Raw genomic sequence first — 1,153,433 nt, forward strand, 5'->3', positions numbered from 1 at the left:
CACCCAAAGTACACTCTGGGGCCCCTCTACTTGCAGCATATCTTTCGTCTGACATTCAACATGGGGGGCTGGGGGGAGGAGGGCTGCGTGAGGGGTAGATTGTATGGGTGCTGAGTGTAATCAACAGGAGGTCTCCTTGTCAAACCTCATCTAACGTCGTGAGATTTCACGGGGTCCTAAATATATTTTGATAACTCGTAGAGCCACACTGTCTTGGCCCCATAGCACGGTGCCATCACTTCTGATGGTCCGGTTCAATGAGTTTTACTACAACAGTTAGTTGCTCGGCTAGACTGTGGGATAGCTCTCTCAATGTTTCGACCTATATACGTATGTGCGATTGCATACAGTATCCATGTCTATACAATGGAGACAACAAGTATTGTGCCCCGCTGGAAGTACAAAAATAGCTTGCTTCTATTTTTAGCTGTCAGTACGGATTAATTCATCAACACTGACGAAACGTGACTGTCTCTTTAAGAGAAGCTGACGTCAGGTTGGGTCCGGATATCCTGGTTTTGCAGATAGTAATTTAATCCTGGAGTGAGATGAGAAGGAGCTGCAAGGGAGGCGATAATAAACCTATTTCCAAGTAGGCGGCTATCCAGGACCGCTTACTCTGAACAGGAACCATGTCTGTGGCAGGACTGAAGAAGCAATTCCACAAAGCCACTCAGGTAGGGGACAGCGGCTGCAGCTCTGACTCGCTGCACCAAAGCGGCTGCGGGGGTCTGACATCAGGAATGCAAAGCTTCATTCCTGTCGTGCCTCTTTATTCCCAACACCTTTCCCTTCCTCCAAGAGGCAATGCATTGGCTGCGAATTCCCGCCTCACTTCATCCCTCAAACCCTCCGGCGCTACAGAACGCTGATGAATGCAACAATGTCATTGTTGAGGGTTGAGCAGGTTGAATCGGATTCCTTCGAGGAAATCTGGGAACTCTGAGGTTTTAGAGAGTGTGGGGCTCGATTCGACAATGAGATGCTTTTATTTTAAGCTGGTGGGGGGTGGGAGAGAAGGGGTTCGAGTTTCCGCTCCCCCCCCGGGATGTTTGCGGAAATCATTTATTATTTAGTCCCGGAGTGATCCGCGTCGCAGCTTCTTGTCTGGGTCCGGTTTGAGAGTGGCTTCCTAATGCCTTCAGTCGGCTTGGGGGTCGCTGTTGCTGAAGTCCAGTCGTTGCCGCTAGAGATTTGACCCCAATGTCCCTGATCCCGGCTCCCAGGATCGAGGAGGAGAAAGCTGATGTGAACAGGAGCAATTTGCTGCTGCTGCTGGTGGTGAAATCGGTTCGCACCTCGGAAAATGTTAATTATAAAATCTCGACACGTAAAATGCCGTGAAAATAATTAATTTGATCTTGCTCGTGTCAGTCATTTAGTGGGACCGCCGTCAACAATTCAGTTTGGGTTCTACCTGCAATATTCTTTATGTGTGTGTCTCTCTCTCTCTCTCTCTTGAACTAACACACTCCCTCTCTCAGCACACAACCTTCGCCTTATCTACTTTGGTAGCAGTGTTCATTCCATATCAGCTGGGCTGACCATTTCAAGATTTAGCTCTTGACCCCCGCCTGTCCTGGATGTGTACAGCAAGCTCTCTCGCCTATTAGTGTCACTGACCTGCAGGGTCCCAGCGTTAGAGGAAGAGGGGAGGGGGAGGGGGAGGGGGAGGGGGGTGCGATGACTGAGAAGTCTCGCCGAAGTCCAGGACTGGCGGATAGTTGGAAGGAAGTGGCTGAGGATTGGGCAGTGAATCAAGGGAGATTTGAGGGGAGACGCTGCAGGCATTTCAGCAGGTCACGAGAAATATTAAGGATGGGACGGACCTGGGCTCATCAGAGATGCATCACTGATTCTCGATTTGAATTATTTCTACCCACTCTTCTGATCTTTCCGAAGCTCACTTACCACCCCCCTCCCTTACCCCCAACACGATTTCCACTTTCTCTCTCGGAGTTCGGCAGTGGGTTAACGTTTTGCAATCGCCCTGACGATCTTGGAACCACCTCTGAAGCATTTCCGTCGTAGACTGGAATTCTTTTCCAACATTTCTCGCTTCACTCTGGGCCCCGGTTCCAGGCAGGAAACGGGCAGCTTTTCTCTGCACTGAATGTGTACAGTTAACTAGAACTGTATGCAAGATGCAGCGTGACTAGAGCACACTGCAGCTGTGTTGAGACTCTGGGACCATGTATTTTAATGCCTTTTGTGGATTGCCCTGCTTTGGTTGCACGTATCGTGTCCTTGAGAGATGTTTTTTTTAAATTCTGTTTCATCTTGTACTGTCCCCGCAACATGCATGGAGAGTGCGTTGCTCCCTCCTTGCTTGCACAAGTTTCAATTGTCGGTGTTAAATCTCATCTCCCATCTTGTCCAACTTTTCTACAATTTCTAAATTGTCTCTTACGATTCCACCTCTTCTCCCTAGCGTGTACTCGTACGTGAACTTGACTTCTTTCTCAGACCAGCATCACTAATGTCAATTCGAAACAGTACTGAACCCCCACTGAGCATTCCGTCTGACCCATATTCCATTTTGATCCCTACCTCATGCATTGTCTACTTACCTGGACAACCCCCCCCCCCAGAGTTTTGATTTTTTTTGTGGAGAACTGGAGGTACTCCACACTTGGGGACTGCTTATTGTGCAATACTTGACTTTTACTCAAAAGCTATTGGGGGAGTTGATCAGAAAAGAGTTCCACATTGTGGCTGACAGCTGTTAAGTCGGCTATTGTGTCACAGAAGACCCATTGATTAACACACATGGAATTGAACGACATCTGTAGATACCTGTGGTTATATAGAATCCTTTTTTTTTGAATATGTGTCCCACATTAGCCTGCAGATAATGTCTTGATACCCACATCCCCACCTCCTTCCTCTTCACCCTCCTTCCCCCCGCCCCACCCCACCATCAATAACCATTGGGATAGCACAGTGGCTCAGTGATTAGCACTGCTGCCTCACAGCATGAGGGACCCAGGTGATTCCAAGCTCAGGTGACTGTCTGTGAGGAGTTTGCACATTCTCCTTGTGTCAGTGTGGGTTTCATCCGGGTGCCCTGGTTTCCTCCTACAATCCAAAGATGTGCAGGTTAAGTGGATTGGCCATGCTAAATTGCCCGTAGTGTCCAGACATGTGCAGGGTTATGTGGCGGGTCGGTGTGGACTTGTTTCCACACTGTAATGTAATCTAATCTATAGTGGAGGTTTGGTTTTGAATTTAGTCAAGGCTGAATTGGATAGATTTGATTGAGGGAGTTTAGGGTTTTGGGGGAACAGGGAGGAAAGTAGATTGAAGTCTGCATTGGTTCACCCATGAGTTGATAGGCTGAATGGCCTACTCTTATTCATCCTTCAGATCTTTTTGAAACAAATTAATAAGGTGTAGCTTTTTAAACAAATGATTTTGGATGTACTGACATTGCCAAGGATTTATTGCTCATTCATTGGTGGCCTTGAGAAGGATGGTAGTGAAACACCTTCTTGAATCACTGCAAAATATGTCCTATATGGTGCTACAGTCCTTTTCTGGAATTTTGACCCAGATGATTGATTGAACAGTGAAAGGTTTCCAAGAGTAGATGACATGCCCCTTGCAGGGGATTTGATGCAATAGTGTTAAGGTTACCTGTTGGGGTTAGGACTATCTGCTGCTCCATTCCCTTGGATGTTGCTCTTTTGGAAGATGTTGTTGAAGGAGGCTTGGTGAGTTGCTGCAGTGCACCTTGTTGACAGAACTCACTGCTACCACTATGCTGTGGAGGCAGTGAATATTTACGACGAAAGATCATCGATTTCATATTAATGTAAGATCAACGATAGGTTTTGTGATGTTTCTTTAATAGTTTAATAAAATAATTTAGTTTCTATTTGCCATTTTAACAATAATAAAACACTAAACTTAAACTAGCTGCTTTTAGAGGTGATGCTTAATTGCCATTTAAGTAATAGGTATTAAGTGCCTCTTATCATAAATCAACAAAACATCACAGTATTTCTGTACATGTCTGTCTGGTATGCGGGTAATTTTGTGTATGTATCTGTGTGGCGCAGTTTATGAGCTATGCTTGAAGGCTTTATGTGCCATTTTTGAAACAAACTGAGTTTTATTTACACATTCAGCATCTTATGACAATTATATTCACAGTGGGTCTGCACAGGTATTTATCATCAGATGTGACCAATTTTAATCTCTTGTGGTAGTGCTCTGTGAGATTTGACCAACAGAGAGAAATGTCAATTTTATATTGTGTGCATGCACTATATGCTTGTCTTCATGTGTGTGTTTCTGTATAGTCTGGACCCCAGACCATTTAAAAATAGCAAGCAGATTAATAAATGTCTGGTGTTTGTTGGTCAGCATAGAAGCAGTGGGCCGAAGGGCTGTATATTTCCATGACTTACATTTCAAGAGCTTGCCACATGAAAGAATGTTCAAATCCAGACTTGTTTCACCTTCTCCTTTCTCGGGCACTTAGGTAACTCAGCATAGTAAGGACCATTTGACCAGTTCCTGGACAGGTGGCTACAGACTGGTTTGAACAATAAAACAGAAACGTCCAGTCTGCAAGGAGAGAGAATCTTTCTCATTTCTCTTCTCTTTTTCTTTTCTGCTCTCCTTTTTTCTCTTTCACTCTGCCTGTGTCTCTCTTGCTCTATCTGCCCATATGTGTTTCTCTCTCTATCTCTACTTTCATTCAAGGGACAAATCCTCAACTACAGAATGAAAGTATTCACAGCCTCATTTCATTATTGAAGTAATTGAAATTTGTCTCACTAACGGTATTTGAGACTTGTCTCTTTGAGTACGTGTTTGCGTGTGCATGGGAATGTTAAGAAAATCACAGTTTTAAAGATACATGAAGCTTGCCAATGTCACGAAAATTTGAACGTTAGGAGATGGTCATCCTATAGAGAGCTCTGCCAGGTCAGGAATGCAGGGTATTGGCTCACGACCCTTGCTCTTACATTGAATTTATAGATGTGCACTTTGACTTGTGGTCTTGCCATTGGTTAAATGAAGCTTGATTACAATAAAGTTGTTTTCTTGTTTATAATAAAACAAGGTGTGCATTTTTTAAAAACTGAATTAGAAAATTAGGAAGAATTGGGTAATTTGGTAGTTTAATTGGATTTTCACATTTGTAACAGGTTTGGGAACTGTGCCTGATTTCCATTGTACTACGCTAGTGAATTCTAACTCTGACTCTGTGCCCTCCAGCCCCTCCATTTCCATTGACCCAGTTTGCACTATGTGCAGAACCAATGAGCCATATAATAACAATGCCAAGTTTTGAAATACTGAGGGGGAAAGAAGAACATCAAATCAGAAATCTTCTTCCGTAAAAGCTTTTTTTCGTTCTTTTACAACGTTAAAGGGTCAGTCAGAGCAGGCAATTGTAGTACCAGTAACAGAAGCTTTAACCACCTCACATCTCTTAGTGAAAGCCTTCTTACCTCTCCACTTCAGCACTCCACATCCACGTGCCCCCCTCCCTAATCACTGTCAGCATCTGCTTCAGGGATTGGCAGGCCCACCTCTGTCCAGCTCCTCCCTCCCTAGACTGAAGGTTGGGACTGCCAGGGCCCTTTAAACCGATCTGCCAGGTAAGGAAATTTTCCCAAATCAAGATGCCCACTTCAGGAATGCAAATCTGGCTCTCTGATTAATGGAGATGAGTGAGCAATCATTTATGTCAGAACTTGCAATGCAAAATTGCAGTATATTTAAGCATTAGAGAATAGATTGCTCACCTGCAGTGTGATGGTAGCTAGGTATTGTCATGTCCTGTACTGGAGCTTTGCATTGTAATCTCTTTGGACATGGATAGCATCAGTTCTTTCAGCAAGAAAAATGCACCGAAAACATAATATTGGATTTCTGTGCATGTCTGTTTGGCTGACTGAAAACCAAAAGGTGACTTTATTTTTGTATTGAGTTTATCTTTGTGATGTTTGTTGTTGTTGTTTATGAAATGTTGCAGCAGAAGCCATTTCTGTTTTGAGTTTCAAAGCTATTTTCTGTGTCAGCCCTTGCTCTGTGCTGTTCCATAGTCTGGCTGAAACCAGACAGGCTTTTAAAATATTGATAGCTTGGAGATAGGCTGCTGTACAGAACAACGGACGATATTTCAGGAACTCTGTTCATAGATGTGAATTTTTTTTTTATGAAGACAAAGATTCACACCCAACAGCCCAAGTAACACAATAGTTCAGTATCACTTCTTGTCACTAATGTAAATCTGTTATCTTCTTGACTAATTTTAGATCTTTGCCAAATATTGATTTGAATGCTGAAAGCCATTCTTGACAATGAGCCATGTTTCTCTCACCAACTGATCTTTTGCTGTATTTACTGGATGTAATCTTCAGTGCAAGGTGATAATTAATTTTAAAGTAGCATCATAATTATGCAATTATAAATAACACCAGTAATGGTGGCATTGCGGTAATGTCAGTAGTCTGTATTCCAGAGGTCCAGGCTAATGTTTTGGGGACATGAGTTAAAGTTCTGCCATTGCAGTTGGTGGAAGATAAATTCAGTTGAGCTAATCTCCATTATAGTTAACAGGAAACTATATTCAGTTGGCATTAACATCCCTTTGGTTAACTACATTCCTTCAGAGAAGGAAATCAGCCATTGTTACCTAGACTCCAAGCAATGTAGTTTCATTCTCCACTGAAATGGCTTGGTCATCCATTCAGTTGGAAGGCAAACATGCATGGATAACAAATAGATGTCTTGCCAAATGTGCTTGCATCCTATAAAAGTATTTTCAAAATTTAAAACCAAACTGTGCAAGGAATATCAGTTAAAAGGGCATCAGATGTATCTGTAATCCCTTCAGTTGGGTTGAAGAATTACCATTCCTTTCCAACGTTGGTAAGACTAACAATTAATTCTGTTTTCAATTTGAACAATCTTAAAATCCAAAGTGTGGTAACAGATGAAACATAGTGCAAGTGAAATAACCTTCTAACTGAGAACTTAATCAAAAATGAAGTTTGATTTAGAGGTGCATCAATCAGTATGACCTTATTAACATAGCTGTAATTGCAGTTAGTGATGCCACATGGCTGTCATCCATGCACATAGCAACGCAGGCAGTACAAACTGGATGTGTTTTGTTTTGGCCTGAGGAAATTCCAGCAGCTGATCAAAAGACAGACTGGCAGTTCTTCTCACACATAGGAACAGGAGGTCATTTAATGACTGACTTTTGATCTAACTCTATATACTTGCCTTTCCTCATTCCATTGAATCTATTTGGCTAAATAAGTTGGTCTCAAATTTAAGTCTAAAATCTAGCGTCACTTTCCATTGATAAAGAGAGTTTCAAACTTATATGACCAGTTTTGCTATAGATTTGTTTGCTCTTTTTATTCCTAAAAGATGCGTTTCTAATTTTTACAGTCTATGTCTACAGTCTGAGGCCCATTGACCAATGGAAATCATTTATCTTTATCCTGTTATGCTCTCAGAAGAGACAAGTGGCATTTTTCATTTTTTTTAATGGTTATCTGAATTATTTTTTAAAAATGCACAAATTTCACAGTTTAAAACAAAATAATTTTATTATACTAAAGAACGAGATTGCTAATATGGACACTATGTTAAATAGTTTATTACATTAAGGCAATTAGTGCTGGAACAGAATAGACCATTTTGCACATAGGGGGCTGTACCATTCAGTGAGATCATGGTTTACCTAATAATCCTGAATTCTGTTTTACTACCATATCCCCAAAATCCTTGATTCTCTTACTGGTTAAACATCTGCCTATCTCAGCTTTGAATATACTTAACAAATCAGCCTTGTCTGGGTAAAGAATTTGCAGATTTACTAACCATGGAGAAGAAATTCCTGCTTGTCTCAGTCTTAAGTGGGGAACCGCTTATTCTGAGATGATGTCCTCTGGTCTTTGGACAAAATGGGAAACAACCTCTTCACATCTACGATATCAAGCCCCCTAAGAATCTTGCATGTTTCAATAAGGTATCCACTCATTTTTCTAAACTTCAAGTACAAGCACAAACTACTCAACTTCTCCTCATAAGAAAATCCATCCATAATTGAAATCACTCTAGCAAAACTTCTCTGGACCACTTACAATGCCAATATTGCTTTGCTTTGAGAAAGAGACCAACAATATACAGTTCCAGGAGGTTCTCCTGAATAGTGTCTGAATTTTGCCCCGTGGCTATCTTTGACAATTTGGGTTTTCCCCAATCTGTGTGTTGCTAATACAAGTTGAAAGATGGTGATGGTTTCATGATTAATATACTACCTTTTTCACACACCTTCAGTATCTCCTGATTACCTCCACCAAAATGAATTCTACATCATTTTATGCTGTCATGCTTAGTACAAAATGGAATAACAAAACTATTCCATCACCTCTCCCTTTCTGTTTTATCCTTTTGAAAAAGTCACATTTCACTGAATATTCAGTTCCCAACTTCGATCTCCTTGTCACCATATCTCTATAAGATTATGCACATTAACCTCTATTTGTGCCATTAATATAATTGTTTTCTCAAAACATTACATGCATTTAAGTAAAGAGCCATTAATTGTGCTTAAAGAGGTTTAAAAGTACAATGATCATTAAATATTTAAACTTTAAGCCAAGCTTCTTTACTCAACTTATCTTCTACACCAATATTACTTCAACACTCAGTGACCAATGTTAGTTATTTATGAGAAATTGGATGGTGATCCATTTGATCTGATCAGTAGGCTAATCAATTCCAACTGCACGCTCATTTGTTTGAGTTGTGATGGAAGATGTGAGGGACCATGGGAATGGAGACAGGTGGGGTATGGTTGAAGGTTCAAGGGCCTAACAGCTTCTCAACCAACTGGGATGAAGCCACTTCAGTGTTCTCCTGCACCTGTGGCTGCCAATGCTTTGCTTCCAGGGTCTTTTCCCTCTGGAGTGAAACAAACTCTGTAACAAAGATGGTCTGATTTGAAATTCTTCTCACATACTGATAACAGGACATTTTGTGACTTGCACTACCCACCTCTGTACTAAACAAAACTGGCCTCCAGTGTTTTGACAGTATCTGCATCTGTTCAAGTCCTCCTTGTGCATCATCCAAAAGCATAGCATTAGTTTTTGCGTGTACGCTAACACCCAGCTATATGGTTTTACTGCTTGTTTTCACTCCATTGTTGCTACATTTTGAGAAAGCTTACTTAATATCCAGTACTATATAGGCAAATGGCATTCATAAGCACATAAGAATTTAGATAGGAGTAGGCAGTTCAACCTCTCGGGCCTGCTCTGTCATTTAATTCAATCGTGAATGATTTCATCTTGGCCTCAAATCCACTTCCCTGCGCTCTTCTCTCACCCTTTAACCCATTGTTAAATAAAAATCTGTCTATCTCCTCAAATTTATTCAGTGTCAGGTCCAGTGCATTCTGGAGTAATTTATTCCACAGATTCATGACCCTTGGAGATAAGTAATTCCTCCTCATATGTTCCAATCTGCTATGCCTTAGCCTAAAACTATGACTTCTCATTGTAGATTGGCCCACAAGGGGAGACATCTGCTCTACATCTACTTTGTCAATCCCCTTTCACATTTTATATACCTCAATCAGATTTTTCTTATCCTTCTAAACTCTAGTAGAGAAAAGCATTCAATGTTTGCTCATAAGGCATGTCTTTCATCTCTGGAATTCATCTGGCAAATTTATCTGAACTGCTTCCAATGCAATTACATCTTCAAGGGAAACAAATCTCTATGCAGTACTCTCAAAGTTGTCTAACCAAATGTCTTGTATAATTGCAAACAACTTTTTGCTACTTTTATGCACCATTCCTTTAGCAATAAATGCCAAAATTCCATTTACCCTCCTTATTAACTGTTGTATCTGCATACTAGTTTTTTTGTCATTTTATGCAAAGGACTAAAGCATTGGAAGTTTCTCTCCATTTCAGATGACAAGTTTCCTTTTTCATTCTTCTAACCAAAAAAGATAACCTTGCATTTCCCCTTTTGAACTTCATTTGCTGTACACATGGCGTTGCAACGACCATTTCCATCAAGAGAAAATCTAACAATCTACTCCTTGATAATCACTGGCATTTCTGTTGCTAAATCGCCTACTATCAAGAAACCAAACTACAGCAACCACATAAGTACAAAGAAAACAGGAGAAGGTCAGATTCTAGGAATCCTGCAGCGAGTAACTTGCCTCCTGCCCCCTGCCTCTCCAAAATCTATTCGCCATCTACAAAGGACAAAAGAGATAGAATACTCTGCACTTGTGGGGATGAATGCAGCTCTATCAGCGCACTAGAAGATCAATACACTAGAAGGACAAAGCAGACCTCTTGATTAATAGCATATCTGCCACCTTCAACATTCACTCCCTTTGACACTGATGGACAATGACATGCATGTACATTATTTGTAAAATGCACTGCAGTAACTTGCTATGTTTACTTCAACAGCACTTTCTGAATCTGAGATCTCTACTGTCTAGAAGGACACGGCCTGCAAATACTTGGGAATGTCACAAACTTGCAAGTACACTCCAAGCCACACACCGTACTGATTTGGAATTATATTGCCTTCTTCCCAACTGAGTTTTAATCTAGAACTCCCTTCTGAACAACACTGAGTGTGGACTACAGTGGTTTAAAAGGTCAGCTCAGCACCACTTTTTCCAAGGCAATTAGAGATGCAAACTGAAGGTAGCAAATCTCACTGAGATTAATTTTAGTCTGTATACACCCTTGGTGTCACACTTGATCCTGGAATGAGCTGCTGACCTCTCATTTATGTCATCACCTAAGCTCACCTATTTCCAGCTCTGTAACATTTCATGACTTCCTATCTCCATCTTAGCTCATATGCGAAAACCGTTCATTCATTCTGTTATCTCTAAGGTAGACCAGCAGGTGCCTGGAAGAACACAGCAAGCCTGGCAGCATCAGAAGGTGGAGAAGGCAATTTTCAGGTGTAATCCTTTTAATCCTTCTTCAGGACTGGGGTGGGTGTAAGGGGAACTGCAGATAAAGGGGGTGGAAGAGTGAGGAAGATGGGCGGAGTGGTGAGTTAGTGATAGATGAGCACAGGTAGATGGTCCGACCTAGTTGGTTGATGGGAGGAATGGATCAGGTTAGTAGCTGGAAGGAAAGGTCAGTTGGAGGAATGGAAGGGAGAGGAAAGGAATGGAAGGGAGGGGGGTGGGGCTGGAAAGGGAATCGGGTGATGGAAAGGGAGGCTATTTGTAATTGAAGAACTCAGTGTTGAGTCCTCTGGGCTGTAGGCTGCCCATGCGGAAGATGAGGTGTTGCTCCTCCAAGTTATGGTCTGATTCGCAGTGGCAATGGAGGAGGCCAAGGATGGTCATGTTGGAAAGGGAGTGGGAGGGGGTTTTAAAATGGGCGATGACTGGGAGGTCAGCTTAGCCCCTGCAGGCCTGGCTGGGATGCTCTGTGAAACATGCCCAAAGTCTGCACAGGCCCTCTGAAAAGCATCTCAGCCACACCAAGCCCTCCACCCTATCCCCGAAACCCAACATTTACCATTGCTAATCTACCCAGCCTGCATATCTCTGGATATGACAGGGCAATTTAGCATGGCCAATCCAGCTAACCTGCACATCTTTGGACTGAGAGGAAACCAGAGCACTTAGTAGAACCCCAAGCAAACTCAGGGCCTTGGCTAGTCTCCATATTGGCGACACACCATTAACTTGAAGGTATCCAAAACTCTGCCCATGTCTTATCTGACATCAATTCTTGCTCCACTGTCATTTTTCTATGCTCACTGACCCATATTGACACCCCTTGCTTTGAAACTTCTTAGCCTTGTTTTTAGTTCCTCCATTGCCTTGTCCCTTCCTTGTTCTGTAACCATCCTCGAGCCCTCCAATTCGTCAAGAAATCTATACTCCTCTGACTGTGGCCTCTTGTGGGGCATTCGAACACAGGGGAGGAAATAATACTCCACTGTTGGCTGTATTGTCTATCTATTAGCCTCCAGACTCTGAAATTCTCTCCTTACACCCCTCCACCTTACTCTCCTTCACTGAAGCATTCCCTAAAATCTCTTCTTTTAACTGGGCATTTAGATTAGATTAGATTCCCAACAGTGTGAAAACAAGCCCTTCGGCCCAACCAGTCCACACCAACCCTCCGAAGAGTAACCCACCCAGACCCATTTCCCTCTGACTAATGCACCTAACACTATGGGCAATTTAGCATGGCCAATTCACCTAACCTGCACATCTTTGGTGCTGTGGGAGGAAACCGGAGCACCCAGAGGAAACCCACGCAGACACTGGGAGAATGTGCAAACTCCACACAGACAGTTGCCCAAGGCTGGAATCGAACCTAGGACCCTTGGAGCTGTGAGGCAGCAGTGCTAACCACTGAGCCATCGTGCCACCCCAAATCATCTAACATGAAATAACTGCAGAGAGACTGGGTCCCGTCACCAAGTCACCCTTTATGTGCTAGCGCACAGGACAGCTTGGAGTCTGTCCTCAGCTGAGGAGATTCTAATTTCCTGGTTTTACTGGTCAGCCAAGGCTTTCTTGATTGGGCTTGTTAACCAAGAACCTTGTAGTCAATAAGGTCCACATGGTCCCAATCACTACATAAAATAATATGAGTGTCTTCTGCTTTCCCTAATGGTGAGCTTAGATTTGGGAAAAGCGTTAAATCAGGCAAGATAGTGGTGTACCTAAACTCCACAACCTTCCTGATGCCACCTGCATTATTTTGAGTTTAAAGGCCCATGACTTTCCTACTTAACAACCAGTTGAGGCCCTTGGTTAACCAACTAATGATCACTTCCGCTGTCTATCCCACTGCTCCTTAGATTAATCTTGTGGCAGGCGTTGTCACCATGGCATCTGAAATCTGTGGCTTGTTATCTCTGGTAGTAGTGGGGTGGTTTACAATCATCAGAGGCATTCGGTGACTGAAATAGGAGCCTGGGCATTTGGGGAATAGAATGGTTAGCTGATACCTCAGTTCACATTTCCTGTGAATCCACCATCTTCCCATCTTACTTATTTGCATCCTGAGTGGCTTCATGATCCAGAGTATCCCTTCAGTGTTCTTCTTGCAGCAGCCATCACCTCTACAGTCCACTAGCCTCTGATTGCCCAGCAGCTCTTTCTAGGCGTGGTATCCACACCCTGGGTCTTAATTGCAGGAGTGCTGCCTGACTGGCTTGGGATTTCATTAACCTTCCAGTACAGAGGCAACATGGTTCTCTAAACAGGCCAGCAGGTGAGACCCCGATGCCTCAAAGATTGTGCCCAATATCTCCATATGTTTAACAGCATCATACTTTGTTTTCAAATGCTCCTGTGAAACACTTTGCTCTGTTTCATTACCTTTAAAATGTTGTACAAATATTGGTTATTGGTAATTGCTTTTTGTTACTTTGAGTAACAAAGAATCTATGTTTGTCCTGTAATTCTACAATGTAAAAGGTTACACTGAAATGATCGTCTGAAATGAATTAGCTGAGATGAAATTTCTGCTGCTTTCACCCCAATGTGTGTGTGTAGAGTTGGTAAAGAGTGGAGCTGGAAAAAGCACAACAGGTCAAGCAGCATCAGAGGAGGCGGGGAGTTTGTTGCATTCGGTTCCTTCATCCAAGTCATTTCTACACATTGTGACGAAATGGGCCCCAAGCACTAATCCTTGCAGTATCCCACGAGATGGCAGCATATAGAAACTAAAGTAATTTCAACCATGGCTTACAAAATAAATTTAGGGATAGTATTAGATCCAACGAAGAGGCACACAAAATTTCCAGAAAAAGGAGCAATCCTGAGGATTGGGAGCATGAAGAATTCAGCAAACAATGAGCAAAAATTTTGATCAAAAAGGGGAATTGGTCATCATCTTTAGGATTCCGTTGACTCTGGAGCAATTCGTACAGATTGGAGGGTGGCAAATGTAACCTCACTATTGTAATAAGGGAGGGGAAGAAACAATGAATAATTATAGACCAGTCAGTCGAATGTCAAGTGCTGGAGTCTGTTACACAAAAAAAGTGATAACAGAACATTTGAAAAGCATTAATAGGATTGGACAAAACCTGTGTTTGTAAAAGACAAAACATGCTTAACAAATCTGCTAGAGTTTTTCTGAGAATTCAACCAGTGTAATAAATAAGGGAGAGCTAGTGGAAAGTTTTTGATAAGGTTCCTCTTAAGTGGTTAGTTGGCAATGTTGCAGCACGTGAGACAGGGTGTAATATATTTATATGGATCAAGAATTGGTTGATAGACAGGAAACAGAGAGTGAAGAAAATTGGGTCTTCTTCTGAGTGGCAGGAAGTGACTATTGGGGTACTGCAAAGATTAGTACTTGAGGACCAGCCCTTCGCAAATTAACATTAATGATCTGGATGAAGGTCCACACACAATATTTCCAAGTTTGTTGATGGCACAAAACTGGGCAGGATTTTGAGTTGTGAGGAGAAGCCAACGAGGCTTCAAGATGTTATGGACAAGTTGAGTGAGCGGGCAAACTCATGGCAGATGTAATACAACATAGTTTAAAGTGAAGTTATACACCTCAGTTTGAAAAACTGAAAGGGGAGTACTATTTAAATGGTGATATATTGAGAGATGTGGATGTACAAAGGGATCGAGTTTCTTTGTACGCTAGTTAATGAAAATAAGGAGGCAGGTGCAGCATGCATTTATGACGGCTAATAGTGTATTGGCCTTCATTGCACATGGATTTGAATTCTGAAGTAGGGATGTATCACAGAAGTTATGCAGGGCTTTGGTAAGACCTGGAGTATAGCATGCAGTTTTGGTTTCTCTGCCTAAAAAAGGTTAAGCTTGCCATGGAGGGAGTGCAAAGGAGGTTCACAGAGCTGATATTGGGAATGGCAAGACCATCCTAAGAGGAGAGATTGGCTTGACTGAGTCTGTATTCACTAGAGTTTAGAAGGATGAGAGAGCTTCTGGTTGTAAAGCATAAAATTCTAACAGGGCTGGGCAGATTAGATACAGTGAGGATATTTTCTCTGGATGTGAAGTCCAGAATCAGGATTCGGAGACTTAGGATATCAGGTAGACCATTTAGGTCTAAGATGAGGAAAACAGTCTTTATTCAGAGCGTAGTGAACTTGTGTCATTTTCTGCCTCAAAGCTGATGAAGCCAAGACACTGATAATGTTCAAGAACAAGAGTTTCTTTTTAGATTTTAAAGGCATCAGGGCTATAGGGAGAAAGTCAGAAAATGCCATTGAGGTAAAGGATCAGTCATGATCCTATTGAATGGTGGAGCAGGCTCATAGGAGTTAATAGCCTAATCATGTTCCCCATTTGTTTCTATAGAAGTGAATGCTTAGGAATCATATCATCTTATTTATCTGCAGCTTTGCCTTTTGGTGATCAGTCCACTGGATAAAGGCAGTGTGTAGGATCAGTCAGACAGAACCATGCTGTCTTCATTTCTCTATGTCCTACAAGGTCATTCAGTGCGTCCCATCAATCTACAAATTTTGAAGGTGACACAAAAAATAAGGGGAAGGCAAGCAGTGGGAAATGACAGGAGTCTGTAGAAGGATATAGAGCTGAAAATGTGTTGCTGGAAAAGCGCAGGAGGTCAGGCAGCATCCAAGGAGCAGGAGAATCGACGTTTCGGGCATAAGCCCTTCTTCAGGAATCAATAAGAAGGGCTCATGCCCGAAACATCGATTCTCCTGCTCCTTGGATGCTGCCTGACCTGCTGCGCTTTTCCAGTAACATATTTTCAGCTCTGATCTCCAGCATCTGCAGTCCTCACTTTCTCCTGGAAGATTTTTGTAGAAGGATATGGGTAGGTTAAGCAAGTGGACTAAAACATGGCATTTTGAACATAACATGGGAATATATCAGGTTATGCACTTTGGCAGGAAAAACAGAGAAGCTGAATACTAATTAAATGGAAGAAGACTGAAGAAAGCTACAGCGCAGAGGAATTTGGGTGTTCCTGTCCATGACACTCAAAAAGCTAGCATTCAAGTTCCTTGGGCAACAGGACAGGCAAATAGAACGTTGGCCTTAATTCAAAAGGAAATGGAGTATAAAAGCAAGGTAGTTTTGCTAAAACTGTACAAGACACTAATCATCACATAGTTGGAACACTGTAAAGAGTTTTGGCTCAATATCTAAAGAAAGATATGCTAGCATTTAGAGGTAGTAGAGAGACGGTGCACTAGGTTTGTTTTGGATATGGAGAGATTGTCTTCTGAGGAATGGTTGAACAGGTTGGGTTTATACTCCATTGGAGTTTAGAGGAATGAGAGGCGATCATAATGAAACATAAAACTTTTAGGGGGCTTTTCAGCGTTGATTTGGAAGATTGTTGCCCTTTGTAGAGGAGTCTAGGTTCAGAAGGTACAAAATCAGAATAAGGGGTCACAAATTTAAGACAGAAATGAGGAGTAATTTCTTCTGAGGGTTATGAATCTATGGAATTCTGCATTACAGAGGGTTATTGAGGCTAGGTCATTTAAGTAAATTCAAGGCTGGGATAGGCAATTTTTTAAATCCATAAAGATAGTCATGATTAGTGGAAAAGACAGGAAAGTAAATTTGAGGATTATCAGATCAGTCATGATCTCACTAAATGGTGGAGCACATTTGGTGGGCTGAAGGGCCTTCTAATGCTTCTGTATCTTATGGTCTTATCAATATCAAGGCATTCTGTCAGGCCTAGCCAGTTTGGTAATTTTTTATTCAGATGAGACACCATTTTGAACAATCAGGACAGGGAGTTAGATTACTTAGTGTGGAAACAGGCCCTACGGCCCAACAAGTCCACTGAAGAGCAACCCACCCAGACCCATTCCCCTATATTTACCTCTTCACCTAACACTACAGGCACTTTAGCATGGCCAATTCACCTAATCTGCACATCTTTGTGACTGTGGGAGGGAGCCAGAGCACCCAGAGGAAATCCACACAGACACTGGGAGAATGTGCAAACTCCACACACAGTGGCCCGAGGCGGGAATTGAACCCGGGTCTCTGGTGCTGTGAGGTAGCAGTGCTAACCACCCTGCCGCCCTGCAGAAAATGGCTCTCAAATTATTCAGTTCAGAGATTTCTGGATACAGCGCCAGAGACCCGGGTTCAATTCCCGACTCAGGCGACTGACTGTGTGGAGTTTGCACATTCTCCCCTTGTCTGCGTGGGTTTCCTCCGGGTGCTCCGGTTTCCTCCCACAGTCGAAAGATGTGCAGCTCAGGTGAATTGGCCATGCTAAATTGCCCATAGTGTTAGGTAAAAGGGGTAAATGTAGGGCAATGGGTGGGTTGCGCTTCGGCGGGTCGGTGTGGACTTGTTGGGCTGAAGGGTCTGTTTCCACACTATAAGTAATCTAATCTAATATTTAAGATGGGAAAAGATAGATTTTTGGTATGTTAGGAATCAAGGAATTTTGAGAACAGGTGGAAACTTGGAATTGTAGTCCAAGATGAGCTGTGGTCCTATTGAATGGCAGAACAGACTCGACAGACCATTTGCTCCTATGTCTTATTCATTTATAACCAATCTTTTCTACACCTTATATTGCTGGAAAAACCAAAGTATTCATGTTACATTCTGAATTTTCCTGCACTGTTAAAGTGTGAAAGAATTAGATTCTGCATTTCTGAGAATTCCTGCATTGTCAGATCAGAGTTAAGGTCACAAAATCACGCATGGGTATTTTGGAATGCTTTGTAAGCATAATTTATGAATATTTTGGCACTCTTTATCTTGACAACCTGACACTTAATTCAACATGTGGTGCTGTTCACCCTTTGTGCCAATTCTTACTGGTAGATGTTTGAAATGAAACCTAGCTATTTTTCATCATACAAGCCTCTTGCCTTATTGTTGATTTTTGCTGCTGAAACAGCCATTATGTTCGTGTATTGCTTCATAGTCCCAAAGTCATTCTGTATTGATTTTTAATCACCTGCAGCACTGTTTGGTTACAGTGAGTCTGAACCCTGTAAAGGAGACCATGAGTGTGTGAAGGGCCTAGGCTTGTATCTATTAGCTGTTAATTGCTTACATGTGCTAGGTTTGCTTCAATAATAGAGAGAAAGTGAGGACTGCAGATGCTGGAGATCAGAGTTTAAAAAGTGTGGTGCTGGAAAAGCACAACCAGCATCACCATCCAAGGATCTTTCGACATCCGACAGACATTTTCTTGCACCTCCACACACGTCATCTACTGTGTCTGTTGCTCTCGATATGGTCTCCTCTACATTTCAGAGACAGGACGCCCACTTGTGGAATGTTTCAGAGAACATCGCACTAAACAACCCCACTGCGTGCCCTCTGGCCAAACGCTTTAACTCCCCCTCTCACTCCGTCAAGGACATGCAAGTACTGGGCCTCCTCCACCGCCAAAGTCTAGCCACTAGACGCCTGGAGGAAGAACTAGGATTTCACTAGTTTCCTCATCTCCTCTCCCCCCACCTTATCCCAGATCTGACCCTCCAACTCGACAATGCCCTCTTGAACTGTTCTACTTGTCCATAAACCCACCTCCGCTCTGATCTATCACCATAATCCCCCACCTTCAGCTCCCTATCGCACTCCCAAGCCCCAGCCCCACCCCCTTCCCATTTGTGTCACAGCTTTCTTGCCCACACCACCCAGCATTCCTGATGAAGAGGTTATGCTTGAAATGTCGACTCTCCTTGCTCCTTGGATGCTGCCTGACTGGCTGTGCTTTTCCAGCACTGCACTTTTTTTGACTCTTGCTTCAATAATTACCAAACCATTGACAGTGGGCAAACATTTTACAGCTATAGAAATTCTTGCTCCTGGACAATTTCAGTGTCTCTGTTTCAGGTATTCTCTTGAGGATTGTCCTGGAAGTGGCTGTTAGAACACTTGGTGCTTGCTAATACATTTATAGTCTAATATTTAAATCACATGGTCTATTAGTTGATTTCTATGTTATTGAAGTAAGTGGCCTGATTGTTCAGCTTCATTTTTCACTTTACCCTTTATTTGATTGCTGAATAAAATAGCATCCTTATAGTGTGGGAGCAGGCATTTGGCCCATCAAGTTCATACTGACCCTCTGCACAGCATCCCATCCAGACCCATTCCTACCCTGTCCCTGCAACCCTGCATTTCCCATGGCTATTCACACTGGCTTGCACATTTTTGGACTGTGGAAGGAAACTGCCATACCCAGAGGAATCTCACACAGACACTGAGAACATGCAAATTCCACACAGACTGTCGCCCAAGGCTGGAATTAAACCAGGATCTCTGCTGTGAGGAAGCAGTGCTAATCACTGAGTCACCGTGCCACTCCAATGGATATTTTATTTAGCTTTTTTATTCATGGGATGTGGCGGACAACTGGCATTTATTGCCTATTCTAAATGCAAGAGGGCAGTTCGGAGTTAACCACATAGTCTGGAGTCACATGTCTGATAGACAAGCACAATGGACATTGGCGACACAGTTGCCATCAGTCTTGCTTTTTCTTCCTGATTTTTGCTGAATTCAAATTGTCACTACCTGCCATGTATATGTTCTGTCCCCAGAACCTAAATCTGCGTTTCTGGATTGCAAGTGTTTTGCACTCAAATGGTGTTCAAAGCTGCCACTATAGGGAAGGTTGTGAAATCATCAAAATCCTGTATTAGAATTCTACTGCAAAACCCATAATGTCGCGCTGTTGCAGATTCTTGAAGTACATTTCTCATCCTGATGTAAAACATGAGCTACTGTCTTCCTCGTGGGTAAAGTTTCCAAAATATGCTGATAATTGGACTTGTCACATACACAGTGACATTGAAAATGCAGTTTGAAAATTCCCAATACACTAAAGAGCATTTTTTTCTCTAAAAGCTACGATTTGCTTCTATCTGCTCTTTCAATACAATGTCAGCACTGTTGCTAATTTCTACCATTTCCTTTGTGAATTATAAATAACAAAGAAAATTATCTCCCTGATAATGTTCCCTTGATTACATATGATATAAAACTTCTAATTTAACAGTTAATCTTTGTTATAGCTCTTGGTGCAGCTACGTAGGAAGAAAAGGAGACTAACTCCTAATAACTTTAACTTCTCTCTGATCCTCTCTCGTTCCATGTTTGTTGAGGTGTCTGAAATAGTCCAACCCTCGGATTATGTAATGACAATTTCTCTTCGCTCCATGTCCTAATGCAATGCAATATTCAGGCTGTGTTTGGATCTACATTGTGAACTGTTGCCAAATATAGATGATTGCTAACGTACCATCTTGACCTTTTAAGTAATTTTTGCATGGAAATAGTGCTGGCCTCGCACAACACTAACCCAAACTCAGCAAAAACAAAACCCACTGTGGTGTTGTTCCATCCCAAATTAGATTTTTGGGAACACTGGCCAGAGTGGCATTTGCCAATACTTGGCTGGGCACTAGGTTCAGGTGAATGTGCCAACAAATTTGAAAAATTGTTCTGCTGTGTGGGAAGAACTAATCTTTCCTATTTTGTAGGTTCATTCAAATTGTCAAAATTCACATGGAGCTGAATGTTCCTGAGTCCTGGTACCATCGGCCAGTACAACAATCCCTTGTTTTGCTACAAATTATTTGGCTATTAAACACTTAAAGATACATTTCAATTTATAAATACCAAGAAGTCTGTGACATTGACCTGTTTTAAAAAAAAAAGTATCTGGACTTTTTTAAAGATGAAATTTGAGATGTAGGCTGCTGGCAAGGCTGGTATTTGTTGCTCATCCACAATTACTCTTGAGAAGGTAGTGTGTGACTTGAAGGGGAATGTACAGGCAGTGATGCTCACATGCATCTGCTGCTCTTGTTCTTCTAGCTCATAGTGGTTTAAGGTTTGGAAGGTATCAGAGCAGCTTGTCAAGTAGCTGCAGTGCACCTTGTGTATATGATATATGCTGGTGCTACTGTATGTCAGTGATGGAGGGGAATGAGTGTTTGTGTGTAGGGTGCCAATAGATGAACATCTTTGTTCTGAATGATGTCGAGCTTCCTGAATGCTGCTGAACTGCAGTCTTCATCTAGGCATACAGGAATTACTCTCCCACATTTCTGACTTATGCCTTGTGGATGGTGTACAGGCTTTGGGGAGTCGGGAGTTGAGCTACCCAGCACTAACACTCAGTCTCTGACTTGCGCTTGTAGCAGAGTATTTATATGACAGGCTTAGTTCAGTATCGAGTCAATGGTAACTTCCCCAGGATGTTGATAGTGGAGAATTCAGTGCTAATGCAATTGAATGTCAAGCGAAGGTCTCTTTTACTGGAGCTGGTCAATCCATGCCACTTAGGTCAAGTTACAGTTGTGCATGTGGATCAGCTTAAAAAAAAAAATGAGAATTTGCTTCTGACTTCTCAACTGAGAGCTGGACATTTTACCAAGAGCTTTGCACAATTTTCTTGTCATGACCAGATAATTAAGTTCCACCGTGGGACAAGACTCAATTATTGGAAAGTGACCCCAGTGTTGAGATTGGAGACATTTAATCAGAACAGCTTTATTCATTGTTGTGATTTTTCCTGTAGTCAGCAGTGAAATTAAAGACTGTCGTTTTTGTCCTTGACATATTGTGATGAAGCTGCTCGCACAGACTGTACACACTGAGCCCTCTTTTTTCAGTACAAATCCTTCTGCTTGATTTCAAATTGCACCTGCAGCCTCTGCAATGCAGTGTCACTGTTCTAGATTCAGCATTACTTTATGTAAGCTATTTTATATCATGCTTTGTTGACATTCTTACCTGAGTGACATGAAAAATTACTGTCCTGAAGGTGCAGTTTTATCGCTTCCCTCTCTTTTTTTTGTTCTGATTCAGATATGGCTTGTTTGGGAACTGTAGCAGTTCAATAGAATGTCTCCCATTCCCATGTCTTTCAGAGTGGCAGTTTTCAGAATAATTTGAAACCACTGTTGCTCAAAGGAAAGCAGATGGCATAGGTGAGGCCAAGAGACTTACACCTGTTTGACTGGAGAACCAGGACCTTTTACCCGGTTCATTGAATTGGCAAAGGAAGATGGGTACCAACTTAGGTTGGTGGATCTTATCATACTGGAATACAATAGCCCAGCACAGAAGGAATCCAGTCGTCCTTGCTACTTGATCATACAGTAACTCAAAAGAGTTACTCTGATTGTGAAATGAAAAAAGGTGAGAGTTCCAGCTCCTAAACTGCTAGTGACTTCTTCGGTTTACAACTGTAGAGGCTTTGACCGACTGAGCTTACACCTTAAAGACGTGATTATGAATTTGCTTTTCATGGATGTCGCTGTCCAACTGTAGTTGCTCTTGAAGGGGCTGGCTGCTTTGCAAAGTCACATCTGCAATCCTATCAGTCAGAACACACAAGGAATACATGTTTACTTCCCTTTTAAAGTTGTTAGTGAGCCTGATAGGTTTATACAACATTCCATGATGAGTCATGGTTTCCATCACAGAGGCTAGTTGTATATTCTAGATTTATTCATTCAAATTGCATTCGACAGCTGCTGTGGTGGGATTTTAACCCATGCCACCAGAGCATGCACCTCAGCCTCTTAGTGAGACTTGCCTGCCAAGTCACCCACTCCCAAGATGGCCATGGTAGGGTGGGAAGACAGAAGTAGAAAATGTGATATAGCAAGTATGAGGGCTGGCTGATGAGATGGTGTCATCTCCACATTTGTGCTGTTCCAACTCTGTTTGGCTGAAGCCCTGAATGTTGACACAATCATGTTGTGTAGTTGCTGTATATGATTAGTGCAGTTTGAGCCTTTCTTTATCATCCCCTGTGACACAAGAAAACAGTCATAGAATTGTTTTTCTTGTAAACAGAGATGATTTTGATTCTGACCTCCCAAGTTTGTTGCCTGTCCATACCTCCTCTTTCTAAGTGATGACCTGCAGGTCCACACAGGTCCACTGTGTATGGTTGAGTTAATTTAAGTGGATGCATGAAAAGCACGAGGAAGAAAGAAACAGGTGGTTATGTTGTTATGGGTGAGGATGGGTTGGACAGGACTCAGATGAAGCATGAATAGCAGCTTGGGTTGGTTGAGCCAATGGCCTTTTTCTGTTTCATCTTTATGTATAATGTAATCCCATGTAGCCACAAAACTGATCCGAGTTACCTGGCAGTAGGTATTCAGGTGGATCAGGAGCAAAGTCAATAACGTGTCAGGGTTTCCACTCTGCTGCAGTTAGGGTGGCCAAGTGGAATTGAGGAATTTCACTTTTTTGTTCTTGGCTTTATGAATTATGTTTGTGAACAGATTGGTGAACTGTACCCTTTTGAGAAACTTCTAACTTTGAGAGCTCTTGTTCAGGTGTAGCATTTTTTTGGTGGGGGGGCCACAACATCAATTCTGGGTGTTGCTGTCTCTAGCGAAGCAACTGATGCATTGTCCTGAGAGGAGCATTCAAGGATCTGCTGCATCTCCTTGAATTACAATTCTGCGTTCTTGACTATTTAACACCTTGTTCTACAGACAACCTGCACATACAGGTAAATCTCTTATTTGCAGGAAGAGTCCATGTTAAGCACAGCAATGCACCAAAAAGATCCAAATTCAAAGCCAACTCTTTTCACTTCAGCCAAGCTAAGCATTGCAACACCTTGAGTTATGTTTAAAGGACAAAGTTGTCCTCATAAATTGAGCAGGTAATTCTTCCCAAATTTAAAACATTTAGAATTCTCTTTCTTTTATAAAGAGATAATAGGCTGACTCTTAAAGAGTCTAAGTGATGTGGACATGGTGAAATTTCTGGTCAGTATGCTATATGAAGAATGTGAACACTGAAAGAGTGTAAAGCAGATTTACTAGGATGTTGCCTAAATGGAGCATTTCAGCTGTGAAAAGGGGCTGGATAAGCTCAGTTTGTTTTCTCTGGAGCAGGCAAGGTTGAGAGGGGACCTGCTAGAGGTGTGCAAGATTATGAGGGGCACAGACAGGGAGAATAAAGAGCAGCTATTCCCCTCAGTTGAAATGTCAACAACAAGGAGGCATCATTTAGAAGTGAAAGGCAGGAAGGTTAGAGTGGATTTGAGGAAAAACATTTTCACCAAGAGGATGGTGGGAGTCTGGGATGCACAGCTGGGAGGGATGTTGAGGCGGGAGACCTCACAAACTTTAAAAAGTGCACGGATGAGTATTTGAAATGTTGTAACTTCCAAGAGGATAGACGTGGTGTGGGAAAATGGGACTAATATAAAAAGTAGTATAAGTTTTTTTTTGGTACAAACTTGATGGGCCCAAGTGCCTCATCTGTACTGTATGTTTCTCTGATTCTTTCCAGATAGGAGGTGAGAAGGCTAGTATCAAGGACCTTTCCATCTGTATGGCTCTCATTGACCTATTTTGGTCTACCTTTCTCAATAATGAGAAAGAATGACTAATTGAGTGAGATGAAATTTGTGGAATAATTATTGGTGCTCGTACAGGTGGGTAAAAGGTGCTAAGATGGTGTGGGTGAGTGAATAGGCAGTGCAGAGAGCATGAAGGGATAGTGGCATGAGAAGTTGTGGGGAGAGGAATGCATGATAGGTGAAGGAAGACCGTGCAAGCAATAGTGAGAATGACAGAGCTTGAACCTTGATGGGAGCAGAGATAGTGAGTGTGAGGTAACAAAAAGAATAGCAATGGGGCACAGGTCTCTGGCACAGAGTCTGTCCTTGTTGCTCAGAAGGGAAGGGGGAAGAGGAGCAGAGCATTTGTCATTGGGGACTCCATAGTTAGGGGTTCAGGCAGGAGGTTCTGTGGGAATGAGCGAGATTCAGTTGGTGTGTTGCCTCCCAAGTGCCAGGGTTTGTGATGTCTCTGATTGTGTTTTCGGGATCCTTGCGGGAGAGGGGGAGCAGCCCCAAGTCGTGGTCCACATAGGCACCAATGACATAGATAGGAAGACAGTTGGGGATTTAAGGCAGAAATTCATGGAGCTAGGGTGGAAGCTTAGAGCTCGGACAAACAGAGTTGTTATCTCTGGTTTGTTGCATGTGCCACGTGCTAGCGAGGCAAGGAATAGGGAGAGGAGTTGAACACGTGAACACATGGCTACAGGGATCGTGTAGGAGGAAGGGTTTTGGATGCCTAGATAATTGAGGCTGTTTCTGGGGTAGGTGGGGCATCTACAAACAGGGTACAGAGGAGTACCAATATCCTTGGCCAGGGGGTAAATTTGCTAATGCTGTTCAGGTGTGTTTAAACTAATTCAGCAGGGGGATAGGAACCCAAATTGTTGTTCAAGTATAGAGGAGGTTGAGAGTAGGGTGGTCCGAATGAAAGTTTCAGGGTCGCAAGAGGCCACTAGCAAACAAGAAGTTGGTTTGAAGTGTATCTATTTCAATACCAGAGGTATCCGGAATAAGGTGGGTAAATTTGCAATATGGTTCGGTACCTGGGATTTCGATGTTGTGGCCACTTCAGAGACATGGGTAGAGCAGGGGCAGGAATGGTTGTTACATGGTCCGGGATTTACGTGTTTCATTAAGAACAGATAAGATGGTAAATGATGTGGGGTGTGGCATTGCTAGCTAAGGACAGTATTATGGCTGCAGAAAGGACATTTGAGGACTTGTCAACTGAGGTAGAGTGGACTGGGATTAGAAACAGGAAAGGTCACCTGTTGGGAGTTTTTTTTCCTCTATCAGCCTCCAAATCGTTCCAGCGATATAGAGGAAAGAATAGCAAAGATGATTCTCGAGAGGAACGCGAATGACAGGGTAGTTGTTATGGGGGACTTCAACTTCCAAATACTGACTGGGAATTCTATAGTTTAAGTACTTCAGATGGGTCAGTTTTTGTCCATTGTGTGCAGGAAGGTTTTCTGACACAGTATGTAACCAGGCCAACAAGGGGCGAGGCCACATTAGATTTGGTACTGGGTAATGAACCCAGCCAGGTGTTAGATTAAGAGGTAGGTGAGCACTTTGATAGTGACCACAATTCGGTTTTGTTTACTTTAGTGATGGAAAGGGATAGGTATTCACCGGAGGGCAAGAGCTCCAGCTGGGGGAAAGGCAATTATGATGCAATTCGTTAAGATTAAGGATGCATAGGATGGGGAAGGGAACTGCAGGGGATGGCCACAATTGAAATGTGGAGCTTATTCAAGGAACAGCTGCTATGTGACCTTGATAAGTATGTACCTGTAAGACAGGGAGGATGTTGTTGAGCGCTGGAGCCATGTTTTATGAAGGAAGTTGAATCTCTTGTCAAGAGGAAGAAGCTTGATGTTAGGATGAGATGTGAAGGCTCAGTTAGGGCACTTGAGAGTTGCAAGGTAGCCAGAAAAGACCTAAAGAGAGAATTAAGAAGAGCCAGGAGAGGACATAAGAGGTTGTTGGCAGATAGGATCAGGGAAAATCTAAAGCTTTTTATCGGTATATAAGGCATAAAAGAATGATTGGCCCTAATCTTACTCCAATCAAGGACAGTAATGGGAAGTTGTGCATGGAGTCAGAGGAGATAGGGAAGCGCTAAATTTAATATTTTTTGTCTGTATTCACACTGGGAAAAAGACAATGATGTTGAGGAGAATACTGAGAAACAGGCTACTAGACTAGATGGGATTGATGTTCACAAGGAATGAGAAATTCTGAAAAGTGTGAAAATAAATAAGTCCCCTGGGCTGGATATGATTTATCCTAGGATTCGCTGGGAAACCAGGGAGGAGATTGCTGAGCCTTTGGCTTTGATCTTTATGTCATCATTGTCTACAGGGATAGTACCAGAAGACTGGAGGATAGCAAATGTTGTTTCCTTGTTCAAGAAGAGGATTAGAGACAATGCTGGTAATTACAGACCAATTTGCCTTCGGTTGTGTGTAAAGTGTTGGAAAAGAGTTAGGATTTCTAATCATCTTGATCGAAATAAGTTGATTAGGGATAGTCAGCACATTTTTGTGAAGGGTAGGTTGTGCCTCACAAACCTTATTGAGTTCTTTTGAGAAGGTGACCAGACAGGTGGATGAGGATAAAGCTGTTGGTGTGGTGTACAGAGGAACCTTGATTATCTGAACGAGATGGACGGACACTATTCCGTTCGGATAATTGATTTTCTCTGGGACTCGGAGTTTTCTGTGAAGTCTGCTGTCTATTGAGACAAGTCAAAAGCACTCTGCGCGTAAGACCCCGCCCCCCCAACTAGTGGTGTACTGCAAGGATCTGTTCTGGGTCCATTGTTTATCATTTTTACAAGTGACCTGAATGAGGGCGTAGAACGATGGGTTAGTAAATGTGCATGTGACACTAAGGTTGTGGATAGTGCGGAAGGATGTTGCATGTTACAGAGGGACATAGATAAGCTGCAGAGCTGGGCTGAGATGTGGAAAATGCAGTTTAATGCATAAAACTGTAAGCTGATTCACTTTGGAAGGAGTAACGGGAATTCAGAGTACTGGACAAATTATAAGATTCTTGGTCATGTAGATGGGCAGAGAGATCTCAGTGTCCATGTACATCAATCCCTCAAAGTTGCCAGCCAGGTTGATAAAGCTGTTAAGAAGGCAATGTATTGGTTTTATTAGTAGAGGGATAGAGTTTTGGAACCATGAGGTCATTCTGCAGCCATACAAAATTCTGGTACAGCTGCACTTGGATTATTACATACAGTTCTGCAAGCTTTGGAAAGGGTTTCGCGGAGATTTACTAGGATGTTGCCTGGTATGGAGGGAAAGTCTTACGAGGAAAGGTTGAGCGAACTGAGGCTGTTTTCATTAGAGAGAAGAAGGTTGAGAGTGATTTAAAGGTGATTTAATTGAGACATACAAGATCATTGGAGGGTTAGATTGGGTGGACAGTGAGAGCCTTTTTTCCTAGGATGGTGATGGCTAGCATGAGAGGGCATAGCTTCAAATTGAGGTGCGATCGATATAGGACAGATGTCAGAGATAGTTTCATCACTCAGTAGTAGGGGCGTGGAATGCATTGCTTGCAGTAGTTGTAGACTTGCCAACTTTATGGACATTTAAATGCCCATAGGATAGGCATATGGATGAAAATGGAATAATGTAGATTAGATGGGCTTCAGATTGGTTTCACAGGGTGGTGCAACATCGAGGGCCGAATGTTCTATGTTCTAAGAGTGTTGCACTTATCCTGGTGGAGTGTAGAAAGACATTGACCTTCTCATGACAGTGCCAGCCATTCTTCTGGACCATCAAGATGGCATTAACCAGGGTGGCAACCTCCAATCTGTCTGCTACGGCCTGGTGGCATAACCTCCAATGCTGGTGCTCCAGGAAGAGGATTCTCCTTTTCAGTACCTCTCGCACTCGCCATAATCCTCCTCCAACATCATCTGCAAACTTCCTCGACTGAGCAGGGCAGTTTCTGAATGCCAGTGCTTATCTTGGTGCACAGAAGCATTTTAAAGATAATGTGGGTGCCAGAGACGCCGGGCTTTTGCTTAGCGGTACTTGTTCTGGGAATGACGTGTGGTAAGATAGGACTAGAATCGAACATGATAGATGCAGTGCGATGGGGTCAGTAGGTAACGAGGTGAGTTTGTTAAGATATGTGAGAAAATACTGAGCCTCGTGGCAAAAAACAACACTCAAAAAGCTCAACTCTGCTCGCACATGGCCAAAAACTCGAAGATTCATATTCAATAATGTTCAATATTTCTGCAAAGGTGGATGTTGCCTCCAATTTTTTTGGGAACCTTTATTTACATTCATAGCTTTAAAATGTTGCAAGTTGGTTTGCATGCAGCCAATGTACACTAGTGCCAGAATATCAATGAAGTGTTGAAATATATAGCCAAATACTTGATGAATAAAACATTCAAGCTTGGGATTAATTTGCTTCATTAGACTGTTTAGAATTTTTTGTTTGAATGTTTGCTTGTTAACAATACATAGTTGAGTTGGAGAATCCAGAATTTTAAAAAACTTTTATTCGTTCCCAGAAATAGCTGTTTTCTTTTAAAATTGGCTTGAGGGAAAAGGAACATGTTCCTTTTTATTTGTTATAAATTAAGCATATTTGTGAGGTTTGTACATGCTGCAATGCCCATCATGACCAGTTTGTGGTTGTAGTAATTTGTTGCCTCCATTCCTTTGCCCTGACTCAATCTGAGGGCTTCCTTAATTTACAGTAGCTGAGCAAGACCACTGTGGAGTCTCTCTTGTTTTCGTTATCTGATCCATCCTGTTTATTGTGAAAATAAACTTCAAGTCACACCAGTAGCTTGGGTGTTTTCACAAAGATTGAGACCCAGATAGCCTTCAAGGTCCTGAGGTGTTTTGCTTTTCCCCAGTGCTGGCTTAGCTCTGTCACTGGTACAGCAAATATTCCTCATGAACTTACCTTTTTATATCATCCAACATCAACTTTGACCCACTAAAACACTTTGCTCATTGCGCTGAATTAGCGCTTGAACAATTTCAGTTAAAGATTGAATAGTGAGCCATTTCTGTGATGTAAGGTTGTTAAATTATTTTTCTCTTGAGATTCTTACACACTTGATGCAACTCACACACACCAACATCTGCAAACAGTACTAGTTTATTAAAGCTTGTATAAGCTAGATGACCCCTTTTGAACCTCTTCACAGGCAAGCAAAATCGGGTCAAAATGAGGCCTTGAACAAAGAAAACACATTCCCTTTATACAGGTCAGTTGACAATGATTACAGATGCTCTGGCTATCCCTCCACAATCACATGCCACTCAAAACAACCCCCAGTCACTCACAGTCACATGTTACCCCAGGTACAATGGCAGGATGAGATCATCCTCAGAGATAATGCAAATGCTAATGCCCTAATCCTGGGGAATCGTTACACAGATGATTTTCTGACTCAGTTATTTCTCAAGACAATGCAGGTGTGACATACTTCTGGCCAGAAAGCATTCCTGGATGGAAGGGATTGAATTATAGTTTAATTTGACAATAGCAGGGGAATAATAACAAATGACTGTCTAAAGGAAGAGTAAATTACGATGGATAGTCATCCTCATTCTTTCATGATTGTCTTCCCCACCCAAAGACTGTGTAGTTTAACCCTTTCATATTACATTAATGTCCAGGGAGATATTCCCATTTAATCTATTAACATTACAAGGTGTTCTATTTACATATATATATTTCAGTGCCATTTATTTTTGAATTTGGGTTTTTAATGTTTGGACTAGTTTTCTTTATGCCCGAAAGAAATTAATGATTAACTTCCACATATCTCTGTAGCCATGGTGATTTCATTTTAACAGTTTGAGAAATAATCTCCAAGAAATAATGTTGTGCTTGTTTACCTTGGGGGCATTTGAGTGAACAAAGTACACAGTGTACTTCACTAGGTTTCTGATGGTGCAAGGTTCTGGTCATTTGTTTAAAGCCCTTTCTTATAAGAAAGAGACAATGTAGTTTTATTTTTTTTAGAAAAAGGGTACCTTTGTGTAAGGAGTTTAGCATTTTGAGTTAAAACCCAAGTACGTTATCTGTGTTTGAGAAAGTTTAAACTCGGGTGTATGAAGACTCCAAGAAGAGGCTATCAGATTCTCAAGACTGAAAGTTAAAATCACTGTTAAATTAAACCTATCGAGGTGACAGTGAATGTGAATCCCACTGGTGCAAATGTTATGAAGGAATATTTTTTGGATCTGTAAGATATGTTTAATGAGATTGCATCTTCTGGTGTATTTATAAATAATTAAATTTGTGTGACATTTAAATCATTTACTTTATTTATCTTTTATTTGCATAATAAACTTGTTTTTGTTATTTGTTAAATCCAAAATTCCAAATTGCAGTTTTGTTAATGAGAGAGATCACCTTGTGAAAACTGAAAAATTCAAAGTATGATTTATCAGGCCAGATTTCAGTCTTGGATCTGACATGGCCAATAATAACATCAGCTCAGACCAAAACAGTACTGCTCATTCTTCTGCTTCTCATCTGCATTCTGGTGCAAACCTTTCTGGTTTCTGTCATCTAAATCTTTCAATGGTAATAGGACTATTATCCAGTCCTGGGGGTAATCCTGTGTAATCACAAATTTTACAAGACATGAGATCTTCAATCTCTCTTGATCTCTCTCCAGCACCCACTAGCGACTGAGCCCTGGCTATATATCTGACAATTACCACATGTTCCTACTGTGTCTTTCCTGCAGGGAAATTGAAATAACCAGTCTTCTATGACAGACCAATACATTGTGTATGATCGTAAAATGCTGTCGGTGATCAAAGTACATGTTATTGGCCAACTCAGATCTTTCGTCTGATCATCCTTCTCTACAATACTCTCAAATGTCTTTTGTTCTCATTGAATTTGTTTTAGTCTGTATTGGCTTACTAGCTATTGATTATTTTCAGCCCTGTGTCAAACAGTTATATGCCATTGTGGCTAACCTCAATAGATTAGAGACAGGAAAAAAAATTGCTGGAATCCAAATAGACAGGCAGGAGGCTGGAAGAGCACAGCAAGCCAGGCAGCATCAGGAGGTGGAGAAGTCGACGTTTTGGATGTAACCCTTCTTCAGGAACAGAGGTGGGTGAAAGGGGAGCTGCAGGTAAAGGGGGTGGCGGGGCAAGTTGGTGAAGTGGGGATAGGTGAAGTCCGGTAGAGGGTATGCCCAATGGGTGGAATGAATCTGGGAGGTGGCTGGGAAGAGTGGAAGGGAGGGGAAGGGGCTGGGAAGGGATTCGGAAGGGAAGTGAGGTTATTTCAAATTGGAGAATACAATATTGAGCCCTCCAGGCTCCAAGCTACCCAGGCATAAGATGAGGTGTTGTTTGTCCAATTAATGGTTTGGTTCATTGTGGCAGTGGAGGAAGCCAGGGATGGTCATGTCGGATAGGGAGTGGGAAGGGGAATCAAAATGGACGATGACTGGGAGGTCTGCTCAGCTCCTGTGGATCTGGCTGAGATGCTTGACGAACCATTCCCTTAGTTTATGTTTGGTCTCCTAATGTTAGAGAAGATCACATCGGGAGCTCCTGATGCAGTAAACTAGTTTGGAAGAGAGGCAGGTGAACCTTTGTCTCACCTGGAAGAACTGTTTGGGACCCTGGATGGAGATGAGGGGGTTGGTGTACCGGCAGGTTTTGCATCTTTTCCAGTTGCAGGGGAAGGTACCTGGGGGTTCGGTGGAATTACATAGAACATAGAACAATACAGTGCAGAACAGGCCCTTCGGCCCTCGATGTTGCACCGACTTGTGAACTATTCTCAGCTCATCCCCCTACACTATACCAAAATCATCCATGTGCTTATCTAAGGATTGTTTAAATCTCCCTAATGTGGCTGAGTTGACTACATAAGCAGGTAGGGCATTCCATGCCCTTACCACACTCTGCATAAAGAGCCTGCCTCTGACATCTGTCTTAAATCTAGCATCCCTCAATTTGTAGCTATGCCCCCTCATACATGCTGATGTCATCACCCTAGGAAAAGGACTTTCCCTGTCTACCCTATCTAATCCTCTGATCATCTTGTATGCCTCTAGCAAATACCCTCTTTGCCGCCTTCTTTCCAATGAGAACAGACCCAAGTCTCTCAGCAATTCGTCATAAGACCTTCCCTCCAGACCAGGCAACATCCTAGTAAATCTCCTCTGCACGTTTTTCCAATGCTTCCACGTCCTTCCTGAAATATGGGGGACCAGAACTGTACACAATGTTCCAAGTGTGGTCACAGCAGAGTTTTGTATAGTTGCAGCATGATATTGCGGCTCCTGAACTCAATCCCTCTACGAATGAAACCTAACACACAATGCCGCCTTAACAGCACTATCCACCTGATTGGCAACTTTTGAGGGATCTATGTACATGGCCACACTACCAAGAATCTTTCCATCAACCCAGTACTCTGCCTTCCTGTTATTCCTCCCAAAGTGAATTACCTCACATTTAACTGCATTGAACTCCATTTGCCGCCTATCAGCCCAATTCTGCAGTTTATCCAAGTCCCCTTTGCAACCTTTCACATTCTTCCACACTGTCCACTACTAAACCAACTTTAGTGTCATCTGCAAGTTTACTAATCCATCCACCTATGTCTGCGTCTAAGTCATTTATAAAAATGACAAACAGCAGTGGTACCAAAACAGATCCTTGTGGCACACCACTAGTAACTGGACTCCAGGCTGAATATTTTCCATCAACCACCACTCGCTGCCTTCTTTCAGAAAGTCAGTTTCTAATCCAAACTGCTAAATCACCATCAATTCCTTGCCTCTGCATTTTCTCCAACAGCATACCATGTGGAACCTTATCAAAGGCTTTACTGAAGTCCATGTATACCATGTCAACTGCCCTACCTTCATCTACATGCTTCGTCACCTTCTCAAAAAACTTAATGAGGTTTGTGAGACCCCACCTGCCCTTATTGAAATCAAATTGTTGCTTGCTAGATGATTATAAATGTTATCTCTTATAATCCTTTCCACAACTTTCTTACAACGGAAGTAAGGCTCACTGGTCTATATTTACCTGGATCATTTCTACTGCCCTTCTTGAACAAGGGCACAACATTTGCAATCCTCCAGTCGTCTGGTTTCGAACCTGTAGACAATGATGACTCAAATATCAAAGCCAAAGACTCTGCTATCTCCTTCCCAGAGAATCCTCAGATAAATCCCATCTGGCCCAGGGGACTTGTCTACTTTCACTCCTTCTAGAATTGATAACACCTGTGCGTAACTAACCCCAATCCTTTCTAGTCTAATATCTCGTACCTCATTCTTCTCCTCAACAATATTCTCCTTTTCCTGAGTGAAAACCAATGAGAAGTGTTCATTTAGCACATCTCCAATCTCCACAGGGTCCACAGTCAACTTCCCACTTCTGTCTTTGACCCTATTCCTACCCTAATCATCCTTTTATTCCTCACATACCTATAGAAATCTTTAGGGTTTTCCTTTATTCTATTTGCTAAAGACTACTCGTGTCCTCTCTTTGCTCTTATTAACTCTCTCTTTAAATCCTTCCTAGCTGATCTATAACTCTCCATCTCCTCATCTGAACCATCTTGCCTCATCAACACATAAGCCTCCTTCTTCGTAACAAGAGATGCAATTTCTGTTGTAAACCATGGTTCCCTTACTTTATCACTTCCTCCCTGTCTGACAGGGACATACCTATCAAGGACATGCAATATCTGTTCCTTCAACCAGTTCCACATTTCCATTGTCTGCATCCCCTGCATTTTGCTACCCTATTCTATGCATCCTAATTCTTGCCTAATTGCAAATAATTGCCCTTGCCCCATTGATAACCCTTGACCTGTGGCATGTAACTATCCCTTTCCATCGCTAAACTAAACATAACTGAATTATGGTCACTGTCTCCAAAGTGCTCACCTACTACTAAATCAAACACCTGGCCTGGTTCATTACCAAGCACCAGATCCCGTGTGGCCTCCCCTCTTGTCGGCCCTTCGGGTTGGTGGGGAGACTGACGCAAGCCAAGGACCTTACAAATGAACAGTCCTTGTGGAAGGCAGAGAAGGGTAGGGAGGGGAAGATGTTCTTGGTGGTGAGGTCGAGTTGGAGTTGGTGGAAGTGTTTAAAGATGGCGCGTTGGATGCGGAGACTGGTGGGGTGGTAGTTGAGGACAAGGGGTCTCTGCCTTTTATTGCATTTGGAGGAAGGGGGGGTTTAGAGCAGTGGAACGGGGAATGGAGGCGGTCGGTGGAGAGCTGTCTGGATGACAGGATGTCTGGAGAAGCGCGTTGTTCGCAATAGGTCGCTATCTGGGATACTTGGGAGTGAAATGAATCCTCTTCCGAGCAGATGCAATGGAGGCAGAGGAATTGGGAGAAGGGGGTGGAGTGCTTGCATGGTACTGGATGGGAGGAGGTACAGTCCAGGTAGTTATGGGAGTCCATGGGTTTGTAGTAAACATCCATCTGGAGACTGTTGCCGGAGATGGAATGGAGAGGTCAAGAAAGGGGAGAGAGGTATCTGAGATGAACCAAATAAATTGAGGGGGTGGGTTGGATATTGTGGGCAAAGTCGATGAATTGATAAAGTCCAGCCTGGGTACAGGATGCTGCACCAGTGCAATCATCGATGTAATGGTGGAAGAGTTGTGCAGGTACTAAAGAGTAACTGTGCGACATAGCAGACAAAATGGGAGGTGCAGCAGGGGCCCATCAGAGTGCCTTTGGCCACCCCCTGGATTTGGATGAAATGGATGGAGTTAAAAAATAAGTCAGTAAGGGTGAGGTGGAAGAGGGTATTGGTGGAGCGGGACTGGATGGGTCTGTTGGAGAGGAAGAAACAGAGGGCCTGAAGGCCATCCTTGTGGGATATGGGTATGTATAAGGACTGCACTTCCTTCGTGAAGAGGAAGTGCTGGGGGCTGGGGAAACTGGAAGTTACTGAAGAGATAGGGGGCGTGGTTGGTGTCGCAGTTGTTAGTGGGAAGTGCCTGAACCAAGGGGAAAAGGATGGAGTCGAGGTGGGATGAGATGCATTTGGTGGGGCAAATAGATTGTTTCTTCCTTGTGTTCTGCCTTGAGTCTAGAAAACCCAACTAAATGTTTCCATTCCCCATGACCTTGTTTGCCAATTGTTTGTTCCTGGCACAGTTGTTTTCTGACTGGCTTGTCTTTGGGTTGACTCAACATGAATTGGTCTTACTTGACCTTTTCACTGTTCAATTAGTTGAAGTCCTTTAGATAATCCAAGGAGGTTGATGTGACATGAGTGCAAGCTCAGGAGTGAGATTGCTTAATTTATAAATTACATACGCATTCCCTACTGTTCTTCAATCTTTGTGTTGTATGTAGCATAAACCCGATAGCTGCACCACCTAGACTATGTTGTCTTATCTCAGTAGGCTGTAACTCTGTTCTTTCCACACTGCTAAAGATTTGATGAGACAGTGATTGTCCTGAATTTAACTTAAATAAGCTGACCATGGACCTAAACAGGCTCTGTCAAACCTGAGTTTGATGGATCACCAGTTTCTTCCAGGAATACATTAGATATGTTTTGAAATGCTGGTGACAGTAACAACATTTGTATGAGTAACTATTTGACATATGTTGCTCTGTAACCGTGTCCTACATCTGCATATTCATTCGAATGATTTATAGTTTTACAGCTAGACCATTTTGTTTTAAATAACTGGGCACTGTTTGTGCCCTTGAGGCTTCTTCATTCCAAAGTGCTGCTGCTGCCAGGTAGTATTTGCTGCCTAACCCAGTCTTTATGTTGGTTTGCCATGTGTGTTTTCTTTTAACAAATGGAATAGATTCTTCCTGCTTTCTTGTGATAAGGTTAATCCTCTCTCAGGATTTATTTCGATTCTTCCTAGTTTCTTATGCTCTTCCAGCACAATCTGAATAGCTTTCTTTAGACTACAACAGATCTGACAAAGACTCATCGTAACTCCAACAACAATTCTGTGTTTAATAAATTCTAATTTTAAAGTTTCACAGTCATAGTTTTCCACAAATCTGGAGAGATTATTACTTTAGCATCCAGAGGAACCAGTAGAATATTAAACTGTTAAATCTAGCTCTTTTGAGTATTTTGTTTTTCAGTTTAAACTACATATTAAAGCTTGCAAAACATTACCAAAAGTATCTGTCCTGCCCTTTCTGCCTTGACAGGCTATAATATCAAAACTCCATCTTCATTAATGACGACTGACTTGACACTGACATTTTTTACAAACCCACCGACTCCCACAGCTACCTGGAAACCTACCTCTTGCAAAAATGCCATCCCGTATTCCCAATTCCTCCGCCTCCGCCGGATCTGCTCCCAGGAGGACCAGTTCCACCACAGAACAACCAGATGGCCTCCTTCTTTAGAGACCGCAAATTCCCTTCCCACGTGGTTAAAGATGCCCTCCAACGCATCTCGTCCACATCCCGTACATCCGCCCTCAGACCCCACCCCTCCAACCATAACCAGGACAGAACGCCCCTGGTGCTCACCTTCCACCCTACCAACCTTCGCATAAACCAAATCATCCGCCAACATTTCCGCCACCTCCAAACAGACCCCACCACCAGGGATATATTTCCCTCCCCACCCCTTTCCGCCTTCCGCAAAGACCGTTCCCTCCGCGGCTACCTGGTCAGGTCAACGGCCCCAAACAACCCACCCTCCAATCCTGGCACTTTCCCCTGCCACCGCAGGAACTGTAAAACCTGCGCCCACACCTCCTCCCTCACCTCTGTCCAAGGCCCTAAAGGAGCCTTCCACATCCATCAAAGCTTTACTTGCACATCCACTAAAATCATTTATTGTATCCGTTGCTCCCGATGCGGTCTCCTCTACATTGGGGAGACTGGGCGCCTACTAGCAGAGCGCTTTAGGGAACATCTCCTGGACACCCGCACCAATCAACCAAACCGCCCCGTGGCCCAACATTTCAACTCCCCCTCCCACTCTGCCGAGGACATGGAGGTCCTGGGCCTCCTTCACCGCCGCTCCCTCACCACCAGACGCTGGAGGAAGAACGCCTCATCTTCCGCCTCGGAACACTTCAACCCCAGGGCATCAATGTGGACTTCAACAGTTTCCTCATTTCCCCTTCCCCCATTTCACCCTAGTTCTAAACGTCCAGCTCAGTAACTGTCCCCTTGACTTGCCCGGACTTGTCCTACCTGCCTGTCTTCTTTTCCACCTATCCACTCCACCCTCTCCTCCTTGACCTATCACCTTCATCCCCTCCCCCACTCACCCATTGTACTCTATGCTACTTTCTCCCCACCCCCACCCTCCTCTAGCTTATCTCTCCACGCTTCAGGTTCACTGCCTTTATACCTGATGAAGGGCTTTTGCCCGAAACGTCGATTTCGCTGCTCGTTGGATGCTGCCTGAACTGCTGTGCTCTTCCAGCACCACTAATCCAGTATTTGCTTTCCAGCATCTGCAGTTATTGTTTTTACCTCGTTGATTTTAACCCTACTGCGAATCCTCTTGCAAGGATGCCTGCCTTGAAGAAGTTTTACTCCTCTCTCTACAAGAATCTCAGGGAATCCCTCTCCCACTGCAACTCCCAGGTCATTTCCTCTGCCCTGAAGCTCTTCTACCATGTCGTGAAACAAACTCGCTACTACAGCCACATTCGCTTCCTCAGTGCCTGCCTCCGTAACCAACTCATCCCACACGGACTCCAGACCACCTTTAAACCAGCAGAGTTCGGACTCGAACAGAACAAACAGTACAGACTACAGATTCAAAAACACCAGCAACAGTTCTCCTATAATATCAACAGCTGAGGGTCCCTATTGAATACAGTAGTGATTACCTGTTTAGCTTGTTGTTTATTGTCTCGCTTGGTGGAAATTCTATGTTAAGAAACTGTTTCTTTTTCAAAGATATCCAATGCTGTATTTTATTTGGCTCATTACCAGGCAGTATTTCTGTGAACAAAATTGAGGCTTCCTGTCTTCAGTGGCCAAAATGGAGCTTTCCTGCCATCAAAGGCTAAAATGCATGGTTTCTTACCTTTCAAAGCTAACAAACAATATTATTCTTTTCAATGACTTTCACAAATAAACCCTGCAGCCTTACAATCTTCCTGCCTGAACTGTAATTTAAATTCTCATCTCCTGCGCTCATTAAGATCTCAATCTCTACAGTCATCTTCTGTTAGTCATTTAAGTTGCTCCTTTGTTGCCTTAATTCTGCCTTTGCGATTCTGACTAGTGCTGCAACCATCATTTGAAGTACTCTGCAGCCTTTAACTTTTCCTTCGGTAACTGTGCCTCACTGTGCCAATGTTGCCACGTTGGCAATTTTCGTTGGGAGTGTAAAGGCTCCTTTTAAACTCCTATCCTTCTTGGCCCATGTTTAGTTGTTATTTAGAGTTTTCTCTTTCGCCAACATTTTATTGTCCATACCCAAATTGCTCTGATTGATTAATTGAAATGTTGTTTTGTGGTAATTCTCAACTGTGGTGAAATGGTAGGGTTCTGACCTGAGCAGAGCTATCATGACCGTGTTTCAAGAGTTGTGCTCTGAATTGAAGAGGCAGCTGATATATCCATTCAAGTTTCCACTGTTTCTGGATCAAGACATTGTCAACCTCTTGGGTCTGCTGTAGTGCAGTGGCAATTGTTATAGTTTATTTTGTCAGTCAAAAGTTGGGAGTCCGCCTAACCTCAATCCATAATCTTTTGATCTATAATCAGTGAGTCGAGATTTGTGAGGTAGCCAGGAAAGTGGTGTTGAGGCCATATTATGGCGTGATCTTATTGAACAGCAGAGCAGGCTCAATGGGCCAAATAGGCGAAATGAATACTGCAGATGCTGGAGATTCCTGATGAAGGGCTTTTGCACGAAACATCAATTCTCTTGCTCCTCAGATACTGCCTGACCTGCTGTCCTTTTCCAGTACCACTCTAATCTTGACTCACTCACTGGACCAAATGGCTTATTCCTGCTTTGATTTCATGCATTCACACTTCTCAATCTGATGCCATTTGCACGTTATAGTGAGTTACAGAACTGCAACCTTGAGAAATAGATCATATATTTTCCAGTCTTCACAGCTGATCATGTGTTTTTCACCCTTACTTTGTAGTCATTTACCAGGACCACCCCCACCCCCAGCCAAGTTAATCTCCTTCAAAAATATGTGAACTAAAGTGTCATGTGAAATACTTGTCTCAAAAGGTCACAAACTTTTTGAGATTACTAATTTTATCATTGAATCTGCAGTAACTAAAATAAGAGGTGGGTTTTAATGTAAACCACACCATTTTATTGTGTTATGATCCCAACTGATGATAATATTGGATAAGTCCAATCCTGTGCAAAACTTGGTTTCATAGATCATAAATTTAATTTTGCAATTTGGTTACCATTGGTTAGTCGGTTGCCTGAAGGTATTCATAAGAGGTTGTCAAAGTACTTTTAACAATGATTTGGAGATGCCGGTATTGGACGGGCGTGTGCAAAGTTAAAAATCACACAACACCAGGTTATAGTCCAACAGGTTTATTTGGAAGTACTAGCTTTTGGAGCGCTGCTACTTCATCAGGTGGTTTTTCAAAGATGTACAATGCTGTATTTTATTTGGCCCATTATCAGGTAGTATTTCTGTGAACAAAATTGAGGTTTCCTGCCTTCAGTGGCCAAATTGGAGCTTTTGTGCCTTCAGAGGCTAAAATGCATGGTTTCCTGTCTTTCACAGCTAACAAACCATATTATTCTTTTCAATGACTTTCACAAATAAAACCTGCAGCCTGAAGATCTTCCTGCCTGAACTGTAACTTAAATTATAATCTCCTGCCTCATTGAGGTCTCAATCTTTACAATCACCTTGTGTACCACCTGATGAAGGAGCAGTGCTCTGAAAGCTAGTGCTTCCAAATAAACCTGTTGGACTATAACCTGGTGTTGTGTGATTTTTAACTTTGTACTTTTATCAAATGAACATCACAGTTCATTGCACACAAAAAAGCTATAAAGAAAATTTAGAAATATCTTCTTATAGACAGTAAAAACCCTTGTTTTAATTCCCAGCAATATTCTTTATAGACACAACGCCAGCAATGTATCACTCCTATCTTCTCTTTAAGACTTCTTACTCACCTAACAAAGTTGTAAGTGGTTTCTTTTCGCAACATTCTGCACATTCACCAGATGTGATTCTCTCCATTACCGTCTTTTCCTCTGTGGGCTGCTGAAATCTATTAGCTCACTGACTTTTTTCACTGAACTTTAAGTAAAAACCTAAGGGATGCTAGCACAGCTCAAGGCTTCTTTTCAGCGCTTGCATAAAGACTGCTGAAACTGCCTTGCCCTATTGCTAGTAGGGTTCTTTTTCTCTTTCTACAACCTACTTCTGTCCCCAGCCTCTCGTGTGGGGTCATAAAATGCTCAATTTAGGAAATATCCTGAGCTATTATCTCAGCATGTCATTTAACCAGTCATTTTGATTATCTCACACCTTCTTCAATGCTGTTTAGAACTCACTATTCCAAATTACTCTGTGACCTTTTAAAAGTAAGATACCTTCATAGAACTAAAACCAAATATCCATTTACTTCTCCCTTAGAATGCAAGTTCCCAAATAAAAATACATGAGAAGTCCTCATCACAAATTGGTTGTAAATACTTGCAACATTCTGAGAAGACTTTCCTTTTGATGTATGTCCTTTTATATTATTCAGTATTGATCAGAAACTAAAGTGAACCAGCTGTAGAAATACTGTGGCTATAAGAGCAGGATAGAATCGGGGAATTCTACAACCAGTAATTCGCCTTCCGTCTCCTTAATACCTGACCAAAATCTTCAAGGTGCAAAGCAAGTGGATAACTCCCCACTCATCTGAATGAGTGCAGCTCTAACAACACGTGAAGCTCAAGATTATCCTTGTCAAGGCAGCTCACTTAATTGATATCCCATCTACTGCCTTATGCTTTCACTTCCTTTAGCACTGACATACAGCCCCTGCCATGTGTAAGAGATGAAAATTGCAAAGCAAGGTCATTACTTGGAGTACTTAACACAATGACCAGACTAGACTAATTGTAACAAAATTCCAACTGTTTAAATGACATATTGGAATAAAGGATCAAGGAGCAAATCATTCACACTAAAGAAGTCATCAACAGCCTTTCTTTGAAACATTATTAGATTATATAAAAAATAACTTTGTGTACCTTTTTATACTAGCATGTTTCTGCGTGAACAGAATAAAAGTGAAACTAATGCGATGCAATTTGCTATGATAGAACTAATTCAACAAGGTTGGGAGTAGGGTTAAACTATATTATCTGGCTGTACTGCTTAATTGTACTGTTAGTGATAGAAGTTTGCATAATATGCAGCTAAATAGATTGTTAACTTAAAAAAAGGAGTTTTTTCTGCTTTTTCTTGCATTCTTTTCTTCTGTTATATTGAACTGACCCTCTACTACATTGACCCCTCTGGTTTACTTCTTTGGGAAAGAAGGCAGGAAACCTTGGAAAATCTTTTTATGGCCAGTCAACATTTAGGAGAGAGGATGAGCTACTGTTTCTGGAGAGAAGCCAGTCTTCCGTAAGTTTCTGACACAGATTTCCTGTCAGTAGTTTATTCACTCTTGATGGAAGCTACTGTTATCATGTCTGATATCAAAGAAGTTTTTTTTTCCTTGTCTCTCCAGTTCTGTAAGTACATGCCATTTTATGGCATTTACTCTCTCTCTCTCTCTCTCTCTCTCTCTCTCTCTCTCTCTCTCTCTCTCTCTCTCTCTCTCTCTCTCACTCTCACAAGGTCATTCTTTGGTTTGGGTATTACGTTTAAATAATTAGTAGTAGTTTATAAGTTGAAGGAGTATGATAACTGAACCAGATCCTTGACCTCTTTTCTCCATTCTACAATTCCTATATGCCCTGGAGTTAAGTTTGGGAACCTTACTTCAACCAGCTAATAGACTTAAATAACTAAAAATCCCAGATCTCTACAATTCCTGTCTTATTCAACCATAATATTTATCCATTTTAAGAATCCCTCATGGATATTCCCTCTCACTTTGCTGCCATTTGAATCATAGGATAGCATAGTAAGAGACAATTTGGCTCATCTTACCTGTATTTGCTCTTTTGAAAAAGCTATTCAATTAAGGTTGCTTCTTTTGCTCATTCCCTATAGCCTTGATATGTTTCCTTTAAAAGAGAATGTGATATTGAATCTCCATCAAATTTCAGATCACAAATGTTTTCTCATTTCCCATTTTGAAGCTTTTGCCAATTGCTTCCAATCTTGTCCTCTGGTTCCTGAATGTTTTGCCACTGAAAATAGAATAAATATGGGAAATCTATCAAGATCATTCATAATTTTAACAATCTTGATTCACTATTATGTTCTTTTCTGCTCTAAGGAGAACAACTTGTGCTGCTTCAGCAGTTATTCTACTTGTAAACCTAGTAGAATGCTAGAACTCCAGTAATTCTAATTATTAGAATGATAATTCTGGTAAATCTCTTCTGTGCCCTCTTGAAGGGCTTGCCATCCTCCCCATAGTATGGTGTCTGAACACAATACCGTAGCTCTTGTCTAAGAAGTGTTTTGTGAAGATTTTAAGATCATTTGTTTGCTTTAACCTCTACCTCCTATTCCTCTTTTAACGATCCCATATGTCTTTTAATAATTTTCCTGTTCACACACCTTCAAGGATTTGTGTAAATACATCTGAATTTTAGGGGCATCTTAAATTGACTAAGAAACAAATGCGTGTTTAGAAAATACAATTATGGAAGGATGGGAAAGAATTGACATTTTTTCTCTTGTGAATTTTGCCCAGATTTGCAGTTCCACTCAAGACAGAAGATTTTTGAGTGAGAGGGATAGAAACTTTAAATCGTAAAAGGATAAGAGAAAGCTGGAATATGCTGTAGAAGCAGGCATGATGCATACTCTAGTTACTATGGCAACTGGGCTGGTCCACATTAATTGATAGCAATATAACTGATTTGTTTATTCTTGGTATTTCTGTGACAAGATGTAATATCGACTAATATGGAGTTGATCTCTGAAAACGGGAATTATTATCGATTGTCTTATGGTTGAAGGATTATGTCAAGTTATTGTGTGTTCATCATCGTTTAAATGGAAAACAAGGAATTGTAATTTTTTTTTGAGGAGAGATTTGGTTGATTGCCATGTGCTGGAAATGATCCAATTTTATACAGCTTGTTTTTTTCTGCATGATATTTTTTGTAAAAAGGACGGACAGTTCATTTGAACCAGTGTCTCTCATGTCAGTCCTGCTGACTGACTTGTTGTTTGAACAAGAGGTGACAGCCGATCTTCCATTGAGCATTGAAATTAGTATTGTTATTTAATCACTGCATAAAATGCCATTTTACAGTTCGCTTTGCTTTGCTTTGAAAATGAAATAGAGTCCACTGTCACTCGCAGGTTGTGGTGACATATCTGCAACAGTCTCATCAGTTTAACCACTGGCTGGAGAGGCTTTTATATTTTGCAATAAACATGCACTGGAATGGGAAGTTTTTGGTCTTTATTTACTTCACAACCACTGATGAGATTGCAAACGAAAATCTCTCCTGGTTCATTACAAATCTCTGCTATGGTATTAGAAACCTATATTAATTGGGGTAGGATGGGAACATCATAAAGCTCCATCTAGAACTGGTGCAGAACAAACACATTGAAAATAAGTGATTAGACAGACCTCACAATTACATAGATTCATAGAATTTTTAAACAGGCAGAGATTGTTTTTGTTCATGGAGAACCATTACGTTTTATTCACTCTTGATACATGCTGAGGTTCAGATCATCCCCATGACCCTGTTATTCAAAGCCAGTCAGTCTAACGTCAGTAATGGTTAAGATTTTGGAAACAATAGTCAGGGTCAGTATCAATAGTACCTTGAAGAGATTTAAGCTAATTAATGATAGTCAGTATGGAGTTGTAAACTGCCTATTCTCTTCAGTAATCCAATGACTATTTTGATGGAGTAACAGAAGATTGATGAGAGTGCAGTGGTGTGAAAACAATCATCAAATTTGTGTAGAAATTAAAGTACTTAATATAAAATTACTTTTTGAGTATTTTTTTTCAAAATCTGACTCCTCATCAAGGTAGTATTCTCAAACTGGTAAACACATTCTTTGAGAGCAGGTGGAGCACCTGCAAAACATTCAAGGTAAGACACCTAAAAACAAACAGACACTGACATAATTTGATCCTTCTCTTTCACAAAGCAGAATTCTTAACATTGAGCATTGGAACAGCTTTACAGCCACAGATGTGACGGATTTTGCTTAAAGCTCACTTGAGGTAAAGGCAGAATTAGCCTTCTTTGCCACAAGCAGTGTTGAATTTTCTTGAAAGGAGGATTCTTCTTTGGCTGAGATAAGACAAAAGAAACCTCCACATTTATGCTGTGATTGTATGTACAATGTTCATAAAATATTAGTTTGTATATTTGAATTTATTTTTCGGTGGATTTTAAGTAAAATTGTCACATTACATTTCCTTCTCAGAAGATGAATGTAACCAACATTTTCTCCAGGTGGATACTTGGCTGCAACGGTTATTTTTGGATTAATTGACTACATTAATTATCTCATTCTGTATAATGTCATGATTACTATAATGTAATCCAGGATTGATAATAAAATGTTATTAAGTAATCATTTTAAAAAGTTGTAGACTCTCATTTGGATGTTTCAAAGACCCAGCTGTCTGAAAAAAAAGTACATCATCGAATTTTTAAATCCGTATTCTACAAACTGATGTGGATTAACTCAAAAGAATTCTATCTCCTACAATATGTGTATGCTTATATCTTATAGGAGATAAATTTGCTAGTCTGAAGACTCCTAAAGAAGCAGGCATTTCAGTTTAGAACCATACGTATTATCAGGAATGCTAAGTTCCTGTCATGATTTGAAATTTCTTTTAGTTGAGGCTTTAGCCTAACAATACGTTCAACTGAGTAATTTTACCTGGCCGGGGGTAAGGATTGTGAAACTGTTGATAGTGGATCATTGACTGTCTGGATTTTAATACATCACTTGACAAAGTACAATATAAAAGCTGATTAACAAATCTGAAGCTCATGGAATAGGAAGATCTCTGCCAAACGAAGTTTTTTAAAAAAAGGACATAAAATAGTTGGCTTTGCTGTTTACAATTTAATACAAAACAAAACCATGTTAAATAACTTCTTGAGACTGAAGAATGATTAACAGTAGTCTTTGCCAAGGGTCAGTAATAGGAACACTGCTTTGTTTGATATAAATATATGTATATATAATTTGGGTGCTGGAGTGCAGAATAAACTTATGACATTTTTTGATGATGCCAAGCTTGGTGCAGTGGCAAACAGTGAAGGTGATATCTGCACACATTACCATTGGCTTTGACTTGTCTAGTTGTCCTTGGCCATGCTCCCCAAATATCTGGGTCTGGACTTGCTGCTGCTAAAGCTCTTCCTCCCCTGCAATGCGTACCTGGTTGAGTCAGAAACTTGGCAGTTTCCCCAGTTTGATTGTGGGTTTAAAGATGAGGAACTACTTCTGTTTAGAATTGCTGAACTACTTCTGCTGCAATAACACTGTAAACTGAACGATGAACAGTCACTCTTGCAAGAACAGCATTTCATTTAATGAGAGTTTGTGAATATTATTTATATGTTTCCAATCTCATACCTGTGCATCTATATCCTGACCCTTGATTGTTAACATTTTTAAAGTCAATGCAAAAAAAAATTTTGTACTTGAAAATACGCATGTGTGTTACATACTGTTTCAGAAAAATCAATGTCAGTAGCAGTGTAGAAAATACAGATGCCTTGTCCTGTTTGATAAAGATTCCACTCTGGATGTTTGGAAGATGAAAACAGAAGAATTTCTTGTAACATATGAAAGTTGAATTCCAAAGAGTCAATTTATACTCTCTGGTAGATTTAAACCCTGCCTATCTGCCCACTTGCCATGTTTGTTAATGCAATCTTCTTTCAGAACTGAATTCCATTCTTCTTAACTTAATGTGTTGCTGGAAAAGCGCAGCAGGTCAGGCAGCATCAAAGGAGCAGGAGAATCGACGTTTCGGGCAAAAGCCCTTCTTCATGCCCGAAACATCGCTTCTCCTGTTCCTTTGATGCTGCCTGACCTGCTGCGCTTTTCCAGCAACACATTTTTAAGCTCTGATCTCCAGCATCTGCAGTCCTCACTTTCTCTATTCTTCTTAAACCTATTTGCACTAAATGTTTTAATGACTTCCTGTTGTAAATTACTTGACAAATATTTGATCCCTCTGCAGAAAACATTCCACTTGACTTCCTCCTTGCCAGTTGTTTTTAATTTGCATCCTTCATATTTGGACTCCTCACCAGAGCAACCAACTGAGCAATTGATGTTGAGTAAATTAAGTGAATGCATTTGCTGTTTTGCAATGATGCCGTGGATTGACATAAATGAAAAATTTACCATCACTCATCTTGTGCAGAACTTGCAGACCTCCTCCATCAGTGAGTGTTAGTACGTGTGAATACGACAAATAAATAATGAAAACATACCCATGTTCAAACCCTAAACATATCACTGCAGGTTGGATCAAAGAGGAGCAGAGCATGATCCATTCAGTTCAGAATTTTCTTCCTTTTGTTTGTTGACATCAGTATACTACATTAAGTCTGCAATTTAGGACACATTTTCCAGATTTCCTTGAAATAATATACTATGTAAATTGTTGATCCTTTCACCTTAGACACAAGGATGGATACACAGAGCAGGCTGAACAAAAAACATAATGTAACTTTCCACTTGAGTGGAAAGTGACAATTTGCTTGCAAATGAAGTGGAAGTTGCATCTAATTTTACATTTGACATCTATTTCCATGTCTGCATTTACCTGTCTTATGCAAACATTTTGAATATTTCATTTTCAACACTTCTGATGTTGTGAAAATACCCAACTACTCTTACTGCTTGAAATTCAACAGGTTTACATGGTTTGATATCAGTATCCCTCCAACCCAAATGCTATTTCTGCATATTAAAGGACAATGTGTTCAAGCAAGGCAAGACAAACCCCTATTCTCTGCTTTCCAGCAATTGCGTTGAGTTTAATCCCCCAGCATGAAAACTTTCTTTTTAGGGTTGGAGGAAAGTCAGAAATAATACTTACCAAAACTAATGTGTTTGGATGGATTGTTTAAGTTTAATTGAATGTAAGGTTGAGGGAAAACCATTTTTCATGCACATGGTTTCATTCAGTGTTTTATGGTTGCAGAATTGTTAACCCATTATTTGGATTCCAATTCTCAAACTACAAGAATGATTTGAATTCTGAATTCTTAGATAGGGTAAGTGTTCTTGCAGCATACCCCTGCACCTAATGAAAATAACTGGCGAGATGTAGTGCTGGAAAAGCACAGCAGGTCAGGCAGCATCCAAACAGCAGGAGAATCGACAATTCGGGCATAAGCCCTTCATCAGGGCTGATATTATTCCTGATGAAGGGTTTATGCCCAAAACATCAATTCTCCTGCCCTTCGGATGCTGTCTGACTTGCTGTGCTTTTCCAGCACCACACTCTTGACTCTGATCCCCAGCAACTGCAGTCCTCACTTTCACCTAATGAAAATAAAACTGGCAAAGCTTACTTTTTAGTTGGTGACTTAAAACACCAAAATTTACTGACAGTAAAACATGACTGGTAATCAGTTGCGAAATTCCTAGGATCTAGTCTTTCACGGGCCACTTGGTCTCCTTCTGTGCCATAATGACTCTGACTCCACTGGCATAATTTTGCTGGAAGTGTAACAGGAAGTCTTTTTGCAATGAGAGATGGATGCAGATATTGAGGAATTTGCCAAACTCAACTTTGAGCATGCTGAAATGTAGCGATAATCAACATTAAGAGGAAGTTTAAAAGAACCTTTTAATTTATCGGTTTTCACCATTTCCTTTTTCCTCAAATTGGTTGGTATTCACAGGTTAAAGTTTTTTTTTCTGTATCTTTGCTCTTAGAATGATATAAAACAGAAGGAACTAGCTCATTGTGCCAGGATAGGTTTTTTGAAAGAGCTAACTAACATCCACTCGCTTGTTCTTTTTCCCCATGGTCCTGCAAATTTTTCCCCTATTCCAGTATTTATCTAATTCTTTTTTGCAAGTTATTGTTGAATCTGATTACACTGCCCTTATCAGGCTATGGGTTCCAGATCACAATAACTGCTTTAAAAAGAATTCATCCTGCATCATTTCCTCTTGTCCTTCACCGTTGCTTCACTTTTCTATTCACTTTTTAGAATATAGGCAATAGTGTGTGATGAAACAATTGCTTTGAACTTGTCGCTTCCTCCATTTCCCAACTCTAATTGCTTTTTCTCTCCAATTTCATTAGCTTTCTAGTCTTGTGTAATCAGTTATGAGTCTTTCCCTTTCCCATCACTCTAAAGATTTTCTGTATTTTCACTTCCATTAAACTAAACTGATTTAATTGGGATATCAAACAAAAAGAAAATCTACCCCATCACTCACTGTCACTTGCACACTTTCACACAAACAGACAGATAATTTTCTGTTGTGTTATTGTTTAAAATTTTGGAAATATTATCGAGTGAAATGTCAATCACCTGAACAATGGGTCCCTCTCTCTCCCTTAGTATTTCAAATGATTTCAGATTTCCAACATTTGTAGTACTTTGTGCACATATTTCATTTAACCATTCAAAAGCAAAACTCCAAATAGGAATTGTTTCTGTAAAGAAGTTTTGAATAAAGATGAACTGATCTAGAAAAGATGTAATACAGGAATATATATGTCCTCTAGGTAGGTTTAGCTGAAGCAATATAGCAGCAGAGAGTAAATACCTTCTCAATGTCTAAAATGCTACATCTATACCAAACATGTTGCATCTATACCCTCACCACAAAAATCTTACTCGTGACGCTCAGGATTAAAAGGGAATCAGGAATCTAAGGAAGATTCTGCAGTCCACCCAAAATAAAATGACAACTGTTTCAGAGGGCTGGCCTTGCCTCAGTGGGGAGCACTTGAACTTCTCAGTCAGAATTCACACGATGGAATCTTCACCACAATCTCCAGTCTTACACTCACAGTGCAGGACGGAGGAGTGCTGGCCCGGCTGGAGGGCCGAAACTGAGTACTGACTCCTGGTTAAACATTGCCTCAATTTTTATCATTTTCATGGTCAGATCCTTCCATGACCTTGCTGCTTCTTATCCCTGTGATCTCTTCCAATCCCACAACATTCCAAGATATCTGTCTCCTCTAACTGTGATCTCTTGAGCATCATAAATGTAAATGCTCCACCTTCAACAACTGAGCCAGGAACTGGCTGAAATCTTGACCCAAAATCCATTCTCTACTTCATATTTCTCCTCTTCGAATATATTTTTGGCTGTTGGCTCGAATATCCTCTTACATGGCTTATTGTCAAATTTGTAACATGCCTGTTATTCTTGTTTGGTCATTTTCTTGCTTCAGATGGACTGTGTAGGTATAAGTAGATATCGTGGTTCCTCCTGATCAAACAGTCCTGCATGAGGCTCTTTGAAAAGAATGTTCATGGAATTTTTTTCATTGTGTACAGTATTATTAGTAATAGTTTTGACTATTATAGTTTCTTTCCTTTGTATTAGGTGTCACATGTTCATGATGCCATAACTCTCTTAGCATATGACCTGAGGATATAAAGGTCTCATACCCTATCACTCAGAGTAGGAGGGGCATGGAATGGCCTCCCTGCAACAGTAGTAAACTTGCTGACATTAAGGACATTTAAATGAGCATTGGACATACATATGGGTAATAATGGAATGGTGTAGGTCAGATGGGCATCAGATTATTTTCAGATCGAGGGCCGAAGGGCCTGTACTGCGCTGTAACGTTCTATGTTAATTCAGACCACTTGAAGTATGGCACACTGATGGTAGCGTGCTTCTCTTTGTAACCAAGTAGCTTAATGTAGTCTAGACACTGACATACATTTGAACATAATAATTGTACATATATTAGTGAGTTGTTTGGATCTTCCAAAACCTATTTTGTTTCTTTCTTATGTTACGAGGGATAACCTAAGCATTGTCACAGCAGGAGGCAAAATATATTAGAGTTAAAGAGATGTACAGCACAGAAACAGACCCTTTGCCTAACTTGTCTGTGCCGACCAAATATCCTATATAAATCTTGTCCCATTTGCCAGCATTTGGCCCATATCCCTCTAAATCCTTCTGATAATTTTACCCATCCAGATGCCTTTTAAATGTTGTAATTGTACCAACCTCTACTACTTCCTCTGGCAGTTCACTCCATACATGCACCACCCTCCACGTGAAAGAGTTGCCCCTTAGGTCTCTTTTATATCTTTCCCCTCTCACCCTAAACCTATGCCCTCTAGTTCTGGATAAAAGCAAATTACTGCGGATGCTTGAATTTGAAACCAAAAGAGAAAATGCTGGAAAATCTCAGCAGGTCTGTAAGCAGAGAAAAGAGTTGACGTTTTGAGTCTAACTGACCCTTTGTCAAAGCCCTCTAGTTCTGGACTCCCCCATCCCAGGGAAGAGACTTTGTCTATTTATCCTATCCATGCCCCTCATGATTTTATAAACCTTTTATAAGGTCACCCCTCCGCCTCTGACGCTCCAGGGAAAACAGCCTTAGCCTATTCAACCTCTCCCTATAGCTCAGATCCTCCAACCCTGGCAAAATCCTTGTAAATCTTTTCTGGTATTTGGCCCATATCCCTCTAAGCCCATCTGATAATTTTACCCATCCAGATGCCTTTTAAATGTTGTAATTGTACCAGCCTCTACCACTTCCTCTGGCAGCTCATTCCATATACTCACCACCCTCTGCGTGAAAGAGTTGCCCCTTCGGTTCCTTTGTTAGATTGAACTTTGCAGATTGTTTGCTGTCTGTGTTTAGAATTCGAGGCTCTGCTAAAGTAAGAGAACACTGGTTGTTCTTTGGGCACTTGTTTGTGCCACATACAGGAGTGATTGATTGTGTTAGACGGTTTGAGATCCATCCTTCAATTGATAACAATTCATTGACACCATTGCTTAGATCTTTTGTGGTTAATGTTACAGTCTGTCAGTGAATGAAATGTTATTGTATTCTAAGGTTGTACAGATGGAATTTCAGTCTGACTAGTTTTGCTGCTGGGTTATTGTTAAGGTGGATGATCAGTGTCCAACAGTAAATTTGGAGACTGCAGCATCACTCTACAAGCAATCGGAATATTCCCCTTGCTGTGAAGGGTTGGGGGGAGGAGGAGAAAAAATTCCTGTCATTTCATTGCTTCTGTCATTGAAATAGACATTATGCAATAGTGGCATCAGAACAACAGTCATTTTCCAGTACAGTCTCTGTCATACTGGGAGAAAGTGCACTGGCACAAAAAGCATATTTAGTTTTCACAGTCAATGGAGCTACATTTTTCTTCAAATGTCGAGCAGTTCATTGAACAAAATTTATGTCGAGAGTGTGGTGTTGGAAAAGCACAACAGGTCAGTCAACATCCAAGGAGCAGCAGAATCGATGTTTTGGACATAAGCCCTTCATCATTCCTAATGAAGGGCTTATGTGTGAAACGTTGATTCTCCTGCTCCTTAGATGCTGCCTGACCTGCTGTGTTTTTCCAAGACCACACTCTCAACTCTGATCTCCAGCATCTGCAGTCCTCACTTCTTCCACTTAATTTATATGTGTGTGAATGCACACTGATCCTTTTTAAATCAAAGAAATAAACATGATTCGGAGTATGTACTGCAGCCACATCATCCTTTATTCAAAGTACCAGCGCAAGTTAATCCATTTCAATGCATGTAGACATACAATGGGATATATTGGACATCACCAACAGCACCTATTTCTGACTCTATAACATTGCCCTAACTTTCAAATCTTCCACTGCTGAAATTCTCATCAATGCTGCCATCGCCTCGAGTATGTCTCCTCTTCTGCTGTTCCCAGGTTTCTGAACTTCCAACCCGAACAGATCTCCAAATTCCAACTGTCTGTATCCCATCCCATCGACTTGCACGCTCATTGCTTTCTTCTATTGCCTCTCTCCTGTCCAACAAATTAAAATTCTCATTGACCTCAGTTTGCCATTGTCACCTCAACTGCATGAAGTAGGAACAACTTAGTGACCTTGTCCATGACTGAAAAACTGAGGCCTAACCCAGAATGGTCATTTTCAGAAGCCTCAATGAAATTTAATCATGATCAGACGGGTAATGGCTACTGTTGGTGTTGTTGGAAGATGGAGGCCACTTCTCTAAGAACTGCCATTCACTCCTTCTAATCAACATTGTAGGTGTACCCACACCACACAGACTGGAGTGGTTCAAGAAGGTGGTTCACCATGACCCACTGAAGAGTAATTATGGATGGACAATAAATGTTGGTCTAACTAGCGATGTCCACATAATAATCAAAGTTTCTATAAGTGATACTTGGAGTGGCAGAAGGCCTGAACCAGCCACTACAGATCAGGTCATAGAGTCATAGAGATGTACAGCACGGAAACAGACCCTTCGGTCCAATTTGTCCATGCCGACCTGATATCCCAACCTGATCTAGTCCCATTTGGCAACACTTGGCCCAGTGTTGGGCCAAGTGTTGGCATCCTAATCCTTCCTATTCATACACCCATCCAGATGCCTTTTTTGAATGTTGTAACTGTACCAGCCTACACCACTTCCTCTGGCAGCTCATTCCATCCCCCCACCACCCTGCATGTGAAAATGTTGTCCCTTCGGTCCCTTTTATATCTTTACCCTTTCTTCCTAAACCTATGCCCTCTACTTCTGGACTCCCCCACCCCAGGGACAAGACTTTGTCTATTTATCCTATCCATGCCCCTCATGATTTTAGAAACCTCTAAGATCACCCCTCAGCCTCTGACGCTTCAGGGAAAACAACCCCAGCCTATTCAGCCTCTCCCATTAGCTCAAATCATCCAACCCTGGCACCATCCTTGTAAATCTTTTCTGAACCCTTTCAAGTTTCACAGATTTGCACACAATATTCCTAAAGTGGCCTAACCAATGTCCTGTACAGCGCAACATGACCTCCCAACTCCTATACTCAATGCTCTGATCAATAAAGGAAAGCATACCAAATGCCTTCTTCACTATCCTATCTACCTGTGAGTCAACTTTCAAGCAGTTATGAACCTGCACTCCAAGGTCTCTTTGTTCAGGAACACTCCCTAAGACCTTACCATAAAGTGTATAGTCCTGCTCTAATTTGCTTTCCCAAAATGCAGCACCTCACATTTATCAAAATTATCTCCATCTGCCACTCCTCAGCCCATTGGCCCATCTGGTTGAGATCCCGTTGTAATTTGAGGTAACTTTCTTCGCTGTCCATTACACTTCCAATTTTGATGTCATCTGCAAACCTACTAACTATACCTCCTATGTTTATATGGAAATCATTTACATAAATGATGAAAAGCATAGGACCCAGCACTGATCCTTGGGGCATTCTATTGGTCACAGGCCTCCAGTCTGAAAAACAAGCCTCCATCACCACATTCTGGCTTCTACCTTTGAGCCAGTTCTGTATCCTAATAACTAGTTCTCCCTGTACTCCATGAGATCTAATCTTGCCAACCAGTCTCCCACGGGGAACCTTGTCGAACACCTTACTGAAGTCCATATAGATCACACCTACTGCTCTGCCCTCATCAATCCTCTTTGTTACATTTTCAAAAAATTCAATTAAGTTTGTGTGACGTGATTTCCCATGCACAAAGCCATGTTGACTATCCCTAATCAGTCCTTGCCTTTCCTGAACTGCAGGTAAGTTTGTGGGCTTGCTGTTGTTGGTCGGGCAGGGTCTAGTGAAAGGGGCAGGGAAGGAACTGATTGGTTTTTTTGTGGTGTAGTGACTGGAACCGGGTGAACCTCGTTGACTGAGGTCCTTGATTGGGAATGTTAACCTTGGCCAATCAGGAAGCATTGGCTGACTGATGTTAACTTGGGTTTCCCCCTTTTTCCGCAGAGGATTTTAAAAAAATTATTACTGTCCTCTGTGTGTATTTGTTTTTCCTTTTTAATTTGAACTGTGTTCAGCTGCACAAGTAGCTACCACTACTACTGCTAAAAGGAAAAAAAAAAGAAAAAAATATTAACTTGGGAATTTAGAATCTCCTCAGTTCAGAGGACAGACTCTGCGCTGGCTGACCATAGCCAGTGTACATAGTACAAGTAAATAGAGGATGGCTTGGTGATGGTATGCTGACCTCTGTTATTTCAGCAGGGGAAGTGTCTGTATGGGTGGCACTTGCATCTGCAGGGATCCTCTCAAATAAGGCTCCATCAGACTCCTAGGGAGGCCACCAACTTTCACTGGGTGGTCTCTCCATGTGTTGTACAACACTACTTCCCCTCCCACCAAAACACCCTGACTTTTTAATTGTTTGAACGCAGGCAGTGGTAGTTCAAAGCACTGCAAAGGCAATTAATTAATCTCCTCCTGAAGTGACGTAATAGGCCTTCAGGTAGGACAACTGATCTCACTAATGTTGGTGAATTAGGAAGGGGATGGGTACACTACATCTGCTAACTCCTCTTTGTCTCCACCCCAAGTACTCCCCTGAATCGCTCTGTCAATGCTACAACAACCACTTCTATTATTTTTGAGCTTGCTTCGGAATATTTTTGTAATGTTATATAGGATCAAGAAAGTTGGTAAATCTTTAAAACATTTTGATTCTGCCATTACATGTGATGTTCCAGTAAAACCATTCTTCACCTCACATCAGTAGTACTGTGTAGTCAATCAGCCATACATAGTTTTGCAGTCACATAACGTAATCATTTAAGATTAGTCAGTACAGAATCAAGACCACCTAGAAGTCTGAGATTTTAAGGGCACCAATTAGACCTGTGCTAATAAATTTCAAGAGCCTTATCTCAACAAGAACCCAGTTTTCTTGGTCCTTTTTTTTAACCAGGGCTTGCACATGGGAAAGCATTGAACCATTATCATGCAGGCAGTGGTGTTTCACCTTAGAAGCCACATCAAGGGAAGAAATAACACACCCCTTCTTCTCCACTGTCCCACCTTTAACACAATCACAGAAATGTTACAATGCAGAGAGAGGCCATTTGGCCATTGTGTCTGCTACTGCTCTCTGAGCATCTAAATCTCATGTCAATCTCCTGCCTTCTTATGTAACTCTGCATGTTGGATGATCACTTAACTATTCTGTCTCTATGTTCTTTGTTCCAAAGTTGCATCACTCATATTCCTCTGCAATAAACTTCATTTGCCACTTAGATACTCACTCCATCAACGTGTCAATGCCCCATTTGAAGTTCAACACTGTCTTTACCATACTTACAATGCTCCCAGGTTTTGCATCATCTGCGAACTTCAAAATTGCTCTTTGTACACCACGATCCAGATTGTGAAAATATATCAGGAAAAGCAAAAGGTGCCAATACCAACCTTTGGGAAACTCCACTGCAAACACGTTCCAGCCTGAAAATTTCCTGTGAACTATTACACTCTCTGTTCCCTGTCAGCCAGTTTTGTATTCAAATTGCCACCATCTCTTTTATTCCATGAACTATAGCATTCCTCACAACAAGTCTATCGTGTAATTATGTGTCAAATGCCTTTTGAATCTGCTATTTTGAAACTCACCATTTTATGCACTCCACTTCTATCCCTACTTTTAAAATCAGTGTTAAAATTCTCAATCATGCCTCTTTATCCTGACCAAACTTTGGCTCCCATGCCCAGTAGACAGTAATGCATTGAACACATGAAGCAGCAGCAGAATATTTCCCAGTGTGTTCCAATACTGAGGCAGCAGGAAGCAATGTCGGTGTAATGTATCATATCACACTTTCGACAATGTAACAGTCCCTCAATACTACACTGAAGCAATAATCAGAATTTTGTGCTCACATTTGCAGAGTGGGATTTGAGCCTTCGTAGGCAATTGTGCTAACTACGGTTGTACTTTTGACAATCAAAGTGAGCACTGAGATGCTTTTTCATGCATTTACAGTCATGCTTAGGAACTGAATTTTTAATCTCAACTTTTGATTCATATTTTCCTCTTCTTGCAATTTTTTTTTTGTCTAAAAAGATTGAACTGGTAAATTCGAACTCTCTTTATATTGTCATCCACCAGGATTACTGATCTGGGTAACCCGATGAACTCAGAACACGTTTGAAGGGCTGAATGACGTCGTCTTGTTCTTATGTTAAGGTGCAAAGTATAGGTATATGTTTTGTATCCCATGTATGTTGCTGAGGTCATCCAGCAATCTTATGAAGTGACTCATTCTTTTCGGTCAGCTTTAAGATTAGTTTCTCTACAGTGTGGAAACAGGCCCTTCGGCCCAACCAGTCCACACCAACCCTCTGAAACCACCCAGACCCATTTCCCTCTGACTAACACACATAACACTACGGGCAATTTAGTATGGCCAATTCACCTAACTAGCATATTTTTGGACTGTGGGAGGAAACCGGAGCACCCGGAGGAAACCCACGCAGACACTGGGAGAATGTGCAAACTCCACACAGACAGTTACCCAAGGCTGGAATCGAACTTGGGACCGTGGTAAGTCTTAACTCGTATTGGAAATGGAATCGAAGTTATTTTGAGCAGGATGCAAAATAGAATGATTGAAATATTCTTCAAACTTTATGCTGATAGTTGTTATGGACTAGGCCAGACCACTCAAAACACCCTTAAGCAAGCAGCCCAGACCATAACTTTTCAATTTGTTTCGGTAAGTGTACAGTGAAAATTACCCGGAGTAAGTTAGTGAGGTTGATTACCAGGTTTCAAAACAGACAAAAATTTACTCATAAAATTATACAATGAAACATAAAGAACCCCTACAGAGCTCAGTCTATCTAAGCTAGACTTAATTATGCTGTTTCGAATATATACAACAGTTGCAATAAGCAAACCCTCTTGAAAACAATATAAAAATGGAACAGGTGCTTACAGGTTTAAGTTAGAGCAGAAAGAGAGAGAGAGAGAGAGTTTCCACACAGCTCACTGTTGAACTCCCAACTAGTTCTGGACTGAACTGAACTTCTCAGCTAGAGAGCTGACCACTCCACTTTGATTATACAGGTCACTTCTAAAACATGACCACTTTGGCCTGAAGTCTCGTCTGTTTACATATAAACAAAAAGGCCTCTCAATATGCTTTAATTTCTGTACCAAACCAGTCTAATTGGCACAAAGAGAGGTTTAAGGCCCCTCTGAAAAAGCTAAGGACATAGCATCTTTGAGAAAAGGAACAGCTTTTAGAAAAAAGAAACCAGCTTTGTGACATAGTGAAGTCACAGCCCTGAATATGTGCATAGGAACAGCATGTTTTGGAGATTTCAGGAATATTTTATTGTGTAATTAACATCAATGACAGAAACATGGCGCAGGGATGGACAAGACTGGCAGCTTAATGTTCCAGGATACAAACGCCATAAGAAGGATAGAAAGGGGGGCAAGAGAAGAGGGGGAGTGCTGTTTTGATATGGGATTACTGCTGTTTTAGGGAGGATATTCTTGGGAATACACCCCGGGAGGTTATTTGGACGGAACTGAGAATTAAAAAGGGATGATCATCTTACTGGGATTGTATTATAGACCCCCTAATCGTCAGCAGGAAATTCAGAAACAAATTTGTAAGGAGATTTCACTTATCTGTAAGAATAATAGCGTGGTTATGGTAGGGGATTTTAACTTGCCAAACATAGACTGGGACTGCCACAGTGTCAATGGTTTAGATGGAGAGGAATTTGTTAAGTGTGTACAAGAAACTTTTCTGATTCAGTGTGTGGATGTACCTACTAGAGAAGGTGCAAGGCTTGACCTATCCTTGGGAAATATGGCAGGGCAGGTGACTGAGGTGTCAGTGGGGGAACACTTTGGGGCCAGCGACCATAATTCTATTTGATTTAAAGTAGTGATGGGAAGCCTTCAAAAGTGAGATAACAAGAGTCCAGAGACAAGTATGTTCCTGTTAGGGTGAAAGGAAAGGCTGGTCGGTATAGGGAATGCTGGATGACTAGAGAAATTGAGGTTTTGGTTAAGAAAAAGAAGGAAGCGTGTCAGGTATAGACAGGAGACAATGAATAAATCCTTAGAGTATAAAGGCAGTAGAAGTATACTTTAAGAGTGAAATCAGGAGGGCAAAAAGAGGGCATGAGATAACTTTGGCAATTAGAGTTAAAGAGAATCCAGAAGGATTTTATAAATACATTAAGGACAAAAGGGTAACTAGGAAGAGAATAGTGCCCCTCAAAGATCAGCAAGGCGGCCTTTGTGTGGAGCCACAGGAAATGGGGGAGATTAATTAAATGAGTATTTTGCGTCAAGTGTTTACTGTGGAGACGGACATGGAATAAATAGAATGTAGAGAAATAGGTGGTGACGTCTTGAAAAATGTCCATATTGCAGAGGAGGAGGTATTGGATGCCTTGAAATCCATAAATGTGGATAAATCCCCAGGACCCAATCAGGTGTACACTTGGACTCTGTGGGAAGCTAGGGAAAAGACCGCTGGGCTCCTTACTGAGATATTTGTATCATCGATAGTCATAGGTGAGGTGTCAGAAGACTGGAGGTTGGTAAAAGTGGTGCCACTATTTAAGAAAGGTGGTAAAGAAAAGCCAGGGAACTATAGACCAGTAAGCCTGACGTCGGTGGTGGGCAAGTTGTTGGAGGGAATCCTGAGGAACAGGATGTACATGTATTTGGAAAGGCAAGGACTGACTAGGGATAGTCAGTATGGATTTGTGCATGGCACATCATGTGTCACTAATTTGAATGAGTTTTTTAAAGAAGTAACAAAGAGGATTGAAGAGGGCGGATTGGTAAATGTGATCTATATGGACTTCAGTAAGGCATTCGACAAGGTTCGCAAGGCTAGATCTCATGGAATAAAAGGAGAATGAGCTATTTGGATACAGAAATGGCTCGATGGGAGATGACAGAGGGTGATGGTGGAGGGTTATTTTTCAGACTGATGGCCTGTGACCAGTGTGTGCCACAAGTATCTGTGCAGTGTCCACTGCTTTTCGTCATTATAGAAATGATTGAGATGTGAACGGAGGGGGTATAGTTAGTAAGTTTCAGATAACACCAAAACTGGAGGTGGAATGGTCAGCAAAGAAGGTTACTTCAGATTACAATGGAATCTTGATCAGATGGCCAAGTGGGGTGAGGAATGGCAGGTGGAATTTAGTTTAGATAAATGTGAGGTGCTGCAATTTGGAAAAGCAAATCAGAGCAAAGCTTATACACTTAGTGGTAAGATCCAGGGGATTGTTGCTGAACAAAGAGACCTTGGAGTACAGGTTCATATTTCCTTGAAGGTAAAGTCACAGGTAGATAGGATAGTGAAGAAGGTGTTTGGTATGCTTTCCTTTATTGTCAGTGCATTGAGTATATGAGTTGGGAGTTCATGTTGCCGCTGTACAGGACATTGATTAGGCCACTTTTGGAATATTGGAAGAATGTCGTGAAATGTATAGAGGCATAGAGTTGTACAGCACAGAAATAGACCCTTCAGTCCAACTCTTCCATGCCAGATCTCCCAATCCAATCTAGTCCCATTTGCCAGCACTTGGCCCATATCCCTCTAAACTCTTCCTATTTATATACCCATCCAGGTACATTTTGACTGTTACAAATATACCAGCCTCCACCAATCCTCTGGCATCTCATTCCATACATGCACCACGCTCTGCATGAAAACGTTACCCCTTGGTCCCGTTTATATCTTTCCCCTCTCACCCTAAACCTATGCCCTCTACTTCTGGACTCCCCCACCCCAAGGAAAAAAAACTTTGTCTATTTATCCAATCCATGCCCCTCATGATTTTTTTATAAACCTCTATAACGTCACCCCTCATCCCCTGATTCTCCAGGGAAAACAGCTCCAGCCTATTCAGCCTCTCCCTATAGCTCAAATCCTCCAACCCTGGCAAAATCTTTGTGAATCTTTTCTGAATCCTTTCAAGTTTCACAACATCCTTTTGATAGGAAGGAGACCAAAATTGCACACAATATTCCAAAAGTGGCCTAACCAATGTCCTGTACAGCCACAACATGACCTCCCAACTCCTATAATCAATGCTCTGATCAATAAAGGAAAGCATACCAAATGCCGCCTTCACTATCCTATGAACCTGTACTCTAAGGTCTCTTTGTTCAGCAACACTCCCGAGGATCTTACCATTAAGTGTGTAATGATACTGCTAAGATTTGTTTTCCCAAAATGCAGCACCTTGCATTTATCTAAATTAAACTCCATCTGCCACTTCTCAGCCCATTGGCCATCTGATCAAGATCCTATTGTAATCTGTGGTAACCTTCTTCGCTGTCCATTACACCTTCAATTTTGGTGTCATCTGTAAACATACTAACTATATCTCCTGTGTTCATACTCCAAATCATGTATGAAAGATGACTTGAAAGTGTTCAGAAAAGATTTCCAAAGATGTTGCCAGGGTTGGAGGATTTGAGTTATAGGGAGAAAATGAATAGACTGGGGCAGTTTTCCCTGGATCATCAGAAACTGAGGAGTGACCTTATAGAGGTTTATAAAATCATGAGGGGCATGGATAGGATAAATAGACAAGGTCTTTTCCCTGGATGGGTGAGTTCAGAACTAGAAGGCATAGGTTTAGAGTGAGGGGGAAAAATATAAAAGGGACCTAAGGGGCATCATTTTCACACAGAGAGTGGTGCATTTATGGAATGTGTTGCCAGAGGAAGTGGTGGAGGCTGGTGCAATTACAACATTTAAAAGGCATCTGGATGGGTATATGAATAGGAAGGATTTAGAGCTATATGGGCCAAGTGCTGGCAAATGAGACTAGATTAGGTTGGGATACCTGGTCGGCATGGACGAGTTAGACTTTTGGGTCTGTTTCCGCACTGTACCTCTCTATGACTCTGTGACTCTATTTTGCATATATTTGATTAATGGCATTTTGTTCTGGTGAATTCCTGAATTGTCTGTTGTTTCATGTTGGCTTTTAGCAGTCTGTTAAATTAATGACTAACAGTTTGTTAATGTCATTAGTTCTAATCTCTGGGGAACATTTGTATATGGTCTTGAACACATGAGGATTATCTCCCATATTGTCTCACTCAAATGTTTTTTCCATTGGGGCACTTAATTAACTGATGACAATACAAAAAGAAGCTATTACTCATCAATGTAGTATCATGTTCCTTCAACCGAGCATGATTGAAGCACACTATTGCACCGTACTATAGATAATTCACTGTAGATATTTAAGAATACTGTAATCCCCTTTTGAAAGCCATTTTTTCAGTCATTCTGTGATGTACACAGAGGAATAATCTTTTTTGTGTGCCTGCTGTTTGAGAGCAGGGATTGGTTTGGTCCTTTCTGCATCACTCATCATTCCAATATTGATGGCTGTGCCTTTATTTACTCAACCCTAAAATCTCTGGAAAGCCACTTAAAACTCTGTGTAGTTATAACACTGTATTCTTCATTCTGTTCTATTATTCTGATGTGCTTACATATGATTTGCCTGTGTAGCTTGCAAAACCGTACCTTTCACTGTATCTGACAATAATAAATCAAATCAAACCGTACTACCTCACTTGCCTCTTTTTGGGATGCATCTTAAAATCTAACCAATCTCATACCCTAATATCTCCTATATTGCTCTGTATCAAATTTTGTTTCATAATAATGCAGTAATATTTAGCTAACTCACATTGCAATGACCATAATTATTTCATTAATGAAGTTCTGCATGCAAATTCTAACTATTCAGTATTTCCTTGAGCGCTGTGTCATAATTATATTGTTGAAAGGAGATTAGAAGTGGAAGCTTTTCATCTTGCAGTATTGAACCAAGAATTCAAGAAGTAGACTTGCAATAAGCGTTGGAGCATGCAGGGCTGAGATGATGCTTATCAAAATTATTCTGCATGCTAATGATACCCTGGTCAAACCGTCACTCAGGATTTCATTAAAAAACTCAAAGGACAAACATCCAGACTGTTGCCCTGGTCTACATCAGATTTACCTGCAAGGAGAAGATGTCTCAAAAAGTGAACAGGTGAAGCTAACTCTCTCGCACTGCTGCTATGAAGTAAAGTGGTTTTCTCTGGCTGCCATCCAGCCAAAAAGATGTATTTTCCACCATACAAATGAGTAATATGATATGAATTTTAGTATTGATATGTTGGCAGGTATGTAGGCTATCTGTTTCAGCAACTGGCACACCCCGTAAAGCTCCATGTCCCATTGACCATTCTAAGCTGTCTCTGGATTAGTGGTGCTGGAAGAGCACAGCAGTTCAGGCAGCATCCAAGTAGCCTGAACTGCTGTGCTCTTCCAGCACCACTAATTCAGTTTGTTCATCAGATAGTGTGATGCACTTGTGTGCTAGATACATGCATAATCTCCTGTGTAGATATTCAGGTCACTGTTTGATGGAAGCTAAAGGAATTTGTACATAGATTGAACTTTTTTTCAAAAAGAGGGGTTATGAAGACCGCCAAATTCTGCTGCATCCCCATGGGAATAGCCTGACCAATAAGGAATCTACTTGCCTGGTAGGAGAATTAAGATTTACAGTAAACTGCTCTTGCTGTGTCACTATGCCAATTATGGTTGAGTTGAAAAGTGTGGTGCTGGAAAAGCACAGCAGGTCTGGCAGCATCTGAGGAGCAGGGGAGTTGATGTTTTGGGCATTGGTCCTTCATCAGGAATGTGGGGTGGAAGGGGGCTGAGAGATAAATAGGAAGGTGCGGGTGGGACTGGGGCTGGGTGGGGGTGGTTGGTGAACATAGCTGGAAAAGCAATAGGTGGATGCTGGTGACGGGGTAATTGTGATAGGTTGGTGTGGAGCATGGAGAGCATAGGCGAGATGGAACATGCACAGGTAGGTCAGATGAAGAGGGCAGTGCTGAGTTGGGGGGCGGGTGAGGTCGGGGGAAGAGAGATTTGGACTTCACTAGATTCCAAATCTCTTAGTCTAAGCTTGAATGCAAAGTTTAAGTCCCACCTGCTCCAGAGATGTGTAACAACATTTCTGAACGAGTTGATTTAGAAAATATCAATAACCAATGTTGCGAGATTGTAAATAGTATGGGAGATGTCATATAGCCTGACTTAACGGTAGTCCAGATGTTAGATTAGATTAGATTAGATTACTTACAGTGTGGAAACAGGCCCTTCGGCCCAACAAGTCCACACCGTCCCGCCGAAGTGCAACCCACCCATACCACTACGGGCAATTTAGCATGGCCAATTCACCTGACCTGCACATCTTTGGACTGTGGGAGGAAACCGGAGCACCCGGAGGAAACCCACGCAGACACTGGGAGAACGTGCAAACTCCACACAGTCAGTTGCCTGAGTCGGGAATTGAACCCGGGTCTCTGGTGCTGTGAGGCAGCAGTGCTAACCACTGTGCCAGCGTGCCACCAGTGTTGACAGCACTGGTTTCGGATCTCACATTCAAGGTGGAAAAATCGGTTCAAGAATGACACCTGAAACTTTTAATTGGTTTGGATCTATCAATGAATGCATATGATTCAATTGTTTTTTTTCGCCAGAGATCTTACTGTCAACAAACATCTCTGCAATACTGCAATGGATGAATGATATGATTCGGAGATAGCACCTCTGACAATGGGGCAGTCCCTCATTTCTGCACTGCAGTGTCCGACTTGATTTTTAAAATAAAACAAAAGAACTGTGGATGCTGGTTATCAAAAATAAAACAGAAATTGCTGGAAAGTCTGCAGGTCTGGCAGCATCTGAGGAGAGGAATCACAGTTAACTTTTCGGATTCAGTGACCCTTTTCCACAAATTTTGAGGTTTTTTTTTGCATGCCCTGAAAAACTCCAAGGCAAGAGTGCTTCTACCTAAGCCATGGCTATGTGAAATATCTGTTTTGACTTGGATCATTTACTTTCCTAACGTTTAAAGTTTTCATTGCTTTCTGTTTAGCTATATTACTGACCATTTGAGAAGTAAGTATCATATCTATTTGTGTTGATAAATCAAACTGATGTTAAACTCACTTAACATTATCTAATTTAATTGTTTCACATCTACCACTTCTTAAGGATATTGTCACCATTAAGACTGCAGTCCCTTAAACCTTTAATGCTTTACAAAGGCCTGACTTCTGAAGAGTGAGAAGTCACAAACCAATCTGTTCACTGTATTTAACTTAGTAAACTCATAAGTCACAGGTAACAAACTGTAGGATAAATGATAACGACAGAACATGGAATCAGAATAGATACTACTGGTTTAAAACAAGTAGCAGCATAACTACAATGGGGTCAAGTGGCTTTCTTGTCTACTGATGTTTGTGTAATTTCTGATTTGGAGATGCCGGTGTACAAAGTTAAAAATCACACTACACCAGGTTATAGTCCAACAGGATTAATTAGAAGCACTAGCTTTCGGAGCACCGCTCCTTCACCTGATATAACTATAACTTGGTGTTGTGTGATTTTTAACTGTGTAATTTCTGTGCTTTGCTGCTATTGAATTAGTGCAAATTCTGAGCTTCCTTGCATAGAAAGTCTGAATTGATGCTGGCTGCAATGCTGCTTATGAACATGGGTACATTGAAAGTGAACACTAAAGACTAGACATTGAACACTACAGCTGCCTAGCTGTGGCATATTGAGAGGCAAAGAGAGATAAATGCCCTCTCTTCCACACCCACACATATCCATTTTGAATCTCCAGTTTTTATTTTGTAACCTAGGCAACAATTACTGACTATTCCATTTCTAATTTTTGTTTTGCATCAATGGAAACAGAATTCCAGCTGAACTTCATTAATATTTATATGGAATGCCTTATGATGCATTCTACTTTCTGAGGTGGGGGTGGACGATGCTGTGCATTTCTTCAAACTGTGGTCTACCAGAGCAATTTCCATCAAATTTGTGTTTTGATCTAATCTGCCTACGAGGTTGACACCAGTAAGTGTTTCCTACAAATAATGACACTTCATTTTGTGAGGTAATTGAAGTTGTGAGTACGCCAATATTTGAAAATGGTGCCCACATTAAATGTTTAAATGTAGGGGCATATACACTTTTTACTGTCAGAGAACTGAATTGATTTAGGAACAGGATGGAAATTATTTATGACTTTGAAAATAGTTTCACACTGTAGATTTTAAGAGATCTGCAGTCTTGGCTTTTTTTTGCTTTTTATTTGATCGAGTCTTTTTTTTTTCTTTTTTTTGTTCCTTTCTAAAACTCCAAAGATACTTTACTACCTCCTGTTGCTCCAGTAGGTATAATAACAATAAAATGTGACCAGGAAAGTGTAATGTAGAATGTGTTGCACGCATTCTGTGTAATACTTACAGGAAGTGACACTTAAAGAACACTTTAATGTAGATATTCGCCCATTGGAGATGCACATTCAGGCAACACACTTGGTAAGGCCACCAAAAAGACTAACAGTTGCTTTTGGCATGTATTAGTTTGATTGCAGTTGAGAGTGTGGTGCTGGAAAAACACAGATGGCCAGGCAGCATCCAGGGAGCAGGAGAATCGATGTTTCAGGCTTAAGCCCTTCATCAGGAATGAAGCTTGTGGGCCAAGGGGGTGGAGAAATAAATGTGAGGGGTGGGTCTGGGGGGGAAGGTAGCTGAGAGTGCGATAGATCGATTGAAGGTGGGGGAGAAGGTGATAGGTCGGAGAGGAGGGTGGAGCAGATAAGTGGGCCGAACCATTGATTCTCCTGCTTCTCGGATGCTGCCTGACCTGCTGTGCTTTTCCAGCACCACATTCTCGACTCTGATCTCCAGCATTTGCAGTCCTTACTTTCTCCTTAGTTTGATTACAGATAGATTTGGGTGCCTCAACTTTCAGAATCCAGAACTGGTTAAAACATTTAAAGAGGTGCCAGTGTGTTAAGAATTTTAATGCTCTGCTTCGAATGTTGACATGAAAATTGGATAATTTAGACAAGGGTAATTACATGGGAATGAGGGCAAGGTTCATAGAGTCATAGAGTTGTACAGCATAGAACCTTCAGTCCAACTCATCCATGTTAACCAGATATCCTAAATTAATGTAGTCCCATTTGTCAGCATTTGGCCCATACCCCTCTAAATCCTTCCTCTTCACATATCCATCCAGATGCTTGTTAAATGTTATAAATATACCAGCCTTCACCACTTCCTCTGGCAGCTCGTTCCATTCGCACACCATCCTCTGCATGAAAATGTTGCCCCTTCTGTCCCTTTTCATATCTGACTGAAGTGAGAACAGATTATCAGAAATAATGGTTGATAAACTATGTCAGATGTTCACAACAATGTTCAAGAAAGTGGTTCATGACTGACAACAAAGATATGCCACAGGGAGGAAGGTTGATCCTCAGAGGGATATTAATCCGCCATAATTAACCAGGGAATTGAAGAATCGAATCAAATTGAAACAAAAAAAAAGACAATGTGACAAAGATGTGTGGTAAAACAGAGGACTTGGAAAGTATTTAAAGCCATCAAAATATGGCCAAAGAACAAAATAGAGAGAAAAATGAATTAAGGGTAATTGTGTTGAATGATGGAAGTGAATGGACTATTATTAAGTGGGGAGAATGGCACAAGTTTACAGAGAGACGTAGACAGGTTAACAAGTTGGTAAAAACTTGGGCACATGGAATATAATGTGGAAAAATGCTAGGTTATGTTCTATGGAAGGAAGCATAGAGGAGCTGAATATTATTGAAGTAGGGAAAAACTGCAGAAAGGTGCAACAGAGAGTGATTTGTTGTTTCTAGTGTGTGAATCAAAAAATGCGAGCATCCACGCTCGGTAGGTAATTGGGAAGAATTCAAAGTGTGGCACTGGAAAAGCACAGCAGGTTAGACAGCATCCAACGAGCAGTAGAGTCGATGTTATGGGCATAAGCCCTTCATCAAGAATGTCGAGGGGGTGAGGGTGAGTAGAGAAGCGGGCTAAGAGATAAATAGGAGGGTGGGGATGGGAGTGGGGAGAAGGTAACTGGGAGGTGATAGGTAGATAAGTCAGAGTGTATAAGTCAGGAGGATGGACAGGTAGCACAGTTCAAGAGGGCTGTGCTGGGTATGATCTGGGATGAGGTTGGGGGAAGGAAGATTGGGAACTTTCTCCAAGATAATAGGGAAGGCAAATGTTACATTGGCTTTTATTTCAAAGGGAATGGAGTATGAAGATAGGGAAGTTTTGCTGAAACTATGCAAAGTACTCATCATACCACACCAAAAACAGAATTTGCTAGAAAACTCTACAGCTCTGCCAGCATGTGTAGAGAGAAAGACTGTTAATACTTTGGGTCCAGAGACCTTTCTTCAGAACTAATAATACCATATCTCGACTACTGCAAACAATTTATTTTATTCATGGCAGATGGGCATTGCTGACTGATCCAGCATTTGTTGGCTGTCCTTAGTTACCCTCGAAGATGTGGTGAGTTGCTGCCTTGAATCATTGCCATCCATTTGGTGTAGGTAGACCTACATTGCTGTTAGATAAGGGAACAGAAAATCCCTCCCTAAGGAAGGATATGCTGGCATAGGAGGCAGTCCAGAGAAGGTTCCCTAGGTTGATCCTGGGTAGGGAGCGATTGTCTTCTGATGAGTGGTGCGCAAGTTGAGTCTGTACTCATTGGAGCTTAGAAGGTGATGAGATCACATTGAAACACGAAACTTCTAGGGGGCTTGCCAACGTAGATGTGAAAAGATTGTTTCCTCTTGGGGGAGAGTCTAGGACCAGTGGGCATAATCTCAAAGTAAGGGGTTGCAAATATAAGTCAAGGTGTGGCACTGGAAAAGCATAGCAGGTCAGGCAGTATCCGAGGATAAGGACCGTTTCGGGCACAAGCCCTTTGCCTGGAAGGTATTTCTTCTGAGGTTTGTGAAATTGTGCGATTCTTCTCTGCAGAGGATTGTAAAGGTGAGGTTATTGGATAGAGTTAAGTCCTAAGGATTTTAAATCCAGAGAATTAAGGGTTATGGGAGCAACGCAGGAAATAATGTTGGCCATAATGACCTGGCGTTTGGTTGTGGTTAAAGAGTTTATGGAATCCTAGTGTTCTTATTGAACTGAAGGAATCTGTTCAGATTGCTGTGTCCATAACACCTCTTTGCAAGAGTAACTCATCTCACTATTTTCATATCCCCTGGTACTTTCCAAACAGTCCTGCAAATGTTGCATGAGTAACTTGTCCAATTTTCTTTTGACTCAATGAAATCTGCTTCCACCACACGCTCAGTCAGTGCATTGCTTTTGTATATTATTTATAAATCAGAGATTCCGTATCTTTTATTGATTGTTTTCTCCATTGGCTCAGCTTTCTTTAATCATTTGTGCCGTAGAATGCTATGTTCCTTTTTCTTTCTGCACTCCCCTTAGAATTGCATCCTTTGTTATACTGCCTGTCTGTATTCTTCCTATATCATATAAATCACCTTCATACTGCTCTAGATTAAATTTCATCTGGGAGTAGACTGCCCATTACATCAGCTTGTCCATCCTGGAAGTTTTCACTATTCACACAGTTCGAAGTACTTCTCAGTTTTGTGACAATATCTGCAAATTTTGATATCTTGCCCTATATACCCAATTATACGCCGTTAATATACATCTATCAACAGAAGCATGTGTACTGACAATGAGCCCAATCAATTCCCATTGCCTGTAAGATGTTCACTGCTGCTCTATTCTATTATGATCCTTGTAAAGACCAACAATGTACTGAAAAATAAATTTGAACTTTGTTAATAGCTGAAAGTATGACACAAGAATTGAAGAATCGAATCAAATTGAAACAAAAAAAAACAGACAATGTGACAAAGATGTGTGGTAAAACAGAGGACTTGGAAAGTATTTAAAGCCATCAAAATATGGCCAAAGAACAAAATAGGGCGGCATGGTGGCACAGTGGTTAGCACTGCTGCCTCACAGCCCGCCTCAGGCGACTGACTGTGTGGAGTTTGCACATTCTCCCAGTGTCTGCGTGTGTTTCCTCTGGGTACTCTGGTTTCCTCCCACAGTCCAAAGATGTGCAGGTCAGGTGAATTGGCCATGCTAAATTGTCCTTAGTGTTCGGTGTAGGGGAATGGGTCTGAGTGGGTTGCTCTTTGGAGGGTCGGTGTGGACTTGTTGGGCCGAAGGGCCTGTTTCCACACTGTAAGTAATCTAATCTAAGATTCCTTGTTTTAAGACTGTTACTGTCGCACGCAAACCATAAGCATTGACTAAACTGAATTTGTGTGGGTAAGTACTTTTAAAATTACTGATCAAAATTTCCCCCTTTTTTACTTTTCACATGACTGAGAATCCCATTTAACAATTGTGCAGAGACAGTGGAGCAGTGATAGTGTCACTGGATGAGTAATACAGTATGTCAGGCTAATTCACTGTTGTGAACAAATAAAACTACATTATAGCAGTTGGTGAAATTTAAATTTCAATAATAAACCTGAAATTGAAAGTTAATCTCAGCAATGATGAACATGAATCTACAACTGAATGTTATAAAATCCTAAAGCCAAAGGGCCTGAAGAGAAATCCCAAAGAAAACTGTATTCTGTATATTTTCACAGTTAAATTGTGATTCTTTTAAATACAGCACCCTCATTGGACTCCTGAAATGGCTGAGGCTGATCACACGCGCATATTTCCAGAAGCTTCTGAATTTCCTGCATTGTATAGGCATTCCAGCTAAAGCTGAGACCCAAAAACCATGGAGTGAGTCATCTATCTACAGTTATTAATTTAAAACAGGCGCTAATGCTTTTGAAAAAAACATTCACTCATGGTATGTGGACATTATTGGCTAGATCAGCACTTTCTGCCTATCACTACCTTGAAGGTGCTGGAGTTGCCACCTTAAGCCACTGCAGTCCACGTGCTGTAGGTACACTCACAATGTAGGGAGTGAGTGCCGGGATCTTGACTCAGCACTGAAGCGACATTTTCAAGTCAGGATAGTATGTGGCTAAGAGGAGACCTTGTGTTCCCATGTACCTGCATCTGTTGTAGTTTTGGATGGAAATGCTCAGGTGTTTGAAGTTCTGCCTAAATTACGTTTGCAAGCCATGCAGTAAATCTGTTACACAACGCTAGTATCTTTCTATAAAGCAGCTGACTCAACATTGATTGAAAAATGTCTAAGTTATGTTTGTATCAACCTGGTCAGAGATGTTATTGCACACCTCTGGAGCAGGTGGGATTTGAACCCACGCAGGGATACTATCACTGTGCCATAAGAGTCTCTTAACTTAGACATTTCATCTTGTGTAATCTAATTCTGGGCACATTACTTCACACACATCTAATTTAGAAATTCAAGTTAGCAGAACTGCTTGATCTCTGTAAATGCCCCTTGTCACCCATGTGTCTCTGAGCTCAGTAAATAGGACATGAGGCTAATATCCATGATGTGAATTTTACTGTATGAAAGCTGGGAACTAAAACAGTGATGAATTTTCTTATTGCCATCTACTTTATTTTACTTATTTAAAAACATGCTGATTTGTTCAGATTAGTAACAGTGATGTTATATCTTGCTGATGGAGGAATTAAATCAATGCCTACTGTGTTAACCTGATTGTAAAACTCCAGGTGATGGATAAAGAAGTTCAGGAATGATACAATTTTCTTTGGCACATGCAAACATGGAGGGTAACATGTCCAGTATTTGCACAATCGCAGGCTTTGGAGATATAACTTGAAAAAGTTCCAAAAAGATGTTGAAAGTTTATTTGATTTTTTTGTGTGAAATGGTTATCATGAAGAATTAATTCTTGCTTAAAATGTATACAAATCTCTTCCTATTCCCTTTAAACTCAACATTGACTGCTTACTTCAATACGATTCTCCTCAATTCTTTACAGTGGCATTATGATAAAAGAATGAGGAGAGTTGAGGTTGTCTGTCTGTTACATTGAATAAAAATGTTATAGGCTTTACTGGTTTAGACAGTGAATATTGAGGTCATGGATTCTTTTCCCAGTCTGTGTTGCATTGTGTTGTATAAAGGGACTTGGGTTTCATAGAGTCATAGAGATGTACAACATGGAAACAGACCCTTTGGTCCAACCCGTCCATGTCGACCAGATATCCCAACTCAATCTAATCCCCCTGGCAGCACCTGGCCCATATCCCTCCAAACTCTTCCTATTCATATACCCATCCAAATGCCTCTTAAATGTTGCAATTGTTCCAGCCTCCACTACATTCTCTGGCAGCTCATTCCATACACGTACCACCCTCTGCATGAAAAGGTTACCCCTTAGGTCTCTTTTATATCTTTCCCCTCTCACCCTAAACTTATGCCCTCTCGTTCTAGACTCCCCGCCCCCAGGGAAAAGACTTTGCCTATTTATCCTATCCATGCCCCTCATAATTTTGTAAACCTCTATAAGGTCACCCCTCAGCCTCTGACGCTCCAGGGAAAACAGCCCCAGCCTGTTCAGCCTCTCCCTGTAGCTCAAATCCTCCAACCCTGGAAACATCCTTGTGAAACTTGAAAGGGTTCAGAAAAGATTTGCAACATCTTTCCAATAGGAAGGAGACCAGAATTGCATACAATATTCCAACAGTGGCCTAACCAATGTCCTGTACAGCCGCAACATGATCTCCCAACTCCTGTACTCAATACTCTGACCAATAAAGGAAAGCATACCAAAGGTCGCCTTCACTATCCTATCTACCTGTGACTCCACTTTCAAGGAGCTATGAACCTGCACTCCGAGGTCTCCTTGTTCAGCAACACTCCCTAGGGCCTTACCATTCAGTATATAAGTCCTGCTAACATTTGCTTTCCCAAAATGTAGCACCTCACATTTATCTGAATTAAATTCCATCTGCCACTTCTCAGCCCATTGGCCCATCTGGTCCAGGTTCTATTGTAATCTGAGGTAACCCTCTTCGCTGTCCACTGCACCTTCAATTTTGGTGTCATCTGCAAACGTACTAACTGTACCTCTTATGCTCACATCCAAATCATTTATGTAAATGACGAAAAGTAGAGGACCCAGCACTGATCCTTGTGGCAATCCACTGGTCACATGCCTCCAGTCTGAAAAACAACCCTCTACCACCACCCTCTGTCTTCTACCTTTGAGCCAGTTCTGTATCCAAATAGCTAGTTCTCCATGTATTCCATGAGATTGAATCTTGCTAATCAGCCTCCCATGGGGAACTTTGTCAAATGCCTTACTGAAGTCCATATAGAACACATCTACTGCTCTGCCCTCATCAATCTTCTTTGTTACTTCATCAAAAAAACTCAATCAAGTTTGTGAGACATGATTTCCCACGCACACAGCCATGTTGACCATCCCTAATCAGTTCTTGCCTTTCCAAATACATGTAAATCCTGTCCCTCAGGATTCCCTCCAACAACTTGCCCACCACCGAGGTCAGGCTCACTGGTCTATAGTTCCCTGGCTTGTCTTTACCACCCTCCTTAAACAGTGGCACCACGTTTGCCAACCTCCAGTTTTCTGGCACCTCACCTGTGACTATCAATGATACAAATATCTCAGCAAGAGGCCCAGCAATCACTTCTCTAGCTTCCCACAGAGTCTCGGGTACGCCTGATCAGGTCCTGGGGATTTATCCACCTTTTAGCCATTTCAAGACATCCAACACTTCCTCTTCTGTAATCTGGACATTTAGCAAGATGTCACCATCTATTTCCCTACAGTCTATATCTTCCATATCCTTTTCCACAGTAAATACTGATGCAAAATATTCATTTAGTATCTCCCCCATTTTCTGTGACTCCACACAAAGGCCACCTTGCTGAACTTTGAGGGGCCCTATTCTCTCCCTAGTTACCGTTTTGTCCTTAGTATATTTGTAAAACCCCTTTGGATTCTCCTTAATTCTATCTGCCAAAGCTATCTCATGTCCCCATTTTGCCCTCCTGATTTCCCTCTTAAGTATGCTCCTACTTTCTTTATACTCTTCTAAGGATTCACTCGATCTATCCTGACTGTACCTGACATATGCTTCCTTTTTATTTCTTAACCAAACCCTCAATTTCTTTAGTCATCCAGCATTCCCTATAGTTACCAGCCTTCCTTTTCACCCTGACAAGAATATACTTTCTCTGGATTCTTGTTATCTCATTTCTGAAGGCTTCCCATTTTCTAGCCATCCCTTTACCTGCGAACCTCTGCCTCCAATCAACTTTTGAAGGTTCTTGCCTAATACCGTCAAAATTGGCCTTTCTCCAATTTTGAACTTCAACTTTTAGATCTGGTCTATCCTTTTCCATCACTATTTTAAAACAAATAGAATTATGGTCGCTGGCCCCAAAGTGCTCCCCCACTGACACCTCCGTCACCTGCCCTGCCTTATTTCCCAAGAGTAGATCAAGTTTTGCACCTTCTCTAGTAGGTACATCCACATACTGAATCAGAAAATTGTCTTGAACACACTTAAGAAATTCCTCTCCATCTAAACCTTTAACACTATGGCAGTCCCAGTTGATGTTTGGAAAGTTAAAATCCCCTACCATAACTACCCTATTATTGTTACAGATAGCTGAGATCCCTCTGACTATTGGGGGGTCTATAATACAATCCCAATAAGGTGATCATCCCTTTCTTATTTCTCAGTTCCACCCAAATAACTTCCCTGGATGTATTTCCGGGAATATCCTCCCTCAGCACAGCTGTAATGCTATCCCTTATCAAAAATGCCACTCCCCTCCTCTTTTGCCTCCCTTTCTATCCTTCCTGTAGCATTTGTATCCTGGAACATTAAGCTGCCAGTCCTGCCCATCCCTGAGCCATGTTTCTGTAATTGCTATGATATCCCATTCCCATGTTCCTAACCATGCCCTGAGTTCATCTGCCTTCCCTGTTAGGCCCCTTGCATTGAAATAAATGCAATTTAATTTATTAGTCCTACCTTGTCCCTGTCTGCCCTGACTGTTTGATTCACTTCTGTTCTCAGCTGTACCTGTCTCAGATCGATCTCTTTCCTCACTATCTCCCTGGGTCCCACCACCGCCCCCCCCATCTTACTAGTTTAAATCCTCCCAACCAGTTTTAGCAAATTTTCCTGCCAGTATATTAGTCCCATTCCAACTTAGCTGCAATCCGTCCTTCTTGTACAGGTCACTTCCACCCCAAAAGAGATTCCAATGATCCAAAAATGTGAATCCTTGTCCCGTACACCAGCTCCTCAGCCATGCATTCATCTGCTCTATCCTCCTATTCCTGCCCTCACTAGCTTGTAGCGCTGGGAGTAATCCAGATATTACTACCCTTGAGGACCTCCTTTTTAAAATTCTACCTAACTCTCTGTAATCTCCCTTCAGAGTCTCAACCTTTTCCCTTCCAATATTGTTGGTTCCAATGTGGACAATGACCTCCTGCTGGCCCATCTCCCCCATGAGAACATTCTGCACCCTCTCTGAGACATCCTTGATCCTGGCACCAGGGAAACAATACACCATTCTACTTTTTCTCTGCTGGCCACAGAAACGTCTGTCTGTACCTCTGAGTACAGAATCCCCTAACACAATTGATCTCTTGCAAGCCGACGTACCCCTCGTTGCATTACAGCTCGTCTCAATACCAGAAACTTGGCTGTTTTTGCTACGTTCCCCTGAGAATCCATCACCCCCGACATTTTCCAAAACAGCGTACCTGTTTGAAATGGGTATATCTACAAAAGACTCCTGCTCTAGCTACCTACCTCTCTTACTCTTCCTGGAGTTAACCCATCTATGTGACTGTATCTGAGACTTTGCCCCCTTTCTATAACTGCCATCCATCACATACTGTAGCTGTTGCAAATTCCTCATCGCTTCTATTTGTCTCTCCAACTGATCCACTCGATCTGATAAGATTTGCATCCAACAGCATTTATGGCAGATATAATCCGCAGTAACCCTTGAACTCTCTGTAAACTCCCACCTCTGACAAGAAGTGCATATCACTGCAAAGGCCATTTTTGCTCCTTCACAATCTACAGACCCAGAAAATAACTCCGTCTTATTACTGAATTAAAAACAAGCATGCAGGTGCAGTAAGCAGTTAGGAAGGCAAATATGTGTTAGCCTTCATTGCAAAAACGTTTGAGTACAGGAGCAAGGAGGTTTTACTGCAGCTGTACAGAGCTTTCGTGAGATCATACCTGAAATATTATATGCAATTTTGGTCTCCTTACTTCTGGATACCAATATTCGCTTTGGAGGGAATGCAGCAAAGTTTCACCAGACTGATTCCTGGAATAGAGATTGAAATATTTTATGAGGAGTAAGTGGGTTGACTGGGCCTGCATTCGTTGGAGTATAGAAGAATGTGAGCTGATCTTGTTGAAACATATACAAATTCTGGAATTCAGGGATAACGTTTCCCATGCCTAGGGAGTGGGGTGTTCCACAACAAGGTGTCCCATTCTCAGGATATACAGGCGACTATTTTAGAATGAGGTAAGGAGGAAGTTCTTTACTCAGAGTGTGGTGAATCTGAGGAATTCTCTACCACTTAAGGCTATGGAGTCAAAGTCACTGAATGTATTTAAAAAAGAGACACTTATAGAAGCTAAAGGTGTCAAGAAGTATATGGGGAGACAGTAGAAGTATGGCATTAAGATAGAGGACCAGGAAGATAATGTTAAATGGCCCACTTCTGCTTCCTGTTTCTGAGTTAGCTGGTAACTGTAAAGATGGTTTTGTGACATGGATTTAGTGACTTTGGCTTATCACCCATGATTCCTGTTCCAGATGACTAACCTGACATCCTTTTTACATATGAACATTAGATGACAACTAATTCCTCAAAGGCTTGGGAATCAAATATTTCTAAACAGATTTAAACCATTAACTGGATCAATCCACCTTACCTTTTTGAGGGATCAGGGAAAGCCCATCTCCAATATTGAATGATAAATATTTGTTGCCATTTGTGTTCTCCTGAGCAGTGGAGAGCAGAGTAAGTGGAGCATGCTACTATGTTTCTGACAGGTTTGAAGGCTCAGCAGGTTATGTTGCATGTCAAGTCCCACAGTGGAGCAAATTATTATGTTAAGTTCAGGTGGAGTTTTCCTTCCCATGCATTGTGATGTCTTACTCCCCAAATTGACATAATTGTATTGCATCAGTTTAAAGTAGATGCGGCTTTCTGCCTTCTCGAGCATGGGTGCTGTAAGCCTGATAACCTGTACACAAGTGACAGCAAAGTGTTTTTGTTTGGGAAAATTGATCTAATCACTTTTGTTGGTCCTCCTTTGTAACTCTTTGTTGTCCAGTTTTCAGGTTTCTTTTCCTTTGCTATTTTACCCCCTCCTTCTGCTTCTGTCTTGCCATCACAAACTAATGTCTGTCTTCCTCTGTGCCAGTGTCAGTGCCCTCCCCTTCCACTGTGTGGAGACTTCCCTTTGCCTTGAGGTGGGTGCTGGATAAGGAGAGATACAAGAGATAGGATCTGAGGCAGTAAGTTTAGGGGCGGCACGGTAGCACAGTGGTTAGCACTGCTGCCTCACAGCACCAGAGACCCGGGTTCAATTCCCGCCTCGGGCGACTGTCTGTGTGGAATTTGCACGTTCTCCCCGTGTCTGCGTGGGTTTCCTTCGGGTTCTCCGGTTTCCTCCCACAGTCCAAAGATGTGCAGGTCAGGTGAATTGGCCATGCTAAATTGCCCGTAGTGTTAGGTAAGGGGTAAATGTAGGGGTATGGGTGGGTTGCGCTTCGGCGGGGCGGTGTGGACTTGTTGGGCCGAAGGGCCTGTTTCCACACTGTAAGTAATCTAATCTAATCTAATCTAATTTAAAGTCTGCATCAGAGGAGAGCTCCCAGACATTTCCCAACATGTAGGAGGAAGGGGTCCACTGATTATCTTAGGTCCTTGGTGGTTAACTATCATCTTCACTTGTGCTTTCAGCAAAAGCCACTCTCTCTTACGATGAGTTTATGTTCTATTGACGTGTCTGTGATCAATTCTTCATTATTGGTAACTGTATTTTTGCCTATTTAGCCACACAGTAGATATACATGTATATTTATTTATATTTAATTGCATTAATTTAAATGTATGCGGTTGGTATTAGATGAAATTCACTGGTACGGCCCCTTTCCGGTGTTTAAGCTACACCCAGATCACACTTTTCTCAATAATGCTGCTTACGTTCAGGCAGACCAATATTATGAACTGTGCCTGAAACATGTGAGTTGCTTTTGTGCATATACTGGCCTCAAATACCTCTTTCCCTGTTTTACTAATATGCCAGGTGATGTATGGGAGTGATGGTCCACCATTTTGGTCAATTAGGCTCAACCATTTTATGGCTGTTGAATAGTTGTGACACCAACAAATTCTCCAGGGCAATATCTCTTGTTGAAAGGGCCTGCCCATGAATCATCTCATTACACCATCTCTTCTCAGATGCCTCAAAGCAATGTTCTGCATCACAGTGATAACACTGTTTCAGATAGTTAAGATAATTAGCTGTCATCTTATTACAATATACTTTAAATTGTTTAATAGATTATTGTTGATGTCTGACTTCCTTTGCTAAATGGAGATAAATTTTCTTTATATTAGGCTGTCATGCAACAGATTCACTTTCTGGTTATATTCCTGCAGTGACTAATAAATCAGGGCACACAGTGAGCATTGTATAAAAAGGTAGCTGGAGGAGGAGGCGGCTGTCTGTTGTTGTTTGTTGACTGCAAGGACATTTCGAGCAACAATAATCATAGCCTTTTTGATAGACTGTAAATGCTCATAAAAAGCTGGAGGTTTCCAGGAGCACAATGCACATGTGTAGTTTGGACGATGCTGTCTAAGGAATCTTAGGGCATTGCATTCCAAGCTCCTCATCTATTCCTTCTTGCTGGAATTGTTTTCCATATCGTCAGTGTTCCATCAGAGCAATGCAAATTTATGATGTCAAAGGTGCAGTATTTTATAGTGGGGTGTGTCAGAATCTGGCTTTTTGGAGAGACTTAAAGAATGTGTGGAGATTATTTCTGTGATCCTACCTTTATCCTAGTTTTCCTTCTCTGAATTTGACTTGTCCAATGGGGAAAAGGCCATTTGCACTTGTCCCCATTGTTGTTCATTTGGACCTTATAATCCAGAATACCATTTATTTGAAAAGAAGTTTTGGATTTATTTAACACTTGAAATCTTAGGGTTACCCAAAACACTTTAGAGCTAGCAGAATTATTTAATTGTTTAAAAGGTAGACGTATTACAACTTGGAAATGCGGCAGTCAATTTGCACATAGATTAGATTAGATTACTTACAGTGTGGAAACAGGCCCTTCGGCCCAACAAGTCCACACCGACCCACCGAAGCACAACCAACCCATTCCCCTACATTTACCCCTTTTTTTACCTAACACTACGGGCAGGAGCCCATGAACAAAATGGCATGGTGGCTCAGTGGTTCACACTGCTGTCTCACAGTGCCAGGGACCCAGGATTGATTCTAGCCTCCGGTGATTTTGTGGAGTTTGCCCCATTCTCCCATGTCTGTGTGAATTTCCTCTGCGGGCTCTGGTCTCCTGCCGCAGTCCAAAGATGTCCAGGTTAGGCAGATTGGTCATAGTAAATTGCCCATGGTATCCAGGAGAACATAAGGACTGCAGACGCTGGAGATCAGAGTCAAACCGTTTGGTGCTGGAAAAACCCAGCTGGTCAGGCAGCATCCGAGGAGTAGGAGAGTCAATGTTTTGAGCATAAGCTCTTCATCAGAAATGGTTGGGGGGGTGTGCAGGGTGACAAGGGGGCTGAGAGATAAATGGGATGGAGGATGGGGCTAGGAGAAAGGTAGTGGGGAATGTGATAGGGAGATGAAGGTGGGGGGTAATGGGGATGGGCCAGAGAGGTGCCTCCTCCATCACCAAATTCTAGCCTCCTGATGCCTGGGGTAAGAACACTTCATCTTCCACTTTGGGACCCTCTAACTATGATTGTATGAACCAGGTAATCTGAGATCCTGTTTTAAGAATAAACATTTAACCAGAACACAAGAGGGGCCTCCCATGCTCCTCTTCAAATATTGCTCATGGGACCTTTTACATCTGAGTTGAGAGGACAGTTGGGTTCTCTGTTCAGCTTCTTGTCAGAGCTGCTGCCTCTTGGAATATGAGGCACTCCCTTAGGTATTGACCTTTTGACGGAGTGCAGGGTTTCCTTCGTACTGACCCTCGACATTGCATCACTTTCTCACTACAGTTCTCTAAGTACGCAACACATGCTTGTACACTCCTCCGAAAGTGTAGCAGCCTTCCTACAGCGAGTCCATTTCTTTGGTGCAGACCTCTTCAGTAGTGACCCTCCAACAGTGCAGCACTCCCTCTATACCACAGTGTAGTCCAAGGATTTTGCAGCTGAGCATCCGGTGTGGAACTTGAACCTGCAACTTTCCTCCTTGGGAGAAGGAATGTTACCCACTGAGCTACAGCTAATTGTAATTTTGTTTTAATACACTAGTCTTAGATTTGAAAACAGTAGAGGCAGCTTCATCAATAATGCAGCACCATCTTCGTAATGTCTCCACTTCTCCATACAGCTGAATCTTTCGATTTGTCCTGTCATAAACACTCTGTCACAGGCACCATGTATTTACTGGACTTGCTAAATTAAAATTTGTCAGTGGCATTCAAAAACAAATACGGTTTTACATAGAACATAATATTCCACTCATCCATTGCTTGAACTATTATTCATGTTTTCATTCACTTGAATATCAAATTTTTAAATCTTCTCAGAATGCTGTAAACTATGATCCTAAAACATTATTCTCCGTTCTGAGAGCATTCAGTTTCATCAGATTTGAGAGCACCAGTTATTTTCAAATTGCAAGGTTGCCCCTGGACTGCAGCTTATTGTTTGTGCTTGATGACTGTAGTTTGAACTGCTGGGAGATTTTATGAAGTAGATGCTTTATCACTAGATACATAGGACTGCAATTCTGATTCGATTAAATGAGGATAATTGTATTTTGTCAGCTTTGTATTCAGTTGATTGTCAAATTGAGAGGATCAGAAAAGCAGGACTTCAGTAAGTGGCTTTCATTTTAACATCAAGCTCCTTCTGAAGTCTGGCAAACTTCAGTACCTTATGCTTTAACCTTTGTTGTTTCAAAAAAAATTGAATACATTTTGACTTCACACTTGCTATCTGAAATCTTTCAACTAAGTAAGTGTGTACTGTCTTGGGAAATTCTAATGCCATATGGTTGATGAATGACTCATCTTACCCCTCTGTAAATTGGCAATGGTAATCTGAGTTCTGGATTAGGTACGATATTTTTCGGAGTATGATAATTATTCATGGAGTGAATAAAACATTGAAATACTTCATGTATTTCTTGCATAAATGTTAACACCTCCAATTTAATTCACAAACTAACCTTAGTGTATGGACTGAGGAGTGAGATTTAACCAACGACTCTAATTTGCAGAGCAAATTGCAAATCGTGTGGCATTTGTGGTTGGCATGGTTACAATGAATACTCTATGCCCTCTAAATTGACAATAATTGGAGAAAATCATTAGACACATCCTTATTGTCCAATGTACATTGTTTCAGCTCTCTCCAATCTAATTAAAACTGTAAATGACTTAATCCTAAAGTGTTGATATTTGTAAAATGTAAGGGGTTGATTGTGAGAATAAATAATAATATGGCTGTGTGCTCCACGTTTCTCATCTGGTTAATGAGAAGGTGGCATTGTGTGCATATTGGTGGGGGTGGCAGAGAGGAAAGATTTATGGAATTCTGGTTAATGGTAACGATTTCTGACAGCACACGTGTCTGTCAGAGACAGCAGCACATTGTTATCCATGTGAGAGTTCTCACTGAAGCAGAGGAAAAGCATCTTGAAATGACCTTGCAATGATTTTTAATCCCTGATCTTTCATTCATTGATAACAGCAATCACTGGTTGACAGAAGTATGCTTGTATATCACGTATTGAACTCCTGAGGGAATACAGAAGAATATCTTGTATGTTGAAACCTATTTTGCATGTTATATGTATTTTGTTTTAAGTCTCATTTTGGTATTCTGCTCCTGTCCTGGAGCTGTTTCTGTTGCTGGCAATTCTGGGAAATGTATTGAGCAATCACTCCAGGTAATTTTAAGGATGCGAAAAGAGATATGTATGTTTAGTCCCGAGGCATTTTGCAACATTGCTTGCACATGATTAACTGTAATGCATAGAACTTGATAAATAAATAATGCACTACAAGATGCCAATGACAGTAAAATGATTATAACTGGATAATTTTCCTTTCTGATTTTTGATTGAGGGATCAGTATTGGCCTAGTCATAACTCCCATGCACTAGATATGCAGTGTTTCATTTACTTTCATCTAAGGTTGCAGACCGGACTTTGGTTTATCCAAAAGATGGCTGCTTCAGCAGTAAAACATTCATTGCATTGGTCTGGTGTGTTAACCTATATTTTGTGCTCAAAACCTAGAATAGGGCTTAAATTCAAACCTTTTTCCTTCTTTGGTAATAGTGCCACTGACTGGACTGTTTTCCATAGAGATATGGGGAGGGGGAGCAATTAAATATTCTAATTGACATGACGTAAATGTAAGGATGAGATTTTAACTTGTTCAAAATTCATTCACTGACAGAGTTAAAATTATGCGTACAGTTTGTTGGAATTTCTAAACACAAATATAATTGCCTGGAACTTCAAATCTTAGAGTGAGAAAACAATGAGCAAGGATGTGCAATCCAAGACATGTACAGGACTGCTCTTATCATTGATTATTGGGATAGATCAAGTTAGAATGTGTTTTCTTAAAAAGGCACCATTTTCAACAAACACACGAAAGATGGAGGGACAAGTAGGCTGGAAAGCTGAGGACGAACTTGCACAGACTAGGAGAGTGGGCAAAGGAGTGGCAGATGGAATCAGTGTTGGAAAAGTGTGAGGTTATGCACTTTGGGAGGAAGAGTAGAGGCACAGACTGTTTTCTCAATTGGGAAACGCTTTGGAAATCTGAAGCACAAAAGGACTTATTTAATCCTGAAGTAGAACTCCTAAAATTAACATGCAGGTTAATTTGGCAGTGAGGAAGGCAAATGCAATGTTAGCATTCATTTCAAGAGGGCTAGAATACAAGATTGATGAATGTGCTGATATTGAAGGGCTCCAGAGAACATTAACAAGAACGATCCCAGGCATGAAGGGTTTGACATATTCAATTAGATTCCCTACAGTGTGGAAACAGGCCCTTCAGCCCAACCAGTCCACACCGACCCTCAGAAGAGTAAACCACCCAGACCCATTTCCCTCTGACTAACACACCTAACACAATGGGTAAGTTAGCATGGCCAATTCACCTGACCTGCACATCTTTGGATCGTGGGAGGAAACCAGAGCACCCAGCAGAAACCCACACAGTTGCTCCAGGCTGGAATTGAACGTGGGTCCCTGGCGCTGTGAGGCAGCAGTGCTAACCACTGTGCCACCGTGCTGCCCCTATGAGGAGCTGTTGAAGATTCCACGTCTGTATTCAATGGATTTTAGAAGGATAAGGGGGGAATCTGATGAGAGGCCTGAATAGAGTGGACCTCCCCTTGTAGGAGAGACCAGGACCTGAGGGCACAGCCTCAGAGTGAAGGGCCGGCCCTTTAGAACTGAGCTAAGGAGAAATTTCTTCAGCCAGAGGGTGTTTAATCTGTGGAACTCATTGCCACACAAGGCTGTGGAAGCCAACTCATTGAGTATATTTAAGACAGAGATAGATAAGAGGATCAAGGCTTATGGGGAGAAGACAGGAGAATTGAGTTGAGAAACATATCAGATATGATCGAATAGTGGAGCAAGCTCAATGGGCTGCATGAGCTAATTCTGCTCCTATACCTTATGTCTCACTTTGGGTAGAATCTTATAAAGAACTGAACAGCTCGGGCTGTGGTGAGATGAATGATACAATCGAGTGAGATGGTTGACTTGACATGGAGATTATCTCATTGCACCTTCCTTCCCCATTTGCTGAAGTGGTAGTGATGAAATTCTCACCAGGGAGTGGTCAGTTCCTATTTGATGCTGTTTGTTCCTTAAAATGCTTATTAACAATCCAACATGTTTTCTTGAATGTCAGTGAGCAACATCAGGATACCATCAGTACCATGTGGCAACAGTGTTCATGCCAAATCCAGTGTAGCCACTGTGGGACATGTCTGAAATTCTTTGGGGTCATGTCAGTTCAGGGACCCAGCTCAGTTAGTCAAAGGCAGCCTCTCCATCTCCGTTCCCAATGGTCAGGCATTCTGTTTGGGTGGCAGTGCACATGGGGACCATGCCTCTGTCCTTCACGGAGTTGATCCTTTGTGTCATTAGGAGGGGGTCAGGCCAAGGGATAGATCTGTCACAGGTGAGGACATGTCAAGGGGGAGGTCTGTAAAGGTATCGGCTAAGCCTGACTGGATCCAGTCACCCAAGGGGTGTGCCACGGTTACCCACTGTTCACAGAAGGGCAAAAGGGGAGGGTTTGGGGGCAATCACAGTTAAGTGAAGACACATGTATCCAGCTTGGGTGATGACCTTGGGAAGTGTAAAGCCTGTGGTGCTGACAGGATGGGCACCTGGCATGGATGGGGATGGAGGGGGGGGATGGGTGGTGGTGTTGGTGGGAATAGGGGTGATGTGTGAGGCAGGAAAGTGAAGGTGACATTGGAGGCATGAGAGGGATGCAGGAGGGGAGAGAGTGAGGATGATGTTCACCATATAATGGCTGAGCCTGAAGCGGGGGAGGACCACTTGCAGTCAAGGAAATTGAGCATGAGAGGGATCAGTGAGCCGAGGTGTGAGCAGGGAGCTTCAACTACAATTGGTCACTGGGTGCTCCCACAGGGGAAGGGTATTGATGTTGCACCCATGAGATGTTGACAACATACGTATGCAGGTTATGTACTCCCTTGTGTGACAATAGTCTGGCTTTAAGAGAATAAAGGTTGAGACAGGGGTGCCAATTGGTCTGCTTCAAAGCACATAAAATAAGCAGCTGGTGAGGCCTTGGGAGTTCTTTTCTAAATAAGGAACAATAGAAGCAGCCTGAATGGGTGTGATCAAACTCCCACAGTACCAGGATTTTTAGTTTTAAGTTTTCAGTAACAGTTGCAAAGTCATTAAAATAAGAAAAAGTTAGGGACTAGGCTATCTTAATGGGTTTTGTCTGGTCCATAACATGACCATCATGCAGCATTAACCTTCTCACTGTATGCTGAACCTTTAAGGCACTGTCACAGCTGGGGATCTATGTGAGATAGATACTTCCGTACATAAAGCCAGCTGAACAGTGGTCAGTGTTGAAAAGGCAAGGGTGGAGGCTAAAGCATTGTAGTGAGCTAATGTTGTGTACACTCATTGCTACACCCCTGCTCTCCTGTGATATCACAGTATCCATTGTATAACCTGTAACATCTCACATCCTTGAGAACCAAGGAATGATGCTAAAACAGTGTAACAAACAATCTAGGCCCTATACGGAGACACTGACAACCATAGGAATGGTGGCAAAAAAGGCTTTATCACAAACTTAAACTATGGACGCAAGTGTTATTCATGGGTCTCACATGCTCTCCACAAGAACGTTTTACCCTTCTCCGTCCTACTGTGCTTCACTAACCACCCCTTTTGTGGAGATAGGTGGAGGGGAATCTGCTCTGGGATGTTGGCCTTGGAGATTTGGTGGGGCAACCCCAGGGGTGTGTGTTTGTCCAGTTAGTTCACACATACGGAGAGGCTCTTGCCTGATGCAAGGCAGCCCCTCCTAGCTATTTCCTGAGTGTATGCTATCAAGATGGTTCCTTCTCCAGCTGGTACTACCCTGTCTCCATGTGAGGAAGGGACACTGGTGCCATTCCCCAAGGCTCTGTGTCCCTCCCTGGCCTTGGTCCTCAGGTGTGTCTGGTGTCTATGACTCTCCAGCAAATCCCTATGGATGCTGCACCAGTCTCTTGCTTCACAGCAGCCAACCTGACCCTGGAGACAGCCAGACAATTGCTAGACAGGCTGCATTGCTCTAGCCTGGCATTGAAGAGAGCCATAGCATCCCAAACGTCTGTTTTCTAACCTTGTTCATCTCTGAATGTGCCCAAGGAGTCCCTCATTGCTGGGTCTATTGTGACATTCTCCACCAGCTGAGCAAGTGTCCGGTCACTGGTACTCCTTCAAGTGCAAATTGCCAAATGTGTTTCTTCTTTTCCGATCTGTGCAATGGTGGGTGTGAGCTCCTCAGAAACATCCCATCCCAAGATAATTGCCTCTTGGCCCAGGAGGAGGACTTCTGATCTTTCTGCACCCATCAATATTGAGTGAAGTCTCTTTTGATTGATCAAAGAAATAAATAAACAATTTGACTATTTGACTGAAAGAACCAGCCCTTAAATAGATACCAGAACATTCCAAACAGTTATCAAAGAAACTTAAATTTTGAGTGAAGATTGTATTTTGGAGGGATGTGATACATTCCAGCCCCTGCACTGCCCAGTGGTCATGGAGTGCCACAAGTTCACCAGTGGATACAGCATGCTCCTCCTCCAGCAAAACCATGGAACAGCTAAAATCGCAAAATGGATCACAAACAGTCAGGTCAAAATATACCTCCGTGGTCTATTGACCGGGCCTGTTAATGACGATCTTGACAGGCTGAGACGCACAGCCATGAGGGTTTTCTGATCTTCCTGCTATCATTCACATTGAGTGATGTCTTTTTGAATGCCCTTTGAAAATGTCTCCTTATATGTGCTCAAAGTATTTAATCAGTCAATGGCTTTCACTTGTGTATCATTAACCTCAGTGTTACAAATAAAATTTCTTTAATTAACAATCCATTCCTGAGTTGTGCTGGTTTGGTGCATTTCCAGAGAAGTATATTATCACATGAATGGCAATTAGTGTGACAAAACTGTCCTATTCAGGGCACCTCCCACAACTCTTTCTCTGGTGCATCATTGGTGCTGTATCCCTCTCTCGTTCAGAACTGGGCAAATGGATCAATTTCCCTTTCAATTTCCACCCTGCTCTCATCTTCACCTGATCCATCACCAACTCCTCCCTTCTCATTCTCTGCATTTCTAGTTCCATTTTTGGGGATTGGCTAGCCACTGATATGCACAACAACTCCCAGCGAGTTTTGAGAAGATTTGTAGCTCAGGTTGACATTCTGGATGTAGGTTTGCTCACTGAGCTGGAAGGTTCATTTCCAGACGTTTCGTCACCCTACTAGGTAGCATCTTCAGTGAGCAAACCCACATCCATAACAAATCCCACTGACTCCCACAGTTTTTTAGAGTCCTCATCCTCAAACTCTGCTTCCTGTCAGGACTCCATCATTTTCTCTCAATTTCCCTGTCTCTGTTGCATCTATTCTGATGAGGTTTCCTTCCTCAGAGGATCTTTAAATGTCCACCTTATTCCTCAACTGAGGATTCCTCCTGGTCAACAGGGCTCTAAACTGTGTTCAACCCATCTCCTGCACTAATGCTCTCACCCCTACTCTTCCGTCCAATAATGACATTAGGATCCCCTGGTTCTCATCACCTCACTAGGCTCCACATCCAAAGGATTATTAAGCCACCATTTCTGTAATCTCCAGTGAAATTGTACAACCAGACCCCCATTCCTGGCCCACACTCTCAAAAACCGAAATTGCTGGAAAAGTTCAGCTGGTCTGGCATCATCTGTGAAGAGAAATCAGAGTGAATGTTTTGGGTCCGTTGACCCTTCCTCAGAACCTGGACCTGAAATATTAATTCGGGTTTCACAGATGCTGCCAGGCCTGCTGAGATTTTCCAGCAATTTCTATTTTGGTTTCCGATTTACAGCATCTGCAGTTCTTCTGATTTTTGTATATTCCCCTCCCTTTTCCAGTATTCTGCAAGGACCATTCCTTCCAGGACCATTGGTCCACTCCTCCTTCACTCCCAACTCTCCTCACGATACCTTCCCATGTAATTACAGAAGGTGTAACACCTGCCTGTCTACCTCTGCCCTCCTCACCACCTAAGTCCCCTGACATACCTTCCAAAGTGAAGCAGTACTTCACTCAATCTGGTCTACTGCATTCGTTGCTCTACACTGGAGAGATAAAATGCAGACTGGGTGACCACTTTGCCGAAAAAAATGACCCTGAGTTTCTGGTTTCCTGCCACTTCAACACCACTGTGTTCCCATACCAACATTTCTGTGGCAGGCCTACTGCAGTGTTCCAGTGAGCCTCAGTGCAAGCTCAATGTCTCAATTCTGGCTTGGGGGCCTTGCATCCTCTAGGACTCAACATAGAGTTCAATAACTTTATTCCTGATTCCATTCCTCCTGCATCTCAAAATCCACAAACCAGACTGCCCTGGTAGGCCCATTTTATCAGCCTGTTCCTCCCCACTGAGCTCATTTTCTCCTACCTTGACTCCATCCTCTTTCCACTTGTCCAGACCGTGCCCACCTACATCCACGATTGCTGTGATGCCCTCCACTATATTGACAATTTCCAGTTCCCTGGCCCTAACTGCCTCCTGCTCACCAAGGATGCCCAATCCCTCTATACCTGTATCCCCCATCAGGATGGTCTAAGAGCCCTGAGTTGCTTGCTCGAACAGCAGTCTGAACAACCCCCATCCATCAGCACGCTCCTCTGCCTGGCTGAACTTATTCTCTCACTGAACAATTTCTTCTTTAATTCATTTCACTTCTGCTAAGTGAAAGGAGTGGCTATGGGCACCCGCCTGGGTCCCAGTTGTTCCTGCCCCTTTATGGGGTACGCAGAACAATCCTTGCTCCAGTTTTACACTGGCCCCCTCCCACAGCTCTTTTCTCAGTGCATTGAAGACTGCTTTGGTGCCACTTCATGTTCCTGCCACGTCATTGACAACTTTGTTAATTTTGTCTCCAATTTCCACCCCTCTCTAACTTTCACATTGTCCATTTCCGATACTTCCCTTCGTTTGCTTGACCTCTCCGTCTCTTTCGGGGAATAAACTGTCCATTGCCATCCACAACAAAGCCACTGACTCCTTTAGCTACCTTCACTACATCTTGTCATCCTGCAAGGACTCTATTCCATTCTCCCAGTTCCTTTGCCTATGTTACATCTGTTCGGATGATGCCACCTTCCAAAACAATGTGGCTGACGTGGCTTGCTGCTTCCATGACTGTGGTTTCCCACCCACTGTGGTTGACAGGGCCCTCAACCTCATCCGACTCATCACCCGTGTTTCCACCTTTGTCCCTTTCCATTACTCACAACAGTGTGATCGGGTCCCCCTTGTCCTCACTTTTCATCACGCCAGCCTCTGCATTCACTGCCATTACAGACAACTCCAGCAGAACACCGCCACCAAACACATCATCCCCTCACTCCCCTGACTGCATTTCACAGGGATTGTTACCTCCTGAACACCTTGGCCAATCCACAACCACCAACACAACCACTACCTGTTTATTTTCCAGAAAAGGGGTGACACAGTGGCTCAGTGGTTAGCACTGCTGCCTTACAGCTCCAGGGACCCGAGTTCGATTCCAGACTCGGGCGACTGTCTATGTGGAGTTTGCACATTCTCCCTGTGTCTGCATGGATTTCCTCTGGGTGCGAGTTAGGTGGATTGGCCATGCTAAATTTCCATAGTATCCAGGGCTGTGTCCGTGAGCTGCCATAGCCACGGGTCCTGCAGAGTTACATGAATTGGGTAGAGGGTTGGGGCTGAGTGGGATGCTTTTTGGTGGGGCAGTATGGACTCGTTGGGACGAATGACCTCTTTGCACATGGTGAGGATTCTATGATTCTAAGAGCACCACCGCTCATTTCCTCGGGCACCTTCCCATGTAACGTAGAAGGTGCATTGTCTGCCACTGCTCCTCTTCCCTGCTCAACATCTGAGGGCCTAAACAGTCTTACAGGTGAAACAGCATTTCACCTGTACCTCCTTCAATCATGGGTATTGGATTATGCTGCACCCAATGTGGCCTCCTCTACATTGGACAAACCAAATGCAGACTGGGTGACAGCTTTGCGGACCACCTCCAGTCTGTAAATGACCACGACCTTCTTGTAGCTGGTCGTTTTAACACAGCACCCTGCTCGCATGCCCCCATGTCTGTCCTCGGCATTCTGCAGTGTTCCAGTGAATCACAATGCAAACTGGAGAAACAACAACTCCGCTTCAGACTAGGCACCTTGCAACCTTCTGGATTTAAGATGGAGTTCAACACCTTCAAATTGTGAACCATTTCTTCCTTTCTTTTACCTTGTTACATTCTGTCCTATTGATCCCACCGCCCACTCCCCCAGTGGGACTGTCCACCATTTCAAGTCTGGCAGGAGACACACCAGTGTTCTGCCGTTTTCTCATTCCGATCACTTAATCTGCACCAGCAACATCTTTTCTCCACCATCACTCTACAGCCACTAGCCCCCACCTCCCCCCCCCCCCAACCTAAACTCTTGCATAAATGCTCCCCCTTCTATCATTCCCCTTCAGCTCTGATAAAGAGTCAGTAAGACTCGATGTTAGCTTTCTCTCTCTCTCTCTCTTTCCATGGAAGCTGTCTGACCCGTTGTGATCTCCAGCATTTGTTGTTTTCAAGTTGTTTGCTCCTACGTATTATCACATGACACAGGTTGCTTTCAATACAGATCACCTATTCTATACTATTCTCAGCTCCTCTTCTGTCCTGGCCTAATGTTAATAATCCCCTTGTTTGCATACTTCTTTCATATCTCTCTGTCTCTCTCTGGACTCCGTCTCTACCTATCTACTTGCCTCTTTCTCCACTCACCACCAGCTCATTTTCTACATAAATAACCACATTGTTCCCGCTACTATCAGTTCTGATGACGAGTCACTGGACTTGAAACATTAACTTTACTTTCTTCCTACAGATGCTGCCAGATCTGCTGAGTTTCATCAGCAAATCCAGTTTTATTTTATGAATAAAATTAATGCTGGTTTCTCCTGGCTCGTCTCCCACTCCAAATAGTTACTTTTGGAATAGTCCTTCACAAAGCTGGTTTTTCTCTCTCTCTTAAACTGCTGGTAAGGTGAAACTGCATCAGCTGTCACTCACAGGAGTGTGTGATCAACAATGCAAAGTAAAGCAGAGGCTGCAGAGATAAAGATTAGTCCATTTATTCCTCTTGGAGTAATTCACTGAGGTGTCAACATTCGGACATGATGTACAGCTTCTGAAAAGAATAATCCATAACCTTAAAACCAAATTTAAAAACTGATTTCTTGTGTTTTTACCCTGATTGGTGTGCCAGAGCTAAAAATGTTAGCAATCAAACCTTGCTAGAGAACAAGACTCTTTCCTCACAGGAATGGAACTGAGGTTAAAACTTAGTCAGGAGAGTCCACTCTTTCTGTTTATTGCAACTTTAAATACTTCCTTGGTGGGTGTTCCATGTCCTCATTAATTTCTGTTTGAGGATAATGATATTGTGTTCAGTGGCAGGTAGACAGTGTGAGCATCAGGAGCCTCCCCACCTTCATGGCAATAAGAGTTATATAAGACAGAATAGGCCCTGAGGTTTATCAGTCTACACTGACCTATTTACATTAATCCCACTTTTCAGCATTCAGCCCATTTTTGTTACTGTTATGACATTTCAAGTGCTCATCCAAATATGTTTATGCAAGGTTTATTTGCACATCCATGATCTTTGTGTAAAAGCTGCAGATATATGAGAGAAAGCAGCGAGTGTGAACCAGGGCCAGTCTGGTAATGTGAAGTGTTCTGGCTGGTTTCCCGATGAGATTCGACCTGGTCTTCACTGACAACAAATGGTCAGTTAAGGCCAGAGCTGAATTCAGATTAAAGCAGAATGGGTCTGAAGCACTGACAGATCAGGTAACATTATTGCGTTTATGATACACTATACCAGGGACACTGTAATTCAGTGATGCAACTTAATATGTCTCTCCATAAAAGAGACTGCTGCAGGGATTGCACCAGTTTTCAGAAGATAGCGTCTGGCAGTGTGAAGGTATCATGATTCGCAGAGGAGCACAAGCCATTTCCCCTATAGATGGCAGTGTACTGAAAACTGATGCTGACTTTGTCTCAATCGGAAAAGGAGGATCTTCATCGGTTTCATGGATACATTTACCCACCCAGAGCAGAGCAGCAGTCATTTAAAGGAACAATGGGCCACTGGGTAGCTCTGACTCAGTGACCTTATCCATTCTCTCAGCCTGGCGCCTACCCCCACCTCCAGCATCACCTGTAGTCTATGGCCATTAAGATCAGTGGTCCAAATTGGATTGCGCCTGAGAGTGATGCGGCTCAAAGCACAGAGTCATAGAGATGTACAGCATGGAACAGACCTTTCGATCCAACTTGTCCATGCTGAACAGCTAACCCAACCTAGTCCCACCTGTCAGCACCTGGCCCATATCCCTCCAAACCCTTCCTATTCATATATTCATCCGAATGCCTTTTAAGTATTGCAATTGCACCAGCCTCCACCACTTCCTCTGGCAGCTCATTCCATACATGTACCACCCTCTGCATGAAAACGTTGACCCTTGGGTCTCTTCTAAATCTTTCCCCTCTCACCCTAAACTTATGCCCTCTAGTTCGGGACTCACCAACCCCAGGGAAAAGACTTTGTCTGTTTATCCCATCCATGCCCCTCATGATTTTATAAAACTCTAAACAGGCACCCCTCAGCCTCTGATGCTCCAGGGAAAACAGTCCCAGCCTGTTCAGCGTCTCCCTATAGCTCAAATCCTCCAACCCTGGCAACATCCTTGGAAATCTTTTCTGAACCCTTTCAAGTGTCACAACATCCTTCTGATAGGAAGGAGACCAGAATTGCACTCTTTCAACAATGGCCGAACCAATGTCCTGTACAGCCACAACATGACCTCCCAATTCCTGTACTCAATACTCTGACCAATAAAGGAAAGCATGACAAACACTTTCTTCACTATCCTATTTATCTGTGACTCCACTTTCAAGGAGCTATGAACCTGCACTCCAAGGTCTCTTTGTTCAGCAACACTCCCTAGGACCTTAACATTAAGTGTGTAAGTTCCGCTAAGATATGCTTTCCCAAAATGCAGCACCTTGCATTTACCTGAATTAAACTCCATCTGCCACTTCTCAGCCCATTGGCCCATCTGATCAAAATCCTGTTGTAATCTGAGGTAATCTTTTTTGCTGTCCACTACACCTCCAATTTTGGTGTCATCTGCAAACTTACTAACTATAGCTCTATTGCTTGCATCCAAATCATTTATATATAATGACGAAAAGTAACGGACCCCAGCACCGATCCTTGTGGCACTCCACTGGTCATAGGCATTCAGTCTGTAAAACAACCACCCACCACCACCACTTCTACCTTTGAGCCAGTTCTGTGTCCAAATGGCTAGTTCTCCCAGTATTCCATGAGACCTAACCTTGCTAACCAGTCTCTCATGGGAAACCTTGTCAAACACCTTACTGAAGTCCATATGGATCACATCTACCACTCTGACCTCATCAATCCTCTTTGTTACTTCTTCAAAAAACTTAATCAAGTTTGTGAGACATTATTTCCCACACACAAAGCTATGATGACTATTGCTAATCAGTCCTTGCCTTTCCAAGTACATGTACATCCTGTCCCTCAGGATTCCCTCCAATAACTTGCCCAACACTGACGTCAGGCTCACTGGTTTATAGTTCCCTGGCTTGTCCTTACCACCTTTCTTAAACAGTGGCACCACGTTAGCCAACCTCCAGTCAGTCGGCATCTCACCTGTGACTATCGATGATCCAAATATCTCAGCAAGAGGCCTAGCAATCCCTTTTCTAGCTTCCCACAGAGTTCTAGGGTATACCTGATCAGGTCCTGGGGATTTATCCATGTTTATGTGTTTCCAGACATGCAGCATTTCCTCCTTTTTAATATGGACATTTTTAAAGTTGTCACCATCTATTTTCCTACATTCTAAATCTTCCATGTCCTTTTCCATAGTAGATACTAATGCAAAATACCCGTTATTGTCTTCCCAATTTCCTGCGGCTCCACACATAGTCTACCTTGCTGATCTTTGAGGGGTCCTATGCTCTCCCTAATTACCCTTTTGTCCTTAATGTATTTTGTAAAAAACTCTTTAGATTCTCCTTAACTTTATTTTCCAAAGCTATCTCATGTCCTCCTTTTGCCCTCCTGATTTCCCTCTTAAGTATACTCCTACTACCTTTATACTCTTCTAAGGATACACTCAATCTATCCTGTCTATACCTGATATATGCTTCCTTCTTTTTCTTAACCAAACCCTCAATTTCTTCTGGACAATCACCTGATGAAGGAGCGGCGCTCCCAAAGCTAGTGTGCTTCCAAGTAAACCTTTTGGACCATAACCTGGTGTTGTGTGATTTTTATCTTTGTACACCCCAGTCCAACACCAAATTGGCATCTCCAAATCACTCAATTTCTTCAGTCATCTAGCATTGCCTGCACCTACCAGCCTTTCCTTTCACCCTAACAGGAATATATCATCAAAATTGGCCTTTCTCCAATTTAGAACTTCAAATTTAGATCCGGCCGATCCTTTACTATTTTTTGAATCTAATGGAATTATGGTCGCTGGCCCCAAAGTGCTCCCCCACCAACAACTCAGTCACATGCCCTGCCTTATTTCCCAAGAGTAGGTCAATTTTTGCATCTTCTGTAATAGGTACATCCACATACTGAATCAGAAAATTTTCTTGTACACACTTAACAAACCTGTCTCCATCTAAGCACTTAACACTATGGCAGTGGGCATAGGTCCACTATGGCAGTCCCAGTCTACATTTGGAAAGTTAAAATCCCCTGCCATAACCATCCTATTATTCTTACAGATAACTGAGATCACCTTACAAATTTCTTTCTCAATTTCCCGCTGACTATAAGGGGGTCTATAATACAATCCCAATGAAGTGATCCTCGCTTTCTTATTTCTCAGTTCCTTCCAAATAACTTCCCTGGATATATTTCCAGGAATATCCTCCCTTAGTACAGCTGTAATACTATCCCTTATCAAAAATGCCACTCTATGTCCTCCCTTGCCGCCCTTTCTATCTTTCCTGCAGCATTTGTATCCTGGAACATTAAGCTGCCAGTCCTATCCATCCCTGAGCCATGTTTCTGTTGTGGTGATATCCCAGTCCCATGTTCTTAACCGTGCCCCGAGTTCATCTGCCTTCCCTGTTAGACCCCTTGCATTGAAATAAATGCAGCTTAATTTATCAGCCCTACCTTGTTCTCTGCCTGCCCTGACTGTTTGACTCGCTTCTGTTCTCAGCTGTACCAGTCTCAGATTGATCTCTTACCTCACTATCACCCTGGGTCCAATTCCCCCACCTTACTAGTTGAAATCGTCCCGAGCAGCTCTAGCAAATTTCCCTGCCAGTATATTGATCCCCTTCTAATTTAGGTGCAATACATCTTTCTTGTACAGGTCATTTCTACCTCAAAACCACTTCCACTGATCCAAAAATGTGAATCCTTCTCCCATACACCAGCTCCTCAATCTGCTCTATCCTTCTATTCCTGCCCTCACTAGCTTATAGCACCGGGAGTAATCCAGATATACTACGCTCGAGGATCTCCTTTTTAAATTCCTGCCTAACTCTCTGTAATCTCCCTTCAGAATCTTAACCTTTTCCCTTCCAATGTCCTTGGTTCCAGTGTGTACAATGACTCAAGCTGGCACCTCTCCCACTTGAGAGCATCTGAGATATCCTTGATCCTGGCACCAGGGAAGCAACACACCATTCTGATTAGATTAGATTCCCTACAGTGTGGAAACAGGTCCTTTGGCCCAACCAGTCCACACTGACCCTCCGAAGAGTAACCCACCCAGACCTAACATTATGGGCAATTTAGCATGGCCAATTCACCTGACCTGTACATCTTTGGACTGTGGGAGGAAACTGGAGCACCCAGAGGAAACCCACACAGACACAGGAAGAATGTGCAAACTCACACAGACAGTTGCCCGAGGTTTGAATCGAGCCTGGGTCCCTGGCACTGTGAGGCAGCAGTGCTAACCGCTGTGCCACCGTGATTTTTCGCTGCTGGCCACAGAAACGTCTGTCTGTACCTCGGACTAGAGAGTCATAACTGACTTATTCCATCATTATAATCTCACCCAAGGGACTTGCCTTCTGACTATTTGGATTATGAATTCAATTGAGGATCCATTTGCGCTTGAGTAGAAATGAAGGAGGATCATAGTAACCTATTCAAATTACAGCAGCAGACATTCCTCTAAGGTCCTGATCAACCTTTAATCTGACAATTTATCACATTGTTGTTTGTGGGGTCTTGTGTGCAAATTTATTACCACGTTTCCTGTATTATGACTAGGGACAGTCCTTTAAAAGTGCTGCATTGCCTGTAAAGTCTTTTGGGTATGTCCTGAGGTTATGAAAGATGCTATTTCAATGTAAGGCTTTTTAATCATCCAGAATCTTTGATCAATGCTGGTACTTGCTGCCACCCTCAAAGAGAGATGCACATAAAGATCCAGTGATCCCTGTGACATGGGTTTTCCCTTTCCTGGTGGTGGTTTCAATCAGGTGTGAATTCAAGGGGATCTCCAGGTTGACAGCAACAGTGATGTTAGGTTAAGCAGCCACTTATGTTGATGTTTTCATACAGACAACATCGCAGGAAGTTCAAAGCACCAAATATTTCCGTGAAATAAATAATTTGTAAATGGAATATGAAAGAGATTAAAACAAATTAGAAATCAAGCTTAATGTTGTTTCATTGTAATTTTAACTTCTACAAAGTTTAAGGCAGCAGGTTAGCACTGCCCCCTCATAGCACTTGGGACCAAGGTTCAATTCCACCCTCAGGTGGCTGTCTATGTGTTGTTTCTCCCTCTGGGTGCTCTTGTTTCCTCCTACAGTCCAGATTAGATGGATTGGCCATGCTAAATTGCCCCATAGTGTGCAGACTAGTTGGATTAGCCACGGGAAATACAAGGATATAGGGTGGGTCTGGGTATGATGCTTTTGATGTGGACTTGATGGGCTGAATGACCTGCTTCCACAATATAGGGATTCTAAATGCAAAGTTAGCTTTTGTTTCGGAATAATGAAGATGCGCAGTAGTAATTATAAACTTATAGCACTATTGAAAATGCAGCTATTCTTAATTTAACAAAATGTAACTTTTCCAGACTTTTTCTCCACAACAGCACTAAGACTATAAGTTGGTGTGTTCTTCTCAGACCAAAGATTTACAATGGATTGAGGTCTGATGTGCCTCCATTGTATAACCACTGTGAAGCATACAACCTGTGGCAGAAACCTCTGAGTTGTACTGCGTGTGTAGATTTCAGTAATTTCTGTCAGTTTCAGTGGTGTCATGGCTGTGAAGACTGACCATCTTATTATTGTCGCTCCAAAATCCCTTTTTTTAATGAAATGCTGGACTACATTGTTATTTAAACAAGTTGAATGGTATTCCCTCTAAAGTTATGTTACTGTAATAGTTGCAAGAGTATGTTTGGGTTCCGTGGGAACCGAGGTAACAGCCTCAGTGTGAGGGATGACCCTTCAGAACTGAGATGAGGAGGAATTTGTTCAGTTTGAGGATGGTAAACCTGTGGAACTCACTGCCACAGTTTTGGGGGCCAAGACATTGCATGTATTTAGGAGACATTAGGTTCTTGATTAGCAAGGGAAACACCAGCCACGATTGAATGACAGTGCAGACTCAATGGGCAGAATAGCCTCATTTTGCTCCGATATAGTTTTATAGGATACTGCTTATATCAACTGATAATCCAGATTCCTAGTCTGATGTGTGAATTTAAGTTCCATCATGGAAATTTTTAATGTTTTAAATGGTCTAGTAATAAAAAGTGTATATCACTGACGATGAATTACCAGATTTTAAAAAATAACTCTACTGGATCATTCATGATGTTTTACTGAGTCTGATCTCCTAGCCAGGTCTGGTTCATACATCATTCCAGTCTACCTCGTTGTGGATTGTTGTTACTTTGACAAACTGACATTAAAAAGCAGCATACTTGACACCAGTACCACTTCCTGAGAATGGAAAAAAGGCAAATGGTGCAACTGAATGTCTAAATGGTTACTACTTACTGCTTCAGATTGTTGCACATTTCAAATTCTGATAATATCATTGTGCGATTTCCCTGCATCATAATCTTGCAACTCGTTTTGAAAGTGTGCAGTAAACTAACATTGTGCCAACTTCCTGCACACACCACACAAGTGAAGGATAATTTTGTGCCAGGGCAGACTGCCCAATAAAAAAAGAAGTGGGAGAGAGTATGAGAGAGTTCTACAATATTGCAATATGATTTATTTATATTTATTAGGTTGTAATGTGTTGAATTCAGATGCAACTTCACAGCACATTGTAGGCAAGTCCTCTGCTGCAACTAGGAATACTTCTGCAAACATCTATTAGAACTACTGCTTTCTCCTATCTTTCCTCAAATCCTTACCATGCTATGTAATCACAGAGTAAAATGAATTGCATTGGTTCCATACATTGTATTTTCAGTATTACTCAGTCCCAAAATTCCTTCCGCTACACTTCTTAGATTGCTGATTTTTTTAAAAAAAGAATTTGCTTGTGTTTAAAAGAATTTTCATCCAATTAGAGGCCAACTATTCTGCTTGCGTTCTCCTTATGTGAATGTAATTTGACCTTGTAACGTTGACAAGGATCTAATGCTTGACTCGAATGCAGAGTTCCTGCAGCAAAATCTCTGCAGCTGATCTCATTCACTCCTCAATGCTGTTCTATTTGATATTGCAGTGTGTGATCTTTTAAATGCAATCATGAAAACCACAATCAAATAAATAACATAAATCTTAATTTTTTAATATATTTTGATAAAGATTGTTTCGGCTATCTTGGATAATATTCTGTAACCTAATAGCCAGGGAGATAGAAAATAAGATAGTTTCATCATAATAGGCCTATTGCCTGATATGCCTAATAACATGTATAATCAATATTAATAAGAATGTTAGACCAGCACTCTTGGGCACATGTATAAACCAGCGTATGTCATAGAATCTCGACAATGTGAAAGCAGGTCATCTGGCCCATCAAGTTCATACCAACACACTGAAAAGCATCCCACCTAGACGCCCCACCTGCATTGATAGTCTGTGTGGAGTTTACACATTCTCCATGTGTCTGGGTGGGTTTTCACCACACCACTGCCCTCCTTGTTAATCCCCATCCCTGCTGTGCTATTGAGGATAATTGCAATTCTGAGACCTGTATTTGTAACAATTTAGAGAGGCAATGTATGTGACTTCAGTAAAAGTTGCTATATATGAATACCAAGAAACCTTTCTAAACCTTATTAAGTATTACCGAATCCGTTGGTTAGCATTTATTTTACATTTCTGTTTAAGCAATTGTCTATTAGTCATTGAAAATCACATTGGTAAAACTGCAAATTGTAGAAATTGCAGATGAGAATCAAGATCATTTGTACTGCTTTTTGATGCTACAATTATACTTTGAGTTCCATAATGACACCATAGTGTGTGCACTATTTTGGGACAAGTTGTGTTGGACACCACACTCCAGGCATGTTAGTGTATGGACAGTAAATATTTGTTGGAATTATACAGTCCAAGCATCTCATGATATCAGTCAGGGTATCAATGCTTTGTAGATGAGGGCAGAGCCATTTACGACCTCAATACTTCAGGCGTTTGCCAATCCTATTCATAAACACTGAGGGCAAATTGATCAGCTGGAAAGAAACCACCAGCACTATCCAAATGGAGCGTCAATGACTGTAGGTTCATTACTATTTGATTTGCTTCGAGCTGTGCACAGCAAACAGCTAGAAATGGAGGAGGGAAGAGCTATCAACCACACTTTGTCCAGAGTATTCAACGATTCTTCCTGAACCCCAGTTAACAAAATGTATGATGTCTGTGCTTCAAAGTGGATGGCCTCACTGAAAAAGGGCATGTTTTACAGCCAATCATCGAGTCATTAAAGCAAAAAATAGAATCCATTCAGCCCATTTAGCTAGCCTCAACTTTCTGTGGAACAATCTAGTCAAATTCCTCTGCTTTTTTCCTGTCCTGCTAGTTAACCTTCTGAGGCAGGGTCACTCAACCTGAAATGTTAATTCTGATTTCTTTCCACAGATGCTGCCAGACCTACTGAGCTTTTCCAGAAATTTCTGTTCTTGTTTCTGCAAAAAATTTCCCATTGACTCCTATATCAGGAGGAGAAATTCAGACATGTCTGTTCCCCCTTTGGCTAGCTTCTGCTGAGTCTAGTAGTTTTCTCTGCTACAGAGAGGAACGTGCATTAATAGATGTCGTTGATGTGGCTGTGATGGCTGAATAACTGGCAAGGTATGTACACTGAGAATTGAGGCCAGTGCCAAGTACATGAGAGTGAGGCGAGGTTCATCATTATTATTATGAGAGAAATTGAGAATTCTAATGTAGAGGAAAATTAGGTTTTAGCTTTAAGTTCTAAGAGGATTTGATATCTTTTCTAAAAAAGAAAATGTCATTTTGAACGCTTGACTAAAACAGTATTTACAAAAGAATTTATTTCCGGTAAATGACTAGCGAACTGTCTTAGAAATAGCAGCTACTCTGTTTGCTGACTTGAGTTTTATACTATCCAGGGAAAGATACAGAGAGAGAGGCCCACATATAGGTATACTGAGAGAAAGGTTGTGCACAACAGCAGAGGTGCTGTTATCTGCAGTTCGAAGCAGTCAAGGCTGGAGTCATGCACTTGGAAGAAATCTCCAAAAGCAGACAGCTATAAAATTGTCAGAGGCGAATATACCTTATAAAGCTGTTGAAGTCATGAGTTTAGGGAACCCATGTTAAGTAAAAATGTGAGCTGAGTTCACAGCTTGTTTTAAGAATCCATATGTGAGACATCCTATTAAAAAAATAGCATCAAGTGAATCCTCAGAAAGTTGCTGAATGAAAACTAATTATATCAATGCAAGCTAAATATGAAGTTTGAACATGGAGATAGGGGATGACTCTTCACTGAGGTTTAAAGGTTAGTATGGAGATTGTTAAGATAAAAGGGATTAATTTTTCATTATAATATATTGTAATTAGATTGCTCCAAAAGTTCATGTATAATGTTAGATAGTTTGAGTTTTTTGTTTGTGTAGTAACATTTATGTTCTTTGTTAAATGTACATTGGCAGACTCTTATGAATATTTTTGGTGACTGTGGTCTTTGGTTAACAAAAGGAAACAACAGGTTAACAACAGTTTATCAAACCAGTTTTCACTGTGTGATCTGACTTGCCCTGGTATCAGCATCAGATGGAATCATGGCATTATACATGTTAAGTATGAGCCCTGATTATGGAGATTGTTAAACAGTGGCTGAGGGTGGTGGTGCATCTCGTGGGCTATGGCACTTTAACTGCGCTCACAGACCTTGAATACTTTGGTAAGGCTATTGAATTTCTTGTGGTAGCCATTTTATGTCCTTGGGACTAAATTCCTGGGACTGACCTTCATAAATATCCTTGCATCTCCTTCTGAGCCTGTGTCTGGAGGTCCTCTTATGCCCCCTGCAGACACATGGAATCATTCCTTTCCAAGAACGTCCAGTGCAGCTTTCGAAAGTCTTGGAACTTTTCCCGTGTTGTGCAACTCTTCACTGTTTAATACTTCCCTGTGTGACTTTCCAATCTGCCCCAGCTAGAGCACACCTCCCCTTTTTAAAGGGGGAAAGTTTAGATTTGAGTGATGCTAGCCACACACAATATTGTCCTCCTGCTGATGCAGGCAGCCAATCAACATCGCCATTAGTAGCAGTAGGTAACTGTCATCATTGAAATGAGCAGACAACATTAAGTTAAATTGTTGCCTATATCATAATTAAGTGAGGTAATTGTACATTGTGAACCTGTTTTTCAACTGGTGTTGAATTTATATCCTTAGATGACATGAAAGCCAGATTATCACTTTGGCTAATCAGTCAGTAGGAGTCTTAATATATTTTTAACAGTTAAATACTGAGGAGAAATCTGATCAATTTTATAACAATTTCTCCCCAATCCATTATACTGCCATTTTTATGAAATTTTCCCACCTGCCAACTTTTGTTCAAATCTCTATTGTCCTCTGTGGATATAAAGCAATTCCTGATAAAGAACTAAGTTAATGCACAGATTTTAAAAGACTAGTTTGAGAATACATCTGTGATTGCAGATTATATTAATGATGATCCCTGCACTGTCTGACTGAAAAGCTGCTCCAAGCCCATAAATCCAATTACCTGGCAAGATTCTTCTTTGGTTGCTACTGCTAGAAGCATCTCAGATATGCTTGTGAAGATCTCACTATTTGTGACTAAATTATATTCCTGAAGATGGGGGTGGCACCGTGTTTCAGTGGTTAGCACTGCTGCTTCACAGTGCCATGGACCCGGGTTCAATTCCCACCTCAGGCAACTGTTTGTGTGGAGTTTGCACCTTCTCCCCGTGTCTGCATGGGTTTCCTCCGGGTGCTCTGGTTTCCTCCCACAGTCCAAAGATATGCAAGTTTGGTGAATTGGTTATGCTACATTGCCCATAGTGTTAGGTGCAGGGATAAATTTGGGGAATGGATCTGGGTGGGTTGCTCTTCAGAGGGTTGGTGTGGACTCGTTGGGCCGAACGGCCTGTTTCCGCACTGTAGGGAATCTGATCTAAGGGCTTATGCCCGAATCGAAGATTTTCCTGCTCCTCGGATGCTGCCTAACATGCCCATACTCTGACTAAATTGTAGATGTGCTGGAAGGGTATAATTTTGATTTTGCTGCAAATGCTAAATGGCTGACCTCTCTGCAAACACAGTACTCAGTAAGTGTCATACTTGACTGTTACACACAGGTTAGGGCTCATAGGACAGGGTAATATATTAGGACAGTTTGAGCATTCATCAATAGCTTAGAGGGTAGGAATAAATGGGCCACTTTGTCATTGGCAAATTTAAGGGTGGCATGGTGGCTCAGTAGTAAGCACTGCTGCCTTACAGCACCAGGGACCTGGGTTCATTTCCAGCTTCAAGCAACTGTCAGTGTGGAGTTTGTATATTCTCCGCATGTCGGTGTGGGTTTCCTCCAGGTGCTCTGGTTTCCTCCCACAGTCCTGTGCAGGTTAGGTGAATTGGCCATGCTAAATTGCCCATAGTGTTCAGAGATGTGAAGGTTAGGTGCATCAGTAGGGGAAATGTAAAAATAATAAGGTTGGGGAATGGATCTGGGGAGGATGCTCTTCGGCGGGTCACTATGGACTTGTTGGGCCAAATGCCCTGTTTCCACACTGTAGGGATCCTATGAAAACCAAACATTTTCACAGGGTTTGACATGGGGACCTCAACTATTTAGACTTCATATTAATGATTGAGAGTAATGTATCCAAATTTTCTGATGACACACAGGTGGCAAGTACGATGTAATGAGCTTAGAAAGAGGCTGCAGGGACGTTGAGACAAGTTGGGTGAGTGGACAATAATATGGAAGGTTAAATACATAACTGGGGAATTGTGAAATAATTCACTTTGGGTGGAAAAATTAACAAATTGCAGACTTTTTTTGCATGGTGAGAGACTGGGAGTTATTTACAGTTCAAGGAGCTGAATGTTGACTAGATTATTTCCTGGATGAGATGAGAGGATTGACCTGTGGTGAGTAGACTATAGGCCCACTGCTGTGATTGGAACCAGGGATAGGTGGATCTCAATGACTGTGAGATCCTTAATTGAGGTTGTTAACCTTGCGCAATCAGGGAGCTCTGGCTGACAGATATAAACAGGAGATTTAAAATAAGCACTACCGCAGTTAGGCGATAGTGTGGGGCTTTAAAAAAAACAAAAACAAAAAAATAAACAGGAGATTTGGCCAAACTGGCCATAAACAGGTCTAGGCAGCGGGCAGTGGAGGGGGTCGTTAGGGCTGACTGCCTGCCCCTCTTCCGCAGTTACGTTAGGGCCCGGGTGTCCTTGGAGAAGGAGCACGCGGTGTCCACCAACACCCTGGAGTTGTTCAGGGAGAGGTGGGCGCCGCAGGGAGTGGAGTGCATTATTTCCCCCTCCACTCTATTTTGATTTAGTCCCTCCCCTCCCCTTCACTGTTTTGATCACTTAGCATTGCCCTTTGATGTGAAGGGCAGTGCTTGTCACTGGCCACTTGGGTGTTTTTCATATCTTCCTGGTGGTGGAAATTGAATAAAGATTCGTGCACTTTGTGTCTTTCACTGTGTCTCACACCTGCACACACACACACCATGGGTGCTGGGGAAAAATATAAGCACTACCGCAGTTAGGCGGTAGTGGGGGTTTAAAAAAAACAAAAGAAGAAAAAAATAAACAGGAGATTTAAAATAAGCACTACCGCAGTTAGGCAGTAGTGTGGGAGGGAGGGTTAAGAAAAAAAAAATTAACAGAAGAGTTAGCCAAAAAAACCCAGGAAATTAAAAGGGGAGCGTAAAAGGAAAATAAATAAATAAATAAACAGGAGTGTCAGAGGTGTTGCTCACTCTGAAAAAAACTTTTAAAAATACATAAAAAATAAACAGGAGATTAAAAGAGGGGAGTGTAAAAGGAAAAGAAAGAGAAAAAAGAAAAAAATAAACAGGAGATTCAAAAGGTCTCCTCTGTTTAGGGACTAGCTTTGAGCTGGTTGGTCAGAGTCCATGCGCTATGCACCTGTAAATAAAAGATGATGTGTTGACAGGATACCAGCCTCTGTTCAGTTATGTCACCTACTCCCCTGAAGGTGAGAAGAAAGGAGGCTGATCTCATTGAAACAAAAGGTTTTCAAGTATCTTGACAAGGTGGATGCTGAGACTATGTCTCCCTGCCTGGAAGTCTCAGAACAGGGGGCCAGCCATTTAAGACCAAGATTGAGTATACTCAAAATGGAAGTTAATAGACTTTTTAATGCAATGGGAGTTAAAGAGAGGAGAGTTGAGGTAGGAGATCAGCCATGATTATATTGAATAGAGAAACATGATTGAAGGGCTGAATGGCTGGCTTGCTCCTGTTCTCTTTTTGTTGTTATGTTTCTGACATTGTTACATACTAAGACCAGAAGAGTTTTGTCTCTTATGTTGTTAGCAAATCTGAGCAGAAACAATATTTTGTTTTTCGAAAAGATGGGAAAGCTCAGATGGATGTCAAATTTATTTTCATTCTTTGCTTCATTTCTAAAGGTATTCATAGCCAAATCACGGTCACTTTGAAAATTTTGTAATTGGCAAAAGAACCAGAGGTGAGAAGAGGCGAAAACATTTCACACAGCAAATTCTGATCTTAAATCTGAGAGTGCTGGAAGAATTTTAAATAGTTTTTGGAAGGAATTGGATAGATACATTAAAAGAGAAAAAATACTGGTCAATGGGGAAAGAAGATGGAACGGGTGGAATAATTGAGTAGATTGTTATGAATCAACATTGGTATAATAGGTTGAATAACTTGCTTTTGCACTGTAAAATCTAATGGTTTGCTGAAGATTAAATTGAGAAGACTTCTCCAAATTGTGAGTATATGCATGGGACTTAAAGATATCAAAGTTGCCTTTGGAATATTATATGAAACACTGGCAGCTACATGAATATATTTTACGTCAGTGTTTAGCCACTGGAAGGAACAAGGGTGTAAATTATGATAGACGGGACTTCTGCTCTCAGGAAATACAAAACTCTGCCAACTGTGAATGGATCGAGGTTGGAGCATGTGCTAAAACATCTTCCTCAGTCATAACGGATGGCTCCTTCAATGCTGCCCTTCCACCCTCTGCTTGATCCCCCTGAGGCAGGTTATATGATTATACTCACATTATAGCACAGTTACCATGCTGTGATTAGGTGTGACAATTGTTTACTTTCAAGCTCAGTGAAGCTCCAACAATTTCATTTAACTTCAAAGGAGTTGTGCCAATACCACGAGGATTCACAGCTTAGTTCTAATCATTGATCAGGGAGCAACGGAAAGAATGGTTGTTTCGGATTTCATGTACAAATATACTTAAACATTAATTTGTTAGGAAGAATGAGAGATGATTTCACTGAAATATATAAAATTCTGAGGGAGCTTTCTGAGGGGATGTTTGTCCATGTTGGACTCTTGAATTAGGATTCACAATCGCAAGGCCATGATGAGAAGAAATTTATTCACTTAAAGTCTTTTTTGAATTTTGTAACTCTAAGAACTGTGAATGACCAACTCAGAATTACTTAGAATACCTACAGTGTGGAAACAGGCCACTTGGCCCAAGAAATCCACACCAACCTTCTGAAGAGTAACCCACCCAGACCCATTTTCTTACTCGATTACTCTACATTTACCCCTAACTAATGCACCTAACGTAGACATCCCTGAGCACAATGGGCATCTTAGCATGGCCCGTTTCATCAAACCTGTACATCTTTGGATTGTGGGAGGAAACCTGTGCACCCCGGAGAAAACTTACGCAGGCACTGGGAGAATGTGCAAGCTCCACACTGACAGTTGCCCAAGGCTTGAATTGAGCCCAGGTACCTGGCGCTGTGAGGCAGCAGTGCTAACAACTGGAGTACGGTGCTCAGTTATTGGTATTTCTGTTTCTCCAGTAACATTATCTTAATTCTCTCTTCATATATAAATGTTCATAAATACTCTTACTGCAAATCATCACTGTATTCCTTTTCAATACATATATTGCAATTACATTCTTGTTAACCTATATTTGGGAATAAAGAAGAGAAAATTTAAAAATCAAGTAGAATACTTTTAAGAATTAATATGCTGAGATATTTGCCTTTTGGGCATTTTAGATTAAATGAGGCTGTTATTTAAGCTGAAAATCCAACCATCAAAAGTATCTGTAAAGTAATTTATTTTAAGCATTTCTTTTCTTCAGCAGATTACATTGAGCAACTCATTTATTCTTCCATGCAGCTAACTTAATTAACAATTTTAATCTGACAAATACAGCTAAATGTTCAGTTACAATACTTAAAATTATTTGACAGTACATTTCTTTTCACAATGCTTTCATTTGCTTTACTTGTCTTGACTCTGGTTTAATTAGATTCAAAATTTTTGCCATGTGATTTGAACTAATTACTTTCTGGATCTTCAGCATCGCTTCCAAAGCCTCAGGATCAGAATTTACATTTACACTAATTTCCTCAATAATTGTTAATACTCTGAATATTTCATCATCAGTGTCATTTGCAGTATCTGTCTACATTTTTCAGTGCTATTTCATTGTGAACATTCAACATTTCATGATCGACCACTTTAAAAGTCTTCCTTCTTGAGTTAAAGTGAAGACATTTACTGGCATTCATATTCAACTGTTATATTTTCTGATGTTTCAAGAAATGTTTTAATTTTATTATGGCTCCCATAAGAGCACTCATTGTGTCAAGTGGCTCAAACTTAAAGGTGACAATTGTACTTTGTATGCATAACAAACATTTACACACTGATTTATTCACATAAAAGCAAAATAATTTATTTAAATGTCTCTGTTTGACTGTAGATATCTATTCTGAATCCAATTCAGTTGTAATGAGGACCAAAGATAAAAGCTTCTCTCAAGAGCATTGGTCTCTATTTGCCGCACTTGTGGTACTTGCATTCTGTTGCTCTCTGTCAACATTTTGGCTCTAGCCTCTGTAAACTTCCTGCTACTTTCCCTTACCAAGTAATGTGTAGTGCCTCAGAACTTGACTGATAGGAAGCAAATAAAATGACATAATAAAACAATTGAAGTATAAAAAAAGTAGGGTTTTTGACAGAGGTTCATCACATTCTTTTTTGGAGTTAAGGATATAGTTAAGGTCATAGAGTCCCTACAGTGCAAATAGAGGTAAAAACAATGACTGCAGATGCTGGAAACCAGATTCTGGATTAGTGGTGCTGGAAGAGCACAGCAGTTCAGGCAGCATCCAAGTAGCTTCGAAATCGACGTTTCGGGCAAAAGCCCTTCATCAGGCAAATAGAGGCCATTCGGCCCGTTGAGTCTGCACCAACCCTCCAAAGAGCACCCCATCTAGACCTGCTCCCCGAGCCTATCCCGCTAATCCACAATAACCATTGCTAATCAACCTAACTTGCACATCCCTGCACACTATGGGACAATTGTAGCATAGCCAATCCACCTAATCTGCACATTTTTGAACTATGGGAGGACACCAGAACAGCTGGCAGAAACCCATGCGGACACAGGGAGAATGTGTAAACTGTACATGGACAATCACTCAAGACTGGACTTGAACTTGCTTCCTTGGCATTAAAACACATTTATGTTGTACTATCAATGGGGTCAGTGAGTAGGCAGGGCTGTGGGATCACATGGTAGACAGCCAAAGCTCTCTTTGTGTGGCAAGATGCCAATTTCCCTGCAACATACTTGTTTGTCTAATGTATCATTACACTAGGTTTAGTCAAGATTAGCCCAAGGTCGTCTGAGGAGCTTGCTAATCAACCATTTGACAAGTAGACATTGTGTGTATGCGTAATTAAATGCAGTACACCATCCTCAACTAAACATGGCATTGAAAAAAATACTTTTTTTGCTTTTGATTGCTGTATGCAATATAAAGTCTGAAGTAGTCTATATGCAGCAATACTTGGGCAATAACCAGCTATGAGCAGATAACTTGCAATGCACATCTCCAACATCTAATAATGTAACAATCTCCTTTTTGGTATTTAAAGGTTTGACTATAACTGAACATCATGCCATCCACATCCAAGTATTGCTATTCATCAGGAAATAAAGTGAATCAGCATTTAAATGCCAAAAGTACAAACGCAAGTCAAAAGCTATGAGCTATGGCCCCTTCTGCCTCCCAAAGCCTGTCAATATCCTACAAGGCACAAGTCAAGAGTATGATCGAGTTCTCATAATTTCCCTGAAGAAACATGACTTCAACAACGTTCAAGAAGATCACTGCTATCCAAGATAAAGCAGCCCATTTGATTGGCACTCCATCCACAACCTTCAACATACACTTCCTCCACCACTGGTGCATGGTGATAGCAATGTGTACCATAGACCAGATGAACTGCGACAATGCATAAATTCACCCTCTCTGCTGGCACTTTCTAAAGCCATTGACATCTACCTCCCAGAAGGACAAGGACCTCAGACCCATGGGAGTTCCACTACTTCAAAGTTCCCCTCTAAGTAACACAGCATCCTAACTTAGAACTGAGGCTGTTCCTTCCTTGTGATTGAGTCAAAATCTTGAAGCTACAGTCCTATAGCACTGTGGTTATAACGGAACCTTGTGGTTTGCAGGCATCAAGAAGTTGACTCACTGCCACCTTCTGAAGGACAATTAGGGATGAACACCAATGCTGAACTTGCCGGCAATGCGCTCATCTCAAAAGAACATAAACAAAAATGGCTGATGATTCCATGATCTCTGCCACTGAGCAGTGGTTGAAAGCATCAAACTGTGATGAATTTTATGAATTTTGGATTAACTAGTTTGTTGTAAACCAACTTTGGGGAATATTACTTTGCTGTAGTCTCATTGTCAGCTCAACTCAAATGTTAATATTTTACTGAACAGAGACCATTCAGTTCATCTTTGAAAGAACTATCCAGTAAGCCAGCAGCAAGTACAACTCTTATTTGTAGAACCACAAACCACAGAAGCATTGTGAATCAAAATTGATACTGAAGCACAAATCGTGATATTAAGACTGATGACCAAAACCTGATTTAAAGAGATTGGTTTTGCTAAGTGTCTGAAATAGTGAGAGTGAGGAGGAGATATTAGGAAGGGAATTCCAGAGCTTAGGGCAGTTATGAACTGTAAATCAATGAATGATGTTTCAAATAATAAAGTAAATTTCACTTCAAACTGTTGATACATCAAAACTATGTCTTACACTACCTGGTATTATTCTCTTCAGCCATGTGCAGTTCCAAATTTCTCCAACTCAGCCTTGGGCATGTAGAATCTCTCCCTTTCCTAACTGATCAATTTGAGCCTTGAATTGAGTTCATCAGTAGCTGTATTTCATTCAATATCCCATGAGCTGGTTATCACCTGAGAAATCTAAGCAGACAAAAACAAAATTAGCTGGAATACTGCTGACAGCAACATAATTTCTGTGTGTTAGCTCCCTTCCTGTTAGCATTGCTTACTGATCAAGAGTTATTCACTCACGTAGACCAATCATTATGCAAAACAATCCATTTGATCACTTTTAAGAGTTTGTCTCTATTGTCAAGCCCGTTTCAGGCAGTTTTAAGTACAGTTATTGATGCCAATGATCTTTTGTGTGCTACTTCTCGATCCAGGTTTGTCACAGACCTAGGCAACTGAAGGCATACTTACCAATGGTGATATGATTAAAATAAGAAGCTCTTGATGTATTCTCTAGTGTTAATTTATGGTGGTTACTTGGGCAGATCTAGTGTATTAGTAGCATTGACTGTGATCTTGTTGTATCATAATTGTGAAGTATTCTTTTGCATCAAATTCTTCATAAGGCTGATGGTTTCATTTGAACCTCAAATATAAATAGATTCAAGGAGAGATCACAAGATTGTGAGACAGCAACCTTCAGGAAGACTATTCTCCTTCCTGACAGTAAAAAGCTTAAATCAATATGTTAATGTGCTGATTATGGAGAAAGTTCTCTGCTAATGCAAAATAACTGGCTTCCACAGCTTCATAAACTTGGTGACAAATATGCAGGACCATCTGTGACCAATTCCTCAAGACTGCATCTCTTGCATCCATTTCTAACCTCGCGTTGTCCTGCAACCATTCTTTGCATAAACTTCTTTTTAGATTACTTACAGTGTGGAAACAGGCCCTTCGGCCCAACAAGTCCACACCGACCCGTCGAAGCGCAACCCACCCATTCCCCTACATTTACCCCTTTACCTAACACTACGGGCAATTTAGCATGGCCAATTCACCTAACCTGCACATCTTTGGACTGTGGGAGGAAACCGGAGCACCCGGAGGAAACCCACGCAGACACGGGGAGAATGTGCAAACTCCACACAGTCAGTCGCCTGAGGTGGGAATTGAACCCGGGTCTCTGGCGCTGTGAGGCAGCAGTGCTAACCACTGTGCCACCGTACCGCCCAAACTTCTTTACCCAAACACCCAACTCTCTATCATCTGGACTTCCAGTCACCACAATATTTTCACCACTGATTCTTTTCAACCATTCCCTCTCCTTTACAGTTTTAAAATTCAGTCGTAGGACGCAAGGCTTCTTTCCACTAAACATTCTTCTTACCTTTTTTCACATTGTGTAACATTTCCTGTGCAATCTCCAAACCCAAGGAGTGCAGAGTTGAACATATCTGAATATCCATGATTTAGCCATCCATCAAGAACTCTACAGGTACTTGGACTAGATCAACGATATTGTGCATGCAATGTGGAGCTTCATAATTGTTGCACATTGTCACAAATTGCTGGCCCAAGTTTGTTCCAAATCCCAATATCAAAGCAGGTTGCAATGACTAAAGATTTTTCTGATGATCCAAAAGCGAAAAATGGGGAATGCGCTCAATTTTAAATTTGATCAATTTAATTGCTTAAATTCTGATTAATGTGGAGATTTTCTGACCTTTTACCCTGTTTTTTTGAGGTATAATAGAAAAGGTTTGTATTGGAAAAAGCAGTTTTGTTTTTTGATAGGTCTAATGGTGTTTTTTTTTGTGCTGCTGCAAGGTGTTAGGTTTTGCAAGTGAATTCACTGTATTTTCTGACTATCAATATTTTTATTCAATTGTTTATAATGGCCAGTTAGTTCAGTGACTATGTGTTGTTGTTCAGGCTTTTTTCTGAATGTTCAAACTTTTTTTAGATTAGATTAGATTACTTACAGTGTGGAAACAGGCCCTTTGGCCCAACAAGTCCACACCGCCCTGCTGAAGCGCAACCCACCCATACCCCTACATCTACCCCTTACCTAACACTACGGGCAATTTAGCATGGCCAATTCACCTGACCTGCACATCTTTGGACTGTGGGAGGAAACCGGAGCACCCGGAGGAAACCCATGCAGACACGGGGAGAATGTGCAAACTCCACACAGTCAGTCGCCTAATTGAACCCGGGTCTCTGGTGCTGTGAGGCAGCAGTGCTAACCACTGTGCCACCGTGCCACCCATTTTTGACCAATGGAACCCACTGAGAGAGTGTTGGCAATATTTTTCCAGTGATTCAATTGGTGACTGAAAACATTCATCCTTCAAGTCAAATATTTTCACAAAAGAATATTGGAATTAATTCCTGTATATAAATCAAGTGTTCAAGGTGGAGTATTGTAAAGCGGAAAAGAAAGATCAAAAATTGGAAAAGGGAAAGAGTTTCAGCTCAGTTCATTCATTTGTTAGCCTGTACAGAGAACCTTCAATCAGTGAAGATTGATTTGACCAAAGATTGAGATGAAAATGTAAATTGTGAAGCTTGTTCTAATTAGAAGGAATGAAGGCAGCCTTCCATCACATAACATGATGGCTTGTGCTGTAACAGTTTACCCAGTGTGAGACATTGTCAGTTGCCAGTTGTGATGCTGTTGATCTAATGTGCTGGGTACTCCTGGAGTATACATTGAAATCCAGCCAATAAATAATAAGGTTGTGGGTAACAGATGGCTTGCATCCCCATTGCCCTTCCTTACCACCAATCCATTTCCTGACTGAGAGTCTAGGGTTGGCCAGGTATTCAATTGGGGAGCAAGGACTTATCAAGAACTTAGCATTTCAGATTTGAATTCGCATCAAGTTGCATTTCTAAACACATTAATCCCAATATATTTACTCATAGCAAATATTTTACTTTTGCTATTATTTGGCATCCGCTGAATTTATTTAGTATCAGTGAGAAAGTAATCTCCTTTACTTAATAAAGAGAACTTGTCCAATGCAACATTCTGTTACTTAGAGAAACATTTATCCCTGGATTACCTTAGTCTTTTGGCAGGAAGAGAGCAAAGGCCTGAGTTGAAGATGATGTCTTTTTGGTGAAAGATTATATTGACTGGGGCCAAAAATCTAAAGGTCTAATTGAAAATCTCCTGTTAATCAGAACGTGATTGGATCACTTCCATTAAATTCAAAATGTTTCCAAAAATAGATAAAAGAGTTTAAAATATTATAAAGTTAGATTATAATTCTGTTCTCTACAGACCTTACTAAAGGGCTTAACAGTTTGTGAACTTCATAAGCTCCAATTATGGCTGGGTAAAGAAACAGCAACTTCAGGATTTTGTTGACAGATGTGAAAGAACTAATAACCTGAGACACTATAGTGGACAGAGAGTGAATGCATCTGATATTCTGATTTCCGAAACTGAACTTGAATTCTGCTGTTTATGTCACTGCTGCAATTTCTAAATGAAATCTGTTTCTGTAATTTCCCAGTGATTATGTAATTACTAGTCACTGGACAGACTAGAAGTCAAGACACTAGAAAGTAGGATTCTAGCTGAAATTACCTCCGTAGGGAAAAAGATGTCTTCCATCAATCGTCAGAAATAAATTCACTAGGGAAATCAGAACAGGTCCTTTATGGCCCTCTGCAGCTTATTGGGATGACAGATTGGCAATGTGAAAGCTTCTGTCAAAAGGTGAGAATTTCCCTAGTTTCAAACTGTCGATTGTTAGTCTCATGTTTCCTTTTAATTCTAACTGGCTGCAGAGCAGAGATGAAAACTAGTTTGCAAAATGGAAAAACTCAAGTAAGTTTAGAACATCCTGTCCATTGTTTGCTCTTTTGTTGGTTTTCCTTTTGTTCGCCAGTGGGCTCCTGTGTCATAGGAACATAAGAAATAGAAAGAAGTGTGTTGTCTCCGGCCTGCTCTGTCATTCCTTAAGATCATGTCTGAACCTTTACAATAACGACATTTCCCTGACCTTTTGTTCCTTTAGTGCCCAAACTTGACTGATCTTGGATTTGAATGTACCCAGTGACAGAGCACCCAGAGTTTTCAAGGGTGAGAAAACACATTTGAAGATTTGACAAACCAGTAAAGTCCTAACTGAGGGCGACTAATTCACCTTGGCAGATTTACTATGAGCTGTAGTAGACTCACCGATGTTAAGGCAATTAAATGGGCATTAGACATACATATGGATAATAATGGAAAGGTGTAGAAGAGATGGGCATCAGATTAATTTCGCAAGTCGGCGCAACATCGAGGGCCGAAGGTCCTATACTGTGCTGTAACGTTCTATGTTCTATGTGTACTATTGTAAACTGTGTAGATGGAAGGGTAGAATCACTGAGTTGTTGATAGGATAAGTGAATTGACAAAATTGTAGCATGTGAATCTTATTGTAGATAAGTTATGTACTTTGGACCTAAAATGGGTAGAATGTTGTCTCTAACTGCTGGAAGCTAAAAGCAATTGTAATTGAAAATGACTTGAAAGTTCAGGTGCACAGATTATCAAAATCTCATTATTAGGTACAGAAAATAATTTCAAAAAGCCAAGAGGATTAGAATACAAGGTGGTAGAGGTTGTGCTTTATCCATATAAAATCCTAATTGGGCTACGCTGACAACTGTGAGCAGTTCCAAGCCACATCTTAGAAAGGATATATTAGCCTTCAAGGAAATGCAGCATAAGTTTACCAGAGCACCTTCTCGGCTTGAAGGTTTTTATTCTGTCAAGGGATGTGGGTGTCACTGGCTAGGTCAACATATATTGCTCATCACTTGAGAAGTTGGTGGTAAGCTTTCTTCTGAAATACTCGCAATAGTATTAGGAAGGGAGTTTCAAGACTGTGACACAGCAATTGTGAAGCCGCAAAGATATTATTCCAAGTCAGATTCATATATGGCTTGCAGGTGGACTTGCAGATGGTAGTGTTCCCAAGCATCTGCTGTTTTGTCTTTCTAAGTGTTTGAGTCATGGGTTATAAGCTGCAAGGAGCCTTGGCAAGTTACTGCAGTGCATCTTGTAGATGATCCACACTGCTGCTGCTGCTCTAGGTCAGCGGTGGAGGGAGTGAATGTTGAAAATGATGGATGGCAATACCAATCATGTGAGCTGCTTAGTTTTAGATACTGTCAAGCTTCTTAATAATTTGTAACAGGATTATCAGGAAGTACCTGATGGGTGGTTCCAGCTCATTGGTTGCTCTTGCAGGCTTCTGTTCGGATAGAAGTCTCCAAAATTTCAGCGCACACTCCACCGGCAATGACCAACTGCATCAATGCTGTCCATAGCAGTTGGCACGTGCCAATCTCACCACATTTTATGTTACAACTCCAACCTACTGAGATAGCAGTTCTCCAGTACCATTATTTGCAGTGCACAGACACCTTGGATTGTAGTACAGTCACAAAGCCATTTTGCATGCAGGAATAGGCACCATCTGATGCATTGAGCAGGATGTATGTCAGGGCTGATTTCTTGATTTCTTTGCACTCAATCCCTTTGCGCCTACTTTGGATGCTCACATCATCTATGCCTTGCCTTTTAGTGCTTTGTCAGCTCATTTAGAAGTTAAAGGCGCATGGTATTTTGTCTTGCCCAGCTATTTGGCATTGACATAAAGCCAAACAAGAACAGCATTCGATCTCAGCCGAGGAGGTTTGATGGGAGGCAGCACAATGTATAATGGTAGGAGACAATCTGTACTGGAGGACATGGGTTGCTGCTAGGGAGGGTGTTGGTCATTGACAGTCACAATCACCTTAGCTTTGATAGGACAACAGAACAGCATGATAGTTGATACAACTAAGCTGTAGGACCAGAGCTATTTAGTGATGAAGACATTAATGAAAGAGCTAGGTGGGGAAATGTGGAAGTTCAGTTCTGATGGTGTCAGCAGGGAGTTCAAGGGAGGAAGGAATATAGAGGTTCATGGGTGAAGGGGACTGGGGCTTTGATAACCAGGTTGACCCTGCAACTCACGCTGTCAATTGTAACCTCTGATGCCTTCCTTCCTCATCCACTTCACATAAAAGCAATGGAAATGGAAATTGGCTGCAAACACATCTGTAAAGTCTGCAGCCTTTACCTCTGAGCGAAGTGATATCCTTCAAGAGGAAATAACATTAATCAAGCAATTACGCAGTACAGGTTGAAGACATCTGTAGTCATTGCACCCTACATGTGAAATGTATATAGTATCCATATAAATCTTAGTTACAAGCAGCCTTGACACTGTCATTGATCATTGCCAATTATTGAGCAGCAAACTTGTAAGGAGATCTCAGCTATCTGTAAGAATAATAGGGTGGTCATGGTAAGGGATTTTAACTTTCCAAACATAGACTGGGACTGCCATAGTGTTAAGGTTTAGGTGGAGAGGAATTTATTGAGTGTGTACAAGACAATTTTCTGATTCAGTATGTGGACATAGCTACTAGAGAAGGTGCAAAACTTGATCTGTTCTTGGGAAATAAGGCAGGGCAGGTGACTGAGGTGTCAGTGTGGGAACACTTTGGGGCCAGCGACCATAATTCTATTAGATTTCAAATAGTGGTGGAAGAGGATAGACCAAATCTAAAAGTTGAAGTTCTAGATTGGGGAAAGGCCAATTTTGACAGTATTAAGCAAGAACTTTCAAAAGCTGATTGGGGGCAGATATTCGCAGGTAAAGGGACGGCTGGAAAATGGGAAGCCTTCAGAAATGAGATAACGAGAATCCAGAGAAAGAGTATTCCTGTTAGTGTGAAAGGAAAGGCTGGGTGGTATAGGGAATGCTTTATGACTAAAGAAATTGAGGATTTGGTTAAGTAAAAGAAGGAAGCAGATGTAAGATATAGACAGGATAGATCGAGTGAATCCTTAGAAGTGTATAAAGGAAGAGGGAAATCAGGAGGGCAAAAAGGGGACATGAGATTGCTTTGGCAAATAGAATTAAGGAGAATCCAAAGGGTTTTTACAAATACATTAAGAACAAAAGGGTAACTAGGGAGAGAATAATGCCCCTCAAATATCAGCAAGACGGCCTTTGTGTGGAGCCACAGAAACTGGGGGAGATACTAAACGAGTATTTTGCATCAATATTTACCATGGAAAAGGATATGGAAGATATAGAATGTAGGGAAATAGATGGTGACATATTGCAAAATGTCCATATTACTGAGGAGGAAGTGCTGGATGTCTTGAATAGCATAAAGATGGATAAATCCCCAGGACCTGATCAGGTGTACCCTAGAACTCTGTGGGAAGCTAGGGAAGTGATTTCTGGGCCTCTTGCTGAGTTATTTGTATCATTGATAGTCACAGGTGAGGTGCCGGAAGACTGGAGGTTGGCTAATGTGGTGCCACTGTTAAGAAGGGTGGTAAGGACAAGCCAGGGAACTATAGACCAGTGAGCCTGACGTCGGTGGTGGGCAAGTTATTGGAGGGAATCCTGAGGGACAGGATGTACGTGTATTTGGAAAGGCAAGGACTGATTAGGGATAGTCAGCATGGCTTTGTGCATGGGAAATAATGTCTCACAAACTTGATTGAGGTTTTTGAAGAAGTAACAAAGAGGATTGATGAGGGTAGAGTGGTAGATGTGATCTATGTGGACTTTAGTAAGGCGTTCGACAAGGTTCCCCATGGGAGACTGATCAGCAAGGTTAGATCTTACGGAATACAGGGAGAACGAGCCATTTGGATACAGAACTGGCTCAAAGGTAGAAGACAGAGGGTGGTGGTGGAGGGTTGTTTTTCAGACTGGAGGCCTGTGATCAGTGGAGTGCCACAAGGATCAGTGCTGGGTCCTTTACTTTTCATCATTTACATAAATGATTTGGATGCAAGCATAAGAGGTACAGTTAGTACGTTTGCAGATGACACCAAAATTGGAGGTGTAGTGGACAGCGAAGACAGTTACCTCAGATTACAACAGAATCTTGATCAGATGGGTCAATGGGCTGAGAAGTGGCAGATGGAGCTTAATTCAGATAAATGCGAGATGCTGCATTTTGGGAAATCAAATCTTAGCAGAACTTAGACATTGAATGGTAAGGTCCTAGGGAGTGTTGCTGAACAAAGAGACCTTGGAGTGCAGGTTCATAGCTCCTTGAAAGTGGAGTCGCAGGCAGGGGTAGGATAGTGAAGCAGGCATTTGGTATGCTTTCTTTTATTGGTCAGAGCATTGAGTACAGAATTGGGAGGTCATGTTGTGGCTGCTCAGGACATTGGTTAGGCCACTGTTGGAAAATTGCTTGCAATTCTGGTCTCATTCCTATCGGTAAGATGTTGTGAAACTTGAAAGGGTTCAGAAAAGATTTACAAGGATGTTGCCAGGGTTGAAGGATTTGAGCTATAGGGAGAGGCTGAACAGGCTGGGCCTGTTTTCCCTGGAACGTCGGAGGCTGAGGGGTGACCTTATAGAGGTTTACAAAATTATGAGGGGCATGGATAGGGTAAGTAGACAAAGTCTTTTCTCTGGGGTCGGGGAGTCCAGAACTAGAGGGCATAGGTTTAGGGTGAGAGGGGAAAGATATAAAAGAGACCAAAGGGGCAACATTTTCACACAGAAGGTGGTACAAGTATGGAATGAGCTGCCAGAAGAAGTGGTGGAGGCTGGTGCAATTGCAACATTTAAGAGGCATTTGGATGGGTATATGAATATGAAGGGTTTGGAGGGATATGGGCCGGGTGCTGGCTGGTGGGACGATATTGGTTTGGGATATCTGGTCAGTATGGACGGGTTGGACCAAAGGGTCTGTTTCCATGCTGTACATCTCTATGACTCTATGATTGATTATTGTTATCTGTATGAAGCAGGGGTAATCACATGTAACTTTAAAAGTCTCATCTGAAAGCCGCAATTCACAGAGACATTCCAAGATCCCACAGGCAAACAAAAGCATAGCACTGATCTTACCTCACCTTGAACTTACGTATCTCCAGCATACTGTTATAAGAAATGCAATTTCTTGGGTGATGTAGGAGATTCAGGGGGAGAAGATTTCAGTAATCCTACCACACCTACAATCTTCTATTTTATTTGTGCAATATGCCTTGTGCTGCATTCACCAGAATAAGGTCCCTATGTCAAAGGTTCATCTAGAAGCTTTCCATGGCCTTCCTTGTTGGAGTCTTCCATGTTCCTCTGCATTGAGGAGTATGCTCAACCCTCATTGTGTGTGATGTGAATGTTGACTGCTCCTATTACTGAAGACGTGTTCTGTTTCTGATATTCCCCACACAGACTTATTGGAACTCTGACCAATTGATCCAGCCACAGCAAGGGTCACCATCACTGCAGCTAAATGCCCCAAAACGTGAGGAGATCTTGAGGTGGAACGGATGTTTCAGCAAGCCTAGGACCAACAGCAATCTCCAGCGGTTACCAAACATCCTTCATTTGAAGAAGTTGCTGCTGAAGGTCCCCTCAGGATAATGAAGAGGTATAGGAGGCTGAGAGACTATTGTGCTCAATATCATTTCCTCCACTTGAATGAGGTGTATTGCTGTCAAGGACTTCAGATGTCTCAAATATTGTCACAAAACTTTGCCAGCTAATAAAACATGGACATGTGGCCTAAAGGAGTAGGTGGCCATCCTATTCTGGTGGCTGTCAAGGCGACAATTGCAGTAAATATTTATGTATCTCACAGCATCCAAGGATCCACTGCAGACCTTTGTGGGATCTCACAATCTTCAACCCACAAATATATCAAGGCTTTTACCATTGCAATTTGTGCCAGATCTCCCTGCTACATCTCATTCCCCAGAGTTCTATGCTGCAGCCCAGGCAGCAGACTTTGCCAAAATAGCTGGCTTCCCTCAACTACTATATGCTGGAAACACATTGCACTAAGAGAAACATATTGTAATGTAGCAGAAGAGGCTTCCATTCCATCAATGTACAAGTTATCTGTGATGATTGGTACCACATCCTCCAGACACCCTGGGAGCTGCCATGTAACTTATATCCTTGTGAACTCTAATGTTCCTGCTTTGTTTCAAGGGTCAGAAGCTTTACCAGGGTGGTTACTGTGAGTCAAGGGCTATGCTCTGCAAACGCAGCTATTGATATCATTCTGCAACTCCCTGACTGAGGCTGAATTAATGCAACCTTATTCTTCCACTTAGATCACGAGTGGAGCAGATAATAAGTTGCCGAACAAAGTGGTTTTGATACTTGGATTGGTCTCGGTTGGGTCGAGGAAGAATGTGCTGCAAAATCCTCACACAACTGGAGCAGATATACAGAGGATGTGATGGAAACTGAAGAGCTGTGAGCTTGCCGGCAGTCTTCTGCAGAGGAAAATGAGGACATTGTGCAGGAGGGATATCGCATTTGGGTTGCGAGATTACTGCAGCATCAAGCACACTGAGCTAGACAGGACTTAATTGACACCCAATCCCAATAGATCTGAGCTAGGTTCATTGATCACTCACTGACTGTGAATTTGTTGTTGCCCGAAAGGCAAGCAATGCCTATTTCATACAAGACGCAAATGCAGTTTTTTGTGGTTTTTTTTTTCCTTTGTCTTCCCATTGTTCTGTAAAAAAATAAACATTTTAAATCTTTTGAAGGCGTCCCAGAAAGTTATGCTCCCAATAACAGGATTTTGTGCTACACTGGCCATCTGGGAAGGAGGGGCATCATTTAGACAGGGCTATATTGTGCAATGAATGGATGAGCTGTATAGCTTGATTCTGGTTGCAAGTGTGCAAGTGCATTTGCATGAAATGACACTTATTCCACTTATATGCCCTCTTTCTTGTTTTCCTCCTACTTGTACATATTGTGAAGGATTATTCATGGCTGGCAGTGTTGCAGCAGCTAGCCTTTAAATATGGGGCCAGCATTGGAATTTCCTTTTGGTCCTGACAGTGGTGGGTACCTCCACCACCAGTGAGTACGAGAGAGAGAATAGTTGGCACACTGTAGAGATGTGGTGCATATGAGATAAGGTGAGCAGTTTAAAATTGAATGAGAAAACTTACTAAGTTCATGGAGAAGAAACCTTCCATGCAACTCCCCAAAATTGACACTTAGCTGATGTTTGGTAAAATTCAGCCCTATATAACTGGTCTGCCATGATCTGATTGAATGGAGATATAACCTCAATTAGCTCAATGTCCTTTCCTGTTCCTATGTATGTTCCTTGCCCTAATCAGAGGCAAGTACAACGAATGGAATAATCATGACAAAAATGCAAGATGGATATTGTTCGACAAAGATTGTGAAGAGTATCTTTTACAAAGTGAAATGGAATCAAAACTGATTTGTCCTTTATAAAATAAAGCACTCAGAACATGCAAATTAACAATTCAGTGGGGCAATAGTTTAAATATTTATGATTTGCTGTTCCTTCTTCCACGTGCAGCCATTGTTAAGTTTGAGAACAGCAATAAAATATTGTAAATTTTTCTTCCCATTGGGTGCTGTCAATCCATTTAAAACATCCATTAATCTCCTGTATAAGGAGGCAGCTTAATGAAATATTTCAAACTTATTTCTAGCCGCTTACAAGAGAAAAAGTAATATTTATTTCTCAGAAATAAAGAGTAATAATTTCATGGGTATGTTGTCTCATTAAATGTGCTATCATCTAGGAATTCCTAGAGGCATGGCACTCATCCACAGATTCAATCAATAAGCACATCGGCTTGGACCCAATATACCGGCCACTGCAGCGGACAGCTGGAACTGACAATTGGAAGCGGCAGATTCAAACCACTACAAATGCCGGAGGAAAGATCACAGAAGCGCTTCACAGGAGGCTCCCAAGCACCGAGGATGTCACCTAGACAAGGGATGAAATGTCTGTAACACAAATTCCCAGCTCGGTGAACAGAACCACAACAACGTGCTATCATCTCCCTCAGTCTCTGCAGCCAGTAATCAATCTGTACCAATGTGGTTGAGGACGTGATTCGGTAATGGACAGCCCAACAAGGCGAGTCTCCCACACCCACTGCAGACAACAGAACATCCAGTCTTTCAGTAGGAGACTATAAGACATGCCACTCTGCAATTTCCTTACTCAGATTTATATCTTAACATTGCATGATCCATCCATCAGCTCTGTGCCCAAAGCATTCTTTGCAGGAACTGAAAACAGAAGAACATAAGAAAAATGAACAGGAGTAAATCATTGGGCTTCTCAAGCATGCTTTATTGTTCAACATCATGATCAAACTTCTCCATCATCTATACTTTCATACTATATCTATATGTTCTGTGATTCCGTCAGTGCCCAAAAATCTATCAGTTTCTGCCCTGAATGTCCTCAGAAATGCATGACCTTAAAGTGAAGAAACATCTCTTCATCTTAGTCCTAAATGGCAGTCCCTTTTATCTGAGACAACAAAAACATAAAAATGAAGAGAAGGAGTAAGCAATTCAGCTCCTTGTGTCTGCTCTGCTGTTTAATATGATCAGGGTTGAGATCAGCTCAGCCTCGACTTTAGTTTTCTTCTTGCTCTCCGTAACCCTTCAACACATTACTAGATAAAAATCTGTCTATCTCCTCCTTAGGTAGGTTATGCCCCAGCATCCACTGCATTCTGGGGTATGAATTCCAGATTCATGACTCTTTGTTTGAAGTAATTCCTCCTCATCTCTGTTTAATTCTGCTACCCCTTATCCTCAAACTATGATCTCTCGTTCTAGATTGCCATACATGAGGAAACATCCTCACTACTTCAACTTCTTCAATCCCTATTAGCATCTTAAATACCTCAATTTGATCTCCTCTCATCCTTCTAAACCTCAGAGAGTGTAAGCCTAAACTGCTCAATTTCTCTTCATAAGATAACCCCTCATCTTTGGAATCAATCTAGTGTATTGCCTCCAAAACAACTACATCCTTCCTTATGTAATGGGACCAAATTGTATGCAATATTTCAGATGCAGTCTCACTAATGCCTTATACAGTTGCAGCAACACTTCCCTACATTAATACGCCATTCCTTTAGCAATAAATGCCAATGTTCTATTTACCTTCTTTATTATCTACTGTATCTGCACACCAGTTTTCTGAGATTCATGGACATGGACATCCAGATCTTTCTGTGCCAAAGCATTTTGAAGTTTCTCTCTATTTAGATAATAAATTGCCTTTCTATTCCTCCAACCAAAATGGATAACCTCACACTTATCAACGTTAAACATCATCTGTCAAATTTTGGTCAATTCACCTATTGTAACCATATCCATTTATACAATTTTTATTTCTTCATTGCAACTTACTTTCCCATCTATCTTAGTGTCATCTGCAAATTTGACTGTAGTATCTATAATCTCTGCATCCAAGTCATTAATATAAATTGTAAGCATTTGGGCCCTAAGAATTGAACCTTGTGGCATTCGACTAGTTACATCTTTCCAAACAGAAAAAGCCCTATTTTTGTTTATATCTTGTCAGCCAGGGAACAAATACACCAATATCAAACCTATCAATTCACTAAACTGTTTTACGCAGTTCTGAATCTTGAGAAAATACTCTGACAGTTTTACTGCCTCCATGCCTGGGCCAACTTTTTGTCTGAGCCTGTTTCGGCCACACTTCACTTGTTTGTTTTGGGGAAAATGCAATTTTCCTCAATATGCATGACTGTGCCATCTTCTGTAATGTTTTGTGAATTAGGAATGCCTCCAAAGTAGAGCGAGCAATGTTAAAAGTTGTAGCTGTAACCTCTCAGCATATCTGTGAACAATGCGTCTCACTCAATAAGGCAAGAAAGCAGCTATGAGGTTCCAGCACAGCTTAGCATGGCATCAATCTCCTTCATTGTTACTTTGCTCAGCTTTCACAAGTGAATTCTGGGAAGTCCATAGTTAGCCTCAAACCCATATTAAATTCATTAGTGGCTGATGTATTGAAATGATCAACCTGCCTATCCTGATCAACCTGCCTATCCTTACCAACCTGCAAATTAACATTCTGCAGTGAAATACCAAACCCAACAGGCTGGAATCATTCTCCTGGTGCATTGGCTATTCTTGCATGATTGCCCATTGATTTGGAAGGTGCTCTCTTCTGACTTATCCCCTGGTGAATTTCTGCAGTACATCTTGTGGATGGTGCACACTATTTCTATTGAACATTGATGGCAGACAGAGTGAGAGTTTATGAATGTGGTGTCTATTAGGTGGGTTGCTCTGTCCTTGATGTTGTCAAAGATTGAAATGCAATACATCATTTTGTTGGTTGGAGAGACTTTACATCTTTCACTTCAGAAAACATATTGCCCCATTGAGACAATAAAATTGCAACATATAACAATACGAGTGAAAATGTATAAACACAAATGCATATCGTAGAAAATGATTGAACAGTTGTGCCTCTGATACACCCTTAGAAGATCTTATTTTCTTCTCTCTCCCACTGCATCTAGTTGCGGGCCTTACATGATTAGCTGGTGTGGAGGGAACCTGAGAACTGTCAACATCCTGGTGTTTTTGAAAACTTTTTTGGGTGTCTTCTGGGGGCTCAGGACCTAGAGAGTCCAGGCCAGCTCTGAGTGTCTTCCACGGGCACACTGCCTCAGCTGCTAGAACAATGGAATCAATAACGAAGGATATATGAGTTGGCAGGGTGCTTCTGGAGTGCCCTGAGAAGAAGCTTCCAGGGTATTTGGCTGTGGCATTTCCTCCCTGTGGGCTGCTCCTTGTGCTATATTGACTCTTTTGTGAAGAAATGACATTGAGGTGCATGCTACATTCTAGCCTTGACACTGCTGCCTTGTACACACGGGTATAGCATAGCAGATCAATGCCGGTTTTGAGTCTGGCTGCCATTCTGCTATTGAGTGTTCTGCTAGAACTGTTTTAATTGAGTAAAATAGATCCAAACTCTTTCTATTGTCTTTCTCTGAATTTTCCCAACTATTTAACTTACCCTAGGTAATGTGAATCAGATTACAGTGCCCCTGTAAAATTCTCTTGATTTTGATGTGTTTTCCAAAGTACCAACATATAATGCTGCCAATTTTGGAAAAGTAAATGCTTCACATTAATAATTTCTAACATTGTGGCTTACTATGTAGGTACTTAAGCACATCAACATCAGAAACATGCTCGCTAATTACTAGAATAATGCTTTAACTGGAAAGGTATATCTGTTGTTCCATTGGCACCCTCATTACTACTGAAGAAACCATAATCGCACAGTGACCAGATGGATTTTGAAAGTGTTCATCGGTTTGGATGTTGATCTACAGTGGTCTGATGTGACACCTTATATAGATTCACTGGTGATGTTGATCTCATCAAATCATTCACTTCAGTAGCTAGATAGACTGTAATTTAAATGGAGACAGATGTTCTATTAAAATTATCTGTGTTTGTCATCAGTTTATATCGTCTGATGTTGCTGTCTGTGATTTTCAGGACAGCTCTGAATTCTGCTAATTGTCACTTGGTAGTGCAGACTTTTATTGAAAATGGAGTCATTTTTGCTAATACCTAATGCCATGTGAGGCAACAATCTCTTTCACAGCAGTTCTACCTAAATTCTAATTATTACATTTTTAATTTAGTTGTTGACGTTTTTGTTTTTAAGAAAGGATGCACAATTAGTGTGAGGGAGCGCTGCCTGAGGGAAGCAGAGGCTGAGTGAGTATATCTGGGCATTTGATTCAAATGGGCATTCAATGCAGGGGGGTAAATTCATGTTTAAGTCATATTTACTTCAAGCAAAGTGTGCTGAGTGTGGATTTTGGTAAAGAGCAAGGAGGATGTGCTTTATTGCTTCTACTCCTTTTTAGTAATGTCATTGTCAGTTCCAAACTGTTATTCAGGACTTTCTTTAGATTGCTGTAAAAAAAAAAGCAAATTATTATGCAAATAGCATACTTGGATTTAACTCAACACCAAGAAGGAGGAAATGTCAGAATTAATATAATAAAGTAATGTAAGTAATCAAAAGCAAAATAAAGTTAACATAAGAGAAGTAAACATATTACAGGCTACACAATCCACCTATTTAACAGTGCAGTTTAATTAAGTGGAATGTGTAGCCTGTAATATGTGGAAAGTAATAGACCCTATTGGTATCTTAGATGACCACATGTGAAGGAATTTGAACTCTAGGATTGGCTCAAGATACTGTGGTTCTTCTGTGAGACTGAGAGTTATGTGGATAGCACATTCAGAGAGGGGAGTTACACTGCAGCTTAAGAGTTAGAAAGGTGATTGCCTTGAATCTAAGACAAACAAGCAAGCAGTCTAGGAGCCTCCTGGTGAGTGGAACCCACTTACAAATCAGTTTTCTGTTTTGAAAGTTGATGAGAGCACTGGTTCCTTGAGAGAGTACAGTCAGAATTACATTTGAGGCATTATGAGTGGCATTATGATTGTACAGGAGGATATGAAAAAGAAAGGAAGAGCTATTGTGATGCACTTCACTAAAGTTTGGAGAGACGGATAGTACCACCATATAAAGAATAAGTTAAAATTGTATTAAGGAAGAAAGCAATAAAGGTTAAATCAGGGTTACTGTACATGCTAAAAGTGTTGTAACATTGGGGAGTTACAGGTATAGATTGCAATGTGGAAATGCGATGTTGTAGCAATGACAGAGACCTGGCTCAAGGAAGGCAGCACTGTGTGTTAAATAAACCTGGGGACAAGGTGTTCAGAAAAGATAGAAGAGGAAGGAAAGAGGAGGTGAGGCATTATTGATTAAGGAGATCATTGCAGTGTGGGAGATAGATGACTGTCCCAGAGGGTTTAAGGATGGAATCAATTTGATTAGAGTGAAAGAACAAAAAGGGTAAAATTATTTTTCTTAGTGTAGTCTATAGCACACAGATTATTAGAATAAATGTAAAGGAATAAATCTGCAGGGAAATTACAGAGAAATACCAACATGATAAGTAATTATTACCCAATGAACAATTGGGATATTGGTAGTGTAGGTGTCAGTGAGGCACAAGCATTGAATATACACAGCATAAGAACGTAAGAGCTAAGAGTAAAAGCTGGTGATTTTGAGCTTGCTCTGCCATTTAAGTGATCAAGACTGATCTCATCTCAGCCTCAAATCTACTTACCTGTTCAACGCCCCCCCCCCCCCCCACTTCAACCTTCAACCCACTATTAATTAAAAACCTATCTCCTCTTTGCTCAGGGACCCAGTGTCCATTCTGGGATAGTGAGTTACACAGATTCATAACTTTTTTAAGAGAAGTAATTCCTCCTCATCTCTGCTTTAAGTCAGTCACCCATTATTTTGAAACTATAACCTCTCATTCTGGATAGCCCCACAAGTAGAAACATGCATCCTATGGTAAAAACAATGACTGCAGATGCTGAAAACCAAATACTGGATTAGTGGTGCTGGAAGAGCACAGCAGTTCAGGCAGCATCCAACGAGCGGCGAAATCGACGTTTTGGGCAAAAGCCCTTCATCAGGCTTTTGCCCGAAACGTCGATTTCGCCGCTCGTTGGATGCTGCCTGAACTGCTGTGCTCTTCCAGCACCACTAATCCAGTACATGCATCCTATGTCAACTTTGTCAGTCGTCTGTAGCATCTTAAGTACCTCAACTGGATCTTCTCTCATTTTTCTAAACTGTAGAAAATATAGCCCTAAACGGGTTAGTCTCTCCTCATAAGTCAAGCATTTTATCTCTGGGATTAAATTGCCTCCAATGCAATTATATATCCTTTCTCAAGTAAGGGGACCAAAACTGGATGCATTATTCCAGAAATGATCTCGCCAATGCTTTGAGCAGTTGCAACAACACTTCACTACTTTTACAGTACATTTCTTCAGCAATGAATGCCAAAATTTCATTTGCCTTCCTTAGTACCTGCTATGCATGCATAGTAGTTTTCTGTGATTCATGCATGAGGACAGCCAGATCCCTCTGCCCTGAAGTATTTTGATGTTTCTTTCCAGTAACTGAGCCAACTGGCTTTCTAAGTTCAATCTGAAGTGTAAATGCTATGTAAGCACGTCCTTACTCCTCAAACAATGACCAAGTGCTGAAGTTCACACAAATATACGGTTTTAAAATGTTTTATTTTACATAGTTAAAAATCACACTACACTAGGTTATAGTCCACCAGGCTTATTTGGAAGCACTAGCATTCGGAGTGCCACTCCTTCTTCAGGTGGTTGTGGAGTAGGACCATAGACATGGAATTTATTGCAAACGATTACAGTGTCATGCAAGTAAAATGATATATTTAACAAACCTCGATTGTTATTTTATATAGCCAAACATTTCTGCCCATAGTGCTTCGTTTTTTGCACTGTTGCAAAAGACAATTGATTAATTTGAATTACAGTTACTTTTGCTACCTGGGCAAGTTTGGAAGTCAGTTGCACGTTGTGAGATCCCATAATGATGTACATGACCATTTAATCTGTTTTGGTTGTTGGTGAAATGTTTGGCTAAGAAACCAGGAAAATGGCTTGGGCAGCTTCAACTTCTGGCATATGATCTTTCATGTTAATTTTGATCATGCAAGCATATTACATTCAATGGTAATCTGTGTTGTGTGTTCACATGCTAGATCGGGGTAAATGGGCATTGCACCTATAACCTTCTTAGCTATAAGATTATTACTAACTAACGAAACTGAGAAGATACTGGTTTGAAAAGCAGCCTGGAAATATTTAGAAGCAACTCAGTGAATGAAGTTTCTTCAATTCTCCTCCTCAGCAGGTGCCAATTGGAGATTCACTTGTTTCCCATTTAATTTCTTTTTGATTAAGATTTTATAGGTGAAGGGAGGAGAGCAGTTTAAAATTCACTAGTCCAATTTGTTGGTCCAGTATTGCATTACAACAGTTTTATCTCTTTGTAATTTGTTAATTTCTAAAGAATAGATTCAGCCATGTCAATGTTGTCAGTTTATGCTGGAATCATGTATTAATGCAGTCTTACCTTTGGATATGTTATGTTTTCACAGCGTGTCAGTGAAAAGGTTGGTGGTGCGGAAGGGACCAAACTAGATGATGACTTCAAAGAAATGGAAAAAGTAAGTGATGCATCTATTCTTCTGAATGAATTTATCTTTTCATATTCCTGGCTATGTCTTTCAATTATATCATAAAATGATGAATTGGACAGTGTCCTATGTGAAATCTCTGTACACTATTGTTGGTCATGTGCTGATGTTTTGTTAGAAAGGTACATTCAGGATATCACTCATAATTAACTAGCAAAAGATCACAGAAATTAAACATACAAAACTCTTTGGATTAGATTTAAAACAAATACAATATCCATCATTAATTGCAGAGGGTTTTCATTGCAGTTAAGAAGGTGAACTTCTTTGGAGTTTCTCCCTTTTCTCTGTCGTGACTTTATCAGAAACCTAGTTAATTGGTGTCAGCGCTTTTTCCATCAAAATTATAACAGAAACCTGGAGAGGTGGTAAAGCAACTCACACCTGATATTTTCTATTTTCTAACAACACGATATTTATAGGAAGCAGTGATGTGTTGCAATGTAAATCAGGTCAAATCATGAAATTAAAATCAAATTTGCCATCACATTTTCAAGGCTTTATCTTTAAACAGAAGTGCACAGACCAAGTGTACTAATCATGATATACTGAAGACAGTCACTGAACCATAGCTGCAACTAATTTTATTATTATGTTTTTGAAATATTAAGATGAGTGCTTTGCTGAATCAGGTTTAAAATATGACTTAATCCAAACTGCTGTGAATTTCATTATTTTGCATTACAGATTTCCTCTGCAGTTTTTTAAAAATGTGTACAAGAGGGATGGCCAATAAATCAAGGAGAAAATAAAGGGAAATGTTAGCTTTGGGTTGTAAAATATGAAGGAGGGAGAAAGGATTGGCAGAGGTCAGGTATTACATTGTTTTCTAACTTTAAGAGAGAATCAGTTGGAATGGAATGGAGGACTGTGGAACAATGTATGGAGCCAATGTAAGAACAAGGAAGAAGTCTAATTACAGTCAAGTTACTTAATGTAATTTACAAGCAAAATGTATTTTTTTCTAAAGTGATTTCACTATAACTACTAATGGAATCAGGCGGTCTTGGACCATAGTCAGAATGTTCTGCTGATTCTGGTGTGTCACTGATACAACCTGTAAATATTATGCTAGTTTTTCTCAGTCGCAGTTCAGTAGAACTGTTCAATTAATTTTGTAATGTTGCACCAACATTTGATTGAAATGCTAAGTTTGACAGAGGCCATCTTGATTTTGATGATTTGATAGAATGTTGTTACTGATTGTATTTCATTTGGCTATTCAGTGAGTGAGTTTGAGGATGCAAGGGAAGGTATAACACAGAGGAGATTAGAAGAGCTTCTTTCTGATTCTGCTTATCTCCCCATTCCTGACTGCAGCTGTGTTTTGCATTCTACATTGGCCTGAGGGTTCTTGCTGGTATTTTGATGTTGTTCGATCACCAGCAATCTGTCTGCTACAGTCCAGACATCACTGAATTAATCCACATCAGGTACAACATCACATTCACTGTGGGTTTCACCATTAAGGTGCATGACTTGCTTCACTTCTGAACTTCTAACCCAGTGCTTAGTGCAGATTGGCAAACAGGAAATGAAGTGAAAACATGAATGGTAAGTGCTGATAGCATTCAACTAAAGATTTAGAGAGAAAAGGGCATTTTGTAGAGCATGGAAAAAAAATCAAAATATGATTTAATTGTTGCTCTGAAAGAAATTTGGAGGTGGTTCCTACTGAGTAAGTGTGATCTGGAAGAATGGAGTTTCAAGTAATGGAATAGATGGCTGTGAAGTTATTAACATACAGTTAAAGATCAGGTCAAACACTGGGAATCTCTGAATTAAAGGGAGGTGATCAATCAAAGGGGATATTTTAGATTGCATTAAGGGTTGTTGTGCCCAAGGTTTTTAAAGATATAAATCACTTTAAAATACTGAACATTCTGAATGTAATTACTCATTAATGTTAATGTTTCTCCACTTCTTCACACATTTACTGTTCATGTGGCTGAAAAAGTGATATTTTTCCTTTCTAATTACACTCCTGTTTATTGTTAACAAAGTGAAGGTCTGTGATGGGAAAATTTAAGTAAAACTATTTCTTTTTATCAATTTGAAATAATGTAAAGCTTAGTAAATCATTGATTGAACCAATCACTCAAACTATTTCTAAATATTATCATCAAACATGTGTTGGTTGTTATGTGTTGTGCAGACTTTCAATGGGCTAGATCATACATAGAGACATATTCCTCACATCCTGACAGAAATAGTCTAGCTCCCACTGACTCAAAAGCTGACTGCCGGCCGCAAGCAACCTTAATTGCTTCCAAATGGAGTGTAACTTGTTCTATTCAAAATTGTATTGTTAATGTGTTGATTCCAATTGTTAATTGTATATCATCACAGTAAGTGGTGCAACTTCACATGACTTGGTCTATGCAGTCTCATAAAAGATGTAAAACAGAGCAGCGAGATGTGTTCCAATAAAGCTCCAATTTCATATACCTCTAGCGACTTATTAAGCATTTTGTATTAGTTCTATAACACCAATAGTGTTGTACAGTGTGGTACTCCTGCCTCCATCTGGGAGGAAGCCCCATCCAAGAAACATGCTGGCCAATCTGATCGGATGAAGAAGAATAATGGATCCTGGTCTTAGATGTAAGACTGGTATCTTGGACAAACCTTCCCAGCAGATTCAGGAGAGGTAACTGAGGAGGGTTTGGCACCAAGGTAACAGAAGCTGGAGGCACAAAAGTTAATGGAGGATCTCTTAATTTGGATCCACAACAGAAGCTCAGACACCATTCTTTGTGTATAGAATTTGTTAGCTGTTCAGCTTTACAGCTCCTTCCAATTCCTATTCCTGCGTATTCCCTCCTTCTATCACACCAGCAAATAAGTTATCAATGAACCTCAATCACTGCTTAACTAATGTTACATTAAGTGTTATCTTGGGACAAAGCCTCTGATGGGTACAGCAGGGCACTTGGAGAGGGCATACAGCCCTTTCCTGATAGCATTAAAGTGAATGCTGCTAGGGTAACTGCTTTGCCTATCTCTGCTTTTACTGCATATTGAATAGTGGCAATGGCAAAATGACCCCCTTAGGTGGCCATTAATTGTCCCTGGCACCTTCCCCAAATAGCGTAATATGGGAGACAGGTCAGGTTTGGATGGAAAGGTGGATGGAAGACCAAATGCCTCATTTTATGAGCTCCTGTCTTCAATTACGCTAGCTTGACACTAAAATCCAACCCAATATGTAGATTCATGCAGCAATATGAAGGAATAAAATACAGTCGAACATAATACAGTGCTAACCATTAGAGTTATACATCACTGAGCAATAAATCTGTCAAAAATTTCTATTATTCTGTAAATCAGCTGAAATTTCTGCCAGTATTATGAGTTTTTTAAAAATATTCTGACATATAAATTGACTTGGCTCTCTGCACAAAGAAATTTAAAACATAATTTATTACAACATTTCTGAAAGACATCCAAAATCTTGAAGATGGGCAGAAACCCTGGATTGGTGTAGTCTACAATACAGTGAAAACACTCAAATTAACTCTGACATTGTCCATGTATTATTACATGTGGTGTGAATTAATATATTTTCTATGTTTGAGTAATGTATTTGTGGGCAGATTACATTAGCTTCTGGCCTGGTTTCTGGACAACTGTTATTATGCTTTTTTATTCATAAATGAAATATAATTAATTGGTGTTCTGGCTGTTGAGGTCATTAAAATACTAAAACTGGAGCTATGCATGGATGAATGAAAGAATGCATGCCACCGACATTTGGGTTTCACCATATTCTGAGGTCTAACATTTCAGGTGTATGCTTGAATCTAAATCTTGAGATTCAATCTCTACAGTTAACTCAAAGCCCTGTAGATCAGCAAAGAACACATGACAGGAGATTCTTCTCTGCAACAAACTGGAGAAATTAACTAATTTACCAACAACAATAAATAAAACATATTCAAACCAAACTATCAACAGCTGTTATATCTACCTTGAAATCAGCTAATGTAAGGCAAGTCAAGCTTCAACTTGCTTCCTTACTGGTCTGTGTGATATAGTTGCACATAGAAGAATCTTGTTGCACTGCTGGGGCAGCCGGATAACAGAACAGATTATATCTCAGTCTCCACGTAATGTAAATTCTTGTGTCATGACCACACCAGGGTTGTCTGTAGAAATGGTCCATTAACTACAAATTTGTATAGTCCATTTTTTTAGTTTTCCAAATATTCCAATTTTAAAAATAACCAGCAGCAAAGCATTCATCTTAACACCAAGATAAATGCAAGTTTATTGCACAACATTGCATGAAAATTACTTAATAAAATGTGATATAATTATTCACTAAAATGCAGATATAAAGCTTACAGGCATGGTCAAAATGTACTTGTCGGATCAGTCCATTATCATTGCAGGCCTGTTACTTCTTGAAGATTCTTTTTCCAAATGAGACGGTTGAATACATGAATTCCGCAGTTCTGAAGGCTTCTGTCGTTGAATGGTTGGAGGTTGCTTGTGTTGGTGGGCATGGTAGGTACAGTAAAGTTTGGGTTAGAAAGGTTCTTGTTCCTCACTGGTAGTGTTGCTGCATTCAGAATTTCCTGTTGAGTTCTGACAAAACACGTGTAAAACAAGTTAAAGAATTAGGCCACTCAGCCCTCCAAGCCAGCAACATTCAACAGGATCATAGCTGATCTGTTTGTGTTCTGATTTCACATTCCCATCTACCTTCAATAACCATTGGGTCCCTTACCTAACCCCTGCCTTACAAAAATATTTAATGACCCCGCTTCCACCACCTTCTAGGAGTGAGAGTTCCAAAGTCGCAGAAACCTTTCAAGAAGAAATTTTCTCTCATCTCTGTCCTAAAAAGGCAGGCCATAATTTTAAGACAGTGTCCCCTAGATCTGGACATGCCCATAAGAAGAAATATCTGTTCCTCATCCCCCTTGTCAAGACCAGTCACAATCTTATTAACCTTCAATTAAATCGTTCCTCACTCTTCTAATCTCTCCGGAAAATAAGCCCAGTTTTTCCGGTCTTTCCTCATAAGGCAACCTGCTCATTCCAGATATCAATCTAGTAAACCTCTGTTGGACTGCTTCTACTGCATTTGCGTCACTTAACAAAGGAGCCCAGAATTGCCTGTAGTATTTGACATTATCTCTCTAATGCCCTGTATAAATGAAGCATTACTGCCTTATTTTTTATGCTTAATTCTTATAATAAAGTATAGTATTATAGTTGCCTTTTTAATCACTTACAGAACCTACATACTAACCTATTATAATGTGTGCAGTACAGTACCTGGATCCCTCTAGACATTCTTGATTTAGATTGTTTTATTTTTCCCACTGGAGTGAACAACTTCACATTTTCTCAAATTATACAAAATCTGCTAGATTTTGCCCACTCACTTAACTTACGTACGTATATCACAGTCTACAACTTGGTCATCTTCAAAAGATACTTTCATACCCATCCTGATGTCACATGCAAATTTAGTCACTGTGCCCTATGTTCCTTATCTGTTACAAATTGAAGCATTTGATGGCCCAGCACAGTCACCTTTCAGAGCCTGTTTCTCACATCTTGCCAACTTGAGAAAAGATCCATTTATGCATGCTCCCTGTTTTCTGACAGTCATCCAATCTTCCATCCATGCTATTATACAAAATTAAAAAAATGAAAGATGTGTGGATTCTAGAAATCAGAAACAAAACAAAAATTGCTGGAAAGCTCAACAGGTCTGGCAGCATCTATGGAGAGAAGTCAGAGTTAACATTTTGGGACCGGTGATCCTTCCTCAAAACTGGCAGCATCTGTGGGTGATGCCAGATCTGCTGAGCACTACCAGCAATTTCTGTTTTGTTCCCTGTGCACCATGTGTTTCTACTTTGTGCAGTAACCTTTTATGTGGCACCTTGTCAAATGCTGTCTGGATATCCAAGTAAAGAACATCAACTAGCTCCCCTATATTTACAGCGCATGTTCCTCCTGTAATGCCTCTTTCATAATCACTACCGAAGCAAAATGGCAGCTCTATTAATTTTGATGCATCATTGTTCCACAAAACAAAATCCTTTATGGTGCAATTTCCTGTGGTGTCCTTCCAATCTCCTGTTTTCTCAGAAGATTTGGATTCTTGCATCTTCACAAGAGCCCATTATTTTCTTCAAAGGTTAATCAAATTCTAAGTGTTCCCATTATAATTAATGGTGAGGTAATACATCGATCTGTTTACTTTGTGTAACTGTAGGTGTTGCCAGTCTCAATTTCCATTCCTGCTTCAACTCTGCAGAGGTGGGGGTCCTCGTGGACCACAGAGAAGGGAGGGGTGGTGGGGGGGGGGAGGGGAGAGAGAGAGTGTGAGTGTGAGTGTGTGTGTGTGTGTGTGTGTGTGTGTGTGTGTCTGTATCTGTGTCTGTGAATTGGCCTTTATAGTCTCCTGTACACTGTAGGCCTGTGCAGCCATCCCATAGGCATCAGACATCACCACTGTGTATGGGCGGTGGAGGTGGAAAGACAAGTAGAGGTAACACGATCTGGGGCCATATCCACAGGAGTAGCCCAGCTCTCCAAAGGGATACGATGGCAACCCAGATCAAATGCACTGAGACCAGACCTCGTCTTACCTGATTTAATCTTCACACTGCATGTTTCAAATGGCAGGTACTCCGAAATGCATCTCTTCGTCCACAGCGTGGCTTCAGTTCCCACACTGGCTGAGGTTAACGTGAAAAGCTGTCCTTCTCAACCTTTCCTCTTGCCTGAGGTTAGGTGACTGTCAGGTTAAACCACCATCAGTTGTATCTCCCTCTACAGACTACAAAATGCACCTAGTTCCAACCCTGTGAAAAGGCAAAATGCTAGGCTTAGGAAGTGGGCAATGAATTCTAATGCCTTTTGCCATTCTCACCACAACAGAGAGGATCTTCATTGTGGGAAAAATCTGTTTTTCTGTATCCTTTTTAAAAAAATCAGATTAACCATTTTTACAAAATGTATGATAGTGTAATTATGCAATTGTGACAGTTTACATTATATTTTAACCTCTTTTTCAGATATGAAAAAACATTAGAAACCACTTACTTGCAATGACAGCCTTTACAGTCTGATCCAGAATTATCACAGTTGGAAGTTTGAGAAAGCTTCTGATGAAAAGACTCGAAAACAATCTTATTTATTTTGATAGTTGATTCTTATATTTTGCAACAAAATGACTTGTGTTTTCAAAGTATTATTATTTTTCACAGAATGCTCCAATTAATCTAATGCTTGCAACTATGAAGCTGTGTTGAGAAGGAGTGTTTGTTAAGAATAAGGCAACATCTGGCTCGATTTCATAACATATTCTCCCACAGTTCAAAGCTGTGCAGGTTAGGTGGCTTAGCTGTGGTAAATGCAGGATTATGGGGATAGAGTTGGGGGGATGCTGTTCAGAGGGTCGATGCAGACTTGATGGGCTGAATGGCCTTTATCTGCACTGTAGTGATTCAATGATTTCCAAATACATGATTTCGTTTTGGGAGTATGGCCTTATAGTTTTGCAAGGTGTATAATTCACTTGTATAATATTGAAAAGCCAAAGATTCATTTTACTGCATTTGAGATTTGATGGGTATGGTTTCATTGCACTCCAAGTCACGTATGCTCATTAGATCTGATGGAATTATTTTATCTGATGTTCCTGTGAATATGACATTCTCCAAACAATCCAAAATCAGCCAGTTTTTGTAATTAATTGCTACCCTTTGACCTCTGCTGGGAACAGCATTTGTGGAGACATGGAGGAAGACAGAAAGAACTCAGTTACAATCCACTGCCAAAGAATGTGATTAGAATCTTTGCTTACTCCTAAACCATGGTAAGCAATAGAAGGACTAGAGAATATTCAACAGACCCAAAAGTGAATCAGTCGCTTTGAGAAAGGAGGCAAGGAAGATGAAAGAAAAACAAAATGCCACTAGGCATGCAAAGATAGGTGCAGCAAATCAAAACTTGCTGTTTAAATGCAATAATTATGTTTCAACTATTGCGGATTTACATCATTATCTCCCTGTAAAATTTCAAATAGTTATAATTTTGTTTCAAAATGTCTTGCTGGAAAAGCGCAGCAGGTCAGGCAGCATCAAAGGAACAGGAGAATCGACGTTTCGGGCATAAGTCCTTCTTCAGGAATGAGGAGGGTGTGCCAAGCAGGCTAAGGTAAAAGGTAGGGAAGAGGGACTTGGGGGAGGGGCATTGGGAATACGATAGGTGGAAGGAGGTTAAGGTGAGGGTGATAGGCCGGAGAGGGGGGGTGGGGGCAGAGAGGCCGGGAAGAAGATTGCGGGTCAAGAAGGCGATGCTGAGTCAGAGGGTTGGGACTGAGAAAAGGTGGGGGGGGAGGGGAAATGAGGAAGCTGGAGAAATCTGCATTCATCCCTTGTGGTTGGAGGGTTCCTAGGTGGAAGATGAGGCACTCTTCCTCCAGGCGTCGTGTTGCCATGGTCTGGCGATGGAGGAGGCCAAGGACCTGCATGTCCTTGGTGGAGCGGGAGGGGAGTTAAAGTGTTCAGCCACGGGGCGGTTGGGTTGGTTGGTCCGGGTGTACCAGAGATGTTCTCTGAAATGTTCCGCAAGTAGGCGGCCTGTCTCCCCAACGTTTAGGAGGCCACATCGGGTGCAGTGGATGCAATAAATGATGTGTGTGGAGGTGCAGGTGAATTTCTGACAGATATGGAAGGATCCCTTGGGGCCTCGGAGGGAAGTGAGGGCCTCCTTCTTCAAAGACCGTAATTTCCCCTCAGACGTGGTTGACAATGCTCTCCACCACATCTCCTCCACTTCCTGCTCCTCCGCCCTTGAGCCCCGCCCCTCCAATCGCCACCAGGACGGAACCCCACTGGTCCTCACCTACCATCTCACCAACCTCCAGATACATCGTATCATCCTTCGTCATTTCCGCCACCTCCAAACAGACCCCACCACTAAGGATATATTTCCCTCCCCACCCCTATCAGCGTTCTGGAAAGACTACTCCCTCCGCGACTCCCACGTCAGATCCACACCCCCCATCAACCCCACCTCTATTACTGGCACCTTCCCCTGCAACCGCAAGAAATGCAAAACTTGCGCCCACACCTCCCCTCTCACTTCCCTCCAAGGCTCCAAGGGATCCTTCCATATCTGTCAGAAATTCACCTGCACCTCCACACACATCATTTACTGCATCCGCTGCACCCGATGTGGCCTCCTAAACGTTGGGGAGACAGGCCGCCTACTTGCGGAACATTTCAGAGAACATCTCTGGTACACCCGGACCAACCAACCCAACCGCCCCGTGGCTGAACACTTTAACTCCCCCTCCCACTCTGCCAAGGACATGCAGGTCCTTGGCCTCCTCCATCGCCAGACCATGGCAACACGACGCCTGGAGGAAGAGTGCCTCATCTTCCACCTAGGAACCCTCGAACCACAAGGGATGAATGCAGATTTCTCCAGCTTTCTCATTTCCCCCCTCCCCACTTTTTCTCAGTCCCAACCCTCAGACTCAGCATCGCCTTCTTGACCTGGAATCCTCTTCCCGGCCTCTCTGCCCCCACCCCCCCTCTCCGGCCTATCACCCTCACCTTAACCTCCTTCCACCTATCGTATTCCCAACGCCCCTCCCCCAAGTCCCTTCTCCCTGCCTTTTATCTTAGCCTGCTTGGCACACTCTCCTCATTCCTGAAGAAGGGCTTATGCCCGAAACGTTGAATCTCCTGCTCCTTGGATGCTGCCTGACCTGCTGCGCTTTTCCAGTAACACATTTTTAAGCTCTGATCTCCAGCATCTGCAGTCCTCACTTTCTCATAATTTTGTTTCAGCCAACCAGTGTAACTTGACTGATTGAATAGCTTCATGTTGTACTACCTAAATTTGTTGAGATAACAGAAAACATTGTGCCTATCCATCTCACCATACAGGTTGTCTTTTTCTCTTGTTGCTGTATTGTAGATTCTACACATACTAAGAATGCAGGGGGTTATTACATAGCCTCAGAGTTTATTTTCCTTTGATTTCTTCCTGTTTTCAGAAAGTGGATGTTACTAGTCGAGCAGTGATGGACATAATGACCAAAACAACAGAATATCTACAGCCCAATCCAGGTAAACTATCACTAAATGTCTTCGCGGTGTGGACATTATAGGGCAATCCTACTGTATTAGTCTGGTTTCACTATGAGAAAATAAATTCACAAATATTCAAGCTGTTTTCAGGATGACTTTTCTTTTCCTGTACCCTGCTTCATAAAATGCTTCCAAATATATTACAGAACAATTTAAAATGACAGTGACAGCAAAAATCCTCTTAATCTTAGTGCTTTTTTACTGCGACTTGCTAATTCGAATAGCAAGACTGAACCGTCCACTCTGATGTGATTCTGCACATTGCATACTTTGATCTGCTTAGTGCAGATTGTATAGAACACACAATGGAACAAATAATCAAGGCACAACCCATTGAATGATGCTGATCCCTGGCATAATAAAACATTTAACATGTAAACCTCTCCAACCAACTTGTGCATCCCACAGATACTGCCTGATCTGTAATCCTGACATAAAATTACTTTTAGTTGTGTTTTATATCTACTTCTATCTTATTGTGTAGACTGAGAAATAAAGCAGAATGCAGTGTTTATGATGAATGTGCTAAATTAGATAAAGCCTTGGCTAAAATCAAGACCAGTGTATTTCTATCTGAGAGCTAAATATGAAGATGGAGATTGAAACATAAACAAGCGAGTCAGTGTGGTTGCATTATCCAATCAATTATAACCAATTAGTGTTGGAGATTTGGTGTATTTATATATGTATACCTGATAGAAATGACAAAGAAAGACAGGGAGGGAGATATGTCAGTAAGGAATAATTTAGGGAAAGGAAAATGAACATCGATACATACTGAGCAAGCAGATTTGAGTGTTGATGGGCCTTAGCTGAAGCTCCTTAGCAAGAGAGACACGGAAAGTTGTGCTGCAAGTTTCAGAAGAGGTTTTGCTCTTTTGAAGTCATGGGTAGGGAGCGGGGAAAGAATGAATATACTTGGGGAGAATTCCCATCCAGGGCTCATTGATCAACTGCACTAACTTTGATGGCAAAACAACAAGACCCCATGGAACTGGCACAGTGCCTACCTACACCCTTCCTTGGGAGTTTCTCTGGCCCTGCTGCCAACGTTAAGCCTTTGTAAAAATGCATCTCACTACATATGTGCTCGTAACTCCTGTGATCAATATTGGTGATAAGTCACTCCTTGAATATGCATCACCTCCTTCTAACAGAGGCCAGTTGTATTAAATAGATCTCAGAAAGACATTATACATTAAAGAAAACAAGATGATATCATGACATGACAAGTGTACAAAAATGCTGTTTTTATACATTCAGTCAGCATTCAGGCTGTTACTGAGCAGCTCATTTGTTGAGAAGCAGGCAACTAGTCAATCAGTAGTCAGTCAGATAACTACATAATATGATAGTAACCTAAGCAAATATCTCTGGAGAGAGAAAAACACAGAGTTGGCACTTCAAGTCAAATATGCCTTGTCGGAACTTTTGGAAACAGTTCTCCAGCAGGATTGACAGCACCTGTGGAGAAGGAAACAGATTAACATTTTAATTCAAGGAACAATTCCAAATGAGATTTATATTTGAATTGAAATGAATCTGTTTCATTCTCCACAGATGTATCTGACCTGTTAGGTTTTTCCCAAGCATTCTGTTTTTAATGGCTTATGTTTAGTGAACTTATCCTATTGCTCCCATAAGATGGTACTCCAGTTTTTAAAAGCAGTTGAACGCTATGTTTCTCCTTCTTGAAGTGTAAATTATTGAGCCAATTTATTTACAAATGTTGGTCAAGCAGCAATGTAATAGCTGTACAATATACTTCAATATTTTGTTAGACATTCTGCCACCTACCCCCTCAATTAGACAAGAAAGTTTTTAAAAATGTGGCTTAAAGAGGCTTGAGACTTTGTAAATAATTTTTAAATAATGCTGTATTTAAATTGTAGCCTAGGACTTTACAACAGAATGTACGCATCAAAACCTGTACTCCCACCAGATGAAACGAGACCCAAACTTATGACACCTACTTTTTTCTGGGTGGTCATCAATTGGAAACTCAACACCAGCAACTCTTGAAAACCATGTGCAATGTTTTAAAGGAGGAGGCTGCCCTGAAACTGTACTTCTTGATGTGATGTGATAACAGAGGGGGTGATCTTCTCTGTTTTCTATTTCCATGATGTACTTCAATGTCTGGGTCTGAGGAAATGCTGTTATTTCACTTTTTATGCCTGTAACAAAATATCAGAGTTTAAGACAGTGAAATGATTGGTGTACCTCTTTTTTTTTCTATATCTAGCCTCCAGAGCAAAACTGACAATGATCAACACAATGTCAAAGATTCGAGGTCAGGAGAAAGGACCAGGTTATCCTCAGGCTGAGGGGCTTCTGGGGGAGAGTATGATCAAGTTTGGAAAGGAACTTGGTGATGAATCCAATTTTGGTGAGTTATAGCTAATCAATAGATCAGGCTAGCATGCATATACACAGACTCAGATACACACGTACATACACATGTACACACACACACATGTGCAGACACACATGCGCACACACACGCTAATGCACATGCAGTGATAGTGTCACTGCCTCTGGGCTAGAAGAGGAAAGCACCTCAGGATATGGTGACCACAAAGTTGTAGAATAAAACATTCAACATGCTGATTAAAATCATTCAAGTTTGGCTGGAGCTAGAGAAAGCACACTAAGTGTACACTTTGAAATTCCTCAGTGCTATATTACTGTTTGAGGCTGTTCATTATAATAGTCTTCATATTACCAACAAAGAAATCTTTGAAAATGTACTTAAATTTTATGTATTGTGTGAAGTACCGACAATGTATCATACAACAGAGAGCTTGAAAGTTTTTGCCTGCATCCAAAGTCTTTCCAATTTTCTTTCAGTCCTTTGGAATGAACAGCAGGCTGAGAAAAAATGGTAATAGCTGAGTGATCAAAGCTTGAAAACTGCTTCTGAATGAAGTGTGTGGAATTTAACCCCAAGTGTTGGCAGTTAATCACAGCTCATTATTTATATGTCATTTGCAGTTAGAAAGAAACCTCTCTGGAAAGCTTTAACTTATTTGCAAGAGCTAGGTTGTAACTATGACAAACTTATGGTTTGAACTATAAATACAAGAATGGAATGAGAGTGGAAAAAAATCAGAAATCTAAAATGCTCAGTCAGAAAAAAAACATTTATATGTTGGGGTAACTTTAGAGAAGAGTTTCAGTTGATTAGTTTTGATGTTTAAAACTTCCTTTGCACAGATGTGACCATCTATGTGGTGTGAAGATTCATTGTTCTGAACAGAGAATCAATTGCACATCACAGGGTTGAGTTGACAGAAGGTGATTAATTTATCCAGCCAGGGATGGGTGTTTTAGGTAGATATCACAGTTACAATTGGAGAGATGTGTCAATGAGACCTAGGAAAAGAAGTGATTTTCATTCAGCTGCCAAAAGTTCATTGCAAAACCTTCCACTAACCCTCCTAATGTCATGCCTTTAAAGATGGGAGGTTGTTATTATGTGAGGTTGGTGATCTGCTGACAGGTCCCATACTGTGGAGTGCAGCATGTTCTCCAATGAGAATGCTATCTCAGCCCAGTGGCAGTGGTGCAAAATCACTGTGATCAAATAGTTTTCAAGGCTACAGGTTGCTTTCATATTGTAAATGCTGTCTTGAGAAAGTGATATGACAAAGCATGTCAACAATTTTGTTGCGTGAGCCTTCAAGGCAACTCTAGAGGCGTTAAGGTCAATGACCAGATCCAAACATTGCTAATAAAGTAGGAAGTGCTTAATGTTTGGTGCAGAGTGAACTTTCTACCATAGAGATACATATCTCATAATCAACAGCATAAGTGCTTCATATTCTCCAGTATATTATTATATTTAGTTTCTGACAATGGATGTGACACATTAGCATTTCCTTCACTGTACTGTAAGAACAGTTTCAATTGCATTTCCTGACACCTGTGTGACACTTTTTCATAGGATGAGGTTGTCACTAGCAAGGCCAGCATTTGTCACCCACCCCTAACTGCCCTTGAATTGGGTGGCTCCTTTCGTTATTTCAGAGACCAACTGCCACATTTCCTTCCCTAAAGAACATTAGTGAATTAGCTGGGCTTTTAACAACAATTCATGACAGATTCAAGGTCACGATGACGGGGATTAGGTTCAAAACCACATTTATAAATTGCATTTAAATCTCTTGTTGGGATTGTTTTCATTCCCTTGGACCTTTCCCCTGAGCCTCTGAATTGCTAGGTGAGTGGCATTCCACTGTCACACCATCTCCCCGTCTACATGTGGATTGAAATAAGTGGAGTCTGGTTGAGATGCTATCTTTGCTTTTAACTCATTGATGGCTGTTTGCTGTGCAATGATCTACTCCTATTATATATCTTTATGTAATAGCTTCATCTGAAGAGGGACTGCAATCTTTCATGCTAAGGTACAAATTTGTGACGTGATTTGGTTATACTGAGGAATGATGACTGACTTTAGGGGTCATAGTTTGAAAAGAAGCAGGTTGATTATTTAAAACAGAGGTGAGGATTTTTTTTCTCTCTCCAAGAGGGTTGCCATCTTTGGAATTCCCTTCCTCAAAATGCAGTGAGTGATTGCAGAATATTTAAATATTTTAAATCCAGAGGTAGATCGGTTTTTGATTACCAAGGAAATGAAAGATTTTTGGGGATAAGCAGGAATGTAAAGTTGAAGCTAAAATCAGGTCAGCCATGATCTTATTGTATGGCAGAGGAGGCTTGAAGGGCCAAGTGATCTTGTTTGTGTGTTTGTATGTTACACAGGGTCAGAAGCACATGAATGGCTTTGCTGTTGGCATGTATGGATTTTTCTCCAGCTGCTGTCACTCTTACAAAGTCAATCTTAGATGCCACAAATGTGCATTTGTCTTTGATGAGTGTCAAATTATGTTTTCACGTTGAGTGAGGATGATTGATAATGGTTGGCTATATTCTGCTTTGAACCTTCATGGGCAATGGTGTCATCGAGCAGGTTGAACACTCAACATCTGACAAGACTGAAGAAACAATCTTCAGAGATCGCTATATGCTCAACTTAGTACACAACGCATTCTGCAGTACTCAAAGATACCGTACTGAGTAACAATAGCTTATGATATCAGCTGTGTTTGACTAGTTCCATCTGTGGGTAGCCCATTCATAAACTGGGCTTCATGTTGATTGTGGGATCATTAAATTATGCCAATAGTTCTTGGATCACCGGAAGTGGGTACTTGTCTGGAATGATGGTTTTTGTTGAGTGTCTTAAGGTTGATACATAATTTTCATGAATTTTAAATTGTGCAATGATTAGGTTTGATATCTATGGGAATACTGTAGTCCCCCCGTACCCACGAGGGATACATTCCCTGACCTACAGTGGAAACCCAAAACTGCAAATAGGAACGACCCCATTCATTTCAATGGGAAATTTACCTTCCCGGCAGTCTCATGGTCCCCAGTTCCAGAAGGTTCCTTGTAGTACATTCAGCCCACAGGATACCGCTGGAAACTGAAACGATTCCGCAGATATGGGAGCCGCCCTGTACTGAGTTTGCACAGTGACACCATCTGCTCCTAACTGGTTCAGCTTCAGCCACAGAATGCAAAAGGCAACCAATTTAAACTTTGTGAAAGTGGTAAAATCAACACACTTATGTGAAAAGCATGACAATTTCATTTACTCTCCTGTAACAGGGAATGATACAGTTCTGTATAGTTAGTGCCAATTGTATAGTTAGTGCACTCTGTTGGGGACTTCATGTTTGAAGCTATGTTGATCAAGTGGACTTTACCCCTCATTAGACTGCAAAGAAATTGAACTTGTCCAGATTGACAAAATCATTGTCTGAGACCAGAATATTCAAGTCGTCTTCAGATTGAAGAGGACCTTTTGCAACAATTGACAGTTGTTATGCAGTTTGTACACCAGCATTGATGAGGGTCAACAGTGTAGTGCTTGTGGCCTATGCTGAGGAATCCTCAAAATGACCTGTAAGGAAGAAGATGAGGGATAGAAGGATTTATTTTTCTTCTTGTTTTTTAAAGTAGTGAATTAATTAATTAACACATTTGCTAGTCAGATTTCTTTTAATTCTTGTGGGTGACGTTTATCGATGTGACTGTTAGTGGCTGGTCAGCATTTTTTACCCATTCCCAGTTTCCCTTGAGAAAGTGGTAATGAGCTGCCTTCTTGAATTGCTACAGTTCACGTACTCTAAATGCTGTTAGGGAGGGAGTTTCAGGATATAGACCCAGCAAAACTGAAGAGTGGCAATATATTGCCAACTCAGGCTTGGAGGGGAACTTGCAGATGGGTGGTGTTCACGTCTACCTGCTGCCTTTGTCCTTCTAGATTGAAGTGACTGTCAGTTTGGAAAGTGCTGCTGAACAATCTTTCGTAAATTTCCTCAGTGCATCTTGCAGGTTAAAGTAGCAGTGTGTACTGAATGTCAGTGGTGAACAGAGTGGTTGTTTATGGATTTGGTGTCAATCGATCCAACTGTTTTCTCCTGGATGCTGTCAGGTATCTTGAGTGATTTGGAGCAGCTGTTGTCCAGGCAAGCAGGCAGTGTTCTGTCACACTCCTTACTTGTGCCTTGTAGTTGATGGGCAGGCTTTGGGGAGTCAGGAGTGAGGCACTCACTGTAATAGTCCTAGCCTCTGACCTGCTCTTCTAACCACTGTATTTATATGGCAAGCCCAGTGTGTTTCTGGTTAACGGTAATCCCCAGGATGTTGATTGTGGAAGATTCAATGTTGCCAGGTATTGCTCCAACCAGCAGACAGTTTATCCCACTGATTCCCACTGATGTCAGCTTTGCTCGGGTTCCCTTATGCCACATTCACCACTGGAATTCATCTCTTTTGTCTATATTTGAAGAAAAGCTATAATGAGGTCAGGAACTAAGTGGGCCTGGCAGAACCCAAACTTGGCATCAGTGAACAGGTAAAAGTGAATACTGCAGATGTTGGAAAACAGTGTCTAGATTAGAGTGGTGCTGGAAAAGCGCAGCAGATCTGGCAGCATCCGTGGAGCAGAAAAATTGACACTTTGGGCACCACTCTAATCTAGACATCAGTGAACAGGTTATTATTATGCAAGTGCTGCTTGATAACACTATTGATAAAATTTGCCATTACTTTACTAATGATTGAGAGTAGACTGACAGGGCTCCAATTGGCCGAGTTGGACTGTTCCTGCGTTTTGTGTATAGGATATATTTGGGCAATTTTTCACATTGTCAGGTAAATGCCAGTGTGGTTGTTGTGGAGTGAATTGCATTGGCTGAAGATAGGACAACTGGAGGAGGCCAAGGTAAATGACCCACTTGACACGTCTGCCTGAAGATTGTTGCAAATACTTCAACATTATCTTTTGCACAGGAGCTGGGCTCTTCCATCATTGAGCATGAGAATGTTTGTGGACTTTTCTCCTCCAGTGAGTTGCTTAATTGTCCACCACTTTTCCCGAGTGGATACGGTAGAACTGCAGGGCTTAGTTCTGACCTGTTAGTCATGGGATTATTTCACTCTGTCTATCTGTAGTCCCATTTTGTAGCTTTACCAGGTTGACACCTCTTTATTGAGTATGCCTGGAGCTGCTTTTGGCATGCTGTCCTGCACTCATTATTGAAGCAGGGTTGATTACCTGACTGATGGTGATGATTGAGCGGGGCAATGTGGGTGGTAATGAGGTTACAGATTAGGTTGGAGTATGATTCTGCAGCTGATGGTCCACAGCGCCTCATGGACACCCGGTCTTGAATTGCTCGATCTGTTCGAAGTCATGTCCCGTAAGAGCAGCACGGTTGTTCAGTGGTTAGTACTTTTGCCTCAGAGCGCCACGGACTTGGATTCGATTCCAGCCTTGGATGACTGTGCAATCTCCACACAGACATTGTCCCCATGTCCGCATTGATTTCTTACTGGTGCTCCAATTTCCTCCCTCAGTCCAAAGATGTGCAGGTTAGGCGGATGGGCAATAGTGTCCAGGTGGACTGACCATGGGAAATGCAGAGTTACAGGGATAGGCTAGGATAAGGACGTGGGCCTCGGTGAAATGCTGTTTGGAGGGTTGATGTGGACTTGATGGGCTGAATGGCCTGCTTCCACACTGTCAAGATTCTATGATATAGTATGGTGATACTGCAACACAACACAGTGAAGGGTATTCTCAATGTAGGGGTGGGACTTTGTTTTAGGACTGTGTGGTGGTTACCTTATGGGAATCACATGTTGAAGAGTTATGATTAACTTGTAAGTATTTCTGTAGCCCTGGTAAACTCTTCTGAAACATCTTGAGGGAGTAACTTTCCCAATGAATGAATTTTTATTTATGTTTGGAGAGTTTACGATTGAGCAAAATAAATAATTGTGCATCGAGGTTTCTGTTAGAAAGTTAGAGATTTTTTTATTCCCATAGCTTGGGAGGAAAAGAAATATTGGTTTTTGGTTTGGGAGAGATTTGCAAAAGCCTTGAGATGAAGATGAATGTATAAACTAGTACTCCTGAGAAAAGAAGAAGGTAGTAAAACTAGATTACCTAGAGTAAGAAGTTTAGTAATAATCCCAGACCAAAAGTATTTGGGAATAAAAAAAGCCTTCAAAAGGTAATGAAGTGCTGAAAACACTTAAACTTGGGTGAATGAAATCTCCAGGAAAAGGCTATCAGATTTTCTACACTGTTGACGTCACAGTCAAGTTAAACATGCTCTGGAGACTGACAAAGGAGTTCTGTGCTGTGCAAGTACTGTACAAGGAATGCTTTTGGGTACTGCAAAGTGTGTTTTTGAAAACTGTAAAGGAGTGCTTTTGGAATTATTGAGATAATATTTTACAGTGTATTTCAAATTTTTAAGCCTGCATTAAGAGCAAGTAGTTTGTATTTATTCTATTTATCTTCCTGTGTTTGTAAAATAAACTTGTGTTTTGTTGATAAAACCAAATCTGCAACATTGAGTGCTTCTGTTTCAATGAAAAACCATCTCAATAAAACCAAAATAAAACAAACTATACTCCATCAAACCAAATTTGAGTTTGGATCTGACTTGTCCAGTAATAACATCAACTGGCATCTGAACACAGTAAACGTTGTTTGTCACTTGGCTTTTCACAATATTTAGTAAGCTGCTGGATCTATTACAAGCCAGGTATAAGGAAGGAAGTAGAGACAGGAAGCAACCAAATCCTGTTAGAAATTACTAACAGTTAATTCATAACTTTGTGTTCAACCATGAAATTACCAAGCATTTGAATAACATTTTGCTATGGATAAATCATCTGTACATATTTACGTGAGTAAAACAGAAACATTATGATTAACAGTTGTAACACTAAATGCAATGTGCTCTACATGCATATAAACGCTGATTATGCTAATATTTTGAGCTGGAATGTTTAGTTGTTCTGTTAGTAATCTTCATCCTGTGTGATAAGAATTCTCTGCACTAATAACTTATATGATGTGAAATGTTTTGATTAATCATTACAACAGCTAAATAACAATATAGGATAATTGTTTTGATAACTTCCAATTTCCTCAATTTATTTATGCTGCATTAAAGTCATATTGAATGTAATTTTTTTCTCTATGCTGTACAATTTCCAAACTTCAAATTCTTCTGATAAGTTCTTTGACCAGTCTGCACTCCTGCAGATCTCCCTGAGCAACGTGCTGTTTTCTGGCCTAGAAGCAGTTAACAGATGACTTCCTGCCTGACCCCAGTGAAGTGCTTGCTGCTCATAGTGAATAAGAGCAGAACAGAGTGACTGGCTCATGGGGTCCCTCTCCTCTCTCTGGGGAAGCACTTGGTCACTGCTCATTCCAAACTCAGCAGCACACTGAGATTGGAAAATCATTGTAGAGAATTATAAACTCAATTCTTTGTCTTAAAGTTCTGTAGTTTACACAAGCCAGTTAATAATCGAGTGGTTTGTTACTTAAATGCTCATATTGCGCAGAAAGGATGGCCTATCGTACCTTCTATTTTGACCCGATTCTCAGTGCTAACCTCGAGCTTGTCTTCCTGACTGCCATGTTAGCTGATTTTATTCATAGTTTCTGCCTCACCTTCACATTTCTCATCATCCACATTTGTCAAAAAAAACATCCTCACCAGCTATTATCACTGCAGCTAGTCTGCCTTTTATCTCAAGTCCTTAAATATGTCGTCCCTCAGATCTGAGCACAGCATTCTGAAATTCCACCAATCAGATGCCTGTGCCTGCCACTGAAATTACCTACACGCGACTCCAGTTCCACAGCAATATGTTCAACTCTTAAGTGCTCTCTGAAATGGTCTCATATTTACTCAGTTCAAGGGCAGAATGGACAATGAATATTGAGCTTGTCAGTGTCCCATGAAGAATATGAGAAAAGTTCACAAAGTTGGAAGGTATTGGCAGATTCTAGTAGTTGATGATACAATGTCACATGGCATGAGTCAATTCCAACTTATATGCGTGCTTGCTTTGCAAATGCTCAGAATTACCTGCATTTGAATTGATTAACTTTTGATCAATTTGCTGTTGTCTATAAATTTTCATCTATCACCTAGTAATTTGTCTCTGTTTAGAAGAATACATTTCATTAACGTATAATTTATGACATGATTAATTCTGGGATGATTTAACTAGGAAGACTAGAAATGTATTTGGTATTTGCGTTGTGGAATATTAGATTAGAAAGTTAAAAAAATGTCTGGGAACTCTGTAGAAATAAAAATGCAAAACTTCAAAGCTTACTTTTGTAAAATATATCCCTGAACTCTCTTCAAGGTCAGGCACTGATGGATGCTGGTGAAGCCATGAAGCAGCTTGCTGAGGTGAAAGACGCCCTTGATATGGAAGTAAAACAAAACTTCATTGATCCTCTACAGAACCTACATGATAAAGATCTGAAAGAAATACAGGTATACTTGTGGGGCATTTTCATGTGCCATTAGAAGGGCTTTACACTAACTCGGTAGGAGTTTGGGAACCAAGGAAGAATATTGAGCAGAATACCAGGGCTTGTAAAATACTTAGGAGCACAGCAGGCAGTAGCACAGAGAATAATATGTTAGACAAAGTTAGAGTAAGGGAAAAGGAAAAGAAGTCCAAAACAAAGTTAATGTGCATGTATGTAAATGTATAGAGTACAGAAAAAAGATTGGGAGTTACACAGATTGCAATGTAGAATTAAGAGACCTGTAGCGATATAGAGACCTGGCTCAAGGAAGGATGGGAAAAGGTAGGACAAACAGATTCAGAAATCCCTGAATGGCAAAGGAGGTAGAAAATAACTTTGGAAATGACAGGTGTAAGGCAGAAATACAACAGAGGATCAATTACTGAAGGTTTACAGAGTTGAAAACGCAAGCAGGAGAAACAACAAGAAACTTTGCAGATAACATAAGGGAACTCGCAAAGTTCTCTATCAGCATGTAAATTGTAAGAGAGAAATTAAAAGGGAGTAGGGCCAATTAGAGACCACAAAGGGGGGTTTAATATGGAGGCAAGGGACACTGCTGAGCTATTAAGTGAACACTTAACATCTGTCTTCATAAAAGAGGAGAATGCTGCCAAATCCCTGGTAGCAGAGAAAGGAACTCTAACTAGAAGGATTCAAAATTATAAAGGAAGAAATCTTGGATAGATTGTTGGACCTTAATGTTGACAAGACACTGGGACTAGTTGAAATGTATCTAATGATTTTGAAGGAATTGAGGGTAGAAATTGCAGGAACACTGGAAATAATCTTCCTTGTTCAAGGGAATTCCCAAACGAATAGGACAATTTCAAACATTACAGCCTTGTTCAAGAAAGGTAAGGATAAACCCAACAATTACAGACCTGTTAGTTTAACTTCATTGGTGGGAAAACTTCTAGAAACAATTATACAGGTTATAATTACTAAAGATGGGTTTATTAGGAAGAGACATCACAGACTTCTGAAGGGAAAATTGTGTTTGACTAACTTGCAAGAGTTTTTTGATGAGATAACAGAAAGAGTCAACTAGGCCAGTACTTTTGATGTGGTATACGTGGATTTCCAGAAGGCATTTGCTATAGTCCCACATAACAGACTTGTAAGAAAAATGAAAGAGCATGGTATAAAAGGAACAGTTGCATATGGAAACAAAATCCTATGGGTGATAGGAATCAGAGGGTAATGGTCAATGGATATCTTTCAAGTTGGAGGAAGGTTTGCAGTGGAGTTTCCCAGTGGTCGGTATTGGGACCCTTGCTTTTCGGATTGATATTAATGATCTGAATCTTGGTTTGCAGAGAACAATGTCAAAATTTGCACATGACACCAAACTGGGAACAATTGTAAGCTGTGAGAAAGACAATAAGAAACCCAAAAAGAGCATTGATAAGTCACTGGAGTGGGCGATAGTGGCACATGATTTTCAATGCAGAGAAATGTGAGGTGAAGCATTTTGATTGGGAGAACATTGAAAGACATTATAAATAATTCTGCAGTGGGTACAGGAGCAGAAGACCTGGGTGTATACATACACAGATCATTGCAAGTGGCTGGAAAGTTGGAAAGAGCAGTTAATAAAGAATACTGTATTTTTGACTTTATTAATAGAGGCATAGAGTACAAGAGCAGGAAGGCAATGTTGGACTTGTCGGACACACTTGTAAAAGCTATTTTATCGGAAAGACGTGAATGCATTGGAGAGAGTGCAGAAGCAATTTACAAGAATTCATCCAGAAATGAGAAACATTCAAATATGAAGATGGATTGAACAAATTGGGACTGTTCTTCCTGGAAAGAAGATGGCTGAATGGAGATTTGTTACAGATCTTCAAACTCATAAGTGGGCTGGATAGAATAGTTAGGGACAAGCTTGTCCTCACTTGTAAAATAAAAAAAAAACTGAGCAGGTACATATTTAAAGTCATATACAAAAGAAGCAAGGGTGATGTAAAAAAAAAGCTTCACACAGTGAATAGGACTGCCTGAAAATGTGGTGGAGGTGGGTTTAGTTGAGGCATTCAAGAAGGCATTGGATGATTATTTGGATATAAATGGTGGGCACGGATATGGGGAAAAGCCAGAGGATTGGCTTTAAGTAATAGAACCAGTGCAGGCTTAATGGGCTGAGTAGCCTCTTTCTGCACCATGAAAATTCTCTCATTCTGGCAATATCATTGGTGTTCTTAAAAGCTGTGTTTTTGCATCATTCTGGGATGTCCTTCAACAAAGGATGTTTCTAAAATGGCTAAATATTGCATATCTCCCCCCACCCTGATTGTCTGCTCACTGCATCTGTTTATTCACTATTTCTCCACTCCCCATCTCTCTTCTCTCTGCAATACCCTCTCTGCCCTTTCCCTTCCTGATTCCCTGCTTCATTTCATTTCCTCCATCCACTCACTAGCCCCCAGTGAGAGGAAGTATTTCCCTTCGGATTCCCCACTAGACAGCTGAGTTCTTCATCGCCTACACTAAATCTGGCCCATTTTGGATATGTACCCACCAGTTGACTTTAAACCCAGGCAACTTCAACTTTCCCAAATGGAGTCATGGTTAGTACTTCCACTGGCATCAACTGGCATTAAAAACCAGAATAACTAACAGACTAGACCTTAATCTTTTTTTCTTTAACAGATCAAAACAGAATTGTTAAGTCAGCCCATTCTGTTCCATCGTCAAGTAATTAAACAGTCCCATTTAAAAATGTGCAATGACCCTTAACTCTAATGAGATCCAGATTTCATTGAGACAGGTTCCTATTTTACAACTACAGGTGAAACTGTCCCCCAGTGGTGTCCCAGGAATTGAAATGCTGAAAAAATGTAACAGGTACCATTTATGTTGTCTGAAAGGCTGAAGATATTCACGAATCCCCAGTTTGTGCTATGGGGAGTGTCATGTATATTATGGTGCCTGCCATAAAGGAAATCCAAAAATCCCAGCATATGTTTTAATTTCTCTTACAATCAGAAGAAATCTCATGGTCATATTCACCGGACAGCCTGTTATAGCTTGTGTAACTAATTTTGAAAAGGTTCTAAATCACAAAACTATGGGTTAAGTGGAGGAGTAAAGATCACAAAGATTTTAGAATTAAAATGGGATGCTAATAGCAACAGCTTTTGTTATACAATTAAGATTAAGAAGCTAAAAATTCTAATTGATGAAGCCTATTAACAAAACAGAGCACACAAATTGGATTCTGTTCTGTCTATTTTTACTTGGGTATTAATCCATTTAAAATAAACAGTTTAATGTCTGCTTACAAAAAGGGGCAAATGGTCACCCATTCATTTCACTGATTGGAATTCCTGTCTGGAAATCTTAATTAATACTGATTTTATTGCACTTCCGTTGCTCCAACATAACTAAACAGTTCATTTTTTGCTAACATATGTCATTAGGCAGAAACAAAGAAGTTAACACATAAATTTACTGAAGTTCCAATAAAAAAATGATAACTAAAATAAAATTGACTGTTCATTACCTTAAAATCTTTTAGGGTTAAGGAATTAAGATAAAATTCGATAAAATTCATGTCTCCTCCCCATTTTGTAATTTGCACTATGTCCCCTAGAGGTAGACAGATTTCAGAAACAAAAATTGATGGAGGAACTGGCAGCATCTGTGGAGAGAAAATGGCTAATGTTTTGAGTCCAGTGACCCTTCTTCACAACAGATAGCATCTAGGATAGAATCCCTATTGTATAGGAAGAGATCATCTGGCCTGCCAAATCTGCACCAACCCTCTGAAAACTATACCACCCAGCCTTGTAACCCAGCATTTACCACGGTTAATCCTCCTAGCCTGTACATCCTGGACACTACTGAGAAATTTACTTGGCTAATCCAGCTAACCTGCACATCTTTGGACTGTGCAAGGAAAGCAGAAGCAAGGAGAGAATGTGCAAACTCCACACAGGCAGTCATCCAAGGCTGGACTCGAACCCAGGAACCCTAGTGCTGTGAGTCAGCAATGCTAGCCACCATGCCACCCCTGAGGAAAATATGGTATTTATGCTGATGTTAGGGGTTAGGGTAAGGGAATGAGTGGGTGGTGAAGACAGAGCCCAGAGAGAGAGAGGAAAATAGTTAGGTACAAAAAGGGATTGTGGATAGTAAGCCAGGTAAGAAGAAGAGCTAGATAGGAGACAATGGGGACTCTGAGTGGGTACAAATGGATAGGCTGTGGTAAAAGCATTCAGCGTCATGACAGGATCTGGGGTGTGGGTGTGCGTAAAAGACAAAGAAGGACGTGTTCAGACTCTTAAAATTAGTGAAGTCGGTATTCAGTCCTGAAGGTGGCAAGGTCCCCAAGTGGAAAATGAAATGTTTCTCCAGCTTATGTTGAGCCTCACTGGAACAGTGCATTAGGGCTGAGACAGAAATGTTGGCATGAGAGCATGGTGGTGTATCGAAGTGACAGGCAATTGGAAACTCGGATTTATTTTTATGGAGGGCATATAGGTGTTCTGTAAAGCAGTCACCCAGTCTGTGTTTGTTCTTCCCAGTGTAAAAGAGCCTGCATTGTGAGCAGCGAATACAGTAGACTAGATTAAGTGCAGTGCAAGTAAATCTCTGCAATCTTGAATAGCGAGGAGGGACGAGGTAAACAGGCAAGTATTGCATTTTCTGCAGTTATGTGGGAAGGTGCTATGGAGGTGTGAAAGGTGTTAGGAGTGGAGGAAGAGAGGACCAGGATGTCCCAAAAGGAACAGTACCTGTGGAATGCTGACAAGGGAGCCGAGGGGAACATTTGGACAGGTAACCCTGTTTACTGATGTTTAGTAATTATTTTAAAAATTGAAATCTTGCTTTTATGTAGCACCTTCAATGTAGTTACCATTTCTAGGTACTTTATAGGAATGTCACCAAACAAAATTTGACACAGCCACATGATGAGGTAAGAGGACAGGGTGACTCAGGGTGAAAGATGTAGAAGCATCTTAAAGGAGAGGGAGAGAAGCAAAGGATTTTGGGAGGGAATTCCAGAGGCTTTATGGCCTCGGTTAGCTGAAGACACATCTGTCAGTGGTAGAACAATTGAAAATGCAAAAAGGTCAGTAATAAATGAATGCAGAAATCTCAAAGAGTTGAGGGTTTGGAAGAGATTAGCCCAATTTGAAAATGATGTTGAGAACTTTAAAATTGACGTGTTGCTTAAATGGGAGGCAGCGAACATGCTTGAGAACTGAGTGAGACTTGATGTGAGTTAAAACACAATTTTGGATATCGTGAATTTTATTTAAGATGTTGGGCTGATCAGGAGAGCAAAAGAGTAGCCAAATCTAAAGATAACAAGGTCTTTTCCCTGGGGTGGGGAAGGGCATAGGTTTAGGGTGAGGGGGGAAATATTTAAAAGGGACCTAAAGGGTAATATTTGCAAGCAGAGGGTGGTGCGTGTATGGAATGAGCTGCCAGAGGAAGTGGTGGAGGCTGGTACAATTACAACATGTAAAAGCATCTGGATGGATATATGAATAGGAAGGATTTAGAGGGATATGGGCCAAGTGCTGGAAAATGGGACAAGGTTAATTTGGGATATCTGGTAGGCATGGATGAGTTGGACTGAAGAGTCTCTTTCCATACTGTACATCTCTATGAATCTTTGACTGATATGTGTACACGGGTTTTAGCATCAAAGAGATGTATCTTATTTATCAAATTGTAGGTGTAGCAAGAAAGTCCATTTGTTAGTTTTCGTAGCCTTTTCTAATTATGAGTTGGAAATTCTTATTGGCCCAAAATTTATGTTTATTTAATGTGACATACAAACAGAACCTAAGAATGAAGCTTAAGAAGCTGTTTTTTCTTCAAAAACTGAGTACTTATAAATTAATTTGCCTTTGATGGGGCAGTAATTGGAATAAATTGGTCTTTCAATCATTAGCGATTAAATTACCATTTTAAAAATACTATTTGTTGAACTAATGCCTTCACCTTTATATTAAATGTCATCAGCATTGATAAAGCCAGTTGTCCCTGATTCAGGGAGAAGTCTCAGTTCCAGCATTCCTTCCTTACTCAGATTACCATTCATTTATTGATAGCATCATCTGAAGAAAATGGAGGGGCGGAGATTAGATTTTGACTACAAGAAGAAGAGGCAAGGGAAGATTCCAGAAGAGGAGATTCGACAGGCACTGGAGAAATTTGATGAATCAAAGGAAATTGCAGAATCAAGCATGTTTAACCTGCTGGAGAGTGATGTAAGGATGCTAATTCTGAGCTGCAACATTTGATTTACTCTTTTATAGAAATGGCGAAAAGTTCTTAATCTGAAGATTTTATTCTTAATATGTCACACGTAATTTTTTTTATCCCGAAAGTGTTCAGTATTTGATTCTTCTGCCCTATTTATTTCGCATCTGCTGTCACTCCATGTACCATTGCACCCTTGGGAGAGGCACAGATGTACTCTCCCTCCATGACTGCAATTACCAATGGTGCCTTTTGAGCTGCCAATAAGACCATGCTTACTGTGTGTTGCAATTAGATAATCTTACTGAGATGTGACTGAACTCGTTAGGTAGGAATTTTTTCCCTTTGTTCTCAGTGGTCAACAGGTTTAGGACGATTTTCCCAAAACGACAGTAATACTATCTTGGGCTGATATAACATCCCAATGATTAAAGGAATGCTCATTGACTGGTTCTTGCATCTGCACAATTTTTGTTTCACTATTTAGTCAAACTGGTTGTACGTGATGCTTTTGTTTCAACACCTCTTCAGGAGCTGAAGTAACACAGCCCTGGTGATACAGATCACTTAATTGCTAAATTGGGCTGCCTATCTTTTTGCAAGAATGCACTGCATTAATAACTTTTGATTTTGCATACCTCAGTAAGGTTTTCAGTGCCAGTCAGTTTGTTCCTGTAATGTATTGAACCACCAGATGTAGCAAATAAATCTTGACCGGAAACATATGTTTAAAGCAGTGATGTGATACTGTGCCTTTCTATTGTAATGAGATGAAATTCTGTGCTTTGAACGTGAAACACCAGCCTCACATAAAAGTATTTGTTCTTGCTGCTGAATGGTTTTGAAAGGCATTGACAAATAATTTGAATCTCTAATTGAGGAATACAGCCATATTAGGTGCAATACAGTTCCCCCTTTTGAATGAATAAACCTTCTTCAGTGCTCAAACAAAACACCCTAACTTGTGCAGCAAATGTAACTAGAGGTTTTGTGCCATCTGGTGGTTGACATGACATTGACCACTTCCACCACTGAAGGCAAGGCTCACTGTATTTAGTTGCAACTGGGAGTAACTTTAGTCAAATTTGCAGAATGACATCTAATGGGGCCAGCTGGGCTACTTTACGTCATCTAATATGATTTTAATTTCCATTGTCAGCTATCCCTCAATTTGAGGATGGTATCTACTCAGTGTCATGATTTTATACTGTGGGTCTTCATGCAACAGAATAGGTCAATTATTGACCCACAGACCTTTAGGTGCACAGAGCAAGGTCTCCCACAAGGTACTGTGATCTGGGTTACAGGATTTGCTTTCTTTCCCACCATACTGTCTTATCATTAAGGTGTTGGGATTCAAAGCATGATGCATTTTGATGGACAAACTCTTGCTATTTTGAACAAATGTTCTTCCCAGTCATTATTGCCAATACTGCCATGTTTCATGGAGAGCTTCAGAGTGACTTTGCAATGTTTCCTTCACCCCCGCTGAGATCCAGTGAATGCAAGATTAGTTAGAATATATAACAGGTGGCTGCTCCCAATTCAGTCCCATCAGTTTCCCCCAAGGCTGGTCAGGCTGAACTTGCCTTCTCCCCCATGGATGTGATGACGGCACGTAGTGCTGAGAAAGAAGTCCCCAAACACATTTGAATGTAATAGGTTTATATTTGTTTTCTTCTGTTGATATTTGTAGATTGAGCAAGTGAGCCAGCTTACAGCACTTGTGCAAGCTCAGCTAGAATATCACAGACAAGCTGCACAGATTTATCAAGAACTCTCAGTACAGTTGGAGCAGCGGTAAGTCTGAAACAAAGGTACATCAGCATTCTTTTCATAAAACAATAAAGAAAATGAACTCACATCAAATCATACTCCTGAATCATTTAATCAAAGATCCAACCCATTAAATTACAATTCTCTCTCAGTAATTCCAGAAAAGAAGAACCATTTGGAAATTGATTTGTTTGGTTGTTATTTAAAAATATAGTTGATGTATAATTTATAGTGTCAAAGCACCAAAATAGCTGCAACAATTTACTTTATGTTGTAGTAAGTGTTTGTGAAACTTGAAATGTTGTCCAGTTTAATTGCTTTTAACAGTTAAACGTTGGCATCTACATTGCACTATTGAAGAGCTGAAGAGTCTCGTATCAATAAAGTTCTATTCTTTTTGATTGATGGGAAAGCCTGATTTTCATTGTTATCTGAGCTGAAAAATTTAGATGTTTCACAGAAGCAGAATACAAGTCATGGGACTAATAACCACATCCTGCTGAGGGGATAGTGTTTGATCAATGTTTTTGTAAGGACTCCTTAAATGTACATGTCACAACATGAGTCAAAATGGCAAATATTATCAACTCACACTCATATTGATACCATGCTTAAGGAATTGAATTTAAAAAGGCAACATAACTTTAATATGTCTAGTGAGAGAACATGGTGAATGAAAGGACATTCCACATGTTGCAGTTCATCCTTTACAACTTGTGATAAGAGTGTGCCTGATTTAAACTACAGTTGTTATATGGTTTTCAGACAGGTAAAACTGACAGTGATTAGTATGAAGCAGGGTTTGGGTTGGTAAATGAAGTGAAATCTCAAATTAACAGCAACAGTGGCAATATCCACTAAATGATAAACAAATGAGGATAGGATACTTTTTAACATTTCAAATAATATTCATTACTATATGAGCTCAATGCCAAAACAGATGTGAAACTGTTTCATTGAGTCATTTGCAAAATATGTGGAAATGACAGTTTCTCCGAGTTACCTACATACAATAATACTTCTGAATCATTTTCAATGCTCTCTTGAGCTTAATTTTCCACCGTTGAAGATCTGTAATTGGACATGTCAAGGGTTCACTGCAATCAGATTTCATTCCTTAAGAGTCTATTTCTGAGAGGATTTTGGTACATTTGTAAAACAAATTAATATTTATATAGCTTATTTTATTGCATACTGCCTTTTCATTTCCACAATGATTTAGTCAGAAGGCCAACATGAAATATACTACATCTACATTGTTGTTTCTGCATCCAGCTCGAATTTCAGTCCAGGAGTCTGCTATTTGAACAATTGAACAATACTTAAGTTGAGCTCCAGTACTTCCTAGTATGTTAGATTCTGATGGGTAAAGAGTTTAATGTCTTACTGCAATCGATGCATGAAATTGTCCACTAAATTTCACTCCTTTCACTCAAAACTGAGAGCATGTTTCTTTGCAGAATGAAGGAGGCGACTGCCTGCCCTCGAAGGGAATATAAACCAAAGCCCCGTTTGACTTACGAGTTTGCAGATGACACTCAACAGAATGGTGGAGTGACTCACAGTGGGCAAAAGACACCAGGTAAAATATTGCATACAGTTGACATGAATATGTCTCTGAACAACAATTTGCTTTGATATCAGTGGTCAGCGGACTGTGAAGATGCTGGTGTTGGACTGGGGTGGACAAAGTCAGGAATCGCACAATGTCAGATTATAGATATACTTATAACAGGTGTATTTAAGATCACAACATTTTGGAGCATTTCTGCTTCAGCAGGTGAAGTAGAAAGAGCACACAAACACAGAATATATGAAGTCAGAAGTCACATGACACCAGGTTATAATCCAACAGGTTTATTTGGAATCACATGCTTTCGGAGCGCTGATCCTGACAACGGTCAGAAACACTTATTGAACTATAACTTGTTGACACATGACTTCTGGCTATGTACACCGCAGTCCGAATATCGGCACCTCCACATCACCAAATATATAGGCGGCGAGATATTGGCAAGATAATTCCAGGTAATTGTGAGCATCAACAGGTAAGTACAAATAGTGTGAGTAGGGTGTCATCAGGCTGAATAACAAGTCTTTGCACGTGATCGAATGGTGTGAATAACAAGTGAGGGGATGACCTATGAACCTATTAATTAAGGCAGAAGGATAATTACAAATAATCCAAAATAAGATGGTGCTGGAAACAAACCAAATAGTTGGAATAACACGAGTAGGTATCAGATTTGCATGACGAGGGACTAACTAAAGTAATCAAAAACTGTACAAATTAATTAAGGTAGAAAGATAATCACAAGTAATCAAGGTAATGGTGTCAAAACAGAACAGTAAAGAAGATTTTACAAACACAGAACAGTATGGTGGGGTTACATGTAGCATGACACGATATGTAGAATCAGCTGAAGGATAGATAAACGGACCCCACCACCAGGGATATATTTCCCTCCCCACCCCTTTCTGCCTTCGGCAAAGACCGTTCCCTCTGTGACTACCTGGTCAGGTCCACGACCCCCCTACAACCCACCCTCCCGTCCTGGCAGCTTCCCCTGCCACCGCAGGATTTGCAAAACCTGCGCCCACAGCTCCTCCCTCACCTCAATCCAAGGCCCTAAAGGAGCCTTCCACATCCATCAAAGGTTTACCTGCACGTCCACCAATATCATTTATTTTATTCGTTGCTCCCGATACGGTCTCCTCTACATTAGGGAGACTGGATGCCTCCTAGCAGAGTGCTTTAGAGAATATCTCTGGAACACCCGCACCAATCAACCACACCGCCCTGTGGCCCAACATTTCAACTCCCCCTCCCACTCTGCCGAGGACATGGAGATCCTGGGCCTCCTTCACCACCGCTCCCTCACCAGCCAACGCCTGGAGGAAGAATGCATCATCTTCCGCCTCGGAAACTTCAACTCCAGGGCATCACTGTGGACTTCACCAGTTTCCTCATTTCCCCTTCCCCCGCCTCACCCCAGTTCCAACCTTCCAGCTCAGCACTGTCCCCATGACTTGTCCTACCGGCCTATCTCCTTTTCCACCTATCCACTCCACCCTCCTCTCTGACCTATCACCTTCATCCCACCCTCATCCACCCATTGTACTCTTTGCTACCTTCCCCCACCCTCCTCTCTGACCTATCACCTTCATCCCCACCCTCACTGACCTATTTTACTCTATGCTACTTTCTCCCCACCCCCCTCTCATTTATCTCTCCACCCTTCAGGCACTCTGCCTCTATTCCTGATGAAGGGCTTTTGCCCGAAACGTCAATTTTACTGCTCCTTGGATGCTGCCTGAACTGCTGTGCTTTTCCAGCACCACTAATCCAGAATCTGGTTTCCAGCATCTGCAGTCATTGTTTTTACCTGAAGGATAGATAAGTCCATCTTCTCATCAATTTCACTCAGCTCCAAAACGTGCGCATTATTTTAGATGCTCCTATTTGGGGCTTTGTTTTCAGATCTGCTTGATAAATATAATATATATATATTTGAATACTGGAGGCTTGAAGACTTTAAAGTAAGCAACAAGTTTTGCAACTTCGCTCATGATTGTGGAATTTTCAGATCATGGTGTTTCTGCTAACAGTTTTAACCCAGCTTTTTTCGAACTGCAGCAAAAGTTGTAACATTTATTTTCCTTGCGTTCAAGCGCCATATCTTAAGATAATTGCAAGTTTTATTTTCTAGGTGACTAATTTATGTAAAAGTTTCAGGTTTTAATAGTCATTTGTAAAATGCAGGCACACCGCTGGATCAGCCATGCTGCAGGGCTGCATATGATTTTGAACCGGAGAATGAGGGAGAACTGGGATTTAAGGAGGGAGATGTCATCACGCTCACCAATCAAATTGATGACAACTGGTATGAAGGGATGCTCCATGGACAGTCAGGATTTTTTCCCATCAATTATGTTCAAGTTTTAGTTCCATTACCACACTAGAGTGACTGCTGTAACTCAACTTGTCATTATATTTGTGCCACAGGTGAAGGTGGTTCAGTTTGTGAGATTGTCTGATGCAGTGACACTGTTTATCAACAATTCCATTGATGTAAAGTCTTCAGTTTACATGTATTATAATCCCTAACAGCCACACTCATTTGCATCTGTAGTAAATGTAGGCAGAAATGTTGCTGATTCCATCATCAGTGCAAACTCGAAGATGTCATCATGCTAAGCAACACACAATCAAGTTGTGGGTATAATCTGTGAAAGCTTTTCTCCTGTTTTTTGGTCTATTATGTCAAAGTGGATAGTGCTGCACCTAGCTTTCCTTATTTTTGTAACAGTCGTAAAGCTGTACAGCTTGGCTCTGGAGAATATATTTATCTAAATTTAAAAAAGAGAGAGTACATGTGTTATATGAATTGTTTTTCCTCCTATCTGTGCTGGATCCAAGAATACCACAGAGTAAAATGTTGGATTGCTTAATGTGGTGAATCCGAGTATATTAAAACTGTTCAATAAAGTCAATTTGTAAGTGTGGACTTTCTTTTAAAGGGGACAATTGTTTCATATTCCATAACTGATATTCTGACTGCCTATCTAATGGAAATGTGATAGAAACTGTTTTTACTCTCTAGCTCAACAGGTTATGCTACACAGGAGCAAAGGACCAGAAGACTTAAGAGCACAAGTAGGCTTTTCTGGCATCTCAGCCTCTGCTACCGTGCAATTAGACAATGATTGATCTGGTTGTGTCCTAAAATGCCACTTTCCTGTTGCCTTGATGACCTTTGACTCCCCTATTTATCAAAAAAAAATTAACACTGCTTTCTGTGGAAGGATAATTCATATGCTAATGACTTGCTAAGGGAAAATAGTTCTACTCATCTCTGACTAAAAGGGAGATATCTTCTGAAACTTTGTCCATTAGTTTTAATCTCTCCCAAAAGAGAAAACTAAAAATCACACAACACCAGGTTATAGTCCAACAGGTTTAATTGGAAGAACACTAGCTTTCGGAGCGACGCTCCTTCATCAGGTGATTGTGGAGGGCTCGATTGTAACACAGAATTTATAGCAAAAATTTGCAGTGTGATGTAACTGAAATTATACATTGAAAAATTGATTGTCTGTTAAGCCTTTCATTTGTTAGAATACAGTGATAGTTTCACTTCTTTCATGTGTAAATCACAAAACCTTTTTTCTAAAGTAGCATTCTCGGGTTAGCTGTTAACAATGGTGATAGCCAGACAATATGTTGAAGGTGTTAGCCCCCATGTTCTCTGTCTATGACCTGATGTTTAGATTGATTCTAATCTAAAAAGTGAGATAACAGAGTTTTACATAAATTCATGCAGTTTTTGAGCTCAGATTTCTACATGAATGTATGCAGTTTTTGAGCAAAGTGCAATGTAACTCTGCAAGTACAAATTCACCCCACAAAGTATATGTGTGCATGTGGGTCTTTGTCTGTCTGTGTGTGTGTCTGTCTGGGGTGGGGGTTGTGAGTGTGAGAAAGTGTGTGTGTGTAGTAAGTGCAGAGTGTCTTAAGTCTGTGAGGGGGTGCATGTGTGAGTGTGGGAGTGTGTGTGTCTATAAGGGTATGTGTGGGTGTCTGTGTGCGCGTCTGTTTATCCCTCACGATTGAAATTAATTATGGAAGCCAAGCTTTGATTTATGGACCAATTCACAATCATTAGCTAATTCAGATGCTAATTTAACCCCCTGCTCATCCACATGAATTCTCCCTACTTCAGAAAGTGAAATTTTGAACTCCTGTCTAAGTGCCAATTTCTAAAGTTCAAACTCCCTGTCTTTATCCTTTTCCCTCTCTTTTGCTTTTAATCGCAATTCAAACTGTGTCATTTTTGTTGCCCTGTCCTTGTCTTTTGCCTCCAACGCAAGCTGCTTTCCTTCCCTGTCAAAATATCTTTTCAGCATTTTCACGTGACACACTCTGGGATTTCTTTCTGTCTGGAGTCCTTATCAAATTGTTCACCTCACTCAATTTCCTTTCAACTTGATAAGCTCCATTAAACCTTGCCTTTAAAGTTTCACCTATTACTACAAGTAACTCTAACACCTTATCTCCGATAGCAAAATTGCAAGTGTTTGATTTCTTGTCTGCTTCCTGTTTCATTGTATGCTGTGATCCTTTTAAATGCTGTCTAGCCAATTCCCCTGCTCTATTTAATTGTTCCCAAAAATTCAACATATAGTCCAAATATGTAGTCTCTGAATTCTGACTTACCAACTTCTCCTTAATCAATTTTAGTGGTCCTATCACTGCATGCCCATAAACTAATTCAAACAGACTGAATTTGGTCGATTCAATTGGTGCATCTCTGATCGCAAAATGTACAAACAAAATTCCCTTATCCCAATCATCTGGATAGTCTTGACCATAAGCCCTCAACATGGTTTTTCTAGCACACCCTGCGACTCTAGATGGTATATTTAAATTGCTTTAGCCCTAAGCTGTCCATAACTTGTTCAAATAATTTTGATGTGAAGTTTGACCCATGATCTGATTGTATCTCTGTGGGTTGTCTGTTTTTAGTGAAAATTTTCAGTAATTCCTTTATGATCCTTTTAGCTGTGATATTGAGTAATAGAACGACCTCTGGAAATCAAGTGCACACATCCATTATTGTTAACAAATACTGATTCACACTTTTTGTTTGAAATAGGGGTCCTTCATAATTAAGACTCTTGTAAAAGGTTCCTCAAATGCAGGAATAGGTATTAAAGGTGTGGGTTTTATTACTGCCTACGGTTTTCCAATTACCTGACATGTATGACGTGTCTGGAAAAATTCACCTCAATCGTGTACAGACCAGGCCAATAAAAATGTTTTTGTATTTTAACTTGAGTTTTCCTCACTCCTAAATGACCCCCTAATGGTAGCTCATGTGCCACCTGTAACACCTCCTTTCTGTAACCCACTGGCAATACAACTTGATGAACGTCTGCCCATTTCTCATCTGCCTGAATATTTGATGGTGTCCATTTCTTCATTAAGGCATCACTTTTAAGATAATAACATTCAGGGATACATTCAGATTATTTTTCTGTGTATGCCTTTTGATACAATTGCTTTAAATTTTCACCTTTTACTGTAACTCAGTTAATTTATCTGAGCTAAAGATGTCTGATTTGTCAGCTATCTTCTCCTGGTTTGTCTCCACCAGCTGATTAAACAGGGTCTCTGCTAATTCCACTTCAGCTTTCTTATCTGTACACTTTGATTTTTCCTGTTTCAACTGGTGACTTTGTGACCTCGTTACCGCACAGTCCAGAAAACTCCCAGGATATGTGTCGTGCAATAGTTCAGTTCCCTGAGTTTCCACTAGCTTTTTAACCACAGTAGGCAGCACTCCTATCTGTGAATCAGCTGTATCATTGACAAGGACAAATTGCATTCCTGGAGCTGAGAGTTTGTCCAGTACTCCTACCATGATTTCTCCACTCTTCACTGGACACTTTACATAATTCAGTGCTTCTTGTCTCAACGTGAATTCCAGTTTCTAGTAGCTTGTCTGGCAATAGTCCTTCAGAAGTACAATTATCCTTATCTTTCAACATCACAGACTGAGAGGAACCTGTACCTCTTAATACTGTAACTTCTTTACCTGCTGATCCTGGTCTCTGTAAGAAAACTTTACCTTTGCAGATATATGGTTTAAGAAGATCTGGCACTTCCTCCTCAACCAACCTTTGACCAGCTTGTACATTCCAGTACAGCGTTCCAGCCTCCACTGTGCTTTCCATTACCACTCCAACAAAATTCACTGGCTTATCCTGTTTCCGACATCTGGCTTCCCAGTGTTTTTCCTAATCCACCAACACTGTGATTTCATGTGGCTGACTTTATTACAGTGAAAACACTGGAGCCTTTTAACTTCTTTTTCCCCTTCAGTGATTTCCTTTTTATCCTGTGGTAAGTTATCCTTATGATATTCACTGAGATCTACCTTTCTCTTTCCACACGAGGATTTCTCTTTTCCCCAGTTTCTATCCCTCATGATTGAAATTGATTTTGGAAGCCAAACTTTTATTTATGGACCACCTCATAATCATCAGCTAATTCAGATGCTAATTTAACCCCTTGGTCATCTACATGAGTTCTCCGTACTTCAGAAAGTGAAATTTTGAACTCCTGTCTAAATGCCAATTTCTGAAGTTCAAACTCCCTCTCTTTCTCCTTTTCTCTCTCTTCTGCTTTTAATCGTAGTTCAAACTGTGTCACTTCTGTTGCCCTTTCCTTGTCTTTTGCCTCAAACTTAAGTTGTTTCATTTTCAATTGAATTTTAGCCATCTCCAAAGATTCTGATGGCGTTTCCAGCAAATTTAAATGCTGAGCTATTGCTGTAATTATCTCTTCTTTCCTCATAGGAGGTAGCTCCAACTCCAGTTTATCTGCTAATTCCAGCAGCTGGGCCATAATCACTTTTTGCAAAACCCCAAAGTCACGTCTTCCACCCCCAGAAAACTTGTGATGACTGAAAGAGCCATTGCTATCCCAAACACTGTTTAAACCAGCCAACTTCAACACCCAGAACAAAAGACTCTAACACCTACCACTCGCTGCCTTCAAGTCCAACAATCCTAATCCCAATTTGGAACTATGGGACAAATCCCGCAAAGAGGCTCCAGTCTGTTGTGGACCAGGACAGACCTCCTCAAAACATTTCAAGAAAGTGGTCCAGAACCTAATTTTGCTAGTTGTTTTAAGCAGGTGTGAAGTGGATATTCCAGGAGAGATGTGGATGGTCAAACCACTTAGTTTTAAACAAAACAGAATTTATTTACAAGCTTACTGAATGAAACACAAACAAAAAAGAGCAGAATACTGAAAAACCTAACCTATTTGAAAACCCAACAGATCATCCCAACTTAATGATGCTGTTCCAAATACTTGCAACAATCCCTATAAACACAAAAGGTAAAATCTAACACAGGATCTTACAGGGGAGAGAGAGTTGGCAGCATGGAACACTCTCTTCCATGAAGCTGTTTCTTGGAACTGCAATCTCAAAAACTGCATGACTGTTTTCAGTGAATAGCCAGACTACCAAAACCAAATCAAACCAGAGAAAAGCTGAGCCAGGAGAACTGGCCACCCCCTCCCCCCTTGCATTGCACAATTTAAAAAAAATGTAAAAGCATTTCGCCTGAGGCAGTATCTGTTAGCTATAATCAAACTAGCCCTAAAAACCATCCAAGCCAGCCTTTTCAGAATCACTGCTTTTTTAGACGTCTCTGAAAAAAAATACCAAGGACAGCATAACTTTGTTAAAGGAGCAGCAACATCACACACATCAAACTTATCTGTATTCATTTTGAAATCTCTCAAAATCCTCTAGACAACTGACATTCGCAGCTATTTTGATGTCATTGGGAAATTTAGCAATAATACTTTTGGTCCCTTCATCCAAGTTATTGATGAAGGAACATAGGAATTAGGAGCGAAAGTAGATAGTTAAGCCCTTCAAACCCACTCCCAGCTCAGCTTTTCCTGGTTTAGTTTGGTTTTGGCAGTCTGGTATTCACTAAAAACAGTCACGCAGTTTTTGAGGCCCCTCAAGAAATAGCTGCATGGAAGAGAGTGTTCCATGCTGCTATCTCTCTCTCTCTGTCTCTGTCCTATAAGACCCTGTGTTTGATTTTACCTTTTTTGCCAAAGGGTGTTTATAAGGATTGTTGCAAGTATTTGGAACAACATCATTAAGTTGGGATGATCTGTTGGGTTTTCAGATAGGTTAGGTTTTTCAGTATTCTGTTCTATTTTGTTTGTGCTTCATTCAGTAAGCTTGTGCATAAATTCTGTCTTGTTTAAAATGAAGTGGTTTGACCAGCTGCATCTCTGCTGGAATATCCACTTTACACCTGCTTAAAATTCATGTAACATGATCATGATTTGTTCATCATGTTTATAAAATTATGAGGGGAATAGCTAAGGTACATGACAGGGTGGTAAGTTCAAAACCAGCTGGCATATTTTAAAGATGAGAAAAGAATAATTTAAAATGGACTTGGGAAATGTTTTTACGCAGAGTGGTTCATATGTGGAATGAACTGCGAGAGAAAATGGTGGATGCAGGTACCGTTACAATGTTTAAAAGACATTTGGATAAGATCATAGAAAGGAAAGGTTTGGAGAGATATGGGCCAAGCACAGGCAGGTGGGATGAGTTTAGCTTTGGACCATGGTCAGCGTGGAATGGTTGGGTGGAAGGGGCTGTTTCCATGCTGCCATACAATATGGCTGATCTTATTCTGGTCTGAACTCCAGTTTCCTGCTTGCTCCCCATACCCTTTTTCCTGCTTTTTCATTAGAAACATACCTATTGCTGTCTCAAATTTGTTAATTGATTCTGCCTGCACTGAGTTCCACAGATTCACAATCCTCTGAGAGAAATCGTTTCTCCTCATCTCAGTTTTGAACCTACATCCTCTCTCTCTATATCTATGCCCTCTTTTTTTGAGGAAAAAGAGGGAACATTTTTTCAACATCCACCTTTTGAATCCCCTTTAGGATTTTATACATCTCAATCAGATCCTTCCTCATTCTTCTGAACTCCAGTAAGTACAAGCCTAAGCTATTCAACCGCTGCTCATATGATAGCCCTTTCATCTCAAGAATCAATCTGGTGAACCTCCTCTGAACTGCTTCCAGTGCCACACATTCTTCCTCAAGTATGGAGACCAAAACGGGACACAGTATTCCAGATGCGGTCTCACAAATGCCCAATATAGTTATACCGACTCTACCTTTATTATCTAGTCCTTTTGCAATAAATGCCAGGATTCTATTTGCCTTTCTTATTACGTGCTGCGCCTGCATATTCACTTTTTGCAATTCATATACAGACACCTAGATCCCTCTGCACTGATGCACTTTGAATATGCTTCCCATTTTAATAATTTGCCCTTTTACACTTATTCACATTAAACTCTGTCTGCCATGTTCTGCCCCATGCTCCAAACCTATTAATAACCATCTGTAAACTCTTTACCTCCTCATCACTGCCTGCTTTCCCACTTATTTTAGAATCATAGTATCAAGAATTGCACAATGGGCCACCCAGAAATTTCTAAAATGAAAATGCTTGCAAGGAGCTATAGACACAGATATTGAAAACCTGCCAGGAAAATAAGAAGGCCACACCAGCAGCCTCATTGCACTCATGGGAATGGCCAGGGAATATATACAGCTTTCACAGGGCTTTACTCTCTTACTCCTTATCAACACCCATTCAAAATGGATTGCTTTGCACTGAGTGACCTCTACTACCTCTTACAAAACCATAGAAAACTTCCCCTATCTTTTTGTATACATGGTATACCAGAGGTCATTATAATAGACAACACAATCCCATTTATCATCAGGGAATTTCAGACCTTTATGAAGACAGATGGGTAAGGCAAATCCTCATGGCACCCCACCACCAATCCTTAAATGGTCTGGCTGAGCCAGCAATCCAGATATTCAAAAGTAGCTCAAGAAAGCAAACTACAGGGTCTTTGGAAACGAAGTTTGTACATTTCCTCTTTAATAATGGGGCAATGCTGCACATGATGACGGGGTAGGCCCTGCACAACTATTGATTGGCATTGCCTTCGTTCTAGGTAGAGCCTGGCTTTCCCAAACTTGGTTGGCAAGATTGAATTAAAACAGGAAGCTCAAAAAAGGGGGCACCATGGGCATTGGCCAGACAGATTTTAAACTGGGGGATATAGTTCATGGAAGGAGCTTCAGTGATGGTTGTCCATGGATTCCAGGAGTTATCCTTAAAAAAAAAGGGAGCAGTATCGTGCATGAATAAAACTGGGGAGAGGACTGCAAAAAGGCACGATGACCACCTCTGGTTGGTCAGAACCCTCCAGAGAAGCGATTGCTTTGAAAGATGGGTCACTACTGGCATTCAGTGGACCGGAAACTCAGCTCACAAAAACCTCGAGAGCCAGTCCTGAGAACAACAAGGACTCGAACTTGGAGATGGAGATAGTGATGGTGGGAGCTCAAGCAGAGGATGAATTCCCTGCAGGGGCTCCTCAACAGTTTTCATGGAAGAGATTATATAGCACCAACTATGGCCAGAAGTTAACAGGAATAAGGGCAAAGTGACACAAGAGATCCAATCATTACATGAGTGAAAGGGAGCACTAGGACTCAGAGTGGACAGGATGAAATAATCCCTATAATGTCCATTTGGAATCTCTAATAAATCTCTTCTTGGAGTTCATTGAGAATGAGTTTCCTTGGTGACAAGAATAAATTACCTGAGCCCTTTATGAAGCAGACTCACTGCTTCCCTTCTGCAGTTACGGTCAGACCTGAATGTCATTCGAGAAGGAGCATATGGTATTTACCAGTGTTTTTGATGATTTTAAAGAGAGATGGGCACTGCAGGGCATAGAGTGATTTATTTCCCGCTCCAACTCCATTTTGATTCTCTCCCTACCATAACCATTCCCCCCCCCCCTCACTTTTTTGATGACAGCATTGCCTTTAGCAGGCTTTGTTTGTTAATATACAATTAACCCCAAGTGTTTTCCTAGTGGTGAAAACAAAAAAACATAAAGTCGAGTCACAGTGGTGCCTTTTTTTCTGTCTCACCATATGTACATTTAAAAATGTTATAAAACAAACAATGAAGCAGACCTAAAGGGTCCTCTTGTGGCACAGTGATAGTGTCCCTGTTCCTAGACTGAAAAGCCTCGGTTCAAGTCTCACCTGTTCCAGAGGTGTGTAATAACATCTTTGAACAGTATGATTAGGAGAAATAGGTTAAATAAAAGAAAAATGAGGCAGACCCAAGAATGATCTGCAGACTGTCTACCTTGGATTCGGACTAGCTTATGTATATCTTGGGTAGTGGCTCGCTTTTTGTATTTGACAATAAACCATGTTCCTTCCCAGTCAGGCTACCTGAGTAATTACATAATGTAGATCCAAGATCAACATTGGGAAAGCACGGACATAGAGAAGATGCAACAACTAAGGTCACTTCTCATTTAGGACAGAGATGAGGAGAAACTTCTTCACCCAGAGAGTGGTGGCTGTGTGGAATGCTCTGCCCCAGAGGGCAGTGGAGGCCCAGTCTCTGGATTCATTTAAGAAAGAGTTGGATAGAGCTCTCAAGGATAGTGGAATCAAGGGTTATAGAGATAAGGCAGGAACAGGATACTGATTAAGGATGATCAGCCATGATCATATTGAATGGTGGTGCAGGCTCAAAGGGCAGAATGGCCTACTCCTGCACCTATTGTCTATTGAAACAGATAATAACACTGTTAGATGAAGTAGAAGTGTATTAATAACATTAAGATGAAAATCATCAATAGGATGGACTCATTGCCTAGATGTCCATGGAGGGAATGTGACCAAAGAGCTAACATTCTCTGATGACTTAATCAATGACTATCAGAGTGAACTTGGACTTCCAGAAGGCAGTCGACAAAATAACTCATAAAGGGTAAGTCATAAGAGCCACAGTGTTGGAGATAGTATGTTGACATGAGAACTGGCTAATGGGCAGGAAAACGAATGGGGATAAGGGGTTCGTTTTCAGGTTGGTTACCTATGACCAGCAGGATTCCACAGGGATCAGTGTTGTGTCTGCAACAGTTTACAACATACTTTAATGACCTGGAGGAAAGAAGCGAATATGCTATAGCCAAATTTGCAGACGACTCTAAATTAGGTGGAAAGACAGGTTGCGAAAGTTTACAAACAGTTTACAAGGAGATATTGAGAGGTTAGGTCAGTGGCCAAAATGTTGACAAGTGGAATATGATGTGGAAAAAGTGTGAAGTTGTCACTTTAGCAGGAAGAACAGAAGAATGGAATATTATTTAAATAAATAAGAACTGCAGAAAGCTGCAACACAAAGGGACTTGGGGGTACTTGTGCATGAAACACAGCTAACAGATAGGTGCGGCAGGAAGGCTAATGGAATGTTGGCCTAGGGCTTTTCTGATGCAGTGTAGTATCCTTACCTTTGATTCAGAAGGCCCAGGCTCAAGTCATACATACTCAAGAAGTCAGTTATAATATATCTGTATGGGTTGATTTTAGGAAAATGTTATCTTTTATTTCAAAGGAATTGTAGTATAAGAGCAAGGAACAACAATTGTACAAAATGCTGGAGAGACCACATCTGGAGTACTAAAATTTGTTTAGGTCCCTTTATTTAAGAAAATATATTATTTAATTGAAGGCAGTTCTGAGATTGTTCCTCAGTATGGAGGAGTTGTCTTATTAGCGATGGTTAACCAAACTGGGACTCCATTCACTGGAACGTAGATGAATAGAAAGTGAACCATATTGGATTCTTAAGGGGCTTGACAGGGTTAATGCTGAGAGGATGTTTCCCCTCATGGGACAATCTAGGATCAGAGGACATAATCTCTTATTAAACGAGTGTCAACTTATGACTTGGATGAGAAGGAATTTCTTCTCACAGAAGGTAAGGTTGTGAGTTTTCAGAGCTCCTTGCCCCAGACATGACATCAAGATCATGTAGCCAGGCTTTTAAAATGTATGTACTACATCACATTTGGACTGCCCAAAGATCATAAAGCAAGGAATATTTATTTCCCTAGCGTTATATCATTACAAACATCAAGGGAAATTAATGATTAACCAGAACCATATACTCTTGATACATTGCATGATCTTTTGGGCTGCAGTGGGCTGAGGAATTACTTTACCTTTTTCCTCTTCCTTCCCCAGTAAGGACACCCTTTCTTTCCAGTGAGAGTTATTTTTAATGCTGAGTTGCCCTCACTTATTGTTGCCACCTGCTTGTGGAGGTTTTGGAGAACTACTCACCTCTCTTACTCAGCACATTCCCTTACCATCACTATTGGCTGGTAGAAGTCCCATTGCATGTCTACTAGCCAATCATTTAGCAGCATAAGTTGCTGTTGATCAACCAAATGAGGGTTGGATGGAATTCTAGATTTGAACTTCCTGTGGAGGAGTTGCAGAAAGTGACAAAATGAGAGTGCTTTGCCTGGAGTCAATATTATTTTGTTTTGCAAGTCCCAGCTCGGTAACCAAAGCACCACTTTTGTAGAAATCAGCCATGGTGGACTGAGATAAATTTTTAACTTTGCCCACCCATGTCCAACACTGCCACCTCAACGTCATGAAGTAAACATGGGAGAAGGTTTTATCAACACTTCTTTGTCTCCAACTGCATGTTAAGCTGAAAGCAGTAATTTCAATGGTTACTCATCTGAGCAGCCGCCCTGCCTATGTTAATTTCAAATGCTTTAATTCATGGAGTAGAACCATCTTGGAATTAAATTCACTCTTTTTTTATTGCTCCTTAGTGTGTATGTTTCTCTTTCCCATTCTTAATTTCTGCCCTAATTTCTCTCTTCTTGGGCATGTTTAATCTGCTGTGAGATGTGTTGGCTGCAGTAAAGCACTTTCAGGTCAATTTCAAACATTGCTGAGGGTGAGAGTCTGAGCAAGTCATGGTTCTGAGAGGTGCCTTGGAGCTGAGGAAAGACTACAAGGAGAGAGAGACAGAGGAAGAATCTCTTGGCACTTTCTGGTGCCAAGAGAGATGAGCACATGAATTATTGAAGACAGATGGGGGGCATGGAGAGAGAGAGAGTTAAACAGCCAGGTTTCAAAGTTAAGGTCATTCTCAGGTAAGTCCCAGGGTGATGATTGAATGTACAGCTTCTAGCCCAGAAGCAGGGACAGTTTGCCAAATGAGGACAGCATTAGATGTCCATTACCAAGGCAAGTTGAGAAGAGTAAAAGTGAAATAATTTCCTCAAATGATCTGTACCCCTTGGTTGTTAGAGAACACAAGGAAATTTGTGAATCATGAATGAAGAAGGTGGGTTTGGGGAAACACTGCAGCCATGTTATAGTCTATGGCATAGAACTACATGGTATGGGAATGAAATTATGTTCTGCTGGCCATCTTAAGACTCTGCCAGCCAACAGACACCAGAACAAAGCCAGGCAGCTCTTGTGCTATATCTGCTTATCTTGCCTCATTGGTTCCTTTCTCCTCAAGAGGTTCTTAGTAGCTTCAAACTGGAAGAAGTAAATTACTACCTTTGCACAGTTTTCCCTTCAATACACACTCGCAAATTCATCAAGACTTTTCTTAATCAGACATGGACCCTGCTCCAAAACATGACTCACACAGATAGAGATTCTGTCTCGTACCAGGCTTTAACTACCCATTTCAGTGTTCAACTCTCTGCACTTGTGAATCACACAGCTGGCAATGGACAGTGGATATCAAAGATCAGAATGGTCAGCAGCATGGTGCATCACCAAGGCAACCAAAACCGGGTACCAAAGAATTAATTCTGACAGACGTTATTTTTTTTTAAAAGCTTCTATTTACTGCTTCAACCTTCAGTGCAATATAAAATCCACACAGTGTAGAAAGAGGCCATTCAGCCCATTGGGTCTGCACCGACCCTCCAAAGAGCATCCCACTCAGCCACCACCCCCCACTCTATCCCTGTAATCCTGCATTTCCCATGTCTAATCCACCTCGCCTACACATTCCTGAACACACGAGGGCAGTTTAGCACAGCCAAAGCACCTCACCTCCATATCTTTGGACAGTGGGAGGAAATCCACACAGACACTGGGGAGAATTTGCAAACTCCACACAGATTGTCATCTAAGGCTGGTATTGAATCTGGCACTCTGAGTCAGCGGTGCCAACTATTGACCCACTATGCCACCCACCAGGGCCAGAAGTTTGTTCAGATGATCTCGCAACATAGGAGTCCGTGGCAAACTTACAAATCCAACACCACTTGACAAAGGTCACATTTTTAACATTATCATTGTCTCCCCAGCTATTGGTTATCTTTGAACTTATTGACCATTGTTAAGCATACCTCTAGATGGCGCATCACTCCATGATAAATTTGAATGAACATTTATAATCTGATGAAAATATCACATCAATAAAAGACATGCTGATTAAATCACAGGAATATAGTGTTTCAGAAACATCTTTCTAATGCTTTTGACCATCTACCATTTGGGTGCAATTTTATCAGATTGTATGGAAACAAAAGCAGATTACTCATTCAGGGAGAACAACGTTATGCAATTAGAGGAAAGTCTGGTGTTAGTTGGAAGTTACAAGGATAAATTCCATCAATGAAAGCGATGGTGGAAAGTATCAAGTGCAACTGCTTGTGTACATGTAGAAAGCACTTGTACTTTAAAAATGTAAATGTATGATAAAATATGAGAACAGTATTTTTGATAATCCAAAAGATTGCACCAGCTCTGCTACTTCTCTCATTAACTTCATCAGGCATGTAGACACCCAACTTAATAGCATTATAAGTAAGTTAAATTCACAAGTACTAAGTTTTAAATTTCTGTACTTCACTGTTTTACAGAGAGGGAAATAAATGGTTGAGAGTTCCCCATGGGATTAAAGAAGAAACTAAACGTAATAGTACAGAGCATGAGTATTGCTGAAAAATCTTTGTCTGTATGAATCATGTTTCAGAGCTGGCTCCATGTTTGGATAAGGAAAGTCTTAGATTACATTACAGTGTGGAAACAGGCCCTTCGGCCCAACAAGTCCACACCGACCCGCCAAAGCACAACCCACCCATACCTCTACATTTAGCCCTTACCTAACACTAGGGGCAATTTAGCATGGCCAATTCACCTGACCTGCACATCTTTGTGATTGTGGAAGGAAACCAGAGCACCCAGAGGAAACCCAGGCAGACTCCACACAGTCAGTTGCCTGAGGCAGGAATTGAACCTGGGTCTCTGATGCTGTGAGGCAGCAGTGCTAACCACTGTGCCATTGTGCCACCCAATGATTTGAGAGTGTATCCTGAGGAAGAAACAGTGCTACGCTAGTAACTCATTTCCTCCAGACTGAACCCACCCAGAACCGTTTTCGGGAAAGGGAGAAATTTTTGTTGAAGCTTTTCATCTTCCACCGTCTGGACACTATGCCAGAATGCCAACTCCAAGGGTAGACCAACATATGTACTACATGGAAGGAGAGTGCTGGTTAGGTTGTAAGTTTGCTCCCTGAGCTGGTAGATTTGTTTTGTCACCATGCTAGGTAACATCATCAGTGGGCCTCCGGTGAATCTTTGGTGTTCTGTCCCGTTTGCTATTTATCTGTCTTGGTTTGTTTTGGTAGGTGATAGCACTACAAGGTCTGTTTCTGAGAGGTTGGTAAATGGGGTTCAAATCTATATGTTTGTTAAGGGAATTCCAGTTTGAATACCAGGCCTCTAAGAATTCCTGTGTGTCTTTGTTTAGCCTGTCCCAGGATGGATATATTGTCTCAGTCAAACTCATGTCCCTTTTCATCTGTGCATATGGATACCAATGAAAATTGGTCAAATTTTTTTTGGTGGCAAGTTGGTGCTCATGTATCCTGGTGGCTAGCTTCCTGCCCATTTGTCCAATATAATGTTTGTTGCAGCCCTTGTAGGATATTTTGTATATCACGTTCATTCTGCTGGTTGTTGGTTTGAGGTTCTTTAAATTCACCAGGAACTGTTTCAGTGTGGTGTTAAGTTTGTGGGCTACCATGATGCCTAGGGGCTGGAGTAGCCTAGTTGTCATCTCTGAGCTTCCTGTGATGTACGGTAGTGTGGCTAGAATCACTGGGTGTGTTGTGTCTTCCTGTTTAGGTCTGTTGTGCAGGAATTGGACTGCGCTTATCAGGAACCCATTGTTTCTGAATACATTATATAGGTGCTTCTCCTTGGCTTCTCATAGTTCCTGGATGCTGCAGTATATTGTGCCTCATTTAAATAATGTCTTAATGCAACTCCATTTGTGGTCATTGGGTTGATTGCTCCTATAGTTGCATATCTGGTCAGTGTGTTTGGCTTTCCTGTAAATGCTGGTCTGCAGCTCTCCAGTGGCTTTTTGTTCTACTATGATGTCCAGGAAGGGAGGTTTGTTATCGCTCTTTGGTGAACTTGACACCAGTAAGGATGTTGTTTCTGTGTTTGTGGGTTTTTTCTAATTTATAGAGTCATAGAGTCATAGAATTGTACAGCACAGAAACAGACCCTTCAGTCCAACAAGTCCATGCCGACCAAATATCCCAACCCAATCTAGTCCCACCTGCCAACACCCAGCCCATATCCCTCCAAACCCTTCCTATTCATATAACCATCCAAATGCCTTTTAAATGTTGCAATTGTATCAGCCTCCATCACTCCCTCTGGCAGCTCATTCGATACACGTACCATCCTCTGCGTGAATAGGTTGCCCCTTAGGTCTCTTTTATATCTTTTCCCTCTCACCCTAAACCTATGCCCTCGAGTTCTGGACTCCCCCACTCCACGGAAAAGTCTTTGTCTATTTATCCTATCCATGCCCCTCATAATTTTGTAAACCTCTATAAGGTCACCCCTCAGCCTTTGACGCTCCAGGGAAAACAGCCCCAGCCTGTTCAGCCTCTCCCAAAGCTCAAATCCTCCAACCCTGGCAACATCCTTTAAATCTTTTCTGAACCCTTTCAAGTTTCACAACATCCTTCCGTGAGGAAGGAGACCAGAATTGCACACAATATTCCAACAGTGGCCTAACCAATGTCCTGTACAGCCACAACATGACCTCCCAACTCCTGTACTCAATACTCTGACCAATAAAGGAAAACATACCAAACGCCTTCTTCACTATCCTATCTACCTGTGACTCCACTTTCAAGGAGCTATGAACCTGCACTCCAAGGTTCTCTTTGTTCAGCAACACTCCCTAGGACCTTATCATTAAGTGTATAAATCCTGCTAAGACTTGCTTTCCCAAAATGCAGCTCCTCAGATTTATCTGAATTAAACTCCATTTGCCACATCTCAGCCCATTGGCCCATCTGATCAAGATCCTGTTGTAATCTGAGGTAACCTTCTTCACTGTCCATTACACCTCCAATTTTGGTGTCATCTGCAAACTTACTAACTGTACCTTTTCTGCTCACATCCAAATCATTTATGTAAATGACGAAAAGTAGTGAACCCAGCGCTGATCTTTGTGGCACTCCACTGGTCACAGGCCTCCAGTCTGAAAACAACCTTCCACCACCACCCTCTGTCTTCTACCTTTGAGCCAGTTCTGTATCCAAATAGCTAGTTCTCCCTGTATTCCATAAGATCTGAACTTGCGAACCAGTCTCCCATGGGGAACCTTGTCGAACGCCTTACTCAAGTCCATATAGATCACATCTACTGCTCTGTCCTCATCAATCCTCTTTCGTACTTCTTCAAAAAAACTCAATCAAGTTTGTGCGACATGATTTCCCATGCACAAAGCCATGTTTACTATCCCTAATCAGTCCTTGCCTTTCCAAATACAGGTACATCCTGTCCCTCAGGATTCCCTCCAACAACTTGCCCAATACTGATGTCAGGCTCACTGGTCTATAGTTCCCTGGCTTGCCTTTACCACCATTCTTAAACAGTGGCACCACGTTAGCCAACCTCCAGTCTTCCGGCACCTCACCTGTGACTATCGATGATACAAATATCTCAGCAAGAGGCCCAGCAATCACTTCCCTATCTTCCCACAGAGTTCTAGGGTACACCTGATCAGGGCCTGGGGATTTATCCACCTTTATGCATTTCCAGACATCCTGCACTTCCCCCTCTGTAATATGGACATTTCTCAAGATGTCACCATTTATTTCCCTACATTCTATATCTTTCATGTCCTTTTCCATGGTAAATGCAAAATACTCACTTTGTATCTCCCCCATTTTCTGTGGCTCCACACAAAAGCTGCCTTGCTGATCTTTGAGGGGCCCTATTCTCTCCCTTGTTACCCTTTTGTCCTTAATGTATTTGTAAAAACCGTTTGGATTCTCCTTAATTCTATTTGCCAAAGCTATCTCATGTCTCTTTTTTGCCCTCCTGATTTCCTTCTTAAGTATACTCCTACTTTCTTCATACTCTTCTAAGGATTCACTCAATCTATCTTGTCTATACCTGACATATGCTTCCTTCTTTTTCTTAACCAAACCCTCAATTTCTTTAGTCATACAGCATTCCCCATACCTACTATCCTTTCCTTTCACACTAACAGGAAAACACGTTTTCAGAATTCTCGTTATCTCATTTCTGAAGGCTTCCCATTTTCCAGCCGTCCCTTTACCTGCAAACATCTGCCCCCAATCAGCTTTTGAAAGTTCTTGCCTAATACCATCAAAACTGACCTTTCTCTAATTTAGAACTTCAACTTTTATATCTGGTCTATCCTTTGCATCACAATTTTAAATCTAATAGAATTATGGTCGCTGGCCCCAAAGCGCTCCCCCACTGTCACCTCAATCACCTGTCCTGCCTTATTTTGTTGTTTTTCATGATGACAAAGGTGTCATCCACAAACTTAGGCTGGATTATTAGAAGGGACATTTGTTCTAACCTCTGCATAACTGCTTCTGCTAAAAGTCCTGATATTGGTGATCCCATATGTATCCTGTTGATTTGTTTGTAGATCTTGTCGTTGAAGGTGAAGTGGGTTGTGAGGCACTGGTCTACTAGTTTGAGGATGTTGTCAAGTATTTGTGTCCTCTGTTCATCTAGCAGTGAGGCTAGTGTTACTTTGGCCAGGGTGATGTTTATTGATGTGAATAAGGCTGTCACATCAAAGGAAACCATGACCTTGTTGTCTTCTACCTTGGTGTCTTTGGTGTTAAGGAATTCCTGGATTGAGGGGATGGAGTAGGTTGCGTCTTCTCCCAGGTGTTTCAGTTTATGTTGGAGTTCCTTTGCTAGTCTGTATGTCGGTGTGCCAGAAAGTGAGACTGTCAGTCTGTGGGGAGCCCATTGTTTATTACCTTTGGTAATCTGCAGAAACGGGGTGTGTTGGATCCTTCAGATTTCATTCTTTGGAGGTCTGTCTTGCTAATGTTATTTGTTTTGTGTATTATCCTCTGGTTTGCTAGAATGCAGTTTTCTACTTGTGGAGTTGGGTTCATCACCTCTTGTTGGTATCGGCGAGTAGTGTGGTGATTTTTCAACGTACTATGTTCTGTTCAGGATAATGGTTCATGCACCCTTTGTCTGCCTGTAGGATTACGGTATTTCTGTTTTTTCTGAGTCCTTCCATGGCTTTCCTTTCCGTGTGTTGAGGGTGTTCCCTTCTTTCATTCTGCTTCGTGTTAACGCTAATGTCTGTCGGATGACTTGGTGGGTTTCTTCTAGAAGTCCATTGTCTTTCAGGGTGGATTCCAGTGCTGCTAGGAAGTCCTTTTTATCCGCATCCCTGTGGTTGATATTCACCCCTTGTACTAAGCTGGATTTTTCCAAGTCTGTGAGTGCTGATTAGTTGGACATTGGAGTTGAAATGGTAGTGGCATTGCCATGGAGAATGCACCCATTAATGTAAATTGACAGTTAACAGCTAGACTTTATTTTAAGCAGCTTTATCAAACCTATCCCTTTGGCTATTGATAGCAAACAAGGTAATGATCATACCTAACCAATCCCTGGTTGCAAAATTCACAACAAAGTATCCAACATAGATATGATTCTAAACTTGGACATTTTCTGGATAAATGAACAAAGAACTATGCCTGGGTTCGATGTCAGCTTTGGATGACTGCCTATGTGGAGACTGCACATTCTCCTCATGTCTGCATGGGTTTCCTCTGGTTTCCTGAGTAATAGGACAGGGAAAATGGTCTGGGTAGTTTACTCTTCAGAGGGTCAGTGTGGACTTTTTGGGCCTAATGGCCTGTTTCCACACTGCAGGGATTTTTTGATTTCTATGATTTCCTCCCATAGTTCAAAGATATGCTGGTTAGGTGGACTAACTGTGTGAAGTTGCCCTGTGGCATCTAGGGATCAAATAAAAAATCACACAACACCAAGTTTAGTCCAACAGGTTTAGCTTTTGGAGTGCTTTGTCAGGTAGCTTGTGAGGCAAGAGTATAAGACACAGAATTTATAGCACAAGATCATGGTGTCAGGCAACTGATATGATATATTGAGCAAACCTAGATTGCTGATAAGTCTTTCGTCTTTTAGAATGGGGTTTCAGGTTTCGATTAATTAATATGTAAATCCCAGAATTTCTTTCAAGTCATATTCCTGAGATAACTTAAGGTTTTATGAAAAAAAAATGACAGCTCAGCTCAGACAATGCATTAAAGGTGTGAGGTTTAAGTCTGTCTGTATTTCAATCTTGAGTCAGACTGGTTCTATTTCCAAAGTAGGAATTTATAAAATGTTACATGGATTGCCTTCCTGCATTAACTGCCTGCAGATTGTGTGCTTTTTGAGCAAAATAGAATGTATCTACAAATACAATTCTGCAAATGCAAATTCACCCTGTAGATGTGTGTGTGTGTCTGTGTGTGTATGTGTGTGTGAGAGAGAGAGAGAGTATGATGGAGTATAAGCCTGTGAGAGGGTATGAGTGTGAGTGTGGGGGTGTATGTGTGTGTGTATGAGACTGTCTGTGTGTGTGTGTGTGTGTGTGTGTGTGTGTGTGTGTGTGTGTAGTATAGTGCGGTCACCTGTAATGTCACATGAACCCCAGGACGCTGTTGAGGCCATCCTCATGGATGCTGAACTTGGCTATCAGCCTCTGCTCAGCTACTTTACATTGTTGCGTATCCTGAAGTCTGCCTTGGAGGATGGTCACCCGAAGATCGGAGGCTGAATGTCCCTGACTGCTGAAGTGTTCCCCGACTGGGAGGGACCATCCCTGTCTGGTGATTGTTGTGCGGTGTCCATTCATCTAATGTCGTAGCATCTGTTTGGTCTCGCCAATGTACCATGCCTCAGGGCATCCTTACCTGCAGTGTATTAGATAGACAACATTGGCTGAGTCACATGAGAACCTGCCGCATACATGGTAGTTGGTGTCCCCACCTGTATTGGTGGTATCCATGCTGACACTCTGACATATCTTGCAGTGATTGCCATGACCGGGTTGTATTGTGTTGTGGTCGATGTTGTCCTGAAGGCCGGGCAATTTGCTGCAAACAACGGTCTGTTTAAGGTTTGACGGTTGTTTAAAAGTGAGAACTGGAGGTGTAGGGAAGGTCTTGCTGAGGTGGTCATCCACCTCAATAATGTATTTCAGGCTGTGAAGAACATGGCACACTTTCTCCACTCCCGGGAAGTACGGCACAATGAAGGGTATCCTGTTGGTCGCATCCTGTGACTGTCTCCTGAGGAGGTCATTATGGTTTCTCGCTGTGGCACATTGGAACTGGTGATCGATGAGTTGAGCATCGTATCCTATTCTTATGAGGGCGTCTTCAGCACCTTCAGGTATCTGTCATGTTCCTCCTCATTTGAACAAATCCTGTACATGCGTACGGCTTGTCTGTAGGGGATAGCTGTATTAATATATTCAAGGTGGAAGCTAGAGAAGTGGAGCATTGTGAGGTTATCAGTAGGTTTACGATAGTGTGAGGTACTGAGTTGTCCATCCTTGATGGAGCTGTGTGTTCAAGAATGAGACAGATATTAAGGAGTAGTTCATGCTAAGTCTGATGGCATGGTGAACCTTGTTGATATCATTGTCTAGTTGTTTCAGTGACTCCTCGCCATGGGTTCAGATGAAGAAAATGTCGTCAATGTATCTGGTGCATAGTGCTGGTTAGAGATCCTGTGCAGCAAAGAAGTCTTGTCTGAACTTGTCTGAACATGAAAATGTTAGCATATTGGGGTGCAAATTTGGTCCCCATGGCTGTTCTGTGTGTCTCGATGAAGAACTGGTTATCAATCACGAAGCAGATGAGTTGCAGGATGTTGCTCAGAAATTGGTAGTTATTGGTGTTGAGTACCGCGATGCCATCATTGTGGGGATGTTGGTGTAGTGTGTCAAAATGTCCATTGAAACAAGGAATGTTCCCGGTTTGACTGGTCCATGGGTGCTGAGTTTCTGTAAGAAATCTGCAGTGTCGTGACAGAAGCTGGGGGCCTGTTGTACAATGGGTTTCAAGATGCCTTTGACATAGCCAGAGAGGTTCTCACACAGGGTCCCAATGACTGATGTAATGGCACGTCCTGGTGTGTTGGCTTTGTGTATTTTTGGAAGGCAGTAGAAATTCCCTATTCAAGAAGTATGTGGGATGAGAGTGCATAGGGAACGCCGCAGGACGAGATCAAAATTCTTGATCAATCTGTTTAGTTCACAGATATGTTCTTTGGTTGGATCGGCCAGTAGTTGCCTGTAGGGTTCCTGGTTGTTCAGCTTTCAGTACACTTCCTTGCAGTAATCTGTTCTATGCTGAATGACATTGGCTCCTCCTTTATCTGCTGGTTTGATGACAATGTTGCAATTGGTTTTGAGAGCAAGGAAAGCTTTGCATTGTGATCAGATGATCTTTTACTCTACCTTGTGGGTGTGGCTGATGCAGGTGAGGTGAGTTAGCTATTGTAAATACAAAGTTGTGGGGATGGGGGGTGGTGGTGGTCAGTGCAAACATGATGGGCCAAATGACATCTCCCTGTCACTGTAGGGATTCTATTATTCTATGCTGACAACCAGTTTAGCATTGTCAACTGAGCTTGCAGAATGGAATATTTGCATGGACAGGAAGTTACAAACATTAATGTACAGGGCCCTGCTCGTTGCAGACAGAGCATCTTCACACACTGCAACTGTTTCAGTTTGACAAAATAGGTGACAGCCATTCACACGTTAATTTCTCAGGGAAACACCCTGACTAATCAGAGTCAACTTGCCTGGTTTAAAATGTAAACACAGTCTAGCTGGTAACTCCTAGTCAGCATTCCTCATGACCTTGTCACTACCAATCAGAGCCTACCTGCCAATCAATCTGCTATCCCATGCAGTGCAAACATGCTTCCTTGAATTGGTATTCTTGCACAATGTCCTGTGAAGAGTAAGATAAAAAGTTTCAAAATGTCTTGTTTTTTGGTACATAAAATGTCACAAACTTTTTTTAAATTTTAAATTTGTGTAACTTACTTTCTTTCTTATATTGGAAAAATTTGTTATTGGGCCTTAAAGAGTAATTCATTGTTTGTTCAATCTGGCTGTTTGGTGGTAATTGGAAACTTAGGACATTGTTAAAGTGCAGTCACATCTCATTTAACAAGATGCAATAGTTTTGAGGGTTTTTAACATTGAGACTAATATTGTACCAATAGAAGGTCTTGACATCACAATTTCTATTGATTGTAGCTCAGAATCCTTGACAACCCATCCCACAGAGAAGTGTAACTACTTACTGTCAGTAAAAGGAGCAATAGTTCCATGAAAGTTGGACCATTGTATGTTAAAAAGCAACTTAAACAAAGTCAGTTCTTAGGTTGTCCTGAACATTACAATAACCCATTCACAGTCTTAAATCATCCAACACAAAGGAGCATTGGATCAGGAGCAGGCCACTAAACCAATTGAACCTGTTCCACCATTCACTAACAATCATGCCTGATCAACCATTTCAATGCCTTTTCTCACACTATTCCCATATCTCTTTATGTCAGTAGTACTTAGAAATCTGTTAATCTCTACATACTTGATGACTGAGATTCCATTGCTGTCTGCCATAAAGAATTCCAAATATTCACAACCTTCTGAGTTGAAAACCATTCTCCTCATCTCAGTTCTATTTGGATTTCCCCTTATTTTGAAACTGAATTTGCTGGTTAGAGGATTGGCTAACTAATAGGATTTAGGATGAATAGAGAGTTGGGATAAAACTGACATTTTCAGAATGGTAACCTGCAATTATTGGAGTGTCACAAGGATTAGTGGTGGGCCTCAGTTGAACACTATATTAATGACTTGAATGACAGAAATGAATGTGGTATCACCAAGCTTATGGATCATACTAATATTATGTTGGAAGACAAGGTAAATGACATAAGGGGTCTGCAAGTGGGATACAAGTAATTTAAGTCAGTGGGCAAATTCTTGGCAAATAGAATACAATATGTGAGCATGTGAGTTAATGAACTTTGGCGGAAAGAATAGAAGCGATGAATATAATTTAAATTGGGAAAGACTGTAGAAAGCTGCAGCAGAGAGGGATGTGGGGTTTCTCGTGTATGAGTCAAGAAAAGCTAGCGTTCAAGTTCAGCAGGTAACAGGAAAAGCAAATGGAATTTGGCCACTATTTCAAAGAGAATGGTGTATAAAAAAATAGGGAAGTCTTGTGGAAACTATACAAGGTACTAATGAGACCACAGCTAGAATACTGTGCATAGTTTAGATCCTTTTAATCAAGGGAAAGGTATATTGGTTTTGGAGACAGTCCCAGAGAAGGTTCATTAGCTTGATCTTGTGTATGGAGTAATTTTCTTTTGAGGAGAGGTCTTGTACTCATTGGGGTTTGGGGGAACTACTTGAAAATATAAAATTCTTAGGAACTTGGCAGGATGGATGTGGAGAGGGTTTTTTTTTTCTCCTTGTGGGAGAATCTAGGAACACAGGGCATAGCCTGATAGTAATAGTTCACCTATTTAATACGGAGATTAGGAGGACTTTTATATCTCAGCGAGTGGTAAATCTGTGGAATTCTTTACCATAGAGGGCTCTCGCGGCTGGGCTGTTAAGAATATTTAAGGCTGATAAAGACACATTTCTAACCACTAAGGGAATCAAGGGTTAGGAGTTAGTATAGGAAAATGGAGTTGAGAATTATCAGATCAGCCATGATCTTGTTTAATGGTGCAGTGGACTCAAATGGCCTACTCTTTGTTCCAATCTCTTATGGTCTAATGGTGTTATGGTTGTACACCCTCCAACCAAGGGAAACCATCTGAACTGCCTGTTTATCCATTTAAGTAATTTTGTAAATTTGAATGAGGTCATTTCTCATTCTTCTAACTGCTAAAGAACACAAGTCCAGTATCTCCAAAATATTTTCATAGGATGGTCACATCATCCTAGGAATACATCTGGTGAACCTCTGTGGCAATGATATCCTTGCTAAGGTAAGGGGACCAAAACTCCAGATGTAACGCAATCAATGTTTTACACAACTGAAGCAAGACTTTGCTACTCCTGTACTCAAATCATCTTGGCATGAAACCAACATACTATTAGCCTTCCTAATTGCTTGTTGCATTACATGTTAGCCTTCAATAACTTATTGGCAAGAATTCCTAGATCCCTTTCTACATCTACATTTTGCAACCTCATACCTTTTGAGAAATTCTCTGTACGCTTATGCTTACTACCAATATAGATGACCTTTCATTTATTCACATTGTATTCCAACTGCCACATCCTTGTTCACTCACTAATTCTGTCCAAATTCTCTTTCTATCTTCCAAACAGCACATATTCCCACCTAGCTTCCATGAAGGCTGATCTGTAGATGCAGCAAGCAATTAGGAAGGTTAATAGCATGTTAGATTTATCACAAGATCATTTGATACAGGAGTAGCAAAGTCTCAATTGTGTAGAATGTTGGTTGGACTACGTATGGAGTTTTGGTTCCCTTCGCTTCAGATCAGTATAATTGCCACAAAGGTTCACCAGACTTTTCCTGGGCTGGTATGATTGTGCTATGAAGAGATTTTAGAGAAATCTCGGACCTGTGCCCAATCACTAATTCTGCTCAAATCCTCTTAAAACCACTTTGTATCTTCCTCACAGCACACATTCCCACATGGCTTTCAGTCATCTGTAAGCTTGGAAATATTAACTTTTGTCCCATGTCCAAATCATCAACTTATACTGTGCATAGCTCAATTCTGATCTGGGTGGTAACCACTAATCACTGACTGCCGACATGAGAATGATCCATGTATTCCTACTGTCTGTTTTCTGCCTGCTAACCAGTCCTTAATCCATGCCAATATATTACCTCCTATCCCACAGGCTTAAATTTTATGAACCAACCTCCTGTGGAAGTCTTTATCAAAAGTGTTCCGCACTTCCAATTATCGCACATCTACCCATTGCTTTTCCCCATTATTTTAGTAACATTCTCAAAAGAAACTCCAACAGGTTCATTAAACATGGTTTTCCGCATACAAATTCATTCTGGTTGTAACCATTCAGATCATTACTTAATGATCATCACGTTTATTCATCACATCCTTTAAATTAGGTAACTGCATTTTCTGGAAGACTAACTGGTCTGTAATTCATGTTTGCTCTCTCCCTTCCTTCCGAGATGCTGGACTGACATTCGCTATCTTTGAATCTGTGGGAATCATTCCAGAATCAATCAAGTTTTGGAAGGTGATTGCCAATGCATCCTTTATCTCCACAGCTACCTCTTTCAACAGTATAGAATGTGGAATATCTGACTTTGGGGATTCATCATACTCACACAAAATGAATGATGATAGAATACAATAGGGGATGATTGTGGCAAGAAAACACATTTGATGAATAACATAATGTAATATGCAGCTTTCATTACACTGCCTTCACATAAGCAGAGTCAAAACATAACCTGATAAATCAATGTTACGGGCAAGATGTCAATGTTTGAGGGGGTAATTGGATGAATCTACACAGGGGCTGCAAAGGTGACAAATCAATCAGCTGGATGAGATGTCTCAAAGTACATTACATTGTTGGCAGGATGATGATACATCCATGTTTTTTCTGGGAAATGAGAATATATATTAAGTGAGAAATGGACACTGTAGTGATGCTAACAACTGCTGCATGGGAGTACGTGTTTTTAAAAAAAGCTGTTTATGTATGTCAATAATAAATCTCATTATCATTTTCAGAAAAGGAGGGCCAAATGGAGGAAAATCAGAACAAATCTCTTCCAGGCTGATAACTCCTTAAGCAGCATTCTGTAAGCTTTGCTTTTTGCTTTTTATGTTGCAATCTTTCAGCTGATGGCGACTTTGATAATTACTGAGTGAGTCACGTTAATAACGAGTTAACAATACTTTTTAAAAAACATTGTTAAATGTGAAGATCAGGTATGTGTGCTTAAATTACATCAGATGATCCCTCAAAATACTGAAGATTATTGGGAACTGGACTGCTCTTTCACAAGTAAATACTTCAACAGCAAATTAATGCATGCCATTTAATTAATAACTATTTTAGTTTCTTTGCAGAAATTGCAAAGGCTTAGATTATGAATTCTTTTAATTATTTTCTTTGTGTTATGGTGTGATAGATTTTTCTTGTTATTCAAAGCATTTAAACTACATTCAGCACCGAGTTGATCAATGTAGGCAATTATTTTTCTATTTAAAATATTTGCTAATGTCTTTTCAAATGTGCCTTCTGGCATTGTGTTCTCTGTCAGAAGCTGTTTATATTCCCTTACTAAAACAAAAACAAAAATAGTTGGAGAAACTCAGTAGGCCTGACAGCATCTATGGACAAAATCAGAATCAACATTTCGGATCCAGAGAAGCCTTCTCTCCACGGAGTTTCACCAGCTATTACTGATTTTGTTTTAAACTTGCAGCATCCACAGCTCTTTACTTTTTGTTTTCCTTTAACTAAGTAGCTATCTGTCATAAATGCTTGCTTTTTGAATTCATATTATCGTCTGCGTGAAGGCTTGTGAGTTAGCGACAGTCACAAATATTTCAAAACAAAATGCAGTTGTGTGAGAGATTAGTAAATACCAAGGATGGCAGCATGGTGGTTTACACTGCTAACTCATACCAACTGGGATCTGAGTTTGATTCCAATCTGGAACTGCATGGAGTTTGCACGTTGTCCCTGTATCTGTGTGGGCTTTTTGCTGGGTGCTCTGGTTTCCTCCCACGGTCCAAAAATGTGCAGGTTACGTGGATTAGTCATGCTAAATATGGGGTCGTGGGATTTGGTCGGGATGTCCTTTGGAGGGCTGGTGCAGACCTGGTGAGCCAAATGGCCTGTAGCTGCACTGTAGGAATTCTATGATTCTATCCAACATAAAGCAGTAATCTTCTGAAGCGATTCAGAGGACATAATGAACTTGGAGAATGAATTTTAAGAAGTTAGTGACCACTATTTGAACCCAAGATTTGACAATTACTCTGAAATCAATCTGTTGTAGCTTAGAGTCATAGAATCATACAGCATGGAAACAGACCCTTCAGTCCAACCAGTTCATGCCAAACACAATCCTAAATTAAACTAGTCCCACCAGCTTGCTCCTGGCTCGTATCCCTCCAAATCTTTCCTATTCTCATACTTATCTAAGTGTCTTTTAAATGCTTTAACTGTTCCCACATCCACTACGTCCTCAGAAAGTTCACTCCATACATGAACTGAGTAAAAAAAAGTCCCTCATGTCTTTTTTCAATCTCTCTCCTCTCACCTTAAAGATATGCCCCCCGGTCTTGAAATCCTCCATTCTAGGGAAACAACACCTTCCATTAACCTTATCTATAACCGTCATGATTTTATAAAATCCTATAAGGTCACCTCTCAACCTCCTACGCTCCAGTAAAAATAAGCCTCAGCCTATCCAGCCTTTCCTTATAATGCAAACCTTCCATATCTGGCTATATTTTGGCAAATCTCTTCTGAACATTTTCTGTAATTTAATAATATCCTTCCTGTAACTGGTGACCAGAACTGGACACAGTCCTCCAGAAATGGCCTCACCAATGTAATGTACAACTCAACATAAATCCTAACTCCTATACTCAAAGGACTGAGCTATGAAGATAAACATGCTAAATGCCTTTTTACCCACCTTATTTGTATGTGATGCAAACTTCAAAAGAATTATGTCCCTGAACCCCTAGGTCCCTCTGTTCTGCAACACTACCCAAGGCCCTACCATTCATTGTGTAAGTCCTGTGCCTGTTTGTACCAAAATGCAATACCTCGCATTTATCCAGATTGAACCCCATCTGTTTTTCCAGCCTATTGATCCATTTGATCAAGATCCCTTTGTAATCTTAGAAAACATTCTTCACTTTCTACTATGTCACCAATTATGGTATCATCCACAAACGTACTAACCATGCCTTCTGTATTCTCATCGAAAACATTCATATAAATGACAAACAAAAGGGAACCCTGAACTAATCCCAGTGGAACACCGCTGGTGACAGGCCTCCAGTCTGAAAAGCAACCCTCCACCATCACTGCCTCCTGCCGTTAAGCCAATTATGCATCCAAATAGCAACTCACTCTGAATCCCATGTGACCTAACTTTACTAATTAGTCCACTATGCTGAACCTTGTTGAAGGCTTTACTAAAGTCCAAGTAAATGTCTACAGCTTTGCCCTCATCAATCTTTTTGGTGACTTTCTCAAAAAACTCAACCAACTTTGTGCGACACAATTATCCTCACACACAACCATGCTGACTATCCCTAAGCAATTTTTACCTCTTGAAATGTCTATAACTCATGTCCTTTAGAATCTCCTCCAATAATTTACCCACAACTGGAATCAGACTCATAGGTCTATCTTGTTATCTTTGTAATGCCTGTCTTATCGATGAGTAATTTGAAATCTGGAGAACAATTTCTGATATTTATGGCAATTATGTTTTATTTGTAGCAGAGATGCCCAATCTAATCCATCCAATTTATACAAATCCTATAATGAAAATTGTCCATCCTTGAGCTCTGTGGAACTGAAACTCAAAGAGGATTTCTACATATCGGGGAACACCAAGTTTTCCAGTGTCTGCTGGCTAGATATCTGTTTAAAGAAGATACTGATCAAGGAAAAGTTGTACTAGTCTTACAGATTATCAAGAAGGAATAACTTAATTAGGTTGCTCAACTTTACCAATCCACTAAAAAATTGTTAACAGGAGGAACTCTTGCATTTTTTTTCTTTTCATTTCTGATGAATAATCAGGGACAGAAATGTTAACTGTTCTTCCCAACAGATGCTGTCTGACCTGATTTTTTCCAGCTTTTTTTTTGTTTTTATTTCAGATTTCTAGCAATTATAGCCTTTGCTTTTGTATTAGGAGACAATAATAATGTCACAAGCACTTATTAGAGTTCTTGACACGACTTTGTAAAAGTGAATTGTGTTGGCATGGATGTTAGTTTTTCACGAATGAATTCTTATTTCTGACTTCAGCTTTGATGATGCTGACAAATGAGTTAATTACATTTTGAGATATTGTACTCCATCCAGCTCTAATAGGGTTAACTTGCACAAATATTAATCTACTCTGATGCATATAAGTAAGAATGTCCAATACAGAGGGCATTCAAAAATGTAAAACTATAGACATAAAAGGCAGATTTTAATCCATTTTTCCTGAATGTGCTATGTTATGGCCTCTGTGGAGAAATAGTACGTCGGAATAACCAAAATTTATTAAATGACATCTGATGTATTCCTTGCTCATCTTACGTCTGGACAAGTCAGATTCCAGACTGAAATCTGGCTTGGTAGACCATAGTTTTTTTAAATTTTGCAGTTAATGAGATGGGTTTTTTTTCACTGAAACGCAAGCCACAATGCTGCAGATTCAGGTTTAACAGTAAAACAAAGTCTATTATGCATAATAAATGAAGATAAAATAGAATAACCCCAACTTATTTACATATAACACAAATTTAAAGTTTTGAAACACAGTAAACAAAACCCATAAATTCTAATGATATGCCTTTATTGTCTCATGGGAGAGAAAGAGAATTCCTTCTTATTAACATCGAAAAGACTTAATTTAAATGTGTCGCCAATTCCCCATCTTGAGAATCTGATAGCATCTTCCTGGAGACTTCACACAATTGAGTTTTGAGTTTCTCAGCTTCAAATGACTTCTCTAGGGCTTTAACTAAGCACTTCTGTTCTGGAATGTTTAGACTAAACTCTCTTTTACTGACAACCACTCTCTTAACAGTCATACAACTACTTCCTTTTCTTAGGAGTGACTGGTTTACACATTTAGCTTCAGCCAAGACTTCTGTAAAACTGCTCCAGATGAAACTAAAAATGTTTTTACCCAAGCTGTGTATATTTCTCCAAAGTCTGAAAACAAATCTTCTATCTGAAAGTGTTGTGCATTACACTGTTACCTTTGTTCAGTTGTAAACTCTCCCAGAGTATACAAATCCCCATTACTCTCCTGGTAGTCTCTCTGATACTATTTTGAAGAGAAATCACCATAGAAAACCCAGGTGCCACTTCGTCAAAATTCAAAAACAAATGCCATTTGAAAATATATTTATCACAGACTTTACATCACACCCCCAAACAAATAAATTAACAAGATTATAATTTTTGTAGCTTTTACTTTCACATGAGTCATAACCAAGACAAGTGAAACAATCAGCAAATGACAGGAAAATAATACTTAAAATAAAACAAAGGTAACTATTGCTTTCAAATAGAAAAGAGACTGAAACTATCACAAAAGGGTGAGAGCAAGGAACATGGAAGTGATTTGATAAGGGCGAGATGTATGACCTTGAAACCAGCATGAGAGGGAGCTTTCAAAATAGCTCAAAATAAATTGTTCAAGAACTTCAAAATAGTGCAACAGAGGAGATGCCAAGACACTTCAAAACAACATTGCTAGATAGAGGTCTGAAAGTTTCAGAACAGGCTGAAAGGTGAGAACAGCAGAAAAAGGGGAAGGCCAAAGAGGAGCTAAGTAGCATGAGTGGGAAGAGTCTGAAAGGTTTAAAAGGCCAGGAGTCCCTGGTTCAAGCCCCTCATGCTCAGGGATGTATAGTAACATCTCTGAATAGGTTAATTCAAAAATATTTGAAGGTTTTTTTTAACCTTCAGATCTTGTGGTGCAATGGTAGTCTCCCTTCCTCTGGGTCACAAGGCCCAGGTTCAAGTTTCACCTACCCTGGAGGTGTAGCATAACATGTCCAAAGGGGTCACATAAAAATACATCTAATGATCAATCACTCATCAGGGATTGTTAACTGTGTAGCTCAGTATATTTAAAACACATTACAAGTTGTGCAGGAGAAATTACAGCTAACCTGCATGGACAGCTCCTAGATTGTATTGTTGGTTTATATTCACACAACTCATGGATTCCTTAAAGAAGAACACACGTAAAGACAAAGTACATATAAAACAGTTGCCCTCCTTTTCAAAACCACATTAAACTATTTACAATAATAAGTAGGCCGATGGAATCTCTACAATGTATTGGTAATTTGTTGATGTGTCCAGATCTCAGGTGGTGACTTTATCTCGAGTGTTGTTGATTTCCAAAATCAGCAATGTTGTTTGTCATTCCTGTTTGTGTTGTCAAGATTTTCTTATCCTGGTGCACTACAGTGAAATTTTGTTCCAAATTAGCGACTAACTGATCGTGTTCCTCAAGCTGTTTTTAGCAGTTCAGATCTTGGCATTTATTATTTATTCCTTAAGATCTTCCAGCTCATTTTTAAGCTTTTAGTTTTACAGCATGGATTCTTCTAATTCTATTCAGGTTTTAGTTTTCAAGAACATAAAACATAGAACATGGAACAATACAGCACAGGACAAGCCCTTCGGCCCTTGATGTTGTGCCGACCTTTTACCCTATTCTAAGATCAAACTAACCTACATACCCTTCATTTTACTAACATCCATGTGCCTATCCAAGAGTTGTTTAAATGTCCCTAATTTTTCTGACTTTACTACCACCTCTGGCAGTGCATTCCATACACCCACCACTCTCTGTGTAAACAGCCTACCTCTGACATCTCCCCAAAACCTTCACCCAATCATCTTAAAATTATGCCATCTCCTAATTGCCATTTCTGCCCTGGGAAAAGGTCTCTGACTATTCTGTTGCTGTTTTCTTTTTCATTACCTACTCCAATAACCGGTTGCCTCTCCGACTTTGTTATTTTTATTTTCTTTTAAACCTGGACCTTTTTGAGTTGTTACTTTAATGATTGGTTGAGTTCCTCCCATGCCTTGCTCATGTTCTTTAACTCTCGTGTCATTGTGGCTTTTGTATCTGAAAGTAATGTCTTGAGAGTGAATTGCATCTCTGGTTATTTTTGCAGGTCTCTCATTTTCGCCAGCATTTGCTTTGTGCTCAAGCCAAAGTTTCTGTAGATGTATCTGTTAAGTCTGATTTGTTTTATGCTCCATATCTTCCTATAATCCAATAATATTTTCATTGGATTGATGATGCAGGGTTTGTGGTTCATGCTGTGTCCTTTAGTTTACTTCCAGCTCTTCATTCCTCTTTGTGAACAGAGTGGAGATAGCCTCCCAAAACGTCATTTTTGTGATGCTGTCCTGAAATTTGGGTTTATCTCGAGATAATAAGTTCAGCCTTTTCTTCTTGGACTTTCATTTATTCCTCTACAGCAATCAAATGAAATTTTGGCTACAAAAGTTCAAAGGAGAGAGTGATGTGTGCTGCTTTTCTTCCTTGTTCAACTCTGAAAATGTTTCTAGAATAGTCTGTTATAGTTTCTGTCATATCCCTGATGTTTGCCTGATCCCATGGATGTATCCTGGTATATCTGCAATTGCTGGTGCAGCAATGGGTATCGTGTGGATATCCAGGCAGGCCAATTGTACTTACACTCCAGCATGACAAAGCGTGAACTTAGAATAGGTGAACTATTGCACACGGAAACGTTTACGAACATGGGTTTTGTCATGGCTTCCCATTTCTCTGGGTACATGTTTTTGTCAAAATACTATCTTTGCAAATTCTAAAAACCCTGTGCCAATCTTGGCAAAAATGAAGAGTCACCAGTTTTCTGAGGACAACATTTGCATGTTTGGAAACACTTCAAATGGTTGGATGACATTGATGTTTCCGTGAAATTGACAATGTGAAAAGTAACCACTCTTTGTCTCATCATGTGCATCGGGCTTTGGTTTGTGGCTCAATTCATGTATTCTCATCTAGTGGGTATAAGTTGGTCTTTATTGTGGCTTGAAGATACACCTTGTGCATGGTCTATTCCATGGCTCACTGTAGCTGCATCAGCCTTTGCTCCGGTGCATTACCCTTGCCAATGGCCCTTTCTACCACAGGCCTTGCAAAATTGACTGCAAGAGGAAAATAGTAAGTAAGTATTATCATTTTAGAGAGGATGTCTGGGGAATTAATGATGGACAGTCAGGAAAAACAGATGAATTGAACAAATATTTTGCACTTATCTTCACTGTTAAGGATACAAATAACATCCCAAGTCATTGTGAAATAAAAGATGAAAGGCAGGGACTAATTTAAAACAATTACAATCACTAGCAAAACAGTACTGAAAAAATTAGTACAACTGGAAACTGACAAGTTCCTAGTCTTGGCAGACTTCATCCTAGAATCTTGCAACATATTATTTATATGCAGGGAAAATACAGAACTTTAATATACTGTGTGTTCTGGTACAGAATCACAAAACATTAGTGTGGAGATACAGCAAGTGATTATGAAGGATAATATGTCAATCAAACCAAGGGAATGAAGTATTAAAGTAGGGCTATGTGGTTGCAGTTAGATAGAGCTTAGTTAAGGTTAGTTCTGGAGTATTGAATCCAATATTTGGTATATAAAAAGGGACATAAATTTGGTAGAAGTGGTCCAGAGAAGATGCGTTTGATTGATGTTGGAAATAAAGTTGCAGTTTATCTTTTGTGAAAAGATTACACAGTCAGGGTCTGTATTGAGAGTTTGCAAGAATCAAATGAGTCTAAAGGATTATACAAGATCCTGGGCTGACTTGAAAGCATGGATACCAAAAGGATGATTCACCTGGCAAGAGAGATGAATGTTTGGAGACACAAATTAAAACCTGGGTTCTCTATAAACAGAAGAGAGAGGACTTTTCTTTCTTTCAGAAGATTGTGAATTTATGGAACTCTATCTCTCAGACACGAATGGAGATAAGACATTGAAAACTTTTAAGACAGAGATAGATAAATTCTTGACTAACAAAGGAGTTATTGATATTAATAATAGGGAGAAAAGTGGAGTGAAGGTCATAGGCAGATCAGCATAATGTTATTGAATGGTGCAACAAGCTTAAAGGAGTCGAATGGCCTACTCCTACTCCTAATTAAAATGTTCGTAGGGATAAAACCACAGACATTTGCATAATTTCCCCCACAAATGTGGCTGCATTGTTTCATTATTCAAGGTAGTTAGGAATCCTAATTGACAATGGCTTTCACCTTTTCAGTTTCATAAGTAGAATCATCAACAGGAAAACACACTTCTATGAATACTAACTTTATGAATGAACTCAGTGTAACTCCTTCTCTGAGTCTGCCCTGATGTGGAACAACAGCTACTGCTAAAATTTGAGAGCTAAGAATTCAGGCAGTGGTCACATCCTTCTCAGTATAGCTACTAGGAACCATATCAACATCCTGAAGAGTTGCACACATCAACCCGAACTAATGCACATGCAGGCTATCATAGCACATTCTAAAGAACTTTACCTTGAAATTGAATATTCCACTGGGCAATTTCTCTACACCTGGAATCTTCCAAAATAATCCATTATAAATCAGGGAATTTGGAAACATAGAACATAGAACATAGAACAATACAGCACAGAACAGGCCCTTCGGCCCACGATGTTGTGCCGAACTTCTATCCTAGATTAAGCACCCATCCATGTACCTATCCAAATGCCGCTTAAAGGTCGCCAATGAATCTGACTCTACCACTCCCTCGGGCAGCGCATTCCATGCCCCCACCACTCTCTGGGTAAAGAACCCACCCCTGACATCTCCCCTATACCTTCCACCCTTCACCTTAAATTTATGTCCCCTTGTAACACTCTGTTGTACCCGGGGAAGAAGTTTCTGACTGTCTACTCTATCTATTCCTCTGATCATCTTATAAACCTCTATCAAGTCACCCCTCATCCTTCGCCGTTCCAATGAGAAAAGGCCGAGAACTCTCAACCTATCCTCGTACGACCTACTCTCCATTCCAGGCAACATCCTGGTAAATCTTCTCTGCACCCTCTCCAAAGCTTCCACATCTTTCCTAAAGTGAGGCGACCAGAACTGCACATAGTACTCCAAATGTGGCCTAACCAAAGTCCTGTACAGCTGCAACATCACCTCACGACTCTTGAATTCAATCCCTCTGCTAATGAACGATAATACTCCATAGGCCTTCTTACAAACTCTATCCACCTGAGTGGCAACCTTCAAAGATCTATGTACATAGACCCCAAGATCCCTCTGTTCCTCCACCTGACCAAGAACCCTACCATTAACCCTGTATTCCGCATTCTTATTTGTTCTTCCAAAATGGACAACCTCACACTTGGCAGGGTTGAACTCCATCTGCCACTCCTCAGCCCAGCTCTGCATCATATCTAAGTCCCTCTGCAGCCGACAACAGCCCTCCTCACTGTCCACAACTCCACCTATCTTTGTATCATCTGCAAATTTACTGACCCACCCTTCGACTCCCTCATCTAAGTCATTAATAAAAATTACAAACAGCAGAGGACCCAGAACTGATCCCTGCGGAACTCCACTTGTAACTGGACTCCATGCTGAATATTTACCATCTACCACCACTCTCTGACTTCGACCGGTTAGCCAGTTTTCTATCCAATTGGCCAAATTTCCCTCTATCCCATGCCTCCTGACTTTCCGCATAAGCCTACCATGGGGAACCTTATCAAATGCCTTACTAAAATCCATGTACACTACATCCTCTGCTCTACCCTCATCCACATGCTTGGTCACCTCCTCGAAGAATTCAATAAGACTTGTAAGGCAAGACCTACCCTTCACAAATCCGTGCTGGCTGTCCCTAATCAAGCAGTGTCTTTCCAGATACTCGTAAATCCTATCCCTCAGTACCCTTTCCATTACTTTGCCTACCACAGAAGTAAGACTAACTAGCCTGTAATTCCCGGGGTCATCCCTATTCCCTTTTTTGAACAGGGGCACAACATTCGCTACTCTCCAGTCCCCTGGTACCACCCCAGTTGCCAGTGAAGACGAGAAGATCATTGCCAACGGTACTGCAATTTCCTCTCTTGCTTCCCACATAATCCTAGGATATATCCCGTCAGGCCCGGGGGACTTGTCTATCCTCAAGTTGTTCAAAATGTCCAACACATCTTCCTTCCTAACAGGTATCTCTTCTAGCTTATCAGTCCGTTTCACACTCTCCTCTTCAACAATACGGTCCCTCTCGTTTGTAAATACTGAAGAGAAGTACTTGTTCAAGACCTCTCCTATCTCTTCCGACTCAATACACAGTCTCCCACCGCTGTCCTTGATCGGACCTACCCTCGTTCTGGTGCAGTTAAATAAATAGCTGTCAGGAATAGTTCGACTATTAAAAACCCAGTCTAACTCTTGAGTAACTAGCCAACAGACTTTGAACAGACCACACCCTATCCATGCCCCATGACCCCACATACATCCTGGACCACAGAACCCCTGGGATCTGAAGTTTCTCCTCTACTGCTGGACCTAATGCACCTGCCCTGCCACTGGAAAGGACACAACACACACACACACACACACACACATACACACATCCTTTGCTGCTGCTGACACAAGCCCCATCTCCCATTCTGGACCTAACCATGTCCAACCTCTACAATCAGGCTTAACCACATTATTTCCTATACTCCCAACAACACCCAACTCCCTGTCATACCTGACATCTCCAACACACCCTCATCTATGCTAAACACTCCATCTCTTACTTGGTTTTATTGTCACCTTGCACCCTGGCACTCTTACCCTTACCTAGGTGGCACCTTGCCCATCCCTTACTTACTTGGTACCCTACTGTCTCATACCTAGCCTTACATAGTTAACGAAAAGCATCAGTATGTCATGCTGGGCCTTTTAGTTACAGAATGCAACAACTGATTGCTGTAACAAAGCAATCCTATTTGTCATCTCCTATTTGCTCTATATTATGGGGGATCCTGACAGTATGGAAACACTATTACATATTTCTGAAGGAGCCCTGATCAAAATCTCCCATGGGAAATGCAGTGCTCTTTCATTTCACAGAAAAGGAATGATGTGGCAATCTGTGTGAGATCACTATTTGGGCAAATCTAGCCCATAAGAAAGCGATAGTGAGACAGGTCAGGGCAAACGTGCAGAAAAGTGATTCTGGAAGCACTTGCACTGGCCACTTATTGAAAAATAGTTTTTAAAAATATTACAACAAATACAAAACAATACAATTCAAAACAATAGAAAGAAAGAACACCAAAAAAATGTAAAAATCTAAATCACCCTCATGTACAAATATATAAATATGTATAGAAAATTATATGTAAAAAAGACTCAAACTAACTACTTAACTAAATAAATAATAACTAAGAACAAACTAATAAATAATAATAACATAGATCAGCCAAACAAAACACACTCTCGAATATCGAGAGCATTAGTTTTTACATATTCATATGTTCGCAGTTCCCCCTCTCTGGATATTGGACTCGTGAAGCACAATCGTTATGGCCATATAAAAGCCCTTATTAATGTGGCAGATAAATCTGTGCCCAGGTATTCCAAAAAGGGCCATCATGTCTTATAGAAATTCTCAGTTTTGTGGTATATCATACTTGTGAGAAAATCCAAGGGGCTATGTTCGATAATAATCTTCCACCAACTCAACAGGCCTGGGGGATTTTTGGATACCCAACCTAACAAGATATTGTTTCTTGTGCAGAAAGTGAGGATGTTGAAAAGCTTTTTCTAATGCGCATCTGCATCGATACTGGATTAGTGGTGCTGGAAGAGCACAGCAGTTCAGGCAGCATCCAACGAGCAGCGAAATCAACGTTTCAGGCAAAAGCCCTTCATCAGGAATAAAGGCAGTGAGCCTGAAGTGTGGAGAGATAAGCTAAAGGAGGGTGGGGGTGGGGAGAGAGTAGCATAGAGTACAATGGGTGAGTGGGGGAGGAGATGAAGGTGATAGGTCAAGGAGGAGAGGGTGGAGTGGATAGGTGGAAAAGAAGATAGGCAGGTCGGACAAGTCCGGACAAGTCAAGGAGACTGTTCCTGAGCTGGAAGTTTGAAACTAGGATGAGGTGGGGGAAGGGGAAATGAGGAAGCTGTTGAAGTCCACATTGATGCCCTGGGGTTGAAGTGTTCCGAGGCGGAAGATGAGGCGTTCTTCCTCCAGGCGTCTGGTGGTGAGGGAGCGGCGGTGAAGGAGGCCCAGGACCTCCATGTCCTCGGCAGAGTGGGAGGGGGAGTTGAAATGTTGGGCCACGGGGCAGTTTGGTTGATTGGTGCGGGTGTCTCGGAGATGTTCCCTAAAGCGCTCTGCTAGGAGGCGCCCAGTCTCCCCAATGTAGAGGAGACCACATCGGGAGCAACGGATACAATAAATGATATTAGTGGATGTGCAGGTGAAGCTTTGATGGATGTGGAAGGCTCCTTTAGGACCTTGGGTAGAGGTGAGGGAGGAGGTGTGGGCACAGGTTTTACAGTTCCTGCGGTGGCAGGGGAAAGTGCCAGAATGGGAGGGTGGGTCGTAGGGGGGTGTGGACCTGACCAGGTAGTCACGGAGGGAACAGTCTTTGCGGAAGGCGGAAAGGGGTGGGGAGGGAAATATATCCCTGGTGGTGGGGTCTTTTTGGAGGTGGATACTGGGCAGGCCAAGAAGAGGAGAGATCATGTCCTTCTCCAACCTTACACCCAAAATCTCCTCCATTGCACCTGCCACAGTGCTCCACTATGTTGAAGCTTATGACAGGACCAGAGACGATGGGTATGAGTGCCCGTACAAACCTTGCATTTGGGACATGTTGAAGATACTCTTGGTTTAAGTTTTGACAAATGACCTGGAGCCAAGTGGATCCTGTGGAGAATCTTTAACTGTAAAGCATGGGTCCTACTGCAAATTGATACCTTTCTTGTGTTTTCCTAAATATCTTCCCATGCCTCTGAGGAGACTTCAATGCCTACCTCTCTCTCCCACACCCTGCAGAGTTGATTGAACTCATCTGAGGGGGCACCCCCAATTGATGATATAAAGTGCGAACAGAAAGTGTACTCTTAGCACTGAGCACCCTCCTCTCTGTGTCGGATTTGTAGGGATCAGTCAAAAGTGTAGTCTTTTTTTGAATAAAATCCCTAACTTGAAAAAAAACGAAAGAGGTCCCTGTTAGATAGCTCATATTTCCTTGCTAACTTATCAAGGAACATCATTTTACCTCTGTCAAATAAATTGCCCATGCAAAAAACACCCCTAGCTGCCCAATATTTGAATCTTGAATCCATCATCCCTGGTTGAAAATCTGGTATACCCACTATGAATGATGTTTTGCCAATATTGCTTTCCCTCTGCCGAATTGCCCTCCAAGCTTAAACAATATTAATAACTATTGGGTTATGGCAATATTCCCTAACTGTCCTCATTTCGTCCAAAAACAACAAGCTAGTAAGGGGGCATTTTGCCTGAGAGGTTTTCGTATCTAACCATATTGAAAAAGGTCCTCACAGGCCCAATCATTCACGTAAGATAAAAGTGAGCTTAGTTGATAGTTTTTAATGTCCGGGAGATCCACTTGCCCAAATCTGTGAGGTAATTGCAGTTTAGCTAATTTAATAAAGGGCTGCTTCTGATGCCATATAAAAGAGCAGAACCAGCCGTTCAGTCTCCTAAACGTTTGCTTGTCAAAAATCAGGGGAGCATCCGTATAGGGTACAACAAACGGGGGAGAATATTCATCTTTATAAGCGCTATCCGAACGAACCATGAGATCGGATGTGCCTCCCATCTTTAAAAGTCTTGTTTGATTTGGTCAATTAATTGAACAAAATTAGCTTTAAACAACCAATCAAGAACTAGAGTGATGACTATGCCCAAACACACAAACCCCTCTGTGATCACTTAAATGGGAATCAAGATTTACCCTCAAGAGCTAGCACCTTCTGAAGACCAGCCAAAGGCATTGCTTCTGATTTTGCAAAAGTAATCTTGTACCCCAAAAAGGTACCAAACATGCTGATGCATTGTATCAGGCAAGGCACTGAAACTGCTGGATTTGACAAAAAAATGAGGACACCGTCCATGTACAACAAAATCTTATGCAATTTTGACCCCACTTTTGGAGCTGGTATTTTAGGATCCCGATGAATGGCATTCGCCAATGGTTCAGTCACAATGTAAAACACATTGATAAAAGGGACAGCCCTGCCGGTTGCCCCTATAAATGTTAGAATTGATTAATCGTACCCCATTGGTGATGACTGCAATGAGAATCTCACTGTAGAGAACCTTTACCCATCTTATAAAGGCTTCGCCCAAGCCAAACCATTCCAGAGTATAAAAAATGGTACGGCCACTCAACTCAATCAACTGCCTTCTCTGCATCTAGAGAAATCACCAATTCCTGTATTGACTGTTGTTGACATGCTTGAATTACATTAAGCAGCTTCTTCACATTATTGGAGGATCTGTGGCCCTTTATGAAGCCTGTCTGGTCCTCTTTAACAATAGAAAGTAACACAGTCTACAGCCTTAACGCAGAGTCTTAGAGAGGATTTAGAAGTCCACATTTAAGAGTGAAATGGGCCTGTATGAAGCGCAGTCCTCCGGGACCTTCCATTTATTAAGCATAAGTGAAATATTGGCCTCTCTTAGACATGGCAGGAGACAATCATGACTGTGCAAGTCATTGAACATGTTGAGCATCAGGTCTGACAATGTGTTCATACATTCCTTGTAGAATTTGCTGGGAAGTCCATCAGGACCAGGCACCTTTCCATTCTGAAGTTGCTTCACTGCCTCCTGCAACTCTTGCTCTGCTTAGGGGGCATTGAGAAAAGACTCTAGTTCGTGGCTCACGCCCAGGTGCTCCAGATCCTTGAAAAAGGACTCCATCTTGGCCCAATCATCCTTACAACCTTCAGATTGGTATAACCTAGACTAAAATCTCTGGAATGCCACATTAATATTTTTGGAATCATGTTAGGTTCCCAGACCCTTCCCTAATCAACATAATGGTTTGAGGGGCACTCCTTGTCCTGGTGAGCTATGCTAGGTACTTGCCCGGCTTGTCGTCATGCTCATATAACCTTTGCTTTGTGAAAGTAACCTCCTTCTTTGCTGTCTACATGAGCAAGGAATTCAATGCAGACCACAGCGCTGTAATACTCTGTAGCTTGGCCAACGAAGGCCTGTCAAAGTAAGCCTTCTTGGCTGCCTTCAACCGTGTTTCAAGGAGATGTTGCTGTTCACCCTTCTGCTGCTTCCTACTGGCAGAGTAGGAAATAACTTACCCCCTGGCCTAGGCTTTGGCAGTTTCCCAAAGGATGAACGGGCTTCTAACTGAGTCTGAGCTAATGTCTAGGAATGCCTGAAAATCTCTGGAGACGTACTCCACAAATTTATTATCGTTAAGGATAAAGGGATCCATTTGCCAGTGCATCAGGCACCCTGTAACATCCTTAATCATACCAATAGGTACACTGGAGTGTAATCAGAGAAGGTAATATTACCAATCGTACAAGATGCCACCAAGTCCAGAGTTGCCATGGGGGTCAGAAAAACATCAATCCTGGTGTGACATCTATGCGGATTGGTAAAAGTCATAAAATCCCTGCCTGTAGGGTGGTGATGCCTCCAGACGTCCACCAACCCTAATTTCACACACACATCCACTAATTGTTTAGTTTGTACAGAGGGTATCAGGGGTCTTTGGGCAATCTGTCTACTGAGGGATCCATAAGACAATTAAAATCTCCCCCTATAATAGTATGCTGGGACTTGAGACTGATCAATTTAGAGAACACATCTACCAGAAAATTGAGGTGATGGGCCAGAGGGCAATAAACATTTAAAACACCATATCTTTCCTCATTTATCAGGGCTTTGAGAATGACAAACCTCCTGTTTGTGTCTTTAACATACTCTGATAATTTAAATGAGAAATTCATCCTAACCAATATAGCCACTCCCTTACTTCTGGTATAAAAAGATGAAAAGTAAACCCAATCAAAGCCATTCTGCTGTAGTTTCAAATGCTCCCTATCATCCATGTGTGTCCCCTCAACAAAGCAATATCCACCCTTTACTTTCTAAGATTCAAAAGTACCTTCTTCCTTTTAATTGGTGAGTGACTGCCCTTGATGTTCCAGGTACACCTTTTAATCAATTCATTAGCCATAACCTTCTACAGTAACATATAAATTCCAGAGAGGATGAACTCAAAATACAAACCACCAAGCCTTTGTGTTGCAAGATCCATCAAAAATAAAAACTACACAATCTAAAACCACTACAGTTAACAAACCTACAAAGCTATCAAAGATTACATACAACAAAATCCAAAAAAAAACCCAACAAATAAAGCGCCAATGGTGCTGAATAGGAGAACTCACCTCTTGCCCAAAGGGGGCAATGACACATCTCATAATCCAACTTCCTATCCTGCTGCCAATACTGCAGCCCGTGAATTTAAATACCTGAACCGAGCATAAACTGCCCGTAAGTAGGCATCCAGCCATCCCAACTATTTTCCCTCCTCCTAGCTAGAGCCACACCACAAACACAAGCAGAAAAGAAAGAAAATACACCATGAGATAACACTGTGGATAAAGGAATTATGAAAAAAAGGGGAAGTACCCCACCTAAGCTTTGGTATAAACTTAACTTAGAAGTACACATCTCAACCATCACCAATAGTTTAGACCAGATTATTGCCAATAAAAAAGATAGGAAAAGAAAGCTCCAACCGGACTTCCTCTTTTTTTTTGAAAGAGAAACAGAGACATACCCAATTAACACTACTATTTTTACATACTAAATTGTTCAGATGAAGTTAATTTGTCCACAAAGTCTCTTGCCTTCTCTGACATGTCAAAGAGATGTACAGATCCATCTGAGGTGCACCGAAGTTCCGCCGAATACCTCAGAGATACTGGATCCCAAACTCCCTCAGTCTTCTCTTGACGCTGTCATAGGATTTTCTTTTCTGGATCACCACCGCTGAGAAGTCCTGGAAGAACATGATCTTAGAGCCTTCGTAAACGAGGGACTTCGGGTCCTTCCCCTGGATTCTGGAAGCTTCCACAATTCTCTCCTTATCTCTATAGTGATGAAACCGCACCAAGATAGGACGAGGACATTCGTCCAGACCTGACCTCTGCACCGTGACCCAGTGAGCCCTCTTGATCTTCAAGCCTCTCATTCCAGCCTCCAAGTTAAGGAATTTCGGCAACCAATCCTCGATAAATTCCACTAGTCGTTCATCTTCCTTACCCTCCAGCAGACCGAGGATCCGAATATTTCTTCTTCTTCCCCTGTTCTCGAGGTCATCAACTTGGTCAAGCAACTTACAGACCTGCGTCTCCAGGACTTGGATCCTATCTTTGGAGGAACCAGTATCAGCTTCCACCACTGCGACTCTGTGTTCTACCTCATCTGCCTTTTTCTCCAGGTTTCCCAGCTGCTGTTCACACTTCTACAGCATGATAATGATCGGGGCCTGCTACTCCTCTATCTGCTCATCCAACATCTTACAAGATTTCACGAGCTGCTTCACCAGGGCCTGGTAAGAAGTTGAGTCTGAGGATCCTGCAGGCTGGGCCATGGGCCCAGTCTCGGACACGCCTCCTCCCTTCTTCGGCATCCCTGGATGGCGAGAACCAAGGTTAGTTGATTTTTAACAGTTTCCTGGGACTCCATGACCTTCCCAGAGTGGTCCAGGTAGGGCAAGTAAAAAGTTCGTCCCGCATGCACTATGGTGCGGAGCTCTGCTACGTGATCTTCGGGATCGCCACCATCTTGGATTCCCCCGACCACTTTATAAAAAAAAACAGAGTTCACATGTGTCCCTCCCTCAACCCAGTGCCCCCTCCTCCCAGTTGGCATAGCTGTATTCCCAGCAATAACTGGTGATCCCTACAGTTAATATTCAATCAGAGCAAAAGCTGAAAATATGAGGCCTAAAAATCCATATGAACATTTCATACATATTTTATAGGTGGTTGTCTTTATCTATCCTCCTTGTGGATGTATAACACAGTTCACCTGTTGCTGACAGCACATAGCTCGTGTAATTAGAAATACTAAATATTTTGTAGATACTCAAAGAGAAAACCAGACTCAAAAAAGGTACATATCTATTTAACTACCGTTTACCAAAACTTGCTTAATATCAAATAGTATCTTTAATCTTCTCACTTCTTAAACATCAAATACTTGTTTTGAGATTTACTCCCACAATGAATTTCCTCTGTTTATTTATGGTACAAGTTCTTTAATCAAATGCTTTTTGTTGTCTTTTCTTCTGCCCTTTATCAAGTTAGGTATATAATTATAAAATATATTTTTCTTCTCCCCAGATGGATTTGTAAATCTTGATGCTTAACATTGTCCAGAGGTTTCTCAGGCCTCCTGTCACTACCAGTGATAAGAGCTTTAAAAGTAAAACATACCAGGACTAAAAATCAATTCCTGCAGATTTTCAAAGGATTTTATATAAAAACGCATAAACCTGTACCTGGAATAAGGCAACTTTACTGGAGCAATGTAGAAATACAATGTTAATCACAGAACAGCTTGTACCAGCTACTCAATCAAAAAGGGAGGAAATTTGACTTATGGAAAGTTTGTTGATAAAGACTAGAGAAGTCAAAATCCTGATCAATCAGAACTCACACCAACAGACTCTGCAAGGTAAAAAGAGTCCGAAGGAAAATACCCTGTCTCTGCACAAAATTGCACAGTTCTCACTTATTGTATAACCTTGGGAACTGCGACTATCCCTTCAATTCTGCATCAACAATAGCCACTCCTAAAACTCAGACCTAATGGTAATGTATAGGCAATTGCAAAATAAGCAGCAACAATAAAGATAGTCAGGGTAAAACTAGAAGATGTTTCTCCAAAACAAAATTAATGAAAGCACAAAAGTCCTGGTTACATGTTACCCCTGAAGCAGAAGCTATGACATAATTTCAAGCCTATTGTCCTGAAAAGTGACAGAAAAAAGGGTTAAAAGGTAATGCTCATGTAGATGGTTCAAGATTTAGATTTGGAGGGTTAAATATTGATTTTATCAAAGTTTTGTATTGTAGTGAGTTGTTAAGTTAACTATAGGAATCATTTTGGTGGTTGAGGAGTGTTATGGACCAGGCCAGACACCCTCAAAATATTTCAAGAAGGTAGCCTAAACTCTAACCTTTTCTTATTTTAAATAAGACGTGAAGTGGGTGTTCCAGGTGTGATGCAAATGGTCAAACAACTAGACTCTAAGCAAAACAGAATTTATTTAAACATTATAGTTGAAACTCAAACAAAAGAAAGCAGAATTTAGAAAACTATTGGAAAACTTAACTAACATGATACAGCAACTTATCTAAGTAACTGTTCCAATGTGGCAACATCCCGTAAACACATCCCTTAGCAAAAAGGTAAATTCAAACATTGGTTCTTACAGGTAGCGGGGAATAGCATCCAGAGAGATTTCAGAGAAAGTCAGTCAGGAATCCTTTACCGAAGATGATGCAACCCTTCTGGTACTAAAAACATCTTGTCACTACTACAGCTAAAAAAAAACTAGAAACCCAAGTGGAAGAACTGGCCACTTCCCTTCCACTGTTAAACTGTTTTAAAAAACCACTGATTCAAGCTAGTACCTTAGCCACTTCGGCACCTCTGCCTTTACAATCTCTCTTCAAAAAAATCCCAGGACAAACTAATCTTTCTAAAGTGACAGCATCGTCACAAAGGGTCTAAGACTAATTAGAACGGAACTAAACATTAGAGCCAAATCTTTCAGGAGTGAAATGATAGAAGCCTTCTCTACACAAAGCCTGGTAGAAATCTGGAAGTCTCTTTTGCAGATATGAATTGATGATAAACCAGTTATTTATCATAAGAATTTGGTTTTTTTTTGCTAATGGAAGCTACTGAGGAATATGTGTAGATTTCTGGACTCGGATAACCCTTAATCTATATCACATCGGAGATCAGGCTTAAAGGGATAAATATCATCCTGCTTCTGTGGGTGGAATTTTCCCAGCCTTGAGCAGCATCAGCAATGGCAGGAAATGTGGGAGAATATGGTGAAAATTTAAAAAAAATCTGAATTCTCAATGTGGAGAAAGGTCTGATTAACCCTTTATTTTAAGGCTAGATGAGAATCTTGCTCATAAGTCAAGAGCATCTTATGCCCATGCTTGCATCTAATTATTCAGGTCATTTGCCTTAGTTATATGCAGTTCACAATTGCCCTCGGTGCTGGTTAGAAACGCAATGGTGACAATTCCCGACTTGAAAGTTGGAGAGGTCACTTGGTGGATGCAGCTCCTGACTTTCACAGTCAGGTCCATTCACCAACATATCATGACGTACTCCATCCTTTATCCAAGCATATCACCATCAGCAAAATGCCCACCCCACCATATCATCACGGCTAGCCTTGTGCTAACTCATAATGCACTGCAGCATTGCATTACTGCACTTTGGAGCTCAAGGACATCTTATATTGCAATGCTCTTGTCAGGTTGTTCTGCATGAAGGAATTCACATCTGTCTCATACTTCTACATAGGGTGCATCTTAAAAGCTCTTAGCTTGCTTTAAGGACCACTCATTGTATTTACTTGGATGCTCACTGCATCTCTGCCTTGCTTCGCTTTTGACGTGGACAGAAAGGCAGGCAGCTTGTCATTAGTTGTCAGCCCTTAACAGACAGGGACAGCTACACAAAAGGGTACATTAAGGGTAGAGGAGGGCAAGTCTTGACTTTCAGGCAGATCCTGGAACTCACTCACAGGACCATGACATGGATGGTGTGCCTTTGATCCAGTTTATGGAATGTTTTTGATAAATCTGTTACCGTGACTGGCTAAGCACACGCACAAATTTGTTAATGGCTGACATAAATTCTGCTTGGGTCTGAACTGGTGACTTGCAGTGTTTGAATGCAAGAGATCTGGTGGGTTTCTTCCATGACCAGCTGCACAGACGTGCCACCAATGTGCTCACCAACATGTACTCCTAAATTGAATCTTCACTGAGAATCCCAATGTGGTGAAAGTTTCTAAGTTGGTGGACACTGGTAGAGAAAGCCTTGTTGAGAGATCCTCCTTGGAGTTGGAGGAGGAGCTGAAGGCTTGTGGGGGTTGTCCTCTTTGGGATAGAGATTATGTGGGTGTTGCTGGTGCCTGCAGGGTGGAACAGAGGCTATTATTTGTGCACTGGAGATTTTAGTACTTTCAGTGATGGTAGAATAGGCTGCACAGCACAATGAAGTATAGTGGCACACGTCAATGTGGAAATCTCAGCATCTGCAGACAAGCAGTCACATTCTTTCCAGACATTTGCAGATTCTTAACATTACAGGGAGCAAAGACCTGACAGTAACCCACTGGGCCCTCTCTGCAAGATTGGGTGGCATTTTTTCTTGCAGTGAGGAGGGATTGAATGAGATAAAAATGGCTGAATGGGCTGTTAGTGGTGATGGGGGATCAGGGAAGGTGGTGAAGTGTCCTGAGTGAGTGAATAGGAAACACAGAGCACAAGGAGGGTTAGATGTTTGGAAAGGTTTGGTGGGGGAGAGCCATTGATTGGAGATGCTATTTGGAATAGTTAGTGTTTCAACCAGTAGGCTTAGTTGGTTGGAAGCTTATAAGATTAGTATCCCAATAGATGGCCTCTGAGAGCAATTAAGCAGAGTTCCCTTTTAATGATATGGGTTTCCAGGAAATATCATACACATAGCTAAACACATAGGTTTTACAATTCTGACAAAAAGATTATTCAACTGCTTGCACTGTAATCAGATGTTAAGATGAGCTAAAAGGTCTTTCTCAACTATAAATATCTTGTGACAATGTAATAATTCCTTTTAACCTAGTTAGTTTGGAAAATCTGGATTGTATATGAATGTGTAAACTGCAAATTCCTCCTCTGCCCACCCTTGTAAACAGGCCTGTTCCACAGCCAATGTTTGACTAAAAGTATCAGGCATTTCCTCAGCTAAGTCTGTAAACAGTCATGTGCTTTCAGACCTAATGGTGACAGTCAGTTCTGGAAGAGGTAAAACAATAATAGCATCACATCAGTTTGTACATAAGGCCATATTTATCGGCTAGCTGAGTTTATTGAGGTGCGACTGGGACCCTGAGTCTATTTGTCTTGTGATAAGTTGACCAGAGGCGAGCAAGTCATCTCTCATTGTTTATGCTGTGTTGGCAGTCAAATCCAACATCATCAATTCCATTTCTCTGTGATACATGATTCATCTCCTCCCCTTCCCCATACCCAGTGATGTGGAATATCAGCTATTGTTGAATTTAGAGAGCTAACGCTCCCAGAAGTGCTCATATCCCAGCCCAGCCACTGGAAACAACATCAAGATCCTGATGAAGAGTGGCACACAGGTACACCCACCCTAATCTAATGTTGCTGATCAGTTTGGCAGCAGACAATTAGAGAAGTGTTACAATATTATCAGGAGAAAACAATGGAGAAATAGTTTTGTTGAAGATGCTCAGCAGGGCTTCTGTCCAAGAATTGTTAGAGCTATGTGAATATCTATCTAAATTAAAATATGTTGACTCAAGTTTGTTCATGATATCTTTGAGTCCTATGTCAGTAAATGGCTGTATTTCAGAAGTACATGAATAACCAATAATGGTATATTCTTAAATAAAATTAACAGTCTTCAATCCTTAGGGGTTCTGAGGGTGGCAAAGGTGGAGAATGTACTCTGGGTGGGGGACTTCAATGCTCACCACCAAGGGTGACTTGGTAGCACCACTACTGACAGAGCTGGTTAACTCCTGAAGGATACAGTTGCTTGACTGGATCTGTAGAAGATGGTGACGGAATTGAAAAAAAGGGAAAAACATATTTAACCTCAGCCCCATGAATCTGCCTGTTGCAGAAGCAGCATTGCCAGAAACAGTGACCGTTCCTTGTGGAAATGAAGTCTTATTTTCATATTGAGAATACCCTACATTGTGTTGTGTATAAATGTGATGCTAAATGGGATAGACTTTGAACTGAGTCAAAAAATGTGGTGCAGGAAAAGCACAGCCAGTCAGGCAGCATCCAAGGAGCAGAAGAATCAATGTTTCAAGCATAAGCTCTTCATCAGGACTGAGGGAAAGGCCAAAGGGGGCTGAAAAATAAATGGGAAGGGGGTTGGGGCTGACGGGAAGGTAGCTAGGATTGCGATAGGTAGATGAAGGTGGGGATGGAGGTGATAGGTCGGAAAGGAGGGTGGAACAGACAGGTGGAAGGAAGTTGGACAGGTAGGACAGTTCAAGAGGTGGTGCCGAGTTGGGCGGTTGGATCTGGGATAAGGTAGGGGAGGGGAGATGAGGAAACTGGTGAATTGATTTTGGCATAATGTGGGGGAGGGGAAATGAAGAAACTGGTGAAATCCACATTCTTGATTAAGAGCTTTTTCTCGAAATGTCGACTCTCCTGCTCCTCGGATGCTGTCTGACCAGCTATGCTTTTCCAGCACGATACTCTTCGACTTTGATCTCCAGCGTCTGCAGTCCTCACATTCTCCTAGACTTTGAACAGACCTAGCAACTCAAAACTGGACACCCATGAGGTACTGAGAGTAATTAGTAGCATCAAAATTGTTCTCCCTGAGTGGGCACATCGGTCACTGTACCATTATCAACAAACCGTGAGGTTCAATTCTAGCTCCAAGCAGAGTACAGAAGGGCATGCCATGAGCAGCACCAGAGATACCTAAAAATGAGGTATCAACCTGGTGAAGCTGCAAAACACAGCTACTTGCATGACAAACAGCATAAGCAGCAAATGATAGATTGAGCTAAATGGTTCCACAACCAATAGAGCAGATATATGGTCTGCAGTGCTGTAACATCCAGTCATGAAAGCTTAGTAGCAGCAGTGTGTATCATCTACAAGATGCAGTGAAGAAATTCATCCGAGGCTCCTTGGACAGCACCTTCCAAATTCATAACCACTAGCATTCAAACTGACAAGGGCAGCTGTATATAGGAACACCACCATTGGCAAGTTCCCCTCCAAGTGACTCACAATTCTGACTTGGAAATATGATTCCTATTTCTCCAGTGTTGCTGGATCAAAATGCTGGAATTCCATCTCTATCCATTCTATGGCTGTATGTACATCAAACGGAATATAGGTTCAACAGGGCAGCTCATCGTCCTCTTAAGGGCAACCAGGAAAATGCAATAAATGCTGGCCTAGCTAGTGGTGCCCACATCCATGAATGAGTTAAAAAAAACACATCAATGGCTTTCAGGGTTCTTATCATAAGCCTAAATTTATTCACAAATGTACATAATTTGCATTGAATAAAATAAAGATCAGGTAAATGTCTGACAGGTTTTTAATGAGGTAAGCATTTGAAAGTAGTTTGCCTCAAAGATTTTGCCTGATAAGTTTATTCTGTGCAGCAGTGCACCTGAATTCCTGACATACTTTTCAGTTATAAGCCTTTATGTCCCTTGTGTAGCTACTGCAGTGAGACGTGCTTTCCCATGTATAGTGATCCAGCCCTTGCATGTTTGCCATTAAATATCACTTTATATGATAGCAACCACAAGATCCCCTGCACAATGAACAAGGAATGCAAAATAGAAATTAGTGGAGCCTCAAAGAGGAATTACCAACAAAGAAAATTCTCAGTGACTCTTACCCGCAAAGTAGCTATTGTCTACAATGCTCTGTGTGGATTTTCCACAGGCTCAGAGCCAAGGGTTTATAACAATGAAATAGATACCTGTACATGTTGTGGTTCGTTGCATTGGGAACAGTTAACAGTTTCATTAACATTGCAATGTTTTCATCACACTGTTAGGAAAGGCAAAGGCCACCCAATATTCTGATTTGTTTTAATATTTCTTTGAATGCGTAATTTAAAAATTCTCACCCTCGTTTTCAAATCCCTCCATGCATTTGTACTTCTAGAACTTTTAACCTCTTCAAGCCCTCTGAGTTATCCAACAAGTTTAACCTTTCATCCATCCCTGAATTGAATCACGCCACAATTGGGGCTGTACCATTAGCTGCTTAGGCCCTCTGCTCTCGAATTCCCTCTCAAATGATGCTTGCCCAGGACATTGTTAAACTCAGAATTATTGGCCTTCAGGCTTTACTTTTGCATTGCTTGCTTTAATTCAAGAATATAATTATTATTATGAAATTAAAGGAACAAAGATTTTGTTCAGAAAAGCTATTTTTCCCCAACTCCAGAAGATAGCCCCAGGAAAAAAAGGGTTGTTAAATTGTGACGTGTCAGCATCTAACACTCCAAAAACCAACAGCCTCAAGCATTTAACCCCATACGAGGCACAGTTTTGAAACAGTCTGACCCTTGCAATGTGGTTCTGTACCCGCCCTTTGGAATACAGACTGATAATCCTATCTCTAACCTATTACATCTGAACCCTAGCAAATTTTATTTTGCTGAGTACTGGCTAAACTGGAAACTAAAAGCAAATAAAGCACAAAAAAAATTGGAAATTTGCAGATGATATAAATCTTGGAATTGTGTAAATAGTGAGAAGGATTTCAGAAAGACTTGGACAGATTGGCGGGATGGGCAGACACATGACAGATGCAATTAATATACAGAGCTTTTATCCATATAAAATAATGAAACAATGTTAAAAATTATTACACAATATGTTTTTGAGTTTTTAAAAACAGTACTTCACTAGCCTCAGCTGCACATACAATCAGCCAGTCAGCTGCAGCCTAGAGTCATAGAGAAGTAACAGTACGGAAACAGACCCATCAGTCCAACTCGTCCATGCAGACCAAATAGCCGAACCCAATCTCGGCCCACCTGCCAGCACCTGGCCCATATCCCTCCAAACCCTCCCTTTTCATATACCCATCCAGATGTTTTTTAAATGTCTAAATTGTACTAGCCTCCACCACTTCCTCTGGCAGCTCATTCCATAAACGTACCACCCTCTGCATGAAAAAGTTGCCCCTGAGGATTCTTTTATATCTTTCCCCTCTCACCTTAAACCTATGCCCTCTAGTTCTGGACTCCCCCACCGCAGAGAAGAGACTTTGTCTATTTATCCTATCCATGCCCTCATGATAATATAAACCTCTATAAGGTCACCCCTCAGCCTCCGATACTCCAGGGAAAACAGCCCCAACCCATTCAACTCTCCCTATAGCTCAAATCCTCCAACCCTGGCAACATCCTTGTAAACCTTTTCTGAAGCATTTCAGGTTTCACAATATCCTTCTGATAGGAAGGAGACCAGAATTGCATGCAATATTCCAAAAGTGACCAAACCAATGTCCTGTACAGCTGCAACATGACCTCCCGACTCCTGTACTCATTACTCTGACCAATAAAGGAAAGTATACCAAATGTCTTCTTCACTGTCCTATCTACCTGCGACTCCACTTTCAAGGAGCTATGAACCTGCACTCCAAGGTCTCTTTGTTCAGCGACACTCCCTAGGACCTTGTCATTAAGTGTATAAGTCCTGCTAAGATTTGCTTTCCCAAAATGCAGCACCTCGCATTTATCTAAATTAAACTCCATCTACCACATCTCAACCCATTGGCCCATCTGATCAAGATCCCATTGTAATCTGAAGTAACCTTCTACACTGTCCACTACACCTCCAATTTTGGTGTCATCTGCAAACTTACTAATGCTCACATCCAAATCATTTATATAAATGACAAAAAGTAGTGGACCCAGCACCAATCCTTGTGGCACTCCACTGGTCACAGGCCTCCAGTCTGAAAAACAACCCTCCACCACCACCCTCTGACTTCTTCTACCTTTGAGCCAATTCTGTATCCAAATGGCTAGTTCTCCCTGTATTCCATGAGACCCATGAGACCAGTCTCCCATGAGGAACCTTGCCGAATGCCTTACTCAGGTCCATATAGATCACATCTACTGCTCTTCCATCATCAATCCTCTTTCTTATTTCTTCAAAACACTCAAGCAAGTTTGTGAGACATGATTTCCCCCACACAAAGTCATGTTGATGATCCCTAATCAGTCCTTGCCTTTCCAAATATATGGACGTCCTGTCCCTTAGGATTCCTTCAAACAACTTTCCCACCACCGATGTCAGGCTCACTGATCTATAGTTCCCTGGCTTGTCCTTACCACCCTTCTTAAACAGTGGCACCATGTGAGTCAACCTCCAGTCTTCCAGCACCTCACCTGTGACTATCAATGATACAAATATCTCAGCAAGGTGCCCAGCAATCACTTCCCTCACTTCTCACAGAGTTCTGGGGTACACCTGATCAGGTCCTGGGGATTTATCCACTTTTATGTGTTTCAAGACATCTAGCACCTTCTCCTCTGTAATATGGACATTTTTCAAGATGTCACCATCTATTTCCCTACATTCTATATCTTCCATGTCCTTTCCCACAGTAAATACTGATGCGAAATACTCATTTAGTATCTCCCCTATCTCCTGTGACTCCACACAAAGGCCGCCTTGCTGATCTTGGAGGGGCCCTACTCTCTCCCAAGTTGCCCTTTGTCCTTAATGTATTTGTAAAAACCTTTTGGATTCTCCTTAACTGTAGTTTCATAACCAAACACTCGATTTCTTTCATTATCCAGCATTCCCCACACCTACCAGCCTTTCCTTTCACCCTAACAGGAATATACCGTCTTTGGATTCTTGTTGTCTTATTTTATTTTTAGATTTTAGATTACTTACAGTGTGGAAACAGGCCCTTCGGCCCAACAAGTCCACACCGCCCCGCCGAAGCGCAACCCACCCATACCCCTACATTTACCCCTTACCTAACACTACGGGCAATTTAGCATGGCCAATTCACCTGACCTGCACATCTTTGGACTGTGGGAGGAAACCGGAGCACCCGGAGGAAACCTACGCAGACACGGGGAGAACGTGCAAACTCCACGCAGTCAGTCGCCTGAGGCGGGAATTGAACCCGGATCTCTGGCGCTGTGAGACAGCAGTGCTAACCACTGTGCCACCATGCCATTTTCCGTGCCGTGCTTCCCATTTTCCAGCCGTCCCTTCACCTGTGAACATCTGCCTCAATCAGCTTTTGAAAGTTCTTGCCTACTACTGTCAAAATTAGCCTTCCTCCAATTTAGAACTTCAACTTTTACATCTGGTCTATCCTATCCATCACTATTCTTTCCCTTCCTATGTCATTGGTGCCAATGTGTACAATGACCTCCTGCTGGTCCCTCTCCCCTTTGAGAACATTCTGCACCCTCTCTGCCATCCATCACATCCCCTTGCACTTGTAAATTCCTCATTGCCTCTGTCCCTCCAACTGATCCATTTGATCTGATAGGATTCGCAACCCAGGCATTTATTGCAGATAAAATCCTCAGTAAAATCCTCCCACATCCGACAAGAAGAGCATGTCATTCTACTCTAGGCTATTTTTGCTTCTTCCAATCTACAGACCCAGAAAATAACACTGTCTTATTCCTCTATAAAAACATTGCTCCAGACTAAGTTAATACTTATGGTTTATATTTTTAAGTTTAATCAAGAGACATATCTTGATAAAACATATAATCAAGAAAGAACTCATTCTACTCACTACAGCAGACTCACTGTAAGGCCACACTTAAAAATATTCACCTAGCTGTTTTTGTGCTGTGACCTCTCCCAAACAGGTTCCACCAAGATTAGTTGTGAATTTCACTGTTTGTTAATTTTCCCAGGTGCGGGAGTCCAGTGATACATGAATTCAAACAGCAAAGGCAGTAACTGCACAGGTTCACTGCTGTGTCAGTTAGCAATGTGGGTTTCTCTCTCTCTCCAGCACTGAACTCACCATGTGCTACCTTTTTCTGTTCCTCTCCCTTTTAAAAGTGCTGTTGATTTGACTTTTTTTTCTCCAAAGTTCCAAAACAATGCAACAGCATATAAAACAATAATTGCGGCTCCTGGACTTTGAGGAAGTCACCTCCAACACCGAAAATACCTCAAAAAAAGGAGCCTGTTACAGACAGAAAATTTTCCCGGCCTCCATCTCGGAGCATTGGTTCAGAAATCATTTAAGACTTTGGAAACTACTACATATATTACCAGTATGACAGACTCCTTTCTTGCATTTTATTGGAGATTTTCAGAAACCAACAGTCTAGAAATAATCTATACTGCACACACAGAAATCAATCATTTTCGACAAAGAAGAATATTTAATTACATCATGCAGATTTTATTTGTCCTGACTGTGTTGATTGGTTTAGGAACATCCTTTATTCAGGTTGATTCTACCAAATGAATCAAAATTGTTTCATTCATGACACTTGGTACCTTATTGTTAAAATGTAATAAGGTCTGAAAAGTTGCAACCTTTGGTGGGTCATATTTGCTGATTTTTCTCTACCATTTTCGATTGGATAAAGGCTAATGGTGAAAATGAAATTTATTTAGTTGGATACATTGGGTAACAAATCTATAAAAACGTTGCTTCAGGAAAGTGATTTGCTTTAAAAAAAAACAGAATTCCATCCATTTTATTAAGGTAAACTTTTAATCATGTACATCATAGAATCCCTACAGTATGGAAACAAGTCATTTGGCCCAACAAGTCCACACCCAACCCTCAAAAGAGTAACCCACCAAGACCCATTCCCCTACCCTATTACTCTCGATTTACCCCTGACCAATGGACCTAACCTACACATCCCTGAACACTGTGGGCAATTTAGCATGGTCAATCCACCTAACCTGCGCATCTGTGGATTGTGGGAATAAACTGGAGCACCCAGAGGAAAGCCACACAGACAAAGGGAGAATGTGCAAACTCCATACATACAGTCTCCTGAGGCTGGAATCGAACCCATGTCTTTGGCACTGTAAGGCAGCAGTGTTAACCACGAAGCCACCATGCTGCCATGTTGTTTATACAGGGTACTCTTAATGATTGGTTCCATGTCCTATCCCATGATCTGCTTCACAAACACTCCTTTTGTACTTCTAACATAGAAGGACTGGGGAAGCGAAGGACATAATTTTCTTATAAGGACATGAGCCTCATAAAGTTATGAAGAACTTAACCTTTGGAAAGTATATTTGTAAACACAAACCCTAAAATATCATCTTGGAAATGTGAGAATGAGAGTGCCTTCCATGGAGGAGGTGGGAAGAGTGGAGGAAACAAAAAAGCATGGAATATAAGGCAATGCCAGCAACAAAGTCAGCCTCATTAGAGGGATTGCTGGTGGTGAGAAATAATGGGATGGCTGTGGAGGAGATTGGTTGTTTGGGGTGAGGAAGTGGTGGCTATAGTAAGGTGAGAATTGAATTGGGAATGCAATTCCATAGGAGGAGGGATTACAATGGAATATGTTGAATGGGAGATGGAATTGGAAGATGACGTTAGATGTAAAATAAAATGAGGATGATGTGAGAGAAATAAAAGGAAGGGGATGGGTATGATGTGAGGAGGATGAGGATTTAAGAGCACTATTGCAAAATTGAGATTAATTGCACTGCCAATGTTTGTGGGTCTGTGCTAGTATTAACCTATTACTCCACGTGACTGAGGCCAAATGAGCTTCTGTGCTCAAGCATTTGGTGGTTAGTTTTGCCAGAAGTCACCGAGTAGTGTTATGCAACTGGTTTTTACTACAGTTTATCGTAGCATCTCACAACTTCGAATTAATGTACTTCCATAATGAAAAATTAGTGATTGTCAGCATGAGTGGACAACAGGTTGGAAAGAGAAAGCCAGTGCTGAGAGGTACATGCTACCAAGAAGAGTGATGACAAGAGGTACTGTTTGAGAAATAATGTGATGACAAGACATCGGTTAGTGGTGGCACAAATAAAAAAACATTGTTTTCATCCCACATATAAGTGGTAATAAGGCATGTGTGGTTTCTAAGGTTTCGGAAAAATTCATCCTCTCTTTTTATTTCACTATTGTGATCCAACATATAACTAAAGTGAAGTCAGAGATAACATTTCTACTCCATCAAAAATCTAGTTACCCTATCATCATCTTGGATCAGCAAAAACAGTTAATTGTATTTCATATTACCATGGTAAACTGCTTTATTTTGAAAGCTTCTACAGTGACAGTGCAAATAAAACCTTTTCTCACCCCCAAGTGCCCTCAAACTCAATACTGATTGCTTGTCAGTCCTGTTTGTATAAGCTATAGTAAATTTCCAAAAGTTCAGATTCTCTTACAAGCAACTGTCAGCATTTGATGGAAATTGGTGATAATGTGTCTCGTGATTCTTACTGTTTTTTTATCAAGATTGAAATGTACACCTAAACCACATTCTTTACTGTGTTGTTAAGCTTTTCAGTACAAGACAAGGAAAAGAAATCAAAGGTATGCAGACTTTGTTTCTAAGCTGAAGAATTCCTTTTTCAAGAATCTGCCTATGATTACAGCTCAGTTTGATAAGTGAGCTCTCTGTACTCAAGCAGAGTTAGGCACAGATTCAATTGTAGACTAGAAAAGGACATCAGATCTCAATTGGACAAGAGTTTGACATATTCTTCAACAATTTATTCATTGCCATCCAGTGAATGCTAGCTGACTCCCCAACTGCACAATATCCTCCTGACTGACCTCTCCAATTCCAATTTGCACTTTCATGATTCACAAGTGGTCTTCCTTTGTTTCACAGTTGTCTGACTAATCCACTCGCAAGGACAGAAAAACATTCTAATTGTCACAGCAGATAATTCTGCATACCAATGTACATAATCTGTGAAGTCGACTGTTGTGTTAGCAAGCGTTCAGGTTCTGAATGTTCATAAATCTTTGACCCAATTTTACTCTTTGATCGCTCCCATTACTGCTTGGGTTTGTGTCCTAGGTACTCGTATGAAATAGTAAGGAATGCAGAACATTTTGAAACTCTTGAAAAGCTAGTAGCACTGATTTTAACCATTAGTTGGAAAGGAATGGTATTCACTGTTCACATGCTTCTGGGTGCCCATAAGTTTTGAGTTTTTGAACAGGACATGATGTCATTGAGAGTTTGATATAATGCAGGGGATTTTTGACATCATCAGGGCAGGGCAGGGCAGGAAACAATGAATATGTCCCATCAAACAATCAGATGGAAAAATTCTCACTGATATAGAGTAAACCAGACTAAATAAATGAGATAACATTTATTTACAAGTCATGTTTAAAATGAAAAGTACAGATTTGAAATGCAGATGCAATTAAGAAAAGAGACATTGAAAAAAAATTACTTTGGATTTTTTTTTCTACCTGCTTCACTAATTTCCTTCTGAGGAAGCAAGACTCAAGAATTGTCAAATCATTTCTTTTCAGGGCCAGAGAGATTATTTATCAGTATTATCGTTTATCATTCCATTAAGATCTCTCACTCATTCAATTCCTAATGCACCAACCCTATATTTTTTCAATAAATTTTAGACTAGAAATCAGGGACTGAGGTCTTAAAGCTGACAACATTGTCTGTCTTCAATTGGTGATTCTCTTAGCAAGTGTTGCAGAACAAATGTAGAATTTAAGTTAAAATCAGGTCAGCATTGATCTTATTGAATGGCAGAGCATGTTCAAAGGGCCAAGAGGCCTATTCTTTTTCCTTTGTTCACCTGTTCATATGCACCTTGTGGAAGATAAGTGATCTCCAAAAGCACCTTTCAGATTTTTGCACATAACTGGATATGCACATACTCCAAAATGTGCTGTCAGATTATATATACTAAAACAGTGATACCTGATCACAAATTATGGGCCATCAACTGAGATAAAGTATGGCAATTAAACAAATTCACACGGACATATTTTTGGATATTTTGATATAGCTTGAGCAATTGTATATCTCACCATCAAATAAGAAACTAAAATAGACTGGGAGTAATATTAATTTCACTCAGCAAGCAGAAATTTAATGAGATTCTGTAACATGTCAAATATCCATCCTATTCAGTCAAATAATCTGCTGCCATCAATAGAGATTAAATCAGAATGGGTGTAAAATCAACATCCACATAATTTCCCATCCAGCAAGACAGGGTCAAAATTTTCCCAACAAATTTATGTAAAACAGAATGCTATGACAAGACAAAAGAAAAACTTGCATTTATATAGCACCTCTCACAATCACAAAATATCCAAAATACTTTACAGTCAAAGAGTTGCTTTGAAAGTGTAGTTGCTATTGTAATGTCAGAAGGACCACAGTTATTGTGCAAAGCGAATTCCAACAAAAGTCATGATTACTGACTAATCATTTTATTTTTGTGAACTTGATTGAGTATTGATCAACATAGGAGAGACAACACCACTACTACCATGAGATCTTCAGCATCCTTCAGTTTAGCACCTCATCTGAAATACATCCCCCTTTGACAGTGCCACGTTCCCTAATACAGGCTATTAAGCAGCAGTCTTAACTTTATCTACACATTCCAAAGTAGGGTTTAAATTCTCAAACCTTCTGACTCAAGGGAGGACTACCTACTGAGTCATGATTGACAGGTACCTTGGATGAAAATGGAGGAGGATGGAAAACAATCAATAACTGAAAAGAAAGATTAATATTTTGACAATAATTCTTTATTGGCTTTATCTGATGAAAAATCACACTCACAATTCTAATTATCTTCCTTCCAGAGGCTGACTGAAGTGCTCTGTATTTTGTCAACACTTTGTTTTTATTTTTGATGGTGCATTATTAAATTGAGAATAAAGTGGGATTCTATTTCAGACTTTCTGACCCAGAAGTGTGTTTATGTTTGCGCATGAAGTAAGTAGATCTTAACTCGTACTTCAATGTAAGACCTTGTATAGTTCAGGAAATAAGAGTTGCTGATGACAAAATCTGAACTATGGAAATTTATTCATTTCTGAATTTCTGCAAATAATTTCTGAAGGAAATGCACTAAACACTTGTTTAATTTCACCACTATTAAGAAAAAATCTAATTAAAGTATTAACATGTCGAGCAATTCAGATTACTCGTTATGTTCATTCTATAAAAATTGTTCAGCTGTAATGTAGTAAAAAAGTTAAAGATGTCTGAAGCAAAATAACTGGCATTATTAAGTAGTGACAGGTTTTTTTAAAAACTCAGTTTTTAAGAGCTGAAGTTTGCTAAACTAAATACCATTAAAATATCACAGTGTAATCTGCAATATCATGTCATTCAACATGTTGATGTCATGACATTTAAATAGGCTTTTTTTCATTACAGCTTTCCTTTCCACTCTCTCAGCAGCAACAGATTATTGCTGAAACTTTTCATCTGTTAGTAAGTTCACAAGTCATAGAGTCTGGCCACACCAGTCATCAAACATCTATCTTCTCTAATCCCATTTCCTAATATTTGCCCTATATCCTTGTACTTCAAGTGCAAAGGAGGTTTACGAGAATGATCCTGGGGATGAAAGGCTTGTTACATAAGGAGTGGTTGAGGACTCTACGTCTGTACTCAGTGGAGTTTACAAGGATATGGGGGGATCTGATTGAAACTTAGAGAATATGAGATGCCCGGATAGAGTGGACATGGAGAAGATGTTTCCATGAGTAGGAGAGACTTGTATCCAAGGGCACAGCCTCAGAGTGAAGGGATGACCTGTTAGAGTTGAATGAGGCTGAACTTCTTCAACTAGATAATGATCAATCTGTGGAACTCATTGCCGCAGAATGCTGTGGAGGCCAAGTCATTGAATATATCTAAGACAGAGATAGATAGGTTCTTGATTAGTAAGGGGATCAAGGATTAGGGGGAAAAGACATGAGAATGGAATTCAAAAGTGTATCAGCTATGATTAAATGGTGGAGCAGACTCAACGGGCTGAATGGCCTAGTTCAGCTCCTATATCTTATGGTCTTCCTGGTCATCTAAAATACAACTGAGAGAATTTGAAGTAAAGGGTTCCTGCCTTTACCACCTTTTAAAGCTAGAGTTTCAGTTAGCTACCACTCTCTGGATCATTTGGGATTGGAATTTCAAATGCTGCTGCTGCTATGATTTGTAATCTATGTTCCTGGAGAGAACTGTTGGATTCTGTGCCTTGTGAGGATGTTATAAAAAATGATGTAAACAGATGGGAGGAAAGGTAGAAAAGCACATGTCTACATGTTGAGCTAATAAATAAGCATCTGAGAAAAATGTAAAATTTTCAATTGGAAGGCATGGGATGCACATTATCTGCGATATATCAGGGTGTAGCTGCTGTCACTATAGCAAGGAGCTATGAAGATTGATAGATTTCCTCGTCAATGAGATTAAGAAGTGGAACTGAACCGGTGATAATGGTTGCCAATGCTAGTGCTGAACAGTGTGTGTTTGTTGACATTGAGTGCTGGGAATCCTGAAGGATTTCAGGCCACTAGCATCAATTGGACAGTAGAGACTGGTGGAGGAAACCCTGGTGAATGAATGGTTGACAGCTGAGGGAGTAGAAATGGGAGCAGACTTCTCTGATGTGGGACAAAGTGGCAAGGAAGAGCCTCAGCAGAGGCATCCTCGTGATTATGCGACCAGACAGGCACAGAAGGAAGAAAGTTCTGCCTAAGATTTTGGATGTACCACCCCAGAGTCAGCTACCTAAAAATGAAAGCATCTCAGTTTTGGGCAGGAGGCTACTCATACCCAGGCAGACTGTCTAAGACACTTGTACTTTGGTCCACAGTGAACTGATGCCTTTTGGCCCCATGCCAGTTCTCTGCCTGCAGCCAATGAGGTCACAACAGACTTGAATTTTAATACTCTGGATCATTCCAGGGGTCTACAGCAAACATAGTGGCACTGTGGAGTTGGCAGCTCATCGGGCCATCTGGCAGATCATGGCTACCATATTCTGAAGAGCAGAGGATACATTTATTTTGAGACAAGGGACTGCAGACACAAAGCATTTGACTTTGATGCCAGACAATAGATTATCTTAATATCTCTATAAATGTTAAAATGCTGCTCCTCCTCCCACCCAGAACAGGGTAACGTCTGAATTTCCAACAATATGGTCACACTGCCAGTGGAGTACATGTGCAGCATAGACATCTCTGTTCTCTGCAATGGTTCAACAATGCCTGAGTATCTCATCAGCCTTGATACTCCAGCAAGACCATCTTCATTTGTGCTGCCTTAAGCCCAGAATCTCCACTGAATGGTACATCTCACTATCTGTCCACTGAGTGAGACTGGCGACCGCTGATTCTGTTTCATTTGCCACCTCCTGCTCATAGGCAAGTTGCCTCACCTTTCTACTCCTGTTGCTGCTTGTGAGTGAGAAGCATGACATGATACTACAGGGCTTATGGCATGCTCCCTGCAACATGGAGCTGATAAGTGCAGAACCATTCAGCTCTACCTCTGCTGCACTCTCATGGGAAGCATAGGATGGTGATTTGAACTTGGCTAGTAAGGAGGTGCCTCAACACATCCAACACCATACACTACAGCAATTAAAGGGCCACAATGCATACGCTTTAACTAAAGATAGAGTTATAAAATGGCCCTGATCTTCACAACCTTAAATCTCATATCTCACCATCACCGATGGCCTACCATGATGCCCACTCTTGCCTGTCCCACAATATAGAGTCCAGTTAATGAAGGTTCAACTTATCACCTCCAGTATGAGTCATGACATGATGTGCGCATCCTTTTTTTCCTACAGGATGAGGAGAAAATGATCTATGACTAGTCAGGTCAATGTTACATATTCTAGCAACACATTAATATGAAATGTTGTGCTCCTCAATGATGCCTCCTGTGAATTGCTTCTCTAATGTAATTGGCCACTTGCACGAACAATGAAAGGGGTAATAACAGGCAGTGTGCTGACCTCACCATGTCAAAAGTTTTGGATCTTATCAGATCATTGATTCTTGTTTACTACACTGGACTTCTTTTATTGCTCACTCATCCACCACTGACCTCTGTCACTACCTACATCCAGACTTCTTAACTCTGTGGGGAGGAGGACAAATTTCTTCTACCTGATGCTGGGCACAAAATATTTTGCCTGGCAGTGACTCTCTTAGTCAAAATAGGCTTCAAAGGATTCTTATCAGTCCTGTGAACCTTTGCCATCTCTGAACCTGCCGATGCCATCTCCACAGTGACTGGCAAGACAAGTCACAGCCTTTTCAAAAAGCCCTGCATTCCTGCATCCTGACTCCAAGCTGTTTCCACTGCTGCTAAGTGGATACTGAACATGCCCCAGTGCAATTGGGCTCTTTCTATTGAAGAGCAGTTGCAAGTTGAATTGTCGGGTGAGAATAAAAGAAGAAGTATCAGAATCATGAGCATGAAAGGTTGCATCATTGGAAATGGAAGTACAGAGTCATTGCAGAAAATGGGGCTTGAGGAAGTATTGTGGTGATAGCTGCAGAGAGACTGGGTATCGAATCAATATTGGTTAATGTCTCTTGAAATGGAAAAATTGAGAAAGGAAAGAGTCAGAATTGACTGTGTGAAGGGTGGAAGTTGGAAGCAAATTTGATGACGTTTTCCATTTCAAAGTAAAGGCATGAATTATCATCATAGAATTCCTACAGTGTGGAAGTAGGCCATTCGACCCATCAAGTCCATATCAAACGTCTGAAGAGTATCCCACTCAGGCCCACTTTAACCCTGCATTTCCTATGGCTAATTCACCTAAACTGCACATCCCCGGACACTATGGGGCAATTTAGCATGGCCAATCCACCTAACTTGCATACCTTCAGACTTTTGGAGGAAACCGGAGTACTGGGTAGATACCCATTCAGACATGGGGAGAATAAGCAAACTCCACACAGTCATCCAAGGGTGGAATTGAACTCTGGTCCCTGGTACCGTGAGGCAGCAGTGCTAACCACTGAGCCATCCTGACATCTCTATTAGCACTTATACAGTCATCCATGTACCTGAAGTGAGAGTACACCCTATGAATAACTGGAACAAGTAAAGTCCCATGCACCCCACAAAAAGGCTGGCATAACTGAGACCCATGCGTGGTAATCTTAGCAACACCTTTCATTGGAGAACGTGAATGATGTTAATGATATTGTTGAATCTGAGAACAAATCTCAGCCGGTGCTGGTGAATGATGATTGGTTGGTCCATTCAAAGATGAAACCAAGAACACTCAACCTGTTTTGTTGGAGGCTTCAGATTAGATATACATGGTGAAGAGGAGACAGTGAGGATCAGAAAACTGAAAACTGTTAAATGGGTGAAGGGACTTGGTAGAGTTGTAGATACAGGTGGAGAAGAGAAAGACAAAAAGGAAAAAATTAAAATTGGGACATGCAGAAACCACTTCGGTGAGGGAAGGTGCTGGTTGAAACAATGGATCGACAATGTCAATCTTATTTGCAGGGTGTTGGGGAGGAGGTAGAAGTTCAGGTTTGGGGGATTTATGGGTTGGGAAGCTGCAGAAGGAAAATCTCCAGAGGAGATGAGTTCAGTGACAATCCAGGATGCAATGGTTTGGTGTTTGTTGCAGGGCCTTGACCCAGGGCAATGAAAGAGAAAGTGGGTATTTGGCCTCTGCTAGGTCGCGGTCAGTACAATAACACTTTCTTTTTGACAGGTTCAACAACAATGTTGTGATTAGACCTGAGAGAATAAAGTGCAGCAGGTTCAGAGGAAGGCAGGTTAGACTGGTGGGGAGACTAGAGAAATTGAACCACAAGGCCAGTTTCTCAGTGAAAAGGTCAAGAGGGTGGTAACAGCTTAGATGGAGAGAGAACACCAGGATTTGAGTGGGTAATTTGGTTGCCCGGTGTTAGAAAACAACAACTGAAAATGTGTTGCTGGAAAAGCGCAGCAGGTCAGGCAGCATTCAAGGAGCAGGAGAATCGACGTTTCGGGCATGAGCCCTTCTTCAGGAATCATACCCGAAACGTCGATTCTCCTGCTCCTTGGATGCTGCCTGACCTGCTGCGCTTTTCCAGCAACACATTTTCAGCTCTGATCTCCAGCATCTGCAGTCCTCACTTTCCCCTTAGAAAACAACAAGTCAAGTATTGAGACCTGTGGTCTTTAAATACCTGAACTATATTTTATTCTTAGTAAAAATATCTACCAGATGGTAAATATGCAATTTAAATTCATCTGTGATATTGCACCAATTCTGCAGTTAAGTAGGAAATGATAGTCTATGTGGATTAAAGGAATGAAGGTTATCTGTCACTATTTTGCTGGTAACAATACCTTCACCCTGGTCTCTCCCAGGCCACTGCAAATTGTACCCTTTAATCAGTCTGTTAGCTTACAAACGATGTGTATCTTACATCAATAAACGTCGTCAGCAAAGTTTTGAAGCGAAGATGCAAACTTAGCTAAAGTAACCTATTTTTAAAAAAACTAAACTAAACTGGGTCGCAAGTTGGAAAGCGGCCGAAAGCTAAACCAGTTCCTCACAATTAGGTACGTCAGCAGCAAGTGGACTTGAGCAAACGGGACGGGGAGGGGGGGGGTGTGGGGGGAGAGAGAGGGAGAAAATATATAGAATAAAAAATCTTCAATCAGAATAGCAGCGGGAACGGTCTTGGACCTTCGTTCAGCTTGCAGTGCAGCGCTTTGCAAACAGAACACTGAACTTGAACGCCGGTGTCGGGTATTTGGGGGGAACTGTTTAGAGAAGGGTTAGGGTTAAAGTTCGAAGAGACGGGCTGTGAGTTTGGAAGGGAATCCTGAGTGAGTTTAAACCTTGAGATTACAACTTCCTCAACTCGCAGCATAGAATATCGGGGTCAGAAAAGAAGCGCAGTTTTACATTCTTGTACCTGTCCCAGTAATCCTAGACTGCGCCGACAGCGGAATCTCAAAGCGAGCCAATTGCACACAGATCCTCCATGCCTGACATACCTCTCTTTATCATTGCGACCTCTACCTCAAAAGCGATATCTTTGGCGTCAAAACCTCCTCGTACCATTAACATCAAATGTGTTGTCAGTGTTATAAACTGAGTTTAACAAAAAAAACTTGGAGAACAATAGAACACTGTACTTTGATTCTGTCTCTGAAACTAGGAGTAGATTGTTTTTCTTAAAGCATTCCAATGGCCACAGGCGCTAAAACATCTGGGGAAAAAAAACATCAGGAGATGGGAGTGGCGTGTGTGTGGAAGAGATGCTAAATATAAACTATCCTTCAAGATTTCCTACTAATATTTGGGACCCTTTCCACCTGTCCGTTAACCCCGCCTGCAGAAATTAAGGGGATATGGCGTGAGACTTATTATTACTGGAGTATTTTACTGTGTTTTTTATTGAAAGACAAAGTCAGGCAGGAGAGCGGTGAAGTTCGTGAAATCCCAGATCAATATTTGTGTTGCTCTGTCCATTGGCTACAATTCTGTCTCTCCCGGGGATTGGTGTGTAATGAAGATCCTGGGGGGAGGGAGGGTGGGTGTACCAGGGGCCTCGCCCACTAAAGCACCACGTTGATGTGTTTTGTGTGTAGTGATAGAAGCTGAGAGAGCACGGCCGCTCCGTCACAAGCCTTCCCACACGCACACACACCCCCGACAGCAACAGAAACCGATAACTCCAGCCATCTGATCACTCGGAGTGTCCCGGCAGGACCCCGAGAGCAGCTCATCTGTCCGCTCTGTTTCGGACAGACATCCGAGGAGGTGCGATTCTTCTGGAAATGATGCCAGTCACGGAGAGACACATGTGGGAGTGACCTGGGGGGGCAGTCCCCCTGGAGTGAACTGCAAGCACTTTCCAGTTGACATTCTCGACGGTGACTTGAGAGAATAAAACACACACACACACATAAACACTGGAGAAGAAAATACGTTTGTGGACAAAAATACACCCCAGAATATATACGATCTGCAATCGCGAGATGCCTGGGTCCCCCTTTGAGACCACCGCGTGGACTTTGTTCAGATTTCTGCTCGTTTGTCCAGCAATTAAGGTGAGCGATTTTTAAAGTCCCCTCAATTCCCGAAGGTGCAGAGAGTGAGTGAATGTCTGCGGGGGTCTGGTTTTTTTAACTGCCGGGCGGAATCGGTCCCATCACGGTTCACCCACCACTCCTTGAACAGGAATCTCATCTTCTTAGGAATCGGAAAGTGAAGAGTAAACTTCTTTTTTAACAGATGTACACTGAGCGGACAGGTGTTTGATCGCAGCAGACGGGGAACTTTACTCTTGTTTAGTTTAGTTTTTAACACATGGTTTCATTAAAAGCTGCCTGAACTCAAAATTGTAAAATCTTTATGTTCAGAGGTGGTTAAAAAAAATCTTAGTCTTGAGGGCAATGGAGGAGCTCTTGGAGAGAAAAAAAAATCCTTGGGCTTGTCAGGGGAATAAATGTGGAGACACAGAACCTCTGTATTACACCAAGATTGACATTGTCTCTAATGGAGAGGATTCCTGGCTCATCACAGAAATGTATTTGTTATTCAATATAGCAGAATTATGTTCCTTACCCCGCATATGTCCTTTGAAATGACCCCCTACCTCAAAAAGATTTGTTTTAAAAAAGGACCTTCGTTCTCGGAAGCATCTCTTTGATTGGGACAGGCGACTGGTCTGATGATGGATGAAGGGCGTAGGTTTAGTTTTGAAGCGAGTGGACTTTGAAGTGTCAGGACTGAGCTGGCTTGTGCGTGAATTGCTGAGGTCCAAGCCTTGTCAAGTTGGGGCCTTATTGGTGCGGTGAGCCGCATCCCGTGGTCTTACCGCAACTACTTATGTATGTATCCGTCCCACTGGTGAAACTGTCTGGAAACGCCTGAAGTTTCTTCCACTGGTGAAGGGTGTAGGACAGGTGATGCACCTCAACAGGAGGTGTCCTTAAACAAGAATCCAATAGGATTACTAGGAAGGAGTTCTACGCTACCACTGTCCTGTAAGTGTTTCTCGACTGAAGGGCTTGGCTCTTATGACTCCTTGTTCTGTATGTGAGAAAGTCCCTTTTTAATCCATCCTGTCAATTCTTTTCACAGTCCTAAATCAATATTCAGTTTGCTCTCTCTTTTTAACTTTCTGTGTTTCCAAGAAATGCAAATAGTGGATGCAATCGACTTTTGCTGCCCTGACGACATTTTGCTGATCCTATCCTGCATTGACCATTCCAGAGGTGGTGGTGGGTGGGTGGGGGTTGGTGGTGGGTGGGTGGGTGGGGGGAGTGGCGGGGAGGGAAACTCCTTAAAGTTTTGAAGCACTGATAGGATTAAATTTAGAGCAAAAGAGCAAATGTAACAGTATGCCTTAACAAGGCAAATCTCTTAAAGATTCTTCTAGGGTATATTTTTATACAAATCATATTGAAACATAGAAGAATGAATGATACCCTTGAAAATTTATTAAACTGCCTTTCAGGCAATTTTGAAATGCATGTGATTAGTAAAATGCTCGAACTTAATTCTTGCCAATTGTATGTATGAATATCAGGAACACCTGTGGTGTAAGGTGCATTCAGTACCATGCTGACATGTTACAGGTGCACCAGTTAACATGACTTGAGTGCTTTCTGTGATATGTCATCACACTACAGACGTTATTAGTCCTACTAGAGTTGATGCAGTACATTCTGAGATTGTGACTTTCTGCTTCAGGTTGTACTGTTGAAAATCAGTAAACACAGGTGAACTAATATCATCAAAAAATGTTTGAAAGTTGAACAACCTGCAAATATTTTTCCTCTTTAAGTTTGTAGTATCCCATTCTTGGTAAATACGAGCTGCTGTGAGTAACCTTCATGGTTTAAAGTGACCTTGCACCTCTTTTTGTTCTATAGTCGAGCTCATTAATCACATACAAATCGTCTGTAGTCCTCTAACAAAAGCCTTGGAATGTGTTAATAGTCAATTCAGAATAGGTGAGAATAAGATGATTTGCCAATGTTCCCGCTTCAACAGGCGACTTGTGGTTACAGGACTCCTTGATGTGGTAACTGTCAGCTACTTAAAAATTAGTCTGTTTTGGGAATATACATTCAGAGCCATAGCTAAGGTGAATGTTACTTTAGAAAGGCAAAGTTGAATTAGTTAGATTAGCTTGAAAATTGCAGTTCCTTTTATTAAAAAAATGACAATCCTATGTGTTCTAGGATAAATTAAACATTTTGCTCACAGAAAAAGGGGACTGCAGGTACAGCACGCAGGTACAGCAGGTAGTGAAGAAGGCTAATAGCATGCTGGCCTTCATAACAAGAGGTTCTTCTGCAGCTGTACAGGGCCCTGGTGAAACCACACCTGGAGTACTGTGTGCAGTTCTGGTCTCCAAATTTGAGGAAAGACATTCTGGCTATTGAGGGAGTGCAGCGTAGGTTCACGAGGTCAATTCCTGGAATGACGGGATTACCTTACACTGAAAGATGGGAGTGACTGGGCTTGAATACCCTTGAGTTTAGAAGACTGAGAGGGGATCTGATTGAGACATATAAGATTATTAAAGGATTGGACACTCTGGAGGCAGGAAACATGTTTCCGCTGATTGGCGAGTGCCGAACCAGAGGACACAGCTTAAAAATACGGGGTAGACCATTTAGGACAGAGATGAGGAGAAACTTCTTCACCCAGAGAGTGGTGGCTGTGTGGAATGCTCTGTCCCAGAGAGCAGTGGAGGCCCAGTCTCTGGATTCATTTAAGAAAGAGTTGGATATAGCTCTCAAGGATAGTGGAATTAAGGGTTATGGAGATAAGGCAGGAACAGGGTACTGATTAAGGATGATCAGCCATGATCATATTGAATGGTGGTGCAGGCTCGAAGGGCAGAATGGCCTACTCCTGCACCTATTGTCTATTGTCTATTGACTAACAGCTTTCTTGTACCATTAGCATTATTATAATATATTGTTTGTATTAAAGTTACAACAAAATACTTTGTGCTTTTTCATATGTTCTGGTCTTTGGAACATCCACTATTTTAATTGCTCCATCATTTGTGGCTGTGTCATGGATATAAACTCAAGAACTCCCTCCCTAAACTTTTCCCCAATCCCAACCTCTCTTTTTTAACTAAATCTTTAGTCATCTATCTTGGTAGAACCTTCTGAGGGGACCACAACAGTGTGGGTGCTAAGGGGATGCTGCCACTTGTGATAGAAACTACAAACGAGGGAGCAGCTTTTAAAAGGGGACATCCTTTTTAACAAGAAGGTGAGAAGAAATTTGTTCTGTGAGGGTTGTTGGCTTGTGATGTTTTCTCCACTAGTGAGGCTGAATTATTGAATATTTTTAAGGCTGAGTTCAACAGAATTCTTGATTGACAAGGCAGTTAAAGCGTGGAGGGGTTTGACACAAAAGTAGAGTTAAGGTTGCAATCAGAGCGATCACGTGATGGGGGAGGTATGTGGGGCTGAATGTCCTATTCCTGCTTCTAAATTATGTTTTTGCTTGTACATTCATATAGCTTATTACCTAGAGAGCTCAGCAGGTTTCTGAAGAAGAGCCACATTTAACACAATGTTCATTTGATTTCTCACTCTGCAGAAGCTGCCACACTCAGAGCTTTTCCAGCATTTTGTTTTTATTTCAAATTTCCAGCATCTGTAGTATTTTTCCTTCATCTTACTGTTATCTTGTGTGTTACATTTTGTTTAGTAATGCTCCTGTGAAATGTTTTACTCTGTTAAGGGCACTGTATAAGTATGAACTGTGATTGTTAGTTATGATTGGTAATAGGAATAGAATTTAATATGTTTCTGCAGAGAGCGGATATTTTGACAAGCATGACATGCCCATTTTCTTAGCTGTTGAAAAGAATGTCCAAACAAATCACAAAAGCACATTAAAATGTATCTGAAAAATAACTTCCTAATTTCACATAACAGTAATGAAGAGCTGTCATTGTCCTGACTTGGTTTAGTCTCTTCACGATCTAGGTCTAAGATTCCCTCATAATCAAACGACATTGGTATGGTTTTATATACAAGCACTGTGCTTCCAGATGCTCTGTAATTTATTTATTTTCTCTAGTGACATTGATGATTAATACAGGAATGGAAAACTTCAAGCACAATTAGGTTCTTTTATAGATGAGGCAAACAAATCGTTTCTCATGAGGGGTCACCAAGTTGAGATAATCTAGCCCTTGCAGCTGAGGCAGCTCCTTCCTATTTCTGTTTATGCATCTCATTCATTGGTTTGTCTTGAACATTTTGGTCCTTCTGTGGGTTTGAGAGGAATTTCTCTAACCATTGTTATCTCATTGGTCATGACATACTGAATGAGATTACTGTACCAAAGTGACAGGTGCTGTCCCAGAGTATAGGGATTCCATGTAGGGGAAGGGGATCACACTAAAATTCAAACCAGTTTCTGTCTCACTCACCAATCATAGATTTCAATAGCCTTGATTAAACACAGGAAATCTTGCTAGTTTCCTTCCTTCTATCCCAGCCCAGCTGATGGCATAAGACCAAGGAATGTACCTGGACTCTTCCGTCTTGATGAAATATTGCTCTGGAAATATTTAGACAGCAGGACCTGCTTTTGGTGATAAAGTTTTGAGTATCATTTTAGAGTATTATTATATATTGTGGTCTTTTACATCATACATTCTCTTGCACACAGTAACTTGATGAATGTAATACAGTCAGTTGATTTAAGTTTCTTGTTTGTCTGGTATGGATAATTGGTGGTTAAATCGGCCTGAGCTCTGCTTACAATTGACCTATGCTGGATGGACATGTTGCTTTAGGTTTAGGTATTTTGATTAGATTAGATTACTTTTTAGATTAGATTACTTACAGTGTGGAAACAGGCCCTTCGGCCCAACAAGTCCACACCGCCCCGCCGAAGCGCAACCCACCCATACCCCTACATCTACCCCTTACCTAACACTACGGGCAATTTAGCATGGCCAATTCACCTGACCTGCACATCTTTGGAGTGTGGGAGGAAACCGGAGCACCCGGAGGAAACCCACGCAGACACGGGGAGAATGTGCAAACTCCACACAGAGAGTCGCCTGAGGCGGGAATTGAACCCGGGTCTCTGGCGCTGTGAGGCAGATGAATAGTAAACTCATCTTTGGCATGAAGCTCATACTGTCCAATTCTGGAACAATGTAACATAAATTCACTTCACTCCTTGGTATCTGTTCTATGTTTGTTTTAACCTTCGTGGAACTGATGGTCAACATAACCACTGTTAGTACCTACTCAGAACACAGGTGTCCTTAGTGGGCAATCTTCTTGTTCTTAATTAAAATGATTGGAAAATTATGCACAATGTCATCTGAATTTCAATACACAACACATCAGAGTAAAGATGTAAACTTTTCTCAATATTTGACACAGATTTGTATGAAACATTTGATGTGTACACACCTTGCTGTAAATAATTTCGGCTGAGATGACATATGATTGTGAATCTGCCATGTAAACAGAAACGCAAGCAAAATACGGTGGCTGTGGAAATCTGAAATAGAAGCAGAATTTGCTAGAGAAACTCAGCAGGCCTGACAGCATCTCTGGAGAAAGAAACTGAATTAATGTTTAGAATCCATTTTGTACTTCTTCAGACAGAGTGTTTGGAAAATGACAGCTTTATGTTGTCAACAGAGGGGGAGGAGGACTGAATGGGATACTTTCTAGGTTTCCAGAGCACAAGGCCATGTGATTTTTAATGTCAGTGAAAGAAAGATAGATATAAAATGGGTGTAAATTAACATGTGGATTAGATTCCCTACAGTGTGGAAACAGGCCCTTCGGCCCAACAAGTCCACACCGACCCTCTGAAGAGTAATCCACCCAGACCCATTTCCCTCTGACTAATGCACCTAACACCATGGGCAAATTAATGTGGCCAATTCACCTGACCTGCACATCTTTGGACTGTGGGAGGAAATCGGAGCACCCGGACGAAACCCACGCAGACACGAGGAGAATGTGCAAACTCCACACAGACAGTCGCCTGAGGCTGGAATCGAACCTGGGACCCTGGTGCTGTGAGGCAGCAGTGCTAACCACTGTGCTGCCCCCTGTCAGAAAAATATGAAACAGAGGTCATATTCTGAAATTTTGGAATTCAATATTGAATCCTTTTAAGGTGTTTTAAGGCAAGCAACTGAAAGGTGGGTGTCATTCCTACAAACAATCACCAAGTCTGTGTTTGCTCTCAACAATATACAGAAGTACAAGTAAATTGCTGCTTTGCCTGGAAGATGTGTTTGATGCCTTGGACTGTGAGGTGGGAGGTGGTGAATGGGCAAGTGTTATACCTTCAGTGATTGCATGGCAAGGTATTGTTGAAGGAATCTTGGTGAGTTGATGCAGTGTTCTGGTTGGTGTCAGACACTGCAGCCACAGAGAGTAGGTGGTGAAGGAGCGGGTGAATGAAGTGTCAATCAGGCTTTTTTTTGCCTTGAATGGGATTGGGATTCTTGAGTATTGTTGAAACTGAACTCATCCAAGCACGTGGAGAGTATTCCATTGAACTCCTGACATGTGTTTTCCGGATGGTGGATAGACTGTGAAGACTCAGAAACTGAGTTAATAACGTAAAATTCTCAGTGTATGATCTGCCTTTGGCTGGTTTAGTTCAGTTTCTGGTCAGTGATGACCATAGGATGTTGCTGCCTATTCAATTTACCTTAATAACATAAGCCTTTCATTCCAGGAATTCATTGAGTGATCCTTCTCAGAACTGATTCCAATGTGTTACTGTGTATCCTTTTTCAAATAAGGAGACCAAAGCTGTTCAGAGTGATTTGACCCCTCCAAGGTCCAGTATAAAACTTCCCTTTTATATTTCATTCCCCTTGCAATAAATGCCATTAGTCCATGAGCCTTCCTACTTATTTGCTATATTACATTTTAACGTTTTGTGATTCATGCATATGGTTACCCAGATTCCTTACCACACTATTATAAAATCTCTTCCCAGTTGTGGCATCTACCACATATCTGCTCACTAACATGTAAATATAGAACCATAGAAAGGTGACAGCATAGAAGGACACCTCCTAGCCCATCATATCTGTATCAGCTAAATAAACTATTCATCCATTCTAATCCCTCTGTGAGTCCCTCATTAGGTCCGCGCCCCCACCAACACCCCCCCCGCCCCCCGCACTCCCAACACCTTCCCTTGTCGCCGCAAGAGGTGTAAAACCTGCACCAAGGCTCCTTCATCTCCATCCAAAGCCCCAAAGGTTCCTTCCACATTCGGCAGAGATTTTCCTGCTCTTCCACACACGTCGTCTACTGTGCCCATTGCTCTTGATGTGGTCTCCTCTACATTGGGAAGGTTTCAGGGAACTTCTGTGGGACACATGCACCAAACAATCCCACCACCCTGTGGCTGACCACTTCAACTCCCCCTCCCACTCCCCCGAGGACATGCAAGTTCTTGGCCTCCTCCACTGCCAAATCTAATCCACCTGACGATTGGAGGAAGAATACCTCATCTTCCACTTTGGGACCCTTCAACCACATAGCATCAATGTCAGTTTCACCAATTTCTTCATCTCCCTTACCCCCACCTTATCCCAGATCCAACCCTCCAACTCGGGACCGCCCCCTTGAACTGTCCTACCTATCCATCTTCCTTCCCACCCATCCGCTCCAACATCCCCACCTGCACCTACCTAACCCTGCCCAGCTACTTCACCCCCACCCCACCCTCCTATTTATCCCTCAGTGTCCTTCCCCTCCTCCCCCCCACACATTCCTGATGAAGGACTTATGCCCGAAACATTGATTCTCCTGCTCCTCGGAAGCTGCCCGACCTACTGTGCTTATCCAGTTCCACACTTTTCAAATCCATTCTAATCCCACTTACCAAATCTGGTCTGTAGACTTACAAGTTACACTACTTTGGGTGTAGATTCACATTTCCTTTAAGTTAGTCTCTTGACAGATGCTTTATGTCCTCTTGAGAACATACTGTTCTACATATCTTGTATTGTTGGAAACTGTAGATACCATATATTCAATCCCTTCATATAAGTCACTGAAATAGATTCTAAATAATTGAGGCACTACTGCTGATTCCTGTGATGCTCCACTAGTTATGGATTGTCAACCCAAAATGAAGACTTATTTATATGTATTGTCTGATTTTTGTTAGCTAACCAATCCTTTATCCATGCTGATAAGTTATCTCTTTTTTTTCTCTTATTTTGTATAGTAAGCTTTGATATGACACTTAAGCAAATTTCTATTGGAAATCCAAGCACACCATTTCTACAGGTTCTCTTTTATCCATCTTGGATACTTTGTTACTTTCTCAAATAACATGGATTTTGCCTTTTGCAAAACCATGTTGACTTCCTAAAGGCAGAGAGTTCCAAAGTCACAAAACCAACTGAAAAAAAGAATTGTCCAGAAAGGATGCCCCCAATTTATGACAGTGCCTCCTAGTTCTAGACTGACATACAAAAGGGAACATCCTTACCATGTCATAGAGTCATAGTCATAGAGGTGTACAGCACAGAAACATGCTGATCAGATATCCTAACCTAACCTAGTCTCATTTGCCAGCACTTAGCTCATATCCCTCTAAACCCGACAAAGAAAATTATTTTTAATCAGGGGATTATGGTAGCTACATTTTCATTGGTCTAATCAATGTAAGAACTCATGATGATCTATTTGGGCCACCGTAGTCCTTTTGGAAAGCACTAGTAAAGCCAGGTACCCCTGCACCAAAATAGTTTTTGCCTTCCCCTTATTCGGACGATTCTGATAGCTGAATTTGGATTGAACCTAATCAACTCAGGAGGTGATGATGATCATTTTGGTGTACCACACTCTACATCAGAGAGCTCCAAGAGTACTCCACAAAAATATACACTCCTCCCCCACTCTCATCACACAAGCACAACTCTTCCTGCCAAAGTGAACACTTTTACATTTTCCCACATTACTATCCTCCATCTGCCAGATGTTTTGTCCATTCCCTCAACTTTATCCAGATCTGCCTAAAATGTCATTCTGCCTTCTTTACAGCATACCTTCCTAGTTGTCATGGTATTGTTTTTTCATTTAGCGACCATGCCTTTATTTAAATCACTGATGTAAGTTGTAAAACTTGAAGCCTCAGCATAGACTTCTATGGACTCCACTCATCACATCCAGCAATTCAACCAAAGACTTCTTTATGCTCTGTTTTCTGCCAGCCAGCCAATCTTCTAACAGTACAACTGACAAGGCTGACATACCAGTACAATGGAATGGGGGTGCTATATGTCTGCCTGTTGGATGAGCAGTTGAAGGGGTACTTTGCATCAGTCTGTGCAGTAGAGTGCATCAACAGTGTTTCAAAATTCTAAATAAACAAGAAGTGTAAAGTGGGCCGAAAATAAATATGATATCCACCACTGGAGAAAAGTGCAAGGGAAATAAATAGCCCTGAAACCCGATAAGTTCCTTGGGCCTGATGAACACGATTCTAGGATTTTTAAGAAATGGCTTCAGAGATGGTAGTTTTAGAGAGATTTAGGAATCCTCAAGCAGAAGTTACAAAAATGCTCGCATCCAAGTTCAGGTAATAAGGAAGGAAGTGGAATGTTGGCCCTTATTTCAAAGGGAATAAAGTATAAAAATTTGCTAAAATTATGGAAAGGCACTAATCAGACCACACTTGGAATACTGTTATGATCCCCTTATCTTAGGAAAGATGTACTGGCTTCAGAGCCAGTCCTGAGAAGGCCCGCTAGATTCACTGCAGGAATAAAAGGATTTCCTTATGAGGAGAGGTTGAGTCAGTTGGAAGTGTCTCATTGGTGTTTAGAAGAATGAAAGGTGACCTTATCAAAATGAATAAGATTCTTAGGCAACTTGACAAGAGAGGTGTGGAGAGGCTGTTTCCCTTTGTGGGATGTCCAGGACCAAAGGGCATAACCTCAGAGAGTTGGGTAGCCTATTCAACACAGGGAAGAGGAGGATTTTTTTTCCCCCTGATGGTAGTCAATCTGAGAAATTCTTTACTGCAGAGGGCTATCTAGGTATTTTCATTTGTAATCAGTGAGAGAATCCAAGGTTAGGGGAAGAAGGGGGGGAGTGGAGCTGAGGGTTGTCAGATCAGCCTGATAACCCTCTGATTGTATCTGCTGTCATTCAGTGAGCCTTCTGATTCTGCTTCTTGTAGTCTTATGGAGATGTTAAATCCAGCCCTTGCTTGGATGAATGGGATATTGTATTTGATTTGATTTATAATTGTCACATACACCCAAGTACAATGAAGAGTTTTTGTTTTTCATGCAGTATAAGCAGATCATAACATGCAAGGATCATCAGATGATTTAATAGAGTGGAATTCAAAGTTATGGCTGTAAAGAAGGTGCACAAAAACAAGATCAACATTAGATTTGAAATTTGAGAGGCCCATTCAGAAGTCTAATAACAGCAGGGAAGAAGCTGTTCTTGAACCTGTTGGTACATAATTTTAAGCTTTTGCATCTTCTGCCTGATGGAAGAGATAGAAACCAGGGTGGGAGGGTGGCTTTGATTATGTTGGCTGCCTTCCTAAGGCATCAAAAAGTGTAGTCAGTTTTGTTTTGAAGGCAAGCAGGAGTGTTATCTCTGATATCCTGGACAATATGTAGCTGTCAATCAAAAACAATGGCCATTATCATGTTTGTGGGAGTTTTCCATGTGTGAATTGCCTGCTCTGGTTACTACGCTACAACCAGAATTACATATCGAAAGTGCTGTATTTAATATAAATCTTTTAGAATGTCTGTGCTTAAGAAAAGTATTATACGGACTGATAAGCTAGAAGAGATACCTGTTAGGAAGGAAGATGTGTTGGACATTTTGAACAACTTGAGGATAGACAAGTCCCCCGGGCCTGACGGGATATATCCTAGGATTATGTGGGAAGCAAGAGAGGAAATTGCAGTACCGTTGGCAATGATCTTCTCGTCTTCACTGGCAACTGGGGTGGTACCAGGGGACTGGAGAGTAGCGAATGTTGTGCCCCTGTTCAAAAAAGGGAATAGGGATAACCCCGGGAATTACAGGCCAGTTAGTCTTACTTCTGTGGTAGGCAAAGTAATGGAAAGGGTACTGAGGGATAGGATTTACGAGTATCTGGAAAGACACTGCTTGATTAGGGACAGCCAGCACGGATTTGTGAAGTGTAGGTCTTGCCTTACAAGTCTTATTGAATTCTTCGAGGAGGTGACCAAGCATGTGGATGAGGGTAGAGCAGTGGATGTAGTGTACATGGATTTTAGTAAGGCATTTGATAAGGTTCCCCATGGTAGGCTTATGCGGAAAGTCAGGAGGCATGGGATAGAGGGAAATTTGGCCAATTGGATAGAAAACTGGCTAACCGGTTGAAGTCAGAGAGTGGTGGTAGATGGTAAATATTCAGCATGGAGTCCAGTTACAAGTGGAGTTCCGCAGGGATCAGTTCTGGGTCCTCTGCTGTTTGTAATTTTTATTAATGACTTAGATGAGGGAGTCGAAGGGTGGGTCAGTAAATTTGCAGATGATACAAAGATAGGTGGAGTTGTGGACAGTGAGGAGGGCTGTTGTTGGCTGCAGAGGGACTTAGATATGATGCAGAGCTGGGCTGAGGAGTGGCAGATGGAGTTCAACCCTGCCAAGTGTGAGGTTGTCCATTTTGGAAGAACAAATAAGAATGCGGAATACAGGGTTAATGGTAGGGTTCTTGGTCAGGTGGAGGAACAGAGGGATCTTGGGGTCTATGTACATAGATCTTTGAAGGTTGCCACTCAGGTGGATAGAGTTTGTAAGAAGGCCTATGGAGTATTATCGTTCATTAGCAGAGGGATTGAATTCAAGAGTCGTGAGGTGATGTTGCAGCTGTACAGGACTTTGGTTAGGCCACATTTGGAGTACTGTGTGCAGTTCTGGTCGCCTCACTTTAGGAAAGATGTGGAAGCTTTGGAGAGGGTGCAGAGAAGATTTACCAGGATGTTGCCTGGAATGGAGAGTAGGTCGTACGAGGATAGGTTGAGAGTTCTCGGCCTTTTCTCGTTGGAACGGCGAAGGATGAGGGGTGACTTGATCGAGGTTTATAAGATGATCAGAGGAATAGATAGAGTAGACAGTCAGAAACTTTTTCCCCGGGTACAACAGAGTGTTACAAGGGGACATAAATTTAAGGTGAAGGGTGGAAGGTATAGGGGAGATGTCAGGGGTGGGTTCTTTACCCAGAGAGTGGTGGGGGCATGGAATGCGCTGCCCGAGGGAGTGGTAGAGTCAGATTCATTGGCGACCTTTAAGCGGCATTTGAATAGGTACATGGATGGGTGCTTAATCTAGGATAGAAGTTCGGCACAACATCGTGGGCCGAAGGGCCTGTTCTGTGCTGTATTGTTCTATGTTCTATGTTCTATGTTCTATAAATGCAATTTTTAAGAAGCATGAAATTTTTAAAATCAAAAGTAAAGTCTTTTTCAGATTGTGTATATATATCAGTTAAGTCAGTTGTATAACTTATCTAAGAGCAAGAGGGAAAAGATCACCTGATATAGCCAATTCAAAATAACTGTTTAAATTCAATTTTATTATTGTTCTGTATTTTGCAAGAATATATATTCTTTGCATATTTCAGAAAAGAGAGTAATGTGTCATTAATATTGAATTGTGTAATCATTCAATCTCAGGCAATTTACTAATAAAGTAGCATACCTCAATGGCAGATTTATATAAACTGTCAATAGTTTGATATATACGCAATGATTCTTATTGTACTCAATTAATACAGTTGCCTATGCAGTTAAAAGTAAGTTGAAGTGAGAGAAAGGTATCCATGTGCACTAATGTCAAATGGCCTGAGACTTTAGTTAAAGGATGATTCTACCACTTTGAATATAAAGTTGCTGTGATGAAACTCCAAATTACTGTAAAGGTACTAACTTTATCGATACTTGTACAACATATAAAAACATCTTTTCAAGAGTGAAAAAATGCTAATAATCCTAATGGACTTTGCTGAGTTAAAAATATTTTGACTCAAGCGGAGCTCTGCAGGTGATGAAATATTCACATATAGAACTATAATGTCATTAATCTTGATGCTAATCTCAAAGCCATTCTGTGTTAAAAAGAAAGCTCCATGTGATAGATATTATTTTCATCCAGACTCCTAATTTAAATACATTGCATTGTGAAATTAGAGGAGAACATTACAAGGTCTAAAACAATTCAAATAGAAATATAGGAACATAGAAACATAGAATATAGGAGCAGGATAGGCCATTCATCCCTTCTATCCTGCTCCATTATTCAATGTGATCATTGCCAATCATCCAACTTAGTAGCTTGTTCCCGCTTTCCCACCACACCTTTTGATCTCTCTTGCCCTAAGAACTATATGTAACTCCCTTGAGGACATTCCATATTTTGGCCTCAACTGCTTTCTGTGGCAGAAATTCCATAGGCTCCCCACTCTCTCGATGAAGCAATTTCTCCTTATCGTAATTGCAAATGGCCGAACTTATCTTAAATTGTGACCTTTAGTTCTGGAATTCTGGTTGTTGGGAACATCTTTCCTGTATTGACTGTGTCTAGACCTGTTAGAACTTTATAGCGTGCTATGAGATTCTCCCTCATTCTTCTAAAACTCCAGTGAATATTTAAAAATTCATTCATGATATGAGGGCGTTGCTGGTTATGCCAACATTTATTACATTTCCTAATTGCCCAGAGGGCAGATAAGAGTCAACCACATTTCTGTGGGTCTGGAGTCAAATACAGGCCACATCTGGTAAGGTTAGCAGATGTTTTATATTAATTCATGAGGGCATCGCTAGTTAGGCCAGCATTTATTGTCCGATCCTGTCATTGTTTTCCAAGTGGTCGGCTATTGTTTATTTCAGAATGGACTCCAGCATTTATTCGCAATAGTTATATCAGACTAAATAGTCTGTCAATTCCATATAGTCATAGAGGTGTACAGCACAGAAACAGACTCTTCGTCCAACTTGTCCATGCTGACTAGATATTCTAAATTAGTCTAGCCACATTTGCAAGCACTTGGTGCATATCCCTCTAAACCCTTCCTAATTATATACCCATCCAAATGCCTTTTAAATGTTTCAATTGTACCAGCCTCCACTACTTCCTCTGGCAGCTCATTCCATACAGGTACCATCCTTTATGTGCAAATGTTGCTCCTTGACTCCCTTTTAAATCTTTTCCCCTCTCACTCTAAACCTATGCCCTCTAGTTCTGGACACCCCCTTTCCATGGAAAAGACCTTGCCTATTTATCCTATCGACACCACTCAGGATTTTATAAATCTCTATAAGGTCACCCCTCAGCCTCCGACACTCCATGGAAACAGCCCTAGCCTATTCAAACTCTCTCTATAACTCAATCCTCCAACCCTGGCCACATCCTTGTAAATCTTTCCTGAACCCTTTCAAGTTTCACAACATCCTTCCTATAGGAGGGAGACCAGAATTGCACACTCTATTCCAAAAGTGGCCTAACCAATGTCCTGTACAGCCACAGTCATATACAGGCCACATCTGGTAAGGTTAGCAGATGTTTTATATTACTCCCTACTCCTATAGTCAATGCTCTGACCAATAAAGGAAAGCATGCCAAAAACACCTTCTTCACTATCCTATCTAACTGCAACTCCACTTTCATGGAACTGTGAACCTGCACTCCAAGGTCTCTTTTTTCAACAACATTCCCCAGGACCTTACCATTAAGTATATGAGTCCTGCCCTCTGTTCCCTCTACCTACTTTTTAAAAAAAGTGTGGTTGTATTAGCTACCCTCCAATCCATTGGAACTGTTTCAAAGTGGATTGTATCTTGAAATACGGTAATTATCAACACTGCTGTCCAAAAGCCAAGTAAGAAAATAAAACTAAAAAGAAAATGTTCAAAAAAAAGGGAAATAAAACGGGAGCAGAGATTACAGTCCGCAATTGTTTGGAAGGCTGTAGAGCTGCTAACTTTGCCCATGCTTATAATGGACTTAAATGGGACATGAAGAAGGCCAAGAACAGTGTGAGAGCAAATAGAGAATTACAATGTGAGGTGACTGGCAGTTCACAATCACACTTGTGGACTGAATAGAAGTGAGCAAAGTGGTCACCCATTTCTTGTTTAGTCTCCACACTGAGGAGCAGATTAAGCTGTGAATAAAGTATTATTAGAAAATAATATCGAACTGAAAAATGTACATGTGAATTGCTGCCTCATCTAGAAAGTGCCTTGGATACTGAGGAGAGAGGAGGGGAAAGGGCAGTTGTTGCATCTTGTGCAAATTGCAGTTTCTTGTGCTTGGATATCCGAAGAAGTTTCACAATCATTGATTTACTTTTGGAGTGGAGGCACTATTGATTTATAGACAGTATGTGCACAAGATCAAAAAGCAACAAGACCAGTTGATTACATTAGTTTGGGGAGCTATATTGTCTAAGGCATCAAACATATTCTCTGCTCCTCTTTGTAAAAGGTGAAGATCTGAACAGACATTTTGGACCACACTTTAGCATTTAATTTGAAGGATAACACTTCCACTAACTTAAATGAGATTGAGATATTGCTCAAGGTTGTGTTTAAGTCCTAAAGTGGGACTGGAACCCGTTTGACTCAGGCGAAAGTGCCAACACCAAGCTAACTGATAATTTAAAAGCAAATACTTTGAAGGTCTATAAATTAAGAATTTTCTTCACTGAAACAGAAATGATTACTGAGTTTATTTTACTGAACTCCACTAGTGATAGGAGAAACTGTTAAACTATTGGAGCAAATATAATCAAACTGTTAAATATAGAGCAGAGTGCACACACACCCACGTACACATGCAACATGTCGTACAGTAGTTTTTATGCAGTTCATTTTATAACTGTTTTAGTGACTTACCATTGTTATGTAAGCTATGCTGCAGTAATGCGGGAGCAATTGTGTTGCATGGTGTTATAGACTTGTCTCTTTAAAACAGTTAGTGTACATTGTGACAGGTGATGTTCTGGTGTAGAGACACCTGTCTCACTGTCAGTCATTCTGCCTGTAGACTGGAGTCATTCTAGTCAGTCGGTTTTGTGTGTGTGTGTGTGTAATGTGTAGTAAGAATAGAAACTAAACTGTAGGAGATTTTCTAAGGAATGGAAATCTCTCACAGATTGCCACTCTGGCCATTTTTTTAAACAAAAGATGGGAATTGCACATTTCTACCCAGGATTTCTTCTGAATTGTGGAACTGTACTTCCATTCTGACAGTCTTTATAGGATAGAACAGTCAGATGAAGGCAAAACATGCCCCATTTGAAGCAGTCAGTTGCCTATTTTGAACTTTGAAGGTCCTGATAGCTACTTTGACAGCTGCTATTGAAGGTTGAGTATGTAAGGTAAAGGTGATACTAGCATACCAGGAGGGTAGGTGCTTGAGGGGCTTAGGGTATCAGCTGTATAGAGTGCCAGTTGGTAGGATACCAGGTGGATAGGGGGTAGGTCTCAGCTATGTGAGATGCCATGGGAACGGGTCAGGCTGCCAAGGTCCAAGGTGGATGGAAGGGGTGCAGGGAAGGGGTTGGGCCCAGATGTAGGGTTCAGGATAGGTCGGGTGGGTGGAAGAAAGCAGATCCGGAGAGGGAGAGCTTCAGGTAGGGAGGGTTTATGTCTAGCAGAAAAAGTAAGAGTGAGCTCGGGTCAGATTCTGGGACAGAAAGGGATGATCAGTTTTGAGAAGGTGGAGAATAGAGCTGTCATGGTTGTGGGGACAATTGGATTGTGTCCGCTGGGGTGGTGGTGTTGGCGTGGAGGAGGAGGTTGTGGAAAGAGAGTCAGGTTCCAGGGAATAGGTTGGAATTGGAGGAGCTGGAAATAAGTGGACTAGTGGTAGTCTAATTGGGTGTGTATGAAGTAAGTATAGAATTAGTTTCATAGTTACTCAGGTATTGGACTAACTTTTCCTGTGTAATTTCATCAGAACCATTCAATGTCTCCAATTTAAATAGAACTTTCAGTTGATTCCAGGTGGAGAGGAAATGCCCAGCGGAAAATTCAATTTCCTGGTCTATTCCTGCACAACTCCGATCTATTCTGGAATAACAACCATCTGGCCAGTGGTAAATCTGCCCATATGTGTCTAAAGACTGTGATATCATAAACTTGTAAGTAGTTAGCTTAATAAATAAACTTATAGACTTCTAACCCATGAGGACCTGACTGTGTGTATGTTATATGGGATAACAAATGTGAATACACAAATGGCCATCAGAAAGCGTGATCTTTGGACATATGCTGGTTGTCAAGACATTCTTCATGTTGCGAGACTTTTCCTGTTGCAGACTTCTGAAGAAGAGTATAGTACAATATTGAAGTGGCAGCTTAGATGATCTGATCAACTGAGCCTTGAATCCACAACTGTGCTCACTCAAATGCAAAGGTATCATTGACTGAACCAAACTGATTGGAGTTGTGCATGTTGAGTATCTGCAGTGAAGCTGTGCAAGGCAAAGTGCAGTGGAGCATGACTACAGCGCATGATTGTGCACCAGTGTCAGTTCTGACATTTCTCAGCGTGACTGCTCCCTTGTATTCCTTGAATGAATGAATGTTGTAAATATCAAGTAGGATATTCTAATAAGTTACGTAAAAGTAGCTTTTTAATTTTGTAACTCTCTAAAGTATATTTACATGTCTCCTTTGTTTGCTAGAACTAACTTAGTGTATTCTATTAATATTTGACTTTTCCGAATAATACCAGACGCAGAGAATTTCTGGGAACTATTTGGTTCAGGTCTAATATTTTTGAATTTACTTCCTATTTATTTGAAGAAAGCATCATGACTAAAGAAACAAGGGGATTAAATTTCACTTTCAGGTTTGGCTGGACAACAGTGGAGACAGCCACCCACTGTAGTAATATATGAAATGGCTGACTGAGCCAATTTACAATAACTGCATGATTGAGGAGGAAAACTGACACATTGGCTGGTTTGGTGATGGAAAGTTCAAAAGAACAGAAAAAAAGTCTTCCAACGATATAACACCATAGAACATCCCAGTGTGCCTTTTAAGTCAGTGAAGTACTTTGAAGGGCCCTCGTTGTTGTAACATGGGAAATGCAGCAGTGATTTATGCTCCTACAAATTACTTGGAGCTGCATCTCTGCATCCAGCACCTCGCCTCATTGCCTGCTCCAGTTATGTAGGGCGCATAATGCCAGGATGATGCAGCACGCTCCGTCCAGGATGAACTGGAGGGCACCTCTCAGACCAGTCCAAATAATGGAATTGCATCTTCAGCAGCCCCATTTTCTGCTCCATCACAGCTCTGGTCGATGCATGGGCAGCATTGTGTCTGTGCTCTCTATCAGTCAGGGAGTTGTGCAAAGGTGTTATAAGCTAAACTTCTTTGTTCCCCATTAACCTATAACTTGTAAGGCATCCGGATGCTCAAACACTAGAGTGCTGTTGGAGGTAGGAGTTAGGTAGTTATGAGGGTAGCAGGCACACACCTCCATGAAATGGTAATGGTGATTGCAAATCGACTGAATATTAGCTGAATGAAGCAGCTTCCTATTGATGAATTCCATGTGTTGTGATATGGCCCACTCAGTGCCACTTGTATGTACAGTCGATGGCATCCTGCAACCTGGGGTGAAGCCAGCTATGTTGCTGAAACCTCCTGCCCATTACAGACCTCATCATTTGGAAATGATGTAAACGTGTGTGACCTTGTATAGGTGCCACCTGTCACTTATGCATTTATGAGTGCACGCCTGAGAGGTCCCACACAGGTCAGCAATTGTTCCCTGGAATGAACCATTCATATTGAGGTTCATATTGGCTGTCACCTGCACAGCCACTGGGAGAGGATGGCTTTCTATTCTTAGGTCCCACTCCAGCATCTGGCACAATTCCATCACAGTGTTCGAGGACAAATAGTTCCTGCACTGGCACTGCACTTCACTTATCACCAGGAAATAGAGTTGGGACCAAAGATCTCTGGTCCTTCTGTGGAGCCCAGTCTTCTTGAGGGACCCTGCGGCAGTGTCTCTCCTTCATCTGGGTGCTGATTGTCTTTCTTGGTAGTTTGCTGCTACTCCTGGACCTTCCACCTGCACATTCCTCCTGTATCTGCCTTCACCTTCTTAGGAAGGCAGTAACAGTGGCCAATATGTCACCAGTGAGAAGGTACAAGAGTGTCAATGGAAATGACCGACCTTGGGAAGAAGGGGAGTGAAAGAGGTTCTTGGGTCTCAGAATAGTGTCACTGGTAAGCCTGCAGACGAGGGCTGAGCACGCCACTCCTCAGATGAGACATGCTGGAAGGAATCTGATCACAAGGACCATGTCTCTATAATTCATTCAGCTTCAGCCTCTGTATGTGCCGCATTGGCTGAGTGAACAGCACATTGAACGAAGAAGGAATCCCTGCAGTGTTCTGAAACAATCTCAGAGCCAGATAAATCGTTCATCGTATTCAGTGCAAACCTTCCTTAAACTTACATGACAGACAATGAAGTGATGGTGGGAGGCTCCCACAGTGCCCAGCCTTTAGCCAGCATTGGCTTGTTTATAAATTATTGCTGTTAACTTCATGATTATTGAAATGCCCAATTGTTGAATTTGCAAGGACCAATGTCATGGTGCAAATTGGCTTCGACCAGCAGCTTAACTCTGCATGCATAACAAATGGGCGGAGGAATGATTGCAAATGGAATGTTGCTGGAGTTTGCAAATAACTTCTTCATGTAATTGCACCTTTAAAGTTCTAGCACCCAGCAAATGTGGATCCTGTGCTTTTGTACATCAAACTGACTGACTCTTTCTCCTCTGGGTGTTGTCTCAGCCATTTTCTAGTGGCAGTTTACATCTGGAGAAGGTCATATGATGGCAGGAAACAAAGTGAGCACTGGGGTCAGTCAGGTCACCAGGTTCCCCCTTGGAGTCTCCATTTCCCCTTTTACCTCACCACCCCATCGACCTATTTCCACCCATTTCCTCCCTCAATGTGAAGACCAACTACATTGAACTTTCAGTTGACCTTCCTGCCCCTCAGAGATCATAGAATCCCTACAGTGTGGAAACAGGTCCTTTGGCCTAACAAGTCCACACCAACCCTCTGAAGGGTATCCCACCCAAACCCATTCCCCTTACTTATTACTCTAACATATATGGGCAATTTAGCATTGCCAATTCACCTAACCTGCACATCTTCGGATTGTAGGACGAAACCGGAGCACCCAGAGGAAACCCATGCAGACATGGAGAGAATGTGCAAACTCCATGCAGACAGTTGCCTGAAGCTGAAATCAAACCTGGGTTCCTGGGCGCTGTGAGGCAGCAGTGCTAACCACTTAGCCACTGTGCCACCCCAATCTTGCATTACACCTTAATGATGCAAAATCTGCTCCTGTCCCCTTTAGAAGCCACAGTGGTTGCACTTAATACCCATCCTGTAGCCCATCATGCAGCTGATGCTGTTCTCCTGACCTTCCCGCATCACTGTCCTTGTCCCCACCTCTGGAAATGCCTGTGGCTAAAGTGCCAACACACTAAAAGCCTGCAAGTCACGAATGTTGCAAGCATGCAGGTAGGTGCTTAATCAGGCTGAGCACTTAGAAAGTTGAGATGCAGCCTGGTCCAATTGGTGAGCTGTGTGCCAGTCTATGTATGTAGAGTGGCCTTGCTGAAGCCTTTCATTGGTGGTGCCGTCTGCAATATAAATCTGTGCTTTCTGAATGGCCTGCGATTCTCTTAGAGAAATGCTCCAGTTGGTAAACACTAGATGCCAGTGTCTATGATTGAGAGATATGTGTGTAATTGGTGTCCATGAATCATAACCTGAGGCATTAATTGATGCTTAGCAACACAGAGGTCCTTCAGAATGAGCACTCTGATTTCCATGGCAATTTTTGTTGACATCCAACTTGTTTGACATGCTTGTTCGATAGTTATTAATGAGGTAAGATGGGCAATAATCCTTCATTTTTGCCCAGTGAGAAACTCAATACACTGTTTGACAAAGGCACAAAAGATGGAGCAAGATGCTCTCAACATTGGAATAGGTTTCGCTTGACAACTTGTTCAATTTTAAGACAGATTTCACCATAGCCCACATCACCTAAATTCTAGAGTGGGACTTGACCCGGTAACTTTCCGACTCGGGGATGAGTGTACTGTCTGCTGAGCCACTGCTGATAATCCTTGTCACCTCTAATATGGAAAGCCTGTGATTAATAAATTGAAATCTAGCAAATAATTGAAATTTAACTTATTGTATGATCCATCATTGTAGATACTACAAGTGGAGTAATCTAATTTCATGCACTTTTGTATTTTGTGTTGCTGTGTATTTGAAATGTGCAGAATTTTCCACTGGATACTACCAGTCCTTGTAAATGTAGTCAGATATTGATGTAAGTAATAAAGAAAAAGTTGACACAAAACAGTAACACTAAGCTGTTAGGTACAAACAATTTAACTTCGATGCATGAAGGTATACATAAGCATGCCATTTATCAAAAGTAACATCCTTGAGCAGCACCCAGCAGATTACTATATGAATAAAACCAAGGGGATCTTTGGTTTTATAAAAAGGACACAGTGCTAACAGACCCAATAGTGTTAGATACATTAGTCAGGGGTAAATATAGGGGAATGAGTCTGGGTGGGTTACTCTTCAGAGGGTTGGTGTGGACTTGTTGGGCCGAAGGGCCTGTTTGCATATGTAGGGAATCTAATCTAATCTAAAAAAATTAAACCCATTGTCTACATCACAATTACAATGATAGAGGAAATTTTAGTCTCTTGCTAAAAACAGACGCAGCACATGGAAACGTGGATATCTTATGCACAATTTGGGGCAATTTATTTTTAGCGAGGATTAAAGAGAGACAAGAATAATTTGTGCAAATACAAATTTTAGCTGTCAAAAATGGCAAATGTATGTGGGAAGCATGAAATGAATAAGTAGTAGGATACGAGTATCTACCTTTGGGATCTGGACTGAAATTGATTTCAGGCTAATAGCATGAAAGCCTTGCCCTAATGGATATAATGGTTCTAAGAATTCAGAGCAAACTCATCTCAGTTCTTAGTGAAAATGAGTTAATCGTTCAACATGAGATTAGTAGTCTCTTCAGGGCAGCTGATTAAGTGCATGAAGTGGGTAAATGTAGATAGGGGTCTAGTCTGTGCTGTTACCTAATATCAGTGATTAATGCTGACAATGCATGTACAACAATTGTAATGTTTTATTCTGCAGTACCAACCTCCCTCTGATCAATCATCAAAGTTACTGGTCAATGTTATGATCTGAACCCACTTTAATTGTATATTTCAAATCCTGAACTTCAATAAGAAGTCACCATTTCTCTAAGAGGTTCCCCCAACATATCTTCAGCAGAACATTCCCTGACTGAGTTGAAGCACGCTACAGAAATTCAGGATCAAGAATGTTAAGATAGTTTAACATAACTGTATTGTAGAAGTTACAAATTTAGAAGAGGTGCAAAGAAATGACATATTGGAAATACATCCTTTTTGGAAAGGCAGTTTTATTGTATAATATGCAATAGAAACATAAAAATTCATACAAATAATAACTGTAAACTCTATAACTATGGACAAACTTTGTTTTCTAACTATGGTTGGTTCTGCTATAATGGACGTTTCTTCAGCCCAAATTGCTTTCATGCTATTGAAGAATTTAGACCATTATTTGTAGAATGTAAACTTTCCTTACCTGTATTGGCTATAACGCGATTCCGGCCCCTTTAGTTAAAATGGCGCAGCTATTGCGCGATTTTCTTATAACGCGAGAACGGAACTATCGCATTATAATAGAACCGAATGTATTGGCTCAATTTGGTAACTCTCAGAGGTTAAACTAGTGGGTTTGCAAACTTGGGGCAATTTATAGGGAATGAAATATGTTGACCCACCCTTCCCAGAAGAAATGTCAGCAGTGAAATGGATTAAAAGCCTGCACCATGCCTATAATTGTTTGCAGGCAGCTAAATTATTGCATGTGTGACCTTTGCTCTTGACAGGAAAAGCTCCATCCTCTGGAGCTGTTGACCAATCTGCCAGGAGCTCCAATAGACCCGACAGTGCCAAAGTTCCCTATCAGGCATTGCCAGGACTGCATGCAGGCACAGGAAGGAGGCCCCATGGATCCCAGATCAATGTAAATTGAGGTAATGGGCAAGACTGGTTTTACCTATTAAGGAAGGGGTACGGGAGTGTTGGAAAGGTGGAGTTTAACAGTCGTGCAAGCAAGAAAGAATGGACAGTGGTGAAGGTTGGGTTACTATTTGCTGGTTGTTGCTTAATAATGGGTAAACAACTCCCTCCAAAAATAGGACCCCTCTTCCTGACATTTTAAAAGGTTTAAAAAAAATTCTCACACCAAACATAATATGGCCACAATAACATTGGGGTCAATTGAATTTCTAACAAGCTCAATTAACCCCTTTTTATTTGCAGACGGTAAGTTGACGGCCATTTTCAGTGAACATGCACCTCTTGTATTAAGGAGTGAGCACAGGGATGTGTGGGAAGGTGGTATTCTATCCATCTGACCTATTTTATATGCCCTCACATGTAGTGGGGACATAAATATTCAACCTTAGGTGTCACATTTGATGCTTAGATGTGCTTCTAAGCACGTATCCTCACCGTCACCAAGATAGCATATCTCCATCTCTGCGACATTGTTCAGTTCTAGATCTGCCTCACCTTATCTACTGCTGTAATTCTTGTCCATGCCTTCATCTCTCGACTCGAGTATTTCACTGCACTGTTGACTGGTTTCCCATATTCTACTCACAGTAAACTTGAGATTATCTAAAACTTTTGTGCCCGTGTCTTAATCATTTATCGTTCAGTCATCACCGATATATGTTTATTAACGTAAGTTGATTCTCAGTTAAGTAATAATATTTTAAAATTCTCATTACGTTTTGGATCCCTCTACGACCTCACACCTGCGTATCCCTGTGACATTCTTAAGCACCGTAAATACTCCATCCCATTACAAAATAAGAAAAATGATCATTTATGAGAAAAGAAAACATGTGAAAGATTCTATATTGTCTAAATTCCCAACATTTACTTTGTCTGGGAGGATTTTATTTAATTTTCGAGCCAAGTTAAAATCTGAAATTGATCCAACTGGAGTTTCTCAACTTTCTGCCAGTCAGAAGTAAATTGTGAGGACACAAACATTTCAGCTTCAGTGCTGAAGTGTAGAGTAAGCCAGCAGTCGAAATGGTGATAAATGTGAACCCTGAGATATTTGACTTGACATTTCCATTTTTATTTAACTATTCTGACTTGGAAACCAATCCATTGATCAATCTTTCACAAATATGCCTTTGATTGGACATTTCTGAGCAACTCTGACATAAAGCAGAAAAAGTGCATGAATGAGCCCTGAATAAACTCCACTGCATTCAACAGTTGTTGCAGAGTAATCAGTCGCTACTGACAACCAACTGTTCACAAATTAGTCAACCTGTCAATTTCCAAACTTTTAATGTAAGAATATTAAAAGCAGCTGCTTAAATAAGTGGGTCTACTGGCAGGAAAGCTAAAAGGCAAGTCATGCTGTGTAAGAGCTTCACGTATCTTCTAGTTAATCAAAGAAGTGTGACAACTTATAAAACATTTACGGTGGTAGCTGTTGATTATTTTTACTATTTTCACATGAACAGTAATTTTAAATAATTGCAGATGTAATTTTCTATCAGTTTGTGAGAACGTAAATAGTGTAAAGATTAATTTTCTCAATGACTCCCTCATGTTCTGTTATGTCCTTAATTCCACCTAGTCTCCCATCCTGGTATATATCACTTTCTCAAACCTGAGGAATTGGAGTCCTGTAATGGCACTTACCTTCGCAGAATGTACACCACTATCCTTTAATGACCAGAGGGTATAGGTTTCAGCTAATGGGCAGGACTTTTAGAGGGGATGTGAGGAAAAACACCTTCATCTAGAGGTTGGTGAGAATCTGGAACTCACTGCCTATAGTAGTGGTGGAGGTAGAAACCTTCATAACATTTAAGAAGTAGTTAGATGTGCACTTGAGATATCAAGGCATACAGAGCTGTGATGGGCCAAATGCTGGAAAATGGGATTAGAATAGTTAGTTTTTTTTGACCAGCACAGACTCGATAGGCCAAAGAGCCTTTTTTGTGCTGTAGTCCTTGGGTTTCTTGTTCAGCAAAAACAGCCTTCAGCTCTGGACCTTTGTTCTGAGGAAATGTGGGTCCAATTCCCACAGGCTTACCAATTGTGTTTCATGCCTACATTGGCCTTGCCTACAGCTGCAATAGAGTTAAACCTTTTCTTCTGGATATTTTCTAGCCCCACAGCATTATTGATAACTGCAGTCCATTTGGGATTTAAAAGTTGCTTTGTTGTCTAGTATTCTGTCTACGTCTCTCATTCCAGATTGTATGGAGACATTGTGAACATTTAACTTGTACCAAAATATACTTATTTGATTGACTGTCAGCCTGAACCACCCAAAGCCTTTTCCAAATCATCTTCTGTGGTCATATTTAGCCTTGCCCACTATCTCATGCCAGCTCCCCATTGTAAGAGTGCAATTTGAGACTTATATGCATGTGCAAACCATCTGTCAATTGATATCTTGCATGCATTATGTACTGGCAAGAAATTGACATTACGCACTAGATTTTTAACTTTATTTCATATGCAAAATAGTTTTTGTTTCAAAATGAACCTCTGTTGGCTTTGACTTGGAGCCTACAGTTTATAAGTAATTTACTAACTTAGTCTGTACAAGCTACAATTACCTCAAATCCCACAAGGCATGACTGAACAGTGGCCATTCTTTTATACTCTGTGTTTTAAACATCACACAACTCACAAGCAATGCCACAGAAATCTTTTTTTAAAAGACAATTCAATTGGTTTAGTATTATGTTTACTGAGAGTGGCGAAAGCTACATTCTTCTTGCTCATTTGTAGTCTTTCACAGACCCTTAACATGGTCAATTATATGTTTTCCCAACATTTTAACAGCTGTTTTGATTGGTAAGAATGCGTAGCACACAGTTTAATAATCCATTGCCACTATTTCTTGTTATTCTGCCTATATTTTTTAGTAAGGACTTTTGAAATTATTAGTAATTCCCTGTTGTATTTCCTTTGCAGACGGTACATATTGGTAAATTTTGATCTTGATTGAAATCTGTTCAAGGCTGGATTCAGATTCTGGTCTTGGGTCAAAGGACTGTATGCCAACTCAATATGATATTATTACCACTAAACGTAACGAGAAAGAATCTACTGCCAGTATGAGTATACACTCATTCATCAACCACTGCAATCAGTATTGCACTCAACTGCAATTAAGAAGTAAAGTGATGCTGCTGTGAACTTAAAGGATAATGACCATATTTCCTCTTCAGGCCTTCATATGAGCGGCTTTATAGTCTTGAGAGACTCTCTGGAATTGCCAAAATTGTCCTTTCAATTTTGAGAGATCTTTACCGTTACACATACTAGGTGGCGAATCTGGGTGCAAATGTTCAATTCTCTAAACCCTGAATATCACATTTGTATAGATTCAGGATGAGATCATTTGCTTTTGATTCCTGTTTCAATGGCAGTATAAGTGTTAAACTAATTCCATCATTTTTACAATTACCCTTTGAATATGATACATATTTAAAAGCCAAAAAAACATGAAATGAACTTACTATTCTTGGTAATAAATGATGCATTTATTTTTTGTTACTAATTAGATCAATGGAAATTTCATGCTAATTCTTATAGTTGTTGCTGCATTTTCCTAATAGTACATATATTTATCCAATATAATTTATATTGCAGAAAGTCAGCTATGTACAGATGACAAATATTCACTCAGAAGTTGGAGTGGTCACAGATCAAAGAGTAGAATTATTACTCATGACGCAGACATTATCACATGCTATCCGCTCCGTTCTGTATCTTTTTTACCTTTTAGCCTATTGCTCCAGGTTCCAACAAAGGTCATCACTTTCCTGTGGTAGGGAAAGGGGGTTGTATTCCCCCTTGTTTCTGTCAGTGTTTCTTTCTCAGGTAGTGGTCTGAGCCGGCACCAGTCAGTTTGCCTCCTTGGTGTTAAGTGCTGGACTACAATACTTGCAATCACTTAGTCTTCCTAATTCTAATTCCTAACCTAACCTGGCTCTTGCAGCAGTTTACCTACTACTGAAACTCTCAGTCATGTCTATTGCCTTTAAACGTGATTACTCTCAAAGTATATTTTTGCAAAATAAACCTGACATTGCTGCCCAATCCTAAGTCATGACCAATTTTTAATTTCCCATCCTCATTTTCACATCCTTCTATAGACTTGTCCCTTCTCTATCTCTATCTCTATCTCTATCTCTGTAATATCCCTTGGTCACACAAATTTCCAAGATATCTGTGCTTCTCTTATTCTGACCTTAAGCAACCCTTAATTTAATTCATTCACCATTGTGTCAGTCAAAATCCTGGTACACTTTTCATAACAGCAATGTGTTAGTCCCTACACAAATGGACTGTGCTGGTTTAAGAAGATGGCTCACCATCACTTTCTCAAGGACAATGAGGCAATCAGAACATTCCCAAACTACTTGGGTCGTATTAGGAGGAGAAGGACATGAGGAATTTTAAAATAAGTTGACATATAACAAACATGTAGATGGTCTTGTGGTGCTATGGTAGTATTTCTGCCTCTGAGTCAGAAGCTCCAGGCTCAAGGCTTACTGTTGGGTTTTGACGGCCAAGAAAGTTATGGTCATGATGCAGCTAATAAATCTTTCTAACATATGTCAATGGTGGGTGGTGAGAATTGGAGAGATTCTTGGTTAGCCATGAGATGGGAGAGTCTTCAAATTTTTTTCCATCATTAGTCAGAGCTCGGAGGAAGTGATTGAAATGGTTTTGGGGGGTATGGAGAGTGGTGTTGTCAGTTGGCTGGATAGCTGGTGTGGGTCACATAGGGATCAAAAACCAGCTGACGGGAACTTTGGGGTCTGTCTCCTTGCTGGGCATGTGGTAGTGGTTCTGAGCCTGACCTGCATTTAGGCAGTGAACTGAAGAAGATGTATTATGATTTGGGTCTTTTGGCACAGTGCTCCAGAAGTTCTGATTTCAATTCTTACCTGCCCCAGGAGTGTGATATAACATGCCTGAGCAAGTTGGTTGGAATGCCTATACGTGTAATGATTTAAAGACAAATTGCTATTGCCAGAGTTGATGTAAATAAACCTTATTTGATGATGCTCCATTGTAACTCTGCTCATTATTTTCTTTCAGCCCAAAATGTTGCATGTATACATGGTTGTATAAGGTAGGGAAATGTGAAGTGTCTAATTCTCACCATCATCATATTTTAATAATCTTTTTATATAATCGTGAAATAGAGGTGGAACACATATGGGGAACAATTAATAAAAACAATTAAGGGGATGCTCTATAGGACTGACTATTGTGATTTCTTGAAATTCTCTACTACATAGGGTTAAGGAAGCTCAGTCTGAGAGTTAGGGGAATAGTGTGGATAATTCACATCAGCTAATGACACTTTGATCTTCTACTTAAAAATTCTGTGTCCGATGTATTCTCTCTGACTAGCTACCTGAAGAAGGAGTGGGTTTCTAAAAGCTTGTGGTTTCAAATAAAACTGTTGGCTATAACTTGGTGTCATGTGATATTTGACAGTGTGGATAAAGGCTTTGAAATATTTGATCAGCTTTGATTGTATTAAATATTGGAGCAGGTTGAACTCCAATCCTGTTCCAATGTTTGGTTATCAAGGGAGGCTATTAGGAGATGTTATTTATTTTGCCAGAACAAATCTGTCAAAGGCAGCTTTTGAAATAAAGAATTATTTTTGTGGTTTTGTGGGATACAACTTCCAAAAGGATTTAGCTGATGATCCTAAAATTACTGCCTACATTAAACTTTGTTCTATTTATTGTCATTTTTAATAATTTTTGCATGAGTGCAAAAGACTTGCCTGAATTGTAAATGTGGTCATCTCTGTGGGTAATGTGGCATTGAAATGTCAATTGTTGACTGACATTACATGATCATGGTGAAAACTATTCCTGCTAATTGAGGGAAATCAAGCCACAGGGTTACCATTCTTAATGGGTAAATGTTAAGTATGTTGAACGTGCAACTTCTCCTCCTAATATGACCCAAGCAGTTTGGGAATGTTCTGATTTCCTTCAGATGAGGCTGAGATGTGGGAGGTAGGTAGTTTTGGGTGGGAGAGGAGTTGCCAGTTCCCAGTCTATTATCTTGAAATTCAAGAGATGTGCTTTGGCAAATGTTGAGGCTTATACTGATCACACTATTTCTTGTTTCGCAGCACCATTGAAACTCAAATCACAGAGTATTTCTCTCCTGTACTTGCTGCCGATTGACTCAGTTGTGAGTCTATTAGCAGTAAACATGGAAGGGAACTGGACTGTGATGGGAGGAATAGCTTCTTCCAGATATATCACAACTACTTACCAGTATTTTGAACATATAGCTGTTGGAGTTGAGAGGTAGGCTGGATTCTTGCCCATGGGCCGTATGTTGGACAATTCAGATTTAACATTCTGTAAGCACAGTGTGCCAGCAATTTGTTTTTAATGAAACTTGAGGTTGCGTTCTATTTTGAAAAGATTATTTTCACTAAATTATTGTTTAATTAAATCCAATCGTGGTTTAACAGAACAGAGACGAAAACTTGAAAGCACAAGTTGATTGGTAGTGTTGAGATAATTTTATTGGGAATCCTCAAAGTGGGGATAATGCTTTTGAGATATAAGTTCAATTCCTAACACAGCAACTTATGAGAATGCAAATTAAATGAATAAATTTAGAACAAAAAGTAAGTATTATCCATTATTAACATGAACTGACAAAAATCCATTTTTACTTTAATGTCCTAATCTTACCTAATCTGGCTGATGCATGACTCCTGATCCACAGAAATTTAGGTGATTCTTAACTCACCTCTGAAATGGCCTAATATTCCATTCAATTTGAGAGCAGTTAGGATGGACTTTACATCCTGGTCTTGCCAGTGACACTCATACTCCAAAGATTAGTACAAAAATAAAGTTCATCGAAGAAAGCCTGATGTATTTAGAGCAAACTACAGATGACTTTCTCTCATTTAGTGTTGAGTGTCATTTAGAGACCACATAGTTTTATCCAATTGGTTCAGTAGTGATGGAACACTGGAAGATTGGAAGATGGTGAACATGAAGCAAACTTATTTCAACTGAAATATGAGACAAAATAGAACATAAAATTAAGGAATTCTGTAAGATAGAGAGCTCTTTGTACAATAATGCATGTCCATTATGCTCATCCCTTAATAATTCTCACCATAATTCTCATTATATTAATGCACCCTCACTATTCCCAGTCAATTTCAAATTAACTTGTGAATTTTGCAAGAGAAAACATTCTCTCAGCATCCACCCTGTCAATTAAGTCCCCTTAGGATCTCATTAGTCTCAGTAAAATTGCCTTTTCTTCTTGTAAATTAAAAGCGGAAGCAGGCCCAACCTGTCCAACTTTCCCTCATAAAACTCAGTATTCCAGGAATCAGTTGATTGAACCATTTTAAAAGCAATTATGTCCTTTTCTTAAATAAGGAAACAAAAACTGTATGAAGTATTCCAGATGTACTCTCACCAATGCATTGTATAACCATTACAAACTATCCCTATTCTTATAATCCACTCCTTTGCAGAAACCATCAGCATTCCATTTGCTTACAGCATAGAAGGGGACCATTAATCCATTTGTATCCTTGTGGTGCTCTGCAAGCCCCAACCACCCAACCTTGCCATTTCCCTGTATTTATTTCATCTTCTATGCTAATCCCTTTTAAGAACTACTATTGACTCTGCCTCCACCACAAATGTGACTAAATATCATAGTTAAAGATAACTCTAAACTAAAAGAAACACTGTACAAATCTCCTCCGCCCTAGGGAAAAGACCCTTGCTGTTCACCTTATCTATGTCCCTCATAGAGGTTTATAAAATCATGAGGTGAATAACGTGAGTAGAAAGGGTCTTTTTCCCTCGGGTGGGAGTTCAAACAAGGGGACATACTTTTAAAGTGAGAGAGAAAGATTTCAAAAGGACATAAGGGGCAATTGTTTTACACAGAGTGGATGGTTTGTGGATTGAACTGCCAGAGGAAGTGATGGATTTAGATACAGTTGCAACATTTAAAAACATCTGGATAAGTACATAAGTAGGAAAGGTTTGGAAGGATATGGGCCAAAAGCAGGCAGCTGGGACCAGTTTGGTTTGGGAACATGGTTGGTGTAAACGAGTTGGACCAAAGGGTCTGTTTCCATGTTGTATAACTCTATGACTCTAAATTAGCAAAGTTCATCAGTAGGTCAGAGGATTGGACAGGTTTAAGAGCTAGCAAAAAATGATTAAAAAGTTAAAGAAGCGCAATGCAGATTTTGAGAGCAAGGTAAGCTAAGAATATTGTTACAACATGGAGGCAGATAGCCGAACCAAATCAGTCTTTTTTACCTTGGTATTCACAACACATTGAAATTAAATTAAAGACCCTAAAATAGTCACTCCAAATATCCCTAACTATACTTTAAATGCCTAAAGCCAGACTTCATGAATAATTAATGTCCAGAAACTGGGTTTGTATCTTAAACAAAGGACTTAACTATTTGTTAAATGCCAAAACTTTACCAAAGAGAAAATTAATCAGCATGTTAAATTGATTAATATCCTTTAAGCCTCCATTCAACCTCCATTCACACAAAATGACCAACTAACACAGTTAAGGGTTAAGCAAAATATCAAAACTGGCCATGTTACTTCAATGGCTTTTATGATGCCTTGCTTCACAAGTATAAACGTGGAGTCCTTGGCTGTTTTTTTCAGTAACATTGACCAGAATCACTTCAGTTCATCCAAGCAAAGGCAGCAATACTTCTAATTCAGCTTTCAAATCTTCACGCTGTATCAGCATCAGCCATCAACCAGAAAACATAGTTCAAAAACTGGTTCTACCCTGATTGCCTGTTCCTGAGGCCTCAATTGTTACTGAACACTGCCATCTGCTTGAACATAAATTCTCTTCCAGACTTGTCAGAACCAACTCCCAGGTACTGATCTCATTAATAGCCAACAACAAAAATAGAAGATGCTGGAAAAGCTCAACAGGTCTGGCAGCATCTCTAGAGAGAAATCAGATTTTGGATCCATTGACCCTTCTGACTGTTTACCCAATGCTCCCTACCCATCAATTTTAAACCAGTCTAGTGGTAAGGTTTCTCCTCTGTTACCTGCGTCTTTGGTAAAAAAACAGATACACAATATGTGTTCAACATCTCAGCCATATCCACTACCTCCATGAGTAAATCTTCCCATTTTTGTCCCTAATTGTCCCTACATCTCTTCTTGTGACTGTCTTAATATTTATGTTCCTAAGGAAGATTTTGATTATGATTTTATGATTCCCCTTTGTACTAGCTGTCAGTCTTTTCTCATAATTCCTCATTGCTTCTCTATTTTGCTTTCCACCTCCCTCTGAACCTTTGAAATTCAGGTTGGGTTTGATTTGTATTTTCTACTTGACACTTGTTATAAACACACATTTTATTCTCTATCTTTAAATTCTTTTCCTTTTTAATCAAGAGAGCTCTAGATTTACCTCCCCTACCTTTGCTGAGTGGTTCCAGTCTATCTGGTCCAGATTGATTCTTGTCCCATTGAAGTCAACTCTCCTGCGTTTAATTATTCTTACTCTGGATTTCCCACTGTTCCTTTCCATCTTCAGTCTAAACCTTATGATACAATGGTCTCTGTCCTCTAAAGATTCTTCCACTGACGCTTAACATACTTGGGCCAACCTTATTTCCAAAAAAGCAGTGCAAGCTTTCTTTGGTGCTGGACATGAAGTACCCTAGAAATTTCTTCTAAAAACAATTCCTAAATTGTTTTTAGAAGAAATTTCTAGGGTACTTCATGTCAGCATGAAGCCCTTGATTTCTGACTGGCTTTTCTTTGGATTGACTTGACATAACTTGGATTCTCTTGATGTTATCACTGTGTCTTGGAACTACAGCAGGCTTTTGTTAACTGGCATCAATGGGACCAGGAGTGTGCCAGTTGATCAAATATTCCAGATAATTAAGGGGTATGCATAACTGTAGTAAACCCTGACCAAATGAAGCTTCTGCACAATAACATCCCTCAAAAAAACTTATAAAAACATCAACACACCTCCTAAAATCACAATAAATAATAGAAATGCAATGCAAGGGGTATATACATCGTTGTTTTACTTAATTTATACCATAAGCACTCTGATATTACATTAGATTGCAGTATTTGAGGTATTTAATTTTCACCAGTTTATCTAGTGTACAGGTTGATAAGGTGTCAGTTAAAACAAAGTTTGCTGTAGTTGGAAACCTCCTCCTACCTAAAAGGTTGTTGACGTCAAGATATGCGTGCAGGCTCAAAAGTGTGTATCATCTTCTCAACTCCCTTGTGCACTTTGTAATTAACAGTTGATACCTTTAATCATGAAAGTACTGCCACCTGGACCATATAGTTTCATCTCTGTGGATTGGAACTTCTGTTTCTTTAGCTATGGTAGTTGATAAGATAAACCAGTTACAAACCTCTATGTTATGGTTAAAATAACAGTTCATTGAAATAAACAGGTTCTGTCAAACTTGAGTTGGTTGGATCATCAATTTCCCTAAGGAATGCTTTCTTTGGCTTTTCTAATGCCATTGACATCTATAAATGAGTAGGCATTGGACTGCTTGCTCCTCTGAAACTGTGTGCTCATTCTGCACATCCTCTGAACGTGACCTATTGTTTTGTAGATATGGTATTCTTTTTTATAGGTGGGCGCTGCCAGTGTCTGTGAAGCTAGTTAGTTCTGCAGCTGATTCTTAGCATCTGCTATTTGGCAGAATTTGTGTGTTGAATTATCATGGATCCTTTTTTTACTATCTTAGGAAGTGGATGGATTCATATGCTGTCCAATAATAAGATTGCCCTTGCAATTCTTTTCTATGATTCATCTGAGCCTTTAATTGCAATGCAATCTGAATATTTTTTATGTTGCAAAAATATCCTTTATTCATTAAAAAAAGCTTAATGTACCTAAGGTACTAAAACAGTTGTGTACAATCTTTGCAGAGGCAAAAAGCAAGCATTCCGCAGGGTTTCTCTGCAGTTGCAAATAAAGGCTTTTTTTTAACACATGCAGAGTACTATTTACATACATTTTGAGCAAACAAGACAGTCTGACAACTGAATGGACTCTTGTTGTACTTTGGCAGAAAGACCTTTCTTCAAAGTCAGGTTTTCTTTGGACCGTAATCAGAGTAGGCAGAGTAGGAATAGAACTGGATCAACTGAAGGCGTCAATCGGGGGCCGAGTGCAAAAGAAAGAGTGACAGCACAAGTTCAATGGTTGGATTTGACAGGTTGCTTTCAGATTGAAAAATATTTACAGGTTACAAATTAAATGAGCAGACTAAAATACTTTTGAAACTAATTAAGAACCTAAGCAAACAAAATAAAGATGCCTGGCTAGATAATTTTGTTGTACCTGAATGATGTGGGAGCCACATTGTGGTTCAGAGTGACCACTTCTGTAGCAGGTATTGGTTTCTTGAGCAATTCTGGCTCAGAGCTGGAGACTGAGCATCAAACACTGCAACAGTGGGAGGAGGTAAGAATTACCTGGCCACATTTCAGGAGTCAGTCACACCCCTTAGATTAACCACCTCAAATTTGGTCAGGATTGGAGATTTCAAGACTGGGGGCGCAATTTTAAGGTGAGAGGAGAGAGATTTAAGAAAAACATGAAGGGTAGACTTTTACACAGAGGCTGATTCGTGAGTAGAATGAAATTCCTGAGGCAGTGGTGGATGTGGGTACAATTACAACATTTGAAAGACATTTGGATAAGTACATTAAAAGGAAAGTTTTGGAGGGATAAGAGTCAAATAGTGTGGTGCTGGAAAAGCACAGCCAGTCAGACAGCATCTGAGGAACAGAAGAGTTGATGTTTCGATCATAAGCTTTTCATCAGGAATGTGGCGGTGTCCAAGGAGACTGAGAGAAAAATGGGAGGTGGGGGAGAGTTGAAGCTGGGGGTAAGGTAGCTGGCAATGCGATAGAATAGGATGTGGGCCAGAGCAGGCAGGTGGCCCTAGTTTATTGTGGGATCATGTTTGGCAAGGACTGGTTGGACTGATGGGTCTGTTTCCATGCTGTATGATTCTATGAATAGGTGGATGTGACTATAAGCAAGGCAGGTAGAGGGATTCAAGAGTTACTGCTGATGGAGATTCAGCATTTGAGCTTGTCTAACAATTTTGAGATTCTTGCTCCCTGCATGGACGAGAGCAGGGGCTGTAGGGAAGATGAGCAAACTGACCACAGCATCATGGTGTAGGGAAGCATTCAACAGGTGGGAGAGAAGAGAAATGTATTTGTACTCAAGGATCGTATAGTCCGTGGAATAGGCATTGTTCTCTTGTTGTCTGCCTGTTGCCGGGTTCAGGATATCTCATCTGGGCTGCAGAGGAACTTGGATTGGGAGTGGAAAGTTGTTATGATTCATGTAGGTGCCCAAGACATTGATAGAAAGAGAAGAGAGATTCTACTGGGGAAATACAAACAGCTCAATTAAGAAACCAGAATCAAAATGGTAATTATCTTTGGATTACTACCTCAAACACAAATTTATTGGCACCTAGTGTCAACAAGATTGAAGAGATAAACACTTGGATCAAAGAATGCTGTAGGCCAAAGGCAGCTGTCTGTGTGGAGTTTGCACATTCCCCCTGTGTCTGCGTGGGTTTCCTCCGGGTGATCCGGTTTCCTCCCACAGTCCAAAAATGTGCAGGTTAGGTGAATTGGCCATGCTAAATTGCCCGTAGTGTTAGGTGAAGGGGTAAATGAAGGGGAATGGGTCTGGGTGGGTTGCTCTTTGGAGGGTCGGTGTGGACTTGTTGGGGCTGAAGGGCCTGTTTCTACACTGTAAGTAATCTAATCAAATAAGTTCAAATTCATGGGACTTTGGCACCATTACTGAGGAAGGAGTGGGTAGATGGCAAATTGCATAACTAGAGCAGTGGATAGGGCTTTAAACTATATAGTGGGTAGATGCATTCATTTGCGTGGAAAATTATGGAAAAATTTAAAGAGATGGGGGAAAGCTCAGCAGAGGTTATTAAAATTCCAGAACAAATAATGGGGCAGAGAGTATGGGAAGGGTCAGCAATCTAACTTCAGGCATAGCAGATAAGGGTACAGCAATGTGATGGGGCCAGTCAGCATAGGGTGTTGTACTTAAATGCGCACAGTATATGAAATACGGAAAATGAGCTTGTAGTGCAGATTGAAATTAGAAGGTATGATGTTGTGCGTATCACAGATATGTGGCTGTAAGTGGATCAGGGCTGGAAACAAAATATCCAAGGATATGTGTCCTGTCGAAAAGTCAGGCAGATTGACAAAGGTGTTGGTGTTGCCTTATTGGTAAGTGACTAAGTTACATGCATCAAAGAAATGAGTTAGAGTCAGGAGGTGTAGAATCTGTGTGAATAGAGTTGAGGAACCACAAAGGGAAAAAGACCCTGATGAGATTTAGGGTCCCACATCCCAAGCAGTAGTCAGGATGTGGGGCAGAAAATAAAGCAGGAGACAGAAAAGGCATACAAGACAGGTACTATTACAATAATTATGGAGGACTTCTATGTGCAGGTGGACTGGGAGAGTCAGGTTGGTAGTGGATCCCAAGAAAAGGAGTTTGTGGAATATCTACCAGATGGGTTTTTGGAGCAACTTGTGGTAGACCCAAGGGGGAACAGGCGATCTGGATTTGGTAATGTAAAATGGGGCAGACTTGATTAGGGAGCTCAAGGTAAAGGAACCTCTAACAACAAAGTCGCTGATCCACAGGTGCCATCTTTTGCCATTGGGTCTACCTTACCGATGTCCCCTCTGCCGATGTAGCAGCTGCCAATTTCAGGTTCTGTGGTTGCTCGAAAAAAGGAAGTAGGGGCTTATTCTCCTCCTGCTTGAGATCTGTGCCCTGTGGCCCATCAAGGTCCGCGGTGGGCCCACTGAGATCTGTGCCTTGGGCCCCTCAAGACTGCTCGAGATCTGTACCCTAGGCCTGCTTGAGAACCACGTGCTGCGCTTTTGCCACCAACAATGCCGTCCAAGCTCAGGATAAGGTGAATAAGTAAAGTAAAAAGAAATGAGACAGGAGAAAAAAAAGGGTGAGAAACATATCAACCATAATTGAATGGTAGAGCAGCTTTGGTGGGCTGAATGGCCTCATTCTATTCCTATATCTTATATCTTATTCTATTCCTATATCCTATATCAGTAATGGGAAGAACAAATCTGTCCTTAGTGAATATTGATTTCAATGTTTCATAGTCACAGTTTTCCAATAATTTGTTGAGGTGATGAATGAAACTATCTACAGATTTTCCTTGATTCATAAATGTTTTAAATTTGGCTGTTCAAGAATTGTATTTGTTCTCAGATTAAAGTAGTTGCCAAAAGCTTATGGAACTTCCTCAGAAGTAACAGCATTGTCTTTTGTTTTGGATATTTACAACATCATGAACTAGCAGCAGGAGTAGGCAATTCAGCCCCTCAAACCTTTTCTGCCGTTTAATACAATCATGGCTGATCTTTTCTCAACATCAACTTCGCTTTCCTCTCCATAATCTTTCATCCCTTTACTAATGAACAAAGCTGTTGATCTCCTCCTCAAACTTCTTCAGTATTCCAAAGTCCACTGCATTTTGGGGTAGTGAATTCCACAGATTGATGACACTTTGAGAGAAATAATTCCTTCTCATCTGTCTTAAATCTGCAACTAATCTGCCTTTCTAAATTGCTCCATAGTGGTAACCATCTGTTGTACATCTACTTTGTCAGTCCCGTCTAGCAACTTATATACTTCAATCAGATCTCCTCCCATTTTTCTAAACTCCAGAACGTATCAGCCTAAAGTGCTAAATCTCTACTCATAAGATAAGCTTTCATATCTGGAATTAATCTCGTAAACTTTCTCTAAATTGTCTCTAATACAATAACATCCTTTCTCAAGTATGGATACCAAAACTGTACGCATTACTCCAGATGCAGTGTCACCAATGCCTTGCACAGTTGCTACAAATCTTCTCTACTTTTGCACTCTATTCCTTTGGCAATAAATGCCAAAATTCTCTTTGCCTGCCTTTATTATCTGCTGTATCTGCATACTAGCATTCAGCAATTCACACAAAATGACAGCCAGATCCCTCGGCACCAAAATATGTTGAGAAGAATTAAAAGCTATCATAAGAAATTGCTTTTTCATTGTCCCAACCAAAATGGATAATACCACAATTTCCACATTAAATGCCATCTGCCAAATTTTGTCCCATTTACCTAACCTATCCATACCATTTATAAACTGAAAAATGTGTTGCTGGAAAAGCGCAGCAGGTCAGGCAGCATCCAAGGAACAGGAGAATCGACATTTTGGGCATAAGCCCTTCTTTCAGGCTTATGCCCAAAACGTTGATTCTCCTGCTCCTTGGATGCTGCCTGACCTGCTGTGCTTTTCCAGCAACACATTTTTTCAGCTCTGATCTCCAGCATCAGCAGTCCTCACTTTCTCCTATACCATTTTTCAATACCATTTATAAATTTCTTATTTGTTCATTGCAACTCACTTTCCTGCCTATTTTAGTGTTATCTGAATTTGATTATAATACCTTCTATCCCTGCATCCAAGTCATTAATATAGATTGTAAATAGTTGGAGCCTAAGGACTGAACCATGTGGCACTGCACTTGTTCCATTTTATGTATCGCAAAAAAATTGATTTTGACTGTCTTCTTTCTCTTGGTTAGCCAATCTTCTATCCAAGCTAATATGTTACCCCAATCCTATGTGATCTTACCTTGTGTATTAACATTTTGTTTGAGTTAATCAAAATGTCTTCTGGAAGTCTTGTTACATCTTCAAAGAACTTTAGTAAATTAATCAAATGTGATTTACCCTTCATTAAACCATACAGACTCTGATGGATTTCAACTTTCTGAATGTCCTGTCACTACTTCTATAATTGTGGATTCCAATAATCTCCCAATGACAGATTTTAAACTAAATGATGTACAGCTTCCTACTTTCTGTTTCCCTTTCTTTTTGATTAAGGACATTACATTAGCATCTTTCTAATCCAGTGGAATCTTTCTTGCATCCAGGGAATTTTGGAAAATTATAATCAATGCATTGAGTATCTCTATTACCACTTTCCTGAAGACCTTAGGATGTAAACCATTAGGCCTTAGCCACTTGTTCAGCACTAGATCTTCAGCAATGATGATTGCTCCAAGTTCCTCCATTTCTATAACCTCTCTATCACCTGTTACTACTGGGATGATTTCAGTTCCTCTATCGTGAAAATGGGGGTAGAAGTATTGATTTAGTGTCTCTGCCATTCCTGTGTTTCCCATTATTAACTCTCCAGTTCCATTCTCTAAAGGATCAACATTCACTTTAGCTACTCTTTTTCTTCTTTATACTTAGAGGTTTTTGCTGTTTTATATTTTCCAGTGGTCAGCTTTAGATTCTATTGAATATGATAGTGTATGTGCTTAGTTTGTAATTTAGTTTATAGGTTTGAAGCAACTTTATAGTTTTAAATCTATTTTGTCCAATCTTGTGTTCTATTTAGCCCATCTCTGATATAAAATCTTTTGGATAGTATTATTTTTCTCTTATATCCTGATGAGATTATCTATTCTTGCTTTAATGCTTTGCAATTCTGTAGTGTCTCAATTCTATTCTAACCTCTTTCCCTTGAAGACCTTTAATTTTGTAAATAGTGATTTACTGTTTTATTTTCTTTGTCTTAAAGCTTTTAAGCTATGTAGTGTAGTGATGCTTATTATGTAGCATCACTATGCAGTGTAGTGAATCCGTGAAATCTGTTAAATAGTAATGCTGTTGGATTTGATGCTGACTGCGTGGTTTCCCATGTTTTATAGACAATAGATGCAGGAGTAGGCCATTCTGCCCTTCGAGTTTTGGTTGTCAAATGTAAGTTTCCCACCTCTCTCTCAAAATAACAATTTTCCATTCTTCACAATCTACACCGAGCTTATACAATTGCATGATTTCTCCAATAAATCCTTGTGTATGTGGCCTTAATAAATTCTTCCTGCCAGAACTGTGGTTTAAATAATGGATTTTTCAACCTCATCATGGCTTCAAAAATCTTCTACCTAACCTTATCTATTGGATACTGTCTGATTTAACACTTAAATTGTCCTTTTTGTCATGTCTAATCTGCTTCATGCTGCAACCTGTATAAAGGATTTGTATAGCTGATAATTTCTGTGTAAAATGGCTTGCATACTTCCTTAAGTACTCTGGGATACAGAGCATCAGACCCTGGGGACCTATCAAGTTTTAATCCCATAAATTTCCTCAATAATGTCCCCAATACTGTTTCCTGACTAATAAGGATTTCCTTCAGTTCCACCTTCATGCTTGACCCTCTGTCCCCTCGCATTTCCAGAAGGTTATTTATGTCATCCTTAGGGAAGATAGATCAAAAGTATTTGTTCAACTGGTCTGCCATCTTTTCTATTATGAATTCACCTGATTGTAGCTGCAAGGGAACCATATTTGCCTTCAACAGTTTTTTTTATCTGTTCATGTATATATAGATTTTTTTTTGCAGTCAGTTTTTATGTTTTCAGCAAGGTTACTTTCATGTTCTATTTTCCTCTTCTCAATCCTTTGTCCTCCTCTGCTGAATTTTAAATTTCTCCCAGCGTTCAGGTTTGTTGTATTTTCTAGCCAATTTATATGCCTCCTCTTTGGTTTTAACACTTTCCCAGATTTCTCTTGTTAGCCATAGTTCAGCCACCTTTCTCTTTTACTATTACACCAGATAAGGATGTACAATTGTTGAAATTCATCCATGTGTACAGTATAATATCTGCCATTGCCTATCCATCATCAATCCCTTAAGTTTTCTTGGCAGCTTATACTAGCCAATGCATGCTTCATACCATCAAAGTTAGAACATACATAAGAACTAGGAGCAGGAGTCGGCCATCTGCCCCTTTGAGCCCGCTCCGCCAATTAATAAGATCATGGCTGATTTTTTCACGGCCTCACCTCCACTTACTCACCTTCTGACCATAACCCTTAATTCCTTTACTGTTCAAAAAGTACCGATCTTAGCTTTAAAAACATTCAATAAGGAAGCCTCAACTACTTCACAGGACAGGGAAGTCCATTGATTCATAACCCTCTTGGTGAAGATGTTCCTTCTCTATTCAGTCCAAAACCTGCTCCCCCAACATTTGCTGCTATACCCTTTTGTTCTAGTTTCACCTAACAGTGGAAATATTCTCTCCAAGTCTATCTTATCTATTACCTTTATAATTTAATATTTCTATAAGTTCCCCCTTCATTCTTCTGAATTCAAATGAATATAATCCCAGTCTACTCAGTCTCTCCTCAAAAGCTGACCCGTTCAACTCCAGAATCAATCTCGTGACCCTCCTCTGCACCCTTTCAGTGTCAGCACATCCTTTCTCAAATAAGGAGACCTAAACTGCATGCAGTACTCTAGCTGTGGCCTCACCAGCATCCTATACAGCTGCAATATAACCTCCCTCCTTTTAAATTCAATACCTTTAGCAGTGAAGAACAAAATTCCATCTGCCTTCCTAATTTCCTGCTGCATTTTGCAAACCAGCTTTCTGTGATTCATGCACAAGGACAGCCAGGTCCCTCTGCAGAGCAGTATACTGCAATTTTTTTACCATTCAAATAATCGTCCTTTTTACTGTTATTCCTACCAAAATGGATGACTTCACATTTATTAAGTTCAGGATCTTAGTCTCAGATTAACCATGTGACTCTCTATCTTAATGAAGAATTCTGATCACTTTATGATCACTTTTCCCCACATTGTTGCTAATTAATTATCTCATTACACAATATCCATCTTAGGATGGCTTGCTCTCTAGTTGGTTCCTCAACATATTGGTCAAGTACTGGATTAGTGGTGCTGGAAGAGCACAGCAGTTCAGGCAGCATCCAACGAGCAGCGAAATCAACGTTTCGGGCAAAAGCCCTTCATCAGGAATAAAGGCAATGAGCCTGAAGCATGGAGAGATAAGCTAGAGGAGGGTGGGGGTGGGGAGAGAGTAGCATAGAGTACAATGGGTGAGTGGGGGAGGAGATGAAGGTGATAGGTCAAGGAGGAGAGGGTGGAGTGGATAGGTGGAAAAGAAGATAGGCAGGTCGGACAAGTCAAGGAGGCAGTAACTGAGCTGGAAGTTTGAAACTAGGATGAGGTGGGGGAAGGGGAAATGAGGAAGCTGTTGAAGTCCACATTGATGCCCTGGGGTTGAAGTATTCCGAGGTGGAAGATGAGGCGTTCTTCCTCCAGGCGTCTGGTGGTGAGGGAGTGGCGGTGAAGGAGGCCCAGGACCTCCATGTCCTCGGCAGAGTGGGAGGGGGAGTTGAAATGTTGGGCCACGGGGCGGTTTGGTTGATTGGTGCGGGTGTCTCGGAGATGTTCCCTAAAGCGCTCTGCTAGGAGGCGCCCAGTCTTCCCAATGTAGAGGAGACCGCATCGGGAGCAACGGATACAATAAATGATATTGGTGGATGTGCAGGTGAAACTTTGATGGATGTGGAAGGCTCCTTTAGGGCCTTGGATAGAGTTGAGGGAGGAGGTGTGGGCACAGGTTTTACAGTTCCTGCGGTGGCAGGGGAAAGTGCTAGAATGGGAGGGTGGGTCGTAGGGGGTTGTGGACATGACCAGGTAGTCACGGAGGGAACGGTCTTTGCGGAAGGCGGAAAGGGGTGGGGAGGGAAATATATCCCTGGTGGTGGGGTCTTTTTGGAGGTGGTGGAAATGTCGGTGGATGATTTGGTTGATGCGAAGGTTTGTAGGGTGGAAGGTGAGCACCAGGGGCGTTCTGTCCTTGTTACGGTTGGAGGGGTGGGGTCTGAGGGCGGAGGTGCGGGATGTGGACGAGATGCGTTGGAGGGCATCTTTAACCACGTGGGAAGGGAAATTGCGGTAAGTCTAGGGGAGTGTCAGAGAGAGTCAGCGAGTGTAACAGTGTGTCTTGGTGAGTGTCAGAGAGAGTCAGCGGGTGTAACAGTGTGTCTAGGTGAGTGTCAGAGACAGTCAGAGAGTGTAACAGTGTGTCTAGGTGAGTGTCAGAGAGAGTCAGCGAGTGTAACAGTGTGTCTAGGTGAGTGTCAGAGACAGTCAGCAAGTGTAACAGTGTGTCTAGGTGAGTGTCAGAGAGAGTCAGCGAGTGTAACAGTATGTCTAGGTGAGTGTGAGGGAGAGTCAGCGAGTGTCACAGTGTGTCTTGGTGAGTGTCAGAGAGAGTCAGCGAGTGTCACAGTGTGTCTAGGTGAGTGTCAGAGAGAGTCGGCGAGTGTCACAGTGTGTCTAGGTGAGTGTCAGAGAGAGTCAGCGAGTGTAACAGTGTCTGGATTAGTGGTGCTGGAAGAGCACAGCAGTTCAGGCAGCATCCAACGAGCAGCGAAATCAACGTTTCGGGCAAAAGCCCTTCATCAGGAATAAAGGCAATGAGCCTGAAGCATGGAGAGATAAGCTAGAGGAGGGTGGGGGTGGGGAGAGAGTAGCATAGAGTACAATGGGTGAGTGGGGGAGGAGATGAAGGTGATAGGTCAAGGAGGAGAGGGTGGAGTGGATAGGTGGAAAAGAAGATAGGCAGGTCGGACAAGTCAAGGAGGCAGTAACTGAGCTGGAAGTTTGAAACTAGGATGAGGTGGGGGAAGGGGAAATGAGGAAGCTGTTGAAGTCCACATTGATGCCCTGGGGTTGAAGTGTTCCGAGGCGGAAGATGAGGCGTTCTTCCTCCAGGCGTCTGGTGGTGAGGGAGCGGCGGTGAAGGAGGCCCAGGACCTCCATGTCCTCGGCAGAGTGGGAGGGGGAGTTGAAATGTTGGGCCACGGGGCGGTTTGGTTGATTGGTGCGGGTGTCTCGGAGATGTTCCCTAAAGCGCTCTGCTAGGAGGCGCGCAGTCTCCCCAATGTAGAGGAGACCGCATCGGGAGCAACGGATACAATAAATGATATTGGTGGATGTGCAGGTGAAACTTTGATGGATGTGGAAGGCTCCTTTAGGGCCTTGGATAGAGGTGAGGGAGGAGGTGTGGGCACAGGTTTTACAGTTCTGATTCACCTGCACATCCACCAATATCATTTAGTGTATCCATTGCTCCCGATGCGGTCTCCTCTACATTGGGGAGACTGGGCGCCTCCTAGCAGAGCGCTTTAGGGAACATCCCCGAGACACCCGCACCAATCAACCAAACCGTCCCGTGGCCCAACATTTCAACTCCCCCTCCCACTCTGCCGAGGACATGGAGGTCCTGGGCCTCCTTCACCGCCGCTCCCTCACCACCAGACGCCTGGAGGAAGAACGCCTTATCTTCCGCCTCGGAACACTTCAACCCCAGGGCATCAATGTGGACTTCAACAGCTTCCTCATTTCCCCTTCCCCCACCTCATCCTAGTTTCAAACTTCCAGCTCAGTTACTGCCTCCTTGACTTGTCCGACCTGCCTATCTTCTTTTCCATATCCACTCCACCCTCTCCTCCTTGACCTATCACCTTCATCTCCTCCCCCACTCACCCATTGTACTCTATGCTACTCTCTCCCCACCCCCACCCTCCTCTAGCTTATCTCTCCATGCTTCAGGCTCATTGCCTTTATTCCTGATGAAGGGCTTTTGCCCGAAACGTTGATTTCGCTGCTCGTTGGATGCTGCCTGAACTGCTATGCTCTTTCAGCACCACTAATCCAGTACTTGATTTTCAGCATCTGCAGTCATTGTTTTTACCATATTGGTCAAGTAAACTATCCCTCACATATTTGTTACGGATTAGGCCAGACCCCCTTAAACCTTTAAGAAAGTAGCCCAGACCCTAATTTTGCTAGTTGTTTTAAGCAGGTGTAAAGTAGAGAGACATTCCAGGAGAGATGCAGCTGGTCAAACCATGTAGTTTTAAACAAAACAGAATTTATTTACAAGATTACAGAATGAAACACCAATAAAACAGAACAGAATGCCAAATAATGTACCCTATCTGAAAACCCAGCAGATTATCCCAAATTAATGATGCTGTTCCCAATACTTGCAACAATCCCCATAAACACCCCTTGGCACAAAATCAACCATAGGTCTTACAGGAGAGATGTCAGAGAGAGGAGGATCAGCCTGGATCTGCTTCTATGGCTCTAGCAGCAACTGCCTGACTGCTTTCAGTGAATAGCAAGACCAAACCAGAGAAGTGCTGAATTGGGAGAACTGGCCACTCCCCTTTCATTGTGCAAGTGTTTTTGTTAAACTTGAAAGCCATTTACCCGAGCAGTATCTGCTAGCTATCATCACATTGGCCCTAAGACCCATCAAAACCCAGACTTTTTGGAGTCTGTGGCTTTTACAATCTCTGAACAAAAAACCAAGAACAACATAACCTTGTTAAAGGAGCAGCATCATCACACATTCCAGGAAATCTTCCTCCATCATATTGTTATCAGTTTGGTCAGTCCAATCAATATGTAGATTGAGGTCACCCAAAATAACTCCTGTACCCTTACTGAATGCATTTCTAATTTCCATTTGATCCGCAACCTCTCAACAGCTGTTTGGTGTACATAACACCCACTATTGTCTTTTTCCCTTTGGTATGCTGTAGCTCCACCCTACAGATTCCACATTGTCCAGGCTTACGTCATCCTGTACTATTGTGTTAAACTCTTCCTTAACCAGCAATGCTAGCTTTCCTTTCCAACTACCTTTTCTGAAAATGGAATACCCTTGGATGTTGAGTTCCCATCCTTGTTCACCCATGTCTTTGTGATCCCAATTACATCATATCTATTAAAAACTGTCTGCGCAGTGAATTCATCCACTTAATGTCAAATTCTCCCTGCATTGAGGGCCTTCAGGCAAATTTTTTGACATTTATTGTCCTTTTAGAATCATGGTGTAACGTGGCCCTTTCTGATCTTTTCCTTTGGTTTCTCTGTCTTCCACTTTCACTTTTACCCTTTACTGTCTTTTGTTTCCATTCCCACTTTACTTCCCTCTGACATCCTGCACTGGTTCCCAGTCCCCTGGTATATTAATTTAAACCCTCCCCAAAACACTCTGCTGAGGACATTGGTTCCAGTCCTACCCAGGTACAGACCCCCTGGATTGTACTGATTCCACCTCCCCCAGAACCAGTTCCAATGTCCCAGGAATTTGAATCCCTCCCTTTTACACTATCTTTCAAGCCACATATTAATCTTAGCTACCCTGCCATTCCTACTCTGACTAGCATGTGGCACAAGTAGCAATCCCAAGATTATTACCTTTGAGGTCCTTTCTTTTAGTTTAACTCCTAATTCCTTAAATTCAGCTTGTCAGACCTCATCCCATTTTTTTACCTGAATCATTGGTGCCTACATGTACCACAGCAGCTGGTTGTTCACCTCCCCTCCAGAATGTCCTGCAGTAGCTCCAAGACATCCTTGACCATTGCACCAGGGAGGCAACATACCATCCTGCCCTCTCATTTGCAACCACAGAAACACTTATCTATTTCCCTTACAATTGAATCCCCTATCACTATAGTGCTGCCTCTGTTTGTCCTGTCCTCCTGTGCTGCAGAGCCAGCCACGGTGTCATGAACCTGGCCACTGCTGCCTTCCTATAGTGAGCCACCTCCCCGAACAGTATCTAAAATGCTTTTATTCCTGATGAAGGGCTTTTGCCCGAAACGTCGATTTCGCTGCTCGTTGGATGCTGCCTGAACTGCTGTGCTCTTCCAGCACCACTAATCCAGTATTTGGTTTTCAGCATCTGCAGTCATTGTTTTTACCTCTAAAATGGTATACCTGTTTTGGAGGGAGATGATCGCAGGGGACCCATGCACTGTTTTCCAACTCTTCCTCTGCCTGTCGGTCACCCATTTTCTTTCTTTGTCAGTAATTTTTATCTGCAGTGTGACCAATGTAGTTAACACGCTACCCACGATTCCCTCCCTCTCAAGGATGCTGAAGGGTCTATGAGTTCCCATATCACACAGGAGGAGCATGTCATGGGTCTGGCATCTCCTGCCATGACTTAGCCCTTAGGTTAACTTAATAACAACAGTATCAAAGTCATGAGAAAATAAGAGAGAAGAAAAACTACTCACCAGTCACACTCTCACCTGCTGCCTGTGACTTCACGTTTCAACTTTACCTTTAACCTTATGTCTCCAGAAACAGCAGCAGTTTGCTCCTCCGCTGACTACCTTACCTCAGTGCTGATCACCCTCCTCACCGAAGTCTGGTATTTGCTTAAGCCTACACTTAAATCTCCAGCAGCATATCCACCACAAAGCAGTCATTCTCAAAATGGCCATTCTGCCATAGTTTGCCTTCCTCTTATTCACTCTTGGGCAGTGACTGAGATGACTCCTCTCAGGATCCTCCTCGGGTTTGGCATGGCCAGCCCACCTAACCTGTACATCTTTGGACTGTGGGAGGAAACTGGAGCACCCACAGGAAGCCAATACAGACATGGGAAGAATGTGCAAACTCCAAACAGACAGTCTCCCGAGGGTGGAATTGAACCTGGGTCCCTGGTGCTCTGAAACAACAGTGCTAACCACTGAACCATCATGCTGCCTAGCAATGGTATCAATGATAGCAATCAGGTACTAGTTGCATTAGGCATAGAGTCATACAGCACAGAAACAGACTCTTCGACCCAACTCATCTCTGTCGACAAAGTTATCCAAACTGAACTAGTCCTGTATGCCTGTGTTTGGCCCTGATCCCTCTGAACAGGTCCATGCACCTGTTCAAATGTCATTTTAAATATTTTAACTGTATCTGCATCTACCACTTCCTCTGACAATTCACTCCACATACAAACCACTCTCTGCGTGAGAAAGTTGGCCTTGTGGTCCCTTTTAAATCTACATTGTTACTCAGAATTTTTGGAGCATGTTGAGACACAGTTTCCCTGCCTCTGGGTGAAAAGGTTCAAGTCTCACCTGCCCCACGCGAGTCATAACTTCTTTGAATATTTTGATTAAACATTTCTACATTAGTTAGTACGAACTTGTTACTAAGAATATTGGGAGACATAAATGACACATCTGTCCCCTTCAATGTCCAGAGATTTCCCCACCCAACAAGTAATGGCATCATCAGATTGAGTGGCATTTAATACAGTCTTGAACACTTAACCCATCAGAACCATTACTTCATACAATAGGATAGGCAACAAATGCTGCTCTCAACAGTAAAATCCGCACTCCAAAAATGAGTTTAAAAAATGGTCACCCAAAAATGCTTGTTCCAGTTTTCACAGAAACCTACTCTTAATTATCATTGAGACTCAATTAGAACATGGGGCAATAATCTACTTTGGTTTTGGTTACATGCAGGAAGTTATGAAAGATCATGAATATGTTGCAAACTACTTCTAGTTGAAGCATGAGACAAAGTAGTGCATAATGGAAAGGAATTCTACAAGTTTGAGTTCTTAGTATAGCAATAGAAGTTCATTATCTCCTTCCCAAGATTATTCTCCCAGTTAAGGAACTCTCAGTACATTAATGTACTCTTTACACCAATCAATTTCAAGTTAGCTTGTGAACATCACAGTCAAAATTCTGCATTGTGGATTATTGCCAGTTAATCACTTAGGCTCCACAATTTTTAGAAAAAAAATAGAATCAAAAAGCATAAAAGTCACATTGATTCCAGCACTGTTAATCTGAGCTGTCTGTCTTGTTCAGTGTTACTTCTTAAAAACAAAACTGCCAATGTTTGTGTTTCCATCAAGCTATAAAGTACCATGCAATATCAGAATACACAAATATAGTGATGGAAATGCTTATGGCTGAGGGCATGTCTGCTCTTGCCATCTTAGTAAAAAAACAGCGTGATGGTGGGAGGAGAATGGGCAAGAAGAATAAGTATCTTGTTTTTAGTCATGCTGCTAATCATCTTAATGCTATTTAATGGCTTTGTAAAATAAATAAAATCTCATTTTGTTCTAAGAGTGACCCTGAATTAAATTCATAGCAAACATCAAGGACTCATTGTCTAAATGTTCATGTACTAGTTCTCCTTTTGCAATTAACCTTTCCACTTTCACACCATATATTTCACATCTCCATCAATTACTGGATTTTTTTTCCTCCCTCCTCTCTGAGTCTCAGTCCCAAGCCTGCAAGTGAGATTGTTGCCAACTGAACTCTTCAGCAAAGAGTTGCACGTTTTGTTTTATTTTCTGGGAGTAGCTGTTTTCTTGTCAGTTAAGATTTAGATGAATTGCAGGGGTGCAAGTGATTCATTTGTGTGGGAATCGGAAATGAATAGTGTGCTGTGTGAGAAAATCAACCTTAAAAAGTAGGCAGGATCTGATTGGCAAATAATGTTTCACCACCCATTGACTCTGTCTCTTTTCACTGAGTTATGGATTGCAGTAAGCTGATGAGGGCAGTGAGCTTCAGCCATAGATAGCTTTGAGAGCCATGAAATAGGACCAACACACATGTCCATGTTACATAGCGAATTGATGAATGTTTCTGCCTTGGCATTGTTGGGACTTTGAGAATCATCCATTCTATCAGGCTTTGGCTACTTTGTGAGTTGTAGGTGGTTCAGCATAGTGTTGTGGGCTTCATCTGCTCTTCAACTGCATTATCAATGAATAACGAAATTTGGGCAGTATATTAAGCATTCAAGAAAAGGACACATTTCTTTTAATATAATAAGTCATGTTTGTAAATGCATATCCATTAGCACAGTCTGGAGTTTTAATCAAATGTTCTAATATTAGAACTCTTAAAATTGACTCTTGGTGCAACTGATATCAATTTTGGGAATTCTATACATGCTCCAGACTCAAGTTCCAAAAAAAGCAATTAATTTACAAAAACTTTTAAAAGTGCTTCTGTTTACTTTAAGGTCAACTGATAATGACCTTGGGTAGAATTTAATGTTTTAAAAGAATGAAAATTACTGAAAGATTTTAACCTAATCTCATGATTAGAAGGAGATTTAAACTTTGCAATTTTTTCCTGGTTATCATTGATGCTCATTATAAGAACTTAAGGAATAAATGCAGGAGCAGGTCATTCAGCCCCTTGAACTTGTGGAGCTTATGTACCATCTCAGCTCTACTTTCCCACCTGATCCTATGGTCCTCCTCGTTACTCAGTGTCATAATCTCTTAATCTCAGCCTTAAATTTGCTCAGTGACTGAACATCTGAATTCTTCAGGGATATAGAGTTCCAAAGAGTGCAGTCTTGAAGATCACTTCACAGTTAGAAATTCATGATTCTTTGTTTAAATATTGGAGGAATTGTAGAAATCTCTTTCGTTGAGTGCACTGATTGACCACAAATTCCATGTTTAGTTTTTTTTTGCATCTATATGCATATTAGCTGGCCAACTAATAAATGTAAAGTTCAGGTAATGAGGTTTTTGACATAATAAAACTCTACACAGTAGTTGGATGGTGGATCAACCAATATCATATTTAAATTCTCCTTCCTTTATGAACAACATTCTTTTCAACTATAGCTATCATTACTTTTAGTTTTCCTCATCTTCTCATCAGCCTCTGACTTGACCGTCCATTTTACCTTTCAACCATTGTGCCTCATTGTCCAGTTCTTTAAAAAAAGATGTGGGCATCCACAGCTAGGTCATCATGTGTTGCCCATCCATAATGGCTGTTGAGAAGGTAGTAATGAGCTGCTGCTCATTTGGCATAGATACACCAATAGTGCTGTAAGAAATGAACTTCCAAGATAGAGTCATAGAGATGTACAGCATGGAAACAGACCCTTCGATCCAACCCGTCCATGCCGACCAGGTATCCCAACCCAATCTAGTCTCACCTGCCAGCCCCCGGCCCATATCCTTCCAAACCCTTCCTATTCATATACCCATCCAAATGCCTCTTAAATGTTGCAATTGTACCAGTCTCCACCACTTCCTCTGGCAGCTCATTCCATATAAGTACCACCCTCTGCATGAAAAAGTTGCCCCTTAGGTCTCTTTTATATCTTTCCCCTCTCACCTTAAATCTATGCCCTCTAGTTCTGGACTCCCTGACCCAGGGAAAAGACTTTGCCTATTTATCCTGTTGCTCCAATGACAGTGAAGGAAGTGAGATATAATTCCAAATCAGAATTGTGTGCATCTTGGAAGAGAACCTGAGTCAGTCATTACCTGGCAAATGTAACACATTAGATGCACTTCACCTTCTAGCAATTGAAGGGAACTTGCAAGTGTTGGTGTTCCCATTTATGTGTTGTCCTTACCCTTCTAGGTGGTGATGATCCCGAGGACTCAAAGGTACTGTTGATGGAACCTTGGTGATTTACTGCAGTGTGTCTTGCAGATGGTGCTATTGTTGCTACTTTGTGTCAGTGCTGAAGGGAGTGAATGTTGAAGGTAGTGGTTGAGGCACTAGTCTAGAAGATTGCTAGGCAGTGGATGGCTTTGAGTTTCTTGAGTGTTAGATTAGATTCTCTACAGTGTGGAAATAGGCCCTTCAGCCCAACAAGTCCACACTGCTTCTCTGAAGAGAAACCCACCCAAACACATTCCCCTACCCTGTATTTACCCTTGACTAATGCACCTAACACTGTGGGCAATTTGTGGGTAGCTGTTGTCTGAACTATCCTTATCTCAGCAAAAGGGGAATATTTCTATCACTTTTGGCTCTGGATGGTTGAGGTACTGTGCTACCACTAATCCTCCTTTCCAAATATCTTTAATCAACCTATTCAGATATATTATATGGAGCTGGTCGGACTTGAACCAAGGTATTCTCCCAGAGGCACGGAATTACCACTGGATCACAACGGTTCTCTATCCTTTCTTGTACTCTCTTAAAATATCAAACTTTAACCTATTAAACAGTCTCTGCTGGTGCACTGTGACAGAAACAAAATGAAATAGTTAATGGAAACTTTTAGAACAGGAACAGATTACATCAAAATATCATTATCTATGGTGACGAAGCATCCCAGCCCCTGTCTTGCCGATTGGTCTCTAAAGCCCTCTGGACACCGTATGCTCCCTGTCCCCAGATATCTGAACATGGATGTAACTGCAGAAGAGGGGAAGGCAGTCAGGACTAATGACCTTCTCTATGGCCCATTGCCTCCACCAATTAACGGCATTTTGGCCAAGCCCAAGAGCAGGCCGATGAGAAGATCTTCCCCCTTCCTGCATGGGGTACTCTGAGATTAGGAATATGGGCTGAAGTGCAACCAGAAATTTTAAGAACAGTCCTTTCAAAAAACTAAAGAGGGACTGCAAAACAAAGCAATCAATATAAATATGAAAAAGAGTTTTGTCTAGGCCCCAAATATCTATATGTTGTTGAAGGACAAAGTCTCAGAATAAAGAGATGCCGATTTAAGACTGAGATGAGAAGGAATTTCTTCTCTCGGGATATTGTGAGTCTTTGAATGCCTTGCCACAGAGAGCTGTAGGGCAGAGTCCTTTGCAAATAACCTTTTTTTAAAAAAAATGATAACTATGGAGTTAAACTGACAGTATTCTTCTGACTGCTGATGTTAATTTTAACTCTTAGCGACGCTTATGGCTTCTAGTTTTTCTTTCAAATGTTTTAAAATCTCTTTCACTGCTGTACCTTAACTTTTGGATCAGGAAACAGGCTGAAATATCTTCTTTTTCATTTTGCAAGAGAGATTAAAGAGCTACTAGCTTAATGGGTCCTAAAGCTTTAAGTAGAAACCTCTTGGTTTCAGATGGAGATCTGTACTCAACTAAAGTTATTGTGATTGGACCACTGAATGCCTTGTGATCCAAGATCGTTTAATCTTCAGGGGAAATTCTTTTACAAGCAGCAACTGGTACTTATGACCATGCTACCACCATGTAGTAAGATATGATAGCTGACAATTTTTAACTTTTGCTGATTTTTAACTTTGCTGACACACAAAGGTGAAGTGATTATTTAATGAAATTTTATTACAGCTGCTTGAATTTAATATATGTACTGTACTACAATCATAGATGCTGGGCTTCAACTAAGCAATTTGGATGTACTGCAGCACTTTTATCTGTCTGTAATGCTGCAAAGGGACTCACTAAGATGGAGACATGAGCATGTTTTTTCCATTTGGCCATATGTTACAACATTGATGGCATCATGAGCATGTCCCTTAAAGGTATATTGCACATCCGCTGCAAGACAGAGCACAACAGTCAGAGTCCATCACCCTTGCAGTATCCAGCACTATTTAGCTGATTTTTCATATCATGTGGAGTGAAACAAATTGATTGAGGACTTTAATCTATGAGGTTGGGGACTTCAGGAGGAGGAGGAGATTGAAGATGGATGCAAACAAAATTCCTTTAAATTATTTACTCCTGTAATCCAACAGTGCACTCTGGTAATTTTTTGATTTGGCTTGCAATTATGCCAAATGGCTCGTCAAATAATTATGATCTAAAATATTAATGATAGTTTTTTGTGGCTTGATGGTAGAGTCCCTCTGTTTGCACAGTTTCCCTAGGGCTTCACAAGCTCCCACGGATGACTCCATGCAGGAATTCACCTTCCTATTGTTTATAATTGATAGAAAATGAACATCATGATAATTGGTGTCCCTTATAAAACTGGAAGCTGCTATTCAGTTATTTGGGTGTTATTTGGAACATTGGAATATAGACGGGCAGATCCTCTGGAAAATCTGAATCTAAAGATTAATTGACTGTAAACAGTACCTTTCCTGAACGTAATGCCAGCACTAGCAGTTTACAGCAGGGGAAATACTTTGTCGGTATTGATTTAACTCAGTGTCCACACCTAAGTTGCCTGTGGTTGTAAAGTCCAGGTTCTTTTATGGAATTGTACTAGCTTGACCTTAGTTTTTAGAAATGTTATTGAGTGAGGTGTGGTTGTAAGTCGTCTCTCTTTCCAAGATGAGTTGCTTATTTATATTGCGCTCTGATGTTTCTAAGTTTTTACCCTTGTTGATGGGTTCCAAAGTTGATGGTGGTACTGTTTTATGTCAGCAGATGTATTGGCAGTACTGAGGAGACCCACCTCTTGGCCAGTTTGTCTGAGAAGTCTATTCTCAGTGTCTCACTGCAGTAAACACTCACGTTGACATAAAACAGCATCTTGATTTGCCTTTGAAAAAAGATCTATAGCCTAGATTTATGTTTTAAAAGAAACTTGCAGAAGTATTAGTAGCAAATGACAGAAAAAAATGTTATTTATTACAAATACATAGCAAAAGTAATGCTAATAAATGTGATACAACATGCTGAAATGTGTTATAACAGCACATCTGTTTTCACTGTTATTAGCGAAGGGTGTCCAGTTTTTACTTAGTAAAATATTAAACATGTAGCTATAGGCATGAGGCTATTTACCTTCTGCCTCAGGCAACTTCTGTCACCTGATTTGTGCATAAGTGTCATATGTACTGGAGATTTTTATATAGTTGCTGAAATGCTGGTCGTTTGACATTTTCAAATAATATTTATAAGTTTGCAGATGGAAAGCAGTGGAGTATGACACAATTATAGTCAGGCAGGAGCCAAATGCTTGGCAAGTTGAAGCTATGGTGCTTACATAATTTTATTTGTGACTGAGCAGAAATCCTTTGGTGGACCCTGCTTGCTTTCTCATTAACCATTCCTTTGTGCTAATGGAATTCAGGCAACCTGTCCTTTTTAGATTCTATTGGGTTTGACTATCTCAAAACCCATGACTTGCCCTTGCTTTAGAACTCAAAGTGAGTTTGTGTGGGCCTTTAGTGGGGTTCTTAGCTGACCTAAAGGGGGATGCAGATGGAATATGGTGGACGATGGCCAAAGATAAATTTAAGCTAATCTTAAAAAATAAACACTTGCTTCTCATCATTCTCGCTGAGTGGCGTGACAGGATGGGGGATTTAAAATGGAAAGCATAAAGTTTGAAATCAGTGTTGAAACTAATCACTAAAATTGGAACAGGTAGCTTTAGAGGAGCTCTTTAAAATCTATTTTGGGAAGGACTAGAAGTAGTCAATTGTTGACCTTAGAAACAGCAATAAAATGCATAATCAGTTAATTTGTTTCCAACTGTATGGTTAAAAGTAGAAATTATGTGATTTATGTTAGTAAGTTTGTTATCAACAATTTCAATAGTAATCATATTGCACATAGCATTCCATCAGTTCTCCCTGTATTTCTCATTATAGCACAGACATAGAAAATAGGAGTTGGAGCAGGCCGGTGACCTGGTCCAAGCTACTGTAACTGCAGATAGACTATTGCTACTGACAACTCAAGGTGAGGTAGCTCTGTTTTATAATTCAGTGTCACATGTTGGGATATCGCCTGACTGCCTTAAAGGTACACTGCCTGTCTGCTATGGGATGTGATAGAAACAGAAACTTATAAGTAGGGCTAGATCATTTGGCCATCGAGCATCTTGTGCCATTCAGTATGATCCTCTACCTCGATGCCATACTCTTGTTCTCTCCCCTAGCCCCTGACACCTTTCAATGTCTAGAAATCTATTTATTTCTTAATGTATTCAGTGACTTGAGCACTACTATCTTATGTGGTACAGAATTCCATAAGTTTGCCATCTACTGAGCAAAGGAATTACTCCTAATCTCAACTCAAAATGGCTACCTCATGCCAAGAGGCTGTGATCCTTTGTTTGAGAGATCTGGACAGGGGAAATATTATCCCTACGAATACAGAAATCCATCTAGTGAGCCTTCACTGTACTCCCTCTATGGCAAGAATATCTTCATTTAGGTAAGGTGACTAAAACTAGATCGTGAGACATAGTTGCACCTGTACTCATATACTCTTGCAAGCAAGGTCAACTTCTTGCTGCACCTGCATGATTGCTTTCAGTGACTAGTATACAAGACACCCAGATCCCTTGAAAAATCAACATTTCCCAATTTATTACCACTTAAGTAACACTTTTTAATTATTTTCATAGCGAAGTGGATGACTTTACACTTATCCATCACATACAGCATCTGCAGTGTACTTGCCTACTCACTCAACTTCTCTAAGTTGCCTTGGAGCCTCTTGACATCTTACCACGCATAATCTTATCTAGTATTTTGTCGTTAGCAAAATTGGGAATATTACACATTATTTCCTTGTCCAAATGTTTGATATGAAAAATGTATCATAAATAGCAGGACCCAGACACCTGCAGATACCTGCAGTACTTCACTAGTACTGGAACTCTAAAAAAGATCCACTTATTCCTGCCCTCTATTTCATCCCTGCTAACAAATTCTTAATCCATATCAGTATCATATACCCTTTCCCATATGTTTTAATTTTACACACTAATGTTTTTTGTAGGACTTTGTCAAAAACTTTCTGAAAATCCAAATGTACCACATCCACCTGTTCTGCCGTATCTATTTTACTGGTTATGTCCTAGAACTCTAATAAGTTTTCAAATATGATTTCTCTTTCATAAATCTGTGTCGACTTGTTGAGTTCTGTTTATATTTTTAAAGTCCCCTATTATTACCTCCTTTATAATAGACTCCAAACGTTTGCCTGATTACTGATATTCGGCTAACTGGTCTGTAATTCCCTGTTTTCTGCCTTTCTTTTTAAATGGTGGGATTTCTATGGCCTCTGTTCTGCTGAGATATGTCCAAAGTCCACAGAATTTTTGAAGATGGCAACCAGCTTATCTACTATTTTCATTGCCACCACTTTTAGTACCCTGGGATATAGATTTTTAAGCTCTGGAGACTTAGCAGCATTTGCTCCTATTATTTTCTCCAATTTATTTTTACATTAATACTAATTTTACTGTATTCTTCCTCCTCACTGAACCCTTTGTTCTTGGACACTTCTGGAAAGCTATCTTCCATGAAGATCGAACTAAAGTAGTTGTTTCATTCTTTCCTTGCTCCCCATCATCAATTCTCTAATTTTGGACTGTAGGTGGCCAATATTTGTCTTCGCTAATTGTTTTTCTTTTGATTACTTATAGAACTTTTGCAGTATGTTTTTATGTGTCTTGCAAGTTTATTGCATACTTTTTTTTTGTTTCCTCTCATAATGATCTTTAGTCTAATGCTTCCCATATGTTTCCCCACTGTGATCCCATTTCATAGTTTATAATTGTCAGAACCCTACTGTGGAAGCTAAAGGTCTTGTAGGGGAGGAGGGGGTTTGGGTTAGTGGTAAGACCCGTGAATCAGTGGTAGTACATAACTGGCCATTGCCACCTCTGAACTCTAACCCCAAAGTATCAGCTCAAGGCCCCACTTGGGGTCCTGCCCTCCACTTTGGGAACCGCCTGTAACTCCTCCTTTACTGAATTAGAAGCTGCTTCCAGTCCTCAGGTTTCCTTCATTTTTGAGCAAGTTTTTATGTCTCCTCCATGGATTTAATTTTATCCTACTTTATTTTGCTAATTATAATTGGTCCTGAAAGCTGTTGCTTTCTCACTCCACAAAGGAATGTATAACTGTTGTAATGCATGCATCTGTTCTTTAAATAATAGCTGTTGCCTGTCCATTCTGCTGCCTATTCATGATTCTACCCAATCAATCAAAGTTAGCTCCCTGCTTATACCTTTGTTTATATTTGGGATCCTAGTCTCAGATTGTACGACTTCACTTTCCATTCCCATAAGAATCCTCTCATGTTATGATCAGTCTGAACGAAAGGTTTTTGCCTTACAGGCAAGTTCCAAGTTAACCCCTTCTCATTGTACAATTTCAAGTGTAGAACAGCCTGATCTCTGCAGGTCGTTCTGCAATGACACACGTTTCTTCAGGGCGAATTGGCTATAACACAACTGAGGAATTGTGGACGTTGTGTGGATAATGTGATCTTTCTCCTGAACAGATATAGCAATTTTCTATTAGCAATCTTCAACAGTGCGGTTATCCGTAGCGTGATTTTCTATAGCACGAGGTTGCAGAGGAACACAACTGTCACGTTATAGAAGAATGATCTTAATGTAATGATCTAAAATAAACATCTTGTACGCACGCGAGGAATTTGTTTGCCGCCATATTATAACCAATACCACACTGTTCGGAGGTGTATAGACAACTCCCAGTAATGCTTACTGCTTTTTAGCTTGATTCTGTATCTAGACTTTTTGAACCAATTTTTTTTTCCTCAATATTTCTCTGAAGCTTAGGGCCATTACAGCTAACTTCACCTCAGTTATGAGAAATGGTGGAGTCAATATGTATAATGAAATTGATGAGAAATGAATAGAATGTAAAAAAGAAGAGGACGTTTTTAAGTCCTGTCACCTGGGATAAACATGCTTGTTTATCCATCATGAATATGGGTGATTAAGCGGATTTGTAGCATTGAAAGAGGCCATTCAGCCCAATTACTCCATGCTGCTGTTTATGTTTCCATTCAAGGTGTCTCCCATCTTTCCTTATCTACCTATTATTGTAACTAAGTATTCCCTTCTCCCTCCTATATGCAACTAGCTTCTCTTTAAATGCATCATCTATGTTAGTCACTTTTGTCAGTACCTGTGGGGATGAATTACACAGTCTTATAACCCTTTGGGCGAAAATGTTCTTCTGAATTCGCTATTGAATTTCTTGGCGATTAACCTACATTAATAATCTCCAGTTATGTTGCTATCCACAAGAGGGAATACTGTCTCTCTGTATCCACTCTGCCAAACCCTTCCGCAATTTTAATGACCTTCACCTTTTGTTTTGAAGAGAAAACAAATCTAACCTATCAATGTTTTCTTGATATGTTTATCAACACATTTTTGGTGTCATTCTGGTAAATCATTTGTGCACTCTCTCTGAGTGCATTTATATTGTTTTTATAGTATGGTGATCGGCACTGCATGGTCTAATAAGTTTGTGGTCAACCAAGAATAAATACAGGATCAATATGCCATCACAGCTTTTCAGACCCACTCAATGCTTTCCAGAATATCCCTATGCCTTTTCAATTTTGCTGCATTTAGCACAATGACCATTCTTAGTTCCAGGTATTTACTTAGTCCTTCTAACTGATACCTTTTAAAAAAAACTATGGGTGGAGGGAGGAGACAATGATTTAAGGAGATGCTTTGTAGTTGAGAAGAGAATTTAGGATTTATCTCTGATTAGGCAGTTAACCCTGGAATAGATGCTGCTTTTGGCAGAGAGGAGTGAGACCTGAAACTTAATGTGGTTCAGTCAGACCTAATGAATCCAGACGTCCATCAGATATGCACATTTGTAACTCTTTAATGAAGATGTTGATCAAACAAGGGGAGCAACGAGGAAATGGGAGACTAAAGGATTTGCTCAGGCCAAGGCACAGGAGTAATTGCATAACTTGGCAGCAGTAAACATATCTTATTGAGTGAAGAACCAGGGTTTGAGTATTTCAAACTTTGAAAGTGTAGCTGCAATTGAACTTGGTGACAATAATTTTCCAGGTGCTATACAAGGGAAAGGACTTGTCACTGTGGAACACAGATGCAGGAGTAATAATAAAAGGAAAGAGTATGAGATGACCTTGGCAGTGATCAAAATTATTCACAAGTAATGGCTGTGAATACATAGGAAAGATTCTATGCTGAGAGAGGTTTGGGGTTGTCACAGAGTGGTAAATTCAAGGAGATGGAGGTTGAAATCACTGAGGATGAGATGTAGAGTGTCATATTCCTAACTCAAGAAATGGACTCTACCCTAAATGGACTTTTTGCAAGTGAGTTTTCTTTTTGTTTTAAAAGTGGGCACTCTGCCTTCCAAATGTGGTTGCCGGAAATGCTGAAAGCCTCGCTAAACAAATGAAACATTTACCCCCTCCGGACAGGTGTGAATTGCTTGCCCTAGAACATATAAACTGAACAAGAAGCATTTGTGAAGGCACCAACCGAATGAGTGCACAGAGTCCTGAGCTTTCCACCCACTCACTGCATCAAGCACCACGGCCCCCCCTAAGTTGGCAGCTCCACAATCGGACTATTCATTCACTGCAGAACTGCCCACCCACCCCCGAGTGGAAGCAAGTTATCCTTAACCCTGACAGATTGCCAAAAAATGAAAAGTTGGTATAGTAATGCTTTTGAACTTCTAATTACTTATGTGCACGTAGATGTATTGTGACAACATGATCAAATAGCAACTCTTATTATTCCAAGAACCATGCAGAAACCAGTATGTTGCAGGGCTATTGCATTAACATGGTTGAGGATTGGCTAGCTAATAGAAGACATAGGGTTGTGATAAGGAGTTTATTTTCAGCATGGCAACCTGCAACTAATGGAATGCCATAGGGATCAGTGCTGAGGCCACAGTTATTTGTAATACATATGAATGAACTAGATGAGGAAAGTGAATGTATTATAGCCAAGTTTGTTGACGGCACAAAATAAGTGAAAAGGGATGTGGTGAGGATGACATATAAAGTCTTCAGAGGGATATAGATAGATTGAGTGAGTGGGCACGAACTTGTTAGATGTAATATAATGTAGAAAAATGTGAGGTTATGCTTTTTGGCAGGAAGAATGGAGGAGCTGAATGTTATTTAAATGCAGAAAAGATGTAGAAAGCTACAAAACGGAGGGAGTTAGCATCTTCATAAATAAATCACAAAAGGCCAGCAACCAAGTTCATTGGGAAATATGGGAGGCAAATGGAATGTCAGCCTTTATTTCTAAGGAAACAGATTTTAAACAATAGGGAGGTTTTGCTAAAGGTATACAAGGCACAGGTCAGGCCATAGCTGGACAGTTTTTATCTTGGGAGGCAGTTGCTTGGGAGGCAGTTGAGAGAAAGTACACTAAGTTGATCCTGGGAATGGAGGGAATTTCTTCAGAGAAGAAGTTTAGGGAGTTGGACCTGTACTTATTGGAGTTCATAAGAATGAGAAGTGACCTTGTTGAAACATACAAGATTCTAAGGACGCTTGACGGTGCAGATGTGGTGAAGCTCTTTCCCTTTGCATGAGAGTCCAGGACAAGAGAGCAAAATCTCAGAGTTGGGTATGACCCATTTAAGACATGGATGAGGAGGAATTTTGTCTCTAAGGTTAAGGAATCTATGAATTTTTTTATTACAGAGGGCTGTAGAGGTTGGATCACTAAGTATATTCAATGATAAAATAGTCTTCTTTTCAGTAAAAGAATCAAGGGTTATGCGTTATCAAGGAAAATGGAATTAAGGGTTATTGGATCAGCCATGATCTCACTGAATAGTAGGCCAGACTCAATAGGCCAATTAGTCTCTTCTCACTCTTATGTCTTATGGATTTGTGGTATTTCAGACTGGGATTTGAATTGTTCAGTAATAACATCAACTGCCATAGTAACACAAGGAATAACCTTTTCAGACTCCTTCAGACCTATATTAAATAAATCACACCTTAATAATGATGTTAGAGAGTGGGGGGGAGGCGGTGATGTGAGAGAGTGGGGGGGTGGTGTGAGAGTGGGGGTGGTGGTGAGAGAGTGGGGGGTGGTGAGAGAGTGGGGGGGTGTGTGAGAGTGGGGCGTGGTGTGAAAGAGTGGGGGATGTTGTGAGAGAGTGGGGTGGTGTGAGAGAGTGGGGTGGTGTGAGAGTGGGGGTTGGTGAGAGAGTGGAGGGTGTCTGAGAGAGTGGGGTGTGTGAGTGGGGCGCGTGTGAGAGAGTGTGAGGTGTGTGAGAGTGGGGGGTGGTGTGAGAGAGTGGGGGATGTTGTGAGAGAGTGGGGGGTGGTGGGAGGTGGTGTGAGAGTGGGGGTTGGTGAGAGAGTGGGGGGTGTGTGAGAGATTGGGGGGTGTAAGTGGGGCGTGTGTGAGAGAGTGGTGTGTGTGTGTGAGAGTGGGGGATGTTGTGAGAGAGTTGGGGGTGGTGTGAGATGGGGGGGGTGTGTGAGAGTGACGATTTTCGACATCTTGATTTTTGCAAATTGGGATTCAGGGTTGATTTGGAAGTGTGATCAAAATACATGATTACATTCTTAGGCAGAAAACAATCAATAAACACAACATGGCAGCAATCAGTCATAGATTTTGCGTTATTTGTGGTTTTAAGGCTGCTGTGATTACTTTTTATTAACTGGATCCAAGGACCTGTTTTGCTCACAGTAGGAAAGGAACAACTGTGACTGAGACTTAAGAAGAGGTTCTTGTCTTATCAAGAAGTAGTTCATAACATGATAGTAGTTATGTTACAGTTACATTAACTATTTAAACATTATTACTGACTAAGAGTTTTGGGAGACATTAATGACGTGCTTGTCCCTTTTAAGATCTGAAGATATTGTCTTGATTTCCCTAACCATGACTGTATAACGTCACCAGATTGGATGAAGCTCAATGCTGTCTCCAACATTAATGCTTTCAATGCCATTATTGACATTGCTGATTTATTGGCAAATGTTAATCATAATCTACTTATTAATTAGATTCCAATCACAAGTCTTGACCTTTTTTTAATCCATTGATGGGGTGTGGGCACTTCTGGGTGGGTCACATTTCTTGCTTGTCCCTAATTGCCTGCTTGAATTGCTGCACTGTATGGCCGACCTGATCCAACGACTGATGTCACTTACTGAAGTTATGGGTAAGGAGCCCACCGCTCGTGATGAGGTAATTGATAAGAAAGTACAGAATTGATGCTTAAATAAGAAATAAATAAAAATTGCAAGATTGAGTTGAATTATTCTTTGGTAGATCTTGAGCTAAAGGGTTTTTCAGTTGAACACACGGATTGTAATTTGGGTTATGCTTAGATTCTAGCTGTGAGTGACAGTTGGGTAGGTGTCAAGCTGCTCAGGATTGATGGGTTAAGTCGGGTTAATAAGGGGATCTATCTACAGTTGCTCAAGCACAGAGCTGCTGCTAGTGCTCTGCTTAAACTTTGCCTTCTACCCTCCCTTTGTAAAACTAAGTTCAACATCTAAATCGCAGCAATGAAGTCAATCTGCATATTTTTCATCACTTGAGCAAAGCTGCAAGAGTTAATTTTAGTATTTGTGGATTTCAGAATCCTTGATGAACACTTCCTTCAGTAGGTGCTAATGTTCATTGACAGTTGTGATGGGAACAAACTAGCAAGCAGCAGTAAATATAGAAGGAAATTCTACAATTGCAGTTTCTTTTTGCTGCGCTCACCTATTTATCTACATTTAATGTTTGTGAGATTTTACCAGAGTGGAATACACATCCATGTGAGTTTTCACCTTTGTTTCCCATACTTTTATCAGTCATTTCGAAAGAAAAATGCTTAAAATTATGAGCAATATTTACAATATGGCATCATGATAGCCTGCACGACATTAGAATAATTTTAGTCTACGCCATTGTCATGGAAACTGTAATTTTATGTAAGTTGTAACAAAATGCAGTGGGCAATAAATCATAAACTTAGATTAACAATATTACATAAGTACGCTAAAATATGTTAAGAAACTTGATCGAGCATTACAAAGCAAAAAAAACCACCTCCAAGTCACAACAAAATGAGATAGGGAAGAAGATGACCAAAAGCTTGGTCCAAGAGTTAGCGTTCATAGAATGTCTTCAAGAAGGAATGTGAGTTTGAGCAGTTTAGGCCTATATTCATTAGCATTTTGAAGAATTAGATTAGATTACTTACAGTGTGGAAACAGGTCCTTCAGCCTAACAAGTCCACACCGACCTGCCGAAGCACAACCCACCCAGACCCATTCCCCTACATCTAACACTGCGGGCAATTTACCATGGCCAATTCACCTAACCTGTACGTTTTTGGACTGTGGGAGGAAACCGGAGCAAACCCACGCAGACACGGGGAAAATGTGCAAACTCCACACAGTCATCTGAGGTGGGAATTGAACCCAGATCTCTAGCACTGTGAGGCAGCAGTGCTAATCACTGTGCCACCATGCCGCCCCACAGCCTATTGGAACATGAAAGATTCTAAGGTGGCTTGACAGTGTAAATGTTTAAATGTGGTTTCCCTCTACAGATAGTTCTCGAATAACACATGCTCCGGCCATGTAATTTGCTTATAATGACAGTGAAGAATCAGGAAACGATATTTTTGAGAATGCTTACTTCTGTTTGCAATAGCAAGATTTCAGCGATGATCGTTTTGCATGCTTCATTCTGCACTTGTGCTGATGTCAGTGCCAGTCTTTGTGCTGATCTGTGGATGTGCTGGCGTCAGCTGCCGACAGAGCAGCTTTCTGTGAGAGCTACTGTCCAGAGAGCAGCTTTCTGAGAGAGATACATTGATCAGCTTCCTGTGAAAGGTACAAAACTCTTATATTATCCCCTTTTTTTGAAAAAATGGAGGGGCATAGTGATAAGAATGTTAGCAAGAAATGTCCTGGTGATAAAATTGCAGGTGGTGAGTGCGAAAGAAAGGTTATAATACTAGAAGAGAAGTTAGATATTATGAAGTATTTGAGCATAAGGAAAGAATATGTGATATAGCTCACTTAACAGGAACGAGGGAGTCGACCTTACTTTGTCCCTGCATTAACAATGTTTTTTAAATGTACTGTGTTAAATTTACTTTTGTTTCATTGATAAATATGAACTTATACCTTTATTCAGGCTGTTCTATACTTTGTGTTAGACTTATGGGTGATTTCTGAACAATTGTGAGTGATATTTTTACTGATCTGCCTATAACCCCACTTCCATAGGCCCCATTATTTCTATTAAGCCATTTTCTATTAGTGAGGTTTCTCTGGATTGCGACAACAGCATTATAGAACTAGGGACACAGTTTTGAAATGTGGGGTCTCCCAATTAAGACAGGGAATTTATCTTTGGAGAATTGTTATTGGTTGGAATTCTCTTTAGCAAGCAGTGCAGGAGACTGGTAATTGGATATATTTAAGACTGTGTTGGACAGTGTTTGATGGACACAAAAGTCAAAAATTATATAGAGAGGAAGGACAGTGGAGTTAATATTGTCTTACATCAGCCATGATCATATTGATGCATATTGAGATACCTAATGTCCTACTCTTTTTTTTCATTTTTTTATGAGAGCTGAAGAGGTATTGGAAAGGAATTTCAGAGCTTAGCATTATAGAAGGCATGGTCACCAATGGCAGAGTGACAAACATTGGCGATATTCAAGAGAGGCATTGACAAATCTAAGGACTGTGGTGTGGTGGAGATTATAGGGACAAGGATGTGAGATCATGGAGGTATTTGGAAACAAAGATGAGAGTTTTAAAATAATGCAACACATTGACTCAGAGCCACTGTAGGTTAGTGAGCTAAGGGATGATGGGTGAATAGAACTTCGTGCAAGTTAAGACTTAAAGGGTGCCGTGAGTTCATGGAGAGTAGAATATAAGAAGCTGGCCAGCATTTTGCTGGAATCATCTAGTAAGGAGGTAACAATTGTATCACTGGAGAGTTTAAGTAGCACATAGACTGAGGTAGGGCTGAAACCAAGCTGTACTAAAGGGGAAGAAATAGGTGGCTTAAACGATGGTGTGATTATATGGTTGGAAGTACATCTTGGACTCATGAGATCATGCACATGAAGGAATAATACATTAAAGAGCAAGAAGTGAATTGTCTATTGGTATATGTGATTCATTTCTAGAATTCATTTCAAAATCAATGTTTTGGCCACATTGAGGCAAGGCAAGCAGATCAAATGTAGTATGAGATGTAAAGGCAGCCAGTGAAAAGTGTTGTCCTGCAGCGTTCAGTGTTGGGGCCGCAGCTGTTCACTTTATATATTAATGATCTGGATGATGAGACTAGGGGCATTCTTGTGAAGTCTGCCAATGATATCAAATTAAATGGGCAGGCAGGTAATACTGAGAAGATGGGGAGGTTGCAGAAAGATTTAGATAGTTTAGGAGAGTGGTCCAGGAAATGGCTGATGAAATTCAATGTGAGCAAATGCGAGGTCTTGCACTTTTGACAAAAGAATACAGACATGGACTATTTTCTAAATGGTGAGAAAATTCATAAAGCCAAAGTACAAAGGGATCTGGGAGTGCTAGTCCAGGATTCCCTAAAGGTTAACTTGTATGTTGAATCCATGATTAAGAAAGCGAATGTAATATTGTAATTTATCTCAAGAGGGTTGGAATATAAAAGCAGTGATGTGCTTCTGAGACTTTATAAAGCTCTAGTTAGGCCCCATTTAGAATACTGTGTCCAATTTTGGGCTCCACACCTCAGGAAGGACATACTGGCACTGGAGCGTGTCCAGCGGAGATTCACACGGATGATCCCTGGAATGGTAGGCCTAACATGCAATGAATGGCTGAGAATCCTGGGATTGTATTCATTAGAGTTTAGAAGGTTGAGGGGAGATCTAATAGAAACTTACAAGATAATGTATGGCTTAGAAAGGGTGGACGCTGGGAATTTGTTCTGTTAGGTGGGGAGACTAGGATCTGTGGGCACAGCCTTAGAATTAGAGGCGGTCAATTTAGAATGGAAATGAGGAGACATTTCTTCAGCCAGACAGTGGTGGGCCTGTGGAATTCATTGCCACAGAGCGCAGTGGAGGCTGGGACGTTAAATGTCTTCAAGGTAGAAATTGATAAATTCTTGATCTCGCAAGGAATTAAGGGCTATGGGGAGAGTGCGAGTAAGTGGAGTTGAAATGCCCATCAGCCATGATTAAATGATGGAGTGGGCTCGATGGGCTGAATGGCTTAACTTCCTATCTTTTAGGCCTAATGATCTTATGGAAAGAGAGTCAAGATGAAAATGTATCAGTTTTAGCCCAGAAGGAGGAATTGAATCTTTATTGTGTGTAAGGCACTTCACCTTACTCTGTCATAAGTAATGAAATGCCTTTTAGAAGACAATATACACAACATCTACTGGACAAACATCATCAATCATCACCATATTAGCAATATATGATTTGTCTTTAAACAATCCATACTGGTTGTGCCTTATTAACATATGTTTCTTCAAGTGATGAATATATTGATAATGGTCTCTGGCATTTTGCAGGTCTGTCAATTTTATTTTCTGTTTATCAGTATGAATGCAAATGTGATTGTGTGTAGAACATAGAACATAGAACATAGAACAATACAGCACAGAACAGGCCCTTCGGCCCATGATGTTGTGCCGAACTTCTATCCTAGATTAAGCACCCATCCATGTACCTATCCAAATGCCGCTTAAAGGTCGCCAATGAATCTGACTCTACCACTCCCACGGGCAGCGCATTCCATGCCCCCACCACTCTCTGGGTGAAGAACCCACCCCTGATATCTCCCCTATACCTTCCACCCTTCACCTTAAATTTATGTCCCCTTGTAACACTCTGTTGTACCCGGGGAAAAAGTTTCTGACTGTCTACTCTATCTATTCCTCTGATCATCTTATAAACCTCGATCAAGTCACCCCTCATCCTTCGCCGTTCCAACGAGAAAAGGCCGAGAACTCTCAACCTATCCTCGTACGACCTACTCTCCATTCCAGGCAACATCCTGGTAAATCTTCTCTGCACCCTCTCCAAAGCTTCCACATCTTTCCTAAAGTGAGGCGACCAGAACTGCACACAGTACTCCAAATGTGGCCTAACCAAAGTCCTGTACAGCTGCAACATCACCTCATGACTCTTGAATTCAATCCCTCTGCTAATGAACGATAATACTCCATAGGCCTTCTTACAAACTCTATCCACCTGAGTGGCAACTTTCAAAGATCTATGTACATAGACCCCAAGATCCCTCTGTTCCTCCACCTGACCAAGAACCCTACCATTAACCCTGTATTCCGCATTCTTATTTGTTCTTCCAAAATGGACAACTTCACACTTGGCAGGGTTGAACTCCATCTGCCACTCCTCAGCCCAGCTCTGCATCATATCTAAGTCCCTCTGCAGCCGACAACAGCCCTCCTCACTGTCCACAACTCCACCTATCTTTGTATCATCTGCAAATTTACTGACCCACCCTTCGACTCCCTCATCTAAGTCATTAATAAAAATTACAAACAGCAGAGGACCCAGAACTGATCCCTGCGGAACTCCACTTGTAACTGGACTCCATGCTGAATATTTACCATCTACTACCACTCTCTGACTTCGACCGGTTAGCCAGTTTTCTATCCAATTGGCCAAATTTCCCTCTATCCCATGCCTCCTGACTTTCCGCATAAGCCTACCATGGGGAACCTTATCAAATGCCTTACTAAAATCCATGTACACTACATCCACTGCTCTACCCTCATCCACATGCTTGGTCACCTCCTCGAAGAATTCAATAAGACTTGTAAGGCAAGACCTACCCTTCACAAATCCGTGCTGGCTGTCCCTAATCAAGCAGTGCCGTTCCAGATACTCGTAAATCCTATCCCTCAGTACCCTTTCCATTACTTTGCCTACCACAGAAGTAAGACTAACTGGCCTGTAATTCCCGGGGTTATCCCTATTCCCTTTTTTGAACAGGGGCACAACATTCGCTACTCTCCAGTCCCCTGGTACCACCCCCGTTGCCAGTGAAGACGAGAAGATCATTGCCAACGGTACTGCAATTTCCTCTCTTGCTTCCCACATAATCCTAGGATATATCCCGTCAGGCCCGGGGGACTTGTCTATCCTCAAGTTGTTCAAAATGTCCAACACATCTTCCTTCCTAACAGATATCTCTTCTAGCTTATCAGTCCGTTTCACACTCTCCTCTTCAACAATACAGTCCCTCTCGTTCGTAAATACTGAAGAGAAGTACTTGTTCAAGACCTCTCCTATCTCTTCCGACTCAATACACAGTCTCCCACCACTGTCCTTGATCGGACCTACCCTCGTTCTCGTCATTCTCAGGTTTCTCACATACGCATAGAATGCCTTGGGGTTATCCTTGATCCTATCCGCCAGGGATTTTTCATGCCCTCTCTTAGCTCTCCTAATCCCTTTCTTCAGGTCCCTTCTGGCTATCCTGTATCCCTCCACTGCTCTGTCTGAACCTTGTTTCCTCAACCTTATGTAAGCCTCCTTCTTCCTCTTTACTAGACATTCAACCTCCCTCGTCAACCAAGGCTCCCTCACACGACCATTTCTTTCCTGCCTGATCGGTACATACATATCAAGGACACGTCGTATCTGCTCCTTGAAAAAGTCCCACATTTCCACCACATCCTTCCCTGACAGCCTATGCTCCCAACGTATGCTCCTCAAATCCTGTCTTACAGCATCGTAATTTCCCTTCCCCCAATTGTAAAAACTTCCTTGTTGTGTGCACCTATCTCTCTCCATAACCAAGGTGAAAGTCACAGAATTGTGGTCGCCATCACCAAAATGTTCACCCACTAACAAGCCCACCACTTGTCCCGGTTCGTTACCGAGTACCAAATCCAATATGGCCTCCCCTCTGGTTGGACAATCTACATACTGCGTTAGAAAAGCTTCCTGGACACACTGCACAAACACCGCCCCATCCAATCTACTTGATCTAAAGAGCTTCCAATCAATATTTGGGAAGTTGAAGTCGCCCATGACTACGACCCTGTGGCTTCTGCACCTTTCCAAAATCTGTTTCCCAATCTGTTTCTCCACATCTCTGCTGCTATTGGGGGGCCTATAATAAACACCCAACAAGGTGACTGCACCTTTCCTATTTCTGACTTCAGCCCATACTACCTCCAGAGGCAGATCTCCCTCAAACTTCCTTTCTGCAGCCGTTATACCATTTCTAATTAGCAATGCCACCCCCCCTCCTTTTTTACCACCCTCCCTAATCTTACTGAAACATCTGTACCCAGGAACCTCCAACAGCCATTCCTGTCCCTCATCTATCCATGTTTCCGTGATGGCTACAACATCGTAGTCCCAGGTACCGATCCATGCCTTAAGTTCACCCACCTTATTTCTGATACTCCTTGCATTGAAGTATACGCACTTGAGCCCATCTCTGTGTCTGTAAGTAGTCCCTGTCAGTGCTACCTTCTCCACAGCCTCCCTACAGTCTTGGACATCCTGACACACAGCTAGCTTACTTGCTGGACTACAAGTCCGGATCCCATCCCCCTGCCAAATTAGTTTAAACCCCCCCGAAGAGTGCTAGCAAACCTACCCCCCAGGATATTGGTGCCCTTCTGGTTCAGGTGTCTATTATATTAACCCCACCAAGCCTTCCCTTGTTCTATCCCTTTTTAAAGTGCTGTTTATTGGTAACATTACCTGACAAAGAGTCTGCAATTTGGGAGGAACAAGATAAAATCAGAGGTAGCAGTATCACAGCTGAATAAAGGCAACTACAGAGGCATGAGAGAGGAGCTGGGTAGAATTGACTGGGAGAGGAGTCTAGCAGGAAAGACAGTGGAATAGCAATGGCAGGAGTTTTTGGGAGTGATTCAGGAGATACAGCAAAAATTCATCCCCACGAGAAAGAAGCATGGTACAGGGAGAATAAGGCAACTGTGGCTGACTAGGGAAATCAGGGATAGCATAACAGCAAACGAGAAAGCGTATAATATGGCGAAGGACAGTGGGAAACCAGAAGATTGGGAAGCTTACAAAGGTCAACAGAGGGTAACAAAAAAAGAAATAAGGAGGAGAAGATTAAATAGGAGGGTAAACTAGCCAGTAATATGAAGGAATACTGTAACAGTTTCTGTAGTTATGTGAAGGGCAAAAGAGAGGCAGAAGTGGGCATTGGACTGCTGGAAAATGATGCTGGAGATAGTAGTGGGGAAGAAGGAAATGGCTGAGTAACTGAATAATGACTTTGTGTCTGTCTTCATGGTGCAAGACAAGAGTAATATCCCAAAAATTGAAGAGTATGAGGGGGGAGAGCTGAGTATGGTGACCATCACCAAGGAGAGGGTACAAGAAAAACTGAAAGGCTTGTAGGTGGACAAATTATCTGGACCAGATGGACTACACCCCACAGATCTAAGGGCGATAGCTGAAGAAATAGCAGAGACATTAGTGATGATCTTGCAGGAATTGATAGAATGAGGCAGGGTTCCAGAGGACTGGAAAATTGCTAAAATTGGATGGAAAATTACAGACTGATTAGCCTAACCTCGGCCATGGGTAGGATCCTGGAGTCCATTGTGAAGGATGAGATTTCTGAATACTTGGAAGTGTATGGTAACTAGGGCAAAGTCAGCATGGTTTCATCAAGGGGAGGTCATGCCTGACAAATCTGCTAGAATTCTTTGAGGAAGTAACAAGCAGGTTAGACCAAGGAGAGCCAATGCATATTATCTACCTGGACTTCAAGAGGACCATTGACAAGGTGCCGCACAGGAGGCTAGAGGTGTTAGTTACTAGCATTAATAAAAGCTTGGCTGTCTGGCAGAAAGCAGAGAGTGGGGATAAAAGGGTTCTTCTCAGGACGGCAGCCAGTGACAAATTATGTTCCACTAGGCTCAGTGTTGGGACCACAACTTTTCACTTTATACATTAATGATCTAAATGAAGGAACTGAGGGCATTCTGGCTAAGTTTGCAGTTGATACAAAAATGGATAGAGGGACAGGTAACATTGAGGAGGCGGGGAGGCTGCAGAACGATTTGGTCAGGTGAGGTGAGTGGGCAAAGAAGTGGCAGATGGAGCATAATGTGGAGAAGTGTGAGGTCATGCACTTTGTAGAAAGAATAGAGGCATGGGCTATTTTCTAAATGAGGAGAAAATTCAGAAGTCTGAAGTACAAAGAGACATGAGAGTTCTAGACTAGGATTCTCTCAAGGTAAACTTGCAGTTGAGTCAGTAGTTAGGAAGGCAAATGTAATGATGGCATTTGTTTTGAAAGGAATTGAATATAAAAGGAAGGATGTGCTTCTAGTGCTCTATAAAGCTTTGGTCAGGCCACATTTAGAGTATTGTGCACAGTTTTGGGGCCCATATCGCAGGAAGGATGTACACGCCCTAGCGCGTGTTCAGGGGAAGTTCATGAAAATTTTCCCGGGAATGAAAAGCTTAACATATGAGGAACATTTGAGGACTCTGGGTCTATACACAATGTAGTTTAGAAGAATGAGGAGGAATTAACTGAAACTTATAGAATACTGAATGACCTGGACAGAGTGGATGTTGGGAAAATGTTTTTATTGGTAGGAGAGACTAAGACCTGAAGCCATAGCCTTAGAGTAAATGGAAGACCTTTTAGAATGGAGAAATGGAGAAACGTCTTCAGCCAGAGAGTGGTGAATCTGTGGAATTCATTATCACAGAAGGCTGTGAAGGCCAGGCCATTGAGTACATTTAAGATTGAGGTCGCTAGGATCTTGAGTATCGAGGAGATCAAGGGTTACGGGGAGAAAGTGGATGAATGGGGTTGAGAAACTTATCAGGCATGATTGAATGGCGGAGCAGACTCAATTGGCTGAATGGTCTAATTTCTGCTCCTGTGTCTTATGGTGTTATGGTATCTTATGGGTCAGCACAACTAAGATGTGAATTGTCTGCCCCTGCCACTGATGCTGTCTGACCTGCTGAATGTTTCCAGTATTTTCCATTTCAGGTTTGCAACATTTGCACTGTTTTCCATTTTTTTGTGTGCATTTCTAAGTCTGCAGTTTACCACACTATTTCTTGAGCTGTGGAGGTCAGCACATATAATGGTGTCAATGTTGGTAAATATTATCATGGCACACTCTGCTCCTATTTGATAGTTTTGTTGGATGGCAAAATCATGATATCAGCACTGATGAAATTTGATATGAAAGGTCTCTCCCATTATAGTGTTGGCTTCCAGTGGTTAAGTCTTCGGTTTCTTTACTTGGTTGCTTACCCAGAACAATGGTGGTGTTCCCCTTCTTTGAGCAAATAGATAAAAGATAAAAGAACTTTGCCTGATTGCAAGTCGACTCTTTAATGCATCAGTAACTTGGAAGTAACACTTCTGGCTTCTGGATCAGAAGGTTGTAGGTGCATATTCCACTCAATGAGTATAAAACGAAAGCTGTTACACCAGTGAAGTAGAGAGGGAGTGCTGCATATTTAGATAAAAATCACACAACACCAGGTTATAGTCCAACAGGTTTAATTGGAAGCACACTAGCTTTCGGAGCGACGCTCCTTCATCAGGTGATAGTGGAGGGCTCGATCGTAACACAGAATTTATAGCAAAAATTTACAGCGTGATACAGTGCTATAAATTCTGTGTTACGATTGAGCCCTCCACTATCACCTGATGAAGGACCATATCTCTGAAAGCTAGTGTGCTTCCAATTAAACCTGTTGGACTATAACCTGGTGTTGTGTGATTTTTAACTTTGTACACACCAATCCAACACCAGCATCTCCAAATCATGCATATTTAGAGGTATTGTCTTTTGGATGCGATAAACTGAGCTCCTGACTGCCCTCTCAGATGGCTGTAAAAGAGCTCATGACATTAATTATATTTAACGATGAGCAAAGGAGTTCTCAGTGTCTTGTCTAATGTGCTTCTTCAGTTGACATCACAAAAAATGATCATCACTCTTGCCTTGTTCATTATTACATTGTTTGTGAGAGCTTGCTGTGTGTGTGAATTAGCTGCTGAGTTTCCCAGTTACAACAGTTTGACTGTACTTCAGAAGTAAATAATTAGCAGTCAAGTGCATTAGATTGTCTTGAGGTCATGAAACCTTACCTAAACTGAGGTATTTCTCTTTCTGCTGAAGTCATTATTTTGAATGTCTGTCCTATTGTCATCCAATATTTAATTCGATATTTGATTGCAAATTTTAATGATTTCTTGGTTTGCTTTGCCAGATAATTGTTCCGATTGCTTGAGTATTTTAATGCAAGTGAACTGATTTAGAATGACCTGAAACATGTTACTTTAATTCCTGTCATTTTTAAGTCCGGCCTCTGCACGCTTTGGTATCATAGTAGTTTCTGAAGGTCAAAGAAACAGCTCCACCCTTTAGTTACACTGTATGCTTCATTATCGACAATGCAACTTCATTTATTCCCCACTGAGATACATCACACATCTGGCAATATAGTTTTTGGCGATCCAGGCAATAAAAATTTATTTCATTATCCACTAATGGCCAAAAAGCGATTGTACTTATGTGTGCACCCCATGGTATAAACTGTAAATGAAGCTTTAGGAAGAAATGCTATAAAAATGATTTAAATTTTATCACAGATATCTATTTACTGGCAATCCAGTTCTCAGTAGGATGTGATAGGCTGGTTTATTTCAAGTGTCAAAATTTTACCTGACATTCTTGAGCACGACAAATTATTTGAACAAGAAATATAACACTTTGGGAACTGCAAAACAGCTGAACACACATTTATAAATAAACTCATTTTAAAAGTGGGTGAAGTTCGTGATGGGAAGTATAGTGGGCTAGTCAAATGAGGATGCAGATGATTTAATTTCTGACATACTTTATTGTTTTATTGTAGCCCAGGGAGTTTATAAAAAAGGTGGTGACCTGTTAAATGTTAAACTTCCTTCTCACTTTATTTTTTATATTTTCCATGATATCACGTTCCTGGTTTTCCCCCTTGGCGAGTACAGGAAGTCATTTAGAAGCTAAGGTAGCTGATTTGTGTCTGCACACAAATCTCACGTTTTTCTATTGAAGGCTGCATGTGTAAAAGTGATTGTTGTAGCAGTGCAGTGATTCCTGAGAGGCACTCATGCATCTTAGTACTCAGTGCATAGGAGGAAGGAATGTAGGAGTTGAGCTAACGGCAGCTATCATACCTCCCAACATTTTCTATGGCTTCCCAACTCTCCTGTTTTAATTGTAAGAGTATTTGGTAATCCCTCCACCTTTGCTATAGAGTCAGAGAGATGTACAGCACGGAAACAGACCCTTCAGTCCAACTCGTCCATTCTGACCAGTATCCCAACCCAATCTAGTCCCAACTGCCAGCACCTGGTCCATACCCATCCAAATCTTTCCTATTCATATACCCATCCAGATGCCTTTTAAATGTTGCAATTGTTCTAGCCTCCACCACTTCCTCTGGCAGTGCATTCCATACACTCCCCAACCCCAGAGAAGAGACTTTGTCTATTTATCCTATCCAAGCCCCTCATAATTTTGTAAACCTCTATAAGGTTACCCCTCAGCCTCCGACGCTCCAGGGAAAACAGCCCCAGCCAGTTCAGCGTCTCCCTATAGGTCAAATTCTCCAACCCTGGCAACATCCTTGTAAATCTTTTCTGAACCCTTTCAAGTTTCACAACATCTTTCCGATAGGAAGGAGACCAGAATTGCACGCAATATTCCAACAGTGGCCTAACCAATGTCCTGTACAGCCGCAACATGACCTCCCAACCCCTGTACTCAATATTCTGACCAATAAAGGAAAGCATACCAAACGCCTTCTTCACTATCCTATCTACCTGCAAATCCACTTTCAAGGAGCTATGAACCTGCACTCCAAGGTCTCTTTGTTCAGCAACACTCCTGAGGACCTTACCATTAAGTATATAAGTCCTGCTAAGATTTGCTTTCCCAAAATGCAGCACCTTGCATTTATCTGAGTTAAACTCCATCTGCCACTTCTCAGCCCATTGGCACATCTGATCAAGATCCTGTTGTAATCTGAGGTAACCTTCTTCACTGTCCATGACAATTTTGGTGTCATCTGCAAATTTACTAACTATATCCCTTATGCTCACATCCAAATCATTTATATAAATGATCAAAAGTAGAGGACCCAGCACCGATCCTTGTGGCACTCCACTGGCCACAGGCCTCTAGTCTGAAAAACAACCCTCCACCACCACCCTCTGTCTTCTGCCTTTGAGCCAGTCCTGTATCCAAATGGCTAGTTCTCCCTGTATTCCATGAGATCTCACCTTGCTAACCAGTCTCCCATGTTGAATGCCTTACTGAAGTCCATATAGATGACATCCAACACTCTGCCTTCATCAATCCTTTTTTTGTTAATTCTTCAAAAAACTCAAGTTGGTGAGACATGATTTCCCACGCACAAAGCCATGTTGACTATCCCTAATCAATCCTTGCTTTTCCAAATACATGTGCATCCTGTCCTTCAAGATTCCCTCCAACAACTTGCCTACCACTACGTCAGGCTCACCGGTCTATAGTTCCCTGGCTTGTCTTTGCCATCTTTCTTAAACAGTTGTACCACATTAGCCAACCTCCAGTCTTCTGGCACCTTACCTGTGACTATCGATGATACTAATATCTCAGTAAGAGGCCCAGCAATCACTTCCCTAGCTTCCCACAGAGTTCGAGGGTACACCTGATCAGGTCCTGGGGGTTTATCCACTTTTATGCGTTTCAAGACATCCAGCATTTCCTCCTCTGTAATATGGACATTTTTCAACATGTCACCATAACTATTTCCCTACATTCTATATCTTCCATGTCTTTTTCCACAGTAAATACTGATGCAAAATATTCATTTAGCTCCATTTTGCCAGAGCGGCGAGGAGAGAAGGAGGAGTGAAGCGAGGGCTGCCGGGAAGGGTAAGTTTTCCCACAAAAAATAGGACTTACCTCAGGAGTCGGGCCTCCATTTTTCCAGAGCGGCGAGGAGAGAAGGAGGAGTGAAGCGTGGGCTGCCGGGAAGGTAAGAGCTTAATTTATATTTGGGCAGTGGCAAAACCCGAGATAGTACACGTGTATTATCTCCCTCCTGCTCCTCTCCTCTAACCGGAAGAAAAAGACCCTGTAAGGTAAGGCTTTTATTTCTTATCCTTCTTTTTCATTTATTTAAGTGCATTGTTTGGTTTTAGTTAGTTCATATAAAGCTAAGCTTACAATGGCAGGGGACCCCAGACCCATGGCATGTGACTCTTGCTTGATGTGGGAGCTTAGGAACATGTCTGACGTTCCTCACTCTGACACTTGCAAAAAGGTGTGTCCAGCTGCAGCTGTTGTTTGACCACATGACAGCTCTGGGGCTGTGGATGGACTCACTGTGGAGCATCCGCGATGCTGAGGAGGTCGTGGATAGCATGTTTAGTGAACTGGTCACACTGCAGGTTAGAGTTGCTGAGGGAGACAGTGAGGGGGTGACCAAAAGACAGAAAAAAAGTAAGATGGCAGTGCAGGTGTCCCCTGCAGTCATCTCCCTCCAAAACAAGTGTACCATTTTGGATATTGCTGGGGGAGATGGCTCACCAGGGGAGGGCAGCAGTTGTTAATATCATCTCACCATGGTGGGCACTGCTGTTCAGAAGGTCGGGAAAAAGACTCGTACGGCCATAGGGGATTCTATTGTGAGGGGAGTCGATAAGTGGTTCTGTGGCTGAAAATGGGACTTCGGGATGGTATGTTGCCTCCCAGGTGCTTGGGTCAGGGGTGTCACCGATCGGCTGCAGAGCATTCTAAAAGGGGAGGGTGAACAGCCAGTTGTCTTGGTGCATATAGGCGCCAATGATATAAGTAGAAAGCGAGATGAGGTCCTGAAAGAAGAATTCAGCGAGCTAGGAGAGAAGTTAAAGGGAAGGACCTCAAAGGTAGTGATCTCGGGATTACTACCAGTGCCAAGTGCAAGCCAGTGTAGAAATGACAAAATAGGCAGGATGAACACGTGGCTTGAGAGATGGTGTAGGAGGGAGGGGATCAGATTTGTTGAACACTGGGACCAGTTCTGGGGAAGGTGGGACTATTACAAAAGGGATAATCTACATCTGAACCAGACCAAAACCAATGTCCTTGGGGGAGTTTTTGCTACTGCTGTTGGGGAGGTTTTAAACTAATGTGGTAGGGGGCTGGGAACCAGAAGAGAAAACAAGTAGGGTGAGGTGGAGACTGGAGACTGTAAGAATTATGAAAATAGCATTAATAAAGGGAAGAATAGGCAGAGAGCAAATGAGCGCAAAAGAACTGGTGGCCTGAAATGCATCTACTTTAATGCAAGGAGAATAGTGTGTAAGGCAGATGAACTTAGGACTTGGATTGGTGCCTGGGCATATGACATTATTGCCATCACAGAGACTTGGTTGAAGGAAGGGCATGATGATTGGCAACTATAAGTTCCAGGATATAGACGCTTCAGACAGGACAAGGATGGAAGTAAAAGAGAGGGTGGAGTTGCATTGCTGGTCAGAGATGATACCACTATGGCGGTCTTGGGTAGTGAGGGCATTATGGGTGGAGCTGAGAAATAGGAAGGGTGCAGTTACATTGTTGGGGCTGTATAACAGACCTCCCAACAGTGAGCGTGAGGTAAAAGAACAAATAGGTAAACAGATTATGAATAGATATAGAGGCAATAGAGTAGTGGTGATGGGATATTTTAATTTTCCCAACATTGACTGGGATACACTTAGAGTCAGAGGTCTAGATGGAGTAGAATTTGTATGAAGGGTCCAGGAGAGTTTTCTAGACCAGTATGTCAATAGTCCGACGAGGGAAGGGGCCACATTGGACCGGGTACTGGGGAGCGAGCCAGGGCAAGTGGTAAAAGTTGCGTTGGGGGATTTCTTCGGGAACAATGACCACAATTCTGTAAGTTTTATAATACTCGAAGGTAAAGAAGAGAGTGGTCCTAAAGGAAAAGTGCTAAACTGGGCCAAGGCCAATTATATCAAAATTAGGCAGGAGCTGGGAAATGTGGATTGGATACAGTTATTTGAAGGGAAGTCCACATTTGAGATGTGGGAGGCTTTCAAAGATAGTGCAGGAAAGGCATGTCCAGTCGAAGGCAAAGGATAGAAAGGGCAAGATTTGTGAACCATGGATGACAGGAGAAATTGTAGGACTAGCCGAGAGGAAAAGGGAAGTGTACATAAGGGCTAGGCAGCTAAGAACAGAACGGGCCCTGGAGGAATATTGGGAGAATAGGACGAGTCTTAAACAAGGAATCAAGCGGGCTAAAAGGGCTCATGAAATAGCTTTAGCGAGCAGAATTAAGGAAAATCCCAAAGCATTTTATTCTTATATAAGAAGCAAGAGGGTAACTAGAGAAAGGATTAGCCCACTGAAGGATAACAAAGGAAGGCTGTGTGCCAAACCTGAGAGAATGGGTGAGATTCTGAATGATTACTTTGCATCAGTGTTCACTGAGGAGAGGAACATGATAAATGTTGAGGTTAGAGATAGAAGTTTGATTAGACTGGATCATGTTGGCATAAGTAGGGAAGATGTGTTGGGTATGTTGGAGGTTATTAAGGTAGACAAATCCCCAGGACTGGATGGGATCTATTCCAGGTTGCTGAGGGAGGAGAGAAAGGAAATAGCTGGGGCCCTGACGGATATCTTTGTGGCATCCTTAAATACAGGTGAGGTGCCGGAGGACTGGAAGGTTGCTCATGTTGTCGCCCTGTACAAGAAGGGTAGTAGGAATATTCTGGATAACGACAAGCCAGTGAGCCTGACGTTAGTGGTGGGGAAGTTGCTGGAGAGGGTACTGAGAGATAGGATCTATTTATATTTGGAAAGGAATGAGCTTATCGGGGATTGGCAACATGGTTTTGTGCAGGGGAGATCGTGCCTTACCAACTTAATAGAGTTCTTCGAGGAAGTGACCAAGTTGATAGATGAAGGAAGGGCTGTTGATGTCATATACATGGACTTTAGTAAGGCGTTTGATAAGGTTCCCCATTGTAGATTAATGGAGAAAGTGAAGTCACATGGTGTGCAGGGTGTTCTAGCGAGGTGGATAAAGAATTGGTTGAGCAACAGAAGACAGAGAGTAGTAGTTGAAGGGAGTTTCTCGAAATGGAGAAAGGTGACCAATGGTGTTCCACAGGGGTCAGTGTTGGGGCCACTGTTGTTTGTAATATACATAAATGATCTGGAAGAGGACACTGTTGGTATGATCAGCAAGTTTGCAGATGACACGAAGATTGGTGGAGTAGCAGAAAGCATAAGGGACTGTCAGAGAATACAGGAGGATATGGATAGACTGGAGAGTTGTGTGGAAAAGTGGCAGATGGCTTTCAATCCAAACAAATGTGAGGTGATGCATTTAGGCAAGACTAATTCTGGAGTGAACTATACAATGAGTGGATGAGCCTTGGACAATGTTGATGGGCAGAGAGATCTGGGAGTGCAGGTCCATTGTACCCTGAAGGTGGAGAGAGTGGTCAAGAAGGCATATAGTATGCTTGCCTTCATTGGACAGGGTATTGAGTATAAGAGCTGGCAAGTCATGTTAAAATTGTACAAGACATTGGTTCAGCCGCATTTAGAGTATTGTGTACAGTTCTGGTTGCCACATTACCAAAAGGATGTGGATGCTTTGGAGAGGGTGCAGAGAAGGTTTACGAGGATGTTGCCTGGTATGGAAGGTGCTAGCTATGAGGAGAGATTGAGTAGGTTAGGTTTGTTTTCATTAAAAAAAAAGGAGATTGAGGGGGGACCTGATTGAGGATTACAAAATCATGAAGGGTATAGACAGGGCGGATAGAGACAAGCTTTTTCCCAGGGTGAAGGATTCAATAACGAGAGGTCATGCTTTCAAAGTGAGAGGTGGAAAGTTTAAGGGGGATACATGCGGCAAGTACTTCACACAGAGGGTGGTGGGCGTTTGGAACGCATTGCCAGCAGAGTGGTAGAGGCAGGCATGGTAGATTCATTTAAGATGCGTCTGGATAGATGCATGAGTAGGTGGGGAGCAGAGGGATACAAATGCTTAGGAATTGACCGACAGGTTTAGACAGTACATTTGGATGGGCTCAGGCTTGGAGGGCCGAAGGGCCTGTTCCTGGGCTGTAACTTTTCTTTGTTCTTAGTATCTTCCCCCCTCTCCTGTGGCTCCACACAAAGGCCACCTTGTGAATCTTTGAGGGGCCCTATTTTCTCCCTAGTTACCCTTTTGTCCTTAATGTATTTGTAAAAACCCTTTGGATTCTCCTTAACTCTATATGCCAAAGCTATCTCATGTCCCTTTTTTGCCCTCCTGATTTCTTTCTTAGCTACACTCCTACTACCTTTATACTCTTCTAAGGATTCACTTGATCTATCCTGTCTATACCTGACATATGCTTCCTTGTTTTTCTTAACCAAACCCTCAATTTCTTTTAGTCATCCAGCATTCCCTATACCTACCAGCCTTTCCTTTCACCCTGACAGGAATATACTTTCTCTGGACTCTCGTTATCTCATTTCTGAAGGCTTCCCATTTTCCAGCGGTCCCTTTACCTGCGAACATCTGCACCCAATCAGCTTTTGAAAATTCTTGCTTAACACCGTCAAAATTGGCCTTCCTCCAATTTAGAACTTCAACTTTTAGATCTCTTTACACTGAATCACAGAAGATAAGAAAGCAAAACCAGGGCATTTTGTCTATCTAGTCCATGCTCTTGTTGCTACCATGTAAATCACCTATCTAATCTCACTTTCTCAACTCACTCCATGACCTGTTACAGTTCATTTTTTTGTGAGTAGAGTCTAATTTTTTTTTGAGTAATTTGTTTTCTTTCATCTTGAGGGTAGAGGAGCAGCGGAATCCAGAGGTGCCAGTCACAGAAGTGAACTTATTAAGCCCAGTAAAATAGCGAACAAAGCACTGAATTTCATTTCTAACGGAGTAGAGATGCAAAGCAACAAAGTTACGTTAACCTTGTGGGAAACGTCTGGTCTGAATTATAAAAAGAATGCAGAGACACTAGAGAAGGTGTTAAAAAATGTTTCACTAGAATAATAACAGAACCGAGAATTCATACCCATCAGGAAAGAATTATTAGACTAGGTTTTTTTTTGGGTACAAGACTGACTTGTCATTTGAGATTGTTAAGGTTATTACAAAGTTTGATAAGGTAGCTGAAGAGGTATATGTTCCAATTGGGAAATCCAAAACTAAAAACCATAAATGTAAGATATTCAATCATAAATATCACAGGGTATTTGGGGGGAAAATGCCTTCATTCAGAAAGCAGTAAGATTGTTGAACTTGCTTCCATATGAAATATTGGAGCCAAAGAGCATTTGTGTGCTTGAGGAAAGCCAGCTCGGGACAAAAGATGATAACAATTTGTTAACAGTGTTAAATGACTAGGGGCTTATTTAGAGTATAAATCTGACAGAAACCAATGAACTTGAATGACCTGTGTCTGTGCTTTAAGTACTAACTTGGGGGAGGAATGAGGTTAATCCCGGTGAGCACATGAAATTGGATGCGATTAGGAGTTAAATCTGGAACAATTCTGAATGCATCAGGAAGCTGACTCCAGTTTAATGATGTCCGCTTTTCTAAGTTCGGTTGGAAGGTCACTGGACACGGAAACATTAACTTTGCTTTCTCTCCACAGATGCTGTCAGACATGCTGGGTTTTTTGCAACAATTTCTGTTTTTGTTTCGTTACAGTATGTTAGACTTTATATACATAACTCCTTTAACTGTGGAGGATATGGGTTGCCCAGGCTTCTTGGAATGTGGCTGTGAATGCAAGTTGAGAATGCAGTGGCAATACAGGAAGGGTAATTGCTGCATTTTTACCTGATGGTGAAAAAATGCTTGTTTACTGTCTTGTGCTAAAGTTACATTACACAATTCAGACGTATCTTGCACAGTTAGGATATTTGTAGATCAGAACTACATTTTGGTGCTACTAATGCTGTTTTGTATTAGACACACATATGCACATAGAAAGTAAGAGCAGGAATAGACTACTCAGCTCTTCTATCCTGCTTTACCATTTGATAAGGGATACCAAATGAGGACCAAGATGGCTAACAGCAGCAGGAGACTTCTGCTGACTGATCATTTATCATATTGCACATAAACAGGCCCTTTGGCCTAACGTTTCCATGTTAATCAGCTTTCCTAAACTGAACTAGTCCCATTTACTTGCATTTGTCCTATATCCCTCTAAAGCTTTCCTATCCGTGTACCTGTCCAAACATCTTTTAAAATGTTGTAATTGTACTTGCCTCTACCACTTCTGGGAACTCATTCCATATACACACCATCCTTTGTATGAAAACATTGTCCCTCAAGTCCCTTTTAAATCTTGCTCCCCCAGCCTTAAATCTACTCATTCTAGTTTTGGACTCTCCTACCCTGGGGAGAAAAGAACTTGTTGATTTACTTTTTGTATGCCTCTCATGATATTGCAAATCTCTATAAGGTCAACCCTGAGCCACATACACTCCAGGGAAAAAAGTCCCAGCTGATCCAACCTTTCCTTATAACTTAGTCTCAGTAACATCCTTGTAGATCTCTTTTGCACCCTTTCCAGTTTACTAACACCCTTCCTATAGCAAGGCAACCAGAAGGCAGAACACAATGATTTGGACTGAAGAAGTTGGAAGGTCCCACTGAGTGGTGAGTATCTGAACTAGTTCCTGATCTGCATTATTCTTCTGGTGACGCATTTGTGGAGTGAATGACCTTTTGAGGAATTGCTATTTAGCAACTGGCCAATCCCCTGCCAGACTTGTGAAGGTCTGTGAAAGTCACAAGTAACACAGATACTGTCAAGGTAAAAAAGGTTTTAGTTTGATTTATACTTGAACACATGATCACCCTTCACATTGACTTAATGTGAGTGAGTGTTCTGTGCATAGCTTTCTGATATTTTAATCTGTCACCTTGTAGCCATCTAAACACTCACCTGATCTCTAGCACCCTCTTCTTCGGCTCTGAATGTAAAGAAAACTAGAGAGCCACCTCTGGTTCTCTGCCTCTCCCTGGTGTTGGGACTTCTCTTCAACCAGGAAGAGAATATGTTGAGTGGATGGATGGAAAGAGCCTTGGTTAAGGCCGAATCTGAGGAAGAGGTGTGACATTGCTTGAAGATAAGGGACATTTTCAGTGAGGGGATGGTCAGAAGTGAGAAAGTGCATAAACAAAGAGGTTGGGGGGACAGAAAAGTAAGTTGGTGTGAAGATTGATTTGCTGGTGTGGGCTGGGAAAGGGGTTAAGATGAACAGGACATAGTGTATAGGGCTCTGTGCTTGCCCTTCCTGCCTTGGTGAGGCCATTAAACTGCTTTCTGCATTGAATCTACAAGATTATTTCTAAACGTCTGTCACTGATTTCCTGTGGAACCTCACTTCCTGGGTGTGCCCAGCAGGTTTCCTTTTCCCATCACTAAGGAAAGGTCTGTCCTGCCACATCCTCACATTCTCCAATGGCTTGTTTAGTGGCAAGATTTATTTGAATTGTGTCAAATGTTTTCCCTTCATAAATCTATATCAATGGGTCTGAACTCTTCATCTCATCTTTGAATTATTTCAACTTCACTACAGGCATTAAGATTACATAGGCATGTTGTCATCGCATCCACTGATTTTGATTAGCTATGAAATTCGGAGGTTGTACGGCAATGTGGCGGCTCTATTAAAATGCCAGTTACACACATGTTGCACATTCCTGTGGGTAGCCATGAATTATCCCCACCCTTGAACTCACCTTATGTTCCTGTGCAGCATTGGAAGTTAGGAAAGAGAAATTTATTTCATTAACATTTAATTATGACCACCTCTTCCTTACCTCTGTCATCACCTTCAGACTCCGAACACTCCAAGATGACTGCCCACCTCAAATTTTGATGTGGAGGTGCCAGTGTTGGACTGGGGTGGACAAGGTCAGAAGTCACATGTCACCAGGTTACACTCCAACAGGTTTATTTGAAGCAACAAGCTTTCGGAGCACTGCTCATTCCATCTGATGACAGTGCAGTGCTGCAAAAGCTTGTGATTCCAAATAGACCTATTGGGCTATAACCTGGTGTTGTGTGACTTCTGACCTTACCTCAAATTCTCACCACTTCAGCATCTCTCATTTTAATCACTCCACCATTGGTAGCTGCATCTTCAGCTGCCTAGGCCTAAAGTTCAGGAATCCCTTCCCAGAACCTCTCCAACTCTCTGGCTTTCTGTCCACCTTTAAGAATCTCCTTAAAATGTACAACAGCAAAGACGTTATATAAATACAAATTCAATGACATCAGTTATTTTATTCACTCATAGGACGTGGGCATCACTGGCTGACCAGCATTCATTGCCAGTCTCTAGTTATCCTTGAGAAGGTGGTAGTGAGCTTCCTCCTGGAACCACTGCAGTCCATGTGCTGCAGGTAGTCACACAATACCATTTGGAAGGGAATTCCAGGATTTTGACCCAGTGACAGTGAAGGAAAGTTGATTACATTTCCAAGTCACAGTAGCATGCTCTTAACTAATGATCGTCAGACAGGCCCAAGATAACATAAATATAAGGGCACCTAGGGACGGGCAATAAATGCTGGCCAAGCTAGCAAGGCCAACATCCCGTTAATTAGTTTAAAAAGAGGATTGGCGGCAGTGAACTACCTCAAGCAACACTTGCCACGTACCACTTACTAATAGCAGTGATCATCAGGTCACACCGAGGTCTTTGGGTCAATTTGGCTTCTTTGTTTCAAAACTACTTAATTGTCTGCATTTGTGGAAGCGAATATGTAAATGAATTTTTTTTTGATAACTTTTTTTAAAAAATGGTGCTTTTTTTTTGCTTGTGCAATGAGGGTAACTTTACAATTGGTAGCCATTCCTGCCGAGATCACAGCATTTATGAGTATTACCTATTCCAATATGAGAGCTAAATACTAAGCATCAAGAAAGTACATTGCAAGGACTTTTCATTTATCAATTTCACTCATTTTGATGTGCAGTGAACAGTATGTTATGTAATACATTGTGACTATCCCACTGTTCTGACTAGTTCTTCAATGAGATGTTTAATTACAGACTTGAGTTCCTGTTATCATCTCTGTTTTATAACAATAAGTTGTCACACTGGATTCTAGAAAAAAAATCAAAATTTAAGCATAATTTAAGCAATAGGGTCTCATTATTTTATTGTGTGCACATGTTATCGCAAGAGCTTTGTTTGCTAATTTTCCCCAATTAATCACTGTCACTTCTCGATGCCTATAGTTTCGGGGGAGTTCACGTGGTTTCCCATCGGGACAGTCTAGTCAGGATATCTAGGGCCACATGCAGCATGGTTAATTGCCAAAGTAAATGTTTTTCACCAAGAATTTGTGCTCAAACCTTTCAAAAGACCACTCCAAATCACTTTTGAATTGTTCAATATTTTCTGAGAAAGTAGAGTGAACAATATTTTATGAGTGAACAATATTTTATGATCTGTTGACAACTGTGAATGTTCCACTGCAATGAAAACAAGTTCCTCTTGCTATCAGTATTCAGCTACAAAAGTAAAGTAGACTGATAGCAACATCTGGAGAGGGATAGAGCACTTGTGGTCCAACGGATGAGTATAAATTCTGTTCAAAAAGCATTTGCATTTAAATAGTTTGTGGGTTCACCATTGAGACAGTTTGGTCTCATTTAATCATAAATAAATTAATAAAGACGTCATCGATTTTGTTTTCTTACTAAACTGTGAAGGTATGAAGTATTCAACAAAACTGCTGTGGTGTCATTTCGCATACTTGTATAGATGCATAATAATTAATGTTAATCAATCAGGTTGATACTAATAATAGAAGTACATATCTGAACATACTAATTAACAGCGAGACTTGGCCATTTTCCATTCATTTTACTGTGCCATTCAGAGTATGGCACAGTAAAATGCCATATTGTGGCTGGCCTGACTGTGGCCTCAACTTCACACTCTGACTTATCTCTTTGAGTCCCTTACTTTTAAAGAATACAGAGGAACCTCGATTATCCAAGTGACACAGGCGAGGAGTATTTTGTCGGATAATTGAATGTTCAGATTAACCGAATGCTGGATAACACAGTTTAGCCAAGCATCAGGACATTGTGATTTTGCCGGATAATACGAAATTTGGATTATCAAATGCTGGATAATCGAATGCCAGATAATCGAGGTTCCTCTGTATATCTCCACTTGCCTTAAAAATATCAGTGACAAGTCTAGGTGTATATCCCATTGAGTTTGGAAGAGTAAGAGGTCACCTTATTGAAACATATAAAATTCTGACAGGTTAGAAGTGGAGAGGATGTTTCCTTTTGTGAGAATCTAGAACTTAGGGTGCCTATTTCAAAATCAGTGATTGCCCATTTAAAACAGAGACCTGACTTTTTTTTAAGTGCCGAGAGTCTCGAGTCTTATTCCGAAAAGGTGGTGGAAGCAGAGTCTGTGAATATGTTTAAGGCAGTGGTAGATACATTTGTGTCAAGCAAGAAGGTGAATGATTGTCAGACATAGGCAGCAATGTGAATCTGATGTTATAATCGCATCAGTTATAATCTTCAAATGCAAAAGAACTGCAGATACTGCAAATCAGAAACAAAAACAGAAGTTGCTGGAAAAGCTCACCAGGTCTGGCAGCATCTGTGAAGAGAAATCGCAGTTAATGTTTTGGATCCCAGTGACCCTCAGAACTGATGGTCATTAGAAAATGCGGTTTATATACAGAAGATAGGGTGGGGACGGGACGTAAGAAGTAAATGATGGATGGGGATGGGCTCTATAGAGAGAATGAGGTAAAAACAATAACTGCAGATGCTGGAAACCAAATACTGGATTAGTGGTGCTGGAAGAGCACAGCAGTTCAGGCAGCATCCAACGAGCAGCAAAATCGATGTTTCGGGCAAAAGCCCTTCATCAGAAATGTGATAACAAGGTCAGGTATGTGTGGTAGGGGTCTAGGACATGATCTTGTTGGTTGGTGAAGCAGGCACGAGGGGTGAAACGGCCTACTCCTGTTCTTGATTCACATGTAAATCTTATGTATTTACCAGAAGAGAAAACAGGCGTTCTCATATTACCCTAACTTGTGTTCCCCTCTTGATAGTATCAGGATAAACAGGATTAAAAGAATTCCTCTCAATGTAGATCTCTCATAAATATGCAGTTCTACTGTATTCCAAAATACAAATTGAGATGAAATATTTTGGTACATTACAACAGTAAGATGATGTATTATATAATTACACGGTTTCTTTCACATTAACAAGTTTAATTGTTATACTCTTGAATCAATGACAGTGAGGGTATGCCTTGTGGTTTATCTATAACAGGTGTGAAGATCAAAACTTGACATTGAGCCAAGTAAGGAGATATTAGGGCAAATTACTAAGAGCTTGATCAAAGAGAGACGTTTTAAGGTTTTTTTAAAGGAAGAGAAGCAGAGTGATTTCGTAAAGGAAACTGTTAAAATTAGGGACAGTAGATGAGTGCCATTGTCTCTGAGTATTGTATGGCTGGACAAAAATGTAGAGGTGAGGTCCTGGAATGATTTGAAATTGTGGATAAGAATTTTAAAACTGAAGTATTGTTTGAATGGATGTCATTGTAGTGACCACAGGGGTGGTGGGTGAATGGGATTTACTGAGAGTTAGCAACAAATATCTGTAGGCAATATTTTTTTTTTCAATGCACTGGCATTCCTTTCAATATTTATCATTGCTGGAGTGCATCATAAAAAGCTTGGAAGGAGGACTGGGCTCTAACTGGAAAGCACAAGATGACCCATATTTTCAACAAGCCGTTCAGGACCATTCAGCAACCAAGTGATTTTTTTTTCCAAAGCTTATCCCTTCTGAAAGCAATTTGCATTGTTGGAATAAGATTCCAATTGAGCATTTGGCATTGTATTATACCCAGATCCAGAAAAAGATCACAAATTTGTTACAATTCCAGACGAGATACCCCAGATCATTAAGCTCCCAGATGAAGAGTGATAAACTAACTCCCCTTCTTTATTCACTCACCCCCTTGGTAGGCTGCGATAAAGTTATTTTAAAAATGGATCCCTTCCCTAGCAGATGCCTTTCTCCCAGATTCAAATGTGGTTATGTTTTAAAAGGAGCTAATTTAATCAGGCTTTCTTGAATTAACAGAAAAAGGTGGGTTTGTTGATTACTAAATGGTGAGAAGAATTAATAAAGCGACATATATAAGAGGTGAGAGAAAAAGACAAATGTTTTTAAAAAATTCAGATCAGTCTTTGAATTGTTTATGAGGAGCAGATTGTTGAACACTGTGACTGTTGGACTGGAGATTATCCGTAGCATTGACATTGGCAGTTGCACAGTTGATTTTAAGATTCCTAGTTTTGCAAGTTGTTTGAGATTCTGATGTTCTAATTCCTCTCGACTGTGACTGAATTCCAGCATTCCAGCATGAGAGAGAGAGAGTCCTTTTGTTTCCTTCAGTCTGGCTTGCTCACTGGCTGACTTCAAGCACCCAGAGCGAGATAGTCATAGAGTCATATAGCACGGAAAAAGACCCTTCGGTTCAAGTTGTCCATGCAGATGAGGTTTCCCAAACTAAACTAGTCCCATTTGGCCCATGTCCCTCTCAACCTTTCCTATTCATGTACCTGTCCAAATGTCTTTTAAATGTTGTAACTGTACCTGCATCTACCACTTCCTCTGGCAGTTCTCCCATCACCTGAAACAGGTGCTGACTACAGAATAATTCTTTCACTGTGACCCTCATAGCATGCTAATGTTCAAAACCATACACGCACCTGAGTTCCTCTGTCCCACAAGTACACTTGAGTACAGTTGAAACTGACTTTTCGACCTGCCTGTTTGTGAATGCCTCAAAAGGAAAAACAAAATATGTGACATAATTGACAGTGGGTGGTTTGCTATCGAGGAGGGTGTTGTTAGCCATGTGTTAACGTTGTAGTCAGAAGAAATCACAGCCCAATCTGTTTTGACTTGCCTCTTGAGGAACAAAGTGTAGGCCATTCAGCCCATCAAGCCTGCTTTGCCAAATAATCCAAACATGGCTGGTCAAACCTTTTATGAATGCCGTTTACCACCCTCTTCCCATACTCTTTACTCCATTTAGAATAAAATGATCGGCATCTATATTGAATATTCTCCAAAGACTGGGCTTTCACAACTTTCTGGGATTGAGAATTTCAAAGATTCATAACCTCTGAGTAAAAAAAAAAAAAATCTCCTCCACTTGGTCCTAAATAGTTTCCCAATTTTATTTTTAGAATGTGTTTTCTGATTCAAGACTTCTCAAGCAAGGAAAATATCTAAGCTCTATATACCCTGTCTGTCCCTTTAAACGTTTTGTAAGTTTGAAGGACACTGCCTGTTATTCTTTGAAAATCTAGAGAATACAGACCCAGTTTTTCCAAGCTTTCTTCCTAGTACTGTTCCACTATGCTGAAAATGCATCAACTGAATCTTTGTTGAACTGTCTCTATGGTAATAATAACTTTCTTAAGATAGGAGAGCAAAACAGCACAAATTACTCCAGGTGGCTGTGAATAAAGGAGGTATGGTTAGTAAGTTTACAGATGACACCAAAATTGGTGGTGTAGTGGACAGCAAAGAAGGTTAGCTCCGAGTACAATGGGACCTTGATGAGATAGGCAAATGGCTGAGGAGTGGGAAGTGAAGTTTAGTTTAGATAAGTGTGAGGTGCTGCATTTTGGTGAGGCAAATCAGGGCAGGACTTATTCACTTAATGGTAAGGACCTGGGGACTGTTGCTGAACAAAGACACTTTGGGTTGCACATTCATAGTTCTTTGAAGGTAGAGTCTCAGGTAGATAGAATAATGAAGAAGGCATTGGTATGCTTGCCTATATTGGTCAGTGCATTGAATATAGGAGTTGGGAGATCATGTTGCAGCTAGACAGCACGTTGCTTAAGCCCCTTTTGGAATACTGCATTCAATATTGTTCTCCCTGCTTTCGGAAGGATGTTGTGAAACTTGAAAGGGTTTAGAAAAGATTTACAAGCATTTTGCCCAGAGTTAGAGGGTTTGAGCTATAGGGAGAGACTGAATAGGCTTCGGCTGTTTTCCTTGGAGCATCGGAGGCTGAGGGTGGACCTTATAGAGGTTTATAAAGTCATAAGGAGCATGTATAAGATGAATAGTCAAGGTCTTTTCCCCATGGTGTGAAAGTCCAAAACTGTAGAGGGTGTAGGCTTATGGTGAGAGGGGAAAGATATAAAAGGGACCTAAGGGCTTTTTTCACGCAGAGGGTGGTATGTGTATGGAATGGGCTACCAGAGGAGGTGGTGGATACTAGTAGAATTACAACATTAAAAGGCATCAGGATGGGTATATGAATAGGAAGCATTTACAGAGATATAGGCCAAATGCTGGTAAATGAGACTATCCCCCAAAATAGGGATATCTGGTCAGCATAGGTGAGTTGCACCAAAGGATATGTTTCCATAGTGTACATTTATATAACTGTAGGTGTGATCTAACCAAATTTCCATATGTTTGAAGAAAGATTTCACTACTCCTTTTCTCATATCACCTAGTGAGAGAGATTCACATTCCATTAACCTTCCTAATATCTTGCTGCACCTGCATCTTAGCCTTCAGGATATATATCCAAGTCCCTTTGCACATCTACACTTTCCAATCCCTCACCATTTTTGAAATACTCTGTACATCTTCTTCAGAACCTTTTGAAGAAGTGTCACTAGACCAGAAACATTAATTCTGATTTCTCTCCACAGATGCTGTCAGACCTGCTGAGATTTCACAGCAATTTCTCTTTTTGTTACCTCCTATACCATTTTGCTAACAAATCTCCAGTGGGGGACCTTATCAAAACCATTCTACAAATCAAAATAAATCACTTCTATTAACTCCCCTTCAATTGTGTTAGCAACAACTTAAATTACATTCTCAGCTACTTTGAGTAACAACTGCTCCCTTTTCAAATGTGGAATTGTTTGTTAAAAATTCAGGGTTCTGACCTGTAGTTATGATAATGATAAATATCAGAGGACTGAAATTGAAATGATTTTCACTGTGACAACCAACTGAGTTTTGTTAACCTCTGCAACACAACAGCACCGAGTAATATAGCCATATCACATCCTGTACTGGGAAAATTGTTTTCTTATCTAATTTCAGAGTTATTTTACCAGTAAGTATGCACCACACACAGGGTTCATGTTTACTGCATTTTGGTAACGCTAGTGACATAGAGTTTCACCAGCTTTCTAACTGGTATCAACATAGGCGTGTCTTGTCACGGCACATAACATTAATCAGGAGCAGGAATCCTTATTAATTCCACTCTTTTCCCTTCTTCCAGCATGGATAAGCATGCAGGAGACATACAACCTGGGTAGACTTTAATAACAGACAGGATGAGATTTTATTCTGCACCACTGGAGGCAGACTGAGAGGAGGGGCAGCAGCCCATTGGGTGTAAGCCTGATTGACTTCCCAAAAATGTTGTGACTGACAAAACATTTTGAACCTTTTTACTTCTTTATCCCTATTAATAAACTATGTTAAATAAAACTTTAGAACAAATGCATTTTTCAGGTTACTAATTATAAAATGAAAGAGCAATTTTATATTGACAACAAAATAACTTTTAACTCCTTATTTTGGCAGTCTGTGTGGCTCTATTTATCATCTCGAGATTCCTGATTTTCTAATGTCCTGTGTTATGCATAGCTTTTCTCACAGTGCTCACTGTGGACTTAATAGCAGCTTTGCAATATTCCCTTGATCCCAGAGTATTTTACATATCCATGTGCTGAGAGGACATTTGAGAACATGTGCAGAGGTAGCTGAAAAGATAACAGGGCAGTGGATTGTCTGATGATCTGTGCTGCCTTGTTGGTGTAATTATCCAATGCGCTGAGCAAGTCTTTGGGTTGTACACTTTGCAACTGAAGCTTTACAGCTGTTAACTGTAACATGAGGATTAATAGCTTGAGGCTGTGCATTACTCAAAGAGGCAGTCGCCTAATCATAGAACTCAAGCCATAAAACAAGCTAGGGTGGAATCAACTTTTCATTAAGCTACTGCATACCTTTTTGCCATTTAATATTTACAGGCGAGAGTCCACAAGTTTAACTTTCGCCATGGCAAATTATGGAATTGTATTTGTTAGATCTGGTCATTTATGCCTGACGCCAGGAAAAAGTGTCAAAGTAGGAGAAACGTAAGCTTTGAGGTGGAAGTTACAGATTAAGTCCACAGTAACAGGGAAGTAGGAATTTATTGATTTGTTTTAAAGTGAATAAGGAATGAATTATTTCCTCATGGTTATGGACTCTGAGGGATGGACCATCATTTTCTAGAAAAGAGTGAGATGAATGATTCAGAGCACTGAATTTCTTTATCGAAATTGGTTACAGTGTGAAAAGTGTTGCCACAAGAAGTAGAGGAGGCAGGGATGATTGCAGCTTCAAAGGGGAAATTGGATAAATAGATGCTGAGAGGCTGTTTGACCTGGTTGAACTGTCCAGAATTAGGGTTCAGAGGTAGGACACTTAGGATTGAGATGAAGAGAAATTTCTTTACTCAGGATGTTGTAAGTCTTCAGAATTCAATGCACTGTGTTGTGAATACCATATTGATTTTTTATATGCAAGACAGGTCAATAGATTTTGGCCACTGACAGAGTTGAGGCAAATGAGAATAAGACAGTGAGATATGTATGTAAGTTAGCTCGAGACCTTAAAGGTTTGTTTTCAGATGTTTCATCACCAAACTAGGTAACATCATCAGCGAGAGTTTCCAGCGAAGTGCTGGTGCTATGTCCCGCCTCTCTATTTATAGGTCTTGGTTTCTTAAGATGGGTGATGTCATTTCTGATTTTTTTTTCAAGGAAAGGTAGATGGGATCTAAATCAATGTGTTTGTTGATGGAGTTTTGGTTAGAATACCATGCCTCTAAGAATTCTCATGCATGTCTTTGTTTCACCTGTCCTAGGACATGTGTGTTGTCCCAGTCAAAGTGGTGTCCTTCCTTGTCTGTATGTATGGCAACTAGTGATAGTGGATCATGTCTTTTGGTGGCCAGCTGGTGTTCATGTATCCTGGTGGCTAGTTTCCTGCTTGTTTGTCCGAAACTTGCCATCAGGACACATGAACACCAACTGGCCACCAAAAGACATGACCCACTATCACTAGTTTCTACACATACTGACGAAGAAGAACACCACTTTGACAGGAGCAACACACACATCCCAAGACAGGTGAAACAAAGATGTGCATGAGAATTCTTTGAGGCATGGCATTCCAACCAGAACTCCATGCATAAATACATCAATTTTGATCCCATCTACCTTCTCTTGGAAAAAAAGAACGGAAATGACATCACCTATCTTAAGAAACCAAGACCTACAAATGGAGAGGTGGGACATACCGCCAGCACTTCACCAGAGACTCTCATTGATGATGTTAGGTAATATGGTGACGAAACATCTGAAAACAAACCTTCAAGCTCAGCGAGCTAACTTGCATAGTTGTCATCAACCTGAACTACAAATCTTCTCAAAAATTGCTAAAAGTAAGATATGTTTACGTCGATCAATATAATTTTACTGAATGGTTGAGTGGCCACCTCTTGTTTTCATTCCTTAATCTCTTTACAAAGAACTATAAAAAGGGTAATGGGAGGGTGGTGGCTTAATTAAATTAGTTTTAGATTGATACAGCAGATCTAGAGCATGGTGAATTGAATCATCAAATTCTGTGCTTTCATACTTATGTTCTGCTGTGTCAGAATCCAAAAGGAAGACCAACACAGAATTTTCTGGACGAGAGCCATTTAAGTAGGTGTATGACTCCTTACAACAGCATTTAATTATTTACAGGAGCATACTTTGAATTGGGTTCATTTCTGGTGCAGGTATTGTGTGGAGATGAGACCAGAGTTAATTGGTTTCCACAAAGGCTGGGTTTGGGGATGGTAGGGGAAGTGGTCACGGTGGATAACCTATGTTCGTCAAAAGGCCTTCAATTGTAGTGGTGCAAAGATAAAGCTGAAGTTATATGGAATGGATTCATCAAAACCAAAGAAAGAAGCCATAGTACAAAGAGATGGACTGGACATACAGACAAGTTATATCTTCTTCTGAGTTATGTTTTATACAAATTTGCTTTCCAGCAGTTTTCAAAAGTGCCTTGTGCTATCTTTGCAGTATTGAATTTTCAGGAAAGTGATAGTTTTTGGAGAAAGGGACAGTGGCAACTTGGTGCAGAATTGACTGAATGATGGGGAAAAAGAGACTAGAGGTGAATGGTTGTTTCTTAAAGTGATTTAAGAAAAGCCTACAGTGGTGTTTCCCAGAAATCAGTGTGTACTATGAGGATAACATTGAAATTCAAATGGATATAGACAAGTTGGTGAAAAGAACTGGCAAATATCAAATTGAAACTTAACACAGAGCAAAGCGCAAAGTGGTTGATTTTGTCAGCAGGATTATGATATCCCTGGCTATATCAACAGGAGTATAGAGTACAAAAACAAGGAAGCCACAATAAAACTGTATAAAATTTGGTTTGGCATAACTGGTGTATAGCATCCAGTTTTGGCTACCACTTTAAGGATGGATGTAAAGGTAATAGAGAGAGTGTAGAAAAGACTTGTGAGAATGTTTCCTGGGACAGATTGGGAAAACAAGCATTGTTCTCCCTCAAAATGAGAATGTTTAGATGATGTTTGGTTGAGGGATTAAAAATTGTGAGAACTCTGGACAAATTACATAGGTAGAAATTGTTCCTATTGATGGGAATGTTGAGACCAGAGGGCACAGAATTAAGGTAACTGGCAAAAATAGTTATAGCGACATGAGTAAAACATTTTCATGCATTAAATATTTAAGGTCTGGAATGTGTTATGATGTGATTTTTTTCCCCAGCCAGGTTGCTTACTTGATATGGCAATGCTTATAATATCTCTTGTAACATAAGACCAAGCATGATGTCATGTTATTGAAGAGTTCAACAGCATGCCAGCCATTACATTTAAGCATTACATTTGTGGGCGCATCAGTGTTGGACTAGTATTAAGTTAATAGTTTACATAGAGCAGCATTAAGCAAAATGCCACTAGTTGCATGTCATGCTTCAAGTGCTTCTCTGTAAGAAAGCATGTGAGACGTTTATACTGACAGATTACATGTCATAATAAAGTGATGATACCATGAACGTATGTATTGAATATTCACTGGGGTATAACATTACATACTGTATAAGAGTGATGCGGAGCCAGGTTCAGTTGACATTTTCAAGAGAATTAGATCACTAGCTAAAGAGGAAACATTTTGCAGTACTTCGATGACAATGCAAGAGAGAGGCACAAAGGGAATTTTTCCTTTGGAGGACCAGCAGATACTCAATAGGCTGAATGGCTTCTTTCTGAACTGTAACCATTCTGTGAATCTGTGAACTTCAGGAAAAAGACTGATTTCTATGCTAATAACAACGGAAATGATCCCTTGCTTGCAGCTGAAGTTATATAAATACATGTTAGTAGGAGTAATCCCGCTTGCACATGCTTGGGTAATGGTTCCTTTCCTTCCTCTCTTATCTTTTCCCATGTTACATGGAGTCATCACAATGCTCCTTGATTATTCTTCATATCGACTGTTATTTTTGGATTTGGTGAGTGGTTTTATAGCTGGAAGTCCTGTCTGCCACCCACCATCCCCAATTATGCAGACTATATCAAGTATGCTGGCATGTCTGCTCCAGTGGCTGGGTTCTTCTGTGGCCATCATTTTCTGGAATGGGGCTTAAACTTCTGCTTCAGAGTGGGGACAGCTCTCAAGCACACCACCCAGACTCCTGTAATGGATTGAAGCTATGTGGGTGTTTATTTTATCTGTCTTGCTGAGGTATAGTAGTTATGCAAAGAAGGCACCTGAGTGTGGCACAGTGTGAAAGGAATCATGGCAGCACGAGAAACAGCTAGACAATAGTGAATTGACAGCTATTTTCACCCCACAAGCCTTGTTTTGATCTTCATTGATTTTGGTGGAGGTTTATCATAGTTTATTCACAGGTTTTATGTAACCCCACAGTTTGTGCATCTGAATATTAAATTCTATATTTGTGTATAGAATGTGGAATGTAAGGAAGTTATTCTACTGCATAGGGGAACCCATTCATAATGGCCGTATGGGTCAGAAGTGGAGAAATACGCACAAATAACATGAAATAAGGTTACGCAACTCATTCGGAATTGAAGTGGCTATATAATGATAAAGATTCAAGCGCTGAACACTATCCAAGCATTCTACATTGGGGAAGCTGAAGAGAAATTTCTGTTTCTAATTTAGATTTCCAGAATTTGCTCATTTTTCTTGTCATCTACTGTTGACAAAACTTCCTTTCAATATTATTCAGTTGGACGTAGTTGAAAAAAAAACTGCAACACATTCAGAGTGCAAAGGTGACATGATGAAGTGCAAGAAACAGCTTCAGTAATGCTATTCAATCATTACAATTCCCAGAGGAGTTGGATTACACTTCCCTTTTTCTGCCCTTAGAGTATTGGGTCATTGCCTGTAAGTTTAAATCTATTCCAATTTCCTGGGTCAAGAGTTATTTTTTCCTGCTGCCCTTGGCTCCTAGAAAACCTACTGTGACACAGCAGTGGCTTCAACACTGCACCTTTTAAAGGGATTTGAAAGATACCCAAAGAAGCAATCAGCCCAAAGCAATTCAAAATGATGGCTCATCATGTTTGGGGACAAACCAAAAGTAGGTGAGATCTCTTTCTCAGGCCCTCTGTATCCACTTCTGAGCTTTTCTAGGGATTACTCATCATCCTGCAGAATGATGTTAAAAGCAATGGCCAAGAGGAAAATGGAATTTAACCCTAATATGATGATCACAATTGAATCTCCATAATTGAATCCCAATAGTTTACTTTCCAATATTAAATCCTGATAATGTAATTCAATTATTTAAACATAATTATTTAATCATAATAGCTGAATCCCAATGAGTCAACTGATTTGCCAGTGGAAATTATGTAATCAGATAAATTGCAAAAACTATTTGCAGATGGAGCCACAGAGGAACATAGGAGCAGGAGTAGGCCTTTAAGCCTGTTTCACCATTCAATGAGGTCATAGCTGATCTGTGGCCTAACTCCATATACCTTCTTTTGGCCCATTTCCCTTGATACCTTTGCTTAACATACATTTTTAAACATGAAATAGATAAGTAACAACTGATCCACCATCCACTGATGTTTGTGGAAGGGAGTTCCAAATTTTTACCACCCTTTGTGAGTAGAAGTGCTTCCTAACATCTCACCTGAATGGTCTGGCCCTAATTCTTGGGCTGTGCCCCCGGTTCGAGGATCTCCAACCAGTGGAAATAGTTTATTTTTATCTACCCTGTGGGCGGCATGGTGGCACAGTGGTTAGCACTGTTGCCTCACAGCACCAGAGACCTGGGTTCATTTCCCGCCTCAGGCGACTGACTGTGGAGTTTGCACGTTCTCCCCGTGTCTGCGTGGGTTTCCTCCGGGTGCTCCGGTTTCCTCCCACAGTCCAAAGATGTGCAGGTCAGGTGAATTGGCCATGCTAAATTGCCCGTAGTGTTAGGTAAGGGGTAGATGTAGATGTAGGGGTATGGGTGGGTTACGCTTCGGCGGGGCGGTGTGGACTTGTTGGGCCTAAGGGCCTGTTTCCACACTGTAAGTAATCTACCCTATCTTTTCCTGTTAATATCCTGAAGGCTTATCAGATCATACCTGAAATTTCCAAACTGTAGAGAAAACAGGCTTAATACTTGACTAGAAAGATATTTGACCAAAAATTACTTCTGTTATATTAAATTGAAATATTACTTTCATTTTCCAGTTTATACAGTGTCATAATTTCCATATAGACGAATGAATAGGTGTTAATAGAGATTACGTCACTTCATGCACCTACAATAAACAATGTGGGTGACAAAGAGAAAGTTGGGAATATTGGCGAAGAGCAGAGGGAATTAAATTTTTGATGTCGAGAGTAAAAGGTCCCATTTTCTGACCAAGTATTGAATGGCAAGAACTAATTTCATTCATGAGTGATAAGTAGCCTGTTTGCATGTATTTTTACTCATTAATATCTCAGGATTAGTTATGCTCACCTTATTGAAATAGAGTTTCCCCATTCCCACCCTCCAAGTAGAAAGTAGACAGTGATAATTCCAGATGTGATGGTCAGAGTGGTTATCTAGTGACACCAGCTTGATGCTTGCTCCTCCAGTCCTCCATCTTGGACAGCAGTCACCATCATCTCAGAGCATGGTCCATGGGTGGTGACTGCCCACACCCCCTGGCCACAGATATTTGCATGGCTCACGCACCAGTCTTTGCATGGCTCCTGTGCATCTGATCCAATGATTCTGAACTTCTTGCTGCTTTTGGAACACAATAGGTATCCTGTCATGGAGTTTACCAGGCTACATCTTCAGACTCTGGGTTTGCTTTCTTCACACTGATTTACTTTGTGCCTACTTTGATGCTCATGCCATCTTTGCCTTAACCTACCATGTCTTGTCTTTTTGCAATTACCTCTCCATCAAACTTTTAAAGGTTCACATAAATTTTGTCTTGACTTGCATTTTAGCACAGTCCGAAAACTAGGTAACTTAGGATGTTTGTCAGCAATGATCAGTCATAGAGGTGGACATTGTCATTTTGCCAGATCAGTCTCACATTTACACCATTTGCCAGTGACATACATAGGCTGCTCACATCATATTTTGGTGTAGTGCTCAGGATGGCTAGGCTCTGTACCCTCACTTTTGTAGCTTTGGCTAGAATGACATTTGTTGACACAGCTGATCATGAAAAATAAACATATAGTTGCAAATATGAGAACATATTTACAACAAAGTGTCACCCATTCTACCAATGTTCTCTCAGAGGGTCATCTTATTTCTATCATTCCATTTCTGAGTACAGTCCCTGGATCTGCAGCTGTCATTGAGGTATCCTGCCTGACAATGGAGCACATTAGCTTTGGAGTCCTGGTCAAGCGATCCGGAGCTTTTGTCAATAGTGGGCCCAGACTTGCTGCACATACCGTGCTCAGATGCAAATGTATCCTCCTCAGCTTGAACTCCTACAGGGCTGAGAATGGCACACTGGTTGGAGGTGGAAGGCCTGGCTACCTCTGGAGTGCCCTGAGAAGAGAACTCTGTCGGCTCATTATGTGTTTCCTCCTCTGGCTGAGTCCCTACTGGCACTATCCTTGTGAGGAAAGGGCACCTGGAGTGTGATCCATGTCCCCCATCCCCTTGTCTTCTTTCTGTACATGCTGAATACCAATGTTTAGAGATCTATGAACATATCTAGCAGATACAGAATGGGCAGAACTTGGGCTGTCCATGGCAGCTGTCAATCTGTCCATAGATGCAGTCAGGCGATCACATGTCAGAAGCAGCATGGTCTAAATTGTGTTGGTAGAGTCTTCCAAACTTCAAGTCAGTATGCCAAGTGCCTTTAACCAACTTACCTGCTGCTCCTAGACAAATACATTTGTATGAAGTTACGAATTGCCACCATCATGGTGTCTATCACCATCTAGTTAATGCACCCATCAAGGTTCAGTATCTGAATGGGTGGAGAGTGCAGAAGGCAACCTTGCCAGTGCATCTTCTGAGGCATTTGTCGCTTCTTCCTCAGTGGTAGACGAGGCAATGTCTTGTGGGACTCTCCCTTTCACCCAGACACTGTGCAATTCCAATGAAACCTACTGCCAATAAAAGGAGAATGTTCAAGAAGCACTGCAGCTTGAGATTGTCTCAGTTTAATTAAGGCTTAGTATTTGATACTTTGATACATACAGTGTCACACTATTGAAGCATTTCACAACATTTTAAATTTGTACCCTCCCTTTGGCAGCATAAATGTAAATCTGGAGTAATGTTTGTGCAGTGAGATCTTTAGCAGGAACTAATTGATTCACAATGATCTTGGTTTAAAATATTTTAAAGTTAAATTGCTGTGAATTACAAACTGTGACAGCTTGGTCACCCTGTTTAGGATCAGATCTATGGCCGTTACTACTTAAAATAAGTGGCAGATTGAGAAAGTATTCCACAGCACTTTGCAAATTTGCACTTTTTAGGAAATGAAGAACTTGTCAAATTGAGGAATGTCAAATATCATTCCTTGGTCAGTATAGTACAGCTTAAGGATTTCCATTGTGTCTCAGTAATAGATCTTAACCAATGCAACATTCCCATTTAAAAACAGTGTGACATCAGGAAGTTGAACTGACAATTTTGTACTCTTCACCAGAATCCATGAGGAATTTAATTCACATTTCCTGAGAGACCCTTTACAACTAATAAAGATATAACTTCATTCCCATGTCTATGAGCTGATCTAGGTCCCAGAAATTTATTAACTGTTTCAGACCTCTACTATGAGTAATGGTTTTCAACCCTGATGTTCCTCTTTGTTGGACATGTGTTAGGTAGAAGTGTATTAGGATGATAGTAATTTAGGAATATAGGTACAGGAGTAAGTCATTTAGTCCCTTGAGCCCATTCTCTAATATGTGATCTAAAACTCCATGAACTTCAATTTGCAACAGTCTATGAGCATGGAGTACAGCAAAGTGAGATGGGGAACTATAATTCATCTATATAATTCTACTGTTTTCTTTTGATGTTGAAGTGGTGAAAACTGATCTTATGATGAAAGAGATCACCATGTTAGCGGGTCTGAATTGTGAGGCAGCTTGGAACAGAGGAACAGGCATAGGCCCTGAGCCTGCTCCACCATTCAATAAGATCATGGCTGATCTGTGGCCTAACACCATGTGTCTGCCTTGGGCCCATATCCTTTGATACCCTTGCTTGATATAAAAATTGTCCACCTCAGATTTAAAGTTGACAATTGAATTAACATCACAAAAAAAAGCAAAAAGAAAATTGGGATTGTTTTGATTATAGTTTTGATTGTTTTCTATTTAAATAAGCTTGAAATATTTCTATATTGCTTTAAGCTCTTATCTTCCTGTTGTTAGTACAGAAAAAAACTTTATCACAAGATTGCTGAAGCAATCTGATTTACATACAGATAACATGTCTTTTGCCTTGTTGAGAATTTCACACTGCACCTTTCCTTATTCCCTAATTAGGTGATAGCAATCTAGCCAAAAAAGCTTGTTAATTATGAACAAGCTGTTTTTTATTTATAAACTTGGTAATAATTTTAAAAGAACTATTTCTGAAATGTGAATTATCTGATTTACCTCCATTGAATCATTTCCCTTCTTTGACTAAAGGTGCAATAACTGTGTTTGGATGATAGTAACAATCTTAACAAGTAACTTCCTTGAAGATGCTTTATGACAGTTACCCCAAATAAAAGTTATGATTACTCCCTCACTCACTCTCTCTCTGTCTTTCTCTCTCTCTCACACACACATACATATACACACATGTAAACACTCCCTTTTTCTCTTGAAATGGGTGCAGAGATGTCTCTGAACTAATCAGCCATAAATTTCAAATGCACAATGGTGTCATGCAAACACAGAGGAGGTGGGTCCTCACAGCCATTGTCCATATTATGTAGAATAAACTGAGAATGAAATTTTTGATCCATTCATTTAGCTGGAAATGAATACTTTGAAGTTTTTGTTCATCCTGACATCTTTCTGATTAATTCCAGACATCTGATATCCACAGCTGTTTTCAGTCTTATACATACACATTGTCACCAAGCACTTGTGTATCTGTATTGATCACAACAGGGAGGGTCTTAAATGCTCTAAGTTGTCATCATAGTTATCAATTGAGCTGTGGTTGTCTTTTGGTCAAAGGTTGTGTGTGAAATTTGGGTGGGCCTATTCTCCTGTGCCCTCATAATAGATACAAGCTTAAAAGAACAGTAGCTCTGTCAAAACACTGACTGTTATAATCTTGTTTGACTGGGGGAAATGATGAGGTTAAACAGCTGTTGTCATGAATATCCTAATGCAATGGATTATCCCATTTTTAAGAGCAAGATGTGCCAGAGTTTCAGCTGACACAATATCATACTAAAAGCTTTTTGAATCTCTTTGGGAGTTGCAAAGTTTCAGGAAGGAAATCGATAGGAGTTGAGGAGGATTCTATCTGAGGTTACACTACAACAACAATAGTTTCCCTGCCAGGGAGCAGAGGAAAAGGATCAAAGCACTGGGGACAATGGGAAAGCAGCATGTTAGCCTTTGTTTGTATAACAGACATTATGGGATAGAATGAGAATCAGATGCCACAATATATAGCCAATGGTACATAATTTAAACTGTGAAACAAGCATTTGAAGCAATGATACTTTGGTCAAAATAAGTGCTTAAGTTCTTAACACAATAGTGCATTGAATGTGGTGCAATAAATTTACTGCAATAGCACCAGAAATTAGAAGATACTTATGATAAAATACTTGCATATTTAAAAAATACCACTTTGTTGACAAAGAGTTGATTAAGAATAATGAGATTTGAATAGAATAAGTCAATTTTTAAAAAATCAAGCCTGCTGAAATGCATAAAGGTTAAACTTGTATTTGCCTCTCTATCTTGAAAAGGGATAAGAAGATGCCAGAGTTTATTCCTTGTGGTTTTTGTTCCTCCATTTATCCTGGCACTGGCTCTGAACCAGAGGCAAACTATAACACCTGTACACAGCCCATTTCTACAGTTAATGCTGGAAGGAGAGTAATTGTAAGTTGTAGGACAAATGCTGCTTAGACTTGTGGGGAAACCACACCCAGAATGTGTTATGAGGAGCTGCATTAACTGGTTGGTGTGAAGCTGTGGCCAGATCATGGAAAGACTGAAAGGATTTGTTCCCAATCTCCTTGGAGGATAATACTATGGATTGATGTTGGTAACTTACATATTAATAATCATCTGTTAGGAAAAGCCACTCATTGAAGTACAATCCTTGAATGGAATGATTTGCATGAAAATGGTTAATAAACTTTCATATTACACACTTCTGACTTTTTCCAATCAGTTTTACAAAAGGATGCTCAGTGATTTTGAAAGTTTTGCTCAAAACATTCCCCTTTTCTTGAAAAGAAAATTGCAGTGGTAAGTTACCTGTAGACATGATTTATGAACAGAGTCATTGCATGTGAACACTATTCATTCTAATATGCCTCATGCTCATTCGTCTTTACACATGCATTACATGCAGAGTCATTGGGTCTTCAAATGGTGTGTGTATGATTTGATCCTGGTCGTTTCATAGAATCCCTACAGTGTGGACCCAGGCCATTTGGCCCAACAAGCCCACACTGATACTCCAAAGAGTATTCCATCCAGACCCATTCCCCTACATTTTCTATGACTAATGCACCTAACTTACACATCTCTGAACACAATGGGCAATTTAGCATGGCTAATTCATCTAACCTGCACATCTTTGGACTGTGGTAGGAAACCGGAGCACCTGGAGAAAACCCTCGCAGATACGGGGAGAATGTGCAAACTGCACTCAGCCAGTTGCCCGAGGCTGGAATTGAACCCAGTTCCCTGGTGCTGTAAGGCAGCAGTGCTAATAACTAAGCCACTGTTGATTTGATGTCTGCTGATTCATGGGGTGACAATTGGTTTTTCAGAGAATATCATTGGCTTCATGAGTGTTATTGTGGAGCAATTGGCCTCTGGATCTGATAGTCATTCCACTGGTTTTTTGTTCAGTTGGAAATCAAGTTATCTTAGCTGCCTAATGCGAATGAATGGGTTCTGTAGTTGTGCATCCATGTAGGAGGTTATGACATTACATCTGGTCATTCATTTTTACTGTCTACAATTAACTTTACAATTTGCCAAGTGAACGTAGGATTGTTGAGTGTATGGAATATTTGCACTGTGACCAGCTCCCTAACTGTACAACTTTGGCACTGATCTGGCAGCTTTCTCTGTGCAAAAGTTTGCTTTTTGATTTTATCACACATTCATGTTATATCACTTCTTGCTTCAGCAACTTTTTTTTAAAGCTACTTGAACAGTAGTTTGTGTGAGACATGACATTGATTGCTGGACTGAAATAGTTCCCTGTCTTTAGTAGGTATATTTCACCACTCTAAGGTTGTCTTGCATATATCTTTGCCACAGCTCGTTGATTTATTGATAATCTCTGTGGTAATTTTCGATACTGCCTGAGTTATTCATATTTGACTAGGGATAGCTCAGAGATGGTATGTAGTGCTGAATTTCCCAATCATTCAGGAAGTGACTGTATTCTTCACTCCAGAACTGTGGGACGTTGTCACTCATCACAATGTTGAAATAAAGTTTACTTTTCGGCATCCTACAATCTCACTGGTGGGTGATGCCAACAGCCTGGTCAACTGAATAGTAGTTGCCTGTGACCCTCAGTACCAAAGTTAATTGTAGACAGTAAAAATGAATGACCAGATGTAAAGTCATAACCTCAGAGATCTACTCCAGGCTGCATTCATGATCTTTCTACAGTGTCATAAGCGGCTCTTTAGCTTGCTTAGCTGGATGTTTATTTAAAATACTGTCCCGGTTGATGTGATCCTTGATCTCAATGTTTATATTTGTCCAGTGGAGCACTTGGTTTGCATTCCTCAGACAAGACTGGATTTCTTAATGACTTGCATGTACCTGTATATATTTCAGCTGTTTTTTCATATTCTCAGGAATACTGTCTCTACTCCTTAGTTCAAATTGCCATCTTGAGAAGTCACTTTGTATCTCTGTGCCCAATAGTCTCTTACAAAGTATCCTTGATGGTTTCCAGACATCTTTTCATCACTACTTCCTGTACCACTTGCACATCATTGTGTGGGTTGTTTGATATGAGCATGATGCTTGTCTGTCAGTTTCAGTTTTGATGATTTACAGAATATGTTGAATTTCTTGGTGAATGTGAAAGATTTCACACTCTGCTAGTATTATCTTCTAACCTTGGTCCTACTGGATTCAAAACATATTTTTGCAGATTTCTGCATATTTTTTGCAGATACTTCAGAGAGATTAATGTGGTTTGAAAACCATACCTTGAAGTATGTTGATACCTTGAATGGCAAGTTCCTGGAGAGTGTTGCTAAACAAAAAGACCTTGGAGTGCAGGTTCATAATTCCTTGAAAGTGGAGGCATGGGTAGATAGGATAGTGAAGAAGGTGTACGGTATGCTTTTCTTTATTGGTCAGAACATTGAGTATAGGAGTTGGGAGATCATGTTGCGGCTGTACAGGACATTGGCTAGGCCACTTTTGGAATATTGTGTGCAATTCTGGTCTTTATCTTATCGGAAGGATGTTGTGAAACTTAAAGGGGTTCAGAAAAGATTTACAAGGATATTGCCAGAGTTGGAGGGATTGAGCTTTGGGAGAGGCTGAATCCTTCAGTTGACCTGAGGCAAGATGGAGCATGAAGCCTTTATACCCTCAGGTCACATGCTATGAGACAGTGATCGTATCATGAGCATGCCTCTTCAAAACATGTGACCACGAGTCACAATGGATTCAAATGTACCACAGCAGGAATTAAAAGCTGAGGGTGGAATCTTCCTGCTCTGGAGGTGAAGAATCTGTGGACATGAAGGCAACTTAATTAGGTGGGGTGTTGGCTTACCAGAATGTGGCCATCCTCATGTATCTATCTGAATGAAGTTCTGGGTGGGAATAAGTCTCAAGCTCCACATTCCCAATCTGCTTCCATTTGAGTTCCTTAATGAGTCCCTAACCCCTGGGCAGCAATTTTCTCAGATCCAAGTAGGATTATCATGAAGTGGTCAAAAGTGCGGTCCATTCCTATACATCAGCAATGTGTAAAGTTAAACAACAGAAATATATTTTTACTTATTTAGTGTGCTTCGTATCTTCAGGCCCTGAAAGTGATTTATTACCTATAAATTACCTTTGAGTGAAGTCTCTGCTGTAAAATAAGCAAAAATGAGACACAATTTGCACAGAGCAAAAAAAGAACATATTCTGTAAAGTATCTATATATGCACACAATTCTCACTATGCTTTGCTGCAGCAATGGGAGGATTCATCACTGTCAGAAATAATTACAACCAATAGAGGCAGTTCAAAAACAAAATAATGTTAATAATCTATATGCTTCCCATGTCAGGGATCAGTGAAACTTGAATACTTTGTATTATTACTAAATGCAGATGTACATGCTGTTTGCCAAACTGTCATCTGGGGAGCCCCACCCAGTCCTGGCTAAAGCCTATTCCTCAGAGAAGGGATCCTATGATCGAGGTGAATTGAACTAACTAGGCGTTTCACTCAGTGTTAAGAAATGCTGCAGGGCCAACAGCACATTGATACTCCCATCACAAAACCTTTCAAATATGTGTTTTGCTTTAATCCTAGTTTTGTTCCTGAATGCAGTGATTCACGCTGGTGTGTTATTTCATGGATCTTGATGCTTTCCAATGCCATAGCCAAATGTTTATTCATGTGTAATATTAGACAGTGTTCATGGAATGTCAAATACATCATTGCGGAGACCAATTACTGTTCCTTCATCCTTCCCTCCCATTGCCCCAAGGTTTGATAAGTTAACTCAATCAAGCATCTTGTCGATCGTTAGAACTCGCATAGTGCCTTAAGACATTAAGCCACAGGGTTTAGATATGTGTTTTTAATTAAGGAAATATGATGTAATGAAAAATTACCCTAGCATACATTTATATTTTGACAACTACAGTTCAGCATGTGCAAGTGTAGTATAATGTTGCAACTCACATTGAACATTTGGAATAGAGGCTTTTCCTTGCGATTATTAGTTGTATATGGTGTGCTGTGTACTCTGTAATGGATTATACATTCTGAAGTCAGCTGAGTAATGTATGGAAAAGAGATGTTTTAAAAAAATGATCATGAGAACACAAATCCAGAATATCAGCCTGGGGTTCTGGATCGTTAGTCTGTGACATTACCACTAAGCCCCCACCTTCCTCTTAAACAACATAGGTTTGAATATTTTGAAGGCAAGCAATCTTCTTGTCAAGGTTGTTTTGAGGAGGGCAGAGAGGGGGAAGAAGGAGAGGGGGTGTGGGGTGGGGTGGGAGCAGCATATTTAGGGATAGAAACTTGAGAGCAACCCTACCTTTGCAAGCCAATGGCAGCACTGTTTGAATTCTTCGTAAAAATTGAGCTGAAGGTTTACCAAACATTGTGCCAATTTTGATATCTTCTGCTAAGCACCAATTTTTATACATTTCATGGAAGGTTTCTCTGAGACCAAGCAGGATATCTCATGTTATCCTCTGAAACCCCATCTCATTACCTGTGCTGCACTTATCTTACCTTCTCTCTTGCCAGAGGTGAAATTATTCCCCAATCCTGAGACCTCACAGGATTTCCAATGTGGCACCGTTTTTGAAAATTCAGCCTTACACCAGGGCAAGTGCTGCCAGCTAGGAGTTGCATTTCATGCTTTTGGTGGCACAGATGTGGCACAGCTGACATTTTACTAGAAGTGGAAGTGTGCATTCAGAAATATCTCCTTACTTTAGAACCGAGCTACACAGGTTATTCATCCTTAGCATAATTCCACCTTAAAACCCTGCCTAATGGATGGCTGTTCTTTCCTCAATGCCTAGTGTAGCCTAAAGCTTAGTCATGCCACCATTGTAGTGCACTGTAGACTCTGTCAAAGCCAGGGTGGTTGTGACTGTTGATGATGCCCTCATCTGCTGTAACCCACCCCTTCCAATGCACCATTGTCTCCCCATTATATGTTGCGATTCCCTCCTTCACAATTATTGTCCCCTTAGCATTCCATTATGCTATCTCTAATCACCAGAATTTATTCTTTGAACTTCCCTATCACAATAGTAGCTCCCTGATAAACCCCCTTGACTTGCATTGAACCATCCTCAGGACTGATTGGCAACTGCTCCTGAACAACTTGGATGGCCAGCCCCAACCATTGACTGATCAAAACACTGAATGATCTTTGTGGGCTCTCTGACTGATTTACCAAAATTGAACTGAACCTTCAGGACTGACTGTGACTCAGGACTGTGAAAGTATGGACTCTCTGACACTGACTTCCCCAGGCAGCTGAATGACTATGTCCTGGGCTGAAAGCAGATGTTACCCATTGCTTATTGGGCCATAACCCCCTGACTGAAGGCCAGCTTCAGTGGCTTCACTAGGAAATATTCACTATAGACTTTGAGGTGTGAGCATAATGCTATGTAGCAACATATTCACAGATTGTTGCTGACAGCCATGACAAGCCGCCTGGATTTGTGTCTGCACTAAACAGCAAGGCAAGACAGAAATACTGTGAGAGTTTAAACGCTGGCTGAGGGAGAAAGCGAAAAATCAAGGCAAGACAGAGGTGGTGTGAGCTTCCAAGATGAGTGAGTGCTAAGAGAGCAAGTGAAGAGTCCTGAGATGTACATTGATCCAATCCATGAGTTGCACATCTGCTTGCAAAGTGTCCTAGCAACAGCAGCATTTAATGAGATGTGCTGGTGCACTCCAATGTGCAGCATAGAATTGCAAAAGCTGTATTGTAAGTTGGTCACAGTTATGCAGTGAGCTTGCAATGAGGTTGGTATGTGTCTGATGCCAACATCCATACATGGGGTAAGTTGGATGGTCACGGAGTGTGCCTTGATGTTGGTGATTATTGTCCAAGATGAAGATCTGGAGAAGCAATAGCAAGCTGGGGTCACTAGGAGAACGGGGAAGTGAATATCAATGAGGTGAGATTAGGTAATAATGCCGTTCTCACGCATGCAAATAGACCTTTCACAGCTCATGAGCAAAATTCTTATGTTCATCTGTTCAAAATGTAGTTGGTAAATTAGACTTTTTTGTCTTGATGTCAAATATCTCATGTTTGGAAAGATACGAGAAAACTCAGAAGAACTGAGGGATCTTGGGGTATTTGTGCACAAGTCTCTGTAGATGTCAGGACAGGTTAATAGATCAGTTAAAAAGGTAAACAGGGCACTTGCCTTTATTAGTCAAGGCATAGATTGTAAGAGCAAGGAGGTTATATTGGAGCTGTGGAACTTTGTTTATGCCACACTTGGAGTGCAGTGTGTAGTTCTGGTCTCCGCACGATAGGAAGGCTTTGATTGCACTGGAGGGGTGCAGAGGAGACTCACCAGGGTGTCACCTGAGATGGAGTATTTTAGCTATTGAGAAGTTGGATAAGCTCTGTTTTTTTTAGAGTAGAGAGGGTTGAGGTGGGACCTGATCGAGGTGTATAAGAGTATGAGGGGCATGCAGAGTGTGAATAGAAAGCAGTTGCTAACCTTAGTTGAAAGGTCAACAACAAGGGGCCATAGTTTTAAGGTCAAAGCCAGGAGGTTTGGAGAGGATTTGAGGAAAAATATCCAGAGGGTGATGTGGTTTTGGAATGCATTGGCCAACGAGGATTGTTGAGGTGGGTATCCACACAACTTTTAAAAGTACACGGATGAACACTTGGAATATCGTTAACATTCAGAGCCTAGAATTGCAAAGTGGGACTGATGTAGCTTTGGAGTACAGACTTGATGGGCCACAGGTCCTCTTCTGTATTGTATGATTCTGTGATTCAATCTCAATTTTGCTAATCTCGCCAGATTTTCCAATGTCCTCAACATTCAGGGGATTGAGAAGATTTCACTCATTATTTTTAACCAACATGTTCAGAAATGTTATGATGTATCTTTGGAGTAGATGGAACACTTTGTGCCTCAAGACCCCTCCTGGCTGAATTTTATGTTAACAGGCAGGAGGCTGGAAGAACACAGCATGTCAGGCAGCATCAGAAGGTGGAGAAGTTGACATTTCGGTATTAAACAGACAATTTAATAACTTGCAGATAAGACAAGCATCCTTAAGAGATGCTGGCCAGTTTCACAAATGGGAGTTCTTGTATCCCAAAGGTATCATCAGGAGAATGATACTGACAGCATTTGTATGTGTTCAGTTGAAATGGAATATTAGGCCTCAGTGCTGATTATTGGAGGTTGCTCACAGATAATAGATGAGGGAGTAATTTTTTTGAGTAGTAGAAAAGGCTAGTATGGTGCTAAATAAGAGATGTCTTGAGAAGATACATTCACTCATCTTGACAATTTGTGTGAGCTCATTTAATTTTTTTTTCAGCGCTGTATCCAGGTCCTTGGTAATTGACTTTCCCTTTGCAGAGCATACGTTGAGGATCTCCTTGGCCCTGATAGGAACATAATCTGTTTTGACCTACATCACTAATATTTCCCGCATTAGATCAGGCAACTGGGAATCCATTCTACGCTTGTTGCTGCACTTCCTCTTCTATCCTTTCAGCTAAGCCTTCCACAGGCACATGATGTCTTTAGGAACCCAGAATAGCTGTTCATCATTGTATCCACAAATGTTGCTGGAAGTCTTCCTGAGTAAGCAGCCAGTCAACAACAGGTTCTGAGGTTGACTGCGCACTGAATAATTTAGACGAGAAGTGAGCAAAAGTCTGCTTGATACCTGCCTCAACAGGACCAGATGTCACCATCAATCTTGACACCTCTCCCACTCCATATCTCTATCGCATGTATTTTGGTTAAAGTTTCAAATGCTTGCAAGCATATCGAAAGCTATAAGTAGGGAATGCATAATGCATAACACACAGCTACTCAAAGTGATACACTTGGGATTTCATTTCTATTTTTTATTCATTGAAATTTGACACCACTGGCAAGTCAGCAATGTGTTGCCTATCCCTAATTGTCATTCAACTGAATGGCTTGCCATGTCATTTTGGAGGGCAGTTAAGAGTTGATCTCACTGGTATTGTTCTGGAATCATATGTAGACTAGATTATATAAGGATGGCAAGTTTATTTCTCGAAAGGACATTTATGAGCCAAATCGCTTTTTCTGACAATGTAAGGATAGATTCACAGTCATTGTTTCTGAGACTATGAATTCCACATTTGTTTTTAAATTATATTTAGATTCCACAAGTTATTGGGGTGGGTTTTCTGTCCCTGTCTGCAGAGAATTAGTGTGGGTTTCTGGACCACTTTTGATATTCCTGTAATTGCCACAATTTCCCTTTATGTTCCCTGAAACCATTAATTTGGAATTGTCACTTTTAATTCCTACTTTAAATGAATACATTAGCACCTAAAACAAGAGAATATCTGTAATTAGTTATATTTATGCTGCATTATGCTTGATTGAAATATAAATTAACTGAACCTAATATTGTGATCTGTTGTTGAATGATCTCTCCTAATCAGGGAACACTTCAATGATCAAGGACGTTGAGCCTCTGGTCTTTGGGTAACCATTGTCCAAGGTGGCCTTTGAGTTCCACAATAACACAGAATCACTGAGCAGAAAATGACAGCCATGTTCTGTACCCATGAAGACAGCCTCAATCATGATGTCTCACTACATGTGACCCTACCGTACTGTTCTGTGAAATCTACCTTCCTGTCTGTTTTGACACCATCACCTTGATAACTTATGATCTGTCTACCTTAGTTAGTTTGTACAGTTTTGGATTACTTATTACTTTGATTAGACCCTCAGCATGCGACTCTTATACCTAACATGTTATTCCAGTCATTTAGTTTGTCTCCAGCACTAGCTTTTTTTTTCGTAATTATTTCTCTGTCTCAGTTAATCAGTTTATAAATCAACCCTTCACTTGGTACTCAGGTGTTGACACTTTACTCACACTGTTTGACACTCTTGATCAGCTGTAGAGACCTATTATTTGACCTGTCAGTATTCCACCCACACTATTTGTATGATCTTTTGATCTCTGATTATATAGCCTGTGCACGGATGCTATCTTCACTTCACCTGATGAAGGGGCAATGCTCCAAAAGCTTGTGCTTTCAAATAAACCTGTTTGACTATAACCTGATGTCATGTGATTTTTGACCTTGTTCACCCCAGACCAACACCAGCACCTCCATATCATGGCTGAATGTTTCAAAAGACCTGATGTGCTGGCATATAAAGTAACTTATGCAACCTGGAGACACAATGGCTAGTGGTATTAACGCTAGCTTGTTAATCCAGAGATTCAGGTAATGTTCTGGGGTTCAAATCCCACCATGGCAAATGGTGGAATTTGAATTCAGTGAAAGAAATGTGGAATTAAGAGTCTAATGTAGACCATGAATTGATTGTTTGAAAAAAAATCCATCCGGTTCTCTAATGTCCTTTATTCACTCCTTTAGGGAAGAAAGTCTGCCGTCCTTGTCTTGTCTAGCCTAGATGTGACTCCAAACCCAAAGCAATATGGTTGAATCTTAACTCCCTCTGGGCACTTAGGGACAGGCAATAAATTCTGGCTAGTCAGCGATGCCCACATACTATGAATGCATTTAAATAATGTTAATTTAAATCAGTTAATTATACCACCAAATGACAAATAATCTTTCTTTCTTTCAGTTATAACTAATGTTCATTCCTGTACTGTTCTCTAACCCATTTTACTAAATGTACTGTACTTATTTGAAAACCTGCACATAAACTGGATTTCATTTGGCTCATTTAAAACATCATCTGTTGCACATGCTAACAATCCTCATTAAACACATTGCCAGACAACATTGCTTCTTTAAGGATTCTACAATGATATGCTGAACTTGATTATATAAAATGGGTGCAGTCTGATTTTATTCATAAACTAATTATCTACTGGCAAGCAGGAAAAATCCCTGCCCCATAAACGAAACATTCGCCAAACTCCTATAGCTGCTCTGGGTGGGACCACTTCCTGCATTTGGCTGAAACGAAGTGACTTCAGGAAGATAATCAGAGTTAATTAAATATAAGGGAACATTGAGTTCACTGATTATTGAAATAATCAACATTATTTTGGCCAGTGGAGTATGAGGGGTACATTTAACCAAAAAAGGTACAGAATGAAATATTTGGGAAAGGAACATCAACATATTTTGCTGACTTTTGCAATTACAGTTCAAACATTTGAATTTCAAAATGATCAGACTAACCCATGAAGGTGTAAAATGCGAATATATTACCATCCCTGACATGCACTGACCATCCTTCAACTCAAACTGACCACTGGCTCACTCTGATACTGATTCTTACCGCTGGCCATTTCTGACTACTGGCTTGGGCTCACCATCGTCTCATTCTGATCACTGACTGACTCTGAGCACTGTTCCATTCCATCTAGTGGCACATTCTAACTACTGTCTCACCCTGACCATTGTCTTGATTTGACCACTGAATTCCCATGGTTCACACTGACCATTTGCTCACCCTATCCATCATCAGGATGTTTGCATAAAGGATTTGAAGAGAATCACCAATAACTTTCTTTCCCCTGCTCTAACTGCCCATCTGAATCTGAATACTCACCATATGAGTGTCCATGGGCTGAACAGCAGTGTAGACATGATGTGGTGGGTGGGGGTGGAGGCGGTGTTTGTGTGCATGTGATTATATTATCAGAACAATACCAATAAATGCAAATTGTTGGGCACATATATCTAAGAACGGGACCTGACTGATTTCACAAATGAAGAAGTGACAATTATGTAGTGATTTGGAGAACCAGCTTAGACACAGTGGGTTGACTGACCTCCCTCTATGCTATAACCATTTATCCAAGGAATGAATTTTTGTGTCTGCAACTTAATAAGGTGAATGGATTTCGAGTGCTGATATTCAACATCTCAGCCACTGCCCACCTTCGATCTCAGCGAATGGAGTAACATTCCTGAGCAAGATCTACCAGCAGATATCCTTTGAATCAATTGCAGGAAGTCACTAACAAGTTTCATATGACAAACCCGATCTGTTGTGTGACCGACTTTGAATGATCAGCAATTCAGGGCAAACTAGTGCCACTGCGCAACCAATTTCCACTTCTGGGACCTCAGTACAAATTCCTTCTATGCTTATAGTTTAACTTACCAAGGCATGTCCACTTTGCAGAGTAAGTGATAGACTATTCATCTTAAACTCAAAACAAAATTGGGAGACTGTGGCTTGGCTTTAAGGATTTGCATATCTGGAGCAATGACTGTCATCTCAATGACAGACGATGCAATGTCCAATCAATTATTTGTTTCCCTGACTACCTGCATTCTACTATACCCTTTCAGCACCATGTGCTTCAGCATCTGTCTTTGAAATAACTTTGGCCCACTGCAATCACTTTCACTAGCACCTTCAAATTCTTGTCTGTCAATCCATTCACAAGAGGTGAGACCATACTGGATTTGGTTCTGGGTAACGAACCAGGCCAGGTGTTAGAATTGGAGGTAGGTGAGCACTTTAGGGACAATTCGGTGACTTTTACTCGAGTGATGGAGAGGGATAAGTGTGCACTGCAGGGCAAGAGTTATAGCTGGGGGCAGGGAAATTATGATGCGGTGAGGCACGACTTAGGATACGTGGCTTAGAAAAGTAGGCTTCAAGGCAAGGGCGCAATTGATATGTGGAGCTTGTTCAAGGAGCAACTATTGAGTGTCCTTGATAAATATGTACCTGTCAGGCAGGGAGGAAATGGTTGTGTGAGGGAACCATGGTTTAATAAGGAATTGGAATCCCTTGTTAAAGGGAAGAGGGCGCCCTATGTAAAGATGAGGCGTGAAGGTTCAATTGGGGCGATTGAGAGTTATAAGGTAGCCAGGAAGGATCTGAAGAGAGAGCTAAGAGCAGCAAGGAGGGGACATGAAAAGTCCTTAGTTGGTAGGATTAGGGAAAACCCAAAGGCTTTCTATAGGTATGTCAGGAATAAAAGAATGACTAGGGTAGGAATAGGTCCAGTCAAGGATAGTAGTGGGAAGTTGCGTGTGGAGGCTGAAGAGATTGGGGAGACACTGAATGAATACTTTTCGTCAGTATTCACTCAGGAACAGGACATTGTTGCCGATGTGAATACTGAGTCACAATTAATTAGAATGGGCGGCTTTGAGGTATGTAGGGAAGAGGTGTTGGAAATTCTGGAAAGGGTGAAAATAGATAAGTCCCCTGGGCCTGATGGCATTTATCCTAGGATTCTCTGAGAAGCAAGGGAGGAGATTGCAGAGCCATTGGCCTTGATTTTTATGTCCTCGTTGTCTACACGAATAGTGCCAGAAGACTGGAGGATAGCAAATGTGGTTCCCTTGTTCAAGAAGGGAAGTAGGGATAACCCAAGTAACTATAGGCCGGTGAGTCTCACTTCTGTTGTGGGCAAAGTCTTAGAGAGAATTGTAAGGGATAGGATTTATGAACATCTGGATAGGAATAATGTGATCAAGGATAGTCAGCATGGTTTTGTGAAGGGCAGGTCGTGCCTCACAAACCTTATTGAATTCTTTGAGAAGGTGACTAAGGAGGTGGATGAGGGTAAAGCGGTAGATGTGGTGTATATGGATTTTAGTAAGGTGTTTGATAAGGTTCCCCATAGTAGGCTACTGCAAAAAATATGGAGGTATGGCATTGAGGGTGAGTTGGAGGTTTGGATTAGGAATTGGCTGGCTGGAAGAAGACAGAGGGTAGTAGTTGATGGTAAAGGTTCATCTTGGAGTGCAGTTACTAGTGGTGTTCTGCAAGGATCTGTTTTGGGACCATTGCTGTTTGTCATTTTTATAAATGACCAGGAGGAGGGGCTAGAAGGTTGGGTGAGCAAGTTTGCGGATGATACGAAAGTCAGTGGAGTTGTTGACAGTGAGGAAGGATGTGTCAGGTTACAGCGGGATATAGATAAGCTGCAGAGCTGGGCAGAAAGGTGGTAAATGGAGTTCAATGTGGGTAAGTGTGAAGTGATTCACTTTGTATGAGTAACAAAAAGATGGGGTACTGGGCTAATGGTCGGATACTTGGTAGTGTCGATGAGCAGAGGGATCTTGGTGTCCATGTACACAGATCTCTGAAAGTTGCCACCCAGGTAAATAGTGCGGTGAAGAAGGCATATGGCGTACTGGCTTTTATTGGTAGAGGAATTGAGTTCTGGAGTCCAGAGGTCATGTTGCAGTTGTATAAGACTCTGGTGCTGCCGCATCTGGAGTATTGTGTGCAGTTTTGGTCGCCATACTATAGGAAGGATGTGGAGGCACTGGAATGGGTGCAGAGGAGGTTTACCAGGATGTTGCCTGGTATGGCAGGAAGATCGTATGAGGAAAAGCTGTGGCACTTGGGGCTGTTTTCATTGGAGAAAAGAATGACTTGATAGAGGTGTACAAGATGATTAGGGGTTTAGATAGGGTTGACCATGAGAACCTTTTTCCACGTATGGAGTCAGCTATTACAAGGGGCATAGCTTTAAATTAAGGGGTGGTAGGTATAGGACAGATGTTAGGGGTAGATTCTTTACTCAGTGAGTCGTGAGTTCATGGAATGCCCTGCCAGTAGCAGTGGTGGACTCTCCCTCTTTATGGGCATTTAAACGGGCATCGGATAGGCATATGGAGGATAGTGGGCTGGTGTGGGTTAGGTGGGCTTGGATCGGCGCAACATCGAGGGCCAAAGGGCCTGTACTGCGCTGTATTTTTCTATGTTCTATGTTCTAAGTTCTATATGTCTACAGGTATTAACCTTCCTCAGTGATTTCCTTTCTCCTTTCAATCATGGTTGTCTCCTTACAGGCAAAGACTGTGGTATTTCTGGTAAACAATTAATTTTGTATTAATCAATTATTTTGTCTGATTTAGATTAGTGGTCATGATTGACTTCTGTTAGAATCCTCACTCGTCCAGAATATTGAACTGCAAAAAGAAATTCCCTCCTCTTCACTACCTAATGTCTCTTTAAACCCTTCGCCCTGCTTCCTTTGCCCTCTTCTGCTACAATGTTGGTGAAAAGTTCATGGATTCCTTTGCTGCAATAGTTGTAGTTACCTCAATTTGCAAACACATGCTGGCTTTGCTTAATGAGCCCATAATAACCCGTAATCCAGGAGTATTAATTTGATCCTGTGTGATAGTGTTGAGAAGATTACTTACTCATCCTGTCAGTTTGGCTGACCTGTCATCATTTAAATTACTTTTTTTATCTCCTTGTGAATGGAAAAATAGTGTTCATAATTATCCATTCTTCTTGTCCAACTTCCATATTTAAGAATGTGTGGCAGATTATGGCCAGCTCCTCTTGCTAACTGTACACCCATCTCTGTCAGCCTTCCAGCATGGTTGGCAACAGGGCTCACTGCCTTTTTTATTTTGTATTCCATCCATTTTTCAGTAATATTCACTCAACTACAATTATCTGATCCTCTCATTTTGTATTTTTCAGGAACAAGAGATGGAATATTCAGTTTGCATCTCTACATTCTTCCGTCAGGTTTCAGTTTGCTGTTTGAATTGACTTTACATCTTTTAAACTATTCTTTTATTTTAATGTATTTATAAAATTCTTTGCAATTTTATTCTACCAATTTCCTTCATCTTCTCTAGTCTTTTATAGATCTTGCATTCCCTCTGTATTATATTTAATTTTAGTTTGTATTATAGAGTAATGATTTATCACAAGCTTCTTTTGTTTTTTAAAACTTTATTTTCAGTTATCTACTGAGCCTCTTCTCCTTTTTCTATAACCCCAACTTTTATTAACATGTTCACTTTAGACTGTATTCATCTCATGCTTTGAATGTTTGCATTGTTTTATATGCTGGAGAACTTTCCTTCTTTGTTTTACTGTAGCGATTCTTTTCCAGTCATTTGTCTTTCTCGCTCCCAGTCTTTTTCAATGATATGTTGAACCTCATTGTGTTACAGTTGATATGTGCATGATGTGCATAAGATTACCCACTTGCCCAGAAGTTGAATTAAATGCAGTACTGTTTAATCCTAGTTCAATTTAAAGTGAATTTACTCAAATACAACTTCCCTCTTTGTGATCTTCATTACTCCAAGTCAAGCTTGTCTTTGGTAAGGTTATTGGCAATTATGGACGTGTTTCTATTAATTTGGCTACATATGTTTTCCTATGTCTGGTAGATGTTTTGGTAGCTTAGAACATACTCTCATCAATTAACAGTTCTCTTTCTATTCCTTAACTCAAATGAAACAGGCACAGCTTTCTCTCCGTCCTGTACATTATACTGCTTATTGTATATAGCCTTTGACCAAAATTGTCACCTTCTGCCATTTATCCACTTCTATTCCTCCAGCACAATTTCAAATCTACAGTTTTACCCCAAAGTCTTGTCCCAGCTTAAGGCATAGCTTTGTTTGTATTACTGAATGCTGAACTATGCCAGTTCAGCTGATCAACATCAATCATACAGACATGCTGATATTTGTCAGAATTTAGCTTCAATGGAAAGGAATGCTGTTCTTGAAGTGGGGAGGGTGGTGCTCTTTATGATGGAATTATTGGCTTCTTGTCCATTGTCAGCACCATGCTTTCCTGAGGCTAGGTATCATTGGGCAGCTTCCATCTTGTTCTTGATTCACAGCCCCATTATATTCAATGGAGCAGTTCCAAGAGATCTTCCTTATCCAGAATATAATTGGAACAGATTTGAGGTGAGCAAACTTTGCATTATGGATCTGTTTGTGAAGGTTTCTTTTTAAGTCTTTAAAGAACAGGCAATTAATATTTTCAAGCCCTTTCTTGTTCAATAAGCAAAGAACAAAAATATTTCTCCCTATATAAAGATTTCACATACACTACATCCATGAAGATATTGTGACAAAATTCAAGGTTAAGATTCTGCAATGGCTTTATCATAGAATTATTGTAGAATTGTGGAAATGGGCCATTTGGCCCATCAAGCCCACACTGACTTTCTGAAGAGTAACCCACCCAGATCCCCATCCTATCTCTGTGGCCAACATTTACCATTGCTAACCCATCTAGTCTGCACATCCTGGACACTATGGACAATTTACCATGGCCAATCCAACTAACTGGCACATCTTTGGACTGTGGAGAAACAAATCCTGAGATGTAGGTTTGTAGTATGTTGGGTTTAATTGAAAAATTGGATTCAAAAATGGCAGAAGGTGGGTTTTAATTTTTCTCGTGGACTTTCCATTTCAACCAAAGCAATTTTGAGCAGTGAATTTAAGATAGCTTTTCCAAGGAAACATGTAATTTAAATTTTATAACTCAGTCAATGATCTGGATATTAACTGCTGAATATTCATGAAGTTGGCCGTTTATGGGAATCAAACAGATGGTCAGGAGCCACCAGTAGGCTGAGTTCAGAAAAGGAGAAGCCACCCTTGTCGATAATTTTTATTTAAGTCTCAAATTTGAATAGAAATGTCATCAGAGCTGAAAGGAGGTTTTCAGGCCAGCAGATGTGAAAAAGAAAGTCTTAAACTATTTCTGCAATCCAAGGAGCAGAGTTGGCTTGAGCCATTTACGTAAGTAATTAAAATGTTGGGATAGGAGTGAAACTTTGCTGGGATTGATACATTGCTGTTAAAAGCGATGAATCTTTCCTTTTGTTATTTGTTAAGATCTTTTATGGTTTTGTTTATTTTTCTTTTGTGTAATCAAATTTAAAGTTAAACGAATATTGGCAGCATCATTTGTATATGTTCAGTAACTGATCACCATCATAACCAAACTGTATGATCTATCAAATCAGGTTTCACTCTGAGATCTGACTTGTCTCATATTATCTTCAGCTGGAATCATACGAATTGGTTAAGATCAATTTTTAAAAAGTAAGTTAAACTTAAAAAAATGCACCTAGCTGGTCTCCTTTGCCTATATTTGTAACAATTGTTTTGAAAAAGATAAGCATAACACATTGTGACTCCATTTTATGTAGCAGCACCTGCTCCCCACTCCACTGGAAGCAATGAATCTCAAACCTGGGACAGAAAGGTGCAGAGATGCTGAACAATATCAGGTTTTTATGACTTGTCCCAGAAATTGAGCAAAATTGATAACTGTCATGAAGAGTGCAACTACCACAGAAGATTTGTTTCTAAATGCCATAAGCTGACAGGAACATCGGAAGTGACAATGTATTTTTCAGACAAATATTCCAGAATACAGGCATTACAGAGGATGAGTGGGTGGGAAAGTAAAAGTGTTAAGTGAGTTTGCCTGCCATACATGCAGCTACTCTGTTTCCATTTCTCAGAATAGATATTTCTCATAAGTCACAATCAGTGGCAGAATGGCAGTTAACAGCTTTCTCCATCAGTAATCATGCTGTACATTAGTGCTCCTGGTATTATCTTATGACAAGGAGAATAGCACTGAATTTATATCATAATTAAGGTTGGAATTTCACCAATATGATTCATGATCTACCCAAACAGACCATGTGTAAAGTGGTGTTCTTGCCTCAGTATCAAGTTTGGAGCATGAGGCTAGGTGGCTCCCTCACTGTTGGCTGCCTCAATGTTCAATGGCTCTGATAACATATGGTGCAATCAGCCCTCTGATTTTAAAGCTAATCTGTCCCTCTTAAAAGGAAACTATCCTGAAGAATATTGCTGCAATTCAAAATATGGAAATGGAACACCAAGGCAATTGAAGGTTTCAAGTTGAGTGAAATGGTGCTGGAGGCATTAGTGGTGGAGATGGACAGAAGAGACTTGATGGTTCTGTCAAGGTCCAGGTGACTCTTTTTCAGGACGACCTTCAGCAGGGAGTCCTAATAACTGAACAGGGAAATCAAATCATGGTGTTTGGCACTTAGGACCTGCGATCAGTGCCATGAGAAATATTATGAATTTACTGCTGTATCTATTTTTAACCTTCATGTGGGAAAGTTATTCACCTGTCTTCCCTCTCTGTCAATAAACAGCAACATTCTACAAGGCTATTTTTAGTGTAGTTTAATCGGTGTCTTTGGTATATTATTTCCAATACACTTTGTACAAATGAGAAGTGCAGCAAGATAGCAGGGTACAGATTGGTCATTACAATATTATATCAAATGAAGTTCATCTTATAACTGAGCATATTTGAAAGTATACCATTTACTTTGCAAGTATAATGGAAGGGAGTAGTACTGCTTGTGGAATAGGAATTCCCAGGCTTGATTGTTGACTGATCCTGGTACATGAGCAGACTATTGCACTCTGGGATGACAAGAAGTTGTGGTCTACCAAACAGTGGATGCGGGTTCAATTCTGCATCGTAGCTGTGTTCCTGAAGATCTTTAAATATTTAGTATTCAATTTCAGCTTCTTGACAAAGGCAGCCAGTGTCATACTAATGCTATATTTCTGGTATTATTAGTGCCAATAGTTATTGATGGCTGGATTACGGTATTTACATCAGCATCAGTGACCTACTGTTTCCAATTTGGCTGCTTTTGTTTTAGAGAATATTGCTACTTTATTATCCCATGGCCACAATACTCCATTAATATATGGGATTAGAAAACTTGTAATAAACATTGTGATTTGAAATATGAATCATTGTAAATTGTGGATTAGTCTAGTGCGTATTCCGCAATGCGTTAATGTTTCCACAAGGAAACCAGCTGTAAAGTGTATCCCCAGTCTTATTAAACTTGAGCTACAGAGTTGTGGGTGATGAAAATTGACAAGTGATATACCCATGCTATTTGGACAACTAAAAAGCCACAAGGAGGTATTAATTCCCATTGCATTTCAGAGTTTTAGAACTCCCATCATGTTACCTGGGTTAAGGCAGAGGATTGAATCCCACTGGTATAGAATGCTGAGGCAAATCTGTCAAACTCCTTGGGAAACAGAAACTCAACACTTGCATGGGATTTGTAATTTAAAACCAGGTGAATAATCTCAATCTCAACATCAGTCAGTATAAATTTTGAGGGATTGCATTCAGTCTAATAAGTGGTTAGGTTCTGGAATGCTCTGCCTGAGTGTGTGGTGGAGGTAGGTTTAATTGAGCTTTCAAAAGGGAATTGGTTAAACACCTGCAGAGTAAACTAATTGTAGGATTATAGGGAAAGGCTGGTAAGTGAAACTAGCTGAATTGTTCTCGCAGAGAGTTAATTCAATGGGCGGAATCTTCCCAGCCCCTCAATAACAGGGTAGTTAGGAAAATATGGAAGATCAGCAGTAATGAGAGTTTCAACGTTAAGGGAAAAACTCTGATTCTGCAACCAAGTTTGAACGGTGAGATGAGAATCTCTTTAATCAGCAGGAAGGGACCTATTTTCACCTCGTTAATGTGCATTTTCCCATTCTCCCACTCAGTGCAAAGGAACTAGATGGCAACTATTCCTGATGTGAAAATCAGAGCAGGTACCTTGTGTCTCCAGCTGACTGCTTGTTCCTCTCGTCCTCCATCTCGTACTGTTGCTGAATGAAAATAAACATTTTCAACCATATGAAGGTTTTCCAGTGTGTGATGCTCCATTGTTTAAATATAGTACAGTACAAAACCACTGTAATAAACAAACTGGTGTATATTACACAGTACACAGTTCTACTTAGTGTGTAATTTAGAAAGTGGTTCTGAAAAGTTCTTTGACTTCTTTTTGAAAAACAAGTTCAGTTCTTGCACTTCAAGTGGAACTAAACAATGAGAACATATTAGATTACACTGGGCATGAGATAAAGAGTAACACTCCCTCAGATAGGGTTCTAAGGTAGAATGATGCTAAGGATGGTAACCTGTGTAGCTTGATTCTTAAATAGCAATCCATATACAAGTGTTATTGTACTAGTTTTTGCAATGATGTGTCAGCTGTGCCAGCTACGTGCCCTCAGAAACATTTATTTTTAATTCCCTCTCAACTATAAGCGCTGGGAAGGGCAATTCTTGGGCTGGCAACGTTGGACCTGGTGGACAGCTGGTCATTAAAAATGGGGCTGGCACTGGGAATTCTAGCAGGTCCCAGCAGTGGCAAATAATTCCACCATTGCTGATTGGAAGATAGTGAGAGGGAGACTCCAAGGAGGGATAGCATGAACCATAACTGATGAGCTGCAGAGAATAGTGTGAGAAAACCCATTATGGGTCAAGATGAAAAATACTTCTTTGATTCAATTCAAGATCAGTGCAACAGTTTGAAACTGATTGCAACTATATTACCTTCCATGGCTCGACTGATTTATTTTGAAAATGAGCACACATTTAGTGTCTGTGTCGCAGAAAGGATTGTCACAATTTGTAATTTGTAGCAATTGCTTCACAACAGATGTATCACCTTCCTCAACACACCTCCAACTTAACTCATGCCTTGTATGTTAAATTGTGAACTATTAAGTTAGTTACAAGTGCTAGTTCTCAAATATTCAGCATTTCTTTTTGATTTGCTGTGGGTTAAATCAAACTAAAAACAGCACATAGTTGTACTGAGAAGAAATCAGACCACTCAATGTCACTCCAAGATTGAGTCCACTATGCTTATTTCAACTACTTAGAATTGTAGACTGGTTACTGAAGGAGGGTTTTCGGTCCATTGTGTTCCTGTTGACTATCAAGAGCTGGAACAGTAACCATAATTAAAGTTACATGCTAAAATGAAAGATGATAGGTAAAACATATTAACACTCCTTTAAAGTTCTCCTTATCTTTCAAAAGACAATATGACCGCATTGTGAACCAATGATTATTGTTGAAAATGTTAATGATTATTTACTTAGTGCCAATGTTGGGACTTTTATATGTCACCTATTATGAGACTTTTGGAAGCTTGATTTTATTTTAGATATGTATATTCCATTTTAGTTGAGATGCTCCCATGCCTCAACTAATATTGATTTCATCACTTGAACGATGGTTACATTAGTCTAGGGGCATCTCTATTTCTCCTACCTGTCCAACCAATCATTAGCACCATGAGGAACCACTTTGTTTCCACTTGATAACTCCCAACACTGTCAAAAATTAGTCACATGAAGAAAATATGAAACACCATTTGATGTGAATCAGTCCGGCTGCTCAGTCACTCTCACCCTTTAAACAATACCTTTAAACATCCGTGCCACAACATTATATCCAAATAAGCTTGTATCATCTGCAGATTGGATCTTAAAAAGCAATAGTCCAGGTAATAAAAATCTGAAAAGAATAATCACAAAAATAACCTTTCGTGTTATTGAATTAAAAAGTATTCTAGTTATAATTGGCTGGCAAATCAATTGTATAATTTTAAAATGTCATCAGAGATTCCAAGTAATTTGACATGATTCTGGTGGGAAAACTCTGCAAGCAACTTCTGAAAATTAAGATATAAAATACTCACTAAATTACTCTCCTCTGAAAACTTTGTTATACTCCAAGGGAATACCAAGAAATTCATTAGAGACAACAATGTTTCTAGGAAGTGTGCAGATTTAATTTAATGCCTTTGTTCTTTTTAGTATTTCCTTTCTAATAGTTTTTTTGCTGTCATAGATTTTGAATGAATAGGCTTATCTCCTGGATCACGATTTGTTAACAATTTTCCATTTTCTCATACTGTATTTGTCTTAAATAAGCCCATATTAGAAACAATTCCTTTCTTCCAATAACCTACCTAATAGAGATTTAGTTAGGTTGAGAACTATGGTGCTTCTTCAAACATTTATAATTTTCCCTCCGCGCCCACAAGCTGTGTTTGCCAGGGTGTGGTTGGCAATTGTAATGGGCTTTACCACTGACATAACTGAAATCAATTTGCTTGACTCCTTGTTGATCTCTATAGTATACACTTTTATCACGCCTTGGGTTTTTCAAAGAGTGATCATAACATTTAAAAATTCTATGTTTAATATCTAATCCATGTGTAGAACATACATTTGAAAAATATTCCACATGGAAAGATTGCTTGTGAGTCACTGTTCTCTCATAACTGTCAAAATGATCAAAACATAAGCATTATCAAATGAAAAAGCAGCTATTTGCACTGGTTTCACCTCTTTATCGATCGTTCAACCGACTTATTGATTAACTATTTGGGAAAACAGAATTTTTCTGTGTGTTCGAGTGGTATAGTCGTTGTATCAGTTACAACCAATTTTAAATAAAACTTCAACCGCTTCACAACCAGGTTAAGTAGTCTTGTTTTTAAAGGTTGTCCTGTTATTTTGGAGGAGCAGAATCCTCTAATGTCTCCGAGTCCAAAGTTTCCATATTTGCAGGCTTCCCTGATTATATCAGAACTGTCTCACTTAACTTGGTGTAGATTGCTCTCCTTATATTTGCTGGATTGTTCTCAAAGCTTTGATTTTTGCTGCCTGCCATTTAAATGATTTTATTTTCTGTCGTTGTGATTTTGAAGCAAACTTCAACTTTGTGAACCTTAAAATATTGCAGACATTTCTGATACATTAATTTGTTTTTTGATATGATTCACCTAGACTGGAAACGTGCACTCAGCAGGACCAGTTGAATTCTGTGTTGTCTTAAAACAGATCCCATTTTGGCCATTGCAATGCCCTTAACCTGCAATGCGTGACCTACAAATAGAGGGAGTTGATGAATATGCTCTTGAAGGACAGATTGGGTCTGCTTAAATGATTTGATCTGAAGTTTGTTATAAAAGGTCTTTTTGAAGTTTCCTCATATCATTGAGTGTTTAGCAGATTTTCCAAAGTTTCAGTTAGCTTAACAGGAAGTTTTGAGTTCACAGTGGAAAAGTGTGTTGCTGGAAAAACGCAGCAGGTAAGGCAGCATCTAAGGAGCAGGAGATTTGATGTTTTGGGCATAAGCCCTTCAACAGAAATTAAGGGCTTATGCGTGACGAAGAGCTTATGCCTGAAACATCGACTCTCCTGCTCCTCGGATGCTGCATAACCTGCTGTGCTTTTCCAGCACCACACTCTTTGACACTGACTGTCCAGCATCTGGAGTCCTCACTTTCTGTCCTTCTGAGTTCAGTTTGATTGGCAGCTTAGAGACAGTTTTGAAAGATTAGCTGTCTTTGATGGCTACTGAATTGAAGATTGTATGTTTTTATGAGGAGATTTGAAAGCTTTGAATGGGTTTCATGAATAGGGAGTTTTTAGTTTCATATTAAGTGTGTGTAAATAAGAGTTGTATTCGGTTGTTAGAAGTTTTTCTTTTCATCCTCAAAAGACTCCTGAAGTTTACCCATGGTGACAATTGGGCGAGTTGCTTTGGAAGTGGAAGGGAAGTATAACAGGGTCATATGGGGTGGTGGGGGACCGCCAATGACTACATTCTGCCCATTCTGCCACTTTAGCAACTAAGGTGGGTTTTAAAGGCCAAGAATATAGGAAGGAAAGGGCATGCTGTCATCTTTTGGTAAAGAGCACCTTCCAAAGATTGTAACTCACTTCTTAACCACCTTTAGATATTTTTAATCAACATCTGGATCAGGTGGGACTTGAACCCGGACATATGTCCCAGAGGCATGGCCACAAGAGCCCAGATATTTTTACCCATGTTTATAAAAACTAGGCCTGTCCATTCATGCCTGCTTGGCAATGTTGACAATTTTATGGTGTGTCCAGTACAATACTGGGGTCACTTGAGCTTTTGGCAGGCTCAAGTAACCCCTGATTATGTCTTCACATTTGGTGGCGGACGGCCAATAGAGCTCCTTGTCTTATGGGAGGGGTGAGCTCAGGGATGGATGGGAAGGTAGTGGGCTCGGATCCTGACATGGTTTTACATACCTCTGCTTCAAAAAGCACACCTGTTGGGGGCATGCAATACCCAACCTTTAACACTATAAAGCTGGAAGTATGGCAGTTAATTGCTTGCAGTGAGCTACAATGATAATGTTCAGATTGTCTCCTTTGTGATGTTGTTTGAGGGAATTAATATTGGGTAGGACACCGGGGAGAACATACTACCTCTGTGCTACACAGGAAGTGTCAGCATGAATTACACAATCAAGTCCTTGGAGAAGGGTTGAACCCATAGGTTTGAATCTTTGAAGGGAGACTGCTACTCCCTGAGACACAGCTGACTGACTGTGTATAATTGAACTGTATAATTCAATCACATACTTCACACTCTCTCATACTGATTAACAATGAAGTAAGGTAAATATGAATAAACTTTGAAATTCCAAAATAAGTCACAAAACAAAAAATGTTAATGTTTTTTTCAGAACTTGGGGTCAAATACCTAATAAATCTATACACTTTAATGCTTTTTTTAATCTTTTAAATTGGTGGTAAGCCATAAACTATTGGAGAATGCAAAAAGTATAGATCACTATCTTTGTTAAATTGATTAAAGAGGTCAAACAAACAGTAAATTGCTATAACTTAAATCTTGTAGATTTTATACAATGTGCAGCAAATGGAATCCAGATAGAGTTAGACCTGTACACTCTGAAATCCAAATTCCATGCAAAAGTAATCCATCACCAGCAGATTCTAATGTTTCCAATTTACCTCGGTCCCTGTTAGTGTGTCTGTACCTGCAAAACCAACGATCCTACACTGCAAACTTATGTTCAAACAATTAGAGATCTGCGTACAGTACAAATTCTGTGAACCTTCTGGTAGCAACAGTATGAACAAATTGGAGCTGAATCACCAATAGAAATTGTTCTTCATATTTGAAAACATCAGTCTGCTCTTACAGTTTGTAACAACAATTGTTATGAGACAGAATCAGTATGAATTAACTCCTTGGAAGTGATCATAGCTGTTTACTCTTGAATATTATGTGACTACCTTGGATATGCAGTACTGTAAACTGGACAACACTCATAAAAAAGTCACGTCCTCTTTCAATTTTCAATGATGGTTTCAATTCCTTATGTTTTCTGTTGTTAGCTCTGGGCCAGTATTCATTGCTCACCCTTAACTGCCCTTCAGGAAATAGTGGTGAGCTACGTTCTTGAACTGCTGCAATTCATCTGGCATAGATACATGCACTGCTCTGTTTGAGAGGAAATTCCAGAATCTTGACCCGGTGACCATGAAAGAATATCTACATTCTACCTCAATCATCTCGCATTAGAAACACAGTGTCCTGTCTCATTTTGCAAAGATAATGAACAAGGGAAAGGATGACAAGTTGGTTGGTCACAGAGAATTCAGTTTACATAGCTACTGTCAGTTTCTCCATTCTCACCTTACAACTACATCATAGCACTTTAACTGCTTATCCCCACCCCCAACCAATTCTGCCACTCTTCCTTTTTATTTAGCACCAATAAATACTGACATTGCATTTCAAGCGCCAACTCAACATTCATTTTCAGCAACTATTATCATCACTCCATCCATTTTACTTCTTTTCAATGGCATTGATTTTCCTTTACCTCCCTCACCCTCTCCTATTTTGTCATTCTGTATAACATGGAATCTTGTTTCTGCACATATGGTATGATTGAACTTTTATTTATAGACTGTAACTTGTATAGGGCTTGAACAAAATACAATTTCAACAGATCATTTGTTTGATCAGGGATTCCCAGAAATCAAACTGATCTGATTGATATTGTAAAGGTAATAAATGAGAAGATCTGGTGATGTCTTAGTTCAGTTGTTTGTTTGCAAGGTAAAAGGGAAAGCTGCTACCATCATATCAGACCAGAGAGCTACTCTCCCATTAGAGAGGGATGACTGGTGGTACTTAACCTGAGGGTCACTATGCCTCAGTGAGGGAGAGGTTGAGAAACAGAGTCCTTCATAATAGTAATTGCAGTAATTGAACTAACGCTGTAATTGAAGTGCAGTAATTGAACCAACGCTGCTGACATTAATCTGCATTGCAAACCAGCCTTCCAGCCAACTGACCTAACTGACCCCTGAGGAGATACCATGTAATGACCTTGTAAATAAATGTAGAATTAATTCATGGTTCCACCTCTAGTTTGATTCAAATTGTTGCTTTATAGCTGAAATATTATTTGTGATGGCTGAATATGGACAGTAGTAAACAGCAGAGTGGTTTCACAAAGAGATTAATCAGCAGATAAACTGTTGATCTGAGCAGATGTCCTTGGAACTCTCTTCCACTCAGTCTTTAAGAATTTTCAAAACTCTAAAGCTATGACAGCATATTTATATGAAATAAAGAATCCCATACCACATAGGTAAGCCATGATGTGGAGGTGCCAGTATTGGACTGGGATGGACAAAGTCAGAAGTCACATGACACCAGATTATAGTCCAACAGATTTGTTTAAAATCATAAGCTTTTGAAGCACTGCTCCTTCATCAGGTGGTGAAGGAGCAGTGCTCTGAAAACTTGTGATTTTAACTAAACCCTTCAGACTCTACCCTGGTGTCATGTGTCTTCTGACATATGTAAGCATGATAGATATAATTTTGGTAGTAGCTTCATCCATAATGTTTACTGCCAAGGTAGAACACCATTCTGCTAACTGGTAAATTCTGAAGTGCTTCTTTATTTTGTTTTATTATTTTCTTTTGCTGAGGCTTTGAATTACTCCCAACTCAGTACTCTTATATGTTTATGTGCATTATTATTTAAACTGATATGTCACTGATATGAACCACTTTCTTTGGGTTTAAAAGGCTAACTAAATATATATCCTTATATCCAATCTGTAGAAAATAGTAATTTCATGTTGAAACTTGACTGGGCAAGAGCTTATCCATCTAGAGATTACAGATTCTTAGTTGGATATCATTACAAAGCACAATCTTGTTCTCTTCTAGCTGTTGTGTAACATTGTACACTCACGAGATGTTGTACTCATCAAGCTGCTGAACTGTTAAATTGATGTGATTGAAGAAAATTGCATGAATTTCTAATGTCCTAGAATTATGGTAGATTAGTATTAGAATTAGGGGCAGCATGGTGACTTGGTGGTTTGCACTGCTACCTCACAGCACCAGGGACCCAGGTTCAATTCCAGCTTTGGGCAACTGTTTGTGTGGAGTTTGCACATTCTCCCCTTGTCTGCATGGGCTTCCTCCTGGTGGTCTGGTTTCCTTCCACAGTCACAAACATGTGCAGGTTGGGTGATTTTGCCATGCTAAATTGCCTGTGGCGTTAGGTGCATTAGTCAGAGGGAAATGGGTCTGGGTGGGTTACTTGTCAGAGGGTCGGTGTGGACTTGTTGGCCTGAAAGGCCTGTTTCCACACTGTAGGGAATCTAATCTAGTCATTAGAGATACTTTACATGTCAAAGGGAAAATAAAGAGGCGACTTCCTTCCCAGATTGGAAAAGGAATACAAAGTAATTTAAAATTGATGCAAGGCTGTTGGAAATATTGCCAAGTTTCTACAAACACAAAGACATTTTCTTTTGTGTTTTATATGCTATTTATACCCCCACTTGACTGATGTAGTGGCTGGGCCAAAATTCAGGAACTCCCTTCCTCGCAGTCTTGTGGGTGTACCTACAAAACATGGACAGCAGCAGTTCGAGGGCATTTAGGGATGGGCAAAAAATGCTGTCCTTGCAGGAGACATCCCTAACCCATGAATGAACAAAAGCAAAATGTGTCATCTTGTATAAAAAGAGAAGTTATTGACAATTGGGAGTTTGATGTTTGCAGTTGACAACGGATGATCCTTACTGTGATAAACATTAACCTTATGTTAAACATTTGGATTACAGGGACCTGCGGTGTTGGTAGAAGGAGCAGAGTTTCTTCCTGAATTCACGTTAATCCGTCGGGAAAGCTATCCTGAGGAGCCACTGGGAGATGTCTTGAACCACAAATCTGAAGATCAGGTTAGCAAGTGATGAGATAGCATGCAGCAATGATATGCACTGATATTACTGCAATTTCTAGTAAATATTAAAACTAATGCTTTTTTTTGGCTTGTACATTGAAAGTATTCTCAGCTGGTTAATTAACTTTTTTTCCCTAGCTCCTGTTGATAGCCTGAACTATAATTCCATAGTCATTGTTTTCACCACTTTCCTTCTGTCTACAGTGGAATGCTTCTCTCAGGTATAGCCTCAGTGAGAATCAATCAGATTCATCCAACCAAAGAAAGAAAGTTTGAGTGTTAAACTGCTTTGGAACTTAAATGAAAAGTGATGGCTGGAATGCCTGAGCTACCTGATTGCCCAAAGCAAAAGCAAGATCTTCCAACAAATTTCTGCCCCAGGAATGCAATTCTTGAATTCTTATTGGCTTAAACATTCCATTCTGTCAATCAAACTGTTTTTTTGCATTCATTGTATTTGATTTTATATTTTATGAAGCATGGAGGAGTAACTTCAATAGTAGGTTGAAAAATCTAACATGAAGCAACAGTGGTAGTTTGTTAGATGGCGAAAAGCAAATAATTTGCCACTGAAGAAATGTCTCTGTGACAGTTGTTGGCTATTCTGTTCAAAGTGGTGATAAAGTAAAATGAGACAATAAATACATCAAATTAATAGCTTTCCCTTCATACGTCTGGTAGTTATCATTGACCAGAAACTGAACTGGACAAGCTACATAAGTTTTGTGGCTGCAAGAGCAGGCCAGAGGCTAAGAATCCTGCAGTGCATAATTCACTTCCTGACTCCCACTTGCCTGAATGTGTGCAACTCCAGCAACATTCAAGAACTTGATACCATCTGGGACAAGGTAGTCTGCTTTGATTAGCACCACATCCACAAATAATCACTCCTTCTGCCACCATGCTCAGTAGCAGCAATGTGTGTTGTCTACAAAACGCACTGCAGCATCTCACCAATGTTCCTTAGACAGTGCTTTCCAAACCCATAAAGTTTGTGGGCAAAGGCAGGAAGCCCATGGCATTGCCACAACCTGCAGTTGTCTCACAACATCCTCACTTAAAAATATATCATCATTCCTTCAATGTCATTGAACAAAAAACCTGGAACATCCTCCCAAAAAGCACTATGTGTATAATCATACCACATGGAATGAAGCAGATCAAGAAGATGGTTCACTACCAACTTTTCATGGGTAATTAGGGATGGGCCCTAAATGGGCAATGCCCATCTCCAAAGAAAGGGTGATTAAAATATACTTTAAGCAACTTAAGGAATCAAACATTCTCACTGTTCTGTAGTGGATAAGAAAACATTTTCTTAGAATGTTAATCACCAGCTTCTAGTACCACATTTCTTCCTGCTCTATGTTTTGAATAATTATTGAACTCTTTGCGACTCTATATTCGATTTAATGGAGGCTAAGTTCATCATGAGCAGTAAGCCTTTTTTGCTCTCCATTCAATTAATTGAGAAAGAAATTGAGCATGAAGCAAGACTAGCTTCAATTTGTTTTCAGTCATATATGTCATTACCCAAGACAAGTTTTGCTTCCAGTTATTGTTGAGCCTCCCAGCTCGCAGAGATGAAAATAAAAGAGGAATTTTACTGTCATTGGGATGTCTGTGACTGTCAAAATATAAATAGCATATAGTCATCTGCTGATACTATACCAACTACCAGTTGTGGAATACCATATGCACTTGGAATTGTAATTTGGAAATGTGCTTAATGAAGGCAGCATAGTGTCTTTGATTTGCTTGATCAGCCTGGCATTTCAGATCTGAATTGTTAGCATTGCAGATGTATTAGCCGTGAAAATAGTATCCTCAAGCTCCATCTATTCATAAAAATGGAAAACCCTTCAGTTTTGTGGGACTAGGATAGGTTGAAGTCCACATATATGCTTATTGTTGTAGGGTACTGTGACTGGGAATTTGAAATTAAACTATGGTGATGTAATTAGTATATTATTTATGCTCATTGACTACCATCCCTTCCCTCATCTTTACAAGATCAAGAGAAAAATGTCTGGATGTGAACAGCCATCAGAGTTGGGAAGTGTTAATCCAAAGATCATTGAGAGACAAGCTTGTCATTTATCCTGAAAAAGAGATTCTATAACTTACACAGTCTTTTTGTCTCCTCAGGCACAGTTGTCAATTGAGGAAGCCATCAAATCCACCCCAAACATTTTTGCTGTGTCAATTCCCAAATAATAACTTTTGGCAAATTGTCTGAAGTAACGATATTCTATTTAAATGTTGTTCCTGAGATTAAGTTTCGGCTATGTGGGCTGAGTGTGTGAATGTACTCGGATTTTTTTCTCAAGCTCTTGGCAAGAAATTTTTAATATTTGAGCAGAACTGGAGAAAAGGTTTCATATTTTTATGAAGTGCTGTAAGTGATACAGGCCAGAGGTTCTCAAAATTAACTTAGTTCGTGAACTCTTCTTGAGCTACCAGCTGTCCATATACCACTACCAACAGACAGCTTAAATTTTAACCCATTTCATTTCCAAACATTGTGGAAAAATGTACAGGTTACAATGTACGTGTATATCTTAAATAATGACTTGATAGCGCTACATGTCATTAAAGTTATAGATGTCGCTATGTGCTCAAGCATAGACATGAGACAGATGATGATGCAGTGGCTATGCATTTGGACCAACAATCCAGGGACCTGGGGTTATACTTTGGGGACATAGGTTCAAATTCCACCATAGCATATACCCAGATGGGGAAAAAAAAAACAGGAATGCTTGGAAATGAATTACTGCACTCCATTTTGAAGTACACAAGATGAGTTTTGGGCAATGGAATATAAATTAAGCTAACAAGTCTGGAATATTCAATTGATCTCAGTAATGGTGACCGTTGAATTATTGTTACCAGTATCCACATAGTGTTCCTTAATGTTCATTTTACGCAAGGTATCTGCCATTCTTACATGGTCTGGTCTACATGTCTCTAAGCCCTCACTTTTGCCTATGTCTCTAAACCCACAGTAATATGGTTTATCTACCCTCTGAAATGGTCTGGATGGTCATTCATTTCAAGGTCAATTAGGAATGGGCAACAAATGCTGTCCTGGCCAGTGACACCCATATCCCATGAAGGAATAAATAAAGTGTAATGCTTGTGGTTATAGGTGATTGTTTGAAGTTGTTATCTACTCAAAGGTGCTGACAATATATTGGGCTGAATCTTAGCATGAATCAGGTAACTGTCATTTCTGTTAGATTTCATGGAGGGGGTTTCTCTCCATGAGGCCTGGCAAGCGTTTCTTGCACTATTGTCCTAAATTCACCTTATCTGATGGGTGCCACGTCACTATGCCACTGGTACTAGCCAGATACCCTCACGTGCTGTAGGCAGAATTGTTTGTTATTACCAGGATATCCCAGGATCCCTGCCACCAAAGCCAAATCTTTAAAAGGCTGCTGTGCACCCAAATGAACGTACCATTGCTGCCCTGCATACTTTGAGACCTTTGCCTTGGATATGGTAGTCCAGGAGAAATTAGCTGGAGTGATGAAAGATCCTGATGTTAGGTTCTGACCTGAAATGTCGACTACCCTGCTCCTCTGAGGCTGCTTGAATTGTATGCTTTTTCCAGCTCCACCATTTATTGACTCAGGAGAAATTGACACCTTACTTTGTAGGCAGAGATCTGGTGGTCTGAGAGGAAGGGAAGGTGTAGGGCCATCCTCTTCACTAGAAAGAGACAGGATAGGTGGTGAGGTGTCTGACATTCAACTGTTCTCCTGCTATAAAGAGAGGATTCTAGCACCTGCCAGCAAGGATCAACATTGGTCCTATGTACTTCCTGAAACATCCTTATATTGCCAACCAAGAGACATTGTCCATTGCTGTGGCACTCTCCTATTATCTCTAATCTGAATTATTCTTAACATGCTTCAATTCCTACTCCTTGTTCATGATGTATTCTCTCATTTACAACCTGCAGGTAAAAAGAGCATTTCCTTTATCTCTATAGTCAAAAAAAACATCAGACATAGGACAGGGATTAGGTAATTCAGCCCCTTGAGACAGCTTTGCCATTTATTGTGACCATGACTTATCTAATCTTGACCTCAACTCCATTTGCCTGCTCGCTCCCCATCACCCTTTAACCTGTTACTAATTGCCAACAACACGAGGATCCTGTCTTGTTGGCAATACATAACATTGACATGCGTGGGCAGATACAGGAGCAACTGGCATGTTTTCGGGGCACTCAGCAAACTGACACAAAGGTCATAGAACTGCAGTAACACCATTGGGGCCCAACTGTCTCAGGCATGCTAAAATAAAGCAAAAGTTGTGGTTGCTGTAGATCTGAAACAAAGACAGAAATTGCTGGTGAAACTCATCATGTTTGGCAGCATTTGCGAGAAGAAAAGAGTTAACTTTTTGAGTTTGATGGGTCTTCATCGATCTGAACTGCAATGCAAATCACAGCCATTAATGGGACTGATTCCTCACAGTGCATCATGTGATCAAGAGTGCTTAGGGCAAAGATTTGGACTGCACACAGGAGGATACAGATACAGATACAGATACAGCATATAGAGGAGTGATTCAAATTCAAAGTATGGGTCATTGTATAGTGCTGTTGCCCTTTGAATGGCCTCACATCACTCAAAATTTAAGACCCCTCTTTCTCAGAATGTAGCACTTACTCAGGTATGGTGACAACCATTTTTAGCTCTAATAGGCACGTTATATTCAACACAATGGAATGAAACCAGTGAGCCTCAGGCTTAACCTCCTTCAAATGGTGAACCCCCCATATATATATATATATATATATACACCCATCTTGGGATCCCTCCCTTTGAACCTCCCCAAATCCTCACCCAACCCCATCTTCTGAAGTCTTCATCTCCACACTTCAATCCCTGATCTGAGGCATATTGAGTAAACATGCCAGATTCAGTCATGCACTATTTCTGCAATGGAATCCGTGGTTTTGGGACTCCCAATGATACCCCTCCCACATTACCCCCTTTTCTTTCAATGCTTTATTGTCTCCCACCTTTATCTATTGAGTTGCCCTCTTTTCTCAATTGTAATCCCCTCTACATCTCATCATGCTATCTCCAAACTCCATAATTAGCTTCTCTAGTTTCCTTCCTGCAGCATTGACTCCCGATAACACACCTTGATGCTTATTGGACAGAACCCAAGGGCTGATCATGTCCACCCTTGTGAGCAATGCCGATGGACAGCCCCGAACGATGAGTGACCATGCCCAAAGCTCCCCAACTGGACTGATTGCACTGGACTCATACTGCTAACTGTGGTCCATTCTCTGGACTGTAGAGATACAGGCCCTCACTTTGAACGCCCCAATCAGTCAGCTGGCTGTGCCCAAGACCCTACATATTGAAGACTGCCCATGACTTGTGTCTCACAGCCCCTTCGCTGAAGGATGACTCCCTTCTCTTGATTGAGGAGCACTCCCCTTAGACTTTGAGGCACAGCTATTTGATTCATGCAAATTCAGTTAGGTTGCTGTGTATGTGACAGGCACATAGTGAGATGTCAGACTGAAGTAATATGCTGACATTCAGCAACATTTCAACCCACTTGACTATGGACTGCTGATAGACCGTGACAAGCTACCTGGCTTTGGGTCTGCACTGAAACACAATGCAAAGCAGAAGAATTGTGAGACTCTAAGCAGTGGCTGAGGGAGAAAAACACAAATACACAAGGAAAGCAGTGATGTTGTGAGCATTGAATTAGACACAAAGTGAGTGAGCTCTAAGAGGGCAAGCAAGGAACTCTGAGATGCATGCTTGTCCACTCCATGAGTTTGGTGCAAATTATGTGCAGTGGGTGCAAAGTTATAGAGTCATAGAAATGTACAGCACAGCAACAGACCCTTAGGTCCAACTTGTCCATCCCAACCAGATATCCTAAATTAATCTAGTCACAGTTGCCAGCATTTGGCCAATATCCCTCTAAACACTTCCTATTCATTTACCCATTCGGGTGCCTTCACCACTTCCTCTAGCCACTCATTCCATACGCACACCACCCTCTGCATGAAAAGGTTGCTTCTTGAGTCCCTTTTAAATCTTTCCCCTCTTACCCTAAACTTATGCCCTCTAGTTCTGGATTCACCCACCACAGGGAAAGGACCTTATCTATTTACTCTGTTCATGCCCCTCATGATTTTATAAACTTCGAAAAGGTGGCCCCCTCAGTCTCCTATGCTCCAGGGAAAACAGTCCCAGCCTATTCAGCCTCTCCCTGTATCTGAAATCCTCCAACTCTGGCAACATCCTTGTAAATCTTTTCTGATCCCTTTCAAGTTTCACAACATCCTTCTGATTGGGGGAGACCAGAATTGCACACAATATTCCAAAATAACCAATGTCCTGTACAGCTGCAACACGACCTCCCAACTCCTATATTCGATGGTCTGGCCATTAAAGGAAAGCATACCAAATGCCTTCTTCTCTATCCTATCAACCATAACTCCATTTTCAAGGAGCTATGAACCTGCACTCCAAGGTCTCTTTGTTCACTAACACTGATCAGGACCTTATCATTCAGTGTATAAGTTCTGCCCTGACTCGCCTTTCCAAAATGCACCACCTCATATTTATCGAAGTTTTGAGGGAGCAGCATTATAATGAAAAATGCTAGTATGCTCCAAAGATCAGCAATAAAATGCAGACATACACTATAAATAGATTTAAGATACGCCATGATTATGCAATGAGACTGAAATATGTCAAATGTCAATATCTGTGGCTGTGGGGTACCTGAGATGCTGTTGACTGCTGCCTGAAATGCAATTGGTGGAGGAGCAAGTGATAAGCTAGAGTCACTGGTAACTGCTCTGACTTTTATGTCAAGAACTGTTGATGGCTTCTTTAATCTGTCAGGTGGGAGAATACGAAATTGCATAATAATGCAACAAAACCAGAAATTTCTGGAGAAACTCAGGAGGTCTTGCAGCATCAGTGGAGAGAAAGGAGAATTAATGTTTCTGGTCTAGTGACCTTTCTTCTCGCAGGAGTCATGATAGTTCAATTGTTAGATTAGATTAGATTACTTACAGTGTGGAAACAGGCCCTTTGGCCCAACAAGTCCACACCGACCCGCCGAAGCGCAACCCACCCATACACCTACATTTACCCCTTACCTAACACTACGGGCAATTCACCTGACCTGCACATCTTTGGACTGTGGGAGGAAACCGGAGCACCCGGAGGAAACCCACGCAGATACAGGGAGAATGTGCAAACTCCACACAGTCAGTCGCCTGAGGTGGGAATTGAACCCGGGTCTCTGGCGCTGTGAGGCAGCAGTGCTAACCACTGTGCCACTGTGCCACCCATTAGTGCTGCTGCCTCATGGATCTAGGAATCCAGGTTCAATTCCAGCCTTGGGTGACTGTGTGTGGAATTTGCATGTTCACCCCATGTCTGTGTGGGTTTCCACCAAGAGCTTTGGTTTCCTTCTACGGTCCAATGATGTGCAGGTTAGGTGGACTGGCCATGCTGAATTGCCCCTTTGGTGCCCAGGGATGTTAGGTGGATTTACCATGGTTAATATGGAGATGGGGTGGAGGGGTTTGGGTGGGATGCTCTTCAGTGGGTCAGTACAGACCCGATAGGCCAAATGGCCTCTTTCCTCATTGTAAGAATTCTACTTACAAACGATGTTGCCTGACCTCCTAAGTTTTCCAGCAGTTTCTGTTTTTATTTTTGATTTCCAGCATGTGCAGATCTTTGTTATTTTTCTGCATGACAATGAGATGAAATTACATAATAATGAGGCTGTTAATGAGTGATAATCAACGTAGATAGGCTTTTGCTTCTCACAAGTGAGAATCTTCACTTGCCATCCAATGTTTAGTTGGAAAGTAGGACTCTGTGCTCTTGATTTTGAGAAGGTCATTGTTGGACATAACACCAAACTTTTCTTGCCATGGCCCATGTATTTTTTGGTGCTGGGAAGATATCTTCGACTGATTTAACTCCAATAAATGCATGTGAAAATCAACTTTCACACATATGCATTTTAAAGGGGATATTGGTTGGAGCACAATCTGTTATGATGCCGAAGACAGATCTGTGGAATGGACAACAACATTTGTCAGAAAGCAGCAGATTCAACTGTTAATAATTCACTTTGTATAGATTGTACCTCTGCCGCCAATTTCACTTAAATTTATGAAGCCTGAAATGTCATTTTGAACTACGGATCCTATTAACAGTAGAGTTACTGCTGCAATTTTGATAACCCTCTTTGATTTGACCTATCCTAGAAAGATTTAATGTACAAGAATGTTTCTTCCCAGAAGCCAATTTATCCCAAGTAGGTTTTGGTGACCGCATTTCTCAGAACTGACTGTCTTTCAGGCTTGTAACCATTGTTTCTGCTATTGACAATATGTTGTCTTTTTAAGAGAGCTTTCTTTCCTTTTACACATTTTTAGATATTCTACTATGCTTCATGTCAGGTACACCTAAAAATAGGTTTGCTTAACAGTTGTTTTGAACATTTTGTTTCTTGTAATATTTCTTGTAACATTTTAGATTATGTTTAACGTTTTAATGATGTGTTTCTTACTCAAATAGTGTATTTCAAATCTAAAGTGGGATCATTGTGGATTTAATGCCAATTATCAACTTAGACCACTCAGTTTCTAACGTTACTGATGATAAATCAGGACTTTCTCAATAAAATGTCGACTTTCAAAACATAAAGAAATTTGAATTCCTTCCAAAAGACATTGTATAAAAACCAAAGTAACAGCTTGGAAGATAGCAGAATGGACACTACTAAAGGGGAAGAATACTTGGATGGCAGAAAGCACGACCTTTTAAAAACTGAACATTGGACCAAGGAATATTCAAGCTTGATTGTGAACTGCCCCATTGCTTCCTATAAAGTCCAGTCATACTGATCTTGTTAGTAATGTCAATTGCAAGTCTTTCTCTTAATATTAAACACACTTGGCAAAGCAATTTGCAGTGGCATTTATCAAAAGGACTTTTTAAAAATCATTCACGGGATGTGAGGTTCACTGGCTGGGTCAGCATTTATTGCCATCCCTGATTACCCAGAGGACAATTGAGAATCAACCACATTGTAGTGGGTCTAGAGTCATATGTAGTCCAGACTAGGCAAGGATAGCAGTTTCCTTCCCTAAAGGGCATCAGTGAACTGGAATGTTTTTTTTCAACAGTTGACAACATGGTCATTGTTAGATCCTTAATTCCAGATTTTATTGAATTCAAATTCCACCAACTGCCATGGCAGGATTTGAAGATGGTTCCACAGAACAGTACCTGGGTCTCTTGATTAATAGTCTAACAATAATACCACTAGGCCATCACCTTCCCATTAAACCCAGTTAAATGATGCTGCCAAACCAAAAGCACTGTTTCATTTAACTAACCCACAGTGCTGTTAATATTAATGATTGAGAATTTGCAGCTCCTACTTTCATGCAAATCCAACAAGTTACTGTGAGAAATTGAGAAAAAAGCAAGTATGCAAGAGCACACACAAGTGTAAGGATTGAGAAAAGATCTATGAGACAATTTCTCCCACATCCCTTCACCCCTCCCATCAGATGTATGCATTTTGTGCCCTTGGGATACATGTACCAGTGTTTGGAATCCCTAAAGATCTTGTGATCCTTTCACTATTATTACAACTGCCCAACAGGTATCCCTTCTATCAATCCTACAGAATTCCTTCACTCAGCAAATCAATTGTTAGTGTGCATCTTATTCTTGGTGCACAGTCCTGTCTTTTCTAAAATTGTATTGCTTGCGGAATTGCTTTTGGAAATTCCTCCTATACTTAAGTACCATTAGTGCCTTCATTAGCTAGAGCAACTTCTGTTTAGCTTCTTGTCTTCATGGATTTCCACTGCTCATTGCCACCTTTTCATGTGGCACACACTGTGGGTTTAAATCAATCTGTGGTCAAGCAAACATGAAAGAAAACTGTTAAGATAAAGAGGTGAACAAGTTTTTACAAGTATAATATTAAGAAAGGCTCAAGAAATTTTGAACGAGAAGAGGCAAGAGAAAAGAAGCGAAAAATAAAATGAGAGAATGAGATAAAAGAAATCCAAAATAAATCCAGCAAATGCAGGCAGCATCTGCAATTCTTGATTGTTAAAGAATGGTTATGTGGTCAGACAGAAAAGTGGAGTTGAGGCCACATGCAAGACAGCAGAGAAAGCTTTTAGGGTCAAATGGCTTGTCCTGTTTCTAATTTGTGTGTTTGTATATGTAGCCAGGATGCTTGGATGCTTATGGCTACCCTCCATCTTTCTTACATTGTCTCCTCCCTCCTTTCTCCTACAGTTGTATCTTGTCTACACTGCACTTAGAAGCAGGGACTCATTCTTTTCCTTTAAAACCTCAATTTACAACTTTTCGACAGCTCTATTTGCCCCTTTCTCCACTGATAACAACTCCCTTGTCTGTTGCACTGGGGCCTCTGTGATGTCTGCTGTCTTGTTTCTCCTCTGCCTCTGTCAAAAGTATTAAAAAGAGCCAGTTTTCTAACACCTTTCACTTCTGAAGAATCATACCAGATCAAAATGTTAATTATTTCTTTCTCCACAGATGATGTCACATCTGCTAAGTTTCTCCAGCGTTCGCAGTGGCTGTAGTAGGATTAATACTTTGGTTTGGTTGTCCCTTATCAGAACCAATCATTAACCCCTACTTTTCTCTCCCCCAGAATGCTGCCTTCCTGCTGTGTGCAGGATTTTCCATTTTTATTTCAAATTTGAGTGCCTTTATTTTACTCTTTGCAAATTGAAGGTGCTTTTGATCTACACACTCATCTAGAGCATTTTTTTGTCTGTCATTCAAATGAGCCTTGACAGTTTTAGTATGACTGACCAATCGTATACCTAACAACATAATGCTAGTATAGAAAAATGTAGTAATGTAGAATGTAGAAAATAGGATCATTTAACACTTTGAGCCTGTCCCACCATTCCTTATGGTCATATCTGATCATCTGACTTCTTAGCCTGATCCTGCTTTCATGCCCCCCCTACCCCCAAATTCTTTTGATCCCTTGAGCTCCAAGTACTCTCTCCAACTTCTTCTTGAAATTATCCTGTTTGGGTCTCAACTGCTTTCTGTGGTACTGAATTCCACAGGCTAACAATCTCATCAAACCTAATTGAACATTACAAGACTTTATTGCTAACCAACCAAAAAACTACACAGGGATGAAAAAAAAAAGAAACTTGAGGTACTATTTTGAAAGATCAAAAGTCATTGTTAAAATTCTGCGAAACTGAGTACTGGACCAGCTTGGTTGGAGGAATAGATCTTCAGAGTTACTCCCTGTGATAAAACACCCACCCTGGGATCGACCCAGATGTCTGAAAAGTTTATGTTTCAATTTTTCCTACCATGCAATCTTTCATTGTTGTGAAGGTAATTGGAAAATCACCGTGCAGAACTGTAATTTAAGCAGCATGCAAAGAACAGTCTTTTAAAGCAAATCAGACAATGGTCCATAGTTATACCGCACCTGCTTTTGTAGACCATGTCAAAAATAGCTGTCTTCAGCTGCATAAAGTGTGCTATTACTAACAGTTTAGAGATTGTCCCTTGCTTTCTTTGCCATGCCTGGTTTTATCTTTCTCTATTCCAGCTATTGTTAAACCTATAACTTTATTTGAAGGGATTAACAGGGAATTGGAAGGCCAGAAATCCTTTGCTGAGATGAATTATCATCTGGAACCTGGAAAAACATCTGCCTGAGCAGCAAAGTTTGTGATCTATGAACAGAAAGATTGTTCACACTTTCATTTCCTGCAAAAGGCATGTCAGCTGACATCTCAAGCTTTATGTAGCTTCTGCACAAATAGATGACAAGCTAAAGATAACCTTTGTACTCCAGTTTACCAATGTTCAATTGGCTTATTGTTCAATCAAGCAGTGGGCAATATTTTTAGCAGAGTGCAATCTGGCAGCTACATGTAGCACTGCTTTTACACAAAACCAACATTTTCCAATTTTTCCAATTGTTGAAGTTAACAAAGTGTGAAATATGGCTTTCATCTTAACAGATATGTCAATCCCACAAATCTTGCCTGCTGACCATCTAAAACCAGCATTCTCTTAAAGTGTGGAGTCTTCTGTTCAGTGCGTCGCTGAGTGTAATAACCATTTCTAAGGTGCCCATTATGTGGTAAGGAGAGCGGTTGTGTTTCTTCCTTATCATTGCTTTCCTGCTTGACCACCTCTTCATCTTCCATCATGACCTGGTCAAGTTGTAGCCCTCAGATTTCTTAAAGGGAAAGACACAAGGCTAAGTTCATGGTAAGGGGTGTGGGGATAAGAGGAAAGCATGAAGTACTTGCTGACACCATTTACATCTTAGAGATCAGAAGAACTGTTGGGTTAAAGGAGAATTGGGATGTGAGAGGGCATATTAGGCATGAGAAAATATTCTGATCAACCTGTACAGAGATGCTATCACTCAACTCTAAAGCAGGAGTGGCCTAAATCCACGTCAGAGGTAAGGACACAATACTGCATCACCAGCATTCTCATAATTAGGTATGAGAATACCCATCATCCTAAATGGTTCTCGTTGATGTAATGATGTTGAATGCACCATCTGCTCCGTGAAGGCTGAGAACTTGTAGCCATGCCTACTCCCCTCCGGTTAGCTGCTTCTTCTGGGGTTATTTGCTTTTATGTAGTACAAAAAAAAGAGGGAAATACAGAAATAGGTTTAATCCGATGGATTTGCTGATATCTCTATGAGGGTTAAATGGCTTGTGTGTGGGCAAGATGTAGGATGTGAATGAGAGGTTAGTCAAAATGCCATGTATGTGAGGGTGAGTGAGTGATTGTAAGGTTTGTATCATGATTGAGAGAAATTGTTGATAGTTGAGTTCACGTGGTGTGGTGCATAGAGCGATGGCTAAAGTTTGTGGTATGATAGAATGTGATATTTGAAGGTGAATTTTCTGAACTTCACTTTCATGAGGGCATTGAACTTTTGAAGCACTGTATCCATATCTTTTGCCTGTTGCCCCATTAGTTAGTAATTTTCCTCTTGCTGCAGCCCTTGCTGCAACCAGAACACTCACCCCTTTAAAAGGTACCAGCAAGTTTTAAGCAGTGCTAGCCTCTCTCAAATGTGGGCCCACTGTTGAGGTGTGCTGCCATTGAAAGGCTCATTTAACAATAGTTACATCTTACTGTCACATCATCAACAATGCACAGCTCACAGGAATGGGCACAAGATTAATGATATACTACAATCTTTGGGGTTCCATCAAATATTTTCTCCATTATCTTTAGTAATGTAAAATTCACTATGTATAATATCAATTCAGGATTTTTATGCTTGTGTTATTTTATGCATTTGATTTGTTGAAGGGAAATGAAGAAGAGCCAAAATTAGTCCATTGAAAAGGCAAATCCCAAGGGCACAACAACTGATAATATTGTGTTTAGGAAGTAGCTGCTTAGCCTCATCAGTTTCAAATGTTGTCGTTGTCCCACTCTCTCGTATGGAGACTGAAGTAGGTCACCAATTTTTCGTGATAAGGCTTCCACAATTAACAATATGTCATTGTGTTTCCTGAGCTGTAAGAACAAAGGAAGCAACAGGTGACCTAGTTATAAACAAAAATGGCCAGCCTGATGGTGATGAACAGATTATCTGGCATCAGTCACCACAAGGTATGGGTTACTCAGCTCTCTGAATCTTTTAGTTTCATATGATTAGGTGGAAAAAAGGGTGGAAATGAAAGGCAATCTTACTGTAACAATAACTCCTGAAAATTTGGCCTTTTGAGATGAGTCTTAGAAATATCTGAGAAGCAGCAATCTCCTGTGAACACGATCTTTATTCGAAGTGAATATGAATCCCTCTAACATTCAAAACTACAGCAGCATCGAAGAGGGTGATTGTGTCGAGATATTTAAAACTTGAAGACATGAAGTTTAATTTGACAACAAAACAAATGATTCCATTAGACTTAGAAGTAAATGGGTATTTAAACAAAAAAGTTACAATTTCAGATCCTGTGACATTAGAAGGTATTACATTTACAGGTGTATTGTAGTGGCAGATCACATGGTTGTGATTATCACTAATACTTGGTGACATCTCCTAATTTATAACAAATGATATTATTCTCATGTTTAATGGTATCCCTTTTATCTGACAATGCAGACACTATGTCACTTTTATCTGCACCCGTACATTGTCTGGAAGATGTGACATTTTGGTTTACCTTTATTATTTTCAAATCTGTTCAGCCAAGGGTTCGCTTTGCTCACAATGTCAGTCCTTAGGATCTGAGAGCTTCATGAATGTATTGCTTGTTTGGACTTTTATAAAGAGAGTGAGAGAGAGAGAGAGAGACAGCTGGTAGACAATCAGATGGAAAGGTACTGAGACAGAGGAAGCTATGATTTCATATTTGACATCTATAAAAGGGACACTTTAGTTGATGTAAGAATTGGCTGAATCAAAGTGATCATTGGTACCAGATTAAATTAACAGTTCTATGCCAGTGAAGTGTTCATTATATGAGAAGTTTTAAAAATTTCAAGTTATGACTGGTGTTATCATCTAAATATTCATTCTTGTGATTTGCATTGTTTTTGGATGTTAGCCTCCATTACTGATTTTTAGTTTGATGTTTTTTCCCTATCAAAATGTGATATATTGCTGCTAATTCCAGTTGGCAGTACATTTTATACACACACACACACACACACACATATAATATATATATAAAGAAGCACCTCCTGTTAGATGCAAAGTTAACTTCTCTGCATTTTGTGGAGCAACATCCTGTCCATATTGTCTCACATTGTATTCCCTATGGAACAGGCACAATGCACTGAATAGCCAGCTTCTGACTTTTCTTATTCTGTGAAGCTATGGCACTAATGGAGCATTTTCCATCTCCCACTAATACACTTGTGGTACCCCTGAGCCACATTACTATTTCATATTTATTTCTTCTATCTATTGACTCCATCTACACTTCTCATTGCTACAGAAAGGCAGCCAACTTCATTAAAGACCTCTCGTACCCCGGTTATAATCTCTTCCACCCTCTTCCATCAGGCAGACGATATAAAAGTTTAAAGACATGTGCCAACAGGTCCAAGAACAGCTTCTTTCCTGCTATTATTAGACTTCTGAATGGATCTCTCAAATTTCAAATCTGATATTGATCTTGCTTTTTGTGCATCTTTGCAACCATAACTTGTATTCCTCGCTCTGTTCAATCATCCTATGATCTTTGTATGTCATGATCTGCCTGTGCTGCATACAAAACTTAGGTTACATCTGATGGTAATAAATCAAATCAAATGTTAGTCTGATTAACATTCATGAAAATGAGAAATAATTGAGTGAGTTGCTGGAGAGAAACTCACCCTGTCCTTGCCACCTAACTAATTGATTTCTGTGTGAGAAGGGTCAGTGCGCATTTTCCTGACCTGCCACCATGAGCAGCCATGAGTGGCCAACTAACAACCACTTGTGGGCTCCACCCACCAGCCCCTGATTATTTGCTTTTCTGCAGGCAAGAAAAGTGACTGCTTTCACAACTGGGTAACCAGGATAACCTGCCCGCTGTGTTGATTGGAAAGGTGGGAGTGTGTATCTGCAATTGCCTAATTTGGGGGTCAATCAGAGACATAAAAAGGGGTGACCGCTGAAAGCCATCATCTGCTGCTGCCTGCAAGACCCCTCCCTCCATGGCTTCCACCATGTGAGAAGGGAAAGAGCTATCTTCTCACCTTTGGATCCCTGAGAGATGATACTCAATAAATAATCTCTAGGATTCAAAAGTTGCCAGCTAGCTTCTGAGGGACCAAGATGCTATCACAAGTAGCAATGTTTTAAAAATTGGTTAATAATAAGTTCAGCGTTGTAAAGGGGATAACTGATAATATCTCAAAGCATGTTTTTAGAAATAATAACCAGCCACAAAGTCCACCTTTCACCTCTGAACAAGTTGTTTGCCACATGATCGGATGATTTATTTGATGCCCATCATGCTCACTCCCCACACTTCATCTCAAAAATGGAAACTTGTGACCAGAGGTGCCAGAGTCTCCAAGAATGGCATTGGGTTTCTGACTATTTTTCTGATACTGCTTCGAAAGTCCAGCATCAAGATTTATAAGGAGGAAGTAAAATTCCGACTGCTGTGGAGATGGTGAGATCTTACCAACAGCCAATGGAGATTGACCGCTTTCACCCATCATTAATAGATTAACATTGTTCATGAAACTGAGTCTTTCTTCAGAGAGTGATTCACCTGAAGAGGGTGGCACCTGCATATGGTGCAGCTCCTTAGCGCAATGGTAATGTATGACAAATCACTCAGATACACATCCAGTGGCAGCCAAGTGACGTAACCTTCCTTGTAGGTTCTCCAGTGAATTAACACAGGCTTTAAGCACAGCAGAATGAGTAGGGAGTTGTGAGCAGTCGCTTATCATCTAAATATAAGCGACTTGTCTTTCTAGATGGTAGAGATTGTGGTTTGAAAGAAGCTGTTAGACACCCTTGGTTGATTTGCTGCAATACGTCTTGTAGACGAGGTGCACTGCTGCCACTGTGCATTGGTGGTAAATGGAGTGCATATTTAGGGTGGTGGATGGGGGTACTAATGAAGCACGCACCTTTGTCCTGCATGATGTCAAGCTTCTTGAATATTGATCTCACTGTTCTCATCTAGGCAGGTGGGGAGGACACTGTCATTCTCCCGACTTGTGTCTTGTGGTTGGTGAACAGAGTTGGGAAGGTAGAAGGTGAGTTACTCACTGTGGAATTCCTAGCCTCTGACATTGCTGTTGTAGCCACAGTATTGGTCCAGTTCAGTTTCTGGTCAATGGTAACCCAAGTTATTGAAAGCAGGAAATTCAACACTGGCAATGATGTCTAGGTTGACAATGTTTATTAAATTCTCTGTTGGTGAAGGTTGTCATTGCCTGGCACTGGTGTGGTGTGGATGCTACTTGCCACTTATTATCTCAAGCTTGGATTCTTCATTTACCTAAAACAACCCTTAATAAACAAACATACAAAATACTTTCCACATCCAGAATTTGAATTTTCTGTTTAAAAAAATCCAGGAAAGCAGGAGATAAAATACAGGTTGATGAGGCATTGCTTCCCTGATGTGCAGTCCAACATGCAAATTATATGCACGCGATCAGTGGTGACTCTACATTAAATCCAGCAGGTTGCTCTCTTAAAATCCATTCGCTGAACATCAGCAATGTGCATAAAACAACACTGCCTGGTTTATTTTTATTTTTAACTTTTTGCACCCCAGTCCAAAACCGGCATCTCCAAATCATGGCTTATTTGGGTGAAGCTGACATTGTATTGGTGTAACAATTAATTATGCTGTTGCACATCTTAGCTGGAAGCTTGTACATGAATTGGGTGAAATTTGAAAAAAGGATTTTCCAAGATGTGTCATCGGTATCTCAGCAGTGGAAAATGATTTTAGGCTGGATCTGGTCGAGTAGTTTTGCATGTAACAGCTTTTCTTTTGGACAGTAGGTGATGCTGTTTGCTGTCTGTACTTTCTGCAGACACTGACTTCACATAATTACGGAATGACACTGCATCTTGCACAAAACGCAACATTGAAGATTGAATTGATACAGTAAAGCAATCTGGGCAATTTATCCACATCATCATTACCCTCAGACAGTATTTTTTAAATATATATATATGCATCAAAATATAATCAGCAGTTCCCTTGACAATGTTGAGTTAATTATTAATCAATTTTTAAAATGCTGTTATTTGTGATTATAACCAGCACTGACATCTTCTCTGTATGCCCAGTGTTTATGATTAGAGTGAGATTGTAGTATATGAGCAGTGTCAGATTAAATTTAGATTTTTATATGGCTTTGCGTGGTTAACACTGAGAACTAGTCTCCAACTCACCCATTGACATTTTTCCTAATGTTTACATGAGGTGTAAACATAGCTGGCAAAGCCAGCATTTGTGGCCCACTATAATTGTCTTTTGAGAAGGTTGGTAGAAGTGAGGTTCATACAATTTAATAGTGTCTGACCCCTCTACCAAAAAAATCTCAACATTGTTTAGCATTCAAGTGAACTTAAATGCACTTGAAAATTATCATTAATCATTGAACTTAATCTGAGGTCAAAAGGCATATATTGGAATGAGTTTTCATCTGTCATCAGAAGTCTTCCCATTTTGTTCAAATATGATCAAAAGTGACCAAGGCATTAAAAACAATCATTGGGCCTCTTCCCCAACATTCTCAAACATCATCTGTCTGCCTCTATCTCTGAGTCCCCACTCACTCACACACCTTCCTTCACTTATGTCTTTCTTTCCTTCCTTGGCTCCCAATCACTCAGTCAAACCCCTCCTTCTCCAGCCCAACCCCATTGGGATATCTCCGCTTTGCTTGGATGTAGGAGATTACCCTGAGCTCTCTACCCTCAGATGGTGAATTCCAGACCACTATCATCACTCTGGCCTTGATCTCCATCCCAAGCCACAGACCCTCTCTTTTTTCACAGAATACTTACACTAGGGAAACAGGCAATTCAGCCCATCGAGTCCACACTGGCCTCCGAATAGCATCCCTGGAACCACCCTCCTACTGTATCCCTGTAACCCTGCATTTCCCATAGTTAATACACTTAACCGACACATCCCTGGAGATTAGGGGCAATTCACCTAACCAACACATTTTTGGACCGTGGGAGGAAACCAGAGGAAACACACATGGATATGGGGAAGAATGTGCAAATTCCACACAGACAGTCACCCATGGCTAGAACTGAACCTGGGTCCATGGCATTGTGAGGCAGCAGGGCTAACCACTGAGCCACCGTGCTGCCTCCCTTCACCCTAACACAAAATCACTGCATCAAGAGGACTTTTATCACCCTGTGGCCTCACTATTGCAAAATCACCTGCGAGAACATCTGATATTTGAACAAGTTGGTTCTGCAGAGTAGCTGATTTGACCAGCTAATCTGGTTCATTTACACTTAGAAGTAGAACAGTCATCAATCAGGAACTGGAATTCTTCTCACCCCAAAACCCTCGTTCTTCCCTTACATAGGATTGTACAGTCCAGAGCTTATCGATCCATCGTGTACTGCTAAAAGTTTACTCTTACCGACACTAATCCCACTTTCCTGCACTAGGCTCATAAAGTGTATATCCAAGTATTTTTTAAAGGTTGTGAGATTTCCTGTCTCAACCAGCATCCCAGGCTTCTGCCATTGTCTGGTGAAAGATATTTTCCTCAAATCCCCTGTAAACTGATTGCCTTTCACTTTAAAACTATGTCCCCTTGTTATTGATAAGAAGTAATGTTCACCTCAGCTTGGTCCAGATCACTGAACACATCAAATCCCCAACTCAGCACGAGCACAAGGTTGAAGAAGTGACATTTGTCAACACTGTCTCAACTTAAAGTGATTTAGTCCAACTTTCCAGTTTTCCTGCATAGCTTCCATTTATTTTCGATATACTGAGAGAGCTGTTGGTGTAGACCAACTGGAACAGGATTCTGATGCTGAGCTGTCAGTGTACCCACCCCATAGTCATTTCCAACTCTGTTGATTTCGATTATCTGTCGGTCACCCCCTCCCCTTTTTAGCTAGCGACCCTGTCAAGTTTTGGCTCTGTTAACAATCTATCAGCCATTACTCACCTGCATGCCTGTGGCAACTAAAGCAAACATTTCAAACCAACAAAGACATCAAGACTTGTTAAATCAAAACTCTCAGCTACTGATTGACACCTGAATCTATACTGCTCAACTTTGTTGCTGATTGAAATCGTTATATTATTACCTGTGGGATTGACTAACGTCAGGCATTGAATACATGGACTGGACATTGTAGCATTTCCACAAGGTAGCAATCTGGCCTGTGCTGTGACTCTATTAAAACTAGCCACAAATTGGATGCCTCCAGTCTTGTGGCAGATGTCTGGTGACTATGATAAGCTAGGAGGTATTTTTGATGCACCATTGAATTTTATCCAAAACAGACAACTCTGACAAGAAGATGCTCCTGCACTGATAGAAGAGCTCGTGCAGCAAGAGAGATACGTATTCTGCTGTGCTATAATAAAACTCATCATGCTTCAAACTTAACTAGCAATACCAGTGTCTATGTGTATATGTCTATAACGTGGGCAATTCTAGTGAGGTTTTACATTGAAGAAGTGTTTTAGGGGCTGAAAATATAACTTTTTTGTTGTCTTGTGTGCTTATACAATTGAAAAGTTGAGTTTTCTTCTGTTTAAATATGTCTCTCTCATTGCTGCCAATTTTTGGTGTCTTGGACAAGGATGGCTGTGTCAAGAAATAAAATGTAAACAGGTTTTGTGATGTGGTAGTGGATAGCATATTGGGTCAAAGATGTTATAGCCTATGAGAGAATCTAAAGGTAAAAACATAAGCATAATCTTCATCTTGTTGCCACAGTTCAAATAATCAGATTGGCTGACAGTGTCCAGACCTGGATGCAGAAATCAGGATAATTTTGTGGCTATATAATTGTTAATGGCTTGGGTTTCCTTTCCCTATAGCAGTGAATATTGGGACATTTCCTGCCATTGAGGTCCACAATGATATTGTAAATTCTGGCATGCTCACTTATGCCAAAATCCAAAAATTGCAGAGTGCCTCAAGCTGCTCTGGATGAGTACAATCTACATGTCTCTTACTTCACATACAGCATCAAATGGAATTTAAAAGAATTCATGGCAAGATATTGTCAAAGTCAACTTGCGTCATGATTGCGCAAACTTAGAAGTTTTTCACATTAGCAAGCTCTGATCACTTTTGATGGCAATTGAATGCCTCTATTTCCATGGAAGGTAATTCAATGTTGCCAAATGTTTACAAATGTTGCTGCTTGAGCACTGAGTAATTTCAATTGATGCCAGTTGATTAATGATATCAATTAATCACTACTTGAGATATCAAATGATGGAAAAATAATCATTTTTAAGTGAAGAAAATCACGAAGGAGTGCAAAAGATACCTGTTGAACACTGTTTATTGCAAAACACATCAACACTTTATGGTTTTGCAAAGTCTGACATATGGAGAGCCAGTGATAGCATCCTTATCAGCTACTGCAGCATTACTTCTAGCTAGTATACAGATTGGTTAGCTCACTTGTCTGGATAACTAGTTTATAATACAGTGTAGCCCCTATAAGTGTGTGTTCAGTTCCCACACTGGCTGAGGTTATCTTGAAGACTCTTTAGGGGCGACACAGTGGCTTAGTGTTTTGCGCTGCTCCCTCACAGTGCCAGGGACCCGGATTTAATTCCAGCCTCGGGTGACTGTCTGTGTGGAGTTTGCACATTCTCCCCATGTCTTCGTGGGTTTTCTCTGGGTGCTCCAGTTTCCTCACACAATCTAAAGATGTGCAGGTAAGGTGAATTGACCATGCGACATTGCCTCTCGGGTTCAGGTATGTGTAGGTTAGGTAAGTTAGTCAGGGGTAAATGTAGGGGAATGGGCCTGGGTAGGTTACTCTTCAGAGGGTCAGTATGCACTTGTTGGGCCTAAAGGCCTGTTTCCACACTGTAGGGATTTTAGTTCTAATTCTAACATTGAGAACTAGCCAGGCTCTTGCCTTGGAATGAAGATGACCACTTGAATAACAACAGAAACGTTGTTGTGTGCCATAAGACATTCTGCAGAATATTAAACAAATTTCAGATGCTGCTTCTCAAGGAAAAACATATAGCCTGTGAAGTGGAACCACTGGCTGGACAGAGCCCAAGACTAAACTTGCACAGTTCCCTTGAATGCGCAGATTGTAGGTGACACAGGTCAGAGAATCAGTACCTCACACAAACTCCATGAAACTTCAACTGAAATAGGTCAACCTCAATTAGTATGCAGATAGAATCTGACCACAGAATTATCAGTCGTCAATTTTGACAATTAGATGGTCAAGCCATGGGAAGAATTGAATATAAGGACAAAAGTCTTAAAATCAAGACATTGCTTTAACTGGAGCCACCGGAGGTTGATGAGTGAACAGGGCTTGGTGTGAGCTAGGAAAAGGGTTGCAGTATTACAGATTAAGTTAAGGTTATAGAGAGTATGATGTGGGAGACTCACCAGAAAAGCATTGGAATAGACTTAGATGTGGGTTTCAATAGATCCGCTAAATAGAGTAATTGAGTCATAGAGGTGGACAGCATGGAAACAGACCCTTCGGTCCAACTCGTCTACGCCGACCAAATATCCCAACCTAATCTAGTTCCATCTGCCAGCAACAGGCCCACATCCCTCCAAACCCTTCATATTCATATACCCATCCAAATGCCTTTTAAATGTTGCAATTGTACCAGCCTCCACCACTTCCTCTGGCAGCTCATTCCATACACGTACCACCTCTGTGTGAAAAAGTTGCCTCTTAGGTCTCTTTTATATCTTTCCCCTCTTACCCTAAACCTATGCCCTCACCCACCCCAGGGAAAAGACTTTGTCTGTTTATCCTATCCATGCCCCTCATGATTTTATAAATCTCCATAAGGTCACCCCTCAGCCTCCGACGATGCTCCAGGCATAAAAACTGTCACCTACTTGTGCAAGGAATAATCATGTCATGACTTATCTGTGGTGGTATGCAAGATATTTATGAACTTTTTACCATTAGAAGCATGGAAAAGTTACAGCACAGAAAGAGGCCATTCAGCCTGTTATACCTGCACCATATGAATAAACTAACTGCCTATTCTACTCTCATTTTTCAGTACCTTACAGGTTACAGACTTGCACTTCAGGTGCAAATACAGTTACCTCTTAAGTGAGCTGGAGACTTCTGCGCCAACCACCATGCATGGCCAGTGAATTCCAGATACCCAACATACTCTGGGTTAAAAACCTTTTCCTCGTATCTTCTCTACCCTCTGTAATTCTTCCACTAATCGCCTTAAATCTACACCTCCTAGTAATTGACTTTTATTGGTCAGAGTATTGACTTCAGGAGTTGGGAGGTCATGTTGCAGCTGCATAGGACATTGATTAGGCCACTGTTGGAAAATTGCATGCAATTCTGGTCTCCTTCCTATCAGAAAGATATTGTGAAACTTGAAAGAGTTCAGAAAAGATTTACAAGAATGCTGCCAGGGTTGGAGGATTTGAGCTATAGGGCGAGGCTGAACAGGCTGGGGCTGTTTTCCCTGGAGCGTCGGAGACTGAGGGGTGACCTTATAGAGATTTACAAAATTATGAGGGGCATGAATAGGATAAAGAGACAGAATTAGAGGGCATAGGTGTAGGGTGAGAGGGGAAAGATATGAAAGAGACCTATGGGGCAACTTTTTCACACAGAGGATGGAATGAGCTGCCAGAGGAAGTGGTGAAGGCTGGTACAGTTGCAACATTTAAGAGGCATTTGGATGGGTATATGAATAGGAAGGGTTTGGAGGGACATTGGCTGGGTGCTGGCAGGTGGGACTAGATTGGGTTGGGATATCTGGTCGGCATGGACGGGTTGGACCGAAGGGTCTATTTCCATGCTGTACATCTCTATGACTCTATGACTCTATGTCTCCTCTAAAGGAAGTCCAAATATTTCCTGCTCACTGTATCCCAGACATTCTTCATTATTTTGCACATCTCAATTAAGTCATCCCTCCGCTTTCTTTGGACGAAGGAAAATAACCCTAATTTAGACAATCTTTCCTCGTAATTGAAATTTTTATTCTTGACAATGTATTCCACTGTACTGCCTCTGGAACAGCAATGTCCTTCCATTAACATGGTGACCAGAACTGTACATAAAACTTCAGCTCTGTGTTAACCAGCTAGGGGTGGCATGGTGGCTTAGAGCACCAGGGACCCAGGTTCAATTCCAGCCTCGAGCAACTGTCTGTGTGGAGTTTGCACATTCTCCCTGTGTCTGTGTGGGTTTCTTCCAGGTGCTATGGTTTCCTCCCACAATCCAAAGATGTGCATGTTTGGTGAATTGGCCATGCTAAATTGTCCATATTATTCTTGGTAGTTGCATTTGTCAGCAGTAAATGTAGATTAATGGATCTGGATGGATTACTCTTCGGAGGATTGATGTGAATGTTTTGGGCTGAAGGGCCTGTTTGCACACTGTAGGAATTCTAATACAGATCTAACATTACATCCCTGCTCTTGTATTCAATACCCCACTCTGTGATGGAAAGTATTCCATGTGCCTTCTTTATCATCATGTTACTCATCCTGACACTTTCAGATATCTTGGACCTGCATTCCAAGGTCCCCCACTCCTTTCAGTACCCTCCCAATTATTGTTTTGTTTGCTCTCCACAAATGCATAGACTCACATTCTCCAGATTTAATTCCATTTGCCACATTTTGACCAACGGAATCAATCCCATTTATATCTACCTGCAGTCAATATCCATCCTCTTCACTATCAACTGCCTGGCAACTTGTTGTGCCATTTTCAAATTTTCCAATCCCACCTCCCACATTAATCATTAACCTGTATCCCAATAGGCGGCACGGTGGCACAGTGGTTAGCACTGCTGCCTCACAGCGCCTGAGACCCGGGTTCAATTCCCGCCTCAGGCGACTGACTGTGTGGAGTTTGCACGTTCTCCCCGTGTCTGCGTGGGTTTCCACCGGGTGCTCCGGTTTCCTCCCATAGTCCAAAAAGATGTGCAGGTCAGGTGAATTGGCCATGCTGCATTGCCCGTAGTGTTAGGTAAGGGGTAAATGTAGATGTAGGGGTATGGGTGGGTTACGCTTCGGCGGGGCGGTGTGGACTTGTTGGGCCGAAGGGCCTGTTTCCACACTGTAAGTAATCTAATCTAATTAATATATTCCACAAAGAGCAAGGAAGCTAACATTGATCCCTGTGAACACTATTGGAAACTGCTTTCCATTCACAAAATCATTCATCAGACATTACCCTTTGTTTCCTATTACTGAGCCAAGTTTGGATTTTCCTGCAGGGAATATTTTAAAAATTGTGTTACGTTTAAAATAATTTTCAAACAAATATATTTTTCTGGAAGGATTCTCACTGAAAACTGGTCAGTATTCTCAGTAGAAAGCACTTGCTTGTTCTCTGACTATGCCATAGCATTTGATCCTCAATAGGCAAATTTCGAAATGTGATCAATGTTTGCACATAGCCAAGTCCCACAGGAATGACACTAACAGAGGGATGGCTGTTAGCAGGGAGACTGGGAGAATGTCACTATTTGTGAGTTTCGCATCATCTACAAGCTATTGAGTTTATTTATCCAAGTCCAGGTCATTAATATTGAGAATAAATAAGGGTTACGTCAACTCTTTTGTGTTAAATAACACTGACTCCTGTCCATGAAAAGTAATAAAATAAATGATTTAGGCACAGTTCTGACTGGAGAATTGCAAATCAGTCCATCCCTTGAATCCTCAAGATCTGTGAAAGCAAACACATGCTCATTTAAATGAGGAAGCAGAATTGTTGTGTATAATTAAGCTGGTCAACTCTTACCTCTGCTCTTGTATTTATGTACCAAGAATTTTCTAAGCTTGTGATATGTGTCAGCCACATGGGTAGATTTTGAAAATGTGCGTCTTTGTTGAAGAACACGATTTGTGGAGCAATTATTTGCTCATGATTTTCCAGTTTTTCATTAGTGGTCCTAGCTAGTTCCATATGTCATTTTTTGTCCTGAAACCTAAAGACTGAGAAAGATCCAAAATTGATTCCTGCTTTTTGCTGAAGAACTTGAGTACTGGCATAGTGATGGTATACACAATTTTCTTTCGTTTGCTCCTATGATTGGTCTCAGTTTACAATGGCTATATAGAAAAATAATCAAGTGGGTTTTGATCTATTGCACGCTGTCCATTTCCCTTTTGTATTGCAAGATTCTGCCAATGGTTAGATTCTTCTGATTAACACAATGTCGAATGAATAATGCCTTATTTGAAATCTATGTAAAGATTATTTATCAATCAAGATTGAGAAAACAAATGCAGTGATTGTGACAAGGTCAGCCAGGTGGACTCATAGAATATGAATTGCCTGATTGGTGCTATTAACCCGGTCCAATCAGGGAGCCCTGGCTGACAGAAAAGGTATACAGTATCAGAGGTTCTGTTCACTCTGACAGCTGGATCTGAGGGAGTTGGATCAGTGTCAAGGACACTCCTTTTCTAAATAAAAGGTGGCTTGGTGATGGGATACTGGTCTCTGTGGAGTTATTTTACAGACCCAACCTGTTTTCACTTGGATGAAACATTAACATGGAGTGTTCTGGTTTGTAATAATGTTAGCCTTTCAAACTTTTTGAAAAGTTTCTCTACTTTTCCACTTAATTTCAGACAATTGCAATCTTAGTGTGACTACATAATTCCCAGATACTCAAGGTATTCACTTACCATGTGAGTTAACAGTACACCTGTTCATCATGGTACATACTACAAGGATTAAACCCATCTCTCCTTGTAGGTTCTGCGAACTAGTTGCTGTGCACCATACTTTTTACTGTTTCATCAAATACCACTGGCTTGCTGACAAATTGATGTCAGCACATTATGTGTACAGTGTAGATCCTATGCAGCACTGCATCAAACAAACTTGTGCAGATCTTCTGATAGTGAAGTTAACAGTAAATATTCTATATGTCTGAATGAGATGCTTTTGCGACTGTATTTGGTCCTTTCAAATTGCCATTAAGATACCTTCTTGATTTATTATGAAACCTTTTAGTATTCTCATTTATTCTCACAAATAAATGTGAGATGCCTTATTGTATTCTGCAGTAATGTATCATGTACGTTAACAACCTTCAGCAAAACTAACTCATGGAAAGGTAAACAGAAGGCACTATCTTGCTCTTAGATTTGGGGTGGGGGTGGTGGGGGGGAGAGGAGAAATTGTCTCACCCAGCACATACAGGGACAATGCACAATTGGAGTAGGCAGAAAAGGTTTTCTTTTCATGCAAATATTTTCACTACATCTGTTTTAATCAAAGACATTGTTAGAGTTAAGTGGCAAGTGGAACAATGGCTTCCTTCTTTCTTCCCTCAATTGATTGCAGTACTATTTTAATTGTAAAAGAAAACAATTCAATGGGCATTCGATTGTTTCAGAATTATGATAGTAAAAGACAGACAAGTTTATTGTCAGCTTTTTAAGAGGAGAAAGAATTGTATTTATTTTGAATTAAAACAGTTTAAAAGTTCAAAAACATCAGTTCTATACAAACTTTACAGATCAATAGAGTCACAGAGATGGTACAGCATGGAAACAGACCCTTCGGTCCAACCTGTCCTTGCCGACCAATAATCCCAAACCAATCTAGTCCCACCTGCCAGCATCCGGCCCATATCCCTCCAAACCCTTCCTATTCATATACACATCCAAATGCCTTTTAAATGCTGTAATTGTACCGGACTCCACCACATCCTCTGGCAGCTCATTTCATACACGTACCACCCTCTGCGTAAAAAAGTTGTCCCTTAGGTCTCTTTTATATCTTTCCCCTCTCACCCTAAACCTATGCCCTCGAGTTCTGGACTCCCCAACCCCAGGGAAAAGACTTTGTCTTTTTATCCTATCCATGCCCTTCATAATTTTGTAAACCTCCATAAGGTCACCCCTCAGCCTCCGACGCTCCAGGGGAAACAGCCCCAGCCTGTTCAGCCTCTCCCTATAGCTCAAATCCTCCAACCCTGGCAACATTCTTGTAAATCTTTTCTGAGCCCTTCCAAGTTTCACAACATCTTTCTAATAGGAAGGAGACCAGAATTGCATGCAATATTCTAACAGTGGCCTAACCAATGTCCTGTACAGCCGCAACATGACCTCCCAACTCCTGTACTCAATACTCTGACCAATATTGGAAAGCATACCAAACACCTTCTTCACTATCCTATCTACCTGCGACTCCACTTTCAAGGAGCTATGAACCTGCACTCCAAGGTCTCTTTGTTCAGCAACACTCCCTTGGACCTTACCATTAAGAGTATAAGTCCTGTTAAGATTTGCTTTCCCAAAATGCAGCACCTCGCATTTATCTGAATTAAACTCCATCTGCCACTTCTCAGCCCATTGGCCCATCTGTTCCAGATCCTGTTGTAATCTGAGGTAACCTTCTTCGCCGTCCATTATACTTCCAATTTTGGTGTCATCTGCAAACTTAGTAACTGTACCTCTTATGCTCACATCCAAATCATTTATGTAAATGACGAAAAGTAGAGGACCCAGCACCAATCCTTGTGGTACTCCACTGGTCACAGGCCTCCAGTCTGAAAAACAACCCTCCACCACCACCCTCTGTCTTCTACCTTTGAGCCAGTTCTGTATCCAAATGCCTAGTTCTCCCTGTATTCCATGAGATCTAACCTTGCTAATCAGTCTCCCATGGGGAACCTTGTTGAACACCTTACTGAAGTCCTTATAGATCACATCTACTGCTCTGCCCTCATCAATCTTCTTTGTTACTTCTTCAAAAAACTCAATCAAGTTTGTGAGACATGACTTCCCACGCACAAAGCCATGTTGACTATCCCTAATCAGTCCTTGCCTTTCCAAATACATCTACATCCTGTCCCTCAGGATTCCCTCCAACAACTTGCCCACCACCGAGGTCAGGCTCACTGGTCTATAGTTCCCTGTCTTGTCTTTACTGCCCTTCTTAAACAGTGGCACCACGTTTGCCAACCTCCAGTCTTCCGGCACCTCACCTGTGACTATCGATGATATAAATATCTGAGTAAGTGGCCCAGCAATCACTTCTCTAGCTTCCCACAGAGTTCTCGGGTACACCTGCTCAGGTCCTGGGGATTTATCCACTTTTACCCGTTTCAAGTCATCCAGCACTTCCTCCTCTATAATCTGGACATTTATCAAGATGTCACCATCTATTTCCTTACAGTCTATATCTTCCATATCCTTTTCCACAGTAAATACTGATGCAAAATATTCATTTAGTATCTCCACCATTTTCTGTGGCTCCACACAAAGGCCGCCTTGCTGATCTTTGAGGGGCCCTATTCTCTCCCTAGTTACCCTTTTGTCCTTAACATATTTGTAAAAACCCTTTGGATTCTCCTTAATTCTATTTGCCAAAGCTATCTCATGTCCCCGTTTTCCCCCCCTGATTTCCCTCTCAAGTATACTCCTACTTTCTTTATATTCTTCTAAGGATTCCCTCGATCTATCCTGTCTATACCTGACATATGCTTCCTTCTTTTTCTTAACCAAACCCTCAATTTCTTTAGTCATCCAGCATTCCCTATACCTTCCAGCCTTTCCTTTCACCCTGACAGGAATATGCTTTCTCTGGATTCTTGTTATCTTATTTCTGAAGGCTTCCCATTTTCCAGCCGTCCCTTTACCTGCGAACATCTGCTTCCAATCAGCTTTCGAAAGTTATTGCCTAACACTGTCAAAATTGGCCATTCTCCAATTTAGAACTTCAACTTTTAGATCTGGTCTATCCTTTTCCATCACGATTTTAAAACGAATAGAATTATGGTCGCTGGCCCCAAAGTGCTCCCCCACTGACACCTCAGTCACCTGCCCTGCCTTATTTCCCAAGAGTGGGTCAGGTTTTGCACCTTCTCTAGTAGGTACATCCACATACTGAATCAGAAAATTTTCTTGTACGCACTTAAGAAGTTCCTCTCCATCTAACCTTTAACACTATGGCAGTCCCAGTCGATGTTTGTAAAGTTAAAATCCCCTACCATAACTACTCTATTATTCTTACAGATAGCTGAGATCTCCTTACAAGTTTGTTTCTCAATTTCCTTCTGACTATTAGGGGGTCAATAATACAATTCCAATAAGGTGATCATCCCTTTCTTATTTCTCAGTTCCACCCAAATAACTTCCCTGGATGTATTTCCGGGAATATCCTCCCTCAGCACAGCTGTAATGCTATCCCTTATCAAAAATGCCACTCCCCCTCCCCTCCTGCCTCCCTTTTTATCCTTCCTGTGGCGTTTGTATCCTGGAATATTAAGCTGCCAGTCCTGCCCATCCCTCAGCCATGTTTCTGTAATTGCTATGATATCCCAGTCCCATATTCCTAACCATGCCCTGAGTTCATCTGCCTTCCCTGTTAGGTCCCTTGCATTGAAATAAATGCAGTTTAATTTATTCGTCCTACCTTGTCCCTGCCTGCCCTGACTGTTTGACTCATTTCTGTACTCAACTGTACCCGTCTCAGATTGATCTCTTTCCTCACTGTCTCCCTGGGTCCCACCCACCCCCATTCACGCCCCCCCCCCACCCCCCACCTTACTAGTTTAAATCCTCCCAAGTAGTTCGAGCAAATTTCCCTGCCAGTATATTAGTCCCCTTTCAATTTAGGTGCAATCCGTTCTTCTTGTACAGGTCACTTCTACCCCAAAAGAGATTCCAATGATCCAAAAATGTGAATCCTTCTCCCATATACCAGCTCCTCAGCCATGTAATTCATCTGCTGTATCCTCCTATTTCTGCCCTCACTAACTCATAGCACTGGGAGTAATCCAGATGTTACTACTCTCAAGAACCTCCTTTTTAAATTTCTGCCTAACTTTCTGTAATCTCCCTTCAGAATCTCAACCTTTTCCCCTCCTATGTCGTTGGTTCCATTGTGGACAATGACCTCTTGCTGGCCCCTCTCCCCTGTCAGAACATTCTGCACCCTCTCTGAGACATCCTTGATCCTGGCACTAGGGAAGCAACACACCATTCTGCTTTTTCTCTGCTGGCCACAGAAATGCCTGTCTGTTCCTCGGACTACAGAATCCCCTATCACAATTGATCTCTTGGAAGCCCGACGTAACCCTCAAAGTTTGTGCGAAGATTTGTAGCTTGGGTGCTCGTTGTTGTGGTTCTGTTCGCTGAGCTGGGAATTTGTGTTTCAGACATTTTGTCCCCTGTCTAGGTGACATCCTCAGTGCTTGGGAGCCTCCTGTGAAGCGCTTCTGTGATGTTTCCTCCGGCATTTATAGTGATTTGTATCTGCCGCGTCTGGTTGTCAGTTCTAGCCGACGTACCCCTTGTTGCATTAGAACCAGTCTCAATACCAGAAACTTGGCTGTTCGTGCTACATTCCCCTGAGAATCCATCACCCCCTACATTTTCCAAACCAGCATACCTGTTTGAAATGGGTATATCCACAAAAGACTCCTGCCCTAGGTGCCTACCCCTCTTTATCTTCCTGGAGTTAACCCATCTATATGACTGTATCTGAGACTTTACCCCCTTCCTATAACTGCCATCCATCACATACTGTTGCAAATTCCTCATTTCTTCTAACTGTCTCTCCAACCGATCCATTCAACCTGATAAGATTCTCATCCAACAGCATTTATGGCAAATATAGTCCACAATAACCCTTAAACTCTCTTTAAACTCCCACATCTGACAAGAAGTACATCTCACTGCAAAGGCCATTTTTGCTCCTTCACAATCTACAGACCCAGAAAATAACACCGTCTTATTCCTCAACAAAACACTGCACCTGTTTAAATTAATAGTTAAAACTTATGTTTTAAGTTTAATCAAGAGACTTGTCTCCAAAAAACATATAATCAAGAAATAGCCCACTGTACTCACTACTGCGGCCTTACTATTGGACAGACTGAAAACAATGATTAACTTATCTGGTTCTGTGTTGTGAACTTCGCCAAACAGGTTCCTCCAAGATTAGTTGTGAAATTCACTGTTAATTGTCCCAGACACACTCTGATGTCCAGCGATACTTGCATTCAAAAACAACAAAGGCAGTAACTGTGCAGGTTCTCTCTCTCTCTCTCTGTCTCTCCTGCACTGTCCTCACCATGTGCTTCCTTTGTCTGCTCTTCTCCCTTTTAAAACTGTTGTTGTTTTGCCTTTTTTTTCCCCAAAGTTCCAAAACAACGCAACAGCATATAAACCAGTAATTGCTGCTCCTGGAATTCGAGGAAATCACCTCCAACACCTATAACACTTCAAAAAAAAGGAGCAGCTGTTACAGCAAGAAATTTTTCCCGGCCTCCATCTTGGATTACCCAGAATGCCTTGGATGGTTTCATACTGGTTATTCTGAATTCTGTAATGGAATGATTTAAGGATATTGATAATTTCTGTTCAGTTTCCTGGGGTCAGCAGTCACTGTATTAATGTTTAGACACTGCCTCCTGCTGGTCAAGCAACAGGCAGGCCTCAACCTTGAGGCTGGCTAGAGAGAGAGAGTGCGTGTCCATTCAGGATATTGTTTTTTTTTGTTTCACTGACCTGGAGAAAAACATTTTCTTAAAATACCAAAGAGGGCTGTTTGGCTCATCACATGATCTCCCCTCACAAACTGACCAGTGACCCAAATATGGCCCAGAGCAAGTTGATTCCAGACCATGGTTGAGAAATGATTAGATTATGGCTGGAAGAGATCTATTTTCAATCAGGGTCCATTGTCCAAATTGATTGGATCTGATGGCTTATTCCACATCATTGGATACTCAAGCTATCTGGATTTTTTTTTGTGTGAATGGATCAAGAGATATGTCATTGACATTCTTCTAAGGTGATTGCTTCTGATGGGTTCTTCTTGAAAGCCTGACTCTGTTTTAGTGGCTTTGAATACAGTCATGCATAAGTTCAGACATTTTTTTTTTGATTGAATCTATTTTTCTAATCAACCTGTTCAGAGATGTTGTACACACCTCTGGAGCAGGTGGGTACTGCAGATGCTGGAGATTAGAATCAAGATGAGAGTGGTGCTGGAAAAGCACATCAGGTCAGGTAGCATCCGAGGAGCAGGAAAATTGACGTTTCAGGCAAAAACCCTTCATCAGGAATCCTGATGAAGGGCTTCTGCCCAAAAAGTTGATTTTCCTGCTCTTCTGATGCTGCCTGACCTGCTATGTTTTCCCAGCACCACTCTAATCACACCTCTGGAGCAAGTGAATCTCTCAGTCCAGGGGTAGGGATACTGTCACTGTGTCAGAAGAGGGCCCTATATTCAAACATCTTCGAATTTGATTATTGGATCATCACTTAATAGATCCAAGCTCAGTCAATTGCTGAACATTAATACTAATGCTTCTCACTGAACAAGGACTGCTTATACTAATAGGTCCAGTCTGAGTTATTCTATGAGTCCTAATACTAATGGATCTAGACTGAGCATCAATACCAGTGGATGACTAGTGTTAATACTGATGAACCTGGGCTGGGTTAATGTAAACTGACAAAATCTCTTTAATCCCATATCAGAAAGAATTGCAAAGGATCTTGAGTGAAATTGGTTCCTATTGGCTCATGTTGAAAATAATGAAGAACTAAATCATCATTTTATCCATTAAACCATCAAGTTATCCAAAGAAGTAATAATCTTAAGTGTATGGGCAGCTAATTCTTAAACATGTCATTTATGAGAAAGTATAATCCATAATTGCAAGTGATATAGTAAATGTACAGTGTAGAACCATTCAAAACATTCACAATTTGGTGAGTGAGCTCTATCAGTAATACAGCTATGTGCAATAGTTTGTTCTATACTTTGGCTTTCATAGCCATATTAAATTCAGTTGTCTAATACTGTAAAACAAAGCACCAGAGAAGAATGAATGACCACCAAATCACAGCATTAATCCTTTAATTGCTGCGTGCTGAGTTAGGCTGTTAACTCGTATTCTAAGCTGTCATCTAATATTGCTGTGGTAGAATCTGTTGTATTTTTCGCTCCACAAGGAAATTGTGAGGGAGGATTATACTGAAAGCCAGTTTTTACACTGTGTGCCAACAGTGAATTACAGCGAGTCACAGGCCAGTCACCATAACCAACCACTCATTAAACCTAATAGTTGGAAAATCACAGACTGGGATTGCCTGATATGTAAGAGACTGACACACAGTCTGAGCAAAGATGCCTTTCCGTCCTTTTTATTTTCTGGATTGGCGTGAATCGCACGGAAACCTATCAAATGCTAACAGGACAAGATAAGAGAGTTGGAGGAATGATGTTCCTGGTAGCAAGGGAGTCCCATACTCTGGAATCCAGATCACTATCCATGGATCTGAGGTTAATCATTTCAGATTGAGATAAGGAGAAGTTTCTTCATCCAGAGTGGTGAGTTTATGGAATATACTGCCATAAAAAGCAGTTATGTCCAAAACGTTGTATGATTTCAAGAAGGATTTGGATATAGAATCATAAAATTACCATACTGTAGAAAGAGGCCATTTGGCCCATCAAGTCTGCATCACTACTCCAAAAAGCATCCCAACCAGATCCAGTTGTAACCCTGTAAGCTCACCTTTTCCATGGCTAACCCACCTAGCTTGCACATCCCTGGATGCCATAGACAATTTAGCATGGCCAGTCCACCTAACCTGCACATCCTTGGAACTTGGGAGGAAACTGGAGCACCCATAGGAAACTCATGCAGACACAGGGAGAATGTGCAAACTCCACACACACTCAGTGACCTGAGGCTGGAATTGAACCCGAGTCCCTGGTACTGTGAGAGAACAGTGCAAGCACTGAGCCACCATGCTCTCCACTTGGGGTTGAAGGGATCCAAGGATACAGGGAACTGGGAAAATGGGACCAGGCTTCGAAGTTGGATGTTCAGCCATGATCATAATGAATGGTGAGACAGGCTTGGAAGGCTAAGTAGCCCATTCTTGCTCCTATTTTCTAAATTTCTGTGGTCACAATGATATGCTGGTTCACCAAAAATAATTGAAAAATGTACAAGGGCTTGATAGATAAGATTTGAAAATATTTCAGCTTGCAGAAAACAGAATTTGCAACAAAAAATACAGCTAATGTGATAAAGAGATATACAATTTCTTTAATATTATAGCACAGTGTCAGTCTATGTGTCTGTTACAATCAGTATAATGTTATATAATCAACTTAATCACAACAAATTATGTCCATGCCCATTTAAGCTTTGGAGACAAAAGAAGGAACGCATGAATATTCTGACAGTCTGTGGAGTACAAGTGATCACACACTGTCCTGTTATATTTTTGTTTACTGTTATTCTAGAACTTTAACTGAGCTGAATAGGAATGAGGAAACTAAAAAAGGTTTTTCCATTTTGAATGTGGTTGATACATATGTAATATAAGCAATGGCAGGTGCATTGGCATTATTTGCAGCATTAGTTATCCTCTTTCATTCTCTCTTTAAAAAATGATTTGGGGTGTGTTTGTGTATTCATTTGACACTAAATGAGAGCGTGTGTATGTATGTGTGTGTGTGTTTGAATGAATGTGTGTAGCTATATGTATGAGTGAAATGCTTTTGCATGATAGTTATTGAATCACTGTGTTTGTGTGTGCATTCGTGTGTGAGAGAATGTGTCTTTTAGCCTCCTTGTGTGGGTAGGTATTTGATTTCTTGCCATCCTGAAACACTGTTCCGCAATCTTTGAAATGACCTATTGTGTGACTGCAAAAAGCATTCACTTTCAGTAGCTGGTTGTTATCTGTGCCATTGAGCTTTCTTTGAACCACAGGCTGCAAAAGCCTTGGTGTCTGCTGTCTGTCTTAATCACTGTATTGGTTTCTTACATGTGCTGTTTGTGATTGTGTTAATCAATAATTGTGTGGGCTTTGATCTACTGTGCCAAGGTTGATTTTCTCCTCTGAAGATTGGTCAGCATTGTTTCAGAATGACTGCTTCATTCTCTGAAAAGCTTTTTTTAAGAGTCAGATCTTTTTTTGGAAAATAATAAATCTTATAAAGGCTCATTGGCAATTTGTACAACAATTCTATCTACACCAAAAAGATTGCCATGGTTCAAAAAGCCAGCTCACCATCACCTTCTCAAGGGCAAATAGGGATAGACAACAAATGCTGGCTCAGCTAGCAAACTTCACATCCCATTCTTGAATAAAAACAGTTGTATTCCTGGCAACATTATTGAATTGAATTGAATTTATTGTCATGTGTACTGAGGCACAGTGAAAAGCTTTGTCTTGCGAGCAATGCAGGCAGATGACAGAGTTAAGTGGCATAGTTAAGTAAATAATAGGTAAACAGTGGCAAAAACAAAAACACAGGTACAGGCGAATGTTAAGTGTTTGTGAGTCCATTCAATATTCTAACAACAGTAGGTAGAAACTGTCTCGAAACAGCCTGGTGCATGTGTTCAGGCTTCTGTACCTTCTCCCCGATGGTGGAGGTTGTAGAAAAGCATTACCAGGGTGGGATGGATCTTTGAGAATGCTGGCGGCCTTTCCTTGACAGCGGGCCTGGTAGATGGATTCTATAGATGGGAGGTTGGCCTTTGTGATTGTCCGGGCCGAGTTCACCACTCTCTGTAACCGTCTCTGATCTTGAATGGTACAGTTGCCATACCAGGTAGTGATACATCCAAACAGAATGCTCTCGATGGCACACCTATAAAAGTTGGCATGGGTATTCGCCGTCATGCCAAATATCCTCAGATGCCTGAGGAAGAAGAGATATTGTTGGGCCTTTGTAACCTGTGTGTTCACATGAAGAGCCCAAGAAAGCTTGTTGTAGAAGACCACTCCCAGGAGCTTGACACTCTCCGCTCTTTCCACCTCTGTGCTGTTCACATGTCGGGGGACATGAGTAACATCCCGCCGAAAGTCAGTAATGAGTTCCTTAGTCTTGCCGGCATTGAGACCTCGGTTGTTCTCAGTGCACCATTTTTCCAGGTCTTCTTCTATCTTTCATTACAGCTTTACTGAATTATTCGTTCCCCTTGTGTTTTAAATAAATTATTCCCACCCAATTTCAACTCGTAGAATGGCTGTATGACCTCCTTGGTGGTCTGAATAAAGTCTTCCAAACATTCTGTCCCTGTTAGATCTGGTTTATTTAGGCTTCTAATCAGCCCAATCATATCACTTTAAATATATGCTATATGATCTTCCCAGTTCTGTGACCTCAGATTAATATTTCATGGTCCTTTACTTCCACTTCTGTAGCCATTCCTCATTGTGCTCATTCACTACGGCAACAGCAAACAGTCTGAGCCAAAAGGAAGTTTTTAACTTCTCGTTTTCCCAGCCTGGATTATTGCACCTTTTTTATGTTTCCCCTGGTTCACCAGGGATTTTGAGCTTCCAATATTTGTTCGTTCATTCCTGAGCTCTGACTCGGGACGGCTTGCACAGACCACCAACTCACAACTCAAACTGCTTCTGCTTTGGAGTTACTAATTCACCTTCTTCACGGATTCACTAACTCTCTTGCTGCAGCATGTCTCTTACTTGTTCTGAAATGATTTTACCATTCACTCATGTGTTCTGTCCAGAAACACATGAATTTTTTTATTGCAATGTTTCACTTGGATGTTTGCAAGACATGCATAAAGAGTTGAATGTGTCAATTATTTTATTGGCTACCAAAAGGACATTGGTGACCTATTTTTACCCTTATAATTATCTGAGTTTCCTTTCCTCCTTTCTCAGGCTGACGCTGGTCTGTAATTCTTTTGAGGTCAGTATTTATCTGATAACAAACTTGGATTTGCCTACTTGTCAGCAGGGTGTGTCTACCTCCACCACGTGGAGTGCAGCAATTCAAAAAGATTGCTCACATATCACCTCCCTAAGTATCATCAGGGATGGAGAATGCATGTTAGCCTAACCAGCAGCACTTGTGTCCCAGAAATATTTAAAGGATTAAGTGTCCTAAAAACATCTGGCTCATTTGCTCTGCACTGGGAGTTAATGAAGTAGCATAAACAAAGTTCCGGGGGGGGGGAAATTCAGTTTTGTTCCTTGATATTATCACTTCCACTTGCCCTTAGAGGTGCACTACAAACTCAGTCTATCACAGCAATATATGTGTGCATGCCTTACATTACCTCTAAGAGTGCACAGAAACAAATCTCTAATTGGTTATGCATATGATCGAATTTGAATGATTTAACAGGCCAAGCTTTACAGCACATTATCACTGCTGTGCCAAAGTAGTTTTACTTTACATCAATAGCAACAACAAAACAATGGAAATCAACTTCAGTTCACCCAAATAGGATGATTCCAGGTTCCAGCTGAAGGAGGAGAGAAAGTGAGGACTGCAGATGCTGGAGACCAGAGTTGAAAAATGTGGTGCTGGAAGAACACAGCAGGCCAGGCAGCATCCGAGGAGCAGGAGAGTCGATGTTTCAGGCATAAGCCCTTCTTCAGGAATGAGGCTGGTGTGCCAAGCGGGCTGAGATAAAGGGTGGGGGGGGGGGGGGAGGGAATTTGGGGGAGGGGCGCAGGGAATATGATAGGTGGAAGGAGGTGAGGGTGATAGGCCGGAGAGGGGGTGGGGGGGCAGAGAGATCGGGAAGAAGATTGCAGGTCAAGAGGGCGGTGCTGAATCCGGGGGTTGGGACTGAGATAAGGTGGGGGGAGGGGAAATGAGGAAGCTAGAGAAATCTACATTTTTTTTTAGTTGTAAAATTGTCGACAGAATAAAAAAAAACCTGCATTTCTCTGGTCCTTTCCCAACTGGAGGCGGTCCTGAAGCACTTCACAGTCAATGGAATATTTGAGGGGGATAGAGTTGAATTTTCCCAGTATTATGAAGATGAAGTTGGAAATATCACGGGGACAAGATGTGAAAAGAAGGTGAGCCGCACAGGATGGTTCCCCAAAGCATTTCAACTTCTGGGAGCAGGTTAGAGACAAGATCTGCTGTTCTACTGTACAGAAGTGGGTAGTCAATTAAGACAGTTAAGTCTACTCCTCTTGTCTACTATGCATCAATACTTGTATTTGGCAGAAGAGGAATGGCAGTTGTTGTGTGCGGAGCTTAAGCTGTGGGCTCCCAGTGACAGGCCAGTGGCCTTACAGCTGAAGACTCCAGGCCCACTCGAGAAGTCTTGTCACAGCCCAGTCCATAAACACCTCAGCAAAGTGGTTTTTGCTCAACTCCAATGCCCCTGAAAGCTTCAGGTTTCTTTAGTTTATCACTATTTAGCAGACAATTGAAGAGATTTCCATGATGAGATGCCATCCTGCTCATCTGCCTACATTGGTAACCCTAACTCCTCCTATAGCTCTGCTGAGGTCCTAAAGCTGACCATGTTAGAAACCACTTCTTCTCCCCATTACCACCCTTGATGAGGAAAGATTTGTAATAAGGCAATTTCAGGCTGGCAACCTGCAACTAATGGAATTCTATGGGGTTCAACGTTGGGTCCACAATTATTGACAATATACCTGAATGACTTGATGAGGAAAGTGAGCGTACTGTACCAGGTTTGTGGATGACACAAAAATAAGTGAGCAGGCAAGTGGTGAGGATGACACAATGAGTCAGCAGAAGGATATAGGACAGATTATGTGATAAGGCAAAAACTTGGCAAATGGAATATAATGTGGGAAAACGTGAAGTTATGCTCTGTGGTAGGAAGAATGGAGGAGCTAAATGGTATTTGAATGCAGAAAGCTACAACATTGTCCATGAGTCATAAAATAAAAGTAAAGTCCAAGTTTGATGGGTAACAGGGAAGGCAAATGAAATGTTAGTTTTTATTTCTGAGAACATTGATTAAATAATAAAGAGGTTTTGCAAAAACTGTGCAAGTCAATGGTCAGACCACTGCTGGAATACTGTGAACAGTTTTGGGTCCCATATCGAAGGACAGATATGCTGGCATTGGAGGCATCTCAGGTATCGAGAGACTGCTTTATGAAGAAAGGTTGAGTAGATTATGTGGAAAGGTTGTTTCCCTTTGTGGGAGAGTGTAGGGCCAGAAGGTATAATGTCTGTGTAAGGAGTCACCCATTTAAAACAAATGAAGAACTTCTTTCTCTCAGATAGTAGTGAACCTGTCCAATTCTTTACTGAAAAGTGCTGTTGAGGCTGACTTGTTATGTATATTCATGGCTGAGATAGACAAATCTTTAATCAGTAAGGGACCCAAGGATTATGGTGAAAAGGCAGGAAAGTTGAGTTGAAGATCATCAGGTCACCATGATCTTGTCGAATGGCAGATTAAACTGATGGGCTGAATGGCCTACTCTGCTCAAACATCCTATTGATTTATGGGTAGAGGGTGGAATCTTACTGGGATCTGAGCAATGTGGGCTACAGTGAGATTTATGGCAAATCAGACAAAAAGTCTACAGGGCTTACTGTGACATGAGAAGTGACATGAACTTTTAATACTTTGGAGGTGCCGGTGTTTTTTTTGGGGGGGATGTACAAAGTTAAAAAATCACACAACACCAGGTTATAGTCCAACAGGTTTATTTGGAAGCACTAGCTTTCAGAGCACCGCTCCTTCATCAGATGGTTGTCCCCAATGAAGGAGCAGCGCCATGAAAGCTAGTGCTTCCAAATAAATCTGTTGGACTATAATCTGATGTTGTGCGATTTTGATCTTTTTATACTGTCTTTGCTGAGCAGTCAGGCAATTTTCTTGCCTGGCTGCTGTGAGTTGTCAGCTGAGGTGAATTCAATCATGTTAAACACCTTACTAATGGCCTGACTTGGCTCATTGAAATTGAACTTCTCAAAGTGGACTTAAGAACCAGCCACATGCATCTCTCCTCCACAGACATTGTTATCTGACACTTGCTGATCTCCCATGACTGTCATGATATCTCAAACTGACCATCGGACAGTGCAATAATTCTCAGTTCTTACTCTCAGACAGTGCAGTGTCCCCTCAATACTGACCTTCTAACAGTACAGTGCCCTCTTAGAACTGATTCTCCAACAGTGCAAAACTCCCTCAGTAGTGACCCTCTGACTATGTAGAACTTGTACTCTGCATGGACAGTGTTGATCTAGAATTCTGGCTCAAGTCTGTGAAATGGGTCTTGTCCACAAAACCCTCTGATTCAGATGTAAGAATATTACATAGTGAGACACAGCTGACACAACTGGGGCACTTATCCCACCATCATTTAACATTTGACACAATCACACAGTGCTGGTAGACTGCAAAAGCTGAAGTGGAACACTACGCTATCAACAGCATAGCAGCAATTCTTGTTGATCATTTTCTAAAAGAACAGAAAGTAATCCTATCATCCAAATAAATTAAAAATAATTATCATCACATTTCACAAGTTATAGCTCCATATCTTTAAATTCAATGCTATTATCATATGTGGAATTTTGCCAAAAGATATACTGAAACACTGGCTTTCTAAAAGTAATGTGTGATCACCATTTGTCTTTAGGCACCTAACCCCATTTCCAATGACTGCAGTGTAGGTGCCAATTAGAAATCACCTCTCAGGGATGTAATGGGTGGAGGAGCTTTTAAAGGTGATGGCGCAAAGGATTGAGGTAAGAAAAAGAAGGGATGGGCACAAGTTGGGGCCTCTGTTTGGGAACATAAGGATGGAAAAGACAATGAAAATAGAAGGGAATACTGTAATGGATGGATGAAAGAGTGAGAAAGGAAATTTTGAGATGATTGTGACATTGCATGGGAATCAGGTGGAGCTAGAAACACGGTGGAATGAGAAGTCACATTTTCCCGTGAATAAATTGTATGTTTTGGAGGGAAGGCACCAGAACTAAGGCTGGACTTCAAAAGAACACAAGCTTCAGATGCATTGGGAAGAGGGGGTGGGGAAACAGATTATGCGAAAACAAACCAGTATGTGGTGCATTGGGAAAGAGAAAGCCAGTTTTGTTGTTTTTCCCAAATATGCCCAGTCGGTATTCATTGAATCCCTACAGTTGGAAGTAAGCCATCAAGTCACACCAATCCTCAAAAAAGCATCCCACCCAGACCCACCTCCCATAACCCTGCATTTCCCGTGGCTAACTCATCTTGCTTGTACATCCCTGGGAGCTACAGACAATTTAACATTTTAATCCACCAAACCTGCACATCTTTGGAATGTGGGAGGAAACTGGAGCAAGCCCACACAGACATGAGGAGAACGTACAAATTCCACACGGACAGTTCCCCAAGGGTGGAATCAAACCTGGGACCCTGGTGCTACAAGGCAGTAGTGCTAACCACTAAGCCACCATGCTGCTCTATTATTCTGTGTACACACAGACTTCACAGAAATGAAATGAAACCAAAAAAAAAATTAATATGGGATTTATTTCATCAGCTTTTTAAATGGATGGTTTATCATTATTTAATTCTTTGAGCTAACAGTAGCCCAGGGTGATGATGTGCTGCTGTTGTAATACTTTCCTCCGGAGATCAATTCATATATGATTACTCTGACATTAGCCGCGCGCCAATCTGTGGAAAATGACTGAATAAATTCCGTCATCTCTCTCCCACTTTTTAACTTCCACAGTTCCACTACCTCACATCTAATTCTCAGAATTAACCTTGGATATGACTGATATTTAGTAATTAGAAAGATGCAATCCTACCACTGATAAATCAAAAATCTATCAGCCCAACAATTTAATACCAATAGCTCAGCAGTAACTGGATGTAGTGATAGTTACCATCAAAAGTACTGAAACACTCATAACGCAACCAGGACTAAAAATATGTACAACTTTTAAAGTCCACATATGCAAAGAGTTTACAAACTTTAGTTCTATCAATAGTGTTTAAATTATAATGTCTAGCATTAAAATATTTAACAAATCTGTAGTTGATTAAAAGACAGAGACAGGACTGAATTTTCCTGGTTGAGTGTCAATCAAGATGTTTGCCACAAATCCGATTAGAAAACTGGAATTGGCTGTGGTGTGACACTGGTTGCAATCATTGAGAAGGTGGACCCTTGGAGGGGGAGGATATCCAGTTAAGGATGTTGGAGGGACCAGGCAATTGGGAAGCCAAATTCATACAATAGAGTCATAGATCATGGAAAACTACCATTTGGTTCAACTAGTCCATGCCAACTAGTCCATGTTTCAGGTCATTCTGCTATAACACACCAGTTGTGATCCTCTGCAACCTCCCACTATAGAGGTCACACTAAGGAAAAAACCACAAGACACATTCAGCAGAAAGTTCGCATCATGCAAACAATGTCCACAATTCATCAATTGTGTTATAGCCAATTCGCATTGACGAAACACGTGTACTGGAAGAACTACCTAGAGTCTCATTTGCCTGCATTTGGCCCATATCCCTCCAAACCTTTCCTATTCATGTACTTATTCAAATGTCTTCTAAATATTGTAACTGTACCTGCTTTCATTCCACATTAGGACCACTGTGTAAAAAAGTTGACCCCCATGTCCTTTTTAAATCTTTCTTCTCTCACTGTAAAAATATGCCTTCTAGTTTTGAGCTCCCCCACCTAGGGAAAATACCCTTTCTATTCACCTTACCTATGCCTCTCATGACTTCATAAGTCTTTCTAAGATCACCACTCCACCTCCTATGCTTCAGTGAAAAAAGACCCAGCCTATCCAACCTGTCTTTACAACTCAAACCCTTCATTCCTGGCAACATCCGGTAAATCTTTTCGGAACCCTCCTTAATCTAATAACATCTTTCTCATAGCAGGGTGATCAGAACTGTGCATTGTACTCCAAAAGAGGCCTCACCAACATCCTGTACAACCTCAACATGACATCCCAACTTCTACATTCAAAGGTATGAGCAATGAAGGCAAGCGTGCTAAATGCCTCCTTAGCCACCCTGTCTACAAGTGATTTCAAAAAATTACGTAGTTGAATCTCTTGATCACTGTCTACAATACTACCAAGGGTCCCGCCCTTGTTTGTTTTATATCTCACATTATCCACATTCTACTCCTCAGCCCTTTGACCCAATAGATCAAAATCTCTTTGTACTCTTAAATAATCTTTTTCACTGTCTACTATTCCACCAATTTTGGTGTCATCTGCAAACTTACCAACCATGCCGCCTAAGTTGTCTCCAAATTGTTTATCTAAGTGACAAACAAAAGTGAACCCAATGCCAATCCCTGTGGAACATTGCTGGCGACAGGCCTCCAGTCCAAAAAACAATCCTCCACCTTTTACTACAAGCTGTCCTAATTGTCGACCCCACTGAGAGAGCCCCACTGAGAGACGGCGAGAACAACTGAAAAGTGGAGATGACCTCTGCTGCTTTGGGAAAAGTTGGAAAGAAAACATCATGACTGACGACAGCTGTCAAGCCATCATTGTACAGGGGTATCTGCTGCACAGATTGACCAGCAATGAAATTGTAACCATCACATCCCAGAGGGTCCATGCTGAGGTAATGGAGACAAAATCAATAAAATCACTCAGAGAACGAAGGTATTGGTTAGCCAACCCAAAACATTTATTTTTGAATCTTTTAACCCTCACTGGCACCTCACCCTTATCTCTGCCAAATGCCCTGACCAATCATGGCAGGGAAGCTCCTGGGCCTGCCCGGAACTTTTAGAAGGGTACATCGGGGAATTAGTTGTGTGGGAGATAAAAATTCAGGTTCCTAATGGTGGGTTAAAGTTTTGGGATTAGGTTCTCAGAACCTTTCGGGTGGGTCAGCTTTTACGACCTTGAGAATTCAAAATATCTTTTGGATTAACACACATGCTTTTGGAACTATGCTCATGGGCAAATGAGAGATATGTGTTCACAAACCCAGTTCTGTATGAGTGGTATCTTTTTGGTGATGTAGACTTCTTCCTCCAAGCTTCACTGAGTATTATCATGTTCAGTATTGTGACTTCTACAATATGTGGTTTGCTTTTCTTATAAATGCCATGATTGAATAAAATAAGAAGAGGAGGAAGAGAAGGAAGAATGCCAGTGCCAACACAAACATGTATCTGTGCTGTCTGCAGCTGTGGATGAGCAGACAACACCTGAAGAAAAGAACCAGGACCTTCAGAACTGCCGAGGTGTACACCTAGAGAGAGTCTGCTGATTGCATTGCAGCTACAAGCAGTTGAGTGAAAGGCAATGCAAGAGATGTCCCTACGAACATCAACTAACCACTAAATGCCACAACCAGCTGTCCTGAGCAGTTATACACACAGATGACAAGGACCATAAATTTGACTGGGACAACACAACAATAATAGGTCAAGCCAAACAGAGGACAGCCATAGAATTTTTAGAAGGATGGCACTCATAGAACATAGAACATAGAAAAATACAGCGCAGTACAGGCCCTTCAGCCCTCGATGTTGCGCCGACCGAAGCCTACCTAACCTACACTAGCCCAATAACCTCCATATGCTTGTTCAATGCCTGCTTAAATGACCCTAAAGAGGGAGAGTCCACCACTGCTACTGGCAGGGCATTCCATGAACTCACAACCCGCTGAGTAAAAAATGTACCCCTAACATCTGTCCTATACCTACCACCCCTTAATTTAAAGCTGTGTCCCCTAGTAACAGCTGACTCCATACGCAGAAAAAGGTTCTCACTGTCAACCCTATCTAAACCCCTAATCATCTTGTACAACATCTCATCCATAGTCTCCATCAATAAACACATACACCCAATATACTGACTACTGCAATGAACATCTGGAACTAGCAACCAGAAGCAGCGGGAACAAAACCACATAACTTCCAACTGACACAATACTGCAGTGCTTCACAGAAGGCTCCATAGGACTGAGGATGTCACCTGGAAAAGGGGCAAAACATCTGCAAACCAACTTCCCAGCTTGGCGAACATACCCACAACAACTGCAACCAGCACCCGAGCTACAAATCTTTACACAAACCTTAAACTAGGGAAGATTTATATCTGATGCCACCTACAGGCAGGTCCACAGCCAAACAGCTTTGAAGGAAACTTATGTCTGAGATACATATAATGTCCTTCAGCTCCTATCCAACCTCAACTAGGAACATACGCGAGCATTTCCAAATGGCAATCCACCAGTTCATTAATGAGTTCAGTGATGCCTGTATAGAGGAAGACAATAGTTTGTGCACTTCACCAGGGCCTAGAGAATCAAAGCTAGAGCCAGAGGCATCAGATTTGCAGCCAACAGTGGTTCAATCACATAAATAGGCCATTGACAGCAAGCATGTGATACTCTAAGCCCCCTGGCAGATCCCTGAACCGATAGTGATTTCATTCCCTCTCCATCCAGCGTGCTTGTGACCATGGGCAACACTTCCTATAGAAGGGTGCCCGCTGTCCGGAGAACTGGCATGACAGTTCCATTCTACATAACTAGTTTTTTCAGATGTTTGCGCGCCCCATGTTATCTCCATGGCTGGCTTGTTGGCACCAAGGGATATCCCTGAAAGGCATGAACCCAATGTGAAATTCCCAGAGTGGTGAACTGCACTACATTTCAGACCATACATCCACTAAGGCATTATTGCATGGATGATTGGTTTTCTAATGGTAAGCTTCAATTCACTGGGCCACTCAGGAGAAGAATTGCAGTAATCACCAGACAAGGTTTTCAGAATTGCACTTGTTTGCTGAGGTCTGCATAACTAAGCTCAATGACAGGTTGAGAATGTAGAGTAAGGGAAGGTAGACCAGCCAGCTGTCTTCTCATGAGGAAGGAGGGGACTTTGGTGCAGCTACTGATGAAGCCAGGAATGATGATGAGGAAGGTGATGAATTCAGGGAAGTTCTGAGGTGAGGCAGAAGGTCCAAAAGAAACAGACAACAGCTAGATTTAAGGGTGAATGAACTTGTATTAACATACATGGAAATCCAGAACTACAAGACATTTTTTGGCTCAGAGGCATTTCCACCTTCAAAGGAATGTTTGCTTTCTAGCTTTTACAACATTAAGTTACTTCATCTGCCCTTAATTGTAAGTTAATTTGTTCTCTGGCAAGAACAGTTTTCTGGCAAGAACATCATTATGGCATAGCTTTGATTTGATTTGAATTATTTATTGTCACATTTAGCAAAGTGCAGTGAAAAGCTTTGTTTATGAGCAGTACATGCTGAGCTTATTAAGCAAGGACATACAGATCTTAGGGTGAAAAAAAAAACTTAGTCAAAGGCATACCAGTTACATCGACAGGGCATGCACTCGGCAAGATCAACATTAGCAAGATCAGAATCATTTGAAGTTAGAGAATCCATTCATCTGTCTAATAATGGCCAGGGAGAAGTGGTTCCTGAACCTGTTAGTGCATGTGTTCAAGCTTCTGGATCTTCTGTCTGACGGAAGAGGTTGTGGGAGAGCATTACTGGAGTGTGAGGTGTCTTTGATGATGTTGCCAGCCTTTCCATGGTAATGAGCATTGTGGTAATGACCAGGGTTGTGCAGACAATCTTCTTATGGTCCTGGGCAGTGCAGTTGTCATACCAGGCCATTATGCACCCAGACAGTATGCTTTCAGTGGTGCATATATAAAGGCTGGTGAAGGTCCTTGTGGACCTGCCAAATTTCCCAAGCCACCTGAGGAAGAGACAGGTTGTCGGTTATCATCACTCCAAGGAACTTGATGCTCTCCACCCTCTCAACCTCAGCTCCATTGATGTAGTTGGGAGTGTGTTCTCCTGCTTTCTTTCTGAAGTCAATGATCAGTTTTTTAGTTTTACTGACATTAAGGGAGAGTTGTTATCATTGCACAACATCACCAAGCCCTCTACCTCCTTTCTGTATTTTAACTCCTCGTTGTTAGATAGCTGTCTTACCATGTTAGTATCATCAGCAAGCTTGTGGATGGCATTCATTTGGAATTTGACAACACAGTCATGGGTGTACAGGGAGTACAGGAGGACGCTGAGGATGCAGCGTTGAGAGGTTCCAGTGTTGGCTTTATTGTGGAGGAAATACAGTTATTTATCTTCACTGACAGCAGTCTGTGGCTCAGAAAGCTGAAGATCCAGTTGCAAAGGGCGGAGCAGAGACCAAGCTCACGGAGTCTTGAGATCAGTCTGGAGGGGATAATGGTGTTGAAGGCAGAGCTGTCAATGAGCAGGAGTCTTACATACGTGTTCTTGTTGTCCAGATGTTCCAAGGATGAGTGCAGGGTACGCTTGCAAGGCACCTTACTGGGTTCTAAGGATGTACGGAGGCTAAACTATGCTAATTGACTTCTGAAGTGCCCATCTAGCTTCAGTTTCAGCTTTCCAGAAGTTTTATGCCTTCCGGAAGCAGCAATGGACAACACTTAGATCTATTTGCATTGATCCATATGATACATATTTGTGCTTATTGTACGTGTTTTTTAGAGTTACGGTTTAGAAGGTTGAGGGGAGATCTAATAGAAACTTACAAGGTAATGCATGGCTCAGGAAGGGTGGACACTGGGAATTTGTTTCCGTCAGGCAGGGATACTAGGACCTGTGGGCACAGCCTTAGAATTAGAGGGAGTCAATTTAAAATGGAAATGAGGAGACATTTCTTCAGCCAGAGAGTGGTGAACCTGTGGAATTCATTGCCGTGGAATGCAGTGGAGGCCAGGATGTTAAATGTCTTCAAGGCAGAGATTGATAAATTCTTAATCTTGCAAGGAATTAACGGATACGGGGAGGGTGCAGGCAAGTGGCGTTGAAATGCCCATCAGCCATGAGTAGGCTTGGTGGGCCAAATGGCCTTATTTTCACTCCTATGTCTTATGGTCTTTTCCTGCAACTGAAGAGAAGCATTGAGAGACATTAGCATGGGTACATATACACTATTCCCGCATTGACAAATTCACATAGAGATATCAATCCCCAATGCTGTAACTTTCTGTGTGTGTTACTACTAAGAAAAATGTAGTATGGCACAAGTTAGATGTTGAAGGGTTTTTAATGCAGGTGGTTCAACGTCATCAAAAAGGTACAATTGATGAATACCAATGAAACATTATAATATGTGCATTCTGGAGATCCCCATGAAGTTTCCATTTAGGAGTTGTCTCTTGTGTTTGTGTTCTGGTTCCATACAAACCTTTGAAAAACAAATAGATATGTATGGTCTCCTGGTTATGAAGAAAGATCAATAAACTGATGGTACATGAGCTACTGAATGTTATGGTTCTTTTCATGTTTTAACCTTGGCAGATGTGTGGCAGGCAGTATCAATATGATGTAAGTTATGCCACATTGACAGCTGGAATGAAGTGGAAGACATTGATTGCACATGATGCATTTGATGGAGTGGATGTGATAAACCCGAGCAGTGGCAAACATTGAGTGCTAACACTCACTCAGAGGGGCAGGGAGCATTGATACACAGCAAAATTTACCTTGGTGCAGCAGGTCATTAGTCTTCTTGCAGTAGGTACTCTTGGATATTGATGTCTCCAGCCACCTCAGTTCAGAACTGCCTTCATCATTCAGGATACCACGGGGAAAATAACATCCTTTCTCCCCTTGATTACTTTATGTCTGAACATTGATGTCTCTAGTGGTGGGTGTGGGTAATGACAAGCAGAATCCGAGTAATGCTCCTGGGTTGCAGAGAGAGGATTGCTGTTTGGATGCCTTTTAAATATGGTGGCTGGAAGGTTCCAGAACTGCCTACCCATAAAATTTGATGTTTTACCTGCATGTGGACATTTAATAGGAATAAAATGTAATCTCTGATGAACCCCCCCCGCCTGCTGTTAGGGTACTACCTTATTTAGTCTCAGCAAGACAAAATGCTGACCATGGTGTTTTACTGTTATCTTGCTGACTGGATTTAAGTTTGACATTTTTGTTTCAGTGTATCCTTTGTATTGTGATCCTGTGTTTGTGACACTCTGAAAGTAAATATAACTTACTGGAATTCAGTAAATTTTATTCAGGTGCCTAATGCTGGCAAAATTGTGATTGATCTTCTGTGCCATCAGCTTTATTCATTTTAGTAAGTTTGTAACATTATGAGCTGAATATGGAAAAAAGAAATATATCTTGTAGAATGATGATACTTGCATCTCATACCAGAGACAAAGTTGCATGGAACATCATAAAGGCTGATAACCATAGAGATGTTCTGTGCAACCTCCCTCCTCCTATCATTTATTCCATGTGGAAATACAGGGTCATTGCTCAAGCTAATATTTTCTATTCATCTCTCTTAATGTATCTCTCAGACAATCTCTGTATCTCAGTAAGACTCTGCAAAATGTAGCAAGGGGTCAGCCAGAAATAGCCACTAGAAACTTTCATTTTCATAATGTCTTATCAAATCACTGCTTTTCTGATCAATAATCTTTGTTCTTTGAGGTTAGATGTGGCCAACCTTATCTTTTGGTTGACTGTGCATCACCCAACCAAATAAATGGTTGATGCCATGTCTCACTGGGGCAGCACCCTCTGTTCTCAGAGTTTTCACCTAAGTTATGCAAAATTTCCCTGCCCCAATTTAGACCCAAGTTGACAGAAAGCATTGATTAGTTTTCTGTACTTAACAAGTAATATTATTTATTTATTATAATTAAATAGGTTCTAGCTACAGGTAAACAATTATAAACTATTTACATATAACTTCACTGGTTGAACCTCTAACCCCTTTCAAACTCTCACTGCACATGCATTCATAGAATAGAATAAAATCATAGAATCCTGACAGTGTGGAAGCAGGCCATTCAGTCCACCAAGTCCAGACTGAGCCACCCCCACCCTATCCTCATTAGCCATGGCTAATCCACATAGCCTATATATTCTTGGACAATATGTACAATTTAGCATGGTCAATCCACCTTACCTGCACATTTCTGGACACTACAGACAGTCTAGCATGGCAAATCCACCTAATCTGCACATCTTTGGACTTTGGGAGGAAACCAAAACACCTCGAGGAAACCCATGCAGACATGGGGAAAATGTGCAAGCTCCACACAGACAGTCACCCAAGGGTAGAATTGAATCCGAATCCCTGGAGCTGTGAAGCAGCAGTGCTGTCCCAAACAGACTGATATAATAGATGGAAAGCAAAATGATGTTGCAGATGGAGGAAATCTTGGGAAGGCTGTTCAATGGTTCCTGTCTCCGGGATTGACTGAAATTATCCTTTTAGCTTGCAAGGGTTTGCTGCTTTAGACTTCGCTTCTTCACCTATTCACTTGTGCCAGTTTATCTACATATAAACTTCCTGCTGGTTGTACAAACATTTAGAATATGGGCTGGTAGATTAATTTTTAAAAGTGCTGTAATCCCTTTCATAATCCTTGGTTTTTAAAATGGCCCTTTTCTCATTTCAATCCACAACAAAAAGTACTGGGAAGTTAAAAAAAGGTCTTTTCAATAGATTTACTTATGAGGTCTGCTTGAGTTGGGCTAAGGAATGTTGTTATATTTCAGAGGAACCAAAGCAGAACTGAACTAACAGGGAAGATGTTGAGATTATCAATATCATCTATAAAGGTGTAGAATTTCTTCAATTTATGTTACAAGGTGAAGTACATCGAATACTGAGATTATTTGTTAACAATAGAGTCACCAAAGGAAAGCTTCTTCACTAAATTCACTCCAAAGTGCAAGAGTAACACTAAGGCATAAAGCTATGATGAGGTCATTGAGTATTGGTTTAACTAATAAAATTGTAAACTTTATATTCCATCAAATTTCAGTTAAAAGGGAAGTGGGGCTAGTACAAGAATAAGTTTGAAATAATCTGTAGAATAATTAATGACTGTGTATACATTACTAATTAGTACTTCACTAATTCACACTCATGGAAAATCTTCTTGGATGCCCTAATGCTAATGTTCATTGCAGTATTGTTTCTGAAATGCTAGTCACCTTAGATGCATCAGCCACAAACAGAACTTTTAAGGAAATCCACAATGCCTATCAATTGTAGCTTACTAGTCCAACAATGTTTGTTATGTGTAGTGATTTTGAGACCACCTTCCACTTCCTGGAAAGATCTGTAAACTCAACATTCACTTCTTACACAAACCTTTGAACCAACACTCCCTCACAAGCTGCACTTTGACCAAGCTTCCAGTATGTAACGTAAAGATCTCTGATTAACTGTACGAATTATGTATCTTGCAGAAAAAATTGCTTGTATTACAGTAGATCCATGGACCTTTTATAATACAAATGGGAGATCTCAACTGAAAAGGTTGAGGAGATCTATTCTATCTTTCAGTCTCTTTTGTTATATTTATCTCACTATTCTATCTATCAATATATTTCTGTACCTTTCTATCCCTCTATCTTTCTATCTATTCGGTCTAATCGAATTGCAGTTTCAGTCATTTTCTTTGAAGCAGGTTCTATACTCAATGACTTCAAACATGTTACATTTCTGTCAAAGTGCTTGTGTAATTGATAACATGGTTTTACAAAGCAATTCTGCTTTCTTGTGGTTTTTAATAGTGGCCTAGTTTTAGCTTACATGCAGTCTGCCCACTAATCTGTTTTTTATTGTAACTGATAGCTTTGGGTAGAAACTATGTCAGGACAATTAATGCCAGACTTATGATCATCATTAATTGAAAGTGCTTGATTCCCAACAGCAAATCAAGGAATCTTGAAGAGTTGTTGTTTATCAAAGCATTTTTGTGGCAAGAATTTTTCATGTTACATACTATTTTAAGGTTATTAATGAATAATCAATTCTTTGTGTAATGCGTTTGATGTAATGAATACTGACATGCTATAATTAATACAAGGATCTTCTCATTTTAAAATGACTAATTGCAAATTGGAACCATCTTTCAAAAACATTTCCCAATGTATTATTTTCCAACAACATGTTTGTAATAGGCACAATTTGAGGCTTTTTGTTAAAGATAAATCAAGCTGTTTTCCTTTAGGTTATTTAACATCTCCTGAGCCAAAAATGAGAAATAGTTTCCAAAGGTCAAGAGGTTAAACTTTTTTTAAAAGAAGATCTTTACCACAATCCAATCCAATGCAGTCCAATTCATTGACACCACATCTACCACCTTCAACATTCACACCCTCTAATATTGACACACAGTGAGAGCAATATGTACCATCTACAAGATGCTCTGCAATAACTCATAAAGGCTATTTTCAAAGCCATAATCTCTCTCACTTAGAAGGGAAAAGGGCAGCAGATACATGAGTTAACCACCACCTGCTAGTTCCCCTCCAAACCTTTCACCATCCCTGACTTGCAAATGTATCTCTGTTGTCTCACTGTTGCTTAATCAAAATCCTTCAATTCCCTCCCGAACAACATTATTTGTGCACCTACACAAAATGGACTGTAGCATTTCACCACCAACCTCTCAAGAGTTATTAAGAATGGAAAATAAATACTGGCCTCATTCTGTTTATGAATTTTTAAAATCTAAAGTCATGCAGTGAAGATCAAAGTTAAAAATAATGGTGTAAACATTGCTAGACTAAGAATGCGAGACCACATATTGTCAACCAGATCTGCTACAGTAACAGGTTGTCGCTCAGGTTTATGACAAAAACAATCACATTCTGCAGACTCCCAATCAAGGATTATCCCTCTAATTTATCTAACTTTTGTCCAATGAGAGGTTTGTACTATGATTAAATATTGAGTAGCATGGGCCCATACTATACTCAGTTTAAAGCACTGACTTATGATCCCACCAAGTGATCGACCCTGGTTCCTTGTGGAATATAGGGTCATGCCAAGAACAGCACCATGAATAAATAAAATCGAGGTACCAAACTCATGAAGCTACAACAGAGGACTACTTCCATGTTAAAATGAGGGAGTAGCATACAATAAGCAGAGCAAAGCAAACAATTGATCAAATCTCAAACAAAAACAGAAGAGGAATTGCTGGATGTTTTGAAATGGTTAAAGGTGGATAAATCCCCAGGACCTGATCAGGTGTACCTGAGAACTCTGTGGGAAGCTAGAGAAGTGATTGCTGGCCCTTTTACTGAGATATCTGGCTCATCGATAGACACAGGTGAGGTGCTGGAAGACTGGAGGTTGGCAAACGTGGTGCCACTGTTTAAGAAGGATGGTAAAGACAAGCCGGGGAACTATAGACCATTGAGCTTGACCTTGGTGGTGGGTAAGTTGTTGGAGGGAATCCTGAGGGACAGGATGTACATGTATTTGGAAAGGCAAGGACTGATTAGGGATAGTCAACATGGCTTTGTGCATGGGAAATCATGTCACACAAACTTGATTGAGTTTTTTGATGAAGTAACAAAGAGGATTGATGAGGGCAGAGCAGTAGATGTTATCTATATGGACTTCAGTAAGGCGTTCGACAAGTTTCCCCATGGGATACTGATTAGCAAGGTTAGATAGAGTCACAGAGATGTACAGCATGGAAACAGACCCTTCGGTCCAACCCGTCCATGCTGACCAGATATCCCAACCCAATCTAGTCTTACCTGCCAGCTCCGGGCCCATATCCCTCCAAACCCTTCCTATTCATATACCCATCCAAATGCCTCTTAAATGTTGCAATTGTACCAGCCTTCACCACATCCTCTGGCAGCTCATTCCATATAGGTACCACCCTCTGCGTGAGAAAGTTGCCCCTTAGGTCTCCTTTATATCTTTCCCCTCTCACCCTAAACCTATGCCCTCTAGTTCTGGACTCCCTGACCCCAGGAAAAAGACTTTGTCTATTTATCCTATCCATGCCTCTCATAATTTTGTAGACCTCTATAAGGTCACCCCTCAGCCTCCGACGCTCCAGGGAAAACAGCCCCAGCCTACCCAGCCTATCCCTAGAGCTCAAATCCTCCAACTCTGACAATATCCTTGTAAATCTTTTCTGAACCCTTTCAAGTTTCACAACATCTTTCCGTGAGGAAGGAGACCAGAATTGCACGCAATATTCCAACAGTGGCCTAACCAATGTCCTGTACAGACGCAACATGACCTCCCAATTCCTGTACTCAAAACTCTGACCAATAAAGAATAGCATACCAAACGCCTTCTTCACTATCCTATCTACCTGCGACTCCACTTTCAAGGAGTTATGAACCTGCACTCCAAGGTCTCTTTGTTCAGCAACATTCCCTAGGACCTTACCATTAAGTGTATAAGTCCTGCTAAGATTTGCTTTCCCAAAATGCAGCACCTCACATTTATCTGAATTAAACTCCATCTGCCACTTCTCAGCCCATTGGCCCATCTGTTCCAGATCCTGTTGTAATCTGAGGTAACCCTCTTCGCTGTCCACTACACCTCCAATTTTGGTGTCATCTGCAAATTTACTAACTATATCTCTTATGCTCACATCCAAATCATTTATATAAATGATGAAAAGTAGTGGACCCAGCACCGATCCTTGTGGCACTCCACTGGTCACAGGCCTCTAGTCTGAAAAACAACCCTCCACCACCACCCTCTGTCTTCTACCTTTGAGCCAGTTCTGTATCCAAATGGCTAGTTCTCCCTGTATTCCATGAGAGCTGACCTTGCTAATCAGCCTCCAATGGGGAACCTTGTTCAACGCCTTACTGAAGTCCATATAGATCACATCTAATGCTCAGCCCTCGTCAATCTTCTTTGTTACTTCTTCGAAAAACTAAATCAAGTTTGTGAGACATGATTTCCCACACACAAAGCCATGTTGACTATCCCTAATCAGTCCTTGCCTTTCCAAATACATGTACATCCTGTCCCTCAGGATTCCCTCCAACAACTTGCCCACCACCGAGGTCAGGCTCACCGGTCTATAGTTCCCTGGCTTGTCTTTACCACCCTTCTTAAACAGTGGCACCACGTTTGCCAACCTCCAGTCTTCTGGCACTTCATCTGTGACTATCGATGATGCAAATATCTGAGTAAGTGGCCCAGCAATCACTTCTCTAGCTTCCCACAGAGTTCTCGGGTACACCTGATCAGGCCCAGCAGATTTATCCACTTTTAACCGTTTTAAGACATCCAGCACTTCCCCCTCTGTAATCTGGACGTTTTGCAAGATGTCACCATCTATTTCCCTACAGTCTATATCTTCCATATCCTTTTCCACAGTAAATACTGATGCAAAATATTCATTTAGTATCTCCCCCATTTTCTGTGGCTCCACACAAAGGCCGCCTTGTTGATCTTTGAGGGGCCCTATTCTCTCCCTAGTTACCCTTTTGTCCTTAACATATTTGTAAAAACCCTTTGGATTCTCCTTAATTCTATTTGCCAAAGCTATCTCATGTCCCCGTTTTGCCATCCTGATTTCCCTCTCAAGTATACTCCTACTTTCTTTATATTCTTCTAAGGATTCCCTCGATCTATCCTGTCTATACCTGACATATAGAATTATGGTCGCTGGCCCCAAAGTGCTCCCCCACTGATACCTCAGTCACCTGCCCTGCCTTCTTTCCCAAGAGTGGGTCAAATTTTGCACCTTCTCTAGTAGGTACATCCACATACTGAATCAGAAAATTGTCTTGTACACACTTAAGAAATTCCTCTACATCTAAACCTTTAACACTATGACAGTCCCAGTTGATGTTTGGAAAGTTAAAATCCCCTTCCATAACTACCATATTATTCTTACAGATAGCTGCGATCTCCTTACAAGTTTGTTTCTCAATTTCCCTCTGACTATTGGGGGGTCTATAATACAATCCCAATAAGGTGATCATCCCTTTCTTATTTCTCAGTTCCACCCAAATAACTTCCCTGGATGTATTTCTGGGAATATCCTCCCTCAGCACAGCTGTAATGCTATCCCTTATCAAAAATGCCACTCCCCCACTTCTCTTGCCTCCCTTTCTATCCTTCCTGTAGCATTTGTATCCTGGAACATTCAGCTGCCAGTCCTGCCCAGGCCTGAGCCATGTTTCTGTAATTGCTATGATATCCCAGTCCCATGTTCCTAACCATGCCCTGAGTTCATCTGCCTCCCCTGTTATGCCCCCCCTGCATTGAAATAAATGCAATTTAATTTATTCGTCCTACCTTGTCCCTGCCTGCGCTGACTATTTGACTCGCTTCTGTTCTCAGTTGTACCCGCCTCAGTTCGATCTCTTTCCTCACTATCTCCCTGGGTCCGACCCCCCCCCCCCCCACCTTACCTGTTTAAATCCTCCCAAGTAGTTCGAGCAAATTTCCCTGCCAGTATATTAGTCCCCTTCCAATTTAAGTGCAATCCGTCATTCTTGTACAGGTCTCTTCTACCCCAAAAGAGATTCCAATGATCCAAAAATGTGAATCCTTCTCCCATATACCAGATCCTCAGCCATGCATTCATCTGCTCTATCCTCCTATTCCTGCCCTCACTAGCCGATAGCACTGGGAGTAATCCAGATATTATTCCCCTTGAGGACCTCATTTTTAAATTTCTGCCTAACTCTCTGTAATCTCCCTTCAGAATCTCATCCTTTTCCCTTCCAATGTTGTTGGTTCCAATGTGGACAATGACCTCCTGCTGGCCCCTCTCCCCCGTGAGAACATTCTGCACCCTCTCTGAGACATCCTTGATCCTCACACTAGGGAAACAACACACCATTCTGCTTTTCCTCTGGTGGCCACAGAAACGTCTGTCTGTACCTCTGAGTACAGAATCCCCTAACACAATTGATCTCTTGTACCCCTCGTTGCATTAGAGCCAGTCTCAATACCAGAAACTTGGCTGTTCGTGCTACGTTCCCCTGAGAATCCATCACCCCTTACATTTTCCAAAACAGCATACCTGTTTGAAATGGGTATATCCACAAAAGACTCCTGCCCTAGGTGCCGACCTCTCTCACCTTTCCTGGAGTTAACCCATCTATGTGACTGTATCTGAGACTTTTCCCCCTTCCTATAACTACCATCCATCACATACTGTTGCTGTTGCAAATTCCTCATTGCTTCTATCTGTCTCTCCAACCGATCCACTCGATCTGATAAGATTCGCATCCAACAGCATTTATGGCAGATATAATCCACAGTAACCCTTAAACTTTCTTTAAACTCCCACATCTAACAAGAAGTACATATCACTGCAAAGGCCATTTTTGCTCCTTCACAATCTACACACCCAGAAAATAACACTGTCTTATTTCTCTACAAACACTGCCCCAGGCTTATATTTTAAGTTTATTCAAGAAACTTGTCGCCAAGAACATAAAGTCAAGAAAGAATCCACCATACTCACTACTGTAGCCTTCTCATGGAATACAGGGAGAACTAGCCATTTGGATACAGAACTGGCTCAAAGGTAGAAGACAGAGGGTGGTGGTGGAGGGTTGTTTTTCAGACTGGAGGCATGTGACCAGTGGAGTGTCACAAGGATTGGTGCTGGGTCCTCTACTTTTTGTCATTTACATAAATGATTTGGATGCGAGCATAAGAGATACAGTTAGTAAGTTTGCAGATGACACCAAAATTGGAGGTGTAGTGGACAGCAAAGAGGGTTACCTCAGATTACAACAGGATCTGGACCAGAAGGGCCAATGGGCTGAGAAGTGGCAGATGGAGTTTAATTCAGATAAATGTGAGGTGCTGCATTTTGGGAAAGCAAATCTTAGCAGGACTTGTACACTTAATGGTAAGGTCCTAGGGAATGTGGCTGAATAAAGAGACCTTGGAGTGCAGGTTCATAGCTCCTTGAAAGTGGAGTCGCAGGTAGATAGGATAGTGAAGAAGGCGTTTGGTATGCTTTCCTTTATTGGTCAGAATATTGAGTACAGGAGTTGGGAGGTCATGTTGCGTCTGTACAGGACATTGGTTAGGCCACTGTTGAAATATTGCGTGCAATTCTGGTCTCCTTTCTCGCGGAAGGATGTTGTGAAACTTGAAAGGGTTCAGGAAAGATTTACAAGGATGGGGGAATTGAGCTCTAGGGATAGGCTGGGTAGGCTGGGGCTGATTTCCCTGGAGTGTCAGAGGCTGAGGGGTGACCTTATAGAGGTTTCCAAAATTATGAGAGGCATGGATAGGATAAATAGACAAAGTCTTTTCCCTGGGGTCAGGGAGTCCAGAACGAGAGGGCATAGGTTTAGGGTGAGAGGGGAAAGATATAAAAGAGACCTAAAGGGCAACTTTTTCATGCAGAGGTTGGCACGTATATGGAATGAGCTGCCAAAGGAAGTGGTGGAGGCTGGTACAATTGCAACATTTAAAAGGCATTTGGATGGGTATATGAATATGAAGGGTTTGGAGGATATGACCGGGTGCTGGCAGGTAGGACTAGATTGGGTTGGGATATCTGGTCAGCATGGACAGGTTGGACCGAAGGGTTTGTTTCCATGCTGTACATCTCTATGACTCTATGATTCTAAATTGCTGGAAAAACTCAGCAATGAAAAACTTTCACAGATGGCAGAGAAATCCGAGTTAAATTTTCGGGTCCAATGACCCTTCCTCAGAATTGATCAGTTTTCAATTGATCAGATCTGTTGAATTTGTAGGTTGGGCCATCACAGTTACCCAGAATAACCAGTTGACTATTTTTAGCAATTAGTTTACTGAGTTTGCTGAGTAATCGTTGAGTCATAATGCATTAGTTAATTAGATAAAGAAAAGTATACACCAGAGACAACCCGGAATGGTATCGGAGGACAAACAGGCTGTCCGTGTGGAACATTTAAGTCCTGTTAAAGTGGAGAGCAGAATGCCTGTCCTCCTAGGCCAAGGTGTTAGGAAGCTCTTATCTGGGTCTTCCTCCTCCTTTTCAGGTTTGTCTTCAGTTTGGATAGGACCACTTGGTGAGGACCACTTGGTGAGGTCTGTTGCTACAACGTCTGCCTGCTGAGGACCACCCTCTTCCCCAGAGGACTAGTTGAAATGTCCTGTTTCGAACAGCAAATAGCTCTGCCCAACAATTGCCTGAATCCTTTTGGCCAATGACAATGGGTCAGCTATTCATGACGTTAGATGACAATTATCCCCTTGCCCACCTGCATTTGGAGGTTAATTTTAATTTCTTCTATGTACAAAACCTTCTTATTTTCAAAAACATTCCTCTCATAATAGTTTGTTGGTGCCCAATAAATCTCATGTTTAGTCTACTCGCTAGTAGAAGGCCAATTACTGTTCCGATACATTTGGATGATTTTTCATGCAACACGGAATATACTAAACATGGAGTATTTCAAGCCCACCTTTTTAAAGGGGACCTCAATTTCCAACAGATTCTCATCTGGGTCTCTAGGTGGATAGCTAGAAAGAAACCTGAGGAGGAAGCGACATAAAAAAAAAATCCTCAATGCTGCTGCAGCCATCAGTGAAGAAAACAAGGCTGAAGAATTTGTAAATGTCTTTAACTAAAAGTGCTGTATGGAAAATCCAACATGGTCACCTCTTGTGACCAGCATCATAATTCCAGTCTTTAGCCAATTCAATTCAGTCACTGAAACAATTGAAAACACTGAACGGAGCTTTGGTACTATAGACCTTAGCTTCATATTGCTGCACTCCAAGCCATGCTACTCCAGTTATGACTCTAAGATGATTTTACTTGAGATAATTACCATCCCATTAGTCTACTCTCGATTTTTGATGAAGCGGCAGCTATATGACGATAGTCTGCTCATTGACACTCAGTTTGGGCTTTGCCAGGGCTTCTCAGCTTCTGACCTCATTACAACCTTGGTTCAAACATGGATGAAGGAGCTGAACTCATAGCCAAAGTGAATATAACTATCCTTAATGTCAGAGTAGCACTTATCTGAGTGTTGCATCAAGGAGTCCTGATGTCAATTAGAATCAGGGGAAATCTCTCGGCTTGTTGGAGGCATACTTGGCACAAAAGAAAGTGGTTGCTGTTGTTGGAGGTCAATCATCACAGTTCCAAAGCAACACTGCAGGATTCCTCAGGGTAATGTCTTGGGCCTAATTATCTTTAGCTACTTCATCAATGACCTTCCCTCCATCATAAGGTCAGAGGGGGAGATTGTGCAACCATTAGCAAACATGTTCAATATTCTTTACACTCTCCCAGATACTGAAGCAATCAGTTTCAATATGCAGCAAGACCTGGCAATATTCAGCCTTGGGCTGATAATAGAAAATAACATTCCCATCACTGAAATGCCAGGCAATTATTATTCTCAATCATGACAATTTCTAATCATGTTTCCTTTACATTGATTGGCTTGCTGAGCTGTATCCAGCACTGTTAGGGTCTTGTGCATTAATCTGACCTCTAATTGGATCAGCCATATCAGTAATGCAACTACAAGGTCAATCAAAGACTGGGAACTGCACAGAAAATTACTCATTCCTTGAGTAGCCAAAACCTGCTCACTATCTACAAAATGCAAGTGGGAGTGTGCTGGAATAATGCCCAATTTCTTGAACAGGTCGAGCTCCATTAGCAGAGCAAAGAAGCTCACTTGAAATGCTCCCCATCTACCAGCTTAAACATTCCCTTCCACCAGCATCAATGCACAATGGTAGCAATGTGTGAGGTAAATGCACTATTTGTAACTTGCATCCATGTCCTTAGGGCTTAAATTAATGCATTGACCTCCATAACCATCTGCTGCCATTGTTAGAACTCTTGCTGATTTTTCATTATCATATTTTACTATTTTGATCAATTTTGGTTTGGAGCTTTGAACTGAGAACTGTGAGCTAAAGATGACCTCTGGATTATAAGCTGTAGCTTGGTTTAAAAATAACAACAGCACAAACAAATTGTGGTTTGTCTTGTCAGGCCTAGTCTAGAAGTTAATTGAAGTTGGCTGTTGATCAAAAGGTTCTACAGGTGTTTTGACAATGAGGGAGAGCAGTATGTTTAAACAGATAACAGATGTTGGTTATTGATGACATTATTTCCTGCAAGTCTGGGAGAGACCTTAAGCTCCAGTAGATGTTGAATGGTAACTGGCATTTCATGGGGAGGTAGTCAGTCTGTCAGGAAGATCAGATTTTGAACAGAGATTTGAACTGTGTTTTCTATGAGAATGAGTTTAGCTGTTGATGCGTCAGCATGAATTTTTGAAAATTGTCTACATGACCTCCCATTTTCAGCTATTGGAAGTTTAGAGATCAGAAACTAAGGTATACATTGATTCCGCCTACATTTCTCACTGCCTCGGGAAAGCAGCCAACATAATCAAAGACTCTTCCCACTCCAGTGATGCTCCCATCCACCCTCTACAGACGATGTAAAACTTTGAAAACACATAGTTAAGAACAGCTTCTTCTCCGCTGTTACCAGACTTATGAATGGACCTCTGATATATTACAGTTGATCTTTCTCTGCACCTTCTCTGTCACTGTAACACTATATTCTGCATTCCGTTCCGGTACGCTGATCGGGTTATTAAATCATCCAGCACAAAAACAGACTCAACATATGATTTGTTTGGTTAGCACGCAGAACAATACCTTTCACTGTATCTTGGTAAGTGTGACAATGATAAATGAAATCAAAAATGACTTGCCTGAGTAAGCTGAAAAGGTAGGCCTGATTGACATCTTCAGAAAGTCAGCTAAAGAAAAAAAAAATCCATGCCTGTGGAACAACACATTGTGAAAACCACCTAAGTAATCCGGCCAGTTTTGGAATTTTTTTTATTTATCCCTGAACTCTGCGTGTTTGTCTGCTGGTCTTTTGTGTGTTGAAAACAAAGGTTTAAACATAGGCATTTATTAGATTACTTTGTAATGCTCAATTTAATGCATTGTTAATAAATTGTTATATCTTTTATTTAAGCTACAAACCAATGTCAAGCATTGATTATTTATAGAATTTGGGATTAGATTTTCAAAAACATCTGGTTAGGAATTATTGGGATCAATTCTGAGTGTATTCAAAGGTTTCAATTTTACTGCATTGCAAATACAGAAGTCGAAAGCCTGATTTGTTTCAGCTGTCTACCATTGTGTCAATTTCCATGCCTTCTGGGAACCAGTGTCCTGGCTTCCTGAGGAAGGACAACATCTTTGCCTCCTGTGCAAACTCTCAGAACATCTTGGTGTTCACTGTCACCTTCGTTGTGCCATAATTCTGTTTTTTTTCCCATGCTAGAATGTGTTCTACAGTTTCCACTTGCTCTTTCTCACAATGCATCTTTGTTTTAGATAGTGCAGTTACCTTCAATTAGTGTTAAATTTTTATGACTTTGGAAACTCTAAGTGCAGCCTGCAGTCATACACAACAGTGCAATTCGTGTTAGCTGCCCGTTACAATCATGTCTAGGAGGAGGCAACACAAAGTTGGTATGCTGCCTGTTTTGAAACAATGATGCGTACATTAATATCATAATGTCCTTGCTACTATTTACAGTGGGGTAAGGGGTTAATTAAAATTACCTACCCATTGCATTGCCTGCCTCATCAATTGTATATAAAAGATCCGTGTGCCATGACTTTGAGCAAAACTTTAGGGTTCTGATCAACAGTTTCTTCCCTCAAACCATCAGGCTCCTTATCACTGTATGATCAGATTCTTTTCCATCTGAAATCCTATGTACAACTTCAAATTGCTACTAGAACAATGTCTATTTAATTATCATTCTTTTATTACACTGTAATTTGCATGTTTTGCACTTCTATGCACTTTATGCTGTCCTTTGTATGATCATGTAGTTGTGCTGTCCACGTAGCACCTTGGTCCTGCTCCTCGGATGCTGCCTGAACTGTTGTGCTCTTCCAGCACCACTAATCAAGAACCTGGTTCTTTTACTGTATCAGTTGTATGTGGTAGAAATGACAAATAAAATCTTCTCTACTCTCTAATTCATGCTTCCAAAAAATAAATGATGGATAATTTCATTGTTGTACTGTAAGCAAAGTGGCTTTTGCAGGCTAATTCTCTGGTGACATAGATTAATCCTATCATAGGAGGTGGTGAGTTTTGAATTTGATTAATAAATCTGGAATTAAAAGTTATTCTAATGTTGACCATGAAACCATTGTCAGTTGCTAATAAAATCATTGCATTTCTTTATGTTCTGTAGAAAGGAAATTTGTTGTCATTACTGTGTCTGGCCTATGTGTGGCTCCAAACCCACAGCAATGTGGTTGACTCCGAAATGACATTGAGAATGACCTGGCAAGTCATTCATTGTGCCAGACTGCAATGAAATGTTAGAAAAGGGATAAAACCAGACTGACCATCTGGCATCAACTACAACAATGATACCTAGCCCTGCGGATCCTGCAACATCTTCCTTACTAACATCTGGAGGCTCACAACAAAATTGGGAACACTGAACTACAATATAAACTAGTCAAACAACAGCCAAAAATGATCATTGTCACGGACACTACCTTCACCATCTCTGTATATGCCATGTACAGGGCAGGCACAGTGGTATGTAAGCTATTAAGAGGGAGTTGTCCTGGGAGTCCACAGCATTGATTTCTGAAACCGTAGAGTCTCATGGCATCAGGTCAAATGTGAACAAGGAATCCTCTTGCTGATTTACCACTGACCAGCCTCTCTGCTGATGAATCACTACTCCTGCATGTTGAGCACCAATTGGAAAAAGCACTGAGGTATCAAGGGCACAGAATCTGCACATGCAGAGGTTCAATGATTCATGGAGACATGGCTATCATTATTGGAGTACAGTATGTGTCCTTGAATGGAGGGTGTGTACAACCCTCACCTGACACTGCTGGCTCCTCTGAAACCTAAGAACCTCTTCAACTCCTTAAGGTCTCAATATAGGTCCTTTCCAGCAGGGGCCTTGCGTCTGCCCACCAGTGAGATGTTAGTGAGAGTGGCTGCCTTCCTAAGAAGGTGAAGGTGCATGTAGGAGGACCAGGGTCAATTGTCATTCCAGAAACAACAGCAGAACCCCCTGAGGAGCATCCAGCTCAGGCAGAGATGTGGACGCCAGAGATTTTCAGTCATGTCTCCATTTTCTGGAATGTGTGGGGCACAGCATTGGTGCAAACTTTGTATGTCCCAGGAAACTGTGACAGAACTATGCCAGATGCAGGGGGTGGTAACTGAGGACAGCAGGAGACCATTCCTTTCCTAGTGGCTATGAAGTTGGCAGCTGCTTTAAACTTCAGTGCTGCTGGTTCCTTCCAGAGGACGATGGGTGAATTGTGTGGGATCTCACACACAAAAGCATCGGGATAGTGACCAATGCCATCTATGCAATATCACGTCAGTTCATTATATTCTCGATGACAAAATCAATGCTGCAGCCTGTGCAGTAGGATTTAGGAACATAGCTAGGTTCCGGTACCAGTGACTGCACACAGGTAACATTGAGAAGGCCTTATCACAAGCTGTGGAATTTATCATCAAGAATGGTTCCTTTCCATTGATGATCAGGAAACTCTGCGCTGACCATTATCACTTCCTGCAGATTTGTACCCACTTATTTGGCAGCTGGCTTGACTCCTACATCTTGAAGCACTCTGGTGTATGTGGTACGTTTGAGGGTCCATGTGCCTTATTAAGCTGGTTACTGGGGACAAGGTTCACCCATTACAGCCATGGCTTATGACACCATTTGACAGCTCCTAAACATGTAGAGCACAGATATGGTTCTGCTCATTGCTTTGATTTTGACCATTGTGGAGCAAACAATGGCTGATAATCTGGTTTTTCTGCTCAGACTTGTCTGGGGAGTTCTCCTTCTATATTGCAGACAGAATAATCCTCATCACCCTGGGGCACACTGCTCTGCACATTTAAAGCAGATATGGAAGTGATGCGATAGATGCTGAGAAGCTGGAAAACATGAGAACCTTCTGAGTGGAAAGATAAATACAATGAGCTTGAGAAAGATCTCCTTGTGTATGACAGAGCTCTGCTGCATTGGTCTCCACAAGCCAGACAGAACATAATTGACATCCAGTTCTAGTTGAGGAGAGCTGAGTACAGAAGGTCATTATGGACTCTTGACAAGTCTTTGGCCAGCATTTGGTTGGCATAGTGGGAACAAGCTACAGTGTCTGCTGGTTTTGTTCATGTTTGCTTTTGATAGCTATGAAAAAAAGAGCTCATGTTTGGAATTATCTGATTGCTTGCCTGGATGTTCTCCTACTAAACAAGCAGCTGGTCTTCAGTGGGTACTGGAGACAGAGTAATGGCAATGTAAAAAGGGTGTTTTGATGGGGTGCAGCTAAGAACATACTTGGCATTGTGTTTAAATAGCTTCAACAGAGTTCAGAGAATGGGGTGTTATGGACCAGATCAAACCCCCTTCAAATATATACCTAGAGCCTAACTTTTATCTCATTGAAACGCAAGTGTAAGGTACTGTGTTCCAGATGTAATTTGATTGGTTACACTACACATATTGGAACATCTCATAAACACAGCCTTGGAAAAGTCAGCAACACTAATTATGATTCTGGCAAAGGGAACGCAAGCTTTAGTTGTAGCAGAGATGCCACAGCTTCCATAACCAACATCAAATCCCCAACAACTACTGACATCTAAATAAAACCCAGGTTCTGTGGAAGGCTGACTCCACCCATTCATGTTGCTTGTATTGTTCCAAAGTTTTATTAAAATTACCAAGGCCTCACAAGCTATTTACTTTATTGGCTTGGAACAGACCACTTGGTGCCTCTGTCTTGACCTCTCTCCATAAAAGAAAGCAGGACAAAATATAACTCTTCATACAGTAGTACCATCACAGAGTCAGCAATGTGCCACAAGGGTTGTAGCTGCTGTTCCATGACATTGTCAATGATGAGTGATGGCAAACTATCACTGCTTGTTCAGGTGCACAGTGGGCTTTTGAAAATGGCACAGGTGCAAAGGATGCGGGTTGTTTTGTGGATATCCGATGAGTGATGTGCTGTTCTGGGAATGGTGTGTGGTAAGGTCAGTGTAGAATATACATGCGGGTCACCACAGGGGTGGGGTAGGTAGTTAATGAGGTGGGTTTGATAGAATACAGTGAGAAATCTCACTGGACCTTGAATGAGTATCCTTCCAAAATACTTGATACAACTTGTGCTTAGAGTCAAAAAGTGTGGCATTGGAAAAGCACAGCAGGTCAGGTAGCATCTGAGGAGCAGGAAAGTCGACATTTCGGGCATAAGCCCTTCATCAGGAGTGTCTTTTTGACTCTGATCTCCAGCATCTGCAATCCTCACTTTCTCCTACAACTTGTGCTTAGCACTACATCATCATTCTTCTGGGTCAAAATGGTCAAAATGCTGGAAATGCCTTCCTACCAGCACTGTGAGTGTCCCTACACCTTTAGGACTGCAGCAATTTAAGAAAGTTATTCATCACCTCCTCAAAGGCAATTGGTCATGGACAATAAATGCTGGCAAAGCCAGTGACACCCACACCTCATGACTAAATGAAAATTTGGCTTGTGGTTTCCTATAAACAGCACATATTACTCATCGACTATGAAGAAATCTGGGGCTGCATGAGAATATAGAAGTGACTATCTAATTTTTTTTTGATGCTCCCCAAAAAATAACCTTCAATGATTCAAAGACTGGATTCAATGTGTGTATTTTCATAAATCATAAAAACAAAGAGAAGTAGAACAGATCACAGCCAACATAAATAACCAAAGTGGTTTTGAACAGTTTCTTGCATCTGTTCCCATACTTGTTCCTTCTGCAATTCAGACTATTTTAAACAGTAAGTTGAGTTTGTGAAGCTTCAGACAGTTTTAGCAGACTCTCAACACTGTGCAGAAAATGTTAACCTTGTACACAATACAGTTCCACAAGTAAGAATAAAAAGCTTTTGTTCTTTGAAAGTTACATGTTACATTTCAACACAGCATTCCTTGTTCACTCCAGTCCCTCTCCTAATCACTCCCATCAAGTCAATATCTCAGTAAAACACCTAAGTACAGTCCAGAAAGCATTTTGGGAGTAGCAATACCCAGGGTGTGCTGCATTGCTAGAGCAGCAGTTCTTAGGGAGTGCTGGACTATCAGTGGGTGAGTACTGAGGGAGCACTGCACTGTGAGAGGATAAATGGTTAAGATCTTCCCCATTGTGTAAATTTGAGACCAAGGCCAATCAGTTTCAATTTTGATTTTGCATTGTGATTAAATGTCTGTCTACACACATTGTACAAACCATGCATAACGAATAGATGATGTACAATATACTGGAGAGTGTGCACATGCTCTGATGATTCATCCAATACCTGCCAGGAAATTGAGAAGAGAAATAGCTTTGGGGTTCTGTAGTGCTGTGGTTATGTTACTGGCTGAGCAATCCACAGTGCTCAGTCTAAAGTAACAAGGAAGCTGTTAGACTGTGTTTAAAAGAAAAATTGGCTCATGCCCTTTTGGAAGGAAATCTGACATCCTCTCCCATTGTAAAATTTACATGATTCCAGTCCCACTACAACCTAGCTGGCTGTTTACTGCCCTGAGCAATAGACCAGAAAGCTGCTCAGTTGTACTGAACCACAAGTCAAGCAGTTTGAGCAAATCCTATCACTACCAGCTCAGGACAACTTGCAATTGGGTTATTGTTACCCAATCCTGAATACATTTTATTCAAATATGAACAATGAATGACCTTGAAAAATGTTAATATTCAGGTATAATTTATTTCTAGTTTCCTTTAGAATGTCACCCGACTGTTAGAACTTCTCTTTGGATCAGGCAACTGCAACTAATTGATTTATAAAGTATTTGGAACACAATTAAATAAATATGTTTGGTTAGTTTTCCATTTCCAAAATGTGTTAGTACCATAAATTTTTACAGCAGAGAAGGAAGCCATTTAGTGTCATACAATCATAGAGCATGAAAACAGACCCTTTGGTCCAACTAGTCTATGCTGACCATGTTCCAAACCAAACTAGTCCCACTTGCCTGCATATGACCCATATTCTTCCAAGCCTTTCCTATTCATGTACTTACCCAAGTGTCTTTAAATGTTGTAACTGTACTGCATCCATCACTTCCTCTGGCAGTTCATTCCACATATGAACCACTCTCTGTGTAAAATAGTTGCCCTTCATGTCCTTTTTAGAACTTTTTCCTCTCACCTTAAAAATATGCCCCCTACTTTTGAACTCCCCCATTCTATGGAAAAGACTCTTGCTGTTTATCTTATCTATGTTCTACATGATCTTATAAACCCCCTTAAGGTCACCCCTCTACCTCCAATGCTCCAGTGAAAAATGTCTGAGTCTATCTTTATAACTCAAACTCTCTATTCCTGGCAACATCCTGGTAAATCTATTCTGAACCTTCTCCAATGTAATAATATCCTTCTCATAGCGGACCGATCGGAACTACTTAGAGTACTCCAGGAGAAGTCTCATCAACATCCTGTACAACCTCAACATGACATCCCAACTTGTATACTCAAAGGTATGAGCAATGAAAGCAAGCATGTTAACCATTCTATCTTGTTGTAATGCATTGTGATTAAGTGGCCTGCCTGTACACATTGTACAAACCACGCATAAAGAATAGATGGTATACAATAGACTGGAGAGTGTGCCCATGCTCTGATAATTTTAAAGAATTATGTACCTAAACCCTTGAGAATCTCTGTTCTACAACACTACCTGGGGCCTACCATTGATTGTATAAACCCTTCCCTTGTTTGTTTTACCAAAATGCAATACCTTGCATTTATCCAAATTAAACTCCATCAGTCCATTGACACAATTGATCAAACTCTCTTTGTAATCTGAGATAACCTTTTTCATTGTCCACTATACCACCAATTTTTGTGTCATCTGCAAACTTACTAAGCATGCCTCCTGTGTTCTCATCCAAATCATTTATATAAATGACAAACAAAAATGCACCCATTACCCATCCCTGTGGAACACCGTTGATCGCAAGCCTCCAATCTGAAAATCAACATTCCACCATCACCCTTCGCTCCTACCATAAAGTCAATTTTATATCCAATTAGCAAGCTCACCCTGAATCCTATGTGGTGTAACTTTACTAATTAGTCTACCATTTGGAACCTTGTCTACCTTTGGCTCATCATATCCATGCAAACTCTTTATTAAAGGAATCCAAGACTAATTCCAGTGCTTCATGCACTCTCCTTAACCCTATTTTTCTCTGTTTCAAACATTTGACCATATGTCTCTTATATTTCTGGAGCCTCAGGCTCAACCTCCTGCTGCAGCAAAATGTTACCTGCTTTAAAATTGTCTTCAAAGTAATTTTATTGTCTCTCCTTGCTTTCTTAACTTTACATTGAGTCCTGTCATTGATGTCTCAATCAAGGAAAATAATCCTTCCTCTTCATAGTCACTGACAAACTTTTCAGAACTTCAAAAATCTGTTAAATTTGCTCTCACCCTACTCTCGAAGAAATATTTGTAGAATCGCTGCAGTACAGATAGAGGCCATTTGGCACATTGAGTCTGCACTGACCCTTCAAATAGCCAAGACTCACTCCTGCACCCTATCCCAAAAGTCTGCAATTACCATGGCTAGCAGACTGATACCTGGGCGCCATGGGGCAATCTAGCATTGTCAATCCACCTCACCTTCACATCTTTGAACTCTGGGAGGAAACCAGACTACCTGACAGTAACCCTCACTGACACTGGGATATCGTGCAAATTCCACAAGGCTGGAATCAAAACCAAGTCCCTGGTCATGTGAAGCAGCACTGCTAACCAATGAGCCACTGTGTATTCAATATTCTTGAGTCTTTTCCCATAATTGTAGTTTCTCATTCTTGCCATCATCCTGCTGAATCCACACCATCTTATGTGTTTCATGTGTTTTATGCAAAGGAATATCCAAAACTACCCATTGTGCATAGAATGTGCCTGAATAATTAATATAGAAAAGTAGCTTTTTACGCCTGTACTTATTGTTTCAAATTACTTTTAGCAAGTTATATATTTGAATCTTTGAGACTCATTGTTCTTGAACATGTTGCAAAATAGTGAATGTCTACTCTCATTACGTGCTTTTCCGTCCAACGAATATTACCTCATAATTCTTCACATGAAATTCTATCTGCCACCTGCCCACCCTTTTGCAAGATCTTCCTGAAATATTTTGTTATCCATGTTGGTGTTTGCCAAACTTCTACATTTGTGTTATTATCAGATTTCAATATCATGCTCCCTTTGTCAAAATCTAAATCAGACGATAAATGCACAGACCTAAAACTGGCCCCTTGATATACCACATCCAACTTCCTTCAAACTGAGCAGCAGTTGACATTAACCTTACATTTTCTCTCCATTAACAAACTTTGGATTCATGCTCCATTCTCTCTTTAACACTTGAGGTTTGTTATAAGTCTCATGTGAGATATTTTATTGATTTGTTTTGGAAATCCATACAGGTTTTAATGTAAACTATGAATTTTGAGAGTTTCACCACACTGGCATTAGATTACGCAGCACCATTGAATATTAAAAATAATCTCTGTGCGTTAGCAGCAACAGAATTAAGACAGCCAGAGGTTTTGACAACCAGCCGCTTATGAATGTAAATCATGCACCAAGCACATGGTCAGCGGCAGTTACACCTCTATTGCTGTTTTCCAATGTTATATTCTTAATTGTTGATGTTTCAGGGTCAGTCTTGCACGTGTACTGTATGTCACTTATTTCTAGGGATTTCAAACGGTGGTTCATAGGTCAGCAGAGATCATAAACGATTTAAGAGTACGGTGTGCATGGAATTCTTTAGCCACAAGAACAATGTACCATCATCAAAAGCCACATCAAAGACTGCAGCTCCTCAAAACACATTCCTGACTACATATCCTACACTGACACCACCTCCTCAAAACCCATCCCTGACTGCATATTCTACACTGACACTCCCCCTCAAAACCGATTCCTGACTGCTTCACCGACACTGACACCACCCCCTCAAATCCCATCCCTGACTGCATCTCCTAGTGATCCCACCCCCTCAAAACCCATCCCTGACTGCAGCTCCTACAGTGACACCACCACCTCAAAAACCTATCCCTGACTGCAGCTCTTACAGTGGCCCCACCCCCTCAAAGTCCATTCCTGACAGCATCGCCCTCAGGGACGTGGCACCCTCAAAACCCATGCCTGACTGCAGCTGCTACAGTGTCCCCACCCCCTCAAAAGCCATCCCTGACTGCATCTCCTACAGTGACACCACCCCCTCAAAACCTAACCCTGACTGCAGCTCTTACAGTGACCCCACCCCCTCAATCTCTATCCCTGACTGCAGCCCCTACAGTGACACCACCCCTAAAAATGCATCGCGGACTGCAGCTCTCACAGTGACACCAACCCCTCAAAACCCATCCCTGACTGCAGCTCCTACCGTGTTAACACCCCCTCAAACCCCATCCCTGACTGCAGCTCCTACAGTGTCCCCACACCCTCAAAACCCATGCCTGTCCACGTCTCCTACAGTGACACCACCACATCAAAACCCATCCCGACTGCAGCTCCTACAGTGACACCACCGCCACAAAACCCATTCCCGACTGCAGCTTTTACAGTGACACCTCCCCCCCTCAAAACCCATCCCCGACTGCAGTTCCTACAGTGACACCACCCCTCAAAACCCATTCCTGACTGCAGCTTTTACAGTGACACCACCCCCTCAAAACCCATCCCTGACTGCGTCTCCTACAGTGACAACCCCCATCAAAACCCATCCCTGACTGCGTCTCCTACAGTGACAACCCCCATCAAAACCCATCCCTAACTGCAGCTCTTACAGTGTCACCTCTGTCTCAAAACCCATCCCTGACTGCAGCTCCTACAGTGACACCACCCACTCATAAACCCATCCCTGACTGCAGCTCCTACAGTGACACCACCCACTCATAAACCCATCCCTGACTGCAGCTCCTACAGTGACACCACCCACTCATAAACCCATCCCTGACTGCAGCTCCTACAGTGACACCACCCACTCATAAACCCATCCCTGACTGCAGCTCCTACAGTGACACCACCCACTCATAAACCAATCCCTGACTGCGTCTCCTACAGTGACACCCCCCCAGCCTCAAAGCTCTTTCCTGACTGCAGCTCCTACAGTGACACCACCGCCTCAAAACCCATCCCTGACTTTATCTCCTACAGTGACACCACCCATTCAAAACCCATCCCTGACTGCAGCTACTACAGTGTCTCCACACCCTCAAATTCCATGCCTGACTACATCTCCTACAGTAACACCACCACATCAAAACCCATCCCTAACTGCAGCTTTTACAGTGACACCACCCCCTCAACACCCATCCCTGACTGCAGCTCCTACAGTGACACCACCCTCTCAAAACCCATCGCCGACTGCAGCTCCTACAGTGACACCACCCCCTCAAACTCTATCCCTGACTGCAACTCCTACAGTGACTCCAACCCCCCAAAACCCATCCCTGACTGCAGCTCCTACAGTGACACCACCCCCTCAAAACCCATCCCTAACTGCAGCTCCTACAGTGTACCCACCCCCTCCAAACCCATCCCTGACTGCATTTCCTACAGTGACACCACCCCCTCAAAACCCATCCCTGACTGCAGCTTTTACAGTGACACCACCCCCTCAAAACTAATTCCTGACTGCAGCTCCGACAGTGACACCACCCCCTCAAAACCCATCCCTGACTTCAGCTCCTACAGTGACACCACCCCCTCAAAACCCATCCCTGACTGCAGCTCCGACAGTGACACCACCCCCTCAAAACCCATCCCTGACTTTATCTCCTACAGTGACACCCCCCCAAAACCCTCCCTAACGGCAGCTCTCACAGTGACACCACCCCCTCAAAACCGATTCCTGACTGCATCTCCGACACTGACACCACCCCCTCAAATCCCATCCCTGACTGCAGCTCCTAGTGACACCACCCCCTCAAAACCCATCCCTGACTGCAGCTCTTAAAGTGACGCCATCCCCTCAAAACTAATTCCTGACTGCAGCTCCTACAGTGACACCACCCCCTTCAAAACACATCCCTGACTGCATTTCCTACAGTGACACCACCCCCTCAAAACCCATCCCTGACTGCATTTCCTACAGTGACACCACCCCCTCAAAACCCATCCCTGACTTCAGCTCCTACAGTGACACCACCCCCTCAAAACCCATCCCTGACTGCAGCTCCTTCAGTGACACCACCGCCACAAGACCCATTACTAACTGCAGCTCTTAAAGTGACACCACCGCCTCAAAAGCCATCCCTGACTGCATCGCCTACACTGACATCCCCTCCCTCAAATGCTATTCCTGATTGCTGCTCTTAATGACCTCACCCCATCAAAACCCATTCCTGACTGCAGCTGAAACAGTGACACCACCCCCTCAAATCCCATTCCTGACTGCATCTCCTACACTGACATCCCCCTCTCAAATCCTATCCCTGATTGCTGGTCTTAGTGACTCCACCCCCTCAAAACCCATCCCTGACTGCAGCTCTTACAGTGACACCTCCCCCCCTCAAAACCCATCCCTGACTACAGCTCCTACAGTGACACCTTCCCCCCTCAAAACCCATCCCAGACTGCAGCTCCTACAGTGACACCTCCCCCCCTCAAAACCCATCCTGACTACAGCTCCTACAGTGACACCTCCCCCCCCTCAAAACCCATCCCTGACTGCAGCTCTTACAGTGACACCTCCCTCTCAAAACCTATCCCTGACTGCAACCCCTTCCGTGACACCACCGCGTCAATACCCCTCCCAGACGGCAGCTCCTACGGTGCACCCACGGTCTCAAAGCCCATCCCTGAGTACAGCTCCTACAGTGACACCACCCCCTCAAAACCCATCCTGACTGGAGCTCCTACAGTGACCCCCACCCCCTCAAACTCTATCCTTTACTGCATCTCCTACAGTGACACGACCCCTCAAAACCCATCCCTGACTGCAGCTCCTATAGTAACACCACCCTCTCAAAACCCATTCCTGACTGCATCTCCTACACTGACACCACCCTCTCAAAACCCATCCCTGACTGCAGCTCCTACAGTGTCCCACCCCCTCAATACCCATCCCTGACCGCATCTGCTAATGACACCACCCCCTCAAAACCCATCCCTGCCTGCAGCTCCTTCAGTGACACCACCGCCACAAGACCCATTCCTAACTGCAGCTCTTAAAGTGACACCACCACCTCAAAAGCCATCCCTGACTGCATCGCCTACACTGACATCCCCTCTCTCAAATGCTATTCCTGATTGCTGCTCTTAATGACCCCACCCCGTCAAAACCCATGCCTGACTGCAGCTAAAACAGTGACACCAGACCCTCAAAACCCATCCCTGACTGCAGGTCTTACAGTGACATCTCCCTCTCAAAACCTATCCCTGACTGCGACCCCTACCATGACACCACCACCTCAATATCCATCCCTGACTGCAGCTCCTACAGAAACCCAACCCCCTCAAAACCCATCGCTGACTGCAGCTCCTACAGTGACACTTCCCTCTCAAAACCCATCCCTAACTGTAGCTCTTAAAGTGACAACACCCCCTTAAAACCCATCCCTGAATGCAGTTCCTGCAGTGACACCACCCCCTCAAACTCCAGCCCTGACTGCATTTCCTACAGTGACACAGCATCCTCAAAACCCATCCCTGACTGCATCTCCTTCAGTGACACCACTCCCTGAAAACCCATCGCTGACTGCAGCTCCAATACTGAGACTGCCTTCTCAAACCCAAATCCTAGACTACATCTCCAACCAACAATCACCTCCTTGGAATGGCACAACTGACACCCATAGCTGACCATGTACTCACTGTTGGTGCCATTGCTGACATGTGACCTGCCTGATCGCACATCACTCACTCATGAGTGATAGATTCAAAAGCGAAGTTTAATTTTAGAACAGAATATCTGACAATGTTTTACATATAGTTTCTGTTTTAAAGTTGAATGATGAATGGTAGCTTTATGGTGGTGTGATATTTATTATAGTTCTTTTCAAATGCTTCTCTTCTGCCACCAGAGCATGATTCTGGATACCATACGCCCAACATGCAGTTTGAATTATTTGTGCATGCTGGGATAGAGCATTCAAGTGAGTAAAAGCCCCTGTTATTGGTGTCGGGTTTTGGGTATCCGAACCAATGAGGGCTCTGGCTATCGGTTATGCTGAGAATTCTTGGGTATTGGAGACAAAGTCCAGGTATCAGAAGTAGTGAGTGCTGCAGATAATGGAGAGATGGTCTGGATATTGTAGGCATTGATGGCACACAGGCTGCCAGGGACAGTGAGATTTCCAATGTATAGCATATATTGAGAATTCTAATAATCAAACACAGCGAGGGTCCAGAAATCAGAGACAGTAAGAGCTCTGAGAATCAGTGACAGTGACTGTTCTGGGAAACAGAGCCCACTGTGGGCTCTTAATATGGGAGAAATTATGGAGTCCAACTTAGATAAACTGTGAGGATTCCAGAGTAATGGAGACAGTGAAAGCTCTGGGCATCAGAGACACAAGAACACAAGTTTAGTATGCAAAGGAATATAAAGGTATATATGTAAGATGGTTTAGAAAAATCTTAGTATAAACTGTAAAACAAAGCTTCACCCTATTTCCCAACAATATCCTTCAGACATACTCAATCCCAAAGAAATAGCAATCCTATTTCAACTCTTCCATTTCTTACTTAACTGGCTCTTCCCAGTTCTCCTTTTTGGACTGTCAAGAATGGTGAGTTTTATGACTTATTTCTAATTTTGTTGGTCTGAATCTCAATTGTTTCAGCTCTGACAACTTGAAAACATTCTTTGCAGACCCCCTCAGCATGGAGACTTCACAAACTAGAATCGTTCTGTTGGGGTGAAATTATTCTCTTGAATTGAAGTTAACTCTTTTTTTAAATTGAAATTGGATGAATGGTCCCGGTCTGTTTTCTATATCAGCAGGATAAATATTTTATTAACTAACTTCATTAGACACATAACTGAATCTCATGCTTTCTTAGAAATGATGTATTTGCCTCATTATTCCAAATGACATTATGAATCTTAAAATAAGGATGAGTTTCATACAGCTGAAACGAAATCCTTTTGTCTTCATTTTAAAAAGTCCAAATTCTCAAATCATAATAGACTTCTGGACATTGGAGGCAGGGAGGGCACTAGATAACATAGACAGTGAGGTTCCTGGTATCACAGGCCTGAATGGTCCCGGTATTGAAGATGGTAAGGCCCCCGTGATCAGAGGCAATGAAGGCTCCCATAACCAGAGACACTCAGCATTGTGTGTATGATTTCTCTAATGGGTATAGCACCACTTGTTCTGCACCACCAAAATTGTTGCTCTGATACTGTACAACATACTTAAGTGATTGACATTATTATACGTACTGAGCCAGGATGAATGTTGAACGTGACACTTGTGTCCGGCAAATTACAGGCTTTGACTTGACAGCATTGTTACCCTGCACCTGCGATGGGTTTCACATTACGTAAAACAAAAATGGTACTAAATATATATAAATATAGCTGGCAGATGCAGCAGAAATACTTGCATCAGAGTGGGTCTGTGAATGGTTTTGTAACTGGAGAGGTGGCCTCAGAGGCAACAAGGTTGAGAATACTCCAGTTAATTGACACAAGAACCGAATGGCAGTGAGTGCTTCAAAATCTTTTAGGACAATGATATTCAAGTGTAGGAGAAGTGTAAAAATATGCAAGTTAGCTCAGGATTACACATCCCACAGGAATCTTTTCAACTGAATTCCATGAGGTGGAGTCAGGAAGCCAGTTACTTTGTTACCTTCAATGACTTTGCCTGTGTGTCTTGGGATTGGTTGTAGATTGTTCTGACATTCCATCATCAAATGTAATATTCATTTTTTTTTCTTATATTAGATCTGCAAAATCCTTTCATTATATGTAAGCCTTTAGCTATTGGGAGTTGTTACTATAAATGCTTGTAGAGCTCATCTTACCACCCTATTATATCGTTAAAACAATGCTTGGCTAAATGCATTCTGCAATCACACAGGGACAGAAAAAGATTTCATACAGGGAAAGGGTCACTGGAACGAGCAAACTCAATAAATGTATTCCCTTACAGATTTAATAATCCCAATAAACCAAAAACACATCTAATTGTTTGCTAAACCAATTTTCATCCTCAACTGAATCTTACAAACTCACTCCATCGATTTTTTTTATCTTTTGTGCTTTTGGTACTTCACTCCTTGACCACAAAAAACACCGGCTTCCTCTCCTTGATTTTGAACCCTCAGTTGGACTATTAAACAAATTTTGCATCATTTATATTTGGCAACAAAACCTTTATCATATGCAGCTAACTTGTGTTATAACTTGATGCCTTAAAAAATGTTATTGAAATTGCATCGATTGCACTGTACAGAAACTGGCCATTCAGCCCAATGACTTTCTACCTCATATGCTTATCCAGCTTCCCTTTCATTTAATCAAATTGCAATATTAAGTCAATAAAGTTGAGTTTGCTAATTATAGATGCATTCAACTGGTGCTTTTCTGACACGCAGTTTGAAAATACAATTGGTATACTGAAGCCACTCCATGGACTTGCTAATACATCTCTAAAAAACTTGTTTAGATGGGTAATGGCACGCCTATAGTCAGGTGGGAAGTGATCCCAGACTCTCAGATAGTAATACAATCAGTGTACCACATGGATGGTGAGGTTCTTTCCTTCTTCGATGCTATTTGGTTTAGTCCTATTCATACTCCTTGATCATATTTGAGAAGTGCTCCTACCCAGAAAGGAGTGCTTGTAATTTATCTTTAAAAATTTAAGTTACTTTATGTGACATTAATTGTAAGTTAATTTGTTTCCTTTGGTACCAATAATCTCCTGTTTAATTTCCTGACAAGAGCGACACTATGGAGTTATGCAGAATTACATAGGAGCAGTGCTTACGTGACTCAAATCTCAGTTTGCAAGGGAAATGTCTCTATGATACAGCTGTGCAGGGACTATATGATGCTGATTGACTCCTGAAACTGAAATAAATAATGAAACTTTCTGTTTTTCAGAGGTAAGATTCCTCCCAGCGGGCAGTAGAAAATATGCTCCCCTCCAGGTAGTCTGCAAGGAAAACATTAATAGTCAGAAGACTTAACATATCAAAAGACATGACATGACTGTGGCAAAAAAGTGCTATATTATTCTGAAGTGTTAGGTTATGCCAAGGTCGACACCCATGCACCCCAAATTACTTTGATATTGTTTAAAATTTCTTTTCCTATGGCTACATTATTGTACAATCTTAGCAGCCATCATTGAGCTTGAGGAAGCTGGCAGACATTTGGATGGGAATTTACAAATGGTGGTGTGCCTGTCTATCTGACACCCTCGTCTTTCTAGATGGAAGTAGTTGAGGTTTTGAAAGGTGCTTTCTTTAGAATTTACCTTTGATGAATTCCTGTAGGGCATATTGCATCGATGTTGGTGCTGTTTTGTTTTGGATGTGTCAAGCTTCTTGAGTGTTGTTAGAGCTGCACTCATCCAGCAGATAGGGAGTATTCTATCACACTCTTGACTTGTGCCTTGTAGATTGTGGATATGCTTTAGGGAGTCAGGAAGTGAGTTACTTACTACAGTATTCCTCACCTCTGACCTGCTTTAGATTAGATTAGATTACCTACAGTGTGGAAACAGGCCCTTCGGCCCAACAAGTCCACACCGCCCCGCCGAAGCGTAACCCACCCACACCCCTACATCTACATCTAGATCTACATCGACCCCTTACCTAACACTACAGGCAATTTAGCATGGCCAATTCACCTGACCTGCACATCTTTGGACTGTGGGAGGAAACCGGAGCACCCGGAGGAAACCCACGCAGACACGGGGAGAACGTGCAAACTCCACACAGTCAGTCGCCTGAGGCAGGAATTGAACCCGGGTCTCCGGCGCTGTGAGGCAGCAGTGCTAACCACTGTGCTACAGTAGCTTTGAAGCTACTGTATTTATATGGTGAGTCCATTTAAGTTTCTGGTCAATAGTGACCTTCTGGATATTGATAATAGGGGATTCAGTGATAGTAACACAATTGAATAGTGCGAATGTTACTTGCCACTTGACAGCCCAAGTCTGAATATTGTCCAGATTTTGTTGCATTTGAACATGGATTGCACTGGTATCTGAGGAGTCTCAAATGGTCACTGAACTTTGTGCAATCATTGGCAAACTTCCCTGCTTCTGGTTGATTGATGAAGCAATGAAAGATGGTTGTGCCCAGGATACTACCCTGAGGAACTCGTGCAGAGATTTCTTGGAGCTGAGATGGCTGACCTCCAACAGTCATCTCCCAATGTGCTAAGTATGACTAAAACCAGTGAGAGCTTTCCTGTTGATTCGAGGTTTACTAGGACTCCTTGATGCAACACTCAGTCAAATACACCCTTGATGTCAAGGGCTGTCACTCTCACCTCATCTCACCTACACTCAGAGTGCTTTGCTGACTTGTTGCAGATGCCTTTGGTAATCTGGGTCCCAAAAGGCTCTGACCTCCAGAGGATCCGCTGCACAGACGCAAGCGCAACCTACTCAGTGTGACAAAGTTAAAAATCACACAACACCAGGTTATAGTCCAACAGGTTTAATTGGAAGCACGCTAGCTTTCGGAGTTTCGCTCCTTCATCAGGTGATAGTGGAGGGCTCAATCCTAACACACAGAATTTATAGCAAAAATTTAAAGTGTGATGTAACTGAAATTATACATTGAAAAATTGATTGTCTGTTAAGCCTTTTATCTTTTAGAATACCATGACAGTTTCACTTCTTTCATGTGTAAATCACAAAACCTTTTTTTAAAAAAGTTGCATTCTCAGGTTACCTGTTAACAATGGTGATAGCTAGACAATATGTTGAAGGTGTTGGCCCCCGTGTTCTCTGTCTATGCCATGATGCTTAGATTGATTCTAATCTAAAAAGTGAGATAACGGAGTTTTACATGAATTCATGCAGTTTTTGAGCAAAGTACAATGTAACCCTGAAAGTACAAATTCACCCCACAAAATATATGTGTACACAGGGGTCTTTGTCTGTCTGTGTGTGTCTGTCTGGGTTGGGGGTTGTGAGTGTGAGAAAGTGTATGTGTGTGTGTGTAGTGAGTGCAGAGTGTCTTAAGTCTGTGAGGGGATGCATGTATGAGTGTGGGAATGTGTGTGTATCTGTAAGGGTGTGTGTGGGTGGCTGTGTGCGCGTCTGTGTATATGTGTGTCCATGTGTATGTGTGTATAGGAGTGCTTGTGTGTGTGTGAGAGTGTGTGTGTGTAGGAGTATCTGTGTGTATGTATAATGCAATAGTGGTCACCTGTAATGTGACATGAACTCAAGGTCCCAGTTGAGGTCCCTATGGGTACCAAACTTAGCTATCAGCCTCTGCTCGGCCACTTTTCACTGCTGCCTGCTAAGTTTGGTACCCATGGGGGGGGCCTCAACCGGGAACTTGAGTTCATGTCACATTATAGGTGACCACCATTGCACTATACACACACACAGATACTCCTACACACATCAGGTTTGTCAGTCTAACCTCTGTTGTGGGGAAGTTATTATACATGATTCTAAGGGACAGGATATATCAGCCTTGGAGTGGCATGATTAATCAGGAATAGTCAGCATGAGAGCAGTGAGTATAGGAGTTGGGAAGTCATGTTGCGGCTGTACAGGACATTGGTTAGGCCACTTTATGCATATGGCATGCAATTTTGATCTCTTTCCTATCGGAAGGATGTTGTGAAACTTGAAAGGGATCCGAAAACATTTACAAGGATGTTGCCAGGGTTGGAGTGTTGAGCTATAGTGAGAGGCTGATTAGGCAGGGGCTGTTTTCCTTGGAGGGTCGAAGGCTGAAGGGTGGCCTCATAGAGGTTTATAAAATCATGAGGACCATGGTTAGAATAAATAGAGAAAGTCTTTTCCCTGGGGTGTGGATGTTCAGAACTAGAGGGCATAGGTTTAGGGTGAGAGGGGAAAGATATAAAAGGGAGCTAAGGGGCAACGTTTTCGCGCAGAGGGTTGTGCGTATATGGAATGCCAGAGGAAGTGGTGGAGGCTGGTACAATTGCAATATTTAAAAGACATCTGGTGGGTATATGAATAGGATGGGTTGAGAGGGATATGGACCAAGTGCTGGTAAATGGGACTAATTAGGTTGAGATATCTGGTTGAGTTAGACCGAAGGGTCTGTTTCCATGCTATACATCTCTTTGATTCTATGACTCTATGAATATGTTAAATGGCAGTTATGTTTGATGAATTTGGCTGTAATTTTTTGATGAGGTAACGTGGAGTGTTGATCGAAGTAAAGTATTTAATATGACCTAAGTGAAGTTTCGCAATGCTTTTGATAAGGCAGATCAGTTGAATTGTCAGAGTTCCTGGGATCAAAGACAAAGTGACATGTTGGATCTAAAATTGGTGAGAGGCAGGAAACAGAAGATCTTGGGTAGAAGGATGTTTCTGTGATGGGAAATGTGCTTCCAGTGAGATTGTGGATGGCTCATTTCTGGGGCCCTTGCTGCTTGTGGAATATGTTAATAACTTGGACTTAAATATAGGGAATGTATAGAGAGGTTTGCAGGTGACCTGAAATCGATCATGTGCTGAATATTGAGGAAGATGGCTAGAAACTGCAGGAGTTATCTATGGACCAGCCAGGTGGACAGAGCACTGGAAAATGGAATTCAACCCAGAAATATGAGAGGCAATGCACTTGGGGAGGGCTAACAAAGCAATGGATTACACTAAGTATGGTCAGACCCTGGAAACTACTGAAGACAAGGGTGTTCATAGTAACAAATTTCCAAAGGTTGCACAGCAGATTGATAAGATGGATAAGAAGGCAAATGGGCTACATGCCTTTATTAGCTGAGGTGTAGAATGCAAGAGCAAAGAGTTATTCTGAAACTGTAAAATGCTGGTCAGGCCACAACTGGATTACTACATGCATTTCCGGTCACTACATTAGAGGAAAGATTTGATTATATTAGAGAGAGTGCAGGGAAGATTGAGCAGGATGCAACCTGGGATGGAGGGCTGATATATGAGGAAAGTTTGGATAAACTGGGGCTGTGTTCCTGGGAGCAGTGAAACTTGAGAGGAGACATATTTAACATTATGTGAGATGTGGATAGGATGAAGGGGAAGGCACTTTTTCCAATAGTAGAAGTGTTGATAACCAGGGACATAGATTTAAGGGAAGTGATAGAATGCTAAGAGGGGAGTTGAGGAGAACTTTTTTTACTCAGAGGGTGGTGGGAGCCTTGAAGTCACTGTCTGAAAGAATGGCTAAGTCAGAAACACTCATAACATTGAAGCAATGTTTAGATATTTACTTGTGTTACCATCGCCACTGAGCTATGAGCCATGGACTAAAAACTGGGATTGGTGCAGTCGGATCTCTGTAGACTGGTGCATACATGATCGTCTGAATGCTATCCTTGTCCTGCACTGTAAAGTTCCATGAGTCTATTAATGGCCAAGTTTTGAGGCTCATCATTCTGTACTTGTCACGCAAGGTTTTTTTCTCCAGCAGTCCTCTACGTTTTAGAGACCTCGGCCACATCTCCTTCCTTCCAGCTGTGGAACCATTTCAGTGCTGTGCTCACTAGAATGTGAAACATGACTCATTGAAGTGAAGGCCTGTGGAGGGTGGAAGGAAAATCTTGAAGATACATTGGCTGAGGCTTGTTATCATTCTTTCTCCGCAGATTGTTTTGAAGGGTTGGGAGAGGTGGGGCTGAGTCTTCCATTTTTTTTCATGTCTGGGAGTGGTATCTGCAGGCTGTGTACTTAGGTTTATTAGTGTTATGAACTCCCACCCTTACCCAAGGTTCTGCTGTGATGTGGGTGCTTGATGGGCAACTAGGGGAAGAAGATTAGAGCCTTTTTCTCAAGATAACTCATGATATCTGATCGTGCCTTCAGCACAGGCACATTTCCTTACTGTCCTGCTGTTTGCCTGCTCTTCAAAAGGATCAGGAGTCTTATGTCAAATTTTACTATTCACCTCCCCCACAGTTCTCCCAGGAAGGTACAAACTAAAGCTCATTGCATACATATTTCTCCCACAGAAGGAGAGAAATTCTTAACATAAACGCATGTGACCATTATACCTATATTGATAAGTATAGATAGCGTTGTCAGTCCCCAAAACTGTGTTTGTGGTGTGGGGATTAGGTGTAATAGGGCTGTGAATAAAATGTATTTCAGTGTTATGAAAGCTTCCGTTGATGAAAAACAATAAAGCCATTAGATGATAAATGTGCTTGAGGTACCCATGAGGTGCTTATCCTGAGAACATCTCCTGTGCTGTGTCCATATCCTGTGCAAGCCTTCATGAAAAGCTGTCAGAAGTGTATGTTCTCCTAGCTTTGAATGGTCAGTGATTGGTAGCATGACTTGAATTGGCAGATATTGAGTTTCTGATGGAGATGCTTGGCACCCAATTAGTGACAGTCAAGAAGCAATTGTATAATGCTAATTCACACTCATCGAAGGATGAAGCATTGAAATAGACATTGGCAGAAAGCAACAGATCATTCATCCTCTTGCAGCATCAGATCAGATTCTATTGAGCTGCCAAGGCACTGACCTCCACAGTCACCTCTGTCCAAGTTGCCTTTGCCACTCGGGATGTCCCCTTTTTGTGATCCCAAAGGAAAAGAATGGTGCTTCTCACCTGTACATTCCTGAGCAGAATCTGTAGTGAGACTGAAGCATGGCACCAATTTCTGCCTGGGCCCAGACATCTCCAGCAGTAGATGTGAGGTGATGAGCAGAGGTTGAGTAATGTTCCTGAGCTGTAGAGAGTGCAGTGCTGTCTGGATGCCTTTTAAATGTAGGATCAGGACGTTGAAGTTCAGAAAGTCCAACATGTATCCAGAACAGCTGATAAAGTTTGGCATTTTATCCATGCGTGCACGTGTAGTGAACTGACAGAAATGAAATCATGCGAGAAAACCCAACCTACCCCCAAGTGGAATGTTATCCTTTTACAGGTCTGATGCCATGTTCAGTTATAAAAAAAAAGTAAGATTTCTGCACCTGGGATGAGACTTTGTTTCAGATTCAGAGGTGGATGTCATCAACTGTGCCAGTGTCAGAAACTCTTGCTTTATACTGGAGCTGTCAGCATAGAGTTTGAATATTTACACATTCTAATATTATGTAGCCAACATTAATAATAAATTTAAAAGAGATAGTTTGGTATACCATGCATAATGTATTTTTGAGTCTGCCAGACTATCTCGAGACTTTCTGTTTAAGTATGACCCAGCCCTATGAAAATCATTAGCTGCTGCAGTGGATAGAGAATCAATAGGATGTTAATTTATGTAACAGGATTCAGAAGAGCTGTTCATGTTTATAAGTTTATAATTTGAAGAAAAGTATATTCTGTATTTAAACCCTGTCACATCTTTAATTTAACCTGAGAATTATTATAGGATCATAAATCCAGCAATGAAGTTGGCTGGAATTTATTAAGGTACATGATTAAGTTTACTATATTTTTAAGTTCATTGCTTATTTGGATAAATAGGACCTAATTGAAACATATCTAGCTTTATTTATAAAACATATTTGAGGATATGACTTCTGTGTGGACTATTTAAAGATTGGAGAAATCAAAAGTCATCAGCTGATTTGTAAATCTTCAGTGATATTAGAGGTATTTAGGTAAGTTTACACAGAATTTCCAGTACAGGAAAAGGTCATCTAGTTCAACTGTCCATGCCGATATGCTGCACACAAACCTTCACCATCCCCTGTTCATCTCCCCTTATCCACAAATCCAACTATTCTTTTCTCCTTCATTTTATAGGCAGCCATGATGACAGGATTTAGAAGAAAAATAATGTTAATCTCAGGGAAGGTTCTCAATTTAAAAGTTATGATGAGCAACTAATTAATGCTTCTTTTTATTTCTCCACAAAATGGAGGTCAAGTCATTGGGTGTATTTAAGAAAGCGATCAATAGGATCTTCATTAGTGAGGAGATTAAAGATAATGAGCATGAGGCAGGAGAATGAGGTTGATAAACATATCAGCCATGATTGAATGGTGGAGCAGACGTGATAGGCCAAGTGGCCTAATTCTGCTCCTGAAGGGAGAAGGGCTTATGCCCAAAACATCGATTCTCCTGCTCCTCACCACACTTTTCAACTCTGGTCTCCAGCATCTGCAGTCCTCACTTTCTCCTAATTCTGCTCCTCTATCTTAGATTAGATTCTTAGATTCCTTACAGTGTGGAAACAGGCCCTTCAGCCCAACAAGTCCACACCGCCCCGCCGAAGCGCAACCCACCCATACCCCTACATCTACATTTACCACTTACCTAACACTATGGGCAATTTAGCATGGCCAATTCACCTGACCTGCACATCTTTGGACTGTGGGAGGAAACCGGAGCACCCGGAGGAAACCCACGCAGACACGGGGAGGACGTGCAAACTCCACACAGTCAGTCGCCTGAGGCGGGAATTGAACCCGGGTCTCAGGCGCTGTGAGGCAGCAGTGCTAACCACTGTGCCACCGTGCCACCGTGGTCTTGTGACAAAGCTCTAGATTTCTTGGGGCCTCAGTATCAGCAGAGACCTGGCAAGCTTTTTATTGAATGAAGTTATGAACCTGACCAGACTCTCCTCAAAATATTTGAAGAAGGAAACCCAGACTCTAACTGTTCCTTATTTTTCTGATTAAAAGCAAACATACGATGCAGTGTGACTGGTCAAACTACTTAAAGTTAAGCAAAATACAATTTATTTAAGCACTGTAGTTAAAATAGAACCAAAGAAAGAGGAATTTAGAATAACTTAACTTTAGTGGAAAACCTAACAGAATAATAGACACAGTAAGTGTTACTAATTAACTGTTCCAATAAAGTAACATCACATAAACACACCCCTTGGTAAAAAGGAAATCTCATACACAGATTCTCACATGCAGTTCTCCAATCCAGGAGGAAAAAACATCAAGAGAATATTCAGAGAGAGTAGTAGCCATTAGACATTCAATGAAGCTTCCAACTCTGTTGACACCCCAATAGCTTCTGCTTAAAGCTAAACATAACAACCCTCCCAGAAATCCTGATCTGTGAGAGCTGGCCACACTCATTCAGTCTGTTCAAAAAACCCAAAGCCTCCCACACTGTTTACTCCAGTAGGTTCCAGTAGAGTGTCACTCTTTGCCATTTCCGCCACCTACAAATGCGACTCACTTGTTAGTTCCATGCCCCTCACCAACCCACCCTCCACTCCCAGCATCTTCCCCTGCCACTGCAAGAAGTGCTAGGCCTGCACCCACACGTCTCCCCTCACCTCCATCCAAGGCCCCAAAGGATCCTTCCACGTACGACAGAGATTTACTTGCACTTCCACACATGTCATCTACTGAGTCCGTTGCTCTTGATGTGGTCTCCTCTACATTGGGGAGACAGGACGCCAACTTGTGGAACATTTCAGAGATCATCTCTGGGACACATGCACTAAGCAACCCCACCACCCTGTGGCTGAACACTTTAACTCCCCCTCCCACTCTGCCAATGACATGCAAGTCCTGGGCTGCCTCCAATGCCAAACTCTAGCTGCCGAATGCCTGGAGGAAGAACATCTCATCTTCTGCCTTTGGACCCTCCAATCACATGGGATCAATGTGGATTTCACCAGTTCCTCATCTTCCCTCTCCCATCTTATTCCTGAACCAACCATTCAACACAGCACCAGCCTCTTGAACTGTCCTACCTGTCCATCTTCTTTCCCATCTCTCCGCTCCACTCTCCTCTCCAATCTATCGCCTTCATCCCCACCGTCACCTACCTAGCACATTCCCAGCTACCTTCCTTCAGCCCCACCTACCTCCTATTTATGTCTCAGCCCCCTTGGACCACCCCTCATTCCTGATGAAGAGCTTATGCTCAAACTGTCGAATCTCCTGCTCCTTGGATGCTGCCTGATCAACTGTGCTTTTCCAGCACCACACTTATTGACTCCAATATCCAGCATCTGCAGTCCTCACTTTCTCCTAAAGATCTCAAGTCCTGATCATAATTGGAGGGAATGGGGATGGGAGCTCAGCTAAGCAGTTGAGTTTAACTCACGCTGACCTTCATTCAACTCTGGTGGGTTTTGGCCTGAGCTGACCTCAGCAAAAATGATATGAAGGTAGGAGTTTGAAGTCGGTTGCCTTTCACACTGGATTTTCCCCTTCTCCCAGTCTGCTTTGTTGACAGGGATTTTGCAGAATAGGAATTGTGGGGAGAAGAGGAGGATAGAGAGAGAGCACCCAACATTTATCATTCCCATTTCCTCTGCCCCACTTAGACTTCTGTTATTCAAAGATTATATGGCTTCCACCATCTTTCTGTGAAGGGACACCATCAATATTTATCTATGTTATGTCATAATCACCAATCACAACATTGAATCATTAATTGACTTGTTAATTACACTGCTCATTGTTTAAAAATATTTTTACTGCCAGGAAATGACTGAGAATGTAAGTTCTGAGCGGTGTAATGTAGTGACTGTCTGGAAAGCCTTTGAGAATTATCCTCAGCCTCAATGGAGACCCTGGAATGTCACACTTGATGGTGTCAAGGAAGCTTCAAAGAGAAGGACTTCAAAGGTAGAAATGCACTGCAAACTGAACTGTAATTTCCTGAGAATTATCTTACACTGTGGACATGATAGAAGAAAAAAGAAGAGTTTACACCAGAGACATATTGGTAATTTTTTGAGAATACATAAATACATGGATAAGAGCTAGTCTCAACCCTGGACTGTGTGCATTCGTTGGCAAAGATTTGTGCTGCAGCAGTTATAAAACCTGTGGTATCCCTGCATTACATTAGTATAAAGAAGGTCCCTTTCCATTTGTTGTAATCTGAAGGGCATGGGAAACCACATTCTAAATGAAAGAGTACAAAAGTCTTTCAGTAGACCTGCAAGCAAACATCTTGAAATAAGCTCATCACCTCCTAACCTAAATGCTTTTGGTACCACCCAATGTAATAACTGCAATTTTCCATTGTCTACACTTCTTGGAGCTCAGAAACTGATTTATATATCTTTAATTAACTTTTAGAGTCACCTATCATTGCAAATAATGGATATGTTTTTTACAATATTATTTCTTATTACATTTAGTAACTAATAATCTTTTTTTAACTCAAAAATGCTTAGGCATTTTGGCTCCTTTTAAAATATAAATTAAACTTTCCATGACTAAGACATCCATAAGGACTGGATTACTTTTAACTTAACCTTGTTGTGACCAACCAAGGTTGTGGGCGAATGAATATGGGGTGTCAGTCCTGGTTGACAATTTGGGGTACCCTGTGTGGAAATATTATAAACTGGGAACCTCATCTGGGGACTGCTCATAATAGTTGAAGCTAATTTATCAATTACACTCCCTCCTGCAAGTTTAATAATGTCTTGCCATATTTTGTTACAGTCGTCTTCTGTATTAACAGCATCCACCAAATCGTTGTGATCTGCAAATTCTGAAATTTTCCTGATTTGTGGGTCCAAATTGTACCTGAGGAAATGCAGCATTGACTTTTGTAAAACATATTTTACTCGTCTGAATCCTTAGCTTTAACCCATTCTTTGTTTTGTTGCCAATTTGCTTTCCATTCTGTTAATTATTCTCTGACTCCATATGTCATGGGTCTACAATCCGGTTTCTTATTGAAGGCTTTTGAGAGATTAGGTGTATTATGTCTACCATGTTACTCTTAATTACTCTTGCTGTTACTTCAAAGAATTTACTGAAGGTGGTGAGGAGTGATTTTTCCATGTTGTAATCAGGCTAACTACACTTGATTATAGTTTCAAGCTGCTTTTCTATTACTTCTTTGAGTAGGGATTCAATTATTTTTCCTAGCACCGATGTTAAGCTAATTTAATAGAAAAGGCATCCTCTCCACAGACTGATGATTGAATTTGTTTGTTGCACCCATGTGGACAACGAGATATGATACATTGGTTTAATGTTTTAATGCAAATACTCAAAATAACATTGACAGCTCCAGCTAGAATGAACAATTGCTTAATTTTGAGCAAAATAATGACAGTGTCAACATTCATCATTATCACTCCTCAAACTGCAACAACTTCATATGCAGTTAAACAAGTTACTGTCAGTGATTCTATTCCACAAGGTGTTTGAGTCTTCCTATAGTGCAATCAGTTGTTGAACTAATGAAAGCTCTCACTCTTAATGCTATCAGTTTTACCATTTAAAAAAACTTTGAAACGTTACGTTATGTTTCATCAGAAAGCACTGCATTTTTAATGCTTACAACATTTATAATAACTCATGGACAACCTCATTAACCCTGAAAAGCTAATTTTATATTTGGAATTGACAAATTTCTCCATTTTCATTTTGCAAATACTACGGGGCAGGCATTTAACATGAGAGGGGGAAGTTCAAAGGAGATGTGAAGGGTAAGTTTTTTTATACAGAGAGTGGTAGGAGTCCGTAATGGGCAGTGGGAGGTAGATGCAATAGGGGCATTTAAGGGACTTTTAGAAAAGCACATGAATTTACATGTAATGTCGGGATATGGATCAAGGTCAGGCAGAAGGGATTAGTTTAATTTGGCATCATGTTTGGCACAACATTGTGGCTCAAAGGGCCCATTCCTGGGCTATAATGCTCTCTGTTCAAAAAAACCAAACATTTTATAAACAATTTTCAAGGCTTCTGGTATTTCAGATTCTAGATAAATCCCATAATAATGCTATGATTACCTATTCCACTCTTGGCACACATGTACTTAAAGGTAAAAAATTGAGTTTTCCTCTCTGTGAGAATACTTCAGTGTGATTGACTGTTTACTCTGTTTGAAGATATGACGGCTATCGCATGGCCTGGAGATTCCCTTGATTGCACATACAAATTAACTTCAAGTAAAGAGAAACAAATTTCACAGAGATCACCAAATCTCTCTTGACAGCTTTGTTCAAGATCAGCGGTGACAACCATCATTTGCTGCTAATCCTGAGAACTGTTTTTAAAATAAATCACCATTAACCTCTGTGTATGTTGATGTTCGCCACCTGAGGGAGACACTCCATTTATTTCAACGACAGCAGCCGAAGCAATGGGAGGGTGGGATTAGTTGCTAATATAAACAGTAAACCTCAGGCAGTGTGGCTCAAATCAGGGAGATGAGATTGTTATGGACTAGTCAAAACATTCTTAAGCAGGTAGCCCAGACCGTAACTTTGCAATTTGTTTCGGTCAGTGTACAGTGAAAATTACCCAGAGTAAGTTAGTTAGGTTGACGACCAGATGAAAATTCATTCACAAAAATACGGAATGACCCACAAAGAACAGAATATAAAATTCCCACAGAATGCAGATTATCCCACATTAGACTCAATTATGCTGTTCAGACCATACACAATACTCCCAATAAATAAACCCCTTAAACACAAAGCAAAAAAAATGAAACAAAGGCTTACAGGTCAAAGTTAGAAGGGCAGAAGGAGAGAGAGTCCAGCAGCCTGTTTCTACACAACCCACTGCTGAACTGACTCAGCCAAGACTTCAGTTTCTAGGACTGACCACTCCTCTTTCATTATACAGGTCACTTCTAAAACGTAAGCTTTGGCTGAAAGTCTCATCTTTTTACATATAAACAAAAAGGCCTGTCAATATCCTTTTATCTCTGTTCTGAACAAGTCACTTTGCAGCCTAAAGTGCTTTACAACCCCTCTGAAAAAATCAAGGACACAGTATCCTTGGGAAAAGGAATAGCTTTTAGAGAAAAGGACCAGCTTTGAGACAAGATACCTCACTGAAGATTTAAATCAATTATTTTTATAAAAGACATGCTTCAAATAAAAACAGTGAAAGGAAGATATATTTTACAACAGTTTTTAATAGAGCTTTGTCAATAATCTATTAAAAGTGATGTCATTAAATTTTAATGCAGTAATTTAAATCATCACGAGCACATGGCAATGGAATTAGAGTGATGTGCTCCAGGTACAATTGAGGTTCGCATCAATTCATCAGTTTGCATTACTTAAAACCAACTTGCCCCTTCTCAAGGAGATGTGCATTTCTGGCTGAAGCAGGTACTGGAAGTGGCTTAGAAACAGCTTCTGAGCATCAATAAATCAGATTGATGCAACAGTAGGTCAGAGGATAGGCTTCTAGGTATTCCTGTGCAGTATTAGTAGCCTTAACACAAAAAATGGGAAGAAAGGGGGGAACTGTTGCATTGCAAGTTCTCAGAGACCCTCAAGGCATACACTCCGAAGGCAGTGGGATCCCATCAGCAAAGAGGTCAGGGCTTAGGTTCTTCTCCAGGACCTGTTGGAACAAACATAATGGGATCCTGGTTTAATGTCTCATCTTAGAGATAACTCCTCTGTTAGTGCAATACACCTTTAATATGGCTCTCTTACAATGCAAATCTCTCTGTGTGCTGCATCTCTGATAGTGCCACACTTCCTCAGCAGTAACCCTTTGACAGTGCAGACTCCCTGACAGTGAGGTACTCCCTCAGTACTGCCCCTCCAGTAGCCCAGCACTCCCTCAATACTGCCTCTCTGACAGCACAGGACTCATCAGTATTGACCTTCTGACAGTGTAGCAGTCTCTCAGTACTGAATCCCAAACAGTGCAAAGCTTCCTGATGAGTCCTTTATGATATCAGCTTAAGTTAATAATTCCTTAGTTTGTTTTAACTAACTTTCAATTCATATTTTGAGTGACAGTTGTAGTTTATCCTGTTGTAGTTTATCTTTGGAGATTCATTACCCAGATTGAAAATTTTCTCAACTTTACAAACTGCTGATGCCACCTAACCTATCTACACCAATGAAAATTGAAGTATAAATTTTGCAAGATATTTGCAAAAAATAGTATCTATTGTGTTGTCTCTTCAGTGAACTTTATTGGAACAGGTTTCTGAGCCTTGACCTGCCAGTGTGTTCGCAATCCTTACTTAATGCCTTGTGGAGGTGGAATATTGTTTGTTCAGTGTAATCCCCAAAATAACCTCATCCTCATAAACAGCAAACTGGAAGGCTGATTCAGTTTGTTAGATCCAAGTCACTGATGATTTAAACATTTCAAAATCACTTGGTGCTTTTGTCCATCTTTGTGAATGAAGCTACAAGAGTAGCAGGAAGCAGAGAATAACCGGGTCAGCCTTTTGATGATCCTATCAACTGGATCAGTGAAATTTGAGTGTTTTGTAAATTTTTTTAAAAACCTGAAACGCCATACTTTGTACGTAATTGCGATTTTGTTAGGTTGGAAAGTACAGCGATATTTAATCCAGATTTTAAAGGGATTATCTGGTAGTCAAGAAAATACTTCATTTTTGTTACTTAATGTACAGTGGTATGCCACATTGTAATGGAAATGGACTGGATGAGTAGCAGCAAATTGAATATATTTGGTGAAGCAATACTGCCTGTATTACATACTTTACGGTGGTGTGTGTGTGGAATGAGCTGCCAGAGGAAGTGGTGGAGGCTAGTACAATTGCATTATTTAGAAGGGATCTGGATGGATATATGAATAGGGAGGGTTTGGAGGGATATGGGCTGGGTGCTGGCATTGGTAGTAGATTGGGTTGGGATATCTGGTTGGCATGGATGAGTTGGACTGTAGGGTCTGTTTCCATGCTGTACATCTCTATGACAGTCGATTTGGTGTATGTAGACCCACATTGCCATGACGGAGGAAGTTCCAGAATTTTGACCCGGTGACACTAAAGGAAAGGTGATATTTTTCTGAGTCAGGGTGGTGATAGGCTTGAAGGGGGATTTACAGGTGCTGGTGTTCCCATGTATCTCATCCCTGGTCCTTTAAGGTAGATGGTGTTGTCGAAGGAGTTTGGTAAATTTCTGCAATGTGTCTAGTACACAATGCTGCTACTGAGCATCAGTAGTAGAGTGACTGGACGTGGCGCCAATGCAGCAGGTTGATTTGGTCTTGATGGTGTCAAGCTTACTACGTTTTATTGAAACTGTACTTATCTAGGCATGCAGAATATTTCATTACATTCTTGACTTGTGCCTTCTGGATGGTGGACAGGCTTTGGGACTTAGGAGGCAAGCTGTATGTGATAGGATTCCTCGTCTTTGACCTGTTCTTGTAGCCACTCTATTTATATGATGACTTCAATTCAATTTCTAGTAAATGGAATGGTGGTACCAATGAATATTAAGTGGCAATATTTAGATTCTGTCTTTGATATTGTCATTGACATTTGTGTGGTGCAAATGTTACCTGTCTTTTGTCAACCCAAACTTGGATATTGTTCTGGACTTGTTGCATTTGAATATGGGCTGATTGAGTATCTGAGGAGTTGCAAGTGATGCTCAACATTGTGCAACCATTAGCGAATATCCCCAGTTCTGATCTTATGATGGAGGGCAAGTCATTCATGAAACAGCTTCAGATAGTTGGCCTAAGGATACTAATCTGAGGAACCTCTGTAGAAATATCCTGGAGCACAACCACACCACCTTCCTCTGTGCCAGGTATGACTCCAACCAATGGAGAGTTTGCCAGCTGATTCCCATTCATTTCTGTTTTTCTCGGGCTGTTGATATTACATTTGGTGAAATACAACCTTGATGTCAAAGGCATTCACTCTCACCTCTCCTCTGGAATTAAGGCTTTTTGTCTATGTTTGAGTCAAGGCTGTACTGAGATCAGGAGTTGAGTAGCTGTGGAGGAACCCAAAAATGGTTGTAAGAACGCATGGTGTGCACTACTTTTCAGTTTATTGTTTAATATACTAACTGGGATCCAGAAAGAGGTCATTTGGACCAATAAATCTGCACCCATCCTTCGAAGGCATCCTTAGGCCGGCATGGTGGCACAGTGGTTAGCACTGCTGCCTCACAGCGCCAGAGACCTGGGTTCAATTCCTGACTCAGGCGACTGACTGTGTGGAGTTTGCACATTCTCCCCGTGTTTCCTCCGGGTGCTCCGGTTTCCTGCCACAGTCCAAAAGATGTGCAGGTCAGGTGAATTGGCCATGCTAAATTGCCCATAGTGTTAGGTAAAAGGAGGTAAATGTAGGGGTATGGGTGGGTTGCGCTTCGGCGGGTCGGTGTGGACTTGTTGGGCCAAAGGGCCTGTTTCCACACTGTAAGTAATCTAATCTAATCTAATCTAAAAGAAGAGCATTCCACCCAAACCCACCTTATCTCTGTAATCCCACAATCCAACTAGCCTGCACATCCTTGGACACTATGGGGTAAGTTCGTGTGGCCAATCCATCTAACCTGCACATCTTTAGACGATAGGAGGGAACCAGAGTACCTGGAGGAAACCCTGCAGACACGGAGAGAATGTGCAAACTCCACCCAGACAGTCACTCAAGGCTGAAATTGAACCTGGGTCCGTGGTACTATGAGTAGCAGTGCTAATCACTGTGCCATCCTGTTTTGTCAAAGGTGCTATATAAATGTGTAACCCTGTTGTTGCATTATGGCAGAAGTTAATTCAAAAAGAAATGTGTTGTATTGTCTACTCTTGCAATCTAAAACAATGGAAATGTTTGAAAATTAAGACTTTAGTATTTGTTGTTATGTGTTGTTATTATCAGTATTGTAAGAAAAATAATATTTTTGAAATATTTATGGCTTATTGGTTCACTATCAAAGCTTTGAATTATTGAATGATACATAAAAATAACTGTCAAAACCTAGCCTACAATATGTTTTTAAAAAGTAAATGGTGATTCTCAGCAATTTCTTCAAAAATTTTCCCCATTAAAACTGCAGTCAAACCTCTTGGCTTTCAGACAGAGGCTGTATAATGAAAATATTTCCAGGCAATGTGTGTCGCCAAAATAATAAGGAATCAAGTTATTCTTTATTCAGCTTTGATGTTTTAGCTGACAATTCAAAATATTTAGCAGCATGTTATTGAGTGCAGAATTTTAATTCAGAACTACTGATGTTTTTGTTTAAGCGCATTCTTGTGGTCATTGATAAGATTTCTTGGAGGAAACTGTTGCAAATATCATACGCCTAAAAATAATCTCAATAGTCCAAAGAGATTGATATGAATCCAAAGGAGTTCTGAAAACACAATTTTATTGTTTGCCTGGTTTTTTTCAGTTGCAGTGGAAAGTTAGAAGAAAAAAGTCAGAATGGCACATCTTAGTTTTAAAAATTGCTATCAAGGTGACAGGAGAACTAAGCAAAGGGTGCTTCTTGACACTTTTCAAGAATCTGCCCAATTAGACTGTTTTAGCTCTGCCATTTGTCTGCTTTCAAATAACATCAATAGTGACATGAGGGCAATAAACATTCTTTGATTGTAAAGTCAGTTCCATCACCCTATTATGCTTAGAGTAACACCCTCACATTAGTTATTATTTTAGTTTTGGATAATTGAGAGCATGGTGTAGGTGCTGACCATGATTTCTATCAACTCATATTGGAAAGAGTAACTGTAAAGAAAAAAAAGCAATCACTATTCCAAAGCAGTTCCCTAAACTGTGTTACTGGAATCAATAACTTCTCCATAAACATGAAACAAAAATATGCCATTGAGAACACATTATGTGCATAGCAATGGTGCTTATTTTCTGTATGTTGCTGCACAGGAACTACAATTAAATAGTTTGGATTTGACAACTGACAGAGGTCCTTAAGAAGATGGTGGTAAGCAACTTTGGTTGCACTGCCACATCAATGGAATTGACCCTTAATTTCCTAACGAGTCAATCACTTGGATCAAATTGCTGGTCAACTCTATTTTGATTTAGTCCCTACCCTCCCCTTCACTGTTTGATCATACAGCATTGCCCTTTGAGGTGAAGGGCAGTGCTTGTCACTGGCCACTTGGGTGTTTTCCCTTTTGAGAGTTGGATCAGTGTGAGTGAGTGTAAAAAAAAGAAAAAAAAAATCAAACTGCTGGTTAAAGTTCAAGCTTTGGGTAAAACAAAATGCTGATTTTGGAAGTGATGCAATCATCTTCAGAAGATCTTTCAAAAGTAATGTTCTGTAGCAATGTTTTCTGAGATTTGGGGAATTTCCAGCTCTTGAATTAATTTTGTATTAGATTGACATTTTATTAACATCCTCATGAAGATGCTTTGTGTGATGCAGAAAGTAACTATTACAGTGCAAGTTGTTTCTCTGAGATTAATGCCGAAATATTAAACATGAATATTAGGAATAAGTAAGAGGAGTTTGCTCTGTATCTTTGCTCTACTATACCTTTGACAGCATGTAAGTTGAATAAAGCTGACAATATTAAATTAATTGATAAAACTGCTTTATTTGAGACTGACCTCTCCAGAGGAACTTATTTCCATCTTTATGGAAAAGGCACTAAAGTATTTCAGTGTTTAAATATTTATCACACTGCTATAAGACCTCTTGTTCTCCTCAGCAGGTTTCTGGATGGATTTGCCACTTTAATTTGACACGTTGATGAGAGAGCATTTCAGAGAGAAAAGAAACTAAAATAATTTACTACAATTGTGGCCACTTTCTGCCATCCACAGACAACTGTTTACCCTGTGATGTTCATTCTGTTAATCGTCATATGGTGTGGCTTTAGAGTGGCACGTTGATATAGCATTGCCTGTTTCATTTGCTGCAAAGAAGATAGTGTGCTGATAACATACACAATTTTCTGGTCTTTGGTTCGCTGTCTTTTCAGCTTTTTGTGTCTGTTTGCCTCTTCCAATGCTCTTTTGAACAAAGAGCCTATGGCCGTCACAGCTGTCAGTGGCACTTTCCCATTTGTCATTGTCAATGTGCAATATCTTGCTAGCAGGTGCCCTTGCAGCAGAATGTGGATGTCTAGGACTTTGTGTAACCAGAGAGAGAGTGTCCCGCTCCAGGTTACACCAGCCCATGCCATGCCAATAAGAGAGTGTCCCACTCGAAGATATACCAGCTCACACCATGCTGCAGAGAGAGTGTCCCACTCTGGGATACACCAGCTCACACCGTGCCACAGAGAGAGTGTCCTGCTCCGGGCTACACCAGCTCACACCGGGTCTCTGAGAGAGTGTCCCGCTCTGGGATACACCAGCTCACACCATGCCGCAGAGAGAGTGTGCTGCTCTGGGATACACCAGCTCACACCATGCTACAGAGAGAGAGTGTCCCGCTCTGGGATACACCAGCTCACACTGTGCCGCAGAGAGTGTGCTGCTCCGGGATACACCAGTTCACACCGTGCCACAGAGAGAGTGTCCTGCTCCGGGCTACACCAGCTCACACCGGGTCTCTGAGAGAGTGTCCCGCTCCGGGATACACCAGCTCACACCGTGCCACAGAGAGAGTGTCCTGCTCTGGGATACACCAGCTCACACCATGCCGCAGAGAGAGTGTGCTGCTCTGGGATACACCAGCTCACACCATGCTGCAGAGAGAGAGTGTCCCGCTCTGGGATACACCAGCTCACACTGTGCCGCAGAGAGTGTGCTGCTCCGGGATACACCAGTTCACACCGTGCTGCAAAGATAGTGTGCTGCTCCGGGATACACCAGCTCACACCGCGCCACAGGGAGAGTGTGCAGCTCCGGAATACACCAGCTCACACCGCGCCACAGAGAGAGTGTGCGGCTCTGGGATACACCAGCTCACACCGCGCCACAGGGAGAGTGTGCTGCTCTGAAATACACCAACTCACACCGCGCCACAGAGAGAGTGTGCTGCTCTGGAATACACCAACTCACACTGTGCCGCAGAGAGAGTGTGCTGCTCTGGTCTAGACCAGCTCACAGGATACTGCAGGGAGAGTGTGCTGGTCGGGGATACACCAGCTCACACTATGCTGCAGGGAGAGTATCCCACTCTGGGATAAACCAGCTCACACCGTACCGCAGGGAGAGTGTGCTGTTCTGGAATACACCAGCTCAAACCGTGCATCACAGAGAGTGTGCTGCTCCGGGGTACACCAGCTCACACTTTGCCGCAGATAGTCTGTGCTGTTCCGGAATACACCAGCTCACACTGTGCCACAGAGTGTCCTGCTCCAGGTTACACCAGCCCATGCCATGCCAATAAGAGAGTGTCCCACTCCGGGATACACCAGCTCACACCGTGCCTCACAGAGAGTGTCCCGCTCCGGGATACACCAGCTCACACCGTGCCGCAGAGAGTGTCCCGCTCCGGGATACACCAGCTCACACCGTGCCGCAGAGAGTGTGCGCTGCTCTGGGCTACATCAGGTCACACCATGCCGCAGAGTGTGCTGCGCCAGGATACACCGGCTCACACTCTGCCGCAGAGAGAGTGTGCTGCTCTGGGCTACACCAGCTCACACTGTGTCGTAGGGAGAGTGTGCTTCTCCAGGATACACCAGCTTACACTGTGCCACAAGGGAGTGTGCTGCTCTGGGCTACACCAGGTCACACTGTACCGCAGAGAGTGTGTCCCGCTCTGGGATACACCAGCTCACATGGTGCCACAGAGAGAGTGTGCTGCTCCGGGATACACCAGTTCACACTGTGCCGCAGGAAGAGTGTCCCACTCTGGGATACACCAGCTCACACCATGCCACAAGGGAGTGTGCTGCTCCGGAATACACCAGCTCACACTGTACCGCAGGGAGAGTGTGCTGCTCCGGGATACACCATCTCACACCATGCCACAGAGAGAGTGTCCCGCTCTGGGATGCACTGGTTCACACCGTGCCCCAGACAGAGTGTGCTGCTCCAGGATACACCAGCTCATACCGTGCCGCAGATAGACTGTGCTGTTCCGGAATACTCCAGCTCACACTGTGCTGCAGAGAGAGTGTCCTACTCCAGGTTACACCAGCCCATGCCATGCCAATAAGAGAGTGTCCCGCTCCGGGATACACCAGCTCACACTGTGCCGCAGAGAGAGTGTCCTGCTCCAGGTTACACCAGCCCATGCCATGCCAGTAAGAGAGTGTCCCACTCGGAGATATACCAACTCACACTGTGCCTCACAGAGAGTGTCCCGCTCCGGGATACACCAGCTCACACTGTGCCGCAGAGAGAGTGTCCTACTCCAGGTTACACCAGCCCATGCCATGCCAATAAGAGAGTGTCCCACTCCGGGAAACACCAGCTCACACTTTGCCGCAGAGAGAGTGTGCTGATCTGGGCTACACCAGATCACACCGTGCCACAGAGAGAGTGGGTGCAGCTCCGGAATACACCAACTCACACTTGGCCTCAGAGAGAGTGTGCTGCTCCGGAATACACCAGCTCACACCGTGCCACAGACAGAGTGTGCTGCTCTGGGCTACACCAGCTCACACGATACTGCAGGGAGAGTGTGCTGCTTGGGAATACATCAGCTCACACTGTGCCACAGAGAGAGTGTGCTGCTCCAGGCTACACCGGCTCACACCGTGCTGCAGAGAGAGTGTGCTGCTCCGGAATACGCCAGCTCACACTGTGCCGCAGAGAAAGTGTGCTACTCCGGGATATACCAGCTCATACCATGCCGTGGAGAGTGTATCCTGCTCTGGGATACACCAACTCACACGGTGCCGCAGAGAGAGTGTCCCACTCTGGAATACACCAGCTCACACCATGCCATAGAGAGAGTGTCCTGCTCTGGGATACACCAGCTCACACTGTGCCGCAGAAAGAGTGTGCTGTTCTGGGATACACCAGCTCGCACTGTGCCGCAGAGAGAGTGTCCTGCTCCAGGTTACACCAGCCCATGCCATGCCAATAAGAGAGTGTCCCGCTCCCAGATACACCAGCTCGCACTGTGCCGCAGAGAGAGTGTCCTGCTCCAGGTTACACCAGCCCATGCCATGCCAATAAGAGAGTGTCCCGCTCCCGGATACACCAGCTCACACTGTGCCGCAGACAGAGTGTCCTGCTCCAGGTTACACCAGCCCATGCCATGCCAATAAGAGAGTGTCCCGCTCCGGGATGCACCAGCTCACACCGTGCCACAGGGAGCGTGTCCTGCTTCAGGTTACACCAGCCCATGCCATGCCAATAAGAGAGTGTCCCACTCGGGGATATACCAGCTCACACCGTTCCACAGAGAGAGTGACCTGCTCCGGGATATACCAGCTCACACCGTGCCGTGAGAGGTGTCCTGCTCCGGGATACAACAGGTCACACCGTGCCGCTGAGAGGGTGTCCCTCTCCGGGATACACCAGCTCACACTGTACCACAGAAAGATTGTGCTGCTCCAGGATACACCAGCTCACACCGTACCGCAGAGAATTCAACTCAAACATGTGGAACAATGAAGCCCTTAGGCCCCTGACCACACTTTATGACCACACCAAAAAATTGAAGTTAACTTCCATTAATTGACTGATTTATCTCACTGGCTGCTTCCCATCATCTGCATAACAACATCACAAAACTATTCTGATTATTTCACATTTACAACAACAGTTCCAAAAAGTTGCTTCAGAAAGATATACTGCAGGTCCCAAGACTGGAGGCGTTAACTGTCAATGTGCATAATTGTTATTAATAGCAGTCTGTGGACTGAAATTAGTACCACCGCATTATGGCGACACTGTGATAAAGAAACTATTTCGAGTTGTTGGAGTAAATGCCATAACTGATCATTGCTTTTTTCAGGCAGATTTTCATACCTTACTCTCTCCTTTCTGTTAGCTTGATTTGGATCCTGGTTCACCCATATCTGTTGTATCTTGTAAACTCAGACCAGGGTTTTCAAATACCACAATTAACTTTAACTCTGTAAATGCACTATAAAAACAGTTGAGTAATGTCATGGAAGAGGTTCACTGACTGATGAATCACAGTGCTCTCAGAAATGTTCTGACCGCTCCATTCCACTCTCAAGGTCTAGTGATTTTCTCTCATATTCAGTGCGAGGTTTTGGCTTCACAATTTTTTTAGATCTAATAATCTTTTACACATTGATCTACTTTGTTGTACCAATAGGAATAAAATTGAATTTTAAATTGGGTCAACTGTCCCCCACTCAGTATACTTGGGGATTCTTCCTACTTCAGGTATCGGAGCTCAAACCTTCCTGTTTGAGAACTAGAATTATTCAAACAAAGAGAACTTCCTTTAAATGAGTACTGCTCAACATTTACAACATTTACATCATTTAGCTTGTCCGTTTGTATGTTATCACATCGACTAACATGTGCCCCAAGTACTAGTATTCAGCACTACCCTGTAATTAGGACTTGGTGGTGTGAGTTATAATTAAAACAGCACCATTTAGACATTTTCATTCCTTGTTTCTGTCACCCACTTTTATTTGTAAAAGTCTGTTCTTGTCAAACTTTGTATCAAGAGTAAGACCAAAGATGGAATTTTTTTGTTATAACTGAAAGTAGGGGCGTGTTTAAAGAATACAGAGTTAAACTAATCAAAATGGTTGCATTTTCAGTCACCTTAGATTCTCATTATAGTTTCACCATAATGAAAATGCTTGAGTTAGGTACAGATCTCTATTGGGGTTTTGTGTGATGGTTGGGTAATGGTTAATTGAAAATCCAGGAAAATCTGAAATTGGCAGTGCTGGGTTTCAGACATTGGAAGTATGTTCTCGACATGATGATCTCAACAGGTTATTGTCACTTTTACACCTTTTGGATTTTTCTTCACTAACTCATTACTGTAGTGCTTTCAGAATTCGTTGGACTTATCAATGAAATCATCCTGAAAATTTGGATAATGACACTGGATGTCAGCCAAAGCATAGAGCTGAGTTAGATGTGAACAAATAGAGTCTTCAACTTCTGACATAGGTATTCAGAACTTGAGATGAATGTGAAATCCTTCTAAGTTCTGGAAAGAGTGCTGGATGAGTTTCTGCAGGTTGGAGACATTGTGTTTATCGGAGTAGTTGACTAACAGGAATTGGTGTGATCAAAAGCTGTGAAGTCTTTTGGTGCAATACCCTTTTCAATGTGCCACTCGAATGTAAAAATGCTTGCTGGACCACTCAGTTGGTGAATAAAATTCAAGGTCACTTAGCAGTCAGTATTAAATATGCTAAAATATTTAGATATTAGGCTGGAGTTTAAAAACTCCAACAGCTGGTCCCAAGACTGAATTTTTCAACAGTGTACCTAACAGTGCAGTCCTCCATAAATAGGCATATAGTTGGCAACTTCATCATGTGCGATCCTGTAGGTAGTCTATGATGCTGTTGGCCTGGGATGGTGGGCACTAGTAAGAGAGCAAGAGGGCACCCTACAAACTAGAGGCACTTTGGGGACAGGAATTCAAATCAAACATGTGGAACACTGAAGCCCTTAGGCCCCTGAAAAGTGAAAGGAAACCTACCCTGGGGAATTGTTTTGACCGGTAGTGTGGTCTTTCCTGCCCACAGTCTGTCATTGGGGCTCCAAGAGCCAGCCTACGTGCTAAAGGGAAGCTGTCCCCATTAAGCTCATGGTCGTCAGAACCAAAGCTGCTCCATTGCAGCAAAATGCTGGCCAGGTTGAAAGTTCACCCCTGACTTAATGTTGACTGATCTCAGCCTCTTTAGACATGAGCAACTCTCAGCCCGTGTTCAGAAATTATTCCTGGCATGGGGACAGGGCTCTCCTATTATCTGGTTTGTCCCTTCCATCCACACCTGCCCACCCAGAGTCAAGACAAGTCAAATCATTGTCTCAGTTTTGGGTCCTACATATGGAAAAAGAAGCATTTTGAAACAACCTGACCTGACATTTTATGACACAACTTGTTGGCAAGTGGGAATTGAATTCAGACCTGGTGACAGTAAGGGCTGCAGATGCTGAAAGCCAGATCATTAGATGTGAAGCTGGAAAGCAAAGCAGATCAGACAGCATCCGTGGCACAGGAAAGGTAACGTTTCAGGCTGAAACATTGACTTTCCTGGTCCTCGGATGCTGTCTGATCTGCTGTGCTTTTCCAGCTTTGCATTTGTTGACTTTGAACTCAGACCTTATTGGTCCAGAGGAAGAGATATAATCACTGTACCACAAGAGCACTACCTACATAGTGAATGTATGCAATGTGCTGTTGACCTTGTTGCTGAATGAATCTGATTCTGTTAGGTTATGTTGGAATTGACCTTGCTCTTTTCATCAAGCTGGCTCGTGAGTTGATGCAGAAGAAGAAAAATTAATGTCTGTTTCAATTTTAATGATTTTCATATTGAGACCAATTTAACATTGAAAATAAAGCTTGGAGTCAATATTACAAATTCCGAGTACTTTCTTAACTTTATTGTGCGTCTTTAGAGACCACACATGCAGTACACAAATTAACAAATAACATTATTTTGATAAGATAGCAGACAATTAAGTAACCTCCTTTAGCACATCAGTACTACTATATTTTCACACAAGAACCTTGAAGAAAAAAGTCTTAAATACTAAATATAATGTTGTACTCATATGTATGTGCCAGTTACTTTTAGTATAGGAAGCATGTTTCAAATTTTGCTTGAAGTGCATTTGTTCCTAAGCTCGTTTAATATTATGAATTAATTCAGTGAATTGCAAATACAGCCTGACAGCTTGGATTCAGTTTTGGTCTAAAGGCTTAAGTAACAATTTAGTTTCATTTGGTACATACAGACTCATGTAAGATCTTCACAAACAAAGTTTTTGTTCTTGTTTATTTCCACCCTTAGGCAAGAGACTGAATATTACACAATGAAAAGTCATCAGTATTCAACCTGCCATCATTCTTTACTAGATAGGTCAATGATCATTTCATCAAGAAATAATTTAATTCAGCTCCTCATCATGATAAACATTTTAGGCATGTTAACTGATTTCATGAAAGATATTAATAATCAAATAACTGGATAAAAAGAGAATATTATTCAACATGAAAGCATTCATTCTTATATTATTTAATGCTGACATCGAATAGAATTGGAGAAGATATTTTAATTTCAACATTCTGATCACCCCCACCCTCAAACCACTGGACAGTTCAGATAAATACAAAAGATATCCACATGTTGCTGATGCCAAATTATTAAGGCTGTGTATCACTTTCAACATGTGGCCTTACACACGGAGAAATAAATATCACTGCCTCTGCAAAACAAATGTGGAAGGAAACTCTTATCATTTTTGTTGAAGTTTTTCCAGTTTCCTTAATAGGACCTGCTTTTTGTTCCATTTTCATTTTCCTCCCTATTAATTTCATTTATTAAGGAGGCAGGATGCAACTTATAATTGTCCAGTTTTAGAGTACATCTCCATTTCTATGAACTATGTGACAAAGCAATTCTCAAATTTCTCCAGTGTTTGAAAAGACACCAATCGACTGGACATTTTGGATTTTAGATAGTTTAAATCCTGGAGCTCAAAGAGAATTTTAAAGTTACAACCTAAAGAAGGCCATACAATTCTGGAAGTCCTCTTGGACTATAGTGACTTCCAAAGTATCATTATATTTTTCAGTTATTTTATGAGAAGGAAATATTTGAATAGAAGTCAAGAACTTAGCCAGAATTTATGAAAAAGATGTTCACATAATGTTTAATTGACCCTGTGAACATTTATAGGTAGATCCACATTTGTACCAGGTGATGAAGACTTGTCAATATAAATGAATTGAGATATGTTAAGCTTTAAATCTCTATCTGTAGTGATAGTAAAAAGGTCAGCTAGCTGGACATCTTAGAATATCAGCTCCTTGATTGGGGCTATTAAACTGGTCCAATCAGGGAGACTTGGCTGACATATAAAAGTTGAGTGTCAGGAGTATTCACACCCTGGTGTCGGACACTGTATGACGCAGTACTATAAGCAAGGACTGTTCATGTGTAAATAAAGGGTGACTTGGTGACAGGATACTGGCCTCGGTAGACTTACTTCATTTTGTGCTGAGTGTGCATGGAACTAAATTACCATGTAAACATCTAGAGAGGTTTAAACATTTGATGAACAAAGTACTCTATTATTAATGGTATCACATCAGAAAATCAATCTATCTATTGCATTGGTGAAATGCATTGAAAAAGAACAGTAGAAACAAATTAAATTGTTCTTTAGCCTTTATCACTTCATCTAATTGTCATTGATAGAGACTGGATAATCACTCTTTCAGGTTATGGCCCAGTGTGTCTGAAAAATTAAAATGAAAAATGTAAACAAGATGTTAAGCATGAGAGCTTTTAGGAAGAAACGTCCATCCCAAATATTTAGTACCCTGTTTTCTCAAATAAAAATACTGTAGCAAATTAAAATTTCTCTGTGTTAAAATTTCACATAATTTTCCTCATGAAAAGCAACTTTTTTCATGTACAGAAAAGGGGGGAACATTCATTGAATCTAGGCTTGTTGAACAATCACAAACAGCCAAATCTTTGCAATTCTGTTCCTTGTTGTCTTTGCATTTATGATTTAGAGTTTATAATTAGGCGTACCTTGTTTTTTTTAATGCGTTCCTTCTTACAAAACCAAGATAACTATTAAATTCTCATTCTTTTATAGGACTTGAGCAACACAGGTAAAACCAGCATTTGTTGTCCACATCTAATTGCCTATGGACTGAAATAAAAACAAAGTGCTGGAGACACCCAGCAGGTGTGGTAGTGAAAAAGAGTTAACATTTCAAGGAAGGAGTTTAATTTGGATAAAGTGAGTTGCTGCCTTTTGGGAAAGAAAATCTTAGCAGGACTTATACACAGTCTGAGTGAGTGTTGCTGAACAAAGAGACCTTGGAGTGTAGGTTCATAGTTCCTTGAAAATGGAGTCGCAGGTAGATAGGATAGTGAAGAGGGCATTTGGTATGCTTTCCATTATTGGTCAGAGTATTGAGTACAGGAGTTGGGAGGTCATGTTGCAGCTGTACAGAACATTGGTTAGATCACTGTTGGAATATTGCATGCAATTCTGGTCTCCTTCTTGTCGGAAAGATTTTTTTTTTAGATTAGATTACTTACAGTGTGGAAACAGGCCCTTCTGCCCAACAAGTCCACACCGCCCCGCCGAAGCGCAACCCACCCGTACCCCTACATTTACCCCTTACCTAACACTACGGGCAATTTAGCATAGCCAATTCACCTAACCTGCACATCTTTGGACTGTGGGAGGAAACCGGAGCACCCGGAGGAAACCCACGCAGACACGGGGAGAATGTGCAAACTCCACACAGTCAGTTGCCCGAGGCAGGAATTGAACCCGGGTCTCTGGCGCTGTGAGGCAGCAGTGCTAACCACTGTGCCACCGTGCCGCCATCATTGTGCCACCGTGCCGCCATGTGTTGTGAAACTTGAAAAGGTTCAGAAAAGATTTACAAGGATGTTGCCAGGGTTGGAGGATTTGAGCTATAGGGAGAGGTTGAATAGGCTGGGGCTGTTTTCCCTGGAGCGTCGGAGGCTGAGGGGTGATCTTATAGAGGTATCTAAAATTATGAGGGGCATGGATAGGGTAAATAGACAAAGTCTTTTCCCTGGGGTGGGAGAGTCCAGAACTAGAGGACATAGGTTTAGAGTGAGAGGGGAAAGAAAGAGACCTAAGGGGCAACTTTCTCATGCAGAGGGTGGTACGTGTATGGAATGAGTTGCCAGAGGGAGTGGTGGAGGCTAGTACAACTGCAACATTTAGATGGCACCTGGATGGGTATATGAATATGAAGGGTTTGGAGGGATATCGGCCAGGTGCTGGCAGGTGAGACTAGATTAGATTGGGATATCTGGTCAGCAGGGACAAGTTAGACCGAAGGGTCTGTTTCTGTGCGGTACATCTCTATGACTCAATGAACTCCACAAGACCATGAGAAATAGGAACAGGAGTGTGCCATTTGGCTACTTGAGCCTGCTCCACAATTCAATAGGATTGTGGCTAATCCAAGATTCCTCATATTCATTTTCCCCATAACCTTTGATTCCCCTAATGGTCAAGAATCTACCTCGGCCTTAAATATATACAATAGCTCTATGTGGCAGGGAATTCCAAACACATGGAATCCTCTGAGAGAAGAGATTCCTCATCATTTCTGTCTTTAATTACTGCCCCTTTATTCTGAGACAAAGTCCTCTCAGCATTTACCCTGTTAAGCGCATTAAGAATCCTATTTTTTTCAATCAAATCACCTGTCATTCGTCTAAATTCCATAGAGTCGCAGCTTTTACTAACAAGACAGACTGTGTGACATCATAGTGAGCCTGCTATGAACTGCTTTCAATGAAGTTATATCTCCCTTCAGATAAGGGGTCCAAAGCTAGTCGTAGCAATCCAGATGTGCTCTCACCAGCACCTTATACAGTTGCAGTAAGACTTCCCTATTGTTATACTCCAACCCTCTGGAATAAGAGCCAACATTCCTTAGTCTTCCTGATTACCTTCTGCACTTGTGTACGAGTTTTCTATATATTGTGCACAATTCCACATCCCTGCTCCCAAGCCTACACCTACCACCACCAAGTCCCTTGGTGTTGCAGCTTTCAGCAGTTTTTCTCCACTTAAAATACCATATTCCTTTGTTCTCTCTTCTAAATGGGTACCATGATGGCTCAGTCATCAGCATTGCTGCCTCATAGTGCCAGGGACTGGGATTCAATTCCAGCCTCCAGTGACTCTTTTTGCAGAGTTACACATTCTCCCTGTGTTTGTATGGGTTTCCACCGGTGCTCTGGATTCTTCCCGCAGTCCAACAATGTGCAGGTTAGGTGTATTGACCATGCTAACTTCCCAAAAGTGTCCAGGGATCATAGAATCCCTACCATGTGGAAACAGGTCAATCAGCCCATTTAGTCTACACCGACCCCTCAAAGAGCATCCCATCCTATCCTTGTCATCCTGCATTTCCCATGGCTAATCTACATTGCCTGAAACTCCTGGAAACTATGTTCAGGGGTTGGGTCTGGATGGGATGCTGTTTGGAGCGTTGGTGTGAACTTGATGGGCTGAATGGCCTGCTTCCATCGTGGAGGGATTCTATGAAGTGAACTATTTCACGTGTTTCCACATTATACTCCATTTGCCAAGTTTTTGCCCACATACTTAACATCTCTGGCCATTTGCAACCCCATTGCAATTTGCATTTCTACCTACTTCAGTGTTGTCTGCAAATTATCTATGTGGACATCAGTAAGGCGTTTGACAAAGTTCCCCATGAGAGACTGATTAGCAAAGTTAGATCTCATGAAATACAGGGAGAACTAGCCATTTGGATACAGAACTGGCTCAAAGGTAGAAAACAGAGGGTGATGGTGGAGGGTTGTTTTTCAGATTGGAGGCCCGTGACTAGTGGAATGCCGCAAGGATCGGTGCTGGGTCCACTACTTTTCATCGTTTACATAAATGATTTGGATGTGAACATAAGAGGTGTAGTTAATAAGTTTGTAGATGACATCAAAATTGGAGGTGTAGTGAACAGCGAAGAAGGTTACCACAGAGTACAATGGGGTCTTGATCAAATGGGCCAATGGGCTGACAAGTGGCAGATGGTGTTTAATTAGATCAATGTGAGGTGCTACATTTTGGAAAAGCAAATCTTAGCAGGGCTGATGCACTTAATAGTAAAGTCCTGGGGAGTATTCCTGAACAAAGAGACCTTGGAATGCAGGTTCATAGTTGCTTGAAAGTATAGTCGCAGATAGATAGGATAGAGTTTTGAGTATAGGAGTTGGGAGGTTATGTTGATGCTGTACAGGACATTGGTTTGGCCACTTTTGGAATATTGCGTGCAATTCTGGTCTTCTTCCTATTGGAAGGATGTTGCGAAACTTGAAAGGGTTCAGAAAAGATTTACAAGGATATTGTCAGAGTTAGAGGATTTCAGCTCTAGGGAGAGGCTGGGTAGGCTGGGGCTGTATTCCCTGGAGTGTCAAAGGCTGAGGGGTGACCTTATCAAAGTTTATAAAATCATGAGGGGCATGGATTGGATAAATCGCAAAAGTCTTTTCCCTGGGGTGGGGGAGTCCATAACTAGAGGGCATAGGTTTAGGGTGAGAGGGGAAAGATATCAAAGGGAGCTAAGGGGCAACACTTTCATGCAGAAGGTTGTGTGTGTATAGAATGAGCTGCCAGAGGAAGTGATGGAGACTGGTACAATTGTAGCATTTAAAAGGCATCTGGATGGGTATATGAATAGTAAGGGTTTAGAGGGATATGGACCAAGTGCTGGCAAATGGGATTAGATTTGATTAGAATATCTGATCAGCATGGAAGTGTTGGACTGAAGGGTCTGTTTCCATGCTTTACATTTCTATGAATATGACTCTATTTGCCTACAGTACATATACTTCATTCTTTCAAGTTATTAATATATTTTGCAACACCCCCCCACCCTGCTGTTTCCTGCCTGTCGGCCAATTCTCTATCCATGCCAATATACTACCTCTAACACTATGGGCACTGATCTTAGGACTTAATATTCTGTGAGCTACCTTGTCAAAAGCCTTCTGTAAGTCCTTATACAACACATCTTCTAGTTTCCTTCAATCAACTTTGGTTTAGATGCTCTCAAAAAACTCTAATAAATTAGTCAGATGTGATTTCCGTTTTTTGAAGCCAAGCTGACTCTGTTTGATGAGATTATGATTTTCCACATGTTCTGCTGTTACTTCCTTAATAATTGGTTGCAATATTTGTTCTATAATAGGCATTAGAGTAAGCACCCTATGGTTATCCACTTTTTATGAATTCAATGCCAAGTGGGGCTTGAACCTGGACCTTCTGACTCAGAGATATGGACAACCTCTGCAACTCTCGACCTGCTAAAATCAGACTCCCACTTTGCATGAGCACAGCAAATTCACCAAATAATACCCATCACATAAAAACAATTAACTCTCAATTGCTATACAGTTAACAGAAGGCAGAACTGTGGAACTGTCAGAGAGAGAACTGGCATGTATGCAGCCAGAAGGAAACTAATTCAGATAGACTAAAAGGATTGTTTTAAGTATTGAAGTAGTTATTAGTTGAATGTTACCTTACATAGCAGAAGCTTTTGTAGATACTGTACTGCATTCCTTTATTGTATTTATTTCTTTTAAATTTTTGCATGCATTTGTCAAAAGTGAATGTATCAAAGACTTGGCTCTGCTATGGGTTAGCTCATTGGCCTTCCATTCTGAGGAGTTGACAAGTATTGACATGCCCAGGAGTCAGAGTCTCAAAGTACTGTGGAGGTTTTTAACTTGTAATTCCAAAATATGTTTTTTGAAAGCTGAAAGGCCAGTTCTGCCAGAAATGGGCTGTGGATGTAAATGAAGTGGCTGTCTGGAGAAAGAGCCCCATGGAATATCAACTTTGGACTTGAAGAGAATGTCAAATAACTGCCCGTCAAAATGTAGGAAAAGACACACAGGGGTTGTGATCGCTCGTGGTGACAACAATAACAAGGGGCTGATGAGCCCATGCTTGACAGCAAGCCTCCACATGAGGATAATGTTCCAAACTTTAGAACCATTTAGTATTTCTCCCTTTGAAGAATACTAAAGGACATGTGCTAAAAATCCAGTTTCAACTCTACAGGAGTGGGCTAGTGGGATTGAATGATTTCATGCTTTGAGGTAGAGCGCTAGTATACTGTGAAGTTCACAGTCAAAAACTATCCTCTGGTAAAGATCCTCTCTCACTCTGGGAGTTGCAAACCACGCAAAAATAATCAGGACACAAAGTACCCTATCGCACCCGAATGCTGATATTCAATCATTGAAATGTTGAAAGGAATCAAAACTGTAGAACTTGAAGCAATCTGTAAAACTAAGGATTGTAAAAATGACTGTTCAACTACTAACATTAATGCTACTGGTAACATTCACTGAAACAGCTGCAATATTCAACTATCCACTCTTTGTGAACCATTCAGAGACTGATTCATATATTTCTTATAATAGCCTTTTAATCTTATTAGATTCACCTCGTATTTCTAATTTGTGTGCATTATTAATTATTCTCATGTTTAATAATTAATAAACTTATTCTTCATTAACTCAAGAAAGCCTGTTTGAAAAATAAGTTCATGTGGCTTAGGAGGATGGTGCCCGCAATGAAAGGGATCCTTTTAAAATTAATCTTGTTGCAATAAACTGAGGGGAAGCCAGTTCATCCCTCTTCATCTGGGAGCTTAGTGATTTGGGGTATTTTACCTGGAATGTGGTGAGTTGGGCAACCTCACCCAGGATTTGGTCATAACAGTATCTATTTCAGACTGCGGGCAATAAAGCCTAGTCTTTCTGAGAGCCACAAGAATCCTATAAGAGAATAAATGTAGGCATGTTCAACTCAGTTTACTATCAGTATAAGGCCAAAATGCAAAGGATCACATAATTTGATAAGTTAAACAGAAGGCCAGGGGGCTGGTTAATATTGCAAGCATTCACATTGAGTCAGCGAGGAATATTATTCTAATGGTGAAGTGAGGTTACTACTTGAACAGGAAAAAGGCTAATTACTCTATTTGTAGAACATTCTTCAGATTGCCTTAAGTTCAAAATGAGCAACCAATAGGAAAGTGTAGTTGGTATTGAGCATTATACAGCCTTGAATTAAATGAATGCAAAATTCAAAGAATTTTAGAATAAAATTTAAACTTCATGCAGTATTTTGTTACAGTTACGTTTTGAGATAATTAATGAAGTCTATTGCCACATGCTAAAAAATTATTTCTGTCCATGTGCAACTTTAAAGGCAAGTAGCTGCAACTTAAATTAGTACATGCATTGATTACAATAACTCATAGTTTAAAGAAGGAAATGTCCTGATTATATACCCTGGAGGCTCATTTTTTAAATATGGGATATATTGAACATAATACTTTACTTAATGCAAAATACAGAGCCATATTCTGGCTTGATAGAGTTCTAAATCCTGAAACTTTCTCCCATTCATTTATCTGCAAGTTGTCAGCAGTTGCGTCTGTGTCATTTGTTAAAATATCTAAAGCTTAGTCCAATGTTATGCTCACTCCAGCCTGAAGTTTTCAGCAGGTTAGTATTGACCCTACTCTCTGTCAATCTCTATCCATCCATGCATTTTCTTCTGCATTGATGTTTAAAGGCAGCCTATTCCAGATGTGACTCAGTAAGTTATTAAGAATAAATATGATAGCTTGTTATTTTACTGACTCTGCATTTTTATTAAAGTTTCAGAAATATAATTGAATTATAGCACTCATAACGTTGGATTAATGTATCCATCATAACATTTGGAGTCCTCTTGTACAGTCTATCAGCTGCATGTCTGTAATGTAGATTTTAAATAATGTAGATTTTGAACTATGACATCATAGTTCAAAATCTAACTCAGATCAGAATTGTAAGACACCCTGTTCTGTTCTAAGAATCCCACACTCTGTTTACCAACCTGACACTGTTAAGACTTTTGTTAGGGCTTTACAGAGAAAAATGTCTGTCCTTTATGGGATTATACAGCAATACAGCACAGAAAGACAAGTTGGTCCATCAAATCCATGTTACCTCTTTTGAAGAGCATTCCAGATAGTGCCACTCCCTCCATTCTCTCTGCATATTTTATCAATATTTTCTTCCAAGTATCAATCCAATTTCCTTTTGAAGTCTTCTGTTGAATCTGTGTGCAGCACCTTCTCAGGCAGCCCTTTTCAAATCATGATCTTCTGGTTCTTTTGCTAATGAAGTGTCTGCACTCTGGAAGCAACGTTTCAACCACTGAAAATAATTTATTTTTATTGCACTATCTGAACCCTTCAAAGATTTAAACCCTCTATCAAATCTCCCCTTAGCTTTCACTGCCATGAGATGAACATCTATGTTACAAGAATCTGTCCACATGACTGTGCACTATAATCCTTGCAGCCTTTTCAAATATCTCATTTGCCTCCTTTAATGCTTTTGCATCCTTTCGAAAGTGTGACATCCAGGGTTGCTTATGATATCCCAGTTGAGGCTGCAGCAATGGTTATAGATGAGCATAACGTCCTGGTTTTACACGCTGTTTGTTAATAAAATGCAAGAATCAATTTTCTTCTATAGTGTGCTCTATTAACATCAATAATTTCTGCACAAATATGCCCAGGTGTCACTGTCCTTGGACCCATTTTAAAATTGTCCTACTTAGCTCGTACTGTCTTTCTTTGTTCTTCTTAGGAAAAACCTTAACCTATTTATCTGCCATGTGACTCTTCATTTCACCAGCATATTTTTGCCGTCATGTAATAACTAAGAGGCATTACAGAAAGGCTTTCTATTATTACATACGCATGCAGATATCATGCAGACATTTTTACTCAGGAAACTATTAATTGTTTTGGTTGATCAGAACTCTGAAATATAATTAAGTGAAATATTTCGTAACAGAAAGTAACAGCCAACCAGTATTAAAAGAGATGTCTGTCAGTAACTGAAAATAAGGCCCTCTGATAGTACATCATAATTTTTAGAAAAATTGCAGCAATTAGCTTTCAGTTTTATGTGTAAAGTTTGTCAAGACACTTCCATTTAATTACTGAAGAAACACCGCAGGTCTAGCAGCATCTTTGGAGAGAAAGCAGAGTTAATGCTGCTCTCTGCATTCTCTCCACAGATTCTGCCAGAACCACTGAGTTTCTCCAGCAATTTCTGTTTTTGTTTCACATTTCCAGCATCCAGAATGCTTTGTTTTTGTTCATTTAATTTCTGTTTTTTAATGATTCAACAATGTTCTAATTACCAAATAAAATGAGAATTAATTTTTATGATCTCACAGAATTTCCTTTCTTGAAAAAGGAGCTGTATTAAAATCTCTGACTAATATTTTCCTAATGAGTGTCATAACTTGAAGATGTACTAAGAATAACCAAAAAAAATTGCTAAACTAATTGCACTAATGTTCAGCTTTAATCAGACTGTAACTACTGAAATGTAGCTTTCTCACTGCAACCACAAGTAATTTACCAATCGATCACTGTCTATTCTTCTGACCCCACAGTTAGCTATAGTAGAGAATCATTGCAAAAATCAACTGCATGGCACACTCATCACTTTCTAATTTAAAACTATGGTCTAGCTGTGCAAATTTCAATCATATGTCATTGCTCTCAGACCTGCCAAATGCAATTGGTGACTTCTGGCATTGTGCTACATTTACTGACTGGGTATAGCTGAAGAATTATAAGTCTTTTAAAATTTTCATTGCATGTTTAGCTCCTTTAAAGCTAATCTGTTGCATAATATTGTAAAATAATTCATATAAAGAGAACTTACTGAATACTTTGATATTGTTTTAAAGGTGCTGTACTTATTTTATTCATATTCTTCCAAAGAGATTACACAGTGAGGCACATTGTATGGATGCATCACTTGGACATTATCAAAATCAAATTGGCACACTTTTACTTCTGCTTTCTGGCCAAACAAATGAAGGACTGCCAACAATTTTTATTTTGTGAATTCTTTTCAAAATACAAGACCAAGACACAGTTTTTTTTCCCCTCATGACTTTTCTTCTGTCTCGTCCAGCATATTTTGATCTTTTCTGGATTGTAGTTTCATAGACAGCTGGTGCTGTTCATACTTGGTTCTCATGCTTGTTCTATAGTGTCAGTATATGCATGCTATTGATCAAAAGACAAAGGAGCTAGGCTCAATCATATCGGCACCTTATGTGCATCTAGAAGGCGTTTTACATAGTAATGAGAATGAGTATATTGGTTACGCCTTGTTTGGAATACTGCATTCAATTCTAGTCTCCCTGCTATAGAAAAGATGTTGTTAAACTTGAAAGGGTTCAGAAAAGATATACAAAGATGTTGCCAGGTTTGGAAGGTTAGAGCTACATGGGGAGGCTGAACAGGCTGGGGCTATTTTTCCAGGAATGTCGGAGGCTGAGGGGTGACCTTATAGATGTTTATAAAATTATGAGGGGTATGGATGGGGTGATTAGTCAAAGTCTTTTCCCCAGTCAGGGGAGTCCAAAATTAGAGGGCATAGATTTAAGGTGAGAGGGAAAAGGTTTAAAATGGACCTGTGGGGCAATGTTTTCACGCAGAGAGTGTGCATGTATGGAATGAGCTGCCAGAGCAAGTGGTGGAGACTGGTACAATTACAACATTTAAAAGGCATTTGGATAGGTATATGAATAGGCAGGGTTTAGTGGGATATGGGCCAAATTGGATTAGATTAATTTAGGATATCTGATCAGCATGGATGATTTGGACTGAAGGATCCAAATGGAGAGAGATAGGTGCGCACAACAAGGTAGATTTTACAATTGGGGGAAGGGAAATTACGATGCTGTAAGACAGGATTTGAGGAGCATACGTTGGGAGCATAGGCTGTCAGGGAAGGATGTGGTGGAAATGTGGAACTTTTTCAAGGAGCAGATACGACGTGTCCTTGATATGTATGTACCTATCAGGCAGGAAAGAAATGGTCGTGTGAGGGAGCCTTGGTTGACGAGGGAGGTTGAATGTCTAATAAAGAGGAAGAAGGAGGCTTACATAAGGTTGAGGAAACAGGGTTCAGACAGAGCAGTGGAGGGATACAGGATAGCCAGAAGGGACCTGAAGAAAGGGATTAGGAGAGCTAAGAGAGGGCATGAAAAATCCTTGGCGGATAGGATCAAGGATAACCCCAAGGCATTTTATGCGTATGTGAGAAACCTGAGAATGACGAGAACGAGGGTAGATCCGATCAAGGACAGTAGTGGGAGACTGTGTATTGAGTCGGAAGAGATAGGAGAGGTCTTGAACAAGTACTTCTCTTCAGTATTTACGAACGAGAGGGACCGTATTGTTGAAGAGGAGAGTGTGAAACGGACTGTTAAGCTAGAAGAGATACTTGTTAGGAAGGAAGATGTGTTGGACATTTTGAACAACTTGAGGATAGACAAATCCCCCGGGCCTGATGGGATATATCCTAGGATTATGTGGGAAGCAAGAGAGGAAATTGCAGTACCGTTGGCAATGATCTTCTCGTCTTCACTGTCAACGGAGGTGGTACCAGGGGACTGGAGAGTAGCGAATGTTGTGCCCCTGTTCAAAAAAGGGAATAGGGATAACCCCGGGAATTACAGGCCAGTTAGTCTTACTTCTGTGGTAGGCAAAGTAATGGAAAGGGTACTGAGGGATAGGATTTATGAGTATCTGGAAAGACACTGCTTGATTAGGGACAGCCAGCACGGATTTGTGAAGGGTAGGTCTTGCCTTACAAGTCTTATTGAATTCTTCGAGGAGGTGACCAAGCATGTGGATGAGGGTAGAGCAGTGGATGTAGTGTACATGGATTTTAGTAAGGCATTTGATAAGGTTCCCCATGGTAGGCTTATGCGGAAGGTCAGGAGGCATGGGATAGAGGGAAATTTGGCCAATTGGATAGAAAACTGGCTAACCGGTTGAAGTCAGAGAGTGGTGGTAGATGGTAAATATTCAGCCTGGAGCCCAGTTACAAGTGGAGTTCCGCAGGGATCAGTTCTGGGTCCTCTGCTGTTTGTAATTTTTATTAATGACTTGGATGAGGGAGTCGAAGGGTGGGTCAGTAAATTTGCAGATGATACGAAGATAGGTGGAGTTGTGGACAGTGAGGAGGGCATTTGTGGTTTGCAAAGGGACTTAGATATGATGCAGAGCTGGGCTGAGGAGTGGCAGATGGAGTTCAACCCTGCCAAGTGTGAGGTTGTCCATTTTGGAAGAACAAATAAGAATGCGGAATACAGGGTTAATGGTAGGGTTCTTAGTCAGGTGGAGGAACAGAGGGATCTTGGGGTCTATGTACATAGATCTTTGAAAGTTGCCACTCAGGTGGATAGAGTTTGTAAGAAGGCCTATGGAGTATTATCGTTCATTAGCAGAGGGATTGAATTCAAGAGTCGTGAAGTGATGTTGCAGCTGTACAGGACTTTGGTTAGGCCACAGTTGGAGTACTGTGTGCAGTTCTGGTCGCCTCACTTTAGGAAAGATGTGGAAGCTTTGGAGAGGGTGCAGAGAAGATTTACCAGGATGTTGCCTGGAATGGAGAATAGGTCGTACGAGGATAGGTTGAGAGTTCTCGGCCTTTTCTCGTTGGAACGGCGAAGGATGAGGGGTGACTTGATAGAGGTTTATAAGATGATCAGAGGAATAGATAGAGTAGACAGTCAGAAACTTTTTCCCCGGGTACAACAGAGTGTTACAAGGGGACATAAATTTAAGGTGAAGGGTGGAAGGTATAGGGGAGATGTCATGGGTGGGTTCTTTATCCAGAGGGTGGTGGGGGCATGGAATGCCCTGCCCATGGGAGTGGTAGAGTCTGAATCATTGGTGACCTTTAAGCGGCATTTGGATAGGTACATGGATGGGTGCTTAATCTAGGATAGAAGTTCGGCACAACATCGTGGGCCAAAGGGCCTGTTCTATGCTGTATTGTTCTATGTTCTATGTTCTATGTTCTATCTATTCTGTGCTGTACTTCTCTATAAATCTGAGTGGGAACTCAGGACAATATAGATCTAATTTAGAGGATTGATATCCATCTCACCCTGATCCCACTCTCTTCCTGACTGATACTGTGTAACCTATACAGTCTAGACTGGATCTTGCTATTCTATATTGTTCAGATACTCATTGAATCAAGTCGCTCAGCTGTCAGCATGGTGGAACTTGCTATAATTATATACTCATTGTACTATTGTGTTTAAAATGACAATTCATTTATTTATAATGCAAGAATGCATAACACCGTGGAAAGCTATTTGGCTGCATCCACTTGGAAAGACTCAAATATAAACTCCGCATATAATGAGGGCATAATAACAAACCTGTGTTCGGTAACAGCTGGAAAGTAGAAAATGTCTGCAGGCATTTCTCAAGTGAAAATGGATGGAATACAGAGCTATAGAGGAAAAGATTAGGCAAGGTGACTGAAGGATTAGTGAAAACTGGACTTTTAAAAATATTAAAGCATCAGAGACAAGTTGGATAGAGAGGGGTTTAGACAGTTAATTCCGGACAGTATGTTTAAGACACCTGAAAAGTCTCCTACCAATTATGAGCAAAGATTATGGGTAAGACTGCTAAAAGACTTTTTATTGCACTTTTATAATGAGCAAAGGGCAGAAGTCAGTTTCCTGTAGAGAGGGAGTTAAATCAGAGTTGATTATGTAATAAATTAGGTACAGGAGCTACGGCTTAGTTTAAACTCATTAGATATGGCATTATAGTTATGCAGTGATGCTCTTAGTATTTTCAGTTTCTTTGTGTGATTCACTATTGTTAGAAATTACTTGATGTATCATGGTTTGACTGCATAAGTATTACACTGAGTTCCCACAAGTTACTCAAACTGCTTTCTCTTCAGTGTCTTTTCCTTCCTCAAAAGCTAGAAGTTCTATGTCCAAATTAAGAGTTTAAATTAAAAAAAGTACTAAAGGTTTCCACTAAAATGCCTTTCCAACATTTAAGGCCTCCATTCAAATGAGTATCTGAAGGTTTGAGTCTCCAAGAAGATTCTGGACTTAGCTTTTATATTACTTGTGCTGAAGACAGTTTGACTCATCTGTGGGAACTCAATAGAATGTTTATTCTTTTGCCTCTTCAATGTTTCTGTAACAATGTCTACATCATCAGTTAGTTGTTAGCATGCAAGAAGCTATATCTCATTCATTACTAAAAGTCTTCTAGTTGGACCAAAAGTAGTTGTCCTCTACAATGTTAGACCAAATGGAGTCTGCAGTTTCCTACATTTAAAGATGATGGTGGCAGCAACATCTGTAACTTATGCTATATAGTGCATTGGCATGCCTTTACAACAGATCCAGTAGAAGTTGGGAAGGACAAAACATAGGGGCTGGAATGTGAGTGGGAAAGGAGATGTGCTAAAGGATGCAGTGGAACTGGAGTCACAGTACTTGATATAAAGGGAGTGGGGAGCAAAGTATTACATTACAAACTTTACACAAAAGCAGCTAATTTCAATCAGGGCCACTCCATCCAATACCCCACAGAATGAATAAGAAAAAAAAGGAAAGATAAGTAAAGGGTTAAAGAAAGAGCAGCAGACCAGAAGGGACAAGGAACCAATACACAGACACCAGAGACAGGTAAGAGTGAGTTCACATTCTCCCACTTCCTCCTTGCTATCAAAGATTGACTATTAACATACAAAGCAAGATAATGACATCTACTGCTGAAAGAAGCTTGACAGCAGTAATATAGTGACATCAGAGATGAAGGTAAACCTTCAGTTTATGTACTATTGTCATCTTCATTGTCCATTTGTCTGTGACATGCCTGCCTCTACTGTAATTGGCACATAATTAAAATTTACCAAAGAATATAAAATGGACAGGCTATGATGTAAAGAATAACAATTGTCTGACAGTGAGATACAAGGTAGTAATTTAATCTTCCTGGTTTTATTTGTATTAGGCTGTAAGAGCAACATTTAGAACATTGACAAGATTGTTATGCCCCATTACATGTAGCTATTATCTTACATTTGTTCCACTTGTGAGTCAGACCACTTATACCTATTCCTCAAATTCGGCAGTCAAACAAACCTATGCTGGAAGAATTCTCTCCAGAGGCAGCAATTCACAGCAACAGAATATCAAATTTAATTTTACTACCTTGGAATCTAGGATTTTACAGTGTTTTTATCAGTGTATGGAAGATTACAATTTCATTTTTGAAAGTCACAACTTCCTAAAAATATTCACATTACTTGTAAGTGCTTCAGGTTATTCTGGTTGTTAATGCATTGTTGTTTCAAAGTTTGGGCAGTTGCTTTATTAATTATTTAGATATTGTATATGTATCCTGCATTCTGAAAATCTGAGAGAAAATTGCGCAAGTTTAGATTTGTATTTTTTTGATTGAAAGTGACAGCCAAGTGTGTGACCATAGAGTAATACAGTACAAAGTTGAGAGTGTGGTGCTGGAAAAGCACAGCAGGTCAGGCAGTATCTGCAGAGCTGGGGAATCAATATTTCGGGCTAAAGCCCTTCATCAGATTCTCCTGCTCCTCAGATGCTGCCTGACCTGCTCTGCTTTTCCAGCACCACATTCTTGACCCTAATCTCCAGCATCTACAGTCCTCACTTTCATGTCATACAGTATAGAAACAGGTAATTCAACCAAATTTGCCCATGCCAACCAGGTTTCCTTAACTGAACTAGTTCCATTTGACTGCATTTGGACCATATCCATCTAAACCTTTCCGATCTATGTACCTGTCCAAATGTTGTAATTCTATCCACTTCTACCACTTCCTCATTCCATATATGCACCACCCTCCATGGGAAAAAGTTATCCCCCAAGACTCTTTAAAATCTCTCCCCTCTCACCTTAAGCTTATGGCCTTTACTCTTGAACTTTCCTACTTTGGGGAATAGACATTGGCTATTCACCTTATCTATACCCTTCACGATTTAAGAAAACCTCTATAAGGTCACTCCTTAGCCTTCTACGCTCCAAGGAAAATATTCCGAGCCTATCCAGCCACTCCTTATAACTCAAATCTTCTAGTCTCAGTAACATCCTTGTAAATCTTTTGTGTACTCTTTCCACAGCAGGGGAATGATATGCTTAAGAGGAAAATGAATGAAGATTTGTATAGCATATCCACACCACTGTCCATGGTAGACAATGCAGGTCTGTGCAATAATTGCAGAAAAACACAAATCAGAGTGTTTAGTATAGTCCTGTATATTTAAAACTGGCCAGGATCACTATCTTGACCCCAAAATAAAGCATGACCTCATGTCCTAGAGGATTACAGGCTTATGAATATTAACTTAAGAAATGCAGGTACCTTTAGGAGAGGAGAACATTTTGATTAAGGCACGAAATATGATATAGCTTTGTTTCTAAGTCATCATTTGAAGATTACTTTCATCAGATTCTCATTTCTTTAACACAGCATATGATCAGTTGGCCCAGAGTCTATAGCACAGAATCTGTAAGAATTTCACTTCAATACTCAGGGAATTATAGGTGCCCCAAGCTCCTGTATAATTCAAACATTTCATAAGGCTTGTATGTGTTCCTTTTGTTTACAGAGAACAAGTCGCATCAAAGGAATTTATAGAACATAGAACATAGAACAATACAGCACAGAATAGGCCCTTCGGCCCACGATGTTGTGCCGAACTTCTATCCTAGATTAAGCACCCATCCATGTACCTATCCAAATGCCGCTTAAAGGTCACCAATGATTCTGACAAATCATGTTGCTTCTAGTAGCATAAGTGAGCCAGACTTTGAGATTGACAGTTTATTTTAAATTGGTTGCGAGCATAGCCAACGGTATACTCTGGATTGTTCAGCTAGTGCTGTGCAATCACAGAATCACATCCAACAGTAAGTATTTTGATTTGATTTTTGTAGTTTGTACATTTCCTACATGCTGTTAGATTTGCTCGGCCAACTATTGGGACATGCAGTTCTATATAGTTGGCATCACACTGGAACTGAAATTCAGTTTCAGTTATTTAATTGTGTGGTAAGAAGAGCTTCATTTTGGATTGATAGCAGCCTGTCAGTGGAAGATATTACTCCCTCACTGCAGTAACAGTGTGAAAAGGACCCAGTGATATTTGAAAGAGTTGAGAAGTTGAACTCTTGGCCCTCCTTCTGAATGCATTCTTTCTCCTGTGCCAAAGCAGGAGAGGCTAAGGTTTCAAATATTGGAAACTCATCCTCACATGTAAACACACAGCTGTTACAAAGATGCTTTATATATAATGTTGCTTGGAAGACTTAAACTTTGAAGGATTATGAAGAATGGATTTGTTTCAAGTTTTGTGGGCATAGCAGAAATGTTTTTTTAAAGAGGTCATTGAAGGTTCACTGTGGACTTTTGATTTTATTTGAAAACAAGATGACCTAGAAATCACATGGCTAGTGATAGCTGCTTGATTTGCTTTTGTTGTTTGTTTGGGAGGTTTTTGACTCCACATCTTGGAATGTTTAATTTTTTATCAGTTCAGTAAGAGGGAAACCTGCAAAGAACAAACTGAATTGGAGGAGAGCTTGTTAAGGACAAGTTGCCCAGCTGATGCCATTTCTAAAAATAGAAGACCTGTTTGTTGAGACCTGTTTGTTATTTAAAAGAGTGGATGATGAAACATTTTCAGTTGCATTTTCTGAGCAAGCCATGTCTGCAAGATATCAAAGATGAACATACATGATTTGTGACTTAATTACAACAGATAAAACATTAAAGTTATCGACTTTAGAACAGCCTATACTTCATCCTTTGGGCTTCAAGAATAATCCATCGGCTAAAGCGTTTTTCTTTATGATTTCAGAAAGCTTTTATTTCTCTTTTCCTGAAAAATATGTATGGATATATGTGTTTTGGGGTATTTAGAGAGATTTAGATAGAGTATTTTCACTAGGCATCTTGGTAACAGTTAAAAGTATGTTTGTTGAAGATTGTGATCCTTGCTTCAATCAACAATGACAACAGTGCTGTCCTCCAGTCTGAGTTATAACACAGCCAAAATCCAGATAGCTTTGTTTGAATGATTAAGTCATTGATCTGGGGCTGTTCTGTATATATAAACTTGTGTTCAGCACAACTTCAGTTTCTCAACTGTTTATACTTATTACAAAAAATTTATACAGGCAGTAGGTTCCTCTCCCCAGGTGGACCCAGAGTGAATTTGCTCTTTTGGAAGTTGGTGCTAATTTCCATTTCCATCTCGCTCTTGAATTTGTTTAGTGTCTGAATATTCCAAGTTCTCTGGTGGAGACAATTTGACCCAAATGAGTGAAGAAATTCTTTTCACTCTGTCCTAAATGACCAATCTCTTATTCTGACACAGTGCCCCCATCTTCCATATTCTCCAACCAGACATCTAATCTGTTAAACCAGAATACAGAATCTTCTGTATTCCTATTCTAGTCACTCTCTTCAGATTATTCTGCTATAACGTGCATTTCAGCAGTGCGAATTGACTATAACATGATTGATGATTTGTGAACATTGTTGGAGAATGCAAACTTTCTACTGAATAGTGATTTTCTATTAAAAATCTTCTACAGCGTGATTTTCTGTAGTGGTTTTCCACAGCGCTATTTTCTGTAGCATGAGATTGTAGAGGAAGACAACTGTCGCGTTATAGCAGGATGACCTGTGTACCTAAAACAACCCTCTCATCCCAGGGACCAATGTAATAAGCCTTTGTTGTACTCCCTCAAAGGCAAATATACCTTTTCTCTTGCACAGAGACCAAAATAGCACAACTCCAAGTGTGATCTCACTAAAACTATATACAACTGCAGCAAGACTTATGCAGTCTTCCTCATCACCCTTATAATAAAGCTCAATTATTTTTCTTCCTAATTGTTTGTAATGCCTTCATGTTACCATTGTGATTTTCATGCTAGCACATGTAAATTTCTCTGAGAGCTAATATTTAATAACTTCTCATGATTCAAAAGACATTGTTTTTCTATTCTTCCTACCAAAATAAATAACTTCACTTTTCCCTATATTGTGACACCTTCTTGAATATTCACTTAATCTATCCGTTTCCCTTTGCATACAGACACATACCCTCTCGTCAACAGCATTTATATATATATATATTACAATTAATAAGTGATCCAGCACGGAGCCCTGTGGTATACCACTGTACACAACCTCTAGTTACACAATCAGCCTTCTACCACCACCCTCTGTCTCCTGTCACTCAGTCAATTTCGGATCCATTCTTGTGCAATAACCTTTCATATGGCCCTTTATCAAATTCTTCTTGCATGGAAAGAAAAGTGATTAATGAAAACACTGCCACCCGCAAGTTCTCCCCCAAGCACCTCACCATCTTAACTTGGAACTACATTACCATTTCTTCAGTGTTTTGATGTCAAAATCCTGCAACTCCCCCCCAACCCTTGACAGCGCCATGTGGTACCAGAAAGATTGAAGCATTTCAAGAAGTCACTTCACCACACCCTTGCAAGAATAGTTAGGTAAGGAATAAATGATGGCTTAGCCAATGATGCCAGATTCCATTTTTCTTTAAAAGAAACTGCTTAATCATTCCAGTTTGAAAATACCCTACAAATGTTTTTCATTATCACCTTGGATAAATTAAGAGTTACTTTCATAACTTCTGTCCAAAAGGGCATTTTTGACATGTCTCTGTTGGTTTGTAACCAGTCTTTTACAATAACCATATTGAGGGACAAATGGAATTTCACCAGATGATCGTTATTATTTCTCATCTTAACTGTCCCATTCTACTAACTTCTACAGAGCATTCATGCTGTTTATCTCTATCCCCTTGACCTGGATTCATTTCATCTCAAACAGATCAAATGATAGTCTCCTTTCTCTGTTAACTGCTAGGAATCTATTAGTAATGAGTCAGGACAGTTTTGACCCATTTTCTGCACTGCATGAGCCCATCATTATCATTTTGTATGATCTTTCTGAAGACAGGTCCTTGGCTCATGATCTTCTCCATGCCTGTCTTTTCTGTGCCAGGCTTTTAGTTTCCAAATAACTTTGTTCAAGTTTCAAACCATCCAGCATTGATATTGTCTCATTTTTACTTCCACTAATTCCTTTCAATCTGCCTATCATAACTCTTCTACTAGACTATTTCCTTTTAAATTGTACCCTGCCTGGTGTCTCTACCTTTCCTTCAGGATAAATATATATGGGTGTAAATGTTTCATTGAGACAGTGTGGTTAGGAGAATCTAAATATTATATCTGATTTTGAGCTACATAGTGAGTGCCATGCAAGGGATATTACTTAATCTCAAGGTTGATATTCTGCATTGTTTTTCTGTACAAGTTCTCAAGCATTTACAAAATTTGACCTGAATTATCATTTGCAACAATAGATTTTGAACTCATCGATATTGTTGAACTTATCATGCAATATTTGGAGGTTTCCTTTGCCCATATAATCCAGCGGAATTGTTCATTATAGCCATGCATGGCAACTGTAAATCGCAAAAAATAGCAAATATGAAAATCAGCAACATCTATTTCAGGTAATTTGCAGCTCATACCTTTGAGTACAATGTGCAGTTGCATCTTAGTTGTGTTAATGGTAATCTAATGGTTTGGGATTAATGATCTAGCATTTAGAATTCAAACCCCACAATGGCAGATAGGAATTTAACTTCAGTTAATTTAATACGTTTGGGAAAAAAAGAGGTAATCTCAGTAATGATGGCCATGTAACCCATCTTGTTCATTCATGTCTTTTAGGGAAGGAAATCTACTGTTTTTAGCTGGTCTGACCTCTATATTCCAAGCTCATAGCAATGCCACAGAATCTTAACCACCCTCTAAAATGGTTTGACCATCTGTTTGTTGAATTAAAATTAATCAGTGATTGGCAATAAATGTTGATGCTCTAAGACTGTGAACAAATAAAAGAGCGCTTGAGCAGTTTGTGAAATTCCCCAATATTTTTCCAGTAGTGCAGTTGAGATTGGGAACAAATAATATGGAGCATTTGCAGCCCATCATCAGAATTCCAGAATGGTTTGGCGTTGCAAAATCAGCACACTCACTTACTGATTTTTTTTCTGCTCTAAAGGCAAAGTGTCCTGAAGTAAACATGTTTTTTTTCCTTTAAGTACCGTGGAGCTGAAATTAGAAAGAAAGCAAAAGAAGCTTCAGGTCCCAACAAGATGGTTGTATGCTTTGATTCTGACGAAAGCCTCAATATAAAATATCTTGATGATAGCCAGGCCTGGAGGGCGAAGCCAAACACATGGCTGAAAGGCAATCTGCTTTTTTTTCAATCAAAACTACATGACAGTTCTTCATATTGCTTAGACTGGTGAGCAGAAGTATTAGGTTCTGCGTCCTTGACCTAACTGTGAGGTTGAAGAAAGATTTTCCTCTGTCTGCTTAATTTAGAAGGAATGAGCTAGAAGAACATTTTTAAACTGATCAAAAAAAACTAACATCTCAACTTCTGTATCTTATAGATTCTACTGTATTGTTTATCCACTCAAAATCAGTTTTAAACAAAATACCTCAATGTGTTAAACCATGCAATGTTTATTTGGCAAAGTAGATTGTTTAGCAAAGTTAGATCACATGGAATCCAAGGAGAGCTAGCCATTTGGGTACAAAATTGGCTTGAAGGTAGAAGACAGAGAACGGAAAGTTGTTTCTCAGACTGGAGGAATCTGACCAGTAGTGTGCAGCAAGAATCAGTGTTGGGCCAATTGCTTTTTCTCATTGACATTAATGATTTGGACATGAACATAGGAGGAATGATCAGAAAGTTTTCAGATGACACCAGAATTGGAGGTATAATGGATAGCGAAAAAGGTTACCTCAGTACAACGGGACTTTGATCAGATAGGCCGATGGGCTGAGGAGGGGCAGATAGAGTTAAATTTAGGTAAATGTGAGATGTTGCAGTTTGCTAAAGCAAATCAGGGCAGGACTTACACACTTATTGTTAGGGTCCTGGGGAGTGTTGCTGAACAAAGAGACCTAGGGGGTTCAGATTCATAGTTCCTTAAAAGTCAAGTTGCACATAGACAGGGTAGTGAAGAAGGCATTTGGTACGCTTCCCTTTATAGGTCAGTGCATTGAGTATAGGAGTTGAGAGGTCATGTTGCAGCTATACATGACACTGGTTAGGCCTTTATTGGAAAACTGCATTAGGAAAGTCGTTGTTCAACTTAAAAGGGTTAAGAAAAGATTTACAAGGATTTTGCCGGGTGTGGATACTTTGAGCTAGAGGGAGAAGTTGAACAGACTGGGGTATTTTCTCTGGAGCTTCCGAGGCTGAGAGGTGACTTATTAGTAGTTTATAAAATCGTGAGGGTAGGGTGAATAGTCAAGGTGTTTTTCCTAGAGTCAGGGAGCTCAAAGGCTACAGAGCATATGTTTAAGGTGAGAGGGGAAAGATTTTAAAGGAACCTAAGGGGCAAATTTCATGCAGAGGGTGGTGTGTGTATGGAAGGCATGGCCAGAGGAATTGGTGGAGGCTGATACAATTATAACATTTAAAAGGCTTCTGGATGTGTATATGATCAGGGAGAGTTCAGAGGGATATATGCCAAATACTGGCAAATAGGACTAGATTAATTTGGGATATCTGATCGGCATGGATGAGTTGGACCATAGGGTCTGATTCTGCTGTATGGCTCTATGACTCTATGCGTTTTTGTTGCAATTTTCAGTGTATGTGTGGGATGGGGAGAAAAGTGGTTACCTTTATGCCTGTCTAGCTACTGGATGAATATCTACCATGGTATCTCTGAAAAATATAGCCTTTATCATTCATCACTTTGTCTTTTCACATTCCAAAATATTAATACCTCGGGGGGTGCATATAATTTTGGTCAGCCATGGGCTGAACATACCAAGAAATCTGCTACTGTTTTACCAAACCAGTCACTGTGAAATCATCATAGTTCAATTCTCTAATCACATATGGTCAGCTTGAGATTGGCCAAAGCTAACATTTGTGTAGCCCTAAAAATCTTCACTGAAACTGTTGGATATTCAGCCAAATGAAACAAGGGTACAGTAGCACAGTGTTACTGGACTCATGAACCAGATAAGTGTCCAGGATATACAAATTTAAATCTCACCATGGCAGCTGGAATATTTACATTTGATTGGTTAGTTAACTTAGTCAGGAATTAAAAGCTAGTAGCAATAATGGTGACCACTACAGGATTGTCATAAAAATCTAGTTCATTGGTGTCCTTTCAGAGAAATGATTCTCCCAATCTTCCTGGTTCAGCCTATGTGAGACTCCAAGCCTGCAGAAATGAGGTTAACATTTCACCACAGAGTCCTTTGTCACTCGAGCAAGGCACTCAGTAATGTCACATTGCTATAAAAGTTACTTTTTTCATTTATTCACAGGATACCGGCCAGGCCAGTATATACTACCCATCCCTACTTACCAAATTGATAATCAATCATTTTACATTGGGTCTGGAATTGCATGGGGCCAGACCAGGTAAGGCTGACAGATTTCCTTCCCTAAAAAGCATTCGTAAATCCAATGAGTTTTTCTGACAATTAGCAATAGTTTCATGGTCATCTTGAGACTCTTAATCACAGATCTTTATTGAAAATTCAAATTCTACCATCTGCCATGGCAGGATTCATACCTGGGTCCCCAGAATATTACCTAGTTGTCTGGAGTATTAGTCTCATGATAATACATCTAGGCCATCGCATTAAATGAATAAAATTGAATGAACTATCCAGCATCATCCCAGGCACTCATCAAAAATGATACAAACTGTCTGGGTGATTCTGTAAATTTCTCTTCACTGACATATGATAAATTTTGTCATATTGGGAGAGCTGTCTTACAAACTAGTCACATGATAGCCTGTTGTAGCTGCATACTCAGAATCCTACCTTTCAATGGTGGGTGTCATTGCTTAACAGAACCATAAAAATCATACAGCACAGAAGGGAGCTAATCAGCTCATCTTGTCCATGCCAATCCAAAGACACTTACCTGCTCTTTCTAATCCCAATATTGCGTGAGCCAACAGAAAAATCTATTGGACACAGGAGAAAAAATTTCCAGAAAGCCATACCCTCAGATGGTGATGGAGGAGCATGGAATGTTGGTTTAAAGGTATATCTTTCGGAACATGATATTATCAATACTGGTCAAGAGTGACCACTTTTGAAGACCAAGTCTCATCGTGTGTGTGTGTGTGTGTACCACAAAGCTAAATGGAATAGATTGAGAACTGAATCAGCTGCTCAAACTTGTGCATCTATGAAGTCCTGTGGCCCTAGTGCAGCAACAGACTTATAAGGTGTCAAGCTGGTGAAGCTATAACACAGGGAGTACATGCATTTTAAATGGTGGACTGAGCTGCGATATACAGAGCTAAGTGATCCAATAACTAATAAATCTGGTCCAGGTTTTGCAGTCTTGCTACATCCAGTCATGAGTATTTGTGGGCAATTAAATAACCAAGAGGAGAAGGAAGCTTAACAATCTCAAAAATGGCAGAACTCAGCACTTCAGTGTAAAAGGCAAGGCAGTCTGCATCTGTCAGAAATGCCAAGTGAGTATTCCTTGTCAGCATTCTCACAAGTTCCACAGCATCAGCACTGATGATAACTACTTCCATCACTTTACTGATGATCAAGAGTGGATTGATGGGATAGTAATTGGACGAGTTGGATTTGTCCTGTTTTTAATGGACAGTACAAAGAGGGGCAATTTTCTACATTGCCAGATAGATGTCAGTGATATAGTTACATAGAAACAGCTTGTCCAGTGGAGCATCTGGTCCTGGAGCACAAGTTTTCAGTCCTATTGCTGGAATGTTGTCATGGCCCATAAATTTTGCAGTATCTAGTACCTTCAACTGTATCTTGATATCACATGGAATATAGTGAATTTGTTGAAGATTGGCATGTGTGATTCTGGAGACCTCCAGAGACTGCCCATTCAGTACCTGTGACTGAAAATGACTGCAGATGTTTTTTCCTTGTCTTTTGCATTGATGTGCTGGACTTGTTTATCGTGGAGGAGGTGGATTGCAGTCGTCCAAGAAGGAAGTTCATCACCACCACATCAAGATAAATTGGGGATGGGCAGTAAATACCACCTTGGCAGTGATGCTCCCATATTGACAATGAGGAAATACAAGGACACCAATTTATTGGATCAGACAAAAGTTTATTTCTCACTGTTCAACCAATACAAGCCTATGGAATGCTGACTAGCAATGTTACCTGGAACCAATCCAGACATGAAGCAGCCTTTCGGACCGATGAAGGAACCTATGTAGGATGGCTGGTTAATTATTTAGCAGTGCTTTGGCTTAAGTATTGATTGAATTACGAAGCCTACCATTGGAGGGTGATTCAGTCCTAATTTACTTTTGCAATATCTTGGAGTCTCTGGAATCCAAACAATCCCCATTTAATCTCTCTCAGTCCTCACCCAGTTATTTTTAAGAAGTGATTGATTGGTCATTAGATGCATCACCTGCCAGAGCCATATTAATCCTGTGACGAATCCTGAGATCCATACCAAATTGCAGGATTTAATAATGGCAATTTGGAATGGGTCACCCATGATATTTTCTTTAGATCTTAAAGAACTTATTTTACACATCCAGTTCTGTTAATTTTCTCTCCATTGTGAATTTATGTGTCCAGCAAGATGAGAGATAGGCAGACTTTATTTACATTGCAGGAGCTCTAATTGGGAAGGGACACATGAAAATTACACTCGATCATGGATTAATTCTATTCATGCCCATTTACTGTCAATATCATAAACAACATAGAATATAAAGTGCAGTCAATGTCAACAGAATCAGGCTAGCCTGCTAATCCCACCCTATATTCCTACTTTAACTAGAAGTTAAGTTTACATGCTATTGAACCAACTTCCATGCTGACTGGCACAGAGACTTTAAAAGTATGCAGTCAGGGAAGCTATTTCATTTTTCATGTAACTTGCATTCATGACTTTGAAGAGCATTGAATGAAAAAGAAGATCTTGGCTAAGTTTTTTTGTACTTGAATTTACAAATTAAAAATTACTATTTCCTACTTTGCCGAAACTTCTGGGTATAATTTTATACCTTTTTCTTCACAAGTATAATTACAAAAATTCACATGTCTAAAACTGTAACCTCTACCACACCACTGAACTGAGATGAGTTATCAGTTGATGAAGATAAAGGGTCTGAGAAATTATTGTTTCTTGTATGCATTAGTGGTCTAGATATGAGTGTAGGAGGTATAATCTGTATCTTAATATAGAGCATGAAAATTAGAGGTGTGGTGAATAGTTAGGAGCAAGGTCTTGGACTGTAAGGCTATATAGATGAGCTAGTCAGTTGGGCTGAACAATAGCAGATGGAATTTAATCCGGAAAAGTGTGAAGTTATGTGTTTGGGAGGACTAACAAGGCAAGGGAGTACGTGTTGAATGGTAGGGACCATGGTAAGTACAGAGGATTAGAAGAACCTAGGTATGCATGTCCATAGATCCTTGAAGGCAGCAGGTCAGATAAGTAAAGTAGTTAAAAGGTCTATGGGATACTTTATTAGTCAAGGTATTGAATTCAAAAGCAAGGGGATTATGATGAAGCTATATATAATGTTGGTTAGGCCACAGTTGGTGTATTACGTATAGTTCTGGTCATCACGTTATAATAGAGATGTAAATGTACTGGAGAAGGTGCAGAAGAGATTTGATTTAATTTGATTTGATTTATTGTTGTTATATGTGCCCAAGTATGAAGAAAAGTATTGCTGTGCGGCAGTCCAGGCACATCATAACATACAAGGACATAAGATCATAGAATGTTTAGACAATAGACAATAGACAATAGGTGCCGGAGTTGGCCATTCTGCCCTTTGAGCCTGCACCACCATTTATTATGATCATGGCTGATCATCCTCAATCAGTTTAGATGGAGTGAGGCTTACAGGGTTGTGGCTGCGCAGGAGGTGCACAAAATCAAGATCAATATTAGATTTCAAATTAGAGAGGTCCATTCAGCAGTATTATAACAGCAAAGAAGAAGCATTATATGTGTTTAAGCTTCTGTATCTTCTGTCTGACAGAAAAGGTTGGAAGAGAGTATAACCAGGATGGGTGGGGTCTTTGATGATGTTGGCTACCTTTCCACAGCAACAAGAAGTATAGATGCAGTCCGTGGATGGGAGGTTGACTTGTTTGATGGTCTGGGCTATGTTCACAACTTTCTGTATTTTCTTACAGTCCTAGGCAGAGCAGTTGCCATACCAAGCAGTGATACACCCCGATAGAATGCTTTCTGTGGTGCATCTGTAAAAGTTGGTGAGGATCTTTATGGACATGCTGAATTTTCTTCACCTCCAGGGAAGAGGCAGTGTTGTTGTGCAGGTTCGCTAGGATGTTCCCTGGGCTGGAGTGATTCAGCTATGACTGGAGACAAAACAGGTTTGGGTTGTTTTTCTTAGAGCAGAAAAGGCTGAGGGGACATCTTATAAGGTGCACAAAGTTCTGAGAGGCATAGATATGGCAGATCATGGACTCATAGATGTATACAGCACAGAAAAAAGCTATATGACCCTTTGGATCTGCACCAGTCAAAACAATTGCTTAACTATTCTAATCCTATTTTCGGGAATTTGGCCCATAGACTTGTATGTTTTGGCAGTGCAAGCATATGTCTAACGACTACTCAAATGTTATGAGGGTTTCTGCTTTTGCCACCCTTATAGGCAGTAAGTTCCAGATTCCCATCACCCTCTGAAAAAAAGTCCTCACATCCCATCTAAAACTTCTGCCCTTTTGCTTAAATTATTCCCTGATCATTAATCCCTCCACCAAGGGGAATGTTCCTTCCTGTCTACTCTGTCTGTGCACCTTATAACTTTCTACATCTCAATCTTTGGATAGGGTCCTGTATGCAAAACTGATAGTGAAGGTAAGAGCCCTTGGGATTAAAGGAAGTTTAGCTAATTGGATCCAGAAGTTTCACTTTTGAGTAGTGGAATCAACAATAAAGGGCTCAGCAATGAGGTAAGGAGCATGAGATTTAGAGGGAATTTAAGAAAAAAATGTTCACCCAGAGAGTTGTAGGCATCCCTTCCTAAAATGGTAGTAGAGGCCAGGACCCTGGAGACATGTAACAACTACTTAGATGAAACATTGTAACATACAAGGCTACAAGCCAAGTTCTGGAAATTTGAGATTGATTCGGTGAATATTTGATTACCTCCATGGACTTGATGGGCTGAAAGTTCTCTATCCATGTTATAAATAGATGTGCATGCCACAACCTTATTACTGGGTATGCTTGATCTTTTACTGCAGTGTGTCTCTTAATATAACCATGATATTTCATATGAGGGTAAAACATCTTCCATTCTTCTGTTAATTTTTGTTAAGTGTGAAGTTGAGATGTTATTAGGAACAGGTGGGAATCAGGATTTGAGATTACAATCAGATCAGCAATGAATCATAGAATTATGGAATCCCTGCAGTCTGGAAGCAAGCTATTCGGCCCATCAAGTCCACACTGACTCACCCCCCCCCCCGCCCTCTACCTGTAACCCTGCATTTCCCATGGCTTATCCATCTAGCCTGCACATCCCTGGACACTATGGGCAATATAGCATGGCCACACCACCTACCCTGTACATCTTTGGACTGTGGGAGAAAACTAGTGGAAACCGAAACAGGCACGGGGAGAATGTACACTGACAGTCATCCAAGTCTGGAATCGAACCTGGGTCCCTGGTGCTGTGAGGCAGCCGTGGTAGCCACTGAGTCACTGTGCCACCTAATCTTATTGAAGGACAGAGGATGCTCAAGGGGCTGAATAGCTTTTCCTGCCCCAAAACATTTGCTTGTATGTGTCTATCCCTACAATGTACCTTATTTCAAGTCCACACTTTCTGGTAATTGCCTACAAAATTCTTAGACAACAAGCTAGTGACTTCACCAAGTAGCATTGTCAAACCCAAGCTAGACTGTAATTGCCCAAACTCACTTCACATCCAATCCTAATATCAGTGGTTTTGAAAAGTCTTTCATTCATCAGTCTAGGTTTTCAAGTGAGATCAAAGATGTTAATCCATTCGACAAACTAGTTCTCTAAAGCAGTAAGTATTTGAAATCAAAAGTTCAGCAGATTCCTAGTCTGCACGGTAGTTCTGGATTGCCCATCAATCATGGGATTTTTAGAGTTGTGATTGAAAATCAGGTGTAACATCTGTAACTTTACATTCTGATTGTCAGGTTTTTTTAAATTGAATTAGACAAGGGTCGAAAATAGCATTCATAGTTTTTTTTAACCAGTTTTCCAGCAAAGGAGCTTTCCTTTCCACTAAGATTACATCTGAGATACTTGAATAGTTAGATTTTAGTTATTAGCAGACCTGTTTGCTCCCATTTTAATGTGCACTTAGTACTGTCAGATCCAGCATATGGTGAATGCTGTAACATTCAAGGGATAGTTTTAAGGAGTTGTTACATTTGCAGTTGCAACTGCTGGTTGCTATATTTAACAGTTCCAAAATATTAGTTGCATTCAACAACGTTTGGGCACACGGGTTTTCAGTTGGCCATTCAAAACAATACAAGGGTCACTGAAGAGCACCTCCCCTTATTGACTCTAAATACAAACATAAAATAAATTTGACATTGTTAATAATATTTTTATTATTATGAAGAAGTTTGACTTTCTAATGCCTTTAAGTTGTCCCTTTGTACAACCATTGAAACCATTGTTGTTGAGGTAATGGCAGATCCATTTGTTTTCAGTAAGGTGTGCAGACTAAGTATCATTATGGCTTTTTATAAATCTTAATTTACACTACTTAATTTACACTATTTAGTCAATCAGAATGAATTGTCAAAATTATTCAAATAGATTGCACTCTGCTCCTGCTCCTATTTCTTGTGTTCACTCCACTGTTTGCTTGCTGTTAATGGAATATTGTTACTCAGCACTCAAATATTTTTAACAAGATTCACCATTTAGGTCAGACTGTCCTGTGAGTATTGTTGCTCCTCTATGTGTTTGAGAGTGTATAGTAAAACTTTTAAAAAATAGTTTGTAACATATCAAGAAGAAGATGAAAAGATTTTTATTTAGTTTTTCTATTATTAACATCTGTGCATCATTTTAGATGTCATAAACTGCTTTCACTGATGAAAGAGCATGTCACATGAAATTAAAGAAATGCCAGGAGAGCATCCAGACCCAAATTAAAGATAAACTGACATTTCTGGGGGATCAATCCCTTTGCAGATATTTATCTGCACCTAAATCAAAAGAAACAGTCATGGATAAAATGTTGGGATTCAGCACAATCCTTTTTTTAAACATTTACAGTTGGCAGCTTTTCAATGAGGCCTGAAAAGGTTTGAGTGATTCCTGTGTATGACTAACAGAATTTAATAATTTCAGTCATTTCCCACATAGATGACATTCTACAATCTGGTGGAAACAGAAGGGTTAATGGTCTCCTGAATTGCCATTCAGTTATTAAATATTAGTATGGTCATTTTCTAAGTTTCTATTTTGTATGAAGATATGAAAAACTTTAGTGTTGTTAGGAGCATTGGGGCGTGTGAGGTTATTATCTTTTTCACAGAAATTGTACATTATTTATTTCAATATGCAAAAGTGGGGTGATAATGTGAAACACTGGAAAATGCACTGAGGCAGAGGAACGCTGTATAAACCCTTGTCAGAATGAAAGATGATCCTTCTATTTTGTCAAGAAATTCCATTACTACATATGTAAATAGAGATCATTTATTTGCAATGCTTAGAAAAATAAAAAGTTACAAGAGTTTATTGTTCGTAAAATAACATTTAATTCAGTTGTGAATTTTGCTGAGCTGTCGTCATTGCATCTTAACTAGTCAGATTAGTTTTAAAGACCAGTGATATTTCACTTTACTTGCATTTAACATCCTCTTTGACCAGATCAGATATCACTTTGTTCTGAAAATGCAAATATTTGATTCACTGGCTGTGTAGTACAGTAGAAGTCATGGTTCCATGAAGATTTGGAATTATCTCATTATTAGGCAGGTCCAGAACCCTTGCTGTCCCTAGTTACCGTTTTTATTACTTTATTCTTTCACAAGATGTAGTCATTGCTGGCAGCATATGTTGCCCATCCGAGTAAAGGTCACCAGACCCGAAACGTTAACTCTGATCTCTTTTTACAAATGCTGCTAGATCTGCTGAGCTTTTCCAACAACTTCTGTTTTTGTTTCTGATTTACAGCGTCCACAATTCTTTCAGTTTCTATATTGCCCATCTGTAAGGTGGTGCTGAGCACATTATAGAAGTGCTGTAGTTTATGTTCTGGGAATATTCAGAGTGCTGTTAGGGCAGGGTTTTCAGGATTTTGACCCAGTGACAGTGAAGAAATAGTGACATAGTTCCAAGCCAGGATGATGTGTTGCTCAGTTGGGAACTTGCTGGTGTTCCCTTGCATCTAGTGCCCTTGTCATTCTAGCTAGTAGAGGTTGTGGGAGGATGTTGTTGAAGGAGCCTTGGTGAGTGTGCCTTTGAGATGGTGCACAATGGTGGCAAAGCCAATGAATATTGAAGGTGGTGAATGAGGTGCCAGGCAAGCAGAAAGCTTCACTTTGAGTAATGTCAAGCATCTTGACTATTGCTGGAACTGCAGTTATCCAGGCAAATTGAGAGTATTACATCATGTTCTTAAGTTGTGCCTTGTGGATGGTGTACAGGCATTTGGGACTAAGGAAGTGAATTACTTGCCATAAGATTTCTATACTCTGACTTGCCCTTGTCGCTGTAGTATGTGCAAAGTGATGCAATTCAGTTTCTAGTCAAGGGCACCCCAAAATGTCGACAGTTGAGATGCCACAATAGTCAGGGGGAGATGCAATGTCAGGGGGAGATGATTTGATTCTCTTGGTTGGAGTTGGGTGCAGCCTGGCACTCATGTACTGCAAGGATTACTTGCAACTTATCAGCCTAAGCATAGATGTTGCCTTCTTGAGCATATGAGAAGTCATAATTGGTGTGATCAGTGAACATCCCCACTACTGATCATATGAAGGATAGAATGTCATTTATAAAGCAATTAAAGATGATTGGGCCAAAGCCCTGAGGAACTTCTGCAGTGATATCCTTGTACTCTGATGACTGATCTCCAACAACCACAAAAATCTTCCTTTCTGTTAGATATCTTTCCATCTGGTGGAATGTTTCCTCCTAATTATTACTGATTCTGATTTTCCTTTGTCCCCTGATGCCATACTTATTCAGTGCTACTTTAACGCAAAGGGCAGTCACACTGACCGCATAAGATTTGATTAGATTAGATTCCCTACAGTGTGGAAACAGGCCCTTTGGCCTAAACCTACCCTCCGAAGAATAACCCACCCACACCCATTTCCCTCTGACTAATGCACCTAAAACTATGGGCGATTTAGCACAGCCAATTCACCCGCCCTACACATCTTTGGATTGTGGGAGGAAACAGGACCACCCGAAGGAAACCCACACAGACACTGGAAGAATGTGCAAACTCCACATAGTCGCATGAGGCTGGAATTGAACCTGGGACCCTGGTACTGTGAAGCAGCAATGCTAACCACTGAGCCACCATGCAAAGTTACACATTCTCCCCATGTCTGCGTGGATTTCCTCCGGATGCCCTGGTTTCCTCCCACTGTCCAAAGATGTGCAGGACAGGTGAATTGGCCAGGCTAATTTGCCCAGAGTGTTAGGTGCATTAGTTTCCTCTTTTGTCAATATTTGACAGCCATGATTTGGATGTGCCAGTGTTGGACAGGAGTGGACAAAGTCAGAAATCACATGACACCAGGTAATAGTCTAATCGATTTATTTGAAATCGCAAACTTTTGGAACACTGCTTCTTCATCAGGTGAAGTCTGGTCAAGGCTGTAATAAGGTCAGGAACTGAATTGCCCTGGCAGAAACTAACTGAACATCAGTGAGCAGGCCGTTGTTGAGCAAACTCGGAGTGACAGTCCTGTCATTAACCACTTGCATCACTTTTCTGGCTGGGTTAGATTTCTCTTAATTTGACTGAACAGGACTTACTTGGACAGTTTCCACAATGTCAGTAGATGTCAGTGCTATAGCTGTACATGAACAGCTTGGCTGGGGCTGTAGCTTGTTCTGGAGTAGTAATACTATTGCTGGATTTTGTCAGGTCCCATTGCCTTTGTAGTATCTTATGCCTTTGACTATTTGCTGATGTCATGCTGAGTGAATCGAATTGGCTGAAGACTGTCATCTGTGATGGTGGGAGGAGATGGAAATGGAACATACACCGGACATGTCTATTTGGAAGATGGTTACAAATGCTTTTGCCTTGTCTTTTATACTGATGTGCTGGGCTGCCCTAACTTTGAGGACAGGGATGTTTCTTGCTTAATTGTCCTTCTTCTGACCAGACTGTAGCAGGACTGCAGAGCTTAGCTGTGATCCGTTAGTTGTAGGATTGCTTAACTCTTTTTATCGCATGCTGCTTCCAATGTTTGCATGTAAGAAATAATCCAGTATTGTAACTTCTTTGGGTTAGTGTCTCACCTTTCACTCTCCCTGGACTGTACCTGACATGCTTAACTGCACTGAACTAATATTTTTTCCCCTATGTTGGTGAAAATAGTAGAGTGGGGATTATGCCAGGTCATGAGGTTACACATTGCAGTTAAATACAATTCCTCTGCTGCTAATGGTCCACAGCACCTCAGAGATGCCCAGATTTGAGTTACTAGATTTGTTCAAATCCTATCTCATTTGGCTTGATGGTAGTGTCACACAACATGATGGAGGGTATCCTCAACATGAAGATTTGTCTCCACAAGGACTGGGTGGTGGTCACTCATGGTATTGACATATTCATAGCAACAGGTTGTTGGTGAGAATGAAGTTAATTAGGATTTCCCCTCTTACTGGTTCCTAAACCATTGGCCGCAAGCATAAAATTCTGGCACAAACCCTGCAGATGATAAGGAAGATTTTTCAGAGTCAGCAGGGTTTGTGTTGGTCCTTTTGAGTGGAAGAGTGTAGTTCTGGAAAAGCACAGCCAGTCAGGCAGCATCAAGGAGTAGGAGAGTTGATGTTTTGGGCATAAGCCCTTCATCAGAAATGAGGCTTGTGGACCAAGGGGATTGTGAGATAAATGGGAGGGGGACGGGGCTGGGGGGGAAGGAAACTGGGAATATGATAGGTAGATGAAGGTGGGGGTGAAAGTGATAGGTCAGAGAGGATGGTGCAGCAGATAGGTGGGATGAAGTTGGACAGGTAGGACAATTTAAGCTGGTGCTGACTTGGAAGTTTGGGAATTGGATAAGGTTGGGGGAGGAGAAATGAGGAAATCGGTGAAATCTGCATTGATCCATGTGGTTGCAGGGTCCCAAGGCGAAAGATAAGGCATTCTTCCTCCAGGCATCAGGTGGTTTAGGTTTGGGGATAGAGGAGGCCCAGGACCTGCATGTCCTTGGCAGAGTGGGAGGGCAAGTTAAAGTGTTCAGCTACAGGATGGTGGGGTTGGTTGGTGCGGGTGTCTTTGAAACGATCTGCAAGTTGGCGGTCTGTCTTCCCAATATAAAGGAGACCACATCGGATGCAACAGATGCAGTAGCTGACATTGGTGGATATGGGTACATTTCTGTCAGATGTGGAAGGTCCTTTGGGTTCTTGGATGGAGGTGAGGGGGGAGGTATGGGTGCAGGTTTGGCGGGGAGGGTGGCTTGGTGGGGGCATGGACCTGACAAGGGAGTCACGGAGGGAATGGTCTCTCCAAAATGCAGATGGAGGTGGGGAGGGAAATATATCACGGGTGTTGGGATTGATTTGTAGGTGGCAGACATGGCGGAGGGTGATGATGTATATCTGGAGGTTAGTGGGGTGGAGGTTCTGTCCTTGTTGCAGTTGGAAGAGTGGGGTTCAAGGATGGATGTGTGGGAAGCGGAGGAGATGCACTGGAGGGCATCATCGACCACATGGGAGAGGAAATTGCGATCTTTGTAGAAGGAGACCATCTGGGTTGTTCTATGGTGGAATTGGTCCTCCTGGGAGCAGATACAGCAGAGGCAGACGAATTGGGAATAGGAGATAGCATTGTTGCAGGAGGCAGGTTGGGAGGAGGTGTAGTCCAGTTAGCTGTGGGAGTCCATGGGTTTGTAGTGGATGTCCATGTTGAGTTGGCCACTGGAAATGGAGACAGAAAGATGCAGGAAGGGAAGGGTGGTGTCTGAGATGGTCCAGGTGAACTTGGGGTCGGGTGGAAGGTGTTAGTGAAGTTGATGAACTGTTCAACCTTCTCATTGGAGCACAAGGTGGCACCAATACAGTCATCAAGGTAGCAGAGGAAAAGGTGGGGAATGGTGCTGGTGTAGTTGCGGAAACTGGACTGTTCCACATACCTGATGAAGAGGCAGGCATAGCTGCCCGTGGCTACCGCTTTGATTATGAGAAAGTGGGAGGATTGGAAGGAGAAGTTGTTGAGGGTGAGAACCAGTTCAGCCAGTTGAACGAGAGTCTCAGTGGAAGGGTACTGTTTGGGCCAGTGTGAGAGGAAGAAATGGAGGGCTTGGAGGCCTTTGTCAAGGCAGATAGATGTGTACAAGGACTGGATGACAATGGTGAAGATAAGGCTTTGGGTGCTGGGGAAACAAAAGTCATGGAGGAGGTGGAGGGTGTGGGTGGTGTCCCAAACGTAGGTGGGGAATCCCTGGGCTAAGGGGGACAGGACAGTGTCAAGGTATGCAGAGATGAGGTCAGTGGGACAGGAGCAGGCCGAGACAATGGCCCAACCGGGGCAGTCAGGTTTGTGAATGTTTGGTAGGAGGCAGAATCAGGCAGTGCGGCGTTCACGGACAAAGAGCTTAGAGTCTGTTGATGGGAGATCCCTTGAGGTGATGAGGTTGTGTATGGTTTGAGAGATGATGGTTTGGTGATGGGAGGTGAGATCATGGTCAAGTGTGCAGTAGGAAGAGGTGTCCACGAAGAGGCGCTTGGCTTCAGTCGTGTAGAGTCCGGTGTGCCACACTACCACTGCGCCCTTTTGAGTGGCTTGAGACACCTGATGGTCCATCGGGTTTCAGTTGTTGTGACTGAGTAGCTTAGTAGGCCATTTCAGAGGGCATTTAAGAACCAACCAAGTTCATGTAGGTTTGGAGTCACATATAGACCAAACCAGGTAAAAGCAGCAGCTTTCCTTCCTGAAAGGAGCAGGCAACAATTAATGGTTTCAATGTTTCATTATTGAGATCTGCTTGTAATTCCAGATTTTCACCTATTTTATCTTTAGATTGATAGTCCAATTATATTACCACGAGATCACTCTCTCACCAGTTACTAGGTACAGAGCCAGCAGAGGTTAAAACTAAACTTATCTCCAGGCTTCTATACCTCAAAATACAAATTGAATCTATAACTGGAGGGCCACATTATTTGGCTTCATTGCTCTTTCTTGTCCATTTGATTGAGCAATGTGAATTCTTAAATGAAATCTTTATCATACTTGTTTTTATATTGTTATTGCTATTTATTTTCTCTCTAGCTTGCACTAGATCTTGGGCTAGTTCAACAGCATTGATTGGTATTTGATTGCTTCTATTAATTAGCTTCACTGAAGCAAGAACTCTAGCTGAGTTATTTTTTGTTCTCATTCCATTGCCTGGAAATGTAAAGCACAGTTTGATATTGCCTTTATCATTGCTTGTCATAAGATCAGGTCATTGAGCACAGGTCAGGGGCTTGACTTCAGATCCTAATGATCTATCTGCTTCAGTACTGCAATATGCAACGCAGTTACCACTGAGCTAACAACAAGCCTATAGACTCTTCAAGATATTGTTGTATGGCAATCATATATCTGTGGTGCATTTTTTCCTTCCCACTAGCTTTCTAACATCTGTACATCTCTTGCTAGCAGTTGGTGAGTTTTGTTAGACAGAAGATATGCCTCTGAATTTGTTTCCAATTCTTATTTGTTCTCAGCTAGCAATATGTATGTTTTACTGAGGCCACACTGAATAATTACAGTTATATGTCTGCTCATTATCCCAAAGTAGAAAGCTTCACTTTCCCATAGCATTCCATCACATTGCCCTGCCAACAAGCAGCTGAGTGAGGTGAAAGGCTTTGAGTGACAGGCAGTCCTGTGACCTCCTAATTTAAGGTAAGTGCTTTCACACCAGTGGCCCAGGGCCACCTATTATGTGTCCTTCTACAATAAAGGCCAGCATTTCTGTCAGTGATGAGGTGTCCTTTTGTTGCCTTTTTGTTTCCCCTACCTTCTTTCCTATTCTATATTTGCAACTAGAAGACCCTCTATCCAGTCAGATTTTACAGGTTCCCAGCATGTTACTACTGTAGCTAATACCCTCATACAGAGAGAGGCATTGCCAAGCATCCTTTTCATGACCATTCAATCTACATGAACAATTTTGAAAAGCAGGATTCCATGGTTCTGTCTCCCACTCTCCCAGTGGGAAGGTTGTAATAGAAACAACATGTGGTCAGCATGTGGGTGTGAAGAGCTATAGTTAATCACATCTTTTAAATAACTTGTGAATTAACTTTGATTATTCTGTCATTGGTCTGATTGTGAAAATTACTGTTCTCATGGCTCTAATATGAAGAGTGAGAAAATGTGCAATCTATTTTCTGAGGCAGTCCTATGGAAGATGTGAGTATGTAGTAATCTGAACATCTTACAGTACTCATACTATCCTTATGAAGAAATATCAGTGGTTCCTTTCTTTTGATTCCTCCATGACTTGGTTGAGATCTCCAGTAATGGATTTCTCAAAAAAGCACTTTTTAAAATAATCGCTAACTAATTATAGGACTATTTATTTTCAGGACCATGAGGCTATGGGCCAAAAAGTAACCATGCTGCCTGGCATTGTGTATGTAACTAAAGAACTAGGCCTCACAATTTCTACCAATACTTAAGTAAAATAAAACATTTCATTCTCTTTTCAGTAATCATTGGGAAATTTCTTCTCTCATCGCTTAACTAAATTAAATTGCCCTCTCAAAACTTGTTTAGTACCATTGAGAATGGTACAGTTATGATGAAAATAGAAGGTACCTCTTCCTCTGTGGGCCAGAGTTACAATTTCTAACTTCAGTTTGGTCCAATATATTATTCAAGTTCATTTGAAATTTCTGATCAATTGTAAATGTTAGCAAATTATCATTCCAATCATGAATATGCACAGGTACCCAACATTACAACCACTGTATGAATGAATATATCAAACACCATTACTAAATGCAAACACAGGAACAGCAGGGACATTGTGATCACCCCTGTGATTCTCTCAGATTGTTCTGCACAGCTTGCCTGTCCTGCTAAATTGGTATCTGTGAGCTGCACATTGATGAAATGTGCTTTTCCAGAGATTTTGAACCACACTACAGATTTTGGGACCTTGGCAGCTTAAAGCATGTCCACAAATACTGGAATGCTTAAAACTGGGGATGTATAAGAGGCAAAAACTAGCAGAACATTTTCATCATTGAGGGTTGCAGGGATAGATGAGATCACAAAGATGGGAAGAGGTAAGACTATGGAGGAGTTTAGATACAAAACTGTGAATTTTAAAATGAATTTGTCGCTTGACTAGAAATCAATTCCCATTCCTGATAAAGAGCTTATGCCCGAAACATTGACTCTCCTGCTCCTCAGATGCTGCCTGACCTACTGTGCTTTTCCAGTGCCACACTATTTGACTTTGGAAATCAATTTGGAAAACTGAGCGATTGCAAGAGAAAACAGTAAAATAATACAATCAATGGATAAGAAAAACAATTCATCTTGTATTTAAAAAAATTCCATTCTAAAGAACTTACTTTTAGCGAACTTTTGTCCTTAATGGTGTGCAGAGGTTTATTCAGTGAAGTACTGAGACACATATGCAGGGAAAACCAGCCAAAGTTTCCACTCATGCTGAGCGTGAAAATGTGTGGACATTGCAATAAGTTACAAAAAACCTCAACTGTCTTCCCTGTCTACTGGTTGATAGGTACATTGATTGGGTTCACACATGTGGAGTAACGACTTGGATGAAATATTCACGGTTCATGTGGGACTGAGCATCAGAGAAGAGGAACCTTTATGGAAGGAGAAAAATGACAATGAAGAAGAGTTGTATAAAATGCAAACACCATTGTTAATGTACAAATGCAAGTATGACCACAATCAGGAAATTAAATAGAAAATATATTTTGAGCCTTCTTTTGAAATACAAATCCACCATATGGAAAATATGATTCTATTGTTTCCCTCATAATTCTGCCATTCAGTGAGAAAATGAGCATTGGAGAAATGCACATCTTTTAAAACTATGAGAAGTATGTCTGTGTGTCTCCATTAATAAAAGTGTGTGAAACAAAAATGCAACAAAATTCTTAACGTTTTGCTACATTTAGATTAGTTGTGTTTATTAGGTTAATCTGTGAAAAGAAGTCTTTGAAGTGTTTAGCAGTCAATATTATTATTTAGATAGGTTTGAATTTAAGATGCAACAAAAACGAGCTAACTGTTCTGATACAAATGCCAATGTGAAACAGTGATCAGACCAAATTTCACATTTATTTATAACACGTTTGATCCTCCGAGATGTAGTGCATTAGCACCATCTCACCGAGGAAAGTTCTGAGCAGTTAAAATCAGCAACTACAAACTTGTCTTCAGCTGGTCATTGGTAATAAAATACACATCAACTTGATGAAAGTTATAGAAAGACTGTGAAATGGACAACTTGTATCATTAGAACATTTAGAGCAGTCAAATCTGCTGCTAACAATCACTTTAATCTTAGAAGTGGCTAATGAGCTTCTTTGGTTAATACAAATGCGTTGCTGAAGGGCTGGAGGAAAAAAAAAACACTGCTTAAACACAGCAGGAGCTCAGACTGTCAGGCAAGATTGATTTTAACAGCTTTCTATTATTTTCCCTAGTGTTAGAACATGGCATAACAGAATTATACACAGGCTGCCCACTACCTGGGTGTCAGCAATACCCCTGGAGCAGCTGGCATGTCTGATTGATGACTGAAGTCACTCAAGAGTCTTGTCATGTTCAAACGAGGGGCAGTGCAGATGAGAGAGGACCCTATGGGGCAAAGGTTACTATAGCTGCGGCAGCAGTTATTGTGCCTCGTGCTCACTGATGGTCTGTTAGTCAAGCGGACTGTACACACACACGCTGCCTCCAGCTCTGGAATTTCCCCCCCTCCCTTCACCGCCCCTCTTTCCTTTATTTGCATGTCTGATAAGGTAAAACCTGATTGGGCAGCCGCTGTGCCTGAATTTCCAAGTTGAGAGAAGCGTGCAGTCCGTTGTTCAGGAAGCGTGAGTGTTGCTGATGGGAGCAGAGAGACAGAGCCGTAGTGTGTGAGCAGAGCCTTCTGTGAGAGTGCATAGTGGAACAGTGTGCAATTGACTCCAGATAGCAGGGACGCCAGAGCATCTCCAGTCATGGACCCATGTCATTGGACAGCAACTGCTACATTTCTTCCGATCCTGCTCTGTGTTGCGATGGTAAATTAAATCACAGTATTATTTTCCTGTTTTAATTTAATTCCTGAGTTCAGTTGTCTTCAGGGGACTTTTTATTTTATCGTATCGTTTAGTTCCTGGAGTTTGGAACCAGCTTTATGCGTAGAAGAATTATTTATTTAGCATTGGTACTGTTCCATAAATGAGAGCAGGTTTTCTATTATACCTTTTAAAATGCAATTGTTACTAAGCAACTGGCATCTGTTGATAGTTTAGAGAAGTGCAAATGCTTTTCCCGGTGAACGTCTTTTATTTTAAGGGATACATGGGTTTTGTGATTTTGGGGAGAGTGAGGAAGACAGAATCGGATTGTTGAATAACAGTACATCTCACATAAAACAGCACATTCCATACATACAACAGCATAGCCTTCAAATACTTACTGAGGTATTTGCCAAAGTAACAGCAGATTGACTCTTGTTTTCATTTAATCATTTGTTGTGCTGGGTTTTGATGTTTTCGAAAAGACTGGACCCTGCCTTTGAATGTTTTAAAGGTGGCTTAATGCGAAATATATTTGAATAATACGAAAAGAACAAACTTTAGTAGAGTAAAAGCTTAGTAGTTAATTAGTGATACTTTACAAAAAAAAGTTTAACTGTTTTGCTATCAGTGGCATCACTGTTGAGGTTGTTGAACAATTTATTGCTTTCAATTTGTTTTAATATGATAGTTGCTACTCGGGGAGTCTTTCATTGCATCCTTTCCATCCTCTGGAGAGCTAACGTCTGGTAACTGCATAACTGACACGCTGCGGGAGGAAAGAGCTGTGCTCTTGTGAAGTGACTTGGAACATTCTTCTGCGTAGAAGGCACTAAATAAGTGCAGGTTGTTGTTGCTGCAATGTCAAGTTACTCAGTCTAGCCCCACCCTTTAATTTTTTTGCACGGAAGCTAATAATGTTGTACAGAGTTGGTGCCGACAGCTTTCCCCTAGAGAGCTTTGTTAGCGTAATATTAGCCGACGTTTGAAGCAGGCTGCAAGCATTGTTAATCTGTCCTTGGCAGGAAGAGAAATAGCGAAATACAATTCATTAATTAATGTGTGTTAAAGCGAAACTGTCTTTCTTCTCCAATCTATTACCTTTTCTGTTTGTTTTTTTTTCTGAGTGGCTAAGAGATTGGCAAGGTTGTGTCAGTGAAGTCATATCGTTTAATCTATACCTAGACATTACCAACTTGTGAGAAAGTGAAGGGAAACTGGGATTTGACTAGACAAAATAAAAGGAACACATGGCAAGCCATGATAGAAATGAGTTACAATTGTGAGGCCAAATATATCAATGATAGGTTTTCTTACCTGTAAAGTTGTCAAGATTGCTATCCAGCAGTCAGCATTGAGAAATCTCGCTTTATTTAGGAAATCGTTAAGGGTATCTTTTTTTCCCCTCCTTTACAGTCCAATGAGGAAAAAGAAATTGTGGTTTAAAAAGTATGTAGAAGAGAACTGCAATCAATATGTAACCAGTTTGCCAAGAATTTTATACTTGGATCAAGAATATGGTTAAAGTCTGGATTTCTACAAACTTAATATAAAAACAGACAGTGCCCCATGGCTGAATGTGGAACTGAGTTACACAGAGCAGCGCAGTCCTCATTTTCATTCCTGTCCTTTGCTGAATTAACTGGGTGAAAGCCTGGGCACCAACAGGGGCTTTACAGACAATCTGAGAATTTCTGCTTTCGACTCCTGCCTGAAAGGTATCTATTTCTGGGTGAGTGGGCACATATGTGTAAACCCACTAAAGGATAGTGGTTTTGCACCAGTCGAGGAACGCACACTCCAAACCCAAGAAATTGGAAGTGCCGAGGCAGAAATTTATTGCCCACAGCTGTGTCAGCAGTAATGACATCAACGACAGACCCGTCAAGGTCAGTCAATGCATCTTCACCTGTCATCACTGCACCAAGAACCTCTTGCACTGCTTAATGCAACACCAACCTCATCAGTCACCCATTTTGCTTAATGTTGCCTAATGCTCAGGATTTGTGCTTAACATTCAGGTACTCCACTTCATCCACATGTGTACATTCCAAGAGTGCCCACTCAATGTCCAGCTCTCACTGCATCTCTAGCCATTCAACTGTGGCAGGCAGAATCCTCTGCTTTGATTAATGGTGAGCTTGGCAGTGAAAAAGACACTTAGGTGTGATAGACGGATACCCACATCCCACCTCCCTTCTGGTTCCTGCCTCAGTCAGAACAAAGTTCTTGGTGGGATGGCCCATGTTTGACCTTCCCATCCTGCCACCTGTTGAGGCTCTGCAATGACCACCTAGTCACCACTTTCCCAAACTGGTATTAACTGAGGTGCATGTGCTGCGTGAATGTGTAGCATCCGTGGCAGGTGAAACCATGCAGGCAGTTTTTCTCCCAGCTTGATTCAAGGACATTGAAAAAGGGGCAACGCTCAGAGCCAGTGCCTGCCCTTGCTGCTGATAAACTTGCCTTTGCTTCCGTGCCCCCCCCCCCTTTGTAAAATCACCTGCAACATTACTCACCTGTGGCTGGGTTGCTGTGATCCTGGGATTCCAAGGGGTGCATTTCCTACAGCAGCCATGACTTCTTAGTGGTGCTGCTGAGCACTAAAGTTGCCTCCCTTTGTGGGTGAGTTTTGTGCCTCCTCACTCTTGGTTCCAAGGGAGTGCCTACCAATAGGATTGCCACCGCCTCATTGGCTTGTTGCACAAGGGCCTTCCCATAGAGAGACCCCATGACCAGCTCCCAACAGTAAGATTCCACCCAGTGTTACAAACCTGCTGACAATTTCTATCCCTCAAGGTAGCACTTAATAGCAGTGGACAAGGAGACCTGCATCTCTTGAGTCATAGAGAGAAGATCGTTCACCAAATCTGCAACAGAGCCTACGGCATCCAAAGTCAGTGAGAACATGGAAGATAATGGTATGTTCCTATGAGACTTCTTCACTCCTACTTTGCCCACGTTGTGATCTCTGGCATAAAGTGTAACCATGGACTTCTTGTTTTCCACTCATCCCCTGCTTTCTCCTTCCACCACATTGCTGATTTATTTTCTTTGCTTTCAGGCACCCAAGAGTGGCCACCTGCTCAGCCATTGCAGGGGAGAAAGAGACAGCAACAGCATAGCATTGATCAAGCCCCCTCTCTTATTTGACATTCACAGCCAAAGGTCAGATACTAACAGAACATCTACACTTGTGTAAGGTTGGGATTGGCACATGGTGAGTCATGCAAGCTGCCAAGATCGAACAGGCTTGGTCACTCTTTCTCTAGAAAAGAGAAGACTGTGTGGTGACACAATTGAGAACTTCAAAGTTTTGAAATGGTTTTGTAGGGTGGATACAGCAAAGGTGTTTCCACGTGTGGTGAGTCCAAAACTAATCATCATATATCCAGTAGAAAAATAGGAAGAAATTTCATCCAGACAGTGGTGAGAAAATGGACCCAGTACCTTGAGGGAATGGTTGAGGTGAATTCTGCCAGTGCACTTCAGGAGAAGCTAAATAAACATGAGGGAGAGAGGGAGATAGGATAAGTGAATTTGAGTAATAAGGCTCATAGAGGATAAACACATGCATCATTTGAGCTGAATAGATTTTTTTGTTAGTATTTGAACTATATAATGTAATTTATTTAATTTTGCCTTTAATGCACTGAATATTCAAAAAAGGCACACATTGCAGAAACTGCTTAATTAGATTTTGCATTATGTGCAATGTTGGGATTAGTGAATCTTTACAATAGAACTGAATTAAAATGTGCCTTGAAATACCTAAGAGTGACACATACAATACATCATTTCTGGAATGCAGTGACTATTGTTATGTAGACAACATGGCAAATATCCCATTTGAGTATGAGGAATGGTTTGTTAATCAATGTTTGGTTACCTTTATGAAGAGGAATGATGGCCGAGACACAGAGAGAACTTTGCACTACTCTTCATTTCTTATGTCATTACTTTGAACTATCAATTAGGACCTTGAGTTAATTACATTGGCGAATGTGGAATCATTTTGGACGGACTGTCAGCTGAATTTGACATTCAGCTTTCATTTAACAAGTGATAGAATTGCCTAATGATATTCTGTCAAATTGACAACCGATTACTGTAGTGAAGGATTGGTGGGTGGTTAGTTCCCAACATTAGCTTTGTGTTGAACCTTCAGCAACTTCTTTCACTTCAAGTGTGGTACCCCATTAGGAACAGAAGACCATGGATTTACCCCTTGGTTCCTGCAAAAATAAAGCATTTTCTGAGGAACAAAATTCAGAAAAATAATTCTTGCATTCTTCTGTGCATGAAGAGTTAACAAATTTTCTTTCCCAACATTAATGTGTATCTCAATGATCAGCATGTTTATATGCAAAAGACAACTTTGCAATATTTTTGTTTCATTAAACATCATGCAAGTCACTCCATACATATTTGCACATTGACACATCACTATGCCTGGATGACAGGCAATTGATGTGGCTCTGCAGGGCTGGGTGTGCATGGGTGAAAACTATATTTGACAGCACCTGCAGGCAAAGAAATCTCAGGATCCCATTTCTGTCATGCAATTTCTTCACTGTTGAAGAATGACACTGTACACTGTCTGTACTGTGTGTAAGGGTACTGCTGAGGAGAGCTTGTTCCACCATGCTCTTAGGAAATTCTATTGTGTGATTAATGAGGGACTTGATGGTACATATTTACAGATTTGTTGCAAATTTGTCAGTTTTCTTCTGACATTTGAATTCTCACAGACGCCACGTAACATGTCTGATATAAATATTTTAAGGGTAAGACGTAGATTTTTCTATGACATAAGCTGTGAAAGGATTGGTCATTTTTGGACTGCTGTGACTGGTTGTGCTGATTCAGGAAAGTAAAAATAATCCCTTGTATTTTAGTATTGAAATTCAGACATTAAAACTAACGATATAGTGAGAAATCAAACTGCTCCTGGCATCAATGGGCCATCTCCATCTTAAGGATCCATGTTGTAGTGCAACTTCCTTGAGAGATGTGGAACTGATGAGGAGATATCAGGCTGTATTTCATTTAAAAACAAAAGGAATTCATGCTGTGCAGAAAATTTATGCACAACAAATACACAATAAATATGTCAGCTGTGACAAGGCACACATTTAGGGTATGAGAGTTATTGATTAAGGTATCATTTCAAATATTCTAAGTTTGCATCAAATGTTTTTCCTTTTTCCTTTTCCCATTATATATTTGATACCAATTGTTTGCTTTTACTGAATTTTGAAATGAAATTTCTTGTTCATAATTCATCTGCAAATAGATAGAAAACCTAGCTTTATTTAAGGAAAGTGATTCATTTCAGGTAGATTTGTAAAATAGGTTTTCTGCAACTTTTGTTAAGTTTGTGATTTCATTTAAAAGGTACAGAAGAATGACTTTGTTGCTAAACTTACTTCTGGCCAACAGATACAGTAATTTCAACAGCAAATATCTCAAAACTAATGTGTGATGTTAGTCAAGGTCACTGTGCCCAGGGACCTGATTGTAGTTCAATCTTGAAAAGTGGCTTCCCAGTGTTCATCCTTGCTGTGATATGAAATAGTTATAGACCTGCCTGGTTTCAACTTAGAATGATTGTTGAGGAGTTGTATGGAAAGGAAAATGGTCTCAATTTACTCTACAGCTCACTAAATTACTTTGCAGCTTTACTCTGTTAATTTCTTACTGGCTGTTAAGATGCTAAATACAGTTAATTTGTTCCATTGCCTAATGTAGCAAAATCAAGTTAATTGCTTCCTTTGATTTTGTAGAGAATTGCAAAGGTGGTTGATTTTATTTTAAAATTTTAGGCTTTGTCTTAATTACTTGCAGTTCTTTCATATATTTGCTTCGGGTCTTAAAATGCGACATTTCCATTGCAAAGTGCCTTACAGCATCAGAATAATATATTTCTTGCAAGATTCGCAGTGCACATGAAAGTAATTACTACAAATCTTTCAAGTATGCCTTAACACTGAGATACCTGTCTCACTGTCTATTGGAAATCCATTCAAATTAAAAGGCAGCAAATCATGAACATGCAGCCTGAAATTTTCTAAGATTTGCTGGCAGCAGGCAGGATACAATACCTCAAAAAGTTTGACAAACACAAAGGATTTACCCTTAGCCTTGTTGTGAGATACTGCTGTGAAGTCTTTGTGACTAAAGACTGGGATACATTTTCTCAGGAATTGCCTCTCCATGGAGGTCTTCCAATGATTACAAAAATGCAATAATTTGAGGTGACTAGAATGATCAATCATACATTGTTCCAATGAAAGTCACAAGGAGATGTGATCATCTAGTTTGAACTTGTATGTAGAAGTAATGCCCCATTAATCTTTGCACTCTGTGACAATCCAATGACTTATTTATAGCCCCATTACTAACAAATTCCAATTTATGATTTCTTCCCTGCCGTCCACCTCAGGTCATGAAATTATAGCTTCTGCAATTTGGTGACCTAGTCTCTGCCCCTTTCATTTGGAATGAGGAATGAAGTGCATGACATAATTCAGGTTAATTCTATACTCAGCATTGAGTAATGAGCTAGGAATGTGACAAACTACAATTCTTACACATTTTTTTAACATGCAAGAGTTGAGAAAAGTCGAACTAATCTTGCAGCTTTTTTTCATGGAAGAACTTGCAGGTACTTTTGATATTTATTAACCTTGAGTTTTTTATTTTGCATCAATATTGGGGAAATAGGTTGCAACCATTTTAACTTGAAAGATATTGCCAGAGTAATCTGAAATTAAGTGATTAGATCTTATTTAGTAATGTGAAGATAATCTGTCAATTTATTAATTTGTAATTTATCAATTATGCCTAAAGTATTAATACCATAATTATATTCCCTGCCAAATGGAGATGCCCTTCATGTTTAAAAAGGCAGTGTTGTTTTACGCATGCTGAAAAACAACAATAGAAGTTGGTGCTAGCTGGTAATGCACGATAAGCCGTAGGAGCATATGTTTTTCCCGAAGCTTTGGAGGCTGAGGAGTGACCTTATAGAGGTTTATAAAATCATGAGGGACAAGGTCTTTTTCTCTGGGATGGGGGAGTCCAGAACTAGAAGGGAAAGATATAAAAGGGACTTAAGAGTAACTTTTATTGAGCAGAAGGTGGTACATGTATGGAATGGGCTGCCAGAAGAAGCAGTGGAGGCTGGTACAATTCTAACATTTAAAAGGCACCTGGAAGGGTATATGAATAGAAAGGGTATATGGGCCAAGTGCTGGCAAAATGGGACTAGATTAGGCTGGGATATCTAGTCTGTATGGATGAGTTGGACCAAAGGATCTGTTTCTGTGCTGTACATCCTATGGCTCCCAGACCCTATGAAACAAGCTGTCCATTATCAACCTTGTTCATATGACATTAATTGGGCATGGGTTTCAGATAGACTCCTGCCAGTATCCAGCTGAACCCATTGGAGTTTAAACCATGTGTTTACTGTATCTAACTCCAAAAGTTAGCGATCAGAGAATGGTATGAATGCAGCTGCCACTTCCAGGAAATGTTTGCAAGTGACAGAGCCGGGGGTGCTAATAGGAGGGTCTAATAGAACATAGAAAAATACAGCGCAGTACAGGCCCTTTGGCCCTCGATGTTGCGCCGATCCAAGCCCACCTAACCTACACTAGCCCACTATCCTCCATATGCCTATCCAATGCCCGTTTAAATGCCCATAAAGAGGGAGAGTCCACCACTGCTACTGGCAGGGCATTCCATGAACTCACGACTCGCTGAGTAAAGAATCTACCCCTAACATCTGTCCTATACCTACCACCCCTTAATTTAAAGCTATGCCTCCTCATAATAGCTGACTCCACACGTGGAAAAATGTTCTCATGGTCAACCCTATCTAAACACCTAATCATCTTGTATACCTCTATCAAGTCACTCATAAACCTTCTTTTCTCCAATGAAAACAGCCCCAAGTGCCTCAGCCTTTCCTCATACGATCTTCCTACCATACCAGGCAACATCCTGGTAAACTTCCTCTGCACCCGTTCCAGTGCCTCGACATCCTTCCTATAGTATGGTGACCAAAACTGCACACAATACTCCAGATGTGGCCACACCAGAGTCTTATACAACTGCAACATGACCTCAGGACTCCGGAACTCAATCCCTCTACCAATAAAAGCCAGTACACCATATGCCTTCTTCACAGCACTATTTACCTGGGTGGCAACTTTCAGAGATCTGTGTACATGGACACCAAGATCCCTCTGCTCATCCACACTACCAAGTATCCGACCATTAGCCCAGTACCCCATCTTCTTGTTACTCTTACCAAAGTTAATCACCTCACATTTACCTACATTGAACTGCATTTGCCACCTTTCTGCCCAGCTCTGCAGCTTATCTATATCCTGCTGTAACATGTCACATCCTTCCTCACTGTCAACAACTCCACCGACTTTCGTATCATCCGCAAACTTGCTCACCCAACCTTCTAGCCCCTCCTCCAGGTCATTTATAAAAATGACAAACAGCAATGGTCCCAAAACAGATCCTTGCGGAACACTGCAAGTAACTGCACTCCAAGATGAACCTTTACCGTCAACTACTACCCTCTGTCTTCTTCCAGCCAGCCAATTCCTAATCCAAATCTCCAACTCACCCTCAATGCCATACCTCTGTATTTTTTTGCAGTAGCCTACCATGGGGAACCTTATCAAACACCTTACTAAAATCCATATACACCACATCTACTGCTTTACCCTTATCCACCTCCTTAGTCACCTTCTCAAAGAATTCAATAAGGTTTGTGAGGCACGACCTGCCCTTCACAAAACCATGCTGACTATCCTTGATCACATTATTCCTATCCAGATGTTCATAAATCCTATCCCTTACAATTCTCTCTAAGACTTTGCCCACAACAGAAGTGAGACTCACCGGCTTATAGTTACTAGGGTTATCCCTACTCCCCTTCTTGAACAAGGGAACCACATTTGCTATCCTCCAGTCTTCTGGCACTTATTCCTGTAGACAACGAGAACATAAAAATCAAGGCCAATGGCTCTGCAATCTCCTCCCTTGCTTCCCAGAGAATCCTAGGATAAATGCCATCAGGCCCAGGGGACTTATCTATTTTCACCCTTTCCAGAATTTCCAACACCTCTTCCCTACATACCTCAAAGCCGTCCATTCTAATTAATTGTGACTCAATATTCACATCGGCAACAATGTCCTGTTCCTGAGTGAATACTGACGAAAAGTATTCATTCAGTGTCTCCCCAATCTCTTCAGCCTCCACACGCAACTTCCCACTACTATCCTTGACTGGACCTATTCCTACCCTAGTCATTCTTTTATTCCTGACATACCTATAGAAAGCCTTTTGGTTTTCCCTAATCCTGTCATATCCCCTCCTCGCTGCTCTTAGCTCTCTCTTTAGATCCTTCCTGGCTACTTTATAACTCTCAATCACCCCAATTGAACCTTCACGCCTCATCTTTACATAGGCCGCCCTCTTCCCTTTAACAAGGGATTCCAATTCCTTATTAAACCACGGCTCCCTCACACGACCCTTTCCTCCCTGCCTGACAGGTACATACTTATCAAGGACACTCAATAGTTGCTCCTTGAACAAGCTCCACATATCGATTGCACCCTTCCCTTGAAGCCTACTTTTCTAAGCCACGTATCCTAAGTCGTGCCTCACTGCATTATCATTTCCCTGCCCCCAGCTATAACTCTTGCCCTGAAGTGTACACTTATCCCTCTCCATCCCTAGAGTAAAAGTCACCGAATTGTGGTCACTGTCCCCAAAGTGCTCACCTACCTCCAATTCTAACACCTGGCCTGGTTCGTTACCCAGAACCAAATCCAGTATGGCCTCACCTCTTGTTGGCCTGTCTACATATTGTGTCAGGAAACCCTCCTGCACACATTGGACAAACACCGACCCATCTAACTTACTTGAGCTATAGCTTTCCCAATCAATATCTGGAAAGTTAAAGTCCCCCATAACAACCACCCTATTACTTTCACTCTTCTCCTGAATCATCCTCGCAATCCTTTCTTTTACGTCTCTAGGACTATTAGGAGGCCTGTAGAAAACTCCTAACAGGGTGACCTGACCTTTCCTATTTCTAACCTCAGCCCAAACTACCTCAGATGGTGAGTCTTCATCCATCGTCCTTTCCACTGCTGTAATACTATCTTTGACAAGCAATGCCACACCTCCCCCTCTTTTACCCCCACCTCTGACCTTACTAAAACATTTAAACCCTGGAACCTGCAACAGCCAATCCTGTCCCTGTTCTACCCTTGTCTCCGTAATAGCCACAACATCAAAATCCCAGGTACCAACTCACGCTGCAAGTTCATCTACCTTATTTCGTATACTTCTCGCATTGAAGTGTACACACTTCAAGCCACCTTCCTGTTTACAGACACCCTCTTTCGAGATTGATGCCATGTTCCTAACCTCCTTACACTCCAGGTCCTGCACCCTAAAGCTACAGTCTAGGTTTCCATGCCCCTGCAGTGTTAGTTTAAACCCCCCCAAAGAGCACTAGCAAACCTCCCCCCAAGGATACTGGTGCCCCTCAGGTTCAGGTGTAGACCATCCTGTATATAGAGGTCCCACCTTCCCCAGAAAGAACGCCAGTTATCCAGATACCAGAATCCCTCCCTCCTGCACCATCCCTGTAGCCACGCATTTAACTGTTCTCTCTCCCTATTCCTCGACTCTCTATCACGTGGCACAGGTAACAAACCAGAGACAACAACTCTGTTTGTTCTAACTCTGAGCTTCCAACCTAGCTCCCTGAAAGCCTGCCTAACATCCTCATCCCTCTTCCTACCTATGTCGTTGGTCCCAATGTGGACCACGACTTCGGGCTGCTCCCCCTCCCCCTTAAGGACTTGGAAAACACGATCAGAGACATTACGTACCCTTGCACCTGGGAGGCAACATACCAAACCTGAGTCTCTCTCGCCCCCACAAAACCGCCTATCTGTGCCCCGAACTATCGAGTCCCCAATAACTATTGCTCTGCTCTTCTCCACCCTTCCCTTCTGAGCAACGGGGACAGGCTCCGTGCCATAGTCCTGAACCCCATTGCTTACCCCTGGTAAGTCGTCCCCCCCACAAGTATCCAAAACGAAAAACTTGTTCTTGAGGGGAACGGCCACAGGGGGTCCCTGCACTGGCTGCTTCCTCCCATTCCCCCTCATTGTCACCCATGTGTCTGCAATCTTTGGAGTTACTACTTCCCTAAAGCTCCGATCTATGACCCCCTCTGCCTCCCGAATGATCCTAAGTTCATCCATCTCCAGCTCCAGTTCCCTAACACGGTCTTGGAGGAGCTGGAGATGGGTGCGCTTCCTGCAAGTGTAATCAGCAGGGACGACCATGGCATCCCTCACCTCAAACATGTTGCAAGAGGAACATTGCACTGCCTTCACTGCCATCCCTCTAAAAGTAACCTTTCTTAAAAAAAAAACTCGGTCTAAACAATAGAACAAGGACAATGCAGCACTTACCTGCTTACCACAACAGGTCTCATTATTAGGTTAGAGGAGGAGGGCGGGTGGGAGGCACTACCCCTGTAGTGCCTCGGGTTCCTCTCCTGCGTGCCTTTTTATAGGAAAAAAATTACCTAGGTAAGCTTGCGCTACTCCAGCTTCCGGGTCCGCTCCGCGCTTTTAAAAAAAAACTTTCAAATTTAAACAGTTAAACAAATGTCACTGAACCTTCAAGCAGCCACTGCCAAACAGCCCTTACCTGCTTCGCTGAGAGAGTCTTGTCTTGTGGTCAAGCAGTGGAAGTGGATCTACATGTATTTCTATGGTCAGGTAAGGCAGGACAAATCACATGTATCATATTTTAGGCAGAGGGATATTGACAAGGTGCTGGGGTGTTCAAGAGGGGAAAGGAGGAGATAGCCTAGTGGTGTTATTGCTGAACTGTTAATCCAAAGAGCCAGATCATGTTCTGGGACTTTGGTTCAAATCCCACCATGGCTAATGGTGGAATTTGGATTCATAGAAAATAATCCATTGCCAAATGTTGGGGAAACTCATTTGGTTCACTAATGACCTTCATGGAAGGAAACTGCCATCGTTACCTGGTCTGGCCTGCTTGTGGCTCCACACCCACAGAATTGTGGCTCTGCCCTCTGGGCAATTAGGGATGGACAACAACTACAGGCATAGCCAGCAATGTCCTCATCTTGTGAATGTATAAATAACAAGAAAATGTATTAGGAGCACTTGAATAGGATTTTGGAGGAAGTCTTGAGTTTAGTCTTTGAGGGAGGAAGATCTTGAGTGTGATGGTGGTGAGGTGGAAGGGTGGGTTCTCCAGTCTAATAATGATAAAATGGAGAATCATGGGACAGGCTAGTGGTCTGAAGTGGCCAGGTGAGTTCTTAGAGAGGGAACAACAAAATTTAACTTTGTACTACACAGAGGAAAATATAGCAAACTCTGCTGGGGACTTTAATAGCTTTAGCATGCTCTGTTATTTCTTACTTATTACTGACTGATAAGAATTACAGTCACTACATGTCTGATCAACATTCCCTCTAAGCTACATGACTGCACATGTTGCAATCCATGTAGCTGGGAAGAAAATTGAAATGAAATCTGGGGGTTTATATCCTCCCACCTCAAATAATTAAGACTAGGATTAGGATTCCTACTCCCTTAAACTTCTAGCTGAGCATTTCCAGGTTGACCCTGTGTCTGTCTTAAGTCAGTAATCTCTGAGATGTTACAATTGCCTCTGTGGATGTGTTAAGGACAAGGTTGGGTTAGATGGATTGTGACAATAGTCAACCAAAATAAAGCACGGTGATTTCCTGGAATGGCTAATTTGGCAAAAAACTCCCCTAAATTAATTCACCATGTGGTACAACCTCTGATTGTTATTGGGCATTAAGATCACTGGAGAATTGATCTGAATTAGCACAGGGAGGTGAATTGCAGTCAGTAATCAACCTAAGAATTGTGCCACATTACTGGCTGAAAGGATTAATGTTCTGCAGCTAAGTGGTAAAGCCACTGTGCAGTATTTGTGTAGCAGATAATCAATTGTATTTATGTAGTGTATAAAGTATACTTATTTATTCAAAATAAATACTGAATATTTAATATTTCTATAAATTTTGATTTACTCAAAATCAATTGTAAGAGAATATTTATGTAAAGAGAACAAGATGAATGAACCTATGAATTTCCGATGATTCATTTCTGTTGTTTCCTCCCAAATCCATATTTTAAAAGAATACGGTGAGAGCACACACTGACTGAAAACTCTGTCCCATAAATAATTGTGTGAATTTATTTGTATTGCTTGGTATTCCTGATATTTGACTCTTTATGGAGTCTGGATTAAGAGAAGAAACTCCCAGGGCTGTTGGTGTGACAGTCATTGTTATATTATGTTCTCAGCAAGTATACTGTATTCCTCGAAGGAATATGCTCAAGATATGATCACTGTGTCTTATCTTTTAATCTTCAAATCACATGCTGTCAGACTCCATCCTAACTGGTGTTGCTAAAAGAATCACATATTGATGGAAGTGTGTTACTACTGGTAACTGAATAGTTCAATATTAGCCCTGAACTGAAGTGTCTTTGACTGTAACAAATGTATCTAGCAGAAACTGTAATCAGCATCCGTTGATAGTTTTAATATTGCATTCGGGTTTTATGTCACAGGACCTAACATCAGCACTTCTGCATCAGGTGCAATTGCCTAGCTGAAGGCAAAGCTCACATCATGATGGCAGATCATTATAAGAAATCGTGGCCATTTATAAAATAATCCAGGTTCTTAGTGGTAGACACTTGGAAATATTGTTGAACATCAGCTAGATGGCAGTCCTGGACTTAGCATAGATTTCTGAGTAGGGATCTGTAAATTTATCAACCAAAAGGCAGAGCTACATTTTTCTGGTTAAAATAGAAGTTCTGCCAATCTAGATGCTCAGTCTATCTTTTTTGAAAAAAAAAATGAACTGACAGTCTGCTACTTATGGAAAAAGCATTAAGCTCTCCAGAAAGAAATTCAGCTATTCAAACAATAAACCGCAGTTTTTTTTTGACATTGCCCAACTCAGCTGAATACAGCGATTCATTGACATCATTATTCTGGCTTCAGCTCGCACCAATGCAGAGGGAAGTCTTTGGTTATACTTTGAACGAATAGTCGAAAGTGACCAAAAATCAAGATGGTGCAGCAACAGTGAAAATTCAAGTGGAACAGAAATAAAGCAGGAAAAAGCAATTTTTAAAAACATATACTGCACTCTACTTTTAAAAGTAGAAAACCAACAATAAATGGAGAGAAAAAAAACATTTATTTTTGAATTGGGTTGTCATTGATACCATTAATGAATTACTGAAATTCAAATAAAATATGCCATTTTATTTTTCCAATGAAGAAAGAAATGACCTGAAGAAGAGATCTCTGAAAATTTTACTTACTCACAAGTGCAAGAAAGGACTTTTCAGATTTAATATATGCATTCCTCCTGTGGAAGATCAGCAAGATACAGAAAAGATCTGGATGTACTCGAACACCAATTTGGGGTACGAATTTTTTAACTTCAAGGATTAACACATCCCCAACTCGTCATTGAAACAGCAACCCCAGAGTCTTTTGATGGGTTTTTCAAAAGATGTGACAAAAGCGATGAGTTTGACTTTTCAGAAAAAGAACTTTGAGACACTCATCAATGACCACCTCTGCATTAATTAAAGCCTTTAGGACGAATCTTCTTGGCAAGGGAAAAAAAAACAGCCATTCGTTAGTGCATTACTTGAAGATGCATGCAAGCATGAATTTTGGCTATCAATAATTCAAGATCTATTCCAGCAAGGATGACATGCTTTAGGGGCAGTCAACACTATTGCTATGGTCGGTAAAGCACGCCAAACTAACAAGATGTGTTTTGTTGCAACTACCCAAAAGCTATTCAGCTTTTCTTCACATTTGCACCAAAAGATAATTGGTATGTGTGTGTGTGCAGGAAATCTGGCTTGAACAATCAAGCCAGACCCCAAGACAAATGCAAGTGACAAGAGGTCAATGCAGTATCATGATGCTGGCAGCAAGCAAAGTATTAAGAGCTTGCATAACCATCAACACGAAAGGGAAATGTACTGTTGACTGAGTGAACAATAAAGTTTGGAAGATGTCTAAGTTTTTCATATTGTTAACCTCACACCATGTTGTTAATATAAGGTGATCAGAAGCTTTTATGATCATTTATATCATGTGTGCTGAATAGATCAGTGGCACATCCTGAAAACTAGAAGTAACACAGCAAGTGGTACCGTTGTATTACCACTGCACATCCTGAAAGTCATGAAATGCAGCATACTGATAGTTCATGGTACAACCTACAAGAGATTGTCTCCCAGAGTATAACATCACCAGTTGTGTGCATTGTCAGAATCACACTGCTGTGCCAATATGTGAGCTGATACTGGCTTCCTGAAATCTTCTACCTGCTATATACTCCAAAACATCACAATAGTTCAGTTTCAAACAACACTCACTCTGGGAGAACAGACTAGATGTAGCACAAAAGAATTCATCAACACTCTCAAACAAATCTACCCAGTGCTTTGACATCATTAGCAATTTTATGAATGGTGCAATATTGCAGTTCAGGGATGATGCCTCATTTATTGTTCCTTCAAGTAAGTGGTCCTCACGTTGAAGAGAATCTTGAAGTGGAACTGAATAAGGTGGGGTGAAATGGAATCATTTGAAAAGTTGACCACCATACTGATTTATATGGTTCCACTGCATGCAACATAAAGATCGCAATGTAAGGTTATGCCAATGTCTAAGACACCTCAACTTTACTTATACTGTATCCACATTACATATTGATGCTAGAAGAATTATATCCTCAAGTTTTCAGAGCCATGTTCTTCTCCAAGTTAGATGTGAAGGACGGCTAGATGTCTATCCATTTTCATAAAAGAATCCCAGGCACTCACATCATTACAAACATTGTTTGGATGGTACTGTTTCTGATGGTTGCCATTTTGGCTATTCCAGTAACAAATGGATTGATTCTTAAAGACATACCTGAGTATATTTTCACAGCTACTGATACTGTGATTATGGTTGTGAGAAAGACAGAGCATGACCCTATTATTCACTGGCTGATAGTAGTGATATAACAACGTGGATTGGTACAGCAAAATGTATCAGATAAATGTTACCATGATTAGCAAGTTTGCATCCAGATATTCAGCCCAGGGAACCTCTCCTGGTGTAGAGAATTTGAGGATGTTAAGCAAATGCCAGCTCAGCATGATAAAGGAGATCTGCAACATTGCATCAGATTGTCCAACATGTGGCGATTTATCTTCACTACGAAATTTACTGAATAATATGCATGATGTATGGCAACATGATCATCAATATATCTTTGATTCTTTCAAGCAGACTCTGTCAAAAAAGAAAATTTGCTTGTTACAACACTGTGAACTCCAGGAAATCGTGATTCATGATGTGATGTATTATGTAAAGGCCTTGGCAGTGACTGATTTGAGCCGAGAAACCTATTGCTTTTGGTTACAAAACCCAGTCGCCTGCACAAGTGATCTACCCATGTTCTCTGCTTGCTCACTTATTGTGTATCGCTTCATTCTCCCATGTCATTGAGACTTCATGTCCTGTGCCTTAGATTAGTTCAGGACTTGGTTGTTGGACAAGGTTTTTGCACTTGCCTCTGAGTAGATGTTGTGAAACATTAACTCTGCTATTGAACATTATATGGTTTCCTACCTGCTTCTCCAGCAAGGCATTTAATGATGAAATAGTTCATAAGCTACTAAAACTTATCTAAAATCCCATCTGACCCTCTGAGCAGGTTCCCGATTCATGCAGGTTAATATACTCCTCTTGATCTACACATAGATTCTGGCAACTATGGGATTGAAGATATTCTTCGGACAGATCTGTTGCATTTTGCCCAGAGCCAGTGTTGCCTGTTAAAATCTACAAGTGCCAGAAGACAAGCAGTTACCAAGAGCTGTGTTAGCCAAGGATGGCCTGATAGCATTGAACAAAATCCCGGGAAGATTGATTCATTTTAGACATACATAAGCAAACTTGGTATATCATGGCTAGTGATTTTCAAGTTCTAATATTCAAAGCATTATGCCATGGTACCATGACCATTTTATGTCAGGTACACGCAGTTATTGTATGCAAATTCATGTCTTCTGCATGAATCAATGTACAAGCAGAGATGAATCAGGATATTCATTTTACATTTGGTGTGCCTCAACACAATCAGTGAAGGAAAACTTTACACCCACACAATGTTCTCGAAGTTTCTCAGATGAAAATAACAACTTCTTGACGGTGTGTGGGGAAGATTACATCCTTGCGACATTGATAGTACCATGAGTGCTGCAGCCAACATTGATCCAATAGCCACTATTCTCGGATTATTCATGGTCTCACCAAAGGGAGTGTCTGGCAAAGACCACACTTCACTGGCTAAGCATTACACAATGTGAGGACTGACCCATTTCATATTGTCCTCACTCTGATAGTGCATTGCATACTCTCTGCAAGACTATCAATTCACTGGTCATAAAATGTAGAGTGGAAAAGTGGTATTTTTACAATACATTCCTGCATTTTTGGGTAACACCAATGGAGAAGGAATAACAGCATCTATTCGGGTGTGAAAACCTTGTCTAGCCACCAGTTGCTGAACAATTCTAAGACACAGGACATTCAGCTTCAAGGATGGGGGAGAATGAAGGGATACATAATCAGTGAATATAGAACATAGAACAGTACAGCACAGAACAGGCCCTTCAGCCCACGATGTTGTGTTGACCATTGATCCTCATGTGAGGTAAACCTAATGTACGAACCCTCAAATTTCTGTGACCATATGCATGTCCAGCAGTCTCTTAAATATCCCCAATGACCTCGCTTCCACAACTGCTGCTGGCAATGCTTTCCATGCTCCCACAACTCTCTGCATAAAGAATCCGCCTCTGACATCCCCTCTATACTTTCCGCCAAACAACTTAAAACTATGATCCCTCGTTTTAACAATTTCTGCCCTGGGAAAAAGTCTCTGGCTATCAACTCTATCTATGCCTCTCATTATCTTGTACACCTCAATTAAATCCCCTCTCTTCCTTTTTTCCAATGAATATGTAAAGAACTACTGGAACTGTGTCTGAAATCCAAGTTCAAATACTTGGACACCAGCAAAGGTTTCTCAAATATGCAATCAACCCAGATCATGGAGTCATTACTGAGCATGGTTTTACATTGTGAAAGAACAGAAATTAGCTCGAGCCAATGTATGGTGCTATAATCATGCATCAAGAGAGTGAGGATGAAAACTCTAACAATGAATGATTCTGCAGTGTTATAGTGTGATGACAACAAGTAGAAAGACCACCAATTTCTCAACCAACAGCAACTAAGCACAGCATGTACCTCTCCATTAGGGTACAGAAATGGCCTTGTTTCCATTATATTGAAGCTTGAATTATTAATTTTGTTAGCTCTGTGTTTACCTATACATATGATCATTAAATTGACAACAGGTGCCCATGTAAATCTGTTTGGCATTTTTTTTTAAACTTTAGAGAAAGGGAGACATTGTGTGATGTTTCAGTTCATATACAGTATGACTGGAAAGGGTAGCATGGTGGGTCAGTGGTTAGCACTGCAGCTTCACAGTGCTGGGGACCTGCGTTCAATTTCAGCCTCAGATGACTATCTGTGTGGAGTTTGCACATCCTGTCTGTGTGTGTTTCCTTTAGGTTCTCTGGTTTTCTACCACAGTCCAAAGATATGCAGGTCAGGTGGATTGGCCATTCTAAATTGCCCATAGTGTTAGGCACATTAGTCTGTGGGTGATGGGTCTTCAACCCAAAACGTTGCTCTTTGGAGGGACATTTTGGGTTGAAGGACCTGTTTCCACACTGTAGGGAATCTAGTGTAATCTAAATCTATAGATGTACTCATAATATCATTTCTGTATCATAGCATGTGACCAGATGTCAAACTCTATCTGAACAGGGGCTCCTTCACCATGACATATTGATGAAAGTGTTCGTAATTAAATAACTTAACATCAGATTTGATGTTGAAGTGCACATGTTGAAGTGCACATGTTGAAGTGCACATGTTGAAGTGCACATGTTGAAGTGCACATGTTGAAGTGCACATGTTGAAGTGCACATGTTGAAGTGCACATGTTGAAGTGCACATGTTGAAGTGCACATGATTGCCATTTATATGGAGTTGTAAGAAGCATCTTTTGAATTTTTCAGTACCATATTACTCATGTCTGATCCTTCTGTTAAGGGAGTGAACATAAGCATTGCTGCATTAGGTACAATGATGCTGTTGAAGGGAAAACCCTCACCATGGTGGCAGATCTGTCATGAGCCTTGCGTTTCAGCTTGAAGGTGCATCATCATTCCCCTGACAATGAAACTTCTGCCCATAACCTTACTGCTTCCCAATCTTATTGGGTGGGGAGGCTAGCTCATTAAATTGTGTAACATAACTGCTGAAGATGAAGGTTGCCTCCTCCATCATCATTAAATATAGGAAACTGCAGGCTCTCTTCCTTGGAGTATGGGAGAAGGAAAACACTTCTTCACTTAACTGGGATCTCTTCTAGTTGACAAGGTACTGTTTATTACATGTTAGCAACTAGCTATACATTATGTGGGATAATGGATATTGTCACAGACTTTGAGGATGACCAGACGAATGCCCAAGCTGTTTTGTCCACAGGTCCATATGCTGTCATCATAGTGGGTGGTACTTATGACATTCCTCAGTGTTAACCCTTTTAGACAATGATCCAACAAAACATGTCAAAGCAATTTGGCAATTTGAATGCAGTTAATAAAATCTGCACATTAAATTCTCAGTCGTAGTAAAACTCCAACTTTGAAGAAGCAAATCTCCCATCCTTACCTGGTATGAGACTGTCTGTGATTCCAAACCCATATGGTTGACCCTTAACCAGCAAGCCACTCACTAATGTTGAATACACACTACTGCAACAGTTTTAAAAGGCAACCCATTACTATTTCCTGAACCCCGTGAAAGACAATAAAATGATAATTCTGCTACTGAAATCTATATTCTAAGCATACATTAATAAAAATGTTTCACCAAGCTTTTTTAATTTCTCAATATCACAGGAATCATGACTTATGGCACAGTGACAAAGATTTTGAAAAATTCTTTGCATGGTCTTCCCTGAACTGTCACTCTCATCACCCAGATCATTTGTAGTGCCATGAGTGTGGCTAGCCTGCTGATGAATTACTGAAAACTATAGTCCCAATCATCCAAGTTTAGGACACCCATGGACATCAGTCCTCTGACTGCCTTATGTCTGAGACAATCAGTACTTGTGCTTCCACCTGGAATTTGAACAAAAAAACTGGGCATTTTGCAGTTTATAGTATAATTGCTGTTAGAAAGACGCAGTGTCTCTTTAAATCAAAGACGTTTCTTTTTGACCGAATTAAAATAATTCAGGAGCAGCTGCATCAATGAGCTGTATTAGCACAGTTGAAGCATGAGAATGATGTGAATGTAGTGGGAGAAAGTGAGGGTGAATCAGTGCCCTGAGGCAATGGATTGTGAGGGAGCATCTTCTGATAACCACTGAGGCAGTTAATGACCATGACTGAAGACTGTATTGAGGGTAATTACGATTCACTAAAGCTTTGGAAATGGCCAGTGGGGAAAAGAATCATGTGGTGCGTGAATGCTTTTCTAAGTACAGAGTATGAAGTGTTGGCGTGTAGCTGCATATTTTTAACATGCCAAGATGGGAGATCACATTTCAGCTCTCTCTATTCATTGCATACCTTTCAGAATTAGAACCAAATTATCATTATACACATCAGGAGCACTAAACATCAACTTATTTTTCATCTGTTCTGAATAACAGTTTTTGGACAATTAGAGTAGTGAATTTAAAATACTGTAATTTGTCCTTTTATATATTGTACTACTTAAATATGAAATAAAAGACCAGTGAATGACTTCAGCATTTGAGAAATGTTCTTGTTCATTAATTCTGAAATAGCTTAAATACAATTCAAACAACACAATTTTGAAGAAAGCCGAGTCCCAAACAGAAGTAACATCTTCAGCATTGACCAGAGTCCCACATTGACCCATCCCCTGTGCCTCACCCACAGCCCTACAGTGACCACATCACACCCCCTTTTCCCAGCTGTACCCGGAGCCCCACACAACCTTACTACAAAGAACATACAAGTGAAAAAAAGGGTTCATTTCTCAACAAAGTTGATGAGCCTTTCTGCAATCCTAGAAATGCTGGCACATTACACGGGACAGGGTACCACTGCTGTTTGTGATTAAATTATGGATTGTTCTTGGACAACATTTTGAGTTTTTTTGGAGGAAAGAGTGGTGGAATAGGCTCTTTCTCTGTGCTTTAAAGTATCTTGAATTTCATGAACAACAATCAAGAAAACTGAAGTGTCTGTGTAGTCACAAAGGTATTCATTGAACAATGTGTCCAAATTTTGGAAATATTTCACTGCAGATTGATCCACACATTTTTCTTTGACAAAGGGTGAGTATCATTTTCACCGCTGATGATTCTGTCTCTGCTGAAAATAATTCCTGATTTGGCCAGAAGTGAATTGAAGGACTGAATGTGGATTACACAGTTGGGCAACCTCTGGAAAGCTATGTTTACCTCTACTGCCATGACCTGAAGGTATTTGCAGTAAATGTAGGATTGCTTAGCTGAAACCTATCTGTGCATGTTAAACTGTGTCCCCACTCCCTGGTGCTTTCCACACTAATATGTGGAGGTAAGTCAAATGTGACACAGACAAGCAAAGTTTTCATCTTGTAATCTTTAAAGTCATGGCTTAGGGGCTGTCTGAAGTACTCTGGACTCTGAAGTACTCAAATTCTCTTAGCTCCCAGTACTCTGCCAGTGTCCCATGAACTCAAAGCTATTCCATCCAAACCAATCTTTGAGGCACATATTTAACTCCTTGACTTCTTTTTTATTCATTCACAGGATGAGGGTGTCACTGACAAGGCCAGTATTTATTGCTCATCCCTAGTTATCCCAAAGGCAGTTATGAGACAGCCACATTGCAGTGAGTCTGGAGTCACATGTAGACCAGACCAAGTAAGGATGGCAATTTCCTCAACTTGAATAGCTCCCTGAACCAAGGTTAAGCCATAGTCAATTTGCTCATCCTTCCTGCAGTCTCCACTCCCATTCACACAGCTTGCAAGAATCTCAGTACCAGGGGCCAATTTTGACTGCTGAGTCCTCATACCCTGCTTTGCCTGCAGGTACACTCTCCTGTCTCAGATCACAGGCCAATTTTGAATTACCTAATTTGAAGAACATGACTGCTCTCGGCAGCAAAGTGACCAGTTAACCTCCCCTTCCCTGATGTAGTAGTGAACATGCCACAGACTCCAGGTCCTTATCTTGGATCTGAGGTTTCCGGAGCTTCAAGTATTTCCTACAGAGGTGTTTGTCCTGTGTTACATTGGTGTTCAGCAGTTTATCCATGTTGTAGCAATGACACAGCAACTAGCCTGCCATCACTATCTTATTTGAAATAACTTTTAAATAAAGCACACAAGACTTCCTGTTCTTTACAGTTCATTGTATTAGAGTCATAGAGCTGTACAGTATGGAAACAGACCTTTCGGTCCAACTCATCCATGCTGACCACATATCAAAAATTAATCTTGTCTCATTTATCAGCATTTGGCCCATATACCTCTAAACCCTTCCTATTCATGTATCCATCCTGATGCTTTTTATTTGTTGCAATTGTACCAGCCTCCACCACTTCCTCTGGAAGCACATTCCATCCACGCACTGGCCTCTGTGTAAAAACGTTGCCCCTTAGGTGTCTTTTAAATCTTTCCTCTCTCAATTTAAACAGATGCCCTCTAGATTTAGACTCCCCTGCCTTGGGAAAAAAAATCCTTGATTATTCATGCCCGTCATGATTTTATAAACTTCAGTCAGGTCACTCCTCAGTCTCTGATGCTCCAGGGAAAATATTCAGACTCTCCTTATAGCTCAAATACTTGAACCCTGGCAACATCCTTGTAAATCCTTTTTGAACCCTTACAAGTTTCACAACATCCTTCCTATAGCACGGATACAAGAATTGCAGACAGTATTCCAGAATTGGCCTCACCAATGTCCTGTATAGCAGCAACATGACCTCCCAAACCCTATACTCAATGCCTTGACCAATAAAGGCAAGTGTACCAAACGCCTTCTTCTCTATCCTGTCTACTTGCAAGTTCACTTTCAAGTGACTATGAACCTAAATTCCAAGGTCTCTTTGTTCAGCAACTTTCCCCAGGACCTTGCCATTAAGGTAATGTATAAGTCCTGTGTTGATTTACCTTTCCAAAATGCAGCATCTCACATTTATCTAAATTAACTCCATCTGCCACGTCTCGGCCTATTTGATCAAGGACCCATTGTAAACCTTCTTCACTGTTCACTGCACCACTAAAGCAGTGGACCTAGCAAATTAGTCCTTTTTTTTAATAGAAAAAAATCACCAGTATCAATGTCATACTTAAACAGTTACTTTTAAGTAAAGAAAGAAGAAAAACACTGGACCTGTAAGTGCAAAGTGAAGAGCTCGCTTTTACTTTTAAAAACTAAAAATATTCTCCAATCTTACTCACCAAGGCATTTCTTTCCATGCACTCCTGTCATGCTGCTATTTGTGATGTCATTCCGCACTGGTCTCACTGCACATCAATTTGTTGATCCACACCTTTTATCCTCTCCAACTCCCCTTTTTTCTCTGGAGCATGTACTTCTTGCAGTAAACCCCAGTTGAAGCACTATATTCTCCCTATACACCAAATTCACACTTTGAATCAGATTTCCAATTGTAGGCAATCAGTAATTCACTTGGCCTTCATCTCTTGACTGAGTTCCCTCATTGCTGTAGTCTCACACTAACCATATTCACACCCCATTTGAAATCTGGCTGAAGTACAAGGCCATAAAGGGAACTAAATCTGATGACCTCAAGTAATTTAAAAACTGTGCAAGAAGGTACACAGGTCAATGTTCATGTTAATTGTTGTTCCTATAGATGGCGCATTAATATCTAGGAGTATCCTGGAGATTCTGGAATAATATAATGGGTCCCACTAATGTGTAATCTACCACCTAACCTTGCAGGTTAGCACAATAGATGGAATCTGAGGCTTCAGTAACTTTATTGCGAAGTTGCAGAACAATTCCAATTCAAACATTAATACAACCGAGAGGATTATCCCCATCACTTCTCTACCTGCTGCACTGGAGAGCGGATGGAGTACGAGACAGAATGAATGATAGAGAGTGGAATGTGAACAAATAGAAGGCATTTTGAAATGAGGAAATAATCCAGCAATGACTCACATTTCAACAGTTGTGAGTTGATGCTACTTTTTAAAAAGTAACATTTCTTTCTGAAACATCAGGTAAATTTTTACGACTGCAAGTTAAATTGCCCTCATCAACGAATATAATTCCCAAGAAAATAATGACATGTAATATTGGAGCCTAATCTAATAAAAAAGATCAAAGTTTACACATTAAAAGGATTGAAGTTGAATATGAAAGGTTCACTTATCCTTAGATAAATAACCGCATATTATTCTTAATAATGTTTAATTTACCTTTGGGGCTAAAACCCCACAAACTAAACTACACTCAATCTTACTTAAAACAGAAGATGTCATTTCTGCTGATGCTGTAGACTTTTAAAACAATTGCTTTGAATGTATACGTGCATTTTCAGACAAAGATTAACTTGTGTTGCAGAGTTCACGGATAGCTCGGTCTGAGGAGGATGGAGACTCTCAGTGGGATGCCTGGGGTCCCTGGAGTGAGTGCTCAAGGACCTGTGCAGGGGGAGCATCATACTCTCTGCGACGATGCCTCAGCAGCCGGTAAACATTTTCCTCTACTTCATTGTCTGTTCTCTTATCTCGTGACCGTGATGTTAGTGTTGCAAGTGAAACACAGAGCAGGTGTAAAACTAGTTGCTCAGTCCCAACAGTATCCCATAGCCTCAACCACATGTAGTTTCACTACTGTGACTGCTTCAGTCAGGCCTGGGGCCTGTCATTGAGATTGTCAATTCTTCAATGAACAGGAAAGCATTTAAACCTCAATATTCACACTTTTGGATTCAAAGTGACCCCCCAATAGCTTTTTAAATGCAAACTGTTTATATCCTAAGTCAAACTTGCGGGGAGCAAATGCCCACATATTGGGAATAAATGGCAATGTCAGAAAGAAGAATTGGAAGTGGGTACTTGTACAATATGTTATTCACAGCATTGATCAAACAATAGTATGGCGCAGGAACAGGCTCTTCGGCCCACTAAGTCAGCTCCTTTATATGATGATTTTCTAAACTAAAAAACTTTTGCCTTTATGCAGTTTCTATCCCTCCATTCCATGCCTATTCATATGCCTGTCAAGATGCCTCTAAACACTGCTATTGTTTCCACTTGTACCACCTCCTTTGGGGGTGTATTCCAGGCATTTGCCACCCTCTGTATAAAAAAAACCTTGCCTTTTACATCTCCTTTAAACTTACCCTCTTTTAACTTAAACCTATGCCCCCTAGTAATTGACATTTCTACCCTAGGATGAACACTAATGCTGTCCATACTTTGCCTCTTGTAATTTTATATACTTCTACCAGGTCTGCCCTCATCCTTCAAAATTCAAGTGCAAACAAACCAAGTTTGTCCAATGTCTCCTCATAGCTAATACCCTCCAAACCAGGCAACACCCTGATACTGTTTCTGTACCCTCTCCAAAGCCTCCACATCCTTCTTGTAGTGTGGTAACCAGAACTGTACACAATATCCCAAATGTGGCCAAACTGAAGTTGACTAAAGCAACACATTATTTAGGCAGAAAGACAGGAGGTGTTCCTTTGCATTGAGAGATGTTGGGAAATTTATTGTGCTGACATAGGGCAAATATATTTGAAATGCAGTATTCTGACATAAGTAAACTGTTGGGTATTGAATGTGCTATAATGCGTGATTTCTGTTTATGTCTTTGCATTATTGGATGTGTTTGAAGTCTGTATTGACTGTCCATTTCTGATCTTTGATACATGCAATTCCTTGCAGGTAGGGTTTGTAGAGTAGAGTAGCTTTTATTTGTCATTTCTACCAGATACAACTGATACAGTAAAAACAAGACAGCATTCCTCCAAGACCGAGGGTGCTACATGGACAGCACAAACTACACAATCATACATGGCATTAAGTGCATAAGAAGTGCAAAACATGCAAGTTACATTGTAATAGAAGAATGATAAATAATAGACATTTTTCTATCAGCAATTCAAAGTCGTGGAAAGAATTTCAGATGGAAAAAAGTCTGATCATACAGTGTTAAGGAGCCTGATGGCTTGGGGGAAGAAACTGATGCACAGTCTGGCTGTGAGAGACCGAAAGCTCCGGTATCTCAGCAGGAGGGAGAAGAGTTTGAGTGAGGGATGTGTGGGGTCTTGCACAATGCTCTTCACCTTTTGGATGCAGCTTGTGTTGTAACTGTCTGTCAAGGTAGGAAGAAAGACCCCGATGATCTTTTCAGTTGTCCTCACTATCCGTTGTAGGGTCTTATGATCCAAGATGGTGTGTTTCCTGAACCAGACAGTGATGCAACAGCTCAGGGTACTCTCAATGAACCCTCTGTAGAATGTGGTGAGGATGAAGTGGAGTGGTGGGGGGTGGGAGTGAGGATGGCTTTCCTCAGCCTGCACAGTAAGAAGAGAATAGATTAAATTATTTCCACAAAGGAGGCAGAATTAAGGATTACAAACCAAAAGAACTGTGAATACTGGAAATCTGAAATAAAACAAAATTTGCTGGAAAAACCTCAGCAGGTCTGGCAGCATCTATGGAGAGAGATCAGAATTAACATTACTGGTCCAGCGACCCTTCTTCAAAACTGATGGGAGCCAGGAAAAGGATGGTTTTTGTGCAGACAATGAGGTGGAGGTGGGGCAAGAGTAAATGATAGGTGGAGATAGAGCTCAAAGACAGAGAGAAAAAGCTGTTGGATAGCCAAAGGAGTGGTTAAAGATCAGTTTAGGGGAATGAGTAGCTGTTAATGGGGATAATTAGTGGCTGAGAATGGGGCAGGGGGAGTGTATGGCAGCAGATCGTGTAAAGACAAGGCCTGGGTGTGTTTTAATGGGGGGAAATATGGGGAAAGGTGCTCAAGATTGTTTATGTTTTTAAAGGTCGTGAGGATTCTGTTAAAATTAATAGCCTAAACTGCAATTTCTTTCATGTTATAAAGTTACTCAGATAACTTCAAAATGTGCATTGTGTATTTATTAATAAGGATCATATACAATTATGTACGTATCTTATTGTTGGTGAAAATTGCTTCCAAATGTATAATTATTAAGACGTATCAGCTTCCACTGGACTCCAGCTTGCCCTGTGCATAATGCCAGCAGTCCCCTCCCCAGAGTCAATGGTAAATCCCTCCTTCCAGTTAACTATGTGATTTTTGCTGTTGGTAATTAATAATAATTAAAATCCCTGTTTCTGGACTGGCAGTTTAAGTGAGCCAGAGAATTTGCAACTTCGCAGCAGTGGTGACTTTACCAATATGGTCAATTAGTAGCTCCCATTTATTGTTAATCACAGCCAACTTTATGACAACCTCTTCAGTCCTATCCTCTGCACCAAACACCATCTGATACTCGTTTCATCACACATGCTGACACCCTTTCCCTGCACCTCCCCCCCCCCCCCAACCCTGTCTCATATTGTTCACTAATTTTGTGTTTGAGCTTTTGTTGTGGGATGTATATTTTGTTGTCTAATCTGCTTTATTTGTTTGTGCTTGTCTGCATCTTGTCTGTGTATGTCATAATTTATGTCGACGAGCAGGTTTGTATGTTCAGAGTGGAATCCAACATCTGATGTCTGTCTTCATTTGTACTAGTTTAATTTGTTATTGTGTCAGCATGGTTAATGTTGTGATGATATATTAGTTGTAAAAAAAAAGTTGATTCCTTTGTCTGAAGTACTATTTACTTCAGTAGAATCTCTGTAATTACTGAGATGAATTCCTTTCAGTACAATTATTTGTTTTTGTCTGCTTTTTAAATGCCTGTGTCTGCTGGTGTCTCCAATGCTGGATTTTTAACTTTTGATAAGAAAATAACACAAAAACAGAGATAGAATTGGAAGAGGAAATTCTCCCTGTGTCTGCGTGGGTTTCCTCTGGGTACTCTGGTTTCCTCCCACAATCCAAAGATATGCAGGTTAGGTGAATTGGCCACGCTAAATTGCCTGTAGAGTTCAGGGATGTGCAGGCTAGGTGCATTAGTCAGGGGTAAATGTAGAGTAATAGGGTAGGGGAATGGGTCAGGGTGGGTTACTGTTTGGAGGGTTGATGTGGACTTACTGGGCCGAAGGGCCTGTTTCCACGCTGTAGGGACTTAATGAAATTCAAAAGGTGAAGTAAACCGTGAGAGGGTGGATTTAGAGATGGGCTAGAAGAAAAAGCTATATTAGTGACTTTTGAAAAGATTAGGAGCTCAGGTTGAAGATAAGTCAGTACATTAGCTTGCTGAGCTTGAAGGTTTGTTTTCAGACATTTCATCACCATACTAGGTAACTTCATCGGTGAGAATCTCTGGTGAAGTACTGGTGGTATGTCCTGCCTTTCTATTTATAAGTTTTGGTTTCTTAAGGTGGGTGATGTTGTTTCCTTTTTCAAGGGATGTTAGATAGGATCTAAATTAATGTGTTTATTGGTGGAGTTCTGGTTAGAATGCCATGCCTCTAAGAATTCTTGTGCATGTTTTGTTTCACCTGTCCTCGGATGTGTGTGTTTTCCCAGTCAAAGTGCTGTCCTTCCTATCTACCTTCCCTTGAGAAAAAGAACTGGGAATGACATCACCCACCTTAAGAAACCAAGACCTATAAATAGAGAGGTGGGACATAGCACCAGCACTTCGCTGGAGGCACGCGCTGATGATGTTACCTAGTATAGTGACGGAACATCTGAAATCAAACCTTCAAGCTCAGCAAGCTAACTTACAGAAAAAGCTATATTGAAGGTGAAAGGCAAAGGGAGAGGGACAATTCAACTTAAAAAAAGATAATATAAATATATCAACGTGAAAGGGGACAAATAAAATAAATAGAATAAATAGAAAAATGTTAGCACATAGTTATTATAAAAGAAATGGAAATGTTCAAAAAGGAGAAGGAACCAGGACTATGCAAAAGGAAATGGAAAGATTAAAAGTGCATTTTATATCAATGATTTGGATGGAGGAATGAAGTATATTATATCTGAGTTTATGAATGACCTAATGTAAAATGGAAATGTGAGTTATGAGAAGGGTGAAAAGAGGCTTCAAAATGACTTGGACAGGCTTAGTAGTTGGGCAAAAACATGGCAGATTGAATGTAATGTGGAAAAATATAGAATTATCCACTCGGTAGGAGAAACAGAAATGCTGAGGATTTCTGAAATGTTAATGTGTAAAGAGGCCTGGGTTTTTCTTGTTCATGAGCAAACAAATACAAAGGCAAATGGTAAGTTGGCCTTTATTGCAGAACAAAATGAGAAAAGGTATGTAGGAGCCTCAATAAATGCACATTTGAAGTAGAGCTTTGGTTCCCTTCCTAGGAAACCATATATGTGCCATAGAGGGAATGTGACAAATATCCACCAGACTGATTCCTCACTTGGCAGGATTATGATCCAATGGTCCTCTGTTGTTCTAGGGTTTAGAAGAATGAGAGCTGGTCTGATTGAAACATGCAGAATTTGTACTGGGCTTGACAAGTTTGGAGCATGTTCAACTTTAAAGATGATCGAAGTGCAAGTTATTGTTTATCCTTCCAAGTTTGAATGACACTAATGATTAAATTCAATATATCTGTTTGGAGAGAGTTCTTCCACTCTACTTAAATTGCTGATGTGAATTGAGTCTGTGAGACATTTTCTGATGTGTATATGTCTGTGGTACTTGCACAAGAAGTTTAAACATCAGACTGCTGATCTTGCCTTGCCTAAAATACTCTTTGATTCCAATGACCACAGGACCAGACATTCAGAATCATGCAGAATTAGCTTATACTTACATTGGTTTTTGTACAGATTTATGAAGAGTTTTTCATAATAACAGTTGTAAAGCTTGCTCAGGGGTTTAAGTATAATAAATCAACAGAAGGATCATATCAGTATTCATCACCATCTGTCTGACCGCCCCCACCTACCATCCTCACCAGGACCATAGAAAGGACTCCACTTGCCATCATGGACAATGCTTGAAAGGAATTAGCTGAAGACTGTTGGAGGCATTGTTCAAAATATTCCAGAAGACGATGGATTCTGGGAAGTTTCCAATGAATTATAAAACTAACTGTTCATGTGACATCACCTTGTTTAGGATGGGAAGAAGAGAGAAAGCAGGGCAGTTAGTCTGTTATTGGAAAAGTGTGAGCATCCATTATTAAGTACAAAATTGGACATTTAGAAAAGCTAATATAATCAAGCATAATCAACATGTTTTTGTGAAAGCAAAATCACGTTTGACATGTTTTCTCGAGCTCTTTGAGAATATAACTGAGGTTGATGAAGGGGAGCTGGTTAATGTAGTGTATTTGGATTTCCAGAAGGCATTTAATAAGGTCCAAACTTTGACAGTACCAAATTAGATGGGAGGGCATGTTGTGATGAGAGATAAGGAAACTGTAATGGAATATAAATAGGTTGAGTGGGTGGGCAAAACATGGTAGATGGAGTTTCAGGTTGGAAAGTGTGAGGTCATGCATTTTGGTAGGAAGAGTCAAAAGGCAAACACATAGTTAAATAATGAGACAATCTAGGTGTTCTTGTGTGTGAAACACAAAAAAGTTAGCATGTAGGTATAGCATGTCATTAAGAAGGCAGATGGAGTTTTGGCCTTTATTGCTAGGAGTTTAGTGTTTCAAAATAGGGAAGTCCTGTTTGGACTTTACAGGATGCTTGGTGAGGCAATACTTATAGCGCTGTAATGAAGTAAAGAACTACAGATGCTGAAGAATCTAAAACCACAACAGAAACTGCTGGCGAAACCCAACAGGCCTGGCAGCATCTGTGGGAAGAAAGCAGAATTAATGTTTCAGGTCCATATCAGATGAAGATTCACTGGACCCGAAGTGTTAATGTTACTGCTGTTACTATGGTAAAAACAATGACTGCAGATGCTGAAAATCAAATACTGGATTAGTGGTGCTGGAAGAGCACAGCAGTTCATGCAGCATCCAACGAGCAGCGAAATCGACGTTTCGGGCAAAAGCCCTTCATCAGGAATAAAGGCAGTGAGCCTCAACCAAATCATCCACCGACATTTCCGCCACCTCCAAAAAGACCCCACCACCAGGGATATATTTCCCTCCCCACCCCTTTCCGCCTTCCGCAAAGACCGTTCCCTCCGTGACTACCTGGTCAGGTCCACACCCCCCTACGACCCACCCTCCCATTCTGGCACTTTCCCCTGCCACCGCAGGAACTGTAAAACCTGTGCCCACACCTCCTCCCTCACCTCTATCCAAGGCCCTAAAGGAGCCTTCCACATCCATCAAAGTTTCACCTGCACATCCACCAATATCATTTATTGTATCCATTGCTCCCGATGTGGTCTCCTCTACATTGGGGAGACTGGGCGCCTCCTAGCAGAGCGCTTTAGGGAACATCTCCGAGACACCCGCACCAATCAACCAAACCGCCCCATGGCCCAACATTTCAACTCCCCCTCCCACTCTGCCGAGGACATGGAGGTCCTGGGCCTCCTTCACTGCCGCTCCCTCACCACCAGACGCCTGGAGGAAGAACGCCTCATCTTCCGCCTTGGAACACTTCAACCCCAGGGCATCAATGTGGACTTCAACAGCTTCCTCATTTCCCCTTCCCCCACCTCATCCTAGTTTCAAACTTCCAGCTCAGTTACTGTCTCCTTGACTTGTCCGACCTGCCTATCTTCTTTTCTACCTATCCACTCCACCCTCTCCTCCTTGACCTATCACCTTCATCCCCTCCCCCACTCACCCATTGTACTCTATACTACTCTCTCCCCACCCCCACCCTCCTCTAGCTTATCTCTCCATGCTTCAGGCTCACTGCCTTTATTCCTGATGAAGGGCTTTTGCCCGAAACGTCGATTTTGCTGCTCGTTGGATGCTGCCTGAACTGCTGTGCTCTTCCAGCACCACTAATCCACTGCTGTTACTATGTCTGCCTGAGGTCTGGAATCCCAGGCTGCAGATCAGTGCTGGTGGTAGGGAGAGTGTGGGTAATGGGATCTGCAGCCAGATTAGGGGATTTGCTGTCAGCGGGGACTCCCTTCCAGATACTGCATCCCTTGATCAGACACCATGCCTAATAATGTGTCAACACCCATTCCCTATCCTAAAAACCTATAAGCAACCTCAATAAGATTTACCTCTGAAGCACGCTGCATGACGATTCCCTTGCCTACTAGTGGTGCCAGATAAAAGCCTAGTGATGGTTTGGAATGCCATCAATAGCCTTCCATTAGTCAGCAGGGAAGGTAGTGGGATCTAACAGGCAATTCTCCTGCCCAATTATCCACCCCGCCACCAAATTCTCCATGGCAGAGGACTTTAAATTTCAGACAACATGTCAGGACCATTACCTATGTGAGATCATGTTCAGACTGTGCTTTTCTAATTGATATTAAAGTTCAAAGTAAAACTTTGACCAACTTCTTGTCCATTATTGGACACAATCATTCGATACAATCGCTGACTTTCTGTGACAAAATCAGCCAGTACCAGAAAAATCAACCAGAATATTAACAAGAGATTCTCAAATTCTTACCAGTGTTTGCAGATTATGGCAGTTATTCTGAACATTTATGATTTGACCCAGCATTTTCAGTAGCTTCATAAACAAGTTCTGTTTTATTCCCATCAGATCTGGGATTTGAACCAACATTTTAGATTTTTGATACAAATTATAAATCACTGACCTCTGTAATAATTCAGAAAAATTTGGTACAAGTTTGTCCACATGATTTCAAGTGGACCCAAGGATGATCAGAATGGAAATCAGAATTATTGTGCTGATGCAGCAGAGGGAGCTTCTCTGAGAATGTGAATCATGTTGAATTCTGATTGTGATACAGGAACTGAAATATTTCCTTTAAATCAGGAATGACTGTTGACAGTGGATAGATGGCTACAAATTAACAGCCCTTATTTTGAGCACAACCATATAAAGACAGCATGGAGCTGACTACTTAATATAACTTTCTTGTGCTTTTACCTCTTGTCCACGTCCTGATCATGATCAGTTGCACTGACCTCAGCAACAGCCTGTGAAAGTAAACAGTGAGTTTATATGGCTAGATCTCAGAAACGGGTGGCTGTTTCCAAGTGTTAGGAGAGAAACTGGCCATTGCAGGTCTCATATTCTAAGTGAGCTTCAGTGTACACAAACTGAGGTTTAGTAACTATATAGAAACCCGATTAGAAGTGTAACAAATTGGAGCACAGGAAATGTGGAAGTAAAACTTCAGATTTTAAATGAATCTTCAAATTATGTTAGTTAGGCATCTAGTCCTACTCAATGCCCTGATACTGTGAAGAAACATCAATTAATCCATCGTTGATAATTCAATTGATATCACACTGCTCCACAGACTTCTGCAGATGGATTTGGAGTATGTCCCAGTGATGAAATGAGGTTTGATATAAAGAATATTCAGTTACAGTCCTGTGGCTCAGTATGTCCCAATGCCCATTGCCATGGTCATCTTTGGTGAAAGTTGCCCTGGATTTAGCAAGAGTAAAAACAAACTGTCTCCTCCAACACAACAATGTTTATCTTCGAGATGAGCTTCAAGGTGTTGGTCCTCAGAAAAAAAAAGAGGTGGGCTTAAGCACACCTCTGGGCATTTTTGTTTGGAGGCAAACATATTTGTTGGTGAAGTTGACAGTCTGTGTGGCTACCCTTCTTCCAGGAGTGATGAGGGGAACTCCGAATTACACCAAGTTGCAGTTCTGCTACATTTGAGGTGTGACCCTCCAGCAAAACTTGATATTGACCAATAGGAGATAGCTAGCATGAGCCATCAAGAACAGTGATGAAACTGATGGGTAAAAGAACAAGCTGATTTCCTCTACCTGAACAATTCGACGTCCCATATAATCCGATGCACCTTGAGTGCAAGGAGTCATGTCAAAGACCCTTGTAGCCCAAGGCTGACAAGAATATTGTGCTGCCAATATTGGTTACCTCACAGCCTTTCATGGATTGCCAGATATCTTTTAATGCTTTCAACCCCATAGGCATTCTCAACTTATTTACTTCCATTGTAGTGTTAATCATGTCAAGAACAACCAGAATCCCCAGACTTTGAAAAGTGTGATTGAGGACATAGACAGCTCAATCTAGTGATAATAAAGGATTTTGATTTGATTTGAGTGGATTTATTTATTGTCACATGTACCTAAGTATGGTGAAAAGCTTTGTCAGTGAGTAGTACAGGCAAATCATAGTAGCAAGGGCATATAGATCATAGGGTGAAAGAAAAAACTTTCACAGTAGGGCATTGGGGTTACATTGTGCAGGTTGGCCAATCCCTACAAAATTGAGAGCTGGGTGAGAGAAGAGATATTGATCAATCATACACCTCAGCAAGATGGTCTCAGAAAATTTGGTGAGTGATGGTTGACATCACCCTTCTTGTGTCAATTAAGCATAATGCTACTATCTTGCCAAATTTAAGCCACATTGCAGGGCATTGCTCTGTATCCATTGCTCTATAATAAATCCATGCCTCTTTCTGAAGGAACCTCGCCCCATGATAGCTAATGGTGAGAGACCAAACTATTTTAGTGTGTGGTGTGAAGGGAAGGCCATTGCAGAGGATAGAATCTGATGCCTGATGACGGTGGGGGCTGTGCTTGTTGAGGGAGTCGCCTTTGAAATTCCTAGCCCTGTCATAATTCCAAAGCTACTTTAAAGCATCCCTCAGGCAGGATTGGCAGCAAGAATTGGATCGATCCTTGCTGTGCAGTAGTCGGTTCCACCTAACTCTTCAGCTTGAAATCTCCATACTTGTCCACATCAATAGGGACCTCCCTGATGTTAGGCGAAAGTGAGGACTGCAGATGCTGGAGATCAGTCAAGATTAGAATGCTGCTGGAAAAGCACAGCAGGTCAGGCAGCATCCTGATGTTAGCCTCTTTCCTGGTCTTGAGAGTCCAATCTTCACCCTGATCTGAATAATGTGATCCACACGTTAAAGCAAGGCAGGAGAGATTTATCACGAGAGGCCCTGATCCTCCTCAACTCCATCTGAACGTCCCTTATGCTTCAGCTTGACAGTCCTTCAGCTGCTTTATCCCTAGTTGAATAATGCAATTAAACAAATTCATCAGCTCCGAGATACAAAAGTGAGGAGATCCTCTCCTTTGACTTACATGTACTCATAAAACCTCTGCTGTAACTGTGTCAGGTTATTGCTGTTCCCTCAAAACCATTGTCAGTACCTCAGAGATCTGAAATGGATTAATTTAACATCTACACCTGTTCGCAGTATTTCCTCCTGGCCTTTTCGCACAGATGCTCCAATGTGAACATTGCCAGCCAACTCATGTTGAATCCCTGGAACACTATAATTAAATATGCTTCCTCAATCCAGTATTCAAGTGCAAGATTATTGAGTATTTCTGGTCTTCCCCAAATATATCCATCCTCCAACTCATCAGCAAGTAGAACACCAATAAGGAGTACCACTTCCATTCGCCATAGCAACAAAGGAATGTATGTCGGAAGTCTCTGCCTGAGCTTGGTCTAAAGGTTTGATATCCCATGTCAATGCCTGAGTCTTAAACGATACCAGAGTAGCATCAGCATCATTCATGGGATTGCCAATTTCAAGTATTCCCTTAGCTGCTCCACCTCAACCAGGTGCATTTCAACCTCATCTGTCACCACGTGAAGCAACTGTCAACTATTCCCAGGAATGTAATGGGAGGTTTAAGCACACAGGCGCCCAGAATGTCATGAAGTAGGGATTCCTTATTCCACAGATATCAGTTCTTTCCAAGCATGACTTGGTATTTACTTGGAATTAAGTATGTTATTCACAACTAGTACAGGAAATCTTGTCTTTGTTGCTCCCTCTCTCTATGAGGTCTCTTTCTGACATGACGCACTTTTCCTCCAGAAAGCATCTCCTTGATTAAGCAGATTACTGCTTTCACCCTGCTTCCTGCACTTTGCTAGATTACATAGGATATACTGCACAGAAACAGGCATTTAGCCTAACCATTGTGTCTCATTGATAATGCACCAGTTCAGCCTAATCTTTCCTCTTCAAAATCTCCTATTGTAACTCCTTGGTCCCATTTCCCTCATGTGCTCGTCCAGTGTTTCCCCAGAGCAGCATCCATGCTATTCCCTATTTCCAATGGCAATTCATTCTATGTTCTCACCATTCTTTGTCCAAATAAGTTTCTTTTAAATTCCCTTTTTTGGATTTCCTGGTGACAATGTTGTTTCAATTGTCTTCCTACAAGAGGACTTGATGGGATGCATCCTGAAATTTTAACGAAACTGTTACAGAGATAGAAGATGCACTGATAGTAATGTTCCAAGAATTCTTAGGTTCCAGAAAACTCCTAAAGGATTGGAAACTGCCAATGTATCAAATTTAATTAAAAGAAAATGAGACAAAGATAAAAACAGCTAACTATAGACCAGTTAATTTAACATCTGTTCTCGGAGTTCAGTTAGCTCAGTTGGTTGGTCAGCTGGTTTTCAATGCAAAGTGTCATCAATGCTATGGGTTAAATTCCCACACCAGCTGAAGTTATCATGAGTACACTCCTTCTCAACCTCTCCGCTCACCTGAGGTGTGGTTACCTTTGGTTTAAAGACCACCAGTCATCTCTCTCTAATAAAAGAGCAGTCCCTATGGTCCTCTGAAACTATGGTCACTTTACCCTTTATTGAGAAAATATAAGAGTTTAATGGAAGCAGTACATTTAGAAATAAGGTATATGTTTGAGCAGCGTCATTGTAGTTTGAAAAAGGGGAAATCATTCCAAACACATTTATCTGAATTCTGTGAGAAGCTAACAAACCAAGTAGATAAAGGGGAAATGGTGATTATAATGTATTTGAATTTTCAGAAGGTATTGATAATCTACTACACTGTAGGAATATAATGTAAGAAAATGTGTGGTTATGAACTTTGACAAGGAGAATAGAGAACCTTAATTTTTTGAGGACTGCAGAAAGCTAAAGAACAGAAGAATTTGGGATTTCTCATTCATGAATCTCAGAATGTTAGCATCCAGATCAGCAGCTGATAAGGAAGCAAATGGGCTGTTGCTCTTTATTTCAAAGGGAATGAAGTATAAAAATAAGGAAGCTTTACTAAAGCTATACAAGTCACTAGTCATATCCCAGTTGGAATACTGTGAACAGTTTTTGACCTCTTGTTTAAGGAAAGTGATAATGGCATTGGAGGCAGTCCAGCCAAGGTTCACTAAATTGGTCTTGGGTTTTGAGGGTCTGTCTGATGAGGAGACGTTGGGCAGATGGGGCCTGCACTCGGTGGAGTTGAGAATGAGAGATGACCTCATTGAAACTTATAAAATTCTTAGGAGGTTTGAGAGGGTAAACGTGGAGAGGTTGTTATCCCTTTTTAGACAGATTAGAACCAGTGGCATAATCTCAGAGTGAGGGATCGCCCATTTAAGATGGAGATGAAGCAGAATTTCTTCTGCAAGAGTGCTGAATTGATGGAATTTCTTTACCACAAAGGGCTATAGAGGCTGTGACAGACAAATTCTTAATCAATAAGGGAATCCAGGATTATGGGGAAAAGCCAGGAAAGTAGAATTGTGGATTATCAGATTGACCATAATTGTATTGATTGGCAGAGAAGACTCAATGACCTACTTCTGCTCTGACATCAAAAGGTCTTGAACCTTTCAGTCTGTGTCCAATATGTCAAAACCTTTTCATAATTTAAGACCTCTTCTACATCACCCATCTTTTATTTTAAGAGAAAGGAATCCCAGTTTTGTCAATACTTTCTGGTATGTATGTGCATATATTTCTAGCAGAAATCTTCCTTGTAAATCTTCTCTGCTCCCTCTCCAGTGCCTCTATCCTCTCATACTATAGCAAATATTTTATACTGTATGTGTCATCTAAAGAAGGTGCCATAGTGGCTTAACATCCATTGCTTAAAACTGAGTTTATACTCGTTCAATTTTACACAATTAATTAATTCACTTCAGTATTATTTCCAAATGTGATCTGTTCTAATAGCTCATGAACATGTTCACAATGTTCTTTTTCAAAGCCAAAAGAAGACTGCATTAAAGAAGGGAAAATGTTTATGTTATGCAGCCTCTTGTTTCATTGGTTTCCTCTTGATTATAGGCTGTTTTTCTTTGCTCTGAAATCTTCCAGCTGCTATATGCTGTTTTAAGGTTGGTGATAAATTCATACAGTGCTTCATTCAGACAAAGATCTAATTCATTCCTTTGTTTTTCCATTATTTCTTGAGGCGATGGTATTGAATTGGAAATGATGACTAACTGTTAATGCCATCCAGGTCACTGATACATCCAAAATGAGTTGTTGCTGAGGCCCCAACACAACATTATGAATGTTAATGACATTATTTGTTTACATCAAAAGATAGACCTAAGGCATAGACCCCTTCCTTCTTTGGTTCTCACAGATATGTAATGACAGAACAGGAAGACAAAGCATGTGTGTATGTTCCATGTAAGAGGTTACTTCTCTTCTGCTAGAGTCGATAAAACCAAAATATTATAGATGCTGGAGAACTTGAAAAAAAAAAGGTATTGGAGAAACTCAGCAAGTCTGGCAGGATCTGTATAGATGGAAACAGTGCTGGAGTGGGACATGGACCCTGAGCTTCTGGCTCAGTGTCTAGAAACCCAATTATTCAAGCTAGAATTAATAGTCGTACGGGCAACTGTGGGATAATAATAGAGACAACCTGGATTTCAGTACAGGAAAATTATGCTTCACAAAGTTGATGGATTATTTCTGAAGAGGTAACAGTAAGTGTTGATGAGGGTAATGGTATGGATGGGTATGTGGACTATCAGAAGGCATGTGAGACTGTGCTATGCAACAGACATCATCTTCCGCCTCGAAACACTTCAACCCCAGGGCATCAATGTGGCCTTCAACAATTTCCTCATATTTCCTTCCCCCACCTCACCCCAGTTCCAAACTTCCAGCTCAGCACTGTCCTACCTGCCTATCTTCTCTTCCATCTATCCACTCCACCCTCCTCTTTGACCTATCACTTTCATCCCACTCTCATCCACCCATTGTACTCTTTGCTACCTTCTCCCACCCTCCTCCCTGACCTATCACCTTCATCCCCACCCCCACTCACCTATTGTACTCTATGCTACTTTCCCCCCACCCCCACCCTTCTCTCATTTATCTCTCCACCCTTCAGGCACTCTGCCTCTATTCCTGATGCATGGCTTTTGCCTGAAACGTCGATTTTCCTGCTCCTTGGATGCTGCCTGAACTGCTGTGCTTTTCCAGCACCACTCTAATCCAGAATCTGGTTTCCAGCATCTGCCGTCATTGTTTTTACCCAACAGACATGTAAACAAAGTTGCAGCTCATGGAGTAAAACTTGAATAAAATTTTTGTTAAGAGGAAATAGAATAATAGTTCATGTATATTTGTCAAACTGCTTAAGGGATTGTCGTGGAGTGCCCCAGAAGTTGGTGTTCTGAACATTGCTTTACCTGATAAGCATAAATGATGTATAGATTTATTTTGCTGATTCCAATTCCAAAGGTCACAGATGATGCAAAACCTTGAAGTAAACTGTGAAGAAGACAATGTTGAACTTTAAAATGTAATTGACAAATCAGTGGAGAAGTCAGATGAATAACAGATGATCGGAGAAGTGAGAGGTGATACATTTTGGTCAAAAGAATATGGACAGACAGTATAAAATAAAGGAAGTTATTCTAAAGGATGTGCGGGAACAGAGAGACTTGGGTGCAGTATCTGAAGGTTTATCAATAGGGCATTGATAAAAGCAAAAAGGTTAGCTTGAATTTGTATATGACAACAGATGGGCCTCAGTAAGAGTATTTTGTACCATCTGAGTGCAACACTTCGGAAAGGGTGTGAACTAATCAGAGAGGGTGCAGAAAAATGGTTCCAGGGATGAAAAGCTTCAGCTACAAACATAGATTGGATAAGTTGAGACTTGTTGAGGAGAAAAGGTTAAGAGGAGATTTTACATTTTCAAGATCATGAGGGGTCTGGACAGTGTAGATAGGGAGAAACTATTTCCATTTGTAAAAGGGTGAAGAACGATAAGGTGTAAGAACTAAATGTGATCTGAGGGAAATAAGTGTCACTAGTCTGCAAGTATGATGAGGCAGGTTCAATCTAGGGAATTAAGGGGACATTAGCTGATTATTTAAATATAAACAGTAGAAAGACAAGAGAATTTGTATTATAAATTAATGCCATTTGAAGAACTGGTGCAATCATAATGAGCCAAATGGCATCTTTCTATGCCACAACAGTTCTATGACTCTGCGTCAGGGAGTTCCACACTATGCCACAAAACCAGCTGGCACAGAGCAGAAATAGCATAAACAACGCAGGTCTGACCTGAATTATTTTTTTCTATTTGCATAATCGGATTTAAAATAAATTACTTTCTTGACACTAAGGAATTCAGACAAGGAGAGAAAATGGAGAGAAAACATTTTGAGCATTGTGGTTGAGAAATCAGACCTTGCTCAAGTTATATTCCAAGTGCAGAACAGAGTTAAAGAGTATTCAATTCACAACACATGTCACTGTGCTCCAAAAGCTTCCAAAATACATCCAGCTTCAAATTGTGCCATGATTCTTTCATATGCTGTCATCAATGTCACAAAAACAGGTTACCTAGTCACGATCTAGTCACATTTCTTTCTGTGGGAACTTGCTATGTTCACATTTGTTGAGTTTCCTTCATTGCAATGGTGTACACTTTGATTGGCTGTAAAGTTTTGGACTCTTTGACATAGCACAGCACCTTTTACAGGACATCTGTGGTATATGGACAGGGCAGATAACCACAAGCTAATTAATTAATCAGATTAAAGAAGTCTCAATGAAAAAAAGGTCTGAAGGAATGGGACTCTATGCTTTAAAACTACATTTCATGGCCAGTGATGTTGACAGTTATGACTATCAACTATATCACTGTTTAAAAACTCAATCTTGCTGGAAGAAGTGCCAACTTTTTTAGGCTTCTTTAATTGGAAATTTATGGCCAACGTCCCTGACTTCAGAATTAGAAGTCGATGTCAGGACCTCTCTTTGTGGCTATCTTGTAGTCTTTCACCAACCACACAGAAGGATCCACAGAACCAATGACCAGTGACATAGAATTTCCTCGGCGGATAATCATACTCATTAGCAAGTGATTGCTAACAATGATCTTGAAGTCCATTCCAGATTTCTGCATTTCACCACATGGATCCTGTTTGGACGTTATTATACAATTTACCCATTGTTGAGGGACAATGCTGATAGTCTCAATTTTATTACTATAGCAAAATCAGAGCTAATGTTTAACAATCTCTGTCATCTTTACCACCCCCTGAGATCTCTGCCTTGCTCTACTTCTGGCATCTTGAGCATCCTTATTTCAATTGCTCCATCATTAGTGATCATGTCATCAGCAGCTTAAATCATAAGCTCTGAATTTCATGCCAGAATTCTCTTCATTCTCTCACTTCTCTCTTATCCTTTCAAGCCAACCTTTTTGACCAAACAATCAGTCGGGTCTTAATGTGACTCAGAATCAAATGTAACTGGTAGAATCCATGGGAAGAGCCTTGGTGTCTTACTGCATTAATGATACTACATAAATGCAAGTTGTTATTCTTTTCTTAATGTTGTTTTTCATCATCATTTCTAACATGGATTCCATGAATTTGCTTTCATTATACTCTTATGTGGAGCCATTAAAAAATATTACATTTTCTACATGTCAATATTGATGCTCAATGCTTGGTGGTTTGAGTTTTGATGAGTACAGATGTGTTATTGTGCATACCATTTACGGAAGTTTTTGTATGGGAGTCAGGCTGGAAGAAGAAAGAAGTGACAAGAAAGCAATGTTTAAAAATAAAGTCAGAAATCAAGCCCCAAATTAAACAGCAGTTGCTATTGGCTGGTGTAAAAGTAATTGGTTGTTGTTACTGAGGTGAGTTATATGCCAGTCTCAGAATCCAAATTCAACACTGAGTTAATAAAGAATACAAATAAATGTTAGCCCTCTGGATGAAGCTGACCTTCCTTTGTCAGTACAGGAGGGTATTGTGGTGAAGTGCAACTGCACATATTGACTACATGTGAGCTTTATATAGTTGTAATATACTGCCTGTCGAGTTAAAGCAGTAACCTCAAGTTTGCCGTAAAATTGCAAAGATTTGGCTTAAGGTGCAGGACTATGTAGCCAGCCAGTACTCTAAATCTCGGGGAACCCCTTTTTATCACTGTGACATTAAAATAAATTTAATACTTTTATATAATTATACTCTTGAGCTACAATTTCAAACATGACTGCAACACTGGTATTTTCTCCAGATCTTAAATTTATTAACTACTTTAGGTTTAAGGTGATTTTAAGAGGCATTTTTCTCAATCCCACTCCCTGAAGCATTTCCACATTCCTCCCAATAAACACAATGAACAAGTGACAGTGAACACTTGCACTAAATAAACACACCACTTGTTTTAAGAACAAAAAAGTCTAGTGTGTACTTTCATTCATATATGCCACAGACTCATCAGGAAATAATGGTTACTTCAGTTTTTAGCTAACCTCTGAGGCCTCACTGAAGTGGCCAGTTTTTAATGCTTGAGTCTCATGGCTAATGGCTTATTTTCTTCTGGAGAAGTTGCAGCCACTCTGAACACATTTCTTTGAGCTCTATGGAACATACAATCAAAACAGTAATTCTGGCCAACTTTTCTCCTCTTTCTTCTCATGGCTCAGCATCATCAACATCAGACAGCCACACAGCCTGGCTGTGGGATCAGTCTTTTGATTAGATTAGATTAGATTCCCTACAGTGTGGAAACAGGCCCTTTGGCCCAACAAGTCAACACCAACCCTCTGAAGCGCAACCCACCCAGACCCATTCCCCTACATGGGTCGTCTTGGGATTGGAGAGGTTCTTTTTCCCTCAACCACAGAGATATCAACACAGTTTGGATTATGGAGTGATTCTGGGAAGCACATTGGACCCACAACTCTTTGTTTGTGATTAAATGATATCAAAGAATTCATTTAAGTAAGGATGTTTTAAGCCTATTGTTTTGAGCTTGATTCATCTCCCATCTTATCTGTGAACTGGATGATTGTAGAACCAAATATTTACATCAGATGAGGGCGATTATCTGTGAATAAGAGTTACATCTAAACTGGATTGGTCATGGTCAGAGTTTCAGCTCTATCCTATTGCCTGCTTCAAATATTTACAATGACAAAATAGATTTGGAGATGCTGGAGTGATTTTTTTTATTTCAACTATCCATTTCTGCTTTTCTCCTGAAGGTGGTTACATCAGAGGTGAACACCACAGTTCTCCGATACTTTGTGTGAATATAAGGAAGTGCATGAGGCATAAAATAATTCTATTCTGTCCTCACCTGCTAATTACACAGAAGCAGGTGTCACTGTGTAGTGATGACAAGAGGTACTCTGCTTGATTTCACTCCTCTGTGAATCATCATATTGAACCTTCACAGTTGACCATGCAGATTGGTCAATAATCGCCCCCCCACCCCGCCTCCAACTTCCTTGACACAATGGTGCAGCTCCACCATGTAGTAAATTTATCCCAAACCATTACGAAAAATGATTATAATCTGAAATGTTTAGATCTATCATGATCACATATTTATCCATTTTATCACTATTTCCTTAAAACAGTAATTTTGTTGGAATATTGTCAGAGCCCACCACCTGAAGACTGGCATTTGTGACACTGGGACCCTCTGGAAAAGGCTGAGGTGGATCATTCACTTTGCACTTCTAGCTAAAGATTGTTGAAAATATCTCAGCCTTACACCTTGCACTAATGTGCTAGGCTCTTCTGGCATTGAAATTGGGGGTTTTTGTTGAGCCTCCTCCTCCTCCAGTGAGTTGTTTAATTATCCCTTCAATCTATGGTTGGATGTGCCAGGACTCCAGAGTTTAAATCTGACCCATAGGTTGTGGAATTGCTTAGCTCTGTTTCTAACACCCTAATTATACTGTTTGCCATGCAAGTTGTCCTGTTTTGTAGTTTCACCAGGTTGCCACCTCATTTTTAGGGATACCTGTTGCTGCTTTTGGCATATCCTCCTGCACTGAACCAAGATTGGTCCTCTCGCATGATGGTAATGGTAGAGTTGGGTTTTTGCTGGACCATGGGATCACAGATTCCCTCACCACCTATCACAAACCAAGTCTAGAGCAATGTTTTCTTAGGACTCAACCAACTTAATCAGTGGTGCTGTTGCTAATCTACTCTTGGTGTTGCATGTAAAAATCCCCCACCCAGAGTACGTTCTGCACTCTTGCCACCTCAGTGCTTCCTCCAATTGGGATTTGGAATCAATATTGAGGATTTTAATTAAATAGTCAGTCTACCCACGATCATCAGTAAAGTGATGGAAGGCATCATCAACAGTGCTATCAAACAGTACTTGCTCAACAAAAACTTGCTCAATGATGGACAGTTTGGGTTCTGCCAAGACAACTCAGCTCCTGACCTCATTGCAGCCTAGGTTCAAGCCTGGATAAAAGAGCTGAATTGCAGAGGAAAGGTGAGAGCGACAGCCCTTGACATTAAGGCTGCATTTGACTGACATGGCATCAAGGACTCATAACAAAACTGCAGTTGATGAGAATCTGGGGAAAACTCTTCATGTTTTGGAGTCATACCAGATATCCAAATCAGTGTGATGCCAACACTGTGAGTTCAGTTCTCACACTGGCATTAAGGACTTTCTTTGTCAACCTTTCCCCTCATCTGAGGCATGGTGACCCTCAGATTAAACCATCATGAACCATCCCTGATGAAGGGTTTATGCCCAAAATGTTGATTCTCCTGCTCCTCGGATGCTGCCCGACCTGCTGAGCTTTTCCAGTGCCACACTCTTGACTCTGATCTCCAGCATCTGCAGTCCTCACTTTCTCCTGAAGATGTAAAATTGCCAAGTAACATTCACACCACACAAATGCCAGGAAATGATCTTCTCCAACATGAGAGAATATAATCATTGTTTCTTGACATTCAATGGCATTACCATCATTGAATTCCCACACTTTCAGTATGCTGAGGTTATTCTTGACCAGAAATTGAACAATACTAGCCATATAAATACAATAGTTACAAGAAGCAGAGGTACTTATTTTGCAGCAAGTAACTCCTTTCCTGATTTCCCCAAATTCCAGCCACAAGTCACAAGTATGGAGGATGACTGAATACCTCCACACGTCTGGATAAGTGCAGCTTCAACAGCACTCAAGTTTGACACCATCCAGGACAGAGCAGCCCACTTGATTTGCACAATACTTGCAAACATCCATTCCCTCAATCACCAACTCCCAGCAGCAGCAGTGTGTACCATGTACAAGATGCCCTGCAGAAATTCATCGAGGGTCCATAGAACCTTCCAAAGCCATGACCACTAACATATGGAAGGACAAGGGCAACAGATACATGGGAACATCACCTGCATGTTCACCTCATAAGCACTGACTGTCCTGACTTGGGAATGTGTTGACATTCCTTTACTGTCACTGGGTTAACTCTTGGAACTCCCACCTTAATGGCATTATGGGCTTCTTACAGCACATGGGCAGTAGTGATTCAACAAGGCAGCTCACCATCATGTTCTCAAGGATGAAGCGGGATGGACAATAAATGCTATCCCATGCAGCAACAACCACATCCATGAATGAATAAAATAAAAATCTTGTTCTAAGATTGCGTCCAGTTCTGTGGTTGAATAATAATTCAAGTTTCAAACTGTCACTTACACAGTGTGGATTCGAATCTGCATCAATAACACGTTGAAATGCATTGTGGGGAGAAGTTATTTGCTGTTTGAAAGCTTAATAAGGCACAGCTGTGCAACTCATTATTAGCGTTGTGTCATTTGGCAAAACAGCCGTGTGCCATATAGCTTGTACTTTAGAAAAACAAGGATTAATCCTGAGTTAAAATGACCAAGCAGTCCGTCCTTTGTGTGCTTCATTTGAACTCCAGTTCCTTTAGCTGTTTTGTTTTTAGGAACCTGTATTTTTTAAAAGATTCACTGCTGTCCTTGCATGTTGTGTGATGGCACTGAGAGAAAGCTATGAGACCAAGTGCTGGAGTAACTTGGAGCTGGATGGACATAAAAGGCACTACACGTTGCATACATGTCCGTGCATTGATTTGAGAGACATGAGGAACTAATTTATTTCAACTGTTCCTGATAATTAGTGGATTTGTGTGAAAATGCAGATGACTGGAGTACATAACTCCATAATTTTCAAATGCAGAACATTACTGGTAAATCTCCTGCCGAGGATCTGGCAACTGAAATATATATGACAACATTCACAATACACTAAAGAGTGATGTCCCCTAAGTATATTGGTTAAAATGTGACATTGAATAAATGTGACATTGCCTGGAAAATATTTATTTTGGGAGACTGGAGAAACTGGGATTATGCTCCTTACAGCAAAAGCTATTAGGTGGCAACCTAATAGAGTTACTTAAAACTTTGAGTTTAGATTGAGTAAATAAGAAGAAACTGTTTTCTCTGGCAAGTGGGATGGAAACAAGATGGAGAGTTTTATAATAATGAACAAAAAAACTCCAGATGGGAAATTATTAAAATTACAGAGATTTGATAAAATCTGGATGAACACCAGTAAGTGTGGTGGAAACAGATTCCAGAGAAACTTCCAAAAAGCAATTGAATTGAGTAAACATGAGGTCCTCACACTGAGATCATAATCTTTTTCTTATCCAGCAAATCAATTCAGTTAGATAAAAGATGAGCAACAATTCATTGGAACCTAGGCTGAGGGCAAGTGGAGGAGACCATTCAACTTCTCCAGCTTGTTTCACCATTCACTGAGGTCATAGTTAATCTTTATTTGTGTGTGTGTCATCTGTGACTCAGAGGGTATCAGCCTTCTCCATAAACCAGAAGGGCATGGGTTTAAGACCCACTTCAGAATTTGAGTATGGAAATCAAAGCTAATGTTCCAATGCAGTACAGAGGGCTGTTTAATTGTTGGAGGGCCCACATTTCAGATGAAATATTAAACTGAGGACTCACCAACTTACTAGGATGCATGTAGAAGATCCACTGGCATTATTTCAAATAAGGTTTCTCCAATGCTGGTCAGTATTTGATGCTTAGTCAATATCACAAAACAGATTATCTAGTCAGTATCACATTGCTTGTGAGAGTTTACTGTGCAAAAATTAGTTTTGTTTTCATTTTCCATATTACAGCAGGGACTATATTTCAGAAGCTCTTCATTTACTGCAAATCATATTAGAGCATCTTGAGGTTGTGAAAGATTTCATGTAAATTCAAATCTTTTTATCTTTTTAATCAATATTCCCTTAATGAGTTTACCCAAAATGAATCTTGCTATCTCCATCATTAAATTTAATTAATGTTTAGTATCCACAGCCCTTTGGGGGATGAGGTTCAGATTTCCATTATACTTGCACAGAAGAGTTTCCTGATGTCACTCCTTAATCAATTTGCTGTTTATGCCCCATCTTCTGAATGCTCCCAATACAGAAAACATTTATCTGCATTTACCTCATTGAATGCCTTTAAAATTTTAAACCTCATCATAGATCATCTGTCAATTTTCTAAACTGAAGGAATACACATCAAGTTTATGTAATCCGTCCTCATAATTTAATGCTTAATTCTGATGACTTTGGAGTCAGTGTTCTGTACCCTCTCAAAGCCAGCAAACCCTGTTTGAGGTACAGTGCCCCAAAATAAATACATTATCTAAATTAAGCCTGACCAAGTTTCCTCACAGCTGAAAATCACTTTTACACTTTTTTTTCTGTTCCGATCCTCTTAACAGGCATTCTATTTGTATTTTGAATTTTTTCCCCCTGCTGTTGTTTGCTGTGTGTATTGGTGTGTTCTGTATGTTGGTTTCATGGATGTATTGATTTAATGGCTGTGTTAGATCATTGGGCATCATTAACTTCTGCTGCACATCTCTTTGTCATCCACTGTAACTTCAGTGATAAATCTTCAGAAACATTCTGTGAGAATATTTGCATATGAGTATTCAACCCATAATCCTTTTATAACATCTTGAGAAACATCTTCTGTGCCACGTACGCTGCAGTTTTGGCAGCAAATTACTAAAGTTTTTTGACATTACTCTGCTGAATCTGTGCTGGCATTGACAGAGACTACATTAAAGTGTTGGCTTTGCACAACTTTCATGGCAGATTATATGCAAAATTACTACACCGTGGTCACTTGTACAAACTCAAGAATTTTAAAGTTACAAGTTGAACTTTAAAACAGACTCCTTGCTAGAAGGTACTGACCTTTTTTCTGCAGTATTTATCTTAATGAAAGAATTAGTTTCTTGATCATTTACTGCCATTGATCATTTCCTATGTCATTAAGTATAACATCTGTTAATTGCATACAATCACAACTGCAACAAAGCAGAGTTGGTGAGGTAATAAACTATAATGCCATTGTTTTCTTTTTCCTTGAAAGGGTCTAATTGTTCACACACCCCCACTCAGGTTCCTTGCATCAAAGGGTCAAGTACTTCAAATTCTTTCATTCAGTAATGTTCCACAGAAGGGTCAGATTACATTTTTAATCAACTACTTGACACCAATAACCCTTTTCCATATAACTGAATAATTATCCCAATTTGCTACTATTCTGAAGCAATGTACGTAACAGACCTTGTTGGAATTTGCCACCTCTACTTTTAATGTACCTTTGGGCAAAGATTGCAATTGAATCAAAGGCTATGCCAAGTGAAGTGCTGTTAATTTATTGTGTGGTTTAACAATCAAATACTGGTGGACATTGCTTTGACTACTTTGTCTTGTTTGATCATTACAATTAACTATTTACCCTTCTGTTAGTTTTTAAAATTCAAAATTATTCTTAGTAGCATAACGTGTCTAAAACTTGCAGACATTTTTTGATGTTAAAATTGCAAACCATGTTTTGTTTCTTTTTATGTCCAGTAGTGTTATTACACACAAAACTAAACCATTTTTACATTTTCTAATCAACTTATTTAGAGGTGTTATTACATTCCTTGGGAGCTGGTGGGACTTGAACTCAGGTCTTCTGGGTCAGTGATAGGGACATTATCACTGCACTGCAAGAGCCAAACAAAACTACAGCTTTACCAAGTCGTAGTCCTGCAACACTCCTCTCAGTTTATCTTACATAGTAACTAATACCAAAAGATGTGAACAGATGGTAAGCAGTATTTATGTACACCTTAATCAAAGTCTTCAGTATGAGATAAAGGTTACCTTTTGCAAAAGCTGAACCTGGTTGCAGCTCAGTCAACATTCGTTCCGAGTTAGTTGAGTTGAGGTATGTCTGTTGTAGCTGACAACATTTTTGTTCTGTTTTAAGAAGTCAAAGGTTGAGCTTTTGCAGAGAGTTTGATTTTTGACCATGTCTAAGTTTTATTTTGTTGTGGAAATGAGCAGGGAAACAATATGATACACCAAAGAACATGGTTCTTTAAAGATGAATTTCAACACAACTTCACACAAGAGTTACTTGGGACAGTAACTGGTCTTGTAGCCATTGTAACTATATGGCGAGTCCAGTTGAACTTCTGGTCAACGGTAACCCCCTGTATGTTGATAGGGGAGGATTCGGTGAAGATAATACCTTTAAAATCAAGGGGCAGTGGTTAGATTGTCTCTTATTGGTCATCATTATGAGCTGGCATTTGTGTGGTATGAATGTTACTTTTTAAGTGTCAACTATTTCCTTCCACAAATTCTGCCAAACATGATGAGTTTCACTACGATATTTTATTTTTATTTCTGACTTTCAGCATTTGAAACATTATGCTTTCATTTGAGAGTGAGGGGTTGAAAGGGGATATTTCATAGAGAATGGTGAATTTGAACCATAGAGGAAATAAATTGACAGGGAATATAGAGGAAACTGGCATTAAGGGGAAGAGAGAAAAAAAGGGGTTTGACAGATAGAAGAGTCACTGAGGAGGAGAGGAAATCTTGGGATTTGGGAGAGATAGAGGTGAGTTGCGATAGAATTAAAAAAATAATAATTCATTTGATGTGGGCATCATTGGCTGAGCTGACCATTTATTGTTCATCCCTAGTTGCCATTGAGAAGGAAATATTGAGTTGCCACTTTAAATTGCTGCACTCCATTTGGTGTAGGTAGACTCACAGTCCATTGGGAGAGAATTCCATTTAATTGAAGGGAGTTGGAAGGGAAGAGATGTTAAGAGAGAAGACGGTTGAGAAAGTTCAAGAGTGAGAGGGGAAGAAATAAATAGATTGAAAGGTTAGGTGTATTCCTCACTTTTGACATAATTTTTAAAAAAATATTGAACTTTAATCTAATGGAAAGGCAGGGGCAGCAAAACATCAGGGCAGTAACCTGGTTAGTTGAAAGAGACAAAGTGAGGCTCGGTAATCGGAGTGAAATGGGGGTGGGTGGGGTGCATTGTATCAAAACTCCATGTCATTGACAGTCACTTTAAAGCAGGTCCATGAATTGCAATGGGGCCCATAACTTACCTGATCAGAATTGTGGTTTCCTCTCACCATTTGGGCAGTTGTGAAATTTAGGATGCAGGGACACAGCTCCGACATATTTGAATGTAAATCACTGCATGGATCTACTTTAAGTTAAAGTTGAATTCACACTATATGAATTATTGCTTTATGAAAACTGGGCTTAAGTATGATTTACAGCCTATATTAAACTTTACATTTCACAGTGCTGGCACTGACAGCTCTAAATTTACTTCATAGTCTTTCACATTAGAAAGTAATGTCGTTTCACGAAAGGTCCCTAATTGATGCTCCCGGTTTCCCAAAGCACCAACTTGTTTTAATGATATGTATAATTTATGTCAAATTAAAACAAATGATTGTTTTTTAAATTCTTGAAATTCTGACAGAAGTAATTGATGAATTACTTGTAATCATTATACAGTGCAAAAAACCTGGTTCATTTAGTGTTCATTTGGTTACATTTTGTTTTATCGCGTTCTTATGCAGTGGGATTAAACTGTGTTCATAGGTTGAAGGTGCTATACATATTTAATAGTTGCTGCTTATGGCAAATGGGTGAAATAGCCATATTTTCAGCTTTTAGAGCAGCCAGTGAATGTATGTTCCATGACCAGCTGGATGATTGGACCCACATGTATTGTTTCATTCAACAATACCATTGTGTAATGTAAAATAGTACGAAAACAGACACTAGCAGCTTAATTGGGTAATCTCTGTGCTACAGCTGTGTATGTAATAGATTTATTGTACATAACTATTCACTTTAACTAGTTGTATATACAGGGCAGTGCTTATTGAAAATGTACTTGGGTGTGTACGCCATCCTCATATTTACTTCGCTGTTAACCAGAATGTAATTCTGTTCTTCCTGTTCAGTCAGCCTGTACTGGTGATCTTGCTAAACTTCACATGAGTAGAAGTTACAGCATGGCAGAATGTCATTCAATTAAACTGGTCCATCTCAGCATTTCCCTTTCCAATGATAGAACAGTTGTGATCAACTCTATTTCTGTCTCCCTTCATCCATGTCCCTTATCTAATGTTAAATATTGACAGTATTTTTGTTTCAGCCATTAATCCTGGGAGCGAATCACATAGCCTCACAACTGTATCTATGAAGATGTTTCTAAATTCCAGTCCTTAATTGTATAACTACAGCTTCCCATTTCTTTATCTTCAGTCACCTTTTCTGACACTAATGATCTGCAAGCTCTCAGTTCCCATTTCTGAGACAGATATCTCCAAACACCACCAAGATTAATGGTCTACCATTGTTGCATGCAGCACGACCACTCGATGGCTTTCACTCACCTTATCTCATAAACTACTAACCCTTCTGCGCTTCCTACTCACTCAGCCTAGAAACATTGCCTTTGTTATTCCTGTGCCACAACCAACAGCTCTTCCATAATCTTTCATCTTACCCAATCCCTCCATTTGTATCATTGCAGGAGAAACTGTCTCCTAATTGGGAGAAGGGGGCCAAGATGGGCAGCAGTGTGGCTCATTGATCCCTATGAGGAGGAGAGTCTCATAACTGGAGAAGGCTGAGATTGCTTGTAGGGGTGCCCAGACCATCATGCCAAAGCAGCCAATGGACTTCAATGTGCTGTGCTGTGCTGCTCCTCCGTTATCACCGCTGTGAGAGTATTCTTAAGATATTGGAGATTCTATGCCTATTGCAAAATCACTGGCTCCACTTGGGACTAGATTGGGTTGGGACATTTGGTCGGCATGGACGAGTTGGACTGAAGGATCCATTTCTGTGCGGTACATCTCTATGACTCTATGACTCTATGTTTATGAGGGCAAGAGACACTAAGAGACCTGTTTGGTCCCAGGTAGAAGATGACCCCATAGTGTCAACCATTAATGACTTCGTACAAATCCACAGGCATGGTTTCACTGGCTAGCCAGTTTTTATTATTTATTTTACAGTTTTCTACACCCATTTACACTGTATCAGATCCTACCCTTACATTTTGAGTTGTCCATTTTACTGCCATTATCATAAGACCTTGTCCTCAAGCTTGAGCTTTGGAGTTTACATTACAATGCATGGACTGCCCCCTTTGGCTATGGCTGTCCAAACTCCGAGAACTAACTTTGGCACACACCTCAGATTGACTAGTGAGTATAGGCCTGACTGATGTCTCCCTAGATCCCCACTTATCTTATCTGTGATCCCTGAACTGGTTAGACATGGTCTGCAGGACTGACGATGGCTGACTCCCTGAGTTGCAAGATTTCTGGACCCTGGCCAGACCAACTGCCTGACTGACCATAATCAGCTCGATGGGTTGAGGCTGAATGATGCCATGACTGAATGTAAGTGCCACCCCTGGCCAACCATAGAATTCCTTCATCCACTAAGGACTATTCCCCTTTGACTTTTAGTCATAGCTGTTTCATTGATGCACATGCAGTGTGTTTCTGTGTAAGCTGCTGTTAAGTGGTGTGACATTAAGATTGCACATTGCCTTATCCACCCCCTTGACTGTTTAGTGCTGGCAACTGGGACAAATTGCCTATCTTTTGAGGTTTGCTATTAATGAGATACAAGTGCATGCAAATATGGTGGTCATCACTGACAGATGAGGTTCAGAATTTGCTCTTTAAACTTTAAGGGGAAAGTCAGACTTTCTTCCTTTATATTGAGCATTAGGTTCTTCAATCTTGCTATACTTGCACACTTTTCTCACCATTGTCCAGGTTACCCAAGAGCTGGGAAAGTTCTGCCTATTCCTGTAACTCTACTTCTCTCTTCCCTGCAGCTGTCAGATCGACTGAATATTTCCAGCAATTTCTATTTCACTTAATCACTGACTTGCTTGGTTACTCAAAGTGTCCAGTCTGGCTGGTGCTGATAAGTTCAGGTCAGAGAGGTTATTTTATATAATAACATTTATAATGTACAGGGAACACAGAGCAACATGGAATACTATTTATAAATGGAAATATTTGCAAACAAGGAATTGAAGGTCTAGCCTTGGTGATGAATTAACAGAGAAATTAAAGTTCTTCATAGAAACTGCTAAATTGCCCAAACAAAGTGCATATAAGACATTCTATCATGCTGATATTCACCAATATCTAATCATTGAGATTCACCAGCATCCAACCTTTTGGGAGGGGATAGAGCTGGGTAGTTCATAATAAGGGATTTTGTTACAACTAAGTGAGCGGGAAATCACCTGTCCTCTATTTAACCCTCTCAGATGGTCACAAAAAAAAATTGAATTCTTTTTAGCTCACAAGTTTCTCATACTTCAATTAAAATGTACTAATCAAAATTAAGGTGTCAATTACAAGGTTGTCTTGATTGAAAGTCAGGAAAATGGTATTAATAGCTTTTGAGGAAAATAGTAAAATGTGACATTGAACCCATTGTAAACATAGATTGGAAATTTTACAGTGTTTCTGGTACTGACTGACAGGAAGAATGAAGGCTATGCAGTTTAAAAATCCTTAGAATCCTTGATGTTTTATGTTTTAAACTGAGATCCCAACTGTTTCAAGATTGACTTTTATCCTCAAATATGGTGAAATCTGTAGATATTTTAGAGTTCTCGATGAATAGTTGTTTCTCCAATTTGCTTTCTCCGTCTTTGCGTGGATTTCCTCTGGGTGCTCCGGTTTCCTCCCACAATCCAAGGATATGCAAGTTAGGTGAACTGGCTGTGTTAAATTGCCCATAGTGTTCAGGGATGTGTGAGCTAGGTGCATTAGTCAGGGGTAAATATAGGGTAAGAGAGTAGGTCTGGGTGGGTTACTCTTAAGAGGGTCAGTGTGGACTCATTGGGCTGAAGGGCCTGTTTCCAGACTGTAGGGATTCTAATTCTAATTCACCGAGAGACGGAGAGGCTTCCAGTACTTGTTCTTATCAATCCATATTTCTTCCCTTCTCTGCTGCTCTATTAAAGCAACTACTAAAATATGTTCATTTGTGGAATCCTGAATCTGGCTCCATTGCCTTTCCAAGCTGGATGTTTGCAGGCAGCACTGCCACGTCCAATATGTGCAATTTCTAATGCATGTATTAATTAACACTAGATATATTATGTCTTTAGAAAAAAGGGTAATTTCAGTTCGGGCAACTTTGTACATTCCACTTTGTTTTCTTGAACCTGCCTCAATATGTGGCCAGGTAAACATTGCAGTCCTTTCAGGTCCATGTTTTCTAAAACCATTTTAACCCATTAAGGTCCTGGGCATTAAATTCAAATGATGAAAGTTGAAAGTTGATAGTCCATACTTACCATTATCATGACAATCTGGAATTAGGAAGTGTTTACCTGAAAAAGAAAACTCAAAAATCCTTCTAAAGCCTTCAATATACTGTAGCTAGTATTGCCCAGGTCTCTGTCTTATTGACCCTTCATTGATGACACTAATAAACTCTGTTGATGTTGATGTGGAATCAGGAACCACACTTTGCAATCTGAAAAGCAGGATAGATTAGATGAAAAAAATTATTATGAAATGGGTTAAAGATGTTTACTCAAATGTACCCCAGTATCCAGCGTTTAATGTGCAGTAATCATTTTGGTAGGTCACAGTATTATTTCCCCATCCTGTTGCATTTAATTGATGTCTTTTGTTTTTCCAACAGGAACTGTGAAGGGCTAAATATACGGTACAGGACTTGTAGCAGTGTGGTAAGTCTTTGACTTTGAAATCAACAAATTTTTTTTAGGTATTTTTCCCCTCGGGTGAACTGCACCATAATGAAAAACACAGTGACCAGCTTTGTATAGTTACATGCAACCTTTAGCTTCTGCTATCCACAAGGGTTCTGGGGCTACTGTCAATCATGGCTCTCGCCAGGTTTTAGCAGGGAGATAGACAGGCACTAAAGTTGCTATTCTATCTGACTGCGCTGAAAATGAGCAGAACAAATTAGGAAAAATTCACACTAGTCACTTGTTTTCAATCAATGATTTCACAGAGCAGAGTCTGCAGTGAATACTTGTTTTACTCAAAGTGCACTTCCAAACTCTATCTCAAAAATAAGAAAAAATGAAAATATATATCATCCAATAAAATATTGCATCATAGAAATATAATATTTCAGATATCTTTTCATTTCTAGCAATTCAAATGAGGGAAGGGTTATGTGCATTATAAAGTATCTTCTTTCACAGCAATGCTAAGTGACATAAGGAAATCAATAAAGTGATTGATAATAACACATGGTTAGTTGTGTCTTTTTTTAACTAGAGAGACTTCTGGAGCTTTGGATGAGGCTAACATTAATTTTCAATGCTTATTTTCAATGATTGTTAAATAAATAATATTTGGATTCATTCCTACAGGCTTGGAAAGCTGTTGGTACCACTTTATAAATGTTTGATACACTTCTTTATAATTTAATGTTAACAGTCAGACCCCAGGTGAGCATCTCCGACATGTTATGATTCTAAATGGTATACTCCAACTGGTTATCCATCTGGGTGAGGAGGGGTAAATCCTTCCTTCTATAATGCAACCCATCTCTCAGTCACAACAAGGTTGATTTTTGTTTAGAAAGAATTTGTTCTCCCATGGACACCTTTTTTTCAGTCAAACTATATTTATGCTTTAAAAAGAGCCAAATTAATCAAGCTTTCTTGTGTAAAAGGATGAATTTATTAGCTATTAATCATGAGAAAAGATAATAAAATAGAACACATAAACAAATACAGATTACAGTTAAAAATTAATAGTTAAAAAAGATATACAAATCAGTCTCTGGGTTCAATGAAAAGTAAATGGTGACTTCACAGGCTAGCCTGCCTTCCAGCAGTCTGAGCGAGACAGATTGTTTTTCTTTCTCCTTGTAGCACTGGGGTTTGTAATGGCTGTGTCCTCAAGCGGAGACCTTCATAGCGCACCAGTCCATACTAACACATCATGCCAGTAACGCAAACTTGCCTGGGATTGTAATTTTTTTTAAGCAACCTCTTTTGTATGTTTGGGAAGGGTAAAACACAACCGTGCCTGAAATTTTGGACCTAACCCTTAGGATTTGGTTTTATGCCATAGGGAATGGTCAACCCTTGTGTTTCTCCCTTTTAAGTTCCTCTCTTTGACATTTCCATGAGATTCTGCAGGTGCGGCATTCCATTGCTCCACACGCAGCATAACCAGATAGCCATCGAAGTTGAACACACAAATAAGAGGAAAAACTTTAAATTTACAACTTTTTGGCTGATACACATCTTTAAAAATATACACGTTGTAATTTGAGGTTCAATATGTTTGACATTAATTTTGGATTTACGTTCACCAACCACAATTGCACTCTAGGTGGAGACCATCTGCCCCATTGTGGCTGTGCCAGCTCTTTGAAAGAGTTACCCGATTGTGATCATTCCCTCCCCTTCTCTTTCTCCATAGTCCTGTAAAATTTCCCTTCATGTGTTTAATTCCCTCTTGGCATTTACTTTGGGGTCTGTTTCCAGCTCCATTTGACAGAGCACATTCCAGATCAAGGCAATAGTACCTACTTTCTCCCTCGGGTTATTTTGCAAATCTTCTTAAGTCTGTGTTTTGAGATTGCAAACTCTCTGCCAATTGCTCCTTATTTACTCTATCAGAACAGTTAATAATTCTGAACACCTCCATTACATCTTCCCTTAGCCTTCCATGCTTCAAGGAGAACAACTCCATCTTATCCAGATTCTGTATATTACTGAAATCCTGCATTTTCAATTAATGTATTCATTAGAGGTTCAAGTTTAAAACAAAACCCCAAAATGCCTTAAAAGAAATAAAAAATCTCAGCATTGTACTGTGTTGAAACTTCATTTGACTCTTCTGACCACTAATGAGTGAAATAATTACAATAAATATAAAATTATTCACAGAGACTTTCATATTCCAAGCAAGATTTTAACCAACATGAAGCCCATTCATTTCCACAGAATAAAAATCTGACCCCTTGTCACTGAGGCAAAATTCCATCTTGATGTTTGAAATTTGAACCACACACTGAAATAGGTTTTTAATAGAATAATATTTGCAATTAAACTTGATTGTAAATTCAAAAGAAACTGCCCTTTCACCTGACTGTTTGTGTGAAAAATCTCCTCACCACAAAAATCATGGAAATAAGCTTTTGAAGTTAATGCTTTTAAAAGAGCAAGTCAGGTTTCATTGTTTTAATGCTGTAGCCGGGCTCTAAATGTTTTCCCTAATTCTTATGAGCATGCAGGTTTCCTGTGGGAATCTCCAGGCATGGCCACTGGAATCTCTTGCATCTTTTTGTGTGTTCTGTGACCTTTCGGTATGCATTGATACTGACGTAATTATTTATGCATGACAGCTGGGATTGCATCCGAATTTTCACCAGATGTGAAAGATTGTTGATCCTGGATTGCCTTTACTTAATGCTGCTGTTTGTTTGATTGTGCTGTGCATTTGCTTGATAATTCAGGAAACTGCCTTTCCTCATTCAAACATTAGATGATCTATTCCTTCCTTACCAGGCTACTAAATGGAATCTGGAAGAATATAGTTAATGATGCAGTGTCCGCGTGTCTTGCAGTTCAGCCTTTAATTTCCATGGTGACTGTTTTATTGCTATGTTCCTGGTTATCTTTGCCATCAAATGTTAGAATTTCAGAAGTGAGCATTTGTTGAAGTGAAAGAAACATACTGTGACACTCTGTCCTCCTGTTGTTACTGTGTACAGAGTGTTTGCGAGCAATTCTAAGATTTGTCAAGCTTCAGTCCAACACTTGTATTCTTTAGTTTCAAAGTGACCCCAGCTCCTGAACAATTTTCTCTCTCCTTTTTTCCGACAGTGCTGAATTGCACTGGAATAAACTTCCCAATAGATAGCTGGTGCGATTATTACTCAAAGTCACTGCCTCCTGGAGATTATTATAAAAGGAGTGTGTTAATGCTGCAAACAAGTGATCCTGAGATTGTGGGTTCAGTCTCCCCCATAGCTACTTATGAAAGTAAATCCAATGAAAGAGAATCACTTCTGAACTTCCCCAGAATGTAGATGTGCACGAAAGCAGCTTGTTCATGAATGCTTCCCTAATGAGCTGTGGTTCAGCCTACATGTGGCTCTTGTCCCATGCTCAAGAGTAGATCCTCAATGTCTTCAGGGAAACTAGAAATGTGCAATAAATGACACTCATACCTTCATCTCAGGAACAAGAAAACTTTTGTTGCTTGTTTCTTTTCTGATGAATTGGTTTGAAGTTAGGAATACCCACTTCCTGTACTTCTTATAAACAAACAGTCGCTGCTGTGGTCTCACTGGAAATTTTCACAATAGGAAGCAACCTATGAATCTTCCAGTTTGCATTTTTATTTCTGATCTCTGCCCTTTCTCCACACCCCTTCTTCCTTGCTCCACTCTTGGACTGTGATTGTATGATTGGCAAGGGCATTGCAGTAAGGAACAGGGTCAGTAGTATATTTGCACAAACTGCATTCTTTAAGCTGAGGGAAGTTGAATTCTCCTCGAATTGAAAGTGTCAGGAAAAGAATGTTGTGACAGGTGAGTGTCCTTAGCGTCTCCTTACACTTCAAGGAGAAATTATTTAATACCAATGGTGGGAAAATGCAGCAAATATTAAATTATTTCATCGTATAGACCTTTCTCTACGTTTACTCAATAACACATTGAAACACAGTATAGAGAACACGAGACCAATTGTTTACACTCACTGTGAGCTGACAGTCTAGGAAATTATTTGCTGCACTGCTCACTGATGTGAATGTTGTAAGATGTTCCGTCCATATGTTATAGATGTGCTCCTCTCCTTAAGAGCTTAAGTCCAAGATTTTGACCCAGCGTCGGTGAAGGAAGGGAAATATATTTCCAAGTCAAGATGATGTTTGATTTGGAGTAGAATTTGTAGGTAGTGATATTCTCATACATCTGCTGCCCTTGGTCTTCTGGGTGGTAGTTTACTGGTTTTGAATGTCCTGTTGAGTTAAGACCATAAGACCATAAAAGATCGGAGTGGACGTAAGGCCATTTGGCCCATTGAGTCCACTCTGCCATTTAATCATGGCTGATGGGCATTTCTTACCGGCACTCTCCCTGTAGCCCTTAATTCCTTGCAAGATCAAGAATTTCTCAATCTCTGCCTTGAAGACATTTAATGACCTGGCCTCTACTGTATTCTATGGTAATGAATTCCACAGGCTGGCTGAAGAAATGTCTCCTCATTTCCATTCTAAATTGCCCCCCTTTAATTCTAAGGGTGTACCCACGGGTCCTAGTATGCCTGTTTGACGGAAACAACTTCCCAGCATCCACTGTTTCTAAGCCATGGATTATCTTATAAGTTTCTATTAGATCTCCCCTCAACCTTCTAAACTCTAATGAATACAATCCCAGGATCCTCAGCCGTTCATCAAATGTTAGGCCTACCATTCCAGGGATCATCCTGTGTGAATCTCCACTGGACATGCTCCAGTGCCAGTATGTCCTTCCTGAGGTGTGGAGCCCAAAATTGGACACAGTATTCTAAATGGGATCTAACTTGAGCTTTACAAAATCTCAGAGCACATTGCAGCTTTTATATTCCAAACCTCTTGAGATAAGTGACAATATTACATTTGCTTTCTTAGCCATGGACTCAACCTGCAAGATAACCTTTAGAGAATCCTGGACTAGTGCTCCCAGATCTCTTTGGACTTCAGCTTTATGCATTTTCTCACCGTTTAGAAAATAGTTCATGCCTGTATTCATTTTTCCAAAGTGCAAGACCTCGCATTTGCTCACACTGAATTTCATCAGCCATTTCTTGGACCACTCTCCTAAACTGTCTAAATCTTTCTGCAGGCTCCCCACCTCCTCAGTCCTACCTGCCTGTCCACCTAACTTCGTATCATCGGCAAACTTTGCCAGAATGCCCCCAGTCCCATCGTCCAGATCATTAATATATAAAGTAAACAGCTGCGGCCCCAACACTGAACACTGTGGGAAACCACTTGTCACTTAACTGACTTCTGTCAGACAGCCAATCCTCAATTCATGCCAGTAGCTCACCCCTCTGCTCACCTCTTTGTCTTTTTGATCAGTTGTAAATCCTTGGATATTTAACTGCCAGTCCTGAATTCCCTGCAACCATGTCTCTGTGATCCCTACCCACATCATAATCATTCATGATAATTTATGCCATTAATTCATCTGCTTTGTTATGAATACTACGAGCATTCATGTAAAGTGCCTTAATGCTAACTTTCTTATTAATATTAGAGATATTGGAAATCATAAGATGTCCTAAGTTATCCTTCCTTTTTGCTACATTCCTAGTCAGCCTCGAATTTAAACCCACCTGCACACATGCTATCTTGCTGCATATCTTTCATTTTAACTCCATACTCGCCATCTCTTTTGCTTTCCCTTCCCCCAACTCAGAAATTTAAAGTCCTGATGACCACCCTATTTATCCTTTTTGCCAGAACACTGGTTCCAGATCGGTTCAGGTGGAGACCATCCCAATGGTGCAGATCCCCCCTTTTCCAAAACTTATGCCAATGCCCCATTAAATGGAATCCCTCTTTCCCACACCAATCCCTTAGCCACGTGTTTACTTCATCTCTAACTTTCTTACCCCTATGCCAATTGGCATGTGGCTCGGGCAGTAATCCGAAAATTATGACCCTTGAGGACCTGTACTTCAATTTCCTTCCTAGTGCTTAATAATCCCCAAACATGTTCTCCACCCTAGCTTTGCCTATGTTGTTAGTCCCAACATGGACCACAACAACTGGATCCTCCCCCTCCCACTCCAATATCCTATCAAGTCAGTCAGAAATGTCCTGCACCCTGGCAACACACTGTGTGGGACTACTGATCCAGCTTACATAGGATACCATCTGTCCCCTTAATTATAGAGTCGTCTATAACAACTACTTGTCCTTTTGCTCCCCCCTGTTGAATGGCCTTCTGCACTATGGTGCCGTGGTCAGCTGGCTCATCTTGTCCATAGCCCTTTTCCTCATACGTACAGGGAGCAACAATCTCATACCTGTTGGACAAGGTCAAGGGCTAAGGCTCCTCCACTCCTGAACTCAGAATCCCCCTACCTGCCTCACTTACAGTCACATTTTGTTGTCCCTGAACACTTACTGAATTTGAATTACTTAATCTACTGTGTGTGACTGCCTCCTGAAACAAAGCGTCCAGGTAACTCTCCCCCTTCTGGATGTGCCGCAGATTTTGAAGCTCAGATTCCAGATCATCAATTCTGATCCGGAGTTCTTCCAGCAACCAACACTTGCTGCAGATGTGGTCACTGCTGTTCACAATGGGATCAGCCAGCTCCCAAATCATACAGCTACAGCACATCACCTGTCCAGCCGTAACTACTTACTTAATTAACTTTTACAATTTATATATTAAACAATTTCTAGTACTTCTCTGCTGCGGTCTTATTCAATTAACCAATTAATGCTTTAATGAATCAAATGATACACAAGAAATATAAATTGAAAAGCCTTACCTTAACAACACATGAGAGTCCTTATTAGTTAGAGCTCCCACTCTTTTTGCTGCTTGAACAGAAATGGAGGGTTCTGCCAGTTGAGGTAAGTTTTTTTGAAACCTTAAAGTGGTGACTCACCTTCCCTGCAGGCCCCCTGATCAATGCTCCTGCTCTTCCCTGCTGCAAGTCTGTGGACTCTTATTTAGGTTAGAGGAAGAGGATGGAAGGGAGGCTCTATTGTGTCAGATCTGGGGCTGAGAACACACCCACAGTTGCCATGATGATGCCTTGATTATTGCATTAACATAGTAGAAAGAAACTGAAAAGAGCACTTTCTATGACATAATAATAAAATAATGAACTCTGGGTGCTGAAGATCTGAAACAAAAACAGAAACTGCTGGAGAAATTTGGATCTGGCAGTATCTGTAAGAGAATGCAAAGTTAATGTTTTGAGTTGAGTGACCCTTCTTCTGAACTGATAGTAGCTAGGAAAAGGTGGTATTTTATGCTGATGACTGGGCATGGGGAGGAAAAGGAAAGTGTGGATAGGTGGAGAGAGAGAAAAAGAAAGTTAGACTGACAAAGGGATGGCTGATAGTAAGACATAGAAGGAAAGGAACTGATAACGGAGGCAATGAGTCAGTATAAAAGAATTGGCTATGCTGAAAGCAGTCCATGACATGTCAGAGCCTGGGGTGTGAGCATGGGTAAAGGACGTGGAAGGACGGTTTCAGGCTTTCAAATTATTAAACTTAGTATTGAGTCCTGAAAATGCAGGGTCCCCAAGTAGATGAAATGCTGTTTTTTCAGTTTGCATTAGCCTTGGGAATTAAGTGGCAGGCAACTGGAAGCTCAGAGTCATTTTTGCAGATAGAATGTAAGTGTTCTGCAAAGTGGTCAACCAATCTACACTTTGTCTCCTCAAGGTTGAGAAGACCACATTTTAGCAGTGAATGCAATCGACTAGGTTGAATGAAGTGCAGGTAAATCGCTGTTTCATCTAGAAGGTGTGACTGGGGCCTTGGATAGTAAGGAGGAAGAATATAAACGGGCAAGTTTTACATCTTCTGAAATTGAGTGGAAGGTGCCATAGGAGTGTGGAGAGTTGTTGGAAATGGAGGAGGGGTAGACCAGGGTGTCCCAGAGGGAATGTCCCTGTCAAATGCTAACAAGGGAGAGGAGGGCAATATTGTCTGGTGGTGCCATCTCATATGAGGAAGCGGAAATTGCAGCTGATGGTGCTTTGGATGCAGATACTGGTGGGGTGGAAACTGAAATCCTATTGGTGTTGTGGGAGAGAAGAAAAGAGGTGGGGACAGAAGTGCCCTCTGTATACAAAGTGGGCCACCTGAGATATATAAAATTATGAGGGGCTTGCACAACAAGATCCTTCTGATCTTCAGTACTTCTCTGGGTCCTACCATTCTTATGTTATTTTTACATATAATGGATCAATTACATGAATGAAATGAAAGAATTTAAATGTATTTCATTGAATGAGTGTGCTTTTGGACACTTAAATCTTTATTTCATCTCCGCATGACCCTTGAAGTCTGTCCGTTTGCGCTATTGTGAGAGTTTACATCAATAGTGCAAGGACAAAGGGAAAATGGATTGGTGAGACATGGCAGTGAGTTAGCATAGGAGCTGTAAAGTGCTATGGAGGCTGGTACAGGGTCCATAGATTTGCACAGAGGATATGAGGGCCTTGGGTGAGGTGGCATGGATGGTGTATTGGAAATGTGTGAGGGTATGAGTGCTAGAGATTTATTTTTAATTTAACTGCTGGAGCTGAATTAGGATTTTTATTTACTGCTTCAGTACCTCTAGGTGCTGCCTCTGCACTGTTTCCGGGGCGATAGATCTGACTTCTGTGAAGCTCCACCTCCTCCTCCCCTCACTACCCAACCCCCACCACCCAATGCCCTAACCCCATCCTCAATCACCAGAATGAAAATCAGATCATCCTGCTCACTTGCTTCTGATCTGGCTCAAGCTAGATGTGTTTATTCCAGCTACACATTTTGAAGATTTCACACGTTAGGGGAACAAATCACTGGGGTTAATTTCCAATAGCAGGACTCTGTAAATTTGTACTGAAGTCTGTAATCACATTCAAGATATCTGTAACCCTCGAGATCTTGGGTTGCAGTGTTAGTGTCCCTTTCCACAAGTCAGAAGAGTTGGGTTCAAGCCTCACCTGCTCCAGAGCTGTGTCATACATAACATGTCTAAACAGGTTAATTAAAATGATCTATCTGTCAGCCTTCCAGAGATTTATGGTAAGTGTTAGAGGAAATCCTTTCACTTTAAAGGTCTGGATCCCACTGCCTCACTGAAAGGATGGGTAGAAGCAGGAGTCCTCAATATTTAAAAAGTACTTAGATATTTCCTCGAGGAGTTATAACCTGGAAGGCTATGGAGCAAGGGATGGAAAGTGGGATTCAATTGGATGGTTACTTGTCAGCTGATGGAAGGACCTAAATAGTCTCCTTTTGTGCTGTTGTTTTTTAATTCTTCTATATGTACGTTTTGCTTTTTAGAGGCCAGCTGTTGGAAAATATACTCAATAAAAAAGCCAATAATAGTTTCAGAAATTTCAGGAAATGGAGATCCAAGGCCAAACATAACCTGAACTGGGATCTAATGTGTGTGTACAGCCAGAACGTTAACATAGAACTGAGGATCGGGATCAGGGAGCCTATGCTCAGATTTTGATTAAAGATGATTAAAGTTCTATAAGTGACTACATTGAATCGCAGTTGTTAATAATGTTAGGATGCTAGGCAAGGTTTTATTTGAGCATGGAAGGAACAGCTAGTGGCGATCATTTCCATAAGAATAAAACTTCCTCTTCATACAGGCTGCTGGGAGCTGAAATTATTCCCTTGTCTCCCTTGCATACCAAATTCATGATGCAATATGTATCAAAAAATTATTTATTTGTGCTGGCTTTATGCTTGCTCGGGGATCAAGCCTCAAAACGTTAAAAATCTGTAACTCTGGGTCTTCGAGAAAAGCTGTCTTGGAATGTATTGCTGGAGCCTGTTCACTGCTCGAATTCATACCAGGTGTTTGTTTTTGTTGCTGAGTAACTTGGAGTGCAGGTAACAGTAAACCTGTGTTGTGCTACAACTCAATATGACTGACTGTTTTCCCCTATCATAAAACTACGTATGAGGCTGTTTATTGCCAAGGTTTTCACAGCTGTAAGATCTTGAAGATTTTCAATTATTTTGTACTTTGTCATGAGTACTGAAGCATAGATCTGTTAAGAAAAGGATCACCGCCATAATCTCATTTTACTGAGGTGGTGATGCTGACTTTAACCCTTAGTCTGTTAAAACATTAATGGTTAATGAGTTCTAAAAACTGAACTACAATATAACACACTGTCATTTCATTTTGTAATATTAATATCAAGGCATTTTAGGAAAATTTCATCTGTGCATATGATAAAGAGATCTGTATTTTGGAAACTCCTAAGTTTCCTAATGGACAGTTTATGTTGGAAAACCGAATGTAGTGGAAATGGTTCTTCGATATGCTGAGACATCTGTTTCTTGCCATCTTTAGACTCAATATCTTTTGCTGCTGGCACCATTCCTGCATAAGCTGCGCATATCTTCACTTGGAGCATATATCAGTTCTTGGGGTTAGATTTGTAGAATTGTTGTGGACTGACTACAGGAAGCCTGTCACAAACTATGGCTTTCATTTTCTTCTGTGGTATCAAACATTAAATTGAGAATTCTGCTTTTCCATCCCAAATCACCTGTTTCAGCTGCAATTATAACACTATAAACAATAACCCACAGAAACCCTGGAATCTGCAAATTTTCCCTTTAAGCTGTCTACACATGAGTGAATGTTGATGTCGCTGGTTTTGAATCAGTTTCTAACCATAGAGATACCAAAGTGATGCTGTGACATGGCAATCTGGGTCCATTAACAAAATGGATATTAATTTAAAAATAAACCATCTATGCATCAGGCACCAGTCAGAGTTTGTGGAAAATATACAATTGGAATCTATTACATACTTTGGAAGGGATATGCGTTTTACAAAATAAATATGGTTTCTACATCACAATTTGTAAAACTATTAAAACAATGAAAAGAACTCCCGATTTAATACATCCTTAATTTGTCTTTAAACAATGGTGCTTTGGATATTTTTGTTTTCATTTAGTTACAACAGTTGTGAAATGTGTGTATTGGATATTGCATGGTTCTGAATAGTGAGAAATACAACATAGGAATTTTGTGGCCAGCTACTTGCTTATTGCTCTTTAACTCAAATCATAACAACTGAGAGATGCACACAGGTCAGAGTTTGCTCTTCCCAAAAAGGAAATACATTTATCCCACATTGGAGCAGCTATTTAGCTGGCCGGATGGACTCATGCGAGATACCACTTGCTGTCCAACAAAGTTAATCAGACTTGGTCGGCACTGGCTTTCATTTGACCTGAGTGGCAATACCCCAACCCTCAATGAAATCTTTCCACCTCAAAAACCCAGTAATGTGGCACACTGGTGCTATGTTCATTGCATTGTTTTGTATTTTTAAAAATCTCAGTGCAATCCAGGGCTTATGCACCCCAAATTTTTTTGTGGAGGACATTGATTTATAAGAGTTTTAAAATATTTCTGTAATCACAAAATGTCTGCAAACTTTCAGAAGCTCTATATTATAGTACCTTGTATAATTTACATACAGAAGAACCTCGATTATCCAGCATTTGATTATCCAAATATCGGATTATCCAGCAAGATCGCAAGGTTCCGATGCTCGGCTAAATTGTCATCTGTCATTCGATTATCCGGAATTTGATTAACCGAACAAAATACGGCCGCACGTGTCCTTTGGAAAATGGAGGTTCCTCTGTACTTTTCTGAGTCTGCATTACACTGAACCAGTTAAACAGAGAAAGCATCAATAATAAACAGATTCAATTTTTAAAAATCATTCATAGGATAAGGGCATTGCATTTACTGCCCATCACTAATTACCCTGAAGGCAGTTGACAATCAACTATATTTCTGTGGGTCTGGAGTCATATGTAGGCCAGACCATGTAAGGATGGCAGATTTCCTTCCCTGAAGGATGTTAGTGAACCAGATGGGTTTTTCTAACAATCAACAATGGATTCATAGTCGTCATTAGACTCTTAATTCCACCATCTGGTGCAGTAGAATTTGAACCTGGGTCCTCAGAACATTACCTGGGTCGCTGGCTTAAGAGTCCAGTGACAATACAATGAGGCCATCACCTCCTCTCAATATGATCAAATGTGGAACGATTCTGAAAGGGCTGTTGTGGTACAGTATTAGTGTCCCTATCAGAGGTCTGGGAGACCTGGGTTCCAGTCCCACCTGCTCCAGGGGTTTGTAATATCTCTGAGCAGGTAGATTGGAAAATAGGTTGAAAATTTCAAGAAGGGCTCTTGTGGCACAGAGGTATTGTTGGTATCTCTGGGCCAGGAGGCTTGGGTTCAAGTTGCACCTGCTCTAAAGATGTGTATTAACATCTCTGAGCAAACTGGTTTTGAAATATCTTGAAAATTCCAAAATGGATATTGTGACCCTTTGGTAATGTCCCTACCTCTGAGACAGGTGGTTTTATTTCAAGTCAAACCTGTTCCAGAGGTGTGTCATAATATTGTTGAACAAATTGGTTAGACATTTTCAGGGCTGTTGAGTGAAAGTGAGTGTTCAGGTCCCACTTACACATTTTTCATTGGAAAGTCAGTCATAGAGACTGCTAATCCTTGCATTCTGTGGAACCACCTTAACTAATGAGAGTTGAATTGCTAAGATTGATTCTTGCTTCCTGTTACATCAGTTTGCCAATGTCGGCCTAACAAATCAGTATCCTGGTCTCATATGATATGTTATTTTTTGTTAATTCTGGTTTCTTACTTCCTAGTCCTAGTGGATACTACATGAAAGGCTTCAACATTGTGTCTTCTTTTAGTTACGTTCAACAAATTATCTTTTTATGAAGTTCTGAGTCCAGATCATTCAACTAGCACCAACAAGCAAATGAATAATGAAAGCACATGTAGAACATAATTGTCTTGGTTTTATGATTTATAATTGTTGGGCATTTGAAAGGAATTGATAGAATTTATTTAGATAAAATGTTTCCACTTGGAAGCCCAAGACAAGGCAATATTTTCTTAAAATTAAAACTAGCAACTGAAAGACAAATTAAATGCTTCTTAATGCAAGAGGTAGTAAAAGTGAAGCATCAATTCCTGCACAAAATGTACATTTCACCTCATTAATAATGTTATGTCTGTGGTTGGTAGCTTTTAGCTAAAGAAGCATATGATGGGATATTCAATCATGGCAGCTGAATGGAGATAAGATACATATCAGCAATGATCTCACTGAATGGTGGAACAAGTTTAAGAGATTGATACCCTTCTTCTATTTGTATACTCTTCTTATGAGTGAAAACTGTCCAATGATCCTTAGCTCGGACATCCTTGACATAATGTAGATCTCCTAGATTCAGATAGTCAATTAGAATCTGCCTGATAGAGTTAATTTGTTTCCAATTTTCCATCAAATCTGCATTGTCTGGGGTTGCTTAATTCCAAAGAAGCCTTTGCTCACATTTGTTTATTCCCAAGGAGAATGATGGTGCAGTTGTTAAAATACTGATATTGTTGGCTTCTCTGCTGCTGGAATGTTTTGTTATGCCACATTTTTGCTCTCATCTTTTGAGGGTAAATCCATTGGGAAGTCTTTTGTCCAAATGGTCATTCTTCTTATGCCAGGCTGGATAATGAAAGTCAATGAATTTTCAATCATGGGGGCCAATATAGGCAGGCAGTACACTCTTGCTTGATGTTTATAAATCCATATTTTCCAGCTCAAAAGCTGGAGTGGAAATCCCAGATGATTTTCCTTTTTGTACTCCATAGCCTATGAGACCAATTGTTGCATGTTCACTGCCTCAACAGCTGGGATCAGCTAACCTATCACAAATCAGGTCCAAACGTCTGGGCATCACAATTACCCACTGATCTATTGAGGGCCATCCTAAAATGATTTTCTCCATATAAAGTTACACATGCTTTACTGCACTAGTTTGCGTAGCGTGTTCTGGAATGCAGCCTTTTCCCCTTGGTGACCATAGTAACCAAAACCTTGGATATTCAAAGCGGTTTGTTTTAGAGACTCAACCTTCCTGAAAACTCCCCAATGTAGAGACACCACCCCTTTAAATATAAATAGCTGTAAGGCAACCAAGACTCACTGATATACATTAAGTCCAGATGCAAGTTCTGAATTATATTTTAAAAATTCCTGAGTTAGTGCTTACTTCTGATTTTGTAGTATTTCCATAGCCTGAGCACAGAAAATCTTTCTACATCGAGTTAATCAGTGCCTGACACTGGCAGGATTCAAACAGTGACAGTGGTATTGAATTTAGTATAATAGTTTATATTAAAATAATTATTTCCAAATGCCAAAGAGACGTGGCAACTAAAATTTAGAGTTTAAGGTGTTTACTTTATCAGGATTTATGATTGTTGCCAAGACCCAATCATGCAATTGTAAAACTTAATCTTGCTGGAAATTATATTGACCATTTTATGGAATTGTTGCAAAATTAAATGCAACATTATGCCATTATACAGCATTATGAAATTGCTTTAAAATTGGAATTGTAAAATGAAATGTTAATGCCTATGTAATTTGACGTGTACAAATGACATATTTACCCAATATGGGCCAGCACAGTGGCTCAGTGGTTAGCGCTGCTGCCTCAAAGCACCAGGGACCTGGGTTTGATTCCAACCTCAGGTGACTGTGGTGTTTGCACATTCTCTCCATCTCTGTGCGGGTTTCCTTTGGGTGCTCCAATTTCCTCCCACAGTCCAAAGATGAGTAAGGTAGGTGAATTGGCCATTGGAAATTGCCCATACTATCCAGGGATGTGCAGGCTAGGTGGATTAGCCATGGGAAATGCAGGGTTACAGGGGTGGGTCTGGATGGGGTGCCCTTTCAAGGGTTGGTGTGGATTTGATGGGCTGAATGACCTGTTTCTTGCACTGTAGGGATACTTTGAATTGAGTATTTTTTGTCTCTATAATCATTAGTACAGATGTGTAAGTTTGATTCTTCAATTTGAGTGAGATTTACACCTGGAATACCATGGAATTTATGATAAATTTAGTCTACAATAATTGTAATTCTTTCATGTTTGTAATCATGGCTAGGTACTTGCTGGAATTAGATCAGCTATGCTTCCTGTCAGCCCTATCTGTGAGGCATTGATCATTTCTTTGCTGAATTATTCCTGAGAATATTCACTGTAATGTTATAGCAGATCATGTTACTTTTACTGGTTGGCACTGATGTCAAGATTTTCCAGATTTTTGAACCAACAGCCGCTGTTGATTGAATAAATTGGCCACGAATGGATAAATATTATGGTTATAAAGCCTCCAACCCCAGTGTGAACAGTGGGAAACATTGTCAACACACATCAAGTATTAACTGATTCGTCCTTAGGTTGGAAATGAAAGATAATTTCTTGCTGTTTTCTGTGGCTGGAAATAGTGCAAAATCATTAACAAAATAATCAGTGTTGGTAACAGCTTAAAAGTATAATCTCACCAGTTAAACCTGGCCAGTACTGAACTAGGTTTTTTTTGTGTTAGGCAACATACACAAGCATGTACATTATAGGACCACAGTCAACCTTAACCTGCGACTCAGACAACAATGAAGTCACATTGGGTTTCTACAAGTTTTGAACTTGGGACTACTTGCATATTTTTGAATGAGCATCACACGACAACCAACTATCTGCAGTGACTTTAATATGTTTCCACTTGAGGTATTGTGAGAGGTCATTTGTCCACTTCAGCAAAATCTGATACTTTGTGCAGAAATTACAAATCTCTAAAGACGTGGCACTTTAGTCGTGTGAAAATAATCAGAAAATAAGTCAAATTCTAATTTTACTATTTTGATCACTCTACTAATAATGGTTGATCATTATACAGTCAGTTATAAATGTATTCACTCTCAATTTATTCCCTTCACCAATTATTTGTAAATGCAAAGTGTTCAATTACACTTGTGAATTCTGTCAAGTTAATCTAATTTACAATTACATGCACCTGAATGTTCAGTTAAGTGATTAAGTCAATGCATTCAGAAACATTCTTTTCCTAGTTTCCATCAATTGATCACTTTTCAGTGAATTCAAATTTCATAACTTTATGCAAGTCAGTGCTTTTTACTTGTCTTTTCCATTTCCATCGAGGAATGCCCTCCAGAAGCTGGTGACTTCCGTGCTCAGCAATGCTCTGCTCACAATGATGTCAAGTACCAAGGACAATACTATGAATGGCTACCTATTTACAATGACCCTGACAGACCCTGTGCACTGAAGTGTTTGGCGAAAGGGACAGCATTAGTTGTGGAACTGGCACCTAAAGTGCTCGATGGCACACGATGTTACACAGAGACTTTGCACATGTGCATTAGTGGAAACTGCCAAGTAAGTAATTAGAGCCTACACTGGAAGAAAAGGGATATGATGAACAATTGTCTTTATTATTTAATAATATGCTGTAAAATCTATTAGTTAGTTTTGTCTTTTTAAGACTATAAGACGTGGGGGCAAAGTAGGCGATTCAGTCCAGCAAGTCGTCTTCACTATTCAATCATCATTATCCACTCCATTTTCCTGCCTTTTTCCTATAACCCTTGATCTCTTTACTGATTAAGAACATGTCTATCTTAGCCTTGAATATACTTATACTTTTAACCCTCTGCAGTAAAGAATTCCACAGATTCACTGTCCTCTGAGCAAAGAAATTCTTCCTCATCTCTGACTTAAATGGGTCACTCCTTCCTCTGAGATTATTCCCTTTAGTCCTAGAATCTCCCACAAGGGAAAACAACTTTCCTGCATCAACCCTATCCAGTACCTCAAGAACCTTTTGTATGTTCCAATAAAGTCACCTCTCATTCTTCTAAACTGTAGTGAATAGAGGCCCCGACTCAACCTCTCCTCAAGACAGTCCTTCTGCACTTGGAGTCAATCTAGTGAACTTTCTCTGGACTGTCTGGGATACCAGTATACCTTTCCTTTTAGCTAAGGAGCAAAACTATTCAGATCATTCTAGATGTGGTCTGATGGGTACCTCATGTAGTTTCAGCAAGACTTCCCTATTTTTACATCAAATCCCCTTTGAAATAAAAGCTAATATTCCATTTACCTTCCCATATTGCCTGCTGGGTTTGGATGCTTGCTTTCAATGATTTATGCATAAGAACCCAAATCCTCCTTGTGCTGTGGCTTTCTGCAATCTTTCTCAAATAATACAGCTTTTTGATTCTTCTTGCCAAAGTGAATAACACATATTTTCCTATATGATTATCCATCAACCAAGTACTTACCTGTCATTTAACCTGTCTAAATCCTTCTGCAGACTCTTTGTTATCCTCACCACCTACCTTTCCACCTTTGTCATCTATAACCTTTGTTATCATACATTCACTTCCATCACTCAATTATCATTAATCTAAATTGTAATTAATTGTGGCCCCAGCATTGATCCCTGTGGCATTCCACTACTGACCCTTCCCCACCTAGTCATTCACCTGCAATTTGATATTATTAACATACACTTACTATAGAGGAATATTTGAATATTAGTCATTCCTAAAGTATGAAGTTAAGAATATACCCATGTATTCTAAAGTTTCTTTTAATAGAAGTTGTTGGTACTAACACTGTTTTCTCTGTAATTTCCCTTCCTCTTTATTTTAAATAAAACATTGAAATCTTTAAATTCAATCTAATCTAATAATAGTCAGTGATTTAAGTTACTATTTAATTGAGATCTTTATTGAATAATTCAATTTTTCAGTCTAATGGTGTTTACCTTTAATGTCACATTACCATGTATTCCACTGGTCCATTTATTCCAAATCTCATCCTTTTTCTCCTACCCTCTCCTGAAAGTAACAACCCATTAAACTAGCAAAGTGGGACACTGTATAACAAGTTAAAGTAAATTTCATTAAATATTGGTATTTTAACATGAATTAATATCTGGAATTAAGTAACAATTAACCTATCTTTGATGTGGAAAAAATCTTGAGGCATTTTGATTCAACATGGTACTCATCAAATAATGACAAAGGAAAATGAGGGGTGACAAATTGCATTTTGAAGAATGCCTTTAATGAAGGGAGAGAATCCCAGATGGTGGAAAACTGGTGAATAAAGGTGTGGCGGGTTGAAAGAATAGAAGCAAAGAGGTTAAGGTTCTGATGGTATGACAGAGATTGGGAGGAGCAATGTTATGGATGAAATTAAAGGCAAAAGCAAGAATTTAAATTGAAGGGTTTGTGAAATGGAGATCAGTGTAGTGCTAGTAAATTGGGACTGATAGATTGAATTGTGTATTATTCATTAGTCTCAGCTTGAAGTCTCATCTGAATGACAATAACTCCAACAATGCAGCATTCCCTCAGTATCTAACTGGAGTGTTGATCTTGACGTTTGTGCTCTAGTATCTAAAGTGGGATTTGAACTCATGGACTAAGGCACTTTGCAGCAGCATAAGGAAAACTACCTGGCTTAGTGGTTCTGTCCCACCCACTTCCATACTTCCATCTGACAGCTATCAGGACTCAATATTAGCCATGGGCTATCCTGTGGAACCTCTGCGTTTGAGGGTGGGAAGGGATCAGCTAGTGGCAGAGAGTTTCAAGCTTTTCTTGTGCAACAGAGGGGGAAAACTCTGTTCTTCTGGCCCTGTGCCAGCCATAATGAAAGTTTTTTAAAAAATGTTTTGCGGGCCTAATTCTAAATGCCAATAGGCTGGACTATGGGAAATCCGTTGCCAGGACTGGGACCCAACATTAAACTGTAAAGAAGATTTTGCTCAGTTTGGGAGTGAAATTCTACTTCAGAAGGCAAAGAACTGAATTCTGACTTGGTCAGCTCATTTCCAGTATCAAAGTCAAATCAATTGTGTCAATTTGAGCTAGAAAGTGATTTGCTAGCTAAAGAATTTAAAAATCCTTAAGTGAGCTAAAGTAAATTGTGAAACAATTCTGATGCCAGCAATGGTAATCTCATTAGATCATTTCTGTTTTGGTTCTGCCATGGCTAAGAACCCCCAGTAATATCTTCTACCTACTATTCCTTCACTGACTGACTGATAGTGGTTGTTTATCAACCAATTCTTCTCCTGCAATAAATTGAACTCCTTCTGCCACCTTAAGTATTTTGAGGTCAAGATATGCACAGTCTCAAATGTGAGAACTATTGCTTGCAAATTATTGTGACCATTTTCAGTCATTTGTATTCCATTTGTAAGTTGTGGCATACAGTTGCTCTTGAGAGCTGTTCCACTTTAATCATGTAGTCTCTCCAAAGATTGTAACTTTTGATTCTTCAGCTGTGGTATTTGATCTGTTGAGGCAGTGGTACATGCATGTATATCAAGTTTAAAATTAACAGGATGTCTATTAATGTACACAAATTGTCCCATTCAAATTGATTAGAGCATGAATTACCCCCAAACATGCCTCTGGTATCTTTTTGAATGAAGATTTATTTCTAATGAAGATATATCTTTTAAATGTGGATGTTCTATTGCATTAACCTCTTTGCACAAGAAAGCATTTGTCTTTTTTCTGTCCTCAACTTATTCTAATTCCACTCATACTCTTGAGCTGACATATAGCTTTATAGATATAGCATTTCTTTTTTCACAGCTCAGTACTGCTTGTGCTTGTGTCGTCTTTATTGTTTCAAAGCACTAACATTAACTCTTGGAATAGGCCAAACAGAAGATACTGTATTGGCTTTGCAAATGTATCTGTAGAATGCTTACACCTTTGTAAATTGAATAGGTTTGATCTTCTCCTGTTCTACTCTTCTTCTCAGTATTTGTGTGAGAGTCTTCCTGGTTTCTAACACAATTTGAATAACTTTCTCCAAAGTTAAATCTTCATTGGACATAATAGTTCTGACAAAAATTCATCAATAATTCCAACAATCCTGAGCTCTGATTTCATGACTATGTAATTACAGTTCTCTACTAATCTGTAGAGGTCATGAATGAAATTGTTTATTAATTCTCCGGGACGCTGGACAAGTTGGATTGAGTTAGGCATAATTACAAAGACTAATAACAGCAGAGGTGTCTGTCTGTCAACACTGTGATCTCGTGCTACAATGCTTCTATAACATCATTTAGATAGTGCTTAGTGTAGCTTCTAACTCTCTTGCAGAACTATTAAGGAAACATAATAATCAGACTAATTCCTGGCAGAATGGAATGTTAGTTAAGGAGAAATTGAAGACACCAGGCTTATGTTTTTGCCGATCTTATTGAAACATAAAGCATTCTTTCAGGGCTCAATTTGGGAAAGCAGGAAACATATCTTCCCTGTCTTGGAGTTGTAGAACTAGGATACACAGTCTCAGAATAAGGGATAGAATGTTTAGGCACAGAATTGATTGACTCAGAGGATAGTGAATCTCTGGAATTCTTTACCTGATGCTGTTGTAGAGGTTTAATCATTATGTTCAAGACATAGAGCAATATATTTCCAGATGTTAGAGAGTTCAAAGAATATAGGGATAGTGCAGGAAAATGATGTTGAAGTAGAAGATTAGCCATGGTCAAGTTGAATGGTGTACAAGTTCCATGGGGTTGAATGCCCCAATCCAGCTCTTGTTACCTCCCTTTGGCCCCTCAAGCCCGGTGTGCCAGCCAATTAGATCAGGATTGTTCTGATGTGGCATTAACTCCACTTTCCTGCCTGTTCCTCACAACCATTGATCTTTTATTGATCAGATATCTGACTCCGACTTGAATAAATTCAAATCTCTTCACTTCTAGCTGTGGAAGAGAATTCCAACCACCAACAACCCTCTGAGAATAAATTCCTTATCGTCACTGTCTTAAATAGGAAACCCATTATTTTAAAACTCTGCCAACCAGTCCTTGATTCTATCGCAAGGAAAAATATCCTTTTCAGTATCTACCATGTCAGGCCCCCCTCAGAATCTTGTGGTTTTGATAGAATCATCTTGCATTCTTCTAAACTCTGAATGTAGACTCAGCCTGCTAAAGTCTGGCTCGGGACAAACCCTTCATCCTAAGAAGCAGCTGAGTGAATCTTCTCTGAACTGCCATCAATACAAGTATGTTCCTCCTTCAGTAAAGTGAACAAAAACTACACAAAGGAGTCTTTGTGTGATCTCACAAATGCTCTGTTTTTAGTTGTAGGATACTTGCCTACTTTTAGACACTAATCCCCTGCCTTGCAATCAATACTAATATTTATTTGCTTGTCGATTTACCTGCTCTTTCTGCATGCTAATGTTTTGAGAACACACACCCAGGTTCGTTCTTTTTCAGATACTTTTCATAATCAACCTGTTCAAAGCTGTTATTGCATAGCTTTAGAATAAGTGGGACTTGAACCTGGATCTTTTGACTCAGAGGTAGGCACACTACCACTGCACTACAAGAGCTCTTCCCATGCTATCTGTAACTGTAGCATACTGCAATCCCTCTCCACTTAAATAATGCTGTACTTTTCTATTCATTCTGCCAAGTGACAACTTCCCATTTTCTCGCATTATACTTCACAAAGTTAATTATTGTATCCATATTGAGGAAAATGTCTAGGATGTCTACATTGCTTGGATGTCATGCTTCCCTGTAAATGTGATTGTAATTTACAATGCACATGCAACATATCAATCTGTACCAATGCTCTCCTCCCAATGCTGCTTTTTGGCAGGTTGTTGGCTGTGACCATAAACTTGGAAGTAATGCCAAGGAAGACAACTGTGGAGTCTGCAATGGGAATGGTTCTACATGCAGACTTGTACGAGGACAACACAAATCTCAAGGATCATCGAACAAGCGTAAGCATTGTTGGAAAAATTATCTTGCTGAATACTTGAAATCAGATAATATTTGTTTACTAGGCTTCAGTTTGTTGGGGTTCTGATAGCCAGATGGAAAAGGCTACAGAAGCAGAGACTATAAATTTACAAGCTTTTTAAAAAAATCTGTGTACCACTCAAGCCCAACAAGCTGTCTTTCAGCCTGTTACAATGCACATGAGAATAGGGCAAGTTCCCAAATAATCCACATCCACTGAATACAGTTTCTTTTAATTGATCAGCAACTTAAGCAGCTTTCTAAGGTTAATCTATTATTCTAGATTGTAAAACAATCCTGTCATCAGCGAACAAGCCCGTGGCAGCAGCAACAAAAGGATCCTCTTGAGAGAGTCATGTATTCCTGAAATGAAAAAGATGTAATCACTGATCTAGAATGGAATCTCGTCGCAATTGGCTTTCTATCCTAACTGATCTTCTCCAGTATTCATGATTTGTGATAGTCACTTCTTATTTCAAGGGCCGACATTATAGTTGACACGTGGAAGGAAGATTAATGACCACTGTCACTTACAGCCCTAAAGTAGACTTTAAGGAATCTTACAAAGGTAGGGAGAGTGTAACCAGGTAAGAGGTGCTTAGTGAGAGAGTATTGGCAAGATGGCTAGAGGCTCCACCAGAGCCTGAAGCAAGAGAAAACACAGTTTGTAAATGATGGCAGAGTGAAGGACATTGCTAACAAGTTCTCCACAAGTCACACACCAAGCTGGCATAAAATCATGTCACTGTTCCTTCACTGTGGCCGAATCAAATCCTGGAAATCCCTTTTCCACGCACTGGGAATGTATTGGCACCACATGGACAGCAGTAGTTCAAGAGGCAGCTTACCACCATCTCCTGAAGAATAATCTTGACAGAGCAACAAATGCTGGTCTTGCCAGTAACATCCATGATAAAATAGATAAGGAATACTGAGAAAGAAGGAAAGGATCTTCAAATTGATGTGATGAAGTACAGAAGAGACATGGAAGGGACTAGCATAGGGTGATTGGTAGTCGGAAAAAAGACAAGATAGGATGTGGTTGATGGTACTGGATGATTTAAGCAGAAGCTGAGGAGGTAAACAGAGAATGTTAAAAATATGATTGCACAATTTCAAAAAAAAGTTCTCTCTGTTTCCTGGTCAGAGTTCCTCTCTTTTGTTAATGCATATTAGTTGGGGAAAAAGATGCTGAGGTGTTCTATGAATCCAATTCTGTATTTATACGATACTATAAATGTAGATGTAATACACATAGGAATTTGTGCATGCATGCAATCTGCTTTGTTATCCTACTAAGCTAGATGCTGCAGCATCTTATCTATAAAAGGACAAATGAATCTTAACTGTTTGCCACTTTCTAAAACGTGTTATTCATTATCATTGCTTTTAATTTTTCTCTATTCACTTAAGGAATGTGAGCAACACATTTACTGCCAATTGCTAATTGCCCTTGAGAAGGTTGTGGTGAGTGCCTCTTTGAACTGCTGCAATCCATTTGGTGTCAGTAGACTCAATGCCATTAGGGAGGGAGTTCCAGCATTCTGTCTCAATGGAACTGAAAGTAGAGTGATATTCTGTATTATCAAGTCAAGGTGGTGAGTAATTTGGAGGGAAATATGCAGTGGTAGTATTCCCAAGTATCTCTTTAACCAAGCTTTTGCAGCTTCTTGCTATTGTCCTTCCACATAGTAGTGTCAGGGGTTCGGAAGAAGTTGGATGAGGATCTTTGGTGAGTTTCTGCAGTGCATCTTGTAGATGGTACACATCACTGCTAATATGCATCAGAGCTGGAGGGAGTGAATGCTTGTGGATGTGGTGGCAATCAAGTGGGCTGCATTGTCATGGATAGTGTGAAGCTTATTGAATGTTGTTGGAGCTGCACCCATCCAAGCAAGTGCAGATTAGTTTGTTCAGTCTTCTTGGCCTTGTTCAGTCTTGGCCATAGCTGTAAGGTTATCTGATAATAATGCTCTTAATACTTTCGGTTTTGACCATGATATCCTGGAAGCATGCTAAGAATTCAATGTGCATTTCATAAACTTGCAACTTAACTTGGTAATCATTTCAACTTTACAGCATACAGAGGTGATTTTGACCAGTGATTTTTCAGAGTTTAGACTGACATGTTGATGTAGTTAGATATTAAGCAATATTAAAACAAACCACATTGTAAGTGTGGTTCTAGCTGCACTTACAGACGCCAAAGGAAAACAATGCATGAACAAAATAACTGAAAGATACCAATCAAACTAAGCAGATTTTTAACCATATCAAAAAAAGGCAATCATTCAATGGAGTACTGCTTTAGTTGCTGTCTGTTAATTATGTTTTTACTAAGTTTAATTGGTTCCAATTTTATTAGCAACAGCAAATGGTATTTATTTTTAAAAATTGTCCCAAAGGACTTCAGTGTAGTTTTGTGAAGCAAAATTTGATATGAAGTTACAAAAGCTTGGACAAAGAGAAGTTTTTTGCAGCTTCTTGAAATAGGAAGGTTAGAAATGGAGTGCTTTCAAAAGGAGATTCTCGAGCTTAGAGTCTAGGCAGTTGCGAGCGTGGTGGTTGTATTGTGAAATGTCAAGGATGGTCAAGAGAACAGAATTGGAGAATTATAGATATTACAGGTCTTCTGGCTTGACGAGACTTTAGGACGAGGGAGGTAAATCTAGAGAAGAGTTTTGCAAATAAGGATGAGAAGGGTAAAATCCAAATTTACAATTCCACAAAAGTGGAGTAAGAGACAATGACGTTCTTTCTTCAGAGTACAATATTGATGCTCCAATTAAAAGACAATTGTTTTAGTGTTACTAACAGAAAGTCCTATCTTTACAGCTTGGTTATCCTGATTTAGATGATCCAGTTGGGGGCACAGCTTAAGGCCAATGAGTTCAAGAGAAATTCACATTTTTGATGTCTGAACTGAAAAATGTGCAAGGGATATCATGCTCCCCTGTGATGAACTCACACTATGATGTTGAGGTTCAAATTCCATGAGTGACCTCTTGAAACACCAGCAAGGTCATGATGGTGCATCAGTGTGAGTGTATCCTTCAGGAGACAGGACAAACTTAAATTGCTTCCTTTATTTTGCAGATTTTCACTTGCCTTATTTGGTTGTATGGGTTTTTAGAGGATATTTATGGTAGTCATAATCTGTGCAAATTGGCATGTCATTCCTATGTTTCTATGTGCTGCATACTGTTTCTAAGACATTAGGTGGAACCATTTTACTGTCAGGAGCCAAAAGCAATAAAACTAAAGTTGACCAAGAAGATTGAACCACTGACTTCTCTTCAACTCTGCATTGCGTCTGGTTCACACTACAAATTACTGGGACACGCTGGGGTGGTGTAACATCTAATGAACAGTGCTGATCCATTTGAACAATTATGGCATTATGTTTTAAAATAATTGAAGTAGCTATTGTTATGAAAGTGTAGGTGTACTGTGCCTTTTTAAGAGGGAGAGGAAGCTGGCAAGGACTGACTGCAAGCACAGAGTGTGCTGAACAATTTAAAAATGTAACATTTGGTTGAAACAAATAGCTGGAGTTGCGTTGCCATGGAACAAAACCAAATTCAAATTTGGCCAATCAGTTTAAATTATGCCCTGGATACCAAAATCCAATCGAATTTGAATTTTGCTGTTTGGGATCACATCATACCAATGAAATAATCCAGTGTTTTGGGATATAAAATTGGACATTTTGAACAGTTAGGGGGAGAACCAGCAAGTGCAGACTGCTAGCTGAATAGCTCTCTGAAAGGTACCTCTCCATAAGAAGAGTTGTGCAGCAGAAGTCAGAAGAAAAGACACCCTGGAAAATACAGAGGAAAATCGACAAAGGAAAATTGACAAAGATTGCTGGTTTTGAAACGTGATTTTTGTTTGTAAATCTTAATCAGGGTTTTTTTTTATCAGACCAGTGTTGTAGAGCGGGAGGTAAAAGATAGTTTTAAGAGAAAGGAGTTGCAAATATTTGTTGTTTTAATGTTCTCCTTTGGACGTAATAAAGAACAAAATTGTTAATTTTTACTTTAAATTGTGAGATCTGGGATAGTTCTTTGCCTCTCGAAATTTAACAGATTACAGCGTGAGGTGAGCTTCTCTGTGTGTCGGGTTTAGATTAGCAGAGGGGTTTACCCCATGTCATAACACTATAAATGGAAAAAGCTGACTAGATTTACCTGACCTGTCAAAATGTATCATTGCCAGTGAATAGTATATACTTATCTCTACACAAGGTTAAGCGGCAATAAAATGTTCACAAACACAGAACTACTTTGCAAAAAAAAAAGACTGTATTCCTCAGGAAATAAATCCGAAGCTATGAGTGTTCCGAATATTAAATCCTTTTGTAGCTGTATATTTAACAATGACAATTTTTAAAAAGTACAATTAATCATGCATTAGAGGCAATACAGTGAAAGTTCACTCGATTGATGCCTCAGATGAGAAGGTTGTTCTATGATAGACTTCAGTCTATTGGTCCCACAGGTAATGGAGATCAGACAAAAGAGGTGACTGAGGTGTGCAAGATTCTAAAGAGTCTTGCAGAACACACAGAAAGATTGTTTTCACTGATTGACTAGGAAACTAGAACATGGGGGCAGAGCCTCAGAACAAGGGTTTGATGGTTTATGACTATGATGAAGACAATTTTCTTCACTCAAAGGTTTATTTACCTTTAGAATTCTCTATCAAGGATTGTGGGTACTCCGCCATTCAATGTAGTTCAGACTGAAATAGACAGAAGTTTGCTCTGTCAGAGAATCAAGGGATATGGGAAACAGAGGAAAACTTGGAGTTAAAGCCACTGGTCAATGTTGAAGATGGAGAGATGATGGCATATGGGTACTGTGGTATGTCATTAGACAAGTACTGTAGAGGTCCAAGCTGGAGTTGTGATTTAAATCCATCCATGGTAGGTGGTGGAATTTGATTATCATCTGATGATTCTGAAATGTACAGCTAGCCTCACTAATGGTGATGGTGATAACCAAACTCAATTATTGTAAAATTTAACATCTTCACCAACATAACTTAGGGAAGGAAATCTGCCATCACTCCCTGCTGTGGAGTTTGTGACTCCAGACCCATAGCAAAGTTGTTTGTTTTTTAATTGTCTACTCAACTAGCAAATTCAATGGCAATAATGAATGGACAATAAATACAGACCTTGTTAGTAATGCCCACATCTCCATAAATGAAAGCAATGAATTATAAAAATGTAATGGCAGAACCGACCCACGACAGTGTTATATTCCCATTCTATTCTCATGTTTTTGTGTGCAGCTGAGCAAACAGATAGTATTTCTACAATTATAAAACATGCACTGTGGATTTGTTTTGTGAATTGATGGCCATCATCTGAATAAAGGAATGGACAAAATCATTCAGAAATACACAAACTTGGGAAATAAGCCCAGACATTTGGACGTTTATATCTATGGCAAACCCAATCATCAAACATATAATTAATCTGCTCCTCAATCAGGATACTGTATTGATTACTGTTTCATTGTGGGCGGCACGGTGGCACAGTGGTTAGCACTGCTGCCTCACAGCGCCTGAGATCCGGGTTCAATTCCCGACTCCGGCGACTGACTGTGTGGAGTTTGCACGTTCTCCCCGTGTCTGTGGGGGTTTCCTCCGGGTGCTCCGGTTTCCTCCCATAGTCCAAAGATGTGCAGGCCAGGTGAATTGGCCATGCTAAATTGCCCATAGTTTTAGGTAAGGGGTAAATGTAGATGTAGGGGTATGGGTGGGTTACGCTTCGGCGGGGCGGTGTGGACTTGTTGGGCCGAAGGGCCTGTTTCCACACTGTAAGTAATCTAATCTAATCTAATCTAATCTTTGGTTTGAATCAGCCTTTTAGTTCTTCATGACTCAAATATATTTGAACAACGATTCATATAATGTTATTGAAAATGCTAGTATGTACATTCTTGTAATTGGTGATCCTTTAATTTCTCACCCATGTATTCTTTATGTTTGTCCAGTGATTGTGGCTAGTTAAGCATAGAGAGTGTCACAGTTATGTTCAAATTTATTCTTATCCAACCATCACGATTGTGAACAATTTCTTCAGGATAATAGCTAGCAGTAAGAGTAGAGGTCTGACAACTATAGATATCAGGTGCTACTATACTGAAATTGCTACTGACTTTTTAAAAAATGAACAGAATTAGATTTTCTTCATAATCGACCACAAATACTTCCATTATTTTCCTGCATAATATCAGCTTACTCCACTTGGGAGAAATCATGCATTTGCATCAGAAGATTGTGTGTGCAAATCCTATTCAACTCCTTTCACATATGATGTAGTCCCGTGCTTTTAACATACTGCTAAGGTAGTGCTGCATTGTTGGAGCTACAGCCCTTCACATAAAAGGATGGATTAAGTTCCTGTTTGTCTATTCCAGTAAAAGAAGGTTTTAATTTTAGAAAAGTCAGTACGTACTTAGTGCATTGGACAAGATGCCTCTGTTAAACAATATGACCAAAGTTAGATGAACTTGTCATTTACCTCATTACATAGATTGCAATGCTTCACAGTCAATTAATGTTGAAGTGTTTTATAGATATACCTTTATTTCTTAAGTAAATTAAACATGAAACAAAATGTCTTCTGCCATGTCACTTACACAAAATAAAAAGGAATCTTAAAACATCCACAGAACATATTAGTTGCATCAGATTCTGTAGCAGGAGGACCATAAAATGTGAAAATTTGAAGCTATAAATCCAAATGAACTTTAAACTAAACAATGGGACTCGGCAGCAAAATTCAACTGAGAAATGAAAGTTCTGAAGAAAGGTCACTGGGGAATTGAAGTGTTAATTCTGCTTTCTGCCCACAAATGCTGTCAGACCTGCTGAGTTTCTCCAGCAATTTCTGTTTATGTTTCATGAGCATTTGTTTATGGGTTGTCAAAAAGTTTGGTCTGAATTTTCGTGCAGGTGGCTTCTTCATCATTATAAAAGTGATGGCAGAGGCCCAAGCACGGAAATTCTGACCCTGAATGCAGAGCCTTCCATGTGTGGGAAAGGAGAGTGGATGGGAATGGGGCTTGGTTCACAGAGGCAACTGCACAAGTTAAAAGTGCAGCTGCCTTGGACTGATGTAATTTTTATTAATGAAATGACCAAATTATGATCTATGTGTTATGGACCTGGTGAGGAAAAGGTCCAAAGCATCTGGAATTTGTTGAAGTGTTAGCATACTTTTAGGAGAATTAAAGGGTTTTTTTTGGATACTCTGACCCTAGGAAACCTTTGGGGGAGTAAAATGCACTTCGGGAGAATGACTTTGGGCATTGGAACTATCAAGGTACTGCCAGGATGTTAAGGCATTTTAAAACTTACATTTCTTTGAAAAGAAATCTGCCTTCATTATTAAAAAGATAGTGCTTGCTATTTTGTTGACTGTTGAAATAAGGCAAAAGTCTCCAAATGCAGGGCTAGTTCGATACAACTGTACAATGTTTGGTTATCAGATTAGGGTGAATAGTTTGATCGATGGTTCCAAGTTTTGGCGAACTCTTTGAGGTGGGACGATGAATTCGAATGTTTGATATTCAATTAGAAATAAAGGAAGTTAATAGTAGTGAATGGATTTTAATCAATGAGTTGCTTTTTAATCAAAAAGTCAATTAATCAATAGACATTTTAAGCATTTTATTTAATCTCTGTCTGAGGTCACCCAATGATGCATACTGACTGAGTCGGTATGGTCCGTGTAAGGGGAAAGGGTATGGGTGGGAGGATTGGTTGATGTAAGTTAATGCTACATTGGTGAAGGAGTTGCTCATAAAGGTCAGGAGATGTACGTAGAGGCCTAAAGGCTAGCAAGTGTATGAATGTCAATATGCGATTGGTGAATTGACTCGGGTTGGCATGAAAGATATAATTGGACCATTAGAATGTGTGAAAGGGCATAGGCTGGCATGGGACTATGAGGGATGAAGGGTATCTAGAGGGCCATATGTTGGTTTTGGATGGTTTGAAGGCTAATGGGTGGCATGATGTAACATTGGTTAATACGAATGGGACTTGGGTATTGTGTGGGGTTGGAGTGTATTTTTTGTTGTTGTTCTTTTCCATAAATTCAGCAAAGCACCAATGCACTGAGGCTAGCCTTTGTTCCAGCTTGCAAACCTCCACACTCATTTTCAGGGTCAGTAACCATGACTCCCATAAAGCGTGACCACATCTCTCACCCCAGCCACCCCCCACCTGCCCCCAGTTGCATTTTTCATTCCAGGACAGGTTTGCAAAACTGGGAGTTGTTCTAACTGTGTGCCCTCCGACTCAGGGACAAAAATTCTACAACTCTGCGATTGTTATTTTGAAGATTATCTTGTTAAATTTGATGAGCGTTATTGATTTTAAATTTGCAAGAAGACCAGACGTGCTTAATAAACAGGTGCTATGTGTTTAATCTATTTGAATTAGAATTTCCATAACATCTTTGTTCTGAAAAATAAAGAGTAACCATATTTGGCAGTGTCTTAATAAAGGAGAAATAAATAAACACAACTCACTCTGGTGAGGTGGACAATAGCATTGAGCAGTTTCTATGTTTCAATGCAGCCTATGGAAAGTAGAAAAAATACTTTTTAAATGGATTCCATCAATACAATACATGCCATGGAGAATTCTCCCAGATATGTTTTTCATTTAAATGTCTCATTCTTCAAATTTCGTTTCCCAGTGGACGACATGGTCATTGCCATTCCATATGGAAGTCGACATATCCGAATAGTACTCAAAGGCCCAGACCATCTGTGTAAGTAGACACCAATTTTATGACTGAACTCCTTTACATCTGCTGTTTGCTGCTGTGTTTTTGTTTGAACCTCCTTAAAGATATTATGGAAATATTTAACAGTAGTTAGAAATAATTTTTCACCTGCAGTAATCAGATAACATCTGTTGAAATGTACATCTTAGCTATCTTTTTATGGTCAGAATTGTTTGTGGGTGTGTTTGTGATAAAAATAGACTTGGGTTGACTCATGTTGTAAATGTATGTCAGTCACAGTAGATTGAATAGTCAAATCAATGTAATTATGATGGGTGGAATGGTGGCTCAGTGGTTGGCACTGCTGCCTCACGGCACCAAGGACCAGGTTTGATTCCAGTCTTGGGTGACTGTACAAATTCCACACAGGTATTCCCCCTGGGTGTGTGTGGATTTCCTCCTACAGTCCAAAGAGTTTAAGTTAAGTGGATTGGTCATGCTAAATTGCCCATAGTGTCCGGAGATGTGCAGGCTAGGTAGATTAGCAATGGGAAGTGCAGGCTGACAGGGATGGAGTGGGCATGTGGGTCTGGGTGAGATGGTCTATAGAGGATCAGTGTGGCTTCAATGGGCCGAAAGGTCTGCTTCTACACTATAGGGATTCTATGATTCTATTTGTATTTGTGCTAGTTTTTTTTCAACCATGGTGTATCACTGGAATATATTTTCTTCCTCATAGCTTTATTTTAAAATCTAATTGTAGTTTTGAGATTGCATTGTATACAGCATTATGCACATATTTGATCAAAGGCATCCAAATACCCAGATAGTCATAAACTAATGACAATCTCTTTAAAAGCAATTATGAGTCTGTCCACAGAAACTTGCGTGTCAAAGTTACATAAACTCACACATCTGTCCTCCTCTCCAATGCTGCAAATAGCACAAACAAATGGATTTTCCTCACATCATCTTCATGTATTCAGAGGAAGCACCTGAAGTTTGTTTCATCTTTTTTTTACGAGTAGGTTTGGGAATACTTTGCTCCCACTGAACTTCTCTGGGTCAATCAGCAGCAGCTCAGCCTGTTGAAACGTTTAGTGGAGAAGGTTTATAAAAACTATGGGAAATGTATTAAACATTGTTCGGAAGTTTAGTAATAAGTTTCTGAAAACATTGAAAAAATATAGTTTTGTCATTGTGGGTCCCATTTAAAGTGAGCCAGTGAGTTTAAAGCTACAAGGTAATTGAAAATTTCCAACTTTGAGGAATTGTCAAATGAGCAGAGCCTCTCCAATTTATTCATCTTGAAAGTTCCATAATTTACTCCATTTAAGAAAACAAGGACTTGCATTTCTATAGATTCCCTCTTCCTTCACCAACAGTTGGACATCCCAAAGCACTTTACAGACAATGAAATGTAGTCACTGCTGTAAACTAGGGGATCCTGCAGCCAACATGTGCACAACAAGTTTCCAAAATTAGCAAAGTGAAAATGCTCAGATATTGTGCTCTTGAGTTGTTGACTGATGCTGCTAATGAAGCTGGTGATAATCACCCTGCTCTTCTTTAGCACAATGCAATGGGACATTTACATTCACTTGAAAATCCAGATGGAGCTTCAGTTTAGCATCTCATCCAAAAGCCAACTCCTTGAAAAGTGCAATGCTCTTTCAGTACTGCACAATAGCATCAGCCTGATTTTGTGCTCGAATCTTGGAGCGTAAAGCCGTTTTAAACCCGTAAACTTCTGAATGAGGCAACAGTGCTACCAGTCACACCAATGCTGAGGCACTAGAAAAATATGGAAAGAAAGTTAGCTATCGTTTTGAAAGAGCCCTTTCACTAATTCAGTGAATGATGAGGTAGCCTTGACTCCACATCATTTTTTTGGGCTTTTTAAATCTCCAATGAGAGACAAAAGAAACTGTGATCTTGAATTTATTAGCACAGTGTAATAAGGAGTGAGATTGTAAAATTGAGGCAGAAATATGCAACCTAATTAATTATAAACTTAACCGGGCTGTTTTGGCCTGCAGTTCACCACTTCCAAAACTATGGCAAGATCCAGTCCCATTTTAAACAAAAAGGAACATATGTGAAGGACAACAGATTTTATCCCTCTAACATTTAGGAACTGTAGCCTGAGGATAATAAAAGAAGCCATTGGATCATCTTCAGCCCATCTCATAAAAGCTGGGCGTGCTCAGTACCAGTGATAGAAGCTATTTTGTGACAGTAGTAGTTATTATAGTTAATTAGGAATAAAACGATAAGAAGTCTTTTTCCAGTCAGTATGATTTTTCTGCTGAATTGAAAGGAAGTGGAAACGTGTTGGATTTTATACTGTCGAAAATGGTGAGGAGAAGGAAGAACAAACTGGAAGATCTGGGTGAGTGTAGAGGGTGGGAAAAATTTAGTAACAAAGGTGGCAGGAAACCAAAGACAAAGTGGTGGTAAGGGAAGGTTTCAATGTTTGTTCTTTTCTTATGTCTCCATAGTAATGATATAATTATCTTGCAACTGGGGGACAGATGTGATGTATTTTAGGTTTTGGAACACAATTTGGAGCTAAATTTTCTCCTAAATTATTTCAATTATGTCATCAAGATTTGGAAACAAAGACTTTGTTGGGCCAGAGAGGAGAAAACAGCCTGAGCTCTTCTGGAACCTTTACCATTGAAAATACCAGCATCGAGTTCCAGAAATTTTCAGAGAAGGAGATATTGAGAGCAAATGGCCCTCTTGGAGCAGATTTCACTGTAAAGGTGAATCATTGTTCTTTATGGTTAGCTCTATTAATAGTCACACTAATTATTAATTGAACTGATTTTATTCTTACAAGTTGAGTATGATCAAACTATCTTCCAGTTTTCTGTACTTTAATTTTAAACATTTAAAAAAAGTCTGTGCTTTAATTTTAAGCATTTAGCATGAAAATTCATCCAAGCTTTCATTTCTTATATGTGCCAATTCAGTTTTGCAGTTTTGCCCACAGAGGTTGTCATTAAATATGAGTCCATTAAACATCTCCCTTTACGTTCAGCAGGGTAATTTTTTTTTGTCAAAATCAAGAAGCTGTAAGTTCTGCCTTTCTTTTTGAACATAGCTGGGCTACTTCTTGGGTCAGGTTCGGTGGGAGGGTGATGGTGAACACAGTTTGCAGATACATTAGATGCACTAGACTTGCACTCTTAAAATCTACACTAGATTCCTGTGGGAGGTGAGGGTGGACAAGTGACAGGGATATCCTTCAGAAAATCCAATTTTTGAGTCAGAATATACCTGGTGAAGTTAAGTATACAAAGAGGTAGATTACTTGGATGACTTCCCGAAGTCAGAAGTGATTGAAAAGCCCCTGAATTCATAGATTTTGTCTGAATTTATCAACTTTGGCTGAAATGACCAGAATTTCCTTTTTCAATCTTTGCCAATAATGAAGATTCAGCAAATTGTGTGTGAGCATTTTATTACAAGATAATCTTTGACCTTCTACTACACTCACACAGATTGAATCATGTTAATAAGACTATTAGGTGTAGAAACAGATGTAGTCCATTTAGCCCTTTCAGTCTGCTTCACCATTCATTGAGATCATGGATGATTTGATAATCCTCAGCTCAACTTGACTGTATTTTCTCTATAGTCAAGAGTGTGTTGCTGGAAAAGCACAGCAGGTCAGGCAGCATCCGAGGAGCAGAAAAATTGATGTTTCGGGTAAAAGCTCCTTATCAGGAATAAGGCTGAGAGCCCCAGGGGTGGACAGATAAATGGGAGGGGGGTGGGGCTTGGGGGAAGGTAGCTGAGAATGCAGTAGGTGGATGGAGGTGGGGGTAATGGTAATAGATCGGAGGGGAGGGTGGAGCAGATAGGTGGGAAGGAAGATGGACAGATGGGATGGGTCATGAGGACAGTGCTGAGCTGGTAGGTTGGAACTGGGATAAGGTCGGGGGGAGGGGCAATGAGGAAACTGGTGAAATCCACATTGATGCCATAGGGTTGAAGGGTCCTGAGGCGGAAGATGAGGCATTCTTCCTCCAGGCGTCGGGTGGCTCCCAGCTTCCATCGTGATGAAGAGTTTTTGCCCGAAATGTTGATTTTCCTGCTCCTCGGATGCTGCCTGACCCGCTGTGCTTTTCTAGCAACATACTCTTGACTCTAATCTCCAGCAGTATTCACTTTTGCCGTGTCTTTTCCCTACAACCTTTTACTCAGTTACTGATTAAAATGTTATTTTAGCTTTGCATACACTTAATGACCCACCCTCAACAGCTCCATGTAGAAAAGATTTCCACAGATTTATTACATTGAGAAAAGAAACGCCTCTGTCATAAGTGTGTGATGTAACTTGTTCTGCGATTCTACCATCTGGCCCTGGACTTTCCCACAAGTGCAAACAACCTCTCTGCTTTGACTGTGTCAAATCTCCTAAGAAACCTGGGTGTTATAGTAAGGTCACCTCTAATTTTTCTAAATACCTATTGTACAGGCCCAACCCAGAATGTAGAAAGCTTCATTGAACGAGGACACGCTCACTTATCCCAACCAGGAATAATATTTTATGTTGACATGGGACGTCAAATCAATTTCAGAAATATGCAGCTATCAAAATGTAGCGGCTGCATACCATTGAGCATTTTAATTTGGTTAACACTCTTCAATATTTCCTGTTCCTGTGGTTAAAGTTATTAAAACAAATTGGGTTGGGAAGATACTTTACCCACCCCTAGCCAAACTGCTTCACCATTAATTACTTGATAAAGTAACAGTTGCAGGATAGTCAGATAAAAATTATCCTATAGCACTTTACTTTCTTCTGTTTTTCTTGCTTCTTGCCATCTTATTTCCATTAAAAGTGTATGCAAAAAAGAAATGAGAGAAGGCATTTAAGAGATTTGAGTAACTGACATTGGATCCAAGCAATGATAGAGTGAGCAGCGTTGACACATAAACAGAACAATGAAATGCCAATATTCACAGCAGGCTTGCCAAAATATCTGATGTACTTATTTAAAGGAATTGTTTACTTGGGGAATGGTGGGCCTCCACTGTATTTCAGAATTTTAAGAAGCACTCCTGAGAGTCATTTTAAAATGTGCCTCTCATGATGATATTATTTCAAAACATTCAGAAAGGGAACAGGTTTCTGTTGTTCTCTGAGGAAGGTGAATGAATTATCAAATTTCCATAAATCTCTGAGATATTCTGATGCAGCTCAGCATTCAGAAGCTCATAGAATAATAATTGGAGCACAACTGTCCAGATAGTATCTTGATAGAAAGCTGTTTGAGCCACAAGTTGTGTTACAACCTGCTATTTGAACCAGGTTTTGTACACAATAGAACATGAAACCATGCTTTTCCATGCCTGAAATGCTCTGCTTCTCCTTCCACTATTCAGATATATTATTTCCTCATGCTCTACAGTATCATCACAATGTGTGAGCAGACAACATGTAGTGCACTCGGGAGTTACCCTTGTTAACTCGGTCTTTCAGTCATTGTACTGCAGTATTGAAGTTATACCTGGTAACTGAGGAGATGACATGAATCATTTTTCTAAGATGTAAAGAGAGTAACTGTGTTTTTGTCTCTTTCAGATACAGTATGTGGGAAAAGCAGACAGTATAGTCCAGTTTTTCTTTTACCAGCCTATCATACATCAATGGCGAGAAACTGATTTCTTTCCTTGTTCCGTCACTTGCGGTGGAGGTAATTTTCATTTCTGTTATATTCATTTACTACAACAACTCTGCCTCAATTAATGTAAGTACTCAATATAGAGAAGAGGTTGCTGTAGAACATGCTTAATATTTATACAACATGTTGGAACCAATTTTACAGTTCTGTACTTTAACTGAGGCATGAGGTGAGATTGATTGAGTGCAAACAATTTGCCTGAATGTTTAAGATACCAAATTTGTGAATGTTTTATTAATAACAGAAATATTATTTCATAACTGCCTCAGTGCCAAAAGGCCACCCATTGCTACACTGACAGTCTCCCAAGTGACGAATTCTCAGTTTTCATATGATCAGCTTTGGGAGGAGAAATATTGGCATCCTTTCAGCTGACAGTATTAACTAACAATTGGATTAAATTAGGAAAGCAGCATATTATTGTGTAAACCACCCACATTAATGGAGACACTAGATTCAAACACAAAAAAAGGCATGCCCACTCTGAGTGACCCTGCAAAATGCTTCTCATTAACCGATATGGATTAAGTCCAAATTTGCCACAACCTAATTGAGCCAGAACTTGTCATAGTCATACTTTCACAATCTTATCTTTCAGCAAATTTCCCAGAGACTATCAGTACCATCCCAGGGTGTATTCTATCCCACTGGTAGGAAAGGTCCACAGAAGTGAAAGGAAATGGTAAACAGTTGGAAGGAACAAGTCTTCCATGGTCTCAACATACATGACAAACTCTTCCAGTCTCATACCATGAGGTCAAACATGAACAAGAGATTAGGTAGAAGTTTGACGTCATTAATCTTTTAAACTATCATCCTGAAATGGTAGTGGAAGCAAAGGCCTTTAGTATTTGTAAGGCAGAGGTAGATAACCTTTCACCCCCTTGCTTAATGATGATCTATCAGGGATAGGTGGGAATCCACATTTTACATTACAATCAGGTCAACCATGATCTTATTGAATAAATGCAAACTTGAAATGGTGAACGGCTTATTTCTGCTCATAAATCACATGTTTGTCATCTTCAGTGAACATGATTCACTCTCGCTGATATCAAGAAGTCACCAAAGGCACTCAATACTGCAGTATTTATGGGCCCGGACAATGTCATAGTGGTTGTACTAAAGATTTTTTTCTCCAGAACCAGCTGTGTGTGAGCTAATAATCAGTTTATTGCACTACACAACAACTCTAGCACCAGATAAATTAAATAAGGACAGTTACCAGCCCATCAATGCACTTTCTACTTGGATCATGTGGCCAACAGTGCTATCAAGGGCTCTTGCTCAGTCATAATTTACTCATTGATGCTCAGTTTATTGTCTGCCAAGGACATGCAACTCAAGAGCTCGTTACAGCTCTGACCTATTGTAGGCAGAAGACGTGAATTTCAGTGATATTGACATTAAGACAGCATTTGACCAAATGAAATATTAAAGAGTCTTAGAGGAATGAATTGGAGATGCCAGTGTTGGACTGGGGTGTTCAAAGTTAAAAAATCACACAACACTAGGTTATAGTCCAACAGGTTTATTTGGAAGCAGTAGCTTTTGGAGCGCTGCTCCTTCATCAGGTAGTTGTGGAGTATAAGATCATAAGACACAGAATTTATAGCAAAAGTTTACAGTGTGATATAACTGAAATTCTATATTGAAAAAGACCTAGATTGTTTGTTAAGTCTCTCATCGTTTGGAATGACCATGTTGGTTTCAGTTCTTTCAAATGTAACTTGCAGAACTTTTTAAAAGTTACATTCTCAAGTGAACATTAACAATTAGTGTCATGTCAGCCCAGATAATGCATTGAAAATGTGAGGTGCCCTGTGTGAGGCTGTCTATGCCACAACGTTCAGACTGATTCTAATCTAAAAATCAGATTTACAGATTTTTACATGGATTCATGCAGTTTTTGAGCAAAATAAAATTGTGGTAATACCAGGGACACTTATGAGCTAAAAATGAACAGAAAATAAAGAATCACACCTGGTCTCACTTTAAGCTGTTGCCCAATTGCTATTGATTAACAAAAACAGTAACAGCATTCAGAAGAAAATTGTGTTTTATTCAGAATCTAAACATGACAATATTGCTGATGGTCATGCAGCAACATGATGACATTCATACAGCAATATTTATCATGTTCAGAATCAGAAAAAAACTAAACAGTTTAAAAAAAAACTTGCATATTTCTTTATTAACAGAGTTCCATTGAATCCACATTCACGAAATGAGCTTCAATATATTGGATTGTATGAGGTGCAGATCATTGTCAATTCCCTTTCTGAGGCATTTTAGAAATGGACCGTTCATGAAACACACAAAAAACCAAAGTCCTCCCTCATTTAGCTTACGTTATACAACCCCTCTTTCCAATGACTAGGCAATGTTGCTCCTTGTCTAAGAAGGCCAGTAGGTTTGGGGGTGGAGGGAGGGGGTGAGGTGTGGGGTTAAATAATCCAGGAAATTATAGGCTGGTGAGCCTTGCAACCAGTTGTTGAGAAATCATTGCTTAAGTTTCTTAGAGACAGGATTTATCAGATTTGGACAAGAATGGACTTGCTACAGGTCATCAGCATAACTTTGTGGGTGCTGCCTGGTCTTACAAACTTGATTGAGTCTTTTGAGGAAATAAGAAAGACGATAGCACAGTGGGTGCTGTCTAAATGGACGTTACTGAAGAATTTGACAAGGTTCCTTATGCTGGGCTGGTCCAGAAGTATAAAACGTGTGGGATCCAGGCTGAGTTGGCAAGTTGGATACAAAATTGGCTTGGTTGTAGAGGATAGAGGATAGTATGGAGGGGTATTTTTAAAACTAGAGGTCTTTGACCAATGCTGGGACCGACTGTAAAGAATGAAAATGTCGGTGACTAGGTTTTGGGAAGAAACTCCCCGGAGAATAGCACAAAATCTTTTGGGATATCATCATTGCATCCCTGAAGAGGTCAAATGTCCCTGCCAGCTCACGAGTGTCCCAAGCTTGTCTGTGGCTTATTTGGAAAGGCATAGAGAGCCTTCATCGGTAGCACACAAGGTTCAGGTTGAGGAATTAGAGAAATCTCTCAAATCTCCGACCAACCTATTTGTCCAATCGTTGGAGTAGCATCCACTTCACGTGACCAATGCCTCGGACAATGTATTGTACTCATCAGTCACTTCGGAACCCATCAAACTAGAGTGGAAATAAGTCAACCTCCATTCCAGGGAACCACCTAAGAAGAAGGAGGACATATAATGTTGTATTTATATCTTACAACAAATTATAAGTTCCAACTGGTATTAAACACACTTCACAATGCATCTACTTGCAAAGCATGATAAATGTGCCTGGTCTTGGAACTTCAGTGGACAATATTTTCATACTATCTGGATTCATGCAAATAATCATTTTTTGATTGAGCACAATTGTCACTTTCCAGTGAACAGTGAAGATTGCCTTTGACATTACATTTTCAAATGTGATGTCATTTGCTTTTGTTTTGGTAAATTAGAAATAAGATAATGCAAAGTGAGATCCACAAAATCACATCATTTGACCCTAATGTTCAGAAAATTAAAAAAGAGTAAGATGATCAGGTTCCTGTCTTGTTTGTTGTCCTAGCTGCAATTTGGCTCGTTTCAAAAACAATTTGTATTTGTATTGCACAATTAGCATATGAAAATGTTCCAACATGCTTCATAGGAACCTCAGCCCGTGAGCAAAATATGACAGTGAGCCAAAGCAGGGGACAATGGATAAGTAAAAGCTTGAGAGCAGTGGAGAGGTTAATTATGGGATTACAGAGCTTTCCAGAGCTAGGTAGCTAATTTTTAATTGAATAAAATGCAGAACTCAAAGGAATGAGTGAACATATTGTAGAGGACTCTCTTTGCATATATTTATGTATGTTAAAGTGCCTGCATATTCACACCGAGTAGTGGAACATCTTTTCAAAAGAGATGGATTTAATTGAAGAGGACACATTAATTTTTTGAAATCTTTTATGGTAGCTTGTTTTCTCTCACTGTCTGTCTGTTGCCAGGGTACCAGCTGACATCTGCTGAATGCTATGATCTGCGGAGTGGTCGTGTGGTGTCGGATCAGTACTGTCATTATTATCCTGAAAACATAAAGCCCAAACCAAAACTGCAAGAGTGCAGCATGGATCCCTGTCCAGCCAGGTTAGTGTGACGTAACTACTTATAAGGCAGTCTATACTATCAAACAGCCACACTATTTTCTTCACAATGATACACCACTTCTCCACAAGTATCTGGTTTGTTTCTATGTAGATTCCCAGTTTACCAATAAATGTCTCAACATGTATAAAGTGGTCAGTGAATGAGCCAAAAAAAGCAACTCCTTTCCTGTTTCAACTGCTTCAGTTGTAGCAGATTGAAGTTACAGCAGGATTTGGTTTCATCATTAGTTTCCCTGTCTTTTTTTTTGTGCAGAATAATGCCATTTGATAATGTTGGCAGAATTAACAATAGTTTGAGGAACAGACATTGTGGAGTGAGGATCATTTCAGGCCTGGGATTCTGTTGCAGGACTTTTGATATTTTTTGATGAGACAAGGGACCTTGTATTCTCATATACTATTTGGCTATTTGGCACTATACAATATACCTTGCACATTGTTCATAACTCTATGATCAGATTGCATTATTGGCAAAATCTGAAGAGTAACGTTATAATATTCTGGGTAGTTAGCTCGTTCTAACTGACCAATGAATGCATTAGACGCTGGGCATGAACCCTATTAAAGCTGAGTCAGTGTTTCTGTTCTGATTTTCCTTTCTGATTTTACATTTTCTTATTGTTTGTTTTTGTGATTGCTGAAGAATAGATCACTTTCCATTATAGTATCGGTATCAGGCAGTTCCAGGTCAGTTATAACATAGCTCATTCTCCCTGCTTACAATCTCCTTCAGCTCCAATCTGAGGAGACTCCTTTAATACACCAATAAGGTATTTCTCCATTGCCATATCAACCTTTCTATAAGCTCTCTCTGAAAGAGCAACATTTCAGGGCTGAGGGTTCATGCTGAATAAGAACTGAGATGTTGCTGACAAAGTTGTTTAATTAGTACAAAAGTACAGGATTATAGTGAAAAATGTACAATACTTCCACATACGGTGCAACCTTAGGTACAAAATACCTAATTACAAGTCTTCAGTACTAAAATATATGAGATACTTAAATAAAAGTTAAAAGTTCTACATTACAGTTCTTCATTGTATAAAAATAGGAAAGTAAAGAATTTAAAAATAAACATTGCAGTTCTTCTATAGCTTGCAGTCGCTCCACGCTGGGGGCTTTTCTCCTCACCTGAGCCTACTGCCACTAGGCTGGCAAGCTGCTGACCACTATCTGTAATGGGCTGCTCCTGGCCACCAAACTCCCCTCAAATCATCAGGAATTTGCCTGAAACGTCGAATTCGAAGCTATTTGGATGCTGCCTGAACTGCTGTGCTCTTCCAGCACCACTAATCCAGAATCTGGTTTCCAGCATCTGCAGTCATTATTTTTACCTCATTTTTCCCCTCAAATCACCCTATCTCCCAGCCCCCAGCGTGCCAGGGGTTCCACTCCCAGCCCCCAGCCCCAGTGCGCCAGGGGCGCCACTCCCAGCCTCCAGCCCGCCAGCCGTCCCACTCCCAGCCCCCAGCCGGCTGCCCTGCCCCGACCCCCAGCCCATTGGCCGCCCCACTCCCAGATCCCAGCCCCCAGCCGGCTGCCCTGCCCCACCCCCAGCCCGCTGGCTACACTACTCGCGGCCCCCAGCCCCCAGCCCACTGACTGCCTCGCTCCACACTAGTCCGTCAGTCTTTGGCCATTCTGCTCCCCTCCAGGCCATTAGCTGCTTCACAACTCCGGGATAGTCTCACAGATTTTTTCGAAGGAGATCCTGTTTGATTAATTTATATTTTGAAAACGTACAAAAATACATTGAGTGTTGTGCAATTGTTATGATTTACATAGACTTCAGTGAGACGTTTGACAAGGTCCCACATGGTAGGCTGGTCCAAAAGACAATAGCCCAAGGGATTCAAGCAGATTGGAAAACTGGATCTAAAATTGCTTTACAAATAAGAGCCAAGGGTGATGAAGGAGGTTTGTTTTGTAATTAGGAACCTGTGACCAGCAGTGAACCACAAGAATTGGTGATGGGATTTTTCCTTTATAAACATTTATGACATAGATGTGAATGTAGTCGGTATAATTGGTAAGTTTGCAGTTGACGCAAAAATTGGTGGTATTGATAGTGAGCAGGATGATCTGTGGCTACAATCTGATGTTGAACAGCTGGTAAATTGGGCAGAACAATGGCAGATAGAATTTAATTCTGATAATTGCAAAGTGATGTATTTTGAAAGCTCCACTCAGGGAAGGATGTACGCAGTGAATGTTAGTTCCCTGGAGACCATTGAAGAACTGAGAAACCTTGGTGTCTAAGTCTATAGATCCCTGAATGTGTCAGCACAGGTAGATAGAGTGGTGAAGAAGGTGATGGGATGTTTGCTTTCATTAACCAGGTCATAGAATATAGGAGCAGGGAAGTCTGATGACAACTTTAGAAAACATTGGTTTGGCCACAGATGGAATACTGTGTGCAGTTCTGGTTGCCACACTCACTGAAGGATGCGATTTCACTGGAGATGGTGGAGAGGCAATTCACCTGGATGTTGCCCAGGTTGACAAGCCTCTTAGTTGATACAGTGTGAAAACATACTCTCTGGTCCAACTCATCCATACCACCCATGTTCTGAAATTAAACTAGTCCCATTTGCCCGCTTATGGCTCATATTCCTCCAAACCTTTCCTATTCATGTACTTACCCAAATATCTTGTAAATATTATAACTCTACCTGAATCCACCACTTGCTATGGTAGTTCATTCCACACATGAACCCCTCTGTGTAAAAAAACAAAAGTTGCACCTCATGTCCTTTCTCCTCTCACCTCAAAAATGTGCTCCCCTAGTTTTGAGCTCACCCAACCTAGGGCAAAAACCCTTGCTTTCCATCTTTATCTATGCCCCTCATGATTTTATAAAATTTTATAAGGTCCCCCCTCATCTGCCTACATTCCAGTTTGAAAAATAATTCCCAGCCTACTTTTATATCTCCAACCCTCCATTCCTGGCAGCATTCTGGTAAATCTTCTCTGAACCCTGAGATTGGATAGGCTGGGTTTCTTTTCTGTGGAGCAGAGGAGGCTGAAAGGAAACCCGCTTGAAGTACAGAAAATTGTGTGAGGCATAGACCGAATAGATGGTGAAAATCTCTTCCTCATGACAGATATGTCTTCTAGGCTTAGACACAAGTTTAAAGTGAGCAGTGCGTAATTAGGAGGAGATCTGAGAAGAAAACTTCTTTTCATCCAGAGGGTGGTAACAAAAAATGGAACGTGTTGACTGAAAGAGTGATTGAAGCAGGTAGTCTTGCAACTTTTAAGAAGCGCCTGGACAACTATTTAAGGGGCCATAGTAGGCTGTGGACCAAGTAGAGGTAAAAGGAATTAGTGTAGTTTGATGTTTATTGGTTGACATAGACCCAGTGGGCTGGAGGGCCTTTTTATGTGCTGTATGACTATAACTCAATAAAGGCTTTGTGCTGTATCTTGAGATAAATGGTTTCTGTGCTGACATCTTTACTGTGGAAATACATTGAACATTTCCATATAATTCCTTTTGAGATTTGGAATAATGTTATGATTCCCCGTGGAGATCACAATTTGAAAGAATTGAATTTGCAAATGATCCCAAGCGAATGAGTTCACTTTACTGTAACAATGAAACCAAAATGAATAGAAATTGGCAGGCACATTGTATTCGATAGAAAGTAAAAATAAAGTTTGAGTAGCTGATACAATAAAGATAAATTTCTGATTTCTCAGGAAGTGTTCTCAGTACGTATGTCGCCACATAGTGTTTCATCATTCTGTCTTTCTCTGGTAGAGTTCACACTCTCTTTATCACTCATGACATTTTGTTGGAAACCACTTGCTCATCAGCCTTACTCTATCCAAGTTCCACAGCTATGATTATCAACAACATGGTGTATATCTGAAGAGCCTCTTCCACTTGGTACATGATAGTCTCGATACCATGGCTTTCCCAGAGTTATGAGTCAATTATACTCAAGTACATAAAATGGTTGGCTCTGGTAAATGAATACTCAGCTCCTCAACAGGATTGAGCTGGACAGATAGTCTTTAAGGTTTCTGCATTTTCAGGTGGCTTACATACACATCTTTCAAGATCCCCTCTGACTGTGCTGACTACAAGCTGAAGGCTGGTCTCTGACTTACCTTCCATTCCCCTTACATCCCACTGATGGTTTCATTTTCTTTTCTCAAAAGTTGGTTAAAGTCAGGAAAGCTGAAAATGTGTTGCTGGAAAAGTGCAGCAGGTCAGGCAGCATCCAAGGAACAGGAGAATCGACGTTTCGGGCATCAGCCCTTACGTCGATTCTCCTATTCCTTGGATGCTGCCTGACCTGCTGCGCATTTCCAGCAACACATTTTCAGCTCTGATCTCCAGCATCTGCAGTCCTCACTTTCTCCTTGAAGTCAGGAAAGCCACTTAACAAATGTCTCTCCTAAACCTGAGCCTAAGATTGGATTTTTATCTAGTTGAAAAGATCCTTTGGTCCACATGCAGAAATTCCATTCCTATTTCTGATCGAATCCAATTTTGCCAGTAGGAGGAAAAGGACGGTATATGGTTCATGGAAGATAGAAACCTGAACTCCGTAGGCTGTTTAAACGTGGTGTGAAGGTCTGCTATGTCTTGGTTGTTCCCAGGGCCTTAACCTATAATGTGGGAGTCTGAAATTGACTAGACATAAATGTTTTTGAAGGGCAGATAAGATTTGTTTAAGTCTAAAGATCTGAAATATGTTAAATCCCCACTCTTGCGGTATGAAGAAACAATTTTAAACTGTCAGTGAAAGCTAAAATCAAGAATCTCCTCTAGATTGCTTTGATTCACAGGCTATTTGCTGTACAAGGTGTGGTTTCAATAGTGATACTTGTTGACATTGCCCCAATAGATGCTACAATGTCATTAGTTTCAAAGGTTTTCTCAGCACAGGCTTCTGAATTCATAGTTTGATTGACAGTTTGAAGATGCTGTGCTTGGAAGGTCAATATATGGAAGCTTGTTTTTAAAAGAGATTAACCACTTGGGAAGATTTATAGATCTCTTAAATGGGATATTTTCATGATCAATGATGTGAGAAGTATCTGATTTGGAAGTTTACACTTTTGAAGTGCTTGTATCCTATCTTCTGCCTAAGATAAATACTGGGTGAGGGACTATGGAGGTGGCAAGGGGATATGAGGAATCATGGGGTAGGTGAAGGCACATTTTGGTTTTGAATTTGTGATGAGGGTGAATGGTGGGCATGGATGTATCAAGGACCATGGGAATAAGTGGATGACATGGAAGTTGCATGTGAGGAGGTTTGAGATGCAATGTGGACATCGAGGTGACACAGGTCTGGTAAGAAGGCCTTGAGAAGTGGATGAAAATGTGTGATGAGGATGTGTGTGAGGGATGGGGACTAGATAGTCGAACAACATCTAAAATAACAGAGACAAGCTCCCAAAGAATTGAGCTTAACTGGGCATTCACCAGTTCCTGGCCACCTCGGATCTGCTGTCTGGTTTGACAGACCTGACTTGACCCTGTCCCTTGTATGAGCTGAAAATGTGTTGCTGGAAAAGCACAGCAGGTCAGGCAGCATCCAAGGAGCAGGAGAATCGACGTTTTGGGCATGAGCCCTGCTTCAGGAATGAGGCCTCATTCCTGAAGAAGAGCTCATGCCCGAAACGCGATTCTCCTGCTCCTTGGATGCTGCCTGACCTGCTGCGCTTTTCCAGCAACACATTTCCAGCTCTGATCTCCAGCATCTGCAGTCCTCACTTTCTCCTGTCCCTTGTATCCCTGGTTTGAAATACCATGTGACAGCCCCTTTCAAACAGGTGGTTTTGTCAATTACGGAAACTTGCCAACTTAAACTACCTGCTGTGATCGCAAAAACCAGCCCTTCACTGTCTGTTTCAGCTAAGGGCAATTTTTAAACAAGAACAGGCTTTGAAACCATTTTATCAGAACAATACAAGACCATTTCTGCTCACTGGGTGCAAACAATTTAAAACAAACTTACCAATTTTCTATACAATAAATTTAATTTGCAGGATATTACAACAACAATAAACGTCTAGTTTATAATCTGTCTCTTAAAATTTACATTACTCCTCTCCATTTTCCCTGCCCTTCCTTCCTGCTTCTCTTTTATCTTTCAATGCTGCCTTTAACGACTGTTCACAGTACCTGAGTCAGGGAGTGAACAGTTCAAAACAGATAATAAAACTAAGCAGATTGATGTACAAGAAAGAGCATTAGCACTTTTAGAAGATGACCATTTGGCTTAATAAACCACTTCCCCATCCTGGTTAATCCAAACTCCATTTGTCCCTTTTCCTACCATCAGCTCAGCTGGATTTTCCCTTTAGCGATTCACAAAGTTGCCTGTTGAAACCATATTCACTATCTGATTCAGTCACCTTTTTTCTGCAATTTATTCTGCAGCTTTACTCTCACTGTTCTCCTCTTGCACAAAAGATCTAAGCTTTGTGATATTTGCATGCTGGTGTGCAGTAGATTATTGGTGGGTTTTAAAGACACTGCTCCCTGAGCTCCGAGTGAGAACATTTGGGATATGTTGAGAAACAGTTGGAATTAGTCATGGGTTTGGAAGGTGTTGTCTCAGGATCTTTAGTGAAATTCTGCTGTGCATCATGTTGATAGTACACACTGCTTCTACTGATCATCGACAGTGGAGGGACTGGACGCTTATGGATATGGCACCATACAAGTGGCCTGCTTTGTCCTGGATGGTGTTAAGCATCCTCAACATTGTTAGATCTGCACTCATCCAAGCAAATATGGAGTATTCTGTCACACTCCTGACTTGTGCCTTGTAGATGATGGACAGGCTTTGGTAAGTTAGGAAGCGAGTTAGTTAGTGCAGCATTCCTAACTTCTGGCCTGCCCTTTTACCACTGTATTGATGTTACTAGTCCAATTGAATTTCTGGTCAATGCCAACACCCAAGAGGTTGATTTAGTGATGCCAAGTGGCATTCAGTGGTATTACCACTATCAACATCATGATGATTAATACTTACAGAAATGCAACTGGACTCTCCACACAAATACAGTGGTCAGACTCTATCACGTGAGCAGGCTATATGATATTCCTGATACTGCCAAACCTTTTTCAATTAGTTCCCTAAACATAATCGAGGATATACTTGAATACACAGAAAAGTTATAGTGGATATTACAGGCTCCTGCAGGGAAACCCTGTCTGCAGCAACTTTTAATGTGACTGTATTCTTCCTGCTTGATTGTGTGGGATCGATGCCATGCACCAGATCTTTTTGCATGATGCTTATGGACTCCTTCCCTCATTCTGCCATGTTTTAGAAGATCCCTGACATGTTACCCAATACTGTATATTCAGGAATTCAGGTGTACAGAAGGTTGGTTTCCTAAACTTTAAAACTCTGTCCTTTTAGCAGATTTTAAGCATGAGCTGACCAGTGTCACCTGTTTGCTGAGCCAGCTTATCCTGTTGTACGATTCCATGTCCAGTGAATCAGAGTTTCAACTCCTCTAACTTTAGTAAGTTCCTCATGTTTGGGAGAGCTGTCTCATAGACCAGTCGAGCAACAACCTGACTTAATCATACTCATGGAATCATACACAAGAGTTAATGGCCCAAAAAGCACCATCACCATCTCTGAATATGTCCTGTCCCAGGACAGACTTAGCAGAGGTGATGACATGCTGGTTTACAGTCGAGAAACATTGCCCTGGGGTCCTCAACCTTGAGACTTCCTGATGTTCAGAGTCGATGCTGATTACCATATACTGTCCTCCCTCAACTAACAAATCCGTGCTCTTCCAGTTTGAGCAACACTCTGAGGAAGCACAGAGAGTGGCAAGGATGCAAGGATTCTGAATGAGGGATTTCAATGTCCATCACTAAATATGGCTCGGCAGCAGTATTACTGGTCAAGCTTGTCCTAAAGGACATAGCTGCTGGACTGGGTCTGTAACAGGTCTTGAGGGAAAAACATTCTTGACCTCATCCTTGCCACTCTGCCAACTGCAGATACATCTGTCCATGACGTTATTGGTTAGAGTGACCACCGCACAGTCCTTGTAGAGATCAAGTCCCACTTTCACAGTGTGAATACTCTCCATTGTGTTACATGGCACTCCTACTGTGCTAAATAGGACAGACTTCAAACACATTCAGCCATTCAAACGCATCCAGCACATTCTGCAAGCTCATGGCTTGACATATCTCCTTCTCAACCATTACCATCAAGCCAAGACATCAACAAAAGAGTACAGGAGGTGGCTTCACAAATATCTTCATCCTCTGTGGTGCAAGAGTCCACCACTTCAGTGCTAAAGATAAGGCAGAAGCTTCAGCAATTTTCAGTCAGAAGTGCCAAGTAGATAATCTAGCTTGGCCTCCTCTAGTGATCCCCAGCATCACAGATACCAGTCTTCAGCCAATTTAATTTACCCCATGTGATATCAAGAAGTGATTGGAAGCACTGGACACTGCAAGAACTATGGGTCCTAACATCATTCCAGCAACACTCCAGAACTTGCAGTTCCTCTAGCCGAGCTGTTCCAGTACATTTACAACACAGGCATCTAACCAACAATGTGAAAAAATGCCCAGGTGTGTCCTGTGCACCAAAAGTAGGATAAACTCAACCCAGCCAATTACCAGAATAATAGAATCCTAAAGTGTGGAAAGAAGCCATTCAACCCATCAAGTCTGCACCAACCTTCTAAAGAGTATCCCATCCAACCCAGCCCTCTACCTGATCCCTGTAATACCACATTTAGCATGGCCAATCCACATAACCTGCAAATCTTTGGACTGTAACAGGAAACCAGATAGAAATTCAAGCTGACATATGGAGAATGTGCAAAATCCACATGGACTGGATTTGAACCTGGCTCCTTGATGTTGTGGAGCAGCAATGCTAACTACTGTGGCATCCATTCCATCAGTAAACACTAAATCATTAATAAAGTGATGAAAGGGAATATTGACTGTGTATCAAGCAGCACCTGCTCAGCAATAACCAATTCAGTGTCCCTCAGTTTGGGTTCCACCAGGGCCACTCTGCTCCTGACCTCATTACAGCCTTGGTTCAAACATGGACAAAGAGCTGAATTTTAGAGGTGAGGTTAGAGTGAGAGCCCTTAACATTACGATTACATTTGACTGAGTGTGTCATCAAGGAGCTGATGCAAAACTTGGGACAGTGCATTTCAGGGGGCAAACTCTTCTGGTTGGAGTCATACCTAGCACAGATGGAAATGCTTGTGATTGTTGGTGCTCAGTCATCTCAGTTCCAGGGCATCTTTGCAAGAGTTCCTCATGGTAGTACCATGCCCCAATCATCAGTTGCTTCATCACTGACCTTTCATACATCTTAAGATCAGAAGTAGGATGTTCACTGATGGTTGATTGATTGCACCATTCCTGACTCCTTAGATACTAAAGTAGTCCATGTTCAAATGACACAACTCATGGACAATATCCAGACTTGGGCTGATAAGAGACAAGTAACATTTGCGCCACATAAATGCCAGGCAATGTCCATCTCCTATAAGAGACACTCTAATCACCATCACTTGACATTCAGTGGTGCTATCATCACTGAATCTCTCACTATCAACATCCTGGTGGTTACCATCGACCAGAAACTCAACTGAATTCAACACATAAATACAATGGCTACAAGACCAGGTTAGAGGCTAGGAATATTGCACCAAGTAACTCTCTCACTTCCTGACTCCCCAAACCCATCATCAACATGGCACAAATCAAGGATGTGATGAAATACTCCCCTCTTGCCTGGATGAGTCCAGCTCCAACAACACTCATGCAACACGACTCCGTCAAGGATGAAGCAGCCCACTTGACTGGCATCACATCTAGAGATATTTACTGCCCCCCCCGACACCACCACCACTGATGGTCCACAAATGCACTGCAGAAAATCATAAGACCATAAGACAGAGGAGCAGAGATTATGTCAACCAGCCTGTTCGGCCATTCAATTATGGTTGGTAAGTTTCTCAACCCCATTCTCCCTGTAACCTTTGATCCCCTTGACAACCAAGAACCTATCTATCTCTAACTTAAGTATACTGTTTGACCTAATTTTTTTTTAAAGCCTACTGCACATGGTCTCCCATCCAAAGTACAATCTCAGCCTAAGTCTGTTTAGTTTCCAAGATTAGACAAGATTGGGTGTTTTCGGGCCAGTATGGTCATAGGTAATCCTCAGACAGCACCTTCCAAACCATGACCACATCCTTCTAGAAGAACAAGTCATCAGATATATGGAAACACCTCCAGGTTACATACCATCCTGACTTGGAAATGTATTATTGTTCCTTCAGTGTCGCTGGGCCAAAATCCTGGAATTCACTCCCTTAGGATATTGAGAGTTTACCTTTAGCATGGCCTGCAGTGGTTCAAAAAGGTGAACCACTAGCTTCTCATGGGCAGCTAAGGATGTACAATAAATCCTGACCAACCAGCGATATTATTGCACAAATGAATAAGATAATGTATGCTGCTGACTGTAACTGTAAGATGGAGTGATGTGGTTTTAGAGAGTTGCCCATGTTCTGTATGGTTGGGCCTGATTTGATGTAAAATGGATAATGTTGGGATGCAGTGATAAGTTTAACAGCAGATGAGTGGCAGCACAGCTACTGCTATATTCTCTGACTGAGTTGAATCAGAGTTAAGTAGAGAGAGAGAGAGATACAAATACCCTGTTGTTTGGAGCTTGACAATTTCCAATACTGTTCTCATCTTAAAATATGTGGAACTTTATATGAACCACACTCTTCTCGTTTTCATTTTCCTTTTTCTCCTGTTTCCAAAACTAACTATTGCACAGAGAGAGGAGAATTAACACTGCTTAGCTCAGCTTCCCATCAGTAAACTTGAGATCCTGTGGAACAGTAGTAGTTATATTACAGCCAGCTAAAACTCACTGTAAATTGTAAAGAACACTTTTCAATGTCAAACACCCTCTTTCACATTACAGATAGGCCACTTCCGTCTACTGATTGATTTGATTTTTTTTGTAGTAAACATTTTGAATTACCTAAGAATTTGAATGAAGTAACAGAAATAGCAGACAAAGTGGAACTTTACTGCTGCTTTAGTTCTAGTGAAGCAACTTTTGAATTCAGAAATAAATTGCTTAGAAACTTGGGTATGCTGAGGGAAATCAGTGAGAAGTTATTCAGCCTTTCTAGCTTGAAAAGCAGGAGAAAATGTATAGAGCAATATGATCAACATCAGACACATACCTAAAGACGATCATTGTTGTGATGGCCGGTTTGGCTTTGTCAGACCTTTTTTATAAGTTAGAGACGGTTAGCAAAACGTTTTCACGTTAGGAAAACCGGTGCAAATCGTTAGGCAAACACAACTTCAGAAATGAAACAGGGTATTTGTTTGAGGGGAAAAGTAATGTGTCATGGATTAAATCAACCGAGACATATTAGCTTGTAGGCCAAGAAGAGGAAATCACACGAAAACCGTAGCCTGCCAAAATGGAGAGAATCATGCCAACCATCATTTTGAAATGTCTCTGGTGTGACAGGAACAAGCCACACAAACAGGAAGAATGTCTAACAAGTTGAGCACTGTGCCAGAACTGTGGAAAACTAGGTCATCTTAAAGCAACCTGTCATTTTAAAACACATACAACGGGAAAACAAAGGGAGAACTCCTGAAGATAAGGTGTTGAAAACTCAAGATCAGATAATTGACCTTTTGGAAGTTCTGAATGATAAATATTGGAGTGTAAAACTGGAACTAAATTTTACACCCCACAGAGTTTCAACTCAACACAGCAGTCTGTTTCAATTTTATCAAATCAACCTAAATGACTAAAAAAAAATTGCATTGCAACCCATATGTATGAAGTTGCAAGGTCCTGGAGGAACACCATTAAAAATAAAGGATTCACTCATGGCAAATGAAACTTGTCACTCAGCATTCAAAAGAACTCTCTACTGAGCAGAGAGGCATCCTTAAGATTTAATCTGTAAAGTTGATGAAATTGCAGGTACAGAGTGAGCAAATTACTTTTTAATAGAGCTCTAAGTCTTGTTCTCTGGTTTGGGGAAGTTGAAGATGGAGTATTGGATTGCCAAATGAGACGATACTAAACCGTTCTGTTATTACATGCCTTGCCCACTCTTAGTACCATTTCTATCTCTGCTTTACTTTTGTCACTGACAAGGAGAGATGTTACAGACGCACCAAAAATGAATGGTCTTCTGGTATGGTTACAACACTAAAACAAAACTGTTCTGAAAGAATCTGTTTGGATTGGACTCAGTTAAACAAAATAGTGGAATGTGAAATTCATCGAGTGGCTTCGTTGGATGAGCCCAGCAAAACTAGCCAAGAGCACACTTTTGATCAAACTGGATACTAACTGTGGATTTTGGCAATTAACACTGAACGATGACACCACAAAGTAACTATATTTATTACACCTATCTGGGCATTATTGTTTTAATGGGTTATCTTTTGGAGAGCATTTGCTGCAGGATTAGTTTAGAGAATGAGGTTGAACATGTTGGAAGGCATCAATAGTATAATATACCAAATAAACAACATACCAACATATGGATCCACTAAACAGAAATATAACCACAAATTTAGAACAGTGACAAAATGCAGGTAAAACACTGAAGTGCGAATTTACAAACCTTACAATAAATCTTGTGCATATTATTCAAGTTACTAGTTTCATAGTTCATCTACAATTTTTTTTTAAATCCACTGCCTTGGAACATCACAGATCTTCAAACACTCAAGATTATAAATGAAGAGGACTTGTTTATACCAGACTTGGCAGAGGTGAACAAGCCTTTTGCCAGGTGCTGCAATGAGACCATTAAAATGCATTTCAAAGAATCAATCAATTCCTGATCTCTTCAGAAATATTAGCACTGTTTTTGTCTACTTTCACTGCAGTCAGTGCATCTCCCAACAAATTGAGGGCAATATTCTTTCAGAGCTGAAAGATGGAAGGGGTGGACCGGACTACTATGTCTCTAGATTGGGAACAAAAATTAAACCACAATTGAGAAAGAACATTTTACAGTAATCTGGGTTTGTGAAAAAACATTCAGATTGTAGTGGGCTTATGGCTCAAAGTTGCAAATGACCATAAACCATTGGTCATGTTTGTGAGCACAAAATATATTGCTGAGGTGCTTCCCATAACTCGTTGGTTCATAATAAGGTATGACTAAAACTATAGCATACATGCAGGGTATGTACCAAACAACAACAACAAACAGATACTCTCAAGGAAACACATGAGTGGAACAAAACATTAGGATTTTAGACTCCATTGAAGAATTTGTTCCCTACACATCAGAAGGAAGTGTAAGAGATGTAAGAATCCCAATAACAGGATAAAGAATGTATCCAAACCTGAAAACATAATCAGGAGATAATGTACCCACCAATCCTGTGCTATTCCAGTACTTGGAACAATGTAAACACGACACTGTCGTTGATGATTTGCTACCCTTGAAGAAGAGGTTAGTAGAATGATTAACTCTCAATTTGAGATTTATCAAAGAATTTATCAAGGACAACTGGGAATTCCAAGTGTCATGAAAGCATTAACAATGTGGTGGTAAGGAGCATAAATAAATACTATTTGCATTGTGTATGCTTTAAATAACCAAGAGAAAGAAGAATCATTATTACCTTAATCTTCTCCATCAGTCATGGGAGCGTTCAGAATGGGTTTATTCATGTTCAAAAAGGAGATTCTCATTTCATATCCTCATAAACTGTTACTTGGGTGGATTGAAGTCATTTATTACACAGTATCACAGTCGGCAATAATAAACTCAATCCAAAGAAAACTACTTGATTTACATGCATGGAATTTCAGACATTCTGATATCAGACAATGATCCACAGTTAGCAAATGAGCGGTTTGAGGTTTTTATTCATTCATGCTACCAGTTCACCTCACTGTTTCCAAATAAATGGAGAAGCTAAGCAAGGAGTGCAAACAATAAAAGCATCTTCCACTATTACTGATCCTCCCTGTTACAGAATGTGCTATCGCCATCAGAATCACTATGGGCAGACGGATGAGAACACAACTTTCATTTCTGACTCAGACATTAAAATCTAACATGACTGAAACCAAAAGAAACCTAGATCTATTTCTCAGATGAAGAAGAAGAAGAAAGATCTCCAGCCACCCAACAGAAGTGATAATGGCGAACATCCTCAACCTCAGAATGAAACCACAACCTGATAAGGGAGTTTAGACTAACCACCGCAGTGACTAATCTTGTGAAGTCTGAAACTGCAGGGTGAGGTATTCAGAATATAAATATCATGGGGTTAAAGACTTGGGAGGATGGAGAATAATGGCATTAACATCAGACCATACATGATGAGTATATAGTAATGGTCCGAGTGATTAATTAGGAAGAGCTGGAAGGGATAGGAAGCTGATGTGAAGAGGATATCTATCTGGATTAGGCTGTAAGTCAATAGTTCTTTAGCAATATTACTTAGGGAGAATAAATAGTTCGACTCCAAACATGCAACAAAATAAGAAGAAATTGGATGCAGAAGATATGATCTGAGTTGCATTGTTATGATGGAGACTGAACTCCTGATTTGATTGGCTGCAGCTCCCAACTAATTTTTTAAAAAACTTGTTCATGTATGTGGGTATTGCTGGCTAGGTTGCTGTTTGTTTCCCATCCTTAATTGCCCATATAGCCAACTACATTGTGATAGTTTTGGAATTATATGTCAACCAGACTGGGTAAGGATGGCAGATTTTCTTTCCTGAAGGGTATGAGTTTTGCAACAATCAACAGTGGTTAGAGAGTTATCAGTTGGCAAACATTCTTTTCCATGTTTTTGTGTTCAAATTTCATCATCTGCCATGGTCAGATTCCAACACATATTCCAACAATGTTAGCCTGGACTTTGGAGTTACTCAACTGGTGGCGTTACTGGTATGTCTTTTAAATGTTGTAATTGTACCCACCTCTATTACTTCCTCTGGCAGCTCATTCCATATGTGCACCATCCTCTGTGTGGAAAAGTTGTCCCTCAAGTCCCTTTAAATCTTTCCCCTCTCACCTTAAAACTATGTCCTCTAGTTTTGGATTCCCCTATCTTGGGGAAAAGACCTTGGTTATTTGCTTAATCTGTGCCCCTCATGTGTCACTCCACAACCTCTGATGCTCCAGGGAAAGAAGTCTCAGCTGATCCAGCCTCTCCTTATAATTCAAATCTCAGTGACATCCTGGTAAATCTTTTTTGCATCCCTTTCCAGTTTAATAACATCCTTTGCATAGCAGGGTGACCAGAATTGTACGCAGTACTCCAAATGTGGCCATACCAATGTCTTTTACATTTGTAACATTGCATCCTGCTCATGTCCTCAGTGCTGAGACTGATGAAGGCAAGCGGCCAAACATCATCTTCAACACTCTGTCTATCTGTGATGCCACCTCCAAGGTACAAAGTACCTATACCATTAGGTCTCTCACTTTGATAATACTTCCCAGGGCCCGACCATAATTTCAGAAGCATTGATCACGTTTGATCAGTTTGGACTGTCCTCAAATTGACCTTTAGGTGAAATAGTTACTCTCTGTCTTTGTTGTGGTTTTTGCTATGAGAAAGGGCTCTTATGATACACAGAGATATACTTGCAGAATTGATCATGTATGTGTATATACATTCAGTTAATATCCTACAATGGAGTATGGAGCAGAGTATAATCCAAATGATATATACGGTAGCAATCAGATTAATGGATATTGATGAACTGTCCAGTGCTACAAATGAAAGGCTATTTACCTCTACTTCCACTTGCATTGAATGATCATGATAGATATTTTCAAAGGTTAGAGACAGAATCTCCGATTGGACCATTAGATTCATCTGTTTCAAAGCAAAGTTTGCACCATCTTGAGAGTTTCAGTAAGCTTTGGAAAATAATATATTCTAGTATTTCTCAATTTAATGAATACTCAAACACTTGTATATACGAAACAAAGTTTGACCATCAGTATCAATGTTATGTTCTTGTTCCATTGATGTCTTTACTTAAATAATTGAAATAATTCCATTGCGTTCCAATTTATTTTCTAGTCAGAGAACAACAGTTGAATGCACTGATGTTTTACATTGAATTATTTCGTGTCTGTTTTGTTGTGTATACCCTTCACTCAGACAGTTGGCATTATTGTTCCTCACAGTGATGGCTACAAGCAGTTCATCCCTTTCGACCACTTCCATCCTCTTCCTCGGTACGTAATACAGCTGATTAAAATCAATGATACTGATACAATTGGTGAGACAGCTTCAGCCTGGACAAAATGAGAGAAAGTGAGAGATTGAAAGAGTAAGTGTGGATGACAGATTGTGAGAGAGAGTGGGAACGAACAAAGGTGCAGAAGATATTGCTTTGCTGTGAATTAAGCATTTGATCAAGTTTCTTGAAAGTGCTTTGAATTTAAAATGCTGAAACAGAACTTAAGAAAATCTTAGGAAAGTTTTTGTATTGAGCAAAACTTCCATGGAGATTTTGTCAAGTGTTTTTTGTTAGTGCATTGTACTGATTGTTGAATAATTGGCTAATGACCTACCAAATTTATGTATGTACTTGGTAATTAGGCGAAGTACAATGAGACCATCTCATGAAATGCCACTGCTTTGTGGAAATGCACTTCTCTAAACAAGCAGTGGTGTTGCCGTGGAGGAAGCAAATTAGTAGAAAGCAATGAGCCGCTGAGCTTAATCAACAAATTAATGAAATGTCTCATTCACCAATTCAAGCTGTCGGCTGTTCTTATTGTTAATCATGCACTTGCTATTACAGGTTGCTGGTGCTTTGGCACAAGCTGTCAAAATGTGACTGATCCAGTGCTGCTTCCCTCATCTGTCTTCTGCTTTCGTTATCACAGTATAATTATCATTCTGTTGTTCATTTTCCCATCAGTTGATGCATGGTGCTGTGCACAGACTTGTAAAGCATTGCTCTGCATTTGTTCACAATGTGTCTCAGGATTTAATGCTTATAGCTGTCTTGATTTCTGTTTACAACCTCTATTACTGTCCAGTCCGTGAAGTTTTTCACCCACGCTCAATTGTCTGCAGCAATGAAGATGTAATACAAAACAAGTTGCTGTTGGTGTTCAACATGCTTATAAAGATAGTGTAAAAGTTTTCAAATTATCCATCATCAGGAGACAGATAGTTATAATTCACACTATTATAAATGTGCCTATTTGTTCCTCTTTCTCTACCTAACACCCCCAAGCCCCAAATTTTAGCTGCTGAAATTTAACCCACCAATCTTCAGCAGTCACCTTCACTTTCCTCCTTTGTGACCAGTCACTGAAAAGCATGCAGGTACTTGGCTAGACACAGCTGATGAGTCAGAAATACATTTTTAAAAATAAGAATTTACCCTAACAGACCATTTTCTTTTGTGATAGATATTGATATCCTGCAGCTCATTTGATTTTTTCCCTACAGTTCATAAATCCAGAAATTCAGCAGATAGCAAATTTGCTAAGTTTCCAGTTTGATATTTGGATCAAACCTGGGATGGGTGTTGTAAGCTCCTGTATTCGAAGTGATGCTAATTGAGGCATCTGTGTCCATAGAGGTGAAGTCCTGTATTACCCTTCTACTAAAAGGTCCCTCAGTTGCCGCTCATTGCATTTCATGCCTTTACAATGCAGCATGGAAGAAGGTAATGCTGGATTTTAGGTAGCCTGTGTTTCCACTTTGAGCTGCATCATACCACCAACCATCTCTCCGGATGCAGGAAAACCAGACTGAGCATGACTGCGATAATCTACCTTTCTCAAAGGCTTCTCCTGTAGCACTAACTTGAGGATCAATATGCTTGACTGTTTTGTCCTTAAAGAATGTCCTCCTGGCCATTTCTCAATCCCATTCAACTTCTGCTGAGGTCACTAATTGACTGAGCTACTGTTATGGACCTGATCAAACTCCTCAAAATGTATTAAGAAGATAGTCTGGACCTTGACTTTTTTCATAATTTAAAGGTAAGCATAAGTCTTGCATTCCAGATGCAATTCAATTGGTTAAACTACTCAATTTTAAGCAAAACACACTTTACATTACAACTACAGACAAAATAAAATAAAAGGAAAGCATTGGCTTAACTGTAACTCTATTGAAACGCTTAACAAAATAATGTATTAACTACTACTAATTAACTGTTCCACTGTAGCAACATCCCATAAACACAACCTTGGCAACAACAAATTCAGTAAAATAGATTGTTTCACATGCAATTCTAGTAGCAGGAAGAGAACCCCAGCTGTTAGTGTAACAGGAAGAGGAATAAGAGCTTCCACATCCAGCTTCAAGACCCCAGCAACTGCTGAAAGCTAAAGTTTAAAATCCTGGTTCTGTAGGAGCTTGACCACTCACCCATTCAGGCTCCTTCTATTGTTACAACCTTTGGGGGGAAAAAAACCCACGGGCTCACAAGCTGTTTACTTTATCGGCTTTGAGCAGACTGCTCGAAGCCTCTGACTCAACCTTGCTTCATTAGGAAAAGAAAACTGGACAAAACACATCTCTTAAAACCATTGTATTGACACAATACTTTTTAAATGTTCTACAGAAGCTTTCTGAAGTCTTCAGGCACCTTTTCTTTTATTTAATTGTTCCCCTCTGTTTAACTTTGACTTGCATTATTTTTTCATTTTCCCCCGGCACAGTTTACAGCAGACATTGTCAAACATGATTTTAATAAGGTCAGGGAACAGTGAGCAGCAATGGCGTAGTAGTATTATCAACAGACTATAAATCCAGAGACACAAGTAATGTTCTGGGGATTTGGATTTGAATTAAATCTCATCATGGAATTCCTTTAGGGAAGGAAACTTCCTTTCTTAGCTGGTCAGACATACATGTGACTCCAGACCCACAACAATGGGGTTAACTGTCCTTGAGGCAATTAAGGATGGACAATAAAATTTGGTTTACCCAGTGACACCCACATCCATAAAAGAATGATTTCTGTCGGGTCTAGGAGAGTCTGTGACCTGAAACTACACCCCATTTCCAGTACCCCTAAGTTTTGTTAAGGCAGGTGAGTTCTGATCACATGTCCTGCATTCCCAAACTGGCTGATTCTATGGTAGGGATAAGGATCTGCTCGTCTCAAGCAGTTTTGCTGGTGGTATATAGCAAACCTTTTAAGAAGTCATGGTTCACAGTTGCATGGAAGGGTATTGATCCATGCTTTGGGTAAGGTATGTTCAAGACATCTTAACTAAGGCCTCCCCCACCTATAGCTCCCCCCATCCCACCTACAAAAGTGACCGATGTACTACCATCCACATCATGCCAACCTATCCCCTAATGCCAAATTATGCTCCTCCATCAGTCATGGCCCCTTATGCATTCCGTAGCAACCTGCTGCAGTACCATGCCTATGGACCCAGAATGTACTCTGTACAGAATAAACAAACCATGTAATAAAAATATCATGTGTTAAATCTTTAATAAACCAGTCATTCATTCATTCATGTCTCTCTGGGAAAGATTGCTTTTTCAACTGCCCTACAGAAGTGCCAATCAACTAGACCTAAAAAGTAACAAGAGAAAATGCAAGCATTGATAACCCTTTATCTTGTGTAAATAAACATTGAGCAATTGAAAAACTGATATATGTGAACAAACTGTCCATCAAACACTGTATTCCCTTGGGCACGACTGTTTCTAAAGGTTAATGGATGTTTAGGCTGTCAGCCAGAAATGCATGCAGACACTTGGCCTGTTCAGTCCTGAACATTACTATGGGAATTGCTCAGTAGCCCAAGTCATCTTTCGCTGTTTCATCTATGATCTTACATCAATCATAAGTAGGGATGTTTACTGACTGTAAATGTTTAGCACTATTCATGACTTCCCAGATGTGCTGGAAGACCTGGATCTCATTCAGGTTTGTGCTGATGAGTGCCACGTAACATCTGCGCCATGCAATGGCAAAGGATGACCATCTCCAACATGACAAAAGTCTATCACTCCATGATATTCTACGGCATCGCCATCATTTAATCCCCAACTATCAACATACTGGGGGTTACCAGGAACAGAACTGGACCAGCCATATAAGTACTGTGCCTACAAGAGTGAAACAGAGGCTAGGAATCCTGCAGTGAGTAACTCCCAAAGCCTGCCCCTCCAAGTACAAGGTATACAAGTCAGAAGTGCTTTGGAATGCTAGCTACTGAACTGGAAGAGTGCAACTCCAACAACCCTCAAAGTTCAACACCATCCAGGACAAAACTATTGCATGATTGTCATTGCCATCCACCACCTTCACTCCTTTAATCACTTGTAGAAGTATTATGTCATTTTCACGCTACATTGCAACAACTTGCCAAGGCTTGTTTAGCAGCATTTTCCAAACCTGTAACATCTATCATCTAAAAGGACAAGAGCAGCAGATATCTGGGAATACCACCCTCATCTGTAGGTTCTCTTCACACGCTATCCTAACTTGGAAATATGTTGCTGGTCCTTCACAAGTACTAGGTCAAAATCCTTTAATTCCCTTCTGAACTGCTGAGGTCCATGTCCTGTAACTATACTATGTGGACTGCAATAGTTTAACAAGGCAGCTCACCACTGAATTCTCAAAGACACTTTTACTCAATCGTTGAATCCCATAAAGTTCTTCGAAGGATGTTTGTGTTCTTTGGCATTCCACACTGATTCTAATGAAGGTTTTGCTCTGGGAGTGACACAGAACATTATATTCCAGCGAAGATGGTTGCAGCCTGTCTCTGAATTGAGTGAAAGAATTAGTAATTCATGTTTTTTGTTAACCACTATATTCTTTACAAAAGTGATTATAGATCATAAATTAGAAAAAATTGAAGATAAACTGAAAGATTTAAACTTTGGAACTGTGTCTCTGGTGAGTCTAAAACTAGGATCTAATTCTGGCTCTGATAGTTTGAGCATAGGCTCATTTCCAGGATTGCATATAAAACCGTTTTATTTTAGTTAGCCCTTGATAAATTGTTGTGTAACAAACAAAACTCTTTAAATTACTCCAAAATCAGATGAAATTATATTTGTTGATATCGAAAGTCTCCTTAATTGATATATTTGGAAATATCCATTTCATTTTCCAAGGTTTGTTGAATAGAAGAGTTGCAAGGGATGAAAATCATCTACTGCCACTCAGTGCCTGGACTTGCACATCAAAAATTATTTTTTTGTTTGAATTTCTCAAAGCTTCTCAGCACTTGTGTAGCTGATATCACTATGCGGTTGTGTTCCTGAGATGGAAGACTTCCCTTTTATAATTGTCTTGTCAGCATGTGTGATTGGTTAGGATTCCATAAAACTTCCATATTAACAAGTACATAAATAAAACTTCACAACTAATACCAAAGAAATTGCTTTGTTTTTTTTTCTTTTAATCCCCACACTACTGCCTAACTGTGGTAGTGCTTATATTTTAGACATTGCTTTGATTAGTATTGCAGTATGGATGGAATGACCGACATCCAAGCCACAATTTCTTTAGCAGGTTTCAAAGTTCCCTTCGACTCCTAACAATTAAAATAATAATGACACAAGCGGCACAATAATTTTTTATTTTTAAATCACGATGTCAACAATCTAACAGTATGCCCTAACTTGGTTCTGCCTGAAGTTTAAATATATTTTATATTCCCAGAACCCCTGCTATTCATTGTTTGTAAGATTGAAACACTGAAGTTATGGCCACTGTCAGGACACACAGACAGGGACATGTAGACAGGCAGGCAAACAAGGACAAACATGAATACACTTCTCCACGTGGACAGAACTTCTCCATAAACACACACACACACACACACACATCGCCCACCCCAGTCACTCGCACACACTGACATAATCCCCAACACACACACACACGCACAATATGTCTCGCCTCTTGCAAAATTTAGAATTTTCAAGAGTTTATTATTTTTAAACAATCGCTTCAAAATTTCTTCCTGTATTATTACTTTACTGTATGTAGCAAAAATCACCTTGTAGTTTGCCACAGTGTCTGTTATGCTGTTACAGACATCTGGATAGTTCGTTTGCTTCTCTTGGATATCACAATAACATTATTCTCTGGCAAATAGTTTCTAGCACATGAGGAAGATGGAAAAACAAGACCAGAGAATGTTCGGAATGTGCAGTAGGTCATTTCAGCATCTGAGAAAAATGGGTCAATCTTTTAAGTGTGACGCTGCGTTAGATTTCGGCTTCTGAGCTTTGTTGGAAAGTCCAACCAAAACACTAATCCATTCCAACTGTTATGTAGTTCCAGCAATTTTTGGCTTTGTTTCCAATTTCCAGCATTTAATGTTTCTTCATTTTATCTCCTGGAAACTAAAGTTCTGTAACTGTTTTGCAAACTCTAATTCCTAACTGCTTTATGTATCACGCAAAAGAGAGTGCATGTCCCTCACAACCCACAAAAGAAATTGTATTCCTTGCATTGTGTAATATTGTGCATTACCTGGAGTTTCTGTTTGCCAGACACTGACTGTTGTTCTGTGTTATCAGATGGGATAGTAGCCCCTGGACCGCCTGCTCCAGCTCGTGTGGCGGAGGTGCTCAGCTCCGCACTGTCTCCTGTGTGGAGGAAGACATTAATGGACAAGTCAACACCGTCGAGGAGTGGAAGTGCATGTATATACAGAAATTTCCTGTCATGCAGCCCTGTAACCTCTTTGACTGCCCAAAATGGCTGGCGCAGGAATGGTCTCCCGTAAGGAACACTTTAATATGATAATCTTAGACTGTGTTGACACAAGTCCAGCAGAATTCCTAATAGAGTCAGCAGAGACAATCAATACAGTAAAACTTCATATTTACTTACATCATGGTTGGCAGCACATAGAAAATCACATTCATTTTCATGCAAGTTTCTTGCAAGAACGTATCCTGTTTTAAATAAAGTTAATTCTGTTACTTGTAGATTCATGTGTTAGTTTGACAGGTAGCCTTGCTGTTGGGGCCAGAATTTTTGAAAAATGATAGTGAGCCACGTTTTTGGACCTCGGAAGTCCTTTGTTATAGGTGCACCCACAGTCCTGTTGGGAATATAGTTCCAGGATTCTGACGCAGCGAAGAAGTGTGGAATATAGTGCCAGGTTGGTGTTGACTTGGATGAGAACATGTGGAGTGCAGTGTTCCATTCCATAACCACTGCCTTGGTTATTCTGGGCAGTGGAGCTCATAAGTTGGTTGATGCTGTTAAAGCATCACTTGGTGAGTGATGGCAACTACTGTTGCCATTATGCATCGGTGGTGGAGGGAATAGATTGTTAAGATAATAGATTGGGTGCAGATTAAATGGACTGCATTTTCCCAAATTGTGTTGGTTTTCCAAAGCATTGGTGGAATTGCAATCATCAAGGCACTCATCAGACTCCTGGCTTTTAGATAGTGGACAAGATTTAGGGAATTGGGAATTGAATTACTCACCATAGAATTCCTAGCTTCTGACCTGCTCTTGTCACTAAAGTAGTTATGTGGCTAGTCCAGTCAAGTTTGATATCTCATAGTGAGGCCACTTTTGGAGTTCTTGTCACCCTGTTTTAGGAAAGATATTGTTAAATTGGAGAGGGTTCAAAAAGATTTACCAGGGTTTTGCCAGGACTGGAGGGTTTGAGTTATAAGGAGAGGTTGGATGGGCTGGGACTTTTCTCTCTGGAGCATAGGAAGTTTATTAAATCATGAAGGGCATAGATAAAATGAATAGCCAAGGCCATTTCCCTTGGGTAGGGGAGTTCAAAACTAGGGGGCATATTTTTAAGATGAGAGGAGAAAAATATAAAAAGGACCTGAGGGGAAATATTTCCACACACAGGGTGTTGGTCATGGGCAGCACAGCTCAGTGATTAGCACTGCTGTCTTACAGCTCCAGGGACCAAGGTTCAATTTCACCTTTGGGTGGCTGTCTGTGTGGAGTTTGCACATTCTCCCCATGTCTGTGTGTGGGTTTCCTCCAGGCGCTCCAGTTTCCTCCCACAGTCCAAAGATGTGCAGTCTAGGTGGATTGGTCATGGGAAATTGCCCATTGTGTCTGGGAACGTGCAGGCTAGGTAGATGAGCCATGGTAAATGCATTGGATGGGATGGGTCTGGGTGGGATGCTCTTCAGAGTGTCGGTGTGGATTCGATGGGCTGAATGATCTGCTTCCAAGTTACAGGGATTCTGTGACTCTAGGGTCAAATGAACTGCCAGAGAAAGTGTAGATGCCAGTACAGTTACAACATTTAAAAGATATTTGGATAGGTACATGAATAGGAAAGGTTTTGAGGGATATGGGCCAAACACATGTAAGTGGGACTAGTGTAATTTGAGAAACATGGACAAATCAGACTGAAGTGCCTGTTTTCTTGCTGTATGACTCTATGAACTTATTCACAGGGCAAGCACTTAGACAGAATTGCTAGAGTTTTGCTAGTGCCTCTCTAAAATGGGCAGTGCTGGACCAAGGTATAAAGGCACCCAATCTGTAATTATCTAGTGTGACAGCTAGACGTCAATATCAGAGACTGTCATTCCCATTGTATGGCCTGTGGGAAGCTGACATCAACTTTATTCCTGGTTTCAGGCAGCCTTTTGAACACTGGTTAGGATCCTGCCAGAAATGTAGTTAAAACAGGCTGAGCAGGTTGATTACTTTCTGACATTCCTGATGAAGGGCTTATGCCTGAAATGTCGACTCTCTTGCTCCTGACCTGTGCTGATCCTTGCTGACTGACCTGTGCTTTTCCAGTGCCTCACATTTTGACTCTGATCTCTAGCATCTGCAGTGCTCACTCTTTCCTACTTTCTGACTTTCCCATATAAGAATCATTATTCGGCACGACTTCATACAGAAATGTCCAGGTGAAAGTAGTCATCCTGCAAAATAAATCTTTGTTCATGTTCAGAAGAAAGGCACCATATGCATTAATGAAACTCAGTTTGTCCAAAATTCATTGAAAATTGTAAAAAGTTCACTGTCGTGACTTTGAAACAGAATAGTGGTTTTGTCTATGCCATAACCAGTGCTCTCTCTGAAACTATTCATTTCAAACTCAATGTTAAACATTATACACATGAATGATAGCTGAAAATGTTAAACAAAACAGTAAGGTTCCTCGCTTCAGTGAAAAATACACATGATAAACTATAGTTTGACTTCTAACCTGCTTTCTCTGCTAGCTAAATTCACCCAGGAAACTTTGGTCCATTGACTTGAATCCTCCTGTACTAATTAACATTTCTAATCTGTTCCAGTTAACTATTGGACTCAGCTAGAAGAAACAGCTTTTCAAGGAATATCTACAATGAGACAATTGAAAATAACTAATTTTGTGCACTTTTCTTTAATTATGTACGTATATTGTTGGTCCAGTTCAGCTTTAATCCTCAGGATATTGATAGTGGGGAATTCAGTGTTGATAATGCCATGGAATGTCAAGGAAGATGATTAGATTCTGTCTTTTCCAGGAACCTGTCTGATATAATGTTACTTGCCACATGGGTCCTAGTCTGAGTGTTGTCCAGGTCTTGCTGTGCTTAGGTGTAGAATGATTCTGGGGGTTGTGAATGATACTGAGGATTAGGCAGTCATTAGTGAACATCCCTGCTCTGACCTAAAGATGGAGGGAAAGTTATTGTTGAAGCAGCTGAAGATGTTTGGACCCAGACACTACATTGTGGAATGGTGCAGTGATGTCCTAGGACTGACGTGACTGAATTCCAACAACCACAACCCTCTTTCTTTGTGCTAGGTATGACTTGAATCAAAGAAGAGTTTACCCCACTCCTTGATTTTCATTGAGTCCAATTTATTAGGGGTCCTTTATGTCACACTTTGCCAAATGCTGTTGTGATGTCAAGGGCAGTCACTCACATCCCCTCTTTAGTTCAGTTAATTTGGACCAAGTCTATATTGAGGTCAGGAACTGAGTGGGCAAGTGGAACGCAACTGAATGCCAGCAAGCTGGCTATTGCTGAGAAAGTGCTGTTTGGTATCACTGTTGATGAGTCTTTCCACCACTTTGCTGATGATCGAGTGCAGACTTGGAAGTAGATTGATCAAGCAACATTGGCTTGGTTGGATTTGTTGTGCTTTTTGTGACTAAGCATACATGGACAATTTTCCATACAGTCAAATAGATATCAGTTGTTTAACTGTATTGGAACAGTATGGTTAGTATTGTAAATTGTTCTGAATAATAGTGTCCTACATGCTTCTTAAAGCAAGATTGAACCTCTGGCTTCTTGGTATTGGTAGAGAGGTTATGCCAGGACATGATGTCACAGATTGTACTTGAATATAAATCTGCTGTTGTTGACAGTTCAGGGTCTTGTGGATGAGAAATGTTGGGTTATTAGATACGTTCTGAATTAATCTTATTTAGCTCAGTGGTAGTGCTCCACAACATGATGGAGGATTATCTACAGGTGTGTGTAATTAGTTCTAAATTGTACATAACTATTTAGAAGTTATGTGCAATAATTCATAACTGTAATTCAAACAGTGAGAAATTAAGTGCTACTGTAACTAGATTGGGAAAAACTTAAACGCCAATGTGTCTCACAGGATTGTGCATCAAACAATCAGGAAAAGGGGTCTTGAGGCATGGAGGTTGTGTCCCTACTTCAGACCAGAAGGCCTGTGTTCAGTCCCACTTGTTCCAGAAGTGTGTAATAATACTTCTGACAGGTTGCATAGAAATATCTAAACGGGGTGTGATCGAAAAGAAATAGGATTGTGTGTCACCCCCTAGATCACATGTAATCACTTAACCTTAAGTGATTACATGCAAGCATATGTGTAATCATTTAAGATTATGTGCAATCACGTATGGTTGCATGTAATTAGTTCCAATTGTGGATGCTGTCTACAATATATCATAGTTGAATGGAATAGGGTTATACTCTATGTAATTAGATGTAACTGGTTATTTAAATGGAACTGCTCATAATTGGATGTGAGGGTCTTTTTGTGACACAGTGGAGGTGTCCCTACCCCTGGACCAAGAGGCTCCAGAAGTGTGTAATAACATTTCTGAACAGATTGGTTAGAAAAATAGGATAATTTTAAAAAAATATATAATTACTCGTGGAGCTCTGTACATTTAGTTAGTGGCACAATGGTCGTGTCCCTACCTCTGAGCCAGAAGGTTTGGGTTCAAGTTCCACTTGCTCTCAAGGTGTATAATAACATCCCTGAACAGAGTTGGTTGGAGTATGACTGTATATTTAGATGACATTACCTGTCTTTATCTTGAGCTATATATAAAATTAGGTGGAGCATTGTCGAATTAGTATCAAAAATGTGCAGTATTTTTAATTAACCTATTTTTCTAATCAACCTGTTCAGAGGTGTTATTCCATACCACTGGAGCAGCTAGGGCTTGAGCCCAGGCATCTTGATCTAAGAGTAGGAATGCAACCACTGCAGCACAAGTTGGTCTCATATCCAGTCTTTGCTCTCGATTTGTGTGTGAACACAATGACATTTGTTGGAATATTCAAACATAACATTATCAACTCTAATCCCATCCTCATCATTTCTGTCGTGTCTTGATAATATTTTGGATCGGAAACCATCATGAAACTTGGTCATGGCTAAGTGTGAGATATCCCTGGGTTTGATTAGCTCTGGTGCTATTTTACCAAGGGTATTCTTAGTTACATTAAAAAAAAGAACAATATACTTTGGCGATCTGAAACAAAACAGAAAATGCTGGAGAAACTCAATAGGTGTGGCAGTATTTGTGGAGAGAGAAACAGATTTAACATTTCAGTCCAGTCATCCTTAGTCAGCTTATCCTTAGTCATATCCTTCTAATAACCAGGGCTTTCTAAGCAACACTGTCACAGCTATTGAAAGATCATTACCCCACTCTGTTAGACAGTTCAACCCATCAAACAACTCTTATTAATTGCCTGTAAATCTGCCTAAACATGACCTGATGAGACAACCATGTACACAGAAATGAAAACTTTCAAATACATACTTCTAAAGAGTGAAAATGACCCATTGGGTCAAGAGCAAACTCACAACGGCTTTGAGGCTGGATAATTAATGGAGCGAGGTCTCATAATGGTTTTTGCAATTTGCTACCGAGGGATTGTTTATGCAGCCCAAGTTACATAGTTTAGTGGAAATTCTAGCAACAGCACATGGGAGAAATAAACCACTCAAGTAGCCAGCTGTTGAAATCTGCACCTACGTGTTATATATCCAAATAACATTCCAACATTCACTGCCAGCTTGTTTCCATTGCTGGCCCTGACATTCAACTCAGATTTGATTCCAATATAGGTTCAAAGTGCATATTAATTTCAAATCTCTTCTAAAGTTGATTTTGTATGAACAGGGGGCTTCTGACTTTCATTTGACAATGTTTACCTTTTTCCCACAAATTATTTACTGAGTTCCATTGAATCTTAAATGAGGAAATCCGGGAAATAATCATAAACCTTTAGCAAAACATGCAATCAGAAAATGTAGCTTTTTAAAGGTGTCTGTGGGCCAATTATTTAAATATTGAAACTTTAGGCCAATATTAGCAGACCTGCTAAAACAATGGATAATTGACACATCACTCTTCCTGCATTGTCTTTGTTTGAAGATGCAGTAGCCAGAGACTTTGAATTCTGCTCAATCACATATACTAGGAATTTTTCTCATTCATTATTTCTAAATTTATTTTTATTGACCTATGCAGCTCCAATTTCTCTCTCTTCTGGAAGTGGTTAAATCCATACATTGGTTAGCTCACTTGCCTGGACAGCTAGCTTATGGTACAGAGTGACACCAACAGTGTGGGCTTAATTCCCCCACTGCCTGAGGTTATCATGAAGACTCTTTTTCTCAAGCTGTCCCCTTACCTGCAACGTGGGCAGTCTCAATTTAAACTACTACCAGTTGTGTTTGTCTCTTTCTCTCTCTTTTTCTCTCTCTCTCTCTCTCTCTGCCTCTGTCTCTAATGAGAGATCAGCCCTCTGCATTTACAATCTACACATGCAACTATGGCAGCAATATGATGAAATTGCATTTTCATTGCTTACCATACAGATTTTCCTTTATACAACTCTTTGTTAATTTAGTGAAGGCAAATGGAAAATCGTGAAGTCATGCTGTGTAGATGAAGGTTCTTCAGCTCATCCTTCCAGTGCCAGCTCTTGAAAAGAGCCCACGGTTCCCGGCTCTTTGCCCAGAGCTGTGCAAATTTTTTCTTTGCATTCTGATCCAATTTCTAGTTAAATGCTATTATTGAAGTTACTTATACTGTCACCATGACAGCATTTTCTCAATCATTATAAATCACTGTTTTAAAATTTGCTCCTCACCTCCAGCCCAGGACTTCTGGCAATTACCTTTAAGTATATCCTCTGGTTATTGACCCTCCTGCTACTGAAAAAAAAAATCATTTTTACTCTACCAAATACCTGCATCATTTTGAACACCTCTTTGAAACCTCCTTCAACTTTTTCTGGTCTAAGAACAGCCTTAGTTTCTCCCTTCTCCACATAGCTGAAGTCCCTCATCCCTGGTACCGTTTTAGTAACTCACTTCGACACCCTCTCCAAGACCTTGACATTTTTTCTGAGGTCAGTGTGTCTGAAGAAGGGTCACTGATCTTGAAATGTTAACGTTTTTTTCTTTCTAAATGCTGCCAGTCATGCTGAGTTTCTGCAGCAATTTCTGTTTTTCTGTGTTTTATTCCTGTAATGTTTTATAAAGATTTACAATAACTTCTTGTTTTGACAGGACTGGCAGCTCAGTGGTCTAAGGTGCAGATGCTATAGTAAGCATAGAAGGGGAGGCAAGGGAGGAGGGGGAATGGCATTTTGATTATAGGGTCATAGAGTCATAGAGATGTGTAGCACCGAAACAGACCCTTTGGTCCAACTTGTCTATGCCGACCAGATATCCCAATTCAATGTAGTCCCACCTGCCAGCACCTGACCCATATCCCTCCAAACCCTTCCTATTCATATACCCATCCAGATGCCTTTTAAATGTTGCAATTGTACTAGCCTCCACCACTTCCTCTGGCAGCTCATTCCATACATGTACCACTCTCAAGTTGCCCGGTAGATCTCTTTTATATCTTTCCCCTCTCACCCTAAACCTATGCCCTCTAATTCTGGACTCCCCCACGCCAGGGAAGAGACCTTGTCTATTTATCCTATCCATGCCCTCATGATTTTATAAACCTCTATAAGGCCACCCCTCAGCCTCCGATGTTCCAGGCAAAACCACCCCAGCCTATTCAACCTCTCCCTACAGCTCAAGTCCTGCAACCCTGGCAACATCCTTGTAAATCTTTTCTGAAGCCTTTCCAGTTTCACAACCCTTTCAAGTTTCCAGGGTGGCACGTGGCTCAGTGCTTAACACTGCTGACTCGCAGCACCACGGTCCCAGGTTCAATTCCAGCCTCGGGTGACTGTCTGCATGGAGTTTGCACATTCCCCCTGTGCCTGCATGGGTGCTCCAATTTCCTCCCACAGTCCAAAGATGTGTAGGTCAGGTGAATTGGCCATGCTAAATTGCCTATAATGTTAGGTGCATCAGTCAGAAGGAAATGGGTCTGGATGAGTTACTCTTTGGAGGGTCGGTGTAAACTTGTTGGGCCAAAGGGCTTGTTTCCAGACTGTAGGGAACCTAATCAAACATCCTTCCGATAGGAAGGAGACCAGAATTGCACACAATATTCCAAAAGTGGCCTAACCAATGTCCTGTGCAACCGCAACATGACCTCCCAACTCATGTACTCAATACTCTGACCAATAAAGGAAAGCATACCAAATGCCTTCTTCACTATCCTATCTACCTGCGACTCCACTTTCAAGGAACTATGAACCTGCACTCCAAGGCCTCTTTGTTCAGCAACACTCCCTAGGACCTTACCATTAAGAGTATAAATCCTGCTAAGATTTGAATTGAATTGAATTGAATTTATTGTCATGTGTATCAAAGCATAATAAAAAGCTTTGTCTTGTAAGCAATACATGCAGATTACAGATTAAGTAGCATAGATAAGTAAATAATAGGTAAACAGTGGCAAAAACAAAAACACAGGTACAGGTGAATGTTCAGAGTTTGTGAGTCCATTCAGTATTCTAACAATAGTAGGGTAGAAATTGTTTTGAAACCAGCTGGTGCATATGATCAGGCTTCTGTACCTTCTCCCTGATGGTAGAGGTTGTAGAAAAACATTGTCAGAGTGGGATGAATCTTTGAGAATGCTAGTGGACTTTCCTTGACAATGGGCCTGGTTGATGGATTCTATAGGTGGGAGGTTGGCCTTTGTGATTGTCTGGGCCGAGTCCACCACTCTCTGTAACCGTCTCCAATCTTGAATGGTATAGATCCAGAAAGAATGCTCTCGATGGCGCACCTATAAAAATTGGCAAGGGTATTCACTGTCATGCTAAATTTCCTCAGCTGCCTGAGGAAGAAGAGGCATTGTTGGGCCTTTGTAACAAGTGTGTCCACATGAACAGTCCAAGAAAGTTTGTTGTGGAAGATCACTCCCAGGAGCTTGATACTCTCCACTCTTTCCCCCTCTGTGCTGTTAATGTACAGGGGGGCATGAGTAACATCCCACCGAAAGTCAATAATGAGTTCCTTGGTTTTGCCGGCATTGAGAGCTAGGTTGTTCTCAGTACACCATTTTTCCAGGTCTTCCACCTCTCGTCTATAGTCTGTTTCATCATCATCTGAGATTCGACCAACTATGGTGGTGTCTTCAGCAAACTTGTGAATGGCATTAATCTGATATTTGGCAACACAGCCATGGGTATACAGTGAGTATCGTGGGGGCTGAGTACACCTCTGGGGAGCTTCAGTTTTGAGTCTTAGTGAGGATGAAATATTGTCCCCAATCTTCACTGATTGTGGCCTGTGGGTCAGGAAACTGAGGATCCAGTTGCAGAGTGTGGGGCTTAGTCCGAGATCATTAAGTTTAGTAATCAGTCTCGAGGGGATAATAGTGATGAAGGCTGAACTGTAGTCAATGAGTAGGATTCTTACATAGCTGTTCTTGGTGTCCAGATGTTCTAGGGAGGAGTGAAGGGCCAGTGATTTGGCATCTGACTTGGATCTGTTGGTCCAACAGGCAAATTGGAGTGGGTCAAGAGGAGTGGGGAGGCTGGAGTTGATTAATGCTAATCAAAGCACTTCATGACCACCAAAGTTAGGCCCACTGGGCGGTAGTCATTGAGACATGCAGCATGAGCCTTCTTAGGCACAGGGTTGATGTTGGCCCTCTTCCAACAGGCAAGGACAGTGGCCTGCTGCAGAGTGGATGAAGATGTCCGAGAAGATCTCTGCCAGTTGATCTGCACATGCTCTGAGTGCACGGTCTGGTATTCTGTCTAGTCACATCGCTTTCCTTGGATTCACACAAAGGAAAACTGATCTGACCTCTGACGCAGTGACTGTTGGGATAGGTTCATTTGGACTTGCCTGAATTCCACCGACCATTCTGCTCAAAGCGAGCATAGAAGGCATTGAGACGATCAGGGAGGAATGTGTCATCATCTGCTATCTTGCACTGTCTCTTTTTAGAACCTGTGATGTCATTCAGTCCTTACCATAGTTGCCGGGTGTCTGTCTGGGACTCTAATTTGCATCTGTATTGGTCCTTGGCTGTCTTAATGGCTCTGCAAAGGTCATACTTGGATTCCTTATATTTGAGTGGGTCTCCTGATCTGAAGGCCTTACACCTGGTTTTTGCCAAGTTCTGCATGTCCTAATTCATCCAGGGTTTCCTGTTGAGGAACACCTGGATTGACTTCCTTGATTTACAGTCCTCTACACACTAGCTAATAAAACCTGTGACGGTGGTGGCGTACTCGTCCAAGGTACCTGCGGACTGTTTGAACATGACCCAATCAGCCGATTCCCGACAGCACTGGAGTTAGTCCTCTGCCTCCTCTGACCAGGAACCATAACTGTATCAGTTTTAAAGTAGTTATGGAAAAGGATGGGCCTGGTCCACAAGTTAAAGTTCTAAATTGGGGCAAGGCCTATTTTGATGGTATTAGATGCGACCTTTCAAAAGTTGATTGGGGGAGGCTGTTCACAGATAAAGGGATATCTGGCAAGTGAAAGGTTTTCAATAGTTAGATAATGCAAGTTCAGGGACAGCATGTTCCTGTTAGTGTGAAGGGTAAGTTTGGCAGGTTCTGTATTGCTTGGCTAGAAATGTTGAGACTTTGGTCAAGAAAAGGGGCTGAAGTGAATCCCTTGATGGGGATGGAATGTGTACACTGAAAAGAGAAATAAGGAGGTCAAAAAGGGGATGTGTGAGAGCTTTGGCATACAGGATAAAAGAGAATCCAAAGAGACTATACAATTATTTTACGGGCAAAAGAATAATTCGGGAGAGCATATGGCCCTGTAAGAATGCACAAGGCCATCTATGTGTGGAGATGGGTGACATTCTACATGAATATTTCGCTTCGGTATTTACTGTGGTGCAAGATATGGAAGCTAGGGAAATAAATAATACAGGAGTTGGCTGTGCAAGAGATTGGTAAGGTCACATTTGGAGTACTAGATGGTTGAGTTATAAGGAGTTTCATTTCCCTGCACCATCGGAGGCTGAGGTGTGACCTTATAGAGGTTTACAAAATCATGAGGGGCATTGATAGGCTGAATAGTCAAAGTATTTACACTCCAGGGTAAGGGAGTCGAAAACTTGAGGACATAGGTTTCAGGTGAGTAAAGAAAGAATTAAAAGGGACCTGAGCAGCAACGTTTTCACACAGGGTGATGCATATATGACCAATCTGGTAGAGGCAAGTACAGTTACAACATCTAAAAAGCAGTTGGACAGATACATGGATTGGAAAGGTTTAGAAAGAAATGGGCCAAACACAGGAAAATGGGACCAGTTCAGTTCAGGAAACCTGTTTGACATGGATGAGTTCAGCTGAAGGGGCTGTTTTGGTACTGTATGACTGCTGCTTAATATTTATAAAGGCAATAATTTCATATGGTTTATTCTTTTAACAGCCTTAGCATCATATTTTGCTGACTTTTAAATACTTTCTCATACTCCTGGGCATTTCTGTTCATGCCCATGTTTGCCATCTGTTCAGCTGATCTTTGTATGCTCAATAATTGCAATCGTGTCAACTTTAAGGAAAAAACAATTTAGCATTTGGATTGAATGTGTTTACAAAGTTATTTGTGCTATTATCGAAAGTGGATTTAATTGAGGAGGTGACAAAGTTGATTAAGTTGATTGATAAGGGTTTGATAAGGTTCCTCATGGTAGGCTGATGAAGAAGGTGGGCGGCACGGTGGCACAGTGGTTAGCACTGCTGCCTCACAGCGCCAGAGACCCGGGTTCAATTCCCGCCTCAGGCGACTCTCTGTGTGGAGTTTGCACATTCTCCCCGTGTCTGCGTGGGTTTCCTCCGGGTGCTCCGGTTTCCTCCCACACTCCAAAGATGTGCAGGTCAGGTGAATTGGCCATGCTAAATTGCCCGTAGTGTTAGGTAAGGGGTAGAAGTTTGGATATGGGTGGGTTGCGCTTCGGCGGGGCGGTGTGGACTTGTTGGGCCGAAGGGCTTGTTTCCACGCTGTAATGTAATCTAAGGTGAAGTTTCATGTGTCCGGGGTGTTATAGCTAGATGGATAGAGAAGGGAGCTTCTCAAAATGGAGACCTGTGACCAGTGGTGTCCCACAGGGATCCATGCTGGGACCACTGTTGTTTGTGATATACATAAATGATTTGGAGGGAAGTGTAGGTTGCCTCATTGGTTCGTTTGCAGATAACACTAAGATTGGTGGAGTAGCAGATAGTGAAGGGAACTGTCAGAGAATACAGCAGAATATAGATCAGTTGGAGAGTTGGGCAGAGAAATGGCAGATGGAGTTCAATCCAGACAAATGTAAGGTGATGCATTTTAGAAGATGCAATTCAAGACCGAACTGTACAGTAAATGGAAAAGTTCTGGGGAAAGTTGATGTACAGAGGGATCTGGATGTTCAAGTCCATTGTTCCCTAAAGGTGGCAACGCAGGTCATTAGAGTGGTCAAGAAGGCATACAGCATGCTTTTCTTCATCGGACAGGGCATTGAGTACAAGATTGGCAGGTCATGTTACAGTTGTACAAAACTTTGGTTCGGTCACATTTGCAATACTGCGTACAGTTCAGGTCGCCACATTAACAAAAGGATGTGGATGTTTTGGAGAGGGTGCAGAGGAGGTTCACCAGGATGTTGCCTGGTGTGGAGGGTGCTGGCTATGAGGAGAGGTTGAGTAGATTAGAATTATTTTCATTGGAAAGATGAAGGTTGAGAGGGGACCTGATTGAGGCCTACAAAATCATGAGGGGTGTGGACAGGGTGGATAGCAAGAAACATTTTCCCAGATTGGAGGACTCAATTCATGAGTTCAAAGTGAGAGGGAAAAAATTTAGGAGATATATACATGGAAAGTTCTTCATGCAGAGGTTGGTGGGTGCCTGGAATGCATTGCCAGCAGAGGTGGTAGGGGCAGGAATGATAGCATCATTTAAGATGCATCAAGACAGATACATGAAGATATAAAGTGATACAGATCCGTAGAAAATAGGTGGTAGGTTTGGATAGAGAATCTGGTCGGTGCAGGCTTGAAGGGCTGAAGGGCCTGTTCTTGTGCTGCAAGATTCTTTGTTCTTTGTCATATGGTCCTTTGATTTTAAGAAGCTCTCAGTTATGAATGTTGAAATTCCTTTCCTAGCTCATCCTGCCTTTTCATCTACCTTCGGAACTGCAGCATTACTTGAGTCAGTATTCCCTTCCAATGAAAGTCAAGACAGTAACATGTAGAATTTATAACTCAGGCTCATACACTATTAAGCCACATAATTTATTGACTATGTAAGACCGTGACATTTTAATAGTATGGCGTACCCTGCTTAATTTATATTTAAGTGCTTTTCTTTGGCAGGAATCATTGAAATAACAATCATACGCATTGACTCATGTCATCTTATTTTGAATACACTCGCTTACTTAATTCACTTTCTGTGTGCGCTGTTGATCACTGTGATATGATCACTGATCATGTGTATTTTGTTGTCTCTCTCTCTCTCTAGTGCACTGTAACATGTGGACAGGGTCTCAGATATAGAGTAGTCCTATGTATTGACCACAGAGGACTCCACGCAGGCGGCTGTAATGCAAAGACAAAACCACACATCAAGGAAGAATGTATTGTCACTGTACCTTGTTATAAACCAAAAGGTAAAATGGTTGTTTGGTGGTAAAGCTGTGTGATTCTACCTGACTCATTAACCAAATTCCTTTGTCTTTAGCTTAGCAAATGCTTTAATAGATTTTAAAGAATGTGTTAATGTCTCCATTAACACTGTGTGCTGAGAAACGCTGTACAAAGATGCATAGTGGCCTTACAATAATACTGCATGCCTCAGTTGCTTGACTGAAATGTTGAGGTAATGTTATATTTGTTGAACAGTTTATCAGTGTGATTACACATGTGGAGAATTTCCTTGGAGCTGCTCCCATGTAAACAGAGTTTTACCACAATTCCCACAACATTCCAACAGGAGAGAGATTTCGGCCAAAGAGTCAGTTCAAGAAGCTGTGTGTCTCACTTCCACACACTCGTTTATTCCTACAGACATTTGTCTACTTATCTTATATTTTATTGAAAAGAAATCTGCCATAAAACTTTGAATATGATAAAACTGTATTTACAATAATGCTCCATGGTTCAAGTATATGTGCCATAAAATATTTATCCAGTGAGTTTTGCATATTGGTGGAGTTCAATTTTAACATCCTGGCCTTAAAGAGATGACCTCAGCTCTGTTAATGTCAGCAGTCAGCCAACTGTCGCTTTCACAGAGACTTTCATTGGTTTAATGACATAACTGGTCAATGGGACCCCATTCCCTCTAGCCAGTGCATCAGTGAGACCCCATCTGCTATCTGACCAGTGGTTAAAGTAATTTTGTCCCCTTTCTGGCCAATGGTCAATGCAACTCTGTCTGCTCTCTGGCCATTGATCAGTGTGGCTTTGGCTCCTCTCTGACCACCTTTATTGATGGTGATGCCAAAAGCCTCAAATGAGAAATTGTTTTGCGCAGCCAAAAATCTGAATTCAGTGAGTGGTTTTGGGACACCAATTTGAAGCCTGAAGCTTGCTTCAATATTGCTTAGGAGTGAGCTAACTGCAGCCCAACCATTGGGGTTCAGTGAGTTTATATATTGCCTCCAGTGTAGAAGCATTTCACAATAGATGAAAAAAATGTACATTGTGACCTATCATTGGTGAACTCATTCCTGAAATTCTGATGACTACAATCTCAGTGCTAGAACAAAATCATAAAATTCACCCTGAGAACGAAGATTATCTTCCTATCCATGTATATCCATTTGTCATTCAATTTGTATTAAGTAAGATATTTCCAAATTGGTCCCTGCAGACTTTTGGGATCAATCTACCATGGAAATTTTTTGATGTTAGAGTACTCTGAACTAGAATGTGAATGGAAAAACTTATTATTTATTCTAAAATAGAAGCTACATTTTTGTTTTTCTAATAAGTTGTTCCAAAAGTTTTTAAAAAATGCAATTATAACATCATGCTGTGTAATTTGGGAATTCACCTAAATGAGTTAAGCTATGTCTGGAATCCATTGTTGTTAGCAAATACCTTGAGACGGCAAATAACATTGAAAAATAGAACTGATAGAAATAAATGGTTAATGTAGCAACGTACAAACTTATATTTCAGAGTATAGGCGATAATGTACGATAGACCTCACCAATCGTCTTCCCCTGCTAATCACACTTATCCTCACATCCTATAGCAAATTAGATTTGAAATATTTTCCTCTGTTTTCTTTCAGGTTTCCCAATCACACATTCACAGCACACAAGGGTCAAGAACATGAACTGTCTCTATTGGAGCTTTAATTTACACATGAGAAGGTGTCGAGAGCTACTTAGGGTTACCTGACTCCCCAGATATCCAAACCAAGCAGTGACTGGGCTCTTGCTGAGTTTTAGCAGTGTCACAATGTATGGTGCTATGATTTCTGTCGAGAGTATTAACATACAAGGAGAAATTCAAGCACCCATTGATTAACTGAAAGAAATACGCCACAAATACATTTTTGGACCATAAGATCATAAGACATAGGAGCAGAAGTTAGGCCATTCATCCCATTGCATCTGCTCCATCATTAAACAAATAACAAACTTTACTGTATGTATGAAAAAAAAAAGTAAAAATAACTGCCCTTTTCTGAGTTTGTCAAAACTCAGAAGTATAAATCCAATACCCTTTTGCTTTCTAATTCCACCCAAAAGTTGCCTTAAACATTGGTATCTACAAAGTTCTCTCACTTGTGGTTAAGCAATTGAACTATGGCCCTGAAATCCATGATAATTTCTCAGTAACCCTATTATTTTTGGAGGTGTGAGATTTCATATAGATCTTTCCATTAGCTTTCAGCTAAGCAACTCTCCAATTTTCTTTCAAAATTCCACAGCTTTGGACAACTAAGCAAAAAGTTGGGCCTCACTGCATTTGTGCTTAGTGTTTTATCTGTTAGGAAAACCACTGCTTCCTAATAAGGTCTACTTTTTTTGACAGGCTGTATACAGGTTTTTTTTTCCCCTCAGTCAGCTTCTGATCGACTCCATCTTGTTCTCTGTGAGTTCCCACACTGAAGCTGATCTGTTTACTTTCTGTGAGCAAAGACACAAAGATAAATTTAAGAAACAAAACCTCTCCATTCTCCTTTAGCCCCTCTCCATGGTAATTTGGCATATTTGTGGGTGTTCCAATTAAAAATATGAACTAATTATCTTTTAACTTTTAAAACAACTTTTGATTTTTGTGATGGATGTGAACAGTTTATCTCTCTTATGGGTTTGAGACAGATTTCTCTTCTTCAAACTTTATAAACTAAGCCCCACTTCCTAGAATCAGTGTTATCTATTATTTCCATATTCTCTTGAATGTCTTCATATCCATCCAAAAGAGTTATACCCTGGATGTACATAATATTCCATTTAAGATTGAACAAGTATTTTATGTAGGTTTGCTATAACTTGCTTGCTTTTATACTCGGTGTTCATATCAGTGAAGATTAGGATGCTGTGTACTTTATTAACTGCTCTCTCAACCTATTTTTCAATGATTTGGGTACATATACATCCACCTGCTCCAGCACCCTTTTAGAATTGTAGTCTTTATTTTATGTTGTCTGTTTGTCCTACCAAAATGAATCACTTCACATTTAGCCACCTTAAATTTGACTTGACGTTTGTCTGCCCATTCCATCAACCTGTCTCAATCTACATCATCATCCTTTTGGTTCATAATACTTCTGAGTTGAAATATCCTGTACACAAATGTCTATGTAATAAGTATATATCAGCAGCTGCAAAGATCTGATCACTGTGTTAATCAGTCATTTTGTCCTGACAAATGCAGTGGAATCCAACTTGCTTTTTATGCAACCAACTGATGGAAAGTATGGCAACCCATTACATCAGGCAGTGCACAGAAAGCCAATGAATCAGAGGCAAAGTGCTGGAAGAACACAACAGGTCTGGCAGCACCTGGAAAGGGAAAAACACAGTTAATGCTTTGAATCCAGTGACCCTTTGTCAAAACGGTTCTTGTGAAGGGTCAGTGGACTCAATATATTAACTCTGCCTTTCTCCCCATAGAAGCCCTAGACGTGCTGAGTTTCTCCAGCATTTTCTGTTTTTGTTACAGACCTCCAGTATCTGCAATTCTTTTTATTTTATATTATTGCAGAAAGCCAGTATTGGAGATAAATCTGCCAGTAATGTCTGAAGAGGGTCAGGGTATAGTCTGAGGGTGATAGCAGGCCTCCTTGCAGGCCAGAACTCCACAGCAACTAGTGCTGCTGTGCTTTGCCTCATGCACCTGCCCCCCCCCACCCCTCATTTCCCCCATCCCCCCTATCCCCAACGCCATTCCTTATCCAGACCAGGGGCCCTCAAAGCAAGATGCCAATCACCACATACTCCCTTTCTCTTGGTGACTCCTATAAGGCAGATCAACACTCACTCATTTTAGGTAAAATCCTCAGAGAATCGCCAGTTTAAATGCTGATAGAATGTCAACTGTTGATAAACATACACACACTCTCCAAGAAAACTCTGCTGCTGAGTTTCAAAATTACATTTCAGACTTCAAGGAGGAACTGAGAAGTAAAAGGTGATTTACCTTCAAATAGCATTCAATCCTTAGTAACTAGTTTACACCTGATCAAGTGGTCATTGGGAGATGGCATTATACCAAGTGCTCTCTACTAGTGTGCTATGCAACCTCAGCAATACTAGGTAGTTTAATTCTTTATCAGCCCCTTAATAATCCTTTAGGTAGCCATTCCAGGCATGAGCTTGACTACATTGGCTACGTTGACACTGCATGTTCAAACAATGTTTCAGCTCAAAGTTCCATCCTTACTTATCTCAGAAGTTTTTGAGAATCCGTGGAGTTCTGGCCCGCAAATTTCTCTAAGCAACGCTATATTGTCTCAATTGTTGAATGTTATTATTGAATAAAGTCTCGGTTTGTCTTATTCAATCAATACAAGAGGTGGTTCAAGACTTTAATGGAAAAGGAAGTGACTGAGAGATTTTTGGAGAGAATTTCTGCTTGAATGACATAGGCAAGTGGGGTTAAAGATGAGAGGAAAAAAAATCGTCTTGTGTTGGGGAAACAGTGAGGTGAGGGTAGGTGGGAAGATTATGTTATAGACCTACAAAGGGGCAAGACAATGAAAGTGTTTAGATAAAGCATTGCCATTGTGAAGTAAATGCACACATACCAAGTTATTTTACCCTACTGCTGAATTTTTGGTTAGTACAGAGATGTAAATACATTTTGAAACATAAGATCTGACAATCTGCAGCTCATCAAATAATTATGAAATAAAGAACCAACTAGAAGCACAAAAAGACAATGAAAAATAAATTCTCTTTGAATATAAATCATCTAATTTTATTATACCAACTGATCTGGTCTAAGGGCTGTAATCTTGTCAAAATGTGTTGCTGCTCACTAAAACTGTCTTTCTAAACTCATCAGATGAATTTATTGTATTTGTTTGGTTCGCAGAGAAACTCCCCGTGGAAGCTAAGTTGCCGTGGTATAAGCAGGCACAAGAGCTGGAGGAATTACTGACTGTTTCTGAAGAACCTTCGTGAGTCTTTTGAAATTTTATATGAATTTTGCAGGAAGCATCAAATTGAATAAGAATGGGGCCCTTAAATTGCATTGAAAATTGCCTGTCACACAGATCATGTAAATATGGTTTAACAAGTATAACCAGACATGCTTCTACAGGAAGCCAGAGTCACATTCCAATTTTCCAGCACGGGTAGACTATTCATGTTAACCATTTTCTCTTTCTGCAAAGTAGCACACATTACCAATTGGCTGTCTCTCTGAATCAGCCAACTAACAAGAAGTAATAGCCCCATCTGACTTCTTACAGAGCACTGCTGCTGTTTAAATTCCCATTTACTCTCTCTATCCCCTGAGGCTTTGCTGTGACTGTTCAGTGAATGCTGACACACTCCAGAATACCACCTATGTGTCTTGTATTCATGTTTAACCATTCACACAGTGACTGGAATAATGGAATATCTGAATACAGAATATGTGAGACAGACAATCTTACTAACGGTCATTGTAGCATGCTGTTAGGGCCAGGTGAGAAGGTTTAAACCCATTCCTCTCTGTTCAGTCTCCTTAGTTGTTCACAATAAAGATTTATGTTCTTCATTTTTGCATGTGGCAACACTTCTCCACAATTAAAAATGGAGTTAATGATATTTTGCTGTGAGCAACAAGGTGCCAATCAGAGTTTTCTTGATTCAAGGGGAGTGTAGATTTATCACTTGTTAAACAAGAAAAAGTAACAATTAACTGGGGTCAGGCATGGCTTCCCTATCATCACTCGGGCCTGCACGCATGAATATATTTATTTATTTACTCATGGGATGGGGGGAGTCACTAGTAGGGCCAGCATATATTGCCCATCCCTAGTTGCTCTTGATAAGTTGGTGGTGAGCTGCCTTCTTGTATTGCTGGAGTCTGTGCTCTACAGATATTGCCACAATGCCATTAGGTAGGTAGTTCTAAGATTTTGACCGAGTAGTGCTGAAGGAACACAATATATTTCCAAGTCAGGTGCTGAATGGCTTGGAAGGGAACTTGCAGGTGACAGTGTTCCTTTGTGTCTGCTGTTGGTGTCCTTCTGGATGGAAGTATTTATGGATTTGGAAGGTGCTGTCTAAGGATCTTTGATAAATGTCTGTAGTGCATCTTGTAGCTGGTACACACTACTGCTACTGAGCATCAGTGGTGGAAGGTGTGGATACTTGTGGATATGGTGCCAATCAAGTGGGTTGTTATTTTCTGGATGGTTTCATGCTTCTCGAGTGTTGTTGGAACTGTACTTGCCGAGGCAAATGGGGAGTATTCAATCACAATCCTGACTTCGGCAATGTAGATGGTGAATGAACTTTGAGGAGAGGGTTAAGCGGTGAGTTATTCACTGCAGAATGGCCTCTGACCTGCTCTTGCAGACACTGTTTAGTTACTCGTCCAGTTCAGTTACTTGTCAATAGGAACTCCAACATGTTGATAGTGGGGAATTTTGTGATGGTAAAGCTATTGAATATTAAGGGTCAATAGTAGATTATCCCTTACTGGTGATGTGATTGTCTGGCATTTGTGTGGTGTAAATATTGTTTTGCCTCTTTTCAGCCAAAACATGGATATTGTTCAGGTCTGGCTGCATTTTGACATGAGCAATCATGGTGTTGAACATTAGGCAATCACCAGTGAGCATCCCAGTTCTGATCTTATGATGGAGGGAAAGTTGTTAGTGAAGCAGCTGAAGATGTTTGGGCCTAAGACACTATCCTGAGGAGCTACAGAGGTGCTTGCTACAGTGCTGGTGTCTCTACCTTTGGACCAGAAGCCCAGATTAGATTCCCACCTGCTGAAGAGGTGTGTTGTAACATGTCAGAAAGATTGATTTAAAAATATATACCCAAGCAACTCTCTGAGGAGCTCTTGTGGTACAATGATAATATCTGTACCCCTGAGCTAGGAGGCTTGACACCAAGCACCATCTCCTTCAGAGGTGTGTAAGAGTATCTCTGGACTGGTTGATTAGAATGTGCTTACCCTGAGGACCTCCTGCTGAGATGACTGACTTGCTCCAACCACAACCATCTTCAAAAAAACCTGAAAGAACTGCGGATGCTGTAAATCAGCCACAAAAGTTGAAATTGCAGGAAAAGCTCAGCAGGTCTGGCAACATCTGTGGAGAAAACCAGGGTTAATGTTTTGGGTCGAGTGACTCTCACTCAGAATTCAACCATCTTTGTGTGCCAGGTTTGACTCTAACCAGTGAAGAGATTTCTCCCTATTCCCATTGATGCAAGTTTTGCTAGGGCGCTTTGATGCTATACCTTGTCAAATACAACATCAATGTCAAGGGTTGTCATTCTCTCTTTCCTCTAGAGTTCTTTTGTTCTTGTTTGATCCATGGATGTATTGAAGTCAGGAGCAAAGTGGCCCTGGCAGAACCCAACCCTGGGCATCAGTGAGCAGGTTATTCAAGCAGCACCTGCTCAGTATAGCACTATTGATAATATCTTCCATCATTTTACTGATGATCACTAATGGGGCAGTAATTGGCTGGGTTGGATTTGTTCTGCTTTTTGTGTACAAGACGTACCTGGGCAATTTTCCACATCATTGGGTAAATGTCAGTGTTGTAACTTAACTGGAATAGCTTGGCTGTGTGTATGGCAAGTTCTGGAGCACAAGTTGTCAAAGCCCACAGCCTTTGCAGCATCCAGTGCTTCAGCTGTTCCTTGATATCATGTGGAATGAATGAAATTGGCTGAAGACTGACATGTATGATGCTGAGGATCTCTGAAAGAGGCTAAGATGGATCAGCTATTCATCAGTGCTAAGACTTCAGCTTTATCTTGAATGGGGATGGGGATATTTGTGGAGACTCTTCCAATAAGTTGTTTAATTTTTCACCCATTCATGACTAGAGAGCTTAAATCTGATCCATTGGTTGTAGATTTGTTTAATTCTGTCTCACTTGCTGCATATACTACTTAGCATGTACATAGTCCTGTTTTGTAGCTTCACCAGATTGACACCTCATTTTTAAATATTCCTGGTGCTGCTCCTAGCATGTTCTCCTGCACTCTCCATTGAAACTTATGCAAGTACAAACCTAAAGGGTGATTGTCCAATAAAAAGGAAATAAAAGAGTAGCTTGCATACAATTCTTTGGGTGTTTTTGAGGTGTATATATTTTTAAGCTGCAACCTTTATTGGATAGGCTGTAATTTATTTTGGTTATGATAAGTCACTAAGAATGTCGCCATTATTGAATAGATCAGTTTTGGATGTGCATTTGCAGCAGAAACATCAAGCTTGTAATCATGGCTTCATACGTGATGGGGAGTTTTAACATGTTAAAACTGTCTCTTAGCCCACAATGTGGACAGTCCATTTTTGTAAAGAGTTTTGGTTGTCCATTTTCAAGTATCCCCCTGTATAGATAGATAGGGTTTCCATCCTTCTCTTAGCGTAACCAGTTTCAGATTTAAGACTTTGTTCTTGCAATATGTGTCGTGAAAATTTCTTGTCCACAAAAGGTTTGTAAGTCTTATTGTGAAATGAACATTCCAGATAATGAATTTCAATGTCCGTTTAATTCCATTTTGGATAGACTTTTCCAAGTGTGAACATCAGTCATGATATTGAGAAATTCCACTGGAAATTCCTGAGAGATTAGCTATTTTCATGTCAGATGACTTCTGCCATTTTGAGTTGTCACAGCCCATTATTAACTGTATTTCTCTCAATCATTGCTTTTAGATTAGTCAATGAGATTTGAAATATCACCATAACCAGCTCAATACAGGTGTGGACAGCCTCTCTGAGCTGGCCAGTGTTCCAGCCACGTCTCTGTCATATGACTCTTGTTCTGCTGTATTTGGGTAAACATTATAGTGCATTACGAAAGTAGTCCAAGCCCTCAGGCAAGGAAAGCCTGGCCCACTTCCAGAGCTGTGCTACCTATCAGCCACACATTTCAAGCAGATGTCTCGTGGTAGATCACCAGTTGTGGGCCATTGCAATATTATGGACAGGGCAGGGAGCCTGCAAGCGGTAGAGGAAGATGATGATCTACTGGCAATGTCACTGTACTCCTATTTTTAAAATCCAGGTTTATGTTATGGTGTCAAGACTTCAAGACCCATGCTGGCAACTACAATTTAAAATTAGTCAATCGGTAAATCTGGAATTGAAAGCTGGTTTCAGTGATGGTGACCATGACAACTATTATTGTGTAAACCCATCTGGTTCAACAATGTCTTTCAGGAAAGGACATCTTATTTGCTGTGACCTCGGTGACTCCAGACCCACAGTAATGTGGCTGATTTTTACCAGCCCTTTGAAAGTTCCAATCAGGCCCCTCGGCTCAAGGGCATGTATCGATGAACTACAAGTGCTAGTGTTGCCAGCAATGCTTGCATTCCATGAAGGAATAATGGAAAACGAGGATGGACCTGAGGGTAGAGTTGGTTGTTGATCTGTGTAGCAGCAGATGTAATTCCTGTAAAGAGCAGTGTTAGGATTTTTTAAGAGGCATACTTTAAGTTACCTCAAAAGCTGATTAGGGACAGATGTTCGCAGGTAAAGGGACGGCTGGAAAATGGGAAGCCTTCAGAAGTGAGATAACGAGAATCCAGAGAAAGTATATTCTTGTTAGGGTGAAAGGAAAGGCTGGTAGGTATAGGGAATGCTGGAGGACAAAAGAAACTGAGGGTTTGGTTAAGAAAAAGAAGGAAGTATATGTAAGGTATAGACAAGATAGATCGAGTGAATCCTTAAAGTATAAAGGCAGTAAGAGTATCGTTAAAAGGGAAATCAAGAGGGCAAAAAGGGGACATGAGATAGCCTTGGCAAATAAAATTAAGGAGAATCCAAAGAGGTTTTACAAATACAATAAGGACAAAAGGGTACCTAGGGAGAGAATAGGGCTCCTCAAAAATCAACAAGGCAGCCTTTGTGTGGAGCCGCAAAAAATGGGGGAGATACTAAATGAGTATTTTGCGTCAGTGTTTACTGTGGAAAAGAGTATGGAAGATATAGAATTTAGGGAAATAGATGGTGACACCTTGCAAAATATCCATATTACAGAGGTGGAAGTGCTGGAAGTCTTCAAACACATAAAGGTGGGTAAATTCCCAGGACCTGATCAGGTGTACCCTAGAACCCTGTGGGAAGCTAGAGAAGTGATTGCTGGGCCTCTTGCTGAGATATTTATATCATCAATGGTCACAGGTGAGGTGCCAGAGGACTGGAGGTTGGCTAACGTGGTGTCACTGTTTAAGAAGGGTGGTAAGGACAAGCCAGGGAGCTATAGACCAGTGATCCTGACGTCGATGCTAGGCAAGTTGTTGGAGGAAATCCTGAGGGATAGGATGTACATGTATTTGGAAAGGCAAGGAATGATTATGGATAGTCAACATGGCTTTGTGCGTGGGAAATCATGTCTCACAAACTTGATTGAAGAAGTAACAAAGAGAATTGATGAGGGCAGAGTGGTAGATGTGATCTATATGGACTTCGGTAAGGCATTTGACAAGGTTCCCCGTGGGAGACTGGTTAGCAAGGTTAGATCTCACGGAATACATGGGGAACTAGCCATTTGGATGCAGAATTAGCTCAAAGGTAGAAGACAGAGGGTGGTGGTGGAGGGTTGTTTTTCAGACTGGAGGCCTGTGACAAGTGGAGTGCCACAAGGATCGATGCTGGGCCCTCTACTTTTTGTCATTTACATAAATGATTTGGATGTGAGCATAAGAGTTACAGTTAGTAAGTTTGCAGATGACACTAAAATTGGAGGTGTAGTGGACAGCATAGAAGGTTACCTCAGATTAAAACAGGATCTTGACCAGATGGTCCAATGGGCTGTGATGTGGCAGATGGAATTTAATTCAGATAAATGTGAGGTGCTGCATTTTGGTAAAGCAAATCTTAGCAGGACTTATACGCTTAATGGTAAGGTCCTAGGGAGTGTTGCTGAACAAGGAGACCATGGAGTGCAGGTTCATAGCTCCTTAAAAGTGGAATCACAGAGAGATAGGATAGTGAAGAAGGCATTTGGTATGCTTTCTTTTATTGGTCAGAGTATCGAGTACAGGAATTGAGAGGTCATGTTGCAGCTGTACAGAACATTGGTGAGGCCACTGTTGGAATATTGCTTGCAATTCTAGTCTCCTTCCTATTGGAAAGATGTTGTGAAACTTGAAAGGGTTCAAAAAATATTTACAAGGATGTTGCCAGGTTTGGAGGATTTGAACTATAGGGAGAGGCTGAACAGGCTGAGGGTGTTTTCCCTGGAGCGTCGGAGGCTGAGGGGTGACCTTATAGAGGTTTACAAAATTATGAGGGGCAAGGATAGGATAAATAGACAAAGTCTTTTCCCTGGGGTGGGAGAGTCCAGAACTAGAGGGCATAGGTTTAGGGTGAGAGGGGAAAGATATAAAAGAGACCGAAGGGGCAACTTTTCACACACAAGGTGGTACGTGTATGGAATGAGCTGCCAGAGGAAGTGGTAGAGGCTGCTACAATTGCAACATTTAAAAGGCATTTGGATGGGTATATGAATAGGAAGGGTTTGGAGGGATATGGACCGGGTGCTGGCAGGTGGGACTAGATTGGATTGGATATCTGGTCGGCATGGATGGGTTGGACCAAAGGGTCTGCTTCCATGCTGTACATCTCTGACTCTAAGTTGCATGTTAGTAATCTTTTGTGCCAGTTATTAAAAAAATCAGTTTGTTTCAAAATGATAGTCATTTTTCTTTTCATGATAGAAAGTGGTGTGAATTGACTTTGTTCTGAATGTTAGTCTGTCAGACAAATTGTTCATCTTGCTGCTTTCATTGGAGCGTTACACATTTGTGACAGCTAGTGGAATATTGGAGCTCAATTATCAGTGCATTCCTACTAGTTGAGTCACGGTAGTGGTGGTAGAGAAAGCTCAACGGAATCAGGTGGCACAACAGTAATCAATTCAAACTCCATCTCACACCATTTCTCACACCAATAAGAGGAGTAGAAATCTCCTCAAAAAAAAGTGTGTTCACAGCAGATGGTGCAATTTAACCTCTTGTGTTGCTTAAGGCAGCAGCATAAGGATAGCTACTGTGTTACTCTGTCCAGCTGCTGCCTCCAATTATACCTTTTGAAATAATGAGGCTGTATTTATTCCTGCACTGAACAGGAACAGGCATTATTTAGTCTGTTCGCACAACCAGCACTCTATACCAATCTGTAAAATCCTATCCATATATTCAGTGTCAGGAAGTAAAACACCCGAGGTTAAATTTCCTTTTTCACAATTCCTGTCCACAAAACAATTTTCACAGGTTTGGTAATTAGCAAAGCCAGCTTTTCACATTTACCTTTATTAAAAAAAATTGGGAAAAAAAACCAAAACAGTCTGTTTAAAGATGGATAACAGGTTTATTGATTATTAGAGCTGTTAAACAGAACCTGATAGATGAAAAGGCAGTTTTACACTGGACAGAAATTCCTATATTGAAATGTTTGGAGTGTCCAGATCATTTTAAAGAGAGGGCATGAAAAAAGTCTTGCTCTCCAGATAGTTCAGTGAGAATTAAATTGAGCTGATTCAAGTCTGGAGAATGTACATGGTTTTCTTTTTAATAAATTTCATCCATATTGAGATGAGGTGATCAATGTACTCCATCCTAAGAGACTACTGGATAAGGCAGGCTGAACATATATGCAGGTTCAGTGTAGAAAAAGCTTAAATCTTTTTTTCATAAATCTGTTGCCAACCTTGTTAAAGCCTACTGCGTTTACTGATTTCCCATCCCATGGACACAGAATGTTACTGTTACGTGCCACAGAACAATTTATTATATATATAAAGACAAGGCAATAGTTATGTTGGATCATAAGTCCCTGCTTCAGGCTGTTGTAAGATTCCTGTCTCCCAAATGGATTTATGGAGGAAATGTAGAAAATGTCAATTCCCATGAAGGTTAAAAAAACACACCATACATTTTTTCTAATCATAGATTTTCTGCATTGACATTGGTGTATTAGATTGAGGAGAAACTTTTGCCAGAAATTTTCTGGCATTCACATATCTAAAGATAACTTCGTTTTGTTCAATACAGGAGGTAATAGCAATAATAACTTTCTAAACATCCTGCTTTTAATAAACAAATGCAATCGTAACTCCACTGTCAAATTATGCCGACCTTCTCATCTCGTTGTGTTAGAAGATAGAAGAATACAGCACAGTACAGGCCCTTTGGCCCTCGATGTTGCGCTGTTCCAAGCCCACCTAACCTACACTAACCCACTATCCTCCATATGCCTATCCAATGCCCGTTTAAATGCCCATAAAGAGGGAGAGTCCACCACTGCTACTGGCAGGGCATTCCATGAACTCACGACTCGCTGAGTAAAGAATCTACCTCTAACATCTGTCCTATACCTACCACCCCTTAATTTAAAGCTATGCCCCCTCGTAATAGCTAACTCCATACGTGGAAAAAGGTTCTCATGGTCAACCCTGTCTAAATCCCTAATCATCTTGTACACCTCTATCAAGTCACCCCTAAACCTTCTTTTCTCCAATGAAAACAGCCCCAAGTGCCTCAGCCTTTCCTCATACGATCTTCCTACCATACCAGGCAACATCCTGGTAAACCTCCTCTGCACCCGTTCCAGTGCCTCCACATCCTTCCTATAGTATGGCGACCAAAACTGCACACAATACTCCAGATGCGGCCGCACCAGAGTCTTATACAACTGCAACATGTTATAAGCTTAAATTTGGTACAAGATGCTGTTTTTCCAGAAATGTCTTCAAGTCTCAATAGCAAAACTATGAGGGAGCCACAAAGTTGTACAGAAAATCTAAAAACAATCAGAGTAGCAACTTCATTATCAGTGCAGGGGATGATGTGTGACAAACAGTACCACCCTCTAGACTTTGCTGAGGAGTAGAAATTCAAGCTGGAGAAATTCTGAAGGCTTTGAAGGCCCATTTTGTACCATCTTATGTTATTTCTCAACAAATGTGTATTCAAGCATTGGAACTCAGGAAGAAAGGTTTCCAGAAGGGCCAGCAGGAAGATGAGAGGTAGAGTATACAATGCAAATATTGCAGAGTCACCCAATAAAAGAAAACGAAATGTGTCCTTTTAATCCTTTAACTGAAAGAAGCTGAATCATTTGGCATGCAAGTGTTTTACTGGTAAGATGCAAGTTAATGAGATGATTTCAGATGATGATTTGGAAAAATCACTCTATATCATAGAACTGGTTGCCATTATGGTAAGACAAAGTGATAAATAAGGTATGACCTTTAGAATTATAACTGCAGAAGGAGAGACTCAAATGAATGTGAAATGTCAGATGGACAATGCTGCTATATGAAACATCATAACATATGAACTACCTTGCCTAAATTGTCATCCGAGTCCTCTATGCAAATTCACTTCACAGGACATCCAGCGGTATTGAGGCATAGAACAGTGGCAATTTTCACTCGCATCAAATAAATAGTGATGTCAATGCCAGTGCTTAGCCACTATAAAATTGATGAAGAAGTTGCCCTGCAGTATGATGTTAGTGAGACAAGACATTGAAGGAACTCTTATGCAGCAAAGTCAATTAGTTGCTTTTTGTATATAGAGCATGAACACACTGAGCCACACAATACAAAGATTGAGAAAGAGAGTCTGGATACTATTTTTTGATCATGAGAATGTTGGGCTGTACTTATTTGAGAGAAACAAAATGACGGTAGAGTCTATGCACAAGGTACCTCAAATTATTTTTACCTGATCTAGTACATCCACAAAGAGTGTCATTTCACTTGTAGAAATATATCATTAGGAAGTGATGTACAAGTGAGGGAAGCAGAAGGTCATCACCAAAATCCTGTTGAGAGCCATATTCCCGATGGAGGAAGTTAGGAGGCTAATACAGATTGTGAAATCTTCAGATTCAAGATTGTCTGGAAGTACTCAATCCAGTAGAAATGTTGAATCTGACAAAAAGTGTTATGCCCAGATCATGCAAACAAATTAATACAATGTTATGCTACAGAAAGTAGTGATGAAAGGATGGCCACAGCTATCAATGACACACTGTTGATGCAGGACAGTATTGGACATAAAGGCATGAAATTATTGACCAAGGTTATTGTATAAAGGAACTGTAGATTTACTATGTTGAAGGAGATAAGAAAGGAGGTGCTGAAGTGTATCCATTGTAAACAGTCAAGGAAACGAATCCTGTTTAAGGAAATAAGAAAAATGCTCTACTGGTCAAGGATGATCAATTATTTCATTCAGTGCAAGGCAGTGCAATGCATATAAAGTGAAGCAAGCTAAAGAGCCTCTTCTGACACATCATCCCAGACAGATCATGGATAAAGATTAATCTCTTCACAGGATTAATGACCTCATGTCAAATAACCACAAAGAAATGGAGCAGTTGACGTTATTGGCTATCAGTGGATAGTAAATGCTTGAAAGCGTATTTTAGACATTGTGAAAAGTGACAATGAAATTCATTCGTGAAGGATTCAGGTGTTCCATAAATGATTGGGCAATTTAGCACCACACATCATCTCCACAGTAGCCCCAGTTAAATAGAAAGGCTGAGGCAAGAGTGAACATCACCAAAGGATTGTTACGACCAGGTAAGAAGGAGTGAACAGATTCCCCTCATTGTCCCGCACTGGTTTAGCTATAATGAAGTGTGAGTGTTTTAAAAGGATGACCTGCTATCAATTCAGTATGTGCTTAACTATGAGTAACTCAGTGTATGGAAATAAGCAAAGTTCTGTAAGCTAGATAAGCAAGCAGTTACTTTTATTTTTAAAACTCACTCAGGTAAAGATGTGGAAAATGACAAAAGGTAAACAATTGACCTGACTTCTGTGACCTACATAAGCAGACAAAAATACAAGTTGCAATGTCGCATAAGATAGGACCTCTGATTGCATTCACAGATGCCCAATCTTCAACAATTTGATTCATTCCATATGATATCAAGAAATAGCTGATGGCACTGGATACTGCAAAGGCAAGGGGCCCTGACAGTGTTCCAGCAATAGTTCTCAGCATTTGTGCCCCAGATGCTCTGTTTACCCACTCAAGCTCAAATGATATCAGATTGGATGGACCTTATTACAGTCTTTAGCATTAACCCTTTCAAAGCTATGATCTTATCCAACAGAAACCTTTTGTTCCATATTCATTTTATTATGAGAGAGATGTAAATGGAGGTTTTGTTTATTCCATATTAATGAGTTATGAGAATGTGAAACACTCCATATCTGACAAGTGTTGAAAAGTGCTCTGATTGGTTTGGAGAAATCCTTGATAATAGTGTAAAAGTTGCCACGATTATTTAGCTAGGCCCCTTTGTAAACCACTTTGGAACCTCCAAGAGACTTGACAGGCTTGATTTTGTGAAAAAAAAGGGTCTGCCTTTTTATTAGATTTCACAATGTCCTTTTGGAAATAGTTTATTATGTGAAACTAACTGATGAAATTAAAAAGTACTATTTAAGAAAGCATATCTCCATGGCAGGATTATAAAAATTATTGATTAGATCCAACACAGATGTGTTCAAGGCATTCTGACAGTGAAAAGAATACTCACTGAAGGTCTGGAAAGGAGTCTAGTAAGCAGTTAGTGTCATGCTGCATTCAAGGTACCTAGAGTCATAGAGGTATACAGCATGGAAACAAACCCTTCAGTCCAACTCATCCATGTCAACCAGATATCCTAAATTAATCTAATCCCATTTGCCAGTATTTGGCCCATATCCCTCTGGAACCTTCCTATTCATATTCCCATCTAGATGCTTTTTAAATGTTGGAATTGTACCAGCATCCATTATTTCCTCTGGCAGCTCATTCCATACACCAACCTCTGTGTGAAAAAGTTGACTCTTAGGTTCCTTTTAAATCTTTCCTCTCTCACCTTAAACCTATGCCCTCTAGTTTTGGACTCCCCTACTCAAGGCTAAGACCTTGGTTGTTTACACATTCCTGATGAAGGACTTATGCCCAAAATGTTGACTCTCCTGCTCCTCGGATGCTGCTTGACCTCTGCTTTTCGAGCGCCACACTTTTCAACTCTGATCTCCAGCACCAGCAGTCCTTACTTTCATGATTTTATAAACCTCTATAAGGTCACCCCTCATCCTCCAATGCTCCAGGGAAAATAACCCCAGCCTATTCAGCCTCTCCCTATAGCTCAAACCCTCCAATCCTGGCAACATCCTGTAACACGTTTTTTGAATCTTTCGAAGTTTCACAACATGTTTCCTATAGCAGGGAGACCAGAATTGCATACACTATTCCAAAAGTGGCCTATCCAATGTCCTGCACAGCCCCAACATGACCTCGTAACTCCTATACTCAATGCACTGACCAATAAAGCCAAACATACCAAACCCCTTCTTCACTATCCTGACTACCTGTGATTCCACTTTCAAGGAACTATAAATCTGCATTCCAAGGTCTCTTTGTTCAGCAACAGTCCCCAGGACCTTACCATTAAGTGTATAAGGCCTACCCTCATTAGCCTTTCCAAAATGCAGCACTTCACATTTATCTAAATTAAACTTCATCTGCCACTCCTCAGCCCATTGGCCCATCTGATCAAAATCCCATTGTACTCCGTGATAACCTTCTTCACTGTCCACTACACCTCCAATTTTGGTGTCATTTGCAAACTTACTAACTATACCTCCTATGTTCACATCCAAATAATTTACATAAATAGTAAAAAGCAGCAGACCTAGCACCAATCCTTGGGGCACACCATTGGTCACAGTCCTGCAGTCTGAAAAGCAACCCTCCTCCACTATCCTCTGTCTCTTATGTTTGAGATAGTTCTGTATCCAAATTGCTAGCTCTCCCTGTATTGCATGTGATCTAACCTCGTTACCTAGTCTACCCATGTGGGGACCTTGTCGAGTGCCTTACTGAAGTCCATATATCTTCAATTGCTAAAAAGAAAATTACTGAAGCCAGTAACTGAAACAGGAAGGAGTGACAAAATCAAAACAAAATGAGAGAAAACCTTTGATAAAGCGGCCAAATCATGGTCAGAGTTGAATATTGGAGAAGCCAATCAGAATGCAAGCACACAAGGTTGTCAAAAAAATTCAGTCCATTTGGCAATTTGGTACGTGTGTGGTCATCAGATCATTGAAGTTACAGCAAAGAGAATGGCCTTTCAAGTCTATGCCAGTCAAAAGCAAGCACCCAAGTATTCTAATTTTGTTTTCCAAATCTTGTATGCTCAGGCACTGCAGGTGCACATATAATTATTACTTAAATGTTTTGAGGGGTTCTGTCTCTACTACCCTCTGAGTTGGTGAGTTCCAATTCCAACCACTTTAAGGGTGAAAACATTTTCCTCACATACCCTGTAAACCTCCTGCCCTTTACCTTAAATATAATTGAGCCCTCCACCAAGGGGAAGTCTCTTCCCATTTACCCTATCTATGCCCCTGCTCCCACACCCCCCATAATTCTACACATCTCAACTCTGGCCCAAGGAAACCAGCCCCAGTCTATTCAATCTTCCTTCATAACTGAAACTCTGCAGCCCAGGCAACATCCTGGTAGGTCTCCTCTGTAGCCACACCAGTGTCATCACATTCACCCTCTCGTAAGAACGTGGATTCCAGAATTGCACACAGTGCTCTAGCTGTGAGCTAACCAGTGTTTTGTACAGTTACAGCATAACCTCCCTGCTCTTAAACTCAGTGTCTCAGCTAATAAAGACAATTACCCTATATGCCTTCTAAACCACTCTATCTACCTGTCCTGATACCTGAAGGCATCATGCATAACAAAGTCTCTCTGATCCTCTATGCTTCCCAGGATCCTACCATTCATCATACATTCCCTTGCGTTTTTGTCCTACCTAAATGCATCACCACACACTTATTCTAACTGAATTCCATTTGCCACTGATCAGTCTGTCTGTTTCCTTCTGCAATCTAAGGCTATCCTCCTTGCTATTTACCACTCCACCAATTTTTGTATCATCCACAAACTAACTGATCAACCCTCCTACACTGAAGTCTAAATTGTTTAAATGTATTACATATGGCAGAGGCTTCAGCAGAACCTCAGTGGGTACAGGTTTCCAGTCACAAGCCCATCCCTCAGCTATCATCTCTTGTTCTTGCCACTGCCAGTTCTGGATCTAATTTGTCAACTTTCCTTGTAGCCCATAGGCTCTTAGCTTCACTATCAGTCTCCCATCTGGGAGTTTATTGAAAGCCTTGCTGAAGTCCAAGTAGACTACATTGAATGAATTGCATCCATTTACAAACCCGTTCACCTTTTTGAAAAATTCAATCAAATTGGTCAGATATGACCTCCCCTGAATAAAACAATGCTGACTGTTCTTGAATAATCCATGCCTTTCCATGTGCAGATTAGTTCTGTCCCTGAGAAGTGCTTGCAATAATTTCCCCACCACTGAGGTTAGACTGACTGGTCTATATTTTCCTATTTTATCCCTGCTCCCTTATTGAATAATGATACCACATTGATTGTCCTCCAATCTTCTGGGACCTGTCCAGTGGCCAGAGAAGAACTGAACATTATCACCAGTGCAAAAACATGGTGTCTCAGTCATTAGCACAGGGCCAGGGACCCGGGTTCAATTTCAGCCTTGGGTGACTGTCTATGTGGAGTTTGCACATTGTCCCCGTGTCTGCGTGGGTTTCCTCCAGGTGCTCCCCAGTTTCCTCCCACTATCCAAAGATGTGCAGGTTAGGTGAATTGGCCATGCTAAATTGCCCATAGTGTTCAGGGATGTGTAGGTTAGGTGCATTAGACAGGGATAAATGTAGGGTAATAGAGTAGGGAAATGGGTCTGGGTGGGATACTCTTCAGAGCATCAGTGTGGACTTGGGCTGAAGGGCCTGTTTCCACATTTTATGGATTCTATGATTCTCGGAAAAAGATAAATTGCTGGAAAACCTCAACAGGTTTGGCAGCATCTGTGCAGAGAAATTAGAGTTAACATTTCAGGTCCAGTGACCCTTCTTCAAAACTGATGGTAGCTAGGAAGAAGATTTTTTTGCAGAAGATAGAGTTGGGGAAGGGGGTAAGGAGTAAATGATAGGTGGAGATAGAGCCCAAAGAGAAAAAAGAGCAGTTAGACAAAGATAGGAGTGGATAACAGTCAGCCTTGGAGAATGAAAGACTGCTGATGGGGATTATTTGTGACTAACCATGTGATAACAAGGCCTGGTGTGTGGGGTTTGGGGAAAGAACATGGGAGAAGGTGTCTCAAGCTTGACGATTGTTGAAGTCAATATTGAGTCCTGATGACTGTAGAGTCCCCAAACAGAAAATTAGATCTTATTCTTTCAGTGCCAGTGCCCCAGCTATTTCCTCCATTGTTAGTACTCAGTAGCTTGGGATTCATTTCATCTGGAACTGCAGATTTATCAATCTTCTGGTGAAGTTGTCAGCTTTATCAGAAATTGTGAACATAAACAAGTAGCTGTATCGTCTTCGCACAAATATACGTACATCTGGAAAAATGATACTTCACTGCATACAACTGATGAAGCAGATGTGAGGTCACCAAGTGCATCGGATACAGAATGACAATGTTCCTAGAGGTTGGCTGTTCCCCAAAAAGGGCAAAGGATCAACAACAACAATTACCATGGCAACAACACTTGGCAACATCATTTCCTGGAGAAGGTACATCACTTCAGTAATGAGCAGACTCCAAATAAACAGCCAACAACAATGCACAGGCATGCCATTAGAACATCTAAATTTTTTTTTAAGATTGTGTAATCAATGTGCACTCATGGATGGATGGAAGTGGAACATGATAGAATAGTTACTTTTTCTTCATAAATTCATTTTAATAATTTAGTATGTATTTTGGAGCAACTTTTAATGCAAATGATAATGCATGTTTTGTTGTTTGCTCTCTGAAGAGAAATACGTTTATTTGTGAATTGTGACTTACAGTAGCCATGTGATCTCTGATTTCTATTGAGTGACTTGAGGCAGTAATCATTGAAGTCAACATATGGAACATTGTGTGTACAGTGTGCCAAGTGCAGTATGTGGTATGCTCAGTACAGTGTTTTTGGTATGTATATCTGATGTAGGATGCTCAGAGCAGTATTACTAGTTGCGGTATGTATGCAATGCAAGAGGTTTAGATTATAGATATTTATTATTTGCTGATTGGAAACAGACATTGTATTCCTTAATCTATCTGAACCCTTCATGTCACAACAGCATTCAGAAGTCATGTTACTAAACAGGTATCTTTGAAATAATTTCTATGGTTTAAATTCTTGACTATAAGTGATTTAAGATTTTTGTTCAAATTGTTATAGTTTTGGCAAGAGCAGTGCAATAAATAACACTACGCTTCTGTGCTGTAAGCATTAAACTAACATTTAAATCTGGAAACCATATGTAGGATATTATTAGCTCTTTAATGAAAAGAAATTGAAATATATTCTCAGATATCCATACACAGGAATAAAAGCAAAACACAGATCCTTAAACTCCACTATGATTCAGAAATATGTTGATGCTAAAATGAGACAGCAGTTTTGTTGTCATACACAATGTGTTATATTGACCAACAATGTGTATGGATGGCAGTAATATTTTAACAAACCCACAGAAAAACAGGTCCTTCAAAACCACAAGCATACATCAAAAATAATGAGGCTAGGAATTCAGTTTTTTGATAAATGTAAGAATTAGTTATTCCTTTGGAAACAATTCTCATTCTGATTTCAACCAGTTTATTCGGAGAAAAACAGCTGCACCTAATCTGACCCAACCATTGTGTTTTCCCTGCATCTTGATATGTTCTTCTGGATTTGTTTCTCTTTTCCACAGTCTAAAATGGAACAAGAAACTATTGGAAACAATGACCAACAGGCCTGGCACAAAGTAAAGTAGTGTATTTCAGATCCCTTTCCCTATTTTCTGATACTGTGCACAATAGAAGCATTAAAGGTACAAGACACTGGAGGTGTTTTTGATAATATTACTGATGTTAAGCCACTGTCTTCTCCCAGTTGACGCCCAATTAACTCAGGCCAGACATTGCTCCATTGTATGTCCAGTCTAATGCTCTCATTAGCACTCTCCCTGAACACAAACTTATACTGAAGTTCTCACACACGATAGATGCTTGCATGTACATGTGTGCGCACATCCACTTACTCTCATGTTCTTAGTTGATTCATGTGCATTGACACATCTGCACACACACGCAAGCACATACTCATGCACAGGCACACTCCCACTAACACCCCCCCAACACAGTCTCTTTCTTTCTCCCAAACTTCCGCCCTCTATGTCTGTTGTCTTCTCTCTCCCTTTGCTGCTGTCTTTTACTCTTCATCTCTCTAACTCTGTCTTATGCAGAGTGCATATAGAGCAACAGACCCGTTCACTGGCCATTACTTCCTGCCCTAGCCAAAAATAAAACTGATATAAACTATTCACTTCTTCTATATGATTTGGAGAGACTGGAATTCTCACCCAGACCCCACAATTCCATCCTGGCCTTCTCTAACTAACTCCAGTTTCCCCTTTCACCCACCACAATCAGAAGCCAGGTCATGTGATATTGTGCTGGAGTTGACAAGTTGCTGCAGGGACCTTAATGTCCAGCTACAACTATGTGGTCCAATCTCCATAATCCTGTGAGGTAGTCTGTCACCATGGCAACTGCACTATGTGAAAATCTACACCATCTGTTCTATAATTGCCACTTCCTTCTCTTGACCAGAATGGATCAATGTTGTCAGTGATATGGGAGAGACAGTAGGCTGTCATTTGTTCCCCATGATGCTCTTTTCAATCTACACTTTGACCCCATTGAAAGAAAATTTACCAACTTTCTCCACTCTGATCCTATAAGGTTTGTCTGCCTCATGCCCATAGGATTCTTCTTTTCTTTTCAATGTTTATGAGACCGACACAATTCTCATGCGCAATATTTTCCTCCCCATGTCATCTGCATCCATTCAATTCACCTCTAATTTTGTCTCAGAACTGTATAATTGTCAAGCAGGCAGTGGGTGAATGGAGTGATTTGAACCTATTCTGAGAGCGATAAGGAGTGATGTCTAGCCAAAATGGGTTAGATATAAACTGGGAGAAAATAGTGGCATAATATTATCAAAAGCACCTCCACTATTTTGTATATTTAATGGTTCTATCTTACACAGTATCAGAAGATGGCGAGGAAGAAATCTGAACTTTGATGCTCCCGTTCTCTAATGCTGTGCGTTCCACTGTGCCAGGCCTGTTGGTCATTGTTTCCAATAGTTTCCAGTTTCATTTCATGCTGTGTAGGGGAATTCTGACTACAGTATGCACCTCATTATTACATAGAAAGCACTTGGCTTCCAATGGCTATGCAAGAAAGAGGGTGGAATATAATCATTTAAAGTTGTTTGCAAATTTTATTTTGTATACGTGGCCAATATAAAACAATAGCGTTATACAATGCAACTTTTTTGTATTTTGACTAAAATACAACTTTGAAACTAAACAAGCCTTGTTAAAAGACATAGCAATAGGGATAATTTGTTCAGCAATGGCTAATTATCAGAAATGTAGGTTCTGGATTAAAAATTGGATGCTTAAAAGTTGGATGACTTACTTGACAAGTATTTCAAGTAGTTTCAGAATTGTAGAAAGCCATAACCTCTTCCTAAAGTCAATGGATCAGCAAATATAGCAAATGCAAAGTTGAAATATAACCTATCAAATCCAAATGATACCATTATAACCAAACATATACATGGGTCTCTCACCCTTAGAACAAAGTATTTACTAATTCAATCATCACCAACAGAAATATGTCCTTTTAAGATTGTTATCTGCATTGATATTCATTCATAATCAAACACAAACAAAATCACCTCTGTTGAGCTGTTTATAAAAACTGCAATTAAATTAGATTTTTTGTGAATATGATATGATAGTATTCACTTTTTTAATACTAGTTGAATACTACAGGTACTAATGTGGAAGTGTTCATTGTGCTCACTTTTTACATAGAGCACAAAATTTCTGCGGAATTTCTATGATCAAGGATATTGGCTACTCCATGTAAATGCAAGCTAAGTGCAGACCAAATGTAGTTGAAACTAATGCTGCTTATTACTGTTACTGCCTGTTTTCTTAGCCCTTTTTTGGTGCAATGGTAGTGCCTCTACTCCTCAACCGGGAGGCCTGGTTCGAGGCTTGTGTGTACTAACATCTCTGAACAGGTTGATTAGAAAAAAAGAATAAACAAAAGTTTTCGCAGCTTGAGTTTCAGAATTGCAGTAATTTTTTTTTCTGTGGTTTTGTTTTGTTACTGCCCTCTGTCTGAGAATGAAATCCAGAGCACAGAGAGAACACATTGCTCTCACTGACTTTATCAAAAGGTTTGAATAGCTCCAGTCTGAGCGTGTGACTACTACTCTCCCAGTGTTAGCAAAACTGGAATCATTTCACACGCAACGTGTGGACTTGATTTTTTACTGCAAAAGCATTTACAATGTAAAGAAGTTGAAATAGAATTATTTTACTTATGATTATTAAAAAAGTACCTTTATTATGTTGTTTTGTTGGATTATGTGCTGCTACTTTCGCACAAATGTTCTCTTTGATTAATTACTTTAACATGCAGTGACTATGATATGGACAAAGTTGAAAGCAAACTTCACATGTGACCTTCAACAAATAGTGCTGACCATTTCAGCTGGGTGTTTGTGGCTGAGGAATGAATGTTAAAATTGCAATTGGTCAGATGGAGATAGGAAGGGGGTTGACTGTTCTACTTCAATTCTTTCAATCCCTGATTTGCACCATCAAGGTGACTATCCCAGTGGACAGTTTGACTATAAGATATGATAGTGAGCAATGAGATGTTATAAATAGCCTTTGAAACTGTGTGAATTAGCTGTCTTCATCCATAGTAAAGCGAGATGATACAATTTGGTTCAATCTCATTTCAGGGACAGTATTTTCAGAGAGGGTATCGTTTCATCCATTTGTACAAGTTACCATACATAACGGTTAGAAAATAAGGCTTTTTTGGAATTATATCATGATTGTTTCATCAGAGTATTTCCCAGGGAATAATAGTAAAAATTATCCTTCATATCCTTAGATTACGAAAGGAAGTATAGCTAAAGCCCTGGTCATTTGCACGAACCATTTCTGGAGCATGTATGGGCCTCAACTGAGGATTAGCCTTGCATTGTGGATGCAATTGCCAACTAGGTGCATCAGTGAGAAATGGAAATGTGCGGTGGTACCCAAAACTGACTTATACTCAAGAAAATAATGTAGTTTGCAATCATTAATCACCATACCCAAAGTCAGAATAATGTCTCTGTTTTTGTTCCCTGGGCAGATGCACAACACTAGGAAATATTCTGGCTCACTGCACCTGCCTCAGTGGAAACAAAAATGCCCTGAATAGTGAGATCGACATTTTGACCGTGTTCTCCAGTCTGGTCCATCACCCCCAGGAATAGTGTGGCGGGAGGCAAAGGGTTTGCCAAAAGTCTAGTTGGGCTCAATTCTCTGGGAGGTCATCCCAGTTGCATTGTTCAGTGCTAGGATCTCTAGCCTTCACTGTTTCACCCATTCTCCATGCCAACTCAAGCCAACCCATGGTCCATCCACCCCAGTGGACTTTAATATCCTCCAAGCCACCCATGTGCCTCCAAATAGTCCCACCCCAGTCCTCTTATTAACTCTATGCAAACTCATGATTAACCCATAACCCCACCCCACTCATTCTCAGGGCGCAAAGCTGCCCCATGTTAATTTAGTGCCAACTCATCTGAAAACCAAATTTCTACACGCACCACACTTTGCCTTTCCACACACCATGCCAACATTATCATGATGGGCAGATCTCAAGAACCATCCTGAGATGAAGTGAAATAAATTTCATGTAATTGTTATAAACTTCACCACATTTTTGAAGTCATTGATGAAAGGCCATTAAATAGATTTAAATCCATACTTAAATTCCTTATAAAAACAAGTGTTTATATTCAGAAACACACATCAGTCAGCTCATCCCATCATAACATTTTGGACTTGTGAAGTAAATTGGGAATTTTATATCTATTCACTATGACAGTGACAGATTATAGAAGGAGTTAAGCAGTTATAATGTTATAGTGATAGCACAAATGGTTTTGTCAATAAATAGCAATTTAAACTGTAAGCCCTACTTTTACTCAGCTCAGATATAGGCAGGTTGTCCCCTTTTCAATATTTAAAGAACAAGGATGTCCATAATTCACAGCCAGACAGCTTACATGTACTTTATCTGCTTTTATAAGCATTTATGTATACACGAAAAAATTTGAGCCCACACTCCAGTGAAATTGAGGTCTGTTGAACTCAACGCTGAGTTCAAATGGCCTTCCTGGGTTTGGGTTTCCACATTATGCAAGTCACATCCCATTCCTTTTACCTCTGCCAGCAAAAATAGGATTTGTCAGAAATGCGGCTGGGACTTCTGAATTATGATCACGGCACAAAGTCTCTACAAAATCTACACTTTGGTTTCAAAGACACAATTAAAGATATGAGTGCATTTGCCTTTTACTACAGAATATTTGATAATTTTATCCACTTATTTTTCCAAATATTTAAGTTATTAATCATGCACCCGAGATTTGTTGTATTGGTTGTAATTTCAAAAGTACTGCAGATATTTTTGTTTCTATAAATAAAATTATTTACAATTTCTTTTAAGACTGTTAGAAAAATTTTAATATTTTGGCTGACTCTTGATGCATTCAATAAATTCTGTGCTCAGGTTTATTCCACAGTCCTGGTCTCCATGCAGCAAAACCTGTGGAGCTGGCAATCAGAGTCGCAAGGTCAAATGCCAAGTGCTTCTGGCATTTTCTCAGTCAGTGGAAGACCTGCCAGATGATGAGTGTGAAGGTACAAAACCACCGATGGAGCGAGCCTGCTACACTGGACCATGCAGTGGGGAAGCAGTAGAATATGACCTTGAAGATGCAGAATTACTGTACACCAATTTGCAGGATTTTGATGAGCTGTATGACTGGGATTATGAGGGTTTCACGGAGTGTTCAGAATCATGTGCAGGAGGTAAGAAGCACTCTAACATATCTTGCAAGTAATGGAACATAGAACTGTACAGGAACAGGCCATTCAGCCCACCATGCCTGTGCCAACTATTGTGCCATTCTAAACTAATCACATTTGTCTGCATAGGATCCATATCCCTTATTTCCTGCCAGTTAATCTCTGTCTAAATGCCTTTTAAACAATGCTATCATGTCCACTCCTACCACCTCCCCTAGCAACATGTTCCAGGCACCTACTTTCCTCTATTTTAAAAAAACTTGCCTCACACATCTGCTTTAAACTTCCTCCTCTGACCTTGAACCTATGTCCCCTAGTATTTGACATTTCCACCATGGGAAAATGACACTGACTATCCACTCTATTTATGCATCTCATAATTTTACATACCGTTATCAGGTCACCGCTCAGCCTTCGATGCTTTAGCGAAAACAGTCAAAATTTGTTCAACCTCTCCTCGAAGCTAATACACTCCAATCCAAGCAACATCCTGGTAAACCTCTTCTGTACCTTCTCTGAAACCTTCACATCCTTCCTATAGTGTGGGGCGACCAGAACTGCACATAGTGCTCCAAATGTGGCCTGACTAAAGTTTTACACAGTTACAACATGACTTGCCAGCTTTTATACTCAGTGACCTGACCAATGAAGGCAAGTATGTTATATATCTTCTTTATCACCTTCGCCACTTGTGTTACTACTTTGAAGGAGTTATGGACTTGCACCACAAGATCATTCAGATTATCAATGCTCCTAAGGATCACATGATTTACTGTATAATTTCCTGTTGCATTTGACTTCTCAAAAGGTATCACCTGATGTTTGTCTGGATTAATCTCCTTCTGCTACATTTCTCTCCCACTTTCCAACTGATCTATATCCTGCTGCACTTGATAATCTTCCTCACTACATATATTTAAAAGGTGTATAAATATATTTGAAAAGCAGGGCCTTGCTTTTTTAGACAGCAAAAACTATGTACTAGTATTGCAACTGTTAGAATTAAACAAAATAGTCTGCAGCAAGTTTCTAGTTCATTGCTCAGAGCAATGTCTTGATGAATCATAGTCAACCTGCCTGGTTTAAACTTCAACAAAGCTTAACATTTAACACTCAATCATCATCTAATGGTTCATTCTCAATGGCAATGTCTCTACCAAATAGAATCCGCTTACCAACAAAAATGTGGTACAAAATGTTGTTCCATTTTGCCTCTTCATTCTTGTGTATGTCCTGATTTGTTTGAGACAGAGCGCTTTGATGAAAATGTGAGGTTTTTTTGCAGCAGTGCTCAAGTTCTGTAACACCAAATAACTTTAGTCATTTGGGAAAATAGATTAAAACAGTAAAGTATTCAATCATCTTACAAGTATATTGTTTGGTAGCTGTCAAGTTCTGATTCCAAAACATTTCAATCTGTTACCTATTATGTAGAACATAGAACATAAAATAATACAATGCAGAACGGGCCCATCAGCCCTCAATGTTGTGCCAACCTGTAAACTATTCTCAGCTCGTCCCCCTACACTATCTCATCATCATCCATGTGCTTATCCAAGGATTGTTTAAATCTCCCTAATGTGGCTGAGTTAACTACATTGGCAGGTAGGGCATTCCATGATCTTATCAGTCTCTAGTAAAGAACCTGCCTCCGACATCTGTCTTAAATCTATCACACCTCAATTTGTAGTTAAGCCCTCTCATACAAGCTAACGTCATCATTCTAGGAAAAGGACTTTCACTGTCTACCCTATATAATCCTCTGATCATCTTGTATGTCTCTATCATATCCCCTCTTAGCCTCCTTCTTTCCAATGAGAACAGACCCAAGTCTCTCAGCCTTTCCACATAAGACTTTTCCTCCAGACCAGGCAACATCCTGATAAATTTCCTCTGCACCTTTTCCAATGCTTCCACATCCTTCTTGAAATATGGCGACCAGAACTGTACACAATATTCCAAGTGTGGCCACACTAGCATTTTGTATAGTTGCAGCATGATATTGCAGCTTCGGAACTCAATCCCTCTACAAATGAAACCTAATGCATCGTATGCCTTCTTAACAACTCTATCCACCTGGGTGGCAACTTTGAGGGATCTATGTACATGGACTCCAAGATCCCTCTGCACATCCACACTACCAAGAATCTTTCCATTGACCCAGTACTCTGCCTTCCTGTTATTCTTCCCAAAGTGCATCACCTCACATTTAGCTGCATTGAACTTCATTTGTCACCTCTTAGCCCAATTCTGCAGTTTATCCTAGTCCCCCTGCAACCAGTAACATTCTTCCAAACTGTCCACTACTCCACCAACTTTAGTGTTATTTGCAAATTTACTAATCCATCCACCTATGCTTGTGTTTAAGTCATTTATAAAAACGACAAACAGCAGTGGTCCCAAAACAGATCTTTGTAGCACACCACTAGTAATCAGACTCCAGTCTGAATATTTTCCATCAACCACCACTCACTGCCTTCTTTCAGAAAGCCAGTTTCTAATCCAAACTGCTAAATCACCCTCAATCCCATGCCTCTGCATTTTCTCCGACAGCCTACCATGTGGAACCTTATCAAAGGCTTTACTGAATACCATGTACTGAATATCATGTATACCACGTCAACTGCCCTACCCTCATCTACATGCTTGGTCACCTTCTCAAAAAAACTCAATGAGGTTTGTGAGACATAACCTGCCCTTGACGAAATCATGTTGACTATCTGAAATCAAATTGTTGCTTGCGAGATGATTATAAATCTTATCTCTTATAATCCTTTCCAAAACCTTTCCGACAACAGAAGTAAGGCTCACTGGTCTATCATGTGCTTTGTATCCTGCCCTATGTGAATTAATTCCTCACTTAACCTAACCAAAGAGAGATGCTCAACAATGAGTGAATGAAATAAAAACAGAAAATGTGGAAAACCTCAGCTGGTCAGGCAATATTTCCAGATCTCTTCAGTATTTCCAAAATTTTGTTACAAGTTCAGATTTGCAAATTATTTTGCTTGACTAGCAGGGATGGAGCTGTGACTATTGTGGTGACATTACTTTGTAAACAGTATTGCGATGCTAGCAATAAAGAATCTAGCACTGACTAAATTGGTAAATATCCAGTAGCCTTGATTAATGTCTAATAACTAATGAAAGTCAAATGTACTTTAATTACTGAAGTAATTTTAAACTGCTAACCAAAACAAAAACTGTTTATTGAGTGAAACATAGTCTAAACTCCACAGTAAGTATTGTTAATTGAGGAATCAAATTTATTCAGAAAAGATGTTTTCACACAGAACTTAAAGGCAATCATTAATTTGAAGTTGTGTTCAACTGAGCAGGAAACATGGGTTAATTCAGAATTCTCCAAGTAAGCTCCCATTATGTTGCACAGGTCACTCAGTCAGTAAAATTTTCCCATTGGATGTGATTCTTCCTTTTATTATCTGAATATTTTCTGGAGAGTGGAAGTGGTATAAAGAGTATAGATGTAACACAGCCACTGGTGAACAGGAACATGTTAGTGTAATCACACTCTTATACTGTCTCCAGAGACAGTCTCTGACCTCAAGGAGGTACTGTTCAGAAGGAACTAGTTACTCACTTGGCATCCACTTAGTGTTTAGAACAGTTACAACTGTCATCACATGTCACAAAACAATTAGTTTTTTATTCTGAAGTGTGCAGATGCCTGCAATCTCTCTTTGCAGAGGGAATGTGATGAAATATCCACAACTCGATCATTCTATGTTTAGTCCATTTCACTGGTACGATGTTTGCACAGGAAGCTTTACGTAGATTAAGTACTGCTGGCTCATTTGCAAAATAGATGTTATCTTGAATGGAGATATATAATTCCAGATAATAAAAATATTGCAAAGACCATCAGGAACTTCTAGCAGTCCCGCACTAGAATGTATTTCTGCCTGTTCTGTGATAATTCCTAAAAGGTGGTGCTCAGGAGGCAAGCTGGTGAAATGAAGGTAATTAAACGTTTGTATGTACAAAGGTCACCCACAAATCAGAGAACAGCCCAGTCCCCTTTGAGACTATGGTGGATTTACCTTTACATTTATATAGGTCGCAGCAGCAGCTCTCAGGCAAAGCTTGTGGCAACGTCTTCACCTCCCTCAGTCTGTCTCCAGGCGTAAATGCCTTTGTTAGTTATTGTAATTCATGTCACTGGACAATGGTTGACAGCCTTGGTATCAGGGCAACTAGAACGCTGAAGATCCAGGGGCATAGCTTTAAATTAAGGGATGGTAGGTATAGGACAGACGTTAGGGTTAGATTCTTTACTCAGCGAGTCGCGAGTTCATGGAATGCCCTGCCAGTAGCAGTGGTGGACTCTTCCTCTTTATGCGCATTTAAACAGGCATTGGATAGGCATATGGAGGATAGTGGGCTAGTGTAGGTTAGGTGGGCTTGGATCGGCGCAACATCGAAGGCCAAAGGGCCTGTACTGCACTGTATTTTTCTATGTTCTATGTTCTATGAATCGAATCTTGCTGTTTCCTCAGCCAGGCTGTTCAGTAGAGTCAACAATGATATCTATGCAAGAACATGGAACAAGACTCTGACATGTTAGAACTACAAAAATGTTTACCTGATAGCTGCCTTAACAACCGCTTGGCAGTTATCCGTATAGTGAAAGGAGGAATTCCCAAAGTGTCATCACAAGCCTCTCAACATCCAGGGAACATTTAGCCATGAAAACACTGGCCTTGAATGAACTGCAAGAGATTTGGAATAAGCTGACTAGGGGCAAGTCAGAGAAGTAGGTATTCTAGACACAATAAAAACATGTGATCCTTATTTACTAGAATTTTACTTTGTTTGAAAATGAGGTCTTTCAATCTGAAGCCAGAGTAATAAATTTGATCAAAGGAAATGGTGAAGGTGTGAGGAGAAAATTAGTTGAGGTGGACAATACATTAAAGAGTATGACCGTACATAAGTAATGCTTAGACTACAAAGAATTATTATCTAGTTTACAAAACTGTACTTTGCTCAGGGCACAAACCCCACACCTCGTAAAGAGAAGTTACTGAATTGTGGCTAATAAAGACGTAAAGAGTTGTATAACATTAAAACATAAGGCCAAAAAAAAGTCAGAATTAATATTAAATCTAAGGATTAGGATGTTTTAGAATACAGCATTTGAGGACCAAATAAACTGATAAAGGAAGAATAGAATATGAAGTAAAAAGCAAAAAGTGGATTGTAAAAACTTCCATTGGTACTTTACATACAAAAAGGAAAAATTTACCAAGACAAATGCGATGCAAATTACAGGCCAAGACAGAAGAAATAAAATGGGAGAAATTGAAAAGTAGAGACGTTGAATGATTATTTTATGTCCGTTTTCATTAAAAAACATATAAGAAATCTCCAGAAATTAGAAATCCAAGGAAATAGGGAGTTTGAGGAGTTTAAGGGAATTAATGTTAGTAAGAAAATTGTATTGGAGAAATTATTGGGATTGAAAGTTAAGTTCCAAGATCTGACACTTCACATCTGAGAATGTTAACGGAGGTAACTATTGAGATGATGGGCACATTGGTGATAATCTTCCAAAAATTCTACTGATTCTGGAATGTTTCCAGCAGATTGGAGGGTAGCAAATGTCTCTTAGAAGGGATGGAGAGAGGAATCTCTGACGTTCAGACTGTTTACCTTGTGTTAGTAAGAAGGAAAATACTAGAATCTATGATAAAAGATGAGATAAAGTACACATGAATATTGATAATCCGATCAGGCAAAGTCAGCATGGATTTAAGAATGAGAAATTCAAATTGAATAACCCATGGAAAAATGTTACAATAGAATTAATAAAGGGGATTCAGTAGCCATAATAAATATTGCCTTTCAGAAGGCTTTTGATAAAACTGCACAGAAGTTTGTTCAACAAAATTAAAGCAGATGGGATAGGATGTAATATATTGGTATGGATTAAGAATGGCCACAAGGCAGAAAACAGTGATTTGAAATAAACAGGTCATTCTCACACCATTCTCGCTGTGTCTAGTGAAGTATCGCAAGGATCAATAGTTGGACTCCAGGTATTCACAATATATTATTAATGATTTGCATATTGGAGACAAATGATGTATTTCCAAGCTCTCATTTGACACAAAGTTAAGTAGGAATGTATGTTGTGAGAAAGATATAAAGCTGCTTTAAGAAGATTTACACAAACTTAGTGAGTGAGAATTTGGCAGATGCACCACCTTGTCATAAAATGAGAGGTAATCAACTTGAGTAGGAGGAACAGATGGTAGAGAATATTTCTTAAACGGTGAGAAGTTAGAAAGTGTGGATGTACAAAGGGTTTGGATGTCCTGATCGATGAGTCAAAAAGGTTAGTATGCAATTAAGAAATCTAATCGTTTTTGTCAACCTTTTAACTAGAAGATTTGAGTATGGGAGTAGCAAAGTATTACTTCAATTGTATAGTCTTTTGATTAGACTACACCTGAAGTTGTGTGAGTAATTTTGGTCCTCTTAGCAAGGAGATTACTGCTGGTTCATGGGATGACAAGACAGTCCTAAAAGGAGTATTTAGAAGAATGCAAGGTATTCACATTGAAACTTACAAAATAATAAAGGGATGGGAGGATTAGTTGCATGTAAGTAAAGATTAGCAGATTTCTACATTTTAGTGACACAAATAAATGAGGGGACTGTGGGGAAAGAGGCATTGATGCATCAGGCGTGATCATAACAAATGGTGGAGCAGGCTCAATGGGCTGAATAGCCTCCTCCTCCTTCTGTGTCCTTTAACAGGATTGCTATGGCTAAATTCAGAAAAAGGAAATTAACATTAGAGTGTAAGGACAATTGAGAAATGAGCTTAGAGAAGCATGGTTTTGAGTTAAATAAAGTTGTTCCTGAAGGAGGAGGTAGGTAGAGAAAATAACTTTGGGTGGAAACCAAATATAGATCCAGGTCAGAATATAACGGACAGTTTAATTTGCAAAGAAATAGAGGGTGTGTGACTTATTTTGTTTGTTGATTTTAGTTAACTAAATATAAATTGGGGAAACTCCTAACAGTTTGGAATTAGCAAATGATTTCATTAAGAGACAAGCTGATATTTGTGGAAGAACAGCACCAAAAATGTTCTGCAGTGCAATGGCAAAAGCCGATCAAAGAAGAGATGAGACATTAAAAGATGCTTCAAACTGCCAGTTTGTATAAGATGCATCAAACTTTTTCAACTCTTCTGGGCTTCTATTCATTTAGGCCAAACAAAACACAGTTCTTCATCCTGGGAGGACAGCATGCCACTGAAATGATCCCTCATGAATAACTTGAAGAATTAATCATGCAGAATGTTTACCATTTTTTCAATTTTTCACAATGATTCTGCACAAATATTTGCCAGTTCATGAATTGACAGTTCAACAGAGCTCTGGCAGGCTGTATTGGGTGAAGACAGCCTAAATTGAGCTCAATATATCTGCCTTAAGGCCAATTTCACTTGCTTTGAGTTCAGATCCTGATCCTTGAAGAACTAGGCCAGTTCTAATTTTCTACCCTTTTCTGCTGCCTGCTATACCTTTCCCAGAATTCATGACAATTCATCAGGCCAATACTGGAGTGAAGAAGTTTACGACAAAACAGAATGACTTTTGAGATGAATTACTCATCCTAGCAGAAGCACAGAGTCCTGTCCAAGTCATAATGCATCTTGCATTTGCTGGTGTAAGGGAACTACTGTTGCAGGCACTATTAGTTACAAACTGAAATTACTGTTTATCGGTCTGAGTTTCAGAGCAATTAACCAGAATTTGCAATGGAATTGTACTATGTATGTAAGTTGGATATATTTTGATTAAAACCAAATGAAAATTAGAGGCCTCACTCTTTAGAATTGATCTGAAGTTTATTTTATGTCAGATCTCTTAGAATTTCAGTTGATATAAAATTCATGGTCATAAAATAGTCCATAGCTTAAATGTTGAAATAATTGAGATAATTTTGACAGTTGTAAGTACAACATAACTTTGCATAAAATATGTGTTTATTCATATTGTGCAGTTTTGAAAAATATTCTTGCCTCTTGTTTGGTATAACCTGAAAATTTAACCGGTTAACACTTAAGTTTCCAAAAGAAAGTCACTGATCTAAGTGCTTTTGGGGTATCCCATTGGACATTAACCATCTAACCAGTTCATGATAACTTCAGGCAAAGTCTTGTCCATACCAAAAAACTGCCATCAATTCCAACTACTTTGAGCTTAGTGACTCAGAAAACTTTTAGGTACACTTTTAAAAAATGCTTATAAGAAATCCAGGTACACAGTACGATAGATTTTACTGCTGTCAATTTGGTTTCTGACTTCCTTGAATAAATCAAGGTGCACTAAATCAATCTACTGACCTTAAGTCACTTACATTGAGCTTGATGTGGGCAGTCTTCATCCAATACTGGTTGCCAGCAGCCTGCTGAACTGTCTGTTAATGAATTTGTGCAGAACTATTTGAAAAGATGCATGTTATTAATTGTGGCTTATTTTGAACAAATCAAACAAAATGGCTTTAAGATGGCGCATGCCTGTTCATTTCCATCTTCGTCGCTGAAGTTCTCCAAACACATCAGGCCCCCTTCATACTCCTTTGCCCATGCAATTAGTGTTTCCTGGGAAGCTTCAGACCTGTTACTCTCCACTATCTCTGTGTCAAATTTGACATTTTCCCAAAAAAAAGAGACAGCTTGATGAAATAACACAGAAACACAGTTAAGTTAAAGTAAGCTAAGAGAAGTTATATACAGTGTTGCTGAAAATGTGCTTTTCAATATGCAATACAAGGAACATGCATTTGAAACACTTCTTATGATCTGTGAAAGGAAGCACGATAGAAGACCCTTGATTACATGCTTTCGATAAGTAATCTACGTTTGTCAATAATTCCTTCCCATGTTACTACTTTGACTGAAAATTATGTGATGTTTTAAATTCTAACTAGGTGTCCAAGAAGCGAATGTGGTTTGCCTGAATAAACAAACTCGAGAGAAAGCAGATGAAAGTCTTTGTGTCAAGCATCGCCATCCCCCACAGCTCCTTAAAGGCTGCAACCTAGGACCATGTCCTCCAAGGTAACTAATTTTCAAAGTTGTTCTGTTTTGTAATAAGCTTCCATCTTTCACTATTGGACATTGTGACCTGTGGCAGCATCCACAATTCATCCAAGGTCATCTCACGTTCATTTATGAGTTTGTTTAGTTTGTTTTTAACTATTAAAACAAATGCGTATTACTTGTATCCGGACAAGATTTCAAGGTCCCGTAAAAACAGCATCAGGCAACTCAGCATTCAGTTATCAGTTAAACGGCATTATGGCGTACATTGCCAGACAACCAAGAACTGTTCAATAACTGGCACTCATAAATTACCACTTGTTTACAATCAGAACGATCAATTATCCGAACAAAATACTCCCCGCCTGTCTCGTTCGGATAATCGAAGTTCTACTATATACAACCATTCAGTTCTTTCCCAATTATCCTTGACTGACATATGAACTGTCCCCTACTTCCACTGAGCCTTTGGCATTCCTGCTAGGCATTATTAGATGATGATAATGGAAATCTGCATCTTCCCTGAACACAATAAAGTTGTATCTCCACACGGTGTGAAGTGTAATGCAACCACTCAATTCCTTATCTGGAAGTCAGCCTGATTGATTTGGTTTGTTGTCGGATGTGGAGCAGGATAATGCCTGCTGCAGGACTAGGGAGGACAACACTGCATTTGGGGGAAGGGGAAGGATGAACAGGTACTGGTCTGTTCTCAGCAGCGAACGAGGTCATTGAAGAGAGGACGAAATGGATGTTTGATTGGGAATTGTGGAGCCAGAGAGTGTGAAATCCTAGGCTGCCTATTATTTCCTTGGGAATATTGGGCAAGGGAATCTTTGTGGTGGAGAGTTTGGGGACTTTCAGATGGATGTCTGGAGGCCCCATGGAAGGGGATAGAGGAGAATTGGAGACATGGAAGAAGGTTGGTGGGATCCTCAATTTCAGGTCTTGCCCAGGTAGGCATGCTGAACACACTGAATAGCACAAAGGCCTCACCTTCTGAATATTATAATGTTCATTTGGATGTGGTAAGACTTGGGTATCTCAACCAACCACAGTTAAAATTAAAATTCTGAATGTCAATTAGGTTTGCAGCATTTTTGGCTAAAATAACCACTCTCCCTAACTCTGTAGCTAATTTTGTGCCATCTAGCAATATATCCAATATCTGCATCATCCGTTAAGGAAAGAAATGAGAAGCTGATGACATTATGAAAATTTGCTTTAAAATTCCTGGTATGTTCTGAGATTGCTGATGGCAGCTACAGTGTAATAATAGCTTGGCTCAGTGTATGTGCTGAGATCAGCCAAGGATCCCAGTTTGTGCACAGAATTTGATGATACTGCAGAAAGTGTGTGCAATTGTTTAAGGATCGGATGTGATTAAGAAGTAATTCCGATAATATTGCTTGATGATGCTCACTCTCGGAAATATAGGTATATAAGCTATATAAGGGTTGAGAAGATAAGAAGGTTATTGTACCTATAGCTTGCTGTGGGTGAACAAGAGTCTGAAAGCATTGGCAGAAATTGTAACAAAAGCAGAAATTACTGGAAAAACTCAGCAGGTCTGGCAGCATCTGCGGAGAAAAAGCAGAATTAATGTTTAGGGTCCAGTGACTTTTCTTCAGAACAAGCAGAAATTATATTGTTTTGTTTTCTGATTTGTGATGACACTTGTACATCTCTGTCAAATGACTGTTCACTAAGTACTTTTAGACATCCCTCATTCTGTAGCATAATTTAAAAATCAAAAGTAGTGCATTCAGAGAGCAGAAGGCTTGTATTTCTTATGGGTGAATTACATTTTTGATATAAAGTAGAAACATTAGAACTAAATAAACCCACTCAACTATTTTAAACTACTCGTAAGAATGCATGTGAAAATGTTGGATTCAAGAAAATGCGTTCAGAACTTAGATGCTATAAACTATCATCCTAAGTTTTCCTTATGTTTCTTATTTAATGGTTGTATGCTTAAGTGCTGCATACTACAGACAATGGAGCTGAAGATTCCAGTGAGATCAGAGTTTGAGATGTATCTGTAACTCCACTTTTGGCACTCAAATCACCTCATTGAATGTGTGTCAACAGCGTATGATTCCAGTCATCTATATGTCTGCACTGCCTTTCATTATTCTATCTCTGCTGTGCAGCAGTTTGCTGGACTGGAGCTTTGCCAGTTTGGAGCAGTATCACAATTTATGAAATGTTTATTTTTGTTGTCATTGAGTCTGTAAGAATCTTCAGTTCTTCGTCCAGAATCTTTTTCCGTCTGATTAAAGTGGCGTCACCCTTTCAATTAGGGTATTTTATATTTGGTGGATTGTTTTTCCTTTTGTTAAAAAGAGCGAAGTGAAGCCAGAGATAATTGTTCATTAACACTTTACTGCCTAAAGCAGCTGTGAGTACCCAGAAGGATATACAAAAAAAGAACTAATATGCTGAAATGTCTGAATTGGAAACAGCTAATGTATCAAAACGACAATACTTCATCAAGTTTTTCTTGGGCTGTATGGGGATGAATTCGTGATTTAAATACAAGTTTTGAATGAATGAAAAGTTGAAATTATTTCTAGCCTTATTAATAGTTTAATCTACACTAAGTGTTCACGTATATTTATTTTTTCTGCCATCATTGAATTTTGCAGCACACACAAGGAAACCATTTGGCCCAATGTACCTGTGCCAGCTCTTAGCAAACTATCCAATTAATCCCACATTCCTTCGCATTTCTGATCCCATAGAATCACAGAATCTTATAGCGTAGAAGAGGCCCTTGGCCCATTTAAACCTATACCACCAAAAATGTACAACTACCTCCACTAGTCTAACTTTCCTGCACTAGGCCCATAGCCCTGAATATTGTGACACTTCAAGCGCTCATTCAGGTAATTTTTAAACATTGAGGTTTTCCACCTCAACTGCCCTCTCAGACAGTATATTCTAGTACTCACTAACCCTGAGTGAAAAAGGTTTTCCACAAACCCCTTCTCAATTTCCAACCTTTCACTTGAAGGTTATGCCCCCTTGTTATTGACCCTTCAACTAAGGGAAAAGGCTGCTTTCCATTCACGTTGTCCATGCCCCTCATGATCTTACACACCTTTGCCTCCCTCCAACCCACCCACACGACACCCCCCACCACCACCACCACTAACCATCTCTGCTCTAAAGAGACAATACAAAGTTATCCAGCTCTTTTCATAGCTAAACTGCTCCATCCCTGACAACGTTTTGATGCAGTCCCTTTACAGCCTTTTGCATGCTGTCAATGGTTGCTATTGAAAGTTGTGCTGTGATAAAGACTTGAAATTCTGAGTGCAATTGAACTAGCAAAGCGGATAGCTTTTTTATAAGGTGAGTTACTCAATAAAACACAAAGACTCACTCATCTAAATTTGGGATGAGGACACATTGGATTCTCAGTATGCTTTGCATGGTCAGGAAGGAGAGTTCACATTCAGAGTAAGAGATGGTCCAAGTGAGTACGTAGTTTGCAGATTTTAGAGACTGCATGGGAATTTGGTGCAGAGGGAAAAAGATGCTGTTTGTTTTTTTGGCTCATAGTTTGCAAGGTTTTAACAGGATAAATTGAAGCCCAGAATAAGCATAAATTAAATGGACATTGCAGGAAAATTGTAAGTTCAGTGGTTGCTAACAGCTGTTAATTTGACAACCTATGATCGGTTACTTTCTGATTGAATGTTAATGGGAGAAATGTTCACAGACTATAAGCTAAAAGACTCGCAGGATATTTTAAAAACAAATTAAGAAACAAATACATAAAATAGTGATGCGGAACCAGATGATTGTGTTGTACCTGCATGATGTAGGAACTGGTGGATCCCATCGTGGTTCAGAGTGACCAAGCAGCAAGAGTTGGTGCTTGTGGAACTTTGACTCAAAGTTGATTAGCTGCAGTTCAAGCTTTGAGTGCTGCAACACTAAGGTCAGTGGAGTTGTGGATAGTGATGAAGGATGTTGTAGGTTACAGAGAGACATAAATAAGCAACAGAGCTGGGCTGAGAGGTGGCAAATGGAGTTTAATGCGGACAAATGTGAGGTGATTCACTTTGGTCGGAGTAACCAGAATGCAAAGTACTGGGCTAATGGTAAGATTCTTGGTAGTGTAGATGAGCAGAGAGATCTCGGTATCCAGGTACACAGATACTTGAAAGTTGCCACCCAGGTTTACAGGGTTGTTAAGGGGGCATACAGTGTTTTAGCTTTTATTAATAGAGGGATCGAGTTCCGGAACCATGAGGTTATGCTACAGCTGTACAAAACTCTGGTGCGGCCGCACTTGGAGTATTGTGTACAGTTCTGGACACTGCATTATAAGAAGGATGTGGAAGCTTTGGAAAGGGTGCAGAGGAGATTTACTAGGATGTTGTCTGGTATGGAGGGAAGGTCTTGCGGAAAGGCTGAGGGACTTGAGACTGTTTTCATTGGAGAGAAGAAGGTTGACAGAGACATATAAGATAATCAGAGGGTTAGATAGGGTGGACAGGGAGGGCCTTAAAGTAGCAGAACAGCCAAATTTCTGGTATTGAGAATGGCTCTAATGCAACGAGGGGTACGTCGGCTTCCAAGAGAACAATTGTGTTAGGGGATTCTCTACTTAGAGGAACAGACAGACATTTCTGTGGCCACCAGAGAAAAAACAGAATGGTGTGTTGTTTCCCTGGCGCCAGGATCAAGGATGTTTCAGAGAAGGTGCAGAATGTTCTCACGGGGGAGAGGGGGCAGCAGGAGGTCATTGTCCACATTGGAACCAATGACATTGGAAGGGAAAAGGTTGAGATTCTGAAGGGAGATTACAGAGACTTAGGCATAAATTTAAAAAGGAGGTCCTCAAGGATAGCAATATCTGGATTACTCCCAGCGCTACGAGCTAGTGAGGGCAAGAATAGGAGGATAGAGCAGATGAATGCATGGCTGAGGTGTATGGGAGAAGGATTTACATTTTTGGATCATTGGAATCTCTTTGGTGTAGAAGTGACCTGTACAAGAAGGACGGATTGCACCTAAATTGGAAGGGGACTATTATACTGGTAGGGAAATTTGCTAGAACTGCTTGGGAGGATTTAAACTAGTAAGGTGGGGGGGGGGGGGGGGAGCGGGGTGGTGGTGAAGGTGGGGTGGGACCCAGGGAGATAGTGAGAAAAGAGATCGATCTGAGACGGATGCAGCTGAGAACAGAAGTGAATCAAACAGTCAGGGCAGGTAGGGACAAGATAGACTAATAAATTAAACTACATTTATTTCAATGCAAGGGGCCTAACAGGCAAGGCAGATGAACTCAGTGCATGGTTAGGAACATGGGACTGGGATATCATAGCAATTACAGAACATGGCTCAAGGATGGGCAGGACTGGCAGCTTAATGTTTCAGGATACAAATCCTACAGGAAGGATAGAAAGGGAGGCAAGAGAGGAGGGGGAATGGCATTTTTGATAAGGGATAGCATTACAGCTGTGCTGAGGGAGGATATTCCTGGAAATACATCCAGGGAAGTTATTTGGGTGGGACTGAGAAATAAGAAAAGGATGATCATCTTATTGGGATTGTATTATAGACCAGGTAAAAACAATGACGGCAGATGCTGAAAACCAGATTCTGGATTAGTGGTGCTGGAAAAGCACAGCAGTTCAGGCAGCATCCGAGGAGCAGTAAAGTCGACGTTTCGGTTTCTGGTGAAGGGCTTTTGCCCGAAACGTCGATTTTACTGCTCCTCTGATGCTGCCTGAACTGCTGTGCTTTTCCAGCACCACTAATCCAGAATTGTATTATAGACCCCCCAAGAGTCAGAGGGAAATTGAGAAACAAACTTGTAAGGAGATCTCAGCTACTTGTAAGAATAATAGGGTAGTTATGGTAGGGGATTTTAACTTTCCAAACATCGACTGGGACTGCCATAGTGTTAAAGATTTAGATGGAGAGGAATTTCTTAAGTGCGTACAAGACAATTTTCTGATTCAGTATGTGGATGTACCTACTAGAGAAGGTGCAAAACTTGACCTACTCTTGCAAAATAAGGCAGGGCAGGTGACTGAGATGTCGGTGGGGAAGCACTTTGGGGCCAGCGACCATAATTCTATTTGTTTTAAAATCGTGATGGAAAAGGATAGACCAGATCTAAAAGTTGAAGTTCTAAATTGGAGAAAGGCCAATTTTGACGGTATTAGGAAAGAACTTTCGAAAGCTGATTGGAGACAGATGTTTGCAGGTAAAGGGATGGATGGAAAATGGGAAGCCTTCAGAAATGAGATAACAAGGACCCAGAGAAAGTATATTCCTGTCAGGCTGAAAGGGAAGGCTGGTAGGTGTAGGGAATGCTATATGACTAAAGAAATTGAGGGTTTGGTTAAGAAAAAGAAGGAAGCATCTGTCAGGTATAGACAGGATAGATCGAGTGAATCCTTAGAAGAGTATAAAGAAAGTAGGAGTATACTTAAGAGGGAAATCACGGGGGGAAAACGGGGACATGAGATAGCTTTGGCAAATAGAATTAAGAAGAATCCAAAAGGTTTTTACAAATATGTTAAGGACAAAAGGGTAACTAGGGAGAGAATAGGGCCCCTCAAAGATCAGCAAGGCAGCCTTTATGTGGAGCCACAGAAAATGGGGGAAATACTAAATGAATATTTTGCATCAGTATTTACTGTGGAAAATGATATGGAAGATATAGACTGTAGGGAAATAGATGGTGACATCTTGCAAAATGTCCATATTACAGAGGAGGAAGTGCTGGATGTCATGAAATGCATAAAAGTGGATAAATCCCCAGGACCTGATCAGGTGAAGCTAGAGAAGTGATTGCTGGGCCTTTTGCTGAGATATTTGTATCATCGATAGTCACAGATGAGGTGCCAGAAGATTGATGGTTGGCTAATGTTGTGCCACTGTTTAAGAAGTGTAGTAAGGACAGGCCAGGGAACTATAGACCAGTGAGTCTGATGTCAGTGGTGGGTAAATTATTGGAGGGAATCCTGAGGGACAGGATGTACATGTATTTGGAAAGGCAAGGACTGATTGGGGATAGTCAACATGGCTTTGTGCTTGGGAAATCATGTCTCACAAACTTGATTGAGTTTTTTGAGGAATTAACAAAGAGGATTGATGAGGGCAGAGCAGTAGATGTGATCTATATGGACTTCAGTAAAGCATTCGACAAGGTTCCCAATGGGAGACTGATGGAATACAGGGAGAACGAGCCATTTGGATACAGAACTGGCTCAAAGGTAGAAGGCAGAGGGTGGTGGTGGAGGGTTGTTTTTCAGACTGTAAGTCTGTGATCAGTGGAGTGCCACAAGGATCGGTGCTGGGTCCTCTACTTTTTGTTATTTACATAAATGATTTGGATGCGAGCATAAGAGATACAGTTAGTAAGTTTGCAGATGACACCAAAATTGGAGGTGTAGTGGACAGCGAAGAGGGTTACCTCAGATTACAACAGGATCTGGACCAGATGGGCCCATGGGCTGAGAAGTGGCAGATGGTGTTTAATTCAGATATACGCGAGGTGCTACATTTTGGGAAAGCAAATCTTATACACTTAATGGTAAGGTCCTCGGAAGTGTTGCTGAACAAAGAGACTTGGAGTGCAGGTTCATAGCTCCTTGAAAGTGGAATTGCAGGTAGATAGGATAGTGAAGAAGGTGTTTGGTATGCTTTCTTTTATTGGTCAGAGTATTGAGTACAGGAGTTGGGAGGTCATGTTGCAGCTGTACAGGACATTGGTTAGGCCACTGTTGGAGTATTGTGTGCAATTCTGGTCTCCTTCCTATCGGAAAGATGTTGTGAAACTTGAAAGGGTTCAGAAAAGATTTACAAGGATGTTTCCAGGGTTGGAGGATTTGAGCTATAGGGAGATGCTGAACAGGCTGGGACTGTTTTCCCTGAAGTGTCGGAGGCTGGGGGGTGACCTTAGAGAGGTTTACAAAATTATGAGGGGCATGGATTGGGTAAATAGGCAAAATCTTTTCCCTGGGGTTGGGGAGTCCAGAGCTAGAGGGCATAGGTTTAGGGTGAGAGGGGAAAGATATAAAAGAGATGTAAGGGGCAACTTTTTCACTCAGAGGGTGTATGGAATGAGCTGCCAGAGGAAGTTGTGGAGGCTGGTACAATTGCAACATTTAAGAGGCATCTGGATGGGTATATGAATAGGAAGTGTTTGGAGGGATATGGGCCGGGTGCTGGCAGATGGGACTAGATTGGGTTGGCATATCTGGTGAGCATGGATGGGTTGGACCGAAGGTTCTGTTTCCATGTTGTACATCTCTATGACTCTATGAATAAGGAGCTTAAGGTGAAGGAATCTCTCAGGAACAGTGACCATGATATGATAGAATTCACCCGACAGTTTGAGAGAGAGAAGCTGGAATCAGATGTAATGGTATTATTATTGAGTAAAGGTAACTACAAAGGTGTGGAAGATGGCTGACCAGGGTTGATTGGAAGGGGAACCTAGCAGGGAAGATGGTGGAGCAGCCAATTTCTAGGGGTAATTTCCGAGGCACAGCAGAAATTCATTCCAAGGAAAAAGAAATATGCTTAGGGGAGGACAAGGTAGCCATGGCTAATAAAAGAAGTTAAGGACAGCATAAAAGTAAATGAAAAAACATACAATGAGATGAAGATCAATGGAAAGCTAACGGATTGAGAAGCTTTTAGAGACCAGCAGAGAACAACTAAAAAAGCAATAAGAGAGGGAGAAGATAAATACAATACTAAGTTAACTAAGAGTTAACTTAGTTACAAGATTACAAGAGTTTTTTTTAAAGACATATACAAAGGAAGAGAGAGATGCAAGAGTGGACATTGGACCACTGGAAAATGAGGCTGGAGAAGTAGTAATGGGAAACAAAGAAATGGCAGAAGAACTTAACATGTATTTTGCATCATCTTCACAGTGGAAGAAACCAGCGCACCAGAATGTCAAGAGAGTCAGGGGACTGAGGTGAGTGTAGTGGCCATCACTAAAGAAAAGGTGCTATGGAAGCTGAAAGGTCTGAAGGGGATAGCAGAGGAGATTATGGAGACGTTGTGGTGATTTTTCAGGAATTGCTGGAGTCAGGGTGGGTCCTGGAGGACTGGAAAATGAGTAATGTAACATTCCTGCTGAAAAAAGATAGGGAGGCAGAATATGGGAAACCATGGGCTGGTTTGCCTGACCTTAGTCATTGATGAGATCTGAAAGTCCATTATTAAGAATGGGACTGCAGATTACTTTGAGGTACATGGTAAAATAAGCCTGAGTAAGCTTCATCAAGGGGAGTTCATGCCTGATAAATGTCTTAGAAATCTTTACGGAGGTAACAAGTAAGTTAGACAAAGTAGAGCCAGTGGACATGATCTATTTGGATTTCCTGAAGGTCTTTGACAAGGCGCCGTGCAGGAAACTGATAAATATGACAAGAGCCCATGGTGATAGGAGCAAGCGACGGGCATGGATAGAGGATTGACTGACTGGCAAAAGGTAGAGAGTTGGTATAAAGGGGACATTTTCAGGATGACAGCCAGTAACTAGTGGAGTTCCACAGGGATCAGTGTTGAGACCACAACTATTCGAGTTATACATTAATGACCTGGACAAAGGAACTGAGGCAACCTTGCTAACTTTGAAGATGATACAAAGGTAGGTGGAGGGATATATATTGTTGTGGAGGCTGCAGTAGGTCTTGGACAGGTTAGGAAAGTGGGTAAAGAAGTGACAACTGGAATACAGTGTGGGAAAGTGTGAGGTTATGTACTTTGGTAGGAAGAATAGAGGCATAGACTATTTTCTAACTAGGGAAAGGCTTCAGAAATCTGAAAAGTAAAGTGATTTAAGAGTCCTAGTTTGGGATTCTTTTAAGGTTTACATGCAGCTTTAGTTGGCAGTTGTATTGTTGAGAACACTGATGTGTACTGTATGAAGTTTAGAAGGATGATGAGGGAATCTCATTGAAACTTAGAGTACAGAGAGGCCTGGGTAGAGCGAGCATGTAGAGGCTGTTTCCACTCATAGGAGAGACTAGGACCTGAGGGCACTGGGAACTGAGATGAGGAGGAACTTCTGCACCCAGATACTGGCGAATCTGTGAAACTCATTGCCACAGAAGAAAATGAGTGTATTTAAGATAAAGATAGGTTCTTGCTTTGTAAGTGTTATGGAGAAAAGGCAGGGGAATGTGGCTGAGAAAGGTACCAACTATGATTGATTGGTGAAGCAGACTCAGTGGGCCAAAAAGCCGAATTCTGCTCCTAGGTCTGATGGTCTTATGATTCAAGCTTTGTCTGAGGTCCCCACGTATTGTATCCCTGTAGTTGTTATCTTTAATATCCTGAAGAGATGATCTAAATTCCAAATGTTTGTACAATTATATCTGAATATAAACATTTCTCAGTAACTTTAAAATGCAGTGACTCAGTAAATATAACAGTGTCCCTTAATCTGGTGGGGTTTGCAGATGAGAGACTTAATATTATGCCTTGCTTGAAAATATTGTATGTATTGAAAACATACATATAGTGATACTATTTTGACACTTCTTATGAGCTATGATTGAAATCATTTCAAAATATGATATCTGTAAGCAACACTATTAATTGAAAATTCTTTCTATTCTGTTCTTGCATGGGATAAAGCTGGCAAGGCCAAAATCTGTTTCCCATTCTTAATTGTCCTGAAACTGAGTGACTTGATCAGACATTTCAGAGTTAAGAGTCAACTGCATTGCTATCACTCTAGAGTTGCTTACGGAGCTAGATAAAGATGGTATATACCCACAGCAATAGCTGGGCCTCTGGATTACTTGTCCCAGGTCAATACCACTGTGCTGTCATCTCCTTCCATATGATATTCCTATTTTGAGTTCTCTTCTGATCCTTCAAAGTGCCATAGCTATACAGAGCCATATTATTATGTACCAGTCTGATGTAAAGGCATTTGTGTCACACAGCACAATTTCCCCTTTGTTTAGTGCTTACGTGCTGAGTTTTCTTGGAGATATTTTTCTCAAAATGGAAAGGGCAGATTGTTAAAGAACAGAAAACATCAAGGAGCATCAACTTGTCAGTGGTTGGAGGCAAGGAACAGATTCCTGAAGATCTGTGTTGGAGAGATTGGATGACCACTTCTGGACATAATTTGATTCAGTGAACTGCCTCCACTGAGCGCTTGCTGAAAATGAAGAAATTTAAATGGTAGAATCCTCCTGCTTACAGATATAGTGATCTACAAATGGGAAGGATGTAACAATAATTGTTTAGAAAGAAGCAAGTTTTAAGTAGTGTTCTGAAGATGGAAAGTGAGGGATAGAAGTACAGGGACAGAACTTCAGTGTTTAGAACATTGCCATCAATGATTAAGCAGTAAAAATTGGGAATGTTCAAGTGGCCTGGAATTGGAGGAGCACAAACACTTCAGGAGACTGTGGAGGAAGAGTAGATTACAGAGATGCCAAAAAGCAAGGGGTTTGAAAACATGACAAGAATATCAAAGTCAAGAAGTTGCTTGACCCAATCACATTATTAGATGAGTTATTAGATCTTGGTACAAGTAAGGAAGCAGATAACAGACTTCTGGATGGCCTCAATGTTATGGAATATGGAAGGCCAGAAAGATGTCATTGGAATAGTCCAGTAAGGAAGTGCAAAAAGCATGGGAGAGGTTTCCAGCAACAGAAGGCGATTTTAGTCAATGGTGCAGATATCTGGTCCAAATCTCTCCTTGAGGTCAAGCTTGATGCCAGTTCTGCAAACAGTTTGGTTTAGCATCAGTTAGGTCACTGTGAGATGAAGAGAATCAGTCATTAGGGAGTGGAACTTGCGATGGGCCCTGAAAACAACAGCTTCAGTATTCCATTATTTAATTGAATCAAATTTCTGCTCATTCTATACTGAATGTTAGATAAGCACTCTGATCATTTAGAAATGGTGGAGGAGTTGAGAAAGGTAGTGGTGAAGTAGAACTGGGTGTAAATATATATGTAGAAATTGACATTATGCTTTCAGATGATGTTATAAAGCATAATAGATATTGAGAAATAGAATGAGCCAAGGACTGCTCCTGGGGAAACATCAGAGATCAGGTACAGAAGCAAGAAGAGAAGCCACTGCATGGTATAATCTAGCTATGCTTGGATTAATAAGAGTGGAACTAAGTGTGAACAATCCTACTAAGCTGGTTGATAGTGGAGAGAGTATGAAGATGGTATGGTCAATCAGGGGAAGAGTAATATCAGCAGACTTGTAGGAAAGTGAGACATTATATAAGAATAAAGAATGATGAACGTTATCAGTCAAGATGGAAATCATGAAGAGAAGTTGGAGTCAGCAGCAGTTTTGGGGAACAGTGCTGAGGAAACAGATGTAGGTCTGAGGGAGCAAATGAGATTGAACAGGGCATAAGGGGAAGCACAAGAGAATCTAGAGAATGATACGAGTTCAGGGCTAGGGCAGGAGGAAGTTGGGTGAGGCAAAGAGTGAGAAGAGGGTGAGGCGGCTGGTTAAAACACAGGAATTTGCTGTAAAGTTACAGCTTGTGTTAAGGAGAATGCATGGTATCTTGGCCTTTACTGCAGGAGGGCTGAAATATAGGTTTAAGGAAGTCATATTGCAATTGTACAGGGCTTTGGTGAGACCACATTTGAAGAACTGTGCACAGTTTTGGTCTCCTTATTTAAGGAAGGAAGTAATTACCCTCGAGCATGAGTGCTACAAAGTTTCACTGAAATGATTCCTGGGGTGAGGCCAAATAAGGCCAATGTTTGTTGAAGTTTAATGGAACATAGGCAGCATTGGAACATGTCAGATTTTTTGAGTGATTTAATAGATTAATCGCCATGCAGCTCTTTTCCCTTAGCTGGAGATTCTCGAAAACAGGGACGCTGTCTCAGGATAATGGCTCTGCCATTTAGGACTGAGATTGGAGAAATGTCTTCATTCAAAAAGTGGTTAACCTTTACTGCAGACTGCTCTTGAAGCTCAGTCCTTAATTATTGTATATTCAAGACTGAGATTGACAGACCTTTGGACTTGCAGGGATTTGAAACTTATGAAAGTGGGTGGATAAGTACAGTTGGTAGAAATCTTACAGACAAATGGGGAAGACTCAAGAGGCTGAATCCCTACATGCAACATTGATGTAAAGACAGTGCATAAGTTTATTTTTCCCTTTATTCATTCATGAGATTCAAGTATTGCAAGCCAGGGCAGCATTTATTGTTCATCCCTAATTGTCCAGAAGTGAAACACACTACCGAGAGCTATGATGTGTGCTAGACCTCTTGCGGGGGGGGGGGGGCATATTTTCTCCCTAAAAGACATTAGTGAACCAGATGAGTTCTTATCACAAATAATAAGTCATATGGTTATCATGAGGCTCGCTTTTTATTTTAGATTTTTTCATTGAATTTGGATCTCATCATCCACCTTGGTAAGTTACGAGTCAACGTCTCCATATTTTTGGCCTGGATTTCTGGATTTCTAATCCAGTGACTCTACCACAATGCCACCACCTCTTTTGGGATTGTCTCTGGGTGATGCTCCTGTAGATTCTTCACTCCTCTTGCTAACTTTTTCGGCAATCCATTTGTTTTCACCATAACTTAGCACGTATGAGTACCACTTGGTGATTTTTGTTTTCATTGCATTTCTTATGTGCAAAAAAATACAAAATATCTGCCGGGATCCATAATTTAATATTAATGAGGAAATTTCAGAGCAGAGAATGATTTTATATTTTGCAACTATGAATTGGGAATAACGTAGAATAAACTGATTTCAAAATCGATACTCCATTTTGAGAAATTTATTTTTGCCTTCGATATCTATCAACTGCAGCAAACTTCTATAATAATGTTTGTATTTCTGGGTGGCTGCACAGAAAAATGATAGAACCACTGAGAAATTTATATTGAACTTCCATTGTGTAAAGACTTTTGTTCGTTACAAAGTCTGTCTCCATTTGTCTGGCCTTTCAGTCAATCTATCAGCAAACACAATGCATGTAGTCAGAACCTGCAGTTAAGAGATTAATGTTACCAAAACCTTTGAAAAAATATTATTTATAAATATCTAGGGAATGAGGTACCATGAATAATCCTAACAAAGCCCTCATTATTCCAGAGAAGTCTTATATATTTTGAGAAAGATTCTGACTGAAATGTGATAAAGAAGGAAAAGAACTCAACATCAAAAAAAAACCAACACTGTATTACCAATGAGGTGATTTACATGCCTCTGTTGGCAGGGAACAGTACCTCAGGAAGTTTCTTTGTCCGCTTTCTCCAGAAGAACTTTGCGTGAACCAGCAAAGTTACCAGGTCACCACCACCATCCCATCAACCCACCACTGTTTTATTCAAGCTAACTGCTGGGTACAAAGAAATTACTCTACATCATGTATGAGTTAAAGAGCAATAAAAGGCCAAAGCCTTAGGCCAAACTAGGTAAAAATTCTTTCTTGTGAATAACTGAAAGCAGAAAAGTGAAACCCAAATAAGGGAGAGAGATTGTTTTGTCCCATATGTGTGCTAAATAATTTGAGTTCAGAATCAATTACTGCCGTGTTCAAAGTAGAATTCTCTGAGAGGTTCATGAAACAGAAAATGAAATATTGATCATTCCAGACCTTCTCACCTCTTTCTTCCCCCTTCATCCATTATAACTTCCTCCCATTCTGCAGTCTCTCTCTGGTGCTGCAGTTTCTAACTCCAAAAGTGCAATCACAGTCAACATCAAATTTTGAAATTTGCACATGAGTCACAGTGATCGTCATTAAACTCAATTGTTATTTTAGCAGCAAAATCCCCCACCACCCTTCAAACAATGGACTTTCCCATTCCAAACTTATTCCCTACCATTCACCATTGTGCAGTTTCTTATCCCCCACTGTCCTGCAACCTCATTCCCCTGCCAATCCTTCTGCAATCTTTTCCTTCTCCCAGCACTAATGAAGGTAGAAATTGAGTATGGAAATATGTTTCATTCAATTTCTATTTGGTGCCACTTTAATGTCCTTGAACAAATCCTGAAGTTCTGCTGTTACTGTTTCTGCTGCATTCAGAGGATTAAAACTTATGAAAGTGAGAAAGATAAATACTTATTGGAAACAAGACCTTTGAACTGGAAAGTTGCAAGAAAATGAAGAGTGTAAGTTGGTGATTAAATTATGGCATGGCAGTAGGGGTGAAAAGTACTCCTGCAGTTTCCCATCAATACTGAAAATGTTCTTCTTTTCAAGTAATTTTAATAGTGGTTACAATACCATCTGACCAGTGTGCCTGCTTAGAAAACTGTTCGTCGCTACTGTCCTAGTCTGAGCTACAAAACAAATTAATGGCCAATTTTGCTGACAGTGATACCAACTCTAGCGATGTAAAAAATGGAAAGATTATTGTTCAGATTTTGCTGCTAAAATAACAATGAGTTTAATGATGATCACTGTGACTCATGTGCAAATTTCAAAATTTGATGTTGACTGTGATAGTAAAGCTTTAAATTGAAAAGCTTTATCAGCCTGGGCTTATCGTTGGACATTTTCTGTTTAAACCCCTGAACACAATTTTCAATTTCCTAATGTTATCCTCTTTTATCCGTACAGACTTAAATGTGAACAATAAAACACAAGCCCAAAGCTACATATTTATGAAACAGGAGTCTGTTGTAGAATCATAAGATGGTTATGAGTTCTTAATACTGTCGAATTAAGCTTGGAATGTTCCAGCCTAAATGTTAGGATTGAAATTGTCCCAAACAAAATAAATCACATTGAGAGAGCAAACCAGAAGTTGAAATAAAGTAAGCTGAAAGAAAATGTATGACCAACCTCTCAGCATCTGAAAAGCTATTTAGATTACTTGGAAATTTATGAGACTCATTGTGACTCATCTCGGTTATTCACTCTGTGGTTCAGCTGCTTAGACTATTAGTTTATGGGTTATGAAAGTTGTCCCTGTATGTCAATTCATCCCAGTACATTAAATGTACAACACAAGCAGTAGGTAATCCCTGAGGAAGGAAGAGGACACTGGATAGATTATTATGTAGTTTGTAGCTGTCAGGCATTCAGGCTTTGATTTTGGTTTCGAAGCTGACAGTGTTGCCTGCTTTCCTGGGCCGACAACACACTGAACTCTCTGTGAGAAAAGCACTCCATTAGATTTGGAATTCCCAAGGAAGATCAGTTGAGAACTCCTTGGTGGTTGGATTGAGAGCTCCAAGTTTGTGGATTGCAGGTAGGGGCATTCAGATTAGAAACTCCCAGAAGGGGAATGGATACAAATACCTGTTGTGATACCTGAAACACTTTTTTTTATAAAAGTTGTTTTCATGTTAGTAATTCTTCAGTTTCTACTAATCTACTATTAATCAGACCTATTATCTTTTATACCAAAAATATGTTGGCTACATTATTTCTAAGTGTAAGATGATGGGCAGAATCTCCCAGGCCTGCCAAGAGTGTTTGGAAGGACAGGTGTAGGAATGTAATGGGTGGCATACTCAGGTTCTGCTCCCAGATGGCAGATTTACTGTTTGGTTCTGAGAACTTTGCAGGTGGATTGTTTTTCCTAATAGTTATTGGTGGGAACCTGTTTTGGTAATGAACCTGACCAAACCCCTTCGAAATCAAGGAGACAGCTTAGACCCAAACTTTTAGTTTATTTAGAGGCAAATTCCAGATATGATTTGATCAATCCACTGCTAGGCTTTAGCAAAACATACTTTATTCTTATAACACAATTAAAATGCAAACAAAAAAAACCAAAAATTGGCAAACTTAAACTCAGTTGAAAGACTTAATAAAATAATATATTATTTAACTGTGAATCATCGACTGTTCCAATATAATAGCATCCCATTAACATACCCTTGGCAAATTCAGCAAAACCAATTTTTCTCATGGGCTATCTCCTCCAGTCCAGAAGAAAGGAACACCGTAAGAAACAATCTAGAAGCAGAGAGCGAACTATATCTAACAGCTTCAGCAGCCAACTCTAAACCCCAACTGAAACCACAGCTAAAACCCTGGCTCTGTCTGAGCCTCACTCCAACAACTCATGTTTCTTTTATCAAATTTTTAAAAAACACAGTCAGGGAGCTCAAAGCTGTTTACGCATTGCTTCTGAAGCAGACCTTCCGTATCACTGTAGCAGTGCCTCTCTACAAGAGAGAAAGCACAAATCTCTCTCAAAGGCACAGCACTGTCATGTTTCGCATTCATTAGCATATCATGAATACTCATTAATACCCAGGCTACTGGAATTGTATTCACAGGTGTAATCATATTGGCCAAAAATGTGAACTACTTCCATTCATAAACCAAAATGTATGTATATGTGAGCTGTGAACCTTTCCCTCCAAGCTCTGGTGAGGCTTAAGCTGGGATGCCAAACAGCAATCCCATCTCCATCTGGATCAGCTGAGTGCTGTATCTCTCTCTCTCAAACCTCCTCCTGTGGGATCTTTATTCTAGAGTGTAGCAGTCTATACTAATGGGCAGTAATCTGAGAGAGACTAATGTTATTGAAGCATATGTTATCTCAATTCTCTGATGTTATAGTAAAACTGTCACTGAAAATACTCGCCTTCTATTGCCCTTGTTTTATGATGGGGAACAGGAACTGATGTTGGACCACGTGGGTGGAGATGAGAAAATCAGGGGTTATAATTCTGAAATGTAACCCAGACTCAACTTTGTTATTGATACTTTTTTTTGGAAAAAGACTATTTATGTGACTTCCTCACCTCGTTATTGCTTCATATTAATGTTCAAGACTTTACAGGCTATTCTCTGCTGTTCTAGCAAACTTTCAATGGGTTATTCAGTAACTCCCCTTAACCAATTTGGAGAACCTTTGCATAGAGATCCTTTCCTTCACCCTCTTGCTCATAGTCCTCATTGTTGTCTTGTCATTGTAACTCTTTGAGTTACATAGCTATACAACAAACAACTGAAAATAAGTACTTTTGAAACCTTTGCTGGCCTCGGCATCAGTCCCATTCAGTCCCAATTGAAAGGAGGTACTTACCATCCCAATTGTTTGCTGAATTGGTTGGACTCTAGACTCTTCACTAAACTTGCTCTCTATTGCAGGTGTTGAATACTGGATTTGGAGGTGCCTGTGTTGGACTGGGGTGCACAAAGTTAAAAATCACACAACACGAGGTTATACCATGATGAAGGAGCAATGTTCTGAAAGCTAGTGCTTCCAAATAAACTTGTTGGACTATAACCTGGTGTTGTGTGATTTTTAACTTTGAATACTGGCGGGTGTCTTCAGCCAGGTTTCCAGTAATATCCCATGTCTCCAAATAATTGACTATGGTACCTGTCCACAGAATGTCTGAGTTGCTTCTACCACCAATTTAATACTGATATTTACCAATGTTAATTAATGTTCCAATTGGCTAAAATTGGAAGAACAGCTAAGCTTCCTCACTCCTCTGAAAACATGCAGTGGGGCAGTTTGGCAGGCTCAGCACTTCCAGCATAAGCTTGGGACATTCGGTAATGGAGACTGGAACTTTGTTTTAGGCAGGCTGAGTGTCAGTTATAATTATCAATGGAGCTGTGCTTAAGAGTAAAATTTTGAAGACCATTTTGTGGAAGTGTAGGGAAGAAAGCCACAGGAAGACGCCTCATCCTGATTTTCTCGTACTGATATGAAAAAATAAAGCAAGTGGCGACTTTAGTTCTTTACAAAAACATTTACAATATTACTACACGACTTAAAATCAAAGTGGGGTTTCTTTCTGAATAAACCTGCTCATCAAAAGTAGCTTTGAAATGACTATCATGCAATTGGTATCATGCATATCAAAAAAAAAGGTAATTTACAGTTTTTAACCTGCCAAGACATTTCATGATGTTTCTGTTACTTGCATAGTATTTCTGGAGAAATGCAAGGATTGGGATTTGCTGCAACAGATCATGTAGTTTGAACCATTAAAAATGGAGTGAGGACATTATTTTGATGCCATTTTTTAAAAGAAAAGTGGATGTTTTATTCACAGCTAATTCTGTACGATCTATCAACCTAATTTACAATAGCTAGAACTCTAAAGATATAAGCTGAGGCTTGCTGTGTGATACTGTATATTAGGGCTTTGTTTTGAGATGTTATAAGCTGATATTAAATTACATTAACATAAGTTGACATGAGAGTGAATAATCTGACATGAAAATGATTGGGTATTATAGCAGTAATCTTACCTGTGTAAAAATTGGAAGATTCAGTTACCTCAAAGTGAATCTGACACCTGGAAGGTATGTGTTAATGCAGATAAATCTAGAGAACTGCAGCAATTAATATGGTGATAAATGTTAAGCTTTGAAGGAGTTTGGTATTTTTCCACAAACCTTCAACTTTTGTCTCAGCCACTTAACAATACTAGAATGCAGATTACAGCTGTTGTGAAATGCGTGTTAAATTGCAATTCCAATGAACTCTGTCTATAAGGTGGTTAATATTCCACTGCCATTGTTATCGTGGGCAATGGTTGTGCAATTTTTCATATATCTCATATATGAAAGGAACAGAGACCAAATTTGTTAGAGCTTGAGACTTCAGAGCTGTGAAAAATGTGGGCAAATTCAATAATGCCAGATCACAGCCGTCTTTCTGTTGAGTAGCAAAGAAATACAGTTAATTACAAAATCACAGTAAACACACCTTTAGATACATTACTGTTCTGGACATCAATCGATTTTTGAAGCAATCCATTGATGAATTTGAGGATGAATTGTATTCGCATCAAAACATTAAATCAACCAATCTGCTTAGAAGAAATCCATGAAGTGAAATAATGAAAACTGACTCAAGCTGCTGATGGTCAACTCTAAGCTTGCTTAGAAGAGACCAGGGAGGAAACCGCTTGTCATCACCTTCAATTAGTTTGTGCTGTGAACAAAACATAATGATTTGTATAGACTTGATTTATCAAAGGCTTCTAACAGGCTTTCTTATAATTTTAGAAAGAATGGTTGTGTTGCATTACTAGCCCAAAACACCTCTTAATTGTCAAAGCTTTAGTACGTGCAGAGTAATTTAAAAACTGTCGCTTTTGTCATCAATAATAACCAAATAAAATTCATAGTAATTTCCCTTTAAAACTATTTAACACATTCCAACTGAAATAATAAATTTCCGTAATACTATCTGAGATTTGGAGAAGTTTGGGAAGTCAGACTTGATGCATTGAGTCAGACTTAACAGCATTGGGCAAGAATGCATCATTAAATGTGAACAGCATTGCACTGCATTGCATTCATGTTCAACGATGATGACCACATCTCTTTAAAACAATGTAAGAATAATTATTTAATATTACTTAATAAATTATCACACCTCTTTAATGGCTAGGAGAAAGTGAGGTTTGCAGATGCATTCCTGATGAAGTGCTTATGCCTGGAACGTCAATTCTTCAATTCGTCAGATGCTGCCTGGCCTGCTGTGCTTTTTTAGTGCCGCACTTTTTGACTCTCACCTGCTCGGAGCCCTGTCAGAGCTTGATATAGACTAATCAGTCTTGACTAAAGGATCTATGTGTGATTTATCTGTACTCTGAAAATGAAATGCTTGCCGAGATTTAGTTTCTCTCAAAATAAATTAATTTTCAAATATCTCCAATCATATCTTCCTTTCTCTCTATCTACCAATGGTGAGGAATTTACTATTCTGTTGGCAGATGTGTTGCAACAATTATTTCCTTAATTGCAATGTTTGCCTTATTTTTAATGCCTTGTGACCAGAATTGGCTGATAAATTTGTTCATTCATTACAGTGAAGGGTTAGCAGAACTTGCACATGACACACTACAACAGCATCCACATCAGGATTTCATTGCACAGATTACTGTTAAACACTTGGAATCACACAAAATGCATCCAATCTTCAAATTCTCAGATTATCAGAGACTAGATGTACAATTGAAGATGCACAGCATGACTCTGTGGAATACCTAATGCATGCACCTTCGTGGGAATTAACTGGACAGATTCAGATTCCAATAGGCAATATTTTCAACTTTCTGGGACCCTACACAGATATATCCAAGATTCAGAAATTTCAGAGAGCTTCACAGTATTTACCTCGATAATCATCCAGGAAACATCAGACAGACTAAAACCTAATATATCATTTGGAAAGTTACAAACTTGATTCCCACCATCATCCCACACTCACATCCCAACTCTTTGACCTAGTACTCTGCTAATCTGACATGAATATCACCCTCAAACATGACTACCACACCCGCCCCAACTACCATGTAAACTGTGAACATCTTACCTTTTAGTTTTGGTGTCTTACTCTGGACTGGTTTAGGTGAGACACGTTCAGATCAAATTCAATTTGTTTCCACTAAGTTTTGAAGCATTTATTCTAAAAGTGTTTGGAAAGGTTGCACTTGAAATGCACTTGAAATGTACATAATCTCTGAGGTACTCTTGTGTGAAGTGACTACTTGACAACCTGGTTGACTTGATAAGACTTGTCCTCCTGACCCGATGATCTCCCTGAGCAGTCTTGAATACCCCCACAATTTTGCCCAGCTACCCCTAGTCAGACTGTCAACTCCCATTGATCTGTCCACACCTAACCTAATTGCACTACCGACCCACTCAGCCTGCCTATCCCACATCTCTCAGCTTCCCTAGATATCCCTACCCTACCTAGCCACTGGCTACCTCACCCTCAGACTTGGCTACCCCACAGTCTACTTCACCCACTAACATTTGTTTACCAACACTCAAACTGAACCTTTAAAGTCATCATACAGCAACTTGGTCCGTAGGAAGGGATAGGGTGTGATGTGCCCCATCCTGCGTGACTTTACTCTGATGGGGATTCCCCCACAGAGGCTCAACAGCCCTGTGAAATCCTGGTTCCAACGATCCCAGTTGAAATGCACAGTAGTGTTGAGTTGGCGAATCATAGGATCCCTACAATGTGGAAGCAGGCCATTTGGCCCATCAAGTTCACACCGATCCTCCGAAGATCATCCCACCCAGAGCCAGCCCCTTACTGGATCCCCATAGCTCTACATTTCCCATGGCTAATCCACCTAGCCTCCACCCTGAACACTAAGGGCAATCTAGCATGGCCAATCCACCTAACTTGCAAAAAATTGGAGTGTGGGAGGAAATCAGAGCATCTAGAGGAAACCTGTGCAAACAGGAGGAGAATGTGCAAACTCCACACAGACAGTCACCCGAGGCTGGTGTCAAACCTGGGTCCCTGGCTAAGCACTGAGCCACTGTGCTGCCCACAAATTTCTGTTTAAGGTTGACAATCCGTAATCTTTGGCACTGCTTGGGCCAATAAGCTGAAAGGCTTTAAGGTATTGTGATATCCTGCCAGATCACTAATGCAATTTGTCAAGAATCATTATACTTGCGTTTAGTCATAGAATACTAGACTTACAGGTGACCACTTCTGACAAGACAGCCACATTTTCATGTTGAAAACTACGTTTTTACCTCCAAGAAGTGTGAGAAATGCGCACTTGCCATTAATCTTCCAATTTAAAGCAAATTGGCAATACTTGTGTGTTATCTTTCCGACAGGTGGGAATTTGGAAAATGGAGTACCTGTTCATCCAGCTGTGGAGTAGGTCTACAGACCAGGGATGTGTACTGTATGCATCTTTTAGTTCGTGAAAGTAGTGAAACAGTTATCCTCAGTGAGAAGAATTGTCCTCAGCCAAAACCTGACAATGTGCAAGCCTGCAATCAGTTCAACTGCCCTCCAGACTGGCACTCTGAAGACTGGCAACAGGTACTCCCTGTAATCTGTTTGAACTTTGTATCATGTGACACTGAATTTAGGCCATTCAACCTGATATTGGCTCACTGAAAGACCTGGACAATTTAAAATTGCAGTTGAGAGTGTGTTGCTGGGGAGCATCCGAGGAGCAGGAAAATTGACGTTTTGGGCCAGAGCCCTTCATCAGGAACAAAATCGATTTTCCTGCTCCTCAGATGCTTCCTGACCTGCTGTGCTTTTCCAGCAACACACTCTCAACTCTGATCTCCAGCATCTGCAGACCTCACTGTCTCCTAATTTAAAATTGCATCCCAGCTTTATCTGCCAAACTCTGCAAATTAATCTTCTTCAATTATATGTCCAAATTTTTAATGAAACTTTCCATTGAATCTGACTCTATCATATTTTCCAGTAGTGTATTCCAAATTCTAACATTTCTCTGCATTTAAAAATATTCTTCACTTCTTCCCTTCAGATCCTTTGTTGATTATTTAAGTCTTTAATGTTACTAATCCATTTGCTGAAAGGAATGATTTCTTCCTGCTTGCTCCATAAGAAGTCATCGATATTTTTCGATACATCTGTTAAGTCTCCTTTAGACTTCCCTGCTCAAAGGAAAATTAACTCAGCTATTCTAGTCTCTCCACGTATGTAATCACTAGATTCTTGGTATCAGCCTGATAAACCTCATCTATACCCGCTTCATCTTTCCTGAAGTTTGATATCTAAAACTGGACACAAAACCAGCGATCTATGAAGGTAATAGCTGTTTCATTAAAAAGAAAATGTATGCTCTAGAAATCCATCTATGGATGTATATACCATAGTTACTAATGGGATTGGCCTAAATATTACGCTATGGTCAATTCTATACTCCACATTTACTGCTGCTAACATTTGAAAACAGAGGATGGCATGGTGACTCAGTGGTTAGCACTGCTGCCTCACAGCACCAGAGAACCTGGTTCGATTCCAGCAGTAGGTGACTGTGTGTGTGGAGTTTGCATATTCCTCCCCATCACTGCTTAGGTTTCCTCCAACAGTCCAGAGATATGTTGTTTCGGTGGATTAGTCATGCTAAGAATTGTCCTGTAGTGTTCAGGAATGTGTAGGTTAGGTGGATTAGCCATGATAAAATCTCGTGTGGTGTTACAGGGATGGGTGGATGTGGGTCAGTGTGAGTTGCTCTTTGGAGGGTCAGTGTAGACTTGATGGGTTGAATGGCCTCTTTTTCCACTATAGGGATTCTATATCTCCACATGTTTCTACATCTCTATTTCAGTTGGCTTGCCGATATAAAATTACAAGTTGTTTTCAAGTCAATCCAAGAGTTGTGGCATATGATTAGCTTTCAGTTCTGCATATTTCCCTGGTAACTTTTAACATTTAATGTTCAAATAGAATGAACAATTTTGTTTGTAATGCATGAAAGATAAATGTTAAAAATTAAAAATATATTTTTGGAATCTTTGAAAAACAGTGCGTGAATTTTATGTGCATGCAAATATCTATAGACATTTTTTTGAAACCATTGGATTTCAAAATAAAGATATTTGCATGTTCATTGATTTTTGTGAAGGGTTTTAAATATTAACTAGGTCAGTCTTTCCAGAACCATTATTTAAAACCAGTATGTGTCAGAGAGCAGGTGACTACAAAGCCTCCAACAGTGTTCATGCAGGTTTGTTTATAATATGTAGGTTTATGACAGGTTAGAGTAAACATTCAGCTATTAGCTATAGCAGAGTTTAGGATGAGCAAGTTTTAAAAAACAATTCTTAATAAGCTCAAAGACTTTTTGTTTCAGTTCAAAGGAAAGCTGGCTAAAGTAAGTGTTGTCTCTCATCTTGTTTGGATCAGTTAAGAGAATACGTTACATCAGTAAAAGAGTTTAGTTATGAAACTTCCAGTCTCAGGAACGTTTAGAACATAGAACATAGAACAATACAGCACAGAACAGGCCCTTCGGCCCACGATGTTGTGCCGAATTGAAACAGAGTTTAATTGAAACTCTGCCGATTATTAACAGACTAGAAAGTCTAAGATCTCAGCCGTGTGACCAGTCAAGTGAAAAAGGTTCGCAGAACAGGAACTGAGAAGAAGAAATTCAGTCAAACCCATAGACTGGACAGAGAAGGAAAATTTCCCTGGGTTTTGATTACCTGCAAAGTGACAGTGTTGAAGAGAAATTTGGGCATTTTGTTTTGCTATGTATTTTATAACCTTTCAACTGTCATGTTTAGATAACTTGATTTGATTTGTTTTATTTTTATTTCCTTTGTGCATTAAATGTTCTGTTTTATTGTTATATCCAAATCTGCAGCCTTGTGTGTTTCAGTTTCAATGAAAGACTGCCAGGTTAAATTAATAAACAAAAGTGATCTATCAAGCCAGATTTTATTCTGGGATCTGGTTAAACCATTAGTAATATCAACTAGGATCATAACAATTCTTTTTATGTGCTTGCTTATTTTTCAAGTTATCCCATATCATTGGATTAGTGTACCTGCTGTTGAAAAGAGAGGTGTACAGCCAGATCCACATCCTTCGCAATACTTCCCTTGTAACCTAGAGATGCTGCCAAGGACTTTACTACTTCTTGCTAAAAGTTGCTTCCACTTAGCATCCCCCATGAAGTAGAGCTTGGGTCAGGAACTGAGCAGAGTGACAGTGACACTGAGATTTGTGTTGATTCATGGCATTCAGTTTTTTGAATTTCACTGACTCCTTAATTGGCCACTGGGCATCCAAAACCATTCATATGCAATTAATTACTTTATAAAGGCAATAGCTATTAAAATGTAGGAAATGTAGCATCCAATTTGCACCAAGTAAGCTCCCATAAACAGCAATAAGATATTAAAAGCAGATAATCTGTTCTCATGCTGTTGACTGGAGGATACATTTTTTGGCAAGATACTGGGGATTTATTGGTAAATTAGATGCAGGCATGTATAACATCTGTATTCAAAATGACAGATGTAACAACTTCAGACCTGTTCAACATTATTCGATGAAAATAATGCAGTTTATCCTGAGAAATATTTATATAATATTAACTATTCACTGTTTGTAAATAGTAGTTATGGTGGATTTAGAAATTGATGTTTTTGCATGACAAATTTATCTTCATTACCTAAGGGCACTGAGTTAAACCTTAGACCCCAAATCGAAAACCAGTTGATAAAGTAAACTCTGGAACTGAATTAGAACAAGTCCTCATGAGCTGATTTAGATCACAAGGCTCTACGTTTTTACAGAACTGATATATTTCTCATATTTATCTCTGCTTTTAAAATGTCAGTCTCATGGAACAATTTTTTTTCCAAGCTCATTAATTGGGTTTGGCCACCATCAGCCCAGCTGTCATTTTTTGCCCCTCGCTGATTGCCCCAGCCGAAAATAAACTCCATGGATGGAGTCATCTCATAGCTCAGAGTACTGCTGTCAACACAATCAAACTGATTCCCTGCCCATGCAGGTTAACTGATAATCTACTTCTCACATCTAAATGCACATTTCTTGATCTTTTGGTTTCATATTTTAGGAAAATTGCTATCATTAATTAAGTTAACAAATATGTAACACATTGACCCAACAATTATAATCTGAACTCTGTTAGTTTGAAGACACCTTCAGAGGTACCAATTTGTGTGAATCTTCCACATTCCAGATATTTGTCTTGTATAAAGATCATCAATTTTGAAGAGCCAAGCTCAATGTTAATCAACTCCACAGAGAACCTTAGTGCACAAGCAGAATAAGACATTAGAATCAAAGAATTATACAACATAGAACAGGCCCTTTGGCCCATTGAATCTATACCACTAAAAGTTACATTACTACCTACACTAGTCCCAATTTTCTGCAATAGAAATATCCCATGGCATTATTGGAATTATTCTCCAGCATATGCATATAAATGGTTCAATGATTCTAGAGCATGTATTTGAAGAGTACAATCTAAAGGTAGCTGCCTGAAGTGATGCACAGGACAGGGATAGACTTGTATGATCAACGGCCTTTTCCCATCCACAATAAATTTTAAATTTTCACTGAAACTTCAAGAATGTATCACTGTACATTATAGCGGAACAGTCTTCACCTATTCCTGTTTTCAATTGAGGTCTTGCATTTCATGATTTACCCCCTTTGCAGTATCAGAATGGCTTTGTAATAACCTTAATGGCTTTTGATTCATAGTTGCATTGTGACAAGTGAAAAAATGCTGATCTAAAACCAGTTGGATTTATGGTGATGTAACATTAAAATACCTGTGCAACTTTCACCTTTAGGCTGTCAAGACTAATCACACGGTTAATGCGAGGGTGTGTTCATCCTAAGAAAAAGGTCCTCAGAAATTCAAGCCTGCATTTAATTAATGAAAACATTACTTCCATCCCAATTTCCATCCAACCTAATGTCACATTTCTATGATTGAGCCATATTACTGCTCCCCTCGGTGTTCCATTTTGCACCGTACCTTCACTGTCAGTCTCTCTCTGTCATCCTTCGCTGCTGTCTGGTGGCCTCCATTGATCTTTTACATCCCTTTGCCCCACTGTTTGGCACCTCTTGACTTTGTTGTAAAGAAGCCTTAGGGGAGGCCAATATGTGGTTGCTACTTCCGATCTGTGCCCTCTGGTACCAAACTCTCCCAGAGAGAATGGAGCACTTTGATTAAGTCTGAACTTGTTGGTTTCCCCTACCCCCTTCCACCTCGTGATTCATCCTGTGACTAGAGGATGGAGTGCAGATCTATGCACACATCCAGCAAGGACAGAGTGTACTTAGTCTCCATGGCTGTCATCAGTCTGTCTCTGGAGACTGATCAATGCAGGTGTCCTGGAGCCAACATGGCGTTGATAATGTTGGTGGATTCTTCTATCCTCTGATCCAGCTTAATGATTGCCTCGGACAAACTTGGCTGGTGTTTCTGGTCTGTGCATTTTCCACAAAGTCATAGAAGGCCAAGACCATGTAATCATCTTCTCCCTAGCGATAAGCAGTGCCTGGTGTCTGGAGGTTCTCCATGTACCTGTTACCTTGAGGATTTCTTCCTTTTTTCTATTCATTCATGGATCATAGATATTACTGGATGGCCAGCATTTATTGCCTGTACTCACCTGCTCTTGAGAAGGTGATGGTGAGCCTCTGCCTGTAACCACTGCAGTCCACATGCTGCTGGTAGACCCACAATGCCATTAGGGAGTCAATTCCAGGAATTTAACCCAGTGACAGTGAAGGAATAATGATATATTTCCAAGTCAGGATGGTGGGGAACTTCCAGATGACAGTTCCCATGTATCTACTTCTCTTGACCTTCTAGATGGGAATGGTCGAGTTTGGAAGGTGCTATCACAGTTTCCATCACAGTCCTGACTAATGCCTTGTAGATAGAGGGCAACCTTTAGGGAATCAGGAGGAGAGTTACCCAATGCCACCCTCACCTCTGACTTGCTGTTGTAGTTACTGTGTTTGTGGTGAGCCCAGCTGAGATTCTGGTCAATGGTAAACTCAAAGATGTTGATTGTGGGGATTCAGTAATGGTAACATCATTGATTATTAAGGGGCGTTGGTTAGATCGTCTCTTACTGGAGATGGCCACTGCCTGGTATTTGTGTGGCATGAATGCTACTTGCCACTTATTGGCCCAAGCCTGGATATTGTTCAGATCTTGTTGCATTTGAACATTGACTGCTTCAGTATCTGAGGAGTCACACATGGTATTGAACATTGCACAATCGTCGGTGAACATTCCCACTTCTGACCTCATGATGGAAGACAAGTCATTGTTGAAGCAGCTGAAGATGGTCTGGCCGAGGATACTTCCCTGAGGAACTCCTGCAGAGATGTCCTGGAGTTGAGACGGTTGATCTCCCGTGACCACAATAGTCTTCCTATTTGCCAGCTATGACTCCAAACAGTGGAGAGTTTGCCCCCGATACCCATTGGCACATGTTTTGCTAGGGCTTTTTCTTGCCACAGTCAGTCAAATGCAGCCTTGATGTCAAGAGCTATCACTCTGTCCTCACCTCTGGAATTCAGCGCTTTTGTCCATGTTTGAAAAAAGGCTGTAATGAGGTCTCGAATGGAGTGGCCCTGGCAGAACCCAATCTGGGCATCATTAACTAACTGCCGGCTCAAAGTGGAGAGAATCTCCAAGAAGATCGCACATATCGACACAGACATCAAGTTGCTTCCAAATAAACCTGTTGGACTATAACCTGGTGTTGTGATTTTTAACATCATTAAGCAGGTTATTGCTGAGCAGGTGCAGCTTGATAGCACTATTGATATCACCTTCCATCCCTTTACTGATGATCAGTAGTAAACTAATGAGGCAGTAATTGGCTGGGTTGAATTTGTCCTGGTTTTTGTGCAGAGAACATACCTGGACAATTTTCCATATTATTAGATTGATGCCAGTGTTGTAACTATAGTGGAAGAGCTTGGCTAAAGGAGCGGCAAGTTCTGGAACACAAGTCTTCAGTATTATTGCTGGAATGTTGTCAGAGCCCATAGCCTTTTCAGTACCTAGTGCCTCCAAATGTTTATTGATATCATGTGGAGTGAATTGAATCACTAAACATTAGTACCTGGGATATTGGACATGCCTGGAGAATGCCAAGATGGACCACCCAACTTGATCAGACTTGGACATACACCAGTGACATGCTCACCAGATTGTGCTCTTGTCTATCCTAGAGAGGGTACCCTCCGCAGTGACCATCTTGGAGCTCCTGGAACATGGAGGTGAAAGGCTTGCCAGTGCATTCTCTGAAGATTCAGTTGTTTCCTCCACAAGGTAGAGGCAATGGTCTCCACTGTTTACTCTTTGAGGTAGAGGTTCGCTCAGTGCCACCACTGCCTGCCTGAGAGAAGGAAGTGAATTTGTAGTTTTAAAGGGATGAAAGCTTGTGCATATTAAAAATGAAGTAGCACTGGTGGTAATGAGAGAGCTCAGCACAATTAGGTTAATTCTGTTCATTGATATCTGAGGATTCTCCATTTGCATTTGAGTGATCATATTCGGTCTCCAATCTAACAGAGCAGTTTTCTTTCAAAGGAATGTGCCCACCCCACCACCACCAGCACTGGTGTTAGCCCCAAGATTTTCTTGCAATGAGACAAAGTGAATGACTGTGTCTGGTGGAGTGGATGGAAGAGCAGCTAGTGACGATGCAAAAGCAGGAGAGCTGCTGAGGTGTCCGAAGTGAGTGTGTAGGAAATACAATAGTTGGGAAGGCTTAATAGTTTTGGAGGATGGGGTGAGTGAGAGCCGTCAAGTTGACACTATGCATGCAATATTGAGTTTTGTAGTCCGTGAGCCTTGGTGATATGCGCCTGCAGTGGCAAAGTTAAATTAAGTGGTGGCCCTGAGAGTATGAGGTAGTATAGAGAAGGTATGGACTTAGTCTGATTGAAGACAGTAGACCATTAACTCGCGGCACTGCAATGATCTGGGCTGCAGTCTGTGTCAAAGCTGCCTGAATTAACAGAACCTCCAGATCCCTGCCAACAAAGTAGGAAGCTAACTTTTCTTTCGATCCATGCCTTCAGTGATGATGATAGAACACAACATTATGATAGGCAGTTCTTGACTTCCAGCATCTGAAATGAGGAGTTGCTGGATCTAATGTCTTAACAGGGTATGAATGCTGTTAGGTCCCAGCTGTGGAGAGCAGTTCCACCACTCCTGATCCATGATCCCACAAGAAGGGCATTTCAGAAAACATTTGCACAATTATTGAATTGAAGCTTGCATGACAAAAGTGCCTGTGAGCTATGGTAGGCCAGGCAGTATGAACCTTGCTGCATAAAACGCTACAACTGAAAAGGGGAAAATAATGCTCATCGCCTCTAGAACCACAATTTGGAAGTGCTGGTGTTAGACTAGAGTGTACAAAGTTTAAAAATCACACAACACCAGGTTATCGTCCAACAGGTTTATTTGGAAGCATAGCTTTCGGAGCACTGCTCCTTCATCGGGTGGTTGTGGAATGTAATATCGTAGGGCACAGAATTTACAGCAAAAGTTTACAGTGTGATGTAATTGAAATTATGTATTGAAAAAGACCTGAATTGTTTGTTAAGTCACTCATTTTGTAGAATGACCATGTTGGTTTCAGTCCTTTCATATGTAAATTCCAGAACTTTCTGAAAGTTACATTCTCAAGTGAGCTTTAATAATAGGTGCCATGTTGGCCCAGATAATGCATTGAAGGTGTGAGGTGCCCTGTGTGAGGCTGTCTGTGTCCCTATGTTTGGACCAATTCTAATCTAAAAAAAGGGTTTACTGAATCTTCATGGATTCATGCAGTTTTTGAGCAAAGTAAAAGTAATTCTGCAAGTCCAAATTCACCCCACAAACTTGTGTGTGTGGGTGGTGATGGTGAGGGGTGGGGGGGGGGGGAGCGGTATGAGTTTCTGAGAGTGTGTGTGTGTGGTGCAGTGGGGTCACCTGTAGTGTAACATGAAAAAAGGTCCTGGTTGAGGCCATCCTCATGGGCACCAAATTTGGCTATCAGACCCAACTCTAATATATATATATATATATATATATATGTACACACACTCTGTCACATAGACTCTCTCTCATTTGCTCACACATACACTCCCACACTCAGACACGCACACTCTTACAGACTTATACCCCTTTGCACTCGCACTCACACACATGCACACTCTCTCACAGACACTCATCTACCCCCACTGCACACATACACCCAGATAAGTTTGTGAGGTGAATTTGTACTGCAGAGTTACATTTTATTTTCCTCAAAAACTGCATGAATCCATATAAGATTCTGTAAATCCGCTTTTTAGATTAGAATCAGTCTGAAGTGGGGGACACACAACCTCACACCTTCAATGCATTATCTGGGCTGACATGACACCTATTTATAGATTAGATTCCCTACAGTATGGAAACAGGCCACTGGGTCCCATCAACAAGTAACCCACCCAGACCCATTTCCCTCTGACTAATGCACCTGATGCTATGGGCAAATTAACATGGCTAATCCACCTGACCTGCACATCTTTTGGATTGTGGGAGGAAACCGGAGCACCCAGAGGAAACCCAAGTAGACACAGGGAGAATGTGCAAACATTGACCTGAGGCTGGAATTGAACCCAGGTCCCTGGCACTGAGACTGCAATGCTAACCACTGTGCTGCCCTCATTTGAGAATGTAACTTTACGAAAGATTTACATATGAAAGAACTGAAACCAACATGCCTATTCCAAAAGATGAGAGACTTAACAAACAATCCAGGTCCTTTTCAATATGTAATTTCAGTTAAATCACACTGTAAACATTTGCTATAAATTCTGTGTCCTATGATCTTATACTCCACAACCACCTGATGAAGGAGCAGCGCTCTGAAAGCTACGCTTCCAAATAAACCTATTGGACTATAACCTGGTGCTATGTGATTTTTAATTTTGTAAGCCTCTAAAACAGTAATCATCATCTCAATGAAACTGGTTACTAATATGCAATGAATGACTACTAATTCAATTCAAGATCCTCTTCTACTTAGACAGTAAGTGCTTTTCCTCTGCTACATTAGACCAATTTGCCATTTCTGCAAATCCAGCAGGAACATTAAAGCACTTGTGCAGCTACAACTACAGATGTACGGTGGACATTTATATATGTGGACAGACAGGCTCATATCTGCACAACGTCTGCCAGCCCCCCAAATCTCCCTCATTCAGTCCATATTTTCAGACTCTTTCACTACCATTATTTTATCAATTACCATTTTGGATAATGGTTTCCTTCACTCGCTCAGAGACCACCCATTTTCATTCCAGAGCAAACTCAATGCTCCTGCGTGTAGGAACATTTTTTTAAGCATAAACCATGTGGAAGTGGTTGTCCTGGACTCATATTGATTCCTGAATCAGCCTCACTAAAACAGATAATCTGATCATTATCACAAAGCAAAGTGTGATCTTACTGTGCACACTTTGATGACTGCAGTTTCCATAATATAACGACTATATTTCACAAGTGTTTAATTACCTATAGCATGTTTCAAGATGTGCTGAGTTTATTAAATGTACTATATAAATGCACGTGTATTTCTCCCACCTTCCCCCCCCACCCCTACTCCCACCCCCACCCCCCGCCCATTATCCTTTACAGAGCAGTTGGATAAGGGATACAAAACTTTCTAAATCAAGCCAGATGTTAGAAAGTGCTGCTCACACCTTAACCACACTCAATCATGTTAATTCTTTTATCAATGCTATAACAGTGCAAGTCTGTCTTAATTGATAGAAAATGCATGAGAACATCTATTTTGAACTGAAATACTGTGATTATGGAGACTTCCCACAGATGGATATCTGTTTAAAAAAAATGACAGATCTATTTTATTGTTACTTCTGGTACTGTGGGATTGAGTGGAAAAATGCAGTGAAGCCTCAAAAATTTCTAGTAAATTTGTACTCCATTACTTTCTGACATATGAAGACATATGGTGGATGCAAGCCAAGCCTCATGGTAAGGAGAAAAAACTAACATCATTTTTGGGAAAGGTCATTTCAGTTTTCAATAGTCTGTTAGACCGACTCAACTTTGACCTCATTAGATCTATCATTATATATTATGGGGACTTGCACATGAATAAGTAGAATGTTAAATACAGTGGAGCACATGAAAATCCAAACATATTGTTTGTAAAGAAGATCTAAAAATGAAACAAAAGATAAGTGTTGCTCATTATAGAAGCTGCCTGCTGAGGGGAGTCTCGTGTATGTTGCTTACCAAGAGCACTGGTTTTGTTTGTAACACAGGAGCTATACAGAATTTATCATAAGCTGTCATTTTGGAATGTTACAGCTCCTTACAGACGTTTTCAATCACAGGCCCCATCAAATGTTTTCATGGCTGATTAAAACTGAGCCACTCCTGCAAGCATTAAAAAGCTGGAGTGACTGCTTTTATTAACCATGAGAGCGCAACATCTTTTGAAATTGTTAAAAGGCAACTGATGACTGACTTTAGTAGATAACTGACTGACTGTCTGGATTAACCAAGGCTGCTGTCCACAGTACAAGGTAATGGGTGTTATCCAGCTGTGAAATGAAAGATGGCAAGGAATTTAGTTGTTGCCATAATGTCATGACAAAGCACAGGAAAGTTACCAAAATAGATTTAGGAAGACAAAGACAAAACACCAAAACATCTGGGAATTAATTATGTTCCTGATTATTGTTACTCAGATACTGGTTATTGGTATCACATAACTTGGCTGACTCCCAATTCTTTGGCATTTTTTTTTGTGTAGATTAATGTAACTTACTTTCTTTTGAAGCTCCACTTGGAAAGTAAAATACTAGCTGTAAATGTTGGTTTGTTACTCTCAACGTATATAAAGCTTGCAAAAAGGAACAGCAATAGTTCGTCTTCTTTGACAAATCTGTCTGCTTTTGATCTGGTGAGCTGAGACATCTCAGTATCCCCAAGATCCCCTATCACCAACTTCACATAAATCCACAGACCCCACCTCAGTATAGCACATCCCAAGATTCATATCCCAAGTGTGCAACAAAAAATGTAGCCACCATTTCAAAATCGCACATTTCTTTCCTTTTATCTTGCAATGCTTTCTTTAATGATTGTGGTTAGTGGTGAAATATATAAATATTTATTAATTTCGGAAGCAAAGGAGTATAGTTAGCTTTCTCTACAGTAATGCTTTGAAATTGAAATATAAAACTAGAACTGCTGTGTTGTCAATCATGGAAGGATATCACAGTGACATGACAGTTTTACACAAGGTGTTTTCATGACCTAATAAGGGATACAATTTTAGAATAGAAATAAGGGTAGGAGGTGCAGATATTATACAACTTATATAAATTTCAGTTTTTCAAGTGGATCTGCATAGGTTTGTTGAAATTACATATTGTGTTTGGATAAAGTGGCATTAGTGGAAGAGTCTAATTGAACAAGCTTGGACAGATGCAATTTCATCACTATTTTGAAAGTATACTTTCTGGCTTTATTCCGATATAATATTTTGGCATGTTTACCAGTTTGTGTTGTGCCTCTGACAGTTATCTATGGTTTTTTATGAGGTTTTGAAAGCTGTTACCCATTGTTCAATGGTGTTCATATTATCAAGAGAATTATGGCTGATTTAAATATGTCATTTTCTGTGCTAATTCCATTTTACCTGTTATTTAACAGACACAATTTCTGACTGTGCACTGCACATATATGTTCCCTGTGCACTTAAAATCTCTCAACCGGTCTTCTTCCAGTCCACCTGCACGTACCTTCCCAAATGTCAGTAATGATGGGGTTGAAATGCTTCTCTGCATATGCTCAGCAAAAATGTTTGTGAAATAACTATCTTTTTTTCATCTTGAAGTGTTCACAGAGCTGTGGAGGTGGTGTGCAGGTTCGACAGGTCCTTTGCAAGCAGAGACTGGCAGATGGGAGTTTTATGGATCAAGCAGAGGAACTCTGCCTCTCTCTTAAGCCAGACGACCATCGGATCTGTGGGGATGTGGACTGTCCAGCCGAGTGGTTGGCTTCTCAATGGCTAGAGGTAGGATCATCTACTGCTCACGTAATGAACCAATTTTGAGCTTCTGACTTAGAATTGGGATTCATTCTACGTGAAAATTATAGCAAGCATGTATTCACTCAAATAAAGTCAATTCTAGGATTGAGAATGGCCATTGTCTGTGGTCAGAATTTGAATACGGAGAAGGCTTATGTGAATTGTAAATAATTGAGAGGCATATATTCTCACAGTGGCGATATTTTGTTTCATGTGACATTCTTGACCCACCAACTCAGCGTTCAGGGAAACAACAAAGCATTACCCAAAGAGGCAGATTAAAGGATTAGCAGAGTCTTAATGGTGGAAGGTGTTGCCACTTCTGTAATCAATGACGACTAAGATGTACAAAGGCAAATGCTGGTGCTCAAGTTGGCAGTAAGGTAATATAAGATTCCAGGGATATAATTCCCTCCCCTCCCCTATCAGCGTTCCGAAAAGACCACTCCCTCCGTGACTCCCTCGTCAGGTCCACACCCCCCACCAACCCAACCTCCACTCCCGGCACCTTCCCCTGCAACCGCAAGAAATGCAAAACTTGCGCCCACACCTCCCCCCTTACTTCCCTCCAAGGCCCCAAGGGATACTTCCATATCCGCCACAAATTCACATGCACCTCCACACACATAATTTATTGCATCCGCTGCACCCGATGTGGCCTCCTCTATATTGGGGAGACAGGCCGCCTACTTGCGGAACGTTTCAGAGAACACCTCTGGGACACCTGAACCAACCAACCCAACCACCCCGTGGCTCAACACTTCAACTCCCCCTCCCACTCTACCAAGGACATGCAGATCCTTGGATTCCTCCATCGCCAGACCATGGCAACACGACGGTTGGAGGAAGAGCGCCTCATCTTCCGCCTAGGAACCCTCCAACCACAAGGATGAACTCAGATTTCTCCAGTTTCCTCATTTCCCCTCCCCCCCCCCCCACCTTGTCTCAGTCAAATCCCTCAAACTCAGCACCGCCTTCCTAACCTGCAATCTTCTTCCTGACCTCTCCGCCCCCACCCCACTCTGGCCTATCACCCTCACCTTGACCTCCTTCCACCTATCGCATTTCTAACACCCCTGCCCCAAGTCCCTCTTCCCTACCTTTTATCTTAGCCTGCTGGACACACTTTCCTCATTCCAGAAGAAGGGCTTATGCCCAAAACATCAATTCTCCTGTTCCTTGGATGCTGCCTGACCTGCTGCGCTTTTCCAGCAACACATTTTCAGCTCTGATCTCCAGCATCTGCAGTCCTCACTTTCTCCCCTTTAATCGAATTATTACCCAAGATATCAGGAAGGACTCCCTTGCTATATTTCAGTTATTGTCAGGAGGTATTATGAACCAATCTAAAAAGATAGATGAGGTGATGGTTTAACATATTTTTGAAAGACAATATCTCTGACAGTGTAGTATTAATTACTGTTGCATTTGCCTGGGATTTGTGCTCAAGATTTTGGAACAGGACTTAAACCTATGATCTCTGAAGAAAGAGAGAACTAACCAGCCACAACTGACACTAAAAACAGAAGGCAGCTTTATGAAAGGCTGCTGATGAACCACTGTCATGTTAAAATCTGGCCTCTTATCTGTTTAGTTTGACAATTGTTCATTTTTATTTTCATTTGGTGTAAGATGTATGTAACCATGAATGCATTGTTTATCCTATTTCACATCAATATGAAATATGCAGGTTTTAAATATGTATATCAGAAGTAATATTCCAATTCCATAAAGATTTGAAACAATTCGCTTTGTTTCTATTTGAAATGATATTGGCACCATTTGTTTTATACCAGAAGACTAACTTATTTTAAACTCCTATCCATATACAAGGGTCAGATGCCATTCATACTCTGTGAAAGGAAACTGAAACAACTCATCAGTTGGGCAAGAGATTTGATAGCCTGACTTAACTTATTACTTCCACATTTTTTTTTGTAAGTGGTTATAGATTGTTATGTGTCTTTCTTAGGCGTGGGCCCATGCAGTGCTCAGATTTAAGAAGCTATCAAATTTACAATAGAAACTTACTAAAGAAACAGGTGGGATTTTAATTCCACGGTTCCTCTTGCTCAGTTGTCTGAAGGAGAGATGGCTGTGAGGTATAGGAGGAGCTGGCCATGCCCCTTGACATTGACAGAACCCAAGTGCCTGGGGCTGGAAAGATCCCTAATCAGGAGATAGCCATGTATTGACACACCCCATTCCATTGGGATGAATGCTCATAGACTCCACATCAGCAGAACTCTTAGGATTATAGCCTGCAGGTTTTGAAAGACTGATTTGAATCACTGATTTTAATATGGCTTTTTCTCCTAATTGGGATGTATCAACCTTGTTGCAGTGACTACAGCCTGTAAACAGATCATGTTGGTACAGACATCCAGTTTTTCTTGATGACCTAACTGAGAAATAACCTTTATCTATCCTAGTGTTCAACAACCTGTGGGGAAGGCACACAGAGGCGTGAATTATTTTGCAGGAAAGTGTGTAAAGATGGTGTTTCCAACATTCTACACAAGGCTAATTGCTCGCACCTACCTCACCCACCATTGCTCAAATCTTGTTCCTTCCCACTCTGTGCCAGTAAGTTTAATGATTTTCTGCTTAACTATTTTGGAATAACTTTAAATGTTGCATTTAATATATAAACTGAAATTCAAAGGTTTAATGATTTGCTATCTTATTTAATATGCAAAAAATGTTTTATTCAGTTCTAATTCAGTTCTGATAATTGTCTTCTGTAGCTTTATTTACAAGAAGATAAAAATTCTAAAAGCATTAAGTTATTTATTAATCTCAAACTTCAAGCCCCAATATTTATGTTTTTCAACTATTTAGACTTTGCAACTGTTTTGATATTTATCGTCAAGCATCATTTTACAGTCGTTATTTACTTTCAAACCACATCTGCTTTCAATCCTTCAGGACACTCTCGATTATGAATTATTTTGTGATCATTATTGTATCATTTTCTGATTTATCAGTTGGAGATACCAAGCATTCCGGTTTCTTGTTCAGCCAAATCAATATTCCTGTATGTTGCCTTATCAAACAACCACCCCCTATCATGTCCCTTCCCCCTATACACTCCTGATGAAGGGCTTACCTGAAATGTCGACTCTCCTGCTCATTAGATGCTGCCTGACCTGCTGTGCTTTTCCAGTGCCACCCTTTTCAACTACAAAACCATTTTAATTGTCTCATGAGTGTCTGACAAGTTGTACATTTGTATCTTGTACCATTTGGAAATCACAGAAACCCTTCAGTGTGGAAGCACTGACCCTTTGGAGCACATCCCATTCAGACCCAGCCCCCACCCGATCCTCGTAATCCCGCGTTTCCCAAGGCTAATACACCTAACCTAGATATACCTGGACACTATGGACAACTTAGTGTGGTCAATCCATCTTACCTGCACATGTTTCGACTGTGGAAGGAAACTGGAGTCCACAGTAGAAACCGAAACAGACACAGGGTGAACGTGCAAACCCCACACAGCTGAGACTGGAATCAAACTTGGGTCCTTGGTGCTCAGGGCAGTAGTGCTAACTTTGAGCAACTGTATTCAAACTTGTCTATTTGAACTTATTGTTTCTCTCACAAAGTTGGCAGCGGGTGGGAGAGGGATAGAAATTAGTCCATTGTCTGGACCCAGGCCCTGAGCTGTCAAGGGAGCACATGACCTAAGCAAGACGCATGAAAGTATCTGAAAATAAGCTGTCAGGCCTCATCTGAAAATAGTAAGCTGCTGGTCATACCACCACCTGCTTGCACCTCTAACCCCAGAGCACCTCGCCATTAAAGGCTTTTGGAAGTAAAAAATGCTGATCTCAACTCCTTTGGAATCCCTCAAACATTGGTTACACCTAGATCCAGAGAAAGTGGTTTTCTACACTAAAAAAAACTTTGGGTTACAGCGAGATGGTGAGTGGGGAGATCTGGCTCATATTTCAGAGGGGGTCCAAGTGTTAGATCTTGTGAATGTGTAAATTTGAGCCCAAACATAATTTTATGAAGCCAAGCACTCCATTCCACAGATTTGAGATTGCTTTAGTATTGAATCCATTATTCCTACTTGTCTCGATGTTCATTTAGACAAATTTCCAATTGTGGGGTCACAATTCAAACCACTAAGCTTTCAGACAAGACGATGCCCCGTTTTTCTGCTTAAATTTAATTAGCGTCAAATGTATTTTTTTGGCTGTAGGATTGAATGGAAAGGAGTACAAATCTCCTGAACGCCAAGGACCTTATATACTCGGTCTTCGAAAAGTTTATATTCAATTAAAGAAAGAAAGGAAACTGCAGTTCACAACTGGTGGGCAGGCTTACCTGCTTCCCAAAACATCAGTGGTCATCAGGTGTCCTGTCAGAAGATTCCGGAAGACCATGATAACATGGGAGAAAGATGGAAGACATTTGTCAAGCTCACCACATGTCACTGTTACTCATTTTGGTTATATCAAAATAAATCGTCTTAAACCAATAAATATTGGCACTTATACGTGTGTAGCAGGACTTGTACGTGATGATTTTGTGATTAAAATAATTGGAAATAATAATAAACTGATTGAGCCCCCATCCAGTAAACAAGAAGAAGCCATTGGGAAAGGAATCTCAAATGAAGCAGTAAGTCCAAAGGACAAATACATGCCAGGTTTGAAGATGAACAGTAGCAAGTCAGACAAAAATCGATTCTTCTTAAACCACCAAAATCAGTATGATGGAATTATTCTTAAACTGTTAGAGATAAAAGGCTGGTCTCGTGAGAGCCTAGATTCGAGGGAGTCACAGTGGTCCATAGAGAAGGATGTCACTTCTTTGGAGGATGCCAGCGTGGAATCTATTATTCCATTAACATATGTAATTGATCAGGAAAGACTGGATGAAATTAGTCAGGCTATATCACTGCAGACTGAAGACCTAAAGGATGCTTTTGCTACTCACGCTATTGGCCAACTGGTTGCTGAGATTTCTAAAAGCCAACTAGATGCTGTTGAATCTAAACTGAAACATGAAGAGGGAAACTCAGATACCAGTTCAGTGAAACCTTCTTTCCATAAAATCACTACCAATGGCCATGGAGTATCAAAGTTATACCCAGTAGATCGGTCCAATTCGAAGGAGTCTATTCATACATCTAAAGAGCCATTCAAGGCACCAGTAATACTGCAGAAAGCCAATGACAAAGGATTGTCTCTGTCGGCAGAGGTGATTGCTAATGTGGGCCATACAGTACTACTGACTGACTGGACCCACACATTGGTGCTGAGGTGTGAAGCAAAGGGAAACCCAAAACCTGTCATTAGCTGGACAATGAATGGCCAAATGTTGAAATACAGCCACAGGTATGATCAGTTTTATTCAATATGTTTATGGTCATCAGTAAATGTGTTGATGCATGCATCACCATTCATTCTCTTCACACGTGTATCTTAATCCTCAGGAACTAATAACTTCTAAGAATTCCCCATACCCTAAATTGGTGATTTTTCCAATCATTAAGAATCATTATAATTACAATCAGGAAGTTGGCTTATAGTGTAATTTTATGTTAGGAATAATGTTTTTGAAGAAAATCTAACACTGTACAAAAATGTAAAATGAGCAACCATTTTGTCAAATTATTTTTTACAGCACTTTTTATATCTGTTCTACCATGTTTGGCAAATAGCCAACAGTTGGTGCAAACAAGAAAAAAGCCAGTTCTGGATAGTTGGAAGTATTTTGTCGTAATGTTTTTTATTAGATATGCACATTAAGCTCTCAACTTTCAACTTCAGAATCATTATCTAAAATTTTTTTTTAAGTTGTTGTATTTACATCTACTAACACCATATAGTATTTTATAGACATTTTCTTTAAAAAAAAACTTCACATGCTCTCCTTTTAGTTAAAGACACTAGACACACTCAAAATCTGAGCATTAGTGCCTGGCGAGACAGTTTTCGCACCTAAAGAAATAGTGTTACCCTCATGATGTAAGTGCTTCAGCCCCAGCATGTGATCTGGTGAAATGTTGCTGAACTAGCTAAGAGGTGACTGGATAGAAATATGTGCAAGAAGGCTTGATTCATTGGTGAAAAGTGATTATACAATAATGGCCTTTATTGAGGTGGCACAACATTGAAATTAGTAGCTCAGACTTTTGGAATTTTTGTAAATGCCTAAATAATAAAATATTTAGATTGACTTAACGAATCTAAAGGTTTACTGTATTCTTTCTTATTCCTTTTCACTTCATATTCTTTATTTTCATTTGTAACAACATTTCAACCTGTGTTCAATCTTTTTTTTTGTTTTCTATATTATCTTGTATTTAAACATTCAATCACCTTCCTCAATTGTCCATTGGGAGTTGGAACTTGCAGATGTGACACTTTGCACCTTGGCAGAAACCTGTTTTAAATTAGGAAAGTTAGATCCTAGTTGAATAGTGTAACCACAAACAACCTAATTGCCACTTTTTGTTTGGGACTCACCTTGTGTCACTGAGTTCCAATGTTATACCTGTATATGTGGCATATCTAGTGACGTCGAACTGGAGGAAAACATGCAATAATTATTTCGGAAATGAGTTTTTTTTATCCATCTTGTTCATATCAAAGGGGCTGTCTGGTCCAGTAAGATATAAATTCTCTGATACTCTATTATTATCAACACAATATGATCAGCTTTCTGAGACAAGTGTGGCATTGGTTGATGGGTATTAATGACTTTAATTTTATTTATTCAGGTGATCCATTTTATGTACTCACACCCAATTAGTAAATAGATTTTCAACAAGCCAGTGAATACACTTTGGCTGTGGTGAGAAATAGTCCCTGGATGTTTTAGGCCGGTTCGAAAACTCAGCCGATCGTGTGATAATAACTAAATTGCACTGCAGATGTTGGGAATTGATGTTAGTTACATTACCTGGCCACATTCAAATAATTACCATAAAATGTGCTTTAAAATATTTTGTTTATAACAGTTTGACCGATAAGGCAAATGTTGCTTAACTTCACATATGTTTTTACTTGTGAATTTTCTTGAGTGCATACTTTCACTTATTGGCATTTACAGAAACTTACATCAAACTATTAAAAAATCGGAGCAGGAGTAGGTTGTTGACCCCTTCAAGTTTGCACTGCCTTTCAAAATAATCATGGCTAATCCCCTAGCCCATTTCCATATTTGCTTTCTCTCCATTTTCCTTAATATCTTAATACCTTTTTTTAAAAATCACTCTCTCTTTCTTGGATGTATTCAGTGATCCAACCTCTGCAGCTTTCTGTGGTAGCCAATTCCTCAGGTTGATCACCCTCCGAAGAAAAGTCTCCTCATCTCAGTGCGAAATGGCCGATTGCAAATCCTGAGGCTATGACCTCTGGTTCTAAATTCCCCAATCAGGGGAAATGTCTTTCCTTCATCTAGCCTGCCCATTCCTGTTAGAATTATGTATGTTTCTGTCTAAACTCTTGTCAATATCGGCCTGTCAAACCAATCCCTCCTCATTGTCCTACCATCCCCAGTATTAACCTAGTGAACCTTTGCTGACACTGCCTCTGTGGCAAGTATATCCTTTCATTGCTAAGGAGACCAAAACTGCATAATTCCAGGTGTGGTCTTATTCCACCTTCTGAACTCTCATCATCTTGCAATGAAGAACAATTTGCCATCTTAATTCTTTGCTGCACTGGCCTGTTAACTTTCATTGACTAGGATAGAGTGACACTCAGATTGATTTGTAAATCCACATTTCTCAGTGTATCACCATTTCTTTAATACTGTCTTTCTCTTTTTCACACCAATGTCTATCACCTCACATTATCCATGCTATAACTGGATTTGCCATGGGATGCCCTCAACTTAACTAGATCACCCTCCCCACAATTCTCAATCTCACCTAGTTTCATGTTATCAGCTAACTTGGAAACATCGCATTTCATTCCCTCATCCAAGTTATTTGTCTAAAGTTAGTTCTCTGTGGTACACCACTAATCACTGCCTGTCACTTGGAAATAGACCCATTTATTCCCACTATTGGTTTCAAGTCTGTCAATCAATTCTTAATCCATGCAAGTATATTTTATTAATTCATGGGATGAGGATATCAATGGACAGGCCGGCATTTATTGCCCATCCTTAATTTCCCAGAGGGCAGTTAAGAGTCAACCATATTTCTGTAGGTCTGGAGTCACATGTAGGCCAGACCAGGTAAAGTTTGCAGTTTCCTCCCCGAAAGGACATTAGTGAAACAGATGGGTTTTTACAACAATTGACAATGGACTCATGGTCATCGTTCGACCCTTAATTCCAGATTTTATTGAATTTAAATCCGCCATCTGCTGTGACAGGATTCTAATCTGGCTCCCCAGGGCATTACTTAAGTGTCTGGATTAACAATCCAGCAATAATACCACTACACTGTCGCCTCCCTTATATTGCCCTCTTTCTGTGTTTTTTAATTCTTCCCACTAGTCTTATTAAAGCCTTCTTGAAATCCAACTACACCAGACCCACCTCATTCTCCCTTATCTATTTCTACTAGAAGCATCCTCAGAAAATGCCAATAGATTAGTTAAGCATGATTTCCATTTCACAAACCCATGCTGACTTTATCTAATTGCCCTAATGCTTTGCAAGTGTTCTGTTATCAAGTCTTACATAATAGACTCAAGCTGTTGCCTCATTACTAATGTTTGATCTCTAATTTACTGTTTTTTCTTTCTCTCCCTTTTTTGACTGGTGCGGTTACATTTGACTCCCTTCAATCCATAGAAACTGCCCCAGAGACTGTAGAATATTGGACAAAGACCAGAAAAATGTTCAATATTTCCAGGGCTACTTCCTTTACTACTCTGGATGCAGTTTATTCGGCACTGGAGATCATCAACTTTTAACCCCATGAAAGTTTTTTTTATTAAAACTGATTTTCATCCCTCTCACTAGATCCTTGGTTCCCAATCATTTCTGGGAAATTATTTGTGTCCTCTTTTGTGAAGTCAGAACCAAAATGGAGGTTTTTAGAATAAACCAGGTGTCAAGTTGGTTTTCTCTTGCTTTGTTCCCTGAATTTTAATCATGTTGCAGTAGAAATGATTAAGCATAGGTCATAGTTTTATATATTTACCAAGCTCCTGTCAACTTGCTGTATGCATATGCCCCATTGGCAAGTGCAATTCACCACAGAGGATGAAATTGTTATTCTAATGGCAAGATTCACAAGGTAATATTCTTTTGTTACACAATTTGTCTCTTCGAGACCCCTTTAAATTGCAACTTTCATAGAATGCTGTACTTCTTTTCAGAGTTCTCTTCTTACCCACATCTAATTGTCGTACAATGTCATTGGTAGCCGGGAAAACGTCATAGTAAAATTCATAGCTAAATATTTGAGCTAAATCATGATACAAGTTATAAAACTGTACATTTCTCGAGGTTGTGATAATAGTGAATAGAATGGGTTATTATTAAAGCATAGATCAGTCGATCAGTCTGCTTCGACTTTCTGATGGAACAATTCAGTCATCCGCATTTTTCTCCTCTGCCCCATTTCTTTCCTGTAATCCTCGAAATTTATTTTCTTCAGGTGCCTTTTCACTTCCCTTTTGCAATCATTAATTGTCTCCATCTCCTACACCGCAGTTTCCAGGTCATTAACACTGACTATGTAAAAAAAAGCTCTTCCTCACATCGCCTGCATTTTTGCCCAGAGCTTGAAATCTATGTCCCCTCGACCTTCTGCTATCGTCTAGTGGCAACAGGTTTCCCTCATCGACCTTGTCAAGAATCTGTCACCATCCAGTGCAGCTCTATTCAATCTCCCCGCAATCTCCTTTTTCTCTAAGGAGCTTGGTTTGTTTCACCTTGTAGCTAAAATCCCTCATCCTTGCAACCATTTTGGTAAATGTCCTCTGCACTCTGTAAAGGATGCAGCCCTGTACCCTTCCTAAATGTGCTATTCTGAACTGGGTGCAAGACTGTGGTTGTAGCCTCTCCACAGCTGCACAAAAGGTCACAAGATGACAATGAAGACAAATTAAATTTTCCCCGGTCTTCGGAATAGCAACATTGGGAGGTGAAAAGTTATTCCTTTCAGTTGGACTGAGTCCAAAACCACACGCATGCCTGTCACTTGTTTAAATATGAGAGAGATCCCCCCAATAAGGGCGCCGTAAAATCTGGCAATGAACCATGCTAGAAGGTTTCAAGTTCAATCCTAAGTCTCTGTTGAGTTAGTTGATCTTCACTAGAACAGTGGTGGGGCTGCAATAATTGGTCTCCATGCCCCTGGGCTACAGAACGGAAAAAAGTAAGCCTTTCAATTCCTGATGGCTACGCAGCAATCTATGCCAGAATGTGTACATATGTAGAAATCGGATGAGGCCAGAATCAATGTTTGCAGTCCCCTGTGATTGGACAGACTGCCAATGCTCACTGTTTCAGTTCGCATAAAAAGAAAGGCTCCTTGGATTACCAACAGTCAGGAATCTGTTCTCCCGTGTCAGTCACCTTCAACAGAATCTCTGACTTAGAAACTGAAACTCAAAACATGTTCAAAATTATTTTTATGTATCTTTTCTTTCCCAGAGATTTATGTATGTGGTTTAGATTAGACTGTACTCCTACAAAATGGCATAATTCAGAGAATATTTCTGTTGTTTTACTTCAGTGCAGTATTATGATGTGCAGTAGCATATCTTAAAGGTTGCTTGCTGGATGAACATTATAAAATCATAGAATCCTCTCAACAAAAATGACAAAACTGATCTTCTGAGAAGGAGAGCTCCCTGTTTCTGCTGTACATTCTACTTGCCAAGTTTCAGTGTGAAATGGAAAGTTCTCAGTGTTTAGGTTTAAGAAGGCACCCTTTATAATCATCATCCCATCTTTCCTCAAAGAGTCCAAAGGATCTGATATTGGCATCCCTTAATATGTCTGCTATTGCTGTACTGAACAGAAATACAGGTACGCTGTAAGACCATGCTTGAAATATTGTATCCAGTTAAACTGACTGGGATTAGTCACATTAACCTTAGTCTGGTTGACAGGGTTGAAGAGAACTAAGAAACATAATTATAAGATGAAGTAAAGTTAACTCAAAGGAGCTGATGCTCTGATAGAGTTTTACATATGTTCAGACAAAGTGTCATGACCTGCCTTTCTTCATGATCAAAGGTGACCTCCTCAATTTTTATCAGCTTTTTCTATTTTTATTCTAATTTCCAGCATTCCATCTTTAAGATGTTAAACCAAGATTACTATTTGCCTGAGTGGAAGTAATAGATCCTATGGCAGCATTTCAAAGCAGAGAAGGGTATTTATCCCTGGTGTAATTACTCATATTTATCCCCCGATCAGCATCACCAATACAATATTGTCTCTGCTTGTGGGAGTTCGTGATATAGATATTGGCTGCTGTGTTGCTAATGCTGCAATAGTTATTACTCTTCAAAAAGTATTTGCGTGGCTGCAAACTGTTTTGATACACCCAATGTTTTTGAAAAGTATGATATAAATACAAGTCACTTTTGCATAATTTGTAGTTTATTTTATTTTAGAAGAGAGTTTTTTCCTGTCATGTTTAATTTTTATCCCAAGAATTGAGCTTCACTAGCTGGCTAGCCTTTATTGCCCATCCCTGGTTGCCCTTGACAACAATGATGGTGAACTACTTCTTGGATAGCTGTAGTCCATTTGGTGCAGATACTGATGTAGCCAGTGCTGTTAGGAAGGGAGTTCCAGGAGTTTGACCCAATGTAACTGAAGTTAGGTAATTATAATTCCAAGTCAAGGTGGTGTGTAGCTTAGAAGGAAGCTTGCACGTAATGTATTCTTATTCATCTGTTGCTCCTGTTCTTCAAGGTGGTAAAGATTGTGGACTTGGGAAGTAGGAAGAAAGGAGGCTTGGCAAATGCTGCAGAACAGAAGGGAGTTAATGTTGTGAGGTGCTATTCATGTGGCCATTCTGGGCTCGATGTGATTGAGCTGTTTGAGTGTTGTTGGAGTTGCACTGATCCAGGCAAGTGGACAGAATTCCATCAGACTCCTGATTTGTGCCTTGTAGATGATGGACAGATACTGAGGAGTCAGGCGATGAGTAACATGCCAAAGAATTCCAAGTCTCTGACCTGCTCCTGTTGCCACACTATTTATGTGGTTGATATAACTGAATCATAGCATACTACAGGATGTTGATAGAGAGGGTTTCAGTGACAATGTTGAACATAAAGGCTGTCAAGGAAGTAACCTGTATATTTTTAATGATTTTCAGCTACATCCTATCACTGTATTACATTTTTTTGAAATAGCTGATGATAAGGTGCAACCTGAAGTAGATTTTGCACATGGCTTTCAGTGGAGATGGTGGGTTGGAGACTGTGACCCAATCAAAGTATCTTTGAAGCAGAATTTCACAACTGCGAACCTGTCTAAACAGAGGAGCATCAGCAGACATTCCGTGTCCTTCTTTAGTGAATTAATACATACTCCCTACTGTAATAGGATATGGTGAAACAGTGACATTTTTTCATCCAGTTTCCAATCATCTCAGGAGGGCAATCAGTCTCTGCTTAGGGCAAGGAACTCAAAAATGTATACCAGTGACAGCGAAACAGATGTAAATGGATCCTATGGGGAGGTGAGTGAGAGATGAAAGTATTTGCAGGAGTGGAACTTTGGTAGTGAAACCATCAGTAACCACCAAGTGAATGTCCCCTTGCAACATCCCCAGGAGAGATTTGTGGACAACTTGCAGGATGACGGTGGGATCTTGGTCCATTAAAGGCCAAAGCATTTTTAGAAGGACCTGCATGATAAATCTAGCCATTGATCAACACACTTAACCAGCCCTTCTATATCCTCTTGTAGTCTAAGGCTATCCTCCTCACCAGTTTTTGTACTGTTGCGAACTTACTGATCCACCCTCCTATATCCAAATCTAAATCATACATATAAACCACAAACAGCAAGGGACCAACACTGGCTGCTGTGTAACCCACAGGACACAGACTTCCAGTTGGAGAATACATCCCTCAACCATCAGCTTCTGTTTCCTGCCATTCAGTCAGTTGGGGATCCTATTTGTCAAATTTCCTTGGATCCCATGGACTCGTGCTTTTGCTGTCAGTCTCCCATGTGGGACCTTATCAAAAGCCTTGTTGAAGTCCAAACAGTCAAAATCATTGTCCAATCAATTTAGGCCCCTGGTTATAATTATGGTTATACCCAATGACCAATCATACATTCCATTTTTTCTATAAATGTATTTCAATATCTCTTAATAATGCAAGAGATGCTACTTCCTGAATGGAGTTGATGAAGATTAAAGATGGTGGAATTCATCAGGAATCTTAGCCATTGAGTATCGTCATTGATTCTAAATGCCCACTCACTGAACAATCAAGTTCAGATAGGCCCTGGTTACGTAGCATTATCCAGGGATTTCAACACAAAAAGAAAGGTAATTCAGTCCAACCAGTACATGCTGGTATTTATGTTTCTCTTGAGCCTCTTTCCATCTTTCCTCCACAGGAAGTTTGATACATTTTGGAGTTCCATGCCCTCAGCAGGGGCTGAGTGGCTTCCCAAGTCTGACATCATGACCGTTTGTTTCCTTCTCCCTTATGAATTTGTCTAGCTTCTCTTTGAATGGATTCAAATTATTTGCTTCAACACTCTCTGCAGAAGCAAGTTCCACAGCCCCATGACTATTTTCATGAAGATGTTTCCTCTGAATTCCCTACTGAATTTCTAGGGTTACTATCTTACATTGGTGGCCTCTTGCTCTTCCCCACAAGAGAGAACATTCTGTCTGCATCCACTCTATCAAAATTATTTATAGTTTTCAATAACTCTCTAGGTCACCCCTTGGCCTTCTGGTTTTAAGACAAAAGAGGCCCAGTTGTCCATCATTTCCTGATTTTGTGATATTATCTTTGTAAATCTTCTCTCCAGCCAGTCCAGAGTGTATTTATTTCTTTTAATAATATGGTGACGAGATCTCCGCACAGAACTCCAAATGTGATCTGATCAGTGCTCAATACATTTCAGCATGATATTCCTGTTTTTCTATTCTGTTATTTTAGCAATAAAGCTGAGTGCTTGGGTGGGACTTTTTAAGGTCTTTCTAACTTATAGAGCAACTTGTAATGGGTTTTTTTTTGTTCCTTCACCCCATCTGGACTTAGATCTTTCAAATAATAAGTGACCTCCCTTTTTGAACTACCTAATTGTTGACTCTCATTTGCTAATTACTTGCTCATTCTACAAGTTGATGAATTTTGTCTTATTTGTTAAGTCCTTCTGAGAATTGTTACCCACACCTCAACCCCATTTGCTGTAATCCACAACTTTAGAATTTATATATTTTTTGATTCCAAAATCTAAATGATGGAATGTGATCCAAAATGTGAACATCATTGCTCCCCAAACTGCTTCTTGTCCACTTTTTCTTTATTTTCCTCAGCTTTTATTGGTTTTGTGAAATGTACCTGTTGAAACAAAGTTGTGTTTCTCAAAACAGATTTGTGCATGCTGAAAAATAGCAAGGCTTTTTATTCAAATCAGTATTTAAACAGCACACAATTCCTTTCCTGCTCTACTCGATCAATTTTATCACATTTTCCTCTTTTTTTTAATAAATATATTTACTGCCTTGTTCTTTAAATGTATAAATGCTGTTCACCTCAAGCACTCCCTTCAATAGGTGGGTTCCACATTTTATCCATTCTCTGGGTAAATAAGTTTGTCCTGAATTATCGACTGGGAATGTTTATGGCAATTTATCTTTATGGGCCCAATTTTTATCTCCCAGCAGGTGATTTCTTTTTTCTGCCTCTATTCTATTGAACCACAGGGACACAAGAAATGAGAGCAGGACTAAACTATATATCCTATAAATGTTCTGTCAATTTAATCCATCTTCCCATTAATTCCACGTATTCCTTGATTCTCTGGAAGAACAAAACTACATTCAATGATGGAGCAGCTGCAAGGCCCTTGGGGAGAGAGCTCCAAAGATTTTATCACCTTGTTTCAAGGGATTGTGGGCATTATTGCTAAGGCTAGCATTTGTTTCCCATTCCCAATTGAGTCGACTGGCTTCCAAAGGCCATTTCTAAAGGCAGTTAATGTTGTTGTAGGTCTGGAGACTTATTTCAGCCAGACCAGGTAAGTACAGCAGGTCTCCTTCCATAAAGGACTTTAGTGAATAGATGGGCATTTACAACAGTCAATGGTTACCAGTACTGAGATGAGCTTTGGATTTTCACATTTCATTGATTGCATGTATTTGTCACCAGCTGCTATGGTGACATTTTGAACCCATACCTCAGGATTATTAGCCTAGGCTCTGAATTATAGTCATAAAATCAATGGACTAATATTAACATCAACTCAATCATCCCAACATCTCAATAACTTGCTTATTCTGAAGCTATGCTCCCTTCCATAATCTTAAAGACGTCTAATTTGGTAGTCCCTCATAGAGTCATAGAGATGTACAGCATGGAAACAGACCCTTGGGTCCAACCCGTCCATGCCGACCAGATGTCCCACCTGCCATCACCTGGCCCATATCCCTCCAATCCCTTCCTATTCGTATACCCATCCAAATGCCTCTTAAATATTGCAATTGTACCAACCTCCACCACTTCCTCTGGCAGTTTATTCCATACACGTACCACCCTCTGTGTGAAAAGGTTGCCCCTTAGGTCTCTTTTATATCTTTCCCCTCTCACCCTAAACCTATGCCCTCTAGTTCTGGACTCCCTGACCCCAGGGAAAAGACTTTGCCTATTTACCCTATCCATGCCCCTCATAACTTTGTAAACCTCTATAAGGTCACCCCTCAGCCTCCGACACTCCGCGAATCTTGTTTGCACTGTCTCAAGTCTCTCCAGTTCCTTTCTCAACAAGGTGATTTACATATATTCCATGCAAGTTTAAATAGCTTCTCTCTATTCAACTTTAGAAACGAACTACAGTGTTTGCTTTTTGTGGCTTTACCTGTGTTGCTACTTTTAATGATTTATGAATGTATTATATGTTTTACATTTGAATAAAAAGTTATTTTGCTTTCTGCTGTAATAAAGTCCAGCCTTTCAAATGGGGCTTCGAACTGATTAATATACACCTAATGTAATAGAGACAATCTCCTAGTTTCTTTGGCCCTCTCCATGTGTATTTCAGGGTTATTTAAAAGTTAAACATGCAGGAAATTACAAATATCCCCCAGTCTTAACCAGACAATGAAACAGTTTCCTTTAGAAACTGCATGTGATGATTCATGTGCTTAGTTGACACTGTATCAATTTAATAGTAAAATGTTGTGGTGTTCATAGCTACTGAATACTTTCAACTTTTTAGCATTAATTTCATGTTTCTACATATGCAGTGAAAAACTAACCAGATCAAGATGTTTAAAAGTATCATTGGAAGGGTGTTAATTAATTTGTGGTCTTTCAGAATTAGTTAAAAAAAATGCCAACTCTACTCCTCAAAATAGCAGAATCCTTCAAATGATTCACAGACTGTTTAAAAATTAAGCCTTTCCGAGGCAGTATGATATTAACTCTGAGGCATTCCACACAAAACTGCCAAACTTTGTGATTTCTTGTATTATTCTGTCCACTAACTAGATTCGAAAAGAGAAAAACCTTCATCGAGTCTGGCTATGCTTTGATGTATGTTAGATTAATGGACTTATTGAATTCTACTGATTTTTTGTAATCCTTAATAAAACATGAGAGTAGTTTACCAAGCAAATGTTGTGAGGTGGAGGTGGGTACTGCAGATGCTGGAGATTAGAGTCAAGATTAGAGTGATGCTGGGAAAGCACAGCAGGTCAGGCAGCATCTGAGCAGCAGGAAAATCAATGTTTCGGGCAAAAGCCCTTCATCAGGAAAGATGAGCTTTTGCTTGAAATGTCAATTTTCCTGCTCCTCGGATGCTGCCTGACCTGCTACACTTTTCTAGCAGTACTCTAATCTTGAAGCAAATGTTTGTTGCCCAGCCTTAATTAATCTGGAGAAGGCAGTGTTAAGCATTCATTAGGAACTGTTGCAGTCTTTGGAGTATAGGGACAACCATAGTGCTGTTAAGAAGGAAGTGGCAGAAATTTGGCCTACTGGCAGTGAAACAACAATGATCTAGCTCCAAGTCAGGATGATATGTGGGTTCAAGACAAACTTGTTTACAGGATACTGTCAACAAAGTAATTGGCAGCTTTTTATGTTTAAGTTTGATCCATATGGTCTAATTTATGGAAGCTTGAAAGATAACATGCCTATTTACTGCAATAATTGACTCCTTGATCAATATTGTGACACTGTCTCCTCTTTCACACTCCTCCCTTTGTGGTAATGCTGCTCCTTTAACAAGATTATGTTGTCTTTGTTTTTTTTTCCCAGAGTGGTCATAAAGATACAGGTTCCAAGGTGTCTAGTTTGAAAGGGTTTTAGAGCCAGTTTGATTATAGCTAACAGATACTGCCTCAGGCAAAAGGCAGTCAAGTTAAAAACAAATCGTACAATGAAAGGGTAGTGGCCAGTTCTCCCAGCTCAGCTTTTTTCTGGTTTGGTTTGGTTTTAACAAGCAGTCAGTCTTTGAGGCTCCTGGACAAAAAAAAACAGCAACATGGAAGAAGGTGTTCCATAATGAATTTTTCTGCTATGTCTCACGCTCTCTCGCTCTCATGCTCTCTCTCTCGCTCTCTCTCTCTCTCTCTCTCTCTCTCTCTCTCTCTCTCTCTCCTCTAAGACTCTGTGTTTGATTTTACCTTTTTTTGTCAGGGGGTGTTTATGGGGATTGTTGCAGGACTTTGGAACAGCATCATTAAGTTGGATCAGACCTTTGGCTTTTCAGTTAGGTTAAGTTATTCTGTACTCTGTTCTCTTTCGTTCGTATTTCATTCAGAACAGTTAAACAACTGTTTAAACAAACTGTTAAACAAAACAGAATTTATTTACAGTGGGGTGTTGACCAGCTGCATCCCTCCTGGAATATCCACTTTATACCTGCTCAAAACAACTGGAAAGGTTAGGGTCTGGGCTACCTATTTGAAATATTTTGAGGGGGTCTGACCTGATCCATAACATCTGTCTCACCTAAAAACTCATAACTTAGAATATTGAGCCGTCAGTCATGTCCCTCCCTCATATTTTAATCAGTACCCTCTACTCACCTACATTACCTGCAAAACTCCTTGAGTTAAAATTAATACCATCCAGTCTTGCTGTGCTTCTTCATGTTAACTTGACTGTACTCATGCTACCTTCTAAATTGACTTGATGGTTCTTCTATACATGCATTACCTCCTGCTGTACCTCCACTCCTTGTCCCAGCCAACTACTAGATTAGTTTAAACCCTTATCAATCACATGAGTAAACCTCCCCATAAGACTGTTGGACCCATTCCAGTTCAGGTGCAATCTATTGGACTTGTACAGGTCCCACCTTTCCCAGAAATGGACCCAGTGATCCAGGAGTCTAAAGCCCCACCCCCACCCCTCCACCCCGCTGCAACTCTTCAGCCATGCATACATTTGTTGCAACTGCTCTGTCCAGGACTGTAGGAAACTACAGGGAGTCGTGAGTACAGCCCAGTCCATCACACCAGCCAATATTGACTCCATCTATTCTTCTTACTGCCTTGGAAAGACAGCCAGCATCATCACTGATCCCTCCCATCCCAGTTATCCCATATGTTCCAACCTCTCTCGGCAAAAGATATAAAAGCTTAAACGTACATATGAACAGAGTCAAAACAGCATCTTCCTCGTTATTGTTAGACTTCTGAATGGACCTCTTAAGTTTTAAATTCAAATGTTGATCTTGCTTTTTGTGCACCTTCTCTGCAGCGATAACATTGTACTTTTCACTCTGTTCTATTACCCCAATAGACTTTGCATGGTATGATCTGCCTGTACTGTATGCAAAACAAACTTTTCACTGTACATAGGTACATGTGACAATAATAAATCAAATCCATCTATTTATTCCTATATGCACTAGCATTTGGCACTAGAGAAAATCCAGGAATTGCAACCCATGATCCCGCTTTTTAATCTGCCTCCTGCCTTTCTCAGTTATTGTTGCAGGATCTTATCCTCCTTTTGTTGATCGCAGTCTGAACCATGATCTCTGACTGTTCTCTGTTCCCCTTCAGAATGTCCTTCAGCTGTTCAGTGACAACTTTGGCCCAGGTCCCCGGGAGGCAAGACACCATCCTGAAGTCATGTCTGTCACTACAGAAGGGCCTGGCTGTGCCTCTGACTTTTGAATCTCCTGCCACTGTTATTCTCTCTCTCTCTTTCTGCTCATCCCCTTGTGCATCTGGGCTCTGTCTGCACACTCCAGAGGAACTGTCACTTTCACCATTTACCAACACAGAAAATCAGTTCTTGAGTGAGATGCGTTCTGGGGCTTTCCTGACTTCCTGCCTGCCACTTTTCTTCTGCGTGGTCACCCATTCCTTCTTTGACTGTGCTCCTTCAGCTGCAGAGTAACTATGTTTCACAATGTGCTCTTCATGAAACTCCCAGCCGAACAGATGCACTGCTCTACCTCCAGATGATGTTCTAACTCTGATACCACAAGCTGATCAAACTGTGGAATTTCATACAGATGTGGTCATTCAGACTGTAAGGAGGGCCTAAGATTCCACATACTGCAGGCCATGAGGCTGAGCTCCTCAGCCATACTTAGTCTAATTCTTAAACTTATCTCCCTTATGTTCACTTTACTCTCCTTCCCTCATTCTACTTTGGCTTACTTATATTACTTTATGATATCAGCCCCGACTTTCACTTATGTTTGTTATTTTGTTTCTTCTTTCAAAAAACAATAGCGCACATTTTCTTTTTCAGCAATTTACAAACTGTCGCTAGCTGCAGTTTCTGTGTTGTGGGATAATGGTTGGGTAATTGTTTGTTGGAGATGATTAAGATCTGAAGCTTGTGTGTACAATGATATTTAGCACTTATTACTCTAAATCTAGATGTTGTCCAGGTCTTGCTGCATATAAACATGGACTGCTTCAGTAACTTGGGAGTCGCAAATGGTGCGACTGAATATTGTGTCGTCATGCACCCTTCGATCCTATAATGAAGGGGATATGATCCACTCAGCATACCTGACTGAAAAATGGATATCAATGTATCAGCCTTGTACTTTGCAAAGACATGTTGGAGAGGGGGGTGCTGTGGAGGAACAGACAGACAAGCGGGATTGAAGCCATAACTAGATCACCTGTACAAAATAATGAAGCAGGCTCAAGGGACCAAATGACCTGTTCTTCTCTGGTATCCCTTGAAAGCAGTTCAGTAAATGGTTAATGTAATGACCAACTAAACAACCAAAACCAGCTACAATCAAACTTCCTGGGTTCTCCCACCAGCTCCCCAAGGTAAGAATCTGTAGGTGCAATTCCAGGATAGTGAGCACTTTGTTATAGAGCTGGAGAGACACAAGCGTTGTCAGTTTACATTTCTGATCATCAAGGGAACCTCGTACTGGTTGTGGCTAACAGTTTAGTTCCTGCAGGTGCCTCTTCTTTTGGGTTTGGCTGGAATTAGTCTTACTGATACTTGCTACCTCCCGACCAAGAAGCAACAATAAGGTTGAAAAATTAAACATTTTAACATTTGAACAATAACTGGAACAAGACACTGTCTAGCTGTTAAACTTCTGAAAAATATGGTATTTGTATAGTCTGTCACATCACCAACAATGAGCATTTCCATAAGCACAAAATTGTTAACTATGTTCATCATAATCTATTTTATAAATCAGATCTGTTCGAATCTCTCTCTATCCTTAAAGTAAATGTCAAAGTATCAGATAGAAATGGTGTTATTTACCAATTGATTCTTGCAGTATTTGTGCAACAGAATGATGGGTTTGGACCCAAATGTATTGGGTTGGGCATTTAATAATCCATTGGAGCCGATTTCCTGCCTGCTAGAATAGGGTGGAATACACACTCTCAGAATGCATTGAAATGAATAGATTTCAATTTGCCGAGTTCTATTCGATGTATGTGGTTTGCCTGACTCGATTAGCTACAGAAAAGGATTGTTAGATTTCATATTGTTTTCCAGACCTAAAATAAAAAGTGGCAAGAGACTGCCGAGAAACTGATTTTTAGAATTGTGAAAAACATCAGGGAAAGGTGATGGGAAACTATATTCAAAAATAGAACGAGGATCTTCTATTTTATAAGGGAGCAACGTGAGTGTATATGTTTGTCAAAAGAGGTTTATAGAAACATTACAGTTATGGCAATTTAATCTCAAAAAGAGCAGAATTGTTTATATACATGGCAAGTAATGAAATGATGCAATTAGGTTTCCTAGAAAAGACACAGTTACAGATAGCAAAGGAAAGTATTTGAAACGAAACAAAAATAGAGTTAGATGAATTTTAAAAGAGAACAAACATCTTCTAACCATATAAATATTAAAATAATGTTAGATATAAGTAGGGACATGGAAGGAATAACTTATATTAATTATTCGAGCAGTCTTCATTGATTTCGCAAAGGAGGGCTAGGTGCAAGTTCTATACAAATGATGCATTTAGGAAAGAAAGATGAGAGGAGGTAACAGAAACTAAATGGTTGAATTTAAGTGGATATAAGTGGAAAAAGAAGGTGACAGAATAAGTTGATATGCCTTATTGAATAAAGGCATGGAGTACAAAAACAACACAGTTAGCTTGACCCCTTACAACTTAGTGATTAGGCCACAGCTAGAGTGTTGTGATGCATTCTGGGAACTGCATTTTTTTCAATCTCCTTTGGATCTTCTATTTTATCAGAATGGTATCAGGGATGAGAAATTTCAATTACATCGAGATTCTTAAGAAGCTGAACTGTTCTCCTTAGTGTAGAGAAGATAAAGGAAAGACTGAATAGAGTTGTTTGCAGTTGTGACGGATGGAATAGCTAAACAGAAATTGTTTCCTGTGACAGACAAGTCAGGAACCCAAGGATATGAATTTAAGATCACTGGGAATAAACCTGAGGGTGCAATGAAAAGAAATGATTTTACACAGTGAACAGGTGTGATCTAAAAAGCAATAATAGCTTGGAAGAAGAAAATGGATAAATACTTAAAAAAAAGAATTCACGGGGTATGGAGTTAAAGGCAGATCGGGACTAGGAATAATTGGATAGCTCTTTCAAAGTGTCAGTATAGGTATTGAGTCATAGAGCCATACAGTATGAAAACAGACCCTTCAGTCTAACCAATCCATGCTGAAAATAAATCCAAACTAAACTCGTCCAACCTGCCTACTCCTGGCCCATATCCTATTCCTGTCCTATTCAAGTTCTTATCCAAGTGTTATTTAAACATTTTAACTGTGACCTCATCCACCACTTCCTCAAGAAGTTCATTCCACATGTGAACCACTCTCTGTGTAAAAAAAAGAATTTGCTCCTCATGTCTTTTTTTAATCTTTCTCCTCTCAACTTAAAAATATATCCTCGAGTCGTGAAATCCCCCAATCCTAGGGAAAATACACTGATCAATTAACTCTATCTATCCTCCTAATGATTTTATAAACCTCTATAAGGTCACCTCTCAACCTTCTACACTCCAGTAAAAGAAAGGTCCCAGCCTATCCAGCCTTTTGGAATGGCCTCCTGTTGTATGTTTTGAGGGATTTCCATTAACTAATACAGTGAAGCCATCAGGGGAATTTGGGCTAGTTATTTAAGCATTTAAGCAACTTAATAATAAATATGTCTCACAGAAATTGAAAAAGTGCATATACACAAGACATCTCGGCCAGATGGGATATAGATTAGTGCTCTTAAAGAATTAAAGCAGGAAATAGATTGCTAGTTTAGCAGAGTTCCATAAATATTGACGCAGCATTTGTGTAATGGAGCATGGCAAGTAATCCAATATTTATAAAAAGAGTAAGGCAAAACCTTTGCAATTACAGGCCGGTTAATGCACCATGTATGACATACTTCTGATTGATAAATGAGTTGCTGTAAATAATATCTGAGAAGCAGAGGTAGCATAGGAAGTAATGAGAAATACTGGATGATGCCCAAGAAGTGTCTGGAATTCTTCTGAGGAAGTAAATTAGTTAGAGAAGGAGGGCAATCTGGTAGAGGCCATTTACTTGGATTTACAAAAAGATAGTATGAAAAGCCTAAGCACCAACAATATGATGCTAAATTTATTGTTTTGAGATGTGTTTTAACCAGGGAAGACTGAAGCTAGTGACTAATGGAGGTATCTGTTCCTGCAATTATATTTACCAGTAGCAATATTGGAACATAGGGAGGTCATTCATTTTCTTAAGTCTGTTCCTCCATTCAGTATTGACTAGGAGACCAGGGTATTGTAATTCCCCTTATATTCTTTGAAAAATTCCCATGGGTTCTTTTATATCCACCTAAGAAGGTAGACAGAGTCTCCATTTAGTATCTCACCAGGAAAACCTCGAACGATGCCGCAATTTCTCAGTAATGTACAGAACTGTCAACTGCGATTTTCTTTTGTGCTTGGTTCTTGTAATGTGACTTGAACGCTCAAACTTCTGACGTAGTCACACAAATGCTACCACTGAAGCAGGGCTTTTCTTGATATTTTAACATAGCAAAAATGCTGTATAGTGGAGCTCATTTTCCTTACTCACATGCAAGATTACACAGCAGTTGATAACAATTTTACAATTAAATATTTAGCAAATAGAAAAGTGGTAAAGACTTTCAGGAGGTTCAAATGGATCACTGCTGAAGTTGGAATCACAATCCTTGGAATGGTAAATAGGCTTTTGTAAAAAGTTCTTAATTTGTAGAAAAGGTAACACGTGGAGGTCTTGTGTCTCAGTAGGTAGCACCCCTGCCTCCGATCTAGAATTCCCACAACAGACTACACTCCAGAAGATGTTGACCACTGACGTAGTGTTCACAATATATTTTAAACATATTGATAATCGGTCTGATTTAACCAACCTGTTTGGACATGTTATGACATACATCCTGGGCAGGTGTCACTTGGACTTGTACCTTATGGCCCAGAAGAGAGGACTCTAGCACTGTGCCCCAGCGCCCCTGGTTTCTGTCACAAGACCCTGAGAGTCCAGATTACACAATTGTATAGGAAATTTACAAAGGATTAGCTGTTTACGTCATAACAAATATACAACTTAACTTCAGTCATCAAGTATATTGTGAGTGTATTTGTCTTCCTATTGATGGGAAACTTGAGCTGTGTAAACACTTTGTTTTCAGGTCAGCAATCCTCATTGTTCAGTTTTCCCTTGCAGAATTAAACTTCTTTCAGATCAAGCCTTGCAAATATTTTTTCCAAACAAGTCTGATGTGGGAGTCTACACCTGCACTGCTACAAGTCCTATAGGATGGGATTCCTTATCCTCCAAAGTTGCCATACCAGGTTTGTTGCAATTATAATTGATTATATTCCCCTTTTTGGAAAGAAGCATTTGTCTTTGTTTGCTGAAGTAATTGACAATTTTACCAGTGTGCACAGTAACAATTTATCACTTTCTAATGGAGCATGAAAACACAAAAGCAAGGATTTCAGTTCTCAGATCAATTGAACCAGAACAACAGTGGTAGACAAAACAATAAACTACAACTGATGGAATCATGAAAACTACAATTGTTGATACAGATGGTGATACCTACACTCAATTCAATGCTTTTGTTTGGACAATATGGTTCATTAACAGACATTCCCCAGCATACAGTAGTTACATGATGTGTCATCCATTTTATTTTGTGTAGGGAAGCCAGTAATTAGAGTGTCCAAACATGATTTGGTCAACTTTAACTCGACGTCTGTCAATGTGGATGTGGGAAGCGTTGTTAAAGCAAGGTTGAGAGCCAATATCACAATTAACTGTCAGGTCAATGGTAAGACTGTAATTAAATTACTGCATGTTATCTTATGTGATAATTAAGAAAGTTATTGAGATTTTGTTTTACATTTTAAAGACTTAGGAATAATGCTTTCTCATGAATTGTACATTACAAGAAAATATTAAGTGTATCCAAAGAATGTGTACACATGCTCTCTTGCTGAATAGTATTACACAAAACACTAAGCTGATTGTGGCTTGCTGTTCAATGAGATGTTGCTTCTGGAATGTAGTTAAATAGTATGATAAAAATGGACAAAGAAGGTCGTCCAGAAATTCTGAGCTTTCTAAGGGAAAAGTGTGTTAATGTTTACATCAGAATTGCACCTGAATGATGTTGAAATGATAGAATATTAAGTGAGTTACCTTCATGATTTTACTCACATACTTGGACATGGTGGAGTTCAAAGGCTTTCTGTCTACAAACTTTCTCTGAAGTATTAGCTTTTAATGAAGTCATTACAAATATCCACTCTCAGCTGTGGCACTAAGAAAGAATTCTGAAAGCTATCTTTGAGCATTTACAGCTTGGGAAAACTTTCTCTTCATGTCCTTTAGTAAGGGAGCCCTTATTGTGCTGTTCACTGTGGACATCCCCCTATACATCCAAAAAAGCACTTACTCAAGGAGATACTGAAAGCCCTTGACAACTACTTCAACCACAGAACTACCTCACTTCTCCAAAGAGTAAGATTCACTACAAGAGTTCAGTATCTAGGGGAATCCTCAGATGATTTTGTTAATGATAATTGTCAAAATGCAACTATGGTGACTTTGTCAGAACTCATAAGGTACAGAATTGTTGTAGGAGTTGCCGATGACTCTTTATCAGATTTATTGCAATCCAGAGAAGACCTGAATCTTGAGAAAGCAGTTCAGATGGTGAGAGAGGAGAAAGTCTGGAAACAACATGATCACTCCTTAGAGGAGAATATCTTGGCATTAGAGGTAAGAATAAAAACCACAAAAGACCCACATGAGACATGAGTACAGCGATTGGGACAGGAACTAGAAACTCAATTCTTCTCACTGTTGTAGAACAAAGAAATCTCTCAGGTATAGACAGTGTCAAGCTATTAAAGGTAAATGCCTTATCTATCACACAATAAGTCATTGTCAGAAAAGCAAGGAAAGAACTGATACCCGCAGTTATATTAATGAAGTAGAAAGTCTATAACATCAGAAACCCCTAAAGTGTTCATAGGGGAAATAGATAATCTTGCCATTACATTTTGGCAAGCTAATCTTTATGTCTATGGTCATCTTCAGAAATTTCAAGTTAGACATTGGAGCACATTTAATTATATAATCAGATCGTGAGCCATGGTTAAGAAAACTATCCACTACCAAAACAGGGCAAAAGTATGCTACAATCAACTCTCAACTAGTTGATAACATGTTTGTATTTCACAATCAAGAATTCTCCATCTTGAATTGGAAGGCTCGTCTCTACCGTCATCATCTTCGAATGACAAAGCAGTTACAAACAATACAATGCTGAAGAAAAAACTGATCATGGAACAACTGGTCAGATGACAGCTGGCAGCATCATTCATAGGGCTTGGTAGACTCATGTTGGGATTCATTGAGCTTTGTTATGCTGGAAAAATAAATTTGTTTCATATTATCCAGGAAATCAGATGGAACTGTGAGGAAAAATGAGCATGAGAGTCAATGAACAGCAAACACCATTTGAGGCAATTGACAAATCTATACCTGATGTAACTCAGAAAACAAGTCTCAAATCTGATGATGTGACTCAGAAGAATTAAGTGCAATCAGGAGAAGTGACTTTCTTATTTTTCCCGAAAGAATCCTTACTATGACTGAGAGAGCACCAATCCAAATGCCATTCTCAAATAGCAAAACTGAGTATATAAACATAGAGCATAGAACATAGAACATTATAGCGCAGAACAGGCCTTTTGGCCCTTGATATTGCGCTGACCTGTGAAATTAATCTGATGTCCATCTAACCTACACCTATTATTATCCATATGTATGTCCAATGCCCATATAAATGCCCTTAACGTTGGCGAGTCTATTACTGTTGCAGGCAGGCCATTCCACACTCCTCCTACTCTCTGAGTCAAGAAACTACTCCTGATATCTGTCCTAAACCTATCACCCCTAAATTTAAAGCTATGTCCCCTTGTATTAGCCTTCAACATCCATGGAAAAAAGGCTGTCACTGTCCACCCTATATAACCCTCTGATTATCTTATACATCTCCATTAAGTCACCTCTCAATCATCTTCTCTCCAATGAAAACAGCCTCAATTCCCTCAGCCTTTCCTCATAAGACCTTCCTTCCATACCAGGCAACGTCCTAGTAAATCTCCTCTGCACCCTTTCCAAAGCTTCCACATCCTTCCTATAATGCGGTGACTAGAACTGTATGCAATACTCCAGGTGCGGCCTTACCATTGTCTCATAGAGCTGAAACTTGACCTCATGGCTCCAAAACTCAATCACCCTACCAATAAAGTACATGAATTTGTTGGTTTCATCAAAAATGAAATCACTGAAATCCAGTCACACATTGAATCCTTAGAATCCCTAAATGTGGAAACAGACCCTTCGGCCCAACAAGTCCATACCAACCCTCTGAAGTGTATCCCACCCAAACCCATTCCCCTACATCATCACTCTACATTTATCCCTGACTAATGCACCTAACCTACACATCCCTGAACACTATGGGCAATTTAGCATGGCTGCACATCTTTGGATTGTAGGAGGAAACCAGACACCCAGAGGAAACCCATGCAGACTCAAGGAGAATGTGCAAACTCCATACAGACATTCACCCGAGGCTGGAATCAAACCGAGGTCTCTAGCACTGTGAGGCAGCAGTGATAACCACTGAGCCACAGTGTCGCCCCACGAACCAAAGTGCTGCCCGAAGTAAATAATTTCAAGCTTCAGCAGAAACCTACAAATGGGTCAATAAAATCAGAGCAAGTCTACAGATGGGTTGAGAAAAAAATATTTGTTGACAAATACTGAAGGTGTGGTGCATACAATTCCATGGAAATTACTACTGAGCAGACATGACCAATGTCCATTGATCTGAGATACTGCAAAGAAAAAATTGCCTGAGTCGAGCAGAAAGATGTCTTCCACAGAGAAAATCCATTAGATTAATCATGCTGTATCTTAAAAGGACTGACAAACCTCAAGACTGTTAGGAAGAAAATCAAAGTTAATGATCTTTGACCCTGCAAACTACCAGACTTTCAAGTTCAGAGAGCATGTATGTCAGAAGAATAGAGAAACTGCTAGATTGCTTGAGTATGTAAAGTGAGAGACTTGAGAGGGAAATGGTGAATGTGATTATGTAGAAAAATGTCAACAGTGAGAGTAAAAGGCTTGGGAGGGAAAGTGTTCTACATGAGTCTGAATGTATTGGAAAAGGTTAAACTAAAGGAGTGTCTCAGAGTCAGGAACACTTCCTGTTACAATGATGTCATGTGGACTTGTTGAGCAGAAAAGTTTGGGATTTCAAAGGAGTGAGTCAAATATGCCTCTTGAGCCTGCTCTCCCATTCAATAAGTTTATGGTTGATTTGATTACTCCACATTTCCAACTACCTAATTTCCTTTCACCCATATTTGAGGTCATCCAAATCTCTGTTGTCCGTGTCCTAGCCACTCACCTGATCATTCCCCGTGCACAATGACTTAAATTGGCTCCCAGATGAGCAATGCCTGGATTTTAACATATTTAACTTTGTTTTGAAATTCATCCACTGCCTCGCCCTTCCATAACTGAGTAATCTCCTCATTGCTCCAACGTTCTGGGATCACCGCAATCATCTAATTCTGACCTCTTGAGCCTTCCCGATTTTAATCACTGCATCATTGATGGTCATAACTTCTGCTGCTGAGACCTAAAGCTCTGGAATTCTCTCCTGAACCCCCTCACTTCTCATCTCGCCCTGTAGCCAGTTTTTTTTTGTCATCTGTCGGAATATTTCCTTATGCAGCTTGGTGTCATATTTTGTTTTATAATACCCCTGTGAAGCAGCTTGGAATGTTTTATTGCACTAAAAGTGCTGCGTAAACACAAGTTATTGTTCTTGGAGATGGTTATTGGTTGGCATCTGTGTGTAATTCTATATGGAATGAGAATGAATAAGGATCTTGGCAATGGGAATTGTTTTGCCTAACTATTCAAAAGGCGTGATTTTATTTCTTTTATTGATTCTTGAACTTGAATTGTTTCAAATTTTGTTTGTACCCTCTAATCCTTTTTAAACAGCAATAATACAAAGCCACAAACTAATAGATCTTTCATTTCCATCACAAGATCATGTTTCTTGCACTCCTTTGCTGTACTCTAGTGATGATTAATACTGAGGTTATTTTCAAAGCACAGTTGCTCTTTGAAACTGCTACTGAATTCAGACCCTTCGTGTTAGCTGACGTTTGAGCTCTAATATTGTTGGAAGAAATCAAACATTATGGTTTTGGTGCTCTCAGATTGTTCTTAGGACCACATTCCAACCCAATTCTAGTATCACTAACTCATCTGTGAGTTTCTTGTTCAGCACAAAAAATGAATGGCACTTTGTTAATTGTTACCAATGGTAAAATAGAAGCCTATATTATGATGTTTATTAGTTGTCAGATATGGCTCAAAAATTTGTTTGCATGTTAATATGAAAAATAGCATATGGGGGAGATTCTCAAGGCTGTGAAATGGCAGGAAGCAAAGCAACAACTAATCAAATAGATTAGATTAGCCCAACAAGTTCACACCAACCCTCTGAAGAGTAACCCACCAAGACCCATTTCCATCTGATTAATGCACCTAACACTACGGGCAATTTAGCATGGCCAATTCACCTGGCCTGCACATTTTTGGACTGTGGAAGGAAACCAGAGCACCCAGAGGAAATCCACATAGACAGTCCTCCGAGGTTGGAATCGGACCTGGGTCCCTGGCGCTGTGAGGCAGCAGTGCTAATCACTGTTCCACCCATTAATGGGAAGAAGTTTTGCTCCACAGCCTCTGAGAGTGATCGTGCCCCTAACCAAATAAAAATGACTGCCGCCCCCCACACTCCCTCTAGAACCACTGAGAGTGTCAACATTACTCTTCCCTGCTCCATCAGACTCTGAGAGGGCAGTGACTCTCTCCCCCATCTCCTCTCCCCACCCCCCCCCACCCTCCCCGGACTCACTGAGAGTGACTGTCCCAGTAGTCCCAATGGACTCACAAAAAGTGACTATCTCACTCTCATCTCATCTACTGAGGGAGTCCTTCCCTGAAACCACTTCCATTGATAACAGATATGTAGGCAGGTGAGAGGCACACTTATTTTGCAGGTTAAGATGTACAGTACATTCTGTTTCTGTCCATGTTCAGGATAAGAAGGTGCTCAGTACAGGAATCCTCGGGCAAGATAGGCTGGTTAGGCTTGACCTTTAAAATGAGACTGGGCTGAGGGGCATTTCAAGTGCATTGGTTGGAGGATGTGTCTGTTGCTTGGACTGCTGTGCTCTTCCAGCACCACTAATCCAGAATGGAGGATGTGTCAGTTGAGCATACCAAGGGATGTGTTGGGTGGGCCATTTTGGGGGAGAGCAGCTCGAGCAGGCAGAGGGTGAGAATCAGTCAAGCAGATGAGGTCGTCAGCAGATGGAACACTCCTGCAGCCTCCCGACAGGAGTTTTCGTGCAGCAAGTTTTCTGCCTCTAATTGTGTGGAGTGGAGATTCTGAAGATCAAGTGGCATTCTCTGTTTGGCAGGTACCACAGAGAAGGCCCAGACATGACCTGCATGGAAACCTGATGTGGAGGGGGTCATCCCATGGTCCCAGTGAAACAAGAGGTTGCATTGTTAGACATCATGACATAGTGTTCTGACCTCCACCCCTCGACATTCTGTGGCAACCCTGCTACCCCCCACCACCTCATTTGCATTGCATTCAATGGAAGGCCATCGATTATGGGTCGCTATTTGCTATGCCATGAGGGCATCTATGGTTGGCTGTTTGCAGAAGGGGCAGCTCCACAGTGGCTGGAGGTCGATGCTTGCCCTTGAGTTGCGGACTCATGTTCTTCATTCAATTATGCAGCAGCCTTTTTTCTTTGCAGCAGATACAGGAGTACTGACAGTGTCTATATCTGGATCCATTTGGGATGGTTCTAATGACTGTATCTTGGTAATATCAGAAACGAAGCAACAGGGTTGCAAGGTGGCTTAGTAGATGGTGGCACGGTGGCTCAGAACAGGGCGGCACGGTGGCTCATTGGTTAGCACTGCTACCTCACAGTGCCAGGGACCCACGTTCAATTCCAACCTCAGGCAACTGTCTGTGTGGAGTTTGCACATTCTCCCCGTGTCTGTGTGGGTTTGCTCCAGTTTCCTCCAAAGATGTGCAGGTCAGGTGAAAACACCAGTGAAAGAACATTCCCTAGATCTCCCCAAGGGGAGGCATTGGTCGAGTGGTATTATCACTCGACTATTAGTCCAGAGACCCAAGTAATGTTCTGCAGATTCAGGTTGAAATCCCACTATGGCAGATGTTGGAATTTGAGTTTGATAAAAATCTGGCATTGAGAGTCTAAAGATAACCATGAAGCTGTTGCCAGAAATTGGCTCATTAATGTCCTTTTGGGAAGGAGATCTGCCATTCTTACCTGGTCTAGACTACATGTGACTCCAGACCTACAGCAATGTGGTTGACTCTCAACTTCCCTCCAGCAATTAGAGATTGGTAATGAGTACTGGCCTGGTCAGTTATGTCCACATCCCATGAATGAATACAAAATGTGTTGGTACATCATTGCCTTGATTCAGACACACATTATTTTAGCCTTTTGATGCACACAGAGTAATAGATTGTACATGTGGCAACAGTAATGAGGGCCTCTGCCCAGCCCCCAATCCCCACAGTACCCAATAAATGACTGGCATTACATTTGGTGATATGCTACAGGTATACCTCATACAGGCTATAGAACCTTCGAAGGTGATTGCTACTTTGGCAATTGGGATGAAGTTTTCAGGTTGCAACACGTTGTTTGTGCCTCACAACCATTAGTAGGATTGATTTGTAATGTTAGATGATGCCGTTGGACAGTGCTTGGGGGCCAAGCTTTTTAATTGACACAGTAGGTCAATACCTGAAGTACACATACAGTAAATGTTCTGTGATACCAGATGTCTTTCAACTTTACTGCATGTGAGTCTGTTTAATGCTATTGGCCTTTGAAAAGGCTCACAGCACACACAAGTACAGCTTCCTCACTCTCAAAATAAAACTCCACCCAATGTGGGTTTGGTTTTTCACCCAAATCGCATGTTTGGAATTTTGAGGATGGAATGAAACACATTCCCAGAGCAGGGATTCCTCATTCAGAAGCATCGCAGTTCCTGATCAAGAGACTGGAGATCAGGAAAGGTGGGAGTGGGCAACGTAGAGCTATTGAGCCATTTGCAGCTCTCTCACCCTGTGACCCAATCCCTGTAAACCCCTCCATCTGTTAATCTAACTGTGCCCCTGTGTCATTCCCTGACCCTAGGACTCCAGTGGGTGCTCTTCCTTGTGGTGTTGCTGAGCAAATTCTGCCAGCCTCTGATTGGCTGGCAATTCTCAATAGGCGAGAAATCCCCCCTCAGGTCTTGTTTCATTGAGAAGTCCCACTAGTATCCTCCTCGTGGCCTGATTTGCTTTTGGTTGAGCAGTCAGCACAGGTCTCCAGCCAGGTAAGACTTCTGCAGCCTCAACAAGATTCTGCTTGAGACAGATGGAAACTATTTGCCCCTTTGATCCTGTTTTATTATTCAATAAGATTTGCAGTTTTGAGCTGCGAACCAACTCCATACATCTGCTTTTCTCCTGTATCCATTAATATCTCTAGTTTGCAAAAATCTACCAATTTCAGTTGATTGATTTATTGTCAGCTGTCATTTGTGTAGAGTTCCAAACTTCTAATGTCCTTTGCCTGCAGAGAATCTTCCTCATTTCATTTAGAGTCATAGAGATGTACAGCATGGAAACAGACCCTTCGGTCCAACCCGTCCATACCAACCAGATATCCCAACCCAATCTAGTCCCACCTGCCAGCACCCGGCCCAGATCCCTCCAAACCCTTCCTATTCATATACCCATCCAAATGCCTCTTTATAAAAGTCTGCCTCTAAAGACAGATTGAAGAAGAGCCCGAGGCCCATTCTGAACTCAGAAAACCAGAAGAAAAATCAAGTGAAATGTAGAAAATGGAAGTGAAGAGAAAAAGGGTGACACTATTAAGATTAAATGTGCAGAAAGATTAAAGGGTAGCATAGAGAGAAGTAGTCAAGCATTTTGTAAATGCGGGAAGAAGTCAAGGAAGCAATGGAGCTAATTAATATGGAGATCTTGTACTGTTTGATGTGTAAGTTTCCACAGAAATGAACAATAATGAGAAAGTGTGACAGAGGCAAAAAGATGCAGCATTTGGACGGGGAAACACAGCTGAACAAAACTGGTGCAATTCAACATGAAGACCTTTTTTATTATTCTTTGCATCTATGAATTATCTTACATTATTCCTTCTGTATCTACAAGGTGAAGTATTTAATATGTATAATATAGTTTCTCACTGATGTCAAATATTTACACACGAAAACCTTTCTCTTTTCTACAAATACTTCTCTGCCCTCTGCTGGAGCCATCTATAAATGGAAATAGGTATACAGTTGGAATTAATATATTTTGTCCGTATTCATCTGCTATTCATTTGTGGATTATTCCATGGTAAAGAACTTTAGAATTCAGATTTTCTTTTCAAAGATGGTGTTTTGTCATTTAATCCTTCATTTATTGATGTTCCGCTACCAGAAATATATTCTTTTTATCACAGAGTTTCTTGGAAATTGTACTTTGTTATATATATCATGATGTTCCATTTTTGAGTATCTGTTGTCCATGATACAGAATGACACCCATAACCATGTGGTTCATTAATTGACTGACTGATGACTGAAAGGCTTACATGAGGAACAGTGACAATGTTTAAGCATTCCATCTATGCTTGTCTGCAGAGCTGTGATCTATAGGGCTCTTTCTGTTACAATCGCTGAATGAATTACTATAATATACTTTACATAGAGGGTGTTCTTAGCATGAATCACTTTCAAGCATGTCTTGAAAAAAAATTTAGACAGAGTACATTATGAAGAAAGGTCTTGGAAAAAATAGTGAAAAGCCAAAAAGATGTTCAAATCAAGTGCTGAAATACAATTTCATTAAATTGTGTTGCCTATGGAACTATAGGCATTTGCAAAAAGGATGAGATCACTCAGCCTCTTGTGCATGCTAGCTGTTTGCTAAGGAAATCCAAAACAAAGGCAATTGCCCCAATCTTGAAATTACATTGTTGTTTTCTATTTTAATACTTCAAACTGATGGAAGGCACCTAATATGTAACTTGTTCCAAGTGGATCCCTTGTGAAAGGAATTGGCTGAAATCTTTCATTGACAGTCTGGTGGAATACTGTCATTTTTCTATTCAGGATGGTTCACAATTTTTTTAAAAATCCAAATGCCTTGTTTAAGTCAACAGAACTATTCAACAAGATTTGACTTCCTTTCTTAACCAAACACAAATTTTGTAGAATGTAAAAGAATTGAACAAAACAGCCACTGTTAACTTGGCATATGTTATGCAGTCAGGTTTATTTTCTGCTTCTGCAAAAATTCTCTTGGAAGACACAGCAATCTCAGATATTTACTTCCATGGAGACCACCCATAGGTATGCTGCAGTTCTCTGAAAAACTTCCTTCAACTTCAAGTATTTTCAGAGGCCAAACATTTATTGACTTTTCCTTTACTGTGAAACCCTTAATCATTTGAAACAAACACAGAGAATACTGGAGAAACTTAGCAGGTCTGGCAGCATCTGTGGAGAGAGGAACAGAGGTAATATTTTCAGTCCAGTATGACTCTCCTTCACAACTGAACCATTCAGAAAGGGAAGTCTTGCAGTACGCTTCTACTGGTTAAAGCCAGGCATTTGGATTTTTAAAAAAAAATTAACACCCTTGAATGCGATTGTGACAATATCCTAACAGACTACTCAGTTTTGAAGAAGGCTCCTAATGGATTTGAAACTTTAAGTCTGTTTCACTCTGCACAGATGCTGCCACACCCACTGAATTTCTGCACTACTTTCTATACTTGTTTCAGATTTCCAGCATCTGCAGTATTTTGATTTTATTCCCTTTGTGATTTGCTCTGAGTACTTTTCCAAGGTCAGAAATCACACAACACCAGGTTGTACTCCAACAGGTTTACTTGAAATCACAAGCTATGGAGCATGGCCCCATTGTCAGGTGAAGTGAGAGGGAAGCACACAGAATTTAAGGGCAGAGAGATCAAAAGATTATACAAATGGTGTGAATGGTGTATTTCTCTGCAGGTGAGCAAGGGTACTAGATGGAGTGAGTAAAGTGTCAATAGCTGAATAACAACTGAAGGGCTGACCTATACAGTAATCTTATTAAATGAGGCAGACAGATAATTACAATAAATTAAAAATAACGTGGTGCTGGAGACAAAAATGCCCATAAATTCTGTGTTATGCATGCTTTCCCCTCACTTCACCTGATGAAGGAGCTACACTCCGAAAGTTTGTGATTTCAAATGAACCTGTTGGACTATAACCTACTGTTGTGTGATTTCTGACTTTGCCCACCTCAGACCAACTCCAGCACCTTCACATCATACTTTTCCAAAGCGTTCAAGCTAACCTGTTGGTCACTTTGCAGCAAGAAATTGTGAAGCAACTCTAAATTCTCCCTCTCACTTCAAACTGTGCAGTTTTCTAATTTCTGTTCTTCATAATCTCATTCAAACTGAGATTAAATCTCACCTATATTTCTCTTGGTCAATAATGAGGTTGATATTTGACTGTTGCCTGCAACACAGGTCTGTAACTTTCACTTATTTTAGCTTATGTCCCTCAGTGAGCAGCAATTCAAATATGATGCTCAAATTGAAAGTGAAGCCTTAGTAACAAGATGCAGATAAATTGCAAGCAGAAATGACCCCACCTGCTATCTACCCCCCCCCCCCCCCCCCCCCACCAACCCTCCAGGCTCCACCCATCTCAATGGGGACATAGCCTGCAGTTGAATGCTCAAACAAACTTTTACAGTAATTATCCATCATTTATAGTTTTTCTCTGATCTGATTAAGTAAGCAATTGAATTTTACAACCTTTCAGAATTCCTCAATATCTTTAACTTAATTTATCTCCACTTTTGAAAAAAAAATCATCTCTCTGAACTGCACTTCTACATGAGCATTGCAGACATCAAACTCTTAGATCTTCAGCCTAGTGAACTGATTTACTGTTTAGTGATCTTACTTTGCTAGTTATGAGCCACATGATACTAAATAACTCAATTTTTGAAGGTTAATGGACTTTAAGTTTGCTTTAATTGCATTTATCCACTTTGTAGGGTTAAAGCTAATTCCGATACCTAAAAAATTATAGATACTAAACTTATATAAACGAGAGATTAACGAGAATATTGAGTGATCTTTTTGACTCTTGCATTAAATATTTCTACACTATGTAAATCATCTACACTGAGTCCTTGACACCATATTTATAGTACCTGCTTGCAGTTCCCTGCCTAGTTCTGCATCAACTCATACAAGGTGGCCCATGAACTGTATTCTTCCTCCTCCTTCCTAATTTCATGGTAGCAGGAAATTGTCTCTCTGGAAACATAACTTTATGAATTAAGCTCCAATTTATTGTACATTGTAACCAGGTGTTGTTATTGTCCAGATGTTCAGAGCTGCAGCTGTGAATTTGTGTCATCTGCTTCCTCCATCTACTGGTATCTCAGGGATGTAGAGCAGGCACAGCTCATCTTCTTGTGTATCAGTTTTTGGAAATATGCCTGATGATAAAGTCAGTCAAATCTAACTGGCTGAAACAATGTTGAATATTTTACAAATAACTTCCAAGATTAGTCTTATCAACACTCTTCCAAGGAAAACAAATATTTCAAAAACATAAAGCTAAATGTTTCTGGATTCCATCTTTCTCTTTGGTTTGGGTGAATCTTATGTACACACGTTGTCCCTGTTTCCATTCAGGGTATAGTGTGTTTGGTTACCAATTCGCCAAGTAAAGAATCAATCAAAGTTTTTCATGCTTTTCAAAATAGTTAAAGCTTTTTTTTTCTATTTATACAAGTACGTAATAAATATCATACCTAAGCCATAACTTTTTCAGCTCTTAAAATTAGTCCATTTTTTCTTTACAATGTTAATTTTACATATGTGAAGGTAAGCAATGTATAATTAGGAAGTGGGAAATGTGTCTTCAAAGGCAATGCCAACTTATCTCAATCTTTAAAATATGATAAACATTTGTATTCCATATTTTGTATTTTCATATTTCATACTCATATTTGTGTATTGAAATATCAACAATTCAAACTGTGAATGAGTAAAGTTCTATAAATCACCTTCTATGGTAATCATATATATAATGATATATATTATAATTTCTAGTTGTATATGTTCACATTTCCAGCTTTGTGATAATATTGATGAGTTAAACTTGAAAGAACAGAGAAAAATATGGTCAGATAGGTTCTAAGAAGATAGGCTAATCTCAAGATGTGGAAACAGATGACCAGCCAGTATATTCTTTATTTTAGTTTCTTTGTAATAAATTCATCAAGTGCAGAAAATAACACACAATGTTAGTACCAACAGTAAACATGGAGTAAGTGGTTATCAATAAACAAGTTCAGAGAAAAGAATTATTCCAAGTCATTCATTTGCCATTTAGGAAACACAAGTCTATAAATTCAGAGGGCAGAACTAATTAATTTATTAACTTTGTATTTGATCATTTAACATAATTTTTCCATGGAGTAAAATATCTTCATATTTTAATCTTCATAAAAATTAACGATGTTATTTTCATTTCATTCTTCATGAATTTCTAATTTTGTAGGAGTCCCTGAACCTACAGTGAGCTGGAGAAGAGACCAAGGGAAACTTGATGAGAATGTTCAGCCTCTCCACAATGGATCTCTCTCAATAATAAACCTCACATTAACAAATCAGGGAATATATTCTTGTCATGCGTCAAATGCTCTTGGCCACGTGAAGGCAACGACAAATCTGCTATTACAAGGTAAGGAAAAACACATAATGTTTTACTAATTATAGAGTCATACAGCATGGAAGTAGACACTTTGGTCCAACTCGTCCATGCTGACCAAGTTTCCCAAACTAATCTAGTCCCATTTGACTGCGTTTGGACGATATCCCTCTAAATCTTTCCTATTCATATACCTGGTCAAATGCTTTTTAAATGTTGTAACTGTAATTAATTACCTATCAGTTCAGCTTTCCAATGATTAATTTCATTGCTCATGAAGGGCAGTTCCCAATCATACAAATCAATGACCACTGACCTCTCAAAGGCATTAGATACATGGGAACATCATCCTTTGCAAGATTCCCCTCCAATCCATGTATCACTCTGACTTGGAAATATATCACTGCTCCTTTAGTGTCACTGGGTCAAAACCTTGGAATGCCCTTCCTAATAGCACCATGGGTCCACTTACAGCACATAGGCAGCAACAGTTCAAGAAGACTGCTCACCACTTTCTTCTCAAGGGCATGGGCAATAAATGCTGACAAGGCCAGTGATGCCCACACCCCATGAGTGAATTAAAGAAAAACACAAATTGTCCTTGCTTTCTCCCACATTATCTCTGTTTTCAGAATTTATTTTCTATTGGCAGCTCATTCCTGTAGGCTTTCTGATGGTTTCTCTTTAATTTCTCCCGAACGTGCCCATGATTGGTCCATATCAAAATATAAACATTCATTTTTGTTTCAGTGTTGCTCTGGATTCTTCAAACATCCTCTGGCCCATTTCCCATCACTCACTGTTCCCACCACCCCCATCTTCACCCCATTCCTCCTACTCTGTTTTCTTTGTCATTTCCCTCCCCACACTACATGCACTACTCTCATCTTTCCCCACCTCCCTCTATTCCCCTGTCTATTTTCCCGCTACCACTGTGTTCTCACGTTGCCTCCCCCACCATCTTTCATGTTTATTAAATTCGATGTTAACATTAGCATTCAAGCTGTATCATACAATGCTCTTAGTCCTTTATTTTGTAGTGATTCTACATATTCTCTAAGGTATTGCTTCTGTTGAAAGCTCTTCTATGTGCCCATAGTTATTATGTCAGCTTGATTTTGAAGAAGTGTGTTGAGTAGATACTACAGCCTTGCTGCAGCATCTTAATGAGCTTGCGATATTAATATAAAATGTACAAATGCAGTTTTCAAATTCCTGTGATGGGTAGGACAGTTCAGACATGTCATGCCGATTCTCCCTCAATCCTTAAATATTTTAAATATTCCTTTCAGTTAACTGCTTTATTCGACAATTTAATGTGTTACAGATCCCCCAAGAGGCTATTTGGAATCAAAAGACTTAGTCCCAATCTTTGCAGTCTCTGGGTCTAATGGTCAAACAGTATTTGCTACTATTCTTGGAACTAAAGAAGTATTGGGTTCTGGAAGCAGTGTTGTGATTGGTAAGTGCTGCATTTTATGAAATGGAATGTTTCTTTATATCAAATACATCTAATTGAATATATCAAATGCATCAAATATATCTATTTGGACAAGTCAGATCCAAAATGAAGTCTGACATGAAAGGTAATTTCTTTCAAAATTTTAGTTCACATGATGGTCAGTTGGTGAAATATAGTCCTATTAGGCTGTAGTAGTTCTTCAACAAGGGAAAACAGTTAGAAAGTTGTTAAAGCACAGCACAAAACAGTTTTACCAGTTTGCAACCACTGTCTTTTATAGAGTCCCAAATTTGTTGAAGTTTTTGCAATTCTACTTAACTGAATCTCTTCAGTTTCTGTAATGTGAACTATGAAGTCTTCTTACATGAATACTATCAAAACTGAAAGTTTAACTTTCTCAATTTTTAATACTGATTTCTCATCAAACAATCCTGGTTTGGAAGTTTTATCAACTATGCCTTTTTAGTGTGATGGCTGTGCTTTCCCTGATTATACTGTCTTCTGACCACAGTCAGATATCCTGTGAACTGCCCTCAAAGGTTTCAGTCCGTAGATTTTTGAAACTAAAATCAATCCTTGACTACTCTGAATTGAAAACAAGATGATGGTCTTTTATGTTTATTTTACCTATTGTAGTGATTGGAACAAGGTCAGCCAGGTGGACCTCATAGAACATGAGTTCTCTTTTGGGACTGTTAACCTGATCCAATCAGGGAGCTCTGGCTGACAGATATAAACAGGAATGTCAGGGGTTCTGTTCACTCTCGGAGCGGGCTCTGAGGAAACTGGACCTGTGTCAAGTATTAGTCAAATAAGGGATGACTTGGTGAGGGGATACAAGCCTTCTTGGAGTCTTTTTCATCAACAATATCAGCATTTATTCAATTAACACCTCAGGGGGTGCTACTATATATCCTATTCTTGGATACATAGTAGAAAGGCTATCTAATTTAGTTTTGTTGTTTGAAGACCCTTCACAAAAGTAAACAACACCACATGGCTCTAGTTTGAAATCCAAACTCTATTAATTATAATGATTTTAATATCCCAATAAATCATGCACCTTTCACCGCAACTTACAGTATTGTTCATGCAATAATTATCATTCATGCTCAGGCAAAATGCAAGACTCATGCTAAAAGAAACTGTGATCAGAAACAAAAGACTGGGTGAGCGCTTGTTTCTATAAAATGAACAGAGTCAACAGATCAGTTTATAGCATCTGTTCCATCATCTTTCCAGCCTTTAGCGGAAAGCGAAAATGCCAGACATTAAAATTCCTGGTAACCTGGAAGTGTTTGGGACATAGCAACTCAGCAGGGAGAATCCAAAGTTTGAAAGAATCAAGGTTCACAAAGAAGTGTGTTTTCTCATGCTGAAATGTCGTAAAAGTAGAATTTGTGGTGTTTCAAATAAAATAGAGCTCCTGTCTATTGGAAATAAAATCTTTGTATGTCTGTCATGTAAAGTATCTCAAGTTGCTTCAGATATAGTTAATTAATTGAATCTATTGCCTAGGCCAAGCAGAGCAGCATATCCTTAAAAGAGTCATAAAGCACAGGAGGAGTCCTCAGAGTCCATTTTGCCAGGTTTTCCGCTCTTCGAAATATCCATTTAATTAGTCCTAAAAAAATCTGACAAACAGCCAAGGAGTGAAAAAATCAAATAAATCTGTTTTGGATTGGGGGAGAAATGATAGAACTTTTAGAGAGTTCCCCATTTTGTTTCAAATACAGGAATGGGATGTTTAATATCTCAGTCAAAGGACAGAAGCTTCCTCAGCTGTCCTGTCTTTTCTCGACTTTTCCACGACATGTTAATGGCTTTAAGCACTGCACCACTGCACATATGCTGGTCACTGAATTTAATTAGTCATGGTCACTGTCCTGTTTGTACTTGGGTCTTCTCATGGATGCATTTGTAACTTTTTGCCCTTATGATGCAGGCACCTGCTTTATACAGTTTGGAGTCATCCCAAAAGTTCCTTGGGAAACATTTCACTTCCACTCTGCTTCAAGACGGAATGTTAATTGACTTTCCACCAATGGTTCATTTTCTGTGCTTTTCCCAGAATCAATGCAAGATGCCAAACCATGCATATCAGCTACAGGGATATTAGCTGCTGTGCTGTTCTTTAATGAATTCCTCAGCCTGACAATGTATACACACAGATCCTAAACAGTAATACAAAAATATATATAATGTGATGACAGTTATGTGACTGCACAGAGCAGGTTTAAGGGCCATGTGACCAATGCCTGCTCCTATTCCTTAATTTCATCATGGAGATGTTGCTAAATAGGAAGACCTATTGGATTATAGACAGACTAACTTGGCACCAAACAAGCTGTTAAACCAAATGTACAGGCCCATTACTCATATCAATAAAGTGAAATAGTAATGTAACCATTATTGGAAAAACCGTCTCAGAAATAGGAGTCAGCACGGTTTCAGAACAGGAGATTGTGCCTTTTCCTCCAACTTACTGTTAGGAAGGAGCGTTTTGAATGATTGTTCAGAAGTTCAATTGTGTATGCCGAAACTTGCAGAGAGCCTTAAATAAAGTCCTGCATGGAAAGTCACTAGGTGGATTTAAGTAGTGAGTATAATTAATGAGACCTAGAGATGCATGTTGATGAGAAATAGGTGAAGGGAGGGAATCAGAGTTACTATTAAAAAGAACGATATTGGGTTGGGTGTTAAATTGGGGCAATTCCCAGTAATCAGTGGCACTGCATCCCTAAATTTTTAATTGTTCCAGAACAGATATGTTTGTTTTGAGATATTTTCAAGTCTGTTTGTGTAAGTTTCAGATTTAACAGTTTTATTGAAGTAAGTTTTATTTCAGCTGTATTAACTGCGACTCTCAATAATTAGAACTATCACCTGACTTAACAACAACATCCAAATGCAAAAGTTATATTGACAAGGATGAATCATAGGATCCCTACAGTGTAGAAGAAGGTCATTTGGCCCATCAAGTCCAAATTGACTCTCCGAAGAGGATCCCACCCAGACCCACCCCATCCCTGTAACCCTATCATGGTACTATGGGCAATTTTTAAGCATAGCCAATCCACCTAACCCTCACACCTTGGGACTATGGGAGGAAACCAGAGCACTTGGAGGAAACCCATGCAGACACAGGAAGAATGTGCAAACTTCACACAGACAGTTGCCCGAGGGTGGTATTAAACCCAGGTCCCTGGTGCTGTGAGGCAACAGTGCTAACCACTGCCCCATCTTGAATTTTGAATTTATCTGTTTAAAATTTAACTCTGAACTCCAAGCTGTCACTTCAGCTATTCAGTTTAAATCATTTCTTTTCAATGCTATATGACTAATAAACCTGTAAAATAATCCAAGATTGACTACTATCATTGTTCCTTTGGCAATACCTGACTATTCTTGTTATTTTTAGTTTTTATTTGTGGAGCTTTTTCTCCCAGAGTGTTTTATTTTCTGATTCGATTGAAATGCTCAGAGTCCCAGACTTTGGCAGTAAACAGTGAAATTGGACTGGAAAGAAGAGGAAGAGGAAATGGATGATGTTGTTAACATGCAATAAATAAGCTCAAATTTTATTTTCCTTTTAGTCTCAGGAGTTTTAACTTCTTAAATTCCATTTTCCAGAAACTACTGATGTATTCCTAAGTGTATTAAAATATTACCTGAAAAGCCTTGGCTCTGAAAGGCATCATAACAGTTTAAAAATCGTTATGCTTTATGAAACTGTCATTAAAGCAATATTAGCTATGCTTGTACTGGATTAGTCTCAAATACAGGTAAAATAATTTAGTAGCGGTATAATTTTGAACAATGTTCTTTATTTTTTTCCCCGAGTATTAATAGCAATGAATGACACTATGGCTTGGCAATATTTGCAGGATTTTTAAAAATCGAAATTGTATGTTTGTACTTTAAGTATCAAACCACACAAGGATCATCAAGTGGTTGTCTGTTATTCCCATCAGTCATTTTTTTAAAAATCAGTGTGGCTACTAATAATATAACTCCCATAGTTTAACCAGTAGCTTGTTGCTGTGGAATGGGCAAGTGAGAAACCAGGTTTGCCTCTCAATTGGAAGTCATACTTAACAGTATAACTACAAGTCACTGAAACCTATCAGCATGTTTGGGGAATGCTTTTAAGTTACTGTGTAGCTTTGCACCCAAGTGGCAGCCATGTAAATAAGATATGTGATGATTCAAGTTAATTGTTTATTAATTAAAAATAAACTGTCAAAACTCAAAATAATAAACTATCATCGCTTACAGGAATAAATTGAGTTTCAGGAAAAAAAATCACAAGCACATAAAAATTAATGTCACATCTCTAATAATATTGCAACTAAACTAAATTATCTTCCAATATGCAAGAATGAAAAACAAGTCATCATTGTTAGAAAAAAATTATTTTGCACTTTTAGAAATAGTTCCACGAAAGACCCTATGATTAGTATATATTTCTGCAGTTCAGTAAAATATATCTCAAAATTGGCATGTGTAGGATTAGCATGAGCTAATATTCATAAAATCAAACTAATTGTCCATCTGAAATAATTATTCTTGTTGCAATTTCAAAAATGTAACATAGGCAATTCTCTTTCTACATTCTGTTTAGAATTTATTCATTATATTCATGTTAACTGTAGATATCATCTGCAGAATTCTTGTATTTTAGTTTTTTTTCCAGACAGGACTGTAGGTTGCTTCCAACTTTACTGTCATCCATGAACATAAATGGGTTTCCGTTATTCTATCGTCATTTTTCCTTAAATGTTCTTGCATTTATAACAGCAAGGGGCCTATAGAACAACTGTGTACTTTAATGCTCATTGTAAATTAACTATCTTAGTTTTAGTTCAAGGATTTGTTTATACCATTCTGTTGTGACTTCTGATGAGAAGAAAGTACCCTCTCTTTAGGGACTAAGCTTAAACAATTAAGATCATGAAATAAGTTTATCACATATTTGATTTCTTACACATCTCTCGTGAAATATTTTATGTAGCTTTATTTGGATGAGGTACCAGAAAGACATGCTTTAATATTTTAATTTAGGTGCATATGTGCACTCAAATCAAAATGGTACTCTAGATGAATGCATTTTCAAGTGTAAATTCCATGTGGATTATTAAGACTGTAGACAAATGTTTTAAGATCTCTATCAGCATCTAGTGTAACTGCCAGCAAGCTATCAACATCCCATAATCTAAGAATATCAAAGATTTGATATTTGATATTCCATGGCAGTTATATCTGGACAAGTGACACACCCTATTAATGATATTTTTGAAAAATATGTCCGATGTATCTCAGACTATTGTAAACTGAAATGTTAACTTAAAAAACCATTTATCTAATAAAGCTAGGGGTAAAACGAAACACGCATGTTTACAAATTATAAGTACCATAGAGGACGATGGGAATGTGTTGATCAGGCAGGATCAGAAGCAGGAAGAAAATACATTTCTAAGTTATTTCTGGCTATTACATTATGAGATTTGCTCAATTTATACTTTGAGGAGGAGAAAACTTTAATCACACTCACTAACAATTTTGTTCACTCATTCTCACCCAACACATGCTTTCCTAACATGCTCTCTGATGTGTGTATTCACTTTCACTCGCACTCAACACACTGACTGATTGCTTGCTGTCTCACTTGTTGTCTTGTTCACTGTCATGTTCACTCACCCATCCATGTACACTCTCAGACACTCATGTACGTAGTCACAATGCTTTGTCAATAGGTGCTGACAATTCCCAGTGATTAGAAAAAAGGTTCAGTCTCTGGGGATGGAAATGGGGAGTGCCAGACTTAAGCAAATTCTTCAATATATACATAGAGCTTTTCTTTCAATGTACACCCTAGGAATAATGTAGATCCAACTTGTTCCTATCATTTCTAAATTACTGGTTCAGTGCTTAATTACTCAACCTGTTGACTTCGGTAATTTTTGCTAAGCTTTTTATTCGTATTAGCTGAGTGAAAGTTATGATTTGGAGATTCCAGTGTTGGACTGGGGTGTACAAAGTTAAAAATCACACAACATCAGGTTATAGTCAAACAGGTTTAATTGGAAGCACACTAGCTTTCGGAGCAACATTCCTTCATCAACCACCTGATGAAGGAACGACTCTCTGAAAGCTAGTGTGCTTCCAATTAAACCTGTTGGACTATAACCTGATGTTGTGTGATTTTTAACTGAGTGAAAGTTAGGCTGTTGACTTTGAAGAAAAAGTTTAAAATGTGATCAAAATTACCATATTAATAACAGTTGCTTTTGCAATTTATATTTCAGTCAGTTGTAATTGGTTACATTTGTATTTGTGAACATCTGAAAAATGCTGTTTTTGCGAATAGTTTTAATGTTCCATTTTACACATTACATGTTTACATTGATGATCAGCAAACCAAGCAATCATGGCGACAAATGTACCCAAGTTAATCTTCCATGTTGGGCATATCTCCCCCTATTTGCATGCTGCTTCTGGTTTGGGAAAGGAATATCAGTGTGGTTTGAAAACTCAGATTGATATATATTTGAATGTGAAGTGACTGCAAGGTGACAAATGTAAACAGCCGAGTGAGGGCGGCATGGTGACTCAGTGGTTAGCACTGTTGCCTCACAGCACCAGGGTCCCAGGTTTGATTCCTGCCTCAGACGACTGTCTGTGTGGAGTTTGCACATTGTCTGCGTGGGTTTTTGCGGGTGCTCCGGTTTCCTCCCACAGTCCAAAAATGTGCAGTTCAGGTGAATTGGCCATGCTAAATTGCGCATCGTGTTAGGTACATTAGTCAGAGGGAAATAATGGGTCTGGGTGGATTACTCTTCGGAGGGTTGGTAAGGACTAATTGGGCCAAAGGGCCTGTTTCAACACTGTAAGTAATCTAATCTAATTGCAAGCTTAAACTGAGAAAATAATGATTGAAACTGGATGATGATGGGGGCAAGTGACACAATATTGGTAATTAATTGAAGTGTAATCTTCTCTCCTGTTCAATCACCATGGTGTATCAGGCTGAGAGTTAGCAGGTTAGAAGGAGCTCTGCATGAAGCCATTTATCTTGCATCATACAACTAAACAAGAATTGGAGTCAGCATTTCCCTAGTGTTACTCTGTTCCACACTTCTGTCTTCATAGCCAGTAATAAAAGTTTTGTGCCTGTAATTTCAAATTGTTATTATGATTTGCAGCTTGAGATTTCATTGTTATCTTATTCTCCTTCATATAAGGGATGCCCTGGAGGGAAATAAGCATCGGAGAATATGTGAGCAGTTTCACATTTTGAAGACTCATTTAAAATTGAAAAATGTTAACCCTGGATTGAGGCCTAAGACTTTCATGCTTTTGCACAGCTAGCAAAGGAATATAAGTAATAATTACGCTCAATGTTGATGCAGTTTTATGTGGCTGTGTAAACAATCAAAATATAACAAGTTAATTGATCACTAAGATTACAAATGTAAATAGCTTTGATTAAGTTGCATCAAAAGCTGAACAATTTCATCTAAGTTTTAGATAATAGGAAATTTGATTCAAGTATATCTGCAAATCAGAACCAAAGCTATGGTCTCTATGATCCCTGCAGCTCCAAGCTCTCAACATGTTATGACTCAATGAACCTATGTAGTTTCATGTTGTCAGTGGTGCTATATCCATTGTACATGAAGAAAAATCCCAGAGAAAATTTTACTCCCTTTATTTTTAAAATGGACATTCCTGCTGAATTCATAAAATGGCTGAGGCTGGTCACAAGATTTCCAGAAGTTTCTGAACTCCACTAAAGCAAATAGTATGTCGACTACAAGAGTAAGGATCATTTCCTGCAATTGTACAGTGTCCTGGTGAGAGCACAGCTGGATTATTGTGTGTACTTTTGACCCCCTTATCAGAGGAAGGATGGTCTTGCTATAGAGGAAGTGCAGCAAAATTATACTTGACTGATTCCTGGGATGGCAGAACTGATATATAAAAAGCTATATAGGGGAGATGATGGCCTAGTGGTATTTTGGCTGGACTGTTAATCCAGAGATCCATATAACATTCTAGGGACCTGGGTTTGAATCCTGCTGCAACAGATGGTGGAATTTGAATTCAATAAGTATCTGGAATTAAGAATCTCATGATGACTATTAATCCACTGTGAATTGTCATGAAAAATCCATCTGGTTCACTTATATCCTTTAAAGAAGGAAGTCTGTCATCCTTAACCAGTCTGGCCTACATGTGACTCCAGACCCAAGGAATATGGTTCACCCTTAATTGCCCTCTGGGCAACAAGGGATGATCAATAAATGCTGCCTAGCAAACGACACCCTCATCCCATGAATGATTAAAGAAAAAAGACACTGAAACAGTCACAAATTTATATTCATTGGCATTTGGAATGAGGGTGGGGTCATCTTATAGAAAACTATAAAATTCACTAGGACTAGGCAGGGTTAAACACAGGAAGGATGTGCCTAATGACTAGAGAGCCCAGAATCAAGGGTCACAATCAGGGTAGGCCATTTGCAACTAAAATGAGGAGAAATTTTTTTCACCCAGAGAATGATGAGCCTGTGGAATTATCTGCCACAGAATGTAATTGTGGCCAAAATATTGAATGTTTTCAAAAAAGAACTAATGTTCTTGTTAGTGCTAAAATGATCAAAGGGAATGGAATGAAAGTGAGAACAGGGAATTGAGTTGGATGATCAGTCATGGTCAGATTGAATGGTCTACTCCACTCCTATTTTCTATGTTTCTATTGCATTGAAATTCCAGCGAAAACTAACACAAAGAACATGGTGATGAGTCAACTTCCAGCCAGTTCTAAACAAAGAAAAAATGTCCACATCCACCATACCAAAATGAGCAGCAATGGTTTTACAGCTACGTTGTCACCTAGCAATGGAAACACTAATGTGGGAAATAATGCTACATTGTTTATTTAATTACCTTCCAATTAGCCCATTGAGGACAACATCAGTACCTAAAATACCTTTCCTTGTCACATGACTGAAATTAGAACTGATTGTATTACTTAAATATATAATGCTGAGGCATAGTGGCTCAGTGGTTAGCATTGCTGCCGCCAGGGACTCAGGTTCGATTCCACCCTTGGGCAACTGTCTGTGTGGAGTTTGCACATTCTCCCCGTGTCAGGGTTTTCTCCAGGTGCTCCAGTTTCCTCCCACATTCGAAAGATGTGCAGATTAGGTGGATTGTACATGCTAAAGATGGATTAGCCCTGGGAAATGCAGGGTTAGGGCAGGGTGTTGGGTCTGGGTGGGATGCTCTTCGGAGGGTCGGTGTGGACTCAATGGGCTGAATGGCCTGCTTCCACACTGGAGATTCTCTAATAGTGAAGTCAGTTGCTGTTTGATTACCAGAGGGAAAACCAAACTTCTGGTGAGTTGGCAGTTGAAACCCTCCATCTCTGTCTCCCAGTTGCTCACCAGAAAGAAGCCTAAACTTCACCAAAGAAACTGGATAGTAGCTTCCAGGAAGTTGTAGTTCAAGCAAACTGATTTTTAAGCGTCTGATTTATCAAAACTCATAGGTTGTAATCTTTCACCCCTTTTGTCCTATCTTCCTTAGTTTCCTGACTATTTTGAAATGTTCTTTTTAAAATAAACACTAGCTTTTATTTCACCTTAAAGGATTTTTTTCCTGTAGATTTATTTCAAAATTGGAATCCAAAAACTAGGAATTAGGGAACATCCTTCGGCCTAACTCAACTGGGGAGGGAGCAAAAAGAGAGCGGAATAAATCAAACATTACCCCGCTGTCTTAGGTTTAAGAAGGTGAAAGCTATCATAATTTAAATTCACGCTCATTCCCCTTTCTTCCAAGACACTGATGTATATGGTGAAATCTGCCCCTTAGTCAGCATGGTATATATTGTGATATTGCTCACTGGCGTCATAGAGTCATAGTCATTGAATCATATAGCACAGAAACAGACTCTTCAGTTCAACCAGACAATGCCAAAAACATAATCCCAAACCAACCTGGCTGCCTGCTCCTGGCCCATATCCCTTCAAACCTTTCCTATTCATGTATCCATCAAAATGTCTTTTAAATGTAATTGTACACACATCCACTACTTTCTCAGAAAGTTCATTGCATACACGAACCACCCTCTATGTAAAACCTAAAGAACTTAGACGAGTCCAGGAACCTGAGAGTTCTCCACGATGTTCTTATTATGGCAAGAAGGCCAATGTCATGCCCTGATAACATGCTGTCAGCTATGCAGCCTTATGCAAATGTTTACTGCAGAATCGAAGTGCTAATGCTACATTGGTTGACATCGATGCATGTACGTCTCCCCTGTGATCACATTCCCTCCCAAACAAATCCCCCTTCAACTTCACAGGCTGTGTCACTGAATACTTACAGTATGAAATACATTGAATACATTAGATATAGAACATGAATGGTTCTGAAACTTGTGTTCCAGTGTCAGGTAGGAAAAATAATTCAGAAATGACAAAACCATGTGAAACTTTGTGTTCTGCCACTGAGGAGAAAACAAAAACATACTGTGTTCATTCTTTCTGCAGTAGTTTTTGTCTCCTCATTGTGCAGTTGAGTTTGTTGCAAAGATGGAAGTCTCAGCTTGGTGTCGTTGTGAGGGAGTTGCAGGTTATGCCTGAAACTAATGATGATTCCCCTCATCTTTCATATTTCCTTTTATGTTAATGTCTATGCATTAACATAATGACCTTCTGCCCTTCCTCCCTTTTACTGTTAACATTCTGCATTTACTCGCTGAGCCCATGGTTTTGTGAATTATGTTGTTGTTGGACACTTACTCTCACTGCTCCCCATTCAATCCTATTCTCAATGAGATGCCACCCTTCTAAGAATTTACTCTGTTTCGCCATTGCCTTCCCTCAGTAACCAATCTAGTTCATCCTAATCCCAGATTTGTACATCTCACTTTCCCTAACACTGCACGGACTGTCATTGCTAAAGGCACTGACCATTAATACCTCAAACCCCAGGACTGATTGAAGTCCACCCACCTGACATTTACTTGGGTTGCTTTCCTTCGAGCAGAGGAGATTGAGAGGGGACATGATTGAAATGTATAAATTCTGAAAGGCACAGAGACAGTAGACAGGAAGAAACTTTTCCTCGTGATGGAGAGATCAATGACCAGGAAGCATAGATTTAAGCTAAAGGACAGAATGTTTAGAGGTGGTAGGAGGAAAACCTTTTTCACCCAGTAGGTGGTGGGAATCTAAACCTTGATGTCTGTCAGGGTGGTAGAAGTGGAAACCCTAAAATCATTCAGTGGATATTTAGATGGTTACTTGTGATGCCAACGTATGGAAGACTCCATGCCAAGTGCCAGGAAATTGAATTAGAATACGTGGGTGATTGTTTTTGACTGGTGTGGACACATTGGGTCAAAGATCCTTTTTCTCTACTGTAGATTTCCATCCCTCTATGTCATCCCACATAGAGCAGGCCCATCCCACAAAGATGTCTCTCCAGCAACCCAACAAGCTTGCCCCAAAATGGTTGCACTAGACCTGTACAATTCACTGTAGTAGAATCCACAAACAGCAAGGACTCAGATCCCTGACCTGGTCAAATCAGCTGATTGTGGCCAGCATCCTAACTGGGGTCAGATGAGACCCTTAACCGAATGTGGCAGCAGCTTCTGACTGATCATAGTCCCCCTTTACCCCAATAAGGAGTGATTTTCTTTGACTTTCAGATATGGCCATTTAATTAAAGCACATGCAATAAGCTGCTGATACATGCTAAGTTCTGACATTGATGTAGCCTAGTGCCAGACAGCCACATGACCAACACCAACCTCTTTACTGTTTGGTGCTCTGAACTGTGACAAGCTTCCTTCCTTCCTATCTCTCTTTGCTGAACTGCAAAGCCAGTGACAAAGAAGTCATCCCAAAGTGAGTGTGCGCTAAAAAGCATGCGAAGAGACATACAATGCATCCTATGCAAACACAAGAGCTGCATATGTGTCCCTGCACACGAAGTAGCCTGGCATATTTGTTTGCTGTCGGTATGTTTAGAGAACTTGCACCTACTTCTAAATATAGTGTTCAGAAGTAAAGTATTTTTCTTTGAGTGACTTTCCAATGCAAAGAAATCTATAATATTTAACAAGCAAACCAGCTCCTTCTCCACTAGACCCTCACCTGTCATGAGACTATTAGATTCTGACTGCTGATCAATTGTTATAGTTTATGATGCTTGTAAGGAAGAGAGAGCCTATTCTGCATCCTACTTATTGCATATTCCGAGGTAAGCAAAGTGTGGCCAAGAGTCCAGGCATCTAATACTCCAATGGTATATCAGTGTCTCATGGAACATGTGCTTGATTGACAGTTTTTGCATTGTGATAAAGTCTGTCAATTTCATAATGTTTATTTACACTGGATAAAATGGTGTCAAGTACTCATGCATTTTTGCAGTTGATATGGTGACATCTCGATGATTGACACTTTATAGGGCTGTAGTAAAACAGTTTCTTAAAGAAAGTAGGAGTTATAAATGAATTACTTGTAAAACCTTTTGTGCACGTTAATGTTTCAACAGAGTTCATTGGTTCTGTGAAGAGTTTATAGTGTGTGAATGGGCCTGAAGGGCAAAAAGAGAGTTGTGGAGGGCATAGCTTGGCATGGGGGGTCGGAAGAATATTGGAGGTTGGATATGGGACATAGCTTGACGTGGAGGATAAAAGTAAGCATTGGGAGTGAATGGAGGGCATACCTTAGCATGGTGGGGATGGCTAAGATCTTTTAGATATACCTTCGAACAGGTTTCTTTACCCACATATTGGACCATGAAACCTCCACAGAGTCTCTGTGATTCAGCACGTCAACACTTCAGAAAGACCCCTGCCCATAAACAGCAGAGTCACTGATGTGTTGTGTTATGCACTTTTTTTTAAGAATGTGTGGCTGATACACCATTATCTGCACACTAATAATACCAGCACCAATTAATCTGAATGACACGTGGTTTTTACTGTGGTGGGAGAAGTGGCCTGGATTCAACCTTCACTGCTCCACCAGTCACATAGGTAGTGTAAATGCTTCAGTTCAGTCTCCAAAATAGTCAATTGCTTATCTCTTGTGCTATTGCCCTAAGTGATAGACATTCACCGGGCTTCTTTAATAGATTCTCAATAATCCTTTTATCACAAACAAAACTTATTCCTAAAATAGTGGCAAACAAATAATATTATGTAAACTATAATCTGGAAATATATCTCCTAAATCCCAAACAAAGACACACACACTCAATACAAAAGGCAATCTGTCTGCAGAGAGGATGTTTAAAAGAAAGGACAAATTAAAATCATGTTGGCCAAACATCTGAAAACAAAGGATATGATGTGATGGTTCTTCACAGTCCACTGTGTTTCATGTTGATGATATTGAATTGATGACAAGGATAGACTGATGGAAGGCCTTCAGTTCAGACTGAAATCAGGCAGGATCTGAGTTTTTGAAAGTATCTACAGTTCAAGCTTTTCAGGGTTTATAAGATAGTTAGAAAAATTGATACTAATGAACCTTACAGATTCCCTGAAGCCTCCACCAAAAGAGGCAGAAAGACTGCTTATGTTTGTCAGACAGAAAACAAAGTCCAGAAAGTGTTGCTAGGCACCTTTTAGCACAAACGCCCAGATAATATTTTTAATGACAGGTTTTTAAGCAATTAAGGACCATAAATTCCATCTTGTATCTCCCTAAATACATCTTTTTTTCTAAAGTCCCTTAACTTTCTGTTATCAGCATGTAAAGCACAGCATATGTTAAACTGTTGACTTCATTTCCAAGACGTCACATGGTGAAAACCATTCCAATCCAGAAAATGTCCAAAGTCAGAAGTCACACGACATCAGGTTATAGTCCAACAGGTTCATTTGAAATCACAAGCTTTTTGAGCACTGCCATTTCGTCAGGTAAACATTCACAGACTTCATCTGATGAAGGGGCAGCACTCTGAAAGCTTGTGATTTCAAATAAACCTGTTGGACTATAACCTGGTATTGTGTGACTTCTGACTTTGTCCACACCAGCTCAACACTAGCACCTCCACATCAGAAAATATCCAAACATTTCTCTATCTTCCATTTGTTTGCATAGAGCATCAATATGTATTTCCAATAGCATTCTGCATCTTCCCGAATTCTATATGTAGTTTTATTCTGGGAGTGAAAGGATAACGTAGAAAGAAGGGGCTGATGTTAATGCTGGATTGACTCCACCCAATCTATTGATGTCCTAGAAGGAGGCAAGGAACTTCACTCTTCCTTTCAGAGAGAGCAAATGTATCTGTATCAGTTCCCTAAGATCTTAGTCATTATACCTGTCCAAACATTTGTCAATTATTGCTATCTTGCAATAAAACCTCTGTCTTAAATAAATTGTCTTTGTCATTATATCCTCTACCACTAATCACTCGATAGACCTAACTAAAGTAGAACGAGGGTTGTTCATTATGAATTACCTCAAGCCTCCTTTACTCAGTAAGTCATACAGATATAGATACAGATATGACACGCATTTTGTCAGTGTGAATTGACTATAACACAATCGATGAATTGCAGACGTTGTTTGCATAACATGAACTTTCTACTGAAAGGGTATAGCAATTTTCTAATAGCAATCTTCTACAGCATATTTTTCTATAATAGTTTTCCATAGCGTGGTCTTCTATAGTGGTTTTCCATTGTGTGGTTTTCTATAACATGAGGTTGCAGAGGGTCACAACTGTCGTATCATAGCGGAACAACCTGTAGAGACATTAAATACCACAAGTTGCCAGAAATGGTCATCTGGCAAAATACCACAATTACTAGAATAATCTTATGTTTATAAATCACGTTTTAACTGCTGAGTGTCATATTATTGTAAATTCCACTTTCTGTCAAAGATTTGGAAATTTCTGCAGATTAAAGGATTTGTCAACACATCATGTCAAATAGCCACTGCTTGTTGACTTGCAATACTGACCAACCTCACACACTTTTATTTATTAGATGGGACTAAGGTGTTTTGGGAAGAACAATTTAAGAAGTGAAGAATCTTGACTAGCTATATTTGAATGAGATTCGGAAGACTAAAACTTAATCATATGACAACCATCGTCTCTGCATGAAATGCTACTAGTTCCAATAATTTTCTTTTCCCATTCCAGGTTGCCCTGTTAAAGGCTATCCAAAACCAAGCATCATCTGGTTTTTTAATGGCAAAGTCATAAGCACAAGGTTAGGACAGAAACATCAAATCCAAGCTTCACAGCAGGTCTTTCGAATCCCAACTATCACCAAAGAGCATCAAGGCAATTACAGCTGTGTAGCTCAAAATGATGCTGGGTCCCTCACACTAAAGGTCATACTGGAGATAGCAGGTATGTTTCTTATATTTAATGACAGTAACATAAATTAATAATATGGTGCTTCCCTCTCACTACTCAGGGAAGAGTGGTTTTGCAGCACATTCCCTAAAGCATACAGGAAGTTGTTCAATTTCTTTGTCAGCAGATTGTCATACAAGCATTGAAAATTTGAGAAAACATAAAATTATTGATTTTTTCCGTCTGGTGGGTATAGGTTGGGGATGTCATGGTGGTGAAATGTGGAGAAAGCGATACATTGTCCTTGCTAAGGAAATGGCAAAATTGTATTATGTCATACCACGTGATGTCTTTTTCCAGTTGCAAGGTGCTCAATGATCAAATAAGTCAGCGTTGGTTAAAGGAAAACAAAAATTGTTCAGCAGCATTTACAACTCCACCAATACTTGAAGCAGTGCATGTCCAGATGCAACAAAATCTAGACAACAGTCAGACTTAAGCTGATAATTGACAAGTAACATTTACACCACATGATACCAGGCCTAAATTCTCTCTAACAAGAGAATCCAATTGACTGATGAACAGGCATGTCAGGAGATGTTATTCTGTGCTGATTCTGTCTCTGAGCTGTTCTTGTAGCTATACAGTTTATTATGCCTAGTCCAGTTCAGTTCAATTCCAAGTCAATAGTAATCCCCAATGACAGTGTTGACACCAGGGAGATTCAGCAGTGGTATTGACATTGAATGTCAAGAAGAACTGATTAGATTTTATCTCGCTGGATGATCATTTCTGCACGTATACTATCAATCAGGTAACTATCTCAGCCCCTGATACCAGGAGTCTTTAAACACAGGGAGTGTACACTTTCAAATATCTGACTTGAGAAAAGTAGGAAAGGGTAACAACAATTAAAGAATAATCTAGCCCATTGTAAATTCAATATTAATATTATAAAAACATAAGGGAGATATGAGGAAAGAATGGAGACTAAGAAAACAGCAAAACTATTTGAAAGATTGTAATATTTATTATATTTCTATTAACAAAATGAAAAAACACTGTCCTTTGAGAAACATCAGAAAATTTGTCAGATTGTTTAATGTGAAGAAGAAAAAAAGTGAAGATTTCTAGAATATTTATTTGTTTTGTTAAATACTGAGATGTTTTCCATTGTGGTGAAAATGTCCGTTTCCATGTCTTTGTGTTAGAATATGAGTGGTTGATTGGCGAACTCCTACCATGCTCAGCACCATGTGGGAATAAGGGTGTGCAGGTTCCGAAGCTGAAGTGTCTGCAGGATAACAACACTGAGGTTGACAAGTCTCACTGCAAAGACAAGCCTCAACCAGACATCCATACAGTTCCATGCAATGTGAGGGACTGTTCTCCACGGTGAGAAAATAATCAGAACATCTGAGGGTCATGAAACATCTTACCATTTACTTCCACTGATATTGGCCAAACCTAGTTCTCTGTATAGTTTTGACAAATAATTAATATTCATTTTTTGATACATGTTCTGATACTGAAGCATTATACTTGGTCCATTGCTGAAATATGGCAAGGAAAGTGAGTTATCCAATATCCTGGCCTTGATGCTACGTTACAAACTTCACAGATCTTCTCACTGAAAGTGAGTTAAGTCACACATACATGTCTGAAAGTACAATAATTCATGGATATACATTACAGACTCATTAGTATTTTGTTGCTTAGTTTTATTAGTTTTCTAATGAGGCTCAACCATTAAAATGGGCTGGATGTTGGCACTAATCCAGACGAGCCTCCCCTCTAATACACATGGATGGTCCCTCTGCCCAGCCTCAGTGGGGTTCCCCTCTGAGTTGCCTCACAGATTTGTGCTGTCATTCACAGGTGCATCTCTCTATCAGTCTCCAATGGGCCCAGTACTCACTTGAACACCTCCTGTTTGGGATTAACAAGCTTGATTAAAAAATACTGGGTTTTTGTAATATTTTGATCAAATATAATTGAAAATTCTGTCCGAAGAAAAAGGGCTCAACCTTTTTAGCCAGTCTTCTCATTTCCCTCCCCCCACCTTATCCCAGTCCCAAGCTTCAAACTTGGCACTGCCCTCTTGACTTGTCCATCGTCTTTCCCATCTATCTGCTCCACCTTCTTCTCTGAGCTATCACCTTCTCCCCCACCTTCATCTACCTATTACATTCCCAGCTACCTTCCCCCCAACCTCACTCCAGTCCCATTTATCTCAGCACCCCAGCCCACAAGCGTCATTCCTGATGAAGGGCTGATGCCCAAAACATCGATTCCCCTGCTCCTTGGATGCTGCCTGACTGGCTGTGCTTTTCCAGCACCAGTCTCTCGACTCTGATCTCCAGCATCTACAGTCCTCACTTTATGTCCAACCTTTATAGGGCCAATCTGACTCTGGAGGTCTAGAAAAATGGCAGGCTCAAAAGGGATGGCAAGTTCTGTCCCATTTCCAGCAAATTCCATTTGAATGTGAATCAAAGCCCGGAGATGCAAATTTAGTAGAGCCATTTAAAGTTAGCATTGAGCTCAAACAGACATCATTTTTACTATTTCAGGGGTGGCACGATGGTTAGCACTGCTGCCTCTTAGCACCACTGACACAGTTTTGATTCCACCTTCTGGCAAATGCCGGTGTGAAGTTTGCACATTGTCCCCGTATCTGCATGGGTTTCCTCTGGGTGCTCTGGTTTCTTCCTACAGTCCAAACATATGCAGGTTAGGTGGATTCGCCATGATAAATTAAATTAAAGATTAGATTAAATTACTTACAGTGTGGAAACAGGCCCTTCGGACCAACAAGTCCACACCGCCCCGCCGAAGCGTAACCCACCCATACCCCTACATCTACATTTACCCCTTACCTAACACTATGGGCAATTTAGCATGGCCAATTCACCTGGCCTGCACATCTTTGGACTGTGGGAGGAAACCGGAGCACCCGGAGGAAACCCACGCAGACACGGGGAGAACGTGCAAACTCCACACAGTCAGTCGCCTGAGGCGGGAATTGAACCCGGGTCTCAGGCACTGTGAGGCAGCAGTGCTAACCACTGTGCCACCGTGCCGCCCACAAATTGTCCGTAGTGACCAAGGATGTGCATGTTAGGTGGATTAGCCATGAGAAATGTACAGTTACAAGGATTGGGTTGGAGTGGTGCGTCTGGGTTGGATTCTGTTCCGAAGGCTGGTGTGCACTCAATGGGTCAAATGACCTGCTTTCACACTGTAAGGATTCTATGATTCTATTCTATGAGAAGCCTTAATCTACATAATGGAAATTACAAAATTATGGAGGGGACATTAATGCTACAGAAATGTGTTTAAATCTCAGTTTGAAGTGATTCAAATGCCCAGCCTACTACATAATTTATATTTTGAACTAGTGGCATGTGGGAAGTCTTTTTTTCCTATCACTCATTACATGGTTCCTGAGGTATACCTACAGTAGATAGTGGATGAGCGGCTTTGTGAATAGTGGGTTTAAGAGATAGTTCTGAGGGTATGAATTGCATAGATGCTACAGGGGAGGAGTGGAAGGAGGGCCAGAGGGCTCAACAGCATAGAGTCATACAGCATGTAAATGGACCCTTTGGTCCAAATCGTCTATACCAATCAGATATCCTAAATTAATCTAGTCCCATTTGTCAGCGGTTGGCCCATATCCTTTCAAACCTTTCTTATTCATATATCCATCCAGATGCCTTTTAAATGTTCTAATTGTAGTAGCCTCCACCACTTTGTCTGGCAGCTCATTTCATTACACACACCACCCATTTTATTAAACTGGGCCAAAGTTTCAGAGGATCATGATGGGCTTCTTCCCAAACTATGTCAGCTCTGAGCAACCTCCAGAAACAGCAAGCCCAAATCAATCATGCCGCGCATTCCCCAGAGCAAGAATCATGCATGTGACAGGTGTTTCCATGGAGATTGATCTGCTGCATTAGGAGATTCTTGACTTGGGCTTTCTGCCTCTATAGTGAAAATCCAGCCTGAAAATTTCATGCATTATTGGAACAAACCAAAGATCTGAATTACTACCAGGGCTTAAGAGTCTGCAAGAGTGAGCTTAATTCTTACTGCAGATTCTGAGGAGGATTGCCCGAATTATCAATTCAGGATGAAGTTGTGAACCACATCTTTATATTTACAGTTGTAATAATAAACTAATAAGCTGTCTTTACTGAATGTTACAAGGCCAACCCTGATTCCTGAGATTTAGGCAGTTAAACCAGCAGACAAATCATGTTTTGTAGAAAGTTCTAAGTTTGTCTATTTTAAATATGCTAAGTCTTCCTTATTAGTATATTCTTCATTTATATTATATTACATCACAGTGCGCTCTGGTGTCAGGAAGTTTCAACAACATTTTAATAAAGCTAATATCCTCACTAATTGTTAACAATTGAAGCAATAAAATTATCTATAATTAGATTTTTAAAAATTGGGCTCCTAGTTAGCTGACTCAAGTGGATTACCTATCCAGATTCTTGTTGTCACATTACTCAGTAATGGAGGAAGGAAGTAAAAATGGATGGAAAGGCAAGTTGCTGGTGTGATACAGTTTACAGAGATATATTGATTGGTTAAGTAAGTGGGCAAAAAGTTGGCAAATTGTGTGTAGTGTGAAATTGTTCACTTTGGAAGATCGAGCAAAAAATCACATTATTTAAATGAAGAAAATCTGCAGAAAGCTGCAGCACAAAGGGACTTGTGAATGAAACACAAAGCTTGTGCACAATGCAGCAGGCAATGGAATGTTGATCCTTTATTGAAGGGGGTTGGGAATCTGGGTATGGAAATCTTGCTGCGCCCGTTTAAGGTGCTGGTGAGACCACATCTGGAATACTGTGAGCAGGTTTGGCCCTCTTTCATTGGAGGTTCACTGGGATGATCCCTGTATGAGGGATTGTCTTAATCTCCCTGGTATGGAGGTCAAATGGGTTGGGACTCTACCTTTTGGAATTTAGAAGAATGAGAGGTGATCATATTGAAACATGCTGGATTCTTAAGGGGCTTAACAAGGTAAACCCTGAGAGACTGTGGGACAGAAAGGGAATAGTTTCAGAAATAACAAGCACTAATTTAAGAATGAGACAAAGAGGAATCCCTTCTCCGAGGTTTGAGTGGTTTTGGAACTCTGTGACACAGAGCAGTGAGGGCAGAGTCCTTGTTAATGTTTAAGACTGAGATGGAATGCTTCTTGATCAATATGGGAATCGAGCATCATAGGGAAAAGGCAGGAAAGTAGATATAAGGAGTGTTGGAGCGCCATGATCCTATTGAATGGCAGAGCACACTTGAGGGGCCAACTAGCCTACTACTGTTCTGAATTCTCATGGTCTAATAGTCATCTTATGGAATTGCCCTTTACATTTTGGTTTAAAATTGATGCCAAAGAAATACCCTTCAAAACAAACAGAACTGTATCTCTCTATCTCTCTCTTTCTCTCAACTTGAATTGTGTAACTTAGAGGATGGAAGATTGCAGTAATGATCAAGACCAAAATCCGCTTGCAGGGCTGAGTTTTCCATGTGTTTCACTTGGGAGGAGGGGAAGGAAACCTCAGACTGTAAACTGTCTATTCACTGCAGAAAATTAAATTAGATTGCATAGAATAAGTACAAAGAGCCAGGATTTGGAAATAATTGGAGAAGGCACCAAAGAAAAATCTGTATTGAGTAGTTTAGGTTAAATACTAATACAGTTGTGCCTAATATTTGACTATCTTTATTGCCTTTGATCTCTGTGTTTGTTCCAGGAGTTTGTCCTTCCCTTGGCTTGCTGTTATTTTGATAGTGAGGTGCACTTCCATACTGAACGGTGGCTCAGTGGTTAGCACTGCTGCCTCACAGCACTAGGGTCCCAGGTTCGATTCCAGCCTCGGGTGACTGCCTATGTGGAGTTTGCACATTTTCCCTGTATCTGCGTGGGTTTCCTCCAGGTGCTCCGGTTTCCTCCCAGAGTCAAAATGATGTGCATGTCAGGTGAATTGGCCATACTAAATTGCCCATAGTGTGAGGTGCATTAGTCAGAGGGAAGTGGGTCTGGGTGGGTTACTCTTTGGAGGGTCGGTGTGGACTGGTTGGGCCAAAGGGCCTGTTTCCACACTTTAGAGAATCTAATCTAAAATAAACCCTTGTATGTCTAGGAATCTTCAGGGAACTTAATGTCAAATGTGATACCTCTTATATGTACATATCTCAAATTCAAGGCTCAGTCTTTGAAAATGAAAATTTTGCATCCTAGATCGAGTGTAATCAAGTACTTCACCAGATCATTAAAAAGAAGCACACCTGTGTAAATGCAAACTAACTTGCTGCAACTTACCCAGGCACCCCAGCTGGCTTAGTACCTTCAAGAAGAAGGGAGGAAATTTCAGGTGAAACAGCAATGCAGAAAATTTTAGCTTATTGATGTGAGGTCCTATGTTCTAGTGCAAGTGTAACTTTACATCAGAGTGTTTGACTCAGTTGGATCAATGTGAACATTTTCATCTGGACGTCTTGATAAGTTGTTACATTTGGCAAGGCAATTGAATTCAGAACGAAAACTAACATTAAGCTGTTAAACTGAAATTTACTGAAACTGGAATGCACACAAACAGAGAGGGAGTTTGGGACTGTCTCCTGGCTGACAGCAATTGTGATCAGAGAAATATGTTATAAGGGAAAATGGGAATGTGTTAAGAAGATGACAGAATTAACAGAATTAGAAACAGAAAATGCTGGAGAAACTTAGCAGGTCTGACAGCATCTGGAGAAAGAGAATAAAAGAGTAATTTTTGTTTCTCTCTCCGCAGATGTTGTCAAACCTCCTGCATTTCCTATTGCTACTTCAGATTTTCAGCATCCACAGAATTTTGCTTTTATTTAGAACTAAACCAGGATTGTGTGGTAGGACATAACTTGGATTAGTTAAAAAGTGTTTGATTTTTTTTGTAATGGGATTTTGCTAGGTGGATTGTGAGTAGCTGGTCCCCATGTACCAAGCATTGCGGAGGAGGAACACGGAGGCGCCTGGTCAGTTGTCAGAAGGTCACAGCAGCTGGAATACTTGTCGATCTCTCACCTGGATTCTGTGCTCAGTCAGGAAAGAAACCAGCAGATTCCCAGACCTGTAACAGGCAACCTTGTTCAGAGTGGTTCACTTCAAACTGGGGACAGGTTTGTACTAGCTGTGAAACTTAATGCTAATGGTGATATCTGCAATCTATTGAAAATAGTGCTTGATTCATTAATTTTATATTTGTTGCTAAATGGTATTCTACAAGGTGAAATGCATATGTGCTCTATTATGAGTCATTGAACAAGCTTTTTAGTTTGTTTGCTCACTACCGTTGCATTGGAGCAGACCCAAAGTTGAGAGGTCCAGGGGCCTACAATTAAAGCAGCAAATGTTTTGCCAGTGAGAGGGTATGCATTTGGCACCCTGTTTATCCCATTTGCAATATTTCTCAGCCTGAGGTTAGATCATTCTTCGGTTCTGTGATGGTTTTACTGATTCTCTTCCCTCCAGAAAGCTCATTCTTCTGTCCTCTTTCAGCAAATCATTTTAAAGGAATAATCTTTTGGGATCAGGGCATCCCCATTGCTCATAGGTCCTCACCAAACCTGCAACACAAATCTGCCAGCATGCTCAAATAGTTTTGAGATTTTTACTGTAATAAAACAAGACACACAGACTAACCAAATCACCCTTTCCACCTTTATATTCACAACATTATAAAATTAATATTGTCAATGACCCTCAAAATTCATCACAAAAGTTCCCAACCAGACAGTTATAGAGTTATAGATGTACAGCATGGAAACAGACCCTTCAGTCCAACCCATCCATGCCGACCAGATATCCCAACCCAATCTAGTCCCACCTTCCAGCATCTGGCCCATAACCCTTCAAAACCTTCCTATTCATATACCCATCCAAATCCCTTTAAATGTTGCAATTGTACCAGCTTCCACCACTTCCTCTGACAGCTCATTCCATTCGCGTACCACTGTCTGTGTGAACAAGTTGCTCTTTAGGTCTTTTTTATATCTTTTCCCTCTCACCCTAAACCTATGCCCTCTAGTTCTGGACTCCCCAATCCCAGGAAAAAGACTTTGTCTATTTATCTTATCCATGCCCTTCATAATTTTGTAAACCTCTATAAGGTCACCCCTCAGCCTCTGACGCTCCAGGGAAAACAGCCCCAGCCTGTCCAGTCTCTCCCTATAGCTCAAATCCTCCAACTCTGGCAACATCCATGCAAATCTTTTCTGAACCCTTTCAAGTTTCACAACATCTTTCCAATAGGAGGGAGACTAGAATTGCATGCAATGTTCCAACTGTGGCCTAATCAATGTCCTGTACAGCCGCAACATGACCTCTCAACTCCTGTACTCAATAGTCTGACCAATAAAAGAAAGCAAACCAAATGCCTTCTTCACTATCCTATCTACCTCCGACTCCACTTTCAAGGAGCTATGAACCTGCACTCCAAGGTCTCTTTGTTCACTAATACTCCCTAGAACTTTACCATTAAGTGTATAAGTCCTACTAAGATTTGCTTTCCCAAAATGCAGCACCTCGCATTTATCTGAATTAAACTCCATCTGCCACTTCTCAGCCCATTGGCCCATCTGGTCAAGATCCTGTTGTAATCTGAGGTAACCCTCTTCACTGTCCACTACACCTCCAATTTTGGTGTCATTTGCAAACTTACTAACTGTATCTCTTATGCTCGCATCCAAATCATTTATGTAAATGTCAAAACGAAGTAGACCCAGCACCGATCTTTGTGGCACTCCACAGTCTGATAAACAACTCTCTACCACCACCCTTTCTCTTCTACATTTGAGCCAGTTTTGTATCCAAATGGCTAGTTCTCCCTGTATTCCATGAGATCTAACCTTGCCATTCAGTCTTCCATGGGGAACCTTGTCAAACATCTTACTGAAGTCCATATAGATCACATCTACCATTCTGCCCTCATCAATCCTCTTTGTTACTTCTTCAAAAAACTCAATCAAGTTTGTGAGACATGATTTCCCATGCACAAAGCCATGTTGACTATCCCTAATCAGTCCTTGCCTTTCCAAATACATGTATATCCTGTCCCTCAGGATTCCCTCCAACAACTTGCCCACCACCAACATCAGGCTCACTGGTCTATAGTTCCCTGGCTTGTCCTTACCACCCTTCTTAAACAGTGGCACCACGCTAGCCAACCTCCAGTCTTCTGGCATCTAACCTGTGACTATCAATGATACAAATATTTTAGCAAGAGGTCCAGCAATCATTTCTCTAGCTTCCCACAGAGTTCTAGGGTACACCTGATCAAATCCTGGGGATTTATCCACCATTTGCGTTTCAAGACATCCAACACTTCCTCCTCTGTAATATGGACATTTCGCAAGGTGTCACCATCTATTTCCCTACATTCTATATTCTATATCTTCCATTTCCTTTTCCTCAGTAAATACTGATGCAAAGTACTTGTTTAGACCTCCCCCCCCCCCTGCTCCCCCCCATTTTCTGCGCCTCCACACAAAGGCCGCCTTGCTGATCTTTGAGGGGCCCTATTCTCTCCCTAGTTACCCTTTTGTCCTTAATGTATTTGCGATTCTCCTTAATTCTATTTGCCAAAGCTATCTAATGTCCCCTTTTTGCCCTCCTGATTTCCCTCTTTTTGGATTAACAAACCCCTGACTCCACGAATAATCAATTGTCAACACTGGTTTGTAGTTTAATCAAAGATTTTAATAATTTATTCACAATATAGTAACTTTAGCAAAGCAAATTTAAATAAATTTGATCTATTTGATGTCTATATTTAAACCCAATAACCTTTGTTTCCAGCTCCATTCACACAAATGGCAGACAGATAAACAAATACAATTAAGGGATAAATAAAATAACAAAACTGGCTAAATTATTAAAGTGATTTTTTTATGATGCATTGTTCTGACGATGTTGATCAGGTCCATCTTTTCAGCTCAGTCAAGGGAAGTTAATAATACTTAGTTTGTATTCTCTGAACTTCCAATAGCTGGTAATGGCAGGGAGCTTTCAAAATCTTCATGCTGTCATTTCAACAGCCAACCTCCTCCTCTCAGAAAGCAGAATCCAACATCTAGTTCACATTCTGGCCTTTCCCTGTCAGGCTGATTGTCTCCCCATAGGTCGCAGTTATCATTAAACACCTACTGAAACATAAGGTCTTTTCCAGACATGCTGGAGCCAATCCCATGTATTGACCTTATTAATCACCAACATCTACTATCTGTTTAAACATACTGCTCTTACCCAGTGTCAAAGCATTTGTAGAACCTTTTGATCAAGAACTAACCTGCAATTAACTTCCGGACCAGGCCTCACTGACAAACAATAGCTTGCTTGCTTTTTTTTGTTACAATTGCTACCCACAGTCCAAGGGGATTTTCAGCTCACAGTTCTCAGTTCATAGCTCCAAAGAATAAAATAAAACTAATGAAAAATCAGCAAGGGTTCAAACATTACATCTATTTGTAGTAAATATTTCTAGGGAGCTATGTTAAAACTTATCATTCAAGGAAGATATGGGAACATTCCTTGTGTTATAGCTGAATTGGTATTAGGATAACTGGACAAAAATGTTCACAGACACGCGCAAGGGTCTTTTACGTCAATTTAAAAATACATGCAGGTTGGCTGGCATAATCCAAACTCCCACTGTACAAACCAACAAGGAAATTAGATCTTCCTGGTACTGACCAGGTTACTGAAGGATAGCCGAATATTAGATGTTGAAATGTTTTTGTGGGAAGGTGCAGGAAGTTTCCTTAATGTTTCCATTGACCTAGAGCTAGTTTATTTGATTAATAGCGGTGATATATAGATAATTGAGCTGTGCTGTCAAAACCCACATTGATTAGTTCTGGCTATGTATTTGTCTTTTAGCAATTAGCGTTTAATGTTTTCAATCTCTCTAAACATATCGGAGGATTAGAAGTCCAGTTAAGTAACCTGGCATTTGAACATCCTGACTTCAAATGACAAGTAGTTTTACAGGGCCAATCTTTGTCGTAAAGTTTTTAAAAAACGATCTGCTTTTTAACAGTTGAACTTGAGTCTGTGCAGTTATAAAGTGAAAGTCCAATCCAGTATATCTGAGTTTAACAGATTTAAACAATTCATTGTAGTAAAAGAAACAAGGGTTGAAAAGTAAAATGACTAAAAATGGGGGTTATTTTGAGCACTTTAGTTAGATTGCAAACTATTGAAGGAGAAATGGCTAATTATTACATCTGAAACTCACCCACATTTAAACAGCATCATTCTGCAGACAGCAGTATTAAATTAGGAAACGTTATTTACTTACTTAAGCCATCAGAAGCTGGAGCTCCTGAGATTAAGGAATTTAACTTCGGGCAATGATTATGTTTGACTTCAGATCATTGATGTGTCAAAGCTTTTGGAAAGCAAATAGTAGATACATTTGATGATAGTTACAGCTGACACTAAACTATGGACCTATAATTAACTCTTTAGTATTAAATGTGTTAATGGAATGCATGCATGAATGGTTTACTGAGTTTCACTTTAAATCGGCCATAGTATTCTTTCTTCTTATGTTTTTGACTATAATTGTCCTCCTCCCTGTGCTCTAACCATCGCATGATTCACTCAGGAGTTCAAAATACTCATGATCAGGGAAGGAAATAAATAATTTACGCTGTTAAGTAAATGAAGTGAGACAGAGACATTTTAAGGACTTATACTCACTTAGTTTGATTTTTCACTTGTAAAAGAGAAAAAAATGAAATCAAAATGCTATAATGGGGAATATGATTATTTTTGCCTGTAGTTTGTAACATTAGGCCAACAATGAGGAATCTAATCAGGGGCTACCAGTAAAATCTAGTTTCCTTGTTTGCCTGAACAGTGGGAGCTCCTGTGATGCCAGCTGCTTCACATCTATTTTTATATTAACATTACAAAAGATCCTCGGGCATTTCTGTGAACATTTATGTACGGTATCCTAATACCAATTTAAATCTAAGCCAGAATCCATGCCTCTTTCTGTTTTGCCACCTGCATTGATTTAATCATTGTCGTATGTAAAAGTCAATTTGAATTTAATCATTTCATGCAGTTGTGACTGAAATGAAATGAACTATTACCCACTTGCAGGTGAGCCTAGTGTTTTAAATTGCTAGTTTGAATGCGGGTATTATTCCCCTGGTGTTTCCAAATCACATAATTGCACAGTAGAAACATTCCATGGCCGGTTCTGATTCAAAAGCACATTATTAATTCCTTTATGGAGTGTGTCTCCAGGATTCAACAGGTAATGATCAAGATAGCTGTGGCCTCCATTCAGTGAGCTACAAAACATCAGGAAATATTGACTCCCCAAAATATAGGAGTAGGATAAAAGGCTGGCACAACATCGAGGGCCGAAGGGCCTGTCCTGTTCTATGTTGTATGTTCTATAATACCAAACTGAAGTTTTTCAGTGTGAGATTGAATCCTGGACACACTCTTTCTCTTTCTCTCTCTCTCATGCATACACACACACAAGATCCTGAAATCCCACTCCCTGCATTGAGCTCAGCAAGATCCAAAACTTTGCCTCAATAGCTGTGACAGTGTTATTCATGACGGCAGTCTGGCCACGGCAGAGAGTTATTTTCATTTGAACAAAGTAGCGAAGATGGTTTCAATGAAGATGGAATTGTTTTTCAATCCGTTATCTTCATTTCCTGTACTTGATTAAGGATGGGGCTTCAAACTCAACAAACTTACTCTGTGTGTGTCACCAAGAAGCCAGAACGTTGACAACCTGAAACTACAAGGAAATGAATAGAGTAAAATGCTCCCAGTAAAGCACATGATTTTAATTAACTTCTATCACATTTGCTGCATCTGCTTCTTCCACAAGCAGCTTTCCAGGTCCACAGGTCATTCCAGGAATGACGTTGGGTGTTTATGAATTAAAGCTAATGTGTAAAATATAGAGCCTGGGTTTCACCTATGTTCTAATATCATCTGCACAGGATGTTCAATCAAACATAACATTAAGTCCCCACCCCCACCACCACTCACTGAATGTTAAGTAAAACCAGACAGTTCTTTGACTTCTACTGATAAACCTAGCTTCTGAAAATTGTGTCATGTCAGTCAAATCTTTAAACATTCACTAAACACAATACTCGTATTATTTAGCTTCATGTCTGTTGAAATAGATGATGTAAGTGTCATGAAATTGTCTATTACATCTGTAATATTCTCCAGTATCCAGGGAGCTCTTGGACCAAAATGTACAGTGAAGGCTGGTCTCTATTGCTAATAATATGATAAAGTTTCAGTCGCGTAAATACTTCTGGTGACCAGATTATACTTTGAGTTGGGATCATGCATTGATGGAAAGTGAGGAGGACTGAAAGAAGAGGAACCTGGGACATCAGGAGGAGTGGGAACCTGGGTGGTGGAGTTGGAGCAAGTGGTTGGTTGGATGCTGAGGAGAACTTGGGTGGGGTGAGGGTACTGTCAAGTGCTGGCCTTGCTGAGGTCCTGAGAATTGTGGGCTGGGGAGATTTAGGCAGAAGAGGTGGTGTTCCAGGTTGGGTGGGGGTGGGGAAACAGACCAGAGAGACAGTGAGAAATGTGCTGTAGGACTTTGAGGAGTGGGAGCTGAGTGGGCCAGCATCCTGGGTAGTCAGGATTTGGAGGGAAGGGAGATCAAAGAGAGGGTTTGTACAAAATAGGATTGGGAGTGGATGCCAAGTCAGGCAATAGGGACAGATGCCTGATAGACGTAAAGAGGTACAGCTATCATTTCCACTTTCACTAACTGGCTCAGAGAACTCCAGCTCCACGTGGGTCCTTGAAGAAACCTTTCAGAATGTAATGTTGAAGCTTGACCAAGCTCCAGCATGTGAACCTCGTGGGGAATCTACTGCTCATCCCTCACTAATGCAGCTGATATCTGATTATATAGCTCCATAGTTAAAGATACTTCTCAGGGTCTTCAGCAGTAATTAGAATTACTGAAGCTGGAAACATTCCCAAAGTTTACTACCTTTAGTGATTTGAGTATTTGTGCTTCCAGATCACTTTGTTCCTATACCTTTATCATTCTTATTTTGCAAATATGTGGCCATATTCTTCCTCCCAAAATGTATGAAATCGATGCTGACCCTCCTAATGCCTTACGAAGAGAATACTGCACTCTTAAGAGGTACTGCTATTTGGATGAATTAAAGGTTATGCCCTCCGTTTCCCCTTCCCACTAAAATTTTTTTCATACTAAACTGCAAAAGATACTCAACTAATAATGGAAAGTATGGACTTGTTGAGAATTATCTCACTTTTTTCTTGTTAAATACAATAAAGGTTTAAGTGATGCAAATCATTAGATTAAACTCTGGCTTAAAATGTTCTCTTGAATAGTGTACTAACCATTGTGTGGGACTGAGGCTGGGAATCCAACGTCGTCATGTCTTCTGTCAGTCACAGAATGGAACCAAGTTACCCTCCCAGCAATGCAGCAGTAATACCAGGTACCTTATTCTCAACTTGTAATGAGACCCTTGTGACAATACAAGATAATGCAATTGACATCAAAATGTAGTGTAACATTCAGTAATGACACCACAAACCATCCACGTGATGCATATTTTAATGTAATCTCACAGATTTCTAAAATATAATGGGACCAATGTGACTTTTAAAAAATAATCAGCCTAAACTCCAAATTCTACTGGTTAATGTTTAAACAGATTCTAAGCTGCAATTGCACAAGCAGCAAATGTTTATCATAATTACTCCGGTATCAGATTATTTACAGCACCCTATCATTGGAAGCATTGTTATTTGCTATTATGCTGTTTCCTCATGTAAAAAAAGTGTTAAGTTTATCACTTTTTAAAGAAAAAAAGTCTTCTCTGTCAGTCTCTCAGACAGAGTTTTCTATATTTTTCTCAACTTAAGGCTCCTCCCCTTCAAGAAACTTGAAAGTATAACAAGGGAGTATCTATCGACATTGAATCTCTAGTTGAGTTGAAATTATGCCCCAGACCTGGAATATAGACTCTATGTTGTTGGGCGTCACCATTGGTTCACATTAGTCTGTGGGCCCACATTGTGGTCGTTTCTGGTCACACCCTGAAACCACATGTACAAGTTCACACAAGGCGATGGAATCTTTTCAGAAAAGTAAATGCAACTCTGCATTTCCTGCATTTTTTGTTTCAATTAATAGGGGATCAATTCATAACTGTAAGAAAGAGTTAATATGTCAGTTGGGACTCAAATAATGCTTGGGAAGAGATGGTGGGACAACCACCTGATGAAGGAGTGGCGCTCCGAAAGCCAGTGTGCTTCCAATTAAACCTGTTGGACTATAACCTGGTGTTGTGTGATTTGTAACTTGGGACAGTAGTTTGGGTAGTGGCTTATCAGCCTGAGTTCAAGTCATGTCAGATAACCAGGGGAAGAAGTAGCCATCTTGTTGATTGAAAAGTCCCATGGGAAGTAAATTAGAGTTTCCTGAATTCCCAAAATTTCACAAAAAAGGTTGTGCCTAACTTTGTAAAGGATTGTTCTGCTATAACATGCATTTTGTTAACACAAATTCACTATAACACGATTGATGAGTTGATTCTAAAGCGCGACGTTTTAAGGCATGTATTGGTTATAACACGATTCCGACCCCCTTTAGTTTAAATGGTGCTGCTATTACGCAATTTTCTTATAACATGTGGGATGCCAAAGAATGGAACTTCCACGTTATAGCAGAACTGACTGTATTAATTAGCAACTGTGCTCAGTCTGAAGATGCAAGACCTAATATACGAGATGTGGCAAAGCCCAGAACAGAACTGAAAATATGCTCTGCTTATATCATAATGTTCTCATGAGCACACTTTGCTTTTAGGCCACACAGCAGACGGAACTGTACGTCAGATCTTTGTACTGTCCAATGGCGCACTAGTTCCTGGACATCGTGCACCTCTTCCTGTGGGAATTATGGTTTTCAGTCCAGAAGAGTGGAGTGTGTACATCTGCAGACAGGACAACAAGTGAGAGAACAATTCTGTTCTTGGAAGCAGAGGCCAGTGAACTGGCAGAGGTGTAACATTGTCCCATGTGAAAAATGTAAGTTCCAACTTAACAGCAAACTAAAATGTAACATATTTAATCTGATGTTTATAATTTGTCAGTAGCATAAAAGTGAAAACTGACATAAAATGGTAGAATATTAGTGCACAGCAATTATTTACTAACCAGGTTAGTAAACCATGAAAAGCAATCATGTCTCCTGTTCATGAAAGGCTCTGGTTGCAATTTGAAGCTTTCCCCAAGAGGGAAAGTTTTAGGGAAGAGTCCATTCAGATCTGCCAAGATGCCACCTTCAAAAGCTGCAACATGACCTATTGATGTGCTCTTAATGTGTCTGTTAACCACCTGTATTGGCCTGCATAGTGAATTTGGCAAGATCATGAGATCACCCACCGTGATGAACATGGTGGTAGGAATAGTGTTGGAAGAACCATCAATGCACAATGACAGCAGTTAGCACTCTATACAAAATGCACTGCACCAACTCACCAGGCCTCTTCGGCAGCATCTTTTAATCCAGCAACTACTACTAACTTGAAGAACATAAGTAGCAGATGCATGGGAACGCCAACAACTGCACGTCCCTCTCCAAGCTACACACCATCCTGACTTGAAAATATATCACTGTACCTTCACTGTCGCTGAATCAAAATTTGCACAACAGCATTATGGCTGTATTACATCATGTGGACTACAGCAGTTCAAAAGACAGCTCACCTCCACCTTCTTCAGGACAATTAAGTCATGGGCAATAAATGTTGTCTAATCATCAATGGCCACATTCTGCAGAATAAACAAAACCAAAAGCCTGGTACAGCAGTTAATACCGTTGCTTTGGACCCACTCACTTCAATTTCTGACCCAGAAGGATCTCAAAGTTCATCCCTGTAAGAGGTTCAAGGCCACAAGAACATAGAGTTCTGTGCAGCATATTAGAGATGTGTCAGTGGGGATTCTGTAATAGACCAACAGCGACTACAAAGAAGATAAAGTTTTATTGGTCAAATTCATTCGTGTCTGATAAGAAGCAACAGTTATTCCTGTCTCCAGAATTTCTAAAAAATGACTGTTGAAAGTTAATGATTGACAGGAGTCTGCACTCTGAGATGTATTTAAATCTGTTGCTACTTTACTTGAATCACTGAAAGTTAACAGGCAGATAGAAATTCTAACATAAAGTTCAAAATGGTAGAAATGATTTTGGCTGTTGCTTGCAAAGAACATGTACGTTATGAAACTTTGTGAATCTCTTGAGGGAAAGATTGATTTTAAGTAACTTTTTAGTGCAAAATTAGGAGTTTAAAGTTAATTACCAAAACAGCATGCCTACTCCAGGCATTTTGAGGACACGAGCCTTGTCTCTTTTCATCCTATTTCTTCAATGGAAGGATTTTAGATCTGTCTTGAAAGCTTCAGAATAATCTACATTACTTTGCCATACAATGTCTTCAGTGCATCACTATCCACTATAAATGTAAAATAAAAACAAGTAAATGTGGATGTTGGAGATCTGAAACATATTAAAACAGAAATTGCTGGAGAAACTCAGCAGGTCTGATAAAATCTGTCGAGAGAAAGCAGAGTTAAAATCCACTACAAATAAAATGTATGCACGATTGCGGACAATAGGATAATCTGTAGCTAACTTCTCCCAGTGGGAAGTCAATCCTACTTCCAATCCTCACTCCCACTGAGCACAGCCACAATAGATAAATTCCCTTTAATATATTCCCGCTTGATTTCACCAATCATTCCACAAAGTTAAAAGAAAGACAATCATCCTGGTATTTGATCAACTTTGTTTCACATTGACTGAACTCTTTTTGTGAATGATCAATGCCCTTGTGTAATTATAACAAATTTGTTGGCATTTTTAGCAAACTTATTATTGTCTAATTGTTTTGTTTTTACTCACCCACAGCGGAATGCAGAGACACAACCAGATACTGTGAAATGGTAAAGCGACTAAAACTGTGCCTCCTGTCCCAGTACAAACTACGCTGTTGTGAATCTTGCAGGGACATCTGAAGATTATAAATTCTATAATTTATCCCCTCACGTTGAAAGGATGAAGGGTGGGGATGGGGGAGAAACTCACTTGAAGTGGTTGCTTTGTTTTCAAATTTCTACAGCTCCCTGTGTTTTCTTTTGGAGGGGCAAATACTTCTGTGGCTGCTTGAAGAGAGAATCTGCATCTGAATAGGAAAGAATCTGACAGCTGCCATTCTAGGTGTAGTAGAGCAATTACAATGTGTTTAGACACAATGTTTGCCCCTTCATTACTTATTGTACTTTGGATGAATCCATCAGTTGTTTTGACGAGTGCTATTTATAGCACTGACGTGATGCTGGATGACAGTGATTGTGATGGGCTAGTTCTAGAATGAGACTGACTATCTTTGTTCAAAGCCCCAAAGAAACTGTAAATATATTGTACTTTGACTTATTTTGAGGGAATTTCTGCTCAGACCTTTTGTGGAATATTGCAACAAACCCAACTTTATGACAGATTCCCAGCAGGCACAGTGCTGTGTCCTCGAAGGGGAAACAGAAGCAAATATACTTCAACATGACAATTGGTGTTGGAATTTACCCCTTGCAACTGTAAGGGAAAACAATATCTGCGGTATTGTTCAGAGAAAGGGATTGGAGAATAACCTGTTATTTATTTCTTTCAACATCTGTCTCAGATCAAAACCAACTAGTCAAGTGAGCATTATCTACCGAATCGTGAACGCAGTTCCACTTGACTGGTATAGAATCACAGGCAAAACATAGCCCTGGAATTAAGAAGGAGATTCTTTGACTGAAAGTAGGTCAGCAGACTGGGAATTCAGGAACAATTTAAATGCATAAGAAACAGGCATCAGCACTGATTAATTATTCAGTGATTATATCTGGAAGGTAAATGGGATGAATAGATAATGCAAGTACTGTCTATTTACATGCATCTTCTTGGAGTAATGTGTTCTGAGGTCTTTGGCCACTGTCAGCAATATTCAGACAATAAACGTCACCCTATCCCCTTACTCCTCACAATTCATCAGAGGATTATTACAAAGTTCTTCCTCTTCAATTGCAATCACTCAAGGACTTCCTCTCCAATTCCAAAACGTCCCCACCAACATTCTGCCACCTCTCTCCCACTCCCTCTTTTATCATGCATTTTTGATTGTTTATGTCAGATTGTGGGTCAACCTGATAGCTAACCTATTTAAAGTGAGGTGCAAATGAAGCAAGGGTGATGTGAGAGGGAAAAAAAACTTAAGGGTATGATATCTACTGCCTGGAAAGGTAGTAGAGGCAGGTTTGATGAGGCATTCAAGAGAGAATTGAATGATTATTTGGACAAAAATAGTGTGCAGGCTTATGGGGAAAAGGAAGTAGATTGGCACTAGGTAATGAGAGGTGGAATGGTCTCATCCTATACCATTGCAATTCTGTAAACCTGTTATAGCCAATCGTTGAATTTCTGACATGGATTGTAAAATAGGAACGTTACAATTCATTTATTTAAAGCTCTATTTTGTCCCAGTCATTTCCCCTTCTCAATATATTATAGTCCCACTACCAACCATTCCCTAAGTCCTTCCTCCAACCAATCATCCAATCAACCAACTGTTTCCCAATCATGAGGAGAAACATGGTGCATTCTCTTGAACTTTAGTATTGCTATTAAACAGAGAAAGAGGTGCCTAACCTTGGTTGACATGGCCTTTATCTCTCTCTCTCTTGTATAAATTGTCCTATGATTCAGTTATGTAGTAACAGTAACATCAGATACAAATTTTCGGGAAACCTGCTATCCTCTGATCTGTTCAGAGACAATGGTGGAATTAAAATAAACAGAACTCTTTTCAGCTGCAGGTTCATTATCACAATCTGCTGTGAAACAACATAATTACTTTGTTCTGGGGCTTAGATTCAACAATGAAGCAAAAGTACTTGCCACTGATCTTAAAGAATATATCTCAGAGATCTCTCAATCTCTGTGATGAGCAATTTACACCTTTCAACTATTCAGTTATGGTGGTGGATTCTCAGTATGGAGTCCAGCAATATCATTCAGCTGTCCAAGCTCTTAACCAAGCTAAGAACTCTCATGGCCAATCAGGAAAGAAGAGTATAAACTAAATACTTGTAAAAATGCTCCACAATAAAAAAAAGTTTGGGATGTAAATGTGGCATGAGGATAGAAGCTTAAAATTAAAGTTAAATTTTAATTAATTATTTACATTTTAAGGAAATCTAGTAATTAATCAGAGACATTTAACATATTTTGTTATGAATAAAAATATTGCTGAACAATAGAACTTGCTATGAACAAAGTTAAAAATCGAAGTTTACTTAATTGGAAAAGATAGACATTGCTAGGGTATACAATGGCAGGATTTCAAACAGCGATATGAGATTTGAAATGGAAAATTCTTGCATATAATTAATTGATTTGACTGATTGTTGGTGCTGAGGGTATTTGGTACTTTAATCCTCAACACGACCTGTGGCAGAGCAGTGAGTGACAGACGAGCTTCTCATGTTAATCTACACATGTGCTAATTCCTTGTGTTGTGGTCACGGTCAGAGAGTTGATTAATGAGTGTGAACACCAACAGTTCACCATTTGAAAAGAAAAATCCAATTCACGTCAGGCATTTAAATTCTTGATCTTGCTTCTATCTCCTCATGTCGTATACCGTTTCCCAGTCCAAAATGTGCAGAGGAGCTCATGATTGTTTCTTTTATTAGTGAGCCAGTGCCTTGCTTTCATTTCCCACAGATAAAGAATTCACTTTAAATGGGGGAAAAATGGGTTTTCAGCTACTTCCACAATCTTTTGATACAGTGCATTGTCTTGTTAATGGCATTGTACTGTATTAACGCAGTGTTCATGCTTATTCATGTCTTCATGAGCCACACAGTGTCTCTGGAAATATATATATATGTTTTCTAATCAACTGATTCTGAGGCATTATTCCACACCTCCAGAGCAAATGGGACTTGAACACAGGCCTCCTGGCATAGAGGTAGGACACTACCACTGCACCACAAGAGTCCTCTTCTGGAAATATGTCATCCACATACGCAATCAAGTAGTTCAAATAACATGTTAAGGTGGATGTATATGGTCCCTCATTCCATCAGTGTAGTTTGCTGTTCTTTTTGTATATTATTTGCATTGCTAAAAAAAACTTAAAATACTGCTTACATGAATGGATAGGATTCTCATGCTGTTTAACAGTAATTGTGAGATAGATATATATAGGCTTTTAGTCCCAGGAGACATCTTGATGTGATCAAGTGTAGGTTAATAATTATGACCTGGCTAAAAACGCTGACCAGGCTATTTACAACATTGTAATTTAACATTTAAAGAAAATTATTACCACAGCTTTATGCAGAATAGAACAGCAGTTCTCGTTTTCAGCGAAGGTGGGTCTGAAATCTAAGCAACTTAGATCTTGAAATTTATGTATAGTTTAAGATATGATCTTTGTAAAATATGCTCTGTATCTATTTATTAGAAAGTTATGTTGAACAGTGCAATATACTTCTAACTGTATATTATCTTGTCCAGAAAATACTATTTTGGGGGAAATTTCTTGTAACCAAAGCTTTTTTTGTTGGCTATTTTTGCAAAAGAAGTTGAATTTTTCATTTTAATAGCACTTCCATTGAATATTCTTTCTTTTATTTGTCTTACACTGCACTGCGAGAGAGTTTCATTCCCAACTAATGGGGTGTGTGAAATAAGCGATGCATTCCTAATATGTTGGGGCTGGTCTATTAAAACCAAAATGATTTTCCCAATCCTTCTTTCCATTGATTCCACTTACATTCCTTCTAATGACTGATTCAGCAGACTAGTTGCTATGTACATAGGATAAACACATTATGTTTCTCTCAGACGATCACTGCAAATCAGTAAACAGTCTGCGGTGGAAAATGTTCCCTGATATTGTGGGAAGAATTTGCTTATTTCACTAACTTGAGGTCAATTGGAACATTTGGTAGTGTTTTACTTCATGCTAATGGCAGAGGAAACATGAATTAAATATCAAAGTAATATTTTGTGCTTCTTATCCAACTGTACATCCTGGGTGTAGTCATAGACTCATCAGTTGATTTTTTTCTCCTACAGTAATTGCAAATGTACATTACATTTTAGTCTGTGACAAGGACCCAGTAATACATTTTCTAAACAGTGTTACTGGATAAAGTCTGATGTTACTTACCAGAAGCCACTGTATGTAATTTGTTTTGTACCAGCTGTACTCAAGTACGATATTTATTTAATGGTGTTTCACTTTTCTCTGATTTATGTAAAATCAGTACTTAAACACCAACATGAAAGTGTTGAAGCTCAGCCACTAGTTTTCCTGTTACCTCATTCTTCAAGTCACAAATTCCAATACATTCACATCCACAAAAATTAGTTTCCATTCCCAAGTGACTGCAACTTGCCTTCTTTCAGGTTTAATGGCAATAGGTCAAGGGACATTCCAGAAAATTTCTCCCTCCCTGGAGACAGATTGCCAATTTTAGGTATTGTCACAAGGCAATAGCCTCCATTTTAACTGGTGGAGCAATGCTGCCACACCTTGGAATAAAGGTTACAATGCATGAGGAATTGAGCATTGCAGGTTCTGGTACCTGGTAAAAACAATGACTGCAGATGCTGGAAACCAGATTCTGGATTAGTGGTGCTGGAAGAGCACAGCAGTTCAGGCAGCATCCAAGTTGCTTCGAAATCGACGTTTCGGGCAAAAGCCCTTCATCAGGAATAAAGGCAGTGAGCCTGAAGCGTGGAGAGATAAGCTAGAGGAGGGTGAGGGTGGGGAGGTTCTGGTACGTGTTATCATGTAAGGCACTGGTAGTAGTTGCATTGGGAATGGATGGGACAAAAGTTTGCATTAGACTTCACGATGTAAGTCTTTGGGGTGGGGGGTGGGGCCGGGTGGATATAGGAGACTTGTATTAGGCAGGGACACGCCAAAGACTTTTATTGAAAAAGCTCTTTCACACTTGGAAATAGTCATTACATTTTGTTGTATGTCCTGTGAAAAGGGGGAATAAATGAAGAAAAAAATGGAAGTAGAAATTGGTAAAGGGAGAAAGGAAATGATGTCTTCAGGGAAAAATAGCATCAAAAATACAAATTCTTAAAATTTCTTTTGTGGCCATACGAAGGAGGAAAATATTGAATTATTGGCAAAGAAATATTTTGGTCCAAGAAAAATGAAATCAATTTGTCATTGATGCATTGTTATTTAAAGCTTTTAGTGATTTCAATGTTCAAAAAAGGTTAAAAAAATTTTACAGAAGAAAATGCAGGCTTCACATTACTTTAATCTAACAGAGTGTTTAAAGGTATGTGGCATTAGTCCTGTGTAAAGTTTGTTTTGCAAATGGGTTTTCTAATTACATTTCTACCTACTAAACCAGATGGTAAACTTTTGTCTTCCACTAATTGAGAAGATGGGTAATGTTTAATAATAAATGGAAACAGGTCAGAAGATGGGGCCAAATGCCTACAGAAAAAGTTTAATGGTTTAACATTTCTGGATCATGGCAGACAGATGTGCAATTGAATTTGCATCTTTCTGCAAAAAGTCTTAACATGCAAATAGATTTGAGAGTTGCCCAGAAAGTACCCATTTCTGAGGCGCGAATATCAATTGAGAAATGTTACACCGATTAAAACAGTCTAACACCTCGGTAACAATACAGCTGACCACCCTACACTCGTGGCCCCAACCACCTTCTGATTTGGTAAAAACAATGACTGCAGATGCTGAAAACCAAATACTGGATTAGTGGTGCTGGAAGAGCACAGCAGTTCAGGCAGCATCCAACGAGCAGCAAAATCAACGTTTCAGGCAAAAGCCCTTCATCAGGAATAAAGGCAGTGAGCCTGAAGCGTGGAGAGACCTGATCAGCCAACTTTCTCCCCAATGTAACTACCTTCTACAACTAACCTAATCAATTTCCCTACTTAACTATCCACTTACTCTCCTACTCCTAATTTACTATGTCCCAGCAACTTACATACCTCTCCAACTTGTAACCCACTGTAATCCCCTTAACCTCACTTTCTAAATCAACCTCAATCTATATGCACCCACTCATGCATTCAATTACAGTAAAAGACTGATCTGTAAACTTCTTTAATGGTACTACCTGCCAAATAATAAGTTATCTTTTAGGCTGATCATCTTTGTAGGTCTCAGCATGGATCATTGTGCTGAGTGTGCGCTTCTGGATGATACATCAGAAGTTAACATCTTTTTAGAAGTATTCAGGTAAGCACATTGGTTTCTGAGTGATCAGCGTGGATTGCAATAATGCTGATCAGAAAATTTGGATTGATATTTCAGATTCTTTTCTATTATTCTATGAAATCTAAACAGACCATGTGGATTAGGGCCAAGATGCAAGATGGAGGGGGATTAATATAATTTTTTTTTATAAACAGCTCCCTGAACTTTTGATGGAAAAAATCCTTTACTCTTTATTTGTATACCTAATTAAGTTTGCTTTGACTAGAAATACCAGGCATCAAGTAATGGTGTATTGTGAATTAGAAAAACAGTATAAAATTCTAAAAGGAATTACTGTGATACCTGATTAGCCAATACAGTGTAAAGGAAAAGATGAATTAGCATTGATAGGATAGATCATAAATCAGGACTTTACTGATGAATTTTGTCAGATTGACCAGTGTGCATTCGTAGAGGGACAGCTGTGTAAGAAAATCTCGCTCCTGGCATTTATTTGAATGTGATTGACAGAATTATCAAGAGCTACCCAAAAATGTACAAATTGAATGGTATTAAAATTTCACAACACCGATACAGCAGACTTCACAACCAAGTTAAACATTGTGGTAGCAGCACTGCATATATTTTTAAAATTCTGTTATTTTGCTCAAGCACATCTACAAACTGAACTCCATTAACTAAAGCAAATTCAGGGTCTAGACAATACAAAGGACAATGCAATCATGCACTTAAAAATTCAGGCTAAATTTTTAAAAATGCTGGGGGAGTCACATTGCAGAACAACCCATTTGTAAAAAGACAATACAAATTCAACAAAATATACACATTAAAAGAAGTTTAGTCTTAATATGAACAATAATAGGAAACTTAGAAACATTCCTGAGAATATTATGGGGGACACATTTTGTGTAGCAAAACAGCTTACACTTAAGGTTCTGCATAACTACAGGTATTGGAGCTACAATATCTATTACAAATGTATAGAAAGTGGGCTACACTGAATGCAAATGAGTTAAAAGGTTTTAAAACATCATGCTTAATAGAAGCTTTTATAACCTTCTTCTGAATGTCATAATCAGTCAGTTCATATCTGTATATGATGGACATGGAGTAAATCAAATCGCTAGGGATGTGTTAGCTATGGTTCACTTAGTGTTGTGTAACATAAAAACTTTAGTCTTAATATAGCAACTTTATCTACACTTTTAAAAGAAGATGATTGAAGTAAGTGTTTTTTTTAATGTCAGCCTTTATAACAATGTAGTTAAGGAACTAATCAATTGGTGCTTTAAGCAACTGATCAACTCCACTGGTTACTTGGGTTGAGACATATGTAAAATTATAATTTTTTTGTGACAGCAATAGATGGACAAGTTTTACAAAATATTAAAATCAATTATCAATATTCAAAAAGTACAAGATCCAAATATAAAAATATTGATCTTTCTGGTTCTTAAATTCAGGTTGAGCAGGAGGATTATATCTGCTTCAGTAAAAATAATTCCTGAAGTGATAATATGATGTTAATTTCTTTGCTGACCAAATTCCCTTAGTTTTCAGAACTTGCACTCAGCACATGTATGGATCTAGTCTTCCTCTTCCAGACCTATCACTCCGATTATCTGTAGTGGAATGTTAACATTTCAAGGACATTAGTATACAGTTACAGATGTTTTGCACCTTCACAGAATGTTTTTTTTTGAATAAACTAGACATCTCAATCTTACACTGGTAAAGATCACAAAATTGACTTGGATAAGATTAGTGTCAGCACTGTTCATTCTCTTAGGAAAACCCCCATCCCCTAGGTGACCACATCCAACAACTTTAAATAATTCCACGATCCTCTGCCTTTACAACGTACATTGCAATCAGATGGAACACCGCAAAAAAGGTATAGAACTGCATTTTGTAATTTCAGAACAAATGTTCAACATGAATTGCCTGAATAAAGTTTACAGCATTGTCAGTGGAAGCAGTTGATTTTAAAATTCATTTTACTGCATTGATTATAGAACATTCCAGTCAAGTTGTGGAGAGGAGGTCAAAAACTCCATTCTCAAACAGGGAGCTGGAAGGAAATGCAGATTAGGAGTTTTTGCTAGGCCCAGAGTTTTGCTGTGTTTAATTGCAAGGAAAGTCCACTTGTCTCCCAACTTTAGGAATTGCAGACTAGCTGAGACTTGTACAGGAATGAAACCATCAACATAAAAAACATTCTTCCTATTTATCAGTTCCACTAAGTAAAGCAGAAAGGATGCATATGTGTAATTCATGATAACGAACACCAGAAAGTGACTATCATTTTTGGGTTGTTGGGGCCATATTTGCTTTCTTCAGGCTGCAGCTATTCCATTCGTTGGGAAACCTGTTTTCAAATCGTTTGCAGGTTTTTCATGTCCATGAATATTTGGAACCAATTCTGTGGAGGTGTTTAGTGATTTGGGCTGGACATTCTCCTTTTCAGACACTGGGCAATACAGTTTATGACCTTGAGGGTCAGTTTCCACATACTCATAACCAGGGGGTACTGCGAATGACGCAGGACAGAGCTGAACTGGTTTTGGTGTGAAACTAAATTGATAGGTGGTTCCATTATCCAGTGGCACTATGTTGGGATTGTAGGAGTTTCGGGGTTTGAAGGAATGTACCAGGTTAATTGGGTGAGGTACATAATGAGCCCTGAATGTTGTCATATCATCGAGTTGGCCAGTGGCTTTCTGTAGTTCTTGACGTGGCTTGATCATAGGCTCCCGTACAGAATCCCAAGGTTTGTAGTCTGCCTTCATGGTGGACTGCCCTTCAAATGAAATGTTTAACCTGCTCCTCTGGGGCAGAGGCCGGGCTGGAACAAGAGGTTGGACTTTATGTTCAACGTAGTCTGTGTGAGTAGTGGTGCTCAGATTAATTGTGCCTCCAGGAGGCACATATTCCACAGCCTTGTGCATTGCTGGTCGATCTACTGCCCAAGTTTGGTACTTGTCACGAAACTCAGTCAAATCACAAAACTGCGGATCAGAGTCAGGTTTGATGCATGAAGGTCGAATAGGTACCGTAAGCTCTCCTGTTTGCCCCTTGAAGTCTCTTCTGTGGGTAGTAAGATCATCAAAGGGTTCATCATTTCGTTTGTATTGCTCGTGTTCATGCCTTTTCCGGGGCTCATACGTATACGGTACAAAATGCTGCCGATAGTTGGTCATGTCATCAAAGGGCACATTTGACACCCTGGCAGAATTTGGAGGCCGAACACTCTCTTTGGGAATGGGCACTTTAAAAGAATAGTCATCGTGAGATGTGGTTTTATTTGCAAACTTGACTGACGGTACTTTGAATGTATATTCTGGTTTAGATGTTTCTCTTTTAGGAAGTTCCCACTGTTTGAAGTGATCTAAAAAAGAAGAGAATTATTAATATTTTATTAAAGAAAGAGGATAATCCTGCAACCAGACATCAATTTCAAGGCTTCGGGTACATTTTGGAAGTTCAAACCAGATTCAGATTAAATAGGAACAGGAACATCTCGCTCCCTTGCTTTCATCCAATTACAGAAAGTAGGTGATAACCATTTTATCCACAGCAGGGCTTTTGTTTTGAACTGGAGGAGTTTGGGACATGGACAGCACTGGAGTGAGGTATTGCCCACACTAGTCGCCCAAGGAAGTGCTTCCTTTTAAAATTACACCAGTCTAAAGTCTGATGCTGCTCCTGAGAAAGTATTAGACCTGAAACGCCAGTGCATTAACCCAGAGACCCACTGCCACCTTCACCCCCTCTTCCTTCCCTTCCTGCAAGTCCACTCATCCATCCCTCCCTCTTCTTTCATTACACCCTCATTCTTCCCCCCCATTCCTACATTCCTCCTCTTCCCCTTGCTTTTCTTCCCCACCTCCTCTAACCCCTTCCTCCCCCACCATCTTCATACCTGCCCCCTCCCCCCATCCTCTCTTCTTCCACCACCTTTCCTTCCATTCCCTTCATTCCTCTCCTTCTTCCCCATTTCTCACTTGTTCCACTTCCTCTCCCATTCCACCTTCCTTCTCTTCCCCTCCTCCTCCTCCTCCCCCCCACCCCCAGTCTTCTCTCTGCATGGACCACAACAACTGGATCTTTCCACTCCCAATTCAAGTTCCTCTGCAGCCCAGATGAGATATCCTGAACCTGGGCATGAGGCAGGCAACACAGGCTTTGGGATTCTCAATCCTAGCTCCAGAGAACAGCTAGTATAGTCAGGGGAATACAATCTCCACCTGCAATTACACTTCTCTCTTCTTCCACCCCACCACCCCCTCCCCGCCACTTGAATGGCTCACTGTAGCATGGTGCTATGGTCAATTTGCTCATCCTCTCTACAGCCCCCACCTTCAATGACACATTGAGCAAGAATCTCAAACCTGTTAGACAAACTCACAAGCGGAGGCCTTCATCTCCCTCACCCTTGTTCATTCGCAGTAACATGTTTGCATAGGGCCAGTGTCAAATTGGGTGTGATCACATTCCCAGAAGAACTTCTAATCACTTTAGCAAAAGGTACTGTATACTTCCAAGCTGCTGTTTCAAATCTTTACTAAATGCAAAAGATAAAAGTCGTGATATACCTTTGTACGTAGGGATTGTTTCCATCTTTGCTGTAGAGTTGTTTATTTGTTCTAACGGTCGTGCTGGAGCTACTGGTTGGATTGGGTGTATGTTAAAATCTCGTTTGTACGTGGTGTTCAGATTCATAACTCCATGGGAATGTTTGAATTCCTCGCTCAGCCTGCATGGTCTAGGCTGATTATCGTGTGGAGTATAATCTGCCCTATTGATGGCAGAGAAGATACACAAACATTACTGAAATAAGACACACCTTGACTTCCTGTAGTTTATTGACAGACTACAGAAGAGGAAAAACAATTTCACTTTATTTCTGATAAATACCCATCAAACAGGCTCATTATTTCTTTTATTCACTCATGGGCATTGCTGGCTGGCCAGCATTTATTACCCATCCCTAGTTGCCCTTGAGAAGGCAGTGGTGAGCTGCCTTCTTGAACTGCTGCTTGTTGACCCACAATGCCGTTGGGGAGGGAATTCCAAGCTTTTGACCCAGTATCGGTGAAGGAACAGTGATATATTTCCAAGTCAGAACGGCTTGCTGGGGAACCTGCTGCTGGTGGACTTCCTATTTATCTGCTGCCCTTGTCCTTCTAGATACAAGTAGCCATGGTGAATTTCTGTAGTGCATTTTGTAGATAGTACACACTGCTGCTGAGCATCAGCGGAAGGGGTGGATGTGGTTACTGCTTTGTCCTGGACAGTGACAAGCTTCTTGAGTGTTTGAGTGGTGAGTGGGGAGTATGCCATCACAATTCTGATTTGCACATTATGGATGGTGGACAGGCTTTTAAGAGTCTGGAGGCAAATTGCTTGATACAGAATTCTCAGCCTCTTACTTGCTTTTGTAGCCATTGTGCTTGTGGTGAGTCCAGTGAGTTTCTGGCCAATGGTAACTCTCAGGCTGTTGATAATAGGGAATTCGGTAACAGTGAAAGCCATTAAAATTAGGGGCAGTGGTTAGATTTATAGCCCATCTTGAACCACTGCAGTCCATTGTGTGTAAACAGACTCATAGTGCTATTAGGGAGAGAGTTCCAGGATTTTGACCCAGTGACACTGAAAAAAATGACAATATATTTCCAAGTAAGGCTGGTGAATAGCTTTGGTTGAGGAGTTGGGGTGGGGGTGGATGGTGTGTCTCTCAGGTGGTTGTGTTCCTATGTCTCTGCTACCTCTGTCCTTCCAAATGGTAGTGGTTGTGGGTTTGGAAGCTGCTGTTTAAAAAGGAGGAATATTGCATTGGTGAATTTCAGCAGTGCATCTTGTAGTCAGTACACACTGTGATGAAGAAGTGGATAGGGTGCAAGTCCTGTTTTGAGCTGGAAGGTGTCAATGTTTGAGTGTTATTGGAACTACACTCATTCAGGCAAATAGAGAGCACTACATCACACTCTTGACTTTCCATCCACAGTCCTGTGCCTTTTAGATGGTGGACAGGCTTTGGGGAAATCAGGAAATGAGTTACTCACTGCAAGATTCCTAGTCTCTGACCTGCTCTTATGTATTCAACTGAGTTACTGAACCTCCTTTAAAATTGTATCATTCATTTCCTGGTCCTTTTTAATCTTCCTGTCAGGAGGTATCACATGTATACAATTGCATCTGCCCATTTCACACATTACATGAAATAATAAGATTAGCAACCCTTTTAAATAAAACTCTTTCCACAGAATATGTTGCTGTTAATCTAATGTGAATATATTATCAAGACTTTCTTTCCAGTTTGGTTTAGCATCATTGTTGTAAATATCAACGCTTGAACTCCCACTTTTACATCAAGAACTTGAAAGACAATCCAACTGGCACTAACATTATTAAATTTGTAAATTTACTTACTCCCTCCCATATCCTATCTATTGGCAGGGAGAAATAGTGCATTAAAATTAGAACAACTACATTTTCCATCTTGAGCAGACTTGGATTAAACAAATACCTGAATGTAGTCATGCTTTGCATCTTGCCTTCATGCCGCTGATATTCCTCTCGTGGTTTGTAGGATTCTCTGGGCCGAATATATCCATATGAAGTATATTTTTCCACATACTCAGTAATCAAGCATGGTTTATTAATCTTTTCATAGATTACAGTGGGAAGATGTGGACACCGATGGCGCCTATTCAGAAAAAATATTTAAGACATGATCACTCCCAAAAATCTTTAAACCAGAGGCATTTGTCTCTTTTCTAAAATTAAACTCGAATTAGTTAGCTATTAGTGTTGTTTATAAATAACAGACTTTGAAAATGGAAATACTTGGAAATCAGAGTCTACTGATATACATTTTGCCTCTGAACAGTACCTTCGTCCAATGTGACAATGCTTAAGTTATTGTCACAACCAAAGAAACTAGCACGTGACTAATATTATTGACAGATCCATCAGTTTGTTGTAGGTCACTAATATATATAAACTGGCACAGACACATCCATGCTGGGGGCTAACATTTAAACTGCTCAGTTACACAGATATGCTTCCATCGGCATATCATGCTTTAATTGGCCTAAATTGAGATGGAGTCTGAGACATTTTACACTCTCAGTTGACATTTTGTGATACAAGCATGTCTCTTAAGGTATACTAACATAGAAGTAAGACACATCACCAAAATTATGTACCATAAAACACTGTGCAATGGTGTCTATTTTAATGAACAAGAGACTTAAATACCTGCAGACCTTCCTAGAATAAATGAGGTTTTATTAAATTTATATCACTAATTACTGAAGCATTTATTTTCACAGAGACATTTACAGGCAGCAGGGAGATACAGAATGAAAGAGCTGCACAGAAATATCAGCACTAGTTAACTGAAACCCCCTCTGCCACTGGTTAACAATATTTACTAGTTCAATGTATTGTGCATCAGTGTCAACATGTGTGTTTGAGCCTAATTCTTCATTTGGATAGGTCCTGGTTAGGGCTGTTCAGCCTGAACAAAAATCCAAATCATATCCAGCAGCTTTCCTTCAGGCCCAGAGGGAAATAAAGTCAGCAGGTGGGTCACTCATCACAAGCAGTTATTCCAGGGAAAAAGGTCATGATGCATATATAGGTAAGGTCAATACCCCTGCTTGACTTCATTGAGGAAGTAATGCCCAATTCTGGAGGAGGGATTTGACTATTTCATGGTTTCATTTGACCAGTCAAAGTTAAGGTTGAAGCTCCTTTCTCCTAATTTAAATTTCCTTTGTAATGCCACTTATAGAAGCAGTTTAGCACCAAATGGATCGGAAAACTTGATTGAATTAGATATTTCTGATACTTCAAATTGAACGATTGTTGTTCTCCTGCACCACTGGCTTTGATTTTGTTTTGGATGTTGAAACAGGATATTTCAAAATAATTCATTTTGGTCTCCATAGTTTGAGTAAACCACTTGATAATGTTACCTTCCAAACCCATGATGACTACCACTTGCAAGATCAAAGGGCAGCAGATACATGGGGACACCACTACCTGGAAGTATTTACTATCTTGACTTGGAAATGTTATGACATGGAGACAGAAAACCAAACAAAATCAGCCTTTCTACCTCTCTATTTCACAACACAGTGAAATTAAACCATCAAAACTCCTGATACTTACTCCAATGGTTCCCCACCAGACCTTTGAATAACCAATCTCAGACTTTGGTGAGTAATTAATTTCCAGACACTAGTTTTGCATTTTAAACAAAGTACTTAATGATTTATTAAATAGACAATACCTTTAGCAGAGAAAAGTTAAATTAATTAATTAATGTCTATGGTTTAAAACCTGAAACCCTTGATTTCAGCCCTCAGGCAGACAAACATTGAAGGAATAAAAAGATGATAACAAAACTGGCCCGATTGCTTAAGTAGCTTTGACAATATGTTTTTTTCACAGGCAGAGAGGTGGACTCCTTGGGGTTACTTTTCTGGAACCGATTAGGGTCACTTCTTCTATGCAGATAAAAGGCAGTAGTACTTCGAACACAGGTTTCTACTCCCTGGACTTCCAAAAACCAGTCAGGGAGATTTCAAATCTTCATGCTGTCTTATCAGCAGCCAAGCTCACCTCCCAGAAAAACAGCTTCAAAAACTCTCCATTCAACTCTGGCTTGACACAGAACAACTGTCTTTTCCCAAGCCTCAATTATCATTTAATATCTATCATCTGCTTGAATATAAGATACCATCCTGACTTGCTGGAACCAATTCCCAGACACTAACATTGTTAATAACCAACATCTGTTTTCTGTTTAAACACAATGCTCTTCTTGGTTTCTGTTGGACTCCTTTTAATCAAGATTCAGTTTATAATTAACCTCCAGGTCTGGCCTTACAAACAAACAAAATCTTGTTTGATCTGGTCCTTTCCAGTTATCACAGCTATTTCAAAGTCCAAAAATCAGCTTCAGTTCCAACGCAAAATTGATAAAGTAATTTTTATAAAAATGAAAAAATCAGCATGGGTTCTAACAGAAAATAACACTGTTTCTTCAGTGTCATTGAGTTAGAATCCTGGACTTCCCTGCCTAATGACATTGTGGGTCTACTTATAGCACATTGGCTGTAGCCATTCAGAAAGGCAGTTCACAACTTTCTTAAGGCATTAGGAATGGGCATTAAAATGCTGGCCCAGTCAGTGGTACCCATGCTCCAGGTCGTTTAAAAAAACAACTTAGTTTTAGTTCACATTTGCTAACAGGCACAACCAGACTTGAGTTTCAGTGATTGTTTTGTTATGGACCTGACCAGACTCCCTCAAAATATTTTAAAAGTGGTAACCTAGACCCTAACCTTTTCTTATTTTACAGGCATATGTAAAGTGTCTATCCCAGATACAATGCAACTGGTCAAAATACTCAAGAGTTAAGCAAAACACAAATTTAAACACTGTAGTTAAAATACAAAAGAGGAATTTAGAACAACTGTATTGGTAAACTTAACCAAATAATAGATGCAGTAACCGTTACTCATTAACTGTTCAATACAGTAACATCCCATAAACACACCCCTCGGCAAAAAAAAGTAAAATTCAGATACAGATTCTGACATGCAGTTCTCCAGTTCAGAAGGAAAAAGCATCAAGAAAGTTCAGAGTAGCAGCAGCCAGGAGACTGACACCGAAGCTTCCAACTCTTTTGCGATCCCAGTAGCTTCTGATGTTACTTAAAATTCCCAATGTCAGAGAGAGCTGGCCACACTCATGCAGCCCATTTACAAGACAGACCCAAGGCCTCCCAAGCAGTTTACACACTGGTCTTAACTAGCCAGGTCAGCATCTCTGCATTACAACTTCTCTTCAAAACAAAAACAGGACAAAACAACTTCTTAAAGTGGCAGCATTGTCATAGTTTCCTGAACCTCTGTGTGTAGACTCAAACTCACATCGCCAAAAGTATATAAAATTAGACTAATAAAGAATGTGCAGCTCAATTCCAATTATTTTTAAATAAGATGTCACACATACTTATATCTGAGGCATCACTTATATTCACCGTTTTAAGCTTTTACATTCAGGATATTCTGCTTCAAAAGCATCATAAACATGGAATGTAGCCCTGAAGTCAGAATGTCCCTTTAATATATTATTTGGAGTGGCTCTTGGAACCACAAGGCAATGATTGAGAGATACTACTAAATGTACAGTTATTTTTAACATTTGGCTAGAACTAGGTTCTCTTATGAACAGATTGTTTCCACAATACTAAGCAACTAGTAAGTAATTTATTTCAGGCAGAGTCAAGTCAACAAATGAATCAAGTGGCTTATGAAAACTTAAAATTAACCACCAAACTGAAATATACACATCTTAGTAATAAGATTACAAACATACAAGTCACTGAAGACCACTATTGTGCTGGGCATTTTAAATCTGTTTTTTATCCTTACTATAACATATTAGAACTGTAGACACAGCAATTAACTGCAGATGATGTGTAAAGCTACTCTTTATTATTCATTATTTTGGATTATGGGCTGATTTAGAGAAAAGGTCTGTGGAAGGAGTTACTGCACATTTTAAATAAGTTAGTTGCTGTACCTCATCGAGTTGTGTTTACACTGTTGCCTACAACACAATGGCAAGGGATTGGGTGGGAGAGATGGTGTGCAGACAGATTTGCCCAGTGAGAGATTGGTTTGTGCAAATCAGCAGTAAGAACCAGTTGCAAAGAGCAGAGGTCATCAGCAAGGCAATATCACAGACTGGCTTCGAGGCAGGTGGTCATAAAAAGTGTGTTAACAATACAGGTGACAGATGCTTCCAGATTTTGTTTTGAGTGAGAGAGAGACAGAGAGAGACAGAGAGAGATTCATATGCCAACTGCCTTGAGTTTTCAGCAAACTGAAAACACCAAAACAAATCTAGAAATAAAGAAATGGAAGAATAGAAGGTCTTTAAAGGAAGCAAAAAGACCACCTCATCCAGTCCTTTGAATGGAGAAAAGAAAATGGAGAAACCCAGTTCAATTAAACCAGTCCAAAGTTCATGTTTATTACTTGGACTGTCTGCTCAGTTACCCCCTCCCCTCCCCTCCCCACCCCCCCACCCCCAACCCCAACCCTGACGCAGACGCATTTCAGATGGGAATTTGAAAGTTGCAGCTTTTTTAAAAAAAGAGAAGTTCAGTCACAGGAAGAGAGCTGTGCTGGCTGGCAGTATTTTTTGCCCATCCCTATTTGCCCTCGAGAAGTTGGCAGTGAGTTGCCTTCTTGAACCACCGCACTCCATATGATGTAGGTTGACCCACAATGCTGTTATGGATGTGATTCTAGGATATTGACCAGCAAAAGTGGAGGAATTCAGTGATGGTAACACCATTGAATGTCAAGGAGCAGTGGTTGTATTGTCTCCTAGTGGAGATAGTCATCGCTAGGCATTTGCGAAGTGCAAATGTTACTTGCCATGTTTCAGCAAAAGGCTGGTTGATGTCGCAAATCTGAGTCATTGCAAATGGTGCTGACATCATTCACTGATAATTGCACATCCCCATTTCTGGCTGTATGAAGTGAAGTCCATTGATGAAGCAGCTGAACATGGCTGTGCCTATGACACCACCCTGAGATTATGAACCTCCAACAACCACAAATCATCTTCCTTTGTACCAGGGATGACTCCAACCGGTGGGAAGTTTGTCCCTGGTACCCATGGATTCCAGTTTTGCTAGAGCTCCTTGTTGCCAAATCTGTTGAATGAGACCTTGATGTCAAGGGCTGTCACTCTCTCCTCACCTCTGGAATTCAGTTATTTTATCCAGGTTTGAACAAAAGTTGTAATGAGATCAGGAGCTGCGTGGCCCTGGCAAAACCCGAACTGGCATTAGTGGATTTGGTTATTACTGGACAGGTACTGTTTGATAGCACTATTGATGACACTTTCCCTCACTTTACTCATGATCAAGAGTACCTGGATGGAATGGTGATTAGCTGAGTTGGATTTGTCCTGCTTTTTGTGTACAGGACATATAAATACAAATATCCATAAAGTTGCCCATATAAAAATCATTACTAATTAGCATTAGAAGTTGGAGGCATAAAGTTCTTCGATCATTCTCTGAAAAATGTTTTAAAAACTTACCATCTGTACGAACAATCCATGTTGAAAATCAAAAGGTTGCAAATGGTAGACAGGCAACAGTAATAGCTGATTGTGAGCTAATCCATAAATCAAAATTTTCCCAAAATTTCTTTTTGGAATTAATGGGAATTTAAGTGTAAAACTAAGTCGTCATTAGGGTAAGAAGCGAGAAGCTGGGAATATCCCAAGATCTCCTCAGATCAGAAAACAAAAGTACAGAGATGAAAGCTAAAGGCCTAAGTATTTTCTTTGGTACAAACTGGGACACATTCATTAAGAATGCCGGAAGTTGCAAGGCAAACCTATCGGACTTGGATGGGTTCATAAGAATGAGTCCAAAAAAGTAACGCAAAAGAAAAAAATGCCATGAATTAATTGTATTTTAACTACAGCTAAGAAACCAGAAATAAACACTGCTGAGGGTTCAGAATAGAAAAGAATAGATGAGAAATTGGAAGTGTTTTTGACTAAAAAGGGAAGATAACCCATTTTTCTTCAAATGATGTACCAAGCCCATAGCAAGAAAATGATTTAGTTTTTCCTTCCATGAGAGTCAAAGTAGTAGTAAGTAGAACAGATGAAGAGTGAGCACATGGATGATTTTGGGATAGTGTCAGGGGACGAGCTGAGAATAGTTCACAGGTCAGCGCAACATCGAGGTCTGAAGGGCCTGTTCTGCGCTGTATTGTTCTATGTTCTATGTCCTGGCTTCATTGTACAAAGTCCAATTGGAGTGTGACTTGTTGGCTGCACCATTGTTAGTCAGTGTAGTTAAGAAATTTCTCCCTATCACCACCTTTCATGATGGTGTAACACACATCCTGTTCAAATTTCCTCATTGCTAACTTCAAACTTTCCCTTTTCTCCTAAACTTACATTCCTTCACTTTAGGACTGGGCATGTTTCAAAAGACTTTCCCTGTGATGCCAATTCTCTCCCTATTAAAATCAGCAAAACAAAATTTTGCATTTATGATGGGTGGTTGCAAGGTATGCGGCTATTTCTGAGTTCCTGCATTATCCAAATGTCATTGAAACTGTTCCCTCCATGTTCCAGGCAATCAATCCACATGACAAAGCTAGTGTGGGTGAATCATTGCTCCAAGTAGATTTTTTGCACTGACATTGTTTATAATTAAGCTGAACTACTGGCAAAACCAAACCGACAAGTGAATTGCATTTATATTCAACAATTAAGACAAAAATAAAGTGAAGCATTGCAAATATTAACTTCACTTATGACAGCCACATCTTTGGCAAAACATACAGCATTGTTGTGGAGTCTGTTTTCTTTTCTAATCATGGTTAATACTGTGTCAACATGTTTTTCATTTTATGTTGATAAATGTGAAATCAAAATTATCCAGAAGTATGTTCTGATGTTGAGAGCTGCAGCCATAGCAACAAAAGAAACACAATACAATTAATGTTGTTTGGAGAATGGAACTGGAATATTACGGAATGAAAGAAAAGGCAACTTTTCAAAGCTTTTTATCTTGCTCTCAGACAATTTGCAAAAAACATTTAAAAGAAGAAAACAACATTTATTCTATTTAAAAAAGTGCTGATTGGTTGGAAATTGGGTAATTTGTTGGAGTGGGTAATGTCCTACTGAATGACTGCTAACAGTTAACTGCCAAGCTTTGCTTACATTTTAAACAAGGCAGGTTGACTGTGATTGGTCAACTTGTTGCTCTGAAAGGTGAGCCAAAAAATGACTGTTACTTTTTTTCATTGAAACAAGTGCAGTATATGTATCTGTTCTTTCTGTATGCGAAGAACAGGCCAAATACATTAATATGAGTGAGAGAGTGAGAGAGCGAGAGCGCATGAGAGAGAGAGAATGAGAGAGTTACCATTTGATGGGACCCGTCAGTCTTTGTGACATTTGGCCTACATTCCTAGCACCACACTAGAACTGAAGTTCATACACCATGGTATTCATTTCTACAGTTATCACAATCTCTGGTTTGACAGCAGCACCCTGTTAGTGGCAAATCACGTTTCATAGTAGCAACATGAAACAGTTAATTTCACTTGTTGCTTAAACATTTCAGATACTTTACCTTGCCATTCTCCTTAAATTATATATTCTCTACTTCTCAATCATTTTGCTGATGGGAACTCTTTCTTCTCATCTAATATGTCCAAAATCATGATCTTGAACTGGCTCATGGCTGCCATCCTTACAATTGTTTTTAAGAAGGTGTACAATATTTGCCATGGCCTGTTTTCTGCCACCATCCTTGCATTTGAGGATTAGATAATAGCCATTATCTCCACAATTTCCATCCTAACTCCTCTCAGTCTCTTTGAGAATCTCTTCATCAGGACCTGGCAATTTATGCACTTAGGACTGCCAGCCTTTCAGCTATCTTATCATTAGATATTTTTATTCCATTCAATGTGCCATTAGGAGCTAGCAAGAGGAAGACCTTGAGACTGGCAGTCAGCATCACCAAGAGGAACAGATGTATAAAGGACTCTGTGGCATGAAGAAACTGAGTGAGATTCATTGAAGCTAATTGGAATTGGGTCTTGCTGTATCAGAGAAAGCAGTATTGGTTCACAAGGAATTGGTTGAGATCTTTTCTATTCTTAAAATTTTACATTACCATAAATTTGTAAGATGTGTTAACAAAAGGCAATAAAAGTGATTGATATAATTAACTTAATTACAGATGGTAATTCAAGGGTGCAGCTTGTGAGAGCCTCTGGATATCACTGTAATCCAGTGCAAATACATCTGTAGTAAATGCTTAAAAGTTTGACCAGCTTTGGTTCCATGTTTAGGAGCTGGAGGTTGAACTGCATACACTGCAACACATCAAGGAAGGGGGAGTTATCTGGTTTCTTTGTATGAGAAGGCAGTCATAGCCCTTAGGGCATGGTTTTCTGATTGGTCAGCAGTTATAGACAGGTGGCTGAGTGTAAGGCAGTGAAGGAGACCTAGAGGCCAGGATTGTCATTCTCTGCAATTTTTCCACAGATCTGCAGTTCTTAGGCCTGTTGGACAAGAGCACAGACTACAGAGTGGAAGAGCAAATTGGCCATGGCACAGGAAGGGTAGGGGGTGAGAAGGGGGCAGCAAAAAGAAATGTAATGGTGGCATTGATGTATAGTAGTAAAAGGTGAACTGACACCAATCTCTGTAGCAAAGACTGATAGTCCAGACATCTGGAATGCCTGCCCACTAGCAGGGCTAAAGATATCGGTTTTGCACTGGAATAGAACTTACAGTGGGAAGAGGAGAAATTCAGTGGTCATGATCCATGCACTGACCCAATAACATCAGTGGAACTCGAGAAGAAAAAAAGGTTTCTGCAGAGAAAAGAGGAGCTGGCACTAGGAACCAAGTTGAAAAGCAAAATTTTAATGTTATAATCTCGATTATTACTTGAGGCACATGCAATGAACATAAAATGCAAATTAAGTCACGTATTCAAAAAAAGTCAGACATTAGGACAATTTTAAAGGTAGTCAATAGCAAGTATATTGCATGGAAAGATTCTAAAAGGAGCACCCACTATCTGTGGTGACTAAATAGTTCGGAAATGCATCAGAGCAACGAAAAATAAAATCATAACACTGTGCAAAAATAAACATCAATTCTCTGTTGCTTGACCAATAATGACTAAAAGATTAATCCAGAGGAAGAAATTAGGGAGAGAATAAGGGGTCGCCACATATAATGTAAAAGATAAATAGCAAGAGTTTCTGCAGCTATTTAAAACAAAAACCAGTGAATTTTCATCCTCTAGAGAGCGAGAATGGGGAGTTAATAGTAAAGAAAATAGCAGATGACATTTTGCTTGTTTTCACTTTAAATGGTAGAATGTTTTGTCTAGTAACTGTTGTAAATCAGGAGGTGAAAGGGAGGGAGAGGAACTTAGCAAAATTACAATCACAAGTGAAGTGGTACCAAGCTAACTGATGGAACAGCAAACTGACGAATCTCCTGGGCTATACAAACTTCATCCTAGGGTTTTAAAAGAGGTGGCCAATGAGGCTGTGGATTCATTAGTATTATTTTTCCTAGATTCAGGAGTGAAATGTAGCTAATATAACACCTCAACTCAAGAAGGGAGACAAAGTAATAGGCCAATTAAATTAGTATTTGTAATGGGACAGATTGGAGAGTATTTAGGAGGTAGTAGTTGCACATTCTGAGCTCAAAATAATCAGGAGTCGTCATTACGGTATCATCACAGGGAAATCGTGTTTGACCAATATATTGGACTTCTTTGAAGTAGTAACAGATGGTGTGAATAAAGGGGAACTCATAGATGGACTATACTTGAATTTCCAGAAGGCATTTGATAAGATGGCACATCAAATGGGGTGAGAAAAATAAAGGCACATTAGATTAATTCACAAGCCATAGTATGAAAGTATGTTGCAAAAGACAAAAGTTGCAGTTGGACACAGATAGGTTGAGTGAAAATCTCACATTTGGATTATATAGTGTGGGAAGCACAAAATTGTTAACTTTGGTAACTGAAAAGCAGAGTATTATTTAAATGGAGAATTACTGTGGAATTCCAATGTGTGGAAAATTGTGTTTTATAGTGCATGAACTATAAAATTAATATCTAGGTAGAGCAAGTATTCAGGCAGCTAATAAAATGCTAGTCTATATAGCAAGAGGAATTGAATAGAAAAAGGATGTTATGCTTCAGTTATAGACTTTGGTGAGGTCACATCCCAAATATTGTGTGCAACATTGGTCTCCTTATTTAAGATGGTGTAAATACATTGGGAAGTGATTCAAAGGAGATTTACTAGCTTGATACTTAGAACAAGTAGATCGGCTTTTGGGCTTGGCTTGTTTCCATTGGAGTTTACAACAGTAAGAGGTGACTTGATTGAAGCCAATAAGATCTCAAAAAAAATTTAGACCAGGTAGGCATGGAATGGACATTTCCTTCTGTCAGCAAGTCCAGAAATAGTTGGCACTTTATAAAATCAGGAGTTGCCCTTTCAGGACAGATGAGGGGAATTTTCTTCTCTCAGAGGGATGCAAGACACTGGCACCCTTTGCCTCTAAAGAAAATGGAGGCAGAGTCAGATTGATTCTTGTTAGGCAGGGGAATTAAGGGTTACCAGTGTAAATGGGAATGTGGTATTCAAAAAAACAATAGTAAGACAGGCTGAAGGTAGTGAGTGGGCTTCATTTGCTCCATTTGATATATTTGTATGTTTACACTGTAGATTGGATAAATTCCTCTTCCTTAGTAAACTCAAATGTAAAGTATTCCATTTTGGTCTCTAATCAGTCCAGCTTCTCCTCTGACAATCCCTTTACTGTCAATATACCTATTCAACTCCTTAGCATGAATTTGGAAGCTAGAATAAAAGGGAATGCACTGGCTTATTTCCATTTTCCCTTCTCTGCACTTCCTGTATTCAATCTCATTCACCCTTGTAATATGATACAGTGCTTTTCATTCCAATGAATAATTCCTTTGTCAACCACAAATTGATCTTTTGTTGTCATCCATTCCCCCTTGGAGAGAATGGAATAAAGTGTTGGTCAGTATCAAAAACACCTCTTCCTTAAAAATGTCACCCATTGCCTCATAATATCTCTAATGCCACTTATTAACTCTTCATTTACAAAAAGACGAATCCCTCAATTTACTGAAATTAATCCTCCAAGTACCGGTAATTTTATACCACATTATTTCACACACTTCTCCATAATTCATGTAAACTTTTTGCTACTATGATCAGTATTCTCAAGACGCTCCTCAACTGTGGTACTCTCCTTTTGACCTATTCCATTTCCCAGCATGAGACAATGTAATACTGCCTTCCTAGAACAAGAACATATTAAGGAGGTTCTGCTGAACACACTTTAGAAATTCTTCCTTCTCCGCTCTTAAAATAATAATTTCCCTATTTAATATTAGGGTAAGTTAAAGTTCCTGATTAGCACAACAGTATGATCCATGCACCTCTCAGTAATTCCATTGTAAACATGCCCCAATAATTTCTTCTTGACTAGAAAATACACCGTGTAGAATGACAACTTTTTATAAAGGGTAGTTTTGTTTTCATAGTAGCAGGAAATTTACCATGGAACTGTTTTGAACTTCTGACAAGAAATGTTTGTTCTGACATGCCAACAGTTTCTAAATCAGAGCCAAAATACTCACCAAGGAGGGTTCATGTTCTTCCGCCTGCTTTAAAAAGACTAACATTTAAAATGGAGCAACTTTAATTCTGGATCACGACTAAATATTCTGGGAGTGACAACAAATGTCAATGAGTTTCAGGAGGATACAAATTTAACAGAAAACCTGAGGCATGCATCAGCATTCACGTAGGTTTCTTGAAGCTTAAATTTTAGGCAATTTGATTGACATTTCTCTGGCCAGACAGAATAACATTCATGTTTCAGACTACTATGACAAATTGACTACTGGGAAATTTTGTGCAGTTACATTAGAGGGGAAAATTCCAAATATAGAATACACCCTTGAATGAAGTAAAAAGACCAAAATGACACAGTACAAACATTTTATCAATCTACAAAAATGCTGCAGAAATATTCTTGCTTTTGCAAACAACTATAACTAAATTAGAATACAAATCACATTCTAGCACCAGGTTTCAGCCAAACACAATTTTTGAATTATTTTGAACTGGAATTAACAAGAACAAGGAATGCTTCAATATCAATTAACATATATCCCACAACTGGTAATATATCGCTCATGTATTGTTCAGTAATATTTTCATAATCTACTATACTGGTGGCCCAGAGAATACCACAAGTGACTATTCTTTGAGAATCTTTACCCTGTGCTAGAATTGCTGGATCTTATCTTGGGGATTGAGGTCAGTCAGGTGGAAGTGTCACAGCGGGAGAGGACCTCAGCAAGAGAGATGAGAGTAGCATAATATTTAACAGTATCCAATCAGAATAATACATCACTGAACATCAGCTACCCAATCACAAATCAGTTGAACTTCAGAGATTGATTGTTGATGGTTAACATTGAGTTAGAGCAGGTGCAAAAGCAGATGGATGAGGTTTTGGAAAGATTCTGGCTATCCCAATAGCAAATCGCTGAGGCAAATGCAGAAGTAGTATATTTCTGGGCCACGGTTTATGTAGCCTCACATACTCAAGATGCATATTTACACTGATGATCTATAATGTTCATTCCTACCAGAAACTTATTGAACCAAGAGTTCTCATAACTTAAATGCCTATATATACTATATTTTATATATATATATATTTTATAAGTCAGCAGTTGTTAATATATCCAAGTGTACACAGTCTTATGGTCTAATTTCCAATTCTAACTAAACTCTGGGGGATACACAGTGTTTTCCAGCCTTTCCAGGACAGGCAATTGAGATGCAACTGTTTGAAAGTTTTGGGTTCAAATTTAAGACAAGAGAACTGCTAGGTATTTCAAACTTTATTTCCATTTGAAATGCACATAAAAACCACCTCTTAACGTAAACACATTCACATTTGTACACTCAAACGAGACAACGGTATTAAAAAACAATTCCAACTCCTCCATATTATGTCATATTTAAAAACAAAAATATAGATGTGGAGTTGGAATTGTTTAATACGTGCATACTATTTTATTAAAATTATGTTCCTGATACAATTAACACATGCGGTTTAGCAAATTATAAATAGTGGACAGTTTTATTCATTGTATCATGAGCATTTAATCCCTGTGGTAAAGCAAAACTCAAAACACTACTCCAGTCTTCTCAGGCAATGGAAACATTTTCAGTAACAATAGGTCTCACTAAATCTTTAGAAACAAATCCAGCCCTTGGCAACAACTCCATAAAATTCCTAACCCTAGAGTGAATTGGAAAAACCTGGTTTGGAATTACAAGAAGAATCAACTGTTTCTAGAGTGGAAGATGATATCTACATCCCATGTCCAACATTCATTACATTGCTCATTTCTGTGTTTCAAAAAGGAAGGGAAAGATATCATCAGATCAACACTAGAAAAAATGCAAAGTGGAAAAAATACATTGTGGGTTCAGCACCAATCAGAAAATACAGAGAACATTCAGGTGAGGCAGCATCTATGGAGTGAGAAACTAACTTAACAGTTCATTGGTGACCTCTCATTGGAATGAATGGAAGGTAAAATGACTAGATTAATGACTTGCTTCTGCAGATGTAATTTTTTGCTACCTAATAGTTCTACAGCAGGTGGAATGTGTTTTGAGAATGTGTTTCTCTCTCTCCTCACCAAAATAAATTCTTTCAAGTGGTCAAAGGTTAAATCACCCTGTGCAGATAGCTTGCTTGTCTTTGCTACTGTTAATGTGACCTATACAAAAATCTAGGCTATGCTCCAATTAAGACACTAGCACTTCAAAAATCAGCCCTTTCCCATAGACTTTCATTTTAGCCTGTGCCCAATTTACACACTCACAACACATCATGTGATAACAGAGCAGATTCCCAAAAGTACTATGAATGCTTTAAACTTTTAAAAGCAAAACTAATTTTAAAATTAAGAAAAGGAGGAGACTACTACAGAAAACAAAAAAAAAGTCTACAGTTGAAAATTCAATGCTGTCTGGCAAAGTCCTGTGTGGGACCCATGGAATATTGTACCTTTGTGTCAGGGCAAGTTCAAAACAGAAACAAACACAAGAAGAGATAATAAAAGGTGTTGACTACTTAACCCAACAGAGCAAAATGCCACCTCTTGAAAACATTGGTTGTAGTTTTGCCCTTATAGGAATAGTGGGGGGGGGGGGGGGTGGCGCGGCGCGGAGGGTGTGGAGAGAAAGAATTAAACCAAAAGACTGCAACCCTGTTCTGTATGCACCACTGGTAGAAAGTGTGATAAAGAAAAGCAGTATTCATGGGAAAAGTATGCCTCAAGACTCTCAATCTAAGAACCTCTCATCAGACACCCCTGCATTGCAGATGTAATAACTCTCTCACTCAGGATAGAAGCGAGCTAACAAGACAGTCAAAAGGATGTAGGGCAACAGGAAGGACTCTTACTGATTGCGGCCAGCCAATCGCTAGCAAAAGGAAACAAGACAAAAAAATTTCAAATGACTTGAAAGTCCATGAGACAGACATTTCAAATATCAACATTCCACTATTAACTCCTCAATAACCACCCAAACAGACTGATCTGTATATCTTTTACATTTATCTTTTTAACTCATTTGTTGTTCCTAATTTCTATGAGTTACTTTATTTGTGCATTTCATAATTAATAAAATTCATTTTGTTAACTCAAAGCCTGATCATATTGGCTCCTCTTAAACAAATTCATTTGATTTGGCAGAATGGCACAAATACAAAGGGGACCCTTTTCAAACTAACCTTGTTGCAGTCAACCAAGAGAGTGGCTGAATGAAAGAAGGGGAGCCAATTAATCCCTCCTCACCAGGATGTCTATTGGGAACTGTGTTCACTTGGGGAAACTTGCCTGGGGCCTGGTTATAAACAATCGTTAACTCCTTGATCAAACCAGTGAAACATAGTTAAATTATGGATTGTCCCCCTTCAAAATTCATCCAAATCCACAAGGCTGTCCTGGGGCTACACCTATTTTAATAGTCTTTTCCATTTTTTTAAAAAAGATCTTTAAAGCAGTTTTTCCAAAAATCAGATCATAACTATATAGTCATGACAGGCCAAGTAGCCTCCTTTGTACTGATTATTCAGACTGAAGCAGAAAAAGAACATTATCGCCAATGTAGGAGGGAACTGGTGAAGTGGCGAGGATAGGATACGGTAGTATAAAATCTGTAACAAATAGAACAACAGCCAGCAAGACACAGGCAGTGACTCAGAATTCAGTCATCAGAACCAATGTTACTCAATATGAATAACAGCAAATTAAATTTTCAATATCTTTTGTCTGACTTGTGGTGCTAAATTCATTGTAATCAAAATAAAGCTTTTATTCTTCCCTGGGAAAGCTATAATTATATAAAAAAAAGAAATTGGGGATAAAGTCAGACAATTCGTCTTTCCCAGTGGAACATTCCAAAGACATTCTCTTGATTGTGAAACATTCCAAAACTGTAAAGAGATCCAGTCAGCTTGGTTTCATTTCACCTGCTGTCTTTCTCTCTCACACACGTGAAGTGTACAAGTTCATAGTGCAGTGACATTTTTACCAGCAGGAATCCAGATGAAAGCTATCCTAAATCAATATTCTACTATTGCATTGACTTGGCCATATTTTAATCGCATATTACAGCCAATCACCTGTGTAAAAGGTTTTAAAATCTTGATATATGTTCTCAAAAGATAAAAGTATCATTTCAGCTCTTTTCCCACAATTCAACTTTACTTCAGATTTTGTTCAATCCAAGAAATATAAATATTTTGACAATAGAATATATCGAAGGGATATGAATCGAAAGCAATGGAGCTAATGAATAAACCAAGTCAAAACCCAGTAGAGTGATTGGAGTTGGTTATTTTAGATAACATCAAGTGCCACGTGATATAATATGCTCTTTTAAAACTTGGATAAAAGGCAGGAAAGCAGTGATAATTTTATTTCAAACTCTGAAGTCATGTCACTGGATAGAGGGAAAGAGGAAACATTGAGAACACTTAGTAGATCTGGCAAAAATCAGCACAGAAAGGAAACGTTTCAGGTCATAACTCATCCTTTATGAGAACTGGAAGGAGTTTGATTTAACAGATTTTGAGTGAAGAAGGAAATGAAAGAATGGGGAAGGCTAATGATTGAATGGAACAAATGACAGACTGAAAAGGACAATGATGCCTGCTGAGGGAGGATGGTACCAGGACAAATAATGAGAAAAAAAATCTAGAACAGGTGTGAATGGAAATAGCAGAAGCATATTCAATATTGTCAAAATGAATAAAGACAGATTACGATCTGTATTTGCTACAGTATTTCCTCCAGCAGGATGTTTTCACTGGATGTGTCAATGTTATCTCCCGTAACAAACCGTAATGGAGACTGTGGTACTGAAGAACAGATTTTGTTTTTAAAAAAAGAAAAGAACAGGTGACCAAAATATATAAGGATTACATTCACGTTGTCTGGATTAGCCTTAAATTGCTAGATTATAATTAAGTATAACATGCTTTCAAAAGCATGCCATGCTTCAATGGACCTTAGATGAAATGGAGTATGAGGTAATTATATCCTTACATCACATGCTATGTGATAGTGATGATATCATGACCATTCTGCTTAAAAACGTATCATGACATCCTGACCATGACACATATAGGTCACACTGCTATAACACACATTTTGTTAATGCAGATTCACACTAATTTAATTGATGAATTGGGGACAGCGTTTCTATAGTGCAAACTTTTTAAAAAGTGTGTGTTGATTATATTGCAATTCTGGCCCCCTTACTTTAAATGATGCTGCTATTACACGATTTTCTTATAAATGTAGGATTACACAAGAATGGAACTACCATGATATAAGCAGAACTGACTGCAATATGGAGTTCGGAGAAAGTGAGGACTGCAGATGCCGGAGACCAGAGTTGAAAAATGTGGTGCTGGAAAAATACAGCAGGCCAGGCAACATCTGAAGTGCAGGAGAATCGACGTTCCAGGCATAACCCCTTCTTCAGATTCCTAAAGGAGGGCTTATGCCCAAAACGTCGATTCTCCTGCTCCTCGGATGCTGCCTGGCTGCTGTGTTTTTCCAGCACCACATTTTTCAACTGCACTATTGAGTTCCACAACTATTGTTATGGTGAGCTATGTAAGCCATAAGATGCCTCACAAGTGCTGTTCTTTAAACTTTGTTGTGCAGTATTTGCATACCTGCATTTTTATGTATAAAATTTCTCAGCTGTGTAGTAGAAATATAAATATATAGAAGGAATGGGAATTGAAAGCATTTCATGAAATAAAAGATAAATCAAGTGTTATCGATCGCTAAGTATATTTCATTTTCCATCTCATGAATAGTCTTTCATTCAACAAGATTCAATGAAACAAATTTGGTGCAAATAATTCACAACAGAGGACATGTGGTTCGATTCTCAGAGTGTTTACATGGAGTTCTTTTAATTCTTCATGGGGAGAAAAAGTTAAAGCTAAAAGGGAAAAGTTGGGACAGTGTAATTTTTCTTTTTCAACATAAATCAGGCAAATTGTTTTGCACAATGATTTTTTTTAGACATTTTTAGTCCTTCTGCCTGAGGGTATCTGAATGATATGGAAATAAACCAAATCATTTCTTTATTGCTGCAACCTGTTGCAGTAATCATTCCCATGTTGGCATCAAATCCAGCTTGTAGGACAGTTACAAAATGATGAATAGAACCTTTTGTGATTCCACTAAATTATATCCAAATAAAACAGCAATATCTGTGTTGTGTCCTAGGAGTATGTGAAATTAAGGCACAGTAGCGGAGCAGAGTATATAGCCAAATAACATGGAAACAGGAGAGAAAATGATGCTGCTTAAATGCATCTTTTATTCATACAGAATGCACTTTTCACAAAACAAAATTGTATCATCACTGCCCCAACTTCTTCTAACTCACCCATCTCCTACCCTGCTCTTCTGAGTATTCCAGCACTGATTGATGGATCACAATTGCCTGGGATACCACTCAATTTCCCTCAAGATCAGGGTTTTTGCCAATGCCATTTTAAAGTATATGCTGCCACCTTATGGTGATATTCAGTACAGCCACAGTTTATATTTACTTCCCGAAACACCTATTCATTATTCAATTATACTTTAATACAAATCGCGAATGCATTTTATTTATTTTGACAAATATAGCAGCAAACTTTTGGTTACAAATTAGCAATTCAAATTATAAAAATGGGACAGATTTTATATTCTGCTGTCTTAGAGATAGGAGGATGTCTATCAATGACATTTTAGAATCTTAAAAGACACAACACCAGGTTATAGTCCAACAGGTTTAGTTGGAAGCACACTAGCTTTCGGAGCGACGCTCCTTCATCAGGTGATTGTGGAGGGCTCGATCATCATAAAATTTATAGCAAAAATTTGCAGTGTGATGTAACTAAAATTATACATTAAAGAATTGATTGTTAAGCCTTTCATATGTTAGAATACAGTGATAGTTTCACTTCTTTCATGTGTAAATCACAAAACCCTTTTTTTAAAATTGCATTCTCGGGTTAGCTGTTAAACAATGGTGATTTTAGAATCTTAGTTGCTTGAGAGGGTGGTACTCATGTAACTTGGTCAGTTAGTGCAAGTCTCTTGCAATCATTATTTTAGACTGTTGGGACTGTAGACTTGTTTAAACAAAAGAATGGATGCCAAATCATTAAGGAAAAAAACTCTCTCCTTGTTAATTCAAACAAAACTTATAATTCTTACAATCTCACTTGCAGCAATGAAGTCTAGTTTATGTCCACGAGCCATTGATTAGGCTTGCAAAAATAAATATCAAAATCATTTGTTTTACAAGGGCTTTTGAGCCCTGGAGGACCCTCATGTTGTTGTCATGGAGCTGCATGTCAGAGAGTATAAATGGGATATGGAGTTAGAACATTCTAGGCTAGAAAGATTCGTGAGCACATCAAGCAGGTAGTTGAATTAGGTATGACCTAATTTAAACTAAAGCCTGATAATTATTATCATGTATAACAGTATTTATGAATGTGTAATAAATAACATTACACTGAGGTCCAAGCCTGAAGCCTGTTCTAGACTGTGCCCTCTGTCTTGAGCTAAAATCGTATGGTTAAGAAAAAAATACTGCTTTTTCTTTGTTTTACACTGATCCAAGCTGACAGAAAAGTAGCTTGCAATTTGCAAAGTGTTACCTACAACTCATTCTAATACCCCAAGTTGTGTTGACAAACTATGGATGACATCCAAGGTGTAAAAATTATCAATATTAACCACAAAGATATTGCTTGAATTTAAAGCAAAATGTCAGATTTATAATCCACAAATTCTCTCCTTGGTTTTGCTACACCTGTGATTTGGCAATGTCCAATTTTCCACCTGGTGATTATCATCATGGGCATTACCTTTAAAACATACTTTTTTCTGGAAAGAAGCTTCAAGTATTAATCAATTTCTCTGAACATTGTAGCTTTTCGGTAAGGTGCTTACAGGCTAACTAATGCTAGCCCAACCACCAACAACAGCTACATCTCAATTAATAAACCAAATTTATGTTCATTTTGAATTAAAAATCAGTACTGCAGCAATTTAACCTATGCTACACATTCAAATTGCATCAATCTTTTCTAATCAATATAAAAAGTTGATCCAATTTTTAGAATGGTTATTCATCAGTTCCTTTATTCAGATACATTGACAATCTTTCTTAATATAACCCTTCAATGCTGGTAGCTACAAACAGGTGCAAAGTGAGCAGACAACCAATTCTTTGTGTTCTGAGTTACGTTAATATGCACCCTTTATAAAAAAAATCAAATGCAACTATAATCATTTCCTCATACCTTTACAGAGATTAACTACAATCAATATCCAGTTCAGTGTTATATTGAAAACCACGAAATAGTTGCGTGTCTTTGCTATTGTCAACTACCGTTAAATCTTTGAAGTTCAATCCCAGTTTATCCAATATGTATTTCACAATTTTTGCATTCGGTATGTTACCTCAAACAAAAGGAGGTACAAATTACAACTTGCTTGCTAACGTTTTAACATGTTTTATGAGACACTAAGAGAAAAATGTCAAAACGTCTTCTGGGCTCATCTTTTTAATTCAGTTATAGGATGTATTGCCAAGACCAGTATGTGTTGCCCATTGAAAATTGCTTTTGATATGATGGCCTTGCGATGATCCTTGTGGTTCAGTGGCAGTGGACCAGGAGAACCAGGTTCAAGACCAACCAGTTCCAGAGAGTTATAATAATATCTCAGTCTGAACAGGTTGATGAGATAATATCAATAGCTTGGCCTGTGACCATAGTATCACAAGCCATAAAGAGAGGTCAAGCAGGAATCTAACAAAGCTACATGAGTTTGGAGGAAGGCCAATTTCAGTGGGGCAAGAATGGACTTGTCCTTCCCAGGTAATTTGGAATGAAACATTGCCACGCAAAACTGCGACTGAACAATGGGCTGCCTTTAGAGGGCATTAATCAGATCAACAATTCCAGAGATCCCCAAAAGTCTAGAGAAAGCAAGGTTAAATAGAACAAGGAGCAGGGGGCATATGGCAGGTTGTAGGTTAAGTGAGAACCAGGCTGAATGCAGAAAGTTCAGAGAAGAAATGAGAAAGGAAGTTGGCAAAGCGAGGGTATAAAAGGAGGAACTGGCATTGATCATACTATTTAACCACCTGTGAAAAGTTTTAAAATTGTGGTAAGAGGAGAGATGGGGCAAATAGTGATCAAAAGAAAGACTACACATGGAGGTAGAGGCACGTCCAAGATATTAAATTAATACTTTACACTTGTCTTTACCAAAAGATACTGCCCAAGTAATGGTAAGAGAAAGAGGGGTAATGGAGATGGTCTAAGTGAAGAGTTATTAAAAGAGTTGACCTACAAAAGGTTTAAAAGTCACCAGGACTGAATAGATGCATCCAAGGAGGCAGAGGAAAAGCAAAAAGAGATATTGTGGAGGTATTCAACATAATTTCTGATGTGTCTTAGATAGAGATTGGCAAAGGACTAAAGTACAGGGATAGAAAACTGGCTGAATATAGGAAAGAGAGGGGTGATGAACAGTTGTTCAGACTGAAGAAAGATACATAATTACATAGAACATAAAACAGCACAGCACAGGAACAGGCCCTTCAGCCCACAAGGTTTGTGCCATTTTAAACTAAACGCCTCTTAAACATTCTACTCGCCTCTACTTCCACCACCTCCTCTGGCAGCCTGTTCCAGGCACCGACCACTCTCTAAAACAACTTGTCTCTCATATTTTTAAACTTATCCCCTTTCACCTTAAACTTATGCCCCTAGTAATTGACATTTTCATCCTTTTAAAAAGACTCCGATTATCCACTCTCTTCGTAGCTTTTGTAATTTAACATACTTCGATAGGGGGCTCCTCAACCTCTGAAAATCTGGCAAAAACAATCCAGTTTTGTCTAACCTCTTCTTATCTACTCCAGTCCAGGCAACATCTGGGTAAACCTCTTTTGCATCCCCTCCAAAACCTCCACATCCATCCTATAGTACGGTGACCAGAATGGCACTCGATATTCCAAACGTGACCAAACTAAACTTCTATACAGCTGTAACAGAACTTGCCAATTTTCATGTTCAATGCCCTAACTGATGAAGGCAAGCTTTTGTTCACTTTCATTTCCATCTTTTCCACTTGTATTGCCACTGTCAGGGAGCAATGGACTTTTACTACAAAATCCCCCTTTATATCAATGCTCAAGGGCCCTGCCATTTACTTTCCTCTTGCATTTGATCTCCCAAAATGCATCACCTCGCACTTGTCCAGATCAAACTCCATCTGCCATTTCTCCACCCAACCTTACAACTTATCTATGTTCTACTGTATCCTTTGACAACCTTCCTCATTATGTACAACTCCATCAATTTTCTTGGTGTCTGCAACTAATCAGACCACCTTTTTCATCCAAATCATTTATATATATTACAGACAGAGGACTCCACACTTGTGGAACATCATTGGTCACAGACCTCCAGTCAGAAAAAAAAACACCCCTCCTCAATTACCCTTTATGACCAAATAACTTTTGAATCCAAAGAAAAACTCAATCAAGTTTGAGACAAGGCCTCCCCCACAAAAAGTCATTCTTTCCTGTAAATCCTATCCCTCAGGATCTTCTCCCATTAGTGATAGGGACATTATTGAAGGCTCACCATGATTTCCTGGATTATCCCTGTTGCCCTTCTTGAATAAACAACACTGGCTGTTCTCCAGTCTTCTGTGTATCTTCTTTAGCCTCAGGCAAGGTCAAAGATTTTTGTTAAGGCCCTAGCAATTTCCTCCCTTACCTCACTCAGTATCCTGGAATAGATCCCATCAGGCCCTGGGGATTTAAGTACCTTCACGGCTTTCAAGACATCCACCTTTTTAACATGGATACGCCTCATAATATCAACATACATCTTCCGAATCTTATCAACCATATCTTCCTCTGCAAATATGGATGCAAAGGACTCATTAAAAAAGGCCCTCATCCACTTCTCTGACTATACACAAATTCCATCCTTTATCCTAGAGTGTAACTACCCTTATGAAATTACCATCTTGGTCCTAATATATATAAAATGCCTTGGTATTCTCCTTAATCTTACTTGCCAATGACATTTCACAACCCTTTCTAGTCCTAATTTCTTGTTTAAGCTCTTTTCTGCTTCATTTCTCCTCAATGGCTTTGTTTGATTTGTTTCCTAGGCCTTGCATGTGCTTCCTTTATGATTAATCTTTCAATATTTCATAAATCGTGTCATCCTTATCTTTTATCTTCACAGGAAGATGCTGGTTCTGAATTCTGATCAACTGGCCTTTAAAAGACTCTGCCAGATGTGGATTTACCCTGAAACACCCCTCTCTTACATAGATTCTCCAGTTCTTGCCTAATACTGTTGTAATTATCCTTACCCCAATTTAGCATTTTCAGCAAAAGGACGAGACTTTTCCTTACCATAACCATCTTCAAATTTATAGAATTATGATCACTGCTCCAAAATGCTAAACAACTGAAACTTCAATCACCCAACCAGATTCATTTCCCAATACAAGGTCTGGTATGGTGCTTTCCCTAGTTGAATTATGCACATATTCTTTGAAGAAACCCTTTTGGATGCACCTAACAAAATTCTGCCCCGTCAATAATTGGGAAGTTATAAATCACCCACTACTATAATCCTGTTTTTTTTTTAAATCTATATCTTTCCATGATCTGCTTGCAGATATGTTCCTCTATCTGCTGCTGATTATTGGGAAGACTATGGTATTACCCCATCATAGCAACTACATGTTTCTTATTCCTAAATTCTTACCTATATTGCTTCACTTGATGAAGCCTCCAAGATGTCCTTATTCTCCTTAATCAATAATGCAACTCTCCCCCCACATCCCCCCCCCCCCCCCCGCCCTACTTTCACATCCTTTCCATCTCACCTGAAATCACCTAAACCCTGGAACTTTTCACCACCAGTTCTGCCCTCTCTCAACCAAGTTTCTGCAATGGCTACAACATCAACAGTCCCATGTACTAATCCAGGCCCTAAGCTCATTTGCCATACCTGTTACATTTCAAATGCCAATCTCCCTATGTTCATTAACCTGGCCCTGCCTGTTTTTCCTACTAGACTTACTTGACGAAACAACCTTCTCCTCAAATCACTCCACATGCTGGCTTAGTGCAGTTTCTCACCACCGTGCCACACTAGTTTAAACCCTCCTGAGGTGCACTAGCAAACCTCCCTGTTTGGGATCCAGAGATTCCAACGATCCATATCTGAAGCCCTTACTCCTATATCAGCTCTTTAGCCATGTATTCAAATGCATGGACTACCTATTTCTGGCATCACTAGCATGTGGCACAGACAGTAATCCCAAGATTACATCCCTAGTGGTCCCATTTTTCAACTTCCAACCTAACTCCCTAAACTCCTTTTGCAAGACCTCATCTCTCATGTTGTGAATATCAATATGAATTCTGGCTGTTCACTTTCCCTTTGTGTTCTCCGGAGGTCAGTATATAGATCAAGTAGTGGCCCTAATAATTAGTGTAAACTTGGAAATTCAAGACAATTTCAAAATCTGTCAATAACAAAACTTCTAAATGTTGTGAACTTTGAAAATGGCAGCAATAGACGTCAAGAGAATGCAGATTACATATAATGCAGAGTTCTGTGAAATGGTACATTTGTCAGGAAGAACGAGAAAAGAGTAATAACAAGAATATAATGTTTTAAAAAAGGGTACAAGAAAAAGATATTTCACAGCATGTGCAGAATTTTGAAGAAAGTGACAGGCTACAAATGGGGAATTAAGGCAGATGGATTTTGGGTAAAAGATTTAGCTTTATAAAAAGCACACTGGCTGGGCATCAACTGGAACAATGTGTCCAATTGTGAGCATCACACTTCAAGCAGGATGTGAAGGCACAACAGAGAATGTAAAGAGGGTTGATGAAAGTTGTTCCAAGGATGGGGAACATCAGCTACACAGATTAGAAAGGCTGGGGCTGTTCTCCTCAGTGATGTGAAGGATGGAGAGGAAATTTGATAGAAGCATTCAAAACTGTTAGGAGGTTCAAACATATGGAGACACTCTTCATAACAGTGAAAAGGCAAAGAATCAAAAGGACATCGATTTAAGATGACAAGCATAATGTTTCAGTGCATCAAGTTATTAAAATTTGTGGAATTCACTGACCGATAGTGGGGTGGATGCAGATTGAATCAGAGCTTCCAAAAGGAATAAATAAACAGCTGAAGGGAAAGAATCATAGGCTTACAGGAGAAAGGGACTAGCTGGGTAACTCTTGCAGAGAGCTGGCACAAGGATGAATGAATGAATGAATAAATACAAAACAAATCTTCTGTGCTGAAAGCATCCAAACTTTCTATAATCTGAACATCTCTAATGGTGAAGATAGATATGGGAATTCTAGTTGACCACCAGATTTATTCAAACCCAAATTATAATGATTTTAATAGATGAGAAATGAAGGATTATAGGAAGCAGACAAGAAATTGAGACTCCGACTGAATCAAACATGATCTTATCAAATGGCAAACAGGCTCAAAAGGTGTGAAATTATCTTCTCCTGCTAGTGACATTTACTTCAATTCTGGGTGATGAGAACTTCCATTCTATTTCTTCGAATTGTGAACCTATCCCTCAATCTGAACTATAGTTTTCAGTCAGAATATTATCTGCACTGGAATGCTTGTGTGATATTACTATATTATCTATGGAACTTAACTGTCATGGCTGAATTGGAAAACGTATGCTGATAATTCCACAAGTCATCATCAAATGCATAACAATTCAACTGAACCATCCAGCTAATCAATTTGTCCAACAGATGTTATTAAGGATAAAAATAATTTACAGCAGGTTTCATCATTAACAGGAAAATATTTATTATAAGCAAGTGCATTCTTTAACAAATTAACAATGTACTGCACGATCTGAGCTTTCTGGGGTTTTAAAGGGTTGGCGCTTATTTGTCAATAAGCCAGAAACAGCTTGACACAAGTATTATAGTTGGAAAAGAACAAACCGGGAACAGCAAAATCTGGAGATTTAGTCCAGACCACAAGGTTGCTAGACAGTTTTTCCTTAATTCAGACACACTTGGTGCCACTGTTACGGAAGTAGCAACGTTGTACATCCACAGACGTACACCAAGCAATCCCACTCAATCTTCAAGTTGCAAAAACTTCTCTATTCTTTTAAGCTACATAGCAGTCTTGGACTACAATTTTAGTGTTTGTAATTTGAAAGAGATAAAGACAAGTGGTCCCTTCAATAACTTTAAAATTAATATTAGGTTATTTAATTTTTCAAACCATTTGACTTTAAAAATTTAAGTCATCTTTTAATACTGCTTACAGATCTTCATAGTTTTATGTTAAATAGGTTGGAGATAACTTATCATCCCCACCCCCCACCATGCCATGCACACATTCACACCACACACATTAACCTCCATACCTCTATTTATTATTCCATCTATCAAATAAACTTCGCTCTAAGAAACAGAGTAGCTACACAAGGTCACTTTCGCCTGATATGTTTGTTTACTTGTATTGTAATGCACTTGCTGGGAAGCACTACACTACCCAGCCCTTGCTGCTTTGTCAATTTGTTCTAACATTTAAAATCCCACACAGTAGTTGAGCAGGGAACACTCCCACAACCTTGACTAATACTCCTTCTCAACTGTTCCCATTGGATGCGTGTAAATTAACATGATCTGATTTACATTGTAGCATCACAATTTCTTTAAAACACTGACATTTTGAGAATGTTGTTTAAAAACAAGAAAAAGCATGAAGTAATCTAAACATTTATAAAAATCATTGGTTATGCACCAGCTAGTATTCAATTCTAAACACTACATTTTGGGAAGGATGTCAAGGTCTTAGAGAAGGCACACTTCTGATGAGGAATTAGAGTTACGTAAAGAGTGGAGAACTGGGAATTTTTTTCCTTTGACATTGAAGGAGAGGCTTAGAGACATTCAAAATCTTTAAGTGTTTGGCAAAAAAAAAAGGAGAAATTACTCAATTTACAGGCAGTTTAAAGAACTAAATGGAGGAAAGTTGCAGAACTGAGGAAAGAGCAGCGGAATGGGACAAGTTGGGCAACTGAATGAATTGGCACTGAATTACCTCCTTGGTTAAAATCTTAGAATCACATGACACAATGACACTGTCATTGCATCTGAGACCTCAGCTGGAGAGCAATGGAAAGTTTAACCTTTAGGAGATTCCATCTCTATAAAGTACATTAAACTGACTTACAAGTCCAGTGGAATATAATGAACCTGTAATAGTCCAGGAAATGGAAAAAAAAATTGCCTACAGAGCAAAACATGGCATCAGGAAGCATCAAGATCAAGGAACGCCTCAAATGGAAAAAAATTCAGAGAATAACATGACTATGCTTATTTCAGGTCTTGTACTAAGGAGAAGAGCATACTTCCATCTGAGGCAGTAGCTTTGGGCTCAAGTCTCACCCCAGGGCTCGATGACCAAACAGGTTGCGCATCAACGTGTAAATCAAGCTAACACATACAGAGAGCAGGTGAGACTCCTGATCAGTCACACCGTAAAATAAACATTGGAGCTTCTATCTCCATAATTCATAGCTCTAGCGTACATGCGTAAAAAATGCATGTTGCCAAAGCAACTTAGACTTCCTGTAACAGTCACCTTTACTGCTTACTTGCTAGTAGCACAGCACATGAAAGGTTCACAAGCATAATTTCCCTAATTTCACATGGTTCTTGGATAGTTGTAAGGAAAAATAATTTACTTGAAAAATACCTCATTCTCACAGTATTACAGAAGATCAGTTTTTCCCCTATTTCAAGTTTTATTTTAATTCATTTTTTCAAAGAACCCTGTAATCACAAACACATACAACTTAAATAGTTCTCCCAGCAATTTCAGAATCCTTTGTCGTTGATAATTAGAAACACAAAACAACATACATTTTAGCCTGGTGTCCTTTTGTCCCAGTTTGGAGGTTAAATGCTGCTGACACCAACAGTATAAAGGATACAACCGGTTGGTCCACACGTGGACCGTGTCTGGCGATCTCCAGGTGATCTCATAACGGTAAACAATGAAAAGGACGTTGGCTTTTGATCGACTTCAATGCATTTGCGAATGGAAACTTCTAGGTATCAGTGATTTAGCATGCTAGTTCTATTTGTGATACTGATACTAAATAAAACTCACTAGCAACAACTATGTAAGTGTTTCTATGGCTACGGGTTGCGTATAAAAGTCAATCCCCTTACATTACAGTTTCACCGGTTACGAATTCCATCCCCCTCATTTTTATACAAAAAAAAAGCAACTAGACTGGTTACATTTAAGATTATTTGTAACTCAGTTACCAACGCCATCCTGTGTACGTTTTCAATTTAATGCAAGATTTGTAGTTTGCAGCATTTTAAAAAAAATTCTCTTGGAAACGAATGCTTTTAAAAAGGGAGGCGACAGGTTTATTCAAACAATTCCCAGTCGTAAATCCCATCAGATAGACGTGCGTTATCTGGGAAATTAATCTTACTAACCGGTAGCTAATTTGCAGGTCACAAAATGTTAGCAAAAAGCTGCAATTTACTTGCACGTTACTGTTGCTCGATTTTATAGGTTATGAACTAAATGATGTCACTCTAAGTCGTTGCTATGTATTAACCGTTTAATTTTAGCTGCCGCACTTAATCTTCAGGCAGCTCAAAGGGGAATATAGCGGTGAACTAAACACTGGCCTAACAATTTCTTATATACGTACCCACAAGTGCAAAGCTCACAGATACATTTCCTCTTCATGGTGTAGACTGCAGTCAATGTGAATCTTGCTTTGCACACTGTATTGGTTATAAATGCGCGCCCCGTATCTAAGCAATTGGCTCTAATAACAGGGACACCTCACCCTGCATTCCGCGAATTTATCACATGGTGAACGTAATCCTTTTTAATTAGGATTGAAAATTAAATAGATCCAACACATTGGTGGTCACAAAATCAATTCTCTTTTCACCCAAAACACAAAATATTCACCGTTTGAAGACTGGACTTCTAAAAACCAAACAAAAAGCTTTCTAAAAGAGCAATTAAAAAATCCAATACCCAATCCCGACAAACCCAGGTGCTTTGAAGTTGAGCCAACATCGGGCACAGGTGATAAATGAAGCAGCATGGAATACTTTTGCTATCTTGGGGAAAACTTTTTTTTAAAAAAAGATAGTGGTTGAGGTTGCCCATTATATAGCTAAAAAAGGAAAAAAATCCAGGCAAAATGAGGACTGCAGATGCTGGAAATTAGAGTCGAGATTAGAGTGGTGCTGGAAAAGCACAGCATGCCAGGCAGCATCCGAGCAGCAGGAAAATTGACATTTCGGGCAAAGCCCTTCATCAGGAAAATCATTCCGACTGTGGAAACATGCGTTATCGAGAAAGGCCACAGATTTGTTATGAATAAGGACGCTCAAGACATATTTCATGAAAAGGACTTGGCCAATTTGATTACGTAAATATCTTGGCTATTACACGGTTCAAAGTCAGCACGGTAAGAAGCCATTCAGCTCACCGTCTTCGTGCTAGTCGTCAAACTTCTACCTATTCTAATTCCATTTTCCCCACACTTGGTCCTACATGCTATGACCTTTCAAGTAGTTAATTTAAGTAGTTCATAAATGTTTCAGAATTTCTATCCTTTGATTCATCATGATGGTAAAATTACCACATTGTGGGGTCAGTGGCCAACTACCTGAATAGACAGCAAGCTGCTGCAAAATAAAAAAAAAAGTTCGTGATTAGACTGGTGAAAGGTGGGAACTGAAGTTCCACAAACAAGTTGGGATCACTCTTCATTGCTGACACCAACTCTTAAGCACAGAATTGTAGACATAATATAACATTTCCAGATGACACCAAATATGGTCTGGAAGTATGGTTAATAAAAAGGAGCTGCGTATCCCCACATCCCAGAAATAACTATTATGATTTCCCAAAGGTGGAAATTTGTGAGACAGCTCCCAAGCTAGGCTGAATAAGGGAACTTTTGCTGTTTGATAAATCAAGGTGAACGAAGCATGGTTCTGCTGGGGCTAGCCAGTGGCCATCCAAATTCAACCTTAAGTCGTCCATTCCTGGGGACATCATGACCAATTATGAAACTATTGAATGGACTATTAACCGTAATATCAATTATAATTGCTTCCCCAGAGACAAGATACAGGTAGAATTGTGCAGACTCCAGAAAAGCATTCAGAACCTGCTCCTGGTGCAGATGATAGGGATCAATGTAAAGGAAGATCTCTCAGAGACAAATAGCCAGCAGACCCCATTCTATGCCTTGGATTGGGGAGCTTTACTTCAGGCTGCTAATCATAATGATTACTCAGTGATATCATCTAACATTGTTAGGATCAGCAATCTTTACATGAAGCCCTTTGCAATGCCATTCCTATACTTGTACCCTGGGAGATTCGGGACAAGCCAATGCCTCTGGATGAGCAGTCCAAGTCCTTGGGCCTCAAGTTCTTTGAGAAAATTCCAGGAAGCAATGGCTTACTGGTGGAGTTGTATTTGACCAGCCAGGATCTGCTGGAGATGTACAAGAGTATACTTTTTGGGAGAATGCGAGAATCCACAAGGAAGGGCATCATCAACCTCATCTACAAGCCTACAAGCAGAAGGAGGAAAAGAGTGAGGAAATTTTGAACTGGCAACTCACTGCTGACCGAAACTAAAGTTTCGTCTAAAGTAATCGACAACTGGATTAGGTCTGCTCTAGGGCTGGTGACCTGCCCTGACCACACCTGTTTTGTCCCAGACAAAAAGATCTTAGCTTTCTAGGAGATAGTGAGGACTGCAGATGCTGGGGAGTCAGAGTCGAAAGGTGTGGTGCTGGAAAAGCACGTCAGGCAGCATCTGAAGAGCAAGAGTTAACATTTTGGACATAAGGCCTTCAGGATGTGGAGGGGGAAGGGGGCAGAGAATAATGGGGGGCGGGGGGGAATGGGCTAGGGGAAGACAATAGGTGGATGCAGGTTGGTTGCAATTGTGATGGTCAGTGGGGAGGGTGGAACAGATAGGACATGTCAAGAGGGTTGTGCCACACTGGAGGGTTGGATGTGGGTTGAAGTGGATGAGGGAGGGGAGATTTGGAAACTAAGTCAATGCTGATGCCATGTGGTTGCAGGGTCCAGGGATACAATTGCCAATGTGCACAGCAGGGGCTAGTTACCAGCCTTATCAGCCTTGACCATGAGAAAACATTTGACAGAATGATGAACATTCTCTCCACACATTAGTAATGGGTAGAATCAATGGGTAGAAGTCAAAAAACTTCCTGATTAAATGGAGTCAGGCAGGGCTGCCCTTTTTCTCCTGCTTTGTTGGCTTGTTGCATGAGAATCTTTTGCCGAGTCCATAAGGTAGGATATGAACTTGAGAAAAGGGGCTTACCCAGGCAGGGAAGGTAGCCAGGTCAAGGCATACCTGCACATTAATGATGGCACCATTTTCTGCTCAGATCGAATGAGCATCTGTGATCAGTTTCGATTGGCCTCAGGGACCCAAGGTATATTAAGAATTAAGCCATGGTTTTTGGGAACTGGACCTAGCAATTCTTATCGTCTTCAGAATCAGGTCAGATTACCTAAAGCTACCGGGCACATTATTCAGGGGCCAGGGCATGCATTAAAATTTGGAAGGAGCGTATTGCTGAGGTGAGGCAGAACTGGGCATGTTAATCCCTCACCCTGCAGTGACAGAAAAAACAAATCAGGAACAAGGTGCTTTGTATTGCTCTATGTGGTGCAGGTATGGCCCATTTCTCAAATCCGTGTCACAGGAGTCATTGGAGCCCCCTTCTACTTTACCTGGAAGTCTGAATTAGATCACATCTGCAGGGACACCATTTTAAAAAAATTAACAAACTTTTTTAAAAAAGCGATAAAAATCAATGAATACGCAGGGAGGAAAGAACGTACTCAAAAAAAAAACCTCAATGCCATCTTTATGACTAGATTCCCTACAGTGTGGAAACAGGCCCTTCGGCCCAACAAGTCCACACCAACCCTCCGAAGAGTAACCCACCCAGACCCATTTCTCTCTGACGAATGCACCTAACACTATGGGCAATTTAGAATGACCAGTTCAACTGGCCTGCACATCTTTGGACTGTGGGAGGAAACTGGAGCACCCGGAGGAAACCCATGCAGACACGGAGAATGTGCAAACTCCACACAGATAGTCACCCAAGGCTGGAATCGAACCTGGGTCCATAGGGCTGAGAGGCAGCAGTGCTAACCACTAAGCCACCGTGCTGCCCCGAACGTTTGGCTGCATCAACAAATGTGTATAGACCCAAAGTACAGTATGTCACTACATGATCAGGTTCTACCTGTCCCGAGAAAGGTGACAGATGGGTCAGTAGACTCAATTCGGGACAGCACAAATTTCGGTGTAAAAAGAACAAACCTTTATTTCTGGACAGCCGGCCAGAGATTCTGGGTGACACCAAAGGAAACTCATGGCCTTCTTGTGGTGGCATCCCTTGATGAATCTGAACATTACATGCAAGCAGTACACTTTATCACGTTTGGGTGTGATTGACAAATTTCTTAACATTACATGGTTAATTGCTAATACATTATTAAAACAGGAATTTTTTAACCTTACAATGACTAGGGATTTTTTTCCCCCCTGTTACAAATACATGAGCCTGTTACTGTGTTATTCACATAATTTTGTGTCAATAGATAAGAAAGTAGCTAATAGGATCCTGAATTGTTGTCATTGTCAGTATTCACATACTCTTGTTAATAGGTAAGGAAGTACATTGATAGGAAAGGAGACAGACAGTCAGTAAGGTCGAGAGTCAGGGCAGACAGTCTTATCCAAGGAAACAATTAGCTTCGCCAGAGGGCTGGGAGCAAAACACACGCATGGCTCCAGACAATTCTGAGATAGCCAGACATCTGCTGTGATTTCTGGTCTCAGCCTGCCAAAGGACAGGTACACTGTCAACCATTATAGTAAGCCACTATAATAAGGAGCTTTTAAACTGCTGAATTCCCAATACTCTAAAACATTACAGTAAGCAATTATAATAGGATTTTTGGACTGCTGAATCCCTAAAGTTTTATCAGGTCTGACCATATTGCCACAGGACACTCCTAGTTGGACTGAACTATAATCACCTGTCCGTTGTTTTTTCGTAAAAGCTTTTACACACGTGACCAAAAGTCCATTTGACAGCATTCCAAAGCTCTGCAGGGAAAGATGATGGGTCCTATGAGAATTCCCTGAGCAGACTGACAGAATGCCTCATCTCAAAAACTTTCCAATAAGGACAAGACATAACTCGGTTGGCAGCGAGATCTTTCATGCACATACTGAATCACAATGTATGCTGTGCTCAAGATGGCTGTCTCCTTCTGGAATATGCTTTTGTGAAGAAGGTACAGAGAGAGATGCAGTGGTTTACCTCAGCATCTTCATTTTCATTTTCCTTGGGACAAAGACAAACTACACCTAAAGGAACATCAACTCCATGAAAGATCTTGCCTTGCCTGAAACATATTGACCTTCCTGGACTTGATTTTGCAGACTGGCACATTCCAGTCTGACGGATGCATTAAAGTTTGGGGTAGCTGCTACCAAGTGAGGAAAGGCCAGTCTGGCATAATATCAACAAGACAAAAGAAACCAAAGTAAATAATAGTTAGTTTCTACTCACTTATATTTCATTAGCTATAAAATGCTTTATTTATTAATTACAAGTACAAAAGTCAAGTCACACAAAATCTGGAAGAAATGGTGACCAAGAAAGTGATGTGGTAGTAAGATGTTTACGTTCTTTAGAATTCACCTCCAATGTGAAGGATGTTATCACCATGGGCATATTTTCAACTTTCATACAATGTCAGTGTTCAGCATTTCCATGGAAGCTAGAGGTTGGGTTTCAATTAGATAGGAGCGATCTCGATCTATGCTCCTATAGCCTGAATGCCAAACTACTAACTTGAAAGGTTCAATCCAGTGTTATATTTTAAAGATTACAAACAAATACTAAAACAAATCTTCCTATACTCATACTTGAAACTGGATGGAAGGGGACCTTAAAATGTAATTTTGGATGAACACATTTCATTATTCTTAATTAGAACCAAGGCAGATATAAAGTAATACTGCGCCACCCATTAAAAAAAATAAAAGAAACAACAGTAGGGCATTTGGGCCATCCAATGCTATTTCCCTTTCAGCCCAACACTCTGGGTCAGTTTGGATTTCAGTGAAGTGTTTAACCTACCTCAGAGGTAGCTGCAATGATACAACATACACTGGTTAAGATTTCCTGAAATCGCAGGGGTTTTAGAAAGGTTCCAGTGGATTGGATGGTAGCAAATGTACATTATTATTCAAGAAAAAAAAAAGAGGGAGAAGAGAAGTCAGGAAATGACAGACCAGCCGATCTGACATCAGTCATCAGTCATCAAGAAAATGATGGTACAACTGCACAGGGTTTTAGTGAGACATCTAAACTACTTGTACATCTTTGGTCTCCATATTTAACGAAACTATGAAGAGTACAGCCAAAGATTCATTTGATTGGTCCCTGCAATTAAAGGAGTGAATAGCCAAGTAAATAGATTGCATACAATCCCCAGGTTTGGAATGAGAGGCAATGCAACTGCAAAATAATTCCTGAAGGGGTATATAGCATAGGCTTTGTTAGTTTCTTAGTAGTTTCCACTGGCTGGGGAACCTAGAAAGAGGCATACAATCTCAGATCGAGGGGGATTGATCATTTGAAACTGAGATGAGGAGAAATTTCTTCAATTAAAAGATTGTGAATCTATGGAACTATCTGCAGAGGACTGGGGATGCTCTATCATTGTATGTATTAAAGGCTGAAATAGATCAAGACTTCGGATCTCAAGTAAAGGAATTGGAAGGCATACAAGTGGCAAGGAGGCAGAAGATGAAAATACAGGATGACATACTGGGCTTGAGGAACTCCTATGTTTCTTCAGCTATTGCCTAAGTTCTTATTGAAATAATCAGGCCCTGCCAGAAGTTTACTTATTGTCCCACGCTGGTGCAGGATTTTTCACAATCAATAGCACTTAAAGATTGGTCATCTGAAAATGAGAAAGAATAAAAATTAAAAGCTCATTCTTTACAAAGAAACCAAAAACATAACCAAAAAGAAGGACCATCACCATAATCAGTGAAGCTATAAACAAAACATATCAGTTGTAGGTGATTGGAACAATTTGAAATGAGTACATTTGGAGCTTGATGAAAGTACACGATACACAAGCTTGCAACTCTATCATAAAAGGTTTGAAACACTAACTTTCCTCATGGGTCTTGCCTCAACCTCTGGAGCGATACTATTAATTTATTAGACTTTTTGGAGAAAAAAAACTTGACCACTCTTCTCACAGTGCAGGATAAATTTGTTTCATTCTAAGCAAATATCCATCCACAAAAATGCAGTATTAAAAACAGCTTGTATGACAGTCAGGCTGCTGGGGAGGAAGAGGAGAAGCTTTGGGCAGATCATCCAAAACAGTTTTTAAAAAGTTGAGATAAGGCAAAATAAAGATTGCAAGAAAAATATTCACGTGGAGGCAACAGTTGGTTCAAGATTGAAAATAACATGGAAGGATGAAAAGAACAACAAAAACATAACTAGGAGCAAGAGTAGGCCATTTGGCCCTTCAAGCCTGCTCTGCCATTCAATAAGATCATGGCTGACTTTTTAGTGGCCTCAGCTCCACTTACCCACCCTCCCACCACAACCCTTAACTTGTTTACTGTTCAAAAAATTCTTAGCTTTAAAGACCATTTACTGAGAAAGTCTCAACCACTTCAGGGAATTCCAAAGATTCACAACCCTCTGGGTGAAGAATTTCCTTCTCAATTCAGTCCTAAACCTGCTCCCCTTGATTGAGGCTATGCCATCTTGTCAGATTTTAATCTGCCAGGGGAAACATCTTTTCTACTTTTATCTATTCCCTTAAAAGTTTGTTTATATAATATCTCCCCTCATTCTAAATTCCAATGACAATTCCAGTCTACTCAGTCTCTCCTCCTAAGCCAATCCCCTCAAATGCACAATCAACCTCGTGACCCTCCTCTGCACCCCTTCCAGTGTCAGCACATACTTCCTCAAATAAGGAGACCTAAACTACTCTAGGTGTGGCCTCACTAACACCCTATACAGCTGCAACGTAACCTCTCCGCTTTTAAACTTAATTCCTTTAGCAATGAAGGACAAAATTCCATTTGCCTTCTTAATTACCTGTTGCACCTGCAGACCAACCTTCTGTAATTCAAGCACAAGGGCACCCAGGTCCTGCTGCACAGCAGCGTGCTGCAATTTCTTACTATTCAAGTGACAATCTTTTTTATTGTTATTCCTACCGAAATGGACGACTTCACATTTATTAATATTGTACTCCATCTGCCAGACCTTGGCCCACTCATTTAAACTACATCCCTTGGCAAAGTTTTCCCGTCGTCTGCACACTTTGGTCTACCACTCATCTTAGTGTCATCCACAAACTTCAATACACTACTGGTCCCCAATTCCAAATCATCTATGTAAATTGTGAATAACTATGGTCCCAACACTGATCGCCAACCACAACAGCACTCAATTATTCTCACTCTTGGCTTCCTGTTTGTTAGCCAACCCTCCATCCATGCTATACTTTGCCCATTACACCCTACGTCTTTATCTTATGCAGCAGCCTTTTGTGCAACACTTTGTCAAATGCCTTTTGGAAACCTAGATATACCACATCTACTGGGTCCCAGTTGTCTTTTGGAATTCTATGAATTCCAAAAGAGTAATTAAGTATGACCTGCCCTTCATGCTACGTCTGCCCAATGGGATAATTTCTAACTAGTTGCCTTGCTATTTCTTCCTTTCTAATAGACTCAAGCATTTTCCCCACTACAGATGTTTAGCTAACTAGTCTATAATTTCCACATCTTTGGTCAACCTCCCTTTTTAAACAGGGACATCACATTTGCTGTTTTCGAATCTGCTAGAGCTGAGTCCCCAGAGTCCAGTGAATTTTGAAAAAAATATGTGCAATTACTATTTCCTCCATCATCTCTTTTAGCACCCTGGCATGTTTTCCATCGGGGCAGGAGATTTGTCTACCCTTAGCTTGCCCAACACTACCTCTTTTGTGATAATGATTGCTTCCAGGTCCTGACCTATCTTCTTCTCTTTATCAATTACTGGCATGTTATTAGTGTCTTCCACCGTGAAAACCGACAAAACACCTATTCAATGCCTAGGCCATTTCCTTATATCCAGTTACTAAATCCCCTTTCTCATCCTCTAAAGGACGAATGTTTACCTAAGCTACTTTTTTTGTTTTATATTTTAGAAACTTTGCTATGTGTCTTTATATTCTGAGCTAGTTTTTTTCTAATAATCTATCTTACTTTTCTTTATAGCTTTTTGTGGCTGTTGACCTTTAAAACTTTCCCAAACTTTGAGCTTGTGCTGATCTTGGTCACTTTGTATGCTTCTTTCAGTTTGATAGCCTCCCTTATTTTCTTAAGCACCCATAGCAAATTACTCCTTTTCCTACAGTCCTTCCTTTTCACTGTTCATTAACTGTCCCACCATAAAAAGTCTTTGCTTCCAGTCTACTTTAGCCAACTCCTCCCTCATCCTATTGTCATCTCTTTTTAAAGTGTAGGACCCTAGTATTGGATTTTATCTTCACACTTTCCATCTAAATTCAACCAAACTGATTGCTCCTTCCAAGAAGATCCCTAACTATGACATTAATTATTTCTGCATTATTACACAAGACCAGATCTAGGATAGCTTTCTGCCTCATCTGTTCCACTGCATACTGTTCACGACAACAGTCACAGATACATTTCAATGAATTCCTCAAGACGACCCTGACAGTCTTGGTTTGACCAAGCAACATGTAGATTAAAATCCCCCATGATAACTGCCATACCATTTTTACAAGCACTAGTTATTTCCTTGTTTATTGCCCACCCTAATGTGATATGACTATTTGGCGGCCAATAGACTAAGCCTATCAGTGACATTTTCTTATTTCTAATTTCCACCCAAATGGATTCAATGGGTCTGTTACCCCTGGATATTTAACTCCCAGTCATGACAATCCTGCAAATGTCTCCGCAATGGCGACTAAATCATATTCATTCGCAATGATTTGTACCATTAATGAATGCTATGAGCAAATGAGAAAAAAAAATTGTATGTGGCCAAGGCAGTGAGGGAATTGTAATTAGGATTTAGGATTTCAAAAATTAAAAAGCATCAAAAGCCATTGGGGTTCAAAACAAAAGGTTGATCCATATCATGTGCTCATGTATCATTTACAACATATCACATTTTTCTGGCTTGACCAACAAGGCAGAGGGTTTTAATAGTAGAAGCATGAATACAAATGCAAGTAAACCATCTTGATGGACTGGTTTAACAGATCCAAGCTTTATTATTTGTGGAGGTAGCACCACCATTCAAACACGGATCATTGGTGACAGTTATGTGGAAAGGTAATGCCCAAAGAAAAAAGGTTCCTTCAAAACCCATGACCACTACCAACTGGAAAGAGAAGGGCAGCACAAACATGGGAACATCACCACCTGTAAATTCCCCTCCAAGCCACTCCATCTTGATTTGGAAATATAACGCTGTTACTTCACTGACACTGACCCAGAATGCCTTTTGGAAGTGAATTCCAAGATTTTGACCCAACCTACAGCACATGGACTGCAGCAGTTCAAGGCAGTGGCTCACTACCATCTTAAGTGCAACTACAAACAGGCAACAAATACTAGCCCAGCCAGCAGCACCAACATTCCAAGCATGAATGAAAAATAACCCCGACTTCCTTTGCCTCTCATGTCGCTTAAGAGCCTAACTCATCTACAAGTGACGGCCAAAAGTTAAAATTAATTTTTAGCATGATTGAAAAGCTATTGGATAGGATTACAAAAATTGTTTGTCAAAAGGTATCAAGTGATTATTGAGCAAAGGCAGGAACGTGGAGTTAAGTCAGTCAGCTAGTATTTAATTTGAATGGAGGAAGAGGTTCCAGCGACTCAATGGTTGCTTCCTGTTCTTAATCTGCATGAAATGGATCACTCCGTGCTCAGAAAAGCTTTGTTAACAATGAAAGGGTCACTGAACCATCACCCAACATCAATTAATAAAGTTCCAGTCACCTAATTTATGGTGACAACTATTTATATCTATGATAAACAATTGCATACACTTACTGTTGGAAGAACTGTACTCGGAAAAGCCAAGGACGTCATCTTCAACCACTGGGTCATTCAAAAGAGAACCTCCCAATGAAGGAGGAAATTCCAAAGACACTAGTGAAAGATCTTTCAAAAATTCTGTTTCTAAGGAAAAGAGTTTATCTGAACCAGTTTCATCATCGATAGAATCAATTTGACTGTCATGTTCTGCCTTATAATCGTTTTTAGTATTGCCATTACTATGGAAATCAGAAGTCTCCGTATGTTCAACTGAACATTTTTCTTCACTTCCATCATACACTGTGGTGGCTGAACCTTTACACACTCGCTCAAATCTACTGCGCAAATTCTTTATGTCCAAATGGTAATCATCCAGCTGACCAACCTCCATATTTCTGGAACTGTTCAAACTTTCATCATCGAGCACATCAGGAATAGTCTCCTGCAAAATTCCAAACCTCAGCTTTGTGGAGGTGGACAGATCAGAATCAAAATTTTGTGATCCATTCCAAGGTACTGTCCGGTCTAAGTCACATTCAGAGGATGAAAAGGACCCAACATTTTCTGAATTTGTATCATATTTACACATTTCCATTACAAAACTTTTTGATAGTTTCTCCTTCTTAATTGGAGACTTGGAACTTAACCTGTCAAGTGTCAAGAATTGTAGGAGGTGATCAGAAACAGTCTCACTTGTTACAGTTGCATTGCTCGTGGCACTTGTTTTAGAAGTGAAGGCACAATCCTCACCCAAACTTTGGGAATCATGAGGACATTGATTTTTATGAATCAATGTATCAGCTGCATCACTACCTGCAACTTTATTACTGGAGTGGTGTGGCTCATTCTCTGATCCAACATTTGAGCAATCGATTTTGGATTCCTCCCAATTGCTCTGCTTGGAACAAGGCAGAGGAGTACTGCTTTTGAGAGTATTCTCATCATTAGATCCTGTTTGATTTTCACTTGCAGCAGATGCAGATCCTTCAGCCTCCAACAGAACTTGGCCATTTGCAGGATTTCCATGTTTTGGATGTATCGAAACAGACTCTTCCTGATGTTTCTTTAACTCAAGCTCAGATTCCTGAACTGCACATCTCCAGGAGTTCCTGATGTCTGTAACTATAACAAATCATTAAAAACAAAAATTAAAATCAAAGTGTAAAAATGGAAATAATTTCCTTACACAGATGTGATTCTCAGCATATTAATCTTACTCAAACCAAGATATTCAGTGTAATGTCTTCCATAGCACCAACTCTGGTCTTGTCAGACTCAGTTTGTTCTCAAGTTCTCTGGCTTAGATACTGCTAGGAACCAATTTGAAATAAGGCCTTGGGTTAACCACAACTTTGCATCTTGTAAAATTCCAACTTGTTTCCATTCATTTGGTTACTTGCAAGGTTTTAAAGCAAAGTGTTTTGAAATCCTTTTCCATATAATTCAGTCCTCCGACACCAACAATGAACTTTGTTTTTTAAGAAAACAGCATTGAAATGCTCAAGCTGAACTAAAGACAAACAGAACACTGGACATCAGAGCTGACTCAGACTTGCACTGATAGAACAGTGATCACTCCATATTTTAAAATAAACTTTTGATTGTTCCATACAGACCAGACATGTAAGTGATCGACAAAGTCAACAGATTTGTAGCTCCCAACACAAAGGCTCTCAAACGGCTACTTTCAGAGCAATCGCTGAAAACAAAAAAAAATGACAGGTGCAACACCTCAGCTTAATTTCACGTATAATAGTTTCTGACTATTGCTAGTTTAATTTACATTTTTGTAGGTATTCATTCAGCTTTTATCCAATAACTTCAGCTCCTCCAAAGCTCAGCAGGCTTTCCTGCTTCCAAAATGCCACCAGCTACGATTTCTTTTCTTGCCTGTTGCCTCAAATATGCCCCAGTCTGTTGACTGAGACATCTGGGAATAATGCTCTATACTTTTAATTAGTGAAGTTTAAGGAGTTGGAGCATTAAGAGAGCACATAGGACTCTTCACTGGAGGCTGGCTGATGTTACCTAGTATGGTGACGAAACGTCTGAAAATGAACTTCCAGTTCAGCGAGCAAATGTATACCCAGAGTCGAAGCTACAAATCTTCTCAAAACTCACCAACAGCATAGAAAACACAACATTAAATAGAGTAAAACTTCAGTTTTAAGTACTTTGCTTAAGATGACAAATATCAATTAGTTTCTTCTACCCAAAGTTCAGTCTATCAAATTCAGGAACTCAGTCACGGTCACCTACACAGACATACAAATTGGGAGCAGTAAGCCATTCAGCCTCTTGAGCCTGCCCAGCCATTTGAAAAAAATCATGGCTGAGACAACTGTGGTCTCCATCTCCCGGTCTATTCCCTATAGCCCTTAATTTCTTAAAACCTAAAAAATATTCAATGACCTTGCTTCCAGTTTTTTTGAAGAAAATTCCATAGATTCATGAACCTCAAAGAAAACACAAATCTCATGAAGGTGAAACTTTTCTCGCAATTCAATCATTATGTTACTTGTGGAATCAATATGGAGATTGTTTATTCTTTATAAGTGGTGGCAAAATTTAAGTGATAACCCTCTAACAAAGTAACATGACTTTACCTGTTCTTAGAACTTGCTTTATGGATATTCAAAAAAAAAACAGGTTTGCTAGATTAACAGAAGGCAGTGCAGTAAATGCAATCAAACCTAAACCAGCTGAAATTAATTTAGCACTGACCTAGAAGCAACAAATCAAATTTGATATTTGATGTTCTTCGTGCTCAAACACTGACTTAGCGAGTTAAGCAGCCTGCACATTCTCAAAAATCAACAAAACTGTGTCCACTAAAAAGTGGCTTTGCTTCATTCCATTCACCACATTATGTACTCCCAAATGCCCCCAACCCAAAAAGGATTTGTTTTCCCAGTTTAACACAATCTTGACTGCATAGGTTACATAGTGGGAGCTGAATAAGTCACCATCAATGTGGGAGGCCACTAGAACATAGACCAACTGAAGAAAAAGTCCGAACTTTCTGCTAAGTTGAATTCACACTTGTGTCAGCAAGTTCTTCAAACCAAAAACTGCAAATCTGAGTGCAATTAGTGGCTATGCAGATGGTAAATCTTGTCCTCACCTAATACGTTGAGATTTTAAACAATATTTTGCAGCAAAGTCTAAGCTATTGTACCATTAACCTTGACATTTTCTGGAGTCTCAACCCTATGCCTTGTTGTTTGAGGATTAACCTTCAGCCATCTCCATTATTACTTTTATATCCCCTTAAAACTCTCATTTCTGGCTAAGCATTTGGTTTTCCTTTGAACTAGCTTCTTCTGCTCAGTTCTTTTAAAGTTTAAAATCTGAAGCATCTTACAAATGCAAATTGTTGTTGTATTAATCTCTCACTAATGCGCTATTCCTGAAAGTTAAATAGAATATATTTTACAGTATTCTACTGTCCAAGAGAGGCACTCAACAAAAGTCAGTCAACATTGCTTAAGCAAAGTCCTCCGGAAAGTATCCTGAAACAGTACTACAAGGTATACTGTATTCAGGTGGCATGTCTGTGATGATGCCACCCCTTTAGCAAGGTTATGTTGCCCTTGCTTTTTATTTACAAGAGAGGTTATAAAAGACACAGACTCCGAAAAATCTGGGATTGAAGAGTTTCAGGGCCAATTTGATTAGAGCTAACAGATACTGTCTCAAGCAATAGATTTTCAAGTTTTTTTGAAAAAACACTTGTACAATGAAACAGGAGTGTCCAGTTCTCCCAGCTCAGCTTTTCTCTGGTTTGGTTTGGCTTGGCTTTTAGCACAGTAGTGTTGCAAAAACTGCTGGACCCAAAGAAGCAGCTCCATGCTGATCTCTCCGACTTCCCTCCTATAAGAACCTGTGTTTGATTTTACCTTTTGTACCAAGGCGTGTTTATATCAGCATAGGGAACAGCATCACCAAGATGGAATAATTCGTTGAGCTTTCTGAGAGGTTGTTATTCTGTATTCTGTTCTCTTTTGTCTGTGTTTCATTTGGCAATCTTGCAAATAAATCCTGTTTTGCTTAAAACTAAGTGGTTTGACCAGCAGCATCTCTCCTGGAATATTCGCTTAAAACAACTAGCAACGTTAAGGTCTGGGTTACCTTGTTGAAATGTTGAGGGGTCTGGCCTGGTCTGTAACATGCCAAATGGAAGTTGAATATACTTCAGACAGCCAATGCACTGCCAGACAAACTTTCAAAATCAACAATATTGAATCAAAACAACAAGGAAATTCTCATGTTATTTTGACTGCAGATTGTACACAACCAATGTTCCTTACATGAATGACAGTCTTTTAGAAGTAAATAAACTGCTGTGGGAAATATTGGGTCTTCATGGTATGAATGCAACTTTGTTCTCTCTATCCCCATGTAACAGGAAGCTTTGCTAAAATTGTGCAAACTGCCATCATATTCCGCATCACATTCAAATTGTTTGCTAATTTTTCAAATATTTTAGAAGTACGGCTGCAGAAATGTACAAATTTATGATATTAGAAGGCAATTATAGTTTTCAAAACTCTACATTAATGAGCACTTTGAGTTGAGTTCAATTGCAAAAGGAAGACTATTAAATAAAACTTACTTAGGTTTTCAGGTGTCCTTGGAAGTTCTGTTCGTACAGTGAAAGGATTTTTCGATGTGATATATGAGTCATCAGGGGGAACATCTTCCTTTGCAGGTAATACAGATGATTCTTTAGTGACAGTATCTGCTACAGACCGAAGACCATTAACAGAAAGCTTATTCAAATTTTCAGGTGTCCTTGGCAGTTCTGTTTGTACAGTGAAAGGATTTCTTGGTGAGACAAATAGGTCATCAAGGATGACATTTGCCTTTTCAGCTAACCCAAGTGAATCCTTGGTGACTGTATCTGCTACCTGTAAGAGAGGAAATATTAATATGCATTCTCAATGCGCCAAGTCATCCATTTGCACCAATTGGCATTGCAATGGGTAAAATCCCTCTACAGAGAAAATGCAGATGATCTGAACTACAATTACCTAACCTGTTCAGAATACAAGATCACTTCATGATGCATCTGAAGTGGGAGAGATTTGCCACAAGCTCTTTAGCTGATGTAAATGACTGTGTTTATAAAGCACCTCAATGTTTAAGGGAAGAAAAAGTTTGAATGCAGACCACTCATTTCCTCGATCGGGAAAGGAAGGGGATCAAATACTAGAGGAGTGTCTTGAGTTGCTTAAGAAAACCCATACAGGCTGTTCTGCTATAACGCACATTTGTTAATGCGAATTCGCTATAACACAACTAATGAACTGGGGGCACTATTCGAAAGCATGAACTTTGAAAGCGTGTTGGTGATAACGCAATTTCAGCCCCATTAGTTTAAATGGTGCTATGATGAAATTTTCTTATAACACAAGATTGCACGAGAACAGAACCACCGCATTATAGCAGAACCGACTGTAATGAAATAAAAACATTAAATTGATACCATTGTAGAGAATAAAATCGATAAAATGCAGTGAAATGCAAACATCCAAATGAGAGAATCGATTAAGTGATCAGCAGATAACACAAATGGAAGTCTTTAATAAATATAAATAATAAAAAAAAAGATGGTCACAGGATAGTGGAGTTAATTTGAGTCATGATGGATCAGAAACCAAAGTACTATGGATATTTAGAACTCAATTACAAAAGTGTTTTTTTTTAATTTATAAAGATAAAAGAAAAGACCAAAGTCCTGCATGGGACCAACACAATGTTCTATCTGAAAAGTGGAGGGAAATTTCAAGAAAGATTCAACAGGTGGTGGTAATGAGGAGACTGACCATCTCTCCCCTCTTAGCAGAAAGTCATCTCCATCAGACCCTCCACGAACATACAAAGTTCAAAAACTGCACTCAAGTGTTGCCAGCCAATTACCATTAAAAGAAAACAGGCTGAAAGGATTTTAACTAACTGTAAAGCCAAGAATCTCAAAACTGAGTGCAACATTGGTAGTTGAACAATCTGTTCTCAGGAATAACCCAGAGACTGATTAGATTAGATTAGATTAGATTGGATTAGATTACTTACAGTGTGGAAACAGGCCCTTGGGCCCAACAAGTCCACACCGCCCCGCCGAAGCGCAACCCACCCATCTTGGATCAATTCTTTTTTGGACTCTAGCCATTCCTACTCTGTGTTTATGCATGTTGCATTATTATTTCTTTTCACATTTAGTAACTAATCCAGTCACTTTTATTACCTCAAGAATGGCTGATTAAATTGGCCCCTTTTTAAGCAGAAGCTCTCTTCGATCTGGGAGAAAGGTACCACCATGGGAACGGTGAATTTTTAAACTAACATTGTTCTAACCAACCAAATGGGTAGGTGAACAAAGAGGAGCCAGTTTATTTCAGGGAGACCAAGTGGTTCATATGTGGGTAGCAATACAAGTTGAAAAGGCCTCCAAATAAAAACAGAAGCATAGGGAATCTTTGGTATTAATGAAATATAGAACTCAAAAAAGGCAGAAAGGGGTGGCAATGCTACACAAATTATAGGTTAGAGCCCTGACAGAACAGTACATCCAGTTTTAGGCTCATACTTTAACAAAGATGTCAAGACTTGAGGCTACAATGAAGATTTACCAAAATGTTTCCAGGAATTACTTTTCAACAAGAATAGATTGAATGGTGGGATAGCTGCCTTATAGCAGCAGTTAAGGCAAGATTTAATGGAAGTATTCAAAACTGAGCAGTCTGAATAAGAGTAGATGGTGAGAAAATTTTCATTTATAGAGTGAGAGATATACTTGTAGGAGAGCTTGTAACCAGAATTCATAAATTTAGGAATGGGAAAAAAAGTCAGAGGGTGAGAAATTGAGGGTTTTTAAAAATTGAACAGAGTTATCATTTGGATGGTTCTTTGCTAAAGCAAATATACACACCAGGTTGGATGGACTGCTGAAAAATGTGTTGCTGGAAAAGCGCAGGTCAGGCAGCATCCAAGGAGCAGGAGAATCGACGTTTTGGGCATAAGCCCTTCTTCAGGAATGAGGAAGATGTGCCAAGCAGGCTAAGATAAAAGGTAGGGAGGAGGGACTTGGGGGAGGGGCGTTGGGAATGCGATAGATGGAAGGAGGTTAAGGTGAGGGCGATAGGCCGGAGAGGGGGTGGGGGCAGAGAGGTCAGGAAGATGATTGCAGGTCAAAGTGGCGGTGCGGAGTCAGAGGGTTGGGACTGAGAGAAGGTGGGGGAAGGGGAAGTGAGGAAGCTGGAGAAATCTGCATTCATCCCTTGTGGTTGGATGGTTCCGAGGCAGAAGATGAGGCGCTCTTCCTCCAGGCGTCGTGTTGCCATGGTCTGGCAATGGAGGTGGCCAAGAACCTGCATTTCCTTGGCAGAGTGAGAGGTGGAGTTCAAGTGTTCAGCCACGGGGCGATTGGGTTGGTTGGTGTGGGTGTCCCAGGAGGTGTTCTCTGAAACGTCCCGCAAGTAGGCAGCCTGTCTCCCCAATGGACAGGAGGCCACATCGGGTGCAGCGGATGCAGTAAATGTGTGGAGGTGCAGGTGAATGTGTGACAGATATGGAAGGATCCCTTGGGGCCTTGGAGGGAAGTGAGGAGGGAGGTGCGGGCACAAGTTTTGCATTTCTTGCGGTTGCAGGGGAAGGTGCTGGGAGTGGAGGTTGGGTTGGTGGGATGTGTGGACCTGCCAAGGGAGTCACGGAGAGAGTGGTCTTTCCGGAACGCTGATAGGGAAGGGGAGGGAAATATATCCTTGGTGGTGGTGTCTGTTTGGAAATGGTGAAAATGGCGAAGGATGAAACGATGTATCTGGAGGTTGGTGGGGTGATAGATGAGGACAAGGGGGGTTCTGTCCTGGTGGCGATTGGAGGGACGGGGTTCAAGGGCAGAGGAGTGGGAAGTGGAAGAGATGCGGTGGAGAGCATCGCCAACCACGTCGGAGGGGAAATTGTGGTCTTTGAAGGAGGCGGCCATTTGGGTTGTTCGGTATTAGAATTGGTCCTCCTAGGAGCAGATGCGGCGGAGGCGAAGGAATTGGGAATATGGGATGGCGTCTTTACAGGGGGCAGGGTGGGAGGTGGTGTAATCTAGGTAGCTGTGGGAATTGGTCGGTTTATAGTAAATGTCCGTGTTGAATTGGTTGCCAGAGATAGAAATGGAGGGGTCTAGGAAGGGGAGGGAGGAGAGTCTGAGATGGTTCAGGTAAATTTGAGGTCGGGGTGGAAGGTGTTAGTAAAGTGGATGAACTGTTCAACCTCCTCATGGGAGGACGAGGTAGCACCGATACAGTCATCGATGTAGCGGAGGAAAAAGGTGGGGGGTGGTGCCAGTATAGCTGCGGAAGATGGACTGTTCCACATATCCAACAAAGAGACAGGCATAGCTGGGGCCCATGGCTACTCCTTTGGTTTGGAGGAAGTGGGAGGATTGGAAAGAGAAGTTGTTCAGGGTGAGGACCAGTTCAGTCCGTCGAAGGAGGGCGTCAGTGGAAGGGTACTGGTTGGGTCGGCGGGAAAAGAAGCAGCGGAGGGCTTTGAGGCCTTCGAGATGGGGGATGGAGGCGTATAAGGACTGGATGTCCATTGTGAAGATAAGGCGTTGGGGGCCGGGAAAGCGAAAATCATGGAGGTGGTGGAGGGCGTGGGTGGGGAGTTCTTGGACTAAGGGGGACAGGACCGTGTCGAGGTATGCAGAGATGAGTCCGTGGGGCAAGAGCAGGCTGAGACAATGGGTCGGCCGGGGCAGTCAGGTTTGCGGATTTTGGACGGGAGGTAGAAACAGGCGGTGCGGGGTTGTGGGACTATGAGGTTGGAGGCTGTGGATGGGAGATCCCCTGAGGTGATGAGGTCATGGATGGTCTGGGAGATGATGGTTTGGTGGTGGGAGGTGGGGTCATGGTCATGGGGGCAGTAGGAGGAGGTGCCCGCAAGCTGGATGGACTACTGTATGATTCAGTAGCTCTTACAAAAAAAAAAATGCTTACTTACGTCTTCTGCCAACTGATCAACAGCTTTCTCAAGTGGCTCTTCTGTCTTCTTAGAGAGATTTTTAGGTTTAGTCAAAGGTGACGAACTTGGAGTTATAGTATGTTGCTGTTTTTCCATTGCATTTGCATAGGAATTCTGTGACTTTCTTTCAAGACATTGCCTTTTATTCCAAGAGATTTCAAGAGATTCCTGAGAACAAACATTTTTCAAACTCAGTTTAAAACTGATAAAAATGCCCATCCGCATCTTTAGAAACACTATTCTTAGCACATTTATGAATATAATAAAAAGGGCAAAGTCACCAAAGTTGCAGAAGACCCATGAGACACGACAGGTGGTGGTTTAACCGGAGGATCACTACACCTCAGGCAAAGGGTGACCTCAAGAAGGTAAGGCCTTCATGGTGACTTCAGGCAGTACAGGAATTGCACCGGCATGGTTGACCTCAGTCTGCATCACAAACCAGTCATCCAGCCAAGTGAGCTAAATGAAGTCTTATATTTTTCATGAACATAATAGAACTGATTCCAATCATACCCTTCACAAGTGTCATGTGTTAAAATATTTCTTACCTCTCCAAGAGATGTAAAATGAGTTTCCTCAGTTGGATATCTAAACGGAATGCTGAACCTGGAAGATTAAAGTTTGAATTAAGGGAATTTTTCTATTGCTAGTTTGGAGACTGAACAGTATTTTAAGTGAAGGTGAAATCAGAAATTCAATAAAAGAAAAGATAAAAGTTCAAATTTAACAGCACTTTGAGATAATGAGCAACATTTGCACTAATCCCTTCTCAGAACTGGCCTATAGTTGAGTCCACTTGAATTCCAGCTCAAATACTATCACATTGTATCTAACCATTTTATTTAGTGAGTGCAAACAATAAACTCGGCAAATGAGGCGGCTACGGTAATCCGACCACAACTTAGTTAGTAGAGGGGACGCTCCTTGGTCATGGTCAACAATGTTTGTCTCTTTCCACAATGTAAAATGGTCATCAACAGTTAATAGTGCATCAAAATACATCAACAATCCACAAATTGTTATTTTCTCAATTTCATCAAAACCATCATTTCCCACTTGCCCACTACCTGTATTTCTAACTTTCTTCACGAGCACTGACTTACTTAAATCTTGATGTGGAGGTGCCAGTGTTGGACTGGGCTGAAGTTTAAAAAAAATATCAACACCAGGTAATAGTCCAATTGATTTATCTGAAAGTACAAGTTTTCAGAGTGCTGCTCCTTCATCAGGTAGCTAGTGGGGCAGGAACATAGGACAGAGAATTTACCATAAAAGATCAAAGTGTCAAACAACTGATGCAATGTATTGAACAAACCTAGACTGCTGTTAAGTCCCCATTCTAAGTGGTTAAAGACTAAACAGCAGTCTAGGTTTGTTCAATACATTGCGTCAGTTGTCAGACACTTTGATCTTTTATTGTAAATTCTCTGTCCTGTGATCCTGCCCCACCAGCTACCTGACGAAGCTGCAGCACTCTGAAAGCTTGTACTTCCAAATAAATCTGTTGGACTATAGCCTGGCAATACTTTATGTTGGTCTTCACTCTACATCATATTGTATTTAGGCAAATGTTTCTTTTTCCAGTAAGGGTCAGAGAGGCAAACCACCACCCACCCCCCACCCATCACTTCTCAATCAAGTTAATCAACTGCACTCCATACAGATTTGCATTATTTAAAACAATTTAAAACCCATCTTCAGCAAGAATCTCCTCTTCAACCTTCATTCCCACTTCAAAAGAAAATGGGTTCTCCAGCTGCCAAGGTTTAAAGCCATTAAGGCTCACATGATATACAAGTACTTTCTTGCGTGGAGGCTTCTTGTGGCATAGTGGTAACATCCCTACCCCTGGATGGGGAGGACAAGGTTCAAGTCCCAACTGTTCCAGATGTGTATAATAAAATTTCTGAACAGCTTGATTAGAAAATAGGTTACATGAAAAGAAACCTTCCTGTGTCAGCTGTTGCTTGCCACTGAACTGCCTCACACACCTTTATCTGACCTATTCCTTTTCACTTTTCATCAACAGTATCTGAGAAATTGACCACCTCAGTTTCACCATGCCAAGCAGAAATCTCACTAGCCACACAGAAAATATCCAAAACTAAACAAGGCAACACAGCATAACTTTCAGATACCAATACATTCCACTTATACAACTTGTACAAGAATGAAATGCAAAGCTCAATTTGCCACATACAGATGACAACTGATTGTTTGTTTGCCCCGTATCTGTCCGCTCCAATTTCTCTCAAGTTGGCTCGGTCATCAAAAGGCTTTTTATTTTAGGGAGATATTAGTGACAATTAGAGTGTGTTTGATTCTAATTGCGTATCAATCTCCCAGTGGATTAGGAATATGTAACATATGTAGTATATAGAATTACTCAGTCCTTAAGAGGATTAATGTTGCATGGAGTTAACGTTTCACTTTGTTCTCGAGTTTGAGAGCAATGAGGCACATACTGCAATTTACAGGATTCATTTTTAACTAAGTTGTAATGTTTATTATCAGTGTGTTTAATTTATACATTAAAAACATTAGCAGGCTTACTTCATCTTAAATTTCAGATAGTGGGATTCAGTATTCAAAAGTGTAGAACAAAGCTATGTGGTAATTGATTTACAGATAATAAAATAAGGTCTCAAACTAGAAATGAGGAAAATCTGTGTCTGGAGATCTTTGGAATTCAGTACATCTCCAGACAGCGGAGATTGAGTCATTGGAATAATCCAAAACTGAATTAATTAGATTTTAGATCTGAAAGTAAATCTAAGGTTATGGGCATAGGTAGGAGTGCATTTATGGCCACAGTCAATTCAGACATTACCTTACTGAACAGCTGAGCATCTGCGAGGCACCAAATTACCTGCCTTCTACTCCTTTCTCATGTTCTACCTACATGCTGTATTCACCATAACTATCATCTTCGTAGACAAAAAAAACTGAATTATGCACACCAGAAGGACTGAATGCTTTGCAGAAAGAAAAGATGTTGGGAAATGTTCACAAGATATACAACACAAAATTGAAACTGCTGAGAAACTAGATTTTATAAATAATAAAGGTTGCTCCCTTTTAAAAAAGTATCCTCTGAAAACAAAATAAGCAGCACAAATCAACACTAAAAGTGAAAGCAGCTAAACAATTATTAGTTGTGCTTCACATAAAATGTATAGACTACATATCATTGAACAGCAAAATAAATTTTCAAATTCTACAGGGGGCCCCATATCCACAGAATTGTTTTCCATGGTTTCCCATGGCTGGAACGTATTATAGTGAATGTTCTGGAGCCAGGGACCAGGAGGCCGCCAGGAAGATGTGTTTCCCATTTAATTTGATGAGTTCGCTCATATCCACAGTTTTGGGCTTACGTGGTTAGGACCTGAAAAATATCCCCCGTGGGTATGGGAATGGTGGTGGTGGCGAAGGCGAACTATTGTACATTAAACGTTATTCGAGACAAAGCTATAAGCAATAAAATATGCAAACTGTGTAACTTTTTTTGATTCAAGAATACAGCATGTTTGAATTAATAGTTCAGAGTACTACAGACCATACCTTCCAGAACATTGCAACTTTGATGTGCTTAGGTCGTTAAAACTTCTTGTAAGGCTTTCTATACCACTATCACCTTTTTTTGAACTTCTTGCACATGACTCTTCAAGCCCTATTCAAAATGGAAAAAAATGTGAAGATTTAGGCTTCAAATTGCATAAAGGATTATTCCAGTCTACGTAACAAATTAAACATTTCCCAGCTACAGGCTTCCCACAGAGTTCTACTGGGGATTTATCCACCTTTATGCATATCAAGACACCCAGCACCTCCTCCACTGTAATGTGGACATTTTTCAAGATGTCACCATCTATTTCCCTACATTCTATATCTTCCATGTCCTTTGCCACAGTAAATAATGATGCAAAATACTAGCTTAGTATCTCTCCCATTTTCTGTGTCTCCACACAAAGGCCACCTTCCTGATCTTTGAGGGGCCCTATTCTCTTCCTAGTTACCCTTTTGTCCTTAATGCATTTTGTAAAATCCCTTTGGATTCTCCTTAATTCTATTCGCCAAAGCTATGTCATGTCCCCTTTTTGCCCTCCTGATTTCTCTGAAGTATACTCCTACTGCTTTTATACTCTAAGGATTCACTCGATCTATCCTGTCTGTACCTGACATATACTTCCTTCTTTTTCTTAGCCAAACCCTCAATTTCCTTAGTCATCCAGCATTCCCTATACCTACCAGCTTTTCCTTTCATCCTAACAGGAATATACTAACTCTGGATTCTCGTCTAAATGATGGAATGAAAACAGTGGCAGTCAGCTGAATAGTTTAGGATGGAATAGTTTAGGTAGTGTTCTAGAATCTGGGACCCCAATTTCTGAAGGCTGCCACCATAGCAATATTCAAGGAAGGTACGGACTGGGGAGCCAAGGGTTAAAAGAGCATATTGGAACATAGAATTGAACGAGGCCAAACCTGGGGCAGGAGTATAAAATTTCTAGGAAGACACATGTACCAACTGTGGACAGAATAAAAATCGGATGCTCCAGAGGCCAGAATTAGAGGAACAATGAATTCACAATATTCTGAGCTACAGAGTAAAACTAGGAACAGACAAGGAGGATACCATGAGGGATTAGAAAAACAAACAAATTGCATCTTAACACAAGACAGACAAACAAGCACAAAAAACCCCAAAATGCTAGAAATTCAAGCATTAATTTTAAAATCAGGAGCGTTTTGCCTTTAATGTTAGAAGCAAACTACAGGGATTGCCCAAAGTGCAATTTATATATTTTCTGAACCCACCTGGAAGTGTAGCAAAGTGTGTATAAAATATACTACTTTTGTAAGCTTCTTCTGAAGATGGTTCAAAAGACAATGGCGGCATATTTGGGAGAAGATCAAGGACCTATGAAAAAAATGAAAATATCTCCATTAAGTGAACAACAGTCAATTAAAGATTAAGTAAATGGCAAGTAAATTGCCTTCAATTATGATTTAATATTTGCCTTGGTAAAAAGTCCTAATTCATTCCATTCCAAGTTAATATGATATGGGAAAATAACACGGTTTTTGAGGAGGAGTATTTGACCTCGAGCAGTTGGAACAAAAATAATTGTATCATTTCTAGAACTGTCAAAAATCACAGTTAAGCTCATCCTTGGAATTCCGCAATTTTCTGAACTTTGCACTGCATCAGATACCAAAGGCAGCCATTTGCCTGAACATGTATGCACTGAATCTGTGTAAGTATCCATCACATCACCTATTCCCCCACAGCTCTAAAATCTTTCCTCTTCAAATAAGTGTCCAACTACATCCTGTATTTCTCAATATCCATTGCTAGAACAGCTTTTGAGCAAAAAAAAAACCACAATATGGTAAATTTTCCGATGGACAGATGATTATTCCATCTTGGATAGCAGATGCACATGGGGACTACACAGAATTCCCAATGTAGCATATTCTGAAATAATTGCCCCAGCGATTGAATTTTCTCCAGGGCAATTTCTCTATGCCAAAACAGTTTAAAAATCTTTGTTTAAATCTGAGATTTCCAATCAAATTAAGCAAAAATTATGATTCAGGAAAAATTGGGCGATTAAATATGTGGTCTATCTCCTGAAATAACTATTAAACTGACTCCTTCCTGCACAGACCCAAAACTACACTTATAAAATCCATGACACTCCACCTTCTAGCATCCAAATGCCCTTCCCACCACAATAGACCATGAACTCCAACACACCCCAACCCCAGGTTCAACCCAATAGACCAGAGCTAAACTACCCACACTATACTCATAAACCCAACCTGTCCTTTCCATCACTGGACACAACTCATTCCCATTCCACCCACCAGATCCAAACCAACTGCACTGTTGCCACCTCTTCACATTCCAACCCAAGCATGCTTACTTCATGTCCCTAACTACACCTTCCTCCACCATGCCCAAACCAACCTATCCTGGGACTCAAACACCCTGACCCCAGCAGGACCAGATCAAACAGAATCGATCAGACCATGCCCCCAAACCCTTCATTACAATGCAGAGGTTGAACTCCTCTGCTAAGAAAAACCAAACATCCATAAAAAGGTCACCTCGCCATATGCTAAAAATGTAAGAGAAAGAGGGCCCCTAATTTCCAGAATTTAACAAGAAAAATAATTTTCTTAACTCTAACAGTGAACACTAAACAAACTAACTATTAACAAAGCAAACACTTGCCTCTAACCAAGCACTATCCCTTAATTGAACACCATTCTATTAATGTTTTTCCAATAACACAATTATTAAACATCACGTTAAGCTAATCTCAAATCCTCACGGTCTCTTATGCTGTCTTCTCCCTGGGCCTTTTCTTTTTACTGCGAGTATTTTTTACAGGAAAAGGGTATCTTTTGATAGATAGTGCTTTCTGAAATTTCTATGAGTGCTAGATGCTTATTGGATGGTCTCAGCTCTTCGGCAGTTGCTCTGACCAATTTTCAAGGTGCCTAAATTTTTTTTTATACCCCAACATCTTTCCGTCTCATTTGGTCTAAATGTTATCAATACAATAAATTCAAACTCAATTAAGTCTTAGTATCGTAAGCATAATTGAAATTAATTGGTTAGATTTGAATGGTTGTTAAAATAGCACCAAAACTCAGCTATCTATTTAATACCCATTTGCTATACGTATCTATTCTGGAACAGTACATCTCTTAGCTATTCTGTTCTGGCATGTGTGGCCGTACTTTAAATTTAGTTTAAAATTCAGAAAACAGTTCCTATCTTAAAGGGAGCATACATTCTTTCAACTTCGTAACACCTTGCCCAGATTCAGACTGGATTTGACCGAAATTAATCCCCGAACCTTCTAAACCTCCTTGGGCCTGACCAGACCCCTGAACACCCCTCCCTCCACTATCCATGAATTCCTCTTAACCCCAACTTCAACTTCTAATTCTAATTCAGATATGACCCAACCACCCCACTGCTGGGCCTAACTATCCCACTGACCCATTCCTGAAGAAGGGCTCATGCCCGAAACGTCGATTCTCCTGCTCCTTGGATGCTGACTGACCTGCTGCGCTTTTCCAGCAACACATTTTCAGCTCTGATCTCCAACATCTGCAGTCCTCACTTTCTCCTAACCATTCCTCTGCTGGATCCAAACCTCTCCAGACTCAACTCATTCCCCAAATCTTGCCAGACCCAAATTTCTCTAGTCCACAATACTCTACCCTGAAAATACTATCAGTTACTTACCCCCTCTTACTAACCGGTACTTTAACTCCTCCCACCTAGCATCTTAATTAGCTTTACACGACTGATTTGGCTCAACATCGCACATTATTTGGTTACCCTTTGATAACAATAGTGCAGAATACAGCAGCAGATTGCTGCGAAAGGGCTCATGGTTTGTCTTCCTGAGTCTGCGCTACTAATGTACAGTCAGAATAGACATATGACTCCATGTTTGGGGGAGCATTAAGCAGAATCTCAATGTGGCGCTCTCTTCATTCACCACTTCCTGGGAAATCTGCTCAACCCATTAACAAATGTCCCGCATCAACCTCTCCCAACAAAAAACTTTAAACACTATATGGGGGGGGGGGGGGGGGGGGTGGAATATACTGCAATATCCCTTTTCATACAAATTTTATTGAGGTTAATATATTCAAGGCTTCTGATCTTCCTTACATCAAAACTCTACATTTTCTTCTGACACACATTATATATTTAGATTCAATTACCGACAATATATTTGTGGCGAAAAATTCAACAACGTCCTGGCAATTGAAAAAAAAATACAAAGTATTCAAATCTTACTACTCACAGGATATTTTCTCCTCACTGGGGAATAACCAGTTCTATTGGAGTACTGTTCCCATTTCTTATCCCATGCAGTATCCATTTTAACTATCGAAGCTTGTACTGATGGCAAAATTTCTTGTGTTATCTTCTGGCTGAGAATAGAGGTTTCAAAAATTCAGCAGCTAAACATCAATAAAATAAAATGATCTTTCATATACTTATTATTTTACAAATGCTTACTGTTAACAGTGATTTGAATGCATCCTTAGATCACAAATTAGCTATACAAAAAAGTTATGACTAACTGAACACCAAAAAAATTTCACACTGTTATAGTCTCAAAGCACGATGAATAATTGTGATTAGTTATGTTTGATGGATTTTACTTGCACAAGTAAAACTGCAAATAGTCAAACGAAAACTCTCCTTGGTTTCAAAGACATCATATTTTCATTTGAAGCAATTATATTCATGATCCAAAGAAATTATAAATGAAAGATCACTAAGCCTGGAGAAGTTTGCCCATGAACATTTCCACATTTTCCTGTACAAGACTTTTGGTCGTTTACTCTTGAAAGTTACTAAAAATGTATCAGACCATTATTTCAATCTAAAGAAATAGATCAAAATTTAATAGATGCAATTATGTCAAGTCTTAGCTCCCAAACTGAAATAAAAAGTAAGTCCAGTAATTACATATCTATTTACAAAAAAAAATCCATAGTGTGCAACTGACAAAAAAAGGAGACCAACAAGTACAACTCAATGAAGCAGCTTCAACATAATGCTTCAAAACACCCAAAATAACAGACCTTAAACTATTACACCACCACATTCATGAAACAAATATATTGTTCATGTAAAACCAGTAAATCAATCAAGTTTTTATTCAAAACATTAGATTCTCAAATGCACACTGCGAATTACATGGAAATCTGGTATAACAACATTGAAAATATTGGAAGAACTAAGCAGACCAGGTAGTAAGAGAAGAAAGAAACAGAATTAATATTTTGGGTCAATTATCTTTCATGTGAATGGGGAAAGGCTAGAAACGCTAATGCAATTTAACCAATTGATAGAGGAATGAAAAGATGGAAAAGAGACAAGACAGGGTGGAAGATTACATCACAAGAGTTAGTGATAAAGAACCAAATTGGATGGCAATGGAATAAGCAAAGAAACAAAAAAAATGTTACCATATTGCTGGAAATGCCCAATTTCCAGCACAATATATTTTTTATACAAAATAAGCAGACTGTCCACAGGAGATGTGAATTGCAGAATGAAGATAAGCCAGTGTTCAAAAAAATAAAAACTAATTTTTCTCAAGGGAAAAACTATTAGCAAAATTAAAAGAAAGTATGATTATTGGCAGAGATTGTGATCTGAATTTGTTAAATTCAATGCTGGGTTTGGAAATCTGTACAGTACTACAATAAAATAGCCAACCTCCGCTCAAGATTAACTGGTGCTTCTTTGGAACACTGCAGGAAGCAGAGATCGAAGAAAAATAAGAGACGAATTAAAAGTCACAGCTGACCAGCAGCTCTGAAATAATGGACTGAACCAGAGATATTCCACATGTGGTCACCCAATCTATATTTCATCACCTATGTTGACTAGGTCACATGAACAGACATTAGTGTATACTTAGGTTTCATTTCAAAGAGATATTTGGGCTGTAAGGAATGGGGAAATTTTAAAAAAAACAAGATGTTACATTTCCTGCAAATAAAGAGGGAAAGATGTTGAAGGCAGTTGGGAAACAATGCAGGGATGTGAAAGGGCTTGTTCCCTCCTCAAAAAAAAATGGGAGGATGAGTCTGAAGTTGGTGAAAATGGCAGAGAATGATCTCTTGAATGCAGTTTCTGACAGTGAAAGAGGAGGATAAGGGGAAGCCTGAAGCAGCCTTGTGGGAATATTTTTGATTCGGCACAGCCATTTTGTCACATTCTAAAAGCCTGGAAACCATTTGATTCTCATTTTGTGCCTGCTTGCTAAAGCCTGTGTTTTCCCATGCTCAGCAGAAGTGGTTGGCCTTGCAGCTGTATTAATACCTGACAAATTATTTCCTTGCATGGGAATATTCTTCTCTTTGCAAGGACCCATTGTATACTAACACTTGCTTATCAACTACTAACTAACACTGTCCAGATACTACGTGACTGAAGCTAGTGACTGGATAGGGTGCCCAGTTTGCTCATTACCCTGCAATCAACAGTTTGTTAATTGTTAAATGATTATAATCTATATAATTACACAACTCTCTGTGGCTCAGAGTGACATGTGACCATTGGATCAACTGGTCTCTCCCTCTGAGCTCACAAATAAACACAGTCAATAACTCAAGGTTTGCGTGGTGCAATTACTTATATAAATTGGACGGCTATGAGTGAGTCACCCACTACATAAACTTATTTCCATCCCCAACATGCCTATTTATTTTTCCTCACCATTTGTGGCCTTTAACTGGAAAGTATGAGATTTTGCAGTTAGTATACCAATTGCCTGTGCCTCCTGCAATAAATTAAAAAGAACATGCTGAAGGAGATCGAAGTATAGAAATTCCTTGTAATCTGAAACAGCTCAGTTATCACCGGATTGGGAGAACTGTTTTTTCAGATTCTTTTGCATTTATCCATGACACTAATCATTTTGGCCCAAGAACGCAGAGGGTAGTTTAGTAAGTGGCAACAGTTAATCTGTCAACAGCTTACAGTATAGCTTACCTGTGGTTAGAGTCCATTATTTATTAATAGATATTATTATTAAGCACAGATCTGGTCTGTGTTTTTGTTAGCCTGTGTCTGATATACAATCCACCATTTTGCATATTTTGATTCTTTTTTAAACTTGTGATTATTCTGGGAATAGTAGGGCTTGATTTTCAGCATGCCACAATACTGAAGCATTGTTGTAAGGCCTACAGCAACTCCTTTCATTTGGGGGAGGTGAGCAAAATTAAAGGAGGAGAAGCTACTCGAAGTAAATACAAGCTCAACTAAGTAGAGGAGGATATGGTAGATGGAGACTGCTTAGGCCTTCATCTGAAGAGGAGCAGAACATGCTCAAGTCACCCTGGTGAGGAACAGATATGCGATTTTCAAACTTTTAAATACACATTGGTTTTAATAATTTTTGACAGAGCGCATGAGTATGTAGCTGGAGACTTTTGAAACGAACTATGAGTAGGGAATAGAACTTGAGTGGTTCCATTTCAACAATGAACACAAGAAAATAATTAGGATGAGAAACTTAAAACTAAACACTCGTGAATTAACTGTGTTTTAATTAAACTTCAGCTTTCTCGGACATTAGGATTTTAATTAGTGTTCGGCTCAATCAGCCATTCTACTGCATCCAAACGTTAACAGCGAAACTGAAATAAAAGGTAAGTGTTGTCACTGATAATTTTTCAACTAATTATTGTTTATAGCTTTGCATCCTTTTAGGCTTAAAATTAAATGATTAAAATACAATCATATAATTCTACATTGTCTGAACTGCCCTTAGGTTGTTGCTCAGGTTTAATAAGTGCTGGTTTTTTGTTTCTAAACGCAATTCCATGAATACCATACACATGTTTTAACATAAACCATTAGTCCTTAAACAAGGTTTGTAAAGGTTTGTAGCTCAGGTTGAGATTTAGGGTGTAGGTTTGCTCGCTGAGCTGTAGGTTTAATATCCAGACGTTTCATTACCTGGCTAGGTAACATCATCAGTGGCTACCTCCAAGTGGAGCAAAGCTGTTGTCTCCTGCTTTCTATTTATATCTTTTTCCTGGATGGGGTTCCTAGGGTTTGTGGTGATGTCATTTCCTGTTTGTTTTCAGAGGGGTTGATAGATCTAAATGCCATCTATGTACTTGTTTAGGGTGTTGTTGTTGGAGTGCCAGGCCTCTAGGAATTCTCTGGCATGCCTTTGCTTAGCCTGTCCCAGATAGATGTGTTGTCCCAGTCAAAATGGTGGCTTTTTCATCCGTGTGTAGGGCTACGAGGCTACGGGCAAGCTTACACCCTAAACCCCTAACCACCTTACCATACATCAAAGAAGTTTCAGAAATGACAGCCAGACTACTAAGACCCCTCTGAATCCTAGTAGCACACAAACCAACAACACTCTCAAACAAAAACTAACAAACTTAAAAGACCCAGTATAACCCATGGACAAAACCAACGTCATCTACAAAATTTCATGCAAGGACTGCCACAAACACTACATAGGACAAAAAGGGAGAGAGTTAACCATCAGGATACACGAACACCAGCTAGGTACAAAAAGACACGATCCTCTCTCCCTCGTAGCCCTACACACGGATGAAAAAAGCCACCATTTCGACTGGGACAACACTTCTATCTTGGGACAGGCTAAGCAAAGGTATGCCAGAGAATTCCTAGAGGCCTGGCACTCCAACCACAACGCCATAAACAAACACATAGATCTAGATGCCATCTATCAACACCTCAGAAAACGAACAAGAAATGACATCACCACAAACCCCAGGAACCCCATCCAGGAGAAAGATATAAATAGAAAACAGGAGACAACAGCTTGGCTTCACTTGGAGGTCGCCACTGATGTAACCTAGCTAGGTAATGAAACGTCTGGATATCAAACCTACAGCTCAGCGAGCAAACCTACACCCTAAAGTCTTTAAACACATTTGTCAAATTGCAAAAGTTAGGTTTAATAACTAACAAGTCACATTTAGCAGATTTTAATAGAGCACAATAAGAATGTTACTCACTAAGTAGCACCAGGTCACATTTCTCCAACAACTAGACTGAAAAAGTAATGCACCCCTAATTGGTTAAGCCGTGCAATTACCTTTTCTCCTTCATTGCAATGAGTTCTGTTTTCAGGAACTCTGCAGATTTTTCCAAGGTAAGATGATGTTGTTTGAGTTCTGCTGGGCCCACTTGGTTACGCTGATCTTCATGAAGATTGAGACATGAATTGCATAGCTGGATTATTGCTGCAAGATTCAGTTTACCAGCTTTGTATAAGTCACCAATCTGTAAATAAGCATTGTGTTATAAAATTATTTTTCTACTTCCATTAATGTCACTATGCTTTCACACATTACGTGCGCTTAGAATTCAAGTTTTTAAAGCCTGTCATTGCATTCCCATCCACTTTAGTCCATACCCATCTAACATTCTTAAATTCTTTAGCACTGACTAGACTTATCTACATATCTATTTCTTTGTTCCATCATATTGCAAGTGACACCAAAATTGGAGGTGTAGTGGATAGCAAAGAAAGTTACTTCAGTACAATGGCATCTTGTTCAGATGGGCTAATGGGCTGAGGAGTGCAGATGGAGTTTAATGTGAGGTGCGGCAGTTTGGAAAACCAATCAGAGCAGGACTTGTACACTTAATAGTAAGGGTCTGGGGAGTGCTGCTAAACAAAGATCTTGGAGTGCAGGTTCATAGCTCCTGGAAAGTAAAGTTGCAGGTAGATAGGATAGTGAAGGTGGCATTTGGTATGCTTACCTTTGTTGGTCAGAGCATGGAGTATAGGAGTTAGGCAATCACGTTGCAGCTGTATAGGACATTGGTTAGACCACTGTTGGAATATTGTGTGCAATTCTGGTCTTCTTCCCACAGGAAGGATGTTATGAAACTTGAAAGGATTCATAAAAGATTTACAAGGATGTTGTCAGGGTTGGTGGATTTGAACTATAAGGAGGGGTTGAATAGGCTGGGGCTATTTTCTCCAGAGCATCAGAGGCTGAGGGGTGACCTTATAAAGGTTTATAAAATCATGAGGCACATGAACAGTATAAATAGACAAGGTATTTTCCTCAGAGGCAGGGGGAAAGAGAGAGTGTCCATAACGAGAGGTAATAGGTTTAGGGTGACGGGGGCAAGATATAAAAAAGGGACCTAATGGGCAACTTTGTCACACTATGGAATGAGTTGTCAGAGGAATAGGTGGAGACTGGTCCAATTACAGCATTTAAAATGCATCTGGATGGGTATATAGATAGAAAGGAAGCACTTAGAGGGATATGGTGCTGGAAAATAGGACTAGATTAGGTTAGGCTATCTGGTCAGCATGGACGAGTTCGACCAAAGGGTCTGTTTCTGTGCGCTACATTTCTATGATGATATGACAAGATATACTGCTGCCAGTCCACTTCAGTTTAGTTTAAAGTTAGCAGTTTTGAATAGGTGCCTTTAGTCCAATCCCCAACAATCAAACATCCTCCCTCTTGTACCATGCTTCAAACAAACTGCATTCTATACTGTCAGCATGTGGCATTTAGGGTATTAGCGTCAGAGATGTACAGCATGGAAACAGACCCTTCAGTCCAACCCGTCCACGCCGACCAGATATCCCAACCCAATCTTATCACACCTGCCAGCACCCAGCCCATATCCCTCCAAACCCTTCCTATTCATATACCCATCCAAATGCCTCTTAAATTGTGTAATTGTACCAGCCTCCACCACTTCCTCTGGCAGCTCATTCCATACACTTACCTCCCTGTGTGATAAAGTTGCCCCTTAGGTCTCTTTTATATCTTTCCCCTCTCATCCTAAACCTATGCCCTCCAGTTCTGGACTCCCTGACCCCAAGGAAAAGACTTTGTCTATTTACCCTATCCATGCCCCTCAAGTTTGTAAACTTCTAGAAGGCCACCCCTCAGCCTCCGACGCTCCAGGGAAAACAGCCCCAGCCTGTTCAGCCTCTCCCTACCGTTCAAATCCTCCAACCATGGCAATATCCTTGTAAATCTTTTCTGAACCCTTTCAAGTTTCACACGTCTTTCCGAGAGGAAGGAGACCAGAATTGCACACAATATTCCAGTGGCCTAATCAATGTCCTGTACAGCCGTAACATGACCTCAACTCCTGTACTCAATACTCTGACCAATAAAGGAAAGCATACCAAACGCCTTCTTCACTATCCTATCTACCTGCGACTCCACTTTCAAGGAGCTATGAACCTGCACTCCAAGATCTCTTTGTTCAGCAACACTCCCTAGGACCTTACCATTAAGTGTACAAGTTCTGCTAAGATTTGCTTTCCCAAAATGCAGCACCTCATTTATCTGAATTAAACTCCATCTGCCATTTCTCAGCCCATTGGCCCATCTGGTCAAGACCCTGTTGTAATTTGAGATAACTCTCTTCGCTGTGCACTACACCTCCAATTTTGGTGTCATCTGCAAACTTACTAACTGTATCTCTTATGCTCGCATTCAAATCACTTATGTAAATGACAAAAAGTAGAGGACCTAGCACCGATCCTTGAGGCACTCCACTGGTCACAGGCCTTCAGTCTGAAAAACAACCCTCCACCACCACCCTGTCTTCTAGCTTTGAGCCAGTTCTGTATCCAAATGGCTAGTTCTCCCTGTATTCCATGGGATCTAACCTTGCTCAACAGTCTCCCATGGGGAACCTTGTCAAAAACACCTTAATGAAGTCCATATAGATCACATCTACTGCTCTGCCCCCATCAATCCTCTTTGTTACTTCTTCAAAAAAACTCAATGACGTTTGAGAGACATTATTTCCCACACACAGCCATGTTGACTATCGCTAATCAGTCCTTGCCTTTCCAAATACTTGTACATACTGTCCCTCAGGATTCCCTCCAACATCTTGCCCACCACCGAAGTCAGGCTCACTAGTCTATAGTTCCCTGGTTTGTCCTTACCACCCTTCCTTAACAGGGGCACCACGTTTGCCAACCTCCAGTCTTCCGGCACCTCACCTGTGACTATCGATGATACGAATATCTCAGCAAGAGGCCCAACAATCACTTCTCTAGCTTCCCACAGAGTTCTCGGGAACACTTGATCAGGTGCTGGGGATTTATCCACCTTTACCCATTTCAAGACATCAAGCACTTCCTCCTCTGTAATATGGACATTTTGCAAGAGGTCACCATCTACTTCCCTACAGTCTATATCTTCGATATCCTTTTCCACAGTATATACTGATGCAAAATACTCATTTAGTATCTCCCCCTATTTTCTGCGGCTCCACACAAAGGCCGCCTTGCTGATCTTTGAGGGGCCCTGTCTCACCCTAGTTACCCTTTTGTCCTTAATGTATTTGTAAAAACCTTTTGGATTCTCCTTAATTCCATTTGCCAACACTATCTCATGTCCCCTTTTTTCCCCCTCTTGATTTCCCTCTTAAGTATACTGCTACTGCCTTTGTAGAGATTACTTGCCTCAATTTTGTGTTTTTAACTTCGTCCATAACTCCTGAAAAATCAGATGACCATTTCAGTTTCAAAGCTTGTCTTATTCCTTTCTCTCTGCAGAGTTTTCTGCACAGTGAGAGATCAAGTGGGCAAGGAGAGTCGAATGGCTTAAAGTTTGAACTGGTTGGGCCTCAATCCATCGGAGTTGAGGAGGATGAAAGGTGACCTTACTGAAACAAAATTGTAACTGGACTAAATTAGGTGACACCAGGAAAATTGTTACCTTTGTGGGAGTCAAACTAGGTTACACATCTTAAAAATATGTTGCCTCCCATTCAAGACAAGGGGGAAGAAAATTTGTTCCCACACTCACAGGGTTGTTAATCTATTAAGTCTTTTTTCCAGCAAACAACAGGTTCTGGGTTGGACAGATCTTTGAAATTCAAAAAAGTCAGAACTGACTGACAGTAAAGCTGAATAAAGGAGCAGGCTTTTATTTAAAAAAGGACAAACAGACTATTCTTGTTTTTATTCCCGGTGGGATTGTTGATGACAAATTACAAAATTGTCTGTCTGTTTCCTACAGAATGGAATTTCCTATACTAACTACATTTTTATACAGGTGCACAATCCTTTGTCCGAAATATTCAGAACCAGCTGGTTTTCTGAATGCAGAATGCTTCAAATTTCAGAATAAGTGACAGTTTGATGGTGAAATCTTTAAAAAATCTTACTGGAGGAGCAAACTCACTGACTGCATGTAAAATACTTAACTGTAAACAAAAATATTTAATCTTATTGCCTTTACATAATTAGAATTTGAACACCAAATGGGGTGAAAGAGAGAGAAAAGAATAAGCAAACTCAGCTGTAATCGCATTATTTGTTCTTTCTGGACTATGAACCGGTTCTGAGGTTTCAATTCAGTTGCATTTGTGGTCTTGATTGTAATCCAAACCCAGGAACGAGCCTTCTTGATTTGAAATTTTCCCGGATGGAATTGACTAAAATCACTGACAAATCTTTTCCCAAATACTTTATTTGCTCCGTACTTAGACCAGTTTCTTTCCATTCCCCATCCCCCACCCTGACAAACACAGGCATCTATAAATCCCAATACAGAAATTTCCCAAGATATGGAAGCTTAGAGGCAGATGTACAGCATGGAAACAGACCCTTCAGTTTAACCCGTCCATGCCGACCAGATATCCCAACCCAATCTAGTCCCACCTGCCAGCACCCAGCCCATATCCCTCCAAACCCTTCCTATTCATATACCCATCCAAATGCCTCTTAAATTGTGTAATTGTACCAGCCTCCACCACTTCCTCTGGCAGCTCATTCCATACACGTACCACCCTGTGTGTGATAAAGTTGCCCCTTAGGTCTCTTTTATATCTTTCCCCTCTCACCCTAAACCTATGCCCTCTAGTTCTGGACTCCCTGACCCCAGGGAAAAGGCTTTGTCTATTTACCCTATCCATGCCCCTCAAGTTTGTAAACCTCTATAAGGTCACCCCTCAGCCTCCGATGCTCCAGGGAAAACAGCCCCAGCCTGTTCAGCCTCTCCCTACCGTTCAAATCCTCCAACCATGGCAACATATTTGTAAACCTTTGTAAACGTCTTTCCGAGAGGAAGGAGACCAGAATTGCACACAATATTCCAACAGTGACCTAAACAATGTCCTGTACAGCCGCAACATGACCTCTCAACTCCTGTACTCAATACTCTGACCAATAAAGGAAAGCATACCAAACGCCTTCTTCACTATCCTATCTACCTGCGACTCCACTTTCAAGGAGCTATGACCCTGCACTCCAAGGTCTATTTGTTCAGCAACACTCCCTAGAACTTTACCATTAAGTGTACAAGTCCTGCTAAAATTTGCTTTCCCAAAATGCAGCACCTCATTTATCTGAATTAAACTCCATCTGCCACTTCTCAGCCCATTGGCCCATCTGGTCAAGACCCTGTTGTAATTTGAGATAACCCTCTTCGCTGTGCACTACACCTCCAATTTTGGGGTCATCTGCAAACTTACTAACTGTACCTCTTATGCTCGTATCCAAATCATTTATGTAAATCACAAGAAGTTGAGGACCCAGCACTGATCCTTGTGGCACACCACTGGTCACAGGCCTCCAGTCTGAAAAACAACCCTCCACCACCCGTCTCCTACCTTTGATTCAGTTCTGTATCCAAATGGCTAGTTCTCCCTGTCTTCCAAGACACCTAACCTTGCTCAACAGTCTCCCATGGGGAACCTTGTCGAACACCTTACTGAAGTCCATATAGATCACATCAATTGCCCTGCCCCCAATCCTTTATGTTACTTCTTCAAAAAAACTCAGTGACGTTTGAGAGACATGATTTCCCACACAAAGCCATGTTGACTATCGCTAATCAGTCCTTGCCTTTCCAAATATTTGTACATCCTGTCCCTCAGGATTCCCTCCAACAACCTGCCCACCACCCAGGTCAGGCTCACTAGCCTATAGTTCCCTGGTTTGTCCTTACCACCCTTCTTAAACAGTGGCATGTATGCCAACCTCCAGTCTTCTGGCACCTCACCTGTGACTATCGATGATACAAATATCTCAGCAAGAGGCCCAGCTATCACTTCTCTAGCTTCCCACGGAGATCTCGGGTACACCTGATCAGGTCCTAGAGATTTATCCATCTTTACATTTCAAGACATCCAGCACTTCCTCCTCTGTAATATGGATATTTTGCAAGATGTCACCATCTATTTCCCTACAGTCTATATCTTCCATATCCTTTTCCACAGTAAATACTGATGCAAAATACTCATTTAGAAACCCCCTCCCCCTTTTCTGCAACTCCACACAAAGGCCGCTTTGCTGATCTTTGAGGGGCCCTATTCGCTCGCTAGTTACCCTTTTGTCCTTAATCAATTTGTAAAAACTCTTTGGATTCTCCTTAATTCTATTTGCCAAAGCTTTGCCCCCTTTTTGCCCTCTTGATTTCCCTCAAGTATACTCCTACTTTCTTTATACTCTAAGGATTCACTCGATCTTTCCTGTCTGTACCTTACATGCTTCCTTTTTTTAAAACCAAACCCTCAATTCCAGCATTCCCTATACCTACCAGGCTTTCCTTTCACCCTAACAGAAATATACTTTTTCTGGATTCTTGTTATCTCATTTCTGAAGGCTTCCCATTTTCCAGGCATCCCTTGACCTGCGAACATCTGTCCCCAAACAGCTTTCTAAAGTTCTTGCCTAATACTGTCAAAATTGGTCTTTCTCCAATTTAGAACTTCAACTTTTAGATCTGGTCTATCCTTTTCCATTTCTATTTTAAATCTAATAGAATTATGGTCGCTGGCCCCAAAGTGCTCCCCCACTGACACCTCAGTCACCTGCCCTGCCTTATTTCCCAAGAGTAGGTCAAGTTTTGCACCTTCTCTAGTAGGTACATCCAAATACTGAATCAAAACATTTTCTTGTACGCACTTAACAAATTCCTCTCCATCTAAACCCTTAACACTAGGGCAGCCCCAGTCTATAACGAGCAGCGAAATCAACGTTTCGGGCAAAAGCCCTTCATCAGGAATAAAGGCAGTGAGCCTGCAGCATGGAGAGATAAGCTAGAGGAGGGTGGGGGTGGGGAGAGAGTAGCATAGAGTACAATGGGTGAGTGGGGTAGGAGATGAAGGTGATAGGTCAAGGAGGAGAGGGTGGAGTGGATAGGTGGAAAAGAAGATAGGCAGGTCGGACAAGTCAAGGAGACAGTAACTGAGCTGGAAGTTTGAAACTAGGATGAGGTGGGGGAAGGGGAAATGAGGAAGCTGTTGAAGTCCACATTGATGCCCTAGGGTTGAAGTGTTCCGAGGCGGAAGATGAGGCGTTCTTCCTCCAGGCGTCTGGTGGTGAGGGAGCGGCGGTGGAGGCGGCCCAGGACCTCCATGTCCTCGGCAGAGTGGGAGGGGGTGTTGAAATGTTGGGCCACGGGGCGATTTGGTTGCTTGGTGCGGGTGTCTTGGAGATGTTCCCTAAAGCGCTCTGCTAGGAGGCGCCCAGTCTCCCCAATGTAGAGGAGACCACTACTTGGATGCTGCCTGAACTGCTGTGCTCTTCCAGCACCACTAATCCAGTATTTGATTTTCAGCATCTGCAGTCATTGTTTTTACCCAGCCCCAGTCTATGTTTGAAACGTTAAAATCCCCTACCACAACCACTATTATTCTTACAGATAGCTGAGATCTCCTTACAAGTTTGTTTCTCAATTTCCCTCTGACTATTAGGGGGTCTAAAATACAATCCCAATAAAGGTGATCATCCCTTTCTTATTTCACAGTTCCACCCAAATATCCTCCCTCAGCATAGCTGTAATGCTATCCCTTATCAAAAATGCCACTCCCCTTCCTCTCTTGCCTCCCTTTCTATCCTTCCTGTAGCATTTGTATCCTGGAACATTAAGCTGCCAGTCCTGCCCATCTTTGAGCCATGTTTATGTAATTGCTATGACATCCCAGTCCCATGTTCCTAACCATGCATTGAGTTAATCTACCTTCCCAGTTAGGCCACTTGCATTGAAATAAAAGCAGTTTAATTTATTAGTTCCTACCTTGTCCCTGCCTGCCCTGTTTGGCTCACTTCTGTTCTCAACTGTACCCGTCTCATATTGATCTATGGAAGCTCGATATGAAGATTTTTGTCGTCTTTGTTCAAAATGGTTGACTTTAAATGTGAGATTGTGATGCCTATTCCCCAAATCCATTTTTCTTGCTACCAAGTAGCAAATCACAATCTGTCCATATCCCTTTATAGACTTCTCACAACTTAAATTTACCACTTAATTTGGATCATATGAAAACCTGGATATGCTATACTGTATTTTAATTTCCGCTATTGACATACATCACAAATTGTTAATTCATGCACACCCTTCTAGTTGCAACGTACCACACAAGAAAAAAAACCCTGTTTTTTCCTACTTTTCTGTTACCAACTATGGAATCCATGTTTCTGTTTTCTCAACCGACAAATGATCTAATCATAGCAAGCAAATTCATCAGCACATAGCTACTTCTTTGCTCTCCATTTGCTAAGAAAAACAACAAAATTTAATTCTATAAGTCACAGTTCTACTGGGGTGCACAGCTCATAACCCAGACACATACGTGATCCTGTGATAAGTTATGGATCTAAAAAGGAAAGTAGTTATGATTCAATGATTAGCAATAAATGCCAAAATTCCTCCTTCCACCAGATAACCCTATTGTAAATTTTTGAGTGGATGGAAAAATGAGATTGTAAAATCTCTTCAAACAAAAGGTAGTTAGTGTGCACTTGCAAAAAATACTTCCGCACATTCCAAAGAATGAACAGACTGGACAGACTAGCAAGAAAACAAAAATTCATAAGAGATTTTACATACTAAGATTACAACCATAGCACTGATTAGTTTCAAGAAAAGGCATTCAATGGTGTAGCACAGACAAATCTTCACTAACTCTTCATTTATTTTTGTAGTAACATTCCTGAAACTTCACTTAAATTGCATGAAATCACATGCATTGGAGTTTTCTGTTACAAATAATGTAAAAGCTGTTGTGTTTCAAAATCTCCCAGAAAAACTTAGAACATTATATCATGAAAACCAAGATATTGTACATTCCGGAATTTCTATACCAGTAAATGAAATGAACCCCCAGGTCTTTGTGACAGGTTAAGGAATGGGCAGGGCTGCTTCATAATCATGTCAGCAAATCAGTCAGATAATGTGGCAATTCACATGCTAAAATGTGCATAATGACCCCATTACATCCACAACAATAAAACAAAGCAACTTAGAGGCTTTCTGTATTGAAGAGTTTCAGTAGCCATTAATGAAGTTACTGTTGATACATTTGAGGGAAATAGAAGTAGGTCGAGGGAAACTGCACTGATCCTAATGCAATAACGTCCACTCTTAAACAAACCCGACAAAATTGTACATGATACTCTAAATGTGGTCTCAATGATTTGTACTATTGTCAGCAAAAGATTCCTAATTTATATTCCATTTCTGAAAAACAGAACCTAAAATAATCCAGAATTGTCCTATCACTTGTTATACCCGCATGCTAACTTTTATGAGGGCCTCCAGGACACTGATCTCTGCATCTTGGAGTTGTTATTTAAATGGAGAGACTGCATTCTGCTGGTCTTTCATCCTGTCAAAGTAGACAAGTTCACATATTCCTCATGTTATAATTTAAAGAAATTTTTGTTCACTCACTTGACAAATCTATATACCTTTGCAGACTCCCTATGTCCTTTTCACAACTTGTTTTCCTACCTATCCTTGGCGATTAATAAATTTAACTGTCATACAGCCCAATCCTTCAATCAAATTATTAAAAATAGTTTATAAACAGTTGAGACTGTTGCCAACTCAAAAATGACCCATTAGTGTCTACACTCTACAAAAATAAGGATAGAATGTAGAATCCTAATGCCATGGAAAACTTAATTACCAAGCTTATCATTTGAGATGGTATAAAATGTACTCACTTGATCGGCTTCATCTTCAATCTTAATTAGGAGTCGTCTAGGTACTTTTAATGTGACATCTGTCCCATCAAGTGTGTACAGATCCACTCGCCCCTCCAATAATGAATCAATTACTTCCTTTTCTTCTTCTAATTCAGACAATATGTCTGTTACAATATTCCACATTTCACGGACCTGAATAACAAAGGTTTGTGTTTGAATAAATTAATAAAGTCTCACCAGCACTCACATTAATAAAATAAATGTTTACTTGTACAACTTCTAAACTGAGCAACTACCATTTTGTTCCCTCTTATTTAACATCACAAGAGAGATTTAATCTTCATCACACCACTATTTGAGAGTCCGCTGTATGCAAGTTGGTCTGCTATGTTTCCTATATTGCTTGTTAAACATGTTGGGATGTCCAGTTTTGAGAAATGCGCCATTTTAACAAAATCCAGTTTTTTTGTTAAATGATGAAAGAGGTACTTCAGTTCAAAAAAACTGAATTCAAATAGCATCAGCCAGAACCACAACAGGAACACTTTCTTTCTACGCAAGCCTTTGACCAGTCTGGGAAAAAGAATAATCAGTGAAAGCAGTATCAGACAAACAGGTATAGATTCCTTAGCTGATATTTCGAAGTTGTATGAAAATCGAAGACAAACTTGAAAAATTAATGAAAGCAAACACTTGCCTTAAAAACCCAACAGAATACAAAATGGAAGGGTTAGTGACCCTGACTGAAGTCAAAAACTTAAATATGAAATAAGCAAATTTTAAGACGTCTTTTTCACTTCCGTACATTCCAAAGAACAAACTGACTGGATAGACTAGCAAGAAAACTAAAGTCCATAAGAGATTTTACACACTAAGAGATAATAACAATAGCACTGATTTTTTTTTTAAGAAAGGAGTATACAATGGTCCATGGTGTAGCAGATAAAACCTCATTTAGCCATTTAGACTTAAAGACATTGGCAACAATTCTAAAATCGAAAAAGATCATGGCAGCTTGTTGTAAGCAACCTTGTAAATTTACTGGAAGTTATTCAAACATTAGGAAAAACTGTAACCATTACTTCTTAATATTAGTTACCCTTGCAGTACGAGGTGCCACACACACTAATTTAAACCAAGAACCAAAAAACGTAAAAGTAAAACAAAAGTCGTCAATAATCTTGATAGTGAAAAAAATAAAGATGCGATGCTAAAGATTTTGTACAAACCTCCTCTTGTTTCTGATTACGTGCTTCTGCAAAGCCATAAGTAGTCCTAGCAAAAGAAGTCAAACTGTAAGAATTTTGCTAAATGAATTTTAGAATTTCTTAATTTTAAGTCACTTCAGGAAAAATTCTTATTCATCATTTCTATCTGACATCAGCAAGTGAATTATTTGAGATATTGCAGTACAAAATTATTAGGGACCTGAGTAGTGACCTTTTGGCAGTGGTGGAACTGGTGGGGGTGGTGGTAAACAACGAGGGACCTGAGCAATGACCTTTTGGTGATGGTAAACAACCAGGCTTAAAATGCCAGCTATTTTCTCCAGTGTACACGTGAATAGATTCTAACTTGTTATGCTTGTAACCTAAGTATTGTAAACAGCCCCATTACAAACACTATTCTAAAATGCCGCCATTCATTCCCCACAATAGTTTCGACTCTTGCACTTCATTATTTCATATAAGCTTTGCACACTATACACAAAACTTTGAGATGTCATATTTCAGTTTATTTTATGCTAAGCATTATGACCGATTAAAATCCTTTGACAGATCAAGCATCTGATATGTTGTAACCCCACATCCCTGCCACTCAACAGCAATTAACATGTAAAAGACTTATTTGAATTACTTCCCCAACAGGAAAGTCATATCTTGGAGTGCCAGGAGAAATCAATAATGAGAAATCTCAAAAATCTCCAAACAGAGACCATAAAATATCAATTGATTTTAAATATTCAACCTACCCAACAACATTTCTTACTCAATGCAAGATTATCCCTGAGACTATCAGTTGAGAATTATATAGAATAACCATGCAATTTTGCATGAGGCTATAGCTTTGTCATTAAGTTTTGCCTTTAATTCTGAAAAAATGATTTTTAAGCACTTTCAACTGTTACAAATTGCAATGAGAAAAGACAAACAACAATGTAAAGTCACCTCAAGATGGAGGAGAAAACACAAACTAATTGCTCCCAGGACAGGAGCAGAGTGCAAAAGGCGAGATACCCCACACAGCCTATAAGTATTGAAATGTATTACACTCTGGAACAAAAGTACTGGAAACTGACAGCACAGATGTCATGGATGGACCTAGTAAACAACGTCTTGGATATCCAAGTAAAACTAGAATTTTAAGGGATATTGAGAAGTTGGACATGGCTGAAAGTTGAGCTGTTGCATTCTCATCTCTCTTTCTAAGGAACTGACTTGTTGCCATGGAAAAAAACATCAGGGAAGAAACATTAGGAACAGATCATTTTAAGATTAACTACAACATTGACTATTGCTGGATGCACCTAAAAAGCCATATAACCAACTCTCTTGTCAGAAACAACTGAAGGACTTTATGCCATATATTATTTTATCTTAAAATGTGTTTTTAGCTTTACATCTGGGAATATGTACACAGGCAAGAATGCAAGCCTACACTACTTGTCCTGCACAAAAGGACAAAATGTTGGATGTTTCATCTTAGTTCATTCATCTTTTAGTTCATTTGTGTTGCAAGTAATAATTTCTGCTTTTAAACACAGGGAAACCTTGTGATTGGCTCCTAATTACTTCCAGTTAAGCTCCATAGCCTGGTGCTAAAAAAATTCAAATCTTTCTGTGACCCGTCAAGGAGTCAGGAAAGAGGAGAGCTCATTCACCCGGTTTGGATTTCAAGCAATTCGGGGGGGGCAACAAAAACAAAGCAGGTGACAGCCCAGACCTTTCAACCTTTGGACAACCCAAGACTGGAAGGTAAAATAATGAGAGATATTGCTAAGAGTCAATGGTAGTTGTCACTTCCTTAGGATGGGGGAATTTCAGGACAAGGCTGCTCAATAAACTGAAAGGAAAGGAAAGAAATTTCAAAAAGACAAGGAAATTTCTGTTAGAGGGTGGTTCACATATTGCATTAACTTTGAGGAGTGAATTCAATTACAACATTTAAGAGGCATTTGGATAGATATATGAATAGGAAAGGTTTGGAGGGATTGGGACTAGAAGCAGGCAGTTGGGAGTAGCTTAGTTTGAGATGATGTTCGGTATGGCCTGATTGGACTGAAGGATCTGCTTAAGTGCCATATAACTCCGAATCAATAAGCATCAATCTTTCTGAACTTTTGATGCAGTTACGTGGTAATTGCACGAAACATTGAAGCTTCTGACTGAGTAATTGCCAGAGTCTTTAGCTCTAGTTTGGAGTCAGATTCAGAAGGTTCCAACTTGCTTTAATAATTACCAAGCAATCTGTGCCATTCCCCATACCTGCCACGGATAGTAACATCCCTTCCTCACCCAGTCATCTGCCAGCTTTCCTGGTCATTCATTTACTCTATTAGCAACTGGCATAAAAACACTGGGACCTTTAAACTGAATATCCAACTGCAACGTGAGAAACATTGTCACAAAATAGGGGCATGGCTTCTGCAGAGATTTACTCTGGTAATGCCTACATGGCTCAGTGCCTGCATCTGTAGGGATGGATTCTACATGGAGGTCAGGCCTACAAAGCCTGAGAAATTAGGTAAGCAACGTTTTTGTCTGATCTATGGTTTGAGACTCAGATCAAGAGATTTAGGCCATTTTTGTTTCACAACCTTTTGCTGCACAGAATCTATAAAAATTACGACAGATGGTCAGATGAACTACTGATGTACTTTTGAAATATGCAGACTGACTACCTCTGGATCGACAATCCTTGCAAGTTAGTTGTGTGACCTGGTATAGATCCATCAATGGAGTTAAAAATTAAAATAGCTCTAGTGGCTTACTTTTCCAGGTGACTCTTCATTTCTGCATTCTGTTTCTTCAGAAATGAATTTTCTTTAACCATTAACCTGGAGACAAAAATCACAATGGTTAACAAAGAGAGTTTATAACAAATGACTAGTCAAGTGCATGTCATAAGAAAAAGAGTAAGCCACTTGGTCGCTTGAAATGACTCCATCATTTGAAAATGGCTGATTTAACAATGGACTTATCTTCTCTTTCCTGTCTGCCTCCTAATAACACCAACTCAGTACTTCTCGAAGATAATCATGAAAGGATTACAAGCCAATGTTAAAACATATCAAATGCATATCAAAAAGCCAAAGATGACTGTCATAATTGTGTCATTGGACTTAGCAATAACCTTGCAGGAGCTTCTCATGAGCCAAAATTTGCCAATAAACATCTGATGTTATAAAGTACCTATTCAGGGAATTCTTGATGGACTCTACCTGTAAGCCTCTCCTGGTTCGTCAGAGATTGTACACTGTGGTAGACTGGAATATAAAACTCTTATAGATAGTAAATTTAAATTATCTTTATTTTCCAATGGCAATGTTACACTATAACATAGACACAGATTGACAATCCTCTATCTGAAATCCGAAAAGCTCCAAAATCTAAAAAAGATCTTTGTTAAGTTTTTTTGCAAACAAACAGTTTACCTGAGTCGACATCCACTCAATGCATGTCACTCAGATGTGACGGGTGGGGGCGTGGCCCAGCACTGGCAGGCTTCAATTTTGTTTCAGGACCCGTTTTTCTCACAATAAGTCTGTTGTTTTGAAAGATTTCTCAAAAATTTCACCAAACTGCCACTTATTCTGAAATTCGAAAATTGCTGAATTCCGAAAACTAACTGGTCCTGAGTATTTCGGATTAAGGATAGGTTAAGGCACCTGAACCTACAAGCCAGGCTTGAGCCAAGGTTTTAATACCATCAGCAGAGAGCAGCACCAGCTCTTACTCCCAAGAGCTCCCTCAGGCTACTCCTCTGCAAACAAGCTGTCTGTATACAGAAATTGGTATTTAAATTACAAAAACACCCTGTGTCCTTAAGCTGATAAACAGCAATAAAATGGCAAAAAAAGTTTACAAAGGAAGAGAAACTCATTGACAGGTCAGAGTACATTTGACTAAGTAAGCAAATGTTCCCACATGCACATCAAACTCGGAATTCTGATGAAGCCAGGCCAAATGGCCAATTGCTTTGGCTAGATAACCTTCCCCTTTAACAGTACATCATAAGAGACTAGTCCAAACTATGTGGAAAACTCAGCTAATGTGCCCAGTATCACTGAAGCAGGAAAATCAACAAATTGAGGGCTCCGGCCTGAAGCATCAATTTTCCTGCTCCTCAGGTACTGCCTGACCTGCTGCGCTTTTCCAGTAACATACTCAACTCTGGTTAGCAGACAAAACAATACTTTTCACTGTAGCTTAGTACATATGGCAATAATCAAATCAATTTCAAAACCTGGAATGCCAGGCTACAAGAAAAAGCAGTAAAACAGCAACCATAGTGCTATATGAAAGTGAATTTTTTTTCTCTCTGAAAAGAAGTTACATTTCAGCAATATTCCTCAGGAGATCTTGAGATTTTAGAGCAAAAAAAAGTATCTGTAGCTCTTCATCTATGTAAAAAGGGAAGAAAAGTTTTTTTAAAAAAATCAATATTCTTGATCTGGTGATGAGAACAAGGAGAGACATAATATGCCCACAACATGACACTGAAAGTGCTCCAAGGTATTTTACAGAAGCACAAATAAAGATGAATGCCACACTCAAAAACAAAAATTAGGTTCATCAAAAGCTTGGTGAAAGACACAAATGGTCAGAAGAAGTTGCAGAGGTAGGGAAAATGTCTAAGCAGCCAATATTCGGGCATGGAAACTAAAAAAAAAAAGGAGCTTGGAGATGTGCAAAGCTAAAAAGCTAAAAGAAAATTATATGATTTAAAAGAAAATAAATAGGTGCTTTATATTTCTGGTTAAGATTCCAATGTTACATTTGTACTGACTCACCAAGAGAAGCAAACAACTCTCATGTATCCTTAAGCTTCAAAAGTACAAGATTTTGTACTTATCTTCAATTCAAGCATAAATATAAAACTTACTCTTCTCTTCTCTTGTACTCTCCAACAACAAAAGCTTCTCTCTGAATTCCTTCCAAAAACTGGTTGGCTGCAATACAACTTTTCATTGCTGATAAATAGGAATCTTGTTTTCCTTTGAATATCATGGTTTTCCAAGTGCTGTCGTCTTTTATTAATAGCATGGGAGGGGGGGGGGGGGGGGGGGTAAACAAATTAAAAACAACATTAATTCAATTAATGCGAGGGGTTTCACTCTAAAATTGACACATTTACACATTCACAGAACACCCTGCAAATTGGATTTAAGTACCGTAAATAGAAACATAAAATAGGAAAAGGCCGTGGGTCCCATTGAGTCTGCTGTGCTGTTCATTCATTATGATTGTCACTGATCATCTAATTCAATAGCCTGCTTCTGTTTTGCCCCATATTTTTTGATCCCTTTAGCCCCAAGTGCTAATTCCAATTCTTTCTTGAAATTATATCTTGAAATGTTTTGGACTTGGCTGTTTTTGGTGTAGTGAATTCCAGAAGCTAGTAATTATTATTAATTAATGCAAATACATCTGGCAGTTCATCTTAATATACATCGATTTTTGAATTTTCAACAATACATGAATGTTCATAATATCAATACATTAAGACTTTCAAGTGACGTGATGCTCATATTTCGTATTTCTGAAGATAAGTGGCTGATCACTTAGGAATAAGACAAGCAGAATTTTATTCAGTCAGCAGGTTAGACATCTTTAGAAGTCTATGCCAGTGTTGTTGATTCAATTATCATTTAACATATTTAACACCAGAGACAAATTCATGTTATCAAGCAAGGTATACAGGGAGTAGACAGGAAAGTTGAGGATGAATCAGCCACAATTGTATTGAACAATGGAGCAGACTGGAGGGGCCTCATGATTAATGTTACCATAAGCAATGATATTCATTAAGAAAGCAAGCACAAGCAGTCCAGAATTTTTCCCAGGAGCAAACTTGACCCTGAAGCTGTAATGACATTGCAACAAAGTACTTGCCCATAACATAGACATGTGGAAACTAAAAGAAATACCCAAATTATATTCAGACCACAAGATATAGAAAAAGTCAACCATTCAGCCCAGCAAGTCTGCTCCAATGAGATCAGTTAATCAGAATCTTAGTCTCCTCTTTTCTGCCTTAAATTTTCCTTGATTCCCTTACCTGATCAAAAATCCATTTCTCTCATCCTTGAATATAGTTAACAACCTAACCTCCACAGCTCTCTGCAGTAAAAATATTCTGCAGATTCGGAACCTTCAAAAGAAACTCCTCCTGATCATGGTCTTAAATGTGCAACTCCTTGTTCCAACATCTGCTCTCTTGTCCTAGACTTTCCCACAAGGGGAAACTATTTTTCCATATCTAACCTGTCAAATCCTCTAAGAATCTTGCATTTTTCAATAAGGTCACCTCTCGTTCTTCTATACTCCAATAAGCACAGGTCCAAATTACTCAATATCTCAGGAGGGTCAGTTCCTACCTGGTATCAACCTGGTGAATCTCTTTGGAGCTCCTCCAATGCTAGCATATCTTTCCATAGGTAAGGTGCCCAAAACTGACACATTTCAGCTACTGCCTGACTGATTGCCTTGACAGTTTTAGCAAAATCTCCCTAATTTTATACTGCATTACCTTTAAAATAAACTTCGATGTACCATTCGCCTGATCATCTACTAAATGGGAAGATGTTAGGTTTCTTTTTAAAAACCGAGGGACAAGCAGTCCCAAATGCCTCACCGTAGTTTCTCCATTTAAAAAAATCCCCTATGCTTTCTGCTAAAATGCATAACCTCATTTTCCACATCACAATTTTGAAGATTACCCATCTGGAACCCAGTTAAGCATTCCAAGATAGGATCTGTTCTGTTTTTTTTGTAGATCCCACAAACTGCGCCGTGCAATCAAGAAATGTAATAATGCGCTAGCACCTAGCCCCTGAATAAGAGAACAAAAATGTTGTTCTGAATCAACTCTACTAACTGCAGAAGCTACAGGACAAAAAATACAAAGACTAAAAGTCCATTCTCTTGGCAAGGTAAATCAGTTCTGTACAATGCTCAAAATTGATTTCTATTGCTTAAAAACAGTTTTGAAGATTCATCTATCTATTGGTGATTCAAGTCAACAGTAGGGAATTACATTAAAGAAAGGAGACCAAAAATGTAGAGATTTAAGGAAGAAGTGGATCATTCCAGACTGTCCCTCAAAAAAAAACTGAAGAAAAAAGATCATAAGACAAAAGGTGGTCAGCGTTTGGCCCATCAAATATGCTTACCATTCAACAAAATCATGGTTAATCCAAATCCACAACTCCACTTCTTCACATTTTCAATTCTATTAATGATCAGAAATCTGTCCATCACAGGCCTAAGTTTTCTCAACAACCTAGCCTCAACAATCCATTACGCATTTAAGTGGGTGCCCTCTTACTCTGAGATTATGCCCTTTGATCCAGGCTCTCCTGCAGGAGAAACTCTCTCTCCACATTCACTCTAAAAAACATCGGATTCTTGCAGATATGTTTCAATGAGATCTCCTCATTTTATTCTCAACTCTAAAAATTAATACAATTCTAAACTACACAACATTCCCTCATAAGAAAATTCCTTCATACATAGAAAGCTTTCTGAATTGCCTCCAAAACCAGTATCTTTTCTCTTGGATAAGCAGTGTCACAGTGGTAATGTCTTAACTGTCCTCTAACCAATTAGAGGCAGGCATTAAATGCTGCTTTAACCAATGACACCCATATCCCATTAATAAAATTTCAAAACATCAAAAATATTCAATGCACGGTAAGTATGACTGACTAATGTCTTATTGGGAGATTTTGCTAAAACTATTGCAATTCAGCATTTGCCTTCCCTATCATCTGAACCTGGATGCTAGTTTTTTTGTGATGCACAAGGACTCCAAGAGTGCCACAACTTTCTTGTCCTACCTACACTCAAAGTTCAGCTCAATTATTCTCCCTGCTAAAATACACAACTTCAAGTTTTCCTACGTTACATTCCATCTCTAGGCATTTGCACACTCAATTGCCTATATTTCTCGGTAAACTCCTCAGGTCATTCCCGCTCCCTGCCATCTCTCTCACTTTTGTGTAACCCACAAATTGGTGATATCAAATTGTCTTCCCTTATCCAAGTCATTAATATATTGTGAATAATCGTGGCCCTGGTATAGATCCAGCGGCACCCCACTAGTTACAGGTCGCCATCCTGAAAATATTCCTTTACCCAAACTCACTGTCTTATTAGTTAGCCATTCTTCTCTCCATGCTAATATACTACCACTGACATCACAGGTTCTTAAGTAGCTTTATGGATTACCTTTGGAAATCCAAATATGACATCTATTGATTTCCCTTTATTTATTTTGCTTGTTACTTCAAGAATGCTAATACATTTGTCATACACAATCTTCCTGAATGATGCCATGTTGACTCTGCTAAATGCTTTGCTGTTATATCATTTATAATAGATTGTAACAATTTCTAAATCACTGATGTTAAGCTAACTGGCCATACGAACTAAGTGGCCTCCTTTGCCAATGTACTAACTTAGAATTCTCTACAGAATAAATGAATACACCTCAATTGTTCAAACAAAAATAAAAATACTTTTTTAAAAACACACAAAAAATACTTACTTGCAGCTTCATGAAACTTGCACATGAGCACATATTTTATAAAATGGTATATTAAGTTACTAAATTTAGGGCCTCCAGGAGACAGAAGTAATGATGCTGTGACTTGAGGAAAATCATTTCCAACTTCTTCCTGGAGGAGAAACAAAGAATTATAATCTCACTTATGATGTTAACTTCCTTATAAATAAGGATCAATTTCATACTTTGGAGAAAACACTTAAGAATTACATTTCAACAGGACTGAAATGCTTGCCACTGTTCATATGAAAACAATGTGATATTTAGCATCTACAATAAAAAGACAGTTCTACCTTACCAACATCGCCTTTCATCTTCCAATATCAAACTGTCAGACTATGAGACTGGGGGAATAGAAATTTCCAATCAAATAGTAAGAGGTTGTCTCTTTGGAACAACATCAGTTTCCGACACATTGCCATTGTCCTCCCTGGCAACTGCACAATGCTGATTTAATATATAGATGTCACACTCGATGACAAAAAGGAAACTATGTTCAGATTTGAAAAAACTCCCATACCTATCTCAAACAATGCCACAACTAAAATCTATTCATCTTTGCTTTAGTACCTCTAAACTTGACGATTCTTATGTATTGAGCCATTTCACCACCCTCTGTCCTCATTACATCCGATGCCATCATACTAACTCAAATCATGTCTTACTACAACCATGTTTTCTGATCAAAATGACTCCCCAAAAAAGAAATGCCTCAAGTGAAATCTACAGTGGAAATTTAATTAAAAAAACACCCTTCTCCTTCATGGCCTCAGCCTCTCCACAACCTATCCAAATATCTCCAATTCTTCTGTTCCATTAACTGCATGGCCCCAAGTTCTGGAATGCCTCTGTTTTCATTAGACATTCTTCAGAATCTCCTTCTTTGACCAAACTTTTAGCAATCTGTCAAATGTCTCCTTACCTGACTAAATATTTAACAGTCAGTGACCCTCAGTCATAGAGATGTACAGCACGAAACAGACCCTTCAGTCCAACTCGCCCATGTCAATCAGATATCCTTTCCTGATCTAGCCCGGTTTGCCAGCACTTTGCCCATATCCCTCTAAACCCTACCTATTCATGTAGCCATTCAGATAGCTTTTAAATGTTGCAATTGTACCAACCTTCACCAGTTCCTCTGGCAGCTCATTCTATACATGCGCAACCCTTTGCATGAAAAAGTCACCCCTTAGGTCCCTTTTAAATTTTTCTTCCTCACCCTAAACCTTTAGTTCTGGATACCTCCACCTCTTGTCAAGTTACCCTATCTATGCCCCTTCTGATTTTATAAACATTTAAGGTCACCCCTTAGCCTCTGATGCTCTAGGGAAAACAGCCCCAGCCATTCAGCCTATCTTTGCAGCTCAAATCCTCTAACCCTGACAACATCCTTATAAACACCTTTGTGGGTGGCACGGTGGCACAGTGGTTAGCACTGCTGCCTCACAGCACCAGAGACCCGGGTTCAATTCCCGCCTCAGGCGACTGACTGTGTGGAGTTTGCATGTTCTCCCCGTGTCTGCGTGGGTTTCCTCCGGGTGCTCCGGTTTCCTCCCACAGTCCAAAGATGCGCACGTCAGGTGAATTGGCCATGCTAAATTGTCCATTGTGTTAGGTAAATGGGTAAATTTACGGGAATGGGTGGGTTACGCTTCGGCGGGTCGGTGTGGACTTGTTGGGCCTAAGGGCCTGTTTCCACACTGCAAGTAATCTAATCTAATCTAATCTAAATCCTTTTGGATGTAGGTTTACTCGCTGAGCTTGAAGGTTAATTTTCAGACATTTTCGTCACACTAAGTAACATCCTCAGAGGGCTTCAGGCAAAGCACTGTTGACAATTCCTGTTTTCTATTTATATGTTTGGGTTTCTTTGAGTTGATGTTATTTCCTGTGAAGTCACTTCCTGTTCCTTTTGCTCAGTTCCCAACAGAGTTAGATTCCATCTACCACCCCCGAGAAAAAAGGAAGCGGACGTGACATCACCAACCAAAAGAAACCCAAAACACATATAGAAAGCAGGAATTTTCAAGTGCTTCACCTGAGGCTCAGTGAAGATGTGACGAAACGTCTAGAAATGAACCTTTAAGCTCAGCGAGCAAACCCACCTGAGCTACAAGTCTTCTCAAAACTCGCTTATAAATCCTTTGTGAACCCTTTCAAGTTTCACAACATCCTTCTGATAGGAAGAATTGCACACAATATCCAACAATGTCCTAACCAATGTCCTATACAGCTGCAACATGATCTCCCAACTCCTATACTCAAAGCACTGCCCAATAAAGGAAAGCATACCAAACGCTACCTTCACTATCTACCCACAACTCCATTTTCAAGGAGATATGAACCTGCACTCCAAGGTCTCTTTGTTCAGCAACACTTCCCAGGGACACTCCTCGTAATCAAATTGCATGTTCTATTTATCAACCATGTTGAATGTAACGGAAGTTTTGTTTTTAAATTGACTGACGGATGTAAGTTGTCGCCAACTGGCCAGCATTTATTATCCAACCTTAGTGGTGATGAGCTGCCTTCTCAAACCACTGCAATCAACATGCTGCAGATAGATCAACAAAGCCCTCAGGAAAGGAATTCCTATATTTTTACCCAGCTACCATGAAAGAAAAGCACTGTATTCTCATCAGGATGACGACTGGCTTACAGGGGACTTTGCAGGTGGTGGTGCTCCGAAGTATCTGCTGCTTTTGTCCTTCCAGATGAAAGTGGTTGGAATTTCAAAAGGTGCTGTTTAAGGACCTTTGTCAAATTTCTGTAGTACAAGTTGGAGATAGTTCACATTGCTGCTGCTGAGTATTGGTGGTGGAGGGAGTGGTTGTGGTCCCTGATTTTATCCTAGACAGTGTCAAGCTTCTTGAGCATTGCTGGAGTTGCACTCATACAGCCAAGTGGACAGTATTCCATCACACTCTTGAATTGTGCCTTGTCATTGGTGTATAAGCTTTGGGGAGTCAGGTGGTGAGTTAATTGCGGCTTTATTCCCAGCCTCTGACTGGCACATGTAGCCAGTGTTTGAGCAAGTTCAGTTAAATTTCTGGTAAATGATAACCTCCAAACATGTTGATAGTAGTGTTACCTTCTCTGAATTCCCCCACTGTGTGTCAAGGGACAGTGTTTAGATTGACCATCTCCAATAAGAGACATTGCCAGGTGTTTGGGCAGCATAAAAACGTTACTTACAACTGTCACCCAAGTCTGGATACATGCTGAATGCTGTGCAATTGTCACCCTCTAGTGACAGCAGGATGGAGTGAATGTCATTGTTGAAGCAACTGAAGATGGTTTGGCCTATGACATTACCCTGATGAACTCCTGCAGAGATGTCCTAGCGTGAACTCCAACAATCACACTCATCATCTTACATTTCAGGTATGACTCCAACTGACAGTTTCCCCACTGATACCCACAAGTTTTGATAAGAGTCCTTGATGCCACACAGTTGAATGCAGCCTTAGTATCAAGAGCTGTTGTTCTCAGATCACCTCTGGAATTCAGCACTTTTACCCATGTCTGAACTGGGGCTGTAATGAGATCAACTGAGTGCCCCTGGCAGAACTTAGATTGGGCATCAATGATCAGGTTACTGTTGAGTGAGTGTTGCTTAATAACACCTTCCATCACTACTAATGATTGACAGTAGACTCATGGGGAGGTAAATGGCCCAATTGGACTCGCCCTATCTTGTGTACAGGACATACCTAGACAACTTTCCACATTGGCAAAGCCAGTGCTCCAACTGTAATGGAAGAGCTTGGCTAAAGGAGCAACTTCTGGAGCACATACCTTTAATATTATTGTCAGAATGTTGTCAGAGTCCATAGGCTTTGCAGTAACCAGTGCCTCCATTATTTCTGGATATCACGTGGAGTGAATCAAATTGGCTGGAGACCACTGGAGGCGGCAGAGATGCATCTTTGCTGATTGCTACAGCCTTATCTATTGCACTGACATATTTGACTATTCCATCATTAGGTATAGGTATATTTGTGGAGACACCTCCTCTAGTAAGTTGTTCATTTGTCCACCAACATTCAAGAACAGATCTGGTAGGACTACAGAGCTTAGATCTGTTCCCTTGGTCGTCGGATACTTTTGTCTTTCACACGGTGCAAATGCTGTGCAGCATGCAGATAGTCCTGTTTGGTAGCTCTACTAGATTGAACCTCTTCTAAGTATACCTGGTTCTGCCCCTGACATATCCTCCTGCATTCTCCACTGAACTATTACTGATTCTCTGGCTCAATGATAATGGCTGAGAGAGAGATTGGTGGGCCATGAGGTTGCTGAATGTGCAGTACAATCCTGTTGTTGTTGATAGCCGATAGTGCCTTATTAGATGCCCAGCCTAGAGTTGCTCAATCTGTTCAGTTTTCCCCACTTAGCACTGTGATAGCGCCACACCAAATGGAGGGTATTCTCAAAGTGAAGGTGGGACTGCCTCTCCACAAGGACAGTGCAGGAGTCACTATTCCTGACACTGTCATGCGTATATGCATCTACAGTTGGCAGGCTGATATGGATTAGTTAAATATCTTTTTCCCTTTTGTTTATTTCCTCACCACCTAACAGTCCCAGATTTACACTTCAGTCCTTAGGACACAACCAGCCTCATCAAACTTGCCCTTTTGAGCCACGTTTGGTTATGGACATTAAAATCCCATAGCCAGAGTATACTTAGTGCCCTTGGGGCTTTCAGTGTTGTTCAGGAACAGGGAGTCATCAGCCATGGGAAGATGGCATGTGGTAATCAGCATGGTTTCCTTGCGATGTTTAACCGGAAACTTTGCAACTTCATGGGGCCCGAAGTTAAAAGGAGTACTCAAGGGTAAACCCTTCCTGACTACACACCATAGTGCTTCCACCTCTGCTGGGTCTGTCAATGATGGATATATATCATAGAAACAGACCCTTTGATCCAAGTTTTCCATGCTAACCAGATATCCTAAATAATCTAGTCTCATTTGTCAGCATTTGGCCCACATACCTCGAAACCCTTCCTATTCATATACACATCCAGATACCTTTTAAATGTTATAACTGCACCAATCTCTATCACTTCCTCTGGCATCTCATTCCATATATAGACCAGCCTCTGCATGAAAAGGTTGCCCAGTAGAACCTTTTTAGATCTTTCCGTTCTTATCTTAAAACAATGCCCTCCAGTTTTGGACTCCCCCATCCTGGAGAAAAGATCTTGTTTATTTACCATATCCATGCCTCATGATTTTATAAACCTTTATAAGGTCACACCTCAGCCTCCGATGCTCCTGCAGGTTGGACAGAACATATCTAGGAATAGTGATAGTAGTGTGTGGCACATTGTCTGTAAGGTATGATTCCATAAGTATGACTATATCAAATTGCCACTTGATATAACAGAGAGAGAAAGACAGAGACTTCTCTCAATTCTGGGATGTCCCCAGATGTCAGGAAGGAAGATTTTGCAGGGTCATTGTTTTTTTATTGTGCCTAGGTCAATGTCAGATTATTACGGCTTAGTGATGATTAATACAACTGAGTGACTTGCTTGGCCATTTCAGAGGGCCTTTGAGTGTCAACGGTAGGCCAGGCGAGTCAGTATGGCAATTTCCTTCAATAAGAAAGCATCAATGAACTAGAGGGTCTTCCCAACAATTGACAAAGGCACCATGTCATCATTAGAGTCTTAAATCCAGACTTTTTTTTAAATTTCACTATCTGATATGGTAGAAATCAAACACAGGTTCCCAGTATCACCTAGGTCTGAATTAATAGTCCAACAATAATAGCACTAAGTGATTACCTTCATCTATATTAGGTTTTTGTTTACTTACTGCAATTTTCTTCATCCACTCAAAGCACACTTTCCTAAAGGATGCAGCGCTTTTCTTATCATAAATAGGCCAACAATCCCTTAAAAAAATCAAGAAATGACATCAAAAAAAGTTAAGCATTACTTAAAATTTGTAGCAAATTTAAATTAGCTAATTATAATAATAGTTGTACAAAGTAAGTTCTATATTTTAGAACAGTACCATAAAAGTCTAGACATGAAGTTGAGCAAGTTGAATGCTAATTACACAGGTTTGAATAGGGAAAAGGAAGCTCAACAAATGTACTACTGTTCAACTCACTTCATGCTCCAGAAGCCATTATGGGTGGCAATGGTAAAACGTGTGTCGCCCTACTCTGTTTCCTGGTAGTATACAGCCCAGGAAACAATTACTGTCACTCATTTGTGACTAACAATGAAATTTAAAACAGCTAACTCATTTACTCTATTACAAGCAACTCTTTGATTTATGATATTTGATTTGAGCAATAAGACTCAAATTTAGAAGTCAGTCAAAAGAATCTATTCAAATAAATCTTATTTTGCAGCCTCCAGAAAAAAAAGGTCAAGGAAATGGTTAATGGGACATTCCTTTTTTTTGCGGGAAAAGTGGCAAAGTGCAACTTCAAGCTGCGAGAAGTTGAAATCTCAGTCAGACACCCAATTAAGAGGGTACTCAAATGAATGCACATTGTGAAAGGAGTACCTCAAAAAGAAAAATATTAACAGTTGCACTAACTATATTATCCGATAAAATGAAAAGTTGTGCGAGCAGCCTTAAAATGAGCTCAAAAGCAACTAATTCTACTTCTGAGAATTAAAAGAAAGAAAACATTTTAAATTTCTAAAATTACAATAGAAAGTGTTTTTAAAAAAAAAACTGACTTCAATATTGTAGATTGTCACAATCAAAACCCAGCAGTTTTTCAACCATGAAAAGTTAACCCACCTTAAGAATTAAACAGCAAGCTCACCTCATAATTATGATACATATGATCAAACATTAGAAGCCAATTTACACATACAAGTTAGTTTCCTTATTGCAAACTCCAATCTTAAAATTATATTGCCCTTCTCCGAAATAAATCTACATTTACAAGAAATTTAGAATTTATTTAAACAGATTGGCAAAAGGGATAAATTTCCTCAGAGCTTTTCTCCCCTGCAGTTTGGCATAAGTTAATATGAATTGGACACACCAAAATTTACAGAAGTTATAGTGGCAGAGTAGAAACGTTCTGAGATATATAGCCCATAGATGCAAATGACATCTTCAGGCTTCTAAAAAAAAAATTTTGACTACTAGTATGTTAACACTACATGATGTGACAATCTCAACTGCTCAAATCAATAAGATTCCAAATGTCGCAAGTCAGTCAATTGTGTCAACAAAAAAAATCAAAATGGATTAAAATGGATTGGATACTTGGCTTTGACCTGGGCACCGGAAATGAAAAAGGCGCACCCAGCCCGTTGATCTTGCAAAGCCTTTCTGACAACGGTGTGACTTGCTCCAAAATTGGGAGAACTACTCTGTAAACTAGGAGAAAGTGAGGACTGAAGATGCTGGAGATCAGAGTCGAAAAGTCTGGCACTGGGAAAGCACAGCAGGTCAGGCAGCATCCAAGAAGGATGAGAGTCAATATTTCAGGCATAACCCCTAGTCAAGCAAGAGCCCGACAGTCATTCTCACTGAAATCATACATTATAACAAATGTCCCAGACTATCCTTGGACATGTCCTAACCAACTGACAGCAGACTCAGTGGAAAGGGTAACATAGTATTACAGAGTCAGGAGGAAGTTGACCTCTGAGTCCTCAACCAAAGTTTCATGGCATTAGGTTAAACATGGGCATGGTAACCTGTTAATTCCCAAGTGATGTCCTCCCTCAGCAGATACATTAGTACTTTGCCACATTGAACATAAATTGGAAAAAGCAGTAGGACAAGGTCACACAAACCATCACAGAGCTCTATATCAGCACCACCATTGATCAAGCACTGCCAGTCTGGGCTTAAAGCAGATAGGGAGAGAGCCACCAAGAGGAGAAAAAAGCTATTAGGCATATTTTCTATCACAGATGCACCTGTCCGTTCAACAATCAGTGAATGAACCTTTTGAAGACAATGTCATACCATTTCCACACGCAGCACTCACTCACTGCATGGCATAACTACAATTTTAAATGTGGGCAGATTTTCAACAGGTACAGTATCTTATCTGGGAATCCATAAGGCTTTGTAGGCCATGAGAAGCAGAATTTTATTCAACTGTAACCTCAATTTGGCATATCCCTCAATAAACCACTATCATCAAGCAATCAGACCTCACTTAATAGAGATTGCAGGGGGCATGACCGAAACAACACCCAGACTACCTAACAAAAAAATCTATTTAGTGAAGATAAACAAAGCACTAGTGCTATACCAAACAGCATACAACAGATAGGGCTAAATGACCACTCAGGTGCCTCTGATCAAATCTCAGGAGCCCACCCACATCTAATAGAGACAGAAGTCACAACACCAGGATATAGCACAACAGGTTTATTTGAAATCACAATGTTCTACAGCACTGCTCCTATCATGCTACTTCTAACTTTGTCCACCCCAGTCCAACACCTCCACATCACATCTAATATAAATTTGCTGCACAGTTTGAAACTGAAGTAAAAACAGGAAGGCCACCAAGCTCTTAGCTGAACTCAAAAAATGTGAGCTTTAGGAAAACACAGTAATTTGATTCTTTATTCTGCAGCTAACTACCCAGCATAATTTGCCAGATATCCAAACCTAGCCTTTAGGAAAAGTTACTCAAAATCCTCCAATTACGAATTTGCAAGAACTGTACACTAAGTTAACACCTCAGAAGACATGAGAACAATAGTCCAGATTTTCCAAGATTGAAAATCACAATCATTGTCTCGCCATGTTTTTTCCATGTTAAAAAATTCCTGTCAGGACTCCATTAAAAACATGGAATTGTTTCTAAATCTTTCAGATACCTTATAGGGCAGGATTACTAGGGAAAGGCAAACCATGACTGCATTTTCACAGCAGGTTAAAATCTTCTAGGAGAAAGTGAGTACTGCAGATGCTGGAGTTCAGAGCTGAAAATGCGCAGCAGGTCAGGCAGCATCCAAGGAGCAGGAGAATCGACGTTTCGGGCATGAGCCCTTCTTCAGGCTGCGCTTTTCCAGCAACACGTTTTCAGCTCTGCATTTTCACAGCAGTTGAATTCCTAGGAATAGAGGGGATAAAAGAATTCTGAGGGGGGTGTGCAAAGATTGTATCAGTTTAAAAGGACCTCAGGAATGAGCTTTTCCTGAGTAACCACATATTTTATTAGAACCCATTGATTTAAATTGATACTTTGGGAGGGCTAGACGTGTATAGGAATTACCATGCAGAATCTTCAAACTCTTGTTCAATTCTTTTAAAGCCTATAATGATGGGGTTTTCAGAGAATCCCTATGTGCAACTCTTATCAGCACTGACATGATAACTGTCTGGCTGATGGAAAATCTTCATTAGCTTGCAACGTCTTACATTGTGCTTTTGACAGTCACTATAACTAGCTGCCCACGTCAATGATAATGATTGAATTGCCCTTATCATACTTATCTTCAACGTAAAAAGTGAGTTAAACAAACCTAGTTTCAGTCAGTCGGTATCACAGTAACAATAAAATATCCAGCTTACCTGAAGAGAGAATTGGCCCGATTTTGGTCCAATTGTAAGAACAAGAAATGCATGACAACTTGAAATGCCTCCATGTTTGGTTTGTCAAACATATCCCTGTTTGAAAATAACCAGAAGATTGTAAGAGTTTCTTTAGATCTCTAAACGGCAAAAGAGGAGCAAAAGTGGACATTGGGCTGCTGGACAATGACGCTGGAAAAGTAGTAATGAGGAACAAAGAAATGGTTGAGGAACTGAATAAGTATTTTGCTTCAGTCTTCACAGTGGAAGACATGAATAATATCCCAAAAATTCAAGAGAGTCGTATGGCAGGGGTGAATGTGGTGATCATCACCAAGGAGAAGGTGTTAGGAAAACTGAAAGGTTTGAAGCTGGATAAATCACCTGGACCAGATGGACTGTACCCGAGAGTTTTTAAGGAAATAGGTTAAGAAGTAGCAGCAATCTTTCAGAAATCACTGCAGTTAGGGAAGAGTCCCAGAGGACGGTAAAATCACTAACTAACCCCGTTTAAGAAGGGAGCAAGGCAAAAGACAGAAAATTACAGGCCGATTAGCCTGACCTCAGTCATTGGGAAGACAATGGGAACCCATTGAGAAGGATGAGATTTCTGAATACTTGGAAGTGTATGGAATAATAGGGCATAGTCAGCAAGAGACTGGGGTGGGGGGTTGGGTGTGTGCAGGGAGACGGGGGGGGGGGGGGGGGTGGGGGGGTGGGTGTGTGCAGGGAGACGGGGGGGGTGGGGGGGTGGGTGTGTGCAGGGAGACGGGGGGGTGGGTGTGTGCAGGGAGACGGGGGGGGTGGGTGTGTGCAGGGAGACGGGGGGGGTGGGGGGGTGCAGGGAGACGGGGGGGTGGGGGGGTGGGTGTGTGCAGGGAGACGGGGGGGTGGGGGCGGTGGGTGTGTGCAGGGAGACGGGGGGTGGGGGGGGGTGGGTGTGTGCAGGGAGACGGGGGGGTGGGGGGGGTGGGTGTGTGCAGGGAGACGGGGGGGGTGGGTGTGTGCAGGGAGACGGGGGGGTGGGGGGGTGGGTGTGTGCAGGGAGACGGGGGGGTGGGGGGGTGGGTGTGTGCAGGGAGACGGGGGGGTGGGTGGGTGTGTGCAGGGAGACGGGGGGGTGGGTGTGTGCAGGGAGACGGGGGGGGGGTGTGGGTGTGTGCAGGGAGACGGGTGGGGGGGTGTGTGCAGGGAGACGGGGGGGGGGGTGGGTGTGTGCAGGGAGACGGGGGGGGGGTGGGTGTGTGCAGGGAGACGGGGGGGGGGGTGGGTGTGTGCAGGGAGACGGGGGGGGGGGTGGGTGTGTGCAGGGAGACGGGGGGGGGGGGTGGGTGTGTGCAGGGAGACGGGGTTGGGGGGGGGGGAGGCGGGAGACGGTGTTGGGGGGGGTAGACGGTGTGGGGGGGGGGGGGGGGTAGACGGTGGGGGGGGGGGGGGGGGCTAAAATCATTTCCGCCCACAGGCCCAGGCTGAGCCCCGGGGTCGCTCACCGGCTGAACACGACACGCTTTCCCCCGGCGCCACGTGCCCCCGGGCGGCCCTCATCTCCGGACGGGCTGAAGCCCAGCGCCAACAACCCGCTCCACAGTCGCTCCTTCCGCCAGATACCGGGCCCTGAGGCGGCCATGGCTCCTCGGACCCGCTCTCCGGCCTTTACCCGGCTCTGTGTAACACACACCCCCCTGTGTTTCTCTATCTCACTAACACAGACGCTCCCTTATTCCCTCTGTTTAATATTCACACTTTCCCGCTTCCATCGTTTTCCGCCGTTTTCTTCCAACGGCGCGCGAACAACACAAACCGTCTACCTTCCCACCCACCCCATACCATCAGCCAACCACAACCCCGGTCCTACACCCGCTGAGCTAATCACCACCGCGTTCAAGCTCAGCCAATCACAACAACTTCTCCGAGGCACTTCGCCAATCGCAACGAAGCCTTCTACCATTTAGTCAATCACCATCCCGTATCTACAACGGTTATCCAATCAACACCGTCTTCTTGTTGAGCCGATCATAACGCCCTCTCCGGTCACTTGGCCAATCGTAACGAAACTCCGATATTCAGCCATTCACATCCCGGCTTCTCCTCCACTCAGCCAATCGTAACCCAGCTCCGGCTCAGCCAATGACGAATCCGCTTCTATTTCCGTTTTGCATATCTCGACCTCGCTCGTGCTGAGCCAATCAGAGCTCCCCTTCTGATCCACTTCGTCAATGATAACCCGGTTAAAAATCACAACGTTAGGTTACAGTCCAACAGGTTGATTTGGAAGCACTAGATTTTAGAGCGCTGCTCCTTCATCAGGTGGTTGATTCAACACCAGCACTTCCAAATTATAGCACATATTATTGATCCTGCTCCTGCTCAGCCAATCACAACCTCAGCCCTCCAACCTCTGTCTCCCCCAGCCACCTCGAGCAGCAAACCATCATTCCTGACACAATGGAGGGGGTAATGTGGGTTGCAGATGTTGGAGATCAGAGTTGAAAAGCACAGCCACACAGGAGCAGGAGAGTCGACGCTTCGGGCAGAAGCCCATCATTAGGAATGGAGTGGGAAAGCGCATGAGAGATAAATGGGAGGCTGGTGGGAAAGGCAATAAGTAGATGCAGATGGGGTGGAGTGTGTGAGAAACTGAGCTCACTCACTTCAATGATTTCAGTCCGAGACAAGATCTGAAGCAATCAGTATGTTTATTATACGCTTGCAAGCGTGGTGCCTAAAATAGACATCCAGAGTTTAGCAAGTACATATCTTATATAGGATTCACTACTCCAAACCCGGTGCCCATTACTATTGTTTATCTCTTGCCTTATCCAGCCTTGTGCATTACAAAGTACAAGTTTTACTTGGCCATTTCACCACATCCTGCTGTGGTCCATTGTTAGGTATATCCTCCTTCACTTCTATCTATTTCTCCCACTTGTGACATTTCCTCCCTTTCCCCAACCATATTGAACCTTATGACCTTTTAATTGGGGTTTGTGTTTTGCTTTTGCAGAAGTGGGAAACAGATACTTATAACTACTGCTTGTACAAGCATATCTGGCTTAACCTACATCCTCACAGCACCTTATCTATTTGTCTGTAACATCTCCCATTGTTTGCAGGCACGTTTCATTCTTGTATGCACATTTTAGCCAATACAAAAACAATTATATATTTCCTTCACACAGTTTTCATTTTTGTTGATTCAGCTCTTGGTTGAAACAATTATACACTGGTGTGACTGCATTTACCTTGCATAAGTAATTATGATTGCAGAAGTAACACTACTTTACCTATATCCCACAAGTGGATAGGTAAGAAGGAAGATGGACAGGTAGGACAGTTCAAGAAGGCGGTGCCGAGTTGGATCTGGGATAAGGACTGGGGAGCGGGAGTGGTGAAAAAAGTTCACGTTGATAGTGTGTGCTTTAAGGGTCCCAAGGTGGAAGATGAAGCATTCTTTCTCTAAGCATCGGGTGGATAGGATCTGGCAGTTTAGGAGGCCTTAGACTTGCGAATGGGACTAGATTAGGTTAGGATAACTGGTTGGCTTGGAAGAGTTGGACTGAAGGGTCTGTTTCCATGCTGTACGTCTCTATGACTATGAATTGGCCTCCTGTCTCCCCAATGTAGGGGAGACCACATTGAGATTTTCTTGCACATCCAAACACCTCATCTGTTGTGTCCATTGCTCTCAAGGTGGTCTCCTCTACATTGGGGATACAGGATGCTTCCTTGCGGAATGTTTCAGGGAGCATCTCTGGGACACACGCACCAAACAACCCCACCACCCTGTGGCCAACCACTTCAATCCCCCTCCCACTCCGCCAAGGGCATGCAAGTCATGGGCCTCCTTCACTGCCACATTGTAGCCATCCGATGCCTGGAGGAAGAATGCATCAACGTCAGAAATGTACATTTCCTCAACTGAGGTTTCTCGACTACCAAGGCTAACAGGGCTCTCAGATGTGTCTGACCCATCTCCCACACGTTAGCCCTCAGCCCCTCCTCTTCCCTCCCAAAAAAGCGATAGAGTTCCCCAAGTCCTCACCTACCATCCTCCGCATCCAAAGGATCATTATCTGATATGTCCACCAGAATGGGAGGGGGATTGAAGTGGTCAGCCACAGGATAGTGGGGTAGTTTGGCGCGTATCCAAGAAATGTTCCCTGAAATGTTCCGCAAGTTGGCATCCTGTCTCCCCAATGTAGAGGAGACCACTTCAAAAGCAACAGACACAACAGATGAGGTGTCTGGATGTGCAGGAAAATCTCAATGTGGTCTCCCCTACACTGGGGAGATAGGAGGCCAATTCATAGAATCATAGAGATGTACAGCATAGAAACAGACCCTTTGGTCCAAGTCTCCCATGCTGATCAATTATCCTAACCTAAGCTAGTCCCATTTGCAAGTCCATGGCCTCCTCCACCGCCAGATTCTATCCACCCAATACCTGGATGAAGAATGCCTCATATTCTGCCTCAGGACCCTTCAACCACACGGAATCAACATGGACTTTTTTCACCAGAGCATGCAACCACCAGGCACATATTCCCCAGCCCTCCCTTCTCAGAATTCTACAGGGACCATTCCATCCAGGGTAACCTGGTCCACTCCTTCTCCGTTGCTAACACCCACTCACCCCCAAACCCCAGTTGTTCCAGATATAATCCCAGAAGGTATAACACTTGCCTGGTTGTATTATCCCTCCTCACTATCCAAGGCGCCGGACATGCTTTCCAACTGAAGTATGCCCTTCAGGGAAGAAAACTGCCATCCTTACTTGGTCTGGACTACATGTGACTCCAGATCCACAGAAATGTGGTAAATAGGGATTGGCATTAAATGCTAGCCTATCCAGCGATGCCCTCATCCTGTGAATAAATTTTAAAAAGTGATTTACCTGAAATTCTCTGAATCTAGTTTACTGCACTTACTGCTCACTGCTCACAATGTGGTGTCACCAAGAGACAAAACTGGGTGACAGCTTTGGAGAAAGTCTACATTCTGGCCTTCCAAAATGCAACCGAGCTTCCAGTTGACTGCCACTTCAACACACCACCGCGTCCCTACCAACATTTCTCTTAGGTCTGCTGCAGTACTCCAATGAGGCTCTGCACAAGCTGGAAGAACAGCATCTCATGTCCACTTGGGGACCCTGCAGTCTTCAGGATTCAATATCGAGTTCAATAATTTTAAGGTCTGAACAGGTCCTTCCATGTCCTTTATTTTCCACACTCCAGGTCCTGTTGTGACATGGGCTTCTTGCAGCACATTTTGACATATTTATGGTCCACATTATCAGGTTTTTCTCTCTCTTTGGCATACTATCCTCCATACCTTTCACTCCCTAACCATCATTCTCTCTCAAGCTCCATCTGTGCTATCTGCTCACTCCTCTTTCCTCACTCACCCCCTAAATTCAGAATGTATACCACCTTTTCCCAGCTACTATCAGTTCTGAAGAAAAGACACAAGACTTAGAACATAGAACATAGAACATAGAACAATACAGCACAGAACAGGCCCTTCGGCCCACGATGTTGTGCCGAACTTCTATCCTAGATTAAGCACCCATCCATGTACCTATCCAAATGCCGCTTAAAGGTCGCCAATGAATCTGACTCTACCACTCCCTCGGGCAGCGCATTCCATGCCCCCACCACTCTCTGGGTAAAGAACCCACCCCTGACATCTCCCCTATACCTTCCACCCTTCACCTTAAATTTATGTCCCCTTGTAACACTCTGTTGTACCCGGGGAAAAAGTTTCTGACTGTCTACTCTATCTATTCCTCTGATCATCTTATAAACCTCGATCAAGTCACCCCTCATCCTTCGCCGTTCCAACGAGAAAAGGCCGAGAACTCTCAACCTATCCTCGTACGACCTACTCTCCATTCCAGGCAACATCCTGGTAAATCTTCTCTGCACCCTCTCCAAAGCTTCCACATCTTTCCTAAAGTGAGGCGACCAGAACTGCACACAGTACTCCAAATGTGGCCTAACCAAAGTCCTGTACAGCTGCAACATCACCTCACGACTCTTGAATTCAATCCCTCTGCTAATGAACGATAATACTCCATAGGCCTTCTTACAAACTCTATCCACCTGAGTGGCAACCTTCAAAGATCTATGTACATAGACCCCAAGATCCCTCTGTTCCTCCACCTGACCAAGAACCCTACCATTAACCCTGTATTCCGCATTCTGATTTGTTCTTCCAAAATGGACAACCTCACACTTGGCAGGGTTGAACTCCATCTGCCACTCCTCAGCCCAGCTCTGCATTCTATCTAAGTCCCTCTGCAGCCGACAACAGCCCTCCTCACTGTCCACAACTCCACCTATCTTTGTATCATCTGCAAATTTACTGACCCACCCTTCGACTCCCTCCTCTAAGTCATTAATAAAAATTACAAACAGCAGAGGACCCAGAACTGATCCCTGCGGAACTCCACTTGTAACTGGACTCGATGCTGAATATTTACCATCTACCACCACTCTCTGACTTCTACCGGTTAGCCAGTTTTCTATCCAATTGGCCAAATTTCCCTCTATCCCATGCCTCCTGACTTTCCGCATAACCCTACCATGGGGAACCTTATCAAATGCCTTACTAAAATCCATGTACACTACATCCACTGCTCTACCCTCATCCACATGCTTGGTCACCTCCTCGAAGAATTCAATAAGACTTGTAAGGCAAGACCTACCCTTCACAAATCCGTGCTGGCTGTCCCTAATCAAGCAGTGTCTTTCCAGATACTCGTAAATCCTATCCCTCAGTACCCTTTCCATTACTTTGCCTGCCACAGAAGTAAGACTAACTGGCCTGTAATTCCCGGGGTTATCCCTATTCCCTTTTTTGAACAGGGGCACAACATTCGCTACTCTCCAGTCCCCTGGTACCACCCCAGTTGCCAGTGAAGACGAGAAGATCATTGCCAACGGTACTGCAATTTCCTCTCTTGCTTCCCACATAATCCTAGGATATATCCCGTCAGGCCCGGGGGACTTGTCTATCCTCAAGTTGTTCAAAATGTCCAACACATCTTCCTTCCTAACAGGTATCTCTTCTAGCTTATCAGTCCGTTTCACACTCTCCTCTTCAACAATACGGTCCCTCTCGTTCGTAAATACTGAAGAGAAGTACTTGTTCAAGACCTCTCCTATCTCTTCCGACTCAATACACAGTCTCCCAGCACTGTCCTTGATCGGACCTACCCTCGTTCTCGTCATTCTCAGGTTTCTCACATATGCATAGAATGCCTTGGGGTTATCCTTGATCCTATCCGCCAGGGATTTTTCATGCCCTCTCTTAGCTCTCCTAATCCCTTTCTTCAGGTCCCTTCTGGCTATCCTGTATCCCTCCACTGCTCTGTCTGAACCTTGTTTCCTCAACCTTATGTAAGCCTCCTTCTTCCTCTTTACTAGACATTCAACCTCCCTCGTCAACCAAGGCTCCCTCACACGACCATTTCTTCCCTGCCTGATCGGTACATACATATCAAGGACACGTCGTATCTGCTCCTTGAAAAAGTCCCACATTTCCACCACATCCTTCCCTAACAGCCTATGCTCCCAACGTATGCTCCTCAAATCCTGTCTTACAGCATCGTAATTTCCCTTCCCCCAATTGTAAAATCTACCTTGTTGTGCGCACCTATCTCTCTCCATAACCAAGGTGAAAGTCACAGAATTGTGGTCGCCATCACCAAAATGTTCACCCACCAACAAGCCCACCACTTGTCCCGGTTCGTTACCGAGTACCAAATCCAATATGGCCTCCCCTCTGGTTGGACAATCTACATACTGCGTTAGAAAAGCTTCCTGGACACACTGCACAAACACCGCCCCATCCAATCTACTTGATCGAAAGAGCTTCCAATCAATATTTGGGAAGTTGAAGTCGCCCATGACTACGACCCTGTGGCTTCTGCACCTTTCCAAAATCTGTTTCCCAATCTGTTTCTCCACATCTCTGCTGCTATTGGGGGGCCTATAATAAACACCCAATAAGGTGACTGCACCTTTCCTATTTCTGACTTCAGCCCATACTACCTCCAGAGGCAGATCCCCCTCAAACTTCCTTTCTGCAGCCGTTATACCATTTCTAATTAGCAATGCCACCCCCCCTCCTTTTTTACCACCCTCCCTAATCTTACTGAAACATCTGTAACCAGGAACCTCCAACAGCCATTCCTGTCCCTCATCTATCCATGTTTCCGTGATGGCCACAACATCGTAGTCCCAGGTACCGATCCACGCCTTAAGTTCACCCACCTTATTTCTGATACTCCTTGCATTGAAGTATACGCACTTGAGCCCATCTCTGTGTCCGCAAGTAGTCCCTGTCAGTGCTACCTTCTCCACAGCCTCCCTACAGTCTTGGACATCCTGACACACAGCTAGCTTACTTGCTGGACTACAAGTCCGGATCCCGTCCCCCTGCCAAATTAGTTTAAACCCCCCCGAAGAGTGCTAGCAAACCTACCCCCCAGGATATTGGTGCCCTTCTGGTTCAGGTGCAACCCGTCCTGTTTATACAGGTCCCACCTTCCCCAGAATGCAGTCCAATTGTCCAAATATCTGAAGCCCTCCCTCCTACACCATCCTTGCAGCCACGTGTTCAACTGCACTCTCTCCCTATTCTTTGCCTCTCTGTCACGTGGCACCGGCAACAACCCAGAGATGACGACTCTGTCTGTCCTAGCTTTTAGCTTCCAGCCTAACTCCTTGAGCTCTTGATTGACCTCCCCACCCCTCTTCCTACCTATGTCGTTGGTGCCAATGTGTACCACGACTTCTGGCTGCACACCCTCCCCCTTAAGGATTCTGAAGACACGGTCCGAGACGTCTCGGACCCTAGCACCCGGGAGGCAACAAACCAGCCGAGAGTCTCGCCCATGTCCACAGAACCGCCTGTCCGTCCCTCTAACTAGAGAGTCCCCTATAACTAGCGCTCTCCTCTTCTCCCCCTTTCCCTTCTGAAACTCAGAGCCACAGACCCCTTCACTGCAGCTTACACCTGCAAGGCTGTCCCCCCCAACAGTTTCCAAAGCTGCATACTTATTTTTTAGGGGAACGACCACAGGGGAACCCTGCACTGCCTGTTTCTTCCCCTTCCCACCTCTAACTGTTACCCAGCTACCTCTGTTCTCTGGCGTAACTATGTCCCTGTAGCTTCTATCGATCACCCTCTCAGCCTCTTGAATAATCCTCAGCTCATCCAGCTCCAGTTCCAGTTCCCTAACTCGTTCGGTGAGGATCAGGATCTGACTGCATTTCCTGCACACGAAGTCGGCAGGAGTATCGGTGGTCACCCCTACCTCAAACATCCTGCAGGAGGAACATTCCACCGCCTGCGCTGCCATGACTGTACACTGTCTCCAAAAACAAGAACACTGAGTCAATAACCTGGGGTCTAGAACACACCCACTCAAATACTAATCACTTACCTTCCCGCCCAGCTATGCGCTCCAACCTCACTTCCGCTGCCCGCTACAGGTAAGTAATTTTGAAACAAACTGTCTTACCTTAGCTGTAGTCTCCCGGGTTCGTTTTTCCTCGGCCGCTGCTCCCACTCAAAAACTCTATTTTCAGTCCACAGATGATGCCAGATCTGCTGACATTTCTCTTGATATCTTTGCAGCATTTCCTGTTTTTGTTTCAGATTTGCAGCATCCTCAGATCTTTGTTTTATTTATTATAATCATAAACATCTCCACTCAGCACTGCTGCCAATCATAACCCTACATCCACTCACTGGCCAAATGCAGGTTTCACACAAGCCCAATTTCAGTAAAGAGAGACTACAAAATCTTAGTTGGTCTGATTGGCTAGCCAGTGGAAGAGGACAGGACTGATATAGAATGTGGCAAGGGGACTTCAAAGTTTCAGTTTATGTCTCTGACCATCTCTGAAACTGTATCTAAATGGCTGTCAATGAAAATGGCTGCCAGTGAAAAGTACAGTCTCCACAACTGTCAGAGTGATTACCTCTCATACTACCCCTGAAATTGAGTGTATCTGAGTGACTGTTACAGAAACTGATTGGCTGACTGACTGTCGCTGAAACTACGTGTATCAAAAGTGATTGTCTCTGATTCTCTGTGAGTGAATGTCTTTCAAAATAACTGTGACTGAAACTGACTCAATGAAACTGCTACTGAAAATGAATGTCTCTGAGTGACGTTTAAAGTAAATGACTATACCTGAGTGACTGTCTCTGACACTGTCTGACGCTGATCATGTCTCACCAAACTTATTGACTTTTTTGAGGTGACAAGATGATGGATGTTGTCTACATGGACTTTAGTAAAGCATTTGATAAAGTGTTTCATGGCAGGCTGGTACAGAAGATAGTCTCATGGGATCTGGGGCGAGTCGGCTAGATGGTTACAAAACTGGCTTGGTCACAGAAGATAGAGAATAGCAGTGGATGAGTGCTTTTCGGAATAGAGATCTGAAACTAGTGATATTTCATAGGAATCAGTGCTGGGACCTTTGTTGTTGTAATATATATAAATGATCTGAAGGAAAATGTCAGTGATTTGATAAGTAAGTTTGAAGATGACAGCAAAATTGGCAGAGTTGGGATACTGTAGAGGATTGTCAAAGGATACAGTGGGATATAGATAGATTACAGATTTGGGCAGAGAAATGGCAGGTGGAGTTTAATCCAGATAAATGCGAAGTGATACATTTTTGAAGATCAAATTCAGGTGCAAATTGTACAATAAATGGCAGAACCTCTGCATTGACATACAGAGGGATCTGACTGTACAGTCCACAGATCCCTGAAAATGGCAAAACATATTGATAAGGTGGTCAAGAAGGCATATAGCATGCTTGGCTTCATTGGCCAGAGAATCAAATATAAAAGTTGGCAAGTTATGTTACAGCTGTACAAAATTTTAGTTAGGCCACATTTGGAATATTACATGCAATTCTGGTTGCCACACTACCAGAAGGATGTGGATGTTTTGGTGAGGGTGCAGAGAAGGTTTACCAGAATGTTGCCTGGTCTGGAAGGTTTTAGTTATGAGCAGAGGTTGCATAAACTCATTGTTTTCACTGGAAAGAAAGAAACTGAGGGGTGACTTGATGGAGGTCTAAAATTATAATCAGAGGCTTTTTCCCAGGGTGGAAAGGTCAACTACAAGTGAACACAGGTTCAAGATGAGAGGGAAAAGGTTAGGGCAGAATTGCAGGGAAACATTTTGACACAAAGGGTGGTAGGTGCCTGGAAGGCACTGCCAGTGGATGTTGTGGAAGCAGGTGCTTTAGCAATGTTTAAGGCATACCTTGAAAGACACAGAAACAGAGGGATAGATTTTGTGCACAGGATCTAAGGATCTAAGTAAGGATTTGGTATCAATGCAGGCCTGGTGGGCCAAATGGCCTGTTCCTTTGCTGTATTCAACTTGTGTTGTACAAAATACAAAGTCTGATCCTAATTAATTTTTAAAAGAGGAAGGCATGTTGTAACTAACTTAATATCCACCTTGAAATTATTGCTTCAAGGTTTTTGCTGTACCTGATTATGGAGATTAAATAGCTGAATCATTTGAAATGCTAAGGAATTATTCTTGCACAGCTTTTTTTCAAATCGGATAGTTGGCACCTTTGGGGCAGAGAGCTTTGAAGATCAGTTGGCTTCAGTTTAGGAGAGCTGAGTGTTGTTGGTGATTATCTCTTGCTGCCTTGGCATTTATCTTGGTTTTTTACCAGTTGCCATAGTTATTGTCAGGGAAGTTTAGCTGTATAACGTGCAAAGAATGCTGACTGACTGCAGGCAAAGGTCAAATGTGGCCTCTGAATTAATCTCAAAATAAACGTGTTTGTTCAATAAACAAAAGTTCCATTATGATGTCATTTGAATTATTAGTTTATAGTTCTACAGATTACAAATATAAGATCAAGAATGTTAGTTATTAAACCAATGAGGAAACAAAGAATTTTGCACTTAGGTTTTATGAACGTTTAAAGTTTAGCTAAAGTACAAGGACATTTCTAAATTCAAATCAACAAGACTTTAAAATAGAAGATGAGACATGCATATTTGTTCAAAACATTCCTCAGAAATTCTCCGTTGATTGCGAGTTGAAGTTTAGCCCCTGCATAAAATAAATAGTCAAATGGACAAGCTAAAATAGTGAAATCAGGTTTATTGGTGTAACCAGTCACATATTTGAATACTGGATTAGTGGTGCTGGAAGAGCACAGCAGTTCGATGCTGCCTGAACTGCTGTGCTCTTCCAGCACCACTAATCCAGAATCTGGTTTCCAGCATCTGCAGTCATTGTTTTTACCGACATATTTGAATACTCCAACCCATGGTAAGTCCCATACATTTTACTCCTTAGGTATGTGCTTGAGATTTCGAATACACTAATGCAATTACCTGTCTGACAGGTTGAAATGGAGAAGAAAGAATGAGAGAGACACTTACATTAAGGGACTATTACATTACTGTTAAATATGGTAAGGAAGGTCAGAAAAATTCCAATGGCTCTACAGTGGAGGTGACTAATAGAGCTGGAATGATGTGAAACTGACTAACCTGACATAATAATGATGGCTGTGTTTGTGGACACCAGTGAATACGTGCCATACACCACTTTAATTTGTGCATGTGCATTTAAATGGTTTTGGGGAATGCAGCCTGGGATCTGGGAGGGGAGGGCAGGAATGGGGTTGAAACCAGGTTGAGGAGGAAAGGGGTCAGAGCATTTATCCCCATCATCACTCTTCCCATTCTCATTCCAAGGATTTCCTGCCTCCCCATAAAAACCCCCTCCCCCATTCCTCCTCCTGAATCCCTAAACCCTTCATACTGATGCTCTCCCCCCTCTCATCTCATGTCCTCATTGCCTTCTGCTGAACCCAGTTTTAAAAGCATGTATGCATATGACTGCATACAAATTCTATGTGAGGCCATGCTGTTTGGAATAGTGTGCATGATGTTTCTGGATTAGTGCACATGTAATTGCCTGAGGTTGCATATACCACTTAATGTTGGAATAAACTATAACCTGTGTTCCACGGAAAGGTCACTGGACCCAAAACGTTAACTCTGATTTCTCTGCACAGATGTTACCAGATCTGCTGAGCTTTTCCAGTAATTTCTGTTTTTAGTTTCTAAGCATGTTCATTCCAGAGGAAGAGACCTACCCAGAATTACTCAATTAAGACATTTCCAGAAACTTGGGATACTCTGTGTTGTACAAGCAAAGGTTATGCAACCTTTGGCAGCCATTTTAAATAAAAGACAGTCCTAGAAACCTCTCCGAGCATGCGCTCCATGTTTTATTATGCTGAAATAGATGATATGCTGTGATCTGATTGAATTATAGAGCTGGCTTAAATGGCCTAGTGGAGTTTTCCTGATCCTCTTTCTTATGCTTTCAGTGGGCATGACTGTAGAGATAACTGTACAGTATGTGTGGGTTGTATATTTATTGAACAAACATCATCATTCAATGTGAAACTTTACTGTCATTTTACTTCAGAATTTGGACTTCTGGCACTTCTTTTGTGTTACTTGACAGGATACAGCAATCACCCAACAAGAGTGACATTTATTGTTCATCCGAGATGCCCTTGAGAAGCTAGTGGACAGCTACCTTCATGAACTGCTGGTCTGGATTGGAAATATATGGTTAGGTAAAGTAATCACACTTTTCTCCCAGTGACAGAAGAAATAATGTTTATAAATCATGTACTGTATGGTGAGAGGAATTTATTGCTGGTAGTATTCACATTTGTCTCCTGCCTCTCTCCTTACAAATGGTAGAGATGGTGGATTTGGCTAAGGATCTTTGTATTGGCAACAGAATTGGAAAATTTCTTCAATTCTTCTCCCACCTTCACACAGTCCAGTTTTGTCATTTCCCTACCTTGAAAGCGCTCTCTCTCTCTCTTTGGGGATGGGCTGTCTACTAATCTTCATTATAAGCCCACAGATACTCATAGTTACCTTCTGGCCTTTATTTCAAAGGGAATAGAGTATAAAAATAATGAGGTCTTGTTGAAATAATGCAAAGCACTAATCAGTCCACACCCAGAACATAGTGAAGTTTTGATTTTCTCATGTAAAGAAAGACATTAGAGTAGGTTAATTGGGCTAATCCTGGGTACATAGGGATTTTCTTATTAGGTGAGGTTGAACAGGTCAAGCTTGTACTTGAAGTTCAGAATTGAAAGGTGACTTTAGAGGGCTTGGCAGGGTAGATGCAGAAAGGTTTTCTTCCCCCTTGTGGAAAAGTGTAGGACTACAGGGCATAATCTCAAAGGGTTTGCCTAGTTATGTTGGAGGAACAATTTCTTCTCTCAGAGGGTGGTGAATCCATGGAATTCCTAACCAGACAGGGTGGTTAAGACTGGCTATGTATATCCAAGGCTGAAAACAGACATATTTTTAATCAGTAAGGGCATCAAGGTTATGCGATAAGGCTAGAAAATGGAATTGAGGATTACCAGATCAGCCATGATCTCATTGAATGGTAAAACAGATTCAATGTGCTGAATGGCCTATATTTGCTCCTATATATTATGGACCACACTTGCTCACACCTAGTTTCCTGTGAGGACTCCATTCTCTCAGTTTCTACTTTGCATTTGTTTCTGATTTTGCAACTTCCCACAATAGCACCTCAGATAGGTCTTCCTTTCTTTTCAACCAGATGTTCCCCAACCCACTGTATCCCAAAACAAGTATGCAGCTCATCTCCATAAGTATCTTTTGCAATCTGAATTTACTGTTCATTCATCAAGTTTGCCTTGGTTCACAACACTGACTAGTATTTTCCTTTTCTTCATTTGTAATTCAGTTTTTCATTTGGATGGATCTCAATTGTGGCTTGGACATGAAACTTTTCAGAAAGTAATAATCATCCATAATTTCTGTGATCCTATCTATGTCACCATCTAGCATGGCAACATCCCAACCCATGTTATCAAAGCACGTTTGGAATAATATGGTTGTTCAAATTCTGCAAACTTTAGTTAGTTTCCTGACATTTATAGTGATACTTAGAGAAGAAGTACATGTTATTTGATTTGACCAGGGCTTACAAGTTAGATCATAATGTGTGGGCGGTACGGTGGCACAGTGGTTAGCACTGCTGCCTCACAGCGCCAGAGACCCGGGTTCAATTCTCGCCTCAGGCGACTGACTGTGTGGAGTTTGCACGTTCTCCCCGTGTCTGCGTGGGTTTCCTCCGGGTGCTCCGGTTTCCTCCCACAGTCCAAAGATATGTAGGTCAGGTGAATTGGCCTTGCTAAATTGCCCGTAGTGTTAGGTAAGGGGTAGATGTAGATGTAGGGGTAGGGGTATGGGTGGGTTACGCTTCGGCGGGGCGGTGTGGACTTATTGGGCCGAAGGGCCTGTTTCCACACTGTATGTAATCTAATCTAATAATCAATCAATCAGTCTTGTAAAAATTGAAAATAACAACAAGAGATTCAGAATCTTGATCTTAGCAATTGGCTATCACATATCTTGTGTTATTGGGAAGTATGACAGGCTTGTGAACAGGCATTTTAATGCACCCAAAATGAAATTCCAAACAGACAACAGATTGAATTTGACTCAGCTAGTATTATATAAATTCTTTCAGCAACTCTATTTAGTGGTTAAACATCACAGTGAGCGCGAGAGAGAGCAAGAGATCAGACTGATCAACAGCAACTGCTTTAGGATTTTAACAGTGTAGTTCCATCTTCATCCATTAATCTGAAACATTGAAGTTTATAGTAGTAAAACCTCAAGGAAAAGCCAACTGATATCTAAAGGATTAAACAGTTGAAACCATGGTTTTTCAAGGATTTATTAAGTACATATGAAATGAAACAAATTTTAAAAGAAAGCACCGAAAGAAAGTGAAAAGCCACTCCTCAGATCTGGATTTGTATTTCATCCCTTTCCCAAAAGACAAGAAAAGGAAACTTCCATGGAGAGAAGGTGGTTAAACAGAAATAGATGCTACGACAAAGGATGATCAAGCATCATGACAAGTGTGCACCTGCTCAGATGGTATCCCTTCCATGGTCTCAGTCTCCCCTTCTTGTTGGGACGCAGTCAGTTGCGGGTAAAAGGGACCCACCAGCCAATTCAGAGGTGTGTTATTCACCAAATAATCCATCACTCCATCCAGTGAGTCCTTCATCTTTGTGAGTTGATCCTTGCTTGTGGAGAGGATCTGGCTAGAAAGTTCTCTGAAGGATGTTTTAGACTTGAATGTGGAATACATCTCCCTTGCCAGAAGATTTATGTACTGGACCTGTTCTTGAACATTCTGTGGTAAATCCCGAACACTGCTCACGAGCACAACACAGGTTGTCTGCAATTGTTGGCTCAGATTCCGAGCAATGGCCAGTGTACGTGATTCAACTTGCTATATAGAATTTTAAAAAAAGATATATTTGAACAGCCCAGAGTTTTCTAGTGGAATTCAGTATTCTGCACACATTCTTCATCTCTTTACCACACATCCCTGCTTCTCCACTTCCTAGATATAAATGGCCTTGCAAGGAGATCCAGAGTCATGACAATGATTCCCAGTCAAAAGAACATCTGGCTCTAAAGGGCATTTATCTACTTACTGCACAGTACAGAATTAGGAGAAGGCCAGATAATGGTATATAAAATTAAAGAGGTGGATAGTGTCTGTTGTGATAGTTTAATCAAGTTCAACAGATGGGTGGAACAGGTGACAAGTTTAAACTGTGCAAGGACAGGGAGAGTCTGGATGGGGGTGATTATTTTTTTCAAAGAGAGCCTCCAGAATTTGTCAGCAGCTGATGTGTAATTGATACAAATTAGTCTTACATGTAATTGTGATATTGAAAGATAAGTGTCTGAGAACTTTTAATCCAAGCAATCTCCTCGACCAGTATCCATCTCCCAAGAGCATTAGAGAGAAAATTTCCTCAAACATTTTTCTCCTTATGGTGCTCAACTTTGAGCTATTCCCAGTTGACATGACTGCTGGAGGTAACTACATGCATCCAGCCACATTCCTCCCATCAGGAATGAGAAAGACTTAATAAATTGGCTGCCTTTTCCTTCTTGATCTTGTATATTTCAGTTCTTTTAATAAAAAAGCAGTGGTGTCCTACAAATGCCAGGTAGTGAAGAATAAAATTTGAAGGATAAAATGATTGCAAGTTTTACTGGATACACAAACAGGCAAAAAAAAATGCCAGAAGTCAAAGCTGTTGTAGTTCTTGGTGAAGGCATCGAAGACAAGGGGACATAGATTTAAGGTAAGGAGCAGGAGGTTTAGAGGGGACATGAGGAAATATCTTTTCATCCAGAGGATGGTTGGAACCTGGAAGCTACTGCCTATAAAAAAGGATGGTAGAGGCACAAACCCTCATAACATTTAAGAAACATGTTGATGTGCACTTGTGATGCCAAAGGTATACTAGGCTATGCACCAAGTGTGAGAAAATGGTATAGAATTATTAGGTACTTGTTTTTGACTGGTGCAAACATGGTGGGCCCAAGAACCTTTTTCTGTACTGTAAACCTCTGACTCTATGGGCCAATAACTTACAAGAGATTGTCACAATGCACACTCACCTCTGTTGCATAAGATTCATTGTCTTCATATTCCAAATTAGACTTCCTCCATTCTATCCATGTCTGGTATAGCTTATCCTGGGCATCATGGATTTTTTTATTTGCTGTACCCATATTTTCCCTGGCATACTCTATCTAGAACATGAAGGACAGTTTAGCATTGAAAAAGAAATGAAGGCATATTGTATCTGAAATTAGGTACAGGATTAAAATCTGGATATACTGATGCACCCAACCTACTTAGTAATGTTGTGTGCAAAATTTGACCTAGGAAATAACAATTGAGATTCATTTCACATTGTGACTCAACTTTTCTCTTCATGACAATTCATCTTAGATTCACTGACTACAAATCTATGTAAATTACCAGCAAGTTAATACTGCCTCTGAAGTTGAGAGAGTTTTGATCAGAAAATACATTGTTAGGTAAAGATTAAAACTACTTACTGAAATGTTCAGTTTTTGCAAGCAAATCCTTTTGCATTAAAAATGCTGAAATTCAGTTGGCTTAAAAAACTTGGAGAAAGTAAATTGGCCTGTCTTACTAACCAACACATTGGACTTGTGTACTTACTAGATCAATAGTATGGTGCAGTTGAGAAATGGCCTCTTGACCACGTTGCTTAGCATTGTGAACTTTGACCATGGCCTGCTGATATGTTCGTTGTCGTACTTTGGTCGAAAGTGATCCCAGCCTCTCAAAATAACTCCATTTCAGATGATCAATTTCAAATTCATCAGTTCCCTTGTTCTCTTCTTTTTTAGCTGCAAAGCACAAAATTTGGTCTACTATTAGAACCCAATTTAACACGAAACTGGCAACTGCAGTATCAAAACTATGAGCAAATTGTGCCATGGCTTCAGTGAGAACATAAGAAGCTTTGTCCATACTCAAAACCATACTATTATTGCTAGGAAGTGATTGGCCAAGGAAAAGTAACAGTTTGCCTATCCACACTGATTACATAATTAATTTATTTCCATTAAATACTCATGATAGTGCCCCAAAATTGTAGTGTGGTTTATCTGGTTCACTCGCTATGATGGCAAGCATGAATTCAGAAGAAAAAGATGCCTAATCTTTGCAACTCACATTTTAAACACATCTCAGGAAAATATATTGGAAAGTTCACTGAAACCATTGTTTTGTTACCAAAAAAAAAACTTGTTATTTTAACATGTTGGTTTGAGCCTATATTTATGGCACTGATGAAGCACTGCTGGTTGCTAAGACCAGCAGAATTTCCAGCATCTTCAGAGGGAACAGCAGTGACATTAAAATTTGTTTCAGAAGTCGAGGAGATGCTGAGGCACTCCACTTTCATCACCAGGTTTCTCTCTGCCTCGTCCCCAATTTAAAAAGGTTGTGCAGGATTTACAGGAGCCTCATGCATCAGAATCCTATACACAGACCAGCTGCAAAAGGATGCTAAATTCCTTAGATACCAATAATGTTAAGAATGGAGGAAAGGCATGAAATTTATGTTTTCTAGATGCAATGCCACAGTTAAATAATACTTATTACATTAAAATATTTCTAAATAGAATGGAATAATTTGCTTCACTGCATAATATTAATCACATCAATGCTGTATCCAATTACTCACAACTATTTTAACTTTAAAAAATGTTCTCACTATTATGTAAAAGTATCAACATTCCAGTCTGACATTACTCCTGGTCAACTATTAGGTTCCAAAGGTACGAATCCAGATTAGACATGGAATGTTAATGTTACTTCGGAAAGAGAAACCCCAGTGTACCTCAACTTCAATTGTCAATTGAGTTAACAAGCAACTTCCTGGTAAGAATAACCAGTAGGATTAGTAGAGAAAGTGAAGGAAAATATGGAAAGTATGCAGAAGATTTTATTGGGAGCATTCATATTGCTTCTCACCTTGCTCATCATCAGTCAGAGGGAGATAGTGATCCACAAGTAATTCAGAAGTGATCAATGCTGAATTTACTCCACTGCTCAATGCTTTACCCATACGTGATTCAAGTACTTGGTTCATGCTGACATTCACTACAGCTTTGGTCATTTCAAAACTCTCATGGACAGTGTCTTTTGTCTTGTCCACTACCCCAGTAATTTTACTTGCTACAGTCTCCCTGGTACCAGTAACAGTATGTGTTACAATTTCCTTTGCCTTAGCAACAACTTGTTGAAAAAAAAAACAGCCAGAGGTCACAGGCCTTGCACTACCAAATTTTCAACAGTTTCAAGTATTAGACCCTGGAATACAATAAATGAGTAAACCATGAAGCTGCTTAAGCTTGTTTGATCAATTAATAGAAATCACATCCGATTGCTGATTTTAACTTCACCTTCCCACCTGCTCTCCATGTCTCAGTTTCTTGGCACCCCACCTTTTGGAGTTTCAGCCTTAAATATGCTATAAAAATAGAGATTTTTCAACTTCCCACAATCTCCACCTGCTTACAGGGTCACAACAATTTTAGAGAAATAAAAACAACTCTTGGTCATCATAGGAGCAAGTCTCAAGACATGTAGTTAAAAAAAGGTACAAAGCAGAACACTTACAAGCAGCTTAATACTTGCTTCATATCTGTCTCAAAAGATCAAATTAGCAATTTATCTGCATAATCCTGCCAATGCACCTGGCCACCTTTCAGCATCTGCAGGTTGATCTGAATTCCAAACACATCTAAGTTTAGAGTCATAGACAAATACAGCACGGAAACAGATCCTTCAGTCCAACTCGTCCAAGCCGCTCAGATATCCTAACCTAATCTAGTCCCGTTTGCCAGCACTAGGCCGATATCCCTCCAAACCCTTCCTATTCAAATACGCATCCAGATGCCTTTTCAAAGCCTTTTAATTGTACCAGCCTCCACCACTTTCTCTGGCAGCTCATTCCACACATGCACTACCCTCTGTGTGAAAAAGTTGCCCCTTAGGGCCCTTTTACATCTTTCCCCTATCACCCTGAACCTATGCCGTCTAGTTCTGGAGTCCCCCACCCACCAGGAAAAGACCTTGTCTCTTTATCCTATCCATTGTCCCTGATGATTTTACAAACCTCGATAATGTAACCCCTCAGCCTCCGACGCTCTAGGGAAAACATCCCCAACCTATTCAGCCTCTCCCTATTAGTTCAAATCCTCCAACCCTGGCAACATGCTTGTAAATCTTTTCTGAACCCTTTCAAGTTTCACAATATCTTTCCAACAGGAAGAAGACCAGAACTGCATGCAGTATTCCAAAAGCGGCCTAACCAATATCCTGTACAGCCACAACATGACCTCCCAAGTCCTATACCCAATGCTCTGACCAATAAAGGAAAGCATACCAAATGCCACCTTCATTATGCTATCTACCTGTGACTCTACTTTGAAGGAGCTATGAATCTGCACTCCAAGGTTTCTTTGTTCAGCAACACTCCTTACTATTAAGTGTATAAGTCCTGCCCAGATTTGCTTTTCCAAAATGCAGCTCCTCACATTTATCTAAAATTTAACTCCATCTGCCACTCCTCAGCCCATCTGATCAAACAAAATCTATTCCTTTTATAGTCCTGTCCATTAATGTACCATGCTCACCTAAAGATTTGAAAGTTCTGGTAAGTAAATGCACAATTGAACTGTTGGAGATTAGCTTTGCACCTCCAAAGACCTTGTAATTATGTGAAGAATGAGCACTCCATACCAGGACCCATGTACTCCATCACCTTTCTCCACAGGCAGATAGGTAAAGCTTTCTCATAAATCAAGAAAGCAAAAATAGGCATTGCTGAAGCCTTTTATTGTGCACGTATCTGAACAAAAGAATGCCAAATTTCAAAGGAGCAACAAATCATACTGTGTAATGAAAGAGTGCTGACTACTTGGTGAGGTGGTAATGATTGAGTTATTGGCATGGAGAATACAGTCAGTCAGTGCCAAATAATCAGCATAGCTTTCTCTCGCCATATAAACTTTCACTAAATTTCATTCGGCATTGACATGTCAATCCTTCTTTTCAGCAATTCTCAAGCAGAGCAACAAGTGTCTAGTATCATCCTGCTTCATGTGTAACCAGTGAAAAATTGGGCAAGAATGAAGCTGTCTCAGGTATTAACGTCAAGTAACTAAGCATTGATTTTGTACAAAATAATACTGTGGATGCAGGAAATCTAAAAGAGAAAAGCGATCTGGAGAAATTCAGCAGGTGTGGTAGTATTGTACGTCTGTGGAGACAGAAACAAAGTTAATGTTTTGAGTTTGGTACAAAGTCATACCATTAACTCAGTTTCTCTCCCCACAGCTGCTGCCAGACCTGCTGAGTTTCTTCAGCATTCTGTGCTCGTTTGATTTTGTACAAGCCAGTTTGATTGCATAGGTCTGGTAAATTTATAACAAAGTCAGTACCTGGTCAGTCGGTTGGTGGAGAAAAGGTAACTTCTCTTCGATTCTGTCTAGCCCTTTGCAGGCATAACCATTTGCAAATGCAACTAAAACATAAAGAGAGTGTATACAAGATAGCATTTAAAGCACAACATGCAGAGTTGTCAATTCATGGAATGTTAAACACTTTATTGATATCAATCAGCCAAGGTAATGCAGCTACTCTTGGAATGTGTACTTATATGAAAACATAAAGGAATTACTAATCAAATCAAGGATTCATTACTGGGCAGTACAGTGGCACAGTGATTAGCATTAGTGCCTGACAGCACCAGGGACCTGTGTTAGATTCCAGCCTTGGGCAACCACCTGCACAGAATTTGCATGTTAGCTCTGTGTCTGTATGGATTTTCTCTGGTATTCCAGTTTTCTCCCACAGTCCAAAAGACTGGCAATTAGGTGGATTAGCCATGCTAAAAATTCCCCTATAATCTGCAGGTTAGTTGTGTGTTAGTCATGGTTTTAAAAAAAAACCCATGCAGAGATACAGGGATAGTGGGACGCTGGTTAGAGGGTCAGTGCAGATTCAATAGGCTGAATGGCCTCTTTCTGCACTGTTGCAATTCTAAATCACTTTTTTAAAAAATCAGCTATAGAAGCTATTTTTCTGTACTTTAAGCCTAGTTTCATGCAAAGGATTATCAAAAGCAAAAAATGTTCTGTCAACAGCTCTGAGAAACCAAAACCTTAAATCTGCAGTTTTTAAAAGATTACATTTAAGTCTGGAGAATAAATGGTAATTCTTCAAGAAGTAGGTGGCTTGCCTTGTGCCAGAGTTGAATACTTATACTGCATTCAACAAGCAATTTTCTCAGGAATTTATTATATAAATAGAACAGACTGTCTGCACTAGGTGAAAGGTAAAACAACTGCAATTCAGCAACTCGCTACTTCACAACTAGGTAAAAGGTCAGGAGTTGAAAATGTCTTTCAGAAGATATTTGTTTCAGTACTGAAACTGATTTGCTGAACACTGGCATGAGTCACAAAATGACAACTGATGTCCAATATAAACATTTATTGAATAGTACAATCTGACCACACCCATAGCAATGCTCAATTACAGCAGTCATAGCTTGCTTATGTCTTGCTTATTCAGTTATAGTTTCATTATTAGATCAGGATCTGTTAAATATACAATTCTAGTGAGCATCATAAAAGTTACTTCTGTTTGATTCAATTTTAGTATGTTTATAATAGAATTCAAGGAACAAAATCAAGACCAATTCTGCAAAAGAGAACATTCTTACTTTGTGGTTCCAGTTTGTGAAGTATTGGTGTAGCACTGGTGATGGCTACGGATGAAATGACAGTCACACTTTTCTCTGCAACTTCACACAAAGACTTTAGATAGGGGTGATTCTCCTTTGTGCTGTTGTATACAGATGTCATCTTATCGTAGGCAGTGCTGAGAAATGGCAAGTTAGCCATGCGATCAACCACATTCTAATAGGATTTTTTTTTAAATCCAGAGTGAAAAGAAATGTTATTTGTGCACAAATAAATTTCATTTGAGACACTGTATGTACATTCCAGTTCAGTTTCTGTCATTAAGAGGAAGTGAGATCTGCCAATGTTCTGTTAGTAGCGTGGAAAATATTGCAACAACTAAAAAAGCATACTCTTCCTCCAGATATTCAGATCACCTACAGCCAATCCCAAATTCTCACTGGGGAAAAGTTCAAGGCACATTCTACTGTCAACCTGGGAAAAGTCAGCATACTCCTTTTAGAATTTACTGACCAATTAAGGGCTGTTAGTGAAAACCAATACATTTTATCAGCAGGTACAGTTATAGTTAGCCAGCATTCGTGAATACGGAATTGTCAATGTTATATTTGCTTTTCAGGTCTAAACACCATTCCAATCCATAACAGAAAGAAAAGTGTACCTGTGGCACTTCTACTGCTGAGGCCATGGCTTCCGCTCTACAATAAAAAAAAGTGAAATCGAGTTTCAGAACAAAAGAGCGTCAAGCTATATTGGCCATTCCCTTCACCCTGGTTCGGTGTTCACAATTCAATTAGAACCGGAGTTTGAACAGGACACACAGTAACAGTGTCTGATGTGGTCTAACAGCAGAAAGCAGCCAGCATTTATCCAGAACTAACACGCACTTCACTCACCGATTAAACACCTCTCTCTCTCTCCCTCTGCTCCGATTGCACTGATTATCGGGCTCTCGCGAATCCTCAGCCGCTCCAGTTACGCCGAGCCTCCGCCGCACTTGGCGCTGGTTGCAATGACTCTGTTCCCGGAAAACCTGCCCATTGACGTCAGCCAGTGAAAACCCCAGTCATCAGCACCTCAATCCGGAACACCCTCTGCAAGGTTTTTGTCACTGTTTTCCACTGCCTATCTCACCCCTTGTCGCCGTTTCAAGTGTGGCATATTTCCTAGATTGAAATTATCTTCTCACAGCTCCAATAAAGTGTGCAAGGGCTGGGGGTGAGGGTGGTGAATCGATGTGGAAGAACGAGACAAAGCTAGCACCGCCCTTTGCTCTCACAACCTTGTCTGGGAGTTGGCTTGCTACTCTATGGGTGTTGTTATGAGCAGGTGGCGCAGTGTTTAGCGCTGCTGCCTCATGGTACGAGGTTCCTGAGTACAGTTCTGCCCAAGGGGTCGTGGCTTGTGTGGAGTTTGCACGTCCTCCCTCCATTTGCAAGGGTCCCCTCCTGGTGTTCTGTTTTCCTCCTACAGTTCAAATATGTGCAGGTTAGGTGGATTGGCCATGCTAAATTGCCCATTGTGTCCAAGGATGTGACGGAGTAGCCATGGGGGGATTACAGGGATAGGTTAGGGGTGGGTCTGTGTGGGATGTTCTGCAGAGGGTCAATGTGGACTTGAGCCATATGGATTGCTTCCACACTATACGGATTCTGTGAGGAACATCTGGTCGTACCTATATTTCCAATCCCCCACCCCACACACACAGCAACAGGTAAGCAACCTCCATTGGTATGTACATCACCAATCCTTCGAAATCGACGTTTCGGGCAAAAGCCCTTCATCAGGAATAAAGGCAGTGAGCCTGAAGTGTGGAGAGATAAGCTAGAGGAGGGTGGGGTGGGGAGAAAGTGGCATAGAGTACAATGGGTGAGTGGGGGAGGGGATGAAGGTGATAGGTCAAGGAGGAGAGGGTGGAGTGGATAGGTGGAAAAGAAGATAGGCAGGTAGGACAAGTCTGGAAAAGTTATGGGGACAGTTACTGAGCTGGAAGTTTAGAACTAGGGTGAGGTGGGGGAAGGGGAAATGAGAAAACTGTTGAAGTCCACATTGATGCCCTGGGGTCGAAGTGTTCCGATGCGGAAGATGAGGCGTTCTTCCTCCAGGCGTCTGGTGGTGAGGGAGCGGCGGTGAAGGAGGCCCAGGACCTCCATGTCCTCGGCAGAGTGGGAGGGGGAGTTGAAATGTTGGGCCACGGGCGGTGTGGTTGATTGATGCGGGTGTCCCGGAGATGTTCCCTAAAGCGCTCTGCTAGGAGGCGCCCAGTCTCCCCAATGTAGAGGAGACCACATCAGGAGCAACGGATACAATAAATGATATTAGTGGATGTGCAAGTAAAACTTTGATGAATGTGGAAGGCTCCTTTAGGGCCTTGGATAGAGGTGAGGGAGGAGGTGTGGGCCCAGGTTTTACAGTTCCTGCGGTGGCAGGGGAAAGTGCCAGGATTGGAGGGTGGGTTGTTTGGGGGCGTGGACCTGACCAGGTAGTCGCGGAGGGAACGGTCTTTGCGGAAGGCGGAAAGGGGTGGGGAGGGAAGCTACTTGGGTGCTGCCTGAAGGGCATTTGCCCGAAACGTCAATTTCGAAGCTATTGGATGCTGCCTGGAAGGGCTTTTGCCTGAAACGTCGATTTCGAAGCTACTTGGATGCTGCTTGAACTGCTGTGCTCTTCCAGCACCACTAATCCAGTATTAGTTTCCAGCATCTGCAGTCATTGTTGTTACATCACCAATCCTGATGAGTGAAGAATAAATTCTGGGAGGAACTCCAAACCTTGATTACTACAGTACTAAACTCAGACAAACTAACCATCCTTGGTGACTTCAATGGATTAGTTGAAGCATGGGAAGAGGTCTTCAGAAACCAAATGGAACAGCCTTTCATTGAAAACGTGTGTTTAGCATAAGTTCTTAATCATCAGCAGATTGTTTCAGCCCTCCAGTTGTGCCTTTTGCACCTCACTACCTCCTCATTTTATGCATTTGCAATTAATTGATTGTTTAATCATCAGACAGAGGACCGGAAAAGGTGCGTGAGCTACAAAGGCCATGTGAGATTTTTAAAAATTCATTTGTGGAGCTTGGGCGTCACTGGCTGACCAGCATTGATAGCCCATCCCTATAAGACCTTCGGAAGGTGGTGGTAAGCTGCCTTCTTGAATTGCTGCAGTCCCCTTGTGGGTTGACCTACAATGCTGGTAGGGAGGGAATTCCAAGATTTTGACTCAACAACTGTGAAAGGAACACTGGTATATTTCCAAGTCAGGGTGGTGAGTGGCTTGGAGGGGAACTTGCAGGTGGTGGTGTTCTCATGTAACTGCTGCTCTTGTCCTTCTCGGTCAAAGTGGTCATGTGTCTGGAAGGTGCTGTCTAAGAATCTTCAGTGAATTTCTGCAGTGCATTGTGTGGATAGTATGCACTGCTGTTGCTGAGTGCCAGTGGTGGAGGGATTGAATATTTGTAGATGTGGTGCTAATCAAACGGGTTGCTTTGTCCTGGATGTTGTCAAACTTTTTGTGTGTTGAGATGCTGATGGTTGCATTGACCAATCTCTTTTCATTTCAAAGCTGACCATCAAGATCTCTTACACTATGGCATGAAAATTCAGAAGCATTTCAACATGTCAAACTTCAAACCGGCAGTCATGAAGGAAACTTACTAAGAGAAACTTGAGATTAGCTGCTACAGTAAGAATAGATGCTCACCGTAATGAAGATTTATTATACTTCTGTGACAATGTAAACTTCAGAATTTTAATAACTGTTCATGGGTTAGAAAAATCAACTGTTATACATGGCTTGAAAGATTCAGCAATAATTCTTTGTAGAGAAGGGCTTGTTGAGATGAAAAGAAAAATGTGAAACTGTTATGAAAGGAGTTACAACAACATGTGAATTAACCCTCCCTGGAAAGAAGGAGTTACAGAAACAACATAAACATGCTGGTTCCTGGGAGAAAGAAGGTAACATTTATTTGATAATCTGCTTTCTTGTGACAATTGGGCAGTTAAGATCTGCCGGCAGAGACAGTGTTCTGAAGTAAAGGGGTTAATTGCTGGAAAAGGCTGTGTTTTAACAAACAGCCAACTTCAAGTGTAACAATGAACAAAGGAGCTATTATTGATGAGAAGTCCAGCTGCCAACTTGAGGCGTCTGGAATTGTAATCAATGTTGGGGATGAAAACAAAAACAATTGAATCATCAATAATGTCACACCACAAACTAGAAAGAGGGAAAACTGTACAAAACCCCAACATGGAACAACTCAACAGCAGACCTTCACAGAACAACATTGCACAAGACCTTGGAAAATTCCTGAGATAGATCACTGTCGGTTGAAATCCTGGTCAAATTTCACCACTAATCGGGTGATAGCTAAGTTGAGTTGCAGGCTTATCTTTGCTTATTTGAGGAATCTTAATAAAGTTTAAATCATTGTTTCTGTACTTGACTGTCTGTGAGGTTTCTTAATAAGTCGCCAATTTAAAGGTTACTTGTGGTGATTTACCCACACGACTTCTTTTCATTTTGGCCCTACCTCTCCTAAGCATTGTCTTGATGAAAATATTGAGGTAATCCAGAAACTACCATAGAAATCTCTTTTTCAGGGTTTATTTTCATGACAAGTCATCATCATCCAAGCAATAATATTAAAGCAAAGCATTGCAGATACTGGAAATCTGAAGCAACAAAATTAAAATACAGCAGGTCAAGCAACATCTGTGCAGAGAAACAGAGTTAATGTTTCAAATAAATATAATTCATCATGATAGCTCATTGACTGGACAGATTAACTTTGCTTTTGTCCACCACCCCAGAATATTGTCAAATGAAAATCCCAAAAGGATAAGCTCAGAGAGATGCAAGGCATAATTTGGCTAAATCAGAAAGCAGAAAGACATCAGTCAGATGCAAATCAGAGACTGGAAGAAATTCTACAATGCTGTGAAATCCAACTAAAGACCCCAAGCTATTGGTTCATCACCAATCTTTGGTGCTGATGGGTCAAAACATTTCATAGACAAAGCCCAAGTTCAAGGATAAAGGGCAGAATATTTTAACAAATAACTCAGTCAAACTTCATCTACCAATGGAGGTCAAGTCATTTGGTTGCCTTCATTTGTGCCCTTCATTAATCCCTCACTCTGTTAGAAAGAACAACCTAAATCAAAAATCAAGTTCTGAAGAAGGGTCACTGGACCTGAAACATTAATTCTTCTTTCTGTCTACAGATGCTACAAGATCTCCTGAGGTTTTGCAGCAATTTCTGTTCTTGAAGCGAACCCAAACTTTTGTCCAGCTCAAGAAGCTGATGTTGTCCTTGGAAGTTGGAGGTCAATGCTTGGTCAAGAATCAGCTAAAGCGATTATTATCATTGACACTACCAAAATTTAATAACGTCAGAGCCACATTTAGATTTTGCTCATTAACAGTAATCCACAGCTGATTCCACTCTTCCTATTGGTCAATTAGGTTTACACTGGGTTCTTCAGGTGCCATCAACCCAAATTAAGAGTGCCATGTTGAAAAAAGACAGAAACAATAAACCCAAACTGAAAAAAGGAAGCTTAAATAAGAATTCCACTGTGCCTACTGTAAATTTCAGTTTCCCGTTGACTGGAGAAGACCTCGAGAATTCCATTGGTGACTATATGTTCCTGCTCCAGGCCATACAGCAGCAGAAATATGTCTCAACAAAAGGCAGACAGTTAGGCCAATTAGCCTCCTTGATCACTGGATACTTGAACCTTTGGATAGGCATCTCGATGAGGAAAGGTATGGTCTTGCAAGATGATCTTTCAATCTGCCCTTTTCCTCCTCACATTGATCTGAAACTGAGGAGAAATCACTTCAAATGATGGCAAATATGTCCTACAGCTCAAGACTACAGTAAAACTGAGTTATATTGCACCTCGTATTTGATTTGTCAATTATCAGTTTTTAACATTCAGCCTTTACTGAATATGAAACAACTTTGTGCTACCCTTTAAAAGATTGGCACTGTATTGGTTTTGCCTTCTTCTAGGATCCAACGTTTCTCTTAAACAAGCTTTGGTGTCAAGTTTATTTCTCAATGCCACCTTTCTGTAGTTACCTTCTTGTCTTCTTTATAGTATATACACTTAACATTGGTTATCCATTTTACCACTTCTAGGTTTTTCATTTAAAACACACAGTAACCTAGAAATCTGAAGTGCATGTTTCTCGGGTAGGACATTGGTACAGAAATTGGACAGAAATCATTCCATTATGATACCATTATGAGAGGAGTGCACAAAGGTGAGTGGAGAACTATTAAGTCACTGTTGGTGTTTTGGTGGCCAAGAGACAGCTGATGGCTTCAGGAGATATCACTCTCGATAGTCAGTGAGTAGGCTGTCTCTAATGGCAGGATAATTTTCAGTCAAACATTGTTCGTCATAAAGTAGAGAAAGCTAAAGGGAAATTTAGTGGAGTTGTACAAGATTGGGAATAAATAAGAATACCCTATTTCTACAAGCTAGAGAGTCAGTAAACAGAGGATTGGCAGAAAAAGAAATCCACAGTAAGAGTTAAGGGAAATGCACTTCCACAACAGGTTATTATGATCTGACTTTGCAAAACAGAAGAGTATTGTTGTATATTAATTTGGAAATGACACTTTCAGCCAGATGTCTGAAAGTATTTTAGAGCCAAAAATATCACATTGAATTGTGGTTACTGACATGATGTGGTAAAGGTTGTTTGAAATGGTCTGCATAGGCAGCATGTTCATAAAATGAAGACATAGACGATGTACCCTCCCCCCAACTTGTCTCAGTCCTAACCCTCAAACTCAGCACCACCTTCCTAACCTGCAATCTTCTTCCTGACCTCTCCGTCCCCACCCCCACTCCGGCCTATCACCCTCACCTTAACCTCCTTCCACCTATCGCATTTCCAATGCCCCTCCCCCAAGTCCCTCCTCCCTACCTTTTATCTTAGCCTGCTTGGCACATCTTCCTCATTCCTGAAGAAGGGCTCATGCCCGAAACGTCGATTCTCCTACTCCTTGGATGCTGCCTGAACTGCTGTGCTTTTCCAGCAACACATTTTCAGCTCTGATCTCCAGCATCTGCAGTCCTCACTTTCTCTTGTGATATACTGAGATCCATCACTGTTCCATTTACAAATTTAATGATTCATTGTGTTGTGTGCATAGCTTTTAAACCTACGAAGAAATATAATTTATTATAAATGTAATGAAATGAAATTGGATAACAATCTCAGTTTTAGAAAAGATTAACAGAAGTAAAACTGTGAGCTAATAAATAACTGAACAAATTGAATCTTTGTAGAGATTAACTTTTAGTGTATTTGACTATCGCAATGTTTGTTGGAAATTATGCAATATATTTGAGGATATGAACAAAGCTGGCCATCAATAAACTTGTGTAAGTGTGTCAAATGTCAAAATGTGACAATTTTCAGTTTTATACTTCATAGGGGAGGAGAGTCTGAGTCTCAAATGGAGAAAAATCAGTCAGATTTTAAATATGCTTTCTTGAACACCCTAATCATCTCTCCCAGAACTTAGAAGTATTTGTTGTACCCATTGGATCCAGTGCCCCTGTAAAACGAAACCATTTTGCCAATCAAGGGGAATCCCTGCAATCCAGTGAATCTTTGCTGCAGACAAGCTGTCAAAGGCTCATCATCCTCACCCCATTCCTGATCTCTTGAACTTTGGCAGAATCAGAGGTTCGATTTCAGTAGGGTCTCAATCCTGGTGTAATTGCTGGGAGCTCAATTGCTTGGTTTTACAGAGACGGTATATTAATACTTCAAATCAAAATGAAAAATTATCAGAGTAAAAGTGCTGTTGGTATAGCAATCATATCTCATTTATTGTATAATTAATGACTCTGAAACCATTAATGTTGAAGTTGCATAGCTCCACCCATTCTGATGTTGTAACACAGTCTTTGGATGGCAATATAGTAGACTTGCATGAGGTCCTGATGAAGACTAATATGACAGACCTGGATCCTAATGGTTGTGGTTGTGCACTTATTTCTGTCATGTAGTTAAATACACTTTGATACTCAAGACATTTGTCTCTTATTAGCACTTTCTAGTGATCCATTCTGTATTCTTTATAATTAGACGCACACTTGGACTCAGCATAGAAAGGAGAATGAGAATCAACATTTCAAGCAAAAGCCCTTCATCAGGAATGAGGTTGTGAGCCGGGGGGGGGGTTGGGTGGTGAGATAAATGGGAGGGGATGGAGATGGCGGGAATGTAGATGAGAGTGCAATAGGTAGAAGGAGGTGGGGGTGATAGTGATAGGTCAGAGAGGAGGGTGGAATGGATAGGTGGGAAGGAAGATGGACATGGGCGTCCATATGGACTCCAGCTATGTCTGTCTCTTTGTCGGTTCTGTAGAACAGTCTTCCACAGTTACACTGGCAACATTCCCCACTTTTTCCCCCACTACATTGATGACTGTATCGACGCCACCTGGTGCTCCCACAAGGAGGTTGAACAGTTCATCAACTTCACTAACACATTCCATCCTGACCTTAAGTTCACCTGGACCATCTCAGACACCTCCCTCCCCTTCCTGGACCTCTCCATCAACAGTGACCAACTCAACACTGACATCTTCTACAAACCTACAGGCACCCACAGCTACCTGGACTACATCTCCTCCCACCCTGCTTCCTGTAAAAACACTATCCCTTATTCCCAATTCCTCCGCCTCCACTGCATCTGCTCCCAGGAGGACCAGTTCTACCATAGAACACATGACAGATGGCCTCCTTCTTTAAAGACCGCAATTTCCCACCCACATAGTTTGATGCCCTCCAGCACATCTCATCCACTTCCCACACCTTCACCCTCGAAACCCATCCCTCCAACCACAACAAGGACAGACCCTCCCCCCCACTCCCAGTCCTCACCTTCCACCCACCAATCTCCGTATAGACCACATCATTATCCACCATCTCTGCCACCTACAAACAGTCCCCACACCAAAGATATATTTCCCTTCCCACCCCAATCCGCTTTCCATAAAGACCATTTCCTCCGCGACTCCCTCATCAGGTCCACATCGCCACCCCCCCCACCACCACCAAACTCCCCCACCCGGCACCGTCCCCTGCCACCACAGGAATTGCCAACGCTGTACCCACACCTCCCCTTCACCTCTGTCTAAGGCCCCAAAGGAGCCTTCCACATCCATCAGAATTTTACCTGCACTTCCACCCATTGTAATTTACTTTATCCATTGCTCGCCTCTACATTCGGGAGACAGGATACCTACTCACAGAGCGCTTCAGAGAACATCTCCGAGACACCAGCACTAACCAATCCTGCCATCCCGTGGCCGAACACTTTAACTTTCCCTCCCACCCCACCAAGGACATGCAGGTCCTGGGCCTCCTCCACTGCCACTTCCTTACCACCCGATGCCTGGATGATGAACGCCTTATCTTCCACCTTGGGACCCTTCAACCCCATGGCATCAATGTGGATTTCACCAATTTCCTCATTTTCCTTCCCCCCACCTTATTCCAGTGGGGGGAAATCTGTATCATTGTGCATATGAGTCTTAGTGAAAGACAACTAATGAAAAAAAAATCTACCAAGCTAGATTTCAACTTAGAATATGAGTTGTTCAATAGTAATATCAGCTTGGATCATAACACCGTGTTCTATCAGGTTAGATACTGGAATTTCTGTTTTGGAAGAGATTAAGACCAGATACCATAATCTTAGAGTAAACGCTCGCCCATTTAAGACAGAAATGAGGAAGAATTTCCTTTCTCAGAGGGTAATGAATCTGTTGAATTCTTTACTACAGTGGGCTGTAGAGATTAGGTGATTAAGTATATTTAAGGCTGAGAAAAACAGATTTTTAATCAGTTGGGGAATTAAGGGTTATAGGGAAAAGGCAGGAAAGTAGATTTGAGAATTGTCAGATCAACCAAGATCTAAGTGAATGATGGGCTGAATGGTCCACTTCAGCCCCTATGTCTTGTGGCATTATGGCCTTCCCCATACATCCCTTGATCTCCCTCATCTTGTTCAGTCCAAAGCTAAAAGGGCTTTCACTCTATCAACATCCAAGCTTTCTATGATCACTGCAAACAAATACTTGCGTTCTCACTTCTCAGGGTGTTTTCATGACTCTTTGATCCTTACTTACACTCAGGCTGTACAACTGTAAGATCCCTCTCAGCAACTGCAGGGGATATCCGCAGAAAACATAACTCATGATGCCAATGCAGAATCCAGAAAGGTGAGCAGAGAAAAGGTACAATTCTGTGCAAGCTATAATAAGGACAATAATTGAACAAACCATTGGATTGCTGAAAATGAAGTTCCACTGCTTGGTCTGCTCAAACGGAATGCTGCAGCACTCGCCACAGAGGGTCTCCAGAAACTTATCCTTCTCCTTGTACTGCAGCCAGGTTCTGCATGGATTCCATAACTACTAACAACTGTTACAACCTCTGTTCTGGATGCCTTTATCAAATGGGTAGATCCCCTGCTGTGGTCCCTGGGAAACACGACCTTCAATTGTTCCAGGCAGCCTGGAGAAATAACGGCAGCATCGATGAACCATGGGATCATTCCTCAAGGACTGCACTCAGACATTTCTCACTTCAGTGTGGGGTGGCAGCAGTTACAGTTTCCAAAGCCTCCTCCGAAAATGGAAATGATTGTCCAGGCTTAAAGGGAATGTGTTGTCTGTCTGGGTGCTCTTTGAATTTGACATCCAAACCTTTGATCCTCTGAAGTAATGATGGGGACTTGGCATCAAATTCCTGCCTGCTTCTCCTTGACAATGGCTAATTGGCTGATCGCATGTGGACTGCAGTGCTGCCTACAAGCTGAAATGAAATGTATTTTTGGTCACAATGCCAATAACCTCAATACTACCAGAAAATTCTGCCAACAATTTCGCTTTAAGTTTGCCATATCTAGATTAGTAACTTCTCCTTTTTGACTTTTGCAAACTGGCAAAATGCAAGGATATATAAATTATTGTTTTTACTGCTTTTGTTATCAACCTTGTTAAACTGAGTTTGAAATTTAGAACCAGGACTCGAGTCCAAAGTTAACCATGGCAAGAAGCCATTATCTGATAAGCAGCTGCTAGTCTCTGTCCAAAAACAAAAATACAACAGATGCTGGAAATCTGAAATAAAGACTTGGATTTTCATGGATTTGGGAAGACTGTGTGGAAGAATGAAAATAGAGTATGATACTTGATCCAGAATTCCTCATTCCCAACTTCGTTTCCTGAGTTTCTAATTTTCATCAGGGTTGTTTAAGGGGTTGAGCTAGCCAGTTTCGTTGTGAGGGAGGCATTTCCTAGATCTCTGCAGTACCTTAAAAAAAAATCAGGAAATTTGCACAATGCTGGCTGGGCAAGTATTTAATGCTCAGTCATAGTTGCCCTTGAGAAGGTGGTGGAAAGATGCCTTCTTGAACCACTGCAGGCCATTTGATGTAGTTAGTCACATAATACTGTTAGGGAGGAAGTTCCAGGTTTTTGACCCAGTAACACCGAAGCAATGTTATATTTCAAGTCAGGATGATGAGTGGCTTGGAGGGCAACTTGCAGGACATTGGAGTTTCCAAATACCCACTGCTCTTGTTTTTCTAAATGTAATAGCTCTGTGTTTGAAAGTACTATCTAAAGTACCATGATTAATTTCTTTATAACTTGTAGATTATACACACTTATGCTATTGAGCATCAGTAGTGGAGGGAGTGGATTTTTGAATATGGAGTCAACTTTCCTAAGTCTGTTGAACCTGCACCAATTCAGACAAGTGTACTTGATTACACTCCTGACTTCCTCTTTGCAGATGGTGGACAGGTATAATTGAGTCAGGAAGCGAGTTCGTCACTTCAGGATTTCAATCTCTGTCATGGTCTTGCGTCATAGTATTTGTATGGCTAATCCAGTTCAGTTTCTAGTCAATGGTAACCTCTAGGATGTTGATAGTGGGGTTTTGTGATGGTAATGTCATGTCAAGAGATAAGTTTGAGTTCTCACCTTTTGGAGATGGTTATTGCCTGGCACTTGTAAGGCTCAAATATTTCTTGCCACATTTTAGTTCATGGTTGGATATTATTTAGGTCTTGTTGTATTTGAACATGGATTGCTTCAGTATCTGAGGATTCGTGAATGGTGACCTGAAAGAAAATACTTTCTGTCAGTTATAATTGCTTTTTTTTTAACTTCTAGCCTTCCCAGCTTGTTTTGTCCCATTAGACAAAGGGAAAACTTTGCATTAATGTGAGTTTTTTAACTTTATCTACAGCGCTTTGATATGTTAGTTTCCTAGTGGAAGCTCTAAACAGGAATAATCTAACAGATCCTCTTTTCCCAGTAAGGCAGTGCTGTGGGGATACATGGGATTGTATTTTAGTAAATGTTTCTAAACATTTAGCTTTCAACAAATGCAAATAGGTTGATTTATCCTATTTTATTTTCAACCTGTTCTCACTTCTGTTTTATTGTTTAAGCAAATCTGCAGCATTACATATTTGTACTTCAGTGAAGGCCCACTTTGCTAAAAACTAAAAACTTAACAAAATATGATTTATCAAGCCAGATTTCAGTGTGTGATCTGACTTGCCAAATAGTAATATCAACCTAGATGATAACAACACCAGTCACAAGTTCTGAAATCATATCCTGTGCACCCAGGTCTTGGTCATTAAAATACATCAGCAAGAAAAATACATGGGGAACTATACTGCAAATCCTCATATAGACTGAGAAACATTAAGTAACCATTACTGTCTATTTCCTGTGACTTAGTTAATTTTGTAACTGGTCATCATAAAAGTGTTTTGATCAGATTTGTAGTTTAGATGGAGCTTTGATTCCCATTCATGAGAGTCAGTTGTTTTTTTAAGCTTAGGTATGGAGGTTTTTGTGAATTTGGGTAAGAATCTGTGTGACATTTTGCTCTAGGCAAGCTTCCTCCCACCTATCTTCAATCCTGTCTGGATAACAGCCTTTTTCTTTTACCACATTGGCCCACATATTCCAACCAGGGTCAGAAATCCTATTTTCCATCATTCAGGATTAAAACCCACCCACATACCTTTAGATGGTTTCTGTACTGGAGATTCCTGAACAGATGGATATTGGCGCAAACCTATCCATGAAACCTCAAGCCAGCAGAAGATCATCAGAGAAAATGTAACTCTTTTATAGTACTTCACATGTCCAGAAGGCATTTTCACAGTAGCTGACTTAATATAAATACGGTTAGGTGGATGAGAATGTTAGAGTGTGACATGGTTGAGGGAGCTGGGCGTCAATGGCTGAGGTGAGTGGCGTGCTTGATGGTTGGGGAGTCAGGTGGGTGAGTTGGGTCAGGTGCCACATGGCTAAAGACAGTATGGTGCCAAATGGATGTGTGAGGTGGATAGGGAGGTGGGTAGAATGCCGGGTAGATACAGTGCCACGTTAGTAATTTTGATAGGTTGGGCTGGATCAGGGGTCAGTGTCAGGTTGTCTCGCCTCCTAGGGAGGCCTCTTAGTGTAGTGGCAGTCGTATTTTGGGGGGGTGTCCAGTCTTGGGTGGCGTGAATATCTGGTGGGTTATGTATATCAATGAATGCGAATGAATATAATGAATGTATACCGAATTTGGCTCACGGAGAGGTGGGTGTTGGAGTTTCAGGTCCGGGAAGTGGGAAGGCAGGGGGTAGTAGTCAGTGTATCAGGTCAACGTTTTGAGGATTTCGGGACTAATTGGGTAGAGTATCAGGTTAAGTTGGTTGGATTGCAGGGTGGATATCCTGGCTTATTAGAGGTTGGGGTGACAGGTCACTTCAGGGGTGGAGGCCTGTCAGACCTAATGAGAGCTGGGATGTTGGATCATCATGGAGAGGGGGCAATGATTCAGGTCATGTCTGGGACAGGGAATGTTGGGCTTGGTGAGAGGTCAGAATGTTGGACTGGATAAGGAACTGACCTATAAGGAATGAGTAAGTGATGGAGGCAATCGAATGTTGTGATTCAAAGTAGAACTTATCAAGCAAAAGTGGTAAATATAATTAACAAAATGCAGTAAGGATATTAGTATTCATTTAATCGCACAATGCAAATAGAGACTGTTTGGCCCATTGAGAGTGCACCAACCCTCTGACAAGCATCGTATCCAAACCTAGCCCCCTCCCAACCTATCCCCATAACTCTGCATTTACCATGCTAATGCACTCAGCCTGTACATCCCTGGATACTACAGGGGGCAATTTGGCATGGTCAATCCGCCTAATCTACACATCTTTGTGTAGTGACTGTAACAACGTCATAGAATGTGCGTTCCCTGTTTGGGGTCGTTAGTCTAGTCCAATCAGAGAGCCCTGACTGACAGATATAAACAGGAGTGTCAGAGGTTCTGTTCACTCTAAGAGCTGGCTCCGAGAGCCTGGATCAGTTTCAAGGACTCTCCATGTGTAAATAAAAGGTGACTTGGTGGCGGGGTACTGGCTTCTGTGGAGTTATTTCACTTTGGACTTTGGGAAGAGACCAGAGCACCAAGGGAGAATGTAGAAATTCCACAATCACTGAAGTCTGGAATGGAACCCAAGATCCTGTCACTGTGAGGCAACAAGGCTAACTACTGAGCCTCTATGCTGCCCCCACTCACTCCAGGAACCTGTAATCTCTCAGTTATTGACAGCTTTCGTCCTGATGCGAGGTGTGGCTCAGGACAGTTGTTACCACAAACATGATGGTAATGCTGTGCCAAAGATGTATGGAATCCTTTGATATCCATTCTTAATTTTTAAAGTTCTTGTGCTTGTATTAACCTTTTCAATTGATTTAAATTATGGGCACTAGCCTTATGTACACCTCTGAGGTTTAGATTACATAATAAATAATTGAAATCAAATGTTCATTCCTTATACTCAATTTTATCTCCATACGTGAATGAGAAGTACAAATTATATTCTTATAGAATTTGGACTTCTTAGTCACATAATATAGCTAATTAGGATTCTTAAGATATTTCCAGACACATACAGCAACTCATCCTTAATGTCAGATTTAGTGATGTCATTTTAGGATGAAACAGGAAGGATAAGTAAAGAAGGTGTCTTAAATATCTTATTCTATTGATTGTACTTGAATGGACAACATGTTAGAAAAATATTCTAATTTAAAGCTGTGTGCTTCTATTAGCTTTTATCATGAGAGGGAAAGGACTTAGGTAGAAAGAAGCCACTATTGTATTCAAAAGGCCTTGAGCCAGTTTCCTAGTGTAACTTCAAAATAAAGGGATGTGAAGATCATCCTCAGATAGTCAGACGCCTCCTATTAACAGGCCATTTTTCAAGGTACAATGAACCTCACAGCTGAATTGCTGGCAGTCTGATCTAGTTCTGTGTTATGTTATTTCTCAGTAAAAGGTTAACTTTTTAAAAAAACTTTTAGCCTGCATTGTTGTGTTTAGTAATCCTCTCTCTGAATGTGATTATGCTTCAAGTAGTACATCATTGCTGATTCCTTCTACCATAATTCACCATTTAAGGCTAATCAAATAGAAATTAATTTGCTAATTTCACTCTTGCAATATTTTCAGGTTCTTCACCTGTACTAACTGTGAGACTCAAGTTGAACCATTTATAAATTTTGAAATTATAGTAGCAATTCCTGGCTCTAAATTATTCATGTAAATTGTGAACGACAATGGTTCAAGCATTAATCCCTGTGAAATCAACCCATTTTCTAACAGTCTGAGTATCTAGCCTTGATTCCCAGCTTTCTTATCTGTTCTATTAACTTTCCTTAAACCATAAATCCTCTCTTAGTCATGCATTTATTATGTAATACTATATCAATGTTCTTTTGAAAATCCAGATAAATTACTTCTACCACATTAGTTTTGTCTTCCCTCGCCTTTGCTTCTTCAAATATTTCAATATATTGATCAAGCACACAATTTCTTATGAAATCTCTGCTGCTCATTATATTATCAGTTTTTATATGCTTTGCTATTATGTCTGAGATTTAATGTTTCTTTATCTTGCCTATTACTGACATTAAGCTAGCTGGTTTACAATTCCTGCGATATCTTCAATATCCTATTTCAAGTACAAGTAGATAAACTTAGAAACATAGGAAATAGAAACAGGGGTAAGCCTTTCAGACTTTTAGCCTGCTTTGCCATTCAACAAAATATTAGTATATCTCCTATCTCCATCTCAATTTCCTGCACTGCGTCTCATCCCTTTATATCTTTAATATTAAGAATTCCATCAACCTTTGAATATACTCAATGACTGAGCATCCAAAACCCTCTCAGGTTGACAATTTCAAAGATTCCCCAACCCCTGAGTGATGAAACTTCTGAAGGACCATCTTCAGATTTTGAAGCTGTGCTGTCTGGTTCTAGACTCTCCAGTCACTGAAAACATCCATCCGTCATCCACCCTGTCAGGTCATGCAGGAACTTCGTATGATTCAATGAGATCAAATCTTGTTCTTCTAAACTCTAGAACATATAGGATGTATGACCTCATTCTCCCTGAAGACTTTTCCATCTGCCTCATTATTTTATATGCTTTCAGGTTTTATATCATCTACAAACTTTGGAACTGGACCCATCATACACAAATTTATGTATTTAAACCAATGGAAATATCAATGATCACAACATTGACCCCTGCAGAACACCCTCTCATCATTTGCTCCAAACTGAAGAACATCTGTGCACCATCAGTGCTTAGCATATTTGGTTAGTTAGCTCAGCTGGCTGGATGGCTGGTCTGTGTGCTGACATTGTGGGTTCAATTCTCCACCTACTGCAGTCACGATCTAGGTCTTGTCTTCTTGACATCATTCTTTCCCTGAGGTGTGGAATTATCAAGTAAAGCTTGCCACCAGTTGTCTCTCTCTTTAGTGAGAGAATGGGACTGTAGTGACTTTACAGTTTACCTCATTTCCCTTCACCACTGCATATATAATAACCATGAGCTACTTAATATCTTATATTTCTACATCTGAGGAAGTTTGTAAGTACTAAGGCTTGAAAGGCTAATAACTCAATAAATACAGTATCAATTGAACTATGTTCCTTGATCCTTTCTATTAATTTATCAAATAACTAAATCATGGCTCAGATGTAATTTTACTTCAATACATCCATGCTGGTTGCCCATTACTGATACCTGCTTGTCTAAGTTAGGATGAGTTTTTGTCTTTGGTAGTGGCGTCTAGAAGTTTCCTCACCAGAGAAATTGCTTTAACTGCTTGAATCTGACTGTGTATCCTGAAACATTCCAAAATGTTCATGTTGCATAAACAGGAAATTCTGCATATGCACATTATGTGAAACGCCCTGCCAATAAAAAAAATGCATAATAAATATGAGTGAACAAGATAGAATGACATCACTGGCAGCACTGGCAGGGATATGAGAAGGTATGTTTTGCACATGAACTGAAAGTGTGGTGGGGATGTCAGTAGACATTCTCTTAGGGAATATCATTTTATCCCATATTCATTCCCATTACAGAGTTTGGCTACCACTCTGGATCGAAGTAAATCACAAATACTTCTAATGTTTTCTCCCCTTTTATGTCATTCTTAACTGCTGATCAACCCCTCTCTCGTACTGTCATGTTTAGTTTTATTTCTCACTTGTATTTTCCTTTTCTGTCTTTCTTGGAATTCTCTGAAAGGTCCATATATAAAACAAAATTATATATAGACTGAAAAGCATAGAAAACTAAAACCATTCATATGGCACAAACTGAGAATGTTACATAAAATGAAATACAGGGTGGATGAAGTTGATAACTCAATTGTAACTGTAATCTCAGACGTAACAAGTCTATATAGTGGACAGGTCAGGATAGTGTAAAAACTTTGCGACCAGTGAAACCAGTGATGTAAGAGAATTGACTTTCACATGCTTACCTAGTAGCTGTTAGTGAGTTTATTTAATTATCATTATCACAAATACAGCTAGGGTGGTAGCTCACTGAAAACATGAGCAGTTCTATTTCACAACCATAATAAAATTGACCAAAATTAAAGTGCCAGCATAATTCATTACTTACCATTATGAAATCCATTAGAAATCGGCAGACATGCTACTCATGGAGCAACTGATTATATCTTTGGCAATGCAAACATGAAATACCAAGGATGCTGGAAATCTGAAATAAACAAGCTATGTTATATATTTCCAGCACTTTCTAGATTTTATCCTTTTGCAATACTATGATCATTCACATTAATCTCTGAATAGGAGTACAAACTACTAAGATCCATATTAGTTCCATGTTTCTCATTATCAACTTATCAAAGAAATTTTACAAAGATGTTGCAAAATCAAATTACACAGCAGCTGATTTCTAATCAGCCTAATCTAATGTTACAACACACCTAAGGAGCAGGTGAGACTTGAACCCAGATCTCTTGGTTTTGAGGTAGTGATGCTACCACTGTGCCACAAAAGCCCTCTATCTAATAATATGGGGTTGGCTACAGAATAATGAGTGTCAGCTGCATCATCATTGTGCTTTATTTCAGAACAGACTGAACAGGGGTCCCACTGCCTGCTTGGATGCATGAAATTGATCCCAGGGCACCATTTCAAACAACAGGAAGGGATTTACCCTAAGGTTCTCAAACAGTATGTATTCTTTAATCAATATCCTTAAAAAGAGGCTATCTAGTCATAGAGTCATAGAGATGTACAGCATGGAAACAGACCCTTCAGTCCAACCTGTCCACGCCGACCAGATATCCCAACCCAATCTAGTCCCACCTGCCAGCATCTGGCCCATATCCCTCCAAACCCTTCCTATTCATATACCCATCCAAATGCCTCTTAAATGTTGCAATTGTACCAGCCTCCACCACATCCTCTGGTAGCTCATTCCATACATGTACCAACCTCTGCGTGAAAAAGTTGCCCCTTAGGTCTCTTTTATATCTTTCCCCTCTCACCCTAAACCTATGCCCTCTGGTTCTGGACTCCCCGACCCCAGGGAAAAGACTTCGTCTATTTATCCTATCCATGCCCCACATAATTTTGTAAACCTCTATAAGGTCACAGCTCAGCCTCCGACACTCCAGGGAAAACAGCCCCAGCCAGTTCAGCCTCTCCTTGTAGCTCAGACCCTCCAATCCTGGCAACATCCTTGTAACTCGTTTCTGAACCCTTTCAAGTTTCACAACATCTTTCTGATAGGAAGGAGACCAGAATTGCATGCAATATTCCAACAATGGTCTAACCAATGTCCTGTACAGCCGCAACATGACCTCCCAACTCCTGTACTCAATACTCTGACCAATAAAGGAAAACATATCAAATGCCATCTTCACTATCCTATCTACCTGTGACTCCACTTTTGAGGAGCTATGAACCTGCACTCCAAGGTCTCTTTGTTCAGTAACACTCCCTAGGACCTTACCATTAAATGTATAAGTCCTGCTAAGATTTGCTTCCCCAAAATGCAGCACCTCACACTTTTCTGAATTAAACTCCATTCTTGTGGCACTCCACTGGTCACTGGCCTCCAGTCTGAAAAACAACCCTCTACCACCACTCTATGTCTTCTACCTTTGAGCCAGTTCTGTATCCAAATGGCTAGCTCTCCCTGTATTCCATAAGATCTAACCTTGCTAACCAGTGTCCCATGGGGAACTTTGTCGAATGCCTTACTGAAGTCCATATAGATCACATCTACTGCTCTGCCCTCATCAATCTTCTTTATGTTACTTCTTCAAAACACTCAATCAAGTTTGTGAGACATGATTTCCCATGCACAAAGCCATGTTGACTATCCCAAATCAGTCCTTGCCTTTCCAAATACATGTACATCCTGTCTCTCAGGATTCTCTCCAACAACTTGCCCACCACCGTGGTCAGGCTCATCGGTCTATAGTTCCCTGGCTTGTCTTTACTGCCCTTCTTAAACAGTGGCACCACGTTTGCCAACATCCAGTCTTCTGGCACCTCACCTGTGACTGTCGATGATACAAATATCTCAGCAAGAGGCCCAGCAATCACTTCTCTAGCTTCCCACAGAGTTCTTGGGTACACCTGATCAGGTCCTTGTCAAATTATTGTCATTGTCAAATTATTGTTTGTAGGAATTCATTATGCATAAAATTGAATGCATTTCCTGCACAACAATAGGCATTGTATTTCAAAACATACACCTTTGGTTGTGAAGATGCCCAGTGATTATGAATTGTATTATAGAAATGCAAATCTTTCTCTATTTTGTGTAACAGGACTAGTTACGCTTAATTCACATTTCAGAATATACTCTGAACACTCCAGGTGATTCTGTTTCTTTTCTCTCTCTGACCAAAAACCTGACTTACATGTTATGGTCATTTCCATAATCATGATCCGGTGTTTGTTCTACAGTATTTTGTTACTCAGAACCTTCATATTAAAACACATGAGCACTTGAGAGTCAAGTGTCTTGTTTCCTTCTGTTTATTTAATTGTCCAAGATTTTCAATAAAAAATTAATTCTGATTTATCACAAGAGATGAACTGTAACAGTTTAATTGTCATGTCTGCTAAATATTGTCTTAGACTTACTGGCTACTGCATTACCATGGTAACCATCGTCTTATTTCCTGTATTATGGAACAGCAAGGTGACTCAGTATTGCTGCCTCACGGTGCTGGGGACCTGGGTTTGATTCCAGCCTTGGATGACTGATTGTGTGGAGTTTGCGTATTCTCCCTGTGTTTGTGTGGGTTTCCTCCCACAGTTCAATGATGTGCATGTTAGATGGATTGGTCATGCTAAATTGCCCAAAGTGTCCAGGATGTGCAGGCTGGATGCATTAGACATGGGAAATGCAGATTTACAGGGATGGGGGGGGGGGGTATCTGGGTGGGATGCTGTCTGGAGGGTCAGTGTGGACTTGATGGGTTGAATGGCTTGCTCCCACACTTTAGGGGTCCTATACTATAAATATCTCGTTCAGGGTACATATTAAGATTTTAAAGTATTACTTAGTTTTGGACATTAAAACTTTAAATTGGAATAAATACAACTAATACAAACATGAGTCCATCAAGCTTAAGGTGACATGCCCATAAATTTTTGTGAGGCTAACAGTTTGTGAGAGAAAAGCTATAAAACTAAAGATGGACTTACAAAGCTATAAAAGCTGGAGACATAATGAGTGCAATGCTTGCCAAGAACAAAGGCAGTCTAGACAAATGTTTTTGTCTTTGCACTTAGGGCCAAATTAGTATAAAAATCATTCAATAAACCCCAAGAGGTTGTAAAACTCATTTACTTCATCAGTTCAAAGAAGAAATTGTAAATGAGGGATAATTAATCTTAAGGTTTGAGGATATTCTACAGTACGTGACATCAAGATAGAGATAGGTGGATTTTGGGAAGGCTGTCTATTTTTATTTAAGTTGGATATTTTTCTTCACAGTGAAGATCTTGTCTGTTCTACAGTTCAAAGAAAGAAAATAAAGTAAATGACAATTAGATAGAAGTACACTGTAAGCAGATTAAAACACTAACTTTGTCAATAATTGTATGGATAATGGATGTGGTTAATTTTGGTTTGAATTTTGTGAGGGACACAGAAAACTAAAAGATTGCCTCATTGAAAACTAATAGAAGAATCTACAATGGTTCCCTACAGTGCCTTACGTCAAAGAAAGCTTCAAGCTAATTAGCTTGGAATTATTGGAAATAGTCAGAGGGAAATTGAGAACCAAATATTTAGATAGGTCTCAGATAGATGTAAGAATAATAGGGGATTTTAACTTCCAAACATTGACTGGGACCACCATAGTGTTCAATGCTTGGGTGGTGAGAAATTTGTTAAACGTGTTCAAGAAAATTTTCTTTATCAATATGTAGATGTATCTACTAGAGAAAGAGCAAAACCTGACCTTCTCTTGGGAACTAAGACAGGGTGAGTGACTGAAATGTTGCCTGGAGGGCACTTTGGGACTAGTGGTCATAATTCTATTAATTTTAAAACAGTTATGGAAAAGGTTGGACCTTATTTAAAAGTTAAAGTTCTTAATTGGAGTAAGACCAATTTTGATTTTATGAGACAGGAACTTTTAAAAGTTGATTGGAGTAGTCTTTTCACAGGTAAAGGGGTAAATGGCGAGTGGATGCTTTCAAAGGTGAGATAATGAGAGTTCAGAAGCATTATGTTCCCAATAGAGTGAAGGGTAAGGCTGGTAGGAGTAGGACATATTGGCTGAATAAAGATATTGAGGCTCTGGTCAAGAATAAGAAGGGGTCATTTATTAGGTATAGACAACTGTGTTCAAATGAATTTCTTGAAGAGTATAAGGGATGTTGCAGCATTCTTAACAGGGAAATCAGAAGGATAATAAAGGGATTATGAAATAGCCTTGGCATTTAAGGTTAAAAATAATCCAAAGAGAGTCTACAAGTACGTTAAAGGCAAATGAGCAACTAGGGAGAGAATAGGACCCCTTAATGATCAACAAGGTTGTCTACCTGGGAACCACATGAGATGAGAGAGACGCCAATGAATATTTCACACCAGTTTTTAATGTGGAGAAAGAAATGGAGGCTAGGGAACTCAGCTGAGTAAATATTGATGTCTTGAAAAACAGACTACATTACAGAAGTGGAAATGCTGGAGGTCTTGAAAAACATAAAGGTGGATAAATCTCTGGGATCTGATCTGATCTATCCCAGGATATTTTGGGAAGTTAAGAAAAAACTGGCGGGACCCCTAGCAGAGATGTTTCTATCATCTACAGCCAGGGATGAGCTTCTGGATGACTGGAAAGTAGCTAATGTTGTGCCTTAATTTAAAAAATCTGTAAGGAGAGTCCTGGGTACTATAGACCTGTGAGTCTGACATCAGTGGTGGGTAATTTGTTGGATGGGATTCTGGGAGATAGGATTTACATGCATTTGGAGAAACAAGGACTGATTAAGGATAGTCAGTATGGTTTTGTGTGTGGGAAATTATGCCTCACAAACTTGATTGAATATTTGGAGGATATAACCAAAATGATTGATGAGGACAGAGAGTTACATGATGTCTACATGGACTTCAGTAAAGCTTTTGATAAGTTTCTGCATCATAGGCAGGTTAGTAAAGTTAGATCATATGGAATTCAGGGGGAGCTTGTCAAATGGATACAAAGTGGGCTTGATGGTAGGACTCAATGGGTGGTGTTGGAGGGTTGTTTTTCCGACTGGAGCCCTGTGATCAGTGGTACTGCATCCACTTTTGTTTGTCATTGATATGAACGATTTGGATGAGAATTTAAAAGGCATGGTCAGTAAGTTTGCAGATGGTGCCAAAGTTGACAGTGAAGAAGGTTATCCAAAATTACAAAGAGATCCTGATGAATTTGGCCAATGGGCTGAGGAATGGCAAATGGAGTCTAATTTAGATAAATGCACGGTATTGCATTTTGGTAAAATTAACAAGACCTATACAGCTAATAGTAGGTCCTGGGTAGTGTTGTTGAACAGAGAGACCTAGGGGTTCATGGTACATGGTTTGCATCCCAGGTAGACAGATTGGTTAAGAAGGCACTTAGCATATTTGTTTTCATTGCTCAAACCATTTAGTATAGGAATTGCGATGTCATGTTGATGTTGGACAGGACGTTGGTGATACCACTTTTGGAGTACTGTGTACTGTTCTGGTTTCCCTGCTACAGAAAGGATACAATTAAATTGGAGAAGGTTCAGAAAAGCTTTACCAGAATTTGCCTGAGGACTGGAGGATTTGAGTTAAAAGGAGAGGCTGGATAGGCTGGGACATTTTTCATTGGAGCATAGGAGGTTGAGAGGCCACCTTATAGAGGCTTATAAAATCATGACAGGCAAAGGTAAGCTGAATAACAAAGGTCTTTTTCCTAGGGTGGGGAGTTCAAAGCTAGTGGGCATATTTTAAGGTGAGAGGAAAAAGATTTAAAAGGGACTTGAGGGGCAATGTTTTCACACAGACAGTAGTTCGTATGTGGAATGAACCACCAGAGGAAGTATTAGATGCAGGTACAGTTTCAACATTTAAAAGACATTTGGAGAAGTACATGAAAAGGAAATGTTGAGAGGGATGTGGGCCAACACAAGCCCTAGTTTACTTTGGAAATCTTGGTTGACATGGACTCGTTGGGCGGAAGGGTCTGTTTCCATGCTGTATGATTCGATGACTCTATGAAGGGTAAAGTTTTACCTACAGGAATAGCTGAAATTGAGGAGAATTCTCGAGATCTCTGTGAAGTACATGTGGATGGACTCTGCAGAAGTAACAACTTTAAGATTGACTTGTCATATAAAATGATTTTTAGTGAGGCAAGAAGCAAACCTAAGACAATAACCTCCCTGCTTATCAACCATATTGTCAATAGTGTTCATTTTGTTTAAGTATTTTACATGCAATAAAAGTTGTTTTCTTTGAAGTAGAAGTTCAATCTTGAGGCTTAGTTGTATTTGTTAAGACAAGGTGTGCAGGTTTTTTAAAAAATGTATATAAAATGAATGGAACAAGGTTGGGGACTATCAGCAAGATTTCCAACATGCAACTAAATATAAGTTGCACTTGGAATTTGAGTAAAGTTTAAGCTAAGAAAATTTCAACAGGAATCTTTATTGTATTTATTGAGATGTAGTTCTGGTGTTATCAATTTGTAAAACTTTTCTGCAAAGGGAAGATTTATCACTGAGTGGTTGGCAATCATTATCTAAAGTTAGGTTAATAGCATTAAGAAGAAAAGGTGAAGTTAGCTTTAGAAGCAGGTGCTAAAAATGGCAAAAATGTTCGAGACCAAGCACTGCACTTGGAATTGAAGAAGGAAGTTTTCAGATTTCTTTTTTAATTCTCCCTAAGTAAGTTGATTCTCCCTAACATGGGACATTGGAACTGGAGTGGGCTATTCAGCCGATTGTGTCTACTCCGCCATTTAACATGATAATGGCTCATCGAATAAGTCAATGTCTTTTCCCCACTTTATCCCCATGAGCTTTTATGCCATTAATAATCAAAAACAAATCAACCTCTGCTTTAAATATACTCAAAGATTGAGCTTCATCACCCTCTGGGGTTTAGATTTCCAAAGATTCACTAACCTCTGAGTGAAAGAAAAGTCCCTTGGTCTGAAATCTAGATGGCAACACCCTTTTTTTATGCCCATTGTTCTAAAATGCCTAACCAGAGTAAACATCCTATCTGGACCTATCCTGTATACCCCTTTAAATATTTTGTGAGTATCAGTTAGATCACTTTTCATTGTTTGAAGCTCTCTCTTCATAGGACAATCTTACCATCACAGTAATACTTCTGGCATACCTTTATTGCACTCTCTCCATGGCATAACATTTTTCCTGACATAAGGAGATCAATATTGCACATAGTACTCCAGATGTGGCCCTGAAAATGTTTTACATCTTGCCCACAACACACATTCATGCTTAACTTTGAATATCTGCATATTTGAAAATATTTCATTTGATCCCCATTTTCAAATAATTGATATATGTGTATATTGTGAACAGCTGGACCCCAAGACTGATTCTTGCAGTATTCCACTAGTCACAGTTTGCTAATGCATGAATGACCCAGTTACTTCTATTCTCTGTATTCTGTCTGTTAGCTAATCTTTTATCCATGCCAGTATATTATTGCCTGCACCAGGACTTTTAATTTTACTGCCCACCTCCTGTGGGGGACATTATCAATAGTCTTCTGAAAACCTAGATATACTACATCTTTCAACTTTCCTTTATTAATTGTGTTAGTAACATCCTCAAAAAAGCTCCAGCAGATTCTTAAAACATGATTTTCCATTCACAAATCTGTGCTGGCTATCCCCACGAGATCATTTTTATTCATGTAGCCATTGAGCAAATTCTTTAGTTTGATAGATTCTTGCTTTTTCTATGCCATTGATATAAGGCTGATGGGTTTATACATCCCTGATTTTCCTTTGTTCCTTTCTAAAATAGGTTACATTTGCAAGCTTTCAATCCATAAGAATCATTCCAGAATCTATGGAAATTTGGAAGATGATTACCAATCATCTCTATAGCCACTTCTTCCAACTCTCTGGAATGTAGACTATCAATTCTCAAGGAATAATTAATTTCAGCCCTACTCATTTTTCCAGCACAGCTTTCATACTAATATTAATTTCCTTTAATTCCTCACTCTCTTGTCATTTGGATCTCTAATTCTTGGAGATTTCTTGTATCTTCCTTATGCAAACAGCCACAAAGTAATCATTAGGTTTCTCTGGAGCATAACATTTTCCACAACATTCTACAGCATTGTGTTCTCTAGCAGTTTATTCCATCACTGGTTTTGATGGACTGTCTGCAAGTAAACCAGATTGACCACAGTGTTGTTATCATATCAGATCATGAGTTAAATTTCAACCCACAGCTTCTCACCATCAATTCTGCCTGAGCTCATTCACTGCTGACACTCTCATTTGTGCCTTTTTTGTCTTGAGGCTTGACTATTCCCAATGCCTTCTACTTTCTGTAAACTTTAGATTTACCAACATTCTAAAACTTGTAATTTAACTTGCACCAAGTTCAATCATCATTCTGTGTTCACTCACCTACATTGGGTCTCATTTAAAAAGACTTTAATTTTAAAATTCATAATTTTTCTGTCAAATTCTCTCACCGCCTCTGTGATCACCTCCAGTCACAGAAACCTCTGAGAGATCTGTGGTCCTCCAAATCTGGCCCGATGCACATTTCCAATTTTAATTGTTGCACCATAGCTGTGCTTTCAGTTCCAAACTTGTTGAATTTCCATCCTAAGTTTATCCATCTTTTTCACAATTTTCCAGTCCTGTGGCACCATATCCAAAGAAACTTCAAAATTGCTGTTGAATTTTCTGCTATATACAATCTTGCTTTCCTCAATTGTCCTGGGTCTCTTTTAACTTTGAGTGTTTCAAACCTTCTTAGCTCCCATTTCTATCATTTCTTTTCCCTATCTAAATTCTCTAATCACTCATTCTCTTCTGCAATATTAATTTCATCCTCTTGTGAAAACAAATGCAAAATATTCAGTCAGTGTAATAATCAGTACATTCTAGTGCCTCTCAATGAAATTTTAACTGTTCTTCCCTTTGCAGCCCCATCATTGTTTGGACCATTCTTTCTCTTTGATACATTTTCTTGAAATAGATTTTAACCTTTTTGCTTTTTTGATATTCAGGGGGTTGTTGATTTGGAATTCATATCTTTTCTCTTGACAACTATACAGTAAATTGCACCTGAATTGTCTTCAATCAGAAGGCCAGCAGTTGCTTATTCATGGTTTTCTTGCCCTGTTTGTCTTTCCAATTCAGCTGTATAAGCACCTTGGTCTCAATCTATGTAAAATGCAGAGTATGTTTTAATACGTTTACACACGTAATACACACAGGTGGCATAGTGGCTCAGTGGCTAGCACTGCTGCTTCACAGCACCAGGGACCTGGGTTCAATCCCTACTTTGGGTGACTGTCTGTGCGGAGTTTGCACATTCTCCCCATGTCTGCATGGGTTTCCTCTGAATGCTTCAGTTTCCTCACACAATCCAAAGATGTGCAGGTCAGGTGCATTTGCCATGCTAAATTGCCCTGAGTGTTAGTTGCATTAGTGAGGGGTAAATATAGTGTAGGGGAATGGGTTTGGGTGGGTTATTCTTTGGAGGGTCGGAGGGCCTGTTACCACACTGTAGGGAGCCTAATCTAAAATAATCCTCACCAACTGATCCAAGAGAGACCCAGTATGTTTCAGAGGTCAAGCAAGTCTGTGTCATGGCTCCAAAGCTGTTCTGCATCTTCCTTCCCAAAACACTCCACCTCATATTCATTAAATGTCCTACTGGCTTGGAGCTAGTCTACAGAATAGGCAGGAACTGTGTTCAATCTGTATCACTATTAACCAAAATCCAAAGCACAAGACTTCCTAAACAAATCCTCTGCTCCAAGGTTCATCAAAGCAATTGATTATCAAGAGGGCAGGGGAAGTAATTCAGGCACGTTCTGAAAGTCTCCCCAAAAATTACGCAACATGCCCACTGACTGATGGAAATTTCTAGTCTATAGTCACTGAACCCAGTGAACAAGTCATTGTAAAGTTTTCAACCATTTTGAGCAACCCAAATGGACCAGAGAGAAGTTAAGTGTAAGTAATGGAAGGACATGCAAAAACCTGACATGAGCACATAAAAATAACTGAGCATGTCACCTGTCTCTTCAAGAAACACCTAGTCCACTTGAGGCAGAGTATGCACATCTGGCATTGGACTATTTAATCACCTCCGGATCCACAAAACTGAATTGGTAGAAAGCCATCCTTGATCCTAACAGACTGCCGGAGAAGAGACATGCTTGTCCTGCTGCTTTCAAAAATTTTGCATATGTGAACATCAAGATTTCTTAGTTCCAGCATGCCATTTAACTTCATATTTTCTGGTATTGCCCCATCAGAGATGGCCAATTACAATGGTAGATTTTCAGGAAGTGTTCGCTCTGTCTGAACCTAGCTATGGTATCGAATGTCACCCCAGTAATTAGAGATTATCGGGTTCAAGTTTGATGTGCTCAAATCACATTCACTCACATAGTAATATATGTATATTCTAGACTTGGTTAGGTGTTTTTCCAGGCTGGAATGCAAAATCATCAATTACTGATTCAGAGACTGGGAAACTACAGCTAAGTGATGGACTCATTCCCATTTCATGAAGACATATACAATAGAGTTTAATCACAATGTATTTAGCTATAAACAGATATCTCTATATAACTTCCTGAACATTTATGTTCCAATCTTTCCCATGTTTTTAATCAATGATGTAGGCATTTCAAGCATTATAGTGCTTTTCCATCTTTCATATTATTTATTGCCCTTGTTATCCTTCTCTTTTAGCTAAAAATTCTATTAGGTTTGAGCCTTTTTAGGTGAATTAAATCAATGTCAATATTATTTTCTTTTTGTACCTCAATAATATTAGTTCTATTGCATCATTTTTGCGTTTAGTTCTTAAGTGTACTCCTGCTATTTTTGCTTATTTCTTTTAAGGCACCTTTTTTTCTATTTATTTGTTAGGATTGAGCCCTCCACTATCACCTGATGAAGGAGTGACGCTGTGGAAGCTAGTGTGCTTCCAATTAAACGTGTTGGACTATAACCTGGTGTTGTGTGATTTTTAACTTCATTTCTATTGCTTCTTTTGTGATTTTTTTATGCTGAGTGTCACTAATCTCCTTTGTTTTTCACACAAGAGGTCAACCCTTGCTAGCTGATGCAATTGTTCGAGCATATCACACTGACCTTCCAACCATTGTTCTTGTGTCTTTTATATTTTTCTTCTTAACTGGTTAGCAAGGTTAGACCACATGGAATTCAGGCAGAACTAACCATGTGGATACAAAATTGGCTCAAAGGTAGGAGACAGGGGCTGGTGGTGGAGCGTTGCTTTTCAGACTGGAGGCCTATGGCCAGAAGTGTGCTGCAGGGATTGGTGTTTAATCCATTGCTTCTTGTCATTTATACAAATGACTTGGATGTCAATATAAGAGGTATAGTTAATAAGTTTGCAGATGACACCAAAATTGGTGGTATAGTGGACAGCGAAGAAGGTTACCTCAAGTATAATGGAATCTTGATCAGATGGACCAATGGGCCAAGGAGTAGCAGATTGAGTTAAATTTAGATAAATGTGTGGTGTTGCATTTTGGTAAGGCAAACTAGTGCAAGACTTACACACCTAATTGTAATGTCCTGGGGAGTGTTGCCGAATAACGAGACCATGGAGTGCAGATTCATAGCTCCTTGAAAGTGGAGTCACAAGTGGACAGGGTAATGAAGAAAACATTTAGTATGCTTGACCTTATTGGTCAGAGTATTGAGAATAAAAGTTGCGAGGTCATGTTGCGGCTGTACAGGACATTGGTTAGGCCACATTTGGAATACTGCATTCAGTTTTGGTCTTCCTACGATAGAAAAGATGTTGTTAAACTTGAAAGGGTTCAGAAAAGATTTATGAGGATGTTTCCAGGATTGGGGAGTGGTTTGATCCAAAGGGAATGGCTGATTAGGCTGGGGCTATTTTCCCTGGAGCATCGGAGGCTGACAGGTAACCTTATAGAGATCTATAAAATCATCAGGAACATGGATAGGGTAAATCAAGGGTAGGGGAGTCCAAAACTAGACAGCAAAGTTTTAAGGTGAGAGGGGCAAGATTGAAAAGGGATCTAAGGGGCAATGTTTTCACACAGAGAATGGTGCGTGCATGGAATGAGCTGTCAGAGTAGGTGGTGGAGGCTGGTACAATTACAACTTTTAAAAGACATCTGGATGGGTATATGAACAGGAAAGGATATTAGCCAAATGCTAGCAAATGGGAGTAGATTTGTTTTAGAATATTTGGTCTACATGGATGAGTTGAACTAAAGAATTTGTTTCAAAGCTGTTTGCATTTGTTTACATCTCTATGACTCAATGACTCTTTAACTCATTATTCAAGTTTCTACTTTTTAGCTTGCTTGCTTTATTCTTGGTATTCTTCTATTTTCACAATTCTTCTACTTTTTATAACTTTGAAATTATAATTCATAGTTTATTGATCCCTTTTCCTCTTAAAAACCCAAGCTGTTTGCACCTCCTTCCTTGACAAATTCTTCAGTTTGTTTCTATTTCTTCTCTGTGTTGATGTCTTTTCCAGCTAATGCTTTGTTTACCTATTTTAGAAGTTCTTCATTCACATGTTTCAAACATTTTGGTTCTGTTTTCTGCAAATTCTTCTTCAGTTAGAATACTGCTTCCAATTTCACAAGATTAGGGTTTGTATCTGCATCTGCGTTGGGTTCTGGTTGAGCTTTTGAGTTTTAAACATTAAGGCAAGACGTTTGACATCCCATTGTATCCTTCAATTGAAATCTTCATCTATTGCCAAACATTTTCAATGCTTTTTTTTTCCTTTTATGTTGCCTAAACTACATATTTGTCATATTGAGTTCTGATCTTTGGTAAAAAAACAAGTCTATCAGTGTGGCCTCATGTACTTCATGTTTTACATAATGGATCTTCTTTTTTGTCTCTTTCTTCTTCAACAATGCAATCTTCCATAATAATTTCCAGTCTGTGAGGTTATAAGTTCTATCTCACATTTAGTCACCTTTTTTTGGATGTTAATATGTTGGAGAAAGTGAAGACTGTGGATGCTGGAGATTAGAGCTGAAAAATGTGTTGCTGGAAAAGTGCAGCAGGTCAGGCAGCATCTAAGGAGCAGGAGAATCGACGTTTCAGGCATAAGCCCTTCTTCAGGAATGTTAATAGTTGACCTAGTTATCTGAACATTTACCATGTTCACTGATAGTCCATTTAGTTCTATGGGCATCAATCCACCTTAATCACATTTTGCTTTATTCTCACGTTTGCCACTCCCCCCTTTCTAACAGTACTGCTACTCCACAATTCCTTTCCTTTTACTTCAGATTATATAATGCACATTTAATCACTTACGAAGTCACCTTTTCAGGTCCTTTGTATTTGATATAACTCCAGGATGTTTCATTTTTCCTTTTCATTTTTCTTTTTTTAAGTTCTGTAACTTTCCTTTCCTGTTCATTGTCCAAACATCCCATTTTCCAATTCATGTGTTATTGACAGATTTGTACATTTGGGGATTTCACTGGATGGTGATCTGTGAGGTCTGACTCTCTCCCTTGCCAAACTTAATAGCATCTGCCTATTGATAGGGACTCCCATCTACATCTGATGGTGTTAATTTATGCCACCCTGAGACTTATTTCAGCTTATTCAGCATTGGTTCACCATTGCCTTCCATGGAGTTTACTTGCCAAACACTTAAACATGACTATGATAATACTGGGCTGCAATTATACCACTAGCCGATCCCACACAATGTGCCTGAGAAAGATAATCACTTATCAGGAGAATGGCCAGGGGATCTCATGCAGATGTTAATGACCATGCTACCAAAGAAACCAAAGGCGATCTGGTGTTTGAACTGATTGCATTGACCGGATAAAACTCTTGGCAGTTATGAAATCCAAAATCACTGGATCAATCCCTTGACTGGCCTTTGCACCTTCATGGTCTCAAGATATATGGACTGTTTGTTTCACTTTAAGTGGAGATGGTAGTACAGTGGTAATCTCACTGGTGTATTAATTCACAGGCCCTACTTAATGTTTTGGGAACATGCATTTGAACTCCACCATGACATCAGTACACTTGAAATTCAATTAATGTTAATTGTGAAAACTAAGCAAACTCTGGTCTAGTTTGTAATTGAGCAGGAAGTTACCTGAGAGTATAGGGTGCAGTAATCAGTTACTCCTGTCAAAATGTGTTGCCATGTACTTCTTTACAGTTGCTTGCCTGTCTATCATATTGATTTTTGCTAGTTTATTAGCTGCCTGTCTGATTTTTGTGCATGGTTCAGCTATGTGGCTGGTTAGCTCAATTAACTAGATGATTACCGTATGGTTCAGAAAAGGTAGACATAGGACTTCACATTCTGCCCCTGAGAATGGTAGGCCATGAAAAACCACCAGTAAAAAAAGGAATTGCCAAGGAAGCAGCACAGATGAAGCAGTGCACTAAGGCCTTTAGCAGAGCACATATATCAAAATTAAATACACTATGATAGCAATGGCAAAGGCCACATTTTGTAAGAAAAGCCAGTGACTATTTTGAAAATTGAGTAAATAAGTAAAGAATTTTGAAAGAAGCTTGACTTCAAGTGTTTTGTATGGATGTGGAGATTTGGACAATAGGAAAGAGAACAACCTGGTAAGTAGCTAGGAAGTGTGAATTTGGAAGACAATGGAATAGATCAAATGGATTGAAGAAATGCAGTGGAGAGTGAATGAAAGAGGATATTTGTTGAACAGAACTGGGGAAAGGTAGAAGTCTGGCTAGGATTCATCATAATAGGCAGTTGACCTGAAAAATCCATTACTGAGAGAAGACTTCAATGCAAATGAGGAAGAGTATATCAATGCTGAATGGCTTGAAAATTGACCAAAGTGATTGGTAAACAAAAAGACTGGCAATAGGCTAGAAAGACATGGAGAAGGATATGAGTTAAGCACGTCTTCAGGAAGACTGAACATAAAATGATTTATTAAAGTCAATACCATATGTAACCGAATCCAGAAAATTAATCATATCTAATCATTTTACCCGGTTACATGAACCGGTTGTTTATTTCGATTCGTTATTATCGCTGCTGTTTGTTCAGTGGGTGTAGGTAATTTGAGTAATTGCACAACTGGGGTCGCAAGAGAATTCTCTCACTATAAAATAGTTTCTTCGAATCGTTTACTTTCGACACCCCACCAGAGTCGTGTCTCGTCCATCCCTGGCACACGGAGTAGCCGCGGTCCTTTATTGGTCCTCGGAAGGATTTCCAAGAAGCAGCGTTAAAGGAACTTCTCTATTAGTTAAAAGAATGCCACAGTCGAAAATAATTTTGAAGATAAAACACATTTACTACCCTCTTCTCACAGCCGTTGGCATTCCAGGTAAATCATCTTAACCGGTTACTGTTAACATAGTTTTACTGCCTTTTTTCGATGTTGCTTACCGTGTTTGAACGGGCGGCCGGTTTAATATGTGTTGATCAGTGTCCCATTTGAATGGGACAGTTCCTGGGCTCGCTGCTATTTCTTTAATGTTGACTGGAAGGACAATACAATCGGTGCTAATAGAGGCAGCATTAACAGTCTAGCAAGCTCGCCAAGCTGTGCAGTAGGTCCTGGATATGCGTTTCAAAGAGTTCTTAGATTGTTAAGATTTGGAAGGATTTTTGAGAAATATATTGCCGGGGAGAACTCCTCCTGACCCACAAATACGGTGTAAAATGCTAGGTAAAACCATTGGCTATCAGAAGAAGTTAACGTTGTAAGTCCACGTTTCTCCTACAGTCCATTAGCAGAACAATTTCCCGATGATTATAGGTACAGACTATATGTGGGAGATGGTACTGTAATAGATCCTTTGTGTTAAGATTATGTTCCAATTCATTTATTATCATTTAATTCCCATTTGATAGAATGTGTAGTGGTGGGAGCACCTGTTCTTGTGATAATGTCTTGCTATATCTCTCTCGCCTGTCTGCACTGTAATGAATCCAGAACATTTGGAATATTAGACATGGTGAAATATATTTGGTATTGAATCTTTCCAAGATAATAAAATTGCCACACGTGAACCGAAGCTACATTTCCAACATTTCCAAACATTGAAACTTCTGCAATAATTATTCTAACCACGTGTCACGAACATTTAATGTGTATTTTTCTGTGAAGTAATTTATTACTTTTTTTTGAACTGGTTAATACAGAGGGTACCGTATTCTGCCCGCTAATGATCCTGGAGTTAAACGCTGTACAGCTACGAAATGACATAAAAGGTGGTTAATTCGTTTAAAGGTCGCAGTTTTAAAAAAATCAAAATTATCTTCAAAAGAAGGAGGTACTTCCTACGGTAAAGTATTATGACTGGATTTGCAAATTAACTGGCTGACCAAACGATAGACTTCCTCATTGCCCGATTGAGTCTATGACCGACTGGGTGAGCATTCACCGTCCATCCTTGATGGTGGTGGTTTGTCTACGTTTATTATTGATCTACCATCTACTATCTAACAAAGAATTAATTACTAATAGAATGTAATCAGAATATTCATTAATGAACGCTTTTAAGTAATGAATTTCTGACAACAAAGAGCTAGTAAGGAAACCGTTCCTTGCGTACAGCCATCACTTGAATATTCTTGGTCTGTCCATATTAACGCTGGCCTCTGACACTCCCCCAGTTCAGGCGATCGATCCTCTTGCAGATCAGGCGTTCTAGATTCTCCAGCATCTCGTGTTACACGTTGTCTTTTAATCTCAGCTATTCGGGACGGCGTTCACCACCTCTTCATCAAAATAGCCCGAATGATCCTTTCCGTTACTTTACCCGTTCTTTTCTCACCTTGCGATTTTCCGAATTTCTTGGGAGCTGTCACCCTCTCAGCCGCAGGACTTTGACGAGCGCAATTCTCCCAGGGTCACAGTTCACCTGCAAATTCCCACACGCATCATATACTTTGCCAATTCCATATCTCCCATACGTGGTCCACAACATATCCTCTGTCCATTCCATAACCCCGTACTGCGCAATGTTCTCTCAATCCAGTTGCAGGACATGATGCTAAGATATAGGAGCAAAATTAAGTCATTCGGCCCACCCAATCTGCTGAGCCATTTAATCGTGGGATCATGGCTGAGACCTTTAAGGTATTCTCCGGTTTTCTCCTTGTGATCCCCTTACTAATCAAAAACCTATCTATCTCTGTCTTAAATCCATTCAATGACTTGGTTCCATAGCCTTCTGTGGCAATGAGTTTAACAGATTCACCACCCTCTGGTTGACGAAATCTCTCCTCATCTTAGTTCTGAGATATCACCTCTTCACTCTGAATCTGTGCCCTCAGGTCCTAGTCTGCCCTACAAGTGGAAAAACCTCATCTATGTCAACCGTATTCAGATCTTTCAGTATTCTATAAATTTCAATGACATAACTCACCTTCCACCACTTCCCCCCCCCCCCGCCATGTGTAAAACTCTAGGTGCAGACTGAGAGTCCTTAGCTGTTCCTCATATGACAAGTCCATCATCTCCAGGATTATTCTCATCAACTACCTCTGAGCCCCCTCCCAGGTCAGCAGATATATGGGGCCTAAACTGCTAATAATATTCCAAATTTGGTTTTATCAAAGTGTTATACAGCCTCAATAGCACATCCCTTCTCTTGTAGTCCTCTCAAAATGAATGCTAACCTTGCATTTGCCTTACTAAATGACAACTGAACCTACAAATTAATCTTATGAGAATCCTGAACACAGACTCCTAAGTCAATTTGTGCTTCAGATTTCCAAACCCTTTCCACATTTAGAAAATGGTCCAGGTCTCTATTCCTCCCAGCAAAGAGGATAACCTCACACTTTCCCACATTGTATTACAGTTGCCACTTTTTTACGTACTCTCATAGCCTGTTCAAGTCCTTCTGCAGCTTCCCTACCACCTCAACACTATCTGACCCTCTACCTATCTTTGCCATCTGATAATCTAGCAACAATACTCTCATTCAAATCACTAATGTATAATGTGAGTATGTATTAAGTGAATATTTATGACCAACTAACATGGCACAATATAGTAAGCATTGTGTTTTGTGAGTTATTTTAAAATAAGCTTTCTGTTGTGAATGTAATTGGTCATTTTCTTCTGTTTCCTAACAGTTAACTTTCTGACAATTCTGGTCCTGTCACGGGGAAAATGCGGCCTTTCAAAATGTGTCTCTTGCTATTTGGTAGGCATGGCAATGGCAGATCTACTGGTCATTATCATTGATGTGATGTTAAATAAAATTATGGCATCTAATTTTCCACTGACATTCCTTCACATTACACCCATTTGTGCTTTGAGACGCACAATTCTTCAATCAACAACAGATGCTTCTGTTTGGTTAACAGTCACATTTACCTTTGATCGTTTTATAGCCATTTGTTGTCAGAACCTAAAAACTAAATACTGTACTGTAAAAACAGCAGTGACCGTTGTGGGGATAGTGAGTGTCCTGAGCTGTTTGAACAACATACCTTGGTATTTTACGTTTGAATCTCAATATACAATTAACAATGTTCCTTGGCTTTGTCCCAGAAAATCTATTTATTATACGTCTCACATGTGGATGATATTTGCTTGGTTTGATGTCATATTAACCCCTTGTACCCCATTCTTTCTGATTCTTCTGCTGAATGCTGCAACGGTCAAGCATATTTTAATGACCAGTAGAGTCCGCAAGGGACTTATAGGCCACAATAAAGCAACCAGTGAGACTGATCCAGAGTTGGAGCACCGCCGGAAGTCTATTATACTACTGCTCAGTATATCAGGAACATTTATCTTGCTGTGGATGTTGCACGTTCTACTCTTCTTGTATACCCGGATTACAAACCATTACAGTTATGCCAGCCAGAATGACCCACTGTACATTTTACAACAGACTGGGCCCATGTTACTACTCTTGAGTTGCTGCACAAACACAGGCATTTATGCAGTTACTCAGGCTAAATTCAGGGAAGAGCTCAAGAATGTGGTGAAATATCCACTCAAACTAATTCTTAAATCGATTAAATAAAACTAATTTGTGCATTATAGAACCTGAGAATAAAATCATGCTTGATATTCTATGGTTATATTTTATCCTTGTTATTGCAACTGTCTCATCACTTCACTAAGCCAGGAAAATAAAAAAAGAAAAGTTCTTCTCAATGTTTTTTCTTCCAGTGGAAATAATTTGCAGCCAGTTCCTCCAAAATAACGTTGCCCAGAGAAAAAAGTCTAGTCTATCTTGAAAGGCATTCCATTCCATCTTGAATAGGCCATCTCCTATCATCCCTGTAAACAATCCTACTGTTCCAGAAGAACTGATGTCTACCTGACCAGACCACTGTTCCCTCATCCCCATGATAGCTGCTTTTTCCCAAAGCAACTATTATCAAGTCTGTCTCTCCAAACAAACCCTTCCTTCCCAAAACATTGTTTAGCCTACACAAGGCACCCGTCAGACCACAGGTAATGTGCACAATCATTTAATGTGCTTTAGTTTAACTCCTACATTGCTATTATGCTCCAATATCTATCTACTGTTCTCATTCCTCATTGCTACAGTGAGTTCTCACAACACTTTTACCATTTCCATGTAAACACTTGGATCATGGTCCCAAAGCTTTTTGGTTCTCATCACTGTGGTTCTTGACTGAACAACATTGTAAAATATATTTGTCAGGCACAGATAGCTGGTGCTATTTGTTACAATTAACAGGAAGGAAAGAAAGCCTAAGTCATGTCTGCCAATCAGGAATATTCCTGTCACTTATTTACATTTCTTGCTCAGATAGCAATATGCCACTCACAGTCTTATATTGGAACAGTAACTTCACTCTTTCCCCTGTACTGTGTCTTCTGTGGAGAACATCAGCCAATGTCTACCCCAGTACAATGATCACCGAAAATCCTTGCACATTTTCTTGACACTGGGTACATGCTGGAAGTGCACAAATAACTGGTTGACTGGAATTCAAATATACTTTAGGGTTCTCCTACTCAGCACCTCAACTATGAATAATAAGTTAACTAGCATGACTGCTGTGAATCCCAGTTTCACCGATTCTACTCTCCAGACTTTGCTTTATATTACAGAACCCAGAGCCACATCATTCTTTCAGCGTATTCAAGAATTTGACCTAAACTTACTTGAAAATAGATTTGAGATCTAATCAACCAGTTATTTGTGCACTTCCTGCTAGTCTCCCATGTATTCCTTCTGAAATATCTTCTTTTAGGAAGCATAAGTTCAAGTTACTGAGGATTCAGTGTTCAGTCTGTGTTGAATTATGTTATTTGAAATTTAAAAATGTATTCCATATAAATGGTTTCATTACCATTTAAAATAAATAAGCTAAGAGGGAGTCTGAGTGTTTATGCCATTTTTAACATTAAAGATCACTTTCAATAAGTGAATGAGACTGAAATGAAGGGTAGGGGAACCCTCTCTACTCCACTTCACTCCACATGGAGTCATAGAGTTGTCGAGATGTACAACATGGAAACAGACCCTTTTAGTCTAACTTGTCCATGCCGACCAGATATCTGAACTCAATTTAGTCCCACCTGCCAGCACCCAGCCCATATCCGTCCAAATCTCTCCTATTTATATACCCATTCAAATGCCTTTTAAATGTTCAATTGTACTACCTTCCAGCACTTCTGGCAGCTCATTCCATACATGTACCATCCTCTGTGTGAAAAGGTTTCACCTTAGCCCTATCACCCCAAACCTATGCCTTCTAGCTCTGGACTCCCTCACCCCAGGGAAAAGACTTTGTCTATTTACCCTATCCATGCCCCTCATAATTTTGTAAACCTCTGTAAGGTCACCCCTCAGCCTCCAAAGCTCCGGGGAAAACAGCCCCAGCCTGTTCAACCTCTCCCTATAGCTCAAATCCTCCAACCTTGGCAACATCCTTGTAAATCTTTTCTGAACCCTTTCAGGTTTCACAACATCTTTCCAATAGGAAGGAGACCAGACTTGCATGCAATATTCCAACAGTGGCCTAACTAATGTCCCGTACAGCCGCAACATGACCTCCCAACTCGTGTACTCAATACACTGACCAATAAAGGAAAGCATACTAAACACCTTCTTCACTATCCTATCATGATCCAGGTGAGGTGTTGTTACTATCCAGCCATTGTATAAACATATATACAATCCTCCTGCTCATCAGCAAAGATATTGGTAGACATCATCCTGTAGTGATAATGTTGTTAGGAGAAAATGAGGACTGCAGATGCTGGAGATCAGAGTCAAGACTGTGGTGCTGGAAAAACACAGTATGTCAGGCAGCATCCGAAGAGCAGCATAAGCCCTTCATCAGGAATGAGGCTTGTGATAATGTTGTTGCCTTAGTAATCCAGTGACCCACTGGTGGCTTAGCTTCATAATCCCACCATGACAGCTGGTGGAATTTAAATTAAAATAACTCAATATGGAATTGAAAGCTAGTCCCAGTAATTGTGATCACAAAGTGATTGTAGCCCAAAAAAGCCTATTTGGTTCACAAGTGCAATTTAGAAAAGAAAATCTGTGATCTTTACCTTGTTTGATCCTCAGCAATTCATTTGACTCTTTACTGCCTTCCATCATGACTTACCAACAATTCACTTCAAGAGTGAATGCATGCAGCTTTTGAGCAAAGTACAATGTAACTCTACAAGTACAAATTCACTGCACAAAATATATGTGTGCATGTGGGTCTTTGTCTGTGTGTGTGTGTGTGTGTGTGTGTGTGTGTGTCTGTCTGTCTGGGGTGGGAGTTGTGAGTGTGAAAAAGTGTGTGTGTGTGTAGTGAGTGCAGAGTGTCTTAAGTCTGTGCGGAGGTGCATGTGTGAGTGTGGGAGTGTGTGTGTCTATAAGGGTGTGTGTGGATATCTGTGTGCACGTCTGTGTGTACCTGTGTCCATGTGTATGTGAGAGTGTGTGTGTGTAGGAATATCTGTGTGTGTGTAGTGTACTTGCAGAGTTTGTACTTGCAGAGCTACATTGTACTTTGCTCAAAAACTGCATGCATTCATGTAGAACTCTGAGCTCAAAAACTGCATGAATTTATGTAAAACTCTGTTATCTCACTTTTTAGATTAGATTCAATCTAAACATCATGGCATAGACAGAGAACACAGGGGGCCAACACCTTCAAAATATTGTCTAGCTATCACCATTGTTAACAGCTAACCTGAGAATGCAACTTTAGAAAAAAGGTTTTGTGATTTACACATAAAAGAAGTGAAACTATCACTGTATTCTAACAGATGAAAGGCTTAACAATCAATTTGTCAACGTATAATTTCAGTTACATCACACTAAATTTTTGCTATAGATTCAGTGTTACAATCATGCCCTCCACAATCACCTGATGAAGGACCGTCGCTCCGAAAGCTAGTGTGCTTCCAATTAAACCTGTTGGACTATAACCTGGTGTTGTGTGATTTTTAACTGAAAGTAGACATTCAAGATATTGAGTAGGAGAAGGTGAGGACTGCAGATGCTGGAGATCAGATTCGAGAGTGTCATGTTGGAAAAGCACACCAGATTAGGCAGTATCTGATGAACAGGAGAATCAACGTTTCGGTCATAAGCCCTTCTTCAGGAATCTGATTCTCCTGCTCCTCAGATGCTGCCTGACCTGCTATGCTTTTCCAGCACCACGGTCTCGATTCAAGATATTGAGGACAATTCTGAGATGGAGGACTGACAATTAATGGTGGTTACAAACACTGCAGCCTGGTCTTTTGCATCAATGAGTACGGGAATGCTCAGGAATACTCCTCTTCCCACTCATTCCTTTATTATTCCCCAACAACATTCATGATTCAATATGGCAAGAGTCAAAATCTGATTGAGATTTGAAAGAGATTGTTTAGCTCTTTCTATGTCAATATTGCTTCTGGTGTTTAGCATGAATTCAGTACTGTCCCACTAGCTTCACCAGGTTGGTAGCTCATTACTGGTATGCCTAATGGTACTCCTGCCATGACCTCCTCTATTTCTCATTGAACTAGAGTTTGTCACAATATTTAATGGCACTAATGGAATGAGATATAGCAAGGAATTGGTCGCAGGTTGTTCTAGAGGATAATTTTGCTTCTGATGATGGCCCACAATGCTCTTAAAATCATTATGATCAAACAGAGGATGGACATTTGTCCTATCATACTCATGAAGTCTCACTGCCACAAGGAGCTCAACTCGTCCCAATCATTTCCTGTCTCCAAAAACCTGGAATTTATACTCTTTAGGTGTTTTTCAAATTCCCATTTGAAAATCTCAATGTTGCCAGCCTCCACCCTGTTCTCCAGTAGTCAATTTTGAATCATAATCACACATTCCATTTTAAAAATAAAAGTTGTCTTGCCACCATTGTTTCTTTTGCTAACATGCTGGTAACATTTCCACTCTGTCTACTCTGGAACACTGTTATTAAGTATCTAATTTCTCCTTGCAATCGCTTCGTATGTGGAATTAGTGGAAGAGTTCAGCATAATGGGTGTAAGGTACAGTACTTTGGGTATGATTGCTATGCTTACTCAGATAGTTTGTGGCAGAACTTTCCAAAACGTTTGTGGTATCATTTGAAAGCATGCACAAGGCCGAAAAGCAGAGCTGGTCAGACAGCAGCTGAGGAGAAGGAGAGTTGATTTTTCGGGCATAAGTCCTTTATCACTCATTCCTGAAGAAGGGCTGATTTCAAAACATTGACTCTCCTACTCCTTGGATGCTGCTTGACTTGCTGTGCTTTTCCAGCACCACCCTTTTCAACTCTGACTCTTCAGCACCTGCAGTCCACACTTTCACCCGGCATGTACAAGGTGTTTGCATTGATGGCTGGGTTGTGTAAGTGTCTAGGAAGATTGCACATGGTCCCGTTGGTTTTATTCTTGATCTAATTTACTGTGTAGTTTGTACAAACAGGGGCTCACTAGGTCATTTCAGAAGAGATTCTGGATTAGTGGTGCTGGAAGAGCACAGCAGTTCAGGCAGCATCCAAGTAGCTTCGAAATCGACGTTTCGGGCAAAAGCCCTTCATCAGGAATAAAGGCAGTGAGCCTGAAGCGTGGAGAGATAAGCTAGAGGAGGGTGGGGGTGGGGAGAAAGTAGCATAGAGTACAATAGGTGAGTGGGGGAGGGGATGAAGGTGATAGGTCAAGGAGGAGAGGGTGGAGTGGATAGGTGGAAAAGAAGATAGGCAGGTTGGACAAGTCCGGACAAGTCAAGGGGACAGTTACTGAGCACAGTGGTTAGCACTGCTGCCTCACAGCGCCTGAGACCCGGGTTCAATTCCCGCCTCAGGCGACTGACTGTGTGGAGTTTGCACGTTCTCCCCGTGTCTGCGTGGGTTTCCTCCGGGTGCTCCGGTTTCCTCCCACAGTCCAAAGATGTGCAGGCCAGGTGAATTGGCCATGCTAAATTGCCCATAGTGTTAGGTAAGGGGTAAATGTCGATGTAGGGGTATGGGTGGGTTACGCTTCGGCGGGGCGGTGTGGACTTGTTGGGCCGAAGGGCCTGTTTCCACACTGTAAGTAATCTAATCTAATCTAATCTAAATAATCTAATCTAAAAAAAAAACTAGGGTGAGGTGGGGGAAGGGGAAATGAGGAAGCTGTTGAAGTCCACATTGATGCCCTGGGGTTGAAGTGTTCCGAGGCGGAAGATGAGGCGTTCTTCCTCCAGGCATCTGGTGGTGAGGGAGCAGCGGTGAAGGAGGCCCAGGACCTCCATGTCCTCGGCAGAGTGGGAGGGGGTGTTGAAATGTTGGGCCATGGGGCGGTTTGGTTGCTTGGTGCGGGTGTCTCGGAGATGTTCCGTATGGAGGTGTAGAGGGATTGGATATCAGTGGTGAAGATGAGGCATTGGGGGCCAGGGAAACGGAAGTCTTGGAGGAGGTGGAGGGCGTGGGTGGTGTCTCGAACGTATGTGGGGAGTTCCTGGACCATTTCAGAAGAGAGTTTAACCCATGAGTGACAGCCTGGAATCACACGTAGGCCAGACCAGGTAAGGGTGGCAGATTTATTTCCGTAAAAGACATTAATGAACTAACTGGGATTTTCATAATCGAGTACCTTTGGTTATCATTCTGAGAAAAAATTTTGATTCCAGGTTATTTTAATTTATTTGAAATACCCTCAGCTTCCTTGTTGGATTTGTTTGCATGTCTCTGAAACATTAATTCCAGTTACCATTATTAATTCATTAGCATTACCTTGAGGTTGCTCTTCCCTTTTCCAGATTGCAATTGTCACATTTAATACCTAAAGATGATTTTGCATGTAGGATTTTCTGTTTTTTAAAAGGTATTTATTGTTTTCAGGGATATGTCAATAGTGTTACGCAACAAAACCCTAGAACATTTCATCCAGTGGACTGTGGCTTACACATTACAGGAGGTCAAAGTTACTTGTATGCATTGTTGCCCTGCTCTAAAAGCTATAAAGGCCTTGTCCAAAGACAGAAGGTGCTGAAAGTGCTCAACAGGTTACATAGCATCAATGGAGGGAGAAACAATTAGTGTCCTATTTCAGTAACCTCTTATCTGGGCTAGAAAAGTAAGAGGGAGAAAGTGAGGACTGCAGATGCTGGAGATCAGAGCTTAAAAATGTGTTGCTGGAAAAGCGCAGCAGGTCAGGCAGCATCAAGGGAACAGGAGAATCGACCTTTCGGGTATAAGCCCTTCTTCAGGAATGAGGAGGGTGTGCCAAGCAGATAAAAGGTAGGGAGGAGGGACTTGGGGGAGGGGCGTTGGGAATGCGATAGGTGGAAGGAGGTTAAGGTGAGGGTGATAGGCCAGAGAGGGGGTGGGGGCGGAGAGGTCGGGAAGAAGATTGAAGGTCAAGAAGACAGTGCTGAGTCTGAGGGTTGGGACTGAGAGAAGGTGGGGGGAGGGGGAATGAGGAAGCTGGAGAAATCCGCATTCATCCCCTGTGGCTGGAGGGTTCCTAGGTGGAAGATGAGTCACTCTTCCTCCAGGCATCGTGTTGCCATGGTCTGGTGATGGAGGAGGCCAAGGACCTGCATGTCCTTGGCGGAGTGGGAGGGGGAGTTAAAGTGTTCAGCCACGGGGCAGTTGGGATGGTTGGTGCGGGTGTCCCAGAGGTGTTCTCTGAAACATTCCGCAAGTAGGCGGCCTGTCTACCCAATGTATAGGAGGCCACATCGGGTGCAGCGGATGCAGTAAATGATGTGTGTGGAGTCGCAGGTGAATTTCTGATGGATTTTGAAGGATCCCTTGGGACATTGGAGGGAAGTGAGGGGGGAGATGTGGGCGCAAGTTTTGCATTTTTTGTGGAGAGAGTGGAGGTTGGGTTGGTGGGGGGGTGTGGATCTGACATGGGATTCGCGGAGGGAGTGGTCTTTCCGGAACGCTGATAGGGGTGGGGAGGGAAATATATGCTTGGTGGTGGGGTCCACCTCCAAACGGACCCCACCACCAAGCATATATTTCCCTCCACACCCCTATCAGCGTTCCGGAAAGACCACTCCCTCCGTGACTCCCTCGTCAGATCCACACCCCCCACCAACCCAACCCCCACTCCCAGCGCCTTCCCCTGCAACTGCAAAAAATGCAAAACTTGCGCCCACATCTCCCCCCTCACTTCCCTCCAATGTCCCAAGGGATCCTTCCATATCCATCACACATTCACCTGCACCTCCACACACATCATTTACTGCATCCGCTGCACCCGATGTTGCCTCCTATACATTGGGGAGACAGGCTGCTTACTTGCGGAACGTTTCAGAGAACACCTCTGGGACACCCGCACCAATCAACCCAACCGCCCCGTGGCTGAACACTTTAACTCCCCCTCCCACTCCACCAAGGACATGCAGGTCCTTGGCCTCCTCTATCGCCAGACCATGGCAACACGACGAATGGAGGAAGAGTGACTCATCTTCTGCCTAGGTACCCTCCAGCCACAGGTGATGAATGTGGATATCTCCAGCTTCCTCATTTCCCCTCCCCCCATCTTTTCTCAGTTCCAGCCCTCAGACTCAGCACCGCCTTCTTGACCTTCAATGTTCTTCCCGACCTCTCCGCCCCTACCCCCTCTCTGGCCTATCACCCTCACCTTAACCTCCTTCCACCTATTGCATTCCCAACACCCCTCCCCCAAGTCCCTCCTCCCTACTTTTTATCTTAGCCTGCTTGGCACACCCTACTCATTCCTTAAGAAGGGCTTATGCCTGAAAGGCTGATTCTCCTTCTCCTTTATGCTGCCTGACCTGCTGCGCTTTTCCAGCAACACATAGAAAAGTAAGAACTCTAACAATTTTAAAGCAGGTACATTGGCATTGCAATGGTGGAGAGGGAAAAGAGCAAGATGGAAGCTATTTTGTGTAATAAAAGGCAGAAAAGATTAAATGGCAAAAGAAGTGACAACTTTAATCAGAATGAGACAGCTATGTGACAAGCATTTATTTATTTATTTCTTTGAAAGGATGGGTCTAGAAGATGTATAAATGACTCTAGTAAAATTAGCACTCACCATTGCTTCCCAAAACAACAAAAGGGGACAAAGGATTTGAAATCAGTGACCTTAATCTTGAGTTCAGATGGCCAAATGGTTGGATGAAGGTGAGTGTGGAAGGCTGAGGACTGAAAGGTCAAAGTGAGAGTTGATCAAAATACTTTAAATGACAGGAGGCGGGGAGTCTAGGGTTATGCATGCAAATGTGTTTCATCAAGTGGCCACACAATATGCACTCTGATTTCGCACTCCATCGTATTAGTGGTAATTACACAATGTTAGCAGTAATTTTTTCAGTGATTTTAAGGCTATGTCCGTCTTCTTGGACTCCCATATCAACAACGTTGAGTTCCAAGTGACCATGGAAGAACTTTTGCTACGATGACCCAATCCATTTATATTTGACTTGATTTGTAGGATGTTGGGTTTGTGGAGTTTGTCTGCTCTGCTCTACCAGCAGTTTGGACATGGCAAGTATATCTAACTCTTTATTTGAAACTCTACATATATTACTGCAGTTCTATTTAGAATGATGAAGTGGTGCTCCGAAAGCTAGTGATTCCAAATAAACCCGTTGGACTATAACCTGGTGTGTATGATTCTTAACTTTGTCCACCCCAGTCCAACACCGGCACCTCCAAGTCATGATGCCTTTCCAGGTATAGATCATTGCTTTACTCTTAGTCTCTAGTTCAGACTATTGCTCTCACCATTGGTTAAACCACTGACTGGTTCATATTATCACTTACTTCACATTTCTCTCCAAATGTAAATTCCAAAATAAAATTAAACTATTTACACTCCCACTGTGACGATATTGTAGCTTTAAGTTTAGTGTGTCCTGGTTTTATTTTTTGAAGAGGGGTTTTAAGGCAGAGATGCAAAGCATTCTGGGAAGATAAACAACTTGTGAAGACTTGGGTGGTTTTTTAAAAACGTTGGCACAATAGAAGCAGCCTGAATGGGTGGGGTCAAACTTCTACTCACAGAGCCAGGATTGTTAGTTTAGCATTCAGCAGAAGCTGTTGGAGTTGTGAAAAGCTTCTGCATCTCTCTTTGCAACAGCTGAAAGGTAGAGTTCTCTCTCTCTCTCTTAGAACTGTTTTTTGATGTTCTTTCCTCCTGGATTGGAGAACTGCATGTTGGACAATCTGTTTTTTGAACATGCCTTTTTCTAAGATTGTGTTTATGGGATGTTGCTATATTGGAACAATATATTTGTATCAGTTACTGTATATTTTGTTCGGTTATTAGTGTAGAGTTGTTCTAACTCATTCTTTCTTTTGTTGTATTTTAAACATAGTGGATGAATAAAGTGTTTTGCTTTAAATCCAGCAGTTTGACAAATCAAATTGCACCTGGATTGCAACACCTTACATTTACCTTTCAAATACAAAAACATTAAAGTCTAGACTATCTTCTGAATAGTTTGAAGGGGCTTGGTCTGATTCATAACACCCACCACCTTCCCACAAAGTTTTATTTTCTCAGGGCGGAGTATCTCTGGTCATTTCACCACTCTTCCTGATATTAATCTTATTGGTGTTCATCTAAAGTGATGGCCTGTTATGATTTTTGGAAGCCACCGGCATTCTTTGAGAAATTTACTGTAGTGATTATCTCAACCTCTCAATCCTGATAATAGTTACATGAATGCCCTCTTGTGGTTCCCAGGAGTATCAGCACTCTCCTGTTTCTTTTGAAAACTCAACATTTTCAGACAAGCTATGTTCATTGTTGTTCTATTTTGTTGATAATCATACCTTCACATTGTTGATCTACAATCAACACCTTCTGTCCTCATAGTAAAGTAGAGAAGGTCTTTGCCAATATCTGTGATTATATATTTTTAATTATTTACTTATTTCATTCTCTTTGTACAATTTTATATGGTCTTGGTCTTTTGCTCCAATATTTAGAACATAGAATAGTACAGCACGGTACAGGCCCTTCAGCCCTCGATGTTGTGCAGGTCTTCTATTCTACTCTAAGATCAGACTATCCTACATACCCTTCATTGTGCCTATCCAAGAGTTGCTTAAGTGTTCCGAATGTATCTGACTCTACTATCACTGTTGGCAGGGCATTCCACGCATCCACCACACTCAGTGTAATGAACCTACCTCTGACATATCCCCTAAACCTTCCTCCAGCTACCTTAAAATTATGCACCCTCATCATAGACATTTCCGCAATGCGAGAAAATCTTCTGGCTATCGACTCTATCTATGCCTCTCATCATCTTGCACACTTCTACCAAATCACCTCTCATCCTTCTTCGCTCCAGTGAGAAAAACCCTAGCTCCGTCAACCTTTCTTCATAAGACATGCCCTTCAACAAGGCAGCATGCTGGTAAATCTCCTCTGCACCCTTTCTAAAGCTTTCACATCTTTCCTATGATGAGGCGACCAAAACTGAGCATAATATTCCAAGCGTGGTCTAACCAGGTGGCACAGTGGTTAGCACTGCTGCCTCACAGCGCCAGAGACCTGGGTTCAATTCCCGCCTCAGGCAACTGACTGTGTGGAGTTTGCACGTTCTCCCCGTGTCTACGTGGGTTTCCTCTGGGTGCTCCGGTTTCCTCCCACAGTCCAAAGATGTGCAGGCCAGGTGAATTGGCCATGCTAAATTGCCCGTAATGTTAGGTAAGGGGTGGATGTAGGGGTATGGGTGGGTTGCGCTTCGGCGGGGCGGCGTGGACTTGTTGGGCCGAAGGGCCTGTTTCCACGCTGTAAGTAATCTAATCTAATCTAAAGCTGCAGCATAACCTCATAGCTCTTAAATTCAATGCCCCTGCAAATGACAGCCAACACAGCATATGCCTTCTTAACAACCCTATAACCTGGGTGGCAACTTTGAGGGATTAATAGACATGGACCTCAAGATCCCTCTGTTCTTCCACACTGCCAAGAATCCTGCCTTTAACCCACATTCTGCATTCAAATTCGACCTTCCAAAGTGAATGACTTCACACTTTTCCAGGTTAACTTCCATCTGCCAGTTATCAGCCCAGCTCTGCATCCTGTCAATGTCTCGTTGCAACCTGCAACAGCCTTCCACACTATCCACAACTCCACCAACCTTTGTGTCATCAGCAAACTTACTAACCCACCCTTCCACTTCCTCATCCAAGTCATTTATAAAAATCACAAAGAGCAGAGGTTCTAGAACCAATCCCAGTGGTACATCACCGGTGACCAAGCTCCAGGCTGAATACAGAGGCTACCACCCTCTGTCTTCTATGGGCCAGCCAATTCTGTATCTAGACAGACAGGTTTCCCTGTATCCCATGCTTCCTTACTTTGTGAATGAGCCTACCATGGGGAACTTTGTCAAGCGCCTTGCTAAAATCCATATACACCACATCCACTGCTCTACTTTCATCAAAGTGTTTTGTCACATCCTTAAAGAATTCAATAAGGTTTGTGAGGAATGACCTGCCCATTACAAAGCCATGCTGACTATCTCTAATCAAACTATGGTTTTCCAAATAAGCATAAATCCTGTCTCTCAGAATCTTCGTCAATACGTTGCACACGACAGATGTAAAACTGACTGGTCTATCATTCCCAGGATTATCCCTATTCCCTTTCTTGAAGAATGGAATAACATTTGCCACCCTCTAATCATCTGGCACTACTTCAGTGAGGACGCAAAGATCATCACCAAAGGTGCAGCCATCTCTTCTTTCACTTCCTGTAGTACCCTAAGGTATATCCCTTCTGGCCCATGGAGTTTATCTATCTTTATGTTTTTAAAAATTTTCAGCACATACTCCTTGCAAACATCAACCTGTTCTAGCATATCAGATTGTTTCACACTGTCCTCAGAAATATCAAGGTCCCTCTCACTACTGAATAATGAAACAAAGTATTCATTAAGAAGCTACCCTACTTCCTCACACACTAGGCACAAGTTTCCTCCACTCTCTCTGATCGGCCCTACCCTCACTCTGGCCATCTTCTTGTTCCTCACATAAGCGTAGAACCCCTTAGGGTTTTCCTTAATCCTACCTGCTAAAGCTTTCTCACGCCCTTTCTAGCTCTCCTAAGTTCATTCTTCATTTCCTCCCTGGCTACTTTGTAACCCTCTAAAGCCCTGTCTGATCCTTGTCTCCTCAACCTTAAGTAAGCTTCCTTCTTCCTCACGACTATATGTTCCACATTCCTTGTCACTCAAAGCTCTTTCAACCTACCATCCCTTCCTTGCCTCAGTGGGACAAACCTGTCCAGCACTATCGGCTGGTGGTTCCTAAACAACCTTTACATTTCAGCCAAACATTTCCCTGAGAAGACCTGTTCCTAGTCTAGGAGCCTCAGTTCCTGCCTAACAACATTGCAATTCCCCCTCCCGCAATTAAATAATTTCCCATACTATATGCTCCTGTCCCTTTCCATGAGCATAGTAAAGGTAATGGAGTTGTGATCACTGTCACTGAAATGCTCTCCCACCAAGAGGTTTGACACCTGGCATGGTTCATTGTCAAGCAGGAAATCCAGTATGGCTTCCCCTCTAGTCAGCCTATCTATATATTGTGTCAGGAACCCTTCCTGGACACATCTTACAAAAACAGTTCCATCTAAACTTTTTAAATAAGTAGATTCCAATCAATATTAGGCGAAGTTAAAAATCACCCATGATAACGATCCTGTTACTTCTGCCTCCCAATCTGCTCCTCTGTGTCTCTGTTGCTATTGGGGGGCCTGTAGGAAACTTTCAATAAAGTGACTGCTCCTTTCCTGTTTCTGACTTTCGCCCATAGTAACTTTGTAAATAAACCCCCTTCGACGATCTCCTTTCTGTTGCTGTGAAATTATCCCTAATTCGCAATGCCACTCCTCCAACTCTTTTACCTTCCCCCCTATTGCTTTCGAAACATCTAAACCCTGGAACATCCAACAACCATGCCTGCTCCAGTAATATCCAAGTCTCTCTATGGCCACAACATCATAGATCCAAGTGCTGATCCATGCTTTGAGTTCGTCATCCTTAATCCTGATACTCCTTGCATTAAAATAGATACACTTCAATCCATCACACTGACTGTATCTTTTCCCTATCAAGTGCTAACCCCTCCTCATTGACTCTGTGCATGTTGTATCTGGCTGTTCACTGCCTACTTCATCATCTGATCTGTAGCTCAGGTTCCCTGCCGATCTAGTTTAAATCCTCCCAAAGAGCTCTAGCAAACCTCCTGCCCAGGATATAAATGCCCCTCCAGTTCAGGTGCAACCCGTCCTTCTTGTACAGGTTCCACCTTCCCCAGAAGGCATCACAATGATACACATATCTAAAGCCCTCCCTCTTACACCAGCCCTGCAGCCATGTCTTCAGCTGCACTGATTTGGAGCGTACCTGTGAACTAAACACATTGATCAGGACTTTGGATCCAGTCATTCAGAGTTCCCTACGCCCCCTCATCCCACATAGTCCTCGTGTAGGCGACTTCTATTCCCTTCCAAAGGTACACAAAGCCAATACACCAGGATGTCCCATTGTATTAGGTAATGGGACCTTGTGTAAGAACCTCTCTGACTATGTCAAATTGAAACCAATTGTACAGGCGACCCCAGCTTCTGTCACAACACTACAGATTTCTTATAGAAACTCAACACACACAGATCAGTCAAACTGGGAACATTTCTCGTCACAATGTATGTTTCAGCACTCTATACCAGCATCCCCCACAATGATGGCAGTGCGGTAACAGCCTCAGTACTCAACACGAAGAACTGCCAATCTCTGAGTACCGTCCTACAACTCATCCGCTTTATCCTCAATCACAACATCTTCACCTTTGACCACCAGTTCTTCATCCAGACATATGGAACGCCCATGGGGACCAAATTTGCACCCCAATATGCCAACATTGTTGTGCACAGATTCGAACAGGACTTCGTCTCTATCAAGAACCTCTAACCAACACTATATACCAGGTGCATTGACGACATTTTCTTCCCCTGGACCCATGGTGAGGAGTCACTGAAATAACTACACAGTGATATCAATGAGTTTCATCCCACCATCAAACTCACCATGGACTACACTCTACTATCTATCTCATTCTTGGACACATGCATCTTCATCAAGGATGGGCACCTCAGCACCTCACTCTACTGCAAACCCATGGATAACCTCACGATGCTACACTTCTCCAGCTTCCACCTGAAATATATTAAAACAGCCATCTCTTATGGAGAAGCCCTTTGCATACAAAGGATCTGTTCAGATGAGGGGGAACGTGATGGGCACCTGGAAGTACTTAAGGGTGCCCTCATAAGAATGGGGTACGATGCTCAACTCATCAACCACCAGTTCTGACATGCCACAGTGAGGAACCACAATGACCTCCTCAGGAGACAGACACGAGCTGCAACTGACAGGGTACCCTTCGTTGTCCAGTACTTCCCTGGAGCCAAAAAACTATGCCATGTTCTTCGCAGCCTGCAACTCATTATCAATGAGCACCTTGCCAAGACCTTCTCCACACCTCCAGTTCTTGCCTTTAAACAACCACCAAACCTCAAACAAGTCATTGTTTGTAGCAAACTGCCCGGCTTTCAGGACAACTTCATACAACCTTGTCACGGTAGACGTTGCAAGACATGTCAGAAATTTCGACATGGATACCACCATTATGCGTTGAGACTCCTCCCACCATGTACGTGACAAGTACTCATGTGACTCAGCCAACGTTGTCTATCTCATATGCTGCAGGCAAACCTTGCTGATTTGCTCCATATTGTCCACAGCGAGCAAAGTTAAATGGGCTTGAAACTTGGCCTGAGAAATTGTCTTCTGCAAAAAAACCCAAGTCTTTATTGGTGTTAAGCAAGGGTATTGAACAAGTGATGATGTAGTTCATCCCATCTTACCTGACCATAATTATCATTATGTTTCAAACATCTTGTCAGGCCAGCCATCTTGGCAGTATGCTCTGATGTGCGTGAAATCTACATCTTTTTAACTGAGCTGCTTGGAAATCAACAATTATTTCTTCCAGAAGCCGGCCATGTGTTTTCTGCAATGGAAAACCATAATTCTAGCAGCTGTTTCTGTGCTTGCTTTGCTTTGTAGCTTGATGAACAGTAGTTCTTGACAATGTCTGCTTCTCTTTGAATATTCCCTTGAATATATTCTGTTTTCAAGTCATCACACCTGTTTGAATTGAAATCATTGCATTCACAAAGATACCATGTCAATTTGTTTACAGTTTAGTAAGACATTCAAAAGTTCATGGTTTTTCCAATTGCTAAGCTGTAAGTATTTGGGGAAAATGTATTTCTGCACATGCCGATGTTGCAGCTAATGCTTCATTCTCAATTGTATAATGAGATTCTATCTTTGTCAAAAATCCAGAGATGAAGCAAACTGTTTGTTTTTATTGCCATCGAGGATTTGCAAGGGTACAGCTGTTCGCCCAATGGAAGATGTATCTAATGCCATGGTACTTAGAAGTTTTGTGTCAGTGTATGAATGTCTGAGAAAATGAGCATCTTTTTAAAATTCTGGAATGCCTTTTCATATTCTATGTACCAGTCGTAATATCATCCATTTTAAACAGATGTCCTAATGGATCAATTATTCATTCACAACAAAACAAGAAATATTTGTATGTCCCCAACATGTTTTGTGTTGTACCTTTTTGCTGAATATTATACTCCAAATATTTTATAGTTGCTTCACTATGTGCACATTTTTCATTCAGAATAAGTCCTGTTTGCTGTGCCTTTCAAACTTCATGCATTCATTAGCTACATTTGTCTGTGGTAACTCTATGGAGGTGTTATGAAGATATGGGTGTACTGTACCTTTAAGAGAGTTAAAAGCTAGCAATGACATCACCAAGTATTCTGATGTAAACATGTGCTCCAGCTTCTGGGGTAGCTCGGGTCACTGGTTGCCTGGAAACGGCAATTTCCAGATTGTCAAATTAAGCCAATCAGTTTAAATTATACCCCAAAAAATACCAAACTCAAATCCAGTTTGAATTTAGTACATTGGCAATCTTAAAGCCAATGCACAGTCCGATGCTTTGGTGGTATAAGACCTGTGAAAATTGAACAGTTGAGAGGAGAACTGCCAAGCTACCAGCATGTAAAAAAAGACTGCCTGAAAAATAGCTCTCTTAAAAGTATCTTTATTGATCAGTAACCTGTGAAGCAGTAATCCCTACGAAGCAGAAAAGAAGACCAGAATTCAGAGAAAGTGAAAGCTGCCTGGTTTTGAGATGAGAAGTTTTGTAAATCATAAACAGGAGTTTTATTGGACTAGTATTACAGAAAGGAATATAAAAGAAAGGTTAAGGGAGGGGGGAATTGTAAATAGTTGTTAGTTAATTATTTTCTGTTATACTTTAAGAAATAAAGTTGTTAATTTTTACTTTAACCAATTCTTTGCCTATCAAATTTTCATAGATTACTGCATGGGATAAATTTTTCCTGTGTTGCTGGTTTTAAATTAAACTGGAAAGTTTACCCTGTGTTGTAACAGAGGAGTGTATCATCCATGTGGCAAATGGTTCAGTAATTCTCTTGCCTTTGTGGTGAAGATGTGTGATAATCTGTTCTTTGTCTTCTAAATCTGTCCCTCCTGCTCCAAGTGGATTTACTCAATTTCAAAGTTGATGTGCCATTCCAAATGGTCTGACACTTCAGACATTGTGGGCCTGTATCAAGCCTGAACTGTATTTTGAAGTCTCTTACACCTTATATCACTGACCAGCATTTCTCAAAAGGATCCATAATTTTTTTTAGGAAGTATGCTGATTAGTTTTCTTTAATTCCAATTTCATGACGTTTTACATTATTCAGAAATTGCAACTGGTTTCTATCTTTAAAAGTACCTCCTCACTTGTAAGTCTCTCTAAAATGGCCTCTTTTCTCTTGGATTACCTATTGCTCCCCATATTGTAAATTTTCCATTCCAACGTGCTTGTTTGTGCACCGTTACAAAGCACATTGAAATGGTGAAACTGTTTGTCTCTCTTAGCAGGTTTAGTGTGCTTTTAGCAGGCTTTCTAAAGGAAGGGCCACACATCTATGGGCCTATCTAATAAATGGCTGCTTCTGAAACATTGAAATTTCTAGAGTATGTCCAGTTTTCCCTACTCTGTTCAGTTGGCTTTATGTAATTGGCAGGTATGGTCTGATCTAAGGTTAGATCTTTCTTCAACTGTAAGTGATCTTATAGAGCACTTTAAATTAATTTAATGGCTGTTAGTCACTAACTAATTCATCTCTTTAAAAATTCAGAGCCACAACTACTCACAAGACTCAAAAGCTCACTTATAAATACATTTCAGATTCACTTAGTTTCTGTTTCTTCTGGTTGAACCTCATTTGCTCCGTTAAATTTTTCATTGGAATGAAGCAAGTGTCAAACATTTTTAATGCCATCATCATCAGTTGTCCCTCGCAGACGAGAATGACTCTCTTCCACTCTGATTGTGAGTCCATAAGTGGCTGTAAGGACTGATGTGGCTTCTGCAGGTCCTGTTACATTGGAGCAGTAGGTAGTCATGGGAAGGGGTGGGTGGAGTGTTGGTGTGCCAGTATGCACCTTTCGCTGCTTTTGTCTGGCTTCCACACTTTCCTAACGGCAAGTCTCAAGGTGCTTGACACCTTCCTGGATGCTCCTCCTCCACTTTGGAAGGTCATGGGCCAGTGATTCCCAGGTGACTGTGGAAATGCCGCACTTCGCCAGTGAGGCTTTGAAGGCATCACAGAAGCTCTTCCTCTTCCACCTGGTGCTTGCCTGCCGTTTCAAAGCTGGGACTAGAGCATTTTTCATACCACCTTCTATGATGTAACATTGTCTCGACAGCTTGACTCACAGGGATGTCATTTGCAATCTGTCCTATAGTATCTAAAATCATATAGACTGGAGTTGCTGAGCTTTGCTTGCAATATTGAAGCTGTTCTGTTCCTTTCAAACTGGTAGTTCTGGAGCTCCCATCACTGTTCTTGCTGTGGATCCTCAATGTTCCTAAGCTTCTTTAGGTAGTGGCAGTGACTGCTTTTTGTGTGACATCCTCATCCAAAGTCCTTTTTGTTTCCCACATTGTTCTGCTTTCAAAGGCTTGTTTCTTTCAAAGTCAGCTGGCTCTTGGTGTCATTTTGATGCTCCTGCATTCTTTATTGCATCCAACGTCTTTGCTTCCAAAGTTTATTGTGTTTCTCTCCTGGGTATGCCTTGTTTTCTTTTTACTACTTCTCATCTCTGCTTTTATACTCAATTCTTGCAGATTATCATATATGGGTATTTCTTATCCCTGTCATCAGTTGCTTCTGACTGGTGCCTGTCTCACAACCATCATCATTCATATTTGGGGTGACGATGGAAGGGACTTCTGCTATCATGGTCCAGTTAGTCCTTTACTTCTGGCTTCGTTTGTCCCAATTCCATTAGAACTTGTTAGATTTTTGTTACTTGGATATAGACATGGTAAAGTAATTCCAACTCCTTTTTTACACTATGGTCAGACCTACAGTCCTGTTTAAAAACCATATGTTGCCAGGTATTGAGCGATCTTCTCTCTTGGTCTTCAGTTCAGACTATTCTTCCTACACAATGTTTACATTAACAGTTAAATCATTGACACAGTGTATTTCTCAATGTATAAGCAGTTTTCCTCCAACTATTTTGTGAATTCTTACAAAGTTCAAAAGACAAAATTAACTCTTTATTTCAACCATTCGTATTTTAGGGAATAGCCATTGTATTTATATAATCTCTCCTTCTAACCCAACATTGGGAACCTGGTGAATCTGCTTTCCAATATTTCCAAGATCAGCTGATCTAATCTGAGGAACAATGCCAAGAACAGTACAAAGCACTCTAAATGTCATCTAATCAGGACTTTGTATAGATGTGGAACAAACCTCTTCCCTTCATATTCTGATCGTATGCTGAAAAGGCTCGAATTTATATTACATTTTATACCTGACAGCATTAATTAACATCTAAATATAAGTTCTTAAATCTCTTTGGAAAAGCAGCATTCCTATAATTTTACCATATAATACATACTCAAGTTCATTCTGTATCAGTATATAGTGGATTTTTAAAAGATGCTATAGTTTGCTCACTGGGTTTTGTTCACATTAACATTTTGTGGATTAACTGAAAAATACTGGAAGGTTTTGATTATTTGGATATTTTCTAGACTGGAAAGAGTTTCAGTATATATTTCTTAGAAATGAAACTAACCATTTAACATGTGCTGTAATAAAAATCAGATCACTTTGGAGAGGCTGCCAAGCAAATTTCAGGTAAATAAGAAATTATTGCTTTACCATGAAGACTAGGGATCCAATGTTAATGGATGCCTAGCAATCTGCTTGGGATTTCAAAGTTCTATTTTACAGAGATAGCTGTCACACTGTAAAGATAAGTCACACTATAGAATTTGCAGTCTCTCTTAAAGTCCCTCGGAACCTGATCATTTTCAAATACCAGCATTGTTGACTACCTGGTTAAAAACTTAAAGTTGTGAACTGTGACTATTTCTCAACAACTTCAGTTCCAGTCTAAAGTGTTGGGACTCAGATATTTCGACATTTATCACCATTGACAGCTGTCAGCGATTTGGCTTCATTAACAGGAGACAGGGATATAAGAAGTTATCAATATTCCATATCTCTACATTGACAGCAAGAATGGAAGGACTATCTTGTGAGCAGAGGTTGTGTTGATTGAGCCTGTTGAAATAAAAAAGATGAGAAGTGACCTTATTGAAATTTACAAGATTCTTAGGGTACTTGACGTGGTAAATGTAGAAAGATTGGTTTCCCTTTGTAGTCTATGGCCAAAGGAATAATCTCAGAATAGGATCACAAATTTAAGACTGAGGAGAAGGAATTTCTTCTCAGAACATTGTGAATCTGTGGAATTCTTTACCACAGAGGGCTATAGCGGCTGGGTCATTAAGTATATTCAAAGCTTAGAGATATTTTTAATCAGTAAAGAAATAAAGGCTTATAGGATAAAAGGTAGGAAAGTGGAACCAAAGACTATCATAGTCATGATCTCATCGAATGATGGAGCAGACTCAATGGACTGAATAGCCTACTCCTGTTCCTGTTCCTTATGGACAACATAAGTTGCTTTTCAATTCGAGTAAGTTCCCATTATCTCTAACGTAAGTTAAGGATCTCTTATACGCACCCCTATTGAATGTCCTTGAACATATGTTTAAACTACATTGTGTTAATTTGTTTACTGCTGATTTAACTTGGAAAGAAATAATGAAAGGTGATTTTTGAATTGATATCTGGCTTTGAATGCCTCCTGAGTTGAAGGGCAATGCTAATTCAGTTTCTTGCCTTGAATTCTGGTGCTATGGCATGTGGTGTGCTTTGAGACCTAATGTGGGGAACCAGTTACAAAGCACATATTTGTAGAAAAAAGTTGTGGCTATGACAAAGCTACATTAAACAACAGAATTTGTATTAGCTAACTAACTCCTCCATCAGCCCAGTTATGTAAAAGATGGACAATTCTCTTAGGCACTTACTCACACACAAATTAAGAATTTTAATTGTCATTGTTATAGTGAGAGGTTCAGAAACCTTCCAGAATACAGTAAATGCTGAGACAATGATATGAAATGTAACTATAAAGTTAACAAAAGTTAAGAATTACAGTCTGCATGAATTTATTTTTTCTAAATTAAAGTCATGCTTATTCAAATAGATTTTAATACATCAGAGACTAAACTAGGTTGTCGTAATGAGTTTCTTAAGGCAACAGAACTAATTTGAATGTGTTGCAAGCTGTCTGTCCCAGTGGGGATTCTCAATCGTATAAATGAAGGGTTCTGGTGCTGAATCAACTTGAACTTGACTGTAAGAAATTGTCAACAGCACAAGGGATAGATTGCTTCGTGCAGAAAATGATTGAAACATTTCATACTATAACAAAGGTATTCTACACAATCCTTGCAATTGTTGGCGTTATTGGTAAGTGAATAGCTGCTACCAGGCTTTGCTCTGTAATGAAACTCTTTTACATAATTATTAGTCTTCATAATTGAAGTTAATTGATATTCAAAAGTCTCTCTGTCTTTAACCCATTGACTCAGCTTAAATATAACTTTGAATTCTACCTGCAAGTTTTATGATCAAGTTATTGCCTTTTCTGAAATGACATCTGGTATTATTGTTGCAGGTAACTTGTCACTTTAGAATTGTACTGAGTGTGGGCTGCTAACTGAAGGGCAACTCTCATGCCAGAGGCCATGTATTAGAAGAGGTAGCAACTACTGCAGAATTTTACTGAGTATTTCTTCAATGTCTATAAGTGCAGTAAAGGTCTTTCACTGCTCCTGAGAAAATCGAAGACCACTCTTTAATATCCATTGAAGAACCTCTGAAAGTGCATTAAAATGGAACTGATATAATCTTCATTATGTTTTAAAGCCCTTCACTTCCAATGAAGTACATTTGAATTATAATAACTGTTGTAAAATAGGCAAATACAGTAGCCAATTTTCACAAACAGCAATGAGATAAATATTTAGACAGATTTTTTTTGCTGTTCAAAGGTAGATAAAGGCTATGGGGAAAAGAAAATTGATGTGTTGTGATTATAAGGGGAACAGTTGCATGAAGTGAGGACTCCAACATATACCCAGTCTGCACCTCTTCTCCTCCTCCCCTCCTGCAGCCTTCACTCCACACAACTACCTTCAGTAAAGTGAGTTGTGTCTCTGCAAATGCAGTGAATGGATGATGGAGAAATCAGGTATGCATAAATTTCACCTCTGTATAATTTTTTGTCCTCTAGTCCAAAGCCTATAATTTCTGTTGTTTGGAGCAGGGGATCATAATCCAATGACAGAAATAATGTCCCAACTAATCAAGTTACTGATTCGTCATTTTGATGATCTTTTAAAAATGCTTCACCAATTTTTATAGTGTGCAAAGTGAACCGACTGTCAATCAGATGTTTTCACTAATTAAAATGTCACCTTGAAAAATTCTAAACATCTAAAACTGGATTGATGACCAATATTGTTTGATGAATTCTTGTGTGTAGCAGGTTGAGAGGCAGCCTTTTAGAAGTTTGTAAAATAATGAGGGGTACAGATAGCGTTAATGGTCTCTTCCCTAGATTGGAAGATTTCAAGACTAGGGGGTGCATTTTAAGGTGAGAGGAGAGAGATTTTTAAAAAAAAGATGGGCGAAGATTTTTACTGAGAGGATGGTTTGTGTGTGAAACGAACTTACAGAGGAATTGGATGCAATTATAATGTTTGAAAGACATTTGGATATGTACATGAATAGGAAAGGTTTGGAGGGATATGGGGCAGGAGCAGGCAGATGGAACTAGTTTAGTTTGGGACTATGGTTGGCATGGACTGGTTGGACCGAAGGGCCTGTTTTGTTGCTGTATAGCTTTATGATTTTATGACTCAAGGTATTATTTGGGATGTGGTCAATCAACTGTTCTCTCCAGATTCTTAAATCCTTAATTTGGAGATATTTATATTTTACCCAATTTATATTCAAATATTCATTTTGAGTATACAATGATCAGATCTCCCAATCACGTGCATCAATATATTCCCATCTTGTTTGCAACAGTAATGCCATGACCTTCATAAGAAGTCCTGTCAATTACTGCTGGTAATGTTTGGAATTCAACAGTTAACCTCCCAGTTTCTATCTTGGGAACAAACATGTTCCTGCTCCTCTTTCCTGTTTAATGAGCTCAACTACAAAATCCAGATTGATGGCCATTGCTGTGAATACTGGAATATATATACAAATTAAATTATACTCAAGAGGTTTGGAACACAGAAGGAGGGATTTGGTCATTTCTGTCTGTATAAGCTCTTTGTGAGAGCAATCTAGCACTATGCATGTTCTGCTAGTTACACTGTGTCATCATGCTCATATGGTTTCTGCATGGTTAATTCAGACAACTTTATGTCATCTTTATTCAATTAAGCTTCACAGTCTGATATACAAATATCATTTTTAAATCAGCAGGGTGACTTGCTGACTGTGTGGTGACATCTTTAAAATAATTGGATCTTTAAATTTACCCAACACCTTCATGTACAATTTCATGTTCAACAGCCTCAGTGGAGTTTTGCTGTCTCCAGTGCTTTCAGGGAACTTTAACCCTCAAACAATGCTATTTTCTCACAAGAAGTCAGTGCCTTGAATGGCTGTCAAAGTAAAAGGACTGGTAACTAAGTTACTTCACTTTGACTATAACAACTAAATTGACAAACTTACGCTAGCACAATTAAAATCACCTCGTGCTAGGTTGTGGGGGTGGGAGGGGACTGGATCAGTGCAGATCAACTAAGTAGACAATTGACCAGAGCACTTGGTTTGCTACTATTTCATTATGCTTGTCAAATCCCAGCCATTGGGGAACATAGTTATTCTTCATTCAAGGCACCAGCACCTAATTTGAAGCCCGCTGTAATGAGCTACCTTTGTCTTAGTCTTGATAACATGGGTAGACATTGTATGGAAATAGCTGAAAATGTGTTGCTGGAAAAGCGCAGCAGGTCAGGCAGCATCCAAGGAACAGGAGAATCGACGTTTCGGGCATAAGCCCTTCTTCCTGAAGAAGGGCTTATGCCCGAAACGTCGATTCTCCTGTTCCTTGGATGCTGCCTGACCTGCTGCGCTTTTCCAGCAAAACATTTTCAGCTCTGATCTCCAGCATCTGCAGTCCTCACTTTCTCCATTGTATGGAAATAAGATAGTTTTCATAGTGCATCAGTTTTGAGGTATCAAACTCTGTCCTGCCACCTCGCCATCCACTCCTCTGTCCAGTTAGTCCCAGAATTCTCAATTTATGTTATATACTAATTATTCTTCTTAAAGCAGCAATGCAAATCTCAATCCTCAGTACTCTTCCCACTGCCACTTGGTCCCACACCCCACTGAAGTGTTTGTACATCAGTACTGAGGTGTTATGACCTCGACTATGTAATAGCCTAACCACCTGTTACTCGTTTCATTGCTATTTTGTACAGTATAATATTTTAAAAGTCTAGCAAAATTGCTATCTGAACAACCACCAAGCAGATGAGAAATGATGTCTTATTTGATGTAAAAATTTAATTCTAAATCATATCTGATCTCCCTTTCTGACCTCAAATTTGCTAGGCCCATCTTTATTGCCTGATTTTTCTGAATCAATGTTTTTGAGACTGGTTTTAATATAAGCTCTCAATTGTATCAACTGTTTGGATAAAGGTGTTGTGTAATACTCAAATTTGGTGATATATTGGTGTACTTGCATCTTTAGCAAATCCTCTATATTGATATCTATTCTTATTACTTGACTTGTAATCAACACTTGAAGACATATCCTCACTGGCTTCTCATAATTGGCTTCTGACGATTCTACCCCTTTCTAAGTTTACATATAGATTGACACTCACCACCTTCAGATCTCCTCAATTAATAATATTACAGAAACAGATCATTTGTGGACTTTAAAGACACTTCAACTCTCCCTACACCTGTATCTGTTTTGTGAATAGTTCTTGCAAATTCAATTTGTCCTTGCCTTCCTTTGATACAACCTAATCTGGCTTAGGGATCCATGACTGATTCCAGCCTTAGATGACTGTGTTGAATTTGCACATTCTCCCCATGTCTGTGTGGGTTTCCTCCAGATGCTCCTCCTACAGTCCAAAGATCTGCAGGTTAGGTGAATTGGCCATGCTAAATTGCACATAGTGTTCGGGGATGTGTAGGTTAGATGCCAGGGGTAATTGTAGAGTAATAGGGTAGGGGAATGGGCCGGGTGGATTACTCTTTCAGAGGGTTGGTGTGGACTTGTTGGGCCAAATGGCCTGTTTCCACAGATGATTCTCTGACCGTTAACAATATATTTAGTTTTGTCTTAATGTAATCTTTACATAAAATCATTTTCTCTGTGGAGTTTGATGACTTAAAAAAAAACTCACTCAACTAAATGCATTTGCCATTTGACATTGTTCTGTTTGTCAAGAACCTGAGCCTGCATGAAACATTCCTCAGTGCAACTTTATTGTATATTTCCACGTATTAGTTACTACTTATGCAACAAATCACATTTGCGTACTCTCAGTGGTAGACTGATGTCATACAGCATGTGCCATGTGATACAAACCATTCTTAGATGTTAAGATGATCTTATCAAAATGTCAAATGTTTGTCTATTTCAAAATCTTCACTTATCACCTCTGTATCTTTTTTTAAAGAAAAAGTCCATTGGCAGGGATTCAAGCATTTCCGGGGGAAAAGAATTAATTTATTAGTTCGATCTGCACTTTGCTGAAACTCAGTAGAATTCAAATTGCAGTCAGGATAATATTTCCAATTACCATTTGCAGCCATGATTTCCTTTTTCTTCTCCTATCCCCAGTGACTAATTCACTTTTGGTTTTATATATTCATGATCATTTTTAAAAATTCTTGAGAGCCTTGCAGAAACTTGACTGTCCAGTACAACGTTATCTTAATATATTTTTCTAACATTCCTAACTGATTAAGATTTTTTTTTTGTTTGTTTGTTATTTGAGATTACATTTTCTTTTTCATTAAAAAAAAGTCCTGTTTGTGATTTCAAGATTATCCCAAATTCAAAAAAAAATTGTCTAGGACAGGTTTTGTTATTATTTAATTTATTCCTCCAAAAGAAACTTTGTATCTTTATTCCCAGAAGCCACTAATGCAAAACATTACCTGTGCATCATAGATCTCAATTGCAGTAAATTGCTTTGTTCATTAGTAATGTTGTCCATTCAATTTACCAACTCCATTTTCAAACAATCACACAGGCTTGATGGTGATTTTACATGGAAGCACTTGCAATCTGATGAGAGGCAACTACCATGTCTTCTAATGTCAAGTATTTTATCTTGAAAAATAAAAGGCCTGAAGGGTTAAAACCAAATCTTTCAACTGTAAAGCCTTTAGTTCAATAATCCGAATGCTGTGATGGTTGATGTCTACTGATAAATTCTTGAATTTATTTATAAAGTTTTTAGATCTCTCATTCTTGTTTATCAATGTTCATGGGGCTTGGAAGTGATTTTCAAGTGTTTTATAAGTTAAAACAAAATTATGGCTCCAGTTAGGAATGTAATTAAAATTCAAAACCGCCTATGTTTTATGCCTGAGTCCAATACTCAGAATAATAACAAGAAGTTGGATTTTCACATTTGCAATCAAAATGTGGTGTCAAGTGAGTTTGGTCTGTCATGCATTGATGGATTTATACTAAATTCCCCCTACAGTATGGAAACAGGCCCTTCGACCCAACAATCTACACCGACACTCTGAGGAGTAACCCCCAGACCCATTCCCTACCCTATATTTGCCCCTGACTAATGAAGAAGGGCTCATGCCCGAAACATCGATTCTCCTGCTCCTTGGATGCTGCCTGACCTGCTGTGCTTTTCCAGCAACACATTTCCAGCTCTGATCTCCAGCATCTGCAGTCCTCACTTTCTCCTAATGCATCTAACACTATGGGCAATTTAGCATGACCAATTCATCTGACCTGCACATCTTTGGATTGTGGGAGGAAACTGGAACACCTGGAGGAAACCCAGGCAGACTCAAGGAGAATTTGCAAACTCCACACAGTCGGTTGCCCAAGGCAGGAATTGATTCCGGATCCCTGGCGCTGTGAGGCAGCAGTACCAACCACTGAGCTGTCTCCTCTTTCAATCTTCTGCTTTTTTCCTCATTAATGGTTATAAATGAGATGCAGTGTGTGCTTTTCAGAGAATTTCATGGTGAGCAAGTTACGAGGTTCTCATTACTTCCAGGGCCTTCTGACGTCCAGGCCGCTGTCACTATATTTAAAGCCCAGCTGCACACCACGTTAGAAACTGCTAATAAGGGACCGCACCTCCCATTGTGTGGTGCTCAACCCTAACTACCACAGACAAGGTCCAGAAGAAAGGTAAGCTTGTTCCCCACTTCACTAACTGAGATATGGAGGCTTTGGTGGATGCAGTGGTGGTGAGGTGGACAATCCTGTTCACAGCAGACTGCCTAAGAAAGTTTAACCTGCATCTCATTAAGGATTACTCCCCTTTGACTTTCACACCTATTTGTTGAAGCACAGGCAAAGTGCTTTCCACGTGAGATGCTGGCTGCATCTCTGATATTGATATGGCATCGTTCCTATGTAGTGATAGGTCCACTCCTTGTCTGATGCATCTACTGTTCATTGCTCCCCTCTGCCTCAAGCCGCCCATTTCTACATCTGCGCTAAGAAAAACAAGAAGAGACTGACAGCCTGTGACTCTGCTTTCTTAGGGCACAAGATCTTGACAGCTATACCACCCACAGGGACTGAAAGTGCTCACAGCTGTTAGTCCTCACAAGGAGACAGAGAAAGTAAACTAATGCTATAAAATGCATGTGTCCATCTCTGTGTAAACAAGATCCTGTGAAAATGCATGGCTTTCCTTGCATGCAGAACAACAAAGGTGGTGACCATGGAGTATGCAGGATGTTGTACAGAAGAAACAGTTTAGTTGCATGAAGTTTAAAGCATTCAAAGAGCTGCAGCTGCTAGAAACCTGTCTTGCTTTTGCACAGTGTAGTTCTCACTGGTGGAGAGAATGGGAAATGAGATGTTAAAAGGGTGAGTTGGACAATAATGAGGTACAAATTCATGATTGTCATTTGAAGGTGAGATTCTAAAGATTCTAAAGATTCTAAAGCTTGAAAGGAAATCTTATTTTCTCAATATCAAGAATTTGATTTTTAATATGTGATATTTAGTCTACTTATCTGTTATATTTGCCACACAAGGGAGGGGAACACTTCACCCTCTCCCTAAGAAGTTCATTATGTCCATGAATCAAATGAAACTTTTCACAGCTTAGCAGCTTGGGTATCCTGAATAATTCTGAAATAATTGAGACCAGAGTACATTAACTCCATACAGACCAGAATAGGATGTGGTTTTCTAAAAAAGAAATCAATAAAGCCAGTTCATTCTGCAGGTGGCTGGCAAATGAGTCTAATAAAATTGATCAAAAGTCAAATTTTAAAGGAGTTTGTTTATTTTTCTCAAGCTCATCCAGAGGGAAAGTATAGAAATAAAGCTCCCCCACAAAGCAATGAAATTAATGAAGCTCTATTTTGACATGTAGAAGGCAAGTCAGACTGGGATGTGTGTTTGACTTCAAAATAATTTGCCTTTTAATTTGACTTAACTTCAATTTTACTTGTCACTTATTTTCAGAGTTAAAAATCGCATGACACTAGGCTATAGTCCAACATGTTTATTTGGAGGCATTAGCTTTCAGAGTGCTGCTTCTTCTGCAGCACCTTGAAAGCTAATGTCTCCAAATAAACATGTTGGACCATAACTTGGTATGGTGTGATTTTTAACTTTGCCCACCCCAGTCCAACACTGGCTCCTCCAAATCATGACTTATTTTCAGTACAACCCAAATGGCCTCCTTCTTCAAAGACCGCAATTTCCCTACTGATGTGGTCGACAATGCTCTCCATTGCATCTCCTCCACTTCCCGCACCTCTGCCCTTGAACCCCTCCAATCGCCAACAGGACAGAACCCCACTGGTCCTCACCTTCCACCCCACCAACCTCCGGATACATCGTATCATCCTCCATCATTTCCGCCACCTCCAAACAGACCCCACCACCAGGGATATATTTCCCTCCCCACCCCTATCAGCGTTCCAGAGAGACCACTCCCTCCGCGACTCCCTTGTCAGGTCCATACCCCTCACCAACCCAACCTACACTCCCAGCACCTTCCCCTGCAACCGCAAGAAGTGCAAAACTTGCGCCCACACCTCCCCCCTCACCTCCCTCCATGGCCCCAGTGGATCCTGCCATATCCATCGCAAATTCACCCGCACCTCCACACACATCATTTACTGTATCCGCTGCACCCAATGTGGTCTCCTCTACATTGGGAAGACAGGCCGCCTACTTGCGGAACGTTTCTGGGAACACCTCTGGAACACCCGCACCAACCAACCCAACCGTCCCGTGGCTGAACACTTTAACTCCCCCTCCCACTCCACCAAGGACATGCAGGTCCTTGGCCTCCTCCATCACCAGAACCTGACCACATGATGCCTGGAGGAAGAGCGCCTCATCTTCCGCCTAGGAACCCTCCAACCACACAGGATGAATGTAGATTTCTCCAGCTTCCTCATTTCCCCTCACCCCACCTTATCTCAGTCTCAATCCCTGGATTCAGCACTGCCCTCTTGACCTGCAATCTTCTTCCCGACCTCTCCACCCCCACCTCTCTCCTGCCTATCACCCTCACCCTCACCTCCTTCCACCTATCGTATTCCCAGCGCCCCTCCCCAAAATCCCCTCCCCCCTACCTTTTATCTCAGCCCACCTGGCACACCATCCTCATTCCTGAAGAAGGGCTTATGCCCAAAACGTCAATTCTCCTGCTCCTCAGATGCTGCTGTGTTTTTTCCAGCATCACATTTTTTAACTCTGGTCTCCAGCATCTGCAGTCCCCACTTTCTCCTTATTTTCAGTACAGTCACAAGCTACAGAACCCTAGGTATTTCAACACATTATACTTTTTGGTGAAGCTAAACTAGTCTTCTCTCAATTTTGGTAATATTGTTGACTCCCAGCCAAGCTTCCAACAACATGTCAGTGTCAAGAATATGTTCACCTACTTCCAGTTTCACAACATTACCTGATTATTCCATAGCTTTGATTCATCTGCTACTGGATCAGCCATCTGTTACTTTGTTACTTCTAGATTTCCTTATTGCAATGCACATAAACCTGAGACCATCTAAAACTCTCCTCCTTATTTATTTAGTTACTTACTCATGCCCTTAATGCAACTATGTCTCATTCACCCAATTGCCATGGGACTACAATAAAAACCATTAGGAAGCTTGCTACCCAATTTGCAATCATCTACATACTTTATGAAGATTCAGTCAAGTCTTCAGAAATACTTCTCCTAAACCACAACCTGGAACTTCTTTCATGTCATTCCATAGGTCATGACTTTACATTACCATGCAAACCTGGTATGTATTAAAAACAGTTAAAGTTCACATTAAAATTAACATAATGGACATATTGCTTTCCAGGTCCATGAAAAATATAATAAATGTAAAGAAAACTGGAAATAATGCAAGAAATTTACAACTTATTGTCTTGGTACAAGGGTGGAGAGCTATCCTATTATATTTGATAATTTTCTACTGTTTTCATTGCAGTTAATTTAGTGGCGATTTTGGTCCTTACCCGAGAAAGGTGTGGGCTCTCCTCCTGTACCACTCGTTACCTGGTGGCCATGGCAGTAGCAGATCTACTAGTAATTATCTCTGATGTAATATTGACTCGGATCAGTTATTATTATTTCCCGGGTTCCTTTCTGGACATCACCCCTGTGTGTAGTCTTATTTTTGTCCTAAGTCATGCATCAACAGACTGTTCAGTCTGGTTCACAGTCATGTTCTCATTTGATAGATTTGTTGCTATTTGTTGCCAGAAGCTAAAATCTCATTATTGCACCAAGAAAACGGCATTGGTGGTTCTAGCAACAAACTGTATTCTACTTTCTTTGAAAAACATACCTTTCTATTTTATATTTGAACATAGAGAGATAATTGACAATGTATTGTGGTTCTGTGATGTAAAATCAAGCTATTTTACCCAGCCTGAATGGGTGGGATTTGACTGGTTGGATACTATTTTAAACCCATTGTTCCCATTTGCTTTAATTCTGTTGCTCAATGCTCTAACAGTCAGGCATATTTTAGTGGCCAGTCAGGTCCGTAAGGGACTGAGAGGCCAGAGCAAGGGACAGAATCGCAATGATCCAGAAATGGAGAGTAGAAGGAAGTCTGTGATTTTACTCTTTGCCATATCTGGCAGTTTCATAGCTCTGTGGCTGACATACGTAATAGAATTCTTCTATTATACTGTTGCAGGGGCAAATCCTACAGATTATAACAATTCTTTGTATATTTTTGCATATGTTGGAGCAATGCTGCAGAATCTTAGTTGCTGCACAAACACATTTATTTATGCTGTTACACAATCCAAGTTCAGAGAACAGTTCAAAAATGGTGTGAAGTATATGTTTACCTCAAATATTAAATAAAGGAAACAACTGAATTCAATTCAGAGTTGGTAACAACTGTTTCCACTTCATTAATCTGATATTCATCCATCAACTTGTCAAGACTTCATGGACAGCAGCTTCTAAATCCACAGCCTCAACCACCCAGAAGACAAAAGCAGCAATCATTGCTCCTGTAACTTCTCCTTTACCTTGCACAGCATCCTAACTTCAAACTATATCACTACTTCTTCACTGTTGATGGATGAAAATCATGGAACTTCCAAAATAGCAGAACTACGAGTGTACCTGCAGCACATGGACTGGAGCGGTTCAAACCGGAACTACTTATTTACCTGAAAGAACATTTTGTTATAGAACAGCCATTTTGTCAAAGATGATCCATTATTTTGAATCACAGGTTGACCTTATATGCTGATTGTAGGTCAGCCTACAATGTCTCATAATTGGTGGCCGGAAAGAGATCAGATGTAGTTAACCACATATGGGAGGTCATTTTGTGATTATTTAATATGGCAGCCCTACTACTGATCAAACTAAGTCTTAAAAGAACTGCTATCATTCTGAAGGTTACCATTGACCAGAAATTGAACTGGACTTGCCATAAAAATACTATGGCTGCAAATGTAGATCAGAGACTAACAATCCTGTAGTATATAACTCATCTTCAAATTCTCTTAGCCTGTAAACCACCTGCAAGGCATTAGCTGGGAATCTGGTTGAATACACCCATTTGCTTGGATGAGTGCAGCTCCAACAACACTCAAGAAACTTGATACCATCCAGGACAAAGCAGCCTGCTCAATTGGCATTATATCCACCAAAATTGAGTCCTTTCACCAATGACATACAATGGCAGAAGTGTGTGTCATCTACTATAATCACCAAAGATTTTAAAACAGGACCTTCCAAACTCAAAACCACTATCTAGAAGGCCAGGTGCAGCAGATATAGGGGAACACCAGTATCTGCAAGTTCTGCTCCAAACTACTCATTATTCTGACTTTGAAATATACTGTTCATTCAGTGTCATGGTCAAAAGCCTAGAATTCCTTCAGTAATGACATTGAGTGTATATACCACAAGTGGACTACAGTAGTTAAAGAAAGCAACTCAATTCCACTTTCGCAAAGGTAACTAGGATTGGGCAATGATTCTATCCCAACCAGCAACATCCACATTCCATCAATGAATTTTAAAGAAGTAGGGGAAAGCTAATGTGCCTAAAGGCTGACAAGTCCTCCGTACCCAATGGCCTGCATCTTAGCATTATAAAAGATGCAGAGATGATGGATGCATTTTTTGTAATGTTCCATAATTCCATAAATGTTGGAGAGTTCTTAGCACACTGGAAACCCATAAATGTAATACCTCTTTTGAGAAAAGGAGAGAGACATAAAGTAGGAAACTTTTCCAAGGAGTGGCACTCTCTCAAGAATGCTACCCAACACCTTATTCTTGTAACATAAGAAGGGAGAGCATCTGCATTTCTGGGAGATTACTAATATGGCTCCTTCAGAAATATAGAGTAGCATTTTCATTCTGGCAGTTCTCTCATAGTGTATAGTTCTCAACAGTCAGTTACCATATCCTAAAGTTTAAAGTTCCAGAATCACAGAGAGCTACTTGGGCAGCTGCTGTCAAATGCTAAATAGATGAGTTAAACCTAAGGTTAAGAAGCGGGGAGGATAGCATAACAGATGTACCAGGTACATAGGTGTCAGCTTGGTTGACTGCCAAGGTTCCAGGTAAATAGGCTGCCAGATGGATAGTGTGTCAAGTGGGAAAGGATTAGATCACTAGGTAGGTAGATGTCAAGTGGTAGAGTAAAAGGTAGGTAGTGTGCCAAAATGCAACAAAGCAACAGTTAGGGAAGTGGTGCAATGGTTAGAGTATATAGGGTTGGATGAGAAAATCAGGTCTAGGGGACACAGTATCAAGTCTGGTGGGGAGTTGGGTTGGACAGTGGGCGAAGGTGGAAGCTGCGACCCACAGAGTTCTTAGAAAGGGTGGGTGGTGGTCTGCTCTTAGATATAGTGTTTCAGAGGATTGTTCAGCCCCCTGAGGACCAGGTCTAAAACATGTGAAAGTGGGGAATTGGAGTAGGTGAAAGGGGCTCAAGCCCAGTTTGTGTAGAAAAGGTATGATTTCAGAGGTCCAGTCCAGAGAGGCCAATGGGGGTGTTTGCATGTGGAATAAGGAAGGGAGTGAGTTTTGAGTGGGTAAATGGAATTGATTTCTCAGGATTTTTAGTGATCAATTCTGGACCAAATGAAATTGTGTTGGGTCTAGTGTGAGGGAATGGGCTTTTTGGGTTTTGAGTGGGGCGATGATGTTGGTTCCAGGAGGGGGCCCATTCAGAAACGGTCTGGGGAAAGAATGGGATGTGAAGTAGGTCTAGGGTCAGTTGAACAGTCACTCAGGTGTCAGACTACGCATTTAATACTCTAATTCCTCCTGAGTATGTATTTATTTAATTTTATCAAATCCGTCTGAATTCTCTGATTTTTTTTTAAAGGGAGTCTTCCAGAGGGTTCCAGTCGTATGAGAATTGCCCTGCAAAACCTTCAGTTTCATAGGCAATTCCTTCAGAGTCTTCTACAATGGAAAATTCTTCAGGGTCCCTCTCTGCAACTTCTATCAACATTGGAATAGTAACTGTCTCTCCGACTAACAGAAAATCCAGACTACTATGTCAGTTAGCCTAATATCAGTCATTGGGAAAATTCAAGAACCTAAATTTAAGGAAACTGCCTGGATATTTAATAAATAACATAATCCAGCTGTGCCAGCACCTTGTTATGAAATGACAATCATGCTAGAGAACATTTGCTGAAGTACTTCAAGGCTGTAGTGACCATGCTGAACAAAGTTAAAAATCATACAGCACCAGGTTATAGTCCAACAGGTTTATTTGGAAGCACTAGCTTTTGTAGCACTGCTCCTTCATCAGGTGGTTGTGGAGCTAATGCTTCCAAATAAACCTGTTGGACTATAACCTCATGTTGTGTGATTTTTAATTTTGTACACCCCAGCCCAACACCAGCATCTCCAAATCATGCTGAACAAAGAATTTGCATTTGGTGATGAAGGTGGATTTTCAAAAGACATTTGATAAGGTGCCACATAAAAGATTATGCCAGTAGCCAATAGCTGATTGTATTGAGAGTGATATAACAGCATGGATAGATATTATTTCTTGTTAGATAGGCAGTGTTGGAATAAATGGATCATTTTCAGGTTAGCAAACTATAGCTAGTGAAGTACAGCAGGATCGATGCTGGGATCTCAACTATTTGCAGTTTGTACATGTGACGAGACAGTGTATTATAGTTTAATGAGCGGCTGATATAAACTAGATGGGAAAACAAACAGTGAGGACACCAAGTCTGCTAAGGATAAGACCATAAGACCATAAGACATAGGAGTGGAAGTAAGGCCATTCGGCCCATCGAGTCCACTCCGCCATTCAATCATGGCTGATGCGCATTTCAGCTCCACTTACCAGCATTCTCCCCGTAGCCCTTAATTCCTCTAGACAACAAGAACCTATCAATCTCGGCCTTGAAGACATTTAGCGTCCCGGCTTCCACTGCACTCCGTGGCAATGAATTCCACAGGCCCACCACTCTCTGGCTGAAGAAATGTCTCCGCATTTCTGTTCTGAAATAACCCCCTCTAATTCTAAGGCTGTGTCCACGGGTCCTACTCTCCTCGCCTAACAGAAACAATTTCCTAGCATCCACCTTTTCCAAGCCATGTATTATTTTGTACGTCTCTATTAGATCTCCCCTTAATCTTCTAAACTCCAACAAATACAATCTCAGTATCTTCAGCCGTTCCTCATATGCTAGACCTGTCATTCCAGGGATCATCCGTGTGAATCTCCGCTGGACACGTTCCAGTGCCAGTATGTTCTTCCTGAGGTGTGGGGACCAAACCTGGACATAGTACTCCAAATGGGGCCTAACCAGAGCTTTATAAAGTCTTAGTAGTACATCTCTGCTTTTATATTCCAACCCTCTTGAGATAAGAGACAACATTGCATTCGCTTTCTTAATCACAGACTCAACCTGCATGTTTACCTTTAGAGAATCCTCGACTAGCACTCCCAGATCCCTTTGTGCTTTGGCTTTATTAATTTTCTCACCATTTAGAAAGTAGTCCATGCTTTTATTCTTTTTGCCAAAGTGCAAGACCTCGCACTTGCTCACGTTAAATTCCATCAGCCATTTCCTGGATCACTCTCCCAACCTGTCTAGATCCTTCTGTAGCCTCCCCACTTCCTCAGTACTACCTGCCTGTCCACCTAACTTCGTATCATCGGCAAACTTCGCTATAATGCCCCCGGTTCCCTCATCCAAATCATTAATATATAATGCGAACAGCTGTGGCTCCAGCACCGAACCCTGCGGGACACCGCTCGTCACCGGCTGCCATTCTGAAAAAGAACCTTTTATCCCAACTCTCTGCCTTCTGTTAGACAGCCAATCCTCAATCCATCCCAGCAGCTCACCTCGAACACCATGGGCCCTCACCTTGCTCAGCAGCCTCCCGTGTGGCACCTTATCAAAGGCTTTTTGAAAGTCTAGATAGACCACATCCACTGGGTTTCCCTGGTCTAACCTACTTGTTACCTCTTCAAAAAATTCCAACAGGTTTGTCAGGCATGACCTCCCTTTACTAAATCCATGTTGACTTGTTCTAATCAGACTCTGCTCTTCCAAGAATTTAGAAACCTCATCCTTAATGATGGATTCTAGAATTTTACCAACAACCGAGGTTAAGCTGATTGGCCTATAATTTTCCATCTTTTGCCTTGATCCTTTCTTGAACAAGGGGGTTACTACAGCCATCTTCCAATCATCCGGGACCTTTCCTGACTCCAGTGACTCTTGAAAGATCTCAACCAATGCCTCTGCTATTTCCTCAGCAACCTCTCTCAGAACTCTAGGGTGTATCTCATCGGGGCCAGGAGATTTATCAATTTTAAGACTTTTTAACTTTTCTAGCACTATCTCTTTCGTAATGGCAACCATACTCAACTCAGCCCCGTGACACCCTTTAATTTTTGGGATATTATTCATGTCTTCCACTGTGAAAACTGACGCAAAGTACTTGTTAAGTTCTCCTGCTATTTCCTTATCTCCCATCACTAGGCTCCTTGCATCAGTTTGAAGTGGCCCAATGTCTACTTTTGGTAAAAACAATAACTGCAGATGCTGAAAATCAAATACTGGATTAGTGGTGCTGGAAGAGCACAGCAGTTTGGGCAGCATCCAACGAGCAGCGAAATCAACGTTTCGGGCAAAAGCCCTTCATCAGGATGAAGGGCTTTTGCCCGAAACGTTGATTTCGCTGCTCGTTGGATGCTGCCTGAACTGCTGTGCTCTTCCAGCACCACTAATCCAATGTCTACTTTTGCCTGTCGTTTGTTTGTTTCTAATGTACTGATATCGATGGGCTAAATGAATCCACATTGAGTGGATGTAAAATATTATGAGAAAAATTAAGCTACACTTTGATAGGAAAAATCAGAAAAGCAAAGTAGTATTTGAGTGGGATAAGTATTCAGAATGCTGTGATTTTCTTGGGAAAGCCATGTTTTCAGCCAGAACCATGTACAATTAGAATTGCATTTGTTGTGAAACTTGATTTTTAAAATTACTTTTTCTGAAGAATTTCGGAAGACTCTATCAGCTTGTACATGTCTGTGTGGGAGCATTAAGTAGACAAAATTATAAATTCCATTTTCAATATATTATACAACAATTGCAGCTTCCTCTAGTGTCACCACATGCATAATCTAATAAATCATTCACTATTTCATTTCAGGGACAACACAGACAATCTCATGTTGTCTGCTTTGATACACTTCTGGAACCATGGGAAAGCACACGGAACTAATTGTATTTTCTGATTGGCATCCAGAATATTGCTTTCATCCAACTTCATCTGCCAGCACAGACATCTACATCTAGGGTAGAAAGTTGTGGCAAAATTCCTTCAATAGTTAACATGAGGTAGTGAAATCACATCGCATTTAAGTTTGATCCCTTGGGTTGTTGCATATAGTCAGGTTTCCAATTTTTCTTTCACTGCAATCATGCTGCTAAATTATTTTGTAGGAAATGTCACTTTCTTGATAGTTCGCTCCTTTCCAAGCTCTTCTATCTTGTTTTTTCAGGTTCGCCTTGAGGGCATCTAGAATTTTTCTCAGCAAATCCTGTTTTACACTCATCTACATTTGATGTTATTTTCCAAGAAGGCATCCGAGAATTGAAAACTCATTCCTATACTCCTTTAGCATCTGTTTTACATTTAATAGTTTAGTGTTGCAACATATTATAAATCTTCTTTGGCACACTGAGGGTTGTGAATTCAAGCTTTGGATTTACTTCAGGTGAGATGATTGGCAACTGCATGAGCTTTGTTCTTGTCATCATATTTGACTGAGTATTTGGTTCTCTTGGCACAAGCATGCATTGACCTTACTTATGAAATTTTCACTTTTCGACTAGCATGTTGAGACACTTTGCACAAGCCTCTGAATGTTATGATCTTGCATGTAACATGGATGTCTTTCTGACAACATTATGTTAATTTGACGTTTTCCTTCTGCAGTCTTCATTCCAAAAATCACAAACCATTTATCATCTAGCAATCTTACTGAGTCAACCTTTTCTATGTTATTTTATTCGTGTATGGGGAATGGGCATTGCTGTCCAACTAGAATTTGTCGCCTATACAAATGTGACGGTGAGTTGTATTCTTGAACTGCTATGGTGCAGGTGCTGTAAGTAGATCCATAATGCCATAAATCAAACTCCAGGTTTTTGATTTAGCAACACTGAAGGAACAACAATATTTTTTCAAGTCAGGTTAGGAGTAGCTTGGAGGGGAATTTTCAGCTGATTGTGTTCCCACATATCTGCTGCTCTTGTCCTTCTTGATGGAGGTGGCTATGGGTTTGGATGGTGATGTCTACTGATCTCTGGTGAATTTCTACAGTGCATCTTGTAGATAGTACAAACTGCTGCTACTGAGCGTCAGTGGTGGAGGGAGTGGATGCATGTGGATGTAATCCCGTTAAAATGGGCTGCTTTGACCTAGATGGTGTCAAGCTTCTTGCGCATTGTGGGAGCTGCATTCATTTAGGCAAATGGAGAATACTCTGTCACACACCTGACTTGTCCCTTGTAGACTGCGGACAGGCTTTGCAGAGTCAGGAAGTGAGTTAATTTCTAGATTATTCCTGGCAGCCTGATCTGCTCTTGTAGCCACCATAATTATTTATATGGTGAGTCCAGTTGAGTTCCTAGTCAATGTTAACTTCCAGGATGTTGATAGTGGAGGATTCAGTGATGGTAACAACATCATTGAATGTCACTGGGAGGTGGTTTGATTATCTTTTATTGGAAATAGTTTTTTTTGTGGATTCCGTGGATTGTCGCCTTACTGCGGTGGAGAGGCTTGATCGTTCTGTTGATCCCAAGAGCGATGCTGCTTTCAGGAGTTCTCAACGTCTGGCAGGGCCACCGATGATGATATAGTTGCAGGGAAACAGCCAGACAAAGCACAATCTGAGACAAATCCTCAACATTGATCCAGGTGGAAGATACTCATGTGATATCAACAGCTGCAATGGCAAATGAAGGCTTCAGCATGAGGGAGGTCCCAGGGTGTTGAAGTTTCCTTGTCACTGGAACTGGATTGATTTTCTGTCATGGACTGTCTTTGCTGATGTGTACCAGCATTCCCATGTTGAAAGGAATCCCATACAAGGTGTTTAACTAGATGAATTCACCCCCTACTTACAACACGAACCTTGAGCTAATCAGCGAAAGATGTTGTGGACAGGATTGAGAGCTAGAAGTCCCTAGCTTTAGACTGTTAGGCAGGAATAGAGTTTTGCTCTTGAATTGGAGCAGCTCTCTTCAAGATCTACTCTGTTCATGCCACATGGGCGAGAGACTGTGTTATGGACCAAGCCTGACCCCCTCAAAATATTTTAAGAAGGTAGCCTAGACCCTAACATTTTCTTATTTTAAAGGCAAATGTGAGATGGATATTCCAGGTGTGTTACAACAGGTCAAACCACTCGGCTTTAAGCAAAACATAGTTTATTTAAACACTACAGTTGAGCCACGAACAAAAGAAAACGGAATTTAGAATAACTTAACCATTGGAAAACTCAACCAACCTGATACAGCAACTTAACGAATTAACTGTTCCAGCACAGTAACATCCCATAAGCACACCTCTTGGCAAAAAGGTAACTTCAATTACAGATTCTTACAGCCAGGAGGGAACAGCATCCGGGCAGAGATTTCAGAGGAATTCTTTACAGAAGCTTGCAACACTCCTGGACTCTCTAATCTTGTGACTGCTACAGCTTTAAAAAATTGGAGAAAAAAACCTGAATTGAGAGAACTGGCCACTCCCCTTCCATTATTCAACTGTAAAACTCCCTAAACTCTTTGGTACCTCTGTCTTTACAATCTCTTATTAAAAAAAAGGACAAAATAACCATGTTAAGGTGACAGCATCGTCACATGTCCACCTCCTTAAAAAAAGAACCATCAATAAACAAACATTGCTTCATTTTAAAACCACTCAGTCTTACTCTTTTCAAACATTATAACCCATATACACCAGATTGATTATAACCATGCAAATAATCACTCTTATATTCTATTTCAGTCCTACCACTGAATGCCTCTGTCTGTCTCCATCTAAGTCTCGACAACATGTCAGCAGTTACATTTTCCTGTCCTGCCACGTGTATAATTTTCAAATTGAATGCAGTAATTATCTCCAACTAAACAGTCTGGAATTTTTGTCCTTAAATTTCTCCAAAAGTCTTTAATGGGCTATGATCAGTATAAACATAGAGTTATAGAGTCATAGAGATGTACAGCACGGAAACAGACGCTTTGGTCCAACTTGTCTATGATGACTAGATATCCACACCCAATCTAGTCCACCTGCCAGCACCTGACCCATATCCCTCCAAACCCTTCCTATTCATATACCCATCCAGATGCCTTTTAAATGTTGCAATTGTACTAGCTTCCACTACTTCCTCTGGCAGTTCATTCCATATACGTACCACCTACTGCGTGAAAATGTTCCCCCTTAGGTCCCTTTTATAGATTTCCCTTCTCACCCTATACCTATGCCCTCTAGTTCTGGAATCCCCCACCCCAGGGAAAAGACTTTGTCTATTTATCCTATCCAAGCCCCTCATGATTTTATAAACCACTATAAGCGATTGTTTCAGACCCATTACTGGTAATATAAATGTTGAAATGTTGTAATGCCAACACCAAGCTCAAGTTCTCTTTCCCAATTGTGCAATACTGTTGTTGATGAATGTTCAATTTCCAGGAAAAATATCCAAACTGACTTTCTATCTTCTCGCTATTGTCTTGTAAGAGTACTGCACTGACACCCATATCACGTGCATCAATAGGCACCTTGAATGGCTTTGTGTAATTAGGTGTGGCTAATACTGGGGCAGTAGTTACCACAGCGTTCAGGCTGTCAAATGCCTTCTGACAGTCTGCTAAGCAATAATATTTCTTGCAATCATCAATAGGTCAGTTGGTAGAGCAACCACACTGCTAAAATTCAGTATGAATTTCCGATAAAGCCCACTCAATCCCAAGAATCATAGTACTGCTGTCTTCATCAATACTATGGAAAACTCTCCAATTATCTTAGTTTTCACATTCTGTGGGGCCATCTGTCCATGTCAGATAACATGGCCCAGGAAAATGACTTGGGCTTTGGAGAATTCACTCTTAGCCAGGTTTATCACCAAGCCTGCCTCCCAAAATCAATCAAATAATTCCAATAAATGTTACAAATATTCCTTCAGGGATGACTAAGTATCATCAGGTCGCCGATGTATACCACACAATTGGGTAATCCAGAAATGACTCTATTAGTTCATCTTTTAAATGTGGCTGGTGCATTTCTAATACCAAATGGCATTACATTAAATTAGTATAGCCCAATCAGTGTTACAAAAGAGAAATTGTCTTCACTCTTTCAGATAAAGGCATCTGCCAGTTTCCTTTGAGTAAGTCTAACTTATAAATATAAGTTGCTTGCCCCACCTTCTCAAACAGTCTCTCAGCTCCCTATCAAAGATCTTGGACTCCCACCCAGTGTGACAGAAATTAAAGCCTCCATTAGACACAGGAAGAATGAAAAAGTGGCAGGAGAAGACAGGATTCCAATAGAGAATTTCAAACTTGGAGGAACAGAGTGTACCCATCATCTCCATCAACGGTTCCTGAAAATCTGGGGCAAAGAAATCCCTGCCGATCTCAGGGATGCTGCTTTTGCCACCATCTTCAAGAAGTCATACAAATTGGACTCTGCGAACTGCAGTGGAATCGTCCTAGTCTCTATTGTTGGGAAGCTCATTGCCTGGATCCTCACTACGTGCCTTCTTCCAGTTTGAGGAAATCCTGTCTGAAAGTTAGTGTGGCTCCTGACAATCCCTGAAACTATGGACATAATTTTCACTGCTCAGCACATCCAGGAAAAATTCCAGGATCAAGACCAACTACTCCACATGGCCTTTATTGAACTGACCTTTTGATTCTGCTGTTGGGGTCATAATCGGGGAAGATCCTGTCCAGTGAAATTCATCATCATTCTCCATCTCCTCCTTCATGGCAAGATGTCAGCAATGGTCCTCCCCTAATAATAATGTGATAGAACCCTTTTTTGAGGCCAAGCAGAGATGTGAAATCAACTCCATTCTTTTCTCCATCTTCTCTACCACCATTCTTCATCCTGTCAAGAACAAGCTTCCTAGTGGTGTGCTCATTGCCCACACAGGGGCTGGAAAACATTTCAATCTCAACCAATTGATATCCAAGAAGAAATTGACACTGACCTCATTTGTGGAACTTCAGTATGCTGATGACGATGTTATCTCTCCTCTCTCAGAATGAATTATTTAATCACTGCATAATGCCTTTATGGAAGCATACTGAAGAGTTTGTCTCTGCCTCAATCTCAATAAGACTCAATTATTTTTAGCATTCTGTCTCAGGTCAAGTTCCAGTCCATTTCTCCATTTTATGATTAACAGAGAAATCCTTCCGTACCATTTCAAGCTACTTCTCATCTACGGCTGACATTGTACCCATCAATGTTGAATCACTGCAATTGGAGGCCTAAGGATGAGAGTTTTTGATGATTGTGTCATCCGTCCTGATACCAAGATTCTTGTACAAGGCACTCATCCTGAGTCTTCTAAATGGCTCCAAAACTTGGACTAGGTATAGACGTTACCTCAAAACACTGAATTGCCATTAATGTTGTTTGTTTGAGACAGATTCTATGCATCAGTGGGAGTGCTGGTAAACTAACTTGCGGTGGTTAACAGCGCTAGCAGAGAGGCCATGATCCAAAAACCACTGTGCTGGGCAGATCATGATAGGAAGCCTGAGTTCTGACTGCCAAAGTAAATTTTCACCCAGCTCAAAGAAGGAACTTGAAGGAGAGCAGAAGAAAAGAAGTGTTTCAGAGACTCCCTGAAGGCTTCCCTTAAGAAATACATTTAGACGTCAAAATGTGCGAGGCTCTTGTTTAGAAAAATCTGACTCGGAGGAAACTCCCGCATGAAAGGACAAATCTTCAAATCCCTGTAGGTGAGAGGAAATATGGAAAAGCAATTGGAGAAAGGATCCCTAGGCCAAGGACTACTTCCACCTTCCAGAAAACACTGCCATATGTCAGATGGGGCTCTCGGATTGGAGTTATTAGCCATGCAAGGATCCATAGTGACCAGTGACAGAATTTCTGAGGAGGACAATGATACTTGTTAGCGAGTGATTGGGAATGGCAATTGGTGATGGTTATTGTCTAAAGTTTATGTGGTGTGATATTACTTCCACTTGTCAGTCCAAGCCTGGATATTGTCCAGATCTTGTTGCTTTTGAACATTGCCTGCTTCAGTTTATGAGGAGTCACACATGCTGCTGAACATAGTGCAATCATGAGTGAACATCCCCACTTCTGCTCTTATGATGGAGATAAGATCATTTAAGAATCAGCTAAAGGTGGTTCAGTCTAGGACATTACCCTAAGGAACTCCTGCAGAGATATCCTAGAGTTGAGATGATTGACTTCAATAACCATCACCATCTTCCTATGTGCCAGATATGAATCCAACCAGCAGAGAGTTTATCCCTTGATTCCCATTAAAATCGTTGCAGAGTGATTAATCAGAAGTTCCAGCTGACATATCCCTCCAGTTGCCATCTGTATCTTAAACAAAAATCAGAACTGTTGGGAAGAAAGCAGAGTTAACATTTTGAAATTGGTTGACTCTCTTCATCTGTATCTTGTTGCACTTCCTTGTAATCATACACTTGTGTGCAAAATAAATCACCTTCTTGAGTGAAAATAGTCCTTTGTTCATGCTGGACATAACTGATTTTTCTTTTGTGCAAAATCCTCCACAGTTTCTGCTTCCTTCCCATTGTCCATGATCATTCTGTCCCTTCAGCTGGTTTGTCTATCAAGGCTTGGTCTATATTTCCACGAGCATGTTTTAGCTGCTGAGTTACAACCTCACCACTTCCTTCCATGTTGATCTCTTTCCTGATAGTAATCTCATCCTTCCTCAGTACTGGTGTTTCCACAGTGGAATCTCAGGTTGCATTCGCTTGGGAATCAAAGCATGCTAGGTAAAAACAATGACTGCAGATGCTGGAAACCAAAGTTTAAATTAGAGTTGTGCTGGAAAAGCACAGCAGTTCAGACAGCATCCGAGGAGCAGTAAAATCGACATTTCAGGCAAAAGCCCTTCATCAGGAATACAGGTAGAGTGCCTGAAGGGTGGAAAGATAAATGAGAGGAGGGTGGGGGTGGGGAGAAAGTAGCATAGAGTACAATAGGTGAGTGGGGGAGGGGATGAAGGTGATAGGTCAGGGAGGAGGGTGGAGTGGATAGGTGGAAAGGAAGATAGGCAGGTGAGACAAGTCATGGGGACAGTGTTGAGCTGGAAGTTTGGAGCTGGGGTGAGGTGGGGGAAGGGGAAATGAGGAAACTGGTGAAGTCCACATTGATGTCCTGGGGTTGAAGTGTTCTGAGGCGGAAGCTGAGGCGTTCTTCCTCCAGGCGTCAGGTGGTGAGGGAGCGGTGGTGAAGGAGGCCCAGGACCTCCATGTCCTCGGCTGAGTGAGAGGGGCAATTGAAATGTTGGGCCACAGGGCGGTGTGGTTTATTGGTGTGTGTGTCCCAGAGATGTTCCCTAAAGCGCTCTGCTAAGAGGCGTCCAGTCTCCCCAATGTAGAGGAGACCACATTGGGAGTAACGGATACAATAAATGATGTTGGTGGATGTGCAGGTAAAACTTTGATGGATGTGGAAGGCTTCTTTGGGGCCTTGGATGGAGGTGAGAGAGGAGGTGTGGGTGCAGGTTTTGCAATTCCTGCAGTGGCAGGGGAAGGTGCCAGGACGGGAGCGTGGATTGTTGGGGGGCGTGGACCTGACCAGGTAGTCATGAAGGGAACAGTCTTTGTGGAAGGCGAAAAGGGGTGGGGAGGGAAATATATCCCTGGTGGTGGAGTCCATTTGGAGGTGGCGGAAATGTCAGTGGATGATTTAGTTTATGCGAAGGTTGGTAGGGTGGAAGGTGAGCACCAGGGGCGTTCTGTCCTTGTTACGGTTGGAGGGGTGGGGTCTGAGGGTGGATGTGCGGGATGTGAATGAGATGCGTTGGAGGGCATCCTTAACCACGTGGGAAGGGAAATTGCGGTCTCTAAAGAAGGAGGCCATCAAAGCATATTGTCAAGGCTTTTTATTTCTGACACCTGCTTTTTCCCTGTTCTTCAGACAGAATGAGGGAGGATTACACTTTGAAACAAATCTTCCCCAAAATGATAACAGTGTAACTATTCATAGCTGCTCTGGCTCATTAAATAAATTGGTCGCAATTTCATAATTCTACCATTGCAAATTGAAGAACAACTAGTTCTATTTCATATGAACTTTTGCCCATGTCTTATCTAGTGTTTCAGCTGTAGACTGCTTCTTTGTTCCTTTTCAGTGCCTTTAAGTGGCTTTTAGCAGTGTTCATGGGGCTGAGTAGAGTGTTCCAACACTAAATTTCAATTCCACTTCTGCCATAATGTTATGCATTGAATCCAGTGCCCACTGTTTTCTTTCTCCCCTCTCTTTTTTGAAACTGGCTGCAAGATAGATACCTCTTCACCTCCCCCCCCCACCAAATCTGGCAATGCCTCATATTGGAGGGTACATGATTATGGCAAGCCAAGAGCACAATAGTATCGTACTGCATTTCTATCCAAAACAAGTACACTAATTAGTAAATGTGACCAGAACAACACTCTGCTGACTGTCAATGAATGTGCTACTCATTGAATAGGACTTTCTCAAAAATGGTGATGCAGAATAAACATCTATATTTGGACATGGACAGCACTGTAATCTTTGATTCAGTGGTGAAACCTGTGCTGAAAGTTTTGAAGGTTATTTTTGTAGTATGTGTGTGTTTGGAGTGTGTAAGTGTACGTGTGGGATTTTGTGCTTAAGTGTCAGCTTTATTGGTACTCAACCCAAGATGGAGTGCCTCTTTTGTCTATCCAAAATATAACAGTGGCATGTCACCTACATTTCCAATTTAAAATGAGGCCTTGTCTGTAGAAAGTAGGCAAACACCTCCAGAGAATTTATAACTGAAAGCAATGGTTCTTATCTCTCACCATCCTCTCAGTATCATGAAGCTCTTGGGACAGAAACTGATTGTTCAGCTAGAGATATTTGGAATCAGAACTGCATGAACTGTTAAAGAATGCTTCTTTCATTTTTTTTTAGCAGATTCCCTCTGCTGGGTGCATGTGTGATAATGCACAATGCAATTTTTAATGTGTTAAGATGTTGTGGTACAGAGGGACGTAGGTGTCTTTATAGATGATTTACAAATTGTTCGCATGCAGGTACAGCAAAACCAGTTCTGCAACATACAGTTCACTTTCTTTTATTAAACTGTAGTAATGAACTTCACAGGAACATTGTGATGTGAAGTATGACAAAGTCATAAGGTGATATTCTGCGTAATGATCAACCGTTTGTCAAAGAGGTAGGTTTTAAGGTTTGTCTTTAAAAGGAGGAAGGTGAAGTAAAGATGTTGAGAGGGTACTCCAGAAATTGGTATCTTGGCAACAAAGATATAACCAAAGCTATTGCAGCCATTTAAAATCGGGATCCTCAAGAAGCCAGAATTGCAGCAGTACAGATATCTTGGTGGGTTGTGGGGCCACAGGGACAGAAAGTGAGTGTTGAGGCAGAATGACTAAATAGGTCATTTGACACCTAGAGTCCACTTTTAGCATCAGAGTGTTTATTGAAATTACACCAGTGGCAAGAAACCTCTGAAGGTCAGACTCTTCTTCAATGAACAAAGGAACAACGTGCATGTTTACATATCTGCTTTCAGCCTGCCATTGGCAATTACAGACCAATTATATTATTATTAAGTTTTCCATGATTTCATGGTATTTACCTGACAACCTTATCTTTATCCTTGGGGCTTGCACAATACGTGGTGTATTTAATCACATTCCAATGCTGTTGACTTCTACACCTGCACTTCAATCCTCCCTGTGGGAGCTTCCCTTATTGTCTATGATTGACTTTTTCATTGGATTTTTAGTGGAATCTCTGTAATGCTTAATACTTTTTTAAAGTTTATATGTCAAATGTTATATAACTAATTTGAAATCTATAACTATGATTATCTGGAAATCTTAATTAGAGTAAATATAATTGTGATTTATTTCAAACGTTAAATTAACCAGGGTATGAACATTTTCAGTCAGCATACACATGGGTGCCCTTATCCAACTATTTCTGTATAAACAAATGCAACTGCATGTCTATAACAGGACCCTTAGTATATTATCTTTAATCTTGTTACCTTGGCTATATTCTGTCTGTAGAGTTACTATGGTTCAAACTTATGATTTACTTCATTAGAAACCACACTGAACAAACTATTCTAAGTCAACTGAAAACTGCTTTCGACCATCTTGTGGTGCTTTTGGCCACAAGCAGCCCCAGCGGGCTCAATACAAGGTCCTTCTTCTGTCCTGCAACCTTTCAACGATCTTATCATTTTGGCCTTTCCTACCAACCACACTGTGGAAGCACTTTCATGACATGGACTGCAGTGGTAAAGAGGAAAGCCCACAGCTCAACATTTCAAGTTCTGGTTAACAATACTCACATTGTGAATTAATTTGACAAGAAAAAAATCTGCTGAACTGATACCTTAAACATTGAGCCTTTTTTTTTAAACACCAGTATGACAAGAGAATGGAAAGAATAAAAGGATAACAAAATGCCAGCGTCATGTTCAAAATATGTCTTAAAATACTAAATACCTTAAATACATGTTTTCTAATTCTACATACATGTTTTAATTTGCGTCACCTGTACAAAAATGATTTTTAAAAAAAGTCTTCTGGTATTTTCTATTAATTAATCTGAATGTGAAACACAATGCAGTGTGGGTGCCGATATAGATTAGGTAGAATTGGGCGATGAATTTAGTTATATATGTTCCTTCTGTTGTTATTACAATGAATGAATTTTAAAATAAGGGTAAACAGATTTAACCACATCCATTATTTGCTTTCTGAAGTTAGCCCAGCAACGTGTAAATGCTTGAATTTGTGCATGAAGTCTGAACGTGAAGTATAATTGCAGCTTGCTGATTCTTAAATAAAGAATCATCGAAACTCATATGATAGAAAACATCTGTGATCGCACATACAAGAAATATATATTGTACATCTTCCATAACACTATAATACCAGACATGGTTAAAAATAAAATGATGGATAATTTCCGATTTGCTATCTCCATATTCTTGTAATTTTCTTCATCACTAAATCCTCCGGGTGCTCTTCAAACTTTACTTGACACTAAAATATTTCTGACAGTCAGAACATTAAACAGGAGTATTAAACCAAATGGGAGCAATGGGGTGAAGATGCGATAGAGCCAAATGAATGCTATTCATGATTCTGGTGTGGAAAGGTTTTTCTTTGCTGTATAATGCAGTTCCACTGCATTTTTCATTTGGTCCTGGATATGTAACTAACAAAGTACCAATGAGTATAGTTTAAACAGAAGAATGTACATGCAACCATGATAACAATGGCCACAATCCTCTCAGTACAAAATTTTGTTTTCAGCTGCTGGCAACAAATAGCAATGAAACAATTAAACACAAAAATTACTGTTAGCCAAACTGAGCAATCCTGACTTGAAGCTTACCAAACAAAAAAAGGGGCAGTACATGGAAGTGATATGAAACAAAACATTGAGAATAATAGCCAATCATTTATAGTATAACATCAGTGACAATGATTGGTAGATCTCCCACTGCCATTGACATCATGTAGAGAGTGACGCATTTGGTTAGGCTGCATTTTCTACTGGATAGGATTATAATTGCAAATAAATTAACTACAAAATGAGTGAGGGAAAGAGAAAAAAAATTACAAATTAGTAATCAAGTCCTTAGCAAACTAATTAATTTAGAAGTACTTTCAATATTTTTCCAGTGAAGTGATTTTACAGAGTAAAATAGTTGAAGATTTGATGTTCTATATCATGTGTCTATAACGGATCTCGTAGTAGCTGATTAGGAAAATAATTATGATTGAAGCATCCAAAACATTGTGACCTGAAGAGTGCTGAATAATTTATGGCACAGATGAATACCTATATGTCAATGCTATTTCCTCCTGTTGCAATTCAGTCCATCCCATTCCACTGCTCTATTCCTATTGCCTAACAAATTTAATTCTTTCATGTATATTTCCAATTTGCTTTTGAAATCATTGGTCATCTCTGTATTCACCACCTTTCTGGGCAATATATTCCAGACCATTACCATTTACTGTTTAGCAAAGTTGTCCTTGCATTTCCTCCTATCTCTATCTCTTACACAAACCTTAAGTCTGTGTTCTCTAGTCCTAATATCATCAGGTGATGGGAACAAGTTTTGTTTGAGAGGTCTAAAAAAAGATGGACGATGTTATACATTGCCATCAAATCTCCACTCAATCTTCTTTGCTTCAAGAAAAATGACCCGACTTTTCCAATCTAAACTTGGAGCTTAAAAACCCTCACATCTTTCTGAAAATGTGATGAGAATACTTAGTAGGAGGCTAACCAGGACTTTACAATTATTTAGCAAAATTCACCTGCTTCTGAACTTGATATTTTCCATTAATGAAGACCAAGATCTATTATTCCCAGCAAAACAGTGTGACATATGTTCTTGCACTTTTGAGTATTGCTCATGCAGCCCCAGAGCCTCTATTTTTGCACATTTTAAAGAACTTTGTTATTGTGTGGAGAGTCAGAGTGACTCTGTTCAATGGAGTGGGCTAAACCACTTCAATTGCTTAGGTGACCTTTGTATATCTTTGCACACAACTGAGGTCACCAAGAGCAGAAATCCCACCCACCTCTGAGTATTTCTAGTATTTTCTTTTTTTTTTTGTTTTAGATTTCCCACATCTGTTATATTTAACAATTTATGTGGACTTATTCCTTCAACAACTGTGCAACATTCTTCATTCTTCCTTCACCTCTTTAATTTTATATATTTTAATATTACTTACAAGGCCAATTATTTGCTATGAAACAGTTTTTGGAATTACATATACATAACATCAGTTGCAACAGTGTCAATAATTCTCTCTTTTTGTAAAGGACACAATCAAATCATATAATCATGGTTTGATTTTAGAAATTTAGTGCTGGCTGTCATTTTTCATTTTTAAACCTATACTTACCAAGTGCAACTTGATTGCACCTTAGAGTACTGACTCAAAGTTTCCCATCATCTACATTCTGACAGATTGACCTGCAGTTGCCATTTTATCCTCCTTCCATTTTGTTAACAGAGATAACGTTTGCAACCTTCCATTCTTCCAGCACTATTTCTGTATTTAAGGAGGATTGGAATACTGCAGACAGAGCCTTCACAATTTTCTAGATTTATTTTCCTTGACAGTTTAGGATGTATCCCTTCTGAACTGGGTGATCTACATACTTAAATTACTGTAAATCTTAGAGCACCTCATTTTAATTTATTTAGTTCTTCCAATTTTCCATGTCTTCCTCTTTTGCTGTGAAATCTGAAGTATTTTTCTCTTCAGTGAAGCTAAGTGTATATCTTTAAATGTATGGACTAATCAATGAAAGCCAGCACAGGCTTGTTAAAAGCAAATTATATTTGACATGTAACAGAATACATTTCTGAAATTATGAACCAGAAAAATATAATGAATGCAGCAGTACGAGAAATATGTGCATTCTCAAAAGGTGTAGCTATCATGACACAAAAGGATTTTAGAAAAGTGCATTTATACAAAAATCAAGGGGAAAAATATGATTGAATAACAATCAAGAGAAAAATTGATTCAAAGCGAAGAAGTAAAGGATCGAGAAATCTGTTATGCTCATATTTGAAATTGAATGTTGAAGAGAGAAAAGAAGAGCATTAGAAAAGGTGGTCAAAGCAAATAGTATGTGAAACAGAGGAAAACATGTAAGTTTGGGAGTGAGTGGGGGAGTGTATAGACTTTGTATCATATTTACGATAATTAACATTAGGATGATGTGGCAAACAGATTTGTAAATAGCTCAGTTGTTCTGTTTTCTTCTTCAAATGCAGACTGAATTTTTCATTTGTGGAATTCTGAGATCTTGACTGCACAAATTCAAAAATCCTATTACTCTTATTATCTTTACCTCAAATGGTTCATCCAAAATCAAAACATTTTTCCGTTTAACCAAGTCCACTGCATCAAGATACTATGTACACCACAACAGTATTCTATTTATAGTTAATGTAACTAAAACATGGCTCTTATGACCCAGGAAGAATTCCAAAGAGTGAACAGCAATTATAGCAGCAGCTGACAGATACATTGTACTAAGAAATTTAATGGAGTTGTATTTGTAGTCAGGTGAAGTCTCCAGTGAGATCATTTGGCTGCTGTATCACTAAATATATTCATAGTTGATTGAACAATCAGGTTATAAAACAAATGTGGTTTTTGCTGAAATGCAAGCCAAATTATGCTCAAAGTTAAAAGTTTCTGAATATTATTCTCATTTCATTCCTTCAGGGAAGGAACAAAAACATAACCCTGTTTATTGCACAACTGTGTTAATTATGAGCTTATTCTACTTGTAAATTTAGCAATGGAATATTTCATATTGTTGAACACTGTTTTCTCCAAGATCCAGCCCTGATTTAAAAATGCAAACATTGACCCATTAATACTCAGTTGTTTCTCTAAGAAGACCCTCGCTTGAATTGGATTTTTATGGATTGAAGTCCCATTCTGATCTGTTAATTGACACATCTGCAATGTACAATGGGACAATTCCCAGGGAGTAAAGCAATTTCAGAGGATCAGTACTGAAGAAACACTACACTGATCAGCATGCAGTTGTAAGGGAGCACTCAGACAGCAATTGGAGGTGGCAATGTTGAGGCACAATTGAACTGAGTAGAGTGATGGTCGGAAGGGCAGAGGAGTGCTGCACAGGGGGTAGCATGAAGAGGCTGGTAACTTGTCAAATGGGACAGTTGCACATTGGGAGGGGCAACATGGAGTAACCTCTGTACTGTCTGGGGGCTAGTGCTACATTGTCACAATGTAATAATTAGGGAGAGCTGGACTGTTGAATAGGACGTTCTATAGAAGCATGGCACTGTCAAAAGAATAGTATTGAGGGAATGCTGCCATGTAGATTAGACAGTAGTGAGGGTGTGATGTTGGAGGAGACAACACTCGGAGAAGTGTACATTTGGAAGAAGAGTTATGAGAACGATTTAGAAGGTTACAAAAGTAGGGCTGCATTGGGATAACACTCTAGTACTTTTAGGCACTCCTGACAACTTCCTGTCAATGTAGCATTCTGAAGTGCGGGTGTCACTGACAGAGCAGGGGAAGGGCTGTTTGCATTCAAGGGTGCCCTAAAATGAATTCCAGGCACAGTTAGCTATTGTTCATCCACTGGTGTGAGGCTGGGTTCTACCTCCCTGCCCACCTGAGAGGATTAATGGCCTACAAGGAATCCAGATGCCTCGTTCCCCTCTTGTATTGATACTGCCTGTTTGAGCTCATTGATAATGCTGTGGCTTGCAGGTCTGAACGTCAATCCAATATTCCTGTGGGCAGCCATTTCTCTGCATCTGATGGCTAATTTCAAAATATAATAATTAATTTGAAGTTCAGAATGTACAAAGGCATTGCACTTGGCTGACTTAGAGCTCATGCCATTGGAATATGGCTTTATTCCCTCTTTGGACCAAAAAAAATCAATTAGGGATTTTCAGCCAGTAAATGCAATTTTTAAAAAATTTCAAGCAAGTGACTAGGGGAAATGATTCAATTCCATTTTGTTGGTAGTGGTCATTGCTTGAGACTTGTTTTATACAAATATACTTGCATGTTCAACCTTACCAAGTCTAGGATTTAAATCTAGATTTATGAACAGAATTTAAATTGCCTAGACCTTTGAGGTTTGTGTTGATTTATTCATGTCACATATATCAAGATAGAGTGAAGGGATTGTTTCGCATGCTATCAAGACAAATCATACCTCACATAAGTATATCAGGGTAATAGAATAGAATATAGATTAAAGTGTTACAGATGCAGAAAAGGTGCAGGGCTAGCAAAGGTAGCATTCTAAAATCCATAACTGCTGAACCAACAAGTTTAAAACACAAGTTTATTTGTGGAATTAACAACATTCAAGCAACAAGGTCTCCTGAGTTTCCATGTTAAGTCCTAATTCATGGAAAGAGGGTGAGGCACATGATCCGTTTTCATGTTCCTGGTTAGTCCTATTAATAGATTGGAGATGTGACTTTCTAAGCCTAAAAATTCCCAAACAAAGACAGATTTGAAAGACCCAGCTAAAAATACAGCTATGAAGGGCGAGAATAAGTTTCAGTTGCATAATCATAAGGTTGTATTAAATAGCAGCAGTAGTAGGTCTCTTAGTCAGTTGAGTCTGCTCTACTCATCAAGAACTCATACTTGATTTGATTATGACCATAATCTTCTCTTTTCCTTCTTCCATAAAACCCTAGACTTCTGATGTGAACAAAATCTGACTTAATCTCGAACATTTTCAATGACCCAGCCTTCATGGCTTTATCTGGAATTCCAATGTCTAAAACCATCTTAATTAAAAAAAAGTTCCTTGTCAGTACTTTATGAACATAAGAACAAACATTAAGAATAGGTCACTTTAGCCCTTTCGGCCTGCTCTACCATTCAATAAGATCATGGCTGATCTGCTTTAATCTCAACTCTACATTCCTGCATATTCCCAATAATCTTTCAACCCTTTGATAATCAAGAATCTGTCCACTTCTGACTTAAAAATACTTAACGACTCTGCATTCACTGCCTTTTGAGGCGTGGAATTCCAAAGACTTTCAACACTGATTTCTTTCTTCCACATCACTGTTTTAAATGGTGACCCTTTAGTTTTAAACTGATATCCAGTTGTCGATTGTCCCACAATCAGAAAAGTTCTTTCCACAACCACATCACCAGGTCCCCTCTGGACACTTAATGTTATGAATTAAGTTACTTCATAAAGTTACTCCTTATTTTTAAGTTACTTCTTATTTTTAAACAGCCCCCTTTAGTTATAGCATCTCTACAAGAGGAATCATTCTTCCAGGATTCCTCCTGTCAAGTCCCTTGACATTTTTCAGTAAGATTATCTCTTATCATTCAGTGAGTACAGCCAAACCTGTTCAAACTTTCTTAAGATAACCATTTTATTTTGTCATAATGCGCAGTCTCCACACTTGTGACTGATCAGTAGCTGCCTCTATTAAACAAAATTATATGCAATGTATGTAAGAGAAGACACTTTGCTTGGACCTCACAGCCTCAGATGTTAATTCCATCTGCTCTAACATCACTATGACTTAGCTCTTTTACTGTCTTACAGTAAAGGTATAAATAACTTTGCTCTATACTTCCCAGGGATCTGTTGAGTACCATCTTTAAAATGCTTGCAATGCAGTTATAGACTTTCTTAAGTAAGGCAATCAAAACAGGACACCATTCTCCAGACCCCTTCTCAGTAAGAGAACAGTATTTCTCTACTTTTATATGTATTCCTCTTACAATTATGGTCAGAATTCCATTTGCTTTTATAATTACTTTCTGTATTTGCATTTTACCTGTTTGTGATTAATTGATTCATATATCATGACATTCATATCCATCTGTATCCCAAATTTCACAGTTTCTCTCCATTCTGTCTTTCTCTTCATCTTAAGTAGGCATGGTCATATTATTCCACATTTTACTCCATCTGCTAATTTTACACACTCACATTTTGGCTTAGGAAATGCATCAGGTCTCCAGTGCCCATCCATTGTTTAGGAAATGTTTCTATTCCCTCTTTTAAAATCCAGATGATATCTTGCACAAACCATTAATTTTAATTAATGCTTCCAGACCTGCCTGATGTTAATTCTCTTAATATGGCTACACCTATCCAATTAATTGAAAAACGTTCTGGCATCTCTATTAAATGAATTCCTTTAAATTAGAGATAAAAAGACAAAAATAAATATTTGCCAAACAATTGAAAGCAATCCATCTGCTCCCAACCAAGCCGTTTATTGTCTCATCTGCCTCACTCTTTTCTTGCACTTGCTGCTGTTCTCAGACCTCTTCTGCTGTCACTTTTTAACCCCCTGCAGCTATCATTTCCCTCTCTCATTCTCTCTTTACTGCCTTGTATAAGCTCCAGGTGGTTTTTCATTATTAGCAGCAATGTTCCATTTGACCATCCTTGCCTGATTTTCATTAGCATTTGTTAGCAGTCCTGTGCACCCATGACAAGAATACAACAATATTGTGCTTGTGTTCCAAATTGAAATATTCATGCATGAACTGAATTACTTATTAAATGCTGCAACTTTAAGCCACATACGACTAAATGAATTTCGCCAGATCTTTTGAGCTTTCACACTGATTAAAGTTGGGATCTGATATGGAACATTCTGATTATCATACTGGTAGAATGGTTTTGTCTCAATTCAATTGAATACTTGAAGCAATAATAACTCAAGGTAAAGCCATCAAAAATGCAGTTTTCCAACTTCCCTCTCTTAATTGATAGCTTCTGAAGTAAGTAAACAGCAAACATTAACAGCCAAAGTTACTGAAGGATAAGTTATTGAAGAGGCAAATGAATTAGCATAGTTAACAATTTAGTGTTATCTTCACAGTCTGGCGCACAATAGGCAATCTACTAACATATCTCTTTTCCTCCTACAGGGAGGTGAATCAGCATGGTAGTTTTTTCTTTATCTGTTGGAACTGAGGAGGTAGCATAACAGTGATAATGCTACTGCCCTAGCAACCATTAGGGCCAGACTAAAGCTCTGAGGGTGTAGACCATTGACTCTTAACTGCTTATAAAATGGCCTATAAAAAGCCAAAAGCTCAAAGGCAATTTAACTATGTAACCGTTACAGAAAAGTCTAAAAGGAGTGGAACTGAATGACCCACCTGACACTGACTTAGGCATCAGAAGCTATGCACTATTAGACTGTAAAAATTAAATAGTTTGAAATGACGCTTTGCGCTTGATGTTAATTCTGTTTCTCTGTGCACAGATGCTGCCAGACCTGCCGAGTGTCTCTAACATTTTGATCCAACGCTCTTGGATATGTGCATTCCGAGGAAAAGTCCAATGGGAGAATGGATGGAATTGACTATTTTAAAAAGGATTTGGATATGAAGAGACAGAAGCATGGCTTATGTACTGAAAGAAATCTTTACATTTGTCTTTAACAAGGAGGAAGATTACACCAGTCATAGATTTAAAGTTGGTAAGTTTTGATATTATGATTAAAGGTGTTTACAGTTGGTAGGTCACAAGGGCCTGATAAGATGCACAAAGAATGCTGGGGAGGTGTGATTTTTGAAATTCTTTTTCACTCATGAGATGTGCGTGTTGCTGGCTGACCTGCCTTTATTTCCTGTCCCTAGTTGCTTTTAAGAAGATGGTGGAAAGCTACCTTCTTGAACCATTGTAGTCCATGTGGAAATTACAAAGGCACTGGTCATAATTTTATGATCCTTTTGGATGCACAGCTAATTCAAGAAGATTGAAGAATTGCAAATATTGCTCCCTAGTTTAAAAAGGGCAAATGGATGAGCTCACCAACTACAGACGAGTCAGTTTAACTTCAGTGATCGGGATGCTTCAATAAATAAGAAATTGGTACACAATTAATAGTCATTTAAGAAAATGCAGGTTAATGCATGAAAACCAGCACAAGGGGCAACACATTGCTATAAATGGACTGTAATGGGAAATAGGCTGAACTTTGTTTTTTTTTGGATATTTTATAATTTTTCTAACTGTTCTATACTGAGAACTGTTGCTTTCATCTTCTGTGTAATAAATTATTTTTTGTGAAAGAAACTCTGCAGCCTCATGTGACTATGTTTCAGTGAATGACAATCTCATTTACTAAAATTAAAACAGACTGATATCAGGCCAGATTTCATTATTAGGTCTGACTTGGCCAGGAGTACATCAGCTGGGATCATGAAGTTAGATATTTGTTAAAGGGTCATGCAGAAGTCTTGTGAGCAAATTTAAAGCTCATGGATTAAAAGGGCCAGTAACAACAGAGACCAAGTGACAAGGTAGAAAGCATAGGCATTCATGCAGAAAAATGTGAGCTGATTGATTTTGGAAGGAGTAACAGGAAGACAGTGTACTGGGCTAATGGTAAGACCTTTGATAGTGTGGATGAGCAGAGAGATCTGGGGGTCTACGTGCATAGATCTCTGGAAGATGCCACCCAGGTTGATAGGGTTGTTAAGAAGGTTTATGGTGTGTTAGCTTTTAATAGTAGAGAGACTGAGTTTCAGAGCCATGAGGTCATGTTGCAACTGCATAAAACTCTGGTGCGGCTGCACTTGCAATACTGCATACAGTTCTGGTCACCGCATTATAGGAAAGATGTGGAAGCATTGGAAAATTTGCAGAGGACATTTACCAGGATGTTGCCTGGTTTGGAGGGAAGGTCTTATGAGGAAAAGCTGAGGGACTTGAGGCTGTTAGAGAGAAGAAGATTAAGAGGGGACTTAATAGAGACTTACAAGATTATCAGAGGATTAGATAGGGTGGACGGTGAGAGCCTTTTTCCTTGGATGGTGATGGCTAGCATGATGGGACTTAGCTTTAAATTGAGGGGTGATAGATATAGGACAGATGTCAGAGGTAGGTTCTTTACTCAGAGAGTAGTAAGGGTGTGGAGTGCCATGCCTGCAACTGTAGTAGATTCACCAACTTTAAATGTATTTAAATAGTCAATGCATAAATGTATGGGTGATAATGGAATAGTGTAGGTTTGATGTGCTTTAGATTGGTATCACAGGTCGGCACAACATTGAGGGCTGAAGAGCCTGTACTGCACTCTGTTGTTCTATATTCCTAAAATTAGATTAGATTAGATTTCCCTACAGTGTGGAAGCAGGCTGTTCGGCCCAACACGTCCACACCGACCTTCCGAATACCAACCCACCCAGACTCATTCCCATACACTTAACACTACGGGCAATTTAGCTTGGCCAATTTGCCTAGCCTGCACAACTTTTGTACTGTGGGTGGAAACCGGAGCACACAGAGGAAACCCATGCAGATATGGGGAGAATGTGCAAACTCCACACAGACAGTTGCCCGATGTGGGAATTGAACCCAGGTCCCTGGCACTGTGAGGCAGCAATGCTAACAACTGAGCCACCGTGCTGCCCTAAATAAAGATTCTTAAGTGGCGGTTCCAGAGTGGTTAGGACCCCTGCTCTTCTTGATATATATTAACAATCTAGGTATAGAATCATAGAATCCCTACAGTGTGTAATGAGGCCATTCAGCCCATTGATTCTGCATTGACCTGCCGATGAGCATCCTACCCAGACCCACTCCCCTATCCTATTCTCCTAACCCTGCAATTCCCACAGCTAATCCACCTAGCCTACGCATCCCTGGACACTGTGGGCAATTTAGTATGGCCAATCTACCTGGCTTGCACATCTTTGGACTGGTATGTGGGGCAATTTCAAAATTCCCAGATAACGTAGAACTTGAAATATTATAAATTATGAGCAGGGTATTAAAATCTGAATGGATATGAGCAAATCAGTGAAATGTGTAACCAACTGGCAGATGAAATTTAATAAAGTGAAGTGTAATATGATTTATTTTTGTTGGAAGAACAATGAGGAGCCAATACAAGAGAAAAGAAACTATTATAAAAAGTATAGTATAGAATTCTGCGGCGAGTTTTGAGAAGATTTGTAGCTCAGGTTGAGGTTCTGGACGTAGGTTTGCTCGCTGAGCTGGAAAGTTCATTTTCAGACATTTTGTCACCATACTAGGTAACATCTTCATCAGCCGTGCTTCGTTTGGAGGCTCACTGAAGACGTTATCTAGTATGGTGATGAAACAACTGAAAATGAACCTTCCAGATCAGCGAGCAAACCTACATCTAGAGCTCTCCAGGTCCATGTGAACCTCAGGTTTTATGTAGATAAATCACTGATGGTATCATGGAAGGTTGAGAATGCAATTCATAAAGCATCTTGGATCCTTACATTTATAAATAATGGTGGAAAACAAAGCAGGGGAGTTTTATGAGAAAGCTGTCCAAAACACAGGCTCGGCCTTCACTGGAGTATTCCAACCAGACACGGGTATCACTTTATATGAAAACTATTAAAGAAGGTGCACAAAAAAGAAATTAAAAGAATGATTCCAAGGATGAGAAATCTCAGTGAGACAGATTGGCAATACTGGAGATGTTCTCCTTAGAGGAGGAGGTTGAGGAACCTTTGGCATTGAAACTGAAACTGAAACAGAAAACAAACTTTGTCCAAAGTGTGGTTAACTTTTGGAATGCACAGCCTGGGAGGGTAACAGAAGCACTTTCCAAAGAGAACTGGAACATTATCTCATGAGGAAAGTTAAAAATCACACAATACCAGGTTATTGTCCAACAGATGAACCTGATGAAGGAGCGTCAATCCGAAAGCTAGTGTGCTTCCAATTAAACCTGTTGGACGATAACCTGGTGTTGTGTGATTTTTAACTTTGTACACCTCAGTCCAACACCAGCATCTCCAACTCATGAGGAAAGATCTTCAGAGCTGCAAGGAAAACATTAAGTGGCAATAGGTGAATTGATCTTGCAGATAACTGGTACTGACATATTGGACCAAAGAGTTGTCTTCTGTATTGCAAACATTTTATGATTCTATGTTTCTGCAATATTTTTCATTGCTGTTATTAATTGTTTTAATATTATTTTTATTGGCCCTTTGTTACACTTTATTTCAAGTTTGTAATTTGTGCTTTTTACTGTGAGGGCCAAAGGAAACGGTAATGGAACAAATGAATAAATTATTTGTTTTTTTAACATTTCTACTATTTCTTCATTACCTTCTGCCCTTAGGAAACTGTTGTTTGCTTTAGCTACTGTCCTCCTTGAGGATACAATGGGAAGAGATATGATAGGTGACAACACATTCATGGAACTTTCAAAGGAAAGGGAGGTTGGACACTAAAATATTTAGAGACAATGAACCTTATAGCATAGGAGACAATATGAGCCATCTTATCAATGCTAGATTTGCAAAAGACCTTGCCACTTACTCAAATTCCTTTGGCCTTCATTTTCTTTAAATATCTATTTCAAACCATTATTCACGTGTGATACTATAAGTAGAAGAAGCATTGGGGAAATTGAAAAGAAGATTTACAAGTACAGTTGAATAAATCCAATTATGGTAATCTGGAAAGATTGAATAGGTTTTTTTTTCTTCAGAGGAAACATGATGGAATTGTAAAAGTTATGAATTTTTCAGATGGAGGTGATAGATACAGAGAGAATGATTCTGCATGTAGCAGAATCCAAAGCAAATGGACATAAATATAAAATAGCTAGTAATGAATCTCAAAATGGAGGTTGGGGAGATTTTTCTACATGGATTGGGCAGAAGCTGGTACTATGAGAAGACATTGAGGCAACAAGTCCAAATGCTTTCAAAAGGAAAGTTCAAGTGTGTGAAAACAAATGCTGAAATAAAATAGATGGAATGTGGGGTGTCCTTGTGGAATATGAACTTCAGCACAAGTTGGTTGTGCTGAATGATCTTTCTCTCTACATATTTTATTTAATTTTCTTTTAAAAATCTACTATGGATCTGTTTTAATTGTTGTATTCACTGTTGGAATATTGCGTGCAATTCTGGTCTCCTTCCTATGGAAAAAATGTTGTCAAACTTGAAAGGGTTCAGAAAAGATTTATAAGGATGTTGCCAGGGTTGGAGGATTTGAGCTATAGGGAGAGGCTGAGCAGGCTGGGGCTGTTTTCCCTGGAGAATCAAGGGCTGAGGGGTGACCCTATAGAGGTTTACAAAATTATGAGGGGCATGGATTGGATAAATAGACAAAGTCTCTTCCCTGGTGTGGCAGAGTCCAGAATTAGAAGGCATAGGTTTAGGGTGAGAGAGGCAAGATACAAAAGAGATCCAAGAGGCAACTTTTTCACGCAGAGGGTGGTACGTGTATGGAATGAGCTGCCAGAGGAAGTGGTGGAGGCTGTACAATTGCAACATTTAAATGGCATTTGGATGGGTATATGAATAGGAAGGGTTTGGAGGGATATGGGCCAGGTGCTGGCAGGTGGGACTAGATTGGGTTGGGATATCTGGTCGGCATGGACGGGTTGGACCGAAGGGTATGTTTCAATGCTGTACATTTCTATGACTCTATGACTGTATAACCTAACAACTCTACATAAAAATAATCTCCTGATTTCAGTGCTTGTCTCAGCCTCCAGTTTAGCTGGAATCCATTGCTGTTCCCTTGCACATACCCCAATCCTGATTACTTTGGCAAAAGAAAATGTATCTTATTCTCAGGCAGAAAAATATGTCTCTCTTTGCATATCTAACAGATTGCTTGCTTTTAATATTGTTTGTATTTTTCTTATTTATTTTCCCTTGCTTTCAGACAGCAGCTATTCACAATCTTGTCATTCATACTGCTACATTTACAAAAATGTCTTTATTTGTTCCATTACCATTCCCTTTGGTCTTGCATCATGAAATCTTCTGTCACTTAATACCTGTTTCCCCACAGCCTAATATAAAACTTTGCTGTTTCATTGTCTACGTTTGCCTCTCTCTCACTTTTTAATTTCTCTAATTTGATGCAAGGTCACACACTTGAAATATGTTAATTTTGTTGTTTTCTCCACAGATGCTGTCAGACCTTCAGGTTATTTAGAGAATTATTTGTTTTGTTTCATATTCCCACAATCTTGCAGTATTTGTTTTTTCATATTGTGATGATCTGAGGAACCTAACCTTGAAAATGATGGTGTTTTACATTATTATTCTCTCTTCATGAAGTCAGTTAATTGAATTTGGAGGCAACCAATGAAAAGATACAAATGGTAGGGAAGATCTAAAGGGGCCAATGATCATCAAGGTATATGGTACTTGGAAATGATTTGGAGGAATTTTAACCATTCTGGATGTATCACCGCATGGTATGGCTACTGCTCCTTCAAAGATCGTAAGAAACTACAGAGAGTTGTGAACACAGCCCAGTCAATCATACAAACCAATCTTCCTGCTATTGACTCCTTCTATATCTCTCGCTGCCTTAGGAAAGCAGCCAACATAATCACAGATCCCTCCCACCCTCAGTTATAGTCTCTTCCAATGTCTTCAGTCAAGTAGAAGATACAAAAGCTTAAACACACGTACCAACAGATTCAAGAACAGCTTCTTCCCCACTGTTAATAGACATCTGAATGGACCTCTTAAATTTTTAATTTAATGTTGCTCTGACTCTTTGTGCACCTTCTCTGCAGCCGTAACATTAGATTCTTTGCTCTGTTGTATTACCCTGATGCACTTTGTAGGGTATGATCTGCCTGTTTTGCACACAAAACAATACCTAAGTAGATGTGACAATGAAAAATAAAAATCAAATGAAAGAGATATTCCTCTACTTGAATCAGCCTAATAGCTTTGTTCCTAATAATTAAGTATAAACACATGCTGCCAACAGTGCCTCGATATTGAGGTAGGGCTGCACAGGTTGAAGAGCTCCTCTTGGGCCAGCGGAATTCAGAATATATCTGCCATAATTAAGAGGAAGGGAAATACAACGCTGACTAATTAGGATGTTGTCCGAGGGAAAATTGTCATTGGGTGTACTACCAGAAAGTGTTAGGCTCAGAAATTCCATTTGATGTTGGCATTGGTGTTCATAGTTCTATGGAAAAATCCAACCCAAAGTTACTGTCATTAATAAATAGTGTCAAACGTATGGCGCTGAAAAAGCACAGCAGATCAGACAGCATCCGCATCCCCAGTATCTGCAGTTCTCACTTTCTCCTCATCCTCTTAATAAATAGTGTGTTAACTGAAATGTGGGTCTGAGTGTACCAAATGTGTGAGGATAAGATGAAGTGTATGAATGGATGTTGGGCAAAAATGTTGACTGATAAAGCTTGCTGGTAGGTGAGTGATGGTCAAATGGTGCATTGAGCAGTGGATGAGGCTAGCAGTGCAGTTGGTAGGCTATTAGATTTGAAGATGTATTCATGAGCCTTGACTATTCCTGTTAAACCATACTTCCTTGTACACTGTATCCATGATTTTGGAGCTACACTTCTATTTGTTGTTGCATTCTGACTGTATGTCTATCAGGCATAGCTTTAAATTGAGGGGTGATAGATATAGGACAGATATCAGAGGTAGTTTCTTTACTCAGAGAATAGTAGGGGCATGGAAAATCCTTCCTGCAACAGTAGTAGACTCGCCAACATTAAGGGCATTTATATGGTCATTGGATAAACATAAGGATAAAAATGGAATAGTGTAGGCTAGTTGGGCTTCAGATTGGTTTCACAGGTCGGCGCAAAATTGAGGGCCAAAACGCCTGTACTGCGCTATAATGTTCTATGCTCTAAACCATTTGAGAATACAAAACAACTTCCTTACATTCAATGTCTTCAACCAAAATCTCCACTTCAGCATTTGAAAGCAATGTTATCCATGTTCTCCCATCATCAGTTGATCCGATTGTTGGTTGTTTTCCCATTCTCAATGACTGTCATTTTCAATATTCCCAACACATCCATCATCCATCATAAATGTTCCCTTTATTTGAGGGTGACTAGCTTTAATCAGTAGAAGGAAATATTTATCTCGGATTTGCTGTTGATATCTGGAGTCACTGAGCAAAGTAGGTAATGCTGGCAGTGCACAGAAATCGCAGGCATCATAAAATTAGTAATCTGCCTGCTTTTCAATGAAACTGCAGAAATTCAACATGTTGGAATTTTTCTGTCCAATTTAAGGACTAAACCTTGTAACTCTTTAACTCTGAACAAATTGTGAAGGGGAAGGTTGACTTAACTGGTGATTACAACCACTAAAAGTAAACAAATATAGTTCCAGCAATTGGCCAGCACCTTAAGATGAAGTCAATACTTGGGAATGTAAAAAAAAGTATGCGAACAATGGTTAGACACCAAAGACTTCTTTTAATTTCTATGTTACACTCTCAATAGCAGCTAATTTTAACTTTGTACAGGAGCACCCATGGATAGTTAAAGAACAGCTATTAATAGAGTTTATAATTATCATCAATGTTAATTAAACGGAATTAGTCTAACAGCCATTGTTTTACTTGCAAAATGGGCCTTAATTATGAATGATGCATGATTGAAAATTCCACTGAGACCATTTTAGAGGTAATCGGACAAAGGCTTCAAAAACTCAAAGTGGGACTATTCATAAAATAGAAAATATGTGAGTCAGAATGAATCAGTTAATCTTTTCCAAGCTCTTTCAGCTTTTTAGTTGCCAAGCACTGTTTGGTTCCCAACAATTTTAATGTCATCCTTTCTTAGAAATATCAAGTGCTTCGGCTGTTGCGAAGCATTGAGGCCAATTCCGAATGGGTGCCAATTTAACAGTTCACCAGCAAACTGAAATAAGGTGTTCAAGCATTAAGCTTTCAGAGGCATTTTAATGAGAGTTTGCACATATTTAGCTTTCTAGTTTATACATTGCAACAAAAATTTCCATTATTTGCAAGATTGGCAGATTCATCTGTTTAACACATAAATAAATTAGAAATATACCATTAAGGGTTTCAAAAACATTTGGACAATGTGCAACATTTAAGAGAAAGGAGAAAAATAGTTAGTTTACCAGGCAGATGAATCCTTCGTTAAAATAAAATCACAAAAGGAGACGTTCTTTCGGACTATAAGAGGGCATGTAGATTTTAGTTTTGGTTATCAGTAATTAAGATGTTGATCGTCCATAAATTTTATACATTGTTCCAGGAAGTTTATTACATCAAATGATATTTAATTCATGAATGCAGCTAACAGAATTCTGGGATTCCCAGAATCACTACGAAAGTTAAGGATTTCAAAAATGCCCACAAAATCCCCCAGTTTAACTGTCTTTAGATCCAGATTAATAGAAAGCATGGACCAGCTATCTCTGCTTCACAAGAATGACTATTTGTTGCAAATAAATAGATTCCAGCTACACATGAAACAACTACGAACTGTTGACATATAGCTTCACAGGTTACAACACTAAGCCTTTCCTATAAAACTCCTCCTCCTCACACCTGCAGACTGATCAAATATTTGGTGCTATGGATGGAGAGAAAAACAACAGGAAGTTGATTCAATGTCCTCTGCCCACAAAGTTCATTGAGATTATTCTGTTTCTTTCCAGGGCTTCTTGTTCTTCAATCTGTCTTCTCAAGGTACTTTTTATTCTTTGCAGGAGGCATAGAGTGATTTGTTAATTAATTATAAAATTTCTGACCTATAAGTTAAAAGCAAAAGCTTACAGCAACTGATGGGAGAAGGTAACTAGTTAGCTTCAGATTTCAGACACCTGCTACTGCAGAGTTATTCCATGACCGTTTTGGGAAGTTCCTTACCAAACCATTCACATCCACAACCTAGGGATCATCACATATTTGATGGCAAGCAGATGGCTTTTGTCATTGACAACTGGCCGCTACTCCACAGTCCAATCAACTGTTTGCTGCAAACCAAATCTCACTTGGTACACAGCTCCTGTTCCAATCCATCTGCTTATTCAAAGCAGCAGTGGAAACACCACTAATAAGGAGTTTTGTAAATTGTTTTAAAAAGAAATGCAGAAGTGCACAAATATTTGGTTTATAAAACAGCCCTTCCCCTGTTTCAGTACACAAACAAAAATATAGAAAAAAATTTAAAAAGTAGTCTTTTTAAAAGAAATAGAAACACAAGTAGTGAGCTTATTCTGACATTCAAGAAGAACTGATTATAGCCTTGGCCCAATTTTTCATTATTGTTTCCAATTACTCATGACACCCCTCAAAAAAATTCTAACTCCAGTGTGAATATGTTCAATGACCTAACCATCACTGCTTGTTAAGGAGGTGATTTTCAAAGTTTAAAGATCCTCTGAGATATGAAATTCCTCATCATAAACTCCTTAATTGAGAGAGCACTTACCTTTAAATAGTTCACATTCTAGATCTATATTTTGACATGAAAGAAAACATTCTCTGAGCTTGTAATTAGATTAGATTAGATTAGATTAGATTACTTACAGTGTGGAAACAGGCCCTTCGGCCCAACAAGTCCACACCGCCCCGCCGAAGCGTACCCACCCATACCCCTACATCTACATCGACCCCTTACCTAACACTACGGGCAATTTAGCATGGCCAATTCACCTGACCTGCACATCTTTGGACTGTGGGAGGAAACCGGAGCACCCGGAGGAAACCCACGCAGACACGGGGAGAACGTGCAAACTCCACACAGTCAGTCGCCTGAGGCGGGAATTGAACCCGGGTCTCCGGCGCTGTGAGGCAGCAGTGCTAACCACTGTGCCACCGTACCAGAATTTTGTGTTGCAGATGGGCAACAAGCAAAACTTTTTTTTTGCTTTCAAAATAGGCAATTTTCTTGGCTAAACTCCAACAGTGTGTATGAGAATCTTAGTTTCTCATTGAATTAGTGTACACTAAAGCAGCATATTAACTTGGTGCTGTTTTACATGTTTTCTGCATACATCCAATGCACCTATTCAGATACTATGAGTGACTGACACTAATTAAACTTAATCTGTGCCTCATCGGAGTGGAGGTGGCAGGTGGTGGGGTGGTGGTGAGTTGTGTGGTTTTGTAGAAAAGGATGGGAATCTTTTTGAAAACTGAACCTGTGCTGTGATACTTTGAGAATTAGCTAAGCATGCAAAAGAATATCTGCCAAGGAGCTCTCACAATGAATTGATAGACTTGGTGGAAGAGGTGAAATGAGAGATTCCCTGAATCTGCATCAAAGCAGGAGAACCTCCCCGTGTCTGCGTGGGTTTCCTCCGGGTGCTCCGGTTTCCTCCAAAGATGTGCAGGCCAGGTGAATTGGCCATGCTAAATTGCCCATAGTGTTAGGTAAGGGGTAAATGTAGATGTAGGGGTATGGGTGGGTTACGCTTCGGCGGGGCGGTGTGGACTTGTTGGGCCGAAGGGCCTGTTTCCACACTGTAAGTAATCTAATCTAATCTAATCTAATCTAATCTAATCTAACCTTCAGATATTTACTGAGTAAGAATTGGGACCACAATATTGAAGTGTATGTCAGAAGTATTCTATTACTGTTTATACTTTAGAGATTAGAATATGAAGAACCTGCATGTTTGGAGATACTGGATACGTGTATGCAGAAGTCAAGAAAAGAGGAAAGGAGAGAGCAGATGACAGAAGCTCAAGAAGTGTGGTCAATTACTTACTCTACTGAAAGAGAACTCATCTGAGGACCTCAAGAACCAAGATAAAAAAGGAGGTTGATGCATATTAAGTGTACTGGTCTGCCATAAAATCAGTGCTCATGGATTTTTGAAGAATTTGGATTTATGCATTACAATATGGAACAGATTGCCTGTATAAACCACCATGATGCAGTGTTGCAAAATCATTGACTTGAAAGATTGAGCAGTTTCTTGCTGAGGTATTGTTGATCTCATCTACTGGAGAAATCATAAGACAAATTGTATTTTGAAGACAATGGTTGGTCTTCAGGTTTAGGGGTGGGGTGGGGGGACGGGGAGGCGCGGGTGTTGTGACTGGCGAAAACCCATCAAAGGTTTTATGCTTCTGTGCTTGGCAGTTACAGTCTGCAGGGCTGGGTCTCAGTGGATCTTCCTATCCCAATGTTTGTTTCCTTGATCAGAGTTGATATGGTGACAGGTGCCCCTGCAGTATTGTCATCCCAGAGTTGATATGGTGACAGGTTCCCCCTTACAACATGGTCATCCCCATTCCATGCACTTCTCAGCCCATAATTTTAATTAAAAGAAACTGTAGGAGATAAAAAAAATCCCTAAGGTGGCACATTTAAAATGAACAATAAAGTGAAGTGCCACCACTAGTCACATCATCAGCAACACGTGCCAGAACAGCAAAGTAAATGCCTCTTGATCAATCACAGAAATTGCACAAAACCATTTATTTCAGCTGTATTTTGAGTTAAACTAATACCAGATTACTTATCAAATAAATCATAAAATGCCTGATGTCCAGAAATGTCAGTCAGAATTGAGAAGGAATAGATAAAGAACTAATACTTAGGAGCATCCCTTCATGTTTATGTTGTTTGCTTTTGAAAAGGTTTATTCTTCCAATGTTAGTAGACCTACCAATTTGTGCCTCTATTTTAATTTACAAAGTTTTTGCGTTTTCCCCTTAGTCTATCTCCAAAATCTGTTTTTATCTTTAGTGATAATATTATGAAAAAGTAACAGAAAATAGCATAAAAATAAATAACAATATTTTTAATATGTTTGGTTATATTTTATTGATAATGCCAATGTAGTGCTGGAATAACTAAAGATATAAGTGGTCATCCTTATTAAAACTGACCAATGGACAAAATGATTTTTGGATGTTTTTTACCTCCATTATAATGCCCTAACAATAGTGCACACAACATAGGTACAGTTCTAGAAGTGGTTTACAAAATGTGTACTGTTCAATTTACACCTCAAATGTATTTTGAGAAATCCATAACTGAAGACTTTGCCTTGCAAATCACTAAGCAACAGAGCACATATTGACGAATAAACCCAAGTTATCTAATTCCACCAGTTGTGAAATATACATGAGGCTATTTATCTCAACCAGCCAGGAACAGTATATATTGGTAAATAGATAATGACCAACAAAAGTTTCTCATCTAATTTCCTCCTTATATTTTATTCATTAACTCCGATGTAAGCTCTTTTCCATGAAAATACATGCACTTTGTTGTGCTATCATTTGTTCAAAGTGGCTGAAATGTGAGATTCAGTATTATGACATCAAGACATCATTCAAAACTGAAAAAAATAAAATAGATATGCAAAAATCCAAAAAGACTTAAGACAGATGGTAAGAGAAAATTTGAGGAAACATCATAAAAAAGATGCTGACCAGATGAAGCAGGGAATTCTACAACATTAAAATCCAGAATGATTTTATCATCCCACCTGCAGCATGTTCATCCCAGAGTTGATATGGTGACAGGTCCCCTTGTAACATGGTTATCCCCATTCCATGCGCCTCTCAGCCCATAATTTTAATTACAAGAAAATGTAGGAGATGAAAAAGAAAACACCCTAAGGTGGCACATTTAGAGTCATAGAGATGTGCAGGACGGAAACAGGCCCTTTGGTCCAACTCATAAAATGAACAATAAAGTGGAGCATCACCATTGGTCATGTCACCAGCAACACAGTGCCACATTTATGACTGCTTTAAACAGTAGAATTGTGTGACTATATAAGGAATTGTCTGGAATATTTATTGCTTCTATCCAATGTGTGCAAAGTCATTTGGAAAACACTAGATAGCTCCCCTCTTTGTTAAAGGAGGAGAAATTGGCTTATTCAAACTTATTTTAGTTCTAGTTGTGAAGACAATGTTTTTATTTGCCTAAAATGTGAAAAGATACTGCTTTAAATCAATGAAACTGCGTAAGAAAGTGTTTATAATTAAAAAAAACCAATTCAGATAAATATGAGGTGCTGCATTTTAGGAAAGCAAATCTTAGCAGGACTTATACACTTAATGATAAGGTCCTAGGGAGTGTTGCTGAACAAAGAGACCTTGGAGTGCAGGTTCATAGCTCCTTGAAAGTGAAGTCGCAGGTAGATAGGATAGTGAAGAAGGCGTTCGGTATGCTTTCCTTTATTGGTCAGAGTATTGAGTACAGGAGTTGGGAGGTCATGTTGCAGCTGTACAGGACGTTGGTTCGGCCACTGTTGGAATATTGCATGCAATTCTGGTCTCCTTCCTATCGGAAAGATGTTGTGAAACTTGAAAGGGTTCAGAAAAGATTTACAAGGATATTGCCAGGATTGGAGGATTTGAGCTACAGGGAGAGGCTGACCAGGGTGGGGCTGTTTTCCCTGGAGCGTGGGAGGCTGAGGGGTGACCTTATAGAGGTTTACAAAATTATGAAGGGCATGGATAAGATAAATAGACAAAGTCTTTTCCCTGGGGTTGGGGAGTCCAGAACTAGAGGGCATAGGTTTAGGGTGAGAGGGGCAATATATAAAAGAGACCTAAGGGGTAACTTTTTCACTCAGAGGGTGGTACGTGTATGGAATGAGCTGCCAGAGGATGTGGTGGAGGGTGGTACAATTGCAACATTTAAGAGGCATTTGGATGGGTATATGAATAGGAAGGGTTTGGAGGGATATGGGCCAGGTGCTGGCAGGTGGGACTAGATTGGGTTGGGATATCTGGTCGGCATGGATGGGTTGGACCGAAGGGTCTGTTTCCATGCTGTACATCTCTATGACTCTATGACTCTAAGCCCCTAGAACACATTGTAAGCTATATCTACAATGTTGTCTCATTCAGTCAGTGGGAGGATATTCTAATCAGAATTGCACCATAGAATCACTAACTTTCTACAGTGTGGAAACAGGTCATTTGGCCCAACAAGTCCACAATTACCATCTGAAAAGAACCCACCCAGACCTATTTCCCTACCCTATTACTCCACATTTACCCCTGACTAAAGCACCTAACCTCCACGTCTCTGAACACTATGTGCAATTTAACATGGTCAATTCCCTGAACTTGCACATCTTTGGACTGTGGGAGGAAACCGGAGCACCCGAAGGAAACCCATGCAGACACAGGGAGAATGTGCAAACTCCACACAGACAGTCTCCCAAAACTGGAATTGACCCCAGGTCCCTGGTACTGTGAGGCAGCAGTGTTATCCACTGAGCCACCGTGCTGCCCAATTAAGGCAATTTTTCTCAGAACAATCTTTTGATTGGATTTCAATTAAGACCAGTTTTTGTGGGCTCAGTCTTACAACACAACTACTCAATTTGTTTCAGAGCACGTGGTTATGACCTTGAGCATCGATAATCAAGAAGAAATACCTAGCCTGCAAAGAGTTAGCATGCATTGCTCGCCCTTCTATGTGGAGAAGTAAAAGAAAATTCCAAGCAGTAGCTACTCTCCCTCTTCACCATTCTCTGTTTTATCAATATCTCTGCAAATCCCCTATTGAAAGGAAAAGAGGACAAACCGCTTTCTGCAGGATTGAAAGAGTGAACTTTCAAACAACGATTGCAAAAGCTAGCATCAGAGCATTCACAACCTTGTATCATCAGCAAAGAGTCAGAAATAATTGAAAAGGCCTAAACAAAAATAACTTTTAGATGTTTATGATCTGGTCTGGTGCAAGAACTGCGCTTCTCTGATATTGTTTGCCTTCTTACACATAATAATGTCTTGTCTCTTTGCATGTCTACTTAAATGGGAAATTTAAGAAGAGCTGGAGTTTCATTTGTGGATTAGCAATTCAGCTTGTTTAATTCTTGACATTGGTAGAAACAAAATGATTTGACACAATAAAGTTATTTTCTTGTTAATAGAAAAAAATACAGATCTGCATATTCTTTCGACCTGAATCAACAATCCGATAAAATTGAGCATAATGGTGCTTTAATCAATTGAGATTTAATTTTCAATACACTATCTCAATGATTTGTGAAACAGATTAGGTTTTGATTTTCTTTTCATTTTGAACCTTTCTTCAGAATAATAAAGTTGTAAGTATTCTATTCATTGAGTTTATTAATCAAGACCTGATTCTTAAATAAATGGCTAAACCAAATGTAGTTATTAAATAATGTGGTTGAACTAGCTGTGATAAGGACAAAAATAGTTAAGTAATTGATAAACTTGAAAACTAAAATAACATGTACATAATATTGTGAATTTATAATGTTTTGAATATTAAAAACAAGTCAGTAGTCTGAGAAGTGAATTAATGGAATAACTGCATGAATCAATGGCTTGATAAAACAGAAGGGATTAATGTTTAGAATTTTTTGTACGAGGAAATAAATTGAAATGCTATGTTGACATGTGATCTTTGGAATCTTTTGCAAGAGCTTTTACAATGAACACAAAAAGCTTATGAGGGTCTATGGATTGAAATGTCAAAAGATTATGATATCAAACGAAACCAGTCATGTAAGAGAGACTGGGCCACGTCTTAACAAGGTAGACCACCAGAAAAAAAGAAATAAAAAATGAGGCACTTTGAGACACAGATGCACACCAACTGAAGAAGCAAAGATCAACAGTGTTGCTAAGTTGGGTAGAGTAGTCAGATTATTTGAGAAGATTTGCAGTTCAGGTTGTGGATGAAGGTGTTGACTTGCTCGCTGAGCTGGTAAATTTGTTCGCAGATATTTCACCAACAGTAAAATCATCACCTCCAGGTAGAGTAATTGTGGATTGGGAAGCAGAGAGTTAGAATTTGGTGTTTGTAAAATTTTAAAATTGCAAAATGCTAGAGGTGGGGGAGGGGTGGGGGGTGCGGGGGGAGAGGGGAACATTACATGGTCCCTTTAAAAGAAAGTGCTTTTTCGGCACTTAGAGATTTAAAATGCAAGCACATGGAGAGCCCAAAATAATACAGTTGTATCAAAAGGCCATACAGTTAGCAGGTCAAGCAGCAGTTTTTTAACAAGACAACAGATTTTTGAATTCAGCCAAACAATTCGAACCGGGCACTAAGATCCCAAAAAACCTAATAAAATTAAATCTACTGGTTTTGACAACATAGGACCGAACCTATGTAAGAAATATTGACATGTCATCACGGGTATAAAAGAAGGGGGAAGTTGGACAAATACTCTAGAGTTAACTGCAATCCATCAGAGCTAACAGCCCTCAGTTCTTGAGAGAGAAATTGTCTCTTACAGTCACCTATGTTTCAGAGAAGGCACCATTTAAATAATAATGCTACCAATGACAGTAAAAGGCACCCTGACAGAAGAATCGACCAAAAAAGGCACAGAACATTCCAGAAGGCAGACAACGTGACTGTAATTTCGAGATATTAAGTTCTGTTTTTTTGTTATGTGAATGGAATTTGTATTAATGGGGACAGCATTCTATTAGAATCTAGCTTTATTCATGAATAGTTGCTAGATAGAAGGATTTTCATTTGGTTTGTTAATAGTTAAGTTAATTTGTTCACTGATAGAGTTAGATAAATAAATTCTTACTTGTTGATTTTAAAGTGAGTTATTTTATTTAACCACTGGAAGTTTTTGATAAGCAGGTAACGCCACATTTCACACTTCTTTTACAGACTGTAGGGTGAGGTATTCCTCTCTGGGTGTTTCAGTTTTAGTTCCCAGAGGAGGATCAACCTCTGCTTTATAACAGCAGTCAAAAGTACTATTGAAGTGGTGATGCCATAGCCATCTAGGTAGCAACAGTTAGAATTATGGAAGTCACAGCTGGACACTGCAGTCAATATTAAGTACCATTTGGTTATCCTGTGTTGTTTAATAAAACTATTAACTCTCATAACTGCAGTCTATATTTGTATTCTACTTAATCAGTCACAAATGAGTCTCAAAACTATGAAGTTAATATGTTCAATTTGCCCTAATCATCAAGTGCAGGTAGAGTTTTGCAGAACTAATTATGCATAAGTCATAACATGGAACATACAAAAAAGTAGGCAATTGCCTGCAGACCCCATATTGCAATAATTACATTAATAATAATGCAAATATATCAGTGACTGTTCATTCCACAACAAAATAAACTAGATGAGTCAGAACAGTAGTAAAGTAAATTTACATTATAAGTACACATTGCTGTAAAAATTGCATTATATGAGGAACCATAAAATCAATTTATAATGAGATACAATATATTACAGTTGACTCCTAATAATTGTGCAAATTGCTCTGCCAAAATATGTTAGGATTCATTCCCAAGATTATGTTTGAGCCAGGAATTCTATAAATAACAGGTAAAATAGCCAATTTGCAATCCTTTTATTACAGCAGGGTTTAATTATTCATTCAGCAATTCAATGGATACGAACATCACAATTGAAAGCACTTAAAGAAATATGTAAAATTAACAAATGTGGTTTGACTTCTAAAACATTTGCTGCCTCTGACAGAAATTTGGCAGCAAGTTAACAATAATTATTGCTGCAGGTATTGAAAAATAGGTGATTGGTATCATATGCTTGGTTCAGAAATTCAATTCAATGCGAGTGAAATGGAAATTGTTTGGCATATTGAAACTCATTCTGGAGATCAGCTATGTTGTGAATTAGTATGCAGCACATGTTAAATCATCAGGTCCAAATTCTCCTGTGTGAGTTTCCTTTTTTTTTGTAATGTCTCTTTCTCAATGCATCACCATGCACTTTTAATTGGGTTTTCTTGACAAGTTTTATCACTGTAATTTTTGTAAAATCTTCTGAGAGCATTATATCTTTGTTATAATCTGTTTCTAACTATGCTGGTTCCCTTCCAGTCCCTGTCCAAGTAGTGAGAATTAGTGCATGCTACAACTGTACATGTAAGTATTTACTTGATTTATGGGAATGTTACATATGATTCCAGTCATCTTCTACTAACAAATATCCTTCATATTAAGGAATGAGGGACGTCACTAACAAGTCCCTTGTGAGAAAGCCTATCTGTTGATGTACAGGGTTTTAAATACCATAATGAAAGGTGCCCTTGCAAAATGGGTTCAGAATAAGCCAGGATTTCCGAGTAACCAATCTTCATCTCTGGTGCTTCTGCATAACACCTTATACATTTAGGGTCATACAGTCATAGAGCTGTACAGCATGGAAACAGACCCTTTGGCCCAACTCACCCAGGCTAAATCAGATATCCTAAATAAATCTAGTCCCATTTGCCAGCATTTGGCCCATATCCCTCTAAACCCTTCCTATTCATATACCCATCCAGATGCCTTTTAAATGTTGTAATTATACCAGCCTCCAGCACTTCCTCGGCAGCTCATTCCATGCATGCACTACCCTCTGTGTCAAATTGTGGAGAGATACATTTATACTGCGCATTACTAGGGACTGTACTCTCTACAGACTGAATGGTTGGCCAATCTCTGTAAACTCAACAAATGAGGATCCTATCAAGGATTTTAAAATTGTGATACATTGGAATTTTCTTTGTGCATTCATTTTTGAATTCCCATACAATGGACAAATTAAAACCAATCCAATCATCTGATTAAGATCAGTTAAAATTTAAAGCAGACTAAACATTGAAGCTAAACCTTCTGATTTACATGACTTTCTGTCATATCTGTCAAAACCAGCATCTTAAAAGAAAACAAAATACTGCAGATGCTGGCAATCTGAAACAAATTCAGAGAATGCTGAAGAAACTCAAGGTGTCTGGCAGCATCTATTGCAAAAGCAACAAAGTTAATGCTTTGAGTCTGTCATAAATCTTCTTCAGAATTAATCTCCTAAAATTAGGCATCACTCTTTTAGAACAGAGGTCCGGAGATCAGAGGGTTGTATGAAATTGAAACTCAGTCTCAGAACATGATGGACTGGGATAATTCCCAAGATGACACATCCAGGACTCAAAATGTTAACTCTGTTTGCCTCACAGGAGAACTTTCCTGACCTGCTGAGTTTTGCTTGCATTCTCTGTGTTTGTTGAAGACATACATCTTGGTGGATTTCCAGAACTGCATTCTAGTGCATAAAGTTGATGGAAGTTGAACAATGATGACTTATTATTAAACTGATTATTTAAACTTCAAAACTACATGTTGTTGCCTCTCCAATCTCTTCTTCCTTTAATATTTTTAGGCTTTTAGAGTCCAAACTTGGTCCCAGCCAACTATCACTTCTTGATTTACCCAATATTTTCTTTGCTCTAATTTTGTTTCCCTTTGGACCAACCATAGAAAGATAGAATTATAGAATCCCGACAATGTGGAAGCATGCCATTTAGTCCATTGAATCTGCACAGACCCTCTCAGTAGCAGCCCAGCTGCACCTATTCCCCTAGCCTACCTCTGTAAACTTGCTTTTTCCAAGGGCTAATCCACCTAGTTTGCTCATCCCTGGACATTCTGGATGATTTCACATGCCCAATCCACCTAACCAATGGACTTCAATCCTTCCCAAGATTACAAAGTAATTAGGGTATGAGGGGAACCATTTGGCCTGTCTTGTTTTCTCCACCTTGAATGGTCCTAATGCCACTCCAATTAGCATACCGATGATTCTCAAAGAATTACATGCTCAAAATTATCATGTTCACTGTACTATCTGGAAGTCAAGTCCAGATAATTGCTCTTTGTTATGAATAGAAAATTCTTTATTAGTCCAAACATTTAAATCCAACAGTTTTAACAGTTTACTATTTTGAACTTTGCTCCACATTTTCATCTTAATTTAAAGAGATATCCTAGAGCCACATTTTCGATTCTAATCAGTCAACTTTAGTTCTGCCTCCTTGTTTTGAAGCTAAAATTGTCCTATATTCTTCTTCTTAACTCAGATTTCTGTTGTAAAGGATCATTCTGAAGACTTACTGGCTCTGTTTCCACCACTTCTCTGCATTCTCTGTTTCTTGGTAATAAGGGTTGGATGCAGTCAGAAGTGTTATGGACCAGACCAAACCTCCTCAAAATATATTAACTTCTAATTTTTTTTTATTTTTAAGGCAATGTCAGGCATTGCCTGATGGATGCAATTCAATTGGTCAAACTACCATTGGTTAGCTGAAGCCAGGAACACTTTATTTATAAGGTAAAAACAATGACTGCAGATGCTGAAAACCAAATACTGGATTAGTGGTGCTGGAAGAGCACAGCAGTTCAGGCAGCATCCAACGAGCAGCGAAATCGACGTTTCGGGCAAAAGCCCTTCATCAGGAACGCTTCAGGCTCACTGCCTTTATTCCTGATGAAGGGCTTTTGCCCGAAACGTCGATTTTGCTGCTCGTTGGATGCTGCCTGAGCTGCTGTGCTCTTCCAGCACCACTAATCCACACTTTATTTATACACTACAGTTAAAAAATACACAAGAAAGAAGAAATTGGAATAACTTAACTCAACTGGAAAACTTAACAGAATAATAGATTATTTAGCCACTGAACATTAACTTTGACAAAATAAACAAACCATAGCTATATCCTTGGCAAAGGCAAATTCTCTAAAATAGGTTGTCTCACAGGCAATTTTCCAGTACAGGAGGAAAAATATTGAGAGAAAACTCTGAGAGAGAGACAGAGAGAGAGCGAGTAGCAGGGAAAGATGTACTGCAGTTTCCAAATCCAGCTTCAACACTCCAGCAGCAACTGCTACTGATAAACTAAACATAAAACCCTGCCTCTGGGGGAGCTTGACTCCACCCATTCAGGCTACTTCAATCGTTCCAACTCTCAAAAACATCCAAGGCCTGTTTATGAGATTCAAATAGACAGTTTGGGATCTCTCATAAAAAAATGACAAAATCCACCTCTTAAAGCCACTGAGTGAAGTCAATTTGTGTCCTGCGTAATTGGTTAGTTTGGGATGATTGAGGACAAGGTAGGATTGTCAAGTTATTGAGATGTCAGACCAAGTTTTAATATGCTTAGCTATGGTAAACTATCCAGGTAAGTGCAACAGATCTGTTCCAATTCTCCTTCTCTAGCACAGAGCTGATTCATGGAGAGTTAGAAACATACACACACAAATCCTAGGAGCAGGATAACTACCCACTGAAAGTTTAAACTTGCTGGTAACCTCCCATGCATATCCACGTGTTAGGACTTCCTCAGAACCAGACTTGCATTTATGGAAAATGGTTCATATTTTTCAAAGACCTACCGTAGAGCTCTGACCACTACACAGGGTTTCTGCTTCAAATTTGGCTGGACTCAGAATTTTATTGTAATCTTCTGCCTACTCTGTCAGACAAGCTGTGGTCGTCACTTTCACGCAGAGGGTGGTACATGTATAGAATGAGCTGCCAGAGGATGTGGTGGAGGCTAGTACAATTGCAACATTTAAGAGGCATTTGGATGGGTATATGAATAGGAAGGGTTTGGAGGGATATGGGCCAGGTGCTGGCAGGTGGGACTAGATTGGGTTGGGATATCTGGTCGGCATGGACGGGTTGGACCGAAGGGTCTGTTTCCATGCTGTACATCTTTATGACTCTATGACTCTAAACCCTATCTCATTGATAACTGGGAGCAAAAAATGGTTGTGTCATTTGGGCGGCACGGTGGCACAGTGGTTAGCACTACTGCCTCACAGCGCCAGAGATCTGGGTTCAATTCCCACCTCAGGCGACTCTCTGTGTGGAGTTTGCATGTTCTCCCTGTGTCTGTGTGGGTTTACTCCGGGTGCTCCAGTTTCCTCCCACAGTCCAAAGATGTGCAGGTCAGGTGAATTGGCCATGCTAAATTGCCCGTAGTGTTAGGTAAGGGGTAGATGTAGGGGTATGGGTGGGTTGCGCTTCGGCGGGTGTGGTGTGGACTTGTTGGGCCGAAAGGCCTGTTTCCACACTGTAAGTAATCTAATCTAATCATTGCATTAACTCTCTTCTCCATTTTACACATTGCAATCAGCACCTTCCTTCCAACAAGTTACTAACAGGCAACTGAACAATTTAGACAGAATATGGAAAGCTTTTCAAACTGCACCATAATTAATTCAAAACCAAAACTACCCAGACTCAGTCAGTGATTTTAAATATACAGATGGCTCTTTTCCTTAACTGGGACAGCCAATGTATGAAAGGCTTAGAAGGGGGGGACTTTTTAAAATGTGCCCAAGAGAACTTTTTGATCTAGCCCATAGAAAGTTATACATGAGGTGCAGTGGTGGTGGATCTAATTTTAGGGGATAAATATGGGAAAATAGTAGATGTGGCAATGGGGGAGCATTATGGTGATATTAATCATAAATCAATTAATTATGGATAAGGACAAAGAAAAGATCTAAATTGGGTAAGGTTGATTTTAATAAGAGAGGATCTGGTCAAAATGAACTGGCAACAGCTACTTGTGGGAAAATCCACATCAGTGTAGTGGGAAACATTCAAAAAGATAATAGTGAGTCTTCAAGGGCAACATGTTCCATAAAGGTTAAGTGTGGGACTAACAAGTGCAGAGAACCCTGACTGTAAAGGGATGTTCAGGATGGGACAAGAGAAAAAGGGGAAGCTTCTGCTGGATACCAAAGGCTTAAAACAGCAGATCTCCTGGGGGAATATCAAAAGTGAAGGATGCTGCGTAAAAAGGAAATTAGGATAACAGAGAGGGGATATAAAAAATAACATTGGTGAGTACATTGTAGAAAATCCAAATGTGTTTTATAAGTATATTAGGAGCAAGAGAATATCCAGGGAAAGCCTAATTGGAACCAAAGAAGCAATCTGTGTGTGGAGTGGAAGATAAAGCTGAACCTTTAAATGAGTACTTTGTATTTGTATTCACAATAGAGAAGAATAATATAGATCTAAATATCAGGGAGAGTGTCTGTGATATATTTGAACAAATTAGCATTGCAAGGGAGAAGGTATTAGCAGTTTTAACAGTCTTTGAAGTGGATAAGTCTCTGGGCCAAAATGAGATGTATCCCAGGTTGTTGGGGAAGGCAAAGGTGAGAATTGCAGGGGCTCGAATATGACTTTAATTTTTTTACCAGGTTATGATGAAAAGTGTTGTTTTGTGTGCTTTTCAGGCAAATCATACCTTACGTACATCAAGGTAATAGAACAGAACACAGAATATAGTGTTACAGCTACAGAGAAGGTGCAGAGAAAGATCAACTTTAGTGTCTGAGAGGTCGGTTCACATGTCTGCTAACAGTTGGAAAGAAGCTCTTCTTGAATTTTGAAGTAAAAGTTCAAAAATCTTAAAATACTCCCTGGCCACAGGAGGGGTTCCAGAGGACTGGAGCATCGCTAATGTGCTAACAGAAAGGTGGTAGATGTAAACCAGGAAACTGCATGCCAATGAATCTGACATCAGTTTTAGGGAAACTATTGGAAAAAATTCTAAGGGACAGAATTAATCTCCACTTGAAGAAGTATAGATTAATCAAGAATAGTTAGCATGGCTTTGTAAAGGAGTGATCATATTTAACAAATTTAAATGGATTCTTTGAGGAGATGACGAGGTGTGTAGATGAGGGTGGTGCAGTTGATATAATCTACATGGACTTCAGTAAATCTATCGACAAGGTTTGTTGATAGGATACTGTTAAGAAGCTAAGAGCGAATAGGATCCAGTGCAAGTAGGCAAACTGTATTCAAAGCTGGCTTAAGCAGAAGCTAAAGGTAATGGTCAAACAAAGGGTGTTCTTGTGAGTGGAAACTTGTGTCCAGAGCATATCATACAGCCTGCTTATTGTGTACATTAATAATCAGAGATGTATGTAGGAGATATGATCAGTTGTTCACAGATGACATGAAAATTAGTGGTGTGGTAAATAGTTAGGAGTTTTAGACTACAAGACAATGTGGAGAGGTTGGTCAGGTGGGCAGAACATTGACAAATGGAATTTAATCTTGAAAAGTATGAAGTGATGCTTTTTGGGAGGACTAAAAATGCATGGGAATATGCGTTGAATGGTAGGACCTTAGGTAGTATATGTTCATAGATCCTTGAAGGCAGCAAGACAGATAGATAAGATGGTTACAGAGGCATATGGGATACTTATCTTTAATAGTCAAGGCACTCAATACAAGACTGAGAGATTATGATGGAACTTCATCCCCCATTAATAAGGTTACAACTGCAGTACTGGGTGCAGTTCTAGTTGCCACACTGTAGGAAGGATATGATTGAACTAATGGAAATGCAGCAGAGGTTCTCCAGGACGTTACCTGAGCTGAAGAGTTTCAGCGTGGAAGGGAAACTAAATAGGGCAGGGTTGTTTTCCTCAGGGTATGGAAGACTGAGGGAACTCTAATTGAGATGTACAAATGACTGAGGTAAGGAGGAGGACACTTATTTAGGATTTGAGGAAATGTATTTTCATCCAAAGTGTTTTGGGTTGGTGGACTTCACTGCCACACAGAGTGGTGGAAGTAGCAATACTTAAGGCATTTAAGAAATATTTTAGATGAGCACTTGAGAGACCATAGCATACAAGGTTAATGGACAACTGCTGGAAAATGGAATTAGAATTGATGGACATTTGATGGCTAGTATAAGCATGATGGGCTGAAACGTCTCTTTCTGTGCTATTAAAACTTTATAACTCTATGATTCGGAAAAGTAAAATCATCTTCCAAAAAACTCAAAAAGTTATTATTTTTCTGGAAATTCAAAAGGCATTTGGCAAAATTCAGCAGAATAGACTTTTAAAAATCAACATTAAAGCGTAAAGGAAAATATTTTGAAGCTGACAGGTCAAGGTGAGAAGGCCATTGTGTGAACATATGGATTATTGACATTTTTAGCAGTCACAAAGAATATAAAATTAAGCAACTTACACAAAATGCTTATAAACCACTGATTAAGCTCCTGCTTAAGAATTGTGCGAAGTCTGGGCACTATGGTTTTGAAAGATTATCATCATCATGTGCTGTGTGTGAAGATTAGTCATTGTCATCTTTCCAGATTTCTTTATCCTTTGCTAATATTTCCTTTGTCCATGATCCCTCCAAGTTTTAAGTCATTCAGAATTTATATTCTCTTCTTTCCTCTTGCTCTTTTTCCATGTAATCTCACCACCAAAATGTTTCTTTTAAGCTTGATTCCTCTCAAAATGTGTTAAAGTCTCTCTACCTTTTCCTAATGACATTCATCAGATTTCTTTCTTCATCATTCTCCACAGCATATTGTCACTTCTCAAATTTTGGTTCAGCTGATCTTTCCATTTCTCTCCAAATTCAGATTCCAAAACTATTAACTAAGTATGTCCCCTCTACTTGTAAGATCTAAGTCTCATATCCATATGAAAGAACACTCAAAATCAAGTTCTTTACAAATTTTTTTTGAATTATATATTTGACTTTTCAGAGATTGGTCAGAATAATAAAAAAAGGAAAGAATGGATCAAAAATTAATATTGAGGGACAAATTAGAGTGCCTGGCATAGCTGTCCAATTGCAAGCACATATTGCTTCATGTTCCCACAAGAAACCATTTGGTACCATGTAATCATAGCACTTACTCTGGGAAGGGGCTGGCTGTTGGCCTGGAGCAGTGTCTGCAGGGAGACATTGCTAAACCATGGGACTACACTCTGTCTAAGCTCAAGTTCCTTGGAGTGATGATAACTGCCAATCTGTTCTGGTCTTCCTACATAGATGCAATGGTCAATAAGGCACAGCAACAACTCATCTTCTTTGGGAGGCTCAGAAAACTTGACATGTCTGTAAGGACCTTCGCCATCTTCTACAGATGCCCCATTGAAAGCATACTGTCCAGGTGCATAATGGCCTGCTAAAGGCAACTGCTCTGCACAGGACCATAAACGATTAGAGAAGGTGGTGCGCACAGCCCAGACTAACATAGAAGCCAACCCTCCATCCATGGACTCTATTTGCATGGCCCGCTGCCGCAGAAAGACTGTAAAGACTGTCAACATCATTATGGACCCATCGCATGCTAGTAATGATCTCTTACAACCTCTTCTATCAGGCAGAAGGTACAGAAGCCTGAACATATGCACCAGCAGATTCAGCAATAGCTTCTGACAGCATCATTATTAACAAACTCTCCAGTCTCGAATAATGCTGACCTTGCTACCATTGCTCTGGCTTATTGCACGCCCTGTGTAATGTAACCTGTCTAAGTCTTTCAGATCTGTACAGTTTCGCTTACAATGATCTGCCTGTACTGCTCAGAAACAAAGCTTCAGAACATGTGACAATAAACAAATCAAATAAAATCAAATGAAATCAAAGCAAATCATCTGCATGGTGTGGTTGAAGGCACTTGAATATGACTTGGGGAGTGGACATGGAATGTCCTGACTTGAAACAATAATAAGGAGAAAGTGAGGACTGCAGATACTGGAGATTAGAGTCGAAGAGTGTGGTGCTGGAAAAGCACAGCCGGTCAGGCAGTATCCGAACAGTAGGAGAATCGATGTTTCAGGCATAAGCCCTTCATCAGGAATGAGGCTTGTGGGCCAAAGGGACTGAGAGTTAAATGGGAGGAAGGTTGGGGCTGGGGGCAAGGTAGGTAGGAATGCGATAGGTTGATGAAGGTGGGGGTGAAAGTGATAGGTTGGAGAGGACAGTGCAGCAAATAGGTGGGAAGGAAGATGGACAGGTAGAACTGTTCAAGAGGACAGTGTCATGTTGGAAGGTTGGGACTGGGATAAGGTGGGGGGAGGAGAAATGAGAAAACTGGTGAAATCCACATTGATCCCCTGCTTTTGGACAGTCCCAAGATGGAAGATGAGGCGTTCTTCCTCCAGGCATCAGGTGGTTAGGGTTTGCCGATGGAGGAGGCCTAGGACCTGCATATCCTTGGTGGAGTGGGAGGGGGAGTTAGTGTTCAACCACGGGGTGGTGGGGTTACTTAGTGCAGACGTCCTAGAGATGTTCTCTGAAATGATCCACAAGTGGGTGCCCTGTTTCCCCGAAGTAGAGGAGAGCACATTGGGTGCAACCGATACAGTAGATGACATGTGTGGAAGTACAGGTACATTTCTGTCAGACGTGGAAGGAGATCCTTCATTTCTTCTGATACTGTGATTGGTATCATAGTAGTCTGGGATTTGCTACTTTTCTATTTGGTTAGATACCTGCACTCTCTTCAGCACCTTCTCCACAACAACACTCTGATATCAACTGCAGAGCAGTTTGGATCAATAAAATGGTTTACTTCACCACCAAAATTCAGAACCATTTGTGTGAAAGTTTGCAGTACATTGGATTGATTGACCCCTTTTTGTGCTCTGTAGCTCCATGATTTGCTGTAGCTTACACTCAATTGCACCAGTCTCAACCATTAAAAAAGCATAATAATTCACAATCCACCAAATGAGTATTATGACTTTTAAAGGGTTGACCTACTGTTCCATAAACACAGCATGCTGTTCGAAGAAGGTTATTTGGATTGTCACTAATCTGCACACGATTCACTTCAGTGCAGACTCCAGCAGATTCTGATTAAATGGCTCAGCTACTGTTTGGCTTTCATTAGCTGTCTGTTCACCATTTTAACGTTTAACTGCATGATTATTTCCAACAAAGCAAGATTGCCTTGCAGTGCATAACATTCAGTAAATGCCTGTCAGCTTCAGTACGCCTCAGTAAAATTGTAAACATCATCACAACATATAAATGCCACAACTTACTTAGAATTGCTTCCTTTTAATCACTGCAAAATATTTTGATTTTTTACAGTTAGAAACGTAAAAGTTTGTTTTTGCAAAGGGTATTATCTCCCTGCTGTTTGGTATGATTATGATGTTTGCCCAGAATTTTCATAATCCAAATTTCAGTCTGTTATAACCATCTCAGATTTCAGGTAAAGTTCATTTCCTGACGTGAAAATAAATATAAAAAGATGGAAAACGTTTTCTAGGTTCTTAGCAATTTTTCTGAATGACGTATGGTGAGGCAGTTATATGTGCACAGTTAATTGGAAAACTGCATTTTTTATTTTGACATTTCCATACCTCCCATCCTTCCTGATTGCCCTGCAGCAGTTTATAATAGAGACTCAAAAGCTAAAGTACCCTTGTTCATGACACAGTCACAGCAAGAGAAAGAAGAGTACCAATATATAATGACATGCTGCATGCTGAGACAATGTGCAATTTTGACTTAGAGAAATAAATATTAGCACTTCATATCCCCAGATCTTTCACACAATTTCCAGTTTTCAAATGCCGTCACTGTTACATGGTGAAAAAACAACATTTGATTTGAGCACGGGAAAACTCACAAACAACAGGAATGTAGGACTTCGGAGCAAGAGTAGGGTATTTGGAACTTTGAGCCTGTCTGCACCATTCAATTAGACCATGGCTGATCTGGTTGTGGTCTCAACTCCACTTTTGTGTCTGTATGCAATAATCCAAGAAGTAACAAAAGGAGACTGCAAAATGAAAAATCCTGCATGTCTGAATGATATATTGTAGCTGCTATTTTTCAATATTACCTATTACTAAAATATATTCAACAATGCAGGAGCATATCAATACTAGGACCGCAGCTTTTTACAATATATGTTAATGATATAGAAGATGGTATTAGCAATAACATTAGCAAATTTGCTGATGATACTAAACTGGGTGGCAGGGTGAAATGTGATGAGGATGTTAGGAGATTACAGGGTGACCTGGACAAGTTAGGTGAGTGGGCAGATGCAGTTTAATGTGGATAAATGAATGGTTATTCACTTTGGTGGCAAGAACAGGAAGGCAGATTACTACCTAAATGGAATCAATTTAGGTAAAGGGGTAGTACAGAAGATCTGGGTGTTCTTGTACACTAGTCAGTGAAGGTAAGCATGCAGGTACAGCAGGTAGTGAAGAAGGCTAGTAGCATGCTGGCCTTCATAACAAGAGGGATTGAGTATAGAAACAAAGAGGTTCTTCAGCAGTTGTACAGGGCCCTGGTTCGACCACACCTGAAGTACTGTGTGCAATTCTGATCTCCAAATTTGAGGAAAGACATTCTGGCTATTGAGGGAGTGCAGCGTAGGTTCACGAGGTCAATTCCTGGAATGGTGGGATTACCTTACACTGAAAGACTGAAGCGACTGGGCTTGTATACCCTTGAGTTTAGAGAACTGAGAGGGGATCTGATTGAGACATATAAGATTAATAAAGGATTGGACACTCTGGTGGCAGGAAACATGTTTCTGCGGATGGGTGAGTGCCGAACCAGAGGACACACCTTAAAAATATGGGGTAGACCATTTAGGACAGAGATGAGGAGAAACTTCTTTACCCAGAAAGTGGTGGCTGTGTGGAATGCTCTGTCCCAGAGGGCAGTGGAGGCCCAGTCTCTGGATTCATTTAAGAAAGAGTTGGATAGGGCTCTCAAGGATAGTGGAATCAAGGGTTATTGAGATAAGGCAGGAACAGGATACTGATTAAGGATGATCAGCCATGATCATATTGAATGGTGGTGCAGGCTCGAAGGGCAGAATGGCCTTCTGCACCGATTGTCTATTGTCTATTACCAATTTGATACTTAGCACAGTTTGAGTATCCTGTATGAGCTTTTCTCAAAATATAAAGTAAATCTTAATTATTTATTTGGAAATATGCCATTGTTCCTTCAATGTCGCTCTATCAAAATCCTGACTCACCTTCCCTAACAGCAGTATGGAAGCACCAACACTCTAAGGATTTCAGGGGTTCCAAAAAGCAGTTCGCTACCGCATTCTCATTGGACAGGCAATAAATACTGGAGTAGCCAATGATACCCATATCCCATGAATAAACACAGAAACATGTATAGCCATGAATTTGTTACAGAGTCTCAGGCTTCTTAATATTGAATCACTGGCCTCGATAATTTCATTTCATGAAGGAGGAAGCAAAATGTTTCAATGAAAGCTAGTCAGGCAATCTATTAAAGCACAGTGTAAATGGTTCACTTAATAACACACCTTCTAAACAGAAGAAGAGGTGTTTTAATGTTTGAAGAGGTCCACCTAAAGGAATTTATTGATATTACAATTTTCATTCTACTTAAAAGAAGTAGAGCGGGGTTGTTTGGTTTCTGGTTATTGGCAATTCCCAGGCTGTTTATAGTGAGGGGATTCAACTCAAATGCAATTGAATGTCAAGGGGTGATGGTTATGTTCTGTTTTGCTGGAGATAATCATTGTCTAGTATTTGTGTGGTATGAAAATTACTGCGATTTGTCAGCCCAAGTATGGATATTGTCCAGATCTTGCTTCATTTGGGCCTGGATTACTTCAGTATCAAAGCTCTGACAAAGGGTCAGTTAGACTTGAAACGTCAGCTCTTTTCTCTCCTTACAGGTGCTGCCAGACCTGCTAAGATTTTCCAGCATTTTCTCTTTTGGTTCCTGAATACTGTACTCGGTCAAATGTGGCCATGGTCACTCTCCTTCTGGAATTCAATTCTTTTGGCCATGTTTCAATGATGCTACAACAAAGTTGGCAGATGAATGGCCTTGCCAGAACCCAAAGCTAACATCAGCGAGCAGGCTGTTGTTAAACAACTGCAATTTGAGAGAACTGTTGGTGACAGTTTTGATCTGTGGCACTTGATTTCAGTTCAAGGCTTAATTCGGTAGCATCGCACTTGAACTTTTTAGAAAAGTCATTCTGATCAGTTAAGAGAATATCACTATTGTGAAGTCAGTCCTTACCACAGCTTATCATGGTGCAAGATTCATCTGGTAGATCTCTGCTACCATCCTCTTACCTGGTAGGGATCAACAGGATCTGCTTACTCTAATGTAGTGAAGGAGACCACTTGATTATCTCAAGGAAAGAAATTCCTAGCTTAAACAAAGTGTGGTTTGATGCATGATAGCAATGAGGTACAAGTTACATTGGTATGACAGATAACGTTATCAAGATTATGAGGCAGACACTCATGTTAGATTTTATCCTTCCAGATTCAAAGCTGTTTCATTACTCCAGTCCATATGAAAGCATCATATTGTGCAGTGCTCCAGCTGGATTACTAGCTCATGTTGCAAAGTGATGACAACAGCTTGGGTTGAATTCTTGCACTGACTGAGGTCATCATGAAGGACTCTGCTTCTCTTGCCTGAAGTATGGGGTCCCTTAGGTTAAACCACAAACAGTCATCCTCGGAACACTTCAATCCCAGGGCATCAGTGTGGGCTTCACCAGTTTCCTCTTTTCCACTTCCCCCCACCTCACCCCAGTTCCAAACTTCCAGCTTAACACTGTCCCCATGACCTGTCCTACCTGCCTATCTTCCTTTCCATCTATCCACTCCACCCAGCTCTCTGACCTATCACCTTCATCCCCTCCCCCATTCACCTATTGTACTCTATGCTACTTTCTCCCCACCCCACCCTCCTTGGATTTATCTCTCCACCCTTGAGGCACTCTGCCTGTATTCCCAATGAAAGGCTTTTGCCCGAAACATCGATTTTCTTGCTCCTCGGAAGCTGCCTGAACTGCTGTGCTTTTCCAGCACAACTCTAATCTACAAACAGTCATTTCTTGCTCTAATGGGATAACACCTGAGACTATGATAACTTTTTACCTTTTTGCTCAGCATGAAACCTTTCAGACCTGTACACACTTGCACAACAGTTACATTTCTTCATGAAGCAATCATGTTCTTCCAAATTGCTTGATCCGGAATAATGGTTGCTTTTGTGCTTTTAAGATAAGGCGCATTCTTACGAAGGAATAATCTGCATTCTACTCAGAAAGGCAGTTGTGTACAGCAGTTGGTCAAAAATTTTCCTTTTTCTATAGATGAAAGAAAATGTTTTTATTTCTTCTGACATCATCTTTTGGATTTTACATGCTTGAAATGAAGATACGCAGGTAAAGGGACGACTGGAAAATGGGAAGCCTTCAGAAATGAGATAACAAGAATCCAGAGAAAGTGTATTCCTGTCAGGGTGAAAGGAAAGGCTGGAAGGTATAGGGAATGCTGGATGATGAAAGAAATTGAGGGTTTGGTTAAGAAAAAGAAGGAAGCATATGTAAGGAAGCACATGATAGATCGAGTGAATCCTCAGAAGAGTATAAAGAAAGTAGGAGTATACTTAAGAGGGAAATCAGGAGGGCAAAACGGGGACATCAGATAGCTTTGGCAGATCCAAAGGGGTTTTACAAATATATTAAGGACAAAAGGGTAACTAGGGAGAGAATAGGGCCCCTCAAAGATCAGCAAGGCGGCCTTTGTGTGGAGCCACAGAAAATGGGGGAGATACTAAATGAATATTTTGCATCAATATTTACTGTGGAAAAGGATATGGAAGATATAGACTGTAGGGAAATAGATGGTGACATCTTGCAAAATATCCAGATTACAGAGGGGGAAGTGCTGGATGTCTTGAAATGGTCAAAAGTGGATAAATCCCCAGGACCTGATCAGGTAAACCCAAGAACTCTGTGAGAAGCTAGAGAAGTGATTGCTGGGCCTCTTGCTGAGATATTTGTATCATCGATAGTCACAGGTGAGGTGGCGGAAGACTGGAGGTTGGCAAACGTGGTGCCACTGTTTAAGAAGGGTGGTAAAGACAAGTCAGGGAACGATAGACCGGTGAGCCTGACCTCGGTTGTGGGTAAGTTGTTGGAGGGAATCCTGAGGGACAGAATATGCATATATGGACTTCAGTAAGGCGTTTGACAAGGCTCCCCATGGGAGACTGATTAGATAGGTTAGATCTCATGGAATACAATGAGAACTAGTCATTTGGATACAGAACTGGCTCAAAGGTAGAAGAGAGAGGGTGGTGGTGGAGGGTTGTTTTTCAGACTAGAGGCCTGTGACCAGTGAAGTGCCATAAGGATCGGTGCTTGGCTCTCTACTTTTTGTCATTTACATAAATTATTTAGATGCGAGTATAAGAGGTACTGTTAGTAAGTTTGCAGATGACACCAAAATTGGAGATGTAGTGGACAGTGAAGAGGGTTACCTCAGATTACAACAGGATGTGGACCAGATGGGCCAATGGACTGAGAAGTGGCCGATGGAGTTTAATTCAGATAAATGCGAGGTGCTGCGTTTTGAGAAAGCAAATCTTAGCAGGACTTATACACTTAATGGTAAGATCTTAATGGTAAGGTCCTAGGGAGTGTCGCTGATCCTAGGCAGTGTTGCTGAAGCTATGCAGGTTCATAGCTCCTTGAAAATGGAGTTGCAGGTAGATAGGATAGTGAAAAAGGCATTTGGTATGCTTTCCTTTATTAGTCAAAGTATTGAGTACAGGAGTTGGGAGGTCATGTTGCGACTGTACAGGACATTGGTTAGGCCACTGTTGGAATATTGCGTGCAATTCTGGTCTCCTTGCTGTCGGAAAGATGTTGTGAAACTTGAAAGGGTTCAGAAAAGATTTACAAGGATATTGCCAGGTTTGGAGGATCTGAGCTACAGGGAGATGCTGAACAGGCTGGGGCTGTTTTCCCTGGAGCGTCGGAGGCTGAGGGGTGACCTTATAGAGGTTTACAAAATTATGAGGGGCATGGATAGGATAAATAGACAAAGTCTTTTCTCTGGGGTTGGGGAGTCCAGAACCAGAGGGCATAGGTTTACGGTGAGAGGGGAAAGATATAAAAGAGACCTAAGGGGCAACTTTTTCACTCAGAGGGTGGTACGTGTATGGAATGAGCTGCCAGAGGGTGTGGTGGAGGCTGGTACAATTGCAACATTTAAGAGGCATTTGGATGGGTATATGAATAGGAAGGGTTTGGAGGGCTATGGGCCAGGTGCTGGCAGGTGGGACCAGATTGGGTTGGGAAATCTGGTCGGCATGGGCGGGTTGGACCGAAGGGTCTGTTTCCATGCTGTACGTTTCTATGACTCTATGACTCTACTCATAGATTGATAGAGTCATACAACATGGAGTCTGGCACTTCAGTCCAACTCATCACAGCCAACCAAGTTTCCCAAACTAAACTAGTCCCACTTGCTTGCATTTGGCCCATATCCCTCTGAACCTTTCCTATTTATGTACCTGCTCAAATGTCTTTTAAATGTTGAAACTGTACCTGCATTAATATTTTCTCTGGTAGTTGATTTCACATACAAACCACTATCTGTTTGAAAAAGTTGCCCCTTAGTTCACTTCTAAATCTTTCTGCTCTCGCCTCAAAAAAAATTCCCTAGTGACAATCTCCCCTATCCCAGGGAAAAGACCTTTACTATTCACCTTATCTCTGCTCCTTATGATCTTATCCACTTCTATAAGGTCACCCCATAATCTCCTATACTCCAGTGAAAGGTGTCCCAGCCTATCCAGACTCTCCTTAGAACTCGAAGGCATCATAGAATCCCTACAGTGCGGAAGCAGGCCATTCTGCCCATCAAGTCTACACCAACCTTCTAAAAAGCATGCACTCAAACCTTCCAAACTATCCAGGAACCCTCCATTTCCCATGGCTAATCCACCTAACCTGCACATCTCTGGACTGTGGGAGGAAACTGGAGCACCTGGTGGAAACCCATGCAGACACAGGGAGAATGTTCAAATTCCACACAGTGTCCTGAGGGTGAACTTGAACCCAGGTCCCTAGTGTTATGATGCAGCAGTGCTAACCACTGAACCACCGTGCTACCTCCTTCAGTCCCAGCAACATCGTTGTAAATCTTTTGTGAACTCTCTCCAATGTAATAATATCTTTCCTCTACCTGGGTGATCAGAACTGTGCACTGTACTCCAAAGTGACATTACCAATATCATTTACATCCTCAACATGACAATGTCGTACTGACCAGCAAGAAGGGACTCCTGATGACCCAGTATAGGCACATCAGCTTTGATCTTTCCTGAGGAAGAAAGCGCAGTTGAAACCAATTGAATAATGCAACCACAGTTGGATTTTTTTATATGGTGTAGCCAGTTTGAACTAGTTTCAACAGACTATGAGCTGCTGACTCATTTAAACTGTACTCATCAGAGATCCAAAGCATATTTTCCATATTATTTATTTCTGACAATGCCACTATTATGCTATGCATCTTTACGATGTTTTTGTTTCATTGCAAATTATATTTTCATTGGTTCTGTCATAAGTAATGGTGAGCTGAGAATTTTATAAAGTCTCATTAGTAATGTATTAGGCAGCTATTGTGTGGTGTTTCATGGTAAAACGTCTTTAATTCCAATTTTCACAAACTTAAAGCTGCTGATAATCATAACAATAATAGCAACAAACAGCAATGAGGAAATGACAGAGAAGTTGACTAAGTATTTTGCATTTGTTTTCACAGTAGGAGACATAAAATCTCAGGAATTGTTGAGAATCAAGAGGGAAAGGGAAGGAACTTAACATTCCTCCATCCTGAAAAAAAGAATCAAACTTCCAAACTGCAGGCATCAGAAAGTTTATTTGCATATGTATATTTTATTGAAAGCACAACTTTTTCAGAATTCAGTACTACATTCAACTTAGTTCCACTCAAGTGACCTCTTCAGAAAAGCAACTGTATATAAGAGGCCTGCTCCTGGTAAGGTTAACTTAAATGAGGAATCCAAAGTAAGCACTTGCTTCTTCATCCTTAAAGCAATATGGCTTTAAATATTTGAACAATTGAGCTGTGGTGTAAAGGTGGTACTCTGTCCAAGCAACAAACACCAGCCAAGCAAAGTCCTGGGGTGACAGATGGGCAGGGCGCATCTCAACAAACTGGATTTCAAGGGTGTGGTTGGAGCTGTGGAAAGTTTACAGGTGATAGCTTGAATGATTGTGCCTCACGGCAGTGGGATTATTTACAGTTATTGGGAGGAGCTGTAAGTGGTAGGGTAGGGAATTGCTGGTCATGGGTGGGGTTTGTACTGTCACTTTGTGAGAGGGTGAAGTGGAGGGGTAATGAAATTTATGTATACAGGCCATCTTGAGTATGGGAGTGATCAGGATCATGAGGGACATTAAGAATTTGTTAAAGGGAAGGTAATTATGTTTGATGGGATGGTGCCCTGATATGCTTTGAGTATACCTGGCAATTTATAATGTCTCCATGCACTTGAATGTTTGTCAGAAAGGCATTGTTGTCTGGGGCTACATAGGTTGCACTTTACTATGATGGATTTGCTGTTGGAGAGGAGGCTGGTGTGGGTTGGTTTGGGAGGAGAGATGAAATGCAAGTTGAAGGACTTTACAGAGGCATTATGAAAAAGATTTGAAGGGCAAATGATCACTGGATACATCAATGAACTATATTCAGAAATCTCCTAAAAGTGACAGTAATATGACACTACTATGGGCAGTTAAAGAAGAACCAGCACAAAAGAATATTAGAGCAGAAACAGAGAGCAAAAGCAGCAGACCATCCTGCAGAGGCACAAGCTTTAGGCTACCAGGGAAACTACAATGATGAGTATTGGTCAGGAGCAAAATTTGCAAAGTGCAATGCTGAAGCTGTCTTGGGAAGTCCTGGCAGGTTGAGTCTTACAGCTGCTGGATGAGAATGGCAAATGCAAGGACAGAGAAATAACCTCATGCCATGAAGGTAATCACATTCCTGAACTTCGCCATAAATGACTCATTCTAGACCTTCACATGCCATCACTAGGGCTGTCCTTGAGCAGACTTCTCAAAATGAGATCCAGAAGCCTGGACCACTTAGCTGGCACACTACAGTACAGCCTACACAGGCCCTTCCATTCCATTGTGGTGCACTGCTCCCTCTATGATCTCCCTGACAAAGAAGGGATGTCTGAGGAGAGAATGAAATGGAAGTGTGAAAGGTCCCCTCTGATGAAGGAATTGGCCTGATCTGACCCAGGAGGATGCTCACAACAAAAAGAAGTCAGGGCAGTGATCATAAGGGGCAAGCCGTCACATTATTATAGACAGATTCCAGGCTGCATGAAATATGCCATTTCCTTTGTTAGTCTACTTTAAACCTGCTTACTGGAAACAAGCTGCTTCCTCTTTAAGATATAGACCTTTGAATTCATTAAGTTGCAATTTTCTCTGTTTCTTTCAATAAAGAATTCCTTATTAATTTTAAAATGCCAGCACAGTGGGAGTTGGATAGCTCTGTTGACTGAATGGCTGATTTGTGATGCTAACAGCATATCAGTTCCTGTACCAGCTAAGATTACTATGAAGATCCCACCTTCTCTAACCCTCATCTGTTCTGAGGTGTGATGACTGTCAGGTTAAACAACCACCAGTTCACATTCTCTAATGAGAGAGTGGGACTATGATGACTTTACTTACCTGTACATATTACATCCTGCAATCTACCTGGGCTTAATTATCTCAATGCAGCCCTCACACTGGCTCAGTTGGATAATTTTGGTATCAACTGTCACTTGAGTACAGTATCAAAATAAAAATCAGAAAGGAAGAATGATCATCCATAATAGAGTCTATCAGACTTTCCTTCTTTCATTTGTGCTCTTCCAGGCAATGACTTATGTTGTGAACTAGTGAACAAAATGATTTCAAAATACCTACTCAGTACATATCCCCCCCAAAATTGTGGGTTTTAATACCTGCTAACTATGCTTCAAAAATAATGAATAGCCTTATCCTTCAATATCCACAGAATCCTGGATATATTCCACTTCCTTGTCTCTCAGCTTGCATCAGTTGAGCATCCTCAACAACTGTACCATCACTATATCCAATAGGGCATTTCCAAGTATTTCCCTACGATCTCCATGAGAGAATTTTGTCTTTCATATCTGAGAACTGTATTGCTTATATTTTATTCTCAAAATACTTTTGATAGCTAAGGAGACACTACCAAGGAAATTTCCTTCCTCTGCTCTACAGAGACCGGCTACCGGATCTTCCTCCAGATGCCCGAGACTGCATTTACCCAGGTGACAACCTTACACCAGACTGGCATGTTATCATGGACTCCACTGCTGGTCCTTGGGTAAAAGGAAATCCTCCCTCTGAACCATCCTGTCGTGTACGACCTCCAGGTACTTTATTGCACAGTGGGTAAGGATTCCTCCTTGTCTTCCAAGTCCAAGGCAAATATCAAGGACTATGTAAGGGTGTTCTGGACTGCCAGTGTTTGGCAGGGTGCACACCAGGTTTTTAAAGATGACACGGGTACAAGGGATTGCAGTAAATTCTGGACTATGTTTTGAATGATGACTGTGTGAGCAGCATGTGGTGAGATGGGGTGGAAATCAGCTGTTACAGGTACAATAGGGTAGGTAATTAATGAGAACAGTTTGGCAAGACAGGGCAAGAGAATTTGCTAGGATTTGTGGTGAGAAACCCTCAAAAAACTTAACTAAAACAAATTAAGATCCAGCCCCATCTGCAAGAAAAATATGGAGTTTGTACATAATTTTTCGCTGTAATGAACATGTGTTGGATCCTCCAGATTCTTCACCCATGTTCAGAGTCTTACATTATGGGAGATAACATAAGCATCACTGCATCAGATAAAATAACCAGCAGAAAGCAAACTCTCATCAACATTGCCTGAGGGGCTAATATCAGGTGATCAGGGCTCCCAGCTGCTAAACAGGGGACAAGGTATCATCATTATAGGGTGACTGCAAGCTAAATCACCAGTGGAAAGGCAGTTTGGATATGGTCTATGAGAACCAGCAGATTCCAGCCCCAATCTGAACTTCCTTCAATGTCCTCGTCAGCCATCAAGTTACATGACTACACCCTCTCAAATTTCATATTTCCTTTTCTGCAGAGCACAGTAGACAGTGTATCTTAAGTATCTCTGCACAAAACAAGTTTGTCAGCTGTAGAATATCTAGTATCTAAGAAATATGCGCTAAATAATTGATGTATTGATGTAAGTGTTCTCGGATGACATGAATTTAGCTAAACTCTGAGACAATTAAAAGCAGAGTCAAGATTAGAGTGGTGCTCGAAAAGCGCAGTAGGTCAGGCAGCATCTGAGGAGCAGGAAAATCGATGTTTCTGGCAAAAACCCTTCATCAGAAATGAGGCAGGGAGCCTCTGGGGTGGGGAGATAATTAAAAGCAGTTTAGTGCTGTAGCATTGAGTATACATACTTTGGTTCTGTGTACACAAAGGAGGACACAAACCAAATATCAGAAATGTTGGAGAACCTAGAGTTTAGTGGGAGGAGCAATGGAAGGAAATCAGAATTGGTAGGGAAATGACTTTGGGAAAATTAATGGGGAAATTGATGGGATTGAACGCTAACAAATTCCTAGGCTCTGATAATCTTACGTACTTAACAAAGTGACCCTAAAACTAATGAATGCATAATATGAAAGAGCTAATAATAGGGGAATCCAGAACCAGGGATCATAGTCTAGGGATACAGGTAAACCTTTAAGGACTGAGGAAAAACTTCTTCACCCACAGCGATCAGCCCATGGAATTTGCTACCGCAGAAAGCAGTTGAATCTGAAACATTGAATGAGTTGGATATTGCACTTGGGGCTAGAGGAACCAAACAATATAAGGGAAAGGCAAGAACAGGCTATTGAGTTGGATGATCAGCTATGATCATAACTAATGGTGAAGCGTGCTGAAAAGGTCAAATGGCTGGTCCTCCTATTTCCTATGTTTCGATGAGTACAAGACTTTAGTGCTTAGTAGCTCACAAATAAGTATTAATTTTAAAGGATTGCAGTGAACGAAGTCATGAACAGCATTGTATAAAGAGCAATTTATTTTAACAATGTTCCATGTCATTATTTTGTAAAAAAAAACAAGTCCCAGCATTCATCCAGTTTCAGCTGCTGTTGTTGATACTTAAAGGTACACATATCAATGAGCCTGCTGTCATGGAGATGTCACTTAGCTGGTTTATGCCATCCTAACAGGACCTCTTCTGCAATCACTCTGTGACCAAGTTAAACAGAGGGCTGTGAAACCTCAGTGAAAGGTTTACAATGGAGATTGTGGATTAACAGTTTTAGTTATTTATAGATCTATTTTGTGATACAAACACAGAGAATAACATTATTTCTGATTCAGGATTTGCCACTGCAATCTAATTTGAAGTTGCTTAATTCAGACAGTCTGTTCATTCTATATATAAAAACACACACAAATATGCCCTCTTCTGGTATCTTATGTGAAGTATTTAATTTATACACTTGGACAATCTGATTGCTTTGTAAAATGAACCATGTTGATTTCATACTGATAATAGACCCCGATTTCTGTCTAACTTGCTGACAAGAACAAAGCAGATTATTTTTGTTTTGATTAATTCAAGGGATGTAGGTATCTTTGGCCAGGCTACCTTTTATTGCCCATCCCTAAGTTCCCTGGAGAAGGTGGTGGTCAGCTGTCTTCTTAAACTGCTGCAATCCATGTGCTCTATGTAGTCCTACAGTGCTGTTAGGGAGTTCCAGGACTTTGACCCAATGACAGTGTTGCAAGAGCAATTTATTTCCAAATCAGGATGTTGAATGGCTTGGAGATGATCTGATGGTTTTCCCATATACCTGCTACCATTGTCCTTCCAGGTGGTAGAGTTTGCAGGTTGGGAATTTATTGTTGAGGGGACATGTGGAATTGCTTTAATGCATCTTGTAGATAGCAACTACAGTATGTTAAAGATGAATGGAATGGTTGTTGATGATGGATCAAGCACACTGGATTATCCTGAATGGTGTAAAGCTTTCTGATTATTGTTGGGGCAGCGCCCCACCAGACAAATGAAGAATATTCTATCACATTCCTGACGAATGCCTTGTAAATGGTGAATAGGCTTTGGGCAGTTCAAGGAGAGTTACAAATCGCAAAGTTCCTGGCATATGAACTTCCCTTGTCACCATATATGGCTGACCCACTTCAGCTGCGAGTCAATGTTGACACTCAGGCTGTCAAATCAACTTATTGATCAGTTCTGTATGATTCCTGACAACTGCTACTTTGCTATGAAAATGAAATATAAATATGTAAATTTGGCTCTTAGATGATTTCAATAGGGGCTGGGGCCTAGGTATTAGTAACATTAGCTTTACAAAGGATCACTGGAAGTTGTAATTATAGCATAATATGTCAAGAGAATTTGCATGCCATTATAAATAGAACGTTTCAAAAGAAGTTCTTGGTTTGTGGTTCTCTGAACTTTTACCATAGTTAATAACAGAATTACTGAAGTCTTACAGCACAGAAGGAAACCTTTTGGTCCATCATACCTGCACTGGCTCATTAATTGAGCGTCATTACCTAGTTCCTGGAGCTCTATACAATTTGGCTATTTTCAGCCAGACTGAGATGTAACCAAAGAACTAGCCAGAAACAAATAACTCCCCCCCACCCCCCACCCCCCACCCCCTCTCTCTCTCTTTCTCTCTAGAGTCTTGTTACATTCTATTTGTAAAGGCTGACCTCCAATTATTTGATTACTGAAGTCAGTACAGTAGCTAAATTCTGAATTCAAATTTTCAATCCCTTTATTTCTGAGAGACAATCTTCAAAACAATAACTGGCCTGCAATTACATTAGAGGCTGACTTTACATTAATTTCTAATAACTTGTTTATCTACAGTCAGTTCTTCTACAACACAATGGTTACATTCTTGTGCAACCATCGCATTATAGAAAAATCACACTTTAGAAAAGTGCTGGTGACGTAATTGCATTACAGCCAACACATGTTTGAAAAGTTTGCACATTAGAAATAATGTCCCCAATTCATTAATTGCATTACAGGGAATTTGCAATGGAAAAACGTGCATTATAGCAGAATGACCTGTTGTACCTTTATTCTAGCTAATAACATTGTCACTTTTAACATTGTAATTTTCAGTAATAGTTTTACCAATAAGCTAATCATTTAATTTGTTTAAAATTTAAATTTAAACTCTTGAAAAATAAAGCAATCTATAAATTAGCTATACAGATTTTCAGTTCAAGGACCACATGAGGACATGCCTGCTGTGGACAGAAATCAGAGAGACAGGATTACTGTTGCTGGGTTACAAACTCTGGCCTGTTCTTGTTGGCATATATACATTTATATGATAGGTTCAGTGTAGTTTCTAATCATTAGTAATACCACCCATGATCTTGATGGTGGGCAGTTCAACAATAACAATGTTGTTGAATGTTAAAGGGAGATTTTTAGGTTCTATGTACCGAACATGACAACTGTATACTACTTGAGTCCCGACAAGGTTACTTGACATTCATCAGTCTGATTTGAATGTAAATCTTTCTGTACGGATTAGATTTCTTCAGTACAATAGGAATTTTGAATGGTACAATTAGACGCCATTTTATGTTGGCATGATTTATGTTGTTCTAGGTCAGTTAATGGTTTCTTATTGAATAATTAGCATCAAAAATTGTGCTTTAACGTTGCTTCACATTTCGTCTGACATAGCGTTGCATGACTCGATTAGGGCCATTTTGGAGACGAATCTGCAACTCATTGAACATCCTGGTATCTGCCAACTATCCCTTACTCCAACCCTATCAGTCGTTGCCATACCTATTTTCATACCTTATAGTAACTAAAGTCTTTCACCCTCAAAAACTTACCCGATTGCTGATTTTTCTTGTCATTAGAAATCTTCTCCCTTTAATTGACCTTCACTCACTTTGACTCTTTTGGTCTGTCATGACCTTTCCCCTCACCAGCCTTTCCATTATTGTTAACCCGTCCTCTCCCTGATCTTCCGAGTTGGTGATGATGTTTCCTCCACTGACTTCTCCTCTTGCAGATGTTACCTGTCGCAATCAACTCTACCAGTCATCAAAGAACATTTCTCTTGTCAACTTTTCCTCTAGCTGACTATCCTTGTCACTGTCTATCTTGTTATGAATGTTCCTCTCACTGAATTCCCCTTCATTGTACTTTCACTCACTTCTGACTCTTGCTTTTGTCAACCCATCCAATTACCACCATTCCAGCTGGCAGGTTAACTTTCCAATGCTGCAACTCAGAATCATCCTCATGTCCTCGCTGCTCACAGCAAGAATGTGTGGGAAGGTGTTGGACAGGAAGGTTCATTGTGAGGATGTGTCGGCAAGTAGGAGGGTTGGCAAGGGAGACAATGCAAGCATGGTTAGTGACAAATGACAGGGTGGGGTGTGTGAGGATTTGCAAGCTGGAGAGTCATGAATGTGAGTGGTGGAAAGCCAGAGGTTTGGAGATCACTGGAATCAATGAGGTGAAGAGGCAGTGAGATGAGGATCAGGCAACGCTTGATATGAATTTTTTTATCTTGGGGTGTCTAAGTCAATGCCAGGTAACCCAAGCAGTATTTTTCTTATTGTGATTTCTGTAGCAGTGTCATGCAATTAACTGGATGACAGATCATTTAAGAGGATATTTGAGAGTCACTATTGTAATCAGTCTGAAATCACATTTAGCTCAAGCCTAATCAGCACAGCAGATATCAGGGCATGTAAATCAGATTGATTTTCACAGGTGTTTGGTTACTTCATGATCATTGTTCATTCGAACAGTTTTTTGTTCCAGATTTGTTAACTGCTTGAGTATAAACTCTCTCAGTTATTATGCTGGAATTTGGATTTCAACCTCTTGAACATTTGTTAGAGTCTCTGAATTACCAATTCAAAAACATTATCAGTATGGCACCACCCCTGTATCTGTGCAATTGTTGTTGCATTCTGGACTAGACAGCCATGTTTTTCAGTGACTCTTGTAATAATATTCCCACGTTATCGAAACGTAATCCAAATAGGATCTGTTTGCTTGAGGATCTCTGGCAGCTTTATTTGCAGGTTAACTAATATGTACTGAGTAATCTCCAGACGTAATCCATACCTGAAGAGTGAGAAGGCAGAGTGCTTGTGGTCTGTAATCATGTGATAATATCAAGTACTTAACACATTTGCATTTGAGGTCTTTAAGGGTCATCACTTCAAATGTGCCAGAAAAGCATCCTTTTATCTTCTAAAGATGTCTCCTGTATGCTACAAATGAAAACAGAAGAATATTGAGATAATAACTCAATTTGCTGCATACAGATAAGGATTATAATATGTACATGTTCAGAAGAAAAAGATCAATATATCATTTTAGTGGCTTAAGACTCTTACAGGGCACATTATAGGAGTAACCTTCAGAAAGTGTGAATGCTGCCACTGGCTTTTCTTGATTTGCAGACATAGATTCAGCGTGTTGATTGTTGCCCTGGTATTGCCTTTTCTGTATCCTTTTGTGTTCACAGTGCACAATTGAAGTATCATAAGTCTTCTTTACTGGTTTCTGTTGTTCCTCAGTATTGCTTCATTAGCTGCCATGATTTGATAGGGTAAGGGTTCACTGTACATTTTGGAGTCTTCAGTGAATAACCGTGTTCTCATTGTGGCATGTGTGAATCTGACCTTTTCTCCTAGTTCTACACCTACATTCTGGCTATGCACTGTCTTCATCCTTGCTCATTTGTTGAGAATTGTATTGCATCTTGGAGAATTCAAGCCGGTGGTGACTTGGCAAGATTGTTCCACTTGCTTTCTAATCATTTGCTGGCAATAGTAAACTGATTCTAAGGGTGTGGCTCTGAGGTATAACATGATGACACAAAATCTTTTTTTGTTGTCATACTCTAAGGATGCATATTTAATAGTGGCAGACCATTTTCTCAGTGAGACCATTTGACCTGGGTAACATGGTGAGGATGTCACAGGGTTCCCTTTATATTTAACACATATATCCTTGAAAAGTTTATCTTTGTACTACAATTCATTGTCAGGAATTATTTCTTCATGTGCACCACCAGACTGGATATGACACTCAATGGGCTGAAACTTATGATATATTGAATAAGTGTCTGTCAACTTTGGCAAGTAGATCTTACTGCGGCCGATTAAGATTTCCAGACTTGCCTCATTAGGTCCCTTCCATGCCTGACTGGCATCCCCCTTATTTGATGCCAGCCTGATTCTACCATCTTGCCATCGTCAGAAGAATCCACTACTTATCTGATATCTCAAAATGGACTGGCATCCCTTGTCACTTTTAAAACCCTTCACCAGGCACCGTGAAGTTGACCTAGCACAGCAGCCCCAATAACAGGCTGATCATGGTATATAGCTAGCGTGGTTGACAGTTCCTGATCCATGCAACTCCGCATTCTTGGACCAGCCACTGTCTAAACACCATTCCACACAACTTGCCTGTCCTTAGCCACATCCCAACTGACCTCAACTACTCCCTTTTCCATCGCTCTCCAATTCACCCTCTATCTCCAACAATTATGTCATAATTTCTCTATCCTCAATACTCTGTTGTGACCAATATTTTGTCATTGTTCAGTGGGACACCATCTTAGGCAGATAGATGATTCCCAAAGATGGACTTTTATTTACAGTCTTCAAAATGGTTGTGGTTGTGTTTTCCCCACAGTCTATTTCTACTCATATCTGCAATGTTGGTAAACATATTATAAAGCAATCACAGCTATGTTTCTCATTGTTTGCAGAAAATGGTAGCACATAAAAGGAAGAAGAAGAAGAAAACTGTTTAAATGTTTGTGCCCCTGAATATTCGGCCACAGACCTGTTCATCTGCAGGGAACTTAGATGAGTATTCTGATGGGGTGGCATACAGGAGAATATTAATGCACAAACATACTGGGGTACTCGGTGCAATGACAGGTCAATGTGTTTCTGGCAAATAACATGGAAAACAGTTCAAATTTGGCTCAAGCTTTGACACAGAGCTTGTATCCCATTGCTTGTAACTGAGGATGGAAGTGATGGTCAATTCTATAAGAGTAAATGTGAGCATGCAGCATCAAGTAGCTAAAGTCTTTGTAAATATCACTCATCATGCCCCAAATACTGTTGCATCAACCATGCAACACACAATACCTCTACAACCTCTACTTTTCTTCTCTTTACATAGCAAAACCTGTGGAGACAAATGTAATCGAATTGCTTTCCCAATCTTCTTTGAACAGTTTACAAAATATAGGCGAAAGTGAGGACTGCAGATGCTAGAGATCCGAGTCAGATTAGAGTGGTGCTAGAAAAGCACAGCAGGTCAGGCAGCATCCGAGGAGCAGGAAAATTGACGTTTCAGGCAGAAGCCCTTCCGAAACATCAATTTTCCTTCTCCTCAGATGCTGCCTGACCTGCTGCATATTTCCAGCACCACTCTAATCTTGACAGTTTACAAAATATGCCATATACATATTTATTTGATCAAGCCACATTAATGTCTCAGATTTCTAACTTCCCTGCTTTGACAGCTCATAAATATTCGAATATTGAGTTTAATGGTAAGAAGGAAAGCAAGGTGGCCTCAGACCTAAGTTAATTTTGTGTCAGATCAACTACATATGGGCTTGGAATTCTACCAAGATGTTTCCATTTTGGTTGTCCCGCAGGATGACATCTGATTTCACATTCTGCTAGATTTCTGCTGAAGTTTCAAAACTTTTGGATCAATAGCACATTTAATGCACTGCCCCAGTGGAATTTTTTCGTCAAGTCGTCTCTTGATCAGCTGCTTGTAACCAGGGTGTAATACCAGTAGGAATAAAATGTAATATTGTTCAGCCTGCAATTAAGTTTAAAATGAAATTTAAGCAATGTACAATCAATCAGCAACAGCATTTTAGTTAGTTTTAACGAGCAAAACAATCCAATGTAAGGATTTCCTTGGAGTCTTACAATTTTCCATTGCAGTGTAGGCACCTATTACCTAATGTTTCAGTACAGCATTGGAAGTTCAGACCAAGGTCTGGAAATCCATACTTGCTGTAATGCAGATTCAGACTATTGTCATTTTCAGATCTCAATGTTGAAAGATCTGAATCAAGTGGATTTTTTAAATCAAACTTGAATTTTCAGGATTCAATAGAGCAAGATTTTCATATTAGTTATTTGGCAACCTTGGGGAGTAAGTGGCCTTATGTCACTTTTATTGCAATACCTTTCCTGAAAGACGTAACTTGTACCTTTGTCATTTCTGTTTGTAAATATTTTTTAAAAAGTTGTCAAAAGTCATGGCAAATAGAGTGCTTAAAAATACAACAAGCTCTTCGTTATGCAATGAACTACCTGCAAGCATTATTTCCTACAGCTTAATAGATGCATATTACAAGAGTGCATTAGCATTTAATGTACATTTCAACACGTAGTACATCATTGTCTTTCCCTTATTATCAGGCGCTTGCATGCTATGTACATTTATCTGCAGATTGCTGGAGCTGAGCTCTTGACAATTGTTAACAATGACTGGTAGATGATGTGCTATTAAGACTATATTTATATGCCGAGACAGCAGTCAGTCTTTTGTTTAGCTGATGGTCCCACTCCACTTGCAGTAGCTATTTTACAGTGTCTAGTTTTGGTCAGAATGATTAGAATTAGTGCAGAGCCCTTCTGAATAAAACATGATTATTTTCCTGGCTGTCATAAAAGACATTGTTGTAATGTCAAATTACATACTGGAACTTGTATACCAACTAATTATTTTCGAGACAGATTTAGATCCGGAACTAAAAGCAAACTGGTTCAGTACTCAAGTCAGAAAAATGCATTTAAAATGAAAATACAAAATAGTTTACCAGTGCTCAGAAATATACTTAAGAAACAGGAAAATTCAATGATGTGGATTCATAGATTGTAAGTTATAAGGATACTATGACAGTGGTGACATGATCACATTTAAAAGAGAACTAAAAAGAGAAAATGATGTCATTTTGAGTTCAGTAACACTCTTACAATAACATCCTAAATGTTGTATTGTTTATTAGGTGTAACATTTGTCCATTAAAGCATGAGATTATTCTGAAGTGAGTGACTTGGATTTGGATTGGCCAGCATGTGCCTGCTTTATAACTGCATTCTGATTTTACCTGTTAAAAATGCTTTCTCTTCTTACAAATGGTCATTATTAAAGTCACGTGACACATTGCTATGTTCTTTGCGAAGAATAACAGATTACCCAAGCTTGGGCAGAGTTAACAAATTTTACTTCAAACCTGGTAAGCAAACAACTGGTGTGATGTTTGTTGAAATTGCTACTCAGGTCTTTCATTGATTTCTGTTTTAATTTGCAAGTGGAGAGTTGCGCATTTTAAATTTTCAAACATGACTGAGTCCACTACTTTAATGAATGCAATTACAATGAGTTCACTATGATAATGAACAAATATTATAATGAATATAATTACTAAATATTTAAAGAGAAATGTGTTCTATTGATTTTTTCATAATCCTTGATTGTATAAATGTACATCCTCATGTTTCTTAGTATTTCTTTGTTCAGCCACTCGACGCTTTTGAGCATCTAATCAGAACGCTACAGAAAGTGAGCTGATATTTTATGTGGAACCTCTTCCATAATAACATCTGCTTCTGTTTCGTCATGTTATTAATGAAATGGAATCCTGCATTCACAATTTGTGATGTTGACATGTGTGAAGTTGTCTCTGCATTAGATGTCTTCTCTCTTGTATTCCTTGAAAAACAGCTTGGAAACATAAGAACATGAAGTCACCCTTAAACCCCAAATGTCTGTTCCACTGCTCAGTTAGGTAATAGCTGATCTGTGTCTTCCCTTAAAGCTGTCTTGATTCCTTTATCACTGAAACTCATACCCTGAAAAAATGTTTCCACATCAGTTTTGAAATTTTCAGTCTAAACAAAATACAGAGTACCAAGATTAACTTACCAGAAATTTCTCATTCCAACATTGCACTTAAGTGAGCAACTCAATTAATAGCATTGCTTCCCACTTTACTTTGCCTCTTGTATCTAAAAGATAGCTGACACTGAAGTAGTCTATGTCCATATGTAGTAAGGTCTGGACAACATTGAAGTTTGAACTAAAATGTGACATTTGTGGGGTAACACAAGTACTCTACTATCTCCAACGGATGGAATACACATCTCTCTTTGACATTCGTTAGTATTGAAGAATCCTGGGTATCTCCAGTGACCAAAAATTGAACTGGGCCAGCAATATACATACCGTGGCTAGAAGACAGGTCAGAAGCTAGGAATTCAGAGGTGATTTACTCATCTCCAGCTATTAACCAGCTACAAGACATAATTCAGGATTGTGATGGAATACTCAACACTTGCCTGGATGAGTGCAACTCTAACAACACTCAAGGAACTGGACATCCTTCAAGACAAAGCAACCTCCTTGACTGACTTGCAATCCAGCAGCTTGAACATTCACTCCCTTCACCACCAGCATAAAATGTGGAACTGGTGTGGTGTAATGTTAATATTACTGGCATAATCCAGAAGACCAGGCTAATGAGCTGGCGACTCTTAGCTATCCTCTAATATGGCACATCAATTCACTTAATTCAAGAACAGTGAGGATTGGCAACAAATGTTGACCTTGACAGTAATTCCCACAACCATTGAAAAAATAGAAAGCAAAGTCTACAAGATGCATTGCAGGACTTCATTCATAATCCTCTGACAGCACTTCTCCAAACCCATGACCTCTACCACCAATAAGGATGAGAACAGCAGATGAATGGGAACACCACTAACTGCAAGTTCCTATCAAAGATGCACACCACACTAACTTGGAAATAGATTACTGCCCTTCACTGTTTGGCAAAACCCTGAAACTTCCCTCCTAGCCACACTGTGCCTGGAACTTCCCTCCTAGCCGCACTGTGCCTGGAACTTCCCTCCTAGCCACACTGTGCCTGGAACTTCCCTCCTAGCCACACTGTGGGTGTTCCTGCACACAAGGACTGTGGCAGCTCACTGCCACCTTCTCAAATGCAATTAGGAATGGGCCAGCCAGCAATGCCCACATTCCAAAAGAAAATAAAATATTTATTTATATCTTTATGAAAAGTCTGCATCTTTCTCACAGCCTACTTAATCATTTAGCTTTGCATCATCAGCACCTTCAAATAAACTATACCTGAATATATTTTGTAAATAGCTGAGACCCCATGATAATCCTTTTGGTCCCCAACTAACAAAACTCTGCAAATCTGAAAATGATAAATTAGTTCCATTCCCTTTGGAGTTCACTAAATAATCCTCATTCCATGCTATCACAGTACACTTAATCCCATGACTCTTATTTTGTGCAACACCATTTTGTCTGGCAGGTTATTAACTGCTTCCAAAAAATACAAATTTGCCCACCCATTGGTGCCTCATTATCTACTTTGCTGATTGTATCTCACTGCTGCCCCTCCTGAGCCCCACACAGCTTTGCTATTGATCTATCTGTGTCTGCGATCTCTCCACACTTGCTGCACCTTTTATTCTCACTGCTGCCACTCCCAAGTCCCACGTAAGTTGCTGATTGCTTGATTGCTTTTGTCTTATCTCTCCAGCTTCCCTTAACTGATATATATTTGCTTTGGGTTTCAGTAAATATTTTTCTGAGACCTATGAAGTTGTCATGTTAAATACAGTTACATCACACTTCCCATTATTAGCTGCCTCATACAACAATGCACAAGACTGACATACAAAATTCATCACTCTTGAAACTGTTACCATGTCAATTCTCTGTTTCAGACTGGACATCAAATGGTAAATTATACATGCTTACTCAAATCATGTGACTCTTGGATAGGTTTTACAAAATGGGGGAGTCAAAGCCCAAGAAAGAGAACCAGAGATGCCATCTCCAAACAAGAGATGGGGTTACCAGTGGTCAGCAATAGTTTATGTTTTTAATGCACTCCTTCCCTTTCCACCTCTGTCTTCAGGAAAATAGCTTTACCCTTTTGTGTAGAGATTGGCAGTCATTCCTTTAAAAAATCTTGCTTAGGCTCTATGTTATCCTTGATGAATATATTGACTATATTCCGGGTAAAATAATTTCATAAAGGGAGTGTAAAATAGCATTTTGCCTCTCATGGATCGTTGGAGGGTTTGAAGCATAGGCCTTGGGTGCCTCTTTGATGCTTATGCCAAATTGCGATACTGTACTGAAGGACTGAAGAGGCAACACAGAGGGCATGCAAGGTTAATAGTGTGGAAGAAGAGGGGAGGGAAAGCCTCACAGTGAAGACCCCTCAAAAAGCTTGATCCAACTTACATGAGGTCAGGAAAATGTACTCTTCAATCCAAAGAATCTGTCCAATGTCACTGCCTTCTCTCTATTTCGAATTATAATTTCTCCTGTCTTTGGCTCTCAAATAAGATTACAAGAAAATGGAGCAGGAGGAGACCAATTGGTCCATTGAGACAGTCATGCCATACAGTACAATTATCATTGATTTGATTAAGGCCTTGACGCCATTTTCTTGCTGACACCTCTAACCCCTGCTGTAACCCAGGACTCCCGTGTTAATCAAAAATATGTCGAACTCACACTTGAACATATTCAATGCTGCAAACGCCATTGCTCTCACTGGACCATATTCCAAAAACTTATGATACTCTGAGAGAAGGGGACCCTCTATGTTAAACTGTGCTGCCTAGCTTTAGATTGCCCCACAAGAAGAAACATCCTCACAGCTTCTAATTTGTCAAGGACCCTCAGGATATTATTTGTTTCAAGAAGATTATCATTCATTCTCCTAAACTCCAATGAGTACAGGAACATAAGCACAGCAGTGGGCTGTTCAGCCAGTTGAGCCTGTTCCACTAGTTAAGACCATGGCTGATCAGCAACCTCAACTTCATATTTCCATAAATTTCACCAAATCCCTGAATATCACGAGCATCTGGAAATCTATAAATCTTAGTCTTGAACATACTTAATGACTGAGCTTCCACAGCCCTCTCCGTTAAAGATTTACCACTCTCTGAGTGAAGAAATTCTTCCTTACACAGTCCGAAATGGCTTGCTTCTTATTATTGTCCCCTGATTCTAGACCCTCCAGCCAGTAAAAAACATCCTTTCTATATTTACCACGACTAACTCTTTAAGAATTCTCAATTAGATCCACACTTATCCTTTCAGATTCCAGAGAAAAACTCCTCTGTTCTTTCTGCCAAAGTGCATAAACTCCCATTTTCCAATGTAATATTCCATTTTCCATTTGCAATATTTTTATTCACTTGCTTAGCCTGTCTACATCCCTGTGCAAACTCTTTGTGTCATCCTCACCACTCACCGACTCACCTGCTTTTAGGTCATCTACAACTCAGGTCCAGTGCATTCACATTTTTCACCCAAATCTTAAACATATAAAGAAAATAATTGTGGCCCCAGCACTATCCCTGAGGCAGGTTACAGGTTGTTATCAACAAAAGGTTTCAAATGCCTCCTTATCCCAACTTTCTGTCTTCTATTAGAGAGCCAATTCTCTATCCATGTTGATGTACCACCTCCAAACATCATGGGTCATATTATTAAGTAGCGTCATATGTGATACCTTGTCAAACATCTTCTGAAAATTCAAATATATTACTTCTCCAGTGTTTTGTTTATGTAGCCTGATTGTTAACCTCCTCAAATAATTCTAATAAAGTTGTTACACAAGATTTTCTCATCATGAAGCCATGCTGACACTGCTTGGTTGTAAAATGCATTTCTAAATGCTCTGCTTTTGCATGCTTTATAATAAAAAAAAACTCTAATATTTTCCTAATAACAGATATTAAGCCAGTTACCTTTTTCTCCCATCTTCTTCCTTTTTTAAATAAAGGTATTACAATGGCAATAATCCAATCTCTGGGACTTTTCCGGTATCTAATAATTCTTGGAAAATTACTCACTAAGTATCCACTGTCTCTGCAGCTACTTCTTTTCATATCGTTGAATGAATCCCAACAAGTCCAGGAAACCTATTAGTCTTTAGTCCCATTACTTTCCCTAGACCATTAGCCAGTATAAATATTGGCCATTAGATTATTTATAAGCAAAAAGTTTGAAACATTATCCAGGATAGGTGGGAACATAAAGGAACCAGTTATGATCTATTGAAGGCAGAGAAGGTTCATGTAGCCAAGTGGCTCAAAATTGCTCCTAATTTGTATCTTCCATTGACTCCAGTTTTGCTGTGTTCCCTGATGTGGAGGATAGCAAAAGATAAACGTCAACGCCATTTGCTGCATGTAAACCAGAAGAACAATGGCAAGATGCTAACTTATGTTAAGTGTTATGGAAAGAGTATCATGCCCTTAGACTACGTTATTGCATTGCATGGATTTAAGGATGGGTAGACTGCGTCAATTGATTCTTGTACTTCTAATGGCAATTGAGCAGACAGGTGATGATTTAAAGCAGTGACACATTTACAAATATAGCATCTATTTCCAATGAGGGATCACTCATGCCACCTATGTGCCCTCTGAAGCTGTTCTTTCTTATACAATAGTGCAAGTGTGGGACTATAGAGGTGCATAAAGAGGTGAACAACAGATAATGGTATCAAATAAATTGCTAGAGCTCAAAGAAGAAATCCTCCATGTACATCTCCTAAACTACTACATAGGCTATTTTGGTAAAATTCAGCCTTGAGTTTCCTGAGTTTCATCAGGACTGAGGTGATATCTTCCTACTTGGCAAAGAATATTTATTTAATAATTTATTATACCTTGCCCTGTGTTTCCTTGTGTAAATCCTTCTCTTAATCTAATCAATACCATTGCTTTTTTCTCCCTCTCTTTTTACTATTCATATGCCTATTGAAGACTTTGGAATTCCCTATTATATTAGTTGCTTGTCTCTTTTCACATTTCCTCTTTGTTTCTCCTATTTACTTTTTAACAATGCCTTTAAACCTTCTATATATAACATGCTTTCCAACTGTACTTTCTATTTGACATTAGCACTTTCTTTTTAATGATAAATTCTGGGATAAATTCATCCAGGGAGCTTTGGATTTGCACCACCTTTTCCTTTTGAGGAAATGTACCTCAGGAGTCCAAACCACCTTGACTTTGAAGGTAACTTTTCATTCAGCTACCATTTCTCCTGACAACATTTGGCTCCAATTTACTCAACCCAGGTCCATTAATAACCCATTGAATTTGGCTTTCCCCTGATTTAATATTTTTACTGTGGATTGTTCATGATGTTTTTCTGGACACACCTCTGAACTTATGATGTAGTGCTCATTATCTTCCAAATGTTGTCCTGTGGACACTTGATCTGCCTCACTTCCAAAAACCATGTCTAATAGTGTTTCCTTTCTCAATGGAATGAAAAATATAATGCTGTTGATAATTCTTCTGAACATGGCTTCAGAAATCTTGTCCTAATCTTCCCTAGATTTGGATTATTAATATCCCCATTATAACTACTCTATAAATTCTACACCTATCTGAATTTATCTGCAAATTTGTTCCTCTACATAATTACTGTAGACTGGAGGTTTGTAAATTGTATCAAACAACAACAATAATTGCACTTTTATGTATTCTTGAGCTGCAGCCAAATTGCTCCCGTCTTGGACCCTGCTGATCCATTCTTTTTCTCCAGCACTTTTGTGTCTTCCTTAATTAACATTATCACTACTCCCCATTTTTGTCCTTTTTTATCATTTCTGAATGTTTTGTTTCTAAAGGATAAATAGGCAAAGTCTTTTCCCTGGGGTCGGGCAGTCCAGAACTAGAGGTTTAGGGTGAGAGGGGAAAGATATAAAAGAGACCTAAGGGGCAACTTTTTCACACAGAGGGTGGTACGGTTATGGAATGAGCTGCCAGAGTGAGTGGTGGAGGCTGGTACAATTGCAACATTTGAAAGGCATTTGGATGGGTATATGAATAGGAAGAGTTTGGAGGGATATGGGCCGGGTGCTGGCAGGTGGGACTAGATTGAGTTGGGATATCTGGTCGGCATGGACGGTTTGGACCGCAGGGTGTGTTTCCATGCTGTACATCTCTATGACTCTATGTGGTCCTGGCCTTCCTTGAGCCACGACTCTGTCACTGCTACAATATCGCATTTCCATCTGTCAATCTGTGCCTGTAATTCACCAATCTTATTTACCACACTCTCACTGCATTAACATGCATGCGCAGTCAAAGATTTAGAATTAATTACATTCACCCTTACTCTGACCCCACCTATTAACTCACTATTCTCTTTTCTAGGGCTATCTATATTTCTCTCAGTACTCTCTTCATCTTGGTATTGCTTTGGAAAGAGAAATGCATGTTCCAAGTTGCATATCTTTTATTTTGTATTTGATGGTTACGTTTACCTCATGAAAGGAATCTTGTTTTCATGCAAAAAAACAGAACTGTGGATATTGGGAAGCTGAACAAAAACAGAAATGGCTGGAGAGACTCAATAGGCCTGGCAGCATTTGAGGAGAAAAAGTCAAATTTTTGGATTCAATGATCCTCCTTCAAACTTGATTGTAGCTGGGAAAAGCTGATATCTATGTGGAAGGTGGGGTTGGGGTGGAGGGATGGAGGTGATAAAGGCTCTGTAGAGATGGAGTTCAGAGAGAGAGAACAGCGGTTGGGTAGAGAAAAGGATGGATAATCATGAGCTGGGCAGAAGCAAAAGTTAGGCAAAAATGGGTATTGCATAAGCTGGAGATTAGAGTCAAGATTAGAGTAGTGCTGGAAAAGCACAGCAAGTCAGGCAGCATCCAAGGAGCAGGAACATCACATCGGCGTTTCAGGCAAAAGCCCTTCGTCAAAAGTTACCATGGTCCCTATATTGATAAAGGGAAATTTATTACATCTTTGAGAATGTGTCATGCAAGGTGAATAAGAAGGAACCTATAGATGTTTTATACAGAAGAAGTTGATTTTTGTATTTATTTTGTCAGATGAAAAATAGTCGGTTCCAAGAGAAACAACCGTAAAGAACAAATGACTAACTCAAGGATTGACAAGTGTATGATTCTGGATTAGTGGTGCTGGAAGAGCACAGCAGTTCAGGTAGCATCCAAGTAGCTTCAAAATCGACGTTTCGGGCAAAAGCCCTTCATCAGGAATGATAGCTGCTCAATACTGAGTACTGTACAGCTTGTTAAAATAAATATTTAAATTAGATTAGCTAATTGAAATCATAGTGATGGAAATGTATGTGAGTGATTATTGATAAAATTCATAGTCAAACAACACAGCAAAAGACCTTTCTATCCAATTCGGACCAAATTTCCCAAACTAAATTAATCCCATCTGCCCGTGTTTGGCCCATAAGCCTCTAAACCTTTCCTGTTCATTTACCTATTTAAATGTCTTTTAAATGCTCTAACTGTGCCTGCATTTACACATCCCCTGGCAGTTCATTCCATGTATGAACCACCCTCTGTGTATACAAATTGCCCCTCAGGTCCCTTTTAGATGTCTCTCTTTTCATGTTAAAAATATGGACCCCTAACTTTGAACTCCCCTGCCTAAGGAAAAAGACCTTTACGTTATCTATGCCCCTCATGAGTTCATAAACTTTTATAAGGTCATCCCTGCTATGCTCCAGTGAAAAAAGTCTCAGCCTATTTTTAAAAACTCAAACCCTCTATTCCTGGCAACATCCTGGTAAATCTTTCCTGAACCCTCTCTGATTTAATAATACTCTTCCTATAGCAGGGAAACCAGAACTGCACACTGTATTCCAAAACTGGCCTCATCAACATGATGTCCCAATTCCTATTCTGAATGGACTGAGCAATGAAGGCGAGCATGCTAAATGCCCTTAATATAATGCACAGCTTAGTAGTATTGTCAAACATGAACAATTTTTTTGGGGTAATATATTAGAATTTTGGTGGGATTGGAAGACCTTCAAAAATGGATGCTAAAAATCACAGAACCAATCACAAACACCACCTGTAACAGTCATCTCATGACAAGAATGAAATTTATTCTAGGTAGAGGGCAGATTTGAGATCTATTGACACACTTATATGTGTAAAAAAGCTTAATTTCTACAACTTTTGTTGTACCTTTTGGGGAGTGTATGGAAAAGGTTATGCCCTTTTGTTGATAAAGCTGACAATTATTGGTGCCCTCTAAAGATCACTATCTCTAATAGAAATTTGAATATGATTTTTCACTGTCCTTAGCTTTTGATTCTCAAAGGGAAAGCAAACTTGTCACTTATCACTGATGTCATTTTACAGATGAACAAGCTGCTGTGACTCTGTCTTTTCAAGGACAGCTTTTTGTTTGAATCTTAACGTTTCATCAGATTTATTGATATTCATCATTTCACTTGGAAAATGACGGCTCACTGATATAGATTGAGTAGTTTTAAAGCATGGATACAAAATATTCTACAAAAATTATACTTTCCTGGTTTATAATTAGTCATGTTATTATGACCCTCCATTGCAATAAAGGAATTGGGGATAATTGAGAATTTAGTCCAATTAAATGTAACGAGAAGACCAATTCATTGATTTACAAATCAATTACAGATTATGACTACTTGACTGCCCTTTATAATTATCATTGCATCCCAGTTGACTACAGTTAGATTACACTATCTCATCTGCTAAATGCCAATGTTGATTTAGTATGATGTATCTGAAGAATGCAAGCTCAAGAGTGACTTTCTTATTGCCTTTCAGAATGATTGCATTGCGAGAACTAGTTGAAAGCAGAATGAGTGCATAGTCTTCAAGGTTTTTCCCAAATATCTTGTTAATATGATACCTGATTAAAATGATATGCAACATGATTGATATTATGAACTGATCAGAAACCCTGCTATAAGTGTCAGTGTCGATGTTCTCTTTCTGAAACACACACTACTATGTATAGAAGACACTATAGCAACTGATCCAGTTTGCCTCCATAACACTTATCAGCTCTGCATAGTTTACTACCAAGAAGGATGAAAAGGTAGATATACCATGTTATACCATCATTTCATAAGGAATCAGCAAGGGAACATTAATAAGACACATGATTGAACAAAAGCTTGGCACATGGAAAGTGTGAGATCATGCACTTTGACAGTAACAATCAAAAGGCAGACTTGTAAGTAAATAGAGAGGGTCTCCATCTAAGCGCAGCACAGAGAGATCTGGTGTTCTTGTGCCTGATATGTAAAATATTAGCATCCCTACAGTGTGGAAGCAGGCCATTTGGCCCATACCATCCAGATCCACACCCCATATTTAACATGGCTAACCCAGGAGAAACTAAGGACTGCAGATTCTGGAGATCAGAGTTGAGAGTGTGGTGCTGGAAAATCACAGCAGGTCAGGCAGCATCCAAGGAGCAGGAGAATCACGTTTCAGGTATAAGCCCTTCATCAGGAATGAGGTTTGCGGGTCGGGGCTGAGAGATAAATGGGAGGGGAGGGGGTGGTGTTGGTGGGAGGTAGCTGGGAATGTGATAGGTAGATGAAGGTGAGGGAGAAGGTGATAGGTCAGAGGGGGCAATGATGGATGGGTCTGGAGAGCATTGCCGAGTTGGAGGCTTGGGACATGGCTAAATCATCCAGCCTGCTCATCTTTGGACTGTGGGAGGAGACCAGATCACTCAAAGGAAACCCACACAGATGCAGGGAGAGTGTGCAATCTCCACACAGAAAGTCACCTGAGGCTGGATTCAAACCCAGGCCCCTTGCAGTGTGAGATAGCAGTGCTAACCACTGATCCACCATGCCACCTTGCACGCATCTGCTGCAAATAATTAAGAAGGTAAATGGAATTTTAGCCTTTATTGCTAGAAGTTGGTGTTTTTTTTAGATTCCCCACAGTGTGGAAACAGGCCCTTTGGCCCAACAAGTCCACACCGACCCTCTGAAGAGCAGCCACCCTCACTAATCCTATTACACCTATACAAGGTGTTGGTGAGGCTACATTTGGGATACTGTGTCCAGTTTGGTCCCCATATTTAAGAAAGAATATATTGACACTCGAGGCAGTAAAAAAGGCATACACTAGACTAATTTCTGGGATGAAGGGTTGAGTGAACAAAGATGGTTAATCCAGTTAGCCCTTCATTCATTTGAATGTAGAAGAATGAGAGTTGGCTTTATTGAAAGAAATGAGAATATGATTAGATTAGATTACTTACAGTGTGGAAACAGGCCCTTTGGCCCAACAAGTCCACACCGACCCTCCAAAAAGCAACCCAACCAGACCCATTCCCCTACATTTACCCCTTCATCTAACACTACAGACAATTTAGCATGGCCAATTCACCTGACCTGCACATTTTTGGACTGTGGGAGGAAACCAGAGCACCCAGAGGAAACCCACGCAGACATGAGATGCGAGAATGGAGACAGTGGCCCAGTGCAGAGTGTGGTGGCAGAGGCACAGTGTGGAGTGTGGTGGCAAGGGCTCAGTGCAGAGCATAGGGGCAAGGATCCAGTGCAGAGCATGGGGGCAAGGGTCCAGTGCAGAGCATGGAATGTGGAGTGTGGTGGCAGGGGCCCAGTGTGGGAATGGGGACAGTGGCCCAGGCAGAGTGTGGGTGCAGGGCCCAAGTGTAGTGTGTGGTGGCAGGGACTGGATTAGTGGTGCTGGAAGAGCACAGCAGTTCAGGCAGCATCCAACGAGCAGCGAAATCAACGTTTCGGGCAAAAGGGCTTTTGCCCGAAACATTGATTTTGCTGCTTGTTGGATGCTGCCTGAACTGCTGTGCTCTTCCAGCACCACTAATCCAGTATTTGCTTTCCAGCATCTGCAGTCATTGTTTTTACCTTTGTGGTGGCAGGGGCCCAGTGCAGAGTGTGGGGACAGGGGCCAAGTGTAGAGTGTGATGACAGGGGCTCAATGAAGATTATGGTGGCAGGGGCCCAGTGCAGAGTGTGGGAATGGGGGCAGTGGCCCAGGCAGAGTGTGGCAGCAGGGGCCCAGTGCAGAGCGTGGGGCAGGGGCCAAGTGTAGAGTGTGGTGACAGGGCCCAGTGCGGAGTGTGATGACAGGGCCCAGTGCAGAACGTGGGGGCAGGGGCTCAATGCAGAGTATGGTGACAGGGCCAAGAGCAGAGTGTGGTGGCAGGGGCCCAGTGCAGAGTGTGGTGACAGGGCCAAGTGCAGAGTGTGGTGGCAGGGGTGTGATTTGGGAATGGGGACAGTGGCCCAGTGCAGAATGTGGCGGCAGGGACCCAGTACAGGAATGTTGGCTATGGCTCAGTGCTGAGTGTGGTGGCAAGGGCCCAGTGCAGAGTGTAGTGGCAGGGGCCCAGTGCAGGAATGGTGGTAGTGGCCTAGTTCAGAATGTAGTGGCATGGGCCTGGTGAGCAAATGGGGAAAGTATCCCAGTGCAGAGTGTGGCGACAGAGGCCCAGTGTAGAATGTGGTGGCAGGGGCCCAGTGTGGGAATGGTGGCAGGGGCCCAGTGCAGTGTGTGGGGGCAGGGGCACAATGTACAAATGGGGGCAGTATCCCAGTGCAGAGCATGGTGGCAGGGGCCCAGTGCAGAGCATAGTGGCAAGGGCCCAGTGCAGAGCATGGTGGCAGGGGCACAGTGTGTAAATGGGGGCAGTATCTCAGTGCAGAGTGTGGCGACACAGGCCCAGTGTAGAATTGGAGGCCTGGGACATGGCTAAATCATCCAGCCTGCTGGGGCTTGGCTTGGGAATGGTGGCAATGGCCCAGTGTTGAGTGTGGCAGCAGAGACCCAGTGTAGAGCCTAGCTGCAGGGACCCAGTGTAGAGTGTGGTGGCAGGACCCCAGTGCAGAGCGTGGTGGCAGGGGCCCGTTGCAGAGCATGGGGGCAGAGGCCCAGTGTAGAGCATAGCTGCAGGGACCCAGTGCAGAGTGTGGTGGCAGGGGCCCAGTGCAGAGCATGGGGCTAGGGAGCCACTGTATAGTGTGGCTGCAGGGGCCCACTGTGGAGTGTGGTGGCAGGGGCCCAGTGTGAATGGAGACAGGGGCCCAGTGTTGAGTGTGGCAGCAGAGGCCCAGTGTAGAGCATAGCTGTAAGGGCCCAGTGTAGAGTGTGGTGGCAGGGGCCCAGTACAGAGTATGGTGGCAGGTGCCCAGTAAAGAGTGTGGTGACAGGGCCCAGTGCAGAGTGTGGTGGCAGGGGCACAGCACAGGAATGGTGGTTCAAAATGTAGCGGCATGGGCCCGGTGTGCGAATGGGGCAGTATCCCAGTGCAGAGCTTGGTGGCAGGGCCCAGTGCAGAGTGTAACGGCAGTGGCCCAGTGCAGAGCGTGGTGGCAGGGGCTTGGTATGAGAATGGAGGTGGGGGCTCAGTGCAGAGCACGGGGTAGGGGTCCAGTTTGGGAACGGGGCCAGTGGCCCAGTGTGGAGTGTTGCTGCAGGAGTCCAGTGTAGAGTGTGGTGGCAGGGGCCCAGTGTGAATGGAGGCATGGGCCCAGTGTGGAGTGTGGTTGCAGGGGCCGAGTGTGAATGGAGGCATGGGCCCAGTGTGGAGTGTGGTTGCAGGGGCCGAGTGTGAATGGAGGCGGGGGGCCCAGAGCAGTGCATAGCGGTAGGGGCCCAGTGCAGAGTGTGGTGGCAGAGGCCCAGTGTGAATGGAGGCAGAGGCCCAATGTGGTGTGTGGTGGCAGGAGTCCAGTGTGGGAACAGGAATAGTGGCCCAGTGTAGAGTGTGGCGGCAGCAGCATTCAGACCACAGAGTGGCCCCCTGTGCTGGTCTACTGCGGACAGCCCTTGGAGAGTGATTGTGGTGATTGTCTTTTTAACTTTGCTTCTTGTCTTTCTGACCCGTGGTTATACTGTGAACGGTTGTGATATAATTTTTCTGTCTTCATTTCTTTAATCTGTAACTTGTACCTAGGTACTGTGTACCTAAGATGGTGACGTGTGTTGGTGACATTATTACACTGTAATTATCTTGTAACTGAAGAAGTTGTATCTAGGTACCTTTGCACTTGAGATGGCACTGTAAGTGGTGCTCCATAAACTTTTCACCGTACTCAGTTGTGTACATGTGACGATAAAGCTAATTCATTTGTTCATACATTCAAGATTCAGTGAAATTCACCACAGTGCTGTGACATTGAGTAAATTTAAAGAGATAGTTTCTTTAATTAGCTATGGGTTGAAGGTGATGGAGAATGGGCAGGAAATTATAGTTGAGGCTGAGATGAGATCAGCCATGGTTGTACTGAATGATGAAGCAGGCTTGAGGAGCTGAATTGCGCTTGTTCCTATTAAGAGAATAAAACCACAAGATTCTGCAGTTTTGAACAAACAGCAATAAACTTTATTGAACAAAGTTAGAACAGTGTATAACTTATATTCCGAAATCTGTTGCTAAGAACAACGTCGTATTGGAAAGCTCTGATTTGTGCTTGTATTGAACGTGAGGAGAATATTAGCTAATATTAGTAATCCAATTTGCCTTTGCTCATTGTGTGGATAATAAAGGCCCTTTTAAGATGTATTGGTTTTAAATTTCATGGAACCAGGCACTTAGCTCACTGAACACGCTGTTCCTGATTCAGATTTGTTAGTGCACACCACTGGAGCAAGTAGGACATGAACGCAGACCTCTTCATTTACCACTGCCCCATAAAATCCCTAACACCCTTTATTTTCCCATCACTAAACCACCCGTGGTATCATTCTCATTTATTAACCATCACCAGTACTTCACCCATACTTCTCATTCAATAAGTGATGTGCTAAGCCTCATAAGACAATGCAAACCATCAAAGATGAAGGAGAGGAGGAAGGTCCAAATCAAAATGTAGTTGGAAGGGAATGTAAAACACTCTATCCTTTGCATGTCCACCCTTCTCTAAAGGCATCGTGAATATTGGTGGATACTGCTTGCTCCCTCTCCAAGGACACCCAGCCGCAAACACAGCAGTGGAACTCCACTGCCTTTTTTAACATTTTCTTTTCAACAAGCTCCAATTGAATGATTTTTGCAGCATAAGCTGAATAAATTGATAATGGTGAGGGCAATGGGATATTATCTCCATAGAGCAATGAATTTAATGAAAAGACAAAAAAAAAACAATGGTCAAGGAAATAAAGTGACTTGGAATGGGTGAATAAATGTTAAAGGAGAAATGAAAAGAAATATTAAGTGAAGGAAAGAGATTTGTTTAAGAGAAAGAGAAGAACGAAATCAAAGAAAAGCAAAAAACACACATTTTTAATATTGAAAAGTTTTAGAAACAATGACTTGCAGACATGAGACTACACAATGTCAGTTATAACCTTCCTGGAATAGAGAACTTGCAGATACATAGACCTTAAGATTAATGTGACCTTTGCTTAATTAAATCACAGCACTAACTTTATATGACAAGGTTAATTTGGATTAACAGTGGCAATGCACTACTTTCTTTAAATAAAAATCAAGTGACAATTGGCCAGAAGATCTCTTTATCACAAAGGTAAAGACAAGTCAAAGAACAATTTGCAGCAATTCACAACTTCGGCAACTGCTTTCTTCATCATGTCGCTGTGATAGTTACACAGATATAATGGTATGCAGTTCAAACTCACTGCTATTTTCTGAGTTAAACCTGGGCCAATTGAAGTTTGGCAACACAGGAAAAAATATGGCTTCATAGTGCTTGGAACATTTTTCAATTGATGATAAATAATGCAAATGCAGGAATTGTGGTGCTGAAATGTATTTATTTTAGAAATAGTCATACATTTAGTGGAAAAATTCAGTAATAGCCAAAACTGTCAATTATAAAGTCTTTAAGTTAATTGTTGCAAAACTTATCTAGCAGAGTCAGGCTCGAAAGATGTGCTCTACTGAGATGCTTGGTTTAAATAACACGATTTTTAAAAGATTTCCTGATAATTCACATATTAATAATGGTGACTTCTGAAACTGGCAACTGTTTGGTTTATGAAACCTTTCTGGATAATGTTTTTTGCTTGGTCTAGAAAGAGACACATATTCAGTCAATAAGATGATTTTATATGTGGAGATGTTAATTTATATCAAGGGTATAACAGAGCATGAACAATATCGTATGGAAGTGGTATTCCATTGAATGATAATTGTAAAAGATTGTCCAAATCATTCTATCGTTCATCACTTCTTACCATCCCCAACCCACACATAGACTCATAGAGATATATAGCATGGAAACAGACCCTTCAGTCCAACTCGTCCATACTGATCTGATATCCCAACCCAATCGAGTCCCATTTGCTAGCACTTGGCCCATATCCTTCTAAACCCTTCCTATTCATATATTCGTCCAGCTGCCTTTTAAATGTTTCAATTGTACCAGCCTCCACCACTTCCTCTGGCAGCTCATTTCATACATGCACGACCCTCTGCGTGAAAAAGTTGCCCCTTAGGTCTCTTTTATATCTTTCCCCTCTCACCCGAAACCTCTCGTTCTGGACTCCTCCACCCCAGGGAAAAGACTTTGTCTATTTATCCTATCCATGTTCCTCATGATTTTATAAACCTCTATAAGGTCACTCCTCAGCCTCTGATGCACCAGGGAAAACAGTCCCAGTCTATTCAGCCTCTCCTTATAGCTCAAATCCTCCAGCCCTGGTAACATCCTTGTAAATCTTTTCTGAACCCTTTCAAGTTTCACAACATCCTTCCAATAGAAAGGAGAGCAGAAATGCCCACAATATTCCAAAAGTCGCTTAACTAATGTCCTGTACAACCGCATCATGACCTCCCAACTCATATACTCAATGCTCTGACCAATAAAGGAAAGCATACCAAACGCCTCTTCACTATCCTATCTACCTGCACTCCAAGGTCTCTGTTCAGCAACACTCTCGAGGACCTTACCATTAAGTGTATAAGTCATGCTAATATTTGCTTTCCCAAAATGTAGCACCTTGCATTTATCTCAATTAAACTCCATCTGCCACTCCTCAGCCCATTGGCCCATGTGATCAAGATCCTATTGTAATCTGAGGTAACCTTCTTCGCTGTCCACTACACCTCCAATTTTGGTGTCATCGGCAAACTTACTAACTGTACCTCCTATGTTCACATCCAAATCATTTACTTAAATAATGAAAAGTAGTGGACCCAGCACCAATCCTTGTGGCACTCCACTGGTCACAGGCCTCCAGTCTGAAAAACCACCCTCCACCACCACCTTCTGTCTTTTACCTTCGAGCCAGTTCTGTATCCAAATGGCTAGTTCTATATTGAATGAAAATATGGCAATGGATAAGTTTAGATTTAATCAACTATAATAATAAAAAAGGAAGAAATTAGAGTAAGAGAGAAATCCAGCATAACCTGTAAAAATAGTAATAGTTTCTCAATGTTTTTAAAAAGGAAAAGACTAGCTAAAGTGAATGTCAATTCCAAAGGGTGTGTCTGGAGACTAAATATTAGGAAATTAGGAAATGGTAGAGGCTTTGAACAAATATTTTGATTCTATATTCATAGCAGAAAATATAAAAAAGCATCCCTAAAAAAGTGAAAAATCCAGAGGCAAAGGAATAAAATTATCCCTATCACTAAACAAAAAAAAAATGGGCAGCACAGTGGCTCAGTGGTTAGCACTGCTGCCTCACAGCACCAGGGTCCCAGGTTCGATTCCAGCCTTGGGCAACTGTCTGTGTAGAGTTTGCACATTCTCTCCGTGTCTGCGTGGGTTTCCCCCGGGTGCTCCGGTTTCCTCCCACAGTCCAAATATATGCAGGTCAGGTGAATTGGCCATGCTAAATTGCCCATAGTGTTAGGTGCATTAGTGAAATGGGTCTGGGTGGGTTACTCTTCGGAGGGTTGATGTGGACTGGTTGGGCTGAAGGCCCTGTTTCCACACTGTAGGGAATCTAATCTAATCTAATGGAACTTAAAGCCCTTTGGGGCTGTTAACACTGTTGGGCCTGTTAACCATGTTCATAAAGTGGATGCATTGCTTGTAATCTCTCAAAACTCCCTACATTTGAAAAACTACAACTGTTCAAGAGACGAAGGAGACAGAAAGCAGGAAACTAAAGTTCAGTCAATGCCAGTAGCAGTATATTCAGGAGATAATTTTAATACAAGATACAGCCAACATGGTTTTGTGAAAGGGAAATTTATTAATATCCTTTTAGGATGTAACATGCAAATAAAAATAAACCAGTAGATATAGGATATTTGGATTTTCTACAAGCATTCAATAATGCGCCACAGAAAAGGAGATTACACTAGCTTACATGAGTGGGTTGATTCATTAACATGGCTAGAGGACTAGTTAAAAAATAGGGGTAAAAAAGCTAAGTTCTATAGATGCTGGAGATTTGAGTAAAAAACAGAAAGTGCTGGAGAAACTCAGCAGATCTGCCAGTAACTGTGGTGAAAAAAAGAGGGTGGAATCTTATAGGGATTTGAGTGGTGTAGACTATCCTGGGTACATGGCAGGATCAGGTGAGAATTTTGGCGAGATAGTTTCAATGTCAAGATGATCGCGACCCAGCTTTTACACTTTTCATAGGGGAATAGCAAGAGTCTTGCTGGGCAGCCATAAGTTGCAAATTGACAATGATTAATGTTTGTTCTGATTCATGTTCATGGCCCAACTTGTCTCATTAATATTTTGATTGCAATCATACCAAGCTTGCTCAACACAGCACTGGGAAAACCAAACATGGTTTGGGTGTTTGGCAGGTTAAGCTTGTTGCTTGAGGGGTGACCTTATAGACATTTACAAAATTATGAGGGGCATGGATAGGGTAAATAGGCAAAATCTTTTCCCTGGGGTCAGGGAGTCCAGAACTAGAGGGCATAGGTTTAGGGTGAGACGGGAAAGATATAAAAGAGACCTAAGGGGCAACTTTTTCACGCAGAGGGTGGTACGTGTATGGAATGAGCTGTCAGAGGAAGTGGTGGAGGCTGGTACAATTGCAACATTTAAGAGGCATTTGGATGGGTATATGAATAGGAAGGGTTTGGAGGGGTATGGGCTGGTGGCAGATTGGGTTGGGATATCTGGTCGGCATGGACGGGTTGGACCGAAGGGTCTGTTTCCATGCTGTACATCTCTATGACTCTAAGTGACCTCTATATTGAACAGTGAGCATACTCCCTGGGCATCTGTCACATGCACCCATGTCTATGGACATTGGAATGCAACATATACAGTTCAATGTCACCCCGGCATCAAAATGTCCTCAATAGGTTTTTTTCTTCTTTCCCTCCCACTATGATTATGTAGTCTATAGTTCTAAAGCTTGAGTCTGCTTGCCTATTAGCTCTGGTGTGCTTGTGTCTGAATAGTTCAGACATGCTGATGGTTTTCTTGTCAGAGGCAAAGGCCTTGTTGTAAGATAATTTGAGTTTGAGAGTGAGTGAGGGAAGATGTTGAATGCAATTGACAGAGACAGGCACCAAGAACAATGGGAGGTAAGTACAGTAGCGGAGATAGAGTGAGTGTGAGGTAGCAGAAAGAAAAGTGTATCCTTTACCATGGTAGAGTGGAGAAGATCAAAGACCTTCTTCGAGCACATCTGACCATTCCTCCACACCGTGGAGACCATATTGATGTGTGGGTATCCCTCACATTAGGCCAATAGGGTCTGGCAACATTGCTTCAGGAAGAGAACTCTCCCTTCTTTTGTACTGCCCATGACCAGAATCTCAAAAAAGCATAAATTTCAACCCAATGAATTTTTGCTTACAGTTGATCATTTTTCAGTACATTGCTAGGATTTTGAAATCATACGTTCTGCTAATTATTGATAAACTCTGCATAGACAGCCCATAAAGTAGCAAGTGAGCACTTCAATCATGTTTTAATTGACTTTAGGTAGCAAGTATTCAGGATGGACCTATGTCATGAGAAGTTTGATTATTTGTTGACACAGTCTATAATTGTCTGTCATACATGGCCACTGGGAGTACTACCTTCTACTCTTTTCACCTTAAATGTTTTGGTTTCTCATATCTGATCAGGCATCTACCAAAGCTTGTTTTTAGCCATACCTTTTCCTTCCTCCTTTCTCCCACTTTAATCATTTAACACCATGGAATCCGACAGAAATTTGATGACTGCTGTTTTGGATTCATCCAGGATTACAAATATCTCTAACTCATTTAGTGTTCCCTGAGCCATTGTTTTTACTGTAGCCTGAGATTCACCCTCAATGCTATATGCATATTCTTGACTTCTCTCTCTAACAGCACTGACTCACTCTATTTCAAATCTATAATCATCTGCAATTTCATTTTATCCTCCTTCTCAGAGGACATTTCATCTTCTTTTCAGGTGTGAAACATCACAAGATTCTACAACATCCCTCCAGGCCCTTTACCCCTTCCTCTCCCTCTGACTTTGTCAAAGGAAATTTCCCCGATTGTTCTTGCTGGCTCAACATGGTATCCAACACCACTGCTAATGTGTAGCATAGGGTAACGACGGTTGAGGTAGATCACTGCTTTATCTATATTGTGTCTAAGGCTTGCCGGTGAGGAAGGATAGAATACTGGTGAGTCTAATCTGAACAGAAATTTCTTTGTTACTCAGGTGGTTTATAGCTTTATGGCTCTAGTTACATTCTACGTTAATCGTCCAACAAAATTACCGAGGGCTCTCAGAAGCCTTACAGAATGCATGTGCTTCTTATAAAGACTAGTATAGAATTTCCAATCTTGACCCAAAGGTTGTGTATGACATCATCAGATTGGGTGGAACTAATGCAAATACAATATTAATGCTTTCAGAAGCATTATTATATATAGCATCAGCTCTTCTTTCAACTTCATCCTTTGTCATGTATTCTATCCTTCCCCTCTCTTTGATCCAAGGTTTAGCAAAGGCCTTAGCTTCATTTCCCAAGGCTCCATCTTAATGAATTTTGAGCTCATCATGTGACTGGTCTCTTCTTCCATTGCTTCACCTTGATGCTTAACTTTATGGAAAAGAATAATCTAAGGAACACTGACCTATTTACTTATCTGTAGCATTCGACTTTCACCTGAACTCTTCTTCCGCCCTCTTACTCTCTGTTTTGTTTGTGTAGTCATAATAATACATGCTTAGAGAACCGTTTTAAAAGTTACGTTACTAAACCTTAGGCTGAGTTCAAATGTCTTCTAAATGGCTTCTGAGAGTCACATGAAATCGCCATGTTTTTAAAAGTTCTACAGGTTTTTAAATGGATTACAAATGGACAAGACCACACGGGGGCCCAATGGATTTCACACATGCTATTGCCGTGAATTCATAGCCTGTCCAGTTTAGTGATACAGTGGCCATCTTTGCCTGCCTGCCCAGAATCGAGTAAAGGCAGGGCAAGCTGCACAAAAGCAGAAATATTGTAAGAGATCTTGCTGAAAGCTTAAGGGAATAACTCTGGAGAAGAGAAGGAGGGAGACAGAGATCGAGAAACAGCTATTGGTCTTTTATGACAACTTGGGTGACTAAAGGTGTTTTGCTTGCAGAACCAAAGAAGAATTCTAAAGAAGAATCATGTCAGATGCAAAATATTAGTTCTGTTTCTCCTTATGCTGTCAGACCTGTTGAGTTTTTCCAATACTTTTTTGCGTTAATTTCAGATTTCAATTCCTCTGTCTCTCTTGCTTAATCAGTTTCACCTGCAGACACTGTACTTGTGAGAGGAATCTTCTGGAAATTTAACTATGAAAGACACATTGAGGTTGAAACTTTCCTGGGAAAGTTTCAAGTCAATTGAAAGAAAAATGCAGTATCCCAAATTCAGTATAACCAGGCCTGCAGATAATAAAGAAAACTGAACTTGATTCACTTTTGGAAAGTATTGATTTTATCTTCAATTGTAAATAATGTATGTGGCCCAGTTTCTTAAGTAACCTCTAGACTAAGAGGGTACATTAAACTAATCTGTACTTTTAAGTATAGAAGGTTTTGCAGCTGGATTATTTCAGGTGGACCACAGTCAGTTAGCTCAGTTGGCTGGATGGCTGATTTATGATGCAGTGCAGAACTAACAGTGTGGGTTCCAATCCTGTATTGCTTGAGCTTGCTGTGCATAGCACAGTACTGGGCCTTCATTCTCTGATGTTGTGCTGACCTTTTATCCCACTCTAAGATCAAACTAACCTACATACCCTTCATTTTACTGTCATCCATGTCCCTATACAAGAGTTGCTTCAATGTCCTTAATGTATCTGACTTTACTACCACCACTGGCAGTGCATTCCCCGCACCCACCACTCTGGCATCTCCCCTAAACCTTCCTCCAATCACCTTAAAATGATGACTCCTTGTGATAGCCATTATTGCCCTGGGAAAATGTCTCTGACTATTAACTCTCTCTTTGCCTCTCAACATCTTGTATACCTCTACCAAGTTACCTCTCACCCTTCTTCGCTCCAATGAGAAAAGCCTTAGCTCCCTCAACCTTCCCTCATAAGGCATGCACTCCAGTCCAGGCAGCATCCTGGTAAATCTCCTCTGCATCCTCTCTAAAGCTTCCACATCTGTCGTATAATGAGGTGACCAGAACTGAACACAATATTCCAAGGGTAGTCTAATATTCCAAGTGTGGTCTAGTAATAGTCCGAGTGCAGGTTCTGCTTTCTCAACTTTGCCCCTTGCCTTTGGTGTCATGACCTTCAGGTTAAACTCATCACTGGGTATCTTCCTATTTGAGGAAACGGAACTACGACAACTTTGTGCATCTGCATCCAGATACATTGATACCTTAGAGCCTTTGCTTTGAAAACAGTCAGCATTTCCATGCCTCCCTCACTCACACAGTTCTATCTCCTTCTGAACTTACAACATTTCATTCTCTTAGATTCAAGGTAATATTATCTTCCCATTAGTCACAGGTTTGGAAGATTTAATACCCGGAAGGTTGACAATTGATTTAGTGCATCTTGTAGATGATAAACATTGCTGCCATTGTGCACCAGTAGTGAAAGGAATGAATATTTAAAGTGGTACATGGGGTGTTGATCACGAGGGCTGTTTCATTCTGGATTGTGTCAAGCTTACTTTATTATTCCTGCACTTATCCAGGCTATGGAGAGTAGTCCATCACAATCCCTATTATTGACTTATGCCTTATAGAAAAGAGTTAGGAGCAAATTTGCTCGCTGCAGAATTCAGTTTCCTACTTTGTTCTGCAGTCTCAGTCTTTACATGATTGTCTAGTTGGGATTTATTGTCATTTTCTGTTGTTGCAATGAAATGGAAAATTTCACCAACTTTATTTTGACTTTTCATCTAAATCTCACTTTACACACATCTTCAACTTTGCTCTAACCTTGCTTGATGTCATTTGTCTTCATTTATGGAGATTTTCACTGTAAATGCACTGTTTCTTACATTGACTTTGCATCCTGTTTGCTGTGAGGACTCCATTTCAATTTGCAAGTTTCTCTGTTTCTATTGTTCTGTTTTGATGATATAACCTGTCATACAAGCACATCAGGTATATTGTCTTTGTTCTTCACCTGACGATTCTCTCCCACCATGTTTGACAGGGCCCTTGTCAGTATTTGTCCATGCATTTATGCTCTCACGCATTCCTTCCATCTCAGTTCCCCTTGTCCCCACTTCCCACCACACCCTTATTTAGCACATAATCCTCAGCCAATTCTGCCATCAAATGCAACTAACTGTCTCTTTGAAGAACCTTTTCCACGACGATATCCTCCTTCACTCCTTGGTTAGTCCGAAATGTCTTCCCTTTCCTACAATGCCTTTCCATGAAAATACTTTCACCACCTTTCATTTCACCATTTAAGGCTTCAAAACCTGTTTCCAGATGAAACAGTGATTAGTTTGTTCCTGTTGCAACCTAGTATTCACTGCTCATGATGTAATCTCTTCTACCATTGGTGCAGTCTGTCACAGATCACTCACTTACTTTAAACACATCTCTTCATGCTACAAGCAGCGCTCCCAAAGCTTTCAGTAATTTCTCACTTTAATGCTCCGTCTCTGAATTTCCTGTCCTCACCTCCCAGATGTATTCAAATGAAACTTACTGCAAACATTGAATCACTGAATCAAACTGTCCAGAAGACCTTCAGACCATTCAGTTTGCACTGACAAAACTACTCTAAATCTACAATAGTCCCACTTTCCAGCACTCTTGAGGAACAACATGCCATGTTTTAGGTGTGGCTTTCCACATTCTTCCAGACCCATTGTTCAACAAGTGTCATTCACACCTGCATTCTCCATTTTGCTTCTTTAATGACTAGTTTTGTTTTTCTGCTTTGAATCTCTTTTCCCTTCTTTTTAACTTTCAGACCTCGGCTATTCATTATTCTGCAATTCATACCAACATGCATATAATTTCAACACTTATTCGATTGCAGCACGTTTTGGCCTGGTACCATGAAGACATTTGTCACTTAATCTCTCCTGCATTCCACCCATCACAGACTTTCCATTTTCTCTTTTCTCTTTTCTTACTTCCTCAGAAGCTAGTGTGTCTCAAACTTTGCCAACTCTGTATCCTTTCACAGTTACTGCCAGACCTAGTGAATACTTCCAGCAGTTTATGTTTTTACTCCAGTCTATTTCCTTTGGCAGGCCACCAGCAGTGCAATATGATTTCAACAGTGTTTTCCAGCAGGCAGATGAAGATAGCCTGAGGCATTTAGCTCTCAGTCTGCTAGTTTATGCCCATCATACACTCAGCTCCTGCTGCTAAATTTGATTATTTTCTGTCATAGTAGCTAAATTTTATTTAAAGCAAAATGAAATTTCTATTACTGCTCTGCGCAAATCCACCTCACAACTGCTTTACAATGAAAATTTAGAATCAATTTGTGACTGTAAAATGGATCAAAAGTGAAATCTTAGCAATTATTTTTTCTCATTTCCTTCTGTCTTCAACTCCAGGTTTCTGTGCACATTGAAGTTCTCATCATTGACTTTTCTCTTGCTCCTTGCCTCAGATTTCTGTTAGTGATGGATGATTGATCCTAGCGATAAAGTATTGGCCACAATACTTTGCTGTGTGTTAACTAAATCGCAACACAAATGAAGTATGTGAATTCTGTTCACTTGAAGATCTCCAGTAGGTTTATTTACAGCTGAACTAATGCAGACAATGCAGAGCAATATCAGGCACAGCCTGTCCTTCAATTGCTGCAATGGAGAGAAGCCTGTCAATGGGGTCATGTGACAACTTCAGGTCATTGGCATTTTTTGTATGATCATCTTATAAAGGGACATTGTTTCAAATGTGATGACACAATATTAGCAGGTTAATCAGTAAGTTTTTGAATGCCTACTTTTGCTTATGTATGCCGTATTTATAGGCACCAAAACCAAGATTTAGCTGTTGACAATGCACACAAACATACTTCATGACAAATAATAATTTGCTTTGGATCAACTAGCTGGAAATTGCATTTAATTGCTTTTCCTGATGTCTATTATTGATATAACACCAAGGGACATTGGGCACACCTGAATAAGACATCTAGTTCCAAAGGTCAAACCAGCCCCTAGAATAACATCCATAATACTTGCAGTAAGCAAAGTTTCAAGAAGTTGCAGAAGTAAAATCGATGAGGTTCAGAGTGAACCAACTGAAAAGCTAATTCAGAAGATGCCCAGCCTTTCCAAATTAGAAACCTCATAGACTGTGTCTGCAGTATAAAGCATCAGAAGGTTTTACAACCATTTGTTTCATATGTCCTGAACAGGAAGGTTGACAGAGTTTAGAAGGTAAAATCAACAGGGGAAGAAGCATCCTGAAATGATGAAATCTATGGGCAGCATGATGGCTCAGTGGTTAGCGTGCTACCTCACAGTGCCAAGGACCTGGATTTAATTCCAAGCTTGGGTGACTGTCTATCTGGACTTTGCACATTCTCCCTGTCTCTGCGTGGGTTTTCTTCAGTTGCTTTGGTTTCCTCTGTCCAAAGGTGTGCAAGTTAGGTGGATGAGCCATAGGAAATGCAGGGCCACAGGGATAGGATGTGGGGTGGTGTGGGGCAGAGGTGGGTTGGTGTAGAGCTGGGTGGATGCTCTTTGGAGAGTTGGTGTGGACTCAATGGGCTGAATGGCCTGTTTCCACACTATAGGGATTCTATGAAATACAGCAAGTGGCACTGCATGGTGCAACCAACAAAAGACAACCTATAGTGTATAATAATTCAAGAATTCTGTGAATGGCAGAATAACACACCAATGCCAATACAGAAGCTTAAAGTGGCTTCCTTGCAGATATGAACAGTCCAACAATGACAGGACTACCACAATGCACAGATCTCTGTATTGTCACAATTCATTACATTCACACCGCACCTACTTTGGCAGAACAAAGCATGTATGAAATTATTAAATCTGTTAACAATCTCAGACAGCAATTCCCAGAAATTTTAAGGGTGATACAATAATGCATCTTAAGGGTGAGGCAACTCCACTTATTGATCCAACAAGGATGTGCAGTGTGTGCACTTGGGAGAGGTTTTGAGTGGAACTGAATGAAATAGAGCAAAATGCTGTAATTTGGGAGGCCAACCACCACACGGGTTGGTGTAGCTTCATCACATGTTTTGTAAGGAAATTGGCATAACTGACAATCACTCACTAATGTTTATGATTGTCCACCTATGAAATTACGTGTCCCTGGTCATGGCATCTGTCGACATTCCAGTAGATTCCCCTGGCCGCTAGAACTGCTCAGATGCCATTAACCATGCGGCTCGTGCAGCTGCCACCCCCACGCTGATTGATGATGTCACTTCAGCCCCATCATGGCCGCTCCCACAGCCGCTTCCACCCCTCACAATTCCTCATGCACCATACATTACATCACTTCTGCCTCTCACATCCTTGCTGATGTCACACGCTCAGAGACTTCCCCCCCCCCCCCCCCCCCCCACTGCCATGTTTGCCACCACTTCAACCTCCACCAACGCCACACATCTGCATTCTGCTGACAAGCCCCCCACAGATCTCACTGTCACCATCCCCGCACTCCAGAACCCTGAGGGGAACACCACACCTGCTCATGACTCCATCCCCATTCCCCTCAGCACCACACCCATGCCAGTTACAGGATCCACCCCTACTTCCAGCTCCACACCCACACTGGGTCCCAGCTCCCAGCCCTGCCGGGTTTTCACCATCCCTCTGGACCTCCCCCTTACTGAGGAGGAACAATCAGTCCTCAGCAAAGGACTCACCTTCATCCCTCTCCATCCACACATCAATTAATTTAATACACGCCATGACGTTGAAAGCTTCTTCCACCGCCTCCGCCTCCGAGCTTACTTTCACAATCAGGACTCCCGCCCACCTTCTGAGGACCCCTTTGCCCACCTCCAACACACTGCATCCCCGTGCTGGCCTATTACCTGCCCTCGACCTCTTCATTTCCAACTGCCGCCAGGACATTAGCCGCCTCAACCTGCCTACCCCCCTCCCCCACTCCAACCTCTCACCCTCACAACGTGCAGACCTCCAAGCCCTCTGCTCCAATCCCGACCTCACCATCAAGCCAGCAGATAAAGGGGGTGCAGTGGTAGTCTGGCTCACTGACCTCTACACCGCTGAAGCCAAACGCCTGCCCATAACCTCTTCCTACCGCCCCCTCGAACATGACCCCACCCCCCATCACCAAACCATCATCTCCCAGACCATACAGTATCTCATGACCTGAGGAGATCTCCCACCCACAGCTTCCAACCTCATAGTCCGGGAACCCCGCACTGCTTGGTTCTACCTCCTTCCCAAGATCCACAAGCCTGACCACCCTGGCCGACCCATTGTCTCAGCATGCTCCTGCCCCACTGAACTCATTTCTACCTACCTCAACACTGTCCTATACCCCCTAGTCCAGGAACTCCCCATATATGTTTGATACACCACCCACGCCCTCCACCTTCTCTAAGACTTCCGTTTCCCATCCCCAACGCCTCATCTTCACCATGGATATCCAATCCCTCTACACCTCCATCTGCCATGACCAGGGCCTCCAAGCTCTCCGTTTCTTCCTCTCTCAACATCCCCAACAGTACCCTTCCACTGACACTCTCATTCGTTTGGCCGAACTGGTCCTCACCCTTAACAATTTCTACTTTGTATCCTCCCACTTCCTCCAGACCAAAAGGTTAGCCATGGGCACCCATATGGGCCCCAGCTATGCCTGTCTGTTTGTTGGCTACATAGAACAGTTGATCTTCTGTAATTACACCGGCACCACTCCCCACTTCTTCCTCCGCTACATTGACGACTGCAATGGTGCCACCTCGTGCTCCCGCGAGGAGGTTGAGCAATTCATCAACTTCACCAATACATTCCACCCTGACCTTAAATTTACCTGGACCATCTCTGACACCTCCCTCCCTTTCCTGGACCTCTTCATCTCCATTAATGACAACCGACTTGACACCGACATTTTTTACAAACCCATCAACTCCCACAGCTACCTGGATTACACCTCTTCCCACCCTACTTCCTGCAAAAATGCCATCCTGTATTCCCAATTCCTCCTCCTCCGCTGTATCTGCTCCCAGGAGGACCAGTTCCACCATAGAACACACCAGATAGCTTCCTTCTTTAGAGACCGCAATTTCCCTTCCCACGTGGTTAAAGATGCCCTCCAAAGCATCTCGTCCACATCTCGCACCTTCGCCCTCATACCTCACCCCTCCAACTGTAACAAGGACAGAATGCCCCTGGTGCTCACCTTCCATCCTACCAACCTTCGCATAAACCAAATCATCCGCCGACATTTCCGCCACCTCCAAAAAGACCCCACCACCAGGGATATATTTCCCTCCCCACCCCTTTCTGCCTTCTGCAAAGACCGTTCCCTCTGTGACTACCTGGTCAGGTCCACGACCCCCCTCTACAACCCACCTTCCCATCTTGGCACCTTCCCCTGCCACCGCAGGAATTGCAAAACCTGCGCCCACACCTCCTCCCTCACCTCTATCCAAGGCCCTAAAGGAGCCTTCCACATCCATCAAAGTTTTACCTGCACATCCACCAATATCATTTATTGTATCCGTTGCTCCCGATGTGGTCTCCTCTACATTGGGGAGACTGGACGCCTCCTAGCAGAGTGCTTTAAGGGACATCTCCGGGACACCCGCACCAATCAACCACACCACCCTGTGGCCCAACATTTCAACTCCCCCTCCCACTCTGCGAGGACATGGAGGTCCTGGGCCTCCTTCACCGCCGCTCCCTCACCACCAGACGCCTGGAGGAAGAATGCCTCATCTTCAGCCTCGGAACACTTCAACCCCAGGGCATCAATGTGGACATCAACAGTTTCCTCATTTTCCCTTCCCTCACCTCACCCCAGTTCCAAACCTCCAGCTCAGCACTGTCCCCATGACTTGTCCTACCTGCCTATCTTCTTTTCCACCTATCCACTCCACCCTCCCCCCCGACCTATCACCTTCATCCCCTCCCCCACTCACCTATTGTACTCTATGCTACTTTCTCCCCACCTCACCCTCCTCTCACTTATCTCTCCACCCTTCAGGCTCTCTGCCTGTATTCCTGATGTAGGGCTTTTGCCTGAAACGTCGATTTTACTGCTCCTCGGATGCTGTCTGAACTGCTGTGCTCTTCCAGCATCACTCTAGACTCTGGTTTTCAGCATCTGCAGTCATTGTTTTTACCGTGGCTTCTGTGTGGCCCGGATTGAGTCCCATTCTACAGCCAGATCTCTGACCACACATTTGGGAAATGTTTCCAGGATGTGGAATTGATCCTTGGCCCTGAGATTGGCATTCCTTTCTCCATTTTCCTTTCTATACTTCTGTGGCTGATGCATGTTCTCAAAGAATTTTATTCCCTCATACAGGAAATTCCTCCAAGTCATTTTCTTCTGAACGAGAGTTTACAACAAATCTGATGAATGCATTTGAGGCATGACAGATGTATTAACTCCAGCAGCAGAGGGAGCTTGTACACACATATGGTTCCATCCACTTCATGGATTAAAACTAGTCAAAATGCAAAAGGAAGATTACATCCTTGTGATTGATTACTTCTGTAAATTTCTCACTGTTTAATGACTTAGCAACACAAAGAGTGTGACTGTAACTGACATAATGAGTGCTATTTGCAGTTTATTCAATGTCTTAGAGTGAATAGTATTTGACAATGGATGTCACCCCATTATGCATACTTAATTGGGGTAGCAGAACAAATGGCATGTACTAACAAGTCAATGATCATCAAGTGTTGAGCAGCAAAGCAAGGTTTGGGCATTGTAGTGCTTAATTTTTGAGCAACACCAATGGGGATGAGATTAGCATCATATCACAACTTCTGCGCAGATGGAAAGTGCACATGACCAGCAACCAATTGGCCAACTATTCTGAGATGCAAAGGTTCTTTTTCAAAAGCAGAGGAAAATGCAACAGATACGTGAAGAGTGAACTGGTGGAGAATTTCCAAATCTTTGAATGACCAGATGATATAATATTATTAGAAATGTTGTTGCAAATGCTTGGTTAACAGCAAAGGTTTCTAAAACATAAAAGCAGCCTAGACCATACAAAGTCATTAGTGATCAAGGGGCTAGATTGTGAAGGAATAGAAGCCAGCTCAGACTAATTTGTAATATAGTAATCATGCACAAAGACAGAGAGGTGAATTACACTCTAATGATGATGACTGTTTAGTGATATCAAGTGGCAGCAACCAGTTGTGAGACAAACAAATTCTCAAACTAGTGCCACACAGAACAACATTATCTATCCAGAGGAGGAGACAATCACCAGGTCAGGATGAGTTGTCAAACCTCTAAAGCGTTACAAGATTAATATTTTCAACTTCATTGTAAAATCTGTTTCATCTCTTTGTGTAATACTGCACTGACAACACATGCCTGGATGCACTTTTTTTCCTTTGGAAACTGGAGAATGGTGTGTTATATTTTACAGTCAGTATTCCTTTAAAAAGCATCCTCATAACGTCGTCACTGTATCATAGATTGTGACTGATGTGTATAAATGTCAAGTAAGCCATTTTACACTGGAACCACTTGAAGCATGACATATTACAGGAAGCAAGCTGCTTAATGCTTTATATTGTAATCCGATAGTTGCATATAATAGTTAGCTGTAATAAATGTCTGTTATGGCAACTTGAATTGACCAGGGCCATGACCCTTTACCTGATAAAAGCACTTCCCGTGAGGGAACTGCCCCTACCTCAGGACTGAGTGTTAAGTTCTTACACTGTTTCCAATTGATTCTAAAGTTTAGTGTGGGAGTTGTTGACCTTATCTTCAAATCTCCTTTGAACAGCTTGCCAAACAATTAGCTAGTGGGGGAATAAACTTGGCAACTGCAAAGTGAACTAATAGAACAGGTCAATGAAGTTTATTTCCTATTGTCTGATGAGAGTTTGCCAAACTATGAGATGACCAAAAATGCTATCCAGATTATACATGGCTTGTAGTAAACCAAAAATTCAGCTCTGTCTGAAAACAGTTTGAACAAACTTGCATTGAGTTTGAAAGGTTTAAGCAATGGGTTTATCCAATGCTTTCAATGGGTTGATATTGGCACTTAAGACAATGTTCACATATAAAACACAAGAGAGGTTGTTCTCCTCAAAGAGTTCAATATTTCTCTACACCTCTCCATACAAAGGTGTGAAAAAAGCAAAATACTTAAAGAACCAGACTTGCAGAAATTCTAGCTGATAAATAATATACAAGCTTGTCAACAAATATTTTCCGCAAGGAAATTCCTTCTCTCATCATCCCCCCAAAACCTGGAAAAGGTAGAAGGTAGGAGGATAAGCAACCTTTGGCAAAAATTGAAAGCTGTAAAACATAAGGCAATTATCAGATCAAAAATTGTCTGGAGCATTGCGAGAAAGTTTATCCAGTCCAACAAGGCAGGTAATCTTTAACCTGACTAGTGGTCACTCGAGAAAGGTCCGTTGGATTTGTCAGGATACACCAGAATAGTGCAAATGAAGGAGCCTTGATTAAAAGGGCAGCAGCCAAGACTGTGGCTCTAAATGTAGCAGTAAAGCCTGTATATAAACCATTGTGAGGATCGGAGACTTTCACATAATCTCTTAGAGTCACCAGGATTATGTGCCAAAGGGGAATGGATCTCATGTCCCTTAAGTGAGGTGATTAAACTCATGGTCATACTCAGGGACAATCCAATTCCTCCTGCTGGCAAAAAGGTATGGTCTTGCCAACAGAGCAGCTATTGAATGTCAAAGTATTAGTTAACAGTATTAGGGGAAGGCTTATGCCCATTCCTTTACATCAGTGCACCAGCAGTTCAACCTTATTTATGTAACTGGGGTGTTGTCCTTCCTTTCCCTGTGGATGTGCTCCTTGGAAATTGCTTAATGAGGGGTTGAATCTCTCTTCCTCAGGGGTCTTTGAGAGACTGACCAAGGTCTAGGAGACAGAACAGCTCCAGGAGAAGGTCCCAGACTGAAGCTGAAGCAGAGGGAGGTTTTGAGTGTTACTGTATTAAAAAATGAGGTAGTGGAGAACTCCTCTCAGACCTGCAGACAAGGAATACACAGTAGTTCATGAGGTAGTGTTCCACCAAAGTATTGTAGTAAAATATTGAGGATAACATGACATTCCAAAGAATTGGCACGTCAGTGTCTGAAAAACTCAAGCCCACATAACCAATATTTTACAAACCTCACTTCCATAAGGATATGGTGGAGTTTTGTTAAACTTACTACATATGGCAAGTTATGGAGAAGCCCCAATTGTAACAATAAGCTGTACCCTTAGTTTCAACTTTTGGGGAACTATTCACCACATAGTGGGTTGCTTAGGGCATTAAGTAGCAAGCTATTTTTTCCATAACTTTTCATACAGTGAACTGAAGTGTCATTGACTCTTCATTTAAAAAGGATCTCTGGAAAGATATGCCATTAGGATTGTTGTGACCCAAGGAAGGGAGGGTTTGCAAAAGTATGTCTTGCTGAATGTAATTGTACATGTGGAACTTGAAACTGAAAGTTGTCAGAAAGGACTCTAAGCCTGTCCTTTGTGAATAAGGAATGGCATGCAGTGGAATTGTGTAGCCATACACTGCCGTATTTGCAGGGAGCTGATACAATGTCTTATGTAGATGTATCTTTGATGTATGAACAATTCAAAGTAAAAGCTGTCTCTTTATTTGAAGTATCATTTGCTTGTTAATTTATAACTCATTTGTGTTGGTCCTGATTAATGTTAAGGCAAAAGTGGAACCTTCTGTGTAATTTCTTCATTGAGAAGTTATTTAATAAATTTGGTTGTCTTGACCCATGGCTTGCCCATAGTGATTCTAGAAGAGATAAAAATTTTGCTGAGAAATCGCTTGATAAAATACTACTTATGTGGAAATGTTTCATACTCTGAGCCACAGAAAGAGCACCTTTTGAAGTATGTTTATTTCCTTACAGTTTTTTAAAAAAATTGGATTATCAAAGAACTAAGTTGAAAAATCTAGAAATAAACTGAATAGTAAACAATAAAGTCTGTAGAAAGGTAAGCCAGTTCCAAAGCAGGGAAGTACATATCAGAGGGAGTTAATCTTAAATTGTAGAGTATATTAGATAGATCACACCATCAGTGCTGTGCCTGGTTCTTCACAAGACTAATCTCATATTGTCAGTGGCCTGAGTTATGAAGAAAAATGGAAGAAAAATGGGCTTCTCAGTTGGGAGGAGAAAAGAAGAGATGATTATACAGAGGTAAAGAAAATGTGTGCATACATAAAATGATAAATATGCGAAGAAGAAATCAGGATGTTGAGTGGAAGAGAACACTTTGGGTTTTATTCAAAACTAGTTAACATGAAGGGATGATCTAAGATAACAGATGGTTCTTTCCATCAGAAATTATCTCATGGTAACACTACTTCTTTAAATGTATTTTTCATCCAATTTAGAACAACACTATATGCTACAAAAATGATAACAAGTACAATTTAGCTGCCAACTGGCTACACTTTGAATTATTCCAATAATAAACCTTGGGATTGAAGTTGTTTCAAACATCAGATTGTATGAAAATAATTCCAATAACACATTGACCAAGAAATCAGATCGGTTATGAATTAGGGAATAATTCAGTTTTAGTAATGATGAGGCTGAAAGTAGAACCAACCTGTTTATTACCAAAAAAAATTGACGAACTACAGGGGCTGTAAGTCAGAAACTAAAATAGAAATTGCTGGAAAAACTCAGCAGATCTGACAACATCTGTAGAGAGAAAACAGAGTTAACATTTTATGTCATGTGACTCTTCTTCATAACTGATGGTAGCTGGGAAATGGTTGGTATTATGCAGAAGTTGGGTGAGGGGGAGGGAGGAGGAGTAAACAATAAATGGAGATAGAGCCTGCAGAGAGAGAAAAACAGTTGGGCAGACAAAGGAATACATAAAGGTCAGCCTGTAAGATTTGATATCTGTTTGTTTTGATTTATTGTTGTCACATGTGTCAAGATTTAGTGAGAAGTATTGTTTTGTGTGCAGTACAGGTAGATCGTGCTATACAATTCCATCAAATAGCAGAACAGAGTTCAGAATACAGTGTTACAGCTGCAAAGAAGGTGCAGAGAGGAATCAGAATTAACATTTGAGAAGTCCATTCAAAAGAGTGATAACAGCAGGGATGAACCAAAGGTAGACATTGGAAGAGAGTATAACTAGGATGGGAGGGGTCTTTGATTATGTTGGTTGCTTTCCCGCGGTAGTGGGAAACCCAGATGGAGTCAGTGAATAGAAGGCTGGTTTGTGTGATGGACTGGGCTGTGTTCATGACTCTCTCTGGTTCTTTGCAGTCTTGGTAAAAACAGTTGGCATACTACACTGTGATGCATCCAGATAGGATGTTTTCTATGGCCAGTCTATAAAAATTGGTAAGATTCTTTGTGGACATGCTAAATTTCCTTAACCTTCTAATTGCTGTTAATGGGAGCCATTAGTGGCCGACAGTGGATTGTTTGTGGTGGCAGCTTATGTGATGTCAAAGCCTGGTGTGTGGGGGTTGGGGTAAGGGCATAGTAGAAGATGTTCAAGCCCGAAAATTGTTGAACTTAATAGTCAGTCCCAAAGGCTGCAGAATTTCCAAGTGGATAATGAGCTGCTGTTCTTCTATCTTGTTCTGAACTTCACTTGACCACTGCAACAAGCCTGAGAAAGAGATGCTGGCCAAGGTACAAGGTGGTGTGTTGAAGTGGCAGGCAACTGGAAGCTCAGGGTCTTTTTTTGCAGAGAGAACTTAGGTGTTCTGTGAAGTAATCACCCAGTCTGGGCTTTGTTTCTCCAGTGTAGAGGAGACCACATTGTGAGCAGCTAATACGTTGGACTAGATTGAGTAAAGTGCAGGTAAAATGCTGTTTCACTTAGAAGATGTGTTTGGGGTTTTGGATGACAGGCGTTACATGCTCTGCAATTGCAGGGCAAGGTGCCGTTAGGCTGTGGGGTCGAGTTGGGAGTGAAGGAGGTGTGGACCTAGATGTCCTAGAGGGAATGGTCGCTGTGGAATGCTGATAAGAGAAGGGAAGGGAATATGTAGCTGGTGGTGGCATCTCGCTGGAGGTAGGGGAAATGTTGGCTAATTCTCCTATGGATGAGGAGGCTGTTGGGTTGGGTTGCTGACTCAATGACTTTTATGGGAGGGAAGTGAGGGAGTGAGGGTCTAAGCACAGGAAATGGGTTGGACCCATCTGAGGGTCCTGTCAGGGGAATCCTCAGTTGAAGAAGAAGGTGGACATTTCAGAGGTCCCTTGTCACAGTTGGCATTATCAGAACAGATGCAATGGAGATGGAAGAACTGGGAGATTGGAATAGGATATTTACAGGAAGCAGGTTGCGAGGATATATACTCAAGGCAACTGTAGGAGTAGGTGAGTTTGTAATGGATTTTGGTGGCCAACCTATCCCCAGAAATGGAAACAAAAATGTTGAGGAGGAAGAGAGATAAACTACTTGAAGGTGAGAAAAGCGTGGAAATTGGAAGCAATATAGATAAATCTTTTCCAATTCTGGATGGGAGAGGAAAGCAGCGTCGATTATATCATTGATGTACCAGTGAAACAGTTGTAGGTGGGGTCTAGAGTAGGAATATTCCAATAACCTCACAGAGACAGGCATATTTGGGGTACATGGACACCCCTTTGATCTGAAGGAAGTGAGAGGAGTTAAAGAGAAGTTATTCATAGTGAGATTGGTGGTGGATAGAGACGGTTCAGGACTTTTTTTCAAGAAGAGGTGGAGATTCTGATTGGGGATGGACATATAACGGAATTACATACCAATGGTAAAGAGGAGGTGGCTGCAGCCAGTGAACTGGAAATTATGAAAGTCATGCAAAGGGTCAGAGGAATCATGGATTTATGTGGGAAGACATAGGACAAAGGGAGAAAAAAGAATCAAGCCAAGGTAGGAATAGATGCATTCTGTGGGGCAGGATTATGGGCAGGCTGTTTATTACCAGCAATCCGAAGAAGCCAATAGGGATACGACAACATATTGGGAACAGCAGAGATTGACCAGCACAGATGATTGGATTGAGGAAAGGAGAGTCTGGCAGTGGCCTTTAAATGTAATGTGGACACAGGTGGCACACGTCTGGATTTGCTCACAAACAACTGAGAAATATTGTCTCCAGCTTCTATGGTGCATTATAGTCAATCGATATCAAACTGATGAACACAGTCAGTCTCCTTTCAGCATCTGCCAACAGCCTAAAATCGGTTTCAGGCAGAGATGGTTGTGTAGAAGCAACTTGTGTTTCATATTGATCTTTAGATGCCATTTTATACCAACAACTATCATAATCATTAAATATTGCTGAAATGTTGGTATCTATTGAATCTTATTCTTTGGTAAAAATTATTTTGAAGTTTACTTAAATTTTATTGAAACTTTGTTGGTAAGCTGAGCAGGTGCCTGATCTCCAGCAGCACTCTAATGACCTGGGGTGTTTCTTCCTTGACCAGCTGCAGAGACATTGTAGTGATATTCTCACCAGCATGTGGATCCAATTCGAAGTTAGCCAATGTGCTGACTTAGGTGGCAGCATCTGAGCTGATAGAGGGTGCAGAAGGCAGCCTTGCCACGCATCCTCTGAGGCATCTGTGCTTTCATCCTCAGCAGTGGAGGGATGTCTTGCATTGCTACAGTCTTGGTCATATAGACTGTTCTATAGTCAATCAGTTCTTCAGGAGATGAAAGAGAGAATGCATTGCAAAGAAGGGCAGGAAGTTCTGATATATTAAGAATAGATTCACAGTGGGAGCTAGAGGAGAGTAGCACAGAAATGGACAATGCTTCTTACTTGGTTTCCACATCAAGTATATTTCAGTATCTCCGCAGGACCAGTATTAGGGACAAAGATTCTTTCTTCAGAGAGGTGAGGAGAAAAATATCAAGCACCCATCTATCCATCTTGGCTCTTTCAGCCCGAAGTGGGACCACCTCCTCCAGGAATGAAACATTGAACGGATTGAATGAGATGAAAATGAGTGACAGGGTTGTTAGTGGTGGTGTAGATTGGGGAAAGGTGGCAAGTTGTCTCAAGGAGTGAATAGTTAGAGCAGATTAGCAGTTTTGGGGTTTGTGATTGATGAGAGCAAGTGAGAAAAGACTTTACATACTTTATTAACTGTGCTCGAGCATTAGCCCTGATGGGAGGTGTGTGGGGTAGCAGATACAGAGTGAGTTTGAGGTAACAGAGAGAGGTTGGTGGAACTTACCCTGAATACGAGATTGACCTTTCTCCTACAACACTGAGTGTTCTCCAGACAGTTGAGATCACACTGACCCAGGTGATAAAGCTCAGTCCAGGTTGCCAGGGTTTGATGACATATCCTCCTCAGCCTCTCTGCACCACTGTCAGGACTTTCAGGTCCCTGTCCCTGCATCTCCAGGACAATTTTAAAGGATGGTGCAGGGCAGCTTAATGACATCTAGCCAATTTCGGAATGATTCGCTCGAGAGATAAATGTGCCACTTTCAAATAGGCAACCTTGGGGTGCTAAATCAGTGTTAGGGTCTCAACAGCATAGAAGTTAAGTTAATGATTAGAATGAAAAGACAGAGCATATTCTAACCATATTTGCAGACAATATAAAAGCAATCAGGAAAACAAATTGTGAAGAATTTGCGAAATGATAAGAGGTTTAAGTGAATGGATAAACATTTGGTTGATGAACTCTAAGATGGGAAAGTATGAGGTTGTTTGTTTTAATGCAAAGAACCAAAAAAAGAACATTACTAAATGGAGAGAGACTGCTGTGGTTCAGAGGAACCTAGGTTTTCTTTGCTTGAATTACTAAAGGTTACCAAGCAGGTACGGTAAGAAGTTAGGAAGACAAATGGAATTTATTACCCGTTTAAGCCAAGTAGATGGAATAGAAAATAGGAAAGAAAGTTGACATACTGTTTGTTAAGAGTATGAATTCTCCTGAGGATATAGTACAGAAGGGGTCCTTTGCAATTCTGAGAGAGTGTGGCCCTCAGCTGAGGCAGGGCAGACTGTAGAGAGGTTAGGTGCCGGTGCATTGCTGCGAGTGTGGAGTGGAGGATCTTGAAGGAGAACCATTGCTGGTGGTTTTGAATCTTTCGTCTATACTGTTTGTCCTGTTTGGATCTGAATTCTGCTGGTTTAAAAGTGGTCCGGAGTCCATGTGGGATGAGTTGGTTATGGAGGCAGGCACTGAGGAAACAAATGTGGCTGTGGTAGCGAGTCTGTTTCAGGACATGGTTGAAGAGCTTCAGGGCAGAGTAAATGCCCTGGGAGTTGCAGTGGGAGAGGGACTCCCTGAGATTCTTGTAGAGAGAGGAGGAAAACTTCTTCAAGTCAGGCATCCTTGCAAGAGGATTCTCAGTAGGGTTAAAATCAACTAAGTAAAAACAATGACTGCAGATGCTGGAAACCAGATTATGGATTAGAGTGGTGCTGGAAAAGCACAGCAGTTCAGGCAGCATCCGAGGAACAGGAAAATCGACGTTTCGGGCAAAAGCACTTCATCAGGAATACAGGCAGAGTGCCTGAAGGGTGGACAGATAAAATCTCTTCACTCTTCAGGCACTCTGCCTGTATTCCTGATGCAGTGCTTTTGCCTGAAACATTGATTTTCCTGCTCTTAGGATGCTGCCTGAACTGCTATGCTTTTCCAGCACCACTCTAAGCCAGAATCTGGTTTCCAGCATCTGCAGTCATTGTTTTTACTGAGAAAATAGGAAAGTCTACTTACAACTGTGCAAAGTCAGGTAAGGTTATACCTAGAATACTCGAGGAAAAAGTGAGGACTGCAGATGCTGGAGATCAGAGCTGAAAATGTGTTGCTGGAAAAGCGCAGCAGGTCAGGCAGCATCCAAGGAACAGGAGAATCGACGTTTCGGGCATCAGCCCTTCTTCAGGAATGAGGAAAGTGTGTCCAGCAGGCTAAGATAAAAGGTAGGGAGGAGGGACTTGGAGGAGGGGCGTTGGGAATGCGATAGGTGGAGGGAGGTCAAGGTGAGGGTGATAGGCCGGAGTGGGGTGGGGGCGGAGAGGTCAGGAAGAAGATTGCAGGTTAGGAAGGCGGTGCTGAGTTTGAGGGATTTGACTGAGACAAGGTGGGGGGAGGGGAAATGAGGAAACTGGAGAAATCTGAGTTCATCCCTTGTGGTTGGAGGGTTCCCAGGCGGAAGATGAGGCGCTCTTCCTCCAACCGTCGTGTTGCCATGGTCTGGCGATGGAGGAGTCCAAGGACCTGCATGTCCTTGGTGGAGTGGGAGGGGGAATTGAAGTGTTGGGCTACGGGATGGTTGGGTTGGTTGGGTTGGTTGGTCCGGGTGTCCCAGAGGTGTTCTCTGAAACATTCCGTAAGTAGGCGGCCTGTCTCCTCAATATAGAGGAGGCAACATCGGGTGCAGTGGATGCAATAGATGATGTGTGTGGAGGTGCAGGTGAATTTGTGGCAGATATGGAAGTGTCCCTTGGGGCCTTGGAGGGAGGTAAGGGGGGAGGTGTGAGCGCAAGTTTTGCATTTCTTGCGGTTGCAGGGGAAGGTGCCGGGAGTGGAGGTTGAGTTGGTGGGGGGGTGTGGACCTGACGAGGGAGTCACAGAGGGAGTGGTCTTTTCAAAACACTGATAGGGGAGGGGAGGGAAATATGTCCCTGGTGGTGGGATCCGTTTGGAGGTAATACTGCATACAAATTTGGCCTCCATAATCAAGAAGGAATGCATTGTCATGGGAAACAGTTCAAAGAAGATTCACTTTGTAGATTTCTAGGATGAAGGTGTTTTCTTATAAGGCAGGATTGACCGTGTTGAGCCTGTATGCTTTGGATGTAAGGAGACTGAGAGGTGCTGTTATTGAAATTTATCATATTCTATGAGGATTTGATAGGTGGATGCAGAGAAGATGTTTCCTCCTGTAAAGGTATGTAGAACTGAGTTCTCAGTTTCGAAGTATGTGGTCTTTCATTTAAGACTGAAAAAAAGGAGAAATTTCTTTGCTCAGAAGTTTTAATTCTTTGGATTTTTGCTTTCCCAGGAAGCACTGGAGACAGGGTCAATGAATACACTCAAGGTTGGATTAAACAGGTTTTGGATTAACAAAGGAGTTAAGGGTTAGTTGGAAACTCAAATTTAGGCTAAAGTCAGATGGGCTAGGATCTTATTGAATGGCGAGATAGTTTTGAAAGGTCAAATGGCTTTCTCCTGCTCCTTTTTCTAATATTTTTCTGTTCTGTAGAATATGACAAGAGTTTAGAAGAGGAAGGGAAGAAAGGATCTAAACAGACAGCCAGGATGTGAAGGGAATAATTCAACTGCCTGAATCTCAGTAATGATTGATGTTTGAGAAGATTAAACTTCACTATCGTGATCATCACTGAAGTTTTGCCAATTGGCGCATTTGGGATGGTACGGTGGCTCAGTGGTCAGCACTGCTGTCTCACAGTGCCAGGAACCGAGTTCAATTCCCGCCTCGGATGACTGTCTGTGTGGAGTTTGCACTTTCTCCCTGTGTCTGCGTGGGTTTCCATCGGGCGCTCCTGTTTCCTCCCACAATCCAAAGATGTGCAGGTTAGATGAATTGGCCATGCTAAATTGCCCATAGTCAGGGGTAAATGTAGGGTAGGGGAATGAGTCTAGGTGGGTTAATCGTTGGAGGGTCGGTGTGGACTTGTTGGGCTGCAGGGCTGTTTCCATACTGTAGGGAATCTAATCCAATCTAATCTACAATTCCAACCTCAGATCAGGGCAAAGACTGCAGAGGCACTGAAGCATGTATTTAGCTGTTTGCGGACTGGTAGAGTTCCTTTTCTCAGATTGGCAGCAACAGTCATGGGAGCAAAGTAAAGCGAACTTGGGGACCACTTGAGAACAGGAGCTGATTGGACGCCACAGTTCAGAAAGTGATGTAGGATCACCAGAAGCAGTTGATTGGTGAGTGAGTTCTGGTAGGTATTTCCAAACTATAATAAATTGTAAGTCATTGTTTAAGCATGGTCAGGGACTTATTTGGTTTATATATTTTTAAAAAAGATCTTCTAATTTTTTTTACATTTTAAAGGGTTTAGTCACTTTTGGAGAGTTTAAAGTTGTGGTTTGCTCCTCTCGCTTCCTGTGAAAGGTCAGCCATATTTCCATTGCTCAAATAAGGTCAAGAGCCGAGTCATCCTGTTGGACCTCAAAATGAGTATCAATGAACAGGTTATTGCTCTGCAAATTGTATTTGGTAACACTGTCAATGACCCCTTCAGTGAGAGTCATAAGCCCAGAGAAGTGCAGGTTGCAATCGCTATATACCTTCATGATAAACACTGAGGCATCTGTTTCGTAAAGAGGACAGTGAGGAGATATCCTTGGTGATTACAGATAAATAGAGACACCGTGAAAGAATGCCAAGTATGTTAAGCAGTAGAAAAGCCATCACTGGTTGCTTTGCATCCATTGAAATGGATAGCTGGAGTGTGGCATAGGGGGGATAAAAGTTAGTGTAGAATTTGAATGGCTACCATTATTCTTTGTGATGTCAATATGAAGTAGATTGATGGATTTCCAGCCAACAAACCTGAAGATATTTTGCACAGTTTGTTTGCTGCTAATGGGTTTTCCGAGGAAATTATGGCTGAGAATGTACCTCAATTTTATTCAGAAGAATTTGAATTATTCATAAGAATGAACAAGAGAAAACACAGTTGAGGGCCACCTTATCATTCCTGCTTTTTTGGAACAGGCAGAGTGCAAAGTATAAATTGTGAAGCATGCTCTTGTTAAAAAAAAAATTGCTGGATAAAGATCTGAAGGAACATCAGCCATCCATAGGTCATAGGCAGATGCACCTTCTGCTCACCTGTCATAATATACATCACCCTATTACTGACAGAGGAGAATTGTTTCTTAAAAAACAGGCTAGAATGAGGGTTTCATTGTTGAAACCACATTTAATACAGTCTGAGGAAGAGAAACAATCTTGACAGATAGGGACGTGTGAGGGGGTAGAGCGAAAAAAGAAATCTGATGTTGAACTACAAAAATCAGGGTAAACAATTCATGACCACAAGCAATTGGGATGTCTACCAGGAAAAGTTATGAAGATATTTTGTTCTCTCTGCAAATAATTGATCAAGGTGTTTGGTCACGGAAGTGTGAAGTTTGGTTCATGTAAAGCAGTGGATTTTACCTTTGAGGTTTACAAAAAAAGGAAGTCTGGATATATGAAATGTTTCTGATGATTCAGGCAGTTGGGGTCTGAGATGAGTACAAATGGGTACCAGTTCACGTCAAAATCAAAGTTTCAAATTAAAATTTTATGTGTCAGTCTTAATTGGAGAAAGGTTTTCCTTAGATTCAGCCCATGATGTGTTAAGGTCCTTCCACAAGGTGTTAAAGTTTATCGGGAAAAAAGGTATCCTTATAGGAAGAGGAAAACAGTGGGAAACTTGATACGTGAATAGAGAAATGTTTGAAGCTTGTGTGAAACATATAAATTGCTCAGACTGTCTAGTCAGGAACAGTATTTTTGAACCTAATCAGACAGAGAAAGACTTGCCTCCTCCGATTTTTCTGTGCAATCTTCGAATAGAGGATCCTTCACAACTAACTCGATGCAGCAAATCTCAAAGCGAGCAGCAGGGAGAAACTCTGCTAAACCACACCCGCTTGTTTTAAAGAGCTAACTACCGTATTCCAATAAGTAACGAGTGTAAATGTCCAAAAGCTTAATTGAAAGGCTACAAAGAGAAAATAATGTGCAAGGTAAATGGATAAAAGGGGTAAGGTAAATGGGTAAGGGGCCAGGGTGGCAGGTGGGCAATTGAGTCAGGAGGGGTTGAAGGTTGTAGGTGAGTCAGGTCAGGCCAGAGGCTTTTCAGGACTGAGGAAACTAAATCAGAACTATCCCAAATTGCCACCTCAAGATCAGGGTTCAAAGGGCAAAATGTGTCAGTGCAGGCCTGTTCTCGTGCTGTATTGTTCTTTGTTCCTTCTGAAAGCCCAACAGGAACAGAAGCATTGCCTCCTGGAAATTAAATTTTCCTTGGCAATCCAATGAAGTTTTTATGTTGTGACTTCTGATGTATCCTGTAGCACATCATGAGGGGCACTTGTACTGTTGGATTTTTAATTGAGAAATAAGGAGTAATGACAACCTCTTGTCCATTTGCATATTTATGTGTAACAACAAAAGCAGATTAAGTTAGTTTGCTTTTGTGTCAGACTTCTTTGGTGTATAGTCATCATTTTCTTTGTCAAGATATCATAGCCATTAGGTTTTCTTGGTTTATTGACTTTTCAGATAATGGACTGAACTGTCTCACTCTCTTGTTAATTTGTGCTGCCTCACTACAGGCACTATCTCCTTCAGTAAGAGGCAGGGAAGTGTGTCAGTGTGTGTTATACAGTATGTTTGTGTAGCATGGTGAGAATTCATGCAACCTGTGAGATGTGAGGATAAGTTTTGCAACAGAGCTAAATGTGTGAAGGTGAAGCATATAGGTATATGTTGTAATGTTAAATATCGAGCACTTCTTGCTCTCCCTACTAAAACAAGACTTCTTTTTTACCATTTCACCTTGACCTCCTCAGTGAATGGAATCTTTTTTAACAAATCATGGTTTCTAATTTCACAGCATTATTCTAAGCAATGCCAGCACTTCCAGTGGCACGGTGGCTCAGTGGTTAACACTGCTGCCTCATAGCACTAGGGACTCAGGTTTGATTCCAGCCTCGGGTGACTGTCTGTGTGGAGTTTGCACGTTCTCCCCGTGTCTGTGTGGGTTTCCTCTGGGGTGCTCTGGTTTCCTCCCACTGTCCAAAGATTGTGCAGGCCAGTTGAATTGGCCATGCTAAATTGCCCATAGTGTTAAGGTGCATTAGTCAGAGGGAAATGGGTTTGTGTTGGTTACTCTTCGGAGGGTCAATGTGGACTTGTTGGGCCGAAAGGCCTGTTTCTACACTGTAAGGGAATCTAATCAGCCACATATATACACATGCATCTCTCCTCTAAGAAGTACAGGCCAGATTTAAGCAGTTTAGGGGCATTTTTAACTGATGCGAGCAAGATAGCAGGCTTGCTGTTGATGTCTATAAGCAATGAATAGCATGGTTAGCTCTGGTTGCATGCAGTGACTCAGAGGGATGATCAATTGCAGGATGAAGGTTCTGCTTGCAATATATTTAACATGTACCAAGTAATTATACATCACAATCGCAGTTCAGGGCCCAAGTCAATTTCAATGCACAAATCACTTGTTGGCTGAGTTTGAATTAACTGTTTTAACATGGCATTGACAAATACTAGTAACAACTTTGTCACTAGTAAAACAAATTTCTCTAAAGTAAATCAGAGTTAATTGTAGTGTACTTTTTGGTGCTCACTTTTTCCCTTCTGGAACAAGAAACGCTGTGCTCGAAGGATTCAAAATTCAAAATGCCTCGCATCACCAATGTAATTTACAATCTTGCCATGAATACTGATGTTCATAATTGTGCTATATTTCACAATATTCCTTTTAAATGAACACACTTTAGAACAAATGCAATGGGTTTTCTGTCCTTGTTCCCAGCAGCGAATCAAAAAACAGAGACCTCCCAGTGAAAGAACTCAGAAAAATGAAACAGGTTTGGCAAAATGTTTAAAAATGCACTGTGAGTGGTCACCAGCGCACAGACAGGAGAAATAAATGAATGTTTAAAAATAAATGCGTTAAAGCAGCATTAAACAGAATCTGGCAGAGCAGAGAATAATTGGGCTTTGAAAATCATTGATTCACCCACACACTCATTAATTTAAAGCACAGATACAAGTCTGCTGTTGATCTGTTGTCACAATATTTAAAATTAAACTGCTTTGTGGGGGAAGAGAGGAAAATGATAGCCTTCTAGTGATATTTTTGGGTTTTATTCATTTTACTTGTAATAGAATCTCAAAATTACAACACAATTGGAGGTAATTTGGCTTGCTATGCCTATGCTGGATGTTTGAAAGATATTATTAAAAGAATACAGAAGAAGTAGATCATTTAGCTCCTTAAGCCTGTAGCCCCATTCATTAAGATCAAGACAATCTGAAGGAACAATTTTCTCCCTGAAACCCTGGTCCACTAATCAAGTACCTCCCATACTCATTCCCGTTCTCATGGCACCTTCCTGTGAACTGTTTAACATTCTTAGCTTTAGCCCATGACCCTGTAAATTCCTTGTCCTCTAGTATCTATCCAACCCCTTGAATATTCACAGGATTGGCTGCAACCATCTTCTTGTAAATGAGAAGTTCTCTTGATCTTTTACAATGAATTTTAATTCTATGACTTCCAGTTAATGGCTCACTCAATAAAGGATAAAATGTTCTTCCATTTCCCTTATCAAGATCTCATTGCAGTGATTGTAATGAGGTCAGCCTGGTGCACCTCACGGAATATTAGGGCTGTTAATCTGGTCCAATCAGAGTAGCCTTGGCTGACTGATAAGAAGAGGAGTGTCAGAGGGTTCTGTGCACTCTGAGAGTTGACTCTGAGGAAGCTGAATCAACGTCAATGTGTAAGTAAATAGTAACTTGGTGATGGGATACTGACCTCTATGGAATTGTTTCATTCATCTCCTTATGTTATCTGTTAAGTCTAACTGCTCCAAATTTTCCAACAGTCTCTCTGTGGCTGAAGATACTCATGCTAGCAACATCTGAGGAATCCTGCTTCGAGTAAACCTCCCCGTCTTAATGTACAGTCAGTTCTGCTATAGCACAGTAGTTCTGTTCTCCTGCAACCCCGTATTATAAGAAAATAGCGTAATAGCAGCACCATTTAAATTAATGGGGCCAGAATCATGTTATAACCAGGTTCATGCGATAGAAACAGTGTCCCCAATTTGCTAAATGCGTTATAGTGAATTCGCATTAACAAAACATGCATTGTAGCAGAACGACCTGTGTTTACATCTTTTTTGAAGTGTGGTCTCAAGAACTGTGAACAATTTGCAAGCTGAGACCTGACCAGTGATTTATAAATTTCTAGCATGATCTCTTTGGTCTTTGAATTTAATTTCTCTGCTTATAAAACCCAAAGGAATACAAATGCCTCTTATCAACACCTTGACCTGAATTTCATGATTTTTTTTAACCATGTTTGAGTTGTGTCAAGTTTTTTTAAGGGATTCAGGCTGCAAGATCGAGTGACTTTACTTGCCGTTTTTAACAAACCCTCCTCATTAATTACCTACCCTGCCCTGTCATGTCTAATTAGCAAGCCTTCTTAACATGTGTCATTTTGAAAACAATTCACCATTCAGCAGAAATTCATTGAATGACTGGCTATTAATATTCTCAGTAACTGATGAGACACCAGCAAGTTGACACTGGGGAGAGACCATTCAGGTGCTCACTGTGGGACTGGGTTCAGGAAATTACACCATCTCGCTGCACACCAGCCAATTCACACTGGAGAACAACCATTCATCTGCGCCGAGTGTGGTAAGGGATTCACTCAGCTGAGACCTAAACAGTGATTTAGAAATATCTATTTTGATCACTTTGGTCTTTGAATTTCATTAATTTGTTTATAAAACCCAACAGAACACAAATGCTTCTTACCAACATCTTGGGCTGAATTCATTCAACCGGCCATCCTGCTGAGACACTAGCAAGTTCACAAATAACTACAGTGACTGGATTTTGCTGTATATCACCCTTAAGCCACTTTTAAAAGGCCTCTGAGCATCCAGATGAACACTGGCATTCCAAAGGCTCCCTGCTTGGTCAAGCATAACTGTTAGGAGAAAGTGAGGTCTGCAGATGCTGAAGAGTCCATAAGACATAGGAGTGGAAGTAAAGCCATGCAGCCCATTGAATGGCAGAGTGGACTCAATCAGGGCTGATGAGCATTTCAACTCCACTTACCCGCACTCTCCCCATTGCCCTTAGTTCCTTGTGAGATCAATTTATCAATTTCTGCCTTGAAGACATTTACTGTCCCGGCCTCCACTGTGCACTGTTGTAATGAATTCCACAGGTCCACCACTCTCTGGCTGAAGAAATGTCTCCTCATTTCTGTTCTAAATTGAGCCGCTCTCATTCGAAGTCTGTGTCCAGGGGTCCTAGACTCCACCCCCCCACCTAACAGAAACAAATTCCCAGTGTCCACCCTTTCTAAGCCTTGCATTATCTTGTAAGTTTCTATTAGATCTCCCCTTAACCTTCTAAAATCTAATGAATACAATTCCAGGATCCTCAGCCATTCATCATATGTTAGGCCAACTATTCCAGGGATCATCCGTGTGAATCTCCGCTGGACACACTCCAGTGCCAGTATGTCCTTCCTGAGGTGTGGGACTCAACATTGGACACAGTATTCGAAAAGGGGCCTAACTAGAACTTTATAAAGTCTCAGTAGCACATCACTGCTTTTGCATTCCAACCCTCTTGAGATAAATGACAACATTACATTTGCTTTCTTAACCACGGACTCAACCTGCAAGTCAACCTTTAGAGAATCCTGAACTAGCATTCCCAGATCCCTTTGTACTTTGGCTTTATGAATTTTCTCACCGTTTAGAAAATAGTCCATGCCTGTATTCTTTTTTCCAAAGTGCAAGACATTTACTCACATTGAATTTCATCAGCCATTTCCTGGACCACTTTCCTAAACTGTCTAATCTTTCTGCAGCCTTCCCACCTCCTCAGAACTCCCTGCCTGTCCTCCTAACTTCATATCATCAGCAAACTTCACCAGAATGCCCCCAATCCCTTCATCCAGATCATTAATATATAGATTGAACATCTGCAGCCCCAACCCTAAACCCTGCAGGACCCCACTTGTCACTAGCTGCCATTCCGAAAATAACCTTTTCTCCCAACTCTCTGCCTTCTGTCAGATAGCCAATCATCAATCCATGCCAGTAATTTACCTCGAACACCAAGGCACTTTATCAAAGGCCTTTTGGAAGTCTAGATAGATAACATCCACTGGGTTTCCCTGGTCTAACCTACTTGTTATCTATTCAAATAAATCTAACAGATTTGTCAGGCATGACTTCCCATTACTAAATCCATGCCGACTTGTTCTATTCTGACCCTGCACTTCTAAGAATTTAGAAATCTCATTCTTCACAATGGATTCTAGAATTTTATCTATAACTGAGGTTAGGCTAATCGGCCTATAATTTTCCGTCGTTTGTCTTGGTCCTTTCCTGAACAAGGGGGGTACCACGGTGATTTTCAAATCATCTGGGACTTTCCCTGACTCCAGTGATTTTTGAAAGATCACAACCAATGCCTCCGCTATTTCCGCAGCCACCTCCCTCAAAACTCTTGGATGTAGCCCATCGGGGCCAGGAGATTTATCGATTTTTAGACCATATAGCTTTTCTAGCACTTTCTCCTTTGTAATGGTTACCATACTCAATTCTGCCCCCTCATTCTCCTTAATTGTTGACATATTACTCATGTGTTCCACTGTGAAGACTGACACAAAGTATTTATTAAGTCAGAGTTGAAAAGGATGGTGCTGGAAAAGCACAGCAGGTCAGGCAACATCTGAAGCGCAGGAGAGTCGACGTTTTAGGCATTAGCCCTGAATCATGAATGTGAAGGGGGAAGTAGGCTGAGAGATAAATGGGGGGTACAGTTGGGTCTAAGGGCAAGGTAGCTGGGAAAGTGATAGGTGGATGCAGGAGGGAGGTAATAGTGATAGGTCAGTGTGGAGGATGGAGTGACAATGTTGGAGAAGGGGAAGATGCCAATGTGTTTCTCTGACAGAAAATTGGAGGCCCTCGTTGACTGGGTGGCGCAAAGTGGAACAGTCCTCTTCTCGCAGGACCAGATTAGGAGACCATGCCACCAGGTTTGAGCTAGGTCTAAGGAAACCATCTGGGTCAGTGCTGTCTTCAGGGAGCAAAGGAACTGTCAGCAGTGCCATAAGAATGCCAATTACCTTCTCTGCTGCAGTGGGATAAGTCCCAACTCTTCTCTCTTCCACGTCCCACCACACCTCTGTTACTGCATCTACCACCCATTAAGGCTCATATTTTGCCACTCTCTCTTTATTGTTTGCAACATCTTTCTTCATCCATTTGTGTCATCTCCCCACAACCTGCCACACCACTTAACTCCGCATGTCTTCCGTGCTGCCTACCCACCGCTTTGGAACACCTTACCAAACCTCGCCCTCCTGCACCAGCACTAACAACTGTGTGTTCCACTGTAATTTCACTCAATTTTCAGAGCTGTATTCACATAAAGAAAGTTCATTCAAATTATGCTGCCAGCCATAATCTTGATTTTCAGTTCAGCAAAATTGATAATCTCTAGGGATCGAATGGACTGTTTCTGCTATTATATGTCTGTGCTACAATCTGTCTTATTGGAACGATGAAATATTCCAACTTCTCCAACTTCCCTAGTCTCTGATGATAGAATAGGGATAATTCCTGGGTTCTCCTGATGACACGATACTGGATCCTGGCCTTTCCGTGTGGAGCAAGGACCCATTCCCAGCCTCTCCTATTCAGCTGGGATCTTTCTGTTCCTATTCTCTTGCTGGATCCATTTGCCTGCAGACTGTGCTAGCAATAACTCCAGATGAAGCTGAGGTTGGAGTCTCTCCTGAGCCCACCCTGGAACACAGTTGTTAAAGTGGTCGAATCTCTTGGCCCCCGTTCTCAGTAGCAATCCCAGTCTCTGAGTCCAGTGCTCACTCCTCTATGTGTGCATTGCCATCATTCAGCAGAATCTTTCTTCGGCTGTAGAAACCCAAAATCTTCTTCAACATTTCCCACTGTCCTCCAGCAAATCTACAGACAGTAAATCCCTCTGCCTGCCAGGAGCAGGGGTCAGTATCAATAGCTCATAATAGGGTCAGATCATGGCTTTACTTAAAATTATAGATCAGTAATGTACCCATATTTCGCATTTTCTCATGATAAAATTATTTTTGCATTTCCAATTTGTGCATTGTTGTTCAAGAGTAAATAGATAATTCCTATCTGTTCACTCCAGCCACTGTTTATACCAAATGAAAAATGACATAATATTTTTCTAAAAGTCTATATTTACACTTTATCATCATTGTCTTCATCTTTGAAAGCGTGAACATCAACTAATCTGGCTTTCCTTTGCAGTTAAGAATGATTTTCCTTCTTTGATGGCGATATTTGTGGCTGAGCTTTCCCAAAATTTGGTTAAGTATTATTAAGTATGGATGAAAATGAAATAGTGTTGGCTAGATGGGCTTCAGATTGGTTTCCCAGGTTGGTCCAACATCAAGGGCCGAAGTGTACTGCACTGTAATGTGCTATGTTCTGTTAGATTTCAAGGGTTCAACGGAGTGGGGGATTCTCCCTGTGAACTCCCAGTGAGTTTTCTCACGCAAATTGTAAGCTGCCAACCCTCTGGAGAAGGTACCATGCTGGCAAGGTGCCATTCTCCAATTATTGTCTGGTCCCCAGCAGGGGAGATTCTCATCGGTGTGAGTGATCGGGTGTTTGTTTAAGGCACCACTTATGTTTCCTTTTGAAACTCAAACCAAGAATGTGGGAGTTGGACACAGCCATATAGCTAAAAGGTACCTGGGAGTCCTTTTGTTTCTCCAGACTGAAGATGAAGTGTGATTGCTTGGAGTACACTTTGGCCACAAAAGCCTGTGAGCTGAAGCTTATGGTTTTATTGGCTACACGAGGCTCATATTGAGTTCGGTGCTATGATTTTCACCCTGAGTCTAGGTGAGTTTGCTCCCGGTAGTTTACAAAATGTGCTGTTTCAGCACGCACCAATGAGATTTGAAGTCTCCCCAAAGCACTGGAAGATGTAGTCCTCCAACAAGGAGGCCACTAGAATAACTGTACATGGACCTTTTACATGATAAATCTGATTAAGATGTATGTTTCACAATCCCTTTGGCCCATTTCACAGGAGATTGTAAATGTGGTTGCAGGAGTGAGATCTTTTCCCACATCCTCACTCTAAACTCCTGTCCATTATTCAAGAAAGGTAGAATTTCATATATTAAAAAAAAATGTTGTGGACATTTCAATGTCCAAGATGTTAGTTAAGCATCTCCTGTGTGTTGTGCAAGTGATGAGACTTTGGCAGGTGTTTGTGAATTGTGGAAGGTAAGTGAAACTTCATATTTCATCTGAAATTACATCTGCTTCATCGCCATTTTGGAATAATCAATAGCATGGTAAGGTTGCTTGTGACCAGTAGATGGTAAACTGTTTTATATGTAAGTTGGAGGGGAGCTGTGACTGTGTGGCACAGTTGGAACTTGGCTAATGCCAGTCTCATGGACAGAGGCCACATCATGGAGTGTGTTTTGAAATGCTGACCAAGACTAAGATAATTCTGTCCTTTGTTCACATTTTGGTTAAAGTTTTGGTCAGGCATCGGCTATAGTTCAGTTGGTGACTCTGTCAGCTCTGAGGAGAAGGCAGTGAGTTCAGATTCCACTTTAGAGCTTCAGCACATGAATCTAAGCTAACACTTCCATGTGAATTTGAATGAGTGCAATGCTGTTAAAGCATACGTCCTTATGATGACAGGTGAAACTAAGACTCCATTTTCGGTCTTTTATAGATAGGAGGAGACGAGGTAAATATAGGAAGATGCTTCTGATGACTGGGGAGTCGAGAACCAAGGGTTGTAGTCTAAGAATACAGGGCAATCCATTTAGGACTGAGATGAGGACAAGTTTCTTCACCCTCTCTAGAGAGCTTCTCTGCCACGGCAAATGGTTAAGGCCAAAATATTGAATGTTTTCAAGAAGAAAATTGATGTAGTTGTGAGGGCTAAAAGGGATTAAAGGGAACTGAGTTGGATGATTGACTATGATCATATTGAATAGTGCAGCAGGATTGATGGGCCAAGTGGTCTAATCCCGCCCTTATTTTCTTTATTTCTATACCTGTGAGTAAACGTAAAAGGTCCCATTGTACTGTTTCAGAGCAAGCATGGAGAATTATCTCTGGTGCTCTTGTCAACACTTGTCCTTCAATCAAAATTTTTTAAAAAACAGATAATCTCACCATTATCACATTTTTTCACTCAGAGTGAGGTAGAAAAATGGAATATGCTGCGCAGGAGAGTGTTGGAGGCAAGTACTCTTGCAACATTTAAGAAGCATCTGAATGATGCATTTTAAATGACAGAGCACAGTAAGTTATGGACCAGGTGCAGGTAAATGGGATAAGTGTAGTTTGTCAGTCAGCATAGGCATGGTGGACTGAAGGGCTGGTTACAATGCTGTAAGACTCTGTGACTCGACATAAGAAATGGGCTGAGTACAGAAAGTTCGGAGGCGAAATGAAAAAAGAAATGAAAGAGACAAAGGAAGAAATTGAGTAGACACTGACAACCAGCAATAAAGGGAAATCAAAAATCTGCTATAGGGCACTTAAGCAGCAAAACAAAGTAATAAGAGGAAGTAAATTGAATATAAAATGGGATTTGTGCAGAGGGTAAGGCTGAAGTGCACACCATCTGTCTTTACCAAGGAAGAAGCTACTATCATATTAATCAAGAAAGAGGAAGTATTTGAAATACTGGCTGAAAAAACATTGATAAAAGAAGAGGTACTAAAATGTTTGCTGTACTTTAAGTGACAGATTTCAAAGACAGATGAGATATACCTGAGATTGCAGAGGGAAGATAAGGTCAAAATTGCAGAAATGCTAGACATAAATGCATGGTGGCGCAGTGGTTAGCACTGCTGCCTCACAGTACCAGAGACCTGGGTTCAATTCCTGCCTCAGGCAACTGTCTGTGTGGAGTTTGCACATTCTCCCCATGTCTGTGTGGGTTTCCTCTGGGTGCTCCAGTTTCCTCCCACAGTCCAAAATGTGCGGGTTAGGTGAACTGGCCATGCTAAATTGCATGTAGTGTTAGGTGAAGGGGTAAATATAGGGGAATGGGTCTGGGTGGGTTGCTCTTCGGAGGGTCATTGTGGACTTGTTGGGCCAAAAGGCCTGTTTCCATACTGTAAGTAATCTAATCATAATCTTCTAAATCCCTTCAGAGGTACTGGAGGATTGCAAATGTTATACCATTGTTGAAAAATGTGTTATACCATTGTTGAAAAATGAAACAACACAGAAACGGACTCTTTGGTCCAACTCATCTATCCCGATCAGATATTATAAATTAATCTAGTCCCGTTTGCCAGCATTTGGTCCATATCTCTCTAATATACCCATTATATACTCTCGATTATATAGCTATCCAGATGTCTTTTAAATGTTGAAAACAGAGATGAGTTAATTTAATTTGAGATCAGAAAACTTTTAGAAATGATAAATCCATGATGAAATCTTTGAACCTACACCAATTAAGGAAAGCCAGCTCAGATTTCTTAAAGGCCAGGCTTAACTAATTTGATTGAGTGTTTTGCTGAGAAAACAGAGATGGTTGAGGGTAGTGAGATCAATGTTGTGCGTATGCACTTGCAAAAGGTGCCTAATAAAATACTACATTACAGAATTACTAAAAACCCATGGGAGAGAGGCAACGTCAATACGAAGTTTACTGTTTGACAAGAAAGAAAGTCGTGGTGAATAGTTGATTTTTAAATACAATTGTTTTGCCCAGGGTATGGTATGATAGATTCTCTGCATTTCTTGATATTTATAAATGCTTTATTCCTTTATAGGATGTGATCATTGCTTGCGGGGACAAATATTTATTGCATGCCTTTAATTTCCCCTTGAAAAAGTGGTGGTTTGCTGCTTTAATGACTTATGATTAGAGTTGTGCTGGAAAAGGCCTCATTCCTGATGAAGGACTTTTGCCCAAAACATAATTTTCCTGCTCCTTGGATGCTGCTTGATCTGCTGTGCCTTTCCAGCACCACTCTAATCTTGACTCTAATCTCTAGTGTCTGGCGTACCCACTTCTACCTGCTTTAATGACTTATTCTGGTCAGCAGTGAGCAATTTCAAAATTTCCAGCTGACACAAAACTTGATAGTTTTTGGAAATTGAGCAGCGTAGTGATAGACTTCAAGAAAGTATAGACATGTTAAGAGAATGGATAGACAATTGGCTGGTAAAGGTTTACACAGAAACTGTGAAGTGATGCAATTTGGTCAGATGAATGTGGAGAGGCAATCTATGCTAAAGGGTACAATTCTGAAGGAGGGCAGGAACAGAGATATCTCGTGGTAGAGGTGCCCAAATCTCTGAAGGTGGGCTACATTAATACAGTTTTTAGTAAAGCATTAGGAATACTAGGCTCTACACACAAAAGCATAAAGTAGAAAAACAAAAAAAGTGCTGATAACCTGCATAAAACACTCGTCTGACCTCAACTGGAGTATTGTGTCCAGTTGAGTGGGCTGCACATTAGAAAGTATGTAAAGGTTTTAGAGTGGGGACAAAAAAGGTTTACTAAAGTGATTCATGGGATGAAGGATTTCTGTTACATGGATAGAATGGCGATGCTGGGGCTGATCTCCTAAGGTAGGAGATCAGGAAGAGGGAGACATACAAAATCATTAAGAGTAGATGGAGAGAAGTTACTCCGGTAGGCAGGAGGGATTAAGGATCAATGACACAAATTCAAGTTGATTAGATAAAAGAAAGAGTTGTGAGAAGAAAAAAAAGTTTGGTCTCACTGTAATTGGTTACAATCAAGGATGTTGGAGTGTAGCGAAGGCAGATTCAATCTTGGCTTTCAAAGAGAATTCAATAAGTAAGTGAAGAGGAAAATTGTCAGGGCTATGGGGAATGGATGGTAGATTGGGACTAATTAAATTTCTCTTACAGAGAATGGGGATGATCACAACAGGATGAATAATATCCTTCTGGACTGAAGCCCTTCTTTGATTAATGCACACAGTGCAATCCTGTTGATGCTTAAAAGAACAGCAATGACCAAAGTTACTATGATGACTTTCGTCCAAAAGCAACTTTCTTTTATGAACATTAAAATGAAATGCATTCATAAGTTGTATAAAAGATCTCTTTTCCTGGAGGTGAATAGAGAAAGAAGGAATTGCTGGGAAGAGAATAGTATATGGAAACAGAGCAATATGAGGAATTGATCAGAGACTAGCTTATGAATGATAGTAAAAATGGTAATAATGATGTGGGATGATAAAATTGAAGGAATGCCTTAAATGGTCAATAGGATAGTTGAAAGGCAGGAAAGATTTGAGGAGGCAAGATGGAGAGAAACCTGAAAGGAGAGAGAGAGAGCAGAATGAGTTGAGATGGAACCACAATGAACCAAATATCAAATCAGATCTCCCTGACATTGCCCTGGCAATATACCTCAAAGTCATTCCCCAAACATTTCACCACCATACCACTGTGACATTTTAATTTCCTGCACTGTCAGCTGTTACAATCTCTCTGCGTGTTTTTATTGGGTTATTGACAGTGAAAGTATATAATAAAATTCAGGGGATTTTCGTATAATGCACTATGTCAATTGCAAACTGTCAAATCTATTTTACATGATCAACTTCTATTGACTAAAATGTGCCATTTGTAACATTAGAAGGAGAATACACAACATATGATATGTATCTATCCATTATTTTAGCAGAGGTTTTAATGGTTTAATCGGCATGTGTCTATTTCCTGTACTTTGGATTCACTTTGTAACTATTGACTTCATGAGGTTGTCAACATCTGAAACTGTGTTTTTAGTTCATAACATGGCATCAGCAACAACAGGTCAAAATTGGATATACTTGTTTGAAGATAATGCAGAGAATGTACCAAACAGACAAAAGTTTGTAACAGATGCATTGAATAAAATGACAACAAGTTCTCTAATTAAAAATAAATGCATTTCTATAAACTGTAACATGGGTATGTGACTGAATGTTCAAGAATTGAAACTGAAGGTGGACAGAGCCTTAAAAATACCAGTGCCAGACAGTGTGCCAGTTTCCCAATGCCATTCTTGGCACCAGTTATGTTCATAATGGTTAATGGACATACAAGAATGTGTGGAAATAGGAGTTGGAGAAAACCATTTGACTTCTTGAAGCTGCTTCATTATCATTGAAATTATGACTAATTTGTTTATGGCTGAGGTGTCACTCAGCTGTCAATTTCCCTAACCTCTGACTCTGCGGTAAATCAAAAATATGTGCAGGACAGGCTAAAATATATTCACATGTATGAACATCAAAATTAGGCATGAATAAAACTCTTTGACCCTTGAGATGGCTCTGCCATTCAATAACATCAAAATTGATCTGATTACTCTAGATTCCTGTCTACCCTGATAACTTCCTGCTCCCTTCTTTAGGAAAAGTATACTTACCTCTGCCTTAAAACACAAATTCGGTATTCTACTCCACTGTATTTACAGCAGGATTCAATATTCAGTGACAAGACTCCACTGTTTTTTGAGCGTCATGATCCTCAAGGAGAAGAATTCCATCCACTTCTCAGTTTTATTAAACTTTGAAACTTATTTTGAAGCTGGACTCCAAGTTTCAGATTCTCTCATTAGAGGCAGCAACTTTTCAAGTGTCAACCCTGTCAAGCTCCTTTAGAATCTTGTATGTTTCAATAAGACCATCCATCCTTCCTAAGTCCATTGAGTAGAGGCCTAAATTATTAAAACTTTCCTCTTAAGGCAACCATTTCTTCCTAGGAATCAATCTAATGAATCTGCCCTGAATTGTGTCCAATTCAAATACATGCCAGAGTAAATTGGGAGTCTAAAATTTCATGCTGAACTCCAAGTGCAGTCCCACTTATGTTGTGGATGTTTGGAACAAGACTTCCCTACATTTGTACTCTATCCTTTTTCCAATAAAGACCATGGATCCATTTGTCTTCCTAATTAATGATTGCACTGCATACTAACATGTTATGTTTTTTTGTATAGTGACATTTGGATCCCTTTGGACCACAGCCTTCTCTAGTTTTCCTGCATTTCATAAAAAAAACTCAATAGTATGGAAAATCAAGAGACAGAAGGAAGGATGGAACCTCAACCAATTACAATCACTGGAGCATAAGAACTTACAAACCTAATTGAAGTAAGAGCTGACAATCCTCTGGACCTGATAACTTACATCTGAGGGTTTGAGAAGAACAGTTTGCAGATACAGTGGATGGGTTAGCTATAATCTTCCAAAATTTTCTGCTTCTGGAAAGGTTCAACAAATTCAAAATTCAAACCGTATCACTTCTATTCATGAAAGAATGGAGATAGCTAGCTCAAACATAAGGCTTGTTGATTGTCTGAAAAAACCCATTTGGTTGACTAATATCCTTTAGAGAAGGAAACTGCTGCCCTTACTTGGTCTGCAAGTAACTCCAGACCCACAGCAATATGTTTGACTCTTCACTGAATTTGGGATAGACAATAAAAGCTGGCCTAACCAGAGATGCTCTCTGCCCATGAATGAATAAAAATGTTCCAATTTGTGATCCTGTATGGCTTGGAAGGGCATGTGCAAGTGATGTTGCTGAAAGACATTTATTGTCCTTTTTCTTCCAGGTGGTGGAGGTCAAGGGTTTGGAAGGTGTTGGTGAAGGACCCTTTGCTGTGGTGCATCTTGTCTGTGTACATTCTGACCATCATTGTTCATTGATGAGGCAGTGAATATTTAGTTGGTAAATATTTTGCCAACCAAGCAGACTGCTTTTTCCTGGTTGATGTCAATGAAGCAGGGAGTCACACTCCTGACTTGTGTCTTGTAGGTGATGAACAGGCTTTGGGAGTCAAGAGCTGATTTACTAGGATCAGAATTTCCAGCCTCTGACCTGCTGATGTAACCAAAGTATTTATGAGTTTGGTCTCATTTAACTTCTGATCAATTGTAATCACCTCCCACCACACCAATTCATTGAATTCAATGATGGCAATGCCATTGAATGTTAAGGTGAAATAATTTGACTTTCTCTTGTTGGAAATAGTCATTGCCTGACACTTGAAAAGCATGAATGGTATTTACACATTGGTAGCCCAAATTCAATATTGTCTTGCTGCATACAGGAATGATTAGCCTCCAGCAAATATAACTAACTCCACTTATCTTACGTCTTTCCAGTTTCCATGTTTGCTTATTATCTGTTGTAGAGCCAATGGCTTTTTCTTTTGAATATTGTTAACTCTGCGTTCATGCGATAGATTAATGTGTGGAGCTTCTGACTTCTAAACTAAATAAAATCTGTCAGAAAGACTTATAAAGCCAGAGTTTTGAACACATGTTTAGAAGGTATATGAAGAGATATTTTAAAGCACTGTAAATAAATTTTTGTCAACTTAAACTAGTGTCATTCCTGCATTGCTCTGAGGGAAATCAGATATTTAAAATATACAACTACAAGTGAATAAATCGTAGCAGCAGCCAAAGCCATGACCGCATCAGTTAAGGAGATGCACCCATGAAAGTCATGACTTGAGCCTATTTGGAAAGAAATCCAAATTCAACTTCCTGCTCCTGAAGGCTTCGTCGCACAAAAGGAAGCATTTCAGTTAAGTTCATGCTGCATGTCAGTTAGTCCATTCTCCTTCTGTATCCTTGGAGCTCTGCAAGTTTAATTCTCTGCAAATCCTCAACCAATTTCCTTTAGAAATCTTCTTGTCTTTACTTCCACCACTCTCATAGATAGTGGTTTCAGGTGATGATTGCATGCTGATGATTCCTCCCATTTTTCTATACAGCTTGCACAATTCATTAAATCCTCGTAATTGTCCCATCAACTAATGGGAACAGCTTTTAAATGTCTACTTTGTGTCAACCGATTATATCCTTCTAAACTTCCATGAAGTTGCCTCTCCATCTCCTTTGCTGCAATGAGAACAACCTCAGCTTCACCAATCTAACCTTTAAGCAAAAAATGCCTCATCCCTGGGACCATGTGAATAAATAAAACCATGAATTGTGGATGGGGGAAACTAGAAACTAAAACAGGAAGTGTTAGAGAAATTCAGCAGGTGTGGCAGCATCAATAAAGAGAGAAACAGAGTTAACAGTTCAAGTCCAATGATGGAAGGCTTCTTTTATGCCATATGACTCTTTGACTCTGCTTATTGTTTTGTCCATAAGCCAATTTTAAAATTTCAAACAATGACCCTTCCAGCACTGGATCTTCTATTTTGTTCACCAGCCTTTCATTTGATACTTTGTCAAATACTTAAATTCATTTAAGTTAGTCAAACTCAGTCTACTTTTCACCAATTTGTGTTGCCACTAACTCGAGCCTTTCCAATCACCTATTATTTTTTTCCTGTCTTGTTTCCTCATAGCTTTACACATGGTTAAGTGCATATTGAATTGGAAAAAACAAAATACATCTTTTAAAATTTCAAACCGACCTCAGGAGCAAAAATGGAGGAATTTATTCACTCTTTCAGCCTTGATCATAACAGATACATTATATTTTAAGTTTCTATCCTTCATCCTAAACAATCTCCATTTGACCCTTTTCTCCTCCCACTCATTTTTGCCTCTTAAAATAAATCACTCTTGAGACACCTATCTGCCTCCACTTGAAAGATGTAAACAAATGTAAACAATTGTAGTCGTTTACTATGAATTTAATGTCTTTAAAGCTCCTCAACAGCTGAAAAAAGGTAGATTCTAAAGCTATGGAGCCAAAACCTGCTTTCTAGAACATTTCCAAGCACTGTCAGCACAATATAAAGATTAAAGCTTCAGTGTGTTCTTATTGAACCCTCGGAACCTAAAAACAATTACCTCAGAAACTCTTGGGAACCATTCAGAGCTTAGGCTGAAAACAAATTTTGAAACTGATACGAGTAAGATTAGGTTAGTTTGGAATAATTCATTTAACTTGACATACTATGGATAGGAAAACAAGAGTTAATGTTTCCACTCAATGACCTTTCAGCAATTTCTACTTTTACTTCAGATTTCCAACATTGCAGTATTTTACGATAATGGTGACACTGATGTTCAGACAATCAAAATATATGTCAGTTTCAAATTGCATAAGGAGCCTTCATTTGTCAATGAATTGAATTAAGTTTCAAGTGCATATGTTCAAAGATGATTATTCAACTGTGGGATTGTGTTCAAATAACAACCAAAATCAGTGAGTAGCAAAAATAGCCTCTGTATGCATCAAACACAAGTAGCACATGTTTGAGGGGGCAATAGAATCATGAAATACAGTTCTTAAGGTAGCCCCTTTGTACACAGTTCTTATATATATTAAAATTCTATTACTATGATGCTACATTGTTTTATCTATAGTACACAAAGGTTTGAGAGGTTTCTGTCCTGGGAGACAGGAAATGGGTTAAAACATGTACGACACGGTGGCACAGTGGTTAGCACTGCTGCCTCACAGCGCCAGAGACCCGGGTTCAATTTTCGCCTCAGGCGACTCTCTGTGTGGAGTTTGCACATTCTCTCCGTGTCTGCGTGGGTTTCCTCCGGGTGCTCTGGTTTCCTCCCACACTCCAAAGATGTGCAGGTCAGGTGAATTGGCCATGCTAAATTGCCCGCAGTTAGGTAAGGGGTAGATGTAGGGGTATGGGTGGGTTGCGCTTCGGCGGGGCGGTGTGGACTTGTTGGGCCGAAGGGCCTGTTTCCACACTGTAAGTAATCTAATCTAATCTAATGTGCTAAATACCTGCTGTTACTCCTGATAGGATTAAGAGTGTCTGTCTGGTCTGCTTGCATAATGAAGTGGTGTTAGTCCTTTTGTCTTTAAAGTTTGTGAATGTTGGTACAAAATACTAGTCCTATATAAGTTAGATGTTGTACCTGTACTTAATAAAAGAGTCAAGGACATTAAACTGATTACCCCGGCTGGGTTGTGAGATTTGTTTACTATTTGCCTGTGTGAGTTTCATTCATTCATGCAATTCATCTAAGCACTGTTTTGACAGTTAGTTTCTTAAAGGGATAGCAGCCCAGCTAAAAGGTATTTAACAAGTACATAATAATTGGGGAAACTAGTGTTTCAGGTCTGAGAGCCAGTTGGTAAAGGCTGATTAATATTATAATCTTTCCGGAGATATGTTGATGGAGATAATATTGTTCTGAATACGCTACACTTATTCAGAGGTAAATTAGCCTAAACACTGCTTACACAAGGGCTGATAAGGGGTGAAAATGCAGTAATCGGTTTGAAAGGTTTGTTTTGATTAAAAAGGGTTGTTTTAATTTGGTCTATTTTATGAGAGTAGAATATACTATATATAGTAGAACTGTGGTTTTATGAATGAATGAATGAATGAAACAGTGTAATAGGAGGGAGTTATGAATGAATGAAACGGGAACGTGATGTTCACTTGTAAATGAGTTTGTAAGGGAGTTATGAATGAATAAACATAAAATGCTTGTGAATGGGAAATACAAAGTGCTTGTGAGTGGGCTAGTGAAGGGACCCAGAATGCAATATCTCACAAAACTCATCTCAAACATGAAAAAAATTATTGTGGATGTGTTGGACACAGATGTAGAATAGAATCCCTCCAGTGTGGCAATAGGACATTTGGCCCATCAAGTCCACACCGACTCTTTGAAGAGCATCCCATCCAGACCCAACCCATCCTTGGACACTATGGCAATTTAGTGTAGCCAATCCGCCTAACCTGCATATATTTTGACTATGGGAGGAAACCAGAGCATATCCATGCAGACAGAGGAAGAATGTGCAAATAGCCGCCCAAGACTGGAATTGAACACTGTCCCTAGTGCTGTGAGGCAACAGTGCTAACCACTGAGCCACCATACCAACTGTATTGCTGGCATAGAGGAGGAGCTTCTATGTCTGGGCCTGTGGACTTCATGTTTCCTGTTATTTAATGTGAATCTTCTATGCAAAAGAGGTGATGAATTTGCTGCAAAGACTCCTCATATACCGCAGCAGTCCATGTCTAAATGTGGCAATTTTCAGACCTGGGCTGAAAAGTGGCAAGTAACAGTCACAATACTCAAAGGCCAGGCAATGGCTATTTCCAAAAACAGGGAATCTAATCATCATCCCAAGACATTCAATGGTGTTATCATCACTGACTTCCTTCATTACCAACATCCTGGGAGCTTCCCATTGATCAAAAACTCAACTGGATTTGCCATATAACTATGGTGGCTACAAGAGCAAGTCAAGGGCAAGGAATCCTGCAGCAAATGACTCCTTCTAGCTGCCTAAAACCTGGCCACCGCCTACAAGGCACAAGTCAGGCGTGTGAAGGAACATTCTACATTTGCCTGGATGAGTGGATGTCCAACAACACTCAAGAAACTTGACACCATCCATATCAAAGCAGCCTACTTAACAGGCCCCACATTAATAAGCATCTGGTATTCTGTAGCAGCAGTGTATACCATCTACAAGCTGAATTGAAGAAATTTACCAAAGTTCCTTAGTCAGCACCTTCCAAATCCACTTCCACCTATAAGAACAAGGACAGTAAATGCATGGCAACACCATCACCTGCAAGTTCCCCTCCAATTACTAGCTTGACTTTTGAAATATATCACCGCTGTACCAGTGTTGCTGGGTCAAAATCCTGGAACTTTCTCTCTAATGGCATTGTGGCTGTAACTACAGCAGTTCAAGAAGGCAGTTCACCACCACCCATTCAAGGGCAACTAAGAATGGGCAATTGCTATGTCCACATCGCAAGAATTAATTTATAACAAAGTCTCCATTATGGCACATTCACCAGCAAGTCACTGAAATTACTCCACAGAGGCAGGTATCAAAACATCATATCACCCTTTATTTACACGTGAACAGTCCTTGACTATAGTAGTGCCTCATACAGAGTCAGAGTGCTGGTCTCTTTGACACTCACCCTTTTTACATGCCAGCCAAGGTTCGCTGATTTAATCAGATTAACAGCCCCAGTCAGTGAGTGGGCAAATGCATAGCAGATGAAATACAATGTGGATAAATGTGACTATAAGCTTTAGTAGCAAAATTAGAAAGGCAGATTATTATCTGAAAGGCAATAGATTGGGAAGAAGATGTGCAATGAGACCTGATTTTCCACATACATCAGTCACTGAAACATACAGGTGCAACAAGCGGTGAAGAAGGCAAATGATGGCCTTCATCGCTGGAGGAGTTGAGTACAGGTACAGGAATGGCTAAAATGTTTACCCCTTATCCTTAAGCTATGGCCTCAGGTTCTGGAATCCCCCACCATCGGGAACATTCTTCCTCCATCTAGCCTCTACAGTCTCATTTGAACTTTATGGATTTCAATGAGATCCCCCACAATTTTCAGAATTTCAGTGAATAAAATCCTAAATGACTTAACCTCCCCTCAAAGGTAAGTCCTATCATCCTAGGAAGCAATTTGGTAAACCATTGATGCACTCCCTCTATAGCAAGAACATCCTTCCTTTGATAAGGAGACCAAAACTATACTTAGTAGTCCAGGTGTGGCCTTACCAATGTTCTGCATAATTGCAGCAAGTCATCATTGCTCTGGTACTTGAATCCTCTTACTATGACAGCCAAAGTACAGTTTGCCTTCTTTATTGCCTGCTGCAACTGTGCACTTACTTGCATGAGAACACCCAGGTCTCTTTGAACATTCCCCTCTATTAATTTACACCAACTCAAATAATCATCTGCTTTCCTATTTTTGCTATCAAAATTGATAACTTCACATTTATCCACATAATTCTGCATCTGCCATGTATTTTCTCACTCACTCATCTGTCCAAATCACACTACACCATCTCTGTTTCCTCCTCACGGCTCACCCTTCCACCCAACTTTGTGACACCTGCAAATTTTGAGATTTTACATTCAGTTCCCTAATCTAAGTCAATAACATATAGTGTAAATAATTGGGGTCCCCGTCCTGATCCTACAGTGCCTGACTAATCACTGTCTCTCATTCAGACAAAAACTCAATCATTCCTCCTCTTTGTATCCTGTCTATGAAACAGAAATTTTACACATTGATCTCTTATATGAGAACTTGTTGAAAGTCTTCTCAAAATCCAAATTAACCACACCCACCGCCACCCTCCCAAATAATTTATTAGTTATATTCTCAAAGAATTACAGCAGATTTGTTTAGCGTGAATTCCCTTTTGTAAGTCTATGCTGTCTGTGTCTGATTCTAGTACTGTTTTCTACATGCTGTGCTACAAAATCCTTGATAATGGACATTGCATCATCCCACTGTCAGCAGTAGACCCACTAGTCTATAATTCCCTGTTTTCTCTCTGCTTCCCTTTTTTGGGGTTACATTAGCTACTCTCCAATCTAGGAACTATTGCTGAGTCTAAGGAATCTTTGAAGTTGACAACCACCAACATATCCATTACTGTATTTCTAGAGTCACTTCCTTTAATTCCAATGGGAGGTAGATTATCAAGCCCTGGGTATTCATCAGCCTGTAGTCCCATCAGCTTCTCCAACACCATTTCATGACTAATACAGATTTTCTTCAGTTCCTCCTTCTCACTTAACCATGTGATCCCTATCATTTCCAGTACACTATTCATGTCCTCCTTTGTGAAAACAAAAGAAATTTTGATTATCATCCATTTCTTTATTCCGCATTTTACATTCCCCCATTTGTGACTACATTAGTTTTCACCATATTTTTATTTCTCTACACTCATGTAGAAAGTTTTTACAGTTAGCTCTTATGTTCTTCTCAAGCTTAATCTCATACTCTATTTTCCCCTTCTTAATCAGTACCTTGGCCCTCTTTTGTTGACCTTTAAACTGTTCCCGATGTTCAATTCTATTATTTTTCTTCTGCTAATTTAGAGTCACAGAGGCATGGAGATGTATGGCATGGAAACAAACTCTTCAGCCCAACTCTTCCATGCCGATGAGATATCCCATTCCAATCTAGTCCCATCTGCCAGCACCTGGCCCATATCCCTCCAAACCCTTCCTATTCATATATCCATCCAGAGGACTTTTAAATGTTTCAATTGTACCAGCCTCCACCACTTCCTCTGGCAGCTCATTCCATACACGTACCACCCTCTGCATGAAAAAGTTTCCCCTTAGATCTCTTATATATCTTTTCCCTCTGACTCTAAACCTATGCCCTCAATTTCTGGACTCCCCCACGCCAGGGAAGAGACTTTGTCTATTTATCCTATCCACACCCCTCATGATTTTGTAAACCTCTATTCAGCCTCTGATGCTCCAGGCAAAACAGCCCAGCCTATTCAACCTCTCCCTATAGCTCAAATCGTCCAACCCTGGCAACATTCTTATAAATCTTTTCTGAACCCTTTCAAGTTTCACAACATCCTTCCAATAGGAAGAAGACCAGAATTGCATGCAACATTCCAAAAGTGGCCTAACCTATGTCCTGTACAGCCATGATCTCCCAACTCCTGTACTTAATACTCTGACCAATAAAGGAAAGCATACCAAGCACTTTCTTCACTATCCTATCTACCTGCGACTCCACTTTCAAGGAGCTATGAACCTGAACTCCAAGGTCTCTTTGTTCAGCAACACTCCCGAGGACATTACAATCAAGTGTATAAATCATGCTAAGATTTGCTTTCCCAAACCTCACATTTATCTCAATTAAATGCCATCTGCCACTTCTCAGCCCTTTGTCTGCCTCTTTTTATTTTTGTATCTAATACAATCTTCAACTTCTCTCATAAGTCGTGCTTTGGATATTGTTCACTTTGCACTTTTGCATCGGACAGGAGTAACCAGTTTTTGTAGCCATGCCATTCATGCAAGAATTTCCCTGCAATAATGAGATTTCTCAACGTGTATTGCAAGTTCACTGATTTCTCTTCCTTTTATGAATGTGGTTAATTGGTACATTTTCTAGTTGCCAAGGAACAGCTTCTTGGTTCTATTTTACCTGTAATTATTTGGTGACTTTGTTAGTGAGTTTGAGCATCCTGTTTTTCTATATTTCATCTGCCTGATCCTGGTGCCTTGCTGCTTGACAGGAGACTAATTGCTTTCATATCAGTCAGTGAGTCACATTTTGATTTTAATTAGGGGAAAGTGGGCAATTGCTCATTATTGATTGTTGAGAGATGTTTCAGAACTCTGTCAAACTGCTCTGCTCATCTCTTCAGGATTCTGGTCTCGTCTGCAATCAATGTGGCTCCATCAGTGCTGAAAGGAGTATTTCCAGAAATCTGTGTACCGCGGATTGAAGCTTCTTCAAAACATTTTGGGAACATTTAGTGTTGTTCCTGTCTGTCCATGATTATATTTCTCCTGTCTTTTTGTTAAGCCAGTAAACCTGCAGTTGGAATTTTGATTTGATGATTTTATGAATATTGTCGAAAGTGATTGTTCTGGAAGCAGATGAATGGTCATTTTGAAAGCTCTATATGAGAAAACCGTTTCTTACTGAATGTCTGCATTGTTTTTAATCAAGCCAATCTTAGCCTTTATGGGTAGGATATGTCTCTGAAGGCTATGCTGTTCGTCTCCAAGTTGTGAGAAACAAACTTCCAACCAACTAGTTGCCGTTCCAGATTTTTAATGAAGATTTCACTCCCAGACTCCATTTTGAATCCTGAAATAGAATCATACCGTCATGAAGATGTACAGCATGGAAACAGACCCTTCGGTCCAACTTGCCCATGTCGACCAGGTATTCTAACTTAATCTAGTCCCGTATCCCTCTAAACTTTTCTTATTCATATATTCATCCAGGCACCTTTTAAATGTTATAGTTGTCCCAGCCTCCACAACTTCCTCTGCCAGCTCATTCCATGCACACACCACCCGCTGTGTGAAAAAGTTGCCCCTTTAGGGCCCTTTTAAATTTTTCCCCTCTCACCCTAAACCTCTGTCCTCTAGTTCTGGACTCCTCCACCCCAGGGAAAAGGCCTTGTCTGTTTATCCTATCCAAGCCCCTCATGATTTTATAAACCTCTATAAGCCTATCCATCAGCCTCCAATGCTCCAGGGAAAACAGCCCCATCCTATTCAGCCTCTCTGTACAGCTCAAGCTCTCCAACCCTGGCACCATCATTGTCAACCTTTCCTGAACCCTTTCAAGTTTCACACCTGTTAATTGTTTTCCATCCACAGGAGTTCTCTTGGGTCAAAAATATGGGCATTGAGCTTTGGGACAAAAAGACTTTTGGTAGGTAGTACAACAATCTGCTCCTCAAACAAAAATGTAACTTCACCATTGACCTGTCAACAGCAATCTTTTCAGAAGCTGCATTCTTTGGCTGATAAAAGTCCTGTTCTGGATTCAGTCTGGTGTATTATTGCCACTCCTTGGAAAATCTGGCCTGTACTTTTGGATATCTGTTCTGTTAGTATGGTATTTATAAAAAAATTGTCTATTGTATTCATAACCACTGGAACCATCTGAGATCCCCTCCTATTGGCATTAGTCTAATTTAGTCATACCAAATGGGGAAGGATACTCATACAAAGTCTTTGGCAGAAGAAAAGCTTAATCTTGATAAACAGAATACCTTCATCACTGAGTACTTGATAGGTAGTTGTGTTATATCTGATTTACATGAGGGTCCTTTATAAGGCTTTCAACTATACTTAAGAATAGGCACATATTACTATTAGTTAATATACTTAGATGGAGGATCAGATGCAATGATTTCTTCTGCAGCCAACACCATGAGCTGAATATAATCTCCCTCAAAATAGAGACCAGTGCATGAGTGTTGCAATATATTGAGGAGAAGTATCTGCCACCTTAAAAGCTGGAAGCATGTGCATGTTGCAAGACATAAGTGTTGGGTTGGTATTATCAATGAGGGTGAGATAGAATATCTGAATATTAAGCCTGAGTCCTGACTGCTATGGACCGCTGATATGTAACCGATGGTTATGTGAAGTATTGGTGGCAGATGTCATTTGAAAACTCCTTTCTGGCCATCTGCTTCAATATCTTCTCAGAGTGTAACTTGTGGATCTTCTAGCCATCTGCAAAGTCATGGTTACTCTCTTCCTGTGGACTGCCAAGTTTAAGATCGCTATAGTTGGATACATGAAATTGAGAATCTTCTTTCCTGTGACTTGCTCATATTACACCTTCTCCTTTGTATTACAAAAATGTAGCAGTAGCTTCTGTGGACCAAATGTGGTCTCACTTTAAAAAGAGCAGACTGTTTTTAAAAGTTGAAAGGTGTACAAGGTACATTTGTTGTTGGGCTTCTTTAGAACTTTCAGCCAAGCAGTAGTGATGAACTCAGATTTCTCCAGTTTCCTCATTTCCCCTCCCCCCACCTTCTCTCAGTCAAATCCCTCGAACTCAGCACTGCCTTCCTAATCTGCAATCTTTTTCCTGACCGCTCCGCCCCCACCCCACTCCAGCCTATCACCCTCACCTTGACCTCCTTCCACCTGTCGCATTCCCAACGCTCCTCCCCCAAGTCCCTCCTCCCTACCTTTTATCTTAGCCTGCTGGACACACTTTCCTCATTCCTGAAGAAGGGCTGATGCCCGAAACGTCGATTCTCCTGTTCCTTGGATGCTGCCTGACCTGCTGCGCTTTTCCAGCAACACATTTTCAGCTCTGATCTCCAGCATCTGCAGTCCTCACTTTCTCTCCTGATTAATACTATAGCATTACAAGCATCCAGATGAAGATATACGACAAAATGTTACATTGGTCTGGGTCTGAACTGATTGTGAAACACAACTGCTGCAATAAAAAAACGGGAAGCAATAACGCTATTTTTAACCACGAAATAAAACGCAAATCTTCTGAAAATCTAGAGATGATCTGTCAACAGCTGCCAAAAGAAAAGGTCAATTTAATTTCATCATCGCCTTTTTATATGTCTCAGCAATGTGACTCCCTATTTAGATTTTCCTACTCCTCTGTGATATAAAGAAAAAATAATAATACATTGTGACTTGGTAACGTGCCTGTCATTTCCTGAGTTTCAGTTACAGCATGGCTTAGGTCTGTCTTTTGGAGTGCAGGTTAATGTTCGTGACTCTAAATATTTTATCATGTTGCAGGTGGAGTAATGCACAATGTTGCAGGAACCTGGAGCTTGTCTACTCTATCTGCTTTACTTCCTGGAGTCATGTCCTTGTCCCGGGTAAAGACCTTGTCCTATCAGGGAGGTCTTCTTTGGTGGATTCCAAGTATTCCAGCAGCTCAGTATGAAGGTCTAGTCCTGGCATGGAGGTCTCATCCTTGCATCGGAGGTGGTTTCCCGGTGTTCCAATGGCCTGGTGTGGAGATCTAGTGCTGGCGTGGAGGTGTTGTCTCAGTGTGGAGATCATATCTCAATATGGTGGAGCCATTTCAGCCCAGTTTTCCAGCGTACCTTGAACCCAGGAGTCATTAATTGAACTTTTACTTTTTATTACTTGCTATTTGTGACATCTGTCATTTAGTTAGGGGCTGTGATGTGGCAACTTATAAAACTTTTCACTTTTTTTTGTAAAACTACATGTGACAGTAATTTGCTATTCTATCCTATTATAAAGGCAGTGGGTTTCTTTTTCAAAAAGAGGATGGCAAGGTAGTGATATGTCAGAAAGGTTTCAAGGGAACAGTATTGAAGTTGAAGGTACTACTGCTGATGTTAGAGTGAAGGTGTTAGGGACAGAAGAGAAGGCCAGATTTGGAAGTGCAGAAGGCACTCTCGATGAAATTCTGAGGAGATTGATGAAATCGATTAAACATACACACATGTGTTTTGGTCAAGCTGCTTTAAATGGTTTCTGATATCTACCCATCCATGAGCTATGTGGTCACATGGTTGTGATATGTCCAGCTAATTTTCGGTAACTTATATGGAAGAATTGGTGGTTTAGTGCTATAAATTCCTGAAGAAGGGCTCATGCCCGAAATGTCGATTCTCCTGCTCCTTGGATGCTGCCTGACCTGCTGCACTTTTCCAGCAACACATTTTCAGCTCTGATCTCCAGCATCTGCAGTCCTCACTTTCTCCTGGTTTAGTGTTATGCCTAAAACATACCAACCTAGTTGGAGGATGGGATGTTAATTTGTAAGCTTGATGTTCTAATCTCTGCAAATTGAAGTAAATAATAGAATGATGTAAAATATCTATTTAATGCATACGCATCCATCAAAGTGCCAGTAATTGTTTAGACTGATTAAAATGAGTGCTACTGCTTTGTAACTTTGCAGGCTCTCCCATTTAGACTTTAATATTCAGGTAGAATGAAGAATGCCAAAATTTAAGGAGATTTTGAGGAATGAACTTATTTGACTGTTCGACATTTAAGGGACATACTTTGATTAAATAATAAAACGAGTAACTACCAGTCTGTGTTCTTGTCAATAGTATTCATCAAAATATGTTAAGACACAGGAAACATAAAACGGAAATGTGGTGCATCAAACCTGTTGCTTTCATCAATAATCTGCAACTTATTTCATTGTGCACTAGCTGCCATCTTAGAAAACTGACAAAACATTTTAATGAAGCTGACTGACAATCACTAAAATGCTGACACACCAAGACCTGCCCCAAATGTGGACCCATTGAGTAAAACCGAGGGAGCAACTGAAAGTGCAGTGGGACACAAGCTTATCAGCTTCAGATATGTCAAATGTTTCATCACTTTTATAGGTCAGAAGAAAAAAAATAATGTACACAAAATATAGCTTGAGGGAATTATGGATTGAGAAATTATCAAGGGAAGATGTGAGTGCTTAAGACTTAAGATTTATTTTCTAGTGGGATTTGGTGGCATCCACGAAAAATATTGTTTTGTCACTTAATTTAATACATTTTGGAACCTGCTACAATTCTGCTTTGCAAGCTAAAAACAATTTCTCCTGTAAGGATTACAAGATACTTCAAATAAGAAAAGAAAACTAGTTGGAATGTACATCAGTTCAGCATTGCAGGGCCTAATAAATATGACTTCAGATGCATCCAATTAACTTTACTGAGATCTTTTTAACACAAGCCTACAATAATCGCAAGTGACAATGCATTCTCCGTACATTAAACAAAACTTTCTCCTTACAGTGTTTATCTGTACCTTGTGGAATCCTACAGCCAGGTGCAGAATAGCAATTTATATTCATTAGGTAATGTTTCACCTAAATTCATCCTGGTCATAATAGCCCTTGAGATCAATAGCTTTGTTAAAGAGTTAGACTTTAAGCAGTGCCTTAAAGGAAGAAACAGAGATAGAGCCAAAGAACTTTAATACCAAGCAAAAGGCTGTGAATGCCAGTGATCTGAAATAAAAAGAAATAAAATCAGGAAGTCAGCAGGTCTGGCAGCATCTGTGAAGAGAAACAAAGTTGCCGTTTCAAATCTGCTCTGACTCTTCTTCAGAACATAAGAAGTAGAGTCTTATCAGATTCAAAGCAGTAACTTAGCCCTGATTGCGAAATGATTTAATTTCTGAATTGGGAAGCCTTACTGCAGTGATACAGGGCCTTAATGAGGCCATACTTTGGAGTATTGAATTCTTCCTTATGGCTCCCTCTGCCAATCTGACTTTCTCAACCTACATGAAGGTTAAAGTACCCATGATTAATGTTTTTCATGTACTGATTCTCTCCTGATTTATTCTCTGTCCTACTATATAGCTACTGTTTATAGGGACCTATTGATTACTCCACGCAATGACTTCTTCTCCTTGTTATTTCTTATCTTCACTTGTATGAATTCTACATCTTCTGATCGAAGATCATTTTTTGCAATTGTTCTTATTCTAATCCATGCTAACAAATTATCTCATCACCCTTTCTGTACTACCTGTCCTTTTGAAAAGTAACAAAGCCCTGAATACTTCGTTTTCAGCTTTGATTCGCTTATAGCCATGTGTCTGCAATGGTAGGAGTCAACTCTTATAAAACATGTCAAATAACTTTCCATCTGCCTTCCATTTCAAAACCATTTACAAAGTATTTCTGCACTTCAATGCTGCAACTCGGGCTGTACCAGCAACCATCATTGCAATACTGCAGCAAGGACACTGTGCACTCAGGGACACTCACCCAGCTCAGGGACTGGGCCAGGCTGCCTTACCAGCCTATTCATCCATTATCATAGCATCTACCCAGCCTGAGCCCACCTGAATGTTCACAGCATCTATGTGTTGCATTGTTTTGCCTTGCCTTTTTTGCACTTCGCTCCCTCAAACAGAGATACTAGGCTTGCACTTCTCCAATATTGTCATGATGTTTAGAATAGACACAAAGCCAGGGCATTTGTCATGGTTATTAATTGTCCTCAGTCAAACTAAGAGAGAAAGCCTTTGCTCAGGGGGACCTGACACAGGAGGTCAATGGTGGCCTCTGATACGAGTCCAGAGTTACTTGGGCTAGTCAATGCATGATGATCTCCATATAAAGGATGAGGTGCCAAATGTGATGCAGCCCACTACTGGTCTTGACTCTTTCTCCTTGTTCTGGGTTGTTTTTCTCCTGGAATGAGAGACAGGCAGATATTAAAGTAGATGAATGTAATTCTGTTATTGTTGATGCAAGTCATGTGGTGCCCCTAGTGAGTGGGGAGATGAATCGAGTGCATGCAGTGTTAGTAATGCTGTGAGTTGGGATGGGTGAGTATAAGAGAGGGAAGAGAGGGAAGATGTTGCCAGCAATTGTGAGAGTTGCAGAGCATGAGACTTGATAGGAGTTGGGTACGATAGCATAAATGGAGTGGGTTTGAGCTATCAGTGAAAAGAAGATAGCATTTCATGCTGGCGGAAGGGAGAAGGTCATTGACATTCTTCTGATGGTGCTGGGCATTCCTCCAGATGGATGAGATTACACTGACCTGTATGGCAACCTCAGACCAAGCTGGCACAAAGTGGCATCATGGGCTCTATCCTTGAAGAGGACTGCCTGCCCGTTCATTCAGCAGGGTTCCAGGTCCCTGCCCACAAAGTCAGATTCCAAATACCCATTGACTGCCATGTCTAGGGCAAACATCAGGAACTGTGCAGCAAAGGTCCTGTTTGAAAGTGCTTCTCCGCATACACAATGACCCTTTTAAAATTCAGGGCATCTGGCCATGATGAAATGTTCCTGGAATGGCCCTCAGTAAGGTGGGGAGAGAGTTGGATAAGAGGGATGACGTGGGGCAGGTTAAGTAACTAATAATGAGAATTTGGTAAGGTTTAGAGAAAAGACACAATCGGACTCATGACAAAACAAAAGAAAACTTCCCGAGAAGCTTGACACAAGTGGCAATTGGACAAAAGAAAATATTTTATTCTTATTCTCTTGTATGGAAGTAACAGTCATTGTATAAGGCTGACATAAAACAAAACACGGGATGTGGCAGGAAGTTGAGGGTGATAGTTGAGGGATGTTTTTCTGACTGGAAGCCTGTATCGAATGGGGTGTAACTGGGGTCACTGTTGGGGTCCCTGCTGTGAGTGGTTTACATAAATAATTTAAACTTGGATGTAGAAATGTTGATTGGCAAATTCAACAGCAGATGATACAAAAATTGCTGGGCATGGTAGGTAGAGAGGAGGATAGCCTTAAATTGCAAGTGTGTATAGACTGACCGGCTCATGGGCTGACGAGTGGCAAATGGAATTCAATATGAGGTGATGCACTTGGGCAGGACAATCAATGTGATTGCACTGGAGAGGGTGGAGAGGAGATTTACCAGGATATTGCCTGGGCTGGAGAGTTTCAGATTAGATTAGATTCCCTACAGTTTCAGTTATGAAGAGAGGGATTATGTTCCTTATAGCAGAGGTGATTGAGATGGGACACGATTGAGATTTATAAATTTACAAGGTGGATAGATAGAGTAAACAGGAAGAAACATTTCCCCTTGATGGAGGGATTAATGATTGGGGGCATAGCTTTAATGTAAGGGGCAAAAAGGTTTTGAGGAGATATGAGGCAAAGCATTTTCCAAAAAAAAGAGTGTGGGAACCTCCCTGTTAAGGTGGTAGAGACAGAAAACCTCATAGCATGTAAGAATATGTAGATGAACATTTGTGAATCCAAAGGCATAAAAGGCTGTGGGGCAATAGCTGGAAAATGGAATTAGAATAGTTAGGTGGTTGTTTTTGACTGGCACAATGCAATGTGCAGATGGACCTTTCTCTTTGACTCTACTCTAGGGCACAATATGGTTAAATTGGATTGTGGATAGACTCTGGTCTTCAAGTGTTTGGACAGAAACAAAGAGAAAGAGAGAGGGGTCTCACAAAAATAGAAACCTGCAACCATTGTCATTAATAGTGTGGAGAGGAATACAAGTCCTCAGCAAAACGTAAGAGGAAACATGACCTGTGGTAGTCCCATGGCAATCAACAGATATTTTTAGATTTTTCCTGGTGAGGTTGGGAGAAAATGTCACTGAATTTGGTCTGACTGTCGATAGTCAGTCTGCCAAGATTCTTATAAATGAATGAAGTTATGCTTGCATCACGGTAGCTCAGTGGTTAGCACTGCTGCCTCACAACGCCAGGGACCTGTGTTTGATTTCTGCCTTGGGCAACTCTGTATGTGGAGTTTGCACATTCTCCCCGTGTCTGCATGTGTTTCCTGCAGGTGCTCCAGTTTCCTCCCACAATCCAAAGATGTGCAGGTTAGGGTGGATTGGCCATGCTAAATTGCCCATAATGTTAGGTGCATTAGTCAGGAGTAAATATAGGGTAGGGGAATGGGTCTGGCTTGGTTACTCTTCAGAGGGTCAGTGTGGACTTGTTGGGCCGATTGGCCTGTTTCCATACTGTAGAGATTCTAATTCTAATTCTAATTCAAGAAGTGCTAGTCAACGGTCACTGAACTGCAAAATGGAAATATAAGAGCCCAAAGAAATCTGGAAATAACTGTGAATTATCCTTTAAAGATTGTAATGCTGTGGAGAGCATGCTGAAAAATAATTATAAATGTGATTATCAATTGTGTCAAGACTGTGATAAGGGCTATCTTTTCAGTAGTTTCAGACAGCAAAGTAATGTTTAGTCAATGGTGTTTTTATTTTATTGGCTATAATAAAAGTCTTAAAACTCTCAAGTTTAGTGCTTTACATTGTTTTATTTTGGTCACTGGGAATTCAAATCTTTAAGAAGTTATCGGTCTCTGCTGGCACTCTAACTAAACAAATACAGGGAAGTGATGTTGAACTTCTATAAAACGCTGGTTAGATCACAACGAGAGAAATAGCATCCAGTTCTGGTTGCGAAAGGAGATTGGGGGTGGGGGTGGGGTAAATTAATCAAGGTTCAAAATTAGGAGAGGTATGGATAAAATAGTCAGAGTTCTAGAGATTTGAACTCATTACCTACAAGAATGGAGGAAGCAGAGACAATCAATGATTTCAAAATAAAATTAGATGGGCACTGGAGGAAAATAAATCTGCAGGATTTTTGGGAGACAGCGGAGAGAAACGACTGATTCAATTGCTGTACACAGAGCTAGCTTCTTAGAACACTTTTTGTTTCATATCAAGAAATCTGATTGGTTGATGCCATCATTAGCCCTTCCAAATGAAGGGCTTATTTCTGAAACGTCGAGTCTCCTGGTCCTCGGACACTTGCAGACCTGCTGTACGTTTCCACCAGCACACTCTTTGACTCTGATGCCACCATTAATCAGACAAGTTTAATAGCCTTGTAAAACCTCGACAAACTGACATATATATTAAAGGAGAATGCTGGTTATTGGCATGTTTCTGCCTTTAATTTCCTGACCAAAAATTCTGAAACCTTTCTTATAGTTTCCCAAAGCTTAATTAAATACAACTTCAGAATACAGCATAAAACACAATGACATGAAAGAAGTATGGTATGTAAAGGTTAAAAAGCAACACTAGCCTTTCTGAGTTGCAAGATGATTGAATATACAGCACCTATTTTGTGCAAGATGTGATTGTTTATTGTTTTAATAACATTTCATTGACATAATTCCCTCTTTGTAGATTTATATGTATTGCTTCCTTTGTTCTCCCTCTTCATAGTTCCTTAACTATATTTTAGGGCTAATTTCTGTCCCTGAAGTAGGTAGTTTTGGTTTGCATCAAAGGCTGAAGAGCTAAAAATCAAAAAAAAAGAGGCCAACCCATCTCAATCTGCTTTTCTGTTATTAAAGGAAATAGGACAAGGTCAAACAAACAACTTGCTCTCAGGAGGCAATTTGGTCATTTAGGTAAATTAATTAGGTTATGTTATAATTGTATTTTGTTAATCAGAACCGGACAGGTTGCTCTTTTCTGGAATTCCAATGTTTCTTTTATACATTCATGGAACAAGGGTGTCGTTGGCTAAGCCAGCATTTATTGCCATCCTTAATTGAGTTACTGGTTTAATGGAGGTAAAAAAGGTCACATCTATAATGTGAATGTCTTCCATGCCTGTATTTGTGGGAAAAGTAAGAATTTTTCTTTCCTGCCCAACACATGGTTTTCTTGCTACCCACTCTTTGTGATCTGTCTACTACCCCAGCCTTAATCAGAGTCCTTAACCCACCAAAGATGTGGTTAAGACCGCATGGTCTCTCCTACCTCCCATGAGAATCTAAATGTTCTTTCTTTAGTTGCAGCCTTGTGCTGCAGCATTTCCTGTTGATAAACAATAAGAAAAATGGGGCAACCTGAAATGAAAAAGTGCTACATGCCCACGAAACTCACACTTTTCCTTTTGCAAACTTGACATTATAGAGGTTTATAAAATCACGATGGATATAGATAGGGTTAATAGTAGTTGTCTTTTCCATAGAATGGGGGATATCAAGATTAGAAGACACATTTTTAACATAAGAAAAGAAAGATTTAAAAAAGACATGAGAGACTTTTTTTTTACACAGAATGTATACACTTTTTTTACACTTGGAATGAACTTCGTGAGGAAGTGCTGGATGTGGGTACAATTACAAGGTTTAAATGACATTTGGATAAGTACATGAATGGGAAAAGTTTGGAGGGATAATGGGCCAGGAGCAAGCAGGTGGGACTAATTTAGTTTGGGATTATGTTCAGCACGGACTGGTTGGACCGAAGGGTTTGTTTCTGTGCTATTTGACTCAATAACTTTATGATGTAGCACACGTTGTCCAGCAATTGAATTGCCCTGAAGATAAGATTAGGACCTATATTTCTACTCATTGAATGTTAGCAGAGACCAGTTAGTCAAACACTTGGCTTTTACATACAAGCTTCTGGTTTCAATTAAGTCATTTGTGCATGCTTGGGTTTGACAAGTAAGTTCAGGCTGCTGCAAAAGTCGTAATGAGGCTGATATTTGACTGAGAATGTTAATTCAGTATAAAATTACAATGTAAAATAACCTTGCAACCTTTTTCAGAAGTTAAGAGTGAAGCTCCGTATACCCTGGCCAACATTCCTCCTCAATCATTACTTCCAATAAAGTGGTTGTTCATTTGCCTGTAGACTGTAAGTGCTTGCTTTTTTTATTCATTTTGGGATGTGGGCATTGCTGACTGGAGTAAAACATTTATTGCACATTCTTAATTGACTTTGAGAAGTTTGAAGTGAGCCAATTTCTTAATCTGCTGCAGTCCATTAGCCCAGGTAGATCCACAATGCTATTAGGGAAGGAATTCTAGGATTTTGACCCTATGACAGAGAAGGAATGCCAATGTATTTCCAAGTCTTGAGCAATTTGAAGGGGAAATTGTAGGGTGTTGTGTTTCCAAATATCTGCTGCCCTTTTTTCTCTAGATTATAGTAGCTGTGTGTTTAGAAGGCTCTGTTTCAGGATCATCAGTGAATTTCTTAAGTGCATCTTGTAGATGGTACACACTGCTGCTACTGTGCATTCGTAGCAGAGTGAACAAATGGTTATAGATGTAATGTTAAGCCTCTTGAATGATATTAGAAACTTATCAGGCAAGTGAAGAGTATTCTACCACAGTTTTGATTTGTGCCATGCAGATGATGGGCAATTTGGGGAGTCAAGAGGTGAGTTAATGATTACCAGATTCCTAGCTTCTGACCTGCTCTTGTAGCTAGAGTATTTAAATGGCTAGTACAGGTCAGTCTTCATTAAGGTCACTCCAAAATGTTAATAAGGTGGGATTCAATATAGTAATTCCAATAAATATGATGTTTAGAGTCTGTCTTGTTGGAGATGATCATTGCCTGGCAATTGAGTGGTGTGAATATTATTTGTTACTTTTTCAGCACAAACCAGGACATTTGTCCAGGTCTTGCTGCATTTGGACAAGGACTGCTTCCAAATCTGAGAAGGTGTGAATGGTGTTGAACATTGTGCATTCATTAGTCAACATCTCCATTTCTGATCTTATAATGTAGTGATGATCATTGGTAAACCAGCTGAACATTGATCCCACAAGACATACCCCTGAAGAACTGTTGTCATGATGTCCTGGAGCTGCGATGACTGAACTGCAACCATTATAACTATTTTCCTTTATGCCAGGTATGAATCCAATCAGCAGACAGAGTTCCCTCCTCATTCCCAAAGAATGTAATTTGGCTTGAGCAACTTGATGTCACACTTTATCAAACGATCCATCTGATGAAGGAGCGGCGCTCCGAAAGCTAATGCTTTCAATTAAACCTGTTGGACTATAACCTGGTGTTGTGTGATTTTTAACTTTGTACACCCCAGTCCAACAGTCCAGCATCTCCAAATCATTTATCAAATGAAGCCTTGATGTCAAGAACAGTTGCTCTCATCTCACCTTTGATGTTCAGCTCCTTTGTCCATGTTTGAAAAGGGTCAGGCCGTAGCAAAACCTTACCAACATAATTTTGAATAAACCTCAAAAGTAGTCCAATGACTGGTAAGAAGGGCTTATGCCCGAAACGTCGATTCTCCTGCTCCTCGGATGCTGCCTGGCCTGCTGTGTTTTTCCAGCACCACATTTTTCAACTCGGGTCTCCAGCATCTGCAGTCCTCACTTTCTCCTCAACAATTAATATGCAATGCAATCTTCCTCATTGGAATAAACTTTATCCTTTTTTCTCAGTTTTTTGTCTTTCTATTCTATTCTTAATTCCACAGTCTCTGTGTTTATTTCTCCCCATCATTTTACTTCATCCATTCATGGTGGTTCATTGCAACAGGCACGGGAACATTGATTAAGCTATTGTGCTGACTAAGAACAGTTACGTTTGCTTCTATCATCACTATGCTATTTAACATCAGAATTAAACATTATTCGTATCCACCTTGAAGAATTCTAGATATCACTTCTAACCAGTACCTCCATTGAATAGGTGAGATACAGAAAGAATGGTAGTTGAACAGTACGCTTTGATTTTGGCTTGCACTGATACATTAACTTTCCCACAAAAGAGTAACTGTGTTATTTGTGTCCTCTTAGATGGACAGAAAATATCTTATGACATAATTTGATAAAGGAGTTGAGGAATTGTGCCTTGATTAATATTTATCCCTCAGTCAGCATTACAAAGTTATTGACTCAATGGCCTAGATCTTTCAGTTTCTGAGTTGTCCAACATTGGGTGTATAAATCAAAATGTCAGTTGGGACCCAACTGAAGTCCAGATGGACTGACTCTATGGGAATTGCCTCAGAAATTTGAACTTTTGGTCAGCAAATCCTTTGCCCCTCTGCACTCTAACTCAGTTGGAGTTAGGAATTTTGGACAGTTTCAACAAATCTGCCCAGGATAATTACTCATGAAATGTTAGGCAGAAGAACCCTAGTCCAACTCCTGAATACTCAACCAACCGAGTCCTGTTCACCCACACCGACTCCCCAATTTCCTCTTCAACCTCCCCGCCGATCTCTAACACTCAATACATGAACCTCACTCACTCTACTCTCTTACTCATTTAACTCAGCCCCTTACCCACATTACAATACCATCCATTCATTTATTCATGGATAATTAAATATTTGATTTTTGCAACTGATAATTCACTTATTCACGAACCTTCACCTGTTTTCTAACCTTCACACTTGACTCTTGGAGACATGTATTTTTTCCCAATAGTGTAATCTGATCCTTCAAGAGTTATCTAAAAGACATCCTCCTTATTAAACTCTGTAGGGATTACTCCGATGAGGTATTTCTATTCCTCAGTGTAAAAAATATATCCATGGAAGTGGTCAGTTTTCAATTTAATTAGAATTGAATGCAGCCATTCCAATGGTTCTTAGGCCTTTGATTTCTTTTGTGGTACACAAACTAGCTTACACATTTGTTGACAGAGTCCCCTGATTGTGAAAGGGTTCTGTTCTGGAGCCTATTTGCAAGTTCATTTGTATGCAAGTTGGAATACAGTGCAAGATAATGTAAGGCAGCTGTTTGCAAGTACAGGAAAATGTGTGTGTGTCTATGCTTAAAAACTAAACCCGTGTGAGATTGTGTTCATAAGTATAAGTGTGCATTGTGTGTAAGTCCAATGTTTGTCAATCAGGGAAACACGGTACACATCAAAGCAAGTTCAATTGTTGTGACATGTATTGGCATGTACTGATAATGTAACTGTATAAAAGCAATTTGTATTTCTAAAATTATTACTTTAAAGTACGCCTTTTGTGTTGTTTGAATTGAATGACAGAAACTCATCTTTTATTAACTCATGGTCTTTTCCTCCCTAAATTAACATCTAAGATAAATCTCATTTTTCAAAGGTGAAAGCGATATCATCCAAAGAAATATCCCTCCCTAACCCTCCCATTTAATACCTTCTTAATACCATAATCATTGAAAATCTTAGGATTTCCATCCCGATATTGTTTTGCTGAGAGTCAATGATCTGATTATGTTCCTGGGATACACCATGGATTATGTTTCTCCATTAAAGGTATTATATTCATTATATATATAATTTTGAAATAGGGAAATAAGGTGATCTTTTGAAGCGTGATAGTAACCTGAAGGAAAATGAGTCTCGGCTAAGTTTCTGCAGTTATTACTTTGAAAAATCAATTATCTGTTTCAAGGGAACAACAGTCAACAGACATCTGGAAAGATGAGAGAGACTGAGGATTAATGGAGCAATTGGTGCAATATTGATCTGGTTTTACTTTGCACGGATTGACTGAGATGCCACTGAAAGAGCACAAATACTAAGACTTGCCAAATATAATTTGAAAAGATGTTTTCAGTGTCAACACGTCTGAGACCAGCATTCAGAAACTTCAAATCACAGTGCAGCGTTTTTAATTTGAAAGCGAACAGACGTAGGAGCTATGATACAATCTTTGCACCAGTGCTTGGAAATGAGTTTACAAAATAGCTGTCAATATATTAAGCACACTCAATAAAACAAAAGGTTATTAAACTCTGACAGAAAATATAATTATATGCCAGACACTGATTTGGTAAGCTGCATTTATATATGTAACATGATGGCGATTGGTTTCTTTATAACCTTCAGTTGTTGAAGTTCTGGCCTATCATAATTCAGAACTATAAATGAGCTTTCTTTGTCCACAGCTCAGGAAGAGCTTTTGAACCTCAAAGAGCAGATTTGCATAATTCATGTTCCTATCACATTTGAAATTCAGTTACACAGCTTTTTATCATACATTAAAATAAACTTGTTTAAATTACTTTGTATTATATTTTCTAGAGATCTGCAAAAATTACACAAGTTATGTGCTGAATCAAAAGATAAAAAGCCTTTCTTTAAATGGTCTCTTAGCAGATTAAACTCTAAAGTGTCTCTCAAAAAAGTGTTGTAATTTATAACATGTCCATTGTCAGTTCAGGTTGATTAGTAAGAACTTTGTGATTGAAGGGAAGCAGAGATTCCAAAGTGAAGTAGTTTCAAGTAAGTCAGAGCATTATCACCTTTTTTAAAAAGTAGATGACTTGATTTGACATTCTCTTCCAATGGATCGCTGAATAATTATCTTCACTATCCTTTTTTCTGTCTTCTTTGCACAAAAATTTAAAACAATATTTGACACCAATTATGTTACACATTTAAGCGAAAATATTGTTTTAGACCTTTCTTCAGGCATACATTTAACGAACACATCACGTTTCGGAAATTAGAATCCCATAGCTTGTCCCAGATTGGGTGTCAGGCCTTATAAAAATAATTCCGACAAACAGTGATCACCAAGTGGACATCCTGAGGCAACTCATCAGTATGTTTCAAACTAATTTGGATTGGCCATAGCACAATAAGAATTAACAGGATCAAGTTCAGGTACTTTTCCATAGGGTCTTAGTCCTAATTCATCTGGCTCCAAAATACATTGCAAACAAAACTTTCACATTTTATTGGTGATATTTAGGAGAGCCTTTAGGGCTAATATCTCCATAGAAAAAGCCAGAAAACTGAGCTAAGCATGTTAATTGTTCAGCACAGAAGACTTTCAGAGCAGCTGTTAACATTTATAGGCCCATCATGGGCATACGCAGGAAACTTAATACTAAGGAAACATAAATGTATCAGTTGTATGTACCTTGACCTTAATGATTTCAGTTGCTGTGTGCACACATGTTGTGAGACACTCTTTCTTTGCAAACTGTACACATATAAATCAGTTTATTTCCTATAACATCAGCTTCATAACTTATAATGTGTTTTGCTGTTTTAAGTAAACAAATCAATCTCTGAAAAGTGATTGATTATTAGACCATTATTGTTAACATAATATGAAGACAGTACATAGGATACTAGGAAAAAGTGAGGACTGCAGATGCTGAAGACCAGAGTCAAGAGTGTATGGTGCTGGAAAAGCACAGCAGGTCATGCAGCATCCTGATGACGGGCTCCTGCCTGAAACTTTGATTCTCCTGCTCCTCGGATGCTGCATGACCTGCTGTGCTTTTCCAGCACTACACACTCTCGAGTACAGAGGACACATCGTGCTGATGAGGCCTACCGTACTTGAATAGTCAGAAAGCAAGGTAATCTACAGGTGAATCCCATGATTAACAATCTTAACAGAAACTAAAGAACTGTGGACGCTGGAAATCTAAAACTAAAACAGAAATTGTTGGAGAAACTCAACATAACCGATGACATATAAGGAATACTTTCAAGCTGCTGTAGAGGCTATCTAGTATCCTGCCAGAAGCATTTATGTCAAGTGATACACACAATGGGATAAATAGTGGTAGACACATGTTTCACAGGGTGGAACTCCTGGAAGATGCTCTCAGTCTGTCCAAAGTGTTTACAAAGTTTCAATCGTCTGGCTTCAGTCAGAAAACTACTGACTGTTTGTTGTTAGCTAAGATTGACACCGGGGCAACAGCCAATATACTACACTAATTCAATTTAAAAAATGAGAAGTAATGGTGAAATCTATGAATATAAAATTTTCAACACACAATGATTCACTAATTCCATGATGTGGGATCGATAGATTTGAGTACAAGAACAATCAATCTGTCTGGATGCCACTGATGCTCTAAACTGTAGATATTCTTGGACCAGCAATTGCAGATGTGTCACCATCATCAGCATTAAGGGAATTATTGAGAAGAAAAGTACCTTTTAAATGGAATGAGGACCACTAAATGCCTTTTTGAAACAATTACTAAATAGGAAGTAGCGAACACAATTTGTACACCTTCAGGGAGACAATCAGCTTGGAGATAAATGCTTCACAGAAAGGTCTTGCAGTGTGCTGACTACTAAGGTAAATTACTTAAATTTGCCTTAAAATTACTACCTGTAACACAGTCCAACTACTGAAACTTTGAGCAGGAAACATTCTCTTTAGCATTCAGAGCCATGCACTTCATAGACATTGATTTGGCAAAAGATTTATAGTGGAGACTGACCAGAAACTACTGCTGATTTGCTGAAAACTTTTTACCAGTGGACAGCCAAGGTTGTAGTATCTCCTGATAAAAAACCCAGGGCTTATGACTGTGAGATTAGGCATGAACCAAATAGCCTGATGGTCACATTGGATTCACAGAGGAGGTTAGAACAAGCTATACCCTTGAATCTGCATGTTGACTTCACTAACACCAGACTTGAAGATGTTCTCCAAATTGACATGGTACTTTGTCAGAAATAGTGTCTCAATCTCATTATTCATTCTCCACATTATTCCAGTTCCAACAGTTTAGCTGAACGCGTGAATTCCATTGTCAAGAATTTTATCCTTAGGTCGAGACAGAAAAAGCAAAATCTATTGTCATGTTATATCTAAGTTGAATCATTCCATCATGAGCTCAGCTCCTGTTTGACAGGCTAATGTGTACCATTTACTAATTTGCACACAAAGTACTCTTTGTAAAACTCAAAACTTGTAAAGCTTCACAAAAGATGGCTAAAATATTGGTAAAATATCGCTAAACTTACAAGTAAGAGAATACTTCCACATTTAGGATCCCACAGTGACTAACTGAGATAAGATCATAAGACTATAAGAAATAGGAGTGGAAGTAAGGCCATTCGGCCCATCTATCCACTCCGCCATTCAATCATATCTGATGGACATTTCAACTCCACTTACCCGCACTCACCCCGTATCCCTTAATTCCTTTCGAGATTAAGAATTTACCAATCTCTGCCTTGAAGACATTTAATGCCCTGGCCTCCACTGTGCTCCATGGAAATGAATTCCAGAGGCCCACCATTCTCTGGCTGAAGAAATGTCTCCTCACTTCTGTTTTAAATTGACCCCCTCTAATTCTAAGGCTGTGTCCATGGGTTTGAGTATCCCCACCTTTTGGAAACAATTTCCCAGTGTCCACCCTTTCTAAGCCATTCATTATCTTGTAAGTTTCTATTAGATCTCCCCTCAATCTTCTAAACTCTAATGAATACAATCCCAGGATCCTCAGCTGTTCTTCGTATTTTAGCCCTACTATTCCAGGGATCATCCATATGAATCTCCACTGGACAGGCTCCAGTGCCACTATGTCCTTCCTGAGGTGAGGGGCTCAAAACTGGACACAGTATTCTAAATGGGGCCTAACCAGAGCTTTATAAAGTCTCAGTAGCACATCAGTGCAATTGCATTCCAACCTTCTTGAGATAAATGGCAACATTACATTTGCTTTCTTCATCATGGACTCAACCTGCAAGTCAACCTTTAGAGAATCCTGTATTAGCACTCCCATATCCCTTTGTAGTTTGGCTTTATGAATTTTCTCACTGTTTAGAAAATAGTCCATGCCTATGTTCTTTTTTCCAAAGTGCATTCAATCACATTGAATTTCATTAGCCATTTCGTGGACCACTCTCCTAAACTGTCTAAATCTTTCTGTACTGGATTAGTGGTGCTGGAAGAGCACAGCAGTTCAGACAGCATCCAACGAGCAGCGAAATCGACGTTTCGGGCAAAAGCCCTTAATCAGGAATAAAATTCCTCCTCCTCAGTACTATCTGCCAGAACACCTAACTTCATATCATCAGCAAATTTCGCCAGAATGCCCCCAGGCTCTTCGTCCAGATCATTAATACATAAAGTGAACAGCTGCAGCCACAACACTGAACCCTGCGGGACACCACTTGTCACTAGCTGCCATTCAAAAAAGAATCAATTATCCTAACCCTCTGCCTTCTGTCAGACAGCCAATCCTCAATCCATGCCAGTAGCTCACCTCGAACACCTGGCCATCACCTGACTCAGCAACTTCCCGTGAGGCACCTTGTCAAAGGCCTTTTGGAAGTCTAGGTAGAAAACAAGAATGTGAATGGAACCAAGATACTATGAGGTCCATTATACCCAAAGAAGGAATGTTGATGTACAGCCAACGACAAATTAGGTTTGTTTCAGTTTTCCAACTGCCTCCCTTTTCTATTGTATTACCTCTGAGATCCCAAACAAAAAAAATAGAATGACAGATTGTATTTGTGTTTGAATGCAATCAATAAAATTTCCATACCAAAGTTACCAAAACTTTGGTATCAGCAAATGATCATATGTCGGTTCAATTGTGATTGTAAATAGTGAAACGTTCTTTTGGAAAGGAGTGGAATACTACTTGTGTACCTCATCATTAAGAGAGATCAGCTTTAAAAACTTCATGGGTTATGTGTACATAATGTTGCAACAGAGCCTAGAATTTGGTCTGCTTTGTGGCTTCAAGCTTTACACACTTACCAAGTTGCTGTCTTGTCAGCTTCAAAAAATATATTTTACTGTTTGAAATAAGTTAACTGATGAAGTTAATCAATCCCTGACAGGTGATTGATTGTTGGACCATTGTAATTAACATGATAGTTCCTTGACTCTACATAACATCAAGCATCCTGCATGACCTGTTACTTTACTCCTAAAAATTCATCCAATTTCAATCCCATAAAGATGATTGAAAGCATTGAACGTGGGGAGATGGTACAAAATGTTTGCTCATGTGACTTGATGTACAGCACAAAAACACAAGCACAGAATCTGGGCTTTGCTCATGAAAAGGAGCTCACAAGACAGATTAGTTCAAAACTGAAGAAATTGCAGAAATCTGTCAGCTCAATGCAGATGAAGTGCTATCATTAGCTTTGTGCAGCTTGAGTTCAGAGAAGTCTCAGAACGATTATTTGCTCAATATTGCTGGGATGTTGGTGCTCAGAGGAACCCAAGACATTTCTCAGCTCAATAAAGCTGAAGGGAAACTGCTCTGTGAAGTTGGAAATTTGGGCAAAGAAAATCCTCTAAGAAGTGTGGGGCTATGCAAGAGAGTTGGGATCATATTGGTTAGATCCTGTCACGACAGCTTATGAATCCATTAGGATACAATCTTCGGAGAAGTGATTGAACAATTCTGAGGTGAGAAGTCATTGGGGTCCTTTAACTTAGACTCTGGGGACTTGACAACTCATTGCAAACAGAAGAAGTGAAAAGGTTTTCAGGCTGAGTTGGAACTGCTGTTGAGGAAGATCGGAAACTGTTTGCAAAAAGGTGGTAAAACACTCATGAGGAAGACAAAGTAAAAAAGGTTTTTGTAACTCTTAGTGACCACTGATACCTGTGTGAGTTGCTGAGAAATTTGTGACACCTCTATAAGTTGTATGCTGCTGCCATTTACTGTGTAGTTTCTTATATGTTCAACTCTAGTTTGACTATTAATTTCAATTTACCTCAAGTTAATTGTAGATTTTAGAGTATAATTTAGATAATATTTAAGTTTTCTTCATTATTGACACTTATATAGTAAAATTTCTTCTCACTGGAATTGTGTGAATATAATCTCTTCCTGAATCTTCCCGATTTCAAATTTTATCTACTTTAACAAAGATAATTTCAGCTACTTTAACTGAGCCCTAACTAAATTGGAAATAAATATTAGGTTCCATTGAGGGTCTGAACAAAATTTACTATTATGATTTAGTTTAAAATAATGACTAAAAAGGTTAAAAGTCAACTAACAGACAATTTATGGCATAGCTACCTCTTATGAAAACATGGAGAGACTGTTTTTGGATAGTGATTTTGTTTGGATAACCAGAAGACAGAAAATGAAACACCATTTTAGACAGAATTGGAAGAAGATTGCTGAAAGACAGGATCAGAAGAGACCATTCCAAACAGGGGAGTGGAGGGAGGCAAACCAGGTAAAGACTGCTATGTTCTACCAGTCTACCAAGGGACATAGTCTGCGGTGTCATAATAGTAAAATAAATTATCCATTATTCCTTCCCAGACCTGCTCAGCCCACCCAAGGTTGAAATTCTAACTATTTAACCACAGAAGCCATTGCAGTAGTTGAATTAGTTGGAATCTGAGTTCAGGTTCAACTCATTCACCTTTGGAAGAAAAGTCTTCAAATAAACCAGCATTGCAATAAGAATAGCCAGATCTTATTGTCATCAGTATTTTCCATCTATACCTACTCTTATTTGCAGCTGTATTTTTAGCTAATAAACTGAATAGATGCTACTTAGTAAATTTCAGCAATAGATCCTCAGTAAACTAACATTTGATCATGTCTATGACTAAAGCTTTTGTTGCAGCCATACAAAATGGCAGTCCCTGGAGCACTCTGTAGAACTGCCCAGTGTGGATTATGTTATTAGGAAAGCATTCCACTTATTCTAAGTTAACTCATTATAAAAGCCTTGTGTGTAAAAATTTCCTCTCCCACCATATATCACAGTGCCATTATTTTAAGATAGCTCACCGTGTCAAGACATTTACATTCTGAAAAAGATCAAAGTTGATTGCATTTATGTTCTTTACAAGGAACACCATTAGAACCAGTTAAGTTCAGAGGTTAAAATGGGCTGCTGAGAAACAGAGTTCTTATCTCATTTAGTCCAAGTCACAGATGGAATTACATAATTAAGTTTGTCAGCTCTTCTGCAGACTTCATTCATGTACAAAGCAAATTGAAGCTGCCCTTCTGAGACAGTTTGTTTTTCTGCTGGATTAGCATCATTTTGTTGTTCTTGCCCCTTAAAATTGTGCATCAGTGCACAATTCTCCCTTCCCTACAAGTCTGCATTCGACATCTCTGGCATATTAACTAACCTGTAATATTAAAATTACCAGTTCTCCAATAAATAGGATGAGACTGGCTGACTTCACATGCAGTGACTGTGAATCACACACTTGACACGATTCTGCTTGGTTCTTTGCCTAAGTAGAAAATCTAGGTTATTTTGTCTGAAACGCTTGGTTGCACAGATTCACTAAATAGAAATTTTTGTCATGTCCTTTTTCTCTCTCTTCAAGTGTTCAGTTGAACCAAAGGGCAACACACCATAGTTACAATAGTGGATTCAGCACTAATCAGACTAAATGTATCATTTAGCAGCGGGGAAGCAGAATGATTGTGGCAGAAGTTTAAATAATGAAAGTGGCTGAGAGATATCTGCAAATTAAAAGCACTGTTTTGATTTGGCTATCTGCATTTTCAGATCACTTAAAATGTGATTTGGGAAAAGTAGAAAAGCAGATCATGTTTCTTTAATTGCTTTTTAGTCATTTATTGAAATCTATTGAGCCTGCTCCCAAAAGACTTCAAATGAAACAAACATGCTAAGCATTTTTTCTACCAGTAACGTACATTAGAACATACTTTAATGGAATGAAATGCAGGCTCAGTGAAAGCTTTTTAACTGAAGTAGAACTGAAAATGCTTATCCTGATCTTTTACACTAACAAAATCTATTTTTTAACAGTTTCATATACAATGTCTAGAAATAAAAATGGTGCTGAGTACAAAGCAAATGCTTGATGGGAAAACTCTGATTTTTGTACACTTGCTTCTCTAAAGTGATGGTTTTAAAAGCATAAGGCCACAAGAAATAGGAATTGGAGAGAATAGCTGCTGTTCCCCTGAAGCCTACTCCAACATCCAATAGAATCATAAGCGATTTGACATTCTTCACATTCTGCATTTTCCCCCTGCCCTTGATTTTCCTACTGATCAAGGATTTATCTATCTCAACCTTAAATATATATGAGGATTCTGCCTCCATAGCTGTCTGTGACAAGGAGTTTGAAAGAATCACAACCCTGTGAGAGGAGAAATTCTTCTTCATCTCAGTCTTAAATTGTCACCCCTTTATTCTGAGAATATGCCCTCTGTCCTTGACTCACCCATAAGGGGAAACGTCCTCTCACAGTATTTACCTTGTGAAGCTTCATATGAATTCTGTATATGCCAACAAGATCACATCTAATTCATCTAAATTCCAATGACTGGAGTTCCAATATGTTGAACCTTTGCTCATAAGACAATCCCTCCATACCAGCGATCATTCTAATGAACTTTCTCTGACCTGCCTCCAGTACAATGATATCTCTCCTTAAGTAAGAAGTTTGAAACTGCTCTTGGTACTGCAGATATGGTCTCACCAGCATATTGTACAGTTGCAAGAAGACTTTCCCACTATTATACTCCAGCACCCTTGAAATAAATATATTGACCTTCCTGATTACCTAATGCACGTGTGCTAGCTTTTTGTGTTTCTCACTCAAGTCTTTTTGTGTTGTAGCATTTTCAGTTTTTCTCTATTTAAATAATACTGTTTTTCGTTCTCCCTTCCAAATGAACAACTTCACATTTTCCCACATTATACTCCACTTAACAAACTTTTGTCCACCCACTGAACATATGAATATCTCTTCATAAACTGTTTGCATCCCTGTTGCAACTTGCCTTTCTGGCTTTTTTGTGTGGGCTGCAAATTTGGCTAAAGAACAATAATTGCTTCCTTCGAGTCATTAATATATATTAAAATAATTGTGGTCTCAGCACTGGTCCCTATGGAAAATTACAACCAACGCATCCATTATTGGAGGGATATGGGCCGGGTGCTGGCAGGTGTGACTAGATTGAGTTGAGATAGGCATGGATGGGTTGGACTGAAGGGTCTGTTTCCGTGCTGTACATCTCTATGACTCTATTATGTCTGTAGCTACTTCTTTTACATAGAACGAATGACATTGCAGCACAGTGTAATGTTGCCTCAATGTTGCTCCACCTGTGAAACCAGTCTGAAGGCCCTTCTAACATACACTAGTCCACTCTCATCCATATGACTATCCAATGACCACTTAAATGCCCATAAAGATGGCGAGTCTAAACTGTTGCATTCAGTGCATTCCACACCCCTACTACTCTGAGGAAAGAAACTACCTCTGACATCTGTCCGATATCTATCACCCCTCAAATTGAAGTTATGCCCCTCAAGGATCTAAATATGCAAGCCACCAGTGCCAGCAGACTTATTTATCTTTAGTTTCATTAGTTTTTTTTAATACTTCTTCTCCAGTGATATTGATGATAATTACTCTCCGGTACTCTTCAGTATTAATGGAAAGTTCAAATTGTCTTTCATTATAAAGACTGATGCAAATATCTATTTAACTTCTCTGCCATTTCCTTGTTTCCCAAAATTATCTCGTCAGATTCATTTTTTAAGGGCTTATGTTGACTTTGATCTCTCTCTCTCTTCCTTTTTATCAGTTTAAAGAAGTTTTTATTGTCAGCTTTCATATTCCTCTCCAGTGTGGCCTAGTTTATATTCTCTCTTTTTGTTTTAGTTCTCCTTTGCTGGATTCTGAATTTATCACAGTCTTCAAGGCTATCCCTAACTTGTGTCTTCTTATATACTTTTTCATTCAACTTAATACTCTCCTTAAATTTCTTGGTCAGGCGTGACTGGTTTACCCCTCTCAATATAATTTTGCTGAGAGTCATAAATTGCCTTCTTAAATGTCTTTCATTGCTTACTTACTGTCTTTCCTGCCAATCTATCTATCTGCACAGTCTACCTTAGCTAATGCTATGGTCATTTCATTGTAATTCCTTTTTTTTAAGTTAAACACAATTGTTTTTTAACCAGGTTTCTCACACTCAAACTAAATTATAAAATCTATCATTTTATGACCAATGTTTCCAAAAGGATAGTTTACTCAGTGATCATTCATTAAACCTGTCTTTTTACCCATTACTACATCCAGGATAGCCTGTTCCCTGATTGGCTTCATGAAATATTGTTCTTGGAAACTATCCTGAATGCCTTCCATGAACTTGTTGTCATAGCTACCATTTCTAACTTAATTGACTTAAACAACATGAAGATTAAAGTTACCAATAATTATTGGTCTATTCTTTAGCTCCTATTATGCACTGATTTATAACCTTGCTTAAAGTGCAGCTACTGTTAAGGAGGTCTAAACACTACTCTAACCAATGTCTTCTTTACCTTGATGCTGTTTAACACCACCCAAATGGACTCTGCATCATCTGAGATTAGATCTGCTCTCACAAATGCCCTCATTTCACTTTAAAAGTCTTATAATTGGTTGGTGTTGGAGCACCTTCGTTAACACTTTGACAGGCCCCTATCAGAAAATCATGCAGCCAATTGCTGATTCTTCATCGTCATCTGTTCATCACTGACCAGGGCAGTTTCGGAATGCCAGTATTTATCCAGGTGCACTGCAGCTTTCTGAATATGGTGCAGGGCCCAGGAATACTGGCCTTTAAATGGACATCCACTCCAGGTGAACTGTTTTTGGAACAGCAAGTGATAAAATGGAGATAGAAACAAATTCTGCAGGCTTTTCGCAATCCAGGAAACAAATCAATGGCTCTGAATGCTGCTGACCTTGCCACTTGACAGTCTTCAACAGCGGGTGAAACAGATACATCCATTTGCACAATGGAATAGGATATTGGTTACCTCTTGTGTACATCTATCTGTGACAGTCCATGAAACACCATATACATTGCCCATCGTATTCTGGAAGTGACTGTTGGTGTCACAGTTGTGTAACATTGCAACTGCATGAGTCACTGCCATGACAGTATTATCACATCCATGCAGCTAAAAGTCTTGACGCATAATCCCATTTATCTCCAATACCATTTGCTGGGGGACATTTATTAAGACTCTGGCATCATCTCTCTAATACCTGGAAGTGGTCTGTGCTCGCCCTCTGGAAGTTGCACTAATGCCTTTATTCATTGGATGTGTCTGTCCCTCTCTGGTTGCTGTTTGGTGTTGGCCTTCCGACTTCTGCTGTGGAACAGCAACAGGTCTCCTTTTCTTTTGCATTCTCTTCTCCCAAAGTTGAAGGAATAGCAAGTGTATATGCATGATTCATGGTTATTACAGCAACAGCACTGAATGAAGAGGGCTGACATAATGATGAGACCATGCATCTTTTCCATACAATTAATGAGCAGGGATTTCCTTTAATTGGCTGGTTGTACCCACCCCAAGTTCCATCCACTCAAGGTAGTCCTTATCCTATTCTAATCTACATTTCATTCAGATACCCTAAACATTTCCATGTTACAATTCAGACCTGTTCCTACACTTTTCCCATCCTTCTCTTCTCACCTTCATGCATGTTTCTATGACTCTTGACCCATCCAATACAATTTTATCCTTTTTCTAGTCCCTTAACATCTTAGCCATTACCCTGGACCGTATAAGCATTGCTCTTGATATTCCATGACCCCTCTATGCCAATACTCATGAATATTCAATGCCCACTCTAACTGTGAAACATTCTGTTTTTCTCCTTAATGCATTTGTCTGCTCCCATGTCCCAACCCATGAGATCTTTGAAGACCCAATCCTTATACTTAACCGTGCTACCAAACACAATTCTTCACTATTGCTCTGTCATCCAACATTCCAGAGTTTTAACTTGTGTCAGTCACATCTTTCAGCCTACTGTCCCTATTGCCTCAATCAGGAACACTGCACCCAGGATGCGAGATTCTTTCTTCCTCCAAGCCTCCCTGCATCTGAAACTTTGTACCTTTCCCCACCTTTTGATACAGTGTTGGACTTGGACAAAATTCACATCAGATTCAACTGTACAAAGCTGACTGCTGTATGTCACCTTTAAACAATAGATACCATAAGTTTCTTCTGGGCTGTCACCTGCTAACGAGTATTAATTTTTGAGTATAGGAACTCTTCCACAGACTGATGTGAGTATCAACATGCTAGAAACACATAAACTTTACTTCTGCATTTCAACATACCATCAGAAACTCAAAATTTTACAACAATCTAAATCAGTTATCATACATGTCACATTTCCAGTCTCCTTTATCCTAATAGAATCAGAGAATAAATTCAACTTAAAAGTACTGTAGGTCCAGGAAAGTGTGTGAGCATCTAAGGCTACTTGCTATTTTGTCATGCAGTTGCACCAATAATTACTACTTTAATATTAACTAAAAATGTTCTGACATTTCATCAAAACTTCACAAGATGGATCTTTCAAAACCTTTTTCTTGAATATTCCATAAGTCACAATGCATTGCTTTTAAATTGATCTGAGGCTGTGTGCCCAGCACTTTTCTCCTTTGTCTGTCTGACTCAACAATGAAAGGATGATGTGGTATGAATGTCCTGTCAATGGTGATTATTTAAATTGTTTTTTAAATTCAGTGGGCACAAAGCAGAGTGTAGAAGTTGATCACACCCACCACTAAATATTAAACATTGCTAATGTTGCAGAAATAATTTCCTTTAATAGGCAATCTGTATTATTCTAGTTAATGATTTATTTGACTGTCATTAAACACAGCACCTTCTGTTCGATGCATAAGTGTGTAAATACAGAATTCTCTTCGCTGCATTCAGTCCTGGAACAGATTGTAAATATACCACAATTACTATTGATGGGACATTCATATCATGTAATCATTACATTTTGAATTAGGCCGTACTGGAGTAGCTGATACAGATTGTACCAGATGTTATCATGGAGCAATTTGAACAGAATTATACTAAATCCAGTTCTGGGCCAATTCATCTCGCATAATTTAAATTGGAGAATAATCCAAACAGTACATTAATTTCCAAGCATTCTGGTGTGTTTTTCTCTCTGAATTTTCTCTCTAGGCACTTGGAGGAGGAAAAAAAAATGTTGTTGCATTCAGTCTAGGAGAGTTTTGATGAATTATTTCAAGCCCTGGCCTGGAGTGAAATTATATCAGTTGCTGTTTTAGAACAAATTGGCTATAAATTTATCAGACCTGCCCTAGAAGATATTGCACTTAATACTACCAGATTCAAACTTCAGCAATATTGTTTAGAATTAATTTGAGAATAATTTGAGATTGAAGATGGAAAATGGAATCAATTGTACCCGATTATGCTATTTACTGTTCTGGTGCAGGTTGTATGGATGCAGACTCTGGTCCTGGAGTGAACTGTGCATTATTACACTAATCCCTATACTGCACCAAATTATAACAGATGCAATTTTGTAGAAAATTGGACAGAATTTTCCCAACTCAGAGCTGGGGGTGGACTTTTCTTCTTCCCCACTGTTGGGTTGCAGAATAGGTTACTTGCCCTGTGACTATCCTCTGACATATCCCATCTATAATTTTACTCCCCAGCGGGTGACCTATTGGCCTGACTGCTCATCTGTGCTTCAAAGAAGCCTCTTGTGGGCAACTAATGATTACTTAAGGAACGATTCTGCCCAGCTTCAAATTTTCAGGCTGGCAGGAGGAATTCAGGAGCAGGACAGATATCCAAAGCATCACACTACGCAGTCCTTGGAAGTGGGTTGCGCTCTACGAGTAGACTCCACATCGTACAACCCCAAACCCAATAATGTCAGTTCTACACAGCCTCTTCCTTCAGCCTGGTCTCTCCTTTGAGGCCTGCAAACCCTTCTCCCATGCCTCCCTTTCCCCTGCCTCTTGTAACAACACCTACACTTGTCTAGTCCTGGACTATGAAACTCAGAATCTGGAGACTGCTTGTCACCCCAATCCTGGTCAGCATTTCAGAGTCCACTGAAGCTGTCTTGCTTGGTGTGATGGGAAGGTCTGTGTCCTGCAATGTTAAACAGGATTATTGATGACACCAAAATTGGTGGTGTAGTGACATCTTGATCAGATGGGCCAATGAGCCAATAAGTGGTAGATGGAGTTTAATTTAGATAAACCTGAGGTGCTGCATTTTGGAAAGGGAAATCAGGGCAGGGCTTACACAATTAATGGTAAGGCCCTGGGGAGTGTTACTAAACAAAGCGACCTTGGAGTGCAGGTTCACTTGAAAGTGGATTTGCAGGTAGATAGATTAGTGAAGAAAGTATTTGTTATGATTACCTTTATTGGTCAGCGCATTGAGTGTGGGTGTTGGGATGTCATGTTGAGGCTGTACAGAACATTAGTTACGCCACTGTGGGGATACTGCATGCAATACTGCATCCTTCTCCCTGCTATAGGAAGGATGCTGTGAAACTTGAAAGGGTTCAGAAAAGATTTACAAGGATGTTGCCAGGGTTGGAGGATTTGAACAACAGGGAGAAACTGAATAGATTGTGGCTATTTTCCCTGGAGCGTCAGAAGCTGAGGAGTGACATTATAAAGGTTTATAAAATCATGAGGGACATGGATAAGGTGCATAGACAAAGTCTTTTCCCCACAGTGGGGGAATCAAAGAGGGCATAGGTTTAAGGTAAGAGGGAAAATATTTAAAAAGGACCTAACAGACAACTTTTTCACGCAGAGGGTAGTGCATATATGGAATGAGCTGCCAGATGAAGTAGTGGAGGCTGGTATAATTACAACATTTTAAAGGCATTGGGATGGGTATATGAATAGGAAGGGTTTAAAGGGATATGGACCAAATGCTGGTAAGTGGGACAAGATTTATTTAGAATATCTGGTCAGCATGGATGAGTTGGACTGAAGGATCTGTTTCTATGCTGTACATCTCTATAACTCTATGCTGCAATAACCTTGAATCTTATTTATCTAACATTCCTTCAAGTATGGGAGAGGAGAATGCAGAAAAAAGAGATCTCTTCCTCTCCAACAACAGAAGTCAGAAGGCCAATGTCAGACAACAGCTGGAGAGGGACAGTAACAGTCTGATGAAGTCACAGTCACAGTCATGGTCACACTGCTGAACATTCACTGTCTGTTGAAGTGCAACTGACAGAAATTATTGATCCACAGGGGTGCCCATCTTCCAGCCCCAACTATTGTTCCTGGGTGCCTCTGCAATAAAACTGGCAATGGTACATGACTCAGACAGAACTTTTGAGTGCTGGTTCTCCCTTGCATTTAGTGTCATTATTGTTCTACGTGGTTGAGGCCAGGACTTTTGAAGGAGTGATCAATGGAGGTTTGGTGAGCTGCTGCAGTATATTTTGCCAGTGGTAGAAGGAAATAACATTTAATATGCTGGCTGGGATATGGATCAAGCTGATTACTTCACCTTGGATAGTATTGAACTTCTTGGGCATTGTTGAAGAAAGTGGAAAGTATTCCACTATATTCCTCAAGAGCATAGATTAAGGAAAGTGATCCTACAACATTGACTCAGGTTAAAGCTTAGAGGTTTACTGCATCCACGTCTGAATGTTTAAGTAATTAAGCAAACATTCCCATTCTAATTACATACAGAGCCCAGGACATCAGCACCAAATTCAAAACTAAAGCATTTGCAACCAGAAATGCCAAATGGTTCATCCAACTCTACCTCCTCATAAGGATATGCTCTGTGGATGTGTTTACTCACTACAAAGTATGTACCCTCTAATCTGTTCTTGTAGCCACAGGATTTAACTAGTTAGCCCAGATAAGATTTTGCTCAATGGTGATTGCCATGGATGGGTTGGGTTTTGGTGATGGTAAGGCCATTTGTTAAATGTCAAAAAAAAAATATGATTCTCTGCTACTGGAGATATTCATTGCCTGGCACTTGTGTTATATGATGGTTACTTGCTGCTTATCAACCCAAGCTTGAATATTGTCAATGTCTTGATGTATGCAAACATGGACTAATGCAAATCTTTTTTTGTTATTCTCATGGAGTATGGGCATTGCTGGCTATTACCCATCTCTAATTGCCGAGTAGAAGGCGGAGGTGAGCTGTCTTCTTGAACTGCTGTTATCTGAAGTTTAGGGAGACCTGCAGTGCCGTTTGGATAAAATGACAAGGAAGGAACTGTGACAAAAATTTGGCTGGCATGTGAGAGGACCTTGTAGGTGGTAGCTCATCTGAAAAGCTAAAAACGGCGGCTGAGTATAATGCAACCATAAGCGAATCAGCAAAGTCCCCACTCCTGAATTTGTGTTGAAGGAATGCAGTAATGTCCTGGTGTTTTGATGTTAGGCTTCCAATAGCCATGATCATCTCCCTTTGTATTCAAAAATGCTACAACAACTGGAGAGTTTTCCCTGAATTCCATTGAGTCCTATTCTGCTTGGGCTACATTTGATTAAATGCTACCTTGACGACAATAGCAATCACTTCCTTGTAAGTTTTGGAATTCAGCTCCTGTCTATGTCTGGATTGAGGCTGTAATGAAGTTCAGAGCTGAAAGATTTGGTAAGTAAACTATTGCTGAATAAGTAAAGGTTGATAGTACTGTCAACAACACCTTTCATCACTTTGCTCATGACAGAGAGTAGGCATATATGGTAATAATTTATCTTGTCTTTTGTGGACAGGAACAAGGGATATTTTATGGAATATCAGGTAGATGGCAGTGCTGGTGTAGTAATGAAACAGCTTGGTTAAGGGCACAACTAGTTTTGGAAAACAAATCTTCAGTTTCACACCTATGATTTCATTGGGTCCAATAGACTTTGCTGACCCTTCATATCTTGTGAAGTGAATTGAAGGTTAGCACCTGTGTTTTTGGGAACCTCATGAGGAGGCTGAAGTGATTATTCATTTGGCACTTTTGACTGAAAATAGTTGCAAACGCCACAACCTTTGCTTTCACACTGATGTCTTGGATTCCATTGACCTTCAGTTTGGACTTGACCTATTGGTTTTGTGATACTTACTCTACATTATGCTGCTCCTGTTGCAAATTGGCCTAAATTTTAGCTTCATCAGATTGTGCATACTAAATTTTACCAGTCATGGAGCAGATTGTACTAAATTATAATAGAACTTGTTACATAGGAAGATTGTATAGAATGATTATACCCTGAAGCAGATTGTATCAAAACTATGAACCTCAATCCTGGTACAGCTTACACACAATTATGTAACATTCTGAAAGAGCATATATATTTAGTGAAACCCTACAGATAAGTAATTTCAGCAAAACTATTTTGTGGGATTGTGTAATCGTTTTAAAGTTGTATGATTACATATAGCAAGCAAATTTCTGTGAACTTGGTGTTACAACTTTTTGTCAGATGGGTTGAACAGTTAATCACTCAGGGAACTGTGTTGTTTCACCATAAAATGCCTTACCAGTGTGTGCAGAACCATAATACAAATCTATAAGATTTCAAAATTAATTGGCATTAAATTAGCAATAACATTTGGAGACTGTATATGATGGCTTGGGTGAAAATTATACTGTGACATTCCTGTAGAAAGGAGGCTCTCTTTAATCATGCTGAAGTCTATTGTTCGGACAAGTTTTATCCTATATCTGTCTCTGATTGAACTTGAACTGGTTATACTTTAATTGATGGGTGGGTGCCAAATATTCTATGCAACACAAATGATATCTTCATTGTTGTAAGCACAAAAAAGTACAGTCTTAAAAGAGGCATCATTGAAACTTTTTGGAATATTTGAGTTACTTTGCAACTGTGTCACATTGTAATTACTCAATTATTGAATGTATCTCAGTCTGAAAGGTAGATTTTCAGCATTTTAGGGAATCCAGAGGTATGGTGAGTGGGCAGGGAAGTGGAGTTAAGGTGGTTGAGTTGTCTGATTACATTGAATGGTGAAGCAGGCTCAAAGAGGCTTTCAGTCTTGTCCTGCTCAATCCATTGCCCAGTGATAAGACAGTCGCTGACCTTTGTAATCTGTTTTTACCCAAACTTCACCTTGATGCTTTCAGTGTGCATTTCCCATGCAAGGCTATTGATTCTTTCCCCCAGGGCCTCTGGATGCCCATAATCCAGACACACCTGATTCTCCCACCAAAGCCTCTGGCCAATCTGCCGGCATCTCCAGTCTCCGTAACAGTCCTCTACTCTCATTGCTTGAGCTCTCTGACATCCCCAAATCAAGTTATCTAATTTTCTTGTTCCACTAAAGCCTTTAATCCCATCCTAAAGGCTCTTATCCTCTTTGCGTCCTCTGATTCTCCCAGTCCAATGAAGCCGCTAACGCCTCGTCAAGTCTCTTTTCTCTCAAGTCTTTGATCTTTGACTTCTAATTGAAAAACTGGCATTGGGTCTATGTGCAATGATGATGCTATGACTTCTCATCCAGCATTTTCTCCTGAATAGGAGCTAGATTTGTCAGTCAGGCTACAGAAACTGTCAGTGACACCGTACAAATACTCAAGTGACAAATCCCTTATTCTGAGTTTCATGTGTGACACCATGAACTACTATACTGGACAGCATAAGCCACAGTAAGTACAAGGAACACCAATGCATTTGACTTTATTATTTTGATTCATAAATCCAAAGTCATAGAGTGATTATGATAATAAAATTGCCATTAAGCCCATCAAGTGCATAGAAACTCTCTGGTGAGCAATGTGATCGCTGTTCTATCACTGTTGAGTTAATATTTTGTGGAAAATTATTCTAGAGATGCAATCAAATTCAGGAACGTTCTCTGGATGTAAATCTTTGCATGTAATTACAGAGTACGGAAGTGACCTTATTATGTAAGATATGATATGTCAGACTATAATGTGATGAATAACACAACTACCTCATCCTTTGAAGGACTAGCATTACAAGGAAGGAAGGAAGAAAGGAATCACTTTCATCATCCTATCAAGTATAAGAACACAATGACATATTTCAGTGGAAATTATGTCAGTGTCAAACAAATGAAAGAAACTTTACCAAAGCTGTGTCCCTTCAAACAATCTGTAGGTCACTGGTTTTTATGTTTTCAAAGATACTGCTAAAAGAATGAATGTAGAGAACATTGAACGAGCTTTGAGATGAAAGTTGATTCATTCAAATAAAACAGCATTTCTCCAAACCTTAAGCAAGATGCTATAATTATTTTTTAAAATTTTTTTTTCCAATCTAATTCATGGCCAATATATTCGAATTCATTTCCTGAAAATCACCACAGCAATTAGGAAAACAATGGAAATCACACACCTGACAGACAGTTCTTTTTAAAAATAAATGAATAATGTAAATGATTTATTTAGCAGGGACTTCACTGAGAGAACTGGCACCATCACCAACCAATATAAGCCAGTTTTTAGATTTAAATAAATGCATTTGGACTTATAATTTCTGATCAGAGTATTATTCAAAGCTTTCGCTTTCGAAATTTTTGAAATGTCCCAATACCTGTCATTATGCAAATGAAAAGCAGATATTTAAAACCCACTAATTTCAGACAAGGACTGGTTTCTTTTGAAGAAGGACATAGAATAGAGAGGTTCATGCCGTACTGACTCTACTTATTAGTGCAACTGACTCAAAGGGTTAAAACACATAATGCTGAATTTTCTCCATATAGATAGGAAACGGGAGCCATGTCTGTTTTAGATCAGGAACCTGTCCCCAGTGGGATACTGATTAAAGTAATGATGGTAAGCCCGTAACTAATACAGAGACTGGTTCCCTGTCCAATTAGCGACACTGGGACAGATACAGAGATAATATGAACAACTGATTAAGACTCACAACAGCAGGAATCACTGAGACTGCTGATTGTCCTAAGGGATTTTGGATTGATAGCACAGTCCTCAAGGGAGGCAAGATGTTAAAGAAGACCCAGCACCCAGTTAGTTGATAATGATTTTGATCTGGCAAACCTTTAAATTGTCTGATCACATTGAAGTCATGAGCTGAACTGGTGACTGAAATTAACTTTGAAAATTGGTTGTCATCCACTCTCCCATTGTTTAGCAGGACAGGATGAAAGCAACTGATCTACCAGTGCACCCTGCCCAGCCCTGACATTCCACACCTTCTTCCTCCCACCCACCCACCCTTCCAGACCCCAAGTCACAACCCCACCAATCAGTTCACTTTCTGCTGGTTTCACATTGAAAACACTCAGGCATTATGGATGGTTCTTGAGCCCAGATATTCCCACTGACCCTAAGCTAGCCCCTGCCTTAAGGCTGTCACTAACTAACATGATGTGCTGTTGCTGCTGGAGAAGATTACGAGATCAAGCACGACTGGATGAAAGTGCAGAAGAGGTCAGCACCCATGGTGTCTTCTAAAGCAGAGGTGTACATGAGGTTAGACAATTCTTTCCATTTGATGAGGTTATGATGAATGTGTCAATGTCGTTCTTTGACCTCACAGCCTCATTGAAGTGTCTTTGCACAGAGCATGATGGAATTGGACACCTGGTGGGGGGGAACATAGAAAGAAGGAACCGGAGTAGAGAATCATGTCAGCTGCTGTAATAAAACAGCCAGTGATGTGGCCTCAATCAGGAAGGTCTGGCCCTTTCTGGAAGAATAATTATTCTTTTCCAATTTTTCTGTCCAAGGGAAGAGAGTCTGAGATGCTAGTGAAAGGTTGAGGGTCATTGTGAATGTGCCCAGCTTGGCTTTCCTCTTGCCTCATGGAGCACACACAATGCATATGTGCAGCAAATGTGACTGTGGAACCCATGGTTGTAGAATAGTTAGCAGAGGGTACCATGGTGCAGGGAATCCTGCATGAGCACTGTGATGAGCTCCTTGAAGAGACCTAATTATTTCAGGCAGTGTCACTCTGGCACTTATGGGCAAGTTAACTCAGTCTGTAATGTCTGGGAAATAGAGGGCCAGGGTTAACCTATACCATGCTTCCTATGATCTGTTATTGCTGTCCCATCTATTGTCACTCCTAGGTCTGCCTGCTTCCAGTGAAGCATAGTGCTTCTCAGTTCTTTGAGATGAAGGAGTACAGGGTGCGTAATCATCACTGAGCAACCATCCCCTCTCTTTCTTTCAAGGCATCCTCTGAGGTTTCCTCCTCACAGGTACTCAGATATGTAATGTCACTCTATTGAGTAGCCCTTCTATCCTTAGGCTATATGCTTCTTTTAATTTTTGGGGAGGATTTAGGTGCTTAACCACATGTTGTCTCAGAATCCACATGTTAAATTGTCAGATAATCAAGGCAGTTAACATCCTGAAAAAATCTTTCATGACCATGCAACTCTTTCTGACTTTCTTGCCTGTAATTCAGAAGAACTCTCACAGTAGGCTACATTTGTAATGACATATCTCGGTAGTGTACCTATACGAGACATGCTCATAAAGTGAACTCATCATTACATTATGGCATGTGACCTGACAATATAAAGATCTCACACTTTATCTTTACCTCAGATCACTTGAATCATGACCTCTACGAGAAGCAATGTTCCTCTATTCTAACAGACACTTAAATGTTTGAGGATTGTAATGCTTACACATAGTTGTTCGTAATAAACATCTGTTGGATGCCTCAAAAGCACAGCATCCACAAGCAGTTTGTCATATTCCAAAAAAACAATATATACATGGCCACATCCGGTAAAATATGTTTTCTGTAGGCAATCTCATTCTAATATTTAAATTGCTAACATTCAGTGAGTGGATCATTGAAGGTATAGTAGGCTCGTGTCAGTATTGTCCCCTTATCGAAGACAAGTTACACTGGCATTGAAGGCAATCCTGAAAGACTCATTTGGTTGGATGTGGACAGATTTTCTTATGAGGGAAGGTTAGATAGATTGATCCTAAGCCATTGGAGTTTAAGAAGATGAAAAGCAATCTTATTGAAACATTCTTTGAGGGCTTGGCAGGGTAGGTGTTACAAGATGATTTTCCTTTGTGGGAGAGTCTAGAACCAAAAGATAAATCTCAGAGTAAGGGTTTGTCCATTTAATCCATTGATTAGAGTAGCTTTTTTTTTGCTCTCAAACCATGGAATTCTTTACCATGGACAGCTGTAGAAGCTGAATCATTAATTTATCCAAGGCTGAAATGGACATTAAGGGATTCAAGGGGATAAGGCAGAAAAGTGGCATTGAGGATCACCAGAACAGCCATTAATAAATAGTAAAGCAGACTTGATGGGCCAAATGTTGAGAGTCCTCACTTTCTCCTAGTTGACACTTTTCAACTCTGGTCTCCAGCATCTGCAGTCCTCACTTTCTCCTAGTTGATCTTAACCTACTGCGAATCTTCTTGCAAGGATGCCTACCTTGAAGAAGCTCTCCTCCTCCGTCCACAAGAGTCTGTGAGTCCCTCTCTCACTGCTCCTCCCACGTCATCTCCTCTGCCCTGAAGCTCTTGAGCCGAGTGCCTCATCTTCCGCCTAGGAACCCTCCAACCACATGGGATGAATGTAGATTTCTCCAGCTTCCTCATTTCCCCTCCCCCCAACTTATCTCAGTCCCAACCCCAGGATTCAGCACTGCCGTCTTGACCTGCAATCTTCTTCCTGACCTCTCCGCCCCCACCCCTTCTCCGGCCTATCACCCTCACCCTCACCTCCTTCCACCTATTGTATTCCCAGCGCGCCTCCCCCAAATTGCCCCCCTGCTCCCAACCTTTTATCTCAACCCGCTTGACACACCAGCCTCATTCCTGAAGAAGGGCTTATGCCCGAAACGCCGATTCTCCTGCTCCTCGGATGCAGCGTGGCCTGCTGCGCTTTTCCAGCACCACACTTTTTAACTCTGGTCTCCAGCATCTGCAGTCCTCACTTTCTCCCAAATGTTGAGTGTGCGTTACTGGAAAAGCACAGCAGGTCAGGCAGCATCCGAGGAACAGGAGAATGATCTTCCTGATCCTCAGATGCTGCCTGACCTGCTGTACTTTTCCAGGAGCGCACACTCAACTCCAATCTCCAGCATCTGCAGACCTCGCTGTCTCCTCGTTGATGGGCCAAATGATCTATTTCTGTCCCAAGTGTTATGGTCTTGATAGCTTGCAAGTGATTGAGTTTAAATATTTAAGAGGATCTTGATGATTATGGGTTGTCTTCTTACACTTCTGTTTACCACCTCCACCCCCATTCTGCGGTTTTGATGGGCTAGAGATGGCCATCAATGGGAAGAAGGGCTCATGCCCTTCGCTCATAAGACCACATCTCCATACCTAAAGTAGCAAAAGGTCAGAACCTGGTATATTGATAATTACCATATACAATATATTATATAGTAATGTAAAATCATTGCATTACATTGAAATCCAAGCTTGGAGATAATGCTTAATACTTCCTTCTCTTGAACCAATCTGTAAAGAATCTGACCACACAGTGTGGCATCAAAGAACATGATAAAAGAATGATTGGAGGTGCCAGTGTTGGATTGGGGTGGACAAAATTAAAAATCACACAACACCAGGTTATAGTCCAACAGGTTTATTTGGAAGCACTAGCTTTCAGAGTGCTGCTCCTTCATCAGGTGGTTGCTATAGGAAGGATGTGGAAGCTTTGGAAAGGGTTCAGAGAAGATTTACTAGGATGTTGCCTGGTATGGAGGGAAGGTCTTACAAGGAAACGTTGGGGGACTTCAGGCTGTTTTCGTTAGAGGGAAGAAGGTTGAGAGGTGACTTAATTGAGATGTATAAGATAATCAGAGGGTTAGATAGGGTGGACAGTGAGAGCCTTTTTCCTCGGATAGTGATGGCTAGCACAAGGGGACATAGCTTTAAATTGAGGAGTGATAGATATGGGACAGATGTCAGAGGTAGTTTCTTTACTCAGAGAGTAGTAGGGTTGTGTTGCTCTGCCTGCAACAGTAGTAGACTCACCAACTTTA

The 1,153,433-nt window shown here is 40.5% G+C and overlaps 6 protein-coding genes and 1 non-coding gene across 10 annotated transcripts; 3 read left to right on the plus strand and 4 right to left on the minus strand.

The window, feature by feature from the left end:
* The first annotated feature begins 525 nt into the window (after window positions 1-525).
* On the plus strand, window positions 526-161,876 carry LOC140489964 (endophilin-A1-like). 2 transcript variants are annotated; one of them, XM_072589064.1, is made up of 9 exons: window positions 526-677; window positions 128,225-128,293; window positions 138,363-138,435; window positions 140,702-140,845; window positions 149,218-149,351; window positions 155,461-155,619; window positions 157,308-157,411; window positions 158,848-158,969; window positions 161,151-161,876. In XM_072589064.1, the coding sequence occupies exons 1-9, from the start codon at window positions 633-635 to the stop codon at window positions 161,348-161,350; spliced, it is 1,050 nt and encodes a 349-aa protein (XP_072445165.1). In that variant the 5' UTR covers window positions 526-632; the 3' UTR covers window positions 161,351-161,876. The 2 variants fall into 2 exon arrangements, with proteins under 2 accessions (XP_072445165.1, XP_072445166.1); XM_072589065.1 differs by lacking the exons at window positions 526-677; window positions 128,225-128,293 and adding an exon at window positions 132,748-132,832.
* A 65,718-nt stretch (window positions 161,877-227,594) lies between these two features.
* LOC140489990 (ADAMTS-like protein 1) lies at window positions 227,595-785,105 on the plus strand. Of its 2 annotated transcripts, XM_072589066.1 has the most exons (30): window positions 227,595-227,958; window positions 358,778-358,894; window positions 529,021-529,148; window positions 559,735-559,780; window positions 575,861-576,097; window positions 581,380-581,506; window positions 590,248-590,322; window positions 592,888-593,045; window positions 595,877-595,988; window positions 599,998-600,136; window positions 616,372-616,422; window positions 622,721-622,925; window positions 636,279-636,426; window positions 641,315-641,399; window positions 663,191-663,492; window positions 672,460-672,589; window positions 695,133-695,343; window positions 707,727-707,906; window positions 710,354-710,507; window positions 712,132-713,272; window positions 732,204-732,331; window positions 732,685-732,813; window positions 745,800-745,982; window positions 747,277-747,411; window positions 762,601-762,813; window positions 763,971-764,154; window positions 769,737-769,944; window positions 777,197-777,306; window positions 778,683-778,903; window positions 780,789-785,105. In XM_072589066.1, the coding sequence occupies exons 1-30, from the start codon at window positions 227,887-227,889 to the stop codon at window positions 780,893-780,895; spliced, it is 5,436 nt and encodes a 1,811-aa protein (XP_072445167.1). In that variant the 5' UTR covers window positions 227,595-227,886; the 3' UTR covers window positions 780,896-785,105. The 2 variants fall into 2 exon arrangements, with proteins under 2 accessions (XP_072445167.1, XP_072445168.1); XM_072589067.1 differs by lacking the exons at window positions 227,595-227,958; window positions 358,778-358,894 and adding an exon at window positions 503,846-504,139.
* Window positions 785,106-787,612: 2,507 nt separating this feature from the next.
* LOC140490016 (stabilizer of axonemal microtubules 1-like) lies at window positions 787,613-824,399 on the minus strand. 2 transcript variants are annotated; one of them, XM_072589068.1, is made up of 4 exons: window positions 822,224-824,399; window positions 793,676-793,855; window positions 791,742-791,944; window positions 787,613-790,534 (listed from the first exon to the last, which is right to left on the minus strand). In XM_072589068.1, the coding sequence occupies exons 1-4, from the start codon at window positions 822,259-822,261 to the stop codon at window positions 789,483-789,485; spliced, it is 1,473 nt and encodes a 490-aa protein (XP_072445169.1). In that variant the 5' UTR covers window positions 822,262-824,399; the 3' UTR covers window positions 787,613-789,482. The 2 variants fall into 2 exon arrangements, with proteins under 2 accessions (XP_072445169.1, XP_072445170.1); XM_072589069.1 differs by having other exon boundaries at window positions 821,412-824,399.
* Window positions 824,400-825,899: 1,500 nt separating this feature from the next.
* Window positions 825,900-885,389, minus strand: haus6 (HAUS augmin-like complex, subunit 6). The gene is made up of 17 exons (XM_072589070.1): window positions 885,055-885,389; window positions 883,565-883,660; window positions 879,863-879,941; window positions 874,017-874,146; window positions 870,351-870,495; window positions 868,237-868,302; window positions 865,475-865,520; window positions 864,264-864,437; window positions 854,400-854,587; window positions 849,591-849,720; window positions 846,571-846,673; window positions 845,314-845,422; window positions 842,298-842,355; window positions 841,726-841,914; window positions 837,344-837,638; window positions 832,744-833,850; window positions 825,900-828,587 (listed from the first exon to the last, which is right to left on the minus strand). The coding sequence occupies exons 1-17, from the start codon at window positions 885,189-885,191 to the stop codon at window positions 828,529-828,531; spliced, it is 3,111 nt and encodes a 1,036-aa protein (XP_072445171.1). The 5' UTR covers window positions 885,192-885,389; the 3' UTR covers window positions 825,900-828,528.
* On the minus strand, window positions 843,965-844,094 carry LOC140453561 (small Cajal body-specific RNA 8). Its single transcript, XR_011952435.1, has one exon.
* Window positions 885,390-899,376: 13,987 nt separating the features above from the next.
* Window positions 899,377-907,829, minus strand: LOC140490058 (perilipin-2-like). The gene is made up of 8 exons (XM_072589072.1): window positions 907,681-907,829; window positions 907,446-907,482; window positions 906,805-907,000; window positions 905,517-905,601; window positions 903,045-903,307; window positions 901,722-901,912; window positions 901,148-901,282; window positions 899,377-899,957 (listed from the first exon to the last, which is right to left on the minus strand). Exons 2-8 carry the CDS (start codon window positions 907,470-907,472, stop codon window positions 899,562-899,564), a joined length of 1,293 nt encoding a protein of 430 aa, XP_072445173.1. The 5' UTR covers window positions 907,473-907,482; window positions 907,681-907,829; the 3' UTR covers window positions 899,377-899,561.
* A 32,372-nt stretch (window positions 907,830-940,201) lies between these two features.
* LOC140493523 (probable G-protein coupled receptor 139) lies at window positions 940,202-944,003 on the plus strand. The gene is made up of 2 exons (XM_072592055.1): window positions 940,202-940,306; window positions 943,072-944,003. The coding sequence occupies exons 1-2, from the start codon at window positions 940,234-940,236 to the stop codon at window positions 943,971-943,973; spliced, it is 975 nt and encodes a 324-aa protein (XP_072448156.1). The 5' UTR covers window positions 940,202-940,233; the 3' UTR covers window positions 943,974-944,003.
* The last annotated feature ends 209,430 nt before the right edge of the window (window positions 944,004-1,153,433 follow it).

This window comes from Chiloscyllium punctatum, chromosome 2, assembly GCF_047496795.1.
Source record: "Chiloscyllium punctatum isolate Juve2018m chromosome 2, sChiPun1.3, whole genome shotgun sequence".
NCBI lineage: Eukaryota > Metazoa > Chordata > Chondrichthyes > Orectolobiformes > Hemiscylliidae > Chiloscyllium > Chiloscyllium punctatum.

Coding starts and splice junctions, on each gene's coding strand:
- LOC140489964 (XM_072589064.1), top strand. CDS start 633: ATGTCTGTGGCAGGACTGAAGAAGCAATTCCACAAAGCCACTCAG. Junction 140,846..149,217: donor TGGTGATGAATCCAATTTTG/GTGAGTTATAGC, acceptor ACTCTCTTCAAG/GTCAGGCACTGATGGATGCT. Junction 157,412..158,847: donor TCAGTACAGTTGGAGCAGCG/GTAAGTCTGAAA, acceptor GTTTCTTTGCAG/AATGAAGGAGGCGACTGCCT.
- LOC140490058 (XM_072589072.1), bottom strand. CDS start 907,472: ATGGCCTCAGCAGTAGAAGTGCCACAG. Junction 903,308..905,516: donor CACCAACCGACTGACCAGGT/ACTGACTTTGTT, acceptor TTTTCAACAAGT/TGTTGCTAAGGCAAAGGAAA. Junction 899,958..901,147: donor ATGAATCTTATGCAACAGAG/GTGAGTGTGCAT, acceptor AATTCTATATAG/CAAGTTGAATCACGTACACT.
- LOC140490016 (XM_072589068.1), bottom strand. CDS start 822,261: ATGAAGAGGAAATGTATCTGTGAGCTTTGCACTTGTGG. Junction 793,856..822,223: donor TGTGAGCTTTGCACTTGTGG/GTACGTATATAA, acceptor TTTTCTGAATAG/GCGCCATCGGTGTCCACATC. Junction 790,535..791,741: donor AACAATCCCTACGTACAAAG/GTATATCACGAC, acceptor CTTCTTTTTTAG/ATCACTTCAAACAGTGGGAA.
- LOC140489990 (XM_072589066.1), top strand. CDS start 227,887: ATGCCTGGGTCCCCCTTTGAGACCACCGCGTGGACTTTGTTCAGATTT. Junction 593,046..595,876: donor GAGCAGATTTCACTGTAAAG/GTGAATCATTGT, acceptor TGTCTCTTTCAG/ATACAGTATGTGGGAAAAGC. Junction 616,423..622,720: donor CACTTCCATCCTCTTCCTCG/GTACGTAATACA, acceptor CTGTGTTATCAG/ATGGGATAGTAGCCCCTGGA.
- LOC140493523 (XM_072592055.1), top strand. CDS start 940,234: ATGCCACAGTCGAAAATAATTTTGAAGATAAAACACATTTACTACCCT. Junction 940,307..943,071: donor CACAGCCGTTGGCATTCCAG/GTAAATCATCTT, acceptor GTTTCCTAACAG/TTAACTTTCTGACAATTCTG.
- haus6 (XM_072589070.1), bottom strand. CDS start 885,191: ATGGCCGCCTCAGGGCCCGGTATCTGGCGGAAGGAGCGACTGTGGAGC. Junction 868,303..870,350: donor GAGTACAAGAGAAGAGAAGA/GTAAGTTTTATA, acceptor TTTTGTCTCCAG/GTTAATGGTTAAAGAAAATT. Junction 864,438..865,474: donor GTAATCAGAAACAAGAGGAG/GTTTGTACAAAA, acceptor TTTGTTATTCAG/GTCCGTGAAATGTGGAATAT.